Source organism: Furipterus horrens, unplaced genomic scaffold (genome assembly GCF_987537825.1).
Source record: "Furipterus horrens unplaced genomic scaffold, mFurHor1.1.pri manual_scaffold_6, whole genome shotgun sequence".
Classification (NCBI taxonomy): Eukaryota; Metazoa; Chordata; class Mammalia; order Chiroptera; family Furipteridae; genus Furipterus; species Furipterus horrens.
Window position 1 is genome coordinate 163,945,939 of NW_028327176.1, and position 945,338 is coordinate 164,891,276.

At 35.8% G+C, this 945,338-nt stretch overlaps 5 protein-coding genes and 3 pseudogenes across 6 annotated transcripts; 2 read left to right on the top strand and 6 right to left on the bottom strand.

The window, feature by feature from the left end:
- Positions 1–51,127: 51,127 nt before the first annotated feature.
- KIAA0408 (KIAA0408 ortholog) lies at positions 51,128–67,791 on the bottom strand. Its single transcript, XM_090279826.1, has 6 exons — positions 65,743–67,791; positions 60,514–60,764; positions 56,055–56,417; positions 55,885–55,964; positions 52,798–54,130; positions 51,128–51,880 (listed from the first exon to the last, which is right to left on the bottom strand). Exons 2-6 carry the CDS (start codon positions 60,646–60,648, stop codon positions 51,707–51,709), a joined length of 2,085 nt encoding a protein of 694 aa, XP_090135952.1. The 5' UTR covers positions 60,649–60,764; positions 65,743–67,791; the 3' UTR covers positions 51,128–51,706.
- Positions 67,792–68,245: 454 nt separating this feature from the next.
- On the bottom strand, positions 68,246–115,572 carry MTCL3 (MTCL family member 3). Its single transcript, XM_090279825.1, has 7 exons — positions 114,366–115,572; positions 113,732–113,956; positions 111,846–112,004; positions 85,270–85,341; positions 78,451–79,626; positions 76,780–77,079; positions 68,246–68,843 (listed from the first exon to the last, which is right to left on the bottom strand). Exons 1-6 carry the CDS (start codon positions 115,476–115,478, stop codon positions 76,969–76,971), a joined length of 2,856 nt encoding a protein of 951 aa, XP_090135951.1. The 5' UTR covers positions 115,479–115,572; the 3' UTR covers positions 68,246–68,843; positions 76,780–76,968.
- Positions 115,573–154,124: 38,552 nt separating this feature from the next.
- LOC150007733 (small nucleolar RNA SNORA66) lies at positions 154,125–154,243 on the bottom strand (annotated as a pseudogene).
- A 395-nt stretch (positions 154,244–154,638) lies between these two features.
- On the top strand, positions 154,639–168,718 carry CUNH6orf58 (chromosome unknown C6orf58 homolog). The gene is made up of 6 exons (XM_090279827.1): positions 154,639–154,957; positions 158,816–158,902; positions 161,070–161,254; positions 162,146–162,246; positions 166,806–167,044; positions 168,309–168,718. The coding sequence occupies exons 1-6, from the start codon at positions 154,654–154,656 to the stop codon at positions 168,482–168,484; spliced, it is 1,092 nt and encodes a 363-aa protein (XP_090135953.1). The 5' UTR covers positions 154,639–154,653; the 3' UTR covers positions 168,485–168,718.
- On the bottom strand, positions 159,673–160,280 carry LOC150007735 (large ribosomal subunit protein uL6 pseudogene; annotated as a pseudogene).
- Positions 168,719–227,500: 58,782 nt separating the features above from the next.
- Positions 227,501–394,886, bottom strand: THEMIS (thymocyte selection associated). Its single transcript, XM_090280647.1, has 6 exons — positions 394,743–394,886; positions 348,058–348,216; positions 325,236–325,694; positions 307,700–308,751; positions 239,210–239,360; positions 227,501–227,683 (listed from the first exon to the last, which is right to left on the bottom strand). The coding sequence occupies exons 1-6, from the start codon at positions 394,831–394,833 to the stop codon at positions 227,652–227,654; spliced, it is 1,944 nt and encodes a 647-aa protein (XP_090136773.1). The 5' UTR covers positions 394,834–394,886; the 3' UTR covers positions 227,501–227,651.
- Positions 294,117–294,448, top strand: LOC150007737 (large ribosomal subunit protein P1 pseudogene; annotated as a pseudogene).
- Positions 394,887–449,496: 54,610 nt separating the features above from the next.
- On the bottom strand, positions 449,497–944,924 carry PTPRK (protein tyrosine phosphatase receptor type K). 2 transcript variants are annotated; one of them, XM_090279829.1, is made up of 33 exons: positions 944,576–944,924; positions 823,782–823,904; positions 752,742–753,013; positions 684,270–684,351; positions 682,157–682,272; positions 663,990–664,164; positions 632,977–633,270; positions 551,957–552,259; positions 545,686–545,795; positions 544,510–544,711; positions 541,265–541,370; positions 534,890–535,163; positions 531,990–532,026; positions 490,192–490,330; positions 489,088–489,129; positions 487,089–487,118; positions 482,115–482,275; positions 480,239–480,274; positions 476,035–476,219; positions 474,228–474,315; positions 473,097–473,173; positions 470,324–470,360; positions 468,737–468,834; positions 467,995–468,111; positions 463,413–463,567; positions 460,945–461,080; positions 460,564–460,713; positions 459,512–459,685; positions 456,482–456,613; positions 456,229–456,354; positions 453,460–453,623; positions 452,798–452,933; positions 449,497–450,114 (listed from the first exon to the last, which is right to left on the bottom strand). In XM_090279829.1, exons 1-33 carry the CDS (start codon positions 944,676–944,678, stop codon positions 450,061–450,063), a joined length of 4,434 nt encoding a protein of 1,477 aa, XP_090135955.1. In that variant the 5' UTR covers positions 944,679–944,924; the 3' UTR covers positions 449,497–450,060. The 2 variants fall into 2 exon arrangements, with proteins under 2 accessions (XP_090135955.1, XP_090135956.1); XM_090279830.1 differs by lacking the exons at positions 480,239–480,274; positions 487,089–487,118; positions 489,088–489,129.
- Positions 944,925–945,338: the final 414 nt, after the last annotated feature.

A 945,338-nucleotide genomic window follows, 5' to 3' on the forward strand; every position in this document is an offset into this window, starting at 1 on the left:
ATGCACATGTACTCTGGTAGCTCTTTATTTAGAAAGGTATTCTGTAAGTTTTGAGGAACATACATTTTTTTTCTTCTATAGCTCATTTTGTTAGCCTTTAATGGACAGGGCTTCATTTTTGCTTTTTGCACACACAACTCTATAGAAGGCCTGCTCACCCTAAGCACTGGAAAAAAGAAAGTCAGAACCTTCATCCCTCACTAGCAATAACATTTGCTTCTTGTAAGGATCTGTTTCACTGATCTTCCCATATTTAGTAAAGCAGGGAATAACACAGTGAGAGGCATTAATAACACTGGCAGTTTTATATAGCAGCTACTGAAGGTAAAAAAAAAAAAGGAAAAATTTGAATATAGAATGCATTTTAGCCAGGTCAGAAGAAACTTTTGAAACTTTTTATCTCAACCGTTTAGACAGGCTTTTTTTTGGGACGTGTTCTCCTGACAGTAGCAAATATTAATTTCCATTTTGTGGGACTCATGATTTTATCTGTCTATGGTCTGTGTGGCAAGCTTTGGTTTATTCTGCTATCCTCAAACAGCCTAGATTTATTGGGTAAATCCTTTTTTTGCCCCTGTCCTGAGCACAGTAAGTGGAGGGAGTGTATGCCTGTTTTATTGAAGTAAAGCCTTCCATTTCCTCGTGTCCAAGGAGGAAGCCTAGTAGAATATCCAGGAGGGAATCAGAAGCAAACTAAAATGAGTTTACCCAACAGCCCAGAGCCAACTCACTCAGCAATATCATTGTAATGCATACCTAATGCATCTTATATTCTTATCCAGCTTTTTCTATTTCTTGGTAAGAGAGTCTACAATAAAGTCTACAATGAAGAACTTTGCTAATACCAGAAGTGGAAACACCATGTAAATATTAGTTAACATGTGGGCAAAATATCTTTTTATTTTATTCTTTCAGAAACAATGAATATTGAATTTTGCTTGGCTTCTAGTGAGAAAAGGATAAATTGTTGGCTTTGATTTATTGATTGAATTAATTATATGAATATACTTCCTAATATTAAACCACTTTAGTATTTCTTGGTTAGAGCCACCTAAAGTGTATTACTTTTATTATATGACTGAATTCATTTTGCTTCATTTTTATTTAGAGGTTTAAGAATATATTTTATAAGAAAATTATTGTTTTAACTTTTAAGTGCAGGCTTAATTTCTTCTTGGATAAAAATATGATGAAACCTCAGACTTAAATTTTTAAGTGATTGACGTTTTTTGTTCATACTTTTATTTTTACTTTGGTTTTATTGCATATATTCAGAGAATGTGTTCTATGTCATTTGTATTTTTTGTAATTTGAGACTTACTTTGTGGCCTCATTAATGATCAATTTTTATAAATTTTCCATGGTTATTAAGAAATAAGTTGTACTGTTTGTAGGGCACAATTTGGAAACATTAATAAATCTTATTAATTATATTATCAGTTACCTATATAACACTATCTGCCTGCTTTATATTTTCTGTTACTATTTTGGGGGAGAAGTTTTCTTTTTCAATTAAAATAGTTTTGATAACATATGTTATAATGTAATACTTTTTACTACATGAAGATTACTCCATAACTGATAAACACACAAACACACAAACACTGTTCATTGTAAATTTTATCAATTAATGTCTTGGTCCATTAAATAAATTTTCTTGAACTCCTTTCTTCCTTAAATTATAATATCATTACCTATGTTTTTAAAATTATATTAGTCTATTATATTGTGTATGAAAAAACTTATGTTGTGATGTTTATAAATTTAAACTGATAGGAAGAGGCTTAATGTATTGACATTTACTGTTATTCCTGAAGTACTTGGTTTTATTTAAATTACCTGGTTTTATGCTTTCTTATCAGGCTTATTTTCTTTGCTTTCTCTTTTTTACTTCGTATTTATTCCTTTTTTTCTATAGAATATACTTTCTAAAAATATCCTTTTTTACATATGATTTTACTAATATCACTATGAAGGAATCAAAACTCCATGTAATTGAGTAAATCTTTTGCCATAATCATCCACATATTATGAAGGATTCAGGATTTGAAAATAACAGCACTCATAAATATCATTTACCATATCGACCTATTACTTGGCACTTGAGATGGAATATTCTATCAGCATCTCATTTGTATAGCACTGAGGCAAACGCAAGCTGATTAGAATGGTTGTAGTTCTATCTCCAAATATTGAGCCCGTATTTCAACAACCAACAGTCATAATAAATAGCAGGTATTTAAATATGTTCAAATAAGATTTAAATATAGTATAAATGTTTACATTTAAATGTTATTTTGCCCTGGTTAGTGTTGCTCAGTGGATTGAGTGCTGGTCTGTGAACCAAAGGGTCGCTGGTTTGATTCCCAGTCAGGGCACATGCCTGGGTTGAAGCTCGGTCCCCAGTTGGGGGTGTGCGAGAGGCAACCATACATTGATGTTTCACTCCCTCTCGTTCTCCCTTCTTTAACACTCTCTAAAAATAAATAAATAAAATCTTTAAAAAATAAATAAATATTATTTTAACATTATACATGTTCTTAAAGATAATAGTTTTGGGACTTTTTTTAAATAGTATTTTTAAAATTTCCTAGAGAGGCATAAGAAATATTTATATATGAAATAATACATATGCAATTTGTTTTGAAATACTACGGAGGACAGTTAAGTATTTGAGAATATGGGATGCTATGAAAAAGCAGTGGGAGAATTCAACTTGGCTATCTATCTTAAACATTACTAGGTAACCTCTATTCCAAACATTGAAGCAGTATTATCAGAGAATGTTTTTTGTTGTATTCCAGTGAGCCTAGGAACTGGAAATAACTTTAGGAGATCATATGTCATATTCCAGAAGATAAATATTTTGCACCAAGTATGTATGGCACATTTTCTTTTGCTCTTTCTACCAAATCAGATTTTCAGATTTAAAAAACATTTACTAGAAAGAATTTTTACTACTTTAAAGACATTTAATAGAAAGAATTCTTAACACTTTACTACCCTTTTTTAAAAAGTATATTTTATTGATTATGTTGTTACAGTAGTTCCAATTTTGTCCCCCCTTGCTGCCCTCCACCCAGTACTCTACTTCCCTCCAGCAATCCCACCCCTCTTAGTTCATGTCCATGGGTCAAGCATATAAATTCTTTGGCTTCACCCTTTCCTATATTATTCTTAACTTCCACCTGTCTATTTTGTACGAACTGATTATGCTTCTTAATCCCTGCACCTTTTCCCCATTTCTCCCCTTTCCCCCTCCCAGCTGAAAACACTCCAGATGATCCCCATACCTATGATTCTGTTTCTATTATGGTTTGCTTAGTTGGATTTTGTTTTTATTTTTTAGATTCAGTTGTTGATAGTTGTGAGTTTGTTGTCACTTAAGGGTTCATAGTTTTGATCTTCTGCTTAAGTAAGTCCCTTTGACATTTCATATAATAATGACTTTGTGATGATGAACTCCTTTAGCTTCACCTTGTCTGGGAAGCACTTCATCTGCCCTTCCACTCCAAATGATAGCCTTGCTGGATAGAGTAATCCTGGTTGCAGGTTGCCTTTCATCATATTGAATACTGCTTGCCAGTCCCTTCCTGCCTCCAAAGTGTCCTCTGAGAAATCAGCTGATAGTCCTATAGGCACCCCCCTGTAGGCAACTCTCTGCCTCTCTCTTGTTGCCCCCAGGACTCTCTCTTTGTCTTTCACCTTTGGCATCTCAATTATGACGTGTCTTGGTGTGGTCCCCTCTGGGTCCAGCTTGCCTGGGACCCTCCGTGCTTCCCGGACCTGTATGTCCATCTCCTTCACAAAATTTGGGAATTTTTCCTCATTTTTTTCAATTCTTGCTTCCTCATTCTGTACTGGTTGTTTTTTTCTTCCTTATGTTTCAAATCATTGATTTGAACTCCGGTTTCCTTCCCTTCACCATTGGTTTTGTGTGGACTTTCCTTTGTTTCACTTACCATAGCCTTCACTTCTTATCTTATGCATTTGCCATACTCAAGCATATCTGTCAAGCTTGTGAGCATCTTTATCACCAGTGTTTTGAATTCTTCACCTGTTAGGTTGCCTAGCTCCTCATCTGTTAGGTTCAATATCTCCTCATCCCTTAGTTCTCCCACTGGAACCTTGATCCATTTCCCCTCTTGGATCATACTTCTCTGTCTCCTCATTCTGACAGGCTCCTGTTTTTGTTTGCCTCCACGTCCCAGGTAGAGCTGTCACTCCTATTATGTTGTAAGGGGCAGAGCCTTAGGAATTTATCAGTACAGGGCAACTTGTTTCACCACGTTGTGGCACTGTATGTGGGAGAGGGGTCCGAGAGGGAACAGTGTCGCCTGCCCAGCACTCGCGCCTTTTCCAGGCACTTCTCCCACTTCTGTATGGAACTGGCGCCTCTCTAGCTGCTGCCCTGACCATCGTTTCCAGTGTGAGTGTGTCTGTGGACGTTCTAGGACCATTGGGGCTCTTTAAAGAAGTGGACTCTGCTGAGAGACCAGCAGTTTCTGCTTCTACCCCAACCCCCACTGGTCTGCACAGTCAATAGCAATGAGGCTTGATTTTCCCCAGTGCTGGGACCATGAGCTGCGAGGTCTGGTGAGGAGCTGGGAAAGCTCCCCAGGTGTCCTTCCCGACTTTTAAACATGTGTGACTGTGCTTTCTGCTGGCCTGCTGCTGCTGCCGCCACCACACCATGTGCTCTCCGCCCTGGGTCTGCCCCTCCTAACTGTCTGGATGAGTATTTCTCCTTTATATCTGTGTTTGCTGGACTTACATGCAGTTTGATTTTCTGGAAATTCTGGTTGTTTCTAGTTTTGAGGTAGTTTTAGTCCTTCTTAGTTGTGGAGGGAGACGCAGCATGTCTGTCTATGCCTCCATCTGGGCCAGAAGTCCCCTTTACTATCCCTTTTTAATCCTTAACATTGATCTGATATTTCCCCACTAGTTTCTGAAACAACTATTTCTACCTTAAAAGAACATCCAGAAATAAAACAGAGAATCTTTTAATAGTATTATGTTGTCCTTGGTTTAATAGAATTCTCTTGTCAGGGAAGCAAGTGGCCTTAGTCTAGGTAATAATTGCTTTCCCGCTAATCGACATCCAAGTAGCCATTTCTCACTCTATATAATACAAGAAATGACTTGTATTGGTGATTAAAAACTTTTGTTTTAGAAATAGATCCTTTTCTTTTTCAGTTTAAATTTCATGTGTTTAATCATGTGCCTGTGTGTATGTATGTAAATATACCTGTATAATCTAAATAGAACTTATTTCACTTCTTACCTCACTCAGGCCTTCAAGCATGGGCAAAGAACCTAAAAACTTTGAAAAAACTGAAAAGAATCCTATGTAGTTCTATTTTTTTTTTGACTCAGAACTAAAATATCTTTTATTAGATTTGCAGTGCTTATTCCTGCACTTTGAAAACTAGAACACTGTAAAGTTAGATGATGAAATATTGATGAAGAAATTTGGAATCCATAACTATAATGCCTTAAGTAGAGGAGATAAAAGAAAAAAAAAAAAAGACTAAACAAACAAGAAGTGGTGAGACTTCCTGGCAGCACTAGCCTTGCATTTATGTTGTTTCCTTTTGATTAATTATAAATGATTCTTTCAAATTGCTGCTTAATTGAGAATGCACTATTTACAAGATTCATGACGTTGGTTAGGGCTTATGTTGCACCTTGTACCAGTCAGGATTCTTGTTCTTCAAAGTCACAGTACACATTTACCCTTCTGCCTTTAACATATCTGGGATCTTATTCAGCCATGTCCTTGTCAACACTTTATATTATCAAATTCTAACTTCTGTCTATCTCAGATATAAAAACTTAAACATCTTTGGTATATTTATTGCCCATTCTTCCCCACTCTGTGAACTATCTGTTCATGCTCTTTCCTCATTTCCTAATCTTTCTTTTATTGATTTGGAGGAAAACATTTTATATTCTGGCTATTAACCATTAATGAATTATGTACTGTTAGAAGCTCAGCTGAGCTGGGAGAATGAGCTGAGCTGTCAGGTGCCAGAGTAATTGATTAAAACAACAAGCTAAAATGAAAGCCCAGCATTGATGACTTCCTGCAGTGGTATAAGCAGGAGGCTAAAACCTGAGAAAGTGCTTTCTATTTTATCTCAGAGGAAAGGAGCACCAGTTGAGAGTCAGGCAGATCAGCCTAGACACAAGGTGTTGCTGGGGGTTGAGGGGTGTATTTTACTGTGGAAGGAGCCCTGAATAAAAGGCTCCAACAATTTATGAACCTTAGGATAAGGAGAGGATGAGGGGGAAACCCTAGGAATGAAAAAAATGCTAAGTCTGAGGGAGGAAATGAGTCTTCAAAGTTTCCTCCTACTCTACCAGGTAAGGTCTCAGCAGATAAAAAAATACTCTAAGAATGAAAGGAGATATGCATAGAACACCATTCATCAGGGGTCCTGAGTCCTTGACCCAAACTCCCTTCAGAGGCTGTCAAGCAAAAAAGCTAGTGAAAGAGAGGGGGACTTTCTCCAAATGATCCTGACAGGTAAAGCCTTTGTCAGGGCTGAAAAATCCCACATAGGGTTTTAATCAGGAGCATGATTCCTTATGCTGCAAATGTCTTTTCCTGTGTGTGGCGGTTTTTTTTTAACTCCTCAAATAAGTTAACCTTTTTTATTTATTCTTTTGTGTCCTGAAGTCATTAAGTAATCTCTTACCATTCCTAAAAGTCAAACACTTTTGCTTATCATATTTAGAACCTTGACTTGATATCAGTTTTTGTGTATGGTATGACATGGATTTATTTTTCCATATTTATGACTAATCATTTAACAGCATGTATTGAATTGCCCATATTCTCACTGTTGATTAGCAGTACCAATCTGTTTCTAGGCTTACTATTCTGTTCCTTTGGAATTTTGTTTCCTTCTGAACCAACACGATATTGTCTCAGTCATTATTGATTTATAATAAGCATTGGTATTTAATTGGGTAGATCCTTCCATCTTGTTACTCTTTTTTAAAATTGTCTTGGGTGTTGTTATCCATTGACTGATTTATACACATTTTTAAGCCAGTTTGTCAGGTTGCATAACAAATGGGTGGGATTTTGATAGGAGTTCACATTAAATTTATAGGTTAAGATCTAATGATAAGCAACTTTACTATGTAAGAGTCTCTTCTGCGTGTTCTTGGTTTATTTCTCTAATAGCTTCCAACTACATGTTCTTATTTTCTTCCTCGGTATCCTTTATTTTTGTTGTTACTATAAATGCTATCCTTTAAAATTATATTTTAAAATTGTTTATATATATATATACACACACACACACACACACACATACATAATCATATATACTCTTAACTCTCATATAAGATCCAGTTATTGCTTTTTTATCTTATTAAATCAAATACTTTTCTATAGAGTCTTTTTATACAAACATGCTATTTTCAAATAATGGCTATTTGGTTTATTTTGTCTTTTATTAAATTTTATTTTTTAATTACAGTTTACATTCAACATTATTTTGTATTTGTTTCAGGTGGGCAGCATAATAGTTAGATTGCATACTACAAAATCCTCCAATATTTCAAGTACCCACTTGCACTATAAAGTTATCTTTATTTATTTTTTAGTTGTCTGACTGCACGGCTATGGATTTCTTTATAATATTCAATATGTTGATGATAGTAAGCCCTGTTGTCTGAATCCTGATTGTAATGGGAATTAAACTGACATTTCACCATCAGGTGTGGTAATTTTCTGATAGGTTCCATATATCAGTAAATAAGTTTTTGTCTATTTTTAATTTACTATGAATCGTTGTGATAGTAAGTACTGAATTTTATTAATGCTTTTTCTCCATTTAATGAGATGATCAGATAAATTTTTTTCCTTCAATATGTAATAAATGTGGTGAACTCTATTAATAGACTTTAAAAATTTTTTTTAAATATTTATTGCATTTTCCATTACATTTAGCCCCCATATACTCCTCTCCCCCAAATAATGACCACACTGTTGTCCATGTCCATGAGTTCTGTTTTCTTTTTGCTCAGTCCCTCCGCCCTTTCACCTTTCCCCCACCACTAGCTGTAACCCTGCTCACTATCTGTGAATCTGTCCCCATTTTCCTTGTTAGTACAGTTTGTTCATTAGATTCTACATATGAGTGAAATCATATGGTATTTGCCTTTCTCTGACTGGCTTATTCCACTTAGCATAATGTTCTCCAGGTCCATCCATACTGTCAGGGTAAAATTTTGTTCTTTTTTATGGCTGAGCAGTATTCCAATGTGTAAATGTCTCATAATTGTTTTATCCACTTATCTACTGATGGACACTTGGGCTGCTCCATATCTTGGTGATTGTAAATAACAGGGCAATGAACATAGGTATGCTAATGTTCTTTTGAATTAGTGTTTTGAGTTCTTTGGATATATTCCCATAAGTGGGATCACTGGGTGAAAAGGCAGATCCATTTTTAATTTTTTGAGTTATCTCCATACTGCTTTTCACAGTGGCTACGCCAGTCTGCATTTCCACCAACAGGGCAAAAGTGTTCTCCTTTCTCCACATCCTTGCCAGTACTTGTTGTTTGTAGATTTATTGATGATAGTCATTCTGGTAGGTGAGAGATGATATCTCATTATGGTTTTTAATTTGCATTTCCCTAATGGTTAGTGATATTGAGTATCTTCTCATAAGTTGATTGGCCACATGTAGGTCCCCTTTGGAAAAGTGCCTATTCAGGTCTTTTGTTTATTTTGTAATTGAGATGTTCCTTGTTTTTTTTTGTTTTTGTTTTTTTTTGTGTGATGAGTTTTGTAAGTTCTTTATAAATTTTGGATATTAACCCCTTATCAGATGTGTTGGTGAATGTGTTCTCCCATTCTGTAATTTGTCTTTTATTTTGTTGGTGATTTCCTTTGCTGTGCAAAATTTTTTTAGTTTAATGTAGTCCCATTTATTTATTTGTGTGTGTGTCTCCCCTTGCCTGGGGTGATATATCCTAAAAAAATACTGCTATGGGCAATGTCTGAGATTTTGCTGCCTGTTTTCTTCTACAGTTTTTTTGGTTTGGGGTCTAACATTTAAATCTTTGATCCAGTTTGAATTTATTACTGTGTGTGGTATAAGAAGGTGATCTAGTTTCATTTTTCTGCACATATTTGTTGAATTTCTCTAATGCCATTTATTGAATCAACTATTTGTAGCCTATTGTATGTGCTTGCTTCCTCTGTTGAATATTAATGGACTATAAAATTGTGGGTTTATTTCTTGGATCTCTATTGTGTTCCATTTATCTATGTGTCTTTTTATGTCAGACTGTTCTGATTACTATGGCTTTATACTATAGTTTCATATTAGGTAACATGGATACTCCAACTTTGTTCTTCTTCCTCAGGATTGCTGTTGCTATGCAAGCAGAGTGAAAAAAGAAAAAAAATTTAAATGAGGAGAACTTAAGATACATTTTGAACAACATGAAGCGTAACAACGTCTGTATCATGGGAATACTAGAAGGAGAAGAGAGTGAGCAAGGTATCGAGAACCTACTTGAAGAAATAATAACCAAACACTCCCCTATTCTGGTGAATGAAAAAAGACATCCTAAATAAGAAAGTCCTAAATAAGTTGGACCCAAAGAGGCCTACACCAAGACACATCATTATTAAAATGACAAGGCTTAAAATCAAGGAGAGAATCCTAAAAGCAACAAGAGAAAAGCAGGTAGTTACATAGAAGGGATCACCAATTATACACTGTCAATCTGAATACTCAACAGAAACATTTCATGAAATATTCAAGGTAGTGGAAAGCAAGCACCTACAACCAAGGCTACTTTACCCAAGAAGGCTATCATTTAAAACTGAAGAGAAATAAGGAGCTTCCCAGATAAGAAAAAGTGAAAGAAGTTTGTTAACACCAAAGCAGTACTGCAACAAATGTTTGGGCTTGCAAGAAGAAGAAGAAGAAAAAGGAGAAGGAGAAGGAGGAGAAAGAAAAAAAAAAAAACAAGAGAGAAAATAGTCTAACAATAAAGTGGCACTTAGTACATATCTATCAATAATCACGTTAAATGTAAACATCTTAAATGCTCCAATCAAAAGACATAGGGTAGCTGGATGGGTAAGAATACAAGACCTATACATATGCTGCCCATCTCAGTTCAAAAAATACATGCAGACTAATAGACTCTCAAATGCTAAAGCGTTATTGCACTCTTGCCTGGGATTAATTCAATTTGATTATGATGCATTATTTTAAAATACCCTGTTAATTTAGTTTCCTAATACTTCTACAGTGATTTTTGCATCTATGACTAGTGAAAAGCATGAGTCTATTTCTTGTTCTGTCTGTCACTGATTTTAATATTAAATTTTTATTATTTTCTGCTTTCTTTATATCTTGATTATGTTCCCCTTTTTTCTCCTTTCTGAATTTCTTTTGGGTTACTGTACTTCAAAAAAAAAAAAAAAAACTTCCAGTTTTTCTGCACTGACTTGGAAATGATAAATTCTATTTTTCTTAGCCTTTTCTTTATAAATTATAAAATATATATAGCTCTAATTAAGTATTACTATGTAATTGTTCACTATTTTGGTTATATCTTCTTGTTCACTGAATTATGTTTTATACAGTCTTCTAATAAAGTCTTCTAATAAAGACTTAACTATATTTTTATTTTATTATCAATTTTTGATCATTATTTCTTCTTTTATCTGGAACCATTTTTTTCTGGGACAATTTTTTTTTTTCCTAAAATATAGTTCAGAAGTTCCTTTTCTGAGGGTTTGTTGAAAGAGAATGAACCTGTTGTTCTGAAATTTTTTAATTCACATTTTTAAATAGTAGCTTATCTGTAATTACAGGATGAAATTAGTGTGTATCAGTACTTGAAAAATATCTGGTTTACATTTGTAATTTGCGAGGTGTGAGGTCATGTTTGGCCTGACTTTATCTGCTTGACTTTTGGACTTTTGAGAACTTCAGTTAAACTTATGTCCTGTAAGACACCACAGCTATGCCAATTAGGGTCATTGCATGTATATTTCTCAATTTGTCACATTTAAAGCCACCCAGGTGGTTTAAATTAAAACCCTAAGACTGCCCAAATTATGCCTGTGTTTATAAATTCTCAAGAAGAACTTTATGTCACTCATGGCTCAACTTAAGACAGACACATTTTCTGATTGTATGAATTTTGCCCTATTCATCATTTTACGGAAGGCGTAGCCCTGCACAGATCACAGTTTTGTGCAGGGACGAGAGGACAGGCTCAGTTTCATTTGTCCACCTGGGACCGTCTCAATGCCTTCTTTCTTTGTTCTGTCCTGTCCTGTCCTCAAAACACAGACCTCTAGATAACCCAGATCGGCAAATACTCAGAAGGCTACTTTAACTCACTGTTGTAAAGCACACAGAACAGTAACCAGCAGATAGAAAGCATTATACAGAACAGCACGTTAAATAAATAAACAGAAAATGTCACATAGGACATGGTTATGGAACCAAGAGTCTTTAATTAAGAGAAACTGTGACATTTTGTTAGGGTTAGGGGTGAGTATACAGATCGTGTGGTAGTTCTTTATACTCAAATTTCAAATATGTGAAAGTTAAAAAAGTTGAAATAGTTTTGCTCTGTATGACCTCAATGAACAGGATTAAGATTAATCCATCAATATGTGGTAGTAGCCATTGTTATCTGGCAGTATAAAATAGAAAGAACTGAAATAGCATCATTTCACTGATATATTTATAAACTTTGATGACACATATGTAACATTTTACCCATTTTTAAAAGTTCAGCTTTAAATTATAAAACTTTAATAGTAATAGTTTTCCTAACATGATCATTGGCTTCATAATATTTCATAATGTGGAAATGATATGATTTATTTAACCATTCCCTTGTTGTTTAGTTAATTTTCGCTCTTAAGAAGAGTACTGTGAAAAGCATCCATATAAAACCTTTTTAAAAATCTCTGATTAATTCCTTAGAAGATTGTTAAAAGTGCCAAAAGGTCATGAATAAGTTTTTAAAGCATTAGATATTTGTTTTCAACTTGTTTTTGAAAAGGTTAGACCAACTTACACTTCCACCAGCAGTACTCATGTCTGTCTCATTTCTCTCATTTCCTTCCTGGGTATATTTACTACAAATTTTAAAGCAAGAACTCATGTTTGCAATCTGTAATACTTAAACTACAGGTGTTGCTCATAAAATATATACTAGATTTGTCTTTTAACTCAGATACTTAGATAGTTGCAAAATTGATTGCTTCTGTTGAATGGTCCTTTTCTTTCTTTGGCCTAAAGAAGACACACTATTCACAGTTCCATATGGAATCTGCTTGAAAACCGTGTTATTTTAGATGCTTAGTGCAACTGCCTTTTGCAACAATAGACATAGAATCTAAAAGTAACTCATTTTAGATTCCTTCTCATATGACATTTTATCTTCCTACAATAGCATGAAGTCCTTTATATCTAAGAAATGATATTTATTAAAAATCAGAGACTATATTCTTTAGAATGGAATTTTCTTTTTTTTTTTTTTTACTTTTTAAAATTTGAAGGTTTTGGCATTGAAATTGAAATTTTACTCAGTACATAAATTAAATTGTTATGGATGGCAGAAAAAACTGAAACTGCATTTACTAATAATGTATTTCAATAAGTTATTTAAATAAATAAATCCATGATCCACAATATTTGTTGGTATTCCACACAAGTTATACCGTGCAAACTTTCCCTGGGAAGAATTGTGGTGTGTGATCAAATTATCTCTTTAGATCAAAAGTGAGTTTTCTACTGGCATGAGTAAGTCAACCTCATTCCTTGAGGTAATTTTAAACCAACTCCTTATGTTGCACAGAGTATCTTGTTTTTGTTAGCATAGCTAGCTAGTTAGGTATTAAGGGAAGAGAAGGGAAACAAACATCGAATCAAGCTTGATTAACTATGAAGGAGCAGCTTCACAGCCACCCCAGTGGACAGCCTCATTCTATGCCAAGGGGATATTAATATAAGCAGGCAGGAAATACTAGCTTTCCACTGGGTGTATGTGTGGGGGCGGGGGGATAGTGAGAAGAAATTCATTTGCTGGGCTCACGTGCAGTAGAAGCCAAAATGGTGACCATTAAGAAGAGGAGACTACCTTGGGAAAATCTGGGGGAAAAATAATATAGGATGAAGCCACAAAGCCCTGGAAAATCCAGGAAAGAGATTGGATGGGGGAAGGACCCAGCACAGCCCAAGCAAGAATCAGGAAATAGCTTGTTCCTGAAACCAAGAAAATATATGGAGGATTAGTAAGGACCTTGGCGCAGCTGCTATCACACCCTTCCTGCTTTCTACATGCCTGAAGGCATATTATTTCTTTTCAGCCCAAACAATCTTGCCACTATGCTTAAACTTCTCCTATGCATGTGCCCCTGCAATTCTTTTCATGTGACATCTCAAGAGCCTATTTTCTCTGGCAACAGTTTAAAAGTCTCTTTTTAGAGAGAATGCAAGTCTTCTCCCTCTGTAAAAGCATGAGGAGTTAATCTACAGATAGGGGAATTGTTTTGAGTGATAGACAGCCTTCCTGTTATCCCTGAAAGAACTTGGCATGGACAGTCCCTGCTTGACTCCTCAGACAAGTGAGTGTGACTTGGACCTCAGTGCTTCCTGACTTCATGGTTGTATCAGATTTAAGCAAATATGCAACTGAAATACATTTGCTTTTTTAAAAAAATATGTTTTATTGATTATACTATTACAGTTGTCCAAATTTCTTTTCCCTCTGCTCCCCTCCACCCGGTGGCCCCCCTCGCTCCAGTTGCCTCCCCTTTTAGTCCATGTCCATTGGTTGTGCATATAGTTCTTCTCAACCTCTCTCTGTCTATTCCATTCCCTCCTACTATGCTTCTTAATTCCTGTACCATCTCCCTCCCTTCCCCCATCCCCCTCTCTGCTGACCTCCCCCCAATATGTCCCCCATACCTATAATTCTTTTTCCACTCTCATTGCTTACTTAGTTTGCCTTTGTTTCTGTTCCCTAGCTTCTGTTGTTGTTTCTTGTGATGCAGTTTTCATTTTAGTGTTCATAGTTTTGATCCTCCTTCTTCTAAACCAGTCCCTTTAACATTCATATAATAGTGGTTTGGATCTAATGAACTCCTTCAGTTTTACTTTGTCCTGGAAGCACATTCTCTGCCCTTCTATTCTGAATGACAGTTTCGCTGGATAGAGTATTGTGGCTGTAGGTTTTTGATTTTCATTACCTGATTATTTCTTGCCAGTCCCTTCTTGCCTGCAGGGTCTCCTATGGTAAATCAGCTCATAGTCTAATTGGGACTCCTTTGTACATAATCCTTTTCTTCTCTATTGCTGCTTTTAAGATTCTCTCTTTATCTTTAATTTTTGACAATTTGATTATAATGTGTCTTGGAGTAGTTCTCCCTGGGTCCAGTTTTTCTGAACTCTGTGCTTCCTGGACCTATACGTCTATTTCCTTCCCCAAGTTTGGGAAGTTCTGCTTCATTATTTTTTCACATAATTTTTCTATTTCTAGTTCTTCTTTGCCGTCTGGCAATCCTATAATTTGAATGTTTGTTCACTTATAGTTGTCTCAGAGGTTTCTGAGCCTCTCCTCGTATTCCTCGTTTTTTGTTTCCTCTTTCTGCACTGGTCGACTGTTCCTTCCCTATGTTCCGATTTGTTGATTTGATCTCTGGATTTTATTTCCTCACCACTTGTCTCATATGTGTTTTCATTCTTTTCAGTATGAGTGGCTTTCTTTCCTTCCCTGTCCTGTTCCAAATCTTTTATTAATTCTGTAAGCCACCTTATGACTATAGCTCTGAACTGAGCCTCAGAAAGATTTCCTACTTGCTCCTTGGTTAGGTCCCTCATCTGCTGCCTGGTGAGCTGCATCACAGGGATTTCAATCATGATCTGCTTCATCCTGACAGTTTTCTGTTTACCTTTGCTTTCTGAGCCGGCTGAAGGGGGTGGAGCCCCATGCACCCTTCACTGCCTGGCAACCTGGTTACCTTTTTAACTGCTCTGTGGTGCTTTGTGTGGGGACGAGGGTCCAAGATGGATTCCTGCTGTTACTCTCTGCTGAGAGACCGGAAGCTTCCTTCCCCACACCCTCTAGGCCTCACCGTCCAAGGCAATGGGGGTCTGCCTTCCCCAGCGTTGAAATCATGAGCTTCTGGGTCTCAACTGCAGCCAGGATTGCTCCCCCAGTGTTTCTCGCAGTCCCGTTGCCATCCCCACTGCTACTGCGGACAGCACAGCCCGACCTTTCTGTCCCGATTTCAATTTTGCCCCTCCTACCCATCCAGGCAAGCACCGCTGGTTTATAACTTCATACGTTGGGCTCCTGTGTAGTTTTATTTTCTGGAATTTCAGGTTATCTTTGGTTTTGAGGTAGTTGTATTCCTACTTAGTTGTGGAGGGAGACAGAGCATGTCAGTCTAAGCCTCCATCTTGGCCAGAAGTTGGAATGCATTTGCTTTTGTAGCTGAGCTTAGTAATCAGTTTGATGAAATGCAAGGCGCATTTTTTCCCCCCTTCTCTATTGCTGTCATCATTTATAGTTCAGAAATGCTTCCTTTGATACCTTTAAAAACTGAATTTCAGGAAAGAAAATATAACTGAAAAAAAGCCATACTTGTAAGGAAAAGTGTGTATGTGTCATCTGTCCTTAAATTAATTACTGACTATTTTTGTCTAGGTGAACGTAGCAACTCATATTTAAAAGACAGCAAGATACAAACAAAGTATAACTGGCACCTGGTAGGTCCAGTGAGAGTGAGATGAGAAATGACAGGAGAACAGGCTGTGAGATTAAAAGGATTTATTTGGCCAGCTTCGATAGGCAGACTGAGACCCTGAGGTGTCAGCAGTGAACAAAATAAAGGCAGGGGGTTTTAATGGGGATAAGGGAGGACGGAGTTGAAGGGACTCTTTGTAGATGGCTTTGGGGGAGTTGGCTCTGAGAACAGAGAGGTTTACTGAAACAGAGAAGTAATTAAATTCTTGTCAGTAGGCTAAGACATCTTTGAAGGACACAGGCCTTGCCAACAGGCTAAGACATCTTTGAGAGACACAGACCTTTACTAACAACAGCAGTTACTGAGGAGGCAGAAGATTTAATGGGGCTTGCTAAAATTATACCCGAATTCCTGGAACCCAGGTCTTATGCCTAAGAGCACCTACATTGAAAATTAAGTGAAATACTGTTCTTTATGAACTTTCAGAAATTTTAGCCTGAAGTTTAAGGTCCTTTGTTGATCAGTCTCCAAGACTTTAGGTCATGTTACATGGCTTCATAACTGGGGCTCTTAACCATTGCGCTATGCTGCTGTCTGCTCTCTTGCCTGGTTCACAATGACTCATAATGCCTTGTTCCATACTATTCTTCTCAGGGAAACCAGCAATTTATAAAACAAATCCATATGGAGACAAATCATTGTGAAACTACATGACACCAAAGACAAAAAAACTCTTCACAATTAGCCAAAGAGGAAGGAACAGACACCTGTTCATGATCACAAAGACACAAACTGTCAGACTCACACAAAACACTGAGGTGTCTTTAACATCATAAAGCCCCAAACTGTCAGATCCCATGTCCAGAATCCCTTTGCCTCACCAGTATGTACTTAGTTTTATAGTGTTAACAGGTGACTATGAGCCAAGTTAGAACAGGCAAGCCACTGTTTATGCCTTCCATTCTTCAGTATACCAACTACAGGCTATTCGATATGACCAATAAGGATGGAACGGATTGCCATGCTAAAAACATCCTTAGCTCTGTAATCAGTACATGAAATCCCTGCTTTGATCCGCATGTATTTCTTAGTAAATTTCACCAGTCAGCAGCTGTAAGGGGTTCTGCTCAGGGTCAAGCTTGCTTCTGGTGCCCATGTGGAGAGAGGAATGGGTATACACCCATTGTTATTCTTTCTATTTCAAACTGCAAAGGAATAACAACAATAATGTTACAACAAAATTTTCAACAGCAACAATGAAATTCAGAAGTGATTATCATTGAGAAAAAGCTTAGAATTGCATGTATGGCAAAACCTTTTAAGACTGAGAGAAAAAATATTATTTACTGATAAAAAACTGAGTTTACTACCTACACACTTCCCCACATAAAACAGCATTTAGAGAGGTACTTCAGAGGCAGTAAGGCCATCTCGGGTGGTTTGGGATGCAAAAAGACTTCTGAACAAACAAAATGGTAAATTTTATCATGTTATTATATGAAACTTACATGAATTAATATCACATTTTTAAAAAGCAACGAAGAAGAAGAAGAGGAGGTGGAGGAGGAGGGAAGAGGAGGAGAACAAAAGATGGAAGTCTGACAGAAAGAGACAATGACTGCTCCCTTCAAAAAGTTATATGGAGATATTCAGTATCACTTCGTTCCATAAGAGGAAAGCCCAGCATTTAGTGGCGGGACATGGCAGGGGACTGGCAGGCATTTTGGAGGAGCTTCAAGATGCTCAGGTATGTTGGAGCATGGGCTACAAGGTGAAGCAGAAATGAGTCTAGAGACACATGAAAGGGCCCTGCAACTGAGGGGTCTGGTCAGCTATGCTAAACAATGTGAATTTTATATTGTTGTTTTCTTTCTTTCTTTTTTTTATGCCATCAGTGTTTCTACATTGTTTCTAGTATCTACTTCTATAATTGTACTTATACTAGATTAAGATTATTTATTTACACACTATCTTTCCTATTATAGTGTGAGGCCCTTTACAGAAATGTCTAATTTGATTCTGTATTTCCAAATACTTAGCAGTTCTTGGTGCATAGGCATTGCTAAAGCCATGCTCATTTATTGACTGAAATACCTAATGTTATGTTCCTTCACTGCCTCCAATAGATTTAAGTACTTTGTTTGTTTGTGGTCCTATATAGCCTGTACACATCCCTAACATGACATGTACTTGTTAAAAACCTTGTCTTTGTTAGACTACTAACTTTCAGAGGATACGGTTAATCTTTTTATCTCCTATTTCTGTCCCAAGACACTTCATAAATGTTAGTTTGGTAAATGAATATAAGTATGCATGAGTTAGTATAATAGATGAAACCAAGCTCCATGGGGGGTTGAGTTATGTGAAAAACAGCCCTCCAGGAGGAGAGTCAGTGGTGCACTGGAGTTCACTGACACCACTTCATGAGAGTCAAGTGATAAGTACTCAGAGATTCTGTGAGCCAGTGGATAGCACATTAGTATCAGGAAATTGATTGTGATAAAAATAATGTATGCCACGGAAATCAACAAATGCTATAACAAGGGTGTTTTTTATTTTTGTTTTTCCCAGAAAGCCAGTTGTAAAAAATTTACCAGCACCCACATTCAGATTTCTTATCCCTGGGTTATGTTTATACATGTTACATCTTGGAAAGAAGGAAGGAAGAATTTGTGAATAAGCAAGGCAGGATCCAGTTTCTCCACGCTGTTTCAATGCAGGCCTAGATCACTTACCAGACAAGTACTTACCTCACTCCTTTCCACCAAGCCCAGGCCGTGAAATCACTGATTCTAGTGCTTGGCAAATTGCATTAGGTATGCTAGATGCCTACCAACAGATGACTGATTTTCCAGACTGAGAGGTTCAAATGGAAAGGATTTTCCCCTCTTTCTCACATGGAGGAATGGACCGGAAAGAATAATCTGTTGAGTCCTCTGTTTGTAGCTTCTTGCAAGTTACATTGTTTGTTATTTTTTTGTCAGTCTATACTTCATTTTCTTCATTTTTCATGTTTGAAACTCAGGTTCTGAGTAAAGCCATGATCTTCTGCTCATAACATACTCAGAATGGATTTCGCCATACAAAATGAAGGAATTGACAGGTTTAGTAGGAGAAAAATTGTAAGGCAATGTAAATAGAGACCCTAAAAATAAAAATAAAAAAGAAAATAGTAGTTAACAGTGAAAATACAAAGTAAACTTAGCCAATTTTGCCAAATGTACCTTGGTAAAACTCACTTAAAATTAACTCCTAAGGTTCATAAATTACCAATTAACTAGTAATTCCCTTCTGAGTCAAATAAAAATTAATAAAATAATACTTATAAGAGCTGTATGCTGATGTCATTAGTAGTGTAAATTATTTTAAAATTGAGAGAAAAACTTGAACATGTCAGTTTTTTAAAGGTGTTGAAGAAAGACATGTATGGCAGAACATATTCTTAACTTATTAAATATTTCCATTATAAAAAAATGTAGTAACAACATTACCCTTAGAACTTAATTCAACATCTCAGGCAGATTTTGATATTCTATTCTCTACTAAAACTAATAAAATAAATGAAATCAAGTTGGCTTTTGTGAAAAGAAGTCAGAGACAAGCAAGAAACTGTCTTTGAATGAGAGCACATACTTTATAGGGCTAAGAAATCTCCATACACTTTAACGTGATTGAATAAGTAGCAGAAAGTACTAACTATAGTGAGGGCTATCTCCATGACAGAGAATATGATGTGTTAGAGTCATCACATAGCCAGGAAGACTCCATGTACAGATTAATTGGCAGGACAAGTGTGCACTTCACTACAGTGACTCTGCTAGAAAGCTAGGTGGAAATGTCACAGGATTAGGATCGACTCACCTTACAGACAACCCACTCACCACCTCATCTCCCAAAGCTCATAATTCTCAACACTGACAGAATCTGAGGCCACACCTGTGTAATATCAAGGAATGACCTATGTGAACGTGTAGCATTGCATCAAATATATCATTTTTTGCCTGTGGAATGTCAAGATGATAGGCATTCGTTGATTATATAAAATGTTCTTTTCTCATTTAGATGCTTGGTATCATTTAAATATGATCCCAAACTTATTCCGAAATTAAAAGCACTCCTTTCTTGCAGAGTTCAACTTACCAGCATGATATCACCATCTGTATATAAATAACAGGCATATGAACTATGCTGTTCCCTCCCTCACATGAAGCAGATGGCAAACTGATGCCTTCTTTCCAGTGGAAGCTTGTGTTTTGGTATTTCCAGTTTATGGTTTATAAAAGACTTAATTCAACACTGTTCTTCTATTTTTACTTTTGCAAGAACTGAACCATGGAGACATTAGAGCTTTTTAGGGTATTTTAGCTCTGCGGGGCCACACTGAAAGGTCCAGTCTTCTACAGTAAAGGCCAGCACATGGTTCCTGACACAGCTTCTTACTTAGGACGGGTGGCTCACTAAAAGTGTGGCCTCTCTTAGCTTAACTGCTGCAAAAGTCACTGTCGTGGAACTAATGAAGATTCTTCTTGTCCAGCAATTAGAAAAATATGTGAGGTAAAGTTGGGATGTCTGACATGCCTTTATTGCAGATATTACAGTATTCACACTTGCCCTCCACTGTGGGCATACCAGCCCACCACCAAGAGCTCTCCCATCATTCACTATGCAAATACTCCCGTGGGGGCTCTGCTCCTTATATACTATGCATGAACAAAGCTGGCTACTAGCCAAAATATGATACCAATGCTTATATAACTGTGAGTGCACTACTCATATGAATCTAGTCATCTCTAAGCAGCCCACCCCTGGACATCCGGAGTGAGGAAGGCTGACAGACTCTACTGTCCTCACAGTTACCTTGAGTTGTTATGTAATTACCAACCTCAGAAATCTTTATCTATGCTACAGACCAGTGGTTTTTAGCTGGCAACTTACCAGATAGCCTGTGTTGCCATTATAACCCGATATTACCATTATTAACATTAGAATAACAAAATTTTATAGCTAGAAGGAAGCTTATGGACCACTGGAGTTGCTCTCCTTTATATTAAAAAGGAAGAATTAGAGACGGGATGAGATGTTGGTGGAGATAGAAGCTATCCCATTAACCAAGGTGAAGTTGTAGGGTTTTATACAGAACAAAGCCATGAAATTCTTAGACACACGACTCAGAGTACTAGGCAAGAAATGCTAAGAGACAGAGAGAGATGGTCTGCACCATAAAAATGCATGAAAAGGAAGAATTGTCTTATGCCAAAAGGCAGCTTGTAAAGACAAGAGGGGTGTCATTTTTCAGAGGAAGGTCTTCTGTGCAGGGGTCTGGCTGGCTGGATTTACCTGGTAAACTAAGACTCCCAGGCTTCTTTCTGGCATTGATTTGAGTTATTCCTAAGCTTGATCTAAGAACTCTTTCTGTACCCCAGAGAATTTTCATTAAAAAACAATAACAGTGCACATATGTATATTGATATTTTATACATTTCAAATGAGTAAAAGTTTCTTGCTCTTCTTTTTAAAAATGTCTTACTGTTACTGAACAACAAGTGAGGTCCTGCTGCCCGCTGCTACCCTCTGGGAAAAATACCAGAGGCAAAAGTTTGGTGATAAAAGAATAAGTTTTTATTCAAAAGCTACACAATTTTGAAATAATAGCTTTCCACATGCATTAGTCACTTAAGCCTATCAATTAAGGCTAAAATCTTTAACCCTTTAGTTCAGAGGTCCTCAGTTTTTTATTTTAAAATGATTTCAAACTTATAGACATGTTGTAAGAAAAATTTACATAACTTATATTAGCACAGCAAATTTCGCATTGATAAAACCATTTTATCAAATCTATAATCTGTATTACAATTTTGACAATTTTCTCATCATATTCATGTAATACTTTTCCCTTCAGTATAAGGTGAATCTAGGATTATATAGTGCAGAAAGCTTTCTTTTCTCTGTATTCTATCATCTGGAGTCGTTCTCTGGCCAATGACACTGATATTTTGAAAAATACAGGAAGTTATTTTATAGAACATCCCTGAATTTTTATTTGTCTGATGTTTTCTCAGAGTTAGGTTCAGGTTAGAGTGCTTCACAAATGGTCTTGTGTCCTTTTTAGAGTGTCATATCTGGAAGTACATGCTGTCCACCTACCCCTTCTCTGGCAATATTAATTTTGATCACTGGTCAATGTGTTGTCTGAATTCTTTGTTATACTGTATAATTACTAATTTTCTCATTGAAACCATTAAACAATCTTTGGGGAAGACACTTTGAGATTATGAAAACGCTATGCTCTTCATCAAATTTATTTCCTACTCACGAACTCTATATCCATCCTTAGATTATTGTTGCCTCCCCAAAATGGAGGGAAAATTATGATTTTACAACTTGATTACTCCTTCTACCTTTATCAATTGTCATTCTACTCTAAGGAAGAACCCTTTCCTCTCCTCTATTTATTAGTCTCTATTGTAGACCTATGAATTCCTATTTTATTTGAAGAGATTTCTGTCCTTATTTACTTGGGTAATTAAAATGTCTTACATTGCTAAGATGGAGACAATTCAGGTTGGCTTCTGCGTTATTTATTTATGCCTCCATTTCTTTTGTTTGTATTTGTTTGTTTTGGTGAGCACTTTCTTAATTTCTGATACAACAATGCGTTCCAGCCTCATCTTCCACCTTCCTTGCTCCAATTCTGAAATCAATCATCTCATTTTATCAGCTTTATGGAGCCAATTAAAAGACTTTACTTTTCAACAGTTATGTTCTGGCCAGGTGGCTCAGTTGGTTAGAGCGTCATCCTGTACATCAGAAGGTTGCAGGTTCAATCCTCAGTAGAGGCAGCCAATCAATGTTTCTCTTTCTTTCTCTCTGTCTTTCCCTTCTCCTTTCTCTAAACATATCATTGGGTGAGGAATATATATATAATTTTTTTTCCTTCTCAACATTTAAAACATAACCCAAAGACTTATTCTGGCATTCAGGATATAATGTTTGTTATTGTTTGCTCTGTAAATGAGGGAAAAGATATTTTTAAAAAGTTTTAATAAATATACAGCTCACTTTTAAATAATTTAATATCACTTCTGTGGATTAAAAAAACTCAACATTAAGAGATTCCTAATAGAACTTGTAAATCAGAATACTGTGCTGGATCAGAATATTTCCCTTGACCTCTAAGGCATTTTAACAAAGACTGAGGTACTAATCACACTATTAAGTATTGCTGAAGTGATGGGAGCAACTGTAAGATCTATATTTGTCTACCTAAAATCTGCTGTGCATTATCTCAGTACACCTATCAGTTCCAGTGATACAGCCCTCTGCATTCTGTCACAATTGTCAGCAGTAAAAATTTGCTTTCACCATTAATTTTAAGCAATTTGAAAGAGCACATGTTGTTTTTCTTAATATGATATTTTTATTACATAATCCAATAATGACTTTCTAATTTGCAAAATGAAATACTGTATATTCATTGATCAAAAATATCTCATTTAAGTTACATCAGAATACAAAAAAAAAATGGGGTAAGTTTGAAAATAAATTAATAGACCCTAATTCTAAAACAAAGTTTTACACAGTGAAATGTAATTGCAATCTGACCAATTATATTTCTTTGGTGAATTATTCAAGTTATAGAAATTATACAAAACTACTTTAAGGAATGCAAATTATGTAGCTTGGGAGGCACATATGAAGAAACCCTTATGACATATGAAAGAATAATTTTGAAATGAGTGTTGTTGGTTTTTTCTGTGAGTACTAGTTTTCTTCTAGAAGCTTTTATATATTTTGGACCTATTTGAGAAAAAATAAGGACAACAAATTATATTTTTCCCTTTTCAGTATTTTGGCCAATATGTCTAAAGAAACAAGTATGGTATAGCATGATACAGTTAATATGGTATAAGAAATATAATACATTTAAAAGTTTTTTCCAAGCTTTTGATGTGGCATCAGCAACTTTGGGGGTAATTTAGAAGACCCAGAGTCTGTGCCTCACCAGTTGAGTGATAAGTATCATAAGGATCAACTGATTATATGTAGAGTGGTTTTCAGGGTAGCCCTCCAGATCACTCTGATATGTAGGAAACTTGTTCTAAGAGAGAAGAGTGAGTCAGCATGCTATAGAGAGCATGGGATCGGGAGCCAAATGGGTCTCTACTTGAGTTGTAACCACTTTAGAGCTATATAAATGTACACAAACTTCACTCTCTTACTATATTAAGTAAAGGGTGATAATACCATTTCATAGGATTATCTCGAAGTTTAATTGAGATAAACTAATGTAAGTGCTTTTAATATTTTAAAGTGTTATGTGTTTATAATTATTATTTTTTAAGTATATTTTATTGATTATGTTGTTATAGTAGTTCCAATTTTTTCCCTGTTGCTCCCCTCCACCCAGTACTCCCCTTCCCTCCAGCAATATCATCCCCCTTAGTTCATGTCCATGGGTTGTGCATATGAGTTCTTTGAGTTCACCCTTTCCTATATTATTCTTAACTTCCCCCCATCTATTTTGTACCAACTGATTATGCTTCTTAGTCCCTGCACCTTTTCCCCATTTCTCCCCTTTCCCCCTCCCAGCTGATAACACTCCAGATGATCCCCATACCTATGATTCTATTCCTATTCTGGTTTGCTTAGTTGGATTTTGTTTTTATTTTTAAGATTCAGTTGTTGATAGTTGTGAGTTTGTTGTCATTTTAGTGTTCATAGTTTTGATCTTTTTCTTAAGTCAGTCCCTTTGACATTTCATATAATAATGGCTTTGTGATGATGAACTCCTTTAGTTTTACCTTGTCTGGGAAGCACTTCATCTGCCCTTCCATTCCAAATGATAGCTTTTCTGGATAGAGTAATCCTGGTTGCAGGTTGCCTTTCATCATATTGAATAATGCTTGCCAGTCCCTTCCTGCCTGCAAAGTGTCCTCTGAGAAATCAGCTGATAGTCCTATAGGCACCCCCCTGTAGGCAACTCTCCACCTCTCTGTTGCTGCCCCCAGGACTCGGTCTTTGTCTTTCACCTTTGGAATCTCAATTATGATGTGTCTTGGTGTGGTCCCCTCTGGGTCCAGCTTGCCCGGGACCCTCCATGCTTCCTGGACCTGTAAGTCCATCTCCTTCACAAAATTTGGAAATTTTTCCTCATTTTTTCAATTCTTGCTTCCTCATTCTGCACTGGTTGACTGTTTTTTTTTTCTCCTTCTTCCTTATGTTTCAAATCATTGACTTGAACCCCAGTTTACTTCTCTTCACCATTGGTTTTGTGTGGCTTTTCCTTCGTTTCACTTAGCATAGCCTTCACTTCTCTTATGCATCTGTCGTCCTCAAGCATATCTGTCAAGCCTGTGAGCATCTTTATCACCAGTGTTTTGAATCCTGCATCTATTAGGTTGTCTATCTCCTCATCTGTTAGGTTGGCTATCTCCTTGTCACTTAGTTCTCCCACTGGAACATTGATCTGTTCCCCCTTTTGGGCCATACTTCTCTGTCTCCTCATTCTGACAGGCTCCTGTGTTGGTTCGCCTCCACATCCCAGGTAGAGCTGTCACTCCTGTTATGTTGTAAGGGGCGGAGACTTAGGGATTTGTCAGTACAGGGTGACCTGTTTCACCACATTGTGGCGCTGTATGTGGGAGAAGGGTCTGAGAGGGAACAATGCCGCCTGCCCAGCACTCACCTCTTTTTCAGACAACTCTCCCACTTCTGCACCAGACTGGTGCCCCTCTAGCTGTTTCCCTGGCTGACATTCCCAGACTGCGTGGGTCTGTGGACGTTCTAGGACCATGGCGGCCCTTTAAAGAAGCAAAGTCTACTGAGAGACCGGCAGTTTCTGCCTTCACTGGTCTGCACAGTCAGAAACAATGAGGTTTTATTTTCCCTGGTGCTGGGTTTGTGATCTGCGAGGTCCGGTGAGGATCTGGGAAAGTTCTCCAGGTGTCCCTTCTAACTTTTTAAAGTGTGTGGCTTTGTTTTCCGCCGACCTGCCGCTGCCACTGCCACTGCTGCTGCCACCACCACACTGTGTCCTCTCTGCCCTGGCTCCGCCCCTTCTACCTATCTGGATGAGTATTCTTTATATCTTTGTTTGCTGGACTTCCATGCAGTTTGATTTTCTGGAACTTCTGGTTGTTTCTAGTTTTGAGGTAGTTGTATTCCTTCTTAGTTATGGAGGGAGATGCAGCATGTCTGTCTACGCCTCCATCTTGGCCGGACGTTTCAATATGTATCTGTTTATAATTATTATTAATGTTAATATTACAAGTTTGCCTTCATCTTTTCTGGATGGTCAATTAATAACTTTGGAATCAATGAATTTAGACAAATACTAAATAAGTGAAAACTGTAAGAAAATATTTTACTAAGAATTTTATTACATAAAGTACTATCTAAATACCTTTATAAATATTTATTCTGAAAAATTCTATAAATTATCACTTATTACAATTTTGCAAATGAGAATAATAAGGAATAGAAATGTTAAATAATGTGCCCAGGGTTTTTAAGCAGCAAAGCTAGTATTTGAACTTAGATCTGCTGGACTTCAGTCTTCCTTAATACCTGTCTTCAGTGTTAACTTTGTTATATGTCTGAACTTACTTTCATTCCCAACCAGAAGAAAACTGAGACTTTAGAAGAAGAAAACAATTTCTATGGGCTATAAGAAAGTGTGCACAGGACTAGGAATGCTCATTGGTGAACTTTATTGTGAACAACTGAAAATATCATGAGAGATAATCCCCATGAGAGGTGAAAGGTAATGGAGGGCCAAAAAGAGAAACTTTGCTTTCTGTTTTTTTCAGGAGGTAAATTGCCTCCAAAAAAACTGTGGGACAAACCTCTGTAAAAGGTTGTTTTAAAAGATCAGTAAGAAAGTGTAGCTCCTCTTTTTTTAGTTTTGTAAATTAAAACAAAACAAATACACCCATCAACAGCAAAACCTATAACCAAATAGGTACCAGTTACTCTGAAAACAAAAAGTTGGATTACTTGAAATCTAAGATATATGGTTCTTATTAAGAGACTGAATAACAAAAAGAGATTAATAAGTTAATTTAGAATTTAATTACTAACCTATACCATGTTGAGTTAAAGCTCACAAGAGAAACAATATATATTAGGTCTGTCTGGAGAAAGTCCAACCATTGTTAATATAACAAGAAAGGATTGCATAATGGTGATGTAACTTGACAGCCAGAGGGTGGACTGGAATGCATATGTGTGAACATTGATGACTTCACTGTACTAGAAGTGGAGGTGGTAGATTTGGTTGAGTAAGCCTGTGTTCTGTGTGGCCATCACATTCAAAATAACTGAGTGAGTAGAGCAATGAATCTGCATCAAATTTTGCATTAAACTTGAACATTTCTTCATGGCAACTATTCAGATGATTCAAAAGGCTTTCAAAGATGATGCAATGAGTGCAGCACAAATAAAAGTGTGGCACAAATGCTTCAAAGATAGTCAAGAATGTATTGAAAGTGATCTGCATTCTGGAAGGCCTGCAACAAACAGAACACCTGAGAATGCTAAACGTGCATGGGCTGCAATCAACAGAGATCTGCGACTGACAGTACAGAACTACTGGAAGTTGATCTGAGGATTCCAAAGACTACCATGTCCGAGATCTTGAAACAGCATCTTGGCATGAAAGGTGTCATGGCAAAATTTGTTCCATGGCTTCTGCTACTAGAGCAGAAGGAACATCATACTACAGTTGCTAATGACTTGATTCAGACCACTACAAATGAACCAGATTTCCTTAAGAATGTCATAACTGGAGACGAATTGTGGATCTATGACTATTATCCAGAAATGAAGGCTCACTGTGTCCCGATGGAAGTCTCCTGGTTCTCCATGCCCGAAGAAGGCGCAGCAAAGTCACAGCAAGATCAAGACCATGTTAGTTGTTTTTCTTGATTGGGAAGATGTTTTACATTATGGGTATGACCCTCCAGGCCAAACAATTAATAAGGAGTACTACCTCAATGTTCTTTGTCGGTTGAGAGATGTAATAGGACAAAAACAGCTACAACTATGGGCAACTGGTAATTGGCAGAGTTTTTTGGCAAAACATCGATCACCTAGGCGACTCAGTTCCCCTACAGCCCAGAGGTGGTGCCCTGTAACTTCTTCTTTCACAAAACTAAAATCAGTTTTGAAAAGGAAGAAATTTCAGACCATCAATGAGATTCAGGAAAATACAACGGGGCAGCTGATGGTGATTCCAATAAAGGATTTTGCAGTGTTTTGAGCAGTGAAAGAGATGCTAGTAGAACTATGTGAGGTCTCAAAGTGCCTACTTTGGAAGGGACTGAGGTATCATTGTCTTATGTACAATTTTTCGTATCTTGTATCATCTTTAATAAATGCCTATTTTTCATAGTACATGTCTGGATACTTTCTGGACAGACCTTGTGGTTGGATTTGCTCTACTTTCTTTTGTTCACTTTTATTTCTTAGGCTTAAAAATTTAATTTGTTGATTATGTCTAGCTGAATTTTACCTCATAGAAAACCATACTGCAACTTAGCACCATACAGAAACAAACATTTATTTGGGCTCATGATATTTTGTTTGGGTTCCACGGGTCTGAGGGTCTTTTGAGTGTCCACAGTCAGCCCAGGTTGGCTGGGTGTTGGTCTGGGAGGCTTAGCTGTTTCTTCTCCATGTGACCTGTCATCCTTGTCTTCTCTATGTGACGTGTTATACTTGACCTGACTAGTCATGTGGGTTTGTTGTCATAAGCAAGCTCCAAGGTGCAAGTGCTTGTTAACCTTCTGCTGTTTGTGTCTCCTTTGCTAATGCCCAAATCAAAGGTGGGAAAACAAACCCCACTTTCAATGGGAGGATGTCTAAAGTTAAATTGCAATGACATGGATTCAGAAGAAAAAAGAATTTGTGGCCCTTTTTAGAATCTATCACATTGACCTACATAATCAATATGAATAATATAAAATTATAAATAATTAATTATAAATATTTATTCTTTTACATAAATACAGATTATAGTTTCCTACTGTTCTAAGTTTTCTTGAATTAAAGCCTATTTGTACCTTTATTTTGTTGTCTATTATACCATTTAACTAAAGGAAGAGACTCTATGTCATGGTAAAGTAAATATGTTAGATATTTGTTATTTTTTGCAATGTTCCCTTGTAAGTTTTTCTGGTATGTTAATGGCACCTTGCTCTTCCTTTTGGAAATGGTCCCTCCCTTGTGCCAAATCAAAGTGGTGGAGGGCAAGTAATACAGGTATTCTAAATTATGTGAATTATCATCTCTTAATAATTTAAATCTGAGTGGTCATGCATGCACTTAAGACAAGGTCTTAAGATGCCCATCTGAGAATGTCTGTGACTGAAATCCCTGGAGATGCCCTAGTACCATAGCTTAAAATCTTATTACTCAGCATTTCCTTCAGTTCTGTGAGTTTGTACCTTCAGAATGTTTTGTTTTGAATTAATATATATAAATTTAACATATATGTATAATTTACTATATTATGTATAAATGATATGTAAAGCAGAACACTTATGAAAATGTACATGTTATATCTTAAACAAATATGCATGTGTTTAAGTGTAACAAAAGTATTGTTGGTTTTTCTTTTCAGCCAATAAAAAATTAATATAATTAACTTCAGAAAGGGACATTACAGGTCCTGAATCCCAAAACCTTACTCAGGCAGTACATTCTTTCATTCAACAAATGTTTACTGAGCACCAGCTAGCACCAGGTCCTGTTTTATGTGATTGGGATCTATCAGTGGATACAGCAGACAGAAATTAATGCCTCCTAGAGCTAATGTTCTGGTAAAAGACTACATGGCTGCAATGGCTGTAAGAATTTACAGAAGTGTTGATCACTGAGCTCTGAGATGCTCAGAGCAGGCTTTGTGGAGAAAGCAATGGTGAACTGGGCATTAAACTGAGTGGGATTTAGGTGGGGGGGAGCAACAACACAACAGTAAATGCGTTTCTGCAACTTGATATGCACTTTTAGTTAAAATATTAGTGTTTTTAGTCGGTATTGGTAACAAAACTTCTAAAATCTGCATTTAAAAATGCAAATAAGACCAATCTTAATGTAAATCCTTCAGAGATTTTCCATTGCTCATAGGGCAAGATCCAACATCCTTAGCAGGCTCTTCCAAGATCTGGTTCTAGCATCTCTAAAGCTCTTTCTTTAGCCTTTCTTCTTTTTGATCAATAAACTCTGGCTGCACTGGCCTACTTTCAATTGTTACAGCTTATCAAGCTTCATGATAACCTTTATGATCACTTTGCTTAAAAGGCCTTTCCCCCATTATGTTGCTTAACTAACTCCTACTCTCCCTCCACCTTTCAATTAACTGACATTTTCTCAGGGAATCCTTTCCTGATGCCCTAGATTAGGTAAACCTCTATTACGTGCTCTGGACATCCTGTATTTTTCCTTCATAACATTTAATGGAATATAAGTAAAAAATAATCTGTGTAATTACTGGTTTAATATCTGTCTTCCCACTTGACTGTAAATATCTTTGAGGACATTCAGTATTTATTAAATAAATTAATGAACAACATGATGATGTTGTACCTGTTGAGACCTTTTCTTGTTCCAGTGAGTGTTTATTATAGAGACCGCTCATGTCTGGGAACAAATGGCACTAAATACCCTCTCAGTGGGATTTGCCAACAAGGAACTTTCCAGTAGAGACTGTAACCTCTTCAGCCTCCCTTGTCTAGATCAAGTTAGAAAGTGCAAGAAAGATTACCAGGGTGTCATGAGTGATATTCTAATTTTACAAGTATCTGTGCTATAGTCTTTTTATAAACTGGCCTCAAGCCTTTGTCATGAACCAGAGGAGGCCTCAGGCCACCTATATGACCACCAGTCCTACAGGCAACATTGGCACCAAAGAACAAAAGTGAGTCAATACAGGTGACTATGCTATTCACACAGTTTTATTAATGCAGGTTCAATCCAAGTCTATAATAACCCAATAAATAATAATCACTCAGAAACAATCAGCAATAACATCACACAAGAGAACTGGGTGATAATAGATACGAGTCCCAGGAGCCCAGATCAGGTCCAGGTCCAGGAGGCAGCCAGTCAGCATCTTGCAAGGAGAGTCTATGGTGACTTCAGAGTCAGCTAGAGCAGGGTCAATCAGAGCAGCAGAGCAACTCTTGGCCATCTCAGCTCCTCTTGGCTATCTCAGCGTTTTGTTGAAGGCCTTCGCTTTCATACTCTTGTATGATGCAATCTTGTATCAGCCTTTGGTTAACACATCATTTTGTGCATCCTCAATAGGCACATGTAGTTTATGTCAATCTACTGAGCATTCTCTGAGAGGGTGGTGTTACCCTTCAGATAAGCACTATTGATCATGTTGTACTGTGCATGCTCAAGGGATTACATCATCCCTCTGAGTCATTACTCTACTGCTCATGCTCTAAACATGGTTTCCATCAATGCCAACTTAGTTGACAGGACTGACACCATCTTAGTTCAATCCTGATCTTCACAGAGTAAAAATTTTGTTTTCCTCTGTCCCTTCTCATGGGAAGGGAAGCATGTCCCTCCTTCATTCATCCACCCAGTTGGATGCTTGTTCAATTACAAGATCTGCTGTTCCATTCTGTGATTCTGATGTATACAGAAATCTCTTTAGAGTAAGGTGACATGGTGCATCTATAGGGAGCAATCAAAAATAAGAACTAGAATAAAGATTCTATTCAAATCCGTAGTGGTAAGTGAGATTCCCTGGAAAGAATGTAAAAAGTACACAAGGAAGAGCTGAAAACCATGGGCTGTCTACACTTAAGGGAAGATCAAAGGAAGAGACAAAGCATACTGAATGGGAGAAGCCTGAGATCAGGAAAGAAAGCAGAGAAGCTGCATGTCATGGAGGCCAACAAAAATCTTTCAAGAAGACCGGCAAAGTTGGTGCTTTAATGACTTATGCTGCAAAGAGGGGAGTATAATTTGATAACTTTTCATATTATTTCCAACAAGAAACTTACTGATGGCCCTGGGAAAGAATAATTTCATAGGGTTCATATAGATGCATGCCAGAATGTTACACATCAAAGAATGTCTGTTAGACAAAGCTACAGAAATCATGGGGCATGTTGAGTTGGGTATGTGTTTTAAAGAGAGCATATTTAAAGACTACAGGAAAAAAATAGGACACAGAAACAAGAGAGGGGACTTCAGATGGAGGGAAGTCCCTTCATAGAGTAGGAGGCACAGGAGGTAGTCAGCCTTTGAGAGGAGGAGGGAGTCAAGGCTGTGTGCCTTGATGTGAGTATGGAGAGAAAGTTGATCCTGTTCTTGCAAAATAGCTTCTATTTCTTTTCTTTCAATGAAAAATGTGGTGAAATAAACTGTTGAAAACAGGAGGGTCTGTGAAGTAGAGGGTTTGGGAAAAGTGAAGGACTGCAATGTCCATAGGGAAGTGGAAGAAGGAATACTTGGGAACACCAAAGGAGTGCCAAGCACTGAGACCCAGATAAACTAGATGGTTGTCCTTTGTGGCAACACACCAACCTTCAGAGGTGTAGCATTTCTTTTGGGTTTCTCAGCAGTCCCAATAGACAAAACAAAAGAAACTTGAACTGATATAAATCTGAGATTTTTCCAGGTAACTGGAAATCTCCCTTCTCCTACCACTTACTATTTAATTCATAGAAGAAATACTAAAATTTAGAAAACCGAAAAGGAAAGAACACACTTCATCACAAAAACAAATACATCAGTAGCACTTCAGTATAATTATGCCTTTAAAATACATATATGTTTTTACTGTTTTTACAATGAAAATAAATAAATCAATGAGGTATATTTTCTTCAAATTTAAAATAATATTTTACAATGATAAACTTATGTCTCAAGTATGTTGGAAATTCAGATTTAAAATAGCTTACTGAAAATGATTGGCATTTGTCCTGAACCTTGAGCTCCTTTTGATAATGTGTGGAATGATTTATCTTCTCATTCTTATATCTCTCCTGTAGCTGGTTTAATAACTATCAAAATTATCAAGCATTGCCCCAATATAATTTAGTAAATGCTTTTAACACAAATTTTTCTGTTAGGATTGGAATTAAAAAATATATTCTCCATAGTCAAAAGGCTATTATGTGCTCATGCAAATATCAACTCTTTCAAAAATGTTTAATTAGAAGAATTATTTTTACATTATATGGTAAAAAGAGACAAGTCAAGAGATTTAAAAAGTTTCTCATGTTTGTTTTTCACTGTGATCTAAGTGGAAGAAAAAGACCAATGAACTTTTGTTGAATAAATAATGAAAAAAGGCAAATACCGTGCCTACCTGTCTTCCAGAATAAAGAATAACAAGCAGGCTAACTCTGATTGTTACAGACACAAATTTAAAGATATGAAAAAATTCAGGGAAGTAGTTTGTCCTGCCTTTCTCTAAGTTAACATACATCAGAACCCTGATACTAAGAGTAATGTTTTTGTTACATTTAACCCTAATTTACATGCGGTCTCTGATTTGATCCTTCTCCTCCTAATCTTTTCTCTACCTGCCTAGAGATAACCATCAAATTTTACAGCTCTGGCAGAGGAATCCTGTATCTCACCAGTTAAGAAACCAATTGTGTTATTCTTTTGTCTTCCACTTGGACAAACAACATTCTCTTATAACAGCTGGTCAGCTACTCAATGTCAACAGCTTTTTATTCTTTCTCTCTCTGCCACATCTTTGGCTGCTTGGCTTCCTGGCCTCTGACTTGGCCTGTTAAAAGTCCCTGACTGTCACCACTGGGCCTTCAGCCTGTTTTCAGTGGCCCTAGTCACCTCTGTAAGGGGGTTTGTGCACTCTACCATGAACTTTTTTTGAAGTACCTCATTACCACTTTCTTAAGGACAATGTGAGGATATGGAGGTGTCTCCTCTCTCCTGTGTGCCTTTGGATGAAAACAAAATTGTGTCCTGGATACAATCCTGGTATTTTAATGCTCAGGAAATACCTCCCTCATGAGGGCTGTGTGTGTGTGTTTTTTTATAGGGTGAAATGAAGGAGGAGACAGAAAGCGAGCAGATTTCCTGCCTTCTTTTCTCCTCTTACCACTTTACCATCTTCCCACTCAGTGCTAATCTGGCTCTGCTCGGAGGCCTCTGCTTAGAAGATAAACTGACCCTTACTCTCCCTGCTTCCCATGCTCTTCCATGAGAAGTGCAGACCCCACAGATACTTCAACACCTTTCTCCCAAACACTCCACTTCTTGGGGGAAGGAAATTCACCGCCCCGCCCCAGGCTCTATCCTACACTCATATATCCTCGTGTTCTAAATCCATGCGTTATTTCCACATTCTGAGTAATTTAGATTAAGAAGAGACAGATTTAAGTAAAGCTAAATTTATTTGACTCTCCTAGCTTTATCTATTAGCTAGATAATAATCTGTAGCATGGCTATGCTTAAAGATGGAGACCCTAGTCCTGGCTGGTGTGGCTCAGTTGGCTGGGCGTAGTCCTGCAGGACTGAAGTTTCTCCAGTTGGATTCCCAGTCAGGGCACTTGCCTTGGTTGTGGGTTTGGTTCCCGATTGGAGCATGTGTGACCCTCCCTTTCCCCCATTTGCCTTCTTTCCCCAAACTCTAAAAAAAAAATAAAAATAAAGGACAGGAATAGAAAAAGATGTAGAACCTATCTGATAGACTATAAATCACTTCCAATTATTTTTTATATTCAAGGTTTCAAAGAACTCTGAGATTCTTGATTTCACAAGCCACTTAATGACTTTAATTTAGAAGGAAATTCTTTTCAGTATTACAGGTCTCTGTGAAGAAAAAGGTTTTTCTGGGTCTGATTTTCTAGGCACTCTGAGATCATGTCATGCTCCAGGGGATGCGGTTTCTTCCATTCACAGAGCCAGTATTCAGAGTCCTTCCTGCCTCTATCCACACAGTCTGGTAGTCAGGCTCATAGTAACTGCATAGGTAGGGACAAATCAAAGCTCAGCATAGCTAAAGGGGGACTTCAACTGAAACAAACCTCATAGCCTGAGCCAGGTTCTTGATCTTCTGCCCTAGCTCCTGATATGTTCTTCTGTCTGTTCATGGAAAGAATTGAAGGATCAGTGTTCACTAAGAATGCCCTATCATCTCTTCTGCCTCAGAAATAAAGTGAAAAGGGGTTCTCCCAAATTAGTTTTAGGCTGTTCAGTGTCTAGTTTTATCTTAAACATGTGTAATAAATGTGTGCTACACGTGTTTTTATAAGTTCAATATTGTCTTATTTAATTCAATATCTTCAATATCATGTCAACATGTAATCAATACAAAATCGTTAACGAGATATACATTCATTTTCTTGGTAGCAAGTCTTCAAATTGTGTATATTTTATAACTATAGCACATCATTAATGATTTTGTCAAAATGAGGACAAAAAAAGAAATTTAATGGGATATATGGTTATTTATTAATTATGTTTGTTTTCATTTATGATTCAATGTGTCACCAGTCTATAAACAGAATATCAGATGTGGAACAGTGATTAAATTCAGCCAACTTTGGTATTTTTCAGACTTTCAAGTGATATAAAAAAACCCCATAGTTTTACAACATATCTTGTAATTTTGTTGTTGTGAAGATATGTGATATATAGAATATAGGTCTCCATTTGTACTTTCGTCCCAAGCCCCACCAACATCAGGGGTAAAACTGATTACTTTCGCATATGACCAGGTACAGTGGAGAGGAGAATCCACAGGCAGCCATAGACCCGCTCCATTATAGTACTTACCACTGAATTTCTTATTCCTAAATATCTTCCCACATTCTCTCTGTTCTCTTCAGCCTTTCCCTTTCAATAAAATAAATATTTGTTAACTAAATGAATCAATGCAGTTTTATTTCTGCAGTCTATAGGGACTTTCACATGTATCATCTAGTTGGTATACAACACATCTGTGAGGTAGGTAGTAACAGCTAAAGAAACAGGGCGAGAAAGTTTGAAGTGATGAAACCAAAGTTTAAGTTAGTCACCCAGGGCATTTCATTTCAATTTTTGCTCTCACTTTCATTGTATTGCTTCATTTTGGGTATGATTGGGACCAGGAAAAACGGGAGTCAGGACAGCATTATAAGTGTAGCAAATAGCATGAACAAAGAAACAAAAAATAGCTCCTTGGTTTGACTAAAGCTCCGTGTGTGTGTGTGTGTGTGTGTGTGTGTGTGTGTGTGTGTTCAGAAAAACAAATGGAAAACATGAGAAAGAACAGGGCTGTGTTGATGAAGCCTTCAGTGTCAGGCTGGGATTTTGCATTTTACTCTGATAATTTTGTACTATATTTTTTAGAGAAAGTAACTGAAGTAAAGAAGTCTTGTTTTTATTAATAAGAATACTGTTTGCTTGCTCTTCAGAGTAAACTGATTCGTGGGAGTAGTGCCCCTGCCAATAATAAGCTCCTGAGGCCTACACCTTCCTTTCATTCTCCAGTGTAGGAAGGAAGCAACTAATCCCGACCAGCTGGTTCCTCAGTGTGTAAAACTGGTCACCAGGGAGGCTGGCTTAGAGAGAGTGGATGGGTCGGTTCCCATTCCACCACCATTTTTCAGACAAATGCTCAAATGAGAAGAATTTACCACATTCCTTTACTCAGTTGATATACAGAGGTAGGCAAAAGTAGTTCTACAGTTTCAAGTACATGAAACAGTTTATTCTTGTATTATTTATTAATTATTGTATGATATTCCATATAGACAACTGTAAGCCTACTGTTGCCCACCCCAGTATATTACTTTTATAAATTCTATATTTTCAAGGTAAAGAAGAATTTTGTGTTCACATTTTAAAAAAATTCTCAACATAACAGAGCAATACTTTCAAAACATGTGTAAGATCATGTTGTTTCTTGATTTAAAGCCATGCTATGGCTTTCTGTTTTACTTGGAGTAGAAACATAAGTCTTAAAACACCTCAGAGGGCCTTACACAACCTAGCTCCTCATTGTACCTTTCATTTATTTCCTATTTCTCTCTCTCTTGCCTACTCACTCTTATCTAGCCACATTGGCTTCTTTGCTCCAATGCCAGACACACTGCTGCCTCAAGACATTTGCACTTGTTATTTGCTCTACCGGGAACACTCTCTCCCCCCAGATGCCTATGTAGTTCATCCCCTCAGTCCTTATGATCATTGCTCAAATATCATCTCAATGATCATCTTCTCAATATGACCCACCCATTCATGCTATTTAAATGGAATCCCTAATCCAGCACATCTTATGCTCTTTCTATTTCATTTTCCAATGTACTACTAATCATCATGTGGTATCCCATATCTTCTATTTATATATTTACTGAAAGAAAGGATTTGATCAGTTTTGCTCATGGCTGTACTTGTCAAGACAGTACCCAGACCATGAAGGTGTTCAACAAATATTTGTTGAATGAAATAAATGAGGCCTTTTATTCTCTGATAATTGTGCATAGTGTTTTGAGGGATCTTTGGGCTTGTTAAAGTAACTGTTAATCTTCTTATGGGTTTCTATGTATCTACAAAAATTTCTTCATCCTTCTGAAAATTTTGAGTACTTGTGTTCATTAGAGACTTTGTTTTTTCAAGACTGGCACTGTCAGCACTGTTTCATCAGATGGAACAAAGATGACCTATTCCTCATAGGTCATAGAACGGGCATTACCAAAGCCTGAGACCTTGAAAAATTCTCCATGTGCATGCTGAGATGTGGGCATCACTTGAGGTCAGAAATATTATTACTCAAACTGTCTAGTCTGCCATTTTCTTCCACTCTAATTTTATTTTATATGTTTGTATTTAATGTGCTGTTACAATAGTGCTTTATGCTCACGGACTGATAACTCTGGAAATGCTTCAAAGATATGCATATTTTTCCTACACATATAATCAAGTTTTAATACTTCAGAGCGAAAGGTCAGGTTTCTATGACGTCTAAATTGGTGGTGCACAGAGGCTCGATAATTATAGGGTGACTTGGTACAGTGAGGACTGTCTTTTAATTATGAGAGTCAAATAATGCCAGAGAAATTATAGTCTTATCCATGGGTATCAACTATACCAAGCTATTGAAAATCCATATAAGAACAGATAACTCTTGCATGTCCTTAAAACACCAAGAAATTTGGAATCAGAGCATGGGAGGGAAGGAATAAGTGGAAAGATAATTTTCTATTACATTGCTTCAACCTTTACTGCCAATATTTAAGTGTCAAAAACATTTTCACAATATTAATCAATCTTAGTCATCCCGGTGTGTCTTGCTTACATATGTTGTTATAAAAGTATTTGGTGTAGTAGTTATAAGTACAATTTTGTGAGCCTTAAAACCTACAGATTCTCTGGTTTCCTCACTAACAGAGAATTTTAGAAGAGGAGCAAAGTTCTATTGGAGAAAGTATGAATGTTGGCCTTTATTCTGTTGCCTCAGCAAGACGGAAGTTGACTATTTCTGCCCTAACCCTGGAAAAGAAAGGCAAAGAAGCCATGTTCCCTAACCCTAGCTTTGAATCTATTGGTCTGGTATGTCTTAGAGCCTCATTCCATCGACTCCAAACTGGTTGTCACTGTTATGCTATTCATTTCCTCTCTGCTATGCCTCTTCCCAGCTTCCTGGGAATCTCAAAGCTTTTGAAAAACAACATGATGCCTCAGGAAATTTTCAAAGTTCTTGAAAACAAACACTATTTATTGAAGATGATAATTACCCTAATATCTTATTCAAAAAATGATTCCTAGAATTTTTGGACATTGCTACAAAGAAGCAGTTGACATAAGTGGATATCCTTTAGCTACTGTCAAGCAGAATTAGAGTATTTGTGAAAGAATTTTGATAATTCAACAACACCAATCACATTTTTGCCAAGGTTAGTGGTCTGAACATTTATTTTGTCATAATGTAACAGTCCTAAGTTCCTATAAACAACTTTACTTTACTAGAAAAGTAAAGAACGCTTCTGACTCAGGTACCTTATTGAATGAAGCCTGCTTTCATTTTCTTCAAAGACGTAATGTCACTGCCTTCTTCCAAAGTTTTTGTAAGTTAAGCATTGGTTTACTGAATAAAGTATCAACACTTAGCCTTATCATTCCAGCCTCAACTGAACCCTCCCTTTAAGGCAAACTGGTCTACTCACTGTCTTCCAGATTCCAGTAGAGGCCTCAAGGAGAGACCAGTAGAGGCCTTTGCCATCAAAGTTGTCTTGCATTTTATGTGACCTATGTGCCTAGTTTCAGTTAAATCTGACATCTGTCACTAATGTTCTCCTGATCAGGCTCCAATTCTGATCTTCTAGATATTTAATTGTCGAGAACAGTCAGAACTATGAATTTGATGCCAGACCTTACCTTTTACTAGATGTGAAAACTTGGACAAGTACCTGTCTATCTAAATCCCAATTTCTTTATCTGTTGAATGGTGGTAATAATACCAAATTCACAGAGTTGTTGTGAAGGTTAACCTTTTCAACTCTGAGAAGTCATAGAAATAGAAGGTATATCATTATAATTTCCGTTCAGTTCCATGTAGTGTTTATATTATTTACCATTTTGTGCACAAATATCTTATTTCTCTGTCCTTGAGAGTGCTGTGAAGTACTTGTACAGGGTGGAACAAAAGTAGTTGTAAGTACATGAAACACAGGGTTTATTCCTGCTTTACTATTTATTAACTGTTGTATTATTTTTCCTTATAAACAACTGTAAGCCTACTTTTGTCCAGTGCTACTTTGTCTCTTCATTATGCCTGGCCAAGTATCCTTTCTATTCTATGTGAACAGAAATGTTTATCAATTAGTGAGCTACATTTGATACAGTGATGAAATATTTCTAGAGTATCTCACATTGGTTATCATATTAATTGGTTAATAATATGTGGTGGTAATACTTAATCAATTTTGTTGTTAACTGTAGGAAATATAGGGTAACTTAAAATAATCATGGTGACAAAGATGATTATGCTTTGTATATTAAAAAAATAATATACCCCCACTTTTTTCTCTCTGCCATAAAACCAATGCTAAATTTGATCAAACATTGCCAGTTATTCACCATTTTAGCTTGAGAAGTTAGGACTCAGCCTTGAGTCTCTGACTGCAGGATAAGTTGTAATTCAAGCTGTTGGGGGCTGGCTGTATATCAGAACACAGTGGCTTTAATTAGAGCTTTCAAACAGCTGACATAAGTGAAAAAGCTGGGGGTAGGACAGGGAAAGAGAAAAGTAGCTTTGTTTTAGGGACCTACTTTTTTATCCTTTGATCTCAGAAATCAGTGGCTGCTTCAGAGGCACAGGTCAGTGGAGTCTCCAGGGTTTACTTTAGTAGGTCTCCAGCGTAAACAGGACAGTTTGGAAGAGAGCACGATGAATATGTAACATAGCCAAAGAGAGCATTTAAAAATCCACCTTTTGGTTATTAATATGAGATTATACAATCTGTTTCTCTACATGAGTATAAAATTATTGCAAGTGTTCATTAAGGCTTCAAAGCATAGTTGAAGGCGACCTGAGATTCACCTAGTACTTCTTCTCTTCTCTTGGACGGCTGCCTCTGGGTTGTTCATGATGGCTCATTGTACTTCCAATGAGGGCAAAGCAGGTAGGGCTCTCCCTGAAAAGAGAGAAGGATAAATAACAAGTACAGTCTTTGCCGTGACTCTCAGTGGTTTTGCATACTCTTAGAGTTCTTGATTGCAATAAAAAGAGGAAATTATTAAAGTCAGTTTAAAAATCATAGGCACTGTACAATTGCCTGGCAAATAGGGCAGAGGAAAAGTCTTTGATAAAACATTGTGTTATTTAGAAAAATAACTTCTGGCAATTCAGCATCACCTATTAAGAGCTCTAAAGTGTGTTTATTTTTTTTTACTCAGAAATCTTGTTCCTAATAATATTTCAAGAGAAAATAATAGCAAATCTGAAGGAAAAACACTTTATTCACCAAGATATTATCAATTATATAAAATGAGCTACAATGCAAGCATTAAAACACTCACATTAAATGATATTTATAACATAGGATGTTGACAGAAAAAAGTCAGATATAAAATGTTTATATTATATGATGAAAACTATAAAAATTAAAGTGATATATATAAAGTATTCAAAAATATGTCAAAACGCTAATTGGGTTATATTCAGATATAGGTTTAAATCTCCTTAACTTTTCTATAAGGGCAAATACAATATACAAATAATATAAGTGCTTTCTTTATTACTTTTTGGGTTGGAAAAACATTGCATTAACTAAATTTCTCCAAGAATTCCAAGTTTTAAAAAATGAGCTCTTTTTAAAAAAAAAGATTTTATTTATCTATTTTTAGAGAGAGGGCAAGGGAGGGAGAAAGAGAGAGAAAAATATCAGTGTGTGAGAGCTTACGTTATTGCCTCTTGCATCGCTCCAACTGGGGACCTAGCCTGCAACCCAAGCATGTGACCTGACTGGGAACCAAACCAGCAACCTTTGGGTTTGCAGGCTGGCACTCAATCCACTGAGTCACACCAGCCAGGGCTAAAATGAGTTTTATTATGATTACAAAGAAAGATATTTTATCTTATAATTAGCTCTTATTTTCCTAATTGATAGTTTTTTAAAAATCTTTTTGTTAGCAATTTATAACGACTTTGCTAGTTTAATTCTACTCTAAGCTATAAATTCCTTCCTGCTCTAAATTCTTTTGACTTGGAAAAATCACAAGAATTCTTTTCACTGTCTGTTCCATTTTCTTCTGAGCTGCATGTCATAGGATTTCAAGCCTGGAAAGTACATGCCAGTACCATCTTACTACAACTAGGAGCTCTACTAGTATCCCATGGAGATCAACTTAAAACTTTCTCTGCTTTTCAAAACAACCAACTTATTTTTAGTTCCAATTAGTCCTTCCTTTTGTCACCAGAAAGGGACCAGGGCTGAGGTGGGTCTGCCCCGGCACCATCTGGAATGTGTGGGTTCTCTTGACTTTATGTAGGGAAGATTTCACACTATGAGTCCAGGCGATTTTGAGAGTGCATTTATTAGAGCTGAGGACAGTGAAATAAGGACTTAAGAGAAAAGAGGCAAGATCACAGCAGCAGGGGTGAGCCTAGCCAGAACTGCCTTGGCCCTCTGGAAATCTGAGAAATTGCTGCATCTAGGCGAGGCTGCCTTGGTCTTTAAAAAAAAAGTCACAGGGGCAGAAGAAGTGTGCCAGCTGGGTTGCAGGGACTCAAAAAACAAGTCACAGAGACAAAAGGAGGATCCTTGGATACAAGTTCAGGGGCTGTTGCTGTCTGCTGATCCCCTGGTTGCCAAGTCTCCTGGGAACCTTTAGAGCTTAGGAGAAAGAAGGCAAAGGTACAAGTCTGAGGAAAGAGAACAGGAATTAGGTGTGGGCGTGGGCGTGCTCCAGAGAGAGAGTGCATGCACTGGGTCTTTGGTCCTAAGGGTTTTTATCTGTTTTCCAAAGGCAGGAATTATAGGGGAGGTCTCAGGAGAGGATCTGAGCAGATTAATATTTAATATGCTGATACATCAAAATCAGTATATAGAGGGGTCAGGGCTCTTCTCTGGTCAGATTCAACCTCAGAGACTCATTGGAAAGGGACCAAGCCCAAGGCAGGTCTGCCCAGGTGTCTGGAATGTGTTTACATTCCTGTGTTCCTAGAAGTCTTTGGTTAGGGAAAATGAGATCTTGTGATTTATTAGCTGGCTGTAAATTGCTTGGCATTTTGACTATCTGTCTCTGTTTCCCCACTCCACATGCCAAAGAATTTTCCTAGCTTTTTACTGTTGTGCTTCACTTTGTCTCTGCTTTCTAGTTTTGAAATGTTTCTTTTTTCTTTCTTTTTTTTCCCCTCTCCTGTGATACTCCTTTGAGAAGCATCAAGCAACAATAAAAAAAGTTTTAGGGTAATTATATCCTAAATATGCATTTATCTGTCATCTATCAATCTTTGTGTTAATAATCGGTTCAGAGAAGATTAAACCGATAGAGTGGTCATGAACTGATTGTTCCTTAACTGAAGTTCAAATTTAACTGGACGTTCTGTTTATAATTGTTAAGACTAGCACCCCCCCTCCACCATGTATGGTAATCATAAATATGCTTATAGAAACAGTTTTCCTCAAGGATGGTAACATAATCAGGGTCGGATGAGTAACTCAGAATTTCAAATGTATAATTTAAAATAAGTTAATAAATAATAAACTCACAATGCTCATATAATTTAAATGAATAGAAAGATATTTATTTAGAAGATCAAAAAATATTTTATCTTCAGAAAAAATTTAATTTATCAGGACACCAAAATATAAATATTATTTGAAAGACTAAATATAAATCATATTTTGTTCATCCCTTTAATTATTTTTCTTTTTATACATATTTGTTTCTGTAACATTGTACATAAGTGATTTTATTATTTTTTGCCATTATAAAATATAGCAACATTGTTTTTCTTATATTCAAAAGAGTAAGTGCCTATTTGGACTAAGTCCTCTAAATTCTTCTTCCCCTAGCTACTGTAGTTCACTAATATAATAAGGAGAGATAACTTGAGATGACGGGAGTTGCTAGATCATTTCCTTCTCTTCTTGGTAACCAGTTAGATACTGATAAAAGAACAAGCTGATGGATGTGCCTGAGCTCTGGGATTCCCCCTTTCCAACAAGGCTATGTTTTTAATGTTCCATACACTGTTAAGACTTTCCTTGTTAACCTGTCAACATCAAGTAGCCATTTGCTACACCCTCTTTGTCTATTAATATGTAAAATAATAGTATTCAGTGGGGTCCTTTTCCTAAAGCCCTTCCATGACATATTCTCTGACCCCACCTCAGCATGCCTCTGTGGGATATGTAGGCCCAAGAGTGCTGTTTTCTGTGCCTGGCTGTGCCCCAGGACATTCATTTTATTTTATGCCTCCCATTGCTAATGTGTGTACCTGTGCCCCCTTGCATGACATGTACTATCTGAATTTGAAGACAGTTAACAATGAGGTGACTTAGAACCAGATCTGCCTTTCATTGTACTTTGTAAGACCTAAAAAGGCTCTGACCCCAGTCTCAGACTGAAGCCAGAAAATCCAATCACTTCATGACAATCTTCTGAAGCCATCCTTCTTTTCCATTCTGGAAATTTCCATTAGCTCCTTATAAATAAATTTCAGAAAGTAAAACTGTTAAGTAAATATTTTTAAAAGTTAAGATTTCGATTAGATTTTGCACCTGTTATTTTTCTCTCTTGAAATGGGTTTGAAATGTAAACAATTATGGAAGCTTTGTTCATTAAATCATGAACATTTTTTAGTGTAAATTAAAGAGTTAGAAAAGAAATATTGGGTGAATGAATATATTTTTTGGCTTTGTAAATTTAGGATAACCTGGGTTAGAGGTGCTTAATTAAGGCACAGATATAAAGTGTAGTTTAAGGAATAATCAACAAAAATTTATTAACCTTTTTTGGGGGAAATAGTGGTGGATCAATAAAACTCTTTTTTGGTGAGACTTATTCCTTGCTTTTCTCTGTAGCACAAACAAATTAATATCCTATGTATAATTTGGGTGGATGGGGAGCGAGAACAACTGCTCTTTCTTCTCTTCTCTAGCAGTTTGAAATTTCTGCCAGTTCAACCTTACAAATCCTTTTTGTTAATTTACTGAGAGCTGTAAGTGATCTTACGTTATTTTATTTTGCTCTAAAATATTGAAATAAACACAAACTATATGTTCTATTATTGTTCCTGTTATTTTAAGGCATTATAAGTCAATTGTTGGGCTTTAGAATGTGTCCTATATAAGCATTTTGGGTTTTCCCACTTGGCCAGGGCTGGGAGATCGCAGATTGTTTTTCTTAGGCTCCTTTGATTCTGGCAAATCAGAATGATACAGGAAAGGAAAAGCTTCTAGCTTCTAGCTCCTGCCGCACAAAAACTGCAGGTCGTTTTGCATTGGTAATGAGGTGAGGTCATTCCAGGCTCTGCAGTTCAAATGGAAACATTTTTCTTTATGCAATGTTTCTTACTTAGCATTCCAGTTCAGCCACGGTAGAGCTTCCAATGGTGTAGCACCAGATATGCGCTACTAGCCAGGAACATTAGCAACACTTAATCCCCAGGTATTTTGTTCTTTCAGATATTCCAGTACCTTTGTTACCAATTTCTTATGTGTTTAAATTCTTACTGTTGTTTCTGTTCTCCTGATTAAACCCTGACTGATAAAGCACTGATAAGAAGCCACTAGAAATCTACTACAAAGAGAATGTCTTTAATGTCAGACTGAAAAGGCACCTCAACAATTATGCTCCTTTTTTGAAGGTATATAGTTTCACAAAAATGATTAAGTATATTTATGTTTCTGAAATGGAAACACAGTGGTGGCCCATATTATAAACTCAACACTGATTTTTGGAATATAAATTTCAGTTGAAGATTGCACTTCGAAAGGCACAATATTTTTTTTTCACTTTTAAAGTTTTTGGGGAAGATAATTTTACTAGTAAATTCTACCAAACACCTAAAGAAAAATTAACTAATCCTTTACAAGCTCTTAAAAAAAAAAAAAAAAGCAGAAAGAGAATACTTCACATTTCATTCTGTGAGGCCAATATTACCCTCATATCAAAGAAAAAATCTTGGTGATGGTCCCTGCTGAATTTATGGTCAAATATGTTTGGGATTTAAAAGGAAACTGGCTAGGTGAAAAAGATATACTTAGTGAATGATGCTCCCCAGTTTGAACACACCAGAAGGATATCCTTCAATGGCTGGTTGAGAGATGAATGCTAACTTTGCTCTTTATTTTAACTTTAAACACTAGTAATTTAGCAATTTGATTATTGATCTTTGTTCATTAATTTTATAAAGATAATTTATAGTAAAATAACCAGTAAATAATTTTAAAAATATGTATTTTTAATGAATGGGAAAACACACACTGATGGATGCATGCAGGGAAACAGATCTACAGCGCTGATGCTGTGGGAAGGTCTCCTTTTGCATACATCATGAATCAGCAGCCTGGAGTAGCCCAGCAATACCTCCTCTCAAAGAGGTCGGCTCACTTTCTTTGTGTATTAATGGGTTGGAAAGAAATGCTGAGTTTTGTTGAAAATTAGAAGAAATAATTATTTAAAGATTTTTATTTACTTTTAGAGAAGGAGAAGGGAGAGAGGGAGAGAAACATCAGTGTGTGGCTGCCTCTTGCACGGCCCCAACCGGGGTCCTGGCCTGCAACCTAGGCATGTGCCCTGACTGGGAATTGAACCAGTGACCCTTTGTTTCACAGGCCATTACTCAATCCAGAGCCACACCAGCCAGAGCAGAAGAAATAATTATTTAGATGCTTATCTTCATAGATACATTTACAAATCTGAGAAATTAGTTGGAGAACTTGCTCTTTGATTTACATCTGTGCTGGCTTAGGCAGAGAAAAATGAAGAATATATTTTCAATTTAGTGGAATAACTTTTAAAAATAGAGTTGAAAACACTTTAATAATTGCTAAAACAATGGGTTAAAATGATAAATCATTGCTTTACTTAGAAATAAACAGCTGTTCTCAAAGCTGGCTTATTCAGCAAAAACATTTTATGGGTGAATTCTTTATGAAAGTGAAATCATGAAAGCTTTCACTGGGTGTGAGATTGCAGCAGAATTAAGGTCTGAGAATTCTAAAGAGTTGACTTTACTGACAATGAAATTCTGGAAACTTTTAATTCAATTATATGTAAAAAAAAATTAGTCCACATATCTGTTTTTCTTCCTTCAAAAGGTTCTTCAACTATTTTTCCCTGAAGACAATAAAAGAGGCAGCTTACAATACTTTGTATGACAAGTCACTTGATTTTTCAACTAAAAGATGCTTAACAAAATTTCTTTCAGTGTTCTGGACTATGCTTATAAAGTTTGCAAAACAGTAAAAAAACAAACAAAAAATTATTCCAATTTGTAATGCACATTTTTAAGTGGATTCACATTCTTGAAATATGGTGACATATGACAAGAAGAGAAATTGTTATACAACGTAAACTAAGGTTGGCTCAATTCTGTAAAATAAGTACATTCAGTCCAGCTGTGAATAAATTAGGAGAACTTGTTTTGTTTCTTCTGATAGCATTTGATTAAAACATTTGAAGTTTTGTTAATTTATTCAACAAATATTTATTGAGTTTACTATCTGCTGGCACTTTTTTAAGTACTTGGTATAATCCGTGAACAAAGACAAAACTCCATGTTTAAGGACTGTAAAAACTCTCGTTAAAACCCCCCAAATTTAAAGAATTTCAGACACCATCAGAGTCCTTTGGATAACTCTTTATTTTCTCTATTAGAGAACATTTGGAAACACTCAAGAAACACTGATCAGGATGTTTTCTTACTGTCTGTAAATACCTAGGTAGTTAATTTGAGAACCAGAAGGCTGCTTGGGTGTGGGAAAAGTGAGCTGATGGAACTGGGTAACCTTGAGGGACATCTGTGTGACATAGAACAGTCTAGGGGGACCTCTGGCTCCCACAACAGAATGGAATAGTCCCGTGTCCAGAAATTTTATGTTTTCAGACCCTGTTCGTTTTTCCACTAGACTGCAGTGGATCAATACTGGGTATTCTTGTTCTTGAGGTACCGTTTCCTCCACTCCATGCAGCCAGTTTCCTTTTCATTCAGACAGAGCTCAGAGCAGTTGATTAAGTCCCACGTTCTTTAATTACATTGTATTTTTTCGTTGACACTATATTTTATTCTCAGATGCAATTTTGAGTGTTCTCTATACACTCACCCACTTCATATATACAATTTTGTGTGATATTCTAGATTCTTTTAAAAATACTTGCTACTTTATTATGGACCCATTTTTTATTTTTATTGGAGAAAAACTACCACTTTCAATATCTGGGGTGTCTAATTTTGTTCTTACGGTCTATGAGATGAAGGTTTAGATGGCCAATTTTACTTACCTAATTACCTAGATAAAATTTTAGGTTCTGGTGGTAGTCACAAGAAAATGAAAATAACAGAAGTTGAAAGAGTATCAGCCTGCACTGCCTCATCTTTGCCTCTTTTTAAGTTCCTCAAAGTGAGGTCCTCTGATGGCCTCCTATCAATTCTAGTCCCTAAAGCTATCCCAGACAAGAGCTCAAGCCACCCTAACCTTCCGCTTATTTCAGTTTTGTGCAGATTGCACTTCTATGCCTAGAAATGGATCGTTCACTTGCTAACCAGCTGTTCTTGACTCCCAGCTTCAGTAACGATCTGGTGTGCCAGTGAACACCTATTTTTATTTCAGATAAAAATTTCCCTCCCTACCTCTAGCTGCATCTCTTAACTTCCATGCGAGTTCCCAGGACTGGACTTCAGATCTAGTATCTTGCTTTTGTAAATTTCTTTCCCGGAACACTTCATTCCTGCCCTCGCCCTGGATCTAGTGTATGGTCTTAGCTGCTTTATGAAGAACCTCTTTGAGGGTGACCACCTGCCTAAGTTCTGAGCACAGCAAACCCTGGAGTCCTTGATGTTGTGCTTTTCCAAGTCCCATGATTTGCCTGGGAAGGGGTAGTATTTGCTTTTGCTGAGTTAAATTCACTTAGCTTTGGCTCCCTGGGCTACACAACTACCTGCTTCCTTTTTAATGAGGCTACATGCCTAGTGTCAGCTTCTCTCTCCTGGAATTTCCTAGGAAGACCCTATATTCCCAGTGATCTACCTTTTGAGTATTAACATATAGAGATTACTGTCCCCTTTCACTCCTACATGCAACTTCTTTTAAAAAATATTGTAAATAGTCCTTTGCATTTCACTTAAATTAACTATTTCACTCCAAATATTAACTCAAAGAATCCTTTACTGAATTAATTGTAACACAAAATTTCTTGCAAAGATTGAGATAAAAATATAGTTTAGGAGAAGCTAGGCTGAAATGTGTACATTTTGAGTTTAGACTTTATAAAAAGTTTTAGCTTTTCCTGAAGACCAGTGTAGAAAAGGAGGAAAATCAAAATATTCTCACTGCTTATGGATGCCACAGCAAGTATTTACGTGCCTATTTTATTTGGTAGCTTCCAATGACTGAAGGAAATATCAATATCAAATAGTGGTTTGTCACAAATGTGCCTAAAAATAATTTAAGAAATTTTTGTGGGGAATCAAATTCTCTCTTTTTTTTTTTAGGTCCAGATGTTTTCTCAGGGTGACATGGGGTCTGGCTAAACCCTCTATGTAGAAAAAAATGATGTTTTGTGCATGATAATCTGGTCATCTTCATTGTCTATATAAAAACAAATAAAAGTTATTGATAATTTTTGTTAAAGGGAAAAGGGAATTATGCAAACATAATTTATATTTTTATATTTGGCTTTGAAGATAAGGCCATACAGAGAACCTGTGCAGATGTGCACGTGCATACACATGCACAGAAACATACAGAACTCAAGCATTATATTAGTAATGCTTATTTGAAATAACATAAGGTTTCCCCCACAAAAGTCAGCTAGGGAAAACTTTGATTAACACAAGTGTTTCTAATCAAGGATTTCTAAATGTTTACAAATTCCTTAAATCCAATAATGATGGCATAATGAAGGGTATGGTGTTGGGAAGAAAACGTCTATCCAAAGTAGAAAATATTTTTCAAGGGTAATTTCCATTCACCTGATATATCCATACAAATTTATAAAATACACTAAAAGAGAAAAGAGAATATTCACATAATCTTTGATTTAGTTTCTTCTTTACAATCAGGAGTTTGACTAGATGTTAAGTTTTTTTCAGCTCAAATGTTCTATAATTTTAGTCAACATAAGATGTTAAAATGTGCCACACTGTTTAAATCAATTGGTAACAGAAAACGTGGCTTAAAATTATGAAGACTGATCTATAACCCTTTTAATTTTCAGATCACAAAGGCAAGTCCCAGGGAAGTAATGTGACTACTCAATGATACCCATCCACGTAGGTATCAGTGCACTTCTTCCACATCCTCCTAATCATCAAATATTTTCCTTTTTGTTTTGTTCTGTTTTATTAAAAGCTCCATATTCCCACTCCCCACCCCTGGAAAATCTTCTTTAGTAATTATGGGGTGAGGTCAGTAATCTAATTGTTTAAAAGAGATCCTCAGCACTCTGGTAGTTCAGATCCCCATCAGACTACCTGGGGTACAGTGATATAGAGGGACACGTATGTCATGCAGTCCCTGGGCAGGCTCTCCAACATGACCCAACAGCATCTCCCTGACACGTCCATCGTTTTATGTCACAGGCTACCACCTCCCTGGTGTTTTCTCCCTTCTAGGTGAAATGCATATTATATGAATGACATCACTCGGTATCTAGGTTACTTTTTCAGATAGGCTTCCTATGGAAAAGGATACTCCCGAAAGAAACAAGAATTAAGAGTGGATCAATATCCCTTACTTACCATCTGTTCCAACCTCACATTCTAGAAGTTTAATTCAACTCAACTCCTGGAAACTCCCTTACTGGAAAGTGTCAATCTGTCCACCACCATGCAACAGTCTTAAGCCTGTTAAGGCAGTCTGGGGTTCGGAAATTATTTACTTGGTGTATTATGAAGTAAATTTCTCTAAATTGTTAGAATATATCATACAGAGAAGGTTCTTTGGATACTTTTGTCATAAGAACCTCTTAACCTTTTTGGTAGTAAAAGCAAAGCTTAAATAGACCTGATATCTAATAACAGCTGGTTTTATACAGAGACAATGGAGAGCAAAACTGTTTCTAAGAGATTCCATGTAGATTCTAAGCACCTCAGTACTCATATTTCTGTCAGTTCTCAATATAGATTTTATGAGTTCATTGTCTGCAAATGGTGGGCAAAAGACATGTTTCTGCCCCTTATGCTACTCATGGGTACCAAAATTTAGTTTAAGGCTTTTTTTATGTAGCACACTATAGGAAATACATAAAAAACATGATTCCTCTTCTTCCTTCTTCACAAAAAAGTAAATTATTCTTTTATTTACTAGTTTTAGAAAAAGATTAGAAAAAGGAAAAATAAATGACTTACCTCTAAACATGTATGATTCCAAATAAAGTAGCTGAACTAAAACTTAAAATTATAACAAAAAGTAGAATTCAACATAATTTTCTTTTTATATTCTATTTATGAATGTTTGTAATTAAATTTGAGAAAATAAATTACTTTTTAAGTCACATCGTTTATAAGGCAGTCTCATGATACTGGCTCTGAGGATCATGTATACATATAAAGCCATAATAGACTACCAAATTATATATAAAAGCTTGAATATTTTATGTTTGCTTTAGAAAGCCAATCTGTTAAACCTGTGACAATTTTATTTATTTAAAAGAGTAAAACAGGAGATCAGTGGTACTATCCTTATATGGGTTAATAAACTGTTTATAAGTTATATATGTGTATAATTCTTATTTTTTTCAATGTAGTTGGGGCCATGGAAGTGATTAGTTAATATACATACCTCAATTGCTTTAAGTGGATACCTATGAAAAGGTATACGAAATATAAACATACTGTATATTTTCAAAAGTTTAAAATAAACACAAAGAATATATAGGTATACATGTTATAATTTTGAAGTCAACACTAGCACAGAAGTTTTCTTATCTAAATACATACTAGAATACTTCCTATTTCAACACGTGCACCTGCAAACACATGGCCATGCACATAACCTTGCTTTCTGCCACCTGCAAGAAAGTTAGAATATACAATATAGTACATTGTTTCAACTTAAATCATATTGGAAAATTAATGAGGATGGCATTAAAATGTCTGATCTAAGAAATCAACAGACAGGAAGATAATTATTCCATTGATTAAAAACACTGAAGACTGATGATAGGAAGTTAAGATTTAAATTGTTTGTCCTACTGATCTTGAAAGATACAGGAGAGACAGGATGGCCTGTAAAAACTCAGAATGCTGTCTGACAGTTAAGATTTTTGAAATCTAGCAATCCAGGCCAGAGATTCAGACCATCGATGCTTCAGATCTCAGAGAAATAGTACAGCGGTGGGCAGTTCTCCGCAAGGCAGGGGGAGCTGATGGAGATCTTGATGCCCATCTGGATGGGAGACGGCGATTTGCTGGTCTAGCTGGTCGGGAAAATCCTTTTCCATGTGAAGATTTCTCTGTCATGGATTCCTAAGACAAAAGAAGACATGCATCTCACTATACCAGCACCAACAATGGGCTTAATGTTTTATGAATCACAACAATGAGCTTAATTTATTAGCATATTCATAAGCAAGAAAGAGCATCACAAACTAAAAATACGTGTCTAATATTTGAGGTCTTGAATGCTTTACTTAGAGCAATTTTAACATGGAATATGACATTTAAGAATCTTTTCACATTGACAAATTTTAACACAACTGGTCTCTTCTTAGAACTAATTATAAGTTCAGTATTCAGTAGTTCATGTTAGACAACCCTGATATGGTAGAACTGCATTTTTTGGCATTTTCATGCTAAGAATTTATATTAATAAGAATGACCTAAAAATTGTTTAAGCTACATCACTTTTTACTTCAATGTACTTGCCTGTTAGCTCCACAAATACAGGACATTTATAAGGCACTATTTTAAATGATGCGTTTTACCCATATGTGTATTTAGTGACTAAACCCACAAGAAAAATTATGAATCAAATACTTAGAATGACTGAACCATTCGTAGTTAATAACTGAAAAGTGCAAGCTATTTTTAAATTATTTCCCACATACTTTTAAAAACATAATACTTTATCAACAAACGCATATTCAGAATACTTTTTCAAGAAACTTACAAGCATTTAATCCCACTTACTATATTTACGTTACCCTATTTCAGAATTTTAAAAGTTATAACGTGCTAACCCCAGTTTTAAAACTTCACTTTTACAAGTTCACGTTGAGTTACAATCCTAAGGTTTATAGTTATTCACAAATGAAGGATCAAAAAGTTCAGAAGATGTCAAAACATGAGCCTGCATTCTATTTATATGAATGCAAGGGACTGAACTCTGAGCCATGGCTAAATATGAATGGATTTCTACCAAAATATGTTAATTGCTTTCTCACCTCAGTTATCTTCTTCCAATCCAGTCCTTGCTTCACTTGCTGGGCTCCACACATAGCTGTTTTTCCTTGAAGCTCTTGTTCTGTTTGGATCATTTCTAAATGCTGACCTAACGTGGCTTCAACACTGACATCACAATTACATTTGGTCCAATTATCCCGGAAGCATTTTGAATTTTGCAATGCAGACCCTGTTGATGTCTCATAGGTTTTCAGCAGCTTTTCCACAACACCGTAATTTGACCTAGGATCAGCTGATCTTGGTCGGCCAGACAAATTACTTGGTCTCCATTCATGCTCGTGGAGCATATTCTGATAACTGCTAGGACTTGGGTGCTCCTGCATTTGTCTGACTAGACCTGTTGTGGATTTTTTGGTGGGGTGATCAGGCACATTTTCTCTTGGCACAGGCATGTGGGCACTGGTTTTCAGAACATCAGACACATTGTCATTTTCTGGCATGTTGCCTATACGAGTAATTAAGGTATCACAGGGCTTAAGATCTTGAGATGATTCTGAGTAGCTTTGAGTTTGCTGTATTGCATGACAATTTCTATCTGTTCTAAATACAGTTCTATTAAACTCATCAGTCTTTGCTGCCAGCTTTTCATTCCTAGTAGTCCTTTCAAAGCCATGACTGGAACTTCTAAGCGGGCCACTGCTCTGTGTCACTGAGGAGCTACAGTCATTGCTTACATGAAGGTCAGAATGATATTTAGTAGGGTGATCTGGGATCATCTTTCCATATTTTGACTTACTGGGAGTAGAGCAGGTTTTCTGAAACCACAAGGTAGAGGGATTATTTTTTGTGCCTATCACAGTGTCACATGACCACATGCCTAGTCCAACATTTTCTTTACATGGAGGCTTGCTATCTGTTTTGGCTTCTGATGCCAAAGAAGAAAACATGATACCATTTTTCAAAGTTTTCCCTTCATTTAGACACAGTGTAGGTATCTCATCATGCCTCAGAAGGACATGAGGACTGTGGTTCCTTTCACCTTGACCCGCTTGGACTACATGGCTGTTGTGATTTAAACTTTCCTTCAGTCTTTCATGGGCTTGTTCAGGATAGGAGCTAGGAAAATTGCGAGATGTGCTTCTTGGAGGAGGAAGTGGTGGAGTTTCATTACTTGGCAGATCAATTGTATCAATTCCACATTTTTTTATAGAATTGCTTTGAAGCATATTATTACAGCTCAGATTCTTTCTGTTTATCTGCTTTTCTTTTTCTAAATTTACTGGAAGAATGCACTGGCTATTGTTGATCATGTGGTCTCCATGAGGCATGTTAATTACATTTGGCGTTTCCTGGAGAAAAGAATCTGACTTCATCCTAAGCAATTATAAAACATATGCTATATTAGTGATAACTTTATTTAAGATAAGCTGTTAAAAAACATAGCTTAAGCAATGGATTTCTGTTCTAGGAAAAGGAATCACAACTTCCTGCTGCATCGTTTTTGTATAAATTTCCTAGTCAAAATCTCCAAGTCTTTTTCACTGTTGGACAAAGCCTACCTCTCAAGTGTTGCATTCAAGGAACTACATACTCTGATCCAAACCATCTTTCCAGCTTTGTCTCTCACTTTTTTTCCCATTACCCAAAACTTCACCTGTATTCAGACTAGATCATGTATCGTATCATATGTGTCTGCTATTAGCATTCCCCTTTCTACAAGGTTTTTCTGATCATTTCTTTACCTCTGCTCTGCCTACTGAATTTCTATTCATTATGTCATATGAGAACAAGTTTCTCCCTTTAAATCTGAAGTAACATTTTAACTAGTATAACAGAAATCTAAATAGAAGTGCAACATGACATGAGTCATACCAAATAAAAGGTATCATTTGAAGAAAAGTAAGAATTTTTTGGATGACTAAAGGGCAGATAGGCAAAGTGAACTGCAGTAAAAGCACTGTTGCTATTCAAGGACCAGCAAGTACTATAGTGTGGATGGGTTATAAAGCAGAGTGGAGAGGATGATGGAAAAAAAAAAGAGAGAGAAACATTAGATAATTTTAATGTCTTTGAGTTACATATTAAGAATTTTGAACTTCTTTCTAAAAGCCTTGAAGTAACAAGGAGAACCTTATACTTCTCTGAATTCAATAAAAGTAAAAGCCTAAATATAGCAACAATGGGGATTCTCAAGTTAAAGTTAACTAACCATTGATAAATATAAATCACATTTACATCTCTTTAACTAATAAAATATTATGTGCTAGCTCACAATAAAGTGCAGGTACATACTCATTAACAAAGAATAGTAGACAAAAGCTAAATGGGCAAGTAGAGGATAAAATTATGGGAAAAAAGATGATTGGATAAGAAAATGTATTGTAAGTCAGTACAAAAATTCTCTCTGGGCTCCCTAAGAGCTGAAGAAAAAGAAGGGTACAGACTGCTATAGCTTTCTAAGAGAAGCATCCTGCTTCACTAGGAGATAAATGTTGATCCTAGGACAATCCATCTTTACTTACAGAAAATTCCAATTTATTTTTTAATTTGCTCAAATTTACTTTCACAATTACATAGGTGTTTCTGCAATGAAACACTATTTTCATGGCATTGTATATATGTGTGTACATATTTCCAATATGTTGTTCTGAAAATTATGTATGTTTCTATTATACACATAAAAAATATAGAGATAAATGACACTTAGGTATAAAACATTTCAGTAGAACATCATTATGTAATTAAAACACCACATTGTTAAATAGAACCTAGTTTAAAGATGTATAATATTTAACTGGATTAGCCCAGTTGTATACTCTTCTATTGCCTAAATACTCAAAATTAAAAAAAAAACTTCATTAGAATATACTTGTTAACTTATTATGAATAGTACATCTTAAATAAACACCAGAAGAGTAAAGTATTCCTAATAGTCAAATTAAAAAGAGAACTAGATTTAAGATCAGCAAACAGAGAAATATTCAATTAAAGATTTTATCTCTTATCTAAAAATAATTTTAATAACTCATTGTTAATTATCACTAACACAGTGTAAGGAATTCACTAAGTAAAAACAGTATTTTTCTTGATGTTTCCAACATAAAATAATCATAGATGTACCAGCCTACCTTCTGTGGTTAGACCGCTTTCGAATTTCCTCTTGAAAGATGCACAATTCTTCACTGACTTTGGCAAGTTCTTCAAGAGCCTTTATTTATACATAAGCAATAATGTGTTAGGACTTGGAAATGTAAATAATTCTCTGGAAACAGTTCTAGGCCAGTCACATCTTACTTACTGTGTTGAGGGCGCGGGAACAGCCCATGCTCACTTCCTCGGAAGTCCTCAGGTCAGGCCAGGCCCCACATTCCTTTTGGCTGTCTGTGGCCAAAGGATCCACAAACCCTACCTTTGATTTTTTGGTTGCTTTTTGTTCCTTGCACATTTGATTTCCTTCACTGAGTAAGCTCTGCTCTGTTTTATTTTCTTTTTCCAGATTATCCCTGTGATTCATCCCTGTTAATCTGCATTGTCCTAAATTGGGGTAATTTGGAGAATATTCCACCACTTTATCTTGAATGGCCTTCTCATGATCAAGATCAATGACCTTGGCACGTTCATTCATGTTGATTTTCCTCCGAAGCTTTACTTCATGGCAAAGCTATAAGGAAAAAAATATATAAGGCTTTTTATCCTCTTACTTCACTTTGTCAATATTTTTGAAGCTAAGCACTGTTTTGAGTTCTCTTGGCCATATGACTATATACTACCCTGGGATATTATTCATGTGTATGCCTCTAAATAGTACTTCTAAAATCTAGATTAGCCAGAACAACTTTGCTAAACCATAAAGACTACTTTCTATATGTCAAAGCATGGATAATTTCAGCCTTCCTGAGTAGAAATCAGCTTAGTCAAAGGTCAAATAAATCTGTATCTACATATAAGTATCACTAAGAAGCACTGTCACCAAATTGTAATGACCTGAATCAATTACTGGCTATGCTCTCTCATTGCTTCCAGAGGGAAGCAACAGTTTTACTAACGTTAAAGTCATATTTTTAAATACATGATCCCATTTCTTTGGCAACATTTACTGTCTTAAATAGTTGACAATCTCACATAATCAGTTTATTCTGTCCCCTAAGTAGACATTTTGAAATCAAAGGATGTTTCCATTTGAAATTATGTTGGTGAGGACTAGTTAATACTGAGATTTTTTAATGTTAAGCTATAAACATTCAAAAAAAATTTCTCATCCTGATTAAAACAAATGTAACTAAAAGAACTCTAAAGGTTTGACCATCTATTAGTCTGCATTAAAGTAGACCTTGAATTATTTCTTGATGTGAATTTAGTTTAGCCTGCAGGCAGGCACTCAGCTCACCTCTAAATAGAGGGAATAAGTGGTTTTTTCTTCCGGCTTGAGTTCTGGGTAAGCTTGTCAAATTTCAAAGGATACTATCAAACTATTAAAGCAAATGACTACATTTTACAGCCACAGCCTATATTTGTACTACATCTATTATTTAAGGAATAATAGCTTTACTGTTGCTCAACATTTACCGAAATCTCAGATGAGAGAAGCACTATACGTAGTTGATGCTAGAAAGCTACACACAGTGCATTTATTTCACTAGATAGTTATAAATCTACCATTGGATGAAGTCAGGATAGCATCAAGTTGCAGCCCTGGCCCTGGTAAAATTATTTCTACTGAACTGCTGTGGGCATTATGACTTTGACTGACCTTGAGGATATTAAAAGAAGCAACCCTCAGAAGAATCATGTTAAATCTAAGGATGCTGTTGGCCATGTCCTCTGTTTGAGCAGTCGTGGGTAAAAAACAAAAGTGCTTTAGTTTCAAAAGCAGAGACAGAGCGCTGTTTCTGGAAAACAAGTTTGCTTTTGTTTTTTGAGTACTGAGAAATATGCATCTGATAAGTTTTGTGTTAGTTACTGGAAAGACAGACTTGCTGCATACATTTTACATATGATCCTCCATATTGTCTTTATCTCACCTCTCTTTTTGTTTTGACATACTGTACCTTATGTACAATTTTATATGCCATCATAATTCTCTTAGGAATTAAGGTGAGGTATGAATGAGCAAATAACAATGTTATCGATGGAAAACAGTTTCTTTCGTATAGGGGAATCTGGTACGCAGCCCTTGTCAATGGTTAGCTTATCTTTTGAACAAAGAAGATAAAAAGAAAGGATTGCAATGTGATGAAAAAAATTCCCAGGCATCTATGTACTCTAAACAGGGTTTCAATCTGGATTATACAGGTTTTAAGTGTTGCAAGTATGTACATCTTGGTTTGACAATAGCAAATGCAATGATGATGGATAGGGGCTGAACACAGAATCATCAGCATCTTAATATTCAATGCTGGAGCCTCTCACTGGATATTATTATTACTTGGAATCACTGAAGTTATATGTGTGCTCCTAAAAAATACAATTCTCTAATACATGGCTTAAGAATTTGCATCTGATTTAATACACAGACACAGAACTCAATGATAAATGTTAAACAAATACATTTATTACACTTGTGGTATGTTATAATTTTTCCAAGTATTGATTGATTTTTAATTTTAGTTTAAAACAAATCATCTTGATTTACTGTGACATACGAGGATACACTCTTTCTCTTTTCCTCAATTTTTTCTACTCTCGCTTTGTAGCCTGTAAGAAGTGATGTGTAAAAGATACGTTCTTACAGGTTACAGAGCTGGAACCCTAAAAGAAATGTATATTTTTATGATAAGGGAAGCACAGCTCTAGTATTCAGATATTGAAGAGCATCATCTATGAATATTTTGGGTAAGCATATTTTCTAAACACAGTCCCTGGTTGTGCAGGTACATACTGCAAGCAGCAAGGTGAAAAAGATCATTACAGCCCTTCTCTCTCCTTGAAGCAAAAAGAAACAGTATTTTTAGGGACTATCAGCCTAAGTTTAAGGTATGTTTAATGCCCAAACTAAGCAAACAAGCGGAACAGAAACAGAATCATAGATAGGGAGCACATGGGAAAGGTGGACAGTTGGGAGGGGTCTGGGGGAATGCGTGAAGAAGTGAAGAGATAAAGAAGTACAAAATGGTAGTTACAGAATAGCCACGGGGTGTACAGTACAGTATAGGAAATGGAGCAGCCAAAGAACTTATATGCATGATCCATGGATGTGAACAAAAAAGGGGGGGCTGCCAGAGGAAGTAGAAGGGGCTGGGTGGAGGAAGCAAAGGAGGAAAAATTGGGGCAACTATAATAGCATAATCAATAAAAAATAAAGTATGTTTAATGCCTGCTAATTGGTAAGGCTAATATTTACCACAGATGAAATCTACAGAGCTGTCAGAATAATTACATATATTACAATAAAAATTTAACCAGACGGGAAGATTGTTTTTGTGACATGGCTTAAACCATTGGCTACACTAATCATGACTCTCTTAATTATTTTCCTTGGCTGGTAGAGTTATAGGAGACCATTCCTAACTGGCCCTTCCAAGCCTTTGGGAGCCACTGCCTCATGACGTCAGGTTTCTGACTGGAGCTATGGACCCTGATTTGACCTAGATTATCTCCAAACTGAGTCTCCGGGTGGAGACATTTGGAGAGTGAGCAAAACACCTGCTCCAGTCGACACAGGGATGAGCAGCGGATCCTCCTTTCAATCTCTAATCATACACTACATGCCTGTCTTCTCACCTCTATTTTAGAGAAAGAGTTTAATAGCTACTCTTTATACATTTTCTTTTTATTGCATTCCAATTTGTATTTTATCCACTACCAATTGCATGGCTGTTAATAAGAAAAAAATGTTTGTACTATAAACACATAAAGCACAGAGGTTTTGACTGCCTCTGGATAAAGGCCAAGGAGTCTGTTAAAACAATCGCTTTGGCAATGTGCACCAAACCATGTCAGTCAATACCATGGATGTTACCTGAACGGTCAAGGTAAGTATAAATCATTTTCAGTTGGAACAAGCTCGAACATACATCCATGTAAATGCTTAAAGTAATATTAAGAGGCTCAACAGGCAGAGGGAAGGTTAATGGGGATTAAAGACTATTTGTATCAGAGTCATACATGTCATTTTTTGTTATCCTTTTTCTAATATATGTACCAGTACATGTGGCACCCCCTTCCAGAATAAATACCATATCTACTGCCGTTTTCTGTTTGAGATACAACACACCTTTTGATTTTACTGAATTATTTAATATGTAATTTCCTTTAGTAGATATTATTCATAAGCCATCTCAGGAAAGATGTGCATTTTAATGCTCAATTGTAATTTTGCTAATTTGTTTCACCAATTATGTCTTTCTTATATTTTCCTCCTGGACCCAGTATTTGAAAACTCATGAAAAATACATACCTCATTTTTCATTCCAAGCCACTCTAATCAGAAAATAATAAACTGATACACTTTAGAGTGATATTTGAAGTTTGAATATATGCTAATTTAAAATTTATGCATCCTGCTTGGTCTTTCCTGTGCCTCATGCATTTGCACTTTTATGTATGTCATTAAATTTAGAAAATTCTAAGCCTTGTCTATATGATGCCATTGGGTAAGGTCACGCTATTTTGGGTGTAGTAATTGTCACTGAGATATGCCTCTCTCAAGCAGAAGAAGGAAAATAAAAATAGTTTACAATGCAAAACAAACTTTTGACATTTTCATTTTCATTATGAGCTTTAAGTTTCCAATGTATTCAAAACAAACCAACTTGTACCTCCTCTATCTTCTTCTGCATGATCTTCCATTGGGTTTCCCATTCCTTCCTTTCATTGTCAAACTGGTCCAGCAACTCCATCTTTTCCTTGTGCCAGTCAGTCTCTGGGTTCTCCCACTGCTTGGGCAGGTCCATGGCAACCACAAGATAACAAAGGGGTGTTTCTGCTCCTCTCTGCCCTCTCTTTATTGTTTCTTGGAAGCTTGGAATTGCTTTATTTGAAGCAGTCTCACTTGCCTTTAAAATAAAGCCTAATATAAACATAACAAGAGAGAGTTCCAAATCCATATGCTTTCTGGAAACATTTTATCATTTTGTCAAGAGCCATCGACATAAACAAACTGTAGGAAAATTGGACTCAAAAGAGGAGGAGAGATGACAATTTACTTAAGAGGAAAGAAACACAGTAAAAAAAAGAGAAAAAAAGTATTATCTAAAGTTTTTCTCCCTTTTTCTAAGACCAGACAGCAAAATTATAGTGACCAAGATAGTTAAATGTATATGTGAGATATAAGTATTCCTTTAACCAACCACCAACCTAAATGTAGAATTTTTCATGTCTAAGAGTGGAAATCTGAAATTCAAATGGATAGTCACATCTACACAATCATGGTGGATTCTGCTGCAACAGAATTAGTGCCTCTGTTCTGATTATGCAACCAGATTATATATCTCTGTGACTTCAAGTCTTGAGACAGTGCTGAACTACAGTCTCAATTTTATATTCGGAGTTCCAGTTGATGCCAAATGTGATTGCTGTATTAGTAAGATCTCAAAGGCGGTAGTTGATCTGAGACTGGCATATTAGCAAGAAACCAAACTAAATCACAAAACAATATTTTCATTATTTTACTTCATCAAGTAAAATGTAAAATCAGCAAAACTACCCTGGGAGCCCAATGTTAAAATGTAGCCATGCTCTCTTTTCCTTTTAATAGATCATGTACCAGACCCAAGTTAGGATACCGAATACAGAGAATTAAAGACAACATGTTGCTCAATTTGCAGGGAAATTCTTGATCACATTATGCTGCACCTGAAGTAATTAGATTTCTAGCATTTAGGGTATGTGTATTTAGGGTTTAAAAATGCTATTTAAAATACCAGATTAGTAACTCTAAGTGATCTAAAATTTCTGAGATTTAATTTACATTAAAATAGGGCTAATCACAGTGTTGTTCTAAAAATTACATGACACAGGAAATGCAAAAGAGAAATTTTAAAACGTTTATTTCTTGCTTTAAAAAATCTTGCTGTCTTCCACTTAAAATAATTTTTATTAATCAAATCATATACTCTTTTAAAGGGTAAAGTATGTTTAAAATGATTGGATCTCTATCTAAGATACTCATGCCTATAAGAACTCTAACTCTTAGGGTTTCTAGGCCATGACCAAAATGTCTTAACTTAGTAGATGGCAGTTTATGCTAATTATGACCAAAGTTCCCAAGAGTTATTAGCTGCCTTGGCACTGGAACTGTGGAATGGAGCCAACATAACCAGGCAGCACGCCCCGTTTTGGGTAACAGAAGACGGCTGACTATCATAGCCCAAATAAAAGGTAAACATTGAAGGCTAATTTAAAATTTTGTCAGACTGTTCTGAACATGTATATCCGAGTGGCAAACTGTTCCAAACATGTATTTTCTGAGTTTAAACAGACAAATAAGGATAAAAATGTTAGTCCTACATGCAGGACTCCACCTTCAAAACCACCCTGGTAATATTGGAGTCTGTACTGTTTCTCTTTTCTGAAACAATTTGCTACAGATACTTGAATCATTTTTACCTATTTCTCTGGCACTTACAATACTCCGACTAATTCTGTCAGGAAAAATAAATTTCAGATTTAACTATTAAAGATGTTGTCATGTGTCATTTTATCCACCTAGTCATGGTTTTACTAATCTCATTTTCCACACTCAGTCATCCTTGATTTTTTTACTCTGTACACCTATGAGACAATGACCATTAAGTACCTGCCATAGCAAATGCAAGATGGCCCCAAATAAATGCATCAGTGAAGACCCAACAAAATGAAGATAGTAAAGACTATAAAGAATTTTTTTTGTTTTCGTGAATCTGTCACTGATCTTGGGTATGTAGTAGCCTTTTAGATGCACTTATTAACTCTTCACAGGATATGTAGAGATTATTTTCAGAGACTAGCTAGCAGGCTGCTCTAAAGCCATATGTAATTATCTGTGAGCTGAAACTATCTCGCTTACTAGCAGGTATTGAACACTGGAACTTCTTAGGAACAGTGAAGTGGTTTAAGACATCCAGAGATAGTTGTAGATTTCACCAAAAACGTTACAGAAAGGGAATAGACTAATTTCAAACTACCTGGAAAAGAGGTGCTATGATATTCTATATTTCATTTTAATGGTCTTTAAACACTGGAAATGTTCAGAAATTATCAAAGTTTCTCTTACAATTATGGAGCAAGTGGCTCCAATTTTCCTTTCTATTTCTAACTCTCCTTGAATCACTTCTAGACCAGGGTTAAAATGTGACACCCCCTTTTCTTTTTCACCTAAATGAAGACCATCCAGGCAGACTAAATCAGGTTTGCTTCTGGTAACGGGAAGATACATGAACCCAGATACATGTTCCCAAAGCAGAGAATCTTGCACTTAATGGCAAATGGAGAAGGGCCAATCTACAGAGCTTCCCTTTTTCAGGGCCAGAGCGATTCCTAGCACCAGGAAATGTCATAGTTGTGGATCAAAAACAAGCCTTTGAAAGAAAATTCCTACAAAGCTAAATCTGTGCCAGTTATGGGGGGGAAGATTTATTTCACCCACTTAGCATCTCTGTCTTGTCATCAATGTCAAATGCAATATAGCTGAATATATTGTTTTCTCCTCTAAAAATAAAGTGGGGGCCATAGCGTTGTGAGGATCAAATGAGCAAGAGAGAATGCTTAATAAAAATGCCAAAAAACGTTCTAGATCATCGCAGGTGTTTGATAAATCCCTGTTTCTTGGTTTCGTCCTCCTGTCCCTTTCTCCCTTTGTCTTTTTTCTTGTCTTCCCTCCCTCTCTCTTTCCTTCCCTTCATCTATCCTTCTCTATTTTTTTCTAATATAAAATTAATGATTTTGACCTTCAATTAGAAAATGGATAGAGAAGCAAGTCTAATGTGTGAACTCTCATATTTTCAATGACTTGCACTCAGGAGTTTTCAAGTATTTCAAGGATTCACTGAAAGTTAAATATTTAGGAAAAGATTTTATTAGTAATTATTTGAATAAACAAATCATATAAAACTGCTTTTGTTATAAGTCTCCTTAAATTTATATTTTTTAAAAACTCCAACTAATGAAGCAACTTTGTAGGGACATAATATTCTATAATGAGAAGTAATGGGGTAAAATGGTTCACCAGATTACAAAATTCAATTTGTGTTCTCTTCTGAGGCTAATATAGAAGTTCTCTTTGTTCCTAGCTGTCAATTTTTTTGCCCACAGATATCGGCATCTACGTGGGAGAGGAGAAAGGATTTCTGCTATGTGCACCCTTCCCATGTCTCTCTGATTCTCCATTTAATTTCACTCTGATTCTCCATTTAATTTCACTCCTTTCAGAATTTCATTCAGAATAAGAATTTATTACACCAAATGTTAAGAGTAGAATGAGCTGCACTCCCTAGTCATGCACAAGCTCTTCTTCCAACAACTCTAAAGTCATATTACATAATCCAGTGAAGTTACACCCCCATCCCCAAGGCTGGAAGCCAGAACTGTAAAGTTGTGAGTGGGTTGCAGAAGGATGGCGATGGGAGGAAAATTGTTCTGTTGGCCTCCGACCCAACTCGTCAGGAAATGTTAAGCATACCACAGGAGTCTCACAATAAGTCATTTTCACTTTCCTAATTAGTTTCAATAGGTCTTTGTCTGAGGGGTGCTCTATTCTTACTACTCCTGGTCATTACCATTTCAATCTTTCCCAATGAAAACTGAACTTTAGCCAAACTAATAAAACAGTGTTAGGAAAGTTGACTCCTTTGCCCCTTCTCTCTTCTGAGATTTTTGTTCTCTTATTTACTCTTTATAAAGATATTGCTTTTCATACAGTTGATTTTTCATTTGAAGAAGTTTACATATTCCAGTAGGAATGCCACATACAGTAGGTACTGTCCATCTCACAATTCCTAGAAGAGGCATTTGCCCTGGAGATGTTTTGCTTCCTCTGAACTTTGAAGGATTAGGAATTCCCATGTCAATACCATCAGAGTAATACTGTTTGCCATGAAGATTCTCTAGCTCTTTCTCCAGGCTATTATAAACCACTTGTATCATTTCAACTAATTATCAGACCTTATTCCTCCCCTATTGTTCACTTGCAAATGCATCTTTCTGGAGACAACCATGATTTGATTTCATAACAGGGCAAAAGGAAATGACTTGTAATAGCAAGATTTCTTGCTATTTCAGCATGTTACTTATATTCCAATAAGGTCAAAGAGCACAATGTGCAATTCTGATTAATTCTGCCTTCTCATTTTAATAACTTTTCTTCTTGTTTTCTCCTGAGTTATATATTCAAACTACAAAGCATCCAAGATATGTATACTGATTTTACATCTCTTGTTTTAAAAAGCTTTAAAAGAAACTTTTGGCTTGGGTAAACAAATATCTAAAATTAACCAGTTTAAATAGAAGATGTGGTGGTAAGGTTCCAACCTAACTGCAGTTAACCTGTTATGAACTGCGCACTATTTAACTCAAATCACAGAAACACTTATCATGCAGTGAGCAACCATCATCTTGGATGAAACTACATTTATTATTTTTCATTGCACTTTTCAAATACCAGCAACCTCCAGGGCTGTGAGCTTTATTTTGTAAATGCTAAAAATTCTCCACCCTCATCAAAATAGCATTCTAATAAATATATTCGTGAAATTCCATGATAGGCAAAGTGCTGTTTGAACTACTGGGAGGCAGTGTTTGAAACACAGTGTCAGAGAACGGATGGCACTGTCAGTCCAGAGTTGGGAAATCCACTCACAGCAGCTGAACCCTCTGTTCCCTGGGAGTCAGTAAAATCCGTTACAAACCCCACCCCGCTGTTTTTAAGCCCAGACATAGATACTGAAACTGGCAGATGCTGACATCAGCCTCCACTTAAACAGTTATCTCGTTTCAAACATCTCAGCAGCAGCCCCTTTACATTTTGCCAGAATTAGTCATTTGCTTTCAAACTGCCAGAAAGACACACATACCTTCTTGTCCTGGGAGAAGTCCTACAGATGTTCCACCACTGGCCAATTTAGCAATGGCAGGATAGCTAGTTGTTTTAAAAAGAAGTCTCAGTTTGGTTAAGCTTGCTTCTTTGCAAGAAATGGAAATGCAAAGTAAGTCCAACCATTCAACAGAGCGGTACTGACAAGTCCCTTTGAAACCCTCACCACTTTCACAAATCAAAAAGCTGCTCAGCTCAGTGCCCCAGCAGCAGTCCAGACTACTGTGACGTCAGTTACTCGGAGGCGGCCTTCAAGCCAACCTCTTCCAACCAGAGCTTTGTAACTTTAGAGCAGCTCCTTCTCTGGGTAAACAACTCCAGGTCCAGGACATTTTTAGCTTTTATAATGGAGCTAAGTATTTTCAAACTTACCAAAAGAGCTGGTGGTAATATCACACAAATGACAATGGCCAATTTAAAATTTCTTTTATTTGGAAAACTCAGCTCCTTTTTTTTTTTTATAGGCGAGGATTATCTCCTTGCAGACCTCTCTCTCTTGCCCCTTTTCGGCGAGCATCAGAATGCACTTTTCAGTGCTTTTAGAGGCTAGTGTCTAAATGTGGCAGAACATGTGTAGCAATCAATGCTATTATATATAGAATCTCAAAAGATTTGTGAATTGTATCAAATTTCTATCTTTAAGTAAAGTAGAAATGGGACATATTTCAAGACCAACCTTATAGTTCCTTGTGACTAGGATAGCTTGATGCCTGTGTCAACAGCTATGGTGATATCTTTCATGCTAGAGAAAATTAGAGCTCATGGGAAAGGATGATACTTATTACTGGAGGAAAAAAGCCAAAGAGATACACACGTTCTTGTTTTCAATTGCAGTGAGCTGCAGCTCAAGTATAAGGAGGGGGTCCCTCAAGCACGACCATAGGGGTTTATCCCGGAAATGCTTGGACACCTCGCCTCCCAGGCAATATTCCCAGGTTGTGTGAGAACATACATGCATCTGATCATGTCTGGGTTAACAGACTAAAAAAACTAGCAATCTGGTATCTAATTCAACAAATAAACTAGATAATAGTTTAAATAATAAGGCCTTGTCCTCAAGTCTGTGTGGTTGTACACTTTCACAATAATTTTGCCTGCTTCTAGATAAATATTTCATGAGAAACTAAAGTTTAATAATAGTAACCTGCTCACAGTAGGGCCTCAGCACAGGACAACTGCATGAAATCATACCTTGTGTTTTGAAAGACAGCAATCACTCATGGAGCGACAGCTCTCTGCAAGGCTCTGTGCTAAGTACTTTGAATATATCTTTTTTTTAGGTCGCCTTCACAGCAACCATGTCTGTACATAGTATTATCCCCATTTCACCGATAAAACTGTGGCTCAGAGAGGTAAGGTACCTTGCCTAAACTTAAAGAAATACACACATGCTTAAAAGTAGGGTTTGCAACCAGTTTCTCCAACTGAAGATCCTGTGATTTTGTCACAGAGGTCTTGGTTTCAATTCTACTGCCAACACTCACCTGTGTGAACTTTGAATTTCAGCTTCTCCCGTAAAGGGATAATTATATTTACTTTATGAGGTTGTTGTAAAGAAATGAGAGATACTTAATTGCTAGACATACAAGAAATGCTAGCTCATTTCTGCCTTCATCCTTAGATGACAGAGGGAAGATCTTGGGGTGGGGGTGGGGTGCCCAAAAGCATCTATACAGAATTATCTAGTAACATTGTTCCCCTTATCCATTCTACCACTCCAGACCGCTTAATTTTCATGTGATCTTTGTAAATCAAATTAACTGTTTTTGAGTCCTATCAGAACTTCAGATAATGTGATTAAGTAACAGGAGAAATTAAGTTGGGCCATATACTCTGTACTATCACTCAATACTTATGTCAATGCCCCTTTTCATGGATGTGCCGGTAATTATTTACTGCAGGTCTTTCATGTGCTTGTCATGGTAAAGCTGACCTTAAATTATGCATAAAATAAAAAACCTAAGGAAAGACTGACAAGAATTTCACACCTAGTACACTACTTCTCAGTATTTACCAACCTTTTTTGTTATAACTTTTCATATGTTAGCTAAAATTTCCATGCTATATTTCATACTCAAAAGAAACAAAGTAACACAATTAGATAATAGCACATAAAGGCAATACATACTCACTACAGGTTTTTCGAACCTTTCCACTAAAACCTCTGTTTTAAGAAAACTTCAGGGAAGAGTTTCTGCTGCTATGTACATAAAATTAATAGATTTAAAAGACTGATGTTGGTGACAGTGATATTCAGTCATCTTGAGGTTCCTGACATTTTCAGGCCAGTGTCTGAATGGCTGAAAACCTTTTGGGAAAAATTCAGTATATTGTATAATCCAGGCTACTTTTAAACCATTTAAATATTTAAGCCTTCAAATATAAAATTGATCCAAATTTTTGCTCTAGGTATTGCAGAAAATTTGGAAAAGTCATTCATAGCCAATGACACACTAATCCTATTTCAATGTATTACAAATACATAAAGAAGTGTATCTAATACTTGATGTAAAGTCAATGTAGGAACACCGGCTGCTGTAGAGATACAAAAAGGAAATCCTGGAAAGGATTTGAAAAGGTTTATATGAATAGTGGTATTAAGCTACAAACTAAAATACTTTGAAAAGGGTGAAAGAATAATAATGTGTGCATAAATGTCACTAGCACGTGTTTCCAGACTTACAGAACTTTACAGCCAGAAAGACCTCTGAAATCATCTAGCCAAGCTTCTCATTTTACAGCTGAGGAAAGAGGCCCTGATGTTGAGTCATTTGCTCAAGGTCACGAGGCCATTTACTAGCAATGCCAAGAATAGGATCCAGGTCTTCTCATTCCTGGTGGTGTGTCTTGAAGTTGAAAATTGCAAGGCATTCAAGGGAAGGGTATAGAACCCAGGGATAAGAGTTTTGGATGTGAGCGGTTGATTTCTGGCTTTGTCAAATTTTAAATTCAGCTTTCTTCTAAGTCCAAATGAGAAAGGTGATATTCCATCTTCCAAGGGTAACACAGGAGTCATATAGCAGAGTATTTATCTTGATGACTATTTATTGAAAGAGGCTTTGTCTTTAGATAATATAAATCCTACGTCAAAATACAAAAACAAAAGGATTTTAACTTAGTGGTTGGAAAAAATTCAGGCATAAACACACCAACTTTGCCTTTAGCATGCCAGTACACACTTAATTTATAGGTTTTTGTCTGAAGGATGATCTTGAAGCATCACAAAGCAGTTATTACTTAATCTTTTTATGCTATGACAACCCTGGCTGGGCATGAGACTGGGTGGCTTCTGAATTCCTGTTTGTATAGTTTTTCAGTCCCTTCTTCCTTTACTCTTTAAACATACTTAGCAGGAGTATCGTATTTCTATTTTCACTAGTCAGAAGATAGAAGAAATCGGAAAAGTGATGACTTTGAAAAACTTGACTCATTTTTATGCAATTACAATGTAGAGGCTACTGCAGATGACATATTTAAAATAATCCTTCCTTCTCGAATCATGTACTTCAGGACACATGATCTCAATTACTTAGTAGAACTCTCTTGACTCTTAAATTATCTTCCATTCCTAGGGAGAGGGCTTGGGCACTCCAATTAATATTTCATCTGACAAATATCTACAAGCACCAACTCTGTGCCAGGTGTCGTGTTAGAGCCCGAGGACTGGAAGAAGACAAGTCCTTGTCCTCAGCAAGCTCTGTCAACTCTGAAGATCCCTGAAGTATGACCTGTAGCATGACCGTCCACATCCTGAGTAGCCCACTGTCTTGAAATCAACTTATAAACAACGTGGAGAGTCTCTCCTGGTAGTCCCCACAGCATTCCGCTAAGGGCACCACAGTTTAGTGTTCCTCTCAGCCTTTGCTGCACATCACAATCACTCTGAGAATTATTTAAATGTCACTAAACTTTCTCCCTCCCCACCCCTGTTTCTGAATGAGACCATCCAGTAGTTATGACTGGGTTTCTCAGTTTTTATACAGTTCCACACCTGATTCTGCCATATTTGGTCCTGTGTCATTTGAGTCCTAGAATAACAAAGCTTGGACTGTTATAAAAAGTGGTATAATTTTCATACTCGTAAGAATTTGGTTTGGGTTATAAAATAAGAAGAGTCACCCACAGAATGCTCATTATCCATGTAAGTCACATATTTAGAATGCTGGTTTTCAGCTAACATGCTAGTTTCTCAGTGTTGGATGTTTTCCCCCTGGAATCATGGGACCTTGGCTCTCCTTCCTATGCTGAGGGCTGGTGACATGTCAACAGATTTTTTAGCCAAGAAGATCTGTCATGGGGCTGTGCACAGGAATTTCCAGATGACAGAAATATTCAAAAGAAAGAGTTTCAAAACAATGTTCTTTTAAAGAACTGGTGTTTTTGTCTATGGAAATAAAACGTTACAAATGTGGGCTATTTATAGAGTTTTCATAAAGGGTTTCAAATTTGTTTTTAGCATCTCATTATATTACCTCCAGATTCTCAACTTGGGAGACGTTGATAATGTTGACAACAAAATGTAAATAATAAAGGGACTGTTCTTCGGCTACCTCTTATTCCAGAAATGAGCCTTGGGAATGACTGTCCACCACAAGAGGGCCACCCTGAGTTATTAATCTCTCAGGAAGTTTGAGCAGTAAAACAGGGCTAGGAGAGGCCATTTAGTGAACACAAATTGAAGGATGCAGGCATTAACCTTCATCCCCCTCATTTTCCACCCCCAAGGACTTTCTAGACCCACCTATATGGTCTACCAGAAATGTTGGCTTTATCACCATTAGGAATAGCATTTCAGTAATTGTCTTATAAAATGCCATTGACAGAGGAAGCAGTCACACCGTGGCACAGAAGAGCACAGCTAGAGCACAGAAAGGACTGGGGGGAACAAGTCAATACAGGTCAGCTTTGATGGGAGCTCAGGAAAAAAATCTGTTTTATTCATTTCTTCTAAAGTGAGGAGTGAGGCCAGACAAATGAGGTTCTCCTCCTGGAGGCTTTCATTTCTCACCTCAAGATTTGTGAGGTCCTAGGCTGGGTATGCTCAATTTTTTTCTTTTTTCCAATTATCTCCTTTGGCTGCTTCACTGTAGTTTTTTCCACATATGGAGTCTAAGCAGTTAGGGTAACGTTAACACCCTCCACACAGTGGCCCTGGTACCTCAGCAGATACACATTTCCTTTCAGACCAAGGAGATCAGATTCTTAGGCTAAAATCCAGGATAAATTAATTTTTCTCACATTAAACTCTCCATCTGAAGCTCTAAATGACTGATTTAGGTGGACACAGAGAACATTCGACTCTAAAAGTCTTAACTCTGTTTTATCTGTCCAGCAGTTAATGATACAGAGGGAGTCAAATGGACTGTGCAAATATTGTGCGTGTTTATAAAGAAAAAGAATGGGAATTCTAAACTATAAACTGAGCTGACTTTAAGAAATAAAAAAACTCTAGAACATATATTTTTAAAAGCTCTTAAATTCTCTTCCCTGACTAAATCACTTGAGGCAAAGTGGCAAATTGGTTGAGTGTCTTTCTGATCCTCACACCCTCTAAATCGTCGATGGCTTAGGTTAAGGCAGGTGTTTCCGACATGTGTTGGAAGAACTGACTTGCTGACTTTGAAGCTACATTATGTTGGACAACCTCAGAAAGGTGCAAATGTTGTTTGCCAGCCTTTGAAAATCACTTACACATTTTATTTACTAACATGGATTATAAAAGCAGCTCAACTCATAACACTCAGAAGAAACTACAGAAAATAAATTTGTAAAGCAACATTTTCAGAATCATTAATCTCCAGAGTTTCATCACTGACTTGTGCAGTACAATAAAGCTCCTGAAATAGTTGTCCCATTCCTGAATACTCCAGGGTTGTTTTGCCATTCTGTGAGATGTTACAGTTTTCCAATTGTACAGTCCTCCAAATCACCATTTATTTAATAAATATATTGGTATAAAATAAAAACTTTAAATTATTTTTTAATATACCTAAAATGTGTTGATAATTTAAAAGAAAAAAAAAGCAAAATAATATAAACTGGGCTTTAATTATCTTGAACAGGAGTAGTGGTTTAGGCAACATTCAAAGAAACATTCTCATATACAAGTCAATGAAATTACATGAATATTTTTGAAAAGGCTGAATAATTACCAGAAACCACGGATTATATATTCTTACATCATTCATTAATTTTATAAATTTATAAAACTATGCAATTTTATTTTCAAAAGTTGGATTTTGATAGCACCTTATTTTGAAAATAGCTACAGGAAAACTCATATAGCTATGAACAAAAAAACCCTTTTATAATTGTAAAAATAAAACTGAGTAACCAGCAAATGTCAATATATTTGTTTACTAAACATAAATATCTGAGATATAAGATGAGGACCTTGAGGACAACACAGCCTGGCTTAACAGTAGACAGGGAAAGGTGAAGATTTCTAAAGTTGCTCCTTATGCTTAAGAGGTATGTTACACTTGCTGCTTCTACTTCCTGATCAAGTGAAGTTATAAACATTGTACCTGAAAGTTGTGCCCTGGCTGGTGTGGTTTAGTGGACTGAGTGCTGGCCTGTGAACCAAAGGGTTGTTGGTTTGATTCCCAGTCAGGGCACATGCCTAGGCAGCAGACCAGGTCTCCAGTTGGGGGTGTGCGAGAGGCAATTACACATTGATGTTTTTTCCCTCTCTTTCTCCCTCCCTTCCTCTCTCTCTAAAAATAAATAAGTAAAATCTTTAAAAAAGAGTAAGTTGTTCATAGAAGTGTTTTAACAATTACCCACAACTTCAGGAGGACAGACACAGAGTTCACTTAAAACTACAACTAAATACTTCAGAATGAGTGAGTCTCTAAGCAGAGAATATGTAGACTACAGTGTACTGTCCCCACGTCCTCCTCTCCACACTGATCAACACAAAAGTACGGTTCAGAAGCATTTAGTAAGTTACCACATTTAAGAAGTCACTACAAAAGCTTTGTCCAGACCATAAAGCTTTCATATTCTGTATTACTTTCCTATAAGTAGGCTGTTGAGAATACCAGGACCTACTCAGGAAATGTTAATTTCATCAAAATGTGTATGCAATCACTTCTCCTAAAAGCTAAATCAAAATTGCACACAGAATCAAAACTATCTTCCATTAAAACTAACTGGTTTATAACTAGGGTCTAAGCAGTAATGTCTTCATTAATGCTGTTTCTGAACTGTATCAAACCCCAGTAGCTTAATAAAGAGTCAACTCTTTTCATTTTCTGATATTATCCTCTACTACTTTTCCCTTCATTCCTTACATTCAGTTAGGATATGTGACCCAAAATGGGACTCTGCCAGATGAAAGTGGGCTGTAGTTCTTTAAGAAGAGAGCTACAAACACCACATGAATATCTGAAGTTAAGGCTGAGCTACCAATTGACATTCCAAACTTCACTGGCAGCTGACTGAACAACTGTATTCCACTCTACTGCACAAACTGAGGTGAAGGTTGGAGCATGCAGGCCAATACACATTCCAGGCTCAGCACCGATTTTTCCTTTCTTTTATGATGAGTTTATGCTAGTTATGCTAAAAAATAGTCAACTGATTTTTATTTTCTTAAATTAGGCCAAAACTACCAAAGACACTCCCCTCCTATACCCAATAATGTGCATGCAAGAGAACTTTCTTCGGTAAGGTTGGCCTGTTTGAATTTACTTTTAGCATCTTTAAATAGCACAGCCTCAGAGGTGCAGATTCTTTGTCTCAATAATTGGGTGATTTTGTTCTCTTGATGAACAAAAAAGCCCGGGTGTTCCTGTTTAAGAACAAACTTTATATAACAAAGATAATGCAAGTAACAGGATCAAAGGGGAGAGAAAGAAGATACCAGAAACTCTTTCTGAGGTCCTGGGCACCATCTTTATTAACTTTTCTTCCCAATCCTGTACCCTGTGGTATAGGAAAGAGATGTACCCTAGATTCTGGGTGTCTACAGAACAGCCTGAAGTTCCACAGGGAATAAGGCAAGGGACAAGGTCACTTCATGCCTGCTGGCCAGCTGTTGATACAATCTCCCAACTACTATTCCCCCGGAGTCCCCTAAGATAGAGGCAGGTCTAAATTCCTTGATGTGGGACGCATCCTTCGTTGCACCCCACAGTGGTAGAGGTCTGTGCCTACATTCAGGCACAAACTGGGAAGCCAGCTGTGCAGTGGGTAGGGAAGAGTTGGAAAGGGCTTCTGTGGATTTTGATTATACCGTAAAATTGACTAACTTCATAGCAGCTGTCAGACTGACTTCAACTCCAAGAATCTGTGAGCAGTAGCCAAGTGAGTCCTATTTCCCTGCCCCAGTATCTGACTGGGGTTCTATATATTGAGGGCCTGGATGGAGTCTAAGATTTTCATGAAATTCTTCTAGAAAATCAATGCCTTAAGAGCTCATAGATAAGACGAATACCCCCACTGCCAGGATGACCTTTACTTCTCCTAACAGATGATGCTGGTGTTTCAGTTAGCCCAGACCTCCCACGGTTAGCAAATCCTTTCTAAGTCAGGTCACAAGATACCTTTAGGGTAAATGTACCACCCCTGTGTATATTTATGGTATCATTCAATCCCAGAATGCCTACCTTTTTAGGAAAATCTAACATGCTATCAAGAGCCCAATAAACAATAAATTACAACCACAAGCCTTTTTTTTTTTTTTTTTGCAATTCAATTAGAATTAGCTGTTTACATACCCTTCCTTCTCTATTAACCAATTGAAGGCTCTAAAAGAGTGGAAACCAAACCTCACTTTCCTCTATAATGACCGTAGATACTTCAAAATGTTTGTTAAGTAGACAAAGGATCCTGCTTCATTTTTTTTGCTCCGTTCTTTGGTCTTTTGGGTATGCTCTTTACTTTGGTTTGGCAGGTACAGTCAGTTGGCATCCATCATTCCAGGCAGATCTGAAGGATACCATATCCTCTTTTCTGATAAACAAGAGCTTTGTGGCAGACATGACTATATAATGACAGAGGTGGACTGTGAAGGTGTGTGTATGTGCAGGGGCCCATCTTGAAGCTTTAATTCAGCATGTATATGTGCCTGTTATCTGTGTGTGTGTGTGTGTGCATGACCCTATATACATACAATGTTCATTGTGGTTCTCCTGTCATATATTATTCCTATTCATCTTCTCTGATTTAGTTGATTTCAAGAACCTGTATTAATGAGAAGACTGTTTTCTAACACTAACACCAGTGTGAAAATGAAACTGCTTTGTCATGGCCAAGACTTTATGACAAAGGTAGAAATGCACTAGCTTAAAGCCACCCATTGTAGTGAATATCCATGACACTTCTGAAGTGAACAAGTGCACTGCATGCCCCATTTCTCAACAGGAACAATGTTAGCAATAATGGCAGGACAATTATTTGAAATTCTGACCTCTTTCCTCTAAATGCCAATAGAGCTTCTTAGTAATGTGACAACCTACAACACCTGCATATACTATCAATTGTCTGAAGGTAGCCAAGAATCACTGCTTAGCTGGGTGGATCTGGCTCCAAAGGCAATACATATTTCAGATAAATTTCAGCCTCCAAACACATGCTTCCAGTTTTGTTTTGTTTTTTGCCAAAATAGTTCCTCTGTCCTAGAGCTACATCAGAAATCTAACAGATAGATTTTGGGTTTTAAAATGGCTGCTTTCCTGAGATAAGATTTTTTAAAAAAACAAATGCTTGAATAATTGGGTTAATGTAGCATTTATGTGTTTTTCATCCCCTTTCATCATTAAGTTCTACCTAGCCTTTTGAATCTCCAAGTGCATAGTGACAGAGTCCACCTGTTGGTTAACCACTTCTCACTCCAGGTCTCTCTTACCCTCCAAAACGAAATGAAATAGAAACTGGTGGAGGCAGGGGGACATGGAGATTAAGAGTAGTTACTTTAAATTGAAATTTCAAATATTGTTAAGTGTTTCTTTCCTTTTTTTTTTCTTTTCTAAAAATGTAATACTCAAATGGAAAACACTGGGGCATGAGGTCACAGAAGTCTGTTAACAGCACCAACTTTTGTAGTGGAGCAAAGATTTCCACGTATTATTCCTTATTCCGAGAAGCAAGATACTTTACTAAAAATCTTCATATCCACCAATCAATCTGACAGTATTTCCAAGAAGGTGACTTGAATGAGTGCTGTGATTTCTGAATCTTCTGCAACACTGGGGCATTACACCTTTCCCCTGGGAAAATTGCCAATGAGATGGACTAATAGTGCCTCTGGGTACACAGAGCCTATCCAAGCCACTTTAGATAGGAGGAGAAAGGGCTCAGTTCAATAAAGTAAGTTTATGTTTAGAGAGTAATCCATATTGGAACTATACTAGTGGCTGCAGGCTGCAATTTAATAAAATTCTAGAGAATAACTATATTTCTCTCCTATTCAAAACTTCTCACATATTGTAATTCTAGTATATTTCCTGCTCCAGAAACAGTTCTGTGTGACAATCTCTTATAGAGGACAGGACTCCAGACAACAAACTTGATTAGGAAAATAAGCTCCAACTACAACAGGTAAAGGAAGAAAATGCTGGTTTAATTGAAAGCTGGGCAAATGTAGGAGGATGGGGATAATTATTTTCTCAATAAACTAAGGCCCAATCCACTCTCATGCTTCAAAACCCATCTCTTTAGACAGAACACCATCAGCATTGCAATCAAGGACTTTGTTTCCATGAGGGTAACATTTCATTCATTCACCAAAAATTTCATAGATATTTATTAGATATCAAAATGATCTTGTTAGTCTGATGTAACCTAGCAAAGGTAGTTTATAAATCTACATATATTTTGGAAATGTACCCAACTTGTGAATGTTCAGCCCTTGAATTATCGTAATAGTTAACTACTGAGAAATAGCTGAGAGATTTAGCCAATTTTTATAGTCATTCTGCCAATTATTTATCAAGAAGAGTACGCATTAAGATGTAAAAGACAAGCAAGAATTAAAATGATTTATTTTAAAAAATCACACTTACTTCCTTACCTGAAATATTTTAGTGCTTGGGCTTCTGAGTTTGATAGTGGTAAGATGAGTCTTTTTAAAGAAATTAAGCAGTCTTCAGTGTTTTTATAGCATTGGTTACTATAGAAATTAAACTTCTTTTACTTCTTGTCTTGAAGGGTGAACAAAATAAACTGAAAATACTACAATGAATGGTGAATGATGAAAGATTTACAGTACAAAAAACAGCGTAAAAAGGAAGACAAGTTTAAATATTGTTGTGTAAGAAAGTGATGAAAATAATACAAGAATGAGAATAAGTAAAATGATAGGCTGGAACATCTGGGAAGGTAAATGCAAACACAAAAAGAAGAATTAATTAATAATAATTTTAGAAACTTTAATTTATATCAACTAATCTAAGCATTCATTCAACTTCAAAAAAAAGCAGAACCCTCCCTTATGCCTCTGTTTACCAAACCTGAAAGCCTATTATATGCTTTCTCTCACTCTGTCTCTTTTTTCTCCCAAGGGTAAAATAGAAAAACCACATGCTCCAAACACCCAAAAAACTGCAACAAGGAAACTAAAAACCAATTACCATTTGATACAATAAATAGAAGGAAATAAGCCTCAACATTTAAAAAAATTCAACAAGTTTTATCATAAGACTACTTTTTATTTCCATAGCAAAGCAGAGCAACATGCAAGATCAGTAAGCGATAGGGTTGCAATTTTTCTACTTGTGACTAACAGGCAGTTAAAATTAATGTCAGTCATGCTTCTGAGTATAAAATGATTTTTTAAATTTAAACCTCTTTCATATCTTAAATGCCATGCATGCTGTTATACTTCCGTGGGTTCTCCAATGGCTACAGGATACCAGGCTTGCCACATGGGTAGCGCTGCCTGTCTGGTTTTATGAATTATCTCTGACAAAATGCATTGGTCTTTGGCCACCATACCTGGCTAGAGCAGCTCAGTCCAATTCATCGGCTGTGCCTCTACAAATTAGGATGAAGGAAAAATGCTGGTTTTCCCTGTTCAGGAATAGTTATTACTGTTTCTCTGAATTAGTGTTGCCTTAAAGTTAAACAATCCTTCCCTAGTCCTGAGATTTTCCACTACAGAGCTGAGAGTGGTATTTTTTAGAAGTAATGAGTATGTTACTTCAACTTCTGGTAAAAGAGCAGTTTCCATTTATTCTTTTTTGTTCCAGTTCTAAACACATTATCATATTTTTTTCTCTGCTGGCTTCTACATTTACCAGTAGTTATGCATCAATTTAGAAATTTTTTAACAAATTATTTGAAACTCAGTTTGAGTCCTGGCTCGTAAATTGCAGACAACAATTAGAGATTCCTATTAGGGATCTTCTTGCAGCTAGCTTTATTAGAATCTGGGGCGTTAATACTGAAAGTGTTGGCAAATAATAGTAGTAGTAGTAGTAACAGTAGCTATAAATCTTTAAAACCCATTAATCTTTACACAAAGGGGGTGGGGGGTGGACAAAGTTTCCCTTTAAAAAATAAAGTTACTAAGTAATCAGGTGATGAAAACCTCAGGCCTGAAGGAGGACAGCGTGAAAGGTTCTGAGCTGGGACTTCCCTAAAGCGGGGCGTGAGAGTCGATGCGCGGAGACTCCCCACGCGGGACCACAGCTCCGCCGACCAGCCTCGCCATCGCCGTGGCTCGCAATAGGCAGAACTGTACCTGACTCACGGATATGGGCTCCTCGGCGCCTCGGTCGTCCGTGGACTTGGGCACCTCCAGGCGGTCGATGAAGGTCTGCAGCTCCTTGCGGAAGGCCTTCATCTGCGCGTTGATGCGGTAGAGCAGCTCATGCTCCCGGATGCGGCTGCCGTCGTCCTCCTCGTCCAGCAGTCCGAACAGGTCCCCGTTGGCCACGTAGATGCGCGCCTCGGTGATGATGGTGCTCGTGTCCGCGATGAGCCGGTCGATGGTCTTGCCCAGGCGCTCGGCCTCCGAGCGGATGTCCTTCATCTGCTGCCGGTCGGAGAAGCTCTTGGGCCAGGGCCCGGGCGCGGGATAGAAGGAGCGCGTGGGCGTGAGGCAGCGGATGTTGCGCACCTCCTCCGAGTCGCTCTCGCCGCCGATGGGCCCTTCGCGCTTGCGGTGCGGGGGCCGCGAGTCGTCGTCGCTCTCCTTCTTGCCCGCGTCGCTCTCAGCGTCGCTGTCGCGGGGGCTGCCGCGGATGCCCAGGTGCGAGGCCAGGTCGTAGCGCTGCATGTTGGACATGAGCACGCGGTTCTCGTACTGCAGCTGCATGACCTTGCCGCTCAGCTCGTTGATCTGCAGGCGCGCCGCCTTCAGCTCCTCCTGCAGGGCCTCAGTCTTGGCACTGTCGTGGTGCCGCGCGCTGTCGTGGCCACCGGACTTGTACTTGTACTTGTTGAGCTCCGCCGTGATGCGCTTGTTCTGTTCCTCCAGGTCGGCCACGTTCCTCCGCAGCAGCTCCGTCTCGTCTTCCACCAGCTGCAGGTGCTGCCGCAGCTCCGACAGGGATTCGCTCTGCTCTCTCATGAGGGGGTTGGCAGAGCCATTGAAGTCGTCGCCCCTCAGGTCATCCAGTTCTGCCTTTAGGCCTCTGTTCTCCACTTCCAGTTCCACGATTTTCCTGCCCAGGATGTTGGCTTCTTCCTCCACCAGCCTCAGCCGCAGCTTGAGCTCAGCCTCCCGGGTGCTGGGAGGCCCCCCGGCTTCTCCTTTGGGCAAAGGGCTGTCCAGATCCCCATAAAAGGATCTGTACTTTTGGAGCTCGTGCTCAAATCTGTCCTTTTCTTTATCAATCTTGGCCATTTTCTTCCTCATCAAAGCAGCTTCCTCTTTCACAAACTGCAGCTGGCATTTCAGATCTTCATTGTCCTCCTCATTTGGGAAAAGGGAAAAAGGATAGGAGACCATTTTTTAAATGTAAATAAAGAAAACAACCAAAAAGGGACACCTGCACAAATTATTCCTTTTTCTTGTAATCAAGATTTAATGAGAGAAAGAGGAGTAAATGCTTTGTATTTTCTCCAAATTACTTAAATTCTTTGGCAAATAAAAGGATTAGGACACTATTATATGCTGGCAACAAAATGAGAAAGGAATATAAAAGAGAAAAACTGTGGTCATCATTATTCAGAGATTATTATATGTTGTAACTGCACACACCTGTTTGGCTCTCATTTCAACAATGTTCATTTTGTTTTTGATTTTACATGGTTTGAATTCCTTATGAGTAGACATTAAAATGGTTTTAAAATGTTTAGTAACTTGTTCAAGATTACACAGCTAAAAATAGCCAAGGACAAAGGTGAAATTTAAATTCAGTTCCAGCTGACTGAGGCTCAGGCTCATGATCACTCAGCCATACAGAAAGAAATTGACCTCAATCTTTATTTAAGGGATAATTGCTTTTAAGGTCCTTTAAAGTAAAGAGTTTTTAACACTGGAATGGCCCATCCAAGGAGAAACTGGTAAGTGGTCCATCTAGATCACTTTTATAATAGAATGTACTCCCATGAGTCTGAAGTGGATATAGTTGGTTCTGCTTGGTAAAAGGATGAGGGAGTAGACCCTATAGAAGTTCTCACACATTCTCACACAACATTCAAACCCTAATCATTAACTCAACTAAGAAGTTTAATTAATGAAATCAACTCTTTCTCTGAGAGCTAACATAAAAGCAGATTATTAGGTATAGGACATAGTTCCCAAAATTCTCCAAGTATGTACTTTGGGACAATCATGTAATTTCTGTGAACTCTGGTTTCCTCATTTTGAAAATGGATATAGAAATACCTTATTTTTACAGCACTGAGTCATCTGTGTTTGAGATGCCTTCTGGTAAAGAAAGAGCAACCACTGATGGTGAAGGTGGGAGGAACAACGGGCTTCTCCCAGAGATACTCAGTTAACATGGCCCAGAGCCTCTGAGATAGAAAAGATGGAAAGCAGGACACAGGTCTCCTGCCCTAGTGAACATGAATGTGGAAGGGTTTGAGAGCTGCTGGGTGTACAGAGCGCATCCCATTCTTTATAACATTACAGCCTCACATTGGCTCCCTGAAGAAAGTGATATAAGGCAGCTGTGCGTCAGAGCTTTATTAACATGCTAGAGCACAAGTTAATAAATGACAGACACATCTATATGCAAGCCAATTCCAAAACTCATATTCTTTCCACTCTATGTGTTGCCTCCAGAAAAGAAGCACAAGAGAAGAAAAGTAGGACGATGGGTGAAATAAAATAAATCAGATGTGTTGTCTTGTGTACATTCCTCTAGAAGGAGTCTAGAAGAAAGGAGAGAAGCACAGAGAGAACAGAGAACCTCAGGAGCACAGTGAGAGCAAAGGATAAGAATGGATGTCATAGATTTGATGAGAGAATCCATTTCACATGGGAAAAAGAAGCTGCCCTGAAAGAGACTGTGTTGGAACCCTCAAATTAATTCAGTGATAATGAAAACAAAGACATTTTTAATGTTTAATATCATATCAGCAGAGGAATCAACTATAACCCTGACATTTTGAGTTCAGGGCTTTTTTTTTTTTTTATTTTTTGCTTTTGGTTTCTTTCTTTTTAAAAAATTTGTCCTATTTCTTTCAGTTACAGTTTACATTGAATGCTATTTTGTATCAGTTTCAGGTGTACAGCAGAGTGACTAGACAATCATATAGTTTACTTAATAGTCCCCTGACACTCCAGTACCCACCTGGTGCCATACATAGTTTTTACAATATTACTGACTACATTTCCTGTGTTGCACTTTTACATCCCCATGACTGTTTGAAACCACCAATCTGTACTTCTCAATCCCTTCTACTTTTCACCTAGTCCCCCAACTTCCCTCTCTCTGGCAACCATCAGTCTGTTCTCTATGAGCCCATTTTTGTTTCGTTTGTGCATTTATATTGCTCTTTAGATTCTACAGAAAACAGGCACCCCTATGTTCACTGAAGAATTATTTACAATAGCCAAGCTATGAAAGCAACCCAAGTGCCCATAAATAGGTGAGGGAATAAAAAATCTCTGGTACATATATGCAATGAAATACTACTTGGCCATAAAAAAGAATTAAATCTTACCATTTGCGGCAGCATGGATGGACCTATAGGGTATTCTGCTAAGGAAAATAAGTCAGTCAGAGGAAGATAAGTGCCATATGATTTCACTTATATGTAGAATTTAGGTGTCTTGATGGGTTGTGCCATCAATAATGGAGATCGAGACTGAACAGAGGAGCAGGTTTTACGTGAAAAGTACAGGTTTGGGTATATAAAATGTTGTCTTTGAAGTGTATCAATGGAAGGATACCTAGATTCCAGGGATTACACTTCTGGACCTGGAGAGAGCTCAGGTCCAGAGGGGAGGACATTAGAATGAGATGCCCAGAGGCAGTGTTTGAAGCTATTACAATGACTTCAGATGCAAAAGAGGAGGACAATAAAAGCAAGAGAGACAGATAAGAAATGTTAAAGGTTTGTGAGGAGAGAGGACTGAGAGTCAAAGATCTTGTAATCTAAAAATGAAAAACAATGTTTGACTAGAAAAGTGACCCACACTATACATATCAAAAATGCTTTTTCATGGGCTAAATTTTGTTGAAAAGTAGGAGTGAGTGATCTGGGAAGCTAAGTTGGACTACATGTATGGAAGAAGTCCTTGAATGGAAGACAAGGCTTTAATTTGCTAGTAAAAAAAGCAGTGTTGGCATAATGATGCAGTTTGAATCTAAGTGTATGTGAAATAGGTCACAAATTGAAGCAGAAAAACACTTGAATAAGTTATTTTAAGCAAATACAAAAGAGAAAGCTTTCTGATTTGTGTTTATATAAGTTCTGCCCAAAAGAATGAAAACAAAAAATTTAAGAGTTGAATATATATTGTGTGTAATAAAGTCATTAGAGGAAAGAGAATGATGGGTAAGATAAATCTTTTTTTTTTTTGGAAGGAATCTTTTCACAATACAAAGTAGGACAGTTTCTGCAAAGGAAAGAGTTTAAGAACCCTGTATGACAATGTGCTTGCATCCTCATCTTGCAACTAACTATTGCAGCTGCATTTGGAACTGTGCATAGAAATACCATGCATAAATGTTGAAAACATTAAATCAGAGATTGTGTGGAGAGTGCCTGGTTGATAGTCACTGAGCAATAAAATGCTTGCTCCTATTTTCACAGAACACTAGGCAAGAAACACTGTAATACTTTGAGTAGCTAAGCAAGTTATGTTTGTGTAGTGTAAAGACTCACTCTTAAGAAGATACACGTGACATATGAGGAAGGGGAACATATAGATGATGAAGGGCAAAAAGACGTGAGCTGACCCCTGGTTTTTACTTAGCTACCACTAGAAGTTATAACTCTACAATAATAAAATATGAACTCATTTAATCTATACAACTCTCTATTATAATCCCTATTTTATAGATGAGGAAAAAGAGGCAGAGAAAGAATAAATAACTGATGTAAAGCAATAGAGCGTATGTGGAAGAGATTTTCACCTAGGTAACCCAGCCCTAAAGTTACTATTCTTAATTGTTATGCAATACCATTTCTCAGTACATAAAGTCACTGTGCTGAAGGGAACATGCAGGGAACACATCAAAGAAGCTGAGGCAAATGAACAAAATGAAATACAAAGCTATACACATAATAGAAAGTTGAACCAAATAAAATTATCATTTGTGTAGGTCAAAATGAACAGCATGTTGGCAATTGCATAAGGTTATATAAAAAAGGAGTCATGGAAGTATTACCAAGTACATCCTGAGCATGTTGCAGAGTGCCAGACATTAGATAGCCATGACTCAAAACTGAGTAAGTTGTCCCCCGCCTATAATATGTCCTGGCTAAGTACAGGAAATGAAGATGTAAACAAAAATAATAGACTGGGATGCTTGCAGTTAATATAAGTCTGTGAATCATTGGTCCTCAGCCTTGCCTGAGCAATAAAATCATCTATGGATTACTTTGTAGTTGAGATCTCCCCTCCATGACAGTCCTGTTCAATTTGCTGGACAGGTTAAAAAAAAAAACAACAGGTAATAACCTCTGAAAAATAATTAAATTGCAAAATATAGCAAGGACTCCAAAGTCCACAATAACATACTTAGAAATTTCCCAAGATGTTTTTAACCATGAAATAAAAACTGGTGGATTTCAATGTATTTTGAATGTTCTAAGGTCCCAAGTCCCACTGAGACACTGAGGAAAGCTATGGATGTCTTTTGCAGAAAAGTGCCCAAATGCACATGGACTGGGGACCATAGAGGCAGGAAGCAGTAGTTAAGAATTCCTGGATTAGACAATATTGTGGAAAAGTATACATAAACTTGAACACTGGAAATACAGGAGCAGAACTAAAGTGAATTAAAAGACTAAAGCTGACTTAAGATTTTAGAACAAGGAGCATATAGCATCTCACTAAATGCAGTGGAGAAGAGGATTCGTGGCAACATGGGAAATAATTCACAGCATAATACTTGGTGTGAGATGGCTAAAGTTATGGCAAAGACAGTGAGAAAGCTATAGCAACAGAGCACATTTGACTTAACAAGGAAATTGAGAAAAATGTACAAAAAGGAGTAAAGATCTTGGTATATGACTCTGGCCTATAAATATTCTTGAGCAAGTTCCAGAAGAAAAATTAACCAAGAACAGAGTGGGTAGAGAAAGGAAAAGAGAAAATACAAATAAATATTTAATATGTTATGTGTTTAAAAATAATATCAAGGTAATTTTCCATATTCTGTATATTTAAATCCCGGTTTAGTTAAAGATATTATGTAATGGGAAAACCTTGTGAAAGAGTTTTTAAAAATGCTCTAGTACTCTAGATTCCAATGTATACACTTAAAAGTCAACATCTAGCCAAGTGGTTTTGTAGACATAATGTCACTTCAGCTCCCAAATATTTTCTCTTCTGTTTTAAAATCTCCTTCATTACATCCATCAGCATCTTCTGCTCACCCTGAAAGCAGAACTAGTCTTTACTGTGGCAGTGTTTCTAAGATTCTTAACAAGCCCATGTTGAATCCATCTTGTAAGTTTTATTTTTATTCTTTTGTTTCCTTTCTTTTGCTTCTTCAATCACTGGTATAGAGAATGACTTCAGTCCAGGGCTCTAAGCCCTCACGACCCTCTCTCCCACCTTGGCCATCCCTTCCTACCACAATCCTCTCTTTACTGTCCCATGATACCATAGGAACAACCATTCTACTGACCTTATTAATGATGGGCGAACAAGATTAGCACCATGGGTACAGTTCTAAAATACGGGAACACATAAAGGACTAATGACATTTTGCTGCGTGTAAATGCAATAATAATAAGGATGTTAGTGCCAGCTTTGTAAGCAAAGATACTGAATGTTTTATACCGCCTGCATTATAGCTGCATAATCAATATGCATAACTTTATTTTAAAGAAGTGTATCTGAGTATGATGTCTACTTATAGAAGTAGCTTATTTATATACATTTAGAGGCACTAGATGTACTAGTTGAAATGTTATTTCTACATACCTCTGTGGGAGTCTGTTGAGTCTTTTTTTCAGATTTTGGCAAATCTTTGCTTCCTCTTCTTTTTAAGGATAGCTGAAACAAAGCATGAATATACTTAGTTTGATAAACAATAATTTTAATTCAATTTTGTGTTTTTAAATGTCCTAATCTCACATGACAAAACCAAGCCAAATGAAAAGTGTTAGTTCAAAAATCATAAAGAAGAAAAATAACTCAAGCCAGACATATTTAGACATATTTTTACTTTGAACTGAGATACACATCACAGTAGAGAAAGAGTTGGCAATTATCTAATTAATCAAGAAATGTAGGCAATCTATTGTGAAAATGCAGGAAAAAAATTTGAACAAAAGTTATAGACTGATGACTCAATATACTAAATATTTCAGAATTTCAGATGGAAGCAAATTCTTGTTAGCATTTGCATTACAAAAGAAAACAGTAAGTTAGATTGCTATAAGCTTGTAAAGATAAAATTTCACTGAATTTATGTAAAATTTGAATAATCCCTTTCCTTACCACACTCATGGGAACACACACAACACAATATACACATAACACCTGTGTAAACAACAGGGAATGGGAGGGGTTGTAAGCTGTAAAGCAGCAGGCAGAGTGGGAATTAGCTTTCGCAGATTGGTGTCATACAGGAATGTGGGCTTTTTCAGGAGAAGCTGGAAATCTGGAATGTTATGTAAAATCTCCCACATTTTACTGGTTAGCTTTCATTGAAATTCAAACCAATAACACTTTGTAGGTCAAAAAACACATATCTAGTGCCAAATCATTTCATGGACTAACAGCATATGATCTCTGATGCCGAGATCCATTTCTCAGCACCAATATAACAAGGAGGGTCTTTCTGCATAAATAACAATCCTTATGTATGAATGGCTATCATATACCAGACACTGAGCTGCAACTACCATTAGGAAGCCCACTATTTAACATGGGAGACAGGGAAGCAAAGAATTACAGTACAAGTTGTTAATGGCATGCTTTGGGTTCTGCGAAGCAAGAACTTTGTCTAATGTGGCATCACCACAATACCTGCAACATGACAAATGGTGAAAAAAAAACTTGCTGAATTAATAAGTGAATATAAAATACAAGGTTCTGAGATCAAAGAGGAGGCCAGAGGGTAGGAGCTGATGGTAAAAACAGGAAAAGCTCCTCAAAAGAGGAGGACACAATAATTTGCAAAGAATTGCAAATTAAATTCATAGCGTTAATTTCTAATCCATATCCAGTGTTTAATGCAGGCATACCTTCAGGCTAAGAAGGCACAGAAGGCACACTGCGGTGATGCTTGATGCTTTCGTTCAGTGTGCAACTGAAACTACAGAGCCAAATGAATAGTCCATGTACTTATTTTCAGTTCCAACAGAAAAACGTTCCTTATGTTGCTTGAACAAAAGCTGTGGGGACTGACTCACCAAAACCAAAGTAATTTAGGAACCAATCAGCAAAAACAGTCCCAGGGAAACCAAGAATATAGCAAGCTGAACTAGGGAATCCTGGAACATTTGGTGTAGCGGCTACCTACAAAGAAGCCCATGAATTCATTTTCTTATTTACTAAATGCTTTTACTTTGATTTTATTCCATTATATGTTTATTTAGTGTCAAGTATTCCCTTTCATGAGGCACATGTGATACAACAATAAAAAATCAATAGTCTCTGCTTTCTATGGGTGTTGCTACTTTATTTGGCAGTTCAGTCTAAAATTTAAGTGTGATAAAAGCAATGATAATGTAGAAACAATAGTAATTGCCACTGATTTAGTACTAATACACGTCAAACACTCTAAACTAATCCTTAAAACACCCCTGTTAGCCTCACTTTTTGGATGGTAAACTAAGCTTAGAGAGGTTGGATGCATTATCTAAAGCAGGGTCCTCAAAGTGTGATCCCAAGAACATCATCAGTGTCACTTGGTAACTCGTTATAAATGCAAATTTTCAAGACCAATCCCAGAACTTCTGAATCAGAAATTCTGGAGTTGGGGCTCCGAGGACTATGAATTAACAAGCTCTCCAATGCATGATAAAGTTTGAGAAGCACTGGTCTAAAGTCATTACTTGGTAAGAAGCAGAATCATGTCTTGACCCAAGTCTTTCTAATCTTTCTGATCGATGAAATCACAAAGGAGAAAGCCTATCAAGCCCACCTGGGGCTGGAGATGCATAGAGAATTAGGGATGATTTCCAGAAAAAGGTAATGTCTTATCTTGAATCTGGTAGATGAGGAGTTAGCCAGTAGAAACTAGGGAAGGGAGGAATGAAACAAGAAAACATTCCACAAAGAAAGACCATTTCCCAGGTACAAAGAAATTCACTATGGCTGTAACAAAGTGTGAGCAAATGAATGAGATAAGAATAGGTGTAAGTCAATCTTAAAGGACACTTAATAAAGTTTGGACTTTCTCTCACCAAGGTCAAATTATCATTCTAAGGTCAATTAGGAGTATTAAAGGGTTTTAAGCAATAAGTGTGCATAATCAGACTGTCCTAGAAGAAATACAAAGACAGACACAAAAGTGGCAGTTCAAATGGCCATGAGGTAAAGGGATGACAAGCAAAGGAAATGAAGAAAAATATGCTCTAGTTCTGAGAGCTTTTTTTTTCTTTCTAGTCCTTGCATTTCATTAATTCCACAGATACCTGTTGAGTTCTATAGATACATGCTACACTATGACATACAAATATGATTGAGAAATATTTTATTCTCCACCCAAAGAGTTGCTTATGATGATAAAAAGATGCAGGTAATTAGCTAAAAGAGAAGAGAGCATTAACTAAGGACAGGAAATGAAGAACAACGAATTGAGAGTGCAAAGAAGCATCTATGATTCCAGATCTGGGGGAAAAGTCATAGAAAATCATCCAGGAAAGCTTATATTTGGAGAGTGTGCAAAATTTCAGTAGGAAGAAAAACAAGTGAACAGCAGAAGAAAAGACTTGGAGAATGAATGTCTTATAGACTAGATTCACTGACTGCTGAAAAGAAATAATGAAAGTAGAGGCATTTTAGAGACAAAGGAGAAGATGACACTGAAAGGATTGAGGTCAGCTCATGGAGCTGAGAAATTTAGACTTTATCCTGTGGGCAATGTTAAAATGAGCCCTCTAAATTAATACAGGAGAAATGCCGAAACTAGGCCACGCTTTCCTGAGAGGCATTTTCTATTTCACTTTTATTTAAATATCATTCAGGTGGGTGTCAAACTCTGATAAAGCTCTGAAATAAGGTTTTTCCTTGAATAAAGGTATATTGCCTTTAAGGCGCCTCAAGGACTATAAGCAGATTTAAATATCACATTTAAATTTTCAATAAATGTTAAATCATCTTTTCATATTTCAGTAAGTTTTTATTAAATTTCCAACTCTAATGGAACAACAGGGAAAGATCCATTTGGGTAGAGAATGTTGGAGAAATAATTTAAGTCCAAAGATTTCTTTTTCTGTGAGGATAAAATTTCCTTACCTCCCTCTCTGTCATCTTGTCCCACCTCCATCCACTCTCCAGAAACCTGTATAAGGGGAGCAGTTTGGAAAGCTAGAACTAAATCTCAGATTTTCATCTTTGTCGGATGGTCCGCTAGAGAAAAAATGCTGAAACATATCTTGTCCACATCTTAATTCTTTGCATTCCCAGCCTCAGCTTGTCCACACAGAGGTCAGGAGTTAAGAGAGGTTTGCCAAAAATTATGTTTGCACAGCAATCATATAAAATGGATTGTTTGTGTTCTAAAAATGTGCTGAGCCTACTTTTCTACCTCATTTGAAATTTGGACCACTTCTTAATATGCAGCATGTTTATGTTTTCAACAACTAAACAACAGAGGAGAACCTGTGAAAAGTGCTACTGAAAGACATAGTATGTATATAAAATTCTCTTATATTTTTGATAAAACTAGAGAGACATCCATTTTCATGATAATTGAATCAAGGAGGAAACTAACTACTGTATCTAGGATTTACTGAGCACTAAGTATGTGCCAGGCACTTTTCTGAGACTACAATATGTATCCACCATGTAATCTTGCGACAGTTTTCTGAGTTTGACACTATTATCTGAAGCATACAAAAGATAAATCACTCAGCTAGGGAGTTTTAGAAATAAGATATAAGTTACACATCTTCAAAGCTCTTATTCTGAACAACTAGATTACACTTCAAAGGAAGATAAGTGCAAGGCTATGTTATTTCCAAGTATATCATTCTCTGTGCTCTTACACCCAGCTGCATGCGTGAGGGAGCACTATTTTACACATTACACATAAGCAATGTGTTTTTGGACTTTCGACTCAGAGGTCAATAGAAATTACATACACACTCATTGGTTCTCAAGAGTCATGCCACAAATACTTGTGACTTCAGGGCAACATGGGGCATGAGGCATGGGGATTTCTGACTGAAGGTTGGAGAGAAAAAGAAAAAAGCTGAAACTTTGGCCCTGCTATGACCTAAATGCTGTCTCCCCAATACTCATATGTTGAAATTCTAATGCCCAGTGTGACAGTATTAGGAAGTGGGGCCTTTTGGGAGGTCATGAGGGTGGAGCCCTCTTATATGTGATTAGTGCCCTTATGAAAGACCCCACAGAGCTCCTGAGCTTCTTCCACCATGTGAAGATGTAACAAGACTTCTACCTGGAAGAAGGTCCTCCATCTGGTCATTCTGACACCCTGATCTACGACTACCAGCCTGCAGAACTGTGAGAAATAAATTTTTGTGGTTTGTAAGCCACCCAGTCTGTGGTATTTTGTTAAAGATTAAGGTAGGCTCCAACTTATATTGGAAAGTATATTAAGAGATTTGTGTCCTTAAAAGGTCTCTTCATTTCCTTCTATCACATCCCTGACACATATCAGAATCTGGCAGAGGAGGGGCAGGAGAGGGCACCCAGAAATCCTGATCATGCCCACACTTTTCACTCCCTCCTCTAACAGGGTGAGGCAAGTACCAAGCTCTACATTAAGTCATGATCTTGGGGGCTGAGGAAAACGTGGGTGAAGGAAGCATATCAGGATGATTAGCTCGTTCCCTTCTTTTGTGCAAAATCTTCCAGCCATTTTCTATCTCATCCAGAGTCCGAGCTGTGCATTACTAAGGCATAGGAGACCTCAACTACACACTGGATCTATCCTGGGAATGTTTTAAAAGAGTGACCAGGCTTCAACCCAGACCAATTAAAGTAGATTCTGGGGTTGGACCCAGGCATTTTGCCTAAAGCTCCTATGGTGAGTGTAATATGCAGCTGGCTCTGCTGTACATGGTCAGCTCCACCCCCATCCCAAACAAGCTCCCAAACCTCATCTCCCACCATACTCCTCCTGATTTCCTTGCTCGAGTGTCACAAATACCCTCGTGGTCCCTCAAACATGCTAAGCATGCTCCAGATTTGGGACCTTTCCATTGTCTGCAACACTCTTCTTATATACTCTCTTGACCCACTTCCACAGCCGTTTCAGGATCCCTCATCAGAGAGAACTTTCAAGACTACTTTATATAAAATAAAAGCTTCCACTCTCTTGCTCCTTGTATTCCTTGTTTTCCTAACCCCGCTTTATTTTTCTCCATAGTGCCTCTCGCCAGTTAGCTAATGTACTTGTTTCATGCCTGTCTCCTCACTCCAAAATGTGAGTTGCACCTGCACAGACTCTTTGTATTGTTCTCTGTTAGAGCTCCAGCTGTTAAGATGTACACCTGGCACAAAGCAGTTGCTTGGACAATGTCAGCTGAATGAGGGTATCACTACATCAACCTTATTTCTTACACGGATTTGTTTTTGAAGCATCCTAACCCAAGAAGTTGGTAGAAGCTTAAAACAAATAAAGTCTATGTTAAAAGTTCCATTCAAAGTTTGGAAAAATAAAAATTTATTCGACCTTTTCAACAAAAAGACTGAAGAGCAAAAAAGACCTGAGCTGAAAAGTATTTAAAATAGGGCATGTAATTTTTATTCTGTTCTACTGCTTTTTTTTTATTCTTAACAACCATTTTCCCAGTGTCATACATTAAGTTCTGGGTCTCAAAATCATTTCAGAAAGGTAATCTTGGTACTAATATTCTTTGATAGCCTGTATGCCTGCTTTTATGCATCAGCCCCTCTCCCACAATTTCTGTTGGTCCCTAATCCTCCAAGTCTGCAGAGCCTCTGCTTCTACCTTCCCATCTGCAAGCCCAGGTAGCACTTCAAGTTGCTTTGAAAGTACCCTATTCTAGGCCCTCCAAATGAGAGGAAACAAATCAAAGACTCCCGACTCTTTCATCTTCCTTAGCCTTGGGGCAATGTCAAAGTTGTAATTCTAATGTCAACTAAATTACTTTCCATGCAATATAATTCAGTAAGGGTTTACATGAGAATACTGGAAATTATGAGCATAAAGGCTCCTCTCCTTTGGACTCCAGTCAGTGTCTATTATACATCAGACTTAAGACTTTTGTTAGTGATGAAAGCTTCCTACAGTAACAAGTTTACAAAACTGGCAGCATTTTTCTCTTGTCAGTGGACAGTCCATTTGTAATGTGCCCCATTAAGAGGCAGTGTATTTCTATTCCTCTTCAAACTGGGTGGGCCTTGTGACTTGCTTTGACCAACGAAGTGTGGCAGTAAAATATGGTAAGGGAGGTGACATGCTAGTTAGTTCTGACTCTACCCTCAAGAGACTGCGCACTTCTGCTCACTCTCTTTTGGAAACATGCTGCCTTCTGGGGCAAGTCTGGATAGCCTGCGGATGGAAAGTCATGTGGTTCAGTTGTTCCTGCTGACCCAGCCAACAGCCATCCAATTTCCAGAAACAAAGCCTCCTAACTGACTGTCTGCTGAATATACATGGGGACCCAACTGAGACTAGGAAGGCAGAAAGAGGACCACACAATTACGTAAATAAATGAGTGTTTCAAGCCACAAGTTTTGGGATATTTTGCTACATAGCAAAAGCTGATACATTTACAAAATACCATGGAGACTGAAAAAGACATGAAACTAATGACCTCAGTTGATATTTTTGAAAAAAATCTCATATTCAAATTTCAGAAAAGCGAAAGCACATGTAAAATGCCAGGAAAAAGAGTTGAAGGAGTTGTCAAACAGAAAAAAATAAAACTTGATTTATTTTACATGTTTCTGTTTCCCCTGCTTCTGTCAATACTTTAATTCCATAAAATTTAAAAAAATAAAAGTCGAGTTTTAAATAAATTATTAAAAAGCTCAGTTTTCAGTTCTAAAGTGAAGAAGCTTCTTTTAATAAAAGTAGGTGTTCAATTAGCACCAAAGGTGTGATATGAGTTAAAAGCTAATGAAGTTCATTCTAATACTCAAGCTTTCACGAGGTCTGGCTCAGCACATTTTTGAAGTTGTTCTATTTGAATTTAGCTTTTATTCTTCCTTTTCAGAAAAAAAGTGATGTACATGTGCATCTTTATAGTGGATCTAGGTTTCTAATTTATATCTGTCAATTCCACCCTATTCTTAGGAAATTTTGTTCGTCCTATATCTGCAGTTTTCCTAGGCTAGGGAAGAAAAATAACTTTAATTTTACAAGATTCTCTACTTCCGTCATTTTACAGAGTTGAAACCTAAAGACAAATTCAAAGAAAGTTGTACCCAGAAAATTCTCAATGGTGATTTAAGGATTAGATTTTCCAAATTTCTATTGATTGATAGTTAAGAAGTCAGAATTTATTAAAGAACAGAATAGAAGAGAGAGAGAAAGAAAGTCATTATTTATTCATTTACTCCAAGATGCAACCTTGTAAGATTCAGGAAAGCAAATTGTTCAGCAGTTTAAATCAAAACTTGTTTCCAGAAGATACTAATAAATTTTTAAAAACTGTGAACTTGTCAATCTTGGGGAAGATGGTGATCCTCTGGACATCGTCCTAGAGGTTCACATCACAAAGGTAGTGCGGTGTATCTGGCACACAGAAGTCTATGTTCTAGAGGTGCAGCCCCACATCTGCAATAAACAACTCAACCTCTTCTGCCAGAAGGCTATCTCCTCCTTTTTCCCCTAAGTCCAGGCTCCATTTTTATTTTCTGAGTTATGACACTTTCAAACTTTTTAAAAAATCTCTAGCAAATGCTGGAAAAGCTAGTTTTCTGCTACAAAAAACCTCGAACCAATGACAAATTAAAATGGTTGGAATCATGTCCTTTTTTTAAAAAATAAAAGAATCCAATAAATTTTCTTTTTCTTGGCTTCTCCATCTTTCCCCATGTGCTGATGCTGAAATCTACAGAAGAGGTCAGACTTCCTCTAGCGTTATATGAATTATTTATTGCTAAGAAATATTGAGTGACTTTTGTAGAGCATGCTTACAAACCAAAACATCAATGAAAGAGGAAACCTTTGAATCTTTATCTCCTCAGGGCCAAATGGCTTGAAAGGCTCTAGAGTTGCATAGTGTCTTTCCCCTTCAAAAGTCATTCCCTGATGCCAATAATTTCACTCTGGTCTTTCCCTAGCATACTATTAACTGCTTAAATGTTTTTAGACGGGAACTCACTTTCCATACTAGTAGAGTGAAATTTACGTAAACCAACAACTTGAAAAACAAAATATTGAACTTTACTTCAGAAAAACCTATCTTCCATGGTCTTAAGGACCATGGATTATCAGAGAAAAGAAAAGAAATGGAGGCTTCTCTTGTTAATGGGTTGTGGGTGCTATAGAATCAGAGGAAGTAGAATTGGGAGAAACCTGGAGTAGATTATTGTAATAGTTGAGGCTTTTCAAATCCTTTTTGAAAAATATTCCTTTTAAAAGTCAGGTTTGGACATAATTGCCTACTTTGCATTATGCGGTTCATACCATATGATCAAAACACCTCTGGATCCTTAGGGAGAATTAGTCTCTGTGTTCTTAAAGCTATTCTAGGACCCCCCAAGCAGCTCAAAGCTGCTGGTGAGGCAGTTTCTGATATAAGAAACTCTTATATTATTGTAGAAGCCCTCTTTTGGAGCAGAGTATATATAGATTGTTAGAGAGTTCTCCAAACTACCAATAATTAACTTATCCCAATGCAGGACCATCTTGCTTTACAAAGCAAAGGCAACATAATAATAAGTAGCTCTTTAATATTCCTGTCATATATTACACTTGAATAGGTACATGTAATAGCTTCAAAAAGCTCCACACAAACAAAGGGGTTTAGGACTGGAAGCCTTCCCAGCTGAGATTTTTTTAAATCAGAGAACCTGGTTAATGACTTTGGAAACAATAATCATTAAAAAAAATATTTTATGCCTTAGGTACATGACTCAGAGTAAATGTATGCTGTCTAAGCTATGCATGTAATCAGCAAATGCAGAGATTTACATTCCCTTCTAATTTGCTCTAGTTAATGAATTGGGTTCCAAGCACCATTGCATTTAGCAATTAAAACACATTTAGACAATTATGGCTAAGCACTGATAGCCATCATTTATAAGCATAAATGATGATTTCTAGTGTTTTTTATATTGAGTGTGAATCAGCGTCTACCTTATTAATGCAGTGATTTTAACATTGCTTCATCAAGTTTAGAATCTTGTAAGAAATATGTTAAAAGTGCCATTACAAAATGGCAGGATGCAAAGGGGTGGGTATTATGGAGGTGTTTTAAAATTGTTCTTTATATAGTTACACAGTATAAGTGGTACAATCTTAAAGATCAGAGTATTCAATAATTCCCCAAATGCCCTGAAAGCGAGTAAAGCAAGTCTTGGGGCAACTCCTCGATAAGATTAAAAAGTGATAGACCACAATTATGCTTTAAAATTTTTGGAATTAATTATCAAATTTTAAAATGTAAGCAACTTACATTTCAAAAATCAAAATTTCCAGTTTCCCTTAAGCACTTAGATGACCTGATAAAGCTGGGTCTTGGTTACGTCACGGACACCTTGGGCTGGAACTGAATATTGAGATATACCATATCCTGTCTGCCCCATCACTCTTACGACAGATAGCTTCAATCATTCATATAGCCTGCTTGGCCTCTAGTAAAGTAGAGTGTTCAAACTCTGCCCTGGACAGCTAGGGTTATGTATGTGGAAGGAGCTCAAGAAACCTGGACTTCCAGTTAGTGTTGTACAGGAATCATTTCTCTACCACCGAGACTCTGCCTGCTTTTTTCCAGGAGCTTGCTTCTGTATAAGGTAAGCAACACAATCCCCTTTATGGATAACTCTAATAGATAAAATGTCTTTATTTTTATTTCACATCTATTTAAAGTTAAAAACCACTTAAAAAGTGATTCAAAGAATCAATCTACTTTATATTCTGTATTACATGTCTCCAAACAATAGAAGAGAGTGATCACAGCCCAAGTATTTTTTTCCAGGCTATATATATTCCCAAGTTCTTGCAAGCATTCATCTTTCGTATGACATGATGAATGCTTATGGTCAACTAAACTCCCTAAGCCGTGTGTGTGTGTGTGTGTGTGTGTGGTGTGTGTGTGTGTGTGTGGTGTGTGTGTAGATAGTTGTGAATAAAATTGTCAGACATCACATTTATTTATAGGAAATTTCATCATGTTAATTCAGATTTATCACTCTAGTGTGTTGACAACATTCTGAGTTTTTGTTCTGCCCTAGCCTGCATCTTTTTTGATGCTGCTAGGGAAGTTTTTCCCTAGATAGTCTTTTATTAGAGTATCATGGATAGTTACTAGTGATATAGCTGAAATAACTTGAAAATAAATGGCATAAGAAGAATGACTGAGTTAACTTCTTGTTGCAGATTTATAAAATCATAAAGAACATTTATGAATAAAGATGACAATCACAATCCCTGCAACCTCTATTCATGCACCAAGTAAACCAAAATAATAAATTAAGTATAATTATAGAATGTTTTCTCTACAAATCTTGAATGCATCGGAAAAATCTTGTTTCCATGGTTTTATTTAATCAACTATTCCTAGGAAATTGGTCCTTTCCCATTTTGAAAGATAGTGAAAGTAGAGGCACAAATAATTGGCTTAATAAAAATTCAGAGCATACTTGAAAAGGCAAAGAACTGAACCCAAGCTTTTAAGATCAAACAACATATCCATAGTGTGTTTTGTTTGTACATGTATGTGCACACTCATAGAGAAATGAGTATGAATGCATGCCTACAGACATATGTGCATATGTGAATGAATGTGTATGTGTCAGAGCATATGCTTATGTATACACATGTATATATATAAATTTTTTTAGGTGCTGGAAGGAATTTTAGCACATCTTTAAAATTTCTCAGTGAATTCTAAAACACAAGGATAACCAGAATTTCTGTAACCTCTACGCATATACCAAAAAGATAATTTAAACTATATAACAGATAGAAGAACACATGCTCACTGAAATAAGTAATAATTTGATTTTACTTTATATTAAGGGGCATCTTTATACTCTGAAAAGTGTATTTATTTGATCAAATCAGTCAGAACATTTCAATGTTATTTTGAAATAGATGGACAGTCACTAAATTTCTAAAACTTTAATTCGGACAAAAATAAGTGTTATATTCTAGGCTAAGCAAATTTATGTAACCCCTTGATATAATGCTAAAGGATACATACATGTGTACATACATCTTTTGTAGACTTAAGAGAAACTTAACATTTAATAAATAATAAATAAGTACCTGGGGGATATATGTATGAACCTAAGAGAATGAGACCACACTGGAATAGGAATAGCAATAAAATATTCTATATATTGAGGAAGTTATGCTAAGTAATCAAAAATGAACCAGATTCGTTTCCTAAAGTAATATTTTAAAAATAAATTTTACCCTGTTCACATTGTTAATCAAATTCCAAGAATCTTGAGTTAATACAGCATGAAGATACCACTTTCTCTTATTAAAATATACTTGAAGACAAAGATAAAAAAGTGCAGTAACACCAGAAAATAAGGTTAATAGTCAAGCATTTGCCAGAATCTGAAAAAATTTTCCTTTAACAAGGACATCAGTGGAATTCACCAAGAAACATAATTAGTCTTAGATGTAGCCTTTACTGTCTAAAGCAGAACAACTGGTGGTGTAGACCAATCAAAACTATATATCTCTATATCTTAAAATGTTAAACATAAATTTGTTTTATGATCCAGCAATTCCACTCTGAAGTATGTACTCAAAATAAAATAAAAGTTATATTCACACAAGGACTTATACAAAAATATTCTTAGCAACGTTATTCATAATAGTCCTAATCTAGAAACAACCCAAATATCTATCTGGTGAATGGATAGCTAAAATATAGTATCTATTAAATGGAATATTATTCAACAATAAAAAAGAAATTACTAATACATAAGATGACATGGAAAAGCCTCAAAAACATGCGAAGTGAAAGAAACCAGGCATGAAACAATTTATATGATTCCATTCATGAGAAATGTCTACGAAAGACAAATTAATACAGGAAGTAGCTTACTGATTGCTTGGATCCTTAAGGAGGGAAGGAGTAGGGCTTAACAGTAAATAGGCATGAGGGATTATATTTCGGTGACAAAATGTTCTACAACTGATTTCTCATCACCACTGCAAATTTACTAAAAAAATGTCACTAAAATTTTCCAGTGGGAATGGGTTAATTATTTATGTAAAACTGCCTCAGTTATTTTAAAAAACTAGGCATCCAACACTTCTACATTCTAACCCTATTTTCTTCAATACACACAAAAATATTACACAGACACTGCTTTATCATGTATCTAGAAAAGAGGCTAAGCCCATTTTCAACTGCAGCTCTCTGGTTATTAAAACTCCAATTCAAGTAGGAAGCAAGTAAGAGCTAGAAAGGACCTGATGATTAACAGTGCAATGAATCATGAGAGAGAGTCTTTCTTTACCCAGCATAGATGCATAGGCAGAAAAGCCTTGGGAGCACCCATGTTGGGGTTTATTGTTTTTCATATGACAAAGGTAGATAAAGAATAGTAATGTAAGATTCAAATTTTCTTCTATTGGGTATGCCTGCGTGCTGAGGCAGCAGACTTTCCCTACCCGCTGCCAGGAACTGGGTTGAGCATATCAAGTTCTACTACAGCTTTGGATCTGACAGTGGGCAGTAAGAGAGACTACAGAAAAAAGTTACAGTAAGTATTCTGAGTCAACACTGAATTTAAAAGAAAGTTTGACAATCAGTGATACTATTTTCTAAAAAGAGAGAAAAAGTAGAAAAGGAGATAGAAGTGCATAAGACTAAGGCACTTTAATTGGGAGAGAATAATTTTTCAACAAATGGTGCAGAGGTAATTGAAGCTCCACATGCAGAAAGATGAATTTAAACCCCTAACTCACATCATAAACAAAAATTAACTCAAAATGGATCGTAGAGTTGAAGATTAAGAACACTAGAAAATTCTTAGAAAAACACAGTAGAGTGAATTCTCCTATATGTGAAACTAAAAGCACATAAACAACAAATATCTATAATTTGGACTTTATCAAAGTATGTAAAAAGATAAGCCGTAAAAGAAAACATTGGAAATCATAACATCTCACTAGATTTGTAGCCAGACTATATAAAATCTTAAATTAGAATTCAAGAATAAGTAGAAAATACTCCAATTAAAAATGGACAAAATAATAAATAGATATTGCACGATAAAGATCTATAAATGGAGAATAGGCACATAAAAATATTCAACATTAGAGAAAAACAAATTTAAACCACAATGATATACCACTTCATACTGAATAGAACAGCTATAATAAAATAGACAAGTGTTAGCAAGGTTGTTGATGAACTGAAGCCCTTATCCACTGCTGGTGAGAACGTAATAGCACAGCCCCTTTGGAAAACATCTGGGCAGCTTCTTTAAAAAGTTAAACATAAATTCACTACATGACTAATAAATTCTACTCTTAGATGTCCACCCAAGAGAAATAAAAATGTGTTTACAGACAGAAACTAGTATGTAAATGTTCATAGTAGCATTATTCACAGAAATTAAAAAAAAACAATGTTCATCAGCTGATAAATGGATAGACAAAATGTGATATATACATAAAATCAAATATTACTTGAAAATAAAAAGGAATAAAGTACTGATACATGCCACAACTGGGATAATCCTCAAAAAACAATGGCAGAGTGAAAGAAGCCAAGTGCAAAAGGAAACATATTGTATAATTATAATTGTGTGAAATATTCAGAAAATGCAAACCTACAGATTCAGAAAAGAGGTGCTTGTTGGGGTGAGGGATGAGAACAGGTGACTACAAATGGGCATGAGGCATCTTTTGGGGGTGACAGAAATGTTTTAAAATTTTACTATGAAGATGGTTACACAATGGTATATTTACTAAAAACCATTAAGTTGTATGTTTAAAACAACTGAATTATTCTATGTAAATTATACTTTGATAGAGCTGTTAAAATATTTTGGGTCAATAAAAAGAAGTACTCAGCTAAAGAGAAAGGAAAAAATAAAAAATATATGTCTGAAAATTATTTACCCTAGAAAACAAAAGGCAGTTTTGAAAAATATGGCCACTATTAACTAAAAATAGGAGGTCACAGAGGAAACTAAGCTCTGAAGAACAGGGAGCTGTTGCAAGAATTAAAGTTTGCACTGGAGTCTTTAAAGAGCATGTCTGACATAGCAGAAAATTAATTCAATGATTTTGAGAACTTGAGTATTGTTCAAGGACGTGGGTGAAAAGGATAAAAGAAAGACTAAAGGATGAAAAGACAGTAGTAAGGAGTACAAAGGGAAGAAAATCCTATATAGAAGAGTAGAACACATGATTATCAAGCCTATACTACAAGAGCTCCTCTGAGGTAATTAATAAATAAATGTGAATTTTCAAAGGATCTATGTGTTCTGGATGTATATAAACAAAGAACATCACCTAGGTACGTCCTGGCAATATTTTTGAACTGGTTACTCTCCTTTAGCTGTCCAAGTGCAGTCTTGCTCCGCTCTGTGCTGCAGGAGGCTGATCTCTGTGTACAGTTTTACCCAGCCTCCTTCCCCTGCTAGTTGCCTTCCAGTTGGGTTTGGCCAATAGAAGGCAATGGCAGAAATACTGATGGATGAAGGGTAGGAGAAAAGATGGTTCAGGTATTTCTCCTTCTTGCTTCCTCACTTTTTCAACACCATATTTTGGCAGCAGCTAAGACCCCTCCAGGAAATGAAAACTCCTACTGGCTGGACCTTCCGTCCTCCAGAGTTCCAGCTTTCACCGGCCCCTGTAACACTATTTCCTCATCAGTGTCTTCCTCTCGAGAGGTGATGACGATTTCCAAGTGAGGCTAATCCCTGAAGGCCTCACAAAACCAAATTAAGAGTATGTTCCCTTAATCCTGCCCATCCTGAGTAATCTTATCCTTTTAATCCATCTAGGGTGAACTTTATTTCCTACTTGAGGACCCTGAATGATACCAAAGGTGAAGAAAATACCCATAAATATATAAAGAGAAAATACTTTGATATACAATGGAATCTAAGTCAGACTGAGCTCACATTTCTCCACTGCAAAACAAATGCCGGAAACTAATGGAAAAAAACACGTAATGTAGGAAGAAAAATTTTGGCTCAATAATTCTACTGCCATTCCTGTGTGAAGTCCATCAAATGTTATTTTTTAAAAGTGCAAAGGCTCAAAAAATAACACATATACAAACTTTTCCTGAAAAAAAGCCAAGAGCATTAATCAATTAAAAATTATTTAAAATTGAGTTCTCAAAAATGTAAAAGTGTGGTTTAAAATCACTGACAATAAATACTGAAAATGTTTGAACATATAGAATTGTTTATAAGACTATATAATTACATATGAGGCAAAACATATTCTTTAAGATGAAACTAAATACTATAACAATAATGATCTAATACTAACAATCTTAGTCTATAATTTAATATTAAATTAACAAAGACCAAAAAGTAATCCAAGAGGTTGAACTAACCAAAATAATTCATAATTCCTTGTTTTAGTCTTGATTTTGGTAATTGGGAAAATTGAGAATTGTACATGTATTACAAGGAAAAAACTTAAGTCAACACTAGTGGAGTTAAAAATAGGATAATTATCTTCCAAATCATTGCAGAACATATTGTAATTTAAATATAGTCACACCTTTAAGTAAATGAATCTGATAGTTATAGTTTATCTTTGAAAGACAATACCTTCCATATAAGAAATCTTCCTAAGTTCACACAGATGGCTACCATTTAATAAAGGTCTATGAAAATGTCTTCCTCCCTGGACAAGTAGGCAGGGGATACAATCACATATCAACATATTAGTAGCTCACTGAGCACATTTTTAAATACAATGATCAATTGTGCTTTATAATTATTTCTACTATTATTCAAGGTTCTTGGCCAATGTAATGGTAAGAACACTAGTCTGTGAAGGAAAGAAAAAATGATATAGTTAATCTTATTAACCACTTAACTGCTATGATTAATTGGTTAAAAAAAACTAGAAGTAATTGAGCTAGCCAGCAGATGAATGTAAAAATTTGAATTTTTTATCTGAAGTGCTTCTGAGTTGAATCATGTTGAATATAAATTGTCCCATTAGGTGTAATATATAAGCGTAAAATGGGAAATGTCATGAGAAAAACTAAATGACACCTTTAAATGTCATCTTCAAATGTCATTTACCATCTGGATAAAGATCAGTTTTAACTGACCCTGAAATGTATAAATGAAATTTGAATACAGGTATCCAATAAGTGACTATATTTCCATTAAAATGAAATCAAGTCTAAAATCTTCAATTTGGAAAATACTCCCTAATATATAGTGAAATTGCATGTTTCATTTACTCAAATGTAACACAAATATTAGAAAACAAAGGAACTGAATACATTCTTATTTAAGGAGTTAAAGATGAGCTCCTCTGACAGCAATCATATCTTAACAACTCTCCTTTTGCCCAAGGATTTGTTGATAGTTTTTGTATATAAAACAGCCTCTGCATGTAAATTAAATAGAAATATGGTTCTTAAAATTAGGAAGCATCAAATTTAGATGTGGAGTCAATAATAGCTACAAAGCAATCTAAAGTATATTGTGCGTGAATACAATAGCCCTCCTCTCTCTGCTAAAATGTTTAGGAGGAATTGTCAGTCCTGTTGATGAATGCTAGGGCAGACAGTATAGCTGCAATGTCTACACACACACACACACACACACACACCCAAACACAGGAAAATGAGCTGATGCTGATGATGGGGAAGCAGTAAGAACTAAAGACATGTCTCAGGGATGACATACTAGGGCAGGTGGAACAAGTTACAATGACTTCACAGTGAAGTAAAATGTAAAGGGGAGAGAGTAGTAGGAACTCATAGGAAAAGAGCCAGCAAAAGTGTTTCAAGGGCTTGTATAAAAGAATTGGAGTCCTATATAGACAAAATTTCAATCTCACAGACTTAAAAATTCTTTCTAAGGGTGAAGTCTTGATCAGCTCACCTAGAGCGATGTGGTAACAACCACCACAATAACATTTGATGTCTACATTGTACCTTTCAGTTTGTAAAGCACTTTCACATATATTATCTTTGTGAATAGACTAGATAAGGAAAATATTTTCTTCTAAGAGGTGATTAAGTAGAAGGTCAGCTATTAAGTGACCTATCTGAAATAACACAGGTCATTAAGTCTGTCAAAAATAGGGGACAGGATCAACAGACCTGGAAATGTTTTTCTAGCCCTATGTTTCTAGGTGTTTTGCTGTTTTTCCCAAAGAGTCTCTTTCTGTTAAGATAAGCAAGGTTTTTCCTGATGGGCACCTTGGCAGTCTTCTTGCATTGCTGACTCAGAGCATTCCCTACATGTATGCCAGAGGTACAGAACTTGGAGATCCCCGGAATACTGAGGTCCCTAAAGAGGGCAGGTCATTTGTGGGTCAGGAAGATGGCAGTGGCCATGGAAGGGGCAGCCTCAGTCCCTGTGATGAGGCTGTGAAGCACTGGCCAGTGGAGACTGCGGGCCTGGAGGCGAACAGATGGCTGTGGCCCAGGCAGTTACTCCTGATATTAACCTTTCTGAGTCTCCACTGTTCATTTCGAAAATGAAACTATTAACAAAATAATTATGCATAAAGAGGCGGGCACAGTGACTGGCTTCTAATTAGCACTTACTTAACACATGGTTATCAAGCAACTGCAGCCCTGGATTAATTTTCTGTATCTCTTCAGCCAAATTAACTGCTGCATTGACTACCCCAAACATTGAAGGTTTAAAGCAAATTTAATTGAATAGTCTTTGGGAGTGATAGCATCTGCAAGCTTCTCTTGTCTAAATCCGCATTTCACATTTTCTCAGCACAGCACATAGAAATTAAACTGCAGAGTGGGTGTGGGGGTGGCCAAATTGTTCTCTTGTTCTTGAATTCCTATCCCCATTCACCTTCCCAAGAAGCCTACAAGAGCTTGTTGCAAGGAAGATTTTGTTGCTTCCGGTGACTAACTGGGGTTTGAGAGAAGCAAGGTGAGGATCTAGGAGGGAGCAAAGTCTCAGGAGACCTCTAATTTTGGAAGCAGGGGTGAGTTACTCATCAGCTTCCTTCTCATTTTGTTTGCTCTGAACTAACCCTGGAAAGAGGCCTGGTGCTGAGTCATGTTTCTTGTTCTCTGTAGAAGAGGGACTGGTATACCTATCCTAACATCCATTCATTCTTGCATTCAAAATTATTTACGGCTTTTCAACTTTGTGTCAACAACTTGTGGTTGTTGGGGACACAATGATGAATAAGACAGACTTAGTCCTTACTCTCAGATAATTCAGTACAGGGGAACATATGCAAATGAAATATGAAATAACAGTTGTTACAATATTACAGACGAATGTAGTCTAATTACTACATGCCAGGCACTGAACCGGATGCTGAGAGTACCACAGTGATCAAAACAAGTATGACCCTGTCCTCCTAGAGCTTACTGCCCTGAGATAACATATAGCAAAGTGATGCATATGTGTAACTATTGTCAAAATACAACCTGTACAAGGCTGTCTTTCTATCAAAAAATAATAAACTTAAGGTCAGGGGCTTTTCTCATGACATTGACTGTTATCCCTTATATACACCCCCCCATACACACACACCCCTCTTAATAAATGTTTGCTAAAATAAAGTCAGATCATAGTTTTTGGTTTTTAGCCTCAAGAAAAAAAGCTGAGACAGAGAGTCAAAGCTATTTTTCGCCACTGCTAAGGGCAAGAACCTTCTCAGACAGTCAAGGGTAGCCAGGGTAGAGGAGAGTGGCAGAGAACAGTGTTGTTAATTACTGCCCCAAAAGCCTGAAGGCATCACCCCAGTCACATCCTCAGAGTCCCTTAAGAAAGGAACTATCCACAGGTGGTTAGATGTGAGTCAGTTCTACATGAGGATTTTGTCTGCCACATACACAAGGACCAAGGGACCCCTAAGATTCTTTTGCTATTGTAAAGCTTTTCACCTTTGAAAAAACATCAGGGAGGATGAAAATAAATGAAACTTCAACAATAACAAAATACAAATGTTTAGATGTTTAACTGATAACCAGCCATCATTAACTCAGGTGCCATACCTCCTATGGTAAGAGCCTGGTAGTCATCATCTAGGGGCCGATTTCACCCCAGGGAACTATATGGTTCACTCCAGAGAACTATCTAGAATTACTTCAGAGACTTTCTGCACAAATCAGAATGTCTAGGTATCACTGTTCAATACTCTGGTTATTTATAATTGGAAAAGGTCTTTGTGGCTTCCTGGGGTGGAGCACTAAGGCTACATCAAAAGTGTAGCTCAGATTATTCAGAAATCTCCCTTGTCCTCAGCCTGACACACTGAGTCTTTAGTTTTGATTTTTTTCACTAAACCAGGCCCTGAAGCGTGAGCAGTAGCAACAACCAGAAGCATTGTAGGTCTTAGCCTCTGTGGTTCAAAACCACTCAGCTGTGCCCCTAGTGATTGCAGACTCAGTTGAATGCAGCACCCTGATATCTCTATCTTTGTATCCTTTGTGGTATCTATGGTCACGCTACAACAGGTAATTAATTATGATTCACTAAATATCTGTTGATTGGATAAATGAAAGATACGTACAGCGATAAAATAGTAATAACAAAATGGAGTGGCATACCTGCCTGTGAATAAAACTTTCAGGGAGCACAGAGATAGATAACTGCGCCAAACCAGAAAGTTACATTTTTACAAGGGCCTTTGAAAACATTCAGTTTAACTTCCACATTTAGGAATAAAGAAACCAAGGACTATAAATTTAAAGTTACTTGCTCAACTCCTTGGCACTCAGTGGACTGAGTGCCAGCCTGTGAACCAAAGTGTCGCTTGTTCAATTCCCAATCAGGGCACGTGCCTGGGTTGTGGGCCAGGTTCCTGATTGGGGACATGCGAGAGGCAACTACACATTGATGTTTCTCTCCCTCTCTCACTCCTTTCTCCTCTCTCTAAAAATAAATAAAATGTTAAAAAAATAAAATAAAGTTACTTGCTCAACATCACAGGGAATGAGAATTGAGTCCTCGAAGCCAGTTTCCAGACTCCGTGATATATTCTCTTTCCAGGAACCCACACACAAATTCACACTACTGACAAAATGCCTTAGTTTTTAATATTCTGCAAAAATTTTAATTCCCAATGTATTAATTATATAGCTGAGAACCAACAATTACTGAGAAGGCTCATGCATCCCTTGGTTACTATGTAAATACAGTCTGTTTATAATTGTCGACATTGTGCTGTACTACAATTGATTTTCTTCATGGTTGCTCAGGAGGCCTTACAGGAAGCTTGGAGTTGCCTCCATATGTCTGGTCACAGCTAGAAAAGAATTTCTTTCAGTATTTCTCTCCCTGCCTTGATTACAACTAAACTCAGAGCTATTCATAATAATGTATATCCCTTGAATTAAGCTTGCCTTCATCTTCCTAGAATTCTTACTTGTCCTAATTTTTAAACCTTATTTCAATGTTTATGATTTATTGTGAACCATTTTAAATCCCCTTTAAAATAGGTTGGATAGAGAAGTAAAACATATCTATAACTCTTTAAGCAGCATACTTTCATCCAGTATTTACACAAAGGTAAGCTCCTCATGTGTTCAGCTGAGAGCTCCAGACCTTCTGTTAAACTGGGAGAGTCCAGGGTTGGAGAGTTAACTCTCAAGAATATGGTTTATCAGCAAATTCAACAAACATTTCAACATACATTGGCTGAACACTTTTTATAAAGCCCATGATTTTGTAAACATCAAAATCAATGGGTATTTCAACTGGGAACTACAACTCAGTAGAAGATGGTTAATCATATAAAACCTTTATTTTTACAGTGACTGGCTGTTTCAAAAAGTTCAAAATTCCAGCTGAGAGGGGAACTGGGATCTAACCAACTACGTAGGGTAAGTTATATTGACATTTTTATGTAAAAAAAATTAGGAATTAAGAATTTAGAGTTTATAATAGAAGGTCAATATGCTTCAAATATAATCCACCAATAGGGTTCTTTTGATCTGTGTACTATTGTACTTTGCTTTTGCTGGGGACTTGGCATCTTGGTAAAAAAGCCATTTACCCAAGACTGAGTCTTCAGAATCACTTTAAAGTGCATGTAACTACATATGCAATCACAACATTTATAAGTTCTAAATAAATACATTTAAAAAAATACATGGTGACCTCCTGGAAGAAAAGCCTGTCTGTGCTTACTTGGCATACTCTTCCTTTTTTTTTTAGTTTAATCTCTATTTTTCTTCCCAATGTCATTCAAGAAACTATTGTCTCAGAGAACAGCAGTCCCCAAACCTTTTGGCACGAGGGATCTGTTTGGTTTCGTGGAAGACAATTTTTTCACAGACCAGGGTAGGAAGGAGGGTTTTGGGATGAGTCAAGTACATTATATTCAAGCTCACCACCTACTGTTCAGCCTAGTTCCTAACAGGCCCAGACTAGTACCCATCCTCAGCCTGGAAGTTGGGGATCCCTGTATGAGAAGATAGGACTGAAGTAACAGTGTTCGACGCTTTTGAAAATATTTATGGCAATTTCCCTTAAAAATATCAATGACTATTGTTTCATTTTCTTTTCAAATTATAAAGAAACTACCAGAACTAAGAAGAAATATTTAAAATGCCCCCAAAATCACCCATTAAAACTTGTCTCTTGGGCTGCTGCTTTGCTAATTTATCACTCAGCATTTCTTCTTTGCACTTTATAACTTAGACAAGCACATTCTATCAAAAGCAAGAATAGTTACAATTAGTTCTTTATTTTATATAAGAAAATAAATAGATAATTATAAACATGCTTCACAAGCATTTGTCTGTGTTCTGTCTGCAAAAAGTCTGAGTATACAGATATATTCTCTACAGTTGAGACCTACCAGAAAAACAAAAACCCAGAGACAGAAATTTATAGCATTAATTATTTTTTTGTTCTAGAATGAAAGTTCATTGTGATAGATAGAATATATTAAGCAATTACACTGAAAATGGAAGTGCCGAGATATATGGCGCTATTGTAGTAGTCCAGTTAAGAGCCCTCTAGAGCAAAGACCAGGCAAAGTGAAGAGAATCATTTTCTTTTAAGACTCCTCTGTGCAAGTGAGGGATAACGAGACAACACAAAGAGCACAGATTCTGAAATGTAAAAGATCTAATCAACAATTATCATTATCTCAGTTAACTTTATTCTCTTTCCATTTTCAAAGGTCCTGTTGGTCATTTATTTGCCAAATGTCTTTTATCAGCGCTTCTCCAATCACCAGACCTTAAAAGTGGTATGAGAAGACCCTCACTCCTGGAGATCATGGGAGTGCCATAGCTTTGGAAATAGATTTTTCCTACAGCAGCAGGACTTCATGAAGGGCTGTAATCCTCAATTAAATGAAGCAAACCCCCTTCACAAATCCTCACTCTATGCCATTTGTGCATTAGCTTGTACTTGCATTCAAAGAGCTGGTTGTAGCTTCTGTAAAATAATTTCTCTATAATTGTTTGTGACGCTGAAGGATAGCCCGTCATTTTCAAAAAGGTAAAGGCATTTCTTCTACTGCAAGAAAGCATACTGCTAGTAGCAATCAGTGTTTTATAATGGGAGTGAGAATACCAGTAAGATTTCAAAGCAGCACCCTAAGAGCCCCAGCTTGTTTGCAATTGGCAGATATCAGCTATTTCAATACGAGCAACAAGCTGTAGTAAATGTAACTAATTATCTCCATCCTGTCTCTACTCAACTTTTCTTACCCCCGGGTGCCTACTCCATCCTCTCGGGGGAAGAAGATAAGGAGATGGATGTGAGCAGGTGCACAGAGCTTTGTGCAGCCACCAGCCCTGAGAGCAATTGGTCAACACCCTTGAAGCCAGTTAAACCTTTAGCAAATGGTTTGCAAACTCTGACAGATGGGTGATTGGTCCCAATTGGGCTGTTCAAGTTCCACATGACTCCAGATAGGAAACTAAAATCTGGGAGTTGGAGGATTACTTCTCTCTAGTACTATCTATTTAATATTTTATGATTTTACTCTATAACTAGTGTCTTCTCTTCATAATGGAAAGCTTGGCATGGTTCTATTTTCTCCACTGGTAGAATGCCACAAAGGGATGACAGTCATGCCATTAGCACTCACCAAGGACTTGAGTGTTTTCATTTTATAACCAACGAAGCAGATGGTTAACTGAAGCTGTTGCAACCATACAGGGACAAGACAGTCTTCAGGCTCATAGCACCTACCTTACAAAGTGAGCCTGTTATTATTGCAGCTCAGTTTTAGTATTTATATTCTTGGAGAGCAACAAAATTACCATTACAGAAATGTTATTTAATGAAACATTTCTGATTTCTAAACATACTTTTAAACTACTTTTTCTATTTCTGACATTTTCCTGAACACTGTAAGGGTCAACCTCATATGAATGATTATGAAACTTTCTTACTAGAATATTTTTCATTGCTCCTATATTGCATTAGAATCCCTCAAATCTGTATTTTCCACTATCTTGCCCTCGCTCTCTATTTCTGCACCTCCATCTTCTCAAACTGTAAATGCTATTTCAGAGCCAATCTTTTAATAAAAGGTTACTCATGTGCTGCATAGCTGTTCTTAAATTCCTTACGCTTTTACTGTCGTAGTCTCTCACCAGGGATTTGAATATGGCTTTTATAACTCCAAGAAGAATACAAATTACTTCTCTGGCATGCACATATATACCCACACTACTTGGTGCTGCAAGAGTGTTCTCCCAATTCAGTTAGAGCGCGGAAGGAGAAAATAGTCATGGGGAAGGATGTGAGGAACAGAATCAAAATTCCTTTGATTCTTTACAATGATTCTCCTGAAGACATCCCCAGGTTCCAGACCTTCTTCCCAGAAGCCAGATTATTTTGGCTTTAAGATGGGGCAGTCCTATCTGTCTGGCTAATGGACAACCAGGTTATAGGCATTTTCCTCTTTCATGGACATACAATGAAAACCAGAAAGTCCTGATGCTATTCTTAAATCCAACATTCTAAATAGCCACCTGAAAAACATTCACATGATACCAAATCATAAGGTGTTTCTCTTTTATCCTTGGTAATCAATTGAAGTTTTTTTTGGCTTGAATATTTTTAATTGTATAAACAAAGAATACAAAGAAAGGCACGTTTGGTAGGAACATGGGATGAAGCCAAATGGAACTAACAATGAACTTTACTTTCTCTTTGTTTGTCCATATGCAGGTGTTTAATAGCTACTATCCTGGGTTGAACTGTGTTCCCACAATTCATATTTTGAAATCCTAACCCCAAGTACCTCAGAATGTGACCCTATTTGAAGATAGGGTCTTTATAGAGTAAATGCAGCTATAATGAGGTCATTAGGGTGAGCCCTAATCTAATATGACTGGTGTCCTTCTAAGAAGGCGACTTTGGACACAGACAGCTGCAGGGAGAATGCCATGTGAATGTGACCTACAAGCCAAAAACAGAGGCTTGGACTTGATCCTTCCATCATAGCCCTCAGAAGGAGTCAACCCGCCACAACTTCGATTTTGGACTTGTTTCCTCCAGAACTGTGAGAAAATAGATTTCTACTGTTTAAACCACCCAGTTTGTGATACTTCATTATAGCAGTCCTAGCTACCTACTTTATTATTTTCCCGGAAATTAAACTTCCAGTTTTTGACAAATTTCAACTGTATATTATTGTTGAAAAAACACATACTTATATCTATTTGATTTTATATTTGATCTCTTAACTTTAGAAAAAAATTTATGCTTCTATTTAAAGGTAACGTTCTGGATTTCACAATAAAATCCACGGTAGTCACAGATGTTGAGAATCCTTGAAAACAACATTTTACAGCTGAATAAACAGAAGCAGGTAGAAGTTAGAGAACTTCTGAATCACCCAGTTAGTTACTGGTAGGGATAGTCACATGTCTCCTAGTCTCCATGATTTTTGACTGCAGCACACAGCCACCCTTGGATTTTAGCCATTAATTACATATTATTAAAATGTCACGTTAAATCTGTTGAATGTCAGGTTAGTATAAGAATAAGCAGAAACTTAGGTCACAAAAGAGTTTACCCCACTGAAACAGTTTTCTAAAATTCCTGACATATCTTCTTAATCAGACTACTGATAATTTCACTGCTACACGGTAGATACAACTGTATACCGTTTTGAGATAAGCACAACAAATGGAAAACTGCAATATCGCAGTCTGTCCATGGAACGATTAAGATTTTCATTTCAAATCTGCACATTTAAGCAGAGAAAAATGTTCAAAGGACTACTTACTTAATTTGGTAATCCTCAGTGGTTTTCACAAGTTATACCTAAATACTCAGGTGGTTTTCAAATACAATTATTTTATTGTTTTAATTTGTTACTTATCACAAAGCTAATTATTTCTTTATAAACCTTCTCTGTTTCTTTTCTCTTCCAATTATTTTCTTTGATACTGATTTTATTGAGATTAGGGGAAACATGGTAGGAATCTTGAAATGGCTGATGCAGAAGAGAATTTTTGACTCTACTACCCTAAGGGGTAGAACTAAGATGGCTTAGTTAAAATTGCAATTAAATAGACTTCAACTTAAAACAAAGAAACCCTTTAAAAACAGGTTTGCTGTGATAGAATTAGCTACTGCAGAATATCTTTTAAGGGTTAGTCACTGGTGATATTCTATGCATTAGACCACTTGGAGGCTTTGTTATAAGAATTTGGGCAATGATTATAACATACTAAATGGACGTTATGTGCTTTTCATCCTAAAAGTCTGTGGTTCTGTGAACTAAGTAGTAACATCACAGAATTAGTTCTTCCCTTCTGCCAACCAAAGGCTTATTCCTTCATACTCTTGACACCCTTTGTGCTTGGTATATCTATGTAATTTATTTTCACACATTTAGAATATACAGGATGAAACATTAGTCACAGCTCATATATGTCAAGTTAAAGGTAGGGCTGAAGTAAAATTCTCATTTATTAGTACAAACTCATCTACCTGTTACCGTATTGGGTGAGAACAACAATCTTGTATAATCAAGAAAAAATAAAATTATTTTAACAGTCATATTAGTACTTGGAATTTTCTAAAGAGCTAAAAATAATTAGCACACTATGAGAAAATCAAATACTAACCTCCTTCATTTTTTCCAACTCATTCTGCAAAGCTTGCTTTGCAATCTCAACTTCTATAAGCTGCTGCCTCAGTCTCTCATTTTCATCTTCTGTTGTGGTTCTCTTTTCTTCCACATTTTCCAATTCATGGTGAAGTCTCACAGATACATCTTTCGCAACCTAATTAAAGTGTGTATAACAATAAAACATAATTAAAGACAACAATATATATGGGCTAAAGTTTTACTCAATTACAAGCCAATACTTAGTATTTACCATATAGTAAGCATTATTCCAGATGCTTTACATATAAGCCATTCACATACATAAACCATTTAACCCTCACAACAATCCTAAGAAACAGGTATGATTATTATTTCTATTTTATAGATGGAAAAACTGAATGTCAGAGATGTGAAATAATATGCTCAAGGTCATACAGCTAACAAGTGGCCAGGTCTTCTGGCTCCTGACTCTGTTCCCTTAACCTTTATACTATGCTATGGTAATAAGTGTTCAACTGTGCTTTTTCATGTAGAGAGATTTCACAGATCTTCTCTAATTCTATGAGGTACATATTTCTATGATCACCTATTTTAAAGACTAGAAAGTGATGTTTTCTCAAGTGGGGTGAGGGGCATGAATTTTGATCTTGTACTTCCAAGTACTTTGTTTTAGGAACCACTTTAGTCCTTGAGATTAAGTTTAAAAAAATAAGAATAAATAACAGTGTGCATTTTTGCTGCCTGTTGTGAGATTAACCTGGACATTTTAGGGTTTGGAAAAGTGGAGCAGTCTTGTATAGTGGCTCAAGACACAGGCTGTGTGTTTAGACTGGGTGGGGAGTTAGCCTGGCTACCTACCAGCTGACGTACAGGGCTGGATGGAGGCTGGGCACTTAACCCCAGTAATAGCTCCATTTCAAGCACCTGTTAAATGCTACAATTAATAATCCTTATTTTACAGGGCTTTTTTTTCTTGCAAAATATATAATAACATAATTCATGTAACAATGCTTGCCACAGTCTCCAGTGTTTAGTGAGTACTAAACAAAGGTTAAAAAAAGAAAAAAAGAAATAATACCCCAACTTTCATAAAATGTTTTCTGCTTTCTTTAAAACACATATAACGTAATTACATTCGATTGTTCTACCTTCAAGTTAAATACAATTAAAATTATATATTTTTGGTTGTCCAAGGCCATGAAGATAACACCTGACTTAGAGTCAAACTGAATTAAACAGACCATACCTGTTTAAAAATGCATTTCAAAGTTGTAATTTCTCTCCTGGGGGAGATTCTTAACAACCAACTTCGCATTAAAAAAAAAAGACCATAAAGTGTTTCTTTTATTTACTTTACTCTCCAAAAGCGTTGTATATTGGATAGTTTTCCTTTCAGGAAGTTATGGAAGTGGTAAACCAGGAAGGACTCCTGTAAGATATGGGGCAGGTACTTGCAGGGAGAGATCTCAATATCTGTCATCCCAGTGCTGTTCCTATTCAGGGCTTCAACAGCCCTGGAGGAGTCCTTCATCGCACTGCTCTGCAGTGCCTGATCTCACGCGGCCTTCACTTGGAAGGCAGATTCTAGAGGCCTCAATGTAGCCAGAGCCTGTGCTCTGCCACGCCCTTGTTTCCGCCAGGGAGGGAGGTGCCCTGTTCCCACTACCTCTGTTAGAGCCACAGTTACTCCCAGGAGGGCCCCAAGAGCTTGTTCTCTATAAGGCCTGACACACTTACTCTTAGATCCACCTGCCTGTTCTCCTTCTTCCAGGGCTGATATTTGTAGTCAGAGCTGCGAAACTCCACGTCCCTAAAGCTCTTTGCCAGTCACCATTGGTCAAGAGCAAAGAGCCCTTGACCAGAGCCCCCACCTCGCCTCCCCGCCTCCACCGCGCTGCAGACCTTGAGGTCCTGCTCCAGGCTGCGCAGAAGCTCTCCGTCGATTTCGCCGGTCTGCGCGTAGCGGAGCCTTTTGCGCTCGGCTTTGCGGAGGCGGTACTGCAGGATCCGGCAGTTTTTGTTGGCTCTCTCCAACTCGTGGCGCATTTCCTGCAGTTGACAGGCATCTTCCTCGAAGAAAGTGTCCCTCATCTCATCCATCTCGGTCCTTAGCTCGTCGATCTCGTTCTGGCGCGACAGGTCGCGGGTTAAAATTAGCCTCGCCTCCCACCCCTCGGACATACACCGTGTACACCCCATCCCAACTCCAAATTCTCAGCTTTATTACCCCTCTCCAGGAGGCTGGCGTGACACGAAGAAACTAGAAAAAATGGGCCGTCTTCAGGCCTTCTCTCGCTCTCCTACTCTATCTAGCTCTCTGCATGAAAATGCGGGGCAATGAACAGATTTGGATTTACATTAAAATCTAACGCTACCAATCTCAGGCTGTTTTAAAGCCGGAAAAGGCCTAGAAACCCCCTCCCCTCATTTCCTGTTTTCCTCCCTCTTTAGGGCTCCCTAACAGGTTAGCAGCCTCTCACCGCCCGGACACGCCCTAGTCCCCCGAGGCCCAAACCTCCCCTCCCCCCCCCCTCACTTTGAGAGTCTCGTTTTCCTCTCGAAGCTTCTCCATCTCCTCCTGCATTTCTTCTTGCTCCTGGAACTGCTGCGGGTGCGGCTGCGAAGAAGGGGGCGCCACCGCCTGCATGCCCCCGCCAGCTGCGCCGCCCTCTGCGCTCTGCGGGGGGCCCTCCGCTGCCGCCGCCATCGGGAAGGAGGAAGGGACTGCAAGAGACGCGCCTATGGCAGGGCCGCCAGAGACCGGGGAGCTGCGGCTGCTGCCACTGCCGCCGTTCTTGGTGTGGGTGTGAGCCGCGGCCGCAGCGGCTGCCGCCCGCTCTTTCTTGAGATGGAACTGGATGAGCTCAGACTGCAGACATCCTTCCTTCCAGTAGCTCCCTCCCCCACTGCTGCTGCCCCCCACCACGCCACTTCCGGAGTTCCTACTGCTGGGGCCTGGGGTTCTGGCCGCGGAGGAGGGTGGAGAAGAGGTGGCCCCCTCCCCGCCGCTGCCACCCCTGGGCTGAGCGCGTCCGCCTTTCCCTCGCCAGCCCCTGGGCGGCGGCGGAACGCCCCCCTCCCCTTCCCCGGCTCCTCCTCCTTCTCCAACCCCTCCGCCTCCTTCCCCGAGTGGAGGGGGTTCCCCGAGTTTAGAGGACACTGGCTCTAGCTCCCGGGGCAGCTCCTCCGTCGGGACAGGCCTCCTGCCGCCCACCGAGGCCAGGGTCGCCGCGGGGGCCGCTTCAGCACCAGCCGCGGGCTGGACAGCTCCCGGCACGGCCCCTTTGGGAGCCAGGGGCGCCGCCTTCTCCGTCCCACCTCCACTTCCTCGGGTGCCGGCCGGAGGCGGCCCGCGCCCCCCGGTCTTGTTGCCTTGCTGCTGCTGCTGCTGTTGCTGCTGCTGCTGCTGCTGCTGCTGCAGCTGCAACTGCTGCTGCCGGACAGAATTGAGTTTAGTGCCTGCCCCCACCGGGGACCGAGTAGCAGCGGTGGTCAGTCGGACCGAATTGTCCCGCAGTCTGGCGGGGGACTGAGCACGCTGCTGCTTTCTGCTGCTGCCCTCTGGGTGCAGGCGAGCCTCAGTGGCAGCGTTCGCGGCGGAAGCTGCGGCTGTGGCAGGGGCAGCGCCCCCGGTCGGTGGCTGACTCATGGCTGTCTAAGAAGGATCTGATCTACCGGATGCAATTTAGAATGGTCCATCACCAGGTCATTCTCTTCCCTCCTCACTGCCACCACATTTCCTTTCTAGTCTGGAACAGAAAGAAATAAAAACAAACAAAAAAGCGTACAGCATGTCTGCATTGGTACAGAGCAAAGGGTGATTTTGCTATGCAAGAAAAGCCCTAAAAAATTATGAGATTTGGAAGGCGCTTAAGAGAAGCCTTGACTGGAGAAAGATGCGGAATTGTCAATTCTCGTTTTGCCGGGGGAGGCGCTATTTCCAACCCACTCCACCTCAGTAAAATGATGTGACAGCAGCTGAACCTAACATTCCCAAGGGTGAGACATGGAGTCAGAAAAGAATTGAATGGATAGAAGATCTTAAAAAAAAAAAAAGAAAAGAAAAGAAAAAGAAAAAAGTATAAGATCAAGAAGAAGCCTCAGACGTAAAGGAGATATTTGCATGCTAGAGTTGTCAATACCCTGATTTTTCAACTAGAGTTTTTATCACCTCAAATCTAGAATTTAAAGTATAGTTTAGTGGAGAGAGTTTTATTTAATTAATATTCTCAGTGTCAGATACAGAAAAAGCGTTATGAGGGAGGTTCCTGAAGAAAATTTTCTATGGATAAATGGCACTTTTCTCAAACAGCTCTAACACTTATTGTTATTCTTAGTTGGAGGAATGCACCCAATTTCCTTTAGACTAGGACTAAATATATATATTTATCAACTTCCGTTTCAAGAAAATGGCATTAGCAATCATCTATATAGTTTAGTCATTAGGAACTCTAAAGGGGTTTTTCTTTTTTAAGCTTTGGGAAATAATTTTTAAAAATACTTTTAGAAAGTTTATTGATGGTTCTGCACAATTTCTTAAATTATAGGTGATGACTTTTTCTACACATACCCAAATTTCATAGTTCTTGTTATTTATTTTGGTTTTAAGTGTGATTGCTAACATAAAATATTTTTATTTTTAAGCATTTTCTCAAATGATATAAGCAAAGTTATGTTTTTTAAAATGCCCAGTCCTTCCTATGGAGCCAAACTCTGAGACAGAATGACCCTGCACCCAGAAGGCTGCTGCATCTTGATTCTGCACCCAGAAAGCTTGTACATCCTAAGTCATGGTGATAAGACCAATTTCTATTTTGTATTTTTTTCATAGACAAAGCCATCACTGGCATTTAAAATCTGGAAAATAGCAAGCCATTGCCTCCTGGGTTCTCCACCATAATCCAGCTAGCTTGTCATCTAGTCAATTAGGTGCCTTTTCCTTAGAACTATAATTTCTCTCTAAAGCACTAAAAGGGGCATGACTAGGCAGAAAGTTCTGCTTTTTAAAAAATCCTCCTATTGGGAGATGAGATGCTTGCCAGTTACCCTACTAACATTATTCCTGTAATTGTCTATTTTGAATATTATAACTAAATCAACGTGCAGCGATGCCTCATTTTATTAAAAAATATTACTGGAGGGCTCCTTCCACATCCCCTTTCTCTTCGCGGCATCCCTTTCCAAGTAAATTTGAAAAATAATAGTGAACAAAGAAGATAATTAGGGGAGAAAAACAAAGTTGTTTATCAACTTATTTTCTACGTGTTCTCCTGGAGCCACATGCTCCTAGAATGTCTGGACCACTTCATCCCTGTGGGTCACATAACGTGATCACCCAAACAAGTTATTTTGCCAATGAGACCTTCTTTTTGTTTTGAATTAAACAGAATCACTCCGGCGCTGAGAGCTACCAGAGAACGCTTAAAATTTGGTTCCCAGAGAGCTAGCTCTAACCCAGGAGAAAGATAGGCTTCCACAATCAAGGGTACCTGACTGCTGTCACGTGGTTCTCCCAAAGTGGCAAGATACTGTGCCTCTTGAAGGTTTCCTCTGTGGAAATCGTCAACCAGGCACCCCTGATCGGCCCAAACCAACATTTTAAATCTCCAATTTCATCTGTCCATTAACCTACCCCAGCTTTCATCCCCCGTCCCTTTAGAAATTCGGAAGAACTGCTCACTTCTCTGCGGAGGCGATGTTTCGAAGTTGATGCAAATCAATAGCGTTTTCCTTCTGATGTTCCGAAGACCCCAGGGTTTATTGTGTCTTTCAGAGACGAGGAAAGTTTAACTTCGTAGCATTATATTCGACTCTCTGACTGAGCACGACTTTGGGCCCATTAGCACCAGTTCCACACCCACTGGATTTCTCCAGACAATGGCGTTAACGTGCAGACTCGGTGGCCCCAGCGCGGGTTACTTCCTGGCGCTCGGCTGCTGGGCTAGGGCTGCTTGCTGCTCGGAGCCGGCGACCACGGGAGGTACCACGCCGTGCCAGACGCTCCCCGGGAAGTGCACTGATATTCATGAGCTGACCTCACCGGACTGGGCAGGGGAGGAGGCGGGATTGCAAGGGAGGAAAGGGTAGAAGTAACCAAAGAGAGGCTACTTTCTAAAGGAAAGAGAAGGCGGGGAGGGGGAAAGGGGTGAGGGATGGCAAGAAGACAAAAAGGCCAAAGCCACGCCCGGGATGGAAGATCGGTGGCCGAGCTCAAAGTCCTTCCTGCGCTCCTGTATCCCGTCCTTGGCAGATGATTCCAAAACCGCTCGAAATCGGTCGCACTGGTTTTCTGCAAAGCTTTGTCCTGGGTTCGATCAATCTCCATCAATTTTTCACTTGAGCTTCTTTCACAGGCAGACGGATGCGAACAGCCTTCCGGGCGTGACTAAGGTCTCCTGATGCAGCTGCGAGGTGCTGGCAGGCGGCTGCTGGGAGTTCTCTTTGTTCGCTCACTTTAATTCTCAATCGAGCTTTCCACGCGGTGCACGGTCCCCACCCCCAACACGGGCGGAGTCAGCAGCCGTCGTTTCCATGAGTAGATATTGTCAGACCCAAGGTCCCACAGACAAAGGGTTCTGCAGATGTCACGACTAATTTAGTGCAAACCGACTAAATATTGGTTTGCAGAGATCGTTTACAGACAGGTTTGTTCTCGGTACATTTTCTTCTCTATTAAGTTCTAATTTCCACTATGAATACAGGACCAATTGCTAGGAACCATACTCTGTATAATAATGCATGTGAGTAACAGGATTCACCAAGAGTGTATTTATATGATATGAGTTTAAGGAATTGGGGAGATGGTTCAGAATAGGTGCCTTTAAGATGTACACTGATCCATTATGTTCCACAGTAATATAATTTTAAAAACTGGCTGGAAAATTCTCTTCTCTCCCAGTTTTATTTTATTTCGGGGAAACATGAAGGTCTCCTTCTACCTCTAAGGATTTCTTAATGAACTTAAAGATGGGACTAAAATAAACACTGCATTCGAAAGGGTTTTAATTAAATTTTTCTTACAGTAATATTGTGGTTTTGTATCTAAAAGGAGGTTAATGTCTTGAAATAATAATTGTTTATGCTAACGTGAATTTTAATGTAATATTTTATTTACCAAGTGTAACATTTTGGATTAAAATGAAATTGAAACAATTTAGGAGTAGTTTGCATACAAGCAATATTATTACAGCAAAATCAAAAAGATGTTCAAGCCCTGGTGAATCGTATCTCCAGAAATATATCAGACAAGTATAGTATCATAGCAAAATCATTCATGTATTCATCTGCTCCAAAACAGATAAGTACCTAGTTTATGCCTGGCACTGTCCAAGGTGCTGCTTATGCAAAGATTAAATTAAGACATAATCCCTGTTCTGGGAATGTTCAAATCTAGTGATGAGGATTAGAATAATGCCTATATAACCCTTCAGATACTTTTGGATGGTAGGATTGTGATATCTGTGACATCCATAATAGCTCAAACCTTGACTAGCATAAGAAAAATAGGGGAATTAAAAGGAAAGTAAAATGTAATCACAATTTATTTAGAATTTATATTGTGCAATTTGTCATTACATAGCCAAATTTGAGTTGTGTTTTTCTTAAGAAATGCCAAGATCCACAAACATCATTCAACCAAAATAGGTAAAAATGGATAAAAATATTTTATATTAGTTTTTAAAAATAAAATAATACTATGAACATAGTCTAAGAACACAAAACATACCTAGCTCTGCTTCTCTAAGAACTTGTACACTGTTCAGGTATCTATGTTTCAAGTTTCTCTTGAGATAGCATTTATTTTAACATAATTAGTAACTTTAAAAATAAAACCAAGAATTGATTACTATATAGTCAATGTACTTAAATGTGTATATTAATAATTTAGTATGCAGTTTCAAGGTTGAACACTAGAAAACCAGAATAAGTATGCTTCTTTATTCAAGTAAATATGCTACAAGAAGAACTTTTGAAGTGGAAATTTATCTTGCTTATTCATTTATTTGCTGAAATTATATGTCTCCAATTAAGCAGACCTCAGAGATGATAGTTCAGTCATTTGCCAGAATTCAGAAAGGCATTATTTTTTACTGTGTTTTAGAAGTAGACAGGCAATGACCTTTTAATGTCTGCAATAATGGATCTTCCACTTTGTAACACAGTAAGATGTGGCTCTTCAATGAAGAAGAAGGCTAAAGTCTCAAATTAAAAGTCCTTAAAAAACATAGCTTAAAAACCTACCTTTTTATTCTCATGACTCCCATATAGTTAACTGTATCTTTATCTACATTGCTTTACAGTTTGCAAGGCCCTTTCACTTTTTATGTTCAAAATACTATGAAGTAGATACTGTCTACTCCACTTAAAACATGGAGTAGCTATGTTAATTAGACCTCGAACTGTATCTTTTCTTCCATTAAATGTTTTTTAATATTCTTCCCATGTTCCTCTTTTTCAGGCCATGACTTAAAAATATGTATTTATAATCCTGATTTTGTGTCTCTGTACTAGTCCGCTCATCTCAGTTGTGCACTGAGATAAAAACTATCACCTCAAACTCCATAGGAAATTTTTCTCTCTCCTCCAACTGATACTGATTTTTTTTTCAATGAAGATAAACAATATATTCCATGTTTTTCTTTTAGTGACATCATCATTTGATATACTTTCCCACTGAACATTGGTTTCTTCATTCCTTAATCTTTTTCTTTCTCTTCTATAGTCATTAAAAAAAATAATCCCTAGATTTAGCTTTTCTATTTCTTGTGTAATCACTATAAAACTCATACCTTCATAATTCTATGTTTAGACTACTGCAAATTCTTACTATATTAGATAAATTATTTCTGTCAAATCCACATTATCAAATGCTGCCAGTTTATGCCTTTATTAAACCAAAATTTCTTCCTGTCACTCTGCTTACAGTCACTGCATTATTTTCAAACTCTTCTTCCTAGACTTCAAGAAACTGCTCTGTCCCCATCCTAAACCAAAATTTGTTCCCTAGTACTTCTTTGTCACACATACTGCCTGTCCTAGTTAGATTCATTGTCTTTTTCCCCGTAAGCATGTGGGTCTTGTTCAGTTTGTATGCTTTTCCTCATGCCACTTTTTAATATTTAGCGTGTCCTTCCTTTCTTGTCCAAAAGCTACCCATTTTCTAAGGCTTAAGTTTCAAATCCTTTTGCCATATGAATTTAGGGAAATTAAACTTTTTGAGTCTCACTTTTTTTCCATTCACTCATTTATTCATTTATCTGTACATTTAATATATATTGTTGAATTTATGTTATTAATAGTACCTAACTTCTGTGATTATTGTCATAAAATAGTGATGGTAATTCTTATTACAGTGCATGAGACATGCAGTAATCATAACAAATAATAAATGATAATTACTATGTTCCCAGCATTATAAACTGTCAATAAATGTTAGCTATCATTGTCATTATTCATGTTTTAGGACCATTATTACATTAATTTCATCAAATTCTACATTTCCTGCATTGCTACAGAACTAATAAATAATGTCACACTGTTAGAAACACTTGGTTAGTCTTGGATTATTTTATAATTGTTCACTCAGATGTTAATAGCTTCAAGTAATAATCTTGCTTCTCTCATTACTTCCAACAGGTAGTTAGACACACAGAGGCTGGTCAGTCTAGGAGCTGGATGTTCAGTAGACTTTTAGTGACAGAGAAAAACTTATGTTTTTAGATTCATCTTCTGTTTTCTGAGAGTAATTTAGTTTGGATATGTGCCCATTGTCTTGACCTTCATTTACATATGTATGCAGTCACAAGCCACATTTGTTCTCCGGGTTGCATTTTGGGTAATGATTTATGAATCATAGACACCTTGGGTTGTAAACACCATGATTCATCTTTTTTTTTTCTCAAAGCAGGCTACCCAAACCATATTATACAATGGGTTTAGCCTAATTTCAGGCATCTCAATAAAGTCCATTCTACAGTCTCTTAAAGTACATATACACATGTTGTAACTTAACATTATAACAAAAACTAATGTCCAGCCAATGTCTAGTCACTCATTATAGTCAAAGTACTGTTGGATGTCTGATTTCAACCCAGCCCATTTTCAATCATTTTAATTTTAGTGGATATTTTTTTACAAGTCTGGTAGATATTATGTAAATGTTGTGCTCATTTAACATTACTATTAAATTTCCTCAAATAACACTAGTGCCATAATTTAGAATCATCAAAATTTTATATCAGTGCTTTAATAATTCTTTATTTTACCTACTCTAAATTCTCCATCATCCTTGATTAAACTGCTCTAATCTGAGTACAGCAGGTAATTCTCATTGTGCCAGGTCAACAAGGATGGCACCCTAAGTTACTCTACACTTCACTTGGAAATTTTAATACAGGCTTTTCATTTCTAGTACCTACTTTTCCTCCCCCATGCTATCTGAAAATATCATCTAAAGGTCCTAAGCATAAATTAGTCAAAGATCTAATTAACTGTAGATAGATCTTTTTATATGTAGTTTTTTATATTATTATATACTGAATATTTGTTAAGTAAACTGAAAAGTTTAAGTTTTACATTTAATTGATATAGTTAAAGGAAAAAAGTAAAATGGTGCTAAATTTTATATTATAATATTTTGTTTCTGTTGTTCTTAAATATCAGTGAGATTTTAATTTCATGTCTAGTCACTATAGTTTTGGATATTAAGATATGCTGTTAAAGATCAGAGTACTCTTTTCTCTGACAGGATTCTAGACTACTTTTACTTCATTTTTTACCCAATGATATTTATTGTATGTAAGTGTTCACCCAGGCACACTCAATTTAGAGTAATTTGAAGTGGGTTTATTTACAATAAGACTATTTATGAAATATAGATCAGATGTAGGAGAAACCATAATGAATACTTCAATAACCTGGGGTTAACTAAAAAAGAACACCTGTCATCACACTTTGTTAAAAAGAAGACACTCCATAGTATTAATAGCTGTGAGTACAGAGTGGTCATTGCAACACAGAAAAAGAGATTTATGTAGAGCATGCCACATTGAAAACAGTGATTTTCTACTGTGTGATATGATCATTTGAAGGGGATCTCACTTTCCTCCCTGCTTTTGGTCTCTTGGAATTCTCCATTGATTAATTCAATTATTTCTAGAGGCCTACGAAGATATTTGATGTGATCCACTCAGACCAACCTTCTGACTGGAAAGCAGATTTGAAAGAATTGAAGGTAAGGTATTCAGCACAGTAAGTTACAATATTATCAGTAACTCAAATAATTTAAAAATTACTATGTTCCACACAAACTCATATCTTTCATGTATGGTGGTGATCTTAAAATTTCTCATTTCATAAATGCATATGTTTTGATTTGTTTTTCTGATAGTAGTAATGAATTTTCTCTGGGTGTTTTAAATGGTATTGCATATTAATCAATTGAAGGGACTATTAATTTTATAGTATTAATTTTACTTCTACATTAATATTATATATTTTTAAAATTTAATTGTTTTCATCACCCTTTATGTCCTCTATACGCTCTTCCACCTACACCCACCACCTTACCCCAAAATATAGTATACTTTTATTTAATTATATTGTCTTTCTGAATCTCAATAATTATATGTTTTCCCAGGTGGTTTATATGTACTTTGTGAGATTCATTCATAGGTATTCGATATTTTTATGCTATTGTTAAAGCATATGTTTTAATTTTTTGTTGTTAGTGTATTGAATGGCAATAAAGTTCTGTAAAATGATCTTATATGCATACAACTTGTTGTATTCTTCTGTCATTTCCAATATTTTCTGCAGGATAATTTTTAAGTAGATAATTACATCATGTGAAAATAATAATATTTATTTCTTCCTTTCTAGTCCTTTTGCCTTAAGTTTATTTTTCTTGTCTTATGATATTGGCTAAGACCTCTGGTAAAATATTGAATAGAAATAGTGGTAATCGATATTACTAAATGAAAACTTCCTTATTTTAATATAGTATATACTCAAAAATTAGCCATACCAAGCAGCCTATTTAATGATTCATTTTAAAATACTATTTAAAATTATAAGAGAACCAAGACATGGGAAACTGCTATCACTATTTTTATTCAATTTTGTAGTGGAGGTTCTACAGTAAAACAATAAAAGAAAAATAAGTTTAAAGATTACAATGGAAGAACAATGCTCACTGTTTTAGATGACATGATTATTGAATTATTGACCTCCTGAAATTCTAAAGACTGCAGATAAATTATCAACACTAGAGTTAGGAAATTTTTCTCTGTAACAAAAGGATCAACTTACAATGCATATTATTATACTTGTAACAGAAAATATCACATAACTAAATACGCAGTATTATACCTACAAAATATGTGTGCCAATAAATCTATAAGAAATGTATAATACTTTTTTTAAGAAAATGAAAACTCTTATTCAGAAGTTAAATAAGGCATCAGTCAATTGAGACAGATGTTAACAAATGTCAATAGGAAGACTCAGCATCTTAAACATGTAAAGTTTTCCTAATTAGTTAATATGAAATTAATAGTTAATTGATAGTTCAAAGAATACCAACAAAATATTAATATCCAGAATATTTCAAAGTATTCTTACATATCAATGAGAAAAAGATTAATAGCTTAATAGGAGAAAGATAGTCAAGACACCAGTAAGCTAACATTGAAGAACAAACCTAAACAGCCCCATAAATTTAGGAAATATACTCAAGCATATTAGTAAAACAAAGGAAATACAAATAAATATACTTAGAGTACTATATCATGCCAACCTTATTTTTAAAATCTTAAAAGTTTGATAAAACTAAACATGGAGTTGGATATGGAGCAATAGAAATCTTACATATGGCTGGTAGGATTATAAATTGGTACAATCATTCAGAGAAACAGTGTAATGTTATGCAGAAATCTTGAAGGAAAGCAGTTTCTATAACATGAGGAAAAGGTTGAAATTCCTAAATCTTTTTTTCATTGACTATTTTAAATTTCTCTTTAAAATAAAAAATATAAAAGACTTTTGGATTTCCTTTATAAAAGAAGAATATAAAATTGTTACACAAAATACATAAAAGTGTTTCTTTGAGCAAGAAAAGTTTAACATGCACGAAATCTATTCATAAAACTAATAATTTTATGTATTTTGATCTAGCCAAAGCGGGTGTGAACCAATTTTCTTCACTTGAATTATTTGTTCTTTGTTGTGGTTTTTGCTTTTTTTCTTTTCCATAAAAAAGGTCTAAGAAAAAATATGGCAATTTACATTATTATGATAATCTTGAATCTTGCTTAAGCAACTAAAGACTGCCTGACTCAAAGTAAAAACATCAGCATTATACAACAATTTTTTTCATTGTGTTTTGTCAATCTCAGCACTGTTAAAAGGCAAAGACTTTATACTATGAATGCCATTGATGGCCTGGGATAAGCTGGAGAATATTTGTTTAAAATACACACACCACAATGTATAGATGTGAAGTGTGAAAAACAAAATCATCAAAGCAAAAAACTGTAGATATTTGCAGATAAAATGCCAGGAGAAGACAGAACTAGCCTAACAGCAGGCTTTAATGGTAAATAAAAATATGGTACTTTTATCTGTGATAGTGTTTCTGTACACTGTTATTTTTAAATCTTTACCAAAAAAGTGATAGTGGTTTAAATTTAAAGTATTTCAGAGGAAATTAAAATAACATGCAGTGCCAGATAAAAGGGGATATGCGTTTGACTAATTCTCTTGAACAGTTAGTGGGTTCCTATTTTGGGCTGCGAAATATACATATATTCCAAAAGGAAGAAGTTTTCTACCTTTGGGGACACTTCTTTACCCTCTCACACTCCTTGTTCAAAAACCTTTTCATGTTAAGACATTTTATATTCTTTAGGTATATTTTTATAAGTTTTTCACAATACTTAGTGTTTTTAAAATTCAAAGTACAATAAATAAGATTAAGCTCCTGCTTTCAAGTTTACATTATGGAGTATAACTAATGAATACTTCCAAGAAAACAACAACGTAAGTGCACTAGTACTGATTTTATGAAGGAGCTGAAACTTACTGGAGAGGCATTTATTTAGGGAAAGCACCGTGGAATGGTCAAACCCACACTGGCCTTGAAAGAACTGCGGGTTTGACCCACTTACTGGATTCCCTTGGCAGACAGTGATCTCTTTTCATTTTAATTCTGATGTTTCATTTTTTTCTATTAGTGCTTAAATCTCAACCATGAAATGGTGACTCTACACAGTTATATCCCTCCTGTGTCTTTGTACTTATTTACTATTCACAAAAATTTGCATATTTGAGTTACAGCGTTATATTATCACAAACGCATGTGTTATTTTTCTCATAGATTGTTAGAAATGTGTCAGGTCACAACTTCCCTATTTTTATATCCTTCCCAGTTTCTAGCACAGGGCTTTGCAAATTATGAGTGCTTCATAAATGTTCTTAATTGAATGAGACTGGTGTGGTTGGAAGGGGACTAAACAAGGGTCATGAGAGATATAGATGAAGGCAAGGAAGGAGGCCAAAGTGAAAGACATAGCTTCCTTTGAGGACTGGTTGGGTATCTTTAGCAGTTTTCTAATATCAGTTAATAGAAAGCCCATTTTTCTCAGTTATTTAATTCAAAATCCTTGACTTGTCTTTTTCTTCTTATACAGCACTTGAAGCAATTAGGTAGTCTGGTTATCCCTAAATATAAAATAAATTCAGAATAGACTCACCCTTCTCACTGCAGTCTACAGGAAAATCATCCCCTACATGAAAGGATCGCCCTGCTTCTACCCTTGTGCTCTTTCTTATGTAAGTAATGTCCACGTGGTGACCAGAGCAATCTTTTCCATTGTAAGCCAGAACATATATTACCTTAAAATGGCTTGTTCCATCCCTGGCCGGATAGCTCAATTGGTTGGAGCATCGTCTTGCACACCAAAAGGTTGTGTTTGATATCCAGTCAGGGTGCATACCTAGGGTATTGGTTTGATCCCTAGTTGGGACATGTGCAAGAGGCAACCAATTAATGTCTCTCTCACATCGATGTTTCTCTCTCTCTTTCTCTCTGCAATAAACATATCCTCTGGTGAGGATTTTAAAAAATGGCTTGGTTCCCCTTTCAGAACAAAGATCAAGTACTCTGTATGACTCACAAAACCCTACATGATCTGGTTCCCTCACTCTGCCCTGCTCTCTTCTCCCTGCCCCCTTTCACACTGGACACCTTGATGCTCATAAATCATGATTTTTGAAGCATCTATTTCCCTTAATTTAAGAATGTTCTTCTCCAAAATAGTCCTTTGCTTCATCTCCACACCTACTCTGGTCTTTTTCCAAATGTCACCTCTCTAACTATCCAAATATTCTGACTATACAAATTTGTGCCCATTCAATAATCTCTGTGGTTCCCTTCTGTGCTTTTTGTTTTTCTTTACAGCAGTTATTTGCATCTAACGTATTCTGTTAATGGATTTGTTTCCTGTTGGCCTCCCCACTCTAGGATGGCAACTCCAAGATCGTAGAGCTTTAGTTTTATTTCTGCTTTCCTCTCTCGTTGCTTTATCTCTTGGATCCAGGAGAGAGGACCTTAAAAAGCACTAAAAAATGTATTTACTTGAATAAATGAATGAATGCAGAAATGCACAAGTAAATTAGAAAGAATTCCTGCAGGTTTCAAATGACAAAACAGGGTTTTCCTTTGAAATGAAAAGTGACAGAGGTACACCATGGATCTTGAGGTAGGGAAGAGAGGTTACCTGAAGTAAGAGAGAGGATATATTTTAGGAAGACAAAGAAAGCAAGAAATTGCTATAATTCTATCTGAGGTCATTGGAATCTTTTTAAAGAAAATAGTAATGGGACAAAAAGTGAACTGGCTGAATTAAATTTGGTGAATGGAGGGAAGTGACATTTCATAGACACTCCCAATACTGTGATCTTAGAGAACTGGACCCTAGAGGGTCACTCCTGAAAATGAAATAGTGAGAAATTAAGCTTGTTTAGAGGAGATGGTGGCAGGGCTATGGCTTGTTGATAGTTTCTTTTAATCGTGATTGCAACAATGTAGAAAACGATAAATGAAAATAAAATGTTTATAGTTATAAGTCTGTTTTCAAACTACATTTGACTTTTTGTATTGTATATTGTTCTTTCACACATCCAATAGCTGTAATTTGACCTGCATAGTAATCAGCATAGGAGTGTTCTTTACTGCTTTAAACTCATTTAGGGTATATTCCTGCTGGGTTTAAAATAGTCACAAAAGTAGTAGATAAGTACCCAGGTTCTCTCTGGTCCTAACTCCCTAGTAGTATCTGCATTTCAGGACTCTGCTTTCGTAGATAGTACATTGACACAATGGATTTTAAGAGTCTACATTTTCTTACTGAGACAGAGAGAGAGCAAGAAAGAGGAAAAGGGAGAAAAAGAGAGGGAGAGAGAGGGGAGGGAGAGAGAGAGAAAGAATGAGGAGGAGGAGGAGAAGGAGAAGGAGAAAAGGAAGAAGAGAGACAAGAGAGATCCACATTGGTTTATTGCTTTGCACTTTTGCACTAGAACCCTAGTATCTTCTGCTATTTTCTTTATGTTGAATTTCTGAGAATATAAGTACTTGAGGAATACATGTTTAGCCCATTAGTTTAAAAGGAGGAATCAAGGCTACTATAAGTTCATGGAATAAACTCATACTGCTCACCTACCCTCCAAAACTACTGAAATCTCCAGCAACAGACTGCCTGGGAGGACTGAGCCACCTGGACTTGTAGGACTGAAGTGATGGCTGTCAGAGGACACATCCATTTGCAAAGTGCTTGGCATTTCTGGGGAGTTGTATCCCTTCAAGACACTAGTTAGTCTTAATGGGTCACAAGCTTTGAATTTGTTCTCCTAATTTATACCTGTTGCTCTCTTTGCATTATTTTCTCCTTGGTATTGTTAAATAGAATGAGAGTTAAACTTGAAGAGATTATGGGGTAAAGATTTAAGCTGCTGGACTACAATTTTGAATCGACAGCACAGGTGACCACCTGGATTAGTAAGAATTTGGTTAAAGTGATGGAAACCCAAATCAAACTAGCTGAATCAGAAAGGAGTATTTATTGGAGGATACCTTGTTGTCAAATGTGATTAAAGAAGTATGACTAACAAACCTGGGGCTGTCACAGGCTCCAGGAATGGCTGGAACCGAGGACATGCCCACTGTCAGGACTCTGTCTCAGCCTTTTATCTCTGCTCCTCTGCTTTTCAGCTTCCTTTATACTTCTTGAGGAGGCCAGCTTCCTGTCCTATTTGCCCAGCACCTGCAGCTCACACTTTGCTGCTCCCATTACCAGAGGCCCTGGTTCTATTTCTTAATTGTAGTTGGAAAGAAAAAAAATAAGGAAGGATTCTGAGTCAGTGTCATGAGGTCGTAGGCTCACCCTTGGTGTATTCAGCCAAGACCAAGAGGCCAGCATGTGGGATCGTACATAAGAACCAAGAGTCTTACTCATTTCATTGATGAGGAAACTGAGGAATAGGGGGGATAACTAACCTGCCCAAGGTTCCTTATCTAGTATGATAAAATTTGATCAGTGTCTGTAGAAGTCATTAAATAAATATTAGTTATAATTAAATGTGTAATCATTAAAAAGCATCTGGGAAAATTCTGAAACAGAAAACACCAAAAACTAGAGGGATAGACTATATTTAATAGGTTTTATAGTACCATCTAGTGGTGATCTAAAAAATGTCATCATTATTTCATATTTCACTAATAAGTGAGGAAGATTTTTTTGTTTAATGCAATCTTTAAAAAGGCACAATAAAAAAAATATTTATAACGCATTTGCATAGTTTATGTGCCCAGTAAAGTATAAGCACACATTTAAGGAATCATTTCAATTGATATTTAAGGAACAAGCTTTGTAGTGTTGATATTGACAATAACTATAAAATTTATAAAAATTTGCTATAGGACTTCCGGCCAAGATGGAGGCTTAGACGGACACGCTAGGTCTCCCTCTACAACTAGAGAGGAATACAACTACTTCAAAACAAAGGATAACTAGAAATTCCAGAAAATAAAACTACACGGAAGCCCAACATATGAAGTTATAAACCAGCGGTGCCATTTGGGCAGGTAAGAGTTAAAGAGGGCAGTGCTGTTTGCGGTCGCACCTGGACAGCGGTGGGCGGCGAGGAATCCCGGCTGCGGTCAAGCCCCTGGCGGTGCGCGACCCCGGCGAGGAATCCCGCCTGCGGTCAAGCCCCTGGCGGTGCGCGACCCCGGCGAGGAATCCCGCCTGCGGTCAAGCCCCTGGCGGTGCGCGACTCCGGCGCTGGGGAGAGCGGCCGCCGTATCGCCTTGAACAGTGAGGCCCAGGGGGGCGGGAGGACGGATCCCGGTCTCCTAGCTGAATAACTGTGTGAATCCATCTTGGACCCCCGCCCCCAAAGAAAGCACCACAGGGCTGCGAAATAGGACAGGCGCCGGTCGCTGAATTGTGACGCGTACACAGGCACTGCCCCCGACAGCCGGCCCAAGAAAACAAAACGCATCTGTCAAAATGAGGCAGACAACTATAGAAATCCCGGTGGCGCAGCTCACCAGGCAACAGATAGAGAACCTGACAGATGAACAGATAAGAAACCTGTCAGAGGCTCAGTTCTGGGCCATTGTTAGCAGATGGCTTACAGAATTCACAAAAGAGCAGGAAAAAGATAAGAAAGAAGCGAAAAACATTCATAACGAAAGGAACAAAACCACATACGAGACAGATGGTGAGGAAAAAAATTCCAGAGTTCATTTCAACAAACTGGAATATGGAGAAGGAACAAGCAGTCAACCAATGCAGAGAGAGGAAATGGGAAGCAACAATGAGAGGATCAGAAACCTCTGGGACAGCTATAAAAGGCCCAACATAAGAATCATTGGTTTGCCAGAGAGTGAGGAAGATGAACTAGAACTTGAAAAATTGAGTGAAAATATAATAAAGGAGAACTTCCCAGACTTGGGGAAGGAAATAGACTTGCAGGTCCAGGAAGCAAGGAGAGTTCCCAAGAGACTGGACCCAGGGAGAACCACTCCAAGACACATTATATAATCAAAATGTCAAAAATTAAAGATAAAGAGAGAATCTTAAAAGCAGCAAGAGAGAAGAAAAGAATTATGTACAAAGGGGTCCCAATTAGACTATCAGCTGACTTCTCAAGGGAGACCCTACAGGCAAGAAGGGACTGGCAAGAAATATTCAAAGTAATGAAAATCCAAAACCTACAACCACGAATACTCTATCCAGCGAAATTGTCATTCAGAATAGAAGGGCAGAGAAAGTGTTTCCAGGACAAAATAAAACTGAAAGAGTTCATTAGATCCAAACCACTGTTATATGAGATGTTAAAGGGACTGGTTTAAAAAACAGAAGCTAGGGAGATGAAACAAAGGCAAACTAAACAGGCAACGAGAGAGGAAAAGGAACTGTGGGTACGGGAAGCATATTGGGGGGAGGTCAACAGGGAGGGGGAGTGGGGAGAGGGAGGGAGATGATATAGGAATTGGGGATCATGGTAGGAGGGAATGGAATAGACGGAGAGAGGTTGGGAGGAATTGTATGCACAAGTAATGGACATAATCTAAAAGGGGGGGACAACTGGAGGGAGGGGGGCCACCGGGTGGAGGGGAGCAGAGGGAAGGGAAATTGGCACAAATGTAATATTTTAATCAATAAAACACATTAAATCTGAAAAAAAAAATTTGCTATAAATTTATTTGCAGAAAATAGCCAAAATGAGCCAAATTTCAAGATTTGCAACAGATAATTATAGGACAGATGGTCTTCTTTCTTGGGAACAAATAGTTGCTACTACAAATGAAGTAAAAGGTAGGTGAGCACTAGCGGCCTTTCCTGAGGATGTGCTCACTTATCCCAGAGGCCGGCACTGCAGCCGCTCTGCACTTTGCTGCTGGGCTGGAGAGGGAGCTGCAGGACCAGAGCTGACCAGTCTGCCTGGTTCTGAATTCACATGTCCACTTTGGTCCCAGCCATTTGGATACAATGCAGTCATGCTGTTCCCTTTTATAACCATGTGACTTAAAATAATATGATTCTAGCCTTTATCATTTTTACAAACTACAGCACAATTTTAATGTATGGGAAACCTGATATTCTTATATCAAAATATTGACCTCTTGACTGGATATTTTTTTAAATATCTTTTATTGATTTTAGAGAGGAAGGGAGTGAGAGAGAGAAATATCAATTTGTTGTTCTACTTTTTAATGCATTCATTGATTGACTCTTTAAAAATTATTTTTAATTGTATTTTATCCATTATCATTTATTGGTTGATTATTGAACCTGCAACCTTGGTGTACCGAGAAGATGCTCTAACCAACTGAGCTACCTAAGCAGAGCTTTGCCTGAATATTTTTAAGATTACATTTAGGTCAACATCATTTTGTTTATTTTAGTGTAAATTTGCATTTCTGTTGCAGAAATGATATTTCACAGTGCATGTGATAATAAATTTGTCCCTGGAGCATTAGATATGTATATAACAAGATATTTTACATATCTGTAGAGAATTCACTACACCAAATAACTCTCCAGTTTTTGATGAGGTCATTTAAATCTTGATATAATCCACAAGGGAAAATACTAATGAGAAAGTAGATTCTTGAATGTGATATTTTTTTTCCCTTGAGGTAACAGGATTTCAAAATGTATAGAAATATCGTATTTTCTTCCCCAGGTTAAAAAAAAAGAGCTGTTATTCCAGCTTGCTAGTTGGTTTACTTTTCAATTCTTGCATTAGCTGACAGCATGGGAGCAACTGAGCGGCACTGGTAAACTAAGCATTGATGAATATAATGGATTGAATGGTAAGATTTTAAAATGAGATACATTTTGGGACTTCCGGCCAAGATGGAGGCTTAGATGGACATGGTCGGTCTCCCTCTACAACTGGAGAGGAATACAACTACTTCAAAACAAAAGATAACTAGAAATTCCAGAAAATAAAACTACACGGAAGCCCAATGTACAGTTATAAACCAGCGGCGCTCTTTGGGCAGGTAAGAGCGAAAGGGGGCGGTGCTGTTTGCAGTAGCATCTGGGACAGTGGCAGGGAGAACAATCCCGGCTGCAGTCGAACTCCAACAGCTTGCGACCCCAGCCCTGGGAAAAGCAGCCACCACATCACCTCCAACAGTGAGGCCCAGAGGGCGGGAGGACGGATCCTGGTCTCCTAGCGGAATAACTGCAGGAATCCATCTTGGACCCCCACCCCCACACAAAGCGCCACAGCGCTGCAAAATAGGTTCCAGATCGTCGCTGGTCGCTGGGCAGTGACGACAAAGCACCACAGCACCATGAAATAGGTTGTGGATCGCCGCCAGTTGCTGGGTAGTGACCACAAAGGGCCACAGCGCAGCGAAAAAGGTTGCAGGTCGCCACCGGTCGCTGGGTTGTGACGAGTACACAGGCACTGCCCCCTATAGGCGGCCCAAGAAAACAAAACGCATCTGTCAAAATGAGGCAGACAACTAAAGAAATCCCGTTGGCACAGCTCCCCAGGCAACAGATGAAGAATCTGACAGATGAACAAATAAGAAACCTGTCAGAGGCTCAGTTCAGGGCCATTGTTATCAGGTGGCTTACAGAATTAACAAAAGATCTGGAAAAAGATGAGAAAGAATTGAAAAACACTCATACTGAAAGGAACAAAACCACATACGAGACAGATGGTAAGGAAATAAAATCCAGAGTTCAAATCAACAAACCAGAACACAGAGAAGGAACAAACAGTTAACCAGTGCAGAGAGAGGAAACAGAAAGCAAGGAAAGTGAGAAGAGGATCAGAAACCTCTGGGACAGCTATAAGAGACCCAATATAACAATCATTGGTTTACCAGAGGGCGAAGAAGATGAACTAGAAATTGAAAAATTAAGTGAAAATATAATAAAGCAGAACTTCCCAAACTTGGGGAAGGAAATAGATGTACAGGTCCAGGAAGCACAGAGAGTTCCAAAACAACTGGACCCAGGGAGAACCACTCCAAGACACATTATAATCAAAATGTCAAAAGTTAAAGATAAAGAGAGAATCTTAAAAGCAGCAAGAGAGAAGAAAAGAATCATGTACAAAGGGGTCCCAATTAGACTATCAGCTGACTTCTCACGGGAGACCCTACAGGCAAGAAGGGACTGGCAAGAAATATTCAAAGTAATGAAAATCCAAAACCTACAGCCAAGAATACTCTATCCAGCGAAACTGTCATTCAGAATAGAAGGGCAGAGAAAGTGCTTCCAGGACAAAGTAAAACTGAAGGAGTTCATTAGATCCAAACCACTGTTATATGAGATGTTAAAAGGACTGGTTTAGAAAAAGGAGGATCAAAACTATGAACACTAAAATGAAAACTGCATCACAAGAAACAACAACAGAAGCTAGGGAACTGAAACAAAGGCAAACTAAATAGGCAACGAGAGTGGAAAAAGAACTATAGGTATGGGGAGCATATTGGGGGGAGGTCAGCAGGGAGGGGGAATGGGGAGAGCGAGGGAGATGATATAGGAATTAAGGATCATGGTAGGAGGGAATGGAATAGACAGAGAGAGGTTGAGAAGAACTATATGCACAAACAATGGACATGGACTAAAAGGGGGGACAACTGGAGGGAGGGGGGCCACCGGGTGGAGGGGAGCAGAGGGAAAGGAAATTGGGACAAATGTAACACTATAATCAATAAAATACATTAAAAAAAAATACATCAATGCAGATGACACACTAAAAAAATAAAATAAAATAAAATGAGATACATTTTGAATGTTAAGTTTATGTGTGTGGAAGCAAAAGTACTTTTTTAATGGAGTATTAAAGTATAAAATATATACCTGTAGTTATTATATATATGTAATATAATTTACTAAGAAGATCTGGAATATTTATTGAAACCATCTGGCTTCCTAGTAGTTATTTTAAAATATATCATGTTAACCACTTTCTAAAAAATGTTTCAAAGAGATATAGAAAGCAACAGCTTCTGCTATAATCCCCCCTCTACGTCAGCCTTGTAGAGAAACACATTGATGAATCACAAAAATCTCTGGGGATTCATCAAGAACCAACAATCATTTATACACTCAGGACTCAAGATCTTGGAGAATCTGAAAGATTGAATTTGGTCATATTATTCTGATTGGGGAAGTGTGCTGATGAGCCCTCTGTAATGCAAGCAGGATACAGGGTTCCTAGTCATCTTTTAAGTATATTTTATTGTGCAGGGCACAATAGAAGGGAATGAACACTATTGTTCACCAATTTTCCATGACAAGATATAACTTAGTCTGCTCTTCACAGTGACCAGGAACAGTTTTGCAAATTATTTAGTTAAACTAAGAGAGCTCAGGTGTCACTAAAAGAATCCAAGCAGGTGCATTTAAGAACTAAGGAGTATCTGCTTATCTTCACCATGATGGCAGGGTCATCCTCCAAGCTCTAGTGGAGTGGAATTGCTGGCACCTGGCTTTGCCTCTCACCTGAGCTGAGGGTTTAGAAGCACAACTGCCTCCATGATGCTTCCTGAGGCCAGTCTTTAAAAGAAGAAGTTGATTGTGCCGACTGCTCATGCTGACAGGACCCCAGCCTTTGTTAAGTTAGTTTATGAGGGGAACTAGATGAAACAAAAACAGTAGGCCTCTTTCCCTGGAACCTCTGTAGAACAATTCAAAGACGGGGGATGGGGCTATGAAGAAGGTGTGCTTTAATGCATTTCGTGAACCAAGTTTCTGGTTTCATGTGGTCTTTTTATTCCCTCAATGTAACTATTCCTCATGAGTGGACTTCCAAATGGGTCCCTTCTAATCAGGACCCTAATCCTTATGAAATCCCTTTTTTTTCTTCCACGAGCAGGCTAGCATGAGAATTAACTCCACATTCCTATGTTCTCTAAATATATTTTCCACAGTCCTCAGTTTCCTTGGCCCTGGCTGGTTTAGCTCAATGGATTGAGCGTCGGCCTGCGAGCTAAGTGTCGCTGGTTCGATCTTCCAGTCAGGGCACATCAGAGAAGGAAAACTCTGACTCCAAAAAACCTCCGCTGCCTTGCGGCATACCTCTTCAGGGGAAAGGCTAAGGGAGTAAACCCCGACAGAAAATCCGGAGCCGGAGTCCCTAAGGCGGTTTGACGTTGTAGTCAACACCGGCAACTCCTGCGGCGCACCTGAACCCAAGCTGTATCGACTCCGTCTTTCCCTTGGACCCTTCAGCTGCGAAGAGAGGGGGGGTCTGCTGCATGGGCAACAGCAGACCCTCCATATCACCCTGCCCAGGCTCTGTAGCTTCAGCGTCATCGCAAGATGTCGATTCAACACGGGAGGAGACAGATACGATGTCACTCCCGAGTCGGACTGCACAGCCATTCTCGGCGGTGCAGATAGACTCTTAAGAAGCTACACCATCGTCTCTCGAGACGGACGGCTGCCGCCGCCGCCGCCTCAGTTTCCTGCTGGAAACCCACAGGTCCAAACCTCCAGGAGAATTTGGAACTATTCTTTGGATACATGTGCCCATGCTTCTGCAGCCCCACAATTTTCTGTTCATTCTCGTTACCACCTTTCCCTCCCTCCCCATATAGGTACCTGGATTACTTTCTGTGTACCAAAGGGTGGAAGAATTTCTTCACCCAGTAGTGCACAATGGAGAGACCAACTTTTGTACTAAACTGTTGATTTTATTCCCTGAGCCTGAGTTAGGGCTTTTGTAACCACTGGTAACCATGTTTCCTATATCTACCCTTCCTTATGGGATCAGGTATAAGGTACATCTCGGATACAAAGTCAGCTTTTGAAAATGCATTGTAAAAGCAGGTGAAAAGACAGAGACAAATTTAGCATAATAACCCCAAGGAGACATGTGAGGAAGAGACCCTTTTTGGTGCCCACTTGCTTTCCACTGCTCTGCCCATAACTCCAGATCCCTGGAAATAGATAAAATGGAACACTGGACAATCTGCAGCGAGGTAGGCTGAGGAGAAGAGGCTTGAGTCCAGGAGCTAGCAGAAGAATCAAAGGACGCATGGAATTGAGAGGAGAGGAGACAGTGGGACCAGTGAGAAAATTTTCTCATTCCCTCTGACAACAAGGGTAGTGGCCATATTATATAGTCCTAAGACTCAAGATGCAAGACCCCAGCCCTTTAATGATTTGGGCGTGATTTGTATATGGCAGAAGAGCCTGCTTCTGATATTCCACCATTTGAGAAATGTGTATTGGAAGGATGGAAGATATGACACAAACCTGAATTAAAGAATGGTTTTAAATAGTCCTTTGGATTCTTAGCGAGTGTGATGAGGAAACATTGTTCAATATGGAACTCCATCACCCTTTCTTTCACAGTTACTACATTGTACCGGGTTACATGAATACATTTGTACAACAGCGTATCAATCATGAATCATCCATCTCCTTCTGGGCTCTTCCTGTGCATGCCATGAAGAAGAAAATTGAATAACTATGTTTCTAATAGGTTTACCTCAGTCATAATTCTTTATCATGAGAGACCACGTCTAACTTTCACCAGTCTTCTTCTACACCAGCTCAGGATTCAAAGCCAGACCTTTGAGAAACGTGAATAAAAACAAACTTTTAGAAATTTCCTAGTGATACTGTTACGCTCTGGCTTTTTCTCATAACTGAGATACTAGATTCTGTGTGACGATCTGAAACACCAGAATCATTGTGTTTCTAAATCATATATTCTTCTAGGCTGCCATGTATTGCCTTTAGACCAAATGTTTTTGGGCTGATTATAGAAGGGCCATATGTGTTCCAAATCTGAGAAACGTGCATCTGAGGATCTGTAGGGAAACTTCCTAGAACTGCTCTATTGCTCAGTCACTAGCAGAAAATCAGCCTTCACTCGCTTGGAATGGAAAGTCTCAATGTTAAGGATATCGAATTAATTCTGGATTCCAGAAAGTTTCTGTATCTCATTTTTCAAACTACTCCCATGTATAACAATTTATGTTTAATTAAAAATACTTCTTTACACATTTATTATTAGTTTCTGTCTTTTGGGTCATAATTTGATAGGCTTTTCTCTACCTGAGACTATTCTCCAATATTTTATTCCAGTATTTCTATAATTACACATTTTTATTAGATTTATTTTCCTATGGTGTAGACTTTATTTTTCTGAGGTAACGGTATACTTTGATTTTTAGTCACTTATACCAATAAATTATTAAAAAATCAAACTGGTTTGAGATTCTCCTTTTATCTAATACCAAATTATTTCAGATATTTGGGCCAATTTCTGGTCTACTTTTTTCTGATCCATTTATCTCTTTGTTCTTTAGCCATCCCCAAGTGCTTTGCTTACCTTTCTATTTTTTTATTAGATTTTATTTATTATTTCTTTTTCCCCCCTTAAATATAGGAAAGCCTTTGGTTTTCTACTTTTATTATAGGAACACATTGCTTTTCTAAACTTTCTCATCTACATTAACAGTTTTTTATTTGATTATCTTGGATTTTCTAGGTAAATAATCTTATTGTTTATAAATAATAATAAGTTTGACTCTTCTTTTTCCATATGTATACCCTATTGATTTCATTCTCCTCCCATCCTTCCCTCCTCCATCTTCCCTCTTTTCTTTCTTCTTTCTTTTTCCTTTCTCTCTCTCTCTCTCTCTCTCTCTCTCTCTCTCTCTCTCTCTCTCTCTCTCTCTCTCCCTCTCTCTCTCTCTCTCTCTTCCTTTCTTTCTTTTGGAGGAGAAGAAATATCCCCCTTCTCTCCTTTGGCTCTCTTTTGGCTGGTTGAATAAGTAAAATGACATAAGACATTAATAGGAGTAAATCAATTTTAATGTTGTGCACACCGAAACCCCACACACATAAGAGAGTCAGAGACCCCCAATAGATGAGAGTTTTAGAGACAGAAAGGTAAAATGAAGCACATAGGGCACCCTGAACCAAGGAACAGGATAAGGGGCCTATGACTTTAAAAGGGTGGTGGGCACTTCAAAGGATGAAAAGACTAAAAGCAGATATTCAGTAATCAGATGTTTGCTCTACCATATAGATAGGTGATAAAAATTTATTTTTGGTAATAACTCTCATTCTCGGAAAGACCCCCCAATTTAAATTCTTCCAGGTGGTTAATGGAAAAATAGAGGTCTCTCTTGAGCCCAGAGGATCTTGATCGTCTCCTACAAAATAGTCCACATACCACAGTAGCACATCTTGAGGTCAATTGTTCTGAACCCTTATACTTTGTTTCTTGGTTAAAACTCTAAACCATGCTGAAAAACTGTAGGCAGTGGTGCAGTCTCATTTTATTTACATTATATTCTTTGTGACTTTAATGTGAACAGCTAGGTTTGTTTTTGCTTTGTTTTTAAATTAAGTACAATGTTTGCTCTTGGCCTCCCTTCTGGTATACCTTCTATGCCAAGTTCAAGAGAGGTGTAATGAAAACCTTGAACCAGCTTCTTTGCACTTCCATAGGATGTGTGTAGGGTAGGTTGAAAACTTCCTTTCCTCTTCCTCACTCATCATCAGACCTGATGGGAGCTTGATTCTATTTTCAGATCTTTCTGAAAGCTGTCCATTAGCTTTTCAGATGGACTAGTCAATCATTGGGTGGTTTGCTGTTTTCCAAGCTTAATTTCACCAGCATCATGTCTCCCAGAAATTGCATGAAGTCACCCTTCTGATTTTTCTTAATTTTTAGTATTTCTATAAAATGTCAATGAGAATTAACTGAACATATCAGCTCAGCCAACAAACTTGAAATGGCTATGTTTCTTTAAAAAATAATATCCATAATTTTTAATTTTCAAGTGTCAAAACATAAGTGAAAGTTCCCTTAAATAATAAAGACAGATGGAACAAAAACATTAAAACTGAGCTGCTGCTACACATCAGTGATGGTAGCTCCCTTAAAATCATTACCCTGCTTAATTTAATTAACACCAAATTAAGAAAAGTGAATCCAAAGAGAAAACATAAATGTAAATTGTCTCTTTTCCAAAGAAGTGAAAACTAAGCATGTGTTGATAGTGTTTTTTGTAATTCAAATTAGTCCATGAATTATTGTCTTTTTTTAAAAATGTTATCAAAAAGCCTTCCAAAGAAGCAATGTTGAATTTTAGATTAACACTACATACTAATTATGAAAAAAAATCCTCTCTAATAATTCTCTCTGAATAACAAGTATTTTTTGAGTAAGGCCATCATAAGTTTGTGCATATCAATGCCTGATTTTTTAAAAGATTACTACTCTGATCTGTTTCACAGTACTAGGTCTCATTGTGACTTTGACAATGAGATGTCATTGTTTGAATCACATTTTTGCAGAATGCTATTTTGTTTCCTTCCATGAAAAACATGGGAAGTTGAGAAGGAGGAAGATAAATCTTGTCTATGAAGTTTATGATTGAAGTTTGTTTTGGCATGTAGAAATTTTCCCCTGTATGTGATAGGGATATAAAAAATTTCTGTAATTTTTTAATAAAAAAATTACTTTCTTGCAGCAAAGGGATACCACATAACGCTGAGAGGCTCTTTTCTCAGTTGTTTATATGTTTTTAAATTTAATTCAAAAACGAGCTTGACTATTGCCACCAATTCATACCACTGTACCCACATTCATTCTCACACCAGATATCTTCAGACATGTTATAGTTCCATTTTACTCCTTCAGTGACACTTTGGTCATAACTCAACCTGTTCTTTCTTTCAGCACCTTGTGCTCAGACCCTTTCCTGTTTTCTTCTTCATTTCACTCTATTAGTTCAATGATTTCTAAGGTGAAATATGGCTAGCCTGTCAAACTAATTGTGAATCTAGCCATAGTTTTCTTTTACTCTCTAAGCTATAATCTCACATTGTATCCTTATTGTAACTCTATGTTAGAAATGCATTTATATCAAGAGGCTGTGCTATTCTTCAAGGACTGAATATTTGACTTGACAAGCCTCTGCCCTAAACAGCAAGGACATTTATACTGACTTCCATGTTTTCAATTGTACAGGTGTTAAAAGAAGGAGTATGCAAATATTAGTTCTTCCTTGTATAGCTTCAAATTGGAGTAGCTCAAAATCTTAAAATTCCAAAAAGTTTCAAAATAAGAAGTCTTCATTGACACAGACTATGCTGGTGCAATTTACTAACTTCATAACTTCTCATGCTGATGGGTTCTTTTTCTCCAAAAGGCAGTTGTGTACCCCCTGCTGGTAGGTTGCCTCTTTGGTGTGGTCACTAGGCTGCTGGAAATGTTCACCTGGTCCCTAGAGCAGTTTCTCCTTCCCTAGGGCCAGAAACATCTTTAACTTGCTCTCGTGATTGGTCCATTGCTGTGGCCTTTTAAATGTAGGACACATTTCTGCAAACAAATGAGCCAAATGAAAATACTATAATATCTGGGTTCCAGGCCTAGTCCTATTTCTGACTCGATGTGTGCTTTTGGGCAAATCAATGTCTCCATACTAGACCTCAGCTTCATAGGACATAAAATGACTGTTTTGGATTATATGATATTTAATGTCACTAACTTCTAAAGGTGAAACTCTCACTCACTTAAAGTTTCTTCTCTACTTGTATGTAACTTATTATATGGTCCACTGGATGCTGGGAGGGGGAACAGAGGCAGGCAGTGTAACTACCAACTCCAGATTGTGAGGAAATCAAGTCCTAGCCCACAATATGTGTTTTATTTGCCTTCTCCAGACCATTTAATTTATGTCTACTTGGTGGTTAAAATTTAAAATAGTAACCCATACTGCCTTTGAGAAGATTTAATACATCAAACCCAAATGATATATTTCCTTAGGGAAATGATACTCAATCTAGGCCATGTTTCCAAATATAAAATTCAGACAGTGATTGGCATGTTTGGACCGTAGAATGATCATCCTCAATTTGATCCTGCTTGAGAATGACAGGTCTGAGTTTTATCAGAAAGTTGGAAAAGCCAGGGGCTAAAAGAGGAATTGAAAGAGGTCATGTTTCTAGGAAGTGTTGTGAAGACCTTTATACCTTAGATGACTGGGAATGTCTGGTGTGCCTCAGTTTTCAGCTTCTCTCTGTAAGGAAATTTGAAGATGACTAATTCCTGAATATTCAGATAGTATTAGAGATTTTTCTAAAAAGTGTCATTTGATTAAAGTTAAAATAGAGGCAGGACAAAGTTTATTTTTTAAGTTTGGAATGTGTATGCAAGAAAAAACTGAAATTCCTGATTGTCTGAAATTTACTTCACTTGATCAGCAGAGTTTCTAGTTTTTTTCCTTTTTCTCATTTGTCCAGGCTGCCCTTGTAAGCCAGTGAATAAATAGACTAGCAATAGAGTCGCTGGGAAGTTCTGCAACTTAGGTGTAGGAAAGGAAGGCAATGTAAGGCCACAGGAAGCTTAGACTTTTGGGGGGGATAGAGAAGTGGAGGAGCAATCTTTGACATTATTCAAGGAGTCCTCTTATTTGAGCTCATCTGGCCACTTTAAATAAAATCAGTCTATTCAGAAACCAAAAGCTGAAATTTAGGCCAGCATTTTGGGAATCACTTCAATTCCATACAATTCATTTCAATCAAAAATTTAAAACAGAGTTAAAACTATTTTTTATTAAATAGAGTATGGACTTCAGTTAATAATGATATATCAATGTTGGTTCATTAATTGTATGTGTCAATACTAACATAAGATATTAATTAACAAGAGGTTGAACTGGCGGTGAGATATTTAGGTGTTCTACATGCTGTCTTTTCTACTTTTTTGTAAATATAAAACTATTCTTAAACTAAAACTTTCTTTAAAAAATCCTTAGATGTTGCATTTAACCACAATGGGTTCTAATATATTAAAGCTGATGAACAAATATGTAGTTTCATTGATGCATCAGCCAAAGATGATCAACAACTATAAACTCAAGCATAAGAAGTCCAGTGATATATTAGGTCATTACTGGACTTTATGGGAGACCTCCCTCATGACCAATGAACAAGAGGATGTGTCATCAAATTAAGTACAGATTTACATACTAGTCCTACCCTTTGCAGGATCCAATATGCAATTCTTTAATTAGTTTAAGCCACCATAAACTTTCTTTATCTATCACATAGATGTTACTTTAGAGGATCACTCAGGGAAGTTTCTTCAATGGGCTACTTTTTCATGTCTGAACAAGCAAAGAAACTCAGTGTCCATTTTAATAACAGAGGGTCTGTGACATTAGTTTAATAAGAGATTTATTTGAGTGAACCTGTTAGCTCCTTTTTATTTGGATGTTTCCCAACCTCGACACAACTGACATTTCAGGCCACATTTTTTACTATGGGACGGGGGGACTGTCATGTGCATTATAGGATACTTAGTAGCATCCCTGGTCCCTGCTTACTAAACATTAGTAGCATCTCTCTTCTGGGTATGACAGCCAAAAACGATTCCAGACATTGCCAATCGTACCCTGGTCAGCAAGATCATCCCTATTTGAGAATCACTGGTTTAAATCAACACAGGGTCTGACGTGTTCACCATAGAGCCTCTTGAGTCCATGTTTTTAGGGTCTGTTGTTTGTAGTGGCAAGTGACTTAATGACAACAGAGCATTTATTGCTCTCACTGATTTCTGGGTCGTATCCCATCCAGCAAACTACTGTGAGTGGCATTACATGTGGCATTAGAGATTGCTGATGAAGCTCCCATCCTTGGTTTTATCCATTAAATTTCTACATGGAGAAGTGTTTGTCACCAGAATTTAGAATACATCACTCAGTTTGGACTCCTCACTCAATGAATGCCTAGTCTATTTGCTTTCTATTTTCTTTCTATCTTGTTCACCATACAGACCATCACTGGCCAAAACACTGACAAAAACTGTTGCTCCGTGTCATTCCTGTTATATTACCTTTGCTATATTTTGATAATTTTCCCCTTGATTGTGAGTTAAACAGGGGGTCCCTGAAGTTGAAAGAGTCAACAGTCCCCTGAAGGAAATTGCAATTTCTAATTGATATGCTCATTGTAATTAAATTTTTTTTTTCTGATTGGTGTATAATGACTATATTATTGATAACATTTTGAAAGAAGAGAAACTTAAGGATTTCTAGAGAAAATATTATTTCCAAATTTTAAAATATGTTGATTTTTTAAGGGAACGGTTTTCTACTAAAATTTATCTTACAGATAAAAAGACTTCAACTCTGAGTCATTAGTGGTCATGTTTACAATGTTATTTTATAAGAGTTTATATCACACTAGATGATAGACTTGTTAACAGAACTGGAGGACTTTTAAACAATTTTAAAGTTTTAGTAAATGGGATATAAGTATAAAAAATGGTAAAGTTATATCCTAAAATGTGGTCAATACTTAGAAATTAAACTGTATTGATACTATCCTTTTGATTTTATTATAGTTTAAAAATATGTGAACATAATACTATAGTTTAAGAAAGTCATAAAGCAATTTTTTATAGACACCTGGGCAGACAAGCTAACATCCTTTTGGCAAATTTTAAGATTATGAGCATATATATATATATGCTTGGGAAAATTGAATTATAATACCTAATATCTTCAGCAAAGAAATTGATTTTTGTAATTTGTTCAGAATTTTAAAAAATATAAATTGTTTTTCTGTTATTTTATGGCCATCTTAATATTCTAGAAAAAGCTTTATATGCTTAACTCATATATTAAAGTCAATAAAGACATAGCTATATCAGGAAAATTTAATAATTTTTGTATTTAAGTCAACATAATAAAATTTGAAATGTTTTACCCCATATTACAGAGAAAATTTTAATATTCAGGCCATGTTATATAAGTATATTTTATTAATTATTAAGAATGAAATAATTAATAAAATAGGTAAAAAGAGTGATGGACAGAAATGGTGAAAAATCATTTGCAAAGGTTGTTGATTTTATTAATATATACACATATCACAACTAACTATATATACATATATATATATATATAACAATTACAATTTTGTTTTGCCAGTTCTATTGGCCAAGACTAAAAAACATTATAATATTATTGTTTAGAGTTGTTGAGGTGTGCAAATTTACTTAATGAGCTATATACAGTTTAAATTAAAATACTTTCTTCAACTTTCATATGATAATGTTTCTCAAAATTTAAAGTTATATATACTTTGACCTAAAGGAAAAATTTCTTATTGCAGATACACATTTCTTATTTAGCAAATATCCAGTGTCAACTATTTTGTGTCAGACATTATGTAAAATACAGAGAATAAGATGATTAATAATATAAAATTTCATAACCAATTAAAATGTCTGTGCTATGAGGCTGGTGATATGTACTTACAATGCAGTATTATATCAACTTTGGTTAAGAACAAAGTAAGTCTATAAGTACGGGCATTTCTTAAAATTTATAAATATCTCTGGTAAAATACAGTACTAAATTACATTTTAAAATATAAGTTGAAAAACTGCATAAGATATTTCCATTTTAGTGAAAAGAATTTAAGTATGCATCAGCGAGAATGTGAAGAATTTCTACCCAACTTTTCCCCCTACATTGTTAAATTGTTGCTTTTATTTTTATCTTCATTAGGACAACTGGCCTATATGAATGAATAAATGATTAAGAAAATAAGTTAATCAGGGTTATATTATCAAATATTTAACTACTACTTTTAAAATAATATAATTATCTACATGTTTCCCCAAATAATATGATTAGAAAAGTATTAATGAAAATAACTATGCATATAAAAGTCATTATTTATTTAATAGTCCTTAAAAGTGAGTAAACCTAAAATACCAGTAATTATTTAATGATTAGGTGTTTTAGTTAGGGAGAATGGGAAACTTTCTAAAAAAACCGACAATTAAGTTGGTCTCTTCCCATTTGTCCTATCTGTTTTATCAGGGATAAGTGCCTGTTCTCTTTTGCCACATGGTGGCAGCATCTGAACACTGCCACCCATTTCCTCTGGGGCAAGTACACGGTTTTAGCCTCAATCTTGGTCGTATAAACGGATGTGGCTAAATGGGACTGCCTTGCCATGGCTGATGTGCTGTGTAATGTCTTCCTATGAAAAGGCTCTCTGTCGCAGAAGACAGTAATATATAATGTTCTATTGCCATTGTGGAGAGAAAGAAACTTTCCTCTAGTTCAAGGTTCACCTGGCTAGTCTAATAATTAAATCTATGTGAGAATGATTAACAAGAGATAATAACCAAATTTAACACCTATGTAGGCATGGAAACCCCACATACATAAGAGGGTCAGAGACCCAATAACATGAGAGGTTCAGGGACAGAACATTAAAATGGGGTATATATGATACTCTAAGCCAAGGAAAATAAGAGAGAGTAATTCTCAAGCCATTTATCAGGCCTATATTACCCTGTTCATCAACCAAGAACAGAAAATTATGTACCAATATGTCTTCTGAACAGATATGGAAACACTAATTGTAATATTAGGAAATTGAATCCAGCAATATATTAAAAAGGTCCTACATCATGAACAAATATAGTTCATCCTAACATAGAAGTTTAATTTGATCTTTGAAAATTAATCAAAATAATTCACAGGATTTGGGAGAAAAAACTAAGATCATCCCCATAGGTTTAGAAATATTGAATGACAAAATTCGTCACACTTTTGTGATAAAAATAAAGAGACTAAGAATAAAAGAACACTTTCACAAGGTGAAACAGTGCATCTGTGAAAAGACTACAAGCAACATTATACAGGATGAGGCAAAAGTAGGTCTATGGTTTTTTGTATGGAAAATAATAAAAAATAATACAATATGAACTGTTTTTCATGTACTCACAACTGTAAACCTTCTTTTGCCCCACCCTGTAAGTGTTGCATTTCACTTAAGAACAGAATCAAAGCAAAATTTCCATCCACTGTTACCACTTTTATATCTTATTGAAAGTTTTAGGATTACAATAAAATAAGAAAAATAAAATTGTGCACACTGGAAATAGAAAATAAAATGTCTTTGTTTTTAAACACAAAGGTAATAAGGAATCTTAAAAATAAGCTATTATACAAATTCAGCAAAAGCAAAGGATACAAGAGCAATGCACAACATTTAATTACGTTTCTATATAGTAGCAATGAACAACTGGGAAATTACATTAATTTAAAGAATCTACTTACATTAGTATCCCAGAGGTGAGATTTTTAGAGATACATTTACCAAAATAGATACAAACCATAAATACTGGCCATTATAAATATTGTTTAGAAAATTACAGAAAATGTAAGTAAATTTTAAAAAAAAAATCCAATCATTATCAATTGGAATGAAACTTCAGTAGGATAAAATTTCAGTTCTCCTCAAATTGAATGCAATCTTAATTAAAATCCTAGCAAACATTTCCTAGAAACTATCAGTCAATTTATTAAAAAAATTAATTTAAAAGTATAACTATGGACATAATATTTATAAACAGAGCACCAAAACACATGAAACAAAATGTAAGTGAATGAAAGGGGGAAATGAATGATTCAAAAACATTAGTTAGAACTTCAAAACCACATTCTCAATAAGAGAACAACTAGAAAGGAAATTAAGAACAATCCAGAAGAATTGATCAACACTATCAACCTACTAGACATAACACACACCTGCTGAACACTACACACAACAACAACAGAATACACATTTTATTTATAGGATAGTAATTATTAGATATAATTAAATCTAATTAAGATCTAACCAGTAATAAGATGCACCGACACTTTATAATATACTTTAGGTTGCATATGAACATGGATTGATTCATTTATGATGAGTCAACATCATGAAAGCCAGATGGTGTATAAATATAAATGACAATGTAAAAATGAATATTCAGAGTGCTCCAGTGGTGGTAAATTACTTGAGGTTAAAGGAAGAAGAAATGTCTATGTAGACATTGAAAGCTTCAGAGAAAAGAATGGATTATGCTGTGTATTGAGAGTAGGTCAACATTTTAAAAATGATGAACAGAAAGGAAGCTCAATCCCACACAGAGAAAAGCACCTTAATGAAGAGGAAAGAATCCATTCAGCATCTAAAGGAAACATAATGCTGAGTTTGACAGAGAGAGGTAAATTTCAAAAAGTTTTAAAGCCCAGATTTTGGCATTTTTGAATGGCAATTTAAAACGCTGTAGGTAAAGACATTGATTAAAAGTCTCGAAGTTATCCTACTATTTCATTCAATCTAGTATTATATAAATAAATCATAATACTATTAATACTCTTTATTTAACTCCTTAAGTATGACTGTTCATGCCTTTCACTGCATAAACTTCAGTGTTGGCTTAGACTCTACATGAGGTTGCATGATGCATATATTACTTTTCTAAAATCTGGAGAAAATTTACATTTTGAATTACTGGAATGTTTGTATCAATTGCTTATTGGTATGCTACAAACCGCTCCCAAATTTAGCAACTATAACAGCATTCATTCATGAGCTCATTATCTGGATCAGCAATTTGTGTTAGGTTCAGCTGGGCAAATCTTCTGTTCATATTGCATTGGTTTACTAATATGACCTCACTGATCTGTGGCTGGATTGAAGCTGCAGGGTGTAAAATGACCTCAGTTGTGGTAAATGACTGGCTGTCCTCCGGTTCTCCATCACATGCCTCTTCAGCAAGCTAGAGGCAGCTTGTTTACATGGTGCCTGCTTTTTAAAATGGTAAGAACAGACACTGTAAGGCATCACAAGGCCTCAGCTTGGAAATTGCTCAACGTTACTTTCACTACATTCTGTTGATGAAGACAAATCTCAAATCATCCCAGTTGAAGAAGTAGAGAGATAGACTATCCTTTTATAGGTGAAATGGCACAGATTTTGTGGCACTTTTTATATTTACCATTTACCAAAGTGCTGTCATTTGTACAGGATTATGAATCTAGATTATCACAGGAGGGAAAGGTAAATGTTCCTGTTTCTTCTGGTGTCAAATTCTGAGAACGAGTTTTGATTTTCTTAACATAATGAATGATAGAAGATGAGGATACACACACTAGGCGAGGTATCAGTTTGAATATTTCAACAAAGAAGAATATTGTTAAAAGTCTATAACAATCATCAAAAAAATGAAGAAATGGTAGTGAAAGTAGAGATTATGATGTTATAAGATTGTGTGAATAGGGTGTTTAATAAGAATAGCTTCCATCTTGCTGAATCTACCCTACGCTTTATGAGCTATAAGTGAATAAAGATGAGCAAGGGCTATTCACCAGGGAAAATGGTGTGTCACAAACAACAACAACAAACAAACAAAGTAGAAGTGTTAGTAAAGACAAAGAAATGGAAATGGAGGGAATGTCTATGAAGAAGATGAGAATTCTATTTGTCAATTATTTTAAATGGAGCAGAGGATGCAATGGGAACTACTCAAAGAGGATGTAGTGTAGCAATAGAAAGGTTACTCCATGGGAGACGAGGTTCAAGCGTATTGAAGGAAGCCATAAGTGCTTGAGAATATTTTATATAATCATTGAAAAAAAATAATTTATTTTTGCTGACAGTGACATGTCTCTAGCTGTTGATTACAATCTAGGGAAAGGATGTGAAGATCTTGGGGAAAATATTTGTTTGGTTAATAAAGAAAGAGCAATCAAAATGTCATTGTATATGTTCCTTGAGTAAACCAATTCAATGTACTGGTAACCTAGAACTGGTAACTTAAGGAAAAGGAATGATCAATATTTATCTTTGCGCAAATATACAATAAATTTATTGAATACAGAACTGTTGCCGTTAAGGTCATTTTGGGGCAAGAAAACACTGAAACTGTTAAAAAATATGAATTCAAGAAGAAAGCAAGGGTGGCCACCATTTAAAGATGTGTCTGGAAAGAGTGGGATATTTCCATTACCACTGGATATATACTGATCTTGTGACTTGTTCCCACATGTGTTTCAGGCCAAGCCAGATAACTGGGAGTCAACTTTCACTGTCCTTTTTTCCTTTCTTCTGATACACACTTCATCAGTAAAATACATATGCTTTCTTTTTTATAAAAAATAAATAGTTTCTTACAGAGAAGATAAGGGAGAGTCTTGAGAAAGATTTCCCATGGCGCAAGCAGGGAGGGGGAACAGCAGTTACTAGAGGAGGAACACAAAACTTCTCCTGGACTCTTTTATTCTTTTATTGACCAAAAACCCTAATCTGTGCATGAGGGAATAATAGGGCAATAAATTTTACCCTTACGATACAGGTGAAAATCCATGGCAGCTGAGAGAAGGTAACATGAAAGTCCTCTATACATGGGGAAGGGCCAGGAATACATGCTGGGAGGCCCAGAACCAGTGCCTACCAAACAAGGAGGCTTCATCCTAACCTCAGAAAGTGACCCCTGCATCCCCGCCCCGACAAGGTAAAGAGGTGTAAGGGTGAAATACTGCTTGGAGAGCATATGAGGCTGGCTTTCCTTGAAGAACAACACAGCAGAAAGGGAAAATCTAAGATGAAGGTAAAGCAGATATTTTTACAAATCTTCTAACAAACCAATCCCCAATAAAAAAACACACAAGATTAACAGAAAAATTTGAAGCCTCTGGTTCACTGAGTGCAATTATGACAACAAAACAAATATCACATTCTGCTCGACTACATTAACATAACCCCCTTCCCCATAGGTGCAGAAAGGCCTAACAGCAGGAAAGGTGTGTCCATATCCATACAAAAATCTGCTTGTCTTTCTCCAGTTTCTGTGTTTTCTTGACCTGAGATAACCTAAATTCCTAGCTCATAATTCAATATAACCTGTCTTTGTACAATGGTGGGTTAACATTTATTATTCTGTTAATATATTGCAAGTTCAAAAAATTGGGGGGACATAAAAAAGTCAAGGAAATAAATGTACTCCCAAGCTGCAAAGAAACTAGCACCAGATTCAGATTATGTTACAGGTGTTGAAACCATCTCATATGGAATTTAAACATCTTGATTAATATGTTAAAGATTCTAATGGAAAAAGTGGTCAACATACAAGATCCCATATGTAATTTCAGCAATGAGGTAGAAACTATAAGAAATAAACAGATTGAAATGTTAAAAATAAATAAACACCATGACAGAGATGAAGAAGAGTGCCTATAATAGGTTCATCAATATAACCATCAGTATATTTTCCTGAGGAAACAACAAAATAAATAGTGAACTTGAAAACAGGTGAATAGGTGAATAGATATTGCCAAAACTTAAATGAACAAAAAATAAAGTGTTGGGAGAAAGAAAAGAAAAAAGAAAATGGGGCAGAAGTATTTGAAGTACTAATTGACTAGACTTTTCTAAAATTAATGACATACATAAAAATGCAAATGCATGAGGCACAGGAAAGACCAAGTAGGATGCATAAATTTTAAAAAACTAGCATATATTCAAACTGCTGAAAACAAAGGACAAAGAGAAACTCCTACAAGTATCCAGAGGGGAAAAAACATGGTATTTAAGATACTCTCTAATTTGATGAAGGAAATAGACATACAAGTCCAGAAAGCACAGAGAGTCCTAAATAAATTAGACCAAAAAAGGATCACACCAAGACACATCAAAATTAAAATGCTAAAGGTTAAAGATAAAGAGAGAATCTTAAAAGTGGCAAGAGAAAAGCAGAGAGTTACCTACAAAGGAGTTCCCATAAGACTGTTAGCTGATTTCTCAAAAGAAACTCTGCAAGCTAGAAGGGGCTGGCAAGAAGTATTTAAAATGATGAAAAGCAAAGATTACAACCTAGATTACTCTACCTAGCAAAGCTATTATTTAGAATGGAAGGGTAGATAAAGCCCTTTCCAGACAAGGTAAAGCTAAAGGAGTCCATCATCACCAAGCCATTATTACATGAAATGTTAAAGCGACTTAAGAAAAAGAAGATCAAAACTATGAACATTAAAATGGCAACAAAGTCAAAACTATCAACAAGTGAATCTAAAAAAAAAAAAAAAAAAAAAACTAAGCAAGCAACCAGAACAGGAACAGAATCATAGATATGAAGATTAGTTGGAGGATTATCAGCCGGGAGTGGGAAGGGGGAGAATGAGGGAAAAGGTTCAGGGGTTAAGAAGCACAAATTAATAGGTACAAAATAAGTAGGGGGATGTTAAGAATAGTATAGAAAATGGAAAAGCCAAAGAACTTATATACATGACCCATAGACATATAATAAAATAAGGGGGAGATTGCTGGAGAGAATGGGGGACCAGGCAGAAGTGGACAATGGGGAAAAATTGGGACAACTGTAATAACATAATCAATAAAATGTATTTTAAAAGAAAAGAGTAAATGAGCTCTCTTGCATCCCCAACCCTACTGGCCTATTCAGAGTACATTCAGAATACATTTCATTTGCTAAAGACAAATAAAATCAAGTACATTGACATGCAAAGCATGGGTTCTTTGTGAAGTATGGATTTGAGCTGATATAAAAAGTATAATAGGGTTAAGTGGAGATGAGAAAGAGAAAGATACAATCTCATAAAGTAAAAAGAACAAATGGATTATTCAAAGGGACAGAGAGTGAGTTATTTTTCTCAAACAGAGTATAGTTGGACAAGCTTTGCACTCTGCCATCCCCAAGATAGTATCATTGCCCTTATGTGTCAAAATGGAATTTCAGCCATCACATCCAAAATGTAAGACACATCAAAGAAGAAGGAATAAGAAAGTGGCATATGGGCATCATTTCCACTTATGTTCCAGTGGCCAGCACTTAGTAACATGGTTGCTTGTGTAAGAGACACTGGAAATACAGCCTTAATTCTGGATGTTCATCTTCTCAGCAAAAATTCTAAAGGTGAAGGTAAATTGGAAGTTTTTAACCAGCATTTTTGCCAACAGACTGGCTTGGTTTATTGGGTACACAGGCACATTCAAGCTTCTTCCTTGCAAAAGAAATTGCTATTAAATCAATTATTTATATCTTTTTCAGTACATCTTTACACATTATTCTAACTCCTAGTATATCAACTTTTATACTTTGTGTGCAATACATAAAAACCTATTTTTTAATGAGATGGAAGTACCCTAATATGGTTGGTGATGTATTTTGCAATTAGTGTATGCTAAGGAAGTCCTGGAAGGTTTCTTCTGACAAGTAGTTTTATCTATAATATTATAGGCCAACCCAACCTATTCTTTAAGTTCTGACATAGACAGATTTCCAAAAATTTAACTATTTTATGTGTTAGCTAATATATAAATTTTTTCTACATTAACCCCTCAAACACTAGTTGAAAGCCTTTGCTTTTGAGGGAACTCATGCCATTATAATGAAATTGTAATCAAAAAGAATTTTTTCCTTAGGTTGAACTTACACACCTGATATCAAAACCTATTAACTCTGCCTTTTCCTCTAGAATCTAGAGATACATGATTCACTGGAAGAGCTAGTAGTTTTAATACTTAATAAACATATTAAATAAAAGTTTTACAAGTTTTTTTCTGAGTCTTTAGTCAGAGACAAACTATGGGTCTCTGTTTTCAATCAGGGAGCCATGTTCAAACATTCTCCAGAAGCGCTCCCAAGACTCAGTATGTAGATATACTTATGACTATGATTCTTTACAGTGATGAAGAACAGATACATAGCTTAACCATAAGGAAAAAGACACAGACATAATCTGGAGTAATACATGTGTAGGTTTCCATATGTTTTCTTCACATGAGAGGTCACATAAAGCACACTTTTCCTCCCCTTCAATAAAAATGTAGCAACATGTGTGTGATGTTTTTACTCAGAGATTCTCATTAGAGACACAGGGCCCAAGCTACTTACTAAGGACTGATCACATAGGCATTTTCTGGTTTACTGGGGGGTTGGTCATATACAAAATTTCTAACTTTACAAGGAAAGCAAGTATTTAGTGTAACCCGTATTGATTGCACAGCCTAGGAACAGTGAATTGTCCTTGTCATTTAACTGTTGATGAGGAACTTTGATAGCCACGTATACAAATTCTAGCTAAGGTTCAACCTTGCAAGCAGGTAATTTTATTTATTTACTTACTTACTTACTCATTCATTCAATCATTCTATAAAACAAAGGAAGAGACAGGAGTGTTATTTTTAAAAGCCACAACTAACGAGAATAGAGAATATTTAACTTGGATTGAAAAAGACAAAAACTTTGTAGTAAGATTTCTAATACAGGTACTTATTTATGATTTTAAGCTGACTTTCCCAAACCCGAACTTTTATGATACTATCATTTTACCACACAGTGTCAACAATCAAATAAACATGTCAGTACAAATTTAGAATTGTTAAGTATTAGCAGTAGCTGATAGTTACACAGTACTAGGTAGAATGGACCACCTCAGTAGCTACTGAGGTTAACATATTTCTATCACCACAATTACTTTAGCAGACTTGGTTCCCTTCAATTCTGCAACATCATGTTTGTTTGTTTTTTTAATAGCAGCCATAGGCTTACGATGTACATTCTTTTCTGTAAAGTAAATGCCCATATGTTTAAGTTTCCAGGTGAATATGTGCAGGAGTTTACTTAATTCAATAAGCATAAAAGTACAATGTAGGTATAATAACTTCTCTGAAAGTGTTAAAAATATTTATTTAATCAATATTAACATTTTTGATAGCTTTTTTAAAAAGTCATGTTAACCACAAAGTATGTTATTAATGTTATTTAACAAATAAAGCATCCTGTTTGCATTGGAAAGGCACTCTTATATGCACTCTATTGTTCCCAGTGGAAAGAACACAGTATTGATTCACTGGCATACAAGCAAATGAAAACCGTGACTTCTTCCTCCATTTTCCAATAAAAGGCCTGCCACAGTCTCAGTCTCCACTTTTGGCATGATGGCTCTCCTTTCTCCTTGGGGCTGCATAATAATTGGCTGCTTTTCTGTTTCTTTAGCAGAAGCATCCAATCTCTCTGATCTATATCCTCCACTATGGAAGGAGAATCCTGGTCAGTTCAGCGAGTACAGGGTGGAGAATGGAAAGTACATTATTAATCCCTGGATATATTCTGAGAGAATGGGGATGTATAAAATTTTACTGAGCCAGACAGCCAGGTATTTTGAGAAGTTTGCACCAGAAAACAAAAAAAATATATTGTGGGGATTGCCTCTGCAGCATGGCTGGCAATATGATACAGGTAAGAATGACTCTTGTTTTCAACTTGATGATCTACCAACATAACCACATAGCAATTGCGAAGTGGAACTCTATGTATGTCATTCCATGTTTTTAAAATTAATTATTTTCTTTTTGCTCTTTCCCCTGCATAACCATTATTTTTCTCCTCCTTCTCCTCCTTCTCCATGAATCCTTCTTTTATGTGTTGCATGTTTTGACTAGAAAATGCAATGGGCATACAGTATAGCTGCCAAACACAAAGAGACTTCATATCCAATCTATTGAGCATTTGAAAAATATCTGTTGAACTTCTCCTAGGGTCAGACTCATTCTAAGCACTGAGATGAACAACAGTCAAGAGGAGACATATTAAAAACAGAAGGCGACATCAAGTTAGTTAAAATTCCTTAGATTTCTATTATGATTAATTTTGGGGTGATGGCAAATAATGATACCTTGTTCATAAGGATGTTTCTCTGCAAATTAAGTACATTCCAGTGATCATTTAGAAGATATGTTTTTGCAAAATATTTAGAAATTAAAGAATATTTTTGTTTTGGCATACAGAAGAAGCTCATGAGAAAAAGTGGTGCCTCTTTGCCTACACCATACTGATAAAACCACCCGTAGGAAATTAGTTCAGTTCATATGGAAAAAAAAATAAGGAGATCAAAGTTTATCTGAGGTCTGAGCAGGGGTCACATGAAGGAGCTACTGAAGTTGGCGAGTCAGTCATCCATCTTGGCCAGGGGATATCTTGAGACTCAAACTTATTCTTACCTATCTGGTTTTCCTTGGAGACAAAAAGAGCACAGTCCAGGAGAAATCATGAGTATGTTGTTCACTATGGGAGGCATGTCAGCCTCAGGAGCTTGCAGGACTGCAGTAGTTGGAGGCTGAATAGGCTGGTAGATTAATACCTTTCTTACTCTTTCATTGCATTCACTAATTAGGATCAAGCTTGACTAAATTCACCTAGTGTGTGGGCTTATATGTGCCCAGCATTTTCTAAGAACAGTGGGAGTGGGGAGGAGGTGAAAATAAATATTTCAGACAATTTCCCTGCCACCAAGGATCTTACAATGTCATTGGAACAAGAAGGATAGCAGAAATTAAACAAGAAACAATAAATAACAACTGTTGGATAATAGTTAGAAGTGCAGCACAGGAAACAGTGCAGTGAGCTAGACTCATCAGAAAAAAATGGATTTGAACTAAGACTTGAAATGCTGACAGAATTTCACTAGGAAAACAGAAACAAAACCTTCTAGTGAATAAAAGAATGACCTAAAGCTGTGGTGCTCAGGTTTGGATGCACATTGAACACTACTACTTAATTGAAAAATACATTGGAGTGCACTTTCCACAAAAAACTGAAGGCTGCACCTCCCTGGCTGGACTGAAGTACCAAAGATGGTATTTTCAGAGCAGAGCCAAGTAGACCATAGAGGAGCTGAGCCATCCTTTGAAAGCAGAACTCTCTAGTCAGAGAGGGGCAGAGCCAAGGAAGGCCTTAGCCCCATAGCAATTCTCACAGCTGCACAGTAGCAGTGCCACAAAACCATTAAAAAAAAGCCCCCAAATCCAATGCCTAGGTCCACCACTAGAAATTCTAATCTGATATAATAATATGAGAAATAAAGCTAAGGGACAAAGGGACAGAGCCTAGAAACAGTATGGCATTGGTGTATGTGATGGTGTGCAGGGTATATGTGTGTGTTAAAGAAAGGATGAGGAAAAAGCAGGGAAGACAGAGAGAGGTACTGAAGGGGAAGATGTTGCTGGAAGAACAAATTTAAGCAAAATATTTTTGATACTTAGAAATTAATGTTATTGATATTTTGGGTACATTTAGCTTAGTGTTTGGGTTGAAGTTTTAGGAAATATAAAATTTTTTAGGTTATGGAGCATGTATGCTCTTACTAAAAGGGTTTGGATCAAGCTTGTTGAATATTTTGATTTAGATGGATTAAAACAAGGTATTGGTGTTGTTGGGTCAAAATCAGATACTGTAGAGATAATCCAGATCTGAAATGAAAAAATCTGGGTGAGTGAATGTTCATGGTGAAGGCTAAAAAGATTCTTCAAAGAGAGAAATCACAGGACATAGATTCAAATTGGACACAAGGGAAAAGGAAGAGCCAAAGTTCTTGAAAAGAAAGAATACACAATTGTATTCCTTTTAGAGAAAAAGTGACATTCAACCTGATATAAGTATCAAGATGAGTGTACCATTTCAGCCATGCTCAACAGAGATGAAAAGAAATCAGAAAGGACATATACTGAAGTGGGTGTTTAAGGCTAAAGAATAAATGTTACTGACATCAAGTTGATATTTGAAGGTGTCCTACATGATGGACTCTTGGAGGAAGTAAGTGAAATTTAAAAAGGTGGGGGTAGCTGGAGTAATGGAAAGAGGAGGCAGCAGAACCCCAAAGGAAATGGAAGAGAAGAAACAGAGGAGGAGAATTTTGACATACTTACCTTTATTTCTAATTTTGCAGTCTGAGGAATAGTCAATTAAGAAAATTCACACTTCTACTATTCATATAGGCTAATAGCATTGACAAGTTCTCATCAATAATTGCTTTGGGAATGATTAGGTTAAGGAAAGCTGAGTGATAAAGAACAAAAAATATAAAAGGAACCGAAGATATAAATGGAAGAGATGAGCAGAACTCACACACACAAAAAGAATGAAGATGGCGAAATTGTAGAAAAAAGAGAGGAAAAGAGAAGGGCTGGAAACAAAAGTTACTACATTAATAGTATTGTCATGAAGGCAAGGGAGCAGCTGGAAAAGTAGATGAGAATGAGTCCTTCATTTACTTAAGTGGAAGTCAGAGAGACGAGGAAGTTAGCAAGAGTCGGGAGAATAAACTTTAGATCAGTATGGTAATAAACTAAAAAAGTAAAACAAAACAAAACAAAAATATACTGGGAGCAACGGTTGAAAAAGAGAAGGAAAGTATGACAGGGAATCTAAAGGATGCAAAAAATAAGCATGGAAAAATGACAAAATAAATCTGAAAAGTTAGAGAGATTGAGAAAATATCAATGATCATTTGATGAGAAAAATAATGAGTACACTCATTGAAAGAACACTTTTCATTGTTTTTCTCACTTGACACACAACCTTACAATGAGGTTAATATTGTTATCCCCACTCTATAACTAAGGCATTAGAGGTAAGTTCTTTAGCAAAGGTGAACTGAGTAAATGACAGAGCAGGATTTGGTTTGCCCGTCAGCCTCTTTTACTCTGTGTGCCTATTATCTCCCTAATTTTGAGAGGAAGAAGAGAAGGAAGTAGAAGAGAGAATAATTACAAAATTAAATAACATTTAAGACAGATAATTCAAACATAGAAATAAGTGGTAATATTAGAGAAAAGAAAAAGAAATTGGTTCAGAGAAGAGAAAAGGACAAAAAAGTGATAAGAAGATAAATATCAGTCATCAAAAGATAAGTGTTTGAACAGTCTGATGGATGCCAGATGGGAGGGCATTTGGGAGCTGGACGCAGTGGGTGAAGTGATTAAGAAGTACAAATTGGAAGTTAAAAGTAGTCACAGGAATGTAAAGCACAGCAGCGGGAATGCGGTCAGGTAATGTTCTAATAACCATGTCCGGTGTCAGCTGGGTACTAGACTTATTGGGGGAATCACTTCTTAAGTTATACAAATATAAATGTCTAACCACTATGTTGTACACCTGAAACTGATATAATATGGAGTAGCAGCTGTAATTGAGAAATAAAAATTAATAATTTAAAAAATGTTTGTGCATCTTTAAAAAATAATACACCTAATTAAGTGACATTTATTACCAGTTTCAAAGTGTGCATAATAAATAATTTGTGCACCCCCTCTCTTCTAGGCAGATTAGCTGATCCCAGCCGGAGGACAGACTGTGGCTATGAACCTGGAGATCGCTCGTGCATCTCTGTGGACAGTTGGTGGGCTGGTAGGTTCATTTAAATACCAAAATAGACAATAGCCTTTCTCCCCAAAATGTGTTCAACATAAAGTTCAAAGAACAGAGATGAAACTAAAACAGTACTGTTCCTTTGTTAAAAAGACTGTACTTCATCATGCACATTGTGGCCTTTATGTCACATTCTAGGATTTAACAGCCACAATGGCAATGATTATTCCTGAGGACATATTCTGCTTTTCACAGGACTGAAACAAAGAACTGCAAAGGCTGAAGGCCTGTGACAGACCAGTGTTGACAGTTAGGTGGGAGGTCCCACTAGTGACAGAGAGTCTGCAGGATGAGTAAAAATGAGAAATGAAAGAACAAGAAAATAATACCTTTTTGCTCAGAGCAAGTGTGGTTCACTTTTAAACCAGTAAACACAGATTAGTCTACCACAAATTACTTTATCAATCAGTAATCTGAAGCTTTAGTCAGATATTGAATATTAAAATAATCAGAAGGTATTTTTTAATTATTTAATTTTATTTTGTTATTTACTAGTGAAATTAATTTACACACAATTTATGGGAGATATTTCTCAATAATTAGAAACCAGATAGCTTTAAAGTTCACTTTCCTGGAGTGACACACATCATACACATCTTTACATATTTTTGTAATATGACATTGATTGTCTTCTCAAACATCAACATATAGGCATGGCCACAGTTATAAAGCCAGATTTCTCCCCCCCCCCCCAAATCAGTGCATGGTTTTTATTTTATCTTTAAAAGATCACAAATAAGCGTGAGGAATCATCTGGCTGTTACTGTAGTTGGACAACTTAGATCTTTTTCATCAGCCTGCAGAACTCCTCCTTTTTCAGAAACAGATATCATCCAATATTCTTCTGATATTGTTGTTTTTAACTGTTGTGGCTTGATGAATCAAAGCAGCTGAATTTGATACAAGTTCAATGCTGTTTCCTTCAAGGACTAACTTGTCTTTCTGGGCTTCGGGTACTGAACAAGAAACGCCTGAACTCATCTGAATCCTGTGGATGTATTTTTCATCCAAGAAATTTCTGATTTCAACAAAAGAACCATTTACCTGAGTAATGTCATTGATGGGGAAATGAGCATACACAGACCTCACTTTGAAATGGAAGCCCAGAGTAACACCCCTGATCATGTTCTGTGTGTGACTGCAGATAGTGCAAACAGTAACCAGTTTCTTTCTATTTCCCACCATTTGTCAACCTAGAGTCTCTTCTTTTTCTTCCAAGGAGACTGAGTTCTACATTGATATAATTGAAGTCCCTCCCCAATGTGCCTCTGAGACCCTTCACAATAACTGCATCCCTTCAGAGAGATGTCAACATTTTTTGAATGTTGACAGTCTGATTGCCAGGAATGGTCTTCATCCTCACAGTAGATGTGGCAAAAAGAGCTGGAATCAAGTTTCTTTACTCTCAGTTTGACTTAGTAGTTTGGAGTATCAGCCTGCTACATTGGGGCAGAGGACCGCATTCGTAAATGTATATGTATGATAAAAATTTTCTGCATCACCAGTGGGAGTCAGTATAAGCTTTATAGCCAACTTTATTACAATGACTATATCTGCTAGAATAGGTTATATGTAGAGAAAAATTGAACTTAATTCATTGTTAATTTAATTATCCAAAGATCTATTGTTAACACTTATCCAATTTTTTGTGTGAAAGACCTCATATAATTACAAGGACTTTGTGATTCCATGGTGGCTCATTAAACTTAGATAAATAAAATACAACATATCAATGCTATAACCACATTAAAATATTTTAGAAAAATAAATCACATTTCATGGTAAAACCTCAGTTAGAGGTATAGTGTTGTTCTCTATACAAGTAGATATCTATTTTTCTTTTACACATAATGCTTTACAAAATGAATATTACCAAATTCATTAAAATTACTTTTTGTTTTAAGATATTATAGTCAATTACTTTAACTCATATTTATTTATGATTGTAGGGATATGAACACAAGCATGTTCAAGTTACCTATGTAATCCTTATGGAGATTTTCCATTTTTTTTTTTTTTTTGCAATGACTGTTTATTACATTTCTGGTTCTGTGAGCTTTTGCTTAATGGTTTACAATTTACTTAAAAATATCCTCTATCACATTTGTTAGTGCTTGTGGTAATAATAGGTATTTTGCTCTTACAGACATAAATTACTTCCTCTGTGCATTTCCCTTCCTTGCTGCGGCTGATTCTGGCATAATGGGGATATCAGCAGACCAAGTCATACTTTTGCCACCACCCAAGGATCAGACGAAGTTTTGTGTTAATGTTTCTACTTGTGAATCATCCTTCCCTAAGACAATGAGAAAGTGGAATACTTTCTACCAGGTTCTTTTTTATATTTATAATTTATTCTCTTACAAGGTGTTAAGACGATTTCTTTTTTTGTGCAGTGCTTTGGTTTAGGTTTTTGCATGTATTATACAATATTTTCCTAAGTATAAAAATGTAAAATTTTGTGCAAGTTACATTATTACTTTGCAGCAGGGCATTACATGCCATTAACATCCTCTGAACCAATACAGCATTAACACAAAATCTATCTACTCATCTCATCCTAGATAAATTACATGTAAATGTGAGAACACCCAGGTATCTCACTGAATGAGATTATTCTTGTTAACTGAAACTTCAGGTTAATCATGGCATAACTCTTGAGAGAAATATGGCTATGGAGTTAGTTTTTGAAGTCAGTTATTTAAACTGCATGAATAAATGATCACATATAGGTAGAACTAACAATTATGGGGCAATCAAAACCAAGTATTTAATGGTCAATATAAAATATGTTGGTTAAGCATTGACATGGATGAAGATCAATGCTGAAATATAGATTTCTTAGTTCTACAGTTTAGTTTATTATTTTAGATAAACAAATTAAATATTCTAATAATTTTCCCTTTTTAAATATCAAACTTTTGTGATTATTTCAACTACAGTAGCAAGGGAAAAATTAATAAACAAAATAAAGTTTTGACCATTGGGAAAATATTTTCAGTTCATTTCCTATAGATGAATTCAATATTACTACTAATAATAGGTAATTACTATAGTCTTTATGGAGCACTGGTCACTGATGATTTATGCAAATTAATTCTTAGGGACTTAATTCTTTTATGTAAACTATTGCTAAATTGTAAATTTGAACAAGATCAGATTGTAAGTAGAGAAATTGTTATATTTGCTCAAACATGAATTAACTTTCCTTCTTCATTATAGCACGTGCAGTTACCTTCTAGTAGCTTTGAGGACTTGTTGAAGTACTTATGGGATGCACATACCTCAACCTTAGAAGATTCTTACAAAATATTTGAAGATAAGTAAGAATGGATCCCAGATCATTTTTATTTAACAAGGCAATATGGGGATTTATTTATGCTTTTTTCTTCTAATGTGACTGTCGGTCTCCCTATTAAATAATATATCTAATCATTGGGGTATTTAATGATGAGGTATAAATAGTTTAGCATGATCAGGCTTTAAAAGTGTTTTATGAATAACGGGCACAAATTTGAGAAGGAAAATCTCACTCCAACCAAACAACAAGTAAAAACATGCAGCCAGTTTTCCTGTATTAAAAAAGAAAAGAAATTTTATTCATACTTTGAATTCACATAATATTATAGGTACATAGCTGGGGGAAAAATCAACCAACATCAGGGCTAGCATACAAAATAGCCTAGAAGATTATCAAGCCACTCCACGTATAAACCTAGTGGTGTTATATACCTAGGTGTGAAGGTGTAAGAATAATTTGTGTTTAGATGTGACTGACACTGTATTAGTCTGGGTTTTCCAGAGAAACAGACCCAGTAGCGGGGAGGGGGAGAAAGAGAGGGAGAGAAAGAGAGTATAAGAAATTAACTCCTAGGACTTCTGGCCAAGATGGAGGCGTAGACAGACATGCTGCGTCTCCCTCCACAACTAAGAAGAAATGCAACTATCCCAAAACTAGAAACAACCAGAAGTTACAGAAAATCAAACTGCATGGAAGTCCAGCAAACAAAGATATAAAGAAGAAATACTCATCCAGATAGGTAGGAGGGACGGAGCCGGGGCGGAGAGGATGTGGTGTGGTGGTGGCCACAGTGGCGGTAGCAGCGGCAGCAGTGGCAGGCCAGCAGAAAGCACAGTCACATGTTTTAAAGTCAGGAGGGACACTTGGGGAGCGTTCACAGCTTCTCACCAGACCTCACAGCTCACAGTCGCAGCACTGGAGGAAATCAAGCCTCATTGCTTCTGATTGTGCAGACCAGTGCGATTGGTGTGGAGGCAGAAACTGGCAGTTTCTCATCAGAGTCCACTTGTATAAAGGGTCCCCATGGTCCTAGAATGTTCACAGACCCACTCACTTTGGGAACGACGGCCAGGGCAACAGATGGAGGGGCATCAGTCTGGTGCAGAAGTGGGACAGATGCCTGGAAAAGGGGCGAGTACTGGGCAGGTGGCATTGTTCCCTCTTGGAGCCCCCCACACACACACATACAGTGCCACAACGTGGTGAAATTGATGAATCCCTAAGGCTCTGTCCCTTACAACGTAACAGGAGTGACAGCTCTACCTGGGACATGGAAGCAAACAAACACAGGACCCTGTCAGAATGAGGAGACAGAGAACTATGGCCCAAAAGGGGAAACAGATCAAGGTTCCAGTGGGAGAACTAGGCGACAAGGAGATAGCCAACTTAACAGATGAGGAGATAGACAACCTAACAGACACAGAATTCAAAACACTGGTGATAATGATGCTCACAAGCTTGACAGATATGCTTGAGTATTGCAAACGCATAAGAGAAGATCTGAGGGCTATGCTAAGTGAAATGAAGGAAAATGCACACAAAACCAATGGTGAAGGGAAGGAAACCGGGGTTCAAATCAATGATTTGGAACATAAGGAAGAAGAAAACAGTCAACCAGTGCAGAATGAGGAAGCAAGAATTGAAAAAAATGAGGAAAAATTCCCAAACTTTGCAAAGGAGATGGACATACAGGTCCAGGAAGCATGGAGGGTCCCCTGGATCCAGAGGGGACCACACCAGGATGCGTCATGACTGAGATGCCAAAGGTAAAAGATAAAGACAGAGTCCTGGGGTCAGCAACAGATGTGGGGGGTTGCCTACAGGGGGGTGCCTATAGGACTATCAGCTGATTTCTCAGAGGACACTTTGCAGGCAGGAAGGGACTGGCAGGCAGTATTCAATGTGATGAAAAGCAACCTATAATCAAGATTTACTCTATCCAGTAAAACTGTCATTTGGAATGAAAGGGCAGATGAAGTGCTTCCCAGACAAGGTGAAGCTAAAGGAGTTCATCATCACCAAGCCATTATTATATAAAATGTCAAAGGGACTTACTTAAGAAAAAGAAGATCAAAACTATGAACACTAAAATGACAACAAACTCACAACTATCAACAACTGAATCTAAAAAATAAAAACAAAATCCAACTAAGCAAACCAGAATAGGAACAGAATCATAGGTATGGGGATCATTTGGAGGGTTATCAGCTGGGAGGGAGAAAGGGGAGAAATGGGGAAATGGTGCAGGGACTAAGAAGCATAATCAATTGGTACAAAATAGACAGAAGGATGTTAAGAATAGTATGGGAAAGGGTGAAACCAAAGAACTTATACGCAGAACCCATGGACATGAACTAAGGGGAGTGGGATTGCTGGAGGGAAGGGGGGTACTGGGCGAAGGGGAGCAAAGGGGAAAAAATTGGAACTACTGTAACAACATAATCAATAAAATATACTAAAAAGAAAAAGAAATTAACTCCTTCTAGAGGCTGGCAAGTTCATAATCTGCAAAGCCAATGTCCAGGTCCAGTTCAAATGCTGGCAGGTGGTGTAGAACCAGGAAGAACCCGTGCTTCAGTTTAAAGGCTGTCAGCTAAGAGAATGTTTCCTTACTCAGAAAATGAGCCCTTGTTCTACTCTGACAGTCAACTGACTGGATATGGTCCATTGACTTTGTGGAAAGCAATCTGCTTTTCTTAGATTTAAGTATTAATTTCTTCCCAAAACACTCTCACAGAAACACCCAAAATATGTTTGGCTGAATAACTGGGCTTTCTGTGGCCAGTCAAGTTGGCTTATAAAATCAACCATCACAGAGACTATTTGTTCCACTTTTCTCTTATTCACCATTGGGCAAGCCTATATGTTTTCTATAGTGATGACAGAATGGTAAATTGTAAAAACATATTTTAAGTATTTGCCGTGTCAGGTTGGCTAATATCCTATCGGCCAAATCAAATCACATGACTGAGCCAAGGGCAGGAAATTATACCACTCTCCTTCTTCCCCACCTCCCACTGCAGCAGGGAAGGAGACATGAAAAATTACTTACCAAAATACAGGAGTAAGGGGAGTATTGAGAAATTGGGGTCATGTTTGCAATCTACTAATGCTGGGGCACTTCCTTAAAAATCTCATGTGTTACTTTCTTTAGGTAAAAAGTATGCCAGGATTTTTTATTTACATAAAACAATGCATAACTTTGTGTAGTCTACATAACAAGTAAAACTGTGGTCTTGGAGTATGAGATTGGCTTGTGCACATACATACATATTTTAAATTTAAAATAAGTCTTTTAAGGTATATTTTTATCTTTTTATTTGACCACATCTTAACTGACATTAGATAAATAGTTCAATCATATATTCAATTAAATCATTTGAAAGACTTCTGTTGAATTTCACTTCTGCTCCTATGTTTTCTGTGTCTAGCACCAGTGTTCTCATGTCTTTCCTCTTCTCATAGTGTTGATTTATTTGCAGTTTGTTTAATTCATTGTTACTAAGGTTTTGCGGCCATTGCTCAAAATTTTTGTGAATTCATATATCCTTTTATCCTTATTTCATAGTCAGCTGTGATGTGACTTAAGAGAGTAGACTGTGAACCTAAGCCACACTCTTCTTTCATCAAGGGCCCTCTGATCCTACTCTCTTACTTTTGGGGTCAGGGAGGAGCCCACAGCCATGGGAACCAAACCTGGCAAGATTTCACCTGCCGGTTATGTTATACCTTGTTTAACACTGATAAACATAATGTAAGTATTTTCTATTTAATTAACCCAACACATGTGCTGTGGAAACAGAAATTAGAATATATTCTAATGAGAAAAGAAACTTTAAATATATGAATGACATGGTATCATGGGAACATAGAAGAGGAGGATAGCCAATTCTGCATCAGGTGAGCTGGAAAACTTTGTGAAGGAGGTGACATCTAGGATGAGACTTGGAAGAAAATGTAGCTAGTGAGCAAAGCAGGGAGTAGACAGTATTTTAAGAGGAATTAGTCTTAAAAAAAACTGCAAGTTGTTCAGCATATTTAGATAGCTGAAGGGGACAGGAACCATGAATCACACAGTTATGAAATGATTTACTACACTCTTAACATTACCGCTGTAAAAATTTGTTCCCCAAATATTTGAGAGTTTGGTTTCCTAGAACACAAGAAAATCATACATCTCTTTCTCTAGGATGCTTGATATTTTAGGGGGCTCCCCTTAATTTTTGCCTGAGTCTAGCAAAAATATCATCTTGGAATCTTTGATTTTATTCAGAACATTTCTAATGATTACTACTTAGTCATTGTCTAATATCTGGTTATTATATAATATGCAAAGATAAGGAATTCTGTTAAAGGTGATAAAAAGTCAAAATAAAATATAAACAACTGATTGAATGGTCTTTTTCAAAATTAAAAATTTAACTACCTATATTTGTATTTTCAAATGTAGAAGCTCAAGCCATCACATTCTAAAACTAAGAACTACATTCTTAGTTTGTTGAGAGAAGATGATTTTTTTCTAGAAAACGAGGCTGAAATTCTGAGTTGACTGATAATAATTGTATGGTGCATGCCTTCTAGGTTGGAATATTATTCTAAACCAGAAGCAGATTTTGGAAGAAGTTGGTTTGTGGATTTGGGATATATAGCTGCATTACGGTTTCCTACCACCTTGATTAGAACACATGAATTCCAGAATAGTCTGCCACCACGAGTGCTTGTTAATGGGGATAGAGCTCCCTTCATCAGTGACTTTACTAAACTTCAGAATGGAGTCCTGCTTGGTTTAAATATTCTTCATGAAGTGGATAATGCTACAGGTAAGGACCCTATAAAAAAGTACCTTAAGGTAAATCAATATTGCATTGAGTCATAAAGGAAGAAACAGTGATTATATCAGGTATATATAACATATATTAATTTTTTTCAAAGAAAGTCATGATTTCCCATGGGTATTCATTTTACACATTTTGATTTTTCTGTTTATGGTCTTTCCTTTCTCATGGGTCACCAGACTTCCTCATGAGGCCACCAGACTTCCTCAAGTCTGTATGTATGTATATATATATATAACTATACAGACATATAGTTGTAATAAAATTCTTTCTTTATTTCCTTATACATGGCTCTTAAATTTAGAAAAAATAAATGAAGGACTCTCAAAATAAATTCTGCTACAATTAATAGGGAAACTATCAAATGGAGTTGTGCACACTTTCTCCATCCAGCCTTACTAGTCATGGAAGAAGTATTCTGCTCCATTCCTCAACTGTAAGACTTACTACCAGAGTGAAAAATTCAGGAACCTGTAATTGTATGTTTGAATAACCACATTACTTCAAATTTCTAGATATGATCTTATGCAGTAAACCAAGCTTAAAACATAATTAAAATATTTGTATTTTTAAAACAAACAAAAAGGCAAAAATATCTGAAAGATATAAGGGATATAAAAGCAAAGTAAACACAATTACATTAAATACATGATTTGAAATCTTATTTTAATTATTTAGAGCAACAAATATATCCAAATATTTTAGGGGCTTCATGCACTTGAAGTTTCTTGCTCCAGTAGTGGTCCCATGTTTTACTGATAAAGAAATAAGGACTTTGTATAAGTTTGCAATCTCTGATTGTGTTTGTGCACTCTACCCAGTTTTCTGGTGAGTTACTTAATTTTTCTTATTGATTTTTATATGAAGAGCTGGTCAATTAATTTTAAATTTAAAAATATATGTGTGCATAGACACAGACAACAGTGTGGTGATTGACAGAGGGAAAGATGAGAAGGGACTTGGTGGAGGGGGCCATGGGAGGAAAAAATTGAGATGAAATGACAATTTGCTTAGAGCAATAGATGCACAATACAGTGTGTAAATTGTGTTTTATTGAGCTGTACATTTGAAACATGTACGGTTTTGTGAACCACTGCCACCCCAATAAATTCAATAAAAAATTATATGTGCAATTATCATGTAATGAATGTACAATATTTGTATTCAAAAATACATAGAATTTTAATTAAAATAAATGCTTTAATAATTGGGCTTAAGTTTACATGTAAAAATTTTATAACTTTTCCAGGGTCGTTATCATTAACAATATGGAGGATTTTAATGAAGTCACAAGTTACAAGAAATAAAGTTCTAGAGCTCTTTGAAATGATTCTTGAAAGCTCTAATCCAACATTTCTGGAATTAATGAATGAATTAACAGTAGACACCTCTAATTTGTTAGTCAACAGCAATTTCAAAATTTAACATGATCATAAGCATATAGTTTTCTTGTTTCTGTTGTTTTAGATTTATGCTCATTTGTTAAGATTTTAAACATGTACTGTATTCCTAACTACCAATTCAAATTTTGTTATGATTATTTTGCTCAATTAATGATTCTTCATTTTTAAATTCATCAATATAATTTTTAATATCTAAAGAAGCTTGTATTAAGCTATTATAAATTACTGAGAAAATAATAAACAGACATTAAACCTACATGGCTTTTTTTATCATATGCAATTTAATTTCATGAAACTTACAGCACCACCTTTGTGATTTCTAACCAAAATCCAGAATATTAAAAAAATACTGTCAATTAAAATTTTAAAACTCATAAAACTGACTGGCAAGTAGAATACCTAACTGAATTGTCATTTTTGTGTGTGTGCGTTTTCACTGATCACAAGTTTATAGTGATTGTATACTCTTTCTTCTCCTTAGTCTACATGGGATAATGAATGATTAAGGGTGAAAGCTGCTCTCCTTTAGGAGAGAAAGATACTGGCTGGAAGTGGTGACTTCCAGAGCTGACATATGAAGGTTCCCCAGAGCTTTATCACAGACTAATTCAACCTGCTAACTGTTGGGAAAAATTAGATAAATTAGTTTGAATAATATGGGCACTGGAATAGGAAAGACATAGTTTAAATTTCAGCTCTATTGCTTTCAAGAGTGAACTTGGGCAATTTTTCTAACCCCCTCCATACCTCAGCTTAGTTATTGTTAAAATGAAGATTATACAACCATGTTTCAGAATATTTTGAGAAGTCAATAAAAACATGCAAATCAAATGACTAGGACTATTCCAATGAATTGTATGCATTTACAAAAATTAGCAATTGTCACAATCATTGTGCTCAGAGAAGGATGATGTGTGTTGTATTGTTGGGGCAGTAAAAACACCTTTAATGAACCAAGACCGTGAGTAAGTTTTTATTGAATGCAAAACACATAGATGATTTTTTTAATAATTGTATGCAACTGTGGAGAGCAGGGCCAATAAAGTGGCATTGGTCTGATCAAGATAGCATAAAGTGTATAAAACAAAGTGGAGTCACTCATGCCAACCAAAATGGCTGCCAGTCAGCCGTGATACTTTGGTTCAAAAGGGAAACTACCCAAGTCACTCCAGACATATCTGGTAAGGAGACATAGCTATCTGCACATGTGATCAGAACAGCCACATCTGCAGAGTAGGACCACCCATAGACAGGCTGGGGAAATTCCACATTTGCCATCAGGGGTGCCAAGATATTTATCGAAAAGACCCAGAAGGATGAAATACTTCACTTTCAAGGTATAACTGAGGCAGGCTCCAGACCACTGCTGAGACAGCTGAGCTCCACACGCCACAGTGCTGCTTCATGCCACGCTGATCTTCCTTGGCGTCAGCCATTCTGGAGGCTCTGCCCTGCTGGACTGAGGATTTCATCTGCACTGCTAGCCATCTGGCTTCAGAGATCCTTCCTTGCAAGATGTTGACAATTCCTCTGCCCACTGTGCTGTCTCCCAGAACTGCAGACTGAGACTCTAGGACTTGGGTTCATTATCCCCTATTGATTGCTGTGTGTTTGTGTGTTATAATTCTCTTAGGTTGTTAGAGTGTGAGAAAGATATTAATGCATGTTGATGTTCTACTTTGAGTGAACCTGCATTCAATAAAAGTTGAGTGAATAGCATAGTTACTGTGTATGACTCCTGTCTATTCCTTGGTGCCAGGCTGCTCAGTAGGCAGATAGCTGAGCAGTTGCCTGGCTGACATAGGAAAGATATATTGTGAACATATGCTCATGACAGCAACAAAGGTAGTGTGCTAAAATTTCTCCCCCAATCTTCTTCCCAAATGATGTGAAATAACTATACATCTATGATATGTCTATACAAAACTAAATTCTCAAATTACTTCAAGACAGATAATACTAAAAAGGTAAAAATACTCTCAACAAAAAGAGGAAAATCAACAAATAGCAGTGCCCAGTTATATAGATTTTGACCCCATTCGAGGGTCAGGGAAGAAGAAACTTTACCCCCTGCCCTTTAGTTCTTACAGCTATACTAGTAATGAAATAATAAATTTAATATGTGCATACAGAAGAATCACAATATGATACAATTCTCAGGTCACAAAATAAGGCTCAAAGAAATGATCAAACTAGGTCCGTTTTTAGAAAATACTTTTTAGATAAAGAAACAATAAATTTCTGAGAAATTGACATGACAAAGAGAGTTAGTGCTCATCTGAAAGGAACCTAAGCAAGGTTTGGGCTTAGGTCATAAATTAGTGATGGTGTCACAAGGTTTATTTATGCAGGCTTTTTCAACTCAGTGGATTTTATAACTCTGGCGATAAGGCCATCTCTCAGCCTGTCATGGTCAGAGCAGGGAGGGTACCTATCACGCGGAGATTTATTTCCTGCATTTAAAGAGACAGAGTAGAGTCAGAGCACTCCTCCTGCTGCTGCTGCTTCTCAAATCATTTTAGTTAGAAAGAATCAATATGCCATTGTGGGATATCTTGGGGCAGTTGGCCCTGAGCCCCAAAACCTGCAAGCAAAGGTGGGCCAAGAAACACTGTCATTTAGACTGAGGAGGGTTGACACTAATTTAGGAACCTGAGATTAAGACAGAGAAACCTTTAGAAACATTAATCTCACCTTATTCCGAGAATTCTAAAAAACAATGGGCAGATATGAGTACCTCGGGGAACAACTACAGGAAGCAGATTTTAAAGAAGCACAAGTTAAAAGGCCAGGGCTGTGATTTAAAGAGATGCCCTCCATGTAAATGCTCAAACCTGATTCAAAATATGAGGCTCCCTGGCAGATGTAGCTCAGTGGGTTGAGCACTGGCCTGCAAACCAAAGTGTTGCTGGTTCAATTCCCAGTCAGGGCACATGACCAGGTTGCAGGCCAGGTGCTCAGTAGGGGGCGCATGAGACGCAACCAACACATTGATATTTCTTTCCCTCTCTTTCTCCCTCCCCTCTCCTATGTCTAAAACTAAATAAATAAAATCTTAAAAAAAAAAAAATATGAGGTTCAATTTCAAGTGACAGTCTTCCAAATGAATAATCTCTGATAAAAAAAAAAAGACAAAAAGAAAGAAAAACATGTCTTTTGCTAATTGGATAGTGAAGAAGAAATGATAAAAAAGAAAGAAATTTTGGGTCTTTTAAAACAAGAGAACTACAAAACCAGATGACTGTCAGCTGTTTTCCCATCATCAACACAAGTAAACTATAAACAAGAACAGCGAAAAGAAGTGACTTAGCTAATTTAACAGAAAATTAGAAAACTAACTATGTACCACTAGTTAGAAAACTTGTAAAATACATCAGTATAATATAAGTGAATAAAGGAAAATAAAATCAACAATGAACATTTGCACAAAACCAGGAAATAAATTTTCACTTAAATCAAATGAAAAAATTTCCCTTAGAAAAATCATCATGAAGCAAAAGAAAATTATGGTTACACTCTAAACAGAATTAAATATTATCAAAAAATATTTTGAGGATATGAAAACCAATTTGAATCAAATATAAAAAACTAAGAGCAGAGATGATTTTTTGAAAATGAAGAAATTAAGAAAAGAGTTAATAAAACTCAAGAAACACATACATGAAAAAAATAAAATCATTTCAGAAATGAACAAGAAAGCATAAGTTGAGTTGCCCCAGGGAGAATAAGCTCAAATTAAAACTTAATAATTTTTTAAAGAAACATATTAAAATAACCAAGAGCAGATAACAGCTCAAATGGATTAGAAGAACAGAATAGAGAGTTCATACCTAGATCCAAGTACATGTGGAAATTTAGTACATGAAAAACATGGAATCCCATATCACTAGAGCAGAGAGTGGCTTGTTAATGAATGATGCTGGAAAAAGGTAAAATAAGAATTAAGAAGCCACTTGGAAATAAATAAGTAAGGTTTGTTTCTCACACTCTACAAAAAACAAACTTTGAGTGAATAAGTCATCTAACCATAAAGAAATAAAAGCACACATAGGCAAGAGGAAAATTTTGGTGAATCTTTTTTAAACTTTGGTGTAAGCACAGGCTTTTTAACTAAAATTGCCTGAATCCAATAAAAAAGGAGTGATTTGATTACATAACAACTGAGAATGTTTGCATAACAAAAACAGCAAAAAGAATTTAGAATGCAATTTACAGAGACAAGATTCTAAACATATACTATTGACAAAGAGCAAATATCTCTAGTGTAGAAAAGATTCTAAAATTTAGAACAAATGCTGAAATCCTGGTAATAAAATTTTAAAATTTCAATTGATAATTCACAAAAAATATAAAAATGGCTCTATGGAAAAATGTTTAAACTAATTAATAATTAGAGCCAAGTAAATTAAAACTTTAAATTACCATTTCAAATGTACCAGACTGATAGGAATTAAAATATGTGATGACCATTCTCCTCGCCAGGCTCTGCAGAAACTGGCACTATGATCTATTGCTAGTGGGTATGTAACTCGGTATAGCCCTTCAGGGGGGAAGTTGGTAAGACCAAACTAAACTGCATCTGCACTTACCTTTTCATTCTGCAGTGTACCTCCAGGTATCTATTGTGAAGAAAAAATACAAAAGTAGAAGTTTTTGTGTCACACCATTGCTTGAAATTGCAAAATAATAAAAACAACCTAAACACCCCAAGTAGGAGAGCGGTTACATTAAAAATTCAAATGCTATGCAGTTATAGAAAGAATGAGGAAGATCACTATTAACTGATGAGGAGTGATTCTCATGACACACTGCTATATTAAAAAAAGCGCTTCAGTAAGAAAGAAGAAAAAGCCTTCTTGGCCAACTGATCCAGTTGAACATTTAACCTTCTGGAGAAGATTAAAGCACTAGAATAAAATACATATAAAAAAAGAAGAAGAAAAAAATAAAAGCAATATTAAAAAGAAAATATATAATTACAATGACAAAATAAAGTCAAATGAGTAAATTAATACACCAGCAAACTTTCTTTTCAAAGGGATGAATAAACTCAGTGTTCTAAGTAATGTTTACATGGTGTTCAGAGTGATTTTTTTCTCTCCCAGGGCAAAACCAAAAGCATACATATGGTTCATAAAACCCTAAGTGGTCTGGCTCCCTCACTCTCTGTTCCCTGCTCTCTTCCTACTTCTCCCCTTCACACTGACCTTCCTTGCTCTTATTTGAACACTGCAAGTACGTACATGGTTCATGATTTCTGAAACATTGTTTCCTTCCTGGTAAGAATATTCTTCCCCCAGATCTCTATATCTATTACTGGTCTTTCCAATATCACTTTGTTAGACTGTCAATATATTCTATGATGTCTTTTAATAAATTTCAGATTGCAATGCAATCTGAGATCTCTAGGACCTGGTTTAGAAAAGATAGTTACAGAAAAAGAGGGAAAGTAATTAATTCAAATGGGACCTAAAAGTGAATTGGTTGAATTAACAAAAATGAATAAGAGAAGTGTCATTTTGTGAGAAACACTGGGACACAGGACTTCAGTAGCAAAATGAAGCGTTTATTCACAATTCTGCAGAAATGGGTGCACAGCCAGAGGCAGGCTCACTGAAGTGGAAAAAAAAATCAAGTAGTTTTATTCCTAACATGAGTAGTCCCTCTCCCGTTTCTTCATTAACTGAGTACTCTGGAGTTTACAATCTGGCATAATTGTGTTTAGAGGTGATAGGTCTGTTCTTAGCTCTCCTTTGGACATCCCCTAACTTGTTTGTTGAGTTGTCTAGCTACATCTTTCTGTGTTTGATGATGAATATCTTCCTCCCTTTGTTCTCATTGGCATCCATGATGAGCTGCAGAACATCACATCTTCATGTGTATACTTGTGTTCTTTCTTTGTTTTATTGTTGACTCAGAGACCAACCTCCTGATTCATGATTCAATTCCAGTTGGTCTTAGCTGTTAATCATGTGCTACTGGTATGAGAGTCACCAGCTTCCCTATTCCCTACAATTTCATAGATACTCTGAGTACTGTAATCTTTTGAGAAATGGAAAATACTGGGACAATTTTCAAAGAAGGAGAAGTGGGTAAGTTAAGCTTGTTTGGGTGATGACATTCTTGTATATGGGGTGTAGAATAGACAGCTGTGGTCTATTGATAAGTTTTAAAAATTATTTTGTCTCACATTATTCTTTACTGCATTGAATTAGTGAAGGGTCAACTAACAGAATTTTTGCAGTAATAAAAAACTGGCCTAGTCAAACCATGCTTTTATTTTTTATTCGTGTTGCTCTTACATGTATAAGAAAGCTGTAATTTGATCTGTACTAAATAGTAGACAAGTGATTGTGTACTGCTCCAGATTGCTTTAGGGTATGCTTGTTCTGTGCATAAAGGAGTCATAAAACTAATAAATGAGCTGCCAGGTTCTGTCTGGCTCAATTCCCCATCTATCTCCACAATTCAGGATCCATCCTGCTTTCATGGTTAGCACATCAGCAAAATGGAATCTCAGAATCTTGCATTTTTCCACTGAGACAAAAAGGAGAGTGGCATTCAGAGTGAGTGAGAGCCACGAAAGAATGTTCTCAATTGATTAATTTCTTTAAAAATTTGCCCTGTAACCAGGTGTCCTGAATTTTGTTCAGTCTTGAATTTCTGAGAGTATAAATAACTGGAAAAATAAATGATGATTCAATTAGCTTACAGAGATTGGAATCAAAAGCTTTATAAATGAAGTAGAGTAATACCACTCACCTACATTGCAAAAGTATTAAATTCCCAGTAGCAGCTCTCTGGGAGGGCCGAGCCATCTAGACCTGAAGAAATGAGGTGATTGCTGTCAGAGGTAACATCCATTTGCAGAGCAATTGGCATTTTTTGGAAGGGGTGCTCTTCAAAATACTTCTTAGTCCTAACAACATACGTTTTTTACATATTAGCTCCATATTTTACCTTTGAGCTCCTTACACTTTTTTCTGTTTTCTTTTATACCCATCTACTGTGAGAATTAAACCTGGGCAGATTATGGGTAAAGACTTGAACTACTGGACTACACTTTCCAATTGACTGCCTGGATTCGTAAGAGTTCCTTTGTTTAAAGCGATAAAAGCAGAAATCAAACTGAGGCAAAAAGGAGCATTTATTGGAGGATGTCCTACTGTCAAATGTGATTAAAGAGGTGTGGCTAACAAACCGGTGGGAGGGCGGGGCTGGCACAGGCTCCAGGAAAGGCCGGAATTGGGGACATGCCCACTGTCAGGACTGTCTCAGCCTTTTATCTCTGCTCTGCTTTTCAGCTTCCTTTATACTTCTTGAGGAGGCCAGCTTCCTGTCCTACTTGCCCAGCACCTGCAGCTCACACCTTGTTGCTCTCACTACAGGGGAATCCCTGGCTGACCTTTTCTAATTCTAGTTAAAACAACAACAACAAACAAACATGGGAAGGATTCCAAATCAGTCTCTTATGAGGTCCCAGGCTCACTGTTGGTATATTCAGCCAAAGTCAAGAGGTCATGACGCCATGATTGACCCAGCCTAAATCTGGGTCCTAATTCTGAACTAGTCAACATCACAGGACTTGTGCGGGTTTGGAAATTAGATCAAAGATAACCTAACAGCTTCCATCCAAACCATGTCAACAGGAAAGAGAGAGGATCAGTTCCAAAAGGAAAGATGTTGTTGACTCAGAGGAGCCAGCAAAAAGCCATATGATTACACTCTGTATATGGAGAGATTTCAAGGGGGAAAAAATACCTTACTTTGGTCTCCTACTTGCTTGAATTTGAGGCATTCCATATTAGTGATTCATTCATTTTTTTTAAGGCAGCATCCATATTAAAACAAAACAAAACAAAACTCTTCCTGAAAGAATGTGCAGCACTTACAGTTGCCTGCCTAAGTTATCCTATTTCACCCCCTTTTCTTGCTGTCAGAATCTACCTGTCTCTCTAGAAGCTAGTAACATCCCCAGAACCAACCACCACTTCTGGTACATGGTCAACATGCAAGAAATATTGGATACTGAGCGGCTAATAGAGATTGAATGTGTAAAGAACCCCAGCACTGCACACTGAGAAGTTATTTGCTTGGTATTTAAGTCCATATAGTTATCATAGTATGGAGTAGTAAAGATCTTAGTTCAGGTCTCAGTTCTGCACTTTGGAAAGTTAAAATTTGGAAAACATACATACATATACATATATTTTTTAAATTTATAATTTATTTATTTTATTGTTTTTCTATTACAGTTGTCCCATTTCCCCCACATTGTACTCCCTACCCTGCCCCCCTGCCCCAGAGTCTATCCCTGCCCTGTTGTCTATGTCCATCAGTCATTTATAGTATTTCGTTGACTAGACCTTTCCTTTCTTTCCCTCATTTTCCACCTCCCGCCTAGTCACTGTCAGTCTGTTTCTTGTTTACATGCCTCTGGTTCTATTTTGCTCATTTGTTTGTGTTGTTCATTACTTTCCTGTATTAGGCGGTATCAGATGGTATTTGTCTTTCACTGCCTGACTTATTTTGCTAAGCATAATATTCTCCAGTTCCATCCATGTTGTCGAAAATAGTAGGAGTTCCTTCTCTCTTTCTTCTGTGTAGTATTCCATCGTGTAAATGTACCACAGTTTTTTGATCCACTCATCTACAGATGGGCCCTTAGGCTGTTTCCAGCACTTGGCTCTTGTAAATAGTGCTGCTATGAACACAGGGGGGCATAGGTTATTTTGAATTAGTGTTTTAGGATTCTTTGGATATAATCCTAGCAATGGAATTGCTGGATCAAAAGGCAATTTCATTTTTAGTTTTTTGAGGAAATTACATACTCTTCTTCACAGTGGCTGCACCAGTCTGCATTCCCACCAATAGTGCACTAGGGTTCCCATTTCTCCACATCATCGCCAGCACATGTTTGTTGATTTGTTGATGATTGCCATTCTGACTGGTGTAAGGTGGTATCTCATTGTGGTTTTAACTTGCATTTCTCTCATGGCTAGTGATGTTGAGCATTTTTTCATATGCCTGTGGGCCTTCTGTTTGTCCTCCTTGGAGTAGTGTCTGTTCAGATCCTTTGCTCATTTTTTAATTGGATTGTCTGTCTTCTTGGTGTTGAGTCATATAAGTTCTTTATATATTTTGGAGATAAATCCCTTGTCTGAGGTATCATTAGCAAATATGTTTTCCCATATGGTTGGTTTCCTTTTCATCTTGCTGATTTTTTCTTTCACTGAGCAGAAACATTTTAGTTTGATGTAGTCCTGTTTGTTTATTCTTTTCTTTATTTCCCTTGCTCTAGGAGATATGTGGGTGAAAATATTGCTATGTGAAATATCTAAAATTTTCTTGCCTATGTTTTCCCCTAGGACTTTTATGGTGACAAGGCTTACATTTAAGTCTTTTACCCATCTTGAGTTTATTCTGGTGTGTCGCATATTTGGTGGTCTAGTTTCATTTTTCTTTGCATGTCCCTGTCCAGTTCTCCCAACACCATTTGTTCAAGAGTCTATTTTCCCTCCATTTTATGCTCCTTTCCCCTTTGTCAAATACATAAATAGATTTTTTAAATATGCTTTATTATGCTGTTACAGTTGTCCCAATTTTTTTTCCCTTTGTTCCTCTTCACCCAGTGACATCTTTCCCTCCAGTTGTCCCCCCCTCCTTAGTCCATGCCCATTGGTTGTGCATAGAGTTCTTCTCAACATCTTCCTGTCTACTCCACTCCCTCCTACTATGCTTCCTAATTCCTGTACCAGCTCCTTCCCTTTCCTTCTCCTTGCTGACCTCCCCCCATAATTTTCCCCATACCTATAACTCTGTTCACACTATCATTGCCTACTTAGTTTGTCTTTGTTTCGGTTCCCTAGCTTCTGTTGTTGGTTGTTGTGATCCAGTTTTCATTTTAATGTTCATAATTTTGATCTTCTTTCTCCTAAACAAGTCCCTTTAACATTTCATATAACAGTGGTTTGGATCTAATGAACTCCTTCAGTTTTCCTTTGTCCTGGAGGCACTTTCTCTGCCCTTCTGTTCTGAATAACAGCTTCGCTGGATAGAGTAATCGAGGTTGTAGGTTTTTGCTTTTCATTACTTTGAATATTTCTTGCCAGTCCCTTCTTGCCGGCCGATTTTTTTTTTTTTTTGAGAAATCAGCTGACAGTCTTATTGGGACCCCTTTGTATGTAATTCTCTTCTTCTGTTTTGCTGCTTTTAAGGTTCTCTCTTTATCCTTAATTTTTGATGTTTTGATTATAATGTGTCTTGGTGTGGTTCTCCCTCAGTCCAGTTGTTTTGGAACTCTCTGTGCTTCTTGGACCTGTAAGTCTGTTTCCTTCCCCAAGTTAGGGAAGTTATTTTTTCACATAATTTTTCAATTCCAAGTTCTTCTTCTTCACCTTCTGGCAACCCTATGATTTGGATGTTGGCCCGCTTATAGCTGTCTGATAAGTTTCAGAGCCTCTCTTCATTTTCCTCACTTCTCGTTCCCTGTTTCTGTACTGGTTGACTGTTTGTTCCTTCTCTATGTTCTGATTTGTTGATTTGATCCCTGGTTTCCTTGCCACTAGTATCATATGTGTTTTTGTTCATTTCAGCAGGACTAGCCTTCATTCCTTCCCTGTCTTGTTTAAGATCTGCTGTTAGGTCTGTAAGCACTTTTATAACCAAAGCTCTGAACTGTGTCTCGGAAAGATTTCCTATCCGCTGCTTCATTAGATTAGATATTTGCTGTCTGGTCAGCTACGTTACTGAGATCTCTATCACAATCTGTGCCATCTGAAACAATTTTGTGTTTACCTTTGCTTCCTGGGCAGGGCTATCACACCTCCTATGCTATAGAGGGCAGAGCCCCATGCACTTGTCACAACCAGGTGACCCGTTTCACCACACTGTGGCATTTTTTGCAGGGGTGGGGGTCCAAGATGGGTTCCTGCCTTTCACTCTCCACTGAGAGACTGGGAGCCTCCTCCTCTGTCCCCACCCCCACTGGGCCTCACAGTCCAAGGCAATGGAAGTCTGCCTTTCCCGGCTTTGGAATCACAAGCTGACGGGTTTGGTTTGCAGCCGGGGGTGCTACCCAGGCACTTCTCGCCTCCCCTTAAATACGGGAGTCTTTGCTTACTGCTGTCCTGCCGCCATCACTGCTGCTGCTGCGGACAGCACAGCTTGACCTCTCCTCCCCGGCTTTGCCCCTCCTACCTGTTCAGATGAGCACCACTTCTTTATAACTTCATATGTTGGACTTCCATTTATTTTCTGGAACTTCTGGTTATTGCTGGTTTTGTGGTTATTATATTCCTTCTTAGTTGTGGAGGAAGATGGAGCGTGTCAGTCTAGGTCTCCATCTTGGCCGGAAGTCTTCTATGTTTGTTTGCTTCCATGTCCCAGGCAGAGTTGTGGCTTATATTTTGTTGTAAGGGGCGGAGCCTTAAGGATTCATCAGTACAGGGCGACCTGTTTTACCACGTTGTGGTGCTGTATGCAGGGGAGGGGTCTGAGAAGGAACAATGCCGCTCGCCCAGAACTTGCCTCTTTTCCAGGCACTTCTCCCACTTCCACACTGGAATGGCGCCCCTCTAGCTGCTGCCCCGGCCATTGTTCCCAGAGTGGGTGGGTCTGCGGACATTCTAGGTCTGTGGGGGCACTTTAAACACGTGGACTCTGCTGAGAGACCTGCAGTTTCTGGCTCCATCTCAACCCTCATGGTGTGCACAGTCAAAAGCAATGAGGCTTCATTTTCCCTGGAGCTAGGATAGTGAGCTGCTCTGGTGAGGAGCTGGGAACACTCCCCAGGTGTCCCTCCTGACTTTTTTTTTTTTTTTTTAATTTTATTTTATTAGAGAGAGGGGAAAGGAGAAAGAGAGGGAGAGAAACATCACTGTGCGGTTGCCTCTCACTTGTGCCCCCAACTGGGGACCCGACGTGCAACCTAGTCATGTGCCCTGACTGGGAATCGAACCAGCGACACTTGGCTCACAGGCCGACGCTCGATCCACTGAGCTACAGCAGCCAGGGCCCTCCTGACTTTTTAAAACATGTAACTGCACTTTCTGCTGGCCTGCTGCTGTTGCCACTGCTGCCACCACCACACCATGTCCTCTCTTCTCAGGCTCCACCCCTCCTACCTGTCTGGATGAGTATTTTTTCTTTATATCTTTGGTTGCTGGACTTCCATGCACTTTGATTTTCTGGAACTTCTGGTTGTTTCTAGTTTTGAGGTAGTTGTATTCCTTCTTAGTTGTGGAGGGAGACGCAGCATGTCTGTCTACGCCTCCATCTTGGCCGGAAGGCTCCATATATATAGATTTTTAATATGTGTAATATAGAGTGTCTGGAAAATAATAATAATAGTTAACCTTTAAAGTGTGAAGGACATCTCTACATGCTTACACATATTTACTCACTAAATTGTTAACAACTCCAATGAGCTAGGCAGGTACTTACTATTTGCACTTCATAGATAAGGAAACGAGATACAGGGAGAATAAATCACTTGTCTAAGGTCACTCAGCTAGTATAGTATTATTGTATCAGTGTCTATGAAGGTATTAAATAAATATTAGTTATAATATTAATATAAATTAATTATAATTACACTTGCAATCATTAAGATGTCATTTGCAGAGAACCTGAAAGGAACAGAACAGCAATGAAAGGGTAACATACTATATTTAATAAGTTTTATGTGCCATCTAGTGGTGATCTAGAGAATTCCATCATTGTACATATTTTACTATAAAATTTAAGGAAGTTTTATTTTTCCATAATGATCTTTAAACAGCATATCATAAAGTGGCAATACATTTATAATCACATATTTACATAGTTTATGGGCCCAGTAAAAGAACCCGCACACATTTAAAAGATCATTCTAACTGATAGTGAAGAAACTAGCTTTCTAGTGCTGAGATTTTAAAAAACTGGAATAAATTCTCTTGCAGATAATAGTCATTTGCTCTCAGATGCAGTGTGGATTAAGCTAGATGTTGAGGTTTGAGGCAGACAGTGTAAGACAGATGGTTTCCTTTCTGGGGAATAATTTGTTGCTACTACTAGGGGCCTTTCCTGAAGATGTGCTCACTTATCCCAGAGGCCGGCACTGCAGCCGCTCTGCACTTTGCTGCTGGGCTGGAGAGGGAGCCGCCACAGGACCCAGAGCTGACTAGCCTGTTTGGTTCTGAAGCCACGTGTCCACTTTGGTCCCAACCATTTGGATACAATGCAGTCATGCTGTTCCCTTTTATAACGGTGTCATTTTCAATACCAGGATTCTAGCATTTATCATTTCCACATAGCATGACATAATGTTAATGCAAGGATACCTGAAAATTTTATGTATAAAAAAATTGACCATTTAACTTTGAGTATTTTGTTCAACATCATTTTATGAATTTTAGTATAAACACATTTCTATTGCAGAAGTAATATTTTGTGGTGCATGCGATCAATAAATTTGTCCCTAGAGCACTGGACATGTACCATGATCTTTTACACATCTTTAGAGAATTCATTGTATTATGTTCTAGAATCCTAGATTCTGCCTAATATTCAGAAATGTCTTGACTTGATGAGGTTCTTTTAAATTGTGATATTATCAGCAAGGAAGAAATCTTAAGAACATAGCTAACTTGTACATGAATTTCGTTTTTCCCTGAGTAGTCTATGGTGTGTGAACATTATTTTATCATTCCCAAGTGAAAAAGACCTGCTATGCTAGTTTGTTAAATTAATTAACAATTTCTGTATTACATGCCAATATGATAACATAGTTTTTTTGACACAGGTAAACTAAAGGCTAATGAATATAATTGATTAACTGGTAAGATTTAAAATTTAATACCTTTAGAATGTAAATCTCATTTGTGTGAAAGGAAAGGTGAATTTTTTAAAAAGGTACCTTAAAATAATCTATATCTATATCTATATACCTTATTATTATTTTTTGGATTTGGTATAAATGTATGGAAAATAATATATCTTATTAAGTATATCTATAATATTATAGAATTATCTGGCAGCCTTGCAGTTGTTTTAATATGTAATACTTTAGTAAAAAATTTAAAAATATTTTCTAGGGATACACAAAGCAGCAGCTCCTGAAATACCTTCATCTCTACCTCATTACCTCCTTCAAAAGAAATTTAGACATGACCAACCAATCACCTGAGATTAATCTGAGATCAACAATCATATATACACTCCGGGCTCAAGATCTTGGGGAGTCTGAAAGAGTGGCATTTGGTCATATTCTTCTGATTAAGGAAAGTGTACTGCTGAGCCTTCTATACCCAAGTAGGATACAGGATTCTTGGTCATCTTATGAATCACAGCCTTAGAACATTAAAATGGAGTGAACACTATTATTCACTAATTCTTCATGGCAAAACATAGTTAGCCTGCTCTTGGCAGGGACAAGGAATAATTCTGCAAATTATTCAGGGACCTTACTCAGGTGTGGCTAGAATAGGATCCCAGTAGGGGTGTTTAAGGGTTGGAGAGTGTCTGCTCATTTTCACCACACTGTCATGAGGACCCCTCCAAGCTCTCATGGAGAGGAATTGTCCACACCGAGTCAGCTGGCCCTGGCTCTGCCTCTAATCAGAGCTGAAGATTTAGAAACACAGCTGCCTCCATGACTCCTGACAAAGGACAGGCTGATAAGACCTATTGTTAATGATGACTGGACTCCAGTTTTTACCTGAGGATTATGATAGAAAAGAGACCAAGCAGGAAGAGCAGGCCTCTTTCTCCCGAGCCTCTCCAGAATAATTCATAGTGGAAGGTGGAGCTGGGGGAATGGAACAGGGAGAAAGTATATTTTAATTCATGTTTTGAATCAAGTGTCTGGCTCAACATGGTCTTATTACCCTCTCTGTGTAAGACCATTCCAAGTGAGTGGATTCTCCAAATGAGTGGTTTTTTTTGTTTTTTTTTTGAAGGCCCTAATAATGAAAGCGCCCCTATGGATCCTTGCATAGGAGACAACACCAAATTCCTGTGTTCTCCATATCCATTTCTCAGGTTTTCCTCCGCACTTTGTTTCCATAAGACTACCACCTTTAGGAAAACATGCAAACTGCACTTCTTGTAAACACCTGCCTCGTTTCCTGCAGGCACAAAAATTTCTGTTCCACCCTATTCTCCCTTGCTCTTTCCTTTCTTTTAGGCTCTTGAAAAACTTTCTAAATCTGTCTTCTACCACAAGGTGGAAGATACCCTCATGTGGGGCGTGCACAATGGAGAGGCCAGCCTCTGTGCTAAATTGTTGTCTTCATTCTCAGAGCCTGAGATTGGGCTTTTGCAATAAGCTATGGTCCATTTTTTCTATACCCAAACTTCTGGAACCAAGTAGAAGACAAGGTTGGCATAAAGTTAGCTTCAGGAAATGCAATGTAAATCAGAGGAAGAGGTAGAGACCATTTTTGCATAATAACATTTAGGATTCATACCAGGACCAACACCTGTAGGAGAACTTACACTGTGCTTTCTTTTTGTATGCATCTGCCCATACTTACTGCAGGCCCACAATTTTCTATTTTACTACCCTACTTCTAATTCCCCCCCATATGAGGCCCCTTGGATTCTTTTCTAAGTGTGACATTTACCAAGAGAGAGAAAAGAAAAGCCCAGAAAAAAGTAATGAGTGGTCTAGTCCAAGTAGGCACCAGCTAGTCTGGTGCCAGTGCAGGCGGGCTGTGCTGCCTCCTTCTCTCTGCTATTGCTGCTTGTCCTCAGGACCATGCTGTTCCCAAGTGTCAGTAAAAGGGACATCCTAAACACACCCACACAACACACACAATAATAATAATCTTTAATAATATATTGTATTTAACCCCATATATTCAAAATATTTCAGCATGGAATAATAAAATATTGAGATATTTTACATTCTTTTCTGTATGTTAACTTTTCAAAAATTACTGATGGTAAATTTTTGTCATTTGTACTTGATTTGTGTTTAGAGACCATAAAATTAACAATTTAAAAAGTAGATACAAATACCCAAGTTGTTTCAAAGATATTTAAATTTTTTCCCGTAGCTGAATCAGTATCACTTAAAATTTTTATGCTTGAATAAAACACAGAAGTACCATAGGATCCAGTGATGATGCCTCTGGGTATTGAAAGCAAGAACTTGAATAGACACCATGTAAAGTTCTGAACTAAATATGACCTATTGACGTGTTAACAACGTGATTGATAAAAGAAACAAGACAAAAACAACACATACTGTTATGATTCCATTTATTTAAAAAGTATAGAAACTTAAAAATAATATGTAGTGAAAGAACGTAAGTCAGTGCTTGCCTTGATGGGAAATTGGGGATGGGAGACATGGGAAGGGTGTGAGAAAGAGGCTTCCAAAGGGCACAGACACTTTTTGGAGTGATGAATATGTTTATTATCTTAAATGTAGAGAAGATTAAAACCTTATCAAATTATACAATTTTAAATAGATAATGCAATCTAAAATTACAGACACAGATATAGTAATGTGTACCACCATAAATGTTTCTTTCTAGATATACTGCTCAGTGCTTAAAATTGAACTTGGCACACTGTAGGCAACAAAATAATATGCATTGAATATTGACTGAACTAGGATTAAAAGCTTTTGAAGTTGAACACTGTTTATCTCAGTGAATGCTCACTCTCTTGTACTGGACTTTACTTCAATAAAATATTCATTAGGCATCTGTGACTACATTTTTGTGTTTCAGAAATCCAAATTCATCATCTTAATTTTAGTAAAAATTTTCTGCTTCTTGACTATTGACAATGAATATCTATACTTTCAAATTTCATGAAATTGATTTAGGTAGAATAACATCCAAAATTCTCACCAGGTTTTATGATTTTTATTAATTAATTGGCATTTTCAGCTATTCAACCTAATCTATATTGAACAGCAAATGTTTTATTTATTTTCGATGCTATTTCAGTAATTATTAATTAAGCAAATTAACAGCAATATTAATTCAAAATTTAAAATGAATATAGACAAGAAAAAATCATGCAGATATGCAAGAACCAGTCTTTAACAACACTTTTCCTTGAGGAATTATTATAGTAGATTTTTGTTTTTATATCGATTTCCAAAAATATTTAATTAAAAGAGTGAAAGATAAATTCCAATCTCTAGAAACAGTTTTCTTGCAGCTTTTAACTTCACTAAAGTTTCTATACAATGAAAGATAGTATTCCTAAAATATATGATGAAGATATTTGAGTTGTAGATAAAATTTTGATTTTGATCTCAAATGTTAAAATTATTTTAAAATTTCAATTTAATTCTACAAAATTTACATTGATAAAAATACAATGTTTTGCTCTTTAAAATTATTATATCTTTATATTCAAACTTATATAGTACATAGTAAATAAAGAGAAGAATGGATATTAAAGAATGAAAATTCACAAAAAAGCAAAGTGCCATTTTTTATATATCATTCTGTTGCAAAATTTAAAAGTTTGCTGATATTCCCTTTTGGCATCTATGCAGAGACAAACTTTATTTTTATTTTTTGAGACATAAACTTTAATAAACAATTTGCATCATGTTGTTTTTGTTTTCTATTTCATTTTGCAAGAATATAATCGATGGCATACTGTTTAATTGCACTTTAGCAATATCAAATCAGTGAATTCATTCCTAGTAAGTTAATCTGTCACAACCCCAACAAATTAAGCTATTAAAAGTTGACATTGAATGTCATTTTTGCATTGCTTAAAGGTGGGAAAAATATAAATCCACTTAATGTAAAGCTATGAGTTAACTTTAGAGAATGATGTGTATCACAATTTATTGACTTGTTAATATGTCAAATAGACATGGTTAATAAAAGGTATAGCAAGAGTAGTGCCATGCATATAATCACTTTTATGCAAAAACACATACATTTATCAAATAATTTATTCATTTACTTATATCCACTAGTTCATATAATTTTTTTTGCAAGAGTGAGCCTAAAACTTAAAAAAAAAAAAAAATCAGGCAAGGATTGAAGGTATGAAGAGACAATGATGAAGAGAGTATGCTGTACACTTAAAACTAATGAGAATAATATTGAATGTAAACTGTAATTGAAAAACAAACAAACAAATAAATAAACAAATCAAATATAGCTATAAAAGTAAAATCCTGTTAGGAAATGAAAAGATTTACTAATGATGTGAATTTTGCATAGAACAAATATGTCAGAATTGATTGATCAGTCATGTGCGAGAAAGAAAGATACAGAAGTCTTGAGCCTGAGACTAAAGTTCTTTTACGTCTATTGACCCATGTTAGGAAAATCATGTTTATTTTCCATTGACTTATGTGATGAGCAGCTAGGCCCTTACCACACCTTTAATTCCTCCCCATAAAAATTCCTAATAAGCAGATGACAATTAGTTGGAATTTATTCAGCAAAAGTCTCAAAAGTCAGAAGTCACTCTTCCTCACATTGCTCCACACTCTCAGTGAGGCAGAGCAGCCATACAAATAAGTGGTCTGTTCTGCACACTGATCTTTCCCCAAGTCTAGTGGAGGTAAATAAGTAACTATCTTTAAAAATGCCAAATAATGGAGACTTGAAGCCTCAAAACTACTAAAGCATAAAAGCTAAAATACAAGAAATTCAGTCCAGTTTCCAAGGTAAAACAAAATTTTAAATTTTCTGATTTCAAAAATGTAGCTGAATCTTATGTGAAAAAGTTTGTTCAATATGTTTACTGATTATAAACCAGTTGTTCAAATGTAAATTTTTTTCCAATAATAGTATTTAATTCTTTTTTTCTGTAATTGAAGTAATTAAAAATATCTGCCAGGACTCTCAGCACAGTTTCTGAATTCTGAACATCAATGGGAGCATGCAATTGCTAAAGAAAGCCAGAAAGCAAGGTACCTAGTTTAACTACATTCCAATTCGTTGTGTGTTTTCTCCTTTTAAAAAAAGTTTATTGTATCCTACAGGGTCAATTAAAATTCCTTAGCTAATGAACAAAATTGAACAAGGAACAGAGTAATAGTTATTGGGGGGGGGGGGAAGAAGGGAGGGAGAGAAGGGAGATAAGTAGGGGAAGGGTTTAGTAAAGGAACTAGTATAAATAACCCATGGACATGGACAATGGGGTGGGGATTGACTGTGGGAGAAGGGGTGGGTTGGGGAGAGCAATGGGGGAAAAGTGGGACAACTTTAATAGAAAAACAATAAAAATAAAATAAAAAAGAACTCCTTAACAAATCCAAAGCTAATTTTAGTAAAACTGGAGCTTAAAATAATTTAGAAATCTTATATACAATGTTGAAATATTATGAATTCTAAGCATCCATTCAATCCCTCATACTAGGAAGGTAGAATCTGTTCATATCATCTGAGCCCAAGGTATACTTTCTGTACTGGACAATGTGGCAAAGATGACTGACAAATCAACAAAGGTTGTGATTCTTTGACCAACTGGGCTCAGACAAGAAGAAACATTCTCAAGTCTCTCGTATCTCCCACCTAGAGGGCCTGTATAACTCTTCTTGCCAAAGGTATGTGATTCAAAGTTATGTTTGTCATTTCTAGTCCTGGGGCTTTAAAAGAAGGGTTCCCTTAAGATCTCTAATTCCTCTCACAGTACAGGGAACATACAGTGGTGAATCTGTGAAGATTGGTGGAACCAGAGATGGAAAGATCCTAGGTCCCTGAATCATCATTGAGGAAGGCCTCTTGTCAATTGAGTAAATATCCTAAATCATTATGTGAGCCAGAAATAAAATCCTATTGAGTTTTACCATTATAATTGGAAGGTTTATTTATTAAGATCACAAGTGTTACTTTAACTAATGCATATATAATTTTTAAGTTTAATATACAAAATGCATCAAGGACTTATCTTATTTCTGAATTTTGCTTTAAAAATAGGAAGCACACGCACACATACACAAAATACAGGGTTCATGGTATCTGGGAAATTAAATAATATAGTAATTTTCAAATATACCATCATGTAATTTCTTCTGTTTTCTACTATTAGCAAACCTAGGATTTGAAAATTTTAGAGAAATACATCTTCTCCAAAACCAGAATTTTGGGGCATCAGAGTTTTTTCTTTATTCAATAATCTATAGACTAGGATAGGAAAGATTATATAATACGATGTATTTCATGGCTCTGTTAGTCATGGCAAGTAATTATTTTGTTTATTGTTTTCCACTTAAAAACAAAATGAAATCAAATAGCAAAAATTATTCAAGACGGAACTATTTTCATTATCTCCTCATCCAACTAACACGCAGTGGTATTGGCCTGCTGTCCTTGTGCAAGGAGCCCAGAGGAGAGGGCCTGCTAAGTCAGAGAGGGCCTACAATGTATGCCAACTAAACGAAACCTTTCATAAGCCTAAAAGCTTAATTGTTAAAACTTTGAAACAAATATCTATAGGTAGTCAACATTTCTTTCTTTAGACATTCTGTTGTAATGATTTCTAACAATGATTCTAATACCATTTCATTACCTATGAAATCAACACAATGTATAGAATTTCAAAAAAATAAATCTCTGTGTCTCTTACCTGTATAGGTATGCACTTTATGCAAAAAATTTAGAGCAAGCGGGACACTGTTCTGAAATCCAGTTAAGTCCCTGTTAGAGGGGGGCTCAATCCCCACTGAGAAGCACTTGTGGCGGCAGACCTTTCTGAAATTCGTATGTTCTAATCAAGTTGTAGAAAAAAGTGGTGGAACTAAATAATCCACAAGTAAAGCCCGATTTCTTTCAAAATCTGCTTCTTGTTTAGAATAATACATTAACCTACAAGTGGGGATAAAGTATGCATTTAAAATTAGTGAACTCAGAATTTTGACAACTCAATTTTCAAAAGAGATCATTAAAAAAAAACTTTTTAGACGGAAGGGAAGGAAGGGAGAAAGAAAAAGAGAAAAACACTCATTGGCAGGTTTATTTACCTGTGGTCCAAAATATTAAACGGACAATTCCAAAAGGGAACAATTGTCAAGTTATAAATTGTGTGCCATTCCGAGTGGCGTGAGGAGATCTCTCCCTGTTCCACTCTGTCCCACCAGGGATGTGAATCGTTCTTCTGTGCAGCTTCTCCATGCCGCACACCTCCCTGCCGGTTATTCACTTAGTAGCTATCTGGATTACCAGGTGGACAGTTGCGGTATCTCAGTGCTTGCACTCTTGGTATAAACCCCAAGTGGTCATGGTTTATAAATCTTTTTATGTGTGGCTGAATCCTGTTTACTAGTATTGTGTTGAGGATTTCTGTGTATGAATCTTTAAACATCAGTTTGCAGGATACATAGTTTTATAAACAGAAGTACTATAAGGACAAGGGCATAGTCTTTGGAGTCAGACTACCCTGAACATAAATCTTCCTGACACTTCCAATCTGTGTAACTTCTGAAAAGTTACTATCTATAAAAGTTTATTGTTGTCAGAGTTGAGTGAGAGATGATAAAAAAAAATCCTTAGGTCAGATTCTGGCGCTTACGCAGTTATTAAAAAATCTTTAAATAGGTACAGGTTGACCGCCTGTGTAGACAGCCATGTAAAAATGATAGATATTCAGAAAGTAAACATGTTAGTATAAAAATAATTAATTTTTGTATTTATGTTTTTACTAATAACAGTAATAGAGGGTTTTTTCCCCTGAGATAGTATGTGAGGGGAAAAAAAGGTACATATACATTTAAGCCTATACATCAAACAATACATATGGATGTGATTTTGTCTCAGGTTATCTACAAATTTAATCTATTGAAAAATTAGTTAAATATTTCCAAATTAATCACATTCAATAATTACAAATAAATGCAATAAGCATAAAAATCTAAGTAAGCAAGTGATAGAAATTAGATCATAAGCGAAAATCTGCAATATCCTTGAACTTGAACCACTTAAAGTATTATTGTGTTTGCTAGAATAAAAGCAGGTTTTCTCATCCATAGGAGAAGACAAATGCTCTATAGACATAGTAACAAGTGGTCACCAAACCATTTTGGAGGATACTATAGGTTCCGATGGCTATTCAAGTTGTGCACAAAAGATTGTAGAGGTTACCTTATAAGAATGATAAAAATATGCCTGAAAAATGTATTTCAAGGAGGTATTAGCATTATAATTAACAATCATACTATGACAATAATATATTATCTCACGGGAAGTGTTAGAGAATCATTAAATAACGCGGGTCACATTTTTGAGGGACCAAAAGAAAACTATCCCAGATATATGTGAAATAGAGGACTGATTGAAAATACCATCTAAAATTTTTACTTATTTATAAACTGGCAGGGATTTTTGCTATAATTTCAGGCAAAGTCACAGGAAATTGTATAGTTTTTAATATTTTTCAGAGAACCTTTAATATTCGATACAGACTCATCAAATGTTTTCTCATGCTAAGGACTGTGAGTCATTCTGTTGCTCTAGTGAAAGAATTGAAATTATATTCTCTATATCCTTCCTTAGAAGTATATGAGCCTGTAAAGAATTTGCCCTGAAGAAATTTTGTATAACAAGTCTCTGATTCATTGTTCCACCTAGCAAAAATGATTAAGCAATTTAATTTAACTTAACTTGTAAACAACATGAAAATCATGTGTGTTTTCCTACTCTGACTGTCCCATTCTTTTTCTTTGTTTGTTTTGATATCCTTACCTGAGAATATATTTATTGATTTTGGAGAGAGGAAGGGAGAAAGAAAAAAAATTGACATGGGAGAAACATCAATTGGTTGTCTCCCCTACACACAGATGTCAGAATGCTAGAGTATATGATAGCTCTATTTTTATTTTTTTGAGAAAATTCCATACTGTGTTCTATAGTGGCTGCATCTATTTACATTCCCACCAACAGTGCTCCACAGTTCCCTTTTCTCCACATTCATTCGATGCTTATTTTTTTAATAAATATTTTAAGGGTTGTGGTTTTGATTTGCATTTCCTTAATGATTAGGGATGTTGAGCACTTCTTTGTGTACCTGTTGGTCATTTGTATGTTTTCTTTGGAAAATATATATACTCAGGTCCATTTTTATATCAGATCTTTTTTTTTGTTGTTATTGAGTTGTAGGAGTTATTCACATATTTTTAATATTAACACCTTATCATATATATATATAATTTGCAAATATTTCTCCTGTTTTATAGGTTGCCTTTTCATTTTTTGAGATTTTATTTTCTGTGCAAAAGCTTTTAGTTTGATGTAGTCTCACTTGTCTATTTTTGCTTTTGCTGCCTTTGCTTTTGGTGTCAAATTTAATATCAAGGAACATGCTACTTATGTTTCCTTCTAGGACTTTTATGATTTCATGTCTTTATTCCATTTGGAGTTGATTTTTTGTATATGGTGTAAGATAGTGGTCCAATTTTAATCTTTAACATATGGTTCCTTGGTTTTTTGGAATTGTTTATTTGAGACCATCTTTTTATATTGTATATTCTTGGCTCCAGTTTTTTAAATTAATGGGTTATATAGGCATATCTTGGAGATATTGCAAGTTCAGTTACAGACCATTGTAATAAAGCAAGTATTGCAATAAAGCAAGTTGTAATCCTTTCTATTGGAGGGTCTAGCTTTCCATTTGAAAAAATGCAACATCTCTGAAGTGCAATAAAGCAAAGCACATCATAATGAGATATGACTTTATATGCGTGGGCTTACTTCTGGGCTCTCTATTCTGTTATTGATCTATATATCTTTTTTATATTAATACCATACTGTTTTGATTCCTAGAGTTTTGTGATACAGTTTGAAATCAAGACCTGTGATGCCACCAAGTTTTGTTCTTCTTTTTCATGATTGTTTTAACTATTTGAGGTCTTTTGTGATTTCATACATTTTTGTCTCTTGACTTCCCTATTAGTTTTATTTCTTCATGTAAAAAAAAAAATTTCCTGAGATATTCCAGAAAATAATAGAAATGGATATTTGAGACAACAAAGATTTATATATTATGTTATATACTGCCAGAAAGAAACCTAGAGTTTTGTTGTATCACATAGAGCAATTTTTTTTACATGTCACTCAACTTCGACGTTCCAGTATCAATGGCTGCTTGATGGGCCTCCTACATGTAATGGATTGCCGTGTCCTCATCTGTGTGGTACTTAGGAATATCTCTGATAATAAAAAGAATCTCTCTGGACTGCAAATCCTACAAAATAAATAATATGATCTATTTGTATAGGCAATTTCAAAATAAAATTAAAATGCATTTAATCATTAAGATCATGCATTCCTAAAAAAAAAAAATACTGTGAAATAGATATTTACTTGGTTATATAGAAATAGAGTAATTTTCAAAATAAATTTGAACACTTGAAGATGTTATTAAACTTTACTTACTTGCTTTACAAACAGATTTGTGCTAATTTATTTGTACAAACATAATTTAGGAATTATTGTATCAATTGTACCGAAAAAACTTTTTTGTAAATGAAATTTTACTAATTCACTATTAATCATTCATTTAGCTTCATTTCAGCAAATTCCAGAGGGGTAAGGACAGAACTATACTTACAGGTTTATGTACATGTAAATATAAAGTTTAGTCTGTTTTTAAATCATAAATCCCATAGAAGACCTTGGTGTACTCATTCATTTTGCTGATACAAATATTATCACATTCTTTAACCTTATAAAACCTGCTGGCTGCATCCATAGCTTGTGGGTAGGATACACAGCATTCCGAGATCAAATAACAGAAGTCAGATCTGTATTCCTCTCGAGATACTAACTCTACCTCATATGGTAAACTCATCAAAAACTGAGATTCAATGGCAGCAAGGAAAAATAGAACAATCGTATAGAAGTTATGATCTGCAATGTAGCAGAGAAAAAGTATCTGTAATAAGATTTAAAATAAGGTTTGGCAAAATGACTATGGCTTAGCCTACATAATTTAGCTGGTTAATCCCACAAACCATTATGTTAAATTTGTTGGTTTTAGAAAATGCACAGGACTAGGAGAGTTTAGGGTTAATCAGTCATAAAATTTTACACATCAGGGGCACACTGGGTATAGGTACTTGTACATGATCTACTTAAGTCAGCGTGTTCCAAATTATTCATGTTCTATACTTATTTGCTCCTCAAAGAGGGAATATTTAATAAGGTTTGGCAAAGGAAAATATGTACCTCAGATTGGGTATATATATATATATAGATGATGCTCAACTAGCTTCCTTGTGGAGACTCTGCCTAAATTAAAGAAGAGATTTTCAAAGAACTATATTTTTCTGTCTTCTAAGTTTGTTTAGAGATTTATATTTCTGATTCTCTTCCAATAAACTTCCAATACATTTTCTTAATTTTTAATTTGTTATCTTTCTTCTGGGTCTGGATGCCAACTTATTCTTATCAAGCACTCACTATAGTACTTGTGCTTCTGTTTTTGGACTATTTATCAGATTCTCAATTCCTGTATTCATTTTGTCTACTGGGATCCTGGCAACTTCCAGTCCAGGGTTATTGCTAGGTCTGCTTCTCAGCCAGGCTTTAGTAGTCACAGGCATGAATCCTGCTTTCTGTTAATGAAACACATTTTCCTGTGTTCCTTCTTGGCAACCAGAGAAGGAACCATTGATATTTTTATTGTTAATCTAGCTGTCAAGAAGCAGCCAAGGTAATTAGTATTATAAAACACACAGGAGATGATACAAATAATAGACAGGAATTTCAAGAAACATTCTTTGGTCCCGTAGATGACAAGTTGTTTTCTCACTATTTAGAATTAGGTGATCTCTTCCCAGTTTTGAACCTTCAAAACTGAATGAATGATTGTCCATTTTGGGTGAATGTGTCAATATAAACTTTATCTTGGGCTGTCTATACTGGGCCTGAAGGAATTTTGTTCACTACCAAGTATGACCTTTATTGTTTTAATTACATTTTTAAATTAATTTATTAAATTAAAAAAAATTTAGTTGTATTTGACATTCAATATTACATTAGTTTCAGGTGCAGAGCATAGTGGTTAGACTTCTAATAGGTCTTGCACTCACCTCACACCATATATAGTTATTACAATATTATTGGCTGTATTTCCTATGTTGTACTTTACATTCCCATGACTATTTTGTAACTGCAAATTTGTACTTCTAATCCCCTCACCTTTTTCCCCCAGTCCCCCAATCCCTTTCTATGTTGTCATAAATTATAAAATTTTTTCTTTTTTTATGGCTGAGTAACATTTCATTGTATATATATATCACTTCTTTTCCATTTGTCTTTTGATTGAGGCATTTAATCCATTTACATTTAAAATAATTGTTGAAGGTATCTAGTTATTGCCATTTTATTAATTGTTTGGATTGTTTTTTGTAGTTCTCTGTTCCTTTCTTATCATCTTGCTCTTTTCCTGTATGTTGACTTTCTGTAGTGTTGTGTTGTATTTCTTTCTCTTTATTTCTGATTTTTTTTGGTAGATTTTTGGGTTGTGGTTACCATATGATTCATATATGCCAAGCTATGTTCATAACAGTCTTATTTCATGTCAATGGTTGCTTAAGTTCAAACACATTCTAAAATCACTAGCATTTTTACTCACCCCTTCCACATTTATGTTTTTCCCATTATTTTTTACTTTTTTGTGTTAATGCGTTTGCATGTATCCTTTAATTTACTGTTGTAATTACACACAATCTTCCCATTTCTGTCTCTTAACCTTTGATCTAGCTTAAGTGTTGGTTGATTAACTGCTGTTATTATGTGCTTGCCTTCGTCAGTGTGGATTTTTTTTCTTTGTGATATTATCTTATTTATATTGATTTTTTCTATTTCTTCTTAAAGAAGTTCCTTTAACAGTTCTTTTAATACTGGTTTGATGTTTATGAGCTCCTTCAGCTTTTTCTTTGAAATGTGCATTTACAAGACATTAAAATATAATTGTCCCTAGTTAATTTATGTTTCTGAATAAATCATTAGAAGCAGAAGATATATTATATACAATCTATAGTAAAATTGATCTTTAAGGCTTAAAATAAGTTTCAATTGTAAATAAAAATTATTAAATTTTTGAATATTGGACTTTAGGAAACCAAAGTAGTACAGTAATTTTCAAAAAATGGATTGTCAAGATAGAAATGTGAGTGTTAAAAATTTATTACTAGTTTTTTTTAAAGCAAATTACTCAACATCACTGAGCTTCTTTTGGGTTGTCTGTATTATAAGGATAATGATATTGTGGTAAGTACCAAAGTTTTAAGTAAGGTGCTCGTAAGTATGTAGTCAGAATGGAACAAATAGTAACTAGCTGGAGAAGGGGCTGGGGTGTGTGGAACAAAAAACAGAATATCTGAAACCCTGCATACCTTTAAGGACTATCTTCTTTAGTATTTATCTAAAATTAATAATATTTTGCACATGACTTAGAAATTGTCTTAGTAAGAGTGACCTTTCTTATTTGTTTTTAAAAATTGATTAGCCCCAAGGAAAATTGCACAGAAAACTGTGTATCTTTACCAAAAAATCAGTATTTACCCCAACTTGTCCTACCCCTATAAAATCAGAGTGAGCAGGCCTCACAGCCACAGCTCAGTAAAGCAGCATTGGGCAAATATAACGCTTACCTCTCAGCTACTGTTAACAGATACACAGCCAGGGGATCCAGCCCCATAAGCAAAGACTGAACTATTGGGAAGCCCTGAAAATCACTCTTCTGAGTAAACAGAGTAGGTAAAAAAAATCTCTAGGAAGAAAGTTTAAACTTTTAATAGACAATCATGAGAAGGAAGGAACAATACAAATATACTCCCCTCAAAAAATAGAAAGAGGATTATTCTTGTCAATAATATGGTCTATTCACAACATTTCATTCACTTTGAGAACTGAAAGCTTCTCAGAGATGTCAGCTTGTAGAAACCGCTTCTTATCGAAGCCAAGACTCACAGAGTGTCTCAATTCTTTTGATCACTCGTTTGTTCCTAAATAACAAGAGCTACTTCTAATAATTCAAATGTGCAGGAAGTATTTGTCTATACTAAGGTACCACATGCTAATTCCTGTTTCATTCTACACTTAGCCTGAGGTTCTTGGAAGTCTAAACCATTTAGAAAACCATTTAGAAAGTAATGTCATGAAAATGGAAAGCTGGTTCAGTTAAGGAAACTTGGTAATAAGAAAATTGATTCAAGGACTAGAAACAGTAAAGCCAAGTGGCAAAAATTCTCCTAAACAAGAGGAAGAAAGCAGAAGAGCTTTCTAGAAACCCAGAATTCCAAGCTGAAGCATCATATTTCTACTTCATGTTCCCACCCTTTTTTTCAGTACAGGAAAAGAGTTCTTTAGTTACTAGACCAGTTCTTCCCTGTTTTCATTCCTTTCCGTTACCTGAATCTAACAATGAATAAAAAGCAGAATGCATGTTGAGTTATATATTAGTTTTTTTCATTAACAAGTCATTAGGTAAAGATCAGACTTTTAAGGGAAAGTATATTTCTTACCTTAGTTTGTAACTTCTCCCTGGGTTTCATAGTTGAAAGAAGCTTTTGTCATAGTTCCTATAATAATCTCACCTCATGAAACAAAGGTGCTTATAATACCACTTTCTCTGACAAGATCGTCACCCTTTAAGATGATGGTATCTCAAAAACTGAAGATTTTAAATCTAGAGAGGGCCATTTTTTTCGCCAAGCAGCAATGCTTCAGCAGTTCACAAAAATTTATTTTAAAAACTGCAATTTTTACCTAAAAGTCTATAAAATGTAAGGAAATGGTACATCAAACAATTTTACTAATCAAAATTATTTGATTATGTCACAAGAATATCTGAATAGTGGAAGGTAAATTATTATATAGACTATATGTTCCATAAACATTCACATAATTACATTTAAACATATTAGCTATAATGACAATGACACTCTCAGTAATGAAGAAAGAAAAGAGCAACCATTCTCGGAAATAATTAAAATGTACATACCTGTTTCATATAGATTTCCGTAAAATAAGCTGATTGCTCACAATACATTGCCTCCATTGTTTTGTCCAAACTGAAAAAAAAATTGTTTGTTTTTGTTATAAGGATCTTGTACATTTGCAATCAATCAACATATTTCCAGGGATTAATCATTTTTATCTGTGGCTGACCCTGAATTTGAGGCCACTCCCACAGAAAAGAAGCTCAGGAATGGAAAAGTGGAGATCATCAAAGAAGACCACATCTTCTCACTGCCCATTGTGCTTAAGGCTAAATCTCAAACTGTAACAAATTATGGAACTGATGAGAGTCAGATGATATTTTTCTGCCAAATAGAGAATGATGAATCTATGAGTAGATGATACTCTGACCAACCAGCACCTGCATAGCTAATGATATAATGATAATAAATGGACATCTGCTTATATAGATTTGGTTATTAGAATGATTAATCACTATAGTGGATGACTAAAGTAAATCACTTCTAAAGATAATAAATAATATAGTCAAATTATATTTTGCAGCTTCATTTACCTCTAGGTTGTCTAATTTTCTAAAGCAAAGGCTTAGATTTATCCCAAATTAATACCTCCATTCTTGTCTAAAAACGGTCTCCCAGCTGACAGTAAACAAAACAAGAAAATACTTATTTTTACCTTTAGGCCAATTCTTTCCTAATCATCTAGTGTTATTCAGTGAAATGTAGGAAAGGGGACTATCATTTGGCAAATGAAAGTTTTATATATATAAAACACACGTACAGGCTAATATAGGCTGGGATTTGGGATTTGAGATTTGGGATGGAGAGACTCAAAACATTGGAGTCTTCCTGTATAATCCAGTCTTTCCAATGAAACAGGTGATTGGAATTCTGGAGAATTTGACAGTTTCTGATTGGGTGTTACATTTAAGAATGGTTTTAACAATGCACAGATTTCTTAGTGCCAATAAATTACTATAAATCACTCATTAAGTGATTATATTTTGTGTTTCATTTTAATATAAACTGAGAAATCCAGTGAAAGTAAGCATTTGTATTAGATGTTTAAATATTAATGACATTCATTTTCAAGAGGCAGGGAGATCCAGTAGATCCATCTAGTACTGAGTATCTGAATCTTTAGCATAGATTATCTAAAAGTCAATCAACTTCAGTAGACATTCTCATTTGATATCTTAGTAGACTGAGTCAGCAGGTACTGTCTACTCTTTATGTACTTGTTTTTTTGTATTATTGTTCTATTATAGTTGTCCCAATTTTTCTCCCATTTCTTTCCACTGCCCCATCACCTTTGACTCCCTCAATCAATCTCCACCCTATTGTACATGTCCATGGGTCATTTATACTAGTTCCTTGACTCAACTTTTCCCTTCCTTTCCCCCTTTCTCCCCCTCCCCTCTGGTCACTGTCAGTCTGTTTCTTGTTTCCATGCCTCTAGTTCTATTTTGCTCATTTGTTTGTTTTGTACATTAGGTTCCTGTATTAGGTGAGATCATATGATATTTGTCTTTTACCACCTGGCTTATTTCACAAAGCATAATACACTGTACTCTCCAGTTCCATCCATGTGGTCGCCAAAGGTAGAAATTCCTTTTTTCTTTCTGCTGTGTAGTATTCTATTGTGTAAATATACCAGTTTTTTTATCCACTAATCCACTGATGGGTACTTAGGCTGTTTCCAGCACTTGGCTACTGTAAATAGTGCTGCTATAAACATAATACTCCCTATTTACTTCTAAGTGTCATTGGAGAGGAATTCTCCTTTAGTTCACCTTCTAATGTTCTTTGCCATATACATTCCTAAGCAGCTACTTCCCATCTGTTACCCACCCTTGGCCATTTGAGTCAGTCTCTCCACTTTTCTGAATGCATAATGACAGTTGTATTTATACCACTTCATAGTCAACAATGCACTGTCATTTTTTTACTAAATATTAATTGTGTACTAACTAATAATTGCCCTGGCTGGTTTAGCTCAGTGGATTGAGCGTCGGCCTGCGAGCTAAGTGTCGCTGGTTCGATCTTCCAGTCAGGGTACATCAGAGAAGGAAAACTCTGACTCCAAAAAACCTCCGCTGCCTTGCGGCATACCTCTTCAGGGGAAAGGCTAAGGGAGTAAACCCCGACAGAAAATCCGGAGCCGGAGTCCCTAAGGCGGTTTGACGCTGTAGTCAACACCGGCAACTCCTGCGGCGCACCTGAACCCAAGCTGTATCGACTTCGTCTTTCCCTTGGACCCTTCAGCTGCGAAGAGAGGGGGGGTCTGCTGCATGGGCAACAGCAGACCCTCCATATTACCCTGCCCAGGCTCTGTAGCTTCAGCGTCATCACAAGATGTCGATTCAACACGGGAGGAGACAGATACCATGTCACTCCCGAGTCGGACTGCACAGCCATTCTCGGCGGTGCAGATAGACTCTTAAGAAGCTACACTATCGTCTCTCGAGACGGACGGCTGCCGACGACGACTAACTAATAAGCACTTTGATGTTCACCAGTGTATTAAGGTAAATGAATTGCTTATAGTGCCCTAAAGTGGAGAGATACTTGCAAACAAATTAGTAAAATACAATGATTTGTGTGTTAATAGAGAGAAGCATTCTGGTGGGGGGAGGTGAAATAAGAATATTAATTCAAACTGGATGTTTTATATGAAATGGAAAGATTAACTAGAAATAGACAATGCAAACAAGGGGCAGGAAATTTAGAGATAAAATACTGTCTGCAAAGGCACTGACATAAACATATGAGTAAAAAAATGTTCTAAAAATTAGGGCCTAATTGTGAACCACCAGAAATTGGGCTTCGAAGATAGGACATGACCAGATCATGAAAGCTAATTTATATTAATTTAAGTAATGGAGGAATGTTTAGTGCTTAATCTTGGAAGAGAGATTGTTTTTTGTTTTTGTTTTAGAAATATCAATTATGTACATGTATTTCTAGATAAATCAAATCTAAAGGCATATTTTCTGCCAATATTTTGCTTCATTTATATAATGAATGCATAATGATATAAATAAATAATCCAGTGGCTTAATTTAAAGTTAATTTTACAAAGAAGGAGACTTGGATTCTACCTCCAACCTCTCCTTCTACTCTTAGTGACCTGGGCAAGTCAATGACCTTCAGGTCTCTTACTTACGTAATCAGATAAAGGGTATTCTACAACTTGTCCAGCTTTAAATATATATAATTCTAAGCCTCACTGCTTCTAAAATGTTTACATGGCCAGCGACAACTAGTAAACTTTCAAAAGCATACTGGCAATAAGATAGCAAAATAATGCCTAATATCAAATTTACTGGAATGATCACACTGCATAAACTGCTGCTTCACAGACAATATTACTGCACATAACAGTATGATACAACATGGACCACAACAGCTCTTCTTCCCAAGCTTACATTTGACCACAACTCTGAGATCTTCCTCATCCAAGGGTTCACAATCTTAGAGTCATCTAAGTTTTTTTGAGGAGATTGTGCCAATAATGTTAGAGTCTAAAACTTAAGAGAATGTTAAGGAACATGAAAACCCTTAGTAGAGTGCCTCACAACTGCTAATGATTAAATACTTTTTTAAAAGTTGTTTATGCTATGATAGTTACCGCAATTTTTCCCCTTTTCTTCCCCTTCTCCAGCCCCACTCCTTTCCACAGTCAATCACTCACTGTTATTCATGGGTGATGCATATATGTTTTTTGTCTAATCCCTTCACCTTCTTTCAACTAGTCCCAACATCTTCCCTCCCCTCTTACAGCTAGCAGTCTGTTCACTGTTTCTGTGCTTCTGATTCTGTTTTGTTCATTAGTTTATTTTGTTCCTCAAATTCTAGTGATATGGTATTTGTCTTTACTGCCTGGCTTATTTCACTTAGCGTAATAGTCTCCAGTCCCATCCATGCTCTTGCAAAAGGCAAGACATCCTCCTTTTTCACTGCTGCATAGTATATCATATTGTGTAAATGTACCACAACTTTTTTATCCACTCATCTACTGATGATACTTAGGTGTTTTCCAAATATTGGCTATTGTAAATAACACTGTTATGAACATAGAGGTGCATATATTCTTTTGAATTAGTGTTTTGGGTTGCTTTATATTCTGAGAAGTAGAATTACTGGGTCAAAATGCAGTTCCATTTTTAATTTTGTGAGGAAACTCCATACTGTTTTCCAGAGTGGCTGCACCAGATTGTATTCCCATCAACAGTGCACTAAGGCTCCCTTTTCTCTACATACTCACCAACATTTGTTAGTTGGTTAATGATAGCCATTTTGGCAGATATGAGGTGATATCTCATTGGGGTTTTAATTTCCATCTCTCTGATTGCTAGTGATGTTGAACATTTTTTTCATGTCTATGGACCACATGTTCTCCTTGGAGAAGTGTCTGCCTATTTATGTTCTTTGCCCATTTTTTAACTGAATTTTTTGTCTTCCTGGTGTTCAGTCATAGGAGTTCTTTATGTATTTTGAAGATCAAACCCTTGTTCAAAGTATCATTGGCAAATATATTTTCCCATAAAGTTGGTTCTCTTTTCATTTTGCTGATGATTTATTAAGCTGTGTAGAAGCTTTTAAATTTGATGTAGTCCTATTTATTTATTTTTTTCTTTTTTACTTGCCCTAGGAGGTATATAAGCAAAAATATTGTTGCACAAGGTATCTGAAATTTTACTGCCTATGTTTTCCTCTAGAATTTTTATGGTATTGTGACTTATATCCTTTTTCTATTTTAAGTTTATTCTAGTGTATGGTGTAAGTTAGTGGTCTAGTTTCATTTTTTGCAAGTACTATTCCCGTTCTGTCAACACCATTTATTGAAAAGTGTGTCTTTATTCCATTGTATGCTTTTGCCTCCTTTATCAAATATTAATTGACCACAAAAGTGTGAGTTTATTTCTGGGCTCTCTATTATGTTCTATAGATCTGTCTGTTCTTATGCCAGTACCAGACTGTTTTGATTACAGTGACCTTATAGTATGGTTTGATAATGGGAATTGTGATCCCTCCAACTCTGTTCTTCTTTTGCAAGATAGCTAAAGCTATTCATGGTCTTTTATGGTTCCATATAAATTTTTGGAATATTTGTTTTAGATCTGATATACCATTGGTATTTATATTTAATATACCATTGGTATTTTAATAGGAATTACATTGAATTTGTAGATTGCTTTGGGTAGTATGGACATTTTAATGATGTTAATTTTTCCAATCCATGAACATAGTATGTTATTGAATAATAAATAGGTCATCAATGAAAGCAAGGAAGAAATCAAAAAGTATCTGGAGACAAATAAAAATGAACACACAACAACCTAAACCTATGGGACACAGCAAAAGCAGCCTGACAGAAGTTTATAGCATTACAGGCCTACCTCAAGAAGATAGAAATATCTCAAAGAAAAAAATCTAACCCTACATTTAAAAGAACACAGCAAACCAAGTCCAAGAGGAATAGAAGGAAGGAAATAATCAAGATCAGAGCATAAATAAATAGTAAGACTAAAAAAATATTCAAAAGATCAATTAAACCAGGAACTCATTCTTTGAAAAGATAGCAAATGATGAACTTTTAAACAGACTCATCAAGAAAAAAGGAAAGAGGACCCAACTAAATAAAATTAGAAATAAAAGAGGATAAATAATGAATACCACAGAAATACAAAGGATTGTAAGAAAATACTATGAACAACTATATGCCAAGAAATTGGACAACCTGGGTGAAATGGATAAATTTATAGACTCATACAATCTCCCAAAATGGAATCAGGAAGAAGCAGAACACCTGAATAGACTGTTAATGAATGAAATAGAAGCAGTAATCAAAAAACTCCAGCAAACAAAAGTCCTGGACTAGATGCCTTCACAAGTGAATTTTACCAAACATTCAAAGAACTAACACCAATCCTTCTCAAACTATCTAAAAAAAATTCAAGAAAAGGGAAGGATTTCAAGCTCTTTTTATGAGGCCAGTATTATCCTAATTCCAAAACCAGGTAAAGACACAACAAAGAAAGAAAACTATAGGCCAATACCCCTGATTACCATTGATGCTAAAATTCTCAACAAAATACTAGCAAACCAGATTCAGCAATGAATTTAAAAAGTTATACACTATAATCAAGTGGCATTTATTCCTGGGATGCAAGGTTGGTACAATAATTGCAAGTCAATAAATGTGATACATCATATAAACAAAATGAAAGATAAAAATCACATGATCATATTAATAAATGCAGAAAAAGCATTCAATAAAATCCAGTGCTCCTTTATGATAAAAACACAGAAAAGTGGGAATAGAGGGATCCTACCTCAACAAAATAAAGGCCATATATGAAAAAGCTACAGCCAACATCATACTCAATGGACAAAAAAAAAATTGTTGCCTCATGATTGAATACTTTTAATGATGTGGTAAGTAACTGTGATTGCTTATGATGGTGATATAAACAACCCATGCACATCAGATCTCTATTTATGGAGGTCATCTTCAAAGATGGAAAGTCCCAGCACCTCACAAACACACAATGTACACTTAATTAAGATATACCAAAAATAAAAAGAAAGTTTATAGTGGTTTGAAGGATCATATTAACAGAAAATGAAATTATGCATAAAATTATTTTTAAGAGGAAAAAAATGTGTTTTCTGTTCTGAATAAACAAGAGACATATAGTAGTCTTCTCATTAATCTATCTTTAAAGAATTGATGATGCATCAGAATACCTTAGCAACACGTAAGTCCTTAAGCCCAAACATTTGGTTCCTTTTCCGAGATTCTATGTTAATGGAGAAATTTGGCTTCTTCAGTAGACTCCTCTGTAGAAATAAAATGCCACATCCGGAGGGTGTGAGTGTACTGCCATGTTGACTTCTCTATTGTAAATAGTCTGTTCTTTGTTTGAGTTTCTTCTGGACTTGGTTAAGAGTTGCCAAGTTTCACCCATGCTGAGCACAAAAACAAAATTTTCTTTGTGTGTCTACAAAGATGAACTCCAACTCTGGGCAAGACAATTTAACTGAGGAGTCCATGCATGAGGAATTGACCAACTTTACCCCTATCAGTGTGTTGTAAATGCTTCCCATTCATTAAGTTTTCCAATAAATCAGCTGACACTTATTGAGTGTTATAGTTCATATTTTCTATGATTTTGTTTTAAAAATCATAAACTTTTTATATTAAAGTTGTCTGAGTTTGATATGATTCTTTAAAAATAAATTAAAAAATAAGGAAAGAAGAAAAACAAATAGGTCTAAGAAAAAGAAGAATCTTTAGGCCTATTTAACATTTTTGAAACATGAGCTAAGAGAAAGGAGTCAGATCACCAATGACTTGGTTATCAACTGTAGGGAGTTTACATTTTTCCTAATTACATTGAGTCTCTGAAGAATGACCTGTGTTGTGACCAGTTTTGCTCAGCTTTTATTGTTGAACTTATTTTGAATTTTTAATAAAATACATGTTTGCATAAATCCATTTGATCTTTTGTGTAGAGGAGTACTTTATGGTAAATTTCTTAATGAAACTGGTTCTTTGTGAAAGTATAATTAATATTTTTAGCTAGTAGATGCACCATCTAGCAAACATTTTGTATTTGTTCTGATTTTGCTTTTGTTTATCTGGATATTCAGTATCTTGTTGCACATTTTTACTTGTTTTGTTGTTTTGGCCTAGATCATGTAATGTCCACTAAAGGTATGATGTGTATAAACAGATGGAGACATAAGCACAATAGGTAAATGAAAAATTCTTTTTGAAATTTAGAGTAACAATGGGGTAACATTTCATGTAAAAATTAATACAAATGGTCTACAAAAATTAGAAAAACTGTATTCTAAATCAATAATCAGACACTTTGGTCATTTGAGGTCTTAAAAGAAGAAAAGGCCTTCAGAATAATCTTTATCAAGACTCTCTAGTGCCCTACAAATAAAACCAGAAATTTCCTCATCATACCACTCTTTATTGTATTAACTCCTCCAATTCTGACTGCTTTTATGCATTGTGCTGACCTTCCAAAGAATATTCTAGTTCTGGGTTTTTCTCAGAAAATGAAAAAATAAAATATCTTAATAAAACTTCAAGGCCATAAGTCAGAAATATATAAGACATATTTGAGCCCTGATTTATGGTATATCATAGTGAAAGTAGAAAAATTCAAATTCATAATGACATTTTAACACTTTTTTCTTCTTCCTGGAGAGAATAAGTAAACAAAAAATCCAGATGCATAAGGAATATTTGCGCAGTCTCAGTCTGATTTCATTAGACTACATCTAACAATTGTAAAATGCATATATTTAAAAATTTTATAAGATTTTATTTGAGTCAAACGAATGACAAATAGTGAGAAGCAAGATTTCAAATGTTCCAGAAAATAACAATTTTTCAGCCTTTTAAAATGCATTTGAAATAAAGGAGGAAATATCAGGACGATTACATGGAAGTGGGAGAAAGCATTTGGGGGTCAGATTATTGTGAAGTTAACAAAATTATGTGCTAACTTAAGAGTCAGTACCCCCTTTAAAGGGTATTACTTCTGATATTTCAAATGAGTGTTAACCTAGATGCACAAGAACAATGAACAAGGTGGGTTTAAAAGCTTTTATTAAAGAAGTTATAGGGCCAGGGTGTGACTACCCACCACGACCTGCTCAGTTAAGAATTTATGATCAGATACTTTGTGAAATTACTTTCCATAGAACCCCCTTTTTTTGTCTATAAATGTATGATTTTTGGTCACAAATCAATCCAAGGGATGCATTGAAGGCCAACCTGTTGGTCAGATAGTATAGTTTCACAATGCTAGCAAGGCTCATTCCTTGAAAGTTTCAGTCTTGACATAGTCTTGTGCAATACTGTCACCATGCGATCTGAGTTAAGGTAAAATTTTCCCCAAACGGAAAGGTAAATGGAAGTCAGTCAGGTCTATGGCTTTCTCTGTGAAAAAAACACTATGGATCATTTCTATACTGTGAAGTATCATGCTTTGAATTTTGCCCTTTAATTTTTCTGTATTTGGCATCTAGTACTACATCTACATAAGTCATGAAAAGAATACTAACAGTTACACATTTTCAGTAACCATAAATGGTTGAACTATATAGAAAAATGCAAGGAACAAGTATAACTATTATTATGATTGATATCATTAGCAGACAGGTATAGGCAGTTAAAAATGCATTCTGAGTTTAATATGAATCCACAGGCATACAGGTCTTGTCAATGTCTTCGGATAGCTGTCTACCGTTGATGTCAGCAGCTTCTTTTCCTTAAGGAGTCTTTGATATTGGTAGAAAGAAGTAGATGTCCATTCATGGTTAGGCACCTGATAAGAAACTTCTGATGAGGTTGCAAAGTGTCTTTTATTTGGTGTCTTTCTAATAAACAAAATTCTATGTGACAGTCAGTGATCTTTCAAGTCTGCCTCCTGGGAACTCATGTGAAAGAAATTGGTTAGCTACTTAGCATTTCCTTAAACCTTGACAATACTCTAAATTGTCTCCTTTCAATAATATCAGCTTGTAAATTCCTTCATCCAAGTCTAGCTTAAAAGAATACAAAAACTAAAAAATGGGGAACCAGGAGACAGGGAAGAACCAAACATTTGTCTTAAGTTTCCCATAGCCCAACTATTTTTTAAATTTACAACCATTGTTTACCTATTAAATGTATACTAGAAGTTTTTATCATTTATTTTACAATGCTTTCCATGCAACTTCATATTCTTTGAGGTGGTCCAGTGGCTTTTCTAAAACACCACAAAGTTATTCCTTCGTATATTGATATTTTAACCCTCAAAACCTCAATGCCTGATGAAAACTAATAAATAATCAATTAGCAACACATATTTTTAAGTGTGCATAAAACATTCAGCCAAGATCGCCTATATGCTGAGCCATAATATATCTCAATAAATGAAAAGGATTGAAATTATAGAGAGTTCTCTGACCAAAATGAAATATATTAGAAACCAATTGCTGAGTATATGAGTATATGGTGCTGTGGTCTAAATGTTAGCATGGTTGGCCCTTGGAAGGTAATTAGGTTCAACTTTAGGTAATCTATAAAGATATTAACGATCTGCCTCTCAAATGAAAAAAATAGTGTGTATGTGTGTATGCATGTGTTGCAGGTAAAGAGGACATACAATAGATATTTTAAAAATATTTTCATGACTTGTGCTGCTCTTGATGAACATTTAACAATGCTGTTTCCACTTTTTGACACCACAATGTTAGAATAAGTATTCTCTTCATTTAGCTTTACCAATGGGAACTTCAGAGTAATTTTTACTTCAGAACGGTTAGGTAAAAAGTTTATGTCTCTTAACACAGGAAACTAATGAACATCATAAACAAACAAGCAAAATTGAACCAGAGGCATGTAAACAAGGAACAGACTAACAGTTACCCTGGGGGGGGAGTGTAAGTAAGGGAAAGGTTTAGTAAAGGAACTAGTATAAATAACCCATGGACATGTAAAATGAGGTGGGGATTGACTGTGGGAGAAGGGGTTGGCTGGGTGGGGAGCAATGGGGGAAAAAGTTGGACAACCGTAACAGAAAAACAGTAAATAAATAAAAAATTAAAAAGGAAGTTTACTTCTCTTCCTTACTATTATCTACATAGTACTAAAACAATTTTCAATAATACTATAGTAATTTATAATCCACAGCAAAACATATTAGTAATGTCACTACATATTTTTCCCAAACTAGTTATTTCTTTGCTTTTAACTTTATTCTATCTGGTGGGTAAATTAGTGGTATTTTGTTGGGTTCCTTAAATTTGCATTTTCTCACTGGTATAGACACGCTTTCATATATATACTTAAAATTTGCATTTAACTTTCTATAAATTTTCCGTTTGTATTGTCTGTTAATTTGGCAAATATAATGAGTGAAAAATGCCACCTAATTGCTTATCTATAATTTGCATTTCCTTACCAGTGAGGTTAAAAAATTTGCATGAGTTTATTGACAGATTTAATCGTGGCCAGCTTTCATTTTCTAATCCGTTTGTAACATCACAGTGCATTTTTCTATTCAAACTTAATTTTCTATGTGGCAAAGAATTTTTAATTTTCTCTTTTCTCTTTTGACCTTTGATTTGTTAACTTTTGCTGAGCATATCACTATTTATAATAAAACATGCCCATCTTCCAATTTATGAATCTGAATAGCCATCCTTGATTTTAAGTCTCTTCCTTCTCAGTTTTATGCAGTCATTTAAGTTAAAGGCTGCTGACTGATCAGGGTGGTTGTTGCTGAAGGTTGGGATGACTTCAAATTAGAAATTGTGGCAATTTTTCAAAATAAGACAACAAGGAAGTCTGCCATATAGTCTGTCTCTCCCTTTCACAGTTTCTCTGTAGCATGTGATGCTGTCTGGTAGCATTTTACGCACAATAGAACCCTCTAATTACATTTGCCCTTAAGACCCTCTAATTACATTTGTCCTTTGTTACTAATGATTTTCTACTGGTTTGGGAGTCACTATTTCCTTGTTTCTTACAAAAGGCACAAAGTTTCAGCTATAAAATGAGTAAGTCATGAAGATGTAATATACAGCATGGTGACTGTAATTAATAATACTGTATTGTATATTTAAAAGATGCTAAGAAGTAAATCTTAAAAGTTCTCATGACAAGAAAAAATCTTGTGCAGTAATGAATGTTAAATAAATGTTAATTAGACTTATTGTAGTATTCCTTTTGCAACACATACAAATATTGAATTGTTATGGTCGGACACTTGAAACTAATATAACATTACATGTCAATTATACCTCAGCAAAAAAAAAAAATTAATTAGTTTTCTTGAATCTATTCTAAAATTAATAGGTCTATTTCTGGAGTCTAATTTGTTCCATTTATCTGCCATTCATCAGTATAACAGTCTTACTGTAATTCTGTACTGTCTTAAAACTAGATAATGTTATTCATTTAAATATATTCTTTTCCAAAATTTTTTAGTTATTCCACTTTCTTGACATTCCTTTCTTATTCCATATCAATTTGAGGATCTATTTATTTATGTATGTAAAAATCCTGCTGTGCTTTCTATTGGTATTCTGTTAAAAAATACACAGAAGAGCAGAAATAGGTTTACAGTTGTGAGAATACAGAACACAGAGATTATTCTTGTATTATTATTCATTAATTATTGTGTTATTTTTATTATGGACAAATGTAAACTTACTTTTGTCTCACCCTGTATTGCTAAATAGGCTAGAATTTACATGTTTACACTAGTGAGTCTTCCAATCCATGAACATATGTCTCTATATTTCATAGTTATTCTTGATTTCTTTGTCAGTGTTTTTAAATTTTCAATACAAAGATTCTACACATCTGTTAGAATTGTATCTAAATATTTCATCTGAGATAAACTATTTTCAATAGTATTTTTTTCTGATTTTGGTTTCCAATTGTATATTGTTAATATATAGAAGTATGATTGACTTTGAGGTGTTGACTTGTATCCTGTGACCTCATTAAGCTGACTTAATTCTCACATTTGTAGATTCCTTGAGAATTTTCAAGTAGACAATTATGTCACCTGTGAAAAGGAACCAAAAGTTCAATGTCTTTCATTCAGATCTGTATGTCCTGTCTTTCTTTTACTTGACTTATTAGACTAAAAACTCCTCTAAAATATTGAGTGGGAATGGTGAGAGTGGATATCCTTTTCTTGTTCACAATCATAACAGGAAATCATTCAGTCTTTCACTATTGAGTATGATGTTAACTGTAGGGTTTTGTAATGTCTTTTAATCAGGTTGAGGATGTTCCCAACTAGTCCTAGTTAGCTGAGAGTTCATGAATAGTATTATTTGTCAGGGCTTACTTTGCATTATTTGATATGACCTTACAGATTTTATTTTTTTAGATTGCTACTAATATGGATTACATATACTGATTTTTAAATATTGAACCAGCTTCATAATCTCAAGATACACTCCATTTTGCAGTGGTGCATTACTCACTCTATACTTCACTGAATTTGATTTGGTGATATTTTATTGAGGATTTTTTGTTTGTTTGCTTTACTCTATCTGCTTTTAGTACCAGGGCAATGATGAACTCATAAATTGGTTGGAAAGTATTTACCTCTCTCTTATATTCTGGAAGAGATGTATGGAATTTTTAATTTCTGTTCTCTCTATTGTTTATATGGATAATTTCTATTGCTCTACCTTTCCTCTGTCCATTCCATTCTGCAATAATATTCATTAAGTGTTTTATTTCTATTATCATATACTTCCATTCTAAAATTTCTACTTATGCATATCTTCTATGTTTTTAAAATTTTTGAAATTTTTTTTTCAGATTTAATGTGTTTTATTGATTAAAATATTACATTTGTGCCAATTTCCCTTCCCTCTGCTCCCCTCCACCCGGTGGCCCCCCTCCCTCCAGTTGTCCCCCCCTTTTAGATTATGTCCATTAGTTGTGCATACAGTTCCTCCCAACCTCTCTCCGTCTATTCCATTCCCTCCTACCTTGATCCCCAATTCCTATATCATCTCCCTCCCTTTCCCCATTCCCCCTCCCTGTTGACCTCCCCCCAATATGCTTCCCGTACCCACAGTTCCTTTTCCACTCTCGTTGCCTGTTTAGTTTGCCTTTGTTTCATCTCCTTAGCTTCTGTTTTTTAAACCAGTCCCTTTAACATCTCATATAGCAGTGGTTTGGATCTAATGAACTCTTTCAGTTTTATTTTGTCCTGGAAACACTTTCTCTGTCCTTCTATTCTGAATGACAATTTTGCTGGATAGAGTATTCATGGTTGTAGGTTTTGGATTTTCATTACTTTGAATATTTCTTGCCAGTCCCTTCTTGCCTGTAGGGTTTCCCTTGAGAAGTCTGCTGATAGTCTAATTGGGACCCCTTTGTACATAATTCTTTTCTTCTCTCTTGCTGCTTTTAAGATTCTCTCTTTATCTTTAATTTTTGACATTTTGATTATAATGTGTCTTGGAGTGGTTCTCCCTGGGTCCAGTCTCTTGGGAACTCTCCTTGCTTCCTGGACCTGCAAGTCTATTCCCTTCCCCAATTCTGGGAAGTTCTCCTTTATTATATTTTCACTCAATTTTTCAAGTTCTAGTTCATCTTCCTCATTCTCTGGCAAACCAATGATTCTTATGTTGGGCCTTTTATAGCTGTCCCAGAGGTTTCTGATCCTCTCATTGTTGCTTCCCATTTCCTCTCGCTGCATTGGTTGACTGCTTGTTCCTTCTCCATATTCCAGTTTGTTGAAATGAACTCTGGATTTTTTTTCCTCACCATCTGTCTCGTATACGGTTTTGTTCCTTTCGTTATGAAAGTTTTTCACTTCTTTCTTATCTTTTTCCTGCTCTTTTGTGAATTCTGTAAGCCACCTGATAACAATGGCCCAGAACTGAGCCTCTGACAGGTTTCTTATCTGTTCATCTGTCAGGTTCTCTATCTGCTGCCTGGTGAGCTGTGTCACTGGTATTTCTATAGTTGTCTGCCACATTTTGACAGATGCGTTTTGTTTTCTTGGGCCGGCTGTCGGGGGCAGTGCCTGTGTACTCGTAATGACCCAGCGACCGGCGCCGTTTGGCGTCACAAGTCAGCGACCGGCGCCTGTCTGCGACCTATTTCGCAGCCCTGTGGTGCTTTCTTTCTTTGGGGGCGGGGGTCCAAAATGGATTCACACAGTTATTCAGCTAGGAGACCGGGATCCGTCCTCCCGCCCCCCTGGGCCTCACTGTTCAAGGCGATGCGGTGGCCGCTCTCCCCAGCGCTGGGGTCGCGCACTGCCAGGGGCTTGACTGCCGCCGGGATTTTTCGCGCCCGCCGCTCCGCAAACAGCTTTGCCCTCTTTAACTCTTACCTGCCCGAATGGCACCGCTGGTTTATAACTTCATATGTTGGGCTTCCGTGTAGTTTTATTTTCTGGAATTTCTAGTTATCCTTTGTTTTGAAGTAGTTGTATTCCTCTCTAGTTGTAGAGGGAGACTTAGCGTGTCCGTCTAAGCCTCCATCTTGGCCGGAAGTCCCCCTGAAATTTTTTTCATTTGCTTCAAAATGTATATGATGTTATGTCTGAGCAATGATATGATGGTTGCTTTAATGTCTCTGTCAGAGAATTCCAACATGTATGTCATTTCATTGTAAGCATCTGTTGTTTGTATTTTCCCATGAAAGTTGACATTTTCATCTCTCTTCATATGCTGAATAATTTTGGAATGTATCCTGATCATCTTGACTATGGTGTTATCAGACTGGGTTTTGTTTAAACTCCATGAAAAATATTGACATTTTTGTTTTAGCAGAGAAAGTACCTGGTAAAGTTCCGGTTGTGAATTACTACCCATGTTTTATAGGCTGTGGTTTCAATGTCAGTTAATTTTTTAAAGCCTCTGCAGCGCGTCCTATTGGACTTTTCCCACATGTGCCCTACTCAGTAGTCAGGTTGGAACCTGGAAAATACTTATTTATTAGCTCAGGTCTCAAAATCTTTGATATGCTAATATGAACCAGATGAAGGTAGAAGTATGATCATAAGTTTATTTTAAAACAAATTTATTGGGGTGACATTAGTTCACAAAACTATATAGGTCACAAGTGTACAACCCAACAAAAATATCATCTGCACACTCCATTGTGCGCCCATTGCCTAAAACAAAGTCTCTTTCCATCCCAAATTTTCCCCCTTTGCCCACCTCTACCTCCACTTACTCCCACCCTCTTTCACTACTATGTGTTTTATATATATGTGTGTGTGTGTGTGTGTGTGTGTGTATATATATATATATATATATATATATATATATATAGTTTAGTCCCTTCACTTTCTTTCATCCAGTGCCCCCCCCACCAACCCCTCTGACAGCCTTAGTCTATTCCATGTCTTCATGCCTCTGTTTCTGTTTCATTCATCAGTTTATTTTGCTCAGAAGATCTTGGAGAAATGTGTGGATGGCCCTTCTCAGCTCTCCCTTCTCCCTGAATCTAGAGCTATAGCTTGTGCTATCTGTTGACAGTTGAGGAATGCTGTCATTTGAATAATTAAAAACTAAACTAATACCTTCTTACAAAGAACTTATTCAACTGAGAAAATAATACAGTTACAAAAACAAAAGAAAACAAACAAGTAAAACATTTTTCCTAAAAACTGACTGCCATACAATTTATTTCTTTGTGATAGCACCGCCCTGTGGTCTTTATGTCCCAGGACTTAACGATACCACAAATCATGTATTGCTTTAGGATATTTCTTGGTTTTCCTTAAAAGAAGTCTGCGGAACTGCACAGGATAACAGACCTCTGCAGGGTCAGCACTACCAGAAAGGTGCTTTGAACCACAAGCATGTACTTCCGGGATAAAGAAGATGCAGATGAGGAGACAATTGTTAGTTAGCCCACACCTAGAATCTAGACTCCATTTTCAGATTAGCTTTTTTTTTTTATGAACTATTTAAGACCACAGATTCCTATCTTTAGGCATGGAGACATACTCATAAATGATAGTTAACAATGTATACCTACGGTAAAAAAAAAAAAAAATCTGAAATACCAGTGAAAATCAATAGAAACATAAAATCTGACTAACCCCCAAATAACGGACTTTTTAAATTGAGTTTTTTTAAGTGTATATTTTTAAAAATTAAATTTTTGTGGCTATCAAGCTCAATTGTTTATATATCTATGACAACAATTAATACAAAAATTTATTTTGAGATATAAAACGTAAGGAAAATTTTCTGCCATGTTGACAGATTAAATTTAATTAAACAAAACACCAATTTCTTAAATTACTAAGTCAATGAATACTTTATAAATTTTTAGAGAACTATAAGAGTTTATAAAATTAGCATGTAATTTCAGTTAATTGACAATTATGAATTGAGGCAAGAAAACATATCCCCGAAACACATTTTGTTTTTTGTTTACAGATTTTATGTATTTATTTTTAGAGAGAGGGGAAGGGAGGGAGAAAAAGAGGAAGAGAAACATCAATGTGTGGTTGCCTCTTGCGTGCCCCTAACTGGGGACCAAGCCCGCAACCCAGGCATGTGACCTGGCTGGGAATTGAATCAGCAACCCTTTGGTTAGCAGGCCAGCACTCAATCCACTGAGCCACACAGCCAGGGCTCTTCTGGTAATTTTAATGATCTATTGAAGTATGGATGGACTGCAGATAGCTTGTCTCTGGAAGTTGCAAACAACATTTTTAATGATGAGTAATACTGGATCTTTATATTAGTTTAAATCATTATTTCTTGTTGATGTAAAAACACACTTTCTGTCATATGTGTTTCTCCTGAAATATCATTGTTTTCCAATTTACTAATATAAAATGACTGAAGTGGCAAACCCCAGAAAATACTTATCATGCTCAAAAATCAAAATTAGCAGAAAATAACATGTGGAATAACAATTATGTACCCTCCCTCCAAAAGAAAAAAATTACAGGAATTTTTTAAAGCCCGTTTCTCACCAATTTCTGTCTGTAATTCTTGAAGATATGATGAAAAGTAAATTCTGTATATCTCTATATTTTTTATCGCAGAACTATACTATGATCAGAACACTCTTGAATACAAATATGTACCATTATAATATGACAGATGAGAAAGTACACAAAGGTCAAAGATGGTTACCTAAAAGAATATTCCCTAAATACAACATGTAAACACAATACAAACTGCCTGCTAACATACTGTAAGTGTACATGCTATCAAAGCCCTGGCTGGTTTGGCTTAGTGGATTGAGCGTCGGCCTGCGAGCTAAGTGTCGCTGGTTCGATCTTCCAGTCAGGGCACATCAGAGAAGGAAAACTCTGACTCCAAAAAACCTCCGCTGCCTTGCGGCATACCTCTTCAGGGGAAAGGCTAAGGGAGTAAACCCCGACAGAAAATCCGGAGCCGGAGTCCCTAAGGCGGTTTGACGTTGTAGTCAACACCGGCAACTCCTGCGGCGCACCTGAAGCCAAGCTGTATTGACTCCGTCTTTCCCTTGGATCCCTCAGCTCCGAAGAGAGGGGGGGTCTGCTGCATGGGCAACAGCAGACCCTCCATATCACCCTGCCCAGGCTCTGTAGCTTCAGCTTCACTGGAGAGGACACTCCAGCGTCATCGTAAGATGTCGATTCAACACGGGAGGAGACAGATACCGTGTCACTCCCGAGTCGGACTGCACAACCATTCTCGGGGGTGCAGATAGACTCTTAAGAAGCTACACCATCGTCTCTCGAGACGGACGGCTGCCGCCGCCGCCGACGACATGCTATCAACACTAGGTATTGATAATGACATAATCTAGAGCTAGTGATGTAATTCCAGCTTGCCTGATAGGAAGATTACCTGGCAAACTTGCTGACAGGACATATTCACCCACAAAGTTATCCAGATTTAAGTGAGAAAAATTTCTCTTCTAACCTTGTTGGAATCAGAAGAAACAAAAAAAGGAGGTGCTACTGCTCACAGGAATATATAAATCTAGGCATGTATGTTTTAGGGCTATTGGCACATGATGCTGTCTCTCACTGACCTCCTGATTTATATTATTTCACTCCCTCTATCTTCTGATATTCCTTCCTGACTGACCCTAAGACTGTGTGGTGAAGGCTCTTGGCTGCTGTGGTTTCTGTAAAATAAGCTAGGATTGTAACATCTTCAACAGCTCTTCTTGTTTCTGACAACTGTTCCCCTGGGCAGGGTGTTCCAGGGGTGTCCTATGTGTGGTTCCTGTGTGGCTTCAGGTCAAAGGTGAGCGTTGATAGCTGTTGGAACATCAGAGGGTGGGACTGCCCTCAGGCTGATCCGCCATGAGGACTGGCTGGGCTTCAGCCCACAAGCTGTTGTGCAGGTGCTGACACTACTGAGCCAGATTGGCTGGTTTAGCTTTACCGGGGTCAGGTGCTGCTCAGTCCACTTTTGGGTGTGACCTTTGTGGTGCTGTTTAGGTGGTGCTCTGGTGTGGTCTGAAGCAGCCCCCTTGTAGCACGACCTTGGATGGACATGGAGGTAATACGAAGTCTTTCTGTCCCCTTCCCCACGGACCCAGTACTTTTGCTTCCAGCATTGCACTTGAACAGAAAAAAAAAAAAAAAAAAAAATGTTAAACATAAAACTCTGCCTAATTGAAGTAAAAATGGAAACTACCTTACCTGAGTGTTGTCTGTTAAAATCTTCACATTTCAGTCATAACCATTTTTTTCCTCCCAAATCCTGACGTTCTGTTCCAGCCCTTCCCCACCTCTTAGTTATAGCAAAGGAAGGAATAGAAGCAATCTATAATTAAAAGTTTTAAAGTTACTCATTTAGTTCTAGAATAAATGTGCCCTGTTGAACCACTTCATAACATAATTGATTTTTTTTGTAGTCCTCACAGCAAAATTTCTAAATTAGCATGGTCATGAAAGGAGGCAAGCTATCTCTTAAAATGTTATATTAAGGATAACATTTTAGATATCATAACTGTATTCTGGATTTGAATGATAGAAACTATCTCTTACTTTTAGAATGTAAAGAAAAGAGACTGAGTGGAGAGTTAGCAGGATTTACAATGTGTTGATAAGTTTAGCCTTTTATAACCTCCAATTTTACCGAAACTTAGCATTAGATTAGGAATGATGTTTAAAAAAACATCGTGATGAAAGGGAAAAAGCAAGATTTGGAGAAATACAACTGCTTAGACTTATAAACTAGACAACTAGCAACACCTAGTGGTCATTCTCATGACCAGTTCCTTTCTATATTTTCACTTGCTTAGAATTCAGTCACATGCCAAGGGTGTTGGCAGATATTTTGAATATAGTAATAAAAAATAAAGTAAAGTAAAATAAAATCAGGAAACAATATAATAAAAACATAAGCATTAGTATTCATGCATATATAATATACACATACTTTAATCCTAAACGTTAAATTAAGATTTTAACACTCTTGCTATAGATATGATTCTCCATTATTTTAACTGATAAAATTGGCAAAGATTTTGAATAATTACTTATCTTGCTCAATTGTTTGAAATCAGGCAATAAGAACAGCAGATTTCAACCCTTGAATGCTCATAATCTTGCAGTGAGGGCTCATACACATGTTAAGAAATAATAATAGCTAATAGTTACCTGGAGGCAAAAGAGTTTGCCTGGATTTTTAATTTTTATAGTTAATTTATGAATAAATAATCTAAGACCTGAGTACACATTAAAAACTTTCAGGAAAGGATGACTCAAACTAACATAATTTAAATGCTCTAAAATATTATTTTATTTTACTTTTTAAGTATATTTTATTGATTATGTTGTTACAATAGTTACAATTATTTTCCCCTTTGCTCCCCTCTGCCCAGTACCCCCCTTCCCTCCAGCAATCCCACTCCCCTTAGTTCGTGTCAATGGGTCATGCATATAACTTCTTTGGCTTCCCCTTTCCTATATTATTCTTAACTTCCCCCTGTGTATTTTGTACCAATCAATTATGCTTCTTAATTCCTGCACCATATCCTCATTTCTCCCCCTTCCCCCTCCCAGCTGATAACCCTCCAAATGATACCCATACCTATGATTCTGTTCCTGCTCTGGTTTGTTTAGTTGGATTTTGTTTTTATTTTTTAGGTTCAGTTGTTGATACTTGTGAGTGTGTTGTCATTTTAGTGTTAATAGTTTTGATCTTCTTTTTCTTAAGTAACTCCCTTTGACATTTCATATAATAATGGCTTGGTGATGATGAACTCTTTCAGCTTTACCTTGTCTGGAAAGCACTTCATCTGCCCTTCCATTCCAAATGATAGCTTTGCTGGATAGAGTAATCTTGGTCATAGGTCCTTGCTTTTCATTACCTTGAATACTACTTGCCAGTCCCTTCTTGCTTGCAAAGTGTCTTTTGAGAAATCAGCTGATAGTCTTATAGGCACTCCTTTTTAGGTAACTCTCTTCTTTTCTCTTGCTGCTTTTAGGATTCTCTCTTTATCTTTCGCCTTTGGCATTTTAATCATCATGTGTCTTGGTGTGGTCCCCTCTGAGTCTAGCTCGCCCAGGACTCTCCATGCTTCCTGGACTTTTATGTCTATTTCCTGCACCAAATTTGGGAAGTTTTCCTTCATTATTTTCTCACATAAGCTTTCAATTTCTTGCTCTTCTTCTCTTTCTGGCACGATTCGGATGTTGGCACATTTAAGTTGTCCCAGAGGTTCCTGAGCCTCTCCTCATTTTTTTCAATTCTTGTTTCCTAATTCTGTACTGGTTGACTGTTTTTTTCTTCCTTATGTTCCAAATCATTGATATGAACTCCGGTTTCCTTCCCTTCACCATTGGTACATGTAGATTTTTCTTTGTTTCACGTAACATAGCCTTCACTTCTTCCCTTATGCATCTGCCATACTCAAGCATATCTGTTAAGACTCGTCGGCAGCCGTCCGTCTCGAGAGACGATGGCGTAGCTTCTTGAGAGTCTATCTGCACCGCCGAGAATGGCTGTGCAGTCCGATTCGGGAGTGACAATCCCTGCCGCACTTGGTACAGGTGAAGGCAGATGGCTGTTGTTGCTGCTGCTGACGCTGCTTCCGCCTCGATCTTTTCTGGACCGCCTCCTCGTTGCGTGCAGCCTCCGCGCGTGACGTACCTTGCCTGACCGCGAGCCTCCAGGCTAGGCGGTCGTCTGCTTGAACTTCCCATGTGTTGAGATTGATGGAGCATTGTGTCATGTCCTTTTTGCAGATGTCTTTGAACCGCAGTTTTGGGCGCCCTGTCATCCTCTTGCCTTCTGCTAGCTCGCCGTAGAGGAGGTCTTTGGGGATACGGCCTGCATCCATTCTTTTGACATGGCCGAGCCACCTGAGGCGTCTCTCGCTAAGAACTGCATGCAAACTGCTCATATTGGCTCGCTTCAGCACCTCGGTGTTGGGGACCTTATCCTGCCAGGCGACATGCAGGATGCGTCGCAGGCACCTCATGTGGAAGCTGTTGAGTTTCCTTTCGTGCCTTGCGTAGGTGGTCCACGTCTCGCTGCCATAGAGGAGAGTGCTGAGTACGCAGGCTTGGTAGATGCGCAGTCTGGTTTTCTCAGTGAGGCTGGAATTGTTCCACGCTCGCCGGTTCAGTCTGGCCATAACTGTGGCTGCCCTGGCGATTCTCCGGTTGACCTCCAAGTCGACTGACAAAGAGCTCGAGATGGTGGACCCGAGGTAAGTGAAGTCGTTGACAACCTCCAGGGTGTATCCGTCGATGGTGATGCATGGGGGAGTCCCCGTGCCTTGAGCCATAACATTCGTCTTCGTCAGGCTGATGGCTAGTCCGAACTCCTTGCATGCGTGGGAAAGGCAAGTGACTAGCTGCTGGAGTCCCTCTTCGGAGTGTGATGTCAAAGCTGCGTTGTCGGCGAAGAGCATCTCACGGATGAGCACCTCTTTGACTTTGGTCTTGGCTCGTAGACGGGCCAGGTTGTAGAGCTTGCCATCGGATCTGGTGTGAATGAAGACACCCTCGCTGCAGTCCTTAAAGGCGTATTGGAGGAGCATGGAGAAGAAGATTCCGAACAGCGTAGGCGCGAGGACGCAGCCCTGCTTTACTCCGCTGCTGACTGGGAAGGCCTCAGAGGTTGCGCCGTTGTAGGACACCGTGCTGTGCATGTTGTCGTGAAAGGACATGACCACAGCAAGCAGATGTGGTGGACAGCCAATCTTCCGTAGCAAGCTGAAGAGACCGCTTCGACTGACCAGATCAAACGCCTTCGTAAGGTCGATAAAGGCGAGGATCCCCAAACACCAATTCAGAAGCAATTTTCCATCCCTATGTTCATAGAAGGACTATTTACAATAGCCAAGATTTGGAAACTGCCTAAATGTCCATCAGTAGATGAGTGGATTAAAAAACAAAACAAAACCTGTGGTACACTTACACAATGGAATACTAGACAGCAGAAAGAAAGAAGGAATTCCTACCTTCTGGGACAGCAAGGATGGAATTAGAGATTATCACGCTAAGTGAAATAAGCCAGTTAGTGTAAGACAAATCCATATGACCTCACTTATAAGAGAAATCTAATGAACAGAATAAACTAATAAACAAACTATAGCCAGAGGCATAGAATGATGGCACAGACTGACAGCTGTCAGAGGGGAGGGAGGAGGAAGGAGCTGACTGAAAGAAAATGAAGGGATTAGTCAAAGAACATATATGAAGGACCCATGGACATAGACAAACATGAGGGAACTGGTCATGAGAGTTGGGGGTGGGTTGGATGGAGGTGGGCAAAGGTGGAAAAAGTGGGACAACTGTAATAGCATAAATAATGAAATATTAAAAATAAAAAATAAAGGTACATAATAAAAAAAGAGAAAGAAGTAAACATTCTTAATATACCCAAAAGCCCTTAAGCTCTCATTCCAATCTCTCCTCAAACTTGACCACAAGGGTCAGTACTGTTCTGAAATTTATGCTTATCTGTCATTTTCTTGCTTTATTATATACACAAAGTGCACAATTCTTAAATGTAAAGCTTAATAATTTTATATCTATGTGTATCTTCATATAATCAGAACATAGATGCTATAGAACACTGCAAACACTCCAAAAGCTTTGTTGTACCCTGTCCAGTCATTACTAACTCAAATACAAACAGTATACTTTCTTCTATTAAGCAGTATTGCATGTTCTTAAAATTAATATAAATGGAATTATACAGCATATACTATTTTTTGTGTCTGAGTTCTTTCTTTCAAAATTATAGTTGTAAAATATATTCACGTTGCTGTATATATCATTGCCCTCATGTTGCTTTATCGTTTTGTACAATTTATTTGTCTATTCTACAGCTCATGGGCATGGGTTGTTTACAGTCTGGGGCTACTCTGAATAAGGCTACTACAGACTATTTTGCATATGTTTTATTGGTAAGTGAAGGCACTCAATTTTGTTAGATTTACAGGGTATTTAGAGTTAGTAAATAATGCAGTTTTTGAAAGTAGATGTATTAATTTAAATTTCTATCAGCAATATGTGTGAGTTCTGATTGCTCCACACTTTCTTCAAAACTTGTTTTTGTCATTAAAAAAAATATTTTTAGTCATCTGGTGGATTTGTAATAGTATATGTCATTGTAGCTTTAATTTGCATTTTCCTAAACACTGCTGTGATTTTGAGCGTATTTTCATATGCTCATTATCCATTTGACTGTCCTTGTATATGAAATACCTGCTTAAATTCTTTATCCTTTCTTAAAATTAGGTTGTCTGCATTTTACTTAATTATTTGTAGGAGTTATTCATATATTCTAGGTACAATTATTTTGTTGAATGTATATCTGGCAAATATCTTCATCCATTCTTTGAATTCTCTTTTAACATTTCTTCTTGATTCATCAGTCTTTATTTATGGATTTACCATTTCTCATAGAATACATCCTTCATGTAGTCTTGTACTAAGAATCCAACTGATTGAACATCCTCTCTGTTTTTGTTAATCTTAAAAGTCTTTTTTTTAATTACTTAATCTGGATCACGGTTCTTCAGAGATTATCCCCCTAGCACCCTGGCTTCCAGCTTCTGGATTGGCCTTGCCAGTCTACTGTTTGCCTATTTGATGCCTCGGTCTTATCTCTGTATCCTTCTTCTCAAATTTTACTATTTTGTAATGTGTTGAGAAATTACTTTAAAAAAATCTTTTTGAGGTCTGCTATATTTTCTAAATCTGAGAATTAGTGGTATTAGCCAATTCTAGAAATTTCTTAGGTAACATCTTTGAATATTGCCTCACCTCAGCCTTGTACCATTCTCAATTCTTCTGCTCTAATTCTAATTAAATGCATATTATGCCTTCTTAAACTCATCTCAATGTCTTTTAACCACTCTTTTATATTTTTCATCATCTTGTCTTCCTTTGGGCATTCTGGATGATAACTTAAAAGCTATCATTCCATTTACTTTCTCTTCTGTTGTGCCTAATCTGTTTTTTTTTTAAGCTATTTATTTTGTTTGTACAATTTTATTTTTTTTGCACTTTTGCAAGTACAAGACCACTGGAGTGAGTTTCAGTTTCAGATTGTCAATCAAATATACAAGACATAATAGGCTTACCCAGTATCCAGTCTACTTCACTTTCATAGTGGGTAGAAGACAGGTAGCAAGCACTATGCAGAGCAAGAAATTTCTGGAGTCTTCAGACACCCAGACACAGTGTCTTATGTACCCAGTCATTGCACTGGTCTCAAGCTATGAGAAGAAGAAGTTAAGAGTGTGAATCATATCAGCATAGGGAAATTGCAAGAGTTAGGACCCTCTCAGCTCAAGTACCTTGCTTTCACCTGAAGGGGTGTGTAACTAGCTCTCATTTTTTAGTAAAGCTTCAGTACATTAATGATAGAATGAACAGTAAACAATTGTGACAGGATGCCCGGAGTCCTTATATTTACCCTTTCATAACTAATGCAGCCCCTCTTAGCATAGGTCAAATATAAGTAGGGTCTTCTGGGCCATGTTCATCTCCCTCTGAATTCACTGGTTCTACAGACCCTACCAGTACTCATTTCCACACTTCTTAACTTATAATCAAAATAGACATACACACCATCTCCTGGAGCCATAGAAATGATTCCCTGGTCAGCGGAGAAAGAGCTGTGATATTATGGAGAAATGGCTGAGTTGAAAGAAACTTTACTTACTTCTGGCCTATGTGGTAAACATAAAACAATATCATATCCCAGATGTATTAGCAAAAATTAGTGCCACCCTCAAAGATTTAAGAAAATACATAGGATGATAGATATAATCAATTATTAGGGAGACAAAATAAAACAGGGATGGAGAAAGGAAGAACCAGGTGGAGTTGAGCTTACAGTTTGAGATAGTGCAGTCAGGCAGGCATTTATACAAAACCAGCGGGAAGTGAGGGAGTGACCTGGTGGATATATGAGCAAAAACATTTCTGGGTTGGGAAAAAGCAGATGTCCTGGCATGTTTGATGAACAATGAGGAGGCCAGCAAGACTTGTGCATAATGAGTAAAAGGAGAAGAGGCCAGAGACATGACAGGAATAAATTATGTTGGCTTTTGTAGATCATTTTAGGAATTTTGGCTTTTACTCTAAGTGAGGTAGGAAGCAACTGTGGTGTTAAATAATACAATATGTTTTAATGAGATAATTCTGGCTACTGCGATAAGAACAGATTGACTGGTAGCCAGAGCAGGAATGGAGCATGGTTACAGGGTAACTACAATAATCCAAGAAGAGATGACTGAAACTTGGCCCACAGTAGGAGAAGTGAAAGCAATAAGATGTGGTAAAATGGTAAAAATTATTCTGATGGTAAAATAAAAAGAATGCTTAAATTTTATTTGATTCAGTTTTTGTGTTGCTGCCTATTGAAATATGTTTAGATCCTAATTCTTGTTTTTTAATTTTTGTTTAACTGTTTTTCTATTACAGTTGTCCCATTTTCCCCCCATTGCTCTCCCCTACCCCACCCACCCCAACCCTCACAGTCAATCTCCACCCAGTTGTCCATGTCCATGGGTCATTTATACTAGTTCCTTGACTAGACCCTTCCCCTTCTTTCTCTCCTTATTCCCCTCCCCCCTCCCCCCTGGTCACTGTCAGTCTGTTCCTTGTTTCCATGTCTCTGGTTCTAATTTGCTCATTTGTTTGTTTTGTCCATTAGTTTCCTGTATTAGGTGAGATCAGTATTTGTCTTTCACTGCCTGGCTTATTTCACTAAGCATAAATCCTAATTCTGACTCTTCTTTGCCATAAGTTTTAAATGGTAATGGAAAAAATACAATAAAGTATTTTAAAAAATTTAAAAAAAGCAATGAAAAATAATAGCTTCCTCCTTTCAGAAGTAATTTGTATTTTAAAATTTTTGGTAAACATCTAAAATCTCATTAATGTTGACCTTAATCTTAAAACAGACATCTTTTAAAAAATTAAAGTGCTGGTTATAAAAGCAACACATCTCAAGAAAAATGTTTTCCTTTTTCCATTTCTCACTCCATTTCCACCCCTTTTCCTTGACTGCTTGAGGGGTAGAGCATTAATACTGGCCATCCTGGCAGCTACCTATGCAGCCTGACCATGGTGTGAGATTTGGTCATTGTGTTCAACACCATAAGTCCCCAGCTTGGGGGTGGGTAGGGACAGAGAGGATCTCTCTCTTTTTGGCTTCTTTAACATAAGCAGCCTCCTTTTAGTAGTGAATAATTGATTTCACTTTTAGTTAAAGAATATTTTAACTTAGTTGCTATAAAATGATAGTTGTGCCACAGCTGAACATGACAGAGAACACACATACACACACAAATTAAAATTAGGAAATTTATTTCAACCTCTCCAAATCTTCTATTGATGAACATCAGGTTTATTACACTTGTCAATAGTAAAGAGCTGAAATCACTGTACACAGAAAGGTTTATATTAAATTAGAAATGTTATATGATTTCCACTGGAAAGCTCTTATGTAAAACCAAACTAAGAGGTACAGTCTTTTGATTTTTCTAATTAAAGAATTGTACTTACTAAATGTACAAAATTATTGTTCTCATCAACCAAAAAAATTACAGCTAACTATCCATTTATTTGAAAAATATTTTAACATGAGCTTGCCAAGGTTCTTGGGTTGAGAAAGGATTCTCTGTGTACTTCAGTAATCAAATGTGGGAGCATAAACTGAAAAGATCTTGTTCTTAGAGGCCTAAACAAGCAAAATAAAAGACAGTGAATCCATCTCAGAAATGTTCAGAAGTTGCAGGTAACTAGCGATAATTCCACATCAAACGGATAAACAATCTTTAGGATATTGTAAATCAGAATTCATTTTCACTTAAAAAGGAAAAAAGATAAGGGAAAGTAAGGGGAATCAAAACAGTCATGGGTCACTTAACAAGGGGAATACATCCTGAGAAATGCATCATTAGGAAATTTCATCACTGTGAAAACATCAGAATGTATTTACACAAACCTTATGGTATAGCCTGCTACACACCTAGTCTAAATAATATGGCCTATTACTCCTAGACTACAAACCTGTACAGCATGTTACTGTACTGAATACTGTAAGCAATTATGACACAATGGTAAATATTTGTATATTTAAACATATGTTAAACAAAGAAAATATACAATAAAATACAGTGTAAAAATAAAAAATGGTGCACCTGTACAGGGCATTTGCCATGAATGGAGCTTCCAGGACTAGAAGTTGCTGGGGGTGAGTTGGTAAGTGAGTGGCGAGGGAATGTGAAGGCCAAGGACATTTTCAAATACTATTGTAGGCTTTATAAACACTGTACACTTAGTCTATACTAAATGTATAAAATATATTTTTCTTCAATAATGAATTAATCTTAGCTTACTGTAATTGTTTACTACATATGCATTTTAATTTTTTAACTCTTCAATTCTATTGTAATGACATGTAGCTTAAAACACAAGCATATTGTGCTGCCGTACAAACCTATTTTCTTTCTTTATAATCTTATTCTATAAGCTTTTTCTGTATTTAAAACTTTTTTTTTTTTTGGTTAAAAAGTAAGGTACAAACACACACATTAGCTCAGGCCTGCTAGGGTCAGGATCATCAATATTACTCTCCTCCATTTTCACATCTTGTTCCACTGGAGGGTCTTTAGGGACAATATCACAGGTAGGACTGTCATCTCCTGTGACAGCATTGCCTTCCCCTGGAACACCTCCCGAAGGCCCTACCTGAGGCTCTTCTTGAGGAGGTGCCACACTTTTCAGAAACATGTCCACAATGGCATGCACAGCTTGATTCTGTTTTTCAAAATAGATTTGATTGTAAATAATTAATGTACCATGATTACCTTTTGGTATTAGGGGTCCATGTTTTCAAACATTTTAAGGAGATTTTTGAGGTCTGGAAAAGCTTCTGCTAAATGCTCCCCTGAATTTCCTCAGGGGTTCTTCTTTTTCTTCTTCTGCATTTTTCTTTTCTCTCGCATATTCTTTGACTCTGCATTCCTGTACTTGCTGCAACAACTCCTCATAAATGAACTGCTAAGGGACAACCTCTAAGAGCTCCTCCAAGTCGTCGTCATCCACACTAGGGTTAAGGTTGTTTGCCATCTCGTCCACAGACTTGTGGATTTTTGCAACCTTTGTGCAACAATGTTCTGATGACTATGATGTCACACTAGGCAATGGAAATTTTTCAGCTCCATGATTACCTTATGGAATCATCTGTCTATATATGGCTTGTCATCATCCAAAACATTGTTAAAGGGTACATGGCTGTGTAAACATTGTGTAACAGATCTCTAACCATAACTTTCTTTTTCTGTTGAAGAGTTGACACTTTGGTACTAAATCAGTGAATAATTTCTATACATAAAATACCTATGAAATAGAAGATTAGCGACTAAGTTTTGTAGAGTATGACCTATGAACAAAACCAAGGCTTGCCATTAATTTCTTATATAATTTCAGTGAGAAACTTCTCTGTCTCTCATTTTGTTAGAGTCAAAATAATACTATATCTGTATACTTAATACATAATAATACATAAATAAAATGTTGTTTTTTTTTTTTACGATCCTAATAAACATTAACCTAAAGCATTGTCTAACACACATGACATGAAATAATAAGGCATAGTATCAGAACTTTGGTGATATTGCAGTCATGAATTCTGGTTGTTAGGAAACAAAGGAGAAAGTTATGGCAAAATCCCTGTGACTCACGAAGGCTTGGACTGTAGAGGTTCAAATGCACTGATTTACATAGTACTTACAAAACGAACTAAAAATGTGAAGTAAAATTCATTTCTACAGTTCTGAAAGAATGAGATAAGAAACCTGGATATTTTAAATCAGTCTCAGATATGATTTTTTAAAAGGTAATTTTAACAGGAATGATTTCAACACCAAAAAAAATGGTAAAAGCAATTTTGAAAATAAAAGTAAATATTTGGTGAGCTGTCATCCTATGTCGCACTAGTCTTACTCAGAAACTGAATTATATAATTAGTTTTCAATTGCATAATAATTGTTAGTGTAAATAAACACCAAAAATGTGCACATTAAATAAATATGTCTCAGTAACAATGACAGGATACATAAGATTTTGGTACAACAGAGTAGACTATATGAATTCTTTACACAAGTTTCTTTTTTGTTTTGTCTGTTAAAACTTTTAAAGTTGTTTTCTTCTTTGCACTGATGAGCCAAGTTCCTTGTGAAGGCCATTGGGAAATAGTTGTTTTCTAGCTAGAAGGCTACGCTTACTTTTCCACTGCAACATTCGTTTTCATTACCGGTGGCTTCAATCACATCTCATTATTTTTGATGTTTTTCATTTTTGAAGATGTCTATAAGTAAAGGAAAAATAAGACGGGTCCATCAGAAATATATATTGGAAACAGCTAGGAAGAAAACCATTTGCTTTCAAATAATGTGTATAGGACACATTCATGCATATATGCTTTTGAGAAATAATTGGGATAAAAATAAGAAGAGTCAAAAAAGTAAGAAGCGAAACTCTTCAGCTACAAGGTAAGTATTTCTATGAGCTAAGAGATAATACCTTAAATTTGTAAAGTGTTTTTTCATTTACAAAGTGCTTTCCTTTGCATTTTTTGTTTATCCTCATAAAAACTCTATGATATATGTAATGTAAGGTAAAAAAACTGAACTTACAGTGAAGTTAAGAGACTTGCCTCACAGAGAGATGGAAGCTGATTGTGCTCTACCGTAAATATCTGACTGCAGACCCAGCACTCTGGCTGTGGCACGATGCCTACAGAATAGAGCCCAAACCTAATGGCATTCTGAAGAACACAGGGGAGAAAAACGTTACCTATAAAAGTTAAACTGAAGAAAAGGCAACATGTCTCAAGCACAAGCTGCATGAGCTGAAGCTTCTGATTATCATATACACAGACTTGACTTTAACACAGCATCATATCCATACTCAAGCAAAGAAAGCTACATTGCAAATAGGAATTCTGTTTGTGTTCAGGCAAGACACTGCATTCTCTTCCAGTATGGCTTTGTGGAGCTTGGGGGTGGGGGGTGGGGGGTGTGCATGGTTTAAAAAAACCCTAACAGCATGTGCTAGCACTGTCATAGCCAAGAGGTACAGAAAACCAGCCACCCTCGGAAGCTCTTGCCTGAGTGCTCATTAGCCTGTGCCTTCCTCCCTCCTTTCCTTTCTTCCTCCCTTCTCTCTTCACATCTTCCTTCCTTTCTCCTTCGTTCCCTCTCTCTTCTTCCCGTCATGTCTTCTTTCTTTCTTTTCTTTCCTCTGTTCCTTTCTCCCTCCCATTCCTTCCTTCTTCTCCTCCCTCCCATTACCTTCCTTCTTCTTCTTTCCTTCCTTCCTTCCTTCCTTTTTTCCTTCCTTTCTTCCTTTGCATTTTTTCTGCTAAATATCAACTCTGTAACCTTAAGGAAGTTATTAAATATTTATGCTCTCACTCATCTTTAAAAAAAGAGGGGGGAGGTATGATAGTGCCTATTTTATATGATGTCTATGTGTCTATTAGGAGAAAGATGAAATGAGTTAATAAATTTAAAGAGTTTTATATTTTGCAGAGAGGAACTTTACTGTCTCACCAACTGCTAGTTATTTTTATATATGTGAAATGGAAAGACAAAATATACAGTTTTGTGACCTCTCAGGAGCTCACAGACTAATTGGTAAAGTTTTAAGAAAGGAGATGTCAAAGCAGAAAGAAGTGGAATTTCTCCACACATCATGTTAATTCCCTTAACAACACGAATTTGTTTTCCTCTGCCAACATCTCTTCTCAGTGCTAACTTGAACGAGCGTCTGAGGGTTGGGGACAGAGTAGGGGTAGTCAGTGGCCTGATGAGAAAAAGATAGCCTGGATTCCATGCTCTTATTGATTTTGTTCCCTCTCCTCATCACCCACTGTCCCCAACTGCTACCCTTAGATATTCTGGTCTTCCTTACATTACCAACAACAATGAAACTGCACATTGCAGTGTATCCATTATAGATCAAAAAACACAGGGTTTTTAGGCAATATGACCATATTTTATTTCCACTGTAACACTTACTTTGTGACTTTACTTGTAAAAATGGATAACAATGGTATTTCTCCCTTGCAGTGTTGCTTTTCTTGGGGGAAAAGGGGACTCGGGGTAAATCAAATAGATATACTTAGTATGGAAAACATAAGCTGAAGCTCTAGGTACGATTTCTTATTCTAAGACATACTGTCTATGTGTCGTGAGGAATCTCTGAATTCCATTTCCTTATCAGTGAATGAGTTTTGATAGTAATAGCTGAATCATAGAGTTGAAGAAATATCAAATGAAATAATGGACCTGCAAGTGCTTTGTAAAACATACAGTGTTACAGATATATATCACCTTCTATTAACATCTCATATTCACATAAAAGTATTATAAGCCCAAAGTTTGAAAGTTCAATCTGTCATCTTGACAGTTATTAGTCTCACTGTCCCTTGTCAATAAATTGATTTAAGATAGTACATAGTTAAGCAGAAAAATGGGAGATGAGAGAATTAGAATAGATTATCTCAACATAAAATAATAGGACTTCTTATTCAAAGAAGGTTTTTATTAATTTTTTTTGCCAAACTCTTTTACAGATAGCCAGCCTAAGGTTGCAACTGCCAAATGGAGTATAGTTCTGAAGTGAATATTGGTTATTTTGTTACAGTAACAAATGACTGGCTCAATATAACATAAAAGAGATTTTCTCATTTTTGTGCTATTCACAGTGTAACAGTTATGATGCAATACACTTTAATAATCATTAATATTTTCTCCATCACTTTAAGTCTAAATAGTTAACAAAAAGTAAACCAAGCTCTGATCTGTATCCTTTGCTAATTTCTGTAATATAAATACTAACACCATGGCCAGTTTTCAATGATCAATATAGTTACTATACAGTTGCTTGGCATATAGTAAGCACTAACAAGCATTATATTATTGCTTATATTTATATGGGGTTACAAACTTGCCAAGGTCATGGAATTTTTCATTTCATTTCAGTTTTGTTTTGTTTCTCAGTGCCTCTGGCCAGGGTCAGAGGAGTGGCTGTGGGATAGACACTCATCTCCAAAATGTTGCCAGACCTTGCCAGGCCCTCCTACCAGACTCAGCTGAAAAAAATACTATACGGCCAGGTGAGGGTGGCAGTGGGTCTTGGTAGAAAAGGAAGGACTGGGATAGCAGTGTGTTAAAGCTGGCTCATAGTAACTTACAAGAGCCAATTGATAAGATTTCAGGAACTTTGTGAACTGGTTGTTAAAAACAGAGCCATTATTAAAATTTAATTTATTTAAATTTACAGTTAAATAAATTATATCACACAAAGGTAATATATACTAAAATATCACATCTCTAATTATTTCACTACATTTTTACAATTATCTATGTTTTTGAGGTTATGGCCACTTTATCTGCTTGGTAAAAATACTACATAATGATGTAGTGTTAAAAAAAATTCTGACTCATTGTATAGTAATTCAAAGTAATAGGATTTAGGCACAGGGAAGAACAAAGGGGGGAAATGGGACAACTGTAATAGAAAAACAATAAATTAAATTAAATAATAGAATTTAAACAATCCTGGTTTTGGAGGGGACCTTAAAATTTGTCTTCTCTTCCTGAACTACCCCCTTCCACCCAGTGTAGGAATGCTCTAAATAACACCTGTGCTCTGATGGCCAGCTCAAGTTGCCAGAGCAGATAGCATATTGAATTGAAACTGTGTTCTTTATTGCATTAACTTTTAAGAAATCTCAAAATATGTAGAAACTTATTTTTCTGATGATTGTTTAGGTTTTAAACTTCAAATTGATTTAAAACCCTCAGTTGTTTTGGCATTCATCAACCATTCCTTTGAAAAACATCACAGACTTAATATGGAGGTGATGCTTCTTACCTTGAATTGGATATTCACTGAATACTTTTGAGCATTAACAATTTCTTAAATGACCAAATTAACTGAGAGACGTGGAATCATGTACTCTCAGTTCCTTAGAGGTCAAGCGAAACACTTCATCCACTGAGGAATAGACATAGAATGTAGTTATGTTTTGTTTTTCTCTCTAAAAGGTATCCTTCAATAGTCAAAAGTGTCCTGTTTTAGTCAAAATCTACATCTATGTAAGAATAACCTACTGTTCTAAGAACAAACTGAAGCTTGATATACATAAAATTAGATGACTAAATTTTTGATTGAGAGGATTAAAGTGAATAAAATTGCATCCTCTCTTATTTTAAAAGGATCTAGTTAATCTAAAATTGTTTTACATTCTCTTATAAAGCTGATATTTCCTAAAGATTTCATTTGAACCAAGATGAGTCACACCCTGCTTGCTTCCCTTTTGGGAACTTTAAGCACCAATCTCCTCAAATTGCTCAAGGTGATACTGAACTGTAAAACCTACAGTGAGCACCTTTAGGAGAAAGCTTGATTGTGAACTGTGGTTTTCTGGGATCTCTTCTGAACACTTTCAACTGGGTTTTCATCCATGTACCATTTTCATATCTGAACTTATCTTCTACTTTTCTTGGCACATTTTGCAATTAAGTTATTGGTTAAGATTGAACTAGCTGTTTTATTCTTCTCATCTGTAGAGGTTAAATAAATATTGCATCATTTTTCAGAAATAGCAACTGTTTTTTAATACAGAAATTGCTTGATAGGTGTCATATATTATAGATGGCATAAGGGAGGTAGGCAGTTACAGTTAGGAACTTCAGATAAGCTGGTTACAGAAGGTATCATATGATTATGAAAATATTTAAAAGATGCAAAGCTGAAAGTCATGTAGATTTCTGGAGGGAAGATTAGGACAATTAGGGAAAACAGCTTGTGTAAGCATTGAGGATGAAACACCCCTCGTTTGTGAGGAACATTTATGAGGCCAATATAGCTAGAATCATGAGAAAGGAAAGAAGAAGAGAGATCATTGGAGGGTTGGGAGGAAAGGAGTTCCATGATCTAAGGTTTTAACACAATTACTCTGGCACTTGTATTGAGAATGGACAGTATAAAGCAAGGGCAGAAGCACATAAACTAGTCAGGAAGCCAATACAAGAATCCAGATAAGAAATGATGGTGGCCTGGACTAGATTAATAAAAATGACCATGGTTAAAAAATGATGATATTCTAGGTACTGTTTGAAGGTAAAGCCAACAGAACTTGTTGAGGTAGTGGGTGTGATGAGTGAGAAAGGAAAGAAGGGTTGTTCACAAGTCTTCCATACTGTTTTTAAAAGTGTGGTCCAGAGACTCCTTGTACCATAACCACCCAAGAAACATGTTGTAATAAATTCCCAGTTCCTACCTGACAGCTTCTGAATCAGACTCCCTAGAGCAGAGGTAGCAAGTTTTACTCTAAAACATCAAGTAGTAAATACATTAAGCTTTGCATCTGGTCTCCCAAAACTACTCAGCTCTGCTGATAGAGTATAGAAGCAGCAATAGACAATATGTAAATGAATGAATGTGGCTGTGTTCCAGTAAAACTTTATACACACACTGAAATTTTAATTACATGTAATTTTCACATGTCAAAATATTTCTCTTCTTTTAATTTTTTCCAACCATTTAAAAAATTTTTAAAAACCCAACACATTCTTATCTTATGGGCTGTACAAAAGCAGACAATGGGGCAGATCTGACCAACTGCCAGAGTTTGCCATCTCTGCTCAAGAGATGCAGATCCCAAGAATTAATAAATATTTTTAACATGCTTATTAAGTGACTTTTTCTTCAAGAACTTAGAGAAACATTAAGATAAATTTTGGAAGTGATTGTCATCTGTTCCTTCTTGCTTTGTTTAGATCATGGGTCAGAATAAAGATGGGCTTCTTGAATAAAATAAGAACTAGAATAGGTTTGGAAAAACAATAGAAGAAACATTTTTACCTGCTAACCAAAAAATGGTGAAAAGAAAGGAGAAAGGAAAGTTAAAACTATAAGATTAAAACTCACTCATGAGAAAAATGAAGGAAGCAGGGGGAGACTCAAAACCTTATTATTTAGTAGTACCTTTCATACTTGAAAAAAAATTCACTTACCATTAAAAAGGGGAAATCAATTATTTGTACTTGACTCCATAAAAGTCAAAGACAGAGGTCATCATATAAATCCTGGCCCTTGTTCTACTCAAGTTAGGATACTGTCAATAAACTTAAGAAAAATACTACTTTGTCACATGAAAGCATATTACCTATCATAAGTTGTATGTCACACATATCTGTGCTTGTAGCAGCTTATATTAGGTCTCATATGGTATGGGTTTGCATCATGGTATCTCTTCTTTTTTTTAATTTTATCATCTAAAGCTTCAGTTATTCTTTCTAGTGTTAACCTCAAATCATAAAATAACATTGGAAAAATAAGGAAAAAATTAATTCACTTAAATGAGTTTATTAATCATAATCATGTTACTGAAACAGTGATCTTTCAGGTTTTAAAATAATCGATTTTGTTTCTTCACCTAGTAAGTAATTTTCCACCTCATCTCTACTTTGCTGCTATGTTCTTGTTTTCTTTGTCTCCAGATTTAATTTATCAAAGTTTTATTTCTGAGACTAAATAAATTAGAAACGGACCATTTTTATTTTAGATAAAATAATTTAAAAAATAAACTTAAAGACAGTTTCAAGTTCTAATAGATCTAAAATTATTGGCAAAGAGTTTGGGATTTTAAAAATAATTTATTGGTGAAAAAAATAATATGTTCATAATTTCCTAGCAAGCATTATGAAAACCGTAAAAGTGGTAATGAGAAGATTAAGAAAATGGAGGTTAAGACAAGATCTCACGGAGGCTATCTCTGTAATCTGTCTTAGTCTGACACTCCTAACGTCAAATCTCTAATAGATTCCTTCATAAACCAACATGAGACATGGTTAATATTGTGCCATAGCAATTAATGTGCAGCAAGTGCTAAATAAAGGTTGTTGATTGGGCTCTGTAATAATGATGTCTACTCTGTGCCAGTCTCATTACACAATGTGAGGTAAATATTTCTATCGTCATTTTACAGATCAGGAAACGAAACCACAGAGAAATGTGACAGTTCAATCCTGGGTCTGCCTGGTTGCAAAGCCTGCACATTTTCCTCTATTTCCCACCATCCCACAGGCTATTTCCCTGGTGGTTAATGTTCTGTCCAGCCACAAACTGAGGAGAGAATGGAGTGAAGAGAATAGACAAGAGAAGACAAAGTTTGCTTTGCCTAGAGAATTGTTTTTCCTTTTCAACATGGTATATGGTTTTGCTTTTATAATTAACATTCTGCTGATGAGAACTCCCATTGGTGAAGGCTGAGGAGTCAGATTTTCCATGAAGAGCAAGCGCTGCAGGAAATAAATTAATCTCCAGGGAAGACGAGGGCCAAGGCTGTCAGTACGCACACAGCTGCCTAATAGGAAATGATATTTCAGAATTGTTCAAAGAATGAAATGACTGTGGGTTATCCTTCCAGCATATTCTTAAACATTTAAACCTTCTGAGAAGAGGGAAATAGGTTGCTATAAAATGAAGAGCAATCTTATAACATTTTACTTAGGGCTGTTCAGTAGTTTCAAACTGAGATAGTATTTTCTGGAAATATAAGGGAAATGCTACTTGTGTTATTTTGCTTGTATTATGAAAACGCTGCATCGATGTTAAATACAAGAATAAAAAAATATGCCAGATTTTTGGATTACCAGTTTGAAATTATCCAATATTTTAAATAAGAGGTTTCTGGTCTTTGGAGTGAAAGTAATTATTGCACTTAAAATTACACGCTACTCAGAACACTAATTGCTGAAGTTTTTCTTTTCATTAAAATGAGATACAAGACTATATTTTATGCTATCTAAAGTACCTATTTCTTTAGAGCATACATTCAGCCATTCAGGCAAGGTCTTTAATACAGAACCATCACATTCCCTAATTCTCAAAATCATCCTGACAGGAAACTGCTTTTGTTTTGTTTCGCATCATAGAAGTGCAATCTGAAGTTGAAAATTTAGATTGATGTTAAACTCAATATAAAGACTTCTTTCTTTTTCTACAGATGCATTCTTTATTTCTAGCTTCCACCTTGACCTCAGTGAAGAATTTTTCCACGGAGCTTCATCTGTTTAATCACCACTGTCAGTGTGCTCCTAGGTGTGGGGATCATTTCCAGGTGAGTCTCACTTAGAGATGAGCAACAGTTGCATAATTCTATGATATCAGAATAGGCCATAGACTCAACACTTTCAGAATGGAAGGCATAAAAATTACCTGGCACACCTCCTCTTATGGTGAGGAAAGTATAACTTAGAATCTAAGTGAAATACCTAGTGGAAAGATACGTGTCTAGTTTGTACAGAGCTGGGCCTAGCTTTTGGGGTACATGCATTTTATTTTCTCACCTGGAGTTCTCACCACTTCACAAGTCTAATTTATGAAAAATGAGTCATGGGTTTAGCTTGAAGGTGTAGGAATCAGTGGAAGAACATAGTTGAAGCTTCAAAAGAAAGGAAATTCCATTAGAAAATGTTGATTAGGAGAGTATAAAATTTGTTCAGTAGAGAATATTTCTGTAGGACAAAACCAAGTAGGTATGTATTAAAAGGTTATCCTTTCTGGCAAAGATTGCAGTTTCTAGAGAGACACAGGAGGAGGGGGAAGCAGCCTCCTGTTCAGCCAATCAGATTACCAGATGCAATCACTGCAATTAGTGAGTGACCTGCATAATAATCGCTTCTTCCTCACAACTAAATGATACTCCTCTGAAACCAAAGGCCTGCCCTTGGCTGAAGGATGCCACCTTACCTACAGCCATGCCCCTTTCTCAGGGCCATCTGCATCCAATGATTGATTGATTCAGGGGCTATAAAGGCCTGGCCACCTCACCTCAATAGAGGACAACTCTGCTTTTGTTTCTCTGCTCTATCTGTTGTTCCTGAGAACTCTTCTTGATAAACTTCACATGCAAGTTTACCCTGGGAACAGGTAATGCAACAAATTGCTTGAAACAAACATTTGCGCTTCCCATATGGCACCTACCACAAAGAACACTTAAATTTATTAAAAAGCAGAGCCCCACGTTCTTCCCACTGCAGAGGTAAGATGGGAAAGGGGTCTGTTAGGGAGGTCAGGGCTTCCTTGTCTCTGTACAATTACAGGATTTCCGGGCCTCAGAGGAATCAGTGACTCATCTCCAAAGAAGATCTCTAATCACCTCCCGTGTCCATAGGATTCAGAGAAGGCATGAAATTCCCAAAAGGATACAGTTCTCAAAGTAAGAATAGAAACTCCCAGATTTCAGGAGCCACATGAGGTGGTCATAGCCAGCTCTTTGCAGAACATACTGTCAGGAAGCCAAGTTTTCCTTAGCAATCAACTCATAAAGATGCTGAAGTGAATTATAATTGCTATGATTCAATTGGAGTTTATTATGCACTATACCAACTTTAACCTATTTTATCTAATGTAGTGTTTGAAAGAGCCTATGGTGTAGTGTTATTATTAACCCACTTTTACAAATAAAGAGAAAGAGATGTGAACAAATTGCTTGTGGTACACAGCTAGCGAATGGGACAGACAAGATTTAATCCCAGCAGCCTGAGTTCAGACTCCAAAGGTTAACCACTCCATCATCTTACTTTCAGGGAACTGTTAGTTCAGTACTTTACGAACCAAACAACCTGCAGACTTAAGAACAATATTTCTCAAATAAAACGTGAGCATCACCAAGCAACCAGAGAGAATGAGGGCCCCACAGAAAAAGGTAATCCTGGCATCTGGGGAATCATTTCCATCAGCTTCTGAGTGACAGGGAGCTGGGTCTGACCCAGAGGTATCGTGTACTGAGCTCCTGGCTGCAACAGCGTCAACTCTCATTACACAAATATGTGGTCACACTGAAACTTCCGAGTGTTTACAGTCAATTACAAAGTATTCTCTTTAGTGTAATTACTAGGTACACATTTGAAGTGGTCCCACTTCATCTAACTAAAAGAATGAGATCTGGGTGTCCAGAAGGAACAGCAACCCTGTCTTAATAAGGTTTTTGTCTATAATATGCTACAAGGATGCTAATATAACTGCCACTCTCACCCAATGGGAATTTAGGAAGTGACTGCCTTATATCTAAGTCTTAAAGAGACAGGGAAGCTCAGAAAGGGTATCATTTTCCCATCTGAACTCCAAGGTGGTGAATGAATATTCAAAGATGAGCTTTTCATTCCACATCTGGTGAATGTTCAGTAGAGAACCAAAGAGACTTTTTATTTTCAAATAAAGAGATATATACTATCTTACACAAGACATATGAAATGTGAAGAATTATATTTCTGCTTTACTTAACATTTGTGTTCTTACATATGGAATTGTCTTACAACACTAATTCATAATAGAGACAGAAGCTGTAATTTATTGTAATTACAAGTGGGAAAGCAAATGACAATTTTGCTCAGATGGGCATACTAAATAATTTCTGGGAAAAAAAAATGCATGTTGAAATTACCTAAGTTAAGAAAAATTTCATTTTACTTTCTGGAATAAAGTTAGGAAGTCTCACTTGCCTAAAATCTCTAATTTAATGCAAGGACCTCTTTCTCCTTAAACCATCACTCACGCACAATATATTCAAAGCAGGTGCTGCCCTGGTCTGTAACATAATCTGTACTGTTCATTCAGGGTGCAAAATGGGGCTATCATGTGCCATCCCAGGAAGAGGCACACACAGTAATAGGTCAGATAACAAGTTTTCCTATCATTGAAACAGAGCATTAATATCAGGAATTGTGTTATCTGGTACTTTTTAGGATCCATAGTCTTAGGAAAAAATAGTTTCCAATAAATTAATAATGGTTTGAGACTCAACATGCTGCAGCAATTTTCACTGCAGTAGCTGTTTCTTTTATAGTCACACTTGGTTAGCATTTGAAATTTGGAGGAATAGCAATATGCATGGTTTTCAAAGCCCTTTACAGAATTTCATTTTTATCACTCAAAGAGAGTCAATGAAAAGGTAATAAGAAAAGCTCTATGGGATATTTTTATAGGAGTGTCAGAAGCCAGTAAGCTAACTACATGAAAGAACACAGATTGTACAAACAGAGTCTCAGCAGCAACACTTCAGAGACTTTATATCTAGTATTGCGACTTTTACATGCCCTTGGAGGAAAAAAAAATAAAAGACTAGCTACAAAACCAGATAAGGAGGGGAAAGAAACAAACCATATGCTTAAGAATAATTAGTTTCATTTTCCCTACAAACTGAAATGTAAAGCTTCCAAGATAAAGTGTAATACATATTGAGCTGCTTTGGTGTGTCTAAAATATTTCCCTTAACTCACCCCTGATATCTACAATATGGAAGTTGGTCTGGGTGGCTTAATTGAATGCTATCAACTTCTCCACAGGTCCATTTACTCCTGTTTTGCTTTTAGTAGAGATGAAAACTATCGTATCACCTCTCTATAAACTAAGCTATCATTATTCAAGTTTGCATTAGAATAAATTATATGACTCTTATTTAAACTGAAACTGCTCAATTATGTTAACTTCTTCTCAAATCATTAATCCTTCTTGTTAATTCTAGAAAAATATTTTAAAATATAATTTTATGATAATACAAGCAGTCTTAAGATAAAGTACTTCCTTGGCCATGAAAACAGTGAGGAGAATCTAATTAAAAAAAAAAAAAAGAAGAAAGAATTAAGAGGCCTATCGTTAGCATGAGTGTTTAATATTATGCTGCACTTAAAGCTATATTCCAATGAGATTTGCTGGTTAGGCAGTCACTTTGACTGGGTTATAAATTCAAAAAAATAATAGTGGTAAGAATCTGTATACTGTGCATTTGCCCCATAGGTGTGGCTTAGCTGACCTGTGGTTACATCGCTGCCTGCGACTGCAGTGCCCCACTCCTGCTTCTCTTTCTTCAGATCGTCCAAAGCATTTTGACAACCAGCTGGTACTTTTGAATCCCGGCCAGCTTGATTGGAGTGCAGTTTCTTGGCTATATCTACATGGAGATGCTGAAATGAGACAGGCCAGAGTGATTGATCTTACAAGTAAATTATTAGCCCAGAATAAATGCTTCCCAGAGATATGACAAGGATAAACATTTATCATATGGCAAGTTATTACTTATATCTGAAACAGAACATTCTACATGTCAAATGGAGTTACAAATTATATTTTCATCAATTTTTTTTTAATCTAGGTGGGAATTTTTGTGGCAATCTAAGTGACTAGAATAAGAAGTCATCTCAGACAGAGAAAATCATCTCCAAAGGCCATTCGTATGTTATTATTTTTTTCTTGTGAGTCTTATAGAATATTCTTCATTTAGAACATTTTCACTCAGTTTTTACTTCATAGTAAATAACTCTGCATTTCATTATATATTGCATAATTACATACTGAATAATGAAGAGATGATTTCATTTCTATATTATTGTCATTTTTATATAAAACAAATCATAACATCTGCCTAAAGATAAATCACATTTGTATCAGTATTATGCAAACTTGACAAAGCTCTTCCAGTCATTTAAGAATAATAATTCATCATAACCATGAATTATTTAGGCATAGCATCAATAGGCCCTAAAACTCATCTCACATACAAGAGATGTCATATAGTCTTTGATGTCGTACTGGTGTATTGTATGCTTCCAAAGAATTGTCAGATAGGAACAAAAATTAAAGTCCTAAATAAGAAGTTGAGCTTTCAGCATTATGCTTCATACTCAAATTCAGACTAGAAGTTTTTCAGTTTGAATGTGGTTACTAAATGTTCAAAAATACATAAAGCCAAAATTAGCCATTTCTGTCATTTTGATTCACCAAAGGATAGCATGATGAATGTCCTTTAAGTTCCTTCTAAATATTGTGAACAGCATTGAATTCATTAAAACTTAACCAAAGGCTTTAAAACCAAAAAAAAAAGACCAGTAAGAAAATTAGGTTCCAGCATGATTAAATGATTCACCCAAATTAACAAAATAAACACTGCTGATCTTCGGGGATATGTCTCCTGACCCTTAGTTGGGTGCTCCTCAAACTATGATCCATTTCTTCATCTATTCACTCAATGTGGTGGGCTAGTTGCCCTTATGGCCCCAGTTCTTTACCCTCCTCTGCATCCATGTCCTATGTAGTCTTTAAGTACCCTCCTACTCTGACTTGTCCATGTGACTTCTTCCAGACCAACAGAATATTGGCACATGTAACACAGAGACTTGAAAGATGCTCATACAATTGGTTTTGCTCATTGTTAACCTTCCACTATGCCCTGAGAACATGCCTAGACCAGGCTGCTGGATATTGACCAAGACAGAGAGCAGATTCAGGTTATCCCAGTCATCTGAGTTGAGACAACTAACAGCCAGAGCAGCCCCAGACATTTGGGCAAACCCAGCCTAGATTAGCTGAAAATAACTCAGGTCAGCTGAACCCCATAGCCTCTTGAACTAAATAAATGTTTTTGGATGTATGCTATCAAGTTCTTCTGGTGAGGAGGCAGCATTGTGTGATAGAAAGACAATGAGTACATCGACAACCATTTACCTGTGTTACCCCAGACACTGGTTGCAGTGTGAGAATGCAAATATAAATACCACAGAGTCTCAGGCTCTAAACTCTTCAAACAGGATTTCTTAAATTGTTTAAGCAGAGAATTAAAATGCAGTGTGGTACATTATTGTAAATAATTCTCAGATTTCTTTTCTAATGAGAGAGAATGGGATCCTGGTGACACTTTCCACAACAACTGAGTTTGAATGTTGGTATTAACTAGAATTAAACCACCATATTTGTTCACATTTGACTCACCCATGGCCCACAAAAATATAAATTCATCACTCACTATTAATTTTTCAATTCAGTGTCAGCCAGCATCTGATTTTGAATTAGATGTATTTGGAAAATATATTATTTCAAGTTATTAGGTGAAGATTACAGTTTCTTAGTACTTAACAATAAACTAGACCAAAGAAGGAATTCAGCTTCTTACTATGATTCCAAATTCAACTGATAATATTAAGACATTGAAGAGAACATGTAAGAAGTCCATGTAAATTCTGTGTTATTTATAACATATCCCAGGCTTCCAAGGAGTAAAGCTGAATTTAAATAAAATCCTTATACTGGAAACCTGGAGGCTTAAGGTTTGAAAGGCTGAAGGGAGAAAATGGGTCAAGTGGAATGGGTCAAGTATTTCCAAGGCCTGGTTGGTGCTTCTTGATGCAAACCTCTGGCAGATTATACATTTTATAACCACATTAGCATTTTAATAATTAAAAACTCTACTTTACAGAAGACAGTCCTCACATTGGGTTCTTCTTCAGTCAGGCCCTGTCAGGTTTTCCAATCCTGTCTCTGCTTTACTATCACAGCTAGGCTCCTGTTTCCTGTTCCTAATGTAAGGAGAGGTAGATATGTCTTAACTTACTGAATTTGCCACAACCTCAAATACTGATTTTCTGTAACAATAAAGTTCCCACAATGTTCTGTTCTTCACTGCCCCATTGGACTCCTTTAAGCCTTAATCATTCTCTCTCCCTTTCTCACCGCGCCCCCCACTTCTTGTCTCTCAAATTCTTCCCCTGTGCCTTCAGAACTTTGTTCCATGGTTTGCAAATTGTACTATGTACTCAACTTCCTTGCAGAACATTATCTACATTATCTCTACCTCCCTCAAATTTCATTCTCCACTGAGGACAGCACTCTTCAAATGAAGAGGACTGCTTCTTCCTCCACAACCTATATACCCTCAGGTTGATGATACTCTTGCCCATAATGCTATTTATTGTATTTTTACATCTGTGCAAAGAAAATCCCTGCTGCTCTGATATTTTTGCCACCTAGCTATGCACCATGACCCTTCTTGTTGGTATCATCTACCTACTGATCTCTAGTAGCAACCCATCCTTCATTTAAAGACTGGATTATTGTTTTTCCTTCAAGCCTCTTGATCCTGGGTCACCCCATTTAATACCCTGACTGGGTGTCTTTATTACAAATAAACTTTTATTTCTCCAAATTAGCCTTTCATTCCCAGAGTCACACCTGAAGCCTGTCATAACCAAAATCTTTTCCACTTCCAAAATCACTAAATGTCTTTCCCTCTCATCTCATCCCCCGTCCTCAAGTTTATTGTTTCTACTTCAGCCAAGGCTGTTACCTGCAAGACTGTGTTTTGTTTTTTGTATTTTTGTTTTCCAACCAGGACTATTCTTAGACCTCACTGGGACCTGAGATTCACTGATCTATGCACTTTTGCTACATCCGCCAGCCCTCTAGGCTCTTTCCCTCTTTTTTCTACACAGCATCCATCCTGGTTCTAAAACTAGGTGTCAACTTTACCTTTATTATCCCTCTGCAGCATTAACAACCTGTCACTCATTCCCTTTTCTGGCTCTGGTGTCCCTCCTACCACTCTGACCATTTATTATTACTCTCCTTTGCTGGTTTAACCTTTACTTAAACATTGACTGTTAAGTGTTTCTCAAGGTTTTGTTAATGATCTAGTTTTGCTTAACCATCCCCAGAGGATTCCAGCAATTACATGGCTTAATTTGCCATCTATATGTTTATGACTCAGGGGAGGGACCAGATTTAAGAAATAAAATGAGGCAGGAGCTTGTATAACATGATAAGCACTCTGGACTCCAACTGTCATGCCTTTTAGTTCTGCAAGCCCACCATTCTTCTTTCTTGACTGAAGGCTTGGCTCTTTTGTTGGCCTGGAACAGAGATTTTCAACTTTTTCATCTCATGACATACATAAACTAATTACTAAAATTCTGTAGCACACCAAAAAATATATTTTTTGCCGATCTAACAAAAACACAGGTATAATTCGGATTCATTCTCACCAGATGGTAACTGCTGTGTTGGCTGTTGTAGTTTTTTATTTGACAGTCTAAGGGAAGAGAGGTCAGTGCCTCTGACTAGTCAAGTGCCGACTGCATGTTTTAAAAAATCTTGCAGTATACCAGTGTGCCGTGGCACTCAAATCGAAAATCACTTAGAATTTCCCTAAACTCTTCCTCCTTAATTTAACTAAGTCTTTAGTTCCTCCACTTTTTCCCTCATCACATAGACTTTAGCGAGCACCTTTGTTTTCTAGTCTTTGAGCACCTTGTACTTGTGCTGCGAAGCAGTTTTCACAAATGCAAGCAAATATTACCTGGTTTAATGTTTAATGTCTATCTCTCTGGTTAAAAATATATATCATCTAGAACAAGGACTATATCTGTCCTATTCACTGTTCTCAGACCTTCTTTCAATGTTTTAAGTATTGTAGATATCAAATAACTACAGTATTCCCTCACTTATCATGGGTATTATGTCCAGAACCCCCACCCCGGGAAGTACATTTATTCTACACTCTTAAAACTACGTAACTTTAACAACATGCGTATATAGCACCGCAAAATCCCACGATATAGCGAAAAATCCGCGATAATTAAATATAATATTTTTTTAAATCCTGCAATACAATGAGGCCACGATAAGTGAACCACAATATAAAGAGGGACTACTGTGGGCAATGGGCAGCCGTCCGTCTCGAGAGACGATGGTGTAGCTTCTTAAGAGTCTATCTGCACCGCCGAGAATGGCTGTGCAGTCCGACTCGGGAGTGACACGGTATCTGTCTCCTCCCGTGTTGAATCGACATCTTACGATGACGCTGGAGTGTCCTCTCCAGTGAAGCTGAAGCTACAGAGCCTGGGCAGGGCTACTGTACATATTAAATAAATGGAGAAATGCATGAATAAAATATAGACTTAATTTTTACAACTTTTTCTTTGGCTAGATTATCAATGGCCACTACATATCCACATGTTCATATGTTATGAGTGCTATCCAGTCATTTCTAACAGTAATTCTTATTACATAGTTCAAGGACATATTTTACCTTATTTTATCCATAAAAATGCATATTGCGAATCTTGTGTTTTTAAATAAAGTCGATGCAATTAGTGCAAATATTATACTTATATAATATTCCACACATTTCTTTGGTTAGGGTTAGACCCAAAGAATGGCTCTGCAAGGGAAAGAGAGACCCGGAAGACTGGTGTGCGTATACAGTGGCTCCATATTACTGAGGCAAAAGAGTGTGGCCCAACAGTAATGAAAGAAATAAACTTCTCTGTCAGGCATTGCTTCAATGATGTCAAGTCTTCAACTTGAAGACTGATCCAGAAGAAAATGAGAAAATTAAAATGTGTGCAAAAAATAAAGAGAAACGCAGATAAATTTGAACTGGTATGCATCGGGCCTTTGTGACCACTCTATAGTTGTACTCCAAAGATAAATCCTGTTTTATTTTGTGTAATTCCCACTTAACTTGTCATTAGAAATGAGTCATTAGGACCCTGTTTATTCATATAAAACAGCTATTAAATTATTTCTCATGTTATTCTTGGCATGTAGTTTGCATACTGCTTTTAGTGTTCCTGCCAAAAGCAATGATTCAATTACAAGGCACTGAATATTTTTCTCATGAACAAAGAAAGGAACAAATAAACATTACCAAAAATAAGATTGACATGGAAAAAATTAAAAGATATTTTCAAACCCTAAAACAATGTTGTTGGGTAAACATTATCTTTTTCCAAACATGCATTGAGATTCCCAGTTCATGATTATATTCACTTGTGTCCCTTCTCTCCATGGGTACATAAGGCTTACTTTTCCTTAGAAAGCCACACAGATCCTGTCTTGGCCCAGGCACTAAATATCACTTACAGTTAAAATTATATGAAGTATCCCAGATAATGTATTTCACTTTAGACTTTGTAAAAAATCACTCACTCTCCTAAAGATAAAGAAAAAAAACCCTACCTTCTTTGCTTATATAAACAACTGTTCTTTCCATCATCCTACTTTTTTTTATCAGAAAAGTAAATTCAAGTGATACTTGGGAAGAAATTTCTCATTATCTAACTTTCTTACTCGGAATTAAATTTTACTAAGATTAAGAACAACAGAAACAGTAATTCAGAGACTATATATTAAAATAAAGAAACAGGATTAAAATCTAATCATAAGAAGTATAGGTTTGTGATGCACATCAACTTATCATTCCAGGAGAACATGTAATCCTCTATGTAATTTGTCTTCTAATGTGTGTATGTTTGTGTGTGTGTGTAGCATATGTGTATTTCCTCTTTTGCTTGTTATATGGTTGAATCACCATAAATTATTTATAAGGTTATCAAGTGGTTTTAAAAGCTCATAATATTCTCATCATGTACTATAAATGATGGCAAATGTTTGGTTTTTCTGAAGAAAATGTTTAACAAGCAAGAATACAGAATGCAACATCATCTAAAGTTGATCATCCATGTAAACAGTCCTCTCTTTCAGACAGTTATCTGATGTTTTATGCAATTATCCATCTCTACTCATAAACTACAGTTTCTGCACAGAATGTGTTCTTTATACTCACTGACAGAACATGGTTTTGAGTTTATTCCACTCAGTCCAAAAGACAAGCTGTCATCAACTGTCCTTTCAGCCTTAGGTTGTTCGCAGGGAGGCAGCCCAGGCTATGACTGGCAGGCCTTGTATTCTGGGCTCATCAAAGCCTATTTTCATCTCTCTCACCTATCCTAGGACTTCAGACTGTGGCCCTCCCAAGTGAGACTCCTTGCTGGCATCACTTACTCTCCTCTGCCAATGCTCCTCCCCCTTTGATCACCTTCTTCAAATGGGACAATGCTGGCTGGGTATGAGCTGGCAGTTGATTGGGGGCCTCAGCAGCAGTCACAGCTTCATGCATGTGGCTTGACACTAAGACACTCATGGGCCCAATTGTGGTTGACAGATGGGACAATCCCTCTCTCCCTTGCCTGCTTCCATTACCATCAGAAGTTCAGACGTTTAAAATAACTTGGGTTTTCTATCTGTCCTGCCCATTCTCTTGAGGTGGAGAAGAGGCAATTGACCCATAGGAGAAAAAGATACTTGTGTCTACTTCCTAGGTCATCCTGATAAGGGACTACCTTCCCACCTCAATTCTTTAAAGACCTCCTCTACCTTGCTGCACTTGCTGGGACCAAACCCAAGAAAAACATTCCTGTTGGAACTATGATTGGAAATCTGAACAAGCATTGTGTATCAAAGATCTTACCATGTGCTTTGGGAAAGAAATCTTTCATTTACTATTGAGACAACTTTAAATCTTTACATTCAAACACATGTCTCAAGAACACATCACATCTTAAAGGAGAAAATTAATAGTACTCATATATTTCAGTTGCATCTCCCTCTGTTTTTCCTACTGCAACTAGGAACTAGACAACTTAACACCTAAAAGTGTCACCATCTTGATTTGATGCTGATTTGGCCACCCTCTTGGGAAAAATCAAATTCTAGCTCCTGGGTGTGGGAAGAACTCAATACAGTCATACACTTTGTTTGATCAAAACAAGATGAAGAATTTTGTTACAGAATACTCATGGTAGATAAGCTCTTCACACACTTTTGTCAAGCTCAAGTCAATCTGTCTTTTGCTACTCTAATCTCTGAATTTAACCAAAAATGAAATGGTCACTTGAGTCAATGCTTAACCAATATATTTTTATTTAAAAATGTAGTCAGAATAGACATCTTATCTGTACAATTGTACTTTCTAAGAAATAAATGAGAAGTCTGGTTGCCCTCAACAACATTAGTGCTGCCCCTCCAGATAATGGACGAGCATGCAAAGGGTTGACTATTTTAAAGATGCTGTAACAAGTGCATCCCCTTCAAAATACCGAGACAGGTTTGCTTACAATGTTGATATTGTGAACACTGGACTGGTTCTTTGTGTAAAAATAAATTTTCTTCTTTTACTTTATTTTGCTCTCCTGAAAATTTTAAAATTATTAATTCACATAATTATTATAACTTCCATAACTCCTATTTTAATTAGAAAAATCATAACTCTGACTGTGTGAGGTAATCTTTGGCCAAAGGGCAGGAAAATTAATCTTATTTTAAATTGTAGAAACAGAAATTACAATAGAATAAACTATATGACACATTTTCTGTTTATAGTAGCTTTTGGTGAAATTAGTTTTGAATCAGTGGACATATGAATAGCATTTGAAAAGTATCCAGCAGAGCAACTTGGCTGCAGATGGCAGATGGGAGCCACAGTGTACCATATAATAGTGCTGTATTCCAGAAAAGCATTCTAAATTCAGTCCTTCAAAATTACATTTGAAATAATTTTAACTTTCTGGATATTAAAACACAGGCTTTCATGTGAGTCTTTGAAAGGTATCTGTCCTGGCAACCTGATTTAAAACATTGCTATATTATTATTTGAGCTAGAAAAAAATGTAATGAGTATGATTCATCTCACTCTTTCTTTGAGCATTTGTAGTATGTGACATGCTAACTGGCATTTTTGCCACCAAAGTGTTGCTGAAATTAAATAGCTCATGCTATTGTGAATAAGTGCCCAACATATGTGTAGAATGTAGTCCTTGAAGGCTGCTTCCCACCTACCACCTCAACATTTGTTTGAAAACCCTCCCCGTGAAAACTGCCTTCTCGCTGATCCTGCACTCCCACCCTTTTCTACCCCATCCCCTTATAAGGCATTGTTAGACACCACCATCCAGCACCCTCTCTAAACTTCTGCAGAGCTCCGGCATGACCTGAGTCATCCCCAGGGTCCTCCCCTGCAAAGAGAGTGTCTGCTCATAACACCCTCCTCATCTCGTGTTCTTCTCTTTTTCATCCCTCTGCCAACGTGGCCTCAGAGGCCCTTAATGTTCAGATATAGTCGAACATGTTTTTTTCTACTCCTTTTTAGCCTTGTGTAAGTGCAATCAGAACTTGGACCTCGTTGTCCTTCAGAATTTGTCCATCATTGAGACCTTGGACTCTTTAAGACTTTCCTCTGTGCTTACACTTACTTGACAATGTTCTTCACTCTCAATCTTCAGTGCATTTCTGTCTGTCAGCTTCTTCCTTGACTCACTTGGTTTCCTTCTCTCAGAGTCCCTAGAGCCAGCTTGTTAACAGTTTTATCACTGTGGTTATAAGATTCTCACTTTCCATTTTATTCTTTGCCAATCTCTAAACCTCACTTTCTGTTTTCTCACCTCCCAAAATTAATTCACTGCTGGTAAAGTAATAATAATAATAATAATAAATAACAATAATAATAGAAACAATCTTGTAATTTGACTCTGACATAAATTTATGTTGCCTGGAGACATCCAGCTCCTTAATGTTGCTCAGTTATTGGAGGATCTCTGCTTTGGTTCCTTGTGAGGGATCCATAGATGATATTTCAAGTCTTTTCCTCTCTTATCTAGCTCACAAGTTATATAATCACTTAATTCATTGAGGTTGTGTTCATTGGTAATCATTTTCCACAGTTTTCTTTTTCTTGTCATAGAAGTGCACTTGATTTCTTACCTTTCTTACAAAATGTCCCATCCTCTTTCTCCCCCTTTGACTGTGACACTTTCCCTCCCACTTTCCTAAGACTTACTCAGTTATTCTGCCCATTTCTAGAGCATTCTCTGCCTCTGCCTCTCCATTGCCTTGTTCATTTCCTGACAAACTTTAGTAAAAGTAATCTGTTCTTACTGTTCCTTTTCTTTTCCGCCCATTGACTTATTATCTGGGTATTTACTGCAGTGCATCTGGTTTCTGTTCCTACCACTTGACAAAATATTTTCACCATTAACTTTCTAATCATCAGTTCTAAATCCCATTGCTTTTCCTCAGAACTTGTAATTCCTGAGCTTTTTGCTGCACATGACTCTGGTAAGCACTTCATCATTTTTAAAACGGGTTTTCCCCTCAATCTAGTAACATTGTACCTTTGTCTTTCCTCTGTCTCTTGAATTGTCATTCACTCATCTCCTTTGCTGCCTTTTATTTTTCCTATTAACCTCTAAATCAGTGATCTTTAAACTATTCTGATTATATCTTAACAGTAAAAATTTTAAGCGTGAACCATAAATGTGATATGTGTATATATACATCAAATTACATATATATGTACTCTACTAGCATATATGTAGTTACATACATTTACTCTCTTAAGATATCATGCACATTGTAAAACAAACTCAAAGTAGAAACATTAAAATAAATTAAAGTTAAAGTGAAATTATTTTAAGCAAAATTTTATTTTAGATATAATAATATTGAGAAAATGGTTGAATAGTTTTCATTACTTTTCAAATCTTAATTTAACACTTTGTGGTACAGCAATTTAATTGTTTGCTTCATAATTCAGTTGACTTATATATTGAGTTTTAAAAATTGTCACCACTAAAACATGTTGCTTCACAAATATACATGGAACCAAATGAAAAAGTACATTGTTAATTGCTCTAAGTCATAATACATATTTTCAACAATATCTACTAATTTTGCAAAGATGTTGAAATTGGCTAGGAAATTCCTATTTTCCCTGATGTCAAACTGTTTTTAAAAACAAAACAGATTTGAATTAGTAGCTAATTAATTAATATTTTAATGACTACATTTAAAACCCACTAAAAATCTTTGGAAGATTTAAGAATGGTTAAAAATTTTGTTTCCTAGTTTTTAAAGAGCTTTTAGAGGTTGTACTATATACATTGCATTGTTTTCAATGATAAAAAGCACATAACTTTAAAACTACTTCATAACAATCCATTTTCAAGTGTTACACCCGGGATAATTCCTTTATTATAGTTAGTTTTGCTCCTTCTAATTGAAGGAGGAGTCAAGTGTGTATGTGTGTGTTACTCTAGGTAGCAATCTATTGACAGGCACTTCTCATGGACTATGTAGACAAATGTGAACACCCATCTTTTTGTAAAATAAATATTAATATTAATACATCTTTAATTTTCAAAAAATGATTTGCCAAAAGGTATTCATCAAATCTTTATATGCTACAAAGTAGTGCCACAGTCACTTTTGATCTCAACTGTATCATGAGTATTCTGCATTTTTGTTTACACTTTTGTTTCTATAAATTTTTCAAAACATCTTGCATAAATCTGTAAACTTCTGGCTACTATTTCTTTGCTGCAATAACTTGCCTATAATAATACTGGGAATATATTTCATATATAGATTCATCTGCTTAAGCTTCCTTCAGGATCACTTTTAAAAATTCTAGACCATGCAGCTCCTATTTCAGTAGTTGTACTTACTCAGTTTGTCTATAAAGCAATGCTTTCACTACAGAAGTCATTAGAAATAGGATAATGGCTTCCTCAATGCATTAAATTTTTTTCATGGATTTCATTATTGAAACACAGTCTCACAAATATAAAAAACATATATATCAGGAAAAAAAACTGAACTCTTGTGCAACTTGATAGAAAATTTTTCTCACTAGGGTCACTTGTTAATTCAAATAATAACAATAGCTAACACTTACTTTGTGCTTACTAAACGTCTATGTGTGTTTCATGTACTAGCATACTGAAATTTTCTGCCTTTTTTTCTTAAACATTTCCCCAGTGTATTTTCAGAAAAAGAAACGGTTTTAATTTGTCAGCACATCACTTTTTGTATTAACTTGCCCATTTTTAGGAAGAACCAGTGTACTCAAAAATATGTAGATTTTTCTTTATCACTGTTGAAAAACTCAAAAGAGTTAATGTTAACCTTAGTGAATTTTAAATGTAATGAAGTACTGGATTGAATATAACATAATTATAAGCAAAACTGAAAAAAAACTGTAGAAAATTGCTTTTATATTTTTGTTGCTTAGTTTTAAAATATATTGTAAATCACCAAGGCTTTATTTTCTTAGTTGCTAAAATTACATGACACAACATAAAAATATGATGAAGTTCACTCTCACTTTGAATATTTGTAACTCTTCATTTCAATCTTGGTAATTCCACATTTTGGGCTGACATCTTGAAGGGTATGACTCATCTTTTTCTTTTTCTCCTAATATAACTTATGAAGAATTATTAAAAATGTTAAAGTTGTCAGTTCCGCTTTAAAAATAAATCAGTTGTCCTTTGCTTATATTGTAAGTACAATATTTTAATAAATTTACTTACTGAAGTATATAATGCTTTTGGAAAAATGCATAAATAATAAAAACAGCTCAATGACTTAATACAAATTGAATACACCTATGTAACTACTACCCACATCTGGAAATAGAATATTAATAGTCCCCCAGCAGCTTCTTCATGCCTAAACCCAGTCACATCTCAATACCTCTTCCCCAAAGCTACCTATTATCCTAACTTCTAGTATCATAATTAGTTCTCATTCTTGTTTGGAAACCTTTATACTTTGAGTCCTAGAGTATATTCTTTTTGTATCTGTTTACTTTCTTTTTAACCATAACTTTATAGAGTATTCCACTGTATGAATATACCAAAATTTATTCATCTCCTTTACTGTTGAAGAACATTTGAATTGTTTCTAATTTTTATCTATTACAAATAATGGTGTTATGAATATTCCTGTATACAGCATTTAGTGCACATACATATGTTTTTCTTTTCAGTGCACATACATGTATGTTTCTATAGGCATGTAATTTTGGGGTCATAGGGTATGTGTATGCCCGGCTCTACCAAAAAGTTTTCTAGAATATACTCTTAGAAGGAGTACACAAAATTTCAGCTTCTTTATATTCTTGCTAAGATTTGGTGCTGTCAGTCTTTTTTATTTAGCCATTCTTGTGATTCTATAATAATATCTCACTGTGATTTTAATTTACATTTCTCAGATGACTAATGACATTAAACAGCTTTTCAATGTTTTATTGGTCATTGTGCAGTATCTGTTTTGTGAAGTAACTCTTCAGTGTTTGCTCATTTTCTCTATTGTGCTGTATGTATTTTTGTAATTGGTAAAAGTTCTTTATATATTTTGAATACAAGTCCTTTTTAGTATGCCTTATCTGTTTTGGCAATAGTCTCCTTCACTCTGTGACTTGACTTTTCACTCTTTTAATGGTGTCGTTGGTAGTATAATCTTTAATTCACAGGTTGAGCTTTTAATTTTTTAAGTAATTTTGAAATATCCTTGTCCATTTTGTGAGATTTGGTTTTGTTTTAACTAGAAAATACAATTTTCAAACACCTTGACCAGGCTCATCAAATCTTCAGCACAGTGCAAATTCCTGAAATCTAGGGTGCCACAGTGTACCCTTAACAGGGTACTCAAGCCGGGTCCCAGGCTTAGCAGTCTCTGGAAGCAAAAGCGAGGTCCAGTGGCCAAAATTATCTTATGATTTGAGTTAACAGTAATCATCAACAGTTGTTTACTTTATTAAAAACAAAGAAACAAAAAACAGATGTCATGTCATGATAAAAAAAAAAAAAATCACTATCTATGGAGAAGTCATCCAAAAAAATTAAATCTAAATCTATCAAGCTTCAAGATTAACTCTCAATTCACAGGAAAACCCAAGTCAGAACACCTAAAAGGATACCCATTCACAAGGAAAACAACCCTAGAATGTATGTACAATGTGAAGTCATATGAAAAAAAAAATGTACTAAAGTTCAGAAAATACGAGGTCTGTCCAGAAAGTATGCAGCCAGCCATGCAATATGAAAAATAGACATTTATTGAAGATACAAGATACAAGAAACATTGTACACAGGACAATGACGTCTTAGTTCCCTTCAAAGTAGGCACTTGAGGACCTCACAGAGTTCTCCCAACCACCATCAGCTGCACTGTTGTATTTTCCTGAATCTCATCAATTATCTGAAATCTTTTCCCTTTCAAAGGTGATTTTAGTTTTGGGAAAAGCCAGAAGTGCAGGGCGCCAAATCTGGGCTGTAGGGGACCTGAGTCACCTAAGTGATTTGATGTTTCACCAAAAAATTCTGCAGGAGACGTGATGCATGAGTGGGTGCGCTGTCGTGATGAAGCTGCCACTCACCAGTTGCCCACAGCTGCAACCTTCTGAATCATCCAAATAGTTTCTGCAGAGGAATGTTCAAGCTTAATGCAAAACTTGATGCAGATTCGTTGTTCTACTCACTCAGTCATTTTAAATGTGACGGCCACATAGTACACATGCTCACTCAATGGTGTCTACTGCCCCCACTGAGTAGTACAGTGAAGTCACTATTGTTAACATATGCACATTCCAGTCCATTTTCCTTGGATGCCAGTTACATCAATGTTGTACAAACCATTCTTGTTATATTAATAATGGCTGGTCTTTTTCTGGACAGACCTCCTAGCATATAGTTCCTTAAGTTATCTCATTTGACCGAAGTTGAGGTTGGTGGTTAGTACTCAGCTAGGATGACATAGCGAGATCTCTTATGGTTTTAGAGGAGGAGAATTTCAGAGTCTTGATTCTACTCCAGAAGGTACACAGGAAGCTGCAGTTTGGATGATGTTGCAGGGAAGGGCTTGGGGGCTCAGGAAGTAAGGTTGCAATCTAACAACAAGGCTGAGCACATGAATAACACAGACTACATGGTTAGTTCAAAGTCAGCACTGAGGATCATGAGAGCTGCCATGAAGAACATCCAGACACCTTCTGAATCAGGTGGCACAGTATTAAAGGGACACGGTGCCCTGGACCAGAAACAACATGCCTCCCACATTGAGAGCCTCTGAAAGCTTTAACTGAGTTGCCAGGGCAGCGCCTCTGATGTGTAGGCATTAGGTCATGAAGCAATATTTCTCACATGGGCAACTCTGCTATCTGCTCTAGAGCAAGGAATGTGGAGACTTATTTATTTAATGATGATCAATGGTTCTCTTAAAGAACCTCAGGAAAATTAGCTAGCTAATTTGTGCTCTTCTTGAAGATTTCGAAGCACTAAACCTCCAAGCATTAATCAAATTACATACGTTCATGGTTAATAAACTCATAGGTAAATCCAGTCATTTAGATCTGGACCTTCCTGGAAAGTTTGTTGGTAGACAGTAACACAGACCAGACGATCCTCCAACGTGGCCAAGGTCACCATCCATCATGGCATTTGTTCCTAGTTAATTACAGGGAATATAGAGAAAAGAGAAGGATGTTTGGATCCAGGTGTCTTTTCCACTTATACATGAGATGTTCATGAAATAACAACAAATGTAGACATGTCATTTCTCTTATTTTTTCATAATGCATGTCTAAAGTATTGGATTGAGAGGAAATTAACTTTGTGATGTATAGTTTGTACATGAAGTGGAGAGATCTTAAATTTATACTGAGAAAACATTGAATATGAAGTAGAGTTGACATGAACTCACACATACACATGTGCATATACATACGTAGATAACATTTGAAATTCAGCAGAAAATGCTTCAACTCACACATTACTTTGAAGAGAACGATTCAGTGGAGAGTAAAATTGCTGATGAGGGATATTTAGGAGCTGAGTATTTATTGGTATAGGCTTTGTAACACCCAAATTTAGCCCTAAGATCATATAAACACTTAAAATACACGGAAATCTCTACACATGTACATGATCTGTCATTATCTGCCAAATTAAACTCAGCTGACAGAGAAACTGTAAGAGCCAAAGCTGACTAATCAAACTCAGGTACAAAAAGGATTAAACAGTATCCTCAAATGCAAACCAGACTGGAGTCCAGGCTAAAGGCTCCTCGCTTTCAGACCTCTGCTCAGATTATGCTTATTACTGGCCGTTTTACTCATTCCTCTACATTTGTCTTGATCTTCTAACGTAGTCAGAATTGTGTCTTACACTGCCGTTACAGTAATTAGAGGGTTAATCCTGTTTCCGAAAACTAGAAAATAACAAGTAGGGAAAACTGAAAGACTAAATAGAATAAAAACAATATACGAGCTGTCCTGTTCTTCCCCCCCCCCCCCACACTTCAGAGAAAAGGTAAAGCAATAGGAAAAAAAATGAAGGAACTTGCAAGACAATAACAATATGGTTATTAATTAAAACAATGCTCAGGTGCTGTTTGATTTAAAATACCGTGTCGCTCTTGCTTTAAAAATTGGTTGTCAACAAATAAGCAACAGAGATGTGACTGTATTTTAGTAGTAAGTGGAGACTGCCACCAGATGGCAGTCTTCCCTGGCTCTTCACAGCTCCCTTCCAGAATCGTGCTATTCCCTGCTGACAAAGCAGTGGCGTTGTATCTATGTACGTGTACCCGGTTTGTAAATGGGAAATCATCCAGGACTCCGTGGCTCCAGGATTAAATGTCTCTCATTTGAAAAGAGACTTCCATGGGCAGAGGTTTTTATTTTTTCCAAGTCATCCATTTATCTTCTGGACAAAGGCTATTTACATACACTCCGGGCTTAAGTTGAGCTTCTCAGGATTGCAGTTGGCACCTTTTCTTGATGTTCAGAAGGACTCTGAGAAGCTGGTAACTGCACCAGTTAAGGTGTCAGAGTGTTGTATTTCTTAAAGCAGAGCCAAGTGAGAAGTATTCAAATGCCATTCGTATCTCTATTCTCATCTAATCTCAGCTCCTACAGTGTTTACTTAAAACATTTTCATTTTCTTGGCAAGGACCTATGTAAATACATTCAATTTTACCTTTCTTATGCATATGTCTTCGAGATATTTTTGGCTAATGGGTGAGGTTTGAGAATTTTACTCTCTAACTACATGTGCACAAATACATCATAAATTAATTTCAGAATTGAAGGCTTGTCTCCCTGATCAGTGACATTTGCATTCAGCAAATATCAGCAATTGAGAATTCATCCACTCCCTATTGCTAGAAAACCTCAATGCATTTTCCAAACTATTTTTAATTTGTACTTCTAAGAAATTTATATCCCTGACAGGAATTGGTATTAGTGGATTACTTTCTCGACACAGGAATTCACACAATACAAGATGTAATCTATACTTTATACAGAGAATAAGCTGCCAACATCCTAATAGGGTCCCTGCTTGGGGTACATGGCGAGGTTTTGGGGAAAGGGACTTCTCAGGCAAGGGCATGATGGTGGCTGAGGGAGGCACATCTGAGGTGGGGCTTGGTCCTTCTCGCTGAATGGTAGTGGAACGCGCCATCCCAAAATATGACCATAAGAGGTCAACCTCTTCAGTATATTAACTACGTTGAACTGTAGGCACTTGACAAACAGCCAATGCAGGGGGAAACTGTCTAAACTCCTCTTATCTGCCTAATGACAGATCCTCCAAGAGGAGCTTCATTGTCATAAATCCTCCCTGGAGTTTCATCAACCAGAAGTTTGCCTCTCATCACAGAAGACAAGACATGACCCCACACCCAGACAAACTTTGTCACAGACTGTCATACCTCTCACCTATTCTTCTTAGGGTCCCTTCCTCCTATTCTTCCTAAAACCACTTACTCACCCCTAAGAGACCTATGCCTCCTCCTTTCCCTGTTAAGATGCTATTTAAGCCTAAATTCTAAAGCTGCCTCTTTGTGTTACTCCGTTTTCCTGGGATCTCTTGCATATACTTGAGTTCTAATGTTAATGCACTTTCTGTTTTTTCTTCTGTTAATCTTTCTTTTATTACAGAGGTGTCAGCCAAGAACTCATAAAGGTAGAGAGGAAAATAAATTTTTTTCCCTACATTACTCACACCTAACAGAAAAAAGCACAAGCTATTGAACAAAACTATGGGCAGCTTAACCTTGCCCTACATTCTCAAACTCTCCCCTCACCCCACCTTACACAATGCAGTATGTTGCAAATCTAGAGAATTTAAGCTATTTTTATATGTATAATATAAAACAAGCATTCAGTATAAACTTAAGTTAAAAATTCTCATTATCCAGAACTAAATTCACAGTCACTCACAAAGAATGGAACTATAATACAGTTGCTCAATAATGTAGCATATGTGAATCCAATCATGCATAAAAAGGGAAAATTTTCTGTGGATGAGGCATCGGGAACCAAATTATTTAGGTAAACAAAGAAAGGCTGTAGTATTATTTATCCTCGTTGAAAATGGAGAAAGTTCTATCCTATTTCAATAGCAAATAGTCATAGGTTTTTTCATATACAATTAGAGTTTTCAATTTAACTTCAATATTTACAATTTCTTTATAACTCTCATTTTATTGCCCAAAGTATAAACTCCAGACTAAATTCTGTGACCTTTAAGATATTCAACGCCCAATTACATACCTCCCCTTCTGTGCTTTGCTTTGTAATTCTCTGAGTATGCCCTGAACTTGCTTATTTTCAAATGCATCTTGCTACATAGTGTGCTCCTGGCAATCTTCCTACTAGCTCACCTTTCAAATTTGCAGGGATTCCTCAATACATAGTTGATGAATGACTTCATCAATTAAATAACTCATAGATGCTTTTCTGACTAGTCTGTTCCTAAAAAATTCCTAAATGCCTGGGAAATACATCTATTCACTTTTCCCTGGGAAGTTCTGAAATACCTGAGTATTTTATCCATTTCCTAGGGTTGCTGTGGCAAATTACCACAAACTAATTAGCTTAAAACAGCAGAAGTCTATTCTCTAAAAGTTCTGGACATCAGAAGCTGGAATCAAATTGTCAACAGGGCCATGTTCACTTCAGAGGCTCCGGGGGAAGAGAGCTTTATTTTGCCTCATCCAGCTTCTGGTGAACCTTGACAGTTCCTTGGTGCTCCTTGGCTCGTGGCTGCCTCATTCCAATTTTTGCCTCCATCTTCTCATTGCCTTTTTCTCTGTGCTTTTTGTGCACCTAAACACTCTCACTTTCTCTCTTATATGTGTAATGGCATTTAGGGTCCACCAGTTAATCCAGGATAAACTCCTCCTCTCAAGATCTTTATTTAATCACACCATTGCCTTATAAGGAAATATTCATTCTTTTGCCATAAAAAGTAAGAGTCAAATTATCAGGTGATTGAGATGTAGGCCTTTGGGGGGCGGGGGGGGGGGGGCGGCACATGCAGCCTAAAACAACCTAAGGGCAAATAATTAGCCCTATGAAAACACAGAATTTAAACTGAGTTCAAGGTTTCTCTGACCAACACAATATTTCTTTGTTAGACCTAAGCCCAGACATTTCTATAACTCTGAAAGAAAACTTTTACATAGAGTACCCAAGTAGATTGCTACTGCTAAGTGAGTTTCAGGCAAACCAACACCCAGAAAACCAGAGGAAGTGATAAAAGGAGACAAAAGTGATAAAAGAGTGACTTGGGAGACAGACTTGACCAATGCACTCTGGTCCTGCACATTGGATAGGGCAGTGCTGTGGCTGTTTGGGGACAGAGATCTCAAACACACTCAGTCCAGAGAGAAGCATGTGGGAGCTAGATCCAAAAGGTGGATGAGAAAAGAACCTCAAAATAAAAAAACAGTTTTCACTTTTGAGGATCAAAGATAGCAAGGGTGAACAGCTGTGGGACAAAAAAAATAAATCAAAGTTAATTCCACCTACCTCCAAGGGTGAAGGAAAAAGGAAGAACCAACCAGTGGGAAGGAAGAGGTGGCATGTGAAACAGGGAGGGTCTGGACAGGTATCTAATGCTGTAAACCTAACAAACTGTTCCAAGCACAAAAACTAAAATGAGGTTTTGTATGATTTCGCAATCTGCCACTTTACCAATATTCTCATACTCTACGATTCCATTATACTAATAGTTAAAAACACAAAGTCGTTTTTAATATTATTCATTGAAAGGTTCCCAGTTAGCTGGTGTGCATTTGTCCTGAGCAGACTAGCACTGGCTCTCAAATAAGGGATGTTACCAATGCCCAGTGCTCATATTGATTTTCTCCAGTATCATCACTGACTGTACACACGGGCATATGAAGACAGGGTTGGAAAAAGAGCCACTGGAGAAGAGATCACTGAACCTTGAGGCAGAGATTGTCCCCTGAGTCCTCCAAAGAAAGAGATAGGAAAATAATTAGAGCTTTAGCAACAGAAAACTAATTGGTTTTTTTCTGCTTTATGGGTTTTTTTCTGAGCAGGAGGAAAATTTTTATCACAAAAAACATCTAAAGAGGAAGGGATCAAAATGTATGAATTATCAGTTACAAAAACAGTCATGGGGTGGAAAATACAACCTAAGTAATATAGTTAATAATATTGTAATAAGTATGTATAAGTACTATACTATACTAGTATGTATGGGTACTAGACTTATCAGGTGATTATTTCATAAATTACATAACTATATAATCACTATGTTATACACCTGAAACTAATATAAAATTGTATGTCAACTTTAAATGAAAAGTTAAAAAAAAAAAAAAAGGCGATCTAAAGTCACTTAAAAACACAGGAAACCAAGTACTAGAAACTCAGACACCTTCAGAGCCAGGGAGCAGGTATCATAGTAAAAAGGAAGGACCACAGTTAAAGTTACCATTTTGTGATGATCATTGATAAGAGTATCTCATCAGACCAACGTTACTGAAATTTGGAAGACTCTAGTGGATTTGAACATTGCTAGAAATCTTTATTGGATGTGAAGTTCAAGCTGTTCATAGCCACAATTCAGTGATAGGAAAAAACAATAGAATGAAAATGGTCAATAAAGTGATTTTAATAGGATTCTATTGCATAGCAAATCCAATTAATTCTCTCAAAAGTATATCTTAATTGGACTAAATTCTTCCAATGTCATTAAAATAATGATCATATGTAAGGCCAGCCTCATTTTGCTGAGTTGCTATAGAAAAACAGGAAGGCATAAACACCTTGATCATTTTTTCCTTTGCTATCTGAAAATAAAGCTATTATGTGGTTACAAATGGTGGTGGAAAAGGAGAACTCTTTATTGAAGCTATCTGTGATGGACACAGCATTAGACTTCTAGGGAGCATTTGTGAATTACTACTCCAAGATAAAACGATAAACCATTTGCTACAATACTTTTTCAAGAAAAAGGGAATAAAAATGTAGGAGGCACTATATACATAAAACATTACCAGCACATGTTCTAACTAGAAATCAAGAGCCTTTTAAAATTTGTTGCTTTTGTAATCATGTTTGAAAATAGGTCCACCTCTCTCTTCCTCTTGTCATATATATAGAAAGACATTTGCACATGTTTGCTTTTCCACACCTGAAAAGTAGTTAAATTTTATAGATACCCTCTATTAGAAACAAATAAAACCTTACAAATATTGTCGCTTTGTAGGAAATTCATATAATCCAACTTCATTTTCTAAACACACATATAGTTGATAATGTTTGTTATTACTAACAAAAGCAGAGCAAAACATTACGGTCCACAATAAAGAAATTATGAAAAATATGAATAAGCTTGCCATTTATTTTAAACTTTGCTCTTAAGTTTTCCAGTGAGTATTACATATTTTTAATGGTCAAGTAATGACCTATGTCTCATTTTTATTTCTTTGGTATTTTTTCTGATCTTGAGAAAGGGCTCATAGAACAGCATTGTTTTCTGTTGCTTATCAAATTTTATTTGCAGTGATATAAACTTAGAATCATAGAGGGAGAAAGAATCTGCCAGACAAGTTATGCATTCTACTCCATAATAAAATAAAAGTGCAAAATGAATTTTATGAGGAAGATAAGCCAACTAAGGATATATAACAGTTCTAGAATAATTCTTAAGACTTGAAGAACACAAAAATCTAGAGACACAGCAGAAAGTGTTCAGCTATATGTAATTAAATATTCAGCTTCTCCAATTCCTTAAGTGATCTGTGGAAGTCATTTATGGTTACTATGCTTTTCAGTTAATCCTGTATACAACAACTTATTCTCATAACTGACTGGCTCATCTAATCAATTTCTTAATTTGCAGAATGAGAATAACACTTACTGGCTAGCCAAGATAATGAATGGGTTGAGACTGCTCAGGCTAGATAGAAGACAGAAGAAATAATCAGAACCCTGATAACTTTCTATCAGATGACATTAGATTTACAAACAAATAATAATCTGGCACCAGCGAAAAATGGCAAAAAGAATTGGTTGTTGCAGAATAAAAAAATAATAACTTAAGCAAGTTCTGGATCATTGTGGAAACAGTATGGTGATTCCTAAAAAATTAAATATAGAATTACTATGTGATCTAGCTATATGATCTCTGGATATACAAGGTCTTTCCAGAAAGTACTCAGCCATATAATATATTGAAGAAGATACAAGATACAAGAAACATTGTACACAGGACAATGACGCCTCAGTCTCCTTCAAAGTAGGCACCTTGGGACCTCAGACAGTTCTCCCAGTGACTCTTCCACTGGTCAAAGTACTGCAAAATCCTTTGTTGGAATCACCATCAGCTTGCCTTATCGTATTTTTCTAAATTTCATGGATGGTCTGAAATCTCTTCCATTTCGAAGGTGATCTTAGTTTTGGGAAAAGCCAGAAGTCGTAGGGCACCAAGTCTGGGCTTTGGGGGGCTGAGTTCAACAATTTCAGGTGTTCTGCTTGTTGCAGGCCTTCCAGAGCATGAATCACTTTCAATAGGTTCTTGACCATCTTTGAAGCGTTTGTGCCACACTTATTTGCACTGCACTCATTGCATCATCTTGGAAAGCTTTTCGGATCATCTGAATAGTTTATGTGGAGGAATGTTCAAGCTTAATGCAAAATTTTATGCAGATTTATTGCTCTGCTTGCTCAGTAATGTTGAATGCGACAGCCACACAGCACACATGCTCACTCAATGACATGTAACACCCCCACTGACTAGTACAGTGAAGTTGTCATTGTTCATTCATGCACATTCCAGTCCCTTTTCCTTGGCTGCCAGGTTGCATCAATGTCATGCAAACCATTCTTGCTATATTAACAAGGGTTGGACTTTTTCTGGACAGACCTTGTATATTCAAAAGAATTAAAATCAGGGAGTTGAATGTATATTTGTACACAAATGCTCATAGCAGTATTATTCACAATAACTAAAGGAGGAAGCAACCCAAGTATCCACTGACAGACCAATAAGTAAACAAAATGTGAAATATACATACAGTATATTTAGCCTTAGTATACATACAGTATTATTCAGCCTTAAAAAAATGAACGTGACAGTTTACAAGATGGATGGACCTTGAAGACATTATGCTAAGTGAAATAAGTCAGACACAAAAGGACAAATATTGTATGATTTCACTTATATGGGTTACCTAGAATAGCCAAATTCATAGAAACAGGAAGTAGAAGGGTAGCTACCAGGGTGTGGTGGTGAGAGGAGATGGGAAGTTAGGGTTTAATGGGTATAAAGTTTCCGATTGGTAAGATGATAAGTTCCGGAGATGGATGGTATTGACAGCTGCGCAACAATGTGAATGTGCCCAATGCCATTGAACTGTGTGCACTCATAAATGTGTGTTAAAATGACAAGTTTATGTCATACATATTTTACCACAATAAAAAATTAGGAATATTTCTTCCTGGGTTTACAAAATCATTTATTAAATTTGTTACCATATAAAATAGCAGATTTCCTTAGAAATACGTTGCATGTGTAAAGATGAATTATTACAGAAAAGAGAGAGAGAGAAAGTGGGCTATTCTTTTGATTCTTCCACATGCCAAGTGGTCGAGAGAAAACTAAAAGGCAAAGTGATTGTCTTCTCTAGATTACAATAATGATATCTCAGGTGATAGTTTTGCATTAGAGCCACTTAATTTTAAGTTTATTACATGACTACTAATCATCTGGGCACTAAATTTTCCAGATGTGAAGTCTAAGCCTGAGAAAATGTCATCACCCCCAATTTTTCTCCTTCCCAAAGCCAAATTAAATAAAAAGTCTGCTTGACATTTAGAAATTCATGGATGTGAATGGAATGAAGGAAAGAAGGTCATATTAGAAATACGTTTGGAGCTTAAGAGGGGTTAAAGAATGAGATACCTGAGAAAATAATAAGACAGAACTGTAATGTTCAGAGGATGCACTATTCTGTCCTAAAATGTAATGGGAGTGGAACATAAAAGGTTTCTTAAGAAAGATGTACAAGTGTTTCTTAGTTGCTATGGTATTAGCTTTTGGGGACGATGCTGGATTCCAACAAAACTGCAGTCATCTCATTGTGACCAGGGGACTAGACATATGGGCGATCATTAAGATGATGATTAAATCAATATCTTTCATTAATCTTAACTCAAATTTCTCAGGTTCACTATGTATCACAAAAGCAAATTTGTATTTAGAATAAGTGTTGTTAAAACAATGTATAAAGAGTGAAAATAAAGTCTATGTTTTTTCAAAACTATTCTAGTCATTTCCTTATACCTACTGCCTACAGGTGTTGCCTTAGCGGGTTTTGTTCCCACAATATAATATGTTACCCTTTAAAAATTGCTTTTGGCCCAGAAAAAGAAACTATACAGTAAATACAGATAACTGAGATCTGAAATAAAACCATTATTAAATCATTGAAATTGACCAACTTTCCAATATCTGACATCAGGTACAATGATCCAAGTTGCCACTAGAACAGATGGCTCATTGATTGCTCCAGGCAATTATTTTCCAATAAGTCACAGGAGCTGTGAAAATAGTCTGGTCCCTTAGCTCAGAAAGTTGAAGAGAGGTGGATCCTTCTGAAATTTTCAGTGGAAAATTTTAGTAGTCTCCTCTTGCTCACTCTTCCTCCTTCCATTCCTCCATCTCCCTTAGTATTCTTATGTCACCCCAGATCCTTTTGTATCAAATGTACAATTAAAAAGTAAGAGAGGGAAAAGACTAAAAGAGAAATGAAACCCAGTGGAACTTATGTTGATGGCTTCTGAGCTTTGGAGATATTAAAACAGAATTCTCTAACTTCACAAAGCAATCGGCCAAGGTGACCAAAAACAGCACTCTCACACAGTCTAACTTGGGAGGCTTAAATTATTTCCCAACACTTATGGTAACTTAGAAATATGTATCAAAGACTTAAATAGTACTATATTCTTGACCAATAATTCTACCGATGGAAAATCTGCAGAAGTAACAAATCTTAAATATAAAATGTCTTATAGAGAAAAATTAGAAATAATCATTCATATGACAATTCGTCGTCGGCAGCCGTCCGTCTCGAGAGACGATGGTGTAGCTTCTTAAGAGTCTATCTGCACCGCCGAGAATGGCTGTGCAGTCCGACTCGGGAGTGACATGGTATCTGTCTCCTCCTGTGTTAAATTGACATCTTGCGATGACGCTGGAGTGTCCTCTCCAGTGAAGCTGAAGCTACAGAGCCTGGGCAGGGTGATACGGAGGGTCTGCTGTTGCCCATGCAGCAGACCCCCCTCTCTTCGCAGCTGAAGGGTCCAAGGGAAAGACGGAGTCAATACAGCTTGGCTTCAGGTGCGCCGCAGGAGTTGCCGGTGTTGACTACAACGTCAAACCGCCTTAGGGACTCTGGCTCCGGATTTTCTGTCGGGGTTTACTCCCTTAGCCTTTCCCCTGAAGAGGTATGCCGCAAGGCAGCGGAGGTTTTTTGGAGTCAGAGTTTTCCTTCTCTGCATATGACAATTAAAACCCTAAGTAATGCAGAATAACTAGGGGTATTGTGGTTAGTCAATAAGGTAGATTTTAAAAGCCATTTAAAAAGATGACAGATAACAGGTAAACACCTTTATACTATAGTGAGAAAAGTGAATAGCAATACAGGTATGTTATTATATAATGTATTTGCTGTATATATCAAACTACAAGTGCTGGTCTGTTGGTATAAACATATTAGCATTATACCCTGTAGGTAGATTTGGATCCAGTTTTAATTCAATATACTATGTTATTTTTTTAAATTAACCTATTTTCTAGACCTATTCTAATATTTATAAACATGAATAGACTTCTCTAAGATTGTCCATACTACTAGAATAAGACTTAAACGCGTACAAAGACTAATGTTGATATGTATACTTAGAACACTGAAACTATTTATTGCAAACTCAGTTGATATCCAGCTATTTCTCTATTTCCTCACAAGTTATCCTTTTACTCCCTTCTATTTCCAAGCAACAATATCCCATTAGATATCATTAGGTTCTCTCTCTCTCTCTCACTAATATCCTCAAAATACAGCTTCCCTATCATGGTCAGGATAGCTGCTGAAGCTCCAGCCATTACATTCATTGTAATGACTGATTTTCAACCTCCCTTTGAGGCATTTCTAGAATTAACATATATCATGTTATGCTTATATTTCATTTGCCATAACTTTGTCACACAACCAACCTAGCTACAAATGAGGCTGAGAAAAAGTGTTGTACTGGTAGCCATACCCTAAAAATCAGGGATTCTATATTACAAAGGAGGGTGTACAGAAGAACAATTAGAAAACAAATAGCAATCTGTCACACAGCTCTTACTCTTTGTTATATTCCATAGTACCTAGTGCTTGACCATATAGGTATACAAGAAATATTTGGCTAGTAGTATTTTTAAGTTTTAATTCAACTAATGTAAAATTATTCAGTCACAAATTTGGGAGTATAAGCTAGGCATGCCAATTCTAGTTATTTATATTGTGTAATAAGTCAAATATGTGCTAAAAGATTTAATATGAATGTACTGCATATTAAATTTTTTAATACTACAAAATTATAAATTATAAGTGACCAATGATAGAAGTCTGGTTGTATATTATAATATGTCCATAAAATATAATACTATATATGAAAAATCTTGATCCTATATTAAATTAATTAAAAAGAGCTGATTACAAATCAGGTTGAGCAAAGGGAAAGGAAAGTGAATGGAGATTCACCAGAATTATTAGGTAATTAAGTATTGAATTATAGGCAAGTTTATGTTTATGATTATCTTGTTTTCAAAAAAGTTTTCTACAATAGCATTTATACATAAAAGGCAACTCACATTAAAGTTAATTTTAGATCATACTGAATACTCTTTATACTTTGGTCAAGTGATAATTGAGAGACACAAGAAAACTTCATCTTATTTTTTCTTTATTGTGTATCTTTCCCTGCTTTCCTCCCATTCTTTCTTAGACACTTCTTATCACACACATGCATGCACATATACACATTTACACTATTATACACTTGCACAGAAAACAAGCTAGGTATAAATGAAAAAAATAAAGAAAATAAACTCCCAGGGGAGCCAAATCAACTCTTAATAAACTGAAAAAGAACTTTAAAAAATGCCACATTATGAAGAGGGCACATACAAAAAGCTGGTATTTTCTACATTCTGTTAGTATTTTCTACATTCAGCAAAGCTGTGAATTGGGGCTAATGGCTGGCAGGATCTGCTGGTAGGACTATAGTCTTCTCTGCATTGGGTAGATTGTATTTACTTGGATTTATTCACTTGAAGACTCTGCTTTACCAACACACATAATCAAGATTTCATGGCCAAATGGAGATGTTATAAATACTGCATGAAAATGGGACTCAAGAAATCTGCTTATCTTGCTAAAGTCACAATTTCTCAGAAATTAATTTTCCTTTTTAACCTATAATAATAAAAAACATACTATTTAGATGCCTTACTGAATTGAACTTTGATATTCACACCTCAAATATTTTATGTCTCAAATTACTTCATAATTAAAGCAGCCCTGGATTGAAAGCCAAGAGACATAAGCATATATTCTCAGTCCCACTTCTAACTAGACAATACATCAGGGGCTACCAATATATGTAAATAAAGAGTGAGATAAGATGTACTCTAAGGTCTCATTCATCTCATTCAGTTTGACTTCCCATGATTCTTTGAATATGGCCTCTATAAAAATTTCACATGCCAGGATTTTGCTATTGGAAAAAATCTTCTCATATGTAAAACCTGATTTATCCTTGAGGATATTATATCTCATTGAATCTAGAGCTCACTGCAGGGTGAAAGATTTTTTTTAGCAGAAAAAGCACATAATTATTTAGTGTATGCCCCTCACAGTAGGGGTAACTTCTTAGTTTCTGTTGTTCAGATCTGATAAGAACATAAAGATATGTGGTGATTAAAAACTGCAAGAAAAGCAACAGAATTTGATATTCATTCAAAACCCAGGATTTATGCTCTCTATGTCAAGTTAATGGGGAAAAGTCTTCATGAAACTAGACATGAAGCACCGCATATCAGCAGCTTATTTTGAAAGAAGGTTTGAAACAGGAAAGAGTGATTCGTATTCATAAAATGGCTCTATCACATTTCCAATTCTCCCTTAGGATTTTTTGCTGCATGTGCCATCTGCTTTCATAGGAAATGGCATCCTTCATGTAGCAGTAAACTTGTAGGTCTGAAATAGATGCTATGATAAGACTGGTGAAATTTTAGAGAATCTGTGAAAAAAGGTTAAGACTCCAATTAAGTAATCTCATTCTGTAAGAACCAACAAACATTGCGGGGCCACAGGGCTGAATGTTCCTGGATCTTACAAGATTGCAGATGAAATTTAAGCCATAAAGTAAGCTTTATACTATCCTGGACGTACAGCTTAGCTGGAAGTTTATTAGAGCATAATACATCATAGAGAATTGCAGCCAGCTCCATTGACCACTATCATACCATGCCCTGGAGTGCACAGAATGTAGGAATAGATCTGGAGTTTTGAGTAGATGAAAGTGTTAATAAAAAGGCACTTTGCTTGATCTTTCCTGGGACACTAACAAAATGTCATTTTTAACCTCTGCATATTTCTTTATGAAATAGGGGCACTACCTCCTCAAATACTTAGAAATACTTATGAGATGTGTCCTACACAGACAAGGTGTATAATGGCTTCATTATAATCATTGTTATTATGGGGTATTACCACACTTCTGTCCAGGCGTCAATCAACTAACTCTATTGGCCTCGGGCTGTAATGAAACAGCTGGCCTCAAGGGAGAGAAATCATTACTGGTGTCCTACTCTAATTCATAACATATTCTAATCACCTTTAGTTGAAAAAAATTACTTTTAACTGAGAGAAAAACAAGGAAATATTATGGTTTATATATCATTCTCTTGAAGTAGGCAAAAAATTTTGTCATAGCCTTGGACTACATGAAAAGAATCTCTTCATGTATACATTTCAAGTATTTATTTCATGTTTTATATAACATAATTATTTTATATGGTCAATCTGGAAAAAAACACAAAACAACTTATTATTTATAGGTATTCATGTCTAATCACAAATTCTAAACCAGGATGGTAATGCATCATTAATACAAGAGCTGTTCTCCTAATAAATGTTTGGGTTTGGATTCCCACAACATTGGCACTAAACATAGTCAAACTAGATCTTATTTGATTTGACACAGGAAAAATCTGTTTGTTCTAAGATTGGCTAATTACTGATATAATTTTGTTAATGGTTATAATTTATGATAAAATATGATAAAGCAGCTGCTTGATATTAATTTCATATTATTTAAATGCCTTACAAAGCATAGATTATACAAGCAATCCCCAACCTACAAAGAGGTTGTATTCCTACACTTAGACAATGATATTTGGAGAATTTTTTTATAAAAGTTTCTCAACTGTGTGTGTAAGCTTCCAAACATTGTTATAACATTTGCTTTAATGTCATTAAATTTTAATACAAATGATACTTTCAAGTTTATATTTAATACATTATTCTCATGATGAAATGTGTATGTTCTTGCAGCTAAGGATGTTATGGATAAACAATGTTGCCATAGACCCATACACATGCCCTCTCTCCACTATGCCATTCTTAGGATGTCAGTTCTGTCCACTGACCATTGTCATCACCAATGAGACTCAGGCAACATAATCAGAGGTTATAGGTCATGGTAGGTATTGAATCCCTAAATAAAAAAGACCTAAATATTTTTCAAATTAAATCTTATCTTAAGGGACTTGATAGTTTGGCTTCCCAGTATAAGTAAGTTTTGGATTTCTTCTGGTAGCAATGGAGATGTCAAAGAACAAGAACTGTGAGGTTTCCAATAAAATGTTTAACATTTCACATTTTTATCTAAAATAGACATTTTTTTCCATCACCCTGCAGAATCCTGGAAGAAATCATCTGGCGTATGATACCATTTTTTTAAAGTGTTTTTTTTTTTTTATACTTTTGTATCAACTTACTATAACTTTTAATTGTATGCTGCACAAATATTCTCCTCAAAATAAAGGCATAAAATCAGCAACATTCTCATCTCCCACATCATACTTTAGCAATCAATATTCAATACTGACTGATCCAAATACTGAAAAGAATTCGTAGTATATAACCACATGTGTCATTTAAAAGTTCATCCTCCCACCTTTTTTTTATTTTTAAGTTGTTATCATTGTCTTCAAAAAGTTAAGAATTTCATTTCAACCCTGTTTAATATAACCTTCTAAAACTACATGTAAAAATATCAATATGCAAGCAGGTTCTCATTTGTCTGACTTTGGAAGAACAATTTTATAGAGCTGCTGTCAGGTTAAAAAGGTAGTGCACAAACATCTCATTGACTTGTAAATCAATGACACAAGTGAGATTAAAAATTCATAGACAAATTTTACCAAACCTAAGATTATTACTAATCAATTTCACTTTTGCAGCAGCACAAAGATGAAAACTACTATATGACATTTTCTAACAGATATGTCCATGACTACATTCAAATGGCTGTATGTCCATTGCCTCTAATGCTACTTTTGATAAGTTGGTAATCAAAATAAAGAGATGAGAATGATTAGTATACATAAAAACATTTCAGAAAGCATTCTGGCATTTGTAAATGGAGCTTTTGGTTTTCTTTGCTTCTGACTTCTCTGTCAGTCAACTGCATCCTCTAGCATTTTTCACTAATTATTAACTATTTACTAATATGACAGCTCCTTTATTTAGCTAAAGAAATAAAGCCAAAAAATGATAGTTATTTTCTGGTATTTTAATATACTAGTCAAATTAATTCAAAAGTGGGTTTTATCAGAATGGTTCATTGTTTAGCTTTTTATGAGGGTACAGTAATGTCACTTTGAACTCCAAAAAAGTGCCTGCTCTGCAGGACAATTATTTATATCTTAATAGAAAATGCCACTACAATTAATCTTGAACATTTTCCTGTTAAGTGGACAATATATAATGACTTTCTTCTTGTTAAAATGTTTCTGCCAATTTGTGGTTTGTGGAAAAAATAATAAAATAGTGTTATATACAAACAATGGTCACCAACTTATTTTCAGAAAGAAATAGTAGTAAATCAAAAATATCTGTACTGAAAGTCAAGAGAACGTTCATTTATTCCATAGTACACCTTTTCCATATAACTTCCTGAGGTGATAGAAATGTTCTGTATCTGTGCTATCCATTATACTAGCCAGTAGCCACAGTGGCTATTGAGCACTTGAAATGTGACCAGTTGAATTAAGAAACTATATTTTTAATTTCAGCTAATTGAAATTAAATAGTTCCACATGACTAGTAGCCATATTAGCCATAAAGTATAGCATAATATATTACTGGATTCTATAATTATTGTTAGAGTCACTGATGATGTATCTAAACCTTGGAATACACACACACACACATATACATACACATATATATGTATATATATAAAGAGAGAGAGGAAAATTTATTCTTGAATAGGCAAAACATATTAAAAATGTGATCGTCTATAAAGGCACTAATATATTTAGGTACTTTATGTGTTTTATATGTAAAGAAATCAAGCATTCTGAGAGGGGGGTATTTTTTATTAACTTAAAGTATTTAGTTGTGCTATCAACAATCACCAATTTTTTGTGGGTTACATTATCGGCAGCCGTCCGTCTCGAGAGACAATGGTGTAGCTTCTTAAGAGTCTATCTGCACCGCCGAGAATGGCTGTGCAGTCCGACTCGGGAGTGACAGGGTATCTGTCTCCTCCCGTGTTAAATCAACATGTTGCGATGACGCTGGAGCGTCCTCTCCAGTGAAGCTGAAGCTACAGAGCCTGGGCAGGGTGATATGGAGGGTCTGCTGTTGCCCATGCAGCAGACCCCCCCTCTCTTCGCAGCTGAAGGGTCCAAGGGAAAGACGGAGTCAATACAGCTTGGCTTCAGGTGTGCCGCAGGAGTTGCCGGTGTTGACTACAACGTCAAACCGCCTTAGGGACTCCGGCTCCGGATTTTCTGTCGGGGTTTACTCCCTTAGCCTTTCCCCTGAAGAGGTATGCCGCAAGGCAGCGGAGGTTTTTTGTGGGTTACAACAATATAGATTATTTCTTATTCTTGTTACATATTTTTTTTTCAGGGTTCAGCTATAGCTAGGCTCTGGGACCAAGTTGGAGTGGCTACTATTTAGGTCTTAGTAACTTCTTAGTAGAGAGAAGAGAACAATGGTAGATCCAAACATTGGCTCTCAAAACTTTTGCTCAAAAGTGGTACCCATCACATATGTTACATTTTATCAGCCAAATCAAGATATATGGATAAGTCCAACAATGATGGTGCTGAGAATATTGTATTTCTTCTGGCATAGCCTATTCTAGTAGAGCGGAATCAGTTAGAGAAGAGCAGCAAATATTTTAACAATCATACAATTTATTCTCTATAAATAAGTAGATAGATATACCCATAAATATGTATAAATATACATAGATGAATATGTATATATATGTATATTTATACATATATACATAATTTAAAGATTTGAATTAGTCAACAATTATACATATATATAAAACCAACAGAATACAAAATTGAAGAATTGAAAATATAATAAAAACAAAATATAGTAAGAAAAGAGGGACTATAAAAATATCAAATTATAAGCCCTTTATCATTGATAGAGTTGGGTTGTAAAGTGGGTTCTGTTTTTTATTTTGTTTTTCCCCTTTTACAATCTTTTCTTCACAGAGTCGTTAAAAGGAACACTTTCTTATGCAAATTACATTATGTTACTTTCCTACTCAAAACCCTATGTTGACATCTACCTTAGTCAGAATAGAAATCTTAAGTTTTTATCATTGCTACATGATCTGGCTCCTTGCTGAGTATGAAAAATATATCCTATCTCTTAGCTCTACTCCAGCCAGAACAGAAACTGTCTCATCCAAGGCCTTTGCATTGCCTGTTCCCTTTGCCTCTGTCTGTTCTTCTCCCAAGAAATAGGCATGACTGGCGCGCTCACTTTATTCCTTGATTGTTTTACCTAATTAATTAAAATAGCTGTCCCTCACCTCCATCATTTTCTGGACCCTGTCTAAGGAGTTTTCAATACTCATCAGCTTTTGAAAATTATGTTCAGCTTGAAAAACTGACATTGACTTTCCCTGAGTTTATAATTTCTGCCATCTCTTCTTTATTATCTCTTCTTAGAGCTATTACTTCAAGTATTTCTAAGCTAAATAGGAAGATGGAAGTCATTTAGCACAGCCCACCAAGTTACCAGTTTTCATAAAAATTAAAGAAAAACCTAAGCAATCAGCTCTCTATCTGCACTGAAAAAAAAGAATAACTTCTAATAACTAGATAATCATAGAGCCTTATATAAATTTGAAATACCTGGGATGGAGGAGATGGGCAAAAAGACAAGGGGAATGTAGCAAGTATCCCCTTTCCCTGTCAGTCCCAATGTGGCTTTCTTCTTTAACTTATGAAACTGAAATTTAAGAGTTAAAGAAAGACAAGAATTTGCCTGATTTTCATGAATAACTTGTAAAGGAAAAGCCCATTAGAAAGGAAAGAAAGAGCATTGTTACTTTAGTTTAACTACATGAGCTATACGCTTTCTAGGTGATTAAAATATTTCTGATTCTTAATATGCATTATATAGTGCTTTATAGTTTACAGAATGCTTTTATACACGTTTTCTCACTGGATTATAAAAATCAAGATCTGTGTTGTGGTTGTGATTGGATTAACTAATTAACATAATCCTGAACAAAAGAATTTTGAATACCCCAGAGATTAGATGGTAGGTGTTTCTGAGCAACACCAGGCTTTTGTATAATAGAATAGGTTATTATTACAAGTGACTTAAAAACAAAAACAAAAAGCATTTGTCCTCTCTTTGTAACTCTCCTTACCTAATAAAATCCATTAAAAATTACCTCATGCAGTTGCCAATGATTGAAAATACATAACTAGAGATGGCTTCCTTTAGCTTAAAGTTCTTCTCTGTATAGATCTGTAATATCCAATATGTAACTACTAGGCACATGTGGCTAATGAATGCTTGCGGTGTGGTTAGTTGGAGCTAAGATGTGTGTAAATGTAATAGATGCACTAGATTTTTCAAACTGGAAAAAAAGAATGCAAATAATCTCACTAATAATTTTATTTTGATTACATATAAGTTAATAAAACTAATAATATTTGTAAATAGAGGGATAAAACATATAAATCAAATTAATGTGACCTGGGTTTTTATTAATATGATTACTAAAAAATTTAAAATTGCATATATGACTCACATTTGTGGCTCATATTATATCGCTATGGACAGATAATTCTGAGATAAACTGTAATTGAGAAATCTTATACATTCTTAAAAGCTGGTTTAATTAGATTTAATTAAGGAAGAATAAATGAGAGCACAAAGATATCTATCACCAGTTTAGAAAGACCCAGGAAAGTATGTAACATAATCTCCATCTTAAGACTGGGCTGATGGAATCCCTTACAATCGGCTACACGTACGAAGAGTTTACTGACTACCTGACATTGTGCATGTTTTGTCTCATTTAATACTCATAAAACCCCTGTGAGTTCAGTGCTAAATCAATGCTAAAGCCATTGGCTCCCTATTTTTCCGTGATAATTTGCCAAGAATTAGTTTGTTTTTCCCTTTCATTTGGTTGAAATTAGCACACTTGTGGCTTTTTTATTCTAGCTGTTTCCCTTTAATTTTAAGATAGAATTAATACTTAAGAAAGAGTGGTTATAAAAACGTGTGCAAGAGAATTCTGTGATCAACAAGATTATAAAATAAACTCCTTAATAAGTGTATACAGAGCCATAATAGCTTTAGAATGGGACTTAAATAGGACACTAGTTCACTAACACCTTCCCTTGACTACTTAAGACCCTATTTTCTAAAATAATGTAGACTTGGTAAGGAAACAGGTCAGGCCCCAAGGATGGCTTTACTCAAAGGCAATGGCGATCATTGGTCATCACACTGACTAAGCAACAACTTGTGTGTTGTCTTACTTTCACATTCTCTCATTCCATTTTTGAGTATCTCTCTTCTCTTATTTCTTGCTCAAAATTTCCAAAAGTCGTTCCAATTCTGCTTTTTCTGAAGTGATTAATATAAATGTTGTTTGTTTCGTTCTTTCTCTTTTCCCTTCTTTCACATATTAATAAAATTAGACCCCCCAACTGCAGTAGGAGTTTATGCTTCAGTTCATTCTGACATCTCCATTTGTATAGGCCACCACCAGGGAAACCTCATTAACTGCGAATTTCAAAGCTTCGTGTAAACTACCGGTGTCCTATTAATCTAATACTGTTATAAGAGACCCTTGCTTTCTCAAGGGATACCCCCTGAGATATACAAGAATTCTCAAAGTCAAGAATACTATTATATCACACAATTTCTTCCTTAAAAACTCAATAGCAGAATGGGAAAAAATGTAAGTGGCCCCATCAGACTTAATGGGTCTACAAACACAAGGCCAAAATCAGTAAAAAGCTATTTGAGGGATAGATTGTTATTTTTGTATGTCTCTTTACTGCCCACCCACATTATCAGTTGGCTATTTTCTGGGAAACATTTCACAGAGCTGCAAAGTTTTCCTCATGTCATGTGTAGAAGATGATAAAGAGAGAACAATAAAAGCCCAAATTGAGAGGGACTGTCAACTAGAAAAAATGGATGGGGAAGCTTACTATAGCATACTAGCTTCAAAGCATAAGAGAGTCAATTCCAACTATGATAAATTATAAATTATTATATCCATTATTTGAAAAATAATGAAGAGAATTTTGTACTGCCAAATATTTAAAAAATTACTCAAGCAATTTAATCAAAATTGAATTGTGTTGTTATCATAGATAGTTAGCTAATTATTAATAAGGAAAGAAGCAAAGGGAATCTGACATTGTTAAGGCTAATGGACTGAGGAGCATAAGCCTGTTTGCTTTGCCAGGAAGTTACAACTTCACACACTCCAGGGGATCATAGCATTGCCCAGCCAAGGATTAACACTACTCCCTTTTCTCCTCCCATGCCAGACTGTGTGTGTGTGGAGGGGAGGGTTGGGTAGCTAAGCACATGTGCAATAGAAATCAAAAGGAGACACAGAGGAAGGTGCTTAACCATAGAGGCCTATCAATCTAACCTGAGAGAGGGAACTATTGGCTAGGGGGTGGACCCTTCAGAAGCCAGCATAAGCTTGGAAAATTGGTTATTTTAAAAAAGATTTTTATTTATTGAATTTAGAGAGAGAGGGGAAGGGAGAGAGGGAGAGAGAGAGAAACATCAGTTTGTTTTTCCACCTCATTATGTATTCACTGGTTGATTCTTGTATATGTTCTAACCTAGGATCAAACCTGCAAACATGGCATATCAGGATGATGGTCTAACCAGCTGAGTTACCTGGCCAAGGCTTGATTGGTTATTTTGAAAACTCTCCTTCTGGTCTTTCCCAAGCCCCAAATAATATAATCCCAGAGAACAATGAAGTGGTCTCTCTGTGACCCACCTGTGCTTGCCCTATGTACTGGTGCATATTCTCGCTCCATAATCATGTAGTCCTAACAGCCATGCAACTGGCAGTCATGTGGACTCGAAATGCAAGCTCCAGATGGGAGCCTGGGTACAGCAGCATAGGCAGGAACAGAGCTAAGTTACCTGGATGGGGACTGAGACCACTTAGCAGCCACCTGCAGGCTCCAAAAGATTAAGTTTTAATACGAAACAGAAACTCTGGACACTGGCCTTTGTTTTAGCCTGGATGGAGACAGAGTTGGACTTTTTTCATGGCAGGACAGATGGAGGTGGGATACAGACAGGAACACCCTTCCACTGGAATAACACGTGGGCCACCCACAGTTTCTCATGTGTGGGTCCATGAAATGTTTTTCCCTAGATCCCATGAAAAAGTCCCACTTCCACTGGCAACAGTATTAGGTATATTTGAGTGCTAGCTGACCATTACAGTAATCCTTAAAAAAAAGTAATTATTTTAAAATAAATCCTTACTGATAATCAATCTAGAACAAGAATTTATTGAGTGGCTAATGAAGAGCAAACAGATAGAAATTTAGCAACCATAATTCAAAGCATTTGCTCTCATGACTTGCAATATAAGGCATATATCTGAAATCACTGTTTCATATTCTCTGTCCATAAGAATTTTAACAAACTCTTTTTTTATCCTCACTGAGAATATATTTATTGATTTTAGAGAGAGAGGAAGGGAGTGAGAGAGAAACATTGATTGATTGCCTCCTGCACGCTCCCTGACTGGGGATCAAACCTGCAACTTAGGTATATTCCCTGACCAGGAATCGAGCCCTCAACATTTTGGTGAACAGTACGATGCTCCAATGAAACTCTTAATCATCATCCAATGCACCCATTACATTGCAGTCTTAGCTCTTCTGCTGATTGCTTACTGCTTTGTGATAGCCACCAGGAATCTCCAATGTGAAATTCATACATCCAATAGAGCTTTCTTTGTCTGTTCTATGTAGTAACTAGCAATTTTATTGAATGTAGCATGAACTTAACAGCAGTTGGAAATTATTGTTTTTAAAATGTTTAAGTTAATGATCCTTTTGGTAAAATAGTTGGTTATTAGACACAGAGTTAGACTCTGTTCCATTATATTTCCAGAAAAACAATAATTCCTTCATTCAGATAAGTAAAAAATGTAAAATATATCCAATATAACAATTTGTGAGTATTTATTAATGTTTTAGGATAGACCACCCTCCCCCCTCATGTTTTAAGTACGTCTTCCTGTTTCCTCTAATAGTCTCTTTTCTCTGAAGGATAGCACTCAAGCACACACAAAATTTTTTCTTTAGTTCTAAATCAAGCTATTTAAGTTTTTAATCTTAAAGGTTATAAATTGGTGGAGAAATATACTTCATTCATTTAATTAAAGAAGTGTGCTTTCAGAATAAAATAAATGTTAACGAAAATTATTTGCATTCCAAGAACTCATCTTCTATCCTTTCTAACTTAAATGCCATGCTGTGTTTCTGGATTCGTTAACAACTCCAGGCACATTTCCTTCCACTTGCCTCTGTCAACCCAGAAAGCTGTTCTTCTGACTTCAAAGTGTGAATATTTTTGCTTCATCATCAGTTTTAGAGTCTAAAGGGATAGTTGGCTTACCTAGAAAGAAACCATACTCTCCAGTGAAAATAATAGAATAAGGATACTAATTACTACTTCATTTGAAAATATGTATGCCTCTTCTTCCAAAAAGAAAAAGACAAGGGAACTTTCTTTTGTGAAAGACAAAAGGCAATATGTGAAAGAGATCTTCAAACATTATTAAGGATATTTTAAACTTTTAGATATTGAAGTCACACAATATAATTATCCGTTGAATTATTCATGTATTCAGACAACTGCTCAGATCAGAAATTTATCAGTCCCAAAAATATTTAAATGTTTCTAAGAAATTCCTAAGTTACTCATTTCTACAATATTACCTGCACAGAGCTCAATGATGAATGGAAAAGTTATCACCTTGTATTAATTGTATTGGCTTTGCTTTCTTTCTTTTCTTTTAAATGTAATTCCATGAAATAAAATATTTTTTAAATTTTAATTGTTGTTTTGCTACAGTTGTTCCATTTTCCCCTCCATTGCTCTCCTATCCTGCCCACCCCCCTTCTGCCACATTCAATCCCTGCCCTGTTGTTCTTATCTATGGGTCATGTATACTAGTTCCTTGACTAGCTTCTTCCCCTTCTTCCCCTCTTTCCCCTCTTTTCCCCCTACCCTCTCCCCTCTGGTCACTGTCAGTCTGTCCCTTGTTTCCATGCTTCTGGTTCTATTTTGCTCATTTGTTTGTTCTAAAACAAGCTATTTATTTTTTCACTCTTAAAGGCTCATTAGTTTCCTTTGTTAGGTGAGATCATATGGTATTTGTCTTTCTCTGCCTGGCTTATTTCACTAAGCATAAAACTCCCCAGTTCCATCTATGCTGTTATGAAAGGTAGAAGTTCTTTCTTTCTGCTGCATAGTATTTCATTGTGTAAATGTACCACAGTTTTTAATCTACTCATCCACTGTGGGTGCTTAGGCTGTTCCCAGCACTTGACTATTGTAAATAGCCCTGCTATGAACATAGGGGTGCATAGGCTTTTTTAAAATAATGTTTCAGGATTCTTTAAGTAATCCTAGCAATGTAATAGCTGGATCAAAAGGCAGTTCCACTTTTAGTGTTTTGAGAAAATTCCATGTTGTTTTCCACAGTGGCTGTACCAATCTGCATTCCCATCAACAGTGCAGTAGGGTTCTCTTTTCCCCACATCCTTGCCAGCACTTGTTTGTTCATTTGTTTATAAATCTGACTGGTGTGAGGTGGTTTCTCATTGTGGTTTTAATTTGCATCTCTGCTGGCTAGTGATGTTGAGTATCCCTCATATGTCTATGGGCCCTCTACATATCCTCCTTGGAGAAGTTTCTGTTCAGGTCCTTTGCCCATTTTTTAATTGGATTGTCTGTCTTCCTGTTGTTGAGTCATATAAGTTCTTTAGATATTTTGGAGATCAATCCCTTGCCTGAGGTATCATTGGCAAATATGTTTTCCCATATGGTTGGTTCCCTTTTCATCTTGCTGATGTTTTCTTTCACTGAGCATAAACTTTAATTTGATGTAGTCCCATTTTTTTAGTCTTTCCTTTATTTCCCTTGTCCTAGGAAATATATTGGCGAAAATATTACTATGTAAGATATCTGAAATTTCCTGCCTAGGACTTTTATGGTGTCATGGCTTATATTTAAGTCTTTTATCCATCTTGAGTTTATTCTGATGTGTGGTGTAAGTTGGTGATCTAGTTTCATTGCTTTCCACTGACAGGTTCTAATCCTTTTGGTAGACCTGGCTTTAACTCCTATGGCACATAATAAATCTTTCTTGCTTACCACGTGACTAACACTAAAGAATTTGTACCTTAAACCGCATGATGTTGACCTCGATCTAAAATGTAAATGTTACAGTGTTTCACATACATCAGAAAACACCATTCATTTCCAGTTCACTTTGCATATCTTTTTTTTTTTTTTTTTCAGGTACATTCTATCAATTATATTGCTACAACAATCTCAACTTTTTTGATTAAGCCTTCTCTGAAATTTGGTCACCTTGTGGCTCAACAGTGAGATAGAAACATTAATCACATTGGGGAGAATTAGATGACTTCTTAAAGCTACACTTCAAATGAAAGGTTTAATGAGGAAAGAAACAAACTGAAATTAATCTAATATTTTCAAGGATCCTATCAAAATGGGCAAATGATTTGCGTTAGTGCCCCCTGGTTTTCTTCACTTTGTTCTAATCAGTGATTAAAACAGCTCTGGGGGGATGGTAGAATGTTGAGGGATTGAGCAAAAAGGAAAAGAACTCATGGATGTGGACAACAGTGTGGTGATGGTGGAGGAAAGGGTGTATAAGGGGGATAAATGGTAATAAAAATATACAATAAAAAATAATTTAAAAATTTGTTTAAATTTTTAAGTTGTTTTTTAATGAATAAATGAAACTAGAAACCCATTCTTGAGAATTTGTGTGCTTGGCAGTGTATAAAGTGTCATTAAGTCCATACTCAGGCATTGCCTTCTACTGCCAATCATACTTACTTTTCAGACTTAAGAAGACATCATTTCTGCTCCATTAGATAAAGGACCTCAAAAATTATCTTAGTTTCCATAGCAATCAGTAACCTCACACTGAAAGTTCGAATTGTGAAAGTATATGATTATTTATGATTCACCTAAGCATGAAAACAAAAAGTTGCACCATAATTTTTTCCCCATTTTTATTACTTCTGTGTAATCACAAAACATATATACATATCTCTTACTCCACTATTTCTCTATCATCCCTCCACAGTCATTGAAATCAGCATGGTATGTGTGTATCAACAGCACATATATGTAGCAGAATACATATATATTATATAGAAAGGTATAATTTGTTTTGTGTATTTTTAGTAACTAAAAAAGTGCTGTGTATTTTGTTTTAAACTTGTTTTTTCACTTAATAAAATATCTTCAACATTTTTCTTTTTCAATACATCTACATCTGTCTTATACTTTTAAAAATCTCCAAGTATGGATATGCTTAATCTATATAACTATTTTTTTTATCAATAGACATCTATATTGCTTCCATGTGTTAATTATTTAAAACACTGTAACAATGATTTTTCTTATATAAACTCAGATATTGGGGAATTTTCTTAGACAGATAGTGATAAATGAAATTTCTAGGTCAAAAAGTTACAATAGTCAAGGGCTGGAAATAGCCTAAGTGCACATCAATAAATGAATGGGTCAAACAACTGTGGTACATTTACACTGTGGAGTACTACATAGCAGAGAGAAAGAAGGAACTACCTTTCGTGACAGCATGGATGGAATTGGAGAATATCATGCTTAGTGAAATAAGCCAGTCAGTAAAAGACAAATACCATATAATGTCACCTATAAGAGGAATCTCGTCGGCAGCCGTCCGTCTCGAGAGACGATGGTGTAGCTTCTTAAGAGTCTATCTGCACCGCCGAGAATGGCTGTGCAGTCCGACTCGGGAGTGACACGGTATCTGTCTCCTCCCGTGTTGAATCGACATCTTGCGATGACGCTGAAGCTACAGAGCCTGGGCAGGGTGATATGGAGGGTCTGCTGTTGCCCATGCAGCAGACTCCCCCTCTCTTCGCAGCTGAAGGGTCCAAGGGAAAGACGGAGTCAATACAGCTTGGCTTCAGGTGCGCCGCAGGAGTTGCCGGTGTTGACTACGACGTCAAACCGCCTTAGGGACTCCGGCTCCGGATTTTCTGTCGGGGTTTACTCCCTTAGCCTTTCCCCTGAAGAGGTATGCCGCAAGGCAGCGGAGGTTTTTTGGAGTCAGAGTTTTCCTTCTCTGATGTGCCCTGACTGGAAGATCGAACCAGCGACACTTAGCTCGCAGGCCGACGCTCAATCCACTGAGCCAAACCAGCCAGGGGCATGAGGAATCTAATGAACAAAATAAACTAATGAACAAAACAGAACCAACCACAGGTATGAAAACATGGAACAGACTGAGAGTGACCTGAGTGGGGGGAAGGAGGACAGTGGTGGAAAGAGTGGGAAGGGACTAGACAGAGAACATGTATGAATGACCCACAGACATGGACAACAGTGTGGGAATTGACTGTGGGAGCAGGAGTGGGATGGGCAGAGGAGGACCAAGGCGGGGAAATTGGGAGTACTGTAATAGAATAACAATTAAAAAAATGATTAATTTAAAAGAAAGTATGCATACAGTGTATAGGAGAGCCTGCTTCCTCATGGTCTCTGATTATTTAAGTCTTAATCTTTCTTTATTTTTTTCCTGTTTTTGTCCCTGGTAAATTAAAATACCTTATTTTAAAATTTATATATTATTGATTTTTAGTGACTTAAGAAATGTTTTATATATTTATTAATCATTTGTAGTTCTGTAAATTTTCTATTTATATCATTTGTTCATTTTTCAGAGAAAGTGTGAATCTGTTCACTGAGGATATTTAAGGAAAAATGCTTATCTCTGAGCTAATAAAGTGTTGTTTTATAATTGCTTAAAGATTAAGCTCTTGAAATCATCCTCTAGAAAAACCTTGGATGTGATGTTTCATTTTTTGTATAGTAAGAATCATTCAAATATCTTCCTGTTTCGGTAATTTCATAGACTACACTCTTTTCCTCTTTACTGAGGGTTCTCACCAACAGATCCTAATCCCTACAGTCTTTTCTTGGAAACAACAATATGTTTTAAATCTAATGTCATTGTGATGTTTTCTTCCCTAGGGAAGTGTAAAACTGCAGGAAGTTTTAGTGTATGATTTAGAAGTGCAATCTTTCCATTTAGGTAGCTCATTAAAAGGGTAGGGGTGACTCAGTCTTCAAAGAATTCTTATTGTATCAGAAGTAAAATTTGTTTATTAAACTTCTCTTGGCTCTGCCAGTCATAATCTACTTAGCATAAAAACGAAGTTGTCTTCATCGAGTTGATGTCACTGGCTAAGTTCCAGAATTCAATGTGCGTATATGCATAAATATATGCTGATTCAAGCTCAAGTACCTAAAGCCCCTAAGTTACTTTTTGCATGATTTTGAAGAAAAAGTAATTAAAAAGCTACAGGTAATTCCTATATTTTTGCTGACAAGAGACTAGAACTTTGTCCTGAAGTGCACTTTCTTGGGGAACATAGAAAAGAATGTAGCTTTAATAATGGTCTCATGAGCTAATGCAGAACAATTCAGCTTTATCAGAATGTTTTTGGAGTAGCAACTTATAAAAGAATCACTGTCTCTGATCATCACACATGCTTCTGATATATTTCTGCATGACTAGAAAGCCAAATTTTAATGCTCAAAACTTCCAAAGGAAGTATTATATTTTTATAACATGTTTGGGCCTCTTGATCCTATTTTATATCATTAAAAGGAATACACTGTTTAAAAAAACTATATCTCTTAAAAATACTTCATGTATTAAAAAAAAACTTATTTCCTGTTACTAATAACTAGCTATTAATATAAACTTCCACTAAAGAATTTTGAAAGATTTTTAATGACAACAGGAAGACTATGGGTATTTTCATCGCATACATGACATCTGGTATCTTCTTCCCTGCCAAGATCTATAAAGAGCTTTAACTGTCTCTTAACTTTTAAAAAGCATCCTTAGGTAAGAAGTCAAACAACCTAAAGAATAATAATTAAAATAGCAACAAATGTATAAGACAACAAATGTCTAATCTTGGTGGCTTTGCACTTACATGCAGAGGAAGTTAAGATTATCTCAAGTTCAAAGATAGAAAATTACAATTAGCCAATCTATATATTTTTATTTGATATTATCTTATGTTATTATACATAGTGGCTTATAAGCATATCTCAGTTATCTATGCTGCATAACAAATCACCCCAAAATTTAGTGGCGTAAAACAACACCATTTATAATCTCCACAATTCCATGAATCATTTAGGCCCAGCTCCATGTGATGTCTTCTGGGTCTGCAACTTCCAAGATGGCTTACTATGTGCCTGGCACTTTGATGATGTTGAGGTTAGTTGGAGGGAACCTCTTCTTGATCTGAAGACCATGAAATAAAGAAATAAGTTATATGTCCTCACTTACCCAGCATACAATGGGGAGACAAGATCAGGAGAAGCCTAATAGACGCTTTAATTTTTTAAAAAGGATAATGGAAGCAACATAGAGGTTACTGATCTCAAAAAAATCAGATCCAGAGAGCACAAGTTGCTATTTCCCTTTGCTCAGAAGAACTCAAATATGTTCCCTGCAGGTTTTCTTCTTGGCTATTGCCCCCAAACTCCGAACCCTTGACACTACCCTCTGTGTCATCTTTTTCTTAAGAAAAGGTCTAAATTTGTAGCTGAGTAATGTTCTGAGTCTGCTTCCTGCTAGTAGGAAGTTTAAGGGCTCAAAGATTTTTTGTTTAAAAAGGTTTGCTCCTTTCAGTTTAAGCTGGTATATTTCTCTTTAAAATGTATAAAGGTATAAATTGTAATCAATTTCTTTTGATTATAAAAGTTTTTCTTTTATAAAAGAAATTTCTCTTCAAGAACTGTGTCAATGTAGAAATAAATCAAACTGACTAACTTAAATACATTAAGTTTGCCAAATGTAAACCAAAATATTAACCAGTTATTTATCTTTATGGCAAAACTGTCTATAGCTTATGAGTTGTGTGGTGAAAATATTTATAGAAAAGTGCTTTCAACAAAGATGTTCATGGCAAAATGCCTATAGTGAAAACACCAGACATGGTTTATTTCATCTCTACTACATCCATTCATCGGTTGACAGACACCTAGATTGTTTCCATATCTTAGTCATTAAGAATAATGGTGTAGCAAACATGGGAGTGCAGATATCTCTTCAACACCTAGATTTCAATTATTTTGGATATATCCTGTATACCTAAAAGTGGGATTGCCGGTAGTTCCATTTTTAATTTTTTGAGAATATTCTACACCGTTTTCTATACTGACTGTACAATTTTATATTCCCACCACAATGTACAAGGACTCCAATTTCTCCACAACCCCAACACTTATCTTTTTTAAAAAACAAGTAATAGTCATCCTAACAGGTGTGGGCTAAAAAATTGTGATTTTGATTGCATTTCCATGATGGTTAGTGATGTTGAGAACATTTTCTTATACATCTTGTCCATTTGTATGTCTTCTCTGGAATATTGTCTATTCAAGTATTTTGACTATTTTTTAATCAGGTCATTTTGTTTTTTACTATTAAGTCATAGTAGTTTCATATATATTTTGGAAATTAACCCTTTTTCTAATATATGGTTTGCAAATATTTTCTCCCATTTCATAGGTTGTGTTTTCATTCTGTTGATAGGTTCCTTTGCTATGAAGATGATTTTTAGTTTGATGTAGTTGCACTCATCTATTTTTCTTCTGTTGCCTATGCCTTTGGTATTATACCCAAGAAATTGTCCAGACCAATGTCAAGAAAATTTTCCTATATGCTTTCTTTTAACAGTTTTATGTGTTCATGTTTTACATTTAAGCCTTTAATCCACTTTGCATTAATTTTTATGTATGGAGTAAGACATGGATCAAAATTTCAGTCTTTTGCATGTGGAAGAAATTCAGTTTTCCTAACAACATTTATTGAAGAGTGAGCATCCTTGCCTTGTTCTAGCTCTTAGAGAAAAAATTTTCAGTTTTCACCAGTGAGTATGGTGTGACCTGTGGCCTTTTCATATATAATTTTTATTGTGTTGAGAAAAGGTTCTACTATACTTAATTTCTTGAGTTATTTGTCACAAAAAGTTGTTGACAATTGAATATTGTCAATGTTTTTTCTGCCTCTATTGAGGTGATTATGGGATTTTGTTTTTTCATTCCATTAATGTGGTGCAGCACATAGATTAAATTGCATATGTTGAACCATCCTTGTACTCCAGCAACAAACCCCACTTTACCATGGTGTATGATCTTTCAATGTGCTGTTGAATTTGGTGTGATAATATTTTGTTGAGGATATCTGCATCTGTGTTCATCAGGGATTTTGATGGATAATTGTCTTTCCTTGTGTGTCCAAGATCAATAGTAAGAATGGTAGACCAAAGAAGTCTAAAATTTTAGTCACCCATAAAATTAATGAACACTGGCAAAAGCATCAGAATCAACTTTTTCAGAACTTTAGAAATTAACCAAATATTTGCAACAATCCAAGAAGCTTTTATTCAAGAAAAATAACTTCATTTTGATGACAACAGTTAGCTTTCTGGTGTCTTGACTTGGTTTAGTCCTAATCCCCTCTCCCCAGCTCTATAGTAGTTTTGAAAACCAGCATCCTTGCAGCCACAGAAGGTATAAAAAAATCAACCTTGCCATCACCATAAGGGCATCCTGGGTTTAGAGCACCTTGAAGAAACAATATGGAAGTTTCTTAAAAATTAAAGACAAAACTGCTACATTATCCAGCTATCTCATTTCTGGGTATTTATCCAAAAGAATTCAAATTAGAATCTCAAAGAGATTATACACTCTTATATTCATTACAGCACTATTCATAGTAGCCAAAATGTAGAAACAAGCTAATGAATGGTTAGAGAAAATATGGTATAAACATAGAGTGGAATACTATTCAGCCTTTAAAGAGAAAGAAATTCTACAATAAGCAACAACATGGATACTTATTTAGGACATGGTGCTAAATGAAATAAGCCAGTCACATAAAGAAAAACTCTGCATGATTTTATTTATATTAAATGTCTAAAGTAGTCAAATTCATAAAATAAAAAATTAGAATGATGGTTACCAGTGACTGACTGGAGAGAAAAATGGGAATTGTTAATCAATGGGTATAAAGTTTCAATTAAACATGATGAGTAAGTTTTAGGTAGTCCTATTTGAAAATAAGTTCTTTCAACATTTAGTCCCTATTTGAAAATAAGTTCTTTCAACATTTTGTCCCTATATACTTTCTTGAAAATACACAACAAAAATAATCATACAGAAGATTTTGCCTTTTTTTAAATCTCTGAATAGGTAATAAACTTTATATCTTATAAATTCTGTTTAGACAAGATTACTACAGTTAATCCTCAGTACTCTCTGCCCAATTGCTCAGAACCTGACAAATTATTAAAGAAATAAAAATTTTTTAGTTATCTTGACATAGTAAAAATATTTTCAAATAAAATTTGAAATCAGAACAAAAAAGTTCTACTTTCTAGATCTACTTTCTAGAAACAAAACTCTGATATTCTCAGCATTACTAATGGTAATCATTTAGGATCCTCTCGAGCAATTCTTTTAAAGCATAAATCACTTCCTGCCATGTATCTGCTCCAAACTCTTTGATGGCTCTTCATCTTGGTCACAGAAAATAATCGGAGTTCTTTTCAGGGCTTATAATACACTACATGGCCTGCCCATCCTGGGTAACAGTTGTTCTTTGTTAAATTATTTTGTTTTGTTTTGTTATTTCTACGTATTTTAACCAAGTGACTGATGGTTTGATAAACAATTGAATATAATAGTAGATAGCTTAGAAATAAATTCTACAGTTCTTCAGCTTTGCACTGAAACTGGATAAATTCTGTATACAATCCAAATATTTTTCTCAAGTGTTTTAAAATTTTATTCTTTTGTTCAACCCTAGACAAAGATATACTCAGTATCTTTTGAGGATAGTCATATACTCATTCAAAACATGGTGTTTGCTGTACAAAGAGGTAATATATGTACATTAATATTACTATTAGCAAAAAAAAACCCCACAAAAAATAAAGCTAAGGAATCACAAGAAAATTGGTAAAGATCGCTGATTACTTGATTTGAAATGGAAAATTCTGCTTAGTGAATGAAGAATATTGAAAGACTTAAGATTTGTTTTATCTCAGAGGAAGATAAAACAGAAGTCGAGAGATGATTTTATAATACTTTTTAAAAATTTAGTAGCAATCCTAATATACAATCAATGTGCATTGGTTTAACAGAGTCTTTCATGTGGTTACCACACTGAAACACAGTCAGTGCAGCTCCAATGAGGAAAATGGTATACAACACCTGTGTCTCCAACAATTGGTCAGCAACATCATTTTTGTATAAAAAGAAAAATGTGCTTGCTTCTAAAGTTATGTTACTGATATGCCTAGTTATAATACCTTTCATCTAAATGAAATAACTGTATTTCAAATCATAAAATTTATAAATAAAACAAGAAAAATTTAGCTATCTTTGATAAGGTTTTTAGATATGTTATTTTTTAGATTTTTGTCTTTACAACCGCCCTGTGAGAAAGATGCTATTGTGCTGTTTTGCATATTATGAAAACAATAAACATAAATTCCATGCAACAACAGACCAGAAAAGTTAAGAAATATTCATATACCACCTTCCCGGGAGGCATCATGAGACTGACCATACGAAGTGCCTGAACTTTGCAGGCAGAAGAGCAGGGGGAAGCACCTGCTCTGGCACTGGCTGCCGACCTGAGGACCCTGGGCAAGCCGATTTAGCTATACAATGGGGATGATGATGCCTGTATCACATGGTTGTGCTACAGGATCCAAATGAGATGAAGTAAACAAAACCACTATGTATAATTATAGTTTCTAAGAAAGACACAACATAAAGAATTTATAACATATTTATCAATAGGCAATGTTAGGAAAATTTTAGAATCATCATTTTGATTGTGTTTCTGGTTCTCTCTGAATGCTTCTCATTTCGAACTATTTACTGAAAATTCTGTGTTGCCAATCAAATTTGAATTACTGCTTACCTCTGCAGACCGCTCTTTTGAAGACTGATTACCTTTTAACCATGATTAGAGATTTAGTTTTCATAATAGGGAATAACAGCTTCTCAGAGTGGTCTGGCAGGGCTTTAGAGAACAGCTTCAGTCAGGCTGACACATGCTTTTATTAACCATATTTCCTGTAGCTGCACAGACAAAGAGAAATCAACTTCTGTGAGCAGAACCAATTATAACAGAACAGGTACACTTTTCTCTCAGTCTAGTCATGATGTCAAATGTTTGATTAGAAAGGTCTTGTGCTTATAGCTAAATGGGGGTAAATTTCTTTCCATTTGCAAGAACAAGGTATTTCTTCCTGCCTTTCATTCCACAGGCTCTTAGTACCTTAATTCTAGTCTTACAATGCCAAATAGAGGTACAAATATGACACTCCTGAGACAGGGAAAACAATATTGTTATATTTGTTTGAAAACAAATTGAGTTCCCTTCAGGAGGGAATAGGCTGCATCATTGCACAAAATGAGATGCATTGTGTGATACAGGAGAGAACAGGGGCAATTTACACACGAAGAATGTGTCCCAGTGGAGGAAGCATGGGGATGGAGTTGGGAACCCTGGAAAGGAATCTCAAAAAGGGTGACAAGTACAGGGAAACTTTAAGGTGAAACAGATAAAAGAGTAAATGGGAATATTGCCATGTGCATATTTAATGAAGTGAACCAACACAAATCGGGTTTTGGAAGTGCAAGACTAAAATAGGAAAGGGTGATTTTGTTTTTAAAATTTAATCTTTATTGTATTTTTTCCATTACTATTTAGTCCTCTTACACCCTCTTTCCCCAGCAACCACCACACTGTTGTCCATGCCCATGAGCCCTTTTTCCTTTTAGCTCAAGTCCTTCACTCCCTAATCTCTCCATCCCCACCACTAGCTGTTGTCTTCTCTCCATTTATGAGTCTGTCTCTCTTTTGCTAGTTAGTTCAGCTTGTTCCTTAGAGTCCACATTTGAGGGAAATCATATTCTATTTGTCTTTCTCTGACTGACTTATTTCAGCTAACATAATGTTCTCCAGACCCATCCACAGTCATAAAGGTAGAATTTTCTCCTTTTTTATGGCCAAGTAGAATTCCAATGTGTAAACGTTCCATAATTGGTTTATCCATTTACTCATTGATGGACACTTGGGCTGCTTCCACATCTTCGCAATTGTAAATAACACTGCAATGAACATAAGGGTGCTTATGTTCAGAAAGTGTGATCCTTAAAGGAGGCAGTTCTTGGAAAACTCCTCCCAGAAAAGTAAGAAAAGAGAAAACAAGAGCCAATATCCTACTAAATGCAGGATTAAGAAGACAAAACAGTCCCCATTAAATAAAGCATTACAGACAAAGAGCACTTTTCATGTGCCAAAGGGAGAGAAACTTAAAGGCAATGTCACCAGGGAGTCCACCATCTACCCCCAAACCCATAGATCATTTTTGGATACTTCTCGCTTTTCCTCTTTAAAATTATCCAGCTAGAGCAAAGTAACCTATTGGTATTTCAAGAGACTCAAATGAAGATTTTCAGTTACTTTTGATTCTTTACTGGCCAACGTATAGATACAGACATAGATTGATAGAATATTTAGCATCAAAATAAATGGTACTAATCATTTACTTTTAACCTTATTTTACAGTCAAGAATGCTAAGATTATCCCAGATAACCTAGAAAACTAGTAACAAAGCAAGGGCAAATAATATATTTTCTTAATTTCCAGATTATGCTTAATGATGAGAAAAATATACATAATAGTAAGACATTTTAGAAAATACTACATTGTGAACTATTGATTTAAGCCCAATAAATGAAAGAAATCAAGTAAAATTTGAGAAACTGCCTCCAGAACAGATCAGTAAGAAATAGTTTAGTAAATATATGACCTTGGAAAATGTATTAACCATTTTTTAAAAGAAAGTTTTTTTCATAATGTATACTATATAAATTTCTTATGGATTAAGGAGGTAAATTAAAATATATAAAATGATTTAAAATAATCATAAGTTGATCTGATTTTAAAGCAAGTCAGGCTTTCTAAGCTTAAAATGACATATCTAAATTATGAGAATGAGTATTTTGAACGCATTAAGTAATAACACAGGGGAACAATTTTTAACATAAGTCCAGTTGAGTTCAATTTTTTAGCTGTTTTAGACTTACATAGGCATGCTGATTTCAAAACTGCAGTTAGTTTTCTTCTATCATGTCAACTTTTTTTCTGTATGGCTTATCTTAATGCGACCACACTAGGCTGGATCGAGCCTTGATCGAAGGAAGCACTAGTCCTCTCCTATTGGCTGAGAGCAAACTTCCCTTGAGTGGGGATGGGTGGGGGACCACCTTGGAGACCAGTGACAGGTTCATACTTCTCTAGGCTAGTCAGTTACACATGAGACAGTGTGCTGAGAGGTTGTGTGTCACTCTATATAGTGAATCGTATTCCAAAGTGTAGTCCGAGTCCTTGTCTGTATACAAGGAGTTAGCAGAATTTATTTTCTTATTTACATACATACCAATTACCTTTACTTCAGACATGTCTGCCTCTGCTATTTCTCATCATAAGTGCCTAAACAACCCTAATTCATTTTGTTATATCTGTGGCAGTTTCACCATTCCCAAAGGACAAACATCAGCACATTTGTCAGGCAAGCTTATTTTGCATATTTTAAAGTAAAACTTGGTGATCAAGATACGTCTTGGGCCCCTCACAAGGTGTACAAGCAGTGTGTCGAGAGTTTATGGATGTGAACAAAGGGAACACGTGATAAATTGCCATTTGGTATACTATGGTTTGGCGAGAGCCCAGAGATCATTCAAGTGACTGTTACTTTTCTATAGTGAAAATGTCAGGATATAACAAGAATAAATGTAAAATAGAGGATCTTAGTCTACCATCAGCTATACGCCCAGTGCCTCATTCAGCTGAAATCCCAGTGTCAGTTTTCATTTAACTACCCTCTTTCGAAAAACAGGAGTATGGTGAAGAACTAAATGACAGCAATGATGAAGATTTTGAAATTGAAGATGACTCAGTTCATAAGGAATTTGATCAGCATGAGTTGAATGATTTGGCACATGATTTGGGACTATCCAAAAAAGCTTCAGAACTCCTAGCATCAAGACTTCACAAGAAAAACTTGCTTGAAAAAGGAGCGAAGGCATCCTACTTTCGATCAAGAGAAAGTGCATTTCTGCAGTACTTTTGAAGTAATGATGGCTTTGTATATTGCCATGACATACATGGTTTAATGGAGGGATTGGGGATTCCAATCTATAATGCAGCTGAATGGCGACTGTTCATCGAAAACTCAAAGCAGAGCTTGAAGTGTGTCCTCCTCCACAATGGCGATTTATTTGGTGCAGTCCCAATTGGCCATTCAGTTTGTTTTCATGAAGAATATGAAGACATAAAGCGAGTCATAGATCTGTTGCAATATCACAAGCATAATCTGATCATCTGTGTTGACCTTCAAATGGTCTGCTTTCTTCTTGGTCAGCAACACGGATACAGCAAGTATCCCTGTTTTCTGTGTATGTGGGACAGGAGAGCTCATGAGAAGCATTGGGTGGAGTCGAATTGGCCTCTAAGATCTGACCTCAAACCTGGTGATCCAAACATTCTACATGAGCCACTTGTTAACAGAAAGAACATTATATCTTCACCTCCACACATAAAACTGGGTCTCATGAAGCAATTTGTTAAAGCTTTGCCAACTGAAGGAGATGTTTCAAGTGTCTCATTTTGGCATTTCCCAGCCTGTCATTTGAAAAGATAAAATACCTTAATGTGTATGTTTGGTAGCAGAACTTTACTACTTGTACACAGTTGGACTTACAGTAACAATATATAGCCTTTATATGAATACAATAACTCTATAAAAACAGTATATTCAGGTACTTTTTTCTTTATTTTCCCTTGTATGTACATTTTGTATGATTTGGGGGACAAAGGGAGGGTATCTTGTACTTTAAAAAGTTGATGTGATAGAGAAAAACTGGGGTCATTCTTTTTATTCAGATGCCAAAAGTTAGTCAAAAACAAGTGTCAGATCTAATGCAACAAAAATTTTATTCCCCAGTGGATTATTATAAAATAGGCAACCAAAAGAAATGAGCTGATCCTGGGCGGAAAAGCACTAATTTTGTGAGATGAAAAGACTCAGAGAGGGTTAAGGGTCAAGGCATTAGGGTTTAGAAGTTTCACTTCCTATTCCTAGCTATTCTCACCAGACCTTCAGCAAATTCATTTTTTACACAAAAGGATATTGTTCATAGTTCCTTGAAAAATCAAAGAGAACAAATTAAATTCATAGTTTGAAGCACTAGAGGAGAGTAATCTCATTTAGTTGGAACACATGTATTGAGACGCTACACAAACATGAAGAGGGAACACATTAATAAAGAAGGCAGGAGGACACTTACGGAGGTGATAGATGTGTTTATGGCATAGACTGTGTTGATAGTTTCACAAGTACATACTTATCGCAAAACTCATCAAGTTACATACATTAATTATGTATTTCTTTATATGTCAAAACTATAAAATTAGAAAATGAAATTCAGAAAAAAAGTGAAGACAGCAAAGGAGGTCACAGGAGAAAATATAAAGCTCCCACATAAATTTTTAAAAATAAAGAAGGGAATGCCAAAAATTATGTGAAATTGAGGGCTTATTTAATTTTTATTTGGACATTTAAAAACTTGATATTCGAAAGCATGACTGGCAATAACTACAGTGCACATATTCTCACATAAATACTCACATACAGAAACAGGCATGCATGGGTGTATACATATACAAACATCTACATACACACATACTTGTAAGCAAGTCGTTGAGCAGTTGGACTTGACAAGATATAAGCAGAAACTAACTTTATTCTTTTTTTAAAATATCCCTTCAAATATCTTTGAACTAGTGGTTGTTTGAACTCTGCATGAAATCTTGGGAAAATCCCATAGCTTTTAGAAAACAAATAGTCCATAAAAATCCATATATGTATAATAGTCACTTAATTCTAGGCCATTTAGTATAGTAACGAAAGCCCAAAGACCTTGCCTAGTTTAAGACTTCTCTGTGTGGTAACCTAAGCTCTCCTAAAGCTCCCAAACCTGTAGCAGAGAAAATATGGTTAGCTTTTTATTAGCTCTCTCCATCTCTCTCCTTTTTCCTTCTCCAGTATAGGATCTAGGGAGAAAATGAAATTAGGAAAAAGGATAAACACTTTTTAGGTTGCTGATATCACTGTAATTTGGATGTGCAGTCATTAAAAGCAAAATGCTTTTGCAGGGTAATTGGAAATCATCCCAACTGGGAAAGACACTCTAGCTTACTTGCCTAAGGCTAGCCACTTACAACTCTCACCCTCAGCTCTTGCACTATAGGAAGTACATTTATTGGTCACAGTTCCTTCATCTCTTGTCTCCAGAGAACCCACACATTTGTTCTGCCATTGATCAAAGTGCATTTTACTCTCAATATCACTTACCCTCAAAGGGGAAAACTCCTGTCATAGTCTCTTACCTTTAGACTTTGTAGATATGGGGCAAATGCCAGTTTCTATTTTTCTCAAACTCTCACAGCCCAATGTCAAGGCTTTCAAATGGATCATTTAATGGCCTCATCACATAACTTCAAGTGAGGAAGAAAAAGCGTTTCTTTACCCAGAGTTGGGATAAGAAATTCACAGGATATAATTAACTCTTTGCAAAACAAATCTTCTTTCCTCACCTTGTTAACTCCTTAACCTATATTTTTTCTTGACCTGAGGTCAGGAGAAATGCCCTAGCAATTAAAGAACATTTGTTTCTGGCTACCAAGATGCAAGACTGGCTAATGTTGGCACTGATTGTAGGACCTTTATCTTCCAAGTTCTCCATAGGTAGACCAGCAACTCACTTTAAAATGTGTAGCCACTTTCTCCAGCTTCCCTTAAGGTGCCAGGTCCTTCTGAGGAAGCTAAGACCACGTTGGGGTGAACCCTCACTTCATCTAGTGACCAGCATTGCTCCTGCCAGTACTCACCAAGGACTTGTCCACACCATGGCCTCCATCTGCATTTACTCAACCCTTATCTTGCAGGACTGTGAGGTGAAGGTAACAGAGGATAAGATCAATGCCCTCATTAAAGCAGCTGGTGGAAATGTTGAACATTTCTGGCCAGGCTTGTTTGCAAAGGCTCTGGCCAATGTCAACATGGAGAGCCTTATCCACAATGTAAGGTTGGTGGAGCTGTCCCAGCAGCTTGTGCTGTACCATTGGGAGGTTCTGACCGCTTCCCCACTACTGTCCCAGCTGAGGAGCAGAAAGTGGAAGCAAAGAAAGAGGAATCTGAGGAGTCTGATGATGAGATGGTCTTTGGTCTTTTTGACTAAACCTCTTTTATAACACATTCAATAAAAAGCTAAACACTGCTAAAGAAAAGTAAAAATCGGTTACACTACACACATGTGTACATATAGATATATGTCCATACATTACTTTACCACACATAGAGATAAACATGAAATAATACATCTATGTGCACCTGAGTCTATGTTAATGAATATGGAAATATACTATTTATAGAACAAAATATTAATATGATAATATTATTGGTGATTTCCTTTTATTTTTTGTTTTTTTTTCTATTTCCTAAAATAGCATGCCTTACTCATAAAATCAATTAAAAAGTATATCACATAATAATAGATCTTATTTTAAAAGTGTGTTTTTAGTTCAAAAATAAAAGATCACTACAAAAGTATTAATAACCCAGAGGCGGTCTTATATAAAAGAATATATTATGTGATAAAGCATGAAAAATTGCAAAGAATTACTTAAAATTGTATTAGATTATTTTAGAATTACCTTCATAAAATTCAGATGGATTCAGTATATATAATACATATATATATTCACAAACATCTATACACACATATTCATATATTTACCTATGTATGTTTGCACACTTGTATATATTAAATACATACCTAAATTCAACTTCTAAAAAGAATTAGAATTGATGAACATGTATCCAATCACAGGAATGAGGATAAATTTAAAAGCATAAAAGTAAGCACACAAAAAAGAGTAATAGGTTTGTCTGCATAAAAATTGAATATTCTACACAGAATTATTAAGAACCAGTATTTTGGAAAATTTATCTAAAAAAGTGACATTTTAACTTTTTAAAAATACATAGGCTGCAAAGGAATTTATTTTGAGAAAAATGAAGTTAAATATCCTTCTTTATTCCTTTTCTCTTTCTTTTCTTCTTCTTTTTTTTTTTAAATTCTCACCCAAGGGCATGCTTATTGATTTTAGAGAGAGAGGAAGAGAAAGAGACAAAGAGAAAATCAATTGGATGCCTCGACCAGGACTGAACCCACAGCCTAGGCATGTGCGCTAACCAGGAATAGAACCTGCGACATTTCAGTTTATGGAACGATACTCCAATCAACTGAGCCCCACTGGCCAAGGCCCTTTCTCCCTTTCTTTCTCTCCTCCCATTTTATTTCTTTCTACAAACAATTATTGATTTTTCTGTAGCAAATACAAATACATATGCCTAGGCCTAAAGAAGCACTGAGTCTAATGAGTATGATAGATATATAAAAGAGCCGTAGGAAAACCCAGATGAGGAGCACCAAACACAGACTGTGAGCTGCGGGTTGAGAGGCAGAAGAATGCCAAAGAAATTCCTCTGAAATAGGTAACAACACAGAGTGGTTTAGACAAAGGGTAAAAATGGTTTAGAGTTCTGGGCTTACCACTGACTGGTAGCTCCCTTACTTGGGCAATTATTCCCTGAGCCTCAGTTTCCTTGTGTATGAATTAGAAATAGTAATAAGACTAATAGGGACACTGAAAGGATTGAATGAAAATCATTGTGTTTTTTAGAATTTAGTAAGCCCCCAGTAAATGTTTTGGAATGACTGAGAACTCGGGGGAGAATAATGTCTGCAAATGGCAACTTTAGTATGTTTGAATTACAAATGTGAGGTAAGGTATGAAGTGGAGTAAACCTTGAGAAATAAATAATGAATAGATGAAAAAATTGAAAGGAAACCACGAAGTATTTTTAGCAAGAGTTAAACAGTAATATTTTCCTCTTAGAATGATCAATACCACAGTGATGTGAATAATAAATTTGAATATAGTGCACCAGAAATAAAAACACTAGTCAAGAGACGGTCTCAATAATCCATAAGAGGAATCATGAAAACCTGAAGTAGTGAGGTATATATTCAAGAGATATTAAAGAAGTAGAATCTATAGGATTTAATGATTGATAAATGGAAACTGAGAAAAAAGGATTGTTTCTAGATGTCTGGTGTAGTAAATGGTGGTGGCATTTGCCAAGACAAGAAATACAGGAAGATTAAATGTGATTAATTTTTTTGAGACAGTACATATAGCAGTAGCCCTTATATTGTCCACTAGTTTCCAGTTTCCTCTACTTGAAGTCATAAGGGAAAGCTGCACCTTCTCATCCCAAATAAACATACTATAATTTTCTCTGGCTGATTAAATAAGTGTAGTGGGTAGAAATAGAGATAGGAATCTCTCATTAGTGCAGTATTCTCAGTTTATAATTCTCTGCCTTCTTTTACTCATACAATAGCAACCACTCATGTTCCAAAAGAAGGTGTCTATATCAATGTTGGTCCCTAAAAGAAGCAGCCGTGTTTCAGAAAAATTTCCTTTGACAACTTACAATTCGATGAAATTTTAAGTTACATACAAATTAATTACTTTGATGATTTCCACATTTTCTTGTGGGGGAAAAAGTAAGCATCAATCAGCCATGGCTTGAATTTTAATTCTAAAGTTATAAATATTCTCCAGGGTACCAAGTCTCTTAAACTACTGCTTATTATTTCTACCTAAAAAGCAATAATTCAGACTTTGGTCTTGAAAGTTACTCAACATTGATGAATATTAATTACCTGTACAATGAAGATAATAATTTGAGGACTAAATTTATTGGATTTTTGTAAGGATTATATGAGTCTACACATGTAAAAAAGATTAGTAATGAGTAATTAATTTAAGCACTTAATTAATAATGCTCTCCTATTGCTCATTGTCAGGCTTTTTGTGTACCTCTTTTTTTTTTTTTTTTTTTTTTCAGATTTAATGTGTTTTATTGATTAAAATATTACATTTGTGCCAATTTCCCTTCCCTCTGCTCCCCTCCACCCGGTGGCCCCCTCCCTCCAGTTGTCCCCCCCTTTTAGATTATGTCCATTAGTTGTGCATACAGTTCCTCCCAACCTCTGTCTATTCCATTCCCTCCTACCATGATCCCCAATTCCTATATCATCTCCCTCCCTCTCCCCACTCCCCCTCCCTGTTGACCTCCCCCCACTATGCTTCCCTTACCCACAGTTCCTTTTCCACTCTCGTTGCCTGTTTCGTTTGCCTTTGTTTCATCTCCCTATCTTCTGTTATTTAAACCAGTCCCTTTAACTTCTCATATAACAGTGGTTTGGATCTAATGAACTCTTTCAGTTTTATTTTGTCCTGGAAACACTTTCTCTGTCCTTCTATTCTGAATGACAATTTCGCTGGATAGAGTATTCGTGGTTGTAGGTTTTGGATTTTCATTACTTTGAATATTTCTTGCCAGTTCCTTCTTGCTTGTAGGGTTTCCCTTGAGAAGTCAGCTGATAGTCTAATTGGGACCCCTTTGTACATAATTCTTTTCTTCTCTCTTGCTGCTTTTAAGATTCTCTCTTTATCTTTAATTTTTGACATTTTGATTATAATGTGTCTTGGGGTGGTTCTCCCTGGGTCCAGTCTCTTGGGAACTCTCCTTGCTTCCTGGACCTGCAGGTCTATTCCCTTCCCCAAGTCTGGGAAGTTCTCCTTTATTATGTTTTCACTCAATTTTTCAAGTTCTAGTTCATCTTCCTCATTCTCTGGCAAACCAATGATTCTTATGTTGGGCCTTTTATAGCTGTCCCAGAGGTTTCTGATCGTCTCATTGTTGCTTCCTATTTCCTCTCGCTGCATTGGTTGACTGCTTCTTCCTTCTCCATATTCCAGTTTGTTGAAATGAACTCTGGATTCCTCACCATCTGTCTCGTACATGGTTTTGTTCCTTTCGTTATGAAAGTTTTTCGCTTCTTTCATATCTTTTTCCTGCTCTTTTGTGAATTCTGTAAGCCACCTGATAACAATGGCCCAGAACTGAGCCTCTGACAGGTTTCTTATCTGTTCATCTGTCAGGTTCTCTATCTGCTGCCTGGTGAGCTGCACCACCGGGATCTCTATAGTTGTCTGCCTCATTTTGACAGATGCGTTTTGTTTTCCTGGGCTGGCTGTCGGGGGCGGTGCCTGTGTACTCGTAATGACCCAGCGACCGGCGCCCTTTGGCGTCACAAGTCAGCGCCCGGCGCCTGTCTGCGACCTATTTCGCAGCCCTGTGGTGCTTTCTTTCTTTGGGGGCGGGGGTCCAAAATGGATACACACAGTTATTCCGCTAGGAGACCGGGATCCGTCCTCCCGCGCCCCTGGGCCTCACTGTTCAAGGCGATGCTGCGACTGCTCTCCCCAGCGCCCGGAGTCGCGCACCGGCAGGGGCTTGATTGGAGTCGCGCCAAGCCTCCGGGCTTTTTCGCCGCCCCGCCCCCGCCGCCGCTCCGCAGACAGCTTTGCCTTCTTTAACTCTTACCTGCCCAAATGGCACCGCTGGTTTATAACTTCATGTGTTGGGCTTCCGTGTAGCTTTATTTTCTGGAATTTCTAGTTATCCTTTGTTTTGAAGTAGTTGTATTCCTATCTGGTTGTAGAGGGAGACCTAGCGTGTCCGTCTAAGCCTCCATCTTGGCCGGAAGTCTTGTGTACCTCTTTATTCCTTATATTTTTAACCCCCTCCCAGAAGTACATCTCTTTTTGCATAACCACACACTCTCCAGCTCCATCTTCTCTCTGAGAACTTTATTTACCTTTTACAGTAATACCCCTCACCCATGGTTTCACTTCCCATGGTTCCATCACTTGCAGTCAGTCGTGGTTGGTGATGAGCTGATGCTTTTTTTTAATTACAAAAGACTGAGGTCAGTCTGGATCATAAGCATTTGGATAGTTTATTGCACACAGGTTGCCTGACAATCATGTGAGAGAGAATTTGGTTGGGGAAGAGTCTAGTATGAATGGAACACATAGAAATGATTACAGCTTAGGGGAGAAGCTGGAACAGAGACAATGAGGGGACAATGGCTTGGGTAGGGCAGTGCCCATCCTTGGATAGTGATGACCTAACATGACTTTGTGCTTTACTCGACTTCATTAATTGACAACTGTGTACTTTTTGAATATTAGTTAAGATTATTTGGAAAGCATTTGAATGCAAAAACTTATATTAAGGGCAAACAGTATGTGAAGTTTTGTGATCTAAATAAGTATAATGTCACATATTAAAATTACATTCTTATCTCTTATACTAGAAGAACAGATGTTTCTTGGTTTTTACATATTGTGTAACACCATAATTTTGCAATCAACCCTTTTCAAGTTTGTATCCACATAAACAACAGTAGAAATTATATAGTTCTGTGGTCTTTAATATATACATTTATCCCATTTGGCTAGTTTTGTAGTCAGTGGCCTTTTTGATTTACAGAATTTCTTCTAGTTTTTTCCTTTTCTCATCATATTTAAAATTAGCTCTGTAGTTGGTTCATGGTAAATGCTTAAACAAACGGAAGGTTTTACAAAATGTTCTATTTTAAGTGTATCTTGATAATTAAGTAGTGGGTAGAGGCTTTCTAAGATATTATAGTCATATTGAAGTTAGATTCTGAATGAAGTATAACAAAAAAAAAATGTTTAGTGCTGTAAAAAGCTGGCTGAGGGTTTGCCCTTAAATAATGCATTTATATGACCATTTATATCTCTATGAATTTTTAGAGTGTTTATGGACCCTCTGGTCTGTAAAATTCAAAGTTCATTTTCACTTGCTACTCTCTTCTATTTCAAGGTAATTTTTTTCTTAAGAGTTCTACTTTTTAAAGTTTATTAAAAATAGTGATTTTTAGAAGCCTATTCCTATGCATTCTTTCATAGCCATCTTATACTCATTTTCCATCTTAACATTTACCCAGGAAATTTGGTTGGGAAAGCAAAGCATAAAAATTTGTAGATCTGACATCAATGAAAACACCACCAAAATAATTAAAAGTAATCATTGCCTTGCAAGAAACATGGCAGTTATAGTAAAACTTATTTACTCAACTATATAGCTTATTTCTTATTTTAGGCAAGGTTTCATTCTAAAATAAACTCAAAACTGATAAATATAGTAATAGAAAACTCAGATAAATCAGTTTTGGGAACTACAAGGCCAGCTGGAACTCATCTCCTCTAGATTTCTCCAATTACTCTTCAGATTTCTAAAAATTTATAAAACAAAACTGAAGATACTGAGCACAAAAAAAACCAGAACTTAAATATCTAGTAAGCCCACATTCAACTTAATGATACTAGGTACTAAAATTCCTACAGGAAATATTGGAAGTTGTCAATTCAAGTGCCCTCACTTTATACATACTGTGCATTGAACATTCCAAACGGCTGGTTATTCTGTCATAACTGGTCATGTCTAAACAGGAATTTCTAGGTTATGGACATTTAAAAAAATGAAAACTATTTTAACCTTTGTAAAAGCTAGAAGTCTAATGTGAAATGGTTTACTCCAAATTTCATTCAAACATGGTACCAATCCATTGGGGAAAATATTTTTAATTCATATACTTTTGCAGCTGAGAAGTAATACTAAGATTGAAAATATGATAATCTCATAGCTAGTGGTATTTTAGTTCTTGTCTGCACAGATGGGAGAGGGAGGTGAAGAACAGTATGAAGTAATGTTTTTCACCAGTCCTTCTTCACTCCTCTGTGGGAACATTGTCAGCTGGTTAAAAGCTCAAAGAGGACCAACATTTTGGTGCATTTAAGCATTTCCAAGCAGGGTGCTTTTCAATCATCCCACCATGGAAACAATGTTCTTTGGACATAAAGTCTCTAGAGAAAATGAGTATTTCATTAGTAGTTTGATAACTGGTTCATTTTTTTGGTCAAAATTCTCTTAAAATCAGGCAATATTTTCTAATGCCTTACTTTTACCAATTCTTTTTATTTAAAACTCATTTAAACCATTCTTTGATTACCTAGCTAGAAGTATTAATGTACTGCATATCACGCCAAGTGAAATTTTAAAAGTTATAATTACTCTCCCACTTCCAGAAGCACAAAAAGAATTTGTAAATATTCTGTATTTCCCAGTGAGTGAGGTTTCTACCTGCAATGTTTCAGTTAGAGCTCTGGTTTGGCTAATTTTCAACTCAGCACTTAATTTATTCATCTTTTGCTCTCTTCTCCCTTCTTTTCCACTTCTTCCTACTCTACTTGGCTGTTTAGTGCCTCATGTGATTTACTAGACTACAGACCTCGGCAACTCAGAAATCTGTATGTGTCTTGCTCTAAGAACAACTCAAATGTCTGCTTAAAATATGCTAAAATTATCTCACATTTGAAATTCTTTAATATTGTAAAGAAAAATCAAAAGTTCCCTTTATTTTCTTATTAATCTGATTTAAGACCCTAACTTTTAGAGTATGTTCACATTCTACCTTTAAGGCTTTGGCCTTTGAAAATTGCTAAAACACTTATTTTCCTTATTCACAGGAAAATAGACTTACTGCTTCTATGTAAGAGTGGACAGATATCAGTCTGCAGAAACTGGTTATTAGAGCTGGTTATAAATCCAAATACTCTGTCTTTATACCACACCAGGTTAACAAAAATATAAACAAATCACAGCATTTCTGTGTGTGAAATGTCAAAATTCTATAGATGACAAACAAGTGAATATAATACCATTCTCTAAAACAGCAATTTCCAATTGGGGTGCCATGCACAATAGTATGCCACAAGAATTTTTAAAACATGAAATGCCTGACTGTTTCATCAGAGGCACTGACCTCTTTTCCCTGAGACTGTCAAAATAAAAAATGACAACAGCCGACACAGCAATAGCCATTCAGTGCAAAAGAATCAAAATTATACCTATTTTTTGTCAGATCAGCAAAAAATGTATTTTTTGGTGTGCCACAGAATTTTAGTAGTTAGTTTCTTCTCTTGCACCAAGAGAAGAAAAAGGCTAAACATTACTGCTCTAAAGATCTAGATTCAGCCCAAGAGCGTGGGTTTCTTCAACACTTCTCAGCCAGTCTGTCACACCAGATCACAAATCTTAGCACCCAGCAGCCGTTGTTGAAGTGTTCTCTCTACAGCTCCCAGAAACTATCGCTTTCCTTCAGCCTTTTCCAGCCCTCACTCTAATTCTGGTCCAGGGTTTGTTTTCTGCTCAATTCACAGTACCTTGCCATTACTGCCTCCCTTGCTCTCGGCCTTAATGTCTCCTATGGGCGTTCTTGTCCAACGGAAATCTAGAAATTCTGGCAGCAAAGTGGACACTTGGGCATTAAATGGCCAAACAGTGTTAGTGAAATGCAAGGCTTCTGGTCCCAGCTGCAGTCTCTGAAGGAGTAGAATATCTCATCTTTCAACCAAAGGTTTGTTTTTCTATCTGGTTATAGGCTCTTTAATCAGAAAACAGAAGTTACATGTCTCCTGTGGCACTCCAAAGTCATAGCCATATATATCTACGACAGGAAAAAACTCTAATGTGTGTATATTCTTTCAAACTCTCTGAAACTGCTTCTGACATAGAAACTAACCTTTGGAGAAGGAGAGCCTACACTACAAGATTCCTATTTAGGACACAATTTTAGGCCCAGCCTCATTTATTTAGTCACTTTATAATAGTGTTTTCATCTGGTTAAAAGTCATAAGGTACATTGTGCACGTTATCATAACCCTAAAAGTTTTGAGAGGTCCCTTGGTATATTCTCATCCCTTTATTTAGACCCCATACATTATTCTCCCAGTTAATTATAATATTTTTAAAACAAGAACAAAAATCATCATAGGCCTTGAGACGTGCTGTCATCTCTGTTGATATGCATCTCCCCGCTCACCTGGTGATGCTCATATGCACACTACAGTTCCCAAATGTCTATTGTAGTCAATTGTCTCTTATTTAGGTATTGCTAAAACTAGAGTACAGTTGACAATCTTACCTTGAAAAACAACTATTTCTATTTATTTTAGTTCCTATAACCTGTCCTTATATTTTTTTAATTTCTAAAATTCTTAGATGATGAACTGGGAAAACAAAAGTAAACTTATATAATGAAGCATCTCATAGTTTTATGTTCATATGCAATAAGGTATTTTAATGAGTAAAGTGAGTGTGAGTATTTAAACTCAAATAAGCCTTACAAATTGTTCTCTAAATTTAAAGCAACATTTCACATGCAGTTCAAAATCTTAGAGGCTTATTTTCAATGACAGCTTCCTGCCTTTAGAATATTTTTTAAAAAGTTCTATCCAATGACTTCAAAATCATACATAGAAGAGCTTTAATGTAGGTATCAGAAGAAATATAAAAGAAATATATGGAAGAATGGTAAGAAATGGTTGCAAGACTTTTCAAGTAGATTATGCAGAAATTAACAGATATCTCATTTATAGTACAAAAATTATCCACTAATTAGATTTCTATTTTCATGGTAAGAAAAATTGCTGAAAATGAGGAGGTCAATAGGTTTAAACACGTAACTTATAGTACCCTTGACATTTTAAAGTGATTTCAGGAAAATACAGCTCTTTATCTTCTGCACTAGATTTGATGTAACTATGTAATCATAAACAGAGAATCATAGACCCTCTCAGCTAACTGATAAACTTTCAACCAAGCAGGAATCTCCTGACAATATCACTGAACCTAGGGTTTCCTAATTTCCGCTATAACATTTTAGGAGACAATAAATCTGTTGAACAGTTACACAAAATTATCTTTCTTTTTCTCTCAACCAATGTTGTAATGAAAAATAAGGACATACTCTTCATTACAAAGTAGCTCTTAAAATGTGTAAAATAACTAATATCATCAAGTACCAAGTCATTCAAGTTTAGACTATTTATTACTCAGTTCCCTCAGTAAGTCCTCAGATGAAAATGTCTCCTGGACCTTTTAACAACTTAACAAACAAATCTTAACAGCTTAAAAAGTTTCTGTTAATCAGTATTCTTTAGAAGTGGGACTTAGAACTAGACACAAAAATCCATGTGGCGTTTCACTAGTGAAAAAGCAGTTAGGAATTCTTAAGTTGATCAGGAATCCTACATCTATAAATTCAGTCTAAGATTGCATTAGTTTTGTTTTACTAGCTGTGAGGTAATAGAAATTATATATACAATATATTTCTGCCCCCAGGTCCTGGTGTGGAGCTCCTGAAATCCTCGTTATAATTAATTCCTTATGTTAGAAGAGTCCTAGGAGCATCTTTGCTCTACTATTTCCTCTTTGACCCTGGCTCCTGACACAGGGCCCCTAAACCCTTTGGAATTTCCTGGGTGATCGGATTGTCTTTTGTTTTAATGAGGAGACTCTGGGTGGGCTTCTGGATGGCTTCTGGATGAGAATTGGTCATCAGAAAGGCTAATCCATAATTAGAAGCTTATAATTTTCAGCCCCAATCTCCTCCAATTCTCCAGAGAAGGAAGAGAGACTAAAAATAGAATTAATAATTGATCGTGCCCATGTGAGGAACCTCCACAAAAATCCAAAAAGTATGGGTCTTGAAAGGCTCCTGATTGGTGAAAACATCCATGTACTGGAAGAGCGGCACATCCCAACTTGGCAGGGAAGACACGCTCCAGACCTCAGGACTCTCCTACAGTTTGCCTTCTCTATCTCTTCATCTAATTGTTCATCTATATCATTTATTATATCCTTTAAAAAAATGGTAAAAGAAAGGAAGTATTTCCCTGAGTTCTGTGAGCAACTGTAGTAAACAGAACCCAAGGAGACGGTCAGGGCAACCTCTGATTTATAGCCAAGACAGACAGAAGCTGTGGGTAACCAGAGGACCAACTAGCTGTGAAAGGCATCTGGAGTGGGGTGGGAGCAGTCTTGTGGGACTGGGCCCAAGTTAACCTGTGAAATTTGACACTGTCTGTAGGTAGATAGTGTCAAAATTAAGTTGTAGAATACCAACCTCGTGTTGCAGAACTGTTTGGTGTGGGAAAAACCCCACAGATCTGGTAGAAGTGCTTCAAGTACTGTAGTAATGTGAGAGTAAAGGAGAATCATAGCAAGAACTCTGGAGATTTTCCCCAAACAGTAGCCTAGAGATAGCATTGTTATTTTATGGCTTTCTTTCTTAATAAAACACTTAACTCATTTTCATCCAATGTTCTGTCAAAGGGCATTTTAAAAAACTATTCTTCTATAAATGCCTTCTTAGTAGTTCAGAATTTTTTGTTTCTTTTCTTTTTCTGATTTTGATAGACATCTATTCTTTTGTATCTCTAGATCTTCACATATTGTTCCAGTATATATTACTTGAGTCAACCAGTCCTCATTCCCTTCCCCATTAATTATGAGTATTTTGGGGGCAGCCAATGAGTTCATTGAACCAGGAAATGAACATATGATCCAAATTCCTTCTCTTTTTAAAACTGGAATCAAACAAAAAGAGTCTATTCTTTCCTAGTGATGAAACTATGAGATGCAGTAACTGTCAGCAGTAGCATACTTCATATGAATAAAACTAGCCTGTGAAAATCAACCAATCTGTGATGACAAGTAAGAACCACTCTGCCTGTGTTTGAGATCCTGCTTCCAATTGTCCCTTCAGGTAAGCTGTACCCTCAGATTCTCCAAGGGTACATAGTCTCATAAATGTATTAAAACAAAAAAAGCCACTTTGACAACAAGACAAGTTCTAACTTAAGTGTATATTCTCCTATATGAAGTTTTTACTTGTATCTCCCTCTCAACCTTATGTCCTCTATTAACTTTGTTTCGTTGCTATAACATGAACTTGGTGCCTTAAATTATACAAATTTATTGTCTTCAAGTTCCATAAATCAGAAATATGACATGACTCACTGGCTAAAATCAAGGTATTGGCATAGCTGAATTCCATTGTGAAGGCTCTGGGGAAGAAGGTTTATTCTTTATTTATTTATTTTTTTTTCTGGTTTCTAGACATCCTCTACATTCCTTGGCTCAATGCTCCGTTCCAATGCTCCGTTCCTCCATCTTCAAAGTCAACAATATTGCGTTTCTCTGATGATTCTCCTGTGTTCACATCTCTCTGATCCTGATCACAACTGGGAAAAGTTTTTTTAAAGACTCTTGTGATTAAATTAGATTTACCTGGAAAATCTGGGATAATCTCATTTTACAGTCCTTGATTTTAAGTAGATGTGCAAAGTCTCTTTTGCCATCCAATGTAACATATTCACAGGTTCTTAAGGCTTAGGGATGGACACCTTAGTGGTGGGAGGTATTCTTCTGCCTTCTATCTCTCACATCATTCAACTCAGTAATAAAAAATACATTTAACAGGAGAAGCCAGATACCCTCCACATTAACAGAAGTATGTCAATCAACATTATTTAGGAACAGTTGTTTAATTCACAATGACTCCTTCAAAACTTCTTTTCTGGAAAGAAAATTTTGGCTGGCTTTATCTTTTTCTGAAGATGAAGTTGAAGTTCCTTACTAGATTTTCCCAGCATACATTGAGGATGCAATATTTAAAATGTAGAGTTATGAGTAGTTCCGTACCCACATACTTGAAGCCTGAGGCAGCTATCATTCCTGAGTGTAGAGAGTAAACACAGCATTTCTCTTTGTTTTACTAATGGTTTTGTTTCCCCAAGCTGCTAGCACAACATCTGCCAGGCCAGAATGCACTCCTTCCACATGCCACAGAACCACTGCCCGCCAGATAAACGACCCACGCTTCATGGCGTAAGGGCAAATGCTTTCCAGACCCACAGCAGGCAGTTTTCAAAAGGCAAAAACTTCAATTAGTAATGAAGCTGCAATCCCTCCTCTCCCAAAATCTTTAGAGTGGTTATGGAGTTGTTGATTATATAATGATCTCACACTATCTGTGGTTTTATTGATTTTGTTTTTCAATAGAACTGTTAAAGATTACAATTCTCAAATAGGCAGAATGTGGGCAGATGCTCGTATGCTCACATATAGTTCTGCCAAGATATTTTTACATCTTTCTGCACTTAAAACAAAATGAAGACATGTGTTATAGATGCATGCTACTGGTAACCCACCAGGAAAAGAGAGGTTTTGTACCCTCATTTCCTGGATGAAGTATTGTATTAAAACAACTCAAGCTAGAAAAAAATGAACAGCTCTTTCTAAATAAAAGAGATTTTCTTCTGAGGAAGAACATTCCTAATTACTAGAACCCATTTAAATGGCAATTTGGGTCAGCACATTCAAATGTCATCCCTGCTATTTCTAATTCAACATAAACTTCTTGTCACATCGACTGGGTGAGCATCAAAACACAAAATGCTTCAACAGCTTATGCTCTGTTGATGTTCATTCATCTACTGCGCGCCGGAAAGGCGCATTTCAAATATGGCATGAAAGAAAGAAAAGTAAGCAAAAAACAAACTCAGAAGAGACTTGAAATAAGTTGCCTCAGGAAAAACACTCAAGAAGAAAAACTGCAAAATCATAGCCTTACCTTGGGAGACTTGGGCAGACCCACCGTCCTGTCTTCTGCCACGTTTAGCAGAGTTAGCTTTGTTTCTCCCACCGAGGGATGTTTGGGAGGGCGAGGTGGAGGGTGCAAGAAAGAGCTTTCATATCTTCGCATCATGTAATATTGTTCTTCCGTGATTTCTTCAATCAGAGTTTTGACTAGAAATGGTCCTGTATCCTGAGACAAATTATTACTAACCAACTGAACGGTCATATTCAAGCGGCTGACAGGAATTTCCCAACATTCCGTAGGGCTGGCAAAGTCACTTATGAGTAGGTAAGAGTCCGTGAGAGTTTCCTCCAGCTGCAGTCCCGGCGTAGCAGCCAAAATGTCTTCTTCAATTAAAAGATCTCTCACGGAGACCTTCACATTGAAGGGCCAGTGGAACTGTGCACAGAGCTCAGGAATCTGGTACTGTTTCTTATCATGAATGACCTCCACAAAGCCGCCTTCCATGTACAAGGGGAGCAGTGCTGCCTCATACGATTTTTTGAGGATTTTTTCACAGGCTAGAACATTCACCACTTTTTTGATTCCCTCACAGAGGACTTCAGTCGTCTGCGAGTGATGCACTAGAAACTGGTCCCCGACAGACACAGATGACAACTCATCGTGAGGGGAACGAAAGGCTTTGGTGGCCACCACGTGGAGAGGCTCCTTCTCACTCTTTGCTATCTCGAGGTCATAAGCTGTTGGGAACTCCCGCGGTCGTCGCTTGAATTTACCTTTATAGCTCATGGGGATTAAGAAGTGCTTTTTAGGAAAATTGCTTCTAATTTCTGAAGCCAAGATCCTAGATGTATGATACTTTTTATGGATCACAATGGTTTTCCCAGGCTGTAAAATGCTTCTGGGTAGCTGGTTTCCTTGAGGCGCTTCTATGATTTCAGCCACTATGGGGAACTCTTTACTGTTCATTTCAGAAAGATCTTGCGTAGATAACAGCTGAAGAAACCAGTCGGCATCATAACTGTCAGTAATGTCTTTGACTTCAACGTCTAAACTGGGGAGGATGCGGACTATAGCCTTTTGGACTGAAAAAAAAAAAAAAGAGTATGATATTTTCTGCATCAAAATGTTGCTGTGAGGTAATATTAGAACCTCTTGAGATGCCATAGATAAATTTAATTAAAACCAAACAAACTTTGATGCCCATGATATAACATTTTCTATATGTGACTCTCCTTTTTTCAAATTTTAAAATGAAATAGATCATATGTAAAACCAACACTCATAAACTTGTTGCTCAGCTTAAAAAATAGACATCAGCCCATACCATGAATCCCAATGAATCTCACCAAAATCCCATGCTCAATATTGCCTCTAACTGTAACAATTCTCCTGATTCTAGTGTTAATCATGCCCTTCCTTTTAAAAATAATTTTCACATATAATATATTATGAGTTCATGTGCATGTGTGTTAATGTATATGTGTGTATTTTTCCAGAAAAGGTTTATTATATTGTCTTTTCATGTTCTTTAAGGTCCAGATAATATATGTAAAATTATCTTAGAAGAAAGTTTTGATTCATATAAGACTTTCCCTACATAAGGCCCAAGACAAAATGCAAAATCATGGACTATAGGTACTTAAGATTAATATATGGAAAGGGGTACCAACATGAAATATTTTTAGTTATTTTTTTTTTCTGCTAGTGCTACATTAATACCTGGATAGAAAATGGTGGCAAAGGATGGGTCATAGTCAGAGGAGCTCTAGGTATGTTGGGGCATGGAAGGTGCTTACCAATGTATTCTCTTTCCTGATGTGCCACTGGGGACTAATGAATCTCTACATTCTTTTCAAGAGCCCAGAACTCCATGTGAGACTATGGAGACACTTCAAGTATTGTCCTGATATTATCTGCTCTCCACGCACTACCCTGCATGGTAGCCTTATAAATACTCTTGCATTTAAAATAAAGTTATTTGTTATCATTAACAAGATATTATAATGATTTATTTTTTGACAACTTTCTAACACAATTTTTTATAGTATTTTCATGGTTCATGATCCACCATTGTGTCCCAATATCTCCAGGCACCCTTCTGTCAATACCTTTTTTTTTTTCTTGTATGCTTTTGAAAATGAATAATTGCTTTTTACAAAACATTACTTATATTATTATATTTTATATTATTAACTGTGTAGCATCTGAAAAGTATAACTCTATACTTTGTGCCATATCACTTGTACATTTTGTGTACACAATTCTTGAAGATACAGAATGAAAAACTATTATTTCCTTGAATATAAAAAAGAAAAAAAAATCAAAGCTTGTCTGTAGGCTGAAGGTCGATAAAAATTGTAAAAATTCTTCATTAAAAAAGAGAGAGGTGGGCTAAAAGAACACTTCTTACCTTTATCAGTTCATTTTATAAAATTTAGGATACTCACATTTTTGAGATTGGTGCCACAGGCCTCCTTGAGCCCCAAGGTAATTCTAGAAACTCTAAATATTTGGTTATTTAGATCAAAATGGACTAAGTTTAAGAACTGTAGAGCTGGCAATAGACAGCTTATGCCATTTCTCAACCGAGGGAACAGCTAGACATTGGTAGAATAGAATTTGTTGAGGAATTTCTGGGGCTCCCAGATTGATCCATCAGAACACAGACACCCTAATGTGAGCTAGAAATCAATGTACATTTGGGCACACAGTGAGTGCTGAGGGCAAGGAACTGTCTTAACAACTTAAGATGACTTTCTTGATGCCAGAGAAAGCTTCCGGACCCAACTATCTAACCTCTGTTTTTTGTTGTTGTTTGCCATTCTTGACCTGCTTTCAATATTTCCATACCAAATACACTGAAGGTTTGCTAACCTACCACATCTTGCTACATATATCAGCAGCACTCCACGGAGTAGGTTTCACTTGCTCCTCTCTGCTATATTTTCCTCACTCACTTCCTTATATTACTTAAGCTTCTTTTCAATTTCTTTTCTGGTTTCTTCTGTCTACAAACCACCCACTTCTTCCCCACCCCCTCACACATATTTTCATATGTCTTGGTTCTCTTCCTTTCCCTATCCACACTTCCACCCACTGTAATTTTAGTCTCAAGTCTTGTAAGTACCATCTGTATGCTGATGACTCCCCAAAGTATATCTCTAGCCAAATATTTCTCCCGCAGTCCAGATATCTGCTTAGGATCTCTACTTGGATATCTAATAGATGTCTCAGAATCAACATGCCCAAACTACAGTTCTGACCTTCCTAACCAAAACCTAGTCTATATGTTGCTTTTTTCTATCTCAGTTATTAAGGACTTTACTCTCCTTATTCAGCCCAGAGCTCTCAGAAACATCATTGTCTTTTCTCTTTTTCTAACACTTAACATCCATTAAATAGTACTACCCCGATCTAAGCCGCATTACCTCTTGCCTAGTTTATTGCATTGGTTTCCTAACCAGTTTTCTTATAGTCAAATCTCTATAAACCAGCCAAAGTTTTTTTAATGTCAAATTGATCATGTCTCTCTTCTGCTTACAGACCCACAATGGCAGTTCTTTTCATTGAGAATAAAAGTCAATACCTTTCTATTGTCCTAGGTACCAATTGGGTCACATCTGCCATTGGATTGCCTTACTCTAGCTCACTGCTGCTTCCCTGACTTTGTTTTTAATCAGGTCCTTTCTCTGCATGGCCTGTTTCATAAGCTTGTTACGTCTTTTAGCCAGATATATTTATGGCTACTTCTTGTTCTGCTTCAAGTCTGCTTAACTCTGTCTTCTTAAATGAGACTTTCTCAATAAGTACTTGACAAAGACTGAATGCTTTTGCACCACCCCCCCTCTTAGAATTCATATGTTGAAACCTAATCCCCAAAGTGATTGTACTGGGAGGTGCTAACTTTGGGAGATAACTAGGTCCAGAGGTTACTGCCCTTCTAAATGAGACCCCTTATCCCATGTAAGGACACAATGAGAAGATGGCTATTAAACACAAAGCAGAACTTCATCAGACACCAAATCTTCCAGCATCTTGAGCTTGAATGTCCCAGTCTCCCAAATGATAAGAAATAAATTTCTGTTATTTATAGGCCACCCAGTCTATGGTATTTAGGTCTGGCCAACACATGGACTAAGAAAGCACTCTAGTTACAATTGTAACTATATCTGTCCTTTGCCTTCTCTGTTTCTTTATTTTCTTATGTCACCCTTCACCTTCAAATACAGAAAATTGAAGAAAAGAAAAAACTTGAAGAAGTCAGAAGAAAATCATCTTACCTATATAGGAAGAAGGATAAGAATTACATTAGATTGCTCTTCAAAAACCACGAAAACAGAAGGACAGTGTGTGCTACATTTAAAGTGTTGGAAAATAAATAAATAAATAACCGAGAATTCTGCATCCAGTGAAATTATCCTACAAAAGTCAAGGTGGCAAGATATGCCACCCCAAAATAAGCCATGTTAGTATAAGGATTATTTTGAAGTAGAAGTACTTGAAAAACAGGAGATGCAGGCAAATCATTCTGCCCTCCCCTTTTCTTCTAGAAACAAGAGATAAAAACTCCCATGTGAAAGATTCCCTCCCCTTACCAAGAGTAAAGAAACTAAGGAGTGTCAAGGGAGTTCTGTACAGACCTTGTTAAAATAATTCTTACCTTCCTTTAACCTCCCTACATAGTTTAGTTACTTTTCCACAATTGCCCCTCTTTGTTTAACCCTATATAAAGGCAAGTAGGTTTCTTTGGGCCTTAATGTTCTTATAAGGGCTCCTGGGTCACATGAAACTTAGGTAAATTTGTATGTAAAACATCTAAATTTGTATGCTTTTCTTCTCGTACTCTGTCGACTGTCAGTTTAATTCTCAGGCCCAGCAAAAAAAAAAAAAAAAACCCTAATAGGGTAAAGATAAAACTTTACCTTCCCGACAAAATTAAGGAGTAATAAAGACTTTCTAATAAAGATAAATTAAGAAAGTTTCTCACCTGCCTTGAAAGAAATATAAAGGAAGTTCTTCAGAGAAAAGAAAAATGATATGAGTCAGAAACTCATATCTACCTAAAGAGAGAAAAAGTGTTAGAGAAGGAATAAATGAAGACAAAATATTTTATTTTTTCTATTCTTACTTTACATAACTGATAACTTTGTTCAAAAATAATAATAGCAATAGTATATTGGATAATTATAGCTCATAAATAATGAATGACAGTAATGTTATTAAGGAAAAGAGAGAGAAGTTGGAAATTCTCTCTTATAAGGTACCTGTACTATAATATTATTTGAAAGTGGACTTAGATTATAAATGTATATTGCAAACTCTACTGCAACCAGTAAGAATATTTTTAAAGTACAATTGATATTCTGAAAGAAGAGAAAATGGAATCACATGAAAGGCTCATTAAATCCACAGTAGAAAGAAAAAGTAAAAGAAATAAAACATCTAGTTTAGAGATAACGAAAAAGGTAGATATTATGAAAGATGTGTCTGTAGTATGAACCTTTCAGGACAGGGAGAAATTACAAGCCAAGACAGGAGGCATAAAAACAGGGTATGTTCAGTAATTAACATGTAATCCAGTTTTGGGATTTTAAACTAGAGCATGGGGTCTGGACAGGAGACCCGCTGAAAGTAAGACTATGAAAATGAATCAACCTCTTGCAAACCAGGTAGAGAATGAATAACTATTTCAGGAGGATATCAAAAATTTGAAATTAACAATGACCAAATTAAATTAAGAATTTGGCAGATTAATTTGACAGCACAATGGGAAGAAAAGCTGAAATCCAAGCATTGCTTTTCTCCCTCTACCACCTGCTATGAAGCCCATAGATTCTCAGCATACTGACGACTCAATCTGCACAATTATTTTGCATCAACTTCAACTTTTACATATTTTGCTCTCATGTCTGTTAATAAAGTAAAACAAAATCCCTCTTGGTTTTTTTATACTATCCTCTTTACTCTTGCATGTTTTAAGTTTACAACCAAAAGTTAAAATTAAAATTTATACTTGTTTAAAATTACCTAGAATTTAGAAATTAAATCCTAAGTGTTGAAACTGGAATAGGATTAACTGATTTTTAGGACAAATTGTATTATATCTAAGTATGTGTCCAAGAGAAAAACAAAGAAATCATTTTTGTTCTGTTTTTCTTATAAAATAAAATTGTCACGATCATAAAAATATATTAAAAAAACAAGAGGGGAGAAAAACAAGATAAAAGATAAACAATCTTTTTATCAATTTATCTTCTTTATGTTACCACTGCTTACATTTTCTAATTCTAGTCATGTGTGTGTGTGTTTTATTTTTTCTTTAAGCAAGCATTTATTATTTTATAATTGGAAAATGTAATCCTCCCTCCACCCCCCAACCCCCCAGCAAAAAAAACAAAACAAAACAGATAAACAGAAAAATATAAAATAAGCTATAGAGCATAAGCTAAATTAGAAAATTTCCCAAAAATGTTATCTCAACTTTAAAGTGATCAAGAGATAAGAAGGCAGCAACTCAAAGCACTAGGGACATTCCTGGAGGTGTTTATTACAAATTTTCCACTTTTCAAACTAATCTGAAGTAAGCATAATATATACTCATGCAATTTTAGTATACACTTCCCAAATTTTCTTTCTGGGTGAACATGAGTTGTTCTTGCTTGGGTGTGTTTTCTGGTTATTCAGAGGGAGCTCTTATGAAACAGACAAACAAACAAGATGTCCATTCCATTTTCTCTAAAAAGGCTGCCCTGGTTTCCTCTTAATGCTGCTGAGACATTTTACTAAAGTTGGTCTTTCTGCCTATTCTTTCAGGGAAAGTCCCTCTACAGTTAGGGTTCATGTTAATCATAATGTGGTGTTTTGCATTTCCCACTGCAACAACTCTTTTAGCTATGTGTGAATTTTGGGAACCCCACCCCCCACTAAACACTACTTTTAAAAAGAAAGTAAAGATTTACATTCCAGCTTGGTTAATGTTGGACAATGCATGTTTCCTTGGAGAGTTAATATTTAATTCTGGAATATTCTCAGTCTCAACTCAGCATATGAGGACCTAGCCTTTGCAATGGGCCCTGAGTTCACAGTACAGGGTTGAAAATCTGCTGAGGCAATCTTATTCAGGTGTTGAAGGCAAGGTGCTTTTTTCTGAACAAGTTTTATAAATTCTAGCACAGTTTCTCTCAGAATTCCTAGTTCTGCCTATATTATTATTTAACAATAATCCTAATTCATATATTTGTTGGAAATTTTTACTTTCTAAGTTTAGTTTGTCATTCACTTTCCAAATTTATACTTATTTCTCTCAAAAGTGCTCTCAGAACTTCCGGCCAAAATGGAGGTCTAGACTGACACGCTCTGTCTCCCTCTACAGCTAAGGAGGATTACAACTACTGAAAAACCAAAAATAAGAAGTTCCTGAAAATAAAGCTACATGGAAGTCCAACTATGAAGTCATAAATAAGTGGTGCTCATCTGGATGGGTAGGAGGGGCAAAGCCACGGCTGAAAAAGATCAAACTGTGCTGGAGGTAGCAGCCACAGCAGTGAACGGCAGGACCCGAGAAGCGCCTGGGGGCTGGCCCGGCTGCAGACCAGATCCGTTGGCTCACGATTCCAACGCCGGGGAAGGCAGATCCCATTGGGAGGTGGCTCCCTGTCCCTCAGCAGAGGGTAATAGCAGGAATCCATCTTGGACCCCCACCCCCACATAAAGCACCACAGTGTGGTGAGAAAGGTCGCCAGGTTGTGACCAGCACACGGGGCTCCACCCAATATAGTGTAGGAGGTGTGACAGCACCCCACCCAAGAAGGAAAGATAAACAAAATGGTCAGAATGGCAGAATTAATGATTGAAATACCAATCACACAGCTAACAAAAAAACAAATAAAAGCCTTGACGGAGGAACAAATAGCAAATCTTTCTGAGGCTCAGTTCAGAGCTACAGTCATAAGATAGCTTACAGACCTAACAGCAGGGCTAAATTAAGACAGGGAAGGAATGAAGGCCAGTCCTGCTGAAATGAACAAAAATACATACAAGACAAGTGGTGAGGAAGGGAAAGCCATGGATCAAATTAACAAATCGGAACATAGGGAGGGAACAAACAGTCAACCAGTGCAGAAAGAGGAAACAAAAAATGAGAAATATGATGAGAGGCTCAGAAACCTCTGGGACAGCTATAAGTGATTAAACATTTGAATTATTGTATTGCCGGAGGGTGAAAAAGAAGAATTAGAAATTGAAAAATTATGTTAAAAAATAATGAAGCAGAACTTCCCTAACTTGGGGAAATAAATGAACTTACAAGTCCAGGAAGCACAGAGAGTTCCAGATAGGCTGGGCCCAGGGAGGACCACACCAAGACACACGATCATCAAAATGTCAAAAATTAAAGATAAAGAGAGAATCTTAAAAGCAGCCAGAGAGAAGAAGAGAATTATATACAAAGGGGTCCCAATTAGACTATCAGCTGATTTCTCAAAAGAGACTCCACAGGCAAGAAGAGACTGGCAAGAAATATTCAAAGTAATGAAAAGCAAAAACCTACAACCACGATTACTCTATTCAGTGAAGTTGTCATTCAGGAGAGAAGGGCAGAGAAAGTGTTTCCAGGACAAAGTAAAACTGAAGGAGTTCATTAGATCCAAACCACTGTTATATGAGATATTAAAGGGATTGGTTTAGAAGAAGGAGGATCAAAACTATGAACATTAAAATGAAAACTGGATCACAACAACCAGCAGCAGAAGCTTGGGAATCAAAACAAAGGCAAACTAAGTAGGCAACGAGAGGGGAAAAAGAATTATAGGGATGGGGAACATATTGGGGGGAGGTCAGCAGGGAGGGTAAGGGGGAAAAGGGAGGGAAATGATGCAGGAATTAAGAAGCATAGTAAGAGGGAATGGGATAGACAGGAAGATGTTGAGAAGAACTATATGCACCACCAATGGGCATGGACTAAGGGGGGGTAGGACAACTGGAGGGACGGGGGGAGCAGGGGGGAAAGAAATTGGGACAACTGTAACAGCATAATCAATAATAAAATAAAATTTTTAAAAAGTGCTTTCATAAATTCCATCTCTAGTTCTCAATTACTCGGTGAATTTGTTTTGTTTACATTTGCATCACATTATATTTTTATGGTGATTATCAGATGCACTAATAATTTCTGAGCTCTGCCTTATTCTAGAGTTTTAAATTAAATTTTGCTTTATAGTTCATGCAGTTGGTCTCGATTTTCTTTATGGCTATTCTGTGAATTTTTACTTATTTATTTAGTTTCATTACAATAAGAGAAGCTATACTGAGAATTTCCATTTTGTTAGATGGTTCTCCTCTGGTTCTACTGCTGTTTGTATTTAGAAGTAGAGAAAGTGCCTTTTGGCTTGCTAACACTGGTAGCAGGAAAAAAGAAATCAGCATGACGCTCACTGAGAAACTGAGCCATTTGAAATGAATATACTGGCTTTTCATATGGGTTTATTCATAACAATGCTTTGTCCTTTAAATATTCACTTGATTTACAAAAGCTAAGGGAAGTGAATAGTCAATTTCTTATACTGGATAATACACTTCAACATGTTTTCCCCAGTGTTTGTGATGGTTAGTTTTATGTGTCAGCTTGACTGGGCAACGATACCCAATTAGTTAACCAGACAGTAATCTAGGGGTAGCTGTGAATGTATTTTTGTTAACATCTAAATCGATTGACTAATTGGCTTAAAGTAAAAGATGTTCTGTTACCCTCAGTAATGTGTCTGAGCTCATTCAAGCCATTGAAGGGCTTAGGAGCAAAAACTGAGGTTTCCCAGAGATGAAGAAATTCTCCCTCAGAACTGCAGCATCAACTTCTGCCAGAGCTTCCAGCCTCCCAGCCTGTCTTATAGATGTAAAACTTATTAGACCCATGATTGCATGAGCCAAGTCCTTAAATTAAATAAATTAATACATAATTATGTATATAGAATATTAACAATATGCAATATATATATACTATTTTTCTGAAGTATCCTGACTGATAAAGCATTAATTGTTGGTAGTGTAAGAATAAATAAATCCATATAGATATTAAAAACTATACTTCTGCTTGCTGTTTGATATTTCTATTAATAAGATAGCTGCCTAAATGAAGAAAATGAAATGGAGGCTGACTAGAGTATTCACTGGTTCTAAATATCACATGAAATCACAGTATTTTCATAGATACATACTAATAAAAATTGGACTTGTTATACGAGTATAAATAATATCAGCTTCTGTGCAATGAAGTGAATATTTGTGCTCCTTAGATACATATGTCATTGTAATACAGCAAATCTGAATATGGTAAGTGAGAAAACCTCCTCGTTACGTAAATGAGAACTTGGTACTGTGCAATATGTATATACAGAAGCAATTATTTTAGTTGCTTCATTCATTGATTCATGAATTTTCTTTATTGAATATTGAATATTTACTTTATCTCAAGAAGTGAGAAGCTACAAATAAACACATAAGAAATTGACTCATATTCTTACAAATACTGACAATTATGTTATATTTAAATTATTGTTCATAAATTATACTTATCATTTAGCAATACTGGCTACCAGTTGTTTTAAGATTATACTAGGTCCAAGTAAAACTGTGTTAGGACTAATTTAAACAAGTAATGAAGTTTATGGGTGAAATATGTTGCCTTCTAACCCCTTTTTCCCTCAAATTTACCAGCATAAGAAAAGAGAGAGAAAGAGAGAAGGTGCAAAGAATCTAAAAGACACCCGCAATCCTTAAAATAAATGAAAATGGAACTCAAATGGAAGAACGGTAACTCGGATGGAAGAATGGTAAATGATTTGGCACAATAGGAAAAGGAAAGCCTATGTGCCTTTGAAGCCCAATGAAAAGTCAGCCTTTTTGCCCGCCCCCCCATAAAGCTCCCTTATACCTAACAAATTGGAGGTATGAGGCTCCTCTGAAGGTGGAAGAGAAGCTAGATGGCAAAAACAAGGAAATTATTTGAATGTCTAAAAAGTGGGTAAAGCCAGGCTCCAACTCTAACCTGGGGAACACAGGTTACCACCCCTTCCACCTCTTTCTCTTCAGGGAACAGGAGGCACAGAGTCCCAGAACCTGGAGACCAGGCACAGGTGCACAGGGGAGAGCATGGGACTGGGGAGAAGCCTGGCACTGAAAGCAAAGAATGTAAGTCTAAGTCTGGCGGGGGCAGGAGTGTGAAACTCTCAGCCACTTCCCCACTCTGTGAAAACAGTTCATAGCCTCCAGAAGAAGCAGCAAAGATTCTTCTCAGGCCAAACCAAGTATGACCCAGAGGAGAGACTCCTAGAACCTGAATTTGGGAAAAATGTGCCTGTGAAAAAATGACAAAATGAAACCTAAATTCATAAGCAAAGAGGTTGTATATAAATAGTGCCTCACTTGTTCATTAAAAAGAGTCTCACATACAAATATGAACAAATAGCAAATAATCTCTAGGATTTGAGAAAGAGCATTTCACAAGAATGAGAGGTCAAAACTTTTTCTCAAAAAGCTCAATAGAAGTAGATAAAATGCAAGGAAAAGTAGAAAACTTTTTTTAAAAAGTAGAATAGTCTCAGAGAGATAATATATTGCTTTTTGAAAATAACAACACAATACCATTTTAAAATTATGTAAGAAATAACTCTTGGAAATTAAAAACATGATTGCTAAAATTAAAAATTCATTAAAACAGTTGGAAATGTAGTTAAAGAATTTCCCCCGAAGGTAAACCAAAGACAAGGAGTCATAATATAGGGAAGAAAAAAGTCTGAGATCAGCATGGGAGCTTCAACATGAGATAAGAAGTTACAGAAAGAGAGAAAAGGGGGGAAAATGGTTAAAAGGAAATTATCAAAGGAACAATCCCAGAAAGGAAGAACCTAAATTTCCATACTGAAAACTGCCATCACAATGAAATAACAGACCAACGCACCACATGGTGCATTGCTGTGAAACTTGAGAATATCATGGGTAAACTTAAAAGTAATACCGGAAGATAGAACATGAAAGAACAGAGCTTTCAAAATTCGGAGGAGAAATTACTTCACTTTAGAATTCTATAAGTAGCCAAATTATCAATCTTATGTGCATATAGAACAAAGATTTTTCAAATATTCAGGTCCTCTAATTAGCTAATAACAAATCCTCTGCACCTGTCTCAGGAGGCAAGAGGGTGATGAACTTCTCAAAACTGTACTGAAACCAAGAGAGCAGTTGATTTCAGAAATTGCTAGCAGGCACAGAAGCACATCCAAAGGGAACCATGGGAATGATTTAAAATGTAAGTCCCAGGACAGCACTCTATGGACTAAATGTCTGTGTCCCTCAATATTCACAGCTTGAAACCCTAAAACCCTCCCCTCCAATGTCATGGTACTAGGAGATCAGGCCCTTGGGAGGTGATTAAAAGTAGAGGAAGTCATAAGAGTGACATCCTCATGAAGGGGATTAGTGACCATTGAAGAATTATGAGAGAGCTTGCTTCACTCTCTGCTCTCTACTATGTGAGGATACGATGACGAATCAGGAGTCTGCAACCTGGTAGAGTTTCCTCCCCAGAACTCAACTGTGAGAGCACCCTGATCTTAGACTTCCAGTTTCCAGACTGTGAGAAATAAATTTCTGTTGTTTGTAAGCCACCTAATCTTTGGTATCTTTGTTATAGTTGCCTGAGCTAAGACAAGCACCTGTGCAATAGGTCTAGAGAGCAAGTTCTAATTAGAACATAAGAATGACAGGTTCCAGGAGGAATACTTGTAGGGGAAAAATAATAGAAAAAGTAGATCTCTTGATTGGTCTCTGTGGAGAATTGCATTAATGGACACCCCCCGTCCCCCAGAGATGTAAAAGAATACTGTAATACTTAGGAGAGGATTAAAGAAAAGTAAGCAAGAAACAATAAGGTCATCATTACAGAAAACCAAAGAGTTAGTTATACAAGATGAAATTATAGGAATTATATACTGCTTGATTCAGCAGTGAATTGTCACAATAAAGAAAATATTAATTATAATTTACCATTTACTAACAGAATGGGGTAGGAAAAGAGGAAGTAGAGATATAAGAGAATTAAATCTTCATCACCATATGGGGTACTTGTAGGTAGTTACTGTCTAAAGTCGATGACATGAAAATTAGCAGTCCCTGTATTATTTGGAAAAGTAAATGCAAATAGAAGAAAGCAAGGACAGAGTGTTTAAAGGAGTTACATTGGAGTAGCAGAATATGTGGGAAATTAAGAAATGGTCAAGGGCACAAAGTTTGCTGATACCTCTGTTATAGATTTTTGCCATCATTCGACTTTTTTTGACTTTGATAAAGATTAGATTCTTTTTTAAATAAAATGAGAGAAACAGTCTTTTCCTCAGAATACTAAAATATCAACATTTTCTCCTGGTACCCATTTATCACCTGTTATACAATATTCATGTGCTACTTTTCTGATATCGCCTTTCTGCTTGTATGTCAGGCTGCTGCTTCCAAGTGAATTAATAGGTCAAATTTGAGCAAACACTGTAGCCCCAAATTTTGAAAGGCACTGTGTTTTTTCTCTTTAAGGGAAATGCAGCTTTCAAACTCTTAAAATTTCAGTTTGGGAAGAAATATATATCATCTTATACTTAAAAATGTAACACCATTAAAAAAATTTAATGATAAAGACCTCTTTTTTGAAGCAAATTTAAGTAGCTGACTTAATTTTTCATTTACAAATATTACGCATTCTATTTCTTACACTAATATGAATTTTGTCTTTCTGTAAAAGGCACAAATAGATTTTGTCATGACTTATATGAGACCAGTAATTAGAGATTTCAGATTATTTATATTTATTTTCCAAAAAGATATAATTAAAAAAAAAAACACTAAATGTATGTGAGAAGTGGGGGGGGGCGGGGGTTCAGGCCTGTAATAAGAATTATAACCAATAATTTCCAAGAACAAATATTTCATTTAAACCTTTTTGCTACTTTTCTTTTTTTATGGAGCCTAAATTTTAACAATAATACCATATTTAAAACTAATGCCAAGTGTAGAATATCTTTTATTTCCTCTTTTCTCTATTTACTTGCTATGTTCTCTTTTCAGAAAATCAATATTTTATAACTTCCTGTAGTTCTCAATAGTTTTCATCTTGCCTTTTCCCTAAAGTTTCTTGAAAAGTTGCTACCCCTGGCTCAGACCTACTCTTTGTCTTCAGTGCAGAAATGAAGGGCTCTAGCTGAGAAGGATTAGAATGGTGCCTGCCACTCAAGGTCATTGGAAAGCAATTTAGCAACATGCCCTTGGCTTCAATGCAAGTTTGAATCTTCAATTTAAAAAAGAATGTAAAACAAGACCTCAACTGATTTTTAAAATAGTCTACCCTTTATGTTTAGAAGAAAAATGCCTACAACAAAATGTTTAAGAGCTGGGCATTTTGTATTGGATACTCATCCTCTATTCCCAGGAAATATTCTGCAGTCAGTGCACATGCAAAGCAGTCTCATAGGACATCTGTCCCCAAATTGCTATGCAATAAGAACTAATGTTTAAAACAACCCCTAAGAAATTAAGGATACAATACCATTAAAATCAAAATTCAATTCTAATACAATTAAAGAACGGATATTGAAGTATACACTTTGGAAAGATTTTTTTTTTTCAACCAGATGATTTTGGGGGGGATCTTTGTTAGCAGGAAATGATATCCAAGTCCATCTTAACAATTCTGCTTAAAGCCCCTGCTCCTCTGTCAATGTTTGTATTTAACAAAGTACAACACCATTCAACCAGTAGATCAAGCAAGAAGCCTAGAAGCCTTGGAGTCAGGTTAACTTTTCTCCCTTTCCAGTAGTTTTCCATATCCTACTGATTATACTTCTTAAAAATCTGCCAAAACCAACTCTTGGGTTGGCCAAAAAGTCTGTTACATTTTTGTGTAAAGTAACCAACACATTTTTTATTTTTACCAATAACTTTATTGATTTGGATATTTTGAATTTGTTGCTATCTTCCGCTATTGTCTTTTAAGTGGGTAGAGGCCAGGGTGCTGCTAAACATCTTCCAGTGCGTAAGACAGCCCCACAGCAAAGAATTATTTGGCCAAAATGTCAGCAGTAGCAAGAAACTTTACAAAACCAATTTTGACACATTTCGATCAGTCAAAGCACCTTCTCCACACCCTGCACAGTTTTGTGTGTGTGTTTGAATTGCATTTTTACCTTTCTTAAAATAATAAAGGATAATACACTGAAAATATTGCATGTTTGCTTCCATCTTCAGTATAAAATGGCTGCGCAAAAATTCACCAATTTTCATTTTTTTTATACACGCTGATATGACAGCTGTCACAATACAATCTAACAAAATTGTTTAGAATGAAGTTAAAGACAACTAAGCACTACTAGAGCCATCATACAGAAAAAACGTAGCAGACTTTTTGACCGGCTCGATACTTTTCCATGTGTCTGTACCTTCCAAATCACTATTGTATTAATCCTCAGTACTCTACCCCCAATCAAATGGACCTCACTACACTCTTCTAACCCTGCTCCTCCCAGCTGAAAAACCTTCATAAATTTTCCCTTTAGACAAATAATTACCCCTTAGCATATATTTAAAAACCCTCCATGACTTATTCTACTCCACATCACATGACTCCGTATTTGTCTCAACCTCCCTTCTCTCTTTCTTCATACCAGCTGTACTACAGCTCCAATCTCCTGCTCACATGCCTTGCCACAAGCTGCTATCACTTCCTCTAAAGTTGTTCACTCTTTGTTTCCCTGACTCTTCCTATTCATCCTTCAGGTCTTTGTTTAAAAGCCATTTCCTCAGAGAAGCCTTTCTTGATTCCCAATTTAAATTCATTAAATGTAACCATCTTGTTCAGAAATTTAGGTTGTGGGTTGGCCTTCATTTGCAGCTGTATGATAGGAGAGGCCAATGGTTTCAGAAATTTAACAAATTATAAAATGAGAAAATGTTATCCATTACTTATGAACATTGAGGAAAACTCACTTATTAATTTTGATTGCACATTTTGGGATAACTAACAAAACACAAAAGTGAGTATTAACATTTTTTGAGACCTCATTTTTTGTCAAATTAAAAAATAATTGTGCTATGGCCTCAATCTCTTATAGTATTAAGAAAATAATCACCATTTGAGTGGAATTCCTTACCTATTCCTTTGGTTCAAATGAATTGATCAACTTGTGGTTAAATATTTTTGTGTAACAAAATTCAACATATAATTCTAAAACATACCCAGACTTTCATATCAACTTTTTCATAATTGTATATGTGACCAACAATATTAATGGCAGCAGAGATATATAGAATTTGAGAGAACAGTACACTTTGACCAAATATGTTTACATACTACTTTATGTAAGAGAACAGTACACTTTGACCAAATATGTTTACATACTACTTTATGTTCTCAAGTGTATTACATAAAGAACCTGAATAGAATCTTATTTCATTTTCTTATTTAAAAATGGTAATTGACAAGAGAGAGAGAGAGAATGAGAGAGAAAGAAATATTGATTGGTTGCCTATGATATGCACCCTGAACAGGGATCAAACCTGCAACTTCTTGGTTTATGGGACAGTGCACCAGTCACACTGGCAAGGACTTATTTTATTCTCAACTCCAAGAGACAGGCAAAGGAATATTATCATCTTTTTTGCATAAATAGAATTTTAATGGCTCACCCAAAGCCACCACCTATTAACTTACTGATCTAGACTTAGAATTCAGGACTTTTGACTGCAAGCTCAGAACTCTGCTCCAGACTTGCCCTGATTATGCCCCTAATCTTGCAAATTCAAAATATTAATTCCTTTAGGGTAAACACACTCTCTCTAGCGATTCCTACTTTAAAATGCAAGTAATTAAGTGAAGATTATATATTTAAGCATGCCTATGTGTAAATTAATTTGTCACATCATTTCCATTAAGTCAGAGAAACTTCCAGCTACTAGGAAGATTTATTACCAGTGATGGTGGCTGAAGAAAAGGTTGTCACAAAAATAAGAGTAAGCAGCTCCTGGAGGACAGGGACCACCTCTACAAAGAATTAAAACAACAGAACCTCCCCCATCTCACACAGTGTCCTAGGACCCTGCGGGGCAGTAGAGGGGCACAGAAAATTAGGAGTAAGAGACACATTAAGGAAACTGCATTTTTTCCTCTTTTTGACCGCCTCCATACAAGATAGTTTCTTTCTAACCAAATACATTCTATTTTTAAAAGTAGCTTTTTGTGACTATGTTGAACTGGCAGTGGTAAAAATGAATGAATATTTTAATCTGTCTGTATGAGACAGAACAGCTTACATTTAGTTAGCGCCACATAATTTACAATGTATGTTTATATACATTATTCAATTTGATCCTTGCAGCAAATATGTTCTTTGCTTATTTGCACAGGAGAATCTAACTCTCAGAGGGCTTAACAGAAAGTCAGAGACAAAGCCCCATTCTTCACTCTAAAGCTTTTCTCTTTCCCAAATCACACAACCCTCCTGCTCATAAAGCATCGTTCTCAGTGGATACTTACATTTCATCACGCCTTGAATTTCATATACGGGTCTGAGTATCAGAGCACCATAAAAGCCTTTAGGGAATGGATTCGTTAAGTCCCACTTATTCGAAAAACCTGTGAGTTTCACAGTTCGTGTTCTGTTCTTCGGGATTTTCCATTCAACGATCTCCTTGAGCGTATAAATATGTTCATCGTCACACTCATAGAATTCTCCTTCTTGTGACAAAGGCAAAGTAAATGAGTGATTCTGGTGATTTCTCACCACTCCGCAGTTCACCATTATTTCTCCACCAATTTCTTCAACTGAGCTGAGCACGATTTGCTCGCCCCGCTTTACGACGAAACTCTCCAGTTTCACGTCCTTCTGATGATAGAAGCAAGGATGCCCCAGTCTGCTTGGTCCGATGTGGACGGTCCTGGTAATTTCTTCCATAGAAAGGTACGGGGTTTTATCAGCCACAATCTTAAAAAGACCTAAGAACAGAATTGTGCACATTAAAGAGAGTTTTTAAAATGAAAGTTCTCTAAAAAAAATCACAATGCAAGAATTATAAAACAAGTATAATGCAATTTTAAAGTAATGTATCTTTTTAAAAAAGATTATATACACTTTTGTGAATCCTGAACTCTTTTAATGAACTGTCTGTAGCTCACTGGACCACCTGACTTAGGCAACATAAACGGAGACCAGGAGAAAATACCCTGAGAGAGAAAAGGCCCTGTTCGTGGAAATGAGAAATCTACATGAGATACTCACTGTGTGATGTTGAAGAAGGCATTTAACCTCCTAAGATCACATTTTTTAATTTTTATTTTTAAAATGAGAAGATTGGATTAGATCGATGTTCCCATAAATGTAATCTCTAGACACAATCAGATTAAGAGATATTCTAGAAGGAAACTGTTTTATGGGTAAGTTAACAATTACAAAAATAATAAAAAAGGAACTAGAGAGTGGTGATGGTTGTACAACATTGTGACTACTTAAAGACACCAAATTGCACACTTTAAAGCAGTACATTTTATGCTATATATATATTTTACCACAATAAAAATAATTTGCATATTTCTAATTAATTTAAGATTTCTCAGAAAATTTAGATGCCCTGTGACTCACAAGAGGGGGATCGAGCATGCAAGTTTTTTTATTTCTTTGATTACAGAACTCTTGGTAAAAATCAACTAGTAAATCACAATATAACACCCCATGCTATATTAGTGTTCCACGTAACTCTCCTTGGAAAGTACCAGGTTTGGTAGTTCTGAGTTAAATGAATACTCTTCATTACATTTCATTCTTCTCATTACTTCTATAATTTTGTCATAGTTTCATTATTGGAAAAACTTTTTCCTCTAGTGCTATCAGAATAGTCACTAAGACAACAAATTTTTACTATTTAAGCTGCATCTTTTTATGCTTGTGTGTTTAAGTGTTTAATTCTTTGAATTATTTTGCCTTGATTTTATGAGCACATTTGCTTCGTAACACTTTCAGAAATTTATTTATTGCATAAATTTTAATGCAGTCTAGAGAAAAGAAGAATAAAGAAAAAATTTTTTTAAATAATTTATTTGTTTGTTCATTTACTTATTTATTTTTAGAGAGAGGAGAAAGGAGAAAGAAAGGTAAAGAAACATTACTGTGTGGTTGCCTCTCACACGCCCCCAACTGGGGACCTGACGTGCAATCTAGTCATGTGCCCTGACTGGGAATCAACCCAGCGACACTTGGCTCGCAGGCCAATGCTCAATCCATTGAGCCACAGCATCCAGGGCAGAATAAAGAAAAATTACATAACTGCTTTCTTAACCCAAAAGTAAATTAATGATGATATTATATACTAGCATACACAAAGAAAACAATGTATTTTTAAAAAACTTAATAGAATGATACAGCTTGGAAAAGTCATTTATTAGTTTTACTCAACATATACATTTCAACCTAATTCATCTATGTAGAAAATCATTATTAGCCAAGTTATAATGCCTTTTATGTATACTTTGGTTTACTGTACAAAAACTTATGGCCAGCTATTTTTGTAGTTGATCTTTGCTCAAACAAAAACATATAAAATTTTTTTGTTATTTTTAGATATGAACTTCCTGAAAGAGTGTGGGTGATGCAGTCCTGGCAGGAACGAGTAAGGTAGCACGTGTAATCTGTCCTAAAAACCTTTAGAAATTGAATAGTATTCATCCACTGCTAGTGTGCTTGAATACTGTAAGGCAAAGAAACATTTACTTTGAAGGAACTTCTTATTTTATTGAGTCTTGTAGCAGAGAAAATGTAATAAAATAGTATTCTTGAATTCTCCACAGTAAATGAATGTGTGTGCCTGTCTGTGTGTGCACATGTTCATTCCCACAGTGTTTAATCTCATTTGTCTGCGTGTGCAGTTTTACATCTGAGAGTTCACAATCATTATGCAGGTATAGAAAATTCATCAGTGTTTATGAAATGAGTTAAAAAATAGCTACCTAGAATCTCATAAATAGTAGAGACACACAGGTTTTTTCTTTTTTTTCTATCTTAGCTATATTGATGACATAAGTCACAGAAAATTAATTTAGCATCTTCTTTCTTGGGGAACTGGGTTCACCTAAGGTAATAACAGACCTAAAATGTTATGAAGTAGAAAAAGCCTGAAACCCTAAGGGCTACCATTATTTCAAGTTAATCATACACTTCAGTGCTGTCTTGTTGGATATCTCTATTGCAAAAATAATCCACCTGTAAATCTGAGTGTTTTCCCTTAGAAAATGATTAAGTATACAGTTTAGCGTACTAATTGGCAGAGTGCAGTAAAAAGTGATTAACTTATTTCTTCATATACCATTATACCAATCCAAAAGTCTTTCCTTATAAAAAATGAGTCCATATATATGTATTTCATAAGAAACTTCAATAAACTAAAGCACTATAAGCCTGATTAGGTTTAAATTAGACCAATCCTTTATCTTTTTCAGAGTATGGTAGTTTTTCACTGAAGAAAATATGATTGTTAGTCTTCCAAAAAAAAAAACACACATTTCAGGAGCTGAATGGTCATGAAAGTGATTATAAAATAAGCCAGTATGTGAGCTTCATAAAATAAGTTAAAAAACAGAAGAGTTTTGTTTCCAAATTTTATTGTCACCTATTCAAATAGATATAATTATTATTTTTAAATAGAAAGAAATTATTCACAAAGAGCATGTCAATTAAGACAAAAATTATAAGAAACTGCATTAAATTGATCTGTTGAAAATTAGTCCATAAGTTAATTCAGTATGTAAAATCTTGACTCTGAATCTCAGATTTTCAGGGAGTTTATATTTTTAACTAATTCTTAATGATCTGCAGTCATTGTTATTAATAGTAATAGTAACAAATAAAATTTGTTTAGAAATTTATGAGTTTGAGTGATTGTTTTTATTTGCATCATTTATCCTCACAATAATCATTTAAGAAAACAAATACTATTACTGAGGGGTCTGAAAGTGGTTGTGGTTTTCATATTCATGGCTCTCAAATATGAGCCACCAGGCTAGGTCACCTCCTTATCACAGGTATGACTTACAAAGACATTGCTATTAAAAACATATTCACTCCAGTTTACAAAATATGTATCTGTACCTCTAGAGCTGGCCCTCCCTTTGCATGGATCAGCCTTTCCAGACCCTCCACAATGAGAAGAGCAAGAACAGTTTCCTGGTTCACTGTGCATAATTTGTGCTCATCAGATTTTTTTCACTTTTTTTTTCTTTCTATCTCATCAATTCCCACCTGAATAGGGAATAATCTTTAAAATCAAATTTTACAGCTGTATATCAGAATATTATTTAATATATATAGCATGAGATCACTGTAAAGAGCTTATAATATTTTCCCCAGCCTAATCTTTAGCTTGCTTTCCCAGTTCCAAGCAAATATAGTCCCTCCATCTTTGAAACAAGTAATCTTAAGAGTGAACTTTACCTACTAATTCTCATTTTTCTTGTATCATCAATACTATAATTATTAAAATATTAGCAACTTACAATGTGCTAGAAATTCACATGTAAGATATAATTTAATTTTTAAAATAGCAATATGAGGTAGCTACAAATAAAACACAAACATTTCACAGGAGAGTACATGAGCATTTGAAGAGGTGCCATAAATTCTCTATCATCACATAGATCATAAGAGACAGCGTATGCTTTTGTGTCTCTGAAGCTCAAGGGCTTAATCACAGAGTTATACATTTCAACCTTTCACTATTATCTGAAATCATAAATTGTCTAGCCTTTTATTGGCCAACAGGGATGGTTCCAAGGTGGGTGTTTACCCTACCTTTGGATGCAGAATGACTTAGAACTTTTAAAATCAAATACCATAAGAAAGTGCACTTCACTGATATTTGAGACCTTGATGGGCACAAGTCTTGTCTGTTTCTAGGTCAGATGGCCACATGCCTGTAGGTTCAGGCGAGGCCCCTGAGGAGACCTGGGGACTGTACAAGGTAAAAGGGTTGCTAGTGCTACGCACACCAGTTTATATATTTTCAATGTGCTTCGAGTTACCTGGCTATATTGAAGTGGTTTTCCAGAATATATTCTAACTTAAAAAAATATAACCCACACAAATAGACAAATGACTTCAACCACTTCCTGCAATAAAGCCACATATTGAAATTAAAACAAATATATTCTCCCTCTATTTCTCTCTTCCTCCCCTTCTCTCTAAAAATAAATAAATAAAATCTTTAAAAAAGACTAATATGAACACACGAATAACAAAAAAAAATGGCAGAGTTGACATTGCTACTCCCACTCAAGCTTTTCTTCAGCCATATTGTGAGGTAAAATAATGACACTGCAGTCTAATGAAAAAATTCAAGTGGCTGAAACTCCTTTAACACAAATTTATAATAATATGGTTTCAAATCCACTATCATCACAAAGAAACTTGCTCTTGAGATATAGTCAAGGATATGTCAAATATACACAATTTTAAATTAATACACATATAGTTGAGATGCATGCTTGAGAACTTCTAATGCACTGAGCTCTATGAAGAAGATTTGGAGATAAATCACACTATTACATATTTCTGATTATGTGTCTTGTCTCTCTGCCAATAAAGCAAAGTATGCCTCACTTATTTTTGTGTGTGCTTTGCCTCTTAAAAAACTGTACTGTTTGTTCTGCAATCAAATTTCTAAACAGCCTTATTATTTTATACTTGCCCATATGTAGTTCTCATTTCACATGCTTCTTGTGGCCTTTGTTACATTCTCAAGATAATTCTTAGTTAGCATATCCTACAAAATCTTCTTCAAAACTACAACAAATCCAGTATTTTCACTAGAAATTCTAGCTCAAGCACCTCTGTTCAATTTCATATTAAAATGGAAGTGCATGAAATAACATACCAAAGCAAAAACCTCAAAATCTTTGAGTAAAGGGGATGTCACATATAATAACATGTTATATAATTATGTAGTAACAATGTTCATACTATTAGAAAATTCTCCACATTTCTCAAAGTCAATTATATGCTTACTGAGCATCATCAACTAATTAGTGATTCCAACAGTCTTCATAGAAGAGTCTCCAAGATCAGAAACAAGGAATGTGAAGAAATTCAAAGTTCATGATAAGAAAATTTTGCATAGTAATTTAATTGAGTATTTGGGAGGGGAGAAGACATGTCAAGGACGGTGACCAAGTTTTTTAAATGTTAGATGAGACAAAATGAGGCTGTAGAATTTCTATGTTTAAATGTCTTTACAATTATAATGGAATTGGAATAGTCTATAATAGCTATTAAGAGTTTTTAATAGTTCTTTTACCTGGAGGTATAAAGAATAAATCATAAAACCTACCAATATATTTTTAACTCTGAATCAATTATTGCATTTAAAAATACCTTTTTTCTCAAATAACATAACATTTAAACTCCTTGAAAAAGTCATGCTGCAATATCTAACACATTAGGGATGTTTAACAAATAATTTACACTAATAATGTTAGACCTTGAAATCAAATGCTATAATTTGGTACCTTTGCCTAAAGCTCTGTTAGAATCATAGCTTATTAATAAAGTTGCCATACATACTTGTTTAAGCTTTCTCTCTCTCAGGCAGTGAGAATGAGTAATAAACCTAGGATGAGGAGAGAGAATATAAGAAATTCTTCTTCTCATAAACTGGGGCAGGTGCACAACTCCCTGGACTCTTTAGTTCTTCAGAGCATTGCCACTTGGGTTATTGGAAGACACATAGAGGTATCAGGCTCGGAAAGAAACCCTACAGACCTTCCCCCAAATCTCTCACTAGGCTCTGTTAGGAGGATTTTTAAAATACCACAGATTTACTACTCCAGGCGCTGGTGACTTTAGGCAATAGAATTTTCGGGGCCAGCGATACACAGCTGTCCCAACAGTAGCGTGAAGGGATTAAAAGTATGAAGTGTTGATTCAGACAGCCTGGGTTTAATTTTGGCCTCAGCCCTTTCCTCACTGTGTAAATCTGGGCACTTAAACTCTCAGGGACACAATTCCCTTTCTGTAAAATGAAAAAAAAAAAAAAAATATATATATATATATATATATATATCTTACACATCATAAAATCAACTTGATAGTTAAATAAGTTAATAAATGCAATATGCATAGAAAGCACTTAATATATAACATGCACCAAGAAAAAAAAAGAAAAAGTAATGGTTATTATCTGTCTTTATTTTTTTTAAACTCTGGAATTCTAAGCCATTGTAAGATGATTATGAAGTCAGAGAGATAAGTACCTATAAGGCCAAAAAGGATGAACTAGATATTCCAGCCTGAATCAAATCAGGTGAGATAAACTATATAGAATCCACAATTCAGCATCTGACACATATTGAACAAAAAATTCCAGCAACAATATCTTCCATAGATTTTGCCAGAGTGTTTGAATATGAAAATGAGTCTCAGGTGACTTCTTGAGGTGGACTGCCTTTGGGGAAACATTTCCAGGTAGCTTTGAAGAGTTTGTCTGACTCCATGCTTTGATTAATTGCTTAGAATTTAACCACCATAATTTTATGTCCATAATGAGCAGATTATAGGGAGATGTAAGCACTTTTAAAAGGCAAATATTGTGCCGCTTGTAGTTATTCACAAGGTATGCATTATACACAGTTGCTGAAGTTCCTTTGAACAAAAGAAACAGCAAAATGCCAAGGCATTTTTGAAAATGTGTTTTATTCATGGCTCTGAAAGGTAGGTGAAGCCAACTGAGGGAGGAGTATACCCTCCCTCTGTTTTAATGATCTTAATTTTGCTAATGGAATGTTAGTGGAGAGAGTTTGGGAGCCATGTGGCGCTGATTGCGTTGTTCAGTATTGATGCTGCTTGCAAATTGAATGTACCTAAGTAGCCACCTGTTTATGCTCCCGATTATGTAAAGCCCCATATGTTTTCCTCTCTACACATGGGAGGTAAATATTGAAAAAATTATTCTGGTGTGAAGGGTGAAACAGCAGCAATTCCTCTCTAACTGTCACATATGCTGCAGCGTTTCCTTTAATGTGTGCTTTGTCTGACATATCTGCTGATTTTTACCAAGCAGCATTCACAAAAATCTGTTACCCATGGTTATGCAAAACAATTAAAATCAGTTTATATTAAATTCAAATAAGGAAGAGATATAATTTTTCAATGTAGCCATAAGTTTTAAATAAATTTCAGAGCTTATGATTTAAATAGATTTTGATTTGCATGATGAAGAAAACTCAACTTTTTTTTCTAAATTCACCAGCATATAAAAAGGGATATTTTCTTCCCATAGATATCATTTTGATTCCATATTACTCGGCAGGCAACAAAAAACTAACTCAAATAACATGAATTTGAAAATCCTACCAATAATCAATGGCTCTTGAACTGGCTAGCCCACCACCTTGACCACTGGATTTGCTGTGCAAAGCAGGTTGCTGGACTCCATACAGAACTGACCTGGTCAACAAATGCTCGTGAGCAGTTTTGAGATGAGTTTCTTTAGTGCAATGGAAGATCTGGCACAGATAACAGCTGTGGAACTGCCTCAGGATATTCAGAGATTGGTCCTAACAGTAACTCACAGAAAGACTAGAGGCACTGAACTTGCTATGGTTGATTACTTTAGATACTGAAGATAAACAAATGGGAGTTTTATATGGTTTGGGTCTGATCAAGAGTGGTTTAAAGATCAATTGTTTGGCAATCTAGAAATGACAGTTCCCGACTTGCAAATAAATTATTTGCAAAACAACATGTAATATGACATAAAAAGATGAAAGCTTACGACACCACCAAAAAACTAATAATAGATCAACCACGTCCCAGAGCCAGAATTTACTTTCATAATGAGAAAGACAGAGCTGCAATGAGAACATTAGAGTCCTACCAATCCTGGGTCTCATGAAACATAACAATAATAAAAATAAAAAGAATTAAAATCATTAAGTACTTTTTATAGGCCAAAGTTTGTAGTAAGCACTTAATGATCACCTCATTTCACTTATTTGATTCTTGGAAGAATTTTACAAGACAAATAGTATTTGTATTTTCCCAACTTTATAGATAAAGAAATTAATAAACTGATGTACTAAAATACATCAAGGAGGTCACAAGTCTTTTTAAATTTTGGTATTTTTTTCAATCTTGATATATATATATACATAGATATAGATAGAAATGTTATAACAACATTTAAGATGTACCAAATACATTCATTTGTATCACTCTGTTTCACTTAATATTGAACCATGATTAAATCTTATGTTTTAAAATATTTTTCACAAATTTGATTTTTAGTAACTGTATAATATGTTGTAACTGTATAATATGTTGTAAGGGATGTATCATAACATATCTTTTTTCACAGTGTTGGGTACTTTAATTGATTATATTATTTTGCTAGTATAAATAATTCTAAGATGGTTATTTCCATAGAGTTTATTCTTATAAGTGGAACCACTGAGTTCCACTTCACTCCGCAGACTGCTGGTTCCAGGAAGGCAAGGATTAAGATAAAAGTGTATCCTAATAAATATGAGGAAAAGTTATTTTTTTAAATATCTTATTATTTATTTAGAAAAAGAGGAAGGGAGAAAGAGAGGGAAAGAAACATCAATGTGCGGTTGCCTCTTGCGCATCCCAACTGCGGACCTGGCCTGCAACCCAGGCATGTGCTCTGACTGGGAATCAGAGGAGTGACCCTTTGGTTCGCAGGCTGGTGCTCAAGCCACTGAACCACACCAGCCAGAGTCATTATTGTTTTAATTTACATTGAGTCCAAGCTAATTTCTGTGTGGTTATAAGTTACCTAAATTTCTTCTGTCCTTTATTCATTTCCCATTTAGTGTTTTTCTAAACTATTTGATATTTTTGTTTTACATTTAAGCGATAACCTGCATTTTGAAATTGTGCCATTTTGTTGAACTTTTCCTCCTGTTTTTATTTTCCTGATGTAGAGAAAGTTCCATTTTATGTAATTGTATATATTGATTCTTTATGGTTTTCAATTATATTTATTGTCTGAAAGTTGTTTTAAATACAAACATAAAATAATTTTACCTAAAATGTAATTTTTTAGTCAACTTCAAATTTCCTTCCCTATGTGGTGTAAAGTTGATCCAATTCCATCTACTGCTTTCTCAGTTGATAGGTACACTACATTAATTTACTAAATAAATTTTTTCTTTAATCCCAGATGTGTAATATCAGCTTTATCAAGTAGAAAGTAACAGTCTATGTTAAGGTCTGTTTCAGAGCTATAAGCAAAGGTTTAAGTTCAGGGACACTACAGTAAATTCAAAGCATCACCTCTGATGCTTCTGTAATAACTAGTACCACCATTATTATTTTATTGACTCAATTTCTGATTTTCTGTAACATCAACATAATTTATTCTAACTTTGCAATAGGTTTTAGTATTGGCAGGAGAAATACTTCCTTATTGTTGTTGTTTTTTATATTTTCTTGAATATTTTCAGTTGTTTATTCTCCCAATGAACTTTAGAATTACTTTCTCAGGAGCCAACATAATAATAATTATGATTATAATATGTGAATTAGGTTTATTATTGTGCTTATCTTATAAATTAATTCATGTACATTTGATATATACAATATGCAGTTTTCTGATTCAAGTACTTAAAACATGTTAATATTTACTTTAACAAATAAGTGAGCTTTAATACTATTTTTAAGTAAGAAAAGGAGTTAGTTTTGTAATATTTCTTATACTATGTATAAAGATATTAAGCATAGTTGTTTTGTGCTTTCAATGGCTATTTTAAATTTTATTACCTTTATATATTCTAAATGGTTATAAATGGAAAGTTATGACTATATATATCCATCTATATATAAAAATATAGATGTTTTATGCATAAACTCTAAATATTTACTTATATATTTTGTTTCTTATATATTTTTATACTGTCCTCTTACTAAACTAGCTTAAACTAGCTTAAATAAATTAAGCATTTTTGTTTTACTTGATTCCATTGGTTTTTCTGGATGATCGTAATGCAAATAATGATCATCACCTCATTTCTAAAAAGCCTTCAAATTCATTGCCTACCGTCACTCACCATTTACTTACTCAAACTTACACAGAATGGTGTCAAATGAGAGGGACAATAAACACCCACACAAGAACAATGCTCCCTTGTCTGACTCACTGGGCCTTCCCACTTTGCGCCTTCACCTGCCTCAGAGTCCTGCAGGCAGGGCGACCTCCTGCCGCCTTGCCAGGCCCTTCCATTTTCTAGGATTCTGCAGGTTTTTTAATTCATCGTGCTTTAAAAAAATGAGAAAGAATTACTAAATTCATGGAAACTTGTACTTTAAACCGTTTAATTTTGTGTTATGAAATTGTATCTCAACAGAGCTGTTAATTTTAAAAATGAGGAGGGGAGAGGTGGACAGTAATAGCTTCAAAAAACAGTTAAAGTGGCCCTCTCATTAGTTCCTGGTGGGAAGGGAAATTGGCAGAGTATTTATGGAATGTGATTTGTCAATATGCATCAAAAACTTTAAAAATATTTTTACTTCTGAAGTCACAATTTTATGTATATGAAATTATATTAGTAATGAGAAGTAGAGACAAAACTTCAGTTAAAAGCTTCTCATTATAAACTGCATAAATAATTATTTTTAGGTTGGACTTAATAAATTATGAGATATACATACGAGGGACTATTATATAAAAAATAAAAATTGCTTTTTGAAGCATATTTAATAATATAGGCAAACCCTCATTTCCCATTATATTAAATATGTCTATTTGTGTGTGGCTGTATAATGTACTAGAAAAGAATGGAAGAAATGTAACAAATATGAATGCTAGATAGCTCTGGTGATGAGATTGTAGGGAGCTTTAATTTACTTCTCTGCATTTTCTACTGTTTTCTAATTTTCTACAAGATTGTGTGGTATTTGTAAAACTGAGAGAAATCAGTACATCTTATAACTTTAAAAATTTGTATTTGGTATGTACACATTAAAACCTGTACGTGGATGTTTATAGGAGCTTTATTTAATTGCCAAAATTTAGAAACAACCATGATGTCCTTCAGTTGGTATATTGATAACTAAACTGTGGTACATCCAGACAATAGAATAGTATTCAGAGCTAAAAAGAAATGAGCTATCAAGCCATGAAAAGACATGAGGAACATTCAATTCATATTACTAAATAAAAGTAGCCAATCTGAAAAGGTTACATACTTTATGATTCCAACTATATTTTGGAAAAGACAAAACTAAGAAAACAATATTAAGATCAGTGGTTGCTAGGGGTTATGGGGGAAGAAAGATAAACAGGCACAGCACAGAGGGTTTTTAGGGTAGTCAAAATACTCTATGTGATACTATAATAATAAATACACATCATTATACATTTGTCTAAACCTATAGAATGTATAACACCAAGAATGAACCAATATTAACCACGGATTTTGGTTATGATGTATCAACGCATGTTCATCAGCTGTAACAAAGTATACCGTTCTGGTGGAGGACATGATTATGAAGGAGGCTATGCATAATTGTAGGGGCAGGGGATATATGGGAGATCTCTGTACTTTTCACTAAAGTTTACTGTAAACTTAAAGCAACTCTTAAAAAATAAAGTTTACTGGAAAAGGTTTTAGCTCCAATGGAAGAACCTCTAAATCACTAATATATAATTATGTATAAATATAATAATGTGCTTTATCAGGAACTAAAGATCCTAGTGGACAACTTTTTAAGAAAAATCTGGTTCCACCATGGTGATACTATTGAGGCAGCACCATTGAGACATGTAGAGGAGTTGTGTGTGTAAGAAAGGGGGATGGTAAGAGCCAAGTGTGATTACATTTTTTGAAGATGTACATAAAATATTAATACTATAAAAATTTAGAATGGTGCCAATTGTGCAAAAGCCTATTTTAAGATTATCTTTCTGACATAGTTTTGGTCTGAGGCTAAAATATACATTAGTGGTGAAAAGAACATTTTAACTAGACTTGAAAAGTCTATTTGTCTTCAAGATAACATATATTTTAGTTATCCAAAAACCAAGAATTTAGAGGAACAATCTAATGGTGTACTAAAAAGCAGGAGAAAAATTAGGCCAAAAAAGGAACTGAAAATTAATGTAAAAGCCTAAACTTTTGTGTACTTAGATTGCGTCACAGATATTTGCACAGTATATCCAGAATACCCTTTTTTGTCTAGAAAAATATTTTGTATAATAGACATAGCTCAATTTATTTTGCTTAAGTGAGCACAGTGGGGAAAAGATGCCTTAAGAGAAGTTGACTCAGAAAATTGGAAGAACAGTCCATGAATCCTTGAATAACAGATTATGCAATAGGCAGGGAGTCTATTTAGGACCTCTCCGAATGATGTCTTCATAACATCCACATGGAAAAATAGGTGCAAATTCTGCCTTTTATTTTGCCTCTTAACAAAATTCCTTCAAAAAACAGGAGTTAAAAAGGTTATTCACTATAAAGCTACTAAATATATTTTGCATAACAATTTTCCTTTCAGGTAATTTCTAAATGAACTTAGAAGTTGATATTTTAATTAGCTTCTAAAAAATTAGGTACAATTATAAAATGGCTAACCATAAAAAATTTAGTCATTTTAATGGTAGATAAAACATAGAGGGATTGGCAAAAGTAGTTTTACAGTATTGAGTACATGAAGCACAGTTTATTCATGTGTTAATTATTATATTGTTTTCCATATGAACAACTGTAAACCTCCTTTTGTCCACCTTTGTATAATGAATGAATATTGAATGTAATATTATATATTTCCTATCAATTAATCTTCCCAAATAAAACAATGGGGAAATTTATTTTGAAAAATGTTAATTCATTAGACATTTTGGTACAAGGAGCAGATTTCATTAATTTTAGTCATTTAACCTGAATCAGTGTCTTAAAAAAATAATTCTACCAAACACTAAAAAACAAGTTATCGCAATTTTATGCATTATCTTTTAGAAGACGAAAGTAGAGCTAATACTCCCTTACTCATTCTATGAGACCAGCATTATTCTAGTACAAAAATAAATAAATAAATAAATAAATAAAAGATTGTTACAAGCCAAAAATAATAATAATAATAATAATAATAATAAATAAATAAACCCTACAAATCAATGTCTCTCATGAACTAGATGCAAAACCCTCAATAAAATATTAACAAATTAAATCTAATAATGTATGAAAAGAATAATACACTTCAACCAAGTGGTAGTTATCCTATTATACAAGGATTGCTCAACATTTCAGTTAATTAATGTAATTCATCACATTAACAGGCTAAAAGAAAAATAAAACAATGATGTAAATATATGCAGAAAAACATCTGACAAAACTCAACATTCAGTCTAATTTTAAAACTACAAAACCTCTCAGCAAATTAGGAATAGAGAACTTCTTCAACTCGATAAACAAATATCTATATGAAACCTACAGCTAGCATAACACTTCATGGTAAGAACCTAGAAGCTTTTCTACAAAGATTAGGAATAAGACTAAGATGTCCTCTGCACCACTCCTTTTCAACATCATACTGCAAGTTCTAGCTAACAATATAAGACAAGAAAAGGAAATAAAATTTGTGTTGACTGAGAAGAACAAAATAAAATAAGCTCAGTTCAGAGATAATATGATTGTCCATGAAGAAAATCTGAAAGATTTATAGAACTCCTAGAACTGATGACTATGGTTAGATTTCGGGATATAAGATTAATGTACAAAAGTCAATCATCTTCATGTATACTAGCAATAAACAAATGAAATTTGAAATTAAAAGCACAGTGCCATTCACATTAGCACCCTAAAATAAAGTACTTAGGTATAAATGTAACAATATATGTATAAGATCTATATAAAAATTTTATAAAACGCTGATGAATGAAATCAATTAATGAAAAAAAGGGGAGATAACCCACATTTATGGGTAAGAAGACTCAATGTTGTTAAGACATCATTTCTTACCAACTGGTTCTATAGATTTAATGCAATACCAATCAAAATTCCAGTAAGTTAGTTTATGGATATTGACAAAATAATTCTATAGTTTATACACAGGGTGGGGCAAACATAGATTTACAATTGTTAGTATGGATAATAATATTATAATTAATAAATAATAATACAAGAATAAACTGTGTGTTTGTGTACTCACAACTGTAAAGCTGTTTGCCCCATTTTGTATAGAGAGAAAAGACTCAGACTAGCCAACACAATGTTGAAGGAGAAGAAAAAAGCCAGAGAACTGATCCTACTCAACATCAAGACTTACTATAAAGCTCCAGTAATTAAGACAGTGTGGTATTGGTGAAAGAATAAACAAATATATTAATTGAACAAAACAGAAAACCTGGAAATAGATTTGTATAAATATAGTCAACTGATCTTTGACAAAGGAGAAAAGGCAATACAATGGAGCAAAGATGGCATTTTTAACAAATGGTGCTAGAACAGTTGAATATGACATGCAAAAAAAAAATGTACTGAGACACAGATCTTACACACTTCACAAAAGTTAACTCAAAATGTATTACAGACTTAAATGTAAAATGCAAAACTATAAGGCTTCTAGAAGATAACATAGCAACAATCTAGACGACGCTGGGTTTACAAAACCATTTTATATATGAATCTAAAGACAAAATCTATGAGAGAAATAATTGCTAAACTATAAGGTGTCTGTCAAGAGAATAAGAAGACAGACCACAGACTGGTAGGAAATATTTGTAAAAAGCATATCTGGAGAAACAAGATGCAGAGAAGTAAGTGGAAGCTACATTAACCTCCTCCCAGAACTAGTCTGGATTTACAACTTAATTTTGGAGAAATCATCTGGAATAACGAACTGAACACTAGCTGGAGAGAAGTCTTATAACCACGGAGAGACAGAAAAGGCCGCTACATCACAACGTGAGCGGTAGGGAGTGCAAAGACACGGAAGGGCTGGCTGGGCTCACACGCATGGCAGCTGAAGGGACTGAGAAACAGCTCAGCAGCCGGGGATTCCCCCTGAGAAGGGCAGGGTCCAAACCCCCAGCTGAACTTCCCAGCCTACAGCAACAAAGTGGAAAGTAAAATGGTATCCAGCTGAGAAAAGGGAAAAGCCACAGGGTTTCTTGCTAGCTGGAGAGAAAGAGCTGGAGTAAAAGAGCTCTTAAGAAGATCACATGAAAATATTTTGCCCCCACTTACCCTGGGCTCAAGCAGAGGGAAGGCAGAGAGGACTGGAGACGCTTGGTGTGGTGGCTTTGAGGGTAGAGCTGGGGAGGCGGCCGGCCAGGTCCCAGTGCTGACTCATCCCCACACTGCAGACAAACCATTCCCCTCCAAGTGGCATCAGCCTGAGGGGAAGCAAAAGCCCTGCCCACAGGAATTAAGCTGCCACACCCACGGTCCTTAAGCCTGATGGCTAATCACAGATTGAATAGATTAACAACTAAAGAACATAGACAAAGGCAGTCGATCCCTGGAAGTCTCCAACAGGCTGCTTAGACCCAGACTGGTACAGGATCTGATGCCACCAAGGACAGATCCAGGAAGTGCAGATCGTTCTAAGAAGCACCAACAAGCAATAGGAATCACAAAAATGGGGAGACAGAGAAACAACCCCCCATCAAAAGGAAAGGTAGAATCCCCAGAAAGAGTGCTAAATGAAATAGAGGGGAGCAAACTATCAGATATGGAATTGAAAGCATGGATTATGGAGAAGTTCAATGAGCTCAGCGGAAATTACAAAGAACTCCAGAAAAACTACAGGGAACTTACTGAGAATTACACCAGCATGAAAAAGGACATAGAAACTATCAATAAGAGCCAGGAGGAAATGAAGAATACAATCTCTGAATTGAAGAACACAGTAGAAGGAATTAAAAGCAGGCTAGAGGAAGCAGAAGATCGGATCAGCGAGCTGGAAGACAACTTAGACAAAAACTCCCAGACAGTGCAACAAAATAAAAAAAGACTGAACAAGACTGAAGAGGTTCTAAAACAGCTGCAGGACAACATAAAACATAATAATATCTGTATCATAGGAATTCCAGAAGGAGAAGAAGAAGAGCAAGGGATAGAAAACCTCTTTGAAAAACTAATGACAGAAAACTTCGCTAACATGAGGAGAGAAAGAGTCATGCAAGTCCAGGAAACATAGAGGGTCCCAATGAAGATGAACCCCAACATGCCCACTTCAAGACATATCATAATTAAAATGGCAACATTCAAAGACAAAGAGAGAATCCTAAAAGCAGCAAGAGAAAAATAACTAATAACATACAAGGGAGCTCCAATAAGGCTATCATCAGATTTCTCAGCAGAAACACTATAAGCCAGAAGGGAATGGCAAAAAATATTCCAAGCAATGAAAAAAAAAAGCCTACAACCAAGAATACTCTACCCAGCAAGGCTCTCATTCAAAATGGAAGGTGAAATAAGGAGTTTCCAAGACAAAAGAAGGCTAAAAGAATACATCTCCAACCAACCCGGAATTGCAAGAGATGCTAAAGGGTCTGCTTTAAGAAGATAAAGAAACAGAGACAGAGAGAGAGGAACACGAGTACAAAGGGGGAAAATGACAATGAATAAGTACTAAAAGAAAGAAGGAACTTCTAACATTTGCAACAACATGGATGGAACTAGAGAGAATTATGTTTAGTGAAATAAGCCAGGCAATGAAAGAACAATACCTTATGCTATCACCTGTTACAGGAAACTAATGAATAACACAAACAAATGAGCAAAATTGAACCAGAGGTATGTAGACAAGGAATAAACTAACAGTAACAAAGGGGGAGATGGGAGGGAGAGAAGGGGAAAGGTCTAGTCAAAGAACATGTATAAATGACCCATAGACATGGACAACTGGGTGAGGACTGAATGTGGGAGAAGGGGGGGCAGGGTGCAGGGAAGCAAGAGGCGGGAAAAAGTGGGACAACTGTAATGGAAAAAAAATTTTAGTGGGGCAAAAAATGAAAATATAAAGAATAAAAATGCAAGTTCAGTGAATATTAGAAGGACAAGGATTTTCCTTCACACTGTATATTTTTCTCCCTATCTGATCCCTCCAGAGTTTGGCATTCTAAAGAAGTAAGTAATGACATAAGTTTCTTTGCATAAAACTAATAAGACCAGTTGTTAATAGATGTTTGTTTGTTTTTTAACTAAGACTTTGACTGGAATGTCATGCCTAAAGGAGACATGCTTGGGCTTTGGTTATTACCAAAAAGCCCTGAGGAACTGGGACTGACTTTCAAAGGTAATAAAAGTCCATGAGATAAAAGGCCTGGTACCTTGGATGGATGCACAGTCCATGGCAATCCTTCCAGGGAAGGAATGAAGGTTGTTTTCCTAAAAGATGGCTAGATGAGACCTTAAGGCACAATGAAAAACCAGAAGAACTTGGAAAAGACAGGTGTTTTCAGGGAAGGCTGAATGCCAGGTATGTGGTTCTGCTTCTGTGCCCTGAAGGGCAGACTGACTGTCACCATAAATGTTCCTTGCGTAAGTTCCAGCAAAGCAGAACTAAAGATCATAAGTGATCATTTGCTGCTCTTGTTGTGTTTATGCAAATGAACAGGATAAATTAAAAATGGACTTAATGCAGTCCCTTTAATGACAAGGAGGGTAATCTTAGGGAGAAAAATCACGATTCAAGGAAAATCACAATGCTCAGTGGTAGACTATAAAGTAGTGCAGCTAACCATTTTTAAAGTTTCTTTTCACTTAAAATTTGTTTTCATTTGAAAGTTAAACTATGTCTATGGCATTATCAAAGATGTTTAATTTACAAGCAAGAAGAATGTCAAATGCCTTGCAACTGGGTGTCTTTCCGATAAGACAGTCCTACAGATTTAGAGATTTGTATGTGGGTTATGTTACATAAATTAACATGTGTTCTCTGTTTTCAAAGGGCATAAGCCTAAGATCTCATTACCTGAGTGATTGTCTGTACCTATAGGCCTCACTTAATCCTGTCTGCGTTACTGCCTCCTGAGACTCAATGGTTTGGCTGAACTAAGTGGCTGGGTTGGTGAAGAATGGGGTGGTCTGTGGGCTTCACTTTAAAACTGGTTTCTCTTTTCTGTCCTAAAGGCTTGGACAGAAAGAGCCCAGAGGCCTGAGATGGGGGAAACCTAAACTATTTCCCTCAGCCCAAACTAAGTATAATGGGCAAAAGGGTTTTGGACAGGTGAGATATACCTGGCACACCTTCCTCCAAAGAAGCCCTTCTTTTCCCTAATGTGGGACATTGAAAAATTAATACCTGTCTTTTGTCATCTAGTGGTTATGGATTGAATGATGTCCTTTAACCCTGTTGCCCCCAGAATACAACAAGGATGCCAGCCTGTTAAATCAAGCATGCCATTGTCCAGGGACAGCCAACCAACCTGGAGTCTGCATGATACTTCCCCATGTGGGAAGGCCACACCCCCACTCTTATTAGGGATTTCTGGACCCAAGGGTAGGTAGGACGATGACCATGTCCAGCTTGAAGCAGCTGGAGGAGCTCGAGACCTTCGCCCATTGTCCTTTATAAGATTATAAAGGGTCTTAAGTCTGAGAGGGAGGAATTGTTATTTTTTATTGTTAAAATAATTAATAATTAATTAATTATTAAAAAAGAAGAAGAAGAATATATGAAAGTGTGAGGCAGGAGAGTTTGTATGTACGACCCATGGGCATGGACTTGGGGGAGGGATTGTTGGCAGGGTGCTGGGCAGAGGGAAGCAAAGGGGAAAAATTGGAACTATTGTAACAATATAATCAATAAATTATACTTAAAAAAAAGAGCTTATATGCACAACCCATGGGCATGAACTAAGTGGGGTGGGATTGCTAGAGGGAAGGGGACTGGGCAGAGGGGAGCAAAGGGGTAAAAATTGGAACTAATGTAACAACATAATCAATAAAGTTATTTTATGAAAAAAAAAAGGAGTCAGTTATAAACCATGAAAAGATATTGTGGAATTTTGATGTTGGGGTAACTGTTCATATCTAGAAGCAAGTAGAATATGTAAAATCTCTGTACCTTCTGCTCAAATTTGTTGTGAACCTAAACTTGTTCTAAAAAATCGTTTATTTTAAAAAACAAAGAAACTGAAATGATACACTAAAAAATATCTATTTAACACAAAACAAGGTCATAATAGAGGAATGCAGAACAGAAAAGTACTGAGACATATGGAAAACGAATAGCAAAATGGGAGCTGTAAACCTTACATTATCAGTATTTGCATTAACTATAAAGAAACTGAACACTAATTAAAAGGCAAATATCGAAAGAATAGGTTTAAAAACATCATCCAACTATATGCTGTCTATAAGAGACATTAGATTCGAAGACACATATCCTTTGAAAGTAAAATGATAGAAGTTAAACCAGGCACATAATTACCCAGAGAGAACTGGGGTGACTACACTAATATCAGACAAATTAGACTTTAAAACAAAATTGTTACTAGAGACAAAGAAGAATATTATATAATGATCAAAGGGTCACTCCACTAAGAACAGATAACAGTTATAAACACATATATGCCTTATATTAAAGCCCCAAAATACATGAAGCTAGAGCTGCAGAACTGAAAAGAAAAATAGACAATCAATGATAGTAGTTAGAAACTTCAATACTCCACTTTCTATAATGAGAAGAGCTAGCGAGAAAATCCCCAAGGAAGTAGAACACTTGACAACACTATGAACCAACAGACATCTGTAGAACACTCCACTCAACAGCAGAATACACGACCCTCTTAAGTACACGTGGAATGTTCTCCAGGATAGGCTATATGTTAAGCCATAAAACAAATGTCAATAAATATAAAAGAACTGAAATTATACAAAGTATGTCATCTGGCCACAATATAATTAAATTAGAAATTAGTAGCAAATAATTTTTGGAGAAATTCTCAAATAAGAAAGAACATTTTAAAAAATATATTGAACTTTTTGGGTTTAAAATATAAGTGGAAGGTGAAATTGAAAGGTTTGAGTATAGTATAAAGAGATTTTTCTGTTCAAATTTATTAAAAAATATTAGTGACTTTGATTTTTATCTTTCTTCTTAGTGCTGCTGATATAGACAGATTACTTTTATATCTAGAATTCCTTTTATCATGAACAAGGAGGGTTGTTGTTTTTTTTTAAATAAACTATTCCCTGATCACCACCAGTCCCTTTACCCCTTCATTTTAATCTTGATCCTTACAATAAAACTATTGCATATATATTTTTCAAATCATTGCTCAATTAATGCAAGATGATTATGTCAACTGGAAACTCAAAGGGATATCTTAGTAGTAACTTTCCAAGTTAAACTATTAGTCAAAAGCTAAGTGTTTTAATTACTATAATAAGAAATGCTCCTTCTACCAGAAGATTCTAGTTATTTTGACTTATTAAATATTTATTATATACATTTTCTAAATACTGTGGGGGTTAAAGCAATAAATGAGATTCAGATTAGTCCTCAGCAACCTTGTGATCTATTGAGCAGATGGTGTTCATAAGACAAACACACAAATGACTTCCATTACATGCAAAATGTAGTAAGAGCAGTGATTAAGGCGCGGAAGCCTAAAGTGATTCGAAAGGAGAGGTGATAAGTCCAGTTAGAGTACTTAGGAAAAGCTTCTTCGAAAGCTGTGGTTCTCAACCATGGCTGCTCATCTTAGTAACACTCTGGGAGCTTCAGAAAACCTTAATTACCAGACTTTATCCCAGACCAAATAAATCAGAATACCTCAGGCAAGCGACCTGAGCACCAAGATTTTTAAGTTCCTTTCGTGATTCCAAATGTGCAGCCTCATTTGAGAATCATTGCAATAAAAGATGGGGTGAGGAAGAAATAATTAGAATTAAATAACGAGAAAGATTTCCATTGAAAGGGGTGGAATATTGGAGTACCTGGAAGAACCCTCTCCTCAGATAGTTAACTTGTTTTGATTCTCCAAACCTCAGCTTAAGACAACATTTGCTAAAAAGCTTTTCCTAACTCTACCACCAATTATAATAACAATGTTAATAATGGTAATAAAAGCTGTTACATTTTATAGCCCTTGAAAATGATAAGTACCATTCTAAGCACTTTAAATATTGTTCAATATTTAATCCTCCCAACAACACTAGGAAAGAAATAGCATTATTAATATCATTTTACATGAAAGGAGGATAAATAGCTTGACAAAGTTACACAACTAAGAATGGCAGAGCTGGGATTCAAATATTATATAATGACTCAGAAATCTATGTTTTGAACATAACTAATTGAAGTTAAATGTTCCTTAATAGGACTTATAGAATGCATGCATACTTCAACTATACCATGAATCACATTATATGTTACATGCTTATTAGATTTTTCTCTTCCACTAATTATTCATTCAATAAACAATTATTGAGCATACTGTATTCTCTGTGCCAGAAAATGTGCCTATTACAAGAAATGCAAGTCCCTTATGTTACATTTGATTTGTAAAAGAATTTTAGTTTAGAGCAGAGGTCAGCAAACTAAAATTCACAGGTCAAATTCAGCCGGCCACCTGTTTTTATAAATACCTCTTTATTGAACCATGCTCATTGGTTCCTTATCTACAGCTTTTTTATGTTACAACAACAGAATGCAGTAGTTGTGTCTTAAATTCATTATCTGGTCCTTTATTAGAAAAGGTTTGCCAACCCCTGGTCTAGAGAATAACACAAATAAGAACATCATCAATGATTACAATAAAGTGCATGGTATGGTGCTCAGTACACTATCGGAACATAAAAGAGAGATATCTAGGTTAGGTTAGAGGATTAGCAAAAATTTTCCAGAAGATATGATATTTGGGCTAATTTCATAGGCTGAGTAGAATTACCTAGACAAAGAAAAACAGCCAGACTTGTCAGGGAATTCAAACAGGGAAGTTTAGTGGGAACCCAGCAAACTCAAAAATGGCAATTGGAATGAAGAGGGTTGACATGTTTACTATATATTAATTAGTTCGACACAATTTATGAAAATAAATATTTGATGTCTTTATTTTTACTATGTAGCATAGTTAGTGGTGCTTATAGTAGAAACTCACCAAATATTTCTTAACAGAAAATATTAAGTCCTAAACAAAGAATGTTTATTTTAAAAGAGAAGAAAATATTTGCCTTCTATTAGTTCTTAAAATCATTGAACTATAAGAATTATGATTCTTTCATCCACTGACCGAGAATGAAAAAAAACTACCACTTTTTCATTGTTCTCAAGTGTATAGATGAATATATATCTATTAGCAATGCAGTTTTACAAATGAGAAATAGTTGCAATATACTCTACCTGGAAAATTCATAGGCAATTCAAATGGTTGTGGAGATTCACGACCTTCAATGTGCTCACAAATTTCAGCTATGATCTTTTTAATTTTGAGACCAGTAATTTTAATCACTTCTCCTGTTGACAAACAGCATTCATTTCCAAACATTTCATAAATAGAACCTGAAAAAAAAAGAGTAAAAATAGCTCTTATAGAGGAGTTAAATCATGAATAGTAAGATAGTAGTCTCATATTAAGTGGTTCTTGTTCAGTACCTCTCTTAGCTACCTACTAACAGCAATTTACTCAAGCTTGGCAAAATGTACAGCATTTTCCAAGAAAAATATTAGATTTTTACTTTATCCACTGGGCAAGGTAGAAACAATTTTATTTTTGTCGTTATTGTAAATTGAATTTATGGTTTCCTCAGAGCCTTTAGTTCATCTTACCAAGGTCAAACTAGAAACATGTCTTTCCCTATTGAGGTTTATGATCTATTTTTGTAGTGTCACAGAATTAAGCTTATATGAGTCAACAATATTCTAAGTAAATACTGCAGACAAGGTTGTAATACAATTTAAGATCCAAAGAGAGGGTCTGCACACCAGGGCTTTATATCAAGAGCATCATATCTATTTCTGGACCTGGTTCCCTTCATCATTGTGAACATAAGACTTCCGTCCATTTTGTGTCTTGATTTTTGACACATTTGAAACAACATTTTTATGGCAATAGGGGGCAGACCAGTCCAGATAAACTGAAAAACTTCATTTTAGTTCAGGATTTCAGTCTCCTTTCTAATAAGTCTTTTATCAAAGATGCTGCAGCTAAGCTTTTCATTTGTTCATTTTCCTTTCATATCTCCCGATGGAAGAAGAGCAAGCAGTGAAATGGCAAGAAGATGAACAACTGAAAAGAGACAGAAATTCTGGATGATCTACCCTTAGTAAAAATGGAACAACCCTAAAACTACATCTCTGGAATATTAACAATTTACAGTTAAACAGTAAATAAACTAAAGTTTGATGTAAATTAACATTATGAAACTGTAAAGTTTAAAACATATCAACTTTTCCTTGCCTCTAGTATGACTTATATCACCTTTACATGCTAAAATGTGAACAATATAAATGCAAGATTTTAGGTTTGTTTTCTGAATTTTTCTCTATTGGACTCCCTCCTCCTAGAATCTTGCCTGATATATAGGAGCCACCTAAAATATTTTTATAGCATTAATGGTTATCATAAAGGTTATCATAAAAGTTATGAAGATTGCCATCCAATCTAGCTTTACGCAAGTCTGCGATTGTATCAGAATCTCAATAGAGATCTGAGGGCACACTCAAATGAAAATAATTTGAAAAGGTTTTAACAAAGGGGTAATTTACATGGAGGCACTGTCAGTTCTAGGCAACACAAGAAAATAAATATCCTGATCTCACTGTTCTCCCTCCATTTGATCCTCTGCCAGGCACCTCCACTGGCCAGAATCAGCCAGAAGTCAGAGGACAAGGGAAGGGCTGATGCCCCCACAGAAGTTACCTCCTAAGTAGAGGATGAAAATGAGAATCCAGTACACCAAATTCACTGTCTATTATTTAATAAGGACCATTTTGGTAGACATGCTGGTGTATCTGTTCCTCAAGTTTTAATATATATTTCCATAAATCCCCTATTTTCTCCTACTCCTCCCTTAACTACATGTGTTCATATTTTTTCATTAACTCCAATACACAGTGTTGTCAGCCCTCACAAATCCTTTGTAAAACAAGTTGGGATATTAAAAAATAACAATAAATCCATAGTGACATTTTCCTGCAATGAACTCAGAGTAGTTAATTTCTATGATCTTCATTTGGCAATTAATCACATACTAACATTTTACATCCTCAGTATTATCTCATCTTGTACTTAACTTTTTATGACTTTAGTTTTTGTTACTCTCAATTCAATTTTAAGCTTTATTAAAGGAAATGTTGCATTATATTATTGCATAACTATAACACATCAACTTTCATTTTTCATTTAAAGCCTACTATGTGCCAGGCATTGTGATTGACAGTTGGCATCGAAGATAAAATGTGTAATCTTTCCCCCTCCCCAATAGAATCACTGTCTTGAAGAGAACAGAAGACAAGTAAGCAAATATTGAAACAGATTATGAGAGTTATAATTTAAGAAATACAAGGCATTGTGGGACAATATTGGAGGCATTTAATTAAGAAATTACATGGGAAAGAGATTAGGGAAGGATTCCTGGAGGAGATGACAGCTGAGCTGTTTCAAAAGAAGCCTCACAAGATGTCAAGACAGGCAGAGGAAATAGTATTTGAAAAGGCACCAAGATGTGATACCTTCTGGAAATGTCAAGTAGCTTGTTATGTCTCAAATGTAAAGTAAGAAAGGACTGTGGTGAAAAAAGAAGACTAGAGTAGTTGAGGACATTTAAATCATGCAGCATCTTTATGAAATCATGAATAAACTAAAAGACCAATAAAAACCTGAAGCAATATTAGAGAATGTACATTTTCAGTTATCAGGGTCTAGGAACTCATACCAATTTAATAAGAGGTCATACGTAACAAGGTGCTTGCTATCCATAGTTTAATCTACAGCATCACATGTTAGAGCTTGTTATAACATTGGCCAGATCCTAACACTGCTGAATCATAACCTGCATTTTTAATAAGGGCCCCAGATGATTCATAAATACAGTAATGTTTGGAAAGCACTGGTCATAGCAACAAATGTGTAATTGAAATAGTCTCTGTTTGAGACTGGTAGAAATAACTGGATAGGGAAGAATATGCCTTGTAGAAGAAGCATTCAGTGTCATTGAGGTAAGAAATTTGAAAATGGAAACAAGAAAGGGGAAAGATTTTTAGTAGGTAAGTGATATGATAAGACTTTTCTTTGTCTCCTAAAACAGAACATAATGTAACCTATTTCATTTTAGCTGAAGTCTGTTGGGCTTAATTTCAATGCAATGAATGTCTAATTGTAGATGTATATCAAACTGACTGACTTGGAATGTCATCCTGTTCAAAGGCTCCAATGAAATGCAAAATTAAAAGGTGAATTTATGTGAAATTACATAACAATTCACAGGGAACAGAAGTAGAGAATTCTAGGAGGATAAAATCCTGTGAGTTTTAGTCAACACTCAGAAATTTTCTTACTCTTCAGCTCTCTTTCCAAATGTGTTTCTTCTTCAGAAAAAAAGAAAATCACATCGTTCATTCATAAAAGGAATAGAACTTCATGAAAATACTAATCTGTAACATTTATCTTTAATTCTTAGTGATTCTAATTTTCTTTAACCAAGAAAGCTGTCGATTCACTTTCAATAAAGAGAATGTCAGCCATGCCCAACACTAGAAAGTTATGTTCATGATAGGTGACAAGGACATATCTGAAACTTGAAAAGGTCTTGAACTTTATTGTCAGTACAATGTCTCTTAAAATATACATTTTTTTCTCAGTAAAAATATAAGATGGTTAATTTTAAAAACAGCCAACTTTCATAATCTCAGAACAAGCATATATAATATGTGTAAATGTCTTTTAAAAATTGCTGAGATGTGTGTCTGAACTGTTTGTGTATATACATATTTGAATAATTTTATTTCATTTTAACAAGATGTGTTTGAATATGAAAATCTATTAATCTTTACAGACTAATTCTTTCCAAGTCATAGCATATGTATTCAGGATAGTGCTAAACATCAGAGAAAGCCGGAACAAAGCAGCCTGTTTTCAGTGATCAAACATTGCCCCTGAAGGCTGTAATGAAAGAACCATGTGCCTTTGAAATCACCTTCTCTAATGCTACTTTGTTCAATAGAAATGACACATTAATATCCTTTTATGAGCTCATCCCTTATTTGACAATTCATATAAGCAATGATGAAGAGTCAAAACAATTGGTTCAATAGATGTTCTTCCATATCCTCTACAAAGTTAAAAATGTATGGCAGTCAGGGCAGAAGAAACCCATCATTTAGAGGTTTTTTCTTCCCTTTACTCAAGATTCAACCATTCCCTCAATTCCTCACGTGCATCCTCTACCATGACAGGCCAAATATCTCTTTATCTCCTCATCAGCCTGTCAATAAAGTTCAGCCAATCCTAAAGATTCAGCTCATATTCCTGGTCTCCTTCAAAGCCTTCCTTGATTCCCACATCTAAGTGAGAATTAATTCTCTCTTCTGTGCATATCTCCATTATAGACTCTTTGTGATTATTAGCACAGCCTGCTATTAGGGCATTATTTTCTAACCATTGATATTATGTATATTTTTAAATTTATTATGAGTTCCTAGAGAAAGCTATCTCTTAACTATATCTATACTTATCCTCACATACCCTGCTAGTAACACAGTTTTTGCCACCTAGTAGATTATTAATGAATGTTGAATTATATCTTAGCTTCACTGTAAAATGACAATAAGTAATTTTGAATATAGTAGTAGTCCTACATCAGCCGTTCAAAGCATGGCTAACCCAAAGCTATAGCATGGGTTACATCTTCACTTGGTATGTTTAATATTAAATGAATAAGCATATATGAGAGTAACTGGCCACCCTGTAAATTACCTGCACAAGGAACATTAGGATAAGTAATTCTATAATATGAATCTCTGCTTAAGTTTGCCACTTTAAGACTATGTTTACCATTTTTATTTTATTTTTTTTAAGATTTTCTTTATTTACTTTAAGAGAGAGGGGAAGGAAGGAAGAAAGAGAGGGAGAGAAACATCAATGTATGAGAGATATATTGATCAGTTGTCTCTCTCATGCTCCCAACTGGGGAATCTGGACACATTCCAGGCATGTGCCATGACTGACAATTGAACCAGCGACCTTTTGGTTCACAGGTCAACACTCAGTCCACTGAGCCACACCAGCCAGGGCTGTTTACCATTTTTATAATGCTGGACTTGAAGGGGAAGTGAAATGATTAAATGAAATGATCTAAGATAGGTTTGGAGTAGTTAAGATATTGCATCTGTAAAGTTTGCTGGATATTGTATTACAACATATATAGAACCATGTCAGATTGCGGTTGCCAGCAGAGATATATTTTTACCCCTCATAATTAAGTATGATTATCCTTTAAAATGTGGTGAGTAAAATAAGCATGAAACAATCATGCAGCTTTATTAGAAGTAGATTCAACTATTTAGATATTGAATATACCACAGAGAGGTATATCTGAACACTGATAGTAAATGACCTTTCAAGGTCATAGAGACTCTCTTACTCCACCTCTAAAATACCAGTATAAAAGACAGTAAAACATTTGCATTAGGAAGTAAGAAAAATGTCCACACTAAGAAGAACTAAGGTATAATCTCTCTTACCTTTAAAAATATAGGGTTTTTCTTGTAAGTTGGAAATTTAAGTGTTATCCAGAAAGTCAAGCTTAAAGATAGAAAAGTGCTGGAGACTGTGGTGAATGTTGGTGAGTCTTAAGAAGTCTGAACATAGGGAAGCAATGAAAGCCACAACAAGCTGAAAACTGGAGCCTGAAAGCCAATTAAGCAGCTTAAAATAGTAGTGAGACCAGAAAATATAAAATGGCCAGCTTTTCAAACACTGCATGAAGTGCATGTCATTTAAATAAGTTTTACTGGTTGAAGAAAGACTCACAGTTTTATACACCAGCTAAAAGCTTGATGTTCGTTTAATGGCAGAATCAATTTAATAGATTAAATAAAACTATGTTAAGAGGGTTTGCAAGTTGGTGTTATGATAGAAATCATCATGTGGTTTTTCGTGTTAACAATTATCAGAGCAAAGGGATGTGGGATGTGGGAGTATGAAACTAACATTCCTCCTACATGTCTATGAAACATTGCCTTATGATGGTGGAACAAATCAGTGGTTCTGCATCTCCTGAAACTATTAGTGACCAAATATTCCCCACGTTTACCTCAAATTTTAACCTTCAAAATGCCATCATAAATAATAATATAATTTCTTATGTGAACAATGTTGCACTGGAAGTTTGGTTTATTGTTTTAAGAAGGACTTGGTTTCTAATAATTTTACATACTCTAATATATTTGCCTATTGTTTTATATCCTAAATGTTAAATAAAGCTATTATAGACCTCTATAGCCACTTAAAATAGTAAACATAATCTCTATTATTATTTAGTGACTATGAATACACTGGTTGAATTGATTACACAGGGGTTCCAATGCATTATAATGTGTTCATCCAATGCATAAAAAATAAAGCATCACAAGGAACGTGTATAAATGACTCATGGACATGGACAATGGGGAGGGATATGATTATGGGAGAAGGGGTGGGCTGGGTGGGGGGGAGCAATGGGGAAAAAAATGGGACAACTGTAATTGAAAAACCAAAAAATGAAATTTAAGAAATAATAAAAAATAAAGCATCATCATATTATAAATTTTCCCTGAGTTCAAGAGTATTGAACATTTCATTAACTATTCTGCTTATGCAACATAGTTTCAATAGAAATTGAAAGGTTTAAAAACATTTATAGGAATTTTGAAGTTATTTTATACCCACTGAGTTAAATAAAAAATATGCCTGTATTTTGTGTGTCTTTAATTTTAAATTTTTACTTTTATAACAATTTATTTTTATTACATTTTATTAAAGTAACAGTCTATGATCAACTGGGAAAATAAAATAATTGGGCCTTCACCAAGATAGTTTGAGAAGCACTCCATAAAGCATTAATTACAAGTTAAGGACCATAGTTAGTGCAAGGAAACAGCATCTGGTCAGAGGGAGTTAGAGAGTTAGAGTAAAATTTGAACATACAGAAAAAAAGGGAAGTTATAACTTAATATATGAAGTCTTAATCGGTATTATTAACTCATCTATCTCAGTGTCACCAGAAGTCTGGGTGCCCTGGCTAAAACACAGGAATTTTAATCAACTTGACAGTAATCGTTCTAATTGCAAATTATTACATTGGCATTCTGATTCGTACGTTATGTTCTTCTGAGTTGTATGAGGTAGTGCTTGAACCTAATTGACCCTGGATGCATTGAACTGTTAGACTTACACAAGCTAAAGTCCATAGAATCCCCTAGGAAATGAATTCCATATGTTCTACCTAACTAGTGTGTCAGGTATTCTCCATGACGGAGACGGCAAACATATAGAGTATCTTCTATCATTTTTTCCCTCCCATCACTAATCAGCCATGGCACATTTCCAGCTGAATCCAGATGAGGCCTAAAAATCCTCTTCAACATAAAGGCCCAAGAGACTATCCATCTGTTGAAGAGGGCATGCCAGGTAGAAATTATCCCAGCTCAGTCCTACACTATGACTTAGCATGCCGTCTTTAAGCCCCTTTGGTTGATATTTACTTTTAAAGATTTTAATCCTCTATTTGGGCTAATCTTCTACCCCCAGAGACTTAGTTAAAAGAAATCTGGCAGAATACAGACTCCCTCAAGCCATCATTTTTCCCAGGGCCAATATCTAAATTGAGGCATAAAACATCTAACTTGATAACAAAAATAACTTTCCATAGTCTGATGACAGCTGTAGGGTGAGTTTCAGTTTTACTTACATTTCTAAGCAAAGTGCCACTAATCTTAATGATATCTTGAATCACTGAATTTTAGTGTCAGGAGCTTAAATATCACCTTATCCTACTAACATACTACAATGTCTGGATGAGTCTCTATACAATATCTCCATCAAATGGTAGTTCGAACTATATTTGAACACTTTCAATGATGGAATTCCAATTATTTTAAGGTGACCTACTCTACTGTTGAGCTATTATCATTGTTAAAAGCTCTGCATTTTATTAAGTAGAATATGTGTTCCTATGGGGTATACATTTTAGAACTATTTTTAGCCTTTGGAATTATATTTTAAAAATACTATTTAATTCTTCCAATAGCAATCTTAAAATGTTTGAAGACAGCTGTCATCAGTTTTTTGTTTTTTTTTTTTATGTAACAAATCAATCTGTCACAGAACTGAAATATGTTCAGGACCACTGCTTTTAGCCTCGTTTACCCATTATAAAACTGCTTGAAGCACAGCTTACATGGGAGTGAATGGCATATTTGGATTTGTGCAACACAGTAAAATGTGAGCCCTTGAGTGTTCCAGAGGAGGCTTGAGAGTACCAGTCAGGGATGTCCTGGCCAAGGGAAGTTTCTTGCCATGAAACTAAAAATCTTTGTATTGGAAAAACAGCAGCTATTTCCCACTAGCAACATTTAGCTTTGCCAACCAATGAGTCAATGTAATTTCTATACAGTCGTCCCTCTCTATATTGTGGTTCACTTATCAGGGCCTCACTGTATCGCGAGATTTTTTAAAATATTATACTGAATTATTTATCGTGGATTTTTCGCTATATCACAGGATTTTGCGGTACTATATATGTATGTTGTTAAAGTTATGTAGGTTTAAGAGTGTAGAATATGTTTAAGAACATAAATAGTGTTTATAAAAGTGTGGAAAAGATTAATAAGGGAGTGGGAAAGGTTAATAAGGGACTGGGAATTATTTATAAGTGCGTGGGAAGAGTTTATAAAGCCTTAAAATATATATAAATACTTAAAAAATATAAGGTTCCTACTTCATGGATTTTTACCTATCGTGGGGGGGTCTAGAACATAATACCCATGATAAGTGAGGGAATACTGTAGTATAAAGAGTAAAGATGCCCTCCAGCTGAGTAGTAAATTAAAAAAAATAATATCTCACCAGTAGCTGGATCTTTCCTTTACATTTCTTTCACCATTAAAGGCAAGCCATGAAGATTATTTCCCCAGGAAAGGAGAAAGATTTAGTCATTGTTATTTCTGAGACTCAAAGATATTGTGAACACTTGGCAGATAGTAATTACAAAAAGATAGACTTTTTAGAAGGGGAAAATATTTTTTCACAATTGTCATAATCTTTTTATGTGAATATAAGAGTTAAATGATGTAAGATTATCATATAATAGATTGTAGACAAGATTCAATGTGTGACATAAAGGAATTTTTGCCTGGCTGCAAAGAAAACTAGGATTTGTTTTTAATTGCAGGATTTAAAAAATCAATATTTTAGTATGTACTTCAAAAATTGGCTGTTTATGACACATCAGAAAATAAAGTGTTGTAAATCAAAGATTTTAATTTACAAGCTCTGTTACTTATTGAAAGAAGTCAAAGCCATGTCTTAAGGAAGAACTGATATTTTGAAGTCAGCTTGTGAAGAGAATAGAGAAATTCCAGGATATCTTCTAGGAGACCAGCAGGACAGGAGAGGTAAGCTTAAATGAGTTCCCCCGTTTTTTTTTTTATCTATCAATGGGCGTGAGACACACTTCTAAAAAAACACAGGTTCTGTTATCGCCTCTATGGGACTGTCCTCAATTTATGTGGTGCATTGTGTTTGTTATAAAGAGGAAGAACTTGCAGATGTCTGCATGAAGACCATTTGAGAGCTGAGGAGTCTCTCTCTGGCCCGCTGGCCTCCATGTTCCTAGTTGGAGGTCGGTCCTCTCAGCTCTCAACCACTTTTTGTTAGTCATTCATTCACTCATTCGTTTGTTCACTTTATAGTGCATGCCAGTGTCTCAGGCACTGGACAGAGTCGGAGACACTCAGTCGTTGCTAACTCAGCCCCTCTTGTTTGCATCTCAGTGGAGATGGGGACAGAGCCGTAATGAGAAATAAGGAGCTGTGGGCACAAGCTCCTGCAGGAATTGACATGAAGCTGAGGCCAGGGGGGTCACCAGACAGGGTGAGACAGAGCTGGACCAGTAGCGGGGAGAGCACCTGCCATATTCAATCACACAACTGGAAGATGGGGTTCCAATCTGAGCTCCAACAGGTAACCACCTAGCCCTGGCTGAGTCAGAAGGTTAGGTGGGACGGATTTGGAGAAATCACATGGAAGAGGTACAGAAAGTGCCATAAACAGCCTAGTCAGCACGCTCCATGTTCAGCTTCAGAAAGCTGGGACTGCAGTCTATGACAAATGACCATTCTACTATGGACTAAATGATGTGAAAAAACAAGCTTGGTTTCTCATTTCTGTCTGTCAAAGGCTTCCTTCAACAGCTGCCCAAATATCCAGCAAAAATGATGTTTATCTGTGTATCAGAGGTCCCCATGTCTACCCTTGGGCTTGATGAATCACTAGAAAGACTCACAAGATTCAGAAAGCTGTTATACTCACATTTATAGTTGATTATAGAGAAATGATACAGATTAAAGTCAGCAAAGGAAAAGGGTGTATAAGGCAGAGTCTGGGAGACAAGTTTCCAGTTGTCCTCTCCCAGTGTCCTCTCCCACATGGACAGAGCTTAATTCTTCCAGCAATGGTAGATAATAACATATACAAATGATTGCCAATCTGGAAAGCTCACCTGAACCTTGGTGTCCAGGGTCTTTATCAAAGGTCAGTGACATAGACATATGATACCCATTTCACTGATCTTAACTACTGAATATTCATCAACTCCTTTAGAGGTCAAATCAACACAGCATGGCCGAGGACCCAAGTCAAACTAAAACTGGAACTCACTATAAGTTACATTATTAACATAATCTATTTGGGCAGTCCAAGTTCCAAAGTAAAAAAGATACTCTTCTCAGGCAGGATATTCCAAAGAACCATCCAAAGGTTAATCTTTTCTTTAGAATGCACAGAGTTTGAACATACAAAGCCTGTTGAATTAACCCTTTATTACATACCATGTCTCAAGACTATGTTAAAGCTTGTCAGGGAAAAGCCATTCAAGGTTTGTAAAGAGAAAAATAATAGGTGTCTTTTGAATGGAGAGCTGGCTGAGTATTACCTAGCAGACCTTTTGGGAATTATCTGATTCTACAGAGGTGTATAGCTTTTAATACAGTATATTGACTTATAGAAATTGAGAGGTATGTAAAATGATACTTAGCCTTAGCAATGCAAATGGTTATTATCCTTTGAAATAAAAAAATATTTTTAGAAGACATACAATTGACCTATACCTTGTAGAAAAGATAACCTTAGATATTACATATTTGAAAATGATAATCAGGTTTGGGAACCAAAAAATTCATTTCAACATTTCTGAATATATTTTTGCATGTGTATGTCTGTGCATTTGAATTGATTTTGATATTGCACTGGTTCTTTCATTTAATGAGTTAAGTAAAATCTTCCATATGTTTATTTTATGTTTATATGGGAGTAGTGTTTTTAACTTTGTAAAAAGTTTTACTTCATTAATCTCACATCAGTTGCACAACATACCTTTCAACATACTCAGTTATGTCTAATATACCTAGTTATTTGTAACAGTGTAATATACCTAGTTATTTGTAAAAATGGGATCCTTCTTCACAGAAATGCATTGATAATTTGATAAAGTGTTCAATGTCTATATTTGGGTGGAAATGCTCAATGTTGAAACTTACCTCCCTTACCTTTGTGAAATATTGTGTCTGATTTACGCTGTACATTTTCTCCCCCCTTTTTTGCTCTGTTTTCCCTTTCCTTATTTTCTGATTTGATTTTTTTTTAAATAATTCATCTAGTGAAAAGAGAAAATTAAAGATCTATGTTGTCTTCAAAATATATTAAATGTAGTCAAGTCTTTCTATAAAGTGCAATATTCATTATGTCACTTCCCTAAAATGTCTATAGCTTTATTTCACGAATGAAAATTATAAAATAAACACTGATTAACATAATTATATAGTTCTGTGATTTTATAGTATATTTTTGCAGATCAAATTATATCTTTTTAAGGCTTTTCTCATCAAAACAAGTCTGCAACAGTATTTCAGTACCATTTATTTTTAAGAATGATTAATGTTTTTAAACTTGATATTCAAAAGAGTCAGACTGAGAAACTGTAAAATGCAATACAATTCTAAAGTGCATTCTAAATATTAAATTTCCCTTTTGTGAGGAGCTCACTTTCCCCATATTTCTACAAAGTTTTGCAAAAAATGAGTAAAGTTTTAAACAAAATTAAGCTGATAGTTGTAACATTTATAGAAATTTCAGTACTCGCTCTTTTAAATTAGCTACTATCATCCACTGATCTCTTAAATAATTCAGAGCACAATGCCAGAACAATCTAAAGCTATAAACAAACAAACAAAAACCAACCAACCAAATAAACAAAACAAAGAACCCCTCTTCTTTGTGAAGTTTGCATACTGGGTAGCTGGGCTCAGGAGGTACACACAGATGGTAAAGAACAAAAATAAATAAACTAGTAGCCACTAATACTAGGCACAAAGAATTATAGCTAAGTCTACTAAAGTTTTTCTGATCCTTGATAGATCTGACAGTAATCAAGAAAAACTGGTTTTCTGTGCTACAGAAAAGGAAATTTGACTACTCCTTTCTGAAGACTATTTTTTCCATTTTGCTGGGGAGGGAATCTATAAAGTTCTTTTATTTATATAAAACATTGTGGTTCTTGAAAAAACATAGACACAACCATTGGCTTCAATGCAGCTGTGCTTAGTCAAGCAATTTCTCTGTAATATTAATTGGTATGTTTGAGTTACAGCTCTTTCTCTATTTTTGAGAAACAAAATAATATATGGTTGTGAATCCATCCCCCAAACCCCAATTCAGCTGCTGAAACAAATACCAAAGCAACAGTTGCTTAAACAAGAGATATGTTTGTTTCTCTTTCAAGTAACAGCTCAGTGGTAGCTTGTCAGAGTTTATATGGAATCTTCATAGCATCCAGCTTTTTTCTATGTTGCTATTCTGGCCTCTTCGAAATGAGATCTTGTCTTGTGTTCTAAGATGGCTGTTCTAACTCCTACCATCATGTCTGAATTTCAGCTAGTAAGAATGAGAGATGGAGAAGAGGAGAGAGCATTCCTTTTGTTTTAGTAGCATGCAGTGGAAATATCACACTTCAAATACTTTCAGAACCCACTGCCCAAAACTAATCAAGTGGTAACATTAAGTTTCAAGAGATCTGCATAATATCATCTCTAGCTGGGCAGTTGTGTTCACAGCTGGAACCTGTTACTACAGAAGAAAGAGGGAACACATTAGTTAGAGGAACAGCTAAGAGTTGCTGATCCAAAAGGTCAAGGAAAGGTATGTATATTTCACGATTTAAATTAGGCTACACTGTGCCTGCAGATCCTACATTGTCTTATGGGGAGAAAAGATATAGTTTTTGTTTGAAACATGGAAGACAGGAATTTTGTTGCTAAGGTTGAGAATGCAGGATGAAATTTTAGGGCTGATCTTTATCTCCACTGAAGAGACACAACTGTTAAACATACTGCACATGCACACACAGTTCCTTTCTGCATTTATTCTTAGGCATTTAATGAGGTAAAAATCACAGAGAAGAATGTCTTTTCTAGAGTAAGGTTCAAATCCAGCATCTGCATTTAATAGTTGTGTGGCAATAACTTCATCTGTAAAACAAGAATAGTGCCTTAATTTCCTTACCTTCAAAATGATAGTAGTAATATTACCTCAAATAGTTATTTTTAGAATCAAAAATAATAATCAAATTTTAGGTGCATAGCTCAGCACTTTCAGCTGTTTAGGGCTTAATATTAATCATCATTAGTGTCATCATTATTATTTTATATGATGTTTTTTAAGAATGAATAATTTAATATAATGTTATATTATTGAAAGTTGGTATGATTTCATCAACATGAAAGATTTTTCTCTTTAAGGATGGGGTTTCCCTGAATTAAAAAAAATGAAATTTTTGTTGTTAAATATCCTAAGAAAGAGAAGATTATAGAAGAGAAAATAGGAATTTTAGAGGATAGACTTAGAATGGAAATAAAGATACATTCAAGGTCATTTTTTCCCAACTTGTACTAATGAACTTTGTTATGCCACATATGTGTTATAAGTATGTCAACATATTGAATTCCTCATTCCTTGAAATGACCAGCTCAGGTGGGTCTGGGATGACTACTGGCTTTGGCTGGTGACCTCTGGCCGCAGGTTGCCTTGTCTGTTTACCCCACATGCCAAACTAAAATTTCTATTGTGTATATGTGTCTGACATAAATTAAAGAGTTAAGAAGAATGGTCTATGAACATTCGTAATGGAGATAAGCTGCAGTCTTTTACATGGAGGTTAGCTGAGAAGTAACTGTTATACCAGGCACGGATGCAGCTCTACAACCATTTAAAAAGAAGCCTTGAAAGATTCTTTGTTTATTGACTTCTTCATTTTTTATCTATTCTACAAATTAACTGAATATCTACTTTCTGCTAAATAAAAGAACTATGAGAAGTACTGTTATGGGAGATACTCAGCTCTTCTTGCTGATGCAGTAAAGAATTACAGATCAGCAAGCCTATTAGCATGCAAGCAAAGTTCATTAGTGCTATGTCCTCATGGAAGAGAATGGACCTCGCTAAGGTGGGGGTGGGGATTAAAAGCAAGAGCTTGGGTGGCAAAAGCAACAGTGGCAAGAGGCATCAGGTCCTTTGTTCTGAGGACTTACATAGGTGGTGGGGTGGAGATGAGGGAGTTACATATTGATTGGTGGGTAAAGATGGTGCCAGCTTCCCTAGGGGAGACATGACTACTGAGGGTTCTTTCCCACACAGTGGAAACAGTACATAGAATTTCAAGGACTCCCCTCCTGCCTTCTAGGCCTTGGGATGTTCAGAATAACCGGCAACCTTAGTCAAGATTGTTACAGAAGCTTACAGAAGCCCAGTCTCAAAGACTTTCCCCTCTTTCTGTACATCATAGTTTTGCTTGTGTTGTTCAGAATGCCTAGCAATCTTATGGAACCAGGCTCAGGACTGCTGGGTCAATGGGTGAGACATGTCTTCCTTGACTTATAGCCTCCTCTATTAATTTATTTATTAGATTATAATGGTGGGGCTTCTGCCTTTATTTCCCCTCTGACTGTTCATTCCTAGCTGCTACCTAACAATACTACTGATATAATTAAATGGTGAGGAAATATGTGGTCTCACTTTCATGAAATTTTTAATATAGTGGAATAAAAGACATTAATCAAAAATCATACTAATGTGTGATTAAAAAATGATAATTACTATGAAAGAAAATTGCATGGTATCAGGAGAAAGGGCCTGATCTTCTGGTATCCATGAGTAGTGCATTTGTACTATATTTATTGATTAAACCATTCAACAAATATTTATTGAGTGCCAGTCTATTAATCTCAAGCTCATAGTAAAGTCTTATTAAAAGACTTCAGCTGGGACCACTGTTTCTGGGGAGATGGAGTAGATACACATTTTCCTTACCTTGTTTATCCCAGACTTGAAGCTGCGGGACCTGGCAATGCCAATGGGTATAGATAAAAAATATTTTTTAAAGCTCCAACAAATTTTGCTCTTTCTAGCTAAGCAAAAGGAACAGGAAAGAAACAGTTTAAGAAGAGAGAAAAATTTTGACAATAATCATTCCACTCAAGCCGAACACCACAAAAAATTTTTTGATTCCACAACCATCCACACCAGGAAAGGCTGAGTAGAGACCTTAGAATCCCACTCTTGATGTGAGCAATAAGATACTCATCCACACTTTGCTGAGGCAGTGTCAGAAAAGGCGGAGTTCAGACATGAGACTTGCATCTTTGTAAGCCATTAATAAGCCCCCACCCCCATCAGGAAAACTAAGTGGAGAGTTTAGAATTCTACCCCTAATGAGAAGTACTGAGGTGCCTTTTCTTCTCCCCACACTGGGGCGGGTGATATCATAGGATGTCTAGTAAAAAAATTAGTACTTTTACTACTGCCCACCACTAGGTGTAATTGGAGGCCAGTAATGAGGCACTCTTATCCTCCCAAGTGTAGTATTAGTGAAGGCATAGCAAGGAGCCAGTATCATACTCAAACAAGCAGTTAGGAGAATTTCCTCCCTTTTAAATGTCAACAGAGGCTGATTGGGGAACCTGGACTTCTAAGTCCACCTGGCAATAATGAGGTAGTGTACCCCATCCCCTTTTGGAGAAACAAAAACCAGAAACCAAACAGAAAACTAAAGATATAATGGCAGACTTAAGCCTTGATATATTAGTCATATTAAATGTAAATGGTCTAAATACCTCAATGAAAAGACAGTGATTGACAGAGTGATTTAAAAAAAAACCAAGATCCAAATATATGCTATACACAAGAAACTTGCTTCAAATATAACAACATAGGCAGGTCTGAAGGAATTGGATGGGAAAAATATATCATCCAAATATTTTTCAAAGGAAAGCAGAAATAGCTATATTAACATCAGATACTGTAAACTTCAGAAAAATAAAATTACTAGAAACAGAGATGTACATTATAGAATAATAAAAAGGTAAGTCTGTCAAGAAGATGTATCAATCCTAAATATGTATATACAAAACAAAAGAGGTGGAAAATATGTAAAGCAAAATTTGATATAACTAAAAGAAGAAATAAATAAATCCATAATTATAGTTGAAGATGTCAATATCCATCTCTCAACAACTGATAGACATACTAGATGATAAGTATATAGAAAAACAATAATACCATCAAACAACAGAATCTAATCTACTTTTATAGAACACTATACCTAGCAATAACAAATATACATTGTTTTCAAGTGCACACCAGAACATATACTAAGATATCTTGTACTGTAAAAGAACTCTTAACAGATTTTTAAAATTGAATTATAGTATTCTCTGACCACAATTAATTAAATTAAAAATCAATAACAGAAAATGTTCCAAGCCCTTGAACACTTAAAAATTAAACACCAGACCTCCAAGTAATCTGTAATTTAAAAATTAAAGAGAAAATTTTAAATATATATATATATATATATAACTGAATAAGATATATATGAACTGAATGAAAATGAAAAAAAAACTATCAAAGTTGTGAAACACAGATACAGAAGTACTGAGGGCGAAGTGTATAGTACTAAATGATTCTTTAGTACTATTTTTTAAAAAGAACAAAAGTCTCAAATCAATAACTTATCCTTCTTCATCAAGAACATTGTAAGAAAAATAGAAAGAAAAGAAAATCAATGAAGCAAACAGGAGATTCTTTTTTAAAAAGTCAATGAAATTGGCAAGCTATGAGCAATTCTGAAAAAGAAAAACACATAAATTACCCATAAGAAGAAAAAAAAAATCCAGAAGATACGGATATGTAACTTGACATTTTGGGTGAAATTATCTGATTCCTTCAAGCAAAAAAACCACAATATATCACAACTCACCCAATATAAAATGAATTACTGCTTCAGTACTAGGATTATTAAGAAAACTGATCATAATTACAAAATATTCAAAAAAGAAATCTCTAGGCCCTGATTGTTTCAATGGAAAATTCTTCCAAAATTCTAAGGAAGTATATTCACCAATTCTATTCAATCCCTTCCAGAAACCAGAAGAAGAGGAAAGAAATATCAATTTGAATATTACAAAAGAAAAAATAAAACTGCAGACCAATATCCCTCATCAATATAAACAAAAAATCCTTCACAAATATTAGAAATAGAATCCAGCACGATATAAAAATAATGATATATTAAGCCCAAGTGTCACTAAGCCTAGTGGTACAAGGTTGGTTCAATATTCAAAGAGCAGCCTTGGCCAGTGTGGCTCAGTTGGTTGGGCATTGTCCCTGGAAGTGAAAGTTTGCCAGTTCAATTCCCAGTCAGGGCACATGCCTAGGTTGTGGGCCCAGTCACCATTTGGGGCATGTGTGAGAGGTAACTCATTGAAGTTTATCTCCCACATTAATGTTTCTTTCTTTCTCTTCCTTCTCCTTTCTCTAAAAATAAATAAATAATTTAAAAATATATTTAAAAAGTAACCAATGTAATCCTCTATATTACTGGGTTAAAGAAGAAAAAAGTACGTAACCAGATAAACTGATACAGAAAAAAAAACATTTGAGATCATTAAACACCCTTTCATAATAATAACTCAAAAAATCTGAAAAACTAGGGTATAAAACAACTTACTCAAATTGATAAAGAGAATCTTTCAAGACAAAGAAGAAGAAGAAGAAGCTCCACAGACAACATTATTCTTTATGGTATAGATGAAATGCTTTTTCCCTAAGATCAGAGACAAGTCAAGGTTGTCTTCTCTAACCACTCTTATTCATAGAGTCCTAGAAGTTCTAGTCAATGCAATAAAACAAGGAAGGAAATAAAAGGCATGCATCTTGGAAAGGAAGATATAAAACTGTCTCTATTTGCAAATGACATGAATATCTACATAAAAAATCATAATAAATTGACAAAAACATCTCCTGGAAACTATTATGTAGATTCATTAAAGTCATAGAATATAAAATAATACACAAAAGTCAGTGTGTTTTTGTGACTAGCAATGAACATGTGGACATTGAAATTAAAAATACAATTTACAATCTCTTTAAAATCAAATACTTAATTGTAAATCTAAAAAAATACATACAGGACTTATAAATGCTAAAAAGTAAAAAACACTGATGGGAAAACTTTTTAAAAATGGAGAGACATACTCTGTTCATGGATTGGAATACTCAACATAATAAAGATGTTAATTCTCTCCAAATTGGTATACAGGTTAATACTACTTATATGAAAATTTCAACAAGATTTTTTTGTAAAGATAGACAAAATTTTCCTAAAATGTGTAATTAAAGGCAAAAGAACTATAAAGCTAAAACAATTTTGAAAAGAAAAGTAAAGTGGAGAGAACTAGACTACTAGAGTTCAAGATTTATTACATAAATACAGTAATCATCACTGTGGTACTGGCAGAGGAATAAATAACATACATCAGTAGAACAAAATGAAGTAGTACCTAGCCACAGTTCCACAAAAATAAGTCCATTTGATTTTTGTCAGAGTTGCAGAAGCAATTCAGTGGAAGAAAGATGGCCTTTTAAACAAATGGTGCTGGAGCAATTAGATATACATAGGCAAAATAAATTAAAATTTTAAATCAATAACTAACCTAGTAATAAACTTCACATCAGATACAAACAAATGTTGACTCAAATTGAGCATAAATGTAAATGTGAAATATAAAAAACTTTAAAAAATCACTGGAAAATTTTTAGGACCTAGGGTTAGGCAAAGAGTTCTTAGAAATGATATTAAGAGTATAATTCATAAAGAGAAACTTGATAAATTGTATTTCATCAAAATTATAAATTTTTGTTCTGTAAAAGAAAGGATGAAAATACAAGCACAGATTGGGAAAAATATACTTGAAACCATATATGTATCAGAGAATTTATATTTAAAATTTATGAAGAATTCTCAAAGTCAAATAGTAAATAAATAAATATATATAAATATATTTGTTTGATATATATACATTAGTATATTAGTTTTTTAATATACATATATCTCAAATAATCCAATATGAAAATGGGCAAAAGACATGAACAATTATTTCACTAAAGAGGATATGCAATTAGCAAATGAGCACATTGTTGGCCTTTAATGATGTGTAAATTAAAACCACAGTGAGATATCACTACATGTCAAAATGGCTAAAATAAAAAAATGGTTGCAACACCAAATGCCAGTAAGGGTGTAGAGAAACTGGATGACTTGGAAATTGTTGCTGAGAATGTAGAATAATAGAACCACTTGGAAATACTGTTTGGCAGTTTCTTAAAATATTACTAAACAAATACTATCAGCCTTTCACTGTTTGGCATTTATCCAGGAGAAATTTTTTTAAAGTATTTTCATACAAAAACTTTTATACAAATGTTTATAACAGATTTATTTGTAATAGACAAAAACTGGAAACAGTTTAAATCATGGTACGAACACACTACGAAATACCACTGAGCAATAAAAAGGAATAAACTATTAATATATTCAAAACCCTGAATGAATCCCCAGAGAATTATGCCTAGTGAAAAAAGCCAATCTCAAAAGGTTACATATTGTATGATTTGCTGTATATAATCTTTTTGAAATAACAAAATTATTAAAATGCTGAACAGGTTAATGGTTGAATCTGATTAAAGACAGGATGGGGGAAGTAGGAAGCAAGTAGGTGTCCCTATAGAAGGGCAACGTGAGTGATGTGACGACGGCAATGCTCTGTGCCTTGACTGTATGAATGTCAGTATCCTGGCTGTGATAGTATGCCCTAGTTTCGTAAGATGTAAAGATAGGTGTCGACTGGATGAAGGCTATATGGGATCTCTTTGTATTATTGCTTACTTGTGTGTAAATCCACAATCATCTAAAAATTAAATAATTTAATTTAAATGAATAAGTGTGGTGTGCTGCAGTGCAACTTTTCACACTGTTGACAGACTGAAAAAGTTTGAGTCAAACACAGAAACACGTGTGTTCAAGGTAAAGTAGTACAATAGAAACAGTCTAAGGGAAACATGGAGTCCCAAAACTGCAGTGACTCCTTAGGAGACTCATGATGGCAGAGATACAGACAGTAGGTTACACTGATATTGTGGAAGATAGGAGTCTCCTCCCAACGTTGGGACCCCCAGAAGAATGCCATGGCGACACTGTCCAACTGTACTTTATGTCATGATGGACATATTATCGTTTGAGGTGCCCAACACTGTAGCTAACAGTCACATGAGGCTAGTGAACATTTGAAATATAACTAACGTAACTGAGTAACTCATTTTTTAAATTTACTTACTTTAATTAATTTAAATTTAGCCACATAAAGCAAATGGCTATTGTATTGAAAAGCATTTTTTTTCTTTTCTTTTTTTCTTTTTTTCTTTTTTTTACTAAAAGGAAAAGATTGAAGTTTAAATGAGAGCTTAGGTTTTGCTGTTCAAGGTGCCTCAGAGCTTTGGTAATTTTATCATCCTTGTATCACCTTAATTGTCCTCTCATGCTAATGAAGTTGGCAACAAACAATTTGAAGTATAATCTCTTACATATGTAGCAGTTGATGTGTGATTGTGGCCAAACAGGGTCAGTCCAGATGGAGTTATTAACATTGATGAAAAGGGCATTTCAGAAAGTAGAAACATCACTTTTCAGATTTAAACAAATTAGCACACATGTTAGAGGATTATCTGATGGGCAAGTGTCTTTCCAAGATGATCTGATTACAAAATAAAAAGTCAGAGGTTGGAGAGAATTTAAGGAAAATGGATTCAAACTTAAGGCAGTGTAATTCTATTGTTCTAAGAAAGTTCTAAGAGCAGCTTGCAGAGTAACAAAAGACACCAATATGGAGTGAGGACAGCCTGAATGAACATGATGACAGTCCCAAACCCTGAAATGGCCTACAGGAGCTGGTGAAAGAAAAGAAGGAACCCGGCGAATGATGGTGTAGTCATATGTGTTAATACTGAGGAAAAAACACCAAGACTGGTTCTTGATATATTGTTACTAAAGTCAAATGGTCATCATTAAGCAAAGATGGTCTTATCTAGTTCCTCTTAAATGACTGTTTGCCAACAGGCTGCACCAGCTTAATTGAGGACAATTTAAAATAAAGATTTGTAGGCTATAGTCCAGAAATTCTAAATCAGATTCACCAGGGTGCAGCCCAGAAATAGATATATATTTTTTAAAGTTCCCTAGTAGATTTCAAAGTTTACTTAGGTTCCAATACTACTGTTACAAATCACTAAATAAGTAGAAGGAAGTCAGGACTACATATATCAGTTTGGGAAAGCATGATAAATTTAGAATTAGTTAAAACTATTGAGTAAAAACAAAACAAAACAAAAGCAACTCTATGGATAAATCGGCTGCACTAAAAGTGAGAAATATAGAGCATCTGGGACACATGAGAAGATAAATATTTAATATCATTATCATGTGCATGTAGTTTACTTAAAATGCATAAGCACAGAGAGTGAGATACATAAGTAGGTTTTTTGATTGTTTTAACCTATAGCCCGGAGAAAGAGATGGAGAAAATGCCAGCATGTGCAGTACACTAATCAGAAATATATATTCAGGATGACTAGTTAACACTCAAAAGATTATTTAGAAGTCTATATGTACTCCTAAAATAACTGCCACAAGTGTCATCTACATTTATTTCCTATTAACACAAAAGTTTTCTCAATTACAATAATGGGTATTAGTAAGACTGCTTCATTGGTGAAGTGAGTGATGTTCAAAATGTGTTAATTAGTTCCAAATATAAGGTAGGCACTCCTGCTCCTGCAAAACAGTATAAGAATCTAGTGATTCCAATATAAACCCTATGCTTCACAGTTCTGGTTCAGTTGCTGAATCAAAGCACTTCTGTCATCTAACTATCATAGAGGGGTAACTGGATACTGCTGCTGGAATATTGCTGCAGAAGTGTCTAATGAACCTTTCATGCAACGTGCTGTTGGAGCATCTAAAAAGACAAATAGCTGGCACTATATCAAGCTGACAAACAGGCCATATAACTGTTTCTATGCCTGCCTGCAGATTACTTTTACACCTGGCAGAATTTGATCTAAGATTTTCTTTCATTGTGTGAGGCCATGTACTTCCAAAAATCGATCTCTTGATATGTATTCAAAGTAACCTAACAGTGGTTAATGACTTAATCAGTTCTGGTCACTTTACAACAAAAGTCATTTTCCTCACCCTGACTGGTGTGTCTTGGTGGGTTGGGTGTCATCCCACAAACCAAAAGGTCACCAGTTTGATTTCTGATCAGGGCATGTTGGTTGCAAGAGGCAGCTGGTCAATGTTTCTCTCCCTCTCTTTCTTCCTCCTTTCCCCTCTCTCTAAAAATAAAACATAAAATCTTCAAAAAAGTCACTTTTCTCTGGAAAGTTTAGCATGATTGTTTATGTTACTCTTAATAGGATGAGATTGATATTCATCAATGGGTTACATTAATAAATAGGAGCTGCTGAATTTTACTGAGCAGTGAGACTATAGTTTTTTAAAAACAGTGCTTCCTTGGATAATTCAGCTTTAATTCACAAAGGATTCTGTTTAGAAAAGCAGCCAGGTCACTTGTCAGATGAACGGCATCTACCAGTTATTAATTTCACTGTCAAATTTTAATGAGAACTTGTCAATTGTTCCAAGTAAGAGAACATTCTTAATAGCAGAAATTAAAATTTCCATTTTTACTTTTGTCTTCCGTGGTTTGAAGCACTCACTTAAGCTTTGAAGCATGTGTTACAATAAGAAGTAGTTTATTAAATGTTAACTTAAAAAAAAACCTTTTCAAAATAATGTTATTTATACTGAGAAAAAAAAAAGAATTCTCTTAATTACATTATCTGAAAATTCACACTTGACCAAAACCATATCAGTCCAGGAGTATATAACCTGTTGAGTATGTTTATTATGTAGAGCAGGTCATGACATCTTTGCAAGTGTCATGCCGGATTTCCTGAGGAGGCCTTGACTTCTTTGAGACGGTCATGGTTATTTAATGATCTTGGTTGCTGCAAATTCAGCATACCGCTAGCTGAATAGATGGGCATTCTTGAAGATTAATTTGTTCATTTCATTGCTTATCTGCCTCCTTATATTTAAGTCTCATTAAGAAAGATAATTGTTGATCCTGTTATTAGAAAAAGTAAGCTTTAGTGTTCTTTCCATTAATAATCAGTAAATGGAATGATTGTACAAAAACGTGACTTTAAACAGGTCTCTGCCTCTATAAAATGAGGTTAGTTTTGTTGATCTAGAATGCTGTCTCATTCTAAAAAGAGTAGATTGACTAGAAATGTAGAAAATTAATTTTTGAAACAATGGACAAATTATGCGGGGGCAGGTGTAGTGGGAGAAAAGGAAAATGGATCCGTAGGGCTGTTAGGGAAACTGATTCTGCTGTCTGGGCTCTGACGCACCTGGAGAGGCCAGGGCTGGAGAGAGCGCCTGGCAGAGGGAGAAAAGGCTGTGGCAGCACATCCTCACTGTTTGCTGCTGACCTTTCAGACTGGAGCTGCGCCCTCCGACCATTTCCTTCCGGATGTGTCTCTCGGAGTCGGTCTTCCAGGATATACAACCTGCCCTCTCTAGGCCGTGTGCTGTTGCCTATTTCTCGGACAGGCCCAGTGAGCTGCGCCTGCATTAATGCTCCTGAGGTGGCCCTGATTTACCCTTGACCCTGGAGCCCACTCCTGCACGGACTTCCCAGCAGATTTAGCCCAGTCGCCAAGGACTGAGGACCTCGTTCTCCAGATTTTTTAAAGCATGCAGTGGGTGTATAGTTGGTCTGGATTTTTTTTTTTTTTTTTTTAGGTGCCATCTCTATTATTACCCTGTTAATTATTTGTCCTTTCTTTGAATAAAAAACTTGATGGCAAGTTGTTTTTTGTTTTTGTTTTTAACCACAGCACACAACGAGTACTGTCAAAGAGCATCTGTAAATGTATACAATCTCACTTGACAAAAGTACAAAAGAGAATGAAAGGAAGGGAGGCCCACCTTGTGTGTGATCTAAGACAAGTACAAATTTTTATTATTGTTGACTTAATACACTATTTGAACATGGTATATCATTGCTAATTTTTAAAATTACTGTTATAAATGCATACACTCTATTTACATAGAAATATGTTTAAATTAGTAACTATGTTCCTAATGTTTAAAATCAGAGCAATCTCTGTTAATGAAGACTTAATTTAAAACTGACATGATTTGGTTTCAGGACTTCTGAAAAAAATGTTTTAAATATGATTTAAGCTTTTTCTGATTACGATAGAGGAGTCAAAAAATGTCATTTGGTTTGTGGTTAGAATTCACACATCGTTTATGGGACAGGGGTTCTTTCTTTAACTGACACGAATGCTGACTCATTGAAACCAACCCTTCTACCTTAGTGTAAAACTTGAGACCTAATTTTTCCTTATAAGAATCAGAATATTGGAGAGCTAATTTCATCACATAAATTAGGACAAAACTTGCCTCAAATTCTAATAAGTTATTTTCTTTAAAATAATAACAAAATCTTGTCAAAGTATGACTATTTATTGCCATTTACTAAGTATTATTTCATGTGAAAAAGATGTATTTTATTCAAGTAAATTTTGTCTCACAGCTTTTGTTAGAATCTTAGTTTTAAAAAGGTGCAACGATTCCCAATATTTATTAGGAGTAAAACAAAGTAGATGATCATATCTATAGATGCAGAAAAAGCATTTGATAAAGTACAACACCCATTTATGATGAAAACACTCAGCAAAATGGGAATAGAGGGAGCATACCTTAACATAATTAAGGCTATATATGAGAAGCCTGAAGCCAACATCATACTCAATGGACAAAAACTGAAAGCATTCCCCCTGAAATCAGGAACTAGACAAGGCTGTCCACTCTCCCCACTTCTATTCAACATAGTGTTGGAAGTCCTAGCCACAGCAATCAGACAAGACAAAGAAATAAAAGGTATCCAAATGGGGAAAGAAGAAGTAAAACTATCACTATTTGCAGACGACATGATAGTATACCTAGAAAACCCTATAAACTCCACTAAAAGACTACTCGATATAATAAGTGAATATGGCAAAATAGCAGGGTACAAAATAAATATACAGAAATCTAAGGCTTTTCTATACACCAACAATAAAATATCAGAGACAGAGGCAAAAAAGAAAATACCATTTACTATAGCAACAAGAAAAGTAAAGTACCTAGGAATAAACTTAACCAAAGAGATAAAAGACCTATACTCTGAAAATTACATAACATTGAAGAAAGAAATTAAGGAAGATACAAATAAATAGAAGCAAATACCATGTTCTTGGATGGGAAGAATCAACATCATCAAAATGGCCATACTACCCAAAGCAATTTACAGATTCAATGCAATCCCTATTAAAATACCAATGACATATTTCACTGACCTAGAACAAATCCTCCAAAAATTCATATGGAATCAAAAAAGACCCCGAATAGCAAAAGCAATCTTGAAACAGAAGAACATAGCAGGAGGAATCACGATACCCGACATCAAACAATACTACAAAGCCACTGTGATCAAAACAGTATGGTACTGGCATAAGAACAGACATATAGATCAGTGGAACAGAATTGAAAGCCCAGAAATAAACCCAGGCCTCTATGGTCAACCAATCTTTGATAAAGGAGGAAGGAACATAAAATGGAATGAGAAGAGCCTCTTTAACAAATGGTGCTGGGAGAACTGGACAGGGATGTGCAAAAAAATGAAACTAGACCACCAACTTACACCACACACGAGAATAAACTCAAGATGGATTAAAGACTTAAATGTAAGCCATGACACCATAAAAGTTCTAGAGGAAAACATAGGCAGGAAAATTTCAGATATCCCACGTAACAATATCTTCACGGATACATCTCCTAAGGCAAGAGAAATAAAGGAAAAAATAAACAAATGGGACTACATCAAACTAAAAAGTTTCTGCTCATCAAAAGAAAACATCAGCAAGATGAAAAGGAAACCAACCATATGGGAAAACATATTTGCCAATGATATCACAGACAGGGGACTGATCTCCAAAATATACAAAGAGCTTATACGACTCAACATCAAGAAAACAAACAACCCAATTAAAAAATGGGCAAAGGACCTGAACAAACACTACTTCTCCGAAGAGGACATACAGGAGGTCCATAGGCACATGAAAAAAATGCTCAACATCACTAGCCATCAGAGAGATGCAAGTAAAAAGCACAATGAGATACCACTTTACACCAGTCAGAATGGCCATCATCAACAAATCAACAAACAACAAGTGCTGGCGAGGATGTGGAGAAAAGGGAACCCTACTACACTGTTGGTGGGAATGCAGACTGGTGCAGCCACTATGGAAAACAGTATGGAATTACCTCAAAAAACTAAAAATGGAACTGCCTTTTGAACCAGCGATTCCACTGCTAGGATTATACCCGAAAAATCCTAAAACCCTAATACAAAAAAACCTATGCACCCCTATGTTCATAGCAGCCCTGTTTACAATAGCTAAGTGCTGGAAACAACCTAAATGCCCATCTGCAGGTTAGTGGATCAAAAAACTGTGGTACATTTACACAATGGAATACTATGCAGCAGAAAGAAAGAAGGAACTCCTGCCATTTGCAACAACATGGATGGAACTAGAGAGAATTATGCTTAGTGAAATAAGCCAGGCAAAGAAAGCAAAATACCATATGATATCACCTAATACAGGAAACTAAAGAGCAACACAAACAAAGGAACTAAATAGGACAAAGAGCAGAATAGCAGTCAATAGGGGGGAGGGGAGAGGGAGAGAAGGGGGATAAGTAAGGGAAGGGTCTAGTCAAGGAACATATATGAATGACTCATGGACATGGACCATGGGGAGGGATATGATTGTGGGAGAAGGGATGGGCTGGGAGGGGGGAGCAATGGGGGAAAAATGGGACAACTGTAATTGAAAAACCAAAAAATAAAATTAAAAAAAAAAAAGTAGATGCCCCAATTAAACTGTAAAGTTTTTGAAAAATTCAAGAACTTCAATATTGCATCAAAGATGGAATTTCTAAAAATAATTTTTCATATTTTACACATTACTTAAAGCCACTTTCATTCCCATATTCAATACTTATGCATTAGTCATTTAGTAGTGCCTTAAAAAAGTATCAATGTCATAATATACAAAAAATAAGCTACTATACTTAAGGCAGAAGTTTTAATTTTATTTTCCTTTAGTAAATATTGTTAAATGTTAAATAAATAACCAATAATTTGTACCTATTAAAGTGAATTTAAGTAATTAAGACCCCCCTAACCAAAATATGCATTTCATAACATTGGAAGTCTAGCAATCAATAAAAAAACATGATTTTTATTTAAATTGTGCTCAGCCTTTTCTTTATATTCATAAAATGAAGAAATATAAATAACCTATATTTATATAATTATATACAAAATCACATGCTGCACTCCACTTTTTTAACTTTTTGTTGCATAGTCCTGTTTGATACTTAACAACAAATGAGTTAGAAAATTTTAAGTGTAAGTATTCTACTATAGATGTAAATAATGTACTTGATTGTACAAAAATGTCCACATTTTAGAACATCTTCACTTTTAACATCTGTGAACTTAGGTTGTCTTGAATCTCAATCTGTGAAGCTCAACAGAACATGTTGTAAACATGTAAAAAAATTCTACTATAGAAATTTACTGCTTGTCTTTCATCAATCTTTATAAATATATGCTCTGTTCTGTTTTGTTTTGGCTGAAATTTCTTCTTAAAAAGGGGACAGGCCATACATATTTCATTAGACTTTTAACTAATTTCTTTCCTCTTGAGTCTATATGAACTAATATCAATATTGTAAATACATATTAAAAAGTGAAAGTTTTTGCTTTGTCTGAATATGTAAAAGCTATAAAGTATGAGTAATACAAGTTGAATAAAATGTTACAATTTTCAAATTTGCCCTGATTTTACTACATGCTCCTAGCTGATTAAATTACTCCTGCAAAAAAAAATTAACTTAATTAACCATAAAATAATTATAATGGCATTAAAATAGGCATAACTTGTTGCCATATGAACTCTTATATATGTGTCAAATCCATAAAAGTCATGTTCATGTAACACATAATTCAATAAGTATCATATTTCAATATACTTATTCAACTAGCTTTAAAGTTAATACTTCAAGGTCATACTTCTCAAATTTCTATTGTAATCAGTGATAAGTTATTAAGAGAGAAAACAAATGTGTAATTCATACTAGTTATTTCTTGCACATGTTTACTTTAGCAACCCAATCTGTATAGTCAAACTGCCATTAATAAGCTGTTATAATATTTCCTAAAGCATAGATGGTTTTATAATAATAGGATTCACCACAGAATTCTGTACACTCTTCAAGTGAGCAGAGCAAGAATGAACTTTACTATAAAGTTTATCCCTATGCCATATATAGGTGATATGGCAAATAGGTGACCTTAAAAATGGAAATAATAATAATAATCTCACAAGACACAGCCAGAGATTAAATGTCTTTATAAGTATAACGAATTAAATAATTTAAGTAAGATTAAACGTATGTGTACATACATACATATACTTAATTTGAATATAGATGGGTATATATATATAAAGTATTGTCTAATTATGTATGTTATATTAGATATATTCACATATATTTATCTAGAAATAAACACATACATAAAATATGTTTATGTATGTTTTATATATGTTTACATACCAAATGTATATACAAAGGGTATGGCATAGTGCCTGGCCCATAGTAAGCCTTCAACATACAGGGATATAATTATAATTAATAATCTATCATAAACTATGTGCTAAAATCAAACATTTATCCTTGACACTTTCAAAACCTATTGTTCTATGTCATTTTTTTTCAATCAAAAAGCTACCCCACTTTCTCTTACTTCTCCAACAGAGACTTCTTGTTTTGACAGGCTCTTCCTCTATCTATGTCTTCCGTATTGTTCTTTGAGACATTTTTACTTCTTCTCAAATGGACTATAGGGTCATTCTTGAAATAAGGCTTATTTCACCCACTTAGAAATATGTAATGTTAAAAATGACAAGTTTATGCCCATTTTACTTCAGAAGTATATTTTGGGTGGTGTAATGTTTATTTGCATCTGACTGTCTTATAGGAGCTTTAAACTCATTGGAATATAATGGAATCATGCCTCCATCTTCAAAACCTCTGATGCTCTTTTAGTAATCCTTTCAAGTAACATTTTTTATCATCTATCACGTTTACTTAGTCTAGGGACCTCAGACCTGTGATCAACTCCTCCTTCTTGCTGGCTGCTTCTTATAAGCTGTGAAGTTCAGAAGATTCTACCCAAAAGACCATAGAGTCTGTCTCTTCCTTTCAGCTGCTATTAACTCCTTACTATTTGACTCAAATCCATATGGTAAACTTCTATTAGAATCTAATCTATTCATTGGAGCAGATATTTTTTTGTCTTAAATATCTCAAAAATGAAAAAGTTTTACTCTTATAATCAGGAAAACACATTAAAAAGAATAGCCTCTTATAGATTCCTATTGATTACAGAATAAATTCTAAATAGAATTCAGAAGCCACTTAAAATATAACCACAAATTATGTAATTACCTACTGTTCCCTGGGTTCTTCTTGGACTATATTTTAAATTTTCAAATGTATATAACCTTTAAAAAACTCTCTTATTCTAAAAATTTCTTATTTGCCTGCTCATATTCAGTCTGGAAGCCCCAGGGGAAAAAAATATCTGTACCTCTTGTTAAGCTTCCTCTGATTTGAGTGGTAAGTTGTGTTCTTCCCAGTGTTTATGTCCATTGGAGAACCTTTCACTTTATATCATAAATACTGATTTTAAAAATGTATAGTAGTCCCTCTCTATATCGCGGTTCACTGATCATGGCCTCACTGTATCACGGGATTTTAAAAAATATTACATTTATTTATTTTTCACGGATTTTTCACTATATTGTGGGATTTTGCGATACTGTATGTGTATGTTGTTAAAGTTACATAGGTTTAAGTGTGTAGAATAAATGTAAGGTTCCTACTTCGCAGGTGGGTCTAGAACATAATACCGGTGATTAGTGATGGAACACTGTATTTCCTTTTACTGTCCTATGGAGTCCTTAAAAGCAAAAATCATTATTTATTTTGTAAAAGGAAAAAAGAAATAAGGAAAAAATAGGGGAGAGAGATATACAATTTTACAAATAATTTCCATGATTTTAATATGTTTTGGCAGGAAAAAGAAATATAATATTTAATATATTCAAAACATGGTACTTAAAAATCTTACCTTTCAAGAGGGGAAACTCATCTTTATGGTATTTAAAAACTGATATAAGATAAACTTTGAGCATTATATTTACGAGCTCATTTAAGCAAAACTATGCTCTGACTTATGCAAATATGTGTGTGGCTTCATCAAGCATTCTTTCACTTTGATAAATAGTGAAAAAAAATTGCTTATGGTATGTAAATACATAGTGAAGAGAGAAGTTCTATCATTGGTTAATTGTTTTTGCTGATTTAGATTAATATCCCCAAGTTTCCAATTCTTTTAGGAGTAAAACTTTGAACGTCCAAGAGTACCATATGTGGTTCTCTACCATTGCCTCTCTGTTATCTTTTCTGATCACTCTCCCCCTCCTTCCAACCTCACTGGTTTCTCACTTTTTCTTGAACTATATCAACGCATTTCTGTTATAACATTTTGATAAACATGTTCTATGAGTTTGGAAAGCCATTCATCTAGATATCTGGGTAACTCCCTCATCTTTCTCAACTAGAAAGTCTTTTCTAACTGATTTATTCCCAGAATGCTTAGTAACTGTAGAAAGCTGGTTAACTTTTTTTTTGTGGGGGGTGGACTTAAGACATTAGAAAATTCTGGCTAAATCAAATAAAATTAGATCTAAAGGTGAGAGATAAAACTTTTTTAAAAGAAACTGGGAAGTAAAGGGTTAATTCTCTGGGCTGGGGTGCTCCAATTCTGCATATTTCAAAAGAAGGATTAGGCTTAACAGGCTTCTGAGAGACAACATCTAAACCCTTAAAATAACCTGCCAGGTTAGAGCATTATTGATATCTGAAATCTTGGGCCACAGCAGATAGTTTATGTTAACAATGGGATTAATGGTGAACGCCTGTTTTTGTACACCTAATGGTCTTCAACCACACTGCATAATTTGACCTCTGTAAGGGCTGGAAACTCACTGGCTAAGGTCAGTCACACAAATACTCCACATCTATGTCACTGTTCCAGTAAGAATCACGGACACAAAGGCATGAGTGAGCTTCCCTAATTGGAAATATTCTGCCTGTGTTGTGACACATCATTTCCAGAAGACAGAGAATAACTGGCAGCTCATGCCTGTTTTCTCATGAACTCTCCCATATATGCCTTTTCCTTTGTAGTCTTTAATTCATATTTTTTCCATGTAATAAACCATTACTTTAAGTAAAATAGCTTTTCTGAGTTCTGTGTTTCCTGAAAATCATCAAAACTGGGAGTGATCTGGGAAATCGCCGATATAACAATGGAGGGGGGAAAAAAAAGATAAGTTGGATTTCATCAAAATTTAAAACATTCTGCTTTAAAAGACAACATTAAGAAAATGAAAAGATAGGCGACAGAAGGGAATAAGATATTTGTAATTGTATATCTAAAAATATTTGTAAATCAAATATCAGAATGCAGAATACAGAAATAATTCTTATAACACAATAACAAGAAGACACAGATGGGCAAACAATCTGAAGAGACTTTTATCAAAGAAGACATAAATTGCTAATAAGCACAGAAAAAATAGCTCAATGTCACTTGTCATTAAAGAAGTGCAAATTAAAACTACAATGAGATACTATTGGCCGTAATATAAAAATAGAAAATACCAGGTTTTGGTAAGGATTTGGAGAAACTGAAATCCTAATGCATTATAAGTGGGAATGTAAAATGGTACATTATTCATAATATCTTCGAAGAGGAAATAATATGTGTCCTTTAACTGATGTTAAATAAAGAGAATACAGAATATTCATATGATAAAATATTACTTGCAATAAAAAAGGAACAAATTACATGCTACAACATGGATGAACCTTGGAAATGTTATACTAAGTTTAAAAAGCTAAATACAAAAAACTATAGACTGTATAATTTATTTTATATGAAAGGTTCAGGAAAGGCTAATTTATAGACAAAAAGTAGATGAGTGCTTGCCAAGGGCTATAAATATCAGTGATGATTATTGCCAAAGAGTTCAAGGGGCTTCTCTGGGGTGATAGAAATGTTCTACAATTAGTGGTGGTTACACAACTCTATAAATTTACTAAAAATCATTGAATTGTATATTTCTAATGGGTGAAATTTGTGGCTTCAAAAAGTACACCTCAATGAAGTTGTAAAAAATTCTAATAGGAGAAGACAGAAAAATAAACAATGAATAACTTATATGGCATGGAAGAATGACATAAGTGTTTTGATACCAAAAAAGAAAAAAAAGAACATAATGGAAAGAATAGGGAATATAGGGAGGAAGTGTAAATTTTTTGCAGTATTATGTAGGGTAGTTAGGGTAAGACTTATAGGAAAATAAGTTAACCACGTTCACATTTGGTAGAAGAGTTTGCCAGCCCAAGGGAAGAGCATGAGCATAGCTTCAAGGTAGGAGCAAATCCCCAATTTTGAGGAACAGTGAAGAGGTCAGTGGGACTGGAAAAAGATTAGTAAGTGATAAACTTGGCTAAAAAATTGGAGCAAGAAGGGAAAAAAATAGGGCCTTACTATCCATTGTAAAAAAAAAAAAAAGGAGAACTATTAGAGGATTTTTAACAAAGAAGCAACATAATCTGACATATAATTTAAAAACATGACTCTTTATGTCATGTGGAGAGTAGACTTAAGGAGTGAAGGAGCAGCAGGGAGAACAGTTAAGTGGCTACTTTGATAATTCTGGCAGTAAATGATGATGGCTTGAATCAAGGGGGTAGGTGGAAGTTGTAATGAGTAGTGAGATTCTGGATAAAGCATGGGTAAAAGAATTATAGCATAAGTTTTTGTCTTTTTAAAAGTTAATTCATACCCTCATAAAAATTAGAAGAGAGTACATCAGAATGTTAATAGTATTTCTTTCTCTTTGATGCAATTTTTGATAATTTTGTGCTTCTGCATTTTCTACCTTGTCAGCTGTGTCGCTGCATTATTTCTATAGAGCAAAAGTATTTTTCTCAATATTCAGTTAATTGAAAAAGATAATAATGCAAACTGTTTTTTCGCCATGTTTTTAATTCCACACCAGACTGGCTACATATATGAATAATGATGAATGGTAAAGTTAGCAACATAAAAAGTACTCAAGGAAGCAATAGGTAATGTTTCCTGAATACAGAGTGGTGATCTCAGTGTTCCATGAACATGTTCTAGCATTGTTACCCAAGTAACTTCCCTGGCATTTTATGACTCTCTCCAGAATAAATCTCATGTCTAATATTTAAAATTAATAATAAATGCATTTCAGCAATAATAAACATAATTTGTATCAGTCAGGAAAGTTTATGTTATGCTGAAATAACAAAAACCTCAATGTCTTATTAATGTAAATGACGCAGGTATAGTTTTATTCCACCACACGTGGGACAGGGTCTCTAATAACTGTAGCCACCCATGGAACCAGGCTGTCAAAGACTCCATTTTATATCAGGATAAAATACATTAAATTAGGAACTGGCTCTTAAAGCATCTGCCCCCAAATGATACACGTTACTTCTGCTCTCATTTAATTGGTCAGTGCAAGTCCTATGGCTGCAACAGTGCTGGTAAGTACAATCTTATGATGCATTCAAAAGGAGGAAATTGGAATAAATGAACACTTTTAAAAAATTCTTCAAACTTGTTTCTCAGCTACAATCCATTTTTTCAAAGGATTGAGGATGATATGATGACATGGGTCAAAGTAACTATGCTGTGTATTATAATAATTCATGCAATAGCTTACCCCGATCTTTAATCTGGGATTTGTGATGCAATTATTTTATCTCCCCAACAGTGTTCGCTAAAGTGGGTTATATATTCCATAGTGCATTACAAGATGTGAGGTAAGAAAAGAAAATATTAGAACTCCAATTCATATTCATTTTGACATAAAACAAATAAGAAAATTAAACAATACTACTATTTAATATAAAGGGTTTCTAATATTTAATTTTAACCTTTATTAGTACCTAATAGACACTTTTATTCCTAGCACAAACTTGTCATGAGCTTCATATAATCTAAAGAAACTGCAAAATCAGATTTATGAAGCCTATTTTACATACAGTCTGATAGTCACCAACATCAATGATAAATCTGCTCTAAATATATATTATATAGTGTAAATAGTAGTTTATTGGATCTTTATGAAGTATCTTTAAGAGCTATAATTCAAAACAACACTGAAATAAGTAAATAGAATCATGTACTTGAATTATTATATCACATGGTATTAACTCAACATTTTCATAATACTGAGGTATCCAGAAGTGGAAATGTTTAATATTTTTAATAACTTTCAGTTATAGTGCTTTCACTAAAATAGATTTATAGTGAATATATTATAGTAAAAGTTATCTTTTATGAAAGAAAATATATTTTGTTATTAACAGAAAAGGAAAATTATTTAAAATATTAATTTAATTTTTATCCTTTTACAATTTTTATTATTGTATATATTTTAGAATGATAAGAAATATCACTATAAAGCATTCATACTTACTATTTTTAACTTACAAGGTTTGTGATCAAATAAAATCCTGATTAATTATGTTATGGATGGGGCATTCCAGCCATGACCTTACTCTGTGGCTAAAACAGACTTTTCAGTTGTCTCCTTGAAATTTCCACTTGGATAAATATTTATGTTTAAGGTGTCAAAACAGAACTTTTGTTTTTCCCACCAGACCTCTTCCACCCTGGGTCTTCACAACTCTCTTGAATACACAAACACCAATCTAGTGGTTTAGGTCAAAATCCATGCAATTACCCTTCAGTTTGTGCCTCACATGCATACCAAATCCACTAGCAAATTCTGATGTTTCTATCTCCAAAGCACATCCTGAACTGGTCATTTCTCTTCAAACTAAATCAAGGCACCATGGTCTGTCTTCAGAATTATTGCATGATCTCCTGATGTGCCTCAGTCTAATTTTTTCCTCTTCTCCCTAGAGCAGCCAATGAGTCTCCTAAAGCAGCAGTCAGGTTCTGTCACTCTTCTGCCTCAAACTGGCCATTGGCGATTCTTATAAAATCCAAACTCCTTGAAATGCTCTTCCCACTCCTTAAACCTCTTCTCATAGACTCCTCTCCAAGGTACAGGAATATTTTTCTCTTCCTCAAACAAACTAAATTCCTTTTGGTCTCCACATGTTTGCATGACTGATTCCTTCCCGACATTCAGTTCTTTGTCCCTAGATCAACTCTTCAGTACGGCTTTATCTTACAGGCCACACCTGTTTCCCAACCCACTCTGTATCAAATTAAGTATTACTTTGGCCTTTGAGATTTACACAATCCATATAGCCCCACTGCATCCCCAACATGACCTCCCACCGCCCTTCCCCTCAATTGCGATGCTTCATTCCCTCTGGCTTTCTCCCTGTTTCTTAATTAGAAGAAAAATATTAGGTGATTTGCACTTGCTCTGTCCTCAGCAAGAATGTTCTTCTTCCAAATATGTGTCAGGCTCATTTCCTCAGTTTATTCTGGACTTGTTTAAATTTCATCTCATGAGAGGTATATGCCCTAATTAACCTATCAAAAGATAATTTCTTCCCTCCACCTTGTTTTACCATTTATTTAGTTCTTCATGACACTTGTATGTATTGTAAATCTATCACTTGTTCCTCATTTGTCCCATCCACCAAAATATAAGCCCCAATAGGGTAAGAGCTCTGCTTTCTTCCCCCACTATAATTCTAGCCCCTTGCAAATGTATTATTGTACTTTACATAAGCTATTCCATACTCATAGGCTTTTGTGTACAAGAGATGCTGCTATGATTGTTCTTGTATAATAGTTCTTTTTGTTTGTTTTTGTAAGTATATTTTAAGTTAATTTTTAGAGGTCATATATTTATGTACATGCCATATGTAGATGCATATTGCCCAACTGATACTTTAAAGTGTGTAACAGCCTACATATCCAAATACTGTGTTTCTCCTCATTTAATACATTCATGCTTACATTGGGTTTGGTCAATCTTTTTAAGATCTGTGACCTAAAAAGTGATCGAGTGATTTATTTTTTTATTTGCATCTTATTATTAGTAAACTTGAAAAAAATTTAACATGATTCTGGCATGTGAGCTTTCTTTTTTATATATATTTTCTCATTTTAAAATTTCACATTCATTTTTGTTTACTGTTATTTAATAATTCTTTATACCCTTAGATATTTACATTCTGTCTGGTATATAGATTGTGAAATTTTTCCCAATTTGTAGTTTGCTTTCATCCACATTTATGTATTTTAGTTTTTTAATTTAAAAAATTTCTATTGCAGGACTTCCGGCTAAGATGGATGCCTAGACTGACACGCTCCATCTCCCTCCAAAACTAAGAAGGACTACAACTACCGCAAAACCATAAATAACCAGAAGTTCCAGAAAATAAAGCTACATGGAAGTCCAACATATGAAGTTATAAACAAGTAGTGCTCATCCGGACGGGTAGGAGGGGCGAAACAGGGGCAGAAAGGTCAAGCTGTGCCGGTGGTGGCAGCTGCAGCGACAAGCGGCGGGACTGTGGTAAGCACAGACACCCGTATTTAAGGGGAGGCCAGAAGCGCCAGGGGAGCACCCCCAGCTGCAGTTCACACTGGTCAGCTCGCGATTCCAACACCGGGGAAGGCAGACCCCCATTGCCTCGGATTGTGAGGCCCAGAGGGCGTGCGGACAAAGGAGGAGGCTCCCAGTCCCTCAGCAGAGGGTAACAGCAGGAATCCATCTTGGACCCCTGCCCCCACACAAAGCACCACAGTGTGGTGAGAAAGGTCGATCGCTAGTGAGGAGTGCATGGGGCTCCACCCCCTATAGCATAGAAGGTGTGACAGCCCCGCCCAAGAAGGAATGGTTAACAAACCTGTCAGGATGGCAGGAATAATGATAGAGATCCCAATCACACAGCTGACCAGAAAGCAAATATAAGAATTAATGGACAAACAGATGGATAATCTTTCTGAGGCTCAGTTCAGACCTATAGTTATAAGACAGCTTACAGAAATAACAGTGGGACTTAATCAAGATGGGGAAGGAATGAATGCCAGTCCTGCTGAAATGAACGAAAACACATACGAAACAAGTGCTGAGGGAGGGAAAACCAGGGGTCAAATCAACAAATCGGAACATAGGGAAGGAATAGTCAACCAGTGCAGAAAGAGGAAACAAAAAGTGAGGAAAACGAGGAAAAGCTCAGAAACCTCTGGGACAGCTATAAGAGAGTGAAGATCTGAATTATATGGTTGCCAGAAGGTGAAGAAGAACTAGAAATTGAAAAATTATGTGAAAAAGTAATGAAGCAGAACTTCCCTAACTTGAGGAAGGAAATAGAATTACAGGTCCAGGAAGCCCAGAGAGTTCCAAATAAACTGGATACAGGGAGGACCACACCAAGACACATTATAATCAAAATGTAAAAAAATTAAAGATAAAGAGAGAATCTTAAAAGTAGCAAGAGAGAAAAAGAGAATTTATGTACAAAGGGGTCCCAATTAGACTATCAGCTGACTTCTCAAAAGAGACTCTGCAGGCAAGAAGAGACTGGCAAGAAATATTCAAAGTAATGAAAAGCAAAAACCTACAACCACAATTACTCTATCCAGTGAAATTGTTATTCAGGATAGAAGGGCAGAGAAAGTGTTTCCTGGACAAAGTAAAACTGAAGGAGTTTGTTAGATCCAAACCACTGTTATATGAGATGTTAAAGAGACTTGTTTAGAAGAAGGAGAATCAAAACTATGAACGTTGAAATGAAAACTGTATCATAACAACCAACAACAGAAACTAGGGAATCAAAACAAAGGCAAACTAACTAGGCAATGAGAGCGGGAAAAGAACTATAGGTATGGGGAACATATTGGGGGGAGGTCAGCGGGGAGGGAGAAGCAGAGAAAGGGAGGGAGATGATGCAGGAATTAAGAAGCATAGTAAGAGGGAGTGGAGTAGACAGGAAGACGTTGAAAAGAACTATATGCACAATCAATGGGCATGAACTAAGGGAGGTGGTAACTGTAGGGAGGGGGGGTCACTGGGTGGAGGGAAGAAAAGGGAAAAGAAATTGGGACAACTGTAACAGCATAATCAATAAAACATATTAAAAATATAAAAATAAAAATAAATCCCTTTAAGTGATCTGCACTCAAAAAAAATTTCTATTGCATAAGTTTCATTTTTTCACTTTTTAAGCTACATAGTTGAATGTTTTTCTATGGTATTTTTTTTAGTGTTTTTGTTGTTTATGTTTTAACTTTTAATATTATTTTCTCCATATATAATTTATGTTGGTGCATGTAGCAGTAGTGGAATTCAAATCAGTTTTGTTTTACTTTTTTAGAAATGATTCCTCAGTTTTCCTCATAATATACTAACATTATGGTAATCATAATAGTCACACTTAACATTCACTGCAAGATTCCTAAGGGTTAGTCATTTTGCTAAATTTTTTATATGAAACAGCTCAATTAATCTTCACATCAACCTTCAGGATTATGATGACATCTATTTTTCTTGAGAGGGACAAAGCAGATTTGGAATGTTTTAAGTTGACCATGGAATCATCCCTCATTTTTAACAGCCAGGATTCAGAGACCTGAATTACAACCCCGGTCCCATTTTTCATATCAACAGGATGATTTACTAAGTGCTTGAGCAACATGTGACAGAGAGCCATGCTGCTTATTATCACTGCAGCTGTAAAATGAGGGCATTTAATCCAGGACCACAGAACCTTATGCAACTTCATTTTCTCAAGTTCCCCCTAAACTTCTTTCCCCAAAACTCTTCTGTCATGAAGTCATCACCACAGGGTGGGCGAACTTGGTTTCCACTGCCTACACTGATAAAATAAGCAGAAAGAAGATGAAGAATGTGTTTTCTTGTACTTTAAACAAAAGAAAAAAAAACTGAAAACAAATGTTTGGAAAAAGATGTTCCTAGAGAAAACTGGATTAGTAACATTATTATCTAACAACCTAGAACTTAATGAAAAAATCATTTAAAAAAAAGAAGATATAGCCCTCATTAACACAAGCACATGCAAGAACAATATAAAAAAATGATCAAATGAAAAAACTGAAATAAGGAGTAAGCTATATAAATAAATAACAGTTGAAGGAATTTTTTAAATAGCCCTCTTAGGAAATGATGGTAAAGCAGCAAAAAGTAAGCAGTGAGAACAAGGTCTGTACAAAACAAAATCTCAGGTGATTTGGTATATACAGAAAAATGTTATACCAAACAACAAAATACAGCCTTTTTTTTGAGCACATATGAAATATCTCTATGTAGGACATGATTCACGCCATCAAGCAAAGGAAGCCTCACTCAACTAGAAAGACACAATATAATACAGACTATTGTTCTCTAACAACACACAATAAAGTTATTAATTAAAGCAAAAGAATAGCTAAAGGAAATCCCATATTTTCAGCAAATAAATAAGTAGCCATTGAATTGAAAATAATAAATTGTACTTTGAACTGAGTAATAGAAGAAATACTACATGGCAAAATTTATTTATTTAGTTAAATATGTATTTAGAGGAAAAATACAGTTTTAAACACATATATCAAAAATCAACAAATGTTTATTTAAAGGATTGCCTATTTAACCAAGAAAGCTAGAAAAAGAACAAGAGAGCAAACAAACAATAAAATAATAAAGATCAAGCTAGAAATCAATGAAAGAAGCAAAACAATAAAGAATAGTAACAAAACCAAATTTGATTTCTCTCTAAAAAATTCATTGTTTAGTTATTCTTACAGGAGAATTCTACCAGATTTTAAGGAAGGGGTTTAAACCTATTTTCTTTCTTTAGTTTTGTTTTTGCAAATTAACTCAGAAAATATAAAACAACAAAATCTATCTAGTTCATTTTAGAAAGTTAGTGTTATCTTGACTCTAAAACAGATAAGTCTATTAACTAATTTCAGTTGTAATTAAATGGAAAAAAGTTTTAAGTATAATATTAAACTACTATATTGTATTTTGAAAACATATAATATGAAAGAATTCTTCAACTCAAAATATTTTTAAAATAACTTACACTAACAGAGTAAAGAAACAAAAACACATTATTATCTTAATCAATGATGAAAAAATATTAAGTTCAATACCTATTTATTATAAAAAATATCTAGAAAGCAAGGAATAAATGGGAACTTTATTAATTTAGTGAAAGTTAAATACCAATTTTAAAACTTTACAGCTTAACAGAGGAATGTTAGATGCAGTTTTCTTTATGATAGGAATAAGATGAGGATTCTCATTATTGCTTAGCATATTACTGGAGGTCCTGACTTATACTATAAAGCTATTTTTAAGAAGAGACAGCTTTAAAACATAGTAGGAAAAAGACACAATTCTTGATATTTTTCTAATTACATCAATATTTGAGAAAACCAATGAAGTAGAAAAAATAAGCTATTAGAATTAACAGGAGAGTTCATCAACACTGCTATTATTTATTTGCATTTCCTACTTCAGTGATAACCAATGAAAAAAAAGGAGAAATATGATTTCTATGTGGGTATGTGTGTGTGTGTGTGTGTGTGTGTGCATTCTAGGAACTTGTCTAAGATACACAAGATCTCTATGAAGACATTTTATTTAACCTTAATATGTGATCTAGAAAATGGGTTTTATATTTTGTTTGCTTTAATAAGAGATAATCTGTCCTCATGAATGGGAAGACTTTATTATTTAAAATTGAAGTCATAATTAAAAATATTTCTACATTAGAAATACCATTTTAGAATAGTTTCATTTAAAATTCTACTAAGTACTTAAATACATAACATCAAATTTGCACAACATTTTTAGAAGAATAGTTAAAGACCCTATCCAAGAAGTCTCACAAACTCAATATTGCTCAGTACAAAAACCTGGCTGGGAAATTATAAGAAATAAAAATTTCAAGTCAATTTCAGTCCCTAAAAGAGCTACAAAATCCTAAAAGAAAAAATTGTGTAAACCAGTTCAGTGTTATATGATCAAATTAGTTTTATTCCACAAATATATGTCTTATTTAACATTTAAAAATGTGTGTGTGTGTGTGTGTGTGTGAATAAAAAATTATTAAATGTCCTTTAGGGCACTTTTTAAAACTATTAAAATATTTAAAACTTTTAAAATTTAAACATGCTATTAAAAGCTGAGTTCTGACTATTTATCTCTGAAGTTGTGAATGAGAATAGAAAGTCTATTATCATTACTCTTACTCAAAATTATATTAGAAGCACTAGCCAGTTCTTTAAGTGAAGAAAAGCAAAAAGTACAATAACTGAAAATAATAAGATACACCGATATTCACAGAAAACATGAGTGTGTACAAAACAAATCCAAAATAATCTAAAGATATATTCTTAGAATTTAACAAACACAACAAAAAGAAAATGAAAGATTCAAAAGATACCATTTAAAATAAAATAAAATAAAAAAAGAACAAATATTTAAGAATTAATCTGAAAAACATGTGCAAGAACTCCAAAAAACTATAAAATGAAAAGAGATCTATGTAACTGAAAGGCTATAGGAGGTTCATGGATTAGAAGACTTAAAATGATGCCAATTCCGTCCAAACCAATGCACTGTTAATCAGAATGCCAAGAGGACTTTTGTGGAAGTTGTTAAGTTAATTCTAAGATGTATATGAAAATTTATTCTGCTAAATCTAGAGGAGAAAAATAAATTGGGAAAAGTTTATAAAATAGAGAACTAGAAGGTCTCAAATTTGTGTGCAGTCATAATCATCAGGGAGATTTTTAAATGCCTTATTCTCTACATAAATCAATTCTTACCTTTTGAGGAGAGACCAGGTATCTATATTATCAAAACTTTCCAGATATTTCTAATGTGCAACCAAGTTTGGGAAGCACAGCTCTGCCACATATTATCATGTATAACTTATACATTATATTGGTGCAAATCTATATTGATGATGACAAGGTGAAACTGGTGTAAGTATAGCAATTATATGAATGGAACAGAATAAAAGTTGTGGAAAGAGACCCAGACATGTATGGACACAGTTTATGACTAATATAACACAGTAAGAGAGAAGAAAAATGCAGTTTTTTCATAAAAATCACTATAACAATTGGCTCCATAGAAGAAAAAAATAAACATCAATCTCAACCCCAAACCATACACACAGAAAAGTCAGTTCTAGGTAGATCGCAGATCTTAAGGAAAGACTAAACAACAAACAAATAAAATGTCTAAAAAATAATACAAGCAATTATCTTTAACAATAAACAAATGGGACTACGTCAAACTAAAAAGTTTTTGCACAGCAAAGGAAACCATCAACAAAATGAAAAGACAACCTACTGAATGTGAAAAGATACTTGCCCATGTTAAATTTGATAAAAGGTTAATACCCAAGATTTATACAGAAATCATACAACACCAGAAAATCAAATAATGCAATTAAAAATGGGCAGAGGACTTGAACAGACACTTCTCCAGAGAGAACGCATAGATGACCAACAGACATATGAAAAGATACTCAATGTCAGTAATCATCAGAGAAATGCAAATTAAAACCACAATGAGATATCACTTCACACCTGTCAGGATAGCTATCACCAATAAATCTAAATCAACAAACAACAAATGTTGGTGAGGATATGGAGAAGAGGACACCTTCGTACACTGTTGGTAGGAATGCAGATTGGTTTGGTAGAGCTACTATGGAAAACACTATGGAGGTTCCTCAAGGAATTAAAAATGGAACTGCCTTATAAACCAGTGATTGAATTTCTGGGTATATATCCGAAGAAACCCAAAACACTAATCACTAATTTGAAAGACTATATGCACTCCTATGTTCATTGCAGTGTTATTTACAATACCCAAGCTATGGAAGCAACCCAAGTGCCCATCAACAGACAAGTGGATAAAAAAAATGGCATATGTGTGACTGGACCTAGAGGTTATTATGCTAAGTCAGATAGAAAGACAAATACCATATGATTTTACTTATATGTGGAATCTAAAGAGAAAAATAAAAGAACAAACAAAATACAAACAGATGCATAGATACTGAGATCAGACTGATAGTTGCCAGAGGAGAGGAGGGTTGGGAGACTGGGTGGAAAAGGTGGAGGGATTGAGAAGTACAAATTGCTAGTCACAAAATAGTCATGGGTATATAGTCAATAATATTGTAATAACTATGTATGGTGCCAAGTGGGTGATTGAAATTTTGGGGGGACAACTATGTAAAGTATATTATTGTTTAACCATAATGCTGTATATCTGAAACTAATACAAATAATATTGAATCTAAACTGTAATTGAAAAAAAATAAATTAGAAACAAATAAAGAGAAAACATATCTTCATGAACTTAGGGAAAAGAAAAATTTCTTTGACAAGGCATAAAAAAGAAATCAATTATAAACTGATTACAATACCATTAAAATTAAAACATTCATCAAAACAGCATTTAAAAAATGAAATATTAAGTTATGAATGAGATAGATATTTCAGCACAGGTAACTGACAAAGGATTAGAATATATATACATACACTATGTATATATAGCATATATATAGTGTATGTGTGTGTGTATATATATATACTCCAATCAATAAAAAAAGTTTATAAAATCCAGTCGAGAAATGGACAAGAGACACGAACAATGTTTTCATAAAACAGCATCTCCAAAAGGCCAGTAAACATATGAGATGGTGCTTAATCTCATTACTCACCAGGCAGGGAGGTGTAAACTACAACCACTATACTCGAGAATAACTAAAATTATAAATACTGATAACATCAAATGTTGCCAAGGCTACAGATTAATTGGAATTCTCATATACTGCTGGTCAAAATGCAAATTGGTATAACTACTAGGAAAACTTGTTTTTCATTATTCACCAAAGCTGAGCATACACATACCATATGACATGGCAATTTCACTTATTTATATACCCGCATGAATGTGTATATACATGTGAAACACACATGTACAAAAATATTCATGATGACATTACTGGCGAGGACTCCATACTGGAAATAATTCAAATGTCCATTAGCAGTAGAATGCATAAATAAAGTGTGTATATTCATTCAATGGGATATTGTACACAATGGAATGGATAAACTATATAGAACATCATTGATTAATTTTCAAAAGATGATGTTGAGCATTATGCAAATTAGGAAAGAATACATGCTCTCATTTTTCATATATATAAAGTTCATAAATGAACAAAAGTCATTATAGTGATTGTCTTTGGGGAGGATAAGGGATAATGATTGAGAAAAAAAAGCATAAGATGATATTTCTAGAATATTTGTAATTTTTTATTTCTTGACCAGGGTGGTGGTTACATAAGTGTACTTTGTAAAAATTTCTCTAGGTGTATACTTTTTTGTCTGAATTGAAGTATAGCATAGTAGTAAAGTATTATTGAAAGAAGAGGTTCTGAAGACATGGGGAGACATACTATGTTCTTTTGTAAGACAATATAAAAATGTCAATTCTTCTCAAGTTCATCTACAAAATCAAATACACATTCTTGTTGAATTTCTTAAGGAACTGATTTATCTCTTTAAAAACATATTTGAAAAGTCTATGAATAGCTAAAGTCACCTTAGGAAAAAAGAGCAAAAGCAAGGGTTGGTCTGTACATTGACTACATATTAACACATTTCAGAGCCATAGTTACAAAAATAGGGTGATTTGGGCATAACTAAGGAAAAAATAGACTAATGGTATATAAGTGATATTTCAGAGACAGATGGTTCCAAATGGGAGTTTAAATATAACTTAAAAACAGCAACACGACTCAATGGGGAAAGTACGGCTAGCTAAGTAAATGGTACTGGGAGGTCAGGTTTATTTTATGGAAAAACCTAAAATTGGATACCTCTGCACCACATTGCAAAGTGTCCTCCAAATGAATTTAAAAATTAAATGTAAAATGTAAAATGGAAATATTGATATAAAAGAATATTAAAAAAATCTCTGTAATCTGGACATGAAGATAGACTTTCTATGCAAAGCCTCCAGAGCACAAACTATGAGACGAAAAAGTGATTTGGGACTGACTTATGAACAAAGATATATTTTATAATATTGTATACATGGAAAAATATGTTTTGATTTCAAATACTCAATTTACAAATGAATTAAACAAAACCTGATATTAAGTTGATGATAGTTTGTACCAATAGGTATGTGTGTATGTGTGTGTGTATTGGAACTGATATTTGTCAATCTTTGTTTTATTTTATAATATAATATCTAAAACACTCTTTTGTCCATGAACAGGAGAGATTTGCCTACCAACACCTCTTTAAGTTATTTTCCTAGTCGTTTTACTGTATCTAATTTTATTACTATATCAATTCTACCACCATTATGACCAGCAATATATATCTGCCTAGAAAATGACTTTTTTTCTTGCGTGCATGCAAACTAACTGTTTAAAGAATCTTTAGGCCTTCACATGCTTTTGCTGAATTAACATAGAAAGTTACATTAAAACACATTAACTTATTAATCAATAATCTGCATTAAATTATTATTTTTCAACATAAATTCTTAAAAATTATCTTGTGTTTAGGAACCATTCATTTCTATACCTTAAAGTAAGAATGTCATTATTTAAAGAATTAAGAGTTAAGCCCCTGCAGAAAGGATGTGACACAGGCAACGCTGAGAACTGGTTAAGAGGTGGCTGAATCTTTCTTTCTAAATACTGTCCTCCTAGTAATTATTTTGTTTTATAGAAATTACATTTCACTTTTTATATTCTAGAAACATAAATATGGATAACTTAACTTTTCACTCTTGCATTACAACCAGCTTCAAAGAAAAGGCAGAAATAACTCACTGTTCATGTTGAACTATTTAGAAGCCTATAAAAAGCTCAAGAAGCTTCACTCAGTTCCTTGCCCCTGTTCTCCCCAGAGTCCTATGTATTTCTCTTTTCTCCAACACTCTTGGGTCTTGACCATTACTTTCTTTCTTTTATGCTCACCTTTTCTTTAACATAACTCATATATGTTCTATTAAAATTTCTTCCTTCAGTTCCCAAGAGTATACACTTCATAAGTACTTCTAGCCAAACAACAGACAGGAGGATGCTTACCTTCAAAGTAGATGCCTGACTGGACTTCTAGGACCCTGGGGAGGGTCCTGAGGTCAAGGGAATGGACAAATTCTTCCAGTGACAATGCCATTGCTCTGACTTGGTTCTTGTGCAGACCTAGTACTTACAAAATCTTATGGTTTCTGGTTGTCACCTGCCTGTAATGCAGGGCCTACTCATGATTCTTCCCTCAGGCTGTCAGGGATGTCACACTAGAGCCCAGCTGGGGTGGAGTAGGTCTACGTGGGGAGGACAGTGAGGAGGGAGGGAGGGGGCAGAGGACAAAAGGCGTTAGAGCTCTTTTTGTTCTGGTTGTGGCTTCATTTCCTTCTGACACCAAAGTAGAACAGGATGGGGGTGGGGTGAGCATGTCTGAAAAGACATGGCCCCAAAAAATGAGATTTGATAAGCAGCTCAGTGTCTGTTGCTGGTCCAGGTGTGCATCTCCAGTTTGGGGTCAGAGTTGCTTGTTGACCGGAAATGAACAGGAATGCAGGACTAAAGTCTAATCTTAACCAAGGAACCGTGTTAATTCTTTATTTCTTTAGTTCATTTCTAAAGTTTGGCTTTGTGCCTTATTTGCATACTCAGGGCTTTTATATTAAATTTGGTTCTGAAAGTGCTTTGTGTCAGCAATTTTCAGATATCTGATGCTCTAGAGAGGGAGGATCGAAACCACTTTTTATTCTTCCACAATAAAAATTTTGCTGAATCTTAAAGGAGCGTGGAACAGGGTGCAATATACAAAGTGATACAGTAAATTAATTCAGTAAGTTAATATGAATCTCCACACTATAGTGAAAGTGTCTAAATCCATCGTAAGCAAACCTGGGTTTCCTGGGTTAGGCTCTGCTTTTGATATACAGATGACTTCAGCCTTGTCTCTGCTCTTCCTTATTTGTCTCATTTATCAAATGGAGAACACGTAAGAGTCAAATAAATTGTACAATTTCTTTTCAACCTAAATTTCTGCAATTCTGACCCTATAAAAACAAATCTTAAAAATCCATCCTTTGTACTTAGAGCTTAAGAGTACAATTTAGGATGATATTTTCTAAGTCTCTTTAAGGGTGAGTAAAGTAAGACTAGTAGGTAGAGATACAAGCGAAAGATGCTAAGAAGCTGCATCTAGACAGACTCCCTATCTAGAAACAGTTTCAGCTTTAGGCTGCAGAAAGCATAGCTAGAATAGAGGGGGCCAGTTCTCATCACAGCTCTACCATATCCTTCACATAAGTGACCTAGCAATAAAATATAGGACTACCTTACTTTGATATAGAGCTTACAAAATGTTGTCAGTCCTTATTAACATACCTGATGCTTACAATGATCTGCCTGAATTCATTTCTTTCTTTACAAGACTAGAATTTATGGGGTCACATCATTAGTTTTTCACCAGTAACTTCTGTTTTCTCACTTGCAATATTTTTGCCCCAAAATTTCCCAAACTCGATCACTCTGCCTTCTGCACCCCTCCCTCCAGGTTTAGGTTCCTCAGTTGACTGTAAGCATTGTGTTAAGTCTAATAGCTTATCTCACATGGCTGAATATATGAAAAATGTTGCTGTGCACTGCTCCTTAAAAATCAGACATTTGTTAGAATTGGCGCCACAACAAATTTCATTTGATATCTCATCCAAACTGGACTTCATTTGATTTTTTTTAACATTGAAAAGTCAATTTTCTATACGCCTAGCTGAAGAAGTCATTTTAAAACATCACCAATCTTTTATAATTATCTATGCTACTCCTGCTTCTGCTCTTTCAACAGATGATCCTCCCTTTCTGTTATAATCTGCTTCTCTTAATATTCTCACTCTTAATTAATGACACTACCATTTTCTTACTTTCCCAAGCCAGAAGGCTGCCTCATGGGGTATGCCATTTCCAGCCCCCAAATCCCTCATGCATTATGGATGGATATACTCCATATTTCTCACTCTGTTCTTGCTCTGTATCCCCACCATCACCACTTTAGTCCAGATCATAATTTGCTTTGACACTGAAGGCCAGAAAATCCTGATGTGAACACCAAGATAAAATTGACAAATAGGAGTATTGAAAGGGTACATGAACCACCAGGTAGTAAAATGAACAATTAAGGTTCAACAATTGAAAAAATAGATTGCAGGTATATTAGTAGTCAGACTAATGACTACTCTATGAAAGGGAAAATTTCCAGAGCAGTAGAGAAAAATATTTTATTCAATAAATCTGACCAATGTGTCTACCAAGGGCAAGATGAAAGGTAGATAATTTTTTTTATACATCTGTTTTAAGGAACAAGAGAATTATCAGGCAGATGGAACTTGAGAGACCAATATCCTGAAAGGTGAGAAAACACAACAAGGGAACCCAATATTCTGCACTTATTTCCCCTCGAGACATTTGTGTATTAGTAATTGGTACACAAGAGAGTCTGAGAAGTAGAGCAAAAGTGAGGGTTAAGGAAGAAAGAGGCTGAGTTGAGTTCTTAGCAGTTTCACATAGCTAGAGAGACCAAAATTGGAATTTGGGGCTGTCAAGCATCTACAAAAACTCAAAGGAATGACTTGTTCAGCACCACTTTTCCCCTTCAGAGTTTTGTCCATTCAAATGAAACACAGGGTTGGTTTTATGAGACACCAGTTAGAAAGTGATCTGTAGGAATTTGAAGAAGCAAAGAAGAGCTTGTTGGGAAGACAGGGCCTGCCAAGGAGGAGGGAGGAGTTCCTGTAAATGCCCCTTGCTTTCAGCTGGGGCTCCAGAAGTCTACTATTCAAAAGAAAACATTGACTATAAATAGGACAGGCCTTCCCCAGACTAAAATTAGCTTAATTCCTGATTGAATTAGGTGATCTGCTCCATTTTAGCTGACAGACAAAAGGAATAGTAAATCCTATCATTGAGAAATCAGCAACCAGAATTTCTATAACTTTTTAAAACACCATGTCTAGAATTTAATAACTAAAAAAACTCATATATGGAATTATTAGGCATGAAATCTAAAATAATCTTAATTAACATATTTAAAACTAGAAGAAGGAGAATTTCAGAAGACAAATGCCATTTATAAAAGTATCAGTAAAAATTCTTGAGGTGAAAAATACAACAGAAAATACAACCAAGGGTATACAATCAAAGGAACCCAAAACACTAATTTGAAAGAGTACTTGCACCCCTATGTTTGTTGCAGCATTATTTACAATAGCCAAGGTATGGAAGCAACCCAAGTGTCCATCAATAGATACATGGATAAAGAAGATGTAACACATCTATACAATGGAATATTACTCAGCCATTAAAGAGAAAGAAATCTTACCATTTGCAGCAAAGAGACTGGGCCTAAATAATATTCTAAGAGAAAAACAAATAACATATGATCTCACTTACATGTGGCATCTAAAGAAAAAATAAACAAAATAGAAACAGACTTACAGGTACAGAGAACAGAGTGATGGATGCCAGAAGTGAGGGGTGTTTGGGGGGAGGGATGAAAAAATGTGATAAGATTAAAAAGTACTAATTGATAGTTACACCATAGGCACAAGGGTGTAATGTACAACATAGGAAATACGGTCATTAATATTGCAATAACTATGTATGGTGTCAGGTGGGTACTGGAAATATCAGGGGAAACATTTTGTAAATTATACGATTGGCTAAACATTATGCTGCATATCTGCTGCTAATACAAAATAATATTGAGTGTAAACTGTGAAAAGAGTATAGAATTTCCTCAAAATATTAAAAATAGAACTGCCTTTGACCCAGCAATCCCATTTCTGGCAATATATCCTTAGAATCCCAAAACACCAATTTGAAAGAATATACACACCCTTATGTTCATAGTAACAATATTTACAATAGCCAAGATCTGAGAATAGCCTAAAAGCCCATCAGTAGATAAATGAGTAAAAAAGCTGTGGCACATTTATACAATGGAATACTAAGCAGCGATAAAAAAGGAACTCTTACCTTTTGTGACAGCATAGATGGACCTGGAGATTATTGTTAAGTGACATAGCCAGTCAGAGAAAACAAATACCATGTAATCTCATTTATATGTGGAATTTAATGAACAAAAAAAGAAAAAAAACTGATAAACAGAATAGAAACAGAGGCATAGATACATGAAAGAGACTGGCAGCTGTCGAGGGGGGACTGGATGAAAGAAGTGAAGGAATTAGCTGAAGAACATATATGTACAACTCATAGACACAGACAAGAGTTTGGGGATAACCAGAAAGAAAGTGAGGTGGGGGCTCAGTGGAGGTGGGCATAGGGAAGAAATGGGGACATCTGTAATAATGTAAACAATAAAAATTTAAAAATAAAATATTTTGAAAATAAGAATATATGAAAAATACAACTGAAATTAAGACTTTAATAATTGGATTTAATAGCTGCTTTGGACATATAGAAAGAGAAGACTGCTGAACTGAAAATAAGAAAGTAGAAAATATCTACTCTCTGTCTACAGAGATTAAAAGAATTCAGCATTAAGAAAAGAATATAAAGGACTTATAGCAATAGTGCAAAGTCCTTTGCTTATGTGTACACATTGAGTCCTAACATGAACGGAGAAAAAGAATAGAGGGAGAAACAATATTTCAAGAGATAATGGCTGAAGAGTCTCCAAAGCTGAAAAAGACATCGATCCATAGATTCAACAATTTCCAAGAAAACCAAGAAGGAGAAATTACAAAGAAAAGCATACCAAGGAACATAATACTGAAACTTTTAAAAACTAAAGTCAAACAGAATATCTTAAATATAATTTGAGAAAGAAAACTATTACCTTCAAGGATGAAAATAAGACTATGTTATAGGCAAGTTATTAACAAAAATCAATAAAGCCAGAATATGATGAAATAGTATCATCAAAATGCTGAAAGATAATAACTACTCACTTAAAATTCTACATTCAGGAAAAAAATTAACATAAGTAAAGGCAAAGTAACTATATTTTCAGACACAAAAACTAAGAAAAGTTGTCCTTAGTAGACCTGCACTAAAACAATTCAAAAAGGTGTTTCTCAGGCCAAAGGAAAGTGACCCCAGACAGAAAGGCAAAAATTCAGAAGAAAAGAGGAAAGTAAATTTAAGAGTAAATTAAATATTGACTGTACAAAACAATAATTACAATGGCTTAAGGAATTTAAAATGTATGTAAATTATACATAGTTCAAACAATATATTGTGATATGTAATCGTCGTCGGCAGCCGTCTGTCTCGAGAGACGATGGTGTAGCTTCTTAAGAGCCTATCTGCACCGCCGAGAATGGTTGTGCAGTCCAACTCGGGAGTGACACGGTATCTGTCTCCTCCCGTGTTGAATCGACATCTTGAGATGACGCTGGAGTGTCCTCTCCAGTGAAGCTGAAGCTACAGAGCCTGGGCAGGGTGATATGGAGGGTCTGCTGTTGCCCATGCAGCAGACCCCCCCTCTCTTCGCAGCTGAAGGGTCCAAGGGAAAGACAAAGTCAATACAGCTTGGCTTCAGGTGTGCCGCAGGAGTTGCCGGTGTTGACTACAACGTCAAACCGCCTTAGGGACTCCGGCTCCGGATTTTCTGTCGGGGTTTACTCCCTTAGCCTTTCCCCTGAAGAGGTATGCCGCAAGGCAGCGGAGGTTTTTTGGAGTCAGAGTTTTCCTTCTCTGATGTGCCCTGACTGGAAGATCGAACCAGCGACACTTAGCTCGCAGGCCGACGCTCAATCCACTGAGCCAAACCAGCCAGGGAATTTATTACTGACAGCCGTATATATAATATATCATCTCTTTTCATCTCACATTCCTTCTGACTTCCATCAAGCAATCGTTTCCTTCATTAATGAAATCAAGCCTTGTCATTATTCTTAATGACATGTAATATTCTTAATGATATGTAATAATGCAAAAGAAAAAGCTAGTAAATGAATTAAAATGTTCTCTTGTTCTAGCCTTCCACAGAATCTATAAAAGTAATTATTAACAGAAGATTACAATAAATAAAAATATATTTCATAATTTCTAGGCAAACCACTAAATATAGCAAATTAAAAAATAAATTAATTTTTGATTAATCAGTAAAAGCTAGCAAATGGTAGGATGGTAGACAAACTAATATATTATTTTTAATTAATATAAATTAAATTAATATATAAATTAATTTTAAATAATTTAATAGTCCAATAAATGTTAGAGAGCAGGCTGACAGCTCTGATGGGGGTGGTTGGGAGGTGGCGTGATCAGGCAAAAAAGAAAATAAAGAGGAAGAACCCACAGACATGGACAACAGCATGGTGATTGAGAGGGGAGGGGAAGGAGGTGAATAAAGATAGAAGAATGTATAGGGGGGATAAATGTTAATGAAAAAATAAAATTATAAAAGGTACACCTTAATTATAAGTACATAGAAAAATCTAAAAAAGGATAGAAAATGATATACCAAGAAAGCACTAAAGAAAAGAAGCTTATGAAACTCCACCAATATCAGATAAAGCTGATTTAAAGACAAGAAGCATTATTAGAGATAAATTATATATTATTTAATAATGAAAAAGTGATCAATTCACAGGGAAGTTATGACAGATCTAAATCTGTATGCACTATAATAACATACAGAGCTTCAAAGTATCTAACGACAAATTAACCAAATGAAAAGACATAGAATCCATTATCACAGTAAGAAACATTTACACATATACTCAACATTTGATAGAACAACCAAATTTAATTTATAAAGGTCATATTATTGAGGGTACAGTATTTGGTCAATCAGTATACCGCAAACTGGTATGATCTATCCTAAAATAAATTTGACCTAGTAATTTTACATTTAAACCTAATCAGATACATACAAAGATATATCTATACCTTTTTAAAGATTTTTTATTGATTGATTTTAGAGAGAGGAAGAGAGAGAAAGGGGAACACCGATTTATTGTTCCACTTATGTATGTATTTATTGGTTGGTTCTTGTATGTGCCCGGAACAGGGATCAAACCCACAACCTTGGCTTGTTGGAACAATGTTCTAACCAACTGAGCTACCCAGTCAGGGTGCTATACCTTTAATTGAAGCATTTATCACCTTTAATGGCAAAAAATGAAAAGGTACCGAACATGTGAAACTGGAGATTATTAAATCAATTATCCACATGATTGTATACTATGCTGCTTCAAAAAGCATGTTGTCAAAGAAAATGTTAACAATATTTAAAAACTGAGGATATCAGAGAAGCATCATAGAAAAAAAATCTAGAATATGTACCAAATTTTATATTTTTAATGTACTTGAGTGTGTTCCACTTAAAAAAATAAAAAATTGAACGTAAATGAATTTTCTTTTCTCTTGAACAGATATCACTTATTTAATTTTGTAATTTCTAGCCTCTTCTTTGCACTGTTTATACTCAAAGCACATATTACCCTGTTTCTCTTTATTATATCTTGTGGACAGTTTTTATTCCTTATCTTACCTTCATATTCATGGCCACACTCCTTTCTTTGGAATATTATTTTTACTTGGCTTCTCTAATTTCTTATTCTCTTTTTCTCCTTTCTCCTCAATCAAATTTGAAACTTCCTTCTTCTCTACCTTTTAAATATTGTTGTGTTCTCACTAAAAGACATGCTGGAAATTACCTGGTGTTCATATTCCAAAGGCCTAATGGTTCAACATTTCCTTGGATTACATAAAATATTATAAAATGTTTCTAATACATTTCTCCTTTCTGCTTAAATTAACCTGAGTCAGCCTATCTCACTGGTATCTGAAAGAATCCTTAACCACTGCAGTGTCTAGTTAAGGTCCCCATTTCAAGATTCAGTTTTTAAGATTATTCATGGCTGGACTAACCTTAGAAGCTATTTTCTTGGATAGGCCCTAATTCCAGTATAAAAAGTGCCTAATCATTAAACCTAAACTGGCACTTAAGGTTCCAAAGCACAGACTCCCACCATTAAAAATAAATAAATAAACCCATGTATAACACATGCCCTATGAATAGCATTTAATCCTAAAATAAAGAGAAGAATTCTCAACCTCATTCTGCAGGTAGCAGTAATATATATATTTTTAGAGAAGTTTTAGTCTAGTCTAAGTCTGTAATTGGCTGCTTGAGAGGAGAAAACCGTGGGAGTACCAGCAATAACTACAGCTCGTGAAAGTGTTATGCAAGAAAGATTATCCTGCAAAGAGCTGTACCTTTTGATCACAGAGACTGATGTTAAGGATCATTATCTGCATAAGGGAAGTGGAACAGCCCCGGTCTTCCCTTCCTCTCCTGCGGGGAGTCATGAAGCACCCCTCACCCCTACCTCTAGCAAAAAAGGGCAATGGAAAGATAAACCTTGTAAATGTAAATATAGACCTTGAGTCTTCAGATGCCCCATTTGTGAACCTGGTGTGTCTACAAATGGGGTGGAACTCTTAAATCTTGATGTGGTTAAATTTAGATTGGACCAGACTCAGTATTTCCTGCTCTGTTAGCTGAAAGTAACAAATTAATGCCAGTTAGATTAACCTGAAGAGTCAAATTATTATAAGAATTCAGAATTGTTTAAAGGCAAGCTTGCATCTGGGAATCAGGTACAAACTAGAACTATAAATGAAGAAGACTCCTGGAACCCGAAACCTATATAATTTTATTAACAAACGTCTCCCCAGTAAATTCAATAAAAAAATATTTAAAAAAAGACACCTGGAACTTAAAGTGTTCTCTCATCATCTTTTTATTTTTATTTTCTCTGCAAATTTTAAAGAGTCTAAGTAATCCTTTCACCTTTACTCAGCTAGTTTGCAATAGAGGTGAAACTTGTGGTTTTGAGCAATTTCTATTTCACTTTACTCTGCCTTGAGAACAACTAAAATCAGCTATGCAAACCTAAGTCCTTCCATGTTTTACTAATCTGTAAATTGCACCAAACAAGGTTGATGAATAGTTGCTTGAAGGCCCAGATATTACCCACCTCCCTTCTGTCTGCTTTTTTTCCAACACAATGTAGTAAATGGAGTCATTGACCACAAAGTCACTTAGTCCTGATACTGCACCGCACTAGGCAGGCCATACAAAAGTCACTTAAACTCTCCAAGTCTTAGCTTTCTTATCTTTAAAATGGGATAGTAATTGTATCAACCACAGAGCACTGCTGTGATAGAAAAATAAGATATTACATATTCATGACACTGGATTGCACCAGAACATAGTAAACCTCTTAATGGTACTAGAGCTATTAGTGTCAATATTTCCAAGTCAGACCTCCCAAGAGCTCTGCCATCCCATCTCCAGCTCTAAACACAAATCCCACAGCCTTGACCATTCTCAAAGCAAGGATATTTATAGAAAGAGTCTTTTCGTGTCTTTCTTTTATTTTCTTTTGTGGAGGAATAGGTGAGGTAAATTGATGAATTGACGTTCACTGATGACTGAATCCAAGTGTCATAATCTGGTTTCCCATAGAGAAAGACCAGTATTTCTGGGCAGCTGTCAAACCTTCAATTTTCACAGATGCCAGTAGCACCTACTGAATTAACCTGTGGCATTTGCCAAAGCCAACCTCTGCCAAAAACAAATCTCTCTCATCCTGGAATGCTGAATAAGACATAGGGATGCATTAAACATTTACTGAGACATTTCAAGATTGTCTCAAGTAACAGGAAGTGTTCTGAGATTTATTTAGCGTGTTTTAGTAAATCAGTAGGAGACACACAGGGAAGGTCCCTGAGATTTTTTCCTTTTCAGTAAACTTCCTCTGTGACTTTTACACTATAATTTACTTTTAAAGAGGCATCATAGTTTTCTAGATGCTATATAAAATCTAAAATAAATGTTTTCGCCCAGACAAGCCTTATTTAAAAGGAAAGTAAACTGAATTCATTTAAATACATTTGCAAAATATTGATTTCCCAAGGGAGAGTGTATTCTTGAAGTTTTGCCTATCAACTAACAATTTCCTACAGAAGGGAAGCAAACAATCCTGGCTTTCCTGACAGCAAAGAGCTGTAATAATAATAAAATGAAAACTGGCTTGTCATTTTCTTTATCTGTTCTAATGTCTGCGTTACTGAGTGTCAGAAATGAAACAAACATACAAACAAACACTACTCTAGTAAACACAGTTGCTAAGAATATATTAAACTAAAAGTTCAATTCAAAGACAACTTTCTCTAGTTTTTGAAGATTAGTATACTCATTAACTCTAAGTATCCAGTAAAATGAGCTATGCAAAATTAGAGTAAAATATCTTCATATTTGATGGGTTTTTCTACTACTGTTCTGTTCTTCTCTAAAGCCTAGAACCTGCCAACTGGCTGTTAATGTAGGGTTTCTCAGCAATGCATTCACATCTGATTAACGCCCCTCTAAGCCTTTCACTAAGCCTAAGTCACCAGCCCCCAATATCCTTTCTATTCTTTAGAAGCTGTGGTTTCTTTCTTGTCACTGAACTTGGTTTAGATCCTCCGGAACTTGGTGTTTCTTCAAAAGCAATGACCTCTGTTGAAGAGTGGAGCTGGTTATATTGTACAACATTATGAATGTACTTATTGAACAACATTGTGAATTGCATATCTAAAAATGGTTTAAATTTTTATGATGTATATATTTGATTACACACCAAAATGTATTTCTAGGTAATAGACGGGCTTACTTCCCAGAGGGACCTGACCTTATTTTTCTAATAGGTCCACAATCTCTATATCTTTGCATACCAAAGACAAAGGCATTTTGTACAAATTATAAGTATGCAAAATAAAGCTTTGTTTATACTCTTTCCATTCTCTTTCAAGAGATGGAGCATAACTTCTCTCCCCTTGATCTTTTGTGGGCTTATGACTTTCTTTAAACCAATCAAATGTGGCAGATATAATGCTCTGCAAATTGTGAGGCTCGATGATTAAAGGCAATTCATCTTTTCTCTTGCTTGCTCAAACTCTTATGTTGGCTCCCTCAACAACCCTGACAGCACCATACTGTAAGGAAATCCCAACAAACCCATAGAGAGAGACCAATGGAGAAGCCCTAAGACTACATGGAGAGAGAGAGAGAGAGAGATGCATCCCTTAGCTGTGCCACCTTTAGTTACTATCTGACAGCAAGTCTGTGGGACTCTAAGCCAGAACTACACAGCCAAACACTTCCCAAATCCCAGACACACCAAAACCATGAGGAACAATAAAATTACTCTTGTAAATTTTTATCCATAAAATATTATGCTGCAAGAAAGAAATGGAACAGATTGGTACCTAAAAAGGGGTGCCATAATAAAAACCAAAACTACAAGACATTAGGTTTAGGACTGGGCAAAAGTTAAAAAACCTTAAAGAGACTATTAAGAAGTCTAAAGAGTCTGAAGGAAAATTTAGTAGAGTCTGAAAAGAACTAAAAAATGCCCTTTGTGAAACTCAAAGGAAAGTGAGGGACATAGAATGTGAAGGAAAAGAGATCCTCTCATGTAGGGACAGAAAGTTGAGCGAAGCTGTCATCTGAGGTAACTTAGAAAATAAGAAATATATTCAATGAACATAGTGATCTAGCTGTGGAGATTTCCTGGCCAAGTGTTGAGAGTGCTGCCTGGTGTTCTAGCTGTCTATTATAAAAAAAAGAGGAGAGATGAACTAAAAAACAAATTATTCAGGTTTTGAATTGGATTTGAAGGTTTGCAAAGGGACCCAAAATGGTCTTTTCAGCTAGCAAGTGTCTCAAAATAAGAAAGTTCTCATGTCAAAGATCAAATCCAAAAAGTGACTATAGAGTTATCAGAAAGACCTAAGGCAGTGCCTCATGTTACCTTTCAGACAGACAAAAAGGCCTCAAAAGACCATAAAGGCATAGCTTTCAGTTAAACAGAGTTTCTAAGAATCTTAAGGCCATTGCCCTGCAGCAGCCTCACAGGTAAAAACAAGGTAGAAAAGAGATTATCTTAAAAAGATCTGTGGGTGTGGCTTTTGTTTAATGAGGTATATAAGAAATTAATACATGGAAAGTCTATAGCATTTGAAAGGAATTGTATTTGAAAACACTGAAAATTAAGAGACCTTTGGATTCTTCAATTTCCAAAGGCAGAAAACAGAATGATAAATCTAATCAAATACAAATACAGTCTCCAGGCTCATCTTGCCTGCTTCTTGGCACAGTCTTAAAATCACTCATTCCCCCAAAAGTCCTAGTTTCTCTTATTAAGGGATGGTACTAGAAACCAAGACCTGAGTACTAGGTGTGTTCATTGCTACTGGAGTGTCACTGCTTCTAGGACAAAGCAAAGAAATATGTATCTGTAGTACTCCACATATACACACATATTTATAAATATTTCCATATATAGCTTCTCTTATATTAAGCTAGAGTTCATAGTGATTCCATAAATGCTAATCTGCTATTATTCAATTAATTGTTTCTCATGGGTGCATGGGTTAGTAAGTCCTATATAGCTCTTATCAAGGTAAGAAATGTTCAGACCTGTAGAGAATTCTTCTAAGAGTTTATTTGAGCCAAACTGATGACATGTCAGGAAGCAAGATCTCAAATACTCCAAAGAATGAGAGTTTTACATTTTTTAAATGCATTTGGAATTAAGGAGGGAATGTAAAGAAGATTATATGAAAGTGGGAGGAATAAAGGAGAGGAAATAGCTATCATTGGATTACAGGATAGTAAAGAAGATTATGTGCTCCTTTGAGGGTGGTTACATCTGAATTGCAAGGGGTCTGAAAAAGGCATTTCAAAGCTGTGTCAACTTAGATGGACAAAAACAATGGGACTTGTTTAAATCATAGATAACCTTTTACTAGGGAAGGTATAGGCCTGAGGCATGACTATTCACTTGACCTGCCCATTTGGAAATTTATGGTCAGATCACCCTCTGAGGTTACTTTCAGTTAGATTCATTACAGAGCCCCCTTTTTACCCAGGCTCTGCATGTATGCTGACATGGAACCAGTAAGTAGATGGATGACTGATTTTAGGACTGAGACAAGAAATATATAAGATGAGATGCGCCTGTAGCATTTAGTAGTGTCAGAAAGAAAGTACTCAGAAACACAAAACAAGACAAGCACACGCAGACACATACACTAAAACAATGATGGAGCATGTCAAAGGGACACAGGTGCCACCTGAAAGTCTCAGTGGTCAAATCTGGAACAATCTGAAAAAAATATACAACATAGTATTGAAATATAACCCAAAATACAAAGTAAATATTGATGAGTTTATATCAATATTAAACATTGATTAAACGAATGGAAGACAATATCAAATATCTTATGCAAAAGAACTCCAAATAATTTTTATAGATGTTTTCCTTCAGAGAGGTAGAGCACAACTCTCCATGCTTTAATGATTTCTTTCCAAAGAGTGCATTTTGGAAAATGAAGGGCAGAATGTTAACTTTACAAATAAGAAACCTAACAAACAGTACTTTAACTAGGTAATAAAAGTCAACAGCAACACTGGTAATTCCTATTGATAGTATGTAACCTTGGTATAATATAATAGCACTTTATCTCTAGAGGGTTTTTTTCCCCCAAACTCATAACTCCAGTCTAATAATGAGAAAATCAGACAAATCATAACTAAGGGCTTGTAAAAAAATACCTGGCTAGTACCCCTCAAAACTGTCAAGGTCATTAAAAACAAGGCAAGGCTGAGAAATTATCACGACGAAGAGCAGTCTAGGGAGACACAAGTAAATGTAATATGATGTCTTGGATGGGACTATGGCACAGTAAAAGAATGTTAAGAAACAACTAAGAAAATCTGAATAAAGTATAGAGTTTAGTTAATAAGAATGTATCAATAGGTGATTGTTAAATGTAACAAGTGTACATAGTAAAGTTAAATGTTAATAACAGGGGAAATTGGACATAAATGAGAATTCTTTGCATAATCTCTGTAATTTTTCTATAAATTTAAAACTATTCTAAAATAAAAAAGTTTATTTTAAAAAAGGAATTATGGAAGGAATTGGGTTGTTATCCTAAGAGCATCACGAAGTTGTTATACCAGTCCTGGATTACTTATTGCTGAATTTCTTACTACATCAAGAAAACTTCCATATTGTTAAATTACTCTTGATATAATTTTTTAATCCTACCCCAGAGAGCAAAGCAACAATAGATGGGTATACTGGATCTCAGAGGTGTGAGAGAATGGCAGGGCTGAGAAAAGAAAGGACTAAGTTTTTTCAGAAGTAAAACCGTTATCTTATGAACTCATGTCAAAATTGTGTGGAAAACTATGCTTTATTTTTTTTTTTAACTGAAAGAATAATTTACTTTCTACAGTTGAAGAAAAATCTCTAATTGCATTAGGTTGTATTATGGGTAAAAATTATTAAGACCTTGCTGCTGTGGCTCAGTGGATTGAGTGTCGGCCTGCGAGCCAAGTGTCACTGGTACGATTCCCAGTCAGGGCACGTCAGGTCCCCAGTTGAGGGCGCGAGTGAGAGGCAACCACACAGTGATGTTTCTCTCCCTCTCTTTCTCTTTTCCCCTCTCTCTAAAAATAAAACAAACAAACAAACAAATAAATAAATAAATATTTTTAAAAAATTATTAAGAAAACACAAAGAGTAGAATACGCCAGATACAACTTGAGGTAGCAAATGAAGTTTGGAGGAGACAAGGGGGAAGACCAATGCTGATGGAGTATACGGGAGAAATTTTTAAGATTTGATGTGGAAAGAGAATAGTTGTACATAAAAGGTTATAATAGAGTCAAGAATTCCTGGTGTTACCTGTGATCCTTAGAGAATTTTTTCAGTTTGGCAGCCTTTATCGTCTGCAGGGCAAAGGAGGGGATCAATCTGGCAACCCGTTGTATGCCTTTGAGATTTTGTGCATCTCTGAACAAGAGTCAGAGAGGCCCATTTCCTGAGTGAGTGTATCATGAGACTCCCTAGAAAAGGTCTGGGCCCTTCTTGCTAACTAGGTGATTCAAAGTTACTGTTCAAGTTCAAGGATGCCTCATCCACAACATCAGTTAAAGAGACAAAGAAGATTTAAATTTATGTTCAAAACCCAGAATCTTGTATTTGAGGGGAAACAAACCAACAAAATAGAAGCACAATGATATCAGAAATAGGAAAGCAGAATGTGATAGCTATAACCCCAGCAGCAAGAGTATGATGAAGCAGAAGGAATACTGCTATTATGAAGGAACCCACCCCAAAAACAAATTGTTGCAAAGAGAATTTAATATCTGTTTGCTTCTGGTTATAGCTCATCCTCTAGGAGCCCATGAAGGCCATATTTACATCATTCCCCATAGGCTTTTAATGGGGGGTGGGGGGAAGACCTGTAGATGCAATTGTGGTCTTCAACTTTGACACCCTAGGAATAGAAGGTGTTCTATAGACACACATTGCATTTTATTTTGTTTGTTAGAAAACCCCATGTCTCATTTCATAAATGAAAAACATAGTATGATATATTTAATTGTAATTTCTTCCTTGGCCTATGTAAAGTTCAATCTGAAACAATTTCAGAGTGTTTTATTTTAATGACTGAAATGTGTATTCAATTCCTATAAAAATCCAAAGCTCCATTCTGAATGCAGTTGACATTCTCCAGCACATCATTTAAATTTCTCCTAGTAATTTTCTGCCTTCTGTTAGACAGTGATATTATATTGCCTCAAGGCATTTTGCATATTTTGTTGATTTTAACATTTAAGGTCCTGGTGGTTTTTACTCTCTCATTACATCCCTGTTCATGTCCCATAATTCTCTCTACTCCTCTCTAGGAAGCAGTGAGAAAGTTGGAATGATTTGTGTGAGTTTAAAAAGCAATTTCTCAGAGATGGTGATTGATGAGGGTTTGAGACTAGAAAATTGATAAAGACATCAGGAATCAAGGAAGTTCCTTCTGGTTATGATGGCTCTGAAGATAATATAATTGAATTCTTCTACCTACTATATAGAAGTCCTCAAAATAAAATGGAGGTTGAGGGCTAGAATTACATTTATCATTTAGGGAAACAAAAAATAAATTTAAAAAACCACTATGTTATACAAAATTTCTTACGCAAAAGAATAGGAAAATCACGAGGGAAAATGACAAAGTATTCTAAAACTCTGATTTTTCAAAAGTAACTGATTAAGTGGAGAAGAAATACTTGAATGAAAACAGAAGAGAAGAGTAAGCTAATCTGACCAAAAGGTAATGCCATCAGATCTGTTAACATTTTCCAGATACTTCCATTACAATGTATCAGTATAAAAAGCTCTGCTTATTATTTACTTGCTAACATACATACATATTACATATTTTAATTATATATTTTACATCATAATATCTAGACTATGATGCATATTCCCAGATACTTTAAAACTTTTAGTCGTAATAATCTTTGTAAGTAATTTTATTTTTAACTTTTACCCCACTTTTTTTTTTTTAATCCATCTGCTTTCTTTGGCCTAGATGTTTTTTTTATTTTAAATTTATCCATGCATTGATCTACCCACTTATTGAGAGTGCCAGTGGGGCACATTAAAGATGACCAATGGATAAATTGGATTTAGGTTAGAAACCCAGGTACTCGTATTTGAGGGGAAATGAAACTAATAGAAACACAATGTTATCAGAAATACAAGAGCAAAATGTGGTGACCAAGTAAAGGCCATAACCCCACCAATGAGAGTACAATGAAGCACAGGGAAGACTGCTATTATGAAGGAAAACCCCCCCAAAAAAATCACTGTACAGAGGACTTAATCTTTGAATCTAGATGGGCTCTGGCCAATTACAATAACTGACCAAACAGAATTAATATTGTTCCATATTTTGAACTAGGTCTTAAGAGACTGGCAGCTTCTACTTCCTATTTCTTAAAGTGCTTGTCCTGGGGGAATTCAGTCACCATACAAGAAGTCTTATGGCCCTGAATCTACCATGGTAGGAAAAGGCCCAGGCCAGACACATGCAAGGGCCATGTGGAGAGAGATGGCCAACTAGTCCTAGTGACTGACATGAAATGAGAAAGCTTTTGATGATCCCAACCACAGACCATCTGACTGCAACCACATGAATGACCTTAAGAACCAACTGAGCTTGTCAAAACCCAGAAGAGACCATATGTATATACACATATGTCGTCGTCGTCGGCAGCCGTCCATCTCGAGAGACGATGGTGTAGCTTCTTAAGAGTCTATCTGCACCGCCGAGAATGGCTGTGCAGTCCGACTCGGGAGTGACACGGTATCTGTCTCCTCCCGTGTTGAATCGACATCTTGCGATGACGCTGGAGTGTCCTCTCCAGTGAAGCTGAAGCTACAGAGCCTGGGCAGGGTGATATGGAGGGTCTGCTGTTGCCCATGCAGCAGACCCCCCCTCTCTTCGCAGCTTAAGGGTCCAAGGGAAAGACGGAGTCAATACAGCTTGGCTTCAGGTGCGCCGCAGGAGTTGCCGGTGTTGACTACAACGTCAAACCGCCTTAGGGACTCCGGCTCCGGATTTTCTGTCGGGGTTTACTCCCTTAGCCTTTCCCCTGAAGAGGTATGCCGCAAGGCAGCGGAGGTTTTTTGGAGTCAGAGTTTTCCTTCTCTGTTCTAAATAGTATATAGCAGGAAAACATTATGGTATAATGCTTAAGAGTAAGTTCAAATCTTGTTACAAACATATACTGGCTGTGTGACTTTCTGTGCATCGGTTGTTTCATCTTCAAAACTAAATTTGATTATTTATCTATCTTAGGAAGTTGTAGTGAAGATGAAATGAGATAATACATGTAGTAGCACACAGAGTTGAATTAATGTTGGTTGTTACTGTCATTCTTATTGATACAACTGGCATGTAAAAATAATACAGCTTCTACTACATGGTAGCCATTTTTATATATTTAGTGGTCTTAATAAACTTTTATTATAATTATTACCATTTCTATGAGAAAATGAGTTTTAGAGACAAATCACCTAGCAAGAAACTGAGCAAGTCAGACTTTCATCCACATCTGGCTGATTCAAAACCTCTTCCCTTTTCTATGTCATTTCTTCTTGAAAAAACCAATACTATTTATAATAACAGAAACTGACACACACTTTCATTTTATTAGGGTTGCCAGATTTAAAAAGTAAAAAAAAAAAAAAATCATTGTTCATCTGAAATTTATATTTAACCAGATGTCTAGCAATTCAATGTCTTTAGATCCTTTTAACTGTTAAACCTAAAATAATTTTTGCTTTTTCCCTAACCATTGAAAATCAAAGATCTTACCTTTTACCACTTATGTCTTTATTTGTTAGATGAAATTTACTTGAGAGAAGAAACACATTCTTGTATTAGATATCTCCCACCCTTAGATCAAAAGTGCTCCTTGGAAAAAGAGACTTTGTCTCATTCATGTTTGAGTCTCCCAACACTATATATAGCATATATGGGCATTTGAAAAAAAAGAAGCTTTGTAGGTAAGAAGGGAGTTGTAAGAGGTATTCAAAGTGATGAAAAGCAAGGACCTACAACCAAGTCTACTCTATCCAGCAAAGCTATCATTTAGAATGGAAGGACAGATAAAGTGCTTCCCAGACAAGGTAAGTCTAAAGGAGTTCATCATCATCAAGCCATTATTATGTAAAATGTTAAAGAGACTTATTCAAGAAGAAGATCAAAACTATGAACATTAAAATGACAACAAACTCACAACTATCAACAAGTGACTCTAAAAAATGAATACAAACTAAGCAAACAACCAGAACAGCAACAGAATCATAGGTATGGGGATCATTTAGAAGGTTATCAGCTGGCGGGGGGAAGGGGGAGAAATGGGGATATGGTACAGGGATTAAGAAGCATAACTGGTAGGTTCAAAATAGACAGGAGAATGGTGAGAATAGTACAGGAAAGGATAAAGTCAAAGAACTTATATGCACAACCCATGGACATGGTCTAAGGGTGGCTGAGACTGCTGGGTGGGGGGTGGGGGATGGGGTGGGGGGGTGCTTGGTGGAGGGAAGCAAAGGGAAAAGAGATCGGGACAACTGTAACAGCATAATCAATAAAATATACTTAACAATGCTTGTAGAATGAAAACAGCAGTTAAAAGTTCTTAAGGGTCTTTCAGAGGGAAGATCTGTGTGGCAGGAAAACACTCAGCATAAATGATGTGTGCAGTAAACAGGAAGCAGCGAAAACTGTATAGCTGTTTGGCAATGTAGAAATTAACACCCTTGTTTCTTCTCAAGCCAGAAAATACTTCAGATCCACTTATGCAAGCTTCAGGTAAATATTGTGACTATTCACTTATTCACATTGAAGTTCTAAACAGAGAGAATCAAATGATACTAGCATACCTGGAATACTAAATACTGTGGACCAAAGTTTTAAACAAAGCTGTATTATAGCAGGAAAACATCATCATCATCATCATGATCAACAGCAGCAGCAGCAATAGCATAATGTCCTGCCCATTTACACACCCCATCCTCCTTTGTAGTCCACTTGGGAAGAAGTTATAAGACTAAGAAAACTTTTTCAAAATAGTAAAAGAAAGCCCTAACTAAGGTTTACTCACAGGAAAAAACAATGGAATCCCTCAGATAAAATTACCACAAGAGACTGAAGCAGTGAGTTGGAATAGAGAAAAAAGATAAAATAAAGTTTTTGATCTGTGAGCTGGAAAAACTGGAAGGAGATCTGACTGAGAACAGACTAGCACTCCAGGGAAATAAATGTATCTAAAGAACTTTAGCCCTGACAGCCTGGCCTGCTCTTGTGTGGAGAGCTCTTAACACAGTGGCTGAGGAGAGGTGGGGGTCATTCCATCTGCCTGGTCAAAACCCTGAACTTAGCAGCCGTCAGAGTTACAAGAGAAGTGGAATAATCCAACCACACTTCTGTGAATTTAACCGTAAGTGATGGCACTTATTTACTGTGGACAATTATTCTGCCTTAAATGATCTTGTATAATTTACCTAACATCTCAGTGCCTCTGTTTTCTCATCTGTAAAATAAAATTAATAAACTATGTCATGTCTGTTGTACAAATTAAGGTTAAGGAACAGCAAAATAAATGCTTACTGTTAATATTACATATTTTTCCCTGTAGACACTGTATTTTGCAGTGATATAACAGAACCCATGGGCTGCCCTGATTGAAACAGAACCCATGGCTGTTCAGTTATTAGGAGCCCGATTGCCCACCACCAGAAGCATAACTCTCAATATCGGAGTTTGGTGATAAGAAAATAGTCATTTATTTAATAATTATATAGATTTAGATTATTTGCGGATTTCTGCCGTTAAGTCTTATTTTCTGCCTCCCCCTGCCAAACCAGGCTAGTTTTAGAAAAGTCAGAGATACAGTTTTTGCTTTACTGGCAGCTCCCAATCATTCGATCCTGATTGGGGAGGTTTTGCCTGTGTTGCGGTGCTCCCCAGCTCTTAATGCAGAACCATGTGGAGTTCCCAGCCTCCTTATAAACTGCATGAAGTTCTCCCTTTCCTTTCAAAGTCACATGGTATTCTCTTTTGCCTTCCTTGCAAACTGCATGAATCTCCTCTCTTCTTCTCTAAAATGGTTGCCACCCTATTTTTAAATCTCTGACTGCATCCTGCGACACAGTGGCCTTGTTAACCAGTTCTGACCATTCACAGAAACTTGCACAGGCTCTGTATGCTCTTTCTGCACCATTTCATGGTCAAAACCCCTCCCATTTCTTTGGGGCCTTGGAAGAACCAAATCCTTTTGCATAACTGAGACACTAGCTACTAGCCATAGTCATGCAAAGGCATCTTAAAAGCTGTTTCCCCTTAGGCCTGAGAGCCAAGTGTCGCTGGTTTGATTCCCAGTTAGGGCACATGACTAGGTTGCATGTCAGGTCCCCAGTTGGGGGCGTAAGTGAGAGGCAACCACACAGTGATGTTTCTCTCCCTCTCTTTCTCCTTTCCCCCTCTCTAAAAATAAACAAAACAAAATAAATAAATAAATTAATTAATTAATTAAAAAAAGTTGTTCCCTTTTCCCCATCCCTCAACCTGCAGGCACTGGGGTTTTGGGAGATCCCCACTCTGTAACAGTGACAATGCTTTATTATTTATTACAAAAGAAACCTATAGCCTTGGGAGCCCAAAAAAGTTTTGACCTTGAATTTCTCTGACACCAAACTGAGGGAGCAAGAGCAGTTGCCCTCTTTGAAGACCCACCTATCCTAGAACGTAGGAGAAAACACTCAATTCTTCCATCCTTTCCCTAGAAGTCTGGCACCTATTCTCAGGCCTAATGGTCCAGCAGAGAACCAGAGCACCTCAGAAAAACAGTATAGGGAGTGCAGCTCATTCTCCAACTCAGAACATGTGTTGGGCGCCAAAACCAGCTCTGAGATCTGACAGTGATCAGAACTGGCAAAACTGGCCAAGGCTAAACACAAAGGGATTCCTGAACATGTAAGGAAAAGAGGGAGTCCCTGATGAGGGCACGCATCTATGTGATCGTAACCATTTAGGCCACCACCTCAGATACCCCTCACCCAATTAGACAGGCACAGAAAAGAAAACACAGTAGCGTACCATAGTTTACGGGGATCCTCTCTATGATTATCTGAATTCCTGAAACCTGGGACAGTACCAAACCTTATATATACTATGTTTATTTTTCCTATAAGTAATATCTATGGTAAAGCTTAATTTATAAATTAGTCAAAGTAAGACACAATAACTCTTAATAAAGTAGAACTATTATAACTATTCTGTGATAAACATTATGAGAATGTCCTCTCTCTCTCAAAATATCTATTACTGTACTGACCTTTATACTTAAAGGAAGCACTTCACAATTTTTCTTTGGCATATCTAAATTGCCAGCCTTACAACTCTTGCACTTTGGGGCCATTATTAAGTAAACTAAGGGCTCCTTGAACGCAAGCACCTTAATTCCACAACGGTTGATCTGAAAACCAATAGGAAGGCCGCTAAGTAACCAACAAGCAGGTGGGGAGCTTACAGAGTGTGGGTATGCTCCACAAAGGAATGATTCATGCATGTAGGGGAACAGTGGGACTTGTGAGAATTCATCACTACTCAGAATGACATGCAATTTAAAATGTATGCATTGTTCATTTCTGGAATTTCTCACTTAATATTTTCAAACCATGATTAACCAGGGTAATTGAAACCTCAAAAAGTGAAACTGCAAAAAATGGGGAGCTAGTCTTTTTTTTTTTTTTAATGTGTTTTATTGATTATAATATTACATTTGTGCCAATTTCCCTTCCCTCTGCTCCCCTCCACCCGGTGGCCCCCCTCCCTCCAGTTGTCCCCCCCTTTTAGATCATGTCCATTAGTTGTGCATACAGTTCTTCTCAACCTCTCTCTGTCTATTCCATTCCCTCCTACCATGATCCTTAATTCCTATATCATCTCCCTCCCTCTCCCCATTCCCCCTCCCTGTTGACCTCCCCCCAATATGTTCCCCGTACCTATAGTTCTTTTTCCACTCTCGTTGCCTGTTTAGTTTGCCTTTGTTTCGATTCCCTAGCTTCTGTTGTTTCTTGTGATGCAGTTTTCATTTTAGATTTCATTGTCTTGATCCTCCTTTTTCTAAACCAGTCCCTTTAACATCTCATATAACAGTGGTTTGGATCTAATGAACTCTTTCAGTTTTATTTTGTCCTGGAAACACTTTCTCTGTCCTTCTATTCTGAATGACAATTTCGCTGGATAGAGTATTCGTGGTTGTAGGTTTTGGATTTTCATTACTTTGAATATTTCTTGCCAGTCCCTTCTTGCCTGCAGGGTCTCCCTTGAGAAGTCAGCTGATAGTCTAATTGGGACCCCTTTGTACATAATTCTTTTCTTCTCTCTTGCTGCTTTTAAGATTCTCTCTTTATCTTTAATTTTTGACATTTTGATTATAATGTGTCTTGGAGTGGTTCTCCCTGGGTCCAGTTTTTTTGGAATTCTCTGTGCTTCCTGGACCTGTAAGTCTATTTCCTTCCCCAAGTCTGGGAAGTTCTCCTTTATTATATTTTCACTCAATTTTTCAAGTTCTAGTTCATCTTCCTCGCTCTCTGGCAAACCAATGATTCTTATGTTGGGCCTTTTATAGCTGTCCCAGAGGTTTCTGATCCTCTCATCGTTGCTTCCCATTTCCTCTCCCTGCATTGGTTGACTTCTTATTCCTTCTCCATATTCCAGTTTGTTGAAAAGAACTCTGGATTTTTTTTCCTCACCATCTATCTCGTATGTGGTTTTGTTCCTTTCGTTATGAGTGTTTTTCGCTTCTTTCTCATCTTTTTCCAGATCTTTTGTGAATTCTGTAAGCCACCTGATAACAATGGCCCAGAACTGAGCCTCTGACAGGTTTCTTATTTGTTCATCTGTCAGATTCTTCATCTGTTGCCTGGTGAGCTGTGCCACCGGGATTTCTATAGTTGTCTGCCTCATTTTGACAGATGCATTTTGTTTTCTTGGGCTGGCTATAGGGGGCAGTGCCTGTGTAGTCGTCACAATCCAGCGACCGGCGCCTGTCCGCGACCTATTTCGCAGTCCTGTGGTGCTTTCTTTGGGGGCGGGGGACCAAGATGGATTCACACAGTTATTCCGCTAGGAGACCGGGATCCATCCTCTCGCCCCCCTGGGCCTCACTGTTCAAGGCGATGTGGTGGCTGCTTTCCCCAGCGTTGGGGTCGCAAGCTGCCGGGGGTTCGACTGCAGCCGGGGTTGTTCTTCCCGCTGCTGTCCCAGGTGCGACCGCAAACAGCACCGCCCCCTTTCGCTTTTACCTGCCCAAAGGGCGCCGCTGGTTTATAACTTCATATGTTGGGCTTCCGTGTAGTTTTATTTTCTGGAATTTCTAGTTATCCTTTGTTTTGAAGTAGTTGTATTCCTCTCTAGTTGTAGAGGGAGACCTAGCGCGTCCGTCTAAGCCTCCATCTTAGCCGGAAGTCTCCGGGGAGCTAGTCTTATGCATCAAATTCTCCTTCTCTGTAAGGAGTGGAGGTACTTTTGGGTGAAGGTCAAACATTGCTGAGGTAGAGTGGAGAACAATATATATTTGTCAGCAGGTCACTACTGTGCATTGCTGAGGTAAAGAGTGGAGAACAATATATATTTGTCAGTAGATCACCGGTATGGATGCCTCCTATATTTTCCATTTTTATCAAAGAAAAAAGGACACAATTCCTACATCTCCTTTCTAAGCACCTGATCTATTTTTTCATCTGTTCCAGAAGCTAAAAATAGATTATTTTAATTTCGTCATTATGCAGTATAGCATGTTTTAAATTGTTAGTAATTCCTGGATACAGCTGGGGTTAAAGTCTTAAAGACAGTAGTGTGTGACATTAGATCTTTTTTAATAGAGAACATTTCTACAATATACCTTTTGAGTAAACTTCATTTGTTAAAAATCCAATAAATATATTTGGAAAAATGCAAAACTGAAGAATAAAAAGTAATCCTATATCTGTCTTTCAACATTTTTGCCCTCTAGATAATTCTTGTTTCTGTTTTGCTGACTCAATTTCTGAGTGTTTGGATCTGAAGACAACTAACTCCTTTAATGTTTTTTCTTTTTTTTTTTAAACCCATATTGTCCTGATTAAAGCACATTTACAGCTGTTTATTTTCTTCTTTTCTTCCATCACTTCTCAATGCAAATACAGTACTTGCAATTTATAAAATGATGGTTTGCACTACTCTTTTCAATACTTTCAGAAGTACATTTAGTGGTATGTTTGTGGATGGCAAAATGATGTCAACACATTTATCCATCTGCCTTTTTACTAAACTGTAGATCAATGAAGAGTGTTAGATGTATACTGTGGATTTTAAGTGCTGTCCTCAACACTTCTGAAAATGGCTTATACCGAAAGCTGTAAGTGTGATTCATGATACTTTATTGAGAATTGGAAATCTACAAATCTCAGAATAGCTTATTCCATATTGATTCTCCTATGCAAGAGATTTAATCTTTGGAGGTTTTGTTGGCTAGAATTTTCTTCCTAAAAGAATAAACAAAGCAAACAAATAAAATAGTAAAAACTTTTTTCCTTCAGAGAAGCCTTGCAAATTTTTCTAGTAACAAACAAGCAAGAACTCATCAAGTAGGACTTCTATTTCTACTTCTGTCTATGATACGTGTGGATGAATATATATATATATATGTATAATTTTGAAGGCTTTCAGGAACTGCCGAAGCATATAGAACTTGAGGATCCACATTCTTCTGCCACCGTGTAAGTGGTGCCAATCAACCACAGGCCACCATGCTGTAAGAAAAGATAAATTAGACTACTTGTGAAATTTATATAGAAAGACTCAAGACTGCATGAAGAACCAGTACCCAGCTGATCCGACCCCATATAACCTTCTGACTGCAATTTCATGGAATACCCTGAACTGAAATTTTTCCAAAAGTTTTACCAACAGAAAATGTGAGAGATAATAAAATCAGGATTGTTGTTTTAAGCCACATGCATGCGCGTGCACACACATGCACGCAAACACAAGCAGGAAAATAGAAAGCAGATATTTTCCTCAGGGCATTTGTCATTTTTGGAACATGGTGAGAGACCAATATCTGGACATAGGGTTTAGTCAGGGGCAACTGAAAAGAGGCAGAGAACCCAGAGAACTTCTGAAAATATCATTGTGTTACAGAGATAAAACTTGGAACTCAAGACTGCCAAAAAGCTAATATTTATAATTAATGGATGGGTTTAAATTTTATCAGCTGCTTTTTCCACATCAAACCCACAAAAATGGCTAGACTGAAAAAAAAAAGAAAAAACGATAATAACAAGTATTTTTGAGCATGTAGAGTGACTCAAACTCAAATGCTGCTGCAGAGAGTTTGAAGTATTACAGCCACTTTGCAAATCTGTTTGCCGTTCAGTATCTATTCATGGCAAACGTGTGTAGTCCACTCTTAGATATGTACTTAGATATGCACTTAGCAGTAATGACTACCTATGCTTGTGAAAAGACTTGTACTCTAGTGTATAGCAGCTCTGTCCTTAATGGAGAAAAACTGGAAACAATCCAAGTGTTAATCACAGTAGAATGGACAAATAAATGATGTTATATTTACACAATGAACAACTACATGCAATAGCACAGCTTAATCTTACAAATGATGTGTTAATTAAAATAAAGCCAGACACAAAAGGATCCTTTCTGTTTGATTTCATTTATATAAAGCTCAAAAACAGGAAAAACTAACCTATGCTGTGAGAAGAATAATAGTTACCTTGGAAAAAATAGTGACTGGAAGTGGTTATGAGCAGGTTTCTAAAGCTGACAATGTTCTATTTCTTGATCTGGTTGCTGGTTATGTGGGTATTTTCTCTTGGTGAAAATTTATTGAGCTGTATACTTCTTTTTTTTGTAAATTTAATTTTTCTTGTATTTTCTCCATTATCATTTAGTCTCCTTGTACCCCTCCCCCCAACAGTCACCACACGGTTGTCCATGTCCATGAGTCCTTTGTCCTTTTTGTTCAATCCCTGCACCCCTTAACCACCCTCAACCCAGCTGTCATTTTGTTTTCCATCTATAAGTCTGTCCCCATTTTCATTGTTAGTTCAGTTTGTTCATTAGATTCCACATATGAATGAAATTATATGGTATTTGCCTTTCTCCGACTTGCTTATTTCACAAATATAGAGATTTGGGTATATCTTTATGTAAGCTATACCTCAACAATTATTTTTTAAAAAATAAGATATTACCCCTGTGCTTTTATGGGTTTTACCGTGGGAACCCAGGTTTTTGCTCTGAAGAGCTAAGAAATATCCCGTCCTGGCTCTAGCTGGGGGAGGAAATAATTGTATTAAAATACACCTAGAGCATTCTCCATAATGAAGGCCTACTCTCCAGGGGGAAAGACTTTGCTCTAACCTAACTCAGCTCCAGCTCCCTCTGGACTTCCTGTCTCACCTAAGGGAGCAATGAAAGCAAAGAAACACTTACGGAAGTCAAACACCTATGAAAGACACAGGTCCACTAAATGACTGTGTTGTAGTCATAAGATGATAGATCACTTTTCCTCTCCCATGCCTTACTACCATACTACCAGGTCTCCAGTACAACACATTAGAGCTTGAAGAGCTGCAATGTGCAACAGACTCTCACAACAAGGAGACAGTGAGGACACCAGAGGAATCTAAAGCCAAAGGCACTACAGCTATGACAAGCATTAGACACAGCCAAAGTCTGTTTACCTTAATTTCTATTACCACATTCTGACTTTTAACAACAAAACCACAAGCCATGCTAAAAGGCAAAAAAAAAAAAAAAAAAAAAAAAAAAAGGGGAAAATCTCCAAGCTAGACTGGTAGATATTTTTTATAAACAGTATAAATAGTCCCTTGAAAAACTGAATTAATCCATTCGGCCTAAGGTAATTTTTCTTCATTGGGTAAAAGACTTACCTATTTGAGTTATAAATTATACCAAACTTTTGGAAATTGTAATACTGAATTTAATTAATACATTTTCTGCTAACAAGATAAATAATGTTTTCTACCTCAGATCTCTGCTCACGTCATCTCATCAGTGCGTCCTTCCATCATTTAAAGTAACAGCACTTCTCCGAACTCCCGAGCCGTTCTTCATTTATTTCTCCTCATAGCACTCATCTTTGTCTGACATGTTATATATCTTACTCTATTGTTTATTATTTGTCTCACCCACTAAAATGTAAGCTTCATGAGAGCTGTCTGTTTTATTCATTACTCCTTCCAAAGTGCCTACAATGGTTAAGTGAATAAATATACATTCCATCAACATTTATTTGCAGTTAAATGAACGTATCAGATTATATGATGGCAGCTAACACTGATTGAATTCTTAGTATGTACTAAGATCTATGCTAAACAAGCTATGGGGATTACATACAATACTTTATTTAATTTTCACAACTCTATATGTAGGTGGTATTGTCTTCTCTCTTGCAAGTGAGAAAAGTAAAGAACAAACAGGGTATGCAAATTATTCAACATTCTCCACAGATGAATTGGAATTTAAAAAAAAATTTTTTTTAAATTTTATTGATTCTGAAAAGAAGGGAAGGGAGGGAGAAAGAGAGAGAGAACCATCAATGTGAAAGGGAAACATCGATAAGTTGCCTCTTGCTTGTGTCCCAACTGGGGACCAAACCCACAGCCCAGGCATGTGCCCAGTCCAAGAATCAAACCTGCGACCTGTCAGTTTCCAGTATGAAGTCCAATCAGCTGAATCACATCAGACAGGGTAGGACTTTTTGATCTCATAATTTTTACTAAATTACCAACATTATAGGCCGTACATAATAGGAGCCTAATCAGTGTAAAGAAGAGCCAGTATGCACACATCTGTCGGACTTTTACAAGGTAGAGCAAACAATCTTACCATCATCAGACTATTTATGTCAAAGTATATAAAGGGAAGACTAGGAATTGGGAAGGGTGTTTAAGATGTCAACTTCTTTTTTCAGATATTCATTACTAGATTGAAGGAAAGCACTGTGGCTTTTCTAATTTTCCTCCTTCCCTCATCCTTTCTCCACTCAAAAGCTATGCTGCCCAATAAAATAATCCAGAGATGATGATTTTACTTCTATACTTACTGAGCTTCAGAAACCCACAGACCCTCCCTAGCTCACTACACCAAGGTGCAGTGCAATCAGATACTTCTCAATGGCTTAACCTGCATCCTTCAGAGTTTGGAAACACACATTAATATAGAATCAGATATCTACCTCTCATCTGCATCACGTTGAAGTTAAATTGATAACAGAAGCAGCTCCTTATGGCAGGGAGCCATTCATAGCCACTCTCAAGAGTTTCCTATGACAGAAGTGGGATAAATCCATGTTGAAGATCCCCACTTATGCAGGCAGAGTGCTGGGACAGGGGAAGCTCATCAGTGAGAGTCAGTGAATTAAACCCACCAAGTATAGGATATGAGTTGTGCATGGCAGGTGTCAGCCAGAGAGGGGACCATCAGTATCAGGAAACCATGCAGTGCAATGCAGAAGTCTCCACAAGTTCCCCAAAGAACAAAATGTAGCACATGTTGGCCTTTGGGTGTCTATCCCAGAGCACTCATTAATAGCCTCTCAGGGGTAGCCAAGAGAAGATAAAATTGCAGGATGAAAGAAGTAAAAAAAAAAAAAAAAGTAAAAGTGTTACACGTTGGTTTTAATCTCTTCTCTCAATCACTGTGCTCCTTCAGATTTCTTTTGTCCAGTAAGAGGGAGGGAGAATAAATGAACAAGCCTTCCACTCATACAAGACCATAAGTCTCAGTTCAGCTTGAGTTGGCATAGGAAAGGGAGTTGCTTTTATCTTGATTAAGATTTAGGTCATGCTGTGGTCTGTTATAGAACTTATAACACATGTAACATGTATACTTATTTTAATTGTAAGTTCTATGGTATCTGTCTGTCCTAGACATCATCAAGGGATGAAGAAGGCATATGAAAATTAAATAGGTTGTAAGCAATGATGAAGAAAAATTAAACTTTCCTTTTTGTACCCTAGTCTATTCTATAAATAAGTTACAATGATGCACTCACACTATATATATATCATTAATGTATCAGAAAATAAATAATTAAAAGGAAGTATAATGTAATTTTCATGATCTCTGAAAACACTGAAATGTGGCAAAATCAGGGCTGGGAATCTATTCTTATTTTGTGGTACCAAAAGACTAGGTTTGTAATGTTAGTCCTGGGATACATGGGTTGTTTTTGACACAGATTTTATACTTTCTCTCAACCATTTTGCATCTCCTCCAAGAGTCATATATGGAATTTAAAATATGCAATAAGCACCAACACAGTCGTGAAGACATAGTGACTTATCCAATCTGCTAAGAGGCCATATAAAATGATGGAGACTACATATGAAGGAATAGTGAAACAGCTTCTCAGCTAAAATAATAGCCATGATTACTGACTGAATGATGTTAGTCACTATACAAAATAGTTTACTTAACTCATTTAATTCTCACAATCAACTCATGAGGTAAGTTCACAATTATTCCCATATATTTTACATTTGAGAAAACCAAGTCACAGAATTGGTTAATAAACTAATTTGGTACCCAGCTAATAGGTCGCAGATAGTACTTGAACCCAAGAAGGATTCAGTCAATGCTTCTTCTAACATTTATGTAAAAAAGATACTTCAAGTGGAAAAACAGAACTGGTCAAAATTCTTTAAAAGCAGTTATGAAATTGTTAGAGCTTTTTCCCTAATAACCAAGAACTCTTAATACCGAAGGTGTCAGTTTTGAAAAATTTCCTCTACCCAAAGTTGATTATAGCATTATTATAAAATTCTTAGTGCTTGTCTCTTCTGGGTCTTCAAACTCAGTACAGTGGCTGGAAGTTCTTTAAATTCAAATTTAGCTGTAGGGAAAAATTAATCATTAAAAGTGGACTGGCCCCAAAAGGTTAGTTTAGTTTTCCTGTTCTTTTATCTTTACACTTACTTCTTGTAATTAAAATATTACTAGATGATACAAGTCTGTCCAGAAGGTATCCAGCCATATATTATGAAAAATAGTGACATTTATTGAAGAAGATATAAGATACAAGAAATATTGTACATAGGACAATGACACCTCAGTCCCCTTCAAAGCAGGCACCTTGGGACCTTACACAGTTCTCCCAATCGCCATCAGCTGCCCCGCCATATTTTCCTGCATCTCATGATGGCCTGAAATCTCTTCCCTTTCAAAGGTGATGTCAGTTTTGGGAAAATTGAGATGTTTCAGGGCACCAAATCTGAGCTGTAGGGAAGCTGAGTCACGTGGGTGATTCAATGTTTCCCCAAAAAACTCTGCATAACTCGTGATGCATGAGTGGGCACACCGTGATAATGAGGTTGTCAGTCACCATTTGCCCATAGCTGCAGTCTTCTGAATCATCTGAAGAGATTCTGCAGAGGAATGTAGCTTAACACAAAATTTGATACAGATTCATTTCTCTACTCAGTCATTTTGAACATGTCAGACACACAGTACACATGCTCACTCAATGGTGTCTACAACTCCACTTCTCATTTAGACATTGGCAAATGTTCAGTTTATGAACAGAATTGAACAATTTATGAACTTAGCTTGTCCCCATCTCCTGCCCCAATTTTAGGTGGTCACTTTTCATTTAGCTGTAGCTCTTCAATGAGAGAAGAGTGCTGGTGGAAGAGTAATTAATGCACGACATGGGGTTCCACACTACATTACTGTGTAGTTTACTTGTCTTCCTTTGATTGCTTCAGGCAATATCACTTCCATCTTACAATGAGCTTATTACAGCTAGGCCTATCTGATCTCATGACTTGTTGGGTTTGAGAAAACTCAACTCAAAGTGAGAACTCAGCCCTCTTTATTGCTTCATATCTATGGTCAGATGTTCAATTTCCACTAGGGCCCAGCAGCAAAGGGCTGCTTTTAGAATGATTAATTCTCTCCTGGCATTGATTCTTCTACTAGGAGGCACCCCAAATGACAAGGGATATCTTTCCCACTACAGATAAATTTAATATAATGAGTCTGTCAAGTTTCAGGATGCAAGCAGCTAGGATGCTTGATATACAACTTGGACCTTTCTTGCTCTGGTTATACCCCCAACAAGCAGAAGGATTCTGCCTCCAGAAATGGAAGAGTTCTACTAGACACTGCCCTTCATTCAACTTAGGAAGTGAAAGATGCAAATCTTTGTTTGCTACTTTGGGACAATTCCTTATTCCTTCATTTTTGATGTCTTGGCCTGCCCTAGGCCATTGCAATCCTGAAAACTTTACTAATGTGGCATGTTACTGAACCTTTGTAGATTTTATCCACCACATTCTGGAGTTATTATTGCTTATTAAGCCCTACAATGTACTTATCAGTTCTTCCTCATTAGGTGTGAATAGCATGTTTTTCATTGAATAGTGAGCCAATTTAATCTTTTGCAAAATGTCCCAAATTTTCAGGTCCTTTCAGATTATTTTCTGAAAGACAGTGGCAGAAAACTGCAGCTCTCAGGCAAAACCATAAACATGTGCTGCCATACATCCCATGTGAATGTAAACCATTTGTGGTCCTCTTTGCTGACAAGGATGGAAAGAACTAACTTCTCAGATCAATGGCCTTTTACCACATTTCTACAACCATGTTAATTTGCTCTAATTAAGATAATATATCTGGAGTGCTGATTATAACTAAAGTTGCTATTTAATTCAGCTTTGGTAACCATTGTTACTTAGGGAATAGTGTAGGCTCGTAAGAGTGACACTAATATCTGATATTTCCCAATGTTTCAATATTTTAACAGTTTTATTGAGATATAATTAACATACCATATAATTCACTCATTTAATTGCACAGCTCAATATTTTTAGCATTCTTACAGACTTGGGAAATATTGTTTTTTAACTTTCATCTTGTGATGAAGTTTCAGGGGATTCCCCTTAGTTTTTTTCTTTACAATAGCTCTTAATTCACAGATCAAGAAACCAATTTGGAGATTCTGTCAAATCACAGGATACTCGATTTGGAGACTAAAGAAATGACCACTGGGTGTGTCCAAGGATTTAAGGAACTCACCGAGTTGGATTTGGACCAGGACTCCTTTTATCACCTGACCTTCACTAGCCTCCAATATAGTGGGAGTCAAAAATGAGGATGCTTTCAAAAGTCCTCTACATGTTTGAGTATTCCTTCCCCCCCCCCAATATATAGTAACAAATATTATGGTTCCCTTTGGAAAGGACTATGGGAATTATTATCCATATACCTGTCATCCCTTCTTTTTTTTTATTTTTTTATTTTATTTTATTTTGGTTTTTCAATTACAGTTGTCCCCTTTTCCCCTAATTTCTCTCCCCCACCCAAACCACCCCCTCTCCCGCAATCATATCCCTCCCCGTTGTCCATGTCCATGAGTCTTTTATACAGGCTCTTTAATTAAACCCTTCCCTTACTTATCCCCCTTCTCTCCCTCTCCCCTCCCCCCTATTGACTGCTATTCTGTTCTTTGTTCTATTTAGTTCCTTTGTTTGTGTTGTTCTTTAGTTTCCTGTATTAGGTGATATCATATGGTATTTTTCTTTCTTTGCCTGGCTTATTTCACTAAGCATAATTCTCTCTAGTTCCATCCATGTTGTTGCAAATGGCAGGAGTTCCTTCTTTCTTTCTGCTACATAGTATTCCATTGTGTAAATGTACCACAGTTTTTTGATCCACTCATCTACAGATGGGCACTTAGGTTGTTTCCAGCACTTAGCTATTGTAAACAGTGCTGCAATGAACATAGGAGTGCATAAGTTCTTTTGAATTGGTGTTTCAAGATTCTTCGGGTATAATCCTAGTAGTGGAGTCGCTGGTTCAAAAGGCAGTTCCATTTTTAGTTTTTTGAGGTAATTCCATACTGTTCTCCATAGTGGCTGCACCAGTCTGCATTCCCACCAACAGTGTAGTAGGGTTCCCGTTTCTCCACATCCTCACCGGCACTTGTTGCTTGTTGATTTGTTGATGATGGCCATTCTGACTGGTGTAAAATGGTATCTCATCGTGGTTTTTATTTGCACCTCCCTGGTGGCTAATGATGTTGAGCATTTTTTCATGTGTCTATGGAACTTCTGTATGTCCTCTTCGGAGAAGTGTTTGTTCAGGTCCTTTGCCCATTTTTTAATTGGGTTGTTTGTTTTCTTGGTGTTGAGTCGTATCAGCTCTTTATATATTTTGGAAATCAGTCCCCTGTCTGTGATGTCATTGGCAAATATGTTTTCCCATATGGTTGGTTTCCTTTTCATCTTGCTGATGTTTTCTTTTGCTGAGCAGAAACTCTTCAGTTTGATGTAATCCCATTTATTTATTTTTTCCTTTATTTCTCATGCTTTAGGAGATGTATCCGTGAAGAGATTGTTACGTGAGATATCTGATATTTTCTTGCCTATGTTTTCCTCTAGGACTTTTATGGTGTCATGGCTTACATTTAAGTCTTTGATCCATCTTGAGTTTATTCTTGTGTGTGGTGTAAGTTGGTGGTCTAGTTTCATTTTTTTGCAGGTTCCTATCCAGTTCTCCCAGTACCATTTGTTAAAGAGGCTCTTTTCACTCCATTTTATGTTCCTTCCTCCTTTATCAAAGATTAGTTGACCATAGAGGCCTGGGTTTATTTCTGGACTCTCTATTCTGTTCCACTGATCTATATGTCTGTTCTTATGCCAGTACCATACTGTTTTGATTACAGTGGCTTTGTAGTATTGTTTGATATCTGGTGTTGTGATTCCTCCTGCTGTGTTCTTCTGTCTCAAGATTGCTTTTGCTATTCGGGGTCTTTTTTGGTTCCATATGAATTTATGGAGTATTTGTTCTAGGTCTGTGAAATATGTCATTGGTATTTTAATAGGGATTGCATTGAATCTGTAAATTGCTTTGGGTAGTATGGCCATTTTGATGATGTTGATTCTTCCCATCCAAGAACATGGTATTTGCTTCTATTTATTTGTTTCTTCCTTAATTTCTTTCTTCAATGTTATGTAATTTTCAGAGTACATGTCATCCTTTCTGATGGTTAACTATTAACCAGCCTCTCCTGCAGTCATTGAGCTTCCAGACCTAAAGACTAGCTCAGATCTGGAAACTAGGTAGTGAATCATGACTTGATATTAGAGTGGCCTTCTGATAGTGAACCAATGATTTATTTTCATTGCATAGATTGAACACCCTTGTAGATTGTTCATTTATCTTGCTCTGGTAACAGCATGTTTTATTAATGACCTTCCTAGCTCTCTGTGTGCCAAGCCTCTCTCTACTACCTCTAACATATCATGTCGTTAGTTCTAGTCTATAGAGGATAGTCTCTTTAAACTCTTAAAATGTCATTTTCTATCTCCCAAGCACATTCTTTAGTAAATAGAGTGTCCTCTGGGAACTTCAATAGATTATAGTCATCTGGTAATTTTCTTGGATTTATTTAGATTCTCAACTCTAGTATGCCTCTTTTTGAACCCTTTAATTTTTATTTTACCAGTTGTCCTGACAGTTTTGATATTTCCTCTTCACTCAGTGTGAGTCATCACTTTTCCAAGCATTTTGGACCCAATCTAGCAGTGTAATAACACCATCTCCAAAGTTCTTGCCAACATATTAAATTTTGGAATGATGTATAGTGATCCTATACTGATAAAAATGTCCTTATCCAACTTTGTATTCCATTCCACATGTTATAGCACTCTCAAAATCTAGTCTCATATGTAGTCACGACTTCTACATGTACATGTAGCTTAAGTCCTTCATTACCTTTAGTATCTACTTCCAGCATCAACTTTCCAGTACCAACTTTCTTAGGTTGCATTCCCCAGGAAATAGACTCCAAGATTCTGGGATTTGTATGCAGATTTATTAAAAAGTTCCTTTACTGGGGAACAACAGAAGTGAGGGATGAAAGAGGCAAATATAGTAGAGATTGAAATTGAACAGTGATTAGTTGCAACAAGGCCTCTCCTAATCCTATGAAGGTTTCTGAAACTGGCATAGCCCTTCAGAATTTTCTCCATTGAGTCAAGGAGTTAAAACAGTCCTCAGGAAAGTGTTTTAATATCTACTGAGGCTACTTCTTTCATCAATGAACAATCCGTGGAGATCAACTCAATTGGGGGGCATTGGCTGCAACACTCCTGGTAACTGAGGAAATAAAGGCATTAGTTCGGAACATTTAACATTTACTTTAACTGAAGTGTTACTAGAGTAATAATCAAATGCATGGAACCAATATATATTTAGGCTTTAAAAATATGCAGAAATATATGAGCTCTGTCCAGAAATAGTCCAACCATTGTTAATATAATGAGAATGGTTTGTGCAACATCGATGTAACCTGGCAGCTAAGAAGAGTCGACTGAAATGTGCATGTGTGAACAACGACAACTTCACAGTTGTTAGAGACAATTATAGCACTTAATAAAATTTTGAGCAATGCAACTGGTCATCCCCTTTCCATGTATGAATATACATAGATTCATGGACAGTGACAAATAGCTTTCTATTTGTCTGAGGTCTTGGAATGAGAAAAATTGAATGGTTGCAGATAAGGAGATTTGGGGGTAGGTGTGTGTAAACACATCTATTAGAGAGGATATGAAGTGTGAACATCCTTGTATTGTATATTGATACCAGAGAATATTCACTGCAACCAAGTGGGAAGAATTACACAGTTAATTGTTCCATTGTCTTTTAAGGCCACCACTAAGTAGGGTTGTAGTGGAATAGCAGTTTATTTTCAGATGCCCCCATATACTGAATTAAACAATTTATGAACCTAACTTGTCCTTCCACCCCCATTTCAGCTGGTCACTTCTCATTTAGCCACTGGCAAATGTTCAGCCTGACGACAGTTAAAACCAAGATTGAGCTCCCAATACAGTACTGTCCCTTGAGGAGATGAACCAGTTACTTGGTCTTGGTGGCAAGTTGAGTACATTAAGTTCCTTCTATGTGGGGTGGGCAAAAGAAGGTTTACAGTTGTGAATACACAAAAAAGAGTTTATTCTTATATAGTTATTAATTATTGTATAATTTTCCATACAAACAACTAAAAACCTACTTTTGTTCCACTCTGTACTGCAATACTCATAATTTATGTTGACTAGACTCGTTTTTCTGAGTATGGGTTATCTTTCCTGCTTTCAGTGCCTCAAGCAGTGGCCCATTATCCAATGTCTTACAGAGTTTTGGAACTACCAACATGGGATCCCACTTAACAACAAAACCAAAGAACCATTTTAAAGCAAAAGCAGTACAACAGTGAGCACATAATCATGAGACCCACTCATCCTATCACATTTTATATTCCTCAGAAACTACCAGTTTGAAAGAATAATGAAATAGATGTGAATGTGCAGATGAGACATCAGCTTGAATAATGAAGCACCATCCTTCATAATGTGACACATACCCCAAATCAATATCCAATATATTGTGCTGTATTCCTAACATCAGAGAAGGAAAACTCTGACTCCAAAAAACCTCCACTGCCTTGCGGCATACCTGTTCAGGGGAAAGGCTAAGGGAGTAAACCCCGACAGAAAATCCGGAGCCGGAGTCCCTAAGGCGGTTTGACGTTGTAGTCAACACCGGCAACTCCTGCGGCGCACCTGAAGCCAAGCTGTATTGACTCCGTCTTTCCCTTGGACCCTTCAGCTGCGAAGAGAGGGGGGGTCTGCTGCATGGGCAACAGCAGACCCTCCATATCACCCTGCCCAGGCTCTGTAGCTTCAGCTTCACTGGAGAGGACACTCCAGCCTCATCGCAAGATGTCGATTTAACATGGGAGGAGACAGATACCGTGTCACTCCCGAGTCGGACTGCACAACCATTCTCGGCGGTGCAGATAGACTCTTAAGAAGCTACACCATCGTCTCTCGAGGCGGACGGCTGCCCACGATTCCTAACATGTAAATATATGGGTGCAGAGACCAAGGGATGTAGGTAAGAGGGGCTCTAATGATCATTAATCTCAGTGACTTACTGAAGTTTTGTTTTTTATACCTTCAACTCCAGACTCTCTGGCACTAGATATTCTATTTCCACAGAGAAAACTTCTGCCAGAGGATATAGAGTCCCATCAAACTTTAAGTCAAAGTTGACACCTGGCCACCTCAAACTCCTGTACTCCAAGTTCTGCAGGCAAGCAATGGTGTCACTAACCTGTCAGGTTTAATTTACCCTGATTTTCATGGGGAGGCAAGGCCATTGGTACACAATGGGGTATGGAAGACTTTATTTGACCAAATAATCCCCTAGGGCATCTGCTGGTTCTCCTATGTTCATGATTGACATTAAACAATCCAGCACAGCAGCTATGGCTTGGGAAAAGCATGGTTGAGTCTGCATCACTCAATTGTATAAGCCATCAATACCAGCAGAGGAGCTAGTCAAAAGTAAAGTATTTCTAGGACGAGTGACAGAGTAGGAAGATGATGGATATCTTTGAAATGAGCAGTAGCAGTGATATCTATAGTTTGTGCTGTTAACCTCCCTCTTGCATTTTTTTTTTTTTTCTGGTAATAGAGACCAACCAGGATCATGGAAGAGCTGATTCCAGAAGGCATGAGTTCATTATACAAAATAAAGTGATCCAATGTGGGGTTGACTGGTAATGAATGCTGTGGTGTGGTAATAACTATTGACAGCTCTTAGCTGTTCTCTAGGAACTACCCTTGGTTTGTGGAAGCTTCCTCACTCCAAAAGTATGCACCTTCCCACTGGGTAACCTGCAGCCAATGACTAGTTGATGCAGGGGTACAACTGCCTGGCCTCTTTGTCTCAGCTGGGGCAACCTGCAACTCTGAAGGGCCATCCCAACTCCACTACAACTGCATTGTGGTAAACCTTCTCCCACTGCCCAATCCTGCTTCCCTCGCCCTCATACCTGTTGTTTTCCAAAGCTCCCATAAACTGTTTACATGCTAATCTCCACTTCAGCGTGTCTTTTTAGGGAAACTAACCTGCAACATTTCCTAACTGTTAGAATGATACTTCTTTTTCCTTACTCAGCTGTTGTAAGTATATACTAAATTATTTTCTTGATGTTCCTCTTTCCAAGACAATACATAGTACTTTTAAATGTATACTTAAATTAATTGATTTTTCTTGTCTCTTAAAAGCCTGTGTGTCAGTTTCAATTAGAATTGTTTTCAGCGCCTTCTTCATAAGGTAAGACTGCAAAAGTTGGGTAACTAAGGCACAGCCAAATATTCAAAAAAGCCATAATCTCTTTCCTCTATTTTTATACCCCTGGCATAAAGAAAAACTCTACAACAGCTACTTTTAATATAAAAAATTCAAATTCATTACCAAAGCCACCAATTTCCTGTGTCTTTAAGCCTCTTTGTCTCATTTCAAGAACCACAAAACACAGTCATTAACAAAAGCCAAGTGTTTCTCAACCTAAATTTTACATTTAAATTTGATATTTCTGTTTATGATTACCACAAGAAACAGTCTTAGGAGAGTGTAGTTATGGTTGCCTGGATAACATTTATTGACAAGAAAGGTCTCTACACTTTGCCTTTAAGTTAATCTCCACTATATCCTGCTCCAGCTAAACTGGTTGGTGATACTAACATCTCTTGTCCCTGTTCTTTTGGAGTTCTGCTCTCTCCCAACTCTCCCAAACATTAGTCAAGCCCCATTTCTCATGTTATCTCTTTCATAAAGTTTTCTTGACCAATAGAAGTCATGAAAATATTTCTCATTGGGTATGAGAGAAAACCCCTAATCCTTAACACAGCCTAGAAGGACCTGAATTGTACAGGTCTCTCCTTGCCCAGCTTTACCTTGTGCCTTGCTCTATAAGCTTCCCCTCAACTGGGTTCTTCTTTTTAGTGCACCATAGTCTTCCACATGAAGGGCTATTTGCATACCAGCCCTCATTCCTGTAACATTTCCTTTGGCCTGAAAATTTGAGTCTTTTGCCTGGTTAATTTTTAATTTTTTTCAGATCTAAGATCAGTCTTCGCTTCCTCAGGGAAACCTTTCCTGATTCCCCGGAATAGTTAGAATTCTTCTATTCTATACTCTCACAGAACACATAATTCCAGTTGCAGCTGCAGCTGTGTTCCAATTACCCTGCTTTCCTCACTGATTCTGTGCTCTTCCTATTGACTCAGGCCAGGTTTGAGTAGAAGGTCAGAAATACACACTGTAGGTCTTCCCAGGAAGAAGAGATTAAAGATCACAATTCAGGAAATCATGAAGTACAGGGGTCCTCGGTGATCTCTGCTGGGTCTTTGTGGCTAATTCATAAGAGGATGCCTAGAAGATTCTGGCAAAACTCCTACTAGCTGCCTACCAAAGTCCGTGATATTTCTTTACACCCAGCAAGGAAATACTACCTTCTGCTTCCTTGCTTCCTTCTAAGTCTCCTGTGAGCACCTGCCATTAGTGGAATCTAATCTACTAGAAATTTGGGACAATAGTGTTCCCAGGCCTCTAGATCAGAGTTAACAACATTTTTCAATAAAGGTCCATATAATCAATTTTTTAGGCTTTGCTGTTCTAGCATAGAAGACACCAGAGGTGTCGGATTTTGAGTCGCAGATAACGTTTACATGTTACAAACTTGTTTTTATTTTGATTGTCCCCCAGGACCCCAACCATTTACAAATATAAAAAGCATTCTGAACTTAGGAGAGGCACAAACAGGCAGTGGGCTAAATCTTGCTCGCAGGCAGCTGTTTGCCAGCACTTGCTCTAGACCCTGCCAACCAAGAGAGTGGAAATAGTGCTGACATGACAAAAGACAATATGGTACCTAACTAATAAAACCAAGATGATTTTTGGCATGTCACTGAGATCATAGATGTGAGTTAGGGGAGAAGAAGTGAAGAGTGGGAGCCACTGTCAGGGAAGTCTGAGCCACCTTGTCTGAAATTGATTTGTGATTTCTTTTTATTTCTGTCTCAATCTTATATACACCAATCACATTTCATAATGGAATGCTACCACACACTTTATAATTTTGGGGCCAGGTAACAGTCATTCTTGATGGTAGCCATTCTTAGGATTCATTTTCATAGTCATTTGGTATTTTATACCATATAGGCTGTCCATTTTCTACTAGAGCAAGGAGCAAACCCAAAGCAGCTTTAGCAATGGAAATTAGGAGTTGGACTTCTGGCCAAGATGGAGACGTAGAGAGACATGCTGTATCTCTCTCTGCAACTAAGAAGGAATACAACTACCTCAAAACTAAAAACAACCAGAAGTTCCAGATAATCAAACTACCTGGAAGTCCAGCAAACAAAGATATAAAGAAGACATACTCATCCAGACAGATAGGAGGGGCGAAGCCAGGATAGAGAGGACAAGGTGTGGTGGCGGCAGCAGCAGGCCAGCGGAAAGTGCAGTCACATGTTTTAAAGTCAGGAGGGACACCTGAGGAGCGTGCCTAGCTCCTCACTGGACCTAGCAGCTCACAGTCCCAGCACTGGGGAAAATCAAGCCTCATTGCTTCTGACTGTGTAGACCAGTGGGGGTTGGGGTGAAGGCAAAAACTGCCAGCCTCAGAGAGTCCACTTGTTTAAAGGACCCAACTATCCTAGAATGTCCACAGACCCACCCACTCTGGGAACGACAGCCAGTGCAACAGCTAGAGGGGCACCAGTACAGTGTGGAAGTGGGAGAGGTGCCTGAAAAAGGAGCAAGTGTTGGGTATGCGGCATTTTTTCCTCTCGGACCCTTCCCCCACATACAGCGCCACAACGTGGTAAAACAGGTCGCCTGTACTGAGGAATCCCTAAGGCTTCGCCCCTTACAACATAACAGGAGCGACAGCTCTACCTGAGATGCGGAGGCACACAAACACAGGAGCCTGTCAGAATGAGGAGACAGAGAAGTATGGCCCAAAAGGAGAAACAAATCAAGGTTCCAGTGGGAGAACTAAGCGAGGAGGAGATAGCCAACCTAACAGATGAGGAGATAGGCAACCTAACAGATGAAGAATTCAAAACACTGGTGATAAAGATGCTCAGACTCGACAGATATGCTTGAGTACGGCAAATGCATAAGAGAAGAAGTGAAGGCTATGCTAAGTGAAATGAAGGAAAATCCACACAAAGCCAATGGTGAAGGAAAGGAAACCAGGGTTCAGATCAATGATTTGGAACATAAGAAAGAAAAAAAAAACAGTCAACCAGTGTAGAACGAGGAAGCAAGAATTGAAAAAAATGAGGAAAACTTCCCAAATTTTGCAAAGGAGATGGACATATAGGTCCAGGAAGCATGGAGGGTCCCAGGCGAGCTAGACCCAGAGGGGACCACACCAGGACGCATCATGACTGAGATGCCAAAGGTGAAAGATAAAGAGAGAGTCCTGGGGGCAGCAAAAGAGAGGTGTAGAGTTGCCTACAAGGGATTGCCTATAGGACTATCAGCTGATTTCTCAGAGGACACTTTGCAGGCAGGAAGGAACTGGCAAGCAGTATTCAATGTGATGAAAAGCAAGGACCTACAACCAAGATTACTCTATCCAGCAAAGCTTTCATTTGGAATGGAAGGGCAGATGAAGTGCTTCCCAGACAAGGTGAAGCTAAAGGAATTCATTATCACCAAGCCATTATTATATGAAATGTGAAAGGGACTTACTTCAGAAAAAGAAGATCAAAACTATGAACACTAAAATGACAACAAACTCACAACTATCAACAACTGAATCTAAAAAATAAAAACAAAATCCAACTAAGCAAACCAGAATAGAAACAGAATCATATATATGGAGATCATTTGGAGGGTTATCAGCTAGGATGGGGGAGGGGGGGAAATGGGGAAATGGTGCAGGGACTAAGAAGCATAATCAGTTAGTACAACATAAAGAGGGGGACGTTAAGAATAATATAGGAAAGGGTGAAGCCAAAGAACTTATATGCATGACCCATGGACATGAACTAAGAGGGGTGGGATTGCTGGAGGGAAGGGGCGGGTACTGAACAGAGAGAAGCAAAGGGGAAAGAATTGGAACTACTGTAACAACATACTCAATAAAATATACTTAAAAAATGGGGGAAAAAAAAAAAGAAAGAAAGTAGTAGTTGACAGAAAAGGAAGTAGTGTTCCTCCAAAACCTCAGGAATCTGCATTGTGATGTTACTATTGCTACATATGTCATCCCTTTCTGCCATGAATTCTTCAAATACCACTCAGTCTGCTGGGTCATAGGCCTCAGTGGCAGGTCAGCTTGTGCAGCAGCCTGGATCTCTGCAGACATTCTCTTGCTCCACAGGTTTCTTGGAATAGAAAGTCTTATAGGTTACTTGGTAGATGGACCAGTGCAGTAAACACAAATGGAATGCCTTAAATATATTAAGGGCTTTCTGCTATGAGCTCTGCAAAGTGAGGCAACTTGTCTCACATTTAAGAGGCAATATCTTGACATTTTCACACCATTGTCCTACTAGAAACTTCATAATATCAGCACTCAATGAACTTTCACATGTTATTTCTCTTCCTCAGTCATGCTTTGTCTTCCTAAAGCATCTGGTTGTGAGCTTCTTCTTGATGATAGGGTCAAATTATTATGTCCCAACATGATACTCTGTTGTATATCAAGATGATCAAGTTCCCTCTAGACAAGAATAGCAGCTATTTAAGGTACTCTTCTGCAACAATAAGATAAAGAGCTTGCACCAGAATGTACATCAACACACTGTTCCTTTAATAAAAATCCTACTAAGATAAAAATTGTCAGCTGAACTAAACAGTGCACTTGGTGACATAGTTCACATTCTGGTGCAAAATCTTTAATTCATCGGGGACAAGAAAGAAACATAAACCAAAAACAAGTTCACAGATGACACTTTGAGGATCACTGCTTCAGTCTAGACTATAACATGACAGAGATCAGACATAGCTTTGATAAAAAACAGCAAAGGTGTACTGCTGAATGCTGGGCAAAGGTGAGATATTGCAGGTTATATTTACTGATAGAAACTAAAGGTAAAGCATTTGCTAGGGCAATAGGTATATATCATATTTCAGAGACAGATATGTTTTAGAAAAGATACTAGCTATTGCTTGCCTCTGATTACCAGGGTCTCGTTTTCTCCTGGCAAAGAGTCTGCAGGCACTCATCAAATCTATGAGTGACTCAATCCCATAATTCAATTTGGTGAACAGTGTCTCTAGGGCCACTTCTGGAACTGATTCTTGTACCAGTCAAAATTTTGGCAAGAAATTGATGATGTACTCAAATAATAAACTGAGGATTAAAAAAAAAAAAAAAGAAAAAAAGACCATTAGAGTGGAACTAGAAAGTTTAGGGATCAATAAAGGTTGGAAAAGCACACTAGAAATATCAAGGGCTAAAATTCATTAGACCTGAAGGTGTAAGAGGCTGAAGAAGTTTTATCAGAATCGGGAGTGCTAAAATCACAAGGTCAGGTTGGTAGAGAAATGTAGCCAGTATAAAAAATGTAGACTGGCAAAAGAAAGCACCACTGCCCTGTCCTCCTGCCAGCTCATCTCCTATCAGTGTCCTGCCTTGGCAAAACCCAGGTGATGCCATCGGTCGCTAGAGGTAAGCCTTCCATGACACACAAGCCAGCAGAGAAGGGCAGAGAATAGCTCTTCAGAGTCAATAGAGAAAAAACATGCACTCTTTAAAGGCAAATAGAGAGTAACATATATTCATCCATAAGAGAAAATTTTAACAAAATAACTAATCTTTCTACAATAAAACACCATAAAGCAATGAAAGAAAATGAACTAGCTTTCTAATGTAAATAAACCTTAAAACATAATAAGTGAAAAACAGAAAGGAGCAGCAAGATACCCACACTATAATATTCATATAACATTTAAAATCCAAGAAACTGTATTTCATGGATACATAAATATGTGAAAAAGATGTTTTAGCAGCAACCACTGGGGATGCAGTTCTGCAAAACAACAAACGCCAAGGATTGGTGGCCACTCACCAGAAGCTAGAAGACGCAAGGAAGGACTCTCTCCTGCCGTATCGGAGAGAGTATGATCCCTTGGTTTAGAACTTTTAGCCTCCACCCATTTCTGTTGTTGTAAGGCAGCCAGTTTGTGGTAATTGGTTATGGCAGCCCTAAGAATCTAATCCAATCTCAGGCCTGTTCCTCAGGGTAAAAGATGTGCTTCTTGGCTATCAGTCAGTCCACATTAAGTAGAGGAGAGTGACTCCATCTGTCAGTCAAGGGCAGCCTGCTCTCCTGGTCTTGTATGGTTCAGGCCACAGATATGCAGACACTGGCTGGTCCATATCTACAATTCTGTCATTTCAAAAAGATTACACAAATGGAATCCTACAGCATTTATCCTTTTGGAACTGTTTTTTAAATTTTAGAATGATTTCCAGAGCCCAGCACATCTCTTACTGTCTGTCAGCCATGTGACTTTGGCTTGGCTCTGGTCCTGCCCATGTGCCCTGACAGACGGAGGTTATACAGCTCAGTCCTCCCCCACCACTTCCCCACTCGCTGCTATGGATTTCTATACGCTATTTAGGAAAGCCTTTCCAATTCTGATTGATGAGATTTTCATTTCTAATTTTCATAGTAGGCTCTGTATTTATAAAATATATTTATATGTAGCTATCATTTACGTGTTTGGACTGGAACGGGGGAAAGGTTTTTCTTATATTCAATCAGTGATATTGAATTGCATGAATTGCTATAGTCCCTTTAGAACCAGATTTATTTTTTGTTTATCATGGTCTAGAGTCAAATTACTTACTGAAGAGCTCATTGAACCCATGAATACCATAAATGAAATGCCAAAGTGCTTAAGGGAATGAGCTATCCAGTGTAACCAAAAAAATCAGAAGCAGATGCTTCAGGGTTCATTTATTTGTGTTTTTTAAGAAGCAGAGGCACTCTGTGATGTTGTGAATATATAGGAGAAGAAATAAGCCTGGATTCTAGCTATGGCTTAAATTATATCCAACAAACATTGTTTTAAAGCTGCCATGTGCAACGCAATGCATTAAACTCTAGATTATGCAACGTGAGTGTGGAGAGAATGGAGGACCAAGGTGAATCAGATATCCAAACTTTTGGTTCTGGCTTATTCAGTCCACAATCTGTGACCGCTCTCACTGACCTCACATTGAACTACTGTCCTCAGTGTGCTCCAGCCTCACCGTCTACTTTGTCTTCCTTTGACCTATTCCATTTGGGGGCGTTGGATTGAAAGGACCCTCTCCCTTAATTCTCTGCAGCTATCCAGGCAATGTAACATCATCAGCTGTAATCTTCTGCATTGCACATATCACTAGCTGCCTTGATTGTTTATTTGTTCCAAATATTTGTTTGTCTTTGTTTTTGCTCTCTGGTTTCACTTTTTTGGGCATGCTTTTGGACAAACACACAAGATTTGGATTAAAATCCTGTCTCATATTTCCTTTCTTCTGGATTTAATAACACTCCAACAGTAAGAAAAGATACATGCTGGAACGGGTACTTTTTCTATTCAAAAAAGTGATTGTGGGCTCAGGAGTTAATGATCACCTAACATTTTCCTCCAGATTTAGTACATGGGGAATGGTTTTGGGTTATTTGTCACTGGAGAGAGAGTAGCTGGAAATTTCTATAGCTGTATGTTGCATATGGTTGGATCACCTGGCCGGTGATGTGTGTGCTGTGGCTCAGCTTTGGTCAGTAGACTCTTCCTCTTTGAACTTCATCTTTCCAGAAAGCTTGAATCCTCTTCAAAACTGAAGTACAATACCACAACCAGAATATAGATGTTGATATAACCTCCCAATCTTGTTCAGATTTACCCAGTTTTACTTTTATTCACTTCTGTTGCATGTATATATTTAATTCTATGCAATTTTACTGCACGTGTAAGTTCATGCATCCACCACCACAGAGAAGATACTTTCATCACAAGGATCCCTTGTGTTGTCCTGCTATAACCACACCCACCTCCCATCTCCCACTCAGCCCATCGGTTCTCCATTTCTAAAATCCTGTCATTTCAAGAAGATTACATAATGGAATCCTACAGCATAAACCCTTTGGGGATGTGTTTTCTTTCTTTTTTTTTTCTTTTAACTTAGTATAATTCCCTGCAGATTCTTTCAAGTTGTGGTCTTTATAATAAATAGCTCATTCCTTTCTATTGCTGAGTGGTATTCTACAGTATAGAAGTACTACAGTTTATTTAACCATTCACGAATTGCAGGACCTCTGGGCTGTTGCCAATTTGGAGATATTAAAAGTAAAGCCGCTGTAATTATTCAAGTACTTGGGTTTTTGTGTGAATGTAAGTATTTATTTTTCTAGGAATAAAATTGCTGGATTGTATGTCTTTTCATGTTTAGTTTTATGTTAGAATCTGCCATATTCTTTCCCAGAGTGGCCTTACTATTTTACATTTTTACCAGTTTTATATACATATATAAAATCCAGTTGCCTTGCATACTCACCAGCATTGGTGGTTTGTACTATTACTAATTTTTATCTTAGCCATTCTGATGAATAGTAAAATCTTAGTGTGGTCTTAATTTCCATTTTCCTAAAGGTTAATGGTGTGGAACATCTTTTTATGTACTTGTCATATGTATATCATCTTAAGTGAGATGCCTTTTCTTTTGCCCATTTTTTAATGCATTTTTAAAAAATGTTCGGTTTTGAGAGTTCTTATATATTCTAGATGCTGGTGCTTTCACTGGGTATGTAATTTGCAAATATTTCTTTTAATCTTTCCCCTTATCTTTTGTACAAGAGTTTTCCCAGAGCAAAGATTTTAATTGTGACGAGGCCTAAATGATCAATTTTAGTTTTAGGAATCATGCTTCAGGGGCCAAATCTAATAACTCTGCTTAGCTCTAAATCCAGAAAATTATGTTTAAAAAAAATCAATACCACATTCTTCTGATTAATCTAGCAGTATAGAAACCTTAACATCGAATAGAGTGAGTTCTCTCACCATTAACACACTTTTCAGATTAAGATAGAAATACAAGAATCCTTAACACCAGGTATAGTAATTCCTTCTGTTCCTTAATTTTTTTTTTGGTCAAGTTTGTTTTAGCTATCCTAAGGCCTGTGTTTGGGATTGTTGGGATTTTATAGGCACTACCTTACACCTATAGATCAATTTGGGGAAAACCGATATATGAACTATGCCGAATCTTCCAACCCACAAGTAAATATCTATCTCAACTTATTTAGGTATACTTTGGATTTATTTTATCAGCATTTTGTAATTTTCAGCTTGTATATCCTGTACATGTTTTGATAAGCATATATCTAAGTATTTTTTTTGGAGCTATTGTAAATGGCATTGTGGTTTTCAGTTTTCATCACTTGATTGTTAATATATAAAAATGCAATTGATATTTGTATTGACTTTGTATCTAGTGAACTTACCTAACTCACTCAATAATTCTAGGTTCTTCTTTTTTTTTTTTAGATTCTGGGGAATATTTCACATGGACAATCACATCATTTGCAAATAGGGGGAATTTTTATATTATCCTTCAAATCTGTATGACTTTGCTTTCTTTTTCTTGCTTATTGCTATGCTAGAAAATTTTGGTATTGTGATGAATAAAGTAGTGAGAGAATATTATTTGCATTGTTCCTGGTATTAAAGGGAAAGCATTTAGTCTTTCACTATTTAGTATGAAGTTAACTGTGAGTTCTCTTAGATGTTTTCAAGTTGAGGAAGTTCCCCCTTAGAGCTTTCATTATGAACGAGTGGTGGACTTTAGCAAATGTCTTTTCTCAAGTCCATAATATGATCATATCCTTGTTTTCTTTATATTGTTGATATATCTGTATGATGTTGATTTTTAAATGCTAATTCAGCCTTACATACATGAAGATAATTTCACTTAGTTTCTTGTATGATTATTTTTACTTTGTTGAATTCAGTTTGCTAATATTTTGTTGGACATTTTTATGTAAAATTTATGAGCCTTATTGATCTGTAGTTTTTCTTGCTTTTGTTTGGTATTGTGTTAGATTTTGGTAATGCATTCATGTTGCCCTCATAAAATGAGTTCAAATGTGCTCCTTCCTCTTCTATTTTCTGGAAGAGATTGTATAAAATTGGTGTTAATTCCTTAAATATTTAATAGAATTCTCAAGTGAAACAATCTGGGCTTAGAGATTTTTTTTGAGGAGTTTTAATTATGAATTCATTTCTTTAGTGGTTATAGAAATACTATTCAGAGTATCTATTTCATCTTGGTTGAGTTTTAAGAGTTTGTGTTTTTTTTGTTTTTTTTTTTAAGAATGGTCAATTTTTTTCTAAATTGTCCAATTTGTAATACCACTTTTATAATATGTATTATCTCCCTAATGGCTGTAGTTTCTGTAATTACACTGTTACAATCTTGAAATTGGCAATTTCTGTATCCTGTTTTACTTTTGTCTGTCTCGTTAGGTGCTTATCAATTTTATTGACATTTTAGAGCAAGATTTTCATTTTGATATTCACTAAGTTCCTATTTTCATTGTAATTGATTTCTGCTCTTATAATTTCCTCCCTTCTGCTTGTTTTGGTTTATTTGTTCTTTTTCTATTTTTTTTTTTTAAGTAGAAACTTGTTTTGAGACCTTGTATCATTTCAAGTGTAAGCATGTAATGCTATAAATTTCCCTCTCAGTACTGCTTTAGTTGCATCTCATATATTTTGATACATTGTACTTCCTTTTCTTTCAGGTCTGTTTTTAAAATGTTTCCTTGAAAATTTCTTGTCATATGAATTGTTAAGTAGTGTCACCTTAACTTACGTGTTTAGAGATGTTTCTATTGTTCATTACTGAATTCTTTCAGCTGGATGCCTTTATGGTCAAAGAATATACTCTACAGAATTAAATTTGTTGAGGTTTTGTTTTATGGCATAGTGTATAATCTATTTTAGTGATTAACCATGGCTACTTGAATAAAGTGTATTCTCCTGCTGTTGGGAAGTGTGTCCTAAATTTTTAAATTAGATCCTGTCAGTTGATTGTTTTGTTCAATCTTTTACATTTTTGCTGATTTTCTGTCTTCTAGTTTCATCAGTTGCCATGCAGGGAGAAGAGAGTAGGGTTTGATGTTTCCACCTCTCAGTTTTTACTCATGCAATTTGAGGTCCTGTGATTTCATGTTTATGCATTTAGCATCATGTCTTCCTTGTGGATTGATCTTTTTACCATTACATAATTCTCTTTATACAATAATTTTATTTGCTAAAGTCTACTTTATTAGATGTTAACTATAGCTGCTCATTTTCTAAATTGGGTGTTTGCATGGTGTTATCTTTTTCAATCGTCTTATTTTTGGCCTATTTTTCATTGAAATATGAAGGGAATTTCCTGTATATAGCATATAGCTAGCTGTCCTTTCAAAATCCAACATGACAATCTTGTTGGTATATTTAGGCCATTTAAGGTAATTATTGACATGTTAGCCCTAGAGTATATAATTTTATTATATTTTCTCATTCTTATTTCTGCTTCTCTTTCCTTAATTTGCTGTGCATTATGTGAACATGCTTTTTGATTCTATCTTGCTTTACTTAGTGTTTTTGAGAGTATATTTTGTATATTTTTTCAGTGATTTCTCTGGGCATTATTCTATAAATATGTGACTTATTATAATCTAGTGGTATTATTTTATCACTTTGAGTAAAATATATAAACTTCATTCTACATAGATTCTCTTTACTCTAAATATCATTTTCTTGAATATTAGATGGTGTATTAATCTTTGTTTCAAATTGTCAAATATGAGTTATAAAGCAAACATGTGAAGCAAAGGATATTCTACTGTATTTACCCACAGTTCTGGTCATACTGCTTTTTCTTCCATTCTGATGCTTGAAAATGCTTTCTTCGTTTTTTCTTTTGTTTATTTGAAGAACTTCCTTTAGCATTCTTTAAGAATAGGTCTAGCAACAAAGAGACCAATAGCATGCAAGGCTTAAATACATACTATCTGACCCTTCACTGATAGATATATGACCTCTCTAGGTTTTAATTTCTTAAACTTAATAAGAAAGGCATAGGACTTTACCATCTCTAATACTCTTCTAATATACATATCATTTAATGAATTTACATAATTGTGTGAAGATAAATTTATTCCATTAATGACAACATTTGAGCTCAGACAATATAGAACTTAAGACTGGAAAATAAATAATTAAAAAAAAGACATTTACTTTATCATGCCAAGAATATAACATGAAGGTGAAAAGAAATCAATTTCAGTCTGCTGACTATGCTTCAGGTAATTAGATTTATGGAACTGGAGTTCAGGTTCCCACTGTGGGCTGGCAAGAGCTCATACTGTTTTGCACCTGCCATGGAAGTCAGCATGCCCCGCACAATCTGGAAGGCCGGAGCTTCCGCACATACTTTTCTGCGCTTGTGACTAAAACAGTTCAGGCCATCCCATGGTTCACAGAACAAGTGCTCCCCTTTTGAGTTCTTTATACTATTACTTCCAGAAGAATTATTTCTAGTCATCATTTCTGGGCTGCTTACTAGGTGAAATGTGTGAATCACTTTCTAAAATATGCTCTTCTGAATTCAGTCCAGGGAAGAGAGCACAGAAAGAGACATGATTTTTTTTTTTTAACATCCGAGATGTTGATTCATCTATACATATTTTTAAAACAGAAAAATGGGTAAGAAAATAGGGAACAAAGAATATGTATTAAAAGTAGTCTTAACAGCTATTCAAAGACAACTGAAATTCATGTTCCTTTAAAAACATTTTCAAAAGGCCTGTACAGTAAAACGACAATTATTCTATAGTAGAGTTCACAAACTGAGAGCCTGAAGCTCTTGAGAAGACCAGATGAAGCCTCCCGACAGGCTCTGATTTGCACAGCATTAGTTCAGGAGTTTAAGTTTTCGAATTTAATGGCCAACATTCAAAATTGTTAAATTCATGTAAAAATTTGCCTTTTTGAGAGTCACCGTTGGGTCCACATTTCCATGCATGTGGGAGGTAAGTGATATTCTACTTGGGTGCCACATATGCTTTCAAGTCCAAGTGTGAGTTGGCCTCCCTACACTGCTCCCTCTTGTCCCAATGTCAAACAGTTGCCACTTAGTATTAGTCTCATGCTATTGTTTCTAATAGTAGAGCTGAAAGTGGTATAAAATCTAGCATCTATTTTTACACTCAGAGTAGGAAAATGTAAGAAGGGATATGTGCTGTAATAAGAATGAGATATATATTTGTGTAAATCATTCCTATTAGGAAGTGCACAAGCTAAGGATGCCTGAGCTGAATGACCATTCTGAAACAAACCTGTGCTGTTTCCCTCCCAGAGCCCACTGGTGGCCTTTCAAGCATCTCTTCTTTTTCAACAAACAAGTGAAGGCCACGATGATCTTATTTCTTCTCGTTTCCCAGTTAGCATTTCAATTCACTTTGGAGGAAGCTGGAAGTTCAGAAGTGTTACGTATCTACCACATTTTCATCGATTTTGGTTCAATTTATAGCTTACTTAAAGTAGATCCCAGGACAGAGTTTTTCCTTTCAGTTTCAGAGCGATGATATTCTAATAATCTGCAGACTGCTTGAACAGACCAGATAACCTCTTGAACAAGTTCAGATAATCTCTCTCACACCCTAAGCCTCCCTAACATGTGGGGAGACTTTATAAAATGACATGTAAGTAGAAATTGTTATGAGAGGCACAGCCAGCAGTCTTAAGTACGTTTGTTTACTAAGACACTGAAATGAGTCTGGGAAGGCTGTGGAGTTTCTGCTTATGGAAATATTTTATAGAGTAAATGGTCATCATTTTACACCAGGGAATGAGATAAAATATTGATTTCTGGCTATTTTTGTATTAAAAGGAATGCTTACTGAAGTGTACAGAAATTAAACATAAATGTAGAATTGTCACTTCCTTTAAAACTAAGGCAAATCTCAAAGATGATCTTCCAAAGCTAACGGATTGTCTCGTATTTGCTTGAGCTAAGAACAATCATTTATTTCCTGCATTTCAATATTTACTGGTGTCTAGAAAGTTTTTAAAAAGCTGTTCATGTCTGACTTCCAAGTTTGTTACCTGAGTACCTGCAGCCCAAGAGATTCTCAATAAGATGGCTATTGAATGAACACATTAGCACATCAGTATAGAGGTAAACATGACTCCTCTCCCTCCTTGTCCAAGCAAAAATATCTTTCTTTTATTTATCTTTCAATGTCAGAAATCATTTGGTGCGACACCAAAACACATTCATGCAAAGGCCTTTTCTTTCTCCAAAGACAATATATTAGAAAAAGGCTAGGCAGCGCGGTTATAACTTACAAATTCTCATTTGCTTGTGTGTTTCTGCTGACGCACTTCCAACGTTTCCCTAGTGATAATATACATGAAAGGGATCTATGAAATTCAACTTTATGACAGCTATTTGAGAATAAGTGACATAGAGACAAGAGGCCTTTAAGTGTGAAAAGTTTGGCCACTTTTAAAAAGAACATTTCCTGCCCAGTGGGACACAGCTGAGTGGGACATGGCCAGGCACAGGACTGACTACTCAGAGAGCTCCACAAAGGTATGAAGCATGTTTTTTTTGAATATGAGTTTTGAGAAAAATGGATTTAGCATCCCTTTGTATCTTCAATCCTGATGAACTGGTCTCTACGGTGCCCAAACAAAGCAAGCATGACATTTTCATTTCCTGTTAGAGAAAGAGAACTCCTTTTGTTCTTTGCTTGACGTTTGGAAGCCACATGGACCTCTGAGCTTTGTGAACAGTGGTATTCATGGTGATTTTGGTGTTGTGTCAGTGCAATCATGTGAGCAGAAATGAAATCAGGGACATGCAGCAAAGCAGAATACTCCATAAGATTAGTATCACTTGGTAAAAAAAATCTTGGGTAAGTTTGTAGTTATTTTGTAAAACGCATCCATGTTTAAATGGAACTCAGTCTTCTTAGGAAAAGATGAAGTCTCTTTATTTAAATTCTTACCAACAAAAGTCACAAATGTTCTAATAATATACAAAGCAAATGGAGTTTGAAGATGCCCATAATGGTTAATATTTTATGAGAAATCAGTTAACGAGGAACAGTAAGAATGAAGTGCCCGGTTTTTGCTGTCATGCAACAGGGAAGCAGTGTGTTTAATGGAAGAGAGGAAGCAGTTAAATCAGACTCAAATATGAATCAGTTGACAAATCATTTATGTTCTCGGTTTCAATTTCATTGGTAAAACAGAGATAACTACTATTTGTCAAGTTTGTTACACAAAAGAAATAAGAAAAAATACACTATAAAAAGGATAGTGACGTATAAATATAGCAACTCAAAAAATAATTGATGTCAATCCCCTGCTTTTTTTCTCCATTCATATGGACTTTTTGAAATTCAATTTTAAAAACTAAAATGAAAGAAATTGGTGCTTAGACATTAGTTTACTTCTAACAGAATTTTTATGTTCTACTTTTATCATGGAGAATAGGGTATTTAATTGGGAATACAGACATGAAAATTAGGAGAAAATGATGTGCAAACAATACCTGATGTATTTATAAAAACTTTATTTCACTCTGACTTTAATTAAATCTTTAGAAGCACCATGTCATGTACTGGCAATCTAGAAAGAGGATACTGGAATGCTTTAGTCAACAACAAACTGCAAGCTGATGATGTTTAGTTACAGCTACAGGGGGCATGTGAACAAGACTACATTTAGAAAGGTTCCCTTGAGAATCCGGTGACAACGCACAAAACAGGAATCTGGCATTAATTTGTTCACACTGTCTATGGTCAGAACCCAAAGCTTGTGCATGTAAACATCATAAGAAACATTTTATCACCTTGACAGTTTACAGTTTGCTAAAACTTGACCCTGAAAGCATAAATGTTGCTATTTTTTTCCTGCTTGGCCATAGGCTGAAAAGATCAATTCCTTTACAATGTAAATGATGCTTAAAGGCTATGTTCTAAGCTGCGCACGCTACCAGCAAGGATTTTGAATGTGTTCAACTCTCATATGTTATCACCAAACCATTATTTATTTACCTAATGAAATTGTGAAAAATTATATGTTTTCAGCAAAATGTTTTAATGTGGTCTTATATTAAAAGACCCAATTGCCAAGGTGTTTTACATAAATTTAATTCACAATCATGTTCACAAGAGGATCACTATAGAGAACATTGCTTCCTGGTTTATGAATAAAAAGTTTATCCTCTACTTGCACTAAAACATACAAAAAAAAAAATCTACAAAAATCGTTTACAATAAACTTTAGTGAAAGAAAAAGCTTCAGAAAAAAATGATAGCATAGTGGTAGTATTTTAGCCATCAAAAAAGGAATGTCAGTAACCAATAAATATAATGTGCTTTCTCCATATAGACATATTTACAATTGAATCTTTGGCTTATGTTTTTTTTTCCTAAAAAGAACTTTAAATGATCCAGCCATCATTGCACGTTAAAAGAAAATAAGCCAGTTATATATATTTATATATTTATATAGAGATCTGCTACACTTGAAACATATAAAAAATGAACTTTACTATGAATCTGCACAGCTTTTCTTTCTTCTTTCTTTAAAGATGTAACATCTTTTATCTAAAAACGGGAGAAAAAACGCCACATAGAAAGTACTGATTCATGCAACGTGTGGTGGCTGCTCTACCAAAAGCAGGAGAGAAAAGGCTGCATATTCACTGTACAAACACTGGTAAGTTCTCCTCAGAATCTGGTTCTTATTAAATATAGTGTATGTGGCACGAAACGTTGATGTTTTCATACAGTAATAGAAACTTATTGAATCCTTTTTATTAAGATACACAACTTCATAAGAAAAATACTTTTACCTCTCGAATGTAAAAGTCTCCCACCCCCCACATTAAAATCTTTCTGCGCAGGTATAACAGGTACAACAGTTGCTGGCTCAATAGATGAACAGGTTTTTGTTTGGATGCTGAAGTCTCACCCAACTAAGATGATTCCAGGTACTCCAAAGCTACATCATAGCAGAAACGGTACTGCTCCTGAAAGATGTCAACACAAAAGGGTTGAGCAAAGTTAATAAAAAGGAGGCTAATGGTGAATACTACCTACCATATGAATACCCAGCAAACAATTTAGATTATTCAAGAATTACAAATTATGTTTTCCATATAAAAGAGACAATGTAAAAAGATACGCTGTCTTTGCCTTATATTTTCTATCAAATTTAAAAAAACCTTATTATTTTTACAGCTGATTATAAAAGTAATACTTGATCATGACAGAAAAGTTTTCCAATATAGAAAAATAGAAAGAATCATAAAAATTTTTCTACAACTATCCTTAGAAAATAAAATTGTTAAAATACTACCTTAGTTTTGCTTCAGTCTTTTTTATGCATGGTGGAAATAATAATTACTTTAGAATAAATATAGTTGCATACATATATAAGGATATAATTTTATATTTCCTTGTTTTTTTGTGTAACATAATGTAACTTTTCCCCATGTTAACACATTTTTTAATACTACATAAAAGTCTGACAGACGGATTGTTTTTCTATGAAATTGCATCTATTTTCCTTCTATTATAAAATAATGCTACAATGAATACATGCAAATATTCTTCTCCATATTTTAGACATTTTCCTTAGCAGAGAAAAAAGTCAGTCATTTCATATTGCCACTTTATAATTTCAATTTCTTAATTTTTATGGTGTTTGGTCCATCAGAGTACTCAAGTAAAATTTTAAAAATAGTAGTTCTTAAATGTTTTTTGAGCTTATTTACATCTGAAAATTTTTTTCTGCTGCCTTTATATAGTTAAGGTAATTTTGAGTTTAAACTGCCTTTCCTCTAAGTCCATCTATGTGTTGCTTATTTAGAATTGAAAAAATTCAGAGACTGTATTACTAATGATAACTTATAATATATAACTTATTAAAAACTTTCCAATTCAAGCCAAGTAGATAAATTTAGACTGAACTGGAGAATAATGTAAAACTCATATTATTTCTAAAGCTAACCTAACTTCCAGGTGTATCCAGCAATAAAGTAGGGTAATAAAAACTTTCCCCAAGAGGTCTGTATCAACCCTACCCTAATTATCATGTAGATGTGATTTAAATTAGCCTACCACTGTAACAAATGCATCTGAAGAACCAAAAAGTGCTTGAATTCAGATTTGTCTTTTTAATCAGCTTCCAGTAATTTCCTTACCAAATTTGTCAGTATAAGTCAATAGCACATTAAACTAATAATTACCCCTGATGAAACACACATCAGAGGGTGGGGAGTTTTTGTCAGGATTCACTGGACTTGAATTAAAGGTAAATAGTAACTTTTTGAAAGATTTTAGAATGGCGGAGTTTAACCATAGAATTATTATTTTTTAAGTAATGGTAGAAAATAAAAGTGAAATTTGGGGATAAAATTTGAATTCTGAGGCCAGAAGTAACCCCATTGATGATTTTAAGAAGATCTGGTCAGAGAGATAGAGGCAGAGTTTACATGAAGAAATCTTCAAATTGCCAAGAGGTTAAACACATAACCACTACCCATCTGCTTTTTAAGACAATCTGAGAGTTCTACCTCCAAAATCCCCAAATCCACCCATTTTTCTGCATCTCTATTGCCAATACCCCAATCAAAGCCAACATCACCTTTTTTGGACAACTGCAGTAGCCTAAGTGTGCGGTGGAGCAGAGGGGGATGCAGGACTTGTAGAAGGTGAAAAAGTCTGGTATTATTCTTGAAAGTGAAAGAGCATGAATGCAACTTCAGATTTTGTCTCCGGAAGCAATGCACCCTTGTGTGAACAATCCAAGAGCAGGAAGTGGTAAAAATGCTTAAAGGTTTATTGAATTGCTCATTTTAGTTATCTGATAATCTTGATAAATGTAGGGCAAGCAACAGTAATGTCCTGGTTTCTCTGGTTTACTTTTCTGTGAGCATAAACTACACAGGTGGTCCTGACGCTCTCACCACACACAGAGGTGTAACCCGCAGACAGCTCTCTTTACAAGTGAAATGTGCTAGAGGAGGTTAGCTGTCTTTCTTATTCTTCATACAGCTTCATGCAGATGTACTCCCACTTATACATACCCATCTGCTCCTATTTTGTAAGCTATGTTCTGATGTTATAAGCTCTGGCAAATTCATCATATGAACTACACTCTATAGTTGGTAAAAGCTGAAAATCGTCAGTGATGGCAGTTAAAAAATTTATAATTTTAGCAGAAGTAAAGAATTATAAATAATGATTAAAATAAATTGCAGTTGCCCTTTAAAAACAAAAGGCATCTAAAGTGCCGATATAACTTACAAGTGCATCCCTCGGATTAGTTTTATCAGTAAACTCAATATACTTTAAGAAATAAAAATAAACAAGAATAACGCCTAGATAGCAGATTTATTCTTATTATAGAACCACTTATCCAAACTTTATTTTAGCAAATGTTTATACCCATAATAGAAAAAAAACAAAAATCCTATACAGTTTCCAAATTTAATGAAAACAGTTTTCTTTATTACTGGCAATTTATGTGACACGTGATTAAGTTTCTTTGGATAGAGGGGCTGCTCAGCAGTCCATCAATTATGCAGGAAAGTTCCCACAAAGACCCATTCGCACCTCTCATTTCCTATGTGCATATGAAATCAAATCACACATCGGTAAATGACTGACTAATCTCGGCACTCCCTTCCACCTCGAAGACTGACTCACCGGGGCTTCCACCATGTTGGGCTTACTGTTCCTCAGTGTCTTGACCGCGTGGAACACGTCGACGACGTTCTGCCGTTTCACCATTTCCACAACAATGCCGATGGCACAGAACATGCCGCTTCGCCCACCACCATTTCTAAAACCAAAGGAAGCAAAGGCATTGCAGATCAAAGTTTTGGGGGACCGCGGGTCACACAAAGATACATGTTTGGAAAAGAAAACACTATCTTTTAAATTTTTTCTCTGTTTGTGTCTTCATTTTGCTTCACATACGTGCCTGTACGTGTACAGGGCAGAGGGGAAGGGCCCTTGAGGAAGATGTCAGCTCAGTAGCTTATGCTTAGGAATAGGCTAGAGGCACAGCTTGCCAACCTAGACTCTCTGAGATTGTGATCGATTTCCAAACCACGTAAATCAGAAACGTGGTTTAGAGCAGTGTTCAGGAGAGTTTATTTGAGATTATATAAAAACTATGCAATAGTCTCTTTTGAAAAACGTGAACATTAAAGTTAGTTAGTAGTTAACTATGAAATTAGAGGGCGGGAAGATCTCTGGAGGTGTGTGAGATGGAAGCCAGGCCTCTTGGCATGGACAAGGTGAAGGCTAACGAGGACACGGGCCCAGGGCTCTGGGCATCACGGTCAGGGGCCATCTGTACTCACAGGCAGTGGATGATAGTGCGGCCTTCCCCTTCCTCGCATTCCTCCTGCCATTTTTCCACCTGCAGTATCAGCTTCAAAAATGACCGTTTGGAGCCAGGCACTTCTCGATGAGAAGCCCACCCTAGATACTGAAACTGCTGTACCATCAGATACCCTTCCTGTGGCTGTGGAGGTAAAAGTATTTTTATGTAAGTAGGGACACGAAATTGAACTAAAAAGCAAAAAGTCCATACCAATCGACACCATGATATAAATGACATTTACACTGGATCGAGTCTGTAAGTCCTAACTATGTTCATGCCAGTGTAGAAACATTTTAAGTTACAGAAGCAAGAAACCTGAGAATTATCCTTTATGCAAGCTTCTCCCTCACAGCTCCTGTCCAGTAATCAGTTCCTATGAGTGTACTTCTTAAATAACTTTCAAAGTTATCTCTTCTTTATCACCACTGACATCACTGCACTCCCAATCACAGGTTATGATAATTATCCCCTAGATCTCCCCAAATAAACTTTGATCTCTTTCCAACTCATTCTTACTTCAGGCATCATGATTATTTTGAAATGCAAATTTGATCTTGTCATTCTTTTGCTTTAGTGGTTTCCAAATGATATTCGCATAAAGTTCAAATTATTGTCATGGCTTAAAAATCTTTACAGGATCTGACTCCACCTCTTTCCTCAACCTTCCCTTTAATCAAAATGACCATTCAAGTACTAGGCATATCAGCCTTCTTTTAATCCATTTACCAGGTAATTTCTTGTCTTGGGGACTTCACATATACATTTCCTTTTGTCTTGAACATTTCTTTCTTGCTTGCCCTTCTCAGTTCCAAATAGTGACCAACTTGTCTTGGGTTTGCCTGGGACTTTACAGGTCTTAGCACTAAAACTCACGCGTCCTGAAAACCTCTTGGTCCTTTGTAAACCAGGATAGTTGGTTATCCCACCCCCAGTCCCTACAAATTCTTCAGATTGTGGCTTAAATGTCACTGCCTCAAAGAAATCTTCTCTGATCACCCAGCTATGTCAGACATCCAAACACTTTATATTCTGTACTTTCTCTATAAAACTACTCATATTTGTAAATAAATTATTATTTAATTAGTTGTTTAATGCTTGTCTTCCCTGATGAAATATAAATTCCTCAAGGACAAGAAAATCCCTCTCCCCAAACTCTGCACCACTTGAACCTAGCAAAATAATGTCTTGAGTGTTGCTGAATGAGTGAATCAAAACTGTAAACTCTCAAATAAAAATGTGAAGGAAGAATATGCAATACATGAGTAAGCTATGTCATAAAGCATCAGATCTGAAGCTCTGTTAGGCAAGGAGGGTTCATGTATCTTTTGGTAGAACTAGGAACACCTAGTACAACAACACCCAACTTCTTGTTGGTGCATATACTACATTTTTGATGAAGTGAATGACATTAAATAACGAGATAGAAAACAGAAAAAGAAATCCTACACCATTAACAATCAGAACACCAAATGTAGAAGAGTAAACAAATATGCTGACAAAAAATGTAATACTGACTTCAGTTCCTGTTCCTGGAATATTTTTCATATAGACAGCTCAGTTAACAGATAAGTCCTATTCTCTTAGTTTAGCAGTGATGGTTTCTCAGCTAAAATATTACTAGAACCATAATGTAACAGATATGCAGATATGAGATTTCACTTAAATTAACATCTAAGACATGCATGAACATTATGACATAATTGAATTTATCTTTTTCTCAACTAAAATAAACAACAGAATTGGATAGGATTTTATCCTGTTTATAGTTATACACATATAGACTTATTAACCAGAAACACATAAAGCCATTTTGATATGAAAAACACTGAAATATGACAATCTTAATCACATAATTAAAATAACAGACATACATAGGGCTGCTGCTCTGGAAAACAGCAATTTTTCTTTAAAAAAGGAGAAATTTAATGGAAGTTCCTAATGTTTTCAAATTATTCTTGCTATTTGGTTACATAATCTAAAGTTTTTATTAATCTTTCTTTTTTTAAGGAGAAACCCCAAACTTAATTTTTATTATTATTTTTTTGTTTGTTTGTTTTTTAGCACACAGCACATGAAGAGTCAGGAAAAGTTGCTATTTCGCTCTTGTGAAAGAACACCGTGATAGCAGCTCTGGTTCTATCCACAGATCTGGGCAGAGGGAGATATTGGGACATTTAGAAAGATACAATTGTAGGTGGGAAGAGAATCAGTGATGTCTGTGATTTACCTTCTCCTTCATGCCTGGCATTTTTCCTTACACGCAGGACTTGGAATAGCAACATGGAACCTTCTATAATGGCTGATGCAACATAGCCTTTCCTTCTGAGTTAAGCCTTCTTCTTTGTCATTATTATTATTATATATATTTTTTAATTGCATGCCTTTCTGAGCTGGATGTCAATAATAAAACATGCAGTCAACCTGGAGATATATCTACATGTGCTTAGGAGCCAGGCAGACTACTCAAACTCAATTAAGCCAGTGCATCTGAATCTAGATTTTCAGATGGGATACATTAGTCTAGTAATAGACCAGAAAACTTAGTACCTTCAGCATTTCTGCTTTCCTGTTTTTAGAGTGCTTTTGTTCTAGTAATAAAGTATAAGATGATTACTATTTTGGGAACTGATTATGTAATGCTTATTAATTCTACTCTCCATGTTGTCTGAATGGAATTATACCCCATCATGGTTATGATCCACCTATTCCAGATCAACTTAGGTAGAATGATTAAACAATGACTTACTCTTGTTAGATTGCATATCCTAAAAATCCGGTTTATCACATCACAATCCATTGAACATGACATGCATTCCACTTGGATTGGGCCATATCGAAGCATCCCTTCTTCTGGCCAATACTGAGGGCAGCCCTAGATGATGAGGGTTTTGAAATAAAAAAAGCATGATTTTTTTTTCTAGCTAGGGTAGGATAAAGCATTTTATTACTACGCTACTAAGTTTTGTATAAATACACAAAAGCAACCCATAGCCATTAACCTGGGACAAGTCGACTTCATTTAACATCACAATGGAAGTACAGCCATAGTCATACACTAATCTCCAGAAGTCCTTCACAGTGTTTGGCAGAGGGTATTGTGTGACGATGAAAGCAGCTGGTTGCCTGTAGCTCTGTGAAGAAACAGTGTAGATGGAGAAACATAAGAACTTAAAATGCATGATCAGTTGTATAAGAAGATTCAACACACTTTGACGTAGAACCAGTAAGATATAACAGTTTTACATGGAGATGGAGCCAGATTGTTCTACAAGGCATGGAATAACAGATCTGAACCACTGAAATGTACTGGACCTAGTAATTAGTCAGTCTGGTGATAAGACTTTGATATCTAAATAGCAAATGAAGTAAAGAATTTAAATTTCACTTTATTGAGAAAAGTAAATACAGGACAAATAGAAAAGAAGAAACTAAAGAACTTCTTGAGGTTGAGATCCTCCATGAGGTACATATCAGGCTGTTTCAGTTTTCCAAAGGCAATTAGCCTGAGAGGCTGAAGGAAAAGCCTCTGGGGTGTGTGTATGTATCTCTCTATCAATCATCTATCAACCTATAATACATGTAACTGTTTGGTTCTCCTCCACTCCAAATAAGAAAAATCACATATGCTTCAAACTCATGTGCTCTTATATTATTCAGATATTAGGAGCACATTCTGTTCATCTGATAGATAATCTACTTCCCTTAGTTTTCTGGGCATTTTTGATGTATATCAATAAACACAATCATAGCTTAAATCATTTAAGATTTTTTCAAGTACTAAAGAGTAAAACCAATGCACACCTGTGCTCCACCTAAGAGGAAATGGGTCCTCTTTTGCCAACTGACCCTTCATTGGGACACAATACACTGTCTTTTCAGAAGGAGGGGCTAACAAAGGCAATGCTCATCTAGCCTGCATCTCTTGTTCTACAGGTTGATAATCTACACTAGAATAGAGATGCATATATTTAATGACTTAAGTTATTTAATTACCTAATGTGTACATTAATAACTTAAATGATTTATTAAAAAAAAATAGTTACCTGAGATAAATTTCTTTAATATTGATAAAACTTGCCAGTGATCTCTTAACTCATTTATATCATACAACTCTCTAAGTCCTTTAAGTGTCTTAACATCAGTGTAGAAACTGATCCTTCATATTCATCGATCCTAGTACTACTTGGCACATGCTGCTAATCATGGCATTTCACTCCATAGAGGACTGCAGAATAAATGTGAGTAGACAGTAATTCACCTGGCTGCTTCTAAATGACGTCAACACCTTACAAAGTTCTGCCTGCAGCTGGAGTGACTGCCTCCTAAGAAAGTAAGAAGTCTCATGAGAAAGGATCGGGGGAAAGCAGTAAGCTTTCCTCCCAATGAAATGTCTGCTTCATGGGAAGGTAAGTCAAAGGAGGCTGATATCTGCTTACTCATTTTTTTGACTCACAGGGTAGGAGAGATGGATGAGAAAGAGATGATATGGAAGAAACCAAAGATTTCTTATTTCTTTCCTCTTTATATACAGGAACTCAGGTAAAGCTTTTAAATCACAGACAACTTGGTCTTACCTCCTAATCCTTCACAGGCAGGGCAAAAGGGTGTATCATACTAATGATGAAGGTGAAGAAGGAGAGGAAGGAGGCAGTGTTCACTAATGAGCCCTGTTCTTTTAAGCCAAATGAAGCCTTACTTTTCTGAAGCCCCAACTATACTACTAAATCCATAGGGCACTTTACACTGTGAAGTCTATTTGTTGAATCATAGAGAATTAAGCAGAGAGTAAAAACAGGTAAAGTACAAGGTTCAGTCTTCAAATTAAGTAGAAAACAACCTGGAAATCAAGGAAAATTCGACAGAGATGCCTCAGAGAAAATTGAAAGGCATCAGTAACTTTCCGTCCTCCCTTTTCACACATCCTTTTTTCATTTCAAATCTAGACTCAGAAAGGAAAGGTCTTGAATATTTTCTCTCTGTATTTAGTATATTTTCTTTTCCAGACAAGTAAAAGGGGAAGAAATGGTGCAAGGAGAATCCAATGTGATTTCGGTGAAAATAATGAATGGGTAGGCAAAACTCTGACCACACGCAGGAGAGGAACTTTCCACTTGTGCTTTCCTTTAGAATATTCTGCTCTGCAGCTTAAACAAGAGTAAAGTAACTGGCTAAAAGACTAGTCTTAGAAATAGAATGGGTTTTTCGGAAGCTAATTTTGAACACGATAGGAGCCATAACTTGGAAGGCTTCATTATTAGTCACAAAGGAATGATCTCTGACTTCTAATTTTTCCTTGCTATGGCTCCAAAAGCTAAAAGGCAAAAACTAGAAATGTAACAAAAGAAGGTGGTAAACTGTTTAAAAGGATTTTGAACCTTGACAGCGTTCTTGCTTCTTCCCAAGGTAACCAAAGCAAGGTGGCTAAAACCATAGTTTAAAACTCTCTTTCCATGGTGTTCTATCCATGGGGGGCTAACATGCTGAGTGCATTCTTTCCATCGACAGTTTATGAAGACTGGTGTGGGGCAAGTCAGTTCTTTCATTATGATAGATGTATTAACATGACATACTCCATGCCTTTCCTAGCTACTATAAACAGTCTATTAAATAATGGACAACAGAGCAAGTTAGTTTTAAATTATTGGAACAGTAAATGTCAGCAATAAAATTTTCCCAAATTAATACAACCTTCAGAAAGATATGGCATTCTGTGATTTTTTAAATTCCTTCGTAACTGTATTTAAAATAGATAAGCATGATTTTATTTTCTGAAAATAATTAAGATAAAAACTCTAATTTGAAGATATTGCCTGTTTGGAATATAAAAACTGACAATCAAGCTTCAAATTCATAATAAAGCCTAAAACTTAAAATTTCTAAGAATCCCTTTAGGGAAATTCAAAATCATTCTCAAAATTTTGTATTTCAATGAAAGTTTCCATTTTTCCTTTATAGGCCATTTTAATTTTCTTGGAAAGAAAACAAGCTTTTCATGACACTTTATACTAACAAACAGAGCAGTGTCTTACATCCATAAGAGCAGCATTGATGTAGTTACTACTCTCTCCATCAATTGTAATTAAAAAAGGCAGACATCTGTCAGGTGGCAGCATGTCCATGAAGCGATTCTTATCATGGTTCCTTGGCAGGCATGCTATACTGCAGTCTTCAGCCTGTAGTCGAGGGGTGACTGAATTCAAGGTCTAAAAAGAAAGGGGGAACCGAGGTCAAAAGACAGCGACCCATTCAATAGCACAACACAGATTCATCAAGTACTTAGGAGACCAAGTAGAAAGTGAAAGATTTTTACAAGGAATGGCATTTGCAACTATGACAGGCTGACAGAATTCGTAGTTAAAGCTAATGAAGCCTGAGAAATGACAAAGAGGAAATGTATGTGCTGTACAATGTGCCTCTTCTTCAAAGGAAAAGGGAAGCTACACAACATGACTACCTGCAAAGTGTGTTGCCTAACCAAAGATAATATAATCAGGGTGTCCCATGATAATAACCCATCATCAAAGTTGGAAGCTGTCATTTATAAGGACATTCAGCATGCCATATTTAAAGACAGGCTGCAGTATGCTGGCAGAGCACTGGGTAACGAATCACAGTATTAAGTTTCTAGAGGTACTTCTGACACCTTCATGCACGTTTTAAGGGCAGTGTATACAGTTAGTGTATGTTTAAAAACAATGTTTAGCACAGACTTCAGCTATTATTCCTAATGTGCTTGATCTCATATTTTGAGTGACAGAGAAGGCCAAAATGCATTAGACTGAATTTTTAAAAAAGGTTGTAAAAATATACAAATCATCACAACATTGACTTTTATACTTTTTCCCCATACTCTTCCCTGAATCTGAACTCATTTGCCCTTCATGATACAGCAGATATGAGCTCATTAATACAAAAGTGATTCCATAATATGTATAATGAAAGAGACAGTTATTATAGTATACTTAAAGTTAGGTCAAAGGTTATAAATTTGACCTGAAAGACCTTCCTTAGAAGAATTAATAATGCCCAGAACAAGTCGAAATAAGTTGCTCATAAAAGACGTCTTAGAAATAGCAAATACCTGGAACTCATCTTTGAGATGTGAAGAGTTAGTCTGGGAATCTATTCTAATCATATCAAAATATGCAGCTTTGAATTCACAGACAGGTATGGCAGTTTCTCCACATAAACAGGCTTCTAAAATGGCATCATGAATAAAAATGTACTGTTCCTATCAAAAGAAAGAAAAAGAAAAATCTTCATACCATTTTAATAAAATTTATCTGTCACCAAAGGTAGAGAATACAGAGAATTTTCTCCATAAGGCAATATTAATAAAAATACCAATATTAGCTTGATGAGATAGTACCGATTCTACGTAAAAAACATCGATCTGTTTGAAAAATGTTAGAAAGGGTTAAAAGTAAAACCCACTATAGGTAAAGGAACAATCAACACATACCTCTGTCTGGACCATATTGATACGACGAGATCTTAAGGCTTTGACACAGTTGTAGATATCAACCACGCCCTCTCTTTCAGCCATATCCAGCATGATATCAATCACAATGTAACAGCCAGTTCGACCAGCACCAGCACTGAAAAAAATGAAACAAACCTAAAGAACTGCAGGAATCATGTCTATGTAACCTTATATAAAGATCCTTTTGGTTTTCAGACAGGTGGAATAAAAGTAATTTAACAAAGCACAAAACATAATTTGTACATATTGTGTAAACACATTAATGTATAAAAATCTTCATGTGGAGTATATGGTTTGGTATAAATTAAAGATTGAAATAAGAGTTCCAAATTAGATGATATAGCTTGGTAAATCAAATTATTTTTATATATTATATTTTATTAAAAATAATGTATATATGTTGTTCAAATTCTGTAGCTCTCACATAGCGTTCATTTTATATAAATCAAATACACATAATTTTAAGTTCATGGAATTGATCAAGGAATGGATTCACACTTTAACATTTAAGCCCAAAGTAAGGACTTTAACACTTATGTAACTGTGGGTCCTCTGGCGAAATGTAAGACTGCTGGCTCTCTTGTCAAACAGACTCTTGTAAACACCAAGATAAAAGAACATTAATTCCAAAGCCTTTAAGTGGGAAACCTGAGAAGCCACAATACAGGAAAAATTCTCATGAAGAGGGAGGGGGAAAATAGTGGTTATTCATGGGGAGGAGACCGCTAGCAGAATATTTTGAATAGAAATCTGAAGAAAAAATGAATTGTTAGGTACAGGTATTTAATTCATTACTTGAATCATAATATACTGTTGATGATTTTACCTCTAGAATTGCTTCTCCAATTTTATCGATAGATGTCAATGGAGCAAACAAGACATAGTTGGGATTTCTGGAGGGGAAATTCCCTTTGTAGTTTGCTCTTTTCCATAAATTCAGAGATACCCGAGTCTAAGTAGAAAATGACACTTCTGTTTCAAGAGAGTATCTAAGAATCTTGGAGCACCTTCTGAAGCACACAATTCATGGGAAAGTAAACTTCTATAGTAAGTCAAGACAACCCTGAACTGAAAACCTACTTATCTCATTTTCTAAATGCACAGATAGACTATTAACATTTTTGGTTATTGTCCAGATTTAGGCACTTCTCTTAAATTCACTGTTCTTCAAGAAATTTAAGTGAAAGATATGGTGAATATCTCTATTCCTTCTCTCTCTCTCTTTTTTTCTTTTTTCTTTTTTGCCTACTGCCTCTCAATCACTGTTCCCAGGGTTTGAGACAGAAAAATAATTGAAAAGTACATCAGATTTCTTGAGGAGGATTGAATTAAGTTTTTTTCAGGGTACCTAGTATCTGATTCTTATGAGATAACTTACTTTTACTTCATTCTCTGTGGGGGTTTTTCTTCTTTTATATATGGTCATTTAAATTCTGAATAGGTTGGATTTTCAGAAAGAAAAAATATGCTTAAGTACAAACTATTATGTGGCTTGGAGGAGACAGTATTTGAGAATGATATGTAGCATTTAGGGAAAATCTTTCAGATTCAGTATCTATTTTTCTGTTCACATCTCAAAATTAGGCCATGTAATTTGCTTTTAGTATATCTGAACGCTTGTTTTAAGAGAAGCTTCTAATCAGAAGAAAATCTGGATATGATGTTCACGTTTTCCTGGCATGTATTTATTGGATCTCACTGATGTAGTTCTCAAGGTCCTCTGATTAATGGTTTAAAAAAAAAATCTTAAATAGCTGTTTTATAGCACAAATTCTTGCAATTTAGACCATTCAGTAACTCTGTATGTCTCAAATTTAGTTTTAAAAGCTGGGATTCTATTGGGAATTTATTAGACGGGCAAAAAATCTCTTATTTCAACTTACCATTCTAAAAAATATGGGATTTGCAAAAGCTATGAAAAAAAACAACAAAACCTCCCCCCCTCCAGATGTTGCCTCTGAAAAGTAGCTCGTACACTCACAGTTGTGGACAACGCTGTGCACATTAGTTTGAATGTACTTCTTTCTTTCTTTTTTTTTTTTTTTAATAATTTGCTTATTTATTTATTTTTTAGAGAGAGGGGAAAGGAGAAAGAGAGGGAGAGAAACATCACTGTGTGGTTGCCTCTCACTTGCGCCCCTAACTGGGGACCTGATGTGTAACCTAGTCATGTGCCCAGACTGGGAATCGAACCAGCGATATTTGGTTCACAGGCTGACACTCAATCCACTGAGCCACAGCAGCCAGGGCTTTGTACTTATTTCTTAAGTTTCTATTTTATATCTTCCTCATGGCTAACTTTTATTTTATTGCTGTTCTACCTAATCTGTAATATATGTAAGCTGGAACTTTATACACATCCATTCGTTTTCGTGCTTAAAAGCCTTATGTTTATACTTTTAAAAAGCTGGCGGTATACAGATATCGCCATCTGGAGCATCACTCACCTGCAATGTACAACGATGGGACCAGCACTGGGAGGGTTGGAGAACTTCACTCGCCGGATGAAGGAAAGAAGCCCTGTAGCGTGGTAGGGGACTCCGTGGTCAGGCCAGCCGGTGAAATGGAACTGTTTCACTTCCCGGATCTCATTGTATCCCCTCTGTGCAAACATGCAAAGAAGTATTTACAGACGGTCCAAAATATAGTCATAAAACACAGTCATGAGTACTAGACCTGATTGACAATGAAAAAAAAATGAACCATTTATCAAGATCATGCTTTTTCTGAAAAAGGATGCTGCCCTGACATAGCTTAGGAGCTTATGTTTATTGTCAGACAACTGCCAAGGGAAGAAAATTAGAAGTCTTGCTCAGTTTTACAAGTCTGGGTAAATTTTATTTACTCTGACAATTTGTTCCTTACTGGGGATGGCAACATATAAAATTAGGGGAAAAGGAAAAAATGGAAAAGCTAAAATGCTGCCAGACTGACCCAATGCACTGAGTACTCAAGTAGTTTATAAAAGCAACTTTCTAGCTTCTCACTTCACAAAGAGATTTTAATGACTTGCTAATCCATGTTGAAAATGGTTTGGACGTATAGCATGTGGAGATTTTCCAGGACAGTGCTACTCTAGATTGGTTTATAAAAAGACACAGACAGCTAAAGTATTCTTTGGGCAGCCTATTTTTCTTAACTCTGTGAAATAATTCAGCACACAGAGTATTATTTGTAGTAACAAAAATAGAAAATGAAAGAGGTGAAGTATTCATTGTTGTGCCTCTCTCATATTGGGTTAATTTAAGAGATACCTTTAAATGTACATTTCAAAGCTTTTCCCTTCTTTTCTGTTAAAAGAAGCCTGTAGATTGTGGTAGCACAGCTTGGAGCACAGATGAAGTGCAGCAGAATTTATTTTTTAGAATCCACAATAGTAGCAAAAGAAAAAAAATAAAACAAAAAAAAATAAAACAAAAAACTAAAACACAAAACAAAAAACCCAGTACAATCTATACAATTCCAACTCTACTGTGACTTATCTGTGAGACGTCAATCTCATTTGTTTGAAAGACAGAGTCGGTAGTACAATTGCATGGAATAAATGAAACAGATTAAGAAAGTTTATTTTTAGATTTTATCCTATATAGACCAATATGACCAAAACCTTGGTGATCATGTCTTATTATTATTTTTAGTTCCAGTTCCTAATACAAGACCCTACAGAAAGCAGGGCTTAGCAAATAATTATAATAGTGACAATAATAAACATCGACACGGAGTCACGCAAGTCAAAAAATCCCTTTTGTTACTACTTTCGAAATTAACCCTAGTGCTGATTTTAGATATTAACTTACCTCCTCTACATTAATTCTTTTACTGGGGTTGCTATAAGGGCCTTGCTCTTTTTAGTAAATTTTAATATCTGGCAGTACATGTTCCCTTGTTGTTATTTTTAATTTTTCCAAAGCATACTTGGCGCATACTGCATGTCTCCATTTGTTCATATCTTATTTTAGGTCTTTCAATACACTTCTGTGGTTTTTTCCCCCAGAACTTGTATCTTTCTTGTTATATTCCCAGATACTTTTAAAAATTAATTTTTATTCCTAGATAATTTTTTATTATTGTGAAAGATACGTTTTAATGTCTACTCTCTGTTTATTGTTATCATGAAAGTTAGAATTTATGAATATTTCTCTTGAATTAGTGACATAAATGATTATTAGTTAATAACTTAAAAAATATTATTGCTAGATTTCTCGGTATAAAATCATTTTACCTAAAAATAATTTTGTCTCTCCTAATAGTAATGCAGTTTATTCCTTTTGTCTTATTTCATTTGACAGAGATTTCTAAAATGTTGAAAATTAGTGAGAATGATTATCCACATCAGATTCCTGATTATAATAGCAATGCCTTTAATTTTTCACACATGCTACTAGTTATTGTTGAATCACCTTTATCATGTTTAGGGACTCTCCTTATTTTCCTAATATAATTAGAGTATTATCAAGAATGTCATTTAAATCAAATTAAGTGCATTACAATGTCTATTAATAAAACCACATGGTTTTGTTCCTTTAATGCACTGTCATCACAGTTGTAATATTTTTGTATTCTTAGAAAACAACCATGCTGCATCATGTTAGGATCTTTTCTTAATTCACTTCTGGATTCAAATTTTCAATATTTTATTTTGAAGTTGTTTCAAGCATGTTCTTGAATGTAATTGGTTTTCAAGGTGTGTGCATACACACTTGAGAGAGGGAGAGAGACTGAGATAAAAAAAGAGACACAGAGAGAAGAGATTTATCTGGTTCTGTTATCACAGTTATACTACATTTAAAAAATGTATCTAGCTGATTTTGACCATTTTCTATGGCCTAAGCAGTTAGATTAATACAGACATTAGCAATTCTGAAAAAGTTAAAGAAACCTCAACTATAAAACCACAGTGCAATTTTAATGGTAAATTTTAACAATCATTTTATTATCTACTATCATTTGTTCAGGTTTCTAACTCTCTTTGAGTCAAATTTAGGAAGTTATTTTCTAGCATATCAGTGTATAGAGATGAAAATCTATATCTTTAAGTTTAAACATAATATTTTTATTATAACTTTCCTATGTCAAGTATAACCACAATTATATCCTTTTTGTGTTTACTAAAGTTGCATATTCTGTTTTGATTGCTCCTCTTTCAGAATTGGTGGTTTAGTTAGTTTATTGATCTTTCCAAAAAAGTAGTTTTTTAATTTATTCTTTTTTGTGTTTCTAAGTTTATTTTTTGATTTAATATTTTTTCTAGTTTAATAATTTTCCATGTGATCTAGATTACCTTTAAAAATTGAAATCATTTATGGGTATACATGTTTCTCAGAAAATAACTTGTGGGAAATTTTGATATAAAATTGTTGATTATTACAGTATAATTTTAATTTTGAGGTAATTGTTCATTCAAGGATTATTCAGAAGAGACTTTGGTGATTTCTAAAAGCCTAATTTGTGGGGTCATGGATCAGTGATTTGTTGGTATTTTCTACTGGATTTTGGAAGCATCTTGAATTTTTTGTTATATATTCAGGTTTCCTTTATAACTAAATTCATGACTGATTTTCATGAACTTACAAGAAAAATACATATTCTATATTTTCTTTTCCCATAAAAATGATGTTTAGTTAGTTGTTAAATCAAGCTTGATGGCTTTTTTTTGAAATCTGTATCTTTGCTTATTTTATTGTACTTGATTTGTCTAAGAAATTTCCATACATGTTTTATAGTTGTGATAATCATAATTATGTTATTCTGTATAATTTACTTTTCATTTAATATTTTCCCTAATTATTTTAATGTGGGTATAAATACTTATAAATGTCATTTGTAAAATATCCTATTTCTAGGCCCTGGCCAGGTAGCTCAGTTGTTTAGTACGTTGTCCCAATACACTAAGGCTGCAGGTTTGATCTCCAGTCTGGGCACATACAAAAAGCAACCAATTAATGCATATATAAATAGAACAACAAATTGATGTCTCAATATCTCTATCTCTTTCTCTCAAGTCAATATATTTTTTAAAATGCTATTTCTAGATCAAAAATGTATAATAATGTAATTATCTTCCTATTGTTGGACATTTATGGTCATCTATAAACTTCTGAGACTATAAATGAAGTCATTGTATTTTAAATATACTTTAAATACACTCCCTTAAGATAGATTCATGGGAAGAAAATTACTGGTCAAAGAATTTTCATATTCAATATTTTAAAGCTCTTGTAGATATACAGATATATATGCAACAATGGTATCTGCAGCAACATACTTCATTGCTTCTATGTCCCACTTCAATGTCCTTACATTGGCTATTCTGCTTTGGTCTTTCTGATCCTATTAAAAATAAAAGGCAGGTCATGTTACTCTTGGGTTCATAACCCTTCATGACTGCCTACCTTCTTTTAATACAAGCTAAAATGATCATAATGGCTTACAAGGCCTCACTTATCTGGCTCTGTGATTTCTCTGACTTCTTCTCATATTTCTTTCTCATCTCTGAACACCCTCGACTCCTGGCTGTTTCTTATTGTGACAGGAATACTCATGCTTTAGGGTCTCAGAAATGAATCTTCCCTTCATCAGAAATATTCCTCTCTGGGTTAACTTCCCCGGGATATAGTAGTTAAATCACTCCCTCTCTCACTTTCTACAGGCCTTTATTTTTAGATTATTTTCTCAGTGAATCCTTTACTGAACATCCTTTTAAAATTGTAAACCATTCCTTCTTCTATCTCAGCAATATTATCTATTGTACTTCCATTGCCAACATTATTTTTCTCTGTAGTACTTTTTATAATATGTGATGTATTTGCTTATTTATTAATGTTTATTGCTTGGTTCCCATCAACAGATTATAAACTCCACAAGAGCAGGGATTTAATGTGTCCCAAGGTTTATAAACATGCCTCGCACATGGTATAATCTCAAATAAATATTTGTAAAATAAATGAATAAAACATACCTTGACAGGAATTTTAAGAGAAAAATAAGTTTCAATATGCATATTTTAAAACAGAACTTTAGGGTTCTTACCCTTTCCAGGGTGAAAGTCCTAACTACATATTCAGCAAGTGGTTCCATTTCTACACAAGTTACTTTGAAGTCACCATAAACTTCAGTATCATCAGGCCAATACTTATAGCACTTAACCTAAATGACAAAAAAGAATACATAGGTTAACCTGAATACCTAACACATGAACCAAGATGATTTAATTTTAGTGGTAACTCTTCATGTCACACTTAAAATACAGTTAAAAAAATCTAGCATAATGATCTCCAGGTCCGGAGCCAGTCAGAGAAAAAAAATACCATATGATTTCACTCATATGTGGAATCTAATAAGGAACAAACTGAACTAACAAGCAAAAGAGAGAGAGACTCAGAGAGAGCAGGATGACAGCTGAGGGCTGAAGTGGGGAAGTTAGGGGGTGGAGGGGCTGAGCAAAGAGGAAAAATAATTCATGGACAGGGACAACGGTGTGGTGACTGCAGGAGGCAGAATGGAGCGGGGTATAGGAGGACAAAGAGTAATGGAAAGAATACAATAAAAATAAATTTTAAAAATACAGTCTGAAAAATCCATAAGTAAGACAAGAATGTTACATGTTAAATAGAAAGACTTTGTGCAATCTCATAAAAATATACAAGCCTGACAGTGCAATTAGCTTCCAGTACATAATCAAACTTATTTTATCACTAAATGAGAAATCAAATAATTTCTCATGTTTTATAACCAAACCAAACCAAACCAAAACAGAACATTTTTTTCTTACCCGGCCCACCTCAACTAAGTTTGTCACCATCACGATGCAGGCTGACTGTTCTTGCCAGACCATTCTCCAGAAATCATACACTGTTTCATGAACTGGACCTATCAAAAAATTATTTGATTATGTTATCAGAGATTTTTTAAAAAATGATTTTATTTATTTATTTTTAAGGAGAGGGGAAGTGAGGGAGAAAGAGGTGGAGAAAAACATCAATGTGTTGTTGCCTCTCCTGCGCCCCCAACTGGGGACCTGGCCCACAGCGCTGACTGGGAACTGAACCAGTGACCCCTTGGTTCACAGGCTGGCGCTCAATCCACTGAGCCACACCAGCCAGGGCCAGAAATATTTTATAGTTAATAAGTTTGGATAAGTTAAAAAGCAATGTAAACTAAGTAAACTAAAAAGAGAATTAAAGCTCTAACACAAAATGTCCCTGAAAGTAGTTAAAATGCATTTCCTATCTAAAATCGCCCTATAGGGAAAAACATAAGCATGCACAAGTTTGTTTTTTTGATTTGCCGTCTATACTCTACTTCCCAAGTTCAGAAGGAGATGTCAGTGGTTTATAGGGTATTTATATCTAAGTTATGTTAATGCATCTTCAAATATATGTGAAAATAGAATTATGCCACCGTCAACCAAAAAGTACATATTACCAATTAAAATTATATGTATATCATTTATAAATAGTGCATGTTTAGGGGTTAATGAAAAAAACGTCATATGTTTAGGACATACCCTAATCTTATCATCTCCAAATTGCAAAAGCATCTGCTGGTCTTTACTCTCATTACCATAAAACTTGATCACCAGGGATGACTTTTTAAAATTTAAACAGTTTATAGTTAAACTCAATTACTCCAAAAATATATGAAAACACCTAAAAAATAACCTCTATCAAAGGGCAACAAGAGCTTTTGCTTTACTTTCCTCTTTTATACAATAGATGTGCAGGGTTTTCTCCTAATGGCCAGTGGCCAATTTTGAGAGATAACTAAAGGTGTTTTTGTTGCTGATGTTAGAACACTTTTACTCCCCAGTGTGCCACTATAACAAACTTTGCCTACTTTTTTTTTATTTTCCATGAAGAATGAAGTTGACAAAGTTCCCTTTAGGCCTTTGTTTGTCTCAGTTTTGACTTGTAAAGAATTGCTGGAAGATAGTCTAACATCTCATTACAACAACATTGGCCTTGGGTACTATTACATTGCAGGCTCACAGGCTGCTGCAGAAAACTAGGCACTTAAATGAGATAAGACTTCCCTTGCATTCATCAAAAATAAGCCATTCCTCTGTCCAGCACTATTGACTAGTACTCTGAGACATCAGGATACCAAGAACCGAATCACAAAAACTACCAGCAGCTTTTCTTTTACTTGTAATTAAAAAAATAAATCAAACTTTCATATATATACACACACACATTTTATACAAACAAAACAATTTGTATTATACAAATTAAAACAGTAGTGTTATTAGAAGGGATGATTGTTTTTCTAGTTGATTCAGATACAATTGCAGAAATACTACACCACACAGATGAATAAGAAGTTTGTTTGTTTTATAACATTTAAAAAGGCAAAGTTTTACCTTGAGTTGCAATGTAGTGGCTTGGTCTCTGGTAGCCCTAAAATAGGAGAACAAATTGGTCATAATTTTTCATCAGTATCAGAAATAAATGAATGAAGGCATAAAAAGATGAAGACAACCACCTGTTAAGATTAAGTTATAGTAAAAAGTTCAGAAATGAGTAGTGAACCCATAGTTCACTTCTCAAACCTAATTTATCTGAAAGGTAAAGATAAAAGTATTAAATATTTTAAGGGCTCTGATTAGAATATATATTGCATAATTAAGACTTGTTAGTTGGGGAATAACCTCATAGATTTTCTTTGGTTTCACTAAAATGTTTATGCCTTCATGTTAATCTTTAGTAATTCATTTCTGAAAAAACTGTGTTCAAAAATACCAGTTCTCATTTTATCATCCAAAAGTACAACACACTGCATTACAAATGGACAACGACATATTAGAACCATAAAAAAATAACAGAACATTCCAATGTTAGAGCTGGACAATGCATGTGTGCATCAAATCAAAGTCCTGCTGTGATTTTATAGAGAATATTCAGCAATCTGCCAAAACTATTTTATGTGTGCTCATAATAATAATTTACACACACATAACTATAGGTACACACATATATAGGAAAAAAAGTTTAAAAATATCAAGCTTATCTTCTTTTTTAGTGTGCCAAGAACTCTATGCGGTTAAAGATTTAATATTACTTCAATAAAAAAATTATTCCCAATAAAGAACAAGTTGTTTTCAATTGGTTTCAATTCCAATGGATTATGAGTAGGAAAAATGTTAATGGTATAATAGGGTTAAGCTTTATTGTGTATTTACCAAAGCACTTTAGTTTTGAAAAAAAAAGGTTTTTGGTACTTTATCTACATTTTGGTGTGGGCTACTCAATACAAATATAAGAGCATATAAACTGACATCTCCAATCTAAAACTTAATAAGTTGAGCATTAGCTGCAAATTTACAAGTTTTCTATTTGTTAATATACCCAAATAGCACAGTGTTTTATGAATTTTTTTTCAAGCTTTGTAAGCATTCCGTCTCCTGTTTTTCATGAAAAATTTACCAATTGCAGGAGATACCTTTTAAGAATAACAAATGGGACAGGGAAAATTATAAAACTGTGTAATAATCAGCCAAAATACACTGTAGTCTTAACAGAAATACTGGACAAAAAGAGTCTCGCTTAGAACACACTTTTAACATATGAATCATGAAGTAGCATTATAACAAGGCTCCAGTGTATATGTCTTGGCAGAAAACCAAGGTTAAACTAAATATGTAAGAACAAGTACAAATTTGTCAGAGAACTGTTGATTTTTTTTATTTGAAGAAACAGACCAAAGCTTAGTTTTACATGTTAGGATTTCTGATAAATTTAAAATACTGAATAAGAGTAAAGCAAGGATCAAAAATTTAACCAATATACTGAGACTATAATTAATAAAGTTTATTAATTCAAAAATATAAATAATTACAATGCACAAAATAACTATGAAACATGAACTTAATAAATGTCATAATGATTATTTTCTATTTAGGTAAATCAGAAAAAGTTGGGTCTTAAATTTCATCTTTTATAGACATAAATGTATGTTGTAATACTTAATATTTCTATCTTTTGCCTTCCAATTAATGCATATTTTGAACTGATTAATTTCAGCACTCCAAGATTTAAATTGTTTCTAAAAATAGTTAAAATTAATGAGTCCTTAATATGTGCTAGGCATTGTGCTAAATACTCAACTTCCATTAATTCATTTCATTTTCATAAAAAAGGTGGTAAGATTAACACTATCATTATCCCCATTTTAAAGATGAGGAAACTGAGGCTCAGGGAGATGAAATAATATTTCCATGATTTCCAGTGTGATTTTGAGCCAGGAAGTCTAAACAAAGACCCTGTCCTTCTTATATATAATGTAATATATTGTTTCCTAAACCACATTTTATCTTTTATTAGAAAATTACTTTCCATTACATAATTTACAGGTAGATGTGTTTTTAACTAAAATTTAACAATAAAATGTATGATTAAAACAAACTTTTTGATTTGTACGATTCAATATATATGTGTGATATGTGTACTTTAAAAATGCAATTTGGTAATTATTTTGCCTAAGTAATTTTAATATTTCATAAACCAACACCATATACCACAAAATAGTTTCCCTACCCATTATTCACATTAGAAGTCAAATGTAAAAAGTAAAATTTCAGAAACACTAACACATCATACTATCCAGCTTCTCACATATGTTTGGGGAAGGGGAAGAATAAAAGCCAGAAACAGAAATCATCAACAAATAAAACTCAAGTACGTAAGAAATTGTCAAGAGCTAAAAATGGTCCTGTTCTTCTAAACACAGAAAAGGGAAGGAGCAAAATAGATCTTAACACATGTAAAGGCGTTACAAAGAAATGAACATAGATATATTGTATATGAGGCTAATTATGTGAAGCATGCAGAGATAGCTAGTAGTAAGCATTAGTAGTAACTGTAATTAAGAGTAGTTACATTAAATATTTATAATAGCATACTGTTTACATATAGTGGTACTTACATCCCTGTACAGCCAAATCTACAGCCCAAACCAAAGTCAGGTGTGAAAGAAAGCACAACAATGTCAGTAAGTACTAGGACGTAGAACAAGGAAAAGTGTACAGTTTGTTCTTTATTTTAAAAAGCTAGCAATCACTTTATAGGCAATAACAAGCAAAAGATTCACATATATAAGCCAACAAATCAGGCATACTGAACTATAAAAATACTTACATCTATATAGTTGGCATTAATGTAATCTGAAGAAGGATCATCCTCGACAGGTTGCAGAATTACTCTGGAGTGATCATCTAAAATTTTTAAATAACAAGATAACAGTTATTAAATACCCCACTGTTCTGAACAATGCCACTGGTAAAGACTTAGACTAATTCATTATCTACATTTCCTTAAATTCCAGTCATTTGAAGAAATATAAGAACATTAAATCTTATTACTTATTACAATTATAATAGCATTCTGTTACTAAAGCTTCACTGACTAACATCTTCACAGTTAGGAAGCTTTTAGGGGACATGATAATTAATGTCTGATGAATCATGATTTGAGTCATGGACTTGTCTAAAGAACTGAACTTGCCTTGACTCCTACTTTTGCTCTTTAAACGTAATTTTAGATGGGTGGAATCCTTCTGCTTGCACTTCAGAGCAAATGAGCCAAGAAGTAGGGAATGGGTTTTGAACCCCTACTCTCAACTTTTGATTTCTTGAACATCAAGATTAGATTTTGATGTATTCATAAGAAACTTTAAAATAATTTAAATTTTAAAAAGTGTGGTCAAAGTAAATAAGTAGCTAGTTACAAGCTAAATTATGTTACTTTCCTTACCACTTCTGTGGTTTCATATGATAGTTTATTTATTTATCTATGTACGTATTGAAGAGGTAAGGAGGAGGAAGTCCCTAATGAGAAATAATATGGGGCAACTGGAGTTCAGACAGGCTCCACGGAAGGACTAAAAGGTATGCAGGAAGAAGAAAATTCCCACCTTGAATAAGTTTGGAGGAGGTCATTTATCACTGAAAAGATCTTGCTTCTCATTATCCTGATGTTTTCAGTGGTTTTATAACATCCCATGCATATGTGTGCAAACATAAAATCACACAGAACCATCTCCACAGAGTGAAGAGTGAGAGTCAATTTAATTAACGAGGATGATGACCATTTCAGCATCATTGCCAATAGCCAATGTTCTTTTAATATTAAGTAGAGTATTTTAATAAAGAGATGTGACACGCTCTGGGATCCTCTTAAAATTTAAAACCATAAAAAGAGGAATTACAATTTACTATTTATCTTCTATGCAAAATATTTACATTCATCATGAATTCTATGAGAACTTACATGCTATAATGTTTCCATATCGGTTTTTTGCTCTATTTTGGTCTTTTTTAGCTACATCCCATGATGCTGACTGTCCTTCGAAGAAGCTCTAGAAAAATAAAATTAACAAGCAGACTGAATTTAATTCCTTTCTCATGACTCAGGTTTATCTGTTCTGAAGACCAAAATAGTAACAGCCAACCTTCTCAGGGAGGGAGTTTTACAGAGTAAACGAGTTCCATTTTCAGAACAACGCTTATTTGCTGGACTCCTACTTGTTCATCTTTGATTGGACTGAGTTCAAATTAAGGAAAAGAAACAACTTTAGGGAAAAAAAGGACCCTAAAAGTATTTAAAATTTAAGATCGCTCTAACTTTGTGAAAAGGAGGTAGAGAAAGCATCAAAAACTTCAAAACTACTTTTAATGAACTATCTTTCAAATGTTCTTCCTTTAGCATTATGACAGGAAAAAAAAAAAACCCAAAAACTTGTTTCCCCCATAACTATTCATTAAATCACATGCAATACATCCCATTTTAGTTTCTTTGAAGATCATGAGAAGTACTGAGTCTCTACAAAAAGGGACTGTATGAGAATTTTAAAAAGTCACCATCTCCAAGAAACTTGGAACAAATGAATATGTTGATTGGTTTAATTGCCATATGTAACAATTTAAAATATGGGTATGAATTTCTTTTTGCAGAAGAACTTTAACTTCACTCAACACAGGAAATGGGGTCTTCAAAGAGTCAACGGTCTTTGAAGTGAGGTACACAGAAATACACACGAAATGAACAAAAAACCCCAGCTCTGGCAGTATGTTATAATTCCTTGCACCATTTCATTACCACAGCACAGTGTTTCCGGAAAACATCTAAAACCAACTTTTACAATTCAACGATAATCGTAGCCACTCTAAATCGAGGTATACAAAGTAATCTGCAAATAAAATGTAATGTTCAGAGAATTCTTCATGAAGTTGAATATATTTTAAATGGTCTTTTAAAGTACATTATTGCTTTAATTCTTTCACTTTAAATGTGTGTGTATGGTGGTACATGTATGGCGGTGCATGTACGGCAGTGAATGTATGCCAGTGCATGTATGGTGGTGGAAGGGCTTCCTTCTCTGCGCCATACTGATATTTTTCAGTCAGCAAAGGAACTGTTCCCTTTTTGTTATGCGTTGTTTATTGGAATAGTTAATTTAAATCACTTCCTTTGTAGATTAAATCTTGGTATTTTGGTTTGAATAGGAAGGGGAAACAAGGTTGGAGGAATAACTTCTCTCTCTCTTTTTTTTTTTTTTTTTTTGGCCTTCTGAACATTTGGATTTGCAGTGCTCAACCAGTAATGCACAAAACAAAACTAAGAGTGACAAGTAGTACATTCAGAACACAAGGCTTCATGCTATTTCTCAACAGACGGTTAACAACAAAGGCGCAGGGAAGGAAGCACCTACTGCTTACGTCATTCGAATGAGATAAAGCTTGTAATGATACAATGGAACCCAAGGTATTTTGCTGTGGATTTCTGAGTGGGGGAAATGTGAGGTCTAACAAAGTGAATTTTAAGTAACAGTAAATTATGGAACCTAACATTTTAAAATTCTTAAAATGTATTTAGATCCAGATACATCCCCAAGAAGTACCCTTTTCTTTCAGTCCGTCTACTTACTCTCCCCATACACACACTTTTTCACTCAAACAGAGGATTATCATGTCTACAGAGTATTCAACTCTCTGTTATGTTAAATGGAGTAAATTTGTTAAGTTCCAATAAGTATCATGGTTAAAAATAATATTTAACATAGCACTGAAACTTTCACCTCATATTCCTCTTTGAACCCATAGCTGTCTGATGTCTTCATGAGATTAATGTGCTGCAGCAAGTCGGCCACCCTGATGGCTGGGTGCAGCTGTCCCGTCTGGTAAGGGGATTCTGTCCCCTCACAGAGGTAGCGAGGTACATCAAGAAGACGACTGGACTCTGCTGTAGCACTGTGGTTCTCATCTGGCATTTTTCAGATTCAAGAACATTAAAAAAAAAACAAAGTCATCTTGTTTAATATATATCAATGCAAAGAAGATTCTTAAAACCTCAAGATCTGTCTGATAACGGGAGGAAGGGAAAGAAATATAGTATAGGCCTAGGACAGCTTCCCATAAAGACAAAGCCTTTCACTTCAGCTCATGGTATGAGGTCAGAGTACATTATGTTTGTGTCAGCAAGACAACAGATGCTCTGAGATGGAGAAAAACATTTGGTCCAGGATAGTGGGAGATTTGGCCAGGTTCTTACTTTTCTCTTGTATCTGCATTCATAGAAGTATAGAGTGGGACTAGAAGATCAAATTGTCAATTGGAGAGGTGTTTTCATTGTTGATTAAATTGAACGAACTCCTTCGTACCCATATCCCAACTTCTCTCTAAGCAACCCATCCCACAGGGCTATTTTTCTTGCCCTTGTGGCCTCCCTATGCCCAATCGCCTAAGGCTTCTTACCATGACACCGTAGATGGGAAACACAGACATTCTACAGAAGCATCCCCTGGACTCTCTCTGTTTGCTGACTAGGTCACATGTGATTTATACTCAATCTCTATCCCTTTGGTTTATTATTATTGCTGCTGCTGCTGTTTTTATTGTTAATCTATTTGGACTCTTCAGGTTACAGTGTGAAAGAAACCAGTATCTATCTCTGGGGCAAATTATGTAGGTCCTTCCTCTGGAATTCTTCTTCCCTGGACCATCCAGGCTGAACTACATGGCTCCTGCTTTATGTTCTCATGGTCTCCTGTTCCACATTCATTTCACTGATTTTATATTTTAACAATTTGTTTCCTGGTTTCTTTTCTTCACTAAACTTTGAACACTTATAGTGTAGAGACCGAGTCATTTTTTCTTAGTTCCTAGTGCCTGGTGCCAAGCAGTACACATTTCAATGAATGAATTAGTTAAAACCCACTGAATCCCTTACCACCCACATTTAAATGTCGGCCCCATACCAACTGTGTTATATTAGCTCAAAAGGAAAAGAAACTTTAAGCATATTTCTGTCATAAAGAGGAAAAAATAAACAAGAACATTTTACCTATGAAGAATAAATATTATTTTAATGACCATAGTACTAATCATTACAATGAGAAAAAGCATGCTTATATTTATCACATTTAAACTTACCACTTTAAAAAATGTTTTAAGGGATGTTACTTTGAAAATCATTATATTGCCATGCTCATTAACAGAAAAGAAAGTACACTCTTAGGGGAACTTATGTTTTTAATAATAATTGCATACTGTAGAGAACGATATTTAATTAACAGTGAAACATATTTCAAATGCTGGTACATTTGCCTGTTCTACCACCAACTCTACAAATAGGATATGGCAAAAAATGAATTGTTGTCCCCATGATAAACATTTTTTCTTCCTGGAGAAGGAAAAAAAAAAAAAGAACCCCACAATCAGATTTGTGTGCTTCTATAATTTAGCTTGATTGCATTTACTTTACTTTCTTCTTATTAGGATGAATGCATTTTTATTTTGCATTTACTTCTAAAACACTGCAATGAATGAAAAACACTCCTGGTGGATTCTGTTCTGACCTAATCACCCAAATGAATTAATGCCCTTTATTTAGGTTTTACCCACCCCTCTACACACAAAACATTTGATAGCAAACATAATTCATGAGATTTTCCTCTTCTGTGAGACTACACTCAATTGATCTATTTCTGCTAAAATATTACAACCGATAGACTGACATAAAGAACATATACATCGCTCCAGTAAAATTCATCAAAAGCTACTGATTTGGGCACTACACAGTTTAGGATGAGAAGAGGACAGATAATGTCAGTGAGGTGAAATGCAATTGATCACCTGCACTGCTCTGTGGAGTGGCCCCAGAGCTCACATGGTACCTGCTGGAGCAGCAGAATATTTACATTTGTAAAAGGCTCAGTGAGAAACACAGAATCCACCCATATTCCAAATATGAAATGCTTTCTGTTTTGCATTAAGCTTTAATACAGTAGTACAATGAACAGTATTCTTCAAAGTAATCACATATGAATGATTAATCTTAGTACATTTACACCTCATTAAACCATCTAATAATGTGACTAGTAGTGAGAGTACATGTACTAATCATTATCCTTATTACACATTTAAGAATAATAACTAAGTTTTTCCTTGATGGAAAGGTTTTCTAGAGTTCTTTGCAATACACTTACCAGTTATAGGGACTTTAACCCAAAGAAGCAGTAAAACACAAAAAAACAAATATATGAATTACTATGAAAAGTTTCTAAACTCTTTTTAAATCAGTAAGTAGATATTAATATCAAGCAATATTTGAAATGATTTCAAAATTGCTTTATAAACACAAAATCAGGTGGATGCAAAACTACTATAAACATCATGATCTGGAGAACAATGAGAAATGCCACAAATCATTTTTAAAACTGATATGATTAATGAGATTTCAGTTTAAAACAAATTAAAAAATAAATTAAACAACCCAACTTTCAAAATGAAATAAAATGCATAATGACTGTTTATATGAACAAATCTGATGACTCTATTGTGTTATTCTAGCGTTCCTTAAACACAAATAGCCCTTTTTACAGGGAAAATTATTATCATAACCTTTTAAAATTTAGTTTATAAAAACACACATATATTATCTCATTCCCTTTTTACAAAACTCTGTGAAAAAGATATAGTAGAAATTATGACGTTGTTTTACAGATGGGAAAGCAAAGATAAAAGGTATTTTCATGAGTTGATATTGTGAGTCCACAGGACTACTGAGACTTGGCCCCAACTCTCCATGTCCTTAACATATTACTATAATAAAGTTTTAATAATTTGGCAACTACATTTTCCTGTGAGTTTTTAATATTTTAATTGAATTTTACTTATTAATTTGATGCTGACAGCATTCTAGAGTGCTCAACAAAAGATGACATTTTCAGAGGCACTTGGTGCCTTCACAATGATCACGAGTCCTAACTTCTCCTTAAATGGTCAGGACACCCCTTGGGACAAATTCCTCAGCTCGCTCACTTGTCATTATTGATGTGGACATAACAGGGAGCATGCAATCAGCAATAGAGAACATTGACTTCCTGATTCTTTTCAAATACATAGATTTATATTACAGAATTATAACTTTTAATTATTTTAGTGACAAAGAGGTGCATTTTAGTTAACTGAATTAGTGGAACTGTTCTAAAATATTTTAAAAATGTAAGTGAATGTTGAATACACGCATAATAAAACATGCAAAAAATGCAAGCTAAAGTGTTATGTTCACAAGAAATTTATACATAAAACATGAAAACTGGGAACTTTTAAAATACATGTTTCTGGCAATTTCTAAATTTCTTTGGTTAAATCTGACTATTAGAAACACTGGGTTAAAACTGATGTATAACTTGTGAACATATATGCAACATGGTCATGAATCATTGGTGTAAAATCAGCCAAAGACTAGGGTACCGATGGAAATAAAACTCATTCCATTCTTAAATATGTAATTAGATTAAAAATTAATATGATTTTATATCTGAAAAGGACTTATTTATTGCTAGCAACACCAGATATCTTAGGTGTTATATAGTAACTATAATATTAGGAGAATTTAGAAAATCTCCTTCCAGCAAATCTTTACATATAAACAAATTATTTAGGTAGCATTGGTCCCTGACATGTGTGCATTTGGGTTCATTCTACTAACCTGCATCAATAAGCATATATCTTATAGTAAGGGCCATTGTACTTTTGCCCCAATTTAACAGAACCAGGAATTAATGAATATGTTGCTTCAGAAGAGCACATCTTACTAATTTGAAATTCATTAGATCTGACTGGGTTGACCAGGGTTGTTCTCTTCAAGGTGATGACTATATATTTTATATCCAGCTGCTTCTTGAACTGTAAATAATTACTCTGTTGACAAAATTTTAACCCATGCAAGGAGGTGTGATTCATGCAAAGAAAAATGATAAAGTAGTAGGGCCTCACCTAACACAGCGGTCGGCACGAGTGGGTCATTGGGCACTGTATAGGAAAACAAAGTTCATGAAGGAATATATTGCCCTAAAGTTGTATTTTACTCTTTTCCCCTTTAAGACAGATTTATGTGCTTTTAAGAAATATAATTATTAAACTTCCATTGGTTACTATATCCTGAAAAGTTAAAATTCTCTCTCAGCTTGGGCTATTACAAAACACCAAGAAAGGAAAATCTATAATTACAGTTCAGTACTCTGGTTAGTTTAGAAAGACAGGAACACTCAACTTGACATTATAAAGATTATAAAATTAGGGGGGGAAACCCATGTTAGATCTATCAAGTGCAAAAAACTTAGAGAAATAATTCCCATATTTATTCCAAATAAATTTTATTTTAGTTAACTGTGGGAAATAGATTTAATTCTTTCTCTAAGTTCATAAGTGGTTACGTATAATTACACTACTGAATTCAAACTTCCCAGTAAGGTACAAATCTAGACAATAGAAAAGTTAGGGGAACAAAAATTCTTCCAAATCCTTAATGGATTAACTATTAAAATCAAGTTGTTAGAGAGGTGGCACATCTATATTTTCAGCCGAACTTACTTCCAACAATAGGTTTTGTATGTTCTTCTCTATTATTTCTCTTATAGTAAAATAAAAATAAAATCGATCAGAAAGGCCCTATCATGATTAAAATTAAATTTGAAAATGACTATAATATTTCTAACTACTTTGGTTAGATGAATATCAAGGAAAATGATGGGCTGCATTTAGGGCCAACAATGTCTGAAATTTTCCCCAGGCTAAACATACCAGAAAAAAAAAAACAACCTTCCATTTCTGAAAAGACCTAAATGCATACAACCTACACACACTTTATTTTCTCAATCTTATCCCAACATAAGTTTATAATCTCTACAAGAAATAATACTTTTGTTGTCTAATCTTTCCTTATACATGTTTTCCAAGCTGAGGTAAGCACACCTCTGGTACCTGTGACAGAATGCCTCATGTATACAAGACCAAGGATAAATAAGATTTGTCTTCTTCAAGAGTCAATTTTACTTGAAGATTTGAAGAAACAGAGTCAGAGAATTTAATTTAAACTTAAGTAACAAACAGTGCAATAGAAAACATATAAAATTTATTGGAAATTTGAAGATAAACTAATATTGACTGTGGGGTAATTATTCAAATCATCTGCCATTAAACAGTACTTCAGTAGAAATATTTTAAAAGTTCTCCTTCATAGATCAGCATTAGGAATTCTTAATATGGACCGAGGGATGGATAAATTGATAGATGGATGAATGGGTAGATAGATTGATTTCACTATTCCCTGCCATTCCCCTAACTCAAGTAAATTTTGGACTTCACACCAGCCACTAAAGAGCATTTAAATTCCTCTTTCCCGAGGTTAACTTTTTGTTACTGAAATTCTCCAGGAGTCTGTAGAATGTTTTGATAGAACAATTTTACCCATGCCAATAATTCCCAGAAAATATATGACGTTTCTTATCTCACAAAAAACCTTATCTTGCACAAAGGAAGACTAAAATGGTAGAATTACTATAAATCTGACATAAACTTGTTTTATGTAGGCCATCATGTATATTAATGCAATGACATATGGTTTGGTTTGAGTGGTATATATGAATATCTTATGATGATACAGTAATAAAATTCATGCAGTTTGAAAAAGTAAAATTTACTTTCAAGACTGAAAATAAGTTCTTATAAATTCCTTAATATTCTCCATTGCTTTTTTTCCTCATCTATTTTTTCTATCTTTTTTTTTCTTACTTTCTCTCACTATTCAAAAAATAATTTGTTGACCACAGAGTGCACTAAAATCTTATGAAAATTTCAATGAAAAACTTACATCTTGGACTAAAATTATGTTGGTCCATGAAGGTGATGGAAAGAGGATCTTCTGCATGCAGAGTGCTCTGATCAGCATAACTTCGATCCATAGCGTTCACCATGTGGGTCATTTCCTGCCGGGTGTTCCCCATGGCATCTTTGCGTTTTTTAGCAAGCTTGCTGCCAAGGCAAATACAAAAGGGGAACCTTAGTGTGAAGCTTGAAGGAGAGCTGACACCAGTAGTAAGTGCTTCAGGAATGCCCAACGGTAAGCATACAGGTGTGGTTTACAAATAACTTAGGTTATAATTTTAGGAATTAAGTTTGACATACAAACAATATTTGTTGTTTGCTATAAAACTTAGTTATTTGTCATTTGGGTATTTCAACATTCAAGCTGTCAACCCCAAACTCTTATTTCTTATATTTTATCATTAAAATAAAGTATTATAAAACATAATTATGCTTTATTAAAACCATAACTAAATACTTACTAGAGCTGTTCAACAAAAATTTCAGTTAAAGATAAATTCCAGTTTTCCTCCTGGATGATTAATTCTTTTATCAACTTTTAGAAGTTTTTCTGAGGAATAACATGACTACTTTTTCAAGTTTATTTTACTATACTCATCCAATGAAAATAAACAAAGCAATCCCATTTTTCATTCTATTATTCAGTAACAATGCAATGTGTGTAGCATTAACATATTTAACAGTATATTTACAAAGTTAATCCAAACCTAATCTGGAGACTTGTAAAATCAAGCACAGCTAGATATAATGCAAATACACAGGACTATATGGAAAAATTACATGCTATATAAGGAAAGTAGATTTTTACACAAATGATTATAATCCTGAATTATAGACATGGTCAAATCCTAAAAGTGTATTTTAGAACCACATGGCAGAGTACCCACTATAGAAATGCCTTATAAAGTAAGCAGGGCAAATGACTTAAGGGACTTGCAAAATAGAAGAGTTAGACTTTTCAGCTACTCAAATAATGAAATCTTTATCTTACACATAGAAGATATGAAATACATTGATTCTTTGTGACTGTTACACATGAAACATTATAAAAACTATTAAAGATATATAAAACATTTATATCACGTTAACAAGGCAATTTATATGATATAAATAAAGGCAGTCTGAAAGCTTGTAGTAACCAGATTGTTTCTAAATTTATGGCAGCAGTTTATGTTGCCTTGGAAATATTCTTTAGTTGTTTTAAGAATACCATTTTCAGCTAGATTATTAACTAGAACATCTTCTTCTGATTCTCATTAGTATCTGTATTAAACGTTCTACAAATACTTTTTTAAGGGCTCATTTAATAGTTGTATTTATGTCTAAGAGCCTTTCCTTTAAAAAATTAATCTCGCAATTTAAGAGCTTCTCCTAAATAAAATTTTTTCCCTAAGAATTATAAAACTTGACTTCTGGGGGTTTATAGCGAGCATATGCACACAGCAGATACGACACCTAAATAAGACAGTCATAAACTAAGCTTTAGGGATGAAAATTATTATTTTTAAAGAAAAAATAATAATGATAATGATAGTACTAGTAGTAAGAAAACAATGAAAAAGTATAATAAGAATTACCATCATCCACATCATTACTACTACTAACTACACCACCACCACCACCACCATTTATTAGCGATATTTGCTCTATTCATTGAAAATGAAAAAGCTCTCTCTTTTTTTCCAGGCTAGGCAGTAAAATCCTCATAAAAACCTGACAGGTTTCAGATAGGAATTATGAACTGGTGCTGCAGCCAGCAGTAAGACACCGTACAGGTGGGGACTGGGGAGAGCAGGACCCCAGCTCAGGTGACTGCTGGCATTTGATCTCAGTGCTGAGCTTCTGATTTCTGAGTTATATTTAAAGAGAAGTAAAGAATCTGAATATTTATGTTAAATTTCTAGATTTTTCTCAAGTGCCTTTATTTTTTGAAACAGTGTACAAAGCACATTAAACATCAGCAGGCCATATTTTAGTCTACAGACTTCACTTTCCAAACTTACTATGATGTCTTACAGGATATTTATTCTTTGACCTACAAATGCTCTTTTACCTCTAATATCTGGTTAACTTATATTCTGTTTCACCTCAACAGGGAGGCTTCTCTGACTAATTCCAACAACCTGTTTCAGGTTAGGCTTACCTGCTGGGTGTATTTATAGCACGATGTTTGCTGCCTCTAATAACACTCATCACATATCATTGCAAGTGTGCTTTTAATTGTTTTCCCCACTGTGTGTTCCATGAAGGAAAGAACCATCTGTATATTCCTAGCATTTAGAGCAGTGTCTGCCACATAGCAGGTACTCACATAAGTACTAAATGGATGGATTAGGCCTGTTATATGCTTCGCACTTTTCCTTTGTTAATTCAATTAATTCTCAGATCAACCCACTGAAAAAGGCATGAGAATTCTAATTGTACAGATGAGTTTATTGAGGCTCAGACAAGTTAACTTGCCCAAGGTTATTTATCTAATAAGCAGTGAAAAATGACCTGGTTTCAAGCCCTATACTCTTAAGCTATATTCAGTTGCTGACGTTTATTAATGCCGCATTACGAAGTGTACTACACTATGAAGCACCTGCTTACTCTAGGAGCTAAGAATTAATTGTTACAAATGCGAGAAGAGGAATGTGAAAGGAGCACAAATGTTTTGACATTTACAATTTTTGAAACAGCAAATCAGTTTAAGAAATAACTTCCAGCCTTTGTTGGGCATGAAGAAAGAATAAATCCATTTCTCAAAAAAAAAATTAAGAGACTGAATGAGATAAAAATAACAACTTGAAATATGAATTAGAATTATTAAAATTTTGAAGATGGGCAGTTCAAAGCAAATAGAAAAGGCATACTTAAACTTTGAGGCTTTACTTTAAGATATATATAATTTATACATGTTTTATGATTAAGGAAAAATATAAAGTAATGAATTTGTCAAATTCATGGCAGGTAAAAGTTTTCATGGCAATGAAGTATCTTTACTTTTCAAATCCACAAACCTTTGTTAGTTATAAATTTATAGGAAACTATACCTTTATTAATATCTGCCAACCACGCATTATAGCTTTGTTCTAATACCTTAATTCTCACAACAACACTGTGAGGTAGACTTGAATTCAGGTTATTACAAAGCAAATAAAAATTAATAGAATTAAGTGTTTTGGTCAAGAACTGAGAGTTATTATGATGATGTCACTGAATGTTAGCTCAAAGGTCACATCCGATTTACTTTTAAATTCTAATCTAATTTATTACTGCTTTTATTTATTTATTTCTTAAATCTCCAATTTGGATTAGTTTCACTAGGTATGTATAAGCAGCTTTAAAAAGCCTATCTCCATGACATTCTTTCTAATTATGATTAATGATGCCTAGTAGCCCTAAATAGTACAATAACAGGCTCATAACCTACTAGCTAGTCTAGAATACTGGAATGTTACCCATCCACTAAAAAGGCAACTCCATTCCAACATTATGACTATATAGTTAATAGAAAGCTTATTGACATTCTCATAATTAAATACTTAATGATTTCTGTGTTTTGATGCTTTGTCTCCCTCTTAGCAACAAGCATGAATAATGTGCACTTCAGGACAGTTAAGTAATTCATTTTGCAACTACTTGAGTTTGACAGATGTGCAAATGACTTTCATTATCAAAGCAGCCAACAGCATAAACTTCTGCAGGTGGATGTATGGGTGGGCTATAAAGAGGAAAAGTGCTCCATCATTGTACGAAATGGTACAGTTAATTACCTTTGGCTTCATCCAACATGACTTAACAAGGATATTACAATTCATCACAATAAGCTAAGAGCATTGTTAGTTTACACTTGCTTGTTTAGCAGATTTAAAGAAGGAAATCTTTATAATATGTAAAAAGGTTGGCAGAATTCTATTTCAGTTATTAAGAAGCCATACATTTTGTTGTAAAGCTAGCTTAAATTTAGCTAGTGAAATTATAGTGTGGGATATATGCCCCAAACATACATAATCATAAATCCTTAAGCCTTAAAAGTTGGTGGATAAAGTAGTGATCAAACAATGTCCATGAATACTTTGTTGTCTTATTCTTTTGGATTGGATGAATATCCTGGCATCTAAGGTAATAAATTGAAAATAACTAGGGAAATAGAGTGGACAATACTTATCCAAACTAGCATTCCATATCTAATTACAGGCAGAGCTAAGACTTTGGAAGAGAAAAGGACAGATGTGACACCCATGTGTGTCTTGTATAGGTAGGTAGAGGGGGATTTTTCCCCCTATTGGTCTTCATTCTTTTAAAATAATAATCTTATTTAAGTTAAAATAAATAATTTTTCATCTCTAAAAAATAATTTTTATTTCTTTGAAACTGAAACATGATTTTATGTATTTGTTTTCACAAGAATATACTGACTGCCTAGATGGACAGACCAAAGATGTTTGTTCTGAAGTTATAACCCATTTTGGATTCCTGAATTGAGGCGACAGATGTTTTCACAGTAAGTTCTGACATGACTGGCATCCTATGAAGCAGCTTTTGATTGTTCTTCTATGAACACATCACTTGAGTCATTTTGTCATTACAGTGTTACATAAAGATAGGGATTAGTGAGTTACAACCACTATCTCTACCAGACGAGTGATGTATCATATTGATAAGTTACTGGTTTGACTTAAGTCAATAAATGATGTTTTGAGTTGTAGACTAAAGCTACTTGTGGAAAATTGAAAATTAAAATTAGAAGTACCTGAATATACAGAAAGACAATATCCCTTTTAAAAAAGATTAACAAAGTAAGTTAATAGGTAAACTTTATAGTTAAGAGTCCAGAAAAAACATTTTTTTGAAATATCACTAAAATTGCAAACATCCTGTTATTTTCTTTTCTTTTTTGTTTTGTTTTGTTTTTGAAAAGGGATATTGCATCTTTAACACATGTAAAGTTGTATATCACCCATTTTCTACTTACAGGTAGTAGGAGTAAGAATAGTAGCTCCTCCTGGCAAGCAAATCACAGACAGTGGAAAAAGAGAAGCAATGGTGAATGAAAAGCGTGACTCTGTCACATTCAATAAAGCAGAAAAATGTGCGTTAAAATTAAGATGAAATAAAATAAAATTCATGTTTTTTTTTTGGTTTGCATTTCAATTTGCTCATGCATTGGTTAGATATCTTTGCCATGCAATTAGACGGATATGCAATAGAAAAATAAAATTTTAAATACATAATTTGGGAAAAAATAACATGCCAACATTTCTTTTATAGCCAAAAAAAAATTGAAAAATTAAATGGATTGTGTATCTTCAACATGCAGTTAGGCATATCATCCATTACCATCTAAATGTCATGACAGATGGAACAGCTGTGTATAGAACTTGTACACTAAATTGATTCTTTTTCTTTCGATACAAAACATAAAGACCTATTAGGTTAATATAGAATATATGCAGAATGACACCTGAATTGTTATAAACAAACCATTATATCTTAATGGTGCACAGGTACATACATATATTATGAGAATATACGTATGTACCATATACTAGATGTATGTGACCATGATATCATACACAAACATTTACTGTATTGAAACATAACTTTAAATTTATGTTTGGAATTATTAAATTATTCATGCTGTGCATTTAAAATATAATACATAACCAATGAAACAATGGCATACATTTTTAAATAATACAAAAGCAATTAAATTAAAAAATGGCATTGCGTTTTGAAAGATGCGATATCCCTTTCCGTAGCCTAAAAACTTACTTTATATATGCCCTCAGCTGTAGAATCTTACTAAATTGAATTCCAAACCATTTCTTTTTACAACATCCAAAAGTGCACAGAATGTTTTTCAACCTGAGAACTGTACCTATGCATATTGTTATTCCCAGTGGGGGATAAAATCTTGAGAAACTCAATAATTTCTCATAAAAATAAAGATAATAAAAGGCTAAAATATTTTGCCTTTCCATTATTTTTATTATACATTTGTGTACTAAAAGGGTCACTATGCTATATACTGAAATTGTTTCCCTAAACTTGATGCTATTCAATACTGTTATAATATCTATGATTTTGTGTATGTATAATAAATATAGTTGTGAATAAATCATAGAGGATACATGTGTGACACACAACATATGAGTAAAAGTCATTAAAAAGTTGCTTAGTGATATGTAAAGGGATTCAAGTAATTTATATTAAATATTGTAATGTAAAATATCTAAATATGTACCTTTATCTACAAAATTGCAATTTATCCTAGTCATGGAGGTGATGAGGAAGAGAAACAAAAGCCCTAGTACACTCTTACCAAAAGGCAATCAATTAAAGCATTAGTATGAAAACTCCAACATTAAAACATTTTGAGGCTCATTTATCCAATCATTTAAAATATGAACCAGAAAAGAATTTCTTACATTATGCAATTATAGAGAGTTGTCAGAGCATATACCCACCCACCACTCCCAAATCATGCTTAGAAATTGTTCTGATGTATTTTGTGAAATGTATGTTTTAATTTATGGTTGTTGTTATTTCAAAAACAGAAGGCCATGGATAAGAAAGACTCCAGTAACAAATAACTGTTTTCAAATGCACAATAAAATTGATCATTTCACCCAATTTTAACTAAGTGAGAACATAATCAGAGACTATGTCCAATCTGAAGTGACTGGAATAATTCTAATTGTGAAGCAAAGTTGAATTAACTTTCTAAACTGTTTAGTGTAGTTAACCCTCCAAGTATAAATTTCCAGTACATAAAAGCATAAGATTTGGAGGTTATACTCAATACTCTTATTGATCTTGACTGGCAAATCTGTATTACTAAATACTTAAATCTTCTTTTCTCAAATAGGATATATTTTCCAACCACAGAGGTAGACGACAGCAAAAAGAGAAAGCACTATCGGGGAAAGCATGTAAGTAGCTAATTTAACACAAAACACTATAATGCATACCTAATGTTTCTAATGCAGATGTGTCTTCTCCAACATATATATCTCCAGGAAATAATTGTAAAGAGGCAATACATTAAAATAAACTCTGATGGAATCATTAAACATGTAATATGAATCTTATCTATATTGTTAATGATATATTTTGAGTATAAAATAATAATAATAATAGTATATTATATGACTTAATGTAATATAATCAACATCATTTATTACATTACTCAATTTAACTCATAAATTACAAACACTTCTACACAGAAAACTATTTTGGGCCATACTCTGCATGTAAAGATGGTTTTTAAGAAGTCCTTCACAATTATAGTATTATCTAAAACATATGATTAGAAGGATTGGAGAGTTGTATTAATTTCTAAGACAATGCCTGACAGATAATGACACAGTACAGAATGGAAAAGTTCAAATTATATAAGTATACAGCATATAAGTATATAAAGTATAAACTGTATACTTTAAAATGTTTTTAGCAGGAGTATACTTTAATCTCCAGACTAGAGTACATATGAAACTTTAGTGGGTCTTAATATCGCCATATAATTCTAGAAGATGATGGTAGTAGTTAATACAGTATAAAAGATTAATGCTCAATTTTTAAAAGTTGACTTTTCATGTTAAAGTGCTAAAATAATCAGTGAATATTTAATATCCAGTTTCACAAAATAATGTTTATATTCTTCTCATATCTTATTTATGCCAATATTTAGAAAATTAGAGTACAAAATAATTCATAGACCATAACCCAGATATTATGATAAATCCTAATTTTGTCATTCTAAATAAACAACATGACATACAAGATAAACTGGTACTTCAAGTATCTCTGCATTTGAGATATTTAAATCATACACTAATTTCAAGGTTAATGTGAGAAAAAGTAGATATTTATATTTGAAATTAAACTACAAATAACCAGTAAAAATTTATCTGAGAAGCCTGAGAAAGACTCAGATGATGACAACAGGATTAAAATGCAATTTCTTTTCTAAATTTAATTCTCTAATTTAAAAGAGCTCAAGGAAACCAAAAAAGTAGTTGGCATCTAGTGACACAAATGATAAATGAGCGAGACATAACAAAATCAGGCCTTACCTCTTTTTTACAATTAATACAACAACGAGGAGGAGGAGGATGAACACCAAAATTCCAGCACTAATTCCTGCTATTTTCACCACTCTGTCTGTCTGCTTCGCTGGGTCTGGAATCACTTCTGGTTCTTCTGTTGCTGCTGCTACATGGGGGAAAAGTGGGACAACTGTAATTGAATAACCAAAAAATAAAATTTAAAATAAATAAATAAATAGATAAATAAATAAATAAGAAATAATTCACATTCTCCTAACAAAGAAAACCCAGATAATAAACTTGCAAAACAGAAATCTGAGAAGGCAAAATCTTAAAAAACATTTTTTTGTGCATGTTCAAATCCTTTCTTTCTTGAAGTCACCACCATTCCCCATATACACGCATACTAAAAATTATAATCTTTAATTAATTTACAAGCTCTAGTAGCCCTCTGAGGACACTTTTCTTTTACCACAAAAATTGGCAGGGAAAAGTATTATCTATATTTTATATTAACAAATTGAAGCTTAGATGAAGATGGATTATAAATTGCTCAAGAACAGGGACAAAGTCTAACACATCTTCCTTCTATCATCTAAAACAGCAGTTCCAGATCCACAGCCCCTCCCGCTAAGAACGTGTGTGATGAGATACAGGGGATTCTCAGGTCTCAGCCCATTTGGAAAACTGCCTTAAAGACCCAATCACAGAGTCAAGGGATGGTAGCTGAATGAACAAACAAGTAAATCCCTAAACCTAACCTCATACCTTTCCAATGAATAATTTGCTGCTTCTCCTTTTAAAGTAATTCACTTTTCTACATTCTAATTCTTTCTTCTTTAGATATCTTGTCCTGGCTCCTTTACTCCCCTCTTCGCCATTGTTACCCCCAGTTCTGCACATCTAAATACCTGCGACCAGAGTCACTCAAAAGGGGACTTACGCAAGGTTGCTAACTTCAATTTTTCCAGGCAAGAAAGTAAAAAGAACTAACGTATCTAATATTAATATCACTTCATAAAATGATAATTTAAAGCTAAACCAGTACGAAACATGGTTTTAAAAAGGGTTAGAGAGAAATGTTGATTTTGCAAAACAATTCACTATAGCTCCCTTAAGTTATCTTATTTCAACTGGATAAAAGAAAGCTTCCATGTGAACCAGTATTTGGTAACTATTATTCTCAAATAGGAAAAGCAAGCCTTGAGTTTGTTTCTTATGGTAAGCAAGAGGTTTTTCCTTGACACTTTCCATGTATACAGGCTTCAGGGAATTTCCAAGCTAATTAATTATGAATAAAGGTAGTTCAATGTTTACCATATTTGTAATTCCACATTATGGTTCAACTCATCAAAACATGTATTAATATATCGGGAATCTCTTTTCCCAAAAGCAACTTTAGAAATATACAGTTTATGTATTATAGAATTATACATCTGAAACTGATATAATTTAAATAACCAATGTCACCCCAACAAATTCAATAAAAATTTTAAAAAGACATACACACAAATAATAAAGACAGGGAATATATTTTAAAGTTGCATATAAAGCTAAAAAGAATATTGCTTGTAATTCTCAAAATGGATATGTTTGACAGTTACCACTTCAAATAGAGAACAGAATGTATGACATAGAAATCTCGAGAAAAAAACATAAGTCCAGGCAAAAAGACCTTATTACTGACCTATTAAAGCTTATTTTCATCAAGTTCTAGGTTACACTTTGTTTTAAAAGAGTAATCCCTTCTGAAACTCTTTAAAAGACCAGTTCTTGTTCAATGAGGTAAACATATTTTAATACACTATTGTAGTTCAATAAAACATTCTATTATGAGATAAATTTCTAAAGATATTATTACACAAGTAGCATGTTTTGTAAGAATCTTCATAAGTGCTAAGCCCCACCAGAAGCAAGCAACCTTCATAAAACACTCAGGTGGCAAATATAAACTACATCATGAAGTATGAACAGCCAGCCTTAATACTAGCTGGGTTTAGTAATTAAATAACCAAATAAACATGAAGGTGATGGCTAAATGCAGCTCTCCCTAGGAACATGTTTTGGTGGCTGTTTCCTCTTGATTGTGAAGCCTCCTCAAAGTCTTTAGTTATGAAATATATTATTATTATTATTACTACTATGACTACTAAGAGTATTAAGAGTATTTTTATTAAGTGTCTGCATAAATGTATTACTTTCGATAACTTGAATCAAACATATTTTTCTAAGTTCTTGGCCTAATATAACTAAGGAATATAAATATCCTATCTAAAGTCATTCAAACTTAGAAGAGTCATTAACAGAAACACAAGCAGTAGCCCGAAGTGAGCATTTTCTATTTTCTGTTTTTTAAAAAAGAGCAAAAAGCTATTGTAGAGACTGCACTCCTGAGCCCTGTTTATAATTTATGCACATAGGCAGAGGCAATGTAGAGCACCTTTTTCAGAAATGATTTCCTTTGCCATAAATCTTTACCTTTTTATCTGTCAAGGAATGTTCTGAGTCCCCAGTGTTCTAAAGCTAAGAGCAGCATAATTCTTTGGACAGTGAGAACAAATTTAGACAGTATTTCATTTTGATTGTGCAAATTTTTGAGATGCTTTTTATTTTTCCAAAAATAGTTAAAGTAACTTTAAAATTGTGTCCTTCCTCCCACTACTTAAAAATAATTTACCTAAAACAATCAGATTTAAAAAAACCTAGAAACATACCTCAGAATGTACTTAAAAATAATATTATTTAAGAGCTGCATCACCCAAAAACATTCTTCCATTTTTATGAAGGATATTAGGGATAGAAGCTTCTAGGTGTAATATATTTTGAGATACCATCATTTGTAAATTCTGCACATCCTCTAGGTCAGGGGTTCCCAACCCTGGGCTACAGTTCAGGTCCGTGGCCTGTTAGGAACTGGGCCCCACAGCTGGAGGTGAGCCGCAGGCCAGCGAGTGAAGCTTTGTCTGGATGTACAGCCGCTCCCCATCGCTCACGTTACTGCCTGAGTGCTGCCCTCTGTCAGATCAGGGGCGGCATTAGATTCTCATAGGAGTGCGATCCCTACTGCGAACTGTGCATGTGGCGATGCTAGCGCTGGGGAGTGGCTGCAAACACAGATCACCATTAGCAGAAAGGTCTGACTGCACAGAGACCATAATAAACAAATATCTTGCAGACTCATATCAAAACTCTTATCAGTGAGTGCCAAGTGACAAATAAGCTGCATCTGGTGGCAGCCTATAAAGCCACCCCCACCCCCAGTTGGTGGAAAAATTGTCTTTCCCTAAACTTGTCCCTGGTGCCAAAAAGGTTGTTACTGCTATTCTAGGTATTTTACTAGAGCTTTCTTCCCTTCTCAGTTATAATCAATTCTTAAAAATTGTTCACACTCGCTTCCCAATCATTATTTATTTTATCTGTAAAATAAAAATAATAGTAGCACCTTTATTATGTAGTTTTTAGGAATACCAGGTGACATAATGATGGGAAAAGTTTTTATAAACTGTGAAACATTGGTACCAGAAGTAGTAGTAGATGCTGCTGTCCTGGGGGAAGATGGTCTGGATGTTAGCTATTTGGGTCCATCCCATAAAAAGTAAAATTATGAACAAGGGCACTGACACTATTGAAAAACAGTTTAAAAAATATTAGCAGTCTATTGAATAAATATATAATGATGAGTTTTGTAAAGTACATATTATTAATTAAATAATTTGCCACACTGTACATCTAAGCCCTACAGGCATCTTGAAGCAAGTATTATTTAACTCAATGATCCTTTGAAGTCATTTTGCTTTATCATATCATGTGATCTCATGAAATTTGTCTAGTCTTAGATTGTTGACTAAAAAACAGGGTCTATTAGAGCTTTATATTGATGAAAATAAACACAGCTATGTGTTACATATTTTGTTTAAACAGTAACAGAATATAGTTTATTCTTTTTAATAAGAATATGAATATTACTTGAAAAATTATGATGTAGAAAATAATAGTGCAGTAGTATATAAAGGTTTTAACCAACTATGAAATTGAAATAAAGATTAATATTATAAATGTTTCAGATTAATTTCATATGGCTTAAGACATCTTCTTGTAGTCTTAGATTTTTATCAATTTGTTTTGGTTTTAAAACCACAGTTCAAATATTATATAAAACTCTGAAGAGATGATAAATATACTTTTTGCAAAGGCAATAAAATTACTATCACATTTCAGGAATGTATTTAAAGGTTAAAAAACTAGTAAAATATATATTTTTTGCTTCATAGTAACTCAGTGAAAGGCAAATATTTTATTTCACATATGAATTTTTCATTGAGCTTTTCATTTAGTTATATTAATTCAATTGAGCAAAACAGAGCCTTAGTGTGTTCTATTAGTTCTTTAACACAGGCAGGTCTATTTGCTAAATTCTGCCTGAAATTTGTCCTTAATTCTCCATTCCATCTTCTTGAATCAACTTGCTTTTTCACTAAGACTCTCTGTTTCCCATATAGGTCTTTACAGATCTATCTTGTATATACTGCCACCAGAATGCATTTCCTAAAATGCAAATGTGATTAAATGACTCCGTTAACTGCTTTCCATTCAAGAGAAAAGGCAAAAGTTTTTGATATGACATATAAGGTTTTTCAAAACTAGACCATAATTGACTTTCTCAATCTCATCTCCTGATCATTTCTTTAGAGTTTCATACCCTAACCATGTGAAAGCATTAGCCACCCCCACAACTCAAATACTCCTTGATCTATTTCAGGGTTTGGTAAACTGTGGCCTCATGAGTCCTTTCCATCAATTTTGACTGCAACTATTATATGATTGCAAACAGTCAACTTTACAAGATAATGCCAAATTGCTACTAATTTACCTATTCACTGGCATTACTTGTAAACTCTCTTTAAATTACTTAGCACTTTGTATGATCAGACTTTGACATTTTTGCCAATTTGTGGTAGAAAGCGATACCTAATATGCTTTTGGTTACTGTAATTACCTCTTGAGAAACTTGTTTAAAATATTTATACCAATTTCTTCTCTGAAATGCTGGGAGCACAACTCTGACGCCTTTTATTTTTCTATTTGGTTTTCATGTTTTGCTTACTGGCTTATAGAAATATTTCACATGTGGATAATAATCCTTTGCCAGTTATATGTGTTGTAAATACCTCCTACTAGATGGCTTTCCTTTAATTTTAACTATGGTATTTTGATGACTAGCAGTTCTTAATTTTAATGAAGTCAAATATAGAAATTATATATTTGAATTTTTAATAACAATGCCTTCTTTTTTCTCTAAAAGTTTTAAAATTGTGCATTTCCTATTTAATTCAGGATCCATCTGGAATTGTTTTCTGAGTGTGATATACAATAGGAAGATATTTCAGCACACTCCCACTTCCTGCATATCTGTGGTCAAGTGTCTAATTGATCCATGATCTTCAAAACCACTTCTGTCCTGTATCCAAATTACATAAATGCCTGAGTTCAATTTTTAGATTACCCATTATTTTTCATGAGGCAATATATGTATTGTGTTGGTTAGCATGGTTTTAATTACTATAGCTCTATAATATGTTGTAATATATGATAGACACGTTCCAATGCCTAGTCCACTTCTTGAGAATCTTGGTGCATCTTTGTATTTTGCTGTGGGTAACTTCTTCAGATTCAAGTCCAGCTGATAAATGATCTCTCTACTTGGGTAAAGCTGCTACTTAGTCCATCCTGAGTTATTTTTAAAATTTGAACAATTATGCTGTTCCTTCCTAAAAGTTCCATTTGGTTCTTTGCAAATGGTTCTTTGTTTAGTTACTCCTCAAAGCATCTTATTAATCTTTATGATTTGCACTTTATTTCTCTTAATATTATGTATAACCCTCTTTTTAAAACATATTTTATTGAATTTATTGGGGTTATATTGGTTAATAAAATTATATAGGTTTCAGGTATACAATTCTGTTATACATCATCTGTGTATTGCATTATGTATTTACCATCTCAAGTCAAATCACTGTTCTTGTACTCTGTACCTGACAATCCAAATACCTGCAGTTCTTTGGGGATTTAGATCTGCTGTTTTAGCAAATTCTCACTGTAACTTACTTGAATGCTTGGTAACCTTTGTGAGTTAATTGCTTTGTTAAACTGTAGGCCTAAATTAATCACGCTTTCATCTTAGAAAGAACTTGCAGCAACTTCTGCCAGTAATCACATGGTACCACAGGACCCAGACTATCTCTGCAACCTTTAACAGTTACCACCTCTATATGGAACCTTCTTAGGACTGACCTGATGATGTATCTTCAGCCTCTTCCTTCAGGGACTGCCAATCCCCACTGCCTATTCCTGTCCTCAGCTCCAATCACCTACCTTTTTGGGGGTGAAAGAGGCAGAAGAGAGACCCCGCACCAGGTGCTGTGAGCCCAGCAATGTATGTAAAGACATGTTCTATCCAGGTAGGATTGTTCTGTAGTTACTCAGAGTGCATACTCTGTCAGGCCTCCAAAAGTGAAAGTCAGATCATAAGATTTTATGTTTTTATTTTTCCCAAGACCTTATCCTTAACTACTCTCTTGCCTCTAAAACATGAGTTAATTATCTGTCCATAAACCACATGTAAAATTGTGTTGCAAATATTTTTCAATAAGTCTGCAACATATGCCAGTTGGGGAGCTAATTGAGGGCAGAGATATAATCTCATTCATCTTTTTATGTCCAATGATTTACATAGTGACTAACAGTTTAGTCTAATGAATAAGACAAATAAAAATATTCAACATTTATCAATGTGTTATGCAAATGAAAGCATATACCCACTAAAATGAACTGTTTAACGTTTTAACTCTTTTGAAACAACAGACATTAAACCTAGAGTTAACTGATTTATGAAATCTATAATTATGCTTTAAGAAAAATTTTGTTCCACATAATAGCAATGGGAAAAGAATGTCAACATATCTAGAAAATATAGGAATTACTCTAATCATGTGAGATTAAATACTTTTGTATAACAAAACCATTGATTTGAGTTTGAGTTCCAGCTCTGGCACTTAGGAGCTAGGTGACCTTACATGATTTAACCTCCATGTTCCTCAGTTTTCACATTGGTGAAAGAAAAATAATAAAGGCACCTACCTTCTAGGTTGAGGCTAAGATTAAATGTATTAAAATACATAAAGTGCTTAGGACAATTATCTGATATATAATAAGGCCCCAGTAAGTATTAGTTAAATATAATTAAATTCAGATAAAATTTTCTTTCCAAATCTAATTTCTGAACCATAGTTAATGAGTTCAGATAAACAACATCCAATAGGCAGAAGTCTAATATCTAAAAATACAGAGATATTAATGTTACTCTTCATCATTTATCACATATTTATTGAATACCGCAGGGGTACAAAAGACTTTACTAGGCTAAAAGTCAGAAAGATGAACAAATGCTCTCTCTTCAGAGAGTACCTAAACTAGAAGCAAAGATAAATATTTAGATAACTGTACTTATTAACAGAATATGGCAAGTATGTACTAAAAAGCAGCATAACTAGGGTTCTGTACAGGGTGATGAAATTGTATCTGGTTTGTTAACATCCTAAGACATTTCTTAAGTCATTCAACATCAAAGTTCAGCTGTAATTTTCAGCTAAAGGAAAAGCTCAGAAGAGGTAAATGTCTTTATCATGGTCACAGTATTATTGACACAATTAAAAATATAGCCCATGCTTCCTGACTCCCATCTGGCACTTCTGCTTGAGAGAAATGTGATTAGGAAGATTTTTACCACTGTCTTCTCAGAGAGACAGAGGGAAGGAGGGAGAGAGGAAGATAGAGAGAATGAGAGAGAGAGAAAAGAAAGGTTGACATCTCAATCACTACCTAACATAAAGAAAGAAGTAAGTTGGCGGTCACATCAAATCCTTTCTAGAAAAAAGCAGACCTGTGTGGGTAGAGAGAGAGATGGATGAAGGAATGAAATCTGGGAGGTTCTTAGAGAACATCATAAAATACTTTTTTAAAAGAAGAGCAATATAAATCCATGTCCCACCTTAAATCCATGAGGAAGGCATAGGTTTCCTTCCTTTCATTAGTAAATGATCTGTTGCTCTTAGCACATGCCTGGCACATTTCGAGGCTCTGAATCATCTTTACTGAACAAGACATGAGAAATCTCTGTTCTCACAAAGTTTACATCCCATGTTGTAAAGCAGAAGACGAACAAGTAAAGAAGGATCTGATAGTGAGAAATTCCCTACCGAGAATTAAAATAAGGGATGAGATGGGGCACAGTGCTGACCTTGTTAGATTCAAATGCGAGGGAAAACCTCTCTAAAGAAAACATGGAAGTGGATGGTGTGGCTTTTTACTGAGATGAGGAAGGGTGTCATATCAATAATAAAATGCTTCGAATGTCTACATACATGAGAGTTCAGAGATGATGGAGCTGTCTTGTTAATAAAAGTTGTTTTAAAAACATCAAGTAATAAAGGAGATCAGAGAATAAAAGAGGGTGAAATTAAAAATTAACTTTGGGGAGTAAAAAATAAGATTAATAATATAATGCCATAACAATAACCCTGGAGAAAAATGAGCTGGCCAGTTTCATGGCAAAGGGGAAAGGAAAGTATAAATAATCCTCCATATACTGATTATTATATGTGGGGCATCCGAGTACTAATGGCCCGTTAAAAGTAAAATAGATTGAGCTGAAGATTACTGAGAAATAAAAGAAATAAAATAAATGATGCTGGATCTCATATTCACACCCAGTGTTTAAAGCAAAGTAGGTTACAAACAACTAAATCTGAACCTGAGAGTAAAACATTTATGAAGTGATAAATGTGAATATCTATAGATATTAAAGGGAAAAAGCTTCATGAGAATGTCAGTGATTTTTTTCTCTCTCTCATAAACTACAGGATCAGAAAATTCTCTTCTTCAGGGAAAAATCTGGAATATTAAAATCCAGGCACTGCATGTAATTAAAGGGCAAACGCACTTGACATTTTTGTTGGCATAGAACTCAGCATGCCAGATTTGGGCCAGTCATCCAAACATGCCATTCAAAACGCAAATGAAAAGACACACATAAACACACGCATTTGAATGTAATATAATTTGAAATATTAGAGAAATATAAACCAAACAAAACCTTAAATAATGTTAAAGTTAACAATGATGTGATATCTAAAGTAATACCTTTTTAGTTATTTTCATTTTCCTTATTTGTAAAACGAGGGGTTAAGATTAGCTAGGGTATTTTTGGCTACTTTTAGTTATGTATTCTGCTTTTATTTTCAGCAGTTCATTTTCTACCAAGGCTTGGATAATTCATTAATCTGGCATATCTCAGGAGAACACACAACATGGTTTAAATCATATTAATAGAGGTTGCACTGCAATTTTCACAGGTGTTTATTTACTAAATTAGAAACTGACTTAATATTGTTCAGAAGAGCCAGATTAAAAAATGATTTTGAGTTCCAGCTTTTCCACGATGATTTAATATAAAGCCTAAATTATTAATAAATGCTTTAAAATTTGAGATTGGTTTTTAATCCTAAAATACCTTTTGGCCTTGAGTGAAAAATAGGAACCACTTTTAAAAATGGTTCTTGATAGGCTAAAATTATCTAAGCACTGGTGATGTTTCACAATTTCTATGATTCAAATTATCCAGCAAACACTTACATCCAAGACATTTTAACTGACATTTTGTCCACTTCTAGATAATGAAGCTTTTGTTTTTACACTCAAAGACCCCCTCCTTGTCTAAACAGGACCCTATTGATGACAAACATCCATCTCTTCAATGAAGCCTTCTCTAGCTCTTTCATCTCAGTCTCTTCTAAATTCCTATGCGCTGACTGGTCCTCTTTCTTATCTGTACATACTCTAAATCATGGCTCAACAGAGGTCGGCTGGAGTTTTAGGGAAAGAAAGGTTTTTTCAGGTCACCATTCACTGATTACATGGAGTTGGGGAAGTTCCATAACTTCTTTGAATCTGAGTTTCTTCATTTATAAAATGGGGCAATAATATTCTTTTATACATAGTTTAAGAATGAAGTAAGACAATCTTAAAGAAAGCTCATAAAGGCTTGTTCCCTGGGTTTTCCATATCTTTCTTCTTTGTGGGCAGACCCTGGCATCTCCACTTTCTAGCAGTGACTAGGGAATCAGGAAATATACGATCTCCGAATTCTTCAGTTATGGCAGGGATTTAACCACTGACCATCTGGATGCAGCTGCTTGAAAGACAGTTTTACAGTGTAAATGCAAATAGGCTACTTAACCTTTTGCCCACTATTCCAGAAGCCAAAAAAAGACCACCCATCACTGAGCGGTGTCGTCGTGCTCTCATATTCTGAGCAATACTCTTTTCTCCTTTATCCCTGCTTCATATTATACTGCGACCAATTTGTAAAACACACTGGGTTTGTTGCTTTTGTTGTCTTTTTGCCATTCCCACTTCTGGTCTCTTAAGATCTATAATAATTCAAACAAATGCCTACATTTTCCTTTGACCTGTAGTATATAGTTGCTTTTTTCAATTACTTCCACATCAGTGAATTCGTTGTTCATATATTTCTCCCACTTAACGTTTTGAATTCCTTAAAACTGGTTTCTAAGCACCTCAATCCAAGTGAGTCCTGCTACTGTCAAGGACTCCTAGCTTATGGAGAAAAAGAAACCCCTGCATTTATTCGGAAAAGACCTCTGAGGCCCTGTTTTCCAGCATCACCACCAGATCCCAGAGCTCGGCTCCAGTCCTCAGTAATCCCTCCCAGTCCTACCTTTGCTGGATGGTGCTAATCAATTCCTGTTTCATTAACATTCATGTGAAATTGTTTTCTCATGGGCTTTGCTGAGCCTTAGATTTTATGAGAATAACTTTTCTCAATCCCCCAAGCCTAGTATGTTTTCATATTGTGAGCATATAGAAAGCTAAGCTTTTTAAAGGAAAATTGCACTCTTCTACAAAGTGTACAAATAATGGATAGATCAAGTGTTGGATCCTGCCCAACCTTAGCTACTTGCTATTACTGCTCTGACACAGAGATTAAAAACTTACATTATAAAATATCATTCTTTCTACATGTTTCTGCTTTAAAAACACTGAGCTTTTCTGACCTACGTTGAACTGAGTAGTAGAAACAGAAGCAAAAAAGGCAAAAGTGATGAAGCAAAGACTAAAATCAGAAAAAACAAGTATGATTTGAGAAACAGAGATCCATAAAGATGGCCAATAAATTATTAATAGTGGCATGTGTTCATATTAACAATTATCCCAAAATTGTTAGCTACAGATAATTTCTAATTGTCTTAGCAAGAAGGAAAACTACAAGTGAAGAATCAGGTGATATCAGAAATCATATAGGCTCTACTCTGTTTTTCTCATCAGTTTTTCATTTCCTTCAGATTCTGTTCACTCTGTTTGCTCCATCTCCTTTTCTTACATTGTATCTAAGAGATGTTTCCAAACGATCTCGTCTTGTGTCTGCAGAGAACAAGAGCAGCAGGGTGGTGGACAGGCACCTCACACAGGTTCCCACCTGCACACCCATGTTGCATCTATGGGTGCCAAGCTGCTTTTACGGGGGGGATTAACTGACAAAATTCCACTCCCTTTCCTTTTATCAGAAGTGGGCCCACAGTCAAAGGAATTCAGTCCAAATTGGCAGAAGAAACGTGGCCCTGACCACCTCTGATAGGAAAACGAATGGGCATTGACAATGAGTGTGATTTCCCTTGTAAACAAGCAGGTCTCGGGTAGTATGAACAGAGCCCAAAGTTTCCTTGCTGAGTCACGTGCATGTTTACCTACTAACGGACAACAGAAACGGGTCAGTTTGATTTTGCTAAACGGTGAGGCCAAAAGCAGATCGATGGGAGCCAGAGTCTATGTTTTGGTTTGAACCATTTGGTCTGATGGAACAAAATAAGGTAGGCACACGCCTGGGAAGGAATTCTAGGCAGCGCATGACAATAAGAATAAACATTTTTGATTGTTCTGCATGGCTGAGAAACAAGACCCCCTTCTGGACAGGACCAGAGAGGGGCCCAGCTTTAATAGTGTTCCAATTAAGAACTGAGAGAAAGGTGGAGAGCCTCCATCTAAGATCAGAAGCCACCTCTCTTTGGAATCTGTGCGACCTAAACTTGGACGTAGAAACCGGTAGCACTCTTTATAGTACTTGATGACCTCAGCGCCACTCAGCTGTCCTGTTGTAGTTTTTCCCTGCATGTACCAACTTCTGACCCTGAATCTGCACCTTCTTGAAGTCAAACTTGACCTATCAAACTTCTAAGGAAGCTAGAATCGTGGTTTTGGCCCCCGTGAAATTTCTCTGCTCTCTTTTAGCTCCTTTGCAACCTTCCTCTTAGTACCTGTGGTAGTTAATTTTATGTGTCAAGTTGGGCTGGGCCATGGGTGCCTGGATATCTGGTTAAACATTATTCTAGGTGTACCCGTGACTGTGCTTCTGTGTGGGTTCAGCATTTGAATCAGACAGAGTAAAGCAGGTGGCCCCTTAGGGTGGGTGGGACTCATCCAATCCACTGAGGTCTCCTCTAGCACGAAGAGGCTAAGGAACGGAGAATTCCCTTTCTCTGTCTGACTGCTGAGCTGAGACAGAGGTTTTCTCCTGCCCTTGGACTGAGACTAGAATTTATATATCAATTTTCCAGGTTCTCAGGCCTTTGGACTCAGACAGGAGCTACCCATCTGGCTTTCTTGGGTCTCCAGCTTATAGAAAATAGTTGTGGGACTTCCCTGCCTACATAGTCTTGTGAACCAAGTTTTTATAATAAATTGTGTTTACATCTCCAGTTGGTTCTGCTTCTCTGCAGAATCCTGACTAATGCACTTCTTTTCATATTATCGTCACCAGAGGATTTGCACCCCACGTGTTTGCATGCTCTATATTTTGCTATGGTTTCTTGTTAAAACTCTGCTGGGAAGTCTTCTTTCCAAAACTATGATAAAAACAAAGAAACAAACTCACTTCTCATCTAGTCTATTTCAAAACAGAACTATTTGATCTCTTATTTTTACAAACAGAGCACATCATCAGGGCAAGCAAGTACGTAACCCAAAGATTTCAGTCTCTGTCTGCCATATTCTTCCTTTTCAAAATAGGCATTTAATGTACTTACAAAGGTCTAAATTGCTTAAATATTTCAAGTCATAACAGTGACTCACTCCTTTAGCACACAGTATTTCAACCCATGTAAATACACCTAAAATAATTCCCTGTAAGAGCTGTGTAAACGTCTGGACAAATCTTATCCTGTTATATCACCATGTACTTTAGCAACTGAGGTCATCTCTTTTAAGCACATGACCACTACTACTTACACTGCAACAGATGATGCTCTCAATACAAGATTATGTTGCAATGGCTTCTGCAAGCCATGATCTTATGAATCTTCCCGTTTAACAGGAATATTTTAAGACAAAAAAAAAAAAGGTTCCTTATTATATGTTTGTATTTATAATAAATGTAAATTCAGTATCAGACATGGAAATTAATAATATAATATAATGTTTTCTTAGTGTACAAAATTAGAAATACATTTTAACTAATTTCCCAGAACTTATCAATAGACTTTGCTGCATTACCACTATATTTTTGCAGTTCATTAATATGTACCAATAAGGTGAATATGAAAAGAATAAAATGTAAATTGCTATATTTACATTTTCAGCTAAGGTCACACACAGTGCTAGTTTATTTTGCAGTAAAATAAGTAAATCTTTGAGATAAATCAAATAAATTCTACAAAGCTAAAGGAACTTGCCAATATATTTAAATTAGATTATCTCAAGCTATTTCCAAATCCCCAAGAAACTTATAAATTCTGCATGTATGAACTTGGCTGACTATAAAAATTTGCATTAAGACATCCTCTTCCTATGAGGCCAAGTTTTGTTTTTCTTCATTAGTTTCTATGAATTCATATCCCAAAGCCTCTGATTTTGAAAGAAGGTTTTCTCCAACTTTTGTTATATCAAAATTATTTAAGCTGAACCTCAAAGGAGACAAGACTTATAGAGGAAGAATAAGTAAACAAATTTAGAAGATGAAAACCCATGGTTTGTAGATTAGAAAATCCTGGTTCTATCATTGCTCAAATAAGATAAAATGCTGAATGAGCAGCAAAACCTCAGAGAAAAGATCATAAAATAATTTTCCATCTACATATTCATTCCCAATTGCCACTGTAACAAATTTACCACAAACCAAAAGTCCAAAAGCAGTATCACTAGGTCAAAATCAAGGCATCACTTCAGAAGCTCCAGGAGAGAATAGGTTCCTTGCCTCTTCCTGCTTCTGGTGGTTGTTAGCTTCCTAAATTTGAGGTCACATCACTACATACAATGCCTCTCTAGCACAATGCCTTCTGATTTTCTGCATGTCAAATCCTCCCCTGCCTTTCTCTTATAAAAGACATGTGATTGGATTCAGTGCCCACCTAGTTGATCCAGGATAATCTCCCCAAGTCAATATCCTTGTGAAGTAACACGTACAGATTCCAAAGATTAGGACTTGATATGTATGGGTGATCATTTTTTGGCCTACTAAAATCTATGTGCTTTCCAACATGTTTTAAATAGTATTTCTTAAGATACATGCTTTAAATATCAAAAGAATCCTGTAGGTGAGAGACTAAAGTGATGGTATTGAGTGGCAAGTATAATAGAAGACAAAGAATGTCATTTACTCTTTTGTAGGCAGGCCTACTTCTCTTCACTCCCACTGTTACTTGTTTTTATTGCCAACAGAACCTCCCCTCATTCTCTGCATGCTCATAAACAAACACAATAGTAGCTATAGAAGGCTCTGCAATTTGCTTCAAATATTATTGTCGTTGTTGTTTTTGCATTTTACAAACATAGTTTTTCTTTTAAATCAGGTATGATGACACAATCCTGTCATAATACCTGTTTCTCAATAGTTAAGGGCTACATTTGGAAAGGTTTGAAAATCATTCATGTGCTCCAACCTTATTTTCACAAAGCCTTTACGGTAATTACAGGACTCTTAATACCCCAGTTCCCTTCACTTCCGCACATGTTCCAAGCCTATTTACACATTCGGCTTCAGATGGGGCTGCTGTCCTGCCCACCATTCTTCTGCAAGTCCAATCTCCTTTCTTTTTCAATGTATAACTCAAATCTATCTTTTCCAGGAAGCTTTCACCACTGGCCCTGGTAATCCAATATATTATCCCTTCATATATTAAACTCTCGCAGTCTTTTTAAAAACTATTGATTATTCCTTGTTTTATACATACTTAAATATGTATATATTGTCCTCACTATATTAAGCTCTTTAAAAGCAAAGACTGTCTTACTCAGAATTGATGTTCTCTGCCCTGATCCCCTATCCATCGACATCTTGCTAGAAAGACTTCCACATAGCTGAGGCTCAATAACTGTTCAATTAATTAAGCTTTTTCTTTACTTTGGTCCAAGTATTTCTGACTATATGACCTTGCTTCCCCAGTTGAATTATAAAGAAGACAGATTATCTCCTCTGATTTCTGGTTAAAGAAAAAGAGAGATAGTTATAAGACACAACATATATTTATTTTTTAAGACTGAATTCCTAAAGAGGGAGTAAACTTTATACTTGAAATTGCTATCTGAAATATCTATCCAGATTAAAAATTATTCTTTCAAAAGGGGAAATAACTATTAAAGTAATACGTTATAGCATATGTCTTAGTCATTTAAATAATACCACTTCTTTGGAAAAGCAAAACTATTTAAAGTATATATTCAATTAGTACATCTTCTTTGTATTATTATATTTCAAAATATAGATCAGAGAGAAGTTTATTTTATCCAAGCCAAGAAGTATAGATTCTTTATTTGTTGAACAAATACTGAGTGCTTTTTATATGACAGGCCCTGGGTGGATGCTAGGAACACACCTTTTAGCTTAGAGGGGATAAAAGATAATATACAAAATTTTATAACTAATTTTGATAAATCTCCTGATATAAAGGATAGGGTACTATGAGAACACATAAGAGAATATTCTAACCTAGTTTGGGAAATAAGAAAAGTATAATTATGCTGAGACCTCAGTGGTGTGTTCCAGTGAGACCAACATGCTGAATGAATGCATATTGCCGTTAGCGGGCTGTAACTCTGAAGGGAGGCCTGAAATAAGACAGGCAAGTTTGCAAGCCATCCTGGTACAGAACGTGAGTGCAGCCACAGTAAGATGTTATAGCAAAAATCCAAGTAAGGAAAGAGGGCCTAGATCCTAGTACTGAGTAGTATTTAAAAATGAAGGTAGCACTGGAGGTAAGCATTGCAGACAGCTTCGGAGGACTTCTTACAACCAGTTAAAGGCATCTTAGTGTGGCTAAGTAGTGAGAAGTGCCCCAAGGCCATCCTGGCAAGCTAAGTTACAACCAGATAATGCAGCAGACCAAACTAAAGATTTTAAACTTTACGTTAGGATCCTTTGGAAACCACAGTGGTATTTTAAACATGTGGCACAATCAGACTTGCATTTTAATATGCTCCCTCTGGTTGTCATGTGAAAAATCCCTAGGAAGAAGGCAACAGCCGATGTCGGAGGACCAGCTGCAGTAATAAAGGTGGCTCTAGAAATGCTGCAGGAAAGCAGGCAAAGTTACGTTTGGGCCGTGCAATTACGAGTGCTTGATGACTGGTCGGACAGGGGGTGTTAGGAAGAGAGAAGAGCTACTCAGTGAATGGCAATAACATAAATTCAGGTAAAGAACACTAAGATAAGGGAAAGTTTGGGGGCAGGAAGATCAGATTCTGAAGTTGAGTCTGACAGGCCAGGAGAACTAGAGACTGCAGTTATAGGGCTGTAACTCAGAAAAAGTATCTGAGAAACAGGTTTGCAAGTCATCCTGAAACAGAACACGATTGCAGCTATGGTGAAATCTTGCAGAGTGGACACGTGTAAAATGAGAAGAGGCCCAGATTCAAATTCTGAGAAACTCTAAACAAGGAGTAACACAGCAAAATGTACTAAGGGACTGTGTATAAAAAAAATATTTTTAAAGAAAAGAAAAGAAAGAAAGAAAAAAAGAAAAAGAAAGAAAAACCCATTATAGTAGGGTATTACGGAAGAAGCCAAGCAAAACTCTTGGTTTAGTCCTATTCTAAGTTTGCATAAACAAGAGAAGTATTTACCCAAAAGGTTATTTTCAATTGTTATTTTTAAGTCCAAGAACTAGAGGGCAAAAACATGTTTATTTGGACATTTTCAAACTGTACAAAAGACTTCAGTTCTTTGTTAAGTTTTTAAAAAGTATATATATATAATTTCATGTACTGGGTAAGTTACTAAGCATGGTATACCTAAAGCCTAAAATCCACTTGAAAATAGACACTAGAAATTGACATGGGGCATTTTCAGGGGATGAAGTTGACAAAGCAGTGGGAGATTATCAACAGTTCTCTAAAAGTATATATGGTCCATGAAAATTGCATCTATATATGTGCTTTTGTATTCTGATTCAAATCATATATGTCCAGCCTGAATTTTATAAGATCTGTCTTCTAAGTAGCTTACAGCATGTTTGCAGGTTTGTTTTGTTGTTGGTAATAACAGCCAAAGGGTCAAAGATATTTTATAATCTGTAAAAAACATTGTTTTACATGTCAGACAGGCAGCAGGAAAAATCTGAGTCAGGAAAAATTACTGTGTTATCTGAGGTGAGTTATTCTGCTTTTTTTGAGGCCCAGTTTTCTCAATTTAAAAATGGGATAAATCCTGTTCTCTGGGTGTGTTTTGAAGATTACCGAATACATATTTAAAGAACTTGAAAGTGCTTAGCACATAGCAATAGCTTAATATTCAGTTAATATTAATTTCAACTTAATATGAGGGAATAAAAATTTAATGTATCACATTATATAATTTGGCAGGACTACATAATTTTGAAAAATAAAGGCAATTCTTTTTGTACAGTGTGTCTCGGAAAATCTTTTTTTCTAGTTTTAAAATGGAACAGGGAAGGATTCAGTAGTAGAAGAGAAGGCCCTTATTCATTTTGTATCATTTTCTTTTCCATTGCAATAAGTAGACATATCCTCACACTGAAATTGTGGCTGATCCGACACTCTAACCAGTGCCCCATTTCATTCATTCTCTCTGTATTTGTCAATTCATTTAACAAATAATTTTTGAGCATCTGTTATGATAGCTGCTGATGGTAGATTCAAGTCTGACCCGAGCCCCAAATGCATAGAGCCTGAAGACTAGGAGGGGAGACAGATATTACACAAAGAACTATAATTGTGTTTAGTGCTACAAAAGAAAAAGACAATTCACTTCTTTTCTAGACTTGACATTTCATATGGATCAGAGAACTTTTGGATTCTTAATGGACCTCATTAATTACTTTATGATTTATAATAATCATTTGTCTAGACCCATTAATGTACACAGCTAACACACTTTTTTGCTAGCAAGAGAAGAAAATACCTAACCATGTGATAACTAAAGTATATTCACTTACTCATCATTTCTTGGAATAGCAAAAAATTATTTTTTAAAAAGCATGCTTCCCACTAGACAAAACTGTGTGTCCATTTAGTAAATAGGAAATCATTGCCTGGCTATTCATTAGTTTATTCATTGAAAAAATATGTACACTGAATAATAATGTAAGTCAGGAGGTAGTGTTAGCATACGAATGCGAATAGGACAGCACCTGCGTTCAGAGTTCAAAGGGTCTTTCAGAAACTTGTATGCCTACAAGTCAAAGTAACCTTTAAATTTTTTTCACAACTTCCTCTGTTGAATGAATGATCACTTAAGAGCTTCATAAATGCCAACTTCTTTAAATATATTATTTCAATTAAGAGGCTCATGAGGCAGGCATTTATTTGCATTTTCTTTTATATTAAGGATGAGGGCACAGAGGTGCACATCACCTCTTTCCTAGTCTGCCCACCTCTCCCCCACTCCACCTTGCAGCACTTCCCTTACCAAAGTGTCTGACTCACCTCGACCCACCTGCAGCTTTCATGTGCAGCTATTCTAAAACCAAACTATGATCCTGCTGCTGCTCTGTTTACTGGCCTACGAAACTTTAAAGAAAATAAAAATGTAAATTCAAGTAAATACACTATTTATAACAGCATTTAGAGACTTAAAGTGAAAACATAATAATATGGGAAAAGCTCATGATAGAATAGTAACTTAAATAATTACAATTGCTGCAAATATGGAAAATATGATGTAAGCATTTGATAAGAGAAATAAAAAAGCAAAAAATTATAGTAGTTGTTTTAAGATATTGTTTCAAAGTACTTTAAATGTTGCTGTTTTAACAATTTTTAAGGCAGATGATACAAATGAAACCCTAAACCACTGTTAGTAGCTGGCCCTTGCTCTCAAGGTAAAGTTTAATCCCAAATTTTACAGCCCTTCCATAATCTTGCATTAAGATATTCTGTTAGCCTAATTTCTCACCAATTTCTCAACAGTCTTCCCTGAACATTCCATTAACTTTCATGTCTACATACCTTTGCTTGTTCTGTTCCCTATGCCTCTGGTCCTTTCCACCACCTGATCTCAAGTGTCGTTTTGCATGGAACTCTGTTTTATGTCTGGGTACCTTGTATCACAATGATTACCTCATTTGTTGTCAGGCCCTCTCACTATTCATAGCTCCTTTGGCACATCAGCTACATCATATCAATTTTTATTTTCTTAATGTGCAACACAATTATATTAATTAAGTATTCTTATTCAACACTGTATATTCAACTAACTATATGTATATATTCAAAATTTTATTCATTACATATTCTTGTAAAATTTTATGTCAGAAACTTTTTGGTTGATATGATGCTTTGATAGTTTCAAATTTCAGGATAAGATGTTAAAATGGATTCCACTTTGACATCATAATGCTTCTACTCCCCCATTCTGCCAATTTGTTAAGTCTTCAGGGAACTAAGAATTCAGATTTCAAGTTAGGTAAGAATTGTGCTGGACTGTGGATCACTTCAATTATCCATATTCCACCGTGAGGACTTGGTCAAATGAAGGTCAAATCTTCTTATTTTGACCACTCTACAAAATACTTGTGAGCATCATGCTGCAGATGTGCTGGAGAACGAGGGCGAAAGATTAAAGATGACAACATTTACGCTCTCAAATATAGACCAGTGCCTTAGGTTAGGTTCCCTGGAAGCAGAGCCTGAGACCAGGAGGCAGAGGCACGCGGTTTACTAAGGGCGTGCTTTTGGGGGAAGAAAAGAAGGGACACAGAATAGGACGAGGAAAGGAACTGAGTGGTCTCAGCGGGTATCTACCTCCAGCCTGATCTTTTGGGGAGCTCTGGAGCACAAATTGCCCCGAAGGTGACCTCCCTTGATATGAGGGGGCTAGATTTTTTGTGCCCTCAAGTCAGTTAGCCATTGGCTATAATCTAGAAGGTTTGGGAGGTGGGTGCAGCATAAGGCACAGGGCTAAGAAAATGCTTCTCAGCTAAAAGTGATTCTGAAGAGAAGAGGGGAGGTGGGAGCCATTAGCAGAACACTCACAGAAAGGAGGAAACAAGTCCATGAGCTCAGTCAAAGGGACCTGGGCAGAGCACCAAAACTGACTCAAGTGACACAAAAGCACAGCCCTCAAGTGAAACCATATAATAGCCAAAAAAAAAAAAAAAAAAAGGCAGCAAGAAAAGAGACATTTTGAAAGACACACATTAAGGGAGTTCTAACTTAACCAGCAGTGTTTCTAGCTCAAGCAGCAGTTGTTCATATCTCTCTGTATATCCTGACATTATCTGAAGAAGGTGCTTCAAACCTGCCTCTCCTACTAGGTGACTGTGTCACGTGAGACTCGATGTTTCTTGGCTCCTGTTTCTGGCTGTGCCTCTTGAAATTGCTTCCTTGGATTATTTTAAGCTTATCAAAGCCTTCAGATGTGTGACTGAAACTGAAAAAATGTTTTTAAAAAAATGTCACAGAATAAGTCCTACATGGCTGATCAGATAGCAGCTGGACTCTTCTCTTCAAAGCAGCTCATTCCCTGCACAAAGCATGTGCATGGAGGTTTGCTTCCTATTCCTTGAGTCAGAAATCAAGTTCAAGAAGAATTGTAGGCTGATGTAAAAAGAATTCTCCTCAAAAGTCAGAAATGTCATTGGCTACAGTCAATACTACACTTTCCCCATGGCAATTGTTGTAGACATCTGAACACTGCACGATTGAGTCACGGCCTTCATTTCTTCTCCCCCGACAAATATTTATTAGACACTTACTAGGTCTTCGAATTTGGAAGACATATTAGACAACATGATGTCAGGCACTTTTTTCATAGTGGGGGAAATTAAAAAAAAAATATTTAGAAGTCCTATTTAGAAGCCCAAGATAAAAGTCAACGAGAGAGCGAACGTAGTAGCTGAAGCAGACTTGAATGTTCTGACTTTCTCTTTCCGAGCGTCCTTGATAGCCAGTCATTTCATGGGATTTCAACTGTAGGCAATTTAGACACTGGCCAGGCATTTGGCTAAGGCCACACAACTGGTCTGCAGAACCTAGGTCATCTGAGTCTAAGCCTGGTAATGTTTGTTCACACCACAGCTAAAGATATAGTTCCTGTACTTTGAAACTTTGCACCTTGTTGGGGAAGAAAATAAATGTACAAAATAATACAAGCTGTGTGACGTTAATGCTATATAAACGCTACAGAGTAAAGCTGGTGATTCAAAAGAAGGGGAGATGTGAAGTTGAACTCCCTGAATCAGTCTAAGAAATTGATGATGTAATTGCAATGTCTGTTATACTTCTGAATGTTCTATAACAGAATGGACTATGAAAATTACCTTTTTTGCGGGGTTGTTGGGTATGTGTGACAAATAACTAGAGAATACCAAGTAACCAAGACCTCAATTCCATTTCTGAAAAATTATGTATGCTCCTGATCCTGAATAACTCACCGCCCAAATGTTTCTGAATCAAATTGAATTTGCCTTTTTCTTTTAAAAAAATGTTTTTTTCTTTATCTTTTAATCTGTAGATTTTAAACTAAGTTAAGATACCTTAAAGACTAAAATTTAAAATGACAAAGCCAAAAAGATGTATCAATCCCTGTTCTCATTTCTTATAAGAAAAAACTTCATTGATCTAGTGGCCCATCTGAACCAACATACTCAGTCCCATGCCTTGGCTTTTCTGCACTGCCACCCAGTGTCAGGACCTGTCAGGTGTGACCAGCTGCCTAGTTGCACTTGTTTCGAGCTAACGACAGTCTGGCAGCAGTCACAAGAACAAGGACTTCCTGTGGAAGACAGCCGTTATTTAAAGAGTTCAGTGTTTCTGGTTTGTTATGCCTGCTCTGATCTCAAAATTGTGCCTGATTTTGACTTCTGATCTGTTCCTAATTTCCAGCTTCTGTGTAAGGTGGACTAGGGCAGTCCCTCTGGCTGCTGCCCCTCACCTCCAGAGGACATTTATTTAAGCTCTGGCTCCAGACTTCATCTTCCCTTTCAAGTCAATGGGGGGGAGGGGCAGGGACCTGCCCCTCCCTACCCCGTGCTTCCGGGCTCTGTGCTGTTATTGAGTGCCCTGTGGTTTTCCTCTTCTGGCTTCTGACCTGGTGTGACAGGTCATGCTGGCTCCCGCAAACTTAGCTAGTCACCTAATTCAGATCAGTAACAAAAGATTCACTGTTTTGTAAAGGCCACAGCTCTAAGAGCTTCATCAGGTCAGACTTCTAGGAGAGTAATTCTAAATTCATTATAATCCAAGAAATTTTCAACCAAAGTATCAGTAATTAAGTCTTGTCCATAAGCTGAGTATAACGAGATTAAAAAAAAAAAAATCAAATAACCATCAAATACGAACAGTCAATTAAACTATCAGGGTCAAAACATTCATCTCTTTAAGAGGATGATGAATAGATGCAATAATTCTGGTTTCCAAGCGCTCAAAGGTCTGCGGGTTCTACATTTTTAATTTGTTTCAATCTATTTCATGAAGCAAGGAGTTGATGGCATCCATCAAAGACACAGGTCTGCTCAGTGAAGGACTATCAGCAGCAGTGAGGGTCACCATGTGAAGAGCACAGGCATGCTCAGGACAGCACTGCCTGGACCGGACACTAAATCTTTATTCTCTTGGAAGATAAATATTTTTTTAAAGATTAACAAAGTTGTACAGTAAACCACTTGTAATCTCTGTGATCTCCCCAGAGAGAAAGGAGCTGAGTTTTAAATGTGTCAACAACTGATGGAATGTTGGTGAAGACACTCTAGGACTTCTGAGAAGTGGAGGGGGAGGTAGAAGTGGAGAATGTAGGAAAAGAATGAACAACACGTTTTTTTAGTTTTTCTAACTGTTTCCAGTTGTTCATATTCCCTGGGAAGTAGATCAGAAAAGCACTACTGATTTTGGTACATAAGGGTAGCATTTAGGGCTTGGCACAGATGCCAGAGCTGTGCTCTTAATATGAAAGTGGGCTCTGTGGGGGAATGCCTGGACATATTAAGATATAATGGGTAAATGTGGTACAAGGTAGCAGTTATTGAATTCAGATTTAGAGCATGAAAACCCCGTTGACAAACCTGTTTCCAAAGAGTTTACGCCCATATTAAAATGTTATGAGGTCATAGCTATCTTTACAACTTATACCTTGCCAGATTTCTGAGGATTTTAGAACAGCATGTGTCTGTTATTATTGCATGAAGATAAATTTGCTTTATTTTACTGACACAGATTTAGAAGTTAAATGAAATGGTGGTTTTATACTTAGTGAACAATTTTCTACTACAACGTAAAATTAATTATTAAAGGTCAATTTCATAAGGCAGGAATAATTTTGTATATGATATTTCGTCTGATTAGAGTTGTATGAATGACAATGAAGATTTGAACCCCTCAGTTACCACATATATTCTTATATTTTAAAAAATACTCCTTTATATTTAGGACCAGCTCCTTGAATGCAGACCAGTCCTCCAGAACAAGATGTACCCTGGTCAACTGTGCAGAAAGGGTTACTAAACCATCTTCAAAATTATGTTATCCATACTATGTTTGTTATACAAAAAGCACTGCAATTTTAAAAATCAACAGAAAGAAATCTAGCAGCACAGTTAAAGTAATTAAAGTCTAAATGTGTCTCATTATAAAGAAAAGCTGCTAAGGCATCCAATCAACTTCTTTCTGTTTTCAGAAATAATCCAACTACATATAAGCCAGAAAAACTATAACATGAACTCAAATTGATAATCAATTTTTAATCAACGGCATTTCAATCATTAAAGTGTTCAGCACAAGCTTCCCTTTGGTAAAGGAAAAAGAACCATTAAAATCTTCATCAAAAATATATATTTGCTTCTGGAGATTCTTATATTTGCATGTTTAACAAACAAGTTCTACTCATTCACACATTCAGTCATTCATGCCATCGTACAAAGTCATTATATAAATATCCAGAGTACTGTAAAGTAAATGAGTTGATGAAGAGACTGATACAAAAGAAAACAAACAAGGGTTCTGTACTTTTTGAAACTATAGTCTTCACAGATTTAAAAAATAAGCCATCAAAAAGTTTTAACATTTAAAAAATGTTAACAGTTTCAACATTTAAAACTGTTAACGTTTCATATTTTACACTTTACAATTCCTCTTTGGATAATGAAGTAGCTGTATCAGATGCTATTTTTGTTTTGCTTTCAACTTTAAGAAAAAGGATTAGGAAATCAGAAATAGATGAGCAAGACTTGTTGACTGAGACATGAACTGGAGCTATATAAAATATTTAAGTCCTTAATAAATATTTGTGAATTAATTTAATGAAATGTTTACATCACACTGGTATAAAGTAAAAACTCTGTTTAAGAAGTAATATCTAAAGTATTATTGTTTCATGGCCTTGTGAGAAAGACACAATATTAACAAAGAGAAAGATGAAGATGAAATAGACACAAAGATTTTTAAACTAATTATTTAATATTGTTTGTGCTAATTAAAGAAAATCCAGGGAATCTCATTTTCTGCTGCATTCAGTGAATGGTTTCTGCCAATATCATCTGGGCACATGATGGCAACAATGTAATGATACAATAAAAGGAGACTCAGATTTCAACTTTATTATCTGCCACTTGAAGATACAATGACTCAAATATATCATTGCCCAAGTGTGGCATGTCTCAGTTTGGCAGCTAGTGACTTCTGGAGGCATCTAGAAAATCTGTAGAAACATTTTGGTCTCTCAATGATTAGAGTTAAGAATTTATAATATGTAGATTTAAGAGGACAGGCAGGGCAATCTGCATTAATAGTTGCTGCATTCTATGATTCTCTATATAGTGACAAATATCAGAGTATTCCTTTTGTTTTCTGGTGTGCTGGGTCTAATCATTTAGGAAATTAGTTACATCTTATTTGAAATATTTTCTTCAGCTCTTTTTAAATATTAATGTTAGAAATTTTATTGAATACTTTTAAAATTATGAATGCTGGTATGATAAATAGATTGTGTTTCATGAGCGTGAAGAAGGTCTTACAAAATAGTTGTTATATTTGGAAACTAGTAGGGTTGGGGGGGTCTCTGTTCCATAAACATGCCTCAGTATATGAACAAAGAAGCCTCAGATAACCAAGGCACAGGGAGTCTAAGGGATGTGGGAGGATGAGCTCAACGAAACCGTCGAGTTCTACCAGATCTATATTCCGTAGTGGCCAGTCATGTTTTGGGAGCAGCTGGATCTGGGAGGTTTTTGGATACAAATAATTAATCTTTCAGATAACCATACTATAAGAGGGCTGCTAGCAATATAATTATACACAGAACACTAATTTGATAGGTAAGAAATGATTACCAAATAAAGGTATAAGGAAAGTAATAGTTATTAACCATAAACAAAGGAGAAGGGAACCTTCATCGATGGAAAATTAGGAAAAAAAAATCTAGCACAGTAACTAGGATGTGAGTACCTAAAGGTCAGTGAATGTATCTTCTTTATCTCTGTACTCCTGAGATTTCTGATATTAAATACCCTGCATAAGTACTTTAATAAAAAGATATTGAAATAAATATGGAGAATAAAAGTTAACAAAATAGCAAAATATAGATGTATCACAAAATTATAAAGGCTCCTTGAAAAGAACTACCAATCATTCTGATTTTTTTTAAAGTAAATGACCTGATTCCTTTCAGCCTTCTTCCTAACTTTCGCCTGGATATGTTTGGAAGTGGATCTTGTTCACAGTGCCACCACCGCCCCACCCTATCTTGGACTAATCAGATTTTTCTGCCTTCTCACAGTAAGCAGTCCTGTATATCTGAACACTAGACCTAGGTCTCTATCACTGACAGATCCTCTCTGGGAGAAGCAAGAGACATCATATCCTAAGTCATTGAAGTCATTCCAGATAGAGGCTGAATTAGCTTACATCTCGGGGCAAATTTGAAACGGGAGTCTTCTATCCTGGGGTGCCCCTACTTCCTGCAAAAAGTTAATTTAGGTCATTTCCTGATACCTGCACGATGAGCAACTGTTCCTGTGAATAGATCCAACTAAAAGCATGATGCAAATATAGGGCAGGTCAGTCCCCTGAGCGAGTTCCCCGACTGGGGCCCTGGAGTCCTTCGAACCTCCTGGACATTTGCCTAACAAGGTTAAAAAAATGTGTCTCTTAAACTAATATTATATTTAGAAAAATCACGTTTAGATTTCATTACCCCTATGACACTAATACTTTCGGGAACGAAGTCTAGCATAATTATGATTTTACTACGTATTTATTTCAATAAAGCGTTTATTTAGATAAATAAAAATGGAGAGAAGGCAGTCATGTTTAAAATACCTGCCAAAATCATTCTGGTATTATTTTGGTAAGTAAATATATTGCGATAATGATCATAGTTTAGGGAGATAAGCACATTACTAGTTATTTGGCAAATTCTAAAACTGAATTCCTCTGAAACCAAGAAAGAAGTGATCCATAGTTTAGAAATATGAAAAATTCTATTTTCTCTGCTATATATTACTTTAGATGACTGGACATATCATGGGGAAATATAACTTTTTTCTTTAAGCTTTTTAAAGCAATTATTATATTGACAGAAACCGAAATCTTTGCTTCACAAAAATTTTCCACGTGGCCCTGACCAGTGTGGCTCAGTTGGTTGGGTGTTGTCCCACAAAGCATAATCGCCCCTTCTGTTCCTGGTCACGGCACATGTCTGGATTGTGAGTTTGGTCCCTGTACAAGAGGCAACAGATCAATATTTCCCACCCCATCAGTGTTTCTTCTCCTTTCTTCCCCTTGTTCTAAAAATTAAATATGTAAGTAAATAAATATTTACAATTTTTTCATGTGGTTTTAACACTGATTCCCAGACCCATTTGTTCTTTATTAATAAACAGAATATATAATTTAGATGTTTCACAACCATGTTTCAGACATTATATTGAACATGAAAAAGACTTCTATCAAAACATCTGGTAAAGAGAAGTCAAACTGAAGTTAATTGGTGTTGTACATATTTTTCTATTTTTTTTCAACTTGGTTATATATCTTAAAAGACATTAACTTGTTTTTATTTTGTTTTCAGGAGAAATTTGAAATACTAGTCTACTTTATGTATTTTTCTATGATTGTGACATTTCATCTTGTCATTCTGCAAAGCATTATGTGAATTTTTCAGAGCTTCTTTAAACTGGATTTTTAAAAAAAGGTTCTCTTAGCAGTGAATTTAAAATCAGTCTCTACATTTGCTTCCGCCAACTGGCTTACCTAATGAATTCCAACTTACTCCTATGGCTACTCAGGCTTTCTTCTACTTCGATTATTTTTTGACACATTTTGTTTTTAATGAATAAAGACTACAGTTTTCACAACATCTGGGAATGCTGCCCTATTCAATATGAGAAAGTCTAAAGAATTCTGAAATCAGAGAATTTCAGTGATTAATAAAAGCATATATATAATAAGCTAAGATGATTTAGAATCGCTTGCAACTCATGAAATGTGAAAGAACCACTACATATTCCAGAGCAAACTTATTGAAGGCTGCCTCTTAGGGAAAGCCTAGAAACAAACTTGAGGTGCATCCTTCTTATGGGCTAAATATAACCTCCTCTTGTGGTTGAGCCTTGGTTGGTGTTGGCAGGTCAATGGGAGGGATTTACCCAGGTTAGTCAGTTGCAGGGATTGGCTGTGACCACAGACCCTCACCCTCTGCCCTCTGAGGAGGATCAGCTGTGTGTTTGGAGGGGGGGGGTGCTCCCACGTGGTCTGTAGCTGTCCACTGGGTGCACAGGCTCTGAGGTTTCCTGGGTGGTGCAGAACATGATCAATCCCCACCTTTGTTTTGCCCTCCTTCCTGAGCTATAAAGCAATCTGAGATGGCTGCTACTTGTGCTGGGCTTGGAGATTTCCAGGTGAAGCCAAGCTGTGAATCTAGGCTGGCTAATTCTAGTGCCAGGCCTGGGGCCACTTAGCAAGAGGTATGTGGCTGGGGCCTCACTGAGGCCAGCTGTTGCTTGTTTGAAAGGATTTAGGAATTTGTGAAGCAGGAGTCAAAACCAGGCATTCATATGGAAAAACTGTTGTTAACAGCTGTAAATCGGGTGGGACTGGGATTTCCAAGGGCAGGGCAAAGAGTGTTAGGTCAGGTTGATGGAGTTGCAGATATGGCATTTGCCTGCCAGCTCTGTCTCTGGCCACCTTTCTGTCTGGAAGAAAGCTCTCGCCTTGATGCCAGACACTTAAGTTTCTCTCTGTATGCCACCACTGGGGCCTTTCAAGCCGCTACCCCAGTGCTGGAGCTCAAAGGGAGTGAGTCTGAGTAACTCCGTGTGTGGGTTCTTTAAGAGGGACTGCTTGGGACTCCAGAATTTCTTCCACTGACTCAATCCCTTCTGGTTCATGCAGCCAGAAGTTATGGGAACTTTTCTTCCTGGTACTTAAACCCTGGGCTGTGGGGCCTAGTGTGGGGCTGTGACTCCTCCCTCCTAAGATGTCCCTCCCCAATTTTTATCACGTTGATGCAGACCAGCCTGTTTTGTCTCGGCCCCTCCTACCACTCTGGATGCATGTGGCTTTTAATTCCATAGTTGTCAGACTTCCATTCAAATCAATTTCTGCTGGTTCTGAGTGATGGTGGTTCTATAACTTAGTTGTAATTTTTATGTGGTTGTGTGAGGAGGCAAGCCATGTTTATCTGTGCTGCCATCTTGTCTGGAATTAGGCCAATGACTATTTTTACCCCAAACCTGCTCTGCATGGTAACTGCATACAGGTGTCATTTCCTCCATTCCACAGCTGTCTTCCTTGGAGCTCAGTATCTGGCGTAGTGCCTGACACAGAGTAAGCAGGCAATGAATACATTCTGAGTGAATCACCAACCTCCCAATGTTTAGCAGCTGGTGGAATAGTTAGATGTAGGGAAATTAAGCAAGGCAATAATATATTCAAGAGATGATTTATATGTTAAAAAAAAAAAAATCAGACACCAACAATGTGGTTCTGAGAAGTGATGTGGTAGGAAAGCCTTAAGAAAAGCCCAAATTACAAGAGGTGATGTCTTAGCTACATACTCTTTAAAAAAAAAATTTTTTTTGGCAATTGCAATAGCTTTTTTTTTTCTTTTGTATTGTCCCCATTATCATTTATCCCCTTATACTCCCCTCACCTCCACAATCATCACACTGTAGTCCACGTCCACTAGTCCTTTGTATCTCATTTTAATTTATATTCCTCTTACTATGAGTAAGGTTGAATATTTTTTCATATAATGAAGAGTCATTTGTATAACTTTTTCTGAGTACTGTCTTGACAGTTTTGTTTGTTTTTTTTAACTCAAAATGAATTAGAGACGTAAATGGTAGAGTTGAAGCCATAAAAATCCTGGGAGAAAATATAGGCAGTAAAATCTTGGACATTGCTCATAGTAATATTTTATCTGACATACCTCCTTACTAGGCAAGGGAAACAAAAGAAGAAATAAACAAATGGGACTACATCAAATTAAATAGTTTTTACATAGCCAAGGGAACTATCAACAAAATAAAAAGACAACCCATGGAATGGGAGAACATCTGATAAGGCGTTAATATCCAAAATTTATAAACAACTTATAAAATTCAACACCAAAAAAACAAACAATCCAATTAAAAACTTGGCAAAGGACCTAATAGACACATCTGCAAAGGGGACATACAGATGGTCCATAGACATATGAAAAGATGCTCAATGTCACTAATCATCAGTGAAATGCAAATTAAAACCACTATGAGATTTTATCTCATACCTGTCATAATGGCTATCATCAATAAACCAACAAATAACAAGTGTTAGCTACACACTTTTATTAGACCTTTTTCTTTCTTTCTTGTCTTTTTACAAAAATGTTCTTATTTGATGTAGCCTTGTGTACACAGACTACCAACAATAAACCACATTTACTACGACGATCTCTCCTAATAGCGAAACTTGTCAGAAAAATAATAACTGGCCAATACAAAGCAGCTTTTTAAGAAGTCAGATCTAAGGTGAAGATTATCAGGGTAAGCAGAAGAAAATCTTACTAAACAGTGAAACCCTACCTCAAAATCATAGCCCAGTTACATTTTCATCTGGGAAATAACAGCAGCAAACAGACCAAGAATTGGTTTCCTCAAAAGTAAAATTGGCATTTTAAGAAGAACAGATGCAAAGCCAGGTGTTATTTGTAAATAACAGCAGCAGCCAGCAATTAAAACATCATCTTTCTGGATTTACAATATGGAAGACACACCTGTACATACAAACATATATCAGGATGAGTAGCATTGTTTTAAAAGGAAAATTTATATATTTACTTTAGGATCACTGACTCTCAAAACTGTGAATGTTCTGTTATTCCCAGGGATATATAAAACATGGCAGAGATCAGTTTATCACCTCCAGTATCATATTTACAAATGTTAATTTCTGTACTTCCTTAAACAATGAAGTGAAAATTGTAATTTCTTTACCAGTAAATTCAGCAGGAGCTCTTAAAAGTGTAAAACATGTAAGAATTCAACAAGATTCCAAATTTTGAAGCTAGGTTGAGCCCTGTGTCAAAAACAGCACATGAAAAATCTAAAATTATTTAGATGTTTTGGTGATAACATTCACTTTGTCTTTAAATTAAAAACACACAAAACTATGTGCTTAAGTATGTAGTATTTTTTGTATCTCATTTTTTTAAATTCTGAGAAATTTTTATTTTAAAATGAATTAGAATTTTTTCCAAAATTTTTATAAATGTAATAGGAAATACATAATTTACTTCAGAAAATGGATCACAAAGATACTTTCTAATCTAAATAATGAATACTAATCTAAAAGTTTTCAACATATTGAACAAATTCAAAAGTATATAATTTACAATCTTCTTTCAATAGTGATCAGTGCTCATTCAAGGAAGATTCAATTAACTTTCTACTCTAATGCCATTTATTCAATCATAGAAACAATCTTTAAAGTAGTCCACATTTCATTAAAAACTGAATAGAATGCAAAGTTTCAGACATTAAATGAATAGTGGATAAAAAATACTTTGTCTATTATGGAACAACAATCATAAATTAATGCTCTATTAACATTGAAATTTTGTTTCAAGGAAGTCAAACTGGATTTTAACATTTCATCCCTAGAATAAAATAAACATAGGAAAATGAGAGGCAGAGCTCATGGTATCGTAATATTGTAATAAAACTAATGTAATCTTTTGATTTATGGATTCGCTCCAAAGACCTATTTTTAATTGCTAAGAAGAAAAGTACTTTAAGTGCTTTTTTTTTTTTTTTTAATTTAGCATTTGCCTTCTTTAAAACTAAAGGATTAAAGTAAGGGATCTATACTACCAGTATGTAAAGATAATGATATCAACAAATAACATATATGTATGTATGTGAATATCTATATATATATATATTTGTGAGTATGTTTTTAAAAAGGCTGCACCTTCAACACTGCTTGGAAATCTCTTCACCTAAATATTTAAGTTCATCATTTGTAAATTTTGATTTCCATATAACTGCAGGATGAAACTCAGCGAAAATTGTCACAGCAAATATCCCCTTTCCTCCATTTTCTAAAAATGTGTTCTTCATTTTCTTCTGAACCCTTCGTAGCAGAGACACCAAAATTCATATTTCTACTAACAGACTGTTAAAGGCAATTTAGGTTTTTATATCACGCTTCATGTGCCATCAATTCTCTGAATCTCTCCACTGCGCAATTTGAAAGTTGCTTCCATATTTTTAGGTATTTGTTACAGTTGGACGCCACTTCCAGGTGCCAAAACCTGTATTAGTTACTTTTTTACGCTGTAACAAATTACCACATATCAGTGAGTTAAATCAATGCAAATTTATTCTTACAGTTCTTGAGGTCAGAAGTCCTAAATGAATCTTATGGGACTAAAATTAAAATGTTCATAGGCTTGTGTTCCTTCTGGAGACTCAAGGGGAAAAAATCATTTGTCTTCTGCTTCCTGAGACACCCTGCATTCCCTGGCTCATGTTCTCGTTCTTTCTGCAAAGCACATCATCACCCCAATCCTTCCTCTGTCCTCACATCCTTTCTCTGACCCTGGGCCTCTCACCTGCCACTTATATAAACTCTTACCGAGTCCATCATCCAGGATAATTACCCTATGTCAAGAACCTTAAAATATCTGAAGAATTTTTTGCCATGTAAGGTAACAGCTTCAGGGTCTGAAGATTAGAATGTGGACATCGTGGTGGGGGGGTGAGGTTAGGGAAGCATTGTTAAGCCTACCAAGATCTATTTAATATGACTGCCTAGAAATATTATAGGCTCAGTGCTGACTGAGTTTTAAAAAAGTGATTTTGAAGAGATAACCTTATCACCAAGAGTTTACCATCTTTGCTCTGTAAATCATGCTATTTCTGACCCCTGCTCATAAATGTTATGAGTGGAGGAGTTATTCTCATTTGTCCCTGAAGGCAATTTCCTAGAAATAAAGCAATAATATAGGCTTTGCTATTGATATTATTTCAATGAAACTTTAAATTATAAAATTCCCTCTGATAAACAACTGCCATCCTCAGTTTGATGTTATCAGTATACACTAACTACCAAATAAAAATCTCACGATTAGCCTTTAATCACACTAGAGAAATCATTATTATAGCGGACTTCTGGTAATCATAGTGTCTTTGTTGACCTGAAAATGAGAACTGAGCATATATTAGTATTTAAATTAGTGATTCTAGACAGGCAATGTAGAATGAGTGTAGTATATTGAAAAAAGTACAGGAATTGGTTTTTGATTCTATACTTTCAATAGCCTATTCTATTTTGGGAAAGTCAAATTATCAATGAACATCTGTTTTCTCATCTATAAAATGAGGGTATGACTTAAAGCAAGGTTACTAAAATTTTAGCATATAATCATTTAGCTAAAGAAATACTGAATAAAATATAAGTATTTTATTACTATAAATTTACAAGATTAAATTTACTTATTACCAATACAATTTCCATTACTTATTATAAAGCCAACTGTTGAAAACAAAAGAGCTCTTTGGTGGTAAACTGGAAATCAGGGGTTATGAGTAGTAGATAGAAGTTTTATGAACCTATTTATTTTAATAGTTTGCACATTATCAATACATGTCATTTCAAGCAACACTATCAATTTAGCAATTAACTTGAAAACTTACTGGTATACTTAAAAACAGAGGTAGAAGTTTTATTTTTATATCTTTTCAGAAATATACTTAATGGAAACTCTTCGAGAAGGCATTTCTTAATATTCTGAATGCAGCAGGTTTGTGTATGTAAGCATTTTTCTCAATTTGAAAAACAGTTTATTATAAATGTAAATGCTCAATCTCTAAAATGTCTGCAAAGTGAACTGGTACTATCTTTGTAATATGTCATTGATAAATAAATAAACAAGCATAGTTAGTAAATAAAATTCAATTGGCTTCTTTACACAGAGATTAGAATTCATCACTTGAAATTTTCCATCAGTAGCTTTGCCAATTTTGAAAACTCTGCATACATTAGTAGAATACTTATGTAGTATACACACTGATGTCACATATAAAACTTTCACTATCTTTTTTTTAGTCTTTAATTTTCTCAGGCCTTTATATGTATCATGAGTTGCTCAATAAGTTTCTCAAAGTAAAGAGTTTCTATGTCATTTGCTCTATTTATAGAAATGTAAATAATCTCTCAGAAGGGCTGATGAGGACAGGACATTGTGCACATATCTCATTCAAGTCTCCAGGAGTCATCTGACTTGGTGACAAATAACCCACACACACTTTCCCTGTACTCAATAAGGGGGAGGGTAAAATCGTATCTACTGTTTACAGCTATACTACTCATAAAGAGAAAAGGTGGAAATTAATATAAGAAATAATAAAATGAGTAACTCATGCAAAGCCTTTCTACATGTTTTTTTAGTTCTAAGAGTACAGCACAATTTAAATAGAACATAAGCAAAAGCTAATTGGAATACTAAGAGGTAAACTTTTTCATTTTTTTACTTTCTGTAAAGATTAAAAAGAAAACAATCACTTCAAATTACTTCTAAATTATGTCATTAAAATAAAGAGTGGTAAAAAAAGACAACTTATATATATATTCAATTTTTTAAAAGGAGAACAATTCTGGACAACAATATTCTTTCATTCCAAAGAGATTGACTGCATTTATATTAAAAATCAGACATGAACAAAAAATAAAAGCAGATTGTCACCCCTACCCTTATAAACCTTATAGTCCATCCAGACAGTTCTTCAGCCTAAGAAATGTTTGAACAATAAACAATTTGTATAGTCATTAGCTTTTCAATTCAATGTAGAAATATTATGTTTTTAATCTACTTGAGTTTCACAAAAGTAAAGGGATATTTTAGTTTTGCAAAGAAATTAAAATAGACTAGCTGTTATTTTTTAGTATAACAGAGAAAATACTTTCTCTATATTAAGAAATAAATTTATAATGATAAGCTCTTTGACAGAGCACCAGCAAACATCGGTGCTTAATAGAGGTTAGTTCTGATTTAAGCTTTATTAAAATTGTACCTGTTCCTCGCTTGGTTTCATTTTGACATGCTTTCATTTTCCTCAGTTCAAAAAGAAACCCCAAATCAGATTAATTTTTAATTTTTTAAGAACTAGGGCACAGACTAGTTACTTTGCAGAAGAAAGGAGTATAAGTACAAATAAGAGTATTTAGGATTTGGAGAGAAAACACAAAATCATTCTCACTGATTTAATTTCTTCAGAGCTGGCAGCTTCCTCAAAGCTAATTTCATCCTAGGAACCAAAAAAAGCCACGACCATGGCAAGAATTTTTTAATAGCCAGCATCAACTATTACAGTTGACCCTAATTTCTATCAGCTTAAAAAATGATATATGAGATCTGAAAATTTCTGTATGTTTTACCATTTCCTTCAACATGTTGCTAGCAAAATATAAAGCATATTAGTGTAGTTTAAGAAACTAAGGTTAGAATTTTAGACTCTGCAACCCAATTAAATATTTATTCTTTTAGACTTCAACCCTTTTTTCAAACCATCCTCCACTGCAGTTTTAAGTTCTGAAAGGGGTCAAAGACAAGAGTGCAATTTAAGAGCTGATTATTAAGTTGTACTCAAGTTCAAGTTCATCTGTGGTAAATACAATAAAAATGAATTCAGCCAAATAGCTTCTACACACATGGTACAATGAAATGGAGCTTCCATGGTTTACTCTAACTTCTTGACCAAGTATTCTTTTTCTTCTCATATTTGTTACTTTTGAATGATCACTCAAAAAGACACTTTTATCCACCTGTACACTCATAGGAAAGGACAATGAAGATTTGACAAAAGCAACATGAGACAAAATTAAGATTATAAAAAGAAATGCTTAAAAAATTACTATTCTTTATCCAGCAATTAGGCAATAGAGAGCAAAGAAAGGAAGAATAAACATAGTAAATCAAATATTATCAGTGTTCGTATGTTTTATCATATATATTGGATGAAATTGTCCCCTGGCTGCTTTGGCTCAGTGGATTGAGCGTCGGCCTGCGAGCTAAGTGTCGCTGGTTCGATCTTCCAGTCAGGGCACATCAGAGAAGGAAAACTCTGACTCCAAAAAACCTCCGCTGCCTTGCGGCACACCTCTTCAGGGGAAAGGCTAAGGGAGTAAACCCCGACAGAAAATCCGGAGCCGGAGTCCTTAAGGCGGTTTGACGTTGTAGTCAACACCGGCAACTCCTGCGGCGCACCTGAAGCCAAGCTGTATGGACTCCGTCTTTCCCTTGGATCCTTCAGCTGCGAAGAGAGGGGGGGTCTGCTGCATGAGCAACAGCAGACCCTCCATATCACCCTGCCCAGGCTCTGTAGCTTCAGCTTCACTGGAGAGGACACTCCAGCGTCATCGCAAGATGTCGATTCAACACGGGAGGAGACAGATACCGTGTCACTCCCGAGTCGGACTGCACAGCCATTCTCGGCAGTGCAGATAGACTCTTAAGAAGCTACACCATCGTCTCTCGAGACGGACGGCTGCCGACGACGATTGGATGAAATTGTCTACGAACATCTATCCATACTTTTGTGACAAGTGAATTTTTCTAATACTGGAATGCATGTTTAAAATGCATAAAGTCAAGATATTTTTGAGGGATTAGAAGGTACCTATATCATTGTTGTTCAACATAAGTAATATTCTGAATTAATAATGGTAGGACTTAGACCATTCCCGGGATGGGAATATATAAAATAAGCTCCAGCTTATAGATATCTTTCACAAGTCACACATCAACTTTGGGTTTACCAAAAGAATAAACAAACTGGTATGAAATGAATGGATGAAGACAGATATGCATGCCTTAGGTTTGGATTTCCCCCTTCCCATGGCTTCTAGGGGAACTGCCTGGGTTCCTCCTTTCCAGCTCTCCTGGAGCTGGGTGACGATAAATTCCACCCAAGCACCTAAGCCAAGGCAGCAAATGTGTTCCTGGTGCTCCAGACCGGTATCTACCAGGGGATTGCTTATTTTTAAAATATCATTAGTAATGATTACGTTATAGGGACTTAAGTGCTTTCTTGTAATTGTTCTGTGATATTTTTATCCCTAAGGGGAAAAAACATCTAATGTCAGTTCAGACACCATTTGCTGCAGGTAATACATTACCCACCCGTAGCGGTTTCCACAATAAGGACGTTTATTTTATCAAACATACGTGTGTGAAGTTAAGAAGTTCCAGCAACGGGTAGCTCAGCTTATTGTTTTCTTTGCGTTTTCTCCTCTTTTGAGCCAGTTTGGCCCTGAACTTCTAAATATCAAACCCTCAGAAAATAATGCCCATGATAAGGACGGTTTGGGGATTATGCTTGCCATCTCTCCTTTTATAAATTAGAAAGGAAAAAATATATATTTCTTAGAAGTCTGGACAGAAGAGATAGTCTTAGATCTCTGTGACCAAAACTGGGTTACAGACACAACCCTAAACCAGTCATTGGCATCGGCGCACGGCAGCTGTTTAGATCAGCGGCTCCCAAAGTGTGGTTCCCTCAGCGGCACGGGCAGCAGCAGCAGCAAACTTGTTAGAAATGCACATTCTTGGGCCCCTCCCTGGGCCAACTGATGTAGAAACTCTGAAGTTGAGATCAAATTACCTGTTTTAACAAGGCCTTTATCTGATTCTGACTCAAACTAAAGTCTGAGAATCAGTAAGGCCAACCTGATTCATCCTGCGGTTTGAGCCCAATTTCCTTAGCAGCTAAGGACACGTTCTCCTGAAGTCTTTGCAAGTGTTCCCTCTGCCTTGAATGCCCCTTCGTCACATGGGTTTTCCCTCATTTCCTTCACCTGACCAGTGAGTCTGATAATCATATATAAAATAGTAATGCCCTAGACACATGCCCCAGCATTCCCTACCCAACCCCCGCCCCCTTACTGTTTTATTTCTCTCCAAAAAGTTTACCATCCATCTGACTCTAACGTATTTATTTGTTTCTGGTCTGTTTCCCTCTAGTGGAATTTAAGTTCCATAAAACCAAAGGCTTTGTTCTTTGTATTCCCTGCTCTCAGTCCAAATAAAATTAGAGGAGTCGGAGAACGGTTATTTACAAATGGAGTTTTGGAATAAAACCCAGTCTTCACTCAGGAACTTAAGTGTCTGTCATAATATAGAATAAGCCCTATTTCATTAACTCAGCTCCCCCCCCAAATACTATGTTGAAATAAATTTGCATATATTACACATTTTTCTGTTCTATCAAATTTCATGGCTTTTAACAATGCTCATGTCAGATATCTTTTTAAAAAATATAGTTGAACAACATAGAAACCTCTTTTGAAATTAAATTTTAAGTAACTGGTTTTCTTCCAAAAATCCAGAAATTCATGAGGGGGAAACTGGACACAACCAAAATAGTTTCATAATAAAATAAGTTGCTTATTTAAGCAGACTGCAGTCTTGTCAAGTTGTTGTAGTATTGGTTTTATTTTTTAGTCTTATTCTAGGGATTTATTCAATATCTTGATTTCTTATCAATGCTTGCTTTATGTTAAGAATAATTTTATGTAAAAGAGTAGTACATGGTTTCATAAGTGACTGAGAACATTTTAAATGAGATAGTATACTAAATATTATTGAACAAGATAAAATCAAACTTTAATTGAAATGCATCTCTCATTAGCTTATTATTGATAAAGTATATTTCTATAGAATACTTTTGAAAAGTCCTTGAAATAAATTTTATTATAACATAATATTTGCAAGAATCAGTATGTTTAAATCTAAACATAAAACTATCACTCATTGAAATAATTTCCTCCAGAAGAAAAGAAAGCTAGTGCAGTACACATTCTCTTACAAGGCTCTTAGCTGCTTATTTATGAAGAATTGTGTGTGTGTGTATACCGATTATGAGCAGTTATAAATCAGATGTAAAAAGATAGTGTACCAGTACCAGCAGCCTAAAGCATTCAAGCGGCACAGTGCTTCCACCACACTATACAAGTGACTTTCCAGTGATGATCCTGTTTCTTAATGTACCACAGAAACCTTTCCTGATATTTATTCTCCATTTTGCTTCCCAGACATATTGGTGACTAAGTTCCTTTTCATATGTTTATTACAATTCTGGTTTGGGATATGCTATTTTATAAAGGGAATGATTTTCATGACATCCAGTATAATTTAGATAAACCCTTCCACTCCATTTGGGTGTGCATCTTCTCAATGACTTCTTACCTAAATGTGAATCAGAGAGCATAATCTTTGGTCTCAACCAAAATGAACGAAACTCCCAAAATACCCCTTCTCTTGTCCTATAGTACATATTCATGTCACTATTTATTTAGACATTATGAGGTTGATTATTTGCTTTATATGTTTTTTAACAGTCAGGCCAATGTCTGTATCCTCTCATGTCTTAGCATCACCAGGTATGAGTTCCAAGAAGGCAAGAAACAATTTATTACATTGGAAAGTTTGTAGAATAAGTCTCAGGTGTCAAAATTTTTAAAAAATGATCATGCTAATTGTTTTTGTATTTTAAATAGTTTCACATCCCACAAAAATGTTTCAGCACCCTAAATCAATGCAGTAAACACATTTTAAATATAGCTTAATGAAATTTTATGTATGTTTACTTCTGTATAATACTTAACCATTCCTTGCCCAAAAGGTTCCTTCATTTCTCTTTCCAGTCAATATGGTAATGCCATTTTGTCTTAAGTGAGTCTTAAAAATACCCTGTTGGAAATCCTTTTATTTTCATATTGAAAAATTTTATACCAAAAGATGACCATATTTCTATGGTGTTAGTTACAAATGTAGTTAGGCGGTAAGTTGATTTTGCCCTAATAAGTGTGGTTTTTCACAGTGGAAAAAAGCTAACTGGTCAGAGAAGGAATTATATTAGATATGGATTGAAGCATTAAAAATTTACTTTACCCCCAGGTAATATCAGCCCTAAAAATTTAGTTTTGTTTTCATACGTATTCCTTTCATAACTACATAACACAAATTATGTCCTCTGAAGTAAGGTACAAAATGATTATAATTATATATAAAGTATTTTAATCCTCACAATAATAGTGAGGATCAAATACTCCATTATTTATATGTTGCAAATGCTAAAGGATAGTAAGGGGCAAAATCAGGATATGAACCCAGACAGTCCAGGGCCAGAGTACACTTCTCTTACTCATTAAACCACACTGTCAACATGAGATCCAGAAGTAGAGCAGGAATAAATTATTAAACAAAGGAGAAACTACCACAAATGGACTATTTCTTTCTAACTCTGAGTTTTTGACAAATACTGTGTGCCACATGGTAAATCTGATTTCCATAATCTTACCTCTCCTACAGTCTAAATCTCATATGATATTTTTTATCACAATTTTATTTGTATTGACAGGGACAAAATGACAAATAGCTTGTGTAAATGTAGAATCATTTAGTAGCTACCTTTTCTCAGTGACAGAAATACAGCAGGACCATATCTAAAAAAACTTTTGGAGGCTGATGCAAGACTATTTTACATTTCTGGCTTTATTTTAAATCTGGAAAAACACACAAATGGTATATACCTAAATGCTTTCTGCCATTATCTTCTAAAAATTTCAACCCTAACTCTTGATCAGTAAGTTGATTTTAAAATAAAACAAATGCTTATACATTATATACATCTGTGTATATTTTCTCTTTCCCTTAATTAAGGATTACTTTTTAAAAAATCATGAAGAATCTTCGCATTTGAATTGAAAAGTAGTTTTCTTCCCTCTTTTGTGAAGCTTTTTATTACTTCTCACGAGTCATGAAAAAGTCTTTATTGCCTTCACAAACAAGGGTAAAACACCAACGCTTAATTGAGCAGATTGACGATTAGATGAGAAAAATGATGAAAGGAGTGAAGCCAGAACAAACAGAATCTGGCCATTCATTTTGTCCCCAAATGAATCAGCTCCTGCTCATGAATGTGGGGCTAATACGAATTCTGGCAGAAAACCACCCAGAGCGCCAACTCTCCGCAGAGCCCCATGACTACATGCAAACAGCTTTCTCTTGTTTGTCTTGTTCAAGTGCACCAACCCCTCTCTCTCCCTTGCTGGCACAATCTCGTAAATCTTAACTGAAGGATTATAAACATAGTGAGCGCTGGAGATTTTCTCCCACTCTGAACTCTAAATACTCGTTCAAAGATGAAAATGTTTTCTCCTAAAGAAACTAGGCAACAAAGCTATATATGAAATGTCAGCAGGAACTGCCCTGGCTATTAGCCATCACAGATCTAATTTTTTTGCATTGGTTAGATTTAAAAAATTAAGTTAAAAAATAAAGTAAAGCATCTTCAATGAAACTGCACTACTGATGGAGACGAATCCGCCGTACCTATGCTCTTTCATATGCACTGACTAGCGCGGTTCTTCTTACCTTTGATTGTCTACTACAGAAAGTAACAGAGGTTTTTAAACAAGCGCCTTGCGATTTTGAATTGATATTGCTGAGCTTTTCCCAGTACGTTGATCAGCAGCACAAGACCTTTCAGATACTAAATGGCAGAAATAAGCCCTTCTAAGGATTTCTAAATCCTTCCTATTCTCATAACAAGATTCTTCCAGTCAATTACTGGATGGAAACTAGCACCCCGTTATGTGTTAAAGACACCCGAGTGAGTCAGAGGACTTGGCTGGCAGTTTAACTGGGTCCTACTACAAATACTCTGTAATAGAAGTGCCACATGTAATTAGCCCTGAAGCAGGGAACAAAGCTCTTTCATTTTAGAAAGCTGGCGAATGAAATTTGAAAAAAAAAGCAAACTTCTTACCTTTTGTAGCAATTCGTACACACTGGGTTTTAGTTTCCTGATGGAGTAAAAAAATGAAAGAAAATAGTCAGTGTAGACATGCTTCCTATTTCATAAACTGTAACTATTATGAAAATCAATCTGGGGTTATAAAATAGGTTTTTAAAGAATTGAATTGCAGTATTAAGGAACCTTTAAATGTTTTTATATGTATTCTCAGATAACATTCTTTTTTAATGTAAAATAAGAACTTTAAAAAAATTGAATATTTTTTCAAAAGATTTAGGTGTCTCTTTTCACCTTGTAATGAAACAGGCTATCTTGTCTGGCAAAAGTATAATGGCATTCTATTTGCATTTTAGTACTTTTTGAACAATCAAGAAAAAAAAATTTGCAAAGCTAATACAAATAAGACCCAAATATAAACTATTTTCACCTCATGGCTGTGCACTCTGTCCAAAGCTGGGCATTACATACTCCCACTTGGAGCCTAGCATGACTACAGAGCTAAATGAGCAGTTAGAAAAATCTTCAAAAATTACATCATCACAGTTGCAACATAATTTATCTTTTTTTTTCTCTTCTTAATTTAGCTGTTCAGGGATAAATCTTTCTTGGTGATTATTTCCTCCTCTTGCTAGACAGATGGGATTGAGGAAGTAGTGGAAGTAGGGAAGGACACACATTATTTCAGATTCTGTTTTTTATCCTTTTTTTTTCTTTTTCTTTCCCTTTTCAAAAAAAATAAAAATGTTGTGGGTGGCACTAGGAGGTGGAACACACTTTTATGCCCCCAACTCTTACACTTATTTCATTCAGTTTATATCTTTGAATATATGGGAGGTTGGAAAAGATGTTAAAGCCAGTGAACAAAACAGAGGCTATTTATTTTTAAAGATGCGCTGATAACTTCATCTTGAGTAGTTCTATATACTGATAAACCAATAGTTTATAATTTTCTCTTAAGCATGTGCTATTTTAAAATTAAGTAAAAGAAAGCATTGAGGGGGAATCAGTAATTAAGAATGAAAGTATGCAATTCTATTCCTTAACTGTGACCTAAGGCCTTCATAATAAACTGCAAGAGATTATTTCACTTTCCCATAAAGCCCCAAAGGGATTTTGATTTCCTAAAAGTGATTGTTGTTAACTCTCTCAGGATTATAGACTCTGCTGGTAGGGGCCATATTAATTTTAAAACTCTTTTGCCAGGATAACTGTGAAATATATTGTTGCTACTCTGTACTTTGATTATATCACATGTACACACAGTAACAATCAGGAGAGAAAATTAATAAGGATGCTTTTACAGAATGCCAGAGAAAATCTTTTATAAGCAACATGCATTTCTTAATACTCCTCTCATACCACATAGCAAATGACAGAAGTTAATTTGCAATCTTTCGGCTCTGTAAAAATGAATATGAATATCTAAACACAGAACTATGCTTTCTACCACTATGCAACTGCATATCCAGAATGGAATGTTAACTTCCATAGCCATCTCATGACAGGTAGGTGGGGAGGGGGCAGATGACTTGCTTTTAAAGACTCCTGCTTATGAGGAAATATACCAGAAAATGAGAAGAGCATTTTCAACCATGAGCAGCTTCTGGCTTTGGGGTACATTTTAGAAGATGCTGTGGCATTTTTCTCTGCCATATTCTATAAGGTAAGCAGAAAAAATAAGCTTTCATCAAAAGCAACTAGTCAAGACTCTTAAGTTCTCATGGTCCCTGAAGACATGTAAATGGATTGTTATGTTTTCCACTTAACTTCCAAGACATAAGAGGAGCATTGCTACTAGACATCACATATTTTACAGCATCTCTCAAGTACCCACCTCAGGGACTCAATTACCCAAACCCAGCAACTTCCTATAAAGTTACTAGTAAACAAAAATATCATTCTCCTATTGGATTTCAAATTGTGGACATTTTCTCTTCTCAACATCTTTTTTTTTTCTATCTCTCTCTGAAAAAAAAATTAAGTAAGTTGTAGGAAAGAAAATCCTTCACAGAGAACAGCATGAAGCATGAAAGGCCAGGTTATTTCCCCACATATGGAACCACTGTTGTTTCTAACTTCCTGTTGTGTTTTCCTCTTCAATATTCATTTGGGACCTGCGACAGTCCTCAAAAACAACTGCGTCCAGAATGGGAAAAGGAGGGGCCACCAAGGAAACAGAAAACAGGCTCCTCGAAGGGCACAGCATTCAGCTGTCTCCAGGCAGCCTTCTGTTTAGGTTCTGTCAGATATACCACAGGCGACCTATTTGTAATCAGAGGATTGTTACTGGTTATTTACTATTTGGCTTGTCTACCCCCTGAAAAGTTTATAAGCGTTTATTAGCCTGCTGTGGAACATGCTTTCTGTTTATCCTGCAGTAAATTTAATCTTCTGAAGTGAGCCACCACTGAGCAAAGACAGAACAATGCCCGATGTTTACTGGGGCTCCAGTCCTAGCAGCACAGCCACACACACCCTTTTTCAAATCATTTTGCTCACAGTTGCCCTTGTGGGCTTTCCTGAAGAAGGTTCAAGTAGAAGCAGTTACTAGGAAACAGGAATCCTGTGCAAGGTAACAACACATGGAGTCACAGCTCAAAACTGGGCACGCTGTTGGGAACAGAAACAATGCCACACACACACACACACACACACACACACACACAAACAATGCCACACACACACACAGAGAAACAATGCCACACACACACACACACACAGAAACAATGCCACACACACACATACACAGAAACAATGACACACACACACCACACACACACACACACACACACACACACACACACACGATTTTCCCCCCTTTATTTAACTGACGAACGCTACTGGGTATTTATAACATTTGACTGCAGCCCTTCGTCAGGGCAGTTAAAAAGCAAATCTTGGAGGAAGCTTACCTTCTCTACACTGCTCATTGCCTGGAAATAAATGTTGTAGCCTTTGCGTGGAGCCAAAGGGGGGTTCCAAAAGCCCTGATAGGTCCTATTGTCGCCCACTGTGAATGGGGCAGGTTCAGGAAGATTCCCTGGGGGTAGCTCAGCAGCAAAGTAGTAGGGTGCTCCCCCACTCATGGCATTCTGGTATGTGACAGGAACCTGGTAGCATTCCATGGCTCCGGCTTCTCGCTTGGTTCGGTGTGGATGCAACTCCTCCACAACAATTTGATAAGCACTTTTTGGAAAAAGAAAATAAAACACATATTTAGAGGTTCTAGGTACTAGGAGTTCTCAAAACAAAACAAAACAAAGAAAATACTACTTAATAGTAACACGAAACATTGAAAAGTCTTTAAGGTCAGTCTTAACACCGCATTCTTGTTTTCAGCTATTTTGCAATAAAATAGAATTTCACATGGATTCCAATCCCAATGTAATTACCAAGGAACAGAAAAGGAAAAGTTAAAAACATCAGCATAGAACTCTACACATTTTTAACTGTTGAGAAATGAGTCACCCTAATAAGGAGCCTGACATTAACCAGAGAGACATAACAGAGTAAGCTTTTTGTCTGATATGTTTAAATGTTTTAAGTAATATTTTTCTTTGAAATGATAGTATCGAAGGTCCCGCTAGCTCCAAGGCCTAACAGAATGGCTGCCTCAGGACAGAGCGCAAAGCACCAGTTTGCACTTGTCACAGTGCTGGAGACAGAACGCGCTGACAGGCAGTTTCCACCTCTTGACCTTGCCCCGGCATCAACTTTGGCTCACAGCTATGCAGATCTAAAGCATAAGTGACATGCTGCAATACGGGCACAGATGGACAGAAATCTGTCCTCACCACCAAAATAGAGCTGCCTCCTTCTTCTAGAGTTGTTAATAATAAAGTGTTGCAAATTGTAGAAACAGATGGCATTTGGCCTATTAAAGCTCAAATCTAACTAAAACTTTCAATACCTTTCTTAAATGCCTTAAACTTTTCTATAACAGCTATTTTACATAGGAAAGGGGGAAAATGCAACTGTAAAATAAAGATTGGCATAGGCCCTTGTAATATTTTTTATCAATTTCTGAAGCTGGTATATTAATAATATTCTCTCTTGGTAAGACATTCTTTAGGCAAACATTTTTAGGAAATGTATACCCAGGAAAGTTGATGTTATCAATATATTTATATGTTATTAATAAATTGAAAAGAATTATGTTTTAAAGTTCTTGAAAATTATTAGACAATGCATTGCGGTCACATATGCAAATTGATTGTAAATAAGTTGTGTTTAGAGGTACATGTTTGACTCTGAGTCTCCAGGAGAATATTCAATACAAGGAAAAGTGGTGGTATCAAATGGATCTCCAGCAGAAATAGAATGTTTTCTTTAGTAAACTTCAGTAAAAAGGAATAAGAAGAGGGGAGAAATATACACAGAAAGAGAGAGACACACAGAGAAACAGAGAGACACAGAGAGAGACTGAATCTGCCTCTATGACAATTAAAAATTAAATTTTATAGCAGCTTAGAATCTGGTATAAAATTCTAACAATATAAACTGTGTCATCCCTACAATCAGAAGGCCTTCCTGTGGTTAAGAAAGGAGTTTTATAAATTAAATATTTTTCTCCTTAATTATCCAAGTTCCCATTTCCCATTAAAATATTGCAAAGAAATTGGTAGGTTGATATCCATCTTCTTTCCCTTAGAAATAGTATAGAAATTGTATTAATGTCAGAATTTCAGACTTGGCTGAGTAAGTAAGGCAGAAGTCTATGCTATCTGAAATTACCTGTACTGCATCATTCTTTCTTTCTCTGCCAATATGGGTCTGTAAGTTCCTAGAAATGCTATTAGAAAGATACACATGCTCTCTGAGTGGTCCATGGAGGAGCCACTTGTTAATTTAATTTAATTTTTACATAATTTATTTTTATTGAATTTTTTTTCATTATTATTTAGTCCCCTTATGTCCACCTACCCACCCTGCCCCCCACATTTTGAAATATGGGAAATATATAAGCCTAGGCCTTCGAGAGAAGAAAGAAAAGATCATAGCTGACATGTGTCATGTTAAGCAAACCTAGTTTTTTTATTTATTCACTATCAATTTAGAATCCATATTTGTATGATCTACACTTGCATGTCCCATGTATACATACATACATAGATAAAATTTGTAGATAAACTTATACATGCACACATTCCATCTTAACTAATTCTATTAAATGATACAGGTTGCATATTGCAAATTAAGAAATTTCATGCACAACATCTCATCTCTCCAGATCTACAAGGAGCAAAGCAAACTGCTGATGTGGGAGGGAAGTGAAGGAAGAAAAAAGACAATATGCTCTTGGGGAGAAATCTCAACAAACTTGAGATGGACCGAAACTCAAAGTTGTCAAATTCATTTTTAAAAGAATATATTTTCCCTTCAGTGTTGAATTTGTCTGAGCAAGCTGTTCTCCAGCCATATTCTTTCACTTATTTTGAACTGTTCTTTTCCCCTGCTACTTTCTTATTTATCAATACAAATTAATTAAAGGACAGAAAATAAAGAAAGAGAAATTAAGTTAGAACTGATTTGACTGATTATATGAAATGGGCCTGTGCTTTCTCATCCTTATGGTTGTCTAATTACCTAATGGTACTTAATTCTACCTAGATTTAAATATTATTTGAGCTTAGTACTCTAGCAATTTAAAATATTCCAAAGTCACTTCAAGAGTTTATTCACTCTACTTATATTTCATAGAGTCCCCATTCCTTTTAATTACATTTTTAATATATTTCTGTAATTAAGTTAAAATCAATATCCTGGCATTATGAATCTTTACTCAATACTCAAAATATGATTTCCTTATATTAAAAAAACTAAAAATGACTTCGCTGTACTATAATCTAACATGATTAAACACTGGAATGTAGCCATTCTTAGTTTTGTGTGACGCCAAATAATGACATCTCATCATATACAATTTCTCTTCACTTCATACAACTGTAAGAAAATATACAAAAGTATTTTGACATTAGCTCAAAAAAGTGATCATATGGCATATGATACAGTTGGTAGATGCTTTTCTTGATATAATGCTTAAAAATGATGAAGCTCAATCCAAAATTACCTATAATAGCCTGCCATGAATTTTCAACTACTAGTAACTAAACTCTCTGTGAATCCAACTATAGTTTCAGCTTGCACACTTCTTAATGATATCAAATAAATTTTGTACAATTTATAGCTTCTCATTTTTAAAAAATCCAAAATGTCTCCTTAAAGCTTCAGGAGAAATTCCTCAGCTCTAATATTTTACTATTTCTCTAATGAACAGACTTCCCAAGATCTCAGACGCCATTGCTGGCACTGCCCCACTGTCAGTACTTGATAATCCAAAGCAAAGGTTTCGTTACCATTTTGGTTCGCATCATATTCACTGCTCTCCATTTCTGAATAACAAAGCTCAAAATCCTGGCATTAACTTTAACAAGGTCAATTTTTTAACCAGGTTATATCTCCCTTGTAATTCAACATTCAACACTTGGGGGCACATACTAAATCGCCTTACGTGGATTTTTTTCCCCCAAGTATCCAGCTCAGTTCCTGGCACACAGTGAATCTTACTGAATGAGTGAATTTATAGAAACCATTCAAAGACAAACTCTACCCAACAAGGATTTCACAGGTGCTATGACAGAGGCTTTTGAAATAGCAGTTTGTTTGACGTTACGAAGACCAGAGCAGAAAGAATTAGATATTTCACTGGAGTTGGGACAAATAGAGGGTGAAATACAGTCTGGCAGAAGCTAGTTATGCTGTCAAATAAGGCAAGATAGAACCTGGGATTTAGAGCCTATGAGAGCAAACAAAGGTAACAGATGGTCGCAGGAGGTTTTGCTGGGTGGTAAGTATGGCTTTTATTGGCAGGGGAGGAGATGGGCCACAGACAGTGGAAATGGCAAGAAGAATTAGCAGGAAGATTCTGATAGGCTGACGGGCTGACGTAAATAAAGAACAAACTGGATGGGAAATAGAAGAGTTTCAAGAACCTAAGGTAGTAATGAGGATCCAGTCAAAGATCTTAAGTACCAGACCATAAAAGCAGGGCTTTGAAAATGGATTACATAGACTTGGGTTCTCATTTTCAAAAATATTATAGCCCCGGACAAGTTAAACTTCAAGATAAGGCTCCAGTTAGCAACACCGAAGGTAGGACTATGGTCAGAGGAAAGAATACAGGACTACCCGACTGGAGGATTCAAAAAGCAAAGAGGGCAAGGCTCATCTGAGGCCAGACTGCCTGACTAGACTAGTCTGGTCCTGCCAACCAGCCCTCACTTTTGCGTAATACCAGGCATCCGTGCAAATCACTACAAAAGGTGAAAAATGGAAAAGATGGGATTAGATTATCAGTTGAAAAACAATTTTTTTTCTTGGTAGTAACATTCTTTTAAAATCCTGTTAATTCATGTATATATCATTTAATTATTTCTTCATGTAGTATTACAGATTTTAAATTTATTTGAGCCCTAACTGGGTTCAATCCCTAAAAAGGTGAAATGTCTTTCCAGTATACACAAAGAGGTGCATCTCTGTGGCAGGGAAAGAGAATGTCTGATTGTCAAGGATTGTTTTTGCATAACCATAAATTCAGACCATGTGGGTTTTTAGTAATTAAAAGTTTTGTGTTAAATAAAAAAGTAGAAGAAAGACATCTACTTTAAAAATGTGTCACTGATAGTATGCTCATTAATTCAACAAACATTGTGAACACCGGCTACAAAGTATTTACAAGGCTGCAGGCGGAACTGACCGTCCATGACATATGTGGACACAGGCTCCGTTTTGCTGTGATCATTTTACCTTTGACTTACACTGCCTAGCATAGTGCCTAAGACATCATACATGGTCAGTCAATGTTTGTGTAATACATTGATTAAATGAATAAAGAGTTAGTGGATGTTATGTTCTGTAGAGAAATTATATGCTATGGTTTCAACTTATATTAAGTAAAGCTGAACTCACTCAAATATCTAACTATTATAAATAAGTGCAAGTACCTGGCAGCTCATTTAAAAAGCAGTAGCGGAACTGAACACCTACAAAGTAAATTCTATCACAGGTGGGAACATGTGAATGATCCTGATTACCTGTCACTAGAAGAAGATATTGAATGTCAGCATTTACTCTTTGTCTTTGGAGCAGCAATCAGACTCACTCACAGATCACTGACTCATGAATAGCACTGTACACTTATTTTGCATGTTCAAGTAGCCAATGTTTCCTAAGTGGTTATGTGACAAGTGGATTCAGTCATCTCTGTATTCCTTCGGTGTGGTTGTCCCATGCATTTTAGCCGGACAGACTCAAGAGAGTTTTCTCAGGTTCTTTTATCAATATATTTTTAAATTAAAAGTAGTCCTTTCCTTTAGCGATACAGGATTATCTGAATGGTTAGTATGAGCTCATAAGGTCAAATGCATTTATTCTACACATTTATAGATTAATTCTAATTTTTAACAAACATGTAAACAACTTGAGTTGACTTAATTGTGAAACACCTACACTGATTTTTGTACCTTGATTTCTCAACAGAAATATGAAAACAAAAGTATCCACAAAAATCTACAGATTTCTAATAGAAACTTCCATTAGTTTTAAATGTTTACCTAAAATGGTTGGAATAATTTGACTTATTCCCTGAAAACTTGACTCATCATTTTATGCAAGATGAAGATAACATGGGGGTTCTTAATATTGGGAAGATAAAGAAAATACAAAGTAAATTTTAATATTTACTATGAAATTTCTGGTAAGTGATAATTTAGGAATTAAAAGGTCACATAGGCTACATTCATTGTAAGTATTCTACTTTTATTTCCTAAAAGCCTCTTATTTTTCAATCATTCATATGAAATTATTCATAATGATTTAATGCATTGAATAGGACGTATTTTCTCATTCTATTTCTAACAAATACCTTCAAAGCTCATATACCATAGATATCAACAGAGGAAGTGGAATGAAATGGGACTAGAGAAAAAAAAAAAGAAAGAAAAGGACAACGCTCTTAAACAACACAGAGAGGTGAATGACTGAGTTCATGACTATCTCAAAAATCTTAGAATTCTTTTCTTAACTACAAGTCTATTCTTAGGCCTAGTCCAAATGAAAAGAAAACAAAGACAAAATCAAAGAGAAATAAAACCTTCTGATAGTAATTGCTGAATGATCATCTCATAGAAATTACCCACTCAGTACACTAGCTTCTAAACAACTATGAGAAAACATCCCTCCTTACTGGCTGTTTTTTCCTTTGGCTATTGTTTTTTTTCCCCTCTTACCTGATAGGTGCACCTTTGGCCTGTGCTGGTCTCAACAATACAGTTATTGTGGTGGCAGTTTCATTGAGAGAGGCATCAACTCCTTCATAGTCAGGCAAAGTTGGGGCTGATGAGTAATTAATGACAAAAAAAGTTTCATCAATTAACAGGAATATATCATAATTCAGGTTGAATAAATGATGGTGACTGAGGAAAAAAACCAACTTAATACTTGGTATTTTACAGAATAACATATACCAGGGAATGTTAACTCTGGAAATCTAAGGCAGAAGATACAAAGCCAAGAGGTGCAGAAATTTAAACAATAATATGGTGACTTGTGACGCACTCCAAACACTTCGGGAAGATGCGTTAGTTTTAGTTTCCTGAGAACTTGAAATAAGCAAGGATGGGATGGCATGAAGGTGGTAACAGTGGAGACTCGGGAGTCCTGGTCATGGAGTTTCACATGGAGATGTGAAGATAGGAATGGCAGGAACTGAGGTCAAGGCTGTCCAAGAGGAGGTGCCCTTCACAATCTAAAGTTTGTAGAATGGCCCTATATTAGTATCTGGGCCTATTTCACCACTCTGGTTACAATGGAAACATGTCAAGGAAGTGAGATGAATGGGAATGGAACATCAGTTTTTATTTACCATGAACTCATACATTAGTTGCCAGATTCTTGAAAAGAAGAAACATATATTTTCAAAATACTTGATAATGTTGGTGAACGAGGAAACTTTCTACTCAAACTGGTTGAAAAGTAGCCTCAGTGGCTTTTAATAATTTCTATGTAGGAAGATGTTTAAGAGAGTATGTAATCTGTGAATTATTATCAGATTAACAAAACAAATAGCATCTAATAAATTTTTAAAGCATTTCACTCATTTATTGAACATTTACTGAATACATAAAGGAAAAAATTGTGGTCTCTCACATTTACAGAATTAAAAGGAGGGTATCAGAGTTTACAAAGAATGAGAGACATAAAAAATTAATAGCAAAATATTAGGTGATCAAAAGACGAAGACAGTTGATTTGCCTAAACAGTGGTTTGCAAACTAGTAAGACTGGAGGCACCTGGAAGGCTTCTAAAGGTACAAACTCTCCCCTTATTCAGTGGGTCTGGGGAGGGGCCTGATAATGTGCCTTTCTTGGGTTTCTACATGACCTTGACGGGGTTGGTCTGGGACCACACTTGGAGAACCACTACTCTAAACCAAGTGTTGGGAGTTGGGAAGATGAAACAGGGAAGACTTAGGGGTTCAGGTGATTCTTAGGCTGAATGTTAAAAGAAGAAAAACTCATCGGGAAGAGAAAGCATAGAATAAAATTCCAGAGAGCAAAAACCGTATGTTTGAAGATACCTAACATGAAACGACGAGGTGTGTTCTAACAACTATAAGCAGTGTATTATACCTGGAACTTTGTGTTCATGGGTGGAGAATGGAAGGAGCTATACGATGAACAGCCACAAATGCCAACTATGCCTGGATTTTGGGCTTTATTCCAGTAGATACAATATATTAGATTTTGGAGGGAAAAAAAAACTTGAGAAGGAAATATATGATGTATAAAGACCAATATAAAAATACATTGAGGCAATGTAAGCTTGACGGCAAAGATACTGCTTAGAAAGATATGTCAAAGATCTCTTTATAATACGGTCCAGATAGAAAGAAAGGAATAGTGAAATTAGGAAGGGGAAAATCCTCTAAGTTATTCAGGAAGTAGTTAATAGATATTATATACACAAGATCTATATGTGATATATATATATATATATAGTATTATACATATGCACACACATATAAATCATATCTCTAAGCATCACTCCTCTAATAACTTGATTTCATGTTTATTTAAACTACTTTAAAAATACTGAGGAAGAGAATCACTGGACTCAATGGATACATAACAATAAATTTCCTTAAAAGTTCAAGTGATTCTTAGAACCACAACCATAAATTTCACCAGCATGAGCTTGATTGCTATGTGTTCCCAAGATGCAATAACTGCACCATGTTTTAAAAGTTCGAGTCCTAGCACCCATGTACATAGGTTATTTTAAGTGAAAGTATAATTAAATAATTCAAAGAAAATGCTAAATGGGTTTTTGGTCTTTAATTATAGATTTTCTATTCAATAAAATGTGTGTCAAAACTATAAGAAAGTATAGCTCTCAATAATGTCCATTTGTTCAATGCTATCAGTTTATAAGTTTATAGAAATGTTGTAGGTATCTCTGTTGAAGGATCTTATTCATCTACAATACCACTGCTAATTCTAGAGGGTAGGATGCATGGCTTACTATATCATATCATCAAACTATATTTTCTAGTAAAGTGACAACAAATATTTTAAAGGAACCATTTCTCATACAGTAAATAGCTAATTTTTCATGATATATTTTTAAGTTTTGTATTATATTTAAGACCTTTCCAAATAAAATTTTGGACTTAAAAAATTCAGAGTATGTAGCTTTCTTTAGCACAGTGGTAGAAAAATGTTATGCTGTATTATACCCCTATTATATGCTGATAGAATTATAATGAAAATAAACATAAACAAAAATAACTTAGAAATTCAAAATTAGTATTTTAATGTATTAAGCGGGAGTAGATTTGGGGCATTTTACAATGCTAAATCCTGCCAAAATTTTTTTTTAAAAAGGATGTAATTGGCGGCTTGACTGAAGAAGTCACATCCGTAAACAACCTAGTGGAAACTATGAAATTATGAGCATAACACAATAAAAAATTAATTGTATTTGTTTACCAACTTAACACACTGACATCGTGAAGTGTAGATGAATTTATGTGACATTGCTAAGAAAAATAAAAGCTCATATTTGTTTAAGATTATCATAATGTCAGTAAAAATGGAACAGAGAGATGAGGTATGTGGTACTAAAATAGGAGAGTAAGGATCACCTACCATTGTTTGATAAGATCATTTACAGTAAAGAACTGACACTATAATAATTATCAACTCCTCAAAATTACTATAAGCCTATTAGTATATAGAATGAAATTTGGAAGATTTCTAGTAAAGATATAATGTAATTTTTAAGAAGACCGCTGTCAATTAGAACTGGGTTTGGACATATAACCAAGAGTATGTGTATTCAAATAATTATTTAAAGTGCCTTCAATCATGAATAACTACATTAAAGATTCAATAAGTGAGACAAACTATACTCAATGTATTAGTGATTCTCTATGACATACCAACACAATCCAATTCTATATTCATTTGCATACCCGAGATATTGGTTGTCACATTGATGGCTGTGGCTGGCCCAAAGCCTTTGACAGTGCTGGCTCTTATGAAAAACTGGTATGTGGTTCCCGGATGGAGATGCATAAAGACATGGTGTGTACTGTTCCATAAATTTGATACAGTCTGTGGAGGTCCAGCCACTGGAACTGCGGGATCAAAAGATCTGATGCTGCTGTAGCTAACCTGTTTTAAAAAATGTATTTCCTATTACATATCCAATATAAGTCATAATAAGTTTTAAAAAGATACTTTTAAATAAAAGAATTCAAGGGCATCTCTGTGGAATGGATAATATTTTTTTTCACTTCTTTTCTTTCTTATTTTCATATGGCTATATTCTTTATCTATTGTCTATATGATATAACCAATATACATCTATTTTCTTTCATCAAAAATTAATGTACTTGAGGATAAATACATAATCTTATGATTATATATTTTAATTCATATGAAGTACAAGATGTGTTCAACAAATATTTGCTTTAATTAACTTAATCTATACTTTGTCTACGTTACATAAATTTCATGCAACTAGTACTCAAGTATGCTAATATAGTCACAAATTATAAGACTGAACTAGTGATTCCCATTCCCATGATGCTCTCTGCAGCTGCTAGAAATTTAAGCATATTATGCCTTAATCAACACTGACTATACAAGAATATAACTACACATTTGTACAATTAAAATGATCCTTTCCTTTGTTCTTTTAAAAATATTATATTTAAAAATAAGATAATTTATATTCAAAGTTTAAATATAGTCAAGTGTATAAGATTTTGTGGGGTTTTTTTGTATGAATCTATCATTATGAAACAACTAATATTCAATGGCCTTCCCTAAATCACAGTATAAGTTCCTCAATTTTATAAAAATTCATTCTTCACAACCATCAGCAAGTTTATTTGAAAAGGTCAATCCTGCTTTTATAAAACAACCACAAAAAAACTATACAGATACCTTAAGCATTTGAAATTCTAGGTGCCATATAATATTTGTTTTGATGCTAAATTTTGTAATCAAGGAATGGCAAATTAAAACAAAGAAGAAATAATGATTTTAATCCTTGCTTATTTTTCCCCTTATTTCTCGCTAACTTTTTCCTTTTACTCTCCCTTTAATCCACATATCAATTAACTTCCTTGTTCTCCCAATACCTCATATTGAGTGATGATTCCATTTGGATCCAAAGGCTCCTTCCAGTTCAAGAAAATCTTATTTTCAAAGGATGTTCCTTGAAGAGAATTGACTGGTACAGGGCCAGGCACTACAAATACATACATTTTGTTTATAAGAATGCTTACATCAGAAAGAGAAAAAGAAAATTATGTAAGCTAGACAACCAAACTAAAAATACATAAAATAAAAATATGTCCTTAAAAGAAAATAATCTATATGACCAGTTTTGTGACTTTAATATATGGAAGTTTAAAGTAAGTCCATAGCTTCTAATACAGAAGATGTACAACTGCAGTTATTTTTATTCAGAGAATATTCTATTACCTTAGAGAACTGAATAAACTGTGTAGTCTAGTTTACTCTGTTGTATACAGTATTCCCTCACTTATCGTGGGTATTACATTCTAGACATCCCCTGCATAGGTAAAAATCCACAAAGTAGGAACCTTACATTTATTTTAGTATTTATATATATTTTAAGGCTTTATAAACCCTTCCCACACACTTATAAACCATTCCCAGTCCCTTATTAACCTTTCCTACTCCCTTATGAACCTTTTCCACACTTTTATAAACATTACTTATGTTCTTAAACATATTCTACACTCTTAAACCTATGTAACTTTAACAACATATGTATACAGTAATGCAAAATGCCACGATACAGTGAAAAATCCACAATAAATAATTAAATACAATATTTTAAAAAATCCCATGATACAGTGAGGCCGCGATAAATGAACCGCAATATAGAGAGGGACTACTGTACCTCTAATAACATGAAAATCTCACTTGTAATTTGTCTCATGAACAGAGCTGTATTTCCCTGAAAGATATTTTGAAGATTATAAGCCCCGAAAAGAGTCTCTATGATAAAGTTCATAAAATAATGAAACATAATAGTTAACGCTCCTTAGACTCGAAAGTGAAATCACATAGTTGCATTAAGTTTTTTACCAGATAAAGAAAACAAAAGCGCAGGGAAGTGACCTCACCTGTCTGAAGTCAGATAATTAGAAGACAAGACAGTCATGACTCAAACTCATGTCCACAGGAAGCTTTGCACTCTTTATAAAGCTGCCAAATTGTAAGGTTATTACCAAAGTTCCTGAACTTCAAGTCCATCACAAGAAAAGAGAAATGGCATAAAATGGTATCATGTTAGAGGCACCCTGTCAGCTGTACTTATCACCCCTTCTTTCTCCTTCTGAAAAGATCCCAATTGTGCTCAACTATCCATCCACCTTTCACATAACCATGTAACTAAGGAAGTTTACTGATTTCTAACCGAGCATAGATTCTGATTAGTCAAAACAAATCAAAGGATAGAACTTCCCTGGGGAGTCTAACTGATCACTGAGTGAGCATACACTCTATATTGGCTCAACTAGATTAAATGAAACCATTCATATTCCATATTTAAGGAAGACATTCTTTTCTAACTCTCTCTCTCCCTTCTGTGCCCTACCTATCTTTCTTTCTTTTTCTCTCTTCCTGTCTCCAAATGCATGAAATAAAGGGCACAGATTTTCCCAGGTTCTATTGGCAGTTTAGCTTGAGACCAGAAGAACTAGTCCACAGATGAAACAATGTATGCAGTGCATATCACAGATATGACGACAACCTGGCTTCTTGGACATTTTTGACCCATGGAGTCACTCAACTCTGAAGCTTACCTTACTATGGACTTATATAAGATAATAAATGTTCTATTGATTTTATTAAAAAAGAAATGCCCATTAATTGCCAATCTGATTTTCATAGCTATATTATTAAATGTCTATAATTAAAAAAAGACATTAATTATATTTTTTAAAACTGCTATGATAAATAGGTTAAAATATGGTTGCAGTCTTATAAATGAAATTAACTTGTTCAAAGCCAAGAATCAAATCATTTTATAACATCAAAATTGTTTAGAACTCATCAATCCACAGAACTAGTTTTGAAGTGTTCCCAGGTATGAAAAGAACTGAGAAATCTTCACTCCTGCCCTTATTTGCAAATGTCATTTAATTAACAACACCCAGTGGCAGCAATGAATGGTGTGTCTGCTTCTATTGACAAAATATGACAGAAGATACTTTCATTATGTATATATTTCTTCTATGTATTTTATTTAAATAGTTACTACATATTCACATATTCAGTTTCTTGTTCTGCTAATGTTTAAAACTATATCCTCTCTGTCCTGCTGTGCTTAAAAATGTGTTTTGTTTGAAAATATTGACCTAATATTGGGCAAGTTTGGTTTTTAATTAATATTTTTCCATAACAGAATATTTCAGTAAATTTCACACATGTCATTATCTAGAAATGTAGTTTCAGTGTATAAAGCAATTTTGTGAGGATGAAATAAATTAAAAACCACTGGATCAAAGGAAATGCATTGCATTGTGGCCAGCAGCATCAAGAAATTCCGAATGATATGTCAAAAGAGTAAGATTTATTTCAGTCTACAAGGAGATGATGAATGATGTTATGACCTCTGGAACAGCCAACATAATTTGGCACAGTAATAATGAATTCATAAGGAAAGAAACCTACAGTAAACAGAAACTCAACTTCAGATGATCTGTACATGTACCTGTCAGCTGAGGGCTCAAGAAGAAGTTAACCAAAGGCAGTCAGCATCCCCCCCTCCCCCACCCAGTCCACAGCATTGGCATAGACTATGTAATTGATCAAGGTTAAAGGCCCCCATGTGCAATCTGTGGCATCTATGGAGGCTGTCATGGGCATTTGTTTGTTTTCCAGGAGAGTACCTGTTGTTTCCATTCTACTCAAATAAGCTTACGACTGTAATTAAGGAAATAATATGTCTTCACCTTTCCACACTTCTTACAGAGAGAATGTGGTCTTTGGGGGAAGGAAGAGACAAAAGACCAATTAATAACCGAATTTTTATATGATGGTATATAATTAGTACCTGTGTTCACCAAATACAATTTGGTCCACAAATACTATAAAATGGCACGGACATATTTCAAATTGTTCGCAAATAGGGACAGATTTAAATGTTTGCATAATTCTATATTGAAGGGGGTAGAATTAGAGAATAGTCTCTGGACTGCATGTATTTCTCCATTCTTCTTAACCTTTTCCTACTTTGTTAATTGGATTTATTTCAAGGATCTAAGGTCATATTTGTAAGAGGGGAAAGTCTGTGGAAAAATTATGGCTAAGAGAGTGTCACACTACTGAGCTTTCAGTGAGACAAGTATAGTGGACAAAAGAAAGAACTACAAGGGCAACAGGCAAACTATATCCAAGAACTTCCTACAATTGAAGGAACACAATGTCTTTCCATATACATATGTCTAAATTACCTAAAATTTGTATAAATAGCACAGTTTCCAAGACCATCATCATGGCAGTCTTCAAATTGCCGTGACTGTCACTTCACATTTCCACATCAACAACTTTTAATGGAGATAGAATGCTGACTTTTATCCCCCTGCTTGTGATTTACTAGAGAGCTGTTTCAGCTAAAATTTTTTGCATATAAGAAAGTCCCTTAAAATACAACTCTCGAAATGGAAAAGAGAAAAAATAATATGTGTGGGTGGGTCAAGGTTATATTAAATAAGCATTACAACCTTTAAAATATAATAAATGTACACTTAAAAATAGCTTTGTATTAGAAAAAAAATATCTATCCCTAAACCAGGCTTTTCTGCTGAGCAAACTTTTTAATATTGATTTTTGTCAATGCTGGAAAAAATGAAAACAAAATCTCATACAAAAAAGTTCTATCCATGCATTAAAAGTATGTATGCAATAAATTAAATATAAATGCTACCTTAGGGTTCTGGTGGGAAATCATTCTAGCTTTGCTGTCATGATTTATGGATGTCCTCAGAATTCTTTTCATGAAACTATACTGTTTTATTACATGATTGATCATTTATTTTTTCTACATATACAGGGCATCAATAATTTAGTAAGACAGACTTAATTAGGTCATCTTAAATCCATCGATATTCACAACAATAGATTACAATGTAGTTATTCTGTCCCCCCCTCAGGAGCACTGAGACATATCAAGCATTCTGTGTATAAAGTGAACTCACATGGGCAGATCTGAAAACTGAGTTACTTGCAAATACGTCACTGAAAGTTTGTACTTCAATCACTTAGTCTTATAAGATAAAGCAAAAGGGGAAAAAATCTGATAGTACAAGGAATTCATTTTTGATCATACTTTGAAATAATAGTATGCAATTCAATATCATTAAAACCAATTTAAAATGTTTCAAAGCATAGGTTAATATAAAATTAGGATAGAAAATATTACTGAAATTAGAATAAATAATGCCATTTTACTTTTATGAAACTTTCTGGATAAAAAAATAATAATACAGTCATGAGTTTGATGAATTTAGGACAATTTAAAATTTTACAATTCACTTTCTGATTATTAATCTAGTCCTATGTATACCCCAAAATACATTTAAAATTTTAAAACAATATGAAAAGCATTATATAAGCCTGACTGCATTCTTTGGTTTGTAGGAAAGAAAAGCGAGTTAAAAAACCATACCAAAGGATACCATCAAAATAGATTATAATGTAGAGAGTGAATGACTAAAGGAGCACAAAACTCATGTGATTTGATCTAAAATGACCAGTTAAGGAATCATTAAAAAAAAATTGTATGTGTAGGCAATAAAACACATGAGTACATTCTTACACTAAAAACACAGGTTAAAAAATGTCTAGTAATAATACAGGCTTTTTAATATTTATCCCAGCTTATCAAATAAGATAGAGATTTTTTTCAAGACTTTTGAATCTCTGCTTAGATTCCCACCTATAAAACTGCTATGCTAGCCATTCTTTCCTGCATAAGTATGTGTTGAGAGTTGTTGCATGTGTATGGGAGAGCGATATGAATATTTGTATGTTTTTGTATTATATAGCAGGGTTTGTGCTTTAATATATTGTAAATGCTTCAATTAGGTCCAAACTCAAACATGATTGCTAAGGTAATTATGTAACATTACTTCAAAAATGGAAAAAAATATATTTATCCTTAAGTCTTGGGTTTAATTTTTAATGTTTTAGAAATATGAGAATAACCCTACACATTATTTTTGGACAATATTGTTTCCTTCAAAGTCCGAGCTAAATGAGGTTAAAGGGCTATTATTTCTCTTTATTACAACAAAAACAACAGGACAAACCAGGGTCATTTAGGTTTTTTGAAGTGATAAGGAAAATATCTAGAAACTATGGTATTATTGACACATTGTATGGCAATCTCATACTTGGTAGGCATCAAAAATTTAAGCTGAACTTCAGAACTTGAGGGAAACTGGAACCACTTGGGTATAAATTCACTATATAGCACTTTCTTCACCTACATAGGTTTAGTCATACAATTTTTTAAAAAATTCACTATATAGCACTTTCTTCACCTACATAGGTTTAGTCATACAATTTTTTAAAAAATGAAATGTCTTACATGAAAAGACTACATTCTTGTTATTATTAGAATATTATCACTTGTACATTTTTTCTATAGAATTTTTATTTTATAAGAAAGGTATTCATATTCTGACATATTGCAGTGCTACAGCCGCTGTGTCTACATATTATAATATTAATATAAATGCTCCCATTATTTAATAATTCATCAGTAACCCACAGAAATTGAGCAAAATGTAGTTCAATTACTCGGCTGGTAATAAGGTAGATAAAAAGTGATAAGTTTGCCAATATCCGATTATGGTATTTATTTATACTTGAAGGTATGAACTTTGGCCTTCTTTTATATTGACTTTCATAATAATGCCATATAAAAATGAACGGAATAGGTAAATAGGGCTGTTTTCAAGTGCTAGGAAAATGAAAGCTATTGCTGTTTGCTTGTAAAATGGAAAAGACTCAATTATTAACTTAGTGCATTTCACCAATTAGGTAATTGATATATTTCCATGAACACTGAAAACTATTTTTGATAAAGAAAACTTTATTTACACTTTCAGTGCAGTTGCCACTTCTCTAACACTCTGTGAAAACAGAAAACAGTAGAGGTACATTTCACCTAGGATATGATGCTACTCTGAAAAATAAAACTTTTTTGTTAAAGGTAAACTCTTTCCAAAGTTAACCTTATTAAAATATTTAGCAGATTTCAGAATCCAATTCAATAATTCAATTTTGGGTACTCTAGGAAAAAACTAAGATAGACATAATTTTTGTTATATAAGCCCCCCTTTTAAAACTAGCAAAACATGAGCATACCATCTTCATCAGTTTGAATAATCGTTTCTTCACTCTCCTTCCTGCCTTCTGGATTGGTTAGGATCATCTTGAGGCTGACGTTTGTATAAGGTGGCAGATGGTTCACCACATGCTGAGGGGCTTTGGGGTCCATGTCCAAACAATCTGCCTTGCTCTCGTTGTGACCACGGAAGTAATGGTAGCAGATAGTGACATTAAAAGTATGGCAACGGGTAATGTTGTAACCCAAGGATTCCCAGTCCACAGCGATGCGCCTTGACTGTATCTCAGCAATCTTTAAAGTCTTTGGGGTTCGCATAGGTTCTGAAGAATAAGCCAGAAACATAGATAGTTGTCAACTTTATAATAAATAATCTTGGAAAAATAAAACAATGATCATGACATATGTGTAAACCAGGAAAATTTAGAACTCATTTTTTATTCTCACTTTCTTTGTTTACTGGTGATTTTATTCTTGAAGATTTTGGTCAACGGCTATAACTTACCAATAGTAAAAGAAATGCAATGTAAAATGTCAACGATCCATACTTAGGAACATGGTGCAAATATAGTTGCTGCTGTTATTACTGCCCAACTCCCCATCTTTTCTTTTGTCATTATTGAGCAACTGAATTAGCTAATATATCATAATGGATAAAAGTCAGCATGTTCTGCTCTATGATTTGTCATGTCACCAAGCTATGCTGTGTCCTAATTAGTCTAATTGTAACACTAAACTACCACTTACAAAAAAAATGACACAGATATTAATTAACATTTATTACTTCAGTAATGATATTGTTCATCAAAGCAGAAAAACATTGGGAAAAAATTGCAAGAACACATGTGTATTCACATTGTCATCTGTGCTTCTTGATCTCTGTCTGTCTTTTTCTAGGAAACATGCAGGTCTGACAATCCATTCACTGTCACCCAAACCAAACTGGAAGGTGAATATTCATTCAATCGGAAAATGCTGGCAGAACTAAACACTTCAAAGACGGGAGTCCATCCATCACTGCTTCCCAAGTGTATTCTTTCCTCATGCAAGACTAACTTTAATCGTCTAACTTAATCAAAATAATTACTCTATGAAAGTCATGGCCATGGCAAAAACTACACAGTAAACAAACCAATACACAGCACACTTTAATAATACACTGATTTGACAAGGAGATTAAAGTCAAGGCCAATGTCAAGGCCTTATTGGGGCCTCCTTTAACTCACCATGGATATTCACTGTTCTTGCTAAATGGAAATCAGTAGGGGGAAAAAAAAAGTAATACAAAAAAAGCCCTATTTGGTGTTTTCATAAATTTTGATTTTTGAGATTAAAATTTCAGTTATGTAAAAATAATCAGCAGGGCAAGTCCCAATTGAAATTCCAGTTCAATATATTTAATGTGTGACATGCAACACACTGTGATGGTCATTTAATTAAAAACCTGAAATTTACTAAAATACGTGTTTATAAGGCAAATTAACCTTTGGTAGAATCCAAATGCTTAGATTTTAAGTGCTGTTTTCCAGTCCTCTGATTGCTTACAGTATTAAGTCTGCCTATGTTATCACTTTTGTTATACATCTTTTACCTTAAACACTATAAATATGCTGGACTAAAGATGTGGCTCTTTAATAATTTAAAATTTTTATATATCTAGCTTTGCGATAAAATTTATCTTACCAGGCACAAGGGATACTTTCAGTTCAGCATAGTTAGATTAAAAACAGTCTTCAGCATTATTGCCTACCAGCTGACCAGGCAACCACAGTTAAGATCACCCTAAGATTCCCAGGTAGACTGTGATTTTGCTGCTTGCTAGGTAACAAGCAGATACAATTCAGTGGCCATGCTTAGGTTACGCTATACTTTGTTCTAAAAGCATTTATAAGAAAGTGAGATTTCCCCAGAAAATACTTGGAAGTGCATGAATGAAGATCTCCCATACAGCAAGGAGAAAACAATAAATATTTACTCCTCTGTTCAGTTTTTTTTGAACTGGTACTAATGTACTTGTTTTCAGACACCACTCATTTTGATTCTGACATTTTCCCCCTTTATGAATTTTTCTTCTACCAAGTAATCACTCTCTCTCATCCACCTTTTCATTTATTCCCACAATTCTGTTTGCCCTTACCCTGCATTCTGCTACAAATTTAAAAGCATACCTAGATGGCTTTCACACTCTGAAGACATAGCAGCTCTACATCCTCAATTCTTACATTTTTGAAGAATTCACAAAAGATATGTTTATTACATATTATGTAAAAAATGCATAGGGTTTATTTGATGTGATAATTTTGATCTTGTGGATTTAAATGTTGCTTATTTTAACAATTATAAAGTATATTAAAAACATTCTTTTAAAAATCAGGAGAAGATAGCTTTATCTTATACATACATGTATAATCCACTATCATAATTTCAATAACCAATACTTTATTAACTGATATAGAAAAACAAAGAGTTGTGAAAAGAAATGGCTTTCTGTTAGGCAAAGAATCATTCCACAAGGTCAATACAGTGTTTAAAATCTGTATTTTCTCAATGCCTCCAATAAATGATGAAAACTTCTACTATTTCTTTTTTACACAAATACACATTTATTATAAACTAGAAAGGGTGAAGGAGAGATATATGTCACATGGATGAAATCTCCAGAATGCAGCAAGTTTTCCTGAAGATGTGTGGGAAGGAGTCTGCAGCCAGGTGGCCCTACATTCACCTTTGCACAGGGACCGTATACCCATTATGGGCTGAGTATTGATCTGGCCTGTATAGGAAAAAGTCTCCCACATCTTCTTCTGGATCCTTTTTTTTAGTATATCTTATTGATTATGCTATTACAGTTGTCCCAATTTCTTTTCCGTTTGCTCCCTCCGCCCATCACTCCTCTTCCCTCCAGCAATCCCATCCCACTTAGCTCATGTCCACGGGTCATACATATAAGTTCTTTGGCTTCACCCTTTTCTGTAGTATTTTTAACTTCCCCCTGTCTATTTTGTACCAATCAATTATGTTTCTTAATCCCTGCACCATTTCCCCATTTCTTCCCCTTCCCTGTCCCAGCTGGTAACCCTCCAAATGATCACCATTCTTATGATTCTATTCCTATACACATAACATATACATAACATATACATATATACTCGTTAATATATACATATGCTAGGCACTCTGCTATGCAATTCCTCTGAATTCTATAAGGTCTCAAATGAGCTGACAACTACCTGCACTCAAATTTTTGTATTATAATCTTTATAAATAGCAGAGACTCAAGACTGTTCTACTATTAAGAAATTCATTAAAAAAAATTCTATCAAATAATTCAACAATAAAATTACCTAAATTTCTCCCTCTGATCCATTATTTCTTATGCTTCCACAATAATTGCATTGTATTTGTGAAGTAATATATGAATTAAAAATGTACCTTTCTAAAATAATTACTTAAATTGTCATAAAACACCCAGAAACAGAAGGCTAGTGCTTGTAACTCACTATCTTCTATACAAGATGGGCATAAGTGCTATTTTAAGCATTAAATAATTTAAAGGAATGACCTAGCACGGTGAATATTACATAGAAGCACAACAGTAAATAGTATTTATAACCAATAACATTAATAAATATAAGGAAGATAAAGAAATGGAGATCAATGTACTGTCCAGTGTTTTGAAATATACTAAATTTGTATTAGGTATTCTATATGTGTAATTTTGTAGAACAGTTCTCTCTCATTCTTTGCTTTCTTGGTAAAAGGAAAATTGGGAAAGAAATAAGTACTTAAAAAAAGTCTTGAGGCAAAGTTTCAGCCAAAAATTTGGGAAGAGATATAGCCAGAAACTAAGTTTCATGTAGTAAAGGATCATATTAAAATATTTTGAAGCCCTGGGCAGTGTGGCTCAGTTGGTTGGAGTGCTGTCCCATAGAATGAAAGGTTGTGGTTTCAATTCCCAGCCAGGGAGTGTGTAAGAGAGCAACTGATCAATGTTTCTCTCTGGCATTATTGTCTCTCTCTCTCTCAAAGCAATGAAAATGTCCTCCGGTAAGGATATAAAACATTTTTTAATTAAAAAAATGAAATATTTTGAACAAATAACCTATTGAGAAACAAAAATGCATTGCTTATTATATAAATTGTATAATACCATATGGAGAATACTAAAGTGAATAAAACAATGACAGACCTCAAGGAGCTTAATATTTATTTAGTGAAAATGATAAGCCATGAATAAAATACATAACTAATTAAAACAGTATGATGTAAGCGGTATGTAAATGGAATAAAATACTATAGCAATTCAAGAGGAAGAAATAACCTCCACCTGTCAAAGGGAGGAAGCATTTGCATTATGTTTTAATGGATAAAAGCAAGATCTATAGATATAGTTTGGATAAGTATTCCACAAGCAGGAGAAACAATGAATAAATATGCAAAATTGGGAACAATATGTAACCCATTTGGTTGCTGTACCAGTTATTTAGTAGATTTTTTAAAAATTATTAAGAAAACTTTGGATATCATAGTAAGAAATTTAACTTGCTATAATAAGCTACAAAAAGCCATTTAGCAGATAATTAAGATAATAAATAACTGCTTTAGAAAAATTAATTTACAGGTTACAGGTACTGTCAAGTGTGCAGAGACCGGAGACAGAGAAATACAAAGATTGCAATATGCTAGGGGAAAGTAAGGGGTCTAAGGAGTGTGATGTCGATGGAGACTGGAAGTAGCTTCATAGTAGAAATTGGTAAGTCAAGAAGAGCTCCAAGTTAAGATGAAAAAAAAAATCATGTCAAACTTTCTAGACCATTTTACTTTTTGAAATCTGTGTGTGCTCCGTAAGTATTTACACTAATCCAATTCTTTCCCTTAACTCATCAGTCAGGGGGTTCAAATATATGATGTAACAACTAACTAAGGACAACAGCATAAGAATTAGGTTTAAGGCTATGAGTGATATGCTTGGAGAAGGGGGAATGGGAGAGAGGAACATTATGAAGCAAGTCAAAAATGAACTATAAGCAAAATGTCATTCTTTCCCATTCTACCCTCAAAATAATTAATCTTAACTCCTCTTGTTAAGGGTCCTGTGTACAGATGTGCACCAAAACTGTTATAAAGTTCTCATTCATTCATTCATTCATTCCTGATAAATCCTAGGAAAACACATATTAAAAGAAAAGCATATGCAATGAGAAATATCAGTATTAGCTGACTTTATTTTTTCTGCCAAATGTTGGTCAGCCACGCTTACTAACTTTTCCCATTCCATTTTCTTTTTATTTTTCACCTATTTCCTAGTTGTTATAGTGAAAAAGTCTACATGACATCGAGGTGAATAAAAGGAAATGGCAAAAAATTTACATATCAAAGCTATGACCAGTATTATATAATTAGCAGTAAATAAAAAAGTAACATAACACTGCCCTTATTTTAATTCTAAATAGATCGAGCCATGAGGGTTACATCTGTAATAATTTATGTGTTAAATATTTACCTCATCTTAATAGGATAAAATAAAGAACTACTTAATAACTCACTGAAGGTTAAGAAAAATAAAGGCACATGAACAGACAAAACCTGTTGACTTTGAGTCACCTCTCAACAGCAAGATGATTTATAAGTGGCTCTAGACAACAGATAAAAGGGAATTCAATTTTTTGGTACTCACTAAACAACACGTGACATGACAGGCCAATACCCATATCCTTCTGTAGTGATAATCTCTAGTTATTCTGAAAGAATTGTGAAAACAAAAGCTTTAGCAGCTACAAGAGAATCGAGGGCAAGGATCATATTTCCCTAGAATCAGTTTTTAATGATAAAACTTATTATCCAGCTGTCAGTCAGAGAAAAACAGATGTCCCAAACCTCATGCTAAGGAAAAAAAAAAAAAGATCTTGTCAAAGATGTACACAAACTGAGAACACTGAATCATGACAGGAGCTGCGTGCTCCTGGCTGCTTTTTCATCAGAAATCCTAGAAGCTGACTGCAAAGCACAATTTCCATTCCATTTATCAAAACAAATACAAGGCAAGTGAATTTCCTGACTGCCAGAGAAAATATTTGTTAGTATAAAACAAAAAGTAATGGAGATAAAAAATCATGAATAAAGTAAATTTTAAAAACGTAAGAAGGAGGAAAACATTGGTCTATTTTGAGGGATGAAAAATACTTAAGGTCTTTGGAAGATATTCTTTTACGTTTCCCTATTGATGGTTTGCATTTTTATTGTCTGGTTCATGATAAGAACTGAGAATAATCAAGGTTTTGCACTGCACGTCTTTTCAATCTCATAATATCATTCGTCTTGCCAAAAAGATTTCATCTCTGCTCTCATGGGTCAGATTGAGTTAACGGTAAGTTGGTGAGATGACTTGATTAGTACTGTAACACGAGGGAGCCTCAGGTCCAGGAATAATCGCAAGCCAACTGTCAGCTCTTCTGGCTTTATGGCTGTGTTGTTGAAGTGACACGCTTGGGGTCAGGGGATATAAAGTGACAAGGGTGCAAAGCTCACTCAGCTCTCCCGCAGTACAGTACTATTTAGCCAGTACCATCAGAAAAATACCAAGCACATAATAAAATTACAGCAAAACATGTCATCTTCACTGCTCACAAAGAATCTTACTGAAGTTTATCAAATAATTCTAATAACCATAACATCTGCATCCTCTCTACTATAATGCCAAGAAAACGAATTGATTTTTTAAAAACAATAATGCCAAAGTGACAGGAAAAAAAGGTGATCATTCTTTTTCCAAAATGTAAATCCTACTGAATGTCTTATCATGAAATCTAACTCTCATATATCAAGCAGTTGAAAATTTGGGAACCTTTTAATGTTTCTTATTTACATTTTTATGTAATAATATTAAACTTGTAAGAAACATGTAATTACAATCAATGAACCCACTTTGATTCATCTTTGATATTGCATATCTCACTCATGTATTTTTTAGAAGATTATATTCTCCTTGACATGTCTGAAACTAATGCTCTTTATCGAAGACAGTGAATTATTTACACTATTAAGTCAAGAGGATTTCTTTCCTTTTCATTTGTTTTATTTATCTTAAAACAGAGCATCTAGGTCTCACTTACATTTTATCATTTACATAAAAATGAAAAATAAAATATTCTCTATAAATAACCACTTATATTTGGATAAAACAAACATAAAGAGGCATTATTAAATTATGAAAATAAAGAAGAGAATATTCTACTTTTCCTGTATAAACAAGTATTTTTTAATATAAAAAATAGCAACAGCACTTATCAGATTCAAAAAAAAGTAGAGTGATTTGTACATAATGCTAATAAAAAGTAATAGAGAAAATAGCACTCCTATATATGTATTTAAAAAGGTGACTTTAGAGGAGTTATATCGGCAGCCGTCCGTCTCGAGAGACGATGGTGTAGCTTCTTAAGAGTCTATCTGCACCGCCGAGAATGGCTGTGCAGTCCAACTCGGGAGTGACACGGTATCTGTCTCCTCCCGTGTTGAATCGACATCTTGCGATGACGCTGGAGTGTCCTCTCCAGTGAAGCTGAAGCTACAGAGCCTGGGCAGGGTGATATGGAGGGTCTGCTGTTGCCCATGCAGCAGACCGCCCCTCTCTTCGCAGCTGAAGGGTCCAAGGGAAAGACGGAGTCAATACAGCTTGGCTTCAGGTGCGCCGCAGGAGTTGCCGGTGTTGACTACAACGTCGAACCGCCTTAGGGACTCTGGCTCTGGATTTTCTGTCGGGGTTTACTCCCTTAGCCTTTCCCCTGAAGAGGTATGCCGCAAGGCAGCGGAGGTTTTTTGGAGTCAGAGTTTTCCTTCTCTGATGTGCCCTGACTGGAAGATCGAACCAGCGACACTTAGCTCGCAGGCCGACGCTCAATCCACTGAGCCAAACCAGCCAGGGGCAGAGGAGTTATATATAGCAATAAAAAAACTCTAGAGGGCATTATCCCTAAAAAGAAGATAAATGACCTACTTCTTAAATTGTTCTAATAAATGAGGTAAATATTTCATATGCCTAGCATAGTCATTGACCCTTAGTATATTCCTGGAAAATTTTATTTTTGAAAAATAAAGCAAATAATTTTTAAATGTTTTAAGCTCAAGAGCTAATGAAATAGAATCAAAGGACCCAAATCTGTGTGGTAGTTACCATGTAATTTTCATCTCCCCTTTTATTCACACCACTTGTCACGTGTCTACAACTTCTCACATGGAAAAAAGTGGAGCTTATTTCCCCCATGCTTTAATTTTGGGCTTTATTGTGATTTGCTTCGGTCAAATGAACGAGGCAAAAGTGATGCTGTGCGTGTTCTCAGGGTGCAATGTGCTCCTGCTTGCTATTACGCCTCCACCTTCTCTTCTAGAATGAGATGTACATGGGGCAGAGCTGAGCTGTCCCCATTGTAACAGCAAAGGTCAGTGTAGATCAGCGAATTGCATCCACAAGTAGATCTGTGAGTCATCCAAGATCAGAGGTTCCTGCCCAACTGTTCCAGAGTGTAAGCTATAATACATACTCGCTTTATGCACTGACGAAATCTGTGGCCAGTTGTTGCCCAGCATTTCGATATAATTTCTCTTTTTAATCTCTTCATTTATAAATTACAGTAGTCCCTCCCTATACCGTGGTTCACTTATCGTGGCCTCACTGTATCGGGGGATTTTTAAAAATATTATATTTAATTATTTATCGCAGATTTTTTGCTATATCGTGGGATTTTGTGGTACTGTATACGTATGTTGTTAAAGTTACATAGGTTTATGAGTGTAGAATATAAGTAGTGTTTATAGAAGTGTGGGAAAAGTTAATAAGGGACTGGGAATGGTTTATAAGTGTGTGGAAGGGTTTATAAAGCCTTAAAATATATATAAATACTAAAATAAATGTAAGGTTCCTACTTCACGGATTTTCACCTATCGTGGTGGTGGTGGGGTCTAGAACATAATACCTGTGGATAAGTGAGGGAATACTGTACATTAATATTTATGTGAAAATTATGTTAGTAATCCACAGCACAATACTTGACAAAATTTTTTTTTCTATTAACAGGTTGTGCTGGGCCACTAATGCTTATTTAGTATTATTTAAGTGCTTGACATGTGCCAGATACTATGGTAATATAGTATATGCTTTAAAAATGATTAAACGGTTTTGGCTTTCTCTTATTTTCTATATGTTCTCTGAGGGCAGGTTTAGTTTTTCAGTGTACGCTCATAATACTAATATATTAAATGTTGAACTAAAACTCTATGAATGATAAGACATGTGAGTACTTTATTCAAATCTATAAAAATTAAAATAGCAGTTTTTCAATACCGTTCTCTATCATGCTGAAACATTTATTAAAATAATTCATTTATATTAATATGAATCTGTAATATAGTCTAAGTTTCTTTTGAGGTGATAGGTCTGACAGAAAAGATACATTTACATAAACAGGAGTGGGCAACGGTGGGTTTACAGTTGTTCATATGGAAAAAGACATGCAGGTTATGATTACTACAACAGCTTTATAAACTCAAAAGGATGTCACAATGCAACTATACAACTACTTTTGCCCATCTCTGCATATTATCCAAATACCTGTAACACTGTTTAGTACCTTTTCCTCAACTACATAACTCCCTTGTGAAAATCTTACAGCTGACCTTGAATGAATCAGTCAACTCAACCTAGGAAAACTATTATAAAGTGTATTTAGTCACTGAAATGTTAAGAGGGCCCATTTTAAGTGAGGCTGTCTTATGACATAAAGTCCCACCCTTCCCCTTGCAACACAAAAAATACCATAACTACATTTTAATGACAGCTCAAGTATACATGGCTCATTTTGCTCTTTACAAAGATTATGATTTTAATACTTCAATTTAGGTCCTTTCATTCCTACTGGAAACTTAAGTAGAATAATTTGAATTGATTACACTTGTTAAGAAAAAAGAAAACATTTTAAGTAATAATAGAAAAAAAGCCATAGTATTCAAACTTCAAAAATGACACTGGCTATTGACATACTTTAACATATATTTGGTTTTATACAATAGAAGTGCCTGGGAACATGCTTGCTTCAGGGGAATGGGAAGGTAAGGACAGCCAGGTTGATGATTATTTGTCCATTTCCTTTTTGGAAGCCGCCACTTATTCTATGCTTTCATGCATGATTAACAGCTTGCAGATCTTTCACATGTAATCAATAGTTGCGAAGTTTTATATTAGGTTTAGAGATTAGACAGCCTTGATTATAAATATTATCGATTTGTACGGCTTAGCTGCAGAAATCCCTGTATATTTTTCAGAGATTAAATTAAAAGGAGATATATAGCCTACACATACTAGACATGCCAGTGTGATTATAAGGTGCAGGCTTTTTATACTCATTCCTCTGGATGAATAAAACCTATCTAGCACACTAAAACATGAATCAGCATGTCAACAGGCATCAAGCTGAGAAAGTAAACACAGTGAAAATGTGACAAAAAGAATTACAAAACCTCAAGGAAACTTTTCTAAGACTATAATTAATACAGGAGACTTGAAAGGATTAATTGCTTGAGCTCATTTGTAAATTAGGAAATTGACAGAGATAAGATTAACAAACTCTTTAACTTCTACCTGGAAAATCTGAGCCTATATTAAACTGAAGATTCATGATCTATTTTAAGATAAAGGAATGGGGACTTTTTTTTAATTACTAGAAAAAAATGATCATTTTAAAGTTAGTAAATAACCTAGTGACTATAAAATTCACAACTAAATCTATTTATGAATTTTTTCACCTTAAGAAATTTTAAAACGCTGCTGTATATTTTATATTCACTCTTTTAAGGTCTGGGGATGGCCGTAAAACATTAATAAACATCTATACACTCAACCAACATGAGGGGGTTATTATTTTCCAAGCATAAAATCTTCATTTTCTTTTTTCATGTTCTATTATGGCCTTCTGAATATTATTTCATTTTTGTTCCTTTGCAAAATATCTTTCATTATTCTGACTGAGTATGTTCAAGATCTGCTTAAGTCCTGTATATAATAACACATAAGGCAGATTCATCTTGACATACACTCTGAAGAATTCATTTCTTTAGCTTTGAAGGTATTCAATAATTAGGTTTAGAGCTTGTACTGCTTTAACCCAGTTTAAAGAGTTAGACCATATTCTAGTGCATTTTATATTGGCCTTCAAAGAAAATTAAACACCCTTAAATTATATAAATAAAAAATAACGTATCTATTATTATTTTATGAAGATATTTGACCAAGATATTTTCATTAAAATCTACTAATTGTTTTCAAATGATCCACTGGAAAGCATAAAATGCGTTGTTTTCGCAAGTAAATCCTAGTAAGGCTACATTTTGTAGTATTATGTAAAAGTTTCCAATTTCTACATATTCTCAGAAGAGTAAATGAAGAAGAAAGTGTGTAAAAATATAAAAACACTAAGGAATTACTTAATGTTTGTTCTGTATATAAGCTACTTTAGTAATCACATTCTTTCTATATCCAAATCTGTATGACCAGTTCCTACAGGCAGTTTGAAATTCTGGCTCTGAATTTCAAACTGCCTGTAGAAGATTTCCATCTGGATGCTTAAATACAATATGTTCCAAACAGATTTATCATCTCCCTTTCACGAGTACCTTGTTCTAACCTTTCTGCTCCTAGTCAAGGCTTTAGTCCCCAGACTAAAACTTGACAATATCATTGGTTCCTCTGATCCTCACACAGTCCCCATCAGTTATCAAATCTATTTACTACATCATTTAATATGATCTACAACGTTTGTTGTCCCTCTCTTTAATCCAGGACCTATTATCTCACCGGAACCATTGGAAAATTATCTCACCGGAACCACTGGAAAATTTTGCGAGCAGTACTTTCCAGTGCTTTCATCACCTAGACTTTCCAAAATGCAGTCCTAACTACATAACTTGTCCATTCAAAACATTGTTGGAGGTTTCCTAGGCTATCAAAATACAGTAAAAACCCACTATCCTTGAACCCAAGTATCTCCTAATACACAATGCATACAAGCATCTCCTAATACAACTTGATCTCATTAAACTTGTCCCAATGTCCTGCAGTCTAGGTAATCTATTCATCAGACACCAAAGCTCCACAGAACTGTCCCCCATATGTACTATTGTCCATTTCATTCCAGTTACTTAGAATATCTCCCTCCCCCTTGTAGATGTCCCGAATAAAGTACTTCACTGTCCAGTTAAAAATATACTGTCCTCCCCTAGTGAAAACTTACCCAAGAAGCCTGACAAAATAGTAAATAATGTTTAATTTTCAGAGACATTTATCTGTACCTCTATTAAGGCATTTAATGTATACAGTAGTATCTTCCATTCATTTTGCGTGGCTGTGTGCTCAGGTCTCTTATAATAACATGTAAACTCAAAATCAGAGACTATGCTTTACATAAAGATAAATGGTACATGTAAAATGGGATTTGAAGAAATGATGCTCAATAAGTAAATGTTAAAAATCAGCTAATATGTTTGCAGTATATATCTAATTTTTAAAATATTTAATGAGTTTCAAAATCAGTTCCTACTGGGACAATTAACTTCAACAAACATTTAGCAAGAAAATACAAATAGAATAAAAAAATAAATGACATGACTGCTTTACGTGAACAACTTAAAATATGGTAAAGGTACAGACCCCCACACAGGTAATTGTATTTTAATGTGGTAAAAATAAAGCACTATCAAACCAAATTTAAATACTCTCATGATAGGAACAAGAAATTGTCTCACCATGCTAGGCATCATCAAGGTACTTTCCAAAGGATGACAATCTGTTTTCCTTGTGAAAGGAGCGAACAGGAAGGGCTTTCAGAAATAACCGGGTTGCAGGGTTGCATTTTGGACAGGGAAGGACTACCACCCACATCTCCATTATTTCAATAGCACTTTATTCATTCATGCAGGAGTGAAATGTGCATGGGAAGGGTAAATTCACTTTTTTCCTATTAATCTCCAGCTTGCTCTCTCCCTAAACTCCTGATTCATATATCCAAATTGCCTACCAAACATCTCAACTTGGTTGTCAGCGGGTAGCTCCAAAATGGAGCTAATGTTATTTTATAGCCTATTCCTGTTGTAGTCTTTCCTCTCTTAGTAAAAATAACTCTTAAAATATTCCAGGCTAAAAACCTTAGAGTCACGCAAAGACAGTCCTCCTTTTACACCTCACATCCAGTTCATTTGCAATTCCATCCATATTCTCTGCAACATATGTTTAAAATCTGGCCACTTATCCCTACTTCCACCACTGCTACTTCTTTGTTCTTAGCCACTTATACCCTGGGTGCAATTACTGAAAATGTCTCCAGACTAAACTGGAATGAACTCCTGCTTCCTCTTTTCCTCTCTTTCACAGAGGTGTCAGAGGGACCCTGAGAAACCCTCCAGTGACTGCTCACCTAAGTCAGAGTGTAAATCATCACAGTAGGTTATTATGTCCTGCACATTGTATTACCCTCCCGCCACATCATCTGTTCCCTGACTGGCCTCCTCTCCCATTATTCACAGCCTCAGGCCTCTCACACATCCCAGGCACATTCGTGCCTCAGGCAGCACCTTCACACTTGTTCTTCTCTCTTCCTGGAAGGTTCTTTCAGACACGCACTTGGCCTCATTCCCTCTCCCTGACCATCTTATTCAAATGTCAATGTCTGTTTGCTCTTTCCTTTTTCTCCCTAGCACTACTGCCATCTAATATTATTTATATTTTACTTACTTATCTTTATTATTTTCTATCTTCTCATAATAAAATGCTTGGTACATAATTGTTGTTCAATAAATATTTCACTTGATGAATGAATGGATGAATGAATACATGAATTAATGAACCTCTGTATCTTCTGACACAATAAAAGAGCTACAATATTCCTGAATGAAGGTTATTTTGAATAGGAGAGTTACCATTAAAATTCCATCTGAATTTAGTTATAAAATGAAATCTAAACTACTTACCATATCTACCCTCTAGACATAGCCTTAACATGTAACATGTTAATATTTAAGAAAGAAACTGAAGTTTTCCATTTGAGCAAAAGTCAAATTACGGGGAGAAATTAACAAAGAGGAAGGGGAAAAGGTTACTGCCGAAATTTAAAAAACAAATGTGGAAAATCATTCACAGAAGTAAATATACATTTAATGTTAGTAATTTGAAGAATACTTTAAGATTTTTATCCATCATGAATATCAGCCTAGATTAATGACATTTATTTTGAAATGTCCCTTTTTATTTTTTTATTCTTTCAAGTATTTTTCTTATTTTCTCAACTAGAGAGCAAGATTTTCCAGGGCAGAAAAACATATTTACTACTTCACTTCTTACTCGGTACTAAGCACAGAGTAAGAAAATAGTGAATATATTTAATTTAAGCAATTTTACCCTTAAGGAATTATTATGAAATTTAAGGGATTTGAATATAAAATATAAAAATAAACCTCATCAAGACAGAAGGAAAAAAAATTCCTTGCAGTCAATTATTGTTATTTTCAAAGCACAGAAGAATAGACTTTTGGTATTTTAAATTATTTTGATATTCTAGCTTAAAAATTATTTGTTCTGAATAAACAATTGACTTTAGTTTTAAGCTACACTGTAGAACAGGTGATGTAACTAAACACACATTAAACTTCTTTTTCATTCACATTAGTTCTTTAATTAGAGCCTGCATCAGTACTTTTGCCATGACTTTACTGTCAGTCATAGTCTCTGACTCCTGAAATCAAGTTTCTTTGGTCACTGTTTTTATTTATACTGGCAAGTTTGTTATTGTGGTTTAGAACAAGTTTCACATAAATATTTCCTAGCCTCAACGTATTTCTACACGTGCTATACTTCTTAAATTACTAACTGTAGCCCGAATAGGAGGGCAGAAACTTCCATTTGTGAAAAGATCATATATATAAAATAGGTTAATGGGCTGTGGGATGGGACTTCTGGTTATTTAAGTGCACGTTACTAACATACATGTGCATCATTCCCCAACGCATGAAACAAGAGAAAAATTACAGCTACCTCAAATAACTGTAATAAGGGTAAGATAAGATACTACATAAAAAGTGACTGAAAAAATATCTGGTTTATTTGATGACTAAAATGAGACTAACTTTATTTTAATTACAGTATATACTACTGGTCTAGTGGTATTATCCCTTATAGGAATTAACTTCTGGAAAAGTATGGGAAGAGCTCCCCACTCCCACCCCCGCCCCCAACACATACACACAAAAACTCCATTACATGTATGGCTATTTATCCATCTTTTATGCTCAATGCAGAAAATAAAAGCATTCATTTATAATTTTCAAAATGTGAGGTTAAGTAATTTTTGAAAAGTAAAGTAGGGTTTTTGGACTCTTCTGCCCATTTTCTGGTCCATGAAGAATATGTTAGTAAGTTACTAGGGAAAATATCTAACTTCAAATAAAAACAAGACTATAATCTAACAGACAGAAAACTTTACAAAGAGAATAGAATATGCTGCTGAGCACAAAAATTTTCTGCTAAACTGAATCCCTTGAGTCACCCACTCATTTTCACACATGAATGCAAACTCTTTTTCTATACAAGTGAAGTTTTCAATGTCATTAAACATTAGCACTGAAATTTTCAAGAATTCTTGTCTTGAATGTAAAGTTATAGGGAGAGTTGTTTTAAAGGTTTTTTAAAAATTTATTTATCTACCTTCTAATATGAATGACTGTTCAAGGACATTTCCAGAAACTAAAGGTCATAATCAAACAGTAACTATTTATATTTTAAAATAATGCTTTCTTGGAAAATTTTATTTTGCAAATGTAAAAGAGAATTTGGTAAGTCAGATGACTTGAGCATTTAACAGAAGGTATTTTATTATAAATTCTACAAAATTCAAAGTAAACAAACAAATATCTAAGTAGTCCATTTTTGGATTTTTTACATTGATTTGTCTTAAATAAGGACAGTATATCCAGATATCTACTAATAAATCCTCATAAACAAATCAAATTGAAAAATTCAAATAACTATATTTCAACAATTAAGGTTGCTTATATTTCACTGCTATGTAGGATTTTTGTTGGTTTTTAGAAGTCTGTAATATAAATGGAGGACTTTCAGAAAATCATTAAAATAAAGTATGGCAGTTCCATTGCATTCCCTTTCTTGACTTACATGCTTTGGGAATGCATTTTTTTAAAAATATTTTATTTATTTATTTTTAGAGACAGAGGAAAAGAGGGAGAAAGAGAGGGCGAGAAACATCAATGTGTGTGGTTGCCTCTCACACGCCTCAACTGGGGGCCTGGCCTGCAACCCAGGCATGTGACTTGATTGGGAATTGAACCGGCAACCCTTTGGTTCACAGACTGGCACTCAGTCCACTGAGCCACACCAGCCAGGGCTAGAAATGTATTTTTGTAAGCATTCCATAAAGTATAACTTATTTTTCTGTTTCATGAAGGAATAAAGTACATCAGAAATATAAAATTTAAAGTCATTTGAGACATTTTCTTTACAACATTCAATTTGATTATTGTAACCATTTATGAAATCTTTTTAAAAAATCAACCAAACTTTCCTGACATCTTAAACAGTGTATATTAAAAATACTAACAAAAACAATTATTCAAACTCATCATCATTGCTGTGGTGTTACTCTTCTGGTAATTTAAATATTCTCTCATTTGAATATTTGTGAGCCTCTTAAAAAGGTGCATTTTGTCAAGACAAGAATTATGCCATATTTCCTTTGCATTTATCATGAATGCAAGCATAAAGTCATGTAGTAGATACTTAAAATTAACCTACTGAATGAAAGAATGAACAAGTCCAGTAATTCTCAATAAATAAGCACATTAAATCTGTTTTATTTGAAAACAATCATCTTATTTTTTTGAATGATGTTCCCTGAGTGAGCAGGAGGTGGTAGATCCTCTAGCCCAAAGTAGTGTAATTAATGCACCAAGTGACGGAGAAGTAAGTAGTATTTATTCTATGTATTTATACATTAGTTATATTCAAGTTAAAAAATATCTAATTTAAAATAAATGTATCAAAAAGTTTTTAAATCAAAACTAAAACGAATAAGTGTTAACAGTAAACCATGCCTTAAGTTGCCATATCACCACTGTTTTATAAAAAATATAATAAAAAATAAGTGTGTTAAATAATATTTGTGACAATTTGGGAAATGAGGATTTCAGGCTTCTCCAATGGAAATCCTAATTCCCTTTCCATGGCTTTGCATCACTGGGTGAAGATTCACAATTAAAGGCATAATTAAGATGGCATCTCCTGCTGAGCAAGACAGCAGTCCCCATCAGGGGCAAATGGCAACGGCCTTATAGCAAAAGTCTTCTATTCTGTCTTTGACACAACTGTATTTCTTTTTATTTATCAATCATCTCATCATTGCAATTTTCTTTTAGTCAATTTAGCAAATAAAACAGCTCAAAAAATTAAATATTGTCAATAAAAACCCAATAAAATAACAAAAGAAGTAAAACAAAATTAAAAATTTTTTGATGTGATGTATTTTCCCCCAACAATTTTATGAAAAATAAAACTGAGGTTGGGAGGGGGTTGAGTATAGTCTCCTGATGGTTCAGCCAGAATTGATACCTAATTTTGACAGACTCAAAAATAATACTGTTTGATAATTTATATTAAGAAATCTGAAAAATATAAGTAATGATTATAGGCGAAGTTTTCCTCAGAAAGTATTGTAATTTAGTAGAACATTTTTTAAAATGTCAAATAGCTAATATGCTAGTAGTTACATTTAATTTATGCTGTTGTGACTATAGCTTTGAAAATACCATAGTATCTAAATGCAAATGAACTGCCACATCAGCCATCTAAGTGAGCCCCATCCTTCCCACCCTTGCCTTTCTTCCATGTTTCAGAAGTCTGAAATGTAAGATTAATTATGATTTTTAATGTAACTTACTTAAATCCCTAATAATTATTACATTATAATGGAGTACATCTGACATCAGGCTGTGCTGGTCCAGTTGTGCCATTTAATTTATTTGCAAGCTGCATCTGCTATTATTTACACATTAAATTTGCTTTTCTTAATTGCATTTTTTCTATTACTATTTAGTTGCTTATATCCCTCTCCCCCCAACAATCACCACACTGCTGTCCATGCCCATGACTTCTTTCTCCTTTTTGCTCAGTCCCTCTACCCTCAAGCCCTGCCCCCATAGCTGTCATCTTGCTCTCTATCTATGAGTCTGTCTGCTTGTTAGTTCAGTTTGTTCATTAGAGTCCACATCTGAGTGAAATCATATGGCATTTGTCTTTCTCTGACTGGCTTATTTCACTTAGCACAATGTTCTCCAGGTCCACCCATACAGTCGCAAAGGGTGTAAATGTCCCATAGTTATTTTATCCACTCATCTACTGTTGGACGCTTAGGCTGCTTCCATATCTTGGTGACTGTGTAAACAACACTGCAATGAACATAGGGGTGCTTATGTTCTTACAAATTAGTGTTCTGGGTTCCTTCGAATATATTCCCAGACATGGGATCGCTGGGTCAAAAGGTAGATCTGCTTTACTTTTTTGGAGATATTTCCATACTGCTTTCCACCAGTCTGGATGGAAATATGGCTGCACCAGTCTGCATTCCCACCAATAGTGCAAAAGGGATCTCCTTTCTCCACATCCTCGCCAGCACTTGTTGTTTGTTGATTTATTAATGATGGCCATTCTGACCAGTGTGAGGTGATATCTCATTGTGGCTTTAATTTGCATCTCTCTGATGATCAGTGACGTTGAACATCTTTTCATATGTCTGTCATCAATCTGTGAATCCTCTTTGAGGAAATGTCTATTCAGGTCCTTTGCCCATTTTTTAATTGGGTTTTTTGATGTTGAATTTTGTAGGTTCTTGATAAATTTTGGATATTAACCCCTTATCAGATGTATCAGCAAAGATGTCCTCCCATTCTGTGTGGGTTGTCTTTTTATTTTGTTGATGTTTTCCTTTGCTCTTCAAAACCTTTTTAACTGATACATTTTTGCTATTGCTCTATGACAACAATTAAAAATATCTATCTCAGATTGGGTTCATCAAAGCCTAAAAACACTGGCAAACAAATCCAGGTCCAAAACAAGATTAAACAAGAGTCAAATGTCAAACATAATGTGAATCTCTTTGTGCTAGGACAAGCAGTGATAAAATGGACCAAAAATATATTTAAAGAAACAAAAAGAAAAACTTGAGTATTTGAAGCTTAAATTTTTTTTATATTGGTGATCTATTCATCTCTAGATTTCATTGTACAATAATAAAATATTGTCAAATAGTAGTTTACATTTATTGACACTTTCTCATCATTTTCTAAATAAATTCGGTGACTACTGTAGTAAAGTGAACAAGTCTTCACAGAATAAGAGCAAAATGTTTTCCATGATGAAATCGACAACTTTAGTCACCAAAGATGAGAAGGGCTCAAATGCCGACTTCAAATTGATTCTCCTGGAGGCAACAGCAAGTAAATTCACACTCTTTCTGAGAGGCTTGTAATGCCACTGAGAAAATTAATAATAAATGGTATACTCCTAAAAATCAGTAAAAGCTATCGGCAAAATGTCTACATCAATGAACACTGTTGTTACGATATTACATGATGTCAACCTGGAGGAGCAATGCCCGTCTCTCAGATGCAGTTCCATTTAACAGCTGACCAAATCACTGTGCACAGGATATGCACTTCATGGATGTGTGGAATAAACTTGAGGAAACAATGCTCCAGATATTTTGGAACCAGTAATTGTCAGGAACAAGACAGTGGACTCAACATAAGCAGGCACAGCTAGGTATGCAGAGGGGAAAGCTGGTGCTTTGAGAAGAGAATTAAACGAAACTCAAGTGTCAATGCAGATGTTTTATTCACTGAGAGCAAAGAGTTAAGCATAATGTTACTTTATCTTCTTTCCGTGTTGAAGGAAATAATAAAACAATGTAATCACCTTGTACTACCCATCATCAAGAAATGGACGATGAGTACAAGACTGCCTTGCCAAAGTGAGGCATACTGACTATTTGAGTGGAAAAAAATTCACATGGGTTCCCAAAATCCAAAATAAAGGACGTGATGAACATATTTCTTCCTGACACTGATCACGCTATTAAAGACCTTTTCAGTGGTTTCAAGTGGCGCCTAAATAACCCAACTTCAGAAATATATTCAATTTATTAAATCACCTAAATGTATCATGTCAGGTCTTTAAAAAATCACCATATTTAATTCTGAGGATCAGAAAGATTCTTTAAAATGATTGGAAAGTGACACAAATGACACAGTCACTACGAATCTAATCTAATTCAACAAACAATGGTTTCCCATATTTTTAGAAAAAGAGATTGCTGTCCTAAGGGTAGGTAGATTTAAAAACATATCCAATGCTGTATCAAAACATAAAAAAATAATTTTAGTCCTTATTCAATAAAAGAATATATTAAAACCAATTTGCCCCTACGTCCTGAGATTAACTCTTAACTTCCTACCTTCTAAGTAGGACATGCCTGCCAACTTGGCTGACAGTTTGCTAAAAGTACTTTCCAATAATATACCTATTCATCATTTATGCTTCCCTATTAGATCCAAACATCTAGAACTGACAGTCTCCAAATACTTGCTAGAGATCATTGGCATTGACCTATAATTATGAGTTAGTACTTACTAAGTTAGAGTAAGGGAAAGTTTAAGTGGAGACTGGATCTAAAACTTAAGATGTTTCTTAGAATATTCATCTTAAATCTACAAATAAGTAACAAAAGAAATAGAAATTAATGACTTTTTCTGAAAGGAAACAAATATCACTTTTAATTTAACTTATAGTTTTCCTTTTACTTTAAAAATGTACCTAGAACAGGGCTTTCCAAATCGCATTAAAATCCCTTATGTCACCTGTAGATACCAAAGTTGTGACCCTATTGGTTCAAATTCAAACTCCTTAACAATGTATATAGTATCTTCCTTGGTCCAGGCTCTGCTTACCCTTCACTGTCTGCTCACCACTGTCTCCCTCTTCTTGTCTCTGGGACGCCACGTTATCTGTGATTCTCTACATCCACATGCATTTTTCTTCTCTCTCTGATACTGTTTTTGCTCTTTCCTCTGATATATTTCCTTCTCTGAGAACCTCTTACTCACTCAACTGTTTCATCTGGCTAAATCCTCCTGGCCATCTGTTAATATCACTTAGTTAAGATGTTCTCCAGGAATCCTACCCAGATCCCACATCTCCTTGCTCAGAAAGATGCCTTTATAATGATTTTTGATACTAATATCAAGAAACTTATACTTTTAAATCCTCTGTTTATATGCTTATTTCTACTATTGGAATGTGAACATCTCTATTTCTTTTTCGTTTTTATATTGCCAGAAGCTAGCACAATATCTAATACACAGTAGTTGTATCCATAAATGACTAATGATTGAATGCTAAATTTCACCTGTGAAGATGAAGATGGTACTGCTAAAGGTTTTATAGATTTAATAAATTTATGCCTCTATTTATTTTCTCACAATCCATTTTTGAACACAGTGAAATAAATCTTGATGAATGAGACACAGAGGGTAGTTACAGATTTGCTTAACAAAGAAATAATTTTTAGAAATTAATTTTAAACTTAATATTCAAACTTTCTGATATACCATGCTTAATTTGTATTTTATTGCAATGACATCAAGTCCTTGCTTTCTGCACTTAATTTGGTTCACACTGAAGAAAAATGCAATGAAGTGAATGGGGTAAAAGATGCAAAAGTAACTGCTTTTAAGGTTATTATACATGATACTGCTTGTTAAAGTGTATGTTATATACTTTGGATGAAAACACATTAAAAATAAAAGGAAGATATTAAAGAATCAGTGCTTTTTAAGTTAATATAAGATCTTGGCATCTAATTTTATGACAGAGAAGGTATTTTAGTAAATTATGATAAACTTTTATTGACTTAGCAAAGGAAAAACATTTGTTTATGAAAACTGTGGTTTACTAGAAGCATGTGACAGAGTCAATATAAAAGTAAGTTTATCACAGGCTGAGAGCTAGGGGAGAGTTCTCTGCAGGTTAGCTGGGCTGGCAACCCCCTTGCTTTGGAAAGATTACTTCCAAAACACAGCAGACAAATGCTTCTGTGTACTTAAAATGTCCTCCAGGGGAAGAGGAGTCATAATCTCCCTTAATAATTCATCAAGCCTCTTTTAAACATAGTATCTAAATATAGTTTAGCACATAGAGTTCAGAGACCATATTGTTTTTCCCTTTCCCTTTAGTGGTAATTTAGAACAGCCCAATTCACTGGGTAAATGCAGTTTGATTTCTTCTATGCAACTCAAATTCATGTTAGTAACTGAACTCACCATGTTCTTTCCCTGTCTCCCTGTCTGAACTGGTTTCTCTTTCTACGGTGGCTCATCCACTTGCTCAGACCCGAGACACCCTGCGTATAGCAGGATTTCCCCCACTTCTCTATACTTAACAGCAAATCAAGCTCCAAATCCTTACTACTCTGCAGTGTGACTCACAGCAATAGTCTCCTAACAAATCTCTTTACCGTCATAGCTCTGTCTTCTCGTTTACAATAACAGGAGAAAATTCGAAGCATAATAGTCATACAAAGATAGACACAAGATGTATCTATGGTGTTATTTCAGTTAACTACACTAAGATACAATATACATATTTACACAGATAGGAAAAAATATTTTTTATCAGTGAAGGGGAATATTAATTCCTATCTCAGAGTAGTTCTCAAGGTGGATACGTAATTGTGATTGCAGTAATATATATAAAGGGTTTTGAAAAATACGTCAACAAGTATATATTATTATTAGTTTTTAGCTTAGAATTGAAAATCAGAATGTTTACATGCTCTTATGCTGAACAAGTCTTACTTTAAAGATACTACAGATGGGAAATGATTGAATTTGCCATGCAATGTTTATCTTGATTTTACTCTTCCACTCTTAATGTACTAGTCATAAACTTAGAAATGCATATTTATTGCAAAAACAAATACATAGAATGGTATACAGTCCTAAGTAATTGATTAGGTAATACTGCTGAAAGACCCTGGCTGGTTTGGCTCAGTGGATTGAGCGTCGGCCTGCGAGCTAAGTGTCGCTGGTTCGATCTTCCAGTCAGGGCACATCAGAGAAGGAAAACTCTGACTCCAAAAAACCTCCGCTGCCTTGCGGCATACCTCTTCAGGGGAAAGGCTAAGGGAGTAAACCCCGACAGAAAATCCGGAGCCGGAGTCCCTAAGGCGGTTTGACGTTGTAGTCAACACCGGCAACTCCTGCGGCGCACCTGAAGCCAAGCTGTATTGACTCCGTCTTTCCCTTGGACCCTTCAGCTGCGAAGAGAGGGGGGGGTCTGCTGCATGGGCAACAGCAGACCCTCCATATCACCCTGCCCAGGCTCTGTAGCTTCAGCTTCACTGGAGAGGACACTCCAGCGTCATCGCAAGATGTCGATTCAACACGGGAGGAGACAGATACCGTGTCACTCCCGAGTCGGACTGCACAGCCATTCTCGGCGGTGCAGATAGACTCTTAAGAAGCTACACCATCGTCTCTCGAGACGGACGGCTGCCGACAACGACTGCTGAAAGATTATAATATTTTAGTTGTACAGACTATCGAACTTTTGGAGAACACATCTGAAATTAATTTTAAGTTTGACTGCAAACAGAAACAGGTATTTCCCAAAGATGGCATTTTATAATCAGCTACATTTACATACTGCAACTTTCTCCATGTAAACATACTTTATCAATGAAGAGCTATACTTCAAAATGTCTGGTTTTTAGAATATAAGCATTCATATTGTAATAAAGATTCTTGTTATTTTATAAACTATTTATCTGTGATTGAGTAAATACAATCCAAGAGCCAGAACATTTACAAACACCACAAAGAGGTTGCCTCAGTGTGGAAAGCAGAAGGAATCACATATCATTAAAAGGTTTTTCAACTGCAACAACATTCATAGGCAAACAACAATGTTAATAAATAACAGTCCTAGGGACGTACAATTCAAAATAACTCTTTGTTCTTCTATGCACCAGCCTTTCCAAAAAAAGGAAAAAAAAGGGGATCTATGACTTCATTTGCTTAAAAACGCAATAAATCGAGGGGTCTATGGACTTGCATTGTGACATGCCTGTTTTGCACAAATACCAAGGTACTAGTGCCAGCTGTCCAGTCCCAGTTCTGGGGAAACTGCATGAGAAGTAAAACAAAACAAACAGTCCTGCACAAAATACAATGTTCGTATGTGTTTTAGTATGTCTGTACTTATTTCCTCTAACATATTTTTCTTTAATATGGAGATTTCTTTTGATGCATAGATGATATATAATTCAGAAAAGCAAGACAAAATCTAAATTTTACATCATTTATGCTCTTATTTAACAATAATGCTTGTCAAGTTTTCCCCAATCAATTTCCTTTGAGCCATTTACATGCAAGTATAGGACAGTCAAAAGTTTGGAATTGACTCTTTCTATGAATATTTTTAAGTGGACTTTTTTCTTTTAGCCTTGTTCTTAATTTTTGCCTGTTTTGACTATAAATTAAGTGATGACACAAGCAAAACTTCCTCACTTTGTCTTGCAAATCATTAATAGATTTATTACCATCAGTATTCAAATTGATCCTGAGGACATTCCCTATTAAGTTCATTCCACTTGAGAAAACAGCCATTTATTTCTGGGCATGCTTTCTATCCATTGCATACCTTTATGAGAGGGAAATTTTCCTGTCAATCCTTTGTCATTAGCTTACCTTATTTTTGTCTTATCAAGAGCTTTCTCAGAAGTTCTGAACTACAATAAGCATTTCCCTTCTTCATACTTAACTTTTGCCAGGTCACTTCATTCAGTGGATTTCTTTCAAAAAAGGGTCTACTTAGCATTATTAAAATGCTCTAGCAATACAATTCAGCTGCTTTGAAAAAGTCAGGTGAACAAATTAGAGTGACATCAGTAAATTTAAATTTCACCCACCTACTAGAATAATGCATGACCCATTAATTCAATGAAATCTACTATGCTAGTAAAGCAGGCTTTTCTCCAGGAATGAAAATATACTTCAAAAAATTTTTAGTATGAAAATATCACTAAACAAAAAGATTACAAGTTTGTTAAAAAAAACTTACACTTTTTGATTATTATTCTTTTAATTTAAATTTGAGAAGATCAAAAACGACGCTGTTTTAAATGCATTGTTAAAAAAAAATAATAAATGCATTGTTAATTATCAATTTTATCCACCAAATGAAAAATATAGTCTCTTAAAATATAAAAGGTTTTCAATATTCACCTTCTTGCTAAGAAACATGTCAGAAAATATTTAGGTATACTTAAAAATCCAGAACTATATAACAGTTGCTTGAAAATATTTTCTCAAAGGGTTTATTTCAAATAGTGCTGCTGACCTGGCAGTTATTTTCAGGACGAAGCTAAAGCTGCCTATTAAAGAAATAATAGCTAGAAAAGTAAATTTTCTCAAGGACGAAATTGAGTTTATCCCAAAAAAGGAACATTTGAGCTTTATATAGGTTTCTCAATCATGGTTTTTTCCTGATTCCACATTAATTTTGTAACACCATGACAGGCTTAAGCACAATGGAAAACCAGAAACTACAATGCTTATGAGACAGGCATTGTAGGCAACTAATATATTTATGCTAGACACTCCCTACTTTCAAAGGAACCAATGGAAAACCTTAAAATTACCGGGCAGAATGTAGTGGGCAGGGACTGCAGACCAGTCACTTAAGTGCTTTATGTGTCATTTGTGTTCATTCCAGCCACAACAATATGACATTGTTCTTTTTATCCCTTGCTTCCAAACTTTTCTTTTTATAACAAGCAACAGTTAAAAAAAAATTATATCAATCTGGACTTTTTAATGAACATTAAATGAAATTGTTCTCATGGTTATCGCCATAAAAAAATAAGATTAAATAGTATTTCAGGAAAAACTCTTGACTCCTCAAAATTATAATCCAATAAAACATGAAAAGAATTTAACTAAAATAAATATTCTTACCTAATTTATGAGAGAATTTTCATTTTTTATAATATTTTGTTCTCATGTAATTTTAGAATTAACTCTACTTTCAAGGATGACTAGTATTAATTTTTTGTTACCAACTTTAGTCTTTTTTCTATGCAAATCTCTTTTCATAGATGTGGTTAAAATAGAGATAATATTATTAAAAATGACTTTAGTATTTAGCTCATAATTTTAACAAATATTTGAAATTATTAGTTTTAAAGGTCTTCTATGTGGAAGTTTCTCTACCTTTTCTTCTTCCTTTTTCCTTTTTTAACAATTTATAGATCAGATACATTTGAGCTGTTTCTAATTTAAAACAAGAGTATCACTGGACATAAATGTTTATCTCAATTTCAGGCAGAAAAGTATAATTTCTTTCCTACTCAAGAAAAATATAAAAATTAATGCATCAGGTCTCTTTGGAGAATAACTCAGACAACAGATGTCAAAACCTATTTCTTTTAACTCTTTTTTTGAAAAAAGTATGCAAAATGTACTTGCTTTTATCTGTTAATATAAGGACTATAATGCTAAAGGAAAATTATGACATATTTCAATGAAATAATAACACTTAAATTACTAAAAATAAAAACTTTTGATTACAAAGAAAAAAGGAATATAACATAATATATATTTTCTCCCATAACAATCTATCTCTGTATATTAGTTGGACAACTTTTAAAATTTTCAATGCTACCAAACAATGAAATGTTTCCTCCTTTTAAAGAAAAACTCCATTCTATTTTTCTTCTACAGAATTGAAAGAGAAAAAATGTAGTAAAAAATACTTTTATAAAATAGGTTTTATCAATCAATCAAAACTATTTATTGAGAAATAACTACTGTCCAACAGTAAAGATACTCGTGAAGACATAGGGATGTTCAAGTAGCTTTTAAAAATAGTTATGAAACTGCTACTTTGTAAAATAACAAAAAAAAATTAAGAACAAAACTTGAAAAAATTAATGATGATATTATAAATAAGCATTAAATTCTGGTGCTGAATGTAGCTCAGTTCAGAGATTCAGAGTTGACTAAAAGATAGAAAAGAAATGAGGAAATCTTTTACTTTTAATCAGACAGTAGGTATCTTTCCCAGTAGGGATTCAGACTTATTTAGTACTTCCTTGGTCTAATGCTGTAACCAATATAAATGTTAAATAAAATAGCAAATGTTTCTTCTTCACAATACAAAAATAAAATTAAAGTGACAATACTTGAATGCCCTAATTTGTGTCTCTTTGCCTGTCTATGTTTTCAAATATTTGTGGTCAAAGTGATTAAAACATGAAAAATAAGAGCATTAACAATATTTTCTCCTCATCCTAATATAACACTCCTTAAGGTGATACAGAAAAACATACAAACTTATCTACATTGAAATGTTTTCTTGAAAATAGTATTGTAATACTATTTTCCATAAGAAGCTCAGGTAATTTTTAAAAAGTCAAAGGAATTTTTCATAACAGCTGCTTCCTTTTCCCCAAATGATCGACTTTTTGGACTTTGTGCCTTCCAAATGTTGAGTGAATTTTAAATGTCTTTTTAATGTTCAGGGTATTTTTCCCGCTCCCAGCAATCAGCGTTAAGATTACACCACACCTGTTCTACTGTTTAAGATCCACTTTTTCTGAACTTAGCACTAGACTCCAAGAACTGAATTTAGTTTTCTAATTCATGTCTGAAAAATGAGCCAATAGAATTTTTGCTAATTTGAGGCCATCAGTCACTTAACTATGCCTCTCCAGTGTTCAGAGATGTCTCATTTCATGATAGAAGGGCAGTTAACACCTGTAAGGTAATTATATCTACCAAATGTCGTTGGCCAAGAATATGAATATATAATTGTTTCTGCCATCTGCTAATTGTTCTATTTAAATCACTTACTTCATCATATACATTTACTTAGCATCTACATATTTTACTAGCCTCTAGAAATGCTACGTTAGCTTGTAGCAGCGTATAAGTCTTTGCATCATTAAGATAGAATTTTTAAGCCTGTTCAAACACAAATTAAATGGATAAAAATACGTGTGTGTGCATATGCAAGAGGAAGAAAAAAGAACTTATTCTAGAGAGAACGAAACTCAAATAATAAAGTAAAATATTTTGAGGGGCAAATAGAAATTTAAATAGAAAATGTAAGAATGGACTGGAAGACAGCTGGATAACTGAGATGAAATCTTATCTGAAGACTATGTGAAGACACAGGCAGAGATTGGAGTGATGCACCTACAAGCCAAAGGCCTGCAAGGAAAGCCAGAACGTCACCCACAACTGGAGGAGGCAAAAGAAGATTCTCACTTAGAACACTCAGAGATGAGTGAGGCCCTGCTGACACTTTGATTTTGGATTTTTGGCCTCCAGGATTGTATGAGAGTAAACTTCTGCTGTTTAAAGCTACCTATTTTGTGATAATTTGTTAAGGGAGCCCTGGGAAATCAATACTCAGGGTTAAAAGTTACACTACTTGCACTATTCTTTTCCCAGCTCATCTACTTCAGTAACAGTGTCCAAACATGAGCTTTGCTCTCTCTCCCTCCCTCCTGCCCTTCCCATCCCCCTCCCTCCTTCCCACCCCCATTCCTCTCTCTCTCTCTCCCTCCCTCCCTCTTATATACTTACAGAAAAATTGCAAATATAGTACTGAGTTTCCATATGACCCACACGTAGTTTCCCCTATAAATAATCTTACATTGATATGGTACCTTTGTCAAAATCAGTGCCCTGATACCAATACATTAGTAATAACGAAACTCCTTACTTTGTTCCAACTTAGATTTTTTTGAGGTTCCCAGGCAAGATACCATGTCTCCTTGGTCTCCTTGGGTCTGTGATAGTTTCTCACTTTCCTTATTTTTGATGACATTGACGGTATTGAGAACTATTGGTCAAATATTTTGAAAAGTGTTCCTCTACTGGGCTTTGTCTGATGTTTTTGTCAGGTTTAGAAAGGTTTTTGGTTGGGAGACCAGAGAGGTAAAGTGCCAATCTCATCATATCATATATATCATATGAGGGGCACAGACTTACCATAATTGATGCTGACAATCACCTGGATGAAGCAGTGTCTGTCGAAATTGTCCACTACAATGCAACTCGTTTTCCCCCCACTTCAGATTCTATAATCTTTTGAAGGAAGTCATTATGTGTATTTCAGCCTCAAAGAGTGGGGAAGTTATGCACGAATAACTACATTAACTTGGGTTTGCAAAATAAACTATTAAAATGTTTTCAATTACATGAATTCTCTACACAAATCAAGATTTTCCTGACACTATGTAATCAAAAGAAAATGCAAAAAAAAATCAATTGGATGTTGAGGCCAATAAGATGGCAGCTGACATCTAAAACCAATGAAGTTCAATTTTTGCTTTAAACTCTTGTTTTCACTGATTAACTTGTAAGGAAAGTTCATGAACTTCTGAAACAAATATGTTTAAAGAAGTATCTGTTAGGCTTTCACATTAATTTCATTAAAAAAATGTCTTTACATGCTAAAGAATCACTGACTACTATAGCAGGATCAAATCCCTTCATTTGCATTTCAAACTAAAAAAGTTATCTGTATTTGTCTTCCCATCTTCATCCTCAGTCACCCTCCTCCCATCCTCCAGCAACACTGCTTATGCAAGTCTAGGCACCTTCTTTCAGACTGGAAGGTCCTCCTCTTTTTGTGTTCTCAGGCCACCCAAAAGACTTCCTTCCTTCAAAGCCCAAGTGAAAATTCTGCTTCTAAGTGGATACAGGCCCAGCTACCATCTCCCTTCCCAGGAAGCCCATAGTACTCCAGGCAAACATCATTCCACAACTTTATGAAGTCCTTAAGAGCAACATCTGCATACTATGTTTTTCAGATGCGGGTATATGTGTGTCCACAGGAGACATGAGAAACTACAAATTAACTATGATTAGCTTTCCCGAGAGACAGGAGTAACTACAAGGTTACGAGGACCATCCTTCCCTGGATTCCAAAGATTTGGGGGAGAAACTTCATAAAAATGACAGAAAAATGAAGACAAAATTTACAGGAATATTTCAAAGCTAGCAAAAACTTCCAGAGAAACTGTACTGCTGGAGATGAAGAAATCAGGCTGTACCCCCCATTCTCCCAACAGTAAGTAATAGTCCTCCTTTCCTAATGCTAGAGTTCTTTGATGGGGAAGTCTGACAGGTAAATTATTTTTATATATTTACAAACTAACATAACTACCAAGAAAGGTGTTCATGGAATGGATGATAAATGAGAGCTAAATAAGCCACAGAAATGACATGAAGCAAAATTTCAATGTGTTGTAACAGGTGTTCTTTCTATTAAAGATGTTACTAGTTACTAGCCTCATTTTGAAAAGTGAGGCTACAGGGGGGTGGGTCAATGGATTTCATCAGGAAATATTATCCCTGGCTATTTGATTCATGATTTGTAGAACGAGAGATCTGGGTTTAGTATGAGTCTTCTCTCTGGCTTTGAAAATTGTACAGTTTGCCTTTATCTGTGATTTACCCTTTGTCCCTTTAAGTTGGCTTGGGAGTTTGCCTACACCTATTTATTTGATTCTGATTATTTCAAACTTCAGCTCAATGTCTCCTCAGATTATTCTTTTCATACGTCTCCAAGTAAGCCATCTCAACATCACTATTTAAGATATAATAGTCACCACTATTAATCCTGTGTGATGCATGACTTGTATGAAAAAATTATGTCATATCGTATTGTACTAAAATCTAGTCCCTCAATGTAATGCTGTTATTCCCCTCCATTCAATCACCAATTAGCTTTGAGCACAAGAAATTAAGTATATGCCTAAATGAGGTCAATGTTCTCACATTTTTCTGTCCCTTTTTGTTACATTCATACAAGAGGTAGTTTCACAGTATCTTAAACAGAGAAATTACTCAATAAATGTTTGCTAAATTAAACTGAAGGGAATAAAAAAATGCCATCACTTTTCTGAGATACAAGAATCAAGACAAAAGTAATCTATCACTGCTAGCAAAAACAGTATACACATATAAATACAAAAACATAATGGCATATTCATCCCATTTACAAGTTAAACATCATTACTTTCAGAAAAATATAAAACTAACAATATCTAGGGAAAATTAAGGTAGTGCATTTTATTAGGCATATCTCTATTCTTATTTTTTATACTTTATTGTCATTTCATGACTAGATGTCATCGTGTCAGTTGAGAACATTAATCTTGGTTAGACTCAGAGAAAGAAAAAAAGTCACCCTAGGAAAGCAATGAAGCATTTCTCTCTATCTTTCATGTTTAAAGGCTTTCTGAGTATCATTAGATAATGTCACATTTAAACAATCATCTTAAATCTGCTTGTTTAGCAGATTTAAGAACACTGTAAGAGTTACAATATGCAATATTTTGTCTAAATCAAATAACATTTTCAGATAACAACAATGCAGAAATTAAATAATTGTTTATGTCAAAAGATTAAAGTATCTTAATGTGGAATATAATTTAAGTAGTCTAGCTATAATTTTTCCATATCACATTTGAAAATTCAATTTGCTCACACAGCTAAAATACCAATCTATTTCAACAAACATTACATTTTTTCCCTCTAAGAATGCATTCTGAGTAATAAATCTTGCCATGTACAAGACTTGTTCCTTCAAAGCAAGAACAATGACCCCAGTTTGTTGCCAGGACATATATGAAGGTCATAAAACAGAGTACCATGAACCGTTGAGCTGCTTGGACAGCTAAGAGCCTGGTTCACCTTACCTACATATTCCTCTCTCTCCAAATCCTATCAATTTTCCCTTCTGTATCTTTTGAATCTATGTAATTCTTTTAACCTATATATTAATCGAAGAGGAGATAAAATTAGATATAGCGAGGTAAAAAGGCTTTATTCAGGAAATGCTGGGTTAAACAAATCAAATAAAGTTATTTATTATAAGACTTATTGAGCATTGAACATGCTTATTGTCATTGTGTCTTGCCAAACCACATTTTAAAAACTCATCTGGCAATTACAGTAAAAGATTGGAGACTATATGAACAAACAGTGAACTATTTTTCCACAAACAAAGGATAGTATTGGTATGGAAAGTATATGAAGTGGGAAGACTCCATCTCTAACTTAGATAACCAAGACTCTCGAAACAGACACATGAACAAATAAGGAAACACTTGATAAGAAATACATTCAAACAACTGAATGATTGAATTATATTTTAAGGAACATGGTTTGAAAGCTACTAGGTTCCAAGGTCAGCTTCTCCACTCCAGAATTAAAGAATCTGCTACTGCATCAGAGAGCAATTATTGTCTTATGTCTTAAAATTTCCATCCATTTCACATCATTATGGGATTTGAATGCCTACTTTCTGCTCCTCTTCCCAAACACCTTGCACACTATTTTTTTCTCTTTTCCATTTTAAGGAAGAGAATGGAGGGGAGGGTGGTACACTGAAATAAAAAATCAATTCCCGAAGAAGCAGTAAAAACCAGAACTGAAATAATATACTACAGATTGTTCAGGGACAGAGTTTTGAGAATTGAATTCATGCTGTGGCTTTTTTTCAAAGTCACTGGAAGATAAAGCAGCCATGGTGACTTGGGCAATTTTCCAATTCTCAGCTATGTGTTGCTTGAAAACTAATTCTGTGGCAGCAAAACATGGGTGATCAGGTGGGGGCTGAGCAAAGGACATATGACCTAATAAAAATCCATGGGGAGCCACACCAGGTGAGAGACCACCACTAAGAATGCTCTAGTCTGCATCTGTTGGTGGAGAGTTGGGGGGCGTGCATTTGGACACAGGTAGCCTATTAACTACTGCTCACTAGTAAACTTAGCTTTCTTCTGTGCCCAGGCATCTCAGTATCTCAGCATAGAATAGATATCCAACTCTCACTGCAGTTTTGGCTAAAAGTCTTCCAGTGCCACTCTAGCCAGGAGTGAAATTAGGACACCTGCAGAACGCAATGTCCTCCTTCAAGTCAAGCAGAGTTGCATAATAGTGCTATTATTTTTCTCTTAATGAGGCTGAGTTTTAAAAGGGATATCCCCAAACCACCATCTCCCAGTTTATCAGGAAAGCATGATTAACTATTCAAGGACTACATTTTAACTACATTTATTTAATAATGTCAAATTAGAAGCAACTAATGCTGTGATAAAAGTTGCAACTGAGTCATTAATGTTTTTATTTTAGCTCTGATCTGCCCTAGAGAAGAATATTGACTGATTAATAATTGGTATATAAAATACTTAAATTGGCATTGATGGTGCAGAAATTTTTTCCTCAAAGGCCAAATACACTTTTCACAAAATAATTATAAAGCACCGCATAGCAAAACACTCTGTACCTATACACAAATTAAAGAAATAAAATACACACTAAAAATATTGTGTAACATAGAGGTCAATTAGGGGAATTGTTATAGGCTATACATTTCTAAAACAAGTGTGACCATTATATTTGCTTCCTGTAATTTTCTCTTTTCCCAACTAAGGCCTGCTCTGGAGATCATTGGTAATATCTAGCTCCATCATAGATCTTTCTTTAATCACAAAGATGACACCACTCTTACACAAACAAAATATGTGACAATAAATTTATGACATGCTTGATTTTAATTTTGTATATGACTATCATACTCATTCTCTCCTTCATAAAATATTTCCCACCATATACAACCTGAGTTCTACCAAGGCTACTACAACTCTAATTGATAAAACAGCAAACAGTAATAGCCATTCTCCATGCCATTTTGTAAAGCACTGATGTTATGTGAACTAGAGCATAGTCATGATTCCCAATCAGCCATATCTGAACACTTGGGTATGTCAATATATTCCATTTCAGTAAGAGCAACTCTTCACAGAGAGACACTCAAAAGTTATTGAAGTTGTCAGACTTACATACATCATCACATCAGTCATTAAAATAAGTAGAACTGATACATTCTAACAATGTGGCATTAGTGAAAAACTTTGTAACACCATCAATACAATGTTCTATTCCTGCATTAGGAGTGTTGTAATTTTAATTAATTACATTTCAAAAACACTTTATAGTCACTGGAGATGGGTTATTTTTTATTTATAGTGTCCTATTTGTGGGAATTATATTCTGGAGGGTGTGAATTATAACCACATATTCTCTCCTCCATATTTTTCATTTACTCTCTCAGTTAATTATTGAATAGATTTTAAAACTAATAGGTAGGTACTTGAAAATGAGGTTTATCCTGAAAAGAAAAATGTCTATAGTATATGAGTAGTTGACCAGTTTTTCACTTTGAGGAAAACTTTTATGTTAAAAGCCAGGTTCAATATAGCTTTTACTTCTCGTTTCAAGGTGAGCTCAGTTAGCTCTATTTTCAGAATCCTAGCACAATTAACCCACCAATTGTATTTTAAAATCTAGTTCCAACAATGGAAATATGAATATATGTTATGTGTGACAAAGCAAGTAGAATAATATGATAACAGTAAAATCTCAGTGGTGGGTACACAGATGTTCACTATAAAATTACTTCAATTGCTGCATTCTTGAAATTTTATGCAACTAAATACAGAAAAAAAGAAAAAGAACAAAATTCTTTCCAAATTCTGGCAGTGAGTTGATCATCAGTCTATGCTTTCCATATTGTGAATTATCTTTTCCTGGGTCTTCATAGTCCATTTAAGTGAGAAGTTTAGGGATGTTGTGACCAGGGCTGCTAGCCAAATACCATTTAAAATAGAAATCTCAATATCTCTTAACACTAGCAAATAGTTATTTACTGGATCCAAACAGTATCCAAGATACTCTTTTTGAAGCAATGGGAGGCTCACCATTTAATGAAAAACGGCCAAAGCAATTATACTCAATGTTCCCACAAGCTAAAATAATAGTGTAATGCAAAATTTAGTAAACCATATGAAACTGTCCTAGCAGTGAATACAAAGATTATTCATCTTTTATAAATCATTTTTAAAAATACATACTATTAGTCAAGAAAAGCAAATGAGGACCATCCCGCCGAAATTTGTGTCTCCAACTTTAGGTTTTTCTTGCCCAGATAAAATATAAACACATGCTGCACATTCATTAAGCAACAGATAATTTAATTTTCAACATATATATCCTATAAAAATAAACGCTTATTATTAAAGGGAAGATGAAAATCAGGATATGTGACAATTGTTTTTCTTTAGAAGAGCTAATAAATAGTCTCCACATTATTTAAAAATGGAAATCATTTACATGCTCATGTTCAGATATTAAGAAATATAAAAGAGATGTTGAACATCTACTATAAATACCAGAGACTGGCCAGAACAGTATTATCTTGCTTAGTGGAGATTATTTTATGGATACGTCTGGATACATATAAGCAGTTAGTTATACAAACCATGTAATTAAGTTACAGGTCTCACTCTTTCCCTTTTTGATTTTCTTGCCTTTCAACAGGGAGGAACGGATATGCGATCTAGGTGCAGATTCCTGAATCATGATCAACAGGGATGGGGAACATCTTGAGATCTCACTGATTTGTATGACATTTCCATAACTCCACTTCTTATTCAAAACGGTTTGACAATTCTGCTACCTCTTAGAAATCACTGTCCAGCTGACTTAGACAAAACTTCCTGAATTCTCCTTGGTGTTTTCACCACCTTGATTTTTTTTTAAAGGTATTCTTAACTCTCCTCCTTCAATTAAGTTCAATCATTCTCAATTTTCTTTACCATTTGATTTACTAACTTTTGTACTGAAACAATTATTTTTTTCACCCATTATTTAGGACTCTAGGGAACTAGATATCCTGTCTTTGAAGCACCAGCAATCCTAAGCCTTTTAGATCCTCTGCTTAGCTGTCAGAGTGGCAGTATAATGGGAGATAAAGTACGGGTCTTGTACTGGGGAAACTTAATGGACATATTCCATAATCACTTGAGTGCTTTCTCTGCAGACAGCACTCCTCATCACAGCGGTAAAGTGGGAAATACAACAGAAATGTCAAGGCTTTTTCCTGGTCTCCCCAAGAGACTTCAATCAAATGGGGTGAGGGGTAATCAACTAAGTAACACATGCAGAGGGGTATGTATCCAAAAGTCCAGGGAAGGGAGAACAACATGAGGTGGGGCAGCCTGGAGAAGTCAGTGTGCCTAAACCTTGTGGTCGGGGAACAGTGAGAGTCTATGAAGTGGGAGGTTAGGCGTTGGTCAGAGTTATTAATGAAGATAAAATTAAACAGAGAAGGGCCACGTTATCGAGAATCTGAAACATTAGATGAAGAATATGGGCTTTCTGCAAATAGTGATAAGCCTTTCCAAGTTTTGAACACAGGAACCAAGTATGTTAAAAGCAAACTAAGAGAAAGGCAAATTTGTTGGTGTATAGAATTGATTGTTTTCTAGGACAGTGTGGGAAAAATAGGTTGTTTTGAAGTGGCTGCAGGAGTCCATGTGTGAAGTGATGAGAGCCCTAATTGCTTTATATTATAGTTATCTTAGATATTTTAAGAATAAAAAGCCACAAAAAGATATGCCCCTAACATATAAAATGTGGGATTACATGAAACTATAGTTTAAAGAAGTCCTAACTTCTTTTTTACTTTCAAAGGTCCCTTACTGAGATCATCATAAAAAATAGGTTTTTTACACTAAAATTGTGGGAGCTTTTTTGAATGATTTGATTTCCTTTTTATCATAAAGTTAATGCAGTCAATACATTCCTTTCTTCTCCTCCCAAAACTCATGAAGCTTTAGAAAATGAAGTTTCTGGTTAAAAAATTGTTGCATTGCATCTTAGCCTTGAGTCTCTGATACTTTGGCCTTTTTATGTACTGGATATGTTTTAACATTCTTTTAAATCCCTACTTCATAGAAGCCAAAAGGAAAACATTTAAATGCTTTTCCAGTGTTACCTTTGGTTTTATGTTATAAAACTTTTTTTCCCAAAGTCGATAGTGTAATATATTGCTTCATCTAAATTAAGACAAATTTTTATTCCTCTTAAGCACCAAATTCCTTCTGATAATCAATAAGGAGGACTTGTCCCTTACTCCTTATATATCCAAAAGTACATTAACATACATTTGTTATATTTTATATATTAGTAATGTGTGTGCATATGTACATATATGTAATATATGTGTGCATATAGACTACAGAGATATAATACAGCCATTGTATATGACAATCCATGAACTTGCTTTCCATTCTTAAGTTATCACCCTAGAACCAGAGAGCAGACACAGCTCAGAACACGGGCTCTACAAGTAACACAAATTCATTCTCTTTTACTTTAAAATTCAAATCGAGAAGCCTGCAGAAAAGCTGATAAGCTGTTTAGTAGAGTATAACATCTACCACAGGCTTTAAGATCTTGCACAGGTGGATTATGTGAAATGAAGTAAAAGGCACAAACACCATCACAGCTCTCACCCGGGCAAGTCAAACATTGGAAGCATACTGAAAGAATGAATATAACATTCCATTAGAAGTTATAAATATAAATACACACACACACACACACACACACACACACACACACACACACACACACCCCATATTTTTTTGCACTATAAAACGCACCTGACCATAAGACCCACCTAGCCTTAGAGGAGGAAAACAAGAAAAAAAAAAAATCTGAACAAAATGGTGTACTAAAATATTTAATAAAATATAACAGAATAATATTCCAACCATGTAAAGTGAATAGCAGTCAACAGTGGTATGAAGAAACATCATCACTGTCATTAACAAATGAGGAGAGACTTTAAAGTTCAAGTACTCTTTAGAGTTCTGGGAACCCCAGGTCAGGTAATACACATCATGGTCTGTGACGCAATATTTGCTCCATAAGATGCACAGACATTTCCTCCCACTTTTTGGGGGAAAAAAAAGTGCATCTTATGGAGTGAAAAATTTGTGTGTGTGTTTGTGTGTGTGTGTATAGCTTTCACGAATATGTGTCTTCCAAATGTAAATATATTTATTTTTTCCAGTCGACAATGACAATCTTAACAAACTGAGTCCTCACCTTTATTTTGCATACATTATTTCTATTCCTCTTAACAATCCTGAAAAGTGGGAATTATTATCATTGTTTTACAGACAAGGACATTTAAGCTTGAATAGATTATGTAACTTGCTCATGTTAGACTGCTAGGCCCTAGACAAGTGTCTAGATCATGAAAACTACATTTTTAATTACTACTTCCTTTAGGGTACATGAGGCTGCATCCCTGCTACTGGCCAGAATACTTTTCAAACCAAAACAGCTCATGTATCTGTTCTATTCTACATGGGCCACAAATATATTTGGTGCACCAATCAGTATTTTAAACTTCTAGGAACAATGGTAGAAAAAAATTGGCCTATTTTCTTTTCTTCAATCTCAGTTCACATACATTATTACTTTAGTTTAAGGTGTACATCTCAGGGATTAGACATTACATAACTAAGTGATCATCCTGATAAATCTTGCACCCATGACACCATACATAGCTATTAGAATCCTAATGACTATATTCCCTATGCTGTACTTTACATCGCCATGACCATTCTGTAACAACCAACTTGTACTTCTTAATCTCTTCACCTTTTTCACCCATACCCCCAACTGCCCTCCCAACTGGCAACCATCGAAATGTTTTCTGTATCAATAAGTATTTCTGTTCTGCTTATTCATTTATCTATTTTAGATTCAATTGTTGATAAATATGTATTGACTACCATTTTGTTGTTCATATTTTTTATGCTTTTTAAAAATTCTTGTTAAAGACCCTAAGCATTTCATATAATACTGGTTTGGTGGTGATGAACACCTTAGCTTTTCCTTGTCTGGAGAGCTCTTTATCTGTCCTTCAATTCTAAATAATAGCTTTACTGGTTAGAGTAATCTTAGTTGTCAGTCCTTGCTTTTCATCATTTTGAATATTTCTTTTCTATCCCTTCTGCCCTACGAAGTTTTTGTTGAGAAATCAGTTAATGGTCTTATGAGACCTCCTTTGTAGGTAACTATTTTTCTCTTTCTGCTTTTAAGATTCTCTCTTTGTCTTAAAAACCTTTGGCATTTTAATTATGATGTGTCTTGGAGTGGGCCTCTTTGGGTTCATCTTGTTTGGGATTCTGCACTTCCTGAACTTCTACATCTATTTCCTTCACCAAGTTAGGGAAGTTTGCTGTCATTTTTTCAAATAGGCGTTCAATGTCTTGCCCTCTCTTCTCTTTCCTGCACCCTATGATGCAAACGTTGGTATGCTTGAAGTTGTCCCAAAGTCTCCTTACATTATTATCATTTTTAAAATTCTTTCTGCTGTTCTGATTGGGTGTTTTCTTTTTCTTTCTTTCCTTCCTTCCTTCCTTTCTTATATTTCAAATGGCTGATTTAATTCTTGGCTTCATCTATTCTACTGCTGATTCCCTGTAAAGTATGTTCCATTTCAGTTAGTGTATCCTTCATTTCTGACTGGTCCTTTTTGTGCTGTTGAGGTTCTAATTAAGTTCATTAAACAGCCTTATAACCAATATTTTTAACTCTAAGTAGATTGCTTTTCTCTGATTTGTTCGGTTCTTTTTGTGGAGTTTTGTTCTGTTCTTTCATTTGGGATGTGTTTCTTTGTCTCCTCATTTTGGTAGCTTCTCTATATTTCTTTCTATGTATTAGGTAGAGCTGCTATATCTCCCAGGCTTTGTAGAGTCACCTCATGTAGTAAATGTTCTTTAGTGTCCTGTGGCAGAGCCTCCCTAATTACCCAAAATGGGCATTTGAGTTGCACCCCACATATGGGCTGTGCACACCTTCTCTTGTAGTCGAGCCTTGATAGCTATTGGCATGTCAGTGGGAGGAATTTACCACCAGGCCAATCAGGTGCAAGAACTGCCTGAGATCACCGACCACCAACTTCATGCTACTGTAGAGGATCAGCTGTGCAGGGGCCCACTCCTCAGAGCAGGGCGTACTTGCTGCCTTCCCCTGCTCCCCTCCTCCCCCAAGTTCTTGCCCTGATTCTAGACACTTCAGTTCCTCTCTGTATGTCACTGGTGCCTTTTAAGCTGCTGCCCCAGTTCTGGAACTTAGAGGAAGTAAGTTTGAGTTAGTCCATGTGCAGGTCCTTTAAGAGGTACTGCCTGGGACTCCAGAAGCACTCCATCTCACTCAGCCTTTATCCCCACTGGTTTTTACAGCCAGAAGATATGGGAACTTCTCTTCCTGGTACTGGAATCCTAGACTCTGGGGCCTGGGGAGAGGATGGGACTTTTCACTCCTCAGGAAGTACCTCTGCAGCTAAGATATCCCTCTTGATTTTTATCAGCCATACATGGGTATGGGACCAACCAATTCTGCACCTGCATCCCTCCTACCAGTCTCAATGTAGCTGCTTCTTTAATTCCCTGGTTGTAGGACTTCCATTCAGCCAGATATCAGGTGGTTATAAATAATGGTTTTCTATAGTTGTAATTTTGATGTGGTTATGGGAGAAGGCAAGTACTGAATTTCACAAATATATTTCTTATAGATGATAATGTAGAAGAAAATTTTGATGTTTTGTTTATAGAAACACTCAAGAAAATTAGAGTATTTAAATAAAAATTAAACCTTAGTATTTTTCAATAAAAATGAAGTGTAAATTCATAATAGCTATGAATGCTCTTCTACTGATACAATACCTCACCATTTAAGCATCATAATATCATACATATAAATACCATACATATAAATGCATTTAAGGCTCAGTGAAACAGAAACAACTTGGTACATTACTTCTTAATATACTTTTGTATTATTATAATTATTCATATTTATGATCTCTGATGTAAAATACTGACCTACTTCTCAAATGCTTTTCAAAATGTACCCATGTTAAACGGAATCAGAATATTCAGTATTATTTTTCCAAAGCAGACTGATCCTGAAATTTATTACATTTCCCCCTTCACTGCTATAATGTAGATCCCTTTACTATAAATGCCTCCTCTGCACCTCCCAGACATAGGGGAGTTAAAGCAAACAGCAAGACCTTGGCATCAAGCTACATGATAGCAGGTATTAATATAACAACTCAGCACCTCACGCACTCTTCACTTCCTCCCAGTAATTTGATTCATCACCAACACAGAGCACAGCTGACCTCTCACCAGACAGAAATGAAAGGGAACTATATATTCACATATGAAAAGCATTTGATGAAAACTTTTCAAGTTATTTTTTTGAAACACCAGATGTTATTAGAACACAAATATTCTTCTTTTCCTAGTGACTGACTTCATCTAAAACATAGTAGTGTAATGCTATGCTGTCCTATATAAATCTGAAAATGAGGTTCTATTAGTAATTAAACATATTACCACTATTATGGTGACCTCTTTCCCACTTCAATCAATTGCAATAATTGCAACATTGCCAAAACACCAATTGGGGCATCCCTCTCATTGACTTGCCGTCCTCATAGCCCACTGACCCAATTATCTTTTCACGGACCATTATCCTTATATGACTTCCCTTCCCTCCTTCCACCTCCAGTTAAATCCTGCTCTCTGCCTATTCTGCCCTTGCAATGAAGCAGCCGAAAGTTGTTGGAGGAAAAAAGTATAACCATGACAACTGGTTTCACATTCAATTTTTAACCACAATTCCAAGGTGGGTCCCCAGCACAACCAGGCAACAACCAGAAGTACTCTTTTACATCTCTCTCCTCACACTTTTTCTATGCCAGTATCCCTCTTAGCTGCTTCACTTGGTTCTTTTCCACTCAGTAAAGAAATCCTCACTGTCCTATAGGATCTGAACGATAGATACAAGGTCCTCTCTCCTAGTTTACACCAGTGGGTCCCCCTTTTTTTCTTCTCACACAGGGCTGTTCAAATTATCTATGGTGAAGGGCAAGTTCCTACACCGAAGTCTAGTATGAACCTAAACTTTTGTAAAATACATTAAAAATAAATTAACAATGAAAGAAACAAGACATTCACCATATATCAAATTTCAGATTCAACACACCGATTACTACAACAAATTGTTTAAAACCGTATTCACAGTTTTCCTATCTTGTTGTCTATCATTGATAAATAGCTTACCCAGGCACCAGCCCAAGGAGCACACTTTGAATAGCACTGCCCTTTTCACTGGACCCAGCTCTGGCCTTTCCCTTTGCTGGAATATTCCTCTCCTAAAGAGTCACATGTCTCCTCGTTATGTTTTCACTTCGGCTCTAATGTTACTACCCCAGGGAGGGGTTAGTTCCCTAACTCCCAGACTATGGTCTGTTAACTAGCAAAATTAAAACCTGCCATAATTTTCCACCCCCTTGCATTATTTTTCCTTTTAGCCATTGTGATTTACTTGGCATTTCTGCATAACTATTTTTATTGTTTGTTCTCCCTATATAAGTTTAATTCCATGAAGTCAATCCCTTTACTTTTTTGCTACTGAGTTTCATATTTGAAATATTATCTGCCACATAGTATGTATTCAATGGAATTTAATAAATGCATGAATTTCAACAAATATGTATACAAAGTTTATATGGTATTATCACAGGTGTTTGAATAACAACAAAAGATTTCTGTCGGTTATCAAATAACAATGTGTAGTTTTCTCACAATAATATACTTTTAATTTTTTTTTTTTTACCATGTGCTATAAAATTAGGAAATACAAACCAGACATCCACTCTCTGTCTCAGGAAGTGTGTTACTGTTGGGGCAAGGCTACGTTTTAACTGTTAGGGGTGCTATATAAAATAGTTTCCTTTATGAAAGCTACACAAGAAAAGGTTTCTAGCATTGCTTTAGGGTGCTTGGGGTGACAACAACTGTAACAAGCTTTTATACAGAAAAAGCACCTAATGAAATAAAGGCATGAACAATTAAAACAATGCTTTTAATGAAAATGAGAAGTGAATTCATAAGATTACTGCTCCATTACTTATGGTAGGATCTGAGTCTATTTGACTTTGCTAAAGCTGAGTTTACTGTGTACTCTCTACATTAAAAAACATCTATATGTGGGTAAAATTCAGAATATTAAGAAAACACATTCAAAGAAAAACTGTCATTTCTTATGTTTGAGGTAAATAAGAGTGAAAAATCTATTATATCTGTAATAGAAAAATATGATAAAAAGACTACCTTTTTAAATGAACATTAACCATAAGTTCTATCAGATTACATTTGCATCATATTCTTTTACTCTAGATGTAATGTACATCTTACTACTTTACAACATAATTATCTGAAAGTTAACATATTAGAAAGTCTTCCTTATTTTAAAAACTTAATTGTAACTACCTTATTGAAAATTAATTTCTACCAAAATAGTAAAATAATAGAAATCAATTATTTTATGTACCCAGGATTCCAAGCCTGCGCCCTCAGGAGAAGCAACCATCTTCTCATAAATGCTCTTTCCCTCCTCTCTTTGGTTCAATGGACACTCCAGCACCTCACAAAGGAAGCCTGAGTCATAGCCAGCTCAGGTAAGCTACCCTAGCCCTCTGCATGATGGGTGGGCCCTAATCTGGGCCAGGCAAATCAGAGCCCTTCCAATGGATCTGCAGATAGAAGTTTAATCCCTTTTGGGGGGGTGGCTCTGCAAGATAGGAGACAGTTAATTTACTGACACTGAATTTTGATGACAAAGGCGCATGAGGGAACTTTTGGGGGTAATTAAATGTTTTATATCTTCATTAGGGCAGTGGTTTGTGATTACTCACATGACTATATAATGAAAGGGACAAATTTTACTTTGTGAAATTTTACCTCAGGTTTACGGCTTTAGCATTTTTAAAATCAAATATACTGTTTACATAATTTGTTATTTGTTGGAGTTGTGTTTTAATATATTGTTTTTATATATATATATATACCAATTTGGGGACAATGGTATGTTTTTTGCATTCTAATCTGCAAATGTAATATAACAGGCCATGGCAAGGTATTAGAATTAATACTTTAATATCATTTTGTGGAGCAGTATATGATACTCAACAATTTCATCTCATTTGCACAATCTATAAACATCATATAATTGCCTCGATTAGGAATATATATTAATACAAGTGAATTGCTTGAAAACACAGGCACTTGAGAACTAAAATGGGAACATTTCTCTTATTCCAATCTAATTAGCTCATTTGTCTACCTTAGTTTGTTCTCCTGTTATCTTCTGAGGTATTTCTTTTGTATAAAAAGAATATTAGTTCCATTTTTAACACTTTGCTTAAGTATTAAATATATTGTTATATGAATGCTGTACAGAACATGCAGTTGGTTTATGCAAAAGATATAGGAAACATTTATGATTAAAGATGGCAACACTAATAAATGCTTAAATATCTACTAAAAATAATCTGCTTAAGGCTATTTATACTTTTTCCATAGTTTTGTATTAAAAGTTATAGGAAACCAGAGGTGTTTTGTGATTTCAGAGAAACTATTCATCCTTTTGACAATACATGAAAAGCAAGCCCTAATAGTTTTTCCAGGATGAGACTTCAGATATTTATCATTCACACAAGTCCGCCAGTCCCTCTCTTTCAGGTGAGAAGCTATTGCCAAAAATCTCTGAATTTTGTGAAGTCCTATGATTGTACTATTGACAAAAATAAAATATTAGGAATAAATACAGAACCTTAAGAAGAAAATGAATGCAATATATAAATGTCAACAGTTATCAACACTCATACAGACAAATCACCGTGCTGTAAAGGCTCAACACAAAAGTGAGGTCGTTATATTTTTTAAATTCTCTCATACAAATAAATGTGTGGGTGCCTTGGCTGAACAATAGTTCATAGGGACACAATATACAACACAGACGAAACAAAACGAACAATAAAACCTGAGAAGTGAAAGAGTTCTGCATAAGAAAATATCTGATCAAAAATAATTAACGTAAGCTTGCAGCTTTTCTCCCTCCCTCCAACCACTAAAGCAAAGGCTTTCTCCAGACTGCTCAGTTTCCCATTTCACTGCTCTTAGAACACATAAAGTCTTGCTTATTGTACAGAATGTTAAAAGGTCACTTTATATAATAACAGCATGATGGAGAGAACAAACACATAAAACACACAGAAATCTGAGTTCACTGTTAAACTTCAGCTAAGAAACAGCTGCCAAAATTCACAAGGTCATGTTAGCAATCAGAAAAAGGCAGGAGAAAGCCCATCATGTCCACTACTGGTTGAACCTGCATGAGGAGTTTGGTTCTCCGCAGCATATTTAATAAATATCTGCAGGACAATCATAGGAAAAGCATTAGTGCTGAGAGATCAATGAGATACATTTAACTTAGTAAGTAGGTGCTGTTTAAAAATGAAAGGGTTACTTTGTGGATTAGAAAATCCTGATTATTGAGTAAATTAAAATATTTACTCAAAAAACTCATTAGCATATATTATGTGAAAGGCTAGGCAAAACAATATGGAAAAACAGTAATAGTAACAAAAAGATTCTTTAAAAATTTCTACTCCATCAATGATGACAGATAACAATAATTCCTGGGTTAGATTACTATAGGAGACAATCCTCCCAAGGCAGGGAAAATATACAAGTGTTTCTCTATAAATGTTTCCAAGCCAAATGGTTAACGTTGACCATGATCATGTTATTATTCACCTTCTGAGACTTAATATTGCTTAACAGGTAATATAATTTATTAGCATTTCTGCAATGTAACAATCAGAGCAGAAACCAAGAATTAGCAGATATGTGCAAAAAGGAATACATTAGCCTCTTTTATATCTTTGCATAGTTTCCAAAACAATGTAGAGTTATCAAGAATTTAAAAAATATTTCGCTTAATGATGTTTCTACTTACACTGATTTATATAGTAAGAACAATCACTAGCATGTAGAAATATTTACCTGCATGTTAATTAACTTTGGGGGATTGAGACCTGGTTTATTCTAAGATTATATAATGTCTTTCCAGAAAAAGATCAAAGCCTAGGTTTGGAAAAATAATAGAATTTAATTACCTGTTTCCATAATTTCAAGGGGAATTCATCTACCATATCTTACATAAGTGACTGATGCACTTTAATCAAAGGGAACCATAAACTGAATCAGCCTGCTTCATATTATGGTGTAGGCTGTCACTAATATCAAATAAAATCTTTACAACACAGCATAACTAATGAAAAACATCTAAAGGAGAATAAATATATTAAATGGAATGTGCTGTAATGGTGTTACAGATTTGTCTGACTTAACAATATTATAATATTTGAATAGTTATATTGCAGTAGTAATATATTGCTACACACATGCAGTAAACAGTTTTGGAATCTGTTGAACGTGGAGTCCAATCTCAATCGAGAATTTACCTAATCTCATTAAGGTTGTATGTTCATTTATTTTTAATGGGGGTAATGCTACCTACATCATAAAGTAATTGTGAGAATTAAAATAGTTAAGTAATGCAAAATATTTGGTGAAGAATACAGCACTTGGTAGTCTCAATAAGCAGAAACTTTATATAATGTTGGTATGACTTTCTATTTGAGACAACGAAACCCATTTGCATTACTCTCTTCGTTCTTCCCCACCTCCCTACGTGTTTCCTCCTAAATTAAATCAGCTTTGGATTTGTTTGCAAATAAATGACAAGTAAGACAAGAAATAATGATTCTGAATGCCTTTCAAACTGAGATCACTTTCAGCTAAATGGAGACGTTCACTATGTGGAGTGGTGTTATGGGACTCACAACAACCAGGATTTCTTTCATAAGAATTATGGGATGTTCATCAGTAACCCTAAGTGAGTCATCATTCCACTGGGTGAAGGAGACAGAATGCTTGCTCCTGGGCTAGAGACAGGGTGTAGCCTTAAGACACTCATTAGTATTAATTTGGACTACCAAGGGATGTACGGCATACCAAGGAGTTCAGTGGATTAGGCCGAATTTTTGCTACAACTAATATAACAGCAAGTCAAAGAATAAAACCCCAAGGGAAGGTATGAGGAAGGAGTAACCAATCTATAATTACTATACTGGGCTCATTGCTGCTCTTTTAAAGCTTTTAGTATCACAGAAAATAATTTCTCATTTTACTCCTTTACATTTACATAAATACATATAAAGCAATAGGCCAAATACATTGCACAATCTGACGCCCTCTAAAAATATTAGATGTGAGACAGGAGCTACATTGTTTGTGAGGCAAATAACCCCAAACTACTAAAATGGTGTATGGCCTATATTCTAGGCTCACTGGTCTCTGAAGGGTCTGTACTTTGCACTCACCCTTTCCTCTCTGGGGAATATAATACCTCTTTCCTCCCCTGCCTGCCTTGCTCATCTTTCCAAAGGCATCCCAAATGCCACTCCTTCTGTTCAGCCTTCCCTGCTTCACTGCAACTTTCAGTTGACTGCTATCAATGCTTTGAAAACATGCCCTGTTATCACATTACAGAAACATCTGTTCATCCCTTCCTTTCTGGAGCTCACATTTTTCTTGAGGAGTTAATTTGTAGTCACAAATTAACAAATATACAAATATGAGATGAAGGAAATGCAAGGATATAAAAAAAGAGATTTAGGTCAAACCCTGATGGTATGTATACGATCAGGGAGAATTTAGTTCATTTTTCTATGTTTGCTCTTCATTACAGAGCAATCACATCAACTTTCAGATTTGTATTGAGAATTAGACATAAGATATGCCAGGTGACTGGCACAGTATTCAGCAAAGAGAATCATGGTTTAAAATGTCATTTATTATAATGACTTTCATCAATAACACAAATATAGAATATCATGTGACAAGTGATATAGTGAAAAAAAATGCTAAAGGAATACAAGGTAAAACAGTAACTTTGGCTGAGATGTCAGAGTGTGATTGAAGCCTATCCCTTAGCAATTCACCAAACGTTTGTTAAATGATCTGACTTTCCAGACCTGTTGAAAAGTGAACTAGGAGTTAAAGATAAACAAAATTTTGAAAAGATAAAATAGGGAGGAATAGTTTTACTTTTACTCCACTTTATGCACTTTGGCTGTACTCTTGTTCATTTGTCAGGTATTCTGAACGACAGCAAGTCAAGAAAATCCTATATGATTACTAGCTTATTTTACAGATGCATACAGCCATTAAAAATTAAGCAAAGTGGGGAGGGTAAAGAGAGAAAACAAATTAAAGCATTCTTAAAGAAAGACTGTCCTTCATCTTAATCTTTAGTTTTAGGCATCAACTGACTAGGGTATTTTGTTATACTGGATACCACAGGGTAAATTATCCCAGACAGAAAGCAACACACAACTAATGAGGTGATCTACAATTAGTATAAATACAAATTCTTCATAGAGGAAAAATCTTAGATCAAATAATTCTTCAGAAAACCATGTGTATGTGTTCAGATGTACCATAACACTAGTGAGTATAATATATCCGTCGTCGGCAGCCGTCCGTCTCGAGAGACGATGGTGTAGCTTCTTAAGAGTCTATCTGCACCGCCGAGAATGGCTGTGCAGTCCGACTCGGGAGTGACACGGTATCTGTCTCCTCCCGTGTTAAATCGACATCTTGCGATGACGCTGGAGTGTCCTCTCCAGTGAAGCTGAAGCTACAGAGCCTGGTCAGGGTGATATGGAGGGTCTGCTGTTGCCCATGCAGCAGACCGCCCCTCTCTTCGCAGCTGAAGGGTCCAAGGGAAAGACGGAGTCAATACAGCTTGGCTTCAGGTGTGCCGCAGAAGTTGCCGGTGTTGACTACAACGTCAAACCGCCTTAGGGACTCCGGCTCCGGATTTTCTGTCGGGGTTTACTCCCTTAGCCTTTCCCCTGAAGAGGTATGCCGCAAGGCAGCGGAGGTTTTTTGGAGTCAGAGTTTTCCTTCTCTGATGTGCCCTGACTGGAAGATCGAACCAGCGACACTTAGCTCGCAGGCCGACGCTCAATGCACTGAGCCAAACCAGCCAGGGTAGAGTATAATATATATTGTATAAAAATATGTTTATTGTATTTTAAATACTTTTTTTGCTATAGTGAGAGTAATATCTACGAGGAATGACTTTGGTTTGCCTTTTAGAAAGTTATTACAAACTTCTAAAAGAGGAGTTTTAATGGAGTGGTCAAAGAAACAAATGATTAATGAGTGAGTAAATACTATAGAGAAAGAAAGCACAGTATAAAAAAAAGTCAATTCTTTAGAGACTTTCATTAATGCAGGAAGAAAAGGACAGAGCACAAAGAGGGAAAATTGGGGTAAAAATAAATGTGTTTTTTTTCTTTGACAAAGTGATTGAAGAATATGAATATTTGTAGGTTGTCTGGAAGAAGGGTCTTTGTAAAGAATAAACAGAAATACATCAGATGAATTACTTGAAGGAAAAGGTCTCTGGAAAGATACAAGCAGCTAAGATTAAGCAAACTTGGAAAGGTATTATTATACCTGAAAAGGACAAAGGATACACTTGCCAGAGAGAGAGGAGGAAGGTAGGAGGGACTCAATTCTGAAAATGTTTTGTTGAGGAAAGCAGAAGAAGAAAGGGGAATTGTGGAGTAGAGGTCAGATGGCTCTGATTTTTCTCACTAAAATCAAAGGTAAGATTTTCAGCTAAGAGTTAAGAGAGCGGTGAGTGAGATGTTTGAAAGGAGGGGACATTATTTGTGTTACCATCAGTTGCTCTCATAAATAAGGAGCCAAAAAGAGATGAATGAAAGTACTGATGATGGTAATCTGGGCTTGCACTGCAGCCAATCAGCACATGAAGGACTGCTAGTCATGTGGTATCACAGAGGGGAATGATGTTTATTCAAGGAGGAGGCCTGGCAAGAGACAGGGACAACCTAGCCAGAGTAAGTACAGTGATTCAATAGTCAAGAAATGGAAATTTTCTTTTGGTGGGGGCGGGGGATGGAGGGGCACAAAAAGAATTGAGGAACTGGGAGTTTATAATGGAACTAGAGGAAGTTTAATCATGGAAATCAAAGGGTCAGAGAAACCTTTGAGTTATCATTAAAGAAGAAAGACTCTAAGAAATGAGTTATCTTCTTGGCTGGTTAAAGTCACCTAAGATGGTTGCAGAGTGAAAAGTAAGAGGGAAAACTAGGACCCAGGTGGCAAGGTATTAATCAAATATCAAGACATTCGCTGAGTCAGCAGATCATGATAAAAGAGAGTATCATTTGTATACCTGTGTGACTCAGGGAAGGGAGAAAGGTGATAGAATTATGAACAAGTGTTGCTTAGGTCTCAGGGTACAGGTCAGACCTTCAATCTAACTAACTGACCCCACAACACCAATTGCTCATTTTAAAATTAAGTAATTCAATTCCACTGGAATTTATCATGTGTGCCTTCTATGTTTCAAAAACTGAATAAAAAAAATGATATGTAGCATAGAACCTAGGAGAACGTTTGACGTCAAAGAGCACAGAATGTGTTTGGGAAGAAAACTAAAATATGTAAATTAGTTGAGTAGCAAAACAAAATATAAATAACTGGTATGTATTATACATGATATCAAAATCCAAAGATTAGACATGAGAGAAGCAGAATTTCAGTAAGTTAAAATGGGAAAAGTGAAAAAAATGGCAGTATGGTGAAGAATGTATGATAAAAAGTGACAATTTTCTCAGTAACATTTACAGCACAAGGTGCAGCAGCCACTGGAACAGAGTTGAGAAAATTATAAGTATATAGTAGAAGGAAAATTATTAAGTCTGTTTAATCATGTTCATCTTTCTCTGGCATGTGGGTTTCTATTACTGTCACAAGAAACAAAATGTGTTTTAGAATTTGATTTAAATTACCTGAATGTAAAACTGTATTATCAGGTGACTAGACCATTCAAATTACAATTAGCATTACACTTTTCACAACAGTTCAACAGATTGAAATCCATCTTTTAGGTTACAATAATTAAAAGTAAATACCTTATCCTCTTCTTTAAAAATCAGCCACTTCAGAAAGAATTTAGATAAAGGCATTACGTTGCTATTCTGACATTTTAGATACAATGGCTACTAAATGAAAAATGTAAAATTCAGCAAGCCCTTATTAATCATTTCATTTTGGAAATTTATTCAACGAACATTCCCATGGGGAAAATGGCCATTTCCTCTGAAATATTAAAATAGCTAAAAAGGGTTTATGACAACCAATGAAAAGGTGTAATTAGGGCCTCCATTTGTCAAAATAAACTGGACTCACCAAGGTTCCAAGAAAAAAGTGAAACTCCATAAATTTGTCAGTGATGATGATGGAATATTAGGAATCTGGAAGCATGTATTGTTTAGCAAAGATCTGATTTAGACTGGAGCAGGGTATAAGTATGATTTAAAAAATTCTGTAAGGGAGGGAAAGTGAGTCCAAAATATTGGCTAAGACTTACGCCATAGTTTTATATAGAATTGAGTGATCTCATTTGCATATCTCATCTCCTATAGTCATTTGTTAATAATAATCAATATTAGTAACAATTGAGATATTGTACATTGACAAAAGAGACAATTCAATTCCAAATAAATAATTGTTAACTCAAGGATATTTAGGTACTGAAGACTAAAATATCAGAATTATCAACAGCAAAAACGTTAGTAAAGAAGAAGAAACTGAACAAAATTCATTTTTATTGATAATTCTATCATTACTATCTCTAAAAGATCACTGTTACCAAAAATAATATATCTGACCTTAATAATGTAATAATTAAAAGAAAGTCTGAATAAGGGTAAAATGCCACATTTTAAAAGAGAATGCCTCTGTTTAAGAATCTATATATCTGCTCAAAAAAAGAAATTATCATTTACTTTTTTAATAAGGAAAAGTTTAATGAATTCTGAAAAGGCATAAATTGTACTACCTCATTTTCTGACAACAACGTATTACAAATAATTAAAACTAACTGGAAGTTCATTAAAAAAATAAATGATTCCCCTAAGGAATTACTTCATCAAAGTGAAAATAACAATGCAATTAGAGATAATTTCAAAAATAATGAAAATAACCCAGTTATCATCTATTACAAATGCTCATAATGTTACTTGGGTTGCAACACAAGATCATAATAGAATTAGATGCATAAAGTTATATTTAATTTTTGTTTATTATGGAAAATAGTAAACAAAATAATTTAGCAAACACTCATGTATTCAATAATTATTCCTCAATAATTATTAATTTATTTGTTCAAATGTGAATTTAAGCAGTTTACATATTACATTTGGTTGATATCTCTTTTAAGCCCCTTATAATCTATAAATTTTCTCTCTCTTTCATATTGCATTTTAGTAATTAAAGAAAGATCATTTGTCCTATGCAGTTTTCTAAACTCTAGATTTTTCTCTTTGTGTATGCCTAGTATTACTTACATATCTATTAATGCCCAGAATTATCTACTGAAGCTCAATTAGATTCAGGCTTGACTTTTTTGGCATGAATATTTCATAGGAGTGGTGTATGTCTATCAGAAATAAAGAATGTTCAAAGTTCTCTCGTTTTGTGATATTAATAGCCATTAATGATCATCAGCTAAATCTAATCTTTGAGTTTTATAAGGTGAAAATATTATAATTTTATTATTTCTTATTTATCATTTGCGATAATGCCATAAAGAGAGAACTGAGTTAGTTACACTGAGTTATAGGAAAGACAGGTTAAGTATTTGATTTTTTTTATATTTATAAGTTTTCGGAGTATTATGTTGGTTTCCTAGCATCATACAAAATCTATAAATGATATCCATTTCAATAAACTTATAAATTTTAACATATTTCATATAATTAAATGTTACAGTTCTTTCTTTTCTTTTATTATTATTATTTTATACCTTCCTTCTACTACTTTTCTTCTTTTTTCTTAAAATATCCCAATTTTGGCCAATAATGACTGGTTCTTCAGTCACTGTGACACAGCCCTAGTAACCTTTGATAGCTTCCTTATTTTCTGACATTATAAGAGGTTTCAGGCTCAACCTTTGTATTTCCTGTTACAGATGTTGTATCAGTCATTCCTCCAAAGAATCACAAAAGTTTGGATAAATTTAAGAAGTAAAATACCAATAAAATGCTACTGCAGACAATATAAATGATACGGAGCATTCCCGAGTGCTAAGTTGGACAACGGTAAGCATAATGTGGTTGTCAGTCTATGTCTCTTGAGGCAAACACCTATGTAGCAATTACTGTAAAATCTTAAATTGCACAGGTTTGATTATGTTTTGTTCTCTTGATTTCTATGAGTGTTTTGTGTTTGGTCATCTAAATATTCTCCTGTAATTTATCTACCACAAAGTTGCAATTCCTAGTGTAAGCTACAAATTTTATTTAACATAAAAACACCACATGTGGAATTTACAGAACGCCAAACTAAATATAAGGTAGAGTATATACAAGTTTCAATAACAATTATTAATATAGAAAATAAAAAAACTTAGTTAATATCCACTAGCAACAAAATTAAATGTAACACAAGTTATTATATTACAGACTTCACTTAAAACAGTCACATAAATTTATAGAATTTTCAGAACCCACTTCTAAATTGTGATTAATTAGTTGCTTGTTTGCATGTTAAGTGTCTCTGTCCTTACGCATGTATGCATGCATGATTGTATGCCAGACATAGTAAAGCAGCAGTGATAAAAATATGGACTGTGGAGTTGGGCTGCCTCTGACTCAAAAGATGTCACCTAACTCCTCTTTGTTTCAGTTACTGTGCCTTTAAAATGGGAATAATAGAAAAAAATTAAAAAATAAAATAAACAAAATGGGGATAATAGTACTTCATCCTATTACTGTGAAAATTTAAATGAAATACAGGCCTATAATCATTTATTCAAATTTTAAACTATAGAACAGTTCAGAATTTTTAATTTTGTTTTTTTCTGCAGAGGTATTAATTTGTGTGATTACAGAGTATTACTCTATACCCCAATGGAGAATTATTATGCTTCACTGTCTAAGCATAAGCTGTTGATTTTTCCAGTCTCCTTAGAGCTCTTGAATATCATTGCACTTTTTCAACACCTTCTATTACTTTTTCATTTTAAATGGCAAAGGTACTTCAAGAATTGTCAGTATTATCTCATTTCTTAATACATATAAATTAATTTCTTTATTATCATTTGTTGATATATATTGTATTATTTAGGTATATATATATGTAAAGTAAAAATATAAACTATATCACATTTGACTAAGAAAATGAAAAGCAAAAAAAAAAATAAATAGAAAACAAAAAGCATTACAAATAATGATATTCCTGTAATATCAGTGACTTAAATATTTATTATTATGCAGCTTATGAATAGTCAAAAACATTCAACAATAACCTGAATATTTAATTTTATCTTTCATTAAATATAAATACTTAAGAAAAAGAATTTTTAAAGAATCGTGATAAAAATAATGACAATTTTCTTAAATGAATGACCGCTCTGTCTAGTTCTTATTTACTGCATTGTGTTCACCCTGGAAAGTGAAAAGATACACATTTAATAGCAGGGGAACAAGGCCACTGAGGAAAGTCTGAATGCTGTATCCACATCACACAGACATTTTAAAATAAATCACCAAGAATTAAATTACAGAGGTCTATATAAATTTCCCAGTTTCTATTTTGCACTTACTATTTTTTTTTTCCTCTAGTCAACACATAGATCTAGTATTCTTGAATACTTGACTCTTTATGTAATTCAAAACATTTGCACAGTGGCCATTCAGATTTCCCCTTCCTCTTACCAGACCTTTATTAAATAGTCATTATTATGGATTTTTTTTCCTTCCTCTCTATTTGAAACCTGATTAATTCTTCTATTTCATTCAGTTAGATATATACAATACTATCCTTCTTTACTACATGTACCTGGAAAATGTAATAGTTGGCAAAAGTCTCCCTTCAGAAGTGATAATTTCTAAAGTTTCTTTGTACTCCACAGGACTAATATACATGACTATCATTTTAGGGGCCAAATGTCCTGTTCTTGTTTTACTAATAACACTACTTTTTAATTTCTGAAAAAATAAGGGGTCGTAAGTGAGGGAAAAATTAGTTTTGAGTGACGAAAGACACTACTGAAATGTCTCCCTTGGATCTGAAGGGTTGTGAAATTCAGTAGAGAACAAACAGAATTTTCACAAGAAAAAAGTAGAGACTGTTACAGAAGAAAGAAATTCTAAAAACTTGTTTGTCAGTTTCACCTATATAAATACAGTAGTCCCTCTATATCGCAGTTCACTTACCACGGCCTCACTGTACTGCGGGATTTTTAAAAATATTATATTTAATTATTTATTGTGGTATTTTTGGTACTGCATATGCATGTTCTCAAAGTTACGTAAGTTTAAGGGTGTAGAATATGTTTAAGAACATAAGTAGTGTTTATAAAAGTGTGAAAAAGGTTAATAAGGCAGCAGGAAAGGTTAATATGGGACTGGGAACAGTTTATAAGTGTGTGTGGGAAGGGTTTATAAAGCCTTAAAATATATATAAATACTAAAATAAATGTAAGGTTCCTACTTCGCGGATTTTCACCTATTGCGGGGGGGGTCTAGAACGTAATACCCGTGATAAGTGAGGGAATACTGTAATTGCGTATTGAGTCTACCTCCAAAGAAGTATGAAATGTTTTAAGATTCAATTTTTTATATTTTTAATTCAATGAATGAAATGAAAGACCCAGTCTTTTCCACAGACTACATATAGAAACTGCAAGTAACTTGACATCTTGTTTTATTTTTCCAGTATAAGAACCTCCCGATGATGCTTAGATCTAACTGTCGTATTTTTGCAGCTAATAAAGCTTGCAGTTCATACAGTTTTTTAGGCAGTGGTGCAAACTAATCCTGTACGTTAGGTAAGAAATAAAAATTGTATAAAACCCATGACTTGAATTCTTTGTAAAACTTCAGTTTCCTGTATGGTTTTTGAAATAAATCACAGAGTGAAAACAAAGTTCATATACTTTCTAAAGTACCAATTTGTAATTCTTCTATTTTATCTATGAAAATATAGAGTATATTTAAGGTATTAAAATTTCATGGGAGTAAAAAATTCTAAAATGGCTCTGGGGGAGGAATGGATGATAATAAAAAAAAAAGTTTGGGAAACAATGAATAACCATTTTAGCTAAGAAAAAGAGTCACAGACATGATACAAAATGGAGTGACGACATGCCATGGAAATTTAACTCAGAAAGGAAACAAGGAGTTTAGATTCTATCACAAAGAAGACAGCTCAATGGAAAAGAGTTCAGTCAGAAAACTTTTAAGATAAGTTACAGGTCAAATTTTCATTAGACATGTGTCTTGTCCACATTACTTACCCTTCCTGAACTTTACTTTCCTAAATCTGTATGGGGATACTACGTAAGCTCATCAGACTGTTGAACTGAATGCAACAGTGTGAATGAATAGTTAGTACAGTGTCCAACTTACTAAAAATAATTAACACATGGTATTAAATAAATAAGCACACAGTTTAACAAAGTTATATTGACCAAGTGAAACACTGTTATTGTCTTCAAAAGCTTAGAAAATGAAATTAGAAGATGAATTCAAATGAAAATAGTTTGAATATGAAATAAGTCCCTTAATGATCAGAGTGATTAAATTAAAAAATGAATTCCTGAAGGCTTCACTTTAGAACGTATATTTCTAAAAACTTGCAGGTGACTATACCTCCATCTGTTCAAGATGACTTACACATTCAGGAGCCTTAAGGAAAGGGGCTAGACCAGACAGTCTGGAATTCCCTTCCACCTCCATTATTTCAAGCCTCAAAAAGTATTTGTTAAATATGCTGGCTTAAAATCATATACAATGGAAATAATGGAAAATATAAGATTCTAGCCTATGTTCTAAAGGACACAATGGCTTACATCCTAAAACAATTTGTTTAACCTGTGAAATTTTGTCAAAAGTAACAAATGATGGTTGCATTCATAATTAACAGTTCCAGGGCTTGCTTGAATATAAATCAGAAAGAAACAATATTTGATGAATGCATTACTGAAAGTTCATGTTCTAGTAGCCCTATGTGAATTGTCAGTGTGTATTCCACAGTTCATTATGATTTATCTTCATCAGCCATAGGCCAAAATTACCAGACTCCAATTATTTTGCTTCCCAGTTTCAAGGGAGAGGGGGAGAAATTATGTCAGCCTACCACAGGAGATGGCTTAAAATGCCCGAGGTAAAGAAAGTAATCTACTTTCTCTGACATTCACCGCCTGAAAGTCACTCACATTAACAGCCATTCAAACTTGTTTAGTGCAAGCCAATTGCTTCTGTTTCCCTCTTGTCAGTTACATTAGCTTCCATACAAATTTAACTCTTACAAAATTAAGAAATAAAACTCTCTCAAAACCTGACAAGGGCATATATGAGTCCTGACAAAACATAATGCTTCTGAGTTTACCAACTTTAATATAATAATGTTCAAATTTTTATTTTCTCAAAGAACACTCTACCCTTCAGAAGTATGCTCATTTCACTCTCTTATTTCCCCCCCTACACCAGGGTGTGATGAAGGGCAAATAAATATGTTTAACAAGATAAAAAGAAATGAAATCCTTCACTTATACTAAGCACAGCATTGGCAGAAAAAAAAAAAAAGTCCTTAATTTCAACCAAGACTGTCATTATTTATGATTATGAGATAAAGTTGCATTTCAAACTGCATAATGTAATCTAATATTCTTTCACTAAGAACTATTATAGTCATATAACAGACCATTAACTTCCAAACATTTTAAAGCTCACAAGGTTCACAACAAGGAAATGGAGATGACATTTAAATAACAGTAAGTGCCAATGCACTATTATACAATGTAATGGAGATATTAGTTTTGATGTTTATCTATTATTATGTAGTAATAAGACTTTGATGTTCCACAGCAGATTAAATAAATTTTGATATTATTGAAAACATAAATTTCACATGTATAAATAAAAATGTATGATATATATTACAATTACCAATGAACTAATTTCACTCTATTTTATCATGTTTTCTTCTCTCTGTGGGTGTGTTGGTAAGGGAGAGGAAAGACATGTGCTAGATCTTTCTAAGCTGCACCACGGCTGTATGTGATGGGAGAGTCAAAAGGTGGGCACAGCTAATACACTCACCAAACCCACCGTAAACTCTCACATATATGGAAAGAGCCTGATATAAAAGCAATAGATCCAATTATATTAGGAAATAATTAATTGTCAAATCCTGGGTGAAGGCTGCATTTCAGTTCAAGAATGAGTCAAATACTTTTAAATGTGTTCAATCAGTAAAAGAAAGCAAAGACTCCAGTTAACTATCTGGGTAAGATCCATTAATGTGGAAAATTGAGCAGTGAAACAAATTGCATTAAGCTGCAAATATTGACAGTATCCTTCTCAGAGATTGTGATCAAGAGCTAAAAATAAAAGAAAAGAAAAGAACATATAAGGTTGGCATCAACAAACACTAACAGGCTTTTCTGTTTTCTAATCTATTTGATTTGTAGATTTTTAGGTGTCATCTGTTTATCACTATATCAGTTACTCTTAGAATTATTTCAATCCATCAAAATAAAGCCGAAGACTATTCCGGAATAGAACTTGTAATGTTTCTATCTCATCTTTATTAAAATAAAATCTTTATTTTCTAACAAGAAATGTTTGTAAATGGAGTTTTCATTCTGCCTTTTCTTTCCTGTGATGTTTTGAACGTCTTTGGGGTGGAACAGATATAAATAAATCACCAATTTCCCCCCCATTATATATGGTACAATTACTTCATTAAAAAGAAGACAACATGATTTAACAGCTTGGTAGAAAAAAAATTTGCAATTTACCTGAGAACTTTATGCTTGACGGCAGAGAAAAATGGAAAGATATCACCATATTTGAAAAAGAAGGAAGGTTAAAAGCAAGCTGAATTAGCTTACCTCATATGGAAAAGGTTCTTATAATATTTTAGGCCATGGCTCTCTTTGGCAGTCTACTGAAGTCTAGTCCTCTTATCAAAATATAGCTTACAAATGCATAAAATACAGAGAATAGCAGTAAACCCAGTTACAATGAATAACAGCTATCAAATTTTATTTTAAATACGTGATATAATAATAGATGTGTTCATTTAAAAATTTGTATTGATTTTTAGAGAGAGTGATATTGATTTGTAGTTCCATTTTTTTATGCATTCATTTGTTGATTCTTATGTGCCCTAACCAGGGATCAAACTTGCAACCTTAGTGGACTGGGATGATGCACTAACCAACTGAGCTACCCAGCCAAGGCAAGATGTATTAATGTAGTAATACAATAAGAGGCAGGTCTAATAACTACTCCAATTTTAAAATCGTGATGCATTAATGCTATTTCAAAGTGCCTACAACATCTGTAATGTGATATGAAAATATCTGTGATGATTGTTAGAAACAAAATCATCAACTTATTAAAACTGTTATAGGTTGTGGCATTTATTCACAAGGGAATACTAAATTAAAGTTAGAGATTTGTGGAAATAAATGTAATTTATTTTCATGTCCAAATTCTCCAATGGCCTGAGTTTAATTCAAGAACACCCAGGTTCAAAACCCTTTTCTCCTTCTTTTCCTGTCTCCTCCATCATCTTCCCTTACAGCTCACTCCCATCACACACACAGATCCCTCACTCATTCTCACCTTGTGGAGGACACCCCATATCCAACTCTAATTACACTTCTCCCAGTAAGAGCCATCACTGAAGCTGTTACATGGCAACTCTTACACACCTGTGTAAACATCCATGCATAAATAAAAGTATTTGGAAGGGAGCATTAATGATGAACCAGAGAGAGGCAATATGCTGAGATGATCGTTCAAACTGGAAGGTGTAACACTCATCATGGAGAAAGAGTGGCTACAATTCTTAAATGAAGCATGACCCTATAATCTTAGTTATCATAGGGCATGACCCTATGTTTATCTCTCGGCTGCTTTGTCCGTAAAAGAAAATCTTCACCGCCTGGCTATATTGGATTAGTGATGCTTTATCTTTAATGGGGTTTTCTACGTGACATTACTTTGAAATCTTACCACAGGAAAAAAAAAAAAAACTTGTATATGTTTATAAGAAGACATATACAAATACATATACAAAGTGCTCATAACAGCATTGTTTATAATTTTTTAAAAACTGCAAATAATCTAATGACCATCTATAGAAAAGATACTAAATGACAAGTGGGACAATTTTTCAGCCATGAACTAGTCAGCTTGATTCATATGTTTCAAAGGATAAATATCAAAGCCTAAAACTGAGAGAAAAGATTATTTGATATATTTGTTTATATGTTTAATACACTTACAATATCTTGAAAACACTACATTCTTTTAATCATCTACTAGAAAAATCCAGTCAAAAGGAATATATCAAATAAAGAATACAGTGTTAGATAAATCCTTGTAAAATACTAATTATAAGAACTTAAATGTGGACTTAGGATGAGAGAAAGGTGAGTATTAAGGCTATTAAATGGAAGATAAATGTTATACTTGTATAACATCACAAAGTGAAATAACAATGTTTCTAATACATTGTTAATACCAATGTATTATTCTGGCTTGCTACCAATTAATAAGAAGTAATCGATAGCAAAACATCTAGAATAAATTTCAAAATATAGTCATTTGATCCATTAATATTTATTATTTTAATTTTTAATAATCCATATTCATAACTCATGCATTTAAAATACATCTGAGTTTACTGACTAGTTTTCCCACTTTATAAAGAACATAACACTCTTTCATAAAAAATATCATATAAGTAATTCTACATATGTTTGCATGGAGAGAGATATATATACATATCCTATCAATTCTACATGTGCAACATAATGTTTAGAATTGTAGGGAAGTACCCAGGACCTATTGGTACATTGCATTAAAGAACTTAAATGAAGGAAGAAACCAAAGAAATTTTAAAAAGAAAGGAAGAAACGCTTATGGTGGGAAAATTTTGCCTAGCCAACAGTCATTATTTCAGTTATACCTTTTTTTTCTATTATTTCCTATTTTATTATTATATAAAAATTATTATTGTTTGTATCTAGTGCATACGAAAAACATTTTGCAAAGTATTTTACCCAACTACTAACCCTCCTCTCTTTGTTGCTACTAGATTATTTTGTTCTGAAGCTACAAGCAAACTGAGTTTCTAAAAGCTGTGTCTCCTATGAACAGGTAATATTTAAGCCAATAGGAAGATTTGGATGATTAAAACTTTAGTAACTTTGTCCTTATCAAGATCTGGAAAAAATACTCTCTATAACTGAAATCTTAGTCTAGAAATTCTTCTGCCATGCAGAGTTTTGCTAAATATCCAATGCTATTTGAAGTAGTTTAAAATACTTTTATATATATGCTTTACTTTTCTATCAACTTTAACCTAATTATTGAACTACAATTCTTCCTTATATAAACTTTTACAGAGACAGTAGTTTAGGTTTTACCTGCATTAATTTTTAATAAATGCTTAAATATTCATTTATATTGCCATATGAATTTATAATAAACTTTATTACTGATTTAACAAGGCAGAGATTTTTGAAAGTTGGTCTTAGCGAAGGCAGTGTAAGAAATTTAAAAAATTATCTCATTATTAGTTATGAAAATTTCAGTTATTTGACCTTCCTATCTTTGTGTATGTTTTGGATCTGCACTTTTATTACTTTATGTATGTAAATATTTTAAAAATAAGGTTCACATTTAACTATTTTTAGTGCCCATGAAGGCAGTTTACTTTTTCTGTTGCATTTCTTAATAATTGGGTGCCCTTGGACAAAACACTTAAATTTTCTGAGATTCATTTTCTTCACATGGAAAATATAACAACATTATCACTCTGCAAGTTGACTGCAATAATAAATAACAAAATCAAGTGTCAAATACTGAGCACAGTCCTTACAATGCTATAGTAATTGATCATTCTCTTGATTATAAACTATAATTATAATGAACATCATAGTTGTCAATTGATGCAGATTTTGCTTTTACTACCAAGAAACTCAAAACCAAATCTATGGCCTCCTCTAATAACACCAGAATCTATGACATAATGCTTGCCGACTCTCATAACCACCAGAATGTATCTACTTTTCCCCTTAGTGTCCCTTTTCTTCCCCAAGGTACTTATCAACTTAATAGTCTTCTATTCAATCTTGTATGTTCTAATAAACAATCTCAAATTATTATTGAAATTAACAAGGTGGTAAATAACACATTCTTATATAAATATATAAATAATATAATAGACTTCAATGTTTTATATCCTATTAAATTAACATGGGTGTTATGTTTTCTACTACTTAAATTCACTTGGGTTATCCGTATCATCAGGAAACAACTAGGAATAAAATATAACCACTCAGGACAAAACATTCAATTTCTCCAAAATTAATCAACAATGAGAACAAAACCATTTTGGGGATCAGTTCAATGTCTTAACTGAGACATAGCCAGTTCTATACCCTATACATAAATATATACAAAGAAACAAAACACAAAATTATTACGACTTGGTTGGTGAGAAAAGCAAAATGGCACATAAATATAGTTACACAAGAAAAAATAATCTAATTTTAATAGTAAATATTATATTAACATACTTTTTGCCAGCAAGCACTCTATGACAAACGAAATAAATCTTAAACATACAAATTTAAACTAAAACTTATACCAGAAGATTTTAAAAGTTTATTACATTACTATCTGACATGAAAAAGACAGTGATGATTCACTTCTAAATTGAACAAATTAGTTTCCTATTTGTTATTCCAGTGTCTTTTTCGTCTGAGACATTTTGACATTGACTTTGTTATTCATACTAGTCTTCTGTCCCCAACAGAGTTAAATTATATTTTACATTACATAGTTACCATCCAAAGGTTAATGGGTTTTAACAAAATTTTCTATACAAATGTATTCCTATATAATTTTCAGAAACGTTAAATTACCAAGAAGCCCAACTATAGTAAGATTCTCTATTGCTAAATATTCTAGTAGGTGAAAATTTAAAAGTAGGATGAACATTTCATAAATTTGATTCTTATGATAGGATATACTTATTAATTCACTATTAAAATATTATATGCTTTCCCCTAAATTCAAGTTAGGACTTTATTCTTCTCACTGCACCTGGCCTAGCATTTTATAAAATTAAGTACTAAATAAAAACTTGTCAATGCAGCTACTGTCACTAACAACCTATATTTATGAAAAAGAACTAATTAACTTGTAGCTCAGGGCCAAATATTTTGTTTTGAAAATTTTAAGAGTCTAATTTAAAACAACATTTTGAAATCAAAGCAAAGTGATATGTTTTACCCCTGAAGAGTGAAAATGGCACTCAGAAGTTGAAATCCCTTCCAGATTAAGTTGCTGGAATGAAAACGGTGCTGAATGATCTGTGAGTGCCAGAAAACGTGTTCTCACACAAGCACAACGTTCGTAGTAAATCTTGTGACATTTCCCAATCTGTAGCAGTTCAAATTCATTCTTTCCTGTGTTTTTATTTATATATTTATTGTTTTTCTATTACAGTTGTCCCACCTTTTCCCCCATTTTTTACCCCCACCCCACTGACCCCTTTTCCCACAGTCAATCTCCACCCCATTGTTCACATCCATGGGTCATTTATAATAGGTTCCTTGACTAGACCCTTCTCTTACTTACCCCCCTTACTCTCCCTCCCCCTTTCCTTCATTTTGACTGAAAAGGAAAAAAAAAAAGATTTTGCCTCAAATAAAAACAGCCTAAGCCTAAATTAATTGGGTGGGTTAAACTATATGACTATATGAAATGCTCAGTTATACCTATTCACAGGAATATGTGTGCATGTGTATCCTGAACTAAGTTTACAATGTTAACTTGCCATATCATTGGGATATTTAGTCCTTAAATAGACAGTTTTTAATATTATCATTCACCCTAACTTTAAAGATTTGGAAACCAAAGTCAGAAAGTTGAATATGACATGAACTAATTAAATTTGTGTTCTTAGCTAAAGATTAGTCTCCTCTTTCAGCTTTGCTTTTGGTAAATTTTCTTCTATAATAAATATTTAATTACATAAATGAATACTTTAAATAATGTTAGGAAATAAGAAAACTACCTATAAAATATTACCTGATATTAATTATTCATCATACCTAGATTTTCTTGCTTAACATTATCTTATATTCAAATTAAAACTTTACGTATAATTTAAATGGCTATCCATCATTTAATACAGATATTGCATAATTTGTAAGATCATTTCCTTATGTTGAACATGTAGTTTCCAAGTTCTAAAACTATATGTCATGTTAATTTTATAAAATGCATGTTTTTGTATGCATTATTTTAAGAGTAATATTGCCATTGAGGTAATAAATATAAACATTTTTATAACAATTCTGTACATTTACAGAACAATATACATAGGAGAAAAGAATTTGAAACACAAAAATAAATTAACAGGGACAAATCATTGCTGAAATCCTAGTGAATGAATATTTTTAAGCTATAGTAGGTTTTGTTTTAATTACTTTGTTATTCAAAATTTATTTACTAAGACAAATTTTTTAACTAGCAAGATAGATTTCTTGAAGTATCATTTTAAAAATCATAATTACAATTTTGATTTTAAATAACACTAAGTTAAAATAATTAGAAAGTTCATGCACAAATACTACACAGTAGACCAAGGCTGCTCGTAAGGGTGGCCTGTGGGAGCTTGAGTTTATCTGGGGAGGGTGAAACTCCCTTGCAGATCACAGAAAAGTGAGTGAGTGGGAAGACAGACAGACATCTTCATTAGATAAGTCCACACTTAATTTATAGGTAACCATATCTATAATATCTATATCAATTTCTAGAACTCTTTCTATGCTTTTACTCAGCAGAATCTAATCTACTGGGAGAGGATGATAGAGAGACTGAAGACATGGGCAATTTCTTTAAATCTTTCTTGGGAAGTGAGAAAAACTATTAATTTTAGTCTGCATTTTTTAAAGATAATATTGCCTAAGTCAATAATTTTATTTAAAGTACAAACAGATCTTATATGACATACTAAGTTACCAAAGAAATGACCTCTTTGGAGTTCCACTTTGGGAATTAGCACTGAGAATACATGAATCATCTTTTAAAGTAATAATGTGATAAACCTTTCATTTCCATTCGTGAGAGAGAGAGATGGAACAACTAGAGAAGGAGAAAAATAAAACAACTACTTTCAAGCCATGCTTGATTGCAAAGCATATTTTAGGAGAATAAAATTCTAACTATAAAAGTATAAAATCAAAGGCAAAATGTTCATATTTCACACAGATTGTGAATGACTTTAAAGAGTCCAGGGCAGAGATTTTCAACGGGTATGCCACAAGAATTTTTAAAACATGCAGTACCTGAATATTTAGTCAGGGGCACTGAACTCTTTTCCCTTAGAGTGTCAAATTAAAAATAAGAAAAATGACAACAAGCCAGCACAACAGCCATTCAGTGTGAATGATATTGGCAGATAGGGAAAAAACATTTTTTTGGTGTGTTGGAGAATTTTAGTAATTAGCTTATGTGTGCCATGAGATGAAGAAGTTTGAAAACCGCAGGTCTTGGGTTGTAAAAACTGTAATAGTTCTTTCTTTCTTCCTTCCTTTCTTTCTTTCTTTCTTTTTCTTCCTTCCTTCCTTCTCTTCCTTCCTTCCTTTTTTCCTTTCTTTCTTTCTCTTTTTCTTCCTTCCTTCTTTCTTTCTTTCTTTCTTTCTTTCTTTCTTTCTTTCTTTCTTTCTTTCTTTTTCTTTCTTTCTCTTTCTTTCTTCCTTCCTTCCTTCCTTCCTTCCTTCCTTCTTTCTTTCTCTTTCTTCCGTCCTTTCTTTTTCTTCCTTCCTTTCTTTCTCTATTCTTTCTTTTTTTATTTTTTTAGAAAAAGAGCCCCCATAAGAGAGCAAACCATTTTAAATTGCATACTTGTGCACTGCTGTGCATGGGCATATGCACACACTATTGAGAAAATCATGAGACAAAGGGCAAACTACACATTCCTAAGGAAACTATCTTCGCTGGGTATAATGATACAGCTTATAAAGAAACAAGAAAGTAGGGTGAATCTGAACTCAGGGCATAAGGAGGGGAGGGTGGGGTGGAAGAAAGATTAACACTTAAGGTAAAATTTTACTTTCCTCAATACGGTTAATCCAAAGTCACTTCAGCCAGTGTGCCACGACCTACTTATACATCAACTGGGGTTGAGTGACAAAAATTTGCCTAGTCAGAAATGATGCAGTATTTGTCAAAAAAAATTGAGTTGCACTTTCATATTAGTACATTAAAAAAAAAAAAAAAAAAAAAAAGACAGGGCATGATTATTGCCCCGAGCACCAGGTGTGTTTAGGGGATAATGCAAGCACCTTAACAGTAGGTAGTAATGGAAAATGTCTATCCCTTCTTTTACTTTCAAGGTAGGCACTTGTAATATGCCTTGTTACACTGCCAAATGATTTCTTATTCCAAATTCCTTAAATATCACCTGTCCAAGCTGATAATATATTTTTAACTGAAGATATATATATATACTGTTTCTTGCTAAAAACCACAAAATAATAAATGCTTTACTTAGTCCCATGAAAATTTAAGTATTATGTACTGTTTGTAATATAGAAACTCTGTTCTACTGTTCTATTTATGCACAGGAACATATTTATTTCTCTACTACTGTATTCAAACTTTTTTTTGAAGAGTATATTAAAGGGCTATAATTATACCCTCATATTTTTAAAAGAATTTTCTAACTCTAACAGAATTTCTTCCTCAGATAAATTTTGGATTTTAAATTCAAGATAACAGTAACATTACCAATTTTAACTTTATTGTTATAAATATGTATGTATGTATGTATATATACACACACATACATACATATATACACATGTTTGTGTCAAAACATATTTCCAGGTTCTTAGCAGATTCCCAAATCTGACACTTTCTCTCAGAGCCTCAAAATACGAGGGGATACTAACTCATCTTGTTAAAAATAATAAAGGAATTTATCAACTACTTTGAGAATGCAGTTTGACCATCTTTTCAATGAAATTGGAAACAACTAAATAACTGATCACACTAAGCACAAATTTTTAAAAAGCTTCCTGATTATTTACAAAATTATAATCATAAAAATATTGTTAACTGAGAGAAAAAAGTTATCAGCTAAAAAAGTAGAAATCTAAGTAGCCTAGCCCATTTAATTTGCATTATACTTAAAGACTAAGGAACAGTTGAAAGAATGGATCACTAAAAATTCTGTTTTTGTTTTAGTAAGTTAGTCGTAGATCATTTCCTTAAAATAATATTAGTACTGATATTTTATCATACAAACTCAGTCTTGCTGACCTACTTTTTAGTTTATAAGAACATTCACCAAAATCTGACCGAGTGCAAGTACTTATTGTCTTCTCTTCAGTTAAATACACAGGCGCTTTTTATCCTCTGCTTTGGTGAATATCCTTGGAAAGTCTACATATTTAAGTTTGTTCTATGAAGGCTTCTGATTTGAAGGTGCAAAGAACCAAACTAATTATTTGTACTCAAGTGTAGAACTTAATACAAAATTGAAAAATGACTTTTTTTACTTCAAAGTTCTAGTAAGATATTGGTACAGCACTACCTCATGCTTTCATCTCAAAGAATGAGCACACCAGCCCTGCTGTTAATCCCACAAACACATGACCATGATCTTCTCCTGTTGTGGTGTGGAGATACCTGTTGGGCGCCCATTCCGCAGAAGAGCATCATGAATCTTTGAGGTGAGGTACAATGGGAGGTCAGAGGACAGTGCTGAAATAAAGATAGAAGTGCATCCTACATCATTAGCCTGCCTGCAAGTTCACCTAAGATCAGCTGGAGAAAACCAACACTAAACCACATTTTGAAGCTGCCCTTGGCTCTGTGTTGTTGCCTGACAATTATGGGGAATATTTAAGATGCACAAATAGATGTCACAATTCGACAAACCAATCAGTTTTTATAAAGCATATACTGAACATGTTGAATGCATTTGTAAGTATAAAACAGCCATTATATAAAGTTGTTTCTTTGTAAAAATATTAACAGTTTCAATAATCTGTATAGTTCATGCAATAAGATACTAATATGTACAGTGTAATTCCACCCCCTCCAGGAAAAAAAGAGAATGGTATTTTAAATATTGTTGAATAAAATTTACTGAAATTTCTAATTCAAAAAACAGCATACCCCTGACTCCGACAACATGAATGACATGGTGATGACACCCAAATCTGTATAATCTGTCCTCTGCACTCTCTGTTGAGCTGTAAAGACCTATAAATACAGCTGCTTACCAAATATCTCGTTTCTAAAATTAAACATAGCTACTTCCTTTCTAATGCTTTCCCCAATGTTGTACTCTTTCAACTTAAAACCTGTCACTATACCTCAATATTCTAAGCCAGAATTCACTTGCAGTGTGTGTCACAAAATTCTATTGACTGTACCACTCAAATCTCTTTCAATGCTGCCACCTCGTTGGAATTCTTATCTCCATTGCTTCAGTTCAAACTCTGATCAATTTTTGCTCAGACTGATGTCGCCGCCTTCTAATCTCCCTGAAATCTTTCAATCCTTTTCCTAAACTACGACTAGAGAATCACTTCTAAAAACAAATCATTCTAAACATTTTAATAAAAACAATTCAAACTAATTATTCTTTAAAATTCACTCTGTTGAACAAAATATTCTAATGTATTATATAAAAAATTAACATGAACTGATGGATGAATAAAAAGGTGAATAGGTATGTAATATATAGCAAAAGGTAAAATTATAAAGGTAGACTTATGGATGGTTCATAGCATTGTTCTTTTAGATTTTATTCATTTTAGTAATTTTTAAAATACCAGAAGAATTTCTTTTTAATGAAACAATTTGCAATGTAGTAATAGCTATTATCAGTTGTAGGCTTATGTTCTAAGTAAGCATTTTGCATGCATTATCTCTAATGACATGCAAGAAATGTTTAACACTTCTAGAATGCCCTTGATTCTCAAAAAAAAAAACAGAGAAGGTGGTGAGGTGAAGGAAAAGCCCTGATCTGCAGCATTTACCAATTTCCATGCTATAATAATCCCAAAACAGAATTAGAAGAGATGAACATTAGTTTATTATTATACAGTATCTTCAACATACAGATAAAAGACATAAATGCCCTCAAGAAATAGGTAATGGTGCAATCTATTGAAATAATAAAAAAGTTTTGAGTACTTATTACTTTTGTTTAAAATATAACTGATATTGTCTGTATGTTTACTTTTTAATAATAATGTAACAACCAACTGACAAATTCCTGACAATTTAATAATTAATTCTCAGCTTTAGCACATCATGAATTATTTCACAAACACCATATTGGGCAGAGGTTCAATTATTCATCATTCTTTTACAGATGACAATATGAAACATTAGAGATTCTATTACTTGCCCACTAGTAAGTATGAGAGTATGTTACTTGCCCCATAGGTTACTTGCCCAGTAGTATGATTTTACTGACTCATGAACCTTAATTCTTCACCACTAATGCGCATGACCTGCTGCTTGATGAAATTATCATACTTCAAGGCCCTTCTGTGCTCCCCTAGAGCTGAAAAGCACAATCTATTACAACACTTATTGGTCTAGTTATTTACCTACCTGCCCCTCTTCTAACCTCTTTAGGAAGCTCAGCATAAAAATGCACTCAGGCAACCTGAATTCGAAGCTAAGAGCTAGTGACTGGCACAAAGTAAGTACCTGATATATGGGAACTACTATGACAATGGTTCTCTAGACAGTGAGTGGCTGCAGAGCACAGTCTTCATGTTAGAATACCCAGCACTGAGGCAGCATTTCACATATAGAAGATACTCATGTAAATGAAAATAGGAAAATGTAGTATGAATGAGAATCTTGATTTTCTCATCAATAAGTTGTTTGATATTGATCAAATTATTTCACCCCAAGCACCCAGAATGGTGATAAGTGAAGGGGTTGGACTTAATTATGAACTACTTTCTTACACTAAAACTACATGACTTCATGCATGCCTTTGCTGATGGCAGTAAGAGACAGCAATGGAATATTATGTGTCAAGAAATTTTCAGCCATGTACAAAAAAATAATATACTCATAATGCTCACTGAAACATTTAAAATAGCCAATTATTGGAGGCAGTCCAAACTTTTAGTAATAGAATAGTTAAATATACTCTAGTGCTACATATGTCCAGTAGTATATTAAGCAATCATTAAAGATGACTGTTAGAATATCCTGTAGAAACACAGAAAATGAGAAAATATGATGGAAAGTACAATAAGCAGAATGTAATATTGTATATATCTTCTTTTTACAACTTTTTAAAGAAACAAACCACAGGCACTGAGAAAAATAATAGTGCACTGACAATGATGGCAATAGTTGTATAAACATTTAGCATAATAAGTGCCTTTAAAAAAATTCAATTGGCAAAATTTGGTGTAAAGTTTCTTATGTATAATTTATTAAAAATGACTCAGGTGTATGAATCCTAATGAGCTGTTTATAAAATAGGGGACTTCAAGCAAGGGACCTCTATTTTAGGGGTTAGTGCAGCCCTGGCACATTTTCTTATCCTAAGTGGAGCAAAGATTATTGTTTGAGAGAGCACAATGCACACACATTTAAAGGATGCAGAATTCACCAGAGGAGGGATGGAGAGACATAAAAGGGAACTCTGAAACAGTGATTCTACCTTTTAGTATTCCTCAGTAACATAATTTTAAGTTGGTATCCAAATTGCTAAAATTGAACACAAACTTTTAAAAGAAAACCCAACTTGTTTTAATTAAGCTGAAATATCAACTATTAGTTTAATCCAAAGAGCTGACTTTTTTTCCCAAAGTAACTAGTTTACTGATGGAACATAGCCTTAAAAAATGCCTTTTCCCTCTGTGGATAGTAAACCAGAGTAAAGGAGAGGCAGAAGTTAAAAGGATTATCTGGGTCAGCTGGAAGAGGAGGATTGAGACAAAGTTTTCTACCTAATGCTTTGAAAATCAAGCAGCATTTTGTATTCTATTGATATATCTTATGTGTGGTGGAAATAAGGTGCAAAAATTATTTAAGTAAATTAAATAGAATGATGATTCAGTTTAAACATTTTGTCACTTGTTAGAAGGGGATCTACATGTTAGTTACCTGTTAATTTTACTTTTAAAAACAAGATAAATGAGAACAATGTTATCTTCTCTCCACCACTTTAGAACCTGCTAAGAATTCAAACTTCATTGATTAAATAATTAAGGAAAACAGGACCAATGGCCCAACCAATTAGAGAGCCAATCTGATATGAATAGGTTGCTTTTGTTTAAAAACAAGAAAGCTTATTCTCGACAGCATATTGTTTTATGAAGGCAAATGAAGGGGTTCATCTCCTGGTGAGAGAACAGCTATTATTATCTTCATTTTGCAATTCTTAAAATACTAGAGAGAACTTTAATATACTTATTCAAAAATCACAAATTCATCAATATACCAATTTGTTTTTAAGTTATGTTAGGTTTTTCCCAAATCATTGTGCTTTAAAATGCCATTACATAAATGTCATAAAATGAAGAAAAGCTTGAAGTAACATTGTTTAGTACAGGAGAAATTAAAACTTTAAAACATGCTCCTAAATATTCTATACTGTAATAATTTACTGGATGGCAAAAAAGAAGTTAAAATCAACGCAGTATAACAAGCAAAGATCACTGCCATTTATATTTTAAAACTAGGTAATCATTTCTTTATTCATGTGTAAAGTCTATCTTAGAGAAGAAAACACTTCTAGCAAGCAAAGCAATGTATTATGATTTCCATTAAACATTACTCTGAATCACGAGCAACCATGTTAGGTGCTCTTTATTTATAGAAATAGCTAAAAATTAGAACAGAAATTATTCCATTTCCTTCTATAATTACTGTTAAAAAGAAGCTATGTATATTTATTTTTACACATATGTAAAATAAATCTTGTTTTAACAATAAAGTATTATAGATTCACATGTAACATTAGAACAAAAATATGTTTGTATATTTTGAGTGGTGCATGTAATGTTGACAAAATACAGTACCAGATTAAAAATAAAGTAACAAATAAAGATGAACTTTTTTTCTGATTGTATATTATTGCTTTATTGTGAAAGACCATGTAGGGGTAAGAAATAACAACAAAGCCAGAAAATGAAAGGTTAGCTATTTAATTAAACTCAAATGTCACCCAGATGATATGTCTGAGACAATTAAAATGGACGCCACTCAATGATTTTTAGGTCATGTCATATGTAGTGACAGCCAAATTTGCACAGATCTTGCTTTGGGGGTGTCACAAAAGGCATGAATTTCTGCCCTTTTCACATTTTTATGGATATTACAAAGTTTAATAAAAGTTAGAACAAACAAGATTTTAACTTACTCAATATCTTTGCCTTAGAATACGTTTCTTTATTCTCTCTGCAGTTTACATACAGGTTGGTGGAGAAGAAAAACAGAAAATCATCCCTACTGCATTTGTGAGCGCTAATACGGCTATATCTTGTAGAAAGACAGTGAAGACCAGAAAATGAGACTCTAAAATGATGGTTCAATCTTCAAATTTAGGTAAGAGTCAAGTTAAGTAATGAAAATAAGATACATCTTTATATCTTTTTTTTCCACTCAAGAAACTGTACAGAGTGACGAGCATTCTCCAAAAATGCTGATTATAACTCAAATGGATCTGGTAAGAGAGTTCAAGAATAATGAGGAATCTATACTCCAGTCCAAGAAAATCTGACAACATTATTTTTTTGCCAGGATCTCAATAAGGATTTTTCTTCTTATTCTGAAGCAAATAAAATAAATTATAATTTAAGTAAGGAGGAAAAAAGCAGGGGGTGACAACTGATGACAGGGGTAGAACCTCTGGGTAAAAAGGGAAAATATTAAGGACCAGTCCATGCACCAGTATAGGCACAATGACACCATCAAGGAGGTCAGATACTCACAGGTTCAGTCTCTTGAACTCATCTTCATGTTTAATGTATCCCTTAGTGTTCAACATCTGGATCCACAGCTTTTTAATTCTATCTAGGTCATTTCCTTCTTCAGACACTCTTGTGCTATTATCATTTAAGATATTATTAAAAATCATTTTATTTTTATTTCTACTTCCTGATGTAAAAAAAAAAAAAAAGACCTAGGACCAGAGGGAAAATCCAAGGCATTTAATGGAACTGATGTTGTTATTCAAATCATTTCCACCTGTCAGCTTTATTATACTATGCAAAATTCAATAAAAATAAATGAAGCCAATAAAAAGAGTACTTAATGATGTTGTTAACAGACTCAGCGTGTAGTAAAGTACTACGAATAAATAAAAGTGTTGTTTTTACTGGTTACCAAATGCTTTCTAGCAACAAAGTAAGTTAGAAGACAATTTTAAGCTCAAAGCAACCCAACTCTACTCAGTAAAGTTAATTACACAGTTACGAAAGATGTTCCTCGTAAGGAAATGTTTCATCAATTGTATATATGATTAACTATACATCCCATGCCAGAGGTAAAAGACAAACAAGTTAGATGGAAAGATGATTTTCATATTTGTTCAATTTTCATGAGTCTTATCCTGGGAGATCCTAGCATGATAGGCCATCAGTACAATTAATAGAAGTTGATTACATTATAAATGTATCTCCCCTTACCCAATGGAAATTTAGAATATATATGCTCTATGCAATTTAAAATAACATTTCTATTATCCACAGGCCCCAGAGAATTCAAATAAACCAAATTATTTTAATGATTTAAATTAAAATATGAATTATATTTTTCACTTAATAACACCATCTGGCATATAGTTTCCCTAAGTGTTGTTAGAAAGGAAAGAAAGAAGGTAAATCATTCTTATGGTGGCAACTGGCTAAATGTTGTTTTCTGCATTATTTCACAGTTCAGGAATTAGCAATGAAGCTACGGTGTTACCCAGCTCTGTTCAGAAAAGTGTTAACCTAGTCTGTTCAGAAAACAAAGGTTAATATTGTATTCAAACATATCACTTGAGAAAATTAAGTTTTGGTCAGAAATTATTCTCTCCCCTGGATTTCCAAAGTACTTTATTTATATCTTTATTATATCACTTATTATGTTTTTGCAGTTATTACAGTTCTAACACTAGAGTGTCAGTTACCGAAGAGTGGAAATCTTGTGTTATTAATGTTGTATTCTGCTTCCTAAGTGTGGCAAAGTATACAAGTATGCAACTTTGACACTCAATAAGATTTATGAAATAAATAAATATGTATCTCATCAAATACACAGTAGCTCTTGAATTTCTCTGCAATCTTTCCTAATTTTTCTCCTCTAAAAAATGTGTCATATCATGAGTTTTGCATATTTGTTAATGGCATTGGGAAACACACATTTTCAAAAGAGAAGTAAATCAAACAATGAAGTTAGATCACCTATCAAATGTCTTTAAAATCCTTTAGTGATAGGACAGTGTCTTGTTAATTAGGAATGACAATATTTTCCAAGACTTTACAAATTTCCTGTTTCTGATTGAAAATGAGAAAGGCTAAGCCCTGGCTGCTGTGGCTCAGTGGATTGAGTGTTGGCCTGCGAGCCAAGTGTCACTGGTTTGATTCCCAGTTAGGGCACATGACTAGGTTGCACGTCAGGTCCCCAGTAGGGGGTGCAAGTAAGAGGCAACCACACAGTGATGTTTCTCTCCCGCTCTTTCTCCTTTCCCTTCTCTCTAAAAAATAAATAAACAAATAAATTATTTAAAAAAAAAAAGAAAGAAAATGAGAAAGGCTATAGAGAAGATGATAAAATACTTTTTAAAATATTCTAAGCACGTTTTCATAGTCTCTCTGCTTCCAGTCTTTCCTTAACTCTCATTGTCCACAGAAATCAGATTTTTAAAAAACATGCAAATCTAGTCATGTTAGTCTATTTCTTAAAAACAACAGAATAGCAGCCCCAGAGCATGTTAGACCTGGCCACATTCCATCTGCAGCCTCAGCCCTGCCACAGCGCAGAGATAGCCAGTGAACGCTCCATCTGTTTCAGAACCAAATCATCAGTGATGTTTACTACCGGGCTAAACATGTGGTTCCCTCTGTCTATTTTCTGTACTTTCCTGCCTTAAAAACTTGCCGTTAATTTTTAAGATACAGCTTCTAAGCCATTCTTTCCTGGGCACAGCTTATCTAACACACTCCCTTAAAGAACAGCTTCTTCTTTTAAATTTCTGTCACACACTTTTACTCTTTGTTTACATGTCTGTCTCTGGTGATCACTAGGGACCTAAGTGGCAAGCATTGCTTGTATAACTTTGAAGACCTAGCACTTAATCCAGTCCTGTTAACAAAGAAAGAAGACAATAAATGTTTTTTTTTTCTGAATAAATATATGTCTTTCAAACTGAAATATTCTTGATAGAATCAGAAAAACAAAACTAGGTTATTACCCACAAAAAAAAAATTTAAAGAATTTTACTTATTTTAGATTTTTAAGAAAATAGAAAAACTGCTTATCATTACTTTTCTTAGAGCTTTTTATATTTGTTATTTTCAATTTCAAAATAATAGCAATGTCTTCTGAAATTCCTGCCCAGAAACAATAAAGAAGCCACACGAAGCTCATACATAAGAAATTAATACATTTCAAAAAGTTTTAAAACAAGTATTGATATAAGCCTTCAATTTAAAACAGAGATGCTCTCCTCACACTGGTAAACCATACCAATTCCCACAAAAGTTGTTTTAACCTCGAGGCTAAGTTTCTATGACACCTAGTCTTTGTGATTGATAACTGTCTTGGACCACATAAAAATCAATATATGGTTCCATTTTGCTGATGAAGTTGTTGCCATAAGACCAAAATTTAATTCCTCACCATTTGGCTTCTGATACATGAGTGAGTTCTGTTTTGTTTTTCCTTCCATTTTGAATTTGGGAGAGAAAAAAATGTATTTTTTGTAAATGTTTACACGTAAAGTAAGACACTCTCCCTTTCATTGCTTCATAGATCTACCTGTTTCACTGAAAATTGCCAAGAGCACTGAACTTCAATATAAGAGCAGAAAGTAGTTTTTGCAACTCTATAAATATATTACATTCTGGACACCCTGAACTCTTGACCTTCCCTATGAGGGAGATGCTGCTAAAATGTCAGTTAATCATAAAGTAGGGCCACAATGGGTTACCCAGAAGGAGAAGGCAATTTAAAAGAGCAATTTTGACATGCAATTGCCAAAGTATGCGATGCAGACAATTTCCGGGGATGGCATATTTTATTTCCATTTAATAAGAGAAAGAGAAACTGTATTTTCTTAGCTTCAATACCAGATGGTATACCTAGGGGAAGCAGACACACGGGGGAAAAAAAAAAAAAAGAACATACTTTCTTTGATTGTTCACTGAAGTTTTTGAATTACCTCTCATTTTAGACAACCTCACATTTATGCTTTTTAAAAAAATTATAAAATGCCTGAAGAAGCATTATGTGAACACAAACATGGGTGAGGCTGTACACACACAGAGAAACAACCCCTCAGGAGCACAGAGAAGCAGGAGGCAAGCACAGGTTGCTGCAGCCACCGGAGACGGTAATTACCACCTCTCCTAACTTGAGAAACCCTGAAGCAGGTGATTTCACTCACCCGATGATTTTAATATACTTCAGAAGGAAAAGAAAAGAAAACAACAACAAAAAGCTTTGGCAACTAGGTAGGATATTTTCAGATAAATTAAAAGACTTGAACAACGCTTCTTTAACTTTAAAATATTTAACACACAGCATATACTTGATTGAGTGTGAAACAGGGTTAAGAAATTACGCTTTGAATAAAAGTATGGTTACAAAAAGAGGGGAAAAAGAATTCAGGCTTTTTAAGTAAAACCACATTTTCAGAAATTGCATTTGAGCCATAGCTGACGAGCTGTCTATTATTAGATGTCTTGTTTTGTTTTTCCTGAGTCTTAGGTTCACAAACTACACAATTGGCATAATAATATACCTAATTCACAGGATTGGTGTGAAAATAAAATATCATGATAAATGCACCTCATATGCTAATTATAAAGCAGTATTAATCAATACTTAAGTATGAAAATCTACACTGCATGTTTAATTCAAAATTTCTTCATTGATGCACAAAAATAAAACCATTTATTTAACTTGCTTTAAAATAATTTATAGACAAATTTCTGCAAGTAATAAAATTTCAATGGCTTAAATACATTAAAATGGAATATTTAACATGAAATTATAACTAATGTACTTTTTGATTAGTACTTAATATCAAAATTGTTCCCTTGTGATACACCAGAATAGAATCTGAATTTCTTAGAGGCAAAAATTAATCATCATCCCTTTGTTATTAATAAGAATTTCATGTAAAATTGATATTAATACAAACACAGGAAATAAGGTTTTATACTTATTTTTAAGGCTTCCTGGTGGTATAACATGCAGGGTATATTAAAATAATCAACATTTTTCAATCACATGATATTAATGGTAAAACACTATAGATATAGTGTGGCATTTCCCCAGTTCTGATTAAAATGGAATGAGTTCTAGAAGCAATATTCAGAGCTTGAGATGGAAACTGCTCCAAAGACTATGGTAGAAGTTTCAAAGGGATCATTTCCCCAGATGAAGAAGAATTTCCTTTTTTTGCTTTCAAAAGAATTAGTTTTAATTTTAAAGTAATGCATGTTTATTAAATAAAAATGTCACTTTATTATTAATTATAGAGCAATAGCAATGACTAAGTTTTATTTAACACTCCCTACATACCAGCCCTTGTGGTAAAAGCTTACTATGTATGTGAAAACACAATGATTTTAAGCTTCTGAAATGTGTACTAAATACTAGATAATATCATAGTTAGCATAAGTCATGTTCTGTGCTGTTACAGGACACCAGGCTGAGACTGGTGACAATTCTGGTCAAGTCTGTGTTTGGTGAAAGTTATACGAATCTTAAAGATGGGAAGCTGATGGACACTGTAATTTTAATCAATATTGACTCTGTATTTAGATATTCAATATTCATTGTCTATAAGCTATCCAACTTCAAGTTTTCAATGATAGTTTAATAATTAATACACTATATGATTTTATAAACTTTTCCTCCTTTTCTAACAACAGCAAGATTAGTAAACACTCCTGGTAAAAGAGCAGCCCCAGTTTCTTTCAAATCTATAATGTACTTAAAAATTTAGTCTATAAGCACCTTTTTTACCATAAAAAACTGTATCAGACATAACTTATGAGGACATTAATAAATTAATAAACATGACAACAAGACTTACCACATGTGAAAGGAAGTTTTAAAAATCGAAAAAGTTTCTACAGTTGAAATGAGAACCACAAGTGAGCATGACACCACTCTGTGCTGCAAAGGCCACAAATCAAATGTTTCTCAAACATAAAATTAGGGGGAAAGACCAATATAATTCCAAAATGTCAAGACATTTATAAATTTGAAAGCAGCGATGAGTATATGTTATTTTTATTCTAACCCCTCCCACCCAGATAAGGTTATTCTTAAAGTACCTTAAAACACTTTCTAGTCATATTTTTATTCCATTTCAATATGCATTTTAACTGAAGTTCAATATGGATTTTAATTGCATTCAACGAGGATGTATTAATGCTTATGAGCATGTTGTTTCCATCCACTTAATACAGCATACTTAACTTTAAAACAAAATTCCATTCACTTGCAATATCCACTGGCCCTCACTCCAATAAACAATATCAAGTAATTCCTAAGTTAAACAAAAATTAATTATTATTAGCAATATATTGTATGGCATTGTTAATTTTTTAATTGTCTATTTTGATGAAAATAAAAAAAAAAAAGAAAACAGATGTGGTATTTAAAAGAGCAGTTGGGGCACAGGAAAGCAAAAGGGAGAATCCTGGAATAGCAAAATTATTTTAATTTGTATATTATTATTTTAATTTGTAGGAGAAAAATTAAATGTAGGAGAAAAAAGTAATTTTTACTTGAAAATGTGTATACAATATCCTCTGTAAAATAAATCTATTGTTCATTTGCTGTTAGCATTAAATATTAATTTTGGAAGACAGAATGAGCTACTTCTCAACTTCCAAACTATCTCCTCTCTAAATAATTCCTCTGACTAGTTGAGGCTGTGGTGTGAACTTGTTTCCCCATTTGGAAGTTCATCTACTATATTAAGAACAATTTGTCACATTACCTAGAATGAAATAATTCAGCAGTAGAGATAATCTGAAAAGCAAATGGTGTGATTTAGGCTGGGGAATGAAAGCTTACTCAATCTCTTTTTTAAAAAATATTCTATTTCGTTATTTTTAGAGAGAAGAGGAGGGAGGGAGAAAGGGAGAGAAACATCAATGTGTAGTTGCCTCTTGCATGCCCCCAACTGGGGACCTGGCCTGCAACTCAGGTACGTGCCTTGACTGGAAACTGAACCAGAGATATTTTGGTTTTCAGGCCAGCACTCAATCCACGGAGCCACACAAGCCAGGACTTAACCAATATCTTCTAAATTAAGCTGTTTTTCAACCATAGGATCAATGCATACACCAATCAGCAAGTTAGTGGAACCTCTATTGTCTAAATCTCAGACTAATGATTGATCAGATAAACTTCCTATTTGTGAAACCCTTTCAATATTAATATGACATATTAATATATAAAATTAAGCCAGAATAAAAAATACTTTTGGATGACATCATATAAAGTAATTTCATGGGTTTTGTTTTGATATTTGATCTGCGTTCTGGGTGAGTAGCCCCAAAATATCGTAAATGCTAACCAGATGTTCAAGAAACAAAAGACACTTTATAAGCATTTACATTTTCATAGATCCCTACAGTCTTCATTTTCATTTTTCAAAACCTAGATGATTAAATGGTCAAGATGAATAGATCCATGTATTAACTCTGAAGGTGTTTCAATATAATGTTTGAACATTTCTAAAAAATGTCTTTTCAACTAAACTATTTTCAATAACATAATAAAGAGTGCACTAAAAATGCACTCTTAATAACTCAGATGATTAAACTTTTCAGTGGATTTTAATAAATAGCTAACAATCTCTTCCATTATAACAACACGGTAGGAAAGGAACTAGGATGAATGTTTGTACACTACTTTTTATTTCACTTCTTATTCTTACTTTGTGTTTTCTCCATATATTATTATATTCACCGCTATGTTTCAGATATGGGGAGGGCAATAACAAGGCTTAAAAACTCCAGGCAGGCCTCTGTGTGTTCTACAGCCAGCTGTCGAGCTGTTGACTTAGTTTTCAACAACTGGATTTCTTGAATAGAAGAGCTGCCTCACAGAAGCTTGGTTCACAGGAACATTTATTTTTATTGATTGATTGACTGTTTTTCTATTACAGTCATCCCACTTTTTCCCCCACTGCTCTGCCCTCACCCAGCCCACCTCTTCTCCCACAGTCAACCCCTCCACCCCCATGTTGTCCAGGTCCATGGGTCATTTATACTAGTTCCTTTACAGAACATTTCTTATGTTATTAGATATGGTCTCCTCAATGGTCAAGGAAGACAATTTCCATGTATTAGAAAGGTATTCAGCATTTGCTTGAATTGCCAAGGTTTGCTCTTAATACTTTCACCTGTGTCTGTCAGAGATTTGGGGATGAACATAGACAAGTTGAGCAAAATTACCATACAAGAAAAAATTATGGATACAAAATAATGCTGAATAATAATAGAGAAAGATTCACACTGCACCTAAAAACAGTCAAATTATGGCATAGCCGAGGGTACAATTTACCAAATTCACTGAAACTCTTAAAACAGTGTGATTACATCATGCACCTAATAATGAGAACGTTCAATATTGTACGTATAGTATGTGTCTTATGCTCTAATTTGTTATTAGGCAGAATGGCTTGCTATTCAGTCTTACCTGCACATTTGGTTCTGGTGATTAGTGGAGGTCCTGGGAGCCCCGTCCCACCTTCACCAGGTCTTGTAAGTAGAACACGGATTTCATATTCAGTATCTGGATCCAAATGCCATAATTTATAAGTTGGAGCATTGACTGCATGGGTTTCTGTCCAGGACCCTGACGTCATGCGGTACTCCACTTCTTTCAGGATAATGGGACCATCGCCAATGATGGAGTTGGCGTTTAGCTGAATCAGCAAATATGTAGGTCCAACACCCAGCAGCTGGGGCGGAGCAATGGGTCTTGGTGGTTCTAGGAGAGATTAATGTGTGACCTAATTAGTTAGAAATCCAAGAGACTACAATACATAGAAATATATTAATGGATCTCAAAGCCCAGAGCCTTAATAAATAATTTATTTAGGAGGACCTAATCAACACATGAAAAAAAAAAAACTAGGGCATGAATGGTCCTGCCACTGTCCTTTTAAAGATCAAATACTTTCACAGATGGGCTATGATCCACCATGACAAGTTTTCTCTTACTAAAACCATGCGTCTCCAGGCAATAAAGCTGTAACGCACTTGTAAACAAGTACAATAAAGAGAAATATTTAGAAATGGACAACTGATTAACTACTAACAGTGCAGCTTGTCTTTGACCTTCTTGAGGTCCTACAACCTCTACAAATCTTAAAATTAGTGCATACTGTTGTTGCTCATCATTTAATTCACGAAATACGGCTGTGGCGTTTCTTCCTTGCTCTACTTTTTAAAAATTTTTTTTTTATTTTTTACTTCTACAGAGTTCCTGCTGATAGAATAAGGAGAAAGGCATAACAAAGCAGAAATCATAATCTAATCCTAGGTACAGACTCATTTCCACACACCCACCTCAGAGTGTAGGAAATTACAATTTACAATGAAGCAAAACCACAAATCACTACATATCACTCGACCACTGGGAGTACCATGGATTAAGGCAATGCATCAAATATTAAATTCAAACGTCAAACATACCCCACAATTTAATTTTGGATAGCTTAGATATTTTGCTTTAAAGAAACTTCAGGAAACATTATTTCAAAGTTCGAACTTAAAGAAATGATGAATGATGAATGAAAACACTTTTTCCTTCTTTAATAACAATGTAGCTGAAATTTGGTACTGGACTTTACGAAGGTCACCAAAGTGTTAATTAACTCTGTCTATGCGATGTCATGATGACATTCTAACTATTGCTTTGTGATCAGGTGAGGTCTGAAAGAACATTTGCAGGAGCCAAAAGGCTTTAAAGGAAAGTGTTAATCTTATAAAGTCATAACTGTTTCCAAATTGTTTTAAAGGTTAATTTTTTAAGAATGAGAGCAAATCTATAATATCTGAATCTCTTTTGACTTAATAAATGATAAACAACCCAAGGAAAAAGTGGGCAAAATATCTGAAGATACTTCTCCAAAGAAGATGGACATGGCCAATAAACAGCAGAAAAGATGCTCAACATCATTACACACAAGATAGGGCAAGACACAAAAGGTCAGAAAATCACAAGTGTTGGCGAGGACATGAGAAAGACTGGTGGGACTGAAATGGTGCAGTCGCTGTGGAAAGCAGGGAGCTCCCCAAAGGTGAGACCTAGAGTTACCTCACAACCCAGCAATTCCACACTCAGGTGTCTAGCCAGGAGAAAGGGAAACTTATAGCTGCAATAATATTCATGAATATCCATAGCAGCACTTCTGTTGCAATCATCATCAACAACAACAACAACAGAAAAACAAATAACCATCAACATTTGGAACTGTTGGATAAACAAAAGGTGGCACATCCACACAACGAAACACTACTCAGCCATAAAAAGAAATTAGATTCTGACACATGATAAGTCATGCATGAACTTTGATTACAGGCTGAGAGAAGCCAGTCACAAAAGGCCACATATTGTGTGATTTCATTCATATAAAATGTCTAGAACAGACAAGTCTATATAGAACGGAGATGGTAGCTGCCAGGAGCTGGGCAATGAGGGGCATGGAGACCGACTGCTAATGGGGACGGGGTTTCTCTTTAGGGTAATGAGCATTTTCTAAAACTGACTGCGGTGATGGTTGCACTTACTCTAAACATACTAGAAACCACCATATTACTAAATATACTAGAAATCACTGTGAATGGGAGAATCGTGTGAATTTTTTCTCAGTAAAGCTGCTAAGAATATTTTTTAAAAGTAAAAGCAATATATAAAGAATAATTATTAAATATTAATAAGGTGTGTCCTCCACCCCTGTAGAAGTAAACTGGACAAGATACAAATAGAGGGAAGTTAAGGAGAGCCAGTATATTTCAAACTGGATTTTCTATCGTAATGACAATGCATGCTTGGAATAAAATACAATGCAAAAAGCCTATAGTCAGGTTTTGCCTTCTGAGACAGGTTGAAATGAAGTAAGGGTTTTCTGTTATAGCCAACAATTTGCATTTCAACCCTGATGGTATAAAAATATTGTTCCCACCTTATGCAACCCTTAGTTATAAACATCCTTAGGCTAAAAGATAAGACAAGCTGGCCTAGATTTCTACGCAGGCTAAAGTCTTTTTCAAGACATCTTTTACAAATTCATTATCTAAAATTGAGATTTTGTCATAAAGAATAAAAGATTGGCGGGAGTATCTAGTGAGTAACACTAATTTTTTAAAAATCAAAAATCTATTGAAAAATGTTGTTATTCCCATCATTAATTATGGTTCATTACTTTCAAACTAGTTATCAGTAGTACCATATCAACTTGTCCTTTACTTTGCTCATGTTTAAAGTGAAAACAAAACTGACATTGAATAACATATGTGCTATGTAAGCTGTTTAAATTTAGAATTACTTTTATTGCTTTGGAAAAGTAGTTCTTAACACCAAATTTATAAACTTTAACTACAAAATCTGTACCTTATGGTTTGAAAATTGTTTCAACAAAATAATCAAAATTGTGTAGAAGGTGAACGATAATCTAATTTCACAACTACAACTGATGTTACAAAGGAAAAAGATTAAATAAAACTAAAAATACTTTAGAATTTTAATTTATCTATTTAAAGAACAACAGACCTAGACATTTCATATAATGAAATTTTACCAGCCAAGCATTTTTCAATTTCTAGTATACAAACGTTTTGGTAGACAGAAAGAGAAAGTTGATAGATTTTCTAAATTTTAAACTGAAATGAAACTGAATAGAGAAATAAACCTAATAGAAAAAATGCAAACAAAACATCTTCCCTATTTAAATGCTGTACATATTTTAAGCAGTCTGTATTTTACAAATAAACTGAGTTTCCTCATGTGTAATGTTTGTTTCCATTCCACATTGCTCATATACTGACTCACTTAAGTAGAAAATTATGCTAAATTCATAGCTTACTGGAGTTCTACCCCCAGAACAGCAATGCCTCACTCACATTACAGATGCACAACACCACAAAGACATCTGATAGATATTTAGCATGATGAAACGACTTGTCCAATAAATTATAAACAGCAAACCTTGGTGAATCTACACATATATGGGTATTCTGAAATCTGACCTAATGAGTATATATTGAATTTTAAACCTCACCTATCAAAACTCTGCACAGCACTGTCATGGAAAACAGGAAAACAAAAGAGGAAGAAGAGAGAAGGAGAACAGCTACAACAAAACATTACAAAGAAGTGAAAAACTACAGCACAATATCTTTTCTGTCTTTTCTATCTTTAAGGGAATGGCATGTAAAAGAACATGAAATTTAAAGTCAGGAGATCTAGTTTCAGAAAATGGGGAAACCTAAATATGTTATTTATCTCCTTGGCATTACAATTTCTTCATTGGTAAACTAGGGTTGTTTTAAGAACTTTTAAAGACTCCTTATTTATAAATATGTCAGGATATCTTATATTTGATGCTATTTTGCTTTGTTTTTTTTCTTCAGAGTACATAAATATTAACACCAAAAATTAATATTCAACATTAGTGTTTTATGGATATGAGGAAATGAGTTTGATGTAATCATGTTCTTGGCCTGAAATAGGATAAAAATTCACTCTGATCAATTTTACTTCTCCTTTGTTATGGCCAAGCCAACCAAAGTGGCAGCCCAGTACTTCATCTTGGGAAATGTGGCAATGTTCAAAGAGGCTTAGAAGCATATACCTTGATTAACAGCATGACTACAAGAAGTGAAACCTAACATTAATGAGACTAATATACCACTACATATCAAATTTTTTATGTTGGAGGTAAAAAAGTACTCATATTAGCATACATATTTTGGTTTTTGGCCCTTGAGAACAAGGAGGCCTATTTATAAAATCTCTATTCATTTCAATAAATTATGCATGAATTTTAATCAGTTAGCAAATGAACAAGTAATTGTTCTGCAGAAATATTAATATTCTTCATAACTTAATACGCTATCAGACCCAGAGGTGTGTGAATAAATCCCAAATGTACAATAGGTGTCAGCTGAAGCATGCAATACCCAAAATACAAGATAAACCATGCCGATGTTACCAATTAACTTTCAATTAATGGCTTATATTTATTCTAGAGCTAAACCCATTATAAAACCACAATTATACATTCAAATTACTTGTTTTCTTATTTTAAATTATTTTTAAAAGTGTTTTGAAATCATAGTCATTATGAAAGTATATTCTCATCCAATTATTACCAATACAAATGCTATTCTACAAATATATGTGTCATGTATCAAAATGCAGCTAATTACTAAAATTCAATACAGAAAGAGAAGCCACAAAGCCAGAAAAAGTCAGTTAACCAAGTAAGCATCAAGGACAATGACACTTCTACCTTCATCTTTCCAAATAAATAAATGAAATACCTCTCAATCCTATTTTCTTCCAACTTGTTTTATGTAGTTGTCAAAGAGTCCTTAACAAAAACTATCTCAAGGTGACCTCTCCCACTGTATAAGCAGGCAACAATATTGTATTTGTCTCTTATGGCTGCTATAACAAACTACCACAAACTTGGTGCCTTAAAAACAACAGACATTTATACACTTAAGATTCTGGAGTCCAGATGTTCAAAATTAGTTATCACTGGGTTAAGATCAAGATGACAGCAGAGCATCCCTGCTCCAAACATTCTGGGTTTGAGAACCAACTTCTTGCCACTTCCAAGGTCTGCAGGCTATTGTTAGTCCTTATTTTGTTGACACATCTCTATCTCATTGCTCACACTGCCTTCTCCTCTTCTGAAATTATCCACTACCTCTCACTTATAATACTAATGATAGCATTTAGGGCCCACAGAGATAATCCAAGAAACTCTCCCTCTCTCAAAACCCTTAACTTAAATCCACCAAATCCATTTTTCCAGGTAAAGTAATATTCATGGCTTCCAGTGATTTGGACCTGATATTTTCAGGGCCATATTTCAGCCTACCACAGAAATGAACCGTGATATCCTCCTCCTCTTGAAAAACATCTCAGATGTACCTTTTCTTCAGTTGGTAGGAAGCTTATGAGGGAAACAAAAAAAACTTCGCCTAGGAAAGTGTCCTAGCTAGGTTGAGAATAATGGAAATCATACAAGAGCTAATAATTTATTTTTCTACACTTTTTGGGGGGGATATGAAAAGAGAGAGAGAAATTATTAATCAAAATGGCTACAGAAGTCAACATTCCCTTATCATGCCTACATGTCTGCAAAAAAATAAAATAAAATAAAAAAACACAAAAAACAAACCCCAAAACAATGAACAAATTTAAATAACTGCCTTGGAAATAGATATTTTCTTATTTTTCTATTTACTTGAGTGAATGGATCACTTCAAAAGGAAGATCACTCTATTCCTTTACCATTACTCTCACTACAGTTTTGATCCAGTTACAGGTAAAAAAAGAAAACCTGCTAGTTCATGCTTCATGTTGTTTAATTTTTTTCCCCGTCACCTATTAAATGCTGAAGCAAAGGGGAACGGACACTGAGACTGAGAGAAAGGAGAATGACATCAGTGAACCACAGAATTCAAGCATTTATTTATCAGCTAACTTGTACTAATTTTAAATGACTTTATGTCTCAAAAAGATAATAATACAATTTAAAGGTATTCAAGTATTTCAGAAAATTAGAAATAATAATACTGAGGAAAGGGAAGATGATCTTTCCTCCCATAAAAAATGGAAAGCAGGTTACAGATAATTAGAAGCACTTTCTGTGGCCATTTAATAGCATATGTATAACAACATAATTTGTTAGATTTTCACTTAGATGATAAAACATAAAGTGCACATTTAAAAATTTTTAAGTTAACAAGGTTTTTACTGCACCCACATTTTATGAACTGTAATGCATATATATTTATGAGAAAAGTGACAGTTCTTTCATTATTTTCACTGTTATTTTTCTGATACTTCTGATTTCCTGTCCTGTCAAATTCCCAAGGCAGTAAAGTACCTCTCCATTCAGTCTCCGGGCTATCATGTCATCATTTTTCCTCATCCCAATAACATACTCGGTAAATTCTCTAAATTATCTTTCAGACAAATTCATATTTTAATGATGTTTTCACATCTGGACTTTAATATATTTTTAAGTCAAATTATTTTTTAATTTAATATATTAAAATCTTTCCAAATCCAATGATGCAATTGATAGATACCCTTTTAAATCATGTCTTTCAGGTGGTTCATTAAAGTTCAGTGCTAAGACCTTAAGAAGTCTGGCTATTGTTAAACCTGAGACTCCCATGCCAGCACCTAGACTATTTGTTATCTGTTATCATGTCCATGAAAACCAGATGGCTCTTAGGATATAGTTATGGTAGACTATAGGAAGAGCGTGTACAGTACTCCACTGCTCACACTCACAACGACTTTACACACACAACCTCTGGGAAACATAAAATGAGCACATACAGCTGGTAGAGGGTAGAAAACATTGAAGTAAAAATTGGAATTGAATGACAAAACCTTCTATGTAACCCATAATATACCTGTTTATCTATACCATGTATTTTTATCACTGTGAATTATATCCAGCTAAACAACAGATTCTCCACTCCCCTCTGGTCATTCTTCACTGAAGACAGATGCTCTTATGATCCAAGAGTGTCACTGGCTGTGAGTGGGCTGGGGACAGGCTAACTAAAGATCATGAAATGAATAGGTTACCTCACATAATAAAAAACCCTCCAATCTAAAACACCAATAGGTGCCTCTGGAGAAACACCACCACAATATTGAAAATAACTGCTCCTCGACAATCCAAGGCTTAGGGTTCCCTAAAATTACATTGCTTACATTTCCATTTCTCAAAAGAGAATTGGAGGAGAATTCTGAGGAAGAGGAAGACCATTTATTCACACAAGCTGCCCACGGTTAATGAGGCATCAGTGGGCATTTGAGTTTGCAGCTGCTACAGGCAAGTGAATTGATGAGGTTTTTGGATGAAAATCATTAATATGTATCAAAAAATAAGTGAGCGCTGTGCTCCTGGCCATCGATTGTTGTTCTGCTGTTTCTCCTGTAAAGGCAAGTGTCATGTCCACTCTGCATAGTCTTCTACGGAGAACTGGGACATCACTTGCTACATCTTGCTGTGCTGATTTTCTTTCCATGGAGAAAACCTTAGATAAAGGGACTTCCAGTCAAGATGGAGGTGTAGGATAAATATGGCTCACCTCCTCATAAAACCACAGCAAAAATTGCAACTAAAATCCAAAATAAGTATCATCTGGAATCGTCAGAAAATCAAACTGTATGGAAATCTGACAACCAAGAAATTTAAGAAGTCACATTCATCCATATGGGTAGGAGGGATGGGGTCTGGGGGCATGGAGACGGGGAGACACAGAATCGGCAGTGGTGGATAATAATCAGGAGGGATGCCTCGGGAATGAGGGATCACAGCCCCACAGCAGAACACCCAGCCCAGGGTTCCAGTGCCAGGAAGATGAGTCCCCGTAACTTCTGGCTTTAAAAACCAGTGGGTGGTGGGGTGACGAAAGAAACTGCAGGATTCTCAGGCATCTCCTCTTATAGTGCCTACAAGAGACTGAGGACTTAAGCAGACTCACTCCCCCTGGGCTCCAGCACCAGGGCAGCAGCTAGAAGGGTACAAGTGGCATATGGAGAGAAACTGAAGTGCCTGGCATCTGGGAGAGTGCCAGGGCACAGCTTCCTCCTGGAAAAAAAACTCCAGAGGCCAGGCAGTGGCATTGTCCCTTTCCTGAGACCTCCCCCACACAGAGCCACAGAGAGGCAACACCATATCTGAAACCCCATTAGCCTGGTTCACAGGGGCTGCCCCATGAGGACTATTACCTAAGGATACTCCAAATCCAACTTACGGCTGCACTCTTCTTCAATAAGTGATGTTACTAAGACAGGGAGTCAAAGCAGCTCTACCTAATACATAGGAACAAACACAGGGAGGCCACCAAAATGAGGAGGCAAAGAAATATGGCCCAATTGAAAGAACAGAACAAAATTCCAGAAAAAAGACAAATAAAATGGAGATAAGCAATCTACCAGATGCAGAGTTCAAAACACTGGTTATTAGGATGCTCAAGAAACACACTGGGTACTTCAACAGCTTAAAAAAGACGCAGACAGAAATGAAGGTTACGCTAATTAAAATAAAAAAACAATACAGGAAAACAGCAATAGAGTGAATGAAGCCAAGTATCAAATCAATTACTTGCAACATAAGGAAGCAAAAAACAGCCAATCAGAGTAGCAAGAAGAAAAAAAGAATTAAAAAATGAGAATAGGGTAAAGAACTTCTGGGGAAACTTCAAATGTACCAGCATTCAAATCATTGGGATGCTGGAAGGAGAAGAGGAAGAGGAAGAAACTGAAAACTTATTTGAAAAAACAATTAAGAAAAAATTCCCTAGTTTGACAAAGGAAATAGACATATAAGTCATGGAAGCACAGAGAATCCCAAACAAGATGGACACAAAGAGGACCACACCAAGACACATAATTAAAATGCCAAAAGTTAGAGATAAAGAGAGGATTTTAAATGTAGCAAGAGAAACAGATAGTTACCTACAAATGAGTTCCCATAAGGCTGTCAGCTGATTTCTCAAAAGAAACTTTGTAGGCAAGAAAGGACTGGCAAGAAGTATTCAAAGTGACGAAAAGCAAAAACCTACAACCTAGATTATTCTACCCAACAAAGCTATTATTTAGAATGGAAGGGCAGATAAAGAGCTTCCCAGACAAGGTAAAACTAAAGAGGTTCATGATCTCCAAGCACTTATTATATGAAATGTTAAAGGAACTAAATTAAGAAAAGGAAGACCAAAATGATTAACATTAAAATGGCAATAAATTCACAACTACCAACAACTGCTACTAAAAAACAAACTACGCAAACAAGCACACTAGAAATAGAATCACAGATATGGCGATCACTTGGAGAGTTATCAATTGAGAGGGAGAAAAGGGAAAATGGAGGAAGAAAAGGTGCAGGGGTTAAGAAGTACAAATTGGTTGGTACAGAATAGACAGGGAGATGTTAAGGACAATATGGGAAATGGAGTAGCCAAAGAACTTATATGCATGTCCCATGGACATGACTTAAGGGTAGGGGGGATTACCGAAGGGAATGGGAAGGGGTACTAAATGGAAGGGGTCAAAGGTGGAAATATTGGGACAAGTGTAATAGCATAATCAATAAAATATATTTTTAAAAAGGAAATAAAATTTTGTTCATAAACAAAAGAAATCCCACTTCTAGGAATATATTGTAAGAAGATCATTTAAATCTTTGTTTTGAACAAAAAAATGAATGACTCAAAATTTTAAAAAATGGTGATGCTAACTGTGATATATCTATCTATTCAATAGGATTTTACACAAAGTTCCAGGTCTCAAGTTGTAAAGATTATAACAAAAGTCAGGGGCTATTTAAGGTTATTAGAGCTTTCATTAAAAATAAAAATCAAAAGAGTATGCCTAGGAAAAATAAAACAAAACAAAAATAAAAACCACCAACCACCATCACCATAAAGGTAACAGCAGTAATTGGAGAACTAGGAGACCATGAGTGTTTTACTTTTTTTCTTTTATATCTGCTTTCCAGTAACATTTGTAATGTGCTCATAAAATTTCTCATCATTACATTCTTAGTATCTATCACAGTGCCTGAGAAAGTTCAATAATATTGTATTAGAATGAATGACCTGTTCAACAACACCTAAAATAATTATGAAAAAAAGGTTACCCATGTCATTGCAAGAAAAATTATCTACATAAATTATATCTGTGCCATAGAGAAAAAGGCAAGCTACACTTCAGTGAGACAACCAACATTTAGAGATGGCAATAGTAAAATGAGTGTATTTATACATTAATTTATTTTCAGATGCAGAAATTAGGTCCTTGATCAAAGTATAAGATTTACCACTCTTGCTTTGAACCATATAGCTAGCCAGCTGCTCTGACATTGATACACAGCACCTACAAAATGTTACTATTTAATTAAAGGAGTTAGTTGACTGGAACAAAAGAACACTTTCTAGGCAATTGCTTAGTGACCAAGTGGCATCAAATGATTTATCTAGCCTATAAGAAAAAGGCACAGCTACAAACATAATAATTCCTTTTTGTCTTTTAGTTAAACCAGGTCAATTAATTTTTTAAAAAATAGATTTTTTTGTGTGCTAAATATGTACATATATATGCATATATAAAATTTGAATATACAATATTCAAGATTGTTATCAAAATATACAATTGCACTTATTCCAGAATATATACCAATAATTTGAGTCTCTTGAACAGAAACTTAATTCAAGGTAGAAGAAAATTCTGAGAATAAATATGCCACTCTTCTTATTAAGCAGCTATATTCGTTCTGTTTTTGTGTGGTATGTATTTTTTTTTAACTGCACGATCTGTGGAATTATAGTATTTAATCTCAATGACATGGCTTTTACCTGCTACCTAAAATGCTGAAATGTATTTAAAAATCCATTTCAGCAACAAAAATGCAAATTTTACATACTAAATTTTATATCTTAGACATTACCATGGCATTTTATTAATCTTGATTTAAAAACACTGCTGCAAATACTTTATTACCTGCTTGAAATAAAAGGGCACACCAGCAGCACAATGTTTTAGATCTGTCAATAAGAACTAAAAACAAGATTACATTTATATTAAGGTATATGAAAAGATGATGAGATTTTTGAAAGTAAAGTTTATTTCCTTTCTTAGCCCATAAAATCCAGTCTAAAAACTACAATTTCCTCATTAATATCTATGCAACCAATTGGTTTGGAATTATAAACTGTTGCAATAATTCAACAACTTTATAAAAGCCTGCATTAGTGCCCCAATTCATATGGCAGCAAACCACATATATTATATAATGAAAATTACAGATCCCTTTGACTGAGTCATCAGTTAATACAGAAGATTGCTCTGATGGCCATTTGACCCCTCATTTCAGCCTGGTCAGAGCTCAAACTGTTCATATATTTAGAGGAAAGAACATACAGTTTATTCCAAGAATAGCAATCAGGTAAGTATTAAAACTAGGAAAGCCTTCAATTCTATGTTTGGCTCCCACAAGTCTGGAGCCATAAACAGATAATCACATCACCAAGTCATCAGGCACCTCTATAAGGGAGAAGAATGAATGAACGAATGAATGAATAAATAAATGTAAATGGTAGGAGAAAAAGAACGGTGTTTGGTAATGACAACGTATGTCCCAACAACATGTCAAATATGCCTAGGTTATACACATTGTTACTCCATTCTAAGTTATAGGTCAAAGGATTTGAAGTGACATCACTGACATATATTTTATATGATACATAGTAAGACACAATGGCGGACTCCAGTAAACCAAGAGATCAGCAATTAAAAAGAAGAAATACACTACAAAAATCTACATAATAATGAAATCATTATCTCTATAAACAGACATATACATGTATATGTACATGTATATATATATACATATATATATAATATGTATACTATAATCCAAAAAAGTACTATTTTAGAATATCCTGTCTTCTACATTTAAAATATAACATTAAAAATCTCAGGAGTCAGCCCTGGCTGTTGTGGCTCAGTGGACTGAGTGCCAGCCTGTGAACCAAAGGGTTGCTGGTTCGATTCCCAGTCAGGGCACATGCCTGGGTTACAGGCCAGGTCCCCAGTTGGGGGCATGCAAAAGGCAACCACACATTGATGCTTCTCTCCCTATGTTTCTCCCTCCCTTCCCCTTTCTCTAAAAATAAATAAATAAAATAGAACATAAACTTAAAACAAAATTTTTTTTTAAATCTCAGGAGTCAAAATTACAAATTTTAAGGAATTTAAAACTGCAATCAGAAGAATTTCCCAACATTTAATTGTAACCAAACATAATCTAAGTTTGCCAACTTGACCCATGGGTTGTGTTGACTCATTGCAATATAACACATGATAAGCATATGTTCATTATGAATATGTACTTTGTGATTATGCCAACACATTTTAGAATAATGCGTGAAGTTTTTATGTATATGCAGCCAGGGAACAGATGGCCATTTTTCAATATAATGACTTAGTCAGAAATAGAATCAGGAGATACTACTTGCTTCCCCCCTGGTTCACAAGCACATAAAATTCAAGATGGTATTTATACCAAGTTAATCAGGAGAATTATTATTTACCTCTTACTTATACATGACTCTGAAAAGTACAGAGTAGCCTTTTTTTTTTTTTTTTTTTTTTGGCCAGGCATATCTCTCTGTGTATAAAAGTACTATTTAATTTTTTATGAGGAAAAAAAATTTGTGATGACAGAAAAACAATTAAACAAGATTTCAATCATACAGATAACTCCTCTAGATAATAGGCTTTATGTATGCACTATTAACTCCAGAGCAGTCATATTTTAGGATGTTTTCAATTCAAAAGCATAAATCTTCAGAGACTTTAAAAATCTTTATAGGAAAAAAACTGTCATTAGCTTATGCAGATCCAACTCAGTGTTTTATGTGAAGATTACCAATATATACTCATTTCAAAGAAGAAATGATACAAATTAGCAATTATGGAACATTTTCTAGATTAAACAAGACACAAAAATAATATGTCTTCTATAGGGTTAGATGACCTTGATAAAACCAAGACTATTCCCAATGTTTCTCCAAGTTCTGTTGGCCACTCTAGCAAATTAATCAAATCACAGGAAGGAGGGCTTGGGCACCATGGAAACCTCTGGTTTATTGTCACAAGGTCAGTAGTACGGGAAATAACCTAGACTTGCGACTGGCATCTGAAGTCCAAGAAGTAGGGTGGGGGTTGGGGGGAGGGGCACGGTCTATGAAACCTGCAATTTACAGCCAACTGGTAGAAGCACTGGGATTGGCATCTGAAAAGAGGGTGGGGAGGACCAGACCAGTCTTTCAGACTGAACTCTTTACCTGTGGAGTCTGATGCTCTCTCTGGCTAGATGGTGTCAAAATTAAGTTGAATTCGGGACACCCAGTTGGTGTCCAAAGAAATGCTTGTTGGTGCGGGGAACACCCTCCCTCCCCACACACATTGGGATTGGTACCAGACCCTATTTATCACCTAAAACATAAAATATTATAAAGCAGTCCTAGTTGTGAGCCACCTAAATAAAGTGTCAAAACCATAGCAACGTAGTTATATAGCTAAGGCGTTGGGCTCCTCTTTCACAGCTACTGCTAAGTGATGAGAAACCTCCCTACCCTCCTTTGATAAATATCATGACTTTGAAAAACAAAGGATTGGAATGGCTATAGCCAGACTGTTCAGATATTCTTTGAACTTCAAATTTTCCATTATGCTGCAACTTTAGCCAGATCAAATGAAAATTTGCTAAGGAAAGAAGACATAAGTAAAATATGGTAACATTTTCATGGGCACTGAACAATCTTGTAAACAGTATCTCCATCAGTGGACTGAAGATGAATAAACATTAGGCAGGAAAACCCACTATGTTAAATAGAATAAAGAGGAGAAGAAAAAATACCATGTTTTCCAGGTGTGCATTTTTGCGAAATGGCACACTTAAAAAAGCTGATGGCTGCAAGATCTCCCTATTGTCACTGAAGTGTGCCATTTCTTGTTCCAAAGCCATACACTTACTCTTCCAAAGGTATATAAGGTATTCATATCTATGTTGAAGTTCTAAATTAAGATCCTGACATTAGACATAGGTCAAAAAAGCTAGTTTGGAAATTAATTAGAGAGGCATACCAGATATATATAACACCTATATAGCATAATGATATGTTTAAAGTGTAAAGGCACTGCTTCATATTTTTATCTTGCTCTTCAATGTTATTCTATTTTAATATAAATTAAATCATGTTGAGTAAATCTATTACTAATTGTAAATTTAAATTTTCCTTATTTATAAAATAAAAAGTTAATTAGGTGATGAAGAAGTGATCAAAGGTCAAGCCTGTGCTCTCTGTATTCCATAGTGCCATGTGGGTGATATTCACACTATAGGCAGAATAGCAGGGATGGCCGTGGTGCAGGGATTAGAGTTTTTGTGACTGTCACAGTATTATATATATATCACACACAAAAAATGCAAAAAGACAAAATAATAGTTCCTGCAGCGGTTTGAAAACAAGGCCACAAATTCTCTTAGAGCCTTCTCATTAAAAGGGTGGGCCCATGCTCTATCCTCTGGACTCTGGGTGACCTTGGATCTGCCTTGCCTGAATATGCAGACCACAGAGAAAGTAATGGAATGAGGCTTTGAGGCTAGGTCACAAAAGAACATGTGGCTTTCCTCTGTTCCCTAAAACCTAGAATACTTGGTTCTGGAGCCCTGAGCCACCATGTGAAAAGTTCAATTAGCTGGTGGAATTATCCTAGCCTGGGTGCCAGACATGCACATGAAGAAGTTTCCAGATGATTCTCGTCTCCAGGAATCCGAGTCACCTTCAGCTCTTCATTTTAAGCATTCCCAGCTGAGGACTGAAATATCATGGGAGAGAGAAAAATCATCCTTGCAGCTCCTTTCTGAGCTTTTAGCCCACAGAAGCTGTGCATTAGAAAATGATTACTGATTTATGGCAGTAACTGTTGGGGTATTTTATTTTGCAGTAGTTAATAAATGGACCATTATGTCTTATTAAGAGGTAGAAGTAAACTTTGATGACAGGTGTGTGCTTCTTAACATAAAATACACTGCTCTCATTATCTGTCCCTTGCTTACCTGTCAAGTCTCATGTCTTACCACTCCGCAATTCCAAACCTGGGTTTATATACATAACAACTTGCATTTTCTATGAAAAAAAAATTTCTCTTATATTCATCCACCTTTATCCTTTATATACACTTCTAAGTATGTGCGTCCCCAAATCAGTACGTCAGAATATTCACATACCATTACGATAAACAGTTCAGTGAAAATAAATGCCTATCATCAATGAAACAGGCAAATCGTGGCAAGTCATACAATAATGTCAACTGATTGATGGCCACTTGTGACAATATGAATACATTACAGAAATTTAATACTGCAGAGAGAAGCCAAGTGAAAGAGTATAAACGATAGAATTTTATTTACCAATGTTTTTCATTACTGTTAGAAGCCAGGGACAGTGGTTACCCTGGGAAAGTGGGGTCAGTGATTTTAAGAGGAGGAGAGCTTCTGGAGTACTGATAATATTCTAATTTTTGATATGGATAATGACTATATTTAGTTTGTGAAAATTCATCAAGCTACATAGTTATTTAACTATATATTTAATGCACAACTTTCTACACTATCCTTAAATAAGAAATTTAAAAATAAGTAAAGAGAAAGGTGACTATATTACCTAACTGGAATCAAACTCCTGCCCAGAAACACCCTACACAAAACTCAAGAACCATTAATACAATTAGAATCGTATCCTGAGATTGAACATTGAAAGTCAGCATTTGTAATAAAAATGTAATTTAGTCAAAATTTATCTTAAAAATTCCTAACATACTCAAAAGATCTAGAGTATAGGTTTTCCCTTACTTTCCCTTTCACTTTATTGCTACAGTTCATTTGACCTGAAAGGTGTGAGAATCTCTCATTAAAAAAACTAGAGGATGTCTTCTGCAAAAGTTTGGGCATTAAAATACTTCTTCAATTAAGATGGGTTGAGTTTGTCTTGCAGGGGACAACTGAGTAGCATGGTCACCTTTGTATACTAAATATACTATGAGGTGACTACACCATATAAAAAAATCGAGTGAACTTTTTCTGCTCTGTAACTATGTCTTTGAGAATTATTTATTTGAATTTATCTATATATAATACAATATTTTTACACAGTTCATACATTTGCCATTGCATCTATTACAAGTTCCTTTATTTAATATTATTCTAGAATCGTGCCAATTTTAATCATTAGTGTCTGACATCATCTGAACTTTGTGTTGCCACTACTACTTCACAGAGAATTCAGAGAAACCCTGGGAACCCAGCTCATAGCACCTCCTCAGAATTTTACTCGGGTAGCAAACACAGAAATGGAGCTACCCTGTGAATGAGTCACTTGAGAAAAGGAAATTGGCTCATGATTTAACTTTCAATGTGAGGAGTTACTCAGAGTACATCCCTACCTTAAATATAAAAATAGACTAAGTGGAAAGAAAACTTCCCCCAGAACATATGTTCAAAGTTTTCTAACTGAGCTAAAAATAATAAAGCAATAAAGGTAGCCTAGAAAGAAACAGAGAGGGAGAGAGGGAGGGAGGGGAGCGGAAGGAGGGGGGAGAGAGAGAGAATGAGAGAGAGAGAGATAAAGAGCGCTAAAGAGCCTAAGATTTTAACCAGACTTGATCAAAGATGACTGGACCATAAAAAACCCAGGCTGTAAGATTTTTAATATTCATGTAAAATTAAGGATAATTACAGATTTATTTTCATTGATTACCAAAAACTGTGACTTCGGAAAGAGATAGGCTACTAACTCTGAATGATTTACATTTTCCACAAGCAGGGTAGCTTTGAAATCCTAAAATATATTATTAGAAACAAGTAAAATATTTCCAAAATTTTCATAGAGCTACAAGGGCAACTCATAACTCTTACTATAAAATCCAAGAAGAAAGTTCAGGAAAGAGGGTAAAGAAGAATGCAGATGGAATATCAGAATCGTTTCTTAGATTTTGATAAGTCCATGTGCTACATTCTGCCTAGATTCAATCAAAGCTTCCTAGGCTTCTTGGAATCTGAATGTAGAGAGCACATACATGTGCTTAAGTGTACACAGGTGCATGCACATGTGTATGTTAGTATATCAGAATCTGGGAAAGAAAAATGTGTGGTGATGATAGTTTTTAAAATATCCTATATTTGATTTAAAGAGGGCCATGCATCTCCTACTCATTCTATTCAAAATTACTGCCATAAAAATGTAGATTATAGCTATAATGTTACTTGTAAAGTCAGGATGTAGTTAAAAGCAGTAGCCAAGAAACTTAAAGTAAATGCATTATTTACAAAGCAACAATAAAGCGGTCATACTTGCATAGTAGTTAGAATCATTAAAGTCTAAGAGAAAAAAAAATACAAATCTATTTATCATTATTTATTTAAATCTTGCTTCAAGTAGCTTTACCCCAGTATCTCTATATAAACTTATTTAGTTTATGTATAGCACATTTTTACAGAGTATGAGCTCTGGAGTCAGCCTTGGGTTACAGTCTGGGGCCAACCACTTAAGAGCCACATGATCTGAACAATTTTACTTATCAGCCTCAGGTTCCCTGTGGGTGAAGTGGAGAAAGTAAGAATTGTTGCCTTGGAATTAGAGAAACAATGTTATGTACATTATCAATTTATCATCTCTCACAGAACCTGGTACACTGTAAATGCATGATAGCCCTGGCCGATGTGGAACATCATCCTGTACAATGAAAAGTCACAGATTCGATTCCTAGTCAGGGCACATGTCTAGATTGCAGGTTCAGTCCCAAGTCAGGGCGAGTGTGGGAAGCAACAGATCCATGTCTGTCTGTCTGTCTTTCTGTCTCTCTTCCTCTCTCTATCTCTCTAAATGAATATATCTTTGAGTGAAGATTTAAAAATTGCATTATAAATGGGTGTTTTTATTATAAATTATACTAAATATTTATTATGTTTTATTAATTTTGCATTTACTAGGAAGAAGAATAAATGACTTAACCATGTCCATATCCCATTACATCAACCAGTTACTAAAATAAACTTATTTGTTGGTGCTAATCAATTTTTATTACCAAGGTATATAGAAAGTGAAGAAATGTGAAGCACAAAAATTCAAGACGAAACAAGTACTTAAAGGACATGCCCTGCTAATTGACACATTTCATTGAAATGGTCACATTTTCAGCTTTATTGTCCATATACTTGTTATTAACAGAATTTTAAAGTTTTTTTTTTTTTTTTTAAGTTGGAAATAAAATGAAGAAAGCATAAACAGAAGGTTTATTGGCTTCCTGGACCTTCATGGACAGAAGCTAGAGAAGAGACAGGAGTTACAGTATCAAGTACAAAAATGAAATTGTTGTAATTTAAAGACCAGATATTCCCATAGCTACTTTTAGTCACTTCTATTAGCAACAAATACAATGATTCACCTATGGCAATGATAAAACATGTTAATTAAAACAATGAATAAATTAAGAATTTTTTTATAATAAGAATTTTTTGTTAAAGCAAATTGAAGAGAAATGAGAGAAAGGATAAAAGTCTGATGATATATACAACATGTTATTTTGTTTGGTATTTCAGGAATGCTCTCTTTTAAGAATCAAAGAAAACACACACATCAGCAAGAGGACATACTTTCATCACCCAGCATAAATATGTGCTGCTAATTAATAAAAGGTATTCATAAAAACAATTTCAATTATTATACCCTTCCTAACCATTCAATCAAGGCATCTGAAACAACAAAAACTTTATTTTCAGTATCAAGATTATTAGTATAAACTGCTTAAACCTATAGTCAATAAACAAGATAGTTTAAAATTAGGCAAGTGAAGTGAGAAAAAAGTTAGGTTGTTGGAGAATTTTTAAAAAGTAACTGTGATAACTTTTTTATAATCATCTTTAAAGCAGTTTTGTATAACACCATGGGTTCAAGATGATAAAAGCTCACTAATATATTGTCAAATGCATTTTTATGAGATAGATTCAATTATAATTGCTGCAACTATCCCAGCCACAATTTAGACATAGAATCCAATTATCCATTTCATTTTCATTTATACCTCATGGGCTAGATCATTTATCATGTTTCATGATAATGATCAGAAGACACATGGAAAGTGATTTCTGAAGGTAACAAATTACCTTCCATATTAGCATAGCTTACAAGATCCTGTCAACAACTACTATGCATAAACATGAGGTAATTAAATTTACAATGTGCAGGAGTGTTTGATATGCTACTTGCTTCCTTCACAGCTGCCAAAAATCCGGGTTGCTAACTGCAGCAAACCCAACCCCATTTGGTTGCAAATCAGAAATCATTATGCCCCAGAACTCCAACAGGTAGTCCGTATGCTGTGGCTCAAGATGCTGAGATGCATCTTTCATCATCTGGTATTATTACTTCTTGCCACCAAACCATCCATCATTACTGCAGAGACAGCTTGGAATGATAGTCCTGGACCCTCACATTACTGCTCCTTGAACTCTGTCTCATCCGTCTTTTGCATCATTCCTTATTCACAGCTAAGTACACTTTCTGGCTGCAAAAGTGTGAACCTGTAATGCCTTTAACCTCTAGTGCCTCTCTAATAGTGAGTGATTTCTCCACAGGAGCCACTGTTCAGAAAAGACTACTCATGCTTGCTGGTGCTAAAACATTTTTTGTAAAAGACCTGAGTGATAAAAAATGCAAAAGCTGTAGAGAAATGTAACCCTTTTTTAAAATTTTGTTTTTGCAACTGAGCATTCAGAATCTCATTAGTATTTCAATTTTAACATTTATTCATAAAATTCAGAAACACAAACTAGACACAGACAATAATGCCTCCAGGTGCAGAGGTACATCCAACAAAAAGAAAAGGTAGCCTGTAACTGTATATAAATGCAATAAACTTCAATTTATATTAAGAGTTTTGAATGTTTGATAGTAAAAATAAAAACTTAAGGTACTTAACACATTGAAATTGCAAACCATGATGAGTTTATCCTTGACACAGTGTAAACAAAAGAGAGAAATTTAAAGTTAGATGCAAGGATATTTGTGAAAAGTGCCATTTAAAATAAATCTCTTACCTGTCCATTTCCTACTTTTTCTCTTATTACTAAGAGGACCTTCAAAAGTGCCACCAGTTACATAGTGTTTGGTGTACCATAAACTATCCGGGACTAAAGGGTTTTAATTCCACTCCATCTGAATGCTGTTATGAAAGTTTAATAAATCAAAATGATCAAAATGTTCCCAGTGGCAGACTGGGATTCAGTTTCTAATTCAAATTCTCTTTAATATATGGCTTCTCTGACATCTTGCATTTCTACCATTCATGTTGAATCCCAAACACCCTGCTTTTCATCATTACCATGCATCAACCAGTCTAGTCATGCTAACTACTTTTTAACAATCTTGCACAATAAAAAGAAATGTCAAAACTCGTGGGGGTTTTCACATAGAAACATTATGGCAGATGGGAACTCTTTATCCACCAGTAAGTAAACATTTTTAAACCACCTGCTGCAGTGAATGACATTCTTTGAGGACTGAGAAATGCTGCTGGCCAAAAGTCTTAGAAAAACTCCCCCTCCTTCCAACACTTTAAAAAATTGATGGAAGAAGAAGACATGTCTAGGAGCATCATTATCAGGGGCAATGAAATTCTGAAAAGCAGAGAAAGTGGAGAAGTGTTTATAGAGAGTTTGCCTTATTTCTATGAAGTAAAAAGTTTATACAAAGGACAGGAAAAAGATTTCCACTTAACAGTCTGCAATTCAACCAGGGATGTATATAAAGCAGCAGGAAAAAAAAAAATTGCACATCATATATCTTAGATGTGGTTTTATATGTTATATAATGTCAGAAATAAAGAAAAAAAGACATTTAACAATGTCAGTCAGGGTCCCCATTTTAAAGTTCCACTTAAATGAATACATAGGCTTTCATGGTAAGTTTAACAAAATGAAAAATTCTAACAATATTGGCAAAAGTCTATGAAATGAAAGCTTACAAAATACAACACATTTCTATGCACTATGTAGGTGTTATTCAATTTATCTTGTGTTGAATCCGTATTTAATACCCTACAATTAGCTGGAAGTCCTTCTCACAGGCCTGAAGATTTTAAACCTGTCGCCAGTGTCCCAATTAGGAGTTTACAACTGAAATTACTATCTATGCTCTCAATTAAGTTCTTCCCTAGGTCTTCTGAATTTCCATCAATAACACCATATTCGACCTCGCATCCCCTGCTTCTCTCATGTCACATGTTAACAGTATTTCCACTGTTAATTTCTCACCCTTTGCCTGCTCTTTCCACCACACTCCCTCAAGAACACCTCCCCCTCTCAAGATTTTATGATTTTTTTAGAACCCATTAAACTTATTCCTGGAAAACTCATTCTCCAAATCATCTCCCATCCTGGCTTCCTGAGATATATGAAGACATGAGTAACTATTCCAAAACTTCCAGAAATTTCTAAATCAAAGGACACAATAAATGAATACAGGTTTCCCGTGCTTTTCAAGTTTGGATGACACCCCTTCACTTTTTTCAAAATATATTTTTCCAGCCTGATTGCGATATAATTGACACAACATTTTGTAAGTTTCAGTACACTACTTCACTTTTGTGAAAGCCCTCCATTAGTACCTGTTTTTGCTAACTCAAAGAAATCACAAGAGGATTTTTGCTTTCACAAAACAAGGCTAAAAGCAAAAAGAGGATTCAGCGTTTGTTTTGCAGTGAGCGGTTATGACAGGCAGCCACACCTCAAACAGCCAGAGTGGTCCCGCCAAGCCCCTTCCCTGGGACCTACACTCAACATGTCAGCATCAAGCTGCCGCAGTTGGCGAGCATCTGTGCATTTTCTCAATTTATGTTGTGCGTCCATTACCAAGATGTGTCCTAAGGTGTTACGCTTAGGATATAACTGGACGTAATTAAGCATTTTGATCATGATGAGAGAAATAAAGACATCTGTGCATGTGCTGAATTTTCGTTCTGGGAATGGTGAAAAAATTTTCCTTGTAAATTAATGGTAATTGCTTCTTCGCTTTACACCATTTCGACATAGGGACATTTTCATAGAAATGCTCTATTTTCAGATAGCGGTGCAGGTGTCCTGTATTCTTTAGTCTGGTATTCAAATTGCTCCACAGTCAGACGTCAACATATACTTTAGACTCATCTCAGTTTTCTTCCCTGGAAACCACTGTGTTATAGTCAATATCCAACACCAGTGCACAGGACTGAATGCCTGCACATGCCATGCCTGCTGCTTGGAATGCTCATCACTTATCTTCACCTATCCAAAGCCAACTCACCCATCAACGGTAAGCTAAAACTTTACCTTCTCAACACAGTCCCTGACCACCCAAAGTAACACCCTCCTCCGCTCACACACATTAAGTTCACGCCATTCATATGGCACTTTACAATCCACGCTGGTTTTGTTTCTTCAGCAACAATTACTTAATTTTATTTGCTGGGTTGTTGGCCATGGTGTGGGCCAGAGAAACAATAGTAACAAGCAAAAGGGAATAGTCACTGACTTGGTTAAGATGCTGGTAGAGGCAGAGGGCAGTAATGCAGTATAATTTTTAAGATGGTGAACAAACACGACAGGCAGAAAAAGCTGAGTCCCTAAGGGAGAAGAGAGCATGTACCTTAAGTCAAGTGAAAGGAAGCCAGTGTTGCTAGAGTGAGGTGAGCAAAGGAGAGTACAGGAAAAAGAAGATGGTTACACAGACGAAAGTTATGGCAGTAAAGGTAAAGAAAAGAGTGAGGGGCTGGAGACCCTGAGGATATGCAATAAAAGTCAAAATAATGAAGGATGCAATTAATTAACACATATTTCTGTTTGTTGTATCTCACCAAACAATGCAAAAATATGAGACCACTGCCTTGTACAAATACTGTTCTGAACATACTAATAGCAGGCACCACGCGAAGAGTTTTTGAAAACTTAGAGCTAAATAACTATAGAAAAACTGTATTAAAAAATCAAATTTTCTTTTATAATAGAAGACAACTATTATTTGGCCTACAAGTGCTTTGGAAAATTTTGAGAGAAAATCTGAATGTAATAACATGAAAGCACTCATGTGTTCGAGAAAAAAGGATGTGTGGGTGGAGAAAATAGCAAATGTAAAGGCCCTAAGGCAGGAGTATGCTTGGAAGAAGAGTCAGTATACCCGATGTGGGTTAAAAGAGGTGAGTGACAGAAAACAAATTTTATGAATATCCATGGGAAATTTAATACAAAGCCTTTTGGACCAGAAAAGGGCTTTGCCTTTTATTTTCCTTAATGTGAAGGGAAGCTATTGTAGGGGGTAACATGGGAGTAGCAATGGTTTCCTCCATGTGTTTATAAAGATGAAAGAAACTGCCAATAGCAATTAAGATATAAATAACCATGTGGGTAAAACTTCCTCTCAACAGGGTACAGGTAATTATCCATTTGTTGTTTCTTTGTTTAAACACAAGAACAGATTCTGTGACATCACAAATAAATCTGTTTCCAAATTGTGCAATACAGCAGAAAGATAACAAATATTAGTTTAGAGTTCAGAAAGGAGAAAATGAGAAGCAAAATAAAGTTAACTTCCAAGTTAAATCCTAAATTCAAAAGTAATTCTGTCCCTATATCTGGTAGGAGATGAGAACACCCTGGTAGGCCATAATTTCTCCAAAAATAAATATGAGAGCTAAGATAACGCTGAATAAAGAGGCTGTTATGAATACGCATTGGCAAAATCTGCCCAAATTTTTCTACAATAATTTAATCTCTATCTAATCCTCATTTTTTACTCCCTAAATCCTCACTTTTAACATTAAAATGGTACAACTTCTTTTTAATACAAACTAGTAACTGTGAACTAAACACAACCCATGCTGCAAACTCACAGTATATAAATGGTTATCTTTACCTATTTGTGTAGACTTTATAATTGTTTTTATTTCTATTAGACTAAATGTTCCTTGGAAAAGGAAATAACATGAATTATATTAACCCAGATGAAAAAATATATTTTCGTGGTAATATGATAAACTTTGTTGAACAAGTTGATTTTGACTGATTTAGCTAACATCTGACTTCTAACTAACATTTCATGAGTGTTTTCTGGTTTTTGTGTACATCCTAGTTTGTACTTTAAGTAAGTCAAGTTCCTGAAGCTATTTACTAGAAAGCAGACTGTGGATTAGCAGGCTTTTAAAAAGATGTAACCATCTAAGTGGCAAATAGTGTGTGCTAACTGCAAAAAGCCAAACACCAAGCTTCTCTGTCAGTCATACGCTAATAAAGGAAGCGTGCTATTCTTGACTCTAGAAGATGGAGTGGTAGGAGAGTGGGAGATATCAAGAACTACAACTAATGAAATAATGTTCCACCACAACATGTATCACCACGTTACTCATGGCACCACTGAAAACTGTGAATTATCTATCTTGCTGATTGAGTTCAGTTAGTTACAAAGCACAACATTATTTACAAAATTAGTGCTTAATAAAAGGGTTTAATAGAATAGATCCTTTGGTAGGTATTTTTATTTTATGGGATTAAACATTTTATCAAAATCAAAGTAAAAACTCTGTGCCACAAATTCAATAATTCTACATTTTCCTACACAATAATGGTTACAAAATTGCTTGAGAGCTGAGACTATATCTGTCCTTTTGTTGTAATTTCCAGTGCTTATTACATGCCATTTTCAGTATTCAATAAAGACTGCTAGCTGAGTTTCCAATGGAGTTGCAAATTGCATTCATTATTTCCTTTTTGGATTGGGGTAAGGAAAAAAGAGGGAACAGGGAGGGAAATATAAATTACAAAAACACTGTTAGTCCAAGAAATTGATAAAAGTCTTTTGGAAGAAATGGACCCAATTTTCATTTATCACGAACTCCAAGAGAACAGAATTAAGAGGTTCAGAAGGAAAGTAAAGACGTACTGTCAGTGCTCTGAAATCAAATTCCAGAGAATTCCACAGAAAGAATATTTGGCATGCAAATCATTCTCCTTTCTTTTTGATCCCTCTCAATTCTTAAGAAAGTTCCAACAAAAGCAAACTCCCCCAAGCTTCACTCCAAAACCAGGGAACAGCACCTGAAATGCTAAAGGTCATGTAGAGCTCTACACATGAATAATCTACACAAATACAATCAGATGTCCTTTGGGAAAGAACTCTTGTTGCATTTTTCTTTTTGAAACAGAGAATACATAATAAGAAAACAACCACTCAGGCTAAATGAGTGCGGCATTCTACCATTTTTGTAGAGTAGCACAAGGAAATTCAGAGGAGGAAAAAATTAATAGGAAAAAGTATTTGAAATTATGATGTACAAAAGTAGACAGAAAAGGGTTTCAGTAATAATGCACTGTCTAAAATAAGGGCATCTATTATCCTTTGGCTCATTGAGAACTTAAAAATGAACCAGACACCTCCTACATTGAATCACCTGAATTACAAGTAGCTACAATGAATGAGAGGAGACTCTAAATGTTTCTTTTATCATACCCAAGGGTAGCAAAGTAACATTTTTAGAAATGCAACATTTGGAATCTCCTCCAAATCACAGACATTTGATATCTCCTGACTACGCTTTTCTAATTATGTAGGGGGAGTTGGAGAAAACTATCATGTGGTTTATCCATGTGTTATTATTTTCATGATAGCTCAAGTTTTATAAAACATAAGGGTTTGAATTGCATTCTCCCAGATAACAGCATGTTTTCTATTAAGTTGACTAGTTTTCACAATATAAGCAAAGAAAAGTTATCAAGTCACCATTAAGATAAAGGATCTTTATATGAATTCATGAGTCTGACAGCTATGCTATGAAAATGAGTTAACAATCAATAGTGTGTGGTATTAAGCAGACTGCTGGAGGTCTCAAACTAGAACTTCCATGGCCTTTAACCATCAACTGACAAAAGTGTTAGTAAAGTATGTCATCTCTTCCACTTCCTACATGTCCTTACTTCTACTATAAAAATATTAAAACAACATATTCAGACCTATTTTTTTACTGGTATATACAAAAAGACTAGAAGACAACATATTGATTAAATCAGGATTGTTTTCCAAGTGGAAAAATTTTTATGCTAAATTTAAGTAACCCTTTCTAGTTCTTTCTAAAAAGGAAAGAGTGCACAACAATGGTCATCATCTTTTCCTGCAGGCCAGCAATCTGCACTCTGTCTGTAGAGGAGAAGGGTATGTGCTTCATTATCCACTCCCTATGTCTTTTAGGGTCAGCCCCACTGCTCTGCCTTCAACTACTGTAAACAATTTTATTAATTTCTAGAGAAGCATCAATGTCTTTAAATGTAAAGTTGTACTAGGTGCTGGAGCCAACAAAGATGAACTATAGAGGCTTTGCTGGAACATAAACTAAAAATAATTTCAATAGTAACACAACCTAAAAAGTTCAAATGCAAATCTAGTGTTAGTTTGGATTTCTTTCCTATTTTCACATACGTGTGTAGTGAATAGCTGGTACTAGGCAACCAAATCCATTAACACCTCACCATTCATCAAATAAGCTATGATCCCACTCCATACTGTTACCTGACTCATTATAGCACCCTTGTGCCACATTACCAAATTTCAAATTCAGTATCTTTCAAGGTTAAGTCCCTTCTTATGAAATACTTGCTTAGTTCCTACCTTACCTGACAAGAGTTCACTTAACACCCTCTCAATAACATTATTTATGCTCTGAAGTCTTATGTACAAAAATTCTCTACTGGACTTTCTAATTGTCACTCCTTATGCGACCATGTAATTTTTTGAAACTCGTGGGAAGTAATCACCTCTCTAAATCTAAGTGGATGTGACCAAGGAAGTATATCCATGTTGCTACCCTATGACCCTAACCCTAACCCTGGCTTAGGATAGAAGGCAAAACCATGGACTGGCCAGTGAACAACTGGAAAGAATCTAGCACGTTCACAACTCAATGAACCAACGCAGAAGCCTATCTCTGCACCTTCCAGTCACAAAAGGTCAGTAAACACCCTTGTTTTTTAAGCTAGTTGGCATTGTCTCATAAAGGTGAGTGTCAACAACAATTTAATTCTTCATTATTTTAAACACCAAAAGTAGTTTTACAAATCCAGCTACACTGAGTTAGGTTGGATAAATGAAGTGGCATTTACTTTACAGCTAAAGGTCATGGATACATACTAAAAATAAATAAAAATATTAACAGTCCTTATGTACAGAGTGTCTTGATAATGGCTAATAGTTGCCACTAAAATTTAAAAATCAAACCAGCAACAAAGGCAAACAAAAAACAAAAACAGAACTGTGCCTTTGACATTAAATGACTTAAGGTGTAATTAGAAATTTCCAGACAAAAATAATAGACATAAAGCATAGCTAACACATGGGAATAAAAATTGTCAGTTGTAGCAGTCAGAGAACTTTATAGAAGTTTACTGTAGTTCGGCTAGTTAGAAATGTAAGCGGGTCTTTACTTCAGACAGATGATAAAGAAAGGAGAAGGTAGCAAATGAGGTAGAGAGTAAGAATCTATAATATAACTTAGGCTATAAAGTTGGTGCTCTTGGTTTAAAGCTTGTAAACAGCATTTCAACCTGTATCTCACATTTTTATACTTCGATTTTCTAGAAACATCAAGCAAAAACATCTGCTCTTCATCTCATCTCTGTAAAAAATTCTTTGTCAATAAAGATTGGCTTCCACAAGCTGAAGACATTATCATTACTCAAAATGATCTGGAAGTAGCAATGCTAAAGTCATGGCAAAGTAAATTCCATTTCGGCATACTTTTTTTTTCTTCCCCTAGCTGTGGAAACACAGATCAATACTCTTCAACATGAGAATTTTGCAGTAAAATTTTCATTTGTAACAAACAGCAACAAAAAAGCCTTGAGCGTGCCCTGTCACTTCCAGTTTAGGTGAAAATGCACTAATAAACTCTTGCCCTTGGGTGATCTTTGACATCAGGCAATACTATGCCAGCTCTTATTAAAGACTATTCATATCACTGCTCCCAAAATTTCCCTTAAAATTAGTGTCTTTTTAATCCATGTAAGAGGATGTCAGTTTTGAAAGTGCCAATGAGAGACAGGATTAGCCACCACAGTAAATTCTCAGCACTATTTCAGCACAAGGACAGCTGACCCCTGAAGGGTGTGTTGTGGGTTAGCAATATTGATTTGGTACTTATCTGGACAAACAAGAAAATTTATTGCCGTATATTAGTTTTCAAATACATCAGCAAGCAAAGTATCACCTGTAAATATTAGAACAATAAAAGCAAGTATGCTAAAAAGATAAAAGAAAACTGCCCAAACCATCAAATTCTGTTTCTAAAATGCGAGCAGAGTCTGCACAGCACACTCCAGCCACCGCCATATTTTTAACCCAAAGGGTAAATTACAAAAGTGAAGGTGAAATATATGTTAAATGGCAAAACTTTCTTTATAAAAATAAAGAAAAGGGGGAAAAGCCAAAATTTTCTATGACATTCATAATTCTCCACTTAGAAATTTTAGTGAAAAAAAGCTTATTCCACAAGTAACAATCCTAAAATAGCCACAATGTACTTCCAGGTTTAAAAAAAAAAAACCTAAAATCTACTTGTCGATTTAGATAAACAAGGGCGATCTAAGTAACAACAAAATAAATCTCCTAAAATAAACATCATATGAAAAAATAAATTAGATCTATAAAGGGTGCTCCTGGATAAAAACTTTAACTCTGCCTTCTATAAGCTGTTTAATACATTACAGAGCCATTTCCTCAAAAACCAATTACATACACACACACACACACACACACACACACACACACACACACACACACACACATATATATAACAATAAGGTATTCAAAAGCACTCTAGCTGCACTATGAACAACCACCACCTCCTTCAATGGCTGCATGATGAGTGAACATAGAGTAGCATGCAGACACAGTAGTATGATGGAACAAGAACACACACCCCTTCCTCTATCCCCAGCAAATTAAACACTCAGACAACAGTGTAGTGATGGCCAGAGGGAAAGGGGGAGCAGGGACTGGGTGGAGGTGGGCAAAGAAAGAGTCGGGGGTGGGGGATTTTGTATTAGTGTACACTATAAAAAAAAGGAAAAAAAATATGCTCAGGTGAGACAGATGCTGAAATGAAGCTCAACAAAGATGAATACACAAGCATGTATGAACAGAAGAGAAACCACTTTCTACCTAAACCCTGGAATCAAATATTATCAGATTTTCTTATTATTCAATTAACTGGAGCTGTGATTTCAAAAACATCAAGCAGGTGACTTGAGCAGACACTGGAGACATGAGAGAAGCTGCACTGAAAATAGTCATATCAATCTATAAAGCTTTTTATTGATGAGATATAGAATCTGCCAGGCAAAAGCATTAGAAAAGGCCGATAGCATTGTTTAATAATGTTAATGTGAGCTAAAGCTGTGGTTCTAAAGAATGGGACCAGCATCCAGAGTCTAGAAACATGGGGTTAAATTTTGGCACAATTATTAGATGGTTGTGGCTCTGAGCAATTATGAAATAGTCTCAACTTCATTTTTTTTCCTTCTAAAAGTATTAAGGTTAAGGCATTAAAATCAAGTAAATCTTAACATGAAATAATGTATGTAAAGTCATTTGATGTCACGCATTATACAATATATTAACTTGAATATGGATGTATCTCTTTCTCCTTTGAGCCTTGGGGCTTTGACTCCCTGTCTGATGGCACTTCTTTTTCTGAACCCCATCCCCGCATCCACACCCCTTACTTGGGCAGCTTTGTCTCACCTTTCAGATCCTGTTCGAAAGAAAACTGACTTACAAGGGCCTTCCCTCATGCCTCTGATAAATCTCAGTCCAGTTTTGATATTTGGTGAGGATCTGGGAAACTTCTCTTTGAAGAAACTTCCATAATTTATATTTATTTTCATTTGTGGCATTGATTGATACTGAACAAAGCTGCATTACCTCTAAAGCTTCACATGAGAGACATCCTCATTATTTTATGGTTTTAGCTCAGTTGTCACCTTTCAAAGAGGCCTCCCAGATCTCCTTGACTAAAATAAAAATCCCTGTCATTTTATGTTCATTTCTCTTTATAACACATTCCATGATGCTACATTTTCAATATGTTTCTATATAATGTACCTAACATACCTCAAGGGTAAGTTCCATATGGGCATGGACTTTTAATTTTATTTACTGTTTTGTCTCTACCACCTAGAAGAGTGTATGGAATAAAATGGACTCAGTAAATTTTGAATGAATGTGATAACACATTATGTTCTTGTACTTATTTTTCCAGTATTCACTTCTGATATGTAGCCATCTGTCATAATCCCTCATAATTCTTCTAGTGAGGCCCTCTTAGCAAGTCTAACTCTCTGAGACTATAGAGGTCCAGAATTATTTCCAGCCCTGGGTTTTGATACCAGTAAAATTTACAGGTCTACATGGGGATAGAAACTTTGAGCTTGACCTCATTGCCACAATGTTTTGAAGAACAAATGTAATATCGTGTATCTGTTTTAAAAAAGAAATATGAATCTAAAATTAAAATGCAAACTAGATGATGGCAACATAAAATATTTTATATGACTAGTCCTATTAGAGCATTTTAAAGGAGACTCCATCAATGAAAATAAAAACTTATTGAAAACTAGCTTGAAAAACTGTAGAACTATAGTCTTAATTTTACCTTAAGACATTATCAGAACTTCTATAGCAATATGATTTTACAGTAACTTGAGATGAAGAGAACTAGGTTTAAAAGTGAATCCAAATATTTACAATGTTGCTTTTGTTCTAATAAAACCATGCAATTTCATATAATAAAAACTTTTACTTTACCTCTCACAATAAGCTGAGCAAAATTGGACACACCAGAACCCAGTTCTGATTGAGTTACGCAGCGATACAAATCCTGGTCAGTTTTTGTCACTTCTTGCAATCTAAAGGAAGCAGCAAATCTTCTGTGATTAATGTTCTTAGTCTGCGCTACTGGTATATCCTCTCCATTTCGTCTCTGCAAACAGAAACCAATCTTTAAAAAAACAGGTCCTTAACATTTCCATAAATCTAAAGCATCTTAGCAACCAATACCTGTGGTAAATGATTCTTGTTGCTAAATTAGCAGGAAAATGTCCATGTAGCCCCCACAAACTTTTGCCAGGTTTGATGACACAAAATCCAAAAGTACTTTTAAACTGAACCAAAGCTGCTGTTTTTCTTGGTATCATATGTCTAGCCCACCAAATTGCTTATCTGTTAAGCCTTCATTAATGCATCGTGCCAATGAGAAAATACAATCTACTATATCAGACATTGTTTTACTTAATTTCCAGTAATGCATTAGATATAGCAATTGATGGCATGTACATTTCATAAGTCAAAAATAATAATTTTTTCATATATAATCCAAAATAATAGGTCTTCGCCTTACCATAACCTAGCATAACAGCTATTGGTAAATTTCTCTTATGCAGCAATGTTTGCATATAGTTTTCCACCTTCATTTATTTATTTTTCAGTTCTAGGCTCTTAATCCTGCTTTGAGATTTTATATGATTTTTCCATTACAAATAACCCTAACTCTGAGAAATAAATCAGAAAAATTATATGATCCAAAGATTATAGCCTAGCATTTTTTTTTCCTATTCCTCTTTTCCATCTCCAGGTCCTTGTCATGCTTTTTTATATACTTCATCTACAGTTTAGGTTGCAGAGACTTATCACTTACCAAATATCCCTAGCAAGTCATTGTATTCCCTAAGTATTATCAACTCCCTGTTAAACCAACTAAACTTAATCATGCAGGATGTATGCAGTGTTTATATGACTACCTCAGTTCCTGGCGTAAAGTAGTTTAGTTGTAATATTAGTTCATTCCCAATTTCCATAGTAACGAGGTTCTTAACCCAACCCTTTGCTACTTGCCATGTGGTCTACAGACCAGTAGCATCAGGATCCCTTCTCAGATTATTACAGATGCAAAGTCTACAGGTCACTATACACCTCCTAAATCAAAGTCTGCATTTTAACAAGATCCCTAGGTTATGCATTAAGTTATTATAGCCCTAGACACACTGATTGGAAACCATCATAGTGGTCCTGTTCCCATTAGCAGTGACAGGTCTAAAAATGGGTGTGTACCCTGATTTTGTCCAATGAGGTATGATAGGAAGATATCATACCTCATTGGCTAAGTCATATCCAGGTAAGTTTCCTCACTTCTAGAGAAGACACAGTGGGTCTCCTTTCCTTAGTCTCAATGTCTGGCCTAACATGGTAAGGATGGCAGGACAAGGAGAAAGACTGAATCAGGTTCTTGATAAAGTGCCTGAAACGTTGTCAACAATTCCTAGAATACCCTTTTTTTCTGGACTTCCTGTTACGTGACAGAAGAGTAATAGTTTTCTATTTCAGCATGAAATACTAAAAGTTAGTATGGTACAGTTACTTCATCTCGTACAGTTTATTTCATCTTCTCTTTTCAAAGGTTGAGAAATAAATTCATGCAATTTAATTTTAAATTAAATAATGTGGCACTTAGAACATTTCCAGAGATTTCACTCTACTGACTTGAAAATTATATTTATTGTTTTGTTTATTGTTTACTGCTTTTCCTGAGCACACGATGATACCTAACTCCTTCATCCACTTAGAGCTGGAGAGACTGGAAAAAGTTTGTTTTTCTATAATGGGTATTTAGGTTCCTGTTTAATAGCAGTAAGAAGATGGCACATAATAGGTCAGTACTTGTAAATTCTTTCCAAAACTAACCTCAAAGTACAATTGAACGCCATAATTGAGTGACACTGAAGTGAATCATACAATAACTAAGCCAAATTAATCCCAAGGACATGAGGGTTCCTTCCCAGGGCTTGTCTGCCAGATTTATTTTATTTTTTCTCTGTCACAGGGATGACATGGCTATCTTCATCACCATCATCATCACTGAATAACTAAATTGGGCATTTTACAAACATGAAAGGTAATTGTGGCAGACTTAAAGGTTAGAAAACTTGTTATTACTTGGAGAAAAGAATTCAGTTATATCGGCAAGAAATTATATTTACTTCAATCGATTAAACACTAAACAAGAAAATGGTGTTCCTCTATAAATAATTACACTAAACCGATAATAGTAAGTTCACCAAAGTATTTACTATTTGACAATGAAAGGATTGAACAAGATGAGTAACATCTGACACAGAAAAAGAAAGGTGGTAATTACTATAATTCTGATACAAAACAGGATGAAAATGTGCTGGGGATAGCAAACTACTAAAATTAGGATAATAAGTGTAACAAAAAAATTAAACTCAGTTATTAAACAAGAAAAGTTTTAAACCAAGAAACACAGTTATCTTTGCTGTACTGGGAGGTGACAATGTAAGGAGTCACACAGACAGCATGAGTAAATAGACTGAACCATGCCTGGCTGGGATCTAGTAAAATGTCCGCTGATTAGTTCACAATTCCTCATTATAGTAATCCCCCCAAATCAAGTGGGATATGTTTCAATACCCTCAGTGCATATATACTATGTTTTTTCTATACATACATACTTACAATAAGTTTTAATTTATAAATTAGGAACAGTTAGAGATTAACAACAATAATTAATAATAAAACCAATTATAACAATACATTGTAATGAAAGTTATGTAAATATGGTCTTTTTATCCATAATTTTTATATTTTCAATCCTAACCTATTCCTGAATTTGTGCAACTATCCCTCATGTACAGTAAATGACCTGATGTCATTCTTTTCAGGGGTCTCTTGGCTGAAGACTTCCTATAGGCTCGATCATTCTGGCCCAACTGGCTGCCGGCAGTTGGAACACATTTTCTGTTCATGAAGACTTTCCCTCACAAATGTAACACTTTTTCCATCTTAACAAAGCATTTATCATGCATTGTGGCCACAACATTTACAGTTTAAGGCGAGACAGCAAAACCAGCACATATTTATTTTCCCTTCTTCACAATTTCATGGACAGAAGATTGGGTTTTAGAATACACACATCTTAGCAACCTCAGCATTTGATATTTTCTTCCTTATAAAGTCCACAACTTTCACCTTTTCACTTAAAGGAAGTAATGTGTATCTTCTCTTGGCCATATCTGAAGCATCACTACCATCAAGCATCACTACTCTTCCACTTTGGGGTCATTATTAAGTAAAATAAGGGTTACTTGGACACAAGCACTGCAATACTACTAACATCAACCTGGTAACCAAGATTGCTACTAAGAGACTAGTGAGTGGGTAGCATATCAGTGTGAATACGCTGCACAAAGGGACAATTCACATCCTGGGAAGATTGGAGAAGACCTATCCAAGGTTTCATAATACTATACAGAATGGCAAACAATTTATAACTTATGAATTGTTTACTTCTGAAAGTTTCCATTTAATATTTCCAAACCTCAGGTGACCATGGGTAACTGAAAACACAGAAAGCAAATCTGTGAATGCGTGTGTTTGGCGGGGTGAGGGCGCACTTTACTTCTCAAATCTCCATCCACCTTATCATCTAAAAATGGGAACAGCAATTGGTACCTGCTCATTCAACAGAGATTTTGAGAACATTTGATACGTTGTGCAAAAGCTCTAGCAGCAATATAATAGATAATCAAAACAATATCTAAACCAATAATACATTTGATAACTGTGATGGTCTTTTGATATAAGAATTTGGCTAGACTACAGTCCCATTAGACAATCAGCCACTAACCTAAATGTCCCTGTGAAGGTATTCTGAAGATGGGATTAAAGTCCATAACTTATTAACATTAAGTAAAGGTAGTTATCCTTAAAAGAGATTATGGATAATCTAGGTAAACTTGATTCAATCAGTTAAAATGTCTTAAGAGTAGAGCTGAGGCTTCCTGAGGTAGAAGAAATTTAACCTGTGAATAGCAACTTTAGTCTGTGCCTGAATACTCCAGCCTGCCCTGTGTGACTTCTGTAATCACACCAAGGGCCACCTCTAGCGCTGCTAAAAAAAACAGACTTGACTCTGGATCTTGTTGTCAAATTTTTAGGAAATTCGGAAGAACATGATGACCTGAAGAGGACAACTGCATGCAATCAATAAAACACAGACTGCAGAACTACAGCCCAACTGGCCTGGGTTCCCCAACACAGAACCTGCGAAGAAAAGAAATGGATAGAGAACAAACCCAAAGATTAAAGGACAGTTTAATAGATATTTTTAAAAATAGACAAGACCGATAATCTATAGTACTTACAGATACACACACACACGCACATATATACATATATACACATTAAAAAAGAATAATGAATATTTTTTAAAAATAAGGGAAACAAGGGCTAAAATTCATAATAATAGCTGCTTGTAGGGGCAGGGAGATGAATCTGCCATGACTGGAATGCAGTGCTTGGAAGAAGCCTCTCAGACGGCTGGCTGAGTCTCTTTCCTGACCTATGTGGTGTGTAACTTATTAAAATTTGTTGAATTTTGTGTAGTTTTCTATATGTTTTATTTTATAATAAAGTGATTTTGTAAATACTAGATCTTTATATTAGATTCCTTTCCATGAAGAAGGAACCCAGCCCACTGCCATGCCCCATGTGGTCATACTGATCAAAGAAACTCAACGGAAACTTGTCAAGTGCTTGACATGACACACATCCTGAAAACACACTGAAGGGGCAGCTCCAGGAAATGTAGGACAGTGCAGTATTTTTCACAGGAAAAGCAGTAAATTTTAATTTGTTGATATCAATAAAAAAAAATCCTTGAGCTTCTAGGACTGCCTGGCTTTTACAGTATACTCCAGGAATAGATAAGAAAGATGAAGAATCTTCTACATGTTACCATTTATAATAGATTATGTAATCTGCAGACAATGAACTCAGAGTTTATAAATGATTGAAGGAAAAGAATGCACTACATATTTAAAGTGTTGAACTCTTTATAGTAGAAACCTACATAAAGCCATCCTCGGGAACTTTTAACAATCCCATAAATTAAATATGTTTAAAATTTCTGATGCTCATTGTTACATGCATACACACTCAAATGCTGAAAGTTAAAGAGAAAACATTAAAATCCATGATACTTGGTCAGTAATTTTACTTTTAAGACCAATGATCATAATTCTTCATAAAAAACCATAAAGGAAAGATATAATGCCGTAAGCTCAAATAAACCAATATCCTGGGGAAAAGCAGGACTGACAACAGTGATAGCAATTAGCTACCAAATAGAACAAGGTCTCTTAATTGGAGTAGAATTAATTGTAAATCAGCATACACACAGAAAAAATCACTAGTGCTGAAATGAAGGATAAACAGAGAAAATTAGAGTTAAATAGCAGGCAAGTGTACATCCACCAGTTGGAAGTCTAGAACAGTTTACAAGTCAGAAAAGCAAAACAGACGTGGCTAACATGGTTCTCTGACATGATTCCTGCTCCCTGAGCCACAAGGTCCAGAAAGGCCAAAACTGAAAGCACCCCAAGCCTTCTCATAGATGAACTCTCCTAAGTGATACCAGGACCACCCTGAAGTTTACTGGGCCACAGCTTCAAACTGCCTTTTAACTTTTACTAAAGTTTAAAAGAAGCAAAAGGAATGGGAATGTCTCCTCATTTTTCACTCCCATTTAGGATAACTTACGCTCAGTCATGAAGGTAGAAAAGAAAAATGTAAACCAATGGATCTAACAAGACAAATGAGTTCCAAGAAAGAAAATGAGATGCCAAATTCATTGGCTGGCTGTGAAAAATAAACTTTTTGAGGATATTTAAAAAGAAAGCTGTTTTTATTATTTCTCTCTCACTGATTTCCAAATTCTGTCAACTAATACCAAGCAGACCTAAAACTGTATTGTCTTCTTTCATTTGTCCCTCTCCTTCTCTACCTACAAATTTTCCAACTCTACCGACACTGTCCAACCAAAGGCCTTCCCTACTTGATGTCTGTACTGCTAACAGTAGCTTCTTTACTGCTCTTGTCTCCATGCTCACCACATGGCCCCACCCCGTCATAAACTATATGGCATCTACTTCCCATTTTGACATTCCACTCCAATAAGACCTTCCTCCTTATGTTCCTATTTCACCCACAAACACATACACAGTTGTTCAGAAACAACAATGCCCATTTAATCTTTGTTTAGTCAAGTCCTATATGTTCTTCAATGACTCAATCAAATCTTCCATACAGTCCAGTCTATGCTGCTCCCTCTCAATTCTGAAACAGTACAGAGCTTAGACACTTTATGATCCTTTCTTAGTTATAGAAGCATCTCTCAGGGCTGAAAAGATCTTAAAGTATTCAGTCTCGTGCTCCACCTTTAGCAAGGGCTTATCCAGACTATGTTTGCATATTTCCACTAACTGTAATTTTACTACCTTCTGGAGCAGCTCATTCTAGGTTTCAACAAACCTACAATTAGAAAGCTCTTCCTTATAATCAGCTTATATCTCTCACTATATAGCTTTAAAGCATTAGTTGTTATTGTACTTTAATCTCTATAGAGAATAAATTAAATCCCTCTTGTATATTTCCAATATTCTATGATTTTAAGAAATGTCTTTAGTCTCCCACAAATCTAAAGATTTATTTACGCCATGTCCCTTTGGTAATGCCGATACTGTTTCTTCAACTTTAGTCATTGTCCCAATAATTACATACCACCTTCTGTGGGAAATGTCATAATTTTCACCAAGCCTAGGCAGGACAATTTTTACTCTATCTTATTCCTTTGTTTATTTTTTACAATGATACCCAACACGAGCTAATCATATATTGCATAGTTTAGTCATTTTGGCTTTGAAATGTTTCTCTCAAATTAATTTTCAATTAATTATCAACTGTAAATTGCCTATTTCTAGGCACAGATTCATTCCTTCCAAGGATTTTCCTTCATTAGAACAAATGGAAAATGCCCAGATTTTGTTCTTAAAAAGAAATAGCATCAGGGATAGTAAAAGATCTTGTGCAAATTAAATATGCTACGAACATCCTGGCACTTTACATGACAGTAAAAATAGTCATGGAAAAATACTGTAACATGGGCCCATCAGAAGGAGCTATGTGAGCAATTAAGTAGATAAACGTTGAAATAGCACAATGATGTATTTCACCAGTTAAAATTTTTGTACTTATATTTTTAAAAATCATGCCTCTGATTTCCACTGTTACATTGACAGTGTTCATGTGTACTATAGGAACAAGGCTATAACATTTGCCTGAATAGATAAAAACACTATGTGGACAGATATCAGACCAACCATTTTCACTGACCCTCGGCGGCCACCAGGTGTTAGTGCAGGAGGTTAGCTTCTCTCTCTGGTTCTTCTGAAGAGCCATTTACATCTTATTTTACTAATTTTACTCTCAATCCATTGCTTAAATTATCTATTGCTACATAAGGAATGAAATTTCCTTTGGCTGAGAAACTAGCCATATCACACTACATTAGCCATGACAAAGCTCACCAAGGGCAAAGTGATGGCAGACTTTCCTGTTTTGGCAGGCCCACTGTGGTGGCACGGTGCCAGCACCTGCAGCGCTTACTGACAAACTGGGCCAATTGCCACAGCTTTGATGGCACTCTGCATAGGATTAGCAGTCACACATTAAGCAGCCTAGTTTTAATTCACCGAAACAAATGGTGCCACCAAATATACCCACACAATTCCCTACTTTCAATGACTCCACAGTCAAATTTCTCAGTCCAATCCAATGACACATGCCCACAAAGCTCTGTAATGATGGATGGAGTCATTAGCATTTTCGTTTTTACACTGAACCTGAAGCCAAAGCATATGGCCAGACAGATGTTCCAGCAATGGGTTCTATTTGACTCTCCATGTAGGTGTCCACTTATATTGGACCTTCATGAAAGAATACTAATTTATAAATTACAGTATTTCAATTCTTTCACATCCTCAACAGTTGTAACATGTTCTGAAAACAGAACACTCAGAGAGGCTTTATTTTATATTTTAGCTACGCTAAAGCAAAAATTACATTTAAACCTAATCAAGTCAGTGTAACATGGCACATGCTTTCCTGGACTATTATATGGAGGCTGATGACATCATATCTCAGATCCTGAAGAGAGAGCTGACAGATAAGGAATGGGGAACTATGGGGTTTGGTTCTGGCTTACAGCCTTTTGAGGAACAAGGGAAGTGCTGGGTCTCATGGGAGAACAGGGCTCTGAGCAGGAGTGCTCCCAGCACTGCTCCCCCAAGGTTGGAATATTGTAAATAAATACTTTTTCTCAACACTGATTCTTGGGTTTTACACCAAGGTGCCACATGAACAGGCCCCAGTTTGTTTGGTTACACCATCACATTATTATTCATATTAGTAAGAGTTGAAATAAAAAGGGCATAATTAAAACTGTTAACCTATAAAAATGTATAACCTAATTTTTCTGTGAGAAAATTAATTGATATTTCTCATTAATAAAACAAGATAATTTTATTTTTTTTTACTTAGGAATAATACCAGTATAAACTATACATTAAAATTTTATTTGTGATCTTATTTCCTAAAATCTATGTTTTACCTTAAGCCTTAATTTAAGATCCACAAATACTGTACCACAGGGGGTTCCTTTGGAACACAAAATGCCTTATTTCTAAAACTTGTAAGAACTGAAAAACAATGGTTCATGTAGAAAAAATTACAAATCAGAAGTTGACAAAAAAATGTTATGTTTATATCTATATATATGCTACTTCATTGAGCTTTATGAGATAAGAGTAATTTGGAAATTCTCTAAGAGACTGAAGACTACATTCTAAGTTCCTATCTTTTGCGTTGGCCAAAATGTCCATTTAGGTTTTTGTTTTGTTTTGTTTTTTTGTAAAAGTCATATTTTTCATTTTCACCAATAACTTTATTGTTTTGGATATTTTGAGTATGTTGGCTATCTCCCGTGTGTTATAACACTGATTGTCCTTAATTAATGTCTCAGTTTGATTGCTATGAAGTTTAACTGATCTACCTGACTGTGGAGGATTGTCCAGCAAGACATCTCCAGGATAAAACCTCACAAAAACACTTGTGAAATGTTTGATCAGCCACAGCACCTTCTCCATACACTGCACAAATCTTTTTTTTTTTTTTTCATTTCAGTTAGGTGTTTACCATTCTTGAAATAATAAAACATAATATGCTGAAAATGTTTATTTTCTTCCATTTTCAATATTAAAATGGCTACCTAAAAATTCAACAATTTTGATGTTATTTTTTTTCCATTTTTTAATTGTTATCCTATTACTGTTGTCCCACCTTTCCCCTATTGCTCTTCCCTATCCCGCCCACCTCCCCACTCTTCCAGAGTCAATCCCCCCCCTGTTGCCCATGTCCTTGGGTCATTTACATTAGTTCCTTGACTAGACCCTCCTCTCCCCTGTTCATTCTCCTTCTTCCCTATCACACCTGGTCACTCTCAGTCTGTTCCTTGTTTCCATGCCATTGGTTCTATTTTGGTTCTTTGTTTGCTTGTTCATTAGGTTCCTATATTACATGAGATCATATGGTATTTGTCTTGTACTGCCTGGCTTATTTCACTAAACATAATACTCTCCAGTTCCATCCATGTTGTCACAAAAGGTAGGAGTTCCTTCTTTCTATCTGCTGCATAGTATTCCATCATGTAAATATACCATAGTTTTTCTATCCACTCATCCACTGATGGGCACTTAGGCTGTTTCCAGCATTTGACTACTTTAAATAGAGCTGCTATGCTCATAGGGGTGCATAGGTTCATCTGAATTGGTGTTTCAGGATTCTTTGGGTATAATCCTAGCAGTGAAATCATGGGATCTTTAGGCAGTCCCATTGCCAGTTTTTTGAGGAAATTCCATACTGTTCTCCACATTGGCCACACCAGTCTGCATACCCATCAACAGTGCACTAGGGTTTCCTTTTCTCCACATTTTCGCCAGCACTTATTGTTTGTTGATTTGTTGATGATGGCCATTCTGACCTGTGTGAGGTCATATCTCATTGTGGTTTTTATTTGCATCTCTCTAATGACTAGTGATGTTGAGCATTCTTTTATATGCCCATGGGCCCTCTTTATATCGTCCTTGGAGAAGTGTCTTTTCAGGTCCTTTGCCCATTTTTTAATTGGATTAACTGTCCTTCTGGTGTTGAGTTGTATAGTTCTTTATATATATTGGAGATCAAACCCTCGTCCAAAGTACCATTGGCAAATATGTTTTCCCATATGGTTGGTTTCCTTTTCATCTTACTGATGTTTTCTTTAACTGAACAGAAACTTTTTAGTTTGATGTAGTCCCATTTGTTTATTCTTTCCTTTATTTCCCTTGCCCGAGAGATATATTGGTAAAAATATTGCTGTATAGGATATCTGAGATTTTATTGCCTGTATTTTCCTCTCTGACTTTCATGGTGTCACATTTTACATTTAAGTCTTTGATCCATCTTGAGTTTATTCTGGTGTACGGTGTAAGTTGGTGATCTAGTTTCATTATTTTTGCATGTCCCTGTCTAGTTCTCCCAACACCATTTGACGAAGAGGCTTTTTTCACTCCATTTTATGCTCCTTCACCCTTTGTCAAATATTAATTGACCAGAGAGACCTGGGTTTATTTCCGGGCTCTCTACTCTGTTCCATTGATCTATATGTCTGTTCTTATGCCAGACCAGACTGTTTTGATAACCATGGCCTTGTAATATAGTTTGATATCAAGTATTGGGATTCCTCCTACTTTGCTTTTCTTACTCAAGACTGCTGAGGTTATTTGGGGTTGTTTTTGGTTCTATATAAATTTTTGAAGTATTTATTCTAGGTCTGTGAAATATGTCATTGGTATTTTAATAGGGATTGTGTTGAATCAATAAATTGCTTTGCGTAGCACAGACATTCTAATGATGTTAATTCTTCCTACTGATGATCATGGTATATGATTCCATTTATTTGTATCTTCCTTAATTTCTTTTTTCAGTGTTTTGTACTTTTCAGAGTATAGGTCTTTTACCTCCTTGGTTAAGTTTATTCTTAAGTACTTTATTTTTCTTGTTGCTATAGGAAATGGGACTTTTTTCTAGTTGCTATCTGTTACTTCATTGCTGGTGTATAGAAATGTCTTCGATTTCTGAATACTGACTTTGTACCGTGCTACTTGCCAAATCTATTTATTAGAGAGTGTAGTTTTTTGGTGGAGTCTATAGTGTTTTCTGTATACCCTATCATGTTGTCTGCAAATAATGACAGTTTTATTTCCTCCTTTCCAATTTGGATGTCTTTTATTTCTTTTTCTTATTTGATCACTGTGGCTAGAACTTCCAAAACTACATTGAAAAGAAGTAGAGAGAGTGGACATCCTTGTCTTGTTCCTGATCTTATGGGACAGCTTTTAGTTTTTGCCCACTGTGCATGATCTTGGCGGCATGTTTCTCATATGGCCTTTATTATGTTGAGGTCTGCTCCCTCTATTCCCAGTTTGCTGAGCAATTTTATCATAAGTGGGTGCTTAACTTTATCAAATGTTTTTTCAGCATCCATTGATATGATCATGTGACTTTTTGTTCATTTTGTTTATGTGGTGTATTATGTTTATTGATTTGCCAATATTATACCATCTTAGCATCCCTGGGATGAATCCCACTTGATTGTGATATATGATATTTTTAATGTATTGCTGGATCCAGTGTGCCAATATTTTGTTGAGGATTTTTAGCATCTATGTTCATCAGTAATACTGGCTTGCAGTTTCCTTTCTTTGTTGTGTCTTGACCTGCTTTGGGAATTAGGGTAATACTGGCCTCATAGAAAAAGTTGGGGAGTCTTTCCTCTTCTTGGATTTTTTGGAATAGTTTGAGAAGGACAGGAGTGAGTTCTTCCCTAAATGTTTTGTAAAACATTTTTAATTACTGTTTCAATTTCACTAGTTGTTACTGGTTTATTCAGGTTTTCTGCTTCTTCTGGATTCAGTTTTGGAAGTTTATATGTTTCCAAAATTTGTCCATTTCCTTCAGGTTGTCAAATTTCTTGTCATATTATTGTTCATAGTAATTTCTTACAATCCTTTGTACTTCTGTAGTATCAGTTGCGAATTCTCCTCTTCCATTTCTGATTTTATTTATTTGGGTCCTCTTTCTTTTTTTTCTTGATGAGTCTGGTTAAAGGCTTGTTGATTTTGTTTATCTTTTCACAGAACCAACACCTGGTCTTATGGATCTTTTGAATTGTTCTTTTAGTCTCTATGTCATTTAATTCTGCTTTGATCTTGATTATTTCCTTCCTTGTACTTGCTCCAGGCCTTGTTTATTGTTGTTCTTCTAGTTCTTGCAGATGTAGGGTTAGGTTGTTTATTTGAGATTCTTCTATCCTTTTTAGGTAGGCCTATATTGCTACGAACTTCCTCTCAGGAATGTCTTTGCTGTGACCCACAGGTTTGGGGCTGTTGTGTATTCATTATCATTTGTTTCCAGAAACTTTTTTATTTCTTCCTTGATGTCACTGTTAACCCATTCATTATTTAATAGCGTGTTATTCATTCTCCATGAATTTGAATGTTTTTGAGTTTTTTCTTGAGGTTGGTTTCTAGTTTCAAGCCATTGTGATCTGAGAAGATGCTTGATATAATTTCAATTTTCTTGAATTTGTTGAGGCTTGTTTTGTGTCCTACCATGTGGTCTATCTTTCAAAATGTTCCCATGTACATTTGAAATGAATGTATATTTTGCTTCTCTGGGGTGAAAGGTTCTGTGTATATCAATTAAGTCCATTTGATCTAGAGTATTGTTCAGTGCCACAATATCCTTGGTGTTTCTTTGCGTCGAAGATCTGTCCATGGCTGACAATGGGATGTTAAAGTCCCCTACTAGGAGTGTGTCACTGTCAATATCCTTATTGAAGTCCTTCAAGATTTTCCATAAATATTTGAGTGCTTCTATGTTGGGTGCATATATGTTTACAAGGGTTATATCTTCCTGATGGATTGGTCCCTTAAGTATTATGAAATGTCCTTCTTTGTCTCTTTTTATGGCCTTTGTTGTGAAATCTGTCTTGTCTGAAATAAGTATTGCTACCCCACCTTTTTTTTTTTTTTTCATGTTCATTTGCTTGGAATACTTTTTTCCATTCCGTCACTTTCAGTGTGTGCAGACCTTTTGTTCTGAGGTGGGTCTCTTGTAGACAGTATATATATGGGTCATTTTTTTTATACATTCAGCTGCCCTATGTCTTTTAATTGGTGCATTTAATCCATTTACATTTAAGGTTATTATTGATAAGTACTTATTCATTGTCATTCCCCCTCTTGTACCTGTGTTCCTCTCTGTCTCTCTTTGTTCCTTCATCTTCTTAAAGCAGACCCTATAGCATCTCATGCAATGCTGGTTTGGTGGCGATGTATTCTTTCAGCCTTCTTTTGTCTGGGAAATTCTTTATTCATCTTGCATTTTGAATGAGATCCTTGCTGGGTACAGTAGTCTTGGTTGTAGGCCTTTGTTTTTCATTGCTTGGAATATTTTTTGTCATTCCCTTCTGGCTTGCAGTGTTTCTGTTGAAAAAGCTGATGCTAACCTTATCAGAGCTCCTTTGTATGTTATTAGCTGTTTCTCTCTTGCCGCTTTTAGGATTTTCTCTTTGTCTTTCAATGTTGCCATTTTAATTATGATGTGTATTGGAGTGGGCCTCTTTCAGTTCATCTTCATTGGGACCCTCTGTGTTTCGTGGAGTAGTGTGATTTTCTCTCAACTTAGGGAAGTTTTCTGTCATTACTTTTTCAAACAGTAAAAGTAATGTGTTTGTTTTTTTTTCCCCTCTTCTTCTTCTCCTTCTGGCATCCCTATGATATGGATATTATTATGTTTCATGTTATCCTGCAGCTCTCTTAAAACCTCTTCATTCTTTTTCAGTCTCTTTTCATTTTGTTGCACTGTCTGGGAATTTTTTTCTGTGTTGTCCTCCAGCTCACTGATCTGATCTTCTGCTTCCTCTAGGCTGCTTTTGATTCCTTCTACCATGTCCTTCAATTCAGAAACTTTATTCTTCATTTCTTCCAGGCTCTTATTGATAGTTTCTATGTCCTTTTTAATGCTGCTGTAGTTCTCAGTAAGTTCCTTGTAGCTTCCCTGGAGTTATTCGTAGTTCCTCTGGAGTTCTTTGTAGTGTTCTTTGAGCTCATTGAGCTCGTTGAGCTTCCCTGTAATCATTATTTTGAAATCCATGTTTGATAGTTGCACTCTTTCTGGGGATTCCTCCTTTCCTTTCAATGAGGGTTTATTTCTTTGTCTCCCCATTTTTTGGTGACTCTTCTTGTTTGTTTCTGCTTCTTAGATTGATCTGCTGTGACTTCCTGTCTTCGCATTGTGACCTGTGGTAGGAGACCTGTGGGATTCAGTGTTGCAGTCTCCTTGATCTCCTGAACTTGATGCTCTTGGGATGCCCTTTATGCCATTTATTTGGGCTGTCTGGTTGTACTTGGGTTTTGGTTGTTGTTATGTTGCCCTTTGGTGGGTCCTTCCTTCCGGTAGCTGACTGAGAGTCACTCCTCCCATCATGCCTTGTTTACTGTTGTAGAGGTGCAGATAAGTTATTTTTTAATGCACACTGATATGACAGCTGTCACAATACAAGATAACAAAATTGTTTCGAATGAAGTTAAAGACAACTAAGTACTACTGGAGCCATCTTACGGAAAAAGCAAATGAATTTTTTGGCAAACCCAATAACTGGAGTGAACCCCAGTTTTAAAACTATGTTTCAGAAAGCATCATGATCTCACTGTATTTCTGTCACATCAGACTTCTAAAAACATTCATCCATGTTGTATTATGTATCAGTAGACTGTTCAGCATACACAAGGAGGTTCATTCACATTATATATTTTGTCACTGTTTACTAAATGCTCAGAATAAATGACCTACTTCTAAGACTCCATAATGATATAATATGACATCTTACAGGAAACAATACTCCTTAAAGATACATCCAGAACCATTATGATAAGCTTTATGGATTGTCCTAAATTAGCTCAGGTTTTTTTCACCATTTTTTAATTTACCTAATTTGTATATCATTTTAAATAATAAAAATAGTTAAAATATTAACTGTAATCTAATTAACAAGTGAAAGATTGTATTCATTATATGTATTTCCATACATAAATTATTCTAAATATCAAATAGTAGCAGGTGTTATGATCAGTACCTTTCATGAAAGTTCTATTGTTATTTTTCCTTTAAAATAGAAAACTGGTTGTTATTTGTTTCTGTTATTTTATCCCATATTCAGACAACATTTTAACAACTAAAGAACAATTCTATATATAATGTAAGTCATTTAAAGGTCATAAAAAGTTGATCATAACTTTTATTACACCTGACCATCACTACACCACTATTCCATTACCCCTTTGATAGGAAGCAGTGACCTTTCATTGAGTTGCTTCAAATACACTCATTCTCAGTACTGTCAGCAGATATTTTAAGCAGTTGTTCTCACAATGATACTTAATTTAAGAGATATGTTTCCCATAAAAATCTAATAACATAAAAATTTGACATTCTACCATTCTTGAGCCAATGTTTCAGGCCATCAAAAATACTATAAAGACCTACAGTTGCTCATCTTTTGCTGGAAGAAATTTTAGTCTCTATCCAACAATGCCTTTTATAGTTTAGGGTAAGAAAATTGAGGTCCAGAATAGTTCAATAAATTCTCTAAGCCTACACAATTAACTAGGTTATCAGACTTCAAGAGGTGAAATTAAGGTTAGAAGTAAGAACTGGACTTCCTGATTTCTAGAAGTTGTTCTACACGAAACAGAAATGATATGACATCTGTTTTTATGGGCTGGCTTGAAGATTCATTGTGGAACCAATATTCTTTCTACTTTATCATGTTTTTACTCTTCTAACAAAAACTGATTAAATTTTTTAAGTCACTGACCACTTTCTGATAAACTCATTTTATACATATACAATAAATAATTAGTCTTATTAATTAGAAAACATCCCTAAACTAAATAATTGATAGTTTTCAATAATTCTTAAACACGGAGAAGAATATTTAAGAGAATAAGTTAAGGTAGCTTAAGTAGTGTTATTGAGAAATGTAGAAAAGTTTTTTAATAAATAAGGTGAATGTGAAGCCTGTTAGGGAATTGGACAATCTCAATGTCAAAATGGAAGAGAAATATGCAAACACACCTTGGCAAATGTAAAGAAAATGAGAAGAAAGAAGAAAGAAGAATAAAAATCTTATGGAATAATTTTACCTCTCATCTTTGTTCATGGCAAGAAGAAAGTTTTAAGAAACTATAATGAAAGGAATCAATCTACAAAGTAGAAAACAAACAAAAAAATGAGCAGTATTTTGACCACAACCCATTCAGACCAGCAGGGCCAGAAAGTCTTTGTTGCCAGAAGGCAGCTGGTGTCTAAGTTTATAATACCCTTTTATTTCAATGTTACATTAAATCCTGGAGCACAAAACTGGGGGCAGACTGTGAAGCCTCTAGTTTTCCAAGGCCAAGACTAGCTAAAGTCAAATGTCAACTAATGTTCCTACCTATAAATAACAAATAATTAGCAACATAATCAGAAACCACATTTACAAATATTTTTTAAACGATTGTTTAAACTGAGAGGATGAAAGTAAGAGGGATTCTAACTTGATTTTTAGCTGATAAAACAAGTTCCATATTCCATTTGCTCTCTGGGAATAATTATCTTATATTTTAATATCTATAGAGGAAATTAGTATAACCAGAAAAAAAGGAGGGGCTTCATTTTCTTTTCACATATTCAGCATGGTATCTTTATACATGCAAATCAGAGAAATTATAAAAGTAGTAATAATTAGATTTATATGAAGTACATCTGTTATCCAATTTTATTGTGAGAATTAGATGAAATAACACATCTAAAACATCCAGTACAATATCAGGCATTACAGTATACTAGATATGATTTTACAAATCACTTATTATCATTACCCAAACCACTCGCAAACTAATGATTATCCTCAATACTAATTTCACCTCTCTAAAGATATACTAAAATATATCCTGATGTCTATGTTCCAGAACCCAAGACAATCTTACAATAATTTCTCTTTTTTTTATCTCTATTGGCATTCTCAGGAATTTTAAATTCAAACTAATTAAATCTCTTTCCTCATTCTGATGCAAATAGAAACAAAATAATAATAAATGTGCTTAGAGAATATTATCACCTACATTTTAGTTTCAAATATTTTGTTCAACATGCTTTGAAACTGCTCTTAGCTCCTTCCCACTCCCACTTCCCATCCCCACTGTCCCAGGATTACCACATAATTCTCTGAAAACATGGTATCATACATTCATTAGTCTATTGTTTTCTAAATCTTTTAAAGTTCTTTATATGCACCATTTATGTTTTCCCAACATGTATGCTAAATTCCAATTCATTAAATACATACATATTGAGATTTAATATATGCAAAGCAATTTTCAACCCAAGATCTGTAATTAAATTTTATACACAAAAATTCTGAAAAATATTTAACCGGTTCTCTTCCAAGTGACATTTCCAGAAATAATACCAAAAGTATCTTAAAATACTCTTTATATATTTATCTGAGTATCATAGTTCCTACTTAAATACCATGCTCTCATTAACTGAGTTTTCAAAATATTAAATGAGGAAATTTAATTTTGGTCCTATAAAATGGATCTAGAAAAATTGTTTTTATAGTTTGCACAAAACATTAGAGACTCATTAGATTTCCTCTGACACTAATCCAAATACTTTTTAACTATACACTGTTATGTTTTTATTTGTATTCCAAAAACGAAAATATCTGAAATGAGTCTGCAGCCAACTAAATCAAACCTAAAACCAACACTCTCTCTCTCTCTCTCTCTCTCTCTCTCTCTCTCTCTCTCTCTCTCCCCCCCGCCCCACAGAAAAGAATGAGACAAAAATATATTTGTCATTTTTTATAAAATCAAGTGTACCCTTTAGCTCAACTGCAAGCTTGGGCTTACCTGCAGCCATAACTTGTTATGCACAGCATCTCTCCCTGTAGCAATACACTGAAATGTAGCATTCTGCCCTGCATTGACCTCTACGTCCCCCAGACGAAGGAAATGAGGAGATTTATCTGTGAAAGCAGGAAAAAAAAATAGTTGTTTTAACATGAAGAAAACAGACCATATTATTTTTTGCCCAAGAGAATAATATTGTTAATATTTTTACCTTTGGGCAAGACTCATGTCATATGGAACGAAATTGAGTTTTCTGTGCACTGAAAGCCACCTCCTCTCTTTCATAGTTCTTTTTCTGAATAGCCCAATCACTTACTGCTCCGTAATTGCTAGAGCATTGTTTTATAGAGTGAGCACTCAACAAGTAGCAGAGAGGACTGTCATAGGCTGTTGCATAGGGGTACTAATAAAATAGTTATAAGTCCAAGCAAGCAAAGAGCTCAAAAAGGCATAAAAAAGAGCATACTGGAAAAAAAATTCGTGAAAATATATAATGATATCTAAAGCAGTTTATTTTTTTTATTTCAATAAATATAATTCTCTAATATTTTAAAGAGCAAGGGAACATTTGTGTTTCTCTCAAATAGACTGTCGGCTTAACTACTGTTATATCCACTTCTTGTTCTTTTATATTTCAAAGAAAGTTACCCAAAAGAAATATCAGAGCAACAAAAACCGATGAGTGCAGTCAAACATACTATACATTTATGACTGTCAAGAAAGTGTTCTCTGTAATTCCCTTCTAAAACTGAATCTTATTCCCATTTTCAACAAAAGTTAATAAAAACAAAAAAAGCTCAGCCTCAGTGAGTCAAGAATACTCAGGGAGGACTCTATCACAATGAAGCTGCTATTGTACTCAATTCATAGTTTATTGTTTTATTCATGAAAACTTTTCTTTAACATCTCTCTTTCAAGAAGTATAAATGAACAGTAGATAGAAACATCATTCTTGTATATTAAAGGATCGAAGGAATTTAGTAAGCCAACCTGAATTTGAGTGTCATAATTTTATTCCTTTTTCCTAGAATGTGTATAAATCATCTGACCCTTGACTGCTACATCTTTTCCAAGTGCCCCATTTCAATAGCTACTTCAGATAAAGGAATGTCTGAACGAGAACTTGAGCTAGAATAGTGGTTCTCAAATTGTGAACTCCAGACCAGCGGCAGCAGCGTCACCTTGGAACCTATCAGAAATACAAATTCTGAGGCTCCAACAGACCTAAACATTAGAACAGGAAAGGGCCCCTGCAATCTGGGATTTGCCATACGTCACAGGGGACTGTGATGCAAACTAGGGTTTTACAGCCACTCACCAGGGGTATAAGCCTTGGTCCCTGGCACATTGCCCCCTGTGCAAGTTGCTTCTGATGTGCTGGAGAATTTCTACCAGGAGGATTATTCAACAGATCACCTAGAACTTATGGGCCCTAACAAATGCTCTTGTTGGGAAATACAGGTAAAGTTTGAATTTTTTGCCAGCTGTTTTATGCCTGGCTCTACAGAATGCATGCAATAATTGTCTTTCAGGAAATATAATGTAAACACAGATTTAGTTATACTGTCTGAAGAACAACAATGTCCGTGTAACATCAAGAACCATGTATTAGTAAACTGAGTTTCCTGTTTTATTGGCTTTCTATTGTTTTGTTGTTTAATATAGATTAACCAGATATTTATAATTTTGGAACAGAGCGAACTAATTCATTCTCTTCATTTCAAATTGCAGCTTAGCAGATTACATAAATTAATGAGGCTTCTTTTTATTTTTCTTTCAGATGAACTCTGATTTGTTATTCTTCTATGCTTTCCAAGAAAATTTAATACCAAATGATGGAACGAGTCTTACCTAGAGCTTCATTTACATTTGTATTTGGTTCTCAGTAATTAATTAAAAGAATTCTTTAATATGTGTATAATTAATTGCAGGTTTGAAAAATATTTGATTTAAAAACTCTAGAAATATTTCAGTGTTCTTTTAAAACTGAACAAAAGGCTAGAAATAATAACAGCAAAAGAGACAGCAATGATCAAGTGATAAACAATCAACAGCCACAGCCAATATAAGTGTTTATGGGACGCAGAAAAATACAATTCTTAATCAAACCTACCACACGGATAACTCAATACTTGGATGTCATCGATGGCAATATAACCACTTCTCCCTCCTGAGACTTCCGCTTCAAATATTACCTGTCAGGAAAAATAGAAAACATTTACAACGATCATTTATAAAAAAATTTCACAGCAGAAAAAGAATAGCTATAAAATGCTTAAGAAATTTAATTTGATTTTTGTCCTGTAAGAATTAAAAACTTATCTTATAATGTAGAGTAATTCCTTAAACCTCTTACAAGTAAATGAAAGATTTTTTTTTTAATTTTATTTATTTATTCCCAGAGAGAGGGGAAGAGAAGGAGAAAGAGAGAAAGAGAAACATCAATGTGTAGTTGCCTCTCGTGCACCCCCAACTGGGGGGACCTGGCATGTGCCCTGACTGGGAATTGAACCAGCGACCCTTTAGGTCACAGGACAGCACTCAATTCACTGAACCACACCATCCAGGGCAAAATAATTTTTTGAAGAGCTATCAAATTATTGAGGTCAAGCAGATCTCAGTAAATTTTTTGAGTAACTACTATTAAGTGTTTTTAGATTTCCTGAATGGACAATACTTATGTAGAATGAATAGGCAGATCTAGCAAATCTCATATCCTTAGGTTTTCTCTTACTGATTGTCCTCCATTTTAGTTATTTATTTAACATACATTGGACACTTACAATATGCCAGGCAGTAAGCTGACCATTCAACGATCTAAACTCTAAATAGTTGAATATTCAGAGACAGAGTTCATCAGATAGATTAGTGGTATTCCAGGCAAAGGGGGCAATATAAAATAGAATAAAATAGAGCTGTGTATTTGGAGAACTATATGAATATAATCTGTATGTCTACAAAAGCTTGAAAAGGAAGAGATGAGATTAGAAAAGAAGGCATGAAAGACCTTGAACACCATTGGAAGGATGCCAGGAGTATATCCTGTCAATAGTCCCACATTAATAAATATTAAATAAGGCAAAAAAGCCCTTGCTGGTGTGGGTCAGTAGATTGAGTGCTGGCCTGCAACCTAAAGGGTCACTGGTTCAATTCCCAGTCAGGGCACATACCTGGGTTGCAGGCCAGGTTCCCAGTTGGGGGTGCACGAGAGGCAACCACACATTGATGTTTCTCTCCCTCTCTTTTTCCTTCCCTTCCCCTCTCTCTAAAAGTAAGTAAATAAAATCTTTAAAAAAAAGAACACTAAACAAACAAAAAAGGTTCCGTGTTCATGTTATAGTTTTCTTGTTAGCGTCACTAGTAGAACTTCATATAGCCTTTCTGTTAACGATGTGTACTGTGAGTTTTCAAGAGAAAATAGATGCAGCATGCCATATTTCCATGTTTTACTTGACTTGACTACATGTTCCTTTCTTCGTGAATATACATAGATTCTTTGTGGTGTATCTTGGAAAACATAATAAAGTTTATGTTTACAGTAGAAATTATATAAGCACATGGGCCTATGAGAAGTATATTTGGCTTTAAAGTGACTGGAACCAGCCAAGTACTAGTAGTAGTGGAAACAAAAAAATGAGAAGAAAGGGAAAGCGTAAAAAAATAATACTATTGAAATACACAAAGTAGAACTTACTAACTCATTAGTTGTGGTAAGAAAGATGACAATTATAAGTCCTGGCTTGGTCCACTAGATGGATGGTACTATCCAGATTCCTAAGCAGGACTAGTGATAAAGAAAACGGTACACATTTGAGAGAAAAGATAACTAAGCATATTTCAAACATTTCAAATTTTATTTGCTTATGATACATACAGGGTAAATGCTTATGAGATAACTAGACAGCTATATCTCAAAGAAAAGAGGAGAAAACCACTGAAATGAAGGCAAGAAAACAGCCAACAGAAGTAAAGACACAAAAGTGTGACTCAGACATAATGGTCAAGGAAGGAAGAGAAGTTTCAGGAAGTTTCTGTCTGGCCAACACTCCCACCAAAAGGATTAGAAAAGTCCAGATAAATTACAATAACCAAAATGTTAAAAGAGATATCTGCAAAAACAATGGCACCTATATAAACACAGATTTTAGGGGGCCAATCTCTCCAATGGGATCCTATGATCACTTTCCAGCCACATCTCCCTTCCTGTGAGAATATCTGCCAATTCTGGGATTAGACTGTGGTTCTAGCTCAGCACAGACTTAGAGTCTCTGATGACAGAAAATGAAAACAGTGAAGCTTACTATAGTTGTATGAAAACTGAACAACAAACTAGAAATTTGGGAGTCTAGATTTTTTTTTTAATGTAGGTTGTGGTAAAAAATATAAAATATAAGAGAGAGGTCAAGAAAAACTAGAATTTAAAAGTATCAACTGGAGTTAGCCATTAGGAATTCTCTGGTAACTTTTGACAGTTTTACTATAGTGGAGAGGCAAAAGCTTGATTGACAGCTGATACTAATTAACATTTACTGAGCACTTATTATATACAAGATACTGTCCTAAACTCTCATACACATTCATGCAAGCACCCCCTACACACACACACACACACACACACACACACACACACACACACACTCATTTCTATGTACAATCATATAAGTATAAGGTAGGTATTACTTTTATCCTCAATACATAGAAAAGTTAAGTCTTGTTACCAAAAGCTAACAGCTAACAAGTGGTAGAATCAGGAATGTACCCGAGCTAACCTACCTCTAAGTTGTACTCTTTCGTCAATTTCACTACACTGGCTCAAGATAAAGAAGCAAACACAGTGAGAACATTTCCTTTAAACGGGCTTTAAATTTCCCTTTTAAAGTCTAAAATTAAATTTAAAAAATTAATGTAATTTCAAATAGCATTCTAATTAGGTATTATATTGATTAAATAGCAAATATGATCAGCATTACCACCTTTCCATCCTGAAAGCATACTTCTTTAACCACCCAAAAGCCAGTGGCAATAGGATACATGCAGTAGGCTAGGTGGAGGATTCATTTCCCATCCATTCACTCCCATCATAAAATTTCTCCTATGTTTCTTCTTGTCCACTTCGAGTTTGCCCTCTGTGACTATTTATTTCACTGTAGTAAGTTAAAGCTGAGAAGTAGGAGAACAAAATCTCTGGGGGAAGAGAAATGCTTCGTGATGAAAGGATAGCAAATCTATAAACACAGAAATAGATGTCTATGTATACACATGATTTACACTTCATAGAAATGTATTTGATATGAAAACAATTATCATGTTACTTTCTAAATACGGAAGCAAACGCTTAGCAATAAATAGAGGAGGAAATCAAACTTTAAATAATGTATAATTTGAAAAGTAATTGTGGTTGTTAGGCCACTTTCTTGGGGATGAGAAAATTTGTATCTGACTCCCAACTCCCCTGTTAACAAATTCCTGAGCAAATCACGTAACTTTTTAGAGCCAAGTCCCAACTCAATAACATAGATATAATGCAGCTTTCATTACAATATTTTATGAGGATTAAATAGTACCATATGAAAAAATGCTATATAAACTGAAAGGTAAAGTTATCTACATTCCTGATATGTAATATCTGTATAAGTGTATCCCAGAAAAATATTTTATTTGCTTGAATGTAGTTCAAGGAAAGAGCAGGCATTGAAAGAAAAAGGGGTAAACCCATTTTTGAAAAACAAAACATTCTTGTGACTAGACCATATATCTGTATAATTAATCAGTTTTATTTTAGTCAGCAGTAATTAGATTATTTTAATTTCTAGGCTTATTTTGTTTACTTGCTCGAACTGTTTAACTTCCTGTGCTCCTTATAAGTGATAACTTTAACATAATTACTACACCCTTGAGAAAAAAGTTTATTTGTTCTTTTAAATTGAGCTTTATTCTGGACAATAAATTTAGGCCTTGATTCAAAATAATAGGTGCTTTATTAATGAAAAAAAAAAAGAAGATTCTCTTTTTTAGTCACCTCATTTTCCCGGCAAAGTGTTGTCTTTGCCTCATTAACGAGAGCTCGAGGAAATTTCTAAGATCAGATTCCGTTACTGCTAAGGATCTAATCAGCTTTATCACTTCAACAAAGCCCTCACCTTGTAAGGCTCTTCTGTCCAGTCAGGGGAAACAAATCTGGATAGCTTAATTACGCAGAGCTTGCTTGAGCTAATGCTCAGGTCAGATTTAATGCTTGGTGTCAAGCAGTCTACCAGGGTTTCCCAGAAGAAGAGCGCAATGAAAGCTATACCAAATGTCAACTTTAACCCATCCAAGATGCCAGCCTGGGAACAGAATAAATAGGCTCTGCTTTTTATGCTGCTTTAACTCCACTCCATTACCTGAAATACTGAAGGTGATGATTCTAATCAAGTTTCTGCTACCCTAGCAACATTCTTGGATTATTAACTAAATAAGTGAAGTTAAATTAAAGTGGGGGGGGGGGGGGTAAACCCAAAAGACAAAGACAACTTTATCCTTCGGTAAACTGAATCAACACAGAGGAAGTACCTCATATAATAGAATGTTGAACCCCAAATCAGGAAGCCTGGGATCTAGTTGTTAGTCCACTGTCACATATAACCCAAGTAATTTATTTAACTCTGTTTTTATAGCCTCATCTAGGCATTATTGGCCTTGCTTATATCACAAGTTTCTTGTGAAGACTGAACTGGTATATGTGAACTAACTAAATAATACATGAAATACCATGTAGTAAAAGATATTATAGATATTTTAAAAATCTGGAAAAAATTTGCACTTCATTTTCTTTCAATGTATCATAATGTCAAAACTAGTGTTGCCTCCAAAGTTAGATATACATTTAGTTCACATTTTTTAATGTAACTTTAATTTGTGGGAAAATATATGTAAAATTACTCATGTGGCTTTATGTAAAATCGAAACCTATTTTAAATGACCCTAATTTCTAAAATTTAAATTTCAGACTTTAAAAAGAAATTTAAAGCCTACTTAAAGAATTTTTGAGTGTATGTTGAGAGAGAAAAGATAACTGTTAGTGTGAAATAAGCTAGTACAAGATCCAAAGGATAGGTCATAGGAAGGGCTCTACTTATTTTTGTAATAACTTGAGGAAAGGAGAATATAAATGAAGATATGAATAAATTTGGGGGATTGGCAGATAAGGGAGTTTCTATTAATGGCCTCAATTTTCTCAGCTACAAAGGACAGGCTAGTAAGAACGAGGAGCGGTTGGGGTTCAGAGAGAGTCAAATGTAGTGGGATAAAAAGGAGAACGAGAAAGGAAAATTAAAGAGACAAATGTGGTCGTATACCCAGGACTACAGTGAGCACACCTGAATTTGGTGCCCATGAATTTCTAGTCATCCCAACCTATCATGAGCCATGATTCATTTTAACATAGTGTAATTTGCTTAGTTTTAAGCCTATAAAAAGTAGACAGAAAGAAAAAGAAACAAAAATTTTATAGAAATAAATATAACAAGAAAGATTACAATGAAATCAAATTTTAATATGATAACAAAGGATAGAATGTTTGATGAACTGGCACTCCCCATGAGGCCGACAGATGCTCTCAGTAATATGAATAAAGTAGAAGAGAATGAGTTTGTGTTATGGTCAGAAAGGAAGACACTTACATGTAAAGTGAGAATGCATGAGACATACCACAGATCTGTTTAACCAGTGCATCGGGTTAAAATAAGATAGGTGATTTTGGAAATTAAAGTAAAATTAAAGAAGGTGATTTCTGGAGGTGAGGCAAAAGAAAGGTGATTTAGGGGGAAGGGGAGGTGAAGACACTAAGAGGAGACTTGCCACAAAGATACTGAAACCATCAGGATGATAGGGCCCTTAGAAGTGGGGAGAGCAACTGGTACTGAAGTTCAAGATGAAGAGAAGAAAATGACCTGCGGTCCAGAGGAAGGCAATAATGGAATGAATGGTGGCATGGTTGAAAGGAAGGATACTCACAGGGGTGGAGTCTTGACTATCCATTGACCTGATCCTGAGTGAGTTGGGAATTAATACCTGCTTTTTAGAGACTGTTTTGTAGAAGGTGTCTGCAGGTTACAGTCACAAACAAAGTAGTTATAACTGTACTTGATTGTGTAAATACATTTTCAAAGTCCATCTTCCTCTACTAAAATACAAGATCTTTGAGGGCAGTGACAGTTCTTACTCGGCAGCAGCATCAGTGAACCACGTGACCCCTGCTGAAAGCCGAAGCTCGAAGGAGTTCCGAGGTTAAAACAACTATGTGATTATCAGTGAATTCTAGTTAACAGTTTTGCCTCAAGAGAAAGTGTGAGATAAAATATTTTCCACCTTTACCTCACTCATATAACTTTGTTGACATAATAAAATAACTCTCCCTTCAATAAGTTCCAGGTTATTTTCCCAAGCTAATTTAGAAATCATGAAAATACAGTGACTTCCCTTAAACGGTTAAATATTGTAAGGAATACATTTCTTCTTGGAGCTCCCAGAAGAGCTTGTGCTGAATAAGTTAAATACCTGTGCGGAAACTTCAAAATCTAGAACCTGGTTTCTTTTCCAATGTGAAAATATTCTATTTCTGTGCATACTTAAAGATTAATACACATGTAACTGGCAGGTGTTACAGAAGTCCGTGGGAAGCTGGCAGCTTCTGGCCCCCATGGTAGCTCCTCTCACAGGCACTGTCAATCTGGAATTCTGCTTTCTCATTAAAGTGTTAGAGAAAAGGAAGTTCTCCTCTTCAGCCCCCTGCAAGTCAGGCTCGCTTGCCCCCTGACTCATGCGACAGTTGAGTTCTCAGAGTCTAACTTGTGAAAATGCCTTTAATAAAGGCCCTGGGACGAATGCATTCTTAGCAGCCCTTGCCTACTAGCTACTTAATTGTTTGTTTAGTTCCTGAAAGAGATAAGCGCCTGCAGTTGCAAAAGTTACATAGATAAAATGTGTAAGCACAGGAAATACTGGTGCATTTTTCAGCTTTAAAGCTGCTTGCAAGGGTAATTAGGGGATTCTAATTATAGGCTGAATATGCAAGGCAGTTAAGACATATAATAACGCTCAAATTGATTCTTCATCTAAAACCCTTTCATATTTCAGATTTTGGCTATCCTCAAGTCTCCATGACTTACAGGTGCATAGGACTTCAAAATCAGTTATTTTTCTTAAGACATGCTAATATTAAACAGGGCCAGTTCCTTACGACTAGTCCTGTCAAGACTTAACCTTAGGACTTTGCGGTCTGCAGGGAGTAATTAGGGCCCCAGAGATTCTAAAACCACACTCTGCTACCTGCGTACGCACAGGCTTTGTGTCCAGCTGCAAGGTCTGCTACTCAATAGAAGCTGCTGTTGAGAGTCTTTCTGTTACACACAACCCACATACAGTCCTATCTATCCACACAATTATAATAATATGCTAGTGAATTAAGCTGATTTTAGAATGCAAATTCTATGTATAGTGTGGCCAAGTACTCTTGAATAAAATGTTAATCTTAAAAAAATATCCTGAGGTTTAGCATTATCAATTGCCTAAGTGATAAGAGGAACTGCTACATTATCTAACACAGTTGACAATATTAGTTATAACAAGACTGCACCCACATGGAAACTACAACATCCATCTAACCGCAAGCCTTTTCCATTATACTGAGTTTGCCTGATAAACAACAGTACATCAGTCAAAGCACACCACCAGTGTCTAATAAAATGTAAAAATTCAGGATCACAGATCAAGAGGAGAAAATCAAATTTAAGAGATTTCAAAGTAGACTGTATTGTTTTAAAAAACCCAAAGAAGGTGATTTTCAGAAGACTCCACACCAAAATGAAAATGCAAGCATAGTACATTCCTATACTTCAAATTAGCTCAGGCAGTTGACTATCCCTAATAAAATCACCAAAATTACCAAGAAGATAATTTATATGTATAAAAATTAATATGCATAAAAACAGGACTCTATAATGTAGCTAAGAGAGACCAAGACAAACTTCTCATCTCTGAAAACAAATAAATTCAAAACTTGAACCAATAATAAATAATATTCACAAAATAAATAATATTCACAAAATAAATGCAAGAGGAGTTCTTGTGTCCTCTGCACATCCTCCACAGCTTTAAGATTCCTTTGGGAGGTTGGGTGGGGGGCATATACTCGTTTCTCAAATAGGTTTTGATGTATGTCCTTTATGATATTGGAGAGAAGAACGCAATACATGAGTGCACTCACACACACCGCGCCCCACAGACAAATGCACTCCGAGTCACAGGACTCAATTCAAATCTTTGTTCTGGGGTCACTGTGAGGATTTAAAGAAATTATACATGATTTAGGCGTTTTTCCATAAACGTTAACCTTTCTTCCTCTCTTTCCCGTTCTACTCCAGGGACTGATCCATCATAAGCAGTGTCTTAGATCCCAGCCAGTGATAACAGACCAGGAGGGCAACTTCAGGTGGCCCTGATGCTGAAGATCACAAGGAAACACTTCTTGGCCCCCAGAGTGCAACAAACTCAGCACCACACACTCACTCTATTCCCCATCCTTAATCTCTAATGCAAAACCAATAAGGACAACAAGAATGAAAAGGTTCGCGACAACGGGACACCCATGTCATTAGAGTACCATTACATGATTCCTTTTTTTCATTGCCATTAAACCAGCTGGAATGGTGAGGCTGGCCACAGTACAAAGTGCTCAACTCCTTTAGGAGCCATCCCCAATTCTGAAGTAGGCAGACTTAATGCCTTTCAATATGTATTCAGAAACATTTAAATAGGGACCCCTATTCACGGTAGAGACTAATTCGTGTTAAGAGCATGGATTTAGCAAAAGAGAGGAAAAATTAAAAAGGCAATTGGAAGAGAGAAATGAAACAAAAGTTAACTGCAATAACCCAAGATCTAAAAGTGTCATTCGGTGCATTTTTCATCCTGTGGGCCTGCCCTTAAATACATAAGCAAGCAACTTACACCATAAAAGATGTGGTATAACACTGAAAGCGGAGAAGCAAAGGGTAGCAAATTCGTCAGCAAAATGTCATTTCTGTATCTTTACTATCATAGCTCCACCACCTGGGTTATATTTTATGGTTAGTTGTCTGAGCCAAAAAATAAAAGATGACTGGGCAAGGTTGCTATTTCTATCAACATGACACTGAATTACAGGACTATTTCTCCTCGCTTCTAGAGATGTGCCATTTGTCTCCCTGCGCGCCACAGGCAGAACCTTTTAAATTTTAGCACCGACATTCCAATCTTACACATAGCAGAAGATCACTTACACAACTACATCTGAAAACATGTTTTCAAACTAACACAGAAAGTCTGTTTCTTAGCAAAGGTCAGTGACTCTCAAGAGCTTTAATTTATGATCATGCAGCTCAATTAAGAAAATTTAAATCAGCGATGCAATCTATAGGTACCATCACATGAAATAACTACTAACATATGAAATCTGGTGACAGTATGCACTTATGCTAGAAAGAAAAACAAGCTTAAGTGAACCGGGTGATTAAGTGTTACTGAACAGGCAGCATAACCAGATCTGTCTCTATCAGGGCAAAGTTCAACTAAATTTGAGCTCTTCCATCACAAATGCAAACATATTAAGCAATTACTTTATTAAGACCACATGTGAAAGAGAACTCTCGACTCTCATCATATTGGTTTAACAAGTAATTTCAAAAGTATCTGTAAGCTTTCCCTCTTGAAAAAAAAACAAGTTAGGGTTTAAATGAGGGTAGGGAGAGATTTGTACACAAAATTAATTAGAGTAACCAATTTATGTACTCCTAGTTGAATTTAGGGATGAAAAAAGAACTCTGTGAACTTCTTATTTTATTTTATAAGTAAAATGGGCAAGTAAAGTAATACCTTTGGCTATAAGGATTGAATACTGCAAATATAGCTAGCTATTACTATATAATTTAAGATGTTAGTGCTCATAGCAAATAAAAAGTTAGTAAAATTCAAAGTATTTACTAGAGGAAGTACTGGGAAATGCATTTAATAGCTTCCACAGTGGGGGGAATAACGGGAAACTAGAAAATATCCTAGAGCTAGACATCCTTGCACTGCTAAAAAATCAGCACAGACACAGAAATATGCACACATATTTGCTTGACCTTTTTTCTAATACATATATTTAATTGGCATATATTTAATTTGTTTGCAGAATACCAACTCAAATATTTGCTGATATATTTAGTAAAAAGTCCATGTGTCATACACTGGCAAGATACAAACTTATTTTCAGTCTTTCTTGTTAAAATTTTAAGAAAAAAAAAAGTTACCTAAAATATTCAGAGATCTGAAATTAGCTAGAACTGAAATCTGAAATCTCAGTCAAAAAAAAATAAAAAATAAAAAGATGGAAAATGGCATGTTTTTCCATATCATAAAGTCAACATTGTTTTAAAAGAACACCCATTACCCCTCCGGGTGTCTGGCAATCAATAAAAATAGATTATTTGAAGCAGATAATTTTAGAAATTGCAATACTGATAAGAAAGCTCTGTATAATCAGAAAAGCCTAAAACTATATTAAAAACATGACTGAGTTACAATACAAAGGAACAGAATAAAACTGGGTGTTAAAGGAGGATGGGGAAGGTAACCGCCATCTTCAGAGAATGGTGACGAAAAAGGAGGAAAAGCCTTACTTTCATTGACAGTAGCTAATGAAAGGTGAGGGAAGTGATAGCCACTGTAATGACAATGTGCTTCCTTTAATGAAGACAGTGAAGAATACAAACCAACTGAAGTGACCTGCAAGAGCCAGTCAAATGAATCTAGATACATTTAACCTCCTTAAGTTTGCTCTACTTCTACAGATTGGCATTAAAGTATCAATAAATTATATACATGTTGGAGGCTGCAAAATACTACCTTAGAGAGACCAGGTCAATTTAATGGTTCTGAACATGTCCTCCAGGCACAAGTAGAAGCAGCAACATCTCAGGACTGGTAGAAATGCAAATACACAGCCCCTTAAGTGATTCTGATGTAGGATAAAGTCTGAGAACCCCTCACCTAAGCTTATCTACCTTAGTTTGGAGGTAAAGAAATGGGGCCATATGTCTTAGTCTTATAGTTAGTAATGGAAGAGCTGGTTCTAAGAACTGGTCTTCTTGCTTCGATATCTTTTCCTTCGCATGGAAAATCAGATCATGGCCAGATTAATGGATTTTCTTTTACAGAAAGAATACTAATTTTAAAAAGTTTAAACAACTGAACACTCACATATTTATTTATTTTAATGTATTACAGACCTAATATTTGCTGGGCACTAGAAAGTAAGATATATCTAATTTTTAGCCCTTGTCCTCAAAAGTGTCCCAATGTGGCAGAAGAGATGGAGATGATAGGGAATAACTATAACACAGTTATTTGTGATAAAGCAGAGTTGGAGAGAGATGAGAGAGTTCAGGGGACAAAGAAGATGACTCCACCTGCGGGAAGAACAAAAGACTTCAGAGAAAATGATCTCTGAGTGACTCACTGGTCAAAAAAATCATCCTTCCTTCCCCAAGCAATTCATGAGCATCCACTAAACATCCCAGCCACCAGAGATACAAAAGATGGGTAAAAGACAGAACTATAACTTCTAGGAAGTAAAGATCTATGATTTATGTAGAACATTAACTACAATAAGGAAAAGAGTTGACAAATCTTTTTCTATCTGGGAAAGCAGATAATAATTCACAAAGGTAATAATTCCAAAGTAGACTTTTAAGACATAAGGCAAACAAAGGGGGGAAAAGGGTATTACAGATCAAATGAGGTCCATTTGCAAAAGCAGAACAATAGGAAACTTCTTGATCTATTGGCACAAAGAATTTATAGAACTGTTAGGGATAGTCAGGAAAAACAAAACAGAAAAGATAAGGCGCTGGAGGTATGAGGCTAGGAACTTATCTTGCAGTGATGCTTACGCCAGAAGCAATAGTTTGCCCTTTATCCTGAAGATACTATAATGCAGTTGAAGGGTTTTAGAATGAGACACATGATTTATTTGCACCTCAAAAATAACATTGTGGTATCAACAAACAGAATGAAGAGCTGGAATATCTAAAATTAAAAACCAAATTGGATATTAATCACCCAATCAATATATATTTATTGAACACTGACTATGTACAACAATGTGAGGCAATTTTATCCTTATATTCACACACATATTTATAGAGAAAGCAAGTATGTATTTTACGACATCTCTAGGGAAGTGTGTTTTATTTTTTGCTTAAACCCAAAATTTTACTAACAAAGCAACAATGTTTAAGGTAAATAATCTTAAATAGACTTTACTTAAATTTAACTGAGACTGAGGATAATGCCATACTCATTGTCTTCATGCTAAGATTTATAGAACAGTCTCAAGTCTATAGGCTAAGTTGCCCCAATAACAAACCCATCTCTATGTCCTCCAGATAAGATGATTGATGACAGATAGACAGACAGATGATAGATAAAAGACAGACAGAAATATAAAGAGGTTAAGAAATGGTTTAAGGTGGACCCTTGCGTGGTAGACTAATTATTGAATAGCACCAACAAGCAAAAGTGACATGATTAAATCTAAAATCCTATACCAGGAGTTACTCAGCCCGAGAAAAGTCTCTCCGTGTGTGCAAATGACAGAAACGATTAAGGGTATTTTAGTTGGATCACGCAATGCTGTTTTTACTATTACAGTCAAATATTACTTTCCAAGTTTGGACTTCATCCCAGCTTTATAAATGACAAATTAAGCAGCATGGTGAAAGTTAAACTACAACGCAAAGTTGCTGATATGCCAATACTACGTCCGGCTTTAACCACATTTTCTCCCTTGACTCAGTCAGTGTGGGACAAACAGAAGGTTAAATTATTGAAACCAATTAAGTTCATAGAGTGAAAATACATACAAACTATACTCTCTTGAGAGGAGGTTTTTACCATAAGTGAATCATATTGAGTCTTAGTCTTATGTTAAAATACAAATGTTGATCAATATCAGTATCTTAAAATCCTGAAATTTGGCCTTTTTTTTTTTTTTAATTGCAGGAATGAATTATTTTGAAGCATTACACTGTTCACCTAAAAAGAGAATATTAACTTCTCAAGAAAACAGAAATTAGAGTGGTAATCTACTTAAGTTACCTTTATAAAAGCTAAGCTCTAAACTATCCCCAATTAGAAGCTTGGGCCGGGATCCAGGGTCATCACAAACTGAGTGACTAAGAAAATCACATAGGCCTCCCATATCCCTTCCTCGTTCTCTGAAGCACAGGGTTGATTTGAAGGGGTGATGTGATAACATGTGAACTGTAGTAACATGGAGTTGGCATTCAATACACTCATTTTCCATCAAGAGTCCTGCTCAGAATGGCCACAGCTTCACTGAGGCTTCCTACAATCTATAGCTCTCAGCGAAGTTGTCCAGTCTGCGGACAAGCAAGTTATGCTGACCTCACTCAGGAATCTCTTGAGTCTCTCATGTTATCCCCAGGAACAGAACCATGGCAGGGAGCCGTTGTTCCTGTTTCTTATACAGAGTTATTAACGACCACCTCAAACCCACCCACACATCCAACACACATCGTCGGCAGCCGTCCGTCTCGAGAGACGATGGTGTAGCTTCTTAAGAGTCTATCTGCACCGCCGAGAATGGCTGTGCAGTCCGACTCGGGAGTGACACGGTATCTGTCTCCTCCCGTGTTGAATCGACATCTTGCGATGACGCTGGAGTGTCCTCTCCAGTGAAGCTGAAGCTACAGAGCCTGGGCAGGGTGATATGGAGGGTCTGCTGTTGCCCATGCAGCAGACCCCCCCTCTCTTCGCAGCTGAAGGGTCCAAGGGAAAGACGGAGTCAATACAGCTTGGCTTCAGGTGCGCCGCAGGAGTTGCCGGTGTTGAGTACAACGTCAAACCGCCTTAGGGACTCCGGCTCCGGATTTTCTGTCGGGGTTTACTCCCTTAGCCTTTCCCCTGAAGAGGTATGCTGCAAGGCAGCGGAGGTTTTTTGGAGTCAGAGTTTTCCTTCTCCAACACACATACTTCAGCCAAATTCATGAAGATGATGGCGAATGTGAGATGGGGGTGGGGGGGCGGGGGGGCTGATACTCATTGAGCACTTATCTGCCAGACAATGCCTTAGGCAATTTTGAACAAATTTGCAGCCTAGACACAGTAAGTAAATTGTACAAGGGAAGAGATAACAAGTGATTCAGCTGGGATTTTATTATAACTGGATTTGATCCTAAAGCCCATGCTTTTTAAAGCTGTGTAACTCTTCTTCCAATATTTAGCTACTACCAAGAATTCACAAATCTGCTTCCCGAGAAAAGTTTATACTAAGGAATTGATCAAACAACTTACATGCCTCCACAGTTAACAGCAACATATAAAATTCCCGTCTGTGGACTTGGGAACTGTGTCTATGTTCAGACCTTGAAACATGGAGTACAATGTTCACCTTTAGCTTAAATATTCTAATAGTATGCATCTACACATATACGAATGCATATCAAAATTATCAGTAGCAATAGAATACATGTTTAAATTGAAGATTCATGGGGAAGGTATCTGGCAAGTCTTATTGGAAAGGGCATGAGTGAAAGAGCTCAAGAAAAATCTATTTTTTTATTATATGAAGTATTTGGGCTAATGGGCCATTTTGATTTCCTAGTGATTATAAGTAAATGTACAGTTCGGCTGAAATATATAAAGAACCATCAAAAAATACCAGCATAATTTAGCATAGGAGAAAAATTATTCCTTTTTCAGTCTAATAGAACAGTGGGTAAAATGGGGTACTGGAGGCAGGAAGACTGGAATGGAAGCACTCACATGTAAAATAGTCATTATGTCAAAGGCACAAATACATGTGTCTGCCCCTTTCCTGTGCGTACACCCTAGAGGTGTGTGATTATCTTACAATCATTGCTGTTCCCCAGAGAAACACGTTTTTCTCCACGATACCATTTTTTAAAAGTGAAAAACATATTACCAGAGGAGCTTGTTAAATTGATGATGATGACTTAAATTAACCCACATTTGTCACTAAATTCCAAGGGTCTTCCATTACTGAGCACAAAAAGATATATTTTCTAAATAAAAGGAAACATAAAATGCAAAGAAAGTGAAAGAACCATAATTAAAGTTTATATCAAAGAAGACAGATAGCTATTAGAAGGCTTTTGGGGGGAATAGAGTCCATATTCACTAAAATAAAGCATCAAAGAAAGGCAAAAACTAATTATTCTGCAATAATCACTGTGCCCCAGTGAACAGTAAAATTATTTTTAACAATCCATTTGTTTTACAATCTCTAAAACACAATGGCTCTAGTAAAATTACTGTACAGAAATCTGAGCATCTAACTTTAAATCAATCCTTTATGTGTAGGACTAAGGCCTCTTTAAATGTAAATGTCACCTACGGTAAAATATTTTCAATATATTGAACTCACTCTTACCATTTGATTTTTGCTGGCTATATATTCTCTTAAGACAAAGTAAGATAAAGTGTTTATCAATGAGACTAAGAATGACTGCAGAAAATTTAATATATTGCTCTGAGAGATACTTCCTAGTTTTTTTCCTCACCTTGGTAGGAAAGAAAGAACTATATTATTTAACATGCCTTCAGGGAATAATCATTAGTTTTCTCACTTGCTTTCCACCAACAAAATGTAAATATGAACTCTTAATGAAGATGACTTGTGAGTGTTCATCTATTATGCGATCTTCTTCAGTCATTTCCTGTACTATTATCCTCACCAAAAGAAATGATCCAGGTGAAATCATAAGCAATAAGCTATCACTCTGATGTCACATACAAAAAGAGAGATTACATCAATCAGTAATAATCTTGTCAAGTTAAAATCAGACAGGAGAACAACGTGATAATAAGTATCTCATATCTCACATGCTAAGGGCTAATTAGTTCCAGAAAAGTCCCAGAGGGCAGGATTTTCATTTTCTTTGATAAAATAAAGGAAGTTTAATAAAATGCCCTCTAAAATTCAGCTCTAAAATTCAAGAGTTTATCAATTTCATGAGAAAAGTGGAATCTAATTGTCCTGCAAATATGTAACTACTTCATTCATTAAATTCATGAATTTCTTCATTATTAGAATAAAAATTAAATTGCTTTGTTGTAACTACTGCAAGTAAATTCTGTGAGCCTATCATTTAAAATTCATAAAAACTAAATTTCCACAATTACATGTATAAAAGGTATTATTATATTTAAAGTAATAAAACTAACAATGTTCTGAACATGTAAATACCTGTGAAACAAAATTCATTCCATAGTGTAAATCAAGAATATATAAGTACTAATATTGAGATAAGGGCTCACAGGGCAATTCTTCATTTTAGCACCTAATTTTGTGCCCAGCACCGTGCAAGCCAACATGGAGAAAAAAGGTTAAAGTAGAATACATGGATCCTGTCCTCAGCAGAGAAATTATTTTGAAAAGCAGCCATCTATAACGTGTCAGGCATGGGCTATGATAGACAGAGCTGCATAAATCTACTGAACACAGAGGAGACTCTAAATGTCAGGTGAAGCTGGAGAGGCTATAAAGAAGGTTACATTCCATCTAACAAGAAGGCTGATAAGAGTATCATTAGAAAGGCCTCAAAATCAGACAAAAGATTTTGATTCCCCAAAATCAGTTCACGGGATGGCCGAACTTTGGATATTGATGCCCAGGGGGCCAATTAATCAGGAGAATGGCATATGGAAATCTAGGTGATAGCGGGAATAGAGAATGTCACCCAGATATGAAACACATTACTAGATAACGTAATTCGTGAACTGACTTTACCATTAAAAAAAAAAAAAAAAAAAAAAAAAAGGTATGGTTTGGGTTGTAATGACAGTTGAGTCAGTTCCAACTACAAAGTCTCTAGACAGAGAGATTCAAAGAACAATGTGAAACTGATAGTAAATATAGAAATTGGGACAGAGTTGAAGTATAAAAAGTAAATGCATATAAACAGTACATGTCCAAAGTATTAAGAGCTACATACATAAAATAGCCAGGTATTCTTACACAAAATCTTTCTTTACTTACATGCATTATTCCTAAGGATAAGAATTGACAAATGTTAAATTCGGGAAAGTTGTTCTTGTTTCTTGAAATCACTGGTGTAATAGATAGAAAGCAATACATTCTCTGAAAGCAACTTCTGGATAATGAATGTGCTGCAAGTTTTCCATGTAATAAGGCAAAATCAATTTAACATTCTCTGTGTCTGCAAGAAAGTCTTTAAACAATTAAATTAACTTTCCCTTCTGCCAATTGTACTTGCTAGTCGATTATGCTTAACCCAGAGCAGAAAGTCCTTACTTTTGAGTCATGATAGTTTCCTAGAAACAACATCTTACAGCTGTAAAAGGGATTATGCTTTCCCATAGGAATGATGTTATAATTTGGGTAGAGCTCTTGACATCAATAAATTATGGGGTTACCAATCACATATTATTAAAACGGAAGAGACATGCAAATATATATTCATGTACAACTATAACCATTTTAAAGAATAAAATGGTGTTCAAAATCATCTCCTAGAATTTTAGTACCTAGAAAACCTTAGAAAGTATCTATATTGCAACATCCTTTCTCCTCAGATAACAAAACAGACACACATCACTTAAATTGGATTCCAAAAGGTTTCAGTATATCAGACACAGAAATAGGACTTAAACTGAGTTCTACTGGTCAAAGGTCAAAATACTTAACATTCTATTACACTTCACCCCCACCAACTTAACAAAGCCACATACAATGAACATAGATAACTAACAAAGGCTACAAGGAGAAGTAAACATATTCCACAAGAATATGTCAATTCTATCATATCCAAGTCTTTGTATTGCTCACATATAGTACAGATACTAGAAATCTTAGAAAAATCATTTATACATGTTTCTTTAGAGAGTGTATAATATGCAGCATTTAATAGTCTTAACTTTTAGAATGGACTTTTAAAGATTATTTAGATACTATACATATCTTTAAAACGCTACTCGGGAAATTTTTAATTTATTTCTCCACCAAAAGAGAAATAAAACCATCTCTGTTTAAATGTATTGCATGTAGCATCTGTCATGGAGGATTCAGTGAAGCAGTCAGGCATGAAGAGACCAAGATTTTTAACTCCTGCTTTGTTTTTAACTGCATATATGCTATATAAAACAAGGTGGCAGGACTGGGTAGCTCATTGTTTTAATCTTAAAGAGCTATGATTCTGACTTCATTGTCAACTTTTGGTGAGTAAGACTTACTATAATCAGGCCTTTAAGGTCCAGGGCAGCCTTGTAGGAATGAAAATGGATGCTCAGAGGCTGCATGAGTGCTGTGGTCCATGGAGGAGGGGATGGAAGGGGTGACATTTTGCCTTGATAATAGTGGGAGAAACACAAACTTCAATAAACAAAGTCTTCTGTAGTCAATCCAAGGTAACTGAGATGGCTGGCAGAGGACCAGATGTCAAAGAAGACAGAGCAACTGCCAAGTTAAAGCAAAAGAAACATGGTGTCCTGCTGCCCCAGAGTCAGGAGTAGTGATTACCAGTTAAGTGCTTTCAAATTTGACGGGGATGGAGAGGGGACTGACCAGGTGCCCAAAATGTAGGCATGGTCCTCCCAGGCTCTTAAATAAATCAGGATGAAAGCTCCACAGGGGGGTTGAAATCGGATGATTTTATTCAGTTCCACTCTGTTTTCAACTTTATAAAGAGCTTTAGCTGGAAAATGGCTGATAAAACCAATCTAGTAATTTTTCCTGCTATGCTTTGATCTCATTTTCTGGCAGAAGTAGCTATTATCTACTCAAAAAAGGAAAGGTCTGATCAGGTGCAAATCTCTACTGGCACCCTGGCCTAAATTCAGAAGTTCCCCTCCTCGATCAAAGGTTAAGTATTCACAAAACATTAGAACACTGGTGTTCTAAACTTTGAAGAAAGCATTACTCAGACTTGGCAAACTGTGATTATAGTATCTCTGATTCTCTTCCAAGACTATTGATGCATACTCTCTGAACAATGCTTTTAGTTCTCAGCAAATCTGACTCATTTACATAACTTGATTTGGAAGCGTTGGAACAAATACACTTAAAATTAATATTAATCTCGAAGACTTAATGGGAAGTTTATCAGGAAAATAAGTATTATATTAATAAAGCTCTTCAATATATTAACAATTTAATTTTCTAAAACAAGAATCCTGATATCAACTCTAATGTTTTACAAGTGTTGATTATAATGGATTTATCCACTTATAAATTAGCTATTAAAAGATAAGGTAAAGAAAATATCATGTGCTTACAGAAAGCATTGATATCAATATTTTGTGAAGTCTCAGAACTCATTTTATGGAAACCCTAGATCCTCCACCCTAATCGAGTTTACAAGCCTAGCAGCTCAAAACTGAACAACTTAATTATCTACAGGTCCCATATAATAAATTTAAATCTCCCAAACTCCTTCAAATTTACAGTCTAAGACTTCACATCTTCTGCTGTCATCACCTCAAGACTGAACTGCAGACCAAAGTATGTCTCAGTGGCATGGACCAACAATCCTTCTATTTGAGATACAGCAATGTCTAGAGTAATTTCTCTTGAGTATAGTCATGGAAACCCCAGGTAAGGAGAATTCAAGTAAAGAAAACACACCAGAGTAGTCAATGCAGAAATAGCATTTTATCATTAAAAGCATCATCATAGTATGAATTTCACAAGCTTTCTTCTCACTATCAAAATCACTGTTCAGCAAATAAAATAAAAACTATTATTATAAATTTATACCCCCTCTGTTTTCCAGATCCAAAACCAAAGGTTCCTTTTTATTATTAGTGAACACAGTTCACTGAATTTATTATAGTAAGAGTGAAAGCCACAGAACCTACTAGGCCAACATCACTGAAAGATGAAGGTTCCGTTATACAATGTTCAAACCTCCCTCTTCAGACTGTTTAAATTCCACTTTTAGCATATAATTATAATTTAAAATGTTGCAAGAGAAGAACAAGTCTAAATAGTGACTCCTATTTCAAATAAACAAGATTACAAATTATAACACTAAAATGTTATTGTTTCTGTTACTGTTTTTAATTTACTGGAAGAACTAAATAGCAGTGATGTAGGACACAGGCCTCATTTCCCTGCTCATGCTTTGCCTCTGATAAACCATACCACATTTACTAGTTCTAAAAAAAAAAAAAAAAAAAAAAAAACTTACATTGTCTAAAATTCAAAAAATTACAACTATAATCAAGTGTTTGGCCAAGTAACTTGTTATAATGGGCGTGTAAAGATAACTTAGTAAATTTAAAAACATAATTTAAAAATACTTTTTAGAGCATTTTAAAAGTTTCTATCCACCTCATAATAAACTGCTTCCTGGAATTTACAATTCTTCTAAATAAATTTAATACAATGTCGTAGTTTCCTAGGCAGATATATCTGCAGTGGCAATCAATGGCATTCACATTCAAGATAAAAAAAGACCAGGCTGCTCCATTGGTCACCACAGAAATAGACTTGAAAGCATTTTTATTTTGGGTCCAGATAAATGATTCAGAAATATCTCCTAAAAGTTACAAGAAGGTTGCCTTGCGATTAACTTCGTAGGCCAGCTCGCAGAAGAGCATGGACTGAAATAGCCTGATTTAGGTAAAATGAATGTCTGTACCATTTTAGGTTATCACAGAAAAAAATCAAAAAGCAAATTTCTGGTTTAAGCTAACCAATAGCACAGTGTGAATATGACCTTTTTGTTGCTGGGGAGGTCTGACAATTAAAATTATTCAACAGTATCATGTTTGAAAGCACCTTACAATACTATCAATTCAGTTACACCATAAGCCAAGTTGCATTACTTTTTCCAAAGTGAAAAGTAAGAAAACTGTGTGACTGCAGTATACGACACTAGTACGAAACTACTACGAATATTATCTTGTGCTTCAAAGTGCTGTGCAATATATGACAATGCTTTATTTTCTTCATAGCAACACACTTGTGATGCAGGTATTATCCCTACTTTAGTGGTGAAGACTCTAAGCTTTACTGATGTTTCCAAAGCAAGTGCTCCTGTTTTGCCTACAATACTGAAATATTGTGTCTATATGTGTTTGTTTACTTTTTAATGTGAAGATGCATGCTCAGAGCCTGGAGATGGCTAACTCTTCACTTTCTCGTTGGTGGTTTTTATTTGTTTATTTATTTATAAGCAACAGGCAAACCCTATTATGTTTCCTGGAAAGTATAAATAAGAGTTCAAAGGCCTATAGCCCCTCTGGGTCCCTTTGGCTATAAAGAGAAAAAAGATAATAAATTAATAAGTGAGAGTAGTGCAGCTGAATTATAAGAATGGTCACAGTAATGAGGGGCTGAAAGGAGAGTGATACTAAACCAGGAGTTGAAGATCCTGATGACAATCATTGGCAATAAGGATTAGACCACTCAGCTCTATCTGAAGTTTTGCACAAGACTGCCATAGTCTCAATGAGTACAATTTACATGGGGATTTAATAATTATTTGTGTGCGCTGGAATTGGAATGCGATGTGATAATAGAAGACATGACACAATACAAAGAGAATTGTACTGGTTACCAAGAGATATGAAGTTCCACTGTCAATAACTAATTGTATAATACCACCTAAGTGGTAAATTCGGGACCCCACTCGTTTTCCCCTATACAATGAGAAGGCTGTACAAATTGTTTTCTGAAGTCCCTTTTAGTATCAACATTGCATGCGGCTAAAAGACAACTGGCTACTGTTGATGAATTACAAGTAATGCTTAAAGTTCTTTCAATATTAAGTATCATACTTTGCTACATGAGATATACATGCATGCATGCATATATACATATATATGTATATACAAACACACATGCATACATGAGGGGGGACCCAAAAAACCCGGAGTTATATTCTGGAGGGCAGGCACCTTGTAGTAGTACAGGCTTCTCCCACTAAGTGAGTGTTCTAAGAACCCATCTGTACCAGTGTACCAGCTGGTGGTGTTGTGAGAGGCTGCATTCGGCTGGCTTCAGAGAATTTTTGTTGGAAGACTCTTTCAACACATTTGCCCATTCATGATTGGTTATTTACAAACACACCTGCCCACACCTTGCTGAATGTTCAGCAGTTTTGGACCAAAAACAGCATGACCTCCGTGGTCCAATCCTCCCTATTAACCAATCTCACTCTGAGCAACTTTTTTGTTTGTTTACCCAGTGAAAAAGCCCTTAAAGGGAAATGTTTTGCTGATGTGGAAGAGATGAAACAAAAAATAACAAAAGCCCTAAAAGGCACCAAAATCAGTAAGTTCAAAACACTGCTCTGAGCAGTGGAAAAATGTCTCCATAGCTGTGTAACAGGGGTCCCCAAAAGTCCCCACAGCCCATGGTTTTGGGACTAGGGGAAGGGGACAGTGTGGCTTCAGGAGTACTGTGCGTATCTATGACTAATAGCTAGTTTCTTAGTTATGTAAACGGCTATGACCTCTCCAAGGCACCAAGGAGATGGGAGGGGGTCTGACCATCAAGTGGTGAGGCAAGACCTTACGGAGCCGGCGTGAGATTCTGCAAGTGGCCAGGACCAGTCACCACACTGACTGTGTCACAGGCCACGGTCAGGGTTAAAAATAAGGCGGCAGGCATGTGAGGAGAGAGCCATGTGGTTTGAAAAGATGTAGAGGGACCGCCATGAGGTCTGGTGAGTGAGAGTGAGAGCCAAAATGTAGCAGTTCTGTAGTTTGTGGTGCAGCTGATCCACAGTAAGAAGTTAGAAGCAGCAAGCAGCTATGCAGTTCATAGGGATGATCCAGCCATGCAGCCTGGGCTATAGTAAGAAAGCAGGCATGCTGCTACTTTGATAGTGCTGGCTCTAGCTGACTCCAAAGCCACCGAGGACTCCGCCTTGCAGACCTGGACTCAGTCTGGACTCCTGGAACTTGGGACATGCAGAAAGGACACTCTCTGGACTTGTGCCTTTCTGAGACTTCACCATGACCCAGTGTAACACAGACTATTATTATATGGAGGCTGATAACATCATACCCCAGATCCTGAAGGAGAGAACTAACACATAAGGAATGGGGAACTACTGGGTTTGGTTCTGGCTTATAGCCTTTTGGGGAACAAAGGTAGTGCAGGGTCTTGTGGGAGAACAGGGCTCTGAGCAGGAGTGCTCCCCGCACCAGCCCCCCAACCCCCAGTTTGAAATACAGTATTCCCTCACTTATCACGGGTATTACATTCTAGACTCCCCTGTGATGAGCAAAAATCCGTGAAGTAGGAATCTTACATTTATTTTAGTATTTATATATATTTTTAAGGCTTTATAAACCCTTCCTACACAGTATAAATCGTTCCCAGTCCCTTATTAGCCTTTCCCACTCCCTTATTAATCTTTTCCACACTTTTATAAACACTACTTATGTTCTTAAACATATTCTACACTCTTAAACCTACATAACTTTATCAACATATGTATACAGTACTGCAAAATCCCGCGATATAGTGAAAAATCCACGATAAGTAATTAAATATAATATTTTTAAAAATCCCACGATACAGTGAGGCCGCGATAAGTGAACCACGATATAGAGTGGGCCTACAGTATTAGAAACAAAGGCCTCTTTTTCTCAACACTAATTGTTGGGTCTTACACCACAGCACCGCGTGAACAAGCCCCCCTTTGCTTGTTATCAGTTGAATTACATCAAATGGAGAGTACTTTAAAGGTGACTGAAGTGTAAAGTTGTAAAAATAAGTACCCAATATTTTGTAAATAAAATCCATTTTTTGGGTTCCCCTTCATATATATATATATAAGTCAAAACCCAAACAGCCACTAAAATGGGAGTTTTATAAATAAACAATGCTTACTTTTTAGAATTTAATCAGTGTGATGGGACATGTAAACCTTTATAAAATGTTAAAATATGCACATTAGAGAATATTACATATTTCATTAAATATTAAATTAGGTATTAAAATAATTGGTAAATATAAGATAATCTCTTAATTACAAATGCTAGTGTATTAAATTATTGAATAAATAAGTGCATAAGATTCTGCTCAAGACAACATATGTAAGGTTTGATGATATCTGTAAGTAATGCAAACACAAATTTCTTTATTTATGTCCACTAATACTATTTACCAGGACATCTTATCTGCTTACAGATGTTTTGTATTTGCGTATTTAGATTCTGCCTCTTTTCTATAAAAGACTAGCATCAGCTGAAAGGATACATTAACCACAAGAAAATTCCATAAGCATAAAATCAGAGAATAAGGAGGGAAAAATGAGAATGAAGACATCAGTTAGAGTCAGAAATAAAACTCAAATAAGTTTACCATAAACATTTATATGCTTCATATTAGAGAGCCATAAATTGGCTCTAAGCTTTCTAGCAATAAATGCAGCATCCAGCTCCTGGAGTAATTTGATTCAGTAAAACAATTCCATTGAGAAGCAAACAGATGTGTTTCCTTGTGCCAGGATCCACAGATACGGTTGATTTGGGAATAGATTTTAGATAATATGGGAAATGTAGAGAAAGAAAGAATTGCTTATCTTTCAAGCAATCCTCCCAAAATAGTTTCTCTAAACTATGGGCACCTTGAAAGGTCTACGGCATAAAACTCTTCAACAAAGGCATTTAAATGCATACATTTCAATAAACTCTGAATTCTAAGAAATTATGTACATGGAGTTCATATAAAGAGAATTAGGAAATCTAGCCTTAAAAAGACTTGACCATGTCCAAAAGAGTATTTGTCCTTTGCTGAATGTAGCATCGCAGGAACACAGATTTCCTTAGAAAGGTTATTTCTAAAACCTCTAACTGCAAGATTTACACAGACCTGCTGCCTAGAAAGTCTACACTCTACAGGCTGGCACAACAGTGTGAATCTGAAAAAAAAGTTTTCACTAATGTGAAAACAGCTGTCTGCCTGAGTTGATTATTTTTTTAAAGCATCCAATAAAATACACAGTGAAAGTTTAACTAGGCGCTAAGCTTGAGAAATACTACCTGTGAGGCATAAACCAAGGTAACTTGGATGGGTCTTTTAAACAAATGTCAGTTTCAGTACATTGACAAAATAAAATAACACATTTTGGTAGAAGAAGTTATCTTTTGACGCCTCTTTTAGATTGAAATAGCAAAACTATGAAATTGTCTATAAGAAAATGGCTATCTTTTGTCCTCTATTAGTAAGGGGGCATGCAAAACACTAAGAATCAATTTAAAGAGAAGAGAGGTCAGAATACAATCACGTATTACTCTAATGAAATATGTGATCTGCTCTCTCCAAACAGTATTTCTGCTGACCCTGACTCTGAATAGTTATAAAGAGGCAGACTTTGAAGTGAGATCAATAACTGGGGAGGCAAGTCTGTATTGAGCTTTGGCAGCCTCGCTCGTAAAAGACTCTTGACCAAAGTAGTAAAGGTTAGGGAAAGGACAGACATTAATTTTGTGTGGTTAGAATAACATTGTAGTGTGATTTATGAAATGACCTCAGCCAATCACTTAAGCTTAAATGAATAGCTATCTTGAATTAATTCCAGCTCCCTTGTCCAAACAAATTATATCTTAAGTTAGGAAGAAAACTTGCACATGCACCTGATCCCCTTTTTAGTACTTAAAACTATTTGTCGAATGAATGACTGAACAATTCAAAGTGCAATTTACTAATACAGAGAATAAAAACAGACATCAGAGGTGAACACGGAAACACAGTCCCATTATTTTAAAAAATGAATAAACGTAGTTTAAAAATTGTACAAAGTAATGTTTCCAAGTTCCCAGTGATATTCTATTAATATTTTAAATGAATATATTCTGAGTATTTTCAAAGAAAAGCTAGAAGTACCAGATAAATAAAGGAAAAGATGCCCAATTCTTAATTTGTCCATATTTCAACAAAGCATTGGCAAGATCCCTCATGCTCTTCTTTCTAGGGCAAGATGCAGGAAAGAGAGATGAATAAACACATAGTTATGTCACTTTCTGACTAGTCTAACCTCTATACTGAAAACAGAATCAACTAATGCATTGTTGTCAACCAGGAAGAAGCTGTTCTACCTAAGGCCACAGAGCTTGGCCTGCAGCCTTAGTCTATTTATTATTAGTATGAGACACTTGAAAGAGAACACAAGAAGCTAATACTTAGCAAACACAGAACACTGGAAAGAATATTTAGTGCACTGGCTGAGAAAATTAGGATAAAACAATTTTTAAACACTGTGATAATGAAATATATCTAACAACAACAAAAAAAGGTATTATAGGGACAACATACAATCCTTAGTCCAAATATAATCTTCCTGGTTTCTAAGGTCATGGGTCTTGTTATACTCCAACACAGCCATCCATAAAAAAGATTGGAGACTTCTAATACTGATTGAGAATACTGCAGGAAGGAGGCCTGGATCAAGAGGCCCGGGATGGGCATAGCTTCAGACTAGTATGTTCTGGTCTTCAGGCCATGAAGTCGGTGTTTATCTCTCATACTCAGTCATTTACCACCCTGAGATATGGCTTGAGTATTTATTTAGACTGGAAGTAACTTACACCACGAACATAAATTGAACATACAGAATTTGGAACTGGAAATCATACCAATTCTCCCAAAAACTTCTACTGAGGGAAGATTTTTTAAAAAGATGCCTGAAAAACTTAGTGCTTAGGTCTGTCCTTTAAATTTGTTACAGCTTAATTCTAATTAACAACAACAACAACAAAAATTAATAGAAATCAGACCCTAGATTAAGGAAACTTAAAGAGAATTGATTCTTGATGTTTCAGAAAATGGGAAAGCAACAAGCACTCCAGCATTAGACACCTTTAATTAAAAACACAAAGTAAATGGACTCATTTCTCAATGAGTGGATTTCCTTAGGAGATTACAGAACTGCTTGTCAGGTAAACCTGTTACAGTCAACAGCCATTTCCATAGGAATCAATGCACTTAGAAGCCAAGTAGATATGTACTCTAGTGGTAAGCCAAAGAGCTATTTGTTTTTCTCCCAGTTTTTTCAAAAGGGAAAATACTGAAGAAAGTACTCACAAAGTTTATTTTGAATCATTTCAGAGAATTAGGTATATGTGTAAAAACAAATGGAAAAAAATCATCCAAGTGGCTACTAAAATATTTACTGTAATTTGTTTTTTTTAATCCTCACCTGAGGATATGTTTGATTTTCTTTTTTTTTTTTTTTAAGAGAGAGAGAGACAGAGAGAGAGAGAGAGAGAAAGAGAGAGAGAGAAACATCAATTGGTTGCCTCATCACACCCCAACCGGGATGGAAGCCACAACTTAGTATGAGCCCCAACCTGGAATGGACCCTGCCACCTCTTGGTGTACAGGAGGACACTCCAACCAAATGAGCCACCTGGCCAGACCTTGTAATTTTGACAAAAAATAGTTATAAATAATTTCTGATACTGTTTACTTCCCAAACTATTGTGGGTGGAGAGAAATTTATGGATAAATAGAAGCTACAGCCGTTAAAATTATGTACCCATGAAAAATATAAAGGTTTTTTTTGTTGTTGTTGTTGTTTGTTTGTTTTTTAAATCAACTTCATCTCCATCTCTGAAGTCAGTCTCCTCTGGGCTTACAGGGTTAGGGACCTGGCTCTCAGCACCATGACAGGTCCACTGTAGCTTCTCAATGTCAGTGGAAACAATTTAAATACAGTTTCTATAGCACTTTAGTGGCCATAAAATTGTCACTGTCCTCATGTTTGTGAATATTCTGTCAGGAAATTTCATCAAAGGAGAAAATAATGCTACCTAATAAAACTGAAGTTTAAAAAAACACCTCATGGTGGCACAATACTTTTAAGAAACAATTTAACGATATAGCTTTTGAGTCATCCTTTCTGAGTTCAAATGCTATCCTTGGGGAATTAAGGTCTAAGGAAATAATATAATATGTGAAAATACAAAATTTATATGTAAAACTTAAGACAAAAAATATAGAATCAAATAACTAAGTCAATGACAAAATTTCCTCAAGCATGTTTTCCAGTCTGAAAACTATGATCACAAAAATAATGTCAAAATGAGGAGGTATACCATTTTTTTTAGACATTTAAAATTTTAAACAAGATATAATACTGTACTTACACTATTATTACAACTATGTGAAAAACAGAAAAATCAGAAAATGCTAATATATTAATTGTAGTTATGCTAAATGTCTGGAACTTAAATAATTTAAAAATCTATTTTCTATACCTTTTATAGAAAATTACTTGAATAATTCTTTTCAAAAATAATTTTTTAAAAAATAATTTATTTATTTATTTGTTTTACTTTATTTTTAGAGAGGGGAAAGGAGAAAGAGAGGGAGAGAAACATCACTGTGTGGTTGCCTCTCACTCGCGCCCCCAACTGGGGACCTGACGTGCAACCTAGTCATGTGCCCTGACTGGGAATCGAACCAGGGACACTTGGCTCACAGGCCGACACTCAATCCACTGAGCCACAGCAGCCAGGGCCTTCAAAAAAATAATTTGCTACTGAAGCAAACCAAGCTTTTGGGGAAAAGTCTAGGTAATAGTGACTTCATATTGCGACCCTTTAAAACAATTAGAGGAGGTAAAATAAATCTCTATTTGCAAGTATTGGGTTATATTACAGCACAAAACAACAATTATTTCTTTACATCAGTACAGAAAACAATTTGATATCATGCTGATTCCATTAACATGATCAGCTCTGCAGAGCCCTGCTGAGCTGGTCAAGAATCATACAGCCCATCCAGACCAGCTGGCGGAGGGGGCTGAGGGAGAACAGGGCATGCCCCATGGGACTTCTCTGAAACAAGGCAAGGGCAGGAAACGAGGACTAAGTTTTAGGGTCTAACGGCAAAGAAAACAATCTCTAATCTTTTGTCTAATCAAAAATAATCTTAGGCATATTTAATTAAAAATATGACATCTCCCCCCAAATACTTCCTCCAAATGCATGTTAAAGAAAGTTTAGGAGACCAAAAGAAAGGTCCTGTAAGGCTAAATTGATGATAAGTTAGTTCTCCCTTAATTTCATTTTCATCACCTCACTTTCCCTCTTAAAATCCTCCAGGAACTCCCGGATGTCTGGCACTTGAGTGGTCCAGAATGAGGGACTTGTATACTAGTGAAGTCCTTCCCAGGAAGGAACATGTAACGTCAGTGATAAGAGAACACCTCCCATCATCTTGCAGCCCATGTGCCTGCAAATTGAAACTCTTTATCTCTGCGTTTATCATCCCACCAATTCCAAGTCCACCAGGTATCCATCACTGTTGTAATCCCACAGGAGAGAGAGGTACAGAGCAGCGGCCATAAAGTTATACACAAACTCAATATTCTCACAACTCCAGAGCTTCTCTGGTACACCCCAAAATCTCTACCAGAATTAATCTGCTATCTGTGTGTGTTCAGGCAGAATCGGGATCAAAGAATGGTACCTTCCTACTTATTCACTGGGAGGAATGGGGGAGCAAGGCAACCTGCCGAAAATTAAGCACAGGAAACTGATAGGCAAGACCTTTCGCTCCAGTCTTCCCCTTCTACCCATCACTCATTTGCTATTTTCCCAGTGAGTCCACAGGACACGGAGGAGGAAACACTAAGGCACCTTAGAACTATACCTTGCTTTCAATTAAACAGTAGAGCTTGTGCCCTTAAGGGGAAAAGTCTTTAGGATATGTTGTTTATTTTGAAGAAAGGGTAATGCCAATCCCAATGAAACCACATCAAATTGTAAAAGTTTAAACACCTGCCTGGGTTTTAGAAAATATTATCAGTATATCAACATAAAGTTCTAATTACGTTAAGTCAATTAAACTATTATCTGCGTGTACTATGAGTCACACTCGTGGCAGAAGAGCTTGCTGTAATTTTTAAATAACACTATCAAAAGCGTGGGTTTGTCAAAGCTAGAATCCCAGTTTAGTAGGCCACTGCCCCTTCATGATTCCCAAAGAGGCAAGGTACAGGAAGTAACCTATCTATCAGAGGTTTAGTGTGCAGATCTGGAATAATTTTTTCAACAGCAGAAGTTGACAGAGCATGCTTTACAATTGCAATTTTATGCTAACAGGCATGTTCGTATTTTTGCCAAGGGATTCAGTTTACATCAATCTCTACAAATGTATGTACTCAGTGTGGAAAATTTTAACATATTAATAATCCTCTATCATAACAGAGAGACTGCATGGTCTAGCAAATTGAGTGCTGAATACCCTCTTCAGTCCTATCTACCTCAAGGGGATTCTGTAAAGATTAATTAGTAGATACCTCCAAAACACTACAGGTTCTTTTTAAAAAAAAAAAAACACCTTACAGACATCATGTATTTATTATACCAGAAAGGGGGAAAGTGGCAGTAATATAGCAATGAGTTTTAAAAAAGGCACTTGACACAAAAATAAATGATATATCTGCTGAAAGAGATTACTGGAAACACTAAATATAAGAAACATGGGTATATTAATCCTATAAATATAACAAAAGCTGGTTCACCCTACCAGGACATTCAACAAACCAGCCCACCACAAGGGGTTAAAACAGGGCAGACTTTCCTTTATGGACTTGCCTGGATTCCTCCTGGGAGGCAGGTACAGCCAGAACCCAGCCTGCTTTTGACTTGCATTCATCTCTAGGTCTGCTGGCTCCCTACCTGTCCTGGCTGCAGTCCTGAATGTGCAAATGTCTGTCACAGATCATTTCCTTCAGCAGTGCCTCTATCAATTTAGAAAACGACAAGAGTGACAGGGAACCAAAAAGGAAAAGTGCTACAGTAAAGCCCAATCTAGTCAACGAAGTCAAAAATCTATATTAACGTAGGAGTAAAAGTTAAAGAAAAATTTCAGTTACCTAAGCCATATAAGATAGTTCTTCCTTGTCCTGTAAGTAATATGTTCTTGCATTTTGTTCCAAAACTAATCTTAAATTCTATTTAGTTTGGACTTCCACGGTTCACTGAAAATGCCTACCTCTCAACTCCCAAAACACCTTTTCAAAAGCTACTTCATGTTCCTAGGAGTAAATCCTAACAATTCAAATGCCTCCCAACCCTTCACACCTTCCCCACATCCACACCCAGCCTGCCTCCCCTTTGCAGTCACAGCACATAGAACGCACAGATAGTGTGACATGCTTCCTATACTGATTTGACTATCAATGCTGGCCCATGTGTGTTTGTTCTGAAAAGATGAAAACTTTGCTTTCTACAGTTCTGGGCCTCATGCGGGCCCTGCTTAAACTGTTCATTCAATGAATAGTGTCCAATGTAACAATGAATGTTGCTCCTTTTCAACAAAACTTCTAAAGGTTATTCTCAATTTAACTAGAGTTGGGAAGGAGAAAAAACACAATGGCCTACTTTCTAAAATCTGCATATTTATAGAAAAGATGCACTCACAGGGCATTTTACAAAGTACACGATGTTTTATAATTATTTTTCATAATATATATAAAGTAGGTCAGAAGTATCATCTTCTCTTTCAAGTTAAGGAAAGTAGACCGCAAGTGCAATTTTCACAAGTTTCTACCATGTTATTTAACAGAACTTCAGGCTATTGTGTTATTGTGCTTGGCTGGTAAGTATGTGAGGTTAGTTTTAGATTTTTCTTAATCTCAACTTATTTCTGGTATTAAAGAATTGCCACCAATTAAAAAGAGCATGTAAAGTACATTAAATAATATCTTATTAGGTGCTAAGTTATGGGCCAGGTTTTGTGCTATTCAATGAGAATATGAAATTTGATAAGATAAATAAATGTACTACCTTATTATTCTGAGCTTACTACCAATATTCTCGCTTCATACTCAATACTAAGAAGATAGTTCTCTCTACCAAATTTTTATAAGAACACCTAAAATTTCATTGTTGCCATGCCTGTGCAAATGTAGCCAACCACATCACTGTCCTGAGGGCACATTTGTCACTGTCTGAGAATCTAAACCAGTTCTAACATGAAAATGTCATAAACCAAAGTGAAGAACATTGAGCCTATTCATTATAATCCTGGTAATCCTCAAGCACAAGAAGGTTCCTCTTTCTACTCAATCTCAATGACTCCCACCGCCCTCCAAACAAACAAAAACGACCAAAACCTCATCTGTTCCACCCATGGAGGATCCTGCTATCGTTACATTCCCCTCTTTGTGGGGCCCAGAAGCACATACCCTTTGAATGTTGCTGCCTGTCTCCACCCACCACAGGGCTCCAGCTCTCAGCCTCTGCTGTGCACACCTCCCCGCAGCAGAAAGTGAGGACTGTGCCATTTTCCTCTGCATCTAAAATGTTCTCTTCTTTACTGGCATTCAGCCGCTTTATTATGATGTAGCTTGGTGTGGTTTCATTTACATTCAGTCTGCTTGAATTAATTGTGCTCTTGGATCTGTGGGTTTCTAATTTTCATCAAACTGGAAAAATATTTAGCCATTATTTTTCCAAATATTTGCCTGCTCTCCTTTTCGTCCTGTGGGTCCTCAATTACACCGTAGATTGCTGATACTATTTACAGTTCACCGAGACTTGTCTTTTTTCCAGATTTTTGGTTTCTTCCCCCCCCCCCTTTTTTTTAATTTATTGACTTAAAGAGAGGGAGAGGGAGAGAGGGAGGGAAGGAGGGAAGGAGGGAGGGAGGGAGAGAGAGAGGGAGAGAGGGAGAGAGGGAGGGAGGGAGGGAAAGAGGGAGGGAGGGAGAGAGGGAGGGAGGGAGGGAGAGGGGGAACGGAGGAAGAGAGATTTGTTGCTCCACTTCTTTTTGCATGCATTGGTAGATTCGTGTATGTGCCCTGACTGGGGATCAAACCCACAATCTTGGTGGACAGGACAAACTAATAACCACCCATGCTACCAGGCCAGGTCCTCTGTTTCATTTTTGTTGGTAGAAATAACCCTAGAAATTCCATTTATTTCTGTACCTCCTATGTTTTTCTTATCATGCTCATATTTTCCTCTGAGTCTTGAGCAGATGGCACATATGCATATATTAGCTATTTAACATCTTTGTTTGCAAATCTCATCATCTCTGTCATTCCCGGTAATGTTTCTATTGATTATTGTTTCCACCTACTAGTTACAGTTCCTATTTTCCTGCTTCTTTTGACATGCAAGGTTATTTTTTTACTGGATGCTAAGCATTGTGGATTTTACATTGTTTCATGCTAGATTTTGTTGTATCCTTTCATAGAGTACTGAGCTCTTTTAGGGACACTATTATATGTGTATCAATATAACATGATCTCGTGAAGGGCTGGTTTTAAGCTTTCTTCTGGTGGGCCCAGAGCAGCCTTTAAAATAAGGCCCATTTACTCTTTTTAACAAGGCAGTACTATTCTAAGGACTCTACTCAATGCTCTGTGTAGTAGGAAGGCTCTCCATCCTGGTTGATGGGAATGCAAATTAGTCCCAGCTCAGAGGGAATTTCCAGTGGTTCTTTTCCTGCCTCTTGCAGTTTCCCCCACGTATATTCTATTTTACAAAGACCCTTCTGCAAATCTCTAGCTCTTTCTCTCTCTCTGCGTGTTTTTCTCTAACACTACTCTGCTCCACAAATTCTTCCCTCCTCAGCCTCCTCCACTCGGATCTCAGCAGTATCCTACCCTCAGTGGAAGTGCAGGGATTTGTTAAGCTTCCCTCCCTGTGCAGGGCTGGATCCTACTTCCAAGGCTGTGGACTAGGAGAATCTTAAGGATTCACCTCATTTGTTTCGCTTCTATCAGAAACTGTTGCCTATTGTCCTCATTTCTAGAAACTCTTGCTCAGGAGAATGAATCCTGAAACTGTTAATTTTTCATGGGCAAAAGCAAGGTTCAGGATGAGAATTTAAAATCCCCTCTCACCTTCTGCTTTTACACCTCAGAGACACTGCCACTCCTTTATTACTGTGAACCCAGAAGCTGATAATCTAAATTCTCTTACCTGTGACCTTGATTCCTTCATATCACCAGTTCATTAACCACACATACACAGTAAAGCCTCTTGTCTCAAACTTTATCAAGGAAAAGCGAATAAATCAAACAATACTTCCTTGAAGTTACTGCTGACAAGCTATACATTTCTTTGTTTCCTCACTATTGCTATTCTTTTCCATCCTTCTTAGAAGATGAGCTTACCTCACCTTTTTGTGGCCAACTTGAGGGCTTTGCCTACTTGTTTTCCAGGATCTCATTCCATCATCGATTTCTTCTGTGTCTTTAATATTTTCTTTCTATTTCCTCTTTTCCACTAGCTTTTTATAAATATGCTCAAGTGGCTCCTTTCATTTTTAAAAGCCTTCATTTGGTCAGGATTACCCTGTGGCCTCTGTCCAAACATACACTTTTCGCCCAAATTTCTACTCTCTATTTACTTCCAGATTTATATAATATCCTCCTAACTTAACAACCTACTGGATTTGGCTTCTTCACCCAAAACTCCGCTAGTGCCTTTCTCATTGAAGCAGACTATCTAATTATTAAGTGCAAAGACCATTCTTCAGCCGTCTGGTTGCACAACAGCATGCTTCTTAACGCTTGACTATACTGGCTTCCAAAACACTCGAAGTTTCTAGCTCACGGTGTACTCATTGGCTGTTCTCATTTTGGAGTTCTTTTTTATTTATTTCGTATATGTGGGTGTTACAACTCATTTCTTGGCCTTTACCACCCCTTCTCTCTCTCTACACACATACTCATGCACAAACTTTTTAGATAAGGCTTCTGACTTTCCATTTCCCATCTGAATCCCATCTTCACAGATTCATTCTTGCTCCCAACAAATGTATATAACCACCGTCACTACAACCTAGACTGGTGGTGCTCCAAGTGGGGTCCCTGAATCTTTTGCTTCAGAACCATACAAAATATATGCTATAAATAAACAATTCTAGGTACCACTGAGTATCTAGTGAGTAATCATCTCTCAAGTGGTACGGTCCCTTGTGCCTGCATTTTTAAGAAGCAAACCAAGTGCATCTTAGGTATCCTGATGTTGAGAAACCACTGGTGTAGACTCTAAATTCTAGAGATGCCAGTTCACCTCAGGGGTCTGGGAGCTGCGACTATTTATTTCAAAGTGTGGAAATCTGCAATGATATTGTCTTACTTGGATATTTCAGTCAACATTAATATTACAACAAATACAACTCATTGGTGATAAATTAAGGCATTGTCTATTTTAAGTAATACTCTTTCAAAGAAATGTTATAAATCAAATTTATAAAATCCATGACCCTTCTGAGTTCAAAAGATTGGGATAGACTGTCTAGCTTAACTAGTTTGTATCACCTAAGAGTTCAAAGTGCTTCGATAGTGCGCTTATTGCTCTATGCAATGGCACTAAACTTCTTTAAAATTAATTTTTTTAAGGCAACTGATTCTGTAGGGCTATGCTTTTAACAACATATTGAAGGTTTTAATGAGAATTCTCAGGTCTTTTTCCTCCCTTTAAAATATCAGCCTCTTACTACATAGACAAACACAAAAAATTTGGCCTGTGCCACCCTAGCATACCTTATGGAGATGAAATGTGTTCTGGAAACTCATTCTAGGATTCTATATCAAAGTAAATTTGACTTTAAACGTGGCATAAATTGCTCGATATTTTATAGTACTATAACTCAAGGACAATTTCAAGGATGTGTCAAACAACATTATTAATTTAACAGTTTATTTTTCACGCATAAATGCCATGTTGCAAAATAACAGCATTATGTTTAGTAACTCAAGACAGTATTATTAAAAGACACTTGATTTGTGAAGCAGTAGCACAATCAGATGGAGAACAATTCAGTTTTATTATTTTCACGACTGAAAAAGAGCTTGCTAAACTGAGTGTAAAAAGATGGGGGAAAAAACCCAAAGTATCCATATGACTCCTGATCAAATACTCTTCCTTGGATGGAAAGGCACGGATTTTTTTATATCTACTCTGTGGTTAATACTTTGCTTCACTTCAAACAACAATGTTTTAGAGAGCAGATTTGCATTCCACAATAAAGAAAAAATACTTACGCATTCCCATTAAAACGTAACATTTTTCACCACTACCCAGATAGTTTCAGTATTTGGGAAACTACAAGCCAAAACAGAACAAAAACACAGAGATACACTTAAGCGCAAATGGGAAGAAAGCAAAATTAACCCCATTGGTAATGGTTATTTCTAGAACACTGATTCCTCTGTGTAATTTTAGACCAACAATATTCATTATCTCCTGGGACCTCGTTAAAAATGCAAATTCTTGAGTCAGAAATTCCGAGGCTTAAGCCCAGCAATCTCAGTTTCCCAAATCCTCCGGGTATTCTGATGGCTGCTCACGTATGAGAGCCCTGGTGCACAGTTCAGGGGAACAGGAGCACTAGGATGAAGGACAGAGAAGAAGGTGCTTTAACGGATTCTACATATACGCAATTTAATTTTTTAAACTTTCAAAATTTCTAACTTACTTAAGCCCCTCTGTATGCTTCTAGTATAAAAATAACACATTTGAAACTCCCCTCTTTTCTTTATTTTTATTGTTGACACTTACAGATGTCCCCATTTCTCCCGCCTTGGTCTGCCTCTACTGCGCCCTCGCCCCCCTGCCCTCTGGCCATCACCACACTGGTGTCTGTGTCTATGGGTCATGCATATATGTTCTTTGACTAATCGCTTCACCTTCTATCATCCAGTTTTCCCCTCTCCCCTCCCCTCTGATAGCTGTCTACCAGATAATACCTCTGAAGGTTGATTTTAGAAATATCAAGCACAATAAGGAAGAAATTGAGAGTGTAATAGGAAGGGTAATGCAGGAAACAAGAAATAACACCAGACAGATCACTTACTGAATTCCTGCTATATACCAAGTGTTATACAAGGCATTTAATACACTTTAATTTTTTTGCTGTTCATATTCACAACAGTCTCACTTTACAAATGAAGAAACAAAATAAAAGGTAAGTGTAGTAGTCAGAATAGTGAGCCGCTTCCCCCCCCACCCCCACCCCCACCCATCCTGGAAAATATCTACGTACTAATCCCTGGAACCTGTGAATATGCTGTTACACGGCAAAGAGAAAATAAGGCTACCACTGGAATTAAGATTGATAATAAACTGAATTTGAGATGGGAAGATTATCCTGGATTCCTTAGGTGGGCCCAATGTAACAGAAAGAGTCCTTAAAAGTGGAAGAGTGAGATAATTTACCAAGGAGGTGAAAGGGTTAGAATGCTGTCTCTGAAGATGGAAGAGGCCGTAAACTCAAGAACAGACACGAGTAGCCTCCTGAAGCTGAAAACGGCAAGAAAACATTCCCTCTGGAGCCTCTGGAAAGGAACACACCTCTGAACACACCTTGATTTTAAGGTCAGTGAGACTGTATGAGGCTTCTGACCTCCAGAACCGTAAGATCATCATAAAGTCAGTAGTTTTCAGACACTAAATTTGTGGCAGCATTAGGAAACTAATATAGTAAGTAGTGTGTTCAAGGACGGGCATGAGCCACATACTGGAAAGCAAATTCTTTCTCGGGGGTCATGCTGTTCTCCCATCAATGCCATTGCTCTCCGGCTTTTACTAGCGCTTACAGCACACTGATATTTCTAAGTGAAGCCCTGGTTCCAATCACCCTCTCCCAGGTGGGATCACCTATCAGCAGTCCCTTCCCGGAATTAAGCTTGCAGATACGTTGTTTTACTCACATGGTGTTTTTAAAGAATACTCATTAGCTCTCTGGTCCTGTCATTTTTAATGGTCTTACAATTGGCCCAGCTGTCACATTTATGCTACCAGTGTGGCCCAGTCAGCATTTATTTTAGCTATTCTTGTGGTAGATTATAAAATATAATGTTCTCTTACCAGAACTTTTAATTAACTCCCTTGAATACTTGGAAAGATATTGGTGATTCTGGAAGTTCATACCAATGCAATATAGCATGAAAGATAAATAAAATATAGCACTGTTAGAAAAAAATTATATGCCATTCTTTGTAGAAGGTATCACGGGCTACCAATAAAATAGTAAAAAAAAAAAAAAAAATGAATGAAATAAATTGTTTCGTCAGATGTCCATAAGGAAAATTACTATATATGTTATGGACTTGCAAAAAGTAACAGAGAAGATACAGTGATAAACTCACTGATATATATTATGTTAGAAATATATTTGTTGGATAATTTGAATGACAGAACTCACAAAAAATAAAATAAACATTAGTAATTCACATGTAAATAAGTTTTTGGTAATTTTGTGTAACTGATCTCTATGACTAATCTATATATTTCTCTTGGAATTATACCATATATTATAAATATATATCTTTTAATGTAATTTATTTAGGAAAAAAGTACAGATGCATTTTCTAAAAATACTGGTTTACATGAAGACCAGATATTTTTAAACTTATTAATATTCCCATGGATATTCTAATTACATTTTTTTGTCGAAACTAAACACTAGCATGTGTACAAATGAGAACTTAACATATCTTTTTCCCTTTTGAAATACTGACTTCTCTGTCAGATGCTCTTGTATTTTTTTCCCAGGCTTCAGACACAAGGAAATACAATTCCCAAAACATCTCTTTCACAACTCTGTATTTATATGTGTTATATTCTCTATCTGTCATGAACTTTCCTCTTCTCCCCAAAACAGAAAGCGATGCTCCATTCAGGACACAGTGCCTCTGTCCTATGAATCCTTCTTTTACCAATCTCAGGCAATAGGAAATCCTCCCTGTGTTCCCTAGTATAATGACATACATTTACTATAGCACTTAAATTTTCACGTAATTATTTGTTGACTCCTTTTCATATGCTATAAGACTACTTAAGGAGGCAACTCTGGGTCAACAGCAGTGGGTACTTTTTATTTGTTTCAACATCTAAAAATGCCTGTCTTTCAAAAGCAATTGCAATAACTTTTGTTAAAAAAAACAAAAATGTTCTTGGTTGTCAGAGAACAGTCAATGGAGACAACTTGGAATTCAACACACAATAGACACTGACTAGCTTTGTGACCCCGGTTAAGTTATTTTCACTAAGTCTTCAGTTTCTTTATATATATATATATATATATGTATATATATATATATACACTAGACATAGTATTTCAGTTCATGCAGCTGTGTGAAAGTCAAAGTAGATAATGCAAATAAAGATGTCAGATAGGGTAAGTAAAGGTAGCTGTCAATATAACAACAACTTGGTATTCCAGATCTCAGAAAATCTTTACTTTCTTTCACTTGGTTGAGATTTCTAAAGCTCTACTAGAAATACCAAACATCATTTACCAGCCTATCTCATGACAGAAGTGAAGTTCCTAATAACAATTTAGGGAAAGCAAAACTCAGACCTTTTCCATCGCAATATATCAGATCAAAATATTTTTCCAGAAATTATCTGAGTTATAAGTTGTTGGGTCTACTAAAATTAAATAACAACTATAATTAAACTATATAAGAAGTGAGAAGGTAGCCCATTGACTAAAGTAGAATTCAATTCATTTCAGAAATCTTTCTGTGAGTGCCTTGCACAGGTAACTCATTTTCAGAAAGTTCAGGAGAGACGCACAAACAGAAGATAGACTGAATTCCCTGCCCATACATTGTGATCAGACAGACTCAGCAGACAATGCAACTGACAGTACCTGAGAAAGTCTACTTGTCATCCCAGTGGTAGAGCCTTTGTGCGTGTAGGTGTGGATGTTACTTTTTTTTAACTCTAGCTTTACATGTTTCTCAGTCTCCACCATATTATGTATTCCACCAAGACAATTTAAAAACTATTTAATACATTAATACACTAACTGCATTCCTTAAATTTATTTTGCAATTTTAGTTTATTTTACTAAATTTAGGTGTATGTAAACAAATATCTTAAAAAGAGACAATCAACAAACGTTTGCTGTGCAAGCTACATGAGCTGAGCATTATATTCTTCCTAATCCTGGTGTTAATAATCAATGGTGTCCAATACTGATCAAATGACAGCCTTTCCTCAAGACACTTCGTTGAAAATAACCTGAAATATGTCTGTAGAACCAACAAAATTTTAGCATTTTGTTAAGCATCACATTGACTAAGCACCCAATTTTGCTTATCCATTATGATAGCTTAAGACATGCTGTGTAGCATTTACATAACATTTGTAGATTATAGATTCTGCTTCTGCTCTATCCTAAATTCAATTAATTTTTATTAAACAATTTGACCGTAGAAATTATTATGATTTTGCACATATGAGTAAATGACATAGGGCTGACCAATTCAAAGAGAAATCATAGACCTTCGGGAACAAAGCCAGAGTCATTAAAACATATATTTGTGCAGAATTAAGGTATGAAATAGGAAATATATACTATCCTACATAAACAGGTACATAATTGCTTATGTAATTAATACTATATGGAAACTCTTGTTACTGGACTTTCTTTCACTAGTTAACCACAGGATTAGTTTACATTTGAGACAGACTACAATCCACTATGTGTGTGTCACCATATAAATATTTTTGATCTATTATTCTTCAAATTTAAAATAATTTAATAAAACTTTATAAGATCAAGTTGCATTTAATGTTCAAAAAGATGATGTTCAAGAAAAATGAGTTGGTTTAAAAAAATAAAATACAAAATATCATTAATGTGAATAATTATTCAATTCAACAGTCTTACCTATAAGCAATTAAGACATTTCTGCAAAGGTACCAAAGTCACAGTATATACAAGAGCATACAGAAGATTTTACATAGGAAGAACAGAGTAGAAAAAGGGGAATGGATATTTTCATGTTAAAATACGATCAATTATATGTTCAGAGTACAAGAAATAGTCTGTATTAATTTTTAAGATTCACTCTGCTTGGACTAGTTCTGCTACTTGAACAAGGCTGCTTGAGTTTCATTCAGAGATAATCACTTTTATTCCCCTTTTCCAAGATCAGTTAATGAATGTAGGGGACCGCTCCCTGTGGTTTAGGGAATTGTAGCCCAGCCGTGAGCCAGTCCCCCTCCCCCCGGGAAGCCTTTAAGTCTCAGAGGAAAACCAAAAGTCTGTAAGGCAGACAGGACCAAGGGTCACTCACAGGGTTCCCATGGGAATTGGATTTAAAGAATGCATACTATGCTTTAGAGCTTGCTCTGCTTTTCTTATCTCTTAGTTAACTATAAACAACCTGTAGCAAAGAATGTATGAAGCTTTGCATGGTGTCACGATGTTCAGCAGACCCTGACACAGGCTGGTCACTGTGCTCTCTATATTGATATCTATAATCAGTAACTGTCAACTGTAACCCAAGCATCTGAAAACTTATTGATGATGCATAAGTCTTGACCTTGTATCTCCCGAATCCCCTCCTCAATAAAAGGCACAGGAGACAGAAGTTCTGTGCTCTCCTCCTCTAGAGAGATTAGCCACCTTCCATCCCTCCAAACAAAATACAGTGTCCTGGATAAATTTGTTCTGCTGTGGTCATGAAACCACTGTGGGACAGGGAGTTTCCAACTGAGCTGAGTGTTGGAGGTAGGACAGCCTCAAGTTAATTAACACAAGACAGGAAAGATATGCTAAGATAGACGATTAAGTTCAAAAAGGGCCACTTTAGGGAAATACTTCTACAATGTGGTCAGTCTGCAGCCTGGCCACATCTCGATCACCTGGGTGTAGAATGCAGTCTTGAGCCCCAATCTATAGTGTTGGACTCTGGACCTCTGGGAGTGGCACCTAGGAAGAGCCTTTCAACAAGCCCTCCAGGCAATTTTACACACAGCAAAGTTTTGGAAGCATTGTTCTAGGACAAATGTCAACAAACATTTTTTTATAGCACTTGACAGAAAATATTGATGACTTTGCCGGCCATACGCTCTCTGTCATAATTACTCAACTCTGCCCTTGTAGAACGAGTGCACCACAGGTTAACAGGCGAAGGAATGAATGTGGCCATGTGCCAATGAGGCCTCATTTATGGACACTGACATTTGATTTTTATGTAATTTTCATGCATCATAAAATATTCTTCTTTTCTCTTTTCACCAAACCATTTAAAAGTGCAAAAACTATATTGAATCACAATGTAAAAAAACAGGCCACAGGCCATAATTTGCTGACCTCTGCTGCAGGATATGGAAAATCCATAGGGCAGGAACGGGTTATAAATATCTGCCAAGATGCATATAAAGCAGGAATTTTATTTTCAATTGGTCCTGAGGAGGGCAAAAAGATCAGATTTTTATATAGTAATTAACAGGAAAGATGTAGTAGTAAAAGCAATGATATACTTACACTTAGACAAAGAGATGTGTAAAAGATACAGCAAAGTCATTTAGGTGGGAAATGGCTTGTATTAGAAAAAAGGCAGGCACTGGGCACAAGTACAGGGGTGGGCAAAAGTAGGTTTACAGTTAAAAGTGACATTCTTTTGAGTTAATTGAGTTAATAAAGCTATTGTAAAATCATATTCTGCACATCTTTATCCACAAACCTACATTTGCCCATCCCTGTATAATTACAGTAGGAAGTTTTTAGTTCTTGCTTCTCACTCTCAACCCAAATCCTACTACTAGCTCTAGCAAAACCCAACTGAATAATCTTAGGCAAATCAGTGTTCATATATATAAACTAAGGAGATTATGTAAAATAAATCTTAATTTTCCAAAATTAAACTTCTAAGTTTTTGAAAGTGAGGTATATATACAGCCAATATACCTTAAACTTCAGCACCCTGTAAGTCTCAGGGCCGTTTCATACATATCCAACATCCTACTCTGCAGCAATTATTTATAGCACACTGTTATAAATATTAAGAAGTTTGAAATTACAACTTCATACAGTACAAGGGTGGATCCAAAAAAAATGGAATTATCTTCTGGAGGGCAGGCCCCTTGTAGTACAGGCTACCTTTACTAGGTCAGTGTTCCAGAAACACATCTGCATCCGTGTAATATCTAGTGTTGTTGTGAGAGGCTGCGTTCAGCTTCCATGAATTTTATTTTTTTGAAGACTCTTTCAATGTGTTTGCCTATTTCATGATGGGTGGTTTACAAGCAGTTTTTGACCAAAAATGGCATGATTGCCATGCCCCACTCTCCCTATTCACCCAATCTTGCCCCAAGTACTTTTTTTGTTTCCATGGATGGAAAAAGTCCCCAAAGGGAAATATTTTGCTGATGTGGAAAAGGGAAAACAAAAAACAACAGAGGCACTAAAAAGCATAAAATCTGACAAGTTCAAAAACTTTTGAGCAGTGGAAAACACATCTCAATAAGTGTATTGCATCAAATGGAGAGTATTCTGAAGGTGACTGAAGTTTCAACATATAATAAATACAGAATTTTTTATATATTAATTCTGTTTTTTTGGCACACACAGCCCCCTTGTGTGCTAGAGAACATGAGAAACAATTCACCAAAATCAAGCCTCTCCTCAGAAGCTTCCAATGAATCTCCAAGCTCTCTAAGTTAGAGTCAAGTCTTCCAAGGCACTACAAGTTTTGAAGTGACATCACCCAACTCCTTTCTCAGCCTCTCCCCTCATTTTCTTCCCCTCACCCCACCCCCACCCCCGCTCACTGTCCTCCAGCCACAGTGGTTACTTCCGGACACACAGGCATATGGCCTTTGCCCTGGACTCTCCCCTTACCTGATATGCTCTTCTGGCAGATACCTACTGGTCTTATATCCTCATCTTCTTTACATCTTTACCCAGGAGGCTATTCAGTGAAACCTACCCAGATTACTCAATGCAAAACTACAACCTGACCCTGCCCGTCAACTTTCAACACCTCCCTCCACAATCCTGCTCTATTTTCTTTTCCATAGTTCTTAGTAGCTTCTAGTATTATATATCACATTAGCTGTTTATTGTTCGTCTCCTGAGACACTCCACCCAACACAAAAACTTCCTCAGAGTAGCAATTTGTGTCACTGGTACATTTTTTTTTAAGTATATTTTATTGATTATATTGTTACAGTGTCACTGGTACATTTTAAGTACCCAGAACAGTGCCTGGCATAAATGAAGCCTTTTAATTCATTTATTCAACAGATACTTTTCATGTTTGCCTTATTAAAAGATAAATATTACTACTTTTTAAATACATATTGTCCAAATGTTAAAATGTTTAGCATCACTTTTAACACAAATCAATCTTTCCCAAAATTACAATATTTTACTCACATTATCTTTTTAAGATTTTAAAATTAACATTTTTCAGGTCAATTTTTCTCCGATGCCCTGAAGCTTAGCTCTGAGTACAGTAACCAAAATAGTATCTCTCAACACTCTCCTAATATTTTGAGATGTTGAATAAAAGCACATATGAGGTAAATTTTGTCTTTTGATACTTTCTTTCAAATATAAAATATAAGTGAAGACAAATGTTAAATAAAAAAGCACCTTATGATTTCAAATATATAATATGTACATTTTAGATACTAATTTATTTAAATGTTCAAAGGAGTTTTTTATCTTCCTTTTAGAAGACATTACAATTCCACAAATGCACATCTAACTATTATAAATACAGTTCATATAATTTTGTCTTAATAAACATATTGAGTCTACTTTAGTTAGAGAGTCATAACTGTTGATTTATTCTCTGATATATAGGCTTCCTTATTTCTACTGCTGGAAAATTGTATTATTTTAATCTTTTTTAAGAACAAGGATATTATCTCAATGATTTATGTTCTAGATTTATCTAAGCTAAATAAAATAATTTACATTCATCCTCTTGCCTGTCTCCGGTAGGTTATTTTGTAACATATTCAAAAATGTCTACCAAGAACAGCATATAATCCCAAAAAGCGAACAAAACCAAACCGATAAAATCATCACTTTTACAGAAAGCCTGGAAAAACATAGAACATCCTTTGCCCAAGAACTATCTGCCCTACTTTTGCTCTACAGTAGTTCCCACTGGTCTGCAGGTGACACATACCAAAGCCCGCCGTGGATGCCTGACAGTTCACATAGTACCAAACCTTACATATACTGTTTTTCCTATACATATACATGCATACCTATGATAAAATTTAATTTATAAATTAGGAGCAGTAAGAATAAAAATAACAGGAAATTTATAACACTGTATAAAAGTTATATTTATGTTGTATGTCTTTCTCAAAATTATACTATGCTCAACTTTTCACTTAAAGGCAACACTTGACACTTCTCTTTGATATATCCAAATTGCCAGCATCACCACTCTTACATGTTGGGGCCATTATTAAGTAAAATCAGGATTATCTAACATAAGCACTGTGATCCTGCCTACAGTGGACTGATAACCAAGATGGCAGCTACTACGTGACTAATGTTCAAGGAGCATATGCAGTGTTGATATCGTGGACAAAGAGACGATTCATGCCAGGGGTGTGGGGGACCAAGTGATATTTTGTTATGCTACTCAAATTTATTCTGTTTACTCAAAACCAGTATTTGAAAGAAGATAAAACTGAAGTTGTCCATGCTAAAGTTAATGGACCATATTTCTTTTACCTTCTTTGAGATTTCTATAGAATTTCATATTCTTATCCCCTCCCTTGCTGAAATATTCTCTTCCCTTAAATTTCCTGTCACTCAATTTCATGGTTTTCTTTTAATTCTTTGTATCACTTTCTGTCTCCACTGCAAGTTAAACTTTCTAGACTCTTCTAGAGATTACCTTATGTGCTGCTGGTGCCCAAGTGACCATCTTCTCACTCTGTCTTTCCTCCCTGGGTAATACTAGCTTCCTCTGACTTTTATCAACACCTTCATGCTGAAGACTTCCAAATCTGTATTTCCAGTTAAGATCTTTTCCCTGACATTAAGAATAAACAAACTAGGAGTCAACTCCACATAGATGGCTCACAGTCACTAAAATCATCATCATCCAAACCTACAACGCCCAGTGCACCCACGCACGCACATGTGCACACAGACTGCCTTCTCTCAAATAACCCATATCTTAACAAATAGCATCACACTCCACCACTTGCAATTAGAAAATGGGGCCTCACCTATGCCTTCTTTCTCTAATCCGACATGCCCAGTCAACCTTCAATCCCTATCAATCCATCTCCAAATTATTTCTAAAATCAATTGATTTCACTCAGGTCTGCACTATCGGTGTTCCGTTTCATGCTTTCCGTTCTCTATCTGTGACTTAAACTACTAATAAGAGTCTCCTGAAACAGCAGACTAATTCCATTATTTCATAGTAGCTCTGCATTCCCAATTAGATCTTTCAAAAGTAGCCCCTCTTTTGGGGTCCACTGAACTCTACTTTCAGATGCACTGGAACTTATTATCCTGGATCCCTATTACAGGTGTTCCTTTAGGGAGCAGATGACGCTGCAGGTCTGTAGGAAGATATCCTTGGTGGATGTCAGGGGATATGTGCGAAGGTGCCCATATGGCTGAAGTGTGGGTCAGAGAATAAATATTTGAAGATCACATCCATTAGTGTATTCATCCCACTGTATTTCTCATCAATTGTCTTCGATGCCATTGCCTGGGCTACTTCATAGTGATGTGATTTTAACATGAGTCAGATACCATTCAATGGTCACTCATATTACCCTGTAGGAATGACTCTTCACTACCACAGGAGGTAAGCCTAATCTCTCCTCTAAGTGACTTCCTCAAGCTAGAAAACGTAAGTTAAAGCTATGGCACGAAGATTCATTACTTAGTTTTATTTAATTAAAATAAATTGTTCAAGCAAAGTCTTCTTTATAAAATGGAATGTTTTTCTTTAAAACACATGGAATATTGTTACATAAGACTTTAGAGAACACAAGATTTCCACTATTATTGTAGTTCCAAGAGTCAATTATCTCAATTACAATAGTCATTTAATAATTATTTGAAGTCTAGATATCTGTTGAAACAACAGACGTTTACCATCAGAAAACAAAAGCTGTACTGTAGTCAGACTAAAACGCAGCCATGGAAGATCCTATCACAGCCCACAACTTATGCAACTCTGGAGCAATAACATTACTCTGAAGTGTGTTTCTATTTTGCCTTTGGCTTACTTAAAAAGACTAAGTACTGCCAATACCTTTTGCTCTTCAGTGGTAAATTAGAGGTGACGGGAGAGCTCTTTCTACATAACCTTGCCCATCATACCAAAGTAAAATACTAAGAGGAAAATACTTCTTTCTGAGATAAAATGTTTAGGACAACCCTCAAAGTATTAAGCTTTATTAAATTAATATCACTACTAAAGGTAGCATTTAACACCAGGAAAGCAACATGCTACAAAAATATATTTCTTTTAACTATGCATGATATGTTATATAGAGCAAATAACTGCAATAGATGCAAATACAAACACCGTTTTGTTTGCGTTTAAGGAGAAAAAAGTTATTTGATTGTGAAATGCACAAATTAACTAAGTTATCTTGAAAATAGTTGAAGAGAAAGGAAATCCTGGCATGGTCAGACACCTTTCTGTGTGTGATACACACAGATCATGTTGTGTCTGTGAAGCTCCCAAATCAGAGAACTGGATACAGTGACCATTAAAGCTTTCTAATTTAAACATGTTTAACTACCAATTAAGCAGTTTAAAGGCTATCTTTACTTGTATTAGAAATGCGACTATGCAAAAAAAATTTTTTCAAAATTTATTTGTTCCTTGTAATTGAAAACAGTATTAAATTCCCAGGGAATTCATTTTAACATAAAATCACAGTATGTCCCCTAGTCCTACCAGAAGGATAGTAACAGGCCAATAATCTAGAAGGGAAAAGATAAGATATGCATGTTTTATAAAACAAAATTAATGAGTTAAGTTGTTCTGTCTCCCATAGCAGTTTAAGAAATGGATCAGACAGCTCACCTCTACGCTTATTTTGTTATTTCTGTATTTCTTTTCTTAAATCAAATCGTTTCTTAACGTAAAAAGCTCTTTATCTGCTGAGTATTCTCTTTTTGATTACCATAAAGGAGACCAACAGTAAGTTTAAAAAGAAAAACAAATTGGTTGACAATGCCTTTTAGTAGATGTTTTGAAACCCCTTTTCAAAGCCACCATTTCTTTGATTTATCAGTGTCATTCCAGTGTAGACCAATTAACAACTGAAATAAAGTTAACTATTAGGGAGGCCTAAACCAGATTTTCCCTTTTCTTTTCTTTTTCTTCTACCCTATTATGAATCACCAAAGAATACTAGATTCACCTTCTATATCATTAGTAACTTAGAGAATTTAAAGTTTCTTTCTCCACTTGAATAGTTAGTCCAGGCATTTTCACTATAACTTGGCCTGTTTATAGAAAATAAAAGGGGGGGGGGGGAAGGCTACTAGAATAAATGTGAAAGCACTGTTTCTATAAACATACTGAGAATGTAAAAAGAGATGCAGAAAAGAGAAAAGAAATCAAGAAAAGAAAGAGAAATTAACAACTTACAGTTAACATAATACATGTATCTTAGGAAAGATTCTCTATTGAGATTTAAAAATTGGATCTCTCAGAAAAACATAGAATCTGTCAATTATCCTAAATAAAACATTTCATATAGAGATTTTAAAATTCAACTCCTCAAATCAAATAAAATTTTTTTCAATTTACCCAGGACAATTCAAATACAATTGCACTTCATAAAATAAATATGCCTCTATAAATCAGCTGACCAATATGTGTTATCTATTTATGTATTAGGTATGGTGATAGGTGATAGAGAGAGAATGTAAGAATACAAGAATTGGTATCTTCAGTTCAACAAAAATACTTAGGAAATTTATAACCCAGTAAATCATGCATGTCAAAAGAATGATAGGAAGGGTTTAATTTGGATTTGCCAAGTAGTAGAACAATGGCACAATGGAATAAGTAATGATAAATAAAATCAAAGAGCATAAGACAATTTAAAGAGAAACTAATTAAGAAAGGAAAGATTTCATAGTGAAAGATGAAGTAAAGCAGAGCTGGTCTAGACATAAGAGCCTTAGGGATTAGACACTTTAGCATGAGAACATTTAGGAATTAATAAAGGTATTTTATTTAAGAAAAATCAGTTTTACTTTAGAAAAATATTAATATGGTATCAACACCCATGATCAGTGTGGGAAAAACAGAGATGCAAGATGTCTACTCAACCTATTATAGAGATCTGAGGTTTAGGTCACATGGTATGAAATAGGATAGTAGTAGGAATAACTACAACTCATTTCAAAGTCAATATTTAACAAATTAAGGAGCTAATTAAATGTGGCGGTGAGGATTGGGAAAGAATGGAGAAAGTTCTATTTTATATATAAGTTTATGGTGATATATACATCAACATGGAAGTTCCCAGCAGTCAGTTGGAAAGAGGGCTTAAAGCATATAAGAAAAAATATATACATTAGGTCTGTCCAGAAAAAGTCCAGCCATTGTTAACATGCTAGAACAGTTTTCGTGACATTGAGGTAACCTGACAGCCAAGGAGTGTGGACTGGATTACACATGCGTTAACAATGACAACTTCACTGTACTAATCAGTGGGGGTGGTAGGCACCATTGAGTGAGAATGCATACTGTGTGGCTGTTGCATTCAAAATGACTGAGTAGAGCAATGAATCTGCATCCAGTTTTGAGTTAAACTTGAACATTTCTCCACAGAAACTATTCATATGGTTCTGAAGGCCACAGCTACGGGCAACTGGTGAGTGGCAGCTTCATCACAACAACGCACCGGTTCATGTACCACATCTCGTGCAGAGTTTTTTTGGCCAAATATCAAATAACCCAGGTGACTCAAGTACATACAGTCCAAATTTGGTGCCTTGTTACTACTGGCTTTTCCCAAAACTAAAATCTTCTTTGAAAGGGAAGAGCTTTCAGACCATTGATGAGATGCAGGGAAATAGTACAGGGCAGCTGATGTCATTTGGGAGAACTGTGCAGGTCCCAAGGGGACTGAGGTATCCTTGTCCTTTGTACAATATTTCTTGTATCTTTTTCAATAAATATTTCTATTTCATGGGAGTTTTAAGGCCTGTTTCATAAAACAGCTTGGCCCTTCTCTCTCCAGAGTTACTGCCTCCAAAGTCTGTTACATCAGAAGTTCTCAATTTTTTTATAGATCTAACTGCTTTGTATTGCTGAAAAAGAGAACAATAATAAAATTTAGAAATTATTTTTTCACAGTCTGGCTGTGATAAAGAGTATAAATGTTTCTCTAATGCACATGTGCTAAGTGGTTTCCACCAAATTAAAATATTCATAATTTTTAAATAATGTCTTTCTTCTCAAAGATAATAAATACCATTTTTATAGAAAATTCCCAATTCCCAGACTGATACCATTTAACTCTCTTCAAGCAATATAATCACAAATTATGGTTTAAGTAATCTCTCTTATCCATTGTCTTTCTAATAGCAGCAGTAAGACTTAAAAAATAAAATAAAAATTTCCAGTCTCTGATTCTTAAACCTGTCATCCATTTATATGATGGCTCACTAGACCTGCAAAGATACTGGACAAGGAATAGTCCACTTTCTTTTTTCTTTTCTTTTCTTTTCTTTTCTTTTCTTTTCTTTGCTTTCCTTTTCAAATTTAGTGAGCAATACACTGTCTTGGCTTAACAAGCACCATGTTTTACTAAGTTATTTATAGATAACATTTATAGGTTTTTAGTTGGAGAACAGAGAAAGTGGATTGTCCCTTTTCTTCTGAGTCCCAATTATCTACACCCATGATCTCACTGGGTATAGAGATGATTTGTTAGGAAGGTTTACGTGATTGAAGCGAGGATTGTTTCTGCAACGGGAGCTCTCTATGAGATACAACAGGGTTCAAGGCTGAAATTCAACTCAAAGCATAACCTCTTGACAAGTTAGCCCAGTGAATTAAAGTCAGTACAGTGATAACTAAGAAGCAGTGCATAACTCTGTCTCCTGGATTCTTTGTTTGGCTCTCTTCCAAAAAAAAAAAACCCCGACAAAGACCCAAAAACAAATGCATTTCAAATGTCTGTGCCTTAAAACTCAAGCCCATGACTAAATAACTCAACTGGCTCCAAACTGAGAAGCAAATGGCAACAAGAAAAGCAAAAAAGGACCTTCTGCTGCATCACAAAGGCAGCACACTGACAATTTACAGGGGCTAGAAGCCCTGCAAAAGGAACTCTCAATGTGAACAAGGCGCTTCCTGCTGCCAATCAATAGTGCACTCTTGGTTATATAGGGAGTGAATGCCATTTACTAACTGGGTTGCAATAAAACTGGCAAGTCCATTTGTGAACAGCAGCCCACTTTATTGTCCAGGAGATCTTAGGGCATAGCATGCCCATTTATGGCACAAGGAAACTTACTTGGCATATGCAACAAAGAACTTGTCTGACTTGGAAGCACTGGTACATAAAGCAAATAAAAGATTCAAAGCCACCCAGGTGTAGAAGATTAAGGATTTAACAGGCAGATGGAGGAGAAGAGAATCATCTGGACACCCTTCATCCTTTACAATAAGGGAAAGTTCTCCAGTGATCCCAGCAGAAAGAATAAGCTTAAATGAACAAAATTTAGCAATTCTGTTGACAAAGGCAGAATCCTTGAATAGACTTTTTCTTTTAAATGTGAGTTTGTCTGCCAAAATCTGATTACCTTTCATAACAAATAAATGTCTTCTAAGCAAAAATCTCTTCTAAGTAGCAAAAATATGCCTTGCCCCCCACAGGGCATCATCCAAAAAAGGTGAACGTCACAACTTTAAGAGTCCAGTTTGAACAGATGGGGCTTGGATAATAGCAGTATGGAGATGACCAACAAACGCTGAGTTAAGGGCCACTTTTCATCTGCTGAGGTAAGACTTAACAGAATGACTTTCAAAAATCATCACTGTCATCACACTGCTCTGCTGATTAGATTCTTCTGAGTGGTCCAAAAGGATTTAGGAATCAAAGTAATTTTGTTTTCTTTTGTATTTAGTTTTATTTTTAATCATTTAATAGAGTTTTTAAAATCCCTTGACCTGGATTTGTAAATTTCTCGATAATAGGGCCCAATATATTATTCAAGGTAATTTACCATTCTCCCTCATTTCAGAACCCTCCACTTCAGACCTGTATGAAGGACACCTCACCCAGAAGGATCATTCTCATTTCCGGCCAGTGAGGGCGCTCTACATGCCTCATAACTATGAAACCTAACCCCGCCTTTACTCCTGCCTTCAAAATACAGACCCACCTCTGACCACTGAATCTGTGTGTTGCTTCCTCTTTGGAGCTCCTTTAATAGTACGGATTTCTCTACTCCTTTGAACATTTAGTTAAATATCAATATAAGACAGCCAATATGAATGATTCATCTCCCTCAGATAACTTTTCACCATTGTTTTACCACAGCACTTACAAACATATAAAATTAGAGACATAAAATTGTCTGGAATATTACAGGTTCAATATCTGAATAGCAATGTGAGCAATACAAATATGAGAAAAAATGGTACATCTAGCAAAGTCTTCATGGTAGAAGTAGGCATCCAGTTGAGTCTAAAATGATAAGTGGAACATAGAAAAGGGAAAGGAACAAGGTCATTTCGGAGGGTAGATATGTCATGTGTAAGTTCACACACACACACACACACACAGAGTACCCACAGTGTGCAAAGACCAATTAGAGAAAGCAGTTTTCAGTGGGACTAAATCAGAGGGTGCCTATAATGGTAGAAAGATTGGAGCAGTTGACTGAGGCCACATTATGAAGGACCTCAAATGAAGGCTAACCGTTCTGATTAGAAAGGAAGTACTGACAAAATCTGAGGAGCTCAATACCAGTAAATTAGCATCCAAAAAAAGTATGATTTATAAATCATGCACTTTCCTGGGATATTATGACTTTTTAACTGGTTTCTGGAGTTCTCTTAAAGCGTTTTTAGACAGTATATTGTTAAGTTCGTGTCTCTGTGGAAGAACAAAGTGTGGGGCTTCCTATTTTTCTAAAGGATTGGGCTGGCCTGGCAGAGGGTCCCTGGTTTATTCTTTGGGTGTTCTAGAGGGAACAGGCTATGAGGCAGAAGCCTGTCATTCTTCCAAAGTTGTGTAGTTTTTGTATTTTATGCTGTTTTAGTTTGTAACTAGCCCTATAGAAATAAGGTGATTAAAACAGGGGAAATGATAGCAGGGCCCAGGTGTTAGAGTTTAGCCTTAATTGATAGGCTTAAGTAATTGAAGCTGTGACTGGATAGACTTTCTTTATCACCAAACCTTTGCTTCTGGAATTTTGCCTAGAGGGTGGCGGCAGGCAGCAGGACCCCAAATTGCTTTTCGGTAGCATAACTACTATTGAATCAAGATTAAAGCATTTCCATCTCCCTAAAAATTATCCTGTGTCTTGTTGTATCATCCTTTCCTCTAGCCCCATAGCCCAAGGCAACCAGTGATCTACTTTCTGTCTCTATAATTTTGCATTTTCTAGAACTTCATGTAGACTTTTATGCTTTGCTTCTTTCACTTAGCATAATGCTTTTTGAGATTCATTTGTGTTGTTTTGTGTATCAGTATTTTGATCTTTTTTATTGCTGTGGATGTCTGTGACGTGATATTCTAGCGTCCGCATCGTTTAGAGCTGCGACTCAGAACATGGCGCGTTCCTAGAAGCCGCTTTCTGCATCAGTGGGCGGCGGCGCGTGGACTTGCAAGCGTGGGGCGCGGGACCAACCGACGCCACTTCGTGTTGGACAGTGGAAGCTGGAGAGCCGGGCTATTCGGACTGAGCCAATTGGTTTCCATGGATCTCAATAGTGCCAGCACTGTTGTTCTTCAAGTCTTAACTCAGGCCACCAGTCAGGATACTGCTGTGTTAAAGCCAGCTGAGGAGCAGTTGAAACAGTGGGAAACACAGCCAGGTTTTTATTCAGTGTTGCTGGTAAGTTGCTTAAAAATAGTTATTATTTTTAATAAAATGAGACACTATTCTATTGTTTTAAAAACCTACTTGTGTTGGTGGTTTACTTAGTGAAACTGATCCAAATGTTTGGCTGCCATTGCACTGCCATTTACTAATTCGAGGCATGGCACTTGGAGGACATTTAAGAGATGTTTATTGTTGGGTGAGTATACCCAAGCAGGGTATTGGTAGTATCTGCTTAGAAGGTTACACTGCCAGTTTTCTATTTTAGCCTGTAAATGCTGCCCTCAAGACTGTAAAGGAGGAAAGAGGAAGGACATCTCTAAAATCAGAGAAGGAAAACTGACTCCAAAAAACCTCCGCTGCCTTGCGGCATACCTCTTCAGGGGAAAGGCTAAGGGAGTAAACCCCGACAGAAAATCCGGAGCCGGAGTCCCTAAGGCGGTTTGACATTGTAGTCAACACCGGCAACTCCTGCGGCGCACCTGAAGCCAAGCTGTATTGACTTTGTCTTTCCCTTGGACCCTTCAGCTGCGAGGAGAGGGGGGGTCTGCTGCATGGGCAACAGCAGACCCTCCATATCACCCTGCCCAGGCTCTGTAGCTTCAGTTTCACTTGAGAGGACACTCCAGCGTCATCGCAAGATGTCGACTCAACACGGGAGGAGACAGATACCGGTTATAAGCTCATCCGATTGGCGAAGGAAACGAGCGCCAGGGGTCTCCTCTGACGGTGGGAGAGGTCATCGCACCTCACTGGACAGCTACCGTCTCGCCATGGCTCACCTGCCCCACTGGGTGCGTGGGGATCAGAGAGGCGCCTCTCGAAAAGTGGGCCACAAAACACCCGCACCAGTTAATTCCAAGCAAACAACAAGAAAGAAGCCTCCGGCTCTTCGCCTCGCTAGCTGGAACATCAGGACCATGTGCCCCGGACTTACTGCAGACCTTCCGTGGATCAAGGGTGCCAGGAAAACCGCTGTCATCGATAGGGAACTGGCACGGCTAAACATCGACATTGCAGCTCTACAGGAGACCCGGTTGGCCGACAACGGAACTATCAGAGAAACCAACTACACCTTCTACTGGCAAGGGAAGTCTCCGGACCAACCAAGACAGCACGGTGTTGGGTTCGCTGTGAAGAACACGCTTGTTAACTCCATAGAGCCACCCACAGGAGGCACAGAGAGATTACTTACCCTCCGATTGTCAACAACTTTCGGCCCAGTCAGCATTCTTAGCGCGTATGCCCCAACCCTCTGCGCCACCACCGAAGAGAAAGAACAGTTCTACCATGCACTGGACGAAGCGTTATCCAAGATTCCCAGAAGTAACGCTCTCCATCTCCTTGGAGACTTCAACGCAAGAGTAGGAGCCGACCACATGGCCTGGCCCACCTGCCTTGGAAACTTTGGGAGAGGAAAGATCAATGAGAATGGTCAGCGACTGCTTGAGCTCTTGTGTCACCATGGCCTGTGCGTGACAAACACATTCTTCAAGTGCAAAGAGATCCACCAGGTGTCATGGAGGCACCCCCGCTCCCGCCACTGGCACCAGCTTGACCTCGTCATCACCAGAAGAACGGATATTGGCAGCACCCTCCTCACCCGCAGCTACCACAGTGCAGACTGCGACACGGACCATGCCCTCGTGGTAAGCAAGGTGCGCATAATGCCGAAGAGGTTGCACCACTCCAAGATGAAGGGTCGCCCACGCATCAACACCAGTTGTGCCAGCAACCCAGTTAAGACCCAGCAATTCATCAACAAGATGGAAGATGCACTCGGCGAGGGAGTGGCGGCAGATGACATTATCGAATCCAATTGGCCACGTCTCCGCGACGCCATATACAACTCCGCCATTATTGCTTACGGGAAGAAAGAGCGGAAGAACGCTGACTGGTACGAGGCTCACTGGGAAGAAATGGAACCCGTGATCGAGGCTAAGAGGAAGGCCCTACTGGCTTACAAGGTCACGCCCACTCCCAGTACACTTCAAGCTCTACGGGCTGCCAGGAACAAAGTCCAGAAGACCGCCCGCCACTGTGCCAACACCTATTGGCTAAACCTGTGCAGAAGCATTCAGGAAGCCGCCGATATAGGCAACGCACGAGGAATGTATGAGGGTATCAAGAAGGCAACAGGCCCAATCCCCTCCAAGATCGCCCCCCTTAAGTCCAAGACAGGTGAGGTCATCACTGACCAGGAACAGCAAATGTGGCGGTGGACCGAGCACTACCTCGAGCTGTACGCAACGAAGAACACCGTAACAGACACTGCTCTTAACGCCATCCCAGACCTACCAGTCATGGAGGAGCTAGACACCCCACCTACTGCGGCAGAGCTCGGCAAAGCCATCGACCGCCTTGCTTGCGGGAAAGCACCAGGAAGCGACGGAATCCCTCCAGAAATCCTAAAGAGCTGGAAACCAGTCCTGCTACAGCCGCTCCACCATCTACTCTGTCTCTGCTGGAAGGAGGGTTACATCCCCCAGGATATGAGAGACGCCAACATTATCACCATGTACAAGAACAAAGGAGACCGCAGCGACTGCAACAACTACCGGGGCATCTCTCTCCTCAGCGTCGTCGGCAAAGTATTCGCCCGGGTCGCTCTTGCCCGCCTGCAGACCCTTGCTTCCCGCGTCTACCCAGAGTCCCAGTGTGGCTTCAGAGCTGGCCGATCAACAGTGGACATGATCTTCTCCCTACGCCAGCTGCAGGAGAAGTGTCACGAGCAGCATAAACCACTCTACCTCGCCTTTATCGACCTCACGAAGGCGTTTGATCTGGTCAGTCGAAGCGGACTCTTCAGCTTGCTACGGAAGATTGGCTGTCCACCACATCTGCTTGCTGTGGTCATGTCCTTTCACGACAACATGCACAGCACGGTGTCCTACAACGGCGCAACCTCTGAGGCCTTCCCAGTCAGCAGCGGAGTAAAGCAGGGCTGCGTCCTCGCGCCTACGCTGTTCGGAATCTTCTTCTCCATGCTCCTCCAATACGCCTTTAAGGACTGCAGCGAGGGTGTCTTCATTCACACCAGATCCGATGGCAAGCTCTATAACCTGGCCCGTCTACGAGCCAAGACCAAAGTCAAAGAGGTGCTCATCCGTGAGATGCTCTTCGCCGACGACGCAGCTTTGACATCACACTCCGAAGAGGGACTCCAGCAGCTAGTCACTTGCCTTTCCCACGCATGCAAGGAGTTCGGACTAGCCATCAGCCTGACGAAGACGAATGTTATGGCTCAAGGCACGGGGACTCCCCCATGCATCACCATCGACGGATACACCCTGGAGGTTGTCAACGACTTCACTTACCTTGGGTCCACCATCTCGAGCTCTCTGTCAGTCGACTTGGAGGTCAACCGGAGAATCGCCAGGGCAGCCACAGTTATGGCCAGACTGAACCGGCGAGTGTGGAACAATTCCAGCCTCACTGAGAAAACCAGACTGCGCATCTACCAAGCCTGCGTACTCAGCACTCTCCTCTATGGCAGCGAGACGTGGACCACCTACGCAAGGCACGAAAGGAAACTCAACAGCTTCCACATGAGGTGCCTGCGACGCGTCCTGCATGTCGCCTGGCAGGATAAGGTCCCCAACACCGAGGTGCTGAAGCGAGCCAATATGAGCAGTTTGCATGCAGTTCTTAGCGAGAGACGCCTCAGGTGGCTCGGCCATGTCAAAAGAATGGATGCAGGCCGTATCCCCAAAGACCTCCTCTACGGCGAGCTAGCAGAAGGCAAGAGGATGACAGGGCGCCCAAAACTGCGGTTCAAAGACATCTGCAAAAAGGACATGACACAATGCTCCATCAATCTCAACACATGGGAAGTTCAAGCAGACGACCGCCTAGCCTGGAGGCTCGCGGTCAGGCAAGGTACGTCACGCGCAGAGGCTGCGCGCAACGAGGAGGCGGTCCAGAAAAGATCGAGGCGGAAGCAGCGTCAGCAGCAGCAACAACGGCCATCTGCCTTCACCTGTACCAAGTGCGGCAGGGATTGTCACTCCCGAATCGGACTGCACAGCCATTCTCGGCGGTGCAGATAGACTCTCAGGAAGCTACGCCATCGTCTCTCGAGATGGACGGCTGCCGACGACGACGACGACTGACAAAATCTGAGGAGCTCAATACCAGTAAATTAGCATCCAAAAAAAGTATGATTTATAAACAGAATTTAAGGCAAGAGCAAACAGGAAACTGTTACCATTATCAAGATGGTACATAATCAGAGCTATGACTACAGAGTAAGCAGTGTGAAGACTAAAAAAGAATATAAATTTGAAATATGTATACATTGAGACCAAGAATAAGTGAATAGGACCCCATGATAGAAATCTTAAAGTGTTCAAACTCTTCACTTAGATTACAAAGCTCCCCATAACTAGAACGTAACCATCTACCACCGCATCTTTAAAAAGGTCCCCTTTGACCATTATGCCTGTCCCCAAGCCTCCACAATGCTAATCTCCTTCCAGATTTAGGGCCTGGGATCAGCTGTTTGCTCTGTCTCTAATGTACTTCCCTGATAAAGATCAGGAAAATTATCTTGGAGAAAGGTCCCTAGGTCCTTTTCACCATTTACATCTCCAAGAGAAGGTTACTTTCTCAAACAATTCTTCCCTAACCACCTGGTCCAAAGTGGTTTCCCAAACACTAACTCTCACATTGTTCTAATTATCTGCCTAGCACATTTTGTATTCTGTTCTTTCTCTCATTTGTTTATCTGCTTTCCCCACTTCAACCCCCCTACAGTGGAATTCCTGGGGGAACAGGAACCCGAGATCTGCTCAACCCTGTATATCCCCAGCAGCAAGAATGGCACCCAGCACAGATTAGGTTGCTGGATAAATATTTGCAGAATGGATAAATAAATGAGTCATTCCTAGTCAACCCTCAGAGAGAAAGTAATATCTGCAGGAATACTGTGTGATCCCGTGTCTTCTTCAGTCTTGGATATTCCAACTCTTTGAAATGGTGTGAGAGAATCCCAGATCTTTTCAATTGTCTTTTTTCAACTTTGCTAGCTTTAGTGGGTGCCTTTCCCTTGTGAATAAGAACTTTTCATAGACCTCTCTGCAGCTTTCATTACTTCCTTTGAACTTCATAAAAAACAAAACCTGTGCAATAAGTAACTAGCTATCATCCAGCCTAGCAAGGACTAAAACTCAAAGGGTCCACAAAACAGTCACTCAGAGAACAGAGGCATTGACCAAGGGGCCTGGGATTAAACACATGCCAAATGGCATCTAGTTTGAAGCTTTACCCAGTAGATAAAATAGCCTCAACATTTTCTCTATCAATATAAAGGAAGGAGATCTACTTCTCTCATGGAGCAGGTCACAATAGCAAATGTAATAAATAAAGCCATTTGGTTATATGTCTATTGTTGCACTTACAAAAGACCCTTCCCAAAAAAGGGGGAGGGTAAAAAAAAAGTAAAAACATGAAAGAAAAAGAAAACAAATAGCAACCCAGCCACCACCACCCCACAAGAAATTTACCCTGGTATTTATGGGTTAAACTGACTTAATCCCCATGTAAGCCTTACATTACTGAAGTTCACAACCAAACCACAAATGACTTTAAATAAAAACCCAAGAAATGTTGTATTTGTTTCCAAGTATTATATTAGTGCTGCTCTTATGAAACATCTGGATCTAAAGATATTTAAGTTTGAAACGAATTTTGATCTCTAGGTGCTGAAAGTTTTCCATTCTTTATTACATTATTGAATTATTACTTGATATAAATTTATGACTATAGACCTTATTTTTTAACATAAAATGAGAATTGATTTACTGCTTACAGAAAGCTGAGAAAAAATGATTTTTTAAAAAAGATCATTCAAAGAATATTAAGAATCTAAATCTCATCAGGGAATTCCAGGGTTATATGCAATGGTTATTTACATAACTAAAAGTAGAAAGAACATGTAGCAGCAAGTCTTATAACAACAGTTTTAAAAACACTTTTTGAAAATAATAACAGCTAAAATTAACCATAAACTGTCTGCTAGATGACATAAGTAAATGTTTTTATTTTCAGTGTTCAAAGTTTGTGTTCCTTTATATTTCAGCTTGTATTAACAACATAATTAGATTATCTACAATATTACCTAAAGAAATAGTAAAATAGTTACAGACTACATATTTATCTGACATTTCCCTTATATATTTTTGCTTAATACAATCATTCAATTGAAAAATAAATTACATCCTTTTATTATTCATTATGTTCTAAGAATTGAAACTGAAATCACCACAGCATAAAAGTTCAATTTTAGACAAAAACATGATGTCACTCGTTTTGTTTTGCCCATGAAGAGCCAATATTTTGTTCATATACCACATGCAGTTTAAACTGAAAACAAAATCAGTCTTTGAACTGGAAATGGACTCAGAGGTCATGCAAAAATTAAAGTTGTACAGAAATTCAAAAGACCCCCCCCCCAAAATGAACGATTCCAATTAACTCTCAAGGTCAATAGACAAAATAACTGAAAGAATTGATTTTAAATTGTTATTTATATAGTTTTTGTTGTACGATATGGTATTGTATTAATAAATGGCAGAGCATTGTCAGAAACATCATTAAACTGATAAGAAGAAAGGGGTTCTTTCACTTTTTGTGTTTCTCTACGAATCCTGCCTGCCCCAGTAGAATATATGTTTTTTCTAATCGTGGTACATGAAAATCAGCCCATTAAAGGTATGCTAAATAATTTCTACAGAGGTATAGAAAACAAGGAATCAGAGTGCATTAACTCAGATTCAACACACTGGGCTGAATGAAAGTGAGTGTGAGCAAGCAGATTTCTTCTATTACTCTTGGATCATCTCTCTTGCCCAGTCCCCTTGAATTTTAAAAAAAAAAAAACCTCCTAAGGAAAGAACACTACCTAATTCTCCTTACTGCTCATGAATTTTCAACTGCTTTTAAAAGGAAAATGAATTCGTTTCATGGATCTATTTCTCAAAAGAATTAGTAAAGGGGTACTTGACAGCTCTTGCTACACTAAATAAAAACAGGTACGATTTAGTACAATAACAAGAGACTGTTGTCATATACTTGCAATAATTATTGTGTTAACTAGAAAGACTCTCCTCTTCATTTGTTTACATTTATTTACAAACTATAAATTTTGTCAGTGAATCAATACAAATAGAGTCTAACAGAAGAGTAAAGCTGATGCTTTATAACAAAAGCAAATCACCGTCAGGAACCAGAGAGAAGTCACCCTCACAGGGTTATACGTTTTACGAAAATAATGACTATAATAACATGGGAGTTTTTCCAAATCCGTCTGGAGTACTTTAAATGAAACAACTAGGGTATCATTAAGATGAAAAATCAGCAGCAAAAGGCTGCTTCGTTAATAACAAGTATTTTGCCAGCATAAAAATGAGCCCAAGTGCCCAGGTTAGGAAATTACTGTTGCCATAACTAATATCAGCCTATCTAGTTGTGACTAACTTCAGAAGTCATTGACACAGCTAAAGTCTAAACACTTAATAGCGAGATTAAATCACTAAAGAGAAAGGGGAATAATTTTGGCCACTAAATAACCAGTAACTTACTCCATGCAAAAGATAAGAAACTTTCACTTAGCAATTCAGGTAAGAAACGTTCAAACCAGAAGTTTTATGAGTTTATTTGAACAAACTGACAACAATGTCAAGAAGCAAGATCTCAAAAGCTCCCCCAAAATGGCAGTTCTGCAATACATTTAGAATTAAGGGGGGAATGTAAAGATTACATGAAAGTAGGGAAAGCAAGGTGGGGATCAGATTATGGGATAATTAACAAGATTATGTGCTCTGGAGGATGGTTAGGCTTCCAAGGGGTCTCAAAAAGAAGCATTTCAAAGGTGTGTTAACCTAGATGCACAAAAATAATGAACAGAGCTTGCTTAAGGCTAAGATCAACTTTTACTAAAAAGTTATAGGCCTGAGGCATGACTACCCTGTTAGAAATTTATGATCAAATCACCCTGTGAAGTTATTTTCAGTTAGATTTATTACAGAGCCCTTCTTTCATCCCACACTTGATTAAATATTAAAACAAAACAAGGTGACATACATGAAGTATCCAGCTCAATGTCTTACACATGGTAGACACCCAACAGATGACCTTGCCTTCCTTTTTACTTCCTTAAGTCACTGCATCATTGTCTTACAACGCTTGTATATTTTCAAGTGTCTTCTCTCTACACCTGAGCTGAAAATGTGAATTGTTTCATTCAAAGATAGATAAGAATACTCTTAATTCTCCCACATCTCACGTTTTATCCATAAACAATGTGGTTATAAGTGTTATTACTTGAAAGCTAAAAAAAAAAACATGACATGGTACATTAGGCTGCTTTTGGCTGTATAGGAAAACACCTACCTAAAAATTGTTTATTATTATTGTGTTTTTTTTATTATTTCACCTGAGAGTAGGACCCTGGCTCCTTCCATACTTTCTTCTGTTACTCTCGGTTTTTATATCCTACATCACAGTTACATAACTGAAGTAGCTCCAAGCATCATCTTCGCATGAACAACATGCCTCTCTCTCTTTTTATCTGGAAGGAGCATCTTTCCCAGAGATCCCCTACAACTCTCTGGCCAGAGCTGTGTCACATCGCCACCCTTACCTACAGAGGAAGTTGTGAAAGTAAGTTAGGCGGGTGGGAGTCCTGCCAATGTGGAAGAAAGTGAGAAGAATGACTACTGAGTAAAAAATTAATAATATCTGTAACATTGTTATGCAAGATAATGAGCCAGCGTCATTTATAATGCTTATAAATGATGAAGTTACACCTATAAGCTATATCTAATGTTATGCATTGAATTGTATCCCCCCCCCCCCACCTCCACACACACACACAAAATGTATGTGTTGAAATCCTAATCCCCAATGAGACTGTATTTGGAGACAGGACCTTTGGGAGGTAGTTAAATGAGGTCATAAGAATGGGACCCTAATCTGATAGGCCTGGTAACTTTATAAGAAGAACAAAAAAAAAAAAAAACCCTCCAGAGTTTATATAACCAAACCAAGTAAGGAAACAGAGAGAAGGGGGCCATCTGGCAGGGAGGAAGAGAGCTCTCACCAGGTACCAAACAGGCCACCACCTTGACTTTTGGATTTTCCAGCTGTCTAAGCCACCCAGTCTTGAATATTTTGTTACAGCACCCAGCAGGCTAATCCATCTAACAGAGCAAAGCCCTGCCGCCCACCTTTCTTCAGTGGGGCTCCACATGGTTGAATGAAAACCTGTAGAAATTTAAGAGTCTGAAGAGCTGTGGCACAGAAGTGGAAAGTTCCCCTCACATTTTGCATGAATGGTTCATAAGCATATTCTTACTTCAGCCCCTATCTCCAAGGATCAGCTGTTTAGAAGTTATTTATTTATTTATTTTAACTAAACAGTCCCTTGGTTTAAATCCCAGTCTTCTTAAATTCGAAGCCAGCAGTGTCTCTCAAGTGTAAAAAGCATCCCGTTGCCAATATATCAGTGCAATACATGTTAACATAAACCTTGAAAAAGGAAACAAAAACAGAAATTCCATGTCTATCCAGTTGTTACAATTTTTTCAGACCAATGAAAAATGTTAAGGAAATGGGTTGCAAAAGTTCAATGTTTTGTTTCTCGGTGAATTCAGAGGCTTTAAAATAAAACACACATTCTGCTATATTATCACTTTCTAATTTCTGGCCAAACCCCTGTAGTTTTCATCACGCATCATTTTTGTGATTAATGATGTGCACCCAGTTAATGGAAAACAGCAGATTAGGTTTCCACTAATAGTTTTGGAAGTTATGTCTGCCTGCCTCATTTGGTAACAACCTCACTGTTCACTAAGAAACTAATGGATTTAATCCCAAAGCAGAACCCAGTTTTATAAATACAAGACAGGTCAGATTTCCAGAGAGGAGAAAATTACACTTTTAGAAATATGCTGATCTTCCGTTGAAATTTAACACCGAGATAATGCCTCATAATGTTTTTTTCCATTTCTATTTATTAATCAGTTTAAAATTTTATAGTACTTATTTGAGGCCTACAAAAATAGGCAAAAACGAGCACCTTGTGACTGTGACAAATAAAACAAATATAATATGATTCTTTCTATAATTAGTATACTTAGAAAAATACATCTATTGTTTTGAAGACACAACAGAGAAATAGTTCCTTATATATTAGTTTCACTACAGTGCTTATATCATAAACGTTTGCATTTCCTTGTTTTGTTTCATCGCAAAAAAGTGTTAGCGCCAAATAACTGTGGTTTAAGAAAAACAATGTGGTACAGTGGAAAGCATAGTAATCTAGAAACAGAAGAACGAGAGGCAAGAATTCTAGCCCTATTTGTGCCTCAAATTACTTTGGAACCAAATCTACCATTTGTTTTCATCCCCTACCTCTACATTTTATATTTATCTCTCTTTAGTCATTTATCAATTGCTATATTATTTCAAACTTTATCTATTTATGTTTCACATTTCCCATCTGCACTAGGCTCCTTCAGGTTAGACCACACATCTGATTTACATTATTATCTCCTCCAGTGCCAGTCTAGACTGTAAGGTTATGAGAACAGGGACTGTGCATGTATCCTCAGGGGTTTAGGATGGTTTGACCTCATGCTAATAAGGTATCAAGTATGTTAAGATTTTAATACACAAAAAATAACCTATGAAGAAAAACATGGAGGGGGAAGGAAGTATAGATGGAACACAAAGGATTTTCAAAGAGTGAAAAATCTCTGTATGATGCTATCAGGATGGATACATGCCATCCATCTGTCAAACTCTTCGCATGTACAACACCAGGAGTGAACCTTAAAAATAACTATGGCCTCTGAGTGATTCTGATGTCAATGTAGGTTTATGGATTGTGTACCACTCTAGCGGCTGATGTGGATTACAAGGGAGGCTATGCATGTGGGGGGCGGGGGGGGGGGGGGGGCGGGGGCGTATATGGTAAATCTCTGTACTTTCCTCCCAATTTTGCTATGAACCTAAAACTGCTCCAAAAACTAAATAAATGTGTCTTTTTAAAAAAAAATAGCATGATTTCAAAACAGAAGAAGATTCTGAGCACACATTAAATCCAGTGGAGTCTGTAAATTTTATGTTTACCTGTCATTACATCAACTAAACTTGATGGTCAACACATGCTACGTGTCAGACACTTTTCTAAACACTTTACATATATATTAACTCACGTGATATAATAAGACAATGTGGTAGATACTAATATGGATCTTCATTTTTCAGAGAAGGGAAACTACAGTCAAAGAGATTAAGGAGCATGTCCAATGCTGCAGGGCTGTGAAATAAGCCAAAATTCACCCCGTGAGGCCAGCCCCGAAATTCATGAGCGTCATCCCGATCTACCAGGCAACCAAATTCATTATTTGGAAAATTGTTTTTGCTTTTTCTTCACAATGTTATGTATATTATGTTTTCCTTTTTCAAATCAGAAGTTAAATTTCTTAGGATTAAAAACTAGTGTCTCCTCATTATTGAATAATCCCCAGCATGAGTAATTAAATTACCACATCAACCTCCTGTTCAGGCATCTGGCAAAATGGAATCACTGGGAAGGACAAGTCACAGCAAAAATATACTATAGCTGTTTCAGATTTTTATTTCAACAGAAAAATGGAAAAGAGAACCACACTGCAAGTATATGTAAACTAGGGAAATTTGTCATGCAAAATGAAGGGATTCCCGTCCCCCCAACTTCCAGGAATATGTTTTATACAAAAATTAGCCCAGAGTAATTAAAGATAGTGGCACTCTGGGACTATTTCCTTTTTGGTAGTTTTGTTATTGTTAAAATTGTTTGAGAAGGGGGCTGATGAGGGGAGTGGTCAGATAAGGAGTGGCTCAGGCATATAGGATTCCCCTATAGAAACACAATAAAAGAAAAGTAATTAGAAGAATTACAGTATTTAAAAATGTTCAAGAAGAAGTTTGTAGAGCATGAATTCTCGGGAGAAGAGAAATTGAGTAAACAATGGAAGAAAGGAGACTAATTTCTATGCATATCTTTACTTAAAGTCTGGGGGAAAAAATAGGCAGTGTTTCTTTTTATTAAAGAATTGAAATGAGTAAGCAGTTAACATGACACACTGCAATGGCTATATTTTAATTTTCTGTAAATCCATAAAGATTCTGCATTAAAGAACAGTCAGAAGTTTTTCATGCTATTTCCTAATAGCAAAAAGGCTACATAAATAATAGTTTATGTTGAGCTGGTTGTTTCTAATAACTGATGTACAGGTACAATTATGTATCTAAATGACAGAATCGATGAAAATATCAACCAAATAATTTATTGAGCACTAAGCACATGAAAAATATTATACTGTTATTCGCTTTCATTGATTGTTAAGTTTTGCAAGTTAAGTAAAAATATGTGGAAGCAAAGCAATCACTTAAGAAACGATCTGTGGCTCAAATTTCAATCTGCAACAAAGAGAGATATTTATCCATGGGTTATATTATTTCATAACCTTGTTCCCTGACAAGCGATCTCCAAAAAGACCTCACTGGCCAGGCTGAAACTCCCAGAGACATTTTTCACTGCATGCTTGAACACTCTGCAAGTCCATGTAAACCAGAGGGCCTTGTCATGCAAACAGACTTAACAAAGAACCATCCATCCAGTTCTAGGTACTATAACTCAACATTAATACTGCAGAATCTGTGCCATAAAAAAAGTAATTAATATCACTGGCTCAAAGATAGTCTTAGAAAAAATAAGGAAGAAGTAATCAATGTACAGTAGTCCTTCTCTATATCGCGGTTCAGTTACTGTGGCCTCACTGTATCACGGGATTTTTAGAAATATTGTATTTAATCATTTATCGCGGATTTTTCGGTATATCACGGGATTTCGTGGTACTGTATACATATGTTGTTAAAGTTATGTAGGTTTAAGAGTGTAGAATATATTTAAGACCATAAGTAGTGTTTATAAAAGTGTGGAAAAGGTTAGTAAGGGACTGGGAAAGGACAATAAGAAACTGGGAACAGTTTATAAGTGTGTGGAAAGGGTTTATAAAGCCTTAAAATATATATAATACTAAAATAAATGTAAGGTTCCTACTTCATGGATTTTCACCTATGGTGGTGGTGGGGGGGGGGGGGTCTAGAACGTAATACCCGCCATAAGTGAGGGATCACTGTATTTCATTTCTTTGTCACAAAGGAACAGAAGTATGATAACACAGATATATTATTTGTTGGATTTATCAAACTCTATTTCTATGTTTTATTTTAAGGCACAACAGTTAGATTCTTTAACCAACTGTCTACTCAGGTAGCAAAGAGCACATAGGGTTGAATATAGGCAATATGATTCCAGCCCAAATTTTTAACCATTGTGCTAGATTTGTAATTTGGACCTTTTAAGGAGTCTGAATATCATTACATTGAGTTTTATCTTGCTGAATCGTGGGCTTTTCTTTTCAGTGTTACGCTCCAATAACAGATTCTCTGTGAAGTCAGTATGACGATGCAATGATAGTCATGAGCCCACTGTTATCAGAGATGTGCCCACCGATCTTTCCTCCAGCATTTTAGCATGAGTTCCACACACCTCCACCAATCCAGCTACCACATACTCAGCCCTACCAAAGCGCTGGCCCTCCCTAGGCAGATGGCTCTCCCAAACAGAAGAAAAACATCCTTCTGTTCTGGAATAATGGAGTCCACTGGCACCTAATGAAAATCCATTGAAATCTCAATAGGCACATAACCCTGAATGGAGAGCTTTACCTGTGAAACAATATCTATGAAGTAAAAGGCTTTTAATCAATAGAAAGTCAACTCAAAACAAAGCAATTAAAACAATGCACTGAAAAAAAAAACAAAAAAAAACAATGCACTGAATTTTTCCTTTCCTTGGGAATAAAAACTAACCTAACCTGAAGAAAGTTAATTTTTAAATAACAGAAATAAAAGTGTTCTTAGCTTATACATTACTCATTGAACATAAAATCTACTATTATAACCATATCCTCATTAGGCTAATAAACAACAAATAAGAAGTCATAGAGAAGCTTAAATTGCAAATTCTAACACAAAAGTGAACTTTCAAAAGAGGTAACTTTCTGTTTCCAGGAACTGAATTGCATAGTGAGGATTACTGAACAACTCTCTGATCTGCTAAACCACATAAACTCAGTCACACAAAACATAAAGTAGGTATTGACACTATTTACTGTCTCATTTAAATGTAATTATATCAAGCATGTCTGGGGATAAAAATCCAAAACAGCTTTTATTTTTTTGTTTGCTTATTTTTATACTTCATGTAACTGACAAATTTATTCAAACTGCCTCCCTCTTAGATAACATATTTCATGAAATGTTTATTTCATGTTTATTTTCCAAATGTTATTTTCCAACAGTGAGTAAACCAATCACATCTGAATACTGCACTCCAATTAAAAACACTATTTCTTCCTGAACAGAGACACAGAAATATATCTGTCAATAAGTAGCTTTTAGCAACCAACCAACAAATTTTGTACCTAACCTATTTTTTTCTCTATATGTGAAATAATTTTTTTTCTCTTTTTTGAAAATTTTATGCCAAGGTATTTAAACATCTGCTCCAGGACAGGGTTGGGTTGGGGAGGGTTAGACAGACAATCTCATATTCCTTTGGGGCTCACATTTACTTCTAAGTAGTACATACACAGTGAGATTCAATGACATCAAAGTATTAACCAGAAAAGAAAGGATGGTTACCTGATATTCATTGGGCCAAAAGGTGCTCACTGCTAGCTCAGCCCGAAGCCAATCTCTACCGGTGAATCCAGTCACATTCCAAATTGGATTGGCAAGAGGTCCCTTATTCACCCTAACTAGTATGTTCAAAGTGCCAGGGTTCAATCCTTTTGGGCTATATAACAGGTAACTGAAATCAATACAGTGAGTATCGTTCTCCTTCATCGTAGGCAGCTGAAGTCTGGCTTTTTCTCCAGGGTCATGATTTGAAGAGTCCACTATCATATAGGAACCTGAAATGACATTACATATAATAAAGTTAAATAAATATATAAGCAAAAAGAAATATATAATAGAAAGAACATTAAAAACCATATCAATCTATTCTGAGTGTTAAATTTAATTCAGAACAGAGTCATAGAAAGATATCAATCAAGTAAATAAACTGAATTATAGGTGGCAGATATTGTTCAAAGGACCTAATATGAAATAATACATTTGCTTTCTGCAATAACCTGTTGTTATTCCTATTTCAAAAATTAGAAAACTGAGGAATAATTAGCAACTTCAAAACCAAATAGTCTTTGATTCGTTGCATGGCCAACTAGGTAAAGCCTGGTTTAAATCCACATCCCACTCTAAAAAATATCTAGTATTACCAAGGAGGGGTGTTTTAATATCAAACAAAGCAATACCTTATGGGCTTGGTTTACATAAAGCATGCATCTTTTGTTTTCCATGTCTGTAAAACTATGCAGGAAGATGGGCTAAGAGTATAGACACTGAAATCATTTATAATTTCCAGTCCCAAGATCATCAGTTATAAAAGCTGTGTGGCCTCTCGCAGTGTACTGGCCACTCTGAACTTCAGGTCAGGGAAAAAGGATACTTTACAGTGTAATTATTAGGACTGAAATTCATGTCAAAATTTCTAGACTGAGAATCGATACAGAATAGATTCACCTGCCCACAGCCTCACCTGTAAAGCTGTCAGCTTGTCATCATGGCCATTGGTCCCAATTCTGCAATAGTCCCTACATTGTTCTATAGCTGCCAGAAACCTCACTTGAAAAAAACTAATCTACCTAACTTCCTTTGATATAATAAATATTTATTGGCTATTTATCAAGGGAAGGCACAAAACATAAAGAGGTTTACCCTCATAATACCTCATAGTCCCACCCTCAAATGCAGTCTCTGTATGGCAGGCAAAGGTCATATAGTGTTAAGTAACTGAACATTAGCTGCCAGTATTAGTCCAAGGTCATCTCCAGAAAAACAATCAATGTTTTTCATGTCACTGTGCATTTTAACAAAGATACATATGGCAAAAATGGAAATATATTTATCACACTCAAGGTAGAACACAAATTTTATTATACAATATTTTCTCCCTAGGATGTAAATTTAACCTAAATGTATTAGATATGTAAATGTAACCTAAACGCATTAGGTATAGTGTTACAGAACCCAGCTATAACACTGTATTACTAGGGCTATATTGGCTCCTCTTCCTAACCACTTTGTAGAATTAATGAACCCTTTGGATTTCCTCTCTAAAACACAGTAACTTTTACCGCGACACTAAATGTTCATTGACTACTGGTCTAGTTAATTTAACCCACCAAAACTTATTCAAATAATGGAAGATAAAAGGACTGCTACTATATAAAAAATAAAAAGTTTTAATCTGACCATTTGGTGGTACTATAATTCAGACCTGCAGAAAGATTTCATATGGTAACACATTAGAGGTCCAGTACAGATTAAGATTAGTATAGTGACAAGTTATTGATATTAGTTTTACTTCATTTTTCCCAGTTCTCATTCTCTTTTGTAACCTGGGATTCTTTTTAATTTTTCCTTCTTGAATCTTATAGATGGTACACTAATAAATAAATTGGTCATGTATATTTTTGGATAAATTATGTTCCCTCCTTCTTTTCTCTCTCTCCATCTCTTTGGACATGATATCCTGGTCTCAACCCAACTTACAGAAGCAAGGTGTCTCTATTTTTGTCATATTCACAATCTGAAGCCCATGGCTGCTTTATGGAGATGTCTTCCAAATTCACCATAGCAGAGCAGACAAATTATAGCTTTTAACTCTGACCAGGCCTGAGATGTTACTTAAGTTATTGGGGCTCAACATTTTCACAGACCTGTGACCTATTTTATTTCTCCACTGCTCTAACAGATTTTTTCAGTGGCATATTATAGCACTAATGTATTTAAATTATTTTTACAACTACATTCTACATTATGACTTCCGATTGTCAATTTTAAAGTAGTGCTCTCTAAATGACTTATAGATTTTCAAAGTTATTTTCTTCCCTTATAAAATAAACTTTGGAATAAAATATGCTTTGCTTCACATTTTAATTTATGATATTAATTATAATGCTATGATATTTACCATTTTGCAATTTTCAGCCAGGCACACTTTTAAGCTATAATAATTTACTTATTAAGGAAATGGGATGAGCAAATATATTAACTTAGAGGAATACCCATTTGACCATTATTAGAAAGACAAAATAAAAGCTTGTCTGAACTAGTTCAGCCTTTCTTGGGCATTCAATGCAAGTTAAATAAATTTTTCTAAAACAGCTAATATTTAGTTTCTATATAATGTTTCTGATAAATGGTAGTTTTTCAGTGTAGCCTGATTACTGCTACATTGTCTGAGTGCTACGGGATAATATGCATCTGTTGTACAGTTCCAGGAAGGAAGAAGCATGTACTAACACCATTAAGCCATTTAGATCCTCTGTCAGCTGACTTTATTCAGTGGCAGTTAACCCATTAGGCACTGCGAAGGTGCTGCCTGTTTGACATGATCCCCTTCCATCACCCAAACAGAGAATGCTATGCTATTCTTACCAACTTATAAAAATTACTTCTACAGTCTCCCAGAATAATTGGTTGCCAACTCGCAGAGTCAGGAAATTCTATAATATGCATTTCCTTCTGTTTTCAAGATTAAAATTTCAGTTTACTTAGTATTGTTCTATTACCAGCTAACTAATCCCTCAGATTTCTATGAATTCAATTCTATTTAGTTGTGATTTAGCTATCTCAACACTTAATAATGAAACATCTGTGCACACACAAACACTACCTTTTAATTAATGTTACTTATTTAATGTTAGCTCACAAATATTCCTTATGGTCTCGTAAGCAATAAAATTCTCAAATAGATTGTTTAAGACATAGGAGAAAAAGGTATATGATTCTAATAAATTTTTTAAAGTGTAAACTTTCTGGAGAATAATTTGGCGATGAGAATCAAAACCCTTAAAAGAGGTATATACCATTGGTCTTGCAATTCCAACTCTAGGAATGTACGGTAGATAATTAATTCTGTGTATGTACAAAGACATAGTCTTAAAAAGATGCTCATCTCATCATTACACTGTTTAAAATAGAGAAAAACAGAAGTGTTTCAAATGTCCAATAATAAGCAATTTGTAAAATTATGGTAAATCAGCCTAATGAATAAGTAGTCAATAAGAATTATATTATTAAAACCATTTTAAGAAAAGATATTCACAATATATTAAGTGAAATAAGCAGGTTATAGTCATTTATGGGAAGTGTTTAATGTTAAATAAACCCATTTGTGTAAATGTATGTGCATTCATGTATAAAAATGTGTGTGCCAATAGACACACATGTATAATTGAAAAAATACAAAGGATATATAGCAAAATGTTGTTCTATTATCAGGGGAGCTGTAATTGTCTTCTGCTTTCTTATTTTTGTTTATGGAAATTCACTGAATGTTCCACAATAAACATGCAATAGATTTGTACTTTAAAAAAGAAAGAGAGAAATACATGAAACTATTTTACAAGAGGAACATCAAATAAATAATGATAAATACTTAGAAAATAAAGGCAGGTATTTTGTCTTTAACAATAAATCCTATTTGCATCCTACAGATTAACAGCATCTTGACTTTCTTTCAACAACAACAAAAATATACAAAAAAACTCAGCAACTTCATATTGCAATTCCTTCAATGAGAGAGAGAAGCAGAGAGTACTGAGACTAAATAGAATTTTTTATTGTAAAGAACAGCCAAAGAATACAAGATCTATATTCATAAACAGCAGTCTAAAATCTAGATGAATAAATAATGCCCTATGAATTGTATATCTTAATGAAATTTTTATCTTTAAGCTAGAAAAAGGATTAACTGCAAAGAAAATAATGAATAAGAAGTAAGCTTCCATACTGCATCTTAAAACTCCTTTTATTTATATATACATATCCTTTAGCACACCAGCATGATATGTTTATTGCCAGTTCTTATTCAGAATATACTGGATGTGCCCTATAAACTAAACAGAGAGAAATTCCCACTTCTGGCTTAGTACTGACAGCCCTTCATGATCTGGTCACAAAGTAATTTTACCACTTTACCTTCCACCCCTCCTCCCCACAAAGCACCCTCTCCAGCCTGACAGAACCCTCACTGTCACTCCACACAGCTCGCCAGTTTTCTTCTCCAGGTGGGCTCATGTTCTTGGAAGGAAGCCTCCCCTCATGTAAACCTTACCCAATTTTTACCCACTGTTCTTCCTACGTCCCAGTATTATTGCCTTTGATAATACTTTCTGCCTTTATGGTCTGGCCCTTAATTATGCACTGCTTTTGTACACGTTTTAAATAATGTATATGCGGGCCCTGGCTGGGTGCTCACTTGGTTGGAGTGTTATCCAGCCACGCCAAGGTTGTGGGTTTGATCCCTGGTCAGGGCACATACGAGAAGTTGCCAGTGAATGCACAGACAAGTGGAACAACAAATTTTGCCTTCTCTCTCTCTCCCCACTCTCCTCTTTCTCTCTAAATTAATTTAAAATTTTTTAAAGCATATAGGGAACATTTCTCTCTCTCAGAAGAGTAATAGTGTTCTCTTAGCACCCATTCAGAGTCCAATCAGAAGACAAAAGCCACACAGTAAATGTAACAGCGAAGGTGTAATATAGAGAATTACTAACTATAAGAGAGGAGAAACTTTAAAGGTGAACAGGGAACCCTATAGAATAACCACAATACCAGAGGAGAGAAAGAATGTGGAAAGGAGAGGAAGGCTGCTGAGAATCAAACCTCCTTAGAAGATGTGGCTGCAGCCTACTAGGTGGTGGAGGAGTCTGCTCTGTCCGCCAGGCCAGAGTTGTCAAGAAACACTCACTTCCTTGCAGCAGGCTGGCACAAGAGCTGGGAACTGCTGTGTACACTTTGGGAGGGTTGCACCAAGGTGGTCCCCTGACCAAGCTGCTTGTCCAAGCTCCCTAGGGCACTGTGTGCAATGGGCTCAGCACTGGGCAACTTTCAGCTCTACTATACCAACAAGAAGAAACTAAAATAGAAGCCCAATTCAACCACTAGAAGCTTCTTCCCACTACAATGCTCCTTCAGCGCCCTGTACTGATGAAGCTTAACACTGTGAAAGCTACAAAGAAGAAAAGCTGAGTCAAGTTCCACTATCGCAAAGCAGGTAATAAAGGGTGTATTTTGAGCAGCAAAACAATGAACTGATAATTGGCACAGCATCTAGCAAAGGCCTTGCATATAGAAATTGAATAAATCTTGCTAGTTTTAGTTGGTTAGTTTAATGACTGAATGAATAATAAAGAGAAAAATGGACAAGCTTTTAGAATATAACCACGTATAACTGTTCACGCAGTATCAACATGTACGATACGTTATCAGAAAACATCAAAACAACAAAATGAAACAATTAGAACTAGTTTATGCTGCTTCCAGACAGGATCATTTGATAAAAAAGTAGAATATTTGGAAGTATGCACTGAACATCGTTGTTATAGCCACGCTGGCGTATATGGAAAGCCTTCTATTACAGCAATGCTTCTTAAACATTCTAGTCTCAGGACCCCTTTTACACTCTTAAAAATCATTGAGGATATCAAAGACTCTTTTGTCCTGTTAGTATTACCTACCTATGACCATATTAAGAATTCAAACTAAAGAAGTTCAAAAACATTAATTCAGTTAATCTTAATAATAAAATAATTGTTAACCTTAATATATATTTTATCAGAAATTACTGTATTTTCCAAAAAATCACATGGAGATGTTATTTTACATTTTTTACAAATTTCTTTAATGCACAACTTAACAAAAGATTCCTAGATTCTCATTTGTACTCTTCATCCAATCTAATGTCATATAATACATCATGTAGCCTTTGGGAAATTCTACTATATACTTTTGAGAAAACAGAAAATAAAAAAAATCATCTTTGTGATTTTATGACAACAGTTTTGACCTTCAGAATCCCAAAAGGGTTTTGGGGACCCTAATGGCCCCTGGACCACATGTGGAGACCACTATATTATCATGTACATAATTCTTTTCATCTTCCTACTCTAAGGAAAACATTGTTAGTGCTTTCATTTATATTAAGTCTACTTCCATCATTCAGTCTTTGAAGTATATAAAAATATATTTTATGAAGTAAGTCTTCACTGGGATACTGGATTATCTGGAGAACAAAAATAGGAGGACAAAGTGGGGGAGGGAAATTGGGACAACTGTAAGAGAATAACAATAAAAAATATTTAATGAAAAAGCTGAATACTTTTACACCAGTATAAATTTACAGGGTGTATTAGTCAGAGTTCATCAAAGAAACAGAATAGGATAGATACACACATACACTCACACATTCACATACACACATGCATATACACATGCTAAGCAGAGAGAATAATGACAACCAAAGTCATGATTTGGGTCCCAGCTCATCCAAGTTAAATTTGTTTTTGTTGTTAACGTTTAAGCATTTCTGTTACTATTACCTTTGCACTAAAGGCAATGTCACTGGGTTTTTGTATTTTGTTTTTTACAACTTTCAGCTTCTCATTTCATTTATTCTTCAACTAATTAGGTAACAACATAATTTACCAGGTTACTAAAAATAAGAACCTAGGAATCAGTTTGATTTTTCCCTTCCCCTTACGTCTCTCTTATAATATCCAACTGCAAACTAGCTCCTTAGCCCATCCTCTTCTCTTAATCTTCACTAGTTTTATTAATCCCCTATCATCTCTCAGGACAACCAGAATAGGCTTCTAACGGGTTTTATAATTTCCATATTAGCAGCCCTAAAATCGTTTCTACAAGCAGCCAGATTGTTTTCAAAACATACAATTCATTTTCTCTCACCCCCACAGTGCAGGGAGAATAAAATGCAAACTCTTCCGAGTCACCAGCATCAATATAATCTGGCGGTTCCCTCTCATTATCTCCCACCCTTTCCTTCCCTTACTCAACCTGCTCCAGACCCAATGGGCTTCCTTCTGCCCTTTCAAAACCGAAGCTCACACCTGCCTCTGTGTTTCTCCTGGATTTTCCTCTGATTGGAATGCTCTTTACTCGACTGGTTTATTTTCATCATTCAGGTCTCAGCTCAAATGTAACCTATTAGTGAAGCATTCCTTGGTGTATTAACTGAAGTAGTTGCTCTTAGAGTTCTTTCTAACATGCCATTCTTTGTTAATTCCATTATAGCACTTGCCATATACTGATTTTAAATTATTTGTTTACTTGATTTAAAAAAACTCCAGGAAAAGTTTGGATTTCATCTATCTTGTTCAATGCAAAATCTAAACCAACGTCTGGAGTATCTGGTATGGAACAGAATATTTAATATAATTAAATCAGACAACTACCTATTTGTGTTTCCTGCTCTGCCTGTCCATAGTGCTTTATAACACTCTCTTATGTATCACACACAGCATATTTATCTGTGCAGCTCCCAAACTTGTGAAGAGCAGAAATACCAAATTTACTTTAGCAACTAATAGATTTTGCACCTGTAAACTCTTGGTGAACTCAACCAAAGGAAATCAAACATATGTAATTATAGAAATATTAACAATATTGTTTTTTCAGAGATAGAACAAAGAAAAAGTCATAGAATCTGAAAGGATTAAAAAATGTTCTCATTCTTGACAGTACCCTGAGAGTTTCCATTATCTGCATAAAGTCGAAATAGGTGCCCTCACATATTTTGCATACTCTATTAATTCCTCAAACTTTTGCATTTTATTATTTCTAAGAAAATGCATCCCTTCTAATGGAGTTCACCCTGTACACCACACGGTTTGTTTCTAAAGGACAGAATGAAGCACACATTATAAAATGTCAGGTTGGAAAAAGTAAACTTGCCCGTCAAGCTCCAATACAAAAAGACTGAACATGCATCTTCTTCACAGTATTCTATTTCCAACAACACTGCACTCCCTAAAATGTTCCTCCCATTGCGTTAGCAAAATACATAACTGTGTCACTCACATTCTTTGGGACTACAATTTCTCATAATCCCCAAGTAAAAGCTTTGTATTTGTTCTAGGTGGCTTACTTATATTTGGAAGTTTAAAAAGTCTTGATTTCAGAGAACAGTTTCTTAAATTTTCAGACCACACAACATTTCAGGTAACATTAGCACAATATTTCTCCTTCTTGAGACACTAGCCTCCTCAGGGAGTTGAACTGCTCCATGTTAAGGTTTAGGAACTGGGCCAAACATGGTGCTACTGTTCCCCTACAACATCTTAGAAAGCAGAAGCATGAATCTACTTGGCCCTTGCTATGATGCTAAAATTTTCATTAAGTCTGCTGTCAAGACTAAATGAGCTTGTCTTTAAGTGTCACAGCCTGCTAATGAGGTAGGTTCTTAGTATTTGCACTTTTAGACATATTCATTCCTCTCTCAGCTAGAGAGAAGCTAGCTGGAAAATGTATAAGAAACATTTCAAAGGTAAAATTGAGATGACAATGTTAAAAATTAGTACACTTAAAAATTTCCAGTCTTTCCCTCACAACCTTCCTCAACCCTTCATAACTCTACCTAACACATTTCATTTCAGTGTATCAATAACCCTCCATCCCAGTTGTTTCCTTCCCATTCCTTTCTTTAAAAAAATTATTTTTGTTATTTATTTTTAGAGAGAGGGTAAGTGAGGGAGAAAGAGAGGGAGAGAAACATCGATGTGCGAGAGAAACACTGCACGACTGCCTCTCGCACACTCCCAATCAGACCTGGCCCACAACCCAGGCATGTGCCCTGAATGGTAATCAAACCAGTGACCTTCTGGTTTTCAGGATGACGCCCAACCCACTGAGCCACACCAGTCAGGGCCTATCCTATCCCTTTCTAACACTCCTTTCCAGAAAGTTCTTTCTTTGAAACTGGGTGCAAATATTCTCTCCGAAAACACACATGTGCACACAACTTTGCCAGAAATAGTTAAGGACTCAGATGTAATTTTAAGATCTCCTACTCTACGATTTCTTCAATTTCTGAAACTGTATCATTGCCTCCCATGGCTCTCGTACCTGCATAGCTTTTCTCTTATGTGCTACTGAAATGTCTTGAGAAGAAGTTGCTAAAATAAAACGCAACTTGAAAGAGAATAATCAGTTATATTAGCAAGGCAAGAGAGTCTTTGTCCTACAGCTAACTTTTCAATCATCATTTGCCTTTCCAAAGGACCAAGATTGAAAAGAACAAGAGATGGTAGTACAGTCTGCAGCCTCTGGAGACAGCAAAAAGACCAAATATCATACTAACACTTCCATCCAGTTGTCTGAATATACTTTAACTCCTAATAACAAAAGACAAGAACTTAAGGTCAGGAGAGAATCTGTAGAGTGCTTCTATATTTCCACATAAATGGATATTCCATTTCCAAAGTCAAAATATTCTACTCAGTAGTCATTGTATGTCTGAAAGAACCAAAAATCTATATTAATATATTAGAAGAATTAGGCTTTCTTCTGACTGAAAATTAATGAACAGAGTCAACAGCCAGTCCTGAAAAAGAAAATGGTAACGATCAATTAGAAAAGAATGGGTTGGGCAAATTTCTCAACTGAGTTCAAGAGTAATCAGACTACACGAACAGTTCAACTACCAATCAAGAAAACTGTGTTCTCTATTCAGCTATGAAAATTCCAAATTGCAATAACAGACACTTTATAAAAGTTTCAAAACAAAGAAATGACATTTTGACTACCGTTATCCAAATAAAATTATATCCCCATCTATGAAATGAATAAAAATTCAGGCTCTGAAGTCAGCGACCTGATTCGGCTACCCTAACTCTGACACCACCCACCCCAACCATCTCTACCATTTTGGGGACAAATATCTTAGACCCTGAAAAGATGAGTCTCTTATATAATAAAATTACTGTTTGAAAGCAGTGCTGTGGGAAATTAAAGAAATTGGAATTATCAAAGTAAAAACATCTTTTTTATATTTTTATTTACAAGTACTATCTAAATCAAAAATCAGTCTGTCTGCTTATTTTTGAAAACATTGTCTGTCTTGGAAGGCATAAGTCAAACAAAGGGGAAAAAAACAAAAGGGAATTTAGGATAGATAGATGATAGGGAGATTATGATAGATAGATGATAATAGAATTCAGTATATAGAAATGAAGAAAAGAATCTAAGTGAGAGGGATAAGAGAGAAGAAATAAGTTTATTAAACTTTAAAATACAAGATCTGGGAAGACAGAAGAAAAGATGAAAAACAGGGTGATAGAGAAAAGGTTATATTTCTTTTCTCTCTAAGTTACTTCATGACCCATACAAATGTACAAAAGAAACTGTAGTCCCAGAAATAAAAAACCAAATGAGAATAGTATCACCACCTCAAATGTTGAGATACTGATTTTGGTCACAAGATGTTTAATCATCTATATTTATATATTACATTTTAAAAAATAACACATTTCTGTAAATCTCCTGAGCCTACATTAATTTAAGATAGCTCTAGTAGAATTAGTGGTTCCCAATACTATAGCGAAGTCTAATACTGAATCATATCACCATTCTCTAGGATAAGCTATTCTACCTCCAATGCTGCCAATTCAGCAGGGTTTTTTTTTAAGCATCAAAAAACACTTGGTCAATTGTGAAGAATAATATTGACCAATGGTGAGGAAAGAAAGAGCATGAAAATACTTTTCTGACCCGTTGGCATGCAATTAATTCAACTTCCTTTTAGCAAAACAATCACCCTAGGATATTCATCCAACAAAACATTCCTTTTAAAAGAACCCAAGAAATCTGCACAATGCAACTGACCTCCATTCCAATAGTGCCCTTGTGCCCTGAGAGCAACTGAGAATTGTACTTCAATGTTTTCATAAACGCTAGCTTAAAGCTCAATGGGAGAACACAAACACTGAGAAATTGTAGAATTTCACTTTTCATGCTACCTTTTTAGAGATTTATTCTGGGGTATACTGTAGAAGCTAAAATGAAAATAGTTTTAGCCAAAACAAGTAACAGTTGGTCAAGTAACTGACCAACAATCAAGCACAGGTGCCCCCCCCACACCCCGCGCAAAGGCACAGTTTTCCTCTTTTATTGAAGAAAATAAGAAATTTTTAATAATTTAAAACGTTTGACTTTCAGATCTTTCAATCTACTGAGCTATTATACATCTTCAGGATGTCAGTAATATTCATAAGATAAACAGAAACACCTTAAGCACACAGACTAGGATCCAATTGCTCACCTGGAGAATAACAGAGGCAAAGATAGGTCTCCAACATTTTTTTTTCTAACTATAATATTATCAAGTATCTCTCTAGGAACTGTTTACATGACTTCTTTAAAAAAAAAAAAATGAGTGCTGTTAAATGGCCCTACAAGCAATGACTAAACCCTGCAAGCATGATGAACTAGCAATGATTACTCCAATCATGTTCATATACATCCATTAGACTCAATATGATTCTACTGGTTAAAGCAATCAAGTGCATGTCCAGAAGGAGATAATACCACACATATAATACTCAAGATCTTCTCAAGTCTGGGCCTGCAATGCTTACGTGCTATAAATCACCAGCAGAAACTCACAGTTCACAATTCATAATGACACAAGAAGCATTTTTGCCTTTTTTTTTTTTTACCACCCATTTTGCTTTGAAGGCTTGTATACTCTTTTTCTCCCTTATGGAGCTCAAATTGATGATCTCCTTAAATTCCTCTGATTGATCATATAACTCTGTAGGTTATTAACAAATTTGACATTTCCAACTTTGTAATGTTAAAATGTACAGAACTTTCCAAACTTAATAATAAATTTCTAAAGGGCTATTGTTACTGATTAGCCCTTTCCACAAAGTGATCAACACATAGCAGATATCTCCTTAATAGAAATGATGATGGAGACTAACTGCAATGTATTAATAATAGAACTACTTAAAACAGTAAAACTATTTTATTAATGCAAACTTCTAGTTAGAAAGACAATATGTAAAATGCTAACAATTATACTGAAGAATGTGAGGTTTCGAAAAGTTAAATAACTTGTTCAGAACTAAATCTAATGCTAAAACCATCTTTTCAACTTCTGTATTATGCTCCTATCAACGTGGATAAGAATACAAAGAAATAAAATAATTTAATTTTTTTTTTTTAAATTTCAGGAAAACCTAGTGAGCATAAATTTAAAGTGCTCTAAAAAATACAGTTTCAGCATTTTTCGTTCATGAGGCCGTGGTTTGCAGCTTGGCCTCTTGGGGACACTTCCAAACCCAGCACAAGAAGCAGCTATCCAAAGACTGCTCTGTAGCTTCCTCCTGATGAATCCAGGCAAGACGCAGGCAGCACCTGGTCTTGGCCTGCAAGACGCCAGAGCCAGCCTAGCACAGTCAGTGGAGAGTTTCAGACCACCTGAGAGACTACCTCCACTAGTAATACTGAAGGGGCAGACTCATCGGGCACCGGAGTTCCACCAAGCAAGCCTCACTCCATGCATAGCCACTGCACAGCAGATCCTGTGTTGTAGTTGCAACCAGTCCTCACAGCCAATCAGCCTGGGGGTAAATCCCTCCCATTGCTGTGCCAACAGCAATCAAGGCTTAACTACAACAGGAGGGTGCATGCAGCCCAAATGGAAGTGCACCTGGAAGGCCCATCTTGGGTGACCACGGAGCCTGTGCCACCGAGCTCTACAGAATACACTTACTATATTAGACCACTCTACCAAGACTAGAAGTAGTAGTGGCTCAGCCTAATACACAGAAACAAACACAGGGAGGCAGTCAAAATGGGGAGACAAAGAAACATGGACCATATGAAAGAAGAGAATGAAATGCCAGAAAAAGAACCAAATAAAATGGAAACAGCAACTCAATCAGATGCAGAATTCAAAACACTAGTTATAAGAATGTTCAATGAACTCAGGTGAAGAGTAGATGAACTTAGTTAGAAATTCAACAAAGAGATAGGAAAGCTAAAAATGAACCAGTCAGACATAAAAAATACAATAACTGAAAAAGACTGTATTACAAGTAGAGTAGATGAAACAGAGGATTAAACAGCTATTTAAAAGATAAGGAAACACACAATACATAATCAGAACAGCAAAAATAAAAAAAGAATACAAAAAATGGGGATAGCTTAAGGGGTCTCTGGGACAACTTTAAGAATACCAATATTTACATAATAGAGGTTCCAGAAGAAGACAGAAAGCAAGAGATTTAAGACACATTTGAAAAAATAACAACAGGAAAGTTCTCTAACCTAGTGAAGGAAATAGGCATACAAGCTCAGGAAGTGCATAGAGTCCCAAACAAGATGAACCCAAAGAGGCCCAGAGCAAGACATATCATAATTAAAACACCACAGATTAAAGACAAAAAAAGAATCTTAAAAGCTGCAAGAGAAAGATAGTTATTTACAAAGGAGCACCCATAATACTGTCAGCTGATTTCTCAACAGAAACTCTGTAGGCCGATGGGATTTGCACAAAATATCAAATTGATGAAAAACTAGGATCTACAATAAGATTAATCTACCCAGCAAAACTATCACATAGAATTGAAGGACAGATAAAGAGCTTCCCAGAGAAGAAAAAGCTAAGGGAGTTCATCAGCACTAAACCAGTATTATTCAATACAAGAAATTTTAAAGGTTTTTTTGCTAAGGATGAAGAAGAAGATAAAAAATATGAGTAATAAAATGGCAATGAATACTTACCTATCTTCAATTACTTTAAATGCAAATGGATTAAATATTCTTATCAAAAGACGTAGGGAGGCTGAATGGATAACAAAACAAGACCCTTACATATGCTGTCCACGAGATACTCACTTCAGATCAAAAGACACACACAGACTGTAACAAACGAATAGAAAAAGATATTTCCTAAAAGTGGAAACAAACAAAAAAACTGGAATAGCAATACTTATACTAGACAAAATAAACTTTAAAACAAAGACTGTAACAAGAGACAACAAAAGACCCAAAAATTCCACATCTGGGTATTTATCCGAAGAAAATCAAAACACTAAATTGAAAAGACATATGCACCCCTATGTTCATTGCAGCATTATTTACAATAGCCAAGATATGAAAGTAGCCTAAGTGCCCATCAACAGATGAATAAAGAAAGAATGCATATATATGATGACATATGACTCAGCCATAAAAATAAAATAAAATAAAATCTTGCTATCTGCAACAACATGGATGGACCTTGATTGAGTGTTTTGTGCTAAGTGAAATGTCAAAGACAAATGACGTAATTTCATTTACACACAGAATCTAAAAAACAAAGTAAACAAAGAAACAGACCAGAAACAGACTCATAGGTTCAGAGAACATTTTGATGACTGCCTGATGGGAGGGGGGTTTTACAAATTGGTTTTTACAGATTAGTCATGGGGATGTAAAGTTCAGCATAGGGAATACAGTCAATAATACTGTAATAACTATGTATGGTTTCAGATGGGTACTGGATTTATCAGGGTGATCACTGTGTACATTACATAAAGGTCTAATCCCTGGGTTGTATACCTGAAACTAATAAAATATTGTATGTCAACTATAATTGAAAAAAAAATTTAATATTTTAAAATACAATACTGTGATAACTGCCTTAAAAGAGAGATTGGCCATGGAGTCATATAATGGAAAGATATGATCACATCCCTTATTTTTTCTGAGAAAGTGAGGTTGGAGCTATTATCTGAAGAATGAGTCATTATAGCTGAAGAGAAAAAGAAAGATCACTTAAGGCAGCAAAAACCACCTGTGCAAAGGACCTGGAGCAGAGAGATTATAATGCACAAGAAGACTGACCTGACCCTTTGGCTGGATAAGAAGAAATAGAAAAGATAAGGATGGAGATGCAGGAAGTGAAAAGACCAAGCAGGCCTGTGGACAAAGATAAGGAGTTTTGCGCCTTAATCTTAAATGTTAGAGAAATCTGTGAAACAGATTGAAGCTGGGGAGGCAGAGGTTGCTGTCCTAATTTAGATGTACATTTTGGAAAATCACCATGGCTACAGCGCAGAGAATAGATGGGTGATGAGGTAATGAGCAGAGTGGATAAGGAAAACTGGTTACAAAATAGTTGTGGCATTCCAGTAGAGAAAAATTCTACTTAATTACGGTAGTAAATGATGGAGATGATGGGAAGTAGCCATCCAAAACCTATATGAGATAAAAATCAACAAGAATTGGTGTTGCAAGAGATATTTAAGTCATTACTTGGGTGTTAGAAAGGCCAAACAATGACTTAAATAGAACTCAGGACTCCTCCAGTGGAGACACACTGCTGGGGACAGGCTATTCTGCTCCCAAAAGCCAGGCTAAGTCTTATACTTTGTTGCCCCTGGATATCTATGCTTCCACTCTTTGTAGAAGGAAATCCTCAGTCTGTCGCTAATAGCTTCCTAAATCAAAGTTTCTTTGGGTGGTCTGAATGATGGAGATTTGATCGCCTGTCAATATCCCAGCTATGAGGACAGTTGAAAAGTGTTTGACTTTTCTCAGGCCTTGAGAATTCATAAGGCAAGAAATTCACCAAACAAAGGAAAGGCTGTCAAAACAATAATAAATATCATGTAAGAAAGAATGGGCATTAATTTTGTTGAAACATATCAGAGAAGATGTCAAGTAGGCAATTAGATACGTGATTCTATCTTGGAGGAAAGATTTTGGCTATAAACATTTGTGAGTCAGCTTTTCTGCCGGTGGACACCGCTGAGTAAACATCGCTGAAGTCTCCTGCCTTGCAGTCGTCATGTCTAAGTCAGAGTCTCCCAAAGAGCCGGAACAGCTACAAAAGCTCTTTATTGGAGGTTTGAGCTTTGAAACAACAGATGAGTCTGAGGAGCCATCCTGAGCAATGGGGAACGCTCACAGACTGTGGTGATGAGAGATCCAAATACCAAGCGCTCCAGAGGCTTTGGGTTTGTCACATACGCAACTGTGGACGAGGTGGATGCAGCCATGAATGCTAGGACACACAAGGTGAACGGAAGAGCTGTGGAACCAAAGAGGGCTGTCTCAAGAGAAGATTCTCAAAGACCTGGTGCACACTTAACTGTGAAAAAGATTTTTGTCGGTGGTATTAAAGAAGGCACTGAGGAACATCACCTAAGAGATTATTTTGAGCAGTATGGGAAAATTGAAGTGACTGAAATCATCAGTGACCGAGGCAGTGGCAAAAAGAGAGGCTTCGCTTTTGTAACCTTGGATGACCATGACTCCGTAGACAAGATTGTCATTCAGAAATACCATACTGTAAATGGCCACAACTGTGAAGTGAGGAAAGCCCTATCTAAGCAAGAGACGGCTAGTGCTTCATCCAGCCAAAGAGGTCGAAGTGGTTCTGGAAACTTCGGAGGTAGTCGTGGAGGTGGTTTTGGTGGGAATGACAACTTTGGTCATGGAGGAAACTTCAGTGATCGAGGAGGTGGCTTTGGTGGCAGCCATAGTGGTGGTGGTGGATATGGTGGCAGTGGGGATGGCTATAATGGATTTGGTAATGATGGAAGTAATTTTGGAGGTGGTGGAAGCTACAATGATTTTGGCAATTACAACAACCAATCTTCAAATTCTGGACCCATGAAAGGAGAAAACTTTGGAAGCAGAAGCTCTGGCCCTTATGGTGGTGGAGGCCAATACTTTGCCAAACCACGAAACCAAGGTGGCTATGGCAGTTCCAGCAGTAGCAGTAGCTACGGCAGTGGCAGAAGGTTTTAATTACAACCAGGAAACAGAGCTTAGCAGGAGAGGAGAGCCAGAGAAGTGACAGAGAAGCTAAGGTTACAACAGATTTGTGAACTCGGCCAGGCACAGTGGTAGCAGGCCTAGCTGCTACAAAGAAGACATGTTTTAGACAATACTCATGTGAATGAGCAAAAAACTCGAGGACTGTATTTGTGACTAATTGTACAACAGGTTATTTTAGTTTCTGTTCTGTGGAAAGTGTAAAGCATTCCAACAAAGAGTTTTTAATGCAGTTTTTTTTTTCCTTTTTTCTTTTTTTGCACCCACACTGTTGATTGCTAAATGTAATAGTCTGATCATGACGCTGAATGTGTCTTTAAAAAAAAAAAATTTGTGAATCATCTGCATGTATACTATACATGCAAATTCCGTAAAGCCACTGTTTTTCACTTTTTGTAAACTTTTGAAATCTTAAATATTTTATAAACATTAACTTAATTAAATTATTGTTCCACCATATATGTATTGTATTACTATGGGACATGGACTGCCACAACCTGGTTACAAAACTTTTGATCACTAGCAGTAACAGAAATACTACAGAAGACAGGAGAGAAATTTATTCTAAATTTCTAACTTACATGGTTAGTTCTGAGAACTAAGAAATGTTCTTACCATCTTGTACCAAAAATATTATTTCAGTAGCAGTTAATAACTTAGGTGATTTCTAAGACCTCACATCAAAATCTGTCTGTGGCTGGATAAAAGCAACTTAATCTTACACTAAGAAGCACACATAACTAGTTTGTTTATCTTGAGTATATTCATCTCTCTTGTCCTTCACTAATCACATTTTTGAATCTGAACTACCATTTCCTGATTTATTTTTTCAAATACAAAACCAAAATTCCTTGTTGAGTATATGTTAATACTGATCAACCTTCAGTTAAAAAGATGTGTTCTGGGGCATGGTGGGAGACTTGACAAAACACTAAAATAGACATTTGTATTTGGGGAGAAAAAATTGGAACGAATTGTGATTGACACCCAATTGTGGTTATCCTCTCTACTGTAGTTTTTGCCTTAAATTGCTCCCTGGAACACAGAAAAACACATAAATATCTTCGTTCTGAAAAATAAATGAATAAATGAATGAATGAATGAATGAATGAATAAATAAATATCAAACAAATTCATGGAGATAAATTAAGTGTGCATAAACAAATTCACACTCCAGGAAGGACTTGAGACTAAGGATGTCCTTCCATGTAGAAGAGATCTCATAAGGAGCACCAGTCATACCACAGTGCCTCTGATTCTTCTTCTTTTTTAAAATTTAATAATGATCGGAAGTACATCCCAGATACTTCCTTTACAGGTAGTAATGACCTACCTATCAAGTTTCTTAGGGTAATAATGGAAAAAGCGGTTTCACCACTTTTCTATTGCCCAGAATCATATTTGGGGTGAAATCTACAGGACAAAATTACTACCAAAATCCCCCTCTGAAACAAAATGAGATAAGAAGGACTGTGGAAAGGGTGAGGCAGGAGAGCTTGTATGTATGACCCATGGGCATGGACTTGGAGAGGGGATTGTTGGGGAAGGGGTGCTGGGCGGAGGGGAGCAAAGGGGAAAAAATTGGAACTATTGTAACAATATAATCAATAAAATATACTTAAAAAAAAAAGGACTGTGGGAGGGTGGCAGGTTGTTAAGGATCTAAGCAAAAGAAAGATGGAAAAGCAGGAGAAACCTCAATCTTACACAAAATTAATAGAATTTGTTCAGATGAGCTACTAGAAGAATAAGATTTCTCCAGTGGCCACAATGTCCTCCTAAAATAAGTCATTTTGTCTAAGTATAAACTCTTTCTTGGGTGTCTATCAAGTAAGTAAAAACAGCTGAATTCAACAGTCTGAACCATCAGAGTAAAACCATATGGCTCATAACATAAACATGGCAACCAGATAGGGTTTCACGATCTTTCCTCTGTCGATGAGTGCTTGTTTCAGGCACCAGTCAGATTTCTTAAGGAATCCCCTCATTCTAGCAGACCTAGACACGGGATAAGCAATATTACTTTTACCTTAAAAACCTACAAATGTGCAAGAAACCATGCTCTGTTGAATCCCTATGGGCATAAAAGCCTCTAAGAGTAAACCCCCGATTCAGTGTTTCTCAAACATGTGCCAAATACCAATCTTTAAAAAAAGTTTCTCACAGGCCTCAATGTTAACTTTATGCACAGATAAATTTGAGTATTATAAAAGTTTACTCATATAAATGTACAAGTCAATCCGAATAAGTTAACACTTACTTATTTAACATAATAAATTATGTTTGGCAGAATCAATATTGCAAATATTACATTTAATAGTGAAAATACATACATTTGGTTTTACATATTATGTTTTACTTTTGGGTTTGAGCTTTTTAAATTTTGATCACTATGAAACATCATTTGAGTATATGTTATTGTAATCTATTTTTCTTTGATAGAAGTTTTTAGCCACTGATTAATGCTTTTGATGGAGCAATAAATTTAATAATGCATTCTGTAAAACAAAATAAGAAAAAGTTAAATCCATTTATTTAAAATTATTTTCTGATTTTTAGTTTATTTTAATGAGGTTTTCCAACTTAATATGTACAAATTCGGGAGCTGCACAAAATGCATGGTAAAAATAGTATGACATCAACTAACATAAAGTCAGTTTACATGTTTCTAATGTTCATGGCATGTATTCTCTGTCCCAAAGTAACTAAATTCCATCACTTTCTTCTACGTGAATTACTGTTAAACCTTCATTTGTGCACTAAACTGTGATGCAATTTATACTTTCACTTAGCAAAGATGTAAATGTAACATCAACACAAATGTAAATAATGCCTCTGAATTATTTCTCAATCATCCAGACTCTCTTAATTATAAGATGTATAAGTGAATATTAATTTTAGACTCATAAAAAATAAAAATATACAAAATTTTTAATTTCCCTGCCCACAAGGAAAATAAAGGGGAAAATTTTGCATTAATCTAGAGAAATGTGTTTATTTAATAAAGGACAGAAAGTTACCTGGATAATAGAGGAATGGAGGGGGATGTCTCTAAATACAAAGCCAAGTGATTATTTTGGGGGGAGATAAACAAAATTAGAGCAACCACTATGTGGTATAGAATTTTGAGGAGTCATATAAAAAGGTTTTTCTTTTTTTAGCAACTTTTCCACTTATTGGGATATAACACACCCACGAATACAATGACACATGCGTACATACACATAAATCTGCAGGTTCCATGAATTCATGCTATTATCAACACTTTCTGTTATTGAATATATGCTTCTCCTTGAGTGACACCAAACAGATTGAGCCTTTACGTATGGGTAAGAAGATGCCTTTTTGTTCCCATTATATACAGTGCATGAAACACTTAACTCTAAAACCGGCACAAAATAAGTATTGAGTGAATGGTAGCTGTTCTCATCCTGTTGTCTGTTCCTTAATTATTCTGTGCGTTTGTCACCTCCTGAAGAAGGCAAGCCATCATGCTGATGACAGTACTCTATATTAAAGCCAGAGAATCCAGCACTGTACTAAAAAGGGGTCAGGAATCAATGACTATCGGCTAATTAAATCACTGACATTTGAGAAAATCCCAACATCTGAGACACAAATAATTAAGTTATGATGTGAAGCCCAGCTTCAAAAGCAAGAATGTTTTCCAATTTATTTCTCTTCCAAAACTATCTAGGATTCCTCTTCAGTACTTACCACAAGACTGGAAAGATAATATATATGTTAATCGCCATGCAGGGGGAGTATATGCACTACTTGCATTTGTATCCCTTCTCAGCGGCACAGCTTCCTACCATGAAGGTGGTAATACAACGTTGCCAAATGCTCTGAGATAATGAATCCTAATGTACAAGCTGTATTTTCATTACAATTATACATATCTAATCCTTTAAAGAGAAGCACTCAATTTTAACTACAAAGGAAAGTGGTGGGTGTTTTTTTTCTTAATACCCACTGTACCTACTTTTTAGGTTACATTTTAAAAGGATATATAGCTCAGGCAATAAATGTCTTTTTAATCTACTTTCACCTTAGTGAAAAGCAGGGGGAAAAATGCACTTTCACCTTAGTATACACCTGCTGTCTCAAAAATATTCCAGTGAATAGTCAGAAGGAAGAAAGAACAGAAAAATATAAAGATATATATATTCCTGATGTTTCCCTGTTATGCTCTAAGTGGTTGTAATCTCACAAAAATCTGTGAGTTTTAGGTATTTTATCCATCACTTCATTTGCTATATGTTTTATAGATTAAAAACATGGAAGACCCTAAACTTATGTGACATAAATAAATGGCAACTATTTTAAGTGTTCAGGGAAGCAAAGGGAACTATAAAGATGAAAACTGAGAGTCTTGTTTTTGCCTGAGAGTGAATAATTCTGTCATTTAAAAAGTTAAAAATTTTAGCCAGTTTTCTGATACATCCTGTAGTAAAATAAAACTTTGATTAATTAATTTCCTAAGTATTGTGATTTTATTAACAGTCTGCTGTTAATACATTTCAGAAATTATATGAAACAGAATATTTTTCCTTTCAGCTGCCTGAAAAATTAATCCAGTACAGATTCTATTTCTCTCAATAAACATATGCTGGGGAAAGATAAAAACACTTATAGAGTTACAATTGTCCCCAGCAATATGGATGGGGTCAGACCAACCCAGTTTAATACATGGTAAATGTGTAATCTTGAACGTGTTATTTCTCTTTTCTAAAACAAAGGTCCTTCATCTAGCAAACAAGGATAATGGCCTGCCTAATAGGACTGGACTGAAGAAAATATAGTTAAAATGTATGTATACTAATTGTAAATACTATGTAAACATTATAACTTCAGATAGGTAATTTCATTATCTGGAAGTAAACTATAAGAAATCTAAAAGTTTCCTACATTTTATGTAGTTAATAACACTTCAATCTCTACATTATAATTTAAAAGTGTAACCCAGACTCAAAACATAGTATCCATGAACTAGCAACACGACTTAGCCTTTTACATTTTCACTCAAAAAGTTTAAGTTCTGAAATCTTGTTTTTGTCAGACAGGGTACCCAGAGAAATTAGATTATGTCAATAATCCAAAGATTATGACGCAAAAAAATACATGACTTTCAATACAGACCATCTATTGTAGATTTCACAGAAACACAGATGCTTTGATAAAAAGCAGAGGAAAATAATAATATTCAAAAGTCATTATCATGACTAGTATGGAAACATCAAATAAAATTACATTATTCCCAAATAAGTATTTATTGACATAACTTCCAAATAAATGTTCCAATCAACTCATTATATCAAAAATAATGTAATATTAACTAATACATCTTATTAAACCTAGCTCCAAATTGTGAAACTGTGCCAAAAATGACTTATTGTAGATGACGTTTTATATTCAATACCTACCATATCTAGGCCAATGAAAAAGTATCTTCCACTTGCAAATAGCATATGTTAATTACATTAATATAATAAAATCTTACCCCAAATTTTCAAAACGATTGCAATTTAGATCTGTTTATATTTTATTCACAGTGAATATTAAAGCCATAACAATATGTAAAAAATTTATATGAGAATTACAATCCAAATATCCCCCTTGTAAGTTGAAATAGTTCAACATATCTTAATGAATTACAAATATTTTTTTCCCTACTTCCATTATGTGAGAAGATTTACTGGAAATATAATCCTAATAGTCAAATTGAAGAGAATTACTTTTCAGTTAGTTATTAAGTATTTTTGCTATGTCTTTAATAAGTCATGTATGAAAACTTAGAAGCTTTATAACAAGTTGTTTAACTTCTAAATTGGAGGTAGAGCAAATCAAACATTCTGCTGAACACTGATAAGAAACATAATAACTAATTTGGCTACTGATGAATAAAAATATTTGGGAACCAAAGCACAGGAATGACTGTGTCCTTATTAAATAAGCAAGTAAATGAAAAACCACCTATCTAAGAATGCTAGTAATTGCTATGGGCTTTTGCAAACACAGATTTCCATACCATACCCAACCCTCCCTTATACCACACAAGAAGGCAATTATAGGTAAAGAAAAAAAATGAATGTACATGAGAAATCATGAAAAGAGGTATGAATAAGGCATGAGAAAAAATTCTCATGAGAGTCTCAAAGAATTCAAGTGTGAGATCCAGAAAACGAACAAAAATTTACAGCCAGCCAAGGGCAATGGAAAGTACTATAGCAATCCTAAACACATGTGATGTTACTATTCCTCACATCTCTTAGGCTCATTTCCCTAATCAAATGAAAGCAGAAAACAAAATGCAGAAATAAATTTGCCTATAAATATTCCCTAGTGGATTTTTTTTCAAGATTTAAATCTCTTGGATAGTAGTTTATAATTGAATGTACAACTGCAAATACATGAGATTTTACCAACAGAAAAATATAAAAATTTATTCTAGCTTTATGCTTTCATGATCTCTGCCTTCGTATATTTTTATTGCATTAAAAATAAATAAATAGTGAGAGGAATTGTCCACTGGGGCAATTTAGATAAAGAGCTTCTGCTGTTTTACTGCTTTAGTTAACATCAAATGAGCATATATTTAGAAGCTGATGCAGCTAAGAAGGAAAGAAAGATAATACAATTTTATTCACTCTATCCAACAGTGTGCATCATAGGATTTATTTGGAAAATACATGAAATTTTTAATGAAAGTAAGTGCTGTTAAGTAGATGTAGGTGTTATATTCTTTCTGTTTTGTTTTAGTTGAGTAGTAATAAATTTTTATGCATGTGAAATGTAATAATACATTTTAGAGTTTAGGCTAAGGTTCCAACAATGGAAACTCAGTGATGAATGTAGGAGAAAAGGCCCAGAGTTAGGGTGACCATATAAGATTTTCTCTAAACTAGAACCCAGAGTGAAATGGGGTACTATTATAATTAAGCCCAGGAAGCAGGAATAAACAAGGACTGCCCAGGGAAATCAAGATATGTGAGCAATCTACTTCCAATGTCAGACATGCAGCACAGTGTGTTCACTGTGGCCAGTACTAAGAGAAAACCATGAACCAAGTCCACATACATGGGCCTACCCAAGCATCCACTTGATGGGGAGGACAGAAGGGAAAAATTTTAAATGCCAGGCAACAGGATAGGAGCCAGAAATAACTAGCCACGTGGATAAGTTAGATGAAAAAAAGACTACATTTTTATAGTGTACCTATGAAGCAACTCACAGCCAAGGTAGAAGGCAATGACGGTACCAATTACACTGAGAAAGATGTTCTTAAACGAAGGTATTGGATATGTTGGGGGGGTGGGGTACAAAGCTAGAGGATGGAGAGGAAGCAAACTTTTGTTCAATTCAAAGACAAGTATGCTTATCAATAGCATCAAAGGCTTGAAAGGAAAACGGATACAGAAAGAACGAGCATTCAAAGAGATATCAATTAAACTAACATTCAAACAATCCAGTACTGTGTATACTTGACCAAGATTTTCTAATTGATATGTTAGAAATGTTTTGTTTAGACTAAAGAATGTTTAATAAACATTTAAGCAAATATTTGTAAAAGGGAACTTTAATATTTAAACTTTAAATGGAAAAATGATCACTGAATCAGCTTTTATTGCCTACTGGCCTCGCACACTGATTTTCAACCTTTTTCATATCATGGCACACATAAACTATCTACTACTAAAATTCTGCAGCACCCCAAAAAATGTTATATTTTTTGCCAAATGGACCCCTCAAAAATATAATTTTTATTTGTTCACAACAGATGGTTACTGTTGTGTTGGCTGCTGTCACCTTTTTATTTGACAATCTAAGGGAAAAGAAGGCAGTGCCCCTGACTAAATAGTCAGATATTGCATGTTTTAAAAATTCTTGTGGCACACAGGTTTCAAAATTGCTAGCCTAACATATCTCTGAATTTGCAAACCGCATTAACTAATTCTTAGCCAGAAAGCTAGTCTTTCATTTCCAGTTTAATGTGGTACTCTTTCATCTCTAACCTAGAAGTGGAAAAACAAAAACAAAAAAACGCAACCAAAAAATTGGTTTCGGCTCTATTTCTTCAACCCAAACTCTAAGCACCTCTACATACAAGTGTGATGCTTTGCTAGGTGTTGAATCATATCAATGAGGCAAATCATGAATTTGGTCTGGAATCTAAAAGAGAGCATCATGTCTATGGTTGAAAAATGATTCATTCAATTCCATTGGAGTTGTAACTTCTACCACATCCTACTCATTGAAGTCCAAGGGCCTCAAGAGTAAGGAATTTAATCAAGAAACAGGAACTTCAGCACTTCAAGGAAAGAAAAGATGGCATTATTTTGTCAAAATGAGTGTATGTATGTGTATATATATTTATAAACATCTGCAAATCCAAAAACAACAGTAGTCCTATAAACATACATGTTCAGATAGGTAGAATAGAAGGAAAGCATCACTAAAATGTCTTAAAGATCTGAAAGAACATTTGGTAGATAACTGTAATGAACATGGGAACTTAAAAAATAAAATATATCTCTGAAGATAGATCATCAGCTTCTCACATAATTTTCACAAGTCAAATTAATTCAAGCAAAGTTCCTGATCGTTCATTTTCTCACCTAGTTCTTAACCAAAAAAATCCATCCTGGAGTTTAAAATTCCCTTTCTCTAAATTAGAATTTACCAACCTGAATTCCTAAAACCCGAAGGGTAATAAAGATTTTCAAACATTTTGTTCACTGAGAATTTTTGTAAAAATAAAATCATGCAATTAAAGTTACAAAAAACATGTCAAAACTAAAATACCGTTGTTAAAATGGTAAGGGATCTCCTTGCAATGCACTCTAGACTACGAGGGACACTATTCCAAGTCTAGAAAGATGGAGTCAAGATTTAGTTGTATACACAAGGGGAAAATGAGGTGGTGCTTTGATCCACCACAATTTAAAGCAGAGTAGCACAACTTTAGCTGGCTTTACATTTTGGTGTTGATGCAACAGGTTACTATATAGTCTTTTGAAGCATTTTGCTAATAAAAACAATCTACTACATGCAAGCACCAAAACAAACACTAACACAAAAACATCGTTTAATGTAAATCAGTTCTATGAAGTATTAAATGCTTTAGTTGCATTGTCCTACAATTAATTCAATGCCCCTACCGCAGTCAGGGGGATCTCTGTGAACTGCACATTTAATTGGGGTCTCTCTCATGGCCACTGTGTAATGACTCTGTGTCTTTGTAAGGTAACAGCCAGGAATGAGTGGCAAGAGGGGAAATAAAGCAGGGCCCCAACCCACACAATCTAATGAAGAACTTAAAACAGGAGGCATGTCTCACCCATTGATTCAGCCTCGCAGAAAGGAGCCTAGTCCAGTTAAGACTGCCATGTGCTATGGCCATCACAAGCAAAGCTATGACAGCGCAGGTGGAGGGGAGCCCTGGAAATTCTTTGTATAACAACTTCCCTAGGTGAGGAGGAGGGGTACCTAAAAGCTGGCTAACATATATAACCCCTGAATCCCAATAGTCAGGGCACTCGGATTAGCTGGGTGCCCACTTGCAGCTTCAGGCTCAAGTGTATAGAACAAACTTATTAATAACTGTATTTCTTCTATACGTGGGGCATTCAGATTAGCTGGGTGCCTGCCTGTAGTTTCATCTCAAGTGTATTTCATAAACATACTTGTTATCTCACTCCCACTGCACCTGTCATCTCTTGCCTGAATTCTTCTATTGCGAGCAAGGCAAGACCGAGGAGGGGGGAGCCTGTCTCCCAGGTAGCATCTTGACATTGATCATAACTTCATGACCCTGTCTCCCACTCTCTTTGCAGTTCTTGGACTGCCTTTCTTGCACCTCAGGCTTCAGCCACACTGAATTTCTTTTCTATCCTCTCACACGCCATGCTGTCTTCGACTTCCAAGTTTTTGCACACAGTTTCCTCCTCCTGGAAGATGGCCCTCTCACCCATCTTTGCCTGACTAGCTCCTATTCCTGTGTGCAGATTTCAACTGAGACATTATTCTCAGAGGCTTTGCACTTCCACAGCATCATGTACACCCCTAACAAAGCACCGACCACATTTTCTAATGATTACAGTCCTCTCATTGTTCAGCAGTGTGGAACTGTATAAATAGACATGCAAGCTGAAGCTGTGCAAATAAACCTTTATAATCAATGAGAAAATTTATGATTGTTCAAGGTCCTTTAAAATTTTGTTAAAATCCTAAAAAGCTCTCTTATTTTCCATTATAGGAAAATGAAAAATTGTGAAACTAATAATCATTTAGTACACTGAAATATAAACATTAGGAATGTTGAGAAAACAAAAAAAGACACTAAAAACTCAACAGTAAAAATAACAGTAAAATAAGAAAATGAGCAAAAAACATGAACAGATACTTCACTGAAGACAGTTCACAGATGGCAAACTAGCACATAAATGAAAAATAATTCAATATTATTAACCATTAGAGAAATGTAAATTAAAACCACGATGAGATCACTAAACAACTATCAGAACAGAATGGCTAAAATAAAAAATCATGTTAACACCCAACGCTGGAGAGGATGCTGAGAAAATGAATCACTCATACAACCATAGGTGAGTGTAAAATGGCTCAGCCACTTTGTAAGCCGATTCACAATTTTATTTTTAATAAAACTGAATAAGGATTTACCATACCATAAATAGCAATTGCATTCTTGGGCACTTATTTAAAAAATTAATAAACGTTATGCTCACACATGTAGACAAGTGTTTATGGCAGCTCTCTTCATAAAAATTATGAAAAGTAGTTTGAATAGCACTTGCTATTTTTCCTTCATAAAACTTAACAATATAAAGCTGGTGTGTATTTTATGCCATAGTAAACTTTCACATCCCTTTCTAAATCTGTGTTAGCTTCCAACATTTTATCTATTGCATTTTCAATATAATGAAATAACTCCAAGAATTCCTTTAACGTGAATATTTTGCCAGTGTCACTTCCTCTGGCACATCTTTTTCTTTTTGTCAAACCATGTTCCTCAATTATGCCCGTCAGTGACTTTCTCTGGCTACCTGTCTAGTTTCTTGAATAGCAGCAGGAAGGCCAACATTCCCACGTTCAGCAATTTCTTCTATAATCCCAATTTGGTTTAATTCAAATTTTACTTCCAGTATTATCAATTTTTGTTTCTTCACTGCGCTTTCATCTTTGTCCACCAAGCCCGTCTTTATATTACCCATTTTTATACAATGTCACATAGGTTTACCACTGGGAGACAAGGCAAACGCTTATTGTCTGCTTGAACTGACTGACAGATGAGCAGCCACCACTCACAACAGACTTTGAAAGAAGTGACATGACAGGTCATTGATCATGATGCACATCTGTTTCTTATGTAGTGATTTGTGAGCTGAAGACCTAGTGGTAAAGTTTGCGCTTTATGCGACTGCGCACAGTTAATAGGCCATGGTACCTGAAATCTGTACCATGTTGCTGGGGGACTGGTCAACAGCAGTATAAGCGAAGACTGCTTGCCCTTGTCCAATATGCCAACCAGTATATGGTCATACTTTCTTTCCTAGGGGATCATATAACAGAGCATATTGGCATTCTTACCAAAAAGTTCCTTATCCTAGTCTTTATTTCCTCATTATGCAAATATCTAAAGAGGCTTTGATGAATGTACCGATAAATGTGAACTCTCGTGACTAATATAAAAACATAAGCCTGAAAAGAAAACCGCATACACAGTAATAACCATGTTAACACCGAACTCTAATGAAAGAACACTACACAAATTCTGCACTCTGAAATCAACTCATGATTATCCATTCTTAATAAAGTAGGAAACAACAAGCCTCCAGAAATAATTTATACATGGTTTGGTAATTTCACTTTGTTTTGTTTTAATTGTAGTCTTCTTTAGCCAACAATTTCCATGCTAAAATGCTGTAACTCTTTAAACAGACACCCACTGACGCTGGGATGAGCTACCTAAAAAGTGTGCTGCAGGGCAGCAAAAGAATCTTATCCCAGGAAGCAAAATCTGCTAAAATCATCCACTTAATTACTATGCTCATTGATTAATTTCAGAAAGTGCTTCAATTTCTTAGGAGAGAATTGAATCCCAAAAGGAATACTCATTTTGTATTGTTGTTAAATGTTTCATATTTAAATTATTTGTATTATTTCATAACATTTGCTATATATATTTTACAAAAGTAACACATACTTCTCATAGAAAATATGAAAAAAGCTAAAATTAAAAACTCACTCATAATCATACCATCCAGAGATAATTACCATTTACACTTTAACATATTTGTTTTCTCTATATATGGAAATACTTTTCCATCAAACAAAATTAGATTCCTAGGATGCTCATTCTTATAAATCATTTCTTTATATAATATACTCTGAATGTGTTAATTTTTATTCAATTTTATTTACTACCTAATATAGGAATCAATATAAACAGCAATAAGAATGACTGACATTTAAAAAAGTAGGACATGTGGTGAAGGCCGGGAGTAGGGGGTGGAGGAAAGAAAAGGAGGGAACAACCGTAATAGCGTCAACAATAAAAAAAGGTTTGTTTTAAGGTAGGGCAAAATTATAAGTGTTTTTGTAAGTATTAAGTTATCCAATTCATATGACAGTGTGAGGGCAGTATTATTATTCCTGTTTTATATGGAATGTGAGGCCTAGAGAGTTAAAAGAAACTTGCTTAAGATCAGACAGCTCACACATGATGAAGCACAGATGGAAATGCAGGCCATTTTATCTAGATTGTTATTTAATCACATGCTTTCAGTTTTGGATGGTCAGCCCTTACCCTAATAATTAATTAGGTCCAAATTATAGCATGTTCTAAAATAAATATAGTTATCTCACTGGCAAATATTTAATGGAAATCAAGTAACTAAACATAGCATAAAAGATGTTTTAATGAATTTAACACTTTACTGGAGTATTAGGATTATTTTTACAGACATAAAAATCTTCATTCCTTATGGTAACAGCAAACTCTAAAGTTTTTTTTTTTGTCTTTAAATACTCACTTGAGGTTTTTGCCGGCAGCCGTCCATCTCGAGAGACTATGGTGTAGCTTCTTAAGAGTCTATCTGCACCACCGAGAATGGCTGTGCAGTCCGACTCGGGAGTGACACGGTATCTGTCTCCTCCCCTGTTGAATCGACATCTTGCGATGACGCTGGAGTGTCCTCTCCAGTGAAACTGAAGCTACAGAGCCTGGGCAGGGTGATATGGAGGGTCTGCTGTTGCCCATGCAGCAGACCCCCCCTCTCTTCGCAGCTGAAGGGTCCAAGGGAAAGACGGAGTCAATACAGCTTGGCTTCAGGTGCGCCGCAGGAGTTGCCGGTGTTGACTACAACGTCAAACCGCCTTAGGGACTCCGGCTCCGGATTTTCTGTCGGGGTTTACTCCCTTAGCCTTTCCCCTGAAGAGGTATGCCGCAAGGCAGCGGAGGTTTTTTGGAGTCAGAGTTTTCCTTCTCTGATGTGCCCTGACTGGAAGATCGAACCAGCGACACTTAGCTCGCAGGCCGACGCTCAATCCACTGAGCCAAACCAGCCAGGGTTTTATTAGGGTTTACAGTCTGAATATTATGTTGTGAAGATGAAAGAGTTCTCCTACACCTACATGCAGGAACAACTGATTTCAGTAAATTACATCATGTCCAAAATTGGGAGAGTATAGGATGAAGCTGCTTAATAAAGCATTTTATCAAATATTACATTCGGCAGCCGTCCGTCTCGAGAGACGATGGTGTAGCTTCTTAAGAGTCTATCTGCACCGCCGAGAATGGTTGTGCAGTCCGACTCGGGAGTGACACGGTATCTGTCTCCTCCCGTGTTGAATCGACATCTTGCGATGACGCTGGAGTGTCCTCTCCAGTGAAGCTGAAGCTACAGAGCCTGGGCAGGGTGATATGGAGGGTCTGCTGTTGCCCATGCAGCAGACCCCCCCCTCTCTTCGCAGCTGAAGGGTCCAAGGGAAAGACGGAGTCAATACAGCTTGGCTTCAGGTGCGCCGCAGGAGTTGCCGGTGTTGACTACAACATCAAACCGCCTTCGGGACTCCGGCTCCGGATTTTCTGTCGGGGTTTACTCCCTTAGCCTTTCCCCTGAAGAGGTATGCCGCAAGGCAGCGGAGGTTTTTTGGAGTCAGAGTTTTCCTTCTCTGATCAAATATTACATAAACGTACATTTATATCCACAATGCCCAAATTATTTGCAATTTAAAACAGCAGACTTGAAATACTTAAGATTTGATACTAAGTCAGTCTTTTACTTTCCCTTTCCTTTCTTATCTAGAGAAGTAGATTTTTAATGCCTTTAAACAAGGCACATTCCAAACACATTTCAGGACCTAGTGTACGGAGGGTCCATTTGTTTACCAGTAGTTCTAGTGCATGTGTGTGCCATGTTATAAAGTTCTCGCAACTCTAGAGCAAAGAAAAAGATTAAAGTAAATTTTTAAAAATATTTTCTCCAAAGTCCCCAATTTTTCTATATAGCAACATTTTTTACTAAAATTTCACAATCTGAGAACGCTGAATGAATGCAGTTTTTACCTAGTCATTCTTAAATTATCCTTCTCTGAAGTTGTTAAAACTCCGTGAGCCAACTGAAAGGCAAATAGCTTTGGGTAAAGTAAATAAATGAAAAATCAGTCTACACAATGTCAAACGACTTAGTAAAATAGAGAAATGCCTGAGCCATTCTGTTCAAGACCCAGTCTTCCTTCCCTCTAAGGGCAGGGTGTCTCCCTCATCAGTTACCCCTTTCTCCCTCTCTCTAGTATTTCCCTCCTGAATGATTTAGCCCCAGAATACTCTTATTGTTAACCTCCACCTTCACAATAAAAGTCCCTCATTTGGGTCCAGACTCCTCTGTCTTCCTAGCTTCCTCCACCCCAGCTTATTGAAGGCATAATCAATGAGTGGCATTTCTTGTTGGCACAGTGAGCCCATTTTGCAGCAACTTTGCTCTTGTCTCCTTCCAAAGATCAATCCCTCCAAAGTCACCCTGAGTCCTTAATTAATGAATAATTTAGTCATTTTTCATTTCTCCTTTCATTATATATTTCCATACCAACAAAAACTGTTTACTATTCTTCTGCTTTCTTAAAACTCTCACTCATGAACTTCCACACAAAACTAGTACTATTTGTCTTGCTAACTTTCTCATGACCCTCCTCAATTTTCTTATAAAGTCATTTCTCTGCTGATCCCTTAATTAATGATTTTCATGTGGGTTTCTTTCTTTCTTCTTTCTTCACATTGTAAACTGCAATGTTTCATGGGCAATCTTCCACACCCATGGCTTCAGTCATCAGTTTGTGCTGAGGATAGACAAATCTGTATTTCTACTTCATATCACGTTCCAAACTAGTATATGGACAACGGAGGTCTGGGAATGCTTTAATTTGCTCTACATCACACAGATAACCAGAATCAGATTTGCAATTGTAAGCCTCCTAACTCCACTTTAGTCCCATGCTTTTTCTAAAATGGTGCCTAACTTCTCTACTTCCACAAGGTAGGAGATGCTAAGGTTCAAAGAAGTAGTGAGAGAAAGCTGGGCTTAAAATCAAGAAGGGTTAAAATTTCTAGACATACTTTAAGAATGAGATAGAGCCTGGAAAAATTGGGAGATAAGACAGGGGTCAAGGACCCATCCTCTGTACACCAAGAACCTTGAAACAGTTTTTCATCTTTCACATTTTCTTTCTGCTTGCTGTATTTTCAATTACAGAATAAAGCAATGCAAGGTAGCTGCTACTATGCTATTAAATCTGAGCTGTGAGCATGCTCATTCTGTAGCTGTAACTTAGAAATCATTTAATCAGATATGGATCAGAGCTCACATTTTAGTAGTCCAAATAATATCACATGTTAAGCAAAAGGAAAAAGGCAAAGATGTAACCATGGACCTCTGAATAATCCTTTCCTTTTACAAGTTGTATAGGATGACCTAGGAAATAGTCACCTCCCTTAGAGGGCAAAAAAGGCAGGAACAGGAAAGTGTGGAGAGGAAAGTGGTCTTTCAGAGCTAGGTGGGGAGCCTTATACCTAGTTACACCATGAGTGTTAAGAATTCAGCATTTCTGGCCACTGTCACAGTACACACCGTTCCCAGCCTCACTCTATTTATATTTATAGAATAGCTAGCTCTCTGTAGCCAGAAGAGATCAACACCACCCAAATAAATATAAATATTCATACTTATATGAATAATTATACTCATATTTATTCATGGTTATAATTGAGTTATAAATATTCAAAAGCAACTGTTTTTGTATTTTAAAATGATAGCAAATGATACAATATTTTCATTTTAGGCACTCTACTATAATTATCTTATTATTGATCATATTGTATCTTATTATACTGTAACTATTACTTATGTCTGTCTACCTAACTTGACTGTAAAACATTTTTATCAATGCATGCTTTTCTAGAAATTTAAGACATAGTATCACATTTATGAATGAAGTGCTGATACTTTTTAACAATAACTAGTAGTGATATTAAATAACCATTTCTCTCTATGCAATAATGTCTCTTTGCCATCCATACGTGCTTATCACATTTCTGTTAAATACATGAATAATTACAGAATAGGTCCAAAGAGCTTGTGTTAATTAAAATTTTATTTCAGACTTACTAACTTTTCTCAAAGTTAAATTCAATGTATTTTTATAACTATTAATATACAAATATATCAAAACAGTTCTACTTATTCAAAAGCTAAGTGGTAGGAGCTGCCAAATGGCATTCTAAGCAGTTGTAATAAAGCAGAGACCAAATTCAACTTGATCCACAATAATCACCATTCACTATAACAGTCCTTAGCCCTGAAGGAAGAGGTATATTCAGGCGAGAACCTACAATCCCATTCAGACACCACCAATGGATAGTGATGGCAGTAGTTACTCACACGTTTGTGTGCAAGCTGATCATTTTATGCCATGCACCATAGCTCTGGCTTCGGTGGCTATTGAAGAGTTCAATACCGCCTACCTTTTCAAAACAAACCAGCTGTGTGCAGCTGAATGAAAACATTGCTCCAACAAGAGAGAAATACTGGTAGAGGGGGTTGCACATCCCTAAGTTTTCAGTCATAGCAGAGGATGAGAAAAAGAAAGAGGGAATCTCGAGCAGAGCACCGGGTCATTTTATAAAGACCAGGATGTTTAGTCTACCAAAAATACTCGCTGAACAGTGGAATAATTCAATGACACCATGCTGTCCTCAGGAGCAGATTACCTGGAGGTAAATGTCTTGCTAAATCTGCTGTTTCAAAGCAAATAATTATAATGATAAACCATGCAAATAGAACTCTTGTTTAGCTGAATGACAGAAATATCCAGTGCATTATCTCAGCACATGGGTAGGCAGAAAAATACAAAACGAGATGCTTGTTTCAATTTTTGACTGTCTGCTGGCATCAGCTGAAAAGCAGCAATATATTTCAGATGAGAGGAGTAGTTCCGGAAATTATAATAGACTGCTCAGGTTGAAGGCAAGAGGAAAAAAGAGGGGGCACTGATATACATATAGAGAAAAGTCTTCACCTATGTGACAGTTATGGTCATGGTTTCCATCATGTGAGCTAGTTAGAAAAGATGTGTAATGTGGACACTAACCTATCTTGCTTTGTGTTCGCTAAGATACAGACTCGTCCAGAACTCCGGCACTCAACGGTGACACAGGATTCCACTGGAGTTGGGCAACCACACAACCCAAGGGTTGCTAGTTAAGTGAGTTCCATGTGCCACATTCCTGATTTTTAGGCTTAGGAGACTCCCTTTTAAAATAAGAACCCAAAGAAATTCACAAGTACAGGGTTCTTTGGTCACACTGTGAGAAAGTGACATGATTCCTGGAACTCTGTACCTTCTCCACCCTTAGCAGCCTAAGAAAACAAATGATGGATTACTAAAGAAAGCTTTAGGAAAGTTGGCTTATATAACACTGGACAAATTGCCACCTTGCTGAATTTTAGAGAGTTTTATCAAGTAAGAAACAATTAATTTCACAATGGTTTCCATTTTCCCGATTGATAACCACATATTATTTCATTTATTTTATGCTTGCATTTGATGCCTCATGAATTGCTACATTATAGTGCATTTTATAGATAGGATTAAGTATCTGAGAATCATGCATTTCAATTGCCTGAAAATATTCTTGTTTTAAATCTGCATTAGTAGTCATTCTCTGTAAGTGTACTAATATTTTCATTTTATTCAATATAAAGGACAGTATTTTCAATCTTTGTGTACAAACTAGTATTATTTCTTATATAATGGTATAATTCAATTTTTATAACATTTACTAGGAATCCAAAAGTGAAAATTATTTTTCTTTTGTGTTTGCAGTTCAACAGAAAGTCGATAACACATCTGGAAGTGAGCATCTGCCTAGTAGCTCAATTGATAAGTGAAGAATTAGCCACAGGCTACACAGTCATATTTCAGAGAATGCTCAGCTGACATTATCCTATAGTCTAGAGTCAACAGAAAGCTGGTCTCTTTCACAGACATTTTCCACTGTTGTAGTTCAATTCTCTGCCTCCTGAGTGATGCAAGCTAGGAAAAGGTCTTTGTCATGAATGCACATTTACCCAAAATAAAAGAGACATTTCTTATTTCTCTTCAAATATAAGCATGTTCTCATTCATTGTTGTTCAAGGTTAGAGTCTACAAAATTTTTACAACTAAAATAGCTGTTTGGGACAATGCATGGTCTTTAGAGAGTTATAAAGCTTAAGAGAACATCTCATAACATTCCCTCATTTCAGCATAATCTATTAAAGTTTAAGAAACTTAAACTTCTCTTATTCCCCAAGCCTTATTCACTTTACTATCAAAAAACAAATAAACAAACAAACCAAGCAACAATTATTGATCTACTAATATGAATTAGGCCAGAGTACTAAACCATAACATATATTATTTCATTTAATCTTCATTTAATCCCATATTTCAGATAAAGAAGTGATGGTCTCAAAGTCACAGGCCAGTAAGCGGCACTGGCAGGATTCTAAGACTTCCCTGTTCAACACCATCTCATTGAAATTTCATCAATCAGAGGCAGAGAAGAGGTCAGAGAACATTGATATGTGATGACAGCTGCCATTAGATAATGTCAAGATGAGTCATTAATTAGCATCTGAGAAACATACCCAGAGTATTAACCTAATATGTATGGTGAGTGTGTAGTTAGTAATTCACCTCCATACTCGTTCTTGTATGTCTTCTACTTCCCTTGGCAGGACTCATAAACTAATTCTCCAAAATGTGCTTAATACAGAGGAACGAGCCCATGTGACTCCCTTCACATTGATTTGAGCAGCGATAAAACTTTAATGTGCTTTTAATAAGCTTTTAGGTGAAACTAATAGCTAGGAAACTAAGTAGAGCTGGATGGCAATGTTATTCCACACCCCTTATGACCAAATTAGCCTGAGCTTGTTTTCAACATAACATCACTGCACTAAAATTTATTTTTAATTTCAGATATATTAATACTGCCAGTGCAGAGCTTCTGAGTAACATGAATAACTTATGTCACAATTGTAAAATAATATAATCAATGAGAGAATTTTGATACTTTACACAAAATAAACAAATTCATTATTGCACATACACAATAGCCTTCGTTTGTTTTTGAAACACTGAAAATAGGATATAAGACACCCACTGCCTCAATTATTGCTTTCCTGCACTTAAAAATTCAGAGTAAATTGAGAGTCATTAACTACTTGAAATGAATATGGCTAAGTGTCAAGTATCTAAATCCAAAAGAACTAGCTTTTCAGTTATTTAGAATGTTTTGTAATTAGCATTGTATATAGGAATACAATTTATAAACTCTACTTTTAAGTATCCCTGGACAAAACCTACACATAAAATTACTACCCCCCAAAAGATAATAATTTACCTATTAGAAAATCTGCTTTCCCATTTTTTACTTATGAATGGTTACCTATTTTCTCATGTAAAACTAAGCCTCTCTTTCTCCATTAAAAAAAAAAAAAAAAGTATCCAGATACTTTTTGCTATTTTGTCTTGTATTTCTTTAATTTATTTAAAAAATAGTACAGATGGGACTATGCAGGCCTTTAAGAACACTCCATGATCCTTTAACTTAGGAGAGGGAACCCCCCCTGCCAAAAGCCGGAATTTATTTATAAAAAATTTTTTAAGCTTCAGTCACCTTCAAATTGATACAATACAGGGCACAATGTTTCCAGTGACTTGCTATAGACATGTAACATAAGTACAAAGTAAATTGTTGTTGTCCCTGAATGCCACAGTTAATTAGGAACTACAACATAGTCTACTCTAGGTTCAACTAAGAGACCTTCCAAAATCAGAGATGGTCAAAACAATGGTCTGTCCCAAACTACTTGGTAAAATAGCAGGTACTCCCATTCCTACTTGCACATCCAGAAGCCTTCTTCATACCTCTATATTTTAGCTCATAAAGTATCGTCTCACTAAAAAACAGGCATAAACATTGCATTTCTTTATCTGGAGATCAGTTTGCTCATTACTTGTTATCTATTTATCTATTTATCGCTTTTACCGTTAATGGGTAATCAAATCATGACAATGTAAAAATATTTACAAAATAAATCAAACAGTCCCAGAAAAGCCCATTGAAGAGGAAGGTCCTCCTTTCTTAAATCTGTCTGGAAAACTTTCTCTGTGTTTCTTTTAGGCCCAGAACTTAAGTATGTAACACTGTCTTTTGACTGCTGCTTTTGGTAAACCACACCCTTCCAAACCCTAGTTCCAAAGTCTCATTCATGGTTAGTTATCTTATCAAAGTTACATCATTTCAGATGCAGAAGGAACAGATTAGTCAGTCCCCCTCCAAGGTATAGATAAAACCAAAGCCCTCAGATACAGTAATCAGCAGAGCAAAAGCCTTTTCTTTTTGGTGTTACTATAACTTCCAAACTTGATAGATAGTGACTTACCCAAAGAGACCATGCACAAAATTCATAGTCTGTTACATAATTATAGCACTCAAATATGGAAACTTATTTTATAATGTGTTATATAATAAAAGTCTAACATATTGAGATTCTGACTCATGATGATTTCTTCAAGGCTTGATTTTCCTAAATATTCTCAATGCTAAATTTCATATTTCTAATATATTTCTTAGAAACAAATGACATTCAAACAGTATTTTATTTCCTGTCCTAGTATGGGGCGCAAATGATCCATACATAAACCAGCCAGATAATTATAGAAGTCTGCATTACTTTTACTGAATTCTATACATATTGTGTGTTAATACAGGATAACTATAAACATCATTAGAAACACATTAATTGATTTGTCACCTGCATGAAAATAGATTCAATTTATTCTCATAGATATCTCTCACATCTTGATAAATAACTGGAAACATTTAGAAAAGGGAAGTGAAGGCATTAGTAAGTAAACTTTTTCAACAGAGTCAATAATTATCACTGATTTCTTCAAAAAATACAACCAACAAATAATTTCTAAAGCAATAATGCTGAAATATTTTATTTTAAAGTATATGGACAATGAGTTATCTCATCTGTTGATTTCATTCTGTCAGCACAGATTAAATGTGCACATTTTAATTTAAATGCAGTAATAGTCACATCCATTGTATGCATGCATGTTTTCTTATTAGGGTGATCCACAGGCATATAAAGTCTTTATTTTTAATCAATTAAAACAAACACTCCTTTTTCTGTCATCTTTTGTATCCAAATCGAAGTTTATTAAATAGGGCTGCTGTGCTGGAATCACCCACTTCATCTCTTCCTAGTTATAGTGCAATTTTGATGAGCTATATTTCTGTATTGTCAGTGACAAATTTGAGAGCAGGTTATTTTAAATATACTGTATCTGTATATATATGCTTTAGATATATTTCAAAAATGGCTAAAAATGACTAATGAACACTGGGATTCAAATGTCCTTCAAAACCTAATACAATATAGCCATGAAACAGACAGACAAGAATAAAAATTTTTAAGCCTTACACATGTGACCACCCCACTAATTCTAGCAATCATCTGTTATCATTCAAACCTAGTATACCTGAAACTAACATAACTATATAATACTGTATACCAACTATACTCAAATAAATATTTAAAGAACTTGTGCCACAGGCCAAATTCAAGCTCTAGTCAGGGTTATAATTCACATGCTCAATTTTCTTTTTCCTAATAATCTTTTCCACAGCTTCATAGCCAAGAACAAAGATAACATGGATGGAACTGGAGAGAATTATGCTTAGTGAAATAAGCCAGGCCAGCAGTGAAAGACAAATACCATATGATCTCACCTAATACAGGAACCTAATGAACAAAACAAAGGAAGGAGCGAAATAGAACCAGAGGCATGGAAATAAGGAACAGACTGACAGTGACCAGAGAGAAGGGGGGAGGGGAGAAGAGTGGAAAGAAGGATAGGGTGGAGTCCAGGAAATAGTATAAATGACCCAAGGACATGGACAACAGGGTGGGGACTGACTGTGGGAGAGGGGGGAGGTAGGCGGGGCAGGGGAGAGCAAGGGGGAAAGATGAGATAACTGTAATAGAACAACAATTTAAAAAATGGAAAAAAATCACTTGTGCATTTAAAGTTTAAGGACATAATGTGTCATTTGAGATGGTTTCATTTGAATAGGGGTAGAGGTAAGAGGAAAACTGAGGTGATATTTATCTTAAGATCAAGTTTATTGGACAAATGAAAATATGTTCAGAGGATCAAAAATTAGATTATAAAAGTCCCTCTAAAAGCCTTTCATAACTGACCTGAAGTGGAACTGGTATTTCTTCTAGCCAGTGGCCATTCACACCCCCATGCCACAAGTAACTCAATAGAAAGTAGCCAACAGCCATGGTGCTAACAGCAGGCTAATGAAAGCATTTTGGCACTTTGAGGCTGTATTTATTCGTCTGTTATGTAACTTGTCAATATCAGTCCTATAGAACAGAGATAACCCAGTCCTTTTCCTGGTTCTAGGGTTGGATGTTTTCCCAACTATTTCTGCAATGTTTAAGTTAAATCAAAAACAGGGAAAACCAGATAAGATTGGTTGAAAACCTAATCATGTTGGATATCCAAATGCGAAGCCATTCTTGAGTACTCTCAAAGAAACTACCAACAGTGCTATAATTGTGATACCTGTCACCCACTTCTCAAGCCACAGAGAGGAGAGTTTTCCTAGTCTCTGAATCTTTTTGCAAACATTGTAGACGTAGTGAGCCAGGAGAGTTCCTCCATGTTCAAATAAGTCAGAAGAAATGAGTTATTTGAGTAAAAGACAGATAAGCCTTTCCATCAAGTACACCTGATGGACTAGCCCTTATCACTGGAAAAACTTGTCAGTACAGGGGTCAAACACAGAAGCCAAGGTAAGCACTGAAATGAAATGGATCCAAGATGCTTCTGGAAGCAGTTTATCACTCTGACTTGCTTTTTAGCTGTTAAATTGTAGGTGTTAGAGCATTCTTTTGGAAAAACCTACAAAGAAGAAAACTTGAATCACTTAAGACAAAAAAAAAATTGGTTCTAACTTATACAAAAGATTGAGTTACAACAATTAAACCTTGGACTAAAGGATGAACAAAAGGTATGTCTCATGCCTTTATTGTGGTACATTCTAGTTCTTGCAATTTTCTTATTTTTTAATCTTAAGTTTAAATAAAAATTCTTATTCCTTTCCCTAATAACATGAACATTTCTGTTCACTAGCTCCTCTTCATGCCAAGTACTAGGCTCAGAGCCTTACATATGTCAAACCTGCATAAAATCCCTATATAGTGAATATCATTTTATCAGCTTTAAATACTTTTTTAAATGATATGAAATCAACTGTGTGGGTTCAAGAAGCAGAAAAGAGAGTGAATTATAATCATGGCGGTAGTTTGCCTTCTTTTAGGTTTTATGAACATGCATCCCTTCACATTGTCACCTCCTTCCTACTTCTCACACTATCAGCCTCCTTAGAAGTCGCAAATGACTCCAGTGGTAGAAGTAGGCTTCTAACTCCAAGCAAACTGCTCATCTGAGGCTCAAATGGTCTAACGCTTGGGGGAAAAATAGGAGCTCTGTTAGACCTACTGTACAGGAATGCCTTGGCCACTACGTGGCATCTTCCTCAAAGATCTAAATTCAATAGGGGCTGAATGTTTTTGCATTTGTTTACTTTGCTAACCCATGTGCCTGAAACATAGCTGGCCCTCAATAAATGTGTTGATGTATGGTTAAATTAAATATAATTCTACAGTATGCAGCACTTCCTGCTCGTTTTCCAACATAGCCACAGGTGATACAGAATTGTCCAGGGCCCCCCATAATACCTGCACCATTAATTCTGTCTAGTTTGACAACATTTACTTAAAAGTAATTACCAATGTCACATGATTCTAGAATTTTAAAGACAGATAAAATCACTCAATAGAATATCTACTTGGGCCCAAGATAACACTTCTCAAATTCAAACTTGCTGAATTCAGAGTGTCTCCACCATGACATACATTGAAGTACTTTTTCAAGTACGGACACTCTGGCCCTACTCTGGAGATTTCCATTTAATTGGTGGGACCAGCACAGGTATTTTTCTAAGCTCCCTTAGAGTCTAAGTGGTAAGGTTTGATCACCACTGTCTTTGCTGCATCTGTGAGTCATGTTGACAGAAAACCCATATAAAAATAAATGATAATAGTAAGTATGGCAATAAAGAGGGTCGTTCCTTCTAAGGTGTTTCATACATAAATCAAACCCCTAACTTGGGCCTCATTAATACTAGGTCCCTACATCAAACACAGGTCTCTTAGCACATAATAGCAGTGCTAAAATGGAAACCATTAACTACTGTAAAAATATTTACAAAGTAATGTCCTACTTGAGAGTTTGAGAGAACCTTCGGGAAAAAATACTCTCACTTTAATGAGTTACAATGTTAGTTCAATTATATAAAGCAATTAAATGAAGTGAATCCAGCACCTAATTTTTAAGATTTGACTCTCTAATGTGCATACATGGCTTTCCCACTTCCACAGTTAAAAATAATGCATAGATGTCATCTCATTCCAGAATTACTGAGCTTACAGTAGAAATTATTGGAGTTAAATCTACAGATATCAGGACATTATAAAACTGATCTCACTGAATTTAGACACAAAAAAGGAAGACTGTTGAGGGTAGGCAGGGGAAACAGGAAGCAGAGACTGAAGGAGAGAATAATTCAATTTAGAGTGACAGAGAGCCAAGAAAAACTGAGGAAGGACCCGAGACGAAAAGAAGGGACAGAGCCATAATCTGCATTTACTCAATCTCAATGAACAAAAACAAAAAAAGCAGTTAATGTAAGAACAATTCCAATAAAAGCTGAGGTGCCTTAATACATAACTCTTCTGCTTAGAAGAAAAAGAAAAATCTGTAGGCAAATCTGTAACAGGAGCAAAGAGCAAAATCCTGTCTTTACTGGTTGCTTCCTCTGACTAGGTGCAGCTTCCTCTGAGTAATCCCGATTTCCCCCAGTGAAGCTTTACCAAGCTTTTCAAGTTGCTCCAATTTATTTATAACACAGTAAATGCTACTGACCCAAGACTGCTACTAACTGGAATGAGGAGTATCTGAGTCATTTTCCTTAACTCTTTATAGTCACAGGACCAGAGTAAGGACAAGCCACCTAGCTTATAACCTAAATCTAAGTAGTAGCTCTGTGTTCTTCACTGCGCAAGTACTTAAAATTCTCTGACAGTGGGTTTTTATGTCTGCCAAGTAAGGAAGTTGGGCTAGGTTTCTAAACTACTCCTCAGATACAACGTACTATAAGATTACAGACTGCAATAATGGTTTTTAAAATTCAGGTACCAGAAAATCTTTGCATTATTCAGAGAATCTATAAGAATAAAACGCTTCACTTCTTTCCCAAAGAACAAGAATCACCGAAGAGCTAACCTGCACAGTGGACTTGATTTACTTTCTTTTAAAGAGCATTGGCTTTGCATGCAATTTTAAAGTCCACCACACCTTCACAAGTCAAGCTTTCTGTCTTTAAGGTATAGCAGGCATTTCATCAAAGAAAAAAAGTTATCCTGAAAGCACATTAATATAATTTTGCCTCCTCACTGTCCCACCTCTCTTAACCGGTTTCACTGAATCATTCTCTACTTCTAGAAGGGATGCCGTTTTCAGGAGTGCAATAATTACGATTTCAGAGAGTAGGCTCTTTTCCAAAGTACAGTTTAGCTTCAAAGAGCGCTGAAGAGAAAAATGAAATGGTTCCATATGTAAATAAGTTTCAAAGGCTGAACATTCTAAATAAAACTTCAAGTAAGTAAGCACAGTATAGCTAGACATCTTGTAAGACATTCAAAATATATCAGACCTTAGTCTGATAAATCTAAATTTAATTTTGCCTTTCACCAGGTGAAATAAAATATTATAGGTAAAAATGGGCTATTCTTCATCCTTAAATATTTGACATAGACATAGATATTTAAAGAAAGTTTAGTTGTATTCCTTGCCCGAAGAATTAAATTCAGATTAACTTATAATTAACGCTATTACTTTCTTCCAAACTCAATGTACATTGATTGAGAAATTGGATCAATTATAAAATTTAATAGATTTTGAAAACAAATTTTAGAAATTCTGTAAATGTTATAGAGTTTCTGTCTCTTCTCTCACATTTTAGTAGACACCTGGTGTGGCATATGCCAAACAGATGTGGGGTCATGTTTGTGAAGATTATTTTATGGCTACTCTTGTGAGGAAATCTATTCCAAGACTGATTCTGATGGTGGGAGATAAGTAGAAAGCACAGAACACTGTTACTTTCCTTTAAATGTAACAGACTTATAGAGGAACGAACCACTCAAAATTGGCGGGGGTGGGGGGAGCGCGGCGGGGCGGTCTTCAGAATAAAACGCAAAGCAAATAGGAGACTGATACAGTATTCCCTCACTTATCATGGGTATTATGTTCTAGATCCCCCTGCGATAGGTGAAGAATCTGCAAAGTAGGAACCTTACATTTATTTTAGTATTTATATATATATTTAAGGCTTTATAAACCCTTCCCAACTTATAAACCATTCGCAGTCCCTTATTAACCTTTCCCACTCCCTTAATCTTTTCCACACTTTTATAAACACTTATGTTCTTAAACATATTCTACAGTCTTAAACCTACGTAACTTTAACAACACACGAACACAGCACCGCAAAATCGCCCAATATAGTGAAAAATCCGTGATAAATAAACATAATAGTTTTAAAAATCCCGGGATACAGTGAGGCCGCGATAAGTGAACCATGATATAGAGGGACTACTGTAATTTGAGGAAAAAGCAAATAGTTTGTTCATGAAGGAACTAATAGTAAAGTAAATACAATTTAGACCTCTTGTTCAAAACAAAAGGTCCTCCTAATTCAGTTTGTCTCCCCTGTACATGTACACAGTTGGTGGCTTAATACTTATAAACTACATTACATCATTCATATTTATAGTCTAAATAAATATTTGCTGATTAGTCCCACATAGAAGCTTGAAAGTAGGCTTTGAACGGACTGGATGCAATAAGAATAAAAAATGGGACACTGCTTTTCACGGTCTTAGATTTTACCAGGGAGACATGTCATTTGGTCCCTTGCACCTAACAGGCCAAATATAAATACTTTTTAAATAAACATTTTTTAATAAAACAAGTAGTTCAATGATAACAGCTTGTGCTCATATTGTAGTACTTGAGTTGTAACCTACAGAACTTAATGTACTAAATAAAGAGCATCATCTACCAGGACATCCCTGTTACTCATGTAGCTGGAAAGTATTATTCATTCTTTAGCCAAAAGAGGAAAAGGCTTTGCAAGGTTAAATTAGTTGCTTACAGCTATGGAACTAATAGTAAAACAGGGAATAGAATTCAGGGTTCCCAAAGCTATTGTTCCAGATTTTTTTTTCATTATCTAAATAAAATATTTCTCTTTTATAGGACTTTAGGGATCTTAGGTAGTTTTTCATAGCAATATCCATGATGCAGTGTGTTTTTAATATCAAGGTAACTCATCATATCTAATTTGCATCTTTCTATTTTAAAACCAAGCTAAATGGACATTGTTTTCTAATGAAAAATTTCTATGATCAAACATTTAAAATTTAAATTCAAAAATATCCCTTAAACATTCAAAAACATACAAAAGTCCCAACAAAAAAAGAATCATCCCTCTGTAAATTAGTTTTATACTTACATTACAGAATTAATAAGAAAAAAATCATCTGACCTCATTAAAAATAACTTAACTTACTGCTTTAAGCATTAAAAGACTGCCTTCTGATTTATTCCAAAAAAATCACTATTAAATTGAAGTTTGTTTACTTTGGAAATAATATAAATATTTGGTTCCAAGCAATAGCACCAACATTACTAAATACAAATAGTGTTTTACCATTTTGCCCTTTGTTATCATGGTCAATAACTTTATGATGTCTTATGGCTATTGTTTCAGTATAATTGAATTTTTAAAAGACTTCATTTGCATCAAACATTTCAAGAGCACAATATGAAAAAGTCCATTATAATCAAACAACTCAGTGAATTGAAACTGAATAGACAGAAACACTGGAATTTGTTTATATATACCCTGCTTTGCCACACTCTACCACTCTCACTACGCCCATCCGCAAAAAAGACTCAAAACAGTTCCCTTTCACAATAATTACCCTACCAATTCATTTTATTAATATATCTGTTTAATTAGTTTTGAATCTATCTGTAGTATAGGGTGGAGTAAATAAAAATACATGGCTACTTCAATGTCAATCACATAAAACTCACTGCAAAGCACTTCTAACCCATATGAAATAGCTTACCAGAACTTAATTTTATACATTGTCACATGTGGTCTGATAGATATTATAACAACTTGGAAAATTTCACAATCCATTATAATATGCTACTGTCCTCCTCATACCTCATGAGCATATTTCAATCCTAGCACATTTTTTGGCTAAAACAGCCTCCTTCCTTCCAAAGAAAAGTCAAAATGGGACATGGGGACCATCCTAACCACTGACTCACTCAGCTAACCACCAACCTTTGCTTCCCTGAATAACAAGTAAATGTGTATTTAATCTCAAGAAAGAGAAGTCATTCCCGATTTTATTCTTTATCCAGCTTTTCAATGGTTCTGCTTAAGCTATGAGTTCAAGGGCATTTTTCCAGAAGGAAAGTTACTCAGAGATTATAAACTCTTCAGGCACACAATTGCATGGAATAAACATTGGCCCAACTCAGTTGTCCAAGGTTTGTCTCTATTATTTGGGACTTACACAGTTAGTACCCTTTCACATAAATTTAGGTGGTCTACCAATACTTAACCCCATGTCTTATCTATTCCAAGTTCTAAGTACATGACTTTAATCCTAAACTATCAAATAAGACGTTCTAGGGACATGTCTGCTACCAGTTTCCTATATCATAGCCAAGGAATGGACTTCAGAGGCATGGCACAAACATACCAGGTAATGGTGATAAAAGAAATTAGAAATGAAGAAATAAAATTAGAGGGGAATCTTTAGAAAAGAAAGGATTTTCTAGTGTTTTGGATGTGGTGGTTAAAACCATGTTGGTCCACAAGATCTTCCAAAAACCAAAGGTTCAAGTCAAATATTAGGCTTCAATCCATTCCAACATTAAATGCATCCAGGAAAACCATAGGAAGTAGGCACATTGTATATACATTGTTCATTTAATCTTTGAAGAGAATTTCAAAGAGTGGAATAGTAAGCCAAAAGTTTAAGAACAAATAGGAGCTATGTATAGTTGGACTTTGCTACTTGATTTTAAGTTATTGTGGACAGATAATGAAATAAGGACAAGCAAGGCTCATACACGATGCTCTGATGAGCAAGAATGACCAGTATGGATGACATGAACATTCTATAAGTGGGACATCAAATAAGACTGCCACCCTCTTCTTAAAACATTATGCGTAACTTCTTGATATATTACAAAGACATTCCTGGTATGACAGTGTCCTGAATTCCCACATTCCCTCTTGCCAAATTTTGAACAGAAAGATGGAATGGGGAAATGAACAGAAAATACTCTGGTATATACGTGCATATGAATTTGGATGTGTACTTAACACCATATGGATACATTATATGCTGCAAACTTTGGAAACTAATTAGAGAGGTAATTACAGGACAGAAATTGTGACCTAAGACTGGAAATAATCCAATATATTTTAGTTAGTGTTTCCAAGTAAAAGCAAGGTATACATGGCAGACCATGATAAGTTCATATCCAAGATTTTGTACTAAGACTGTTATTCAACCGATTTATTCCCAGTGTTCATGTGTTATTTTTAAGATTTTTCACCAAATGCTGGTATGCGTAAATACAATTTCAAACTTAGGCCTTGGACTATACTCTTTGCAAAGCTGTATTAATTCACATTTTGATGAGCAATACATACACATTGATCAGGCACTGATGTATATTCAATACACCTATAAACAAAACAGGATGACCTAATGGAACACAAAGTGGTAGAAATGGCTTACACAAAGCACATACCTACACATTTCCTTTGTTTCCCATTATTTCAGTTTTATTATTTTGACCACGCACATTAGAATCACCTGTGAGAAGTTAAATAACTACATACTCCATGGCCCTAACTCAAAACAATTTAAAAATTTTCTGGGAGTGTTGTACTGGTCCTTTATAACGAATCCCCAGTTATTCTACAATGCTGCCAGCTTTGAGAACTAGTATTCCATAATTGTCTTAAAATATTGCCTAAATGTTACTTGAAATTATCTTTGCTTCTAGACCTAGTGTTCTAATTTTCCATTACATTATTAACATAACATTACAAATTATTAAAGGCAATTATACAATAAATATGCATCTATATGTAATGCCCTAGAATGTTGGCTTTTCTGTCACCCACCCATCTTCTGTTAGTGGTCACTCCAAAACTGTTTATGCGACAAATCTTTGGCCTGCTTATGGATATGCATTAGTCTTGGTATAAGAAGTAGTTATAATTCCCTAGAGTAACAAAATTGTTTTATAATATGTGTGATTATCTTTTATCATATGTTGCACTTAATTATATTTACTTTTTTATTTGCTACATAAAAAAGAAAACCACCCCAGAAAATATGTCATCCCCACCTTCCAAGTTCCCATGAGCTGTCCAGTGTCCTTTTTAATATTAGCTTTATACTTTGTTTCGTATTATTCTTCTTTTATTGATATAGAAAGTAGAAATGTTTTTGATAGTTCTATACTACTCTAAGTTCACCTGCATCATTCCCAGTATTTGTTTCTATATTTCTCAACATGGTACATATTCCTTTGATGGCACAAGTCATTACTATTACTACTTAGTTTCCTTTTATACTTCTCATCTGTGATCTCTAAACACTGGAGTAATGCTTGGTTCATTCCTTGAAACTCTTCAGTTCTCTATTTACAGTATCCTCTCACTTATCGCCGGTATTACATTCTAGACCCCCCCGACCCCACAAAGTAGGAACCTTACATTTATTCTGCACTCTTAAACCTATGTAACTTTAACAACATACGTATATAGTACTGCAAAATCCCATGATACAGCGAAAAATCTGCGATAAATAATTAAATATAATATTTTTTAAAATCCCGCGATAGTGAGGCCGTGATAAGTGAACCACGATATAGAGAGAGACTACTGTATACCAAACACTGTGATCTCATCTAATTTCATGGTTTCAAATATTATTCATATACAGAAGACTCTCAAATAGTTCCTTGCCTTGAATGATATTTGGGTATAATAGGTATTTCAAATTTAACATCTCTAAAACCTAACTCCTATTCTCCAAATATCTGCCCCCACCACCTCAGGCCCATCTCAGTTCATGTCTATTCCATCCTTCCAAGTGCTCAGGCCAAAACACTTTATTTACACTTGACACCACGAATCCAATCTGGCATCCAACACCATTTTCCCTAATGTTTAATCACCTCCTTTGATTATATCTTGATCCTAAATCACAATCTTCTATCACTTGAATTATCACAACAGGCCCCTGATTAGTCTCCCCTGTTTCTACTCTTGCTCTCTCTCAATATCTATTCTTTACATCCTGCAATCAGTTTGATCCTGTCAAGATGTAAGTTAAATCATGTCACTCCACTTCAAACCCTTCAAAGTCCTGTTGTTGGCTCTATCAACCACTATTACTACTCGTTCCTTATCTCATACTACAGATCCTCACAATCACTCTCCTTTGGCCAAACTGACCAAGTTACTGTTGCTCAAAGACCAGGTGTACCCCTCCTTTGGGAACTTCCCATTTACTAATCTCTCTGCCTAAAATGCATTTCCCCTAGACATCTGCATGGCTAGCTTCCTCCCATGTTTTTAAGTCCTTAGTTTCCTCCATGGCAATCAGAAACACTATATTTTACTCCTTTTTATTATCCTGTTTCCTATCAATATACAAGATCCTTGAGAGCAAGGAATTTTGTCTTTTTTGCTCATGAATTTATCCCAAATGCCTGAAAGAGTACCTGGCACATGCAGTATTAAATAAATGTCTGTAAGTGAATGAATAAATGAGTAATAAGTAAACAGTGACTATTCATGGTGGTACTTTGACTTATTATTCAAAATTTTGAGGAAACCTAAAAGACATCTGAAAGTGATAAACTTTATTAAAGCAAGAAGGAGCCCCAAAAAAGAGAATCAAAGTTTATACCGAACAAAAAAAAATACACTTAGCTCCAAAATAAATGAAAAAACGTCCTAATTAACATGGAAGGTCAACTAAAATGAGAACTACATGCAATTTTCATTCACTCTACAGACTTTAATCAACCTCAGACCTGTTTTAAGCATATAAATTAGGTTGTGCTTAAGACACATTAAAGTTCTCCTTTTCTTTACATGAAAAAAGGACTTGTTTCTTTCTGCTTAACTCCAATGTAGTCAAGGATCATGCGTCAAATATAATCTGTACATGGTATGCTTTTTAGGATCCACAGCTTCCCAAGTCTCTGCAGCAATCAGACAAATTAACTACACATATAAAGTGAAACTTACATTTTAATAAATACAAATTAAAAGTTACTTTCATTTACACATTAAGAAATTTTTATATTTATGTACTAAAAAGTAAATATAATAACATAAGATAAATGAAACATAAGTTATGTTCTGCCTCTGGCCAAGACTGAGAAGTTCCTACTGAGCCAATCTTCTGAAAGATAAAAATTATAAACTATAGAAATTTTGGATATTTACTGCAGCATTAATGACAAAAAAAGAAAAAAGGAAAGAAAAAACATATATGCCTAATACTGCAGAAATATTTTAAAATGTATTCCACTTCCATATAATAAAAGAATATTTATGTTACCCATCCCAAAATTATCTTGGATGATGAGAAAATACCAATAGTGTATTAGGTAACAAAAATGGAAATAATATTACATGCTATATTTCATATCTAGACATAAATACACACATACACAGAGATGTTACACATAAACACTCTATACACATAAATATAAACTCTCATTGAAGGGAAAATATCAAAATATTGAGAATGGTTTTCTCTTGGTTATGATACATGCAATTTTTATGATTTTCTAATTCATTCAAGTTTTTGTACATATAGTTTCTTTGATATCAGAAGAAAATAAGCATGACAAAAATTACCACTGAATGTACAAATAAAGAAATTTTGAAAAAACTATCTTTTAGGAATCTGAAAACAAAAGTTAGACTCCAAAATAATTACTGTTAATGTAGAGGTAGAATTCCTCTTCTTTAAAGAAGCCCAAAGAATTTCATGTCAAAAATGCTATAACTGGAAACAGTGTATATTTCACTTTGGTGGAAATCTTACAGAGCAGAATTCTGTCATTTCTTGGTGTCACCTATTTTCTTCTTTAAAATGCTATTTTTACTTCTAATAATTTTCTTCTACCTTTTCCTCCATTCCAGGATCATTGTTACACTACGTAAGGTTCAAAGAAAATTGAAAACAACCAATTGAAATGATAATGCATTTGTTATGGTTAAAATGGTCTAATTATAACAGTAGAGTACTACTGGAGGCACTATTAGAGAAAGAAAAAAAGAATAAAACAGAGTAACTAATTATTAGCCACTTTCCTCATCCCCCTGATATCCTTCTAGTAGTCTGTTTAGTTTCTTACTAAAAGCTCTACCCTGTTCTTTCTGGAACTTGGTCAACTCCTATTTCTGCCACTTTATTTCCACATACTCCAGTGTACCTGCCTCTTGCTTCCTACTTTCTCTCTACACTCTGCCACTGTTACCTACAGCCATGGGATAAGATAACGCGAATCAATTAAATGATATATAATGCACTGCTGTGGAACAGATGATTCACTCTCCTCTCTGAAGTTAATAGAAGTAAAAGGACCTGAAATAATTGAAGATACAAAGTCCAATCCTTTTAATTACCAGCATGACACAGTTGTTACTTGTTGGGGTTATTAACATGTACTTACATTGTTTTCAAACTATGTTCATGCCATGTATTACAACTACCATCTGGGAAATAAACGGCAATTATTAATATCCTGACTTTACATTTAAAGAGAACACCAACTGTCCAAATCATGTGAATTTATCTTTAAGTCTCAAGTATCAGAATCTAGAGTCTGAGTCTTCCAAAATAATAAGCTCTTCCTAAAAAATGCTTCAGTCACTTCTTTTTCTTCAGAAGGTGTGTTTACCAAAAATATCAAATCCCTTACAGCTTGTAGATATTCTCAGGCTCTTGGGAAATGCTAAGTCACCTGTTCCTAGACCAGGGAGAAAAGGCTTTGGCATTCCAGAGTACTCATTTTATAGAGTGGACAGCAAACTCTGCGGGTGTTTCTTTTGTTGTTTAATAACATTTGCTACCTTAATATTTTGTTGTTTAATTATTTTTTTGTTTGTGTATTTTGTTAATATTTGCTTATGGCTTTACATAAAATAATCAACAATGAGTTGCAGGAAATGGAGAGCACAATGAAGCACAAAGTGATATATCTAAGCTTTCCCTTGGACAATAGGTAAGTACATGGAAGAAAAAGTAGGGAAGAAGCTTTCTAAATCCTGTTCACCCTGGATGTAAACCACAGCAAAAATGGATTTCAGTCCCAACACGGTGTGTCAAGAACATCAAACAATGGGTTCATCTAATAATAGAAATAACTTACAAAGATTATATTCTTGGGAGGAAAACAAATTGAGAGAAAAAATCCTTTAAAAATAAAAGATGTTAAATCCTTTAACTATGACTAACTCTGAAGTAGTGGAGATGAAATTAAAAGAACATAGGAGAGACTTTATAGAAAGGCGTCATCTCTGATAGGGTATAGTATAAGATATCAGACCAGAATTGCACAATGCGGGAGTTTTGCCTCCTGCAAATTCAACCTTCTACTAAGGACTGTGTTTGAAAGAACTGTCCAATGCTGGACTCTAAAGAAAAATGCACTATTCTGTGTGATTTTTCTGATATTCAGCATCTAATGTTCTCCTGGAAAATTACGTGCATTCCTACACAGAAAAACATGCAGTATTACAATTTTAAAGGGATAATAAACTACTAAATATTTATTATTAACACAATATGTAGATGAGATACATGTTTTCCAATTAGAACAAAAACTTCCAATTAGCAACCCTGGCCTATGATTAAAGGTTTAAAATGTTCCCAAATATGTACAGGACAAATACATACTTGTATAGGTTCTACTTGCAGTTTTAAAACCAAAATCAGTTTTCATGATTTAAAAAAAATCAAAATAAAAAATAATAATAATAAGCCATATCAGACAGATTCAGTTTTCCAAATCTCAATATTTACTTGTGCTTTCTTGTAGATATTTGTATAGTAAGAGACACTCGAATTCTACAGTGGGAAATACTTTAAATATTTTTTTCCAGTTTCTCAATGCTTCATTTCTTCTTCCTGTGCCTTTATGACAGTATAGTCTTCAGATCCTTTTAACATTAAGTAAAATCCAAAGAAAAATAATGCATTTCATTTTTTTATGTGAAAATAAGAATGACTACAAAGCAATTCAGTAAGCCAAATAGGAAAATAATTATGTAAAAACAGCTCTAAAGGGTTGCGAAATAATAAACCTTTTTTCCAAATTATTTCCATGTCTTACATATTCTACCTTTGACAAGAATAATCTTTGGAAAGTTTAAGTTGACCTAAAATACTTACTATGGAAATCATTTTCAGATATCATTATGTGTCAAAGTGCAAAGCACCTGCATTCAGTGAACAATTACGTAGGAAAAGTAATTTTCTGAACTGGACATAAAATAATTCTTAACAAGGTACTGAAAAATTATAATGGGGAAATGCAATTTATTCCTTGCTAAGAAGAAGTAAATGTAAGAAATTAAAATCAATTTCTTACAAATTAATGAGCTTAATAACCAGCCATGACACCTTGGGCCAGAGGGAAGGAGAAAAATAATGCTAAGCATCAACTACACGCTAGATACTAGCACATGCTCACAAACATTATATCCTTTCTTGATGCAACAAAATTGAGAGACAAATCTTATTATTCCTTGTTTACTGATAAGAAAATGGAAGCTCACAAAGGTTAGTGTCATGACCAAACTGCAAGTAATATCATCAGAATTTAAATTCAGATTACTGTGGTCCCTGTGTCAGTTTACCTACCTCTACACTATTTTATTTGTAAAATGAAAGGTTCTACTAGAGATAATCTCTAAGGTTTCTTTTAGATTAATAACTCATTTTGATGATGTTACAGGTGGTGCTATTCTGGTGCTACTACCAAAACAGGTTATATAATATACTGAATTGGAGGATTTCATGTGTCAAAATACAAAGAAAATTCAGCACAAAATAACCTGTCTTTCATTGTGATACCCTGTCATTATTATACTATGGTATTATAACCGGGTATGGTCAAGGAGCCATAAAAAATAGATAGCAGATATATTTTAAAGCATGAAGGAAACCTATCTAAAAATTACAAAATGTTTTTGTTAACCACTCATTACTTCTCTTTATTCACTGCAAGATATCTAATGATGTTTTGGAGCCCAAAGTGTCCAATTACTAAGCACAGATAGAAAGCATTTAAAATTCCAAATAACTTTTGGACCACTGCCATTGAACTAGCAAAAAATTGTTTATCCCACATAAATAAGAGAATAACATAAAAGCTGTCTTATATTTTTAATGGAGTTCAGTACAAAGGGTTGATATAAGCACTGTGACTTGAGAGAAACCTGGACTTCATAATGAGGACTATGACATGTAACAACAGTCAGCTCTTTCCATGGGCTTATTGTGTTCATTGATTTTAGTTTTGAGTGAAAAAGAACAGAAGAAATATTCAGCTTCACCAAGCTAAGGGAGACTATTATTTGATTTCACTGGCAATGAACCTATCTGAGTAATCAGATGGGGGTGGGGATCAAAATCAGTGTCTGTCACAGACAGCAAGGTTTTACTGTCGCAATTATATTCTCAATAGCCAAGTTAAACTGTAAAATGCAAGATGAAATATCTATCTACCTTCCGATACTGCTGCACAGACCTGCATCTCCAAAGATTTCATGTAGCACACAGAAAAAGCATAAACACAAACAATAAAATACTAATAGAGTTTAACCACTAGAAATTGTTTAGTGATAAAAAGTGAAAAGAGAAAGTATCAGATCACTTCTACAAATAGAAAGAGAAGGAAATACAAAGGGCTGTAGTTAAACCCCCTTAAACCGTCTCCAGCAGACCCATCGCATTCATTTACATGGAAATCCTTAAAAAGGCCAGTTTAGCAACAGCAGAATAAATTAGCAGCAGTCAATAATTTAAATCATTTTCTAAAACACTCCCTACTTTCTTTTTCATCGATATTCTATTTCAACTATTTAAACTAATTTGAATTCCAAGATAATTAGTATGTGCTTTCAAGAAAAAAGTTTAGAAAAGCTCATTCACGTTTTAAAAGATTTTGAGTCATTCATTCAGTAATTATTTACTGCATGTCTATGTGCCAAGCAGAGTGCTAAACTGCAGTAAAGTAAATCGGGTTTTGTTTCACCTTATTCTTAATTTTAAGTATCAGTCTTTTGATTCTATTTTTCAATAACAATGCCATTTTATGAATATTAGCATATCCTTTAGCATCATTTTAGATACCCTTGTTATAAGCAATAAGAGTGGCAAATCAAAAGCAGTAGTAGGCTTACATTTACAAGTCTTTTAAAGTTTGAACAAATTTTTATTTTTCATAAAATTCTATTCTTAGATATATAGGGTAGATTACAACCCCACATCCATGAGTCAAATAAAATAACCATGCTACTTAGAGTTAATACTGAATTTATTTCTTAAACATTTCAGATAAATACAGTGTATTTGCTGTGTAGTAGCTTCTAATTTAGGAAATATAGTCATAACCTAATAAGCTTTCAACTTACCAACAATTAAACCAGGAATTTCATATTAACTTTTTCCTTTTTAAAACATAACTCATTATTCATTAAAAAATAACTCTGTCTTGACAACTGGTTACAGGTTAACTTCTAATTGATACAGACCACACACAGGCACATCCCACAAAATGTTCCCCTTGTTAACATTTTTATAAATAAAATGATTTTTACTTAATACTCAACTTAATAAATACACTACTCCCTACAAAGACTTCTGGCCAATATTTTTTTTCTGAGAATATATTTTTACTTATGATTCAAAAACTTAATATAGTATATAACTAAAATTATGCATAGGAAGATTTGTGAGTTACATTCAAACTGTTTGTAAAACATCAGAATTGTGTAAATAATCTTGAAAAGCTTGAAGTGATTACAAATGGTCTATGTGCAATATATAATGAATACAGAGCAATGAATTCCATACAGAGAAACTCTGTAATCAATTTAATTATTAAGATAAACATCAATTGTTTGGATCAGGAAAAAATGTTTTACAGATTATTCCACCTACTTTAAAAACATATGTTTGCTGTACTTTAGTTACATTTTAACTATTTGCGCATTATGTTTAACAATCTAACATATTACTTCTTTTTTTTTTTAATTTAATGAAGATAAAAGTGGAAGATGTCTGGAAACCAAGTAAGGACCTGTTATATGCCCAGGAAAAGAGAGGAATTTTGACTTGGTAGTGAGAGCTGATTATTTTAGAATGTGAAAGAAATTCATCAAAGACAACACTTCAATGAATATAAGAAACTGCAACATATTTGCAGAGAGAAATTTATTTATTTTGGAGTATAATACCTGCAAATAATGTCATGAAAAGAAGCAATGAACTGTGTTAAAACTTGTTAAAGTTCGCTCAGTTTTAATAGGTTTTTTTTTAATCTTGAAAATCTTTTACGGCCAAATATTACATTAATGCCAGACTGGAATTATGTTTTCTTTCTGTTAAAATAACAAATTGATCTCAGTAATTTCAATCTTCTCAACAGGAGGTAGTAAAAATCATTCCTAACCTTCTGTTTAATTTGAGCAGAGATTTTGTATCTCTCCAGAACAATTTTTTGTGCATTTAGTTGATTTTATGATGGTCTGATAATTAAAAATGTAACTTCACTACTTGTGGAAGAGCTAAGTTTTCTTATAATTGTGTTAACTTCTATTTTATTTTATTTTATTGATTTTTTTTTTTTTTTAGAGAGAGAGGGAGAGTAAGGGAGACAGAAAGGGAGAGAGAGAAGCCTCTATTTGTTGTTCCACTTATTTATGCATTCATTGTTTGAGTCATCTATGTGCTCTGACCAGGAATCGAACCTTCAACCTTAGTGTATAGGGACAATGCTCTAACTGAGCTACCTGGCCAAGTCCCTTCTTTTTTATTTTTAAATACAAAATATTAATTGTAATTAAAATAATTCCACCATTTCACTAAACATTAATATTAGTTATATTAAAATACTTGTTCTCCGGCATCTATGCTACTTAGTCAAGTGATCAAGCTCATGCAATAACTTTTTTGATTCTGCCGGACTGATGAGTCTAAATTCAGAAAAATAAAAATTTCAAGAAGTCTCTTTTTATAAACTGCAGAATTTTCTATGGGGCTTTGGACAACTACAAAGATTTGTTCGTTTACCTTACGAGACTAGGAAAACTAGAAATTACCGTATTTTTAGCTCCATAAGACGCAATTTTTTCCCAAAAATTGGGGGATGAGGGATGTCTGTGAGAATTACCTGACCTGTCAGCGGTGGCGACAGCTGTTAGAAGAGGAAGCGGTGGGCCCACGCAAAACCCTTGGGGACGCTTAAATGTCCCACTTTACTGCTGAATCTCATGGTGTCTGGTCAGTATGAAGATAGCAAAGAAAGTGATATCAGTGATTGTGAGCAATTGAGCTTCATCAATTCTGACACTAGCAATGAGTTCTTGGCGTCCCCACAAAACTAGAAGAGTACTTGAACCTTAAAGTCTCTCCTCATTTGTTAATAACAGAGATGTTGGTTCTTAATACCACTGTTGACTGCTGTTCGCTTTACATGATTGAAATATTATTCTGTTATATTTTATTAAATACTTAGTACACCATTTGGTTCAGATTTTTTTTTTTCTTGTTTTCCTCCTCTAAACCTAGTTGCGTCTTATGGTCAGGTGTGTCTTATAGTGTAAAAAATATGGTAAGTTTGTTTGGTTTGCTCCATATATTTAACTAGTTCAACATCATTGTAAAAGTTGTATAAGAAGAAGGACTTCAAATTGTATAAGAAGGACTTCAAATCAGAAAAATTCAATCTTCCATAAGTTAGTTTCCTTCAGATAAATGTAAGTAAAGTAAACATGTGCATAAGATAGGGCAAGTTACAGGACGAATCTGAGATTTGTTAATACTGTCATTTCCCATATAGCCTTACCCTCAACGGAAAACAATAACCAAATCTTTATGAAATAGGTGAAGCCCAGTTTCCTGATAGATAAATTTCCTCCACTCAGATATGGTTGTTTCTACATTCCTCTCATACTTGACCTCAGGGCTCTGCAATCAAATACAGAGTCTAAGAATTAGGTCCTTAACTTATGACCTCAGTGGAAAGGACTGAACCAGATAGGTCTTCAAGGACTAGCTTCAGGGGTGCAGCTCAGGGCACATGCTTCAGTGCTTACACATCAGCCAGACTGTATGAGGACACAGAGCAAGAATCTCCAAAGCTGATGACTTCCTGAAACAGTGCAATCCCAAAAGTCAAGCGACCACAGATTAGTTAAGTATAACTTAATGAAAAATGAGGGAAATCTAATCAGAATTCTTAGTTTGGAAGACTACTGGTATTTTTTAATGTTCTATTTTCTGATTGGAATATGATAAAGCTCTTCATCTTTCTTGATCTCTAATCCATATTTTAATAAGAACTAAAATGATACCTAGTTCCCACTAACCCCTCAAAATTCAATCATACATTTTGTTGTTACTTTTAATGGCAAAATAGTTAACAGATAAGTACTAGAATAATCTGTCATTCTTTATACCGGACTGTGATTTGACAAACCAACCTGTGTAACTAAATTGGATATTATAGAGTGTTATGTTTGATCAACTTTTACTAAAATGTAAGTGGTAGTCTTTCAAAGGGGCAACAGCTATACTACATATGCAGACCAATACCTACAAAACTCTCAGTAATCAGATCTGTTCCTTGGTCAAGTGTATAGGTTCCCAGAATGAGAGAAAGCTCAGCTGACTTGGGAGACATAAAAGAAAAAGGAATTCATCCACTTTTATAGGTGCTTCACATGATACCTTGTGGAGATGAGTAATTTCAGCTGGATCTCTAAGCTTCTAGAGGAAGAAAAAAAATGTTTTAATTTGTAGAGTAATAGAAGCTATTTTAAAATTTTTCCTAGGCTCTGACCAGTGTGGCTCAGTTGGTTGGGCATTGTCCCATGAAGCGAAATGTCACTGGTTCAATTCCCAGTCAGGGCACATGTTTAGGTTGTTGGTTCAGTCCCCAACAGGCACACACATACAAGAGGCAACCACCCTTTTTCTCCCTCCCTATCCCTCTCTCCAAAATTAAAGACCATCCTATATTTCTAAAAACATCTCCGAACAGAAGTTAATTTTCTGCCCTTACTGGTTGTTTAGCACTGTATGACACTAGATATTTTGATCCTACTATAAGGCTTATATTTGTTAATAAATACTTCTTGTTGTACCTATGTAAATGAATCAGATCAAAACAAAATGAAACTATCTTTTTGGGTTGTTTTTAACAAAAATTATCCTTAAAGATTATTTATCATCATCAGGAGAACTCTTAGGGAAAAACTAGTTCAAAACTTGGAACTAGCAAAAGAATAATTGAATATCCTTTACACAATTAGCTAATTCCTTAAGAGTATGTACCTGTGCTGGAGTGGCTACTTATGTTAAGATACTTTATAAACCTATGAGAGATGACATTCATTTGGGAAATAACTCATGGCAATACAAATGATACTTATATAATAATAATGCAAATAACTTTTGTTTAGTACAAAAGCAAATGACTTTGGTAGTAAAGATAACCTCAAAGGTTTTAATTTTATTGCCATTATTATATTTAATATAAAATCAGGAATCTTATTCCAGTATTCTTTCTTTCAGTGACTATAAATGCTTCCCTTATTCCTATAATCTTTTGAATCAGCCTAATCACCCTGCTGGTCCCCTCATTAATGAATTAAATATACCTTTACCATATGTTCATCCACATGAATAACATGACTCATTTTCAGGTTTTGAATTTTTTATAATGCATATTAGTTTATTTCTTCTATGTTATAAAACATAGGAAGAAAACGAGAGAATACAAAACAACTGCAGGTTACAAAGTTAAAATAAATGTATTAAGGACAGAAAGATTTCCAGTAAGTGCTTTAAAATCAAGGAAAAACTAATAACACTAGGCTGACAATGCATTAGAGAATACAATGCTTCTCTGGCAATTGCTTTGTCTACTCTTCTAAACTCACAGCTTCTAAATTCTGCTACCTACAGATAGATCTATGCTACCATACACGCATCAAATAGTTCTGTAACATGCACTGCTGTTGACCTAGGCCACAACCACCTCCTTCCTTATTCCAGTACAATCTGGTCGGTCATGTGCATCAAGGGATGCCTCGGCCTCTGCTCCTACTGGCGCAGGAGGGTGCACTGGAAGGATAAGCCAAACATTGTCTTATTCTCCCCATCACTGATGGGTTTAGTCATAGATAAGTGACATAATTTTGGCAAATTATATAATAAGATAAATCTGTTGATGGGAACCTGAGAAAAGTTCTTTGCTTATTTAAAAGAAAAACATGCATAATGAAGAGATAACCACTTTTTCTTCATGTCTAAATTCAATATCCAGAACAGCAGCAGATCTTACACCCATGAAAGAACCTGGCCTGAGGTAAAAAGATGACCCTTCAGAAGGGAGGAACAGAGAGAGAGAAGAACCTTGGATCCTTGAGAATATCAATGAGCCACTTAATTAGCCAATCCTAGACTTCTTGCTGTGTGAAAGCAGCTTTCCTTGGGGTTTAGGGCATTTGAGTTGGGGGTTCCCATCACTTGTAGCTGGAGAAAGCCTGAGAGATACAAATTTTGCCACCCTTCCCAGTCAGCTCATAGCTTTTCTCCAAAGCCTCTAAAGAAGGATCTCAACTTACACGTTTATATAGAATTTATAAACTCACATTCCTAACAATGACTCTTCCAAGACATGAAACCTCTGGAAATTTACTTAACCTCTCTGAACTTCAGTTCCCTCATCTAGAGCATGAGGTGAACACATATTTCAAGGGGAACTAAATGAAATGACATATAAAAATGACTGGAATTAGATAAAAGCGGTAATAAAAGCAATTTAAAATATATCCAGTAAGCACAACCTGTCTAAATAAACACCACTTATTCAAAACATAATTTCTGAAGAGTCCAACTGACCACTGCACTTTTCCATTTAACTCACCAACAATTTAAAAACTGGGGGTAATGGAGGAGGTACGGAAATATATAATCAACTTGAAATCTGTGGAGCTGTCCTCTTGATTTTATTCTCATAAACTGCAAGAAGCAAGGGGAAGATTTTATGATGCTGTAGGCGTTTCTAAGTTGTCATTTGCTCTAAGTATATAAAACACTTTTTATTAAAAAACATGTCTTAATCAATAATATCTTCTGGAGGCGGGAGAAGAGGCCTGTAAACATATCATAGTACTCAGCAGAAACTTTAGATTTGAAAGCTGACACTCTTCCAAGATTTTTAAAGCGTTTTTATATAACAATAATTAAATATATAAGCACAACTCAGTATTTTTCACAACATTAACTATATGAGATAATTACCATCACATATTTTTAAATAATCCCTGATTTAATCAATTGCCTCTCATTGTCTTTTGTATAGTACTTTCATGGCAGTCTTCTTGCATTTAAAAGATAATACACTTTTAAACTGCAAATGTCTAAGAGAGTTGCTTAGCCACCATGGGGCAAGTTTATTTTTGGAGATGAAAAGTATAAGGTCACAACTGTACTTTCCCTCACACTCCCCACAATGAAAAGTAATTCTGTTCCTTTGGATTATGTATTGATTTTAAGGTACCTGTTAAAGGTAACGATACAGCCTTTGAAATTACTCTGTCTCTTTAGCCATAATTCATTTAGGAAGCTGAAAGTTCTCTACCCCTGGCATCAACATTACTTTTTTTCTTTTTTAAATACTAGGCTGTCTTTTCCCCTAAAATTTATTGGGACTTATCTACTTAGATGCAGTATGTCCCTGAAATATCAAGAAAATACTCCTGTCTCAGCAGCCATTTCTGTTCATTGTAATTTAAACATTCCTCATGCTGCATTTATGTCCAGCAAGGGTAAATGGTCCTTACATAAAACGCCAGCCCTCATGAAGTGTCTCACCTTCCACGTGGTCCATTACAGCCTTTCACTATCAGACCCTGCACTGCCTCCAGCTCCCACTGTTTTTAATAAGCAATGTGGTAAACTATCTTCTCCATGCCAAGAGCACAAGCACCAACAGACACATGATAACATGGTTTGGAAGAACACACAGAAATAAGCCCATAATTCCAATCCTAAAATACACTGTTGGAAACAAAGTCTTAAAATTATTTTCAAACCCTAAACTTTAGTCTGAGTCCTCTAGTCCATGTATTTTTCTTCTCCCATGCATGCTCTAATGAGACACTAGATAATATATGTGTTTCTAACAGTTAGCTTAAACAGACATGCAGCAAGTGTTCATCAAATAACTAAAAATAGCAGACAGATAAATCAAAGGAAGGACAAAGCATCTCCCTAGGGGGTAAGAATTTACAGAAGAAACCCTGAAGTGCAGCACAAATTCCAAACAACAGCAAGTCTGAGATTCCATTTCATGGGGCACTCAAGAGATAGTCATTTATAGCTTTAAAACTTGTTAAAGAAAGAATATTTTGCCGTTGACCGGAGACAGCCAACTGACCTGGAGTCTGCACGATCCTTCCCCATGTGGGAAGGCCACCCTCCCCTCCACACCCCCACTCTTATTAGGGTTTTCTGGATCCAAGGGTAGGTAGGACGACGACCATGTCCAGCTTGAAGCAGCTAGAGGAGCTTGAGACCTTCGCCCATTGTCCTTTACAAGATTACAAAGGGTCCTAATATTTGAGAGGGGGGGGGGATAGTTAATTTTTACGAACCAGGTGTATGGACTTGGGGGGGATTGCTGGGGGAGGGGGGTGCTGGGTGGAGGGGAGCAAGGGGGAGAAAATTGGAACTGTTGTAACAATATAATCAATAAAAAACATTAAAAAAAATATCAACATAAAAAAAGAAAGAATATTTTATATAAAGTAGGAAATCATTGTGAATTAAATCTAATACAGAACTGACTGTATAGTGAATTTAAATGTCCATGATCAAGTCAAGGAAATTTGCCAGTGACACAGTAATTATAAAGCAGGATGGTACTCTGGCAAGAGTAATTTTGATAATAGACAGACAGACCAAAGTCCAAAACCTGCTCCTGGTGGCTTAAATAAAGTTATTCACTCTACTGTCTAAAATTTTCACTAAATTTTTAAGGTTCATGATTTTACATAGTATTTACTACTGAGAAATACTGCTTTCAAAAAAGAAAAGAATGCTCTTGTTTAAAAGAACAAAATCTGAAAATCACTGAATGATGCATAACATTCCAACTTCAAACTGAGATTTTTCTGGTTCTGTCACCTTCTTACAGTCTAACACCTGTCTCCAATACTTCGAGGCGTCCCAACAGTGTTAATGAAACTCTTCCCCCCCTCTCTCCTTGTCTCCCTTCCCCACCCATGTCTTGGTTCTCCTTAGGAAAACTGTAGATACACGCATATACCATCTTTGGCCATTTTAACAGACAACGGTAACTAGATGACAAAAAGAAAATAAAACCCACATTTTGACCTAAAAATCTGTCTTTTAACACAAACAAAACTAGCCATACTATTGACACTCAGTACCTCTTTACCAACAGTGTATGCACAGAACTTTATTATACCACTCTCTCATGTTTGCCTCTGACAGATTTGCTGTCAAATAATTCTATTATTTCAAATACGTAAGTTTGGCAGTTAAGACCTTGTTGAAACATATGACTTATATTAGCTATAAGAGAGTGATGAAAATATTACATAACGTGATTCACTCATTTACAGAGTGATTAAGTTTCCCACAGAGATTGACTATAGGTTAGAAATGGTAAATCACACACACACACACACACACACACACACACACAAACCCTTGAAATTAATCCTCAGAGGTATTAAAATGTGAAACATTGCACACATAATATTGTTAACTAATTATGACTAAGTCTTCTCTCATAAAATTAAGGCACCAGTATCATGACATAGAAAACTTAGCTAAAATTGTGTTACCTCAGAAATGTTATCATATGAATCAAATGTGGACACTAAAGTTTTATTTGATTTTCACTATATCGCACTATCAGAAGAAAACCAGGCACAAAATCATGCCACGTGCCTGTTCCCTATTGAGTACATAAACATATTTAGTCTCTCCAAAAAAATATTTGAAGAAGGCAAGCCTTATTTTAACAATCTAATAATTCTGAAATATAAATAAAAAAGAGAATACATAGTTCTAAAAGAAACATTTAATATATAGAAACATTTCGGGGTTTTTTCTAATTTTTAAGTATATTTTATTGATTATGTTCTTAGAGCAGTTTCAGTTTTTTCCCCTTTGCTCCCCTCTGCCCAGTACCCCCCTTCCTTCCAGCAATCCCATCCCCCTTAGTTCATGTCCACGGGTCGTGGATATAAGTTCTTTGGCTTCAACCTTTCCTGTATTATTCTCAACTTCCAACTGTCTGTTTTGTACCAACCAATTATGCTTCTTAATCCCTGCACCATTTCCCCATGAACCCTTTCCCTTCCCAACTGATAACCCTCCAAATGATCCTCATACCTATGATTCTGTTCCTATTCTGGTTTGCTTTGTTGGATTTTGTTTTTATTTTTTAGATTCAGTTGTTAACAGTTGTGAGTTTGTTGCCATTTTAGTGTTCATAGTTTTGATCTTCTTTTTCTTAAATAAGTCCCTTTAACATTTCATATAATAATGGCTTGGTAATGATGAACTCCTTTAGCTTTACTTTGTCTGAGAAGCACTTATCTGCCCTTCTATTCTAAATGATAGCTTTGCTGGATAGAGTAATCTTGGTTGTAGGTCCTTGCTTTTCATCACATTGAATACTGCTTGCCAGCACCTTCTTGCCTACAAAGTTTCTTTTGAGAAATCAGCTGATAGTCTTATAGGCACCCCTTTGTAGGTAACTCTCCACTTTTCTCTTGCTGTTTTTAAGATTCTCTCTTTATCTTTCACCTTTGGCATTTTAATTATGATGTGTCTTGGTGTGGTCCTCTTTGGGTTTAGCTTGTTTGGGACTCTCTGTGCTTCCTGGACTTTATGTCTATTTCCGTCACCAAATTTGGGAAGTTTTCCTCCATTATTTTTTCACATAAGTTTTTAATTTCTTGCTCTTCCCCTTCTCCTTCTGGCATCCCTATTATTCGGATGTTGGCATGTTTAAAGTTGTCCCAGAGGTTCCTAAGCCTCTCCTGATTTTTCAATTCTTGTTTCCTAATTCTGTACTGGTTGACTGTTTTTTTCTTCCTCATGTTTCAAATCATTGATTTGAAGTCCGATTTACTTCCCTTCACCCTTGGTTTTGTGTGGATTTTCCTTCGTTTCATTTGGCATAGGCTTCACTTCTTCTCTTATGTGTTTGCCATACTCAAGCATACCTGTTCAGCCTGTGAGCATCTTTATCACCAGTGTTTTGAATTCTTCATCTGTTAGGTTGGCTATCTCCTCGTCGCTTAGTTCTCCTACTAGAACCTTGATCCACTTCCCCTTTTGGGCCATATTTCTCTGTCTCCTCATCTTGACAGGCTCCTCTGTTTGTCTGCCTCTGTGTCTTAGGTCAGAACATTTCTTAACAGCACTGTTCATTTCTTTGTCATGTCATGTGCCCTCTCCATTTTATTTTAGGGGCTTTCCAAGGAGGCAGAATTGGGACCCAGCAGGGGCTTTAGCTATTGAATCACATCTCACTAAGTTTTATGTCAGAGGAGACTGGTTTCTTACTTCAAGCTTCAGATTAATTTAATAACAAAGGGCTTTTGTTTTTTTAACCATAATATAGTGTGTTGTGTGTGTGTGTGTGCGCGCGCGCGTGTGCAATTTACAGAAAAACAACTGTATGGTGATTTATATTATTTTCAGGAAAGCGTGCCAAATCAAAAATGGCATAGAATGTAGTCATAACTTTAAATACTGTCAAACAGGTACTCAAGAGATTCTAAACTAAAATCCAATTAGTAATTTTACCAAAAAAAAAAAAACTGTTAAAAAGAAAAAGTAGTTATAATTACAGTAGAAGATAAATGTATTGAGATGTCGATCATAATCCCTACTCTCAGATGTGGAACAGAACATATAGCAAAATGGTCAAATGAATTTGTGTCATGAGACCATAAAATAAAAGAATGTCTGACAAGCAAGGTAATGGACACAGATGTATTCAAAATGAAAAACAATGTCTAGTTTCATGCAACATCTCTCATTCTCTGTGGTTTTGTTTATTTATATACCAGACTTTTGAGGAGAAGAAATTGAAATTAATTTAACAAAAGACAGAGACGGAGGGTAGGGGGAATCCTAAAAGGGATCTGCTTCTTTGTAGTATTAAGAACATTTAAAATTATATCCAAAATAAATAGGCAAGAGCATTTATATGGCAAAGCCAAATATTAATAATTATGTGGAGGTATTTTAATCACATTAAAATTTGAACAGAACATAATGTTTGGGAAATGGGGAAATTTTTTCTTCAATTAATTTTCTAAAAAGAGAAAAACCTTTTTGGTTTATTACTTGACCAAACTATTTTAAATCACATTATATAAGTTGACATTTAGCCTGAGTAAAATGAAATAGTGTCTCTTGAGAAATCAAAGATGAAAAACATAGTTTATACTTATGAGGACATTATAGCTTAATGAAAGAAGGACATAAAAAAATGATACTATAATAGAGCAATTGGAACATGTACAAAGTACCCCAGAGCAACATATTTGGATACAAAGACAGAAGAAAAAAATGAATTCCAAGCCAATCAGGAAAAAGTTCCCGAACAAGATGAAACTTGACTAGACAAAGCAAGAATGGGTAAGAGTTGGTGAGTGGATAAGTGGACAGAGAATGGTCTAAGCAAAGAGAAAAGAACATTTCAAAAGCCTTGAGATGTCAAAAATACATAGTATCTTTGGTGGGGGTTGCGGGGAGTACCTTGGTGGGAAAAAAAGGATTTGGGCCCATTTAAGCCTACTATTACTATCTTTTATTCTAATCTGTAACATTTTTTAATCATTAGTTTTATTTCCATAGATACCTGTAAATACTGGTTTTATTCTACTTTATTTTTTGACAATCTTTATAAACAAGATACAGGTTAAAAAGTCCACAACTCACCACTGCACGGCTCAGTGTCTTTTTGCACAGCTTGAGCGTAACTGTGCAAATGATATTCAGATCAAGAAAGAGAGTCTTACTAGCATCCTGTAGCTAACTTCACACCACCTTCTAACTACTAACCGTCCCCCCAGCCCCACCAGTCCCTTCTGTAGGTAAGCAATACCTTGGCATCTAATATCATCAATTAGTTTTGGTCATTTTTGAAATTTATATAAAGGAAATATAGTGCATACCCTTTGGGCTCTATTTTCTTTCCCTCAAGATTATGGTTGTGATCATCACTGATATATATATAGGAATAGTTTGTTCATTTACATGGCAGTGTAATATTCCATCATATGGATATGTCACTATTTATTCACTGCACTGTTGACAGGATTTAGACTATTTTCAGTTTGGGACTATTACAGATACCACTGCTGTAAATATTCCTGCACATGTCCTTTGGAAAACGTGTGTACTCAGTTCTCCTGGGTTTTTATCAGAGAACAGATTTGCTGGGTCATTAGGTTGCACAACGTGGTTATACAGATCTGTACCAATAGTATATAAGAGCTTCACTTACTCCATACTCTCACCAACACTTGAAATTTCAATCTTACATTGTGCTAAGTATGTAGTAGTTCCTCACTCTGGTTTTAATCTGCATTTCCTTAATGACTGGGTTGAGTATGTGCTCGCATTTTCATATGTTTTTTGGCCATTGGGATATACTTATTCTTTTGCTTGCTATTTTAAAAGTCCTCAGCAGGTCTTTCACCCACCCTCACTGTCACCTAACAAAGGTGGTGTGGAGGGTAGGAAATGACAAAAAACATTGTAAGCAAATATTGATGGCACTATGACTTCAAGCGAGGACAGATAATTTCCTTCTTTTCTCTACTCATCTAGCCATCTTCATTCTTCTTTTATTCTTATCTATTTATTGACCTTTTCTTTCTTCTTCTATTTTTCCAGTCCAAAAAGGTCAATAAAATGAAGTCAGTTATCAATATCCAAGTACCTTATAGAGAGAGTTCAATAGTTCAAGAACAGGTTTGCATCAGAGACCCAGCCTTCTTACTTCAGGATTGCCAAATATTTGAGGTGTTTTTTTTTTTAAATAAATGTTGAAAGGAAACTTGCCTGACAATTTATTTGAAAATAAATGGAGCATTCGTTAACGTCTAATGATAAATCTAAGTGTCTCCTTTTTCCCAAATTATAAACAGATAATTTTGAATGAGCATTTTAAAGAAATATCAGAAGGAAAATGGGGGGCGGGGGGGGCCCAGTCTATATTGTAAAAAGAGACCAGTAAAAGAAGAACACATGGGTGCTTTCTTTTGCCTTCTCTGAAGACTAAACACAAGTTACATTGGCAAAAATAAAGTGGCCATGACCTCTTTCCCTCCTCTGCATGATTAATTACTTAATGTCCTATTAATTGGAAGATGTGGCTGAATTTCAAGCACTTTCATTTTCTGTGCGTATCATCTTGTACTGTAACCACCTATTTAGCTGTTCATCAAAGGTGAGCCAGCAAGGTCATCTGAGCAGTATCTCTCCAGCTACTCATTACCCATCTTCAGTTGGTAATTAACAATGGTAACATTTCCATAAATCAACATATTTCTGATTATCCTCTGATGATAAACAGGCAGAATGTGTGCATCCCGACCCACCCTTTTTAATTTTATATAAAAAATTCAGTCTAAATATACCACAGAGAAACTCAGGTGAAATATTACAGGAGTTTCTTTAATTAATATGGACCAGGAAAAGAAAGTTCTATACCTGTGAGGGAAAAAACACAAACCTATGCACAAAACTGAATGAGTCTGCTGACAACACAGGAGCCAAACATAAGAAGCAAAGGATGTCAGCCTCTTAGTACCAATTTTTTCCTCTGGCCGAAAAATTAAGATTTGGTTCAGCTTCACAAATAACCATCTGCCTACTGAGCCAAGGAAAGCGACTATTTAGGACAGGAAGCAGATTTACTTCACCCTGCTCTCCAAGAACACATCACCAGGGGAACTAATTTAAAAACTTCCCAAAGAATATATTTACTGTGTTAATTTATGAAACATACTTTGGAAATGTAACCATTCAGTTTTATTTTCTTTGTATACTGTGGTGTGCTGTTGTTCACTGTTGATGTTTTCAATTGAGTTTTTTTTTAATATCATATTATTTAGCAAGTTCGATCAGCAGATCGACATTTTCATTTCCATCGGCTATGTCTAAAAATCTTATATCTAAAATGCATGCTCAGTTTAAAAGACTTTTCTGAATCTAGAAAATTCATAATGATTACAGTATTTTATAGTAATCATAGTAAAATACTGAAAATATATTTTAAAACTGAAATTATTATAATAGCCAATCAGGCCGTCAATTATGTATCATTATATATTACAATCAGTGATTATATATTATTATATAGTACACTATTATATTACATTGTTAAATATTATTATATTTTATTGTGGGGTCCAGAACAAGTCACTCCCAAGATGCGCCTCTGTGGTATGCAGACTGTTTTGAGCTAAAGGCAACTTTAGCCTCAGGTTCAAGGTAAACTTCAAGGTTACTACCTAGAACTTGCCCATGATAAGAGATTATCAGAGATAACCTGTGTTGACCTATTTATAGGGCACAACAAACTTCATTTACCAAGCATCAGCTCCTCTTATCATCCCGGAATGTCCTTTTGCAGCCCCAAAGTACCTTACTTCATCCCTAGCTCAAGCTGTCTTATACCCATGCTCCTGTCCTATCTCTGAACCTCTCGTGCATGTGGGGTCGCAGACTCTCTCATTTTTGTGGGCTTCCCATATATATGCATGTATTAAATCTGGTCATTTTCTCTTGCTAACCTGTCTCATGTCTATTTGTTTATTAGACCAGCCAGAGAACCTTCAGGGTAGAGGAAAGTTTGTTCCTCCTCAACAGTATATTATATACGCATGATTGTATATAGTGTAAAATTATACCACATTTGTTTATTTCTAAATATTGAAAGGAAACAGTTTATTTTTAAATTACTATTTGCATTTTCAATTTTTACGATTAATAAATATTATTAAATATATGTGTATGTTTAGAATTAGTTCCAAATTAATATGTAGAACTGGTGGTATAAATATCAGTCTGATAGTATGTAAAGCAACATGCATATATTTTGATATCCTCTGTTAATTAAGAGAAAACACAACTCAAACTGGTTTAAATAATAAGACAATGTATAATTTCACAAAACCAAAAACCTAAGGCTTTAACAAGGTTAGGGTAAAGAACGGTCAGAGCTCAGCCCTATTTTTCTTGAATTCATTCAGAAAAGACGCCTCTAGTTGACAATTAGGTCTCCAGGCCGCCTTCCTTCACTGCCACTGGCATGCCCTGACCAGAGGGACAAAGAGATAAGCAATCTCCTCACCATGGAGTAAAAGTCCTTCCCTTGAGTTTGATTGGATCAAACCTGTACAGGTACTAAGTGAGCTGATCTCACATATTAGGTTATTTTGAATGAATGTTGTTTTTAACGCTTTCATTTTTTTTTTAATTTCTTAGTTTTATTTACAGTTTGCTTTTTATCAAATAGGAATTTTTTTAATAATATTTTTTCAAGGTCAGAGATATTGAAGATACAATGAGCTCTTGAAGAAGAGTAAGATTAAAGAAACATATTGAGGGAAAAACAAAGAATATATTAAGGCTCTTAAGATGTGGTCAAGGCACTTGACCACAGTAGTTTATTGCAACACTTAAACTATTGTTATACTGAAAAAAGAAAATGTTACATATTCCAAAGTGACTTCCTCAACACCCAGTAAAACAGAATGATTCTCACCTTGAGGCATATCTGGTGGCAAGTAATGAGGTTCTTGAGCACTAACATGTACCCATTCAAAGTCATCATATAGATCCTGGTGGTAATCACACGCCCCCGGACCATCATCAAAAGTACAGCCACCTAAAAGGGGTAAAAAAAAAAGGCCATTTAGAATGCTACATTTTAAACAAGTGTGCTAAAAATGGACAAGGTGCTGGAGAAAGAAACATTACACTGAAATATGTAAATGTATAAATGTAGTACTCATAATTTTAATTATAAATGGTACTCCTGCTCATCACCATCCCTGTTACATTTTCATGCAAAATGAAATTTCTATCAATAGTTTGAATACGAAACCACTGGAGCCTCAGATGGAAGGCGAGGATACAGATTTTAAAATATGAACAATAATATTAGATGCATGTATAGTGTTAAGATACATATTCGCTTTTTTAAAGATTTTATTTATTTTTAGACAGAGGGGAAGGGTGGGCAAAAGAGAGGGAGAGAAACATTAGTGTGAAAGAGAAACATTGATTGGTTGTCTCTTGCATGGGGGCCTGCAACCCAGGCATGTGCCCTGACCAGGAATCAAACTGGTGACCTTACCTTTTGCAGGTCGATGCCCGACCATACCCCAGTCAGGGCATTTTAGATACATACTTAGTGAGGTTTTCCCAAAATTTACACACCACACAGAATCTTAATAGTTTTTAACAACTTTAAGGTTTATAAAGAGGAGAAAGGAAAAGATCAGATTAGCCTATAATCACACTCACCACATCCAGTTCATTTAATAATTGCTTTAAGAAATGGAGGTAGCCTTTCCCCTTTACATCAGGCATTTTTTCTGGCTTTATTTTCAGGGGAAATTTATGACAGAGATAGAATTGCATTAGCCTTTCATCCCACTTACATATCGGCATACACAACTCAACGTATTTAGTTTACTCAAATCATGAAAATAAGAACTGACCCCTATGTCTAATCTTGAAAGAAAATGAATTAGTACTAATGAAAATCCAGCAGTGAGTTAACAAGAGAAACCAATAACCTGTCTTCTTTTATGGAGCTTATTAGTTTCGTTTCCATGGGGAATCTTTTTAAAGAAACTCAGTGATTTCTGTGACCAAACAGCTGGCTATGCAGGTTGGTAAACTTCAGTTCTATAAATTCTGCTCTGTAAACAAAGAAGCCATTTTCCTCATCAAAAGTTTGTCAGTTTGACTATAAATAGAAGTTCCAGTCCCAAGACAGCATAACAGGCAAAGAGGCACGATCACACATGTCCAGAAGACACTACAGCCCTAATAACCTTTCTTGAAAGCAGATTATGTATGTGGGTATCCTTGAATCAACCCTGGCTGGTTTGGCTCAATGGATTGAGCGTCGGCCTGAGAGCTAAGTGTCGCTGGTTCGATCTTCCAGTCAGGGCACATCAGAGAAGGAAAACTCTGACTCCAAAAAACCTCCGCTGCCTTGCGGCACACCTCTTCAGGGGAAAGGCTAAGGGTTTAAACCCCAACAGAAAATCCGGAGCCGGAGTCCCTAAGGCGGTTTGACGCTGTAGCCAACACCGGCAACTCCTGCGGCGCACCTGAAGCCAAGCTGTATTGACTCCGTCTTTCCCTTGGACCCTTCAGCTGCGAAGAGAGGGGGGGGTCTGCTGCATGGGCAACAGCAGACCCTCCATATCACCCTGCCCAGGCTCTGTAGCTTCAGCTTCACTGGAGAGGACACTCCAGCGTCATCGTAAGATGTCGATTCAACACGGGAGGAGACAGATACCGTCACTCCCGAGTCGGACTGCACAACCATTCTCGGCGGTGCAGATAGACTCTTAAGAAGCTACACCATCGTCTCTCGAGACGGACGGCTGCCGACGACGATATCCTTGAATCATTCATATATAACTACATCAATCCTTTAAAATAACTTCAGCAACTTGAAAACTTAATATTCTCCATTAAATATGCTTAAAATAGCCTTTCTATAAATGCTCTCATAAAAAATGATGTGTTTTTAATTTGAAACTAATCAATGAGAGGAAGTTGCTAGGAAATGCATCTTCACATAGCATGGGGAAAGTTTTTCTCAAAATATAACTTGCTATCAACCCCAAAATGACTTATCACTTTGCAACACATGCCCTGAGGGCCCCCATTGCCCTTTATAATAGTAAGTGCCCTCAGTATATAAATTTAAACTACTAGTAGAACCTACATTGGCCCACTTGGAGACAAATGGCCTTAACTGCTGGCCTTCATAGCAATTGTTCATTTTAGACTCCAGGAATGTGATTAGCAATAACAACTAGGAGCTGTACAAAATAAGTGATCAACTGTTACTGTTTGTTGCACATCACAGCCTCATCAATCAAGAGTCTTGGAAATAATTCCTGGTCCCCTTGACTTCAGTGTTAACATTTTTAAGAGATGACTTTTTAAATTTTACAATTTAAAATAAATTATATTTTGTCGTTTCCTTTGCTATGCAAAAACTTTTTAGTTTGATGTAGTCCCATTTGGGTCTTTTTTTTTTGGTTGTTTTTGTTTTTGTTTTTTTATTCTCTTGCCTGGGAAGATATCTCCAAAAAAATATTGCTATTAGCAATGCCTGAGATTTTCCTGCCTGTGTTTTCTTCTGTAATTTTTATGGTTTCAATTCTAACATTTAAGTCTTTAATCCATTTTGAATTTATTCTAGTGTGTGGTGCAAGAAGGCAGTCTAGTTTCATTTTTTGGCATGTATATGTCCAATTTTCCCAACCCCATTTTTTGAATTAACTACCTTTACCCCATTGTATGTACTTGCTTCTTCTGTCAAATATTGACTGTAAAGGAGTGGGTTTATTTCTGGGCTTTCTATTCTGTTCCATTGATCTCTGTGCCTGTTTATATGCCAGTACCATGCTGTTTTGATTACTATGGCCTTGTAGTATAGTTTGATATTAGGCAGTGTAATTCCTCCAATTTTGCTCTTCTTTCTCAGGATCCTCGTTGCTATGTGGGGCCTTTTGTGGTTCCATATAAATTTCTAAAATATATGTTCTAGTTACATGAAATACATCAATGGAATCTTGAAAGGAATTGTGTTGAATCTAAAGATTGCTTTAGGTAGAATGGACATTTTATTGATGTTAATTCTTCCTATCCATGAACATGGTATGTGCTTCCACCTATTTGTCTCTTCTTCACTTTATTTCTTCAGTGTCTTATAATATTCTGAGTACAGGTCTTTTACATCTTTGGTTAGGTTTATTCCCAGGTATTTTACGGCAACTGTGAACAGGATGGTTTAATTTCCCTTTCTGTTAGTTCGTTATTGGCATATAAAAATGTAACTGATTTCTGGATACTGATTTTGAATCCTGCTACTTTGCTGAATTCATTGATCAGTTCTAGTAGTTTCTTGCTGCAATCTTTGGGGTTCTGTATGTACAGTATCATCCTATCTGCAAACAATGGGTTTTACTCCATCCTTTCCAATTTGGATGCCTTTTATTTCTTCTTCTTCTCTGATTGCTGTGGTTAGGACTTCCCGTACTATGTTGAACAAGAGAGGTGAAAGCAGAGATCCTTGTCTTATTCCCAATCTTAAGGGAAACCCTTGAAGTTTTTGCCCTTTGATGCTGGCAGTGGCTTTGTCATATACGGGCTTTATCATGTTTAGGTATGCTCCCTCTATTCCCACTTTGCTGAGGATTTTTATCATAAATGGGTGCTGGATTTTATCAAAAGCTTTTTTTGCATCTATTGATAAGATGATGTGATTTTTATCCTTCATTTTGTTTATGTGGTAAATTACATTTATTGATTTCTGAATGTTGTACCAAACTTGCATTCCTGGAATAAATTCCACCTGATCATGGTGTATGATCTTTTTGATGCACTGCTGTTTTCAATTGGGAGAGCCTCTGATAAGGGGTTAATATTAAAAATTTATAAAGAACATACAAAACTCAACACCAATAATACACAAACAGCCCAATTAAAAAGTACTCAAAGGACCTGAATAGACACTTCTCCAAAGAGGATAAGTGGAAAAGATGCTCAATGCCATTAATCATCAGAGAAATGTATATTAAAGCCACAAATCATCTCACACCTGTCAGAATGGCTTTCATCAATAAATCAACAAATAACATGTGCTGCCAAGGATGTGGAGAAAGAGGAATCCTTTTGCACTATTGGTGGGAATGCAGACTGGTGCAGCCACTGTGGAAAGCGGTATGGAGATACCTCAAAAAATTAAAAATGGATCTGCCTTTTGACACAGAGATCACACTTCTGGGGATATATCTGAAAAAACCCAAAACACTAATTCTAAAGAACATAAGCACCCCTATGTTCATTGCAGTGTTATTTACAATCCCCAAGATATGGAAACAGCCCAAGCATCCATCAGCAGATGAGTGGATAAAACAACTACGGGACATTTACACAATGGAACACTACTCAGCCATAAAAAAGAAGAAAATTTTACCCTTTGTGACAGTATGGATGGACCTGGAGAACATTATGCTAAGTGAAATAAGCCAGTCAGAGGAAGACAAATACCATATGATTTCACTCATATGTGGAAACTAATGAACAAACTGAACACGGAAAATGGAGTCAGACTCATAGATAGAAAGCAGGATAACAGCTGGAGCAGGGGGAGGTTACGAGGCGGAGGGATTGAGTAAAATGGAAAAGGGACTCATGGACGTGGACAGCAGTGTGGTGACTGCAGGGGAACGGGGCATAAAGGGGATAAATGGTGATGTGGAAAAATACAATAAACATTAAATAAAAATGAATAAATAAAATCAAATCAATTATAAACTAAGAGGTACCACATATCTATTTATCATACATTTATTTATCAATAAATATTTAGTAATTTTTTTAAAATCTTCTTTGTAAAGTATTTTGTATTTCAAGATTAAGGACTAATACAATGTACTGAACTAGATGAGAGAAAATACAAAAAACACTGTTTCTGTCCTGAGTAATGGCATAGACAGACATGGGTGGGTGGTGGGGTAGGGCACAGATACATACACATATACATATACATTGGATACCTATACATATACATTAATTGCAGTATGTTATAAGGAATAATAATAGTATGGCCAAAGCCACAAAGAATAAAAATGACAAGTACATTGGCTATGTATATCCAGGTTGGTTAGAGAAGGTCTCATGGAGTTAGTTAGGCCTGAGAAGATGAGTAAGGATGCACCAGGCCAGAATGGAAACAAAACTGAAATTAGGGGGGAAAGCAAAAGCAAAGGCACAGAAGTCTAAAGAAACATGATATGTTGGGGAAACTCGAATTTACTCCAAAAATGTCTGTGCAATGAATACAAAAAGTATGTAGGCAACAAGGCACAAGCAAAACTAAATAGGTAAGATTTTAGATATAAAATTTTAGATTTTATTCTAGTTATAGTGAAGCCATTAAGGGGTTTTATGCAAGGGTATGACACAAACCAAGCCACGTTTAAAAAATAATAGTAACAACTCTAGCAGCAGCCGTATAGTATTCAAAGCGGAATTGACTGGCGGGGGGGCGAGGGGGGTGGCGGGTGGTAGAGAATTTGATTCAACTTTGCAGCAGATATCGCATAACATATCCTGAGCTAATTCCTTTATACACAATCCCTGTTCACCATTTAAGGATCACTAGAGAAAGCCTTTAATACAAAGTCTTCTATAATATACGTAATCTTCTACATACATGTTCCTGAGTTCAAGATATTTATATATATATATATATATATATATATATATATATAATCTATTTAAGGGAAATATTTAGCAAGGTTCTAATTCTTAAATAAAAATTTAACTCATGAATTTTAAAGTTTCATTGAGTTAAACAGCAGAACAAAAGAAGACAATACTGAAGTGATGTTCAAGAAATTTAGTTAGGCAGAAGAGATGAAAAATGAGCAAAGAAACATCTTACATTCCCAGCTGTTGTATTTGCTACTGGTAATAAGACTACAACTAGTACCTGCAAATCATGTCAGAGAAATGGTTACAAGTTCTTGGATTCTTAGAGGAACATTACTTCTGAATAGCCATTTTACAGATTACTAATTCCTCTGTGCCCATCAGCCAAGGGGCAGGTCTGTCACTGCAATGGTCTGCTTCCACTAGGGCAAGCCACTTGCAAGGCTTTGCAAGCTATTTTCCTGAAAATTAAAACAAGGCTAATTTGAACTTGGCAAAATTTCTTTCTGTTCCTAAACTGTTCACTGAACAGGCTGATAATAAGGAATATTAGGTACCCCATAACTACATTTCTTAAATATCTAGCATTTACGGAGACTTTTGACTGCTTATTTAAACAGATGGTGGTAGCTCTATGAGAGAGTATGAAACCAAAGATCCTTTCTGTGGAATCAAGACAGAATGAACACTAAACTCAAATCCTTTCTGAAGTCAAACTTCTCAATAAAATGCAGAGTTGGGCTGATTTAGAACAAAGTTGAACTGGAAAAACGATACGAAGGCTTTAGGGCCCTGGACAGCTCCAAACATTTCATGAAAAGCATTTCTAAAAATATACTGTACTAGGATCTTCACAATTCTCCCCTCCTGAACATCTACCCAGGCTTAATTTTTGACTGAGTATAGCAAGAACTGTAAGGAATTATCTTTCCTGGTTCTTTGCTGTTTGTAAAGAACACACAATATTTTTTTATTTTTTAAAATCATTTGAAATATACAGTTTTAAAAAGTAAAAAGAAAGTCTTAGACAAAATATGTTGGCAAAAATAATATGGCACAGTTGTTATATGACCCCCATTAATGGACAAATTAATTTTTTCCAATTGTGAATTAAGCTGGGATACACAAATTTGGTCACTTAAGTGATCATCAACTTTGGACTAGTCTCTTCTCAATTAACAACACACAAAAAAAGATTAACATGTCATGTCAGGACAGATGTAATACTGAATTAAACTAACTTTGAAACGGTCAGCTTTATCTATGGTAATCAGCAACCACAATATACGTTTACTGGTATAATCCCCAAAACAAAGAAGCCAACACATTTCACAAAAAATTTCAAAAGAAAAAATAGAAACATTACAGTTCAAAAGAACAAAAAGGAACTTATTACGAATATCTTAAATGTAATTCCATTTATAATCTGAGTTAATACAGTTTATTCCCAGAAAAATAAGACTATTTTAAAAAGTATAAAAATTGATTTTTTAAAATAAAGTTTCTATTTCATCTGAAATCTACTGGGATATATACATTTCCTTTTCAACTCTATACCTCTGGGAACACTGAAAGTACAAAATAAAAATTGACATAATGTGATCAATGTTTTCATTATTTATATCTGCTCTAAGGATAGGCAACACCTTTTCTCAGTTGAAGTACTGAAAGTCAAATAGGAAAAAATATACTAAGTAGACATAAAGAACCAATGCCTTTGAGGGCATAGTATGATACTGGTCACAACATATTGCCCTAGTTCAGTACCAAAAATGAACAACTGAATAAAAATAAGAAAAGTTATGAATAAAAATTCCTTAAAATATAATCATTCCAGATCCAGAGAAGAAGCCTGCGAAAATATTATTTGAACCTAGCTCCTTCGTAAAGGCAAGGAATTTGAAACACATCTTTGGAAATCAGAATCTATCATTTATTGATAGATACAAATGACTCTTAATGATGAGAGAACTCATTTCAAATACACAAATTAACTAGCTGTTCATCCCTAGAGTTCCATTTCCAGCCAATTATATATGTTTAATATATATAACCCAAGATTATTTAGCTTGTAAGATTTCTATTGAAATTGTCTATGATTCAAAGCAAATGCTATAATCCAACTGACAGAATATTCTTCCTTTAATAGGACAGAATTAACCAGAATGGAATAATAAGTCCAATCTCACTCCCTTCCATCTTTGCTGAGAAACAAGATTAAAATCTCCTAAACCTCAATTAATAAACCTTCAATTAATGAGGATTTTAAAGAACTGTCACACACCGCCACTTAGATGGTAGAAGACGGTCAGTGTTTTCTAAACACAGCATGGAGTGTACATGAATAGCTTTGCTATTTTACTGCTTCAAGCTTCAATGTCTCCCCAGTACAATCAAGATAATAACAGCTACAGTACAGTGGTATGAGGATTAGTGATAATACTTGTAAAGCCTCTAACACTCAACGAGTTTCTTTTTAAAGCCGTTTATTCTGTATATGATGAGGTCTCTCCAGAAGGTATCCAGCATGTAATATGAAAAATAGAGACATTTGTTGAAGATACAAGATAAAATAAACAAACTAGACCACCAATTTACACCTTACATCATAATAAACTCAAGATGGATAAAAGACTTAAATGTAAGCCGTGACACCAAAAAAGTCATCAAGGAAAAACATAAGCAGTAAAATTCCAGATATCCTACGTAGCAATATTTTCACCAATATATCTCCTAGGGCAAGGGAAATAAAGGAAAGAATAAACAAATAGGACCACATCAAACTAAAGAGTTTCTGCTCAGTGAAAGAAAACATCAGCAAGATGGAAAGGGAACCAACTGTATCGGAAAACATATTTGCCAATGATACCTCAGACAAGGGACTGATCTCCAAAATATATAAAGAACTTATACAACTCAACACCAAGAAGACAGACAACCCAATTTAAAAATGGGCAAAGGACCTGAACAGACACTTTTCCAAAGAGGGACATACAGAGGGTCCACAGGCATATGAAAGGATGCTCAACATTACTAGTCATCAGAGAAATGCAAATAAAAACCACAATGAGATACCACCTCACATAGGTCAGAATGGCCATCATCAACAAATCAACAAACAAGTGCTGGTGAGGATGTCAAGAAAAGGGAACCCTAGTGCATTGCTGGTGGGAATGCAGACTAGTGCAGCCACTGTGGGAAACAGTATGGAATTTCCTCAAAAAACTAAAAATGGAAGTACCTTTTGATCCAGGTTTATACCCGAAGAATCCTGAAACCCCAATTCAAAAGAACCTATTTACAATAGCCAAGTGCTAGAAACAGCCTAAGTGCCCATCAGTAGATGAGTGGATCAAAAAACGGTGGTACATCTACACAATGGAATACTATGCAGCAGAAAGAAAGAAGGAACTCCTATCATTTGCAACAACATGGATGAAACTAGAGAATTATGCTTAGTGAAATAAGCCAGGCAGTGAGAGACAACTACTGTATGATCTCACCTAATACAGGAAACTAATGGACAAAACAAACAAATGAACAAAATAGAACCAGAGACATGCAAACAAGGAACAGACTGACAGTGACCAGGGGGGCTGGGGGAGGGGGGAAAAGGGAGCAAAGATGGGGAAGGGTGTAATCAAGGAACTAGTATAAATGACCCGTGGACATGGGACAACAGGGTGGGAATTGACTGTGGGAGAGGGGTGGGGGGGTGGGCAGGATAGGGGAGAGCAATGGGGCGAAAATGGGACAACTGTAATAAAAAAAACAATAAAATAATAATAATAATAAAGAAACATTATACACAGAACAATTGTGCTTAAGTCCCCTTCAAAGTAGGTACCTTTTGACCTCACACAATTCTCCCAATTGCCATCAGCTTCCCTTCATAATTTCCTGAATTTTATTGATGGTCTGAAATCTCTTCCCTTTCAAAGGTGACTTTTGTTTGGGGAAAACCATAAGTCATAGGGCACCAAATCTGGGCTGTAGTGGGGCTGAGCCACCTGAGTGATTTGATGTTTCACCAAAAACCTCTGCACGAGATGGCATGTATGAGCAGGCGCACTGTCATGATGAAACTGCCTCTCACCAGTTGCCCATAGCTGTGGCCTTCTAAATGATCCAAATAGCTTCTGTGGAGGATTATTCAAGCTTAATGCAAAATTTGACGGAGACTCATTGCCCTACTCACTCAGTCATTTGAATGCCATGGCCACACAGTACACATGCTAACTCGAGGGCTCTATCACTCCTACTGACTAGTACAGTGAAGTCATCATTGTTCAGCATGCTCATTCCAGTCCACTCTCCTTGGCTGACAGGTTACATTGATGTCGTGGAAACAATTCTCATTATATTAATAATAGCTTGACTTTTTCCAGAAAGACCTTGGTATGCTATACAGATGCACATATTAAATAGCTAAAGCCTAAATAAGAAAGAAACGTATGGTTTCCATATAACTCAACCAGAAAGACTAAACAGAATTACCATAAGGCAATATTACCATATTACTATAAGCACGTTTCCCTGAATCAGATGTGCTTTCAGTTAGGAAAATATCTTCCTTTAGATCAGACGTCAGAAAACTTTATCTGCAGAAAGCCAGTTATTAAATATTTTCAGTTTTGTAAGCCATACTACTTCTGTCATTGTAGCAAGAAAGCAGCCTCAGAGAATATCTAACAAGGGGTATGGCTGTATTCAAATAAAACTTTTATCTACCAAAACAGGTGGCAGGCTGGTTTTGGCCTGGGGGCCATAGTTCACCAGCCCCTGACTTAGATCCCTGGGATCTTAAGTATTCTGAAAATTATAGGTAGTACACAGTCTGGTTAAAAGCTTACAACAAGAGTCTTTGATTTCTGCCTCACCTCTATATTACTCAATTTTCTTTGCTGTATATAAACATGAATAGAAATAGGCCACATCCACGAAACTATACTAGAAATGGAATTACAATAATATGTTGGGAAGTAAATCAGATTATCTGACGGGACAGAGGGGAAGTCAAAAAGTGAAAACATGAGAGAGCTAAAGACACTTTCAAGGTCTTCTATTTCTGGGCTTCAAAAGTTTAAGACAACAAAGGGTAATATATTTAACATTGTGCCCCAGCATATGCATGCACCCATGAACGTAAATATTTATATACAGAGTGTGTGGGAACACACAAATACATTTATTCACTCATGTTGGAGGAGGTCACTGAGAGGACGTGACCACCAGCTGACCCACGAGCTGGACCCAGGCAACCAGACCCCCTCCCATATCCCTGGAAAGTATGTTCCCACTGACACAGCCTTCAAAGAGAAATGTGTTGTTGAGCCCATCTGGGTGGTATTCACAACTGAATCCTGTTAAGAACTCTATATAAACTTTTACAACTCTGGCAGGCAAGTGTGGAGATATACCCATCTTGTGACCACCCCTGACAAGCCTCATAAGTTAAGTTCCCTTGCTTGTTAAACCTGGGTCTCTTCTTGCCCTTCAGGCACAGAGGCCAGTTTCAAATTTCACCCAAGGAATCCCCAAGGTTACAAACCAACAATTCAATCATTTATTATCTTCTACTATAGGTCACTCACTAGTCCACAGCCCTTTCTATAACTGAAATAAAATAAACAGTACTTGTAAAAAACAGGAAAGTAATTTTTTTTTTTTTTTAAAGCCAGCAATCCTTGGCCCTCAAGTACTTTTAAGCATATGTCCATCATGGAAGGGGACCCAGAAGACAGACGTGATCTATCCAAGTCTCTAAACCTACTTCTCAGGCCTCAGGCACAAGTTAAAGTCCAAAAATAAGACCTGGTTAGCCCTGATAGTATATACACAACTTTATCTAACCTCATTATGGAGTTAATGACTAACTGCATGCCAAACAGCCATAGAAATGACTGCACGGATGAAAAGTGCTTTATTAAAATATAAGAGGAACAATCAATGAAAAGTATCTCATACTAGAAAAAAATTAAAAATTTCCCAGTGTCACAGAGCAAGAAAGTGTCAGAGCCAGGGTCTGAACCCAGGCACAGGGGCTTCTTTACCCTTAATCGCGACACTAAATGGACCTTATAGAAGGCCAAACTCATCCAGTGCAGCTCCCTCCAATCAGAGCTGTTACTAAATACAGAAAGCATTACCCATCCCATCCACCTAATGAAATGCTGGTGCTGCATCCGTTGAGGATAAAATATAGTAAACTTTGAACCATATAACAATGGCAAAGTCTCACAGGTCTGATGCCACAGATAAGAGAGGGTCTTTAAAAGAGAAAGCTATAAAAGCCTCACTGATTAACTAACAACGTCAGCAATTTTATTTATACAGGTTGTCTTTAGACTGAGAATTCTTATGGTCTTAACACTGTCCTGTCACTCCTGGTTGACAATCTTCAAAATTCACCTATTCTCCCCTAAAACATGTATGAACAAGTAGCTTTTCTAGCTTTAAAAACATTATGAAAAATCAAAAGCAATTTTATTCTGCCAACTTTTGCAGTAGCCCTCACATTAATCCCAGGATAAGAAACTAGGTGTTCCTCTAAAGATCATTAATGTATTTACCTGAGTTTCTTTTCCTATTTTTTTATTCTTTTATCTACCCCAGTAAAATCTCATCTTTTTTTTTTTCCCCGCTTAGTGTTAGATCCACAATCTAGAGAAAGCCACTGAACAAAGTAATAGAAAGTAAATGTACTGAAAAATAAAATTTTCAACCGAAGCCACATTTACATTTTGGTAAAATTGGAAACCACTCAGGCTCACATTTAAACATTTCTCTTTCTCTTTCTCTCTCTTTCTCTCTCTCTCTCTCTCTCTCTCTCTCTCTCTCTCTCTCTCTCTCTCTCTCTCTCTCTGTTTTGTTTGTTTTGTTTTGTTTCTTATGGAAGGATTCCTGGTGGGCTCTACACTTCACCCATATCAGACACATTCTGGCTTATTTCAGCAGTTGCTCCTGACTCAACTCAAGCATGAGAGGTGATAGATCACTTTTCATTTATGAAATGCTGAAGCCATGTAAAATGGAATTCCATAACCCAACCTCCTAGAGGAAAGGCAAAGGTCTGCTTTGAAGATTTGAATTTAAAGTTTTATATCAGATTGGCAAAGGACTCTTAAATGTATTCAGCTACATTTTAAGAAGGTCAACAATTCAATAATTTTTTTAAGACATTGAAATACACTTCAAGCTGAAATGATAATCAACTAATTTAGGTAAGTTATTAAAATGTATCTCTTAAGTTAAAAAAGTATCTATCATTTTCACTAATATGAAACCCCTTTTCTATGGAAATGTTGGACTTGACGTAATACATGTTCAGGTTATTCACAGTTCTTAAAATATATTCTTAAGAGTAAAAAATTATGGTCTTTTCTGTCATTTTTTATTTAGAAAAAGGAAGCTGGATATGATTGTTTTAATTAGTAAATAACTACTATTATGAACATATCAACCGTTCTTCTCATTCTACGCATCATTGACACAGACAGTTTGGCCAGGTCCATAGTTAACAAGCCACTCACACAAACAAGAAAATCATTATGCCGGTAGTGAGTGATGTCAGAAACCTTGTTGTCAAGGACCTTTGCCCTTTTTCTCATGAAGGAGGCATTCTAGGCTTTAACCACAGTCTTAGTGAGACTTACTATACAACCTTTGAAATTGTCAGCTTCTAAGCAATTCAGTGCTGAATCCTGACTCAATAACTTTCTCTTCTCAAATTTCCTTTCTCAGAAGAGTACATATGGTTACCATTTAGTGGAATCGCCACATAAGATAAAGATTTCTCAAGCAGCAGAAAACACTGCTATACACTGACATTTAAATGACATGTCAGTCAATGGCCATTCTTGCCTAATGGAGAGTCTTAATTGGGATAACTAGTGAAGAGGGTTTACGCAGAGCCTCACCAAGATTGAAGTCTGTTTGTACCTTAATTTCCTCACTTCTACCCACACCCCCCAAATAAAGGTTCATTTTCCCATCTCTTCTTCTATCTACTACACAAGAAGGCTGTGTCAATTAACTTGAAAATTTTCTCCAAATATCCTATGATATTAAATCTAAATGCTATGCATATTTAAATCATCATTAAATTAGGATTTTAGTTAAGAAAACATTTTGGTGAGATCCTTATTATTGTTTTATATTTACATGAAACTTTTTAAGTAATATGACCAATAATTTGGAAGATTGGAAAGGGAAAATAAGCTTACAACAACAGCCCATCATTCCTAGGCCTTTGTAAAAAGATAAAGCTATGTCAATATAATTCCAGTTATACATTAGAAATCCATGCTACCACTGACTCTCCTCCCCAGTAGAATTCCTAAAATGTAACTAGCACACATCAACTATTCCTACATGAAAAAAACATTTTAAAGATGTTGACTCTGCCTATGTTAGAATTTCATATGAAATTGAAAAATATGAAAAATGCTTCAGTGCAGAAAGCAAGTCTGAGCTTGGAAAAATAATTTAACAGAGATAGAAGTTAACTTTCCTTCACCACAAACTCCACACAGACCAGGGGTTCACGGTTCCCAAGAACAGTCGGTATAACAATATATAAAGAAATATCCTTGTCTAATCAAATTCATATGATTGGGCAGAAGCATTACATCTCATTTATTTAACATTCTCACTTTCATATTCCCTCAGTTCTTGCTCTAAAACGTAATCACCAACTTTAAATCTATCAAGCTGTACTATTTCTGGATAAAAGGCAAACACAATTCTTCAGAATTAAATTTAAAAACCTGCAAATTTTTAATTTCAAATAGGAGGGGATAAGAAGCTGACAAATAAGATTTGAAGAATAGATTAAAAGCAGCAACAGTATGAAGAGAGCATTTGAATTCTGGTGTCTGCGGGATAGCAGGTTAGCTTTCCTGCCTGACTTCTCACCTCAAGCCATACCTTAAGATTTTAGAATTTTCAAATCTCTACAAATAGATAAAATAAAAGACATCATTACAATGTGGAGCTGACAAAGCCATCCTAGCAAATAATCAGTAAAAACAAATTGTCCTAATTAATGTCCCAATAAACTTAAGAAAAGTCTGTCATCTTGCTATTCAAGTAAAGGCAAATTGCAACAAAAGTGAGAATTTTTGTCCAGATCACTTGCAAAATTTCAAAGGACTATTAATATCCAGTGTTGACCATGGATGGAGTGACAACAAAAGGGCAGTTGCCACTTTCTTTCTTAGAGGGCAATTTGTTTTTATTTATTAAAGTTTTAATATACTTGCCTTTTAATCCAACAATTACACTTCTACAATTCTCCCTACCCTACATAAACGTTCACGTATGTGCAGTCCTGAGTCTTATAAATATAAGAGAGGGCTACCAACCCTCCAAAAAACCAAAAGCAAAGTATTGTTGGGTCTTTTCAATGACACCAAAAGACAACAGGGCTACCTTTCTACCTTTTCAAGCTTGAAGGGTACTTACAGCAAAACTGCTTGCAAATATAATCACAAACTTTGGGCTGATAATCACTGGTAAGGTACTGTAATACAACAGTTAACTCACATTCGGAACCTAAATGTTCAATGTTATCAATTGGCATATTTTAAGATGCAATGTAGAGTCTAGCAATTATTTGGCAAATGTAGAGACAATAAAAAAGATCCAAAGATAGTACTGAGGTAAAGAAAAGTTGATTAAGTGCACAAATGGAAGGAGAAAAGTGTCATAGATCAATGACCCTCCACCCCCCCAAAAAAAGGATCCCTCCCTACCCACCAATTCTTTCAACTGGCTATTTCAGCAGATTTGAGAAAACAAAGGGAAATTACTTATGAGAAGTAACATTTTAATTAAAAAAACTATTCAAGATAAGATTAATGACACCAATAGCATTGTAAGTCAGCCCAAAACAAAATTATCTAAAATAATTACTGAGTGTAATTTCCTAATGCTCTACCACAACATAAAACACCATAGCTTAACTCCTTTCATTCATCACTTCAGTAACTTCAGGCCTCATCTGAAGGTACAATCAGAAAAACCATTTCTGATGATAATTTATCTGCAAGGAATGGGTTTAATAACTGTCAGAGAATGTATACACATACATATTTCCACATAAAATGTCTGAACATATTTCTACAGACATGATTGTGACTATGTAACTACTATTCACAACATTATTTAATGCTACATTTTTCTCATAATCTGATTTTAGCAAAATAAAATCTATTCCTAGAAATAACATTTTCAATAAATGGGATACAAATCAATCAGCCAGTGAAATCACATGTTAAAAACATTTTAGGGGAAATAGGAAAATATCTTCTGACTTGCTGACCCCTCCTCTTATCTCTCAATTTTGTGTTTAATTTTAGTCTACAGTTGGGACATTAACACAGTTTTCTTAGATCAAGATGATGAATAGAGGAAGTAGAGCTGAAGATACCAAGGCATGAAATCATGGTACAGAGCAAGCAGTCAGCTGATATTCCAAGTAGTTGTATTAGATTAAGATTCTTTCATAACATAGCTTACAGAGCAGACAGTAACAGGAAGAAAGGCTGCTGGGTTACAGAAAATAGGAAATAGACCCAGAGGAATGAAAGACTCTGTTGGAAAAGGACCAAGAGACTTGGGAAGAGATTAGGGAGCTGTGCTAAAGATAAGGACTAAGTAAACCCTGGCTGGTGTGACTCAGTGGATTGAGTGCCAGCCTGAGAACCAGGGTTGCTGGTTCAATTCCCAATCAGGGCACATGCCTGGGTTGTGAGCAGGATCCCCAGTTGGGGGCAAGCGAGAGGCAACCACACATTGTCTTCCTTGCCTTCTCTTTCTCCATCCCTTCCACTCTCTCTAAAAATAAATAAAATCTTTAAAAAAAAAGAAAAGGTAAAGACTAAGAGCTTAAAGAGTTCAAAGACGTGGAAGGTGAAGGATATAGAGACCACTGATGTGAGACTTAGATGGCATGATGGTTGAGAGTGTGTGACCTATTCAGTCTAAGTGGCAAAGCCATAATTCAGATATTACCAGAAGACCACTCATAATACCATGAATTGTATAGAGTTGTTTTTCTTTAAGAACTGCCTGTATACACACAAAATGATTTTTGATAAGCAAGAGGCACTAAGGTTCTTGTTCAATAGGTTTTAAACTCCAACCTGTTGAGAACTCCCACGTCTAAAAGGAAATGTGTGAGGTTGGGAACCTTCTCCTTACTGAAATCACATCTACAAGCAAATATCCCCACACAAGATGAGAATCATCCATTTACGGGATTCTGCAGTCGACCCACACCCCTCCCCTTACTAATCCTTAAAAGGCACTGACTATATTTCATATAAGGATTTGCTTTTCATGTGTTCACAGCATTTTGTAAAAGACAAAAAGACTTATTTTTGCTGTGGAGATGCTGGCACTAATATGGTGATATTTTTGAGAATATATATATATATATATATATATATATATATATATATATACCAAAACATGAACAGTCATTAGAAGTTAGACACCAGTCATGTGACCCTGAACCAGGCTGCAGCAATGTCTACAAAATGTAGTCTTGAACGGGAATATCTATGACTTCTTTAAAGACCACAAATGTTCAGTGAGTGAAAGGCAATTGAATCTGACTCAATGGCATTAATTACACCTCCAAGAGTGAAATGAGAATTTTGAGTCAAAGAATAAAATTTTATAGTACTATAAAACACTGGTCTAGAAATCTCAGGGGAGGAGAAATGCAGGGTACATAACTGAAGGCAGGAGAGTTGACTTCCTGCCCAACACTAACTTGGCTGAGCTTTCAGTGGTAAAACTTTTTTTCCCAGCCTTAAATTTATAATCACAGTAACAACCAAAGCCTCCAAAGAAAACCAAATGAACACACTCCTCTTTTTAAATATTTAGAGACAAAGTATGTATTTCCAAGGACCCAGAATGTCAGACATGCAATACTTTTTTCACTTATTAATGTTACGATGGAGAAAAGTCAGATCTAAACCAGTCAACAGTACTGTATACATTATACATCAGAACATATAAACATATATTTTCATACAAAGAAAGGAGATTTTTTAAGTTTCCAGTCCAGAATGGAGAGCAATTGTATTTCAGTCCTGGGATCAAGCCTATACATATCAACGGTGTCAAGCAGATATAAGTAATAGCAAAATACCGTCTTGGTATGCAGTGGTGCAACTACAATCTTTAGATACATTAGAATTCACAAACAAAACTCAGAAAAGCTTTATAGATCTCAGAGGGGATTAATGAAAATATTTGATCAGAATGCAAATTATAAAACCAATAGCTATTTTTAAGATACAAAAAATATTTAACGCTATTCAAACACCTAGTATATACTAAATAAACATTAGTTGTTTTTATTTTAAATTTTAACTATCACATATATTCCCAACCAACCAGAAATAATCATTGCTAACATCTTGGTGAGCATTTTTTCTAGGCTTTCCAAAATCATATTTCCTTACTGCTTGTTGCCGGTACTTAGGAAAGCCACCCACTTTTTGAAAATTTAGTACTTAGCCATTTTGCTAATGCTGTGAATTTAATAATGGTACAGTTGATGCTATTGGGACTTGTGAGTATAAACTCATAATGTCTAAATAATGCTGTTTGTTCCCCTCTGCAAGTATGCCTATGTGTAATTATTTAAATTGACAGAATGCTTAAGGCAGCACTATAATGATCGTACTGAATACCTGTTTTTTTATTAGTGCTCTTTCTATACTCTTTCTATTAGCTTGAGTGTTACTTCTTGGGGTATATTAACAACTCTCTCCACTCATCTTCAGTGCTACTCTTAGGCACAAGGTAAGAGTAGTAACAGAAGTTACAACAGTGTCAGAAGTAGTAACAGAAACAGATGTTGCCCTGGCTGGTGTGGCTCAGTGGATTGAGTGCCCGCCTGCAAACCAAAGGGCACATGCCTGGGTTGCAGGCCAGGTTCCCAGTTGGGGGCATGTGAGACGCAACCACACATTGAAGTTTCTCTCTTTCTCTTTCTCTTTCCCCTCCCCTCTCTCTAAAAATAAATAAATAAAATATTTTTTAAAAAGAAATAGATGTCACTATAGTAGCAATTAAAATTGCAGCAGCAGCCACAGCAGCAATAGCAACAAGAGTAACTAATAAAGACTGAGTGGCTACTGTGTGCCAAGTAATGTTCTAAATATTTCATGTGAAGTAATTCATTTAATCCTCAAAACAACCTAAACAGATGGGTACTATTATTATGTCTATTGTTTAGATGAAGAAGCTAGGGTAAGCTTTTTACCACAGTTTAAGTTATTTGTTCAAGGTCGTATTGCTAGCAAAGGCACCAACCCAGGAGCTAAATCTAAGCAAAGCAGGCATTTCTAAACCTTTTTTCAATGACTGAAAATAAGCCCTTCAAAGAGAAGAGCAGCATCAAACTTTAAGAGAAAGACAACAGGAAAGCCAGATATTACCATGTCAAAATTTTAGACTAAACAAGCACCCACAAACCACAGACCAGATACCACAGGTATTCCTACAAACCTAGGAAAGATCTCTGGAGAAAGAAACATTTTTGTACAAAGCATGGCCCATTACAAGAGTTCCCGAGGAAAAGCAGATTTCATGCTCCAAACTCCCCCATGTAGTCGAGTAATGGCTTCCTCTTGGCCCAAGAATCTCACGTATTTCTCAAGCCAATGAATTTTAAGTAAGCTACTGGCACCAGATCTCTTTCACTTCTTTCTCCTTGTTTCTTCTCTCGGAGAAGGGGAAGGAGGCACAGTCTCACTTTTGCAGCTGTGACTCAGCTGTCTTACATGCCTGCACCAAGAATTTGGACATCCCTTCAAAGATGCCATTTATACGTGAGAAGCTGTGGGGAGAGCCAGGATATGTGCCTCCTGTTGGCATCTCTTGTGTAATCAATATTTTTAACCCAGCTGATTTCAGCACCCACAACCCGCACATTTCCTCAGTAGTGGAGGGCAGTTAGTTTACATGAACTAGTTGTTCGAGGGCGGTGACTGTATTTATGCCCGCCTACAGATCACTAAAGCAGGACAAAGCAGTGACATTCTAACCTGACTCCTGACAGAGATCAAAGCAATCCCACAGTGAAAGAGAAGCACAGTATCAAGGGTATCTATCCAGGGTCTACCTGCATCAAGTGCTGCTCAGACTAGTATATAAAAGAACATTCATTTGTCCCTTATCTCAATGAAGTCCACCCTAGTTTTCTGGGAAAATGCAGGGCTACACTTATTCTAAATATGCACGTACTTAGGATGAAAGAATTTAAAAATGTTAGGAGTTGCAAAAGATCTTCAAGTACATCAAGAACCATTCTCCACCCAATATAGGAATGTCCACTAGAGTCTCAGGACAGATGGCCTCTGCAGCTGCTTGGATATTTTCAAGCCTTCATCTTAAGGCATTGAACCCCTGTAGTATCAATGGCATTTCACCATGATGGCTTTGAAATCATTTGACAGTTCGGATGGAACGATGTGACACTTCGAGAAATTTGATCTCCCCAAAGATTGCGCCCTATTGAGTGTAATCCAACCATTACAATTCAGAACTGGAAAGGGCTTTAAGGACCATTTTTCTGTGTGTTAACCTAAGACCACAATCAAGGTTTAGTTAAGTACAAGCGTTGTGGGTACATATACTGTGAAGCTTACCTATAAAGGTCACTATGAGAACTGCCCTCCTATATTGAGCCAACTTTTCAAAACAAAGTCTTCGTGTCTGTTGCCTTTTTATCCAAATGACAGCCACTGAATTTTTCTCTTCCTGTCTTATTGAATTGACCTTAAAAACCCTGATTACAAAAAAAAAAGAAAGAAAGACTAATAAAGTGCAACAGATCACTAAAAGAAGCAGAAACTACAGCGCTAGGATTCCAATGTCTCATGGGTCACAAGCTGGAGACAGGAAAAAAAAATACTGAATCCGTTTGTGACGTGCTCCCCAAATTCTGAAGCACAAATCTATTAGCACTAAATGTATTTGTAATATTAAGTAAAATAAGTGCTCGTAGAAAAAAGCCACATTTTCTCCAACTACTATAGGTCAGTATGAGAACACAGAAAGACATCACAATTTTAGATGAATCAGCTTCTCATCTCCAGGTAGGAAAGGTATCACAGCCTCCTTTTACACTAGAGATCCTCTAAGGTTAACTGACTTTCCCAGACTAGGTAACTGATGAGAGAGAAGGACTATCCCAGAACTCTGTCCTGGTGCAGCGATTCTTTCTAACCTACTACACCCCGCCTCACAGTTTTCACTGTCCCTCTGCAATCCATCAGCCAACTTTAATTTTTAAATTTTTTTTGTGAGTACACAGATTACATTTCCTCAGAGTGGAAGATTTTTCTTTTAAGAGAGCAAATATGGTCTGTCATTCGTTTAATTTTTTAAAAATGACTCAAACGAACAAGAAGTCAGATTGCTTTGCCACTGCTTATTTTAAAAATCTCATCTTCTGGAGGAGGTTAGTTCTTACATTGCTCTGTCCAGTTGACCTAATGAAATAAAGCCCATTTAAGCGTTTCTTAATATGGTTTAGAGTAAGAGAAAACAAACAATTCAAAAAAAGATCAAATCTTTTAAAAAGAAAGTAACTTAAGTATTTCTAACAAATTACATTTTATGTGTCAGACCCTGTAGGTATACTTTAATTTAGTATGTACAAACATCAATTTAATTTTATATAATTTAGTCTTTACAAATGTTAATTGCCATAATTTTTCATTTAATATGTGTATTTAGTTTTATTTAATATTCACAAATAAAGTCAGTGAAAATGTTCTCATTTTACAGATCAGAAAACTGAAGTGAACAGTTCATTCATTTGGCTAAGGTCACATAGCCATTAACTGATAAACTGGAACCTGTATACGTCTCTCTGAATCAAAAGCTTGTATACTTTTTAATCTATCTGAAAAAGTATAGTAACTAAGGTCTATATAACTTACATAGAGCCCAATGAGAAACACGTCTTACAAGCACAGAGTCTAGATTAGGTAACGATTACTAAATCAGGTAATTTTAGTTTTTCCTTGAAAAAAATCTTTTTTTAATTTCTGCTCACTTGCTCACCTGGCAAAGCTATTTTCTGTATTTCACCTTCTACACCACCTCCCCAACAGCCTCAGAATTCTCCAATGCCAAGGCTTCTATGTAAAAAATTTTTTAAAATAAGACTTTTCTCTGAAAATGATAGTTTTTAATTCTTGAGAAAAAGCTGAACGAGGCATCATATAAAAATTTAACTTGTGCTTAATGTCCAAGGCCACAAGACAACTGACACAATTAATTTTTTTCTTTTAATAAATGAATAATCAGGCGTAGTCTGAAAGTATTAAATGGAAAATTTTAGAAATAAACAATTCATAAGTTTTAAACTGCACACTGTTCTGCGTAGCATAATGAAATTGAGTCATCTCACGCCATCCAATGGATCATTAGAATTGTGGGTGCACCCTGCCGGTGTAGCTCCGTTGGTTGGGCGTAGTCCTGCAAAGCAGAATGTCATCAGTTTGATTCCCGGTCAGGGCACATGCCTGGGTTGTGGGCCCAGTCCCTGCTCAGCGCATGTGTGAGAGGCAACTGATTAATGTTTCTTTCACACATGTAAGTTTCTCTCCCTCCCTTTTGACTTCTCTTCTTTCCTCCCTTCCCCTTGCTCTAAGAATAAATACAATCTTAAATTTAAAAAATGTGTGGTGTAAGACATAACAGTAAACACTGTCCAACTGATAGCAATATGTTGTATCAGAAAGCATTGAGTCTCTACAAATACTTCAGCAAGGAATCCCCTGAAACAAATGACACCAAGCCATTTACTACAAATAAGGGACAGTTACAATATTTTGAGAGTGACCACATTCACTAGCTTTTATTACAGTATAGTGTCATAATAGTTCTATTTTATTATTGTTACTCGTCTTTTACTGTGCCTAATGTATAAATTAAACTTTATCAAAGGTATGCATGTATAGAAAAGCATACTATTCATAAAGTTCAGTAGTATCTGAGGTTTCAGTAGTATCTGAGTAGCATCCAATGGTGGGGGTCTTGGAGCAATACATATGCCCTGCAGATAAGGGCTGGAAAGGGGGGGGGGGCATCATTGTATTCGTATTGCAGTAAAGAGAAAGGTGCCATTTGAGATGCATTTTTAAAAGAAAAAAAACATTATTTTCACAAATCACGCTCATAAACCACTTCACCAGTAATGATTCAAAAATAATTTTCATGTGTCACATCTCTTTCTCTTCTAAGGCAGAACTGCACTAAGGAGCAGCACCTGAACTCAAGCAGAAAATGAGCACTGTAGAAGGTAATACCATGGGAAAAGGAAAAAAAAAAAATTGTTACAACCACTACCTTCCAGGTAAAGAACACCAGGGAAATCTGTATTTCAAAAAGACTAGGTTAGCAGTAGTACAAAGGTCAGATTGCAGAAGGGCCTCCCACATGGGAGAACGGCTGGGTTTAAATAAGTGATTCCAAGAGTCTGGGTGAGAGCTGGTGAAAATCTGAACTAACTGATGTTTTCTTTTTTTGCAAGGGATTGGGGAAAATAATATAAAACTATACACTTAGGAGTTATATTTTTAATTAAAAGATTTACACACTCAATATGTCTTGACTTCCCTTTATATTAAAATTAGAGGAGAATACATGGATATACAAAACATACAAGTGCATACAGGCACACATGCATACAAAAAAGACACAAGGTAAGTCAAAATAATAGTGGTAGTTCTTTCAGACTAGTGGGATTACAAGCTTCTTTTACATTTTCTAACTTCCTTAATATGAATACTCCTCTTACCTTAAAATAAAGGTGTTGTATTTTTTTCACTTTTCTAACTACAGAAAAACCTCTTTAAAATAAGTGAGAAAATGTTGACATATTTCAGTAGATTATTTACTACGTAAAGACAAATCCTATTTTTATCTATATCTCTTGTAAAGCAGAAAACTGTATCTAAAATTCTTGTTTTCTTTCTTTTTGTATAATATCTGTCATGCAATGAAAAAATAATTCCACTTTTTCTTAGGTTAATGTTTACATTTTCAGAATACAAACTAGTTAGATTTAACAAATGGCCCAGGGTTAAAGATATGTGGTAGATGTAAGGGGCAGGGCCTAGGTGGTAAAATGTTAAAACAAGATGAGCCATCATAAAGGTCATGCAGAATAACAATAGAGTGAACTTTAATTTCATATTGCTCTATGGATAATACAATTCTCCTAGCAACCTTATACAAGCATAGGCCATTACGTATCAGCACCTCCAAAGAGACTTTTATATACTATTCATACATAGAAAAAACATAATGGTTAATAATGCGAATTCACAAAGCAATAATGTTATAATGGAAAGCATGGGAGTCATCTAACAAGCACAGATCATGCTAATACAAGAAACGTAATTTGTTGCTTATCATTAGTGAGTCTTTCTTGATTTATCACTATTATAAATCACTCCAACCTCACTAAGAAACAAATATTTTAAAATTAGACAATGCCACTGAACCTTGCATCTTACTTAAAACAAGAAAATGTCTTTGGTCATAGCAGTGTTTTTTTGTCATTCAGTTCCCCTTCCTTAATTTTCTCATTCCTAATAATATTGCCATGAATTAAGAGCTCACCTTTCCTCCCTGTGGAACAAACAGCATTTCACAGTAAATCTATTTACCTGATGTGAGAAAAGGAAAAAAAAAAAAAAGAACGGGTTCCTTTTCACCTAATTCCCAGAGACATTCTTCCCCCAGTAATGAAGTGCATTACTTCTTACCCATACCCATCAGATGAAAGGGAAAACAAAAATGGTTCAGGTGCAAGGAGGTGTGTTTGTTTTCCAATAAAGATATTTTAAAAATCCGCAAAGATGTATGCCAATATTCCATAAGATACCGTATCTAGTCACAAAAAATAAAATAATGTTTGCAAATACCTGCTTCCATGAGTTCTTCTTATTACAAAATTATGACCATTTAAAATCTATTATTATCATTTTCTTAACATAGTCATAGTTCCTTCAAACTCCCCCCTAAAATTCCAAATATGCAAAAGGACATTTTGCTGTCAGGAAAAAATGTGGATTGAATGAACTGAAGTCTATGGCCCTTATGAAAACATTTTTCTGCATATAGTAAAGCATGCACTGCAAGCCTATGTTCACGGCACCCAGGTCTTGCAAAGGCATCCCTGAGAATCAGCCAGTCACCTCCCCAGTACCAGAACATCAGTAAAAAGAAATAACAGGGAACTAACTTGAACATGTCACAACTCTGCCAAATGTTAAATGTTGCATAGACTTTTTAATCAAACCACCTTCCTGCCTACCCCGTTCCTTTTTCCTATCCCTATTTTTGATGCTTCCAGCTCACACATTATTTTAATGATTCTCTCTGGCTCTGTAAAACACTGTTATGTCAATAATCCACACCACTCACTTAATATACTCAAGTACATAAAGGCTTTTCCCTCTTTCCCTTCTAAAATTCTTCTCAAGACTTTATGGAGAAATTTCCAAATACCTATAACTAACTAGTATCCAACAATCCCAAATAAAGATTAAATAGTAGCTCCACAGTTCTTTTTTGATCTTACTACATGAAGCTCAGAAAACGTTTTAGGGCAAAACACACTGGGGCAAGGAGCCATTATTTGAAACAGAAGACTGAGTCTATTCAAGCTGTGTATTAAAAACAAAGGAAGGAAGAAAATGGAGGCTCAAAGGTATAGATGTGACTTCTAGTTACCTCTTTCAGATAACGGAAAGTGAACAGGAGGGAACTGGAATTCAATAGGAAAACAACCTGAGAACCAGTTGAAGAGTTGAAGACTTAAATTCCAAGTAATTGCTACCACAGGAGCCCTCAGAACCAGAGCAGAAGAGCCAGGACAAGAAGGATTCTGGGGCTGGAAAGGATCACATGCTCTGTGTATTCTCAACAAAGAGCTGTTAAGCAAAAATGATGAGAAAAACGTCTGTTCTTCCAAAGCTTTCCCCCCAGGAAAGAAAGTACCAAGGGATCCAAAACCTCTGTTTCCAGCTCTTGAGGGTGGAAACAGGATTCTTCCACAGAGTCTCAAGAAAAGCATTTCGGAAAGCATTTCAGGAACCCGCCATGCACTGGAGGATATGAGCAATCCCGGTCAGCTTTATTGGGTGAAAACAAAGGACTGCCCTGAGGTACCCAACGTCTCCTTCATGAACAAGTGACTCAGCTCCATCTCAGCTGCAGGAGAAGTCCAGCCTCTGGGGCCACAAGCCCGCACGTGTCCTCCCCAAGCTCAGGAGGACCAGGGCCCAGAGTAGTTGTGCCATTACCCAGGCACAACTAGCTTATTCTCTGTCCCCGGTCTGGCCAGCTTAGTCTCTGTTCCCATCCAGCCCACAGCTTGGGCCCTCATGGCTGCCACACCCTGGCCCGTGTGGCTGCTACAGAAAGAGAGTGCGCATGAAAATAAAAACCAAAACCGAACAAAGCCTGGGCCTTTCTTAAGCTTTGATTATTATTACCTCGGACTTGGGAAAGAGCAGGCTTTCTTTCAAACTAACCAATATCTTTCCCAGCTCTTCGTGGGCTCCTGCTGAGAGCTTCCCTGCCCCTGTGCCATCTTGGCTTCTACTGCACATGTGCCTGGCAAAGGAATTAAAGAATTTCCCCTTTACTGGTTCTTCTCTACCCCTATAATTTTCAGGAACAGACTGGTTATTCCCTGGGGATATTGGAAAGCTGATCTTCCTGCCTGCCCAGGGATTAAGTCTCCATTGGCAGAGGACATGGCTGTTCCCTGGGGTGACTAAAGCTATAACTTCCAGACTAAATCATGCTTATGTTTAGCCACTTTTGTTCTCTTCTTTTTTGTTAATATTTAACTAGCTGACTGCCTATTGTATACAACCTTCTCAAGATCAAGCCCTTCCTTCCACTTGTGGAAACTCAGGAGGCTGGTTCGCTAAGTATGAAATCCTTCCTAATCACTGCTTAGTACTGAAGCCTATTTATACAGAGGAGTAATAACACGAAGCAGTGAACAATGTATAAAATTCATTTTGAGTTTATGCCATTACTTTTCCAAACTTAGTTCATGTGTACAATACATCCTCACTTAGGCCAACGATAGGTTCTTGGAGACTGCAACTTTAAGGAAAAGTATTTTAACAAAACAGATTTTACCTTAGACTGATAAATAATCAACTATTAAGTTCTTATGGTATATTTGTGGTCCCAAACACATCGCCAAATTTCTAAATAAAGACCCAAAAGATTTCTAATATTAAACATTCAATAAATGTGAGCCACACACACATTTACGAAGTATTAATAAAAAACAGGTAAAATAATTCTTTTCCAACCAGATTATTCCAGTTCAGGGTCTAGGGTGGCCCACAGCCTCTTCTGGCAGCTTAGGGTACAAAGTGGGAACCAATCCTGGACAGGACACCCTTCCTTCACAGGCACCATCACACACACACACACACACACACACACACACACACACACACACGAGCGTGCATGCACGCCCACTCTCAATGTAGACACGCCAATTCATCCCACGTGCATGTCTTTGAATGTGGGAGCAAACCTGAGCACCCAGTGGAAAACCCACACAGACCTGGTTCTGGAGAACGTGCCAGACAGCGGCCCCTGCTGGAAATCTTTTTTTTATTTTCCTCATCAATGTTACAATGAAACAAAATTGAATTAAATGACATTATTTGAGGACCTGCTAAAATCAGGTCCTACCTTGCACATTGCTTAAAACATAGCTGTCTGTTCTCCCTAAAAGAAAGGGAACACTGTTATTAGCTATAAAGTTTATAGGGAAAAAGTAATCTCAAACGAGTCATCAGATGGAAAGAAACAAATATACTGTCTCAATGAAGTTGAAATTCTAGGAAGTCTTTTTCCTACACATAGTGAAAGTAATGATTTAAAATAAACCCAGGGCTTCAAACAATTATTTGCACAATATTGCCTTCAAGTCGTCCTAGTAAAAAAGGTAAATTGTATATTTTCCATCTTTGATCTGTGAATCAACTGTTCATTTTAAGTCAATAAATGTAGAATTAGACCTTATGACTGCCCTCAGCGAGCTTAGCCTGGGCATGGATACAAAAAAACGAATCAAAACAACCAAAAAAAGCAATCTGTGGTAATTACAACAGAAGGTACAAGCAAAATTAAGCGCTTAGAAGAAAGCAGGACCACAATTACACATTTGCCACTTATGGTCAGGAAGATTTCACGGAAATGGCCGCACTATGACTCAGCCATAAAACCTTTTGCCAGCTAGCACTGAAAGAGAACATTCACAATGTGGGAACCACGTAAGCCAGCCACAGGATATGTTTGGGGAACAGTGCTTTATGTAGCTTGCTTTTTAATCAAGATATACAAATACATAAATAAATAGTAGTAGATAAAGACAGAAATTAGACAGTTGTTCTTAGTAAAATCATCTTCAACTCTGGGAAAATGAGAGAATTCAATTTTGGTATTTGGAAGACACTTCTGGTGCCCAGGTGAGATACCTACTTTTTGTACCTCAGCGTCTTGTCTGCCTCTCTCAAACCTCATCACTTTCCCTACATCAGTCCCCAACTGTTTGTATATAATACAAACATTCGTTTTCAGATTCTTTAAAATGAATATTATCAGATCTGACAGGTTTATTTTTCCTACTGTCATTTTTAAACAGAAGTTTTCTCTATTTTTAATGCATAAACTAGTAAAGAAAACTATTAATATATTTTGTCTTAAAATGATAAAGCAACAAAGTTTTGGAGGGAAACATCTCACCACACAGAATAAAATGGAAAAATAACATTTTTCAGTTAATGAGTTGGGAAAGGTGGGAGCAAAATGGCGTATAAAAACAGATGAGGCAGCCCTGGCTGGAGTGGCCCTGTTGGTTTGCTACTGTCCTGTAAAACTGAAAAGGTTGCAGGTCCAATTCCTGATCAGGGTACATGCATAAGTTGCAGGTTCGGTTCCCGGTCAGGGTGAATACGAGAGACAACCAATCGACGCTTCTCTCCCTCTTTTCTCCCTCCCTCCATCTCTCTAAAATCAATAAGCATGTCCTCTGGTAAGGATCTTTTTTCACTTCCCTGGGTCTCACTCCATACCTCTCAGAATCTTCATTTAAAAAACAAAAAACAAAAACAGAGGAGGCAGACTGGTAGTCAGAAACAACCCCATAAATATTTAAAAGAACACCGATATTTGTGGCAGAAAATATTAGTCAGGCTTTTAACCAAAAAAGTGAAACTAAAGTAACAATGGCGAAATAAGAAAAGTGTTTTATGGCTTGGATGACTTTCTCCTCCTCTCCCTCCCCCTCCTCTTCTTCCTTTTTCAAATCTAACAGAAATACTCATCTAACAAAGACTCAGAACTTAATAAATAATAAGAATGGGATTTCTAACAAAGCATTCAGGACTATCTTCACAGGTTTTCACACTTCCAGAGTTACAATCCCTTTCAGGAAAAAAGGACTCAGTAACTATACAATAGAGCACCTCTGTTTACCAACCCGCATGATATACCCAAAATGAACTGCTTAATAGTTGAGTTAGTACTATTGTTCTTCTTTAGCTGGAATCACAAAGACCTGGATATAAAAAGCAGAGTTACAGATTGATTATTAATGACAGAATTATCAAATAATATTTCTTCAAGATCCACAATAAATCCAAGAAGCTAAACTTCTGTTCTTAAAATCCTTCTGGTATAAAAAGGGTCTGGGTTTGGTTACCGTTTTGGCAGGCTTGTAAGAACACCTTACTCTTGGTAAAGCAACAATTCATGATTCATGAGGCTAGATTCATTCAAACAAAACACACACACACACACATTGCTAAGCAACATACAAAGGCTCACCCACCTCTGAGCCCAAGCCAGCAACCAGGAGCTAACAGAGCTGCTTTGTACTTCCACTCTGCCTACAATCCCTGTACTATGTTGTGGATTTTCTAATTGTGCTGACAAAAGGTTGTGTTTAATTTTTATTTGTGGTACACTATTTTTGCCCATGCACACATTTTTAATGCTATTTCAGGTATGAATTTAATGATGTAGTTCTTGTGTCCGTGCGTACACGTGTGAATACACTGATCTGGCTACCTGAGAATCCCTCTAAAATAAAAATGCACTGCTCTCCACTTTCTCCCAATGAATTTAATTATTTTCTGCGCCAAACAATAATTCTTCCACATGCAATTACTCATAATTTATTCAGAAAATCTCAAATCAAGTAACATGTGCAAGTCATTGTTTGTGCAGTGGCATTACAGATGCCAATGGCACTTCTGCCTAGCACTATCTCCAGGCGCTTCTCTGCATCCTTGCCCCTCATCAACATGCTTATGCAGGGAGCTGCAGTGTTAATTCCACAGACCATGTTCCCTAGCTCTAGTGACTTGGCACCGGGCTGGGACCAAACCCAACACATCAGAATTCCCTGCCTCAAATCTGGAACCTGGTGGAGGACTCACTCCACTGACAGAAACTGGGATTTAGAAATATGAAAACTCTTAATCGTTGTACTATTGTGTGGAGGTAAAGGGTGTAGCTCGAAGAAAGAAAAATGAAGCCAACACACAAGAAGAGACACAAGGTGAAGAGAGCACCCTGAAAGGCTGAGTGTTCTAATTCTACTTGTTCCAGAGGCCAGACTGTGGTCGGCTGTTTATTATTCTGTTTATCTCTGGACTTTATATTAGACTCCCATGTAGCTTTCTAAAGTACTCCTTTTATGCTTCAAACAGGCAGGCAGGCTTTTGCCTATCATCAAAAGATTCTTCACTAACACATTATTGGTCCCATTTTTTATAGCAATTCGAAAAGGCTTTTTTCCCCGAAGAACTCAAAATAAAAAGTGTCACAGATGTTTTAAAGAATAAACTGTGCACTCTGCTCTATAGAAATGTTTTTTTTAAAAAAGAGGTTAAAAGGCTGAAATGAGTAGCATAATAATCTGAGAAATCAATGATATACATACAATGCTAAATTAAAAATTGTGAAAATTACTCTTCTTTGTCCTCCAATCTATGTGCTTCAAACTCAAGACTAGCACAGTCACCAGAAAACAGGTTCGGCTCTCTGTGGCAATTAATAAACCCTTTGATGAATAAAGTTGGGTGTAGTCTTCTTTGAGCACCAAGATCAATTTTAAATGTCTGGTTGAAAAGCCTTGGGAAGCCCAGCTTTCCTGATTTAAAAAAGAGAAAATTATTTGTGATTATTTTTCTTTCTCTTTTTGAACACAGGATCTGACCGTAGGTTAATAACAACAGCTGTGACTAAAAATGAATGAAAACTATTTTCAGATCTTCCCATGACCTAGGAACATTATCAGCCTAAAAATAAAATAAAGGAAAATAAAAGCTTAACATTTTTTATAAAGTAACTGAAACTCTTTCAAGCCATTCTGGACAAGTTCAAGGACTTATAGGTGTTTGTTTGTTTGTTTGTTTTTTAATGAAGGTGGTGGGACAAAGGAATAAGAAAAGAATATGATCATGATGAACATTTATGAAGGTATGTCCAGAGAGTCAAACAATATACTTCAGAGCAAGTTAAAAATTATACATTGAATAAACCTTATGCTCTTTCATAATTTGCAGGATCAGTATTTCTGTTTCGGAGGATTGGTGTTCTGTCTTCAATAAATATTTCCTGGGTTTTTTAGACTGTAAGAACAGACTGTAGAGTATGAACACAAATTTTAACTTGAATCTTTAACAAGTAACATTAAATTACTCTTAAGAAAACTATAGCAAATAAAACATGGTGCAAAATGTTTGAGTTTTTCAGCTAGAGTAAAGATCTGCCGAAGAGAAAGAACAGCAACCACTGAAAATTCTCCTTTTGAGACAGGGAGTTTAAGTCTGCTTGCCTTACTGCCTAGAAGATCAAGGGTAAGGTCCCCATCTCTCAACAAAGCAGCATTTTACGTAAAATCTCACTTTTTGTAGCGGCTGGATAAAACAGGAATTAGTAAGTAAGTAAGTCAGTGATGCCTGTGGAAGTTCAGAAGGATTTCCTCCCTTTTATGAGTAGCTCAAAAAAGCCTATGGCAAAAGTCATGAGGAAATCCTGGGTCTGACGCTCAGTCATTCTTTTCCTCTGAATCAAATCCACATTTCCTTTGGCGCACATGAATGAAGGATACTCTTCCAGTATCCCCCTCTTCCACAAAGTGGAGAACATCAGACTGTTAGAAACTGCTAAGCCCCAAGTTGCTCTTTGAATGTGTTATTTCTTTACATAAAGGGATCCATGACCACATGGGATTTTAACAAATCTGAGTTTATGTACCACTAATAATGAAGGGCAGCAGCAATTAAATGACTAAACACTAAAATACTTAACTGATTTCAGAGATGTTAACATATGTGTCTTGTGGGGGTAGGGGATTTAAAACACTCTCCCCCAACCCCCGAACTCTTTAGCCTATCTCAAAATTGCCACAACCAACTGACATCAAAGAACTGCCAGCTCTACTTTTACCAAGATTCTTTCCTTTCAAACCTTTCCTCCTACTACTGCCATAATCACCTCAGGTTAGACCTACATGACCTCAAACTTGGTCTGCTGAAAAGGATTTATTTCTGGACATCACTCCACAAACCACTTCGCAGTTTCCAATCAAACCCATCACTGCACACTCTCCAGATTCACTCACCTAAAGGGCGAACAAGGTCACAAGAAAGCTTCACAGACCATACCGCACTTTGCCTCAACCTCCCTTTCTTTACAGACCAACATTTCCCAATAAGCATGCGCAAGGAATTGCTTCAGAGCACTTTTGTGCATTTTACTAAAAATGGGGGTTTCATGATTAACTACACTACTCTGTACAATTTTAATAGAAGACTTCTCAGAATCTGTAAGTTTGAACATTCCTAGGAGGTGTCTATAGCATCCAAAGTTTCCCAAACTGATGTCACTGTAGGAATGTCTCTGTGCACGTTATCTCTTGAGACTAGTATTCTTGGCAAAACACACTATGACTTACAGCTTCTCGTAATTATTCCTCTGATTTCTGTCTCTAGTCCTTACACACTCTAGATCTTTTGTCAAAGATGCATTTCCCCCTCATGGCTTCCCAAGTGTACTGATATTTATTGGTACTTATCAGTTGAAGGCCCCATTCAAACACCAGTTCATTTTTAAAGCCTTCCCTGGGGTCCTTAGCTGGCAGTAATACCTCACAGAGAATACTGAATTTGCTTTTCTTTCGCTATCTACCACCTTCTACTTTCTACTAAGCTATTTTTCTAGAATTTTATTCAATCCCTATAATCCCTTTGAAAGCAGTATTTGGGCCTTATTCATCTTTTTATTCTCCTCAGCACCCAACAGTGGGTTTTAATTATTTCTTAAGTGAGAAATTCAAATGTGGCATAATCCTTATAACTTCTTATAACTCCCTGTGACCCCTGTCACACAACAAGCTCCTTCAAATGCCCTCTGCTTTGTGAAAAATGAATTAAAAACTCAGCATTTCCAATACTCACCCCATCTTTAAAATCATATAGGAATAAAATCTAACATTTTCAAAAGAAAAGGAGTGTAGTTTTAAAGTTTTACTAAACACTGTTACTTTATCTTGTCATGTGTAACAAAAATACTTAAAATCGATGTTTTGGGGGAGGAGGTGAAAACCACAGAAGAGTGTTTGTTCTTGTAAAAGATAACCTTATAAAGTCATTTGTCTTGATTTACCTGAAATTAAAAACTCAATGGTCCTATTTGACTATAACTGTCCAGGAAACATTTTTCTTCCTTTTTTGTTTTAATAAACTAATATACTCTAGACTAGATTTCAGAGCTTTGACTTTTGCTGGTATTCATCAAATTCACCTGTCATCAGGGAGCCCTCCACCTAGTCAGGACTACAACTAGTGAGGTACAAGTTCTCCTTTGGAAACATAAAACTCTAGTAACTTGAAAGATTCTGACCATCCCTTATGTATTTCCCACGATGTGTTCTAATGCGCATCACTACTGAACAGGCACATGTTAAGTACAAAGCTAGATCTGATTCTATTAATTACAGCAATAACAACCAGCACTTACTGTCACTTAGCATGTGCCTGGGAATGCTATGTGCTTTTACATGCTTTATCTTATTAAACCCTCACAACGGGTCTGTGAAGAAATCATTACTATAATCATGTCCACAAAAGAAAATGTAAGAAAGTGTTACGTAATTTATCCAAGTTCACATAGCTAGTAATGACAGTTCCAGGAGTTTAACTGAGGTAGCCTGACTCCAGAGCCCAACTCTGTGCCACCATCCAATCCTACCAGCCTTCTGCTAAGACATACAAGAAATACTATGCAGTCGCATCATGGTTGGGGAGTCACTCCTCTCCACTGGCACACTCCTTGTCATGATTGACCGTCTGAAGACACAACGCCAATATATTGGAGAGCAGTAATGTCTGGACTCCTTCCTAGATAAGTGAAGTACGTTCCCTAGGAAGAAGACACAGTGTAAAATATAAACATGACTTACAAAAATTTTGATATAATTAATAGATGTATGAATTAATTACATAGACTTAATTTATTAGTTGCCTCTGTGTTCCTCAAAATAAAACTGGAAAACCTTTGTCAGTTTCTGGAAGATAGCCACGCCAGAATCAGTCCCTTCTCCGTTACCTCTGTCTCCACCAGTTTCCCCACTTTCAGTACCAATGGCCACCATCAGTGAACAAGACAATATAAAACAAAACATTTAGCATTGCCCTCTCTACATATAGTGAAATAAGAAATGATGTAGGAATCTGTAGGCACCACGGACTGCTACATTCTTTCCCTCAGGATTCAATAAATTCCCTTGCTCAGGGACAACACTGAAGAATTAGCTGCTTGGAATTCCAGAGCAGGGCTACCCTATCACTGAGCATTGCACCCCTCACCTTGGGGAAAGCAAGTCTAAGCAACCTAAAAATGCACATCATTAGTAGACTACCAAAAATATCTGAAGCTACAATACCATTATCGATATAAACTCGCAGTTTGTTCTGTAAATACTAAATACCAAGATGAACATGACAATAAAACCTTCAATGTCTACATTCCACAAGCAATGGGAGGTAGATCTGAGAATGTGAAACAGAATTGCGGCAGGGTTGCCTGCCAGGAGGTGCTGGAATGACTGGGAAATGGGTGCCAGTTTGAAGGTCCGTGGTTGAGAGTCATTCTAGGCCAAGGGACAAGTGTATCAAGGACAAACCTTTCAGGAACCGCCAGGTGATAAACCTACGACTTCAAACTGACTACTACATTAGTCCAAGCAACTGAGCTAATTACCAATATCAAAATCTCTTTAGGTTCTTCATAAAAATATCCGTATTTCCTGGTCTTGTGCTACTAATTATAAAGTAACAAAAATCTTGAAATCAGAAACTAAAATCTACCTTTTAACAGCAAGAGCCAGACTATGATGAAGCAAAAGTAATGTGCCACTTCCAGAGTGAAAGCAAAATGAAGTCTGACAACTAATACCATATCCCCATCCAACTCATCTATAAAATATATCCACTTAAAACACATTTCAGTGCGTTCTAGTGATGGGACAAGGAGGAAAGAGTGTTTTAAAGAAAGAGGCACCACTGTAATTTAAAAAAAAACAGAGGCCCTTCTAGAAGTTTGCCTTAGGAATTCAGAATGTAAACCTACCCTACTCAATGAGGTGCGCAAAATCAATTAAGAGTATTTCTGCCTTGAGAGACTTACAATAAAGATCAAATATGACTGAGAACATCCACCATGAGATGTTTGCATAATCTTCAATTCTACATGGTCTTTAAGATTGTCAGTGTTGTTTTCATTTTTTAATTTACTTCTTAGTATAACCTTTTAGTCATAAAAGATCTGAATTCAAACCTCAGTAGTTTGTAAGAGATTTTACACCTGACTGTGATGATGAAAAGGTTACTTTTAGGAGTAATGAAATCAGCTTGATAAATGAGAAGAAATTGGGTGTGTTTTTATAATACGAGCAATTTCAGTAAAGAAACTGAGATTTGAAAATAGTAGACTCTAACATCTCAGCTTTGCAATGATTTAAGAAAGAAAAAGGATAAAGAGCTGGGATGAAAAAAAAAGAAAAACAAAAAAACCCTACCAGGAAACAGCTTAATACAGCTTTAATAAGGGACATAAGAGGAGAAAGCCTAGTTCTGTGCTTGTTGGCCTCAAGTTTCCTTATCTAAGGTAAAACAGGAGTAGAAAATACCCTTTTGCTCCCATGATTATCTGAAATATTATATGGGCATTGAATTCTAGAGTAACTAATGAAGTGCTTAACATGTATTAGGAAATCAAAACACATTAATTCTCTTTCCAAGTCATCCTCTTTGAACCGTGTTTGATTTTGTTTTAACAATCGTTTATTGAGTGCTTATTATATTTCAAGGCATGTATTAAGTGCTGGTGACACAATGAACAATACGTGAAACATGTTTACATGTATTTAATGATACTGGAAAAATAGAAGGGACACAACAACTAATGTATCATATATATTATCATGAAAGTGTAATAAAACACACATAAAAAATGTAATTCCACTGAAAAAAAGTAAAAGGAAAACCACAAAGACTGACTTTTTGATTTGACCTTGAAATATAAGCAAGAAATTGTCATGGCAAAAAGACAAGAAAGGTCACATCAGAAAAAGGAGACATTAATTCAGTAAATATTGATTAAGCAGCCTAGTGTGTGCCGGGCCCTGAACTGGCACCAAGTATGTCTCAGCAGAGGTCTGGAAAGGTAAATATATATGGTATCTCGCAGAAAAATCAAGCACATGCTGTATACTCCCTCCCTCAATGCCTACCCCCACACTTCCACATTAAAGTAAATATTAATCGACACAGTAATTTTTAAAATATTCTTAATTATTGTACAAATGTGTAGATTTAGTATTCCGCTGCAAGTGTTCTCCAGAGAAATTCTTTATAGATTTAAAATAAATATACAGTCTTAAAACACAAGCATCTTTTATATCTAAAACATTTCAAAAAACAGTACAAACTATCTTTGCAAGAAAGCTAAGCAATCTGAAAAAAATGTTTTATTTAATGAATAGCTAAGACACCAGACTACAATCTTTCCAGCTCCATTAGTGGTCATAGCTGATGATGTTAGAATGAAATCATTTTTTTTAAATATGCTTTAAAATTTACCAAATGCTACAAATAATGTCCAATGCATATCAATTAAAATGAAATATCATTAGTTAGGGCAAGCCTCATTATGAACTGGAAAAGCTCAAGATATGTTCATGTTAAACCATCAAATAGCCAAGCATTCTACTGGCCCTAATTGCTTGTTTTTCTTTCTTTTTAAATGAGCAACAGTCTTTTATTAAAAAAAACCTCATTTAGGTGCATAGAACACACTAAAACTTAACATGAAATTTCCTTTATTTTTTTATTTTTTGGTATTTTATATATTTATGTATTTGAAAGAGAGAGAGACATAAAAACCTATTTGTTCTTCCACATTTTTATGCATTCATTGGTTGATTCTTGTATATGCCCTGACCAGGACTGAACCCATAACTTTGGAGTATCAGGACAATGACCTAACCAACTGAGCTACCCAGCCAGGGCCAGCAGATTTCCTTTTAAATCATAGAGACCGAACAGTAAAACTTCATTCTTATAAAGCCAATAGAAATACTCAAATGAATAAGACTTGGCCTAAAGACCAGGTGGAGTTACCTTGGTACCCTGACACTTTCACTAAAATATTTACTGTTTTCCACCTCAACTCTTGAAGAAATAGTAGGAGGACATATTATATATATTCTTACCTCTGATGGTGGAAGGGAGGAAGTGGGGAGGGAGGCTACTGAAAACAAGGCCCTGACTTGTGTGGCTCAGCTGGTTGGGTTTTGTTTGCAAAGCAAAAGGTCACAGGTTCCATTCCCAGTCAGGGCACATGCCTGGGGTACGGGTTCAGTCCCTGGTAAGGGTGCATACAAGAGGCAACCAAAAGATGTTTCTTTCTCACATTGATCTTTCTCCCCTTTCTCCCCTTTCTCCCTCCCTCACCCTCCCTCTAAAAGTAAATAAGTAATGTCTTTTTTAAAAAAGAAAACATAGCTCCTTACTTTTTATTTAATACAATATACCACAGATCACAACCTTTATTACTGCTATTTCAAAGGATTTCGTTTTACTGAGACGTAAACACTGTTCCTCTCTCACAAAATAGATAAATTATGAATACCCTGGTATGTTCTAAACAGAATTCATTTTTTTAAAGCTGATGTAAACTAAACCTTTGAAGAATTACTACCGTAATATATAATATAAAAGTGTACCTTTAGTGCATTTACAAATGCAATAATGTAACTGAAAGCAGTTCTTAGAAAGGTCTGAACAAATTCAAGTTATTATTATAAAATTGTCCACTTATTGTTACGTAGCAATGGGCCTAGAAAATTTACCATGCTTTATATAAAACTTTCAAACCATTTAGACCCATTACAAACCATTAAAATTATCAGCTCCCATCTGAACCATACAAAAATATGCCTATGTCCCCATTAATCCCAAAATGAAACTATTTCAGGTGGGTGATCAATTAGGATTTTTAAAGCCTAATTCATATTCTCACAAAGAGCTCAGTCAAGTCATGTGACTAAAAGTCAGAAGTATAAGATTAGTCTAAACCAGCGATTTTCAACATTTTTCATCTCACGGCACACATAAACTAATTACTAAACTTTTGCAGCACACCAAAAAAATAGATTTTTTGCCAATCTGTCAAAATAATAGGTATAATTATGATTTATTTGTACCAAATGGCTATTGTTGTATTTATTAGATGTTGTTGTTGTTTTTTATTTGACAATCTAAGGAAAAAAGGTCAATGGCCCTGACTAAACAGTGAGGTATTGCATGTTTTAAAATTTCTTGCAGCACTCTGGTTGAAAACCACTGGTCTCAGCAAATGTTACCACTAGCATATAGGTATGTTGTGTTCTTAGATACACACATACACACATACACACACACTTCATGAAATTTATTCAATTTTATTTCTTTATTTTACCCTGATTATAATATTTAAAATATTTTATCATTATTTAATTTCCACAGCACCTTCTAAACTCTTTTTTTTAATTTCTAAGTAACTTTCACTTTCTTTTGAATAGCTATGAGGAAGGCACTTAAGCTTACCAGACAGTGTCACAGGAACACAATTCACAAACCATAACAGAGAAGACAGGACATCTTTCTTTTAAATGATTTTTAAAAGAGAAGGCCTGCGCCCCAAATCAGAGATCTCCTAGGCAATCCTAAAGGAGATATTTGATCCTAACCATCACTAGCTGGTTGTGGCCGACAGACGTATTTTTCATCCATTTAAACAACAGTCTGAGAACTACCACATGGGTAAAATGATCCCTCAGGAGGATGACAAACTAGCCTAGAAAAGAGCATGAAGTGAAGCAACAATATTATCTTGTCTCTGGGACAGTTCACAACCTCTCTGAGGAGGCAGGTGGATATACTAAACACTACAGTTTCTGAGAGCAATTAGAGGATTTTTCTCCTGAACAAACCAGTCTCCTTCAATAGACAAGCAAGCATATGGGACTTTCTTTAATAAGCCTTTTTACTTAGTTTCAAAACAACTCATACTCGAGCATACCTAAAAATTTCTGAACCTCCCTTCCACCTTCTTTGGAGAAATGCGTAACACATAGGACAGCAGAGCACAGCTGTGAACAGCAGAGTAGATCCATCACGTAACAGCTAATGATCTTCAGTAAACCAAAACCTGAAATCTCAGCTTACTTGCCTGCTCTACGAATCAGACAAAGAACTTGCCATATATGTGGCAATTTCATTCATATATATATATGTGTGTATATATATATATATATATATATATATGAAATGAGATAGTGCATGTAGAACACGACAGGCACTTTATAAACTCAATAAATGTTAACTAGTTGGAAAAAAAAAAGTAACCTCTGAAATAATGGAGTCTCTCTTATGCTGGCCCATTCCAAAATAAATTCAGATAAACAGAATTATTTCACCACAAGAAAGGAAACTAAATATTTCTCACATGTAAACCTTGCCAGCACACTGTCACGAAAATACCTATGGTTAAGATTCTCCCAAATAAGTTCTACAGTTGTTTAGAACAATTTCAAAGCTTAAAATCTTCCACAAGCTTGGATTGCAATGGCCATGATGACAAGGTCTAATATTATGAGTCCCACAAATATGTAATTAACTAGCTTCTCCTAAATTAGTTGGTCTTTTGAGGACAAAGAGTTTGACTGGAGGTATCTGTACATCTATTAGTAATAGTGTGGGGTATTTAAAAAAAGAAAACACCTTTTTTGATGTAGAACGGCCTCAACATAACCAGGAATGGCTTAGATCTGAATTTACTACAGCATCCAGGGAGAGGCTACACAAAGACGAAGAGTCTCACCCAAGAGCCTGGCTCGGATGATGGAAGTGGGAGAAAATGATAGTTTTCTATCTTGTTAGTGCATCATTTTAAAGCAGTTCCTTACCTACTACTTGAAAGAGCGGTGCTGACCCCAGCAATCATTAGCAGACTACTCTTAAGGGACAAGTCACAACAGTTGTGGAGAGCAATCATGACTCTGTGAAGAAGTAAACTCCTTCAGTAGTCTAAGAAATAAAGTCCTCTAGTATTATGTATAGTAGCTTGGTCACTATGTGAAGCTGGAAAAGATTTTCAGAAGAGCCAGTACTCAGAAACCATAATGAAAACAACCTGCTATGTGCTTTGTGGTCATCAAAAGTATTCTAATAAAAAGTGAGCTCTCAAAGAAATCACACTAGAAATAAACATTTTGGCATTATGACTAAACACAGTTGAGAATAAAATCCAACTAATTGCCCGCCCCACTCCCACCCCACCCCCATAAAAAACAATATAAAAGGCAAGAATTATACTTCTTACAGATTTTGGAGCAAAAGAGGCAAAGTGACAAAGGATATCCTCAGTCTTTATACAAAAAAACTAATTTCTAAATTGCTCTTTGGGATCTCAAAGGACATTTTTCCAAAAGACTGTTTAAAACAATGATTAGTTTCCCAGGATAGCCTTCCTAAATATTCATAAGTAGTTTAAATCTAGTTTTATGGGGTAGATCTTATATTTTGTATTTAAATTAGAAAATGACAAAATAATGAAGTAGTAATATTAGCAATTAAAACAGTAAAATGACCCAACTGAAGGAATTATTTTAAAATATATCTCATCCGCAAGTGCTTAAAGAAAAGCAAATTTGAAAATCTGTGGAGGAAAAATATTTAAAGATATATGAAGTCTGAAAACAACTTTTGACATTTTGCTCACTTTAGAAACTGACGCAAAGCTATTTTCTCTAAAACACCGTTTCTTTTCCACGCTTTGAGGAGATATTGACACTAATTTCAACAACTGAGATTATTTAAGGCACATAAATGAAAGGGAAGAGTTGGTAGCTAAATAACAAAAGCTCCCAATCACTAAGTAACTTTTTCACCTAAAATGATACGCTGAGAACTCACATTATTTTATTTTAGCCTCAATACAACCCTGCACATAAAGTAGGTGTGATTTTCCCCATTTTATAAGAAGCAATGGCACAGAGTACAAGCTAATTTGACCACGGCCAATGGGTATAAAGAAGATTCAAGCATGCGGACAGTCTGGTTCCGCAACCTTAGCCATTATGGTGCATTGCTTTTGTCAAAAGGTTTTCCTGAAATGTAGAGGACCAAACGTGAGAAGACAGAAAAGAACAGAGGTAAGTTATTGCTAGAAAGCAATATAATGAGATTTAAAAAAGAAATTAAATGAGTGCCAAGTGTTGCAACAATGAAGACACACCCCAAAAGTAACAGGAAGGCAATGCTATCTATCCCGGTTGGGTGAGGTGGGGTGGGGGAGAAGGGGAGAAGCACATCAATATAGTTTTATAGGCCATGAGGAGAGGGAGTTAACTTGAAAGACAGGTACCATCATTGGCCAGAAGGTGTCACTTATTCCTAAGAGGCGCAAGGTTCAATGGAGGGTGTTAGAGCTAATTTGATTTATTAAACCACTTCTCATCACAGGACTTTTAAAAAGAGGTGTCTCTGTGAGTGAACCCCACTACCACTTCCAATTCTGCTCATGAGTGAGGGAATAAAGGAAGATCTGCCATGCCACTTTTAAATGGATGCCAATCCCTGGCTCTTGTCTCTACCTACTCTTTCACACACATTAACACTAAACCATAATTATTCTACTGTAACTTTCTTCTTCGTTCAAATGGCAATTGCCAGCAAGAATTTTTCTAAGAAGAATATGCTCTATCACTACCAGGGCACAGAGAAGTTTGATTTAAGAGAGCAGTTGGCTGCTTGTCACAGTAGGGGATGGAGAAGAGAAAGACAATCCGCATCCATCTCTCTACTTTTGTCTAACAAACTTCTAGCTCTCTTCATCTGCCTTCATCTTTCCTCCTCTGATTCGGGGATCAAATCAAAGAACTGTTGCTCCCCTCAGATGCAATGCATTATCAACTAACAAGGAGAGATGGTGACCTAGAGCTGCCCCGGTGATGAGGTAGACAGAGAAAAGCCTAAAGCAAAAGAAGATGAGGCTTTAAGACTGAAACTTGAACACATTACTAAATACAAATACCACCTCTTCGGCTCTTACTGATCAGCAGCTTCTTAATTAATCACCAAATAATGGCTCGCATTTACACAGCTCCTACTGTGTGCCAGGCACACAATAGATACCTCCAATCTTTTATCAGCCCTAGGAGTTGAATATGCTTTCCCACTAAAATGAAGATCAAAGAAAAATATCTTAAATATGATTATATAATTATTAAGTAATGGATCCGTATTCCAATCAGATCTCCAAATCTATCTTCTTTCCATTACACAAAGATATATTTCCAATACAAGGGACACATTGAGACTTGCTTAGAAATACTTCCTTGCAGTCAAGAAATTACTTTTTAAAATAGAAAAAAAATATTAGATCAATTCAAATAAATATTGATAAAGTTCTTTACTAAATAGGAATTGAATATTTAGGAAAGAAACAACAGTTGAATATCTTTTCCAATTCCCTCTACTTCCCAATATTTCACAATGAAATTGGGGCCTTGGTGGAAGAATGCGGAGGGGGAATGAATGAACAAAGTAACATCTTTGTTTATAAGACTTCAGATAAAATGAGGGTGAAACTCTGATTCACCAGTGAATTCCCAGAGCCATAAATTCTGGTCCATGGCAAGTAATCAATATATTGTTTTAATAAAACAATTAATTAATTAATTAATTTTAAAAATATTAGTCATACTAATACGTGACTCAGCCAGTCTTAGTTCAAAGGGCTTATTTAACCTTGGAAAAATTACACTAAGTTCATGATAATTGAATCTCCTTTAACATATTATCTTTATTAGTCCTGCTATGATTTCAGAATTCTAAAATCTATGCTTTAGGGAAAAGAGAAGGATAGAAAAAACTGGCCAAACATCAAGGAGTAAAGTCCACACTGAATGACAGGGTCTATGACCCTGCAAATGAGTCCATGCTGTTCCTAATTAGTCTTCCAAATGTTAGCGAAATTAGTGTGTTGAAAGTGAAAACTCAGTTACAATCAGATACAGATTTCTAAATGTTAGTAAGGTTTCCAGAGTACATAATTACATACATTTTGCCTGTTATGCACCTCAACCACATGCTAATTCTAAGCATTACTTGAAATTCTGATTCTGAATCTGAAAGAAATTCCGATTTATACAACAAACAAGAAAATATATAGAAAGAAGAAGGTTCCCATCTTATCTTTTTTATTTTTTGCTTGGAGTTGTTGGCTGTAGGAAAAATTTGAAAGTAGTTTCAGTTAGCTTTGGCATCCTTTCACCTCCATTTTCTTGCAAAGCTCCTACTACTTAATGTTCACATTGCTGAAGGACTCCATCATGTCCCCATGTAGGATCTGGGTGGTAGTTCTCCCTCACTAAAGACTGAAAGCTCCGAAAATTTCTAAATTCCTCCTTCCTTCCAGTCAAAACTCTTCCCCAACCCACCTCGGGGCAACTGATTTTTGGTAAGTGTTAAGAAGGAAACAATGTGATTAAATTAATTCACACTAAAACATTTTTTTATTTAATTTTCAACAGATGATATATTTGCGTGTTCCCAAAAATTTTTAAATTAAACTTGTGAAAATTTCCCCTTCCACAGGTAACCTCTGCTATTAGCAACTTGTGGATTCTTTCTAAATTTCTTTATATATATGCGCATATATGCAAGAAGGAATACATTTTATTTTCTCTCCTGTTTAATAGAAAAGCTAGAACACTATACATGCAGTCGGCACATTTTTTATCTTTAATAAAATACCTTAAAAATATTTCCATATCAGTATATAAGAACTGCCTCATTATTTTATTTTATTGAAGAGTTAGGGAATATTCTACTGTATGATTGGACCATAACTGATTTGAATAGTTCTCTATTGATGGACATTTAGTTGCTCTTTAACCTTTTGCTATTAAAAACAATAATGCAATAAACATCTTGTACATAGATATTTTGAATAAATTCCAGAGGAGGTGTTATTGCATATACCCATCTATATTTGATGTTGCCAATTACTCTCTACGGTATGAGCTCCAGTTTACACACCAGAATGTAAGAGAATTTCTGCTTCCAAAACCTTTGCTAAGAGAAGTGTTATCAAACTTCTGCATATGTGCCAATATGATAGAAAAAAATGGCATTCCTCTGTCATTTTAATTTGCATTTCTTTATTATAAGGGTAGTTGAGCATCTTTTCATCTGTTCAAAGTCCATATTTTGTCCTTTGCAAATAGTTTATTTGTATCCTTCCTACAACATGAACTTTGGGTACCCACATAAACCCCTGCAAAGCATTTGATGTTCTTTAAGAAGACTTAATCACCCAAATTAGCCGTAAATGGTGCTCTTTCATAAAAAATAAAAACGTGAAATGAAAACTGTAGGCCGTGAACCTTAAACAAATAGCCAGATATTTCACCAGCAAAATGGGTTTGTTTATTCAGGAACAACAAAACCCGAAATACAGGACATGGTAGTGAACCACTCGCCAAGTCCAGAGACATGGAAGGCATTCTCTTTTCATGGACTGGAAGGAGCTGTTGTAAAGAGTCCATTGGAGGAAACAAAGTTCAAAGTTTAGTGATTTTTCACTGGCTGAGTTATGGAGGAATCTTTCCTTCTTCCTGCAGAGGCAGTCAAGTGGAATCACTTCCTGTCAAGAGATGCAGCAAATGTCTCTTCCTGTTGGGGTCCCTGGGGTGGGTTGAGTGCCCCGCATGAACAGCCTCTCTTCTAGCCTCCAAACTCCATTTTAAATGAGGCTTCCATTTATTAATTGCCACAGGCAGTGCAGGGAGAATATGTTATTGGGCAGAAACAATCAACAAAAAGCTAGAGCAGCCTGGCCTAGGTGTTCTTTTATGCTCTTTTAAGAATAAGAAAATCAAAGGTTAGAAAGGTAAGCCAATTGACAAAGAGCATTTGTTTTCATGCCACTAAGGCCTGAGTTCATGTTCAAGGCTCCCCTCCCAAAGGCCAGACCTCACCAACTTACATTAAAACCTATGTTTCTCCTCTAGACAACCTAGAAAAACGCTAGTCTATGTAAGCTTGGGGTGAGACAGATCTATCTTCTGTAAAGAAAAACACGGTAGTAAAGGTATAAAACAGCCAATTCCAAAACAGGATTAACAAAACAGATTCACAAAATTGACGCCTAAGAGATCATCACAGATTAGCATTTTAAGCAAACATGTACTGGGCAGTTACATATGAAAGCTGGGCAGCTGGTGTTATTCACTATTACAGTAATTTTAAAAAGGTTAGGAAAGTACAACTAGTTCATACCAGCATCCGAAAGAGAAGTCATCAAAAAAGAAAGCCGAGAAACAGTTCAGAAGAGATCACAGCCACCACTAACACTCAGTAGCTACAGTGAGTCCCACATCTAAAGAACAAGGACACATAACCTTTGAGAGTCCTCAGACTTCCAAACCCAGACCCACCAAGGACTCATCAAAAGTCAGGTCCCAGGTACTGAATCAATATTTGAACAAATATCAGAAAAGACAGGCAACGATGAATACTAGTGCGCATGTCCTCAGAATACTTCAGAACACTATTTGCTTACAACTCTGAGTAGAGATGCATTTGTAAAAGTTTAAATATCCTTTAGTTCTGGAACCATAAATAAATTAAGCAGGTAGACTTTTCCTCTCTGAATTAATTCTCTCTACTCTGACAGATAAAGTCATTCTAGCCCTGCACCACCGTAGTATTTTCATTGTTCTGTATGCTATCTATTCCTTTGTGTCCTTTGTCTTTTTTGTACCTCTCTCTTCCATTATTTCATCTCTGTCCATATTCTCTTCCTTTCATTCAATAAGGATATGAGGAAAATAAGGTCTGACATCCCACCTACCCCCTTTTTGCAGGCCCCCAAAATCACCTCAAGTAAACTCCATTGCAAGTAAATAAATATTTGCTTGCTGTCAAATGTAGCTTCAAAACAAGCCTCTTGGCCTCCCACCCACAACCACATAGCCGTCTCTTTGTAGAAAACTGAGCCACCAGTGCCCAAAAAATACAATAATTAGTTTCTGACCCCAGATATTTGTACCCTACCAATTACCTATGTCATTTCTCCCAATGGTGAGATTCCAAAGAACAACAATATGTCTTCATACATGGAAAAACATATATTCAAATTGAAAGTGTGCAAAAAGGGTAGGGCAGTCTCCACGAGGCTATCCCACTATGTCCTGAGTAGGACATATGAGGACAGTCACAAGCACTTAAAGGGTTAATGACAAAGCATTAATTCATTCATTGATTGACTCCTGCATTTTTATGGCTCTAATTAGTGAAACCAATACATTAATTCAATATTAGTTAAGGAACTACCAGGAGTCTTAATGACTAATTGAGAAGAAAAATCAAGATTTCTTATAAAATCTATTCAAATTCTGATAGTATTAGTGAATAGCACACATATATGTATTTTTAGCAGAACTGTAAAGCTCAAAACATTAGAAGTTGGTTGCCATTTTAAAAGCTGGCAGATATAATAACATAATATGTAAGAGAGGCTACGTTTCACCAAGAAAAAAATTAAAAAACCAAAAGATTAATTTCTTTAAAATGGGGGGAGAGAAAAACATCCTGGTCATTCTTTAAAAAAAAAAAAAATAGGTAATTTTACATCGTCATTAAATAAGCTCAGTCTAAATCACTAATAAGCACCAGTTTACTTAAACACGTTAGTCTTTATTACTCTAATTTACAGGTACCTGGGGAAGGAGAGGTGAGAAGGAGATGAGGAAGGCTTAGGGAAAAGAATTGGAAAAGAAGAAAGGAAGGGATGGGGTCAGGAAGAAGTACACTGTACAGTAGAAAAATATTTAAGCAGGAGGAAAGGAAGCAAAAATGGAGAAGGAGCAGAAGTAAAATGATCATAATTACGATTGAAAGGTATATGCTTAATGAACAATGAATTTAAGGGAACTCTGAATAAATTAGGGAGCAAATACAGTAGTCTAGGTGGCATAGACTAAAATGGTGTGATTGGGGTAAATGTCATAAAGTATTAGAAAGATCTGATTATAGACTAGGTAGAGCTTAATGTTTGAAGGAGTGGCATGAGGGAGGAATAAAAATTAAGAATGACTCCTTGGCTTCAGCAAAAAGGAAAAAGGACTCAAGGACTTGGACAACAGTGTGGTGATTGTGGTGGGGGGAGGGTACAAGGGGACTAAATACTAATGGAAAAAACTGCAATAAAGAATTTTAAAAAAGAACAACTCCTGGGCTTCTAATAGTAACCATGGAGTCAAGGCTAGCAGGGAGGTCTTGAGGACCAAAGTACAGACTGACACAGGAATTTGATTATTTCAATTTGCTACAACTAGGAAATAACCAAATGGAGATGTGGAATGAGTTTTAAAAAAGAAAAAGTTGTGGGGCTTAATAAAGATTATCTCATTGATTAAATTTTAGACAAGATCCTCTAAGCTCTATTCTCAACTAGGCCCATAGTTTGCCAGACTTGTGTAGCCTGATTCTAGCAAAAATCCAGCTAAGTCAGTTTAGCAAGAATTCCTCTCCCCCTGAAGCCTGATGAACCTCAATCCATGATCAAATATCTCACCTCCCACCATCCCCCCTAGGATACCTCATCACCCTGACCTGCCTTCAGCAAGAGTACTGACACCTCGGTTCAACCAGAATCTTCCTTCTGAAGTTTCCACTCAGGCAGTTTCCATCCAACTCTGCTATATATTTGGAATTTAGCAGAATTCTATATGATGAAGCCTCTTCTCCCCTATTATAATAGTTCCTGAGTAAAATCTATTTTTACCACTTTAACTAATGTCCAGCTCTAGTTTCTTTAATAGGCTCAGAAGAGAGGTCAGGACAGAAGTAATAAATTTAGAGTAATAAATGGGTTTACAGATGGTACTAGTAGCTATAAGATTAAACTATCAATGAGCATGTAGCATAAAAAAGAGAAGACGACCGTTAGGAAGCACCGAGAATATCAAACGAAAAGTTTAAGTTTAAGAGATAATGACTTCTCAGTTTCAGCTAAGCAGGAGTGGCCAAAAAGGTAGGAGAAAAAAAAACAAAGAATGAGATTATGAAAAACAAGGAAAGTAACTTTTTAAGGAGCTTGTTGCCAAGAGTGTTTTCCAAAGAACAAGAGAACGTTCCTCCAAAGCCAGAATTTTCACATACAACTTAAACGCGCACGTAATTATCAGAAAAGGCAAGAGCTTGAACTTCAACTCTTCACATATAAAGAACACTCTATAATGTTCATGTAAATATAATTTCTGGCACATGTTAATGATCAAAAAATGAGTTGCATGAGAATAAAAATGCACTGACTGAGTGTACATCTATTTATAGTACACACTTTTTTATTCATACAGAGCAAATGGCAATAGGTATACATCATTTATATATCTTTTTTTTTTAATTGCTTTGAAATTTTAGTTTTTCCTTAGGAATGTGTATTGGTGTTTACTATAGTTGTACGGCCTCAGTAAGAAAAACCATATTAACAATACTAATGTTAATTCTAATTTGAGAGTCTCCCACATAATGCTTCATAAATGGGTAATACACTGCTCACAATGCCGCACTCCTTACCTTGCTTCCTCTGTATTTTTAAATCTGAGCAGCAATTAACCTTGGGTACAGTTGCCAAAACCTGGATGTTTAGATAGGCCGAACACGTTCCATCTTGACTAGGTTAAGACTGGGCTAGTTTTCTTCGCTTAGAATCCTACCTAGGCTGGCCGCTCATCAAAAAGACATGCTAACTGAAAGATCAAACCAAAACAAACAAACAAACAAACAAAAAAAAAAACTCTGCAGATTTCCTAAGTAATGGTGATGAACTCAAGTATGACTTTGCAACCTGTAATTTCTTACTAATGTTGAGATGTCTGGCTGGATAAGTGATTTTCAGATAAACAAGAGAAAGGGTAAAACCTCTTTCAGAAAACTCCCTCAATTAGCAATCACCTTCATTTAGCAGCGGCACCTCCACTATGCCAGCTGCAGGGGAAATTAATTAAATTTAATAGAAGCCACGGGGGAAGTAATTAAATTTAATAGAAGTTATGGATTCCAAATGAAGATAAACTGTATTTGTAATCAGACGTACTGTGTCACTTAGTCCCAGGTTTGTAAAAGCATGTGCCAAGTGCAGTCCACCTTCCACAGGAACACCAGTTACCTGGAATTACTCCCTCATTCTCACTTCAAAAGGTAAAATGACCAATGCATTATGCATCCCTGATCTTTTTTAAATTTTTTTAAATAAAAAATCGGCACCACAGTAACATGTTGATTATGCGTAAAAGAGCAGATCTGAATAGCACAGAAGCCACAGCACAGACAAGTAATGAAAGGTTGGCATGTTTGCTTTGGGAAGGAAAACGAGAGGCCCATTCATCTAAATGCAGTTATGTTTCAATTTAACTAAATTACAAGGTTGGAAATGAGCAATGCTTCAAGCACTCTAGGCTACCGCTCCCACCAGAACACTTCATCTTTAATACCTGCTCCAGCTTGCAAATAAAACTAAGGAAAACAGTAGGGGGAAATGCTCAAAACATCTTTTTGAACAAAGGCCTTTTCTAACAACTGCAAAGTTATGATTTTCACCACTCGAAAAATCTAAAGCTTAAATGAGATAAAGTTAAGCAATACTTGATCTTTTTGGGTTTTTTCTTTTTGGGGGGAGGGGGGTTACTTGTTCTATGCACAGTTATTTAAATATTTATCTTATCATGATAAAGTGTAAGCTTCTTAGGAACAAAGATAATTTCAAGTCTCTTATCTCTAAAATACTTAGGCCCTTTCTGGTGTGGCTCAGTGGATTGAGTGCCAGATTGCAAACCAAAAGGTCACTGGTTCGATTCCCAGTCAGGGCACATGCCTGGGTTGCAGGCCAGGTCCCCATTTGGTGGCATGTGAGAGGCAACCTATCTATGTATCTCTCACACATCAATGTTTCTCTCCCTCACTTTCTCCCTCCCTTCCCCTCTCTCTAAAAAATAAATACATAAAATATTTTAAATGATAATAAAATAAAATACTTAGCACATTACTTTGTACACAATGAGGATCTAGAAAATATTTATTATCCCACTTTGAAGAGGAAAGACTTGGATAGCATTCCTCTCTATGAAGTCATTATCAAGACTGGTTTGAGCAGGCAACCTTCTCTTGGTAGTACAGGGCCAAGCAAAAATGCTAAGATTTCCACCTGACCTGTGAAATAAGAAAAATTCTATTTTGGAGTTATTCTGAAGACTTAACTGCTCCGTGATTTATTGATTCAGTTTGAGGCAAAATAATAACAAATAGGTTATAAAAACAAACATCTACCATATGCCAGACACCATGCTAAGCACTTTACATAGATTATTTCATTAAAAGGTCAGCAAAACCCTAGGAGTTCGCTAATATTTTTATTTCTCCTTTACAGCTGAAAACCGTACAATTTGAACCAGTTACATAACTGATTCAAGTATCTAATAGCTTATTAGTAATGGGATGAGGATTTTGAAACAGGCTTAACCCTCCGTGAGTGCATGAAGGTAATGGGGAAACCTTGGCCATTTTGCAGGGTGTGGAATCAAAACCATGCTCCTTAATCATACAAAGTATGTACAATACAAACCAAAGGCATCTTTTTTATTTAGAAATATTGGTACCAAGCATGTAAGAAAATATTCCATGACTCAGTAAGCATTCTTCTTTACATTGTGGTAAACACAAAATGTCTTGCTGATCTGGCCAGCCACTGTGTGTTTCACCTTTAGGGCACTTAGAACATTCCTATTGAGAGTACGTGACTCTCCACTAGACTGTGGACCAGTCAATGATAAGAATCACGTCATTCATGCCAGCATCACCAGGGCCTGCCACATAATAGATGCTATACATGCTTCATAGACGTTCATGGGCTAAAGAAAGAACTATTAATTTTTTATAACCTTGTTTCTAGAGTTCTAGAAAATCAATAAATGATCGCTACTTAAAATTATTAAGTCATCTCAGTATCTATAATTCCAGGGTGTCACATGTTCTGCAAATGCTCTTCTGGTCTTTTTCAATTCACATACGCCCTTCTCCATTGAATTAAACTTTCACTGAGTTCCCTGTATATATCCCTAGTATAGACCCCCACTTACATTCTGCTCCATCTCCCTCTGTTAAACTATAAAGACCTTCTCTTATTCCTGTTTTATATTTAGCACCAAGCACAGAGCATGGCATATGTGAGGCACTAAATAATTATTGGAAACAAATTATTTATGTGTGCCTGTCTTTTTGATGCTTGCTAGCTCTTAGCCAGTCAGGATCAAATGCTTTGTACTGTATATATTCGGAGGATGTGGTAAGAGCAAGAAATTACTAATATTATTTACAACTTAAATTATTAACTTAGGGCAAAATATATATACATTAACCATGCATAACATTTAAAGTGGCCCCCTAACAAAATACTTTGCCTTGTCAAAGTAGCAAAGATCACATCAATTTCCATTGCAGTTTTACAAAATGTGTTTAAATCTTTGTACTCAACTAATTGTTTTCAACATAAACATGCATGCAGAGAAGAGTCTTCACAAAATTGCATGCTATACACAGTTGAAAACAGGCTCCTTTAAAACCCTTTAACAATCTATTCCTTTGTCTACATAACTTCATATTATTTAAAACAGAGACTAATACCTGCACTTTATAATTTCATTAGAATTTACTGTTTGTTCACTCCTGGTGTTGATATTCATAGAACTGCTTTACGTTCTTAACACACCTGTAGAACTTGAAAAGAAAATGCACTATGGCCATTATTAGGACACCTCTCTCATGGCTCTATCTAGCACTTAACTGCTGCTCCGTCACCCCCACGCCCACCAAAGGAAACTTGAAAGAAAAAATAATAATAATAATAAGCCAGAAAATTCTAGAAAGACATACTCTGATCTCTCTGTTCCCATCAAGGTACGAGGTTTGTTAAGTGACCATTAACAAAAATCAGGAATAAATATTTAATACTAGTATGTATAATAGACCTTATGCGAATTCAATAAATGAAGAGTCAAACACATTCACCCTTAACTTATTTTGCCCATATACTTACTGTGTGAGGTGGAACTGTAGTAGCATAAAAATCAAACCTAAAACTCTATAAACAGAGAAACTATGGAACATTTTGACAGTGAGGAAGCATGTCACCTGCTCAAACCGTATTTGCTTCTAAGGATACATACATAGTTATAATGATGAGTGAGATCACTATTAAGAAATTCCCTGTGAGGCAATGTTGTACTTAATTTATTTGAAAATTAAAAACAAATCATCTTCTTCTCTGTAATAACAATTTAAATTTTTCAAGCTGTTAATGAACCAATTAAACAAAACCATTTATTCTAATGAATGGAAGAAATTATACTGTTAGAAATAGATGCCAAGATAATACTTCTTTACACATACAAACAATCCCTTTACATGTACATAACAACCACGCCACTAAACCAGTGATACTCCAAGTGCGAATTCCCCAGGACCCTTCTAAGGAATCCGCGGGATCAAAACTATTTTCCTAACTATGCTAAGATACTATTATCTTTTCACTGATGGTGCAAAAGCAATGCTGACACAAGCTGATGATGCCATTAGCACGAACGAAAGCAGGGGCACCAGACTTTATTAGTAGTCATTTTACTCCTCACTGACATGCCATCCCAGTAAATAAAATGTAGTTTCATTCAAGAATGGCTTTGATAAACCCGAAAAATTAGGTAATTAAAAAAAATCAGTCTGCACGATCCTTCCCCATGTGGAAAGGCCACCCTCCCCTCCACACCCCCATTCTTATTAGGGATTTCTGGACCCAAGGGTAGGTAGGACGACGACCATGTCCAGCTTGAAGCAGCTAGAGGAGCTCGAGACCTTCCCCCACTGTCCTTTACAAGACTATAAAGGGCCTTAAGTCTGAGAGGGAAGGGTTGTTATTTGTTATTGTTAAAATAATTAATTATTTTTTTAAAAAAGAATATATGAAAGGGTGAAGCTAGAGAACTTGTATGTACGACCCATGGGCATGGACTTGGGGGGAGATTGCTGGGGAAGGGGTGGTGCTGGGCAGAGGGGCGCAAAGGGGAAAAAAAATTGGAACTATTGTAACAATATAATCAAAATATACTTAAAATAAAAAAACAAAGCATAAAAAAATAAAAATGCCAACACAAAAAAATTAAAAAATAAAATTAAAAAATCACAACTTTGAGTGCACGCCCTTTTATCATTCTATGCAATAAAGAAGGAGAAAGTACGCATAAAGCATTTCTGCTGCATATCAAAACATGATGGAATAATGGACTCAAGGAAAAACACGCATGAGACTGAGATATGAGGTGAACTAGCCACTCATCATGAAACACTATTTTTTATTTGACTGAATAGCTGAAGACAACTATTCAGAATTGGGTATGACTGACATTTTCGGAAGAAGAGGAAGTGAGACTGTCACGTCAAGAAAAATAACTGACACTAGCTTTGCCAATGATAGAAACTGAACTTGTAAGTGAGAATTAGTACCTTGAAAATTGTATCCATCATCCTAAGCTTGACAGCTATATAACACTTAAAACATTTTCTGATGTTAACGCATGTGTTTGATATTATATAATGAAATGTGTCAACATTTGGAGATCTGCATAACTTAGTGAACTGTTATTTTCTAACTAACCAGGGCATGATGTTACAAAACCGTGTACGGGTAAAAAGATCTATACGATATACAAAAAACACCAATGTATTTTAATGTAACGAAGGAGAAAATGTTCATTGAAAATCTTCTGATTCCTCACTGAAACTTTTAAGAAATTCCAACCTGAGTAGTTTTATTGTGTCAAAGGAGAAGAGCCACAATTATTTAGAAAGTCTATTTAAATACACCTTCCTTTTCTTTCATATATTCCACCAAAAGGCATAATGCAAGAGAATGAACACAGAAGCAGATTTAAACAAACACAACAAACAAACAAATTGCTGTCATCTAAACTAGAAATTAAAAAGAATTGTAAAATATAGCTGGTATGAAGGATCACTGGTTCAATTCCCAGTCAGGGCACATGCCTGGGTCGTGGGCCAGGTCCCCAATTGTAGGCATGCTAGAAGCAACCACACATGGATGTTTCTCTCCCTCTCTTTCTCCCTCCCTTCCCTTCTTTCTAAAAATAATTAAAATATTTTTTTAAATATGTAAAGAAATGTCAGTTTTCTCACTTTTTTTGAAAATGTAGGGTTTTTCTCCCACAAAAATGTTTCATGTTAACATGTGATGGATTTTTAAGTTGTTTTTTTTAAACTTCTCAGTTTTAATTTGTTATGTACTAAATATCAATAGACAGAATCCGCATACACAGAAGTTCTTTAGGGTTTTCAATAATTTTTAAAATTGTAAATGAGTTTAACCGAAAGTTTGAGAACCACTGGCCTAAACTAAAGCCTTGTTATCTACTTTATAGAATGCATTTCCAATTTTTACCAAACCCCTGGTAAAATTAAAATAATATGCTTTCTTTATGCACACTTAAGTGAGCCTATAAAATGTCAAGCACCATGTCAATTCCTCATTATGCAAGATGAAAGTGCTCAGTTTTTTGCCCTCAAGAGAATGCCTTAGTTATCCCAGGACTATTTGGGGACAGGGCATGAGGCAGCTTAAACCCACTCAAAATGCGCACCACTGCTCTACCAGTTCAGAATGCTTGTTGCTGGTTCAAGGACCACCATCAATCTCTGCTTTGATTTCCTATTGGGTGTTTGTTTTGGTCTCCTTCCACTTTTTCTGCATTTCCTACCTCTCACATAGAAGCACCCCCCCCCCTTTTAAATAAACAAGGCTATCCATCCAAGTTCTCCCTTCTTTTCCCTTAAAGTATCCACAAGTGAGTTTCCTATAAACTTCAGGTCACTTATTTCTTTTCCTGAATTAATTTTTTTGTGGGTTACTAATTGTGTCTTCATTACTAAAGAGGGTTGTAGGGATTCACTGCATGTTTTTAATGAGCTTTTAGGTTTTAGAAACTTTAGAAAAAGTAACAATATGTACCTATACAACCTAAGGTTTCATCTGGAGAAAATAATACAAGCTTACTTTCTTAAGTTCAAATTCTACATCTATTATGAGGCAAACCACACAAAAATAAGATACAATAAGAGCTCTCATTGAGTGCCCATTTCCAACACCTACTAAAAAAAAAGTCACAGCAAAATTCTGAGCTGATCATGATTAGTCAAGTCCTTATTCCTTCACTGATTAACACTAGGGAGTAACTAAAAAAATGAAAACAGACTACAGAGAAATGACCAAGTTCTGTCACTGAAAAAATTAATTGGAGCATACTCTCTATAATTCCTGTTGTTCCCCGCTATGTAGGTCTCCTGAATTAGTTGAGAAACAACCTTTAATGTCTTCTGGAGAAGGTTATATGCTATTCTCCAAACCACTCTTAATGGCTATTAACTCTTCCTCTTCCTAGTCAGCATAATGTGGTTAAGGATAAAGACTGTGCAATCACCGGAGCTTTAGCTCAAAGTTCACTGTGTGACACTGAATTAACTTCCTTAATCCTATTTCCTCATACATTAAAAAATAAGAACTAATTACAACTAGCCTGCAGATTTTATGATTGAATAATATCATAAAGGTTAACCACATTTTAACCATTTGGAAAATGTTAGTTATAACGGTCTAATCAAAATTCTAATTATTATATACAACTGAACATATGCTCATTTTCCTATGACAGGATCTGTAGATTAGAAACATAGACCATCCATTTCTTTGCCTCAGAATGAAAGTAGGAAAACTCCACACAAAGGATGTGATTAAACATATGAAATTACCTACACTGACAGGAGCAGAGAATAGAATCCACTACATAGGCCCTGGGTCTCCCAACTGTCTGCACACCTTTGCTGATCCCATACCTTTAGACAAGTACATAAATTTCAGCTTCCGGCTCCTTCTCCATTGCATAAAGAATTAGATCATCTCCTTCACAGGGTGTTATGAGGGTCACATGAGCTAAGTATTGTATAGGCCTAATTGCAAAGAATAAGCCCTGAATAAATGTTAGCTAGTATGCTATCATTTTCAGGTTGCTTGTAGAGTGTTTCTTCTACGGTCCATTTACTTTCAGTTTATAATTTAACTAAAATAAGCAAGCACCTCCCAGAACACTCCTACATAAATTGCTTTGAATAAAATCCATATACTGTGATAAAGCTTAGCAAAGGAATATATCATGTGTAAAAACAAGAGCTGTCCTGTAAAATTCCTTTTAGGATAAGTAATAAAACTTTTTAGATTTGGGATGTATTCAAGCCTAGTTTGGTTCTTATCTGCATAAGAATCACCTGGAGAGATATTTAAAAATACAATGCATACGGAGGATTCAACCTAGCATGCTGAAAACTGACGTTTAAGTTAGAGCATTATCCCTCCTTTCCGCTATGAACTTTATTTCAAGGTAACCAAATAGCCCTGGTAGATAAAAAAGTTATTTTATATAAAATAATTCTAGATAATATATGGAGAAGGAACAACACAATAAGGAGATCTTCATTCTGCAACTATTAGAATAAGACAATGGTCATGAATGAATGAAAAAACCATTAGGTATAAAGTTGATGAGGAGTCTAGAACAACTAGGCTTTAACCAATCAAAGCCACTGGTCAATCTTAATCACCACTGAACGTGCTTCCTCGAGATAAGAGTGCAAGAAGTACATGGAGGAGGGGTTAGGAATATGAGGAGGAAGAGAAAGAGAGAAAAAAGAGCTAAGAAGAAAGGCCTGAAGAGGAAAGAGGAATATGGGAGAGTGGGAAAGAGCAGAGGCTAGGAAGAGTACGTGGGGCCGGGAGAAAAGAAAGTGTGAGATTAAAGCAGAAAAGGCAAAGAAACTACAGTGAAGTTCCTGACACTCGTTGATCCTGAAACTCACCATGTTCTTGTCCTTAGTAATAAGGCACCCGATTTCCTTATAGTAAATTATGCTTGTTCAGACAGCCAATGCCAGTTCTTGTATTTAAAAGCTTCATAGTTTTGAATTACAAATAGAATCCAGAGAACAGAAGAGGGATCTATTTTATTCCTAAATTAAAACACTGCAATAGTCAATTAAATGAACTATTTCAGATTATTGACAGATATTCCAAATCACAAAACATTGGAAAATGAATGCAATCAGTAACTTACAGTATTATGAAAAAACTCATTCAAACGAGTATAAACTGATTGTGCCCAAAAATGTAATGAAAATGTTAAAGAAACACCAAAAAATGAAAAAGCTGAAAATCTGTTTAAGACAAACACATTCTCTTCATATTTCAGAAGTATAAGTCTGGACTGAGGAAGGAAGGAAGGAAGAAAGGAAGGAGACGGGAGGGAGGAATGGATAAGAGGAAGGTGGGGAAAAACACAAATTCAGATACTGCTAAACAAACTTTGATAATTCAAAAAGGATTGTCTAAGCAACACAGATTTGTTAGTGGTAATAAAACACCTCAAACAAAACAGGTTCTAGCCCAGGCTCTGATTAGCCAGTCATGTTGCCCTGAAGAAACTGTACTGTTCTACTTCCCCATCAGATGAACTAACTAGTCTGGGGAAGGGGCAGGGGGCGTTCTTGTGAAGATTAAATGTGGCAATGTACATGAAAGCCTTTTGCAAAGAACTGATCTCTATGTAAAATATATTGAAGTATTTTAGAAGTCAATAGTATAAACAAGATTGAAGACAGAGCACTAATGTAAAATAAACTATTCTAGTAAGTAACTCAGAAGCTTAGTTTTCTCAGTTTCTAATTGATAGGCTAATTATATCTATCAGGAAAACAAAAACTTAATTTGTATAAAATGATTCAATGCTTCAAACTTTGTTAATTCAGACAGGTGTTGCCCTCAATTTATCTACACCAGCAAGTTTTTACTGCAATGCTATTAAGCTGCATGGGGAAAAACTAAATGAATCCAAAATGGGTATATTTGCTCATTTGAAATTTCATTATAATTTCTTACCATTAAGTCTACTCATTTTATTTTCTGCCTCATGCCAGCTCTGCTTCTGCAACCTTGAAAGCAAGGATGCCGCAGGTAGGAAACTACCTTTCCCACTTCGGCTCTCCAGTGAGATGTTCTCAGCTTCCAATATTAAAAACAGTAAAAAATAAAACATAAGTAAGCATATCCCACCTTAAAACAAAAAGAACTGTCAGTCTATATATGATCCCAGAATCAGATTCAAATCCCAGCTACTCCACTGATTTCAGGACATGGTTTGAGGCAAGTTACTGCACACTTCTGACCCTGCCCTTTATGTTACATGGGAGAGCATAGTAGTTATCTCCTAGGGTTATTAAAACAATCTGAATGTGGTGATGCATGTAATGCACTTAGCACAATGTCAGGCACAGAGTCACTACTGACATACACTGCTAGTCATCACATCAGAGTCCCAGGGTGCGTTCTCAGGAAGGTTTACTCATTCTCTATTGTCTGAAGTGATGACTAAAAAAGAAAAAAGTAATTATTTCTGGTTGTATGGTTAGAGTTCTCCAAAGAAACAGCCAAGTAAGAAACAGCCAAAAGGATACATTATACATATTATATATAGTATATATTACATATACTATATATAACCATAGGATAAGTACATATACATGGGATAAATACACATGTATATGACATACATATTTATGCAAACTTGTGGGAATTGGCTTACACAATTACGGAGGCAAAAAAGTCCCCTCATCTGCCATCTACAAGGTCGAGAAGCAGAAAAGCCAGTCGTATACTTCAGTCCAAGTTTGAAAGTCCAGAGAACAAGGACAGCTAATGGTGTAAGTTCCAGCCTGAGATTTAAGGCTCACGAACCAGGAGCTGCCATGTCTGAGAGCAGAAGATGGATGTCTCAGCTCAAGCTGAGAGCTAATGTGCCCATTTCTGGTGCCTTTTTGTCCCATCAGAACTAAAAGCATTGGATGATGCAGGCCAGCAGTGGTGAGGAGTCTTCTGTACCCAGTACACCAATTCAGATGCTCATCCTGTCTGAAAACAGCCTCTCAGACACACCCAGAAATGCTTTACCAGCTGTCTGGCCAGACACTTAGCTCACTCAAAGGACAAATAAAATTAACCACCACACTGGTGTTTGCCCAGTACTGTACTGAGTGGGAGAACTGTTTCATCCTAGCAATGGTTTTCAGGTACCTGAACAGGTACCCAACCTCTAGGACTGGTTCACCCAGGAGCCTTCTAATCTATACCATAATCCCTTGCATGGACTTGGTCATCAAAAGAAGTTATACATCATAAGTCAGTTTCTTTTCAGTTGACTTATGATGAATCAGTATCTTAAAAACAGCTAAAACCGTCTTTTTCTTTTTTTATTGAATGTATTGGGATGACACTGGTTAATAAAATTATATAGATTTCAGGTGTACAATTCTATAATATTCTATAATACATCATCTATATATTGAATTGTGTTCACCACCCCAAGTCAAGTCTCATTCCATCATTATTTATCCCTCCTATACCTTCTTCCATCTTCTCTTTCCCCACTTTCCCTCTGATAATCACCATACTGCTGTCTGCGTCAATAAGGATTTTTGTTTTGCTTTGTTTTGCTTAATCCCTTCATCTTTTCACCCAGCCCCCCAAAACCCCTCACCTCTGACAGCTGTCAGTCTCTTCTCTGCCATCTATGAATCTGTTTATATTTTGTCTGTTAATTTATTTTGCTCATTATCTTTCTCTGACTGGCTTACTTCACTTAGCATAATGCTCTCCAGGTCCACCTATGATGTTGCAATGGGCAAGATTTCCTTCTTCTTAATGTCCGAGTAGTATTCCATTGTGTAAATGTACCACAGCTTTTTATCCACTCATCTAACGATGGGCACCTGGCTGCTTCCCAATCTTGGCTATTGTAAATAATGCTGCAATGAACATAGGGGTCATATTTTTTTGAATTAGTGTTTCAGGTAAAACCAACATTTTAAACCTACAAAACTTAAGATCCAGCAGTGGAACAGTGACATCATCGATGTTCTGAGAATCTGCAATGCCCTGATAATCTATCACGTCACATCTATTTACCAACAAACAGACTTGAAGTACCCACTATATGCCAGACACTGAGAGTATAAAGACACCCCTGCCTTCACAATACAGTCAAAGAGGAGGAATCCCAAATGAACTTTAATATAATGCAAACAGCCTTAAGACAAGTTCATACAAAGGGCTATGGAATAGAGAAGTAACTTTAGATTCAATAAATAAGTTTGCTCATAGGAATTGGTTTCCCCTGAGAGTGAGCAATAAAACGTGGGTAGAATCATACCTGGAATAAGCAGAAGAATACAAAGTACTCTTCACTGGATCACATAATAACACAAGAATGAAGGCAATGTACCGCAAAATCTTTGAAGCTATGCCATCCATACATTATGGAGGATCAACTGTAATTATGGTAGAGAAATTATATAATTTAAAGCTGAGGTACCATACATTGCTAATTTATATACACTGCTTAACTAAAAGTTAGAGGTTCTGGACTTTTACTATTCTGTACTACTGACAACTGCCTGAGTGTTTTCTATGTTTCTGAGTGAACATCAAATCAGATTCAAACCTTTACTGTCACAGAAAGAGCAAATGCTCTTTATTAGCCTTTGTATATACAGAAAGGTAGAAGACTATTCATATACTTTATGTACAGTTTTATATTTCTCTGTAAAAGTAAACTTAATTTAAAAAAAAAACTTAAAATTGATTTCCCAAGATATTTCTATTTCTCTTTCTTAAAGACTTGTGCTTCGATAAGAACTCCCAACCCACCCCTGTAATCCAAATTCTATTTGGTCCTGCAGTGAAGTCAAATATAAGATCCTGACATCAATTTGTTGCCATGGAAATAATTGAGATGTCAATGTTTCTGCATTATGACTGTACCATAGGAGCAGATGGGCTGACAGGGGAGAAAATCTTTGTAAATATCTTTCTAATAATTAACCAAAGTGTCAGGTATTATTTACATTTATATTATTATTAAAACTTGAGTGAGATCAATTTGAGCAGCACAAAATAACAACAAATTTCAACCTCTGAATTTCCATTAAAGAAAAGATTTTCTATTATACAAATGGAAGGGCTTGCCATATTCTTTTATCCATTTGATTGTTTTCTAGATTGTTGCACCAACTTGGTTATATATAACCTAGTTCAGCATAAATCAGATTTGACAAAACAAACTCTACTCCACTCAGACAAGTAGTCACAATGTAAAATGAGTGAAAACACAGACTCAAGCCTTTATCTTTCTTCTATTGCCTGACTGAAAATATTTTCCTTGTGAAGAAAACTGAACTTGGCTAAGTAACTCATATGGCTAATCATTTCCAATATACTTTTACTATAAAAATGTTTGTCAGATCCTATATTTGCCACTGTACTATGAATTTGTTCCAGAAAATTGGAATATTTCTGAAACCTCCACAGTACTTAGCTATATATCTCCTGGACTAAGCTGAATTAATAGTCATTTGTGCATTCACTTAAGATATTTTTTTTTCCCCTAAAAGTATCAAGGGTAGGTATACTTAAATAAAATAGGCTGGGAGACTATGTATCTGTGCATGTAGTCACCATATAAGCCTGTATCCTGAGGTATAAGACTGCCACTCACCTAATTTCCATAAGGTGTTTTCATTTGTAACCTCTCACTCTGCCACCCACTGTGAGCTCTTTTTATCCAAGTGAAAAAGTTGTTCTTCCCCATTGTGGGCTAATTACACCATCTGTGTAGCCACAGTACTATTAATGTTAACTCCTTAACAACCTTACATGCACTGACCTCAAACACCTTATACTGTCAACTGTGTGTCAGACAAGACAAGAAATGAGTCTCCTGATTCAGGTTCTTGACTTTCTCTACTGAGCCAACACGACAGTCTCCACAAGGACTCAAGCGTTTGGACATTTTCCCTCCATCTCACCTTAGATTAATGGTGTGAATTGTAAAATGAACAATAACAACAACGATGACAAAGATCGATTGTCTTCCTGCAACCAAAACCATAAATTAGAAAAGATGTAAGTGCTTTGGGGAACAGACGGTGACAAAGCCAGGAAAGGGAAGGGAAGGGAACGGTAAATCCTCTGACAGGCATTGCTTATCCTTAAAATTAAGCCAACCAGTTTATTTTTTTTATTGTAAAAATTTTTTAAATGTAGTTGATAACAAGATTTGAATCTCCTCACAGATAAGGGGTATGTATGTAGCCATACACCTATTGACAGATGGATAAATAGGTAACTCTGTACCAAGAACTAAGTGGTGGGGGGATTGCCTGAGGGAAGGGGGTTACCGGGGGGAAGACAGCAAAGGGAAAAAAACTGGAACAACTGTAATAACATAATCAATAAATATACTTAAAAAATGTAACCTAGAGAAGATCATAAAAGATACCTGAATGTTGATGAGAAATAAATGGTTGCCTCATTCAAACTGTTCACAGTAAGAAACAATACTGTGTGAAAGAACCAGAGCCTTTTTAAATGTAATTACTTATTAAACATATGAAAGAAAGCCATTAAGCTCACCTTCTCTTTATTGTTCTGTACACCCATCTCTGTCACTGACAAAAAGGCACACACAGAATGATTAGTAACTTTTCTCATGGTCATTAAAACTAAAGATATCCTTCTGCTTATTAAAGTCCACAGAATTCTGGAAATACATGCATTAACCTTAATATCATATGCAAATAAAAAGCCAACCTCACAGCTTGAACACTGGAAATTTAAAGGTGGGTTAAAATTACCAGAAGTGAATTATTAAGGAAAAAAGGGATTAAAGTTAAGTGTGTTGAGTTCTTTGGTAGAGTCCTCTGGAAAATGAGGATAAATTTCATTATCTGTATGTTCTTTCAAATTGTAATACCCAATAAATCAAAATATCCCTTTATATACTATCACATTAATTAATATACCCAGTTTCTGCAAAGGTCAGGAGATGGCACCAAAACTGGGCAATGTTCAAGTATCCTATAGTTTTTAACCTCACAGTTACAATGGGACAGAAGAAAATGGGAAGGCAGGATACCCATAGCTTTGATCCCTGTCCCATCTCACCAAATTCTTTCCACCTTGGAGGCAGTCACACAAACCATCCTCACACCATCTGAGTCCTGTCTATGGAGTCTGAAAAGATGGCTTTGACACTGTGCTCCCAGAACTATTAAAAGACAAACTGACACCCACAGCAACAAAGGGAGTCATTTGGACCAGTGAAAAAGTACAGGCCCTCAGTCTGGCCCCATCCTCCACAGGGCTACAAGAAGCTGCTGGTATGTTCCCATTGTTCTTTAAATTCTTCCAAGTAAGAAACTTTCAGGGGTCGCCAATTCTAGTAAATAAACCAAGAATGGTATCAATGTATCACAGTAACATTGTTTTGAAGATAATAGTACTATTTCAGTCCATTTAGGATGGCTTATAAACAACAGAAATTTATTTCTCATTGTTCTGTAGGCTGGAAAGTCCAAGATCAAGGCAACAGCAGATTTGGCATCTGATGAGGGTGCCCCTTCCTGGTTCATAGATGGTGGTCTCTTCCTTGTGTCCTCATATGGCAGAAGAGGGTAAGGAAGCTGTCTGAGACCTCTTCTAAAAAGGCAATAATCCATATCATGAGAATTTCACCCTCAGGACTTCCTTACCTCCCAAAGGCCCTACTTTCAAAAATACCATCACAATGGGATTAACTATCAACATATGAATTTTAGGGGGATACCAACATTCACCCTACAGCAAGCAGTCTATAATTAATGGAAACCATGCAAAGAATTAGAGAGTCTTATATATTACTGATTATATATTTGTTATATGGCTTAACTGTGACTTGAAAACCATGAAGAATGTCTTTTTCCTTAGAAAAGAAGTAATCATTAAGGGTGAATATAGTTAGGAACTTAGGGCTTCCTTGCCCACTAAGTCATTGACACAATTCAGGTGATTACAAAATTCTTCACTTAGGAAAAGAAACTGCACACACCTCGTTTAATGAAAATACAACTGCAGTTGATGGAAAAGATGCAAGAAAAATCTTTCTTATCAAAGCTTCTGAACTTTTATAAGAAATGATAAAACCATTAAACTTTAACTTCTCCACTTTTTTCTTATTTAAGGTCAAATAAATCAAAGGAGCAGGTAACATCTGTCAAAGTTTGTATCAATTTATAACTGCTTACCTACATATTTATTTCAAAGGTTAGAAAAGTAAGCCTCTCAAAATGGATGATACAAAATAATAAACACAGAAGCATAAAAATATTTTTTTAAAATATTGCAATTTAATCCACCTTTAAAGAAAAATGGTAAAAGGAAAAAATGCAACCAGAAAAAAATTGTTTCTAAAAGTTCTTTCACACTAATCTTTTTTCATTTCTTATAATAGATCAATTTTATCAAAATGTTTCTCTTCAGCACTCAGACCTATGTATTGTCTGGAGTTGTTAGAAAAAAAAAAAAATATATATATATATATATTTATGCACTTGAATTATAAATACATATGTGTAAACAGCTTGCAAAAAAAAAAAAGATTTTCTCTTTTGTTATTCCTTTTTTATATATAGGAAATCCTGAGGTCCTAATGAAAAGCCACAATTCATCAGCTGTTGGCACATCATGGACGTATAAAGGAATAAATAAAAGCTATTAAAATGCATTAAAATGACACTTAAATATATTTGCCTAACAAGTCCCCTTAGGGGGAAACTGCATTAAAATAAATGCTTTGCACACACACCAATTTTAAAAAGGGATTAGAACTGCCTACAAAAGTTCCAACACATACTGACCTATTTTTTCATGTTTTAAGATGAAAGTACCTGACGACTACTAACACAATCAAGAACAGACACTTAAATACTAGGAGGCTAAGTGACTACTGAAGAATAAGGCATATTTACCCTAAGAAGCTGGAAAAGGGGAGCAGAGAGCCAAGCAAGACTGACCCATGACACTCTGATATGATGAGAATAGTCTAATATTCACTGTTTTTACAGCTTTATTGAGATATAATTCATTTGGTATAATTCATATACCATAAAATTCACCTTTTAAAAGTGTGCAATTCAGTGGCTTTTAGTATATTCAGAGTTGAGCAACAATCAACACTATCTGATTCTACATTTCATCTCAAGAAAAACAAACAAACAAACAAACACACAAGCACACAAAAAAAGAAACCGTAGTACCAACCAGTACTCATTCCTAATGATCCCCAATTCCCACCACAGCACCTTCTAGGTAACTACTGATCTACTTCCTGTCTCTATAGATTTACTTATTCTAGACATTGCATATAACTGAGATCATATAGTATATGTTCTATTATGATTGGCTTCTTTCACTTAGCATTTGTCAGGTTCATCCATGTGATAGCATGTATGATGAGTACTTCAGGGCTTATTATTCTGAATAGTCCATCTAACATTTATTATTTAAAGACAGTTTCAGGAGATTTACCATCTTTCTAATTTCTGACCTGTGTGAAAATGAGGTGAAGCGGGATAAGAATAAAATAGGAAGGAGTGTCCTAAGAGGATCAGTATAAGAAGAAAAAAAAAAAAATCAATAAAAGACTCTACAACAGTACTCTCCAATCGAAATATAATTAGATCCATGTATATCATTCTAAATTTTTTGGTTTGCTATATTTTAAAAAGTAAAAAGCCGGTAAAACTATTTTAATATTTTATTTAATTCAAGGAAAATTGTCAACCTCAATGTAATATCAATATAAAAAATTAAGATATTTTACATTATTTTCCTCATATCATATTTACTATGTAACCTTCATTTTTTCACAGATCTCAATTTGGACTAGTCACATTTTAAGGACTCAAAAGACACATGCAGTTAGTTGCTGCCATTTGGGCAGCATAGATTTAGAAGAACAGGAGTGAAACATCAGAGGTTAAAAAGGATAAGAAATATGAAGTAAAAAAGGTGGAGAATTAAAGAATATCAGGGAGAAAAACAGACAGACTTCAACCTATCAAATATTTTTTGAGTCTCAAATCTATGGTACTACCCATCACACATAGCAGAATTAACCGAATAACTGAGTTATTGATGGGAATGTAAAGAAACGTACAATATATGCCTGTCTCAGCACAGTGTTCCTCTGGTGGCATCTAGCGTACTTATTCCCAGGGGTAATAATTAGTTTAGGACTTAGAGCTCTGCTTACTTAATGCTGCATATCTGTGATGTACAGCAGTACCCCCTTATTTGCGGGGGACTCATTCTAAAGCCCCTAGTGGATACCTAAAACCTCAAACAATACTAAATCTTATGTACACTATGTTTTTCCCTATTTATACATACCTGCAAAGTTTAATTTATAAATCAGGCACAGTAGCAGATTAACAACAATCAAAATAAAATAATTATAACAATATACTGTAAAAAAGTTATACGAATTTTGTTTCTCGAAATAGCTTTTGTATTCAATTTTTCACTCAAAGGAAGCACTTTGCAGCTTCTTTTTGGTGTAGCCAAATAGCCAGCATCACTATGGGGGACCTTTGTTGAGTAAAATAAGCACTGCAATACTGCAGCAGTCCATCAGTCTGACAAGAGCTACTGATCAGCTAAAGGGTGGTTAGCGTATACAGGGGGGATAACCTGGGCAATGGGATGATTCGTATCCTGGGCAGGATAGAGCAGGACAGTGGGAAATGTTATCACAATACTCAGAACAATGTGCAAATTGAAACTTATGAATTGTTTATTTCTCAAATTGTTCATTTAATATCTTCAGACCATAGCAGACTGCATGTAACTGAAACTACAGAAAGGAAAACCATGAGTCGGGGAGGACTGTTGTATACTCACTTCTTCAAACTACTGAGACCTCAATTTATCTGTGAACTGCACTTGCATGCCATATGTAGCCAACATCCACCAGCCACTGTAGATCTCTTACTAATATGTAGTTCTGCACCATTAGTATTCTAGCTGAAGTAACATTACATAAAACAAATTTACACTTTAAAGTTAAAGAACATGTCCTTTTACATAACTACAACATAAAATTAAGGCAGCTGTTAGAAAGTGTAAAAAAAAGAAAGAAAAGAAAGAAAAAACATTTTAATTCAAATTTTATTATAGTTTCTGGAAAATAATTCAGCTTCCCCTACAAAAGACAAAAGTTACTTTAAAATAATGATTTCACCCTCGAATTCCAAGACAAACTTAGACAAACTCAATTGTGCCTAGAATGCAACACCTATTCATTGTTGCAAAATATTTTAGACAAAGAGTCAAATTACAATAAACAAAAGCTTTATATATCTTTATATAGCTAAACAGCTGTTTCAACTGTGAAATTATTTAAAAAGTCACAAATTCAACTACTAAGTTAGAGGGGCAGTCTAACCTCTAGATAGGAATGAAATGCTAGGTCATAAACTAGATAAATACTTGCACAGAAATGAAAGCAAATTCCTTAAGATTCCCTAGGACTTCTGAGAAAGAAAAGAATGCATTAGTAATCCAAAATATCCATTTGTGTCATCTGCCTTAGTAGACATTAAAGAAAACTAAAAGTTAATTTGGACAAAATCAATAAAGTACCTCCAAGAGATCTCTGAAATATATATTTTTTTAAATGCAGAAATCACTCTAAATCAAAAGTAATAAGCATTAGCAATCTTTGAACATGTCATTATTACATATTTCTGAGCCAGCCCAAAGGTTCATTTCATTCCCCAGTGAGTACCTGTAACAGCAGCATGATCAATTCTTCCAACTCATGACAAAGAAGAAAACTTGAACACCAACAGCAATATTATTTCTTTTAATTTAAAAGGAAAGTCATAGAGGGTGTTTTGTGTGTGTGTGTTTTGTTTTGTTTTGTTTTTAAAGAAAAGAGAACATTGCCAGTTTACAGGAGTGGAAATAACAGAGGTTACAAAAGTTATGGATGGGAAGATTAAATCCAGTTTGTTCTCTCTTTCTCTTGGGTTTAATTTTTATGATGAAAAAAGGTTTGAGAATTTGTCATGAGCAGGCCTACACTACCCGTACGTATTAAAAGGCATTGTGCAACACATATAAGACCTTCGGTAAAACAATCAAAAGTTTGTATTTTCCAAATAAAGTAGTTTGGTAACAAGTCAACTGAGAGTGAAAGAAGGCCTGAAATGCACAGTGGAGGCCAGATTGAGGTAACGATGGTGTAGAAAAGTTCAACTTAAAAATCTCTCCAGGCCCCATCTGGGTAGTTCAGTTGGTTAGAGCATCGTCCTGATAGCAAAGGTTACAGGTTCAATCTTCAGTCAAGACACAAGAAAAAAATCAATCAATGAATGTAAAAATAAGTGGAAGAACAAACTGGTATTTTTCTTTCTCCCCCTTCCTCTCTCGAAAATCATTTTTTTAAATGTCTCCAAATACTAAATCATGAAATAAAATCACAATTTAAAAAATTATGAAACAGAATTTTATTAATATCAAGCAGTTTATCAATAAAGTGTAAAAATAATTGAACAATATTTGGTATTAATTTTGTGAATTCATAATTTAAATTCAAATTCCCTGTGTTACTACTGTGAAGGTATAAAAAGCCCATTTTAGTGAGAAGGAAATTTGAAAGACTAACAAACAGCATGACCTGTGGAATGAATGCTGCTATTATAAAATATTTGGATTTAAGCACAACCAAATCCATTCATATACCATGCTTCAAAACAGTTGTAAAAAATTTACAAACTTCTTTTTATCTTGTTTCTAATAATACAAATCAACAAGTTGCAAAGGTAAAGTCTGTTTCTAGGCACTAGTTCACATTAACAATTGTCATGGCCAAAAACATAATCTGACCAAAGCAAATGAAAATTCAGGACCTTTGTTCAAAATCCAGGAAAAACTCTTTTACCTTTCTTTCTTCTGCTATGGTTCAACCTGTCATTTTCCTTATTTGCTAGCCAACTTCCAACTCTCTTGGATGCGGACATATTCACAGGGTGGTTACAGATCCTCACATGAGAATGGGGCCCTGTACCTGAACTCAGTAAGTAGGAGGCACACACTAAATCCAACCGTCCTCACACCAGCACCCAAGCTCCCTCCCTGGGCAGAGGGCAAAGTCACTGTACTGGGCAGGGACAGGAGAGCGGGTGGTCAAGAATCCATCCCAACAAGCGAAGGAGGCAATGGGCAGGAGACCATATGTGAGCTGGGGACTCAAGCCTCAATCTCCTTCTCTGGTGTCCCACGGGGATTTATTTACAAAGTTCTAATAAGAGGTAATATTAATAAGAATTTCAAGACAGAATCACAAGGCATTAAGCCCCAAGTGTGTGCCTTCTTGTGAATCTGAGGCCTTGTGCAACTAGCACTGTTTACTGCCCACAAAGCGAGCCCTGAAAACTGCGACTCAGACTAAGAGAAAAAAATTACTGAACTTTCTTTATCAGCTACTGCCAGTTTACTTGGTTAAATCTGTCTTTCTAATATCTTTGTCAACACTATAGTTACAAATAGGAGAAATCGAACAAGAAAAATACATTGGATATACAATAGCTATTAATTTGTGTCAGACAATCCATACTAATTGCAATGCAAGTTATTCCTGACTTTTAAAGAAGACAATAGTATGCACGAAAATGGCCAAGATGTATACCAACAAATAGATTTCTTTTAATTTACAAAATATGTAATGTATAAGGGAATCTTACTGGTTGCAGGGTAACAACTGGCAGTAGGTAGAAGGCCTTTGAAAATTCATAACATAACCAGAAATTGTTGAATTTTTTTTTAAACTTTGAAAATCAAGGTGATTAGAAACATAGGAGAGAATAAGTTTCCTTCATAATATCTAGGGAGAGGAATAATAAGTATAATCAGATATATAGACATTTAAAAATAAACTATTTTTGAGGGGATGAGAAAAGCTAATAATAATTTTATGAGTGTGATGGGAAGGGAATATGGTTCGTGGAATAAACAACTAAATATGCAATTAAAATGAATCAATTAGAAAATGGGTGGTACACTTAAAAGCAATGCACACAGTACTTTCTTTGAGCTAAGGCCTTTAACGCACATAAAATTTAAAGAAAACTTGAGAATAAAATATACGATTGAAATGTACCCTCAAATAATGCAGGAAGATTAGAGTTGAGGATGAACTAAGACTCTTGAAAGATACTAAAACTAACAAAAGCTTTTACTATTATATTTTGGGGACAGGGACTAAGATAAGTTATGCTCACATCAAGGCAATAATATACTGTTAACAATGGCAAGTCCTATTTTGGTGTTGAGATGATAAGATACAAGGAAAAGGAGACAGGGGTGAAGGGAACAGGCCGGGAAAGGAGTGGGAGGAGGAGAAGGAAAAAGGAGAAGAAAGTAAACCCTGTACATAGATGAGAATTCTATAAAGTAGCAAAGGGCCACTTCGGGTACATTTTAAGTATCCATTCCCAGAAGAATTCCATCCCACCATAAGATATGTTGCAGGTTTGTGCCCTTGACAGCACTCTGACTAAAGTCGCTGCTGACTTTCACATCACCCATGCAATGCACATTTTTCAGCGCCCACTATTCCTGATGTTTCAGCTAAATTCAGTACTGATGATCACTCCCTCCTCTTCACATTCTTGGTCTTCATGATGTATATCTATCAGTTTCTTCCAACTTCTTTGGCTACTCCTAGGTTTCCTTTGCAGATTCATTGTCTTTTCACTGGCTATTAAATGTTGGAATTTCTCATCAGTATCCATAGCTTCAATTACAAGCTAATGCAGACAGCTAATTAAGTTCTCTAATCCAAACATTTCCTTTGCATTTTAGGCTTATAAATCCAACCACCTCATTGATCTCTCAACTTGTCTGTCACAAAGCAGTTCGAAGACATGTCCAATCCAAGCTTATCATCTAAACCCCCGTTCTCACCCTCAAATGTGGTCCTCTCCAGGGCTCCCTCGCTTAGGCATGTCTCCTTCTCATCCAGATATAAAAGCCGGGAAAACTCAGGGTACCTTCTTGACTCCCCCATCTTCGGCATTCCCCCCATCCAATCCATCACCAAATACTGAGTTCTATCTTCCTTTCTCTCAAATCCATCCCTTTCTCTCCATATGCTCCTCACTAACCAAGTTACCGAGTTCTCTCACCTGGATAACTGCAGGTTGAAAGCCTCTCCCTCTGCCACTCTGCTTCCACTCTGCTTTCTACACTGCAGCCAGAATAACCTTTGAAGCAGAAATGCAATTTTAGCACCTTCCTTGTTTCAATCTTTTAATGACTTCCTTTTTTTTTTCCCAGAAGAAATGCAGGGGCTCTATTATTTTTGAAGTTAACAACTGATAAACCCATTCAGGAAAATGTCTTGTTTTTAATGACCTAGCCCACAGAAAAATGCCCAATGCAGTTCAAGTACACGAAATATGCATTTTGGGAAATAGCATGGCACTCCTGGCTGCAAACTAAGAAGTATCAAGAACGCATCTTAATTTCCGGAGCAGAGGGTGCAATGGTCCACAGAGGCCTGACTTAGCACTGCCTGTTCTCAGCATCCCTTCTGAGACGCCAGTTCCAGGAGGTGGCTGGGGGTGAGAGGGGCAGGGGAAGGCTGCTTGCTCCATGTGCCCCGTGACAGCGCTGCCTATCAAGTCTGTACTCCTAAACGCCAACCTCAGTGCATACCAACATCTCAGAGATTAAGAAATACCAGACCTGAAGACATGGGTTAGACCCCCAGCTTTAGTAACTCAATGAGATGGCAAACTAAACAAAAAAAGCACTTTTTTTCACCCTTAGGGAAGATCGAGAGGTTGGTCTGACTAGGTCTGCAGTCACTTACCGTCAGCAGGCAGCGCTGGACGTGATAATGACACCAGAGAGGCCGGTGGTGGCTCACAGCGGCAAACACCACCGTTTGGTGAGTAGGGCAGTCAGCGATGCATCCTCTACAAAAGCATCTGCTCTGGAAGATTCTAACACCTGAGTAAAAGACCCCTTTGGCTTTTCAGAAAAGCAGGGCACTAGAGCCATGAGCCAGAGAGCAGTCTAGGGCAGCTGTGGGCAGGAAATCCGTGCAGAGAGGAGGACAATCTGACATGCCCCAAAATATGTGGGCCTGGACAAGTGTGCACTGAGGCAGAACGAACTCTGGGCAATCAGACAAATTGACAAACAGGTTTTTATAACTCAGGTGGAACGTGGTGTTTCCACCTTTCCCTAGGGAGACAAAGGGCAGGTTTTCACCTGATCTTTCTATGCACTCAACGCTCTTACTGTAGTGTTCCAGGATTAGTTATGTCTGTCCCTCCACCTGGTCAGTGATCATTTCCAGAACTCAAAACTCCTAGAGCTGTTTGTAATGATTCCCTCTCCCTCTCATCTGTGCTTTACCTGGGAATCACTTCCTCTCCATTCTTTTCTCTCTCCACACATTCTGCCAGTCTGCATTCTGTGAACTGCAGCACCTTCAGACACAGTCTTGGAAATGTTCCCTCAGACTAGAATGCTTTGCCTTCCCAATTCATAGTTCTTCACTTTATTAATTTACCATTATCCTCAAATTACAGATCACCTTTTGGGAGCATCTTTTCCAGGTGCTTACAGCAACATTGACCTTATGTAATTAATTAATGTGCATCTTCCTTATTAGATTATAAACTCCATGAGGTCAAGAACTAAATTTGCTTATACTCAGTATCCTGTATTTACCATCTAGCTTAATTCTTGGCAATTAGTAAACACTGAAATCCTATGCAACACTGAACAAGACTTTTTTGTGATTGAGTCACCAGGACAAATGAATGTAGGAATATTAACAGGATGATATTTCTATGTTTACTAATTATATATATATATATATATATATATATATATATATGCAAAACATACACAATCTTGGACAAAATTTCAATCTGGCACCATCACAAAAGCTTTAATTTCAAGATTTTCTTATCTTGGAAAATTTATTTGCAAGTAGTATAATTAGTCTCTATTTAAAAGGACTCCTTTTCAGTGCTTGGGTTTATATTACTGTTGAACCTATTGTCTTTATACAAAGTTCCCTGAGTACAAAATTGTTCTGGAATACATTTACAGAAATGAATTTCCCAACAAACCCAACAGTAATTCCATGACTTCCATGAGCAGCATACAAGTCTCCTCATTGACCATTCATTTAGAGACATGTCAACACCCCCACCCCCCCACCCTCAGACCAAAAACAGGTTGCTGCTGGTTCCATTTTCTTTCCTCTTAATTATCCTTCACCTAACTACTATTTAGCACTTTTCTTGAGTCAGAGATTTTTCCAACTCTTTGAAAAGTTGTAATGGTTCTATTTCGATCAGAAATAATTTTCTAAAATATTTGTACCAAATAGAAACACTGCCTCAGGCCAGGGTAATTCAACATACACATTAAATACCTTTTCCAAACAAAAGAAAGTCTTAATGCATCCGATTTCACCAACATAGTTAAGTTCCTTTCCCACAAAAGTTCCCTGTGATAAATAAATCTGGCAACTTTGAAACAAGGTAGTTAGTAGATAGCAAGGATAAATGTACTTTTCACATTTGTAGAAAATAAAATCACAATATCCATGGCAAGATTAACAAAAGTAGATCAGTATCTAACCTTGAAAAAATAGTAGAGACCACTATAAATGAGTGCCTTCCTCTACTCATTTTATCTAGCTAGAAAGCATATATTACGCTATCAAGAGACAAAAGGTTATCTTTTGTGCTTAGCTGTAGATGTACGCCAAGGGAAATTGCTGTGACAAATTAATAAGGTAAGAATACACACAAGGAGTATTTACTCCTGTCTGATTTACTCAACTTCCAATAATGTGAAAATGCCTCCAAAATAATTTATATTCTGACCAGGAAAGCCACTTCAAATCTAATAAAACAAAATGCTGGCCATTTCTCATATTGCTGTTCTTTATTAACACCCTAGAGTAGTTTAAGATGTTCTAACACGAGGGCTGAGAATAGGGGAAGAAACTGGAGCATTTAAACAATCAAATAAAGCATATCTTTGTCTCCAAATAAATAAGCATTTAGATGTTTCTAGTCATTTTTATTTTAACATGAGTATTTAGATCAGTGCTTGTGATAAAATAATACCCTCCGCCCCCAAAAAAATATTCTAATCTCTGAATCCTATAAATACATTAGCTTAAGTGAACAGTAATTAGATTGCAGATGGAACTGAGGTGGCTCATCTGCTGAGTTTGAGATGGAAAGATTGTCCTGGATTACCTGGGTAAAACCCTGCAATCATTAGTTTCCTGAAATGTGGGAGAGGAAGCTGAAGAGAACCAGAGAGACCCCAACATGTCAAGGGCTTGGCCTGACCTTGCTGTTTTTAAATATGGAAAAAAAGAACCATGAACCAAGCAAGTTAGGTAGCTGCTAGAAGCTGGAAAAGGCCAGCAAATGAACGCTTCATGAACCACGCAAGTTAGGCAGCTTCTAGAAGCTGGAAAAGGCCTGTAAATGAACCCTTCCCTAGAGCCTCCAGAAGGAACACAGCCCTGCATGCATTTAGCCCAATGAGACCCATCTAACTTCCGACCTCCAGAAAGGTAAGTTATTTAAATATGTGTTGTTTTCAGCCACTAATTTTGTTGTAATGTGTTGTAGCAGCCATAGAAAACTAACGTAATAAATACCTGACTGCTAACAACAACAACAAAAAAATCCTGTTATTTCTAAAGATGATGATAAACTCACCATTTTAATCTTACATACATTATAGTTCTTTTTTTTAATCATGGTCTACTTCAGACCTCACTAAAACAGTTAAGTTACTTCTCCTTGGGTCTCAGTTTCATTATTTTTAATATAACGGAGTTTCTTGGAATGTTCTAAGATTCCTTCGAGCTCTGAAGTTCCTTGTGTCCTTGTCTCATGAATACTAATTATGAAGTATTGCTTGAGCTTTGGCTTTTTCTATAAAATCATTTTGTTAACTTTTAATGAGCTTCAAACAAAAGCAGTCATGTTAAAATAAATCTGATATAAATTTAAAAAATTATCCATAGTAACCTACTACTTTCCACTTTAGTTCTCTGACATATGTTGCTCTACAATGGCACTTTTCTCATCTTACAAAAAGACGAAGTTGAAGTAAAAAAAAATGCTTTGGTTAGTAACTGCATGCAGTTATTTTGTTGTTACCGCAGAAGAGGCAAGGCAAAAAAAAATCAATACAGTGCAGAATTCTACTTTTCAATAATTCTTAACATAGAGGTCTTTAGAGGTTCAATAAAGTATTATCTAGAGAAGACACAATATATTTATTTTTTAAATGCAAAAAATCCTTTCTTGTAAACTATTACAGATCCTGGTTATACAGTAGTCCCTCTCTATATTGCAGTTCACTTATCACAGCCTCACTGTATCATGGGATTTTTTAAAATATTACATTTAATTATTTGTCGCGGATTTTTCACTATATTGCGGAATTTTGCGGTACAGTATACGTATGTTGTTAAAGTTACATAGATTTAAGAGTGTAGAATATGTTTAAGAACATAAGTAATGTTTATAAAAGTGTGGAAAAGGTTAATAAGGGAGAGGGAAAGGTTAATAAGGGACTGGGAATGGTTTATAAGTGTGTGGGAAGGGTTTATAAAGCCTTAAAATATATATAAATACTAAAATAAATGTAAGGTTCCTACTTCGCGGATTTTCACCTATCGCGGGGGGGGTCTAGAACATAAAACCCATGGTAAGTGAGGGAATACTGTATTGCTTAATGTGTACAGTTAAAAAAATTACTGCACTGGCTGGTGTGGCTCAGTGGATTTAGCGATGGCCTATGAACCAAAAGGTCGCTAGTTTGATTTCCAGTCAGGGCACATGCCTGGCTTGGGGGCTGCACCCAAGAGACAACCACGCATTGATGTTTCTCTCCCTCTCTTTCTCCCTCCCTTCCCCTCTCTCTAAAAATAAATAAATAAAATCTTTAAAAAGAAATTACTGATTTTCACTACATTTAACCATGTAGTGAATTTCTTTCTCTGAAGAAAAAAAGAGAGAATGTGTCACCCAACTGAAAAGAAACCAGACAAAGAAAGTTAATGGCACATTACATTAAGGGCTACTTAAGTCTCCTTTAAGTTGGAGTCAAAATACCTTTAGAATACATGATAGTGCCTTCAAAAAATATAACTGAAGGACATCTTTTAAAAGTAAATTTTATGTCACAATGTTATCTTGGCCATAAGTGAATTTAGTATGCCTGAGAGTAACTGACAGTCAAGGGCAGCAGCTGAAAACATTCAGAGTGTACATGTACGCAACCTTTTCCCAACTACAGTCATAAATATGCCAATTAGTAAAGGTATTTTTTAGGATATCCAGTTTTCTGATAACTCTGATATTTTTGTGTAAAATTTTAGTGAACAAGATAAATGTTTCATTTTCATTATATCTGAACACAGAAATTGGGGCAGGTAATGAACAGGAAAAATAAAAATAAAATAAGCACAGAATTCTAGATACTATGGAAGATGAGCTAAGTGATACAAGCCAGACAGTGAAAGACAAATACTGAATGCTATCATATATATGTGAATTGATTTTTAAGGTCAAACTCACAGAAACAGAATACAACAGTGATTTTCAGAGGCTGGAGGAATAAAGAAAATGAGGAGATGTGGGTCAGTTATATAAGATGAATAAGTTCTATGGATCTGATATACAGCATACAGTTAAATCATTTCATTGTACACCTGAACTTTGTGGAGGGTAGATCTTAAGTGTTATTACTACACACACACACAAAAAAATGGTAACTGTGAGATGATGGATGTGTTAATTAATTTGAATGTGGTGATCATTTCACAATGTAATTGTATATTAAATTATCACATTGTACACCTTTAAAAATAAAATACTGTTTTACAGACAAAAAAGAAAGCTGTCAGGAAGAGTTTGAAGCAAGGCGCAAATGGGGAAAAAGGGATTCAATAAGGACTGTGTCAGTGAGGAAAGAGGTCTTAAAGGGAAAAAATTACAAGTGAAAACGGGAACTAAGAAATGCATTTAATAGATACAAAACAACCTCCAAAACACACACTCACTCACACACAAAGCAGGCCAATCAATAAGGAGAAAGTAACCCGTCTGAAATGGACCAAGCCAATGGACTCACGGGAAACCACTTTCCTTCCTATTTTTAATCACAAGGTTGAGGTCCAGCTGGTATATGTGACTGTATGTGAGGTTAACAATGGGTGTTTTCATAGTGCAGTTGTGATGTTTTGTTTCAAGTGATTCAGATATAGTTGGGCAGGTTATAACTTCTTTACAATAATTTTAACTGAGTTAATGTATAATAAGAATGTATCAGAAGCAAATCTAGATGCTATCTTATGAGAGGGAGTTGAAGAACAGAAGAAGAGAGGGAAAAGACTTAAAAAAAAAAAAAAAAAAAAAAGCCAGCAATAGAAACAAAAGTAATGGGAGAGGGAGAAAGGCAGGGAAGGAAAAGGTGATTGATTCGGAGGCAGATAAAGAAGGCCAAGGAAGAGTTAGCGGCACCTCCACATCTTGCCTTGTCCCCAAGGCTTGTGCTTCAAAAGCATAAAAGCCAAGTGATACAGGAGGTTCTGCTGAGCCTTTTGTTCCTAATTCTGTTCTTTTTCTTTTCCTCATGAAGTCTGCCTTTTATTCAAATAGTCCCTCAGAAGCCTGGTTTTGTAGCTTCTGTTTATTCACATGGTTCTGTATGCTACAGATGGTGCAGCACAGCCAAGTGTAATCAGTGGGGGTATGTGTGTGGGGGGTGCACATGTGTGTTGTTTATTTGCTTGCTTTTCTCCCCACTATTAATATAGGAAACTCTCTTAATTTGCTTTTTCTTTTTTTTTTAAATAATTCAAACCTACAGAAAAGTTGCAAAAATAATACAAAGGTTCCTGGATATCCTTTACTAACCAAATTTTCTGCAATATTCAACATTTTTGACATAGCTGTTTTTCTCTTTCCATATATTTGACATTTATTCTATACACTCCTGTACAATTTATTTATGTCTTAAAAATGATGTGCTGGTAGGTTGTGTACATTTCCTTTACCTCCCAATATTTCCATGGTGTACATTTACAAACCACAAGAATATTCTCTTACATAACCGCAATACTGTCATTAAATTCAGCAACCTTAACATTGATACAATATAATTATATAAAGCAGAGTTCAGCAAACATGTGGGCGAAATCTGACCTGCCAACTGATTTTGTATGTGAAATGTTACTGGCCCACAGCCATGCCCATTATTTTCTGTACTGTCCACGGTGACAACGTGAACAGTATAGTTGGGTGGCTGTTGCAAGACAGTATGGCCTTCAAAGCCTAAAAATATTTACTCTTTGGCTCTTTACAAAAAATATATATATATATGCTGATTCCTAGTTTATAGTCTGCGTTCCACTGTCAACTGTCTCAACTGTCTCATTTTAACTACATCCTTAGTCTACGATTCAATCCGGAATCATGCATTGCATTTAATTGTCACACCTCTGAGTCTCCCGTCACCCAGAACAGTTCCCCAACCTTTTGTTGTCTCTCATGAAATTGTCATTTTGAAGCACACAAAGTCAGGAAGTTTTTAGACTCTTCTTCCATTTGGGTTTATCTGATGTCTCCTCATGATTAGATTCAGGAAATACATTGGTTGTCTGAACCCTAACTACAATGGTGATTTTGTTCTCTTCCTATGGTATCATATCCAGATGCACATGATATATGTGTGGCCCCCCCTCTTATAACATTAATTTTGGTCTTCTGTGGTGCTGCTATATAATTACTAATTTTTGTTTTTGCAATTAATAAAAATCTGTAGTCATATGTTTTAAGACCATATAAATGTTCTGCTCTACATCAAACTTCTCCTGCCCCCATTTTAACATTTAGTGCCAATTTTTTCCTAAATAAAATTTTACTATTACGGATACAAAATGGTCATTTTCCTAATTCATTTGAAATATCACAAAATCCAAGATAGTATAACTTTATGTGCAAAAATCAGACATTCATAAATATTCAATGTTTCATCCATTGCTATTTTCCAAGAATCCTTTACGGAACTTTTAATTTTTAAAACTCCTGAACTTCAATGATCCTAAAGTTTTTCAAGCTACAAAATACCAATCGGACAAATGTTTTCAAGACTCAAATAATAGATTTCTTGCACATCAGCATACAAAACCTATCTTTTGAAGCTATAACTTATATTACAAAGCTACATTTTTTTTAACTTCTATTATTTTCTCCAGAGGATGAAGATTTATTTCTGCAGTACACAGTATCAACGGAAAAGAAACATGCAAGACAAAATAATACAAAAATAAGACCTAACATATTTTGTATAATCTCAATTTTTAGTCTGCCCACAAATCATTCCTTTCCACTTAAAACTACCAGGTTCACAGATCATGGTTCAATAACCACTTTCTTTGGCTTGAGGAAATAAGGCACGATGTTTAAAGACTATTTGTCCACAAAGGCCAGAACACACTATCAGAGCCTGGGTGGCTGAAACAACAGAAATTCAGTTTCTCACATTTCTGGTGGCTCTAAGTCCAAGATCAAGGTGTACAGATTTGGTCTTTTCTGAGGCTTCTCTCCTTCACTTGCATATGGCCACTTTCTCATGATGCCCCCACATGGTCTTCCTTCCACACTTGTCTTGTGTGCTAATCTCTTTTTATAAGAACACAAGTCACCCTGGATTAGGGTCCACCCAAATCACCTCATTTCATTTTAAGTACCTTTCTCAAGGCCTATCTCCAAATAATCACATTCTGAGGTACAGTAGATCAGGACCTGAACATGTGAATTTGGAGGCAACACAATGAGCTCAAAATATGAACCGGTAATGGGTTCTATTGAAAGTACTGCCACTAATTTTCTAGGTAATGCTAAACCATATCTACTTATATACTTGGGTCTTCTAATTCAAAGTGGAACAATGTCATGTTGTGGGAAGAAACTGAATAGTTTTTGACGGAGAGGTGACACATGACGGCTGTTATCAAATAGATGAAGGGTTCTCATATGGAAGTTGTATTATAGAAATTAACTTGTTTTTAGTCAACTGCAAAAGTTTTAATGATTACTAGAAAATATTTTTCAATGGAAAACAATGATCTTCCTAACTTATTTAACTATAGAAGGGAAATTAATGACCTCAGAAAATAAAATAAATGCTTAGACTAAACTGTGGATTGAAATAATGGCAAGAAGTTGGCAAAATGAGGCTGTATATCTGTATGCTTTTCTCAAATCAAACTTAATTTTTAAGACTGCAAGTTTTCAATAGTTCTGCCCATCAAAATTTTAAAGTTTTCTGAACTTCTGCAACAACTGAAAACTCATGATTGCCTCAGGCAGAAGCAAAAGCTGAAATATCTTCATACCAAGGCTCAGTGTCATTATATTTTTCTCTGGAGCAAGATGTATACCCCAAATTGTCAACAACACAAGGGCAGGGAAAGACACCGATAAAAATGAAAATATAATGTACGAGTGTTGCAAATACATGTCCATTTAAAAATGCCTAATAGCAACTAAAACTGAAGCCATACAATATGCCTAATAGTTTAAAAACAATTAGTATTTATAACAGCTCACAGGCCAAGAACCATTGCTTTTCAACATTCATATTATATCATAACTTGTAAAACAATCACCTTTAGAAAGTGGCAAGGAGGATCATACACATGGATGATGATATAAACATCCTCTCTCTGATCACTTTGAATTTCAAATCCTGCCTTTATGAGAAGCTAAGCAGTTAGAAGCATCCTAGCACAGTATTGACAAATAGGGGGTCTAGCATGAGGTTCTCTGGGCCAAATCCTGGTCCTATTATTACCAGTCACGTGACTGTGGGCCAGGTACTTAATATCTCCTGTCTGTCTCCTCATTTGTAAAGCAAAGACAAGGGTTTATAAGAACTTCATTTACTTGCAGGAAGATTTTACAACGTAATAAAAAAGAGTGCCTCATACATAGAAACCATTTAAAAGGTAAAGCAATATTCTGTTGGATACAGGGAGGCAGTGAACATTTAAGATGGGACTCACAGGAACATATTTCTGTTTCAAATAAATCACTTTGAGAAAATAGTGAAAAATGGGTTGGTTGGAGGAGGTCATGTGTGCAGTCAAAGCAGAAGACCAGATAAAAAGACTAGCGGCAATATAGTTCAGTAAAGATCTTCTGAGGTTTTACTAAAGTATTAGAATCGGAAATTTTAACAAGATAGTACAGGATTTGGTGTAAGAAAGGGATGAGGAAGAATCAGTTGAGTAAATGGGACTCTGCAGGACTTGTATGAACATACTTGAGATCAAATAATATAATTGCTTTAAAACACATTGAGATTGAGGTACATCCTGCTGCGTCCCTGTGAGTTATTGCCTTAAATAGAAGCATAAGGAGAGAACTGAGCTGGGATACCATTTTGATTGAGAGTCAATCCTACTTCACTGATGAGAAAAATATTTTAAATTTATTTTAAAGAAGAAACAGATGGCACGTCCTAATAAAAGAGGGAGTTTTACAGCCACATCCTAGTATAATGTTCAGTGTCAAATATTCCGGTAAAGTATTTTATGCTTATATTGAAGTCATTCCATCAACACTGCATCAATTCTTCAAAATCAGCCCCGGCATTGACAGACCAAGTGCTTTTCCTTAAAAATTTAGGAAGGATGTTTTACTAACACATGTTTTCTGTTATGTTTCACTCGTTATTTCATTCTGTAATTTTTTCCAAAAGAGGACATTCATAGTGTAAATCTAATTCACCTCCCATGGCAATTCTTGTGTTCAGCAACTTCTCTCATAAGAGGAGGAAATCTAGTTTTTATTAGACAAATCCTTAAAAACATCCTACAGAGCAACATGGTCATCAATATTTTCAGCATATCCTGTGCACTGGGGAGCATCTTTTTGTCTGAGGTCAACTGATTCAGTATTGTCAGCTAGGTGTGAATCTTTGGATTAAAATATGTATAAATAATACACTGGAGAGCCATATAAATCATGTTAGAAAGAGATTTATAACATGAGTTTAATAAGGGCTTAAAAATGTAAATCTAGTTTTATTTCAACACTCTTTTTACTATGATTTGGTAGTCTTCTTAATTTAGTTTCATTCATGGTTAAGAAAGCATCATTTCATCTTGGTTTTATTAAAATTACTGAGTATTTATAGGGTTATGAGTTATTACTTAAGTCATGAAAACCTACAAATAATCACTGAGGAACTTATCTACATGATATTAAGTTCTAGATGATGATTAAAGTCAGCAAGCATTATTTCTAAACTGATTTTTTAAATCAATCTTTAAATTCAAATTCTACCAGGTTATTACCAACAGTATGTAAAATAAGCTGCATCCATGTGTTTATTTTTCCAAACACTTAATAAAAAAAGCAATAAAAAGTTAAAATGTGATTTCCAATTTTATGAAGAATTCGGAGCAATCAAGAAAGTGAAAAAGAATAAAAATGTTTGCCCATTTTGGTGTGAAATTACTCTGAACTAAATTCTAAAAAAAAAAACACACTTATGATAAATAAAATGAGCCAATTTTATTTCAGGAAGCTAACAAATTCTTTTAAAGAAAATATACACAGTTTCACAGAGGAATCTCTAGATGTATTATGAGAGAGAGAAATAAAGGTAGTAATATTATTTTCATAGTTGCATTCAAAATTTACCACAAAGTTGCAATGTTTTTCCTGTAACCTATAAATCAAAAGCTAAAAGCTAAACTTCAAGAGGTGTAACAACCATAAATGAACTAATATTATTTAAAAGCACTAAAAAAAAAAAATTGCACTTACCTAGTTTTTCCTAAACACTCAAGAAACGAAACACTCTTTCGTGTAAAAAGCAGTTGGTATTCCTGATGGAAACCTGACACAGAGAGTACATATACAAGCAGTAGGTAAATTAAACACTGACAATTTTTTCTATTAAGAATAGAGTAGCTCTGGCTGGGTGCTCGGTTGGCGCATCCTCCCATACAACAAAAGGTTGCGGGTTTGATCCCCAGTCAGGGCACGTACCTAGACTGCAGATTCATATCCCTGGTCAGGGTGCATGTGCGATGCAACCAAGGAATGGTTCTCTTTCTCTCTCTCTCTCTCTCTCTCTCTCTCTCTCTCTCTCTCTCTCTCTCAAATCAATAAACATATCCAAAGTAGGGGAAGGTGTCTAGTAAAGGAACTAGTGTAAGTAACCCATGGACATGGACAACGAGGTGGGGATTGACTGTGGGAGAAGAGGCAGGCTGGGTGGGCGGGGGGAGGAGTGGGGGGGAAAGTGGGACAACTGTAATAGAAAAACAATAAATAAGTCAAAAATTTAAATAAATAACTCTTTGGGTGAGGCTTTAAAATATAAATTAATAAAAGAATAGGGCAAAGTTGATAATAAAGTTCCTATTTAAAAACCACCTTCTATTCACAGGTCTGAGTAGAGGCACAGCTCAATTCTGAGGCATTTACAGCTCCTCCACAGCCATCCTCCTCCACTTGCCACTGCTGCCAAGCGAAAGGGCCTGGAGAAAGCACCCTGCACTCACTGCAAGTAAAGGGGTGCTTAAGCATCACCTTACTCAGGGCAGATGTGTAGACATGATTTAACACTAATTGAGAGTGGGCATGGCATCCCTCCCTAATTGAAACTAATGAATGCAGGCAATCTTTGGAGACACTGTTTTGATATCAGTGTTCAATTAAAAAATATATATATAGAGAGAGAGAGAGAGAGAGAGGGAGAGAGAGAGAGAGAGAGAGAGAGAGAAACAAAGATCAGAGTTACAAATTGGCCCAGTTTTGCTTGTGGTTCATGGACTCCTTCCCACTTTACCCACATTTCTCCTCCCCACACCATTGTGTTCTGATAGTAATACCAGCAAATATATAAGCCCCATAAGCCCTTCACTTTTTCTTCCCTCCTCTGGATCCCGTACAGAGCCAGCCTTGTGTCTGAGCATTCGCGGCTGCAACTGCCTGCCAGTCGGGGGCAGACGCTGTGGTTTATTCGCCCCTACACGAACTGCCTCGTTCCTGGAGTACTGCTTGGTACTTTTGTTGCACGGACTTGGGCTGGGACGGCTCTCACAATCCTGTGGTCATCCATCTTCTCCGGAAAGCGGAATGCGTGTATTCAGAGAACCCGAACCTGTCCTTTATCCCGACAAAGGCAAGCAAAATGCACTGCAAAACGCGAGGGGCAGTACAGGCCATTTTGCATTTTGAGGATGCTTTTGCTACTCTAGGGGAGAGATGGCCTGAAATAAACATGGGGTTTTGTTTTGTTTTGTGTTTTTTTGTTTGTTTTTTTAGCAAAAGGGAAGATAGTCATGGCTTGGAAATCTGTGACTAAGCAGAAAATTTTCAGTTGCTTTGCTTTTCACCTGCCAACATCAAGAAAGAGCACATTTAACTAGAAAAAAAAAATAGTAAAACAGTATTTTTGAAGTTTTGCAACTTTGCAAGCAAATTAAGATTGCCTTCAGTGGTAGGCTAAGATATGCTGTTAGGAATAAATTTCCTAGGGTACAGAATTCAGCGGTCAGGCCCTAACAGGCTCCCTCTCCCAGCCTCAAGTCGGCTGCTCTGCGGGCTTACTCTGCCTCGCACACACAGCGGTTAGGTTCCCCTGCCTTCCTAGAGAGCACAGAGAGGGACAGATGTTCTCAGTGGGTCCACGGGGTGGGTCTGAAGCTGAGGTAAAGCCTCAGCAAACACCGCGTATACCGGAGTGGACCTGAGATCGTTCTGGCTGACAAATGGCTGCTCTGTGACTAGCCACACTATTTAAGATCCAGAACAATGTTAGCAGTGTGGTTCAGGCGTTAACTAGTGCTTTACGTCCCCGGCTTCAATAAAACTGTCGCGGCAACTAATTAGATGTCTCAGATGGGCAAAAAATGCCTGCATTTCACTTCTGAAAGGATTGTGGCATTGAAAACAGGAGTAAAGCTCCTCATTTTCAGCTTGGCCATCCCGGGGTAGAGGTTTCTGACTATAACATCTTGCTTCAAGTCCTTATTTACAAACTAAACAAGAGTCAGACACTCCTGTGTTGACTTAATCCCCCAGTCCAAATTCCACTGTAACAAAATCCACCTTAACTCTTACAGTGTTTACTGAGGGGCGGGGGGAAAGGGTGATCAAACCAAGCTGGTCCACAGATTGGGAAGGGTTGTGCTCCTATGTTTAACCTCAGTAGCTGTGAAAGAGGAGGTTTCACACATTGGTTTTTCTCCCTCTGCCTTCCTGCAAAGGATGTGCTTTGTTTGGTAGGTAGTAGTGCAGGTTAGGTAGGATTTGAAGGAGGAATTAGAAAGGGCTGTTAATTGCGCACTGAACACAGAACAAAGGGGGTGGAGTAGTTTTTCCTTTCCCCTGGCACACCTGAATTGTCTTAAATTTTACTTAATATTATTTATTTTCCTACTTATTAGAACTTCTATGTCCTGTCTTGTGGTTAAAATAAGAAGTATCTTTTTATAATTTCCACTTCTTCCATAAAATCCTTTCTTACACTTCAAAATTTTATTTATAGTCCAAGGAAACCACCTGAGGCCATCCACTACCTCATAACCAAACTCACTACTGGCTTGCTCAACCTCAGGCCCCTCGGCCTTCTCTTATTTCCTTAATTTATTTTTGTCCTCACTTCCACACTGCTGAGTACGAATTACAGGAAGGGTTTCCCCCCAAGCTCACTACAACGCTTTCTGGGCCCATTCCTCCCTCAAAGAGCTGGCTCACTTTCCGTCCTACAGACTGCCTGCGGCACCACCACCAGGCTTGACCTCCCTCATTCCCTCCTCACTCCAGATGCCTGCAGGATGTCTCACTCAGATGTCAACTAAAATTTGACATGTGGAAACCTGAGCTCATCCTCTTCTCCTAACAACAAGCAAGTGTTTGCAAAATTTCCTGTAACTGTCAGTGTTCACTTTGTCCTCAAAATCCCCTAGGCTCAAAAATTTTAAGTTATTTTTGACTCCCTCTTCTTCATCCTCAACATTCAACCTGTCTACAAACTGCCATTTCCATCTCTACCCTATCCTCTTGATCTATGCTTGCCTCTGTATTCTTAAGTGTCAGTCCAAGCCCTTACCCCTCACACAGGAAGTAACAGTAAGTCCCTAGCTCATCCGCCCTCCTTCAGGTTCTTCTATACTGAACTGTCAGAATAACCTGCCCAAAATACAGAAGGCTAACACTCTCATTTAGATCAGTCTAATAGTCTCATTTTCCAGATGAAAACAGAGGCTCAAGGAGGTTTACATACCTAAGTTGGAGGTGGAGTCCAGGCTACAAAACGCAGGGCTCATGACTTCCAGTCTAGTGTTCCATCCACTGTTTCAGGGAGCTTCCTAGAATCACACTAACCACCATGGCCAAGGTCCACTCTGAGTCTTCATACATCACTCTGTACAAGGCCTAAAATCTTAAACTATACCAATCAAGACCTTAAAAATACTTTTGCTGCTTCTCCACACTTATTTCTCCACACTCATCATTACACCCCTCTTCCTTAAGTCTCTCTCGTCACACCTATACCAACATAACTCTGAACATCGGTGCCGGACCAATGTACAAACATCACCTTAAAAAAGACACTCCTCTCGTTTTGATACATAGTTAAGTCCTGAGACCAGTTTTAAGACAAATGTGGTAGTCAAATAGGCTAGCAATTCCTATTTCAATATCAGAGAGCAAAAGGTGTATTTAAAAGCCCCTAATTATACCTTATCTTTTGAAGTAATTTGGAAAATGTATTTTCATCATATCATACATATGTTTAGCTTTGTTCTACCATTAAAACTTAAGTATAGCCGATTAGTTAAGTTCAACTGATAACTGGTCACTTCTCTCATTCACCATGATTTAGAAGATGGAATCTTTTATCTTTTTAAATATTTACAACATTGCACAACAGATGCTTTGCACTTACAACATACAACGTTCCCCAAAAGACCAGCCAATCCAGGCCATACAACAGTGAACTAAGATGAATGAATGGAGAAACACTTGTCAAGTGGTGAATTAATTTATTTTCCTGATTTCCCCAGGCAACATTTGCAACATTGCAGTGACTGCAGTATCAAGGCCCTTTTATTAAGAAACCCTTTCATACCTTTTACTTCTCCAGTTCAAAATCTATCTCCTTCTTTCTTGACCTGATTTAATAATCATTCCTCAGTTACCTTAGTTTGATTACATTAGGCCTCATCAGTTAATTTGTTTTAAATAGTAATATTAAGTTAGTGAGAGCTACCCCTCACTTTCTACCAAGAATCTTTATAAATATACATTTCAAAAGTCTACAACAAGATTTACATACTTAGAGGAACTGGGTATTATAGGTCTTTCACCTCTCCCAGTACTATATAGCATACTATTTTCCAAAAGATAAGCACCAAATAAAGGCTTGCTAACTAACTCAAGAGGGGCTCTAAAATGGACCATCTGGCTGCTGTGCATTTTCTTCTCCGAATTTAATTTTGTTCTAATTGAATCAGTCAAAAATAAAACATATAAAAATAAATTAATTAATCCTGCTTGCATGAATGTCATGCATTAACATAAATTAGCATTTTACAGGGGTTCTTTTATGTTGTTGTTTGTTTGCTTGTTTTAACACTCACCCCTAATGGTAGGAAGTACATTCTTGCTTTCTTCAAACAAAAATAAATGACTCAAAAACCCTAATAAGACCCATTCTGGATGATATTGAACACTATTTCCCAACCCTATGAAGAGGTAAAACACCAAATGAAATACCTGAAATTATAATATCTACCCCAGCCTGTAAATGATGTTGAAAATATATTCCTAATAGTAGCAAAAACAAAAATAAATGAATGGACTACATTGAACTAAAAACCTTCTGCTCCCCAAAAGAAATGATCAACAAAACAAAAAGGCAACCAACTAAATGGGAAAGGATATTTGCAAATGAGACCCCTAATAAGGAACTAATAGCCAAAATATATAATGAATTCCTACAACTCAACAATAAAAAAAACAAACCAGTTAAAACATCGGCAGAGGACCTGAAGAGATACTTTTCCCAATTAAACATACAGATGGCCAACAAGAATATAAAAAGATGCTAAACTTCACAAGCTATAAAGGAAATAAATACAAACCAAAACCACAATGGGATACCTACCACCTGATACCTGTTAGAATGGCCATTATCAATAAGACAATGAACGACAAGGGCTGGAGAAGATGTGGAGTAAAGGGAACCCTCAAACACTGCTGGTGGGAATGTAAATTGGTGCAGCCTCTATGGAAACCAGTTTGGAGGTTCCTCAAAAATTTAAGAATAGAGTTACCGTATGAACCAGCAACCCCTCTTCTGGGTACCTACCTGAAAAAAATTGAAAACACTTATTTGCAAAAATACATGGTACCCCATGTTCAATACAGCATTATTTACAATAGCCAAGACACAGAAACAACCTAAGTGTCCTTCGATGGACAATGGGATAGAGAAGATGTGATATATACATATACATACACACACAATGAAATACTAATCAGCCATAAAAAATGATGAAATATTGCCATATAGTGCCATTTACTACAACATGGATGGACCTTGAGAGTATCATGCTAAGTAAAATAAGTCAGAGAGAGAACATCAAGAACCATATGATTTTACACTCACATGTGGGATGTAAAACAGAAAACAACAAACAAAATAAATAAACTCAAAGGCACAGACAATAGTAGGGTGGTTATCAGAGAGGAAGAGGGTGGAGAGAAGATGAAGAAGGTAAAGGGGGCCACATATATGCTGACTTGACTGAGTTGTGAGCACAAAATGCAATATAAAGATGATATATTGTCCTGGCTGATGTGGCTCAGTGGATTGAGCACTGGCCTGTGAACCAAAGGGTCGTCAGTTTGATTCCCCATCAGGGCACGTTCTTGGGTTGCAGGCCAGGTCCCCCATTGGGGGCGCGCAAGAGGTAACCACACATTGATGTTTCTCTCCCTTTCTTTCTCCCTCCCTTCCTCTCTCTCTAAAAATAAATAAATAACATCTTTTAAAAAATAAAGGTAATATAATATATCAGAAATTTCTGATATTAACCAATATTACTCCCCAATAAATTAAATTGAACAAAAAATGTATATTCCTGTGACCTGGCTCCACCTACCTTTTCTCAAAGTTCATAATGCACTGCACCACATTTGCTTTAGTCCCAATGAATGACTTTTGCTGCTCTGATATGGGAACAGATCTAAAGAAAATTCTAATTGTGAATTATGTGTGGTCACAGCATAAGAAAGAGGAGATGGAGAACGAGAAGGGGGACTAGACACTGAAAGCCATTTAAAATAAAATGGATATATCAGAGGAGTCAACCAGAAACACACTGTAAAAGAGAGGTTCAACAGAAATGCTACAGGGAACTGGCAATGTGGACACTTTTAGGTACTGAGTGGTTTTAGATCAAAGTATTAAAAAGTATTAAAGAACAGCCAAATCACAGACAAGCAGCATCTTCTCAAAAGCTGCCCATGTGCAGTTTCTGCTAGGGATGGACACACATGAACAGAGAAAGCAAGGTGCAGGAGAATATGGAGAATTCCCTACTGTTTGCAATCCAAAAGACAGCAATTGTTCTTGGTTGAATGGTTTATTCTGGAAATTCTTCTGACAGTAGGGATCAGATAGCATCTGTCTCTTACAAGTAAAGGCATTAAGCCAGTGAACAGTCCTCATTATCCCAGACAACAACAAATGAAGTCAGAGCAAGGAGGAACCAGGTGGTATCCTGCTCATAAAACAACGTGATACATCAACATCATGCATTTTTCTTAGCTGAGCCATCATCTTAGTGCTAACTTCCTTAGATGCATGATTTTTGATAAAATAAAACTTTACTAATCTGAATGTCTAATTATTAAGTGTTCTGGCATGGGCTCTTCATAGTATAGTAATGCCATCAACACTAGACCCAGCAAAATCCCCATCCGTTTTTTAAGTGCTTAAACAACATTTATTATATTACCAAAGCCTACAAGAGCAGAATTTTTTTCTACTAACAGATTTTTATCCTACTGACGCATTTAACATCTTGTTTTTCACCACTCTGAATGTTTAAAAGTAAAAAGGCAGCATGTCTTCCATAAAAATAATTCAAAAGTCATAATTCTGATTTTTTACTTCCTTTTCCTTTTTATCTTTTTTTTTTTTCTGGAAGATTATGAATTGGTGTAGTTTAAGTGTGGTAACACTAAGCTTGACTCTCTTCTGAGTAACTACTTATTCGTAAAGATGAACAAGGGAACAGAAAATAAATTGGTAATTTCAAGCCAATGTACTAAAGAAACTCACACATTTCCCTAATGCCTAAGTCACAGAAACTCTGCTGTGCATTCAAGGTCATTTTGCACACAATCATAGCTATTCTATTGCTTGATATGACGATCCAGTCCCCAATAAAATTTCCGTGTTTTCTCATCATCAGAGTCAGTGCCTACAGCTAGTTCAGAATTATACTGTAATTAAACTGAAACTCTGATTAAAAAGTACCAGGCTAATGTGGTATGAAATGTCCTTTATCATCACAGGCCAATTATGTTGCTGCTTGCCATTGTCCTCTGGCATGTATAGATTTTATCTTTTTATAAAAATAACAGAACACAGATTTGATAATGACATCCTGGGCAGGATGTCCTGATAATTTCCAGGGCCAGTCATTTCCTTTCAACCTATTTCCCCAGCTTCATGGTTCTGTTATACATCCCTAGTGTCCTTTGATTCCTTAGAAACATACCCTAACTACTGACCAAAGTGTCCTTCAACTGTCGTAACTGATGAACCCTAGATATACAGGTTATAATTGCCATGTTTACCAAATAAAAGAAAACAAAAGCTTGGTCTTAGGTTATCTCTAAGAGACTAGAAACTAGGTTTAATAAGCAGTAATATTAATATTTTAGAAAACTTATATTTTTTTAAGAGTAGTGGGTTTCGGTTCCACTAACTCTTCTTTCTAATATTTTTTATAGAAGCCTCAACAGTAAATGCTTAGGAAAAATTTAAACTACTAACAGTAAAACTATCAAATTCTTTCAGAAAAGTTATGCATTCTACAGGTTATTTTCAATCATGTTTATAATCTAAGTTAAATTTTCAAGTGAATTATTGACCTTCAATAAACATCTGTCTTTGAGTTTTAACAAATTAAGCAATCTAATACCAGCTTCTACAAATCTGAATAAGATTGAATCTGTGATGTTAACTTCATTGTTGCTGAGCCAATTACCATATTTGTTCCCATGGGTAGAATTAAACTAGGAAAAAAAATACTTCTTGTGTAATCCATTAAAAAGTAAACTTTCAAAATGCAAATAAATCACTTTATAACATTTTGTTAATGAGCTATTTAAAAAACAAAGTGTTAAGAAAATATTGATTCATATAGTTGAGAAATGCAGAAAGGGGCAATGGAAAATTGTCCTCATTTATAATTTTTCTACTAATAGGGGCCTCAAAAATAAATTCAATTAGCATAGTTTGTTCAAAGCAAATCACATTTTTAAACTCAACAGTTTCCTTCCTTTCAGAAAATACAAATCAAATCCACAACCCTGTATGTGTTTCCTTCAAAACACATACAAACCTCATAAAAATTAAATTTCCATTTTAACAAGGAAACTATCTCAACAGGATGCTCACAGCATCAAAAACATCAGAGTGAAGTCTTGGAACTCACAATAAAAAGGAGGAATGAGCTACAATATAACAATGTCATTTATGTGAAGTTGTAATGCTACCCACAAATAAATACAAGCTATATAATTACAATTCAACTATATGATTAGGAAAATTGTCAGAAACACTTAGTCGTCTATAAAAATGTTAAGCTATGGTTGTGTTGCAATCAATCCATAATGACATATTTTTTAAAAATAACTTAAGCAATGACATTCTAAACACAGAACAATTATTTATCAATAGCACACATTACACATTTATTGTTAGGCGCAATTTCCTTCATTGCAGAAAAAATAAAATTGGAAAGGGGAAAACTTGCATAACATCTGATAATAATGTAACCTATGAAGATCCATATCATAAAAATGCTTCATCTAGCAAATCACTCACTGAAAATTCATAGAGATGACTATACTTAATACTGTTACGGAACACTGGAAACATGCTGAGTAGATTTCAGGTGCACTCATCACACACAAAATGTTAACTCTTTGAGATAATATGTTAATTAGCTAGACTGTAGTAATCACTTCATTATGTGCATCAAATCATCATGTTGTACACTGTAAATATATACAATTTTATTTTAAAATATATCAACAAAGGGGGAAAAGGTATATACATACATACACATGCACACAGATAACGCCTGCTATATGATAAGCATTGCTATTACAGAGACACAAAAATAACTTGTTATTTGTGTCGCAAAATAAATAAAATGAAGTACAACAAAAAAAGAAAGGACAAGAACAGAAGAAAGGACGATTTGGGCTAGTTGCTGTCATGTGAGGGATACTAGTGAACAAAGGAAGGCCCCATGGAGCAATTGAGACTTGCTTCCCAGGGCACCAGGATTGGACAGAAAGAATGTAGCAGCATTGGAGGGAAGCTGCCAGGGCTGAGAAACAAACAGAATGGTGTTTCTACTGGAAACATGTCAAAAAGAAGTTAAACAATAGTTTAACGAGTGTAACTTAGTGACTACCAGAGTCTGGATTTGCATTCAGTTTTATCTGAGCTCCAACGTTCATGCTCATCCCATTATTCTGAATTCTGCAACAAGATCACTAAGTACCTGCCCCCAACTCCAACACTGCTAAGCCACACATTTGGTTTTCTCTCTAAAAATCATGATTTGGAGACCAAGCACACCTAATGTGTGCTCCATTTCTTTGTGTTTACTGAGGCGTAAGTATCTACCAAAAATTCTATCCTATTTTAAAGACTACTGTAAAGCTTATAACATATATAACATATTTTTAAATAATTAAAAAGTACTCATCAGTTAGACAAGTCTTGGGCATTAACAGGCTCACATTAATGCAAACAACTTCTTTTCTCTCCTTTTGTTCTTCCCATCCTTCCCCAGAAATTCTTTTCCAAAAGATGGCAGTCAAGAATACACTGTGGAAGCAGCGTTTAATGGAACTATGAGACTAATGTCAGGGAAAATTGAAAGTGAGTTTTGCTACCATTTGAAAGTTAACGCATGACAAGAAAAAAATGTAACAGTGTTTGCTGACCCTGCTCATTTTGAACCATGAAATTGCTTGAGCCACAGCAAATAACTAACTATGATAGGAATAAGGGATTCTGCAGGTGTTATTCCTATTCAGTACAGCCCGAAGTGAACAGTCCATGGATAATATGCGCTAGAGAGAGCATGGGGGCGCAGGGGGTGGTGGAGGAAAGAAGGGAAGGGAAAGTGCTAGAGGTAGTACATAATCACACCATCCAGGCCCAGATACTGAGAACCAGCATAGCATAGTGGTTAACTGCATTGATAACATAATCACACTTTCCAAATATAAATCCTGGCCCTGTCATTTTCAAGATGTGTGGCCCTGAGCCAGCTGCTTAATCTCTCTGGACCTCCATTTCTCCATGTGCAAAATGTGTATGTATTCATCTGTTAGGGCTGCCCCAACAAAATAGCACGGACTGGGTGGCTTAAAACCGCAAATTTATTTCCTCAAAATTCCGGAGGCTGGAAGTCCAAACTCAAGGTGCTGCCTTCTCCCTGTGTCCTCACATGGCACTTGCATCTCTGGTCTCTTTCTTTTATTAGGATACCTGTCCTATTGGATTAGGGCCCCACCCTTATGACCTCATTTAACCTTAATTACCTCATTCAAGATTTTACTCTTGAATTAAAGGTTATGGCTTCATTAAGGGTTATGGCTTCAACATATGAATTGGGGGGGGGGCACAATTCAGTCTGTAAGAGTGCAGAGCAGTAACACCTACCTCAGATGATTATGGTCAAGATTAATGTGTTAATTTAAATAAAGTGTCTGGCAAATGGGAAGCGCTGCTAGAAGTGCTTGCTAATAAGCTAAGCACCATTAAATTTACATTTCTAACAAGCAGCCACAAATCACAGCATCAGATCAGTAAAAACAGACATTTATGGTCTGTGTTTGAAATTTCTTGTGTTGGAATGGTGATATCTTTGGGGAAAATGTAGGACACATCTTGCTGAAAACATTGATCTCAATTCAAAACTTGGGTAGTTAATAGAGAAATGTTAGTGGTTCCTAACCAGGAGCAAAACCAATATATAGGCTTGATTTTCTCGCATTCCCAGTGGGACACAAAGGCTTTTTGTACCTCAGGATTACGTGCTGATAAAGAATGCGGAAAGAATGTTTATGAGCAAGCAGACAAAAGCAGCCCGTCTCCTGTGTATCCAGCTTGGCAGCTGTGATGTAGTTTGGATTATATCCATAATTTCCAATTATTGAACCTGTGGTCTGTCAATTCCTGAGCTGGAAAACTGTGATGAGAATGTAAGATTAATTTAGACCAAAGTACTCATATGAGCACCAAAATAAACATTAAGTTTACATTAATACGTTGTTTTTTGGTTTTTGGTTTTTTCCTCATTACTTTTTCCCTCACCTTTTATAATTCTGGAAGGGGCTCTGTGATCCACAAACATGACAGACGCAGCTGAGAATGGTGGAGAACAGCAAAAATAAGAGCAGAAAACATCACTGCCATTCCAGGTCAGGAAAAGCTCGGCCTTCCAGGTAACAAAAGCCCAAGCATTAAGGTAGAACAAGTTCCAGGGAATGAAGCTTTCCCTGGAAACGGACTCACCAATGTTCCCAATTTTTTACATAAAATATGATGTAATCTAATTGTAGAAGTCTGATTTTATCGCTCCCCTGCCTAAAATCCTTCAGTGTCATCAGGTTGCCTCCAAGACAGCCCACATTCCATAGCCCAGGACCCAAGGGTGTCATGATCTACCTCTCCAAAATCTGCTTTAATTCTGAGCCCTTCACAGGCTGCTCTCTTTGTCTGCCTAGAAAGTCCTCTTTGGCTCCCTCTTACCTTCTAATTCCTGCACGTCTTTAGGTCTCAAAACTGGTATCCCTTCCCAGGTAAACTCCACCCACCCAACCCCGACTGAGTCATTTGCCTCTGCAGTTCGTTCCCACAATCCCAAAGCCTGACACCAGTACCGCACCGATCATCCTGTTACATTGTAATTGTTTAAGCCGCTGCCTTACTCTGAACTTGGAAACTCCAAGGGTAAGACTAACACAGCCACCCACCTCATTTCTGATGCTTCTCCCAAATTTTCCACGCAGAGCCAGTTCCTCCCCATCTGTCTTCTCTCAGAACTTCATTCCTAAAAGAATTCTATTTACTAACATGTGCATTTTTCTTAAACAGACTGAGGCTCCTGGAGGGCAAAGTCTACACCAAACCCAACATGGCGCTCAGCACACACTGCGGCTTAACACATTTGCTGTCATTCTTAACGGGGAAATCAGTGGTTACTAGAAACTGCTATTGGGTGAATTTTCTTCGTGTTTTGTACATTAGGTTTTATGTTGAAGTACATCGTAACTAATTTTCAAAGGGATATAATAATTAGATTTTATATTAAAAAATAAAATAAAATCAGCTGCACTTGGTAGGTTCTGACAAAGATTTCCCTTCAAAATACATCCCTTAAAACTGCATACTCCAGGTGAGACTGAGCAAGTTTCCTGACCGGCTAGAATTACAGTGTGCAGGTAAGGAACAACTTTGAAACTGCAGCCCAACAGCTGGCCCACTCAGGAGTCCTGGAGTAAGAAAACACTTTTGTTTCCTGGGAAGGGGGCGGGAGGGGAAGGTCAGAGCCGAACACAATGGTACAACAGCAACAACAAAAGGAGAAAAGTGTTTACAGGATTTATCTTGACTCTTTAGGAAAGGAAATAAAATATTTCAAGGCTTCAATCGAAGCGGCACCATGCTGTCATGCAATCCAAAAGCATTTTAAACTCTGCCCATGTTTGCTAGTAAACACTTCTGAAAGAGCCTAAAGCTTGATTTACGTGCGTGAAAGGGAATTAGAGCACACCTCCTACACTTTACAATTCATATTAAATCTGTCATAATGCCCTGGAAGTACGTGGGGAAAATAAGAACTGAATTCCTATTTTTCTGACTTTTAGTAAGCAATGCCTGAGCTGGTAAAATCTTTGTAATTCTAGCCGCCCACTCTCCCAAAGAAGATGACCAGTTCTTAACCTTCTAGTATGTGTCCATTTTCTAAGACAACCCATTAAAGAAAACAGGTTTTAAATTTTTTCTTCCTTTATCCGTATCTTATTACACACTAGTTCGGTGCAGCCTTAAAGATACTATGTATGTGTAGATGGGTGGGTGCATACATATCTATGTATATTCTAGAGAAGAGTAAAATTAGTGTAACACAGGAAGAACTTCAAAAGTCCTGAAGCTTATCCCTCAAGGGAGCTCAAGTATAAAGGGGAGAGAATCAATACAGAAAGGTGCCAGGGGTTGAGGACCCAGTTATTTGTAACTGAAATGGGTAATTCTAAAGGACTAAGTGGTTCAAGAGAAGACACGCACGTATACTTACAAACATACCTTAAAGTAAGACTGTTTAATCATGATGCCCAGAACAAAATTATGCAAGGAAAAGGTAGTGTGCAAATTTGTTCTTAGATTTTTCACAGAGGCAGAGATCCAAAAAAACCATCTTTCATGTTCCTTATTTGGGTAATTGTTACAGTTCTAACATGTGCTTAGGCAGCATCTTTCATCCTTTCCTCTCACTAAGTCCCCAAAAATCTATCAGCAAGCCCTATCACACTTACCTACAAAATACCTCTGCTACCTGTCCACCGCTCTTCCGTCTGACCCTCATTCAGACTCCTATCACCCCTCACTTAGATTACAATGATGCCCTCCTTACCGGTCTCACCAAAATCCACTGACTCCCTCCAACTTGTTTTTCTCACTATGTTCACAGTGATCCTCATAAAATGAAAATATAATCATTTCTTTCTCCCTCTTTGGTTCCACTTTTTCCTTACGGAAAAAAATCCTCAAAATTGCTTACAGCTGAGCTCTTCTTCTGACCCTCCCCATCCAACGAGGATGGGCTTCTGACAGTTGCTACAATACAGCATATTTGGTCCTGGCTCCGTGACTTCTCACAGGTTCATGCTCTTGGCCTACAATCTTCCGTCCAGCTTTCTTCACATCCTGTTCAGTCTTTGGTTCTTCATGACTTCAAACAATCTTCCTAGGAGACATTCTCCTATCCCCCTATAGTTTGTCACAGTACTTGACAAACTTATGAATTCTTAATTATTTGTAGGTATCTGTTTAACATCTGTATACCCTAAACTTTAAGGACCATGATGGAAGGTCCCTGATGAGAAGGGCCATGCACTCAGTCCCTAAAGCATGCGGCAGTGAAGGTACTCAATGCATATTTAAAGATTCATTAAGAGTGTCCTCCAAAATCTTGGGAGAAGAAACAGGCCTGATGAGGAAGTCTCATCTTAGGTTCCAGCAATGTGATAGTTAGGAAAAAATGTGGTAGGCAGGAGAAGACATCTTCCTAAATCTTGAGGTAGAAAAGTGGGACAGGCAGAGAGGGGGGCTAGTCCTAAAACTGTCCAGTAAAGTGGAAAATAAAAAAAATATTAATTATAAAATTCCACCTATGATTGTTATATACTTCATCTATTAAGGAATTTATCATATACTTCATTTCCAGACAGTTTAGAAAACTATACGTAGAGTATTTGAGCCCTGGCTGGTTTGGTTCAGTGGATTGAGCGTCGGCCTGCGAGCTAAGTGTCGCTGGTTCGATCTTCCAGTCAGGGCACATCAGAGAAGGAAAACTCTGACTCCAAAAAACCTCCGCTGCCTTGCGGCATACCTCTTCAGGGGAAAGGCTAAGGGAGTAAACCCCGACAGAAAATCCGGAGCCGGAGTCCCTAAGGCGGTTTGACGTTGTAGTCAACACCGGCAACTCCTGCGGCGCACCTGAAGCCAAGCTGTATTGACTCCGTCTTTCCCTTGGACCCTTCAGCTGCGAAGAGAGGGGGGGTCTGCTGCGTGGGCAACAGCAGACCCTCCATATCACCCTGCCCAGGCTCTGTAGCTTCAGCTTCACTGGAGAGGACACGCCAGCGTCATTGCAAGATGTCGATTCAACACGGGAGGAGACAGATACCGTGTCACTCCCGAGTCGGACTGCACAGCCATTCTCGGCGGTGCAGATAGACTCTTAAGAAGCTACACCATCGTCTCTCGAGACGGACGGCTGCCGACGACGACGACGTAGAGTATTTAATAAATTATAATTTTAATATAAAATATTAAGCCAAAATGAAGTATCTTAAATTTAAATTAGGGTCTTGGTATTTGAGGCCAGGTCCACATTTAATCCTTACCTGGTATGATCAGAAAGGTAACAGTTTTTGAAGTAATGTAACTCCCTTCATTTTGACCATTAGTTACAACATATATATAGCATTTAAAATTATTGCCATCCTGTGAAACTTATCTTCTAAACAAACAAATATTGTATAAACCAATTCTAACTGCTTCTAGATTTACAGAAAGCATAGAAGTTACATAGGCATGGTAATGAACTAATGAAGATATAATGTGACATTCTCAGGTGTCACTTGTGAAATTGTTCTCATTTTATATCAAAATTCTTTGTAAACAGAGAAGACGATGATTTCCTTCAGAAAATTTCACTCAAACAAATGTTTATACTGCCTGGCATCACAGTAAACTAGTAAGGCCAAGGTGGTTCTGAAATCAGTAAAACATTATAGGTAGCAACATTAGGTTACTCATAAGCAAAAAAGGATTACCTACAAAAAATGATAATAAAATAACTCCATGCCTTAACTCTCTTCGCATGCACAACAGCATGTGTTTTTATCACTTATAAAATTGCCTGGTATCAATTGTCAAAATCGGGGATAACCCTAATCTATACTGCCAGCAGTTTTCACTTGAGACACAAAATAAAACATATGTCAGTCAGTAGCAGAACACAAATCTAAATATTACTAGTTTTAAAATGTCAGAGAATTGAGGTAAAGAAATAATATTAAAGTAAGCTCTTTTAAAATATTTTAAATAGCCCTGGCTGCTGTGGCTCAGTGGATTGAGCATCAGCCTGTGAGCCAAGTGTCACTGGTTCGATTCCCAGTCAGGGCACATTACTAGGTTGCACGTCAGGTCCCCAGTTAGGGGCGCGAGTGAGAGGCAACCACACATTGATGTTTCTCTCTCTCTCTTTCTCCTTTCCCCTCTCTCTAAAAATAAAAAAAAATAAAACAAACAAATAAATAAATAAATTATTTTAAAAAAAAAGAAATGGCTTTAAAATATTTTAAATATAATTATCCCTGGCTATATACTGAAAAAATAATTTTAACAAAAATTAGAAATAAAATTGCTTAAAATCCTAATTTTTATCATGCTTTGAAATGAGTAAAAGTTCACAATCAATATACATCGAATGACAGTCATATATTTAAATATCTCAGCTTTCTTGTTTTGACTAAATTCTTCCCATTCTCCCTCCTTTATTTCCTACCCCGTATCTCTTAACTGTTCTCTCCCACTATTACGAGCCTTATTCTCTGTTAGTTTGGATCCAAAGCGTAAGTGATTATCACTTATCAGAATGTATTTTTTCCCCTTTTCTATTAAATGTAACTTACATATGAACAGTAAAATCTCATTCACTGAGGTGGAGTGTGATGATTTGTGAATCATTTTAAAAGCTGAATTATAGAATACTTTAAAAGAACATTTTTTTAATGCTTTCAAGTATTTTTCTAACAATGAGTGTTTTTTAACATGTTGACTGACAAGTCCTCTAGAGAATTTTTCTCATGAATAGGTATTGCTGTTTTGGCTATTAGCATACTGTTTATATCTGAAGTGTGAACATGTAAAACAATTCGTTCTCTCAGGAACTGTAAATAACTCCCCTGAAACTGCAATCATCCTATTTCCTTAATACTCCTCTTCTGTCAAGTTGTTAAAAAGATAAATCGCAGTGCAGCTCCCATTGCAAGGATCCTAACTTCCAAACGATGGACTGTTTCTAGGGTCAAAACAGGTAGTTTTCCAGCCCCGGCTCCAGGAGGGGAAATGGTCTTCACTCCCCTCCCTGCAGGGGCCCAGGGAATCTACATTTTGAGAAACCGCAGTCCTAGAAAGATGGCAGGCTCTTCCTCCCCACTTAAACTTAACCAGCTCCCTCCAACCCACCAGGAAGACATGTACTCAACTGAATAAACAACACTTGGCACAGAGCCTTCCTCTACCTAATTTGCATCCCAATATCCTCCTCTGCTTTTAGTAAGACTAGACTAAAGGGCTGCTGGGGAACAGAGGCATCAATGCGCCTCTGTCCAGATAACTACATTATTCCCTTAAATGTTGAGAAACAAGTTTAAACGTGATAATTTTCATAACTCTAAGTCTTCAAGAAGTATACTGATAAATTAAGAGGTTATGCCATACTGACATACAAAATGCAAAATATCTAGTTTCATCATTACATCCTGGAAGTAAGCCACAGAATAAATGTGGAATAAAAAATATATCTTAACAAATTTTGGCTACATGGCCACACAGAGATAAATGATTGAGAGAAAGAATAACAGAAAGACAGAAGACAGGCAGCAGAGGGCTCCTTTGCTGGATACGTTTATTTATTGAAATGTCCAAAGCACATTTGCTTTTGGCTGTTTTGTCAAGAGTAACACCAAAATAGGAAAAGTAAATATAAATAAAAGTCATAGCTTCTTTATTCACAGCATCCTGTCATAGACAAGAAACAAAATACTATAAAAAGTATTCAAGAGGAAAGATCGCCACTCAAGAAACACTGAATTCTATGATTCTGAGTTTGATAAATACAAGGCATTTAATCTAAGCATCTCTAGTCAAACATGTTTGTCAGTTGGTGTTTGAAGAACCAATGAACAAGTCATTTTAACAATAATGTTATATTTGTACAGTTCCTTCGAGGTTGGTAAAGCTTATTCACATAAATTACTTTATTTGATCCTATAAAAGGTTGGTGGTGGCATTATACCCACATTGAGGATAAGGAAACTGGCCCAAGTAAGTTCAATCACCTATTTACTTAGTAAGCCAACCCTGTGCTCTTTATAATCCACCAGAAATGCCAAAATATAATAGCTAAATAACGATATTGGAGTTTTATAACTGTGTAAACTTAAGCACATCACAGATCTCAGATTACTTCATAAGACTGTAGTGAACATTACTTGAAAATGTGTGGTGGCTTTCCCTCTTTTTTGTTTAGACCCACAGCAAGAAATTCATTCCACACTGTGACTCAGTACACACAGACAAAAAGACACATCAATCTGTTTAATTACAACCAAGGTTTCATAACATAATACTCCCTCTATGAGATGCATGCTTATTTTTGTCACTACATTCTCTTCTATTTAATATTTCTAAAACTGGTTACTAACCCACTGAATTAAATTCCATACCCACAAAACGGTGGCTACATGTAGTCTGAAAACACTGAGCTGATGGCTCATCAAGTACTTAGCTCAGTGCTAGACCCAATAACCACTAAAATGTCACATACTGAAATAATACTTTTTAAAGTAAATGTCACTACAGGTTAGTGTACCTAAAACATTAACAAAGAATTTATTTTTTTGCCCATGATATGACAATGTAGACAAGACATGTAAAGCCCAGAGAAATATATACCAATGGCTTCAGTTTCTGATCCAGAGTAGCGTTAAATCCTGATGCCCACGCACTGCAGTGTCATGTCATCAGACTTGGATGAAGAAGTGACTAAACAGATTGAGAAATCAATTACAGATCTATATTAGTCCCTGCTGAATAAACAGTGTTGATATACAAAGTAACACTAAGCAGAAGTAGTATGTCAAAAACAGATACTCGAAAATGGGTTGTCCTGGGTAATATAATCATGGGATTACTTTAGAATTAGGGAGTTGGGGTGAGGGGGGTCCTTTCATTTTAATCACTGTGGCCACTACCGGTAAGCTTTCCAGCCTCATCTATTACACAATATACCTACCAGAATTAAATCTTTGATGATGCTTAGTGAATCCATCTTTCTTAAATCAATTAATTGCTTTACTATTACAAGCATCAAAGTAAGAGATTGTAAACTCAGTCTACTGATCCCAGGTCATACAGTAGAAATTGATAGTTTCCTAAGAGTTCATTGTAACAAATGCCTCTTTCCTATAACCATATTTAAGTGTGGGAAAACAAAATCTCCAGTCCATTTAGTACTACGCCTTTAATACGAAGTAATATATGTCTTATCTCTTCTCCCACTTTGTTTCAAGAGAGACCAGTAATTCAAAAGAATTAAAAATCTGTATTTTGTTTTGAACAGACTGTGTAAATTTTGTTATGGAACCTAGTTTTAAATTGTAAAGTTTGGAATGCTTCCAAATTCTTGAAATTGTTCTTGTATGAGGAAAGATAAATTTTTTCCCAGATATGAGATGAAAGATTTTATGTAAAATATGCAGAGAAAAATCATAAAGAAATCCATTTTACCAAAATAAGTTACTTGGGGACTTGTCAACACTTTGTCATATATTATTCAGTTCAATTAATATAGATACACACACACAGGCTCTTACCAAAAGGAAAAAACAAACAAAACAAAACATGAATATCCAACATATTAACAATCTGCCAGTTTCATAAATATCTTACAATATACTCTTTTAAAGTACGAATATCTTACTTTTAGAGTTACCTCACTTCTTTGCAGGCAGAGCCTAACAAAGGCTTTCAGAGCACAGGAGTCGTTGTTACTCAGCATTGCCAGGGGTAACCCACAGGACATTTTTTAGTGCATGGAATATTTCTGTCTTATCGCTATACTGGTCACAAGATCATGTGACAAAACAGCATTCCACATGTATGTGACATTGGTGGATATTAAATTACAAATTTTTTAAGTCAAGTAAAAACATCAGAAGTAACTTCAGTTAACAACTGATAAATTCTGTGAAAAATAAAAGATTAAACCAAGAGTTCAAGTAAACTTATGAGAAATGTATTTTTAAATGTAGATTTTTGGTAAATGTTAATTCCATAAACACAAAAAAAAAATCATCAAAGCAATGACGTATGGCAAAATGGAATGCAAATCCATTCACTTTCACTGAAAACATTTATTCTTCCAATATCTCTGAATAACTTGAATGCTCTGTACTCTTGTGGACCACAACTGGTGTTATTACAAGGATTAAATAATAGTTTTTGAACTACAGTGGCTGGAAACACACTTCCTATGGTGTAATATTCTGGAAAAGATGGTGCTTAGCATGAAAAGGTACATAATTCAAAGCCATTTAAAAGCTTACTCTTTAAGTAGACTTAGCAGGGATCTAAGTAAACAGTCCTTAAGGAGAGCTTAACTACTCACACCAACACCTAAGACCAAAGATACTCATCCTGTGCAGTGAAGAAACTTGAGTTAAGCAGAAAGCCAGTCTTCTTCGGACATTTCCTAAGATCAGGTTCCGTAATGGATGCTTCAAAAGCCTTCTGATATCTGCACTTTATATCAATGAACCTAAATCTTTTTGATAACTAAACCCTCCCTAACGGGTTTCAACATGGACTAGCCTTTCTCACACTAAATTCTGCTCTTTTGGGAGACTGCTATAGAAGAACCTATAATTAAAGAAAATTCACTCACTGGACCTCTCATGTTCATATCCAAGATTATAATGCATTCCGTGGTATGCTGGAGCCGGCCCATACCAACTCCTAACAGTCCATGGTTAACATTTTCAGCAATTTTGTAAGCCAGTTGTTAGTCACAACCTTTTAAAAATAAAATTACATAAACTAACATATGAATAAATTATAGTTAAAACAGGTATTAACTCAAAAGTCACCACTTTCTAATTATTTACATTTTACTATGACTATATTATATTTATGTTCTTGAGGTTATTACTTCTCCTTTTATCTGGATGGTGGAAATACTGGACAGTGGTGTGCTGCTACAACTATTTCTTCCAACTTCCACAGTGGGAGTATTTACATGGTAGAAACTGACAAATGCTCAAATCTGAACTTTGGTGTTTTTTTCTTTTATTCCACTGTTAAGCATGTCCCACCATCACCATTGCTTCCTCATTTTTCCATGAGCACTGCGTGCCCATTCTTGAGAATTTTTTGCTTGAGGGTCTTCTGATCCAGAAAGGACTAAGTTGTCACATCAGGAGTGAATAACTATCCTCTCACCATCTGCTGATGGTACTCCCTTATTGTACCTCCCACTCTGAATTACAACTTATTTATTTCTCGGTTCCCCCATCTAGTCTGCGATGTCCTGAGTGCAGGGACTTGGTCAACGTCCTCATCTTTTTTGCCCTCTGTATTAAACACAATGCCTGGCAGAAAATGGACATTCATTAAAAACAGGCATACTTCGGCAATATTGTGGGTTCAGTTCCAGACCACCACAATAAAGCAAGTATCACAACAAAGGGAGGTCTTTGCTGGTGGAGGATCCTGCCTTCAACTGGTAAAAACCCAGCATCTGTGAAGCACAATAGAGCGGAGTACGCCTGCACTTGATGAACTTAAGCAAATTAACAGGAAAGGAGTGAGACGAGCCATCATACACATCTTACTGAATGAAGAGGCCACTAGCTCACCAGCCTGACAGGGATCTTAATCAATCACATGCACACACAAATCAATGTTGCCTGCCCCATCAAAGTAATGCCAGAAAGAAAGTGCTAATAATTTACACTGCTATAACCTATTTTAACAAGCTTCAAAGATATTATATTTGACATGCTATCATTAAAGTTCAAGTCTATTGCCGTAATGTACAGAACAGGTATATCCTTTTTGTCACTGCTCACATAAAAAATAATGCTTGACGTAGCTGTAATCCCAACAATAGATGGGGTGTCAATAACGATAGAAGTCTGCACCTCAAAAAAACCTTCACTGTTTTTCAAGGCATTGGCACCTGAAAAGGTAAGTGGTGACATGCCATTCTGCCCCCACTTTCTCCCATTCCTTGACATGACTATATTTGAAAGCAACAAGAGACACTCAATAAAATTGCGTGCTTTTCTAAAATGCTGGCAACTGGGCAACTCTGTGGTATAATTCTGGACGAATGATGGGGGTGGACTGAGCTCTTTTTTCCACTGACTCTAAACTGCTGAGAGCCTAGGAAAGCTCTTAAATGAATACTAAAGTGAGCAGCATGTGCCGGAGGAAAATTCAAAGTCCTGACCATGGATTTCTGTATCTAAGATAAAGGAGTAAAAACAGCCCTCAAAGCAATTCCCAGGCCTCACCTGGAATCTGTGTTCCTGATAAGAATGGGCCAGGAAAGAAGGACTCATCTACCCTGCTCCATCCAAGAGACTGCCCTGAAGGCAGGGAGTCGTACCACCCGGGTTCTTCTGAAGCTATCTGGTGTAACATTTGCTGGCTGATGGCTCTCCCCATCTCCTTCATGAAAAACCATTGGAAGCCACAGGCTGAACCACACCAGTTAGAATTCATAGTTCTTGCACATATTACTAAATTTAATTTCTCAATATAAGAAACATTCAGATCTGTAAAGAATTTAAGAGTTTGAACCAAAACTGATGACAACTGCCAGGAAGCAAAATCTCAAATGCCCCCAAGAATAAGTTTTGCGGTTTCTTTTATGCACTTGAAATTAAGGAGGAAACTAAGGAAGATTACATGGAGGTGAAGGAAAATGAGGTGGGGACTGGATTACAAGGTTATGTGCTTTCTTAGGGTGGTTACCCCTTGCAGGTATATTACTTCTGGCATTCCAAAGGTGTGTTAACATAGCTGCACAAAAACAATGGACAGGGCTGGCTTAAAAACCTTTCACTAAAGAAAGAAGTTACAAGTCTGGGGCATGACTACCCACCATGATCTGCCCAGTTAGGAATTTATGATTTATTACAGTAACACTGTGTCATCCACAAAGCATACTGTCTGTTACATAGTGTATTCATTCCATACATAGATCTAACATGATCTTTTTCTTCTACAGTACCCTTTAGATATTTGTTGTGACATACAAAAGGACGATTCTGCTTTCCACGTAATACTGGATCATGATTCTGGAGCCCAGAATAAAGAGTCCAGCTATGCATCCCCCTTTTGTGAATGGTTCCATATGTAAGTTTACATGTGCTACAGGAGTTTGTTTTTTAATTATTTACATTAAGACTATAAACCTGGACAGATAATACTGAAGGGGAGCAGAGTGTGCCACCCCAAAATACAACTCTTAGGGATATTATTTTAAGCTGGTTAATTTTAAGAAATCGCAGACCTGGGACAAGCTCTGAAAACCAAGTAGAAGTATCATTTGTAAAAGGACATTTACATTTGTAAAGGTGATTTCCTTACAGTCGTAGGCTCACTGTTCTGGAAGAAGGCAGGGACCCACATCTGCCTCAGAATCTTACCCTGGTTTTCTGTGCTTTTCCTGGTCACCTTTCTTAACTGACTCTCCACCCCAGAACATCATCTTTTGTCTTGAGCTGAAAGTGGTATGTATTGAAGGTGATGGCTTTCAGCATTTGGGTGAGTTACTCAGTGTCCCTGAGTCACACCCAGGGGTACAGGGATTATATGTGTTATTAAACTTTAGCTTGCTTGCCTCCTGCTAAGCTGTCTCCTGTTACTTCGATTATTAGTTCAGCCAGAAGAACTCTGAAGCGTAGGAGATGCTTTATCCTCCCAGACAGTGTACCAAAAGGACAACATCTGAAACTTTTTAAATAGACGGGAACATATGAAGCTACCCCTGCTGCCACCACAATCGGTAAGACTTATACAGGGGTGAGCAAGAGTGGGTTTACAGTCGTTTGTATGGCAAAAGGCATGCATTGCTTTATTAATGCAAGAATGCCGTAAGTTAACTGCAAACCTCCTTTTGCCCACCCTGTATTAGGGGCATCCAGCCAGGATACAGAATCGCATTATTATGGCAAACTGAATATTACAAGAGCACTAATTTTGATGAGATTCAAACCTACAGTGCAAGGAGCTTCTCTGATTAACAAAGTTCACAATTATATCTGGAGGGCAAATATTTTCCTAACTGTAATACATGGAAAGGGGAAGATTGTTTCAATTACAGCTAGAAGAGATAGAGTACGGAAATCCGAAACTTGAACCACACATGAAATCCGTTGAAGTTTAGAGATGCTTTCTTTCCTCTGCAGTGACTGACCAAAGAGCAAATCTGCCCTTGAGCAAACAATTGCAAAAAGTTTAGCTAACAGTTGTAAAAAGTTGAGCCAGCCCCAGGCTCCACAGCATGGGGCTCTAAAATGACTTTACCCTGTTGACCGTGGCTTGGGGTTTAAATCGATCTGAAACTGCCTGGGCTAACAAAGATTATATATCAACAGCAAACTTTTAAAAAGAAAGCAAAAAACGTTACCTAGAATTCATAGGTAAATGCTATTAATGCATTTACTTAGCATGTGTCACATGCAAATTGAGCAATACGGAGATCCTTTTCTCATTCTATAACCTTTGAAAAGTAGCATTCTTTAGGAGCTAAGGAGGCCTCCTCTCTCCTCTGCTGCATCCTTTGGAAATCTGAGAGCTGCTCCCAGATGGGATGTTTCTAGAAGTAATATGGATCTCACTCTTCAACTCTCAGGTCAATTCCCATTTTGATCCTACACTCAAATTAGAGTTTCTATCTTTTAGCTGAGATTCGGTCTCTCCAGGGGGTAAGCAGGTTCATGAAATGCCCAAAATTTCACACCTCCTCCTAACTGCCTAAGATTGAATAAATTTTGTTAGAATCCTAGGCACTCTTTTGAGCACTTTAATTCAGCAGTCCTCTAAACAAACATCTAAGATAGATATGTAAATTTATTCCATTTTACAGATGTAGAAAGTGAAGGAAAGTGGTTAGAGCATGCAGCAAAAAACATCCAGACCAGTAGTCATGCTCAGGCCATTAGGTTCCAAAGTCTGTGTTCTTAAAGGTACATATGCCATATTTTCTCTGAGTGTCCTCTGCTTAAAGATAAAATGAGCACAAACGGTTACTAACTCAACTAAAATATTTTCTAAATTACTCTTTTTGAACCTTGGCAATTTTGATTTTGCCTAGAAAAAAATGTGCATATCTCCCAAATAAAAAGTTCTCCTTAACTCACACCCTGAAAGTCCTGTGTGCCTCCTTTAATAGAAATATTCAAAATCTCCATTTCCTGGTAGGGCAATGGGTGTATTTAAATGACAATACTGGGGCCCCCATCAAAATGAATGACCAAAGCGTCAGGAATGGAATTTGCTCTACTTCCTGGTGCAGGTGCGGGTGCAGATGCAAGTATAGGAGCAGCTAGGGAAGGTCAAGGTCCGCTCAGATCTCTGGCCTCCCTCTCTAGCAGCGGCCCACGACTCTGGACAACCCACTGCGCTGAAGCAGCAGAGAGAAGGCTGATGAGAGCCGGGGAAGCAGCAGCAGCAGTTGATAAGCATCTGCATGTCTCAGAAACAGGAATCTGCAGCCAAACGACCAGCGGCTCTGCATACAAATGCTCACGCTGTGAACGCACATTCACACACACGGTCCTCTCTGTGGAGCGCCCCCCAACTTCCTGATCTTGTTTGCAGAAACAGAGTAAGTGACTGTGAGCCTCCGGAGAGCAAATGTGCTCTCTCCTCCGCCAGACTTGTTTACCCTGATTACTCAACTTTTGGGAAATTCCATCTGGTGGAATATTACTATCATTGTGGCAAACTTTTGCGTAATTCCTTTTTGGTAGGCTTCAAGATTTTCGTGTGTAGCGTCAAGGGTGTGGAAAAATGACTGATGCCTGTATTGACTCAGGCAAGGTCTAAAGTGGACCAACAGATTACATGAGGCAGACTGTGCTCAGACTTGCCAGGAAGACACGGGGGTATGATCAGTTATAAAATAGCCCCCGTCCACCTGTTAATCATTAGATGTGGAGCTGCGAAAAGATAACCACTCCCTGCAGAGTCATAAAAGTCACCTGTGCGCCCAAAGCAAAGGGACAATACCTGGCTTACTTGCCAGCATACCCAGGGCCTGACACCACAATGACGCGTAACACTCTCAAAGATCTGTGGAGTGTGAGAACAAATGAAGGGACGTGACCCTTATCAGAATCATTCTCTCAGTCTCGCCAACGAGGCAAACCAACTCAAATAGCAAGGGCATTTTTTAATCTCTTCGTTAAAATATTCGAAAAGAAAAGCTATATGCACAACTTGCCATATATCATCACAGTCCATAAAGCATATGTTGAAAATTTTTCAGTGAAAATATTTTCTAATCACATAGTCATCATTAACATATCTGGTTAAAATACAAAAGCTATTTTTGTAGCATTATAGAGTAAAAATTATGTACATAGGAAATACATATATGGGAAAATGAATTTGGGGGGGTTATGTTTTATGGTACATAATAGTTACTCCCTACTCACAAGAACTTTACTCCTTTCTCACACCACTTTTCCCACAACTCAGATATGTAAAAAACTTAGCTATACAGTGTAGTATAACTTAGAGACAAATATACAAAGCATCTCTTGTTTTTTCATTTCCATTCTTTAGCATATACTGTGTCTTCAACAATATTTTTATTATTAAAATGTATATTCCCACAAAAATATTTACATTTTTATGGTAGTCTCCAAATATTTTTAGAAGTATTTTCACATATATTATTCATTTTACCTTTAAAAGTGTCCTACTGAGTAACTACAGAAGAGATTAAAATCACTTTCATTGCAATATATCCATTTTCGGGATAAGGATATTAAGGGTAAAGCAGAAAGGAATTACTTCCAACTCACAGAGGGAGCAAGTGACAGCTAAGACTGGGACAGTGGTACAGCAAGCCCAATGCTCTGTACATGAAAATGGCTTCATACATAGATCTCCAAAGCCCTTTGCTCTCTGACGCTGCCATTCCCTTCACTGTGTATGTTTCCTAAGTATTTAAGTATGCGTTTAGATAAAGAAGCAATAATGAGTCAACACCAGATATCATTCTGCATCAACCTGCCAGGATGTTAAGACAAATTATTACAAACTTCGTCATTCAGAAGTCTCAGTTATCACACCTGATAAGACTACATAACACGAGGTTTTAAATAAGTCATAGAGAAAGTAGGCCATACACAGGGGAAAATAATAACTTATTAATTTCTTTAAGATAACACACAGGTGTGTGAAAAGAAATCTCCAGCAACAGAAGGAAGCAGGCGAAGCCAATAAGCCTTTTCTCCAGGATCACAGTCTTTTCCCACAATGTGCCAGGCCAGCTGCTCTGGCCAGAGAAGGGCCGGGCCTTGGCAGCCCTGGAAGCGCCTGGGAGGAAACTGCCCTCAACTGGCACAGCCGCCTTCGGGCTTTTGGGCCTCGGTCACACCCAGCTTCTGGCCACTAGCACAGACGTGCCTCTGACACAGGCCCCATAACTCGTTCCTTCTGAAGGGGGCTGGGCCTGCAGCTGCTGCTTCCCTCCATTTTATCCATTCTTCAGTATCCACTGACAGCCACTCTCTCCCACATCCCATGTTGTTCGGAGATTCATGATAAAGTGAGGCAGGAGACAGAGGTGCGAAGATCAAACTGAGAAACAAGTTCACCTCTACCTCCTGAATGTTTCAAAATCAGTTTCCAAAGTGAAGAGTTACATGGGTTTTATTTCTATGTCAATTAGCATTATCACAGCATAGCTTACCCTCTGACTTCTATTAAAAATAAATGTATACATGCAAACATCTATTTGTGCACATATGTATAAGTAAACCCTTGCGGGGTACCTGAAAACCAAGCAGTTACCTAAGATGGTCTTTTACAGACATTAATTATCATCACCTCATATTTGGATTACTGTTCTAATCAAAGCCAATCATTAAGTCAGGATTGCATTTGGAAACATTGTTTTAGAACATCAGAATACAAACCAAAATAATTAAAGAAGACCTTAAATAATAATTACCTATGTAAATTATCATTAAGCAAAAACAATGTGTATGTTGTAACAACAGCAACCTATAAATCAAAATCTTAAATTTGACCTCAAGTTCTTCCAAGCTGTATGACTTCGGGGAAATTACATCAAATGGAGGGATACTAATTTATAAGGTCCCTCAGCACTCGAAGTTCTGTCAATTTTTAATGTTGGACTTATCCAATAGGGAAGCAATGAAAATAATAAAATGTGTACTTTAAAGCAGGGTTTAAAGGGAAAACCAAAAAAGAAACACTCCCCAAGTTATGAAAGCTTAACTGTAATGCCCACAACCTGCCATGTACAGTTTGCCTCTTGCCTCTTCCTCCTCCGCTGGCTTCCCCTTGGAGACTAAGGCTGAGGCCCCCATGTCTCCGTGATGTTACCACGCCGTGGTCCAGAGCTGGGAACGCTCTGATGCAACTGTCTTTTCCCCGCCACCTCCTTCCTCCTCCTCAGAAAGATTAAACATACACACACAGGTGGCACCACCCTCTTTATCTGCTTTTACTGCTCACACGTTATTTAACAACCAGACTCTAGTTTGGTTGCCTTCCCACAACCCAGTCCCCTCGATGTTGATAACTGATGGTTTGGTCCAGTCCCACGCCCCGCTACCTCTCCTTGCCTCTCAGTCCATGTGGCCTGGGTGAGGACCAACAGCCGAACCCAGAATCCTAGGAAACCAAGCCAATCAGCACATTCGCTTTCCCTCAGGACACATGATTCACGACATCCATCTGATCACAGTGAACCTCGGGACCCTTTCAGGTGCAAGCAGCACCTAAGTTCATGTTTTCCTATTGGACTAGAACCTGAGATCTTGCAGCATGGGCGCCGTGGAACCTGCCTGGCCCTAAGAACAAAGCTCCTGGATGACCTGAGAACTAAGTTGAGCAGGCAAAGAACATATACCAAAGGAATTATGTGAACTCCTAAGTCAAGCTCCACCTTAACTGTCAGTGGAAGAGACAATAAATTTCCCTTTTGTTGCAATCAGTCTGGGTTGCATTTTTCTGCCAACATGTAACCCCAAAAAATGTATAATTGCTACACATGTATATATATTCAATAATGGACTTGGCTCCACTAGTTCAACACACTGTCACCAGAGGCACGTTATTACTTAACCTCTCTTGGCCTCAGTTTGCAAAATGAAGATGGGAATTTAAAATTATGTAAAAACATTGATCGTAAGACCTGGCGGTCACAGGCACTCAGGAAATGGCAGCTTCTATCGTTTTTGCGATTACTTTAGGGCAATGTCTCCTCTTCCACATGTCATCGTCATCGGCAGCCGTCCGTCTCGAGAGACGATGGCGTAGCTTCCACATGTAAGAGAATAAATAAACCTAATTATTGCTGAAAATAATAAAAGTAGAACCAATAAAAAAGGCAAGTTCTAGAACTGAAAGTAAAATTAGAAAAAATAATAAGTCAAAGCCTTCAGACGCTAAAGCTCTTGAAAATGAGTGGAGAGAGATGAGTGGAAGTACCTCTCTGAGTTTCTCTCCATCACTAAGTTCTCTAACACTGATGTGTCTACAATGAAACCTCTTTTTATAAATTCCAGCGTCTAACATAGGTAAATGTAACAACCCTTGATGTGTAGTTTATTCATTAACCCAGAGCTATTGTTTTTGCGTTTTAAATAATACAGGTTAAGGAGACTTTCATTTACAGTATCAAACGTGTAGAGAATTCTGCTGTGTAATACCCCAAACTCCAGCTCCCAATATCACAATACAACCAGCTATAGTGGGTTAATGTTAATTAATACTTCTTGTTTTTCATTAGTCTCTGCCATAACTATGTCATTATGCTGGTATTTTCTGAATCGCCAGTGAATGGCAAAAACAAATATAGCAGTTGTGATTTAATCAGAGACTTCACTGTTGAAACAACCAGCAAAAGTGACACATTTAGAATAGTAAATGGTAACAAAACACACTTACAGGCTCATTAATAGGAAGGCAATTAGATCTTCTGGGAGAATTCATTTTCTGAAAGAATGTTAAAGCAAGCTATAAAATGCAAGTGAAATTGTGTTTTGACATGAATAGTATGCACTGTCTATTACATCATAATTTTTCCCTTGAGAAAACTGACAAGAATCTCTGTTCTTAAATATGAGCACAAAAGGTAGCGAAAAGAACACCAGTGATAGTTAATGTATTCTACCTAACTCCCATTCACTATATTAGACTGCTCTAACAATGAGCTCCTTATTACAAAGATCCTTAAATTACCCGTAGAATAAAATGAAAAATATAAGAAACTGCTGCTACTAATAATGTCAGAGGGAATACTATGTCCTGTATCAACATATCAATAGAATATGGTTAGCATATATTATGTTTGGTTCCTCAGATATGTTTACCTTTAAATATTCTTATAAGACAGGTTTATAACCAAAACTATATTTAGCCTTCTTTTTATTTTCTTATATAAATATTTCTTTCAAAATTGTCTAAGTATTCTTTTAAAACCTGGATGGTATTATTGTTTTCATGTGTCTAGGGTGTTAAATTATAATTAAGTAAATACTGATCAGAAATATAATTCCAGGGAAATTTGTTTCATGTTGAAATTAATCCTTTCAAAATGCTCTTACAATTCTACAGTAAAGTGCATGTAGCAATTATTTTCAAGCTGAGCTTTTCTGTCCTGGAGCAGTGTTTCTCAAAATTAAATGTTCAAGCAAATCACCTGGAGATTTTATTAAAATGCAGAGTCTGAGTCGGCTCTGACAGGTAATCACAAGACCATCACAAGTTACCAGGTGATGTGGATAATGCTGGTCCATGAAACACACAATTCAAGTAGCAAAATTCTGTGGCACCTTGCAATTGAGGGATCCAATGACCATGAAGGAATGAATCAGCTCTCACCCCCTTGGTGGACAGTGAGGGGCTGAGATACGCTTCCTCTCCACTCTTGAATTTGCTGACTGACCTAAGGCAAATTACATCAAAGGGCTGTGACCAGTCTGCCACTTCTGCAGCTGCTAAGTTACCAACCCCGTCAAACAAGGATTAGGGGTATTTCTGTAGCTGGTCAGCTGCTGCCCTGGACAGTTTGGAGAATCAGCCTACAATCAGCTGGTTAAGGAGCAGGCTGCCTTGGGAAGGGTTTATATAAATAGATATCCATCTGGAAGAACATTTATTATATTTTCATTAAAACTATAGCATAGTACAATATATTGCACACTATATAGTTAATTTACTTTCCAGTTCAGTTTTTTAATCTATGAATAGAGAAAATAATTATCTATGTTTTATTATATTTCAAGAATGTAAGCATAGGGGCTTGACCCCATCTCTAGATGTCCTTAACTTTCTTATAACCTAAACCTTTGGACAACGAAGTTCTATCACTGTTGAGGGGTGTGTGTGTGTGTGTGTGTGTGTGTGTGTGTGTGTGTGTGTAAATATGTATTTACATCTTACAGCTTCCCTGACAATAAACTCAACTAGACGCTAGTTTATTTGGCTTTATTTCTGCATTCCACTTATTAAAATAATTTCTAGAATGACATCTATAGAAGGTTTCAGCCAGCACTGCCCTGCTCATCATTTTTATTAACAGAGTTCTACAATCTTATAAAGTGGAAACATGGATTATTTCGTGAAGGACTACTTAATTTGCTTCTAAAACAATTGCAAGTGACAAAATAAGCCACTTGTAATTTTTATGGATTATCCACACATAGAGGAGAATGCCAAGTAGTCAGCCAGAGTTAAGTGCGAAAATGGCAGCGTTCCACAACAGGATCAATGCGATCCTTACGTCCAAACCTGATGTTTTCCCAGAACCTCAGGATTCTGACAAACCTCACAAAACTAAGTTTTTCTTAGTCATGTAAGTTGTTTTATTACTAGAATATTAACTACGAATCAGAAGAATTCCCACCAGAATACCACAGGAAAGTAAACATACCTCTCACAACAGAATCTTTATGGGGAATTATGTTTTTTTAAGAACACTTTTCATAAAATATTGCTACTAAGATGGAGTCTGAAGTTTGTAAACTATCTATCTCCAGAGTCTGCATTGGTATCAAACATTCAAACATAATCTTTAAAAAGTTTTTCAAACTGTGGCTGTATGTAACTTATCTCATGTATCTCAAAATATCAGGCAATATGGCACTCAAAATTTCTATTCCCATTTACAAAACAGAACTTCGAGTTTCTCTTCCATTCAGAGATAGACAAGCAAAGGCAAATAAATCTTTTGTGACCTTAAAAGATTATCTCATGGATGTACAAGTTTGTTTTTGGCTCCAATTGAAATAAAAATGATCCTGATTGATGTTCTTACTTATTTTGTCATAAAATACCAGTTTAAAACATATCATGACTTGATAAAATACCATTATGCAGTAAACTATGACAAATAGCATGAGTTTTGATGAAGAAACAAGTAAAAGCAATTATAACCTTTCTAGGCAAAGAGAAACACCATTTGATAGAGGCACACAAACCAAATACGTATGATCAAAGGGTAGAGCCTGAGAGGAATATACACAGGGAAGTTTTTAGAAATGAATGTGTCTGGACAAAGGTCAAGGATGATTCCAATAAATAAATGAAAATAGGGTTTTTCCCTCTTTAGAAATAAATAAAAATCAAACACACACACAGGCACACACACTCCCAGTATTCTTTGTTTCTTCTTTAAGAACGACCTGAGAACCTTCTTGATTTTTCCTACTCTCAATCTTTCTGAATTCCCAACTCCCTGCCCTGCATAAGGAGTAAGTAGGGGAAATGGGAACAGCACAGGGCAGATGAGAACAGCCTTTTCTGTGCCTCTGAGAAGCGAATGCATATTTAACATAACGTACAGTTTTTTATACAATCTTGAGCAGACCCAGAACAATGTACGTAAAAAGTATTAGAAGGCAACAACACAGTTTCTCTACAAAAGGCTATATTACATGAATTTAAAAATCTAAGGCTATAAAAATGGGTAGTGAACCATCAGTGATAGAAATATAAGATTTGGTAGGAGGACTGGTGCTTGCTGTGGGTAGTGGTTGAGTCCTATTTTCAGTTTTCAGAACACCCAGCACTAGGGGATATTTGGTGAAAACACAAAGGCTGTGGTTGTACGCACATGCGTGTGGGGCATTGTGCTGCTAGAGAGGAGTGGGAAGGAGTGTGGGGGAGAGGGGGAGGGGCAGAAGGCTTAGTTTATTTTTCAAATACACACTTATGAATACAAAGCAAAGAGCTGTCAGCAGCACTCATGCCAAAGCCCAAGTGCAGCCAGAGCTGCCTCTTCTCATCTGGGTAGGCTAGACACAAGATGACATCTTGCAATCTAGGAAAATCAGCAGAGTAGCATGTAAAGGACACTAGGGAAACAAAAAACAGTCCTGGAAATATCCATTTGCACATCATTACTAGTGATTAGAATTTGGAGTTTTAATGAATTGAGGGATTGATGGATTCTGGCCAATCAAAACCAGAAAAACAAACCTGAAAATAAGCTATCTCTGATGTAATGTTCGAGAAGGAAATAAGTATAAGAAAAAGTAACCTCTCATACAAAGACACCAAGGAGTCAGACCCTAGGAAAGTGGCACTGCTTGGTGGCAGGGTGCTAGGGAGTCAAGTGAGTGCCACTTACAGTGTGATGTGCCAGGAACTATATTCAAAGCAGGATCTTGAGCTGCACTCCCAGGCTCACATCATACTAGAGACAATAGTCCCTCTCTAGGTCATTGATAAGACTGCATCTAAAAAGCTGCATAGTTTTCTCTACACTGAGATGAAAAAGCTGAAAAACCAAGAGTTAGCTGAACAAACAGCTAAAGAAAATGACTTAAAATATATTTCTCGTATAGCTAGAATACTAGGGATGTTAATAATGATTCGTCCACAGATTTAGCTCAAGTAAAGATTTACATGAGGTAAGTAAAAAATAAAATAAAAGGATAGGTTCTCTCACTGTGCTGATAAAATTATGGTCTGACTATTCTAGGATGTTAATGTTTAATAATGAATAAAATAAATGACTGGCCGACAGGTAGACAGGCACAAATAACCCTGAACAGCCCAGCCTGTACTCACGAGGAGATAGTGCAGGAGTAAGTGAAGACAGAAGTCAAGGCACTTAGCTACCTTAATGTATGATGATTATACCCTCGACAGCTGCATAATGCTTTACTATTTAGTGTCAGATCACATAAATTATTTTATATGATTCTCATCTAAACCATTTGGCAAGGTCAGGATGGGTATTATTATCCCCATTTTACAGATGAGAAAGTTGAGTTTCTCAGTTTCTTCTTCTGTGACTGATTTTGTCAGCCATCTATGTCCTACTACAGAAAACGTTCTTATACTGTGATGTCCAGATAACAGCTACACAACCCAGTGAATAAACTTCAGTACAGCTTTGTGCTGCTACACCTCAGTTTCACTGGTGTCATTTTAAGTGAGAGAGTAAACTAAAATTTTAGAATATAAACTAATATTTATAAGAAGTTCTAGGCTGAAAGAGACTCACCACATAACATTTTTACACTTTAAAAGCTAAGACAAAAGTCACAATAATCAAAATATTCTTAGTTTTGTGGTTATACAAAGTAGACTGGATGAGGACCTACATCAAAGATCCAACAATCCTTGGTTTTTCAAAACTTGCTTTTGAAGCTCACTATATTATGAATCACATGATCATATCTAAAAGGGGTAAATTGACCTCAGCAGGTGTGATTTAATAGGTTACTTTAAAATTCTGAACACATACTTGTTTTAGAATTTAAAGCACTTTTATTAAATTTCTCTCAGGAATAAAAGTTCATTGGAAAAAATATACTGTAAGAAAATCAGCAAGGAAGAACACACCCAATCTCTAAATCTGTCTTTGGAACAAATCTGACTGCCAAAAAAGCTGATGACAAAAGAACACCAAATGGCTCAGGAGAACCAGAAAATGGACATTTTTACAAAACAAACTTTTAACTTATGAAGAAAGTCAGATCCACACCTGACTTTACACTGTGGGAATAAACAGCATTCATTTCTGGGCATAAATCCCAAATGGCAAAATTTTGAGATATAATCCTGGGAAAAGTGCATATTAAGATTGCACATTCTTTTACTTAAATGTAATATAAAAGTCAAATGTTTTTGCTTTGTCACTAAAGAAAAGCCAGGCATATTTAGTCAAATTAATTGAACTGTATATCCAAGAACACAATTCTTCATTAGAGACAGCTTAACTCCAGGGATCAGAAAAGCTCATCTCCACATTCTGCTGGAGGAAATTTAATATTTATTCGCTCATTAAAGTATAAATAAGATTTGAAAAGAGAAAAAAGAAAGGTTTCTTTACTGCTGAAAATATACCCATCAGCTGTTGAGACATTAACAGTTCCAACTCTTGGATACATGTAAGTTTAATCATGCAACTGGTAGAATTCAAACTTTCAATTAAGAAACTACATGCTTTTCAAGCATAGGCTCTGTGCAGTGATAAAACACTGTGAAGAAATCAATACTCACTCCAACTTGCCTGCATAGAATGACTTACATCAAGCACAGTTCCAATACTAATAGGCATTATATGTCACAGATGCATGCAGTAATGCTTACTCCAGATAGAATCAAATTAAGCCGTCAGATCATTCTTTGCATAGACCTGTTGTCCTTTGCACACATCACCGATATATACAGCTTTTCCTCTACACGCTGCTTTTTATAATCTGCCTTAGTGAACGACACAAGCTACCACCTGAATCCGCTAACTCCTTTTATAGTTCTAAAGAGGGGGGAGGGGGAGGAAGGGAAATAAGCATTACTCCGGATCACAACAATTTCAGTTTATTTCCTGGAAACGCGGCAGCCAAAACAACGAGAGAAACTGACATGTGCAAAGTTAAGTTCGTTCTCCGCGTCCTTCGGCCTCAGCCAGGAGCGCGGCTGTTGCTTCCCCGGTCTTCTCCAGCACCGCTCGGCCACCTCTGCGTCTCCATCTGAACGGCGAACCAAAGCAGCAGATGCCTCGGCAGCTAAGCTGAGCTGGGTGGATTGGCCAGAAAAGTTGTTAGAATCCGCGGGAGGCAGACAAGCGCCTGGGAGCCGGCTCCCCAGCGTCCACCTGGTGAAACTCCAGAGCCCCCAGAGGAGAGAACGGAAGAAGCAACCAAGGGGAAGGTTAACAAAATTGGAAAAAAAACACAGGACGGGACCGGGAGAGAACGGATTTCAAGGACTTCATTTAAGTGGCTTTACCTAGAACCCAAAGGGATAACAGGCGAGATAGCGCTACCTCCTCCCTTGGGGCTCTCCTGGCGGACGGCAGTCGTTTGCAGCCCGCATCACCCAGACTGGCTCCGGGAGTAGCTGCGTTCCCACACCGGGGTGAGGCTTCCCGGACCCGGCTCCCAGCCCTCGCTGCCTAGGAGCGCTTGGTTTGGATCTTTTGAATCCGATTTCAAAACATGAAACCTACACACGGAACCCAGTCCACTCGGTGCCCTAACCCGCAGGGCAAAGCCAGGCGCAGCCCAAAGCTGTGGGAGGAGAAAGGGACTGTGGGAGGGACGGGGAAGTAGTTAGACAATAGTCCGGGGAGGTTATTCCCGGGACAAAAAGCACCTGGCAAAGCGCGCCGAGGTCAGTCCCTTAGAGTCTCCACGTTTCTGACAATGGCTTCCCGGGGAAATATTTTTGAACACTCTAGTGACAGAGAGCAACAACCTTGCACCACGAGCAACAGAGTCGCCGTCCCCGGAGTCGTAACTACTTTTTCTTTCTCTCTTCCCCAGTTCCGACCAGCCTGCGCTGGGCACCGAGGCTACCACTTCCCCAAGAAAAGCAATGTCTCGTTCACTCCCGCACAGCCCAGCCAGCCTGTGCCCGGAGCTAGCCTCAAAGAGGAACAATGGGTCGCAACGACAAAAGTTACCTGCCTCAAGTGGCGCCCAGCCTGGGACCCTGCGTCCCACCTGGCACAAACTCTGGGGACACCTCTCCCTCTGCCCTGCCCCCCACCGCCGGCCGCGAAAGCTTCCTCTCAATCCTAGCCCCCGGCCCTGGCGAGAAGCCACTCCACCCCTCGTGAGCCCAGGAGCGGGAGAAGCCGTCCGGGACACTTACCTGCGGAGAACTGGCCTTGGGCCGACCCCAGCAGAGGCCAAGGGGAGAGGAGCAAGAATGCCAGAAAAGCAGGCAGCGCCGCTGCCGCTGCCGCTGTATCCATGTCGACTTTGGGAGAAGTTTCAAGCTGCTTTGCAAAGAGCTGCCCGGAGGATCGCAGAAAAATCCACGACTGAGATGCCGGCCGGGCCTCGCGGGGTGAACGTGGGAAGTCCACAGTCGCCCGCCGGCACTTTTCCCTTCTTAGCGGTCGCCAAACTACCTCTGGGGCGCCAGCGTCGCTCGCGTCGCCGATCGGCCGCGGCGGCAGCTCTCCATGGCTCGGCGGAGGCTGCTCCTGTTAGCCAAGAGTTACTTTGCTCGGGGAGGGACGGGGGCGGAGCCGGGGGTGACGTCGCCCCGCGGGCTCCGGGCGCTTCGCAGGAATGCGGGCTCGGGCGCGGCGCCGCTGCCGCCGCCGCCTCCTGCCGGAGAGACGCGCGCTAGCCCCGGCCGCGCGCCCCGTGTCCCGCGCAGCCTTTGTTCACTGCCGGGGCTCGCAGCTCGCCACCACTCCGGGGGAGCGCGGGCGGGAAAAGGGACCCGGCGCCATTCGCTGCCCTTTTCCAGAAACCGGAGTTTGAGATGCGAGAGTTTGGTAAGCAATGTAGCCAGACCACTGAGGACAAGCGCAGACACACCCCCGCTGCTCGAGCAGAGGTGCGCTGGGGTTAGGTCCCCAGGCGGGGAGGTCCGACCCGAGCAGCTGCGGGTAGCAAGAAGG

Excerpts from the sequence above, each read along its gene's own strand:
- THEMIS (XM_090280647.1), bottom strand. The coding sequence starts at position 394,833 with ATGGCATTGTCACTGGAAGAATTTGTCCATTCCCTTGACCTCAGGACC. Across the intron at positions 325,695-348,057 it reads ATTGCCTATGAATTTTCCAG|GTCTTTTTAAGATTGTGGCT; the intron begins GTAGAGTATATT and ends TTCTGTTCTTAG. Across the intron at positions 308,752-325,235 it reads AATTCAAGGCGTGATGAAAT|TCCAAAAGGCTATAGTCCGC; the intron begins GTAAGTATCCAC and ends TTTTTTTTTCAG.
- KIAA0408 (XM_090279826.1), bottom strand. The coding sequence starts at position 60,648 with ATGGACCTGCCCAAGCAGTGGGAGAACCCAGAGACTGACTGGCACAAG. Across the intron at positions 56,418-60,513 it reads TGCAGAAGAAGATAGAGGAG|CTTTGCCATGAAGTAAAGCT; the intron begins GTACAAGTTGGT and ends TTTTCCTTATAG. Across the intron at positions 54,131-55,884 it reads AAGCGGTCTAACCACAGAAG|GATGAAGTCAGATTCTTTTC; the intron begins GTAGGCTGGTAC and ends ATAATTGCTTAG.
- PTPRK (XM_090279829.1), bottom strand. The coding sequence starts at position 944,678 with ATGGATACAGCGGCAGCGGCAGCGGCGCTGCCTGCTTTTCTGGCATTC. Across the intron at positions 456,614-459,511 it reads TCAATGCTGCTCTTATGGAT|AGCTACAGGCAACCAGCTGC; the intron begins GTAAGACACTGC and ends GTTTCTTCACAG. Across the intron at positions 452,934-453,459 it reads CGCACTATCATCCACTGCCT|AAATGGTGGTGGGCGAAGCG; the intron begins GTGAGTACAGAT and ends CTTTGGTTTTAG.
- CUNH6orf58 (XM_090279827.1), top strand. The coding sequence starts at position 154,654 with ATGATGGCTCTCCTTTCTCCTTGGGGCTGCATAATAATTGGCTGCTTT. Across the intron at positions 158,903-161,069 it reads TGTGGACAGTTGGTGGGCTG|ACATAAATTACTTCCTCTGT; the intron begins GTAGGTTCATTT and ends TTGCTCTTACAG. Across the intron at positions 162,247-166,805 it reads TACAAAATATTTGAAGATAA|GTTGGAATATTATTCTAAAC; the intron begins GTAAGAATGGAT and ends CATGCCTTCTAG.
- MTCL3 (XM_090279825.1), bottom strand. The coding sequence starts at position 115,478 with ATGAGTCAGCCACCGACCGGGGGCGCTGCCCCTGCCACAGCCGCAGCT. Across the intron at positions 113,957-114,365 it reads AGGAAAACGAGACTCTCAAA|AACGAGATCGACGAGCTAAG; the intron begins GTGAGGGGGGGG and ends CTGTCGCGCCAG. Across the intron at positions 112,005-113,731 it reads GCCTGGAGCAGGACCTCAAG|GTTGCGAAAGATGTATCTGT; the intron begins GTCTGCAGCGCG and ends CACTTTAATTAG.